At 35.4% G+C, this 1,153,433-nt stretch overlaps 4 protein-coding genes, 1 long non-coding RNA gene and 1 other non-coding gene across 35 annotated transcripts; 3 read left to right on the top strand and 3 right to left on the bottom strand.

Moving 5' to 3' along the window:
• Positions 1-104,860: 104,860 nt before the first annotated feature.
• On the top strand, positions 104,861-104,967 carry LOC112439784 (U6 spliceosomal RNA). The gene has a single exon (XR_003028004.4). It is a non-coding gene; the product is annotated as a U6 spliceosomal RNA (small nuclear RNA).
• Positions 104,968-175,203: 70,236 nt separating this feature from the next.
• LOC100983502 (plasma protease C1 inhibitor) lies at positions 175,204-177,014 on the top strand. The gene has a single exon (XM_003811666.7). The coding sequence runs from the start codon at positions 175,231-175,233 to the stop codon at positions 176,719-176,721; it is 1,491 nt and encodes a 496-aa protein (XP_003811714.1). The 5' UTR covers positions 175,204-175,230; the 3' UTR covers positions 176,722-177,014.
• Positions 177,015-249,256: 72,242 nt separating this feature from the next.
• On the top strand, positions 249,257-1,110,509 carry ADGRL3 (adhesion G protein-coupled receptor L3). Of its 30 annotated transcripts, XM_055111490.2 has the most exons (28): positions 250,241-250,690; positions 251,045-251,154; positions 431,882-431,947; positions 544,000-544,227; positions 564,241-564,444; positions 634,169-634,382; positions 721,706-721,815; positions 777,636-778,436; positions 858,276-858,356; positions 936,005-936,307; positions 938,983-939,086; positions 952,836-953,021; positions 956,013-956,051; positions 979,073-979,256; positions 980,156-980,278; positions 985,067-985,275; positions 986,255-986,431; positions 1,017,715-1,017,924; positions 1,021,512-1,021,732; positions 1,034,400-1,034,466; positions 1,036,281-1,036,372; positions 1,066,888-1,066,914; positions 1,069,482-1,069,650; positions 1,075,792-1,075,917; positions 1,082,511-1,082,607; positions 1,101,568-1,101,696; positions 1,106,232-1,106,249; positions 1,108,175-1,110,509. In XM_055111490.2, the coding sequence occupies exons 4-28, from the start codon at positions 544,173-544,175 to the stop codon at positions 1,108,972-1,108,974; spliced, it is 4,746 nt and encodes a 1,581-aa protein (XP_054967465.2). In that variant the 5' UTR covers positions 250,241-250,690; positions 251,045-251,154; positions 431,882-431,947; positions 544,000-544,172; the 3' UTR covers positions 1,108,975-1,110,509. The 30 variants fall into 30 exon arrangements, with proteins under 30 accessions (XP_057158080.2, XP_034814638.3, XP_057158078.2 ...); XM_055111493.2 differs by lacking the exon at positions 251,045-251,154 and having other exon boundaries at positions 936,020-936,307; XM_034958736.3 differs by lacking the exon at positions 251,045-251,154.
• LOC134730272 (uncharacterized) lies at positions 795,130-814,270 on the bottom strand. The gene is made up of 3 exons (XR_010111973.1): positions 811,956-814,270; positions 796,625-796,676; positions 795,130-795,529 (listed from the first exon to the last, which is right to left on the bottom strand). It is a non-coding gene; the product is annotated as an uncharacterized LOC134730272 (long non-coding RNA).
• LOC117979990 (small ribosomal subunit protein eS12-like) lies at positions 819,963-823,475 on the bottom strand. Its single transcript, XM_055111517.2, has one exon. The coding sequence runs from the start codon at positions 820,384-820,386 to the stop codon at positions 819,985-819,987; it is 402 nt and encodes a 133-aa protein (XP_054967492.1). The 5' UTR covers positions 820,387-823,475; the 3' UTR covers positions 819,963-819,984.
• Positions 1,110,510-1,143,789: 33,280 nt separating the features above from the next.
• On the bottom strand, positions 1,143,790-1,146,090 carry LOC100985064 (small ribosomal subunit protein uS8-like). Its single transcript, XM_055111516.2, has one exon. The coding sequence runs from the start codon at positions 1,144,264-1,144,266 to the stop codon at positions 1,143,838-1,143,840; it is 429 nt and encodes a 142-aa protein (XP_054967491.1). The 5' UTR covers positions 1,144,267-1,146,090; the 3' UTR covers positions 1,143,790-1,143,837.
• Between the last annotated feature and the right edge of the window lie 7,343 nt (positions 1,146,091-1,153,433).

Below are 1,153,433 nucleotides of genomic sequence, written 5' to 3'. Positions count from 1 at the left end.
GAACTGTTTAAATTCCTTACAGACTCTGGATATTAGACCTTTGTCAGATGCTGTATTACTGTGTTCTCACTCTGTTAATAACGACATACCTGAAACTGGGTAATTATAATGGAAAGAGGTTTAATTGACTCACAGTTTCACGTGGCTGGGGAATCATGGCAGAAGACAAGGAGGAGTAAGTCACATCTAACATGGCAGCAGGGAAGAGAGAAGTTGTGCAGGGGAACTCCTCTTTATAAAACCATCAGATCTTGTGAGACTTACTCACTATCACAAGAACAGCATGGGAAAGACCCACCCCAAGATTCAGTTACCTCCCACTGGGTACCTCCCAGGACACATGGGAATTGTGTGAGCTACAATTCAAGATGAGATTTGGGTGGGGACGCAGCCAAACCATATCAGATGCATAGTTTGCGAATATCTTCTCCCATTCTGTAGGTTGTCTGGGTACTCTGTTGACTGTTGACAGGTTTTTTGTTTGTTTGCTATTTTGCTGTGCAGGAGCTCTATAGTTTAATTAGTTCCCACTTGTCAATTTTTGTTTCTGTTGCAATTGTTTTTGAGGACTTCATCATACCAAATTTTATTCTCAGTGAAGAAACATTCCAACAGTTTAATTCAAGATCAGGAACAAGACAAGATGTTCATCTATTCTATTTTACTCTTTCGTTTACTGAAAACATATTGATTAAGCCTATACCAGGAAGCCTCTTAGGCATCCTATGATACATAAGCGAATAAATGGACAAAGATCCCTGATTTCAAAGTACTTACATTTATTAAGAGATAATAGAAAACAATCAATAAATACAGTGAATAATTACATAGAATGCTAGCATCTAAAAAGTGATATGGTAAAAAAAATAAAGTTGAACAGATCAGATTAGATCAGGAGTGCAAGAGGGTGGAGGGGTGTGGAGGGGTGCAGGAGGTAGCATTAAATAAGCAGTCATCTTCAGCCTTACAGAGAAAAGGTTGTTTAGCAAACACATGAAAGGCATGAAGGAGTTGACCCAGCAGATATATGAAGAAAAATAATTCCTCTCAGTGAAATTTTGCTAAGGCATTAACATGCCTTTGTGTTTGAAGAATAGCAAAGAAGTCAGTGTGGCCACTGCAGTATTCTTGATTGGGTTTCCCTGGAAATAATCTCATTATCAAGGAATTGAATGAATGTAGTTTGCTTAACAGGTGATTCTGAGAAGCAGGCAAGGCAACAAGGCAGAGAAAGAAGAATGGCTTATAAAAGGTGAGTGGATGAGAGTTTACCAGAATGGGCAAATGCTGCCCCATCTTGTAGAGGACTTGCTGAGGACTAGCTGAGGATGCATTTACACAGCATCTCAGAATTTTCCACCACAACAGAGGAAAGCAGTATTTATCCACAGATTCCCATGTCTTACAGATTAACAGTTGTCCTTGGATCATTATATCCCAAACACTTCTGGGCTGTCCTGCAGCGGGCTCAGCAAATTTCCATGCTGCCAGAGTCAGCCCTTGGGCAGAGAAGCAAGAGGCCAGATACACAAGCTTTTGCAGTGCAATCATGCTAGTCAGCATAGAAAATACCCATCACCATAGCTGTAAGTGAATTCAGAGGTAGGTCAATATGATATGAGATGGGGCATCAACAGTGTCTGCTGCAAGCAGTGAGAACAAGAGGAATGGAGAAAAACAGGAGGAGGCTTCAGGAAAGGGAAGCCTTATAAAAGCATTGTACATCTTGTAATGATTTTAAGTTAAATGTGGAACCATTAGAGGGTTATGGAATCATATATATGGCTGTGGTATTGAAGATAGACTGTGGTTGATGGAGTAGAAGCAAACTTAGGGACAGGAAGAACTGTAGAAAGCTGTTAAAGTAATTCTAGCAAGAGATAAAGATGACTTAGATCAGGGCGGTGCTGGGCAAGTGGTGATAAGTGGATCAGATTCTGCATATATTGCTTAAGGTGAAGACTTTTCCATTTTAAACTGTACTAGAAGTACTTAACATTCATTAAGAGGAGAAAAATAAACAAATACCTAAGGATTAGAAAGAATATAAAGCTATTTTCCAATACTGATGACTTGATTGTCTACCTGGAAAATTCCAAATACACTGCAGCCTAATTATGAGAAATAACCAGAAAGTTTAGCAAGGTGGGTTGCTCTGAAATTAATATTTAAAAAATCAATTGCATTTTATACATCCACAACACATAGAATATATAATTCTTTGAAAATGCAGTATGTACATTAGCAACTGATGTGGTACCTAGGAATATATCCAATAGAAGATGTGTAAGACCTGTACTAAAAAATGCATAGCATGTTTTGACATACATTAAAAACATAAACAGACAAATATTTTGCATTCATGGACAAGAACGCTTAATTAGCAAAAAATGTAAATTTATGCCGAATGAATCCAAAAAGTCAATTCAATTGAATTTTAACAAGAATTTGAAATGCAGATCCTAAAATTTTTGTGGAAGTAAAAAAAAATGCAAAATAGAAGCATAAAGTGAGGGGATTTTTCTTTACAGATATCAAAACCCAATATAAAGCTATGTTGTTTGGACATGTGGCATTTGTGCCAGGAGATAAAAAGTAAGCAATGTAACAGGTAAGAGAGCCCAGAAGCTGACCCAAATATACACAGGACTGAGACATATGGTGGATATAGTATAGCAGATCAGGAGGGAGCAGGGGGAAAGGAGATACTAATAAATGTTGTTGATAGAAATTTTGAATCCATTTTGGACCAAAAAATTAAGAATTTCTATCTCATACTTTTATAGAAACCATTTCAAATGGATTAAATAATTAAGTATTGGGGGGGAAACACAGGATCTTTATGAATAAAACTATAGAACATATTTTTTCTGATTTGGAATGAGAGAATAACTTCTTAAATGTACCCACCCCCAAAAAAGCAATAAACTTGATTATTTCAATTCAGTTCCTCAAAAATATGTCAAAGATGGTGAAAAAACTAAGCCACAGAGTGTGAAAAGATACTTGTAACACATACAACTGACAAAGACTCAGTATCCAGAATATATGAAGAATGCTTATATATCATAATAAAATGACAAATGGATTACATTTTACATCTACTTGCTTGGCAAAATGTAAGAAGTCCACAGTAAGAAAGGATGTGGATCAACAGAAACACTTATGCATTGATCAAAAAATGCAATGTGGCATTTTCTGGAAAAATCACACATTCACATACCTTACTACCCAGAAATTTTATTTCAAAGTACATTTCAAGAAACTCATTCACATGTATACTAAGAGACTTGTACAAGAAAGATCATGGAAGTATGCAAAGTGTTAAATATGATATAAAATGTCCATCAATTAGAGAATAAATTTTAAATTCCAGTATGTTCACATCCATATGATAGAGCAATGAAATAAATAAGCTACAGCTACATTCAACAGCATGGACGAATAATTAAAGCATCATTTTAAGTTCCAAAAGAAGTCTCAGAAAACTAAACCTATATACAAATATGATACATTTCTATAAAGTTTAAACAGACAGAAGAAAATAATAAATTTTTCTAGCATACATACATATGTGATAAAATCATAAATGACAAAAATGAAATAATAAATCCAAAATTCAGAATGATGATTACCTCACAAAGGAGGCAGCGGGTGGTATATGAAATTTGGGGATTATTGGTTTGGATACACGTTTGTTATATCATTAAGCTTTATAATTTATATAAATATAGTAGTCAAGGTTCTCCAGAGAAGCAGAACCAACACCAATAGGATGGAGATATTTATGCATATATCATCTATGTGTGTTTATAGACACATACACAGAGAGAGAGAGAGAGAGTTTAATGATAAGAAATTGAGTTATGTAGTTGTGGATGCTGGTAACTCCAAAATCTACAGAGTAAGCAGGCAGGCTGGAGAGCCAAGGAAGAGTTGTAGTTGCTGTCTGGAGCAAGTCTGCTAGCAGAATTCCCCCTTCTTCTTATTGGGATTTCAGTCTTTTTCTTTAGCTCCCACTGATCGGATAAGGTCCACCCACATTATGGAGAGTAATCTTTACTCAAAGTGTATTGATTTTAATGATTAATTTCATCTAAAAAATACATTCACAGCAACATCCAGACATATTTGACCAAACATGTGGTTATTATAGTCCAACCAAGTTGATGTGTATTATTAACCATCACAAGGCCAAGCATAGTGGCTCATGCCTCTAATGTCAGCACTTTGAGAGGCTGAGGCAAGAGGATTCCTTGAGGCCAGGAGTTCAAGACCAGCCTAGGCAATATAGTGAGACTTTATCTCTACTGAAAAAACAATAGCTGGGTATGGTGGTGCATGCCTGTAGTCCTAACTACTCAGGAGGCTGAGGCAGGAAGATCACTTGAGCCTGGGAGTTTGACGCTGCAGTGAGCTATGGTCATGCCACTGCACTCTACTCTGGGTGACAGAAGAAGACCCTGCCTCTTTTATATACATATATATGTGTGTGTGTGTGTGTGTATGTGTATATATATGTGTATATATACAAGATATTATGGATATACCATAATATATACTATATAATGTATATTATATAGTATATATTATATATATTACCATAACAAAAAGTAGTACCAGTATTGTTTTGTATATATCGATATATTGCATATTATATGAAAAAAGCAAATAATAGAAAAAGTAAGTTGGAGACTGAGGTAAGAGAGTGAGCCATGGTTGAAAATAAAATGAGAAGAAATAAAAGGGGTTCTGCAACCAGAAGGAACACTTTTAATAAGATGTGTCTCTCTTTGGGCTACAAAACAGGATAATTGGTAGATATGAGTTTAATTCATGAATTTTAAAAGCCCAATATTTTTATTGGGCTTTTAAATAACCAGTCATTTAACCTGGATTACTGTGGACAAGTTACTTAAGCTTTCAGTACCTCCATTTCCCATGAGTAAAATGAGAATAGTAATGGTATCTATCTACTAAGACTATATTCACAACTAAATAAGGTCATCTATATAAAGCCTTAACAATGGTATCTGGAATAGAGCAAATGGAAAATCTTACTATTATCATTAATAAGATTAGAATTTATATGATGGAGCCAGTGGTGCAATGGACAGCACGTCTGACTATGGAACAGAAGATTATGAAATTTATATTTCTACCCATATCATATTATTAGTAATATTGTTATATATTGAGGTATGTAAATGGTACAGTTTCCTCATGAATGTTAGTTTAATGAAAGAAAGAGACAAAGCTTCTCTTGACTTCCTTCTCAATCTGGCAGAACCCCACCTATACAGAAATTATCGCTGACATCTATAGGCCCAATGGTACTAAAGGGCAAGGAGAAGGCTACACTAAATTGTGTCATCTATGTCTACTGTATCTTGCTCCTGTTCATTCTTAGAATGCTGGCTAAATAGATCAAACAGTAATAGCTGATCAGTGGGTTGCCCCTTCTCACCATTCCATACTCCACCAGATACATAAACTTTCAACCATATCATTTTAAAGATATGTGGTTTATTTCCTTAGTTTGTAAAAGAAAAACATTTAAGACATAGCGTGGTAGCATAACTAACCAAATATGTCTGTATTACCTAAAATCCAGGTTTCACTAGGTATAGATCATTTCTAAGATTTTATTTGCAAGTAGGGGTATACATAAAATTAGACAGAGAAAAAACTCACCTCTTGTGATCTTTCAAGTCCTTAAAAGGATATTGATTATTTACGGTAAAATAATCTTTAAAAAGTGTATTATGTTTTGCCAAATTACAATTTCTCCAGAGAAACCACCAGCTTCAGATACAGTAGCCTTTATCTATTATAAGAATGGTTCCCTCTTTCCTCAGGACATTGGTATAAAAATAGTAACTCTGGTGAATTGTAAATAATGCAGTCAAATTATCTATATTAATAAATGGTGCTACCTGTGTGATTCTCCTTTGCTTTCAGAAATTGTTTGAAAACCCCAAATGTCACTTCAGCGGCCCGCTTGAAATTTTTCCCCTACAATGACACTGGGAATAATTAAGTTGTTAAAAGAAGATTCCTAACAAAGGAAAAAACACAAAACAATTAGACAAATATTTTATGCTTATTTTATTTCCCTTCGTTAGTATTTAAAGATCAGAAAACATTTATAATTTAGAGAAAAAAAGGATAAAACATAAATACTAATTTCCCCTTGCCTTAACTGGGAAAAAAATATTAACATTGCTTTGGAATGTAAACCCAAAAGCAATTAAGATCAAATAATAATCTATAAGATTAATGTATGATGTATAATTCATTTGCAATTTTCAAAATCTCAGAATTGATGGTAGACCTAATGCTGTATTATGATAATGGTAGGTTTTAATCTTTATTCTTAAACAACCAAATAACTTCCCCCTCCATATTATTCAGAAATGTTGTACAGCCCCTTTTACATGGCTGATAGGATTTACATTCTCTGTGCTAACCCTTTCTGACCTTACTCAGATAAAGGCCATGCAATCTGGGATTATCTACTTAATCATAGGACTTGAAAAGCTCTCGTCAAGATTAAGGTTCTTGGTTAGGTCAGGAAACCAATAAATTTATTACTGATGTTGAAGTACATTCTCTGATATTGTTAGTTTATTATCTCATGAGAATTGAAATCTGCATTTTATTTCACTTGGGGGAAATATATTAAAGATCCATTTCAATTAGTATTGTGGGATATTAAATGGGACCAGTTTTAAAGGGCCTATTCCCCATAGCAAATACTTTTATTCCTAAATTAAAACATATTCTTATATATAAGACCAAAATTCTAAACAAATTTCCAAAAACCATGCATACTTCTTATTTCTTTTCTTCTAAATTATCAACTATCAATGATATTCCTGCTACTACATTTGATATAAAAAAATGACATCAAATCAACCGCAGAATTCTATGGTAAAAAAGAAATATACATTTCAAAGATTAACACAAGCATTGTAAGTTTAATTAACTCAAAATCTCTTGGAATTTTCAATACTTTAGAAGAGATTTCAGTTGAAGTTTACCATCTTTTATCTATCCTATCCATTCTTTAACAGCTTCTATAAATATGTGGCGCAGGGGAATCCTTAAATGACCCCCTCTCTGTGCCTCACCTCCTACCCTTGTGATCTCCCATCCTAACTCCCAGAGCTGGGACTGTGAATTGGATGGGATATTATGCCTGTGATTATAGTAGACTACAGGCCAAAAGAGATTTTGCAGATTAAATAATGCTGTGAATCAACTGATTTTCATTCATGGAAAGACAGACTTTTTTCAGTAAATTGGCCAGTTCTAATCACTTGAGTCTTCAAAAGCACAGAATTTTCTTTAACTGGTAGCAGAAGAGAAAATCAGAAAGATTCAAAGAATGAAAAATACTTGACTTGCCATTGTTGGTTTGAAGGTGGAGAGGACCACGTGAGAAAGAATGCAGGTGGCTTCCAGGAACAGAGCACAGGGCCCAGATGACACCCAGCAAGAAAGAAGCAGGGACCTCAGATCTACAATGCACAGCAAGGAACTGGACTGCCCATGATCTGAATGAGGATGGAAGTGGACTCTTCCCGAGAGCATCCAGATAAAAGCCCAAAACTCCTGACAACTTCATTTCAGCCTTGTGAGACTAAGTAAAGAATCGAGCTGAGCCTTCCCAGGCTTCTAATTTACAGAACTATGAACTAATAGCTTTGAGAAAATGTGTAAATCCTCTATGTTTATGTGACATTGCTATCTTCATTTGGGTCTTATAACCACAGCACAATATTACCCTTAGTATAGGACAAACGTATTAATAATTGGGACCTCCATGTTAAAATAAGGAAAGTTTATTAGTGTATCGGGTTTCTATTTCTTGAAACAAATTTAGTAGCTTAAAAGAACACAAAGGTGCACATAGAAAAAAAATAGCTCTTTTATTCTCTAAACCTGGTCTAATTTTCTGCTGGAGCCTACCCCACACAAAAGAAAACTTATTCTTGCCAAATAACAATATTTCAGTCTCTTCAGGTTTTTATACTTAGTCTCTTCAAACTCCATATCCTTCACAGACGTGTTTTAAAGAATCTTTTTTGGATCATTCAATCTTTTAAGATGGATGCTCCATCTTGACATTCTTTCCCCTTCACTTTTTTCTTCTTCCTCAGAGGAGGATGTGAGTATATGAGGAGACTTACGTCGTTCTCATGACAGCGAGTGAGGGGTGCAGTCATACCTTGTATCCTTGGGCTCCTCCAGTCTCTTTGACAAGTTTCTCATCTGTCTGACTTCTGCTCCCCCTGCTGGAACTCCTGCCAGGCTTCTTAGGGCTTCATCAAGGCCCAATGGTGAGCTCTAATTCCCAAGGCAGTACCTCAGCCCTTGCTGGTATTGTGAACTTTCTCAGGAACCTCTGCTATATCTTCCATCCACGCCAGGAATAAGCAACCCATTCCTATCCTCTAATCACTGCAGTTGGATCATATCACCTCAAATAGTTTCACTTGGAGCAGGGTCATGCAGGAACACTGGATTCCACTTACACTTCATACGTACAGCAAGCAACTCAAGAATAATTACATCTCTTCTTAAGCCTAACCATGTTGAGTCCCAAAATTTAGGTTTTTTGTAACCTCAGAGACGAAATCTCCTTCCAGAATTCCACAACCTAGAGACTCTAAAGTGCTCCCAGCCTTGGTAATTGCTTCAACTTATACAAGATACCTCCTCCTGTCCAAGACAAAGTCTGAAAATAGGAGACTGGGTGTACCGGATTTTTCAGCCCTTCACTCATCTGCCTTTCTCTCCCTTTATCTCTCAAAATTCCTTGTGACCAAAGGACAGGTTCTGCGCTATCTATCTACTGCTTTTACATCAATGCATTACATGGAATGTAAAGATAGGAATGAGTCTCCCTATCATTGGTACCAACCTATGAGGACTATCACTGAAGCTGAAAGGTGAGTCTTCTCCATGTTTAGGAAAGAATTTTCAAAGTGTGAGCCATTGATGTTTCCGCATTGGTATGTTAAGCAAATTTAGAAAATATCCACTCCAAAGTTTTCCTTCCAAACCAGTTTTCTTATGGAAATATTGTCTTTTGGTCTTTAGAAATTCAACATTAATTCTATCTTAATCTTTGCAAACTGCTACAAGATTACTAATGCTACCTACTCATCTTCTAAAGCTAAGAGAAACTAGTTTATCTAAAGAACTTATAAACAGAAAGTCAAAGAGAAAACCATAATAATATAATCAAAATACCACCCAGGTACTTGAAAACATCATAAGGTTGTGCAAAGAGGTCTCAACATGGGAAAATTTTATTATTTTCTCATCTTTAGTAGAGATAAACCAGTTTAAACATTTGCAAAAATAGATTTTCCATGAATCTCACTGTGTCACTGGACGAAAACAAAGGTTATTTTTCTTACTACATTGAATGCTGAAATAAGACACCTAGTCTAATCATAACCTCGATGACATAAAAAATAGTAGGATTTAGGCCGGGTGCAGTGGCTCACGCCTGTAATCCCAGCACTTTGGGAGGCCGAGGCGGGTGGATCACGTGGTCAGGAGATCGAGACCACGGTGAAACCCCGTCTCTACTAAAAATACAAAAAATTAGCCGGGCGTGGTGGCGGGCGCCTGTAGTCCCAGCTACTTGGGAGGCTGAGGCAGGAGAATGGCGTGAACCTGGGAGGCGGAGCTTGCAGTGAGCCGAGATTGCGCCAGTGCACTCCAGCCTGGGTGACAGAGCCAGACTCCATATCAAAAAAAAAAAAAAAAAAAAAGTAGGATTTAAAGACAGTTTTTGTAATGATAACACATGATTGATTTAGAATATATCACCAAATGGCCATTATGGGAAAAGGCTTCCTTCTCTAATTGAAAGCAAAGGTAATCTTTCCACATGCCTGGCAGCTTTTAAAACATCCAAGATCACAATGGTGGACAGAAACATATGTAGCCCCGTGTAGGACACTTCTCTGCTGATATTATATAATCTTAGATTGTAACTAATTTCCAGCAATGGGTAAATTTTCAATACTTAAAAATTAAAATACGTTTTTTGAAGACTTGTCTCGTATGCAGTGTTCATCCTGTTTTCTTATAGAGACGTGACTGAAAATAACTTAAGGAACAACCTTTCTTCTACATTTCCAAGGCTCTAAGTATAACGATAAAATGGAAATACAGCATTGTCCTAATTTATTTTTAATCTTTTCCTATGATTTATTATGTAGGACACTGGACAATCCCTAGAGAGCTAGAATTCTGTGCTACAGCATATTCAACATTGCCACTTATTCATTTAAGTCTGTATTTCTTTTTTTTAAAGTCTATATTTCCAAAGTTGCAGTACCTAATATTTCCAGGAAGTTCTCATAGTTTTAGTGTTTGTTGAGTGGAAACTCCACTGTGTGGTCTTTCAGCTGCAAAAATTTCCAGTTTTATGGAGAAATATCAGTAACAATTTAATTTCCTTCTGTTTTGTGAGCATCTTTTCTGTGAATATCTTTCATTAACAAAATGTTTCCAATAATCACATCACATTTTTGAATGCTGCTTTTGATTTATGAAGACTGAAGGCAGATGACGAGTTAATTGAAAGAAAGAGCAAAGGGTATGGGGGAAAAATTATATGATAGAGAGCTCAGTGACTACTAGCTGTGTAAGAAAATGAAAAATGTGCACATTAACTCATCTATTTCTATTAGGCTCATTTATTAAAGCTGTAGCAAACTGTTTACCCTGCTGGTTAGCTCTTGCAAGAGTAACTCTGATCTCATGAATGTCAGCACTTGCCCTCCAGGTTTCCTCAGCTTTCAGCACAGATACCTTTCTTGTCCAGCTCTTCAAAGCAAAGAAAAGAAGAAAGGAAAAGGAAAAAAGCATCCAGTGGGAGATCACAACATCCTCCACAGGGAATCCCTCCTGCGATCTGCTGACTGTAAGAACATGTTGAGACGGTGCTCAGTATGCCATAATCCATTCTGAATGTGACTGGAACCTTCTGTGCAAAGTAAGCCAAAGTTCAGTCAGATGTCAACACAGAAGGGAAACAGAATCCATATTTTGCATCTCTGTCAAACAATTAGTTGTCACCTATAATTTCTTATTGTCAAAGGGCGAATTCATTCTTTCTTAAGAATTTTCTTGTTTTGTCAGCTGAGTAACAGCAAGGCAAAATATTCACCTAAAGGTACTTCAGCAATTTTAATTTGTTATTTCAGTCCTTGTAAAATAACAAGTTTCAGCCTCAAGAACCTGAGACTGTTTTTGGAGTAGTGTTCCAGATGATCTTATCTCTAGAGAAATCTCAAGGAAACTTAAGCAGTTTCATAGTCACCTTAAGGCATAATCAAATGGAACTATATTCTTATGCCATTCATGGTTTTTCTAGGTCCGCTTCATCTAAGCCCATTTACAGAGGGTCTGTTTTATTACCAAAGCTTAGTGAGTCTATTAAGAGAACCAATTAATTTTTAGATAAATGTGTATGTATGAGACAAATGTAAATGACTGATACATTGATCACAAGATGTTTATCCAACAGATTGAAACATCACTTTTTCTATGTTTCATATCACCTCCATGTGTTAATTTCCCTTGTAGTCCATGTAGAATTCCTTAACCAAAACTACATAATTTCTCACATTAAGTATTTCAATAGCCTGCCATTGAGTCTGCCTTCTTCATCTCCTCTCTTGTATTAATGTCTCACGCCTTCATTCTGATGCTACCTTTCGCTTTGTAAAATAAAGTGGTGATCATGTCACTTTCCTGGTGAACTTTCTCTGGATTTTCATTTCATACAAAACGAAGTTCAAACAACTCACCATTCAAATATATTTGGAGTCTCTTTCAACTACATTTTCAGGTTCATCTACTCCTTCAGTGTCATGCCCACTTACAAACTCTACTCCTTATAATGTAAAATACACCCTAGCTGCTGCCAGTTACCCAACACAATCCAGTAAAAGAAGATAATTTCTACCTCTGTGTTGCTGCACATATTCTACATACCTAAAATATCAACTACAATCTCACACTGAAAGTTGCTTCCCTTACAAATATTATCACATCCCTCCCTGATGACTCCAAGTGGAATTTATTTCTCCCACTACTATGCCTACTTACAAGACAATTCTTTATTTAGAGACACTTAATTCCCATAGACTCTGATCTCCTCAATCAAGGGTTTCATTTTATTCAAGCTCTTTAAAATAGGAATTATATAAATTTTTGAACTGTCCATTGAATAAAATCATAAAATAATCTAGTAAAATAATATCTGATATTCTTCCCTATGGATTTATCCATCCCAAAGTAGCAATACTATTGGCTCCTTCATTGTAAGGCGATGTCATTTTCCATTAACACTTTAAACATAATTGCTGAATATATTGCTATAATTCCATTGATATAAGTAAATTACAATCATACCAGCTGTGGTAAACAGACACAGGAGCTTTGCTAAAATCTTATTATTTGATTGTAAATGAATTACGTTGAAATGAAACAGTATAGTAGTTCAGGTTAACTGCATTTTAGACTTATTTGTGACAGCATCACATGGTTTTACCTGAATAACACAGTTTTCACCTATCACAGGGCACTATTAAGAACATCTACATGAAACAGTGAGCATATGTATTATGGTTTCGTATCCAATTTTTTACATATGTAAACCTGATCCCCTTGAAAAGGAGCTTTCATAATAACTAGTACATTAAAGAAAAAGTTTCTTTATTCTTAGAATTGTACATTTATATTGTTTACTTTTATTTAAAAACATGAAATTCATTCTATTAATATACAACAAAAGCATGCCAGATAGCAGTAATTGTTTCACTAAATAATGGTATGCTGTTTAAAAAATAATTAATTTCCTGAATTCTAAATTGTTTATATTATTTCAGTTATAACTAAGGATGAGGTATGCAATACAATCTTTCTCTGCCACTTTCTCTTAACTACCAAATGGATATCATTTGTTATAAGTTTAAGGATACTTGAACAGCTGAAAACTGTTGCAAAGGCTTTTATGAAGGTGCTTTAGAAAGCAAAGTCGTTGACACAAAAAAAGGCAAATCTTTGAAATGCTTACATAATGAAAAAGAATTTAAATTATAGGAAAGACAATCAATATTAAAACAATTAAACATGGATTTTTTAAAGGCATTATACAATCTCCCTGTTTCAACCAACAACTAAAATCAGTGACAGTGAAAAGTAGCAAACAAAATTACGGTTCTATTTGCTATTTGATTTCATTAACATATCTCAATCGATTTTGCAAATCAAACTTCCTCATGTCATCTCCTAAGTGGAACATATTTTAATGATTATTCGTTTCTAACCAGCCCATAGATTCTTGTAGGCTCAAAATCTTTTAGTTTCATTCACCTTTGAATGCATTTCATTTGCATAAGTTTAGGAAAAATATTTAAAGGTAAGACTTAAAAATAAATGTGTATATTACTTAGTTATTTAAGTGAAAGAACTCTAAAATCAGTATAAAGAATTGAAGGAATTTATTATTTTATCATTATAAGTTATCTTCAAGAACTGTACAAGCAAGAGAGTTTGAGATGAAAATCAAGATTCTCTTTCAAATTAATTCTGTTTCAAATGAATTAATGCTGCAAGTTGGATTTAAAGTACAAAAAGGTTATCATCACCATCAAGTAACATTTAATAAGCATTTAAGAGAACATGAAGCTTCTCTTTTGATTATACTGAAATTCTTCATAAAAAGCAATCTACTTTCAGGATCCAGTACTAAAAGAGCCTATTATTATAGCAAATGTGAGTAAATTAAATAACAATCATTAAGCAAATAAACAAAATGTAAGGAAGATATAGCTGCATTAGGTTAAAGCAAGAAATACCGTAGAACAATTATCAGTAATAAATAAGAGTTTCAAGCTTGAACAAAATAAGAATTTAACATTTCAAAATGTAATTAGGCATTATCTGTGCATTTGAGACCCTGGATATGAGGTCCACATGTGTTTAAGCAGGAAATAGACCTTTCATTCATTCAAAAGACAGACAAAATCAAATTACATTATAATTTGCACAAACCAGGACATTTCTCACTCCTAATAATTTTAATAGTTCCAGCAGGTCAACAAGAACTTTTGCAAAGTTGGTCAGGTTATCAGAGTTGAACACTTCTGAAAGTACAATTTGTCTTTTTACCAGTTTCATGTATTATCTAGTTCTGCATTGTAAACTGGAAATATTCTGATTGCCTTCTGGTACACTAATATTTCTTCATCATTTCCCTTACACTTGATTAAATGGCATGTTCATCAACATTTTTTAAAGGTTATTTGTTATTACAGTTCAGTTAACAACCCATTTTAGGGATGGATAAAATGAGGAATAAGAATGCGGAGTCAATCAGATAAATTCAGTCAACTTGTTCAAAACTTGGAATCAGAACTTAAGTTTAAAAAACGGAAGAAAATTAGTAGGTCCAAGATCAGCCCAGCTTAGCAAATAGAAAGAGTAGTCAGCCATGAACACAATATGATATATTAATCATTTATATTTTTGAGAATAATTAAATCCAATTAATGGCTAAGAAATACTTTTTTTTATGACAGAGTGAAGCTGGGAGGGGAGGTTTGGAGAGAAATGAGATATTGAGCTCCTTCACTCTTCTACTCATAAATAAAGGTAGAAGAGTCAGTTGAGGCTTCTTCACAATTGTCTCAAGTTTTGTGTTTCAGAGCCATAGTGTAATTGGTTCTCAAATACTTTCTAATTCCTTTTCTGTATACTCATCTGTACAGATCATTTTTTAATGTGAACCTTTCCAATGTCTTTCTACTTCACACCTGCATCCATCACTGGCAGCATATATCTGATTTTCTTTCTAGATTACTTTACTAAAGTGTCAACTATTTGTTTTATTGCATATGTTTCGGGGTGACCTTCTTTTACACTCCTTCTTTTGTTTTTTTTTCCTGCAGCTGAGACTATTTTTAAATCAACAATAAGCCAGGCTGGGATCATCCTCACCTTCACTTTCATAGGATTTAAGTGTCTCTCGTTGTACAATCATAGGATTCAGCCACCCTTGCTTTTAAACAAGTTCTTGAACTCTAGTTCTGACTTACTTGTGAAATCATCTTTTAAAATACCAACAAGAGGCTATTTATATAGACACTATGTCTAAATTTTTCATATAATTATGTTTAGGTCTTATATTTTAAAATTATATAATAACTTATGTGTTGTTTTCACATAATAAAATATATATTTTTAAATTATATTATCAATTTTAAAGACAGATATTGTATTTCATCATAATAATATACAAACATTACCCTAAGTAAAATGATTTAAACAATATTGCTGTAAATGCTTAGAGGGATGCTGTAAAATTTATCCAGCTTCTATTTGAACACATTCATTATTCCCTTCCCATCACATATGCTCATAATTTTTTGAATAACTATGGAGTCTAGCTTTGTGTCTAAAGTTTTTAATCTCAAATTCTCAAATTCTTTTCAATGAAAAAATGATAATAATGACAACAGTGTCAGACATAATAGTAAATCTTCAATATCAAATTCTCCATAACTGAAAAAAGGGATTATATCTACTTTGTTACCCAAGTTTTCCTCTATTTTGTTGATATCCTAATGTAAAGGATGTTATAACATTAATCTCAAGTTGTAAAAGTGGAGAATAATGAAAAATACTGTTATATCTCATCCTATGAAGTTCTTATGTTTATTAAAACAGCAAAATGAAATTCAACTTTAAATGTAACTATAATCAAAAGTTACACATTTTAACTAGTTTCTCACAAGTCTAATAAGAGCAAAATTCTGCATTTGAAACAATATGAAATAGAGATTAATGTTGCCAAGATGTTGTTAATATTGTAGATTCCAATTTAATAAAAAAATTTTAAAACAGAGAGGTAGGGAATTATATTCAAACATTTTCAACATTTAATATCCAATATAGTTGAAAGCGCCTGGAGCAAATGTGAGTATATAAACATACTGACAGTATTTCTAACTTAGCCTGTCCCTGGAGACTTCGATAAAAGTCAGACAACATACTTTAGGACAAACACGCTAAATAATGGGAAATTAACTTCTTATGATTCTCATTTTTAAAAATCCTTTTGCTTGAAGTATATCTTTCAAAAACCAAAAGCATTATGTCACATAGAGTATGTACTTTACTCACAGGATATCTTCATCCATAATTTTGGATGAAATCCACCTAAGTTCTGTCTTATTTTATGAAAAAGACTTTTGATCATTGCCTATTGTCAGATTCTTAGATGGGAATATCTCAAAGTTTTAGAAGTAAAAGTGAGTCTGAAATGGAAGTTATTCTTAATCCGACTGAAGAAAAATTATAGTAATATTATTAAGAAATTGAGCTTTCATGTACGTACCACTTTCTATAAGGCAGTCATTGTTCTGAGTGCATTACAAATATACTCAATTTAATTTTATCATAACTGTGTGAGGCAAACTATTATTATTATTCACAATTTACAGATGAAGAAATTCACAGACAGCATAGAACTAGTAAGTGATTACAGATCTGACCTAGGGAGTTTGGCTCTAGAGGCCATGAGCCTGCTCACTACACAGCTCAGTTTCTCATTATGAAAAACTACAGATAGCTAGGAAAAATAAAAATCGCTGCCTGCATGTGAGTAAAACACCAAGCCACATACATTTTATTACATATCATAAACTCCACAAAGCACTTCATCTCTTTCTCTCTTAAGACACTTATTTCACTCTACCTAGTATTATAAATATTTTTTACATAAATTCTCTCACATAAGTTTATATCAAGACTCTAAATTCCCTGACATAAAAACTGTGCCTGGTTTTTTTAATCTTTCAAAATCCTAGTACAGTCTTCCATATTCTTTAAACATTCATTAAGCATATTTGCATAATAAAACAAAAATGTCTCCTGCATCAGGAAATTGGGTAAAACAAAAATTTACTTAACAAAATGAACTACTGATCTGGATTAAATTTTGACTCTCCATATAACAAATGATTCTTCATATAACTCCCTCCTCTTGCCAAAAATAAAAATAGATATCAATCCTTTGAAATATCAACCCCCACTGAGAGAATTCAACCCATGAGAACTGAGAAAAATTAAATATAAAATTTTAGCCTGTGGTATTGTTTTCAATTCTTTCAAATTTTAATAACTTACAACCTATTTTATTTAAAATTCAGCATACTTTCACTTAGCCACTGATTTCTAGTCTTTCTAATTTAACTGGTTTAAAAATTTTTAGCAGCCATGGAATTTATGCAACAATTGTAGTTTTAGCATTTTGGCATGAAAAGAAAGGAAAATGGCTGAAACCAAAATCAGAGAATGACCCAGATCATAAAGGTGAGAAGCATCAGACATGTTCATGTTACATTTGCCCTATCTAAGGGAGTAACAGGAAATAATAATGGAGAAATGATAGAAATCAGGGATAGATATAGAATTGTAATTTAACCTCATTTGAATGATTGTTGAAGCCATAGAAAAGAATTTAATGAAAAGAAGAATGGAAAAGAAAGAAAAGTGAAAAAAGATGAGGACAGAATATTGAGTAGTGACTATGCATCCTGGCTTAGGATAGGGGTGTGAAATGCAAAGGAAAGGGAGAAATAGGAAAAGAACTCGTTGACATAACTAGCACAGATAATTTTAAAGAAAGCAAAAGAACAAGAATTTCAGGAAATAGGGAATAATCAAACTTTCAATTATTGTGGATGGTTCAATGAGAATAAAAAAATGAAAGAAGTCTTCAATTTTGGTGACGAAAACAGTTCTTAGTGACAACAGAACTTTTTTTTTTAATTATACTTTAAATTCTAGGGTACAAGTGCACAACGTGCAGGTTTGTTGCATATGTATACATGTGCCATGTTGGTGTGCTGCACCCATTGACTCATCATTTACATTAGGTATATTTCCTAATGCTATCCCTCCCCACTCCCCCAATCCCACAGCAGGCCCTGGTGTGTGATGTTCCCCTTCCTGTGTCCAAGTGTTCTCATTGTTCAATTCCCACCTATGAGTGAGAACTTGCGATGTTTGGTTTTTTGTCCTTGCGATAGTTTGCTCAGAATGATGGTTTCCAGCTTCATCCATGTCCCTACAAAGGACATGAACTCATCAGTTTTTATGGCTGCATAATATTCCATGGTGTATGTGTGCCACATTTTCTTAATCCAGTCTATCATTGATGGATATTTGGGTTGGTTCCAAGTCTTTGCTATTATGAATAGTGCCGCAATAAACATATGTGTGCATGTGTCTTTATAGCAGCATGAGTTGTAATCCTTTGGGTATATACCCAGTAACGGGATGGCTGGGTCAAATGGTATTTCTAGTTCGAGATCCTTGAGGAATCACCACACTGTCTTCCACAATGGTTGAACTAGTTTACCGTCCCACCAACAGTGTAAACTTGTTCCTATTTCTCCACATCCTCTTCAGCACCTGTTGTTTCCTGACTTTCTAATGACTGCCATCCTAACTGGTGTGAGATGATATCTAATTGTGGTTTTGATTTGCATTTCTCTGATGGCCAGTGATGATGAGCATTTTTTCATCTGTCTGTTGGCTACATAAATGTCTTCTTTTGAGAAGTGTCTGTTCATATACCTCGCCCACTTTTTGATGGTTTTTTTTTTCTTGTAAATTTGTTTGAGTTCTTTGTAGATTCTGGGTATTAGCCCTTTGTCAGATGAGTAGATTGCAAAAACTTTCTCCCATTCTGGAGGTTGCCTATTCACTCCGATGGTAGTTTCTTTTGCTGGGCAGAAGCTCTTTAGTTTAATTAGATCCCATTTGTCAATTTTGGCTTTTGTTGCCATTGCTTTTGGTGTTTTAGACATGAAGTCCTTGCCAATACCTATGTCCTGAATGGTATTGCCTAGGTTTTCTTCTAGGGTTTTTATGGTTTCAGGTCTAACATTTAAGTCTTTAATCCGTCTTGAATTAACTTTTGTATAATGTGTAAGGAAGGGATCCAGTTTCAGCTTTCTACCTATGGCTAGCCAGTTTTCCCAGCACCATTTATTAAATAGGGAATCCTTTCCCCATTTCTTGTTTTTGTTAGGCTAGTCAAAGATCAGATAGTTGTAGATGTGTGGTATTATTTCTGAGGGCTCTGTTTTGTTCCATTGGTCTATATCTCTGTTTTGGTACCAATACCATGCTATTTTGGTTACCGTAGCCTTGTAGTATAGTTTGAAGTCAGGTAGCGTGATGCCTTCAGTTTTGTTCTTTTGGCTTAGGATTGTATTGGCAATGCGGGCTCTTATTTGGTTCCATATGAAATTTAAAATCGTTTTTTCCAATTCTGTGAAGAAAGTCATTGGTAGCTTGATGGGGATGGCATTGAATCTGTAAATTACCTTGGGCAGTTTGGCCATTTTCATGATATTGATTCTTCCTATCCATGAGCATGGAAAGTTCTTCCATTTGTTTGTGTCCTCTTTTATTTCATTGAGCAGTGGTTTGTAGTTCTCCTTGAAGAGATCCTTCACATCCCTTGTAAGTTGGATTCCTAGGTATTTTATATTCTTTGAACCAATTGTGAATGGGAGTTCACTCATGATTTTGCTCTCTGTTTGTCTGTTATTGGTATATAAGAATGCTTGTGATTTTTGCACATTGATTTTGTATCCTGAGACTTTGCTGAAGTTGCTTATCAGCTTAAGGAGATTTTGGGCTGACACGATGTGGTTTTCTAAATATATAATCATGTCATCTGCAAACAGGGACAATTTGACCTCCTCTTTTCCTAATTGAATACCCTTTATTTCATTGTCCTGCCTGATTGCCCTGGCCAGAACTTCCAACACTATTTTGGAAAGCAGTGGTGAGAGAGGGCATCCCTGTCTTCTGCCAGTTTTCAATGGGAATGCTTCCAGTTTTTGCCCTTTCAGTATGATATTGGCTGTGGGCTTGTCGTAAATAGTTCTTATTATTTTGAGATATGTCCTATCAATAACGAATTTATTGAGAGTTTTTAGCATGAAGGGCTGTTGAATTTTGTCAAAGGCCTTTTCTGCATCTATTGAGATGATCATGTGGTTTTTGTCTTTGGTTCTGTTTATATGCTGGATTATGTTTATTGATTTGCATACATTGAACTAGCCTTGCATCCCAGGGATGAAGCCCACTTGATCATGGTGGATAAGCTCTTTGATGTGCTGCTGGCTTCAGTTTGCCAATATTTTATTGAGGATTTTGCATCGATGTTCATCAGGGATATTGGTCTAAAATTCTCTTTTTTGGTTGTGTCTCTGCCAGGTTTTGGTATCAGGATGATGCTGGCCTCATAAAATGAATTAGGGAGGATTCCCTCTTTTTCTATTGATTGGAACAGTTTCAGAAGGAATGGTACCAGCTCCTCCTTGTACCTCTGGTAGAATTCGGCTGTGAATCCGTCTGGTCCTGGACTTTTTTTGGTTGGTAAGCTATTAATTATTGCCTCCATTTCAGAGTCTGTTATTGGTCTATTCAGAGATTCAACTTCTTCCTGGTTTAGTCTTGGGAAGGTATATGTGTCTAGGAATTTATCCATTTCTTCTAGATTTTCTAGTTTATTTCTGTAGAGGTATTTATAGTATTTTCTGATGGTAGTTTGTATTTCTGTGGGATTGGTGGTGATATCACATTTATCGTTATTTATTGCATCTATTTGATTCTTCTCTCTTTTCTTCTTTATTAGTCTTGCTAGTGGTCTATCAATTTTGTTGATCTTTTCAAAAAACCAGCTCCTGGATTCATTGATTTTTTGAAGGATTTTCTGTGTCTCTATTTCCTTCAGTTCTGCTCTGATCTTAGTTATTTCTTGCTGCTAGCTTTTGAATGTGTTTGCTCTTGCTTCTCTAGTTCTTTTAATTGTGATGTTAGGGTGTCAACTTTAGATCTTTCCTGCTTTCTCTTGTGGGCATTTAGTGCTATAAATTTCCCTCTGCGCACTGCTTTAAATGTGTCCCAGAGATTCTGGTATGTTGTGTCTTTGTTCTCATTGGTTTCAAAGAACATCTTTATTTCTGCCTTCATTTTGCTATGTACCCAGTAGTCATTCAGGAGCAGGTTGTTCAGTTTCCGTGTAATTGAGTGGTTTTGAGTGAGTTTCTTCATCCTGAGTTCTAGTTTGATTGCACCGTGGTCTGAGAGACAGTTTGTTATAATTTCTGTTCTTTTACATTTGTGAGGTGTACTTTACTTCCAACTATGTGGTCAATTTTGGAATAAGTGCAGTGTGGTGCTGAGAAGAATGTATATTCTGTTGATTTGGGGTGGAGAGTTCTGTAGATGTCTATTAGGTCCACTTGGTGCAGAGCTGAGTTCAATTCCTGGATATCCTTGCTAACTTTCTGTCTCGTTGATCTGTCTAATGTTGACAGTGGGGTGTTAAAGTCTCCCATTATTATTGTGTGGGAGTCTAAGTCTCTTTGTAGGTCTCTAAGGACTTGCTTTATGAATCTGGGTGCTCTGTATTGGGTGCATATATATTTAGGATAGTTAGCTCTTCTTGTTGAATTGATCCCTTTACCATTATGTAATGGCCTTCTTTGTCTCTTTTGATCTTCTTTGGTTTAAAGTCTGTTTTATCCAAAACTAGGATTGCAACCCCTGCCTTTTTGTTTTCCATTTGCTTGGTAGATCTTCCTCCATCCCTTTATTTTGAGCCTATGTGTGTCTCTGCACGTGAGATGGGTGTCCTGAATACAAAACACTGATGGGTGTTGACCCTTTATCCAATTTGCCAGTCTGTGTCTTTTAATTGGAGCATTTAGCCCATTTACATTAAGGACATCCACACCAAAACCCCATCTGTATGTCACCATCATCAAAGACCAAAGGTAGATAAAACCACAAAGATGGGGAGAAAAACAGAGCAGAAAAGCTGAAAATTCTAAAAATTAGAGCGCCTCTCCCTCTCCAAGGGAACGCAGCTCCTCACCAGCAACGGAAGAAAGCTGGACGGAGAATGACTTTGATGAGTTGTGAGAAGAAGGCTTCAGAAAGGAGGAAGTTCGAACCCATCGCAAAGAAGCTAAAAACCTTGAAAAAAGATTAGACAAATGGCTAACTAGAATAACCAGTGTAGAGAAGTCCTTAAATGACCTGATGGAGCTGAAATGGCATGAGAACTACATGACAAATGCACGAACTTCAGTAGCCGATTTGATCAACTGGAAGAAAGGGTATCAGTGATAGAAGATCAAATGAATGAAATGAAGTGAGAAGTTCAGAGAAAAAAAGAGTTAAAAGAAATGAACAAAGCCTCCAAGAAATATGGGACTATGTGAAAAGACCAAATCTATGTCTGATTGGTGTACCTGAAAGTGATGGGGAGAATGGAACCAAGTTGGAAAACACTCTGCAGGTTATTATCCAGGAGAACTTCCCCAACCTAGCAAGGCAGGCCAACATTCAAATTCAAGAAATACAGAGAATGCCACAAAGATACTCCTCGAGAAGAGCAACTCCAAAACAAATAAGTGTCAGATTCATCAAAGTTGAAATGAAGGAAAAAATGTTAAGGGTAGCCAGAGAGAAAGGTCTGGTTACCCACAAAGGGAAGCCCATCAGACTAATAGCGGATCTCTCCGCAGAAACTCTACAAGCCAGAAGAGAGTGGGGTCCAATATTAAACATTCTTAAAGCAAACAATTTTCAACCCAGAATGTCATACCCAGCCAAACTAAGCTTCATAAGTGAAGGAGAAACAAAATCCTTTACAGACAAGCAAATGCTGAATAAAACGGTTTTATTTGAATTGAGGAAGCTAAACTATGGCCGGTAAGGAATAAAAATTTTATAAATACAAGAAAGCAAAATCATATGGCCATATTTTTAAAGAAATTTGGAAATAAAAGAAAGGATAGTGGCTGAGTGGTTGGTTAACTTAGAAGTTTGCAAGATCATGGTCTGATCATTGATAACTATTGTTAAAACTTTTAGCAGAAGGAAAATTATTTCAACTCAAAAAATTAAAGCTATGAACACTTAAGTTTAAAGTCATCACAGTTTTCTAAATATCCCCAAAATGTTGTACATTTTGATTCTGAAATACTTACAGAAATATTTTACATTTATATTACACTTTGAATTTTACAGCAACTTTCCTGGTTTCAAAGCACTGTGATGCTTAAAATAATCATATGAGTAAAAACGATGTGTAACCTTTTGTTTCCAAGTGGGGAAATATGTTTTCTGAGAAACCACTTGACTTTGCAGAATGAGAGGCATTGTTCAGGCCAAACTCAGTACTAATCCTAGCACTAATTATCTCTCCACTACAACCAGTAGGTTCCCAAGCAGTTGCCTTCAAAATTCATGACCAAGTAGTGACTTTGAAGATCTTAATAACCTAGATATGTTTAAATGTACAAAGGTAGGTGTCCCATCACTACTGTTCCTGAGGCAATAAACAATTTCAATACCAATCATTGGTCACTAGTTTCACACCCCTTTTCATTCACTATTCTTTCTCATAAAACCATTACTTGAGTCGATATGGCAGTCTCTATTTTAGAACAGAAATAAATAAACTGAGCCACTTGTGTTAAGTTCACAAAATAGGTCAGTGACAGAGCTGGCACTAAAATTTAAAAATACCAAATCCTTATCCAGCTGCTTTAACTGAGTAACTCTATTTTTATAAAACTCATTCTACTTATTATAACAGGTTTATGGTGCTACAGACCTTATATAAGTACATATTCCACATGTATATTTATACACACTTATAAAATATTTGATTTTATATACTTGAATTATGAAATATTATATTTTCAGTCAACTTGTAGGATAGAAAATTTCCTTTTCCTCAACTTGTAGTATAGAAAATTCCCTTTTACTTCCTATCTACAAAAAAAAAACAAGAACTGAAAAAGTTTCTCCTCATTTTTTTTTTTAATTAAAAAAATACACCCTGTTCTAGACATGCCTTTGGTGTCCATGGAGCTATGCAAGCTCTTAGGTAATATATCGCAAAGTAAGAGGAGAAGTTTATAAATGTGATAGATCTAAGGAAATTATAAATGTGATAGATCTAAGGAAATAAAAGATAATTATAGCTTAGATATCAAGCATCATTTCAGAATATAAACAATGTGAGTTCAGGTTGTCTGGCTTCTTATCACTACCTAAGGGGAAAGTAATGACCCCTGTAAATATCTAGTACCCATGAAACTGTAACAAAATGTTGTTTAGAGATGTCTACTGATTGTGAAATTAACTTCATGGAAAATAACTTAATGTATATCGCACCAAAGACAGAGGAAGCATAAAATATATAATATTGCAGTTACAGGCTACATAAAATCTTATTGGATCAGTGATAAATACTTGCACTCCAGCGATTTTACTGTTTTACTGACTACCTTCTTTGGGAATGTTTACAAAATACATGGACAACTTATTAATCATTTTAAAATACAGTAATTTTAAATCTAGTAGCATGAAATTGTGTGCAAAGCAGTCACTCTGAAAAGTTTTTAATTAATGGGATAATTTTCCAGTCAAAAACTATCTTGCCTAAATAAAGTTCCCTGTATACAGAGAAAATATTTACAAGGCACATGAAGACTAGAAGGCTCTTGTCCAGAAATTAATGTTATACAAATAAAAAGTGTTTTTGATTGTGATGCTAATCACATTTTAAAATACATTGGTGTTTATATTAAATATTGAATAGCAAGCTGTTATTATTTATGACAGATATCTGCATTTACTTCTTCTGGTTCCTGAATTTTTAAATACTTTTTGTGATTTTTAGTTCTTATTTCTGCCAATCAGATTCTACCGTGGTGTTACTGGTTCACAAGGATGTCAATGAGCTATTTAATTTTCCATTTAATACTCATGTGATTAATTTGGGATGATGAGGATGTGCTTGTTATTTCATAAATGAATTATTCATGCCAAAGACAGTATTACCCATGAATATAAGCAAGTAATATTAAGCAAGGAAGGGTTATGACCATAAAGCCATCATACTTAAAATCTAAAGACAGAAAAGAGGAAAAAGTAAATTTCAAAAAATGCAATTAGTTGAACAATGAAAATATATAGATGTACATATATATAATTTCCCCTCAAGTAGTATCATATGTATGTATATGCATACATACATATGCATACATATGTATATGCATGCATATATATGCATACATGTATACATATACACATATGCATATACATACATATACATATACATGCATATACATACATATACATATACATGCATACATATACATGCACACATGTGTATATATGCATACATATATACATCTTGCCTATATATGTATACATATATATGTATATACATATATACATACATAGATACATATACATATATAGACATACATATATGTATATACATATATACATATATAGACATACATATATGTATATACATATATACATATATGTGTATATATATACGTATACGTATATACATATACATATACGTATATATACATATACATATATACATACATATATACATATACGTATATATACATATATACTTATATACATATATACATATATACATATATACGTATATACGTATACATGTATACGTATATACGTATACATGTACATATATACATGTACATATATACATATACCCATATACCCATATATACATATATACATATATACATAAACATATATACATATATACATACATATGATAGGATATGTATGTGTATATACATAGGATATGTGTGTGTGTGTATATATATATATGTAATTTCCCCTTAAGTATCATAAATAAGTTGTGACACCTCACAAATGTCATTTCTCAAAGTCCTAGGCTCAATTGATCCTCCTGATTCAGCCTTCCAATACTGCTAGTATTACAGGAATGATATAACTGTTGTGAAAACTCTTATTAAACAATAGATTTGTAGTTTAATACACTCTAATTAAACCACAAATCTCTTTTTTTTTTCTTTTTGAGACAGAGTCTCGCTCTGTCTCCTAGGCTGGAATACAGTGGCATGATCTTGGCTCACTGAAAATTCTGCCACCTGGGTTCAAGCAATTCTTCTGCCTCAGCCTCCCAAGTAGCTGGGACTATAGGCACGCCACCATGCTCGGATAAATTTTGTATTTTTAGTAGAGACGGGATTTCACTATGTTGGCCAAGCTGGTCTCAAACTCCTGACCTCAGGTGATCCTTCCATCTCAGCCTCCCAAAGGGCTGAGGTTATGGGGTGAACCAACACGTGCAGCCCACAAATCTCATTTCTATGGATTTAAATACTTATTATACCACTGCGATTTTATGGTCCCTCTATTCACTATCACCTCATCCCACTCAATCTTCAAAACTGAATTCAGCCTTCTCATCTATATTTCAGATGTAATCGACTCCAAAATTGTGATTCGTGTTCTCTTCAAAGCAAATTCTTTCTGATTGGAAAGGTAGAACAATAGACACTTTGGACCATATGGCTTTTATTTCGAGCCTGGATGCTGATGATGCTGATGAATACAGCCACAAAGAAGCAAGCCAAAAAAGCGCTGTCTCTGTCTTTTCTCATTTATGAAATAGATATTATTATGTATGTTTCCCCATTGAGGAAACAATGCTTCAGAGAAAATATGTAACCTCATTATTATGCTATCATCAGTGTGACATAGACTCAGTATTTGAACTAAGTCTCCTTAGCCCAAAGTTGTTTTATTTTTACCGTGTTGACTTATTTCTGAGGAATTACACATTAAGATCAAACATGCTGGATTGAATAAGTATATTTCTGTTTGCTGCCTCCAAAATCCCACGGAGATTATAGTAAAGGGAAGTATTATCAAAATCAGAAATTCAAGAAGATAGAGGAAAGGAAGAGACAATACATAATAGAAGTAAATGTATGGAAAATTAAGAGGAGATGTAGGGTAACTAATATGGCAGAAAGGAAAGTTCAAACTCCTGCTGGAATTCCCAGACTAGATTAAGGCCAAAGTGTGGGTCAGGGTTTAAAAAGTAGTTATGACTGAAAACTTGAAAAAGATTTAAAACTTAAAAAATTCCCCATAAGTTCCTTTCCCTAATTTTCCCATTTAGGCAATTACTCTATTTCAGCCTAGCAGAAGACCACAGTTTCAGGGAAAAAAATGAAGCTGAAAAAATGTAGTGTAGGGAGAATAAGCACAGTTTAGGGTAGAAGAGATGTGCTATCCTGAAAAGTGGACATGGAGAATTCACATCTGAATGTGAATTCCCTGGCCCACCTAAGCCCCTAAACTCTCAGAACGCTGTCTAGGAAATTCACACCACATCAACACCACCAAAGCTATACCCACTCTGCCCCAGTCATGAAACTGGAGGATTCCTCTCTGGAATAACTGATCAGCCCAGAAAAAAAGCCCTGTAGAACTTTCAATTCAGTCCCTCAGGGAAACAGCAGTCTCTGCCCAATCATTCTGTGGCCTTTCGTATATTCACTGGCTTGTTTTATCTTTTTTTTTCTAGTTTTATCGCCGTATAATTGGCAAATAAAAATTGAATATATTTAGGATGTACAAGGTGATCATTTGATACATGCAGACATTGTGAAATGATTACCAGAATCGAGTTAACTTGACAATAATAGTATAGCCACTTTAGCTCTCTTATCATTGCTGTTTGCATGGTGTATTTTTTCCATCCTTTAACTTTCACCCTCTTTGTTTTTGTTTTGTTTTGAAACGGTCTCACTCTGTCACCCAGGCTGGAGTGCAGTGGCACCATCACAGCTCACTGAAGCCTTAACTTCCCAGGCTCAAGCAATCCTCCCACCTCACCCTCACGAGTAGCTGGACCACAGGTACATGCCCCTACGCCCAGTACTCTTTATTTTTTGTAGAGACGGGCTCTCACCATTTTCCCAGGCTGGTCTTGAACTCCTGGGCTCAAGCAATCTGCCCACCTCAGCCTCCCAAAGTGCTTGGATTACAGGCATGAGCCACTGTACCGAATTGACTTTCAACCCACTTGTATCTTTGAATCTAGAGTGTGTATTACAAAGACACCATATAGTTAAATCCTGTTCTTTTTCTAAATTTAATCTAATAACACCTGACTTTTTATTTGATTTTTAATTCATTTATATTTAATGTTGTTATGACTATAGTCAGATATAAATGCCCTTTTACATTTGGTTTACTATAAGGCTCATGCCATTTTTGCTCCACTTTTACTGTCTTTTTTTTTTATCACATGGATACTTCCTAGTAACATTTTAATTCCTTTAATAATTGTCAAATATATTCTTTAAATGTTCTTAATGATTATGCCAAGACTTAAAATATATACATCTTAATTTATCAAAGTCTACCACAAATTTTTATTAGCTTGATTCCTGTGGAATATGAAAATTTTACACCTGTATAGCTACATTCCCCACGTTTTTGTGCTATTATATTTATACATATTATATTTATGTATGTTACAAACCCGAAAATACAATGGTATAAGTATTTTATTTTGGAATCTTATATCTTTTTTTAAAGATGAAAGAAGACATAAGAACAAATGCGTATTTACAGAGTTTGTTATATTAATCTTCCTATTTATAACAACTGATTTAAATTTTTTTTTCCTGTGGATACTAGTTACCATATGGTGTCATATACTTATACCAATAACACTTTGCTCCCACCCACACAGTGTTTTTGTCAAATATTACATTTCTATGTGTTAAAAGCTCAACAATTTAATTATATACATATTATTTTATCTAATTACTTTTAAATCAGTTTTTAAAAAAAGAATAAATATGCAGTTATAATGACTTGTATTATTACCAATATAGTTGCTTTTACTGGCACCCTTTTGCTTGTGTGTTGATTCGAATTACTGTCTGGTGTAACTTGCTTGCAGCCTGGAGAACATTCTTTACTTTTTAATAATTTTCTAAAGTGGAACTCCTACAAAATTTTGTGTTTTTGCCTATCTGGGAAATTCTTTCAATCATGTGTCATTTAAAAAATGGAATACAGTCTGAGAAATGTGTACTTAGGGAATTTCATTGTGTAGGAACAAATTTCATTGTTGTGGGAATCTATACCTAGCCTAATCATATAGCCTTTTGCTCCTAACCTGTACAGCATATTACAGTACTGAATATTGTAAACAATTATAATACAATGGTAAGTATTTATGTTTCCAACTGTATCTAAATATAGAAAAGATACAGTAAAAATATAGTAATACATTTTTCATGAAACCACCTTAAGGTGTGGTCCATCATTGACTGAAAATTCATTATGTGGCACTTGACTGTATTTTACCTTCATTTTAAAAAGATACTTTTGCTGGATATAAGATTGTTGGTTGAAAGCTTTATTGTAGTTTGTTTTGTTTTACATTTTCAGTGCTTTGAATATATTGTCCCACTGCTTTCTGGCCTTCATAGTTTCAAAAGAGAAGTTAGTTGTTAATTTTATTGGGATTCCATTCTTTGTAATGCCTCATCTTTTTCTTATGGCTTTCAAATTTTGGCTTTTAATATTTTGACTATGATGTGTCTGGGTGTGATTATCTTTGTATTTATTCTACTTGGAGTTAATTGGTCTTCTTGGATGTGTAGATTATTGTTTTTCATCAAATTTGGGAAATGTAAGGTAATATAGTCTTAGGGGTACTATTTTTAAAAGATTGTAAAGAAAGACCAATCTTTGGCTGTGAAATTTGGCCACAGGCATGAATTACGTGCTCATGTACTTAAATAGCTCATGTACTCAGAGCTTTCAATCTGCTCTGTGGTGTTTCTCCCTTAAATAGCAGAAGGTGTAGCATGATCACCAGATGTATTAGTGTTCTACTGTTGTGTAAAAAATTATCATATTATAAACTTAGAAGCTTAAAATGATATCCATTTACTGGCAGTTGATCCATGTTTCATTTTCCAGCCTACAGAACTATGAGCTAATAAATGTGTCTTAAAGACTAAAGTCAAAATGCCAGTCAAGCTGTATGATTGGAGCCTGATTAGAGAATAATCTGTTTGCGAGATCATTCAGGTAGTTGGTCACAATCAATCTCTTACAATATGGTTTTAGAAGTGAGGTTCAAGTTTTCCTGCTGATTTTTTGGTTGGAGGAACTCTCAGCTATTTGAGACTAACCTCAGATCCTGGCCACAGACCAGTTTGCTTCTTCAGGACCAACAGAAGTATCCCTCTCTAGTCTGCCAAGATGGAGCACCATACAATGTAATTTAATTAACATAGCCAATCAAGGGAAAAACGACTCCATCATATCCATACACAAGGAGAGAGGTTTATATAAGGCAGGTATACCAGAGGCAGGAATCTTAATTCTGCATGAACCACTGGATATTTCTACATATTTGAAAAATCCTTTGCTAATAAATTCATAGAAAACGAGTAAGAAAGGAAAAGGAATCAGAGGAAATAGTGGTACAACATGAAGCAAACAAAAGATATTTTTTTAAAAAAACCTATAATTAATATGTCCAGAAGGATAAGAAAATACCTTTTTTTCAAGAAACAAGAACAGGAAAGGATAAATAACATAATCAGAAGAGGATAAAGAGATATTTGAAACTAAAACTATGATGTTGAATATTAAAATCAATATCATATTTTGAAGGTAAAGACAATATTCCAAAAAGCATGACAAATAAAAAATAGATATTAAATGAGAAAAAACATAAGACAATTAGAGGCACAATACAGTAACTCTAATATCTAAATGTTACCATTTCTAGGAAGAAAAAAATTAGAAAAGTAATTTAGGTAGGAAATAATACAAGAACATTTTCCTGAATGAATAAAAATATTTCCAGATTAAAAAGACCTATCCAGGCCGGGCGCGGTGGCTCACGCCTGTAATCCCAGTACTTTGGGAGGCCGAGGCGGGCGGATCACGAGGTCAGGAGATCGAGACCATCCTAGCTAACACGGTGAAACCCCGTCTCTACTAAAAATAGAAAAAATTAGCCGGGCGTGGTGGCGGGCGCCTGTAGTCCCAGCTACTCGGGAGGCTGAGGCAGGAGAATGGCGTGAACCCAGGAGGCGGAGCTTGCAGTGAGCTGAGATCGGGCCACTGCACTCCAGCCTGGGCGAAAGAGCAAGACTCCGTCTCAAAAAAAAAAAAAAAAAAAAAAGACCTATCCAAAACCTTGTAAAATAAGTGAAAATACATTTACAACAAATCATATAATTATGTAAATTCTGGTAATACAGAGAAAATCCTAAAAGTTTTCAGTAATAAAAGTAAAAAAATCACAGGAAATATCTGGTATCAGAATGGCATAGAACATCTCAACCGCAGCACTAGAGATAGAGGAAAATGAATTAGTATCTCCAAAATTATTGAAATGGGAGAGTTCCCTGAACCCCACCCCCCACCCCTCCCTCAGGGTGTGTGACAAGGGTGTGGCTTATCTTTTCTGCCACAGTGTGCTCAAACCAAACCCCTTACAGGAGGGGACACACGCAAATGGGCAGGTGCAGGAGCTGTGGTGAGCTCTTTCGGGCTCTGGCCACAAGGTAGCATCTAGGGTGGATGCCTGCAACTCCTGAAGCCCCAGTGGGAGTGTTACAGTGCTCTTTTACCTCTGCCATCTGCAGATGGCTTAAGTGTTAACCAGCTCAGTGCCCTCTTGGTACCCAGGTCCTTGTCTGACATTCAGGAAGAATCAGGTCCCATGGAGAAATTGAAGGATAGTAAATATGTGGGATTTTATTGCTGGATGGAGGTAGCTCTCAGAGGAATGGATGGGGAGCTAGAAAGGGGATGGAGTGGAAGATAATCTTCCACTGGAGTTCAGCTGTCCCACAGCTGATCTTCTCTCTGATAACCCCCAGCCGAACTCCTCTGAATATTCAGATGCTCCTTCTCTTCTCTCCTTCTCTGTCATGCTGCTCTTCTTTTCCTCTGCTCTTCCACTCATCTGCTTGTGGAGCCTGGGATTTGGGGTTAATATGGGTATAGGATCGGGGGACGGGGGGGGCCAAAAGGCAACATTTGGATATGAAAACAGAAATGCCTGTTCCCATTTAGGGTGGTGGGTTTCCAGGCTTGAGGGTGGGGCATTTGCTGGGGAACTGCCCTCTTCTACCCAGTATCTCCTTTCCTCCTGTCCATATCCTTATGAGGAAAGAATATTTGCAGTATAAACTCTTATATCCATCCCAAATATCAATCAGTGAAAGAACAGAATAAAAACATTTAGACATGCAGTATCTAAAAAAAGTATAACTCTCATGCCACGTTTCTTAAGAATCTACCAAGCATGTGCTCCATTGAAATGTGGGAGTAAAACAAGAAAGACGAGAAAGTGATATCTTGAAACTAAGAGATTCAACACTACAGAAGAGAAAGGAAATATCCACAATTAAGGCAAAGGGAGATCTCAAAACAATGTCTATTCCAGCATTGAGAGCAATCTGTAATTTATAGGTAAAAACCTCCAGGAAAGATGACTTCAAGAATAAAAGTTATTCTTGAATAACTTGAAGAATAAAAGTTATCCACATTTATTCTAATGTGGACAAATGCATTGATAGGAGCATTACAGATTTGCCATAAATTTTGGAATGTATTAATGACAGATACATAGATGACTTTGTATTGCCCCTCTGAAAAAACAATAAATAAATACCTACAATGGAAATGTAGAGAGTGGCCACACGACACTTTATAAAAAGATAATATCGTAATAATAATAATAGATAATAATCATAGTTAGCTATGTGGCCCAACTTCAACATTATTCACAGGGTCATAATTAAGTAAATATTGAATGTTAATTTAAACCAGAAGTGTGGATATATAAATAATGAGAAGGTGGGAGATGAAATTATTAATGTTTGAGGAAGGATGGTGTAAGAGAACTATGTTGGAAGTCATAGGTAAAATTTAAATTAGAAAAATCGAAGCATATCACTAGGAGTGTATTATTTCAAAATATACAGTTTATCAGCAGAAGAACCAGGAAAAAAAAAAAAAAGAAATCGGTGTTTGCCACCATGGAATAGAACTAAGGGGAAGTCAGCATGTGTCCTTTGTTACTATAAACAAAATTAATCCATTCGGACTTATATTACAAAGTGCTATAAACTGGAGAGTGTATAAACAACAGAAATGCATTTCTCCCACTTCTCAAGACTTGTAAGTCCAAGATCAAGGTGCAGGCTTATTTAATGTAGAGTGAGGGCCTGCTCTGTGGTTCATAGGTGGTGCCTTCTAGCTGTGTCCTTACATGGTGGAAGAGAGATATCTCTCTTGGGCTTCTTTTAGAAGGGCACTAATCCCATTCATGCAGGTTCCGCCCTTGTGATCTAATCACTGCATAAAGGCCTCACTTCCTAAACTGTCACTTTAGGAGTTAGGATTTCAACACATAATTTTTGGAGAAACACAAACATTCTGACTATAGTGAATACTAATCTGGGGTGCATTTCTTAAAGAGAAACTTCCCTGTGTCCTAAAAATGAAGCTTCACCTCTCATGCTTACAGTTGCAGCAATTCATCATTCAGTTTTTGGAAACCCACTGTCATTCATCCTCCATGCTGAAGCAAGATAATTAATATAAAGCCTGCCACATGAAATGCATTCATGAAATGATGGTTCCCTTCCCGTCTTCCTTCATTCTATGTTAGATCATGTCATCCCTCTGCTTAAATTCCTGAATGGCTCTCTTTAGTTTTCACATACAATTTTTAAAGTGTACTTAGCACTCAAATGCCTTTGATATTTGACCTGTGTCCACTTTTCAAGACTCACCCTACTCGCTGCCCTCTGCCCCATACAGTCCCATCACCAGTCATGCAATGAGCCATTCATGATATTTAATTCTCCTGCACCTTTGCACTTGCCATTCACTCTGCTGGGAAGCATCTCCTTGACCAACTCCACGTCTCCGTCTATATAACTCCCACCTTTTCTTCAAGTCTCCACACCAAATTCACTCTGTATAGATATTTTCCTGAATATTCATTCCCAAACAGCTCCTCTTCCTCTTTTTAGTATGTTTTCTAGCACAATAAACAATATTAAAATCCACAGTTTCCCAAATTCTGCCTCGATGCTATTCAAGATTCCTTCTTCTCATCTATCTCCTATGTGAAATCAAAGACTAAATTCAGTGAATTCTACTGACAATATCTCCCCAAGCACATCTCTTTTCTCCTATCAACTGCCTGTCTCAATGTCAATTTAGAACCGTATCATTTCTCTAGAATATTATAGCATCCTGTGTCTTTATTTTCTGTCTTGCCCCCGTTCTAATCCATTACCCATACAGTAGCTATAGTGTGAAAGGAGTTGCATGTTTACTGCTTCCCTAGTTCACAGAGAAATTTCACACTGATTACATCTAGCTCCATCCTGTGCATGAAGCAAGTTTTTCCCTTCATTTTGCCATGACCCACCAAGTTGCCTAAATCTCTACTTTCCATTCTAGTAGAGAGCTCAGTTAAAATTGTAAGGACCATCTGTTTCTGAGTTTTTTATAATCAATAGAATGATAGGGTTGAAGGAAAGCAAAAGCTGAGGAAATATCACTGTGTTGTTTTTTGTTTTTGTTTTTGTTTTGTTTTGAGACCAAGTCTCACTCTGTAGTCCAGGCTGGAGTGCAGTGGTGCGATCTTAGCTCACTGCAGCCTCCAACTCCTGGGTCCCAGTGATTCTCGTGCCTCAGCCTCCCAAGTAGCTGGGATTACAGCTGGGATTAGCCCACTCGGCTAATTTTTGTATTTTTAGTAGAGACGCGTTTTCATCATATTGGCCAGAACAGTCTCGAACACCTGATCTCAAGTGATCTGCCTGCCTAGGCCTCCCAACGTGCTGGGATTACAGGCATGAGCCACCATGCCTGGCCAGAAGTGCCACCATGCCTGGCCAGAAGTGCCACTTTGAATTGATGGTCCATAAGCTGACCATTGATGTATTTTAATTCTCTCTGCACAAGAAAGAGAGTCAGTTTCCAAGTAGCAACCTAGTACTTTACAGCCTTGCTACTCAAACCAGGGTTCATAGACCAGTAGCTGTGGCATCTTCTGGGATCTTGGAAGAAATAATGCAGATTTTCAAGGCTCATCCCAATCCTACTAAATTTAAAATATGCATTTTCACCATATATCAGGTGACACACATGTACATTAAAATTTGAGAAACTACTCTCTAAACGAAGTTTCCTCTTCATCCACCCTCCCATCCTCACCCAGGCCCTGCTTCCTCCAAGATTAAATGTCTTTCTTTTTCAATTGCCATGGCCTCTTTCTCCATTCTTGCTTTGAACTTTATCTAGATTCTGAAAGCAGAAAAACATACTCTGCTATCATGCATGTAAATCTTTGTTTGGAACCTTGGTCAGAAGCTTCTTTTGAGTCCTCGTCTCTGTTTGTAATTCCAGAATCTGTGAGTCACACTCATCAGATTGATCTGGAAAGGGAAATGGCCCTCAGGGTACAGGTGAAAGGATTCTTTGAGTGCTAAGGGGCAGAGAACCTCACAGGAAACACCAGTTTAAATGTGTGAAATTAATCCTAACACTTGAATATATTAAAATACAAATATATAAGCATGCCAGGTTATATCATAAAAAGCCTTCAGTGGTAATCTCAAGCTCTCAGGAGAACATTCTTTTCGAAATGGCTTTCAAGGCTGTGTTGAACATTTATTATTTTCATGGGCCATTTATTTTTCTTCTGATTTTTTTCTCGAAGCAACTACTATTTTCCCATTTTAGACCACCTGCTTCAGATAAAGCTGCTTCTATCTTTAGTTTCAGGGGTAGGCATGAAACCTAAAGCCAGCCAATCTGCACATGGCCAGTGTGGCTAGACAGCTATAGTCCCATGACCCAAGCCAAATCAGTCAGACTCAAAAAATCACAGGACTTTCACCTTAAAAAGGGAGTTGGCAAACATTTTTATTATTATTATTATACTTTAAGTTTTAGGGTACACGTGCAGAATGTGGCAAACTTTTTTGTAGCAGGCCAGATGGTAAATGGTCTAAGCTCTGAAGACCCAGCCACAAACTCTCTCAATCACATATTTATATTTCTTTTGTTTGTTGGATTACAAGTCTTGAAAATACTTGTTAAAATCTTAGCTTGCTAGTCTCATAATAAAAAGCTGCAGAACTGATTTGACCCTCAGGTCATAGTTCACCAACCTCTGCTAAATAATCAGGACAAAGGACTTGTCTTTTCTCCTGTATTAGAAACTGTGAGAAGGTAAGTCTTCCCACCATGAGAGGATAAATGGTTGGAGAAGTCAGAGCAGAAGGATAGAGAAAGATAAGATCCTGAGAATTTTGTTTGAACTCTATCAGTTCTACTCCTGGACTTCTGAGCTGCAGGAACTTGGAAATGTCCTTTTCACTTCAGTTATTGTAGATAAGATTTTCTTTCACTTGTGACTACCAAGAGTCCTAATATACAGATCCTTCTTGTTCTTGTCCCCACTTAGTTCACCAGTATCAGTGCTTGTAATAACCCAGCCTCACACTCTGTGCTTTGGTCATGATTTCTCTTGAGTTTATAAATGAAGCGTCACAGATCAATAACGACATGATGCTGAGAAACAGATAATGTTGAAAACACTGACTAGCAATTAGGGAAAATTTCCAAATAGATTCTCACCTCACCTCATATAACAAAATGAATCTCAGATAGATTAACTTGTTAAATGTAAAACTGTGTATAAAACTGGAGGTTTACCTTCAATAGAATTAAACAAATGTCATTTTTGTCAGTCAAGTTAGTAAATATTTAGAGGAATTATAATTTTCAATTCTGGAATAGGTTCTGGGGAAAGATATAATCATGCACTCAGGTGAAAGTATAATTATTTACAACTTTATAGAAAATATATTTTTAATATGAATAAAGATATTTTTTTAAGTTCATACTGTTTAACCAGCCACAGGAAACTAGTCAGAGAGATACGTAAAACTATGCACAAATAAAAATGTCCACTGCTTTGTAATTTAACATAGATTATAAAATTCAAAAATTCCAGAAGCTTAAAGACGGAAGACTATTTTAGAAGGTGAATATATTTTATTAGCATAAAAGTTATTAATAATCTTAGACATTTTAAATACTTAAAGATCTAAAATTTGATACATAACATATTCACAATTAAAATACCATCTTGTCAAATAATTATAATTCCTGGCAGTTTATAATAATTACAAAACATTAATAAATTGAGCTTTTAGCTACACCATTTACTAAATTAAATAATAGATTGAGCTTTTATCTACATCATTTGGTAATTTGGGACATTATACAAGGTATTCCTGCTTTCTAACCTTTATTTCTAGTAAGCAACAGGGACAAAAGAAAGCCTAATACTACAGTTGTTTTAAAGATTATGTAAGATTATTATAGTAGATGTTCCATAAATGTGAGCTTTTTCTACACACACCCCCACCTCCTGAATTTTTTTTATGGAGTTGTATCTTATAAAAATGTATGTGGGCATGCTTTCCAGTTGAATTATAATACATATACAGAGCATCATATGAATACAGATACCCAGTTTTAGTGATGAGACAATTGAACCTTAGAAACATGGTGATTGTCCAAGGTCACACTGGCAGTAAGCTGCAGATCTGAGATAAGAATCCATGTCTCCTGGTTCTCAGTTTCTTGCTGCAGAGTACACATGAAATATCAATGCTAAAATTTAGGCAGCCTGTAGAAACTGGAATGCCTAAAGGACATCTTCCCACTCCCACATTTTAACAATTACCTTCTTGTTTCAGAGGTGGTATCTGTGAAGCGCCCTGATTTGGCTGTGCCCCAACTTATTGTCTTCGTTTTGTTTTGTTTTTAATGGGGATTCAAATTCTGGCAATAATAAGGCTTGCTGGCATGTGAAATGCAAGAGTAGACTTTTCTTGACCATCTAGATTGGATACCTTTATAAGGAGGAGACTGATGATAATGAAGAATAATTAATGCTAAAAAACCTATCATTCTTTTAAAAAATGGGTTAGTTGATGTCTATCAAATAAGAGTTCATTTTAAAGACTGAATAATACTAGGAATGCATTTGTTGAATATTTTTCAAGATCCTCTATGACCACAAAGATTATTACAACATCATCATCTCTGTGTCTGCCTACTCACCTTTGGAAAACAAGAATATGAAACTAGAATAGATTATGCTTCATTCTGCATGATTGTTCCGAGCTGTGTGGGAGAGCTGTGTGTGTTCTTTCTTGCATATCTTTGTGGAAATATATGATAGTGATCCTGCTGGCCTGAGGACTGGTGGGTGTTGTACCATGTGGAGTTAGTTGTATGTTTGTGGGAAGAAAGCTGTGGGAGGCTGGTGTGATGTGTCTGGAACTCACATCAGTGTATGAGTTAAGGATGAGTCAAATGTGTACCTAACAGGCAGCAACATCTTTATATGTGCATAAGTGCAGCAAAATTTATTCTCTGTATACCTGGAATTAGATTTGAGCCTACCCATTGAAAAACCCAAGGAATCACTTCCATTATTACCTTCACAGTTAAATATAAACCAAAGGTAGTCATGGTAGCACAAGAGGTACCAATTTTCAAAACTATGGAAACTGTATTTCCATCACTACCAAGGAATGCAAGCAAACTTTCTAATTTACTTCCAGTTTAGAATCAGTGGTGCATTTCAACATGCTGTGCACAAAAGAATGTCAGAGAAAAAATTAAAATATATAGGACAAACTCACAATTTAGCATAGAATTATGTTTATCTTAAATGTTTAAAATTTGTTCTTAATAATATGATACATAGTGCAGAGTTTAAATCAATTGAAAACATACTTTTAATTACTCATTACTACTAATAATATTGCTTTGAGAGTTTATTAATCAATGTATTGCACATTAGTTGAAGCCTATTAATTATTCCTAGGTGTACAAAGTGAATAACATCTTCTTCTGGCCCTGCAATCTACTCTAAATTAAATGCATTTGGTTTAGTTTAGTTTTTTTTTTCACTGTAGGCAATGTATATCTCTATGCCTATATTTCCTGCAAAATATTAAAATTCTAGTATTACTATTTCCACAAATATGCTGCACATTTTTTAAAGGAAGGTTGACATATTTTATTTGCATATCAGTCTTAATATAGCAGGCATTCAATAAATATTGATAAATTGAATATTAATTGAAGCATTTATAAAATGTTGTGGAAATAGAAGGGAAAGTGAAGGCAGGAAAGTGTCTAAATCACATAGGAGCCTGGGTCTTGATGGGTGAATAACAGTTTCAATTATAGGTGTTAGTGTTTATCCTCCTGAAAGGCTATAGCATTAATCCCCACTTCTAATTCCAACACATCTCACTCCTAATTATAGAAAGAAGGTATTTGGTAGTAGCCTTACTGGCCCCTTCATGAAAATGGTTTCCTATAGAAAGCATGTATCTGGTAGTAGCAGCCTTACTAGTTCCCTCATGGTTTCCTATAGAAAGAAGGTATCTGGTAGTAGTAGCCTTACTAGCTCCCTCATGAAGATGGTTTCCTGGAAGGTAGTGTATAGCATTGAGTCAACATTTAAAGCTAACATAAAATGAAGTCAAACTCATTTTTCAGCCAGCAGCCACATCAAAAAGGTGTTTTATAACAAACAAAATAAATAAAAGATATTCTGTAAACAATGACACCCTAAATCTTACTTCGTTCATTCATTCATTTGGCAAATATGTATTGTGTACCTACTGTGTACCAGGCACTCTTCAAGATTTGTGGGGAAGAACTGTTTTCAAATTCCTTTTATTACTTCCCTAAAGGCAGAGACTGTGGGCCTAGCATGGCATACCTCATTCACAAAGAGGAATTTCTCCCAGCTCTTAGTTGACACATTCTAAAGTTAGCAAAAAATTACTTCAAAACAATGAGAAGCTTGTAAGATAAAGTTTGCAGATGATACATGTTTTTCTCTTGTTGAAGTTGCTTAGCCTGACTTTGGCAGGAGAAAGCTACAGATACTGTTTAACATATTAAGCTCAGTAGTTAGTCCACTAAGCTTTCTCTAAAAGAAAATCAGTAATTTGGAGATGTCAGAGGATCTCTGCACCCATATGCAGTATCTTCCCAAGGTTTTCCCATAACTAGCCCTTCTTGACATGGACTCTTCAAAGTGATAATTCAATGAGCAGACCCTTTAAAAAATCAGATGTCATGAAAAGAAATTGCCTGTCTATATACTGGTATCATCTCAAATTGTAGGGGGAAACGTTAGAATGAAGTCATCTTGAAATTTACATGTAATCAATCCTTGTATAGTCTATGGTCTGGACCAGTCATACCAAATGGTGCTTGATACACAGTATTGATAAAGCAATTTCCAGTTAATTTTTATGAGTTGTCCCTAGGAAGCTGTGTTAGATTACCTTTTGTCAACTCAGTGAGAGTATCTTCTCATTTCTATGCTGTGACTTTTCACAAGGGCTACAAGCCTAGGAACTACATTTCCTGGAATTTCTGGGTTAATTTCCGCCAATGAGAGGCACTCAAGGATTTGAAAGTAAGAAGCAAAGCAGGATGGTCTTCAACAAAAGTAAGATTTTGCGGAAGCTTCCTGTGAATCACCCACCTCAGTTCTAGAGCTGTGGCCATCACTACATAGTTTACTGCACATTTTTAAACTTCCATAACAATTCAAAAGTGATGGGACAATTTCCCTTTTTATTTTGATCCATTGATTAGGAAAGATTTATTGAGTGCTTTCTATGACTCTGGTACCGGCAAGGCTCTGTTTGTAGAAAATCAAATAAACATTTCCCTGCCCCAAAGGAACTTATTACAATTTTTATAAATATATGATGACAACAAAAAACAAAAAAGTACTCAAACCTACAGAGATTGGTGAGAGATTTCTCTCATTTACAGATAAAGAGAAGAGGCAATACTGGTTTTTCTTTCACTGAATATTGCACTCAGCAATTTGATCCTGTAAAGTTGCCAAGGCAATGCCAACGGACTATGACAGCATATGGGAGAAGACAGACATTCACATACACAGACACAGTGACTTTGTAAGCCTCTTTTATTAGATGCCACACTAAAAATAAAAGTTTCCATCAAGATTATGTTTTATCACATCAAAATAGCCTAATTTGCCAGGCTGTGGAAAATAGATGCTAAACCACTTCTGGCAGTTTGAAATGTGATCTAAATGTATTAGAAGATGACATTTCTTTTGCCACATGCACTTCAGAGGCTTCTGGCTAAATAGTAATACAAGTAGCACAAACAACAGAGTGAGAATCTTTATCACACTCACACTCTTTATTCTTATGTGCCCTAGTCGACACCCACCTCCTTATATCAGACTGAAAAGACTATGATGAAGAAATGATGAATAAATCATTTAGGTCAAGTATCTTTCTATATATAGTTGAAGCCATGATTTTAAAACTAAAGCACTTATAATCTTAAAATACTTTGGGCTACATGCAGGATGTCAATTTTACCTTTAACGTAAGTAAGAGACAGAGAGTTGTTTTTATAAGAGATGAACGGAGCATGAAACTTTGGATGTTATCTTTTCACTGAAATCATTGACAAAGCCAAAAAGAAACAGAATAATTTGTTTTTCATTTTGTATTTCAGTCTGGTCATTTCTCTTAAAAGAAAAAAATTCCTTTTACCCTTATGACACTACTTAGTTAAGCATGAATATTATATATGGAATAACTCATTAGATTAACTGACAGATTAACAATAATGTATTCAGGAGCACTTGATGATAAAGAAAACAAGAGCTCAAAATAACCTTAGCCAATAGAAGTCACGGACCTTTTCAGCACACAAATTTTTCTCTATTAATGGCTCTGTGGGTTCTCCACAGCTTTGTTCTACTTCTTTTTTAAAGTGTATTTTCCTTCCTTAACTTATTGTGAAGGGCCAAAATAATCACCTTCTTAATTAAGAAGCAAAGCCATAAATAATGGAAATCTCAATTATGTTAAGGTGAAAATAAGCCATTAATAACAAAATGGTGAATATATCCAGAGAAAATTAGGAAGTTCAACTAAATTATCTTAAAAGAAAATCTGATATTTTTGTAGAAGAAAATTACTAGTATAAGATTACAGTGAAACATAAACACCAAAGGCAGGATCAGATAAACAAATGAAGTTCACTTTAGGACCATGATCTGATCCCATGAAGACACTTGAGTAACACCATCAGTGCCACCAGGTAGGTGCTTGGGATAGTAGACAAGGCAATGTCATGATGTTGCCAAGCAGGACATCTGTCTTTAGTTGGTCCCCAAACTAACAGTGACATTGCTTATTACGATGCTTGAAATAGTGAATGGATGAATGAGTGAATGAATGAATGAATAAATAAATATAATACCCTTGATCAATCCAAGAGCACAGAAGATAAAGAAAATAGCAACAAACACAAGAATAACCTACTTCAGTTAGAGAAAGGCCATTCTCAAACTAAGTAATTGGAGACAATTTGCAGGAAATAGTGCAGGGAATAAACGTCCAAAGAAAACTTTTGATAAAAACCTGATGCTTGAAACAAAAATAAATATTTTATATTTGGTGTCTCCTGCTGAGTTTTACCATTCGCACTTTACCCTAATATTAAATCCTTACTGGAATTTTTTTTACATATGAACATGATATTCCTAGTAATTTCTAGAGAACAGTATGCTAGTCATAGTCATTATGCAAAAACTAATGACATGAATAAATATTTATCTCAGAACATATTAGTTAGTGTCAGAAATATACATACAGGATGTATCAGAATTATAATCATTTTATGAAGGATTCAATCAGAGTTAAAACCACATTGAGCTCTATTTAAATGTTATTAGCATAATAACTAAAACAACAAAATAACTTTCTAGTCAGGGGAGTAACAGGACATCATGGATGTGTAACAATATCTCATTCAACCTACAGTATCTATGAATATTTTACATAGTTTTTAATTCCTAAATTTGGCTATTTTTCAACACTGTTTTTACTTACACAAACATTATAGTAAGAAATATTCTATATATTCACAATAACATTCTGGACTGCAAGTTAGTGAAATAGCCAGACTGGACTCAGGATAAACAGGAAAATATTGTTATGTATATATATACACACTCCTGTAATATTTATAGAAGTGGGGTTTCAACCAAGACTCTACATTGGAGTCATCTAAGGGGCTTTTCAAGATTACCTAATGCATAGGACCCATCCTAGAACAAAGGAATCATAATTTTTAAAGTTGGGACAAAAATGTATGAGGTTGTACTAATGGTGCAGCCAAGATTAAGAACTGCCAGATTTAACAGAAAATATATATATAGTTAAAGTAACATCATCTCTCATTAAAATTACCTAGTGAAAGCATAAAGATGGTTTTCTGTAACATAGGAAAATATTAAGGATGGAAAATTAGCCTGCAAAATATTCTATGTAAAGGTAAAACATTGAATAAAATGGGGCAATAATAGTTACTTAAATTGCAGATCTTAAATTTTGTAATAATTTTCTCTATCTGCTATCATTTAGATCAAATTATAAATATCTAACCAGCCTAAAGGCCTCTCAACATATAAGAGGATCTTTATCATCAAACTAGATGAGATAGCAGTACTTAATAAGCAATGTTGAGAAGGAATGAGGTAAATTCATTTACAACATACTCTTTCTTCTTTCTCTCAAGAATATTCAAGGTTTTGCTCAAGCCTTCTAAAAATGAAACATCAAAGTTATAGATTAAAATCTTAATCAACACTTATCTTTTAGATTTTTATTCTTTGAAAACCAATTATTATATTGAGTTTTACATACCAAAGCCATATATACTCATTGTCTTTTATTTTTAAAAAACATTTTAATGTATATCCATATAACTCAAATAAAATACAGGAGTCTTTTATATGTTTTGCCTTTAACTATGACTCCCTATCCTATATATAGAAATCAAATTATTTTAGAACTGAAATGGACCTTCAGGTTCACACTTTTTTTTTAAATTCCTCACCTCAAGCATATACCATTTCTTTGTGCTACAAGCATTTGAATTATACTCTTTGAGTTATTTTCAAATGTACAATGAATTATTGTTGATTGTAATCATCCTGCTGTGCAGAATAAGATCAAGTATTAGGTCTTATTCATTTTTTCTAACTATATTTTTGTACCCATTAACCATCCCCACCTTACCCCCTACCTCTCACTTCCTTTCTCAGCCTCTAGTAACCATCCTTCTACTCTCTATCTCCATGAGATATACTAATTTCCTTTCTTTTTGTTAGATAATTAGAAGTGGGGTTGCTGGATCACATGGTAGCTCTATGTTTACTTGAAGAACCTTCAAACTGCTCTCTGTACTGGTTATACTAATTTACATTCCCACCAACAGTGTTTGAGGCTCCCCTTTCTCCATATTCCCTCCAGCATTTGTTCTTGTCTGCCTTTTGGATATAAGCCATTTTAACTGGGGTAAGATGATATCTCATTGTAGCTTTCATTTGCATTTCTCTAATAATTAATGATGTTGGGCACCTTTTCATATGCCTTTTTGCCATTTGTATTGTGTTCTTTGGAGAAATGTCTATTTGGGTCCTTTGCCCATTTTTTAACAGGATTATTAGATTTCTTTTTCCTATTGAGTTGTTTGAGCTCCTTATATATTCTGGTTATTAATCCCTTGTCAGATCAGTAGTTTGCAAATATTTTCTCCCATTCTGTGGGTTGTCTCTTCACTTTGTTGATGGTTTCCCTTGCTGTACAGAAGCTTTTTAACTTGATATGATCCCATTTGTAAATTTTTGCTTAGGTTACCTGTGATTGTGAAGTATTACTCAAGAAATTTTTGCCCAGATTAATTTCCTGGAGAGTTTCCCCAATGTTTTCTTGTAGGAATTTCATAGTTTGAGGTCTTAGATTTAAGCTTTTAATGCATTTTGATTTGTTTTTTGTATATGGTAAGAGATAGTGGTGGTCTAGGTTTCTTCTTCTACATACAGATATCCAGTTTCCTCAGCACCATTTATTAAGGAAAATGTCCTTTCCCCAATGTATGTTCTTGGCACTTGTTTCAAGAGCAAGTTCACCTTAGATGTTTGGATTTATTTCTGAATTTTCTATTCTGTTCCATTGATCTATGTATCTGTCTTTATGCCAGTACCATGTTATTTTTGGTTACTATAGATCTGTAGTATAATTTGAAGTCAGTTTATATGATTCCTCCAGTTTTATTCTTTTTGTTCCAGATGGCTTTGGCTACGCTGGGTCTTTTGTTGTTCCATGTAGTTTACTGATTCAGTAATAACACATAGACCAATTCACTTTGTGAGAAATCCAGAAGCCAGTTAAGATACTGTTGTACCCCCAAGCAAGTGTGAAACCAGTCACATTGAATCCAGTAGGAAACTGTGGCACTCACTTACCATAGCCCCTCATCTTGACTCACCCTGGCACAATCAGAAAAACTTAAGCTCCCAGCTTAAATTTTCCCTCCCTCCAAATTTCACAGGGAGGGGAAAAATGAAGATTGAAACATCATCCAACATTCAGGCTTTTGGGGGAGGCTGCCCAAAGAACTATTTTATATTTTGCCTGAATCTACATGTTGACAGGAAAAGGCACTAGCCTGGGAAATCTGAGAACAAAGGCAATGGTTTGAAGTACTCATTTATTGTAGTATCATTTTCGAGTTCAGCATGGAATGAGTAGGGGAAAATCTCCAACTCCCAACTTCTTTCTGGGAATGGAAAAAGTTGGAGTGTAAGGCCAGTTTTCCAGCTTTTTGAAGGGCTGTCCATGGACTGGTTTCTGTCTCATCCTACTAGGCATGCTGATGAGACCTGGAATACTGTAGATGGCTGAAGGCTGCTGACGACAAAAACAGCTTGGTTGCATTCTGTTGTTCCAGAGAATGTGCAGTGAGGCTGACAGAAGCCAATGTAGCTGGACAGCCTCTCCCTCAAGGGGTAAAAAGAAGAGTGGAGCATGCATCCAACATTCTAGCATTTTAGTGGGCTAGCCAAAGGACTCACATCTGCCTCGTTTGACTCATAGCACTAACAGGATTTGGCATACTCTAGAACCTGTAGTCACTGAAAACAGAAGAGTTGAGTAGCCTGCATCAACCTCAGAGAACCTATAGTGCCACGGGTTTATTAGAGACAGCAAGAGATTGCAAGCTTCTAAAAAGAAAAGATAGGCAAATGCTTCAAATTGGGAATCTGCATGTGTGAGTACAGATAAGATACATTGACAGGAAAGGCTCTAGACACCTCCAAAATCTCTAGCCAAACTGGTTAATGAAGTTCTTTTCCTATACAAAGGCAGTCCATAGAGACTGGAAGAGGTGGCTGCATTTTCAAATACAAGATCACAACACAAAATTACAAGACACACAAAGAAACAGGGAAACACAGCCCAATCAGAGGAAGAAAATGAATTTCCAGAAACCTACCACAAAGAATCAGAGAAGTATGAATTACCTGACAAATAATTCAAAATACAGATGATAAAAATGTGCAGTAAGCATTCAATATGCATGAACAAAGTGAGACTGTTAGTAAAGATATTGAAAGTATAATCCAGAACCAAACAGAAATTTTTGAGCAAAAGAATACAATAACTAAATTGAAAAGTCCACGGGGAGAATTCAACGGCAGATTTGATCAAGCAAAAGAATCAGTTAGCTCAAAGATTGGTCCTTTGAAATTATCTAGTCTGAAAGCAAAAAGAAAAAAAGAATGAAAAGAGGGAAGAAAGCCTAAGGGACAAATGCTACACCATCAAACAGACCAATATACACAGGAAAGTTCCAGAAGAAGAGAGAGGAAGGGAGTAGAAAGCTTTATTGAAGAAATAATGGCCAAAAACTTCAGAAATCTGGAGAAGGAAATGAATATGCAAATTCAAGAAGTCCAGTGAGGTTGGGCATGATGGTTCACTCCTGTAATCCCAGCACTTTGGGAGGCCGAGGCAGTGGATCACTTGAAGCCAGGAGTTTGAGACCAGCCTGGCCAATATGGTGAAATCTCAAAATACAAAATTATAAAATATAATACCATTATAAAATATAATAATAATTATAAATTTAACCCCAAAATACAAAAATTATAAATATAATACCAAAATTATAAATATAATACCAAAAATACAAAAATTAGCTGGGCATGGTGATGCATGCCTGTAATCCCAGGTACTCAGGAGGCTAAGGCAGGAGAATCACTTGAACCCAGGAGACAGAGGTTGCAGTGAATTGAGATCACACCACTGCACTCCAGCCTGGGCGACAGAGCAATACTCCGTCTCAAAAACAAACAAGTAAACAAACAGAAGGAAGCCCAGTGAATCTCAACTAGGAGGAACTAAAAGAGGCCCACAACAAGACACTTTATAATCAAATTGTCAAAGTCAAAAACACAGAGAAAAACTTGAAAGCAGAATGAGAAAATCAACTTGATACAAACAAGGGAGCCTTCATGAGACTATCAACAGATTTCTGGTGAAAACCTTATGCTGAGAGGAAAAATGCCAAACAACACTATATCCAGAAAAACTGTTATTTAAATATGAAGGAGAAATAGACTTGCTCAAATAAACAAAGGCTGAGGGAAAGCATCACTACTAGATTTACCTTAGAAAGAAATGCTGACATTGGTCAAGTTGAAATGAAAGGATGCTAGAAAGCAACACAATAGCGTATGAAGGTATAAAGTTTACTGGTCAAGATAAATATGTAGTCAAATACAGAATATTACATTACTGCAATGGTTGCATATAAATGACATTTACTTTGGTATAGAAGTTAAAAAAGAACAGTATAAAAATGAACTATAACTATAAAAAATATGTGAATGGATCCACAATATATAAAGATGTCATTTGTGGCATCAATAATGTAAAGTGTGTGGGAGAAGTAAAAGAAGAGAATTTTCACATGCCATTTGGTATTATTTTAAAACAAATTGTTATAATTATGATGTGTTTTATGTAAGCCTCATGGTGATTAAAAAGAACATACCTATAAAACATACACAAAAGAAAATGAGAATGGAATCAAAGCATGTCACTACAAAAAATTAAAGAAACACAATGGAAGAGACCAAGAGAGAAAAATAGGAACAAAAAAAACCTACAACACAGAAAACAACAAAATGGTAATAGTATGATTCTTCTCATCAATAATTACTATAAAAATGCATGGATTCAACTCCTCCATTAAAGACATACAGTGGCTGCATGAATTAAAAAAAAAAAGACAAAACTATATGCTGTCTACAAGAGACTCACCTTAAATGGAGCACACATATGGTGAAAGTGAAACGATAGGAAAAGGTATTACATGAAAATAGTAACCAAAAGAAAGCAGGGTGGCCTTACTTATACCAGAGAAAATAAACTTTAAGTCAGAAACTGTCACAAGAAATAAGGAAAGACCCTGTATAATACTGAAATAGTCAATTCAGCAAGAAGATTTCACACTTACAAATACATACACGGTCATCATCAGCACACCCAAATGTATAAAGCAAACATTGACAGAACTGAAGAGAGAAATAGACAGCAACACAACATAGGGGATTTCAATACCACAGTTTTAACAATGGATAGAACATACAAATAAATCAATAAAGAAATAGAGGACTTGAACAATACTATAGACCAAATGAACCTAACAGACGTATACAGAACACTCCACCCAACAACAGCAGAATCCACATTCTTCTCAGCACACATAGGACATTCCCCAAAATAGAACACTTTTTAAGTCACAAAGTAGACACTTCTCAAAAGAAGACATAAAAATGGCTAAGAAGTATATGAAATGATGCTCAATATCACTAATCATTGGGTAAATGCAAATTACAATGAGATATCCCTTTACAACTCTTAAGATGGCCATCATCAAATAAAAAAAAAAAACAGAAGCAGCAAGTGGTGGTGAGGATGCGGAGAATTGGAACTCTCATGCACTATTGGCAGGAATGTAAAATGGTGTAGCCATTATGCAAAGCAGAATGAATGTTCCTTAAAAATAAAACTGCCATATGATCCAGCAATCTCACTCCTGAATATTTATCCAAAAGAATTGGAATCAGAATCTCAAAGATATTTACATTCTCATATTCATTGTAACATTATTCACAATAATCAAGAGGTGAAAACAATCAAGTGTCTATCAATAAATGAAGAAAATGGTGTGTGTATATACATATATATGGAATAAATGATGAAATATATAATGGAATGGAATATGGAATATTATATATTATATATAATATTCCATATATAATATATAATAGGATGGAATATATTATATATAATATTCCACATATATAATATACAATGGGATGGAATATAGAATATATATATATGTGGAATATTTTTCAGCCTTTTTCCAAAAGAAAATCCTGCCATCTGCAAAAACATGAATGAACCTAGAGGACATTATGCTGAGTTAAATAAGCCAATTGCAAGGTAAATACTGCATGATTCCATTCATATGAAGTATATCATCAAAGTAAAACATCAAAGCAGAAAGTAGAATGGTGGTTACCAGGCACTGGTGAAAGGGGTGGAAATGGGAAGCTGTTGTTTCATCAGTAAAGAATTTCAGTCATGCTAGATGAAAAAGCTCTAGAGATCTGTTGTACAGTACTGTGCATGTAGTTAACTGCACACTTAAAAATTTAAGAGTGTAAATTTCATGTTAAATGTTTCTGCAACAACCAACCAGTCAGTTATCTTGCCTAAATATCCTATTTAAATATTTTAAAATAGGATAAATATATCTATGTCATAAATGTATTATGAGGATTAATTTGCTAATATATGTAGACTTCATAGAACAGTGCCAGGAATGTTGTCGGGTGTTAATTTTATATAAATATGTATATAAATATAAATAAAATTTATTGTTCATTTTTGTTGCTATATAAATTACTGACGCTTAATAAATTTTGGTGATTGATTGATAATAAAGTGTTCAAAGATATCAATAAAGTAATTGAACCAAGCACTAACAGGGCCATCAATTAAACCAGTGGCAAAATCCTCTAGCAGGGTAAATTTTTAAAAGATGATTGAATGAGTGTATGTGGTAACCTATTATACTTTTCTCAGTTTGTTGTTGTTGTTGGCTTTTTTTTTTTTTTTTTGAGATGGGGTTCTCACTCTTCCACCCAGGCTGGGGTACAGCGGTGTGACCATGGTTCACTGCAGCCTCAACCTCCTGGACTTAAGTGATCCTCCAACCTCAGCCTCGTGAGTAGCTAGGACCACTTGTATGCAGCACCACAACCACCTAATTTATTTTTGTTTTTTATAGAGATGAGGTCTTCCTATATTGCCCAGGCTGGTCTCAAACTCCTAGACTCAAGGGCTCCTCCCGCCTTAGCCTCATGAAGTGCTGGCATCACAGCTGTGAGCCACTACACATAGCATCATTGTTTTCTGTTTTTTGGCGTTTTGCTTAGTTTTTTATTTGTTTTTCTAATTTATACTTTTAATTCAACAGCTTTTGGGGTGCAAGTAGTTTTTGGTTACATGAACTAATTGTGTAGTAGTGAAGTCTGAGACTTGTACTTGTTAATCTTTGTTCAAAGTAACTGGTAACAGATTACTATTATTCATGATGTCCTCCTATATTAACATTCAATCCATTTTTTATCTTACCTAACTTCAATTTAATGGCACTCAATAATAAATTGAGTATATTAACACCATGCAACTGTGTAGCATTAACTGAGATTATGTATAGATTTTGAAGCAGGAGCAAGAACCTTGGAACTATTGCCGGATTTTCCCTATTAGCTGTGTGACTTCAGGCAAATTACTTAACCTTATCTGGCTCACGTCTCTCATCCGAGAGGATAAGGATGGAAAACTAAGGTGCCTTCCAGACAAGTGTTTTCTCCTGAGTAACCTCAGTACCCAGGCCTTGCTGCTTCTGCCTTGAGGCACATTTCCACATACATCACATTCAACTAATAAAAGTTCCACATTCCAAATGCACTAAAATGTATTTTTACTCAAGTTTCTGAAGGCAAAGGGAAGTACATTGCATGACACAGAGTAAATGCTCTAGAATTTCTCTTTGCTACATTCTGTCCTCCAAATATCCCGTCTCTGACCCATATTTTACTTCCAAAACTCTTTCTCCTCAAACCTACCTTTAATGATTCAGCATTGGCTTTTGTTGTAACATGCTCTCTCACTGCACCCTTCCACATTCAGCTGTATGTTATGTAGATCAATTTAGTCTCTTTAGATTTCAATCAATTATTTTTATGAATTATTCCAATCGGCCCCACAGAACTAAGTAAGAAAACATTTATAACTTAATTCTTTTCCTTTTATCTTATGAAATTTTAAAGTTTGCCAACAATTCTCTGTGTCCCAATCCTGGTACAATCATGTATAACATTGAACATAATCCTAAGGAATATCCTTGAAAAGAGACTCGTAGCTTTGGCAGTACCAAGAGCAGCATTACTGCCAGACACAAAATGTGTAACTAAAACAGAATGACACAATGCTTTTTTCTTTTAATCAAAAATGTGGTTGTTTGAAGAACGCATTGCAGAGCTCAAATCTTGGCTAAGAAATAGAAAATAATAAATGAGTTAGAGCTATCCTTTCTTCCATTTGCAGGAGATTCTTCCATTATGTTTGTGCTCAAAATAAGATACAATCTTCTTAATGAAATTGCTTTTTGAAATAAGTTGCAAAATTTGTTACCAAATACCACAATAAATGAATTACAAATACTATCAGAAATAATCTTCCCATCATTTTTGGCTATTTTTATTTTTATTTATTTATGTTTATTAGATAAGAACTATTTAATTGTTGCTACATGTACTCAGAGATACAGTCTTAAAATAAGGAACTCCAATGATATGGAAAAACTCAATTGACTAAAAGTCATTCATTTATTATTTCAGAGAATAAGACACTGAGATGATACAGAGACTTACCTAAAGCAAAGGTTGAAATGCTAGTATTTCACATTTTACCCTTGCTGGCCGACCTTGCTAAAAAAACAACAGTAGGTGTAATACAAGTTTCAAAGATCTTTTCAAGACTTTTGACATTTCTAGGCATTATAGTTGAATTTACAAACTTACCAAAATTACTTCTCAATCATCATGGGCCCAAATAGCTATCATATTATTTTTATCAACTCAGGTATACAGTGGCTTGTCCTTTAGTAAATTAAGAAGGCATTTATAGACTTTTCTAAATGGAATACTATTTTTGCTCTATGTCCATGATTTCACACTTTCAAAACAAGAAGTTTTGGTCCAATATAAGCCCATTAAAAAAAACAAAACAAGAAGTCATGCCTTTCTCCCACATAATTGTGGCTTACTAACTAGAAAAATACATACACACACGTATATGCACACACAAGATATAAGTGCCTAACTATGAGTTTTTTGACCCTTGTTCTCTGGTAGTATGTTGCTTTTTTCTCACAGTTCTTTTTATATATTTCAGTCGAAATAACCAACCATAAGAAAAATGTCACATAGCTTTACCAGCATGCCAATTCTGATATCTGGCACTCTCAGGGCTCCAGTTAAGTGAAACCATTTTACTCACAGCTCCTCACAAGGAGATAGCTTTAGAAGGCTGGGACTTGTGCAACGTGACTTAGCTCTCTGTTGGCCAAACCAGAAACAGGCACTTAATTCAAGTTCAACAATAATCTATAGATTGTTGTCCAGCAACACATGATGTTGCCTGCTAAAACAAGGTAAGCTTAATTAAGCTGATTTTCTCTGGAATGTCTGCTTGGAAAGAACTGAGTAATTAATAGATGGAGCTAAAGCTGAGCAGATGTATACACATGATCAAGAAGGTATAATCTGGGCTTAGATGCAGAAATCAAATCTGAGAATGAAGAATTACAGAAAGCCAAATTCATGAGCACACAGAAGTTATGAGATACAGAAAAGTTGAATAAAGGAAGGAGAGTAAATACTGAGTCAGAAGCAAAGGAAATACCGAAAAAAGAATAACGGAGTTAATGCTTTGACACTAGATAGAAGGTATATGCCCACTCCTATTTGGAGTACCACTAAAGCATCCTAATTGTTGCCCTGTCAGGCTAGCTCACTAGGACCCACTTATTCTCCTACAATAGCCAGTGTAGGCTTTTAAATTAAGCATCATTTCACTTGGCACCCTTGCTTGAAATCCTCCAACATCTTCTCATTTTACTGAGAATACAATCTAAGGTCCTGTATGAGCTACCCAGTTCCTCCTGCTCCAGCCCATCTTGTACCATTCTCTCTTTCTTCTTGCTTAACATCTGTATTTTAAACATTTTTGTCTCCAAATCTTCTCTGTATTCAGAGCTCTGATCAAATGTCAGCCCTTCTCAGAGGACTTCCCAAACCACCCATTCTAAGGTACTGTTGGGTACCACCGCTACCCCCCTAAACCCTCTACCACTCACTTATGCATAACTTAGTTGTATTCTCTTTTTAGCACTTGTCACTAGCTGCAGTTCTCTTATATGTTTACCAATTAAGGTTTTCAGCCTTTCGCCTCCTAGGAAATGTAGGCAAAGACCTTGCCTATATTCCCAGTGCTTAGAACATAGTAGTAACTAAGTAAAATGCTTAAGAAAGGAATGATGAAAAGATAAAAGGAGAAGAGGATGAAAAGAGGGAGGTAGGAAGAAATGAAGGGAGAGTGGAAGGAAGGAGGAAATATAATTCCTCTTAAAGAAATCTAGAGTGCTGCTTTGGAGTCTCTTTCTTATTGTAGATACTGCTTTTCCTCCATGAGACCTTGAATTTTCTATAATTCTGCAGTTCTGCTTTGTCTGTGTCCTGATAGTCTACGTTTTCCTGGTCATCTGATGAACCTAGAGCTTAATAAATTTGTACTTATACGAAGTGGCTTGCATATATTTCAATTCCTCCTTAATAACAGAAGGAAGAAAATCTTATAAGAGTAGCAGTAATGGCAGAGAAAAACTGACCATTTAAGGATACAGCAGTTCTACTTATTTCTTCACTGATAAAAAAAAGCAGAAAAAGTTTAAATAATTGTATTTGGTTCTAGTTTCTATTATATCCTACAAATTATTTCATCAAAAGTTTCTAAGAACAAGCAAAACTGTATTATAATCTTACCACCCATGGAATATTACTGATAATGCTTTTTGCATGCATTTTAAATACACGTTAAGTCACAATGGCTGAAATTATTTATACCTTGATTTTTTACTTATTAACATATCAGTAATATTCCCATGTATTTATTCTTCTATATGCTTCTTTTTATGCCTATAGTTTATTTTATACAATGTGAATGATGTCATATGGCTTACCATTATGTTTTTCCTTTAGATTACGTTGAAATTTTCACAAGTATAAATAATACTGAGATGAACTTTTACAAAATTAGATTTTTATATACATCCATAATTTTTCATTGGGATAAATTCAATGAATTATACTTTGCCATGTATTTTAATGTCATCTGAGTCACAATCATATAACTTTAAAATGACAAAAATTCAACAATCAAAATTCAATTGAATTACGTTCCTTGTTAAAAAATGGGTAAGAAAGAATATTTGTAGGCATCACGAAATAGCTGACTCCTTTCTTTTCTTTACACTATTGTAGCACAGTGCAGATACAATTACCAGTTTAGATAGCAGAAGAGAAAGATACGGCCTCAAAATATGCACACAGGGAACATTAACAGGACATTAATAAGCTTTTCTTAATTGTCTGGGTTTCAAAAGAACAAAATCTATAGTGAGAAAAGAAATATAAAGTAAAATTGCCAATCAAATGACAGATTGGCAGAATTCTCACTTACAATCATAGATGCCATTAAGGTTTGCCTATCAACATCCATTAAATACAATTTTCTAAAAAATTCTGAACGTTCCCAGTAACTTGAGATCAGTGTCTATGTTCCTTCAATTACAACCAGACAAACCAGGGGAAAGGAAGGGGAGAATAGATGCAGAAAGAATATGTCCTTTCCATCCATTTTTTAAATTAGCCCGCAGTTTGAAATCCACTGAAGAACTGCCTCACATGCTGAAGGGACGAGGATAGGCCTTTCTTAATCAGGGATGACACAAAATCAAGACATTTCAGAGCAATACCTGCAGGAAAGGAAAAGTATTCTGACAACGTCAATGTCTGCAAACATCCTCTAATGCCACCAGGTAAAAAATAATCACCATCAGCAGTATCCAATGCTTATTCAGCAAGCCATGGACCTAAATGACCCTCACTCAGATTTCTGCTGTAAGATTTACAGAGATAAAGAAGCTGAAATTCAGCTTAAAAAGAAAAGTCACTAAAAAAGAAGACTCAAAATCAGATATATGATCACTAATAATCAATGGTGTCCAAACTGCCAAACAGCAGGCAGTTGGTATGCATCCTATATTTATCATTTCAGAACTTGCCATAGTGTTGTGAAAAGCATTTTGAAGGATGTAGAAACTGTATGTATATAATTAATTCTAATGGTGTGGTAGAGCCAGTGCCACAGCACATATTGACTGTCTCTTCCTAACTCTATTTCTTTAGTGAAACCACAATGGTAGCTGAAAATTGGTCATGATGGAAGTATTTACATGAAAATTTCCAAACACTACATATTAGGACTCTTCTTCCCATAATGCCAATTGTTAATGTATTAGTACAACCTTGGAATCCTAATTGTATTTTTGTGGATTATATATTCACATATACAAACTCTCCTGATGGATAAAGTTTGCAATAAAAGAATTAGTCATGGGCTATGTTGGTTAGTGATGTTAATATTAGGTACAGAAAACACATTTTTGGCTGGGTGCGGTGGCTCACACCTGGAATCCCAGCACTTTGGGAGGACAAGAAGGGCGGATTATTTGAGGTCTGGAGTTGGAGACCAGCCTGACCAACATGGTGAAACCCCAACTCTACTAAAAATACAAAAAAATTAGCTGGGCATGGTAGTGCACGCCTGTAATACCAGCTACTCGAGAAGCTGAGGCAGATGAATCACTTGAACCCAGGAGGTGGAGGTTGCAGTTAGCCAAGATCACGTCACTGCACTCCAACCTGGGCAACAGAGCAAGACTCTGTCTGAAAAAACAACAACAACAAAAAAACACATTTTTAATACAGACTCCAGTGTCAGCCAAAGAAGCAACTTGATTTTTGCTTAAGCACGTTGTCTACTGGGATGATAATTTGCAAATACACTTTTTATGATCATATAATTTTATCGAGGTGTATTTTACATAGTGTAAAATGCACAGATCCTAATACAGCTCCATGAGTTTTAACAGATGTATAACTCATGTAAATTACAATAAAATCAAGGCACAGATAATTCCTATCACCTCTGAATGTTCTTTTGTTTCTTTTCCAGTCAAGAACCAAACTCATCCTACTCTTTGCTCAGGCAACCGTAGTCTGATTTCTAACATTATAGATTTAGCTTTATTTATTCTAGGACACCATCTAAAAGGGATATTATAATGAGTACATCTTTGTGTCTGACTTCTTTCACTCAGAATAATACTTCGAAACTCATTCTTGCTTGTTAACAGAAATAAGACTTATTCTTGTTTTTTAAAAAATTCATCTTTTTATTTGCAAGTAATTTTAAATTTACAGAAAAGTAACAAGAATTAGAGTAATACCACAAACAGCTTTACGCCTATTAGCCAGATTTCTGTATCTGTTTTACCACTTGCATGTGCTCTCTCTCTCATTTTATACGTGCATATATACACACACATACATGCACACGCATACATAGTTATGCATATATGTAAATATCTCCATATATACATTTTTATATAATAAATAGAAATTTTTTGAAACATTTGAAGAGTTACATGCATCATGGCACTTTACCAATATATATTCAGCATGCTACTTAAAAATAGATTTTCCCTTAGAAAATCTCATTACATTTTTGAACTTAAGTAAATTTGTTTTCAGCAAGATTTTTTAATAAACTACACCATATTTTCATTTTTTCAATAGACCCGGTAATGCTCTCTAAGCTATCCTTTTCTCCTATACACAGTCCATTCTAGAATCAGACTTTTTTTTCATTGCACAGGAGTATTTTTTTGTATGATTTAAATTGTTTATTTATGTATTCTTTGAGAGATATTTGGGTTGTGTCAAGTCTAAGGCTATTATAAATAAAGCTGTTGTAAGCATTTTTGGCCACATTCTTTTGAGGACATGAGATATCATTCCTCTAGAAAAATAACTAGCAAGAAAATTGTTGAGTCATAGGATAGATGTTTTAACTTTTTAAGAATTACTACACAGTTTTCTAAAGTACAAATGCAATTTTACAGACTCCAAAAATAAATGAGCATTCCAGTTGCTCTATACTCTCCCAAACATTTATCATTATCAGTCTTTAAATTTCAACAATCTAGAAAAATGTGAACTGGAATATCTCATTGTGGTTTATTTAACACATATGCCCTGATGACAAATAATGTTAAGCAACTTTTCATGGCTTATTGGCCATTTTTTATATTTTCTGTTGTAATAATCTGCTCAAGCCTTTTTTCCCATTCTTTTGTTGATTTTGTTTTTATTATTGACTTGTAGATGTTCTTCATACATCATTCATGAAAGTCCTTTCTTAGTTATATATATTGTGACTATTTCCCTATTATTTGGCTTGCTTTTCTGGCAAAGATGACTTTTTGTAAAGAAAATTGATAATTTCGCAGCCAACATGGCCGAATAGGAACAGCTCCAGTCTACAGCTCCCAGGGTGAGCGACGCAGAAGACGGGTGATTTCTGCATTTCCAACTGAGCTACCGGGTTCATCTCACTGGGCAGTGTCGGAAAGTAGGTGCAGGACAGTGGGTGCAGTGCACCAAGCATGAACCGAAGCAGGGCGAGGCATTGCCTCACCCGGGAAGTGCAAGGGGTCAGGGAATTCCCTTTCCTAGTCAAAGAAAGGGGTGACAGATGGCACCTGGAAAATCGGGTCACTCCCACCCTAATACTGTGTTTTTCCAACAGTCGTAGCAAATGGCACACCATGAGATTATATCCCATGCCTGGCTCAGAGGGTCCTATGCCCATGGAGCCTCGCTCATTGCTAGCACAGCAGTCTGAGATCAAACTGCAAGGCAGCAGGGAGGCTGGGGGAAGGGTACGTGCCATTGCCAAGGCTTGAGTAGGTAAACAAAGTGGCCAGGAAGCTGGATCTGGGTGGAGCCCACCACAGCTCAAGGAGGCCTGCCTGCCTCTGTAGACTCCACCTTTGGGGGCAGGGCATAGCCAAGCAAAAGACGGCAGAAATCTCTGCAGACTTAATTGCCCCTGTCTGACAGCTTTGAAGAGAGTAATGGTTCTCCCAGCACGCAGCTTCACATCTGAGAACTGACAGACTGCCTCCTCAAGTGGGTCCCTGACCCCTGAGTAGCCTAACTGGGAGGCACCCCCCAGTAGGGGCAGACTGACACCTCACACGGCCGGGTACTCCTCTGAGACAAAAGTTCCAGAGGAATGATCAGGCAGCAACATTTGTTGTTCACCAATATCCGCTGTTCTGCAGTCTCTGCTGCTGATACCCAGGCAAACACGGTCTGGAGTGGACCTCCAGCAAACTCCAACAGACCTGCAGCTGAGGGTCCTGACTGTTAGAAGGAAAACTAACAAACAGAAAGGACATCCACACCAAAACCCCATCTGTACGTCACCATCATCAAAGACCAACGGTAGATAAAACCACAACGATGGGGAAAAAACAGAGCAGAAAAACTGGAAACTCTAAAACTCAGAGCACCACTCCTCCTTCAAAGGAACACAGCTCCTCATCAGCAATGAAACAAAGCTGGACAGAGAATGACTTTGACGAGTTGAGAGAAGAAGGCTTTAGACGATCAAACTACTCTGAGCTAAAGGAGGAAGTTTGAATCCACAGCAAAGAAGTTAAAAACCTTGAAAAAAAATTAGATGAATGGCTAACTAGAATAACCAATGCAGAGAACTCCTTAAAGGACCTGATGGAGCTGAAAACCACAGCATGAGAAGTATGTGATGAATGCACAAACCTCAGTAGTCAATGCGATCAACTGGAAGAAAGGGCATCAGTGATAGAACATCAAATGAATGAAATGAAGTGAGAAGAGAAGTTTAGAGAAAAAAGAATAAAAAGAAACGAACAAAGCCTCCAAGAAATATGGGACTATGTGAAAAGACCAAATCTATGTCTGATTGGTGTACGTGAAAGTGAGAGGGAGAATGGAACCAAGTTGAAAAACACTCTGCAGGATATTATCCAGGAGAACTTCCCCAATCTAGCAAGGCAGGCCAACATTCAGATTCAGGAAATACAGAGAACGCCACAAAGATACTCCTCGAGAAGAGCAACTCCAAGACACATAATTGTCAGATTCACCAAAGTTGAAATGAAGGAAAAAATGTAAAGGGCAGCCAGAGAGAAAGGTCGGGTTACCCACAAAGGGAAGCCCATCAGACTAACAGCTGATCTCTTGGTAGAAACTCTACAAGCCAGAAGAGAGTGGGGGCCAATATTCAACATTCTTAAAGAAAAGAATTTTCAGCCCAGAATTTCCTATCCAGTGAAACTAAGCTTCATAAGTGAAGGAGAAATAAAATCCTTTACAGACAAGCAAATGCTGAGAGATTTTTGTCACCACCAGGCCTGCCCTGTAAGAGCTCCTGAAGGAAGCACTAAACATGAAAAGGAACAACCAGTACCAGCCACTGCAAAAACATGCCAAATTGTAAAGACCATCCAGTCTAGGAAGAAACTGCATCAACTAACGAGCAAAATAACCAGCTAACATCATAATGACAAGATCAATTTCACACATAACAGTATTAACCTTAAATGTAAATGGGCTAAATCCTCCAATTAAATGACACAGACTAGCAAATTGGATAAAGATTCAAAACCCATCAGTGTGCTGTATTCAGGAAACCCATCTCACGTGCAGAGACACACATAGGCTCAAAATAAAGGGATGGAGGAAGATCTACCAAGCAAATGGAAAACAAAAAAAGGCAGGGGTTGCAATCCTAGTCTCTGATAAAACAGACTTTAAACCAACAAAGATCAAAAGAGACAAAGAAGGCCATTACATAATGGTAAAGGGATCAATTCAACAAGAAGAGCTAACTATCCTAAATATATATGCACCTAATACAGGAGCACCCAGATTCATAAAGCAAGTCCTTAGAGACCTAGAAAGAGACTTAGATTCCCGCATAATAATAATGGGAGACTTTAACACCCCACTGTCAACATTAGACAGTTCCACGAGACAGAAAGTTAACAAGGATATCCAGGAATTGAACTCAGCTCTGCACCAAGTGGACCTAATAGACATCTACAGAACTCTCCACCCCAAATCAACAGAATATACATTGTACTCAGCACCACACCTATTCCAAAATTGACCACATAGTTGGAAGTAAAGCACTCCTTAGCAAATGTAAAAGAACAGAAATTATAACAAACTGTCTCACGGACCACAGTGCAATCAAACTAGAACTCAGGACTAAGAAACTCACTCAAAACTGCTCAACTACATGGAAACTGAACAACCTGCTCCTGAATAACCACTGGGTACATAACGAAATGAAGACAGAAATAAAGATGTTCTTTGAAACCAATGAGAAAAAAGACACAATAGACCATAATCTCTGGGATACATTCAAAGCACTGTGTAGAGGGAAATTTACAGCACTAAATGCCCACAAGAGAAAGCAGTAAAGATGTAAAATTGACACCGTAACATCTCAATTAAAAGAACTAGAGAAGCAAGAGCAAACACTTTCAAAAGCTAGCAGAAAGCAAGAAGTAACTAAGATCAGAGCAGAACTGAAGGAGATAGAAACAAAAAAAAACCCTTCAAAAAATCAATGAATCCATGAGCTGATTTTTTGAAAAGATCAACAAAATTGCTAGACCGCTAGCAAGACTAAAAAAGAAGTAAAGAGAGAAGAATCAAATAGACACAATAAAAAATGAAAAAGGGGATATCACCACCAATCCCACAGAAATACAAACTACCATCACAATACTATAAACACCTCTATGCAAATAAACTAGAAAATCTAGAAGAAATGGACAAATTCCTCAAAACATACACCCTCCCAAGACTAAACCAGGAAGAAGTTGAATCCCTGAATAGACCAATAGCAGGCTCTGAAATTGAGGCAATAATTAATAGCTTACCAACGAAAAAAAGTCCAGGACCAGATGGATTCACAGCCGAATTCTACCAGAGGTACAAGGAGGACCTGGTACCATTCCTTCTGAAACTATTCTAATAAATAGAAAAAGAGAGAATTCTCCCTAACTCATTTTATAAGGCCAGCATCATCCTAATACCAAAACCTGGCACAGACACAACAAAAAAAGAGACTTTTAGACCAATATCCCTGATGAACATTGATGCAAAAATCCTCAATAAAATACTGGCAAACTGAAGCCAGCAGCACATCAAAAAGCTTATCCACCATGATCAAGTGGGCTTCATTCCTTGGATGCAAGGCTGGTTCAACATATGCAAATCAATAAACATACTCCAGCATATAAACAGAACCAATGACAATAACCACATGATCATCTCAATAGATGCAGAAAAGGCCTTTGAGAAAATTCAATAACCCTTCACGCTAAAAACTCTCAATAAATTAGGTATTGATGGGACCTATCACAAAATAATAAGAGCTATCTATGACAAACCCACAGCAAATATCATACTGAATGGGCAAAAACTGGAAGCATTCCCTTTGAAAACTGGTACAAGACAGGGATGCCCTCTCTCACCACTCTTATTCAACATAGCGTTGGAAGTTCTGGCCAGGGCAATCAGGCAGGAGAAGGAAATACAGGGTATCCAATTAGGAAAAGAGGAAGTCAAATTGACCCTGTTTGCAGATGACATGATTGTATATCTAGAAAACCCCATCATCTCAGCCCAAAATCTCCTTAAGTTGATAGGCAACTTCAGCAAAGTCTCAGGATTCAAAATCAATGTGCAAAAATCACAAGCATTCTTATACACCAATAACAGACAAACAGAGAGACAAATCATGAGTGAACTCCCATTCACAATTGCTTCAAAGAGAATAAAATACCTGGGAATCCATCTTACAAGGGTCGTGAAGGATCTCTTCAAGGAGAACTACAAACCACTGCTCAATGAAATAAAAGAGGATACAAACAAATGGAAGAACATTCCATGCTCATGGATAGGAAGAAACAATATTGTGAAAATGGCCATACTACCCAAGGTAATTTATAGATTCAATGCCATCCCCATCAAGCTACCAATGACTTTCTTCACAGAATTGGAAAAAACTACTTTAAAGTTCATATGGAACCAAAAAAGAGCCTGCATTGCCAAGGCAATCGTAAGCCAAAAGGACAAAGCTGGAGGCATCACACTACCTGGCTTCAAACTATACTACAAAGCTACAGTAACCAAAACAGCATGGTACTGATACCAAAACAGAGATATAGACCAATGGAACAGAACAGAGCCCTCAGAAATAATGCCGCATATCTACAACTAGCTGATCTTTGACCAACCTGACAAAAACAAGAAATGGGGAAAGGATTCCCTATTTAATAAATGGTGCTGGGAAAACTGGTTAGCCATATGTAGAAAGCTGAAACTGGTTTCCTTCCTTATACCTTATACAAAAATTAATTCAAGATGGATTAAAGACTTAAATGTTAGAGCTAAAACCATAAAAACCCTAGAAGAAAACCTAGGCAATACCATTCAGGACATAGGCATGGGCAAGGACTTCATGTCTAAAACACCAAAAGCAACGGCAACAAAAGACAAAATTGACAAACGGGATCTAATTAACCTCAAGAGCTTCTGCACAGCAAAAGAAACTACCATCATATTGAACAGGCAACCTACACAATGGGAGAAAATTTTTGCAATCTACTCATCTGACAAAGGGCTAATATCCAGAATCTACAATGAACTCAAACAGATTTGCAAGAAAAAAACAAACAACCTCATCAACAAGTGGGCAAAGGATATGAACAGACACTTCTCAAAAGAAGACATTCATGCAGCCAACGGACACATGAAAAAATGCTCATCATCACTGGCCATCAGAAAAATGCAAATCAAAACCACAATGAGATACCATCTCACACCAGTTAGAATGGCGATCATTAAAAAGTCAGGAAACAACAGGTGTTGGAGAGGATGTGGAGAAATAGGAACACTTTTACACTGTTCGTGGGACTGCAAACTAGTTCAACCATTGTGGATGTCAGTGTGGCGATTCCTCAGGGATCTAGAACTAGAAATACCATTTGACCCAGCTTTCCTATTACTAGGTATATACCCAAAGGATTATAAATCATGCTGCTATAAAGACACATGCACACTTATGTTTATTGTGGCACTATTCACAATAGCAAAACTTGGAACCAACCCAAATGTCCAACAATGATAGACTGGATTAAGAAAATGTGGCAGATATACACCATGAAATACTATGCAGCCATAAAAAATGATGAGATCGTGTCCTTTGTAGGGACATGCCTGAAGCTGGAAACCATCATTCTCTGCAAACTATCTCAAGGACAAAAAACCAAACACTGTATGTTCTCACTCATAGGTAGGAATTGAGCAATGAGAACACATGGACACAGGAAGGGGAACATCACACACCGGGGCCTGTTGTGGGGTGGGGGATGAGGGAGGAATAGCATTAGGAGATACACCGTTAAATGATGAGTTAATGGGTGTAGCACATCAACATGTCAAATGTTGACATGTTGACAAACCTGCACGTTGTGCACATGTACCCTAAAACTTAAAGTATGATTAAAAAGAAAGAAAATTTTTCATTAAGTGCCGTTTTATTTTCCTATCTAAGAAATATTGTACTAATACAAAGTTTAGAACCTATTCTTTTTGCTTATATAATTAGTTCTATAATCTGTCTTAATTTTGGAGAATGTTATTCAAAACAGTCAGCATTCTTCTTTTCCCCCATAGTTATCTAGTTGTTTCAGAAACATTTGTTCACAGGGTTTCCTTTTCCCATGGTATGGTATTGGCACATTTAAAAAGCATACTTCATCATATATTGTGGATCTATTTCTGTACCTGTATTATGTTTCATTAAACTATTTGTCTGTGCTAATGGTAATACCACACTGTCCAGATCACTGGTAAGCTTAAAGCAAGCCTTGGACTCAGATAATATATATCATCTCTTTTCTTTTTCAAGATTATTTTGTTTTTTCTTGGGCCACTTTGTTTTCCTATACATTGAAGTATCAGCTTATTCTTTAAAGAAAATTTTATTTTCTGGAAATGTGATAGGATTTTCATTGCTTCTATAGCTAAATGTGAAGTGAATTTACATCTTAAGCATTGAGACTTCCAACTGAGTACTCTGCATATTTCTCCATTTATTTAGTGATTTTTAAATTTGTCTCAACAATGTACTGTAGTATTATATAGTACTATGCAATGTAGCAATGCATTGTTGCTAGTATACACAAATTTAATTATCTTTTATAAGTTGATTTTATGTCATAGGAAGATGCTAAATTCAATCTTTATGCTTCTTATTTCTTTATTTTGACTGATAAGACCTCCAGAACAATGTTGGGGGCAGGGCATAGCTGAACAAAAGGCAGCAGAAACTTCTGCAGACTTAAACGTCCCTGTCTGGCAGCTTTGAAGAGAGTAGTGGTTCTCCCAGCATGCAGCTTCAGATCTGAGAACTGACAGACTGCCTCCTCAAGTGGGTCCCTGACCCCTGAGTAGCCTAACTGGGAGGCACCTCCCAGAAGGGGCTGACTGACACCTCATACGGCCAGGTGCTCCTCTGCGACGAAGCTTACAGAGGAATGATCAGACAGCAACATTTGCTGTTCTGCAATATTTGCTGTTCTGCAGCCTCTGCTGGTGATACCCAGGCAAACAGGATCTGGAGTGGACCTCCAGCAAACTCCAACAGACCTGCAGCTGAGGATCCTGACTGTTAGAAGGAAAACTAACAGAGAGGACATCCACACCAAAAACCCATCTGTACGTCACCATCATCAAAGACTAAAGGTAGATAAAACCACAAAGATGGGGAGAAACCAGAACAGAAAAGCTGAAAATTATAAAAATCAGAGGGCCTTTTCTCCTCCAAAGGAATGCCACTCCTTGCCAGCAACAGAACAAAGCTGGACAGTGAATGACTTTGATGAGTTGAGAGAAGGCTTCAGACGATAAGTAACAACAAACTTCTCTGAGCTTAAGGAGGATGTTCGAACCCATCACAAAGAAGCTAAAAACCTTGAAAAAAGATTAGACGAATGGCTAACTAGAATAAACAGCATAGAGAAGACCTTAAATGACCTGATGGACCTGAAAACCATGGCAGGAGAACTATGTGATGCATGCACAAGCTTCATTAGCTGATTCGATCAAGAGGAAGAAAGGGTATCAGTGACTGAAGATCAAATGAATGAAAAGAAGTGAGAAGTTTAGAGAAAAAAGAGTAAAAAGAAATGAACAAAGCCTCCAAGAAATATGAAACTATGTGAAAAGACCAAATCTATGTCTGATTGGTTTACCTGAAAGTGACAGGGAGAATGGAACCAAGTTTGAAAAAACTCTTCAGGATATTACCCAGGAGAACTTCCCCAACCTAGCAAGGCAGGCCAACATTCACATTCAGGAAATACAGAGAACACCAAAAAGATACTCCTCGAGAAGAGCAACTCCAAGACACATAATTGTCAGATTCACCAAAGTTGAAATGAAGGAAGAAATGCTAAGGGCAGCCAGAGAGAAAGGTCAGGTTACCCACAAAGGGAAGCCCATCAGATTAACAGCAGATTTCTTGGCAGAAACTCTATAAGCCAGAAGAGAGTGGGGGCCAATATTCAACATTCTTAAAGAATTTTCCACCCAGAATTTCCTATCCAGCCAAACTAAGCTTCATAAGTGAAGGAGAAATAAAATCCTTTACAGACAAGCAAATGCTGAGAGATTTTTGTCACCACCAGGCCTGCCTTACTGAAGGAAGCACTAAACATGGAAAGGAACAACCGGTACCAGCCACTGCAAAAACATGCCAAATTGTAAAGACCATCGATTCTAGGAAGAAACTGCATCAACTAATGAGCAAAATAACCAGCCAGCATCATAATGGCAGGATCAAATTCACACATAACAATATTTACCTTAAATGTAAATAGGCTAAATGCTCCAATTAAAAGACACAGACTGGCAAATTGGATAGAGTCAAGATCCATCAGTGTGCTGTATTCAGGAAACCCATTTCACCTGCAGAGACACACGTAGGCTCAAAATAAAGGGATGGAGGAAGAGCTACCAAGAAAATGGAAAATAAATAAAAAGCAGGGGTTACATTCCTAGTCTCTGATAAAACAGACTTTAAACCAACAAAAATCAGAAGAGAGAAAGAAGGCCATTACATAGTGGTAAAGGGATCAATTCAACTCTTCAATAGAAGAGCTAACTATCATAAATATATATGCACCCAATACAGGAGCACCCAGATTCATAAAGCAAGTCCTTAGAGACCTAGAAAGAGACTTAGACTCCCACGCAATAATAATGGGAGACTTTAACACCCCACTGTCAACATTAGACAGTTCCACGAGACAGAAAGTTAACAAGGATATCCAGGAATTGAACTCAGCTCTGCACCAAGTGGACCTAATAGACATCTACAGAACTCTCCACCCCAAGTCAACAGAATATACATTGTTCTCAGCACCACATCACACTTATTCCAAAACTGACCACATAGTTGGAAGTAAAGCACTCCTCAGCAAATGTAAAAGAACAGAAATTATAACAAACTGTCTCACAGACCACAATGCAATGAAACTGGAACTCAGGATTAAGAAACTCACTCAAAACCACTTAACTACATGGAAATTGAACAACCTGCTCCTGAATGACTACTGGGTACATAACGAAATGAAGGCAGAAATAAAGATGTTCTTTGAAACCAATGAGAACAAAGACACAATATACCAGAGTCTCTGGGACACATTTAAAGCAGCGTGTAGAGGGAAAATCATAGCACTAAATGCCCACAAGAGAAAGCAGGAAAGATCTAAAATTGACACCATAACATCACAATTAAAAGAACTAGAGAAGCAAGAATAAACACATTCGAAACCTAGCAGAAGGCAAGAAATAACTAAGATCAGAACAGAACTGCAGGAGATAGAGACACAAAAAAACCCTTCAAAAAATCAATGAATCCAGGAGCTGATTTTTGAAAAGATCAACAAAATTGATAGACTGCTAGCAAGACTAATAAAGAAGAAAAGAGAGAAGAATCAAGTAGACACAATAAAAAATGATAAAGGGGATATCACCACCGATCCCACAGAAATACAAACTACCATCAGAGAATATTATGAACACTTCTATGCAAAGAAACTAGAAAATCTAGAAGAAATGGATAAATTCCTCGACACGTACATCGTCCCAAGACTAAACGAGGAAGAAGTTGAATCTCTGAATAGACCAATAACAGGCTATGAAAATGAGGCAATAATTAACAGCCTACCACCCAAAAAAAGTCCAGGACCAGACGGATTCACAGCCGAATTCTACCAGAGGTAAAAAGAGGACCTGGTACCATTCCTTCTGAAACTGTTCCAATCAATAGATAAAGAGGGAATCCGCCCTAACTCATTTTATGAGTCCAGCATCATCCTGATGCCAATGCCTGGCAGAGACACAATAAAAAAAGAGAATTTTAGACCAATATCCCTAATGAACATTGACGCAAATATCCTCAATAAAATAATGGCAAACTTAAGCCAGCAGCACATCAAAAAGCTTATCCACCATGATCAAGTGGGCTTCATCCCTGGGATGCAAGGCTGGTTCAATATACACAAATCAATAAACGTAATCCATCATATAAACAGAACCAAAGACAAAAACCACATGATTTCTCAACAGATGCAGAAAACGCCTTCAACAAAATTCAACAGCCCTTCATGCTAAAAACTCTCAATAAATTAGGTATTGATGGGACCTATCTCAAAATAATAAGAGCTATTTATGACAAACCCACAGACAATATCATACTGAATGGGCAAAAACTGGAAGCATTCCTTTTGAAAACTGGCACAAGACAGGGATGCCCTCTCTCACCACTCCTATTCAACATAGTGTTGGAAGTTCTGGCCAGGGCAATCAGACAGGAGAAAGAAATAAAGGTATTTACCTAGGAAAAGAGGAAGTCAAATTGTCCCTGTTTGCAGATGACATGATTGCATATTTAGAAAACTCCATCATCTCAGCCCAAAATCTCCTTAAGCTGATAAGCAACTTCAGCAAAGTCTTAGGATACAAAATCAATGGGCAAAAATCACAAGCATTCCTCCACACCAATAACAGACAAACAGAGAGACAAATCATGAGTGAACTCCCATTCACAATTGCTTCAAAGAGAATAAAATACCTAGGAATCCAACTTACAAGGGATGAGGAGGACCTATTCAAGGAGAACTACAAACCACTGCTCAACGAAATAAAAGAGGACACAAACAAATGGAAGAACACTCCATGCTCATGGATAGGAAGAATCAATATCGTGAAAATGGCCATACTGCCCAAGGTAATTTATAGATGCAATGCCATCCCCATCAAGCTACCAATGACTTTCTTCACAGAATTGGAAAAAACTACTTTAAAGTTCATATGGAACCAAAAAAGAGCCCATATTGCCAAGACAATCCTAAGCCAAAAGAACAAAGCTGGAGGCATCACGCTACCTGATTTCAAACTACAGTACAAGGCTACAGTAACCAAAACAGCATGGTACTGGTACCAAAACAGAGATATAGACCAATGGAACAGAACAGAGCCCTCAGAAATAATACCACACATGTACAACCATGTGATCTTTGACAAACCTGACAAAAACAAGCAATGGGGAAAGGATTCCCTATTTAATAAATGGTGCTGGGAAAACTGGTAGCCATATATAGAAAGCTGAAACTGGATCCCTTCCTTACACGTTATGCAAAAATTAATTCAAGATGGATTAAATACTTTAAATGTTAGACCTAAAACCATAAAAATCCTAGAAGAAAACCTAGGCAATACCATTCAGGACATAGGCATGGGCAAGGATTTCATGTCTAAAACACCAAAAGCAATGGCAACAAAAGTCAAAATTAACAAATGGGATCTAATTAAACTAAAGAGCTTCTGCACAGCAAAAGAAACTACCATCAGACTGAACAGGCAACCTACAGAATGGGAGAAAATTTTTGCAATCTACCCACCTGACAAAGGGCTAATACCTAGAATTTACAAAGAACTTAAACAAATTTACAAGAAAAAATCAAACAACCCCATCAAAAAGTGGGCGAAGGATATGAACAGACACTTCTCAAAAGAAGACATTTATGCAGCCAAAAGACACATGAAAAAATGTTCATCATCACTGGCCATCAGAGAAATGCAAATCAAAACCACAATGAGATACCATCTCACACCAGTTAGAATGGCGATCATTAAAAAGTCAGGAAACAACAGGTGCTGGAGAGGATGTGGAGAAATAGGAACACTTTTACACTGTTGGTGGGACTGTAAACTACTTCAACCACTGTGGAAGTCAGTGTGGCGATTCCTCAGGGATCTAGAACTAGAAATACCATTTGACCCAGCCATCCCATTACTGGGTATATACCCAAAGGATTATAAATCATGCTGCTATAAAGACACATGCACACATATGTTTACTGCGGCACTATTCACAATAGCAAAGTCTTGGAACCAACCCAAATGTCTATCATTGATAGACTGGATTAAGAAAATGTAGCACATATACACCATGGAATACTATGCAGCCATAAAAAGGATGAGTTCATGTCTTTGTAGGGGCATGGATGAAGGTGGAAACCATCATTCTGAGCAAACTATCACAAGGACAGAAAACCAAACACTGCATATTCTCACTCATAGGTAGTAATTGAACAATGAGAACACTTGGACACAGGATTGGGAACATCACACACTGGGGCCAGTCGTGGGATGGGGGAGAGAGGGGAGGGATAGCATTAGGAAATATACCTAAAGTTAATGACGAGTTGATGGGTGCAGCACACCAACATGGCACATGTATACATATGTAACAAACCTGCACGTTGTGCACATGTACCCTAGAACTTAAAGTATAATTTAAAAAATACAATGTGAAATCATCCTTGCCTTTTTTCTGATCTTAAGAAAAATGCATTTAAAACTTCACTATTAAAACTGAGATCAACTATAGGTTATTGTAGATGCCTTTTTATCAGAATGAGGACATTCTGCTCTATTCCCAGATTGCTGGAAGTTTTTACTATCAATGGGTAGTAAATTTTATCAAATCTGTTATTTTTTTTTCTGTTTGCATCTACTGCAACATCCACAGTTTTTCTTCCTTATTCTGTCAATGTGGCAAATTACATTATATGATTACAAATTTAATGAGTTATAAATTACTTTTTTCTTTTTTTGAGACAGAGTGTCCCTCTTTGGCCGAGGCTGGAATACAGAATGAGGTGTAAATTACTTTTAACAATCCACAATATAAGTGTACAATTTGGTTTGCCCAAAAACAAAGAGAAGGTGGCGAATTTTATTAGAAAGAAATGTTACATGTTGTTTTAAAGGAAAGTATGTTGACACTAGTAAAATTTTGAGGAGGAGGCAAGCTCTGAATGGTGAGTGATCGCAGTGGGTAAAGCTAATCTTAAAGTCTCAGCAGCTTGTTTTAGTAGCTATTATATAAAACTGGTTTCAGGTTATTACAAGGAATTTCAGAAGCTGGGCTTGCAGAGAGAATTACATGCTAGGCGTGATGTTGTATACCTTGAGTGCTTTTTCCTCCTGGCCTCTTGATTCTGCTTTAGTTGGATATGACAAGAACGACCCAAGTCGTATGATGGACTTTCACAATGGAAATGTTGTATTTTATGATTGTGGTGGCTGTTACATGACTATATATATTTGACCAGACTAGTTGAGTTGTAATTTTTAAATTTAGAGATGAATCTTTATATTTTGACTTTGACACCACAAACTCAAAAAGTTATTTTGTGTCTAAAGTCTTTCATTTAGCATAATGCTTTTAAGAAAATACGATCCTTCCTTATTAAATTTAATTGGCATATTTTTCAAAAATCAACTAACCATGCATGTATGGGTCTATCATATTCCATTTATCTGTACTACCCTTAAACCAATGCCACACAGTCTAGATGCTAATCACTTTAGAATTAATCCTCAAATTATACAGCCGAAGTTCTTCAATTTTATTCTTCTTTAGAAAGTTATTTGGAAAGTCTAGATTTTTTACATTTTCATATTAATTTTAGCATTTGCTTGTTGATTTCTACAAAAAGTTCTGCTTGCATTTTGAATAGGATTGCTTTGAATCCATAGATCAATTTTCAGATAATTGACATGTCAATAATATTGAGTCTTCCATTCCATAAAACTAGGAAGTTAGTTTAGTTTCTTTGTTTAGTTTTGTTTAGTTTCTTTAATTTTGTTTAGTTTCTTTAATTTCTCTCTACTTTTCTTTGTATTTTTAGTGTTACATGCACTCCTCATAATTTGTAAAATATTTCAAAAAATCCATATTTTATTCATACATAGTGTTATGATGTTTTCTTGATGAATTGACTTATCACAATGAAACTTACCTTTTAATCTCTGCTAATGTTCTTTGTTCTGAAATTTACTTTCTCCAGTACTAATGTAAGCACTCCAGGTTCATTTTGTGTATCCTTTTCTATCCTTTACTTTCATTCATAACTGTGACTTTATATATAAAGTGAGTTTCTTGTAGGCAGCAGTTGGATTTTGCATTTTTGCATCCAATCTAACAATTTCTGCATCTTAATTGGATTTATAGATTTTTTTACAAGTAATGTAATTACTAATATGATTATATTTCAATTTGCTCTCTTGATATTTATTTTCTACCCATCCCATTTGATCTTCATTATCTTTATTCTTTGTTTTCTGCCTTCTTTTGGATAAATTGAGGACTTAATTTTAACTCCAGTGTTCACTTACTAGTAATATACCTTTTTTTTTGTTTTCAGGGAAGTTTCTAGTGCTTACATGATAGATAGATAGATAGATAGATAGATAGATAGATAGATAGATAGATAGATAGATAGATAGAACTTTTACTCTACCTTTAACAAACACTATACCTTTTGAGATATATAGTGTAAGAACCATGTAACATTATACTTCTATTTTCCCTGCCATATTCTGGATCTTATTTTCATACATTTTACTTCTACATATGTTATAATCCCCATAATACTTTGTTGTTTTTGCTTTAAATAGTCAATTACACTTAAAGAGACTACAATCACATGATGATAATTTTTACATTCATCTAAATATTTACCATTTCAAATACTATTTATTTCTTCCTCTAGATCCAGTCTTCTTTTCTGACATTTTTCTTTTCATGTTAACTTTCTGTAACATTTTTTGAAATGCATTTGTAATTCTCAAATTTCATCTATCTAAAAATGTTTCCATGGCCTTCATTTTTGAAAGGTAATTTCACCAAAATTTTAGGTAGACAGTTTTACTTTTTATTTTAGCAGTTTAAAGATATAATTCAATTTTTTTCTGGCTTCCATTTTTTGTATGACAAGTCAAACATAATTCTTTGTACTGTTCCCCATAGGTGATATGTTCTTTTTACCTCTTGCTACTTCCAAGTGTTTCGCTATAGTTTTGATCTTCAGCTATTTTAATATGACATTCTTATATTCTCTCTGTATTCAATCTATTTGAGTTTCACTGAGCTTGTTGAATCTATTTGTCATATTTTCCAAGTTTGAAAAATTTTTTTCTCCATTTTCTATTTCCTATCTTTCTGAAATTCCAGCTTTGTATACATTTGACCACTTGTTATAGTTACAAAGGCCACAAAGCTACAAATTATTGTTTGTGAATATATTATCTCTGTGTGCTTGAATTTATATAATTTTATAAAATTTATATATTTATATCTACATTTTTATGAGTAAACATGTATAGATAAAATTTACCTATAGAGTATAATATATAATTAATTTATACAATATAGTTGCATTAGTCAATATTCAAGTTTACTGATTCTTTCTTTTGTGTGTCTAATCTGCCCTAAATTTTATTGAGTAAACTTACTGCTGATACTGTAAATTTTTCAGTTTTAAAATTTCTAATTTTTTTGCGTGTTCGTATATCTCTAATAATGTCCTGCAGTTGTTTACCCATTCAATGTTCTATATTATTTGAAGTATTTATAATAGCTGTTTTGAAGTTCTCATCAATAAATTGCAACATCTGGGTCATCTTTGAGTCTACTTTTTGTTTGTTTACCCATTCAATGTTCTTCTATATTATTTGAAATATTTATAATAGCTGTTTTAAAGTTCTCATCAGTAAATTGCAACATCTGGGTCATCTCTGATTCTGCTTCTGTTGACTTTTTGTCTCTAGATTATGGTAACATTGAATTGTTGAGGTTTTTTGGTTTGTCTAGTAACTTTTGATAAAGGATGTAATATATTGTGGATGATGCATTATAGAAACTTTGGATTTTGTTTTCTTCCTCTAATAATATTTGTCTTTGTACCCTGGTTTTATGGAAGTTTAGTTTTAGTCTTTGCTAATGTGGTTCTATGTTTATTTTTTCCTTAGTACTAGGGTATATCCCTCACCTAGGTTCATTTCTACCAGAGTGTATATATATCATTGAGTCACCTAGAGTAGCTGAGCGTCCTACTGGCTACATCTTCTAGAAGTAAAACGAAAAACATAAGGATGTACTAGTGAAACCCCTTCTTCTTACAACATACTTTCAGTCCACTTTACTGACAAGGCCTAACCTTGTGCCAGTTGGCAAAGAAAAAATATTTGCAAGGTCCACCTCCAGTACCATAATGCAGAGCAAGGAAGGATGGATTTTGATAACTGACACAGATGGTATAATACTTTCTTAATTATTAAAAAGATAGAAAGTAATTGTAATAATATTATTTTCAATTTCTAGTCATCTGGTAGACCCAAACTCCAAATATTGTCCCCTCATCCCATTAAGACTGTTATTTTTTGCTTAAATTCTATTCATCCATGCACCATCCCAAATTTGGAAATGCCTTGTCAGCTAATTGCAAAAATCTGGGCCATCTGTGTTTGTTAGAACCTACTTGTGGTTCAACAGAAAACCTGAGATTTCCACTGAGACCCTCTAAATTGGTAGGTCTTGAACTTCAAACTCTTCTCACCAACATCTCAGCAACAGCTCTCTAGAGAGTCTCACCTCACCCCATTGGGCAGTATCCTAAAGAGTCTAGCTAACACCCCAATGGGAAGCTTCCCAGGCAGTTTTGCCACCAACTTAGTAGGCTGTTTCCTAGCACTTTTTACTAGAACTGGAATGGAAAGATACCTAGAAAATTTCCCTGGAACTCCAGTGAGTGTTTTCCTCCTCACAAGTCTTGGCCTGTGACATCCTAGCAAACTTCTCCACCATTCAGGGTTCCACAGCCACTGCTTTTCTCTGAATACTCAATCTCAGCCATATTGTTAGGCACCTCTTTGAAATTTGTTCCTTTCTTGAGTACATTCCCCTAATCCTGCATACGGTATTCCAGTATTCTCTCAGATTCCCTTTACTCTGTCTTAGTAGTTAGCCTGATTATACTATTTAATAATTATTTTCAAATTACTGGTATGGTTTTTGTCTCCTTAATGAAAACTATAGGTTTAGCTTCAATGTATGTGGTTGAAGTTTACTCAAGAGTTCTGCAAGCTAAGTTCGATGCCTGAAAATCTACAAATGGAATAATAGCAAGAAATCAATTTAAAGTGATAAAGATAGGGAGATAGGGGAAGCAACGTTCAATGTGAAGTCTGTGCACATTCTTCAAAAGTAGGGTCTAAGAAATATAATGGAGGTTTCAATGTATGATGCTCCTATGATGGTGAGCACTTATGTTTTGTGATGAAGTTGAAAGAAAACAAACAAAATAATCTCCTTATTATGACAATCATCACAATCTTGAAACAGATGTTTTATCTGTAAACATAATTAAAAATAATCTGAGGTCATTTCAACAACAGCTAATACAAAACTTTAAATTTGTACCCTGTGATAAGTGGGGCTTCTACTTGATTATGATATTTCTTTTTTAACTTGTGAACATGGGTTCAAATACTTATTTCAAAGCCTTTTACTCAGAGTACCTGTGTTTTCCTCACATTCTCTCTCCCAAAACACTTCATGTATTTCCCTCCCTTCAGTCTCACTGCTGCTCTTTCTTTCTTTTTTTATTTTTTATTATACTTTAAGTTCTAGGGTACATGTGCACAACATGCAGGTTTGTTACATATGTATACATGTGCCATGTTGGTGTGCTGCACCCATTAACTTGTCATTTGCATTAGGTATATCTCCTAATGCTATCCCTCCCCCCTCCCCCCACCCCACGACAGGCCCCATTGTGTGATGTTCCCCATCCTGTGTCCAAGTGTTCTCATTGTTCAGTTCCCACCTATGAGCAAGAACATGCGGTGTTTGGTTTAACACTTGCTTTTGGTGGTGTTTATTCTTTGTTGTCACAGGTAGAGACTATGAGCCTAGAAAACTGGTAAGTACTGGGTTTTGTTTTACCCCTAGGTACTCGAAGCAACTAATTTCTTTTCTGCTGCCAATAGGGGCTGAATTTTGGGAGATGCACTGCTGTTTGCTATTCTTGAAGCTTATTGACTCTAAGTGTCTAGAAACCACCTGCTGTGTCTAGGGAATGTGATCTGGCTTTTGCAGTTTCCAATGAAAAAGTGTTCGTTTTGCTAGTGATAAATTTTTTCCCTCTAAAATATTGTTGAAAGATCATTGCCACCAGCTACTGCTCTTTTCAGGAAAGAGAACTTTCATTTTGGCAGCATATTGACGGATACAGAGAAATAAAAGGACCATATCATTAAAGGACCCCATAGGGCTTGCAAACTTGTTTATTCAGAATGATGGTAATTGTCAAATTAATGAGTATTCTGATTGATAATCATATGAAGTCATTCTGTTCAACTCAAAAGGTATTTATGAAGCATCTGGCATATGTTCAGCATCATATTAAAGAGGAAGTATTTGTAATTTTAAAAATGTTAAGGCCCTAGAGTCAAATTTCCTATATCTGAAATTTAGCACTTGCATTTAATACATTTGTAAATATAGACAAGTCTTTCTAAGCCCCAAATTCCCCTCATCTATAAATAGAAATAATATTTTTTACCTCAAAGGGAGAATACATATTTCCCTAGAATTATTCATTAATTATTTCAACAATTTTTAAAAAAATATTGTGGTACTATATGAAATTTTTCCTGCCCTCAATAAGCTTGCATAAAACAGAAAATAAATTTAAAAAAAACACATAATAAATTGTCAGGTCCCATAAGCCAACAGTATAAGTTATACTAACGTAACTTATACATTATAAGTATATGTTATATATATTATATATATACCCTATACGATATATATACATATATATATATATCCCACAAGTTATTAAGTGGTTGCTAGCCCAAAAACAAAATAAGAATTATTTCATTCCCCAGTGGATTTGGCTAAAATATTGGTAATAAAATCAGGCACAACTCCAGCAGAAGACATCAGTGAAAAGCCAAGCTGGGTCTACAAGGAATCACACATTTTGAGACATATATTTATGCTGTTATTATCATCACTAGCATCTTACTGTATCAAGTAAAAAGATCATCACATTCTGGAGAGTTGGGCATGTTTTGCAAGGGAAATTATGTTTTTCTTTATTTCTATGCTTCTGTACTAATAGGTTGGTTCAGTAATATGGTAGATCATTGGTTTGAGTGAGAAAAGGGAACAGGTTGAACCTGCTCCAAAGAAAAGACCGACATAAGTTACTGATGTTGGAAGTTCCCCAACTTTCTCTCTTCCCCAAGGCCTGATTGTTCAGATTTTTCTGTCAATTTTGTGAGCGTCTCTATTTTCCATAAACTTCTCTTTTACTTAAATCAGATGAGTCAATCTCACTTATTAGCCATCAAAGGTCCTTAACTGTTGCAAATCTGTTCATAAAGGGTTTCCCCAAGTGTTGATAGAAAATAAAAGGTACTCAGAACCTCTTTCAAGTTTTTAATCCATGTCCAATAAAATGCATATATGACAGAAAAAATGATCACATCATTTAACACTTTCATGATCTCATTTTCTCTAAATCTGTAGCCACTGTTCTCAGGTTAGTCATTTATTAATAATTTGTATTGATGCACATACCATAAAATTGACCCTTTCCAGTGTTTTTTTTCACTATAGTCACAAAGTTTCACAACCATCACCACTATCTAATTACAGAATATTTTCATGATGCTCCCCCAAAACTCCTCCCCTTTATCTGCCACTTCCCATTCCCTTTTTCCCCTAGCCCCTGGCAAACAGTAGTCTACTTTTTCTCCCTGGATCTGCCAACCATCAATATTTCATATGATGAAATCATATAGTAGGTGTCTGTATGACTTTTCTTACATAACATGTTTTCCAGATTCATCTATGTTGTGGCATGTATTGGTATTTTATTCTTTTTTATGGCCAAATAATAAATAATATTCTACTGTGTAGATATACATTTGTATCCATTAATTCATGGATAAAAATATAGGTTGTTTCTACTTTTTCACAGTTTTGAATAATGTTGCTATGAATATTTATGTTCATGTTTTTGTATGCACTTTTTTTTCAATTATCTTGAATATATATATAGTCATCTCTTGGTATCCATGAGGACTTGGTTAAACCCAGGACCCCACCAGATACCAAAATCCATGGACGCTGAAGTCCCTTATATAAAATGATGTAGTATTTGTATATAACCTATGCATGTCCTCTCATATACTTTAAATCATCTCTGGATTACTTATAATACCTAATACAATGTAAGTCATATGTAAATAGTTGTTATACTGCATTATTTAGGGAATAATGACAAGAAAACAAAGTCTATACCTGTTCAGTCTAGAAACAATGATTCTTTTTTAAAACAATATTTTTTGATCTGAGGTTGGTTGAATCTATGGATGCAGAACCCACAGATACGAAGGGCAACTGTCCCTAGGAATAGAATGGCTATGTCTTATGGTAACTCTGTATTTAACTTTTTGAGGAACTGCCAAATTGTTTTCCAGAGTAGCTCTCAGGTCAACTCGAATACACAAATCAGTCTCTGAATATGATGCTTGCAAATAAGTAATTAGTATGCCAAACTGTGTGATATATCTGAACCTAAAGGATTCCCAGATGAGAGCCATATTGCTGTTAGAGTATTGTGATGGCTAATTGTATGTGCCAAATTAACTGGGCCATGGGATGCCCAGGTAACTGGTTAAATGTTATTTCTGTATGAGTCTGTGAGGGTATTTCTGGAAGAGATTAACATTTGAATTCGTACATGAGTAAACCAAATGGCCCTCCCCAATGTGAGCAGGCATCAGCCAATCTGTTGAGAAAAGAGGAACATCAAATGAAGTCTTGAACTGAGACATTGATCCCCTTCTTCCCTCAGCACTGCAGACTTTCAGGCCTTCAGGTGTGGGTGAAAATCTATACCATGGGCTCTACAGCTCTTAGGCCTTCAAACTAAGCCATCAGCTTTCTTGAGTCTGCAGCTTACAGACAGCCGGTCATGGGATTTCTCAGCCTCTATGATTGTGCAAGCCAATGCATTAAAATACATCACTTCCTTGATATATCTTTATATATGCCTTTTTGTTCTATTCAGCTCCTCAATGGATTGGATGATGGACACCTACTTTGGTAAGGGTAGATCTTCTTTACACAGTCTACTAATTCAAATGATCATTGCTTCTAGAAATACCCTCATAATACAGAAAATATAGAGAGGAATATATGTAGATAGGTCTCCTATTGGTTCTGTTTCTCTGGAGACTCCTCACTAATAGAAGTATCATGGTGGTTCCTTTTTCTGGACCTGTTAAGAGAGGGCTTAATAATGACAGACTGTTATACTCTGTGATTGATCAAGTCCTTAAAGAAATTACCTGATTTGACAATGTTTGTTTACTTGCCAAGAAGAATCCAAAATTTTTTGATATGTGAAAAAAAAAAAGTAGGATTTAGTATGATAGCATGAAAGTTCTTTCCCAGGTGACTCGTATAAATGGTTCATGAAAAGTGCATGAAACCCTGTCAGGGGATTTCAGTTCCAGTTCCTGATTCCCCTACCTGTGCCACCTTGGTCCAGGCTCTTATGTTCTTGGAAATGAGTTTTACCATCTCCAAACAAGAAGTATAACATTCATTCTGCTACACCTAATTCACAAGAGTCCTTTAGCTAAAATAAGACGATTGTATTAGTCAGGATTCTCCAGAGAAACACAGCCAATGTGATATAAATAGATATATGAAAGGAGATTTATTATGGGAATTGGCTCAGGCATTTATGGAGGTTTAAAAGTCCCAGAAGTCTCATGATGAGTTGTCTGTAAGATGGAGAACCAGGGAACCTGGTAGTGTAATTCACTTTGAGCCCAAAGTCCCCAAAACAAGGAGCTCCAATGTCTGAGGGCAGGAGAAGATGGATGTCCCAGCCAAAGAGAGAATTCAATTCACCCTTCCTCTGCTGCCTTTTTGTTCTGTTCAAGCTCACAACAGATTGGATGACCACCCTACATTGGTAAGCGTGGATCTTCTTCACTCAATCCACTCATTCATATGATAATCTCCTCCAAAAATAATGTTTAACCAACTATCCGGTCACCACTTAACCCAGTAAAGTTGACAATTAATATCATATGATATAAAGACAATTTTTAAAATAAATTGTCAGTTTATTTAATAATGTTATGACCTATTATAACATTTATTTCCTGTCTTAAAAAAGACAGTAGACAATGTGATTATACCTTATTATGTTTTATGGGTTTTAACACAGTCTACATTTAATTCAAGTAACAAGAAAGTATATTATAAATTATAATTATACAGTCTGTCTAAACTTTTAAGATGAAGATTTTACTCAGTGGTATTCAATATTCAAACTGACTTTAAGAAACTTAAGAAACTAAATTCTGCTAATTTCTGGTATAACTTCAAATACAAGAAGATAAGTCCTCTAAATCTTTTGTTGCTAGAGTTTTTTTGCATTTATGCTATATTTATATAAACTATTAAGTCCTTGGTTTTGGAGGCTGCAAAGCAAAGATGTTATACAATGGAGAGAGGACAGAGTTGGGTACAAAGTTCTAAATCCAGAGTCTGTTTCTTACCGCCTGAATGAACGTGGGCACAGACTAATGCTCTCTGGCCCATAAATTGTTCAATGGTATAAGGTATGCAATGATACTTCTCTCAAAAGAATGTTGAGGGAATTAAATAATATGTCATTTGCAAAAGTCACCTAGGAAAAAACTCAAAAAAAAGTATATTCTTCCCTTCTTTCTTTTTGTAAACCTTAGGCCTTAGGGCAGCTCCGTATATGGTAAACACTCAACACAAAATGTATTGAGGATGATGTAGTATACATTTATAAAATCTGATCTTGCAAGTGTGCCAGCTAGTTTTTTAATAATTGTTTTTAATATATTCTCAAAGACGTGACAAATAGTTGCTATTTTAATATATATTTATTCTGAAACTATTAATAATTAGCATCAATGATCTATTGTTGAAAATACACTATTTTTTGAGAAGTAAAAGGTATTCATTTTCCCATGAAAACATACAATACTACTGTGATAATAATTAGTACTGGCCCCCTGACATTGCTTTATTATCCCCGTAACAGGATGGAGAGATTGTACTTCTCTAACTCCTGGAAATTAAGTATGACCACGTTTTGACCAACCAAATATGAGAAGTGGTATGAATCACTTCCTGACAGAGTCTGAAGCATCAACATGTGGTTCTCCACTTGCCTTTTCCCTCTAACTGGACAACTGGCAATGTTTTGAAGAGTACTGGTTCTCAGTGTGGACGATTTTGCCCCCTCAGGGGATGATTGCAATCTCTGGAGACATTTCTTGGTTGGATTGAGATGAGAAGGATGCTACCTGCATCTAGAGAGTAGGAGCTACATCTGCACTGAATATCCCACAATGTGCAGAATAGCCTCCTCAACCTTTCTCTGACCCTGGGGTGATAAAAATCATCCAGCCCAAATTGGCAGTAGTGCCACTGTTGAGAAACCCAGCTTGGAGTAAAGATTTGGATCTTAGCCCCTAGTTGTTCAGAAACAGAGAGGAAGTATAATCAAGAAATAAACCTTAGCTCTTTTAGATCATTAAGAGTTTCAGGTTGTGCGTTATCACAGCATAGCCTAGCTTTTCTCAACTGACACATTTATTTTGCAATTGGAGGGAAATTAGAACACAATGCACTTCCTCAAGTAATGTTTAAATAATGTGGTTTCAATATTTTTGGATTTAATATCCTTTTAATACACGTCTGCTGGGCTGACAATTGAGGCAGGATTTGCATAAAATGGAAAACAAATTGATCATTTCAAATTTCAAGATAGTTTAGCTTGCCTTTAGAGGAAAATGATTGTTCATAAGAAGCATCTGACTTTAATGCTTAATGTAATTTCTCTGAGATACCCAAAAATTCAGGCAAATATTTGAAAAAAAGAGAGATTATAAAATCTTATTTTGAACACAAGACTGCAGCTTACACGCTTATTGAAAAAAAAACTTTTATATCATTTACAAATAGTTTAGCAATTTCTACTATTCGCCTGTGAAATAATTTCATGTACAAGTTGAAACAATCATAAAAAGGCTATTTTGATGTATACCTTTATGAAAGAAAGAAACTAAGAAAAAGAATAAATTTATAATGACAAGAGTTTATATAAGTATTTCTCTTAATGAAAAATATTAGTTGCGATATCAGGCAGATGTAAACAGGCAATTTTAATTTCTGCTCTCAAAGTCCCGTACTTTCTCTCCTCCAGACATTTATTATGATTCCATTTACTTTTTCATTTATTACTTTAAATAGCTAATATATTCACATAATTCAAATAATTAAAAAGTATATAAATAGTAAAATGTTTTCCTCCCAATCAAGCCAGCCACCTATGACCACGTGGATGGTTCATGGCTGCTCACGAAGGGCATCATCTAGAACTGGGCACACACTCACAACACGTGCAGCCTTCCCTCACTAACCTCATTCACAGTAACCTTGTTATTAGATTCATATGGATATGCATATATTCATTTACTTATGCATCTATATGCATATATAATATATGCATAGTCATATGCAATATATGCACGCAAATATAGATACATACATCCATATTCATATGGAAATCAATGTGAATTAAATTGTTATCCCCTTTTTACTGTTTTTCTTACACAAAACACATGGCAGGGGAGAAAGTTATCTCCATGCCCATTCACAATAAAGGGCTCTCAAAGAGAATACCAGACTATTCTACATGCCTTAGGAAAATAAACTCCAATAAAAGTCAAAGCAATTATTTAGGCAGACTGAAGTACACGTAGTTTATGCTTGTCAATTTCCAGCATCTCATTGCAGAATCTGTTGTCTCTCTCTTTATGTATACTTCTTCAGATAATGTATGTCTCCTGCCACTCAAAGCCTCTCATTTTCAACTGTTATTTTTGGCAATACTAAGTAATGAAGCTTTGCCTCAACAAATATCCTGTTGACCTTGTTAGCACATATATTTTATATTTCCTCAATGTTACACATCTGATCATCTGATGCATAATAATGTGTCAATTATTGATAAATGCTACAAGTGCTACCTTTGGAGATAAATATATACTGTGATTTATTATTGCTAAAATATTATATAAGGTAGCATTTCCAAATGTTTTATTATTGCTTTAGTAGTCTGGGGAAAACAGATGGTATTTGATTACATGAATAAGTTCTTTAGTGGTGATTTCTGAGATTTTGGTGCACGCATCATGCGAGCAGTGTACACTGTACCCTATGTGTAGTCTTTTATCCCTCATCCCCCTCCCACCCTCCCCGCTGAGCCCCCAGAGTCCATTATATTGTTCTAATGCCTTTGCGGCCTCATAACTTGGCTCCCACATGTAAGTCAGGACATACAATATTTGGCTTTCCATTCCTGAGTTACTCCACTTAGGATGATGGCCTCCAACTCCATCCAGGTTGCTGTGAAGGCCATATTTCATTCCTATTTATGGCCGATTAGTATTCCATGGTATACGTATACCACATTTTCTTTATCCACTCATTGGTTGATGGGCATTTAGGCTGGTTCCATATTTTTGCAAATGCAAATTGTGCTGCTATAAACAAATAACTTCTTTTCCTCTGAGTAGATACCCAGTAGTGGGGTTGCTGGATCAAATGGTAGATCAACTTGTAGTTCATTAAGGAGTCTCCATACTGTTTCCCATAGTTGTACTAGTTTACATTCCCACCAGCAATGTAAAAGTGTTCCTTTTCACCGCATCCACGACAACAACTATTAATTTTTATTTTTTAATTGTGGCCATTCTTGCAGGAGTAAGGTGGTATCGCATTGTGGTTTTGATTTGCATTTCCAGGATAATTAGTCATGTGAAGCATTGTTTCATGTTTGTTGGCCATTTGTATATCTTGTTTTGAGAATTCTCTATTTATGTCCTTAGCTTACTTTTTGATGGGATTATTTGTTTTAAATTTATTTATTGAGACAGAGGCTCACTCTGTCATTCAGGGTGAAGTGCAGTGACATGATCTCAGCTCCCTGCAACCTCCACCTCCCAGGTTCAAGCAACTCTCTTGCCTCAGACTCCCAAGTAGCTGGGATTACAGGCACATGCCACTAAGGCTGGCTAATTTTTGTATTTTTAGTAGAGACGGGCTTTCACCATGTTGGCCAGGCTGTTCTCAAACTCCTGACCTCGTCATGATCCACCCACCTCAGCCTCCCAAAGTGCCGAGATTACAGGTGTGAGCCACTGCACCTGGCCTATTTGTTTTTACTTGCTGATTTGAGTACCTTGTAGATGCTGGATATTAGTCCTTTGTTGGATACATAGTTTGCAAGTATTTTCTCCCACTCTGTGGGTTGTTGGTTTACTCTGCTGATTATTTATTTTGCTGTGCAGAAGACTTTAATTTATTTAAATCCCATCTAATTATTTGTTTCTGTTGCCTTTGCGTTTGGGTTCTTGATCATGAAGTCTTTGCCTAAGCCAATGTCTAGATTTTCCAACATTATCTTCTAGAATTTTTGTGTTTCTAGATCTTAGATTTAAGTCTTTGATCCATCTTGAGTTGATTTTCATATAAGGTGAGAGATGAGGATTCAGTTTCATTCTTCTACATGTGACTTGCCGATTATCCCAACACCATTTGTTGAATAGGGTGTCCTTTCCCCCCTTTATGTTTTTCTTTGCTTTGTTGAAGATCAGTTGACTATAAGTACTTGACTTTATTTTTGGATCCTCTATTCTGTTCCATTGGTCTACATGCCTATTTTTACACCAGTACCATGGTGTTTTGGTAACTATAGCCTTGTAGTATAGTTTGAAGTTGGGTAATGTAATGCCTCCAGATTTGTTCTTTGTACTTAGTCCTGTTTTGGCTATGTGGGCTCTTTTTCTGGTTTCATATAAATTTTAAGATTGTTTTTTCTAGTTCTGTGAAGAATAGTGATGGTGTTTTGATGGGAATTGCATTGAATTTATATATTGCTTTTGGCAGTATGGTCATTTTCACAAACTGTTTAAAATACTGCAATGTTATGTTTGAAAACTTCATTTTTAAAAAATTTGGAAAATTTTGTTTTGATTGATATTGAAATCACAGTATTTAAATCCTACCTTCTAGATATTAGTAGAAGCCTTAAAATATAGAAAAATAAACATTAGCCTTAGAAATGAGGAAGGTGTTATCCATATACTAAGATAGTCAAGGTGTTTCTAAATTATATAATGCAGATTGTCCCAGAGCAGGAGCCAACTGATCATCCTCACTCATATGAAAGGACAATATACTCAGAAAATAAATAAAGAAGGACTTGGCAATAGTAACCTCTAACTAAAATAGGTGAGGGCTTTGACTCATGATCAAAACAATAAGCTACTACAGTAGCTTAGTGGCTAGTAAGCTAACAGGAAACCACTGAACCAATGGAATGATACCACAAGAAAGGAGAAAGAATCCATCCTAAAGAATAAAAATAAAGTATTTTTCTCTATGTAATATATTTACAATAAGAAATTTTGTTGCCAGAAAAATATTTATTCTTGATCCTAAGTTTAAAAATATGCTGTAGCAGAGCATGATTGAGAAAATAGTCTATGTTCCACCTTAATAAAGATTACTTTTGTCTGTTCAACTGGACATACACACTTCATCCAAAATAACACAGCACAGAACAGAAGAAATGTGACCTAATGATGATCAATGAGACTTTATCTCCAAGTAACTAAATTTTGAGCAGAATCATGCAGAGAATGATCATCGTTTAAGCTGAGACATTTGATGACAGTCTCTGATGACAAAGTTCTTGTATTTTTCAATGCTTATTTATTCAACTTGCCCTTCAATTTTCTAAATTAGCTCATATTTCCAATGAATCCCTTTAAGTGTTTCACTTCCTGAAACAACAAAATAATTTAATTGAATTTTTATATGCACAAAATCAAAACACATCTTTGGCATTAGAGCAAACAATCATGGGAAAAGAAAAACAATATGAGATATTGAAAAACTTGCAACAAGTTGAGAAACATGAGGTCAAGTTTTAAAATATGATAGAAGCTTCGAAAAACAAATTAATAACTGAAGATCTATTTAGTAAAAATGGAAGACTACTGTAAGAAATTCGGCCAGCATTCTGACAAGAACAATAAGCAATAAAAAGTAAATGATTGTTAAGGACCAAATGTTTCTACCCTTCCAAAATTCATGTGTTGAAGCCCTAAACCTCAGTTGAGGCTACGTTTGGAGATGGGGCCTCTAAGGAAGTACTTAAGATTAAATGAGTTCAAAACATTGGGACTTTGATCTGATAGGTTTGGTGTCATTATAAAAAGAGATACCAAAAATTCTCTTTCTCTCTCTCTCCTGTCCCTCTCTTTTTCTCATGCACTGACAAAAGGACGTATGAGAACCTAGCAAGGAGGTAGCCATCTGCAAGCTACTAAGAGAACCCTCACCAGAAACTAAATCTAACAAACCTTTTATCTTTCATGTCTAGACTCCACAAATGGGAGAAAAAAAAATTATCTGTTGAAGCCATCCAACCTGTTGTATGTCGTTATGGCCACCCATGCTGACTAATAAAATGATGAAAGAAAAAGGGAACAGATCCAGGAAATTCAATCTATAAGAAAAAAGAGAGCTTAACGAATTCATGAAAATATAAGGCAAACAAATTCAAAATAATGATCAAAGAAATAATAGAAACATTCCTGAGCTGAAAATGAACATTAACTTGAATATCTAAGGTTTTTGCCAAGTACCAAAAAGAATAAGTTTAAAATAAATACAAATATTTCTATGAACAAAGACCATTTCTACAGATATCAAAAAAAGTTACCCACAAAGAAATAAAAAAAGAAACTGTATTCATGTGACTATAATAATTAAAAAATTAAGAATGGATTAATTAATGTCTACAGTGTTTTAAGGAAATATTATTGATACTTCAGAATGCTATATCACAACTCCTAACATTTTCATAGGGCAATGTACTAGTTAAGTTGTGCTAAATGTTGTAACTAAATACCTCAACATATCAGATAATTAACACAATCAAGATTTATTTCTCATTCAAATCTCAGTTCATCTTAGCTTGATGAGGGCACCTATGATCTGTTCTATGCATTCAGGGACTCAAGTTTCTTCTATGCTTAGCCAAAAGAGACATATTATTTCCTTAGATTCCATGGATGAGAACTGGCAACAAGGTCAGACCTCAATGGAAGGGGATTCAAAAATGTATTTAGCTGCACGCCCAGGTAAAAGAAACAAGTTTGACAAACATTTAGGCAGCACTGTCCAAGAGAGCTTCTTATGAAAATAAAAATGTTCTATTGTGCTGTCTAATATGGCCAGCACTAGCCATATGAGGCTGTCTTACTCTCTTTAGTGTTGTTATAAAGGAATACCCGGGGCTGATTAATTCAGAAAGAAAAGAGGTTTATTTGGCTCACTGTTCTGCAGGCTGTACAAAAAGGATGGTGCCAGCATCTGCTGCTGGTGAGAGACTCAGGCTGTTTCCACTCACAGTGGAATGCAAAGAGGAGCTAACAGGTGCAGACCACATTGTGAGAGAGGAAGTGAGAGAGAGCAAGCAGGTACCAGGCTTTTTTTAACAACCAGCTCTAGGAGGAACTCTCATGGGAACTAGTAGAGTGAGAACCCACTCATTACCATAAGGATGACCCTAAGCCATTCCTGAAGGAAGGACTCACCCCTATGACCCAAACATCTCCTACCAGCCCCCACTTCCACAGCTGGAGGTCAAATTTCGACATGAGACTTAGCTGGCCAAACAAACCATATCCAAACCATAGCAGAGGCTATTTAGCATTTGAAATGTTGCTAAAGTGACAGAGAAACTGACTATTTAACTTTTCTCAATTTTAACACATTTAACTTAAAATAGCCACATGTGATTAGCAGATTTCCTATCGGAGAGGGCAGACCACCCATCTCTGCCACAAAGTAATAGAATGTGTGTTCAAGGATGTTATTGAGAATTACTAGTAATAATAAATACGTGGAGGCCAGGCACAGTGGCTCACACCTGTAATCCCAGCACTTTGGGAGGCCAAGGCAGGCAGATCATTTGAGGCCAGGAGTTCAAGACCAGCCTGGTTATCATGTTGAAACCCCATCTCTATTAAAAGTAATAATAATAACACACAAAAAAAGTAGCCAGTCGTGGTGGCATGCAGCTATAATCCCAGTTACTAGGGAGGCCAAGGCACAAGAATCACTTGAATCCTGGAGGTAGAGGTTGCAGTGAGCCAAGATTGTGCCACTGCACGCCAGCCTGGGCAACAGAGCAAGACTCTGTCTCAAAAACAAAACAAAAAATAAATATGTGGAGACAAAACAAGTATCTACCAAGTTGGGAATGTGTGATATTACCTCCTCAGCAAATGGTTAAAGTATTACCTGTTGAATCTTGGTGCATAGTTCATATGCCTGTGCAGCCTAGAAATTTAGGAGACTTTGGGAAGAATATCAGAATATCAGCTTGAGTTGGCTCCTCCTAAAACCTCCTCAGGGTTCTGCAAATAGTCCCATGCTTTGGTTTGAGGCAGTAGTCCTCAACGTATGGCCTGGAACCAGCAGGACCAGCATCACCTGGGAACTTATTAGACAATGAAATTTTCCAGCCCCATCCCAGACCTACTGAATCAGAAATTCTAGGGGTGGGGTCAAGCAATCCGTGTCTAATAAGCCCTCCTGGTAATACTGACACTTGCTAAAGTTTGAGAGCCACTGATCTAAGGCAATAGTTCTCACTCTAGCTGCTCATTAGAATTACCAAGGGAATTACAAAAAATAGGGTTGCCATAGTGCCATCCTCAGAGATTTTTATTTAATTGTTATGTGGTAGGGCCAAGTATTTTTAAAGGCTCCCCGGCTGATTCAAATGTATAAACAGAATTAAGAACCAAAACTGAGGACACTCAAACTAAAAGCAGAAAAGGAAACAGAATACAACTCAACTTTAATACAAAAGACTTTTTCTCCCTGTTTCCCGCAGTGCAAAACTACTGTAAGTCAATCATGGATTTTGGATAATTATAATAGCTCAATTCTCTGAAACATTTTAAATTTCACATGAGCAAAGACAAGGGCAATAATAGCCCAAATAGAAGAGAGAGCCTGGGCCCTTTGTGGTGTCAGGAAATTGAGAAAAGTCTGAAGAAAAGTCTGAACCCCCTGGCCCAGCCTGCTACACAATCCCCCGACAAAGCCTCTCTAAGATGAATCCTGGGATATTATTCCCTTAGACTCCTCTTTTACCCTAGTACTGCTCACTGCTGTAAGAAGCCAAGGCCCATTCTGGAAGAAGTGTGGTCAGTGTGGTCACATGAATAGACTTAGGAACCAAACTGCCTTGGTAGGACCCTGGTTCTACCTCTTATTAGCTGTGAAACTTGGAAACATAAGCGAACTTCTTTATGCCTCACTTTTCTCTTCTAAAATAAAAATATATGATTTTACCTACATTATTGGGTTGCTTAAAATGATGGATGAATGAATGCATTGCTAAAACACTTAAAACAGTGCCTTACACTTATTATTAAGGTCAGAAATAAGATTAAAATACAGAGTCCATGCTAGCTTGTTGCTAAGAAACAAAAATCAGGCAGGTGAATGTTAAATGACAATGAGTTAGACACTGGTTATTAGCTATAACAATGATAAAAAGTGCATTATATATTACATGAATAATTACATGTGTAGAAGCATAGTGCATTAATCCATTCTCAGACTATAAAGAAATACCTGAGACTGGGTAATTTATAAAGAAAAGAGGTTTGACGGGCTCATGGTTCCGCAGGCTTTACAGGAAGCATGACAGCTTCTGTGGAGGCCCTAGGAAACTTTCAATCATGGTGGAAGGTGAAGGGGCCACAGGCACATCTCATAAGGCCTGAGCAGGAGGAAGCAGGTAGGGTGTGCTGGGTTGGGGGGGTCAAGGGCTACACATCTTTAAACAACCAGATCTTGTGAGAACTCTATCACCAGAGCCCCACTAGAGGGATGGTGCTAAACCATTAGAAACCTCCCCCATTTTCAATCACCTCCCACCAGGCCCCATCACCAACATCAGGGATTAAAATTGAACATGAGATATGGGTGGGGACACAGATCCAAACCACAACTGATAGATAGAAAAAACTAGATGATAGATAATGATGGAGAGCTGGATAGACACATAAATAGATACACAGGTAAAAATATTGCATGTACCATTCTAGAAAGCAGCAATGAACAAAATGGAAAGTGCCTTATAGTGAGATTATATTCTAATGTTTCGGAGAGGTGACAAAAAATAAATATACAAATAATAGATGTATCAGGTAAATATATGCATTATGAAGAAAAATAGAAAAATAGAAGTAAAAGGAGGTGACACTTAAGGAGCAACTTGAAAACAAGGAAAGCTTTGCTTACATCTGGGGACAGAAAGATAAAGGCAGAGGGAACTGCAATACAAAAGCCCTAGGGCATTACAAGTTTGAAGTGTTCAATGGACAGCAAGCCAATGTGATTAGAATGGACTGAATGAGGTAAAACCCATTAGAAAATCAATAGCCCAGACATATAGAGCCTTGCAGGGTATGTACAGTCAGGAGTTCAAATTCCATTTTACAATAATGGAAAGACAATTATTTGAGCAAGAAAGTTTGCTTTATCAGGCATATAACTTTAAAATCTACTCTAGCTGTATGTGATGAATTTATATTACTGGATGAGGAGTAGAGAGGGGAGGCTATTTATGAAGTTTTTGCATATGAAGCTTTTAGACCACACAAGAGATTACACTGGCTTGAACCAAGGTGATGGCAGTGGAAACGGTGATCAGTGGTCAGATTCACAGTGAAATTGGATTTGTGAATATGATTAATGAGAACAATTGGCCTGAGAAAAAGAGTGAATCATTAAGTCCACATACTAAGAAATGAGGAGACCCAAGGGTTTGGCCTTGTTAAATTTGAACTGCCCACATAAAGATTCCAAGGAGGAGTTGGGAATGCAAGTCTGATGCTCAGGGGAAATATGGGGGCTAAAGATATTAACCAGATTTCACAAATTTATTTACACTTTTAAGAATACACAAGATCACCTAGGAAGTATGTGCAAATTGAAGAAAATATCTAACTGTTTGGCAGTCCCACCAGCTACTTAAGTGATATATTTGCCAGGCAGGCCTATGACTACTTAATCCCTAAAGCAATTCCAAGATTCCCTAAACTTATATAGATAGGAAAAGTATTTCTAGTGTAGCACTGTCCATGGATGAGAAATCCTCCCAATCTGCTCTTGAAAAGTGATTATGGAGGACTTTGGGCAAGGGAGGCACTGCATTAGTCTGTTCTCATGATACTAATAAAGACACATCCGAGACTGGGTAATTTATAAAGGAAAGAGGTTTCATTGACTCACAGTTCCACATGGCTGGGGAGGCCTCACAATCATGGCAGAAGGCGAATGAGGGGCAAAGTCAAGGCTTACACGGCAGCAGGAAAAAGAGAGCTTGTGCAGGGGAACTCCCACTTATAAAACCACCAGATCTCGTGAGACTTACTCACTACCATGAGAACAGTGTGGGGGAAACTGCCCCCATGATTCAATTATCTCCATCTGGAGATAATAATCCCTCCGTCTTTGACACGTGAGGATTATTACAATTCAAGGTAAGATTTGAGTGGGAACACAGCCAAACCATATCAGGAACCAACCATTTTCAACTGTGGGAAATATGGATGCTTCTTTGTGGAAGTCACTCTTCAGCCATGGGGGCAGAAATTACTAACCATTCTCTACCACAATAAAATCTGCATTCTAGAGCTCTGATTGTTGTACGTTGCTTTCCATTTTTCTTGTTTCCAAAGGGAGTTCTTATTGTGCTTATATTGTCTCTCCACTTTTATTTTTAAATGGTTTTATTTATCATTTAGCCCATACCAGATCACAAAGTGGTACATCCAGACCTCGCTCAGAAAAATGAACAGAACTCAGAGATTGTAAATTCAGTAACTGAACAAGATTTCAGGTTGTGTTCTGTTGGAAGAGATGAAATGTGTTTCCAGTTACCCAGAAACTAATTGCCTTGTCTTAGATATGAACACTGTTGCAAACTTATGTATTGTTAAAGGATATAATGTATTTATCAAAGAGTAAAATATAGTGAATATTTTAATTTTTGCATATTTAAGAATTCCTTCCCTTTTCTCTCCCCACTTTTCCTTTTGGGAACTACTCCTTCAATTCAACAGTATTCAATAACCCACCTTCTAGGTTTAAAAGGAAGGCATACGATCCAGGTCTAGACAGTCAATTTGTCAATTCACCTGGCCATGGTGATGGGTCCACCCTTCTTATATGATCGAATGCAATCCAAATAAATCCCTACCCTGAGATTTTTGTTTAAAGCAAGAGGAGAGGGGTCATTTGGGGTCATGGAGTTTGAAGAATGTGAATTGGTTGCTACTGGAAGCCATTATCTCTCACTCCACATTGAAAAAAGCTGTCTGATGTAAGGAAAAATGAAGTCAAGCAGAGGTAATTGCAGATGAGAAGAAGCTGAAGGGAATCCCAATTGTGTCAGGTCCCTAGTTCTGGAGTCTGACATCTCAAGATCTCTTCTTAATCCTGAAGCTCTTTGAATCTATGACCTTCCAGTTTTACCAATTGATAAATACCCTTGTATAAGCAGGCTTCATTTGGATTTCTGGAACTGGTAACTTTTAATTAATACAGGTTAATTAATCTTAATTTTATATGTTAATCTATACAACTAACCTTAATTCTATATCATTAATGCTGAATATATATTTACATTACAATATTTAAGTTATGGGTAAAAAATAGTGAAGGAAATCACGGTGATTACATTCACATTAGAAGTCCTTAGGAGAGAATGCTGTATGAGACATATGCCCATGAGTCACAGGGATGAAGATACATTTCAGATGCAGGATGTGACCTTGATTTGGGATATAAATGCCCTGATTTTATACTACACCAGTATTTCCCAACTAGTGACCCCACATTGGTGGCTTGCATGAGGTTAAACGTGCTACCAAAAATTATTTGTTGCTTATATACATGTGAACAGTCACAGTTTAAAAAAAGAAACCAGTTTATTTTCTGTAACATTTCTCAAATCTTCTAATTACATTGTAATTCTTTACTGTGGTATAAAGTAGCCAGAGTACCATCTATTCAAAAAAACACCTTATCATCTTTTAACATCTCTGCAGAATACAGTTTGAGAAATAGTGGACTAGTCTTATGTTGTAGATAGGGAAAATTGTACTTAGGAATCTTAATCTTATCTTATTTGTTCTGATTTAAAAATCTTAGAAAGTAAGAAGAATGGGGCCAGAAGGAAAATCCCATTTTTCCCCTGTGCAAAAATAGTTTCAGATAAGGATGCCAAGCCAATTCAGCCTAGCTGCCCAACATCTAGGTTGTTAAATCAAATCACAGAGAAGCAAAGCCCTAAGCCAAATAAACAAATCTCTAGTGATGGAGACATAGTGACTTTGACAGGCAAATCCAAGAGTATTTATGAATAAGAGGACACTTCTTAGTTCCAAAAATGACTGATAATGCCTGTAGTCAGCTGTCTCTGAATCCTGATAGGCATCAACCCTTTGATAAATAGTAGTCTAAACGAGCTGTTTTAAGTGTTAAGAATCTTCTGATAGCTATATAGTTATGAAATGATAGTGATTTTTTGAGGGAATGATGATATCTTTAGTTTCTATATTAATCCTAAAATATAAAGGAATCATCTTTAGTCTAAAGATAAACTAAAAAGAGATTAAATCAGTTGCTCTCAACTGTTAAGTTTAGTCCTGGCCTGAAAGCATGAAGATAGACTAACAGCCTTGAAAATCCCTGTGACTCGTCTTCTTTTAAGGTAAAATGCAGTGATATTTTGCTAACCAATGATATCAAAACTGTTTTACTTTGGCTCTTTCCAATTTTTGAAAGTAATGAGTAGCATTTAAGAAGAGAAAATAATTGACATATACAGTGAGAATTTGTAATTAAAAGAATTAAATTGACTCCAAGATTCCAATTTGAACCATCAATATGAAACCAATGTTAGTAGCATTGACAGAAATAAACCTAGAAATTGTCTGTCTGTATGTGACTGATGTGTGTAGGAACATAGAAAAACTAAGTGAAGTTGATTTAAGTGATATCTCAGGAAAGTTGGATTGTAATTTCCAAGTTCAAATTTGGAAACAAAATCATTTAGAAAATGATTTGATGAAGACAAAGGTAGTAGCAGAAAATAAGAAAATGATGCCAAATCAGCCTCAAGTTTACAGTGTTTTAAAAGTACTATACGGGTCCCGGTGTGGTGGCTTACGCCTGTAGTCCCAACACTTTGGGAGGCTGTGGCGGGCGGATCACTTGAGGCCAGGAGTTCAACACCAGCCTGGCCAACATGGTGAAACCCCACCTCTACTAAAAAAACAAAAATTAGACAAGTTTGGTGATGCGCACATATAATCTCAGCTACTTGGGAGGCTGAGGCACAAGAATCACTTGAACCCAAGAGGCGGAGGTTGCAGTGAGCCAAAATTGCACCACTGCACTCCAGCCTGTGTGACAGAGTGCCACTCGGTCTTAAAAAAAAAAAAAAAAAAAAACTATACAGGTAAATCACATCACATATGAGTGGAGATATCACCCATCGGGGTTCACCATGGCCCAGAATAAATATACCTCAAAATCACATATTCTAGTAGCTCTCAGTCCATGCAAAATAAGCCATTTGCAGATTACCACAATGACTTCCCATATATGACAAGAGGTGCAGTACTCTGAATAGAAGATGAAAGAATCCAATGACTGGAAATGCCTGCTCGCTATGGCAATGTAACCCATGTTTACCAGGCCACTCTAGTCCAGGATTTTAAATGAAGATGTATTAGCAGTAAATTCTATTTACTCTTATTCTGAAATGCAATTTCTCCAATTCTGAACAGAATCTTTTTCAGTTATATTGGCAAGGCTCCAACAGCTGTCTTGTATGTGCTCATAAACAATTCTATTCAGTACACATGACATCACCATTTTCCTGCTATTTGTTTGGTCAGCCTCCAGATATGAGTAGGGTCACTACCTCCATCTCTGCTGAAAGGCAGGAAGGCATTTCACCTCTATCTTAGGTCATGCTCCCCAGAAACAGAGCCTGAGTGGTATTTTGGAAGAGTCCATTTATGAAAAAATGGGATGAGACAGGCAGATAGAGCAAGGAAAAAATGCTAAACAAGGATGTGTCTCAGCAGGAGACTAGCTATACTCTGATCTCACTGTGAAATTTCAAAGTTTAAATTGCATCAGAGAGGTATACCCACATTAACAGAAGGAGCTGCGTTTTTGAACACTCGTGTCCCACAGTCACTTGCCAAGGTCTGCTTGCAAGAGATGATGGAGGGGGGCTTCTGTGTGACCAATAATAATCTTTGGAAGAAGGGGAGAGCTAAGGGCTCGTATTAACCAACATTCATAGCCACAGGAAGATAGGTATATGTATAGCAAAGGGATCTGTGTGATGCATCAACAACATGGATTCCTTGCATCACTCAGATCCACTTGTCACATTAAATGTATCCCATCCAGACATAGCTTCTCTAGGATTCTGGCTGGTCTCATTTTCTGGGAAAATTTACAAGAGAAGGGCTAGTAGGATGAACTTCATCCCCTGCTGCTGTGGCTGATCCTAAAGGCATAACTATAACTCATCATGTCCCTCTTCAACCTAGATTCTTCTGCTAATTGTCTAGCATTTCTGCTTGTCAAAATCTCTGGCTTACCTTGTAGGATAAGCAAGACTACCATCCCTGAGAACCCTGAGCTCCTATTTAACATACATTTTTTCAGATCATCATTATGGCACTTGCCCATTTTCAGTTACAAATATAGAGATGTCCCATACTTCCTCATGGTGATCAAAATCAATTACCCCTGACAGTATGTTAACTCATTTCTTTTCCTGTTTTTTTATGATCTACAGGCTGAAGATATACAAAGAGGTCAAGTAGCATCTTTAGATTTGTTTGGTGTGAATCTGTGTCCTCTAATAGAGGTGAACTATTCTACAAATCAGTATCTGAGGATCTATGAGCCTAAATTTGAAGGAAGGGGAATCCCAAATTCCTAAGTGGATCCTCAGCAGAAAAGGTGAACCACTCTTACTTTCTATATATTCAAACTATTAGATACACAGTTTAATATACTAGCCGTTAGTTTAAGATAAATATTATGTCCTAGATGACGGCACTCCATTCCCTCAGGGATTCATCTCCAAACTGATTCAATTAGGCCAGCAGCTTTTGGATGGTATTGTATGTGGATTTTATGGTCAGAGTGTATTGATGTAACTTATTTTCCAAAATGTTAATAGAAAAAAAGTTTCTTCATCCAAGAAAGTGTTCTACAAAATCCTACATTGTTGGATCAGACACTGTAGCCCTTAAATAATGTGGAGGGGTGAGGCACTGCAGGAAAAGAAAGGTAAATATATGCTTGGATCCTATGTCAATCACAGGCACAATTATTTCCCTTTCCATAGTGTAATGGGTCTGATATAAACTACATGACACCAAGTCAATGATTGGTCTCCTCAAGAAACATTGATATGTGGGGACCTCAGTTTTATGTTTTGTTGTGGGCAGATTAAATATTCAGCCTTGATGAAAGGGAGCCCATGCTGCCAGATGCATGCATAGTCTCTTTCTCTGCAACCATAGTGCACAAGAACTGGGATAGCCAAAGACAGAACCTGGCTGCCATCTATTAGCTGAGACATCTTGTGCATTTGGTTGTTTAATGCCTCATTTGCAGTGGATGCTTTCTGTGAATCAAAGATCCTCAAACTTTGTGTCTACTCCTATGTATCCATCCACATGCCTTTTCTTCAGACATTCTTGTCCTTAATCTATCAATCTTGCTCCCTCCAAGCTACTGACCACAAGCTACACAAGTTGACACTGGCCCTGTGTCTGTATATACTCTTGCCTCAGGCCACTTCTTCACAATCACTGGATAAGGTATTACCCTTCAAGACTCAGTACATACCTTTAATCATGGGCAGTTTTAAAGTGGTATGTCCCCAGTATTTAGAATACATGGGTCTGGAAACCAACAGCTAGAAATCGAAGTGACTCAATTGAGGAATTTGCTTCCAGAAAGCAAAGAAATGAGTACCCATACTAGCAGGACCCTGATCATGGATCACTGCTCATCTTCTGTTGCATATTGACAGCAAGGAGAGGACAATTCTACAGCTAAGGGGTCATATATGAGTTAGAATCAGAGAACATTTACAGCGACTGAGGCATGAGTATAATACCAGTCAACAGGATCTGAGAGAGGCACCGACAGCATCTACTATAATTATTGCCTCTAGCATCTAGATATAAGTAAACTGATTTCTACTGGTTTACCCACTTCTTCCTGGTACAAACTCTTCTACTAGGCAATATAACCACTTTCAATGCACACTGCCACCATGCCTCTTCTAGGCAATAATAATGCTGCCTCTGATGTGTCAACACTTCCACAGGGCACTGACTCATTTGTGACCAAGTCCACTTCTTCCACTGGATACTGTGCTATCACCTCACCCAAGCACAGCTGCTTCCTCACTGTAGACTATCACCTTTTGAGAAACAACTGGCCCTTCTAACATGTACTCCTGCTGCCACCTGTCAATACAGTTGATTCATGGGAGACATTGCGAAGTCAAAGCTCTCTTATGGTCTTTGGCTACATCAGAAAAAATGTCTCTTCCTTCTTTGCATCACATTCTCTTAAAGAACAACTTAAACAACATTGCCATGATGCTAACATTTTGAAGTGTTTACTCAAAGCTCTCTTGACTTAGGATTCAAACATGAGTTCATAAAAAATAGGCTCAGAATTAACTTATGTGAAAGAAACCGTGATCTTCTCAGAATCATTCCTTCTATCTGGTAAGTGAGTCTGAGCTCCTTTATCCCTTAGGATGTGTTCTTTTTTTTCCTAGAAGCCATCTCTAATTCTCATACAATAGTTTGCTGGAAGCCCAGCCTGGCCAGTCTGTCTGTCTGACACTTTCAGATGTATCTGAGTCCCAAGAATGAATATTGCTTAGGCTTAAGGCAAAACAAAATATAGAATAACTTGGCCAATATTGTATATACTCCAGTGTCTTCTAAATCTAACTGTCTTACCTGTCTCCCCAAGTCTTCTCAAAGACGTATTGAAGATTAAGTTTACATCCTGAACCTTCATTAATTCAACAAGGTAACACTATTCCATAAGACCTTACTGGAGACGGCAATCAAGGTTTCTATTTAAGGTACCCCAACCTTGCCATTATTTCATTTCCTTCCTTAAACAAATAAATTTATTATTCTCTTTGTATTTTTTTATTCTGTTCATAAGAATGACATTTGTATCACTTTTTGTTTGATTTTTACAGCAGATGCAGATTATAAACAGCAGCAATGATTCAGAAGCTCCTGAAAACAAAATGCAAAGGTTGTAAAACATGCTGCATATGCTTTGTAAACATTTTCATTTCATAATTGTCTCTATGAAGAACTGAGATGTTTGAATTGTGGTTGAAGTTGATGGGATTCAGCAGTCTCGAAATTGATTTTTTGTTCTGCTTTTCAAATGTTAGATTGCCATTGCCTTATGTGTTTTATATGTATATACTCTTTAATAATGATTAAAGCAATAAAGTATATCAGGTAATAAATATAAATTCTCCCTGGAAAAGAGACTTAATTCATTTTTAGGTGACTCTAGGTACAAGATTTCCTGTAATTTGTTTTCAAATGTAGATTGTATACTTTGGCAAGCAACATAAGAAGCATGTTTCCTCCTATTAAATCTATGGTTTTTAACTTCACGACAAATAGTATTCTGTGACTAAAAAATTATGAAGTCTATGAAAAGGAAATAAAATAAGGTTACATAATTTGGACTCACATTTCATCTTGAAAAGAACAGAATGTGTTTTCTATAGAAGAATGCCCTGAATATTGCTGTTTGCAAATTGATGAGAGGGTTCATGCTATTTTAGCACTTGTTTGAAGTCAGGAAACCTGAATTCTATTTACAAATTTGATTGACATTATCAGCTAAAACCCAACATTTCACTTAATCTTCCTGGAGTTTCTATATCTGTACCATCAAATGATTATTACTGTGCTTAATTATAATAGTAACAGAATGTTCTTGAAGTACATTTGGTACTTAGGAAGTAAAGCATGTATTTTGAGAGACCGCAGAGTATAGTGGCATCTAGCATATATTCTGCAGTCAGAATGTATGAGTTCAAATAATGACACTACCTCTTATTATCTTACAACTTCAATAATTTATCATTTCTCTGCCTCATTTTCTTCATCTATAAAATAGGGATAACACTTGCACCTATCATGTGGGGTGGTTATGAGGAGTCAAGCTGTGAATATCTATGAAGCTTTTAGAACCATAGTTTACACACAGTAAATGATGTATTTGTTAAACAAATACTTTTCAGGTAACTATCATAAAATGTAACATTCTTTATGTTATATACATGGGAGGGGGAGTCTCAGATAATTTTTTAAAAACATACTTCAAAATAATACATAAAATGACATTCAGCAGTAGCAAAAAAACAGTTAAGTCATCTTAGTAAAAAAGCAATTAAGTTGTCATAGTATTATGTTTCTTTTTTTTTATTTTCTTGAGATGGACTATAGCTCTGTTGCCCAGGCTGGAGTGCAATGGCACGATCTCTGCTCACTGCAACCTCTGCCTCCTGGGTTCAAGCAATTCTCCTGCCTCAGCCTCCCGAGTAGCTAGGATTATAGGTGCATGTTACCACACCCCGGGTAATTTTTGTATTTTTAGTAGAGAGGGGATTTCACTATGTTGGCCAGGCTGATCTCAAACTCCTGACCTCAGGTGATCTGCCCACCTTGGCCTCCCAAAGTGCTGGGATTACAGGTGTGAGCCACCAAGCCCAGCCTAATGTTTTTGTCTGTATAGTGGAAATACGATAAATTTAGGACTTGTCTTAGATTTAAAAAATAAAATTTATACAATTGGTTACTCAATTTAGTATCAGTTTAACTTTTAAAACACTATAGAATTCTCAAGGCTTCTTAAATAATTTTAAGTCAGGCAATTAAAAAATTCAGAATTTCAGAGATGCAAGAGCCTGAAGTTTTCACTGGCAATAGCATATAGAGTTTAAGGATTAATGGTCTTGCTTTGCTGGTAGGTAGGTGTATCTACATAATTAAGTTCTGACAATTAAAATCTAAGCATGAATGCCATGTGAGAGTTTTAAGAAACCTGCTTAAAAGGACTCTGTTTTGCCCTATGCTACCCTTGTAATAAAAATGTGATGGCAGGAGCTCCAACAGCAATTTTTGTCTAGGAGGAAACCCTAGGAATGGAGGTGGTGCTGAGGGTGGTGGAGTAGAAAGTTAGAATGAGACTGGGTCCCTGGTAACTCCACCAAATCAACCTGAGTCACCTACCTTGTATCTTTAAGTGTGAGAGAGAGAAATAAATTTTTACACTATTTAAACCAATTTTATTTTTATGCTTTTTAAAAAACATGCAGCCAACTGTAGTCTGAAATGAAGCCTGCTCCCACAGAAAGGACATAACCTGTATTTGCCTCATCCCTCTACTCAGTAAAATGTGGAAACATCTGAGAATTGTATTTGTATGGAAAGAGTGGGTGTTGAGGAGGTATGTAATCATGCAAGTGTTATCCCACTTAATTTGGTCTGAAAAATATAGCTTAGTAAAAAGGAATGTTCTGCTTATCCAGCTCAACTTACTCAAATTTTCTGCATTGGGATTTATGGAAAATCCAATTTAAAAACGTGTTTTTTTTTTTATTAGCAGTCTTCCTGTGGATGGGCAGCAGGATTTGATATTTCTGGGTTTCTTTTCTATAAATTCTTTTAACATTGTAGATGCCTCCTGTCCTCTCCATAGACCCAGAGCTTGCCACCTGATCTCCTTACCCAAAGCTGATTAGAGCTCTAGCATCTAGGGAGCAAGGAGAGTCTCTGGTAGTGTGCACGTGCTAAAGACATTGCAGCCTCCCCTAGAGTAATAATAATTGCTCAAAAATATTCCTTACAGATGCCAATCTGTTATCAGAGAAAGAGCTATTTTAAAAATGTATATTTAGAGTAAAGCTGTAAGCAGTGCAGAAATGAGCAAGAAGGTTGAGGGCATGTGTCTGATTTTATTTTCCCTTTACATAATGCAAAATAGTTTGCCACCTAATGTACTAATAATGTGCAAATCCCAAAGAGACAGTGATTATAACATGGAGTAGTTGTTTATTCAATAACTAGAACTTCGCTAATTTTCTCCACTAAAAGATTCACCAGATAAATACATTTTCCAGATAAACAATGTATAATACTAGTATGAGAATTATAGATCTAATCAAAAAGAATAACATTATTAGGTGAGAATATCTTGAACGTAAATAGCTTGGCTAATCTCTAAAAATATTTATTTTAAATATTTCCAAATATGGACAATGCATTTGCAATACAGTTGGTCAATTCTTTATCAAAAACCACATTTCCTATTATTTGTTTGGCAATAACTAAACTTACAGGATTCAGAAAATCCATCAACACATGGACCTTCTGTCACGCAAAAGAGTGTTTGGGGTTTGGGGGGTTATTTTTGTTTTTTCTTAAGGAAAGAAAGGGAAGAAGCTGGAAATAGAATGTTATTCCAAAGACACACAAAAAAGTGATGCCTAATAGAGACTCCTTTATTCATAGAAAGGATGCAACTGAATTAATCACTCCATGTTCATAATCCACTTGGTAATAGAAGCACTTCCTGGGTTTAATGGGATGTAGGAGTAACACATCCTGAAAAATAATCTGTAAAAGAGTGTGTCACACACTGGGGGAAACCCAAAGCCTAATACAAATGACCAGGATGTAGTGTCAAGAGAATACAGTGGATAACAAAACTCATTTCCATGTCTAAAGTGGATAGAAGAATGTTTTAACTCTAGGGGATGGTCTACATGAAGTTTAGAAGAGCCAGCCCAAAGAAAGAAAAGTTGGCCTATTTATGCATTGTTGCCCAGGAAAATGGAAACTAGATCTGACTAGAAAATGAACTTATTCTAATCAACAAAATGCACGCTTAAAAAAAAATTTCACCCTGCTTTATTTAAAATGTAGTGCCTAAAAAACTGGTAAGCTATTATGATTAAACCAAAGAGGTAGGTGGAGAAATGCAGCCTTCCGTTTAATTTTATCAAAAGGCACACCACTTCTTCGAACCTCCATGACTGCAAAGAGTCACCCACATTAAAAGAAACATAAGAGAAAAACAATGGCTAGAAACCAAAAAGATATATGTCTGGGAGTGGGGCAGTGAGAAGTGCCTTACTATTAAAAGCAGCAGCTGAAGGTAGAGTACTATTTTTTTTTTTTTTTTTGAGATGGAGTTTTGCTTTTTGCCTAGGCTGGAGTGCAATGGCACAATCTCTGCTCACTGCAACCTCCACTTCCCAGATTCAAGTAATTGTCCTGCCTCAGCCTCCTGAGTAGCTGGGATTACAGGCACATGCCACCATGCCCAGCTAATTTTGTATTTTTAGTAGAGACAGGGTTTTAACTTGTCTGTCAGGCTGGTCTCAAACTCCTGACCTCAGGTGATCTGCCCACCTCAGCCTCCCAAAGTGCTGGGATTACAGCCCTGAGTCACCATGCCTGACCAACATCTTCAATACAATTTTATCAGCACCTGCTTTCACCCAATCTCATTTCTATATCTGGTCTGGATGGAGGAGAGAGATATAATTCAAAAGATTATCAATGGAGTGTCTTGTATATAAGAACTACTTCTGACTCTCAAACATATTTGGTTCAAGTTCATGTATTAGACTATAAGAATCTCTCTCTCTCTCTCTCTGTGTGTGTGTGTGTGTGTGTGTGTGTGTTTGTGTGTGTGTGTGTTTGTGTGTGTCCATTTCAAATAAGCACTGGGGAATGGATTGAGGACACAGGATTCATTATGGACAAGATAAAATTTCCCTCAAGAATACCCACTCATGCCTATTATGGATGTCTATCATGTCTATCATTGCTACATGAGCAATTTCTCAAGTATTCTGACAGTAAGGAGGTGTGTGAGTATTGCAGTTTTTGAATCTTATCAAACATTTCTTAAATATACTAATCAATTTTTTTAATGTTTACTTGTGAGTTTAAGTAGCACGGAACCCAGATTAACTGAAAGTTACTGAAAGGCAGAGTCTGTGTCTCATTCAATGTTTCATTGGTGGCCTAGTGTGGTGGCTTGTGCTTATAATCCCAGTACTTTGTGAGGCCAAGGTGGACAGATCACCTGAGGCCAGGAGTTCAAGACCAGCCTGGTCCACATGGTGAAATCCCATCTCTACTAAAAACACAAAATTTAGCCAGGCCTGGTGGTGCACGCCTGTAGCCCCAGCTACTCAGGAGGCTGAGGTGGGAGGATCACTTGAACCTGGAAAGCAGAGGTTGCAGTGAGCTGAAATTGCTCCACTGCTCTACAGCCTGGGTGACAGAGTTAGACTCATCTAAAAAATATCTATATATTGTTTTACTAGCTGTGTTAGGCAAAATAATGGCCCCTGGAACCTGTGAATATGTTATTTTACCTGTTATACATGATCCAGGATTAAGCACGTGGGCCCAATCTAATCACACGAGTCCTTTAAAATGGAAAGTTTTTTTTTTTTTTTACTCAGAGAGGTGAGATAGAAGAAGATATTGGAAGACAGGGCTTTCTGGCTTTGAAGATGGAGAAAGGGATCTACCAGCCAAGGAATGAAAGGACTCTAGAAACTGCGAAAGGCCCTCAGCTGACAGATACCCAGAAAACAGGGGTCTTAGTACTACTGCAAGGAAGTGAATTCTGCCAACAATGAAATGAGCATGGAAACAGATTCTCCCTGATAGCCTCCAGTATGGAATGTAATCTTGCCAACACCATAATTTTAGCGTAGGGAGACCTGTGTCAGACTTCTGAACTACAGAACTGCATGATAATAATTTTTTTGTTTCTTGAAGCCAATAAGTTTGTTGTAATTTGTGATGAGCACAAAATGTTGATGACTAAACCTGTGGCATTGAGAATACCAGAGCCCGCAGGTACTTTGTAGCAGTAGAGGGAGGGTAGTAACATGCATTGAGAGAGGAGGGGTCCTCATCTGATTCATAGTTCACGCTAACATAGTAAAGCCTCCAAGACATCCTGAAACAATAAACTTTATACACTGTATTAGATTTAGTGTTTCTTCAACTTATTTGACTTCAGAACCCCTCTCTTTTCATGTCAAGTACTTTAATATCCTCTGGAACAAGGTAGGGAACCACCATCTTAAGCAAAACCCTGCCATTTGCCTAACTTGAATTTCTTTTCTTTATCTTATAGGAGAATCAGTAAATCTGAAGGAAGAAGAATGAAATGATCAACATGTTTGGCAATTATAAAAGCCATATGGTTACTAATAATGCCAAAAGGATAATGTTATGAAAGAGCAGGCTGTAACCTTACAGGTCCATTTGTTCTTCATGGAAAATCACACTTACAAACCATTTATCTTTAACCATTTTTTCTAGCAACTTTGGTTCTTTATATATGTATAGAATTATTGTTATAATGTTAATAAGTTAAACACTTCTAGAAATCTATGTCTTTGACCTCATGATAATATTTTGTCATTAAAATGTCTGATTTTAAAAGGTTGAACATTTTATAAAATCTCAAAGATGGTGGTACATAACCAAAAGCAACAGAAAATATTTTTATATTTTTTCAATTTTCATCTCTTCCAAGATGCCTGAGGATTTCTATTGGGGAACAAATGTTCAATGACATAGACTAAAAATCTTATACTATCTTTGACAATTAAAACTTCAGTTTATTTTTACACAGACATTCATTCAATAAGTGAGGTTTAATGTAAACTAAATAAAATAATAGTGCTCGCTTCGGCAGCACATATACTAAAATTGGAACGATACAGAGAAGATTAGCATGGCCCCTGCGCAAGGATGACATGCAAATTCGTGAAGCGTTCCATATTTTTTATTTAATAAATGGTGCTGGGAAAACTGGCTAGCCATATGTAGAAAGCTGAAACTGGATCCCTTCCTTACACCTTATACAAAAATCAATTCAAGATGGATTAAAGATTTAAATGTTAGACCTAAAACCATAAAAACCCTAGAAGAAAACCTAGGCATTACCATTCAGGACATAGGCGTGGGCAAGGACTTCATGTCCAAAACACCAAAAGCAATGGCAACAAAAGACAAAATTGACAAATGGGATCTAATTAAACTAAAGAGCTTCTGCACAGCAAAAGAAACTACCATCAGAGTGAACAGGCAACCTACAACATGGGAGAAAATTTTCGCAACCTACTCATCTGACAAAGGGCTAATATCCAGAATCTACAATGAACACAAACAAATTTACAAGAAAAAAACAAACAACCCCATCAAAAAGTGGGCGAGGGACATGAACAGACACTTCTCAAAAGAAGACATTTATGCAGCCAAAAAACACATGAAAAAATGCTCATCATCACTGGCCATCAGAGAAATGCAAATCAAAACCACTATGAGATATCATCTCACACCAGTTAGAATGGCAATCATTAAAAAGTCAGGAAACAACAGGTGCTGGAGAGGATGTGGAGAAATAGGAACACTTTTACACTGTTGGTGGGACTGTAAACTAGTTCAACCATTGTGGAAGTCAGTGTGGCGATTCCTCAGGGATCTAGAACTAGAAATACCATTTGACCCAGCCATCCCATTACTGGGTATATACCCAAAGGACTATAAATCATGCTGCTATAAAGACACATGCACACGTATGTTTATTGCGGCATTATTCACAATAGCAAAGACTTGGAACCAACCCAAATGTCCAACAATGATAGACTGGATTAAGAAAATGTGGCACATATACACCATGGAATACTATGCAGCCATAAAAAATGATGAGTTCATGTCCTTTGTAGGGACATGGATGAAACTGGAAACCATCATTCTCAGTAAACTATCTCAAGAACAAAAAACCAAACACCGCATATTCTCACTCATAGGTGGGAATTGAACAATGAGATCACATGGACACAGGAAGGGGAATATCACACTCTGGGGACTGTGGTGGGGAGGGGGGAGGGGGGAGGGATAACATTGGGAGATATACCTAATGCTAGATGACGAGTTAGTGGGTGCAGCGCACCAGCATGGCACATGTATACATATGTAACTAACCTGCACAATGTGCACATGTACCCTAAAACTTAAAGTATAATAAAAAAATAAAAAAATAAAAAATAAATAAAAAAAATAAAATAATAAATCATCCTGGTTAGCAATTAGACTATTAAATGTTATTTCAAATCTGCTAAATAATTTGAAGCCTAATTAATCAAACTGGAAACCCTAAAAATTAAATGTTGTCTATTCTATGATGTGTTTGTTTACAGCATCCTTGCCTTCTTCTTTTTGTTTATTTATTTTTTATTTTTTTTATTTTTATTTTTTGAGACAGTCTCCCTCTGTTGCCCCAGGCTGGAGTGCAGTGGCATGATCTCAGCTCACTGCAACCTCTGCCCCCCGGGGTTCAAGCAATTCTCCTGCTTCAGCTTCCCAAGTAGCTGGGACCACAGGTACACGTCACCAGGCCCAGCTAATTTTTGTATTTTTAGTAGAGATAGGGTTTCACCACGTTGGCCAGGCTGGACTCCAACTCCTGATCTCACGCGATCCTCTTGCCTCGGCCTCTTAAAGTACTGGGATTACAGGTGTAACCACTGCGCCTGGCCACCTCGCCTTCTTCTAAGGGAGATTACTAATAACGGGAAGACAAGACTTACAACTATAATTTCTTTCTATTAATGGTCTCATTAGAATTGATTTTATAATTCTAGATCACAAGGCAAAAAGCTTTCATTGTCCCAAAATTCAAAAGTCTACTTTGACAATGTTTATTGTAAATATTCTATCTGATATTAAGGACAGCAAAGCATTATGAAAATCATTGTTACCAAAATTCCAGCATTCCAGCATTGTAATATTATAATAGTAGCATTAGAAATAGTAACAAAAACATAATTTTAAATCAAAGAGAGTATATGTTTAAAATTCCAACTGAATGTTAGGATGGAAAAAGTTTTAATTTGTAAGTTGAAATTTTTCATCATGACTGCTTCAATTTCACTTTAGCCTAGAATTTTGGCTCCTCTTCTCATCACATTATTTAAAGTCTTATCTTTACATATGAAGTATATGAATTGTGGAACGGTCAATCCATTATTTCAGCAGGCATAACAGCTGATATCAACCACTATTAGGCTGATGTAACTTACAACTACCATGAACATCACCAAAATAGATGTTTTTTTCAGGGCCTGGTGTCATGATGATCAGCAACTAAAAGCAATGCCTGACTGTGGAGATCTCCATGTATGAGGTAAAAACAATTAAATTGTAGCTGGAGGTAGAAATGGGCACTCCTGAAGGAACAGTTATTTTAAACACCTCAAAACATATTCCCTACAAGATTGGAATAAACTTCTATGGAAATAATCATTCTTACAGATAAGAGAATTATTAGCCTAACAATTGCCTTTATTTCTTGTCTGTTAGAATCTTGATCAAGATGATTTAGGAATATGAAAAGGTCATCAGGATGAATTTTTGAAAAGAAAAATTCCTTTCTCTCTCAGAAAGTTCATATTCCAAACACACAATAAGCTGAGTCATATACTTGACTGAGTCGTTATAAATTGGAGATAACAATTAGACTTGTCCTTCCATTTCCAGACTTTTTGCTCTATCTATACAAGTCTGCACTTCAATAAGACCCAGCTTAGTAACCTTAAACACTATTTTCTCCTTTTCTTTCTTGTATGAGTTGTGAGGATTAAACTGCCTGTTTAACCCTGGGAGGCAAGCAGGCCTCCCAGAGCCCTCCCAGAGCCCATGGAAACTGGGTACAGCTGAGTGTTTAAGCCAACCAATCCAAGTAAAGGATGGAGGTGGTCCACTAGGCCACTGGTCCACTCATCCAGAAAAGCTGTAACAGAAGTCCCAGAACCCAGCCTTCCTAATGATAGCAGGGGAAACTCTGGTGCTCCTCCACATTGGAGGTAGGTAGAACAGCATGGAAACCAGGTTTATCATTTAGTGATTCCGTTTTTACCTCCCAACTTCTGATCATATATGCCCTGGGAGGGACTGGTATTTCCCAATCATGATGCTTAAAACACCCAAGCACACGAGTGAGTAGCAATGACAGATACTGTTCACTGTCCTTGAATACCATGATCAATAGTGGACCACTATGGCTCTGGTTTCCATGAGGGTCCCCCCACCAAATATTTTCCAAAAGGCCGGCTCTGTGTCTGCTCTGTCTTGCCATTTACTGTTTGTCTGACTTGCCCCATCATCTGAAGTACCATGAGCCTGTCTTTCTTTCTTACAAGCTGAAAGTGCACAACTTTAATACCATTTTACTTAGTTCAAATACAACCAAATTTCCAGACATTTTTTAATGAAAACACAGATCTTGCCAAGAAAACAAATATTGGCAACAGCGGAGAAAGAGCTTAAGATGTTACTGGCAAATTTTAATGTTAAGACCTGAAATTTCTCTGGAGAGATATTTCATATTTAGGGTTTCTTACCACAGAACAGTATGTATCCTCTTTTACAAACTAGGGGGCAAAATGATGTCACCAAAAGAACTTTGGATTAGAAGTCAATAGGCATACATTGTAGACCTGTCTACGAAAACAAATCAACAGTGTAACTTTGAGCAGGTCACTCAATGTTTCTAGAACTGTTGAAAAGAAACGTTTTAAGAGAAAGAGCAAGAACTGGCATGGCAAATGAGAAAACCTAAGTTGTTTGTATCTTGTGGCTTGAAACTTTGAACTAGTAGAGAGCATGTATTAACATAGTCCTGTGTGGTCAAAGAGGGGCACTCAGATATTTGCATTTTGAAAGGCCCACCAGCCAGGTGTGAGGGCTCTTGCCTATAAAGGCAACACTTCAGTAAGCTGAGGTGGAAAGATCACTTGAGCCCAGGAGTTACAGAACAGGCTGGGCAACACAGGAAGACTCCCATCTCTACAAAATATTAGGGAAAAAAAAAAAAAAAAAAACAGGCATGGTGCACACACTCGTGGTCCCAGCTACTTGAAAGGGGACGCTGAGGTAGAAGGCTCTCGTGGGCCCAGAAGATCGAGGCTGCAGTGAGCCATGATTGCATCACTGCACTCCAGCCTGGGTGACAGAGTGAAGAAAAGAAAGAAAGAGAGAGAGAGAGAGGGAGGGAGGGAGGCAGAGAGAGAGAGAGAGGGAGACAGAGAGAGAGAGGGGAGGAAGGAAGGAAGGAAGGAAGGAAGGAAGGGGAAGGGAAGGGAAGGGAAGGGAAGGAGGGAGGGAGGGAATGAAGGAAGGAAGGAAGGACGGGAGGGAGGGAGGGAAGGAAGGAAGGAAAGAAGGAAGTTTTTGAAATGAGTTTTTGAAAAGAAAAATTCCTTTCTCTCTCAGAAAGTTGATATTTCAAATACACAATAAGCTGAGTCACATACTTGACTGAGTCGTTATAAATTGGAGATAACAATTAGACTTGTCCTTCCATTTCCAGACTTTGTGCTCTAGCTATATAAGTCTGCACTTCAATGAGATCCAGCTTAGTAACCTTAGACACTATTTTCTCCTTTTCTTTCTTGTATGAGTTGTGAGTATGGCCTGCAAGCAGGCCTCCCAGAGCCCATGGAAACTGGCTCAATTTTTCTTTCTCCATTTTTCTTCCTCCAAATCTCATCTCTCTACCCGTCCTGGCAAGGTCACAAATGTTTCACAGACTGATAATTGTTGGGAAATGATGGTTTATATAAACACTAGTGTGGAGGAAAATAAAAACACACCCTAAGGAAGAGGACTACAGTCTTCTCTTGCCAAGATAGTGGGAGCACAAATTGGTTCTGTGTCTCTTCAAACAACAATTTTAACAGTGTTCCAGAGTCATGCTATATCTCTGCATCATATTAGCATATTCTTTCCTGACAATATCCCTGCTGGTGTTTCTGTGCTGTAATTAAATGTTAGACATTCTAGATCTGTTTACCACATTACACAGTATTCTGAAAATGTATAAAACAGTATGAAATATATTTTCATATGGGTTAAACTGAGCAGCATCTCTCCAGTGCCTTCCTTTAGATAAATTTTTGTCCCAATATAAGAGTGATAGTTTTACACTGTTTTATCTTTAATAGAAAAGATATTTTATCCTAGGTAGACAGCAAAGAAATGAATCACACAGCCTTCTATTTTGGAAGATATGTCAATCATCCTAAATTCCCTATTCTATACAAATAAATAGTAGAGTTCTCAGAAACTTATTTATCTCTTTATAAGCTTGAATTTCTAGGTGATAGATAAACAAATTAGAATTTTTTACAAAAATCCAGAGTGGGTTCTGACACAGTAATCTATTTATACTGTAAGCCTCTTCTCCTGATTCTTTTATTGGCCAATTCATGGCTTCATTATAAGAAATATTGAGCATATTGGCTTGTACAAATAACAGTATTAGATATTAAAAGAAAGAAACAAGCTCTGACTTTCAAAAACTTACACTCTGCTAAGCAGAAAGACAATAATATTGATAATTATAGCATAAGATAGAATTTGGAAGTAGGTACTAAAAATATTTTAATAATATAGAAATGATTAGAAGAAACATATAGTCACTCAGGTGGAATCATGAAACCAACTGAAATGGGTCTGGCAATGTTGATATCATTATGGTATCTACGGATAAGTGGAAGAAGGCATTTCAAACACAGAAAATTGAATGGGCAAAAGCTCGGGCAATGTAAAGGGTCGGGCTTGCTTATTCTACTGTGGGCCAGACACTGGGCTTAGCAGTGGCAATATGATGATGAATATTAAGTTTCTACATTATGGAGTTCACAGTTTGAGAACAATCTGGGAATAATATGTAGATAAGTATTGCTTGTAATACCAGTACCAGCCAATGGAATCACAAAGTAAAGAATATTGAAAGCCAGGCTAAGGAGTTTATTCAGTGAAATGCTGGTGTGTTTGTGCACGCGCACGTGTGTGTGTGTGCAAGTGCACTTTAAGCAAGAGAGAGATAATCGTAGTTGTGATTTAGGAAGATTAATTTGGCAGAAATAAATGACACAGGGCTGAAAGAATGGAAGTAAAGAGGCTAGGGAAGAGTTTACTTTGCATATCAACTTCACTCTTTTTTAAAGCAAGGTTTTACATTTCATCTCTCTCCCCTTTAATCTTTTTTTTTTTTTTAATGGGAGATGGATGACGGTGAGCAAGGTCACTTGCTTTTCCTCAACCTGCCACCTGCTTGGATTTCTCTTATCATATATATTACATGCACTTTCTCCACTTCTCACTGTGTTTATTCTTGCATCTGTTGTCTTTTTTCTAATCTCCTTTGTCCCTGATGCCAATCCCAAATACTCAAAGGCTGGCTAAATATATTACTGCCCACTTTCAAACTCTGATCTTTAAGTTCTTATATGGATGTATGTTCCATTCGGGTTGGCAGTTCAACTTATTATAAGCAGAGCTTATACTGACAGAATCATATATTCAGGTCTTTTCATTTTAAAAAATATAAAAGAAGGGAAACTGGTGCTTCAGATAAAAGGGCTGCCCAATTACAAGATGGGACAGGACCAGATGTATGAGTGTGGAGAAAAGGGATCAGGAATCATAGTAGATAAGATGACAATGAGTCACCAGTGTGGGACTATAGTTAAGAAAGGGAACATGATAGTGGGATACATGAGTAGGATCATAAAATGTAAGAACCATAAGGTACTCAGCATTAATCAGGCCCAACGGATCTGGGCTTAGTACCAAAAGGAGTGTGATGACAGGGTCTGCCTAAGGCACAACCACAAGGTAAGTGAATTAGACTTTAGCAGCAGCTGCACACCAGTCTTTTCCATATTCTGCTTATCCTCACTGATGCCCACACCTCCAGAGAGTTACCACTCAGTACTGTCACATGGGGCCACCACCCAGGCACCCTCCCACATTCAAATACCATCCGCCTCTCTTTTTACAATGCTGGAAATTTGAGATCTGGATCCCAGAATTCTGACAAAATACTGCAGAAAATGAAAGTAGTTGTATGTTCAAAGGAGAGGTTGGAATAGTGAGACTTAAACTCAGTGTAATGACTCTGCAATGGTGCAATTTCTGGCAGTATGGCATGTCATAGAGTGATATATTGGGATGGGGAGATGTAGTAAGGAAGGCTTTCAGTTTTCTCCTATAAGGAATATTTCAACCAAAACCACATTATGCATGCAGCTAGTTAACATAACACATAAATCTGGCATAAAATATTTTAGAATGACTTTAGGTAACTAAATGAGTAAAACACACACACACACACTTCATTTAATCCCAAAGCGTATTGTTCTGCATTTTTTCCTGCTGAATTTCAATCTGTTTCTCACCAATTGTGCAAGTTAATAAATATGATTTAAATTCAGATTCTAGTCTGTAAGTACTATAACCATCTAATAATCATATATAAGGTGTCATGAGCAAACTACATATATGTATATATTTACATATTCTCCAGTATGAAATTCAGTCACTCACTAAAATATTCAAAAACACCAAACCAATTAGAGAGCATTTAATTTCATGTATCCCCTTTTTCTGGACTGGTAAATAACACTGTATATATTGATACAGTCAAATCTCTCAAAACACTTATATATATCTCATACTACATAAAAGTCTTCAGGACTATATTTTGGAAGACATGATCAATAGGATATTTGCCACACATCAATATGAAATAACTGAGGAGTAAGTCCTTTTAAACCTATGATCTTTACAGGGGCTTCTATTTAAAGAAGATAATCACAGTGTGCTGTTACTCTGTTTTTGTACCAGTTAGGTCAAAATCTGCTCTCTAAATGTGTACATTCACTCATTCATTCATTCAACAATTTTTTTTTAATGTTTTCTATGTGCCAATGTAAATAAGACCAACAAAGTCTTTGTTTTCATGGAATTTAAATTCTAGTTGAATGGGAAAGAAAATGAACACATAGAATAAATATCAGATGAGGATAGGTGCTATGAAGAAAATAAAACATGGTGTTTGGAGAGTGATTAGATGATGCAATGAAACTTCAGATAGGAGGACAGCAAAAGGCCACCTTCAGGAGGTAAACTGTGAGCTGAGACCTGAATTTTGCCAAGGATTAGCCATTCAAAGATCTGATGGAAGAGCATTTCAGACACAAGGAAGAGAAAATTCCAAGGTCCTAAGATAGGGAACAAGCTTAGAAAATTTGAGGAACAGAAAGAAGGCTGGTGCACAGGCACAGTGGCACATTCTATAGTCCCAGCTACTCAGGAGGCTGAGAAAGGAGTATGCCTTGAACCAAGGAGTTTGAGGCCAGCCTGGGCAACACAGCAAGACCCACATACCTTTAAAAAAACAAAACTGATATGACTACAGTATAGTGACCAAGAATGTAGGAAGAAAGGTGACCAGGGAGAAACTATTAGGGGCCAAATGAGGTAGTGCTTTGCCAGCCTTGGTAAAGAACTCAGATTTGATATTGAGTTAAAGCAAAATCTATTTAAGAGTGTTATGCAGAAGAGTAAAAATGCCTTATTTTTGTTGTTAAAAGGTGAATCTAGCTTCTGTGTGGAGCGTAAATTGCAGGGACAGGAGTGTAGAAACAGACAGTGGGGAAACTATTGCAGTTCCCAGGCAGAATATCCAGGGTGGTAATAGTTTAGAAAAAGAACAATGAAAAATTCAGGCTACATTTTACTGGCAGAGCCAACAGAGCTTATTTTCTATTGAAGGTAGGGGGAAGAGATAAAGAAAGAGGACTCAAGTTTAATTCTAATCCCAGTCAAGCAGGAAAATGTAAAAACTTATAAAAAAAAGAAAATATCGTTTAAAAAATAAACACTAGATGCATATTAAAGTCACTTGTTAAACTAACCCTACTGAAATCCAAAAAAAAACTCCTTTAATTTCAACACAACAATATTCAATTCAAAAACATTTCTTAAGTGCCTACTATGTACAAAGCACTTTGATAAAACTTACAGATAATACAAAAGATGCAGTTCCTGCTCTCAGTAACTACTAAAAATAGAAGACATATAATTAACCAGAGAATTAATTTTTGGATAACGCTTTCAAATCAAGAAAAACATTTATTGAATGCCTACCATGAGCACAGCACTGCTAAGAATAAAAAGTGGTTATATAAAGATGAACAAAATGTGCCATTGGCAGCAAGTAATTTAAAATCAAAATGAAATACATAATTTCTCCTGGAATTAGCGAACAGAAATTATAAAATATACATCTATCCATTCCATCTTCAATAAGTTGGGAATCATCATTACTTCACTTTTGAAATCCATCTCTATACTTGCCCAATGGCATCTGGTAGTCATTTTCCCTTCCTCTTTTATATTATGGCTCAGCAAACATGCTGAAGGGACTATAGCAATCAGCACATTGTGTTTTTCTTATAGTCATACTTTGCTTGGCTCATGCTGTTTTAGGTAGAGAAGCTGCACTGCTAAATTAAAAGGCTATGTACTCACAGCAAGTGTGTTCTGATGACCTAAATGATTGGAGGGAGAGTAATTTGCTATGCCATCTGAACTCTGAGTGCACAAAGCTGAGTCGTGCATGGGGCACAGCTCTGCTTTTCTGTGCATTCATGCACTAGGACTTCCCATTTCACATAATTAGTCACTTTATATTAAAATAATTAATAAGAAAGGGGTTTAGTATCTTGCATGTTGCTAATGCTCTGTTGCCATGAGCATAAAAATGTTTCAAACGTATCTTTGGAATATAAAAATGTTTCAAGCAAGCATTGGGCATTTTCAGAGCTGGGTGGGAGAATAGTGACAGAGTGCTTGTGTTTTTCAGAATGACTGAAACTACCTCATCTGCTACTTATAATTGTAGGTGTTAAATGCCAATTGTCTGTTTTCATTTGGAAGGGAAATTTTGTATTATGTCAAAGCCAATGGTATGTTTATATTCATGAGATTTGTGGCAAAGGTTGGTAAAAATGCTTAAGGCATGGAATTTTTCCATATGGGAGCAATTGAAGGGCAAAATGCAGAATCTTACAGAACAAGTCGACTTTCAGGGTATTCTGAGTACAGCTGACTTCTCTATGAGTTCAGATGAATACCTAGAGGCTGGATCTGGCCCTCATAGTGATAAAAATACCATGTTCCCACACTTATGATGATAGACACCTGTTATTTAGACAATTTCTACCAACAGCAAAAAAAAAAAAAAGTGAAAATCTTCATTGCCAGCGCTTCCCTACACACAGCTGCTTTCATCCCATACTAATCACAGCAAAGCAGACACCCATCTTAAAATTGACCAGAGAATGCAAATGGAAATTAAAATCACTAAAGCATCTGAATATGATAACTGTCTGGTGACAGTACTAAGGCAATTTAAAAAAATAAAGCAAACAGAAATAGAAACAGACAGAGATAAAGAAAAAGTTATAACATTGCAAATTGTTAAGTCATCAGATTTAAATGTCCTATACGTGTATACATATAAAGTAAAATATATCTGAGCATAAATGTCTGTTTATCTTTTTGAAAATGACACTGCATTATTCATTTAACATTTAGACAGTATCTATCATGAGAAAAAAGAAAGAGTTCAGAATGGACTTCATGGAAAATGAGAGTATTTGTCCTGTGTCTTAAAGAAAAACCAAACTCTTTGTGGACGACAAAGATGGAAGATGACAGTATTGAACTAACAGTTCTTTTCATCCTGTGGGCACGTAATATTCATCCTACTGCCGTGAATGTCTCACCTATGCCTCGCAAAGCTGCCTTCTAGACTTAAGGTTAGGTCTTTCTGCCAGCATAGCTGGTCCAGTCCTTACCTCGATTGCCAATTTTCCAGCTGCAATTGCTCCTGAGTTATCTAGAGCTGTGCTTGTGGTTTAGGATTGTGCAACTCAGAATTCCATCAGCATTTTCTCCTGCCTTTCCCATAATTGTCCCAGGGGAACTTAGAACAAAGCAGGTGCTCAGATATGCTTCCATCTTCCACTTTTTACATATGCCTCATTCAGCATGTAAGAATTATGAACACTGTGGTTTCAATGCTCAGAAAGTGGCTGTGTTCTAGGGATGAGCTGTTGTTTGTATTGATCTTGTCCTGTCACTTGATATTCACAAAAGTATGGAGACTCTAGTGTCATGAGGACACAGATGATGAGAGAAAATGATTACTTTGTGGATGTTTCGTTTCCTTGTGAGGTTTACTGAGTGTTTGTAAAGATAACTTGCAAGCTAGAAAAGTCCATACAAATGTGTGAGAGCAGTTACAATGGCATTATCATGCTGTTGGCCTTCCAAAGGACACACTGACCTTAGGTCAATTTTCTCTCTTTTTCAGTGATAGCACCATTAGACAATATACATATTTCTATATGCTTTTATGTAACTTATACCTAAACCCTATCAGCCACAAGTGGAGTTTGATTATTGCAACTTCGAAGCACATTTGGCTCACTGAGAAACTTAACATACTAAGGCTGTAGTTGATATTTCAGCATAGACACTATCTAACCTGGACCACTCTCTAAGAGTGAAGGGAAAAAGAGCTGCGTGTTAGTTTCAGTCAAAAGCTCATGCTGCAAGCAGAAAGCAATTGACACAAATTTGTTGAAAGGACAGCGGACATGTTTTGAGACATTGGTATATTCTTTCTTGTCTTTCTCTGGTTCATTTGCCATTTTCCCAGGTGATTATTTCACCACTTCTCTCTCTTCAAGGCTAGACTTCTCCAAAATTGCTGGTGTCTCCATTTGCCCCCACCCCTAAGATCTACATTCTCCCCTTCTCTGCTCCTCTGTCCTCTGGGAATTGACCTATAAATGCCAAAGGAACCTTAGAGACCATGTGTTTGACAGATCCCAACCTGGAACCTATGCTGTTTCACATATTTTCTAAAAATGATAAGATAAATAGGATTTTTTTCATATAATGACATCACACATGGAAACAAAAATATGTTTACTTGATTTTAATTGGAATTATGTGAACATGTGATAGAGGAATCAATAAAAAAAGGAGTCTTTGGTGAACTATTAATCAATTAGTTAATCAATTATTAACTATTTTCATAACAATTGATTTTGAAACAAATCATTAATTTGAAAGAAAATCCCCCAATTATCTCCTGACTTGTCCTCTTTTTAACACATGCTCCAAGCCACTACATTGTGACATTTCTTACAAAATTAAACCTGATCAAGAGCTTCCTTATTTGTATAATCCTTTAAAGATTCTCATTTGCCTAGGGAACAAAACCAAACTCTTTATCAGCGCACAGAAGACATTCAGTGTCCCAGCCCCAGCCTACCTTTAGAGCCTCATTTCTCACTTAGCTTCTCATTTCCTTCTACCCACTAACAACGCCCACTCTTCCCAACCTCAGACCATACAAAACTGCATGACTTGCAGTTCCTCAAAAATGCCAGGATATTTCAAGCTGCCTCGCCTTTGCATACACTGCTTCTTCTGCCAGGAGTGTTCTTCCCATCTTTGTATGCCTAGCAAACAAACACCTACTCATCTTTCAAAATTCAGCTCAAGTATCACCTTTCCTAGGAAGACTTTCCAGATTCCTCCCTCCTGGATGTCTACCCCAGTAGAATTATCATTCCTTCATTTAAAGTGTAGATATCGTAGTACATTTAGCATCGGGCACATATTCTCACTTACTTACATGCCTGCTCTGGTGCCCCTACTCCATTCAGTCTCCTTCCTGCCATTGCCTTGATTGTTCTAATGGCCAGGAAATTTACCTTATCCTAGCATCCCCAGTACTAGCATCCTACCATTTAGTGTTTGTGAAAGGAACAGAGAAGGTAGAGATGAAGGAAGGGAAGGAAGCAAAGCCAGAAAGTCCTAGCACCTGTACCTAAAATTATATTTCAAATCTAATAACTCAGCTGTCCAGGAGCATCTCAGCTGCTACTCCTCTCATCCAAGCTGCTCTCATCTGGACTTCTGTAACAGTCTCTCTCTGGTCTCCTTCCTTCCCCTTTGGCCGTATGATGGTCTATCCTTCACACATCTGCCAGAGTAATCTTTCCAAAAAGGAACTTGGATCATATTATTTCTCTGCTAAAACCTTCCATGGTTTTACAATTTTTTTTTAAAAAAAGCACCTAAGTGTTTCATGCCAATTTACCTCTCCAATCTCATCTGGCATGGTGCTTCTCCTAGTTCAGTACCATACAGCCACACTGTGTTTATTTCTTTCTCACCAAGACAGCAAAGCTTTCCTGTCCCAGGGCCTTTGCACTAATATGTCAGGAATATTCTTCCTAGAACTCCATGTGGCTGCTTCCTTGAGATAATTAAAGATAAGTTCAAATAAAATCTTCAAAAAGAAGTCCTCTCCACCACATTGGTTAATGTAGCCCAAAACCCATCCCAAACACTATAATTGTATATATAGAATGTATGGCTATCTAGGTTTATCGTTTATCTATTTGTTTACTGTTTTCTGCCTGTTTTTCCCATTGGTAAAATGAAGAATAGCTTTGTCTTGTTCATCACTCTATTTCCAGGGCTTAGAACAAGTCTAGGTACATGCTGCAAGCAGTAAGCACTTAACACATATTTGTTGAAAGGAGAGGAGACATGTTTTGAGTCACTGGTATAATCTTTTTTGTATTTCTCTGGTTCATTTACTCTGCCATTTTTCTAGGTGATTATTTCACCACTCCTGTCTCTTCAAGGTTAGACTTCTCCAAAATTTCTAGTGTCTCCATTTGCCCCCACCCCTAAGATCCACACTCTCCCCTTCTCTGCGCCTCTGTCCTCTGGGAATTTACCTATAAATGCATCATCTAGGGTGCCCTACTGCCTGGCTTCCCAGAGTTTGTCAATGGGAATCTTTGGAGGGACATCAAAGGGCAGAAGAAAGAGATCATGATAGTTCCTGCCTGCTCCCTGCCTGCTGTGGACTGTGTTTCTGGAAGTTGCTGCATCCTTAGAAATATACAGCTTCTAAAGGGCAGTTCCTCCCCTTAACTTCCTCCTGTAAGCATAAAAGCGAATTCATTTCCTGCTCTTGTTAGTCTCCTTTGAGTTTTCCTAACCTTTCCAATACATTAAAAAGCTTTTTGAACCATCTGAGTTAGATTCTATTTTCTGGTGTGGCCTGGACTAAAGCATTCATCCCAAGCCAATGATACTGCTTTCCACTTTACTAAGAAAATTGTGACACTCAAAAGAGAATTCCAAAGACCTATCCCACTACATCACCAGCATGTTTCAATTTCCTCTGCCATCTTGCTTGAGAGTCTAGAGCTGCCTGTCCAATGTTGTAGCCACTAACCGCAAAGTGGTCATTGACCAGTTGAATGTGGCTAGTATGACTGAGAAACTAAATGTTTGATGTTATTTAACTTTAATTAATATAAATTTTAAATTAAAAAACATAATTCAGTTACTGACAAATTTTAACCATGTTTCAAACACGTGGATAGATAAATCATGTTCTGGAACAATACACTTTTCAAAATCCAAATACCAATCATGTATTAATGATGAAAATTTAGTAACTACATTGAGATGAGGTGTAAATATAAAATAAAAAAGAATGTTGAAGATTTAGTACAAAATAAAGAATGTAAAATAACTCAGTGATTGTGATGTTATTGTATGTTGAAATAATAAAATATTTATTATGCAGAATAAATAAGTTATAAAATTAATTTACCTGTTTATTTCTTTTTTTGTCGCTTTTCTAGACACAGGGTCTCACTCTGTTGCCCAGGCTGGAATGCAGTGGTGCAATCATATCTCATAGTAACCTCAAACTCCAGGCTAACATGATCCTCTCATGTCAACCTCCCAAGTGGCTAGAACTACAGGTGTATGCCACCATGTCTGGCTAATTCCTATTATTATTATTATTATTATTATTATTATTATTTGTAGAGACAGCATCTTGCTATGTTTTCCAGGCTGGTCTTGAACTCCTGGCCTCAAGCAATGCTCCGACCTTAGCCTCCCTATGTAGCTAGGACTAAAGGTGTGCTTCACCATGCCCACCTAATTTAAAAAAAAAATTTGCAGAGGTGAGATCTCTCTATGGAGCCCAGGCTTATTTTGTACTCCTGTCCTCAAGTGATCACAAAGCTCAGAGATTACAGGTGTGAGCCACTGTGCCTGGCCCTGCTTTTTCTTGTTTTAAATGTGGCTACTGGGAAAATGTAAATTATAGGTATGGCTTCTATTCTTTTTCTATTGCACAGCACTGCTCCAGATCGATTCTCTGTTCCCCTAATTTTACAAAATTGGTCCCTTGTGTACTAGCTTACACACCTCTTACCTACTCAAACATACCCTCCAGCAATTCTCTCTCTCTCCAAAATTATCAAGGTCTCCACTCAGTTCAATTTTTCGCCTCTGCACATAGAAATGTAATATTTTTCCATTCAAGAAAAATCTTCAATCCATTTCAATCAATTTCACTTACACCCCTTGGTGTCAAAGTTCCTTGAAAGTACTGTCAATTCAGCCTCCAATTCCACTTCTCTTCTTCTTTTTAAATCCTCCACTGAAACTGCTCTTATCAAAGTTACCAAATGCTTTTACACTGCTCACTCATTAGTCTATTCTAAGTCCTAATGTTTGTTAATCTACCAAATGAACTTGAAAATGTTGCCAACTCCATCCTCTTTGTTTTCTTTCCAGTAGTTTTCTTTTCTTTTTTCCTTTCTTTCCAGTAGTTTTCAGGGCATCACATTCTCTTGGCTTTCCTTCTATGTCACTGGTTACTCCTTTTTGAGCCTTCTTAAATTAATCTTTCCTCATTTCCCAACCTCTTAACATTAGACTGCTCCAGAATTTAGTCCTTGGACTCCTTTCTCTTTGGTCATTTATTTGGCAATTTATATTGTCTTGTTGCTTTATGTGTCTTTCATATGTCAATAATTCCAAAATGTATTTCTCCAACCCAGAGCTCAACCTTGAATTTTGACTAATAGTTCTCACTACCTACTTGACATCTCAAAATTGAACTCCAGTGTTTCCAATCTCCATTATTAGCAATTCTATCCTTTGAGTTGCTTGGGTCAAAAACTTCAGAGTCATCTTGGATTTCTCTCTTTCTCTATTCCCTATAGCACTTCTCTCTTGAAATCCTATTGGCTATAACTTCAAAATGTGTCAAGAATCTGACCACTTTTCATCAGCTCCACTGTTATCATGCTGGTACAAGCCCCTGCCACCTCTCACAGAGATTATTGCAACAGCTTCCTAACTGTTCTCTCTGCTCTCTGCTTTTTCTTCCTTTAATCCCAACCCCCAATAGTCTTTTTTTTTTTTTTTTTTTTTTTTTTTTTTGACAGAGTCTCACTCTGTCGCCCAGGCTGGAGTGCAGTGGCGCGATCTCGGCTCATTGCAAGCTCCGCCTCCCGAGTTCACGCCATTCCCCTGCCTCAGCCTCCCGAGTAGCTGGGGCTACAGGCGCCTGCCACCCCGCCCGGCTAATTTTTTGTATTTTTAGTAGGGACGAGATTTCACCGTGTTAGCCAGGATGGTCTCCATCTCCTGACCTCGTGATCCACCCGCCTCGGCCTCCCAAAGTGCTGGGATTACAGGCGCGAGCCACCGCGCCCGGCCCAATAGTCCATTTTTAAACGGCAACCAAAGTGAAGTATGATAATAAGAAAATCATATCTTGTATTTTAACAGCTCAGGAAAATCCAAAGATTCCCCATTTATTTGGAATAAAAACCAAACCCTTCACAATGACCAGCAAACTCTTATGTGATATGGCCAAAACAATGTGATAATCACATCCAATTTTCTCCTCTTTTCTCACTGTACTTTAGATACGCCAGGCTCTGAGTTCTTTTTAAAGCACACAAGGCATGCTCCTATCACAGGCCCATGCTCTGGATTTTCCTTTGCCTGGAATAATTTTCCTCAAGATATCCACATGCTACTTCCTTCATATACTTCAAGTCTTTGCTAAGAATTCACCTGTGCTTGAAAGCCTGAGCTGACTCCCTATTTTAAACTGCAATGCTCACCTAAATCATATCTCTCTTAGCCTGCTGTTTTGTGTTGTTGTCTCCTAGTACTTACCACCTTTTTATGTATTATATGTTCTACTTCTTTTTATCTTTTTTTTTTTTAATTTACCACTTCACTAGCATATAAATTCCACAAGGGCAGAGGGTGTATCTATTTACTGTGTACCTAAAACAGTGCCTGGCACATAAGAGAGATGTTCATGAAGTATTTGTTGAATAACATCATCCTGCAACTCATTTATTTAGTCTTAATTATATAATTCTTAATAGATGCATTTTCCAATGCATTAACGATCCCAGTTACAGTTTAAGGAAAAATGCATCTCAGACTCATCCTGCTTAACCAAGATTTAGATAAGCCTTAGATGTACTTGTAAGTCCTAGTACACAGAGATCATAGTATGAAAATAATATTAAGAAGATAAAAGAGGCTAGGCACAGTGACTCATGCCTGCAATCCCAGCATTTTGGGAAGCTGAGGCAGGTAAATCACTTGAGGCCAGGAGTTTGGGACCAGCCTGGGCTACATAGTAAAACACTGGATCTACAAAAAATACAAAAAAAATAGCTGGGCATGGTGGCACACACCTATAGTCCCAGCCACTCAGGTGGCTGAAGTGGGAGGATCACTTGAGCCTAAAAGGCAGAGGTTGCAGTGAGCTGAAATCATGTCACTGCATTCCAGCTGGGTCAACAGAGCAAGACCCTGTCTAAAAAAAAAAAAAAAAAAAAAAGAGATAGAAGATAGGTGAGGGTTTTTTTGTTGTAGTTTTGTTTTTTTCCTAAGATGGTGAATTATAGGCTTTTAACATGCCTCATCCACTTGGAGACAGCAAAATAGGCAAAACAGTGTGTAAAGTTGAACACTGTGAGATTTTATTCAAGAAGGAATATGGGAATTCACCCAAAGAGCAAAGAACACTCCATATTCTGGAGAACATAAGGTTTATAAGCAGCCGGTGTGACAGCATTTGGATGGGAAAAAAAAAAAAAAAAAAAAACTTAGTGCAGCCATGCCCTCTCTGCTTTATAGATGAAGGAGAAATAAAGTATTTCTCAGACAATCAAACACTAAGAGAATTCATCTCCACTATACCATCCTTACAAGACATGCTCAAAGGAGTTCTAAAGAGGGAAACAAAAAAGCAATAGTCGTCATCATAAAAACATATGAAAGAATAAAACTCACAGGTCTTATAAAACAATCACACAATTGAAACTTCAAAGAAACTAGGTAATAATAAGTACTATGACAGGAACAAATCTTCACATATCAATACTAACCTTAAACAAAAATAGGCTAAATGCTCCACTTAAAAGATATAGGCTGGTGGAATGAAAAACAAAACCAAAACAAACAAACAACAAAAAAAACACACAAAAAAAACAAGTTCTAACTGTATGCTGCATACCAGAAACCCACCTAACTGGTTAAGACATTTCAAGACTCAAAGGAGTGGAAAAAGTTATTACATGCAACAGAAACCAAAAGAAGGCAGGAGTACCTAGACTTATGTCAGATAAAACAGACTTTAAATCAACAATAGTTTGTTTGTTTTTTTAAGGGCAAAGATCATTATATATGATCTTTATATATGATCTTTGCCCTTAAAATGATAAATGGATTAATTTGGCCAGAAGATACAACAATTCTAAGTATATATGCACTCAGCACCAGAGCACCCAGATTCATAAAACAAATACTAATAGACCTAAGAAAAGAGATACACATCAATACAATAATAGTGGGGAACTTCAATACTCCTCTGACAGCAGTAGGCAGGTTATCAAGGCAGAAAATCAGCAAAAATCTCTTGACTTAAATTAGACTCTGGACCAAATGAACCTGACAAACATTTACAGAACATTCTACCCTACAACAGAATATACACTTTTCTCTCCTGCACATGGAATATTCAAAGAAATTTAGTCTTAATTATATAATTCTTAATAGATGCATTTTCCAATTGATGGTCAAAGAAATTGACCATATGCTAGGCCACAAGGCAATTCTGAATAAATTTTTAAATATAAAAATTATATCAAGTAACTTCTCAGACCACAGTGGAATAAAACTGCAAATCAGCACTAAAAAGGACCCTCAAAACTATACAAATAGATGGAAACTAAATAATTTCTTCTGGAAAGATTGTTGGATCAATGATGAAATAATGGCAGAAATCAAAACATTTTTTGAAATTAATGAAAAAAGAGACATAAAATACCTAAACCTCTTTGGCACAGCAAAAGCAGTGCTAAGAGAGAATTTTATAGCAATAAATGCCTACATCAAAAATATAGAAAGAACTTAAATTAACAACTTAACATTGCACCTCAAGGAACTAGAAAAACAAGAACACACCACACTCAGATTGGGCAGAAGAAAAGAAATAACAAAGACAAAAACACATCTAGATGAATTTGAGACCAAAAAAAAATGAAAGAAAAGATGGTTCTTTTATAGGATAAGCAAAATTGATAGACTTCTAGCTAGATTAACAACAAAAAATGAGAGAGGATTCTAATAAATCAGAAGTGATAAAGGTGTCAGTATGACTGACACAACAGAAATATAAAAGATCATTAGAGACTGCTATGAGCATCTATATGTGCACAAACTAGAACATCAAGGGGAAAAGGATACATTTCTGGAGACATACAACCTCTCAAGATTCAACCAGGAAGGAATGGAAATCCTGAACAGACCAATAATGAGTAGAGAAATTGAATTAATAACAAGAAGACCTCCTAAGAAAAATAAACCTAGGACCAGCCAAGTTCACAGCAGAATTCTACCAGACATACAATGAAGAACTGATACCAATCTTACTGAAACTATTCCAGAAAATCAAGAAGGGAATCCTCCCTAGCTCATTCTGTGAAGCCAGTATCAGCCTGAAACCAAAGCCATGCAAAGACACAACAAAAAATAGAACTACCTACCGATATGCCTTATGAACACAGATACAAAAATCTTCAATAAAATGCTGGGAAACTGAATCGAGCAGCCCATCAAAAAGATAATACAATCAAGTGGGGTTTATTTCAGGGATGCATGGATGGTTCAACATACACAAACCAATAAAATGTGATTCACCACATAAACAGAATTAAAATAAAAACCATATGATCATATCAACAGATGCAGAAAAAGCACTCAAAAATCCAGCATCCTTTCAAGATAAAAAAAAAACCCTTACCAGAATAAGAAGAGAAGGAACATATCTTAAAATAATAAAAGCCGTACATGGCAAACCCACAGCCAATACCATAATGAAAGGGGAAAGTTAAAAGTATTCTCCCTATGAACTAGAACAAGACAAGTTTTCCCACAGTCACCACTCCTACTCAACATAGTACTGGAAATCCTAGCTACAGCAATCAGACAAGAGAAAGAAATAAAAGGCATTCTAACTGGAAAAGAGAAAGTCAAGTTATCTCTGTTTACTGATGATACGATCTTATATCTAGAAGATGCTGAAGATTCTTCTAAAGGACTCCTGGGTTTGATAAAGACTTTAGTAAAATTTTAGGATGCAAAAATCAATGTACAAAAATTAGTAGCATTTCTATACAGCAATAATGTGCGAGCTGAGAAATTAATAACTCAATCCCATTTACAATAGCTACAAAAAAGATAAATAGCTAGGAATACATTTAACCAAGAAAGTGAAAGATTTTTAGAAGAACTGCAAAATACTGATAAAAGAAATAATAGATGACACAAACAAATCAAAATACATTCCATATTCATGGATTGGAAAAATCAATATCATTAAAACAACCATATTGCCCAAAGCAATTTACAGATTCAACGGAAGTCCTATAAAACTACTAACATCATTCTTCACAGAATTAGAAAAAGTTCATTTAGAACCAAAAAAAAGTCTTAATAGCCAAAGCAATCCTCAGTAAAAAGAATAAAGCTGGAGGTATCACATTACCTGACTTCAGATTACACTACAAGAGTTTAGTAGCCAAAACAGCATGGTACTGGTATAAAAATAAACACATAGATCAATGGAACATAATAGAAAATAAAGCCACCTACCTACAACCAACCAATCTTTGACAAACTCGATAAAAATATACATTTGGAAAAAGAAACATTATTTAATAAATTGTGCTGGGATAATTGGAGAACCACATGCATGACTATCTGTCACCATATACAAAAATTAACCAAGATGGATTAAAGACTTAAATTTAAGCCTTGAAATAATAAAAATTCTAGAAAAAACAAACTAGGAAAACTGTTCTGGACATTGGTCTAGGTAAAGAATTTATGACTAAGTCTTCAAAAGTAATGCAGCAAAAACAAAGAGAGAACAATGGGACTTAATTAAACTAAAAAGATTGTGCACACCAAAAGAAATAATAAACAGAGTAAGCAAACAACCTAAAGAATGTGAGAAAAAACTGACAAAGTATTCATCCATTCAACAAAGGACTAGTATCCAGAATCTGCAAGGAGCTCAAACAACTCAACAATAAAAAAAAAAAATCATTGAAAAGTGGACAAAGGACATGAATAGACATTTTTCAAAAGAAGGCATACAAGCAGCCAACAAACATATGAAAAAAATGCTCAACATCATGAATCATCAGAGAAATAAAAATTAAAACCACAATGAGATGCCATATCACACCAGTCAGAATGGCTATTATTAAAGTAAAAAAAAAAAACAGATGTTGGCAAAGATGAAGAGAAAAGGGAACACATATACTGTTGGTGGGAAACCTGTATGGAAAACAGTATGGAGATTTGTCAAAGAACTAAAAATAGAGCTACTCTTTGATCCAGCAATCCCACTGTTGGGTATCTACCTGAAGGAAAATAAACCATTATATTAAAAAGGCACCTGCATTCATACATTTATTACAGCACTATTCACAACAGTGAAGTCATGGAATCAACCCAAGTTTCAATCAATGGATGATAGGATTTTTTTAAATGTGATATATACAGACACACATGTACACACACACACACCATGGAATACTACTCATCCATAAAAACGAATAAAATCATCTCTTTTACAGGAACATGGATGGACCTGGAGGCCATTATCCTTAGTGAAATGACTCAGAAACAGAAAATCTAAAACCACACATTCTTACTTATAAGTGGGAGCTAAACAATGTGTGCATACATGGAATAACGCACATTGAAGACTCCAAATGCTGGTAGAGTGGTAGGAGGGTGAGGGGTGAAATACAACATATTGGATACAATGTATACTCTTTCATGACAGTTACATTTAAAGCCCAGATTGCACCACATTGCAATATATACATATACTGCAACAGCACTAGTACCCCTAAATCCATAAAAATGAAAAAAGTCAAAATATTTTTAATTACAAAAATAAAAAATTAATGTCAAAATATTTTAATTACAAAAATAAAAAAATAAGTAAAAATAAACTTTTTTTAAAAAGATAGGTGTGCTATTGAGAAGCTTCATCCTAACAATTATCTTGAAGACTTACCAGTTTGCAGCAGTAGGTCTCATGAAACCTAAGAAATTCACTGCAGAAAGGAGTTAAAAGCTATATCTGATTTCTGCTTCTAAAGAGATGAGATAGAAGTCTAGACTCCATCTAGAAGACCCTGGGGATCATCTGGTCCAATTTCCTCCTACACCTATTCACTGGTAGTGCTTGAACTCTGGGAACTTGCCTTCCAATCAAAGGCTATTCCCATTATCATACACTGCATTTTCTCACATGCATGTATATATTTACATGCACAATCAAAGATTGTAAATGCCAGCTACTGTTAACTGACAAGAAACTTTGTGTTTGTTTGTAATGTAGTTGTGAATAAACTATAGCCCAATTTCTACTAAAAAATAGTATTATGTCCTTAGGCAAGCAAGGCCACATAAAGGGATTTTACCTAGAACTTAGTTGAAGTATAATATGAATCATATTTTAGCACCTAATCACCATTTGTGTAACCACCACTATGGGAAACAGTACACAAGGATGCAATTCATTGTACTGAATACACCTCAGTGCCAGTTCCATAAACAAGAAAGGGAAGCCCCCCAAAAATATTTCTGCTGTTTCTCCAAGGTGAAGGTTCATGACAAACAATAACATAGTTGCTAGTGAAGAAAGTGTAGCATTTCCTGATAGCTGGGAAAACAGACTTTAACAGGTTTGCTACCAAAGTCTCATTACCAACAGAGTAATAGTTACTGTTTTCATACTTGAGGTCTTAAGCATATTATTAAATTAAATGCTAAAACTCTGCTTAAATTAATAAACAATACTGAGTACATAGTACACTTATTCTCCATTATTTCAGCTTTTGTATATATGGTAGGCTCCCTTCATTATGTCTTCATCTTAATCTGGAAGCTGTGAATGTATTACCTTAGATGGCAAAAGAGACTGAAAATGTGAGTAAGGTTAAAAATTTTGAAAAAGAAGATCATGAATCCTTAAAAGCTAAGAATTTTTCCCAGCTATAGTTAGAGAGGGAGATGCAACTATGGAAAAGGGTGAGAGAGTTGAGGTTCAGAGGGTTGAGAGGTAAAAAAGTCACTACCCACTATAGTTGGCTTTGAAGATGCTAGAAAGGGGCCACAGGTCAATGGATATGGGCAACCTCCAGAACCTGGAAATGTCAAAGAAACATTTTCCCCAGGAGCTGCCAGCAAGAGACATATCCCTGCCAATTCATTGCTTTTGGTCCAGTGAGACCAGTGTCAGACTTCTGACCTATAGAACCATAAGATAATACAAATGTGTTGTTTTAAGCCAGTACATATGTGGTAATTTGTTAGGCCATAGGAATAAAATCCTTAATGCATTCATTGAGAACGATTTTTTCACAAACTATAACCGGGTAACAACTGGGATCCTCCTGCCTCTTAAAATCAATACAAGACATGTACATTCCCAGTCCATTGATTGAGAAAGTCAACACTTCCCCAAAATTTGAATTGACTGTAAAGCTAGGAGTGGATCTCATGGTCATCTTCATCTCCCTGATTATTTAAATAATTCAGCACAGAAACCGTTTCATCATTTCTTTCAAAAAGTTTCCGTTTATACAACATACACCAAGTAGACATTAGTTGTTTTCCTATATTTCCATCAATTTTTTGGTGCAAAATATCTTATGCAAAATATTTTACTAAAGACAGAAAATTTATGCCATAGAAACATAAACCACGTAAAATAAAAAGTTTTTCAAAAAAAAAGTCCTTATCTTTTTTTTTCTAGATTCAGATCTAGTCATATTGTTCTTCTTTCAAATCCTATTGCAAAGTACTTTGTGCTATTTTCTCTGTTAAATCTTATACACTTCAGGTTTTGGCTCTCTTCACCCTACACTGTGGCTTATGAAGAGTTTTCTTTAAATAAAATATTTCTTTCTCTAATGGTAGCTACTAATATAATTCATTTGTCACCTTTCTATATAAACTTTGACTATTTGATACATCCCCTCCTATAATCTATGTAAGAAAATAGTCTCCCTTCCCCATTCTTCCCAATTTCTTAATGAGAAATTAGGACAAATACTTTATAGCCATACATCAAACTAGATAATTATTAAATTCTAATAGCCCTATGAGCACAATTCTCATGAGACAGTGAATAAAAAATGGAATGTTCAACTCTAAGCTTTGTATTAAATTGATATCCTATTGTTTTAGCTTCAGATACAAAAAAACCACCCATATTAATCCACATTATAAAATTACACAGCATTCAATTTATAAAGAAATTCATAACTAATTCACAGAAAAAGAGGAAATTTTGTTGACTGTTAATAGGTGCCAAGTAGTTTCCTGGCATTATCTAAGTCAATCAACCTAATGAATAAAAATTACCAACTAGCTTTTGATATGAATGGCCCTACAGTACATGTATTTTCTCATTTACTTTTTGATAAACCCATAAGGTAGGTAGTATTTCCATCATATGGATAAAAATGCAAGCCACGGAAAGGTTAAATAATTTTCCTAGTGGCAAACAAGTGATGAAGCTAAGATTCAGATCCAAGGATGCGTGACCCAGACATAAGTCTTCTATCTTGTAGGCTATAATACTATAAGATTAAGTTGCAGATAAGCAAACCGAAAATCTAAGAATTCAAACAACTTTCTTAGAGTCCCACTATTAACAGGCCAGAGGCTAGCTTTCTAAGCTCAGTTCGTACAGCATACCAGTTTATGCACTTTCAACTACCTCTAAGATTTGCAGGACTTAAGCAACTTGAAACACCAGACAGACAAAAATTTTACTGAAAGATAATCATATGAAGCCATTTTTCTCCTTCACAATATTTTACTCTAAGATATCCAAAATAAACATAATATATAAAATACTATTTCAGAGAAGCATAATTTTATAGGAAAAGTGAGAACTTTGTACTGAAAAAGACTTGAATAATAGAGTATTTCTGGAAGAACGCACAAGAAAATGAAGACATTTTGACTCCAAGGAAATGAAAGTGTTGCTGAGAGTCTATAGTGAAATAAGACTTATTTTTTTTACTAAATATACTGTATAGCTTTAGCATTTTCTATAACAGATTTAATCCATTAACTACTGAAAAAAATAATTTTAAAAGATATATTTAATATAAAGTACCTAACATTGTAGATGGTACAGAGTAAGCACTTAACAAGTGGCTTTTTCCGTTTTTATTCAAAGATGAGGAATACCTTCAATATCAACAGGATACAAAATTTCTGAGAAATAATTGCTTTAGAGCAAAGTAGTAGCCTCATCCCTCAGATGCTGCTGGTCGGGAAAAGTATGGCTTCCAGTAGTTTTCTTCCCATAGTTTAAAAAACAGGAAGTTTCTTAGAGATAGAGTTAAGAGTATAAAAGATGGACTGGATTTTTATTTAAGATATCACACTAAACTTGACTTGGCTTAACAGAACTAGCTTACAAAATTCATAGAACAAGAAAGGTTTTAATTGCAGGCAAATTAAATTTGGAACTTCAAGTTTTAAGATGTATATTTAGTCTATAAAATTTGCACCTTCTATAAAAACACTAAAAACTCAAATAAAACATAACTTTAGATTACAAATAAAGATGCAGGTTTAGGATATCCAATTATCACTAGACTTTTCACACGCACAAAATGAAAAATTGCTGTAATTGTCAGGATATTTATATGAGACATTTGCTGGGTTGTTTTGTTCTTAGAAAAGATCTGCTCCAATCTGGTAGGGAAGAATGGTGAAGGTAGAAAAGAAAGGCAAGTGCAACAGAGTATAGGATATAATTTGGTTCATTAAGAAGAAAAATTACTGCTTCTACTACACTAAGTTGGCTTAAAGGTATTTTCAGAAAGAAAACAGAAAAGATAAAGATTATAGTACTTTAAAAAAATTCAAGGAAACTGCATGTCAATAAAGTCCTTGACAGAAAAAGAAAGAACAATGAAGAGTTTAATATAACTTATTAGCTATAGAGCATGCTGCCACTCTAATTATGAAATAACCAATCCATGTTAATTCCTAAAGCAGCAATCTTTACACAGACCTGGCAGTATCTAGTGTTTTTGTTTATTCAACAGATATTTATTGAATATTTTCTAAGTACAAGGTATTATGCTGAAGTGCTGTGAGGAATACAACATACCATATCCAGTACCTGACACCAATCACAAACAAGACAATAGGACACCGTTTTTCACTGAAATGCAACTTAAAACCTGGGGAGACAGATAAGATAAAGAAGGCAATATTTTAAAAACATCTTATGAATACAATAAATACCATTCAATAGATGCTCAAAAGAAGGTTGTGGCTAGAGGAACAGAATAAGCTTAATGAAGGACAGGCTATAAGGCACGGTATCAATCTGACGATGGCCTTCATCAACTCTCCCTTCTTGTGACATGATGAAAAAACCTTGGTTTTCAGAGTAGGATCTGGTTTTGACCACCACTGGCTGTGCAAGTTAGAATACATTTCTTATCCTCTGTGAACCAGTTTTCTAATCTGTAAAGTGGGCTTTAGGGATATAACCTTCCTCTGATCTTGACCATTCCTTAATCCTTAGCAGTCTCATTTCATCCCACTCTTGGTCACTGGAATTAGCGCTACAGCAATCACCTCCTAATTGTCGCTTTTTGATTATCAAATTAAACAAAGACATTTTATCTATTATTTTATCATTCTGCTGCCTTTGACCTCCTTGATTAATCATACCTGAAAACTACTTCCTCCCAAATCTTACTGGCACTACACTATTACTTTCCTTTGTAAAAGTATTTTTTGCACTATAGGTCAGTACTCACTAGTGAATTCAATTAGCAGATCACCACCAAGAATTTGGGAGGTTTTGTTTGTTTTACTTTGTTTTCAATTTTAAAACTTCATTTTTTAAGAAAAGTTTTAGTTTCATCGCAAAAAAAAAAGCAGAAGATATACAGATTTCCAAAATTCCTCCACCCCCACACATGTATAGCCTCCTCTATTAGAAATTTGTTTTTTAATAAAATAAAATAGAACAAACTTTAAAAAAATCAAATACATCATACTAGTTACAGTAAGCATTTTTTGGTGACATATTTGTTTCAGGTGTGTGTGTGTGTGTGTGTATGTGTGTGTATGGGTTACTGTGCATGGTATGTGTGCCTGATCAATGAGAAATATAAAATGTATTTCTCATTGCAAGTCATGATGAAAAGTTTGCAAGTCATGGTAATTAAGCTTCCCAGTTTAGTTTATTAATTCCTGCTCTTACATTTACCTCATTGATACTGATCCTCTCCTTTTTTGATTACCTATAAGCCTCAATTATCTCTGCCAGCTCTCCCTGCAAAATTTCACAGCCAACTTTTTAGTGTTGCCCCCTGGATTTTTATACATACCTAAACTCATTATAAATTATTGATTATTTCAATAGAGTAACATGAAGAAAGTGATATGTTAGCAAGTTTAAGCTGACAACAGTATGGAAAGATAGGTTTGAATAAGAGAGACCAGGGGAATCAGTTAGAAAGCTATTACTGTGATCCAGAACAAAGCACTTAGAGAGTAAATCAAAGTTAGAGGTAGTAAGGATGGTGAAAGAAATTAATTTAATAGCAATATTAGAAAGAAATATGTATTAAGGTCAAGGTGATGGGTGACAGAGTTGATACTAAGTTTCAATAAAAGGAAGATTAGATTATTTCTTCAACATTTTTATTCTGAAAAAAAGCTATTTTAATAATTACCAATGTTAATAATATCATGCTTATTTTATTTTTAACTTGAACCACTGTATTAGTCCATTTTCACCTGCTATAGAGAATTCCTGACCCTGGGTAATTTATAAAGAAAATAAGTTTAGTTGACTCAGTTTCACATGGCTGAGGAGGCCTCAGGAAAGTTACAATCATGTCAGAAGGAGAAGCAGGCACGTGTTACATGGTGGCAGGAGAGAAGTGAGAGAGAGAAGAAAGAACTCACCAAATACTTATAAAACCAACAGATCTCATGAGAACTTGCTCACTATCAATAGAACAGCATGGGGGAAACTGCTCCTATGATCTAATCACCTCCTACTAGGTTCCTCCCTCAACACTGGGGATTACAATTCAAGACGAGATTTGGGTGGAGACACAAAGCCAAACCATATCAACCATTAAACATAAGCAGTTAAAGGACTATAACCTATCCAGAACTAAGTCCACACCATAACTTAGTTTAATATTTTGGTTTAATAAATATTATATATATATATTTAGGTTCAACTTTCTACAGAGTTAATTTAAAAATACATATTTAACAAAACCAACTCCTCTGAAATTTCAGTGCTGGCTGAACCCTTAGATATATACTTGCATCAAATCAAATATGTAAATATATAATCATAAGTATATAGTTTTTCCAATAGTTCTTCCCTCTGTAAAAATTGGGGCAAAGAAAGAGAAATTTAAAGATCAAACTATCATTTGAATTTTTAAGTTTCACACTTATGTGTAAATATATATTTTCCCTAGTGGGATCCCCTTTAGTTCACACTAAAATGTCTTTTGCTCTTTTCTCGAAATGGCTTGACTTTAAAATTGTGTGTCAACAAATAAATTTGATACTGTCCTGTCAGACATTTAATTCCTCATTTTCTCCTCCTCTTTAAACTTCATAAAATGCCCTCTAACCATACTTTAACAGAGTGATGACAGTTTAATTAGATCAAGACCTCAGCAAAGAATAATCATGATGGTAGTGAAGACATTTATGGATTACAGTTTGAGCTTTTGCTACTATCCTTCAGTGAGTCCGGCAGCTGTATAAAATGACTACCTAAAACGTCAATGAGTGCTAATAAATTCATGCTCTTACTTTCCCACCAACAAATCAGCTGATAAGAGAATAGTCATCTATTAATGAACAGTATCACTGAAAGAGAATTGGACTTGAAATCAGAAGACCACTTTTTGGATCTAATTTTATCATTTGCTAAATATTTGGTCTTGGGGAAGGCACTTTAAACTCTATGAAGCTCATATGTTTTTCCTTTGTAAAACAAAATTAATGTATTGTACAGTCTAAAAAGTACTGACACATAAAGAATCTAAATAATATTTCCTCGAGGTTTTTCTGGTGAAATGTTAATTCTCTATGAAACACATGTAAAGTAAAGGAGACAGATAGACCAACAGGTAAATTATGAGTTACACAAAGGAAGGTAAGGGAAAGAAGGTCTAGATCCAGAGAAGTTTGTCTGGAAATACCTTCTTGTGTTAAAGGTTAGGAGAATAGAGTCTGTCTAACAGCTCAAGGTATGAAAGGTCAATAAATAAGGCAAGTCTTGTTTTTGTTTTTGTTTTGTTTTGAGATGGAGTCTCACACTGCCGCCCGAACTGGAGTGCAATGGTGCGATCTTGGCTCAGTGCAACCTCCGCCTCCCATGTTCACGCAATTCTCCTGCCTCAGCCTCCCGAGTATCTGGGATTACAGGCGCACATCACCACACCCGGCTAATTTTTTGTATTTTTCGTAGAGATGGGGTTTCACTATGTTGGCCAGACTGGTCTCGAACTCCTGACCTTGTGATCTGCCTGCCTCGGCCTCCCAAAGTGCTGGTATTACAGGCATAGGCCACCGTCCCCTTCCAATAAGACAAGTTTTTTAATAAAAGAACGAAAAAGAGGAATGGAGTTTATACACATTCTTCCATTGTAATAATGAGAAGCACCATGCAAAAGTGCAAAGCAATGCACGTAATAATAATAATTAGTTTCACAAATAAGCAGTGCTAGCTGTGGCATTGTTTCAATCTGAATATGTAAGACTATGAAAGCTTATTGGGAATCATCTAGCAAAAGCATAAGATTGTCAGTCAGAGAATAGGTAGACAAAGTAGGTATGCTGTTGCTAAGTTTGTATCTGAGAAGAATGGAACTACAACAATGCTAATGGAATATAATAAAAGAGTTGTACATATTGTATTCATGGCTTGTTTTCTTCTAGTCCAGGTATGTATTGAGAAATGCAGAGTGAGAATAAGCTGGAGCGTAAAGCATCCTGTGCTCAAAAGATCTTGCAAAGCACAAAATAGCAAAAAACTGTTCAGGAAAGGGGTAAGTACAGGTTTGCATCAGTCTCTGAAAACTAATGGCATGAAGCTCATAATTCTTCCGAAGCACTAGATCTGGTCCAGAGGGAAAGATGCTTTCTGGTGGTGAGGTTCCCCAAGAGAATTTTTCTTCTTTTCCTGTATTTATGTAGTTAAATCAATTTTATTGCACAAATGATTGGAGGTTACCAAGCTCTGGGGAATTCTTAAAGGAGATAATTCTACCAGTCTGTCTATGATTCAAAAACATAACTCTTCCTGTAGAACCAGACTCCTTTTATTGGGCACAGTATTCTAGGAAATATAACTCAAAATTTCTTCGAGTGACATTAAATGTTGAATAAGTTTCATCTAGAAACAAGCATAATGACCAAGTAACATGACCAGTGGGCAAGAGGATAGAACTAGGACCAGAAAGAGAGATAAGTGAACACAACGGACATTCCCTTAGTGCCGAGTTCTGAAGTGGGCCCACTGTGTAAACAATAGTACCCAAAAAGGCCATGGTTTGTTTCGGCAGCCACCAAGGTCTGAGAAACTCTAAACAGTCAAGCCGGGGACACAGATCAAAGGTTCAATAAAGCAGCCAAGACTTGAATTCAAGTCTATTGTAGGGTTCTCATATCAGGCTATAAGGCTATGCAGAAGGTATTAAATGAGTAATAACTATACAAGAACAAGATATACCTTCTTATGATAGAGCAATATCAAAAGTTAATCCAAGTGTTATGGTTCATTTTAGTAGGCGTTCAGGACAAGGCGTACCTCCTGGAAGAAATTAGTGCTTAGCAATACGTGAAGGTAGAGTTGCACCAATTCAGGAGCCCTATGTTGAAGGTACAGACTAAGTAGACAAGTAGGTCCAAGAAATTCATTTTAGGCAGATCAGATCCTGAGTGAGTAGCATCAAAACCATTTCTAGTTTATACCACATTTGTAGGGATCAAAATTCTAAATGTGTTCTTCGTGTTAATCAACATGAATTTAGGAACAAAGCAAGCCTGCATCTTCACATAAAGATCAGGGACAACCATAGATGAGCAGAAATGGAAGATGCAGAAATTGCCAGCAGCCCACATATATAACAAACCGTTTTTTCTTCTAAGCCCACAAGAACTTTTACATCACATACACCTACATTCAGAGGCCCAGAAAGAGTGATAGAGTAAAAAATAGAAAGTTCAAAATGTCAAAATATAGAAAGTTCTTTCTATATTTTCCCCCTAGAAATATTTTTAAATGAACTAGATTTAGCCATTGAGATTATGTACCAGGATATATGAAGATTATTCCTTATTTGGATGTCTTCAAGTTCTACTGTTTATGTCTCTCTTGTTAACAAACTAGTTTTTATTCAGAAATACTTATTATCAATAATTGGGACTTTCAGTAATAAATTCAAGACATTTGCATTAAACTAAGTAATACAGTTCTATCTTTAAAATGAATATGAATTAAATTAAATATTTATATTTCATAATTTAGAAAGGGAAATCATGGAAAAACATGATTTAACAGACTTGGGATCATCTCTGATCCTTGAAGACTTCAACACCAAAATTTTAAATGAGACGGATTCCTTTGCAGTATGTAATTGTTAGCCCCTAAAGGGAAGTATCCATTGCTCTTTGTGGTCATCTTTCTGGATTCTTCTTACTTTAATCTCATTTTTCCCAGTTTTTTATACCTGCTCTATTCTACATCTATTACATCATTTCTACCACTTAAACTTGGCTTTGGCATTTGGTATCTACATTTTGATTCTTGGCTAACCATCAACAATTTTGACTAAGTTTCTCACTCCATTACTCCTCTCAATAGCTCTCTCAGATACTATCAATCATCCAGGATCTGAAATCTCAAATTAGACTCCTCACTATATCATCACCATTTCCCCAATATGCCCCTTTCCAGCAAAAGATGAGGGAGGGAGAAATCTACAGACAAAACATAACTCATAATACCAGAGATCATCAAATTTCACATATTTTCTTTATTATTAAAGAATGACAGATTTGGGGAAAAGAACAATTCAAAGATCTGTACTTGAAAAGTAAGACACTGCCCTACTTCCCCATTACAGTCACAAGTTAACACTGTAAATAGATAGATGTTTATCTTTCTAGACATATTTTTGAAATTCGAGAATGAAAAAGTCAAGTAGGATTTAAATTTTTTTAAAGTTTTGCATTTAAAGATTCATCTAAGATTCTATTTTACTGCATAGATTTTTGTGATTCACCTTCAGAAATTCTGATTCAGTAGATTTTGAGTATGATCTTAGGTCTTAGTCCATTTTGTGTTGCTATAGCAGCCAGGAAAGAAAATTTGTTTCTCACAGTTCTGGAGGCTGGAAAGTGCAATATCAAGGTGACTACATCTTGCAAAGGCCTTCATGCTGCACCATTCCATGGTGTAAAGCAGAAGGACATACCTGGGCAACAGAGACAGAGAAAGCTAAACTCATTTCTTAACAATGCACTCTTGAGGTAATAAACCCACTCCCATGACAATGACATTAATCCACTCATGAAGGCAGAGCCTTCATAGCCTAATCATCTCTTAACAGTCTTAGCTCTTAACATGGTCGCAAAGGCAGTTAAATCTCAACATGAGTTTTGGAGTGGACATTCAAACCAGAGTACCTAGGGATCTGCATTTCAAGCGTTACAAGTGATTCTGATGATGTCCTCTCTATGACCACATTTTATCAAGCATTAATTTAAAACTTCTTTTGATTTTATGTTTTGGTTAATATTTCTACAGATTTTCATGCAGTTCAGTTACACCTATTTCCACCACTTCTCAAAACTGTATTCATTTTATGATTCTTTCATAATATATTATTTGTATAACAATCTCTAAACATTTATGTTTCCCTTTAGAAAAACAGAAAATCACATTTTAATTGAGCTGTGAATTTGGATAGAATTCTACTAGAACTCATAGAAAAAGGTATTTCTCTGTTTTATTTTCCTTTTAATTAGTTTAGAGTAACGAATTTCTCATTTATTCCTACATTTTATGGTTGAACTAATTTGATCTTATAATCTCAAGGCATTCATAAAGACAGAAAGATTAGGCAATGTAAAGACAACCAAATGTGCTATTTTCCCCTCTGATGAAATTTAAACTGGAGCTACTGAAGTTACTTGTAAACTACCAGTGATAAAAACAAAACTAAAAATGTATTTTATTGATGAGGAATAGACAAATAAGAAACACTCTGCTCTACTCCCTTGTAGGCCCCATTAACATTTTTAAAGCAATTAAAAAATAGTTCATTAAAGACTACAGGTGATTTGTAATGTTAGTTGGACATTGTTGTCATTGGGGTCAGTCAAGATAGATTTTCATTCAATTACCCACACATCTTGCCTCCCCAAGGATACTTGAAAGAGTCATCTGCACCAACCTCCTCAGTGATTTTTAACTTCAAGTTCATTAGCTCAATGGCAGATTGATGCATTGCACTTAAAATACGCTCAAATGTCATCTTTTTAAAAATCGACTAACACAGCCTTCCACTACGGAGTTAAATTCAATCATTCAATTTAGCTTTTGGTTCTTTAGATAAATTACCTTCCTTTATCAAATTCAAGCTGCAAGGCTGCCATAAAAGGTGTTAATCATGTCATTTGCTACCATTAATGTAAGCTTTGTTTTTATCCAGTTCTCTGCTCAACTTCTTCCTGCATCAATTCTTTTCTAGCCAGAGTGTTCCACTGTATAATTACTTCCTAAGAGTAACTTACGTGCATTAGGAAGCATATTAAACAATCAATCAATAAATATTCATTGAATGTCTACCATATGCCTGAAAGAAGAAGACCTATGCCCTTTACTCAAAGAACTTATCTTATTGGCATAACATGATTTACACACATGAAATGATTAAATAGTCATAAAATAAAATAAACTGCTAAACTGTGTGATTCAAAGAACTATATGCTACAGAAGTTCAATGATAGGAAAGAGGTCAGAGGATTTAAGGTGGACTCTGAGGAATGAAGAGGGTTTTGATAGAAAAGGAAAAAAATGAAAACCATCAGAAAAAGACTGAAAATGGTGTGAACACAGAAGGTGGGCTCAGAAGCCAGAAGGAGGGTGGCCAATGTGAAGTCAAGGGAGCAGCCAGCCTGCCTGGACTGGAAGCTTCATGTTGGGAAACAGTAGGAGATAAGATAGAATGGATAAAACAAGAATAATGTTTATTAGACTGTCCTGCTGTAAAACAAAACAAAAGATCAAAGACTGTCTCTGATCTCTAAAAATTTACATTCCTTAGAGAAAGATAACATTCTAAGAAGAATATTTATCCTGTCTCTTCAAGGTTTTCACCTACAGACTTTTTCTATACCTAAATTTGATCCATTTTCTATAATCCCTTGATTTGCAGGCTAGACAAGAACCTAAATTCAACTTTGATTGCGAAAGTCTATCTCCCTTTACTTAATAGGTTCAGAAGTGATAAAGGATATGACCCAATATAATCAAACATTGACTGGGCATTATTATAATATCCACACTGCTGTGAGGGCCCAGATTATATGTTGTTTTTAAATATAGAATACTTTCCTGAAATAATTATGAATTTGGAATTATAAGAGGGAGGAATTTAATTGAGAATATTTAATAACATCTTAAATGAATTTACCTTGCAAATCGCATAAATTTTTTTAAGTTTGGATTTGACCATCAATTCCTTCTTACCTAGAAAGTTGAAAATCTCTTCCCTCACCTTTTCACCAACCAATTCTGAAAGTGAGACTTGATTTATTGTTCATTGCTATTCTGCTCTTCTGTTTTTTTCCTTGATGCTATGGAGTGGGGGGTGGGAGGGTGTTGCAGAGACCCTTGGCAATGATGCATAGTTTAGTTAATCAAGGCATTTCGGCTTTGTGACCTCCCTCAGAATCCCAGTCAACCCCATTTTCACTCTCCTTCACACTTTCTCTTGTATTTGTCTCATTATGTATATATAAGTGTTTGGAAAAAGTGTTGGTTGCCAATTTAAACTATGTATTGTCTTCGCTGCTTCAGCTGCTGCTGGATTTCTGAATTCAATCTACCAATAACTTCCACGCAGCACATGCTCACTGCAGTTTTAATTGCTCTTGCCAGTTGCCGAACTCTTTGTACACATTCGCAATTCATTGTGTTACGCCCTTAGTGCTGTTTCTGGCATCTGCCCTAACTGCTGGATTTTCATGTATGATGAGGTTCAGCAATTCTCTTCACAAACTTTCTGCCCAATGGGAGGTGCTATTATTGTACTTGATTTGGAGAAATTGGTGATTCCCCCAGGAAATCAAACGAAATCCCTATCTTTTATATTTCCTCATTTTCTTACTCTTACTAAAATCAGAAGTTATTTCACCTAGAGGCTATGAGAGTAGCAGGAAAATTTTTGTTTATTTTAAAGCCAAGTCTTTCCACTAAATGTGAGTGTAGAACCCAACCTCACAGAATGAAGAACTAGCTAATAGCTAATGTTGCCTGAGCACCTAAATGTCAAATTGTGTGCTAAATATTTTACATGATTTATTTCAATAATTTCCACAACAAGCTTATAAAATAAATACTATTGTTCTCCTTATTCAGATAATGAAATTGAAGTTTAAAAAGTTAAAGAAATCTTCCTAAGTTAACAAAACCAAGGATTTAAATGTAGGTAGATATTGATAACAAAGAAACTCCTATATGCCAGTTTCTTTACTTTTACGTTATATTGCCACTCAGACCGTCAATAAAACAAAGAAAATAATCAATTTAGGGTGAGACCAAAACCTCTTGTTTATGACCATTATTTTTTAGGTGATATGAAGCATTGTGAGAGCCCAGAAGGAGAAGAAAATGATGCACTTTACATTATGCATATGGATTATTAAAATAGGCACAACTATTGTTACAAATAGAACCAAGTTTAGCTCAAATATAAGAGAAGTTCATCACTTATTCACACAGTAGTCTAATGGGAAAAATTTAGGTCAGCAGGATGGTTCTCCCTCAATGCTATTATTCAGGAACCCAGACTAACAAGGCTTGGCCATTCATAATATATGGCTTCCAATGTCTCTCTGGTCATCTTATACTATCACCATTCCAGCCCAAAGAAAAGTGAGAAACAGCATGGAGGGGCATGTCTAGAAGTTTCTACAGCCAGCCTTGGAAGTGGCACACATTACTTGTACTCACATACCATAAAAAGAGCACTGTCTCATGACTACACCGAAATGTGGTGCAGGTTGGGAAACAGTATAGCTGGCCAGCTGTAGGTCCAGCACTTCAATTACGGTGGATGAAAAAGACAATAGGTTGTGAGGGTCAGATAGTCCTCTCCACCACAGTTTATCTCTCTGAGGCAGATAAAACAGAGCCCCCAGCTAAACTGGAGTTCCAGTGCTACAGCAGCTGCTAGTGACCCTGCTCTAACCGGAAATGCAGGAGAGCTGGACACAGGTGTTTACAGTGTGCCTTGCGCAAGATTCTTCTTTTGCCTGTCAGATGGCCTAATGCCTACTTGCCCAACCCACAAGTAGGGATCCCTCACACAAGAAACTCGTTTAGACTGGAAGGTGCTCTTGTGGCTCATGTCTGCCCCATGTCCACTTTATGCCTGCCTGACCATTGCTCTGGCCCTGAAAGCCCAACCCTACATTGCCCTCTGTGTCCTGGGGAAAACCCTGCCTGGGGCAGCCCCTTGTTCTTCAGATGGAAGGCACAAATTCAATATACCACTACAATAGGAAGCAAGTTCAAAGATTTTTACTTGCAGATCCTGGGCAGAGAGAGTGTGATGAGTCAGGAGGGCAGTCTTCCTTCATCCCCAGGTCACATGAGGCCGGAAGGAAAAGTCAGACACACATACACAGAGAGAAAGGCCATGTCAATCCACAGTCTATATAAGTGAATAGGGCATGGGGCATTTAAATTTCACAGGCAAATGCCTGGATAGTCCATGTAAAGGAAGCAGGCCTCCCTGCTAGGTTAGAGCAATGCCTCTAAGTTCTCATCCCTGGCCACCTGCTTGAGCCATTTGGGTATGGAATTCTCCTTTTAATGTCTAGGCAGCAACCTTTGCTGTGTCCTTCCCTTCACAGACTTACTCTCTCCCAAGGACACAATTCAGTCTTATCCAGCTGTGGTATCTAGTCCCAAGCCCAAGATCTCCACCAGGAGAAGTTTTTCTAGAGAGTTGGATATTTTTCTTCATGGAACAGAGACTTTTAACTAAAATTATCGACTCAAAGCCCCAGTCAATATATGTTAATAGAGTAGGATAGCCACAATAAATGTCTGTTGAAAAGGGGGAGAATACACAGAGCCACAGAAACTCTCATTCATTGCTGGTGGGAATGCAAAATGGTACAGCCACTTTGGAAAACAGTTGGTAGTTTTTTAGAGAAGTAAGTATATACTTACTGCATGTTCCAGCAATCATGTTTTGTTATACTGTATGCTCACAAATGAGTATTGCCAAGAGTGCATAGATCTGGAATCAATCAGATGCCCTTCAAAAGCTGAATGCATAAACAAACTGTGGTATATCCATACAATGCAACATTATGCAGTGATAAAAATAAATGAACTATCAGGCCACAAAAAGACATGGAAAAAACCTTAAGTACAGACTGCTAAGTGAAATAAGTCCACTTGAAAAGTCTACGTACTGTGTGATTACAACTATGTGACATTCTAGAAGCCAAAAGGTCAGTGGTTGCCAGCAGAAAGGAGGAAGAGTGAGAGAGGAATGAATTGAAGGAGCATAGGGTATACTTAGGGCAGTGAAATCATCTTATATGATACTGTAATGGTGAGGACACATCATTATGCATTTGTCAAAACTCATAGAACATATAATAAAAAAACTGGACCCTAATGAAAACTGGAGTTTAGTCAATAATTATGTATCAATATTGGCTCATCAATTGTAACAAATGCACCACACTAGAAGATATTAATAATAGGTGAAACTGGTGAACAGGAGTTGACATGAGACAGTATATTGGAACTCTCTGTACTTTCTGCTCAATTTTTCTGTAAACCTAAATTTGCTGCCCGCCCCCCCACCTCCAAACACACAAAAAAGTCCATTTAATATAGGGGAGTTGCACTATAGGAAACACACAACACACAGCAATCATAGTCCATTGAAATGGCACATTCCTGCTGGGCTTACATTATGTAAGACCCTGCCCCAGTATTAAATAAAGTCCCCACATTAGGTGTGATTCTGCTCTCTGGGAGAAGCTTTCTGGTCCATAATCCTCAAAGGCACCAGGATTTGCCTTCTGAGATGTTTCTCCTTTTCTGTAGTCTTTCGCAGCACTCTGTAATGATCATCAGAGTGTATGTCCCGCTTCAGGGTTGCAGGGTCCACAAACTCACTTCTTGTTTGTGACAGTTCGATGGTTTAAGGATTATTTTACAGGTCAGAGTCAAATCTTTCTCAGGTGAGGATTACGGTTTTCTTGGCATTGCAATTCTCTCAAAAACTAAGTAGATTTATTTTCTATTTCTTGTCCTTTCCAGGTGCCAGTAGCCACACCCAAAATAGTTTTTTAGACATAGTTTTTCAATTTGCTCTTTTTATTTAAACTTTGCTGGAGAGAGAGAGAGAGTCAACGTAATGAGAGCTACCTTGAGATCATCTGAAACAGTTGAGTGGAAACATATCACCCTTCATCTGATTTTTGCTGCAAGCTTAATTGCCTTAATTTAACTTAGACATCTTATTAAGCCTTTGTATTTGAAGCTACGTTACATCTTATTTCCTGTTTGGGTTCCAGAAGCAGTTAGCTTTTCCAGCCCTGTGAAGCCTTTCATGTCTAATTCTGTCCCTTCAATCTTTGTGCACAAACCAGTCAATTTGTAATACTTTAGTTGAAGCAATGGATAGCAGCTAACACCTATAAACATGGAGCACTTTCCAACCACTTTACCTAAAACTATATGAGCATGTGGTCTGCATTCCAGGTTATAGTTGAATTAATTTTTTTTATTATTATTATACTTTAAGTTTTAAGGTACATGTGCACAATGTGCAGGTTAGTTACATATGTATACATGTGCCATGCTGGTGTACTGCACCCATTAACTTGTCATTTAGCATTAGGTATATCTCCTAAAGCTATCCCTCCCCCCTCCCCCCACCCAACAACAGTCCCCAGAGTGTGATGTTCCCCTTCCTGTGTCCATGTGTTCTCATTGTTCAATTCCCACCTATGAGTGAGAATATGCGGTGTTTGGTTTTTAAATTGCAATGTTTTACCACAATATAATGTATTTCTTCAGCTTTTCAGCCTGTAGCACCACTGCCCAAACATTAATTTCTGGGTTTCTTACAGAAGGTAAATTTCTTGAAGAAAATACCAAAAATTCGGTGGCCTAAAAAATATGTTTTTCTCATATAGAAGTCCAGGGTAGGGGTTCCAACCCAACGCTGGCTTTTCTCCATGCAGCCATTCAGGAATTAGTCTGACGGCCACTTTACCATATTCAATGCATGAGTTCCAAGATCTCTCTGCTTATTGCCATGCTAGTTAGGCAGGAAAAAGAGCATGGTAAAATACTCCAAAGGCTTGAGAGCCAGGCCTGGCAGTGGAATTCAACACTTATACTCACATTCCATTAGAAAGAACTCAGTCATATGGCAATATCCAACTACAGAGAAAGCTGGAGAATGTAGTGTAGCTAACCAACCATTTACCCCAACTTCCCATTCCAATGGAAAAAGAGACAATAAATGTACATGAACAGCATTATTTCCCAAATCCCAATAGGCCTTAGCCCTAGCCTAATTTCATGGAATAGTGGCTGACTTAGCTCCACCAATACAGGAGGATGCCAACCCACCTCAAGTCCAGACACCAATCATTTAGCCAGAACAACAACAACAAAAATTCCCTTCCATCTCATTTAAAAGCTCTCCTTCTAATTTTCTTTCCCGCAATCTTCCCCTCCTCAAGATATGTGTGAGTGGGAAAATTAGTATAAGAAAAACTCTCTTCCAGAAACAGCCAATCACCTCGCAGCCTCAGTATATCCATCTGCGTTAATCATGTGCAAGAAGAAACCAACAGCTTTTTTGCATTGCACTTTCATCCCTGTACTTTATACATGGTCTTTCTGCAAGAAGCCAGGATCTGACTTGGAGTTTATTCCCCAGCCTTCTGTGCAACCAAATACCCACATCGCCGGGAAGAATAAAATTCAGTTTTCTGGCACAGTGCAGTCAAAATGCAGACAGAAAAATAAAATATGTCTTTTAACGAGTAGTGACATTCTCAGAAACATCATTACTAATATTGAGCCACTTAATAAATGTGAGACACCATTCTAAGAGGTTGACTTGTATGACCTTATTTAATCTTCATACACATTGTCCCCATCTTACTGAAGAGAAAACTGATGCTAGCAGACACTGACGAACTTGCACAAGCTTGGGCAAAATCATACATTAGCAAACAGAACGCTTAGCCTCACAGTTCAAAATGTTTTCATTCACGTTAACAATTACATCACATTTTTCCAAAGAATAATTCATAATTCATAAGGGATTTTTGCTTTACATTTGTGCAACTAAAGCCCCAGTCAGGTTTTCCCAGAGTGAAGGAACAATCAGCTCCAAAGGAGTGTTCATCTTTACCCCTTCAGAGACACAAGCTGCCTGCATCTTTTATATGACAGTTTTTACAGCTTCTACCTATCAAAATTTCAGAACACACTGTTAGGAAACCTCTCAGGTATAAAGAGTTGCTCAGAAGCAATCTTTGCCTCAGCCCATTAAACTTTTGAGTCATCTAAAGCTACTTGTTCTGATTCCACACTTACCAAGCAACCTTCTGATTATGACTTGGCTTCTCATGTGGTTCTGTAAGCAAGAAAAAATGTGCTGATCAAAAGCATTTTGAGGTTTTTATGATTTCTGTTTACAATTTTTTATAGAAAATTAATAAAAGGCTTATATTATACTGTGACTTCCCATCCAAATTGCCAAGAGAAGAAACCGCAACAATCAAGCAAATTCAGTGTGCAATAATTAAGTTTATCATTGAAAATTAAGTTGATATTCTGGAATTTAGCAAATACAATTGAACACAGAAACCAGAAGGCCTTATTGGCCATATTGTTTGGATCGAAGATACTAGGGTATTAGTAAAAGATGAAAAGATAATGGGAAAAAAAAGAGCAACAAGAATACAGGAAATTAAATTGTGCAAAATTTAAATTTGATTCAGACACTGATAAAGAAGAATTATAGGATTTTAAGGAAGATGGGAATTTAGTCAAATCAAGGGAATATATTTTACAGTTTTATGGTAGAAAAAATAAACCTTTAGAAGATAATCCATAAGAGCTGGGCGCGGTGGGTAACACCTGTAATCCCAGCACTTTGGGAGGCCGAGATGGGTGAATCACGAGGTCAGGAGTTCAAGACCAGCCTGGACAACATGGTGAAACCCTGTCTCTACTAAAAATACAAAAAATTAGCCAGGCGTGGTGGCGCACACCTGTAGTCCCAGCTACTCAGAAGGCTGAGGCAGAAGAATCGCTTGAACCCGGGAGGTGGAGGTTGCAGTGAGCCGAGATTGTGCCACCGTACTCCAGCCTGGGTGACAGAGTGAGACTCTGTCTCAAAAAAAAAAAAAAAAGAAGAAGATAATCCATAAAATATTAATTTGAACTTTCCTGCCTGATATTGTTCCAACTCAGGTATAAGAAGAATGAAGAAATTGAATTAAACTGAAATCAATGTAGGGGGAAAAACTGAAGAAGCAAAGGCTGATATAATATTTCATGTTTGAGAGCAATGGCAAACGGGTGAGCTTCCAACAGTGATGAAAAGATCAAGGGGAAAAAGTTTTTGTTTTCTGAAAAGTTGTGTCTCTCTGTTCAGATATTGATGTAATTTCTTCTGACAGATGTCTGTTGAACACCCCCATAAGCCCAATGCTATATTTGATGATAGATAAAATATAAGAGAAAAATTAAAATGGTTCCAGCCTATGTGAATCTTGAAATAGTGTTGAAAAACAATAAGGCAAATACACATAAAACAGTTTAACAACAAAAAGACTATAAAAGCTAATGCCAAAGATGACAAGCTCAGTAGGTATTGAGAGACAAGAGACAAGGCAGACTAGAGTTGGGAGAAAAATTACTGAAGGAGAGAATATTGAATATAAATTTTCTGAAAGCTTTTAGGCTTCAGCAACACAAGACACAAGATGACAATATCAGGTAGTGTTACCGAAGAAAGTTTCAGAACCAGTATTGGCTGCTCCTCTTCCTATTAAAAATTGTATACATATATATACAATTATATACATATACAATTTTATAAGTGCATGTATAATAATTCTATATATTCTCAAAATTACCGTTAATTAAAAACTTCTATGTCTAAGAGGTAGACATTAGTATTAGAGACTGTTAGATATGCTTGGGTGACGCACAAAGATTAAAAGTTTGAGGGCTGAGCACAGTGGCTCATGCCTGTATGAGGCTGAGGTGGTAGGATTGCTTGAATCCAGGAGTTCCAGACAAGCCTGGGCAGCATAGTGAGACCCTGTCTCTGCAAAAACTTATTTTACAAAATGAGCCAGGCATGGTGAGCCATGATCACCCCACTGTACTCCAGCCTGGGTTACAGAGTGAGACCCTGTCTCTGAAAAAAAAAGTATGAGGCTGAGTGACAAATTTGCTAACACACACAAACACACATGCACGCAAAACTCCCTAGAGCCCAAATGGTAAACTAGCAGTCCTCCTTGGTATTGATTTTGCCCACCAAATGGGAATCATGGGACCCTTAAACATTTTTAGATGGTTTCCAACACCGAAAAATCAGAATGTGTCAGCTAAAATGTTCAGTTTCCTATCTCACATATTTGAAAAAAGAAATCTTTTTCTTTTTGGATAACACTATGTCCAAATTCCCACATGTAACCCAGTCTTTCATTCACCAAATATTCACCGAGCTCTGATAGAGGCCAGGCTCTGTTCTAGTTACTGGGAATATATCTATCAGAGAACAACAGCAAAAATAGAGAGAGAAAGGAAAGAAGGGAGGAAGGGAGGCAGGGAAAATAAGGAGAAAGAAAGAGAAAGGCAGGAAGGTAGGCAGGGAAAGAAGGGAAGAGAACAGAGGGAAAAAATGAGAAAAGAAAGGAAAGAAAATAAAAAAATAAAAAATAAATAAATCCTGAGTTTATAGACATTATTTCAGTTGAATCTACTAGTGCTAAGCAGCAGCTGCCCATTTAAAACAGAATCCAGCCTCTCCAGGACCATACAATACCCATGGCTTCTAATTGTCTTGGAGATGAGTATTCGGAGAAATGTTTTTAAAACATTAACTCATGTCTCTAACAATGAAATACTGAAATCCTGTGTTTCTTTTAAACTGCTTCACTCACATTATTTGTCTTAATCATAAGACTCCCTAGCTTTGGGATCTGTGCGTTTTGTTGATTTAAGTCAAGATCTCTTACCTCTCAGAGATCTAGCCAAATTTGTAGCTGAACCCCAATCCTTCAGCCTGTGACAGTTTAAGTCCTTCCCAACAGATTCCACCAGTTCCTGCAACTTTTTGGGGTCATGATTTTCTCTGTCTCCACCATGAAAGTTCAATCTCTTGCCCTGAGACACCCCGGAAACAATTTAGTCTCTTCATCAATTTCCACATAATATCCCCTCACATTAAGCATATCGTGATTTCAGTAGCCTGTACTCAAGATCTAGATGGAGAGAAGAGGCAGTTGTTGGAGGACTCTGTACATTGTCTGGCATCAAAAAGCTTGCTCTGCTGCCCATAGGCACAATCCTGAAGAACAGGGGTTCAGTAGGACAGAGGCACAGGCAACTCTAAACCAATGGAAAATGGGTTTTAGGAGATGCCCCAGCCTCCTTATCAACCTTGGCCTCCAGTGGGGCACTCCGAAACTCATTACTGTTTCTAAAAATGTGGAATTCCACAGCAGTAACAGATTTAGTCCATCTTTTGTTGCCTTTTCCCCTTCCTTGTCTCACATCCCCACTTCTTCACATTTGTCTACTAAAATCTCTTCCCAATAACTACCTTTACCTAAGGCTTTGTCTCAGGGCGTTGTGTTCATTTTGTTGTTGTTCTCTTTGTTTTTCATTTCGTTGTTGGAGGAGGAGGTGCCAAAACTAAGACTGCATCACAAGTAGAGGTTACATGCCTTTGTGGTAGTTCACTGATTCTTCTTTCCCTCTTTCTGTCTCCCTCATGTCTTCTCTGAGGCAACAAACAAATCCTTTATTCCTCAATTTGCATAATGGTTCAATTCATATACTAGATATTCAGAATCCTCTTCCACCAGCAATATTCAGTTGGCTCTTCTCAAATAAATGTTAAGTTCTTCACTAAGAGGGCTTTGAAAATTGTTACAAACTCACTGAAGCTTGTAACAATTGTTAATTGTTAATTAATTTTTTTCCATTTTATTACAAATAGTAATTACATAAAGATGGAAGGAAGCAGAAAAGAACATATGGCCTGAAGCTGGAGCTAAAGACTTGATTTTCAGAAAAGACAGATTTTCAATTAGAATGCCTTGTGGGTGATGCAAAGGGAGTCCACCAAGTCAGATTTCAAACAACTTTTTTTATTGAAATATAGGACCCATGCTTGAAAAGTTTTATTTGAACATTGACTGAAAAGTGCAATATAAAAAAAGGATTTATTTGAACATTGACCAAAAAGTGCAATAAAAATTAGCTTAGTCTTTCACAAGATAGAAACGAAGCAGAGAAAATTATTGCATAGTTCAAATTGCTGGATAAACTAGACTTTCTAAGAAGACAAAAAAAGGAGGCTTTAGAAGAATCTGAAAAATGCTGGACCAAGTTCACTGAATGAAGCCAGACAGTATAATCCTAACTCATCAATTTCATTCTATTCAGCAATTGTGAATGGACCTTGAGATTCTTCACTTTGAGATGAAAATAATAGTTGGCTCATTTTCAATAACTTGGTATAAATGTTAAATTGCAGAAGTTAATGGGAGAGAAGGAATTCCCATAGGAAAAAAAAAGGTAAATGTAATGATTCCTCCTCCTACAACTTCCCCTACATTGCCTGATCCCATATCTATTTCTTTCTGGGTGGAAGGGAGAAAAACTGCTTTAAAAAGCAATAGCTAAGGAGTGTTTTTCCTAAGGGTTATGCTGCGGCCTATTTTTTATTGGTGGAAGAGGCGATAGAGGTAGCAGAGAAAAGGAAATACTTTCTTCTTTTTTTTTTTTTGAGACCGAGTCTCACTCTGCCACCAGCCTGGAGTGCAATGGTGTCACCTCAGCTCACTGCAACCTCTGCCTCCTGGTTTCAAGCAATTCCCCAGCCTCAGCCTCCCAAGTAACTAGGACTGCAGACGCGTGCCACCATGGCTGGCTAATTTTTTGTATTTTCATAGAGACAGGGTTTCACCATGTTGGCCAGGATGGTCGCAATCTCCTGAGCTCATGATCGGCCCACCTGGGCCTCCCAAAGTGCTGGGATTACAGGTGTGAGGCACCACACCTGGCCAGGAGATACTTTTTTTTATTATTATTATACTTTAAGTTTTAGGGTACATAAGCACAACGTGCAGGTTTGTTACATATGTATACATGTGCCACGTTGGTGTGCTGCACCCAACAACTCATCATTTAGCATTAGGTATATCTCCCAATGCTATCCCTCCCCACTTCCCCCACCCCACAACAGTCCCCAGTGTGTGATGTTCTCCTTCCTGTGTCCATGTGTTCTCACTGTTCAATTCCCACCTATGAGTGAGAACATGCGGTGTTTGGTTTTTTGTCCTTGCGATAGTTTCCTGAGAATGATGGTTTCCAGCTTCATCCATGTCCCTACAAAGGACATGAACTCATCATTTTTACGGCTGCATAGTATTCCATGGTGTATATGTGCCACATTTTCTTAATCCAGTCTATCATTGTGGGACATTTGGGTTGGTTCCAAGTTTGCTATTGTGAATAATGCTGCAATAAACATACATGTGCATGTGTCTTTACAGCAGCATGATTTACAATCCTTTGGGTATATACCCAGTAATGTGATGGCTGGGTCAAATGGTATTTTTAGTTCTAGATCCCTGAGGAATCGCCACACCAACTTCCACAATGGTTGAAGTAGTTTACAGTCCCACCAACAGTGTAAAAGTGTTCCTATTTCTCCACATCCTCTCCAGCTCCTGTTGTTTCCTGACTTTTTAATGATCGCCATTCTAACTGGTATGAGATGGTATCTCATTGTGGTTTTGATTTGCATTTCTCTGATGGCCAGTGATGGTGAGCATTTTTTCATGTGTTTTTTGGCTACATAAACATCCTCTTTTGAGAAGTGACTGTTTATATCCTTCACCCACTTTTTGATGGGGTTGTTTGTTTTTTCTTGTAAACTTGTTGGAGTTCATTGTAGATTCTGGATATTAGCCCTTTGTCAGATGAGTATGTTGCAAAATTTTGTCCCATTCTATAGGTCGCCTGTTCACTCTGATGGTGGTTTCTTTTGCTGTGCAGAAGCTCCTGAGTTTAATTAGATCCAATTTGTCAATTTTGGCTTTTGTTCCCATTGCTTTTGGTGTTTTAGACATGAAGTCCTTGCCCATGCCTATGTCCTGAATGGTATTGCCTAGGTTTTCTTCTAGGGTTTTTATGGTTTTAGGTCTAACATTTAAGTCTTTAATCCATCTTGAATTAATTTTTGTATAAGGTGTAAGGAAGGGATCTAGTTTCAGCTTTCTACATATGGCTAGCCAGTTTTCCCAGCACCATTTATTAAATAGGGAATCCTTTCCCCATTTCTTGTTTTTGTCAGGTTTGTAAAAGCAGATAGTTGTAGATATGTGGCATTATTTCTGAGGGCTCTGTTCTGTTCCATTGGTCTATATGTCTGTTTTGGTATCAGTACCATGCTGTTTTGGTTACTGTAGCCTTGTAGTATAGTTTGAAGTCAGGTAGTGTGATACCTCCAGCTTTGTTCTTTTGCCTTAGGATTGACTTGGCAATGCGGGCTCTTTTTTGGTGCCATATGAACTTTAAAGTAGTTTTTTCCAATTCTGTGAAGAAAGTCATTGGTAGCTTGATGGGGATGGCATTGCATCTATAAATTACCTTGGGCAGTATGGCCATTTTCACGATATTGATATTTCCTGCCCATGAGCATGGAATGTTCTTCCATTTGTTTGTATCCTCTTTTATTTCACTGAGCAGTGGTTTGTAGTTCTCCTTGAAGAGGTCCTTCACATCCCTTGTAAGTTGGATTCCTAGGTATTTTATTCTCTTTGAAGCAATTGTGAATGGGAGTTCACTCATGATTTGGCTCTGTTTGTCTGTTTTGGTGTATAAGAAAGCTAGTGATTTTTGTTCATTGATTTTGTATCCTGAGACTTTGCTGAAGTTGTTTATCAGCTTGAGGAGATTTTGGGCTGAGACAATGGGGTTTTCTAAATATACAATCATGTCATCTGCAAACAGGGACAATTTGACTTCCTCTTTTCCTAATTGGATACCCTTTATTTCCTTCTCCTGCCTGATTGCCCTGGCCAGAACTTCCAACACTATGTTGAATAGGAATGGTGAGAGAGGGCATCCCTGTCTTGTGCCAGTTTTCAAAGGGAATGCTTCCAGTTTTTCCCATTCAGTATGATATTGGCTGTGGGTTTGTCATAGATAGCTCTTATTGTTTTGAGATACGTCCCATCAATACCTAATTTATTGACAATTTTAGCATGAAGCGTTGTTGAATTTTGTCAAAGGCCTTTTCTGCATCTATTGAGATAATCATGTGGTTTTTGTCTTTGGTTCTGTTTATATGTTGGATTACATTTATTGATTTGCGTATGTTGAACCAGCTTTGCATCCCAGGGATGAAGCCCACTTGATCATGGTGGATAAGCTTTCTGATGTGCTGCTGGATTCAGTTTGCCAGTATTTTACTGAGGATTTTTGCATCGATGTTCATCAAGGATATTGGTCTAAAATTCTCTTTTTTGGTTGTGTCTCTGCCCGGCTTTGGTATCAGGATGATGCTGGCCTCATAAAATGAGTTAGGGAGGATTTCCTCTTTTTCTATTGATTGGAATAGTTTCAGAAGGAATGGTACCAGCTCCTCTTTGTACCTCTGGTAGAATTCGGCTGTGAATCCATCTGGTCCTGGACTTTTTTTGGCTGGTAAGCTATTGATTATTGCCACAATTTCCGATCCTGTTATTGGTCTATTCAGAGATTCAACTTCTTCCTGGTTTAGTCTTGGGAGGATGTATGTGTTGAGGAATTTACCCATTTCGTCTAGATGTTCTAGTTTATTTGCGTAGAGGTGTTTATAGTATTCTCTGATGGTAGTTTGTATTTCTGTGGGATCTGTGGTGATATCCCCTTTATCATTTTTTATTGCATCTATTTGATTCTTCGATCAGGTAGCAGCATCTGCGGTTCACCAATATCCGCTGTTCTGCAGCCACCGCTGCAGATACCCAGGCAAACAGGGTCTGGAGTGGACCTCCAGCAAACTCCAACAGACTTGCAGCTGAGGGTCCTGTCTGTTAAAAGGAAAACTAACAAACAGAAAGGACATCCACACCAAAAACCCATCTGTACATCACCATCATCAAAGACCAAAGGTAGATAAAACCACAAAGATGGGAAATAAACAGAGCAGAAAAACTGGAAACTCTAAAAATCAGAGCACCTCTCCTACTCCAAAGGAACGCAGCTCCTCACCAGCAATGGAACAAAGGTGGACAGAGAATGACTTTGACGAGTTGAGAGAAGAAGGCTTCAGACAATAAAACTACTCTGAGCTAAAGGAGGAAATTCGAACCAATGGCAAAGAAGTTAAAAGTTTTGAAAAAAAATTAGATGAATGGATAACTAGAATAACCAATGCAGAGAAGTCCTTAAAGGACCTGATGGAGTTGAAAACCAAGGCATGAGAGCTACGTGACGAATGCAGAAGGCTCAGTAGCAGCTGCGATCAACTGGAAGAAAGGGTATCAGCGATGGAAGACAAAAGGAATGAAATGAAGCGTGAAGAGAAGTTTAGAGAAAAAACAATAAAAAGAAATGAACAAAGCCTCCAAGAAATATGGGACTATGAAAAAGACCAAATCTACGTCTGATTGTTGTACTTGAACACGATGGGGAGAATGGAACCAACTTGGAAAACACTCTGCAGGATATTATCCAAGAGAACTTCCCCCAATCTAGCAAGGCAGGCCAACATTCAGATTCAGGAAATACAGAGAATGCCATAAAGATACTCCTCGAGAGAGCAACCCCAAGACACATAATTCTCAGATTCACCAAAGTTGAAATGAAGGAATAAATGTTAAGGTCAGCCAGAGAGAAAGGTCGGGTTACCCACAAAGGGAAGCCCATCAGACTAACAGCTGATCTCTCAGCAGAAACTCTACAAACCAGAAGAGAGTGGGGACCAATATTCAACATTCTTAAAGAAAAGAATTTTCAACCCAGAATTTCATATCCAGCCAAACTAAGCTTCATCAGTGAAGGAGAAATAAAATACTTTACAGACAAGCAAATGCTGAGAGATTTTTGTCACCACCAGGCCTGCCCTAAAAGAGCTCCTGAAGGAAGCACTAAACATGGAAAGGAACAACCAGTACCAGCCACTGCAAAAACATGCCAAATTGTAAAGGCCATCGATTCTAGGAAGAAACTGCATCAACTAACGAGCAAAATAACCAGCTAACATCATAATGACAGGATCAAATTCACACATAACAATATTAACTTTAAATGTAAATGGGCTAAATGCTCCAATTAAAAGACACAGACTGGCAAATTGGATAAAGAGTCAAGACCCATCAGTGTGCTGTATTCAGGAAACCCATCTCACATGCAGAGACACACATAGGCTCAAAATAAAGGGATGGAGGAAGATCTACCAAGCAAATGGAAAACAAAAAAAGGCAGGAGTTGCAATCCTAGTCTCTGATATAACAGACTTCAAACCAACAAAGATCAAAAGAGACAAAGAAGGCCATTACATAATGGTAAAGGGATCAATTCAACAAGAAGAGCTAACTGTCCTAAATATATATGCACCCAATACAGGAGCACCCAGATTCATAAAGCAAGTCCTAAGTGACCTACAAAGAGACTTAGACTCCCACACAATAATAATGGGAGACTTTAACACCCCACTGTCAACATTAGACAGATCAACAAGACAGAAAGTTAACAAGGATACCCAGGAATTGAACTCAGTTCTGCACCAAGCAAACCTAATAGTCATCTACAGAACTCTCCACCCCAAATCAACAGAATATACATTCTTCTCAGCACCACACCTATTCCAAAATTGACCACATAGTTGGAAGTAAAGCACTCCTCAGCAAATGTAAAAGAACAGAAATTATAACAAACTGTCTCTCAGACCACAGTGCAATCAAACTAGAACTCAGAATTAAGAAACTCACTCAAAACCACTCAACTACATGGAAACTGAACAACCTGCTCCTGAATGACTACTGGGTAAATAATGAAATGAAGGCAGAAATAAAGATGTTCTTTGAAACCAGTAAGAACAAAGACACAACATACCAGAATCTCTGGATCTTTAAATGTCTGTTGTGATAGTTAATTTTTGGTGTCAACTGGACTGGATTAAGTAACACCTGGAGAACTAGTAAAACTTTACTCCTGGGTGTGTTCTGGGTGTGTCTGTGTGGTTGTTTCCAGAGGAGATTGGCCTGTGAGTTGGTGGACTGTGTGCTGAAGGTCTGCCCCCCATGTGGGTGGGCACCATTTAATCAGCTGGGGTCCCAGGTAGAAGAAAAAAGGCTGAGGAAAAGCGATCCAGCCCTGCTCCTTGATCCTCCTGCTCCCACCCTCCTGGAACTGGAACACTATTCTTTTCTGGCCCTTGGACCTTAGAACTCCATGCTCTCTAGCCTTTGGACTCTAGGACTTACCTGAAATCTCCTGCTCCCATCCATTTATTATCCAGCCTTTAATCATGTACTGGGAATTACACCATTGACTTCCCTGGTTCTGAAGCTTTAAGTCTTGGGCTGAGCCATGCTACTAGCATCTCATGGTTTCCAGTTTGCATATGGGCTGTAAGGAAAGTTCTCAGACTCCGTAACTGAATGAGCCAATTCTGCTAATAAATCCCCTCTCATCTGTCTATCTATGTATTTGTCTGTGTTTTATTGGTTCTCTCTCTCTGGAGATCCCTAACTAACACATCTGTTCATTTTATTGATGACTAAAGGGATATTGTGAAATCTTTATGTAATACAGCCCTCCAAGGATCAAAGCAAGAGATCACTTTAGAGCTGGGATTCCTTTATTATATTTACTATTCAAATTTCTCTGGTGAAATGAAAGATAAGCTTTCTTTCTGCTGAATTCTTTGTATTAAAATGTTACAGTGAGATTTCATTGTGTTTTGCCATCCATTTTTCAGATTTTTCAAAGTACAGAGAGTAGAATGTTCTTATTTTTTTAAAGTTATGTTTTGGCTAATTTCTTTTAACTTGGGTATACAAGTTAATCTTATTCAGTTTGGTAAAACAATAATTTATAGTTTATTTATTTAAAGTTTCAAATCTGAATCACATACTTCATAGCAGGAAAATATATATAAAAGGGAACAAAGCTTACAAACAATAAGAAGTATCACAGAACAATAATTTGGTAAATATCCAATCACTCAAATTGGCTATGGATCTCAATATGCAGTTTTTGAGTTCTAATTGGATTTGATAACCTATCACTTTATGCCTGCATGCAGAATGTATTTAAAAACCCATCTCTTTCTTGAATAGTTTCAATAAACAATTAAATGTTTATACTGTATCTTACACCATGCCGAAATTATATGATTTTCAGTAATAAATGACAACTTTGATCATGTCTGTATTCATCCCTCATTAGCCTTAGAACTTCTCTGCTTATTTTTAAAAGCTAATGATTTCCTTGGTCATTTAACATGTACCAATTTTCACCCGCAGATATTCAGGTTGTTGCAAACTCATGATGAAAGAAAAAAATTGGTTCATATATATAAATATATATTTCTTTTGAATAGTAAAAAGCTCCCCTGAGATTTTAAAACAAGAGAACTGGAATTTTCTGAGCATTTATTTGGCTAAAACAAATTTCATGGTTTACAGTAATTGGGGTAAAATTAGGGTTGCCATTCAATATTTTCTCTCTCTCTCAAACTGATTGGTTTGATTGTTTACCAAAAATCTAGCTCCCAAATTGCAGGAATGCAGAATATCCTAGGATGATGGTTTTCACTCATTCCATGACTTTTGAGGTTGCTAGTGTACATGCAAGATCATCCAATGAAAAAGGGAGTGTTCTCTCCTAATAAGTGCAAAGAAAGAATTGAATTAGATGAATTTATGAGAGTTTCAAATTATAGAATCCATCTCAGTTGCCATTTAGACCTCTGGTTCACTCATTGTTTACAGTAAAGTTACTTTAAATTTAAGTATATGTTTATAAGAAATGAATGTTTAATTATAGAAGGTTATTTAACATGATATATATTATAAAATGTTCTTTCCTTTTCTTGAAGGATCTTTTAGACATATCAAACTGTACTTTTGATTAATCTTGTAGAGTTAAATTTGTATTTCTACAGTTTTTACATTGTTGAGTCAGCACAGCCAGTTTTTTAAAAAATAAAGTGTAGCCATGTATGGTGGGTAGGCTTTTAAGATGACACTGAAGATTCTATCCCCTTCCTTTGAGTGGGTGGAACCTGTGACTGTGATGGGATTATTCCTGTGATTATGTTATCTTACATGGCAAAACAGATTCCGCAGATACAATTAAGGTCTCTAATCAGTTGACATTGAATTAATCAAAAGGGAGCTCTTCCTGCTGTCCTTGAAGAAGTAAACTACCATGTCCTGGACTGCCTATGGCATGGGCATTGGCAAGTTTCTGAGGGTGGCCTGCAGAAGATGGGAGCAGTCCCTGACCTACAACCAGCAAAAAGGTGGAGACTTTTAGTCTCTACAGGCTCAAGGTACAGAATTCTGCCAACTCCAGTAAGTATGGAAGAACCTGAACCTGAACCTAAAATGAGATTGATGTCCTGGCTGCCACCTTGATTTTTGCCTGTTAGAAACTCTCAGAGGACCCAGGTAATCTGTATTTTGGACTCCTAACCCAAGGGAAGGGTAAGATAGTAAATTCATCTCATTGTAAGTTGCTAAATTGGTAATAATTTGTTACGTAGCAATAGAAAGCTAATCTACTACAAATGGATGATTTTTAAAAGGGCATACTTGCTCATAAAAAATGTTCATGGAAAAATACTTATGAAAATCAGTATTTATTAGCATAAATAAGATAATTCTTAAGGAACATTAAAATTCCTGTGCTTGGGGGCACTCAGTCAGGAGGTGTGCAAGTTTCTAGGCAAACTGGTGGAATGCCCAGGTGGCCAGAACACTAGGCAGGTTTTTCAGTGGTAGGGAGTAATTGTTTATGGGTTTAGAAATTCCCTTATCATTAAACACTACAAATGAAGACATTATTACCTTAGCACACAACTTTTGGTTATCTGATTCTGATGAAGTTGAGCAATCAATTTTCAAATAAAATATAATTCATATTTAAGTGCCAAGCAATTATTTTCACTAAGTTCATGAATTAACTACAGTTATTTTATAGGAAAGTGGTTGGCTACGTTTTAAGGCTTATTTACATGACATAGTGCAGTGTATATTTGTGAGGTGGATGGACACAAATAATTAGAGATAAGTCTTAATATTCTGATCATGAAATCTTTCAAATTCAATTATTTGCTTCAGGTGAAATAAAATAATACATATGAGTCACAAATACAAGCTTTGAAATCTATTCGCTGTGATGATTTTTAATTTTGTTTTCCTTTTGTATTGGCGGGTACATATTTTATGAAATTGTGATATGCCTTTAAGTTATTATTGCTTGAAGTAATCATCCTTAAACACGTCATCTAAATGTCTCATTCATGATGTCTACCACCTGTCTCCTAATATCTAAGTAACAAGCAAGGTGATTTTAAGAATGATATGTCCTTGCCATATAATGTTATACTTTTACTTATTAGGGTCACAAAATGTAATTAAAGGTGGGTAAGTTAGAAAATTCTCTGTGGTGGATTGTTTTATCTTTCCTAACTATTATCTTCCCTCTTTGATAATGAACTATGTATTCACCCCCCCACCCATCGCTTTGCCATGTGGATTACCATACTTCTTGCATGGTTGAGTACACTTTCTGACTACTTGTTTAGTTTTCACCATATGACTTGTGGGAACCAATGAAATTTGAGCAAAAGAGATGGAGTTTTACATTTAGCCAGGAGCTTTAAGAATATCGTGGGTTGCTCAGTGCTCTTGGTCTTTTTGATACATCATGAAAAGAGTATGTCCCAAGTAGAACCTGCTCCTTCAGCCCAATCTAAAAACGAAAGTCTTAGGCAGCAAAAGTGTAGCCTGGCAGCCAGAATTGATCTGCAACTGAACAAGCAACCAATGAGATATAATTCCTTTTGTTGTTTTATAAGCTTTTGATGTTTGTTTCCACAACAAAGCTGAACGATGTAGTCTGAAATTTAATTTTCTTTGAAATGAAAATGTGACCATTTTTATTTCCCTGATTAGCATTTCAGTATTTTATATTGCCTTAAGACTACAGGCCAAAGGCAAGTCTTTCATAAATCCTGTATGTTTGGGGCCATATTGCCCAACCCCCACCCTTTAAAAAAAAGAAAGAATTTGTAAAATTCACCAGATATTCTCCTTATGTCAGGAATTCTTTCCCTATGTCCCTCCCCACCACTTGCCTTTGACAGCAGGAATAATATATGCAAAATTCCTATGGTTATACATAATTATATTTAGGATTCATGTCTTATTTTGTGCTTTCTTTCCAAAATAATAGGCATTGTGTTTCTTTGTATTCTAGTTTATCTACAGTACCTATTACAGTGCTAGCACACAGTAGAAACTAATAAATATATGTTGTATGAAGCAAAACATAACATCAATTTTTTGATATACCATCTTTATCCCAAAAAAGTCATATACTGTCTTCAGATTTTTAGTGTCATTAAGGTGCTTTTAATTTTATTTTAATTCATTTCTAAAGACTCAGAACATGATGTTTCTATAAGAACTGTGTTTTTAAATATTACTGGAATATTTATTAAGTCAAAAGTGTAACAAGTGTATTGCATATCATCTGTACTATTATTTCTCATGGAGCAAGAACTCATTTTCACTTTTCTTAGTGCCTAAGACTAGTTGAATGGTTTTCTGTTGCCATAGTAACACTACTCAGTTTTTACAGTGGTTTCCCCCATATTTTAAACATTGTATTATTTCATTAAAGGAACTTAAGAATTTTATGGCAAATAATATTGTCTGTTCCTAAAGGCTAAAATACACACAATTTCACATGCTTTCTGTACATATTTAAATTTGACTTTTAAATTATACTTATTTTAATGTAACTCCACTCTTTTGTGTTTTAAGCTTTATGTATTCCAATTTATAGAGTCAACCTATATTCTTTTTAAAATTTTTTTTTCAGAGTGTGTTTCTAATAAAAATCATTGCTTTAATCCGTCAAATTTAAATTTTAGCTATTACGACCTGAAAAGAAATATAGCATAGTAAAATGTGGGTTCAGAATAGACCAGAGGCAATTATGTAAGGCATACTTGGAATACTATCGTGCTAATCAAAGATTGGAGGGCATCTGGCTGAGATGGTGACTGGACTATTGTTTGATAAGGGACATACAAGGTGTAAATGTGGACCAAGTTGGAAGGATAAGTATTCTCCTTTAACAATTCTAAGCAGATACAGCTGGTGCTCTTCATATTTTTAGGAGACATAGGTATAATGTGAACAACAAAAAAATGTTGAGAGGGGCATAAATAACTTAGATATATTTGTGGTAGATTTTTCCACAAGATAGTATTCAGGATATATTTATGTATTATTATCATTCAATGTTATATCTTAACAAGATGTTTGGGATAAACTCATAACGTATGCTTTACAATTGTATAGCTGATTTCCTGTGCATTTGGCACATCTGTTTTGCTTCTGATGGTTATACGTATTTTTTCTTCTCTGAGTGTTGAATTAATATTTAGGGAGTTTGTAGAATGTACAGAGGGGTCACCAGCTGCCAAAGATCTGACAGAGTCATAGGAGACCTCTTTTCTGAATTTTCATACCCAGAAGAGCTTGTTAGATGATATAGCATTTTGGTCTAAGCTAAATGTAAAATACCATGTTTCTTCTTTCCACAAATAATATTATAACTTTGAATTGGTCTTTATATTTTTATATTCTAGGGTAAAGGAGTTTTTGAGACTTTCCTGGAAGAAATGGACCTGAAAAATAGAGTTCAAAGTAAGAAATAAAAGCAGAAAAAAATTAAATGGTAGGTGGGAAATCAGTAAATTATTTTATTTTCTTGAAATACTGAATGAATTTTAATTTTTTGGAAATGAAAAAAGAAGAAAGCAAGAAAGAAGGAACAAGGAGAAAGTTAGGTTTTAGGCTAAGCTTTCAAGTGTACAAATTTATTGCTTGGCTATACAGATTTAGATTTTGCAGGGAAAAGTGTAGTGTTGTGCTGATAGAATTCATACACTGTGATAGATAATATCACAGTCATTCTGTATTTTGTAAGGCATTTATGTTAGGAAATCTTTTGTTCTCTGCAATTAGTGCTTTGTGTATCTTAATTAACTTAATGCCCATCAATTAGCAGGTATTGTTCCCAACCTAAAAAGCAAATTTCAGTAAACTGTGCATATAAATGCTAGGTTATGAAGTAGTTCTTTCCAACCTCATTGTATTGACTTTAATACTGTTGATGGTGATGATAATAGAGTATAATAATTTATTTTTTGTACACTATGTAACAGGTACAGTGCCTTTTCAACTTAATAACAAATCAATGAGGGAAAAATTAAGACTCGATGTTGCAGCTGTAAAGACTGAAGCAAAAACGTTATTTAACCTTTCATAAAGATTATAAACATTATAAGAAATATTTTGGGGAATTTGAACCCAGTTTCCCTATACTTTTTCTATTATTCCATGTTGCCTCTTCAAAAGCAAGATTAACAGATGTAAATGAAGAAAATGATAAAGACAATGAAAGTTAATCTAAAATCTATTGTTTTAGAACACTTAAAATGGATTCTTTTAATTGTAATATAACAGGTAATGGTTTATGTGGTAAGGCATTTGGAACTGAGCGATCACAGGTCATTAGGAAATTGGGGTTCAAATGATGTTCTCTTGAATGAGTATGGAAAAACATGTACCCTAAAAGATCTTATATTTGGGATTAAGAGCAATGTACATGCCATAAGAACTATTAAATAATTTGATCACATTTTTGAAAATGAGATATTATTTTATAGTGCATGGATGCTGTGGTTTGTGGTGTGTATCTTTGGAATTTTTGCTGGGCACAGAGACCAAAACTTGCTAATTTGATGGCTTTAATGACCTACTTGGGGGACAGGGAGTGTTGGTTAAATATTTTATTAGCAAGCAGTCTTGGCTAGCTGTGGAAATTTCAGGAGCTTTGGAACCAAATATGTGTGCAAATACTATTTACAAGATATGTAGCTTTAGAAAATTTACTAAATCTCTCAGACTTCAGGTTCTTTGAATGATACTCAATGTATGGCAGTAATAGCTCATATTTAAAATGTCAGGCATATAGGAAACTTTCAATCATATTAGCTCTATTCTTTCCAGCTCCCTCCACTACTTGTTTGATCTATGTTGCTTCCAGGCTCTGAAAGGATCTCTATTTTTTTCTCCTCTCTCCAGTTACAGATGAATCTTTCTTAACATTTTAGTAATATATTCATATATGTGATTATCATGGAAAATATGAAAACATTTATGTCAGTAGGTAGTCAGTTTGGTTTCTAACTTGCACACTATTCCTGATAACTTCAATAGAATTAACTTGTTCCACCCTATTAAATGGAAGAGGGAAGGAGAAATGCTTATCCCATATTTATAGTTGACAGAGCAGAAACAAAAAGTAAAATGAGGAGGGGAGAGGGAAAGAGGGAGGGAGGAAGGGAGTGCGGCGGGGAGATAGAGGGTGATCAAGCAAGCACGTGGTATTGAGATTGATTGGGAGAGAGAAAGAGATCTACATGCTGACCAGGAGCAATTCCCATTATTGAACAAAAAGCAAGAAGTGTGACTGGGAAGCTTCTGGGACTTAATTTCAGTAGAAAAAAACAATTGCAGAGGAAAAAGCACAGAAAACTCTTAAAATATACATAGTATGGATAAGAACTCCTCATTTAGATAAACTGAGTAATTAATGACTGAAACAAAAACCAAGATCATCATCTGTGAAACAGCTTATTTCAAACAATTAATTAGTCTCTGTCATATGGTTGAACACAGACCAATTGTACAGAGAGACTGCTCTGGAGCACTTTTGAACAGAAGAACTTGTGCGGAAACTGACATTCCATCTCTGAGAGAAATCATTGAAGATATTTCGGTGAAGGATTAACAAAACTGCCCTAGTTTTCAATGTATATTTTCATGTTATTGAAATATTATATTAATATCTAACAACTTTCTTCAATAAATTGGGCAAGTTTGTTTCTATTTATCTATCTGTCTATCTATCTATCTATCTATCTATCTATCTATCTATCTATCTATCATCTTTTTAAGAGCTAGGGTCTCACTCTGTCTCCTAGGCTGGAGTGCAGCGGTATGACCTTAGCTCACTGTAGCCTCAGACTCCTCAGTTAATGTGATCCTCCCACCCTAGCCTCCCGAGTAGCTAGGACTATGGGCGCATGCCACCACGACAGAACAGTGTCTGTATTTTTTTTTTTTTTTTTTTTTTTTGTAGAGACAGCGTCTTGCTATGTTGCCCAGGCTGGTCTCAAACTCCTGGGCTCAACTGATCTTCCTACCTCAGCCTCCCAAACTGTTGGAATAACAGGCATAAGCCATTGTGCCCAGCCTATATTTAAAATTTGCTTAATTTAGAAAACTCTATTTGCTTGAATGTTATGACCGTCTGACTTTAAAATAAATTCTACTATCAAAAAGCTACAAGTGTGGGTCAGGGCAGTTCACACCTGTAATCTCAGCAGTTTGGGAAGCTGAGGTGGAAGGATCACTTGAGCTGGGGAGTTCAAGACCCGCCTGGGCAACACAGTGAGATCCCCTTTCTACAAAAAGAATAAAAAATAGCTGGGCGTGGTGGGGGGCTGAGGTAGGAGGATCACTTGGGCCCGGGAAGTTGAGGCTGCAATAAGCCTTGATTGTGCCGCTATACTTCAGAGTGAAACCCTGTCTCAAAAACAACAACAATAACAACAACAAAAAAACACTAAAAAGCTGCAGGCAGCTACCCTAAACTATCAAAAATATCAACAGATAACCTATAATCAAGAGCCTTTGAATCTTTTGAATTCCAGAAAAAAAAATTCTTGGAGATAAAAGCCATTTATTAATAGCTAATATTATGATAATTTTATATGCAGAAAATCTAAATGAGATTGGGAATACAGCTAAGCTCTTCTGAGCACTCACTTTGTATTAGGCATTATGATAGTGTATTATAGGTTATCCTATTAAATTGATTAGGTGACCTCATTGCCAATGGCAGGAGAAAGTCATGTCAATGTGACCGCAAGGAATTGGTTATTCTTATTTTTCAACTTTTATTTTATATTCAGGAGGAACATATGCAGGTTTGTTACCTGGGTATATTGCCTGATGCTGAGGTTTGGGGTTGAATGATTCTGTCATCCAGGTACTGAGCATAGTACCCAAAGGACTGCCATGTTCTTAGTATTTCTTATTACTTTAAAAATTCTTTACTCAAATGCTGATCTCTAGCTCCAGATTTCAGGAGTACTTTTGTTTGGCTGCATAAAGACAAGACTATGCCAGGAATAGATTAGATGCTATTACCCGTTTTGGAAATTCGTATACCAGATATATTTTCTTGATGCTCATGCGTAACTTCCATTAGTGTTAATGAGAGTTGCACTCATGCATGGTGTGGAGAATAGATCCATTACCTCTAAAGGGCAGTTTCCGTTTTAATATGTTGCTCAACTTTTATTACATGTTTTCTTTTTGTTTATATTACAGACTCACTGCTTTATTTATAGAAAGGGGTATATAACTGCAGGATTAAACACCTTTGCTGGAAATTTCTTCAGAACAGTTTTTAAGCCATGATGGTGTGGAACTGTCACAACTACTTTTTGAAGTCTCTCTTCTTGTAAAACTGTTAACATTCTGGATGCATTTGAATCCAATAAAATAATTTAGATTTAAATTAGACAATCACTGCAGTAGTTACTGAATCAATTGTTCATATTCACCAGTATTTTCCAATGTACAAAAAGTAGTTTCCCCAGCAACTTAGGCTGATGTTTGAGTAGAAGGGAAAATAAGCTATTCATTAAAACTTAGGTCTTTCTATAATGTTGGGCCAAGTTGTATAGTCACAAAATATTTTGGATTTTTATTTTATTTTATTTTATTTTATTTTATTTTGACAGGGTCTGGCTCTGTTACCCAGGCTGGAGTGCAGTGGTGTGATCTTGGCTCACTGTAACCTCCACCTCACAGGCTCAAGCCATCTTCCCACCTCAGCCTTCCAAGTACCTGGGACTGCAGATGTGTGCCACCAGGCCCGGCTAATTTTTGTATTTTTTGTAAAGATGGGGTTTCGCCATGGTGCCCAGGCTGATCTTGAACTCCTGAGGTCAAGAAATCTGCCCACCTCAGCCCCACAAAATTTTGGGATTACAGGCGTGAGCCACTGCACCCAGATGAAAATATTTTGTGTTTCTAAAATGTAGTTTAAATCTTAAAAGAAAAGAAAGAGAGAAAAGAAAGGAATTGTAATGTTTTTGACAATTGTTATAAGGACAGGTTTAAATAATAGCAGAAAATAATCGTAAAGATTGTACAATTATATCCTATATTCCCCACTTCCATATGGATTTCCTCTTAGATATTTCTTCATCACTGCTATGGATGATGAAATGAACCAGCCTTCAACAAGACAATTATTTATTGATATAAACCATAAAATGTTAATACTTTACTGTCTCATGTGGTAAAGAATACTATGTTGAATCAATAAAGTACCACTTACACACAACATTCCTTCCATGTTACTTTGTTGTAAAATATTAATAAAACAGCTTTTGATGTTTATCATTGCTTTATAATAATGAATGTATAAATGATATTTCCATTTAAACAATTAGAGCTTGGAAAATAATGAATCTCTACTGATAAACCTCCCAAAACTGTTCCCTTTTTAGTTGTCCTCTGATGAAAACATGGCAGATGTATTCCCGTTGCTTCAACCCACTCCTTGAAGACGTCGTGATTCTTTCACTCACGACCTTCTGCTAATATGTCAAAGGGCATTAAATCTTATATGACTGTGAGCTCTAAATCCAATATGACTGTTTTCCTTTTAAGAAGAGGAAAACTTGGAAATAGACACAGACACATTAGGGAGAAGGCCATGGGAAGACAGAGGCAGGGACTGGCATGACGTATTTATAAACCAAGGAATGTCTGATATTGCTGGCAACCATAGAAGAAGCAAGGAAGAATTTTTTCCAGAGACCTCAGTGGAACCATGGCCCTGCCTACACCTTTTTTTCTGATTTCTAGCCTCTAAAACTATGAAAGAATACATTAATGTTGTTTTAGCCACTCAGTTTCTTTTTTTTTTTTTACCATAGCCCTAGAAATCTAATATACCTGTTAAGGTGGTGTATGCCAAATTTCTCTACTGTAAAGCTACTCCCTTATTGAAAGAGCTACTGTAAAGCTATTCCCTTATTTTCAAACAAATCACTACATCCAGTCCACATTCAAGGGGAAGGAAATTAAACTTTATCATCTAGAGGAAGGAGTGTCAAATAATTTGTGGACACATGGTAAAACCACCACAATAACTAATAAACGCTTTTGGGAAATATGTCAAGTCTTTGCAAATATTCTGCTTCTCTTAAAAGGTTTGCTCAGTAATTTTAGTATTCATCCGTGGATTTTGCCTGCAACAGTTATTAGTGTAGTGTTCTACTGGTGATTTTCTATTTCCCTTATTCCTTCTTTATTCACTAATTGGAATTATTCTCTAAAGAGATTGTTCATTTTCCCTATTTATTTATTCAATTATGTATAGCAGAATGGATATATAAATATATATTGTATTCTTTGGATTTATAATTCAATATGATCTTCATTTATTGTACTTACAGAAGTGGTTCCAGCTTTGATCACTGGGAACTCTTAATGTTTCACTTCCGTGCCCCTTTTACATAGACTGTCTTCTCTTCTCCTTTTCTTGAGCACATTCTAACTTTCTCTTACTACGAGATACTCTGGGCTTATCATGCATTTCCTCAGCTCCAGTCGTAGAATCATAACTGATGTATTGTACGCATATCTATATTATGAAACCTATCTATCTTTAGACATTGTAGAATAAACGTAAGTTCTCACTGATACCTCTGAAGCATATTCAGCACCACAAGGCTCATTCTAGTCTTTCTTCCTTCCTTGTTTGTAACATTTATCTCTGGCAGAGAGAAACTGGGTCCCATTATGTACAATTTATTTAGCTATATGTTCAACTCTAGATACATGTAAAGTAGTTTTAGAATTGCTAATTCATATTAGCAATTCAAAGTTCGTGAGGAACAAATTTACCAACAAGAGAATAGTTGTGTACTGTTCTTTTTGTCTTTAGCCTTACAATATCCAGTCAATGCTGTCCTAAAGTTATTTAGGTCAGCTCCTTTCCCCCTCCATGCCCTCCAGTAAAGCTGTCATATGCATGTAATTTAATAAGACTTGTCACAGTCTACATTCCATCCTGTGATCCCCTGACATCCTTGTTGATTCTTTTAAATTTACAAACAGTAAAGTTCAATCTTTGTTGCATATAATTATATGTTTTGACAAATGCATAGAGTCATGTATCTACCACCCCAGTACTATGTAGGAAAGTTTCATCATCCCAAAAAGTCCCTTCTGCAGGCCCCTTTGTAGGCAACTGTTTCTTTTACTCCCAACCTCTGGTGCCACTGATCAACATAATCATACAATGTGTATCCTTTTGTTCTAACTTCTGTTGCTTAATGCAACATATTAAAAATTATCAATGTTATGTGAATCAATAACATTTATTTTTATTGCTGAGCACTGTTTCATTGTATGGATGTGGCACCATTTACTCATTGAAGTACATCTGTGTAAATAATAGAAGTGGGATTGTTGGGTCATATGGTAAGTATGTATTTGACTTTATAAAAAATTACCTGTTTTCCAAAATGACTGTACCAATTTTGCATTTCCACCATCAGTGAACAAGGATCTCTGTTTCTTACATCCTAACCAGCATTTGATATTGTCAGGTTTTCCCTCCCTCCGCCCCTCCTTTCCTTCCTTCCTTCCTTCCTTCCTTCTTTCCTTCCTTCCTTCCTTCCTTCCTCACTTCCTTCCTTCCATTCCAATAGATTTCTAGAGTATCACATGTGGCTTTATTTTTCCATTTCTCTAATGACTGATGTGCCGAGTGTCATTTCATTTGCTTATTTGCTATCCATATATCTTTTTTGGAGATATGTCTGTTCAGATCTTTTGCCTATTTTATCTTTTTTAGAGATGAGATCTCACTATGTTGCCCAGGCTGCAGTGTTATGATTATTCACAGGTGATATTATAAGCACTCTAGTCCTGAATTCTTGGACTCAAGTATCTACCTGCCCCAACCTCCTGAATAGCTGTGACTATAGGCCCTTGCAACTGTGCCTAGCTTGTGCCTATTTTTTTTTTAAACAGGGGTGTTCATTTCCTAGTTGTTGAACTTCAACAGTTTTGTGTATATTGTGGTTACAAGTCCTTTATCAGGTGTGATTTTGTTGTTTTTTTCTAAAAACATTATCAAACTAAAGGTTTATGTGGATTTTCATTTATTTTTACCTCTAGACTTCTTGGTTTTATATTTTACATTTAGATCATTTATCTTTTTGGAATTAATTTTTACAAAAGATGTGAGTTATGTATCAAGATTTGTTATTTTGCATATGGGCATCCAATTGTTCTAGCACCATTTATTGAAAAGACTATTCTTTCTCTATTGGATATCTGTTCCACCTTTGTAAAAAAGCAAACTACATTGATTAGGTATATTTCTGGGCTCTCTATTCTGATCCATCAGTCTATGTCTCTGTCTAACTTTATGTTAACACATGCTGCCTTTCTGCCTTTTTAACTGTAGATTTACACTAAGTGTTAAACCAGATAGTGTGAGTTCTTCAACTGTGTTCTTCATTTTCATAACTAGTTTGGCTGTTCTTATTCTTATGGACTTTTTATATAATTTTTAGAAACACATTGTGGATATACTAGCCATGATTTTGGATTGAGATTATTTTGAATCCACTAATTAAATTGGGAGAATTGATATTTCAAAAATATTCAGTCTTCTGTTCTGCAGAAGTGGTACATCTCTTCATTCATTTCTTTCATCAGTGTTTTGTAGTTTGCAGCATACAGATTTTACAAATATTTTATTAGAATATTTTTGGTGAGTTCTGAAATATATATATTTATATATGCACACACACTATATATAACATTTACATAGATATATGTATGTATATAACATATACAGTGTATATATAAAAATAGAGAAAGAGAGTATGGGATATATATATATCACACATTGTATGGGATATATGTATATCCTATAATATATACTCTTTTTGCTTTACACTTATATTTTAGAACAATTAATATAAAAACTTAATTTAATTGGCTTTATTTATGCCATTACTGACATTTTAGGTTAGGTTTCTGACATATTTTTTTCCTCAACGAACTTCCTTAAACATTGAATAGATACTGTGGCATTAAATCCTGCCAGATTTTCTAGATCTGGAAAAGCTTTAACTTCTTTTCATTATTGAAGGTGGTTTTACTGAATATTAAATTTTGGTTGGAAAGTTGTTTTACTTTAAGCACTTTAAATATGTCATTGCATTGTTTTTTATGATTGCATGCTTTTTTTTTCTTTTCTTTTCCCTTTTTTAGAGGCAGGGTCTTGCTCTGTCAACCAGGCTGGAGTGCAGTGGCGGGATTGTAGCTTACTGCAGTCTCCAACTCCTGGACTAAAGTGATCCTCTCACCTCAGCCTCCTGAGTAGCTGAAACTATAGGCTCTTGCCACCTCAGCTGGCTAATTTCTTAAAGATTTCTTTTAGACACGTGGTCTCACTATGTTGCCCAGACTGATCTCAAAGTCCTGGCCTCAAGTGATCTTCCTGCCTCAGCTTCTCAAAAAATTGGGGTTACAGGCATGAGCCACTGCATCCAGCCTATTTTTGGGGTTTCTGAAAATAATTCTGCTATAATTGTTATTCTAGTCCCTCTACAGGTAATGTATATCTTATTCTTTGGCTTTCCTAAAGATCTTTGTTTTTGGTTTTAGTGGTTTCAATATTACACACGCTCAGGTTTTTGTTGTTATTGTTTGTTTGGTTTGGTTTTGTTGTTGTTATTCTGTTTTGTTATTTAACCAGCCTGTTGTCTAAATTCTTGGATCTGTCATTTGGTATCTGCCATTAATTTTGAAAAAAAAAATTGGCCATTATTTCTTTAAATATTTTTTTTCTACTCATTCTTTCTCTTCTCTCTTTCCATGTTACCAGTTACACAGATATATTATAGCATTTAATATTATCCCATAATTCATGGATGCTCTCTTCTTTCTTTTTTTTTCTTCTCTCTTTACACTCCCCACATTTATTTCTTTTTCCATTTCAGTTGAGGTGATTTGTTCTGACCTATCTTCAAGTTCCCATTTTCCTTGAAAGTTTCAAGTCTTTTTCTATTGTCCATTTTTATTTTATTTTTCTTTTAAACTTTATCTCCACATTGAAATAACCTGTCTGATCATGCATGATGTTTACCTTTTTATTAGATCCTCTAACATATTCATTATAATTATTTTAAATTCAAATTCTCATTGTTTTACTATTTGTGTCACACGTTACTCTGATTCTAATGAAAGTTTTGTCTTATCAGATTGAGTTTTCCTTCCCATGTTGTATGATTTAAAATTTTGTTTGAAATTTGTAAGTGTTGTAATTGACAGCAGATAATGTAAATATTTTTTCTGTCTGTCAATATATATGACTCTTTTCTGCTAGGACTTTAGTGTGGGGGTTTTTGTTAATGTTGCTGGATTTAATATTTGTTTTTGCTGGGGTTACCTCAGTGCACCACCAGCTTCATATTCTTTTAATGATGCCTTGTGTTTTTGGTGTGGCCTTGTATTTAAGAAGGTAGTTCTCAATGCGCATTTCCTACTTGGCTTCGGGATTTCCCTTTGCAGTGCTTCCCAGATAGCATCTTTGTTTTGGAGCTCTCCCAGTTGTATTCCAATGTAATGATTGCCTGACATGTTGGTATGGTGGTGAGTGGTGGGGATGGAGACCTTTTTTGCATTTGTGGTTGAAAGCTGCAACTTCCCCTCCTACACATGTAGCATATAGCCTACCCTATCCTTAAAGATAGAGCTTTATGGCTTAGCTATTTTTTCTCCACCTGCACTGTAGTTCCATGAGTGCCCCAAGGTGACAATTTTTTTCTTTTGCTCTTTAATGTGCAGATGTAGGCTTTCATTTTATAGGGTTGATAGAAGAGATGATTTTGAATGGAGTTTCAGCAGTAGCTGCTGTTACCCTCAGCCAGAACCACAAGGAAGTCTTTCTCAGGATCATTCCTAATGTTCTTTGTGAGGGCCTGGTGGGTTTAATGAAAAATAAGGCTACAAAAATAGTCCCCTCCCCCAACTCGACCTCCACTATCTCTAAGATCCTTAGGGTTTCTTAATTTCATGCTAGCCACACATGGCCTTTAGCAACTTGTTAAAACTTTTTTTTTCATACATTTTTATAGCAGTTTATTTGGTGCCTGGTGTTATCTGCTCCTGTAAGCAATTGAACAGGTTCTGGATCTCCCCACATTTTGGATTTGTTGTTTGCCTCATAATCTTAAGTCTATGATAAGCCCAAGAAAAAATTTTAATTTCCTTTTTCCTGGTTTTTTTTTTGGTTTTTTTTTTCTGCTTGTTATTGTAGGGGTGATGCTCTTTATATCTCTCATCATCTCTGAACTTAAACTGGAAGTTTCTACTTATTTCTTTTTAACTGAGATATAATTCACAGACCATTATATTAATCAATTTAAAGTATACAGTACAATGATTTTTAGTGTATATACAAAATTGTGCAACCTTGAGCACTATTAAATTATAAACATTCTCATCTGCCCTAAAAGAATGCCATATGCATTAGTAGTTATTCCGCCTTCCCCAGTCCCTCCATTTACTGATAAACACTAATTTATTTTTTATAAATTTATTTAGCCTGGATAATTCATGGAAATGAAATTATATAATATTTGGCATTTTTGGGTTGTCTTCTTTCACTTAGTATAATGCTTTCAAGGTGTATGCATATTATAGTACTTCATTTTATTTAATGCTGAATAATGTTCCATTGTATAAATCCACATTTTGTTTACCAATTCACTAGTTGACCTTTTCTGCATTTGGATTGTTTCCATTTTTTGGCTATTATAAATAATGCTGCTATGAACACTCATATGAAAGCTTTTTTATGGGCATATGTATTCAATTTTTTGAGCATACGTCTAAGGCTGGAATTGGCATGTCCTATGGTAACTCTACATGTAATCTTTCGAGAAACTCCCCAACGGTTTTCCAAAGTTATTACAGCATTTTATATTCTCATCAGCAATTTATTTGGATTCCAATATATCCACATCTTTATCACATCTTTATCAACACTCGTCTGTCATTTTTATTATAGTCATCTTACTAGATGTGAAGTGGTACCTCATTTTAGTTTTGATTTGTATTTTCTCAAAGACTAATGAGGCTATGTCTCATTTTATGTGCATATTAGCCATTTCTGTATTTCTTTATGGAAAATGTCTATTCAAATATTTTGCCCAGTTTTTAAATTGGGTTATTTGACTTTATTCTTGAATTGTAATGATTTTTTAATATACTCTGGACAATAGACCATCATAATATATATATATTATTTGCAAAGGTTTTTTTTTCCCATTCTAGGTGCTGTCTTTACTTTCTTAATAGCATCTTTTGAAGAACAAAGTTTTTAAATTTGGATAAAATGTAATTTATTTTTTCTTTGGTTTTGTCATTGCATCTAAGAATATCATTGCATAATCAAAGGCCACAAAGATTTACACTTGTTTGTTTTTTCTACTAGTTAAATCATTTTAGCTTTTACATTTAGGTCTTTGATCCATTTTGAGTTAATTTTTGTATTTTCTTTGAGGAAGGTGTCCAATTTCACAATTTTCTGTGTGGCTATTTAGTTGTCCCAGCATCATTTGCTGGAAAAGCAAAACAAAACTATTTTTTCTCCTTTGAATTTGCTTTATAGAAAATTAGTTTATCATAAATGTATAGACTTATTTCCAAATCTTTAATTTTATTCCATTGATCTATATGTATATACTTATGTTAATATCACATAATATGGTTTGGCCGTGTCCCTATCCAAATATCATCTTGAATTATAGTTCCCATAATTCCCATGTGTGGTGGGAGGTACCTGGTTGGAAGTAATGGAATCATGAGGGAAGTTTCCCCCATGCTATTATCATGATAGTGTTTAAGTTCTCATGAGATCTCATGGTTTTATAAGGGGCTTCCCCTTCACTAAGGGCTCCTTCTCTCTCCTGCCACTTTGTGAAGAGGTGCCTTCTGCCAAGGTTACAAGTTTGCTGAGGCCTCTCCAGCCATGTGGAATTGTGAGTCAATTAACTTCTTTCCTTTATGAATTACTCAGTCTTGGGTATTTCTTCATAGCAGTGTGAAAACAGAATAATACAGTAAATGGTACTGGTAGAAAGGGATGCTATCTTAAGTATACCCAAAAATGTGGAAGCAACTTTGGAACTGGGTAACATTCGGAGGTTGGAACAGTTTGGAGGACTCAGAAGAAGACAGGAAAATGTGAGAAAGTTTAGAGCTTCCTAGAAATCTGGAGGGCTCAGAAGACAGGAACAAAGTGGGAAAGTTGGATACTTCCTAGAGACTTGCTGAATGGCTTTGACCAAAATGTTGATAGTGATATGGACAATAAAGTCCAGGCTAAGGTGGTGTCAGATGGAGATAAGGAACTTGTTGGTAACTGGAATAAAGGTGACCCTTGCTATCCTTTAACAAACAGACTGACAGCATTTTGCCCTGCCCTAGAGATCTGTGGAAATTTGAACTTGAGAGAGATGATTTAGGGTACTTGGGGGAAGAAATTTCTAAGCATCAAAGCATTCAAGAGGAAGCAGAGCATAAAACAAAGTAAGATGGTTGTAAGGGATGGTCAAGAATATACTTCAGGAGCTGGCTCCGAGGCTGGCTGGCTCCGCAGGTCCGCTGACGTTGCCGCCCAGATGGCCTCCAGGCTAACCCTGCTGACCCTCCTTCTGCTGCTACTGGCTGGGGATAGAGCCTCCTCAAATCCAAATGCTACCAGCTCCAGCTCCCAGGATCCAGAGAGTTTGCAAGACAGAGGTGAAGGGAAGGTCGCAACAACAGTTATCTCCAAGATGCTATTCGTTGAACCCATCCTGGAGGTTTCCAGCTTGCCGACAACCAACTCAACAACCAATTCAGCCACCAAAATAACAGCTAATACCACTGATGAACCCACCATACAACCCACCACCCAACCCACCATCCAACCCACCCAACCAACTACCCAGCTCCCAACAGATTCTCCTACCCAGCCCACTACTGGGTCCTTCTGCCCAGGACCTGTTACTCTCTGCTCTGACTTGGAGAGTCATTCAACAGAGGCCATGTTGGGGGATGCTTTGGTAGATTTCTCCCTGAAGCTCTACCACGCCTTCTCAGCAATGAAGAAGGTGAAGACCAACATGGCCTTTTCCCCATTCAGCATCGCCAGCCTCCTTACCCAGGTCCTGCTCGGGGCTGGGGAGAACACCAAAACAAACCTGGAGAGCATCCTCTCTTACCCCAAGGACTTCACCTGTGTCCACCAGGCCCTGAAGGGCTTCACGACCAAAGGTGTCACCTCAGTCTCTCAGATCTTCCACAGCCCAGACCTGGCCATAAGGGACACCTTTGTGAATGCCTCTCGGACCCTGTACAGCAGCAGCCCCAGAGTCCTAAGCAACAACAGTGATGCCAACTTGGAGCTCATCAACACCTGGGTGGCCAAGAACACCAACAACAAGATCAGCCGGCTGCTAGACAGCCTGCCCTCCGATACCCGCCTTGTCCTCCTCAATGCTATCTACCTGAGTGCCAAGTGGAAGACAACATTTGATCCCAAGAAAACCAGAATGGAACCCTTTCACTTCAAAAACTCAGTTATAAAAGTGCCCATGATGAATAGCAAGAAGTACCCTGTGGCCCATTTCATTGACCAAACTTTGAAAGCCAAGGTGGGGCAGCTGCAGCTCTCCCACAATCTGAGTTTGGTGATCCTGGTACCCCAGAACCTGAAACATCGTCTTGAAGACATGGAACAGGCTCTCAGCCCTTCTGTTTTCAAGGCCATCATGAAGAAACTGGAGATGTCCAAGTTCCAGCCCACTCTCCTAACACTACCCCGCATCAAAGTGACGACCAGCCAGGATATGCTGTCAATCATGGAGAAATTGGAATTCTTCGATTTTTCTTATGACCTTAACCTGTGTGGGCTGACAGAGGACCCAGATCTTCAGGTTTCTGCGATGCAGCACCAGACAGTGCTGGAACTGACAGAGACTGGGGTGGAGGCGGCTGCAGCCTCCGCCATTTCTGTGGCCCGCACCCTGCTGATCTTTGAAGTGCAGCAGCCCTTCCTCTTTGTGCTCTGGGACCAGCAGCACAAGTTCCCTGTCTTCATGGGGCGAGTATATGACCCCAGGGCCTGAGACCTGCAGGATCAGGTTAGGGCGAGCGCTATCTCTCCAGCCTCAGCTCTCAGTTGCAGCCCTGCTGCTGCCTGCCTGGACTTGGCCCCTGCCACCTCCTGCCTCAGGTGTCCGCTATCCACCAAAAGGGCTCCCTGAGGGTCTGGGCAAGGGACCTGCTTCTATTAGCCCTTCTCCATGGCCCTGCCATGCTCTCCAAACCACTTTTTGCAGCTTTCTCTAGTTCAAGTTCACCAGACTCTATAAATAAAACCTGACAGACCATGAAAAAAAAAAAAAAAAAAAAAAAAAGAATATACTTCAGCTAGAGCAACGGTTTCCAAATGCTTATGGATCACTGGTTCCACTGTGAAAAATTATCTTTTCCAGCATCAAAATATGGTATACTAAGTGACTTTTTTATCAGAAATTATATTTTTCTTGCTTTTGGTGTTATGATGTTTAGTGTTTCTTGTTTAATGTTATGATTTTAATTGCAAAATCATATTTATGTTGAAATAGCATATTTTAATTTCATGATATTTTCAGCGCTTATCGGTTTAATATATTTTTATTTTCTCTTCTAAGTGGCCTAAAATCTTCAAATTCTGGAATCTATTCTTTAAATAATCTCTGTATCAGTCAAGGCTCTTAGTTGTATGAAACAGAAAATAACTCTGGATAATTGAAAGAGAGAAAGAATTCATTAGAAAGATACTGGACAGTTCATTAACTCTCTAGGAGGGGGTTAGAAAACTATGGCAGGGAGCTTCCATTGTCACTCTGCTGGTCACATATTGTAATTAGAGTCTACACCACAGGAAGTTTCCAGAAAGACTCTCATAGTCACATTTTGAGAATACGAATATGCCACCATATTATTGTGTTAAAAGCTGGAGCTTACAATGGAAACTTTTTAAAGCTCCAGTTTAGTTTAAAGCTCTTTGTGATCATTCAATTAAATTAGACAAATGTGCATTGACCACCCACTATGGGCACTTGGCTAGGCTCCGATCATGAGCTGTGCTATGTTTGACTTGGCTTCCAAACAACTTAGACATATTAAATGTGTTTCCTTGCCTACCATTGAATGAGGAAGGGGAACTCTCCAACTTTGTTGGGTTTTGATATTAAACAGCACATCCCTGAGAGCCCTGATGCACCTGATATATACAGAGAGAACAGGAAAAAGGATAATTATAATCAGACTTCTACTGGCTGTGCTTAAGATCAACGAATCAGTGGAGTGCCAATCAGTGCATTTCTGCAGAAGCTTGAGACGGGAGCTTCCCTTTTCTCATAGCAAGATTACTGGTTTGTGGGAAACAAACAACCCTTGCATGTCTTTCCAACCTCTAGTGTCCCCAGTTCAAAATAAAGCAAAAAATAAAAAACACACACACACAACAAACAGGAAGTGCAAAAGTGGTCTCCTGTGGTGTTAAATATAAGGAATGTGTTTAAGATGTTGCACTTAGGAGTTCTTCGTAGTCGGCAGACAAACCAGCTAATGCAGTGAAACAATCAACACATAAATTTGTTTACGTGTTATGGTAAAGGTCTTAGGCAAGAAGCATTGTGTGCTGATGGCAAACTTACTTTGTATTTCATGTTATGTACACAGTTTTTTTGTGGTTCCTGAGACTACCTTTGTCCATGTCAAAATAAAATCTCTCTTGGTAGTGTTAATATAAACTCTTAGTCATGGGAACACAAAATGTCTGAGAGAGTTATAGTGGTTTATTTTTATATGATATGCAGTGTAACAAAGTTCAGGCTTATTATTTTTAGTAAGTAGCACTGTTAGGTTAAATTCATTTTGTTATCATACACAAATACTTAAAAAGTAAAATTAATTCTTGACTTTTTAGATGCAATAATTTTAAGATATTCTAAAGTTAAGCAATTTTTAATATGCAGTAAAATTAACTTAGAGGGAGTTATTTAGAGAAAATGTGAATATTTTCTTACTGAGTGCATTTGGGGTAGAAAAAATAAGTTTTAGGATATGTTTTCCATTGGTATATGTACAAGTACATATGAGGGTGTGTGCCTGTGCATGCGTGCATCTATGGTAGAGTAGTGATGACAAGATGCTTTTTTAAAAATAAAAGATTAAAGGCCCTTAGTAAGTGTACTAGTTACTTATTGCTGCATAACAAATTACCCCAATTAACTAATTAAACAAGAAACATTTATTATCTCACAGAGTTGAGAGGGTCAGGAATCTGGGGCAGTTTAGTCTGGTGATTCTGGCAGTGAGTCTCTCCGGAGGTTACAATCAAGATGTCAGCTGGGCTTATGTTCATCTGAAGGCTTGGCAAGGCCTGGAGAATTTACTTCCAAAATAGCTCATTCGACATAGCTGCTGTCTGTTGTCTTCACTGGCTGTTGGCGGAGGCTTCACTTTCTCTCCATATGGACCTCTTTATAGTACTGCATGAGTGTCCTTGAAACATGGCAGCTAGGTTCTCACAAACTAAGCAATCCAAGAATCCGAGTAACAAAGATGCCACAATGTCCTTTATCATCTAGTCTTGATAGTCACACTCAATATTCTCAATATTCTATTGAATACATAAATGAGATCTATCCAATGTGGTGGGAGCTAGGTAGGCCATGACAACGAAGGAGTTGGGATCCTGTGGGGCCACCTTGGAAGCCAATATGTTATAGCAAGCATAAAGGTTTTAACAGAGGCTTAAGAGCCTTTCATCTTGCCAGGTTATCTATTTTCGCCTAGAGTTAAGATGCTGTGTTGGTGTATTAGTCAGGGTTCCCTAGAGGGACAGAACTAACAGGATATATATATATATATAAAGGGGAATTTATTGTATATTCATTTACACAGTCACAAGGTCCCACAATAGGCTGTCTGCAAGCTTGAGGAGCAAGGAGAGCCAATTCAAGTCTCAAAACTGAAGAACTTGGAGTCCAATGTTTGAGGACAGGAAGCATCCAGCATGGGAGAAAGATGTAGGCTGGGAGCCCAGGCCAGTCTCACCTTTTCACTGTCTTCTTCCTGCTTTATGTTCACTGGCAGCTGATTAGATTGTGCCTACCAGGTTAAGGGTGGGTCTGCCTTCCCCAGCCCACTGACTCAAATGTTAATCTCCTTTGGCAACACCCACACAGACACACCCAGGATCAATACTTTGCATCGTGCAATCCAATCAAGTTGACAGTATTAACCATCACAGTTGGTGTATTGGATCTTATTGTTTTGCTGAAAAAAAAAAAAGAAATAATCAGTTCTAAACCAGGCTAGGTTACACAACTGATCAAATTGCACTGTTGAAATGAATGGCATATAGCTCTGATTTCCTCAAATTATAAAATAATTCTTTATCATCTGTGAAAAACAATGTTGTCAAACATTCACATGATTGAGGCTTTTTTAAATATATAAGATTGTTGAAACTACAGGACATAATGTCTATCTCTTGATATATCTTTAGTAGTTTTTTAAAAATAACTATGTAATTTTCTAATAAATATGTATTAATCAAAAAAGAAAATCTAAGCAACAGAAAGAACTGAGTGTTACATACCAGAAAGCTGTACTTTTATTTGTGATGCTCACAGCTGAAAGATATAACTAGTTAGTTGTCCAACTAGTTGATCATTGTTATAATTTTAGAGTAGAAACAAAGAACAAAACTGATAAAACTATTTGCTGTGCTTAAATTTGCATTCATTAAATTTGGGGATGATTTCTTTTTATTCTTTTTATTCTCAAGTGTATACATTTTATTCCAAATGAGTAAAAAACAAAACAAACATACCTTTATTACTAAAGTTTTCCCACATAATAGGTTCTCTTTTAGTTATAAATATTTATAATTTTCAATTTTCCCGATTAGTTTTTAGTACATTTAGAGCCATTGCCACCCATAAAAATGGTCTTAACAAAATATTATATTAAAATATTGGGGAATGACACACTAGATTTAATACCTGGGTGATTAAGTAATCTGTATGGCAAACCCCCACGACACAAGGTAACCTATGTAACAAACCTACACATGTACCCCCTAACATAAAAGTTCTAAATAAATAAGTTAATTAATTAAATAAGTAAGTAAAGGAATAGGTGCGACATCTGAAGAAATTTTTTAAAACGTTTGATTTCAGAATTTTATAATAGTCCTTCATTTGGGGAGGGGTGTAGATATCTGAGATTCAGGGTAAAAGGGTTTTAAATAGTGAGCAGCTGACCCACAGCTAGCTAGAATGAACAATTTCTGGCTCAGTTGAGTTTTTACTCCTCTATTAGGGGTATTATTTATTTCTTCTTATCATACAAGCAATTTTTATATTGGGCTTATATAGAGATTCAGGATAACCAAGATTGAAGATACGTTTTTATTCAGTGAAGACACTATTTCTTGGACTTACATTGTTCATGTCCCATTTCTTAATACATGCTGGATTTTATTTGATGTATCCAATTTATCAATAATACATAGAAATATGTGGCCTTGTTATTTACACTGAACCAAAAATGCCAACAAACATTGACAAATATATTAATTTAACTCTTGCAAGTACACTCATAAATTCCTCTTACCACTCAATACCTCCGCCATCTAATTTAGTTTTGCTGCAAGAATCCACCATGCAGAATACCTTTATATTTAAAAAGAATAGCAACTTTTTGCCAGATCTTTCTATTGTAAAAAGTAACTAGAGGATAGGTGTAATGGTGTGTTTCTGGGAAAAAAATTGCAGGGCAATCTGACTTTTCTTTTCTCTCTGTTCTCCTACTAGAGAAAAGATAAATTGGGAATAAAATATCTATTTCTATGGGAAGGAGTCTTATAATAAAACAACTCTTTAGAGAGGACACAAAAATGGCCTAACAACCTTGAAAGTGTTCTTTTAAAGTCTATTACATTCTGAAGTATTATTTCTAAATGGAAGCTTTCTCTTGCTTGATAGCTTTGATTTTCCCATATTGTATATGATTGCTTTCCTTACTGTGTAAATTCAAATTTCAAAAGGAATTTTATTTTTCTCCAAGAATATTCAGGTTGTGTTTTCTTTCTTGTTTTAACCTAGATTTCATTTTTAGTCAGAATATTAACATTTTTAGAGCATGACTTTAAGATGTTTGGATAATTCTAACTTTTATCTACCTTGACATGATCTTACTAATGATAAAATATGAAAGTATTTTTGTTTAATTAATTGAAGAAAATGAAAGTTTAAAGTGGTTTCAGGCCGGATGTGTTGGCTCATGTCTGTAATCCCAGCGTTTTGGGGGGCCGAGGTAGGTGGATCACTTGAGCCCAGGAGTTTGAACCAGCTTGGGCGAAATGGTCAGACCCCTATCTCAACAAAAAGTACAAAAGTTAGCTGAGTGTGCAGGTGCACACCTGTAGTCTCAGCTACTCTGTAGGCTGAGGTGGGAGGATCACTTGAGCATGGGATATGGAGGTTGCAGTGAGCTGAGATCACACCATTGCGCTCGAGCCTGGGTGACAGAGTAAGATCGCGTCTCAGAAAAGCAAAACAAAACAAAACAAAAACGGTGTTTCAGTTGTATTGTATGCATTGTAAGTTACCCAATTTTATGACTTTTTAAAATTGCTTATCACCATAAAATGAGTTTCATATCGTTAAACATTACTTATAATAGATATAAAAGTTTTATCAACAAAAAGGAAAAAATTTCTAAGATATTTTGATTTAAACACTACTTACTTTAAAATGTATGCAGCCTCAGATAAAACAGGAATGTTTCTGAGATGTTAGTTAAGTGTTTCTTGATCAAATGTTTTGGATCTAATTAATTCCAGAAGGATCATCTAACATTGGATCTACTGTAAGTTGAATATTTTCTGCATTAGCAAATATACAATTAAGATGATGATAAAAGAGGGATACTTTAGAATGAGCAATGTCTGAATCTGGTTGAAATTTTCACAGTGCATTCTTCTAACTGAAAGTTACCTAGAGTGTATTTGGGATTAAAGAGAAAAGGAGCATACGTGGTCAGTCATAGTTTCTGGTCAGACCTTGCAAAGTCTTAATAGGCTATACTAAGAAATTTTGTCTTCTGTATGATGAGATTGACATTTTAAGAATTTTGCTGTGAAGTTGTATGGAGAAGCAATTAAAGGCTGGAGGGTGATTGAAGGAGACATATTAGACAACCGCTACAGTATTTCAGGTAAGAGGTGACAACAGTTTGGACCAAGATAGTGGCAGTGGGTGTGGAGATAAGACCATAGATCCTTAGAAGCTAAAACTGATGGAAATTTGAAGACAGATTTGGTGTAAGAGAAGAAAGAGATGCTCAAGATTGTTTCCAAAGTTTTCATTTTATATAGCTGGGTTGCTAGTCCTGCCAGTCGTTAAGATGTGGCTCTTGGGTTACAGGCCAACAGTGTAGGTTGAGATCCCAGTCCAAAGACTGGGCTTAATTTGCTTTTCGTAGAGAGAACTCAGGAAGATTCTACACAAAAAAGAATAAAGTGGCTTTTAATATTAATTCTTTTTTGGCTAAGTTTTCAAAATGCACCTGTATTGCTATCATAACATATGAGAAGTTCATGGGCTGTTCTGGAATTTCCAGATCTATTTTTTTAATCTGAATTGACTAATTAGTCCAGGAAGACAATGATGTTGATTTTTTTCCTTTTTTTCAGAATAACTGGCTGTTTATCTGCACTGAGGCATAGTAATCTTTCTAGAAATGGCAACCAAATCCTATCCATTCCTTGCTATTGTACTTTCTTTTAATGCCCAAAATAAAGTTCAGAAGATTTGTAGACATAGCTAGATAATTATTGCTTGCCGAGGAATCATTAAAAGTTTTCTCAGAGCAAGAAAATAAACTGCATTTTAAATAGTATGCTTTTTAATTATCCTGATGTTGGTGGGTGGGTCCTGTCTTTAAAAGTATCTCCTTTGGAATGAACTCCCATTCACAATTGCTTCAAAGAGAATAAAATACCTAGGAATCCAACTTACAAGGGATGTGAAGGACCTCTTCAAGGAGAACTACAAACCACTGCTCAATGAAATAAAAGAGGACACAAACAAATGGAAGAACATTCCATGCTCATGGATAGGAAGACTCAATATCGTGAAAATGGCCATACTGCCCAAGGCAATTTATAGATACAATGCCATCCCCATCAAGCTACCAATGACTTTCTTCACAGAATTGGAAAAAACTACTTTAAAGTTCATATGGAACCAAAAAAGAGCCCGCATTGCCAAGTCAATCCTAAGGCAAAAGAACAAAGCTGGAGGCATCACACTACCTGACTTCAAACTATACTACAAGGCTACAGTAACCAAAACAGCATGGTACTGGTACCAAAACAGAGATATAGACCAATGGAACAGAACAGAGCCCTCAGAAATAATGCCACATATCTACAACTATCCGATCTTTTACAATCCTGACAAAAACAAGAAATGGGGAAAGGATTCCCTATTTAATATATGGTGCTGGGAAAACTGGATAGCCATATGTAGAAAGCAGAAACTGGATCACTTCCTTACACTTTATACAAAAATTAATTCAAGATGGATTAAAGACTTAAATGTTAGACCTAAAACCATAAAAACCCTAGAAGAAAACCTAGGCAATACCATTCAGGACATAGGCATGGGCAAGGAATTCAGGTCTAAAACAACAAAAGCAATGGCAACAAAAGCCAAAATTGACAAATGGGATCTAATTAAACTAAAGAGCTTCTGTACAGCAAAAGAAACTACCATCAGATTGAACAGGCAACCTACAGAATGGGAGAAAATTTTGCAACCTACTCATCTGACAAAGGGCTAATATCCAGAATCTACAATGAACACAAACAAATTTACAAGAAAAAAACAAACAACCCCATCAAAAAGTGGGTGAAGGATATAAACAGACACTTCTCAAAAGAAGACATTTATATAGCCAAAAAACACATGAAAAAATGTTCATCATCACTGGCCATCAGAGAAATGCAAATCAAAACCACAATGAGATACCATCTCACACCAGTTAGAATGGCGATTGTTAAAAAGTCAGGAAACAACAGGTGCTGGAGAGGATGTGGAGAAATAGGAAAACTTTTACACTGTTGGTGGGACTGTAAACTGCTTCAACCATTGTGGAAGTCAGTGTGGCAATTCCTCAGGGATCTAGAACTAGAAATACCATTTGACCCAGCCATCACATTACTGGGTATATACCCAAAGGATTATAAAGCATGCTGCTATAAAGACACATGCACACATATGTTTACTGCGGCACTATTCACAATAGCAAAGTCTTGGAACCAACCCAAATGTCCAACAATAGTCTGGATTAAGAAAATATGGCACATATACACCATGGAATACTATGCAGCCATAAAAATGATGAGTTCATGTCCTTTGTAGGGACATGGATGAAGCTGGAAACCATCATTCTCAGAAAACTATCGCAAGGACAAAAAACCAAACACATGTTCTCACTCATAGGTGGGAATTGAACAATGAGAACACATGGACACAGGAAGGGGAACATCACACACTGGGGACTGTTGTGGGGTGGGGGAAGGGGGCAGGGCTAGCATTAGGAGATATACCTAATGCTAAATGACGAGTTAATGGGTGCAGCACACCAACATGGCACATGTATACACATGTAACAAACCTGCACGTTGTGTACATGTACCCTAAAACTTAAAGTATAATAATAATAAAGTTAAGAAAAAAATAAAAATAATGATCCAAAAATTTTTTCATAATTCTGGAAATATTTTAATCAGCTATTCCTATAAATCATTTAAATATCTTTCTATCATATAAGAAGAGGACCACAATTAAGACTTAATACTAAAAAAAATCAAATCATTTTTCAACTTTTTTTGTACCTTGTAAATTTACTTCTGTAAAGTTGACCTTTTTTGGAGATCAGTTCAAGAAATCGTAGCACGTGCAGAGATTCGTGTAACCACCACACCAATCAGGCTTCAGAATAGTTATATTACTTACAAAAAAAATCTTCCTGGGGCTACCCTTTATAGTCACAGCAGGCCCCAACACCTAGTAAGAGCCAATTCTCTTCAATATACCTTTGCCTTTTCCAGAATGTCACATAAGTGAAATTATAAAGTATTTAATCTTTTAATGTTGAATGTTCCATGTAAGTGCAAACAACAGTCATGCACACACATACACACACACATACACAAATTCTTAATATAATCATGTGGAACTCATTAGTGTAACTGTGGAAATACAGCTTTGTCATCTGCCCATGCATTTGGAACAAAAGACAAAACTAGTTCTATAATATATGAGGTCAGAATGAAAGGATAGCAGTGGTGCCTCTGTCACCAGTCGAGGACAGGAAAATGTAAAGCTGTCCCGAAATATACCTCTCAGAAGTACTTTTCTTGTTCACTTTTAGATATGTTCTACAACTTAGGATTTATTTTAAGCTGGCTATACTTACTTCCCCCTTCAGAATATGGGGCTACACTGCATTCGCCAGGTTGGGTCAATTAATTTGTAAAAGAGCTCTGACAACTTTGAACAAAAGCTCTTTTCTATTTATTAAGGCATCAGAGAGCTGCCATATGTTAATTATGAATCCATTTTTTACTTCGAATACTTGGACAACAAAAAGGCATATTTACACAGAATATTAAACTACTGTGTTTTTTAAAATATAAATAAAATTTTTATAAGAAGAAGAAATAAGCTTTCCCCTTGACCTCTTCTTATTTGTAAACTTATTTTCTCTAGTCCAGTTTTTGGAGGAAAGAAAATCAGAAGAAAAAAGGTCTTTCAAAAGGTTTTTGATTCATCTTTATAAATAGACTGAAGATTATGGGTATAATAATTCATAGTAAAAAACAACTCCATAAGTGTTAGTTTATGATGGTAAATGCATAACTTTATATCAATTCTTATAAAATTGTCTTATTAGATGGGCCTCTCAAATAATAAAGTGATGGAGTAGACCACACTAAATAAAATTATGGCAACTTACTGGGGCTATCACATCCAGAAAGTGACAAAAGTCTCATGTTTTCATTTGGATTTTTGGTATTTTATTGGTTGATAGATGGTTGATAGACGCTGATATGGTTTGGCTCTGTGTCCTCACCCAAATCTCATGTTGAATTATGATTCTGAGTGTTGGAGATGGGGCCTGGTGGGAGGTGACTGGATCGTGGTGCTGGTTTCTTTTTTGTTGTTTTTTTTTTGAGACAGAGTCTTTCTCAGTCGCCCAGGCTGGAGTGCAGTGGTGCTATCTCGGCTTACTGCAAGCTCCGCCTCCCGGGTTCACGCCGTTCTCCTGCCTCAGCCTCCCAAGTAGCTGGGACTACAGGCGCCCGTCACCACACCTGGCTAATTTTTCTTTTTTTAATTTTTGGTAGAGATGGGGTTTCACCATGTTAGCCAGGATGGTCTCGATCTCCTGACCTCGTGATCCACCCACCTCAGCCTCCCAAAGTGCTGGGATTACAGGCGTGACATGGTGCTGGTTTCTAATGATTTAGCACCATCCCCCGACTTCTGTCTCCTGATAGAGTACTCACCACATCTGGTTATTTGAAAGTGTGTAGCACTTCCCCTTCTCTCTTTCTTATTTTGTTCCTTCTTGTAAGATGCTCTGGCTTCCCCTTCACCTTCCACCATGATTGTAGGTTTCCTGAAGCTTGTTCAGCCATGCCTCTTGTACAGCTTGCAGAACTGTGAGTCAATTAAACTTCTTTTCTTTATAAATTACCCAGTCTTCAGTGGTTCTTTATAGCAGTGTGAGGACAGACTAATACAGATGCTTTGAATTGTCATTTTGAAGCTCTAACCATAAGAAAGATTTAGGAAATTACCAAATGTTTGATGGAGAGAAGGATCCTTATTCATCACATATTAGGTTTAAAAAATTGAGGCATTGGAGAAAAAGAATAAATATTTATTTCAATGTATGATTCATATAATTGGTCAGTTTATCTTTCTTAATATAGAGATCTCAAACTTCAAAATTCATTATTTCAACATCATGGTATTTATGACTTGATGAGAATATACTGATTTTGCAATGATCTTATTAACAATAGAAGTTTCTGTTATAAAAAATAAAATAACAAATCTTTGTGTTAAAATGCTCTGTTTTGATCATTGCAAATTAGAGAGCTGTCCTACGGAATTACACAAGGCTAAAATCTGGCCCACAGTCTGCAAGGTCTTGGGAAACAGGTATTTCCAAATAAATCTCAAAATAGTATTTTATTTTGTTTTTGTGCACCACATATACAGCTGGCTTATTTCTCCACTGCAAACCAGTCAGACAAATTATGCATTTTTCCCTGTTGGATATGTCATTTCATAAACTACTTTTCACCACTGACTTTCCTGGTTCTTCAGCTTGAAGATGACAAGAAGTCACTGGCCTTGATTAACAGCAATAAACATTTATTAAGCTTCAGCAATGTGTCAGATGCTATACTAGTGACACTTTTAAAAGAAGAGAGTCACCCAAAACAAACACCCGGTTAGATTCCCCACTTCTCATCTCTGAGAGGACTGTATCTGTTCAACCACTTGCAGCATCCATTCACACAAAAGAGAATCTGTACCCACTCAGTTGATAACTATTGTGTTCTTGAAAGATGATATAAAAGAGTCAGTGTTGTATCTAGGGATCAACTGAGGATTAGTAATCTGGGTGGGCAATTCAAGAGAGGTTGAAGTAAGGAGCTAGGAACTTACAGGTCAGGAAGGTAACATTGGAGAGGGAAGGGAATATAACAAAGGATGACTTGATTTGATCTGGTGAAGAGGAAGGAAGGACCAATCCTATGCAAAAGTATGAAAATACTGTATCCTTAGTGTCTGCCACTCTACTTTGCATTTTCTTTGGCTCCATGGAAACAGTAATTCCATTTCACTTACCTTATGTAACTAGTGTTTCTCTATTTACCCACTAAGAAAATTTGTTCTTGAACAGGATATAGCTTTGTTCAATTTAATTTGTAATGTACAACTCTTCGAATGCTACCCTACTGGCTCAGTACTTGAGAAGAGTCAGCTAAAAAGTAAGAATGGAGGCACTGCGTAAACAGCACCCAGTGATCTGCCACCACAGATCTGCCTTTGCCCTTCCCTTAAAGAAACAAAAGTGCTTAACTTGACTCCACATAGCCCATTCTCCTTTGGGGCAACTGGAATCATGAGAAGATGAAATAAGCAAGAGTCAACTGCTCAAAGGGAAAATAGGAGGGGGGCAAAATTTTACATGTTTGATTTTATTTTCTTCTCTGGCTATTTCAATTTTATCCCTGACTTTTTGGGGTGCAGGGGGCTCTCTTAAGCTGACTTTGCAACCAGTCACTGTAAGCATTTAAAAGCAAATGACAAATGACAGCCAACCAATGATTCAGGACCTGCATCTCTCCCCAAGCCCACACTCTGACCTGCTAAAACTCATTATATGCTCCTGGTTTCAAATTCTTAATTCCACATTTCAACTTCATACCTTCCTTCAAACTTCACTCACATTGCTCTCCATTCTGCTAATAGACTCTTAGCATTTTGGATACTGGTGATTCTCCACTGTGTTTGGCCTTAACTACTGTGGATAGCATTTGCATTTCCTCTGCTTGAAACATTTTTCTTACTCCCATCTTCTTCTTCTTTTTTTTTTTTTCTTTTTTTTTTTGAGACAGAGTCTCACTCTGTTGCCCAGGCTGGAGTGCAATGGCACGATCTCAGCTCACTGCAACCTCTGCCTCCCAGGTTCAAGCGATTCTTCCACCTTAGCCTCCTGAGTAGCTGGGACCACAGGCATGCACCACCACACCTGGCTAATTTTTGTATTTTTAGTAGATATGGGGTTTCACCATGTTGGACAGGCTGGTCTCAAATTCCTGACCTCAGGTGATCCACCTGCCTCAGCCTCCTGAAGTGCTGGGATTACAGGCATGAGCCACTGGGCCCTGCCATCCCCTCTATCTTTTAAAGTCTCACTTATCCTTCAAGATTCAGTTCAAATACAACTTTTTCATTGACACCTGTTATAATCCACAGCTCTGAGTAAATTGTTCCCTTTGTGCTAATGTAGGCATTCAGTTTACATTTCTCATGGTTTCAGTCTTAGAGTGAGTTGTATGTATCTGTGTCCATCAGCAGATTAAATACCACACACACACACAAAGCCTTTTAATTATTTTTATATCATCTCATTGTGGTGGTGTCCATAAGTATCTGGCTTTGTAGCCCTCTCCATCATTTCTTCACTGCTCTCCATTCTAACCCTATCAATTTATAATCTAAATAAAAAGCACAATTGTTATGCAAAAACTGCCAACAAAAGTAGTCTTCTAATCTCCTTTTCTCACCAAATTGCAACCAATAAGCACGACTCATGAAAATTTTGGAGTCACTTCTAACCTTAGTGCTTTGATTATAATAAACATTAAAGATTTGAATTAAATGTTATTGAAGCAAAAAGCTATTCAACTTTTCTTTCAACTTTCCCTTTGGCCACAACTAATCATCCTACTAGTTAGATGGTAAGTTATTGAAAAGTAAGGCTTTCCAGATAGTAGATTGAGATTATGTGTAAATATAGAATTTCATTTAATTTGGATATATTATGTAAAATATAGTTATTTTATATGCATATCTAAATAATTGCAGAAAAATTTAATTATTGCTCATGAATAACCATATTATAGATCATCTATAAAGGAATTGCAAAGGTCACGTTTTTAAAAATAGCACATTAATAATCAAGATAATTGGCTCTGTGGCAAGACCCATTGCGGTCTTTCTACACAACTACTACTATAGGATCATAATCAAATTTGTCAGCTGATTTCCAGCAGCAGAGTTCCTGTTTCTTATAAATATATGAGAGGGAGAAGGAGCACAACCTCATTTTCAAGCCCTAGGTTAAGACCACAGTGCTGGCTGGAAAATGATAAACTTTAACTTTTTAGGTGAGTTCATTTTATGTGGAAATCACATAGAAAGAATAAATATAACAGTGATAATATGTTCCTGATACATTTCAGGCATCAACCAAAGCTCCAAAAGGTAGACATAATGTTACAGAAAAATTGTTCCTGCCTACCAACAGATAATGTATATAGCTATTTAAAATAATCTCACTAGACCAGTATATATTATAAAGTTACAGATTCTTATAATATAAATATTCAGTATAAAGCCAAAAATTATCATATCAGAATTTTAAATTTAATGATTTAATCATCTATTTTTGCTGGTACTGTCATATCTACTTTTTCCAAAAGCTGAAATTTACCCTATCACAGTAAAAGACAACATTTTCCAGTATCCACATGGAGGATTATTTTATTTTTTAAATTTTAACTGTAGCCCTAGAATTGAAGACTGTTATGTTATTTGTTCACTTTTTAAACTTTGTGCTTTTAAAAAGGAAACAATAATAATGTTCGATGTTTAAGCATGTAGATGCAAGACATAGCATTTAAGAATATCAATGTGTGTGCCTACTATGCCTTACTAGCTAAATATTCTACTGTTGTATAACAGGATGATTTGGTTATGTTGACTTCTTCAGATTCCTGAACAGTCCAGTAACAATGTCTTTCCTTTACTGATATCATATATAGTCACTGTACCAAACATCATACATTAAGAAAATCTGCATCCTAGAATGGTTTAGACATGCAAACATTTGGGTTCAAATACGTATCAACCACTTAGTAGTTATATGACCTTGGCATGCTACTCAAACATCCTTGTGCCTCCTTTTCCTCGTGTATGATTTGGTGATAATAATAGTACTTAACTCACAGAAGTGCTATGAGCAGGAAATTAGTTAATATATGAACAGTGCTAGACAAATTATAAGCGCTCCATAATTGTTAATTGTTTTTTGTTTTTTTAGTCCTGGCTTTGTCACCAAATAATGTGGAACACAGTAAGACAAGTCATTTACTCTCTCTGTCAAATGAAGTTTACAGCACCTTCCTTAACTAGGTACTAAGTTTGCCGTAAATGAAAAGTTAAAAATGTTAGTAATTTACCTATTAACTTAAAAATATGATTTTTGTGTAATTGATTAACCTTAACAGAAATGGAGTAAATGGGATTAAAGATGTGTTGAATTTAGGTATAATGGTAAACGGGAGATACAAATAAAGGAAAAAATAGAAGAAGGGGCCAGGTGAGGTGGCTCACACATGGAATCCCAGCACTTTGGGAGGCCAAGGCGGGCGGATCACCTGAGGTCAGGAGTTCCAGACCAGCCTGGCCAACATGGTGAAACCCGTCTCTACTAAAAATACAAAAATTAGCCGGGCGTGGTGCCACATGACTGCAATCCCAGCCACTTGGGAGGCTGAGGCAGGAGAATCACTTGCACCCAGGAGACAGAGGTTGCAGTGAACCGAGATCGTGCCACTGCACTCCAGCCTGGGTGACAGAGCAAGACTTTGTTTCATAAAAAATAAACAAATAAAAAGTAAAAAAAGAGAACAAGGAAATAAATAAGCCAAAATGCTGTCTATTCCTGAGTTGGGAATTCTATATATACTTAACAGAATGTATTACATGCACAGACCAAAACCAACAATGTTTATAAAGCACAGAAACCTGAAAATTATAGAAAATATAAAGACCAATGGATTTAGAAAATGCAATATGATAAATGCTCAATAAAAATTAGTTATTATAAATAAACATATCTTTGGAACAAAATTTTAATGTCTGTATATTTATCTGCAGTTTACTAATTGGAAAATAGAAGTTCAAAAAAGTAAATTGCCCAAGGTCCACAACATAACTAGAACAATGTAAAAGCTGGAATTCAAGCCCAAGTTCTCTGCTGATAAAGCCCGTGTTCTTTCAAAGAATATTAACTGCCTCTCAATTCCATGAAATCACATTATGTAATATGCCTCAGGCAGTGGCAGAAACCTAGGCTGAAATAACCAACACTACTTGCCAAACACTTTAGAAAGATTATGTTTCTTCTCCATTAAGAAGTGGAACATATGGTTCAGGTGGGCAGACAAATAAGTGGTTAATGGTTTCATCAATATCCTAAAGGAAGAAGTTGAATAATTAATTGACACTAGAAAAACATTAACAATGCAAGACTGAGAAGGACTGATACAATCATCTATAGGTCTCGAAATACTCAGCTATGTAAATTTTATTTTGTATTGTGCTATGTTGTATATACTGAACTGTATAGGGAATTTTAAGGGTAGTTTTGCCATATGCAATTTTAATCTCTTATATTGGCTTCTTATGACCTAAAATTACACTTCCCAATCACTGATGACAGGCAAATTTAATTTATTCTCCTTATAGGACACTGCTTCTTATATATCCTATATAAGTGAAGGTAGGCTGTTATAGTCCATGAATGTGAAAATATCAGTAGCTTACCACAGTAAGCAATTATTCTCATTCAAAAATGCCTAAAATGGGTTTGCCTAGTAGGTGGTTGACTCTTGTTCAAGTTGTGACTCAGGGATCTGCGCCTCTTTATATTGTGAATGTGGTCTGCCATCTTCATCTAAGATCTATGAATCTTCTGCAATAAGGAGGAAAAGCAGGAAAAAAATCCTACATAAGAAATTTTGTAGGCCTGGCCTAGAAGTCTGCAGATCTTATAGCATTTCTACTGTAGATATAGTGTATGTTATATACATTACAATGTATATACAATATACATTCTTGTGGATAGAGAACTCAGTCACATGATTGTACCCTTTTACAATGGAGGATGAGCAAGGTAGTCTGCCTCTGTGTACAGGAGGATTTGGTGATAAACTAGGCAGTCTAAGAGATAGTCTCTCTACTGAAGATGATGTCTCATTCTAGATTTCCACATATTCAAATATTTAAAGGACCTTCCAAATGCATCCTTCCCAAGAAGTATTCTAGGATCCCCCAACACAGATGTGATTTCTGCCTTATGTGATGTATTACACCAGATTTCAGGGTTTTAATTTTGTTTTGTTTTTACATTGTTCTTAAGGAATTTACCCTAAAGGCAAACTACAGAGGTTAAGCATGTGATGCAGGGGCCAAAATTGTGAGTTCAAATGCCAACATGTTTACTTACTAGCTTCATGACCTCACAAACTTGCTTCAACTTTCTGTAACTTTGTCTGCTTATCTATAAAACAATACGTACCTCAACGTCTGGTTAAAAGTTTCAATTGGCATAATATATATAAAGCTCTTAGAAGACTGCCTGGAACAGGTGAGTACTCAATAAGTGTTATCCATCATCTTAAATCTGCCATTTATTACCCATTTACTTATCTCATTTCTTATACTAAACCATAACCCTCCTCAGGGCCAAGATCATACTTTACTCAATTTCAGATGTTATGTATTTCCTCTGTAGTACTTGAGGAATATTAAGTAATCAAATAATTAGTGGTTTGAGACAAGTAATTTCTTTTAGTTCTTTTTAAAGATTTTAAATGCCCTGTCTTTTTTTATACAATGAGAAAAAATCAGAACAAAATTCATAGTGATGCTTCATACTCAGTTGCAAAATATTAAAATATATGTATTCATAATTTTCCCCATTACATCACACAGTTTAGTACATAAACATCCACCTAAATGTATAGGGTGGTATTTATGATTGAGTTTTACCCTGTGTGCCCTTTATATTAATGTAAACTCTTGAACAGTGACCAAAAATCATTACAGCTTGATGTCTTTTCAGTGGCTGGAATGAAATGAATTGGTCTCAGTCCAATTCCTAGTGGACAAGTGTCTAAATCAAAAAACACCACCACAATTAACATTACTTTACTTAATAGTTTTAACCACTGAGGTCAAGGATAAAATGAATAATAAAATTTGAACTAACATTGCAACACAAGTTGTAACTTCTTCCCAAATAGAGCTTGGGTTAAGTTAAAAGGAATGCCTGATAACTAGTAAATTTACAGAATAAAAGGAAGAAAGGAACTCCAATGAGGATGTAATTTTATACATCATAATAGTCACATAATTTTATAAAACTGGATTTTCTATAATAGTCATTCCTTTTCACAAATAGCCTCAAAATCCAATGACTATATTTTAACTTAATTACTTCATTAAAGATCTAATCTCCAAGCACGGAACATTCTGGAGTACTGGGGTTTATGACATCAACATAAAAACTTGGGGGGATAGGGGACACAATTCAGCTCATAACAGCAGGGGGAGTAAAATTGAAATTTTCAGTGGAATGATCAAGTTAGATTTTATTGAAATGGTAACGTTTGGGCAAAGGCACAAAATAGATAATTTACAAAACAAAACAATTTAAATTGCAATCTTGTTTATAATAAAAGTTTGCAATAAAAACCAAATTTGCAATTAATAAAAACCAAGTAAAGCTAACTAACATAAGAAGGAAGTATTACCTCAGAGAACTCATGAAAAGACCTGAGGAAAGCCCCAAGATCACCACCCAGAAAGCCTGAAGAAACTTGGCAGTGCTGTCTCCCTGCTGATTTTCTCTGCTTCTCTCTTCATATCTGCTTTGTTCTCTTCGAGCAGACCCACTCTCTCCACTAGACAGTCTACATGGTTGATGATGGCTCTCCATGGTCTGCAGTCTATACATATTCCATTTTCAGCAGGTTGTAGAGACTTATTAACCATTTTTCAATGCTAATTCGAAATTCCAAGGAGAAAAAAGTCTGATTGGCCCAGTTAACTAATGGACAAAGACCTAGGATCATGCAGAACAAAGTAAGCTGCTCACAAGCCTTCTCCATGGAAGAATGCTAAGGATATGACTTGTGGACTAAGCAAATGCCTCCAACATAGTCTATAAAAGACAGTTAGGGCTGGGCGAGGTGGCTCACGCCTGTAATCCCAGCACTTTTGGAGGCTGAAGCGGGTGGATCATGAGGTCAGGAGTTCAAGACTAGCCTGACCAACATAGTGAAACTCCATCTCTACTAAAAATACAAAAAATTAGCCAGGCGTGGTGGCACAACACCTGTAAATTCCAGCTGCTAAGGAGGCTGAGGCAGGAGAATTGCTTGAACTCTGGAGTCAGAGGTTGCAGTGAGCCGAGATCTTACCACTACACTCCAGCCTGGGCAACAGAGCAAGACTCCATCTCAGTAAAAAAAAAAAAAAAAAAAAACAGTAATGTTTTCCTCTTCAGATATTGAATATTGCTTTTTATAAAACTTCATTGTTTCAACCCTTTTTCTTTATCTACTGTCACTCTTCCTTCATTAAAATTTACCAACTCTATATAAAATTACTCTAATCAGCTCATCCCTGATGTGGAAAAAGAGAAAGAGCACAAGAAATGAAGTCATTAACCCACGACCTTGGGTGTGCTACTTTGTACCACTCACCACACGTTAAAACTCTTCTCTCACTATAGGGTAATTTCTTGTTTACTTAAATCCCCAATTACTTATTCAAAAAATTTATTCAAAAATAAGTGTATTAATTTCTCACTGTGGGTCAGGGACTCTGATAAGGCAGAACCTCTAAACGTGGGATGGGGAAGGGTTTTATCTTACCTGCACTTAAGGGTTATTACTATTTGTAATTTAAAATTCCAATCTGCTTTATAATAACCCATGCTTATCTCATTAAAGTTTGCAGCAAGATCCTCCCAGGAAAGTGAAGCAGAGAAAATGGAGGTCGAAACTGTAAGTTTCTGGAGGACAGGAGGTGAATCTTGTTACCTAAATATGAAGGATTTAACACATTTTTAGAAAACTATGTAGTGATGTTTTGTGGACTATATTCCACATTCTCATATCTCACATCTATAAACAACCTTTAAGGAGAAATTTCATGCTGGATGCACAACATCCAGCTGACAGATTAGTGAGGGTTAAATGAATGTGAATATAAGACCATGAAATAACTATGAAATAAGAGCATTTTGGTTGGTACACACTATTCCTATGACAAAATCTTTTAAATCTCAAAAGATGTACAATCTCCTTTTCCTGGTACAAGGATTACCAAAAATTTCACATACGATGATGGTTTTATTTTATTTTACCTCGAATTTCAGCCTCTAACTTCAACATTCATATATCCCAAAAGTAAGCAATCCATGAACAGCTCCACAATTTAGGGTTATTAATTAGAATAAAGTTAGCAGTTTGACTACAGAGTTCAGCCTGTTTTCTTGTGATTCTTTAATGCGGTTGACTGCCTGCAAACATTTAAATGATTCCCCTGCCACTTGTCTATGTATTTAAGCAAATAGACTATTACAAGTACAAAGACGTACTTGGTTTTTCTAATTTGACAGAGGATAAAAGAAGGCTTTCGCGGCTTTGTTTTATTTCTAAACTCATTTAGCACCAAGTGCATATCCACTTTGACTTTTTTTTGAAACAGGTTCGTTATGAAAATGGTCTAATAATGAGTAGTTGGACCTGGAGTTTTATCCATCCCCAAATGAGCCCAAGTGTGTTTCTCGGCATTTCTTTTATAATTATGTTCCCTTTCAGCCCATTCTGTGGTCTCCTCCTGAACATATTTTCTTTTGTACTGTTTCCTTTGACTGTGAATACCTCCTTTTATGTGGTAATTTTTATTATAAGTCTACCATATAAATTCATCAACTGATATCTAGGTGTCTACCTTTCTTGAATTAATAATTTATAATATAGGTGCTTGCTCAAAATCGCATTATACATATTAGGGAAATATGCATAAATAAGCCATTCAATTAAAAAGAATATGAAGTATAAATGTCTTATAACTCTTGAGGTTGAGCTATGCCTAAGCCAAATGCTTGCAGGCAGATTGTTTTTAAGACTGTGACTCTGTAAGCAGATATGAGGGACAGGGACAGGGAAACCCGGAAGGAGGGAAGATAATGTAAGATCGTAGAACCTGAAAAACTAAGTTTCAGGACATGAGCTCCTTTACTCCTTTGTAAGTGGATCATATTCTGTAGTGTCCTACAACTGTTCAAAATGAGCTCAAAGTGCTGATTGTTAATTTTTCAGGAATTTTTTCAAATCAATTTTTCAGCCACTGATTGTTTAAAATTAGCCACAGTGCTAGTATTCATACCACAGAAATGAGCAAACACCACCCATTTTCACCTGTGAGACATCACTTATGAGTATTTTTATTTGCTCTACTAAGGGTCTACAGACTAAAGCAACATTTTTAAAATAAAGAACACAACCACACCTATTTATTTATGTACTACATATTCCTTCTCACGACAACTCAGACTTGAGTAGTTTAGGCATAGATTATCTGGCCTGCAAACCCTAAAATATTTACTAAATGGCTGTTTGCAAAAATATTTGCCCATTCCTGTTTTGAACTATGCTGGGTGAATTTCCAACCTTGGTAACACAGAACCCTATAGCAAGATTATTCCATTTATACCTTTGCCTTTGTTTTTCACTATTATAGGAGAGGCTAGCCTCATCTTCCCTGAAAAGGTTTACACATTTCTTTCCTAATCTTTGTGTTTGGTTTCTCATATAGGAGTACATATCTTGGCTCCCTAAATTTATGTTAGTTTTATTGAGATTTTAAATAGAAGCAGATTTTAAGGTCCCAGACCCTGGTATAAATATACTTTAGAAAAGTTTAACAAAATCCTACCATTAGAGGTAGATTGTATCTCTTGTTTAAACTCTGAATCTCTCCAGCACCATATATCAGTTTCTCCTTTGTGTGGCTGCTGACTTAATCTATGTCTCCATCTTGACCTTCAGTTTTGCAATACCCAAGGTCCCCTTGACTCCAGCCATAGACTTCAGTAAGTCAGTGATGAGTCAATGTTTTTTCCAAAGAGCTATATTGCAACTTTGAGACTCCTAAGAGTGATCTTAAACCTCTGCTTCTTATTTTCTAGGTCTTTATTGGCTTCTGTTTTTCTTCTTCTATTTCTTCTTTTGTCATAATTCCACCACTAAAATAAAATAAGCATAGCTTATACAGATCTAAAGCAATGTATATAGCTTTCCTTGATTATCCGGCTTTTCCTACTTTTCATTATTATTTAAATTTTTTTAATGTTATTTCAATCAATATTTGCATAACTATCTTTATTTCTAAAGCACAGCTGTTCTTTTCCACATTAGACTGTTTCAGTTATTAACTGCTAATCCCAATACTAATTATAATGACTGATGAGAATTTCATAAAATCCACAATCATGGGAAAACCATTTAAGAATTATATGCCAAATATAATACAAACTCTAGTTAAAATCTATTATATTTTTCCAAATTTATTTTGAAATTATGTTGATCCAAAATATAGCCATAGAGACCAAAACTAAAAATATGCTATTTTAAATTTTCCTTTCCTAAGATGCTAAATATCAGGACAATGCTACCACCTTATAATTATCAGGTAAAGAAAAAAAGGTGGGTTAGTTTTGTTTCTATTATCAAGGTAGATATTAGGTGTTGTATCTTTCAAGAATCTTGCAATGAATGAAATTCAGCTTAAACTAAATTAAGCAAAATGGAAATAGGTACAAAGATGAAATCTCAGCATAGAGTACACGACTAAAGCAGGACTTTCTCTCTCTCTCTCTATCTCTCTCTCTCAACATAGATATATGTCTGTGTGTGTGTGTGTGTGTGTGTTGTATGTATATACATATGTACAACTCTATCCCTATTCATATCTCTTGTCTCTTGTCTCTGCTTTCACGTATGTTGGCTTTCTTCTCAGGCAGATTCTCTACATGTAGCAAAAATGGCAACTACAACAAATTTAAGTTGCATATTAGCTTTTGAGACCTAAAAAGTAAAATAACCTCTTTACCAATAATAGGTCAAGAGAATGTGCCTTAGGGGGATTTGGATTGTCCCAGCAAAAATGGGACATTGTCTTTTCCTAAATCAATCAATGAGGCCAAGGAAAATGATACAGTCTGATTGACTGAGGCTGGATTACATGCTCTCATCTGCAGTATTTGGGGAAAGGCCACATAAAAGTCTCAATTAATAATGGATTCTGTCAATAAATACATAAACAGCAAGAGAAGGGAAAAAAGAGCCATTGTATCTACCCATGTCTTCTATATGGACTATAAAAAGCTGCTTATTGCTAATGTGAAAATTTCCACTCTAAGGAAAGTGTGTGCTAAAATGAAATATAACTAAAAAGTTAGCACTATCCCTCTTCACTAGAAGGGCTTGCTCCATTTCAGGTGAAAGAATAATGAATAAGTGAATGAATGCATGGCTAAATGTTTAAGCATGGACTTGTCTTCTACGTCCAGGGCAATGCCTGCATTCAAAACTTCAAGGTCAAACTGACCATTCGTCAATCCTTAAAACAGGCATAATCAACCAGGGGTTGATGTAGCCATCTGGCCAGTATATATATCCACACCCTTGGAGTAGGCCCAGAGCCAGAAAAACCAAAAGAGACAGCTTAGGTCTGGGGAAATGGCCAGGTTTTTACTCAACAGCAACGTTCTGAACAATGCGTACTTTAAAGTCTTTCTTCAAAGAGCCCTCTAAAAATAAGGAAGTCATCATCTCATGGCTTGAGACTTTTGAATCCCTGAATTTTGTAAAGTGTCTCACTTTTCAACTGCCTAAAATCCCTCTATTCTCTATAAGTGCACAGTAAAATTTCTAATTATTTAATTTAATGCATAGATCTTTCATTCACTAGTTCATTCATCCAATTTTTTGCAATGTTGCTTTAAGTTACAAGACATTTCTTTTATTAAATATTCTGCATTCTTCCTCTCAATACTGATCCCTTTACCTTGGCTTTCCTCTCTCCTTTCTCTCCAAATTTTATACTACCCACTCCAGACTGAATGAATGCCAGTTTGATTAACACAGCACTCAATTTTAGGATGTATTTTATTAATTTCTAATTATGTGTGTATATGTGTATGTGCTTTAAAAATTAGATGGTAAATATGATTCACTGATAATTATATCTCTAGTCCTAAGTCCAATGGAAGACTAGCAATTATTCAGTAAAATAATTCAGTTTGTTTCAAATGAAAGTACCTGTGTCTGATTTGTGGTATGAAACCATTTGTACTTTAAAGAGAATGGGAAGGTGTCACAAGGAAGCTGAAAGAGATTTCTTGATACTTTTAAAGGTTCTAGAGATTATTTGCTCTGATGACTTCAAATTCAAAATGCAAGACTTTTCTTGCTTTCATATGTGTGAGAACTATTTTTCTCTCTCTTTAAGACAGAAAGAGAAATAGTAAATTCTGTGGATAAAATGCAACAGTGGGATGGTAGCGAAGAGACACAAATGTTTAAATGACCCCATGTGCAAATATTTTACATTTGGTAGATGTTTACATATTATATTTTGGAGTCAGTTTGATCCTGTGTGAAGTGAGAAAAAAAGATAGTGTTATCTTTACTTTAAAAAATCAGTAACTGGAAAATTAAAAAGTTAAGTGGTTAGGCCAAGTTCATGAATCATATTAATACATGAGTTCATCCTGTAATATGGGGCAGGATTATAATTACACTGAAGTTTCCCAGTCTCTTTACTTATTGATGAATTACATTTGATCAGAAATATCATCCTTTAAGTATTAATTTTCTTCATTTTGAAATAAGGGTAAAATAGTACCCACTAAATAAACTCATAGTGAAAAGAAAGAAAAAAAAAATGCATGGAAATCCGTGCTCAACAGGAATTGTTTATTTTGCAGCCACTTCAGCAGCACTCTCTGACTTTACCAGGCCAACTTGCCTTGTTTAAGAAAATGTTTGCGTAGAAAAGGCAGAGCAAAAGTGGAAAATAATCATATATTCTAGCTTGCTGATATGTAAGAAGAGAGGCCCAAGAAAAAACTTTGGCAATTCATTGTGCAGACCAACAAGAAGTGTTACTGGTTGAGAGTAGATCAACTGTCATGGGGGAAAGAGCCTGTGGCTAAAGATAGTGAAGTAGCCTCAGGGTAGGATGGAGAGGAAGGAATGTATGAATACCAAATGCCATTTCCCCATGAGACATTTGCAGTGGGAGATGATTGCAAACTAGCTAGGACCTATACTGGCCAACACAAGAAAATGCTTGCAGTTTCACGTTTTCTATGTCGAAATGCTAGTTTTCTGGACTAAAACTCTGGGTTAGGTACTCATTTTAAGGAATAAAATGCTATTAATATTGGTGTATTTTTATTTTTCATATACAAGTTGCTTAATATTCACAGATTTTTAAGGTTTGTAACAGAAAAGCTGCTGCAGATGTTTATATCAGGTACATGGAGAAACTGGAAACTGAGTGTAAGCTAAATGTTTTTAGGTCTGGGCTAGCAATTTAGAGAATTTGTCAGAGTACTTAGATACCTGTAAGTGTTGTTATACAACTTTCTTTCATTTAAAATTCAATGAACATTAACTTTAGATTAATTTTTAAGGCTCATGAATAAAAAATTCTTCCACTTAGAGTTTATTCAAAGTTTCTTAGAATTTATTTAACTATTCTTCAACTAACTAGGAAAAACTTAATATGGTATAGCCATCATTCTACCATTTATACTTTGATAGCAATTAATCAAGTTATTTACCTAAACAACAGTATATTGTTCTGAAATGAGAAATAAGAGTTAGCTTCTCAAAATGTTCACTAAGATCAGAGAGATGTTTGGAAGAAAATATAACTGAAGAACTGACATTTTTATTATTATAAACATTATTATTAATAATATTAGTATTGAGAGCAACTGTAGATTTCTCTTCCTCTAATTATTGATATTGTTATAAAGCCTAAGATTAATAATATACAAATACTAACACCTTACACATATCAAAATCTCATCCACCACAAATAATGTTATCTTTGTTTCCTCAGATTCTCCTCATTAAACTACCTGCCCTCTGTAATGTAGCTCTTCTGTGCTGCAGAAATTGATACTACACAAGAAAAGAAATGATGGGAGAATAGGGAAGAAGAGAAGAACTGGCCAGGTAGCAACATATAAGAGGCCAAGGGCCAGGCGCAGTGGCTCATGCTTGTAATCCAAACACTTTGGGAGGCCAAGGCGGGCAGATCACCTGAGGTTGGGAGTTTGAGACCAGCCTGACCAACATGGGGAAACCCCATCTCTACCAAAAATACAAAATTAGCCAGGCGTGGTGGCGCATGCCTGTAATCCTAGCTACTCAGGAGGCTGAGGCAGGAGAATCACTTGAACCCAGGAGGCAGAGATTGCAGTGAGCCGAGATTGCACCATTGCACTCCAGCCTGGGTAACAAGAGTGAAACTCCGTCTCAAAAAAAAAAAAAAAAAAGCCAAGTAGAAACATATAATGAACCTGAGAGAAAAAGAAGAAAGAAAATAGAAGCCATATGGGCTAGAGTAGTATGAAGAGAGATATTTGGGTAGTGAAGATAACTGCAATATAGATGGATGGAGTTTTTTATTAGATGGAGCTTTATCATTCAAACACCAGAATTCCCTGGACACATGGGTCCAGAAATCAAATCCTAGCACTTTGGGGACCAAGGCGGTTGGATTGCTTGTGTACAGGAGTTCAAGACCAGCCTGGGCAATATGAGGACATCCTGTCTTTACAAAAGATTAAAAAATTAGCTGAGCATGGTAGCATGTGCCTGTAGTCCCAGCTACTCAGAAGCTGAAGTGGGAGAATCACTTGAGCCTGGGAAGCAGAGATTACCGTGGGTCGAGATTGCACCACTGCACTCCAGCCTGGGTGATAGAGTGATAAAATTTTGAAATAATCCTGGCATAAAAAAAAAAAACAGAACTGGTATGGATTTAGAATGATGATACAAAAGAGCAAAGGTCAATCAGAGTTCTCTGAATTAGAAAGTCAAAGAACCATTAAGAAGATGACAATGAAATGAATTCAGAAGGACAAAGTTGAAGAAGATACCTGTTTATAAAGTGGATATACCAGCCATAGAACTAAACAAACAGAGACCTACATAGTCTATGACATTAAAGAAGCTAAAATATCCCTTTATTAAGTGTTGAAATAGAAAAGTCTTTACCTGCCCATTGGCACACACATTCTCACATCTCCACACTTGATTTCTTAAGAAATCAAAGTCACTGTGAGAAGTAAGAAGAGTTCCAAGTTCACCTATCATGAATAAGTGAGGGCTTCTTCCCATATCTCAGTGGTCAAAATCAAATCCTCACAAGGGAAAGGGGTGCTAACAGGGGACTTAAAATTGGTTACATATTTGCTTCGGTTTGGGCAAAGAACATCTTCTTGTGGTAAACAGCTATTAATATTGTTATAAAGTAAACGGTTTAAATTCCCTTATGAAGCTACTATTTACAGACATGTGGAAAGTAAAGGAAATAAATCATAAGTCCCCCTCCCCAGCCTACAGTTTGAGAGGTGGAACTGTGATGAATCTAATAAGCCTTTGCTTGGCAGCCTTTCTGGAATTTTTCAAGATCAATTATGCAGCACTTGCCAAGCCCTCCTCCTCTCTTGCCCCCAGTAAAAGAACAAAAAGAAAGGGGGTCAATGTGTAATAAATTGTCAATAAAAGGGCCATCTGCAAGTCCCGTTTAAATATTGGATTTGCCTTTGAAGGCATCTATGAATATTGACCAGGGTAAATGTGTTAAAAGGTTGAAATTTTTAACTTATAAATTTTCCCAGCCATTTTACCTCGTTAAATAAAGAGAAAAAGAATGTCTTTTTTCCTTATTGAGTTCCTTTCCACTACCCATCCTTTTAAAAAATTATTTTTCAGAATTTCATGAGGCAGAATCATAGAATAGGTAGAGAAAGGAACGAAGAAGTGGAATAGGGAGAGACCTTTTATAAGGCACTAATATTACCTACATAATAAACATAATTAGAGATTGGAAAATAGGGAAAGGAAAAAATCTGCATTGATCGGATAGCATTGAAAGGGGATTTATTATTATTTACTTGTTATCTACCCAGATATATTTTTGTGCATTTGTTTTAGAGAAAGGCAGCCTCCAAAGCAGTGTAAGGTAGTACAGAATTGGCGACAAGGCAAAAGAGATAATGAGAAAAGTTCCAGGATTTAAACATCAGAAATATTATTACATTTATCTATTTGCATGCCTATTTGAATTCGACTAAAAATAAGATGGAATCAGAAGTTCTAGGATTCACAAACTTTATAATATATGTTTATCATAGACAGGACATATTCAATAGATGACTGCTATGTTAGATCCTTTATTTATAAAATAGTACATTATTCACAGGAGTGAATCAGATTCAGAACCTTGGTAACTGCCTGGGTTACAGAGTGAGACCCTGTCTCAAAAAAAAGTATAGATAGCAGATATTTTAATAATGTATTAGAAATGAAATTATGCACATAAACACTTCGCTGTGCATTGATTATTTTTACCATCCTTTTAGAGCATAAGAAGCAGATAACCTGTCAAGATGTTCTCTAGAATAGAGAAAATCAAGTTTATTTCCTTCTAGAAAAGTAAATGTCCATTGTGATACCTTAAAAATGAGAAAAAGTTATGACTACATGTTTATAAATTAGAGGGAAATATTATAGAAAAATAATTTAATTTGTTAACACCAATAAGAAAGCAAAAGGATGCTTGACATGGCATGCCAAAAGCAGTTTAACCAAAAATCTTCAGGGTGCAGCAAAATTCTATAGACAGTTTGTTTAAATTTTTTACACAAAAATTTCAAAAAATTATTCAAAGATTGTTTTAGGTATCTCACTGGAATTATTCCATGAACCAGAATAAATTTCTGAATGTCTGAGGATATTTATAAACAGTCCCATTTTCCTTGATACTAAGTTGTAGAGTCCCCAATGCTGACTACTACTTTAATTATAATTCCTAATTTTAATTCTTATGTTGGCATTAATTCACTTAATACATTGTTTTGAGACTGAACACTGATATTTCTGAACTCTTATTAGCTCTAGGAAAAGAAGCTATACATTTTTGGTACCTGAGTGAGTCATCCTTGTTTCTAGAAGCTAACATTTTGAAGAGCCTTTATAGTCATGTAGATGTAAGGTAAATACCAAAAAAAAAAAAAAAAAAAAAGACTCCATCTTTCTTTTTTCTTTTTTTTCTTTTTTTTTTTTTTTTCTGAGATGAAGTTTCACTGTTTTTGCCCAGGATGGAGTGCAATGGCATGATCTCGGCTCACTGCAACCTCTGCCTCCTGGGTTCAAGTGATTCTCCTGCCTCAGCCTTTGAGTAGCTGGGATAACAGGCGTGCACCACCACGCCTAGCTGATTTTGTATTTTTAGTAGAGAGGTTTCACCATGTTGGCCAGGCTGGTCTTGAACCCCTGACCTCAAATGATCCAGCCACCTTGGCCTCCCAAAGTGCTGGGATTACGGGCATGAGCTGCCGCACCCAGCCAACTCCATCTTTCTATAGAGACATCCAAATAGTGAATAATTCAAAAGCAGATGTTTCAGGCTCAGATGCTAAACTGTTTCATAATGTAAATTTTTTAGGTAGGGATATTGCTCTACAGATAATTATTATATTATCTGAGAATTCAGAGACCAGATAATAGGTAAAGGGACTTAGTAAAGAGAAAATATAAAAAAGAGACTATAGTTTAAGTAAGAAGAGATCCCTAGGATCATAGTGATAAGTTTGGCCAAAGGGGAATAACAACTACTAAGAACATGGAATAATGGGGATTAGTCTTGAAGATCAATTTTTCTTTCTAATCATTATTTTTATCACTTTTTAATCTTATTTTAAGCATTTGGAATGTTTAATTTAAACATTCCAGATGAGTGGTAATTTAAGGAACAGAGAGAGCTTGGTGTGTGTATATGGTAATAGAAGTGACTCAAGGATATCCACACTTGTTGGAGTAATTAATGTGCAATGATCAGAGTTGAAGAGAAGTAAACATCAGAATTATTGGTGAAAGAGACTGAACTGCCTATATTTATCAAGAGACAGTCTCCAGCTACCAAAAATGTATAGCTTCTGTTCCTAGAGCTAATAAGAGTTCAGAAATATCAGTGTTCAGTCTCAAAACAATGTATTAAATGAATTAATGCCAACATAAGAATTAAAATTAGGAATTATAATTAAAGTAGTAGTCAGCATTGGGGACTCTACAACTTAGTATCAAGGAAAACGGGACCATTTATAAATGTCCTCAGACATTCAGAAATTCATTCTGGTTCATGGAATAATTGCAGTGAGATAGCTAAAACAATCTTTGAAAACTTTTTTGAAATTTTTGTTTAAAAAGTTTAAACAAACTTTTCTGAGCACATAAACCTACCTGTCCAATGTGTGAATGACAAAAAATTTAAATTTGAGATGAAATGCAGTTTTCCTAAAATATCCGTTTGCTGAAATCTTCAGTTAAATACTAATTGCTTTGGTTTTTGTCTTAAGAATACATGCACATTCCTTCAGCTAGCTGCTTTTATATGTAATTGAATCTTCACAGCACTTTAAGGTATATGTTATTTTCTTTGTTTCACAGGTGACCACAGGTAAGAAAACAGATTTAATGGCCTCTACAGGTCACGCTTTTAGTCCACGATACTACACTGCTCCAAAGAGAGTGAATATACTAGACAGTTTACTTCCTTGGTCCTTTCAATGGTGAAGAATCCCTAGAAGTTAAGAATAACACAAAGCATAGCCTAAATATTATTACTGCAGTGCAAACACATATTAATTGTGGCTATGAGTTTTTTCTATTATTCTTCAAATTTTCCCTTATCTTTGACATTGTGCTTATATATATTTGGTAGGCAAGTGAATAATAAAACTTTTTTCTAATCACAGTTTGTCTTTTGAATGATCTCTTGCCTATTCTTTCTTTCTTTCTTCCTTTCTTTCTTTCTTTTTTTTTTGAAACAGAGTCTCACTCTGTTGCCCAGGCTGAAGTGCCTTGGTGTGATCTCGACTCACTGTAACCTCCACCTCCCGAGTTCAATCGTTTCTCCTGCCTCAGCATCCCAAGGAGCTGACATTACAGGAGCCTGCCACTATGCCCGGCTAAGTTTTGTATTTTTAGTAGAGACGGGTTTTCGCCATGTTGGCCAGGTGGTCTCAAACTCCTGACCCCAGGTGATCCGCCCACCTCAGCCTCCCAAAGTGCTGGGATTACAGGCATGAGCCACAATGCTGGGCCAATTCTTTCAAGACATATTTACAAATATGTGTGTTTTTACATTTATTAAACACAGTATCTATACTTGTTTCTTGAATAAATTTAAAACAAAATCTGTACTCATGAACATTTTTCTTATCAAATTCTATCGTACTAAAAGTAAAGATGGCCTCTCATTGATACCGCAGAGATTTTTTTCGAGGGAGTGGATAGGTGAAGACAGATGATAAAATTTGAAGATTTTTATGTTACAAAAGTCATCCACAGAGCAAAGATAAGAACTTCAGTAAAATAAAATCAAAAATAAAATCTTTCTTGAGATCCAAAGCTAAGAAAATATCACTTGTCTAAAATATTTAAGAAAGCAGTATCCACAGGTGGTATTTAATAATATTTTAATATCACAATTTATAATGAATTTAAATGAGAATTGCTGCATGCCTTTGTCCACTTTGTATTACTATAACAGAATACCTGAGACTGAGTAATTTATAAACAATAGAAGTCTATTTGGCTCATTGTTCTAAAGGATAGAAAGTCCAGGAGCATGGTGCTGGCATTTGGTGGTGGCCCTCATGCTGTGTCATCCCATGGCAGACGATGGAAGGGCAAAAGAGCAGGAGAGAATCAGAGAGGATGGGTGATGAAGTCATCTATTTTATCAGAAATGCACTCCTGCAGTAACTAACCCCTTCCCACAATAATGCCATTAATTCATTCATGAGGGCAGAAACTTTGTAGCCTGGCCACCTCTTAACAGTCTCACCTCTTAATACTCTCATGATGCCAATTAGATTTCAACATGAGTTTCAGAGGGGACATCCAAACCACAGCACCACAGCATATGGGAAATTTCTAACATATACCTGCTTATGGCACTTGCGCTTAAATACCTTAAGATTTACAAAGACATTAAAAAAAAACTTCTTGCAGTGTCAGTGTTGTTTCTATAGTGTTTAAAAGAATTGAATCATTAATTTATTGATTTTTAAATTTTGCCTAGCTGCATGTAGGCATTTGGCATATATTTCTATGAATACTTAAATGCAATACAAAAATTGGATTCTAATATACAATACATCTACTTCAATTGAACTGAAAATGAGGTTTAATTTTTCAATTATTCTTTTAAAAAATTTCCTCTTAATTATGTATATGTTTGGGTGAAATACTGTCATCTTAGTTAGAACTAACTACTTTTATTTATTTATTTATTTTGAGATGGAGTTTCACTCTTGTCACCCAGGCTGGAGTGCAATGGTGCGATCTCAGCTCACTGCAACCTCCACTTCCCGGGTTCAAGTGATTCCCCTGCCTCAGGTGCCCGCCACCATGCCCAGCTACTTTTTGTATTTTTAGTAGAGACAGGGTTTCACCATGTTGACCAGGCTGGTCTCAGACTCCTGACCCCACCTCAGCCTCCCAAAGTGCTAGGATTACAGGCCTGAGCCATGGTGCCCGACCAGGACTAACTACTTTCAAACTAAAAAATAAGCCCCCAAAATTCTAAATTTGTAGTCAGTGTATGTTACAGGCTGTAGTAGAAGTTCTAAAACTTCTCACAATCTAGACGAATGAAAGAAAGAATTACTGTTTCCTTAGTGTACTATAATAGCAGAATTTTGCATGTTTCCTAAAAGTAAGTTAATTACCTTATTGACTGAGTTTGTTCAGTAAATTTATTTTTCCCATGTGTCTTAGTGTATTTTGTATTGCTATAAAGGGATACCTGAAGCTGGGTAATTTATAAATAAAAATATTTATTTGGCTCATGATTCTGGTTGCTGGAATGTTCAAGATTAAGCGTCTTCATCTGGTAAGGGCCTCAGGCTATTTCCATTGATGGAGGAGGGCGGAGGGGAGCTGATATGTGTGGAGATCACACAATGAGAAAGGAAGCAAGGGAGAGAGAGAGAGGGTAGATTCCAGGCTGTTTTGAACAACCAGCTCTCATGGAAACTAATGGAGTGAGAACTCATTCACCACTGAGAGAGGGCATTAATATATTTATGAAGGATCTGCTCCCTGACCCAAACACCTCCCATTAGGTCCCAGCTCCAACACTGAGAATAAAACTTCAACATGAGATTTGGAGTGAAAACATCCAAACCATAGCACAGTGTATACTCATGTTTTAAAAAAAAATAGCTGTGTGATCTTAAAATATAATCAGAAATATTTCTAATATTGATAGAAGCTTCAATTTTAATTTATTGAAAAATATTTTTTTGAAATCCCAGAGTCTCAAAATCTCAACATCATTTTATAGAAATGTATTTAGAATTAGAAATAGTCGTTTAAAAATATTTAAACCATATGAGTCATATCTAACAAAACTAACATTCTGATATGATGAGTTTTATAGAGCAAATTATCAAGTCACATAATCAGATGTGTTTGCGATATCACTTTTTCTTTAGAGGACTGTGAGGTTACACATGGAATTAAATCACAGTTCACTTTTATCACTATACTCAGAAATTTGTAACTCAAGAATTTTTAAATCTTAATAAAGATGCATTCAAGTGGAATGGAGTAACTTGCAACAGATGAATGCCCCACCTAGAAAAACTAGATAACAAACTTGTGCAGTGGCTTACGCCTGTAATCCCAGCATTTTGGGAGGCCGAGGCGGGTGGATCATTTGAGATCAGGAGTTCAAGACCAGCCTGGCCAACATGGCAAAACCCCATCTCTACTAAAAATACAAAAATTAGCCAGGTATAGTGGCGCATGCTTGTAGTCCCAGCTACTTGAGAGGCTGAGGCAGGAGAACAGCTTGAACCTGGGAGGCGGGGGTTGCAGTGAGTCAAGATTGTGCCATTGCACTCCAGCCTGAGCAACAGAGTGAAATTCCATCTCAAAACAACAACAACAACAGCTAGATAAGTGAAAGCTCAGAGAGTTGTTTAAACAATGCACATTGGAAGAGCTAAGACTCCAGAGAATGAGGAAGCTTGAAAAGGTAAGTTTAGCTCTATAGCCATGGCATTTGCCAACCATAGTCGGGAGATTCTCGGATGACCCCCTCTGACCCATGCCATTGTATAATTTTCTCCCCCTGAGTGTAGAAGTCATTCTGTAGATGATGGATGTCTTCCCTATGATTAAGTTATGTTATATGGCACAGGTTTTAAGATTTTAAGAAAGTGAGATTATTCTTGACAAGCCTAATCTAATCAGGCGGGCCCTAAAAAGAAACTAGACTATTCCTAGTGAAGAGATTCCAGGTGTGATAGGGATTTGACATGAGGCAGGTTCTCTGAGGCTGGGTTTACAGATGAAGGGGGCCACATGGCAGGGAACAGCAGTACCTTCTAATAGCTGAGAATAACCCCTGGCCAAAATACAACAAAAAGATGAAGACCTCAGGTCTGTGACTGCAAGGAACTAGAACTAAATAAACTGCCAACAAGCTGAATGAGCTTGAAAACAAATTCTTCCTTAGTCAAATCTCCAAATGAGCACAAAGCCCAGCTGACTCTTTGATTTCAGCCTTGTGAAAACATACCAGAGAACCCAGTCATACACCCAGATATCTGACCTACAGAAATATAACCTAATAAATGTATGTTAGGATAATAAGTTTGTGTCAATGTGTTATGCAGCAATTCCAAGCAAAGACAGAAGTCTAAGAATCTGGTATTTATACTGATAAAAGACCAAGACACAGAAAAACCAGAAAAGCTTTTGGACTTCAGGGATCCTTAAGGAGCTGGCCAGTTTCTGTTAGAGTAGGAGACTAAAAACTTAAGTGGAAAGCCTCTGGAAAAAAAATCATATTTTTCAGCAAATGAGCAAGATAGGGTTAAATTTCAAGAAAACTCCCTAGACTCTCAAATGAAAATTTTGCAAGGAAAAAATGAACCAAAACCTGACTGAGCCTTACCATGATTACAATCAGCCTCTACTCAGTAAAATCCATGATGGATTAAGAGATCACTCTCTCTGACTAATGGAAAGGGTAAACCATCTCCAGAGAAAGATGGCATTATTTGGAGTTTCTACAGTGTTTTGTATTCACTACCAGCATTTAATCAAACATAACTAGTCATGCCAAAAGTCAGAACCATGTGACTGAAACAACAGAAAAACAACAGACAATAAAAACAAATCCGCAAGGGATCCAGATGTTAACAAAAAGTTTTTAAAACACTGCCTTTCAAATTCATAAACATTGTCACAGGTGTCTTACTATGAAATGTCTTTAATCTAATTTTATTTCCTTTAGAAGTGTGAGGGGCTGAAAAGAAACTAGCCTGAAGATAAATCTTAATCTCTTGTCATAACCTAGTCATAAAGGAACTCAGACAATGTTTAACAATAATTTATCAACTCCATGTGAAATGTATTCTACTTAATCCAAGAAAACACAAATATTCATTTACTTATATGGTATCGATTCTACATGTATTAATTGTTTTTGCTTTTGTTCTTAAATATAAAATTGAAGTGATTTTTAACACATTAGCTTAAACATTTTACATAAGGAATACAAGAATAGGCATTTCTTAAACTGTTTTTGTTCATTTCTACTTCAGAAAATTCTACTCTCCCAAAATGGTGTGAACTTGCTTTTGAAAGATAGGCTTTTATGAAGAAACACTTAATTATTGTATTATTATTAAGATAGTATATTAATAATGGTTATTAGCTACTAATATTACTGCAGGTAGAAAATTATTATATTTTAACACTCAAATACAAAGAAACATATTAATTAAAATTCCCCATTCTGGTTAAGGGGGATGCACTGATATTTAGTAATTATAGGACCATAATTTCATTTTTCTTTAAATAAACAAAATATTTTGCATAATCATAATTTGCCATATCCCAAAGGGTTTGAAAACATATTTTATACAAAATAAAATATTAAAAGATATCACAATAGTTAAGTTGAAATTAAACGTAAAATCAGTTTGTAAATAATATCAAATGCTAGTATTATGAGAACTTATAGGATATTATTATGAAATAATTTGACTCCAGATTCGTTCCTATATATGAATTATATGCTTCTACACTTACAATAAGCCAGTATTCTCTCATCTTAAATCCATTGTTGACTATTACAGACTAGCCTCCTGAAATGGGAAAAATGAACTTTTTCTGCCAATGCTTCCTTTTTTGGTACTCATTAAAATGAAACAAATCTGTAAAACATTAAAGATTTGGGCTTTAGACTTCACTCTGAATTACCTTTTCTGAATTTTAGAGCCTTTCAATAATTCAACACTTTTATTTATTTCAAGGTTGGTCAGTATAAAATTTCACATTGGCACGTGAATTTTTTTTTATTTCAGGACTAGATCCTGAACTGTACACTATGGCCGTATGCTGAAAATGACTTAGCAAAGGACTAATATTAAGGTTTCCAGCTTCCCAGATTATAACTGTTAGATCAAAGAATAGCTAATAAACACTGAATAGATGAGACAATACTGAAGAAATATATTGCCTATATTTATCATTATTAAATATGGTTTATGGTTTATGTAACTCCTATGTCTAAGATGCCTGGGGCTTGCAGTCTAGTTATGCTGTAGTAGTCAAGGTGAAGAAAGAAACAGCATTTTGGTTGTCCTTGCCCTTGTTCAACACTTGAGAAAAAATATTTCACTGGAGTCAGCTTTGTACAAGACAATGAACTTTGGAATTGACAGATCTGTGTTTCAATCCCGTTCCTATCCTTTATTAGCTGTTGGACATTAAACAAGTTACTTAATTTATCTTAACCTGAATTTGTCCCTAAAGTACTTATGGAGAAATAGATGTAATACATTTAAAGCTTTTAGCCATTAGTAGCCATTCAATAGATAGTAGATATTCCTGGATGGCCTGGCCCTCCACAGGCAAGTGTTCTATCCAGCCGTTCAAAAGAGTTAAGTAACAGAAAACAACATCAATCAACAGTAAATCTGAAGTCTGTAAGGATTTAAACTAAACCTTATGGTATGCTATGCCTTGTGGAATCAAATCCCACAATGATCATTTCTCAACTTGCTAATACACAAGTGTTGTGATGCATTTCTTAACAGTAGCTTTCATTGTGAGCTGCACCAGGTTTTGTCCTGGTTCTGACTCTTGCTTAGGCACTCAAGATACCTTTGCCTGGAATACATTTCAGATGAGTGTCTTAGATTAGGGGAGTCTCTCTATTTACTCATAATATTGGTAGATATCTTTGTTCCCTCCTCCTAAAGAACTATTTGCTCATGAAAATTAGAAAATGTGAAGGAGATGCGTAAATATGTTTCACTTCTCTAGTCTCCCCATTGCAAATGCTTGTCTTCATCTTCCCTTTCAAGGAAATTATAGCTGTACTCAACGCTTTCCTTGCATACTTTGAGGTATATGTGCCTTTATTTCTCTCTTGGTCTTCATTTCCTATTCAGAGTTCATTTTTAGGTGGAGCATCCATACCAAAAAACTAAGGAATTTCTAAACACATGAATGCACTTATAGAAATTATATAAGATATGTGTTATTGCTAATCTGATCCGTTCTTTGAGACCCAGTTAGGTCAACTCCAACATTTAAGTTTTCCTAATCAGCTGAACCCATCTCTGAATTCTAATAGCAATTTATAATACTTTCAGTTCATATCACACTTGGCCTTATATAATAGTTTTGTATGCACATGACTTTATTTTCTTCAAAACACCTGGCACAGCATAAGGGAGACAAAAGAGCATGGACTTTGAATGTCACACAGACCCAAGTTGAAATTCCAGCCTCACGATTACTGGCTGGTTTGCCTTGAAATAGTTACTTAATCTTGGACCAGTTGCTGCATCCTGTGTGATACTTAACCTGTCTGTGTCTCAGTCTCCTCATCTATAAAATGGAGATAAGAGTATTTTGTTAATATATAGGCGTTGTGATGAATAAATTAGATATTTCATGTAAAACATTCAGAACGGTTACTGGGACATGGCAAAGACATTAAAAATACTTGCTTTTAAAGTGAATAATTATATTATAAAAGTATCAATATATTTAAACTCTACTTTTTTTTCATTTTTTCCCAGCTTTTTTGAGGTTAAACTCTAAATTTTAATGTTACCAATAAATGTAATCAGACTGTCTTTTCGGGAATATTGCATGAGTTAAGTATGCTATTTTATGCAAAGAATATCTAGAATATTTCCTAATATTCAAACACTAATTTAAATTTTGTCTTCTTCTGGAAAGATAGAATGTTTTACGCATCTTTGAAATGCCTGAACCTTTTTGTGCATAATTATATTTCACTAAAAATGTGTTATGTTAAATTAAATCAAATATAATTGAATTGAATAGCATTCCACCAAATAAATTATTGTTGGAGGAGGTGTTTTTTCCCTCTTCAGTGATTTATTATTTCTGATTTTGAAAATTAGCAGATTCTGACAAATAGTCCTAACATTTGCTATCCACATTTAAATAATTTGAAGATTTCCCTTCTTTCCATGGTGAGATATCTTGATAACTTACAGCTTTTGGACATCAGAAGAATCTAATTCTCAAATCTAAAGGAATCATCTGTTGAACTTCAAAGAGAATTAAATTAAAAATGTGCTATGTACTATACAACAAATCCAGAAATACCTAAAGCAAAAATGAAAAGTCTATTTTGCTATCAAGTAAATAAACTAATCCATTCAGCAAATAATGGTTGAATGCATATTATGTTTACTTCTGGGCTAGACATTGCAGATAACAAGGACATATAAGAAATGATCATTTTCTATATTTAATAGGTAACAGTGCTTTAAGTGAAATAAAGCATGAATATAACAGAAAGAAGTTGTTTATTTTTATGTTAGAAGTGGAACAACATACTTTATGAGTTATAAAGACAAGTGCAAAGTATATTTCTAGCTGAAAAATAAGAAAAGACTGAAAACAAAGGGATATCTGAGCTAAGTAACAGAGGAGGTATAAATGTATTGATGTTGAGATGGAGACGCAAGTACACTTGAACTCTACAGATTGAAGACTGTCTCAACAAGATGTATTATGTCCCAAAAATGATATGTGCAAGTCTTAAGCCCTGGTACCTGTGAATGTGACCTTATTTGGAAAAAAGGAGTTTTGCAAATGTAACCAAGTTAAGATGAAGTTATACCAGATTAACATGAGCTCTAAATCCCATGACTGGTGTGCTAATAAGGAGACAGAGATTCGGAGATACACAGACACACATACAGAGAAGAAGGCCAGGTTACAACAGAGGTGGAGATTGGAGTAATGCAGCCACAAGCTAACAAACACCAAGGATTGATGGCAACCACCAAAAGCAAAGAAGAGGCAAGGAAAGATTCTTTCCTGGAGCCTTCAGAGGGAGCATGGCCCTGCTGACACTTTGATTTTGGACTTTTAGCCTTCAGAATTATGAGACAAGCAATTTCTGTTGTTTTAAGCCACCACATTTGTGGCAATTTTTTATGTCAGCCCGAAGAAACTAATACATTGATCACAAAAGATGTTTTCCACAAGCTTCTTTCTTCTGTTGAAATGGGCTTTAGTAAAAACCACCTGAGCTTTGGTGTCTTAAGTCCTGACTGCCTTTTTTACTAGTTGTGCAGCTTCGGTTAAATTAACTTCTAGCTCAACCTAACTATAAAAAGGATATGCTGATATCTGCATGTTTTTATTTTTTTATAAATCAATAGAAATAAAACATACATGTTATCTGATACACAGCAGACGTTTTATCAGCATTAACAGTGATAACGCTATTAGTGATTACTTTTATACAGGGTCCTATTGCTGATTGCAATTTCCAAGAACTCTGATGGTGACATAATTAATAAAATAGATAACCCCAGACTTTAAATTATGTCTTCTTAGATTTATTATACTTCAGATTTGGAAGATCTAAGACATACCTGTGATTTTTAAGAATATTAATACATCAAGATTATGTTTGAAAATAAACGAGTTACCAGATATCCCCTTTTTTGCATAATTACAAGTGATACGTCTGCCTCTGAGCATCATGTTTGATTGATATTGGTAGTCTGATGATACAATTAAATTAAAAATGTTATTTTATAAGAGTGGATTGGTGATATCTTGGCATTATATTCAATAGTATTAGATATCAACAGGTTTCTTGGTTCTTTGTACAGGTGCACTAATTAAGAAGTCACATAGTCTCTGATTTTTTCATTTTTGAGGAATATAAAACAAAAAATACCATGATGCTTGTTCCATGCTTCTTAAAATGTGATTTAGACCTATCTAGATGTGTATAGTAGTCTGCTGGGAATACCAGTTAACTGCACTATATAAACAGTGCATATATTCCTATAGGCTCCACTTTAGGAAGACTTTTAAAAGGGAATTCAATGTATAATATCAAAACAAGCATAATAATGAACAAATAGCTAACAATACAGTATCTAAAGCCAGAGAGCCTCAGTTCATATGCTTATCTTAGCCAATCATTAACTTCATGAACTTGGGCAAGTTTTTTAACATCTGTTTGCCTCAATTTTCTTCATCTATAAAGTGGGGATATTCAATAGTATAATAGTATAGCATTTAATATGGTTACTAATTGAGTTAATACAAGTAAACCACTTAGAAGAGCACTGCCTCTGCTGAAAGTCATCACAGATATTACAAACAAATGGAAAATATCCTATGCTCATGGATTGTAAGAATTAATATCATTAAAATGGCCACATTTCCCCAAGTAATACACAGATTCAATACTATTTTGATCAAACTACAAATGTCATTTCTCATAGAATTAGAAAAAAATATTCTAAATTACATGTGGAACCAAAAAGAGCCCCAATAACCAAAGCAATCCTAAGCAAAAAGGACAAAGCCGGAGGCATCTCATTATCCAATTTCAAACAATACTGTAAGGCTGCAATAACCAAAGCAGCATGGTACTGGTATTTAACAGACACATAGACCAATGGAACAGAATAGAGAACCCAGAAATAGAGCTGCACACCTACAGTCATTTGATCTTTGACAAAGTCAACAAAAATAAGCAATGGGGGAAATAATTCCCTGTTTCATTAATGGTGCTGGGACAGTTGGCTAGCCATATGCAGAAGAATAAAACTGTACTTCTACCTTTCACCATATACAAAAACTAACTCAAGATGGACTGAAGACTTCAATGTAAAACCTAAAACTATAAAAATCCTAGAAGAAAACCTAGGAAACATCATTCTTGACATTGGCCTTGGGAAATAATTTATGACTAAGTCCTCAAAAGCAATTGCAACAAAGACAAAAATTGACAAGCCAGACCTAGTTAAACTAAAGAACTTCTGCACAGCAAAATAAACTATCAATGGAGTAAACAGAAAACCCACAGAATGGAAGGAAATATTCACAAATTATGCATCTGACAAAGGCCTAATAGACACAATCTGTAGGTAATTTAAACAATTCAACAAGCAAAAAACATAACCTCATTGAAAAGTGGGCAATGAACATGAAAAGACATTTGTAAAAATAAGACATACAAGTGGCCAATAAACATATGAAAAATGCTCAACACCGTTAATCATGAGAGAAATGCAAATCAAAACCACAATAAGATATCATCTCACACCAGTCAGAATGGCTATTATTTAAAAAAATCAAAAAACAGTAGATGGTAGCGAGGCTGCAGAGAAAACGTAATACTTTATACATTGCTGGTGTTCATGTAAATTAGTTGAGCCTTTCTGGAAAGCAGTTTGGGAGCTTTCTTAAATAACTTAGAACTATCATTTGACTCAGCTATCCCATTACTGGATATATACCAAAAGTAATATAAATTGCTCTACCAAAAAGATGCATGCACTTCTATGTTTATCTCAGCATTACTCACAATAACAAAGACATGCATTCAACCTAGGTGCCTGTCAATGGTGGACTGCATCAAGAGAATGTGGTCCATATACCCCACGGAATACTACACAGCCATAAAAAGAGCAAAACCATGTCCTTTGCAGCAACATGGATGCAGCTGGAGTACATGATCTTAAGAGAATTAACACAGGAACAGAAACCAAATACCACATGTTCTCATTTATAAGTGGGAACTACATATTGGGTACTTGTGGATACAAAGATGGCAACAATAAACACTGGAGACTACTAGATGAGGAAGGGAAGGAGGGCAGCAAGGGCTGAAAAACTACCTGTTGGATATTATGCTCACTACCTGGATGATGTGATCAATCAAGTCCCAAACTTCAACATCACCCAATATACCCATGTAACAAACCTGCATATGTACTCCCGAATCTAAAATAAAAGTTGAAAAAAAAAAAAAAAAAAAGAATAGCACCTGAAACTAAAGCTGAATTTAACCATGAATCTATAAACCTTGGCATTAGGAAAGTTCTCTTGTGTAGCTCATTCCAAGCCTTGGAACGTGCCCTTGCAATCTTTGCACAAGCTCTTTTCTTTTTGTAAATATACAAAAATAAGATATTTATCCATAGTCATTTAAGGCAGAGACTCGTTTCCATTCTTATTCCCTTTTCATCAGGTTTCTTTCATGTCAGATGGATTGGAATGGGACAAGGCACTTTTCAGATTCAGCTATGGGTAAGTTGAGTTGGAGAGATGCTTTGGTTTTAGCTGAATAATTTGCATATATAGTTAAGATATTACCATTTTGATGAAGAAATGTATTCCACGGTTACAACTCCTGTGCTGATTTTCCCAGGGCCATGACAGGAAGGTGAAAGACAAGAGCTTGTATCACAAGATACATTAACTTGTCCTGTAGCACCTGTCACTAAGTATGTGGGTAATAGAGGTTTGAAATGTATACAGCCAGAAGCTGGACTCTAGGAAATTCTTCCAAATCTTGTAGCTTATACATGAAATAAAGTTGACAGAGCTTTTCCCCATTTTAAAATTATCAAAAATTTACACAGCATTATAAATAATGAGTCGTGATGCAGAAGTAAAGTTTTTCTAATATTAATAATAGCAAAAAAATCAATTATGATAGGAAGGCTAAATTATTTTTTATAAAAAATGATATTGTATAATTCATGTTATTTGAAGTGACAATGAAAGGGTCTGAAGACAAAAGAAAGTAGTATAGCAGTGTGTTATGCATTTAATTTATAGTTTTTTAGATTTTGTGATGCTTGTGGTATTGTGATTCCTTTTCTCTTTCTAAATAAACGTTTACTTATATACTTACTTTTATATACAGTCTTTTGGGTGTTTGTTTGTTTGTTTGAGATAAGAGTCTTGCTCCGTTGCCAGGCTGGAGTGCAGTGGCACAATCTCGGCTCACTGCAACCTCCAACTCCCTAGTTCAGCGATTCTCCTGCCTCAGCCTCCCAAGCAGCTGGGATTACAGGCATGCGCCACGTCTCCCAGCCAATTTTTGTATTTTTAGTAGAGACAGGGTTTCATCATGTTGCCTAGGATGGTCTCGATTTCCTGACCTTGTGATCCGCCTGCCTGGGCCTCCCAAAGTGTTGTGATTACAGGCATAAGCCACCGCTCTCAGCCTATATACAGTTTTATATTCATTTTCTTAATGAGCGAAAAATAATTTTATAAGCTTTAGTATTTACAAAATCTAGGATTGCCTCTGCCCCTTCATATTAACTGATAAAATCACAAAACTACTAAAAATTACGTGTGAATACATATAAATATATATATACACATAAATGCATATGAATGTTAAAAAGGCCTAATTTTTAAATGTAACCTGAGATTCTAAAGACATTTACAGCTTCTAGAGATAGAGGTCAGACTCTCTATCTCTGCCATGTATAATTTTGAGATTCACTGTTTTATTGAAACCATTCCATAGACATTTATTGAGCTCCCACTAAGTCTTGACTGGAATACAAATTGAACACCTCACTGTCTCCATTTTCAAGTAGCAGAATATCTGTAGAAACAGAGGGTTGCTGTCAGATAAATGAATGATAATGATAAGAAGAAAAAAATACAGGAAGAGTGGCAACATTTCAATTTTATTATGTTTATTTGGGACCTTTGATTTTTTTTACAACACCTCTTTTATTTTCTGAGAGTTACTCATTGTCACGTCTTCCGTAAGAGAAATTAATTAGTAATAATAACTGAGAAATGTTATATAGGCCTAAGTAATTAGGCTGCAAATATTTTCAGATATTACTAAGTCAAAAGAGTGTTTTGGCATGCAAAAGAATGTCTCGGCAGAAAACAATGAAATGAGAAAAATGGGCACAGGTATTTTCTCTTTCATGTAACTGATGTTATCCTGGAAATTCCAAAATCCAATTTTTATAAAAATTACTAGTGAAGCAATTCCTCAGCATAATATAGAAAAAGATCCCTTTTTAAAATAAAGATTCATTTTAATTGCCTTTGTGTGTTTACAGATATTGATAACATAAAGTACCATATACCTATAGAAAAAAACATTATTCAGAGTAAAAGGCATAAGATATATTAAGAGAAACAAAGACTGTGCAAAAAAAAAAACCTCACATTTATTAAAGTGGGTTAAGGACTGCAGTTTCTCACACTGGAAAGAGAAAATGAGCTAATAATATTATATAACTAACAATTTATGATGTCCTGCACCAAACAGGCACTCAGTAAATATATATGCTTGGTGATAATGAGTTATGTAGAACTAAAAAAAAAGAAGAAGAAAGCTATGGAATAAACATGAGATTCACAAAAGATAAATAAAGCAAATAATGAAAATTATAATATTTGAATTTTTAAAAAATTATTTAGCACTTAATTACAGGTATTAAAGGGTGGCATTAGTGAATTATTATTGGCAGAATAGATTAAAATTGAATACTGAAAGACTTTGGCAGAACTGCATTTTCTAAAGGGCCTTAGAGTTAAGAGAATAAAAGAAAAAATATATATAATAAAGTATGTTTGGAAATTAGGAGAACTATAGTACACTACTTTTGAAAATTTATTAAGTAAATTTTATTTTATATTTCACATCTTTATTTCTTATAATTCTAAAAAGCACATGTTCAATAAATATAAAACATATATATGCATATATATGTGCATATACTGTGCATATGTAGCTAGATAGATGATACAAAAATAGCTAAAAAGATAAAGAAGCTATGAAAATCATTAAAACTTTAGCTGTATGGTCAATCCTGATGATCTTTCTTCCTTGGTTTATCAATTAATACCGGTACCTACAATGTGAAAGGTATTTTGTGTAATCTGCCTAGATTGTAAAATTCCACTTTTTACCAGAATAATTTTCTGTTCATTATGTTAACTCAATTATATCCTCAATTATTTCAGGGGAAACAGAAGACAGAAGACAAAAGTTCTCACTTCTCAAAGAGCTAAGTTTCTTTATAATCTCTTTATGCTCCAAGATGTGTGTGTGTTGTGGGGTGGGAGGGGCGGTATTGTCTCTTTAATTAAATACTTTACCAGGTACTTTTTTCCAAGTACTCACAGTTCTATCTTACTCAAGTATCCAAATCTCTTCTGAAAACTTCAAAAAAAAAAATTTTACCTTCCCCAAATCAGATTCTAAATATAGAAAAACAGGCCAGATGCGGTGGCTCATGCCTGTAATCCCAGCACTTTGGGAGGCAGAGATGGGAGGATCACCTGAGGTCAGGAGTTTGAGACCAGCCTGGCCAACATGGTGAAACCCCATCCCTATTAAAAATACAAAAATTAGCCAGGCATGGTGGCAGATGCCTGTAATCCCAGCTACTCGGGAGGCTGAGGCATGAGAATCGCTTGAACCTGGGAGGTGGAGGTTGTAGTGAGCCAAGATCGTACCACTGCACTCCAGCCTGGGTGACAGAGTGAGACTTTGTCTCAAAAAAAAAAAAAAAAAAATTAAACTTACAGGATATTTTTATACCTAAAACTATCAATGCTTTTCCAGAGGGTCTCTAGAAAATCACAACAATTTGTTCTTTTACCTTTTAAAAGGAGATGACACAAGTATCTAATTAGGTTTGTTTGATGAGTTGCATGATAAGAACTGTCAAATCAGAAGAGATACTTAGCATTCTTTAGGTTACATTACTATTTGTTAAATGTTATTAATGTAAGTATTTCAGAAACGATATGCTTTATGGGAAGTCTTTGGGTACTTTTTAAAACTCTTGCTTTCAATAATATGTATCAACCTCAGGAAAACACTGAAAAAACTCTTATGAAATAGTTTTTTTTTTTGTTTTCCTATACTTGTCAGAGTTTAAGTAGTGCTTTATCTAATATTAGTTAACAAAAGTAAAATGTTATGAGTCATAGTTTCAGTTTACTTAAAGTGTTCTTAGGCCACAGCCTTAATTTTTTAAGTTGAATCTAGCATCTTCTAAGTCAGTGGTTCTCAAACAGTGATGAACATTAGACTTACCTATGGAGTTTATAAAAATACAAATGTGCAGATTCTATTCCAGACTTTACTTATTATTCTTGGTATACTCTTGATATGTATAGTTCAAGAATCATTATGTGTAATATTTCAAGATTTTTTTGTCCTATAAAAATCCATCCTTAAAAAAAATAGATACAGCATTCACTGTCTTTAAAACACACAAAAATGATCAGTCTCTTTCCGTAAAGGACAGTCTCCAAAACTTGTGGGTAAAACCTACAGCAGGTACTTCCAACTATTGATCCTTCAAAGATTAGGATGTTGGGTATACACTTTGACCCGACATTGCTTAGACCACTGTTAGACTGTAGCAGTGGACCAAGTCAAGATTTCCCCAACTCTTTTTACTGAAGAAGTATATGTCTTCACGAAAATACTAACCCAAGATCCAACAGAATAAGAATTAATTACAGAAGTCCAAATGAACTAATGAGGGAACATCTAAACTATTTAAAACCCAGAACAAATGAGTTAACTCTGCTTTTGTAATTGAAATGAAATATTTAAAAGATCCCTGATTCTTACTGATCACCTAGTTCAGAAACTCTATGCTGCTTCTGGCTTTTTATGGCAATATAGTTATCTGCATAGGCTCAATAAGAATGCTCTCCTTTTTACCAGGATATAATAGAATAAAATAATTGTACAATTATTGTACAATTGTACAATTGACTGTCATATTTGAGAACAATGATCACTTAATCAGATATAACAAGCTGCTTTTGAGAAACAAAGGTTGATTTTCTTATGGAGCTAATTAATACTAGACTCTCCCAGGAAAACTGCCTAATATGTGGTTTGCAGCATCCCAGCCTTATAGCTGTTAAGGAATGTCACTTCCTGATAGGTAAAGAACTTAAAAAAATTCGCAGCACTTTAAGAAGAAAACAAAAATCTCCCAAATTTAGAGCTATGGTGGAAAGAGTATCTTGGGCTTACTTCTCTAGCCTTGGCATAGTAAATAATAAACATTTTATAGTCAAATATGAAACTACTTATGAATATTTCCATACAGAAGTTAATCATGTGGTGTTTTTAATTGTCCAATTAAATCAAAAGCCATATTGATTTACAACGATTTGCCTTTCTTGATTTGTAAAAAACTGAAAAAGGCCTGTATGCAAAATTAATATTCTTACCACTTACATATCAGGCCAAACCTAGTAAAGCTAGCCTTATCTTGTATTCAAGAGCATTTTTCTTTAAATTATTATGATTACAAGATAGACAGACACCTTCAGGAAAAATTATGAAGACTTTGAAATACATCAAAAAGGTTACCAGGTATTTTCAATAGAAAACTGCATTGTCTAAAGCACAATTTTCTGGGTTATCTGACTCTATGGGATTTACCCTTTTCATTGTATTTGACCATTTTATAACTCTGTAAAATGCATAGAAAACCAATAATAATGTGAATGATTCTGTCTCATACAAGGCAAATTTATTGTGTTCAATGGAATGAAATTGATTATAGCTCTGGGGATATTGACCCATTTTGCCAGTGTTCACATGAGCCTATATAGGGGCCTGTTCTTTGGATTCTCCTAAAAACCGATTGTAACATCTTACTGGTTTCCTCATTATTTAATGAACTTAATGAGTTTCTGCCATATGTTCTTTTAAAAAATAAGAAGCAGGTTATGGTAAGTAGAAATTACAGTTGAATAAGTAAGAGAAAGGTAAATGTACCTCCACAGGTTTAACGTAAAGTATCTTAAATAAATTTAAAGCATATAATTAAAACCTCATTTTGATACAACAAAATCTATGAAATGAGCTAGAGAAGCTATTAAAGAAAAAGCTTATGGGTTACAGTTTTATGTTGGCACCTTTTTATGTATCTTTATTTCTCATAACATTGGTTGGTATATCTCTAAGACACTATTTTTACAAGCACTGTTCAGTCAGAGAGTTTTATTAATTTAAGTTGGTTAAAAGGCACAAGAGTTGCATTTCTAAAGCAGTGCAAAAGTTCTGTCACCTAAAAGAAATAATATCTCTGAAATGAGAAATACCAAACCTTATACATTGACTAGTGTGCTCTTGAAGATAGACTTAAAAAATCTGACAGGTTTTATCAGCCCATAAAATTTCATATCCTCACTCTTGCTTATCACTGTAATGACAATAAGGCATTCAATGATAGTGAGGATCATATTTATAAGGTAACTTATGCTAACACACCATTTTGCAAAGGAATATAAGGAAAACTAGTTTTTAAAAAAATGTCAATAAATATTTCATGTGGAAATGATTCAGTGGTTAATTAAAATTGAGAAAGAAGAGTCACAATGAAAATTAGCATATTTGAAGTTCTGACGATTTCTACCATTAAACATCATAACTGTGAAATGAATTTAAAAAAACATTTTTGAAATCTATGTGAACATTTCCCCCCACATATACCTACTAATAGCCCATGGAATGATATCCTTCAGAACAATAGCTGCTGAAGGGGGTTGCTATACTATGTCATGAATCATGTTTTAGATCTTCAGTTAACTCTCAATAAATCCTCTAAAAGGAAGGTATTTTTAATTACAGCAATTAGAAATGTTTATAATAGGAAGAAATAGAAATACAGACAAGGACTAGCAGAAATATAACTCACATGTTGCTGCATATAGTATTTGTGTCCCTGCAAAATATGCTAAAATCCTAACTCTCAAGTTAAGAACAGTATTAGGAGATCAGACTTTTGGGAGGTGATTAAGTTATGAGGGCAAAGCCCTTATGAATGGGATTGGTGCCCTTATAAAAGAGGTCTGGGAAAGGTACCTCGCCCCTTTCTTTATGGAAGGTTATAGGGAATAGACAGTCTTCTATGAACCAGGAAGCAGGCCATCATCACCAGATACTGAATCTGCCTGTAACCTACCTTGGACTTCTCAGCCTCCAGAATGATGAAAAGTGAAATTTTATAGTTTATTAGCCACCCAGTAGATGGTACTTTTTTATAGCAGTCCAAAACTAAGACATACGTAATCCCATTATGTCATTTTTCTATGTACGTAATAAGTGCTTTCATTTTCAAAAAAATAAATGGAATTATACAACAAGTTTATTTCTATAACCTCCATTTTCATTATATATATGACAAACATATTTCAAGCTATTTAATTTCCTTATGAAACATAATTTCTAATGGCTGCATGATATTCTAATTACAGATGAACCATAATTTACTTAACAAATCTTATCAATAGGCATTTAAGTTGTTTCCAGTTTTTTACTATTGTAAACTCTATCATGGTGTCATCCAAAAGACCACCAGGATGGCTAATAGTAGAGAGGAGAGTTTTAGTGGCGATATCAGTTTGCAAACTGGGAAGAGACAGTCTCCAGCTTGTACCAGAGGTGCTCTCTTCTCAAAGAGGAAAAGAGAAGAGTTGGGTTTTATGCCTCACAGGGCCTGTATTAGATAATAGATTTATGCATATTCAGCAAGTTTGGGGGAAAGGCTATACATATTTATGAGGGGTGTTGAATGCATGCATAATAGGCAAACATATGTAATATGCATCCCATATTTACTTCGGGGTGGGGTTTTGGCATTAAAATTATGGAATTTGGCTGTTTACATAAATCAGTGAACCATAGGACACAGTTTGTGTGCAGTCTCTATAAGCTGGTTGAAATATGCTTAAGGTCTGCAGTTGCTTATCAGGAAAGGATGTAAGACCAGTCCTCTGTCCAATCAGAGTTGTAATGGTCTGTGTTGTAAAATAAAATTAGGAAGAATCTGATAATTTGCCTTATAGCTCCTATTGTTAGGGTGTCAGCAAGTGTGGTTTTTGTTGTAGACAGAGGTATTTAGGAACTTGCTATGCCAGCCAATCACTGAATCCTTTACCTGTAAGTAACTTTTGTTTCCTTAACCTTAGGATCCATCTTAGTCTACAGAGGGGCATTTACTTTGCTCTGTCTGATCACAGTGGACATCCTTATGGCTCTATCTTGGATATATTCATGATTATTTCTTTACGATAAATTTCTAATCCAAACACAGTAGATCAAAGACTATGAAATATTATGGTGCTTTTAATCTGTAAAGTGTTGTGGCTTCCAACCTGAGTGGGGTTCTCCAAGCTACAGAGCTGCATTGTGTTTGCATTTTACTATCAGCTCTCTTTCCAGTTTTTGAAGATGCTTAAAATCATAACCACTGCTTTCAAACCCTTAACTGTTTTTAATCTCAGCCACCAACTCTACATCCTTCTTGAAAAAGAAAATAGAACATAACAGAGAATTGTGTTGCCTTCTTTACCTAAAATTATTCTACATAATTACTTTCATCACCACCTATTCGTTTGATTTTTCCCTCAGGTTGAAATGTAAATCCTCCTCCTTCAAATTAGATTGCATCCTTCTAGATTTCTCAGAAGACCAATGTGTTTTCTCATATATCTATTCTCTATTCTGCCTTACCTACCTTTCCTTTTCTACTTATTCCTTCACAACCTGTTATCCAAACAGAAAAATTCAGTCCCACAGTCCACTCCAGCTACCACCTTATTTTTCTTCTCTCTCCACAGCCAAACTTATTTAAAATTATATCTCTACTCACTGTCTTCATTTCCTCATTTCCATTCATTGCACTGCAAATCTGACTCACCTCCCTCTCTGACATGGCTCTTGTCAAGGTCACATTTTTACTCATAATTCTAATGGAAACATGTCCTTGGTCCTTATTTTATTTGTTCTCTCTGCAACACTTAATACTATTACTTTCTCTTTGAAACATTTACTTTCCCTAGTTTGGCAAAAACATATTGTGTTGTCATTCCTCCTACCTTTCTAACTCTTTGATCACTCTCATTTGACAGTTTCTCTTACCCAAGCTTTAAAGTCAGCTATTTCTAAATTTCTGCAGTAGATTCTTTTCTCTTGTCTTCTATTTATTTTTTGTTTGTTTTCTCTTCTCATATAACATATTCTGTCTAGGATATATCATCCATATTAATTAGTTGATTATAGTTAATCTCATTTTTATCCCCTAGCTACAGTCTTAAGTTTCTAACAATTTCCATGTGCCAGCTATAACTTTAACCGAGTTACTGAAGCTTTCTCTTCCTGAGTTTTCTTATCTGTACAATTAAAATAATGACGGTATATTTGCTATAGATTACTGTAAATCATCAGTGAGATAATTTAAATGTTTTAGTACAGCAGCTAGCAGAAAGCAAGTGTTTGATGAAATGCTAGTTATTTGTAATCTCTAGTGAATTTAAAATAATTTAGACAAAACCTCACAAAATGAAGTAATTCATAGGAAGAAAGTTCTTCTTAAATACAAAAATTAATAACACCAAAACAACAGATTGCTTTGTACACAGAAGACTGAATTAGTTAAGGCAGCAATAGCTGTAATAACAGATGAACCTGAAATATTCAATGGCTTACTTAACCTATGAAAGTGTATTTCTCACTCACTTAAAATATAATAGGTAAGGCCGAGGCTTTGACCCATTCATTTATTTGGTATGCATATAGTTAGTTTACCTTCCAGGATTTGCAGGTGGTATTTTGCCACAGCATATTTGGAGTCTGAATCTTTCCAATTTCTGAAACAAATGTTCTTGACACCCACTGACTTCCTATTCAGCCATGATATCTTTTAGATTTGTTGTTGTGGTTAGAGTTCCTACTTACTTCTAATAGCAACTTGTGTATTAGTTACAGTAACACGAGCTGCTTAAGAGATGAATGCCAAAATCTCAGCAGCTTAACACAGTGACAAATACGATTAACCTCATTTGTATAATATCTTCCTCAATTTCTTAAAAACTCTAAGTCAGGAAACCTATATTTGTTCTAGTATTGTAAGTAGTTAGCAACCAGCTATATAACTTGGTCGAAGTCATTTCCCTTTTTCTCGTCTTAAATTTCATGTGGAATAAATGCTCTAGAAGATCCCTTCAACTCTATAATTTGGTTAACTTAACATCATATCAGAATAGTCATAGCTATCACAGAAACCAACAGAATGAAAAAAATGTGTGTGTGTTTAGAAATATCAATGCCAAACATTTGTTTAAGTATTTATGAATGAAAGAAGGATGATCAAGCTACAATGTGACTTAACAAGCATCTTTCAGGACATCTTGGTCAAGCTACAATGTAGCTTAACAAGCATCTTTCAGGACATTTTGGTAGTCAGACTTAACATGTCCCCACTGATACTGTGTCCTAGTACTCATGGCCTTCGTGTAATCCCCTCTTAGTGTGGGGCTAGGCATAGCGACTTTCTTCTAACAAACAGAATATTGCAAAAGTAATGAGCTATCATTTCTGAGATTAGATTACTTTAAAAGACTCTCTCTCTTTCTCTCTCTCCTCCCCCCACACACACATCCCTCCCCCACCCACTGGGAAAAGCAAGCTGCCCTGTTGTAAGCAACCTATGGAGAAGCGCAAATGGCTAGCAACTGATACTTTAGTCAACAATTAGTGAGGACCTGAGGCTTGCCAACAGCCACACGAGTGAGTCTGGAGGCAGATCCTTTTCCAGTCTAGCCTTGAGATGACCTTAGCCCTAACAAGTACCATTATCACACCTTTTTGAGATAGCTGGAGGCAGATAACCCAGGTAAACCGACCTCTGATTTCCAAGTCTTATAAATTATGAGATAATAAATATCTTTTGTCTTAAATCTTTCTGTTTGGGGGTAATTTGCTATGCAGAAGTAGATAAATAATACCCTGTTTAATTGGTAAACAGCAAAGACATTCTTTTGACAGCTGGTAGACTGCTATAGAGGACCTCACTTCTGGAAGGGTAGCAGCAAAAGAGATTTTCTTGAGTTCCTTCACATATTTTTTCCTTTGGCTTAGCTCAGTTCCTGCCCAAAAAGGATGGGACTGCGAAATGTAATTTTCCTCTCTTATTCTGCCCTTGTAGCTCTTAGAATATTTAAATTGTGCCTGGTCATCCTTTATCCTTTACCATGATAACACACTTAACACTTCCTAGTGGATTATCTTTTTTCAATAGCTTTAAGAAGTACTTTTTAATAAAATTCTTACTACTTAAGTAAAACTCGTATTCATCATAGAAAATTTAGAAAAAACAGGGACGTAAGAAAGGAAACTAAAAATTACCTGTAATTTTGCTACCCAGAAATCCATCACTGCGGATGTACATCCTTCAAACAAATATATTATAATTATTTAGGTACTCTGGTTTTAAAGAATTTAACAATAATAGCACATATATAACACTTTTTATGTGCCAAGAAGTTTTCTAACTTAATCTTCACAAGGACCTGCAATTATTGTCCATGTGTTACGGGTAAGTAAACTGAGGTCCAATATATCTGAATTCATACGTACCTTTTCTCTCACTGAGCACTAGAGAATAACTTTTTAACACGACATGAAGTGTATCTCATTTGTTCACATTTTGACAAAAGCCTTTAATGACACACTTTCTCACACTCATAGATTTCGGTAAACGATGAAAGAATATTAGAAAGCCTGAAATAGTTTTAATAACTGCTTTTAAAAATACACACACATACATTTCTTTCATCTCTACATAAGGCCAGTGCAGAGGTCAGCATTTATCAGAGGTTACCTCGGGGTCGAGCTGCTGGAGAAGGGCATAGATCATTGTTAATGTCCCGTGCAGTGTGATTAGGATGAAAGGGGCCATTCTGAGGTATCTACTGACTCCTTTCCCTAACACCTTAGGTTACATCTTCTTATGCTTTATGAGATCTGGAAAACACATGGGCATAATGTCCTTATTAAGTTCAGAGAATAATAGAGAAGCCAGAAGGTGATTTAAAACCTAGGACATAGCATATTAGGAGTTCTGGTATTCATCTCCATTGCCAGACAGAAGAATCAGTAAAATGTCAAATAAAGCTGCATTTTAAAAAGCTGCTACATCTCTGCATTGAAGGAAAGTTGCCAAATATAATTACTATACTTTATTCTATACCTTGTGACAAAATATTAAATACATTTGATATATATATAAAACTTTGTGATTGTAATATCTTTGCCACCTTGATTCCTGAATAATGCAAGAACAAATTCACTCTATATTCTAATAAATATTAACAAACAGAATATATTACATTAAATAATCACTCATATATCACTATAATATACCATATATTGCAAATGTAACTCTATGTTACTACAATTTGACCAGTATGACTATACACTAAATGTCCTCCAAATTTGATCTTTATGAAACAGAAACTTAACTCTCTTGTACACCACTGTATCTCCAGGGCCTAGAATAGTTTGTGCGAGGTACATACATTATATCTATATTCATTCATTTAATAAATGCGTATGACTATATACTATTAACAAGGAAATGAAATACAAAGAGGATAAGTAACTGATTTAGGTTCACTTAGCTAGCATTCAGGAGTTTGAATTCAGGATTACTCCTAAAACAATCCACCACCACTACTGCCAACAGTGAAGAGACAGGGAAAGATCAGAGTGAGAGCTGGTGCTGTGGAGCTCACATACATCCTTGGGTCAGACCTAAGAATGTGCCATTAGGTAACACTTTTAGTCTTAGAATTTGAGGAGCACTATTATGATCCATGTCTCCATCTGCTTGATTACAGGTATATATGTAGAACTGTATTACAGGCATATATGTAGACATACATATAGATCAGCATAGATTGTAACTCTGTAAAGAATAGAATTCATGTTTTATTCATATTCATGATTATGGAGCTCGTGTAGCACTTTGTATACAGTGGAAACGCAGTAAAGTTCTGATTAATTGAATTAGAAAAATGCATTATGTTAGTTGCGTAACTCCTTCTGAATGCACATCCACAGTTGGGGATATTAACCAATGGCGATAAGAACCTCTTACATAGCTGTGGCATTCAGAAGGAGGGTTACATTTTGGGACAAAGAGAAGCTATAAAAACAGTTTTTCAAAATGAAGAAGTGCTTCAGTTCCAGAGGAAATGAGATATGAGGAAGTGTTCCCAAGCACAAAAGAGTAAAGTAGCCATCCTAGCTACTCCAAGTTAGATACAAAGCAAGAACTTGGTCAGTTGATCAAGACAGAAATCATTAACTTAAACTGAAGAAAACAGGGCAAAGCCAGACTTGAAGCAAACTTGATTAAATGTTTCATTTTCCCATTTTTCTCTCTTTTTCTTTCAGTATCTTTCAGTATCTCATCTTTCCCTTTATTTTTGTCTTACCTTCAATATGAAAGTGACATATCTTAAAAGTCAAGGTTACACATGGAAAAACTGTAACATCATTTTAAAAAAGTGGCAATGGACAACTAATGATGGGAACAATAGTTACCCCAGACAGTGAAGACTAGAGATACTATTGCTATGGTGCGCAAAAGCAAATGCTTGTCTTTCAGGCATACGAAGCAAAACAGGAACATAACAGGATCTATCACTCACAATAGCTAATAATACAGAAAACCAAATTATCAGGATAGAGATATTTTCCTAGGTCTGAAATCTGAGAAGTAACATTGCATGAGTCTATTTTGGGGACTTTTTGGAATCATATATAATATTGTAATTAGGCCTTGAAGGAAAGAAAAAAAAGAAGATAGTAACTTGGTGTAAATAATGAATTCAGGCTGGGTGCAGTGGCTCACACCTGTAATCCTAGCACTTTGGGAGGCCAAGGCAGGTGGATAACCTGAGGTCAGGGATTCCAGAGACCAGCCTGGCCAACATGATGAAACCCTGTCTCTACTAAAAATACAAAAATTAGCCAGGTGTGGTGGCACATGCCTGTAATCCCAACTACTTGGGAGGCTGAGGCAGAATTGCTTGAACCTAGGAGATGGAGGTTGCTGTGAGCTGAGATCATATCACTGCACTCCTGCCTGGGAGACAGAGCGAGACTGCATCTCAAAAAATAATAATAAATTAATTAATTAATACATTAATTCATAAAGATAAAATAGAAAAAATCACCGATGCAGGTGAAGACAAGATCTAGAAGACTGAAGGAAATATCGAATGTGCACCACTGGTGTGGTCACCAATCAGGCATACTGCCCCCAGGGGATACCTGTATCAAACTAATAGACTGGCCTAGAAGTGTCACCAACTTGCTCACCAGCCAGGTGCACAGTTTCCAGGGGTTTCCTGCCCCAAAGCAGTGCACCAGCCCTTGTGCTCACCACCCAGGTATGCCATCCCCAGTGGATCTCTGCCCAAACCCAGCAGACTGGCTCCCCACATGCCTCAAGCACAGTTACCAGCTAGGTGCATCATTTCCAGGGGGTCTCCATCCCAAAGCTGTGGATCATTCAACATACTCACCAGGGAGATATGCCACTTCCAGGGGGACCCTGCTATGAGCTGGTGGACTCCTGAACTCACCAGCCAGGTGTGTTACTCCCAGGGGAGCCTTATCCTGATTCAGGGGACTTGCCATACAAACTCCTACAGAGAGACCACCAAGGAACTAGCATATGTTCCTGAATTCAACTATAGCTGAATGAACTGTTCAGGGATTACACTACTGCACTCACCTGGAATCAAAGCCAACACACTCTACTCAACTAACAACCCAAGGCATATCTGCAGGTGAAAGTCTTTTCCTACAAAAGCCACTCTATAAAATTGGAAGAGGTGACTGTTCCACCAGATGCACAGATATCAACATATGGACAAAAAAAAAAAAAAACATAAAAAAGCAAATAAACATGACACCACCAAAGAAGCACACAAAAAAATTCTCCAGTAAATGACCCTAAATAAATGAAAATTTATGAATTGCCTGAAAAGAAATTCAAAATAATTGCTTTATGGAAACTCGGCAAGCTGCAAGAGAATACCAATAGGAAATTCAATACAATCAGCAAAAAAATCTGTAATCTGAATTCAACAAAGAGATGGATATCATTAAAAAAGAACCAAACAACAATCTTGGAACTGGATAAATCAATAGATAAAATAAAAATATGGTTGAAAGCATCAATAGCACACTAGATAAAACAGAAGAATTTCTGAACTTGAAGACAGGTTTTTTGAAACACGGCGAGAGGAAAAAGAGAAAATGCATGAAAAAGAATAAAGAAGATCTACATGACTTACAGGACACTATTAAGCAAAGGCATAGAAAGGCAGAGGAAGTTTGTTTAACAAAATAATAGCTGAAAAGTTCCTGACTCTTGGGAGAGATACAGACATCCAGATACCAGAAACACAAAGGATCCCATACAGATTCAACCCAAAGAGGTCCTCTCCAAGGCACATTATAATCAAACTGTCAAAAATCAAAGACAAAGGGGGAATTACAAAAGCAGCATGAAAAACCTATTAAATCACATATAAAGGAATCCATGTTAGACTATCAGCAGATTTCTCAGCAGAAACCTTGCAGGCTACAAGAGAATGGAAGGATATATTCAAAGTGCTGAAAAAAAAAACAAAACTGCCAGCCAAAAATACTATTGTCAACAAAGCAATCCTTCAAAAGGGAAGAATAAATAAAGCCTTTCCTAGACAAGCAAAAGCTGAGAAAATGTATCCCCACAAGACAGGCCTTACCAGAAGTGCTTAAGGGAGCGCTTCAACTGAAAGTGAAAGGATAATAACTACTAATGTGAAAACATATGAAAGGATAAACCTTGCTGGTAGAGGCAAATTCACAGAGTATTCCATTAATATAATAGCAGTATATAAACTTCTAAATCTCCAGTATGAAGGTTAAAATCAGAATGCTCAATGATTACATCTACAATAAAATATTGAAAAATAGAAACATAAAAAGATCTAAACCAACACCACAAAATTTTAAACTGTGAAGTGGGAGAGGAGAAAAGTCTAGAGTATTTGTATGTGACCAGAGTTAAGCTGTCACAGTTTAAAATAGCTTCTTATAATTATACAAAATCTTAAGTAAGCCCCATTGTAGCTACAAAGATATTACTCTATTTAACAATAATGTACCTAATATTTCTAAATAGCTAGAAGAGTGAATTTTGTATATTCTTACAACAAAGAAATGATAAACACTTGAGATGAGGGACCTGCTAATTACCCTGATTTCATCATTTCACAGGGTATACATGTATCAAAACATCACATGGTACTACAGAAATATGTACAATTTTTATGTATTAATTAAAATTGTTTAAAATGACTAAAGAAGATAGGCAGAAATAAGTAATCACAAAAAAAGGAAGCACAAAGAAGGTAAAACCACAGAATAATTTTCACAATTTACTTGAATATGACAAAATGTATATGTAAAAATGGTATAAAATCCCACTGGCCAATATCTGTCAGGGTAAATGCCTACATTTTCCCAGGAATGTACTCATCACTTCCGTATAGGTTTCCTTGACAGAAATAATTAGTATTAAGAACTCTTATTTTAATGTGGTGGCTACTGAATTAAAAATTTAAGCTGTTTTATATAAAGTTATTATGTTATCTTTTAATATGTTACTTTAAAAAAAGCCTTGCTCCATTTCTAAATGCCAGATTACTACATAGAGTTGATCTTTTGCTCATGTGAAGGTATAGGAAAAACAATGTAGGTTTTGGAATTAGATAGATCCAGTTTTGAATTTAATCTCTTTTGCTGTAACCTATTGACTGACCTTAAGCAAGTCAGTCACTTGGCACTTGGCCTTTTTAAAAGTATAATATGAAGTAAATAACTTCTTTAGCTCTAAATAGCTGTTGACAATATGCTATGGTTTCATAATTTATCCCCTCTGAAACTCATGTTGAAACTTAATCCTCGATGTGGCAGTATTGAGAGGTGGGGCCTTTAAGAGGTGATTTGGTCATGAGGGCTCTGCCCTCATGAATGAATTAATCCATTCATGAATTAATAGAAATGAATTGATGGGTTACTGGATTAATAGAGTGGGACTGGTGGCTTTGTAAGAAAAGAAAGAGAGCCCTGAGTTAGCAGCTTAGCACGCTGAGTCCCCTGGCCATGTGATGCCCTGCACCACTTCAAGACTATGAAGAGGATCCCCACCAGCAAGAAGGCTCTTACCAGATGTGGTCCCTCAACCCTGCATATCTCAGCTTCTATAAATATAAGAAATAAATTCCTTTTCTTTATAAGTTACTCAGTTCCAGCTATTCTATTATAAGCAACCAAAAATGGACTAATACAACTATTAAATGAGGTTCTATATATAATGTCCCCAGCAAGTTTCTCGGCATATATTTGATAAGTAGTGGGTCTATCCTCTGCTCTGCTCTGACGAGATTGGCACTCCATATCTAAAGTAGGTAAATGAAACATATACATGCCATATAGTAAAAAAGAAACCTTCAAAGGAAAGAATTTCCTAATATTTATACAATGAAAGCAACCTTAAGAAAATAATCCTATATTACCATTCTTAAATTGTTCTGGATTCAACAATTCCACCCTTAAATATCTTATTCAAGATGAAAGGCATAGTGCCAGGTAACATATGTATTAAAATAAATAGTGTAATGGAGCACAGACATTAGTAACTAAATATTATGTTAGTCAAGTTCTGAGAAAAACATTATGAGATTGTTGAAAGGTGAACAAATGAGACCTTTCACACTCATTCTACTAAGGGTAAAGAAATAAATCTGAAGGTTGCTAATCAGCCGTACATTTAAATATTGTGCATATTATTAAATGTATGCAGCACGGTAGTGAGTTTTTGCCTTCCATGAATGACATTTCCTCTCAAAAAAAGGTTTCAGTGGTCACATTTTATCCTAAGAAATGCGTAAGACCCAGGATTCTTCAGTACAAAATAGCAATATTTGTATCCCTGCACGTTGAGCTTCAGTTTTCCCAAATCAAATTGAAAGTCCGATCTCTCCTTTTCTAATAAATACAAATCAAATTTAGTTATTCCCTTATCCTTGCTCTACCACCTGAGACCCACCAGTTTTCAGAGTTCTTTTTAAAAAGTTTTTCATTAAAACAAATCTGTGTAATATGGCAACCACGCTTGTTTAGTTCTGTAAAATTATTTTAAGGTTTTTCCTGATGTATTTTGTTAACCAGAAAATATTTCAATATTATGGCTAACCTCAATGTACCAGCAAAAATTTTTCTTCTAATCCTCTATGGAACTTTTTTAAAAGTTCAAAAAGCTGTGTCTCATAATATTTGTAATAATTTCCTGACCCAGCATAGGACTCGCCAGAGAGCCAAAGTGGGCTACAGAAAAGTAATTCCTCTGGTTCACTTCTTATAAGCTTCCCATGGTTCCCAAGAATTGTGTAAGGTTGTTGTAAGGCCAGAGTCCAGTTGATAGTTCAGAGACTGGTTGGCCTATAGCAGAAGTATTCTTCATGTTGACAAATGAAGTACTGAAATGTAAACAACAGCACATTCTATGTTAGGCCACACAAACCTATTTCACTACCACGATAAAAAAATTCTCATGGCAAATCAAAATGATAATTTTAGCCATCCATATGTTCAACAATCTTTATTGAGCATTATGATATGCCAGGCCCTATTTTACTTGGTAGGGAAACATTAATAAAGAAAATAAAGAAGAGTCTTCATCCTTAAGGAGCTTACATTCTGATGGGAAAAGAGAGATACAAACCAGGACCAACTAATCCATTAGGCACAGTAGGCACAGAGCATAAGGCTTGTAATTCCCAAAGGGTCCCACAAAAAATATTTTCATTTCACTGTCTTTTAAAATCAAAATAAAAATTATAAATATTACAATAATACATCCATGCTAGATTATATTTGTCTTTATATCAATGTAGACATAAAATATAATTTAAAATATTTTTTCATGGCTGAAGAGGCCGAGGGAAGTCATATTGTGGACACGTAAAAAGCACAATGAATGAGTATGGGTGTATTAGAAAGTGAGAAGCTCTGTGGAGGAAGAAAAGGAAGTGTGATAAACTGTCGGGTAAGGTTGTTTGTAATTTTACATAGAGTGTTAGAGAAAGCATCACTGGGAAGCAACATTTGTGCAAAGAGTGGAAGGAGGTTAGGTAAACAGCCATGCAGATCTCTGGGTGAAGAATATTCTAGAAGCAGATGCAAAGCCCCAAGATAGAAGGAGCAACAAGAAGGCCATTAGGCTGCAGCAAAGTGATCTCTGGGGAGAGGAGCTAAAGGCGAGGCCATATGCCTCAGGGATCAGATGTGTAGGGCTTTGTAGGCCACTTCAGCTTTATTCTCAGTGAGATAGGAAGCAACTGGAGGTTTTGGAGCAAGCACCCTGTTATGGGTTGAATTGTGGACCCCCAAAAGTTATGTTGGGCCGGGTGCGGTGGCTAACGCCTGTAATCCCAGCACTTTGGGAGGCTGAGGTGGGCGGATCACCTGAGGTCAGGAGTTCAAGATCAGCCTGGCCAACATGGTGAAACCCTGTCTTTACAAAAATACAAAAATTAGCCAGGCATGATGGCAGATGCCTGTAATCCCAGCTACTCAGGAGGCTGAGGCGAAAGAATCCCTTGAACTCGGGAGACAGAGGTTGCAGTGAGCCAAGATCGTGCCATTGCACTCCAGTCTGGGTGACAGAGCGAGACTCCATCTCAAAAAAAGAAAAAAAACTTTATGCTGATGCCCTAACTCCTGACACTGGTGAATGTGACTTATTTAGAAATGGGGTCTTTACAGACGTAATCAGATTAAAATGAGGCCACTAGGGTGGGCCCTAATCCCAAATGACTGGTATCCTTACAGGAAAAGGAAAACACTATGTGGAAGCAAGACGCATAGGGAAAACATCATGTGATGACAAAGGCAGAGATTCGAGTGCTGCAGCTGCAAGCAAAGGCACACCAGGGATTGAAGGCCATCACCAGAAGCTGGGAAGAGGCAAGGAGGGATTGGAGCATGGCCCTGCTGTCACCTTGATTTTGAACATCTAACTTCCAGAACTGTGAGACAAGTTTATACTGTTTTAAGTGATGCAGTTTGTAGTACTGTGTTATGGAAGCCCCAGGAAACTAACACTGTGACTTTGTTCTAATAGTATCTCTCTGGCTGAATGTTGAGAATAAACTAGAGCTAGGTCAAGGGTAGGAATAGGAGGCTAACTTTGATCAAGTGTCCTCGGAGGCAGATTCATAGGAAATTGCAAATAGGAGGTTTTTCCAGGAATGCTCTTGGGAGCAAGATGGGATGGGGGTGGTTTTGCATGATGCGAGGAATGAGGAACTTAGCATTGGCAAGAGAGAGAAGTGGGGCTGCAAAGAAGAGGCAAAGAGCCCTCAGGCACTCCAACGGAGAAAGAGCTGGAGTGGTGAATATGGAATAGCCTTTCCCAGTCATCATCTACATGTGAGGAGTGGGCCGACTCTAAGTAACGCTGTGTAGTATAGGTATTGAATGTGGGCTAACCCATTTGAGCAGATATAACCTTGAGCAAGACAGCTTCCTTCAGCAAACAGAAGGAAATACTTGAGGAACTCATCTGTGAGCAGCTACATTCCTCAAGCTGCAGAAATGAATACTTTCATCCTGGGGAGGAGGAATATGTGAGCTATTCACAGCATCCTTGAAACGGGACATTGCACCTACAGAGGAGAGATTCAAACAGCACATGAAAACATGGATATTAGAGTGCACGGAATTCTGTGTGCATGAATAGCGTAGTTGTGTGTTTACATGTCCTAGCAAGGATCTTCCATTTGTACAGCACTCAAGATGTTTAACATACTGTACTTAATATGGTGGCGACAATAACCCTGTGATGTAGGTAAAGACACGTATTTTAATATGCCCATTTTACTTATAAAGAATATAAAGCCCAGAAATATTGAGTGATTTGACCAATAACACAGAATTAGTTTGTGTTAGGAATGGGACTGAAAACATGGTCTTCTGAATCCATGTCTTGAGCTCTTCATACCAGGCCATTTGATTTAAGCATTACTTTGGTTATGTGGCAGTGCTCAGGCTACACACTTCTGCATATTCTTCTACACTTCATTATTTCTGAATCATCAAGGGAGTGTATAGGAAGAACTGGATTTCTGTTTGTCAAACTCACATCAATTTCATTCTAGACCTAAACCTAGACTACATTTGCCAACCCCTCTTACATTTAGGTGTGGCCATATGACTGAGTGTTTATGAATGGAATCTGAATGGAGGTGATAAAGATCATCCAGACCCATAAAAAAATGCTAAGAAAATCGTCCCTTCCTCTTTTCCCACGGGCTTCCTAGTGCAGCCTTGAAAGCCATGTGTTAAGATGAAGGAATCTTCATCAGCCTGGACCTCTGAATGTCTAAAAAGAACAAAGATACTCACATACTACCACTCCCCTCCAGTTTGACGTTCTGATCCAGGATTCTCTCAATCATTAGAAAAATCAGAAACACAATATGCATATCCTTATGTGGAATATTACAGTATAGATTTGGAATTTTATTTCATGGCACTTTGCATAAGTATAACCAATATATCTTATTTAAGTCTAATATTGAATAACTTAACCTAAGAATATAGAAAGCTGTTGGCAAGTGCATGTTCAATCTTTTGACCATTTAGTGAGATAAACTGAGAGAATATTATTATATTATTTTCCTAATTGTTAAATCTCTGAAAGGCAACATGGAACAATATAAACAAATACATAAATAAGCACATAAATGAATGAATGAATAAATAAATGCTTCTGGTTTGCATCATTCTAACTAAAAAGATGCTAGAGAAGGAGGGAATATTTATCTATTCCAGTGCTCATAATAATTAAAAAAAAAAAAGACCCAGGGAAGCCTGGTTTAAATCATGTGGCTATCCCTAAACAAATCACTGGGGTAAAGCTGGTTGCAATATTTTATGTGGCCTGGATAATTTGCCTTTCCTATGTGGGTTGGGTATCATGATGGACATACCATTACTAGTGCATAAAATGAAGAGTAGAAGGATACCCAAGGAAGAGGCATGCTATTTCCAGAAGTGGAAAGAGATAAATGATCAGACAAAACCCATTAATAACTGCTATGAAGTTGTGCTGGCTTCATCAAAAGGTGAATATACCATAACACTACAATGGCTGTTTTCTAGAAACTAAGTATAGGCATGTAGTTGGATCTTAGGAAAGAAATAAAATGAAGATTCAGAAAACCACCCCAAATCTCTCCCTGCATTTCATCTGGGCTCCTCTCTCTGCATGTGCTTCAAGCCGCTTTCTGCAGATTCCTATTATCTTCACCTCTGCTCAGTGGCTAAAAGCAGGTTCAACTGATGATATAACAGTTCATGTCTCCCATCAAAAGCAAATCACCTCTGATTCTTGAATTGCTATGGCAGAGAAAAGAGGGCCACACCACAGTTAGACAGTTTACATGGCCTGTTGAGAGAAAGAAACAATGATTCTCTTAGCTCCAATTCCAACTTCCCTAAGAAGAACTGATTAGCTTGCTAATCAAGGAAGTTACCTCTTTCCCTCTCTGATCCAATAAACTGTAGCCAGTGGGGAAGTTTCTCATTACAAAAACTTGCCCTTGGAATCTCCACCATGTAAGCAGAGAGTCAGTAAAGTAAACGTGTCTATATGGTATATACTTTACTGGATTTTTTAGCCTTAGTCATTATACCCTCTGTATTTTAACATCATTGTTAATAAAGTAGAAATAATGCCTACGTTGCTTGTTTTGGGGGAGGATTAATTACAATTTAAAAAAAAAAGCCCTAGCACATAGAAAGTTATGCTCCTTGCATTAAAGAAGGTTATGGTCTAAAATCAAACCATAAGAAAAAAATTGTCATTCTTATTTATTTTGAGTAAACACATTGTCTTCTGACTCTATAACATAATTAGATGATTGCTAAGCTCTATTCCAGTTATTTAATGCCAATGATTTTCCCCCAGTTGATTCCAAACCATTAAACAAATAAAACAAAACAAAAAATCAAATGCACTTTAAAATCAGGAGATTTGTTCATATCTTAAGGCTATTCCAAATCATGCCACAGTAGAAAGAGATTTCAAAAGGATTCAACTTGATTTGAGTAATGGCAGCCTCTCCTGGACAAGGTGACTAATTTGAATTTGATAACTCTCATTTAGATGAATAAATTCTATTAATCTATAATCTTAAGAGAATGATAGATATATTAATATTAATCAGACATAGTTTAATAGATACTGATGTATTTATACATCTTATGTATTTAATATTATATATTATACAGCACTTATCTTGAATTATTTCATTCACCAGACATTTACTGAATACCTGCTATGGGTCTGAGCAATGTATGAGGGACTTAAAATCCATGGAAATGTAATTAAAATATAAAAGTAAAAAATATAAACTTTATTTCTCAACATAAGCTCTATCAAGTTCAAGGCACTTTAGTAAACAATGATCCCAGCCATTTAGTACATTCCTAAAGAACTGAGGGTCCTGGGAAGTTTACCACTTCCACCTCTTGGTAGCCATTGCTTTGATTGTGCTTTGTCCTTAGGATCATGCTGGTAAAGCCATGTTCCATCTATTATTAAAATTCTTCAAAGAAATTCTTCAGGATCTTAATCTCACTTATTTAAAATCTCCATGGAAAGCTCTGCTCTTGTCTGCAGCTGATCTGGGCTCAATGATTTTGTCACCCATTGAGTGGAAGGTTTGCTCAACTTTAATTTTTCACTCAGAATTGTGTAAGCCGAACTAATTGGGATGTCTATGGTCTTGCCTATTGTCTCTGTTGTTAATTATTGGTCCTGTTTAGTTAGGTCACAAACAAGATGAATTCTTTTCCTTGAAAATTGATGTAGACGGTCTGCATCTGTGGGCTTCATCTTCAGCGTTGTCTCATCCCTACTTAAATCTAGTTATCCATTTGTAAATGACTGGTTTCTTTGGGGCATTCTTGTCATAAACTTTTTAAAGCTTCAGTGAGCTCACCATTCTTCTACCTAAGCTTCATGATAAATTTGATGACTGGTTTTGCTTTAATTGTAGCAGAATGCATGTTTCTCTGCTAGGGGCTCTTTTCAAACTTTTGTTTTACCTTTCTCAGAGCCTTAAATGAGATCATCATCAGTCATGTTATAACAAGTTAGTATGAATTTATTTTGGTGCAGTAAAGTTTTGAAACCCATGCATAGTTTTTATTAATAATATGTATTTTCTGTGAACATTTTGAAGACCCCTCATATTTCCGAGTGGAGAATAACCATTATTTTCTGATCAATCTTATTTTTGTTATTTATAGGAAAAGAGGTGAGCCATATAATAGAATAAGATGTCAGATATGAGAAAATCATCTAACTGAGAGTACTGCAGAAATAATGTGACCAACATTCTCAGAAGAGTAATGCTGTATGCCTTCCATGAGCTCAGATTTTAAGGAAATCCAGTAGGTAATCTGAAGGAGAAGCTAACTTCCTAGCTATCACCATAAAACAGACTGCATGTTAGCATTATAACTGCATATCCATACAGAATTTTCCCTATGCTTATCTGATTTGGGATTTAAAATATGCATTCAAAAGAAACAGGAATTTATGATAAAGGCTAGCGATATTTATTTTAATCTGATTGCATTCTTCAGGAAAATATTGCACTAAGTCAGGTTTAGATACCACCATGTGGCAGATAATGTAGCTGTGAAAAGTGTCATATTCCATTTGGGTTGTTAAAATGAAGTACCATAGCCTAGGTGGCTTATAAACACAGAAAATTATGTCTCACAGTTCTTGAGAAATAGATCAGGGTGCCAGCATGATCAGATTCTAGTGAGGGCCCTCTTTTGGACTGCAGAGTGCCAGCTTTTCATGTCTATTCACGGCAGAAAGAGAGTAAGTGAGCTCTCTGAAGTCCCTTTTATAAGGGTACCAATCTCATTCATGAGGGCTCCATCTTCATGACCTAACTACCTTCCAAAGGCCTCTCCTCCCAATATCATTATGTTGGGAGTTAGGATTTCAATATATGGGTTTTGTGGGGCCACAAACATCCAGGCCATTGTAGATAGCTCCTTAGCTTTCCTTACCATCAAGAATATATTGAGACCCTTGGTATAGTACAGTCTGAAAAATTCTTGACAATAATTCTGATTAGCCAAGCCTGCATTAGTTGCCTGTACCTGGACCCTTCAACCATGGCCAAGAGTCAGGGCCAAATAGTATGAACAAGGCCGCTTCATAGACACATCTGCCCAATCATGTGTGGAAGCTGTTCTCAGAGAAGGGGGGGTAATTATGAGTCAGGCATCTACTATCTGTGTCTATTATAGTCTTAAAGGAGTGAGGCTGAAAAGCAGAGCCCAGAAAAGTGGCAGAGTTTTATAAAGGATCAAAAATTCCATTTTCTTCCTTTCTAGACTATGACAGTTATTACTGACTATCTCTGGTTGACCACGATGTTTTCATTAGTACAGTACAAACATATTTGTATACTTTATCTTATAAAGATGAGAGGATCTTAAGAAAATAGTGTTGGGCTCTTGAATACTTTTATATTTCTGGAGACTAGAATCTAGGCACCGTGATGTTACGCTTTTAACGCAACTCTTTGAGTGCTGAATACTTCTACTAGAGCAGGGTACTATCACTAACATTTATAGTGAGTAGCTATAAGCATTCTGTGTTGAAACTAATGAGGAGTTATGAAAGGTAATCTAACTATGGGATCTAAGACAAGGTAGCTAGAAAAGTTACAGGAAAAAACCAAGTTACAAGAAAAAAAAGACTGTTGTTGCTTTCACAGTCTTTCAGAACTGGCATGCTGTATGCAAACATTTGAGAAATTATAATAAAGAGTTTTAAGGAGACACTTCCATTGGAAGAAAAGAAGTCAATATGTGGAAAATGTTTACTACTTAGGAGAAGCTGTTTAAAAATATTTAGATTTATATCTATATTGATATCTGTTTCTATAGCTAAGCTTCCAAGTCATTAAGAATGTAGAATTCACGGGTCTTTTTTGGATTGAAAAAGAAGAAGGGTGAATAACTTGAAGCAAGGAGGGAATATAAGATAACAAATTAGCAGGGCAATATAATCTGGGTAAGATTTTATAGACTTAAAATGGTCCTTTGAGAAATATCCCAGGGTACAGAAAGGGTCACTGAGTGCTTCTTGGGATTGGGCTATCCCATAGGGTAGTCTAATATGTTCTGATAGCCCTATGTAATCCATATTTGCATCATTATTCTACTGAATTCCAAATGCCTTAAAATTCTAATCACGCCATGGCATCCTAGGAGTCTGAGTGCTATGCTTTGCTGTCTGCGTTGCAGATGTGATTTAACTCTGATTACCTAGATTTGTCAGTGAATTTAGGCCCAGTAGCATTTAAGATAGTAACTGCCTGCGGATATTTGACTGAGTATTAGAGAGTATTGTCCCTGATGGCAATAGCTCAGTAATTTGAAATGTTGTGAAAGCTTACATCTGGTTGAAGTAGAAGGTCATTTCATGTGAGAGTAGCACTGTCACGTGTCTGCATTATCCACACATTTGGTTACTGAAAGACTAATATATGCAAGCCCAGCCCAGGGTGGTATGCAATGGTAAGTCAAAGGATGAGGAGGAGCTAAATCATGAAAGAATCCTGATATTCACTTGGACACATGACTGCCTAGAGTAGTCTACATTTTCCATGTAAAGGATGGAATGAAAGGGAAAATGGTGTATGCAACTTTAGGAAATTTTCCCTGGATACAGGAATGCTCTTCTCTTCCTCCTTCTTCCCTTTCGTCCTTGCTCTTGCAAGGTAGGTGTGATTGCTGGAACTGAAATTAGCAACAGTGGCCACAGATGGCTGAGCAAGAAGACAAAGTGTCTATTTCAGTTTGGAATGCTTTTGAGGGCCATACCTGCACTAGACCACCTACCTCTAGATTTTCATTTGAAAAAGAAACAAATTTGTCTTGTTTAGGTCACTGCTACTTTTTGTTTCTGTTGCTTGAAGCCAAATTGAATCTTAACTAATATAGTATGTATGCATCATTTAAAAAATTATTTTTGCTTATCAACTTTTTCCCACTAACTATTGATTTCATTCTGATAAGGGGGCTTTTATTGAGTATGAAAAAAGTAAGATTACTTTGAATATGTAAACATTACATACCCTCTCCCCTTTTATAGCAATTATGGCTGAGATGTATATCATTATACAAAATCCTTGTCCATATCTCTGCTTTTTTCTGTAGAAGAGATATCTATACATAGAAACACTGGATTTAGTGGCATATATATTCTATAAAGCAGTTGTTTCATATTGTCAGCTTCCTTTCTGGAGCAATTGTGTCACTGTATATTACTAGCATGGAGGCATGCCTGTCTCAACACACTTTCGTTAGAGTTTAGTAATAGAGCACTGTTGCTATTTCAGTTAATTTTATGGTAAAAACATGAAACATGATAGATCTTCTAAATGGATATATTTTTATGTATTAGATTTCTATAGGCAGAACATATTTCCTTGCATTTATTGGCCATTTGTATTTATTCTGTGAACAGATGGTTTTAAGGTCTTTTCTAAACTTCCATTCTGTGGGGATCTTAGTATATTTCTTATTGATTTGAAAGGGTCTTTGGTCTAAAAATTTCAATTAGTCATTTAAATGTTTTAATTCTCTTTATCTTATTTGATTAGATAATCACCTTTTTTTCATTTTTAGAGCCCTTTTCCCTTTGGTAAAAATTATTTTTTTTCAATTTTAATGGTGCTGAAGCCTACAGTGCCATCTTTCTAAAAAACCACTCTAGTTTGCACAGAGTTACATCATATGATAGTATCTGCGCTCAAACATCATCTGTATGATGTCTTCTCCTTGAGAAGAAGGTGTTAAATATATGTAACATAGGTGTTAAATACAGTAGCTAAGAGGACACAGAATTTATTTTATTTTTATGGAAGCTTCACCTTAGAAGAACATTGGCAAGAGTCATGGATTTCCTGGCAATGAAGTGGGATGTTTTATGTCTTAAATCAGATATAGAAGACTATGTCCATGAGATTAAAAATGACTTGGAAGCATGAAGTTTGAGATTAAAATATAAGCAGCTGCCTTAAATAATGTTGCCTTGATATTTGATTAAGTTATATAAACAATTAACCTATTCTCTTTCTTTCATTGCTTTTCTTTACTCATTGGTTATTTTTATTCACACCCCCCCGATTTTTGGTTCTTTCTCCCTCATTATTGTCTTTGTAATTTTGCTTATTTGTGGTCAACTCCTCCGTGGTGAACACTTCCAATTACTTATTTAACTGACTATGCTTAGTTTTCAGTTAATATTTCATTTATATAGATACACATATATGTATATCTATGTGTGTACATATGTGTGTATAAATATACATGTAAAACTTTTACTTTGAAATTTCATTTTCCTGCATCCCTCCAGACCTCTGTTGTGTTAAAGATGATTCTAAAAACTGATCTATAGCTACTATTTATTTAATATTCTCATGCTACCACTAATAATCTTTAATATCTATATAGTCATTATATATTTTTATCGATCTAAATAAATATTAAATATGTATTTAATGTTTCTGATGCTACCACTAATAATCTTTAATATCTATACTTGTCATTATATATATTATTACAATGTTATTTTTATTACTTGGTTGTTTTATTATACTTAATACAACCATTAAGCATTTGAGAAATGAATTGAGTAACTTCCATTTTTCCTCCTTTACAAATAAGAGCCTCTTGTCACAATTGGCTAGAGTTTACTCTTTCCAAAACTATTTAAGTAACAAGCGGCTCCAGATGTCAATTTGTATTTTCTTTAAGTACCCAGGGGAGTTCATGGATGTCCTGTATTAGGCAAATTCAAGTAGCATAACTTCAGCTTGTGAACATCTAGTTGGTCAGAATTCAGCAATATCATTAAATCTCCCTTCCCACCCCCAATTTTTTTTAAAGGACTAACTATGCGCAAAGGACTGTAGATATAATCTTTCCTTATACAGATGATTAAAACTAGCAATTTGCATTCAAGAAAATCTGTAATCTGAAGAAGCAAATGGACAAACCATTAATGATTAAAAAGGAACAAGGAAAAAGGCAGAATAAAATAGGTGTTAGAGAAGAGATGTTATCAAAATGTTACAGGGTATCATGAAAGGAGTGATTTTTGGGGAAGGAGTCTTGGTGAGAAGAGGCTTCTTGGAGAACGTTGGATTGGAGTTGAGCTTTAAAGAATGAATGACATTTTAACTGTCACTTTGTGTTGGGTATGTTTTTAATTCTAATGAGATTTCAGGTTCTTCAGATATGCTAGGATTGATGTTACCTCTTAAAGAGCTCCTAGAAGTCGTTAGGTCATTCTAAATGTATACAATGAAATACAATTTGGGAAATTTAGCTACGGATGTAATGTGCTTGTTGAATGAATATGATAAATCTTAATGATTTGAGTGTACTGGTATAGAAAATAACATCTTAGCCATTTGAAATCACATTTTAGAGCAGGAAAAGACCTTACAAATTATGTACTCAACAGTCTCCTTTACAAAGAAGGCACCAAAAGGTTCAGCAATTGACCAAGGCCACTCATTTAACTTGACCAGACTTTTCCTCTGTCAGAAGGCATGGTTTTGGAATCCGCACCTTTCTGTATCCATTATGGTAATTTCCATTGATGATGTGAAATAAGATAATTGAATCTCCACGATTGTTCATCAGACAGGGATACTTTAAACCGTGCAATGAACTTGCAGGTCGAGTTAAGTTTGAAGGAACATAAAATTGACCAAAGGCAGGAAACATTTTCAGACTCGGTACTTGCATAATGAAAATACGGAATAATCCGCACCTGAAAAAATGAGACACTGGCAGGACTTTCAAGCTGATGTTTACTCACCTAGGGTGGAGTGGGAGAGGAAGACAAGAAGAGAAAGGGGGGAGGGAGGTGATGGAGAGTGGGAGGGGGAGAGAGGGAGGGAGGGACAGAGGAGGAAGTGGAGGAGAGAGAGAGAGAAAGAATGAGAGAGAGAGAGAGAGAGAGAGAGAGAGAGAGCGCGAGCGCCGAGGCGGGCCTCGAAGCCACTGGAGAGGTACCCTTTGTCTGACAAACCCTGAAAGGGAAGCCTCTAGTAGCAGCCCTCCCGTTCCCACCTCCAAGCGTTTGCCGAACTGCTAGGTGGAGCCCGCGCCGCGGAGCCCACGAGCACTCCATATCCGGGTTTTGCCGGCCACCCCTTTCCCTGGCGCGAGCCCCCTCCCCGGCTCTCGGAGCTCTCGCCGCTGGCCCGCCCGACCGCTGCTCATTCTGGCCTCCGCTCCGGCCCCGGCTGCGCCTACCCCGCGCGCAGGCTGCACGGCCCCCGCGCGCCCGCGCTCTGACCCGCTGTCTGCGCGTCGCCCCCCTCGCCTGCTGGCCCGGCACCGCTCGCTCCAGTTCCCAGGAGCGGGGATGCAGATGCTGCAGCTGGTCGGGGTGGGCGCCGCCGCCGCCGCCGCCGCTGCTGGTTTTTCTCGGACTGCTCGTTGCCTCCGCTCCGGCAGCTGCTGCCGCCGCCGCCGCCGCCTGTGACTCGCCCCCTCCCCTTTCTTTCTTCTCTTTTTGCCTTGGTCCTCTTCCTACGGGTGTGCGCGCGCGCGGGTTGCACGGTTTGCTTTGGCAGGAGCTCGCTCGTGTGTGCGCGTGTGTGAGTGTGCGTGTCTGGAGAGCGCCAGTGCCTCGCTCGCTCTTGGGGAGTCAAAGAAGAGAAAGAACCGAAGAGACAGCGGCGGCGGCGCGGAGCCCGGGGCCGCGCGATGAAGCTCCCACATGCCCGCAGCTGCCCGGCCCGGCCGGCGAGCTAATCATCCACCCCACGGGCTCGGGGCTCGCCGGCCCCCGGGACGCAGCCCTCGGCGGCCGGGCGCCCGCTCTGTCCGCGCGCCCCCTCCGTGCACCGGGGAAGGAGTTTGTGTGGCTCTCGCTCCGGCTGTCCGCGGAGGTTGCGGGCTTGAGAGGGGACCCTCGGCTGGGAGAGAACCTCGGGAGGACGAAGAGGAGGACGGTTTGGCGGAGAAGCCACCCCTGGCCCTCGCGGCTCCCCCTACCTATTCCATCGCTCCCGCTCCGAGGCGGAAAGGGGAGGACGTGGAAGAAGAAAAAGAAAGAGAAGGGGGGTGGGGTGGGAGAACTGGATATAAAGATCGGCTGGGGGGATGGTGGAAGATTTTTGGTCTCTTCGGCAGCGTCTTTTCTTAAGCGGCGGCGGCAGCAGCAGCAGCAAGAGGAGGAGAAGCAGCCCCAGCTATGACTGCCGCATGTTAATAGCTGCCGCTGGGTCCCTCGGCTGCTGCTGGAGACAGAGCCTGACTCCGAAGTTGTGCAACTGTGGACTGGGAGAGACATTTGAACCCTCTTTTCTTTTCGCTCCGCTTTTGCCCCCTTGGGGTGTGTGAAGCGAGGAACGTAAAGGAAGGCGAGCATTTGGCTCTCTTTTTCCTTCCCCTTTCTCCGTGGCTGTGTAGCGGAAGAAAGGTAAGAGAGACTTTTTGTTGTTGTTTCCTTGACTGGGGTCTCCACCCTCCTGCTGCTTTCTCTGCGCTTCGATTCTCGTTATTTGCCGCGTGTGGTTGGGGGTGTCTGCACAGGGGCCGGCCGGTCTTTTGCCCCGGGCTCAATGGCTGGATTGTGGAAACTGCACCCGCCTTCAGGTTGTTGAGCAACTGATGGGACGATCTCAGGGACCGGCGTTTACGAAAGGTAATTTATTCTTCGCACTCTTCATAATAGGGGTCGCCCTGGCCGGGCGCAGGCGGCGGCATCCACCGGGCGGGCAACAAGAGGGGGTGCGGGGTGCATGCACACTCGCCCTTCCACTCACACACTCGCCCTCACACACACACACTCATCCGGTCGTGGTGCGGGGCGGGAAGGGAACCTCCTGGCTGGTGGGCGCTCGGGTCTGGCGCGGGTTGGAGTTTTTTCCAGCCATTGGGCGATTTGACCGGCCGAGGGGAGTGAGGGGGATAAGAGACTGGGCGCATTCGCAGCTGCACACGCTGGGGAATAGGAACAGTTCCCACCCCGTTAATTTTCCCTCTCCTCTCACCCCAGTGCCATCCCCTGGTGGGGGCAGAAAGCGGACAGGAGGGCGACTTTTCTCCGTCAGGCTGGAACTGGTGCCGCTGGAGGCGGGAGCGGGCTGGAGGACGGACAGGGTCTGGGTGAGAAGCTGGGCTCTGGGAAGATGGAAAATGCAGGGTGCCGAGCCCGGCGCGATTCTCCCTCAACGCTTGCCTGGAGCATCCTTGGCCCCTTTTGCCCAGGTCGCGCCCCTGAGTCTTGGAGTCGCGCTGCCTCCCCGCGCCCTGCCTGTTGTGTCTCCTTCACGGCAGTTTGGTTTAGACCTGCGTGCCCAGGCTTTGTTAGGCGGTTTTGGCTGGAGAAAGCTGCCACTTTCGTGGGTGGCCCGGGCTGCGCTGTGCTGGTAGTGGGCACTGGGCGGGGGGCGGCGGTGTTGCACGAATCCGGGCGGCCGTGGCGCCGGGGCGGGGTGGGCAGAGCATTGGTGGTCGCGGTTGGCGGGTTACAGGTAGGAGAGAAGGCACCTCGGCGCTTCTCTGAGGAGAAGGGAAGGCTCCAGGCTGCAGCGCAGCGTCTGAGCTGCCGCGACCCAGCCTCCGGTCCCACGTCGGAGCTCAGAAGCTTAGGGTGCCAGGCCCCCAGCACTATAGGTGGGTGTGTGTGTGTCTGTGTGTGTGTGTGTGGTGTGTAGGGGTGGGGGCGACCTCCTCAACCAGCGTTACTTGGCGGTGGAGTCAGCGTTTGAGCGTGTGCGCATTTTTGCGCCCCAGGGACGGCAGAGAGATATTTGCGGGGATGCCGGAGCTGCTGCTGCTGCAGCTGAGCTTGCTTATTGAAATCGCCTGGGATCCTCTTAACTGGAAAATCTGGTTTGAGGAGGCCACGGGGGCCCCCGCAGGGTGGCGAGGAAACCTTGCCGTGTCCCCTTCCCCTGGAGAGGCGCAGCTCGGCGACATGCGTGCGGCGCGTGAGAGTCGCTGGTGCAGCGCTCGATGCACCCCAGAATGGCCCTGATGAGAACCTCATAGGGTAGTCATCTCTCCAGCAGGTTGAAGTAATCGAGTCCAGCCAGCGTAACTCCTGGTCCCTGGAATTCTCTGGCCACTTTCCTACCTCTGATAGAAACATGCGCTGCTTTTATTTATGGCCAGAGATATCACAGCAGTTGGGAGAACTCGAGGCTTGCGAGCCACCTCCAGGGTGTCTCCTCCCTGTGTCTGCGTGTGATCCCTGCCTGCGGTAGTTAGAGCACATTGTAAACAACGGTGTAAGCACTCCTGCCACAGTCTCCTTTAGAGTCTAACCTGCTGTCGTCTGTTGTGTTTACTTTCCTGGTTGTATTACTCATTAGGAAGTATAAGGCTTCTTGCACCTCTGATTTTACATCCTTCCAGCCAGCTGCTGGGGAAATGAGGAGACGCATAGACTCTGGCAGGAAGGAAAAATTGCCTTCTGTGTTTTGCTCTGAAGTAAATAGGCAGTCTGCTAATTTTAGTGTCATATGGGCTTTCATCACTAGTTAAAGAATGTCATCGTAGAATCTGCAAAGAAACACTTCTTTAGCATTTTTTCATTTGGAGACTTTCCTATATTTCCCTATGAGAATAAACAGAGTTTGGTAAGATTTCTTTTGTATATTTTTCCATCTGTAATGATTCTAAATGATCTGGACTTCTGGCGCCCAATTTATCTGCATGTGGATTACAAATAGGATAGAATTCTCAGCTCTTTTATAATCACCAAAATAGGATACCAGATAATTTGTATAGGAGTTAAGAGGATATTTGTGTGTTGAATTATCTCTCAGCTTTGTTTCACCCAATCTTTTTTTTTTTTTGTAACCAAAGCAAGGGTAAAGACTGTACATAGATAAACACAGTTTATAAAGTGTTACTTTTGCAAGTGAAACTGCTTTTTACTTTCAATAATTAAAATGTATTAAATTCCTTAGGTCTAGATTAGCTCTGACTGCTTTGGTGTTTGTTGCAAATACTTGTGTTCTATTTTGTTTTAAAAAGTATAGGGCTGTTAATGGAACAGTGTACTTTATTTTTAGGTACAATAATTTCTGGATATCTTCATTATTTTTTAAAGACCTTGACCTCTTGAAAAAGCATAGATTGCAAAAGACACTGAATCACTGATGTCTGACTTTAAGTTATATTTTTATGAGAGATATTGCTAATGGCCATCACCCTAATAGAAAACTTAGAAAATTTTGATTTAATTCATGAGAATCTAGCTTCACGTATTTGTTTCATTTCTAGATGATACGTATTAAAGTCTTTATACTTGCAAATATTTCTGAGGATTAAAGAATACTTGTCCTCCCATTTTCGAAGATCTAATCACAATGATTCCCAGTCCTTACATTATAAGATTTGATCATATCTGTTCTTTGTTTCCTAGCAGCATGTGTTCCCTAGCAGTCATACATTCCACAGGTCCTGATGTCATTAGAACTGTGTGTGTCAGTGTATTGTGCTGTCTTTAGCTGAAGGTGAATGTGTCAGAGTATTTGAATGCCATTCCATAGCTCTTCCTTATCACTAAGTATTCAGTAACCTGATCTATTTGTGTATATGGTTGACGAGACTATTTCTACAAAATCAGGGTAGGAGGAATGATTAACACAAAGTTTTATATGAACTATTAATTTTTTTTTTTTAGATAGAGATGTTAGGCTGCATCAGGCATCCCCGGCCTGAAGAGTGATAAGCCAGTATGTGATTTGCCTGATGGGTAAATGCTTTTGATATCTCATTTTTGGTTGCTTGGTGTGATTATCCTTCAGACTGAGAGTGCTCCTCAAAAATATGAATGGAAAGTCTTTCAGAAATGATTTTCTTAATCATGATCTTCTTAACATTTTGCAGATTTAAATACTCTTTTCCACAGGGAATAATAGCAAGTATGGCACTTACTGGCTGCAGCTACTGTGGCTGGCATTGTTTCTACTAATTAGGAAAGGCAGATTTTTTTTATGAATTTGATTTACCATTGATTCCTTTGTGAGCTATAGCCAAGGAAATCATAAATAGTAGATTAAAAAGACTATAAAGTCATGAGGATTGAAGTTAGTCAAATAATATGATGCAAAACTGAATTGTTTTTCAGATTGGATTTGGATCACTTTAAGTGTTGGTTGAAACTCTCTTTGAAAAGGACTGCCAAGTAGAAGTGACAGTTACTGTTAGAAGTGGGGAGTTTTGGCCCAGAAATCAGCAAGGAAAACTGATTGCGATTTTCATATTTAGGATCAAACAGTGATTTTAAGAAATGCTGTGCAGCCTTAATTTAGCATGGTGTGAATGGCTAGAGTAGTTGGAATTTAAAAAGGATGATCTGTCCTTAAGTTTTGCAAATGGCTATTTTGCCTTCTCTTTCCTAGATTTGCATTATATTCAAAATATGCATTTGCTCACTTTGGGAGGAACCCTAAAGAATACGGCTGTATTGTAATTTATTATTTGTTTGCCCACAGGACATATTTACACTTAGATTATTATATTTATGTCTTCTTATTTCATGCAAATGCATTTCTTTATAGAATAACCAATTTTATAATTAAATAAAAAGTAAAACTTGCAAGTATGAGTAAGGTCCTCCTGACATTTTTCCTTGGTTATCTTTCTGTGTTTTGTCGGGTAGGGTAGGGTGAAGGCTAGGGAGTTGTTGATCAATGGAGAGAAAAATCCAGATTTTTCATTCATTGTAATACATTGTGAGAGTGTAGCGTGAGCATGCTTGTAAATAGCATTTATGCATCTAAGGTGTGCAAGTTTTTCCCCAAATCTTGAATGTCATTACTCTGATCTGAGTGTCAGCATGGTCCAATAAAATTAACTCTACTGCTGCATAAGAAACCAGGTGTAACTTTTTTCTTAGAATTGTGACATGTGCTTATGGATTCATAAGCACAAAATGTAAAAGAGAAAATAGCTGTCCTACTTGAAATTAATTGAACTTCTTTATTTATTTTGAGGGGTGGATAAAAGGGGAGCGTTTCTATATTTGCTCATAATAGGTTCTATAGACCTTGATAAATCATGTCTTCCTTATGTCTTATTGACACTTAAAACAGGAACTTAGTTTCAATTTTAATGAATGTCTTCATAAAAGTGATTACAAATAGGTGTTAAAAGAAGTGAAAATTTGGTCCATATTATTCAAGAATTTAAATGGAATATTGTGGATGGTAATCCTACTTATTTTGAAAACTATTTTTGGGATGGAAAAATAAATCATCCAACTGAATGTTTCTGCCTGGCAAAACTTCCATGTCAGTTACTTTGTAAAGCAAACAATGCTCTTTTATCAGTGTTTTCAAAGTGTCCTCTGGGGAACCCTGGGGATCTCTGACACCCTTTCAGAGGAAATATGAAAAGAAAACATTTTTATAATAATGCTAAGACATTATTTGCCTTTCACTCATATTCTTTAACACGTGTTCAGTGGAGTTTTCCAGAAGGTATATGATATGTGATGACATCATTGCTCTGATGGCATATGTCATATGTTCTTATGTATTCTCAAGTTTTAGAATTTTCCCAGTTTATCAATACTTGAATGGTGACAGTTACAGATATCATAATCAAAAGTCACTTTAGAGGCTGAGTGCAGTGGCTCACACCTCTAATCCTAGCACTTTGGGAGGCTGAGGTGGGCAGATCACTTGAGGTAAGGAGTTTGAGACCAACCTGACCAACATGGTGAAACCCTGTCTCTACTAAAAATACAAAAATTAGCCGGGCATGGTGGTACATGCCTGTAGTCCCAGCTATTCGGGAGGCTTGAAGCAGGAGAATCGCTGGAACCCAGGAGGTAGAGGTTGCAGTGAGCCAAGATCGTGTCACTGCACTCCAGCCTGATCCACAGACCAAGACTGTGTCTCAAAAATAAATAAATAAAATAAAATAAAATAAAAACATGAAGTCACTTTAGGTCATTTATTATTATTATTATTATTTTTATTATTATTATTATTATACTTTTAAATTCTGGAATACATGTGCAGATGTGCAGGTTTGTTACACAGGTATACACGTGCCATGGTGGTTTGCTGCACCCATCAACCCATCATCTACATTAGGTATTTCTCCTAATGCTATCCCTCCCCTAGCCTCCACCCTGCAGCAGGCCCAGGTGTATGATGTTCCCCTCCCTGTGTCCATGTGTTCTCATTATTCAACTCCCACTTATGAGTGAGAACATGTAGTGTTTGGTTTTCTGTTCCTGTGTTAGTTTGCTGAGAATGATGGTTTTCAGCTTCATCCATGTCCCTGCAAAGGACATGAACTCATCCCTCTTTATGGCTGCATAGTATTCCATGGTGTATATGTGCCACATTTTCTTTATCCAGTCTATCATTGATTGGCATTTGGGTTGGTTCCAAGTCTTTGCTATTGTGAAGAGTGCCACAGGAAACATACATGTGCATGTGTCTTTATAGTAGAATGATTTATAATCCTGTGGGTATATACCCAGTAATGAGATTGCTGGGTCAAATGGTACTGCTAGTTGTAGATCCTTGAGGAATCACGACACCATCTTCCACAATGGTTGAACTAATTTACACTCCCACCAACAGTGTAAAAGCATTCCTATTTCTCCATATCCTCTCCAGCACCTATTGTTTTCTGACTTTTTAATGATCGTCATTCTAACTGTCATGAGATGGTCTCTCATTGTGGTTTTGATTTGCATTTCTCTAATGTAGGTCATTAATTTTTAAGAGTATAAAAGAGTCCTGGGCCAGAAAGTCTGAGAATGGCTCAGGTAGATTTTTCTGAAATCTGCCTCCTTGTGCTCTAAAATGCCATCCATCCAGCCACATAAAGAGCCATGTAGGATGAGAAAATGATTAGATGTCCAACCTGTAAAAAAATAGGCAGGTTGCATATAGTTGTTAATTATTTGGCATTTTCATTATTCTATTTCCAAATAATCCAGTGTAGAAAACTTGTTTTTAGATTTTTTGTCCCCATTTAGTGAAATGGAAACTTTAAAGCAGCAGATATGCAGCCTGATCTGCTGACTGCTCTTGGGAAGGCTACAAAGGAGTCAAGGGGAGAATATCTAGATCTAGGCCCTAGATCAAGATATTTTGATATCTAGAAAGGCAGAGTGGTGTAGAGATGAACAGAAAGGGACTCTGGAGTGTGTTTGCCTAGGTTGAATAAGCTATTGGATTTGTGTCAAGATACCTGATCTCTCTATGCTTTAATTTCCTGGTATTTTTAATGGATTTAACAATTGTACCAAATTCACAGAAGATTATGAAGATTTAATTGGTAAATCTATGCAGAGTCCTTAAAACAGTTCCTGGTGCATAATAATAACATAATTGTTTGCTGCTATTATGATTACTATCATCATCATTATTATTGGGTCTCATGAGAGTCCTAGGAAACTTTAATCAATTCCCCATGTGATTCAGATACATAATTATATTTCACACCATTACAGAGCATGTCTTAAAATGTTAGTAAATTTTAAAATTTCATATAAAAGATAATCGACTTTATTTTACTCTCACACTTTAGAACTCATGAAGGGTTATTAGCATTTTTTAGAGGAAGAATTAATAAAACACCTTTGTTAGCTTGAGCTAAGTTTGAAGTTTGATAGTGAATGTGAATGCCCAATTAAAACTAGATTTCAAAGACCCCAATTGAATATTTATATATCTTGGGAATTATTAGAGAGGAAGTCACTTTTCTGAAGTGATATCAAGATGACTCACTATACTCTTAATCTGTTAATCACTATCTAAGCACCACAACAAGCCATTTTCAGTGCAAAGGATCCTTGGGGTAATTATATACTGTAGTTCAGTCTGTTTGTGAGTGGTCATATGTCTAGTGAAAGAAGCTATACATTCCGATTACCTTTACTAGATACTAAAGTTTAATTGGAGAACTGTGTAATACTTTTAAATGAGACTTTGGCAACTATTTGAAAACTTTAAGTTATAGATGTATTTATAAGTTATATACATTTTGGGGGTATATTCTATGGCTAATTTCTGACCCAGCCTATCACTATGAAATTAGTGCTATAGCACTTATTTCCTTCCAGAACTTTGGTCAATTCTGATTTAGTGTTGTAGAAATTAAATTATACTCCATAGATAGGCATAGCTGGGCAGTGTTTTTAATTATGAGCTTCTCAGAAATGGTCTTTGGACTGAGAGTCACTTGAATACAACCCCAAATGTGCAAGTTTCTAGCTCTGTCATCTCTATCTGCAAAATAGAGATAATAAAGTTTACATTGCTGGTTTGAGTAGAGTAATAGGAAGTAAATATAAAAGTACCTGGTGGAGTGAATATTTCATGCATAGTACCTTTTGTTATTAGTCATAGTATTATTAGAAATGTCCTTGAGTACCATTATTAAGAAAACTTAGCTAAATCAAATATCATTTTCTTAATTGAAGAGTTCTTGATGAGCTAGGAAAATCAATAGCATTTTCTTAAGTAGTTGAGAAAGGTTCAAGTCTTGTATTTATCTTTACTATGTTCTTTCCCTCTGTCCTTTTTTAACCTTTTAAGTACTTATTTCTGAGCTCTTCTTCATCTTAAAATGTTATGCTCTGCTACTAATTCTCCATCAAAAATTATAATCCTGACAGAAAAATATTTTTGACATCCACCAAATACTGTGTCCGAAGATTGACTTTAAATTAGGTATAAAATGAAAGCAACAATTTAAGATGTTTTAAATTAAATGCCCTATTATCTTTTCACATGTCAATCATTCTTTAAGCTTTAACTGCATCAGAATTTTCTATAATTCTGTAACCATATCAAGTCATCATAAACGTCGAAGATATCAGGATTTTCATATTTTTAAAAGATTTATAATCCCAGATTTTAAGTCTCATAAGAATGCCACAAATGAGATAAACCTATAAAATTCAGATCCCAAAATTGCTTTAAAGACTAAAACTTTTGAAAGGCTCATAAATGAGTTGAAATTTTAGAATTGACATATGTATTTCGGTTACAGTGCCAATAAGAGAAGTTATTAAAATGTGTGACTTTTACTATAATTATCCAGCATGTATACTGAAAAGGAAAGGATATGATATAGTAGGTGGTAAAAATGAATGAAAAAGTAAACTGCACATTGGACTGGACAACTGGCTTGCTAAATTGTACCAGAATTAGGTGTTTTAAATATGACTCAAGGAATTGAAAGCCAAGTAGAAATGACACCCCCTCCTGTTTGATCAGCTTGTGTTGGTGTTTACGCATCCCGCAGAGGCAGAGTGTGTTACTATTCAGGACAGCCCCAGTGGCTCCACAGTAGCCTGAGCCTGTGAGAATAGAGGAGAGACTCAAGCCCAGTTTTTGATGTTCTGCTTGGGTGGGTAACCTGAATACTAAAATGCATTCCATTGACGCTGACCCTGTAAGAGGGTTTTCAACAGTCTCCTGTTTTGTTTTGATTTGGTTTGTTTCCCCCCTTCCCCGTTTCCTTTTTCTCAAACTCTTCCAAAGACTTTTGAATAAAAGGAAATGGTCCTGACTGATGGTCATCTTTTTGTATGAGATTTTGTTTCTGGCAAGAATGGAAGGGTTCAACTGGTTTTCATTAACACCTTTTGTTTTTTCAAATTTTCAGTGTTCTTGATTTGTCAATGGCTTATGGTTGTTGTTTGAACCTTGACTCAGAATACTGATCATGACTTCAAGGCGTGGACAAAGAATCTATTGAGAAATCATTTTCTGTTAACACAAGGCATGTGTGTATCTATAGCCTTTATTTATATTGGCTTTAAATGTTCGGTTGATGTTGTCTAAGGAGTTTTAATTATATTATTAACTGTAGTTGACTTTGGAGGAAGAGCTAGGCAGCCATTTAAAAAAATTATATACAATCATCTTTTGAGGTTTAGGCAATTTCAATTAGTTTTCACTTTGATTCTTAACAATTTTTATGTATGATATTTAAATATTATTTTACAGTCATTCTAAAATGGTGCAATTTTATGATAGTATCTAAGTTATATGTACTTCAATTTAACTTAAAATATTTAATAGAATGGGTGTTTTCACTATTTCTCTTTTAATTGCAAAGACACCTCCAGCTAGCTTTCTGCTGAACTGATTAATTTATTGGGAAGTTATTGTGTTTCTCACCTAAAGATTCTTGGGAAAGAGTGAAGTTTTACTTAGGTATCAGAAAAAATTGGATACCTCTAGGCTTCTGCCTCAGTTCCATGCCCCTACCCAGCCTACCAGTTTTCTTTTTCTCTGACTGCTGGATTCATTCCCTTTCCCCACAGTTTAAATTAAGTACTCAGACTTATACTGATCTACTGTCATCAGGTTGGTGGAGGCAGTAAGAATATTGCAGTTCCTCTGTGGACGAATGGATAGTTAGCTTGAAGAAGAAAAGGCTCAATTAAGAGAGGGATGTTGTTCACACAAAAAGAAAGAGGTGCTGATAGTATCTGAATAGTTATTTAATAACTGGGACAAGTCAGGTGTTAGAGGAATTGGTTAGGAAAATCATTGAAAATGGGTTTACCCTTTTCCTGTAAGAGGCCAGAGTGATCTTAGAAAATGGTTCCTTACTCACTTCACCAACAAAACCCAACAAAATTATGCAAATCAAGGGGTTCAAATCTTCAGGTTCATTTCAAGAGCACCCAAGTTATCTATAAAACTGCTCAAGACATCTAGGCTCTGTATATATGAGGAGCCACCAAATATCTGAAAGATGTCCCTTTACAGAAGCAGTGTGCCATTTCTATCCTACAGTGGTAGAGCCACTGTACAATGACAATGTACAATGCCAGATGGGAGAGCTGGACACAGGTTTGCTGGCACAAAGAGAGCTGGATTTTTTCCTGCACGTGCTTAAAAATGCAGAGAATAATGCTGATCTTCAAGGTTTAAATATAGACCATCTAGGCATTGAGTACATTCAGATGAACAAAATCCCCAAGATGTGACATCTGATAGTGCTCATGGTTGAATTAACCCATGTATGAGCTTTGCTGGTCACATTACTGAAAAAGAACAAATTGTTCCAAAACCAGAAGTGGAGATTGCACAGAAGAAAAAGTTATGCCAGAAGAAACTGAAGAAAAAAAACTTATGGCATAGGAACAAATACAGCATAAAATAAATGCAAATAGAAGTAAAACCAGAAAAAGTGAGTTTGTAGATATGTATCCATCCATCTGTTTGAGACATCTAATTATTTTACACTTGCTGTGTACTCATTATATCATTCTTCCGATGAGAATATATGTTTATTCAAGTAAACCTTCTGTTTAGAGGCAGAGTATTCAAAACTGTATCAAGTAGGATATTTCAGATAATTGAGCATGGATAACTTTATAGTTGCCTAAAGCATCCAAAGAAAATATACTTCAGTGTATCCAGTCGTATTTTTCAAATGATAGACATCTAATATGGGCTCATTATTACCAAAACCAGAGACTGAATATTAATGCTGACACTTGAACAGCTGAGGTGCCTTAAAGCTATTATATGTATTGTTTGGAATACTCCTAAATGTATTATTTTACTTTTCATGTATTCAAAAAAGAAAGTTATGTTGAGTTTTCATTTTCATTTGAGAGTACCAAGTCAATATAAGTAGTAACATATGAAGATAATTTGGAAGAATTTTTAAAGGTTAGTAGAAGGCCTAATTAGCAGAAATCTTATGTACAATGACCTTCCTCACTATTGCAAATCCTCAAAGAAGAAGGAGCACTAAAAATTAGTATGCTGTCAACATTTTTTTTAATGATTTGATGTTATTAAGCAAACTTTTGCGAGTATTTCTTTTTCTGGTGCGTTTGATTAAATGTGTGATCTTATCTTGGTGAAATAGCCTGCTGGGCTGCAGACAGTAGTGTTCAGAAATGAAATTTGCTTAGAGCCTCTGAACAGACATTTATTCAATGAGACCTTTCTTGAATAATAGATGATAGTGAGATAACAATGGTATGTGTATGTGTGTTTTCTTCCTTGAATTTAGGGGATGTTGAGCTAGAGCAACAACAACAACAGAAGTAATGGGGTATGAAAGAAAGCATTAGATTTATATATGAGAAATTAACCTACTTTATTACAAATGAATGAACAGTCTGTATGAGGGACTCATAGCATCAATGTCAGAGGACACTGTGTTAGTCCATATGTTTTATTTTAGCAGTCCTTCTATGTTAATTCCTTGCCGGCTACTCTCTTTTGGCTTAGTAGAGGTTACTCTGGAATGAATTTTTCCTCCACATACATCATTTGTGCGTGCTTTTTCCATTCTACTTGGGTGCTGGTAATGGCTGAATTTTGATTCCCAATCTTTCTTCCTAGTATAGATAATTGTACATTCTGAAGATCATATTTAAATTTTTTTTCTGATTATAGTACATGCTTACGTTGAACACTTTTAAAATACAGAGATACATAAAGTTAAAAGTGAAATCACTCAACATAACATAACATACTGGCATACCACTGTGTTCACAGAGATTATGTCATACTTAATTTTTGCTTTGATTATCTGCATCTGTATTGTGTGTGTTTAATGGAAATGAGATTAAACCATATATAGTTTGTATAATTATCTCCAATTTCTCAATGCCATTATTTTTTGAAAGCATTAAGTATCATAAAATATTCCATAATGTAGACATACTATGATTTATTTAAACATTTACTTATTCATGTGGGTTGTCATTTGTTGCTAGAATAAGTGGTGTCACCATGAATATCCAAGTGCTGAAAGCTTGGCCTGTTCTCTAATTTTTTTCTCCAGTACAGATTCCTTGAAGTATAATTACTGGATCAAAGAGTAAATAATCCTTTGACTTTTTCTACTTGGTTACAGATCCAGATGCATCATTGCCTTCTGTATAACTGGTCCTCTGAAAGTTTTGGAAACTCTTTCTTAAGAATTGTTAACTCTCAGTTGTGTATAGTTCATAGCTACTAATTCTTGGTTAGGTATAGTTTTACTATGTATATATGTATAGTAACTTTTACTAACTTTTTGGTGATTCTTAAGAATTACTGATGCTCAGCTGCACGTACACCAATATATAAAAGCAGAGGTCAGTAAAATAATCAAAAATGGAAATTTACTGGTTATTAATATTTAAGTAAAGCTATGCCTCATGTCTTTGAATTTAACATATTACTAAAACAAAACCATACAATGAATTTTCTCCATGAAGAATTGAGTCCACCATGTGTCTAATATTTCCATAAATATTCTTAGTTTCTTTCACTGCTCTTGAACGGACCTCGTATCTCTGAAGTTCATCTACAGTATCAACTTAATAAAACTTTTTCTTTACCGTACTTCTTATGGAACAAAAACAAATGGTGGTTTGGATTATTGTTCTAAAATTTAAGTATGAAAAGTAGGAGCAAATTATCAGTCAATGCATTTAAAATAAATGAAGTTTGTCTATAAAAGTAGATGGGTCAGAAAAGTAATTAAATAGAACATTTTGGCTTATAATGAGTAAACATGAACACAAGTTTTGCTAGGTGTAACCTCAATTAGAGATCTGTCTGTAGGAATAAGAGTTAGGTACAGGCTGGATGCTGTGGCTCATGCCTATAATCCCGGTACTTTGGGAGGCTGAGGCAGGAGAATCGCTTGAACCCAGGAGTTGGAGACTAATCTGGGCAACATTGTTATACCCTATCTCTATAAAAATAATTTAAAAAATTAAGCAGGCATTGGGGTGCATGCCCATAGTTCCAGCTCCTCAGGAGACTGAGGCTGGAGGATCCCTTGAGCTGGGGAGTTCCAGGCTGCGGTGAGTCATCATCACGCCAGGGCACTCCAGCCTGGGCTACAGAGTGAGACCTTGACTATTTAAAAAAAAAAATCAATAAAAATAGATACATAATGTGAAATGTCCAGTAGTATTCAGGTAAAATTAAAGAGGAAAACAGCAGGTGGATAATGCAATTTGAAATCAATTTTCCAGTAATGCTGGTACCTACTGAATTTGATTTCATTGTAGTTCATTCTTTGTTCTGAGATACTTTAAACAATATCGTTGAGACTTCTGCTTCCAATTGTACAGACATATTTACGATACATTTCTAGCAGTCAGAGTGGAAACATATTCTACTTTCAGTATCAATATTTTCTTTAAATCTGCACCAGAACATATTTATGGGACAGAGTTTAATGCTTGATAAATAAATGATTGTATAACTGCATGAATGTGCTTTATGGACCTAGAAGAAACAAGTGAACATGAAAGCAGTTTTTGAAGTTACTGTTGCAAGATAAATTTAAGTGCCATTGAAAATTGCTCTGTACATGCATGTGAAATAAAGAAAGGTACAGAAGGAATCTTGAAAGCCAGACTCTCCTGGGTTTTAGTTTCCTTAAAAATATATTGTCAAGAATTGAAGTAACTTGCCCAAAGTGACATGGCAGTTTTGTAGCACATGCTGCCTTCTATTATGGAATTTTTTTTTTTTTTTTTTTTTTTTTGAGATGGAGTCTCGCTCTGCTGCTCAGGCTGGAGTGCAGTGGCCCGATCTCGGCTCACTGCAAGCTCCGCCTCCCGGGTTCACGCCATTCTCCTGCCTCAGCCTCCTGCAGTAGCTGGGACTGCAGGCGCCCGCCACCACGCCCGGTTGATTTTTTTGTATTTTTAATGGAGACGGGGTTTCACCGTGTTAGCCAGGATGGTGTCGATCTCCTGACCTCGTGATCCATCCGCCTCGGCCTCCCAAAGTGCTGGGATTACAGGCATGAGCCCCGCGCTCGGCCTGGAATTTCTTAGTCTTGCCCTTGAGAATTCTCATTTCTGATTTCAGGAATGATGTTATTACTCTCTTAACTTGTATCGAATTAGTCATGTAACTTCTGTAGGTCTATTTCATCTGTAAGTAGAAGATAGGATGGTGGGTGGTCCTTTTTCCCTAAAATATCCATGGGATAAAATAAAATGGTAAGGCTTATTAGAATGCTTCTGCTTGCAAGTTGAGCTTTTCAAAAAAACTGAATAGGTAGTTGATGTTGTAAGAATTTTTACGTTTCTTCCTTCGTTAAGAGCTAAGGCTCAGTATTGCATGTGGTAATAGCATATTTTAAAAAGACGAAATAGATTAGACTATCTTTTTGTGATGGCTTAAAGAGAAAGTGACATAATGAAGATGTTTTGCATGATTTGAAACCATTAAGGAGTCTGATATATTTTTATCATATTTCTCTATTATTAAGGATAGTAATACGTTTTGTTCCTAATAAATGATTTTAGGATTTGGTATAGTTTTTTATCTCAGCTTTTTTTTTTATGTTTATATTAAATGCTTTTGAGATTCAGAGCTTTAGGCCCATAGCAGTGTTACCTTGTATCAAGGCAGTTTCAACTTTTCTTCATTTATAAAGCAGAAGTGTATACCTTGAGTGTAGAATTCTCAGTGTCCCCGTTTTACTCCTTTTTTTTTCTTATGGCTGAGTTTATTTATGTAAAATTATTACAATTTATTATAAGGTTCAACATTAAATTGTATTTAGTTCTACATTAATGAAATGATCTTTACTGGGCTTAATAAACACACAAATAGAAAAGTACCAATTGCAGTAATAAAAATATATATACATGAATGAAAATCAAAGAGGAAAAGTAGAGGGCAAAGGAGTCGTAAAAGCATGATTTCAAACCTTTCCTCTATGTCACACTGGAAAAGTTACTTCACTTCTCCGTGCCTCATTTCTTCATGTGTTGAAAAGGATAAAAATAATACCTACCTTTCAGAGTTATTGTGAGGATTAAATGAGGTAATGCACATAAAACTTATTGCACACTGTCTAGATTTGTATAAGCACCCAATACATTTTATTATTTGTGTTAATTTTTCATCAATTTGTTGTTGAAGCTGATACCTTTTCCTAAGTGGGTCTTTAAATTGTTCTGCTATTTTTCTGCAGTTCCCAAAAGACTAGCTTCATTAAATCATTAATTTTATAATTCACTATTTATTTGTTAGCACCAGATGTCTGCAGGGTGCAGGGGATATGGAGCATAACATGGCAGAAAGAGCCTCTGGCTTTATGGCACATGCAAAATCATGGAAATAAAGAGGAATTAAGCAATGTATCCCTCATTAATTAGTTATAGTTAAAATTGTGGTAAGTGCTACAGAGGACAAGTCCAGGATGCTATTAGAGTTTAGCAGCAGAATCAGACCTTGTCTGAGCTGGGTGGTGAGTGGGATCTGAAAAGACTTCCCAGAGCCAGTGACATGTGAACTGAGATAGGAAGGTTGACTAGGCAGCCCTAGAGAATGTGCTCTCTTCACTTTCCGTCATCAGAAGAGCTCATCACAGACCCAAGCATGTTCTGGTGGAGGAGGTTAATAGAGCTGAGTACAGAGAGGAAAACTGAACATTGATGCCTTGATGTGGCAATAGAGACAACAAATCTGAAGTTTTCCTTTTACAGAGAAAGTGAGTTAACGTAGAGAATGTTTTAATATCACTTGTCTAGCTTTAATATTAAATTTCAGGATGCCAGAAAATAAACTCTCTATTGACCATAAACGGTGGTCAGGCACTGAAGATTTGAGATGAGCAGGAATAGGTAAGATCTATACAGATATTGAAATGAAGATTTCAGAGTTTAGCTTTGGAGATATGTATCTGTTCGTATTGTGACAAGGAGAGTTTTACTCCAGAAGGTTGGATCCTACTCATTCTTACCCTTATTTCTTCCCATCCCCATTGACTTATTAAGTACCTGGTATCTTTTGTCCCTGAGAAACGCTGTAGAAATAGAGGAGCCAGCTTTAGGAATACCAGTGCTAAAGACAAGGCTATGGTTATGACTGTTTGTCAAAGAATAGCAGTAAAATATCAATCTGGAAAACAATTGTTAAGGAAACTGTGGTATTATTGTTTAGTAAAGACAGTAGACTTTGTCTTCTTTTCACTGCTGGGATTAAGGTTATTTAAATTTGGGGGGACTTTCTACAGTATGTAATGATAAAGATTATTTCTTAATTATTTGGAACAAATTATTTAATACTAACAAAATAATAGTGAAGTATGTTTTAAAAATGTTTTTTGTTTAAGAGTCTTTGGGCAAAATGTTAAGTAAGTGTGGTTTAGGAAAAGCAACTTAGTGAATTCAAATTTTTAAAAGGAGGAAGAGTCCTATAATAGAAGATACTATATTTAGAATCATTAATCTTTTTCATTCATTTATCAAGAAATATTATTAAGTGCTTCTTTTTTTTTTTGGAGACAGCGTCTTGCTCTGTCACCCAGGCTGGAGTGCAGCAGCACGATTATGGCTCACTGCAGCCTCGACCTCCTAACAGAACGGATCCTCCTACCTCAGCCTCACGAGTAGCTGGGACTACAGGTGTGCACCACCATGCCCAGCTACTTTTTTTTTATTTTTTATTTTTTTTAAGTAGAGACGAGATCTTGCTTAGTTGCCTGGGCTGGCTTCAAACTCCTGAGCTCAAGTTACCCACCCACCTTGGCCTCCCAAAGTGCTGGTGGCATAAGCCACTAGTGTGCCTAGCTTGAGTGCTTCTCATGTGACACAGTTAAACACAATTGTGATAAAGATTAAACAGAAAAAATACTGCATTTTATGAACTGGTCAAGCAGCACCTTCCTGAAGAAGGGAACCTCCTGTTTCAAGGCTTAAAGAAAGGAGCTCAGTTCTTGTGAGGAACTCAGAGGTTAGAGAACCTGGAACATAAGGATTGAGAGAAGTGGTATGAGATCTGGCTAGTAAGTAGTAGTCCAGAATTTGTAACATTTTCTAAGGTTAAGTATTTTGGGATTTTTATCTTAGGAGCAATGGGAAGCCATGAAAGGTTTTAACAAGGTAATAACAAGATCAGATTTTCATTTTAAAAAGATTATATTGGCTGCTCTATGTAGACATAATTGGAGGAGGCATCAAGGGGGGCTGTGGAGAGACCAGTTTCATGAGAGTCTAAGCCACTGCCCTACCGCTTCTCAGCTAAGCAGCAAAGGATAGATCCTGCTTCTTTCTGGCCTCAGTTGATTCATGTGTAAAGAAGTGGTCTGCATTGCAAAGCACCCATTTTGACTGTACTATGCTGTACTCTAATTAGATTATAAGGATATGGAGGACCTAAATGAGATGGTGATCATTGGTTAAATGACCTCATCTAAACTTTGTTACTGTTTTTTACTGATCTACCTGTATAAGATACGGTTGCAGTTATTCTGTATCCAGTTGTTTAATCTGGATTTATTTTTTACCTGAAAGTTAAAAGCCATTCTCTGAAGACCTGTAACGTAACTAGAATTTTTAATATGTTTGTATTTTAAATGCTGTATGAAAACCATAAAGCCAGATGTTGAAACTGCATTTAATTTAGTTAAGAAGGTTGAAACCACAAAGATCTTTCATTTTGTTTATAGTGATTTATTTATAAATACTCATTACTGAAGTCAGGGAATTCCTGTTTCGGTGATACCTGAAAAGAGAGTAGTACATTTTTCTTAGAACAGTGGTTTAATATTCTGAGTGACAGATGCAAAATAGTTGACTGTATTATTTAAGAACTTATGAAACACTTCAGCTTTTATGCTTTTCATTAATAATGTAAATATTTTATTTTCCCCGTGTTCTGTCCTCTAACTCATCATTGCTCTTTGTCATCTCTCTCTTATGGCATTTCTGACATTCTGCCATGACTTTCGATTATTTCTCTTCCTGTTTCAAACCTCTGAAAATATAAAGTCATCTGCTGGGTGCAGTGGCTCACGCCTGTAATCACAGCACTTTCGGAGGCCAAGGCGGGCTGATCACCTGAGGTCAGGAGTTTGAGACAAGCCTGGACAACATGGTGAAACCCCGCCTCTACTAAAAATGCAAAAATTAGGCGGGCATGGTGGCGGGCGCCTGTAACCACAGCCACTCGGGAGGCTGAGGCAGGAGAATCGCTTGAACCTGGGGGGCGGAGGTTGCATTGAGCTGAGATTGTGTGCGCCATTGCACTCCAGCCTGGGCGACAAGAGCAAAAATTTGTCTCAAAAAAAAAAAAAAAAAAAAAAGAAAATACAAAGTCATCGATGGCTGGAACTTCTTTTAGTCTTTTCATAAGCTAGAGTATTTGGTTATGAAAATGAGATTTGATTGTTTTCGAAGGTAGGGGCTTAGTATATTACATGAAACGTCATACGTGAAATGTGTCTTGTATGATTTAAAAAGGTAATAGGACAAGCTCTAATAACTTGTTTGTCTCATGATACTTAGTGATTTAGAACATGAGCTTTAGAATCAGAAGACTCTGAGCCTAAACCATGGGACTGCCACATAGCAGCTATGTGACTTTGGGTCACTTCCTAAGTATCATTTTATGCTCTATATAATGGGACTGATTATATCTGTTTCATAGAAAGATCGTGAGAATTAAATTCAGTCATGTAATCTAATACACGGGCAGAAGGTTTAGTTATTATAAGATTCAGTTAGGAAAAATTAGTGCTATCACCACCCTTGCTTCATGTAGAAAAAGGGAGTGGAACACAGTGGTTCAAGCCATTTCCTTTTTTTCCCCTTTGCTCCTGCTCTTTTTGCGAGATTGACATTGCATTTTATATCTGTTGCTTTCAATCTTCAGGGACTTCCATTTGGAATCATTCTGGCATGTTACTTCATGTATATCAAACTATCTTTTTTTATCTCTGACTTATTCTGAAAGGAATGATTATCTAGCAATTCGTGAGATACAAATGGAAGCCTGAATACTTACAGCAGCGTCAGATAAGCATGCCAGAAATGCCTTTATTACTTATTTCTAATACTGCATTCTGCAGGCATATATACGTAATATATATGGACTGTAAAATACAGTTTGCATACTTTTCATTTTAGGACAGACATAGTCTTTCTTTTTCCCCAATGCACATTTTCCCCTGAATCAATTATTTTTAGAACTTTAAGAAAACTGCTTATTTTAAAGGTGACAATTTAAGAAAACAGTGTCACTATTGCAAAGAATTACTGTGACAGAGGCTGGAATATGAGCTCAGAGACCTTTATCCTGAGTTAACTTCTCTCATGCTGAATGTAATAGTTTTATAAATGTGTATTAATAATTAGGGACTATAATTAAATAACATTTAGCAAATGTATTGGATATTATGAGAAAAACATACAATTGACATGCATAATAAAATAGTATAGTTTTCAAGAACATTTTGAAGCCAGGTTTTCTGAAAGCACTTGTAGATGTATATGAACTAGGACTCAGTGTGTCTTTATATTTGGCCTGTGAGAACTTGCCCTTCAAAGGTGGGCTTGTAATATGATGTCAATATTTGTGTCCTCTTCAAGAACTGCTATTTCAACATAAGACATCGTCTGTTCTCTAATTATAGTATTCAGAAGAGAGAGATACAATTTTAAACCTCTCTTGATAGTTGAAAATATTTTTTTGAAAGGACATAAAAACCCTTAAGTTCTTGTTCTGGGTAACCAAGTATCATATTTTATTTGTAATCCTAACTGCTATAAAAGTGAATTGGTAATTTTTCCATGTTTTTGAGTCTCTTATTAGAATTAATACTTTTACAATAAGTTGCTTTACTATTTATTTTTTCAGAGTAGTATATTAAAAGAGCTGTTAAACACTTTGTGACATGTTTAAACATATTCAAAAAACTTATTTTGGATAATTTTGCGCAATTGTTGTAGCAAACCAGATGTTGCGAAGTTGTTATTTAATCAAAGATAAAAAATATTTGCAATATAGTTTTGTCTAGCTGTCAGCTTAGATAAATGAATCCATTTCAATCAGCATGCTCCTAGTGAAAAAAGGAGGAGATATAATAACATTCTTCTAGCTACATTTGTTGAAAATAAATATTAATCTTCTATGTGGTTAAAACCATGCTGTGCCAACTCCATCATAACCATAATTGCAGGAAAGCCTTTCAGATTTCTTATTTTTATGAATTCTGTTTTTTTAATCCTTCTGGAAGCATTGAATTAGATTCTACTTTTCATTTAGATTATATGCTCATTCATGTTTGTGTTAATCTCATATTGAGATGCCTTGTTAAGATACTCTTGGGTAGTTTAATGTCCAAATAGAACACTGTGGTCTGGTCAAGATTTTTTTGGGTCCCAAACATAAAGCTTATCTTTACCTTTCTTTTAAATCTGTTGTAATTCATGGGAGAAGTTTAAATATGTGTTTTTGTTTTTATTTTATTTTAATTCATAATTGTACATATTTATGGAGTACATAGCACTGTGTTGATATATAATATAGAGTGATCAGATTAGGGTAATTAGCATATCCATCATCTCAAACACAAAGAAATAACAAGCAATATTTTATGTATCTCTCATTCTCTTTGGTTCTATAGCATTGGGTAAGACAAACTGCTTGCTTCTGTAGTTATACTGACTTCCTAGAAAATGTTGCGTAAAGTAAATCACTAAAGGAAAACAACTCTGGACTAACAAAACAAAACAAAATAAGGCATAAGGCCAAAAAAAATGTTAATTTCAAGCTCCATTGGAAATGCCAGTGAGAAGAATGGCAGGGACTCATGTAAGTACAGGAACCAGCTTGGTAAAGAATGAGGTTCCATATTCTAGTCTTCATAGTGTGCAGTCAAGAAAGATAGAAAAGGAAACCCAGACTACAAAGTGAATAATTTCCTCTTGAAACAATACCAACAACATCACTTTCCCATAATAATAAAGTTTGAAATTTAAATTTATATTTCCTCTTAGGGGTCCTTAATTGTATGAAAGGAATTATAATGAGAGGTCCGATATTATGGTTATAATTATTGATTTTTGTCAAATGTATGGAACGTTTGTAGGGAAAATTGTTAAGATAGTAGAAAACCACTATGAGCTGTAGTAATTACCAGAGTTAACTGTTCCAGTTCATGTTGATGTTTGTCTAGGCTATTTATTGAGGAAACTTAGAAAATGAAGATTGAAGGCATAACTTTATTTGCACCTCTAAGAATAATTCTTAAGGATGACTGTCAGATTTTTTTTTGAAAGTCAGATTATCTCTCTCATCTCAGTTTTATTGATACCTTCTTCAGAAAGCAAGTTTTGAAGGGTTCTTCTTAATTACTGGATAGAAAAGTGGTTAGAAGCACTTCACAAAATTCTCTTTGGAGAGATGTTAGAGTGCCAAAGAAAAGGGTGAAATGATACGTATAGTTTTATTATCTTCTCTTGCTTTTATTATGGCATTTTGATGAAAGAGTAGAAAGTGCATTTAATGGGCTCTCTGCAGTTACGGATACAACTTACAATATAAGCAGAGAGTGATGCAAAATTGTTTTTTATGGATTTCTCATTGGCCTCTTGTTTCAGTGACCTGAGGAATGAGAAGTGAAACAATACTCTCAGCTTCTGAAGCACAGTGGTTTTGAAAGTAGGTGTAGAACCAGATTGGTGAGTGGTGGTGTGTGTCGGTCAAATGCCTCCACTTGTGTGTAAGATTTATAAGTCAACATCGTGGGAGTTTTGCCCACACGCTATGGGGTAACAACCTATATTTGATTTTTATTTGTTTTCTCTAATGTTGAGGGTGTGTGTCTGAGTGTTTGTGACTCAGTGATTGTTTGGGCATTTTGGGTTACCTTGTCATTCTTACATTGGCCAGTTTCTGTCTGCTTCCCTATGCCTTGTGAAACACAATAGAAACGACAATATAGAAGCAAGCCATCAGCTTCTAAGAGCAAAATTCTAACAGATCCCAGACTTTAAGTGAAGGAATGATTTGTGGGTGTTTCCAAATATAACACTCTGAATTATGAGTTTATAAAATGCTAGGTAAGTGTCTTTATATTTGTTAACTGCTTATTTTAAATTTTTCATGCATTGCTTAATTAATCAACACTTTCTATTCATAAAATTTCTATATTGGTAAATTAGAAATTTTTTGAAATAATTTTTAAAAATTATTAAATTTTTAAAAATTGTTAAATTTTCATTTTCAAAAATAATACTTAAATTTTTATTTTCAAAAATAATCTTCGTGTATACTGTGTGGGGCTGCAAAATCAGATTTGATGAAAATTTCATGTCTAATAACTACAATAACTACTTTTATCTTTACTCTTTCTTTCAGCTTCCAGACAACTTTAAATATGTTTATTTATCCATAGCTAAAATTTGTTGGGTGAACTCATAAATATTTAACATGTGTTTATGTATCTTAATTTGGGTCTTTATTGCCGTTAAATATATGTTGTTTCAATGTGGGAGCCACCCTTTAATTTTACAGTTTGATATAGTAGTGGCCAGAAACATTTTAAATGCACAGGTTTATTTTGGTCTTTCATTTTTAAAAGTTTCCAGATTAAAAATTTGTTGCTTCTTACTAAAGCATTATGTATCTTTGTTTTTAAACTGAAACTGGGTCTTCCAGATTTTCTCTGGAGGAAATACAGAAAAGTTGGCCTTATATTTCTTCAGGCCAGAAAAAGAAGTGTGTGCGTAGGGGATGGTGTTGTTTAACGTATGTCAGTAGAGGATTCGCAATTCATAGTGGTCACTTAGAGGTGCAGACATGAACACACAACTGCTTGCTTGAGGCCACCTCCTTGAATTCTCTGTGAACTTGGTCCAGACTCAGCGGCCTGGCTAACTACATGCTACTCTAGGCTCTTAGCCATTCAGAAATCCTTGGCAGGACCCGAGGGAAGGAATGGTGGACTCCACGGGTCGGCAGACACCTTCTCACTGACTTCTCTGAGTGGATGGCGACACACAACCATTTCTGATGTCTTCTGTAGGGGCGATGGAGCTTGAAACAGTCTGTATTCAAAAGGAGAGGGTCCTCTTATTTATTGAGCTTTGTCTTCTGAATGTAATGCCAACCATCCCTGTCTGCACGAACCCTGAGCATTGTGGAGAATGGGGAAGGACAAAGCATCCTTCTTTTATGCTTCCTTAATTCTCTTGTCCAGTCTTCTCACTTCTAAACCAGGATCTGCTTTGTATTTTATTGGTGGAAAAGGAAAGAAAAATATAAATCAGCTTTGTCATTTCAACCTCTGATTATAATTCAACCCTGGAATTTAGTAATTTGTACTCTGGTACTTTCAGCTTAGCTGCCTGGCAGAGCAGAAGGGCAATCCAATGGTCCCAGGGACTGGGAACAGTCATGTTCCTTTAGTATCCTGTTGTTACCTATGCCGCTTCCTGGATGGTACTGTGGGCTCATTGGTTCCTAGCCAAACCTTTCTTCCTTGAATTGATGGCCCCACAGTTAAAGGGCTATGTAAAACCAAAAACTTTAGAAACGTTCAGTTTTATATAGCTGTTGTGCCAATATATAACCTTCCCATTTCTCCACTTGCCTGTCTCTATTCTGATAGGGGCATTATTTTTCCTGCCCTCATCCTCTTCAACCTCAGTGCTGTCCTGGGGTATAAACATGCATCATTTAACTATGATTTAAATACGATTCGTTATTTAAGATATGTGAAAATCAGTCCCAATACCATAGTCAAGATGTATCTGTGTCAGTAATTACAAACACCACTTTGTTATTCACTTTAGCAAAATATAGATTAATGTATATTAACAGGCATCAGTTGAATAGGCATCTCTAGTTTTACTTCCTTCTGCTCTTTCAGTGATATCCAATTTCATTCCTGAGCTAAGCTTGCTTCATTCTTAAGGAGCCCAAGTCCTTTCTTTGGGACCCCCAGTGAACAGTCAAAATGTTCTCCTTTCAGTGACTCAACTCCAGCTCCTTAAGTTCTCTGGATTTGTTTCCATATCTGTTTTCTTTCCTGGCCCATGGTCAGTGTGAAAATCCAGTAATATTTCCCTTGTCTTCTTTAATATCTTTTCCATCACTGCTTTCTACCTTCTTGTTCTCTGAATTCTTTTGCTAAAAGCTCTCAAGTTCTCATTTTTCCGTAACAGCTCTCAGAGTATTCCTCACTCCCAAATCTTTGTCTCCCCCAAAATTACCATATAGAATTTATGATGACTCATCTTGGGTTACCTGTGAGTCACTTTGCCCAGCTTAAATTTAGTTCTCTATTGTTTTTTTTTTCCAGTTCAAGTATTAACATAAACATTAACATTTCTAAACAATTACAATTATCCTGCCTTCCATCAGACATTTGCACAGTCCTTTCTCCTAGCATTATGAGGGGGTGCCTTAGAATCTATAGTTATCCAATTGGCTGTGATTAATGACTACTTCTTAAAAGAAAACACTGTGGGTTTATTTTAGCTGTAAGTAGGCAGTCTTTAGGATTTGTAACAGCAAATAAATAATTGCAGTTTGACGTATAGGAGACAAGAAAAATCTCTGTTCATTTCTTTGTTTGAGATGTACCATTCCTTTCTACAGTGTCAGAAATCTCTTGTTTTCTGTGCACATGTGTGGTTATTTTAATGTTATGGCTGTTAATAGCAGAACTCAGATTTTGATGTGGCAATGAATAGTGGAAGAGAGTTCATTTTATGATATTTTTCAGGTTCTTGACCTTAGGTGAAATACAAAGGTCAGTAATCTCTGAATTATAAAGTAGAATATATGTGATCTCTGTTTATTTGCCTTATTGTATGGGATGATAGAGGAAGACCCTGAGAAGTTTCTACTTCTATTTCAAAGTGCCTGGCAGAATACCTGAAGGGTAGCTCAGGTGGGAATGTGGCATGAAGTTATAATTTCACTCTATTCAGGATAGTTAGGTGTTAGTAGAAAAAAAAAAAAAAAAAAAAACTAAGGAAAATGGATTCTTTACAAAAATCCAACTCTTTGCTACTATCCCCAGAATAAGTAAAGCTATATAGGAGTGGAATGCCATTATCTTCATAAATTTAGATATTTGAACTCTCATGAAGAATAAATGGGAAAGATATGCTGCTGTGAAATCATATTTAATCTCTTTTAGATATTTAGAATGTAATTTTTTAGTAATCTTTGCTTCGGGAGTAAGCTTTATATCTAAATGATCATGAAATCTTTTTAATTTATGTTTTCTGAAGTTTAACTTGAATTATAGTGCCTAGCACATAATAGGACATCACAATGTATGTTGCATGAATGAAGGAGTAACACTTTGTTTTGTCTTCATAAAAATGTCTGCAGAAGATGACTTGGAGGTTTTTTGTCATTTCTTCTGGCACCTCACTTTTTTTTTCTTTTGAGATAGGATCTTACTTCATCACCCAGGCTGGAGTGCAGAGATCTGATCATGGCTCATGGCAGTCTCAACCTCCTGGGCTGAAGCAATTCTCCCACCTCAGCTTCCCAAGTTGCTGGGACTGTAGGTGTGCACCACCATGACTGGCTAAGTTTTAAATTATTTTTTGTGGTTATAGGGTCTCCCTACGTTTCCCAGGCTGGCCTTGAACTCCTGGACTCAAGTGATCCTTCCTCCTCGGCCTCCCAAAGTGCTGGGATTATAGGTATAAGCCATGGTGCCCAGCCCTCATTTTCTCTTAAAGTATTTCTTATCTCTGATCTCTGAGAGTTATATCAAAGTCATAATGGCAAAGAATAATCTGTTTTTAAATTTTTTCTTTGACTGAACTGAGTGTCGAATTTTATAACCATGAAATACAATGTTTTTCCTCCCACATTCAAATGTAGAACTTACATTTTCATTTATCATTCATGGATCCATCTTTTAAAACTATTCTTTTGTCAAAAATCAAAGGGTAATAAGCCATTATTGTTAAACACAGTCGACATATGCTGCAATCTGCTGATATTCTAAAGCTTTGAATATTTGAAATGGTTATTGTTAATGCTCTGTAGCATCTGGGCTGCTCAGCCTGCTAGTATGAAATTTTGTGTTAAAAGAAGTAGGGACTGTTTTAAACTTTTTATTTTGGATCAATTGTTGACTTAGATAAAAATTGCAAAAATAGTACAAAGAATTCTTGTATACTCCTTAATTATCTGCTTCTGGTATTACTATTTACATAACTGTAGTCCACTTATGAAAATCTGAAAATTTAACATTCATACAGTTCTATTAACTGAATTGCAGATCTTGTCCAAATTTCACCAGCGTTTCCATTAATGTAGGAGTTTTTTAAAATGTGAAGTAATTCATAGCTGTAACTATGTAAAGTTGGTAAGTTTTGCTATTAATTGACTTTTTAAAAAGTAATGACAGAATTTTGACAAGCCTCTGATGCTATGAGAATGATGATGTCCTTTTCTTCTTATTCTGAAGTACATTTTTGAATGTTACCATTTGAGAAAAGGAATATCATTACTATTTTAGGAAATCATTAAATGTTACTGATAGTAACATTTTATTTTTATCCCATTTCAGTGATCTCAGTAGCATGATACATTCCACATTTCCATGTGGTTGTGGATATAGAGTCAAGTTCCATATTCTAATTTGATGTTTAGATCTGTAATACTATGAAAGTTATAGAACTCATCAGTGTCATCAATCGCAATAACCACTATTTATATAGTAGAGAGTAGGAAGTGCTAAAATGTAAATGTTCTAGATTAAAACTAGACTGAGAGGACCTTTAAGAAGAGCAAACCATGACAGATGAAAATTTGGATTATTTGTAAAAGAGCTTCCTTAGTCCTTAATATGTTTAACAACCCATTATGTGGAGAAATTTGTCTTTATGTCTGAACTTACACTGCAGCGTAAATTAAATCCCTCTTATTTTGTCAACAGTAGTTAATAAGTGCAATGGCACGGTCTGGGCTCACTGCAAACTCTACCTCCCAGGTTCAAGTGATTCTCCTGCCTCAACCTCCCTGGAGCTGGGATTACAGCAACCCGCCACCATACCCTGCTGATTTTTGTACTTTTAGTAGAGATGGGGTTTCACCATGTTGACCAGGCTGGTTTGGAACTCCTGACCTCAAGCAATCTACCCGCCTCAGCCTCCCACAGTGATGGAATTACAGGCGTGAGCCACCACACCTGGCCTCTTATTTATCTTTGTGTGCTTCAGCTGAATATGGTATCTGGCACATGTACAGATACAGTAAATGTCCTTTTACTTGAGAGAGGCTGTGATGTAGAGAAAAAGCAAGGGCCTTAGAGGTGAGGGCTGTGATCTTCTAGCCTATAGGCTGAGGCATTGATTATTTTAAAGTGGTCTCCAGTACGTTCTTAACTCTCACTCAGCCAACTGTTTGCCCAATTGGCTCAACATTTCCTGTGTTTCTGTCTTTGCTTATGTGCTTACCTAAGCCTTATTTAGTTGTTTATGAATAATGAATGCTTATAAAATAACCTATACCAAATGAGTTGTATAGATAGCAACTGTTTGAAGTAAAACTTGTAAATAATTATTAATAAGTCAGTGAAAGTAATTACCTTGGTAGCCCTATCTGGACATTATTAGCTTTATTGTATGTTTTGAGAGAACTTTAATTTGGGGCTAGGAAGGATTTTTTTTAGATTTGAATTTTAACGTAGTATACATCATACCCTTCAGAGGAACTCTGGAAGTACTGCTTTTTTTTTTTTTTTTTAACTGTTTTCTTTTAATCCTGTATTGGGTATCTTTAATTTTGTAAATATGTGAAAAGAAGTCAGGCTAATATTAAATGACCCTGTGAGTCAAAACTTTAGGCTGGGCATGGTGGCTTATGACTATAATTCCAGCAATTTGGGAAGCCACCAAAGCCCAGGAGTTTGAGACCAGCCTGGGCAACACAGCAAGATCCTAGCTCTATGAAACGGTTTTAAAAAATTAGCTCTATGTGGTGGCATGTGCCTGTAGTCCCAGCTACTTGGGAGGCTGAGGCTGGAGGATTACTTGAGCCCTGGAACTTGAAGCTGCAGTGAGCCGAGATTGTGAGCTCCAGCCTGGATGACAGAGTGAGACCCTGTCTCTTAAAAATATATATATACACACACATATATGTATATATGTATTATATAGATAGATAGATAGATAGAATGTACTTTAGGAAAACTTATTTCAGTATCTGATTTTTAAGTGTTTGTAACCATAAGGACTCAAAAATGTCTTAAAGCTGGAATGCCATGTATCTTTCATCAGTATAATGTTATAGGGTCACCCTAGCTACAAGGGTGTCTGGAAAGCAAGTAATTTTAAAAGAAGCACATCATGATGGTGAATAAAATGAAGGTTTTCTTGCTTAGTGATGGTAAGCGATCACGGCTGTCTGCTAGAAGCCCTTAACACAGCTATTGGCACATAGGGAGTGCTCCATGGCTGGCAGCCATTCTACTACCATTATTATTATTGTTACTATATTACACTTGAGTTCTTTTAGATTGTCAAGATTAGTTTTGGTTTAATTAAGATGAAACAGTGCTTAGTAGACATCTCAGATATTATAAATGTTCCACATGCTGCAGCCTTTCTCTATGATTTCTGACTTAGTAATGTGGAGTTGATGGCAAAAGTTATTAAGAAATTGTAAGGAGAGAAGGATTCTTCCCAATTTATTTAAATCTTTCATCCTGAATGTGTTTCTTTGATTTGGGGGTTATGTTATTTTTAATTTTTATTCATTTAATTATTTTATTTTTTGTAGAGATGAGGTGTCACTATGTTGCCCAGGCTGTTCTTGAACTCTGGCCTCAAGTCATCCTCCTGTTTCGGCCTCCCAAAGTGCTAGAATTACAAGTGTGAGCCACTGTGCGTAGCCTGTGGCTTATGTTTACAAAAAATACAAATTACTGTTTATCCCATCCACCTATCATGTATGAGTTTTATAGTAGTATAACTTAACCATTTGACAATATATGACATAGCACTAATAGGAGTTTGTATCCTGATTTGGCTAATAATATAAGCTAATCAAACTTGCATTTCATTCTCCAAAATTTAAATCTCAGGAGAGTACAGCCTCCTGGGGAAAAGTGCTGATAAAAACCAGGCAGGGTGGCTTGGCCACAGTTTGTCAGGTTTTTGTCCCGTGCAAGCATCTAGTCCAAGCAGGACTTACTATGCTTATTTAAAAATTACTTGCTCTTCCAGACACCCTTGTAGCTAGGGTGGCCCTGTAACATACCACTAATGAATTATTGTGTTAGACAAATAAACTGAGGCGGAAGTCCAGTTTTTTGGGAGTGGATCAACAATGAAGATCAGTAGAAAAAAGTCTGTGCGGAGATAGTAGACCCAGGCATGCAAAAATGTCAGTTGATTGTAATGAAACTAAATCCATGTGACCTCAGTTGATATTATCTCATACGAATTTTTATTTTTTTGGATTTAGCAATGTTCATATTCTAGACTTATGCTCATGTTATACTTGCAGATGTCACTGGCAATTGAGTGAGGCAGAAACAGAAATTGGAAGACATGCTATGTCTCCAGGTGAGAGGGTTTGGTGCATGAAGAGACCAACAGCTGACTAGTGATTCCCAAGGGAATTAATTTCTAGGGGTTGAGGGGCCGGAGTGGAGGGACAGAGCACAGCCAGCCTCCCAGTGTTGGGTCTTCATTCTTTTCTTTCTTTGAGAACACTGTAGTTTATTTCTACATCTCCATCCTTCCTTCTTCACCTGGCTGTTTCAAACTTTTCATTTAGTGCTCAGATTAGTCATTGCCTCCCCCAGATCTAGGTAAGGTTGTGCTTCTGTGCATTTCCTTAGCAACTGCACTTCCCTTGCCGCAGTGCTTCTCAGGGCTTTTTGTAACGGTCTATTTACTTGCTTTATTTCCCATAAATAAATAAGACGTCGAGGGGTGGTATCAATGTTCTTCATTTTATCCTTTGGGTCCAACCAGCCTCCCGGCACGTGGTAAGTACTAAATATAAATTAATAAAAGGTATCCATGGTATCAGATACCTGCACTGTAATTACAGTACCTTGGGAGGAGTGTATTTCAGCATATAATGCTGAGGAGGTAATTATGACTCCATAATATTACAATGCTAGAATGAGACCACTAGCTTAGCATAAAGAAACAAAGGAGGCAGTGTGTGGGGAAGCATTACTAGACAGATAAATTAGGAAAATTGTAAACAGGTTTGACCTTGTGCAAGTACTTAACCTCCTCAAGCCCCAGTCTCCTAGTCTGAAGACAGTGGAGAGAATTGTTATATCTCCCTTCTGGGATTGCTGTCAAGGTCAAATGTTTTGATGCATGTGAAGCACTCAGAATCATGCTTGTTAAAGAGTAAATGATCAAAATTTTAAGCTTATATTTTTTTATTTGGATTTAAGCCAACTATCCAAGTGCTCTGAAGAGACAGAATATCAGTTCTGGAGCTCATTTTCTTAAGTTTGAATTCCAGTTTTACCAGTGACCAACAATGTCACTTCATTTTTTTTTTTTGAAACAAAGTTTTGTTTTTGTTCCCCAGATTGGAGTGCAATGGTGTGATCTCGGCTCACTGCAACCTCCACCTCCCAGGTTCAAGCAATTCTCCTGCCTCAGCCTCCCAAGTAACTGGGATTACAGGCATGCACCACCACACCCGTCTAATTTTTGTATTTTTAGTAGAGACAGGGTTTCACCATGTTGGCCAGGCTGGTCTCAAACTCCTGACCTCAAGCGATCCACCTTCCTTGGCCTCCCAAAGTGCTGGGATTATAGGTGTGAGCCACCGTGCCCAGCTCCAACAATGTCACTTTGGAAGAACAAGCTTACTCATTTTTAAAGTGGGGTAATAATAGCACTTGCTATTATTATTATTGTCACAGGATTGTTACAAGGATTGAGACATGTCACGTAAGACATGTAAACCATTTAGAACAGTGCCTGGAACATAGAAAATGTGCTTTAAGGTAATTATTATGTAGGTAAAGACACTCACAATATGATGTTAGAAATAAGCCCTCAGCTTTATGAGGATATTTGCCAGAATATAGCCAAAGTGGGAGGCAATGCTATACTGTGAAACTGTCATCAGGACTTTGACTTACCCAACATTGTAATCAGACTCATAGTTTTCTTGCCTCCATGCCAGCTTAGATGTAGTTAGTGATGATGCCTCAATGACTCTATAACGTAGTTCTGTTGCAGAATTATGTGCTTGAATATTTGTATAGATTTATGAAACAGATTTACTTATATTACAATTACTACTAAAATTCAAAAGGAAAAAGTCATTATCCAGTTTATTTGATTACATTAATGAAAATGTAGTATTACCCTAGTAATAATAATAATATCATCTAATATCATTTAAGGTATTAAACTTAGGTTTTATTTAAGAGCTTCCACATACATACTTTTACTTAGAACTGTGCCATCTACGTAGGCATTTGAATGATTGGAGTAGGTAGGTAAAATTTCTACAGTTACTCTTTTCTTTTTTTAAATCTTTTTAGAAATTTTACCTTCCTCTGATTTTTAAGACCATGGTTTGCCCTACTTTTCTACCATTATACTACTCTTTTTTCTCTTCTTTCTGCCTTAGTAGATTAATAAAGAAGGTAATAAGTCCTATGTAGGAAAGAAGAAGAAAAGCAGTATGAGGGGACTGAGATTGAGTGGGAGGCATAGAAGGCAGCTTGTTCTATTAAACAGGCAGTCGAGGAGGCTTCATTGAGAAGGTGACATTTGAACAAAGAGTTGAAGGATGTCAATATATACAGGGTAGTTAAATACAAACATGTTAACAGCACATTTAAGGAAATGGATAAATGAAATAAATGTATACATGGAAAAGGCATGAATAAGGAAATAAAAGTGGTGTGTGTGTGTAGTGCGTGTGTGTGTGTTCTACAAGTTTTTAGGAAGACTTAAGAATTCTGAGGATTAAAGCTAGAAAGGTAGGTAAGAGCCTAATTCTGGGCCTTGATGGACCTAACCAAGTAGTAGCCATGGAAATGGTGGGAATGTCTACTGGATGTATAAGGTTCTAAGGAAATCTTCAGTAATCTATGACTAAATTAAAGATGGACAATAAAGGTAGTCTAGGTTAATTTATAGCTCACTTACTTGGGGGATAGAGAGGATGGTGATGTCATTTTGTGGTCTTAGAAGATTATGAAAAAATTGATGGGAAGGGGAGAGAAATTATTTTCAATGTAGGACATTTCTATCCCCTACAAGTGGATATAGGCTGGATATAGACTTGCAGAGCTTAGAGGTAGAATTGGGCTAGAGGTATAGATTTTGGCACCTCCAGGCAGAGGTTGTGTGTTAGTCCATTTTTATACTTCTGATAAACACATAACTGAGACTGGGAAGAAAAAGAAGTTTAATTGGGCTTACAGTTCCACATGGTTAGGGCGGCCTCAGAATCATGGCGGGAGGCAAAAGGCACATTTTACATAGTGGTGGCAAGATAAAATGAGAAATAAGCAAAAGTGGAAACACCTGATAAACCCATCCAGTCTCGTGAGACTTATTCACTATCACGAGAATAGCATAGGAAAGACTGGCCCCCGTGATTCAATTACCACCCCCTGGGTCCCTCCCACAACATGTGGGAATTCTGGTAGATACAATTCAAGTTGAGATTTGGATGGGGACACAGCCAAACTATATCAGGTTGAGACCAAGTATATGGTTTAAATTTCTAGGAGGAAGCAGAAAGAATGGGCATAGAATATGGCCAAGGAGAAAGCTATGGAGAACTCTGATATTAGAGGATAGAAATCAGAAGATGGAAATAAGAAGATATGGTCAGTGAGCTTGGAGGGTTGGTCGGAGAGCTTGGAGCTTAGAATAGAAGGAAAGAAAATGTTTCAGAAGTTCTTGTTCAAGTGTAATTAGTGTTGTTTTATAGAGCTGTTTTAGTGAAGGGTGGTGTTACCTGAAAGACGACTGCAGTAGGTTGATGACTGAATGAGGGGTAGTAGTGGACAGCAGGTGTACATTATTTCCCCATTGGTTGGGAAAGAAAAAAAGGAAGGTTTTGGCAGTGTGCAAACAAGAATCATAGACAGCTGTGAAGTTTGGTTTTTGTTTACTGCCTTGCTCATTTGCTCTTTCAAGATATGAGATGCTTGAATGTGATTATGAGTTGCATGAAGTTAGCCAGAAGTGAAAACATGAGCAAAACAAGAAAACCAACCAAATAAGGTCCCAGAAGAGATGGAAATGAGCCTCTTTTCTCTTGTGCACATGTAGATAACAGTATCTACTTTAAGGCTATAAGAAATAAATGAGAAACGACCTCTTTGTTTGTCTAGTAGAGCGATGAGTAGATGACACTCAGTAAATGTTAAGTCCTCCAGCCTCCCAATCCTCATTGCAAAAATGTGCCTTACTTATCTACAATTTGTACTCAGTAGATATGTATTAAATGAAAGTACTCAACTGTCCTATGTTTTTACTCTGTATTTGTGATAATTAAGAAAGGGTTGAGAACTAGTTGATTGCTAATTCTTTTTTGTAGTATAAACTTATAATTTGGCCAGTTTTTAAATGAACACATCTTTTCTGGCTATGTCCTTGATTATAAGCTTTACAAATTATAATGTTTATAGTTCAGAATGATACTGTAGTGTATTAGAGCTTGTATACTAAAGTGTTATTTACAGAAGTGAGAAAGAAGCAAAGTACAAATCCCGTAAACAATGAGATGGGCATAGGATGGAGAAAGCATAGATGTGTAATTACTCCCAGGCCAGGAGTTTTCCTAGGACTGGATTGGAGTATCACCAAACCTGAAAGAATAATGCATCACTCAAAATAAGAGCTAGTTAAGTGTGGATATACAGAAAACAAATCCTGCTACTATTGGCTAAGAACATCACTATGGTAAGATAGATAACTTGACTAACCTATGGAAGCCATTAAGTATTTGAGTTAGTTAATTCCCCTTTGTTCTGTTTCCATGTTTGTTTGACTTCTCTGAAGCCAGCTTTTAGGAAGAGAATGGACTAGTAGGTGGGACCCTTAATATCCTGGTCGCTGTGAAGGTTATTTGTCTTTGTAAATTAATAAGGTCACATTCCATTTATGTATATCAGCTTCTGTGAACTTTGGATCCAGTGAGTTTGCTCATGAGAGAGCATTTATTTCCTATATGTGCTTTCTTTATCAGTGTTTCTTTTCTTTTCTTTTTTTTTTTTTTTGAGATTGAGTTGTGCTCTGTTGCCCAGGCTGGAGTGCAGTGGCTCTATCTCAGCTCACTGCAGCCTCCACCTCCTGGGTCCAAGCGATTCTCCTGTCTCAACCTCCCAAGTAGGTGGGATTACAGGTGCCCACCATTACACCTGGCTAATTTTTGTATTTTTGGTACAGACGGGGTTTCACCCTGTTGGCCAGGCTGGTCTCGAACTCCTGACCTCAGGTGATCTGCCCACCTTGGCCTCCCAAAGTGCTGGGATTACAGGCTTGAGCCACTGTGCCCTGCCTCTTTATCAGTGTTTCTAAGCATGAGAGAGTGAATCCTTCTCTTTGTAAAGTGATCACAGGTGAGACACCCTGGAGCTTTTTCTTTGGTGACCACCTTGACCATTTTTCTACTGTGTGTATCATGGTGATAAAAATTTATACCATTCAAAACTCTTCTTGTTTATTTTTTGGTATTAGATGGAAATACTCTTTACTACATATGAATATTATTCTTTTATTTCTTTTTTTGTCCCTCCCCCTGAATGTTATTCTAATCAGATTTTTCTAGGGTTATATGTATGAAATAAATTTTTTATGAGTATGGATCAATATGATGATTGCAAACTATCTTTAATGATTTTTAGCCTCCATAAATAGAGGTCAGTGTAAGATATATAGGCTCATGTTGTCTGCCTTATTAACTTTAAAGAAAACAGTAAATTTCAGTAATAATTTCTTTGAAATATAATTGTCACATGAAGTTGTTATTCATTTCTTAATTCGATAAAGTGAATTAGAGCTAGGTTTTCTCGGTGTGGTATATATCAAAACTGTTTGTCTGCTTGATGAAATCATTATTGTAAATCTGTCTGGACTTGAGTTCTTCCTAACTTTTTAGATAAACAAGGCTATGAATTTGACTTTCTATTTCAGATATTATTACATTAATATCTTTTGCTCTGCATATGAATTCATGTATAATGTTTACTCATTTATTTTTCAAAAAGAAAAGAAACTTTATTTACTCCTTCACAGTGGTAGTCCCAATTCATATTTTTATATTTTACATTATGGTTGTTGCAGCAAGAGTTCACTTAAGTTTATTTTCCCTATAGTGTTTTCTTTTAATGCATGAGTAGTTAGCAATGAGATTCTGAAAATGCTAGGAATCTTCACATTTTCCAACTGTATATATTCATGGTGGCTGCAGGAAACTCTATGTATATTAAATCCTTTCAATTTTAAGTAGCATTAAATGAAGTATTTTTACATTGCCATATTTTATCCATACATAAGTGACAATTTTTAGTGTTTTGGTCCTGGGTTTCTGTTGGTTGTTTAAATATTCATTTGGCTAACAGAGCTATGTTTGCTGTATTATGCTACACAGTGAGAAGATTTCTGTTAGTCCTTATTCTTTGACACAAGGAGGAGCACAAAATGTGACAGAAGAGATCATCACAAACAAAATCTGAATCTTTTGTCCCTGACAGCTCCATGAGTGAATCTGAGAAAGAAGGATCTTTTGATTTGACCCTGAAATATAACCCCAGTCTGCACTTGAGGTGTTCTGAATACTGATAAGGACCATAAAAGATAGAACTATTAGTTAGCTTTGAAAAAGCAAAAAATTAGCTGTAAAATAATTAATACAATTGAGCTTCTCTGCAGTTATTAGTATTTTGGAATTATCTCATGAAGTTTTGCATTATCTTTTTGAAAACTGCAACATTTATTTTGAAAATCTGGTAGGTAATCACATCTCTAGTACATTAAATTTAAAACAAGTCCCTTTTAGGAGCCAGGTGATATTGTCATTTTGCATATCAACATCATACTTAGTGAAATGGTTAGGGTGAAATATTGAAACACAGTACAATACACTGCTGGGTAACTTTTGTAACGGTGTGAGTCTGTGTTGCTGAGATGCATAAGTTGACACTTGCTCTCTTGCACTCCTGAGTTTGTGCTGTTATCAATTCATTGGAGGCCTGCAACTTTCTCCTTTCAGCTGATTGATTTTGAATTTTTCAAACTGATTAATGTCTTCATTTGAATGGTAATGTTGATTTTGCAGAAGATGTGATCTTTTAATTAGCAGATGCTGAGATTAGCATTAGGGTTGAACAGTAATTAGCATTTGTTCTTATAGTACAAGAGCACAAACTAAGTACTGCAGCAAATAGAACCACCATGTCCTCCTTACATTGCCTCTTTAGATCTTCTTTATGAGAGAGGTTTAAAATTATTAAAATACTTATTCACTGTGGTACTACATTTTAACAAATTGAGGATTCACTTAAGATACAAATATTTTGAACTCCCTTATACTCTCTGTTATCTCTATAAGGTTCTGTTTTCGAGGTTTATCTAAATACTTCATAGTGAAACTTAAACATTAGTTTTATTAAAGGGTAAATTCTAATGTGTGGTGTGTGTGTGTGTGTGTGTATGCACGTGTGTATTTCTCTGGACATGTCCACAGTCTTGGTTTCTGGATTGTGCTTACAGCAGTAATACCCACTGTATATCCAAAGTTATTTTGAGCATCAACCTAAAATTGATGAGCCCCAATTACAGACAGTCAGTGGAGTTAAGACTTGGAGTTTTCCTTCAGGCAAACCTAGATTGAAATTATGATGTTCCCACCTCCTAGGGCAAATTATTTAACCACTTACTTTTCAGTGTCCTCATCTGTAAAATGAAGATTCTAATAGAATTATTTGAAGGTTAAAACATATTTCACATAAAGCACGTGGTGTCCATTAAATAATGAGGGATTATTATAGTTAAAAACACTATGTATTTGAAGTAATACACATTCCTGTATATGGCCTACATTAAAAAAAACTTATTTTAGCTGATTTATGACATAAAAATTATTAGAGACCTACAGAATAATTAAAGCTTTTTAAAATAAATAAGTTCTCTTATTCCGGAGCTGCAGGCTTTTTAGACACTCTTGTGGGCATTATGTAAGTTTCTACCTACTCTCCAGAAAGACATTTGTGTCTCTGGTCTAGCCCTTCTTCATAGTTACTCCTTCAAGGAATCCTTATAGATAGATTGGTTGTCCTTACTAAAACTACCACCAAGCACTGGCTGTTTTAATTTTTTGTTTTAAATGGTTTCTATAACAAATGGTGGTGGTTAGGAGAGTCAAAGCATGAATGATGAAATGTACATCTAAACTTGGGGCAGTTTGTCTATGTGAACAATGTAGGCTGTATTTTTAGGGCTGTGAAGGTAGACAGTGGGGTGATATTTTATAGAGATGCTAAATATGTGGTTGACTGCTTAATGTGTATCAAACTTCAGCATGATGAAACTTTAGCCATTAGTATTCAAAGAGGAAATTACTGCTGATCCCTAGTGCCTGGAGAGACTTCGTCCTATATAGAATTCCCCCTCCCCACTCCACTGATGGCTATTAAAATAGCCCTAAAGTAAATGCATTTGCATTTGTTACTATGGATGTTACTCTCCCAGGAGACAACAAACAGAACACTTAAACTCTGAGTGAACAGAATGATTGACAGTCTAAATCTCTATCCCCACTGCTTGCTGCCTCCCCACTTAAATACAAACACAGAGAAGGAGTAACAAAATGAGTCAAGGTAGATTTTCAAATGAAAAACAGGAAAAAAGAAGAAGCAGGAAATATAATGCTTTATTTCTATGAGAGTTTAAGTGGTGCTTGAATGTAATTAAATTTTAGCATGAAGGGAAAACAGGATTTTCTTTCAGTGTATCACTTTCATTCAAAATAGGTAAAACAAAATATGGCATTGAAATGAGTTATGTTAGAATTAGAAAATAGTTAAGAAATAGATTATTGAGAAAGAATTGGCTATGATGTTTAAGTTCATCAACCTAAATGTTTACTTGAGTGTACATTTAGTTCACTATTAGAGGCCATTGATTATTTGGCAATAACTTCGGTTTTCAGACCTACCTCATTGGGATTGTCTTAGTCCATTTGTTCTGCTTTACAAAATATCTGAGAGTAGGTGGTTCATAAAAATAAACTTATTGCTCGCAGTTCTGGAGGCTGGGAAATTTAACATCAAGGCATGAGAAGATTTGGTGTCTGGTGAGGGTTACTCTCTGCTTCCAAGATGGTGCCTTGTTGCTGCATCCTTGCATGGCAGAAGGGTGAATACTGTATCCTCACTGGTGGAAAGCGGAAGGGCAAAAAGGGGCCCAGCTATTTCCCTAGAGATCATTTATAAGGGTTCTGATCCCATGTGTGAGGGCAGTGCCCTCATGACTTAATCACCTACTAAAGTCCCCTTCTCGTAATACTGTCACATTGGGTCTTAGGTTCCAACATATGAATTTTGGGGTACAAATACATACAACCCATACCATAGCAGGAGTATTTTCCAAAAGGATCTTGCAAGATTTCATTGTCTGCCCATCTCTAAGGAAGACTTTCTGCATCACAAATTTTGTATAAGAAAACTTTATTTTTCTTTCAAATAAAGTAGAGCCTAAACATCTATGAAACAGATGTAGATGTCTTTATCTGTAATTTTTAACTCTTTTAATGCTGAAATAAAATTTAGTTGAATAGGTGTCAGTTTTCTATACATTAACTCGATTTTTTAAAACAAATTTTAAGAAAGTTCAATGGGTATGTAGAGCTATTTACAGATGTTTGCTAGGGATATACTCATGTGTTGCCAGCAGAGTTTCCATAAATGTTTATTTCTTTTTTAATACTTGCTACAAGATGTAATTTTTTGTTTATGCATTTACTTGTTTAATGTTTCATGAGGGATGAACCTAATTTATCTTGTTGATTACAATCTTATGCATAGGGCTAGGGACATAGGACATGCTTGATAAATATTTGTTGAATGAAATAATGAAAGATTTTGTTGAAACTGATGTATAGGTATGATTTTAGTGGCTATGATATCTAGTTGTAATGTGTAATACTCATTGAGCACTTACTGTTTAATCTTATGCATTAGTTCATTTAAAATCCTAAAAATTATGTTGTTATACTCATTTTTAGATGAAAAAACTGTGTGTATATATATGTATCTTTTACACACACATACATATAAAACATTGTACAGATTTATAGCGAAGGTATAAATCTTTTATAATTCTTAGGAAGCATCAGAACAATATAATAAATGGCTGAATAAAGCAGATATAGCTCATTTGGGCCTTAAAAATAGAAATAATTTAGAGATTAGATGAATAAAGAGATAGGATGATTTGATAAAGGTAACGAAGGTGTTTGTGATAGTTTTCATGAGCATGTAAGGTCACAGTTTTGAAAGAGGATATGTGGTTCAATATAAATTCCAGAAGATCTTGAATGATAGCCATAGGATTTTTGACTTTATCAGGAAATTGGGCACCATGTAGATTCTTAAATTAGGTATCAATATACTGAAACTACTTTTATCAATACCCATGTTAGCTGGACTAATCTACAAATGGCTTGGAAATATTTTTAAAGATTACTTATTTTTAGGCTTGCCATTGTAAAAAAATTAATTCTTATTTCATATTTGATTTTTATTAAATTTATAGGTTACTTAGAAACAAAATGTGCAGTTTGAATTGGAAGTGACCTGTCTTCTACGTATATCCCTTTTTAATCTTAACACTCCTGAGATTTTAGTAAGCAGCACAATATTTATCACTTGTTTACAACTTAATGTATAAACCTTTTTACTTGTGAGCACAGAAATACATTCAGACACCACTGACTCTTATTATAGTTTGACTCTTATATTCCATTATTTTGTTTAACATTGCTATATTTGGGAGAAATATATTTTATGTTTTATAATATATCTAAACATACTAAATTTGCTATGGTATTTAGCATGAATTAGATGTCAGAATAGATCTGATAATGCAATTCCTTGCTTAACTCTTTTCTTTGCATTATTCTTAGAATACAAATCCAAATAATTAGTATGGCCAGACCCCAGGTGCTATGGCTTCTATCCATCCCTCCAGCTTCTTCTCACATCACTCTCTTCATGGCCAACTCTGCTCCAGCACTCTGTACCGTTTCTTCAGTTGTGGTTCTTTCCTGATTGAGAATATTCGTGCAGACTATTGTCTTTACCTAGTGCATTATCTTTCACCCCATCCACTTTTTCCTGGGCAGCACTTATTCATGATTGTATTTGCTTGATCATCTGTTTGATATCTGACTCCCTGTTCTGATTGTAACCTCAATGAGGTTGGAGATTGTGTCTATTATGTCACACTGTGGTACATTTGTTGCCCAGCAGAGGACCAGGCATGTAGTTGGTGTTCAGTAAATATTTGTTAAATGAGGTGAATGAATGTCTCCCAGACCAATTAAGTTGTACTTTGATGTTTTTCAAACACATCGGAGTGTGAATTGCCACAAGGAAGCCTGTTAGCTGTTTGAAGCCTTCTGCAATTTTTCTTTTTTCTATTATCTCATATATTGATTTATATTTGAATCAATGGCCATTTACACTGTTTTAAACATTACATCCCCTATCTTTATGTAAGCTTGCATTCAGAATTAATGTCTGAACCCCAACGAAAACCAGTCTTTGGGTATATCAGTAAGGAGCTTTCCAATGAAACAGTTACATGCATTTTTTATGAACATTAGAATTAGCAGTGCAGAAAACACATAGAAATTCCCAGTACACATGTACTCACTGCCTTAAGGCTGTTGGCTAACGGATTACCCTTAACTGTATAGGAATGTGCTCTTATTTGTTGGGTAAATAGAATATATGTGATGATTTCATTTTTACAGACTGTCATTCTCTTCACAATAAACATTATTTAATTTTAATATTTTAACATTAAGGAATATATTAATTCTATAATTTATTTTAAACAATTATTCAACAGTTGTTTTATGCAAGGCGCTTTTTAGCGTGCAAACCAATAAGGCATAATCTCTGGCTTTAAGTAGTCTATTTGTAAGCTAGTGAGAAAATAGGGCAAGTGCCATAAGCAGTCTACAAACAGCCATGGGGACATGAGGGGAAACAATTAATTTCAACATGGGAATCAATTAAACCTTCACTGAAATAGGTGATATTAGACATGAACATTTAAAGATGACTAAGATTTCTGTTAGACTGGTAAGAATTATATGACACCCTCTGTGTGTTTAGTATAGGGGTTTCAATTTCAAAGTAAATGGGAAGTAAACAAAACCATCAGGTAGAGATCAAACTATTTGCTTTATTAATAGTAGATCTTAGTTAAAAACCAAAGTCTGGACTTGCAGCCAAATGGTTTTGCAAGTATTTCTCTTCTAGAGTTAAAACTTACCCAGACCAAGAGAGAGAAGAGAACCAGGTCCTGTGGGAACTGTGAAATTTTACACTTTCTTTTGCTAAATTGAAGAATATAGACATCAATGACAGACACATGAGGTCCCACCCAATCTCTGCTTCTCCCTTGGGCAGCAGCAACTGAGCAATGACGAGATTTTCTAGGATGTTTTTGTCTTCGAATTACAGGTTTCTGCATGAGAGAGAGACTTAGAGTTTCCTCTAGCAGTATTTTTCTAAAGAGAAACTTGCCTAAATTTTAAAAGATATATACTTGTAATACTTAAATAAGGCCTTTTTCGTTCTAATGTTGGCTTTTCTTTAAAGCCATCATTTTGTTTGGAAGAAAAACTACTTAATGTCCATTTTAGTCCCTCTTCCTTCAAAGACATTTAAAAGGAAGTCATGTTTGTACTAGTGGACCTCTTGGGCAAATAATATTAAAAAGATATTAAGTTTGATTTGTGAATGAAACCCAGGGTTGATTTTAATACGGTCATCATAAAATAAGTTAAAGGACATTATTTCATTGTGCAATCTAATAAACCTAACCACACTATTAAGATTCAGTTAAATTCAATTTTACTTTACTACTAAAAATATTTTCATGAAATACTATCCTTAGATTTAAGAAACGTTTCTATAGTGATGGTTAATTTGTATTGGCAATTGTAAATAAAGTTGTTTGATAGAATGCAAAGACTAGGATCATATGTTGCTATCGGGTCTACCTAACTTTCCCTATCTGTCATATTTTATAGAGGAAATATTTGTGGGTTATGGACTTCAGTGTGAGACCTTTGGCTGTGAAAGTTTATTAGCTGACTCCAGTTACACTGATTTATGCAGTAGTAAATATGATGAAAGGGGAGGGATTGTGTTTTACTGGTAAGAAAAACAGTAGAACAGAGGGGATTAGACTTGTATTTCAAGTCATCTACTCTCTGGGGCATATTTTCCTTATAAAAATGTTTCAATGATATAAATGCCCATTTAATAGAATATAAATATTTATCAATTAAACAGTATTATAGAAGAGTTGCAGAACTGAATTTTCTTTCTCCATAAGGCCTAATAGCTACACAAGTAATAAAAAAATAAAACTGATCTTTCTCTTTCTCTCCTCAAATAGATTTATGCATGTGTAAATACATGTGTGATATGTTCTCTTATATGACATGAATTTATATCTATAATGCTGATAAAATTAAACTAGCATTTAATTTTTTTAGGGTTATTGTGCAATGATAAACTCATAAAAAAGAGCCAATTAAAACCCATTCTTGGATTTCTTGTTATGGAACGGCTGTACCCTGAGTCAGTAATTGGGAACACACAGATGGAATCAGCCCCCATAAAAACACAATCTCTGACTCGATAGAACCTATGGACTCTGGCAAAAATAGGAATGATATTAGGAATCTCGAATAGTGGGTCAGAGAAGTAGACAAATTGATCATTTTCACCTAAATATTTGCACTTAGCACTGTGATACAACTTCACCGATGGCTTCTGTTCCATCTTTCTGCTTTTCTACTGGTTTATTTCTACCACTCATCTTTGCTTATTATGCTATATTGCTGGTATTGCTTTTTGTAATGGAAGAGTGTTTGTTTAGAGATAAGTGAAGGATTCACTGAATGGGGCACTATCCACACAATCTCCTTTCCTTTACTCTTCTGGAGATACTGGCATGAAGAACAGGGCTGCAAACTGGTGAGTGGGTTGGGCAGTAGGAAATGAGGAGACAGCATCTTGTGCATTCTTTCTCTTGTTTCCTTCTTGTCCTCTTCTCTCTGAAGCACATTCAATTTTGCTGTCTTTACTTCTGCTTCCGTTGCCAGACTGTCAAGGACAGCTGAAGAAAAATCAGACAGACTTGTGGATCAGTGCTATTACACATATAAGGTTTTTAGCCTCAGCCGAACCTTGAGTACTGCTCAGCAAATCCTTTCCCCTGTCTCCCAGGCAGCTCCCTTTCTCATCTATCATGCTCTTTGTATTTGCATGTGCTATTCTTTTCCTGAAATACATTTAAAAAATTTCTTCTCCAGATAAAGCCTAGTCATCCTTCAAGACAAGTCTGGAATGCTACGTCAATTTATGAAGCTTTATAGTCTGCCACTTCCTCCTGTCCATCGTCCTCATGTCTTGGCCCCAGCAGAGTTAGTTTCTTTCTTTCGTGTACAACACAAGAGGCATTGTCATTATTGTTTATGCCTTTCTCTCCCACATGCAATTACTGGAGGCCATGTCCTTGCCTCATTAATTGTTGTCTTGCCCAGTACTTGGCACATGGTTGGCATTAGTTTAGGTTTGTTTAGTAAATCAATGCCTGTGAATATGTTGCCAGTCTCAAAATGCAGTTTGCAAGAGGAGCAAGAGCCATCATATTCACATTTGTCACAAATGTCTTCCTATTTATAATTATCATACTTTATTTTAAACACATCACTGTGTAGTAATAGCATTAAGTGGTAAACAGATGCAAGGGTGAAGAAATAGTTCACATGATAATCTAGGTTCCCTACTTTCAGATAGAGCAATAAAATACCTTCAGGCAGATGGCTGTCTGTCCTTATTCTTCGTCTTTGTTTTCTTTTACAAGATTTTTCAGGCTATAGGCTTCTGTGATATCTGTGAGTCCCCCCTGCCACAGTTTGTTAGCATCTGATCTGTAGCTACCACTTATATTAGCTTTCTCTGTATTTCCCACCCTTATCATCACTTTTCTTTCTACTGTCTGTTGTCTCCTAACTATGGCCCTTTTCTACATAAAATCTACAACTCTTTTCAGATCTCATTTTTGTCAGCCACTTGCCAGCTGTTGAGGCAACAGCTGATTTTTGTTATGTAGTGAAAGGGTGGGGCCCTTAGCTCACAGCTGCCAAGCTTCTGGTTCTTTTCCCTCACTGCCTTGAAAGCCCAAGTCCCTTATTACATAAAATAGCCCAGCTGCTATCTATCTTGTAACAGGTGATCAGGGAAGAGCTTTCTGTAGGATGATTAATAACAAGACTAGTTATGAGGTTAGCTAGATGGTGCCTGACAGAACTTATATCAAGCATCGGGGGGAGTTTAGTCATTGCTATGTTGCTGTATATTAGGGTTTCTTAAAAGAGATGATTTATGACAAAATTTAAAAATTTACAGGAGTTATTTTTGTATACCCAAATTTGTTTTGGTTTTACCATACATTTAAATTTAGACGTGTTATTTAGGTTGAAACTTAGCAATATTGGCTTTGAAGACACCCAAGTCTAATGTAAATTTTATGTTTTATTATTTTTCTTATTTTTGTTACATTATAATTTTAATTTTGTGTTTTCCAGCAAAAATGAAGTTAACTATACCCTAAATAACATATTTATGATAATAACCCTTTCCCTATATATAAACCAAAATGAGGTGTGTATATATATTTATATATTATAAAACTTAGCATATATTCCAATACTGAGCCATCCCTCTTCCCATATATACCTTCTAATAAAGTTCCTCTTCAGAAAAAGAATATATATATGGGGGGAAGGGGATGGCTCAGAATTGGAATAAATGCTAAGATTTACTAGGATTACTGATTGTGTGGCATTAAAATTCATCATGTGCTTACAGGAAAGATATTCAATTTATACTATATAACACAACACAAATTGAAAGCTACCACTTATGGATTATCTTCCAAGCAAACATGATATGTAATAATATAACAATGTGAGATTGAGATTTTTTTAAAGGAAGAGAAATAATGTTTTCTGTAAATTTTAGTTTCAGGCATCTTTGCCATGAGCATATTGGCTTTCAAACCATGATGAAAAGCAGTCACTTTTTTTTTAGCTAAATTCATTTAACCATTAAGTTATATATTTATTGAGTTCTTATAAAGTTTCAGACACTGAGCTACATCCTGGGGATAGGGTGCTGGGTACAACACATAAAGAGCCTTCATTGCATTCTGTTGCAATTCAGGGAGTGTTTTTATAAATAGAAACCCTGCCTGTGTATGTTCTCCTATAGACAGACCAAGATATATGTGGTAATTCTTGTAATGTAGATTCTATAAACATACTTAGCTCTTTTCTGAAAGTTCTTGGGGCATTCACTTTTTGACAGCACAAATTGTAAATCTTGGATAAAATCATTATCTGCATTGGTTGTGATGGTAGTTAGACACATTTCAAAGGGCTTGTTTTTCAACTTATTTCCCATGTATTGCCACAATTCAAAGTTGCCCATCTCTCCTCACCCCGAATGGTAATTAGATATTGACTCTTTTCAGGCAAATTTCAGTCAGTTTTAGGGTTTTCTAATTAAACAACGGAAGGATACTTGTGATAGCGTTTACATTCTGTAGTTTTGTATTCTACATATTTTACATTAAAATATATGATTGCCTTTTCCTACCCCTGTATAATTTAGGTTTATGAGAAATTGTTATTTTCCTTTCTTAGATATTAAAATGATACTCAAAGGTATCAATAATAATAATAATAGCTATAATTTATACATCAGGAGCAATTGTCAAGAACGATACCAGAACGATACATTATAGTAACCAAGGAAGTTATCCTGTGATATGTTTCCTTGCTCGTAGAGTTAATAGCAAAGAAATGAACCACATGAATCCCCAATTTATACTTTGAAGAAATGCAAAACCATTCAAAGAAAAATTAATTTGATATATGTTTTAGAGCTATTTTATTTACTCTAGCTATCCCCGTACAAGAAGAGTGTAGTAATTTCATTTAAAAGGTTTAGAGGGGTGAACTGCTCTATGTGTGAAATGCAGTGTTGACTCACTGAATTGAAACCTTCTCATTTGCTTTTCTTTGCTTCTTTAGCAGTTAGATCAAGTGCTGCTGTAGAGTAATTTTATTTTGGTCATTCTCATAGATTTTCAGATTATCTTCTAAAGCAGACCCATGGTGAGTTATTGAAATGCTTCATTTCAGAAAGTTACATATGACTAAGCATGCCCTAAATTGAAAAGTTAAATTAAATTATTGCTTATGTAACATTTCTTTCCAAGTATTGAGTCTGATTACTTACTAAGCAACTCATCAGTGATTTTATTTTCACTGCCTCAGTCAATTTATTGTTTATTTAAGGTGTTTTAAAGAACAAATTTCACTGCTATTTTATAATCAGCTCAGCTAAACGGCAAATACTAGGTTAATATTATAATATTGAATGTCTTTTGGTATAATCTGACATGATTTATTTGTAGGTTGCTGACAAAAGGGATGAAATGGTTAATGGCTAGAACATGTAGGCAAAATCTTAAATGGATTTAAAATTAGCTATCTTATATTTGTCTAAAATACTCTTTATTCCTTGAGACACCAAGTTTTCTTTTAAAAGCACATCTAATCAATTTCAAAGTGAAGAAAAATAGAGTCCGAGCCAGTTTTGAAAATTATTTCTCCTTGAAATGTTCAGAGTGCTGGAATTTATTTTACAGTTCCACCTAAGCAGGCTTCTGGACTGAAAGGAAGAGAATGAATAGTGTCTAAATCTGCTTTAGGAGAGAGCTTGTTTATCGAGCTACACCTCATTTTCCTTTATCTGTCAGTACGTAAATAATAGGTCGAATTTCTTGGATGGTTGTATTCTACATGCACAGCATAAAGCTTGAGTCAACTAACTGTAGCAATTTTGATTCTTCCGTAAGCTTTCCTTTTCTTGCTAAGCTTGCTTCTCCATCTAACCTTCCTGTTTCCAACAGGATGCAAACAGAATTATGAAGTTTAGACAATTAGAGTCTTCGTGTCTATCTTTAAATTCATGCATTCAGTCTGGAAATGAAGTACGGGTTTTTTTGCAGGATGAAATAGAAATTACAGTGAAGTGGACTGTTAGGAATAAATGGATTTCTTTTTCTTTTTTGAAGCTTTCAACATTGTGTTTGGCAAAATCTTTCAGTAAAGGTAATACATTCATAAGGATTAACTGTGTCCAACAGTGTTTATCAGAAAACCCAACATATTAGGGGCCTAGACAGTACAGAAATACATTTCTCTGTCTTGGAAAAAGAAGTTTAGCAGTAAGTGATGCATGGCTCTATGTTGTCTTCATGATCTGGAGAGACCAAAGCTCCTGCCTCACCCTCCTCCTCCTCCTCCTCCTCCTGCATTTTGACTCTGGCGTTCATTCTCTGGATCACCTCACATTAAAGATGGCTTCTGGTGCTACACCTACCTCATCTACATTCCATATTGCATGAAGGAAACAAAGGAAACAAACAGAGTGACAAAAGGAATGCATTTTCCAGCTAATCAGCAGCTTTCTAGGAAATTCCACACAACGCTCATGTATCATTAGCTTGAATTTAATCACATGGCCACACCTAGCTGAAAACGTTGGGAAACGTAGTCTTTTAACTGAGTGTATTGCCCCATAAATAAAATTGAAAAGGAGAGAATGGATACTATGCACGATTAGCAGTCACTGTTATTTTCAATTTCCTCATCTTTAAAATGAGCAAGTGAGTGGCTTTCTCATGGTAGTTTTATGAGGATTAAGGGGGATACTGCGTAAATGATTCTTAGGCCTGGAACATAGTAAACATTAACATAGTTCCCTTTCTAATTCTCATTTCCCTTACCATTACTGTAACATTAAAGCAGCGGGAAGTCTCAAGGCTTTATGGACTCTTATGATGATCCACATTAACTTGTGAATTATTTCACTTTCGGGACTAATATGTGCTTTGTTTTGCAATTGGTGTCTCCTTGCATTGTCTCCCTTCTATAATGCCTTACTCAGTGTTGGGATGTAAGTATATTCTGTCTTTATGCCCTATATAACTAAGAATTGAGGATCAGTCACTCTTTGAAGTGGAAAAGGATTTGCCACAGGGTTGATAAATCTATCCTTCTGAAATTCTGGGGACTACAGAATTCCCTGAAGCTATCAATCTACCTGAGGAAGCAACAAGCTCTTTAGAACAGAGCATTCAATGGCAGTGAGGAACCAAGGCAGCCTCAAGTGGGTTACAGGACTGTTTTCTTGTTAAAGGAGGAGTTGGATTGGCTGATCTTTGGGGTTCTTCTTACTTCTTAAATAACATGATTCTAGGAATTCCATTTTCCTCACATCTTTTAAGTCACACACAGGTTCTTGTGATGTTTGGTGCCTTTTATATGTAGCCTGGATAGTAAGGGCCTGATCTGATGGCCTTGAAGGAGCTCCTATAATCTATACCATTGATTTTTGTTGCCTAAGATACTGACTTCTTTGTTTTTCTCTCTTGAATTCTAAGAATTGCCAGTTATTCAGATGTGAACCACTTCAAGTACATTTTCCTGAAAGTGAAATCGTTTAGTGATACTTATACATTAGTACATTTTTGACGTGCATGCTTATGTAAGAACTGCATATTTTTTATCTCAAATGAGCTGTGTGTTACTGACAGCTGAGAAGTTACCAATAACTCCAGGTAAATACTGGTTCTGATATTTGTTACTTCTGTGCTGTTGGTAAGGTCACTTAAATGCCTAAAGACTTAGTTTCCTCATCTGTAAAATGGGAATATTTATAATACTCTTTTTATAGGTTAAATGGGAGTGTTATAATAAAATCATAAATATGAAGCCTTAACAGTATATCTGGAGCAAGAGATCATTAAAATTATTACTACTGTTTCTATTATGGAAATGAACTTAGAAAACTAGATAATTTAACTAGAGTGATAGTCCATTTATATGTTGCTGTATAAAAAACTTCCCAAATCTAATGGCATAAAACAACTACTGTTTTATTATGCTCACAAATTATGTGGGCAGAATTTGGACAGGGCAGTGAAGGTGAGTGCTTGTCTCTGCTCCATCATGCCTGGGGCTTCAGTGGGGAAGATTCCAAAGGCAGAGTGGGCCTCAGACGTCTGGGGCCTGGAATCATCTGGAGGCTCTTTCACTCACATGCCTGGTTTCTGGGCTGTGCTGACCAAAGGCTGTGCCTAGCTAGACTATTGACTAGAGAACCTACACATGGCCTCCCCATGTGACCTGGACTTCTCCCAGTATGACAGCTGTGTTTGGAAAGGGAACGCTCGGAGAGCAGGTGTATCAGGTAACCACGAGGAAGCTGCATGGCATTTGATGACCTCACTTCAGATGTCAGATGTCCCATGGCATCACTTTTGCCATATTCTATTAGTTGAAGAATTCACAGGCCCTCCCAGATTCAAGGTGAAAGGACACTGACGTTTAAGTCTTCTTGGTACAGTGTCGAGCAACTTGTGGTTATCGCCAATGAGATGACAAGGAGTAAACATGATTAACTTTGAAAACAGTTTTTCTATAAATTATTCTCAAGAAAGTAATTTAACTATAATGTGTCAACTACTATATAGGGGCAAGCAGTTTCAGGTTTCCATCAGAGGCCTAAAACCACTGTAAATTTAATCCTAGATTTTCATCTTCTTAATCTTGGATCTTCACACTCTCAACTCTAGGATTTTTTTTTTTTTTCAGTTTAAAAGTCATTGTGATCCTCAAGCAGTGATACTTTATTTTTCTTGCAGAAGTTTCTTATCCTAAGATTCTTTTTTTTTATTTTTTATTTTTAGAGATGGAGTTTCACTTTTGTTGCCCAGGCTGGAGTGCAATGGCCTGATCTCAGCTCACTGCAACCTCCGCCTCCCAGGTTCAGGCTATTCTTCTGCCTCAGCCTCCCGAGTGGCTGGGATTACAGGCACCTGCCACCATGCCCAGATAATTTTTGTATTTTTAGTAGAGAAAGGTTTTGCCATGTTGGCCAGGCTGGTCTTGAACTCCTGACCTCAGGTGATCCACCCACCTCAGCCTCCCAAAGTGTTGGGATTACAGGCATGAGCCACCGCGCCCAGCCCCTATGATTCTTATGAGGACAAATTGCCTATTTTAAAAATGTCTAGATCAGTATCATGCATATAAGTTCATTATGTGTACATTAAATTAAATAAAAACATGTCTGTAAACCCCTTTTAAAAGCTATAAGGAACAACAGGAGGTCAATTTTTCTTAACTCAGTATGTTATTTACTAATATTGTATCATTAACATCATCATTACACTATTTTGTCAAAAGATTTGAAAAAAAGTGAGTTTGATAAATGTTTTAAAGTTAGAATTCATTACAGACAAATAAGTGATTCAAATTTTTGAATGACAGTGAATGAATATTTTTAAAACTTTGTTCTAGGGGCTGTAGTTGTAATTGTGTTTCAGTTGTAAATGTCTCATTAACTTTATAAATTGATTCCTGTTATTTGTTTGGAAATGACAGCACAATAATATCAAATTCAGCTAATAGCTCGCTTTGTCAGATCACTATATTTTAGATCATTTCTGATTTCGTTTGTCTCAAATTAGATGAACTTTTTTTTTTTTTTAAGTCCCGGTAGCTTTATTCAAAATGTGACATTTTGGCACTCAGTAGTTAATGATACTATTCTAAACTTTAAAATCAAAAAGGAAATATATTTACATCTAAATGACCATACTGTCTTCTGCTCATCATGTCTGCTATTTAATTTTTATTTTTAGTGACCTCAGAGTAGGAATACCTTACATAGGCTCATGTCTGAAAATGATTTGAAAAGCCAGGTAAACTTGCCTTTTCTAGGTGCTTTTTTCTCCCCTGAGTGAGGTGAGGACACTGAGGTTAAGGTGTGTCATGCATGTATTTTTTTACTTATTTTCAGTCTAAGCCAGTTATATGAGTAGCTCTAATGGTTAACTTTGTAAATCATTCAGGAATCTGGCTGCTTTCTGAAAACATACCTGGGCCTTCAGGCAGCCATCTACAGGTGATTGCGCCTGGATGTTTGCCTAAAGATGATTTAGAAAATTGGTTGGAAGCTTTGCTCTTCCCCAGCTATCAAGAATTAACCTGCCAGAAATTTGCAAACACAGCAAAGTTATGTTAATGATTCTGACTCATGCACAAGATTTTCTTTTTTAAAAAATATAAAGCTGACTATTCCAAATTCCAAAGATTCAGCATTTATTTTTTGGTAATTTACTTTTATATTGCAGAATGAGTAGGACATTCATTACCAGACCCCTTGACTGTCTCAAACCTTTAGGTTGTTGACTCAGTGTACTTATTGGAGGTAGGTAACCAGTATTCTCTTACTCCATTGACAAACATGGGGTCTCATTTGTTGGGAAAAAAAGAGAGGAAAGTCTTTGTACCAAAGACTAACACCAAGAGGAATTGTTGTCTGATTTCCAAACAGGCCAGGGAATATACTGTGTTGCAGGATCCCCTTGGGTATTCATTAAAGCATAGTGACTGTGTCACAGGGGTGAGAGCCTAGAGAGCTGACATGGGCCTATTTTGTAATATGTGCACAACTTTGTTTGTATGTTCAGTTCCACACACACACACACACACACACACATATACATATATATATAGGATTAAGTATATTTATAGCCTTTCCAATCAATACCATTTGTATTACAAATTTATTTCTAGAATTACTTTATACTTTATAATGAAAGTGAGCTTCAAAGGCTTTGACATTTTGCATATAAGTTAGTAAATTGTTATCTCTGTGAGAGTTGCACCAGATGATCTCTAAATGCTCTTGCAGCTCTAAATCCCTATGATTCTGTGAACCACGATTATTTTTTCCCAAATTAAGCCTCCACCTATATGATTTTTGGCCTTTGCTTAATTCTGAGTGTATACATCTTTATCAAAATACTGTACAAGCAGTCAAGTCGCATTATCAGTAATCAGTAGTTGAGAAAAAGAAAGCTTGCTAATTTGGGCTTTTTTCATATTAACCACTGCTCAAACTCATTATGCATTATTTCTTTTTCAGTTAGAGGAGCTCATTTACATTCAGCATCTTTGGGTTAAGTCAAGGTGAAAAAGCATTCACCGTACAGTCCCCAATTCACTTCCATCTTCTAGAATTGTGAGTCATTTTTTTAAAAGTTTTAAAATGGGGATTGTAAACTCAGAAGCCTCATGGGTCAGGTAGGTGTCATTAATGAGTTAGGGATATAGTGTGTAAATGTTGCCAGAACCTCACATTATTTTTTAAGAAACTATTAGTCCAGATTTTTCTTATGAAAGTTTCTACCTTCTTAGTGCTGTTTGAAATTATTTTAAAATCTTGAATACTAAAGAGATAAATAAATAAGAATGACATGACTGTGCATGACCAGGTCTCTTCATTCTTTAACTTCTACCTGAAAACCAGGCATACTCTTCAACATCATGCTGCTAGATATTCTGTTGTGAATCATTTACCCTTATAGATCCCTCCTCTTGGGGATTTCCACTTACTCCCTCACTGCACGGTTGTACAAGTGTGAACATGCCTGGAAACTATAATTATCCGTGGATTTTGACAAAAGATCCTCAGTAGTTGTTACCGTGCTTATTAAGTTCCTGAACAAATTTTTATCTCCTAAATTAACATCAGGTTGACAGGCATCCAGGATGGATGCTGATTCTCTGGTTATCTGCACACTCAAAACTTAGTTTTATCAGTCATTTTTCTTCCTTGTGGATCACCTCAGAACCTTTTACATTTTTTCCAGTTTATTTTTTATCTTTCAGTATCATCCCTGCTGTTGACCCAGTGCACACCACAGCACCAATGGCTTCCTTCATTCTTATGTCTTTTAATTTTTTTTCAAGTAATTTCATAATATGACACTCTTGTACTTTTTTCATCACTGAAAGAATAGGATGGATAATGTACACAAACTTAACTCAAATTGCAGCATAAATATCATGAACATACATTAGATTAAAAGATGTTGCTATGGCTGACATTAGAATGACATCTCCTGACTGCTAAATTCATTTGTTGCTGACAGTCAGGGTTGGTTGATATCCTGTTGTTCTTGAACACAGACTTGCTCACTTCAGTGAAATTTTTAAGGCAGAAAGTTCTCAAGAGCTGCTGTCTGAAGCAAATCTTATGGCCAGAAGTTATAGTATATTCAGACTGATGCACTAGAGTTTTCGAAATGATTCATTTGGTCTTCTTATGAAATAGTTTTGAGATTCTTCTTAGTAAACATTGGCTTGATTTTGTTTCTGTAAAATTTTTTTTTCTTCTCCGCTGTATGGAGAAGACTGTCATGAGTGAACTTGGCAATGGCCTTGTTAAAACCAGTTGGACATTATCTTCCACATTGCGAAGCTATACATGTCTGATATGTTCTGAAAGAATAGAATTTATAGTTAGATATACTATTTTTGATTATTTACTCAGAAGGAGACATGTAATTATTCTTATGTTGTCATGAAAATCTATTAAATGCATTTATATTTCACATCAATGTTACGAAGTTCCATTATTATTATTTTACAGAGGGGAAGCCAAGATACAGGAGTGGAAATTACTTGGCCACATCGCACAGGTAGGAAATTAGTCTTGGAAGTTTAACACAGAAATCTCATTCTTAACCACTATCCTGTCTGCCTCTCATTATTTCATTTGAAATAGCTCACGGTTAGTGTAGGCAGGGTCCAATAAATTGTTTCCTAGCACCATACAAATCAATCCCTAGTAAGTTGTTATGGAAGATTTTGTAAGAATAGTGTAAAGCTCCTCTGTTGATATTTTGAAGAATTTACTGTTCTCCTCTTTTGCAAAGTGAATATGCATGTGTCTGCGTCAGCCTGCAGTCTTCTGGCCCCTCCCCAATCTTTTAAGTTCCTTCAAAGATTGCTGCAGTTGTTGGATCTACTTTGCACGTCCTTTCAAAAAATATAGTCTTTAGTCAAAGGGTCCAGGGGACTGAAACACTTTTTCAGTGAATAAAAAAGTTTTCATTTCTCAAAACACATTTTTTAAGCATTAACTTTACTTTTCCTTCTGATAAGTTTTTCTTCTGTTCTTTTCGATCAGGTGGCCATTCTCTTTACAGAAAATTCTGAGACAACATAACAATTGGTTGTTTAGCTGTTTTTTAATCATTTTTTCTTTATCCTTTACTTTTTACACCATTAATCTCAAAATGTATGCCTCTTCTTTCCTTGTTATGTGTGTATTTAAGTATTGATTTAAACTGTAGCAGCATTTGTTGGATAATTAGGAATTTTAAAACTCATCAGAAGTTATCTTTCTGCAAAGCTGGCTAGAATTGATGAAAACCGTGAGTTTTTTTCTGAACTGGTAACAATAATACAATAATTATCCTTTTTTTTACTCAGTATGAGCCAGTAAAAGGACTTGACATTTTCAAGAACATCATTTAAATCCTTCAAGATAAATTTTCGGAGATTAGCATCTGTTGTTTGTTTGTTTATTTTGTGTGAAGAAGTATTGTGAGTGAATGAATACCAAATCAAACACAGAAAGCGCATTTTTACTTTTGCCTTATGAATGATTCGCTTTATGTTAATTTTTACCTTCTATCAAGTATAATCTGGAAATAAACTGAGTTTATAAACTCTAAGGATGATTGCAGACATCCAGGTTAAAATCACATTTTAAAAATGTGGTTAAATTTGCAGTGCATTTGACTAACTGTAGTCTCATATCCTACTTTTATTAGTGGAAAAAGAATCTGTGCCTTTGAAAAACTAAATTCAATATTTCCTACAAAAATGCCAACAGTTTTTTTGATTCTCTTTCTCATTTCTTATACTTGAGGTCTTTTATGCACATACTTAACACACACACATAAAATCAAATTTTAGCATGAATTGAAACATGAAAATTATAACACAGTATTTCCCAGCTGAACACAAAAGTATGCTGAAAAATCTTAATGTACATTCCACAAAGCCAATGACAAATCTTGCCCATAGTTCTTAGAGGCAGTTTCATTGCAAAATATTTTCCATGATTTTATTTCACCTTCCAATATTTTGAATTCTTCAGGATCAAAATGTGGTATTTCTATTAAATCCATATTCCCAAGTCTATCACTGACACATTTGCCCTCCTATGAATAATATCACTGTAGTCTGTGATAGATCACAATGTCAAGAAACTGATCTTGTTTCAATTTTTAACTCTGTTGAAAGAAATAAAAAATTCCATTTGCTTCCAAGTTGTGGAGAGAAGAAAGAAGACAATTATTCAAAACAATAGCTTTAACATAATATTTATTTATGGTTTCTAATTAGTTCTGTTGATTATTATTCTTAAAACCACAATAATCCTTTGGTAGCAAGTATATGTTGTGTGGGCCAGTGAACCTATTTGTTTAAGTCCATAGACAAGATGTGTATTTAAGAAGATTAGGGTTCTTTGAACATAGTATTAGACATACTAAATAGGTAGCTCAGGAAGACATTAAATGTATTTTATTAGTGCAGTTTTTAAAGACAAAGATAAATATTAAAATTCAACTCCCCCCAAAACCCAATATGGATGTGTTTTGGTAGATATGATGAGTAACAGTCGAAAGTAAAAATCAAATAAGATATGATAATTAATGTTAATATGGTATCAGTGATCATCTGTAGTCAGTTTATACTAACTTATTAAAGATTATTTCACTTCATACCATTTTTCAATTTATTTCACTTAATTGAATTAGAGGTGTGTGTGTGTGTGTGTTTGTGTGTCTGTGCATGTGCGCACGCGCACACCCCATGCTTTAGGAAGGAGGCACAGCAGTTTTGGGGAAAATGTGTGTGTGGCCCCAGCTGCCTGATTTTTCTCTGAGAGTCAGAAGTGGTGTCTGAGTACATACAGGTTAGGAATCCCCAAGGTCTGTCTTCCTTTAGCTACTACCAGCCCCCATCTTCCTCCAGGACTCATATTTTTTAAACCTTAGTGCAAGGACCTATCCCCCGCAGACTAAATACTGATTATCACAAGAGATCTTGCTTGCTAGCTCTGAATGGACTTGTGGACCAGGTCCCTTGATAAACTGTAGTGGGGGTTCCAGTAATACAGGCCTCTTTCTTACAACAGCAAAGAATCCCCAAATGAGGAGACACTTTGCCCCACGAGTCACCATGGTTTTGGTGCTGATGGTTACTTTCCTTCTGTATTAGAATCCTCTCTACATACAGCTCTTGCTATATTTAGTACCCACCAGGATCCCCTGGAATTCATAAGCATGTGGTTTATGTTGTATCATTGCAATGTGGTTCATGAAGCCTTAGGGCCAGGAGTCCTGGATTCTGGTTTTTGTTCTGCTCCTCTGGGATGAGTGACCTTGGAAATGTTGCCTTCCTGATTCTTTCCTTTGTAGAAGGGCACTGCAAATAGCATCTGCCTCCGGATTGTTGTGAGAACTAAATGACATAATGCCTAGGTGCGTAGGTCTGTTTTAGGCACATACGAAGTTCTCAGTCAGTGATATTGAAATCAATGTTTATGTAGTCAGTGTATACATTATATACAATGAAATCAGTGAATTATTATTGACACTTCTAAGGTGTTGTCTAACCAGTGGGAGCGTACACCCAGTGTACTATTCTTTCTTCTTCTTTGTAGCCCCTAGAACTATAACATCAGGGAGTCTATAAACAATAGATAAGTTAGCTACCTCAACGGTAATCACTTCACTCATATATATCACAAAAATAAACAAAATAACCTACTTCTAGGAAGTATAAGTAGATAATATTGAACATTGCTAATGCAATAAAAATAATCCTTATTTACTTTGCTTCCTTAAATCGCATATCAAAATAAGAAGATACTAATTTGAACTTTCCTCTATCTTTCCAAAATTTTAAAGCATTCCCAAATTTGCCTCATTAGCTCTATCACTCCAGGCACACTTCCCCATCAATTGAACTTATCTCAAAACGAATTCATGATATATGCCAATAAAATCATTCACTAGCATCTTCCCATTGTCACCATATCTAACATTTAAGAAATAAAAATGGGCCGGCTGCGGTGGCTAACGCCTGTAGTACCAGCACTTTGGGAGGCCGAGGCGGCGGATCATGAGGTTACAAGATCGAGACCATCCTGGCTAACACAGTGAAACCCCGTCTCTACTAAAAATATAAAAAAATTAGCCGGGCGTGGTGGCGGGCGCCTGTAGTCCCAGCTACTCAGGAGGCTGAGGCAGGAGAATGGCGTGAACCCGGGAGGCGGAGTTTGCAGTGAGCCGAGATTGCGCCACTGCACTCCAGCCTGGGCGACAGAGTGAGACTCTGTCTCAAAATAAATAAATAAATAAATAAATAAATAAATAAATAAATAAATAAATATGGCATGACAATTTAATAGAAGATCATTACTGCTCAGTATTGGTCAGACTTCTTCCTAATTCTAAGCAAACTCAACAAAGCAATTGTTCCCACAGCCTAGGGTTTTCACTTTTATCCTCGTAGTGTTTATATTGCCTGAAGCCTTCCTGAACAGCACGTCCATATGCTCGCCGCTGAAATCACTAGGAAATGTCCCCCTCACCAATGAGGTGTGAGAAAGGAGGAAAGCAGGAGTGTTTATTTTTTACATCTTTTTTTCTGTTACCTTTTTTTTCTCCTTTGAACATATTTATATTCTCAAATATTCACTTTCATTGGAAATCTTTGACATTCTAATATAACATGAGGCAAATCAGTGCAGACTCAAATAGGTTACCAAGATACAGGCCTGTGACATATTAGATTTTCTCTTTTCCACAATTTCAAAAATCATTACTTTATGATTCAATTTAGGAAGCATTTGAATAAGTACTTGAATCTAACACTACTAGAGGCTTCAGGGATTCCCCCCAAAACATTAAAATGGTTCTTGCAATCGAGGAAATTCAAATTTCATTGGTGCTTATGAGACGTGTAAGATTAAATGTCAAAATATATGATAAACATGCTAGATATTAATACCATTCAAGGTCAGAGTTGGGGGAGATCAGAATGATTCAGATATTTGAAGATGGTTTCATTGAATAATAAACCTGTAAATATATGAAACATTTGAAGGGTATTTGAAACCTAACGATGGTTGTTTTATATTATATGGATGAGAGATAGAACAGATAAAGGCAAAAATGAACTGTATTCATTTTATTATTACCTTTTACTAAAGTATTTAACCAAGTGCTGTTGACATGAAAAACCAAGAATGTACATCTCTGTCTGTTCTTTTCTCTGAGCATCGCCGGATTCCCGTGTTAATGAATAATGAAATGAATAGAGACTGTATAGTGTAGTGCAGTTTATGCCAGAAATAGAGTGTAATGGTAAGAACAAAGGCTTTGGTGTTAGACAATGCGGTATTGTATGTTATTTTTGACATTTACTGCCTTTCTAATGTTGGAAAAGTTACTTAATGTCACTGAGTCTCATTTTCTCTTTTAGGGTGGTTCTAAGAGTTAAGAAAGATAATAAACGAAAAGTGCCTAGCAGAATGCATGGCATAGAGTATGCATCAATACATAGAAATTTGACGGTCACTTGAATTAAGAGACTGGTTTAGGAGCTTTGTAATCTTATGCAATAAAATCTTAGTGGCCTTTAAAAAATTTTTTTATTTTTTTGAGACAGGGACTCACTCTGTCACCCAGGCTGGAGTGCAATGACATGATCTCAGCCCACTGCAATCTCTGCCTCCCAGGCTCAAGTGATCCTCCCACCTCAGCCTCCCAAGTAGTTGGGACTATGGGCGTGTACCACCATGCCTAACTAATTTTTGTATTTTTTGTAGAGACAAGCTCCCACTATATTGCCCAGGCTGGGCTCAAACTCTTCAGCTAAAGAGATCCTCCCCTCTTGGCATCGCAAAATACTGGGATTACAGGCATGAGCCAACACACTCGCCATTCTCATTTGTTATTTGTATTAAGAGAAAAATACCCATTTACCAAGTTGTAACCTCAATCTCCAGGGCTGAAGCTTGATCCTCCCACTTCAGCCTCTTGAGTAGCTGGGACTACAAGCATCCACTACCACTCCCAGCTATTTTTTGTTCTTTTTCATCTTCTTTTTTTTTTTTTTTTAAAGGAGACAAGGTCTTGCTATGTTCCCCAGGCTGGTTTCAAACTCCTAGGCTCAAGAGATCCTCCTGCTTCAGCCACCCAAAGTTCTGGGAGTACAGGCATGAACCATTGCACCTGGCCCTCCTGTATACTTTAAATCATTTCTAGATGACTTATGCTACCTAATACAAGGCCTACACATTTTTTTCATTTGCGTGGGTTCGATGTAGCACTTGGCACACATGAAATTCAAGTTTGGTATCTGGGACTTTTTGGAATTTTTTTCTGAATATTTTTGATGCACTGTTGGTTGAATCCATTAATGCTGAACCCACGGATACAGAGAGCAATTGTATTTTGACATCTGCCAGGGTGTGTGTGTGGTGGTGGTAGGATATTTTTCCCATGGAATTTGGCCAACACTATAAATAAGGAATTTTTATTTTTTCAAGAGCTGGTTTATAGGCATAGTGCTGAATAAAAGAGACAAATGATTAAAGAAAGAATAACAATAAAGTATGCTACAAAACATAATATAGTGTTACAATGTCGTCTTTGCAAGGACATCTAAACCAGCCAGGGAGGTCAAGGAGAGCATCTCCTTTCAAAAGCAGTAACATCTAAATTGACTTCTGAAAAATGCTAGGATTTGCCATGAAAAGAGTGAGGATAAAAATATTTGAGGCAGAAAGAAACAATGTGTGTGAAGTTCCAAAACTAAGACAGGATTGTTCTTTAGTCAACTGAGTTCAGTAGGGTTAGAGCTTAGACTTCAAGGGGAGTTAGAGATGTTTGGGAACGACGAGATTGAAATATTAAAAGAGAGACCAAGGAAGGGCTTAGTAAACTATGTTTCAAAGGTTTATTTTTGAGCACAATTCCATGTTGAAGGTGCTCATCATGGAATCAAGACTTATCTCTGAGCGTCATCTTTGATATGCTCACGTTATAATAATGATTTTTACATTTTAGCAGTGCCACAGCAGTGTCATGGCGTGTGGTATGATCATTCAGCCATCTATGACAATGTAATTATAATACATTCTTTTTATTATGTATCATATGTGTTATTTTGTAGTAAAGGTCTTTGTGAAATTCAGTATGCTGAGTGTCTGATCATAGTAACCCTTTCAAAATTAGAAAATAAAATCAGTTTGGCATGATTTCACTAAAAGTCACCCCTTTTCTCTGTAAGTGCTAATTCTGTGTTATATCAGTTATGGTTTTACCAGAAAAAAAATTAAGGTCGCCATTGTGTTGTTTCTAGATTTCACTCTTTTTTTAAAAAAATTGGGCAACATTTGCTTTCAGATTCTCCAGACACTGTATTAGCATTCGTCATTCTCGTATCTTTTACTCACCCGGGCTGCTTCTTACCTGGGCCAGTAACCGGAACTTCTCTGGTCTCTTATTATCATTTTCTCTCTTTTGGGCCCTCCTTTTATCTTAATCGTATTTATTCTATCATAGTCATTGTTAAGAGCGTTTATCTTAACAGAAAAAAGAAAAAGAAAACAGGAGCTGAGGACTTATGCTCTCTCTCTCTAATTTTGTTCTACTTTATACAATTCTACCAACTTACCACGGAATCACAGACTCCTTATCCTTTTTATCAAATAATTTGAATTATGTGGAACCAATTCTTATTTTTGTTATTTGATGCACTACAGCCACTGTTTAAAAACTGCTGTAACTCAACCAGAGAAGGATATATCTTTAAAAATGTTTCTGGAGCAGCCACCAGTTTCTTATCTCTCAAGTGGTAGTACTGGGGAAGATTTGCAAAATAGCCCCCAGAAAATTAGGATCTGTGCATATTTATAAGAGGTTAGATTCTAAGACAAACATGAAAATTTCATATTCGTGATTTCTGAAAATTGTTGAATGCAATCTTGATATATTTATTTATTAAGTAGATAACGAATAGCTAAATTAAAAGGTTATGCAAATGTAAAATAATTGCAGAAACAATTCATATTCAAATTTACGTTTTGCTGTATTGTTTCCTGAATATATATCATTTTATTAACATTATCAAGTGCAAATAATTAAACTGAAATTTAGAATATGTAAAATATTTTAATAGAAATTGATTTTTGTGGTTAAAAAAAACCTAATTTTCCCAGAAAAATAATATTTAAATTCACTTTGGCATTCAAAAAATATTAGGCTATTCCTAATGGGGAGAAACCTGGTAACTGGGGTTTAACCCTTTCAGTATGAGCTGTAATTGAATGTAAATTGTAAAGCAGTTGTCTTGCATAGAGTGCATTTGAAAAAAAAAAAAGACCCTGAAAAAGTCTCATCTCTTTGACTTTTTAATGTATAATTCTAGCGTTTCATTTTACAAAAAGTATAAACACTTCTAAATCCTACTCATTTCAATAGAATGTCTCTGTTTTCCATGAGGTACCAGAAAAAGCCTTAAATGATATGTGATGTGCTGCTAGTCGTTTAATGAGACATTCAATGCAGTATGATTATGACTCTGTTGCTCAGTCATTTCAAGTTCTGTCCATCAAAATTGTGGGCACTTGCTTCTCAAATGAATCAAAAAGAGTTTCCAGGACCAGGGAGATATAAGTATTGAAACAGTAAGCAACACCCATACCATAAAGTAGAAGTGATTCATTGGTTAACAGAAAACGTAATGTCCAGAGCTTCATGGTTATAGATAAAATAGGCTATGTTTATTTATCCATTTAAGGTAGTTTTTTTTTTCATTTTGTTCCAGGTTAATTTTGATTTCCTTTGTAATAACTGGAAATTATTTTGAGATAGGCTTGTTGGTATCCTTGATTATCTGTGTGGTGTCTGCATGAAAGAGGAAACAAGTAGATTTTCAGGAAGTTTTCTTAATAGTTCAATGCAATCAGACTGGCCAATATTGAGAATTACTGCGCCATAAATAATTGTGGTTGGTTTCTAACTTTGATTTTATTCAGCCTAATAACAAATATTGCTCTATAGATAATTGTTGACGGTTGCAGACTCTGATTTCGTTCAATTAAGCTGGTAACCTTTTTAAGAAACTGCTTGGGAGAAAGCCAAGAATTCCAGTGAACTGATTTCTAGGGGGACTGAAATGAAATTGTGTTAGCTTCAAAAATGTTTCATGTAGGTCCAGCTGTGTTAATTAACCTTTTCCTTAAACTACCCTCTCCACAATTGGAACCCCAAATCAGCAAACATAGCAAAGGACCATTTTATCTAGATTTAGGTTTTTCTCAAAGTGATTATAAACTTGGAAAGACATTATAAAATAGGTTTTTGACATATAGTAAGTGTATGAGGGCTGCTCCTTCTTTCTAAATCACAGAAAAATTCAGATTCTCTCTCCTTCCCTTTCTTCCTTTTTAAAAATCACCCATGTATGTATTCAAGAAAAGTAAAACCAGTGTATATTACACAAAGGTTTGCTTTCTTTATGTCAAATTGTTAATTTATAATGGTAAATACTGTGCTTGGAAGACAGTAGGAAACTCTATCAAACGTGCCCTTTACTAATAAAGTAGAGAATTGTCATTTAGAGTAGTATACTTGACCTATGGCAAATACTGCTAGTACTGGAATTCCATTGTTTATCTCTTGTGCTCTACACAGTGGGAGGGAAAAAGAGATGCATTGTATTGAAAGTATACATTATGCTTGGGAAAAAGTGTTTCTTTAAATAAACAAAACCTTTTCAGTAAGTACCAGTACAAGCTAAGAAGGCCAAGGTCATAGGTCTCAGTAACTATGTATGTCAGTAAAAGGCATCTTGTGTGTTTCGTGGTTACAGTTGGTCTATAAAGTTGTATTTTTGGTCACCCAAGTAAGAGGCAAGAGAGCATTGGTAGGATTTCCTACTTGGAAAAGGTAGGGAAGAAAAAAAGAAAAGTGAGAAGACAAAATTACAAACTCTTCAAAACATGCTTATTTGATGATCAGTAGTAGGTGTTATCTTTGTATACAGAATCTTTGGGCTGATTTTCGTTAATTGTATCAACTTGAGTAATAGTTCTTATTTCTGGGAAATTAGAATCTACCAAAGAACAGCTTGGGAAAAAAAAACTGTTAATACTGGGTTTCAATACGTGAAGCTTTGTCATTTGCTGATGATCTTTATTCATCACATTCACAATTCACAAGATTATTTCTAAGGTGGGTTTGATTTACTGACTTTTCCCATGCTCCATGAGAGCTGCCATATGCCTGATGATTCTGGGCTGTCTCTTCTAGGTTTTATATCCACCCCTTGATAGCAACAGTTACTCCCTATATCCCTGGGACAGCTAAGCAGAGGACAGTAGTTAACTAAAGTGGCTTTGAACAGTGGCAGAAAAATGTGCTGGGAATACCTTATATTCTAAGCAACCTCCAATTTCTGTGGGCTAAAAGTGCTATGTAATATGATAAAGAGTATAACATCAGGAGTTTTGTTTCAGGAGAAAAAAAGTGAGATAATTGGCTGAAATGGACAAGTTTTGAAATTTACTAGCCTTGAGCAGTGATGAACAACTGAAAGTGCTGAATCAAACTGGCCTTTGAATTAAAGCAATATAACATACTGTAGAGGTTCATCATTTCCAGCAGATAGGAGGTCCTGGCACACACAGTAAGACAATGTGAAAAATTAGCTTCAATCTATGATTTTTGACCTTCAGTACAATTCTAACTTAAAATATAATCTTCAAAATTTGCATTTTGGAATTTGTCTTTTCCCTGTCCCTTGCAAAACCACATACATCAATATACATTGATATGTGGGGAAAATTATCTACAGTGGTGTAAATTTAACATGCAATTCTGGAATACTAACTTTTGAATTTCACATATTTAAGTCTTTTTATATTTCTGGAATTTTCATACAGGATGTGATAACTTGATAACAAACTCAACAGTAATTTGCACCATTTCAGGTAACCTACTGATTAAATTTTTTTATACTTTATAGTTATTCTAACAATGATTCCATTTTCAGAGTGGTTCTCTGGGCTTTCTGCTTCATGCCTTCTCTATCCACCCTGAACAATTATATCCTAAGGGTCTGTATTCTAAAGGTTTTCTGACACTGGCCTTGGTTCTCCATTTCATGATCTTTCTGGCTTTGGGACTACTTTAGACAGAGATGTTTTCTAGGCTTTTTCTATGCCTTACTTCTCTTACATCTTTAAATGCATTTGTAGATACTTTTAGATTAAATTGTGCTCAAACATATTCATAAAGCAGAACAAACAGCTGACTTATATTTGGGAGGACTTTTACATAGTGGGAGTTCTAGACTCTAAGAACATGCCATTCAATTTTAACATCGCTTCTATTGAAAAAAGAGATTTATCATATATTGCTTTGATTTACTACATCCTTACTGGATGTCTGTGGGCAGAATTTGTAGATAGGAAATGTTCTGCAGTGGATCCCATATTGAAATTTGTGGATCCCATTTGAGGTTTACAGACTAATATAAAAACATAGCGATACAAATTTTATGACATAATTCTGAGTGTCATAATTGTCATTTCGAATTTAATGCTTATTCTTATAGAATGAAAATTGTTTTATATATAAGGTAAATCTAAGCCTTCCAAATATATTTTATGCTTAATACGAACATCTTTTTGTTCCAAATTAGAGTAGTCCAGTAATTGAAGTAAGCCAGAACTAATGTCAGTGCCATCATTCTTTAATAGTAAAATCATAGGAACGTTACTGCAATAAGGTAGTGGAGAGTTCAAAATCATAATTTCATTAATGGAAATATGCTGGACTATCACTAATCAATTTATTTTTGTTTAGTTTTTAATAGTATTTTTCCAAATATTTTAAATTTAGTCTTAGTATTAGACTTTGTCAAAGTATTATAATACTGAGCCTAATAGTAGGTTTGATGTATTGAATGTCATATTTAAAACATATTTAAAAGATTTAAGCAGATTCAAAATAAATAAGTAGCATAATGAAAACAGTTATAGTGCTAGCTGAAAAATTAAACTTTCAATTCCATTGGACTATATTCATAATAACCTTTTCTAAAAACAAAATAAATGTCTAATGTAATGAATTGCCAGAATGTGATATTTATGAAGCATCAATCAGCATTTTCTTATTTTCAAGGAAGGTCATAGCTGCAACTTAGCAGGAATAAAAGTCTCTGCTCCGTCCCCTAAGAAGGATTCATGTGTGTTTAATAAGAGTCACACAGAGAGAATACGTAACCCTACTGTACCATCATTGAGCTCAGAGACTGGCTAACTTGCAAGCACCTTCCTATTTTCCACTACCATGCTATATCATCCCTAGAAAGTTGAGGAAGCACAGATGGATTCATTTGCACCTACAGTGTCAGCTTTCTCATCTTTCTTTTGATTTTAGCTTTCCTAAAAACCACTCTCAACATTACAGCACAGAATAGAATGAACATTTACTGTGAATTGATATTGTAAGTATGATTAATAGGGATGGCTGCCCCTTTTCCTGATATCATGATTCAGTAACAAATAAACAAAGATGCCTTATTTTCTCTTTTCCCACCTCTCTCTCATGTACTGGCATACAAAAACTGTGAGCCTCTCAATAAAAAGGCAGGCTGTACATGAACTTAATCACTGTATCTATTTCAGAGAAGATATCTGTCTCAAATTGGAGTTAGGGTATGGAGAGTTTTAGTTGACTTCACTTTTTTTTTATTTTAAACTTTTGATTAGAGTACTATAATTATAAAATAGGTAGCATAATTATATCTACAAAGTGATGTTGAAAATACTTTAAAAAATAAAACATCCTAATCAAGTAAGTTTTATGGAAGTATAGGAGCAGGCTTTTAGCACAAAATCTTGGGAAGGAAAAATAGATATCTGACCTTAAAATTTATATATAATCATCACATTGGCCAACGTGCCATTTTTAAATGACTCCATGTAAATGTATGACTGGTTTTCTCAAACATGGATTCAAGTTCATAACATTTGTTTTCCTTTTAATATGCATCTAAATTACTAACTGACCAAAACAAAATAAAGTATTGGTAACTTGGGGGGAAATTTCTGTCTCAGTAAGCTAACTAATTGCTTCAATTATTTCAAAATTTTTTCCTATTTTTAAAGGAAAAAGTCCAATTTTTGGTGCAAAAGTCACAGGCCTAAAAGTGCAATTTGAAATAACTGCAGCAGCTTTTTTCCTCTGATTTTATTTCTTCTTTCTATGTAGATGCAAAATGCAAAATTTATCTCAAGAGGAATAGTTATCTTTTATTTGCTGATTAAGCTAACCAAATATACATCTTATTATTTTGTTTTGTTTTAGCCCAGGGTCTAATAAAGTTGTATAAGAATTTGTTGGGCCTCAGCCATTTATTTGAGGTAAATACTGTGGTTTGAGAAAAATTTTCATGTAACTTAATTTCCTGAGGAAATGATCTATGAAATATTTAACATCTAGTTGCTAGCATACTTTTTAGTGCTAATAACCAACTCCAAAGAGAAAGAAATGGCATTCTTTTTCATTTTATTCCAGTGGTGTGTGGCATGTTAAAATATGACACATATTTGGAAAAATACATTATATAAAATTAAATGTTAAACCTGTAATGCATCATTTGATTAATTGAGCAAGATAATTTCTTGAGAAACATTGCTACTAGATTATGGAAAATATATGATCAAGTTGTTAAGATGGCAAAAACCTACATTAATTCTTTAAAACTAGGGACATTTATGTATTTGGGGAGCACTTTTGGGAAAATAAGTAATTTCATCAACTCATTCATCATTTGCCCTTTATACTTAGAGCTTTAAGAAGAGAATGGTAAGTGATACTATATCCACTCTTTCTTTGGCATTCAGACAGTAACTTGTTCAATTAAAAATTCTTGTTAGGTCAGACATAATGGATTCTTGTTGTTACTTTAGTATTTATTCAATGAAAGAGATCAATATTTTTGGCCCCAAGGGAGCTGCACTGGTAAGAGACTCTGCAGTAAGTCTCTCTGTTCATTATAAACTTTTGGCTGGCAGGTGCAGTGTCTGCTGTATGACCAGTTTTAATTAGAACATCAAGGTAGAATGAGAATTCAGACATTCTTTTTCTCTCTTTTTAATAGCATATATGCTTTTTAATAGCTTTTTACCTTCTCCTTCTTCCTTTTCTCTGGTGTGTGCCCTTTTTAGAAGGTATTTCTTAAAGGGAATTTGAGAACAATAGGTCTGATTTTGAGAAATTTAACTATTATCCACTTGATCGCATGTGTTTCAAGTTTGAGTAGATTAAATCTGATGATGGTTGTGTAGCCTCATTGTACGAGACAGGTAGAGAAATAATCATCTTTCATTATCATGCCCACCTTTGCCAAGTTTTTAATGTATCTGTGTTTAAATTTAATGGAACTGATTTGTGATTTTTTTGGAAACATGACATTAAATAAAGCCATAAAAAACTCTATTTTGCTTTGCAACTTCAAATGCTTTCTAAATATGGCCTAATGCTCTATTCAAGTAATAAAGTCATTTGCAGAATAAGCTGTCACATTCAACAAGCTCTAATTTTGGCTAGATCTATTATTTTACAAATTAAACGAAGGTGCAGGTCTCTGCCTTCCCCGCAACAAAATCTTAACCAGACTATCACATTTAATCTGCTAGATGATTTATTAACTTGCCATTTAATTCATTTCATTAAAATACGTAATTCAGTTTATAGATTTGAGAGCTGGCAGAATCTTTTACAAATCATTTAGTTTTGCCCCTTTCTTTTACAGATAAAGAAACTGAGACCAAGAGAAATTAAATGGCATGCTCAAAGTTACATGTCAAATGGTTGCTACAGAAACCAGCTCCTCTAATTTAGTTCTCTTTCCAAATAACATTTCAAAGAGATTTGTTACTATATATAAAAAACAATACTTGTTTAAATTTATTTATTAATAGACACACTGAGTTGTTTTCACACCCCAATTTACTTAGAGTTATCATAATACAATACATAATGATTTAAACCTGTGGGACATGCAAAAAGGAATCATGTTTAAAGGTCAGAATACATAAAGGTTAAATGTCAGAGGCCCAGAAATAAGAGGTACAGCTTTTAAGCCTAAACTTTAAATTGTAGGCTCTGTAAGTGCCAGGACCATGTTTTCTAGGTTTTCATAAAAGTAAACCTTAAAGGTCCGAGAACTCACAGAATATTGTTGCCTGAATAATTAAATATTCCAAAGAAGGTGAGAATTTCAGAGAATTTTACATGTTACTAACACCAGTATTTCCCACACTGGAATAATACTATTGTTTACTTTTCAGTTAATACTCTTAATATGAAAAAAACCTGCTTATTTGAAATTAGACATTTCCTGAAGCATATCTGTCTAATCAAAAAAGGTCCTAATCATATTAGGAGAGTGGCAATTATAGTAGTTTAGACTTTGCATATAACATAGAGATACATTAGAGGAAAGAAGTATAAAATGCCGAGGCAGGAAATTATTGTTATCAGAAGTATATTTATACTACTGTGGCCATTAGGCAGACTAAACATAAGAATGACCAAGAAATGGAAAATATCCTCACACCTGCCATTTATAACAGCTAATACATATGGAGTCTACTGCTTGCCATGCCCAAAACACCTGATTTTCTCTTTATGACTTTACTGATCAGTTTTTGCATTGTCTGTAATCATGTTGAGACTTCATTTTGGAAGACCTGATACTGTTGTTTTCTAAGTTCAAATAGAAAAGGGTAATATTCATATGGCACTTTTGTACTTTGGAAAACTCTGTCTCATAATAAGCTGAGGAAACCTGTGGTTACAGGAAAGAAGAGTAAACAGTATCAGTTATTGAGAGCCTCCTATATGAGAGGCATGTGAGACACCTTCCCTTAGAAAATGGTAAAGGAAGGTATTAGTGTTCTTAAAAAAATAATAGTAACAGGGAAACCTAGCTATGAAGTGGCAGAATTCAAATCTAGGTCTTCAGAGTTGAAGTCAGGACTATAGACTCAAGTGACTTCCAGGGCCAGGGAGGAAAAATGAAATTGTGAAATTTATATGTCTTGTAAATCTTTGCTCTTCACAGTTGTATAGCATTGAATGTCTAAGGCCTTGCTCTTCAAGATTTGACAGAAATGACTGTTACCGTGTTTTTCAAATGTCTCATCTCACATGAGGTTATGCATTATAGCATTAAGAACTATAACTCCCCTAGAGCTATTTGTGGCTTAGAATAAGAGTTTTGTTAAGATTTCTTAGTACTTTAGACCTTAAATGGAAAAAATTGCAAAGTGAAATCTATCTTATGGTACATAGTGCTTTTATACACACATCAATGTGAAGTAGTTCTTTATGAGATTGATTTTGTAGCATTGAACAACAACAACAAAAAGTAAATTACTGAAGGCTGAGACAGGTAAGGAAACAGAGAAGTCTACCCACATTTCTGAACTCTTTGCTGAAGGCAGCTGTGCCCTAGAACTTACTAGTTTATGACAGACTATACACTGCTTTTGAACTGTTTCAGATTACTCAGAAACAGCATTCATGGCCAGCCCAGAATTAATGTGTAAATGACCTTTCACAGAACCAGGATGGAGGAAGACGTCACTTAACGTTGGGAGAGGTGGATATTTAGATGTCATGAACATCTCTAGGCTTCTCTTAGAGCTAAATAGTAAAAGGGTTTCCCTTTCATAAATCTTCATTCTCTTTATAGAATGAATGGGTGATATATAGTTCCATCTACTTCTAGATGCTTGCTGTTCATTTGTGTGATGTTTAATGCAAAGCAAGAGGAAGGAAAATGTAGTTCTTTAACAAAGATCTTTTCAGTATATGTTAAATTTACCACTAGAGATGAAAATACATTGTTTTTTAAGTGTTTTATTTTGTGAGGTCTTTGGGTAGTGGAATAAATTTACAGTCAGTTCCATGTAATTTGGATATGTGATTATTACTTAGATTCCCTGATTTCTCTAAGTTATAGTTTCTTATAAGAGACTAAAACATTTTACTTTATCATGCAGATGATTTCTTATGCAAAAGCAGTGCTCTGTAGTGCTTCTACAGAGTTTACAAAAAATGGTTTCATGATACTAATTTTTAAAGTTTTATATGTCAGTTTTTTAAATTTTAATGACAAAATTTTCATGACAAAAAAATCAGTACATGGAAGTCATCAGCCCTAGGTTTTAAAAATAAGAAAAGAAAATGGGAAATAGAGTAATATCTTACTTTTTTCAAGAGAAATAAAAGAAAATTAATTGGTAAGAATAATATTGCTTTCACTTCTTATATAAATCTAATGTCTATATCTGCCCTGCATTTTATGTAATGAGGACTATAGGACAGATTTTACTTTATGAGCATTCGTTTTAAATTAAAAAAATAACGTAGTCATGATTTTCATTAATTAGAAATGCCCTATTCTAACATTTAGGCCTCTAGTAGGACTCTTCAGTGTGACGCTAATTAAAACCAACATTGATTCTGCTGTTTTATTGACATACATCAAATTTAGAATGAAAAGTAGCTTTTGAGTGACTTTAATTGTCAAAACTATTGAATTAATTTTGATATTTCTGAGGAAATGATCTTCATTTAAAGTAAAACTTACTGAGGGTTTGTGTAATCAAATGCCTATCAAAATACTTGATATTCCTGTATAAAACATGCTCTACTAAAAGTAGTATGTTGAAGATAAGTCAAATCAGCTTTTAGCTATTGCGTGGTATTCTGGAGAGGTGTAGGACATTGTAATGTGGATCCTAGACTCAGAGTGGCTGGGTTTGCCTCAGTCATGCTAGCTGTGTGACTTTGGGTAAGTTACCTACACTCTCTACTACTCAGTATTCTTATCTGTAAGTAGGGGATGATGATAAAACCTAGTAGGATTGTTGTGAGACTGGAATAAGTTTTATGTAAATGCTTAATACAATTTCTGACCTGTTAGCTCTTTTTATTTTTGTTGTTGCTATTGTTTTTAACACAGAGCAAGGAGACATGATGTACTCAGGACCATATTTTAGTTTACTGTTGTTGGATTTTTGTGTTTTGCCATGGAAAATAATGTTTAAATAAGACCACTGTCATCACGCTGGAGCTCTGTTTTCCCTAAGTACGGTATTTGAAAGGAATTACGCAATATAGTGTCTTTTCCCAGCTGGGAGAGGCAAGTCATTGCTTAGATGGCCGGTCCTGGATATGAAGAAATTTGGTCTACTCAGTGTGAGTGACATATTTACCCTCCTCCACCATGAATGCGCCCATGCACTTAGCCATTTCTGCAGAGTTGCACAGATTCTGTACTTGCTGAAAAATATGCTTGCATGGAAAGGCCTTGTGGCGTATTTTGTGGCATTGAATTGCTACCATCTGTTTCCTAGCCAACGTTAAAAGAAAAAGAAAAAAAAAGAAGTAGCATTAGAAAATGTGCCATTTTACAAGTGCTACAGTAAAATTTTTTTTACACTTCATTCCCTACCCTCGAATATGTGGATGTAAGAGTGGCTTCAGATACTTTCAGATTTATCAATTCACAGCTGCATATAATAAAACATTTGAAGTTTATCACAAATGCTTTCACTGTTAACTACTACTTCCCCGCACCCCGTGGAATTGGTGGTACAAGTCTTAATTACATTTTGTGTTATTGACTAATATATATTTTAATATTTATTTTAAAGATATTTCTTCCCACAACGATATCTGTTCCTAGGCATAGAAGAATGGCATTTTAAGAGAATTTGACATAGTAACTATTAATAGCTTGAAAACTGTGAAAATTCTGACTCTTACAATAAAGACTCTATTGTCTTCGGCAATCCCATTTATAATAAAGCATGCTAAGGTGACCTTTATCTTTCTATTAAAAGGTGAATCCATATACAACATAATAAATGAGCAAAGGATTAAGAAACCTTAAAGTGCATATGTAGCAATATCAGAGGAAGAAGCTGCTGTACTTTGAATAGCTTTGGCAAGAAAAAGTTAGCTAAAGTATAGAAGTCTGAAAAGTATTTGGTGACAGAGTCCTGGCATGAATAGTCTTTTTCTACCTTTCGTCATGAAGAATCTCTAACAGTTTAATGAGCAAATATAAAAATGATAAATGCTAACATTATCATAGAATCCATGGGAGAGACTGCCATCTCCAGTATGAAATTAAGGAGTTACTTTCAAATTGTATCCCATTAATGGAAGACAAGAAGAGAAGAAATATGTTATGAGCTTTAAACTATGTTGGCCCCATGTTGAAAACATCAAATTCCTTGTGACACTGAATTTCCGTGAGAGCAGGACTATTTATGCTGTGTTCAGCAATTTATACTCTCAGTATCTAGCCCAGAGCTTCTCAGTAAATGCGTTGAATAACTATATTTACCAGAATGTGATTTAAAAAACAACATATTAAGGGTTAAAAAATGTAAGTTCTGTGTTTGTTTTTTTGGTTATCAGGGACAGTGTGCTGGTTAGTAAAGAAAACCAGATTGGGCCAGATAAAATGGAGTGATTTTGGAGGCAGAGGCAGGAGGATTGCTTGAGGCCAGGAGTTCAAGACCAGCTTGGGCAACATAGTAAGACCTCGTCTCTACCAAAAAACAACAAACAAACAAAAACTGCTTGGGGTGGTGGTGCCTGCTTGTTGTCATTGCAACGTGGGAGACTGAGGTGGGAGGATGGAGCCCAGAAGATCAAGGCTGCAGTGATCATGCCACTGCACTGCACTCCAGCCTGGGTGACAGAACAAGACCCTGTCTTCAAAACAAAACAAAACAAGATGGACACTTTGAAATCTGCTTCTGGCTTTGCCACTAACTAGTTTTTTGTTTGTATGTTTGTTTACCTTGGGAAAGTCACTTTCTTTTTCTAGGGTTCACTGTTCGTTCTGTAAAGCAGTGGCCCAGAATTGCAACTGAGGGCACCTTTAGCCTACAGAATTTATAGATGATGGAGTCAACCTGCTATACTGCCCCAAACTACATACTGTTCATACAGCTGGGACAAGGTAATTATTCTTGGCTGTCAATGTTGTCAGTTGTGCCATTTAAACCTGTGATTCACTCTTTTGTATTATCAGAGTAACTATCTTTATAAGTTTATCTGAGGGTAGGGATTCTGCCTTTATCAACTTAGAATGGTACCTGAAACAGTGCTTTTTAAAACCTGATAAAACACTTTCTTCAGTAATCACAAAAATTACCATTTAATGATAGCTAAATCTCCTAGAGCATCTGCCTAGTGTTGGTAGCTAAAGGGTATTTGCTTTCATTTTCATAGGATGTGCATACATGAGTTCATGTTGATAAAGAGTATGCTATCTAATCAACCTACTATCTGAAGATAAAGCATTGGGCGTCTGATTTTTCTGTTTTTCCCCAGAAATCTCAGAGTGTCCTGCATAGTCGATCTAGTCTGAAAAGTTTGTTTCTCTATGTTCTTTGAAAATTTGAATTAGATTGCTTTAGAGGGAGCATGTATGTTTCAGTTTGGCATAGATGTTGCCACTTGCTATTACTTCTTCTCAACCCACTTGACTCATTTATATAACCTGCCTGGTCCCTGTAGGCCTTTAAGTGTGAACCATGTCTAGACAGATCAAGACTGGGCATTTGGTTACTTACATATCTAAAATAAAAGTGATGTCTGTTGGCCTCAGGGGAGACCCTGTTGAATCCATTTATTCTCTTAAAAATAAAAGTAGAAAACTAAATAAAGATTAAAGAAGTAGACATTTGTGAATCAACTTTTATTTTATTATTTTTTCCAAGCATTAGAGCTCAGACTCTGTAGCACAGGCCAAAGAAAGACGTTAGTGAAAAGACAATAAGCTGGCATCAGAGTTCATGATATAAGGGTGCAGGCCCAAAACAGAAAGACGGGAGAGTTATTCTGGTGAAATGAAGAGTAAGTACCTAGGTGCAAAGGCTGCTAGACAGAAGAAGTTGATTATCTTACTCTGAAAACCAATCCATTAAATAAAGGTCATGCTGCTGGGGAGAAAGGAATATATTATAGTTTCCTCAACATCTTCAGTATGTTGACATCCTCAACAAAGAAGGCTCTTTCCCCATCATTACTCTAGTGCTTCCCTGACAAACCCCATTAGAGGTATGTCAGCCATAAGTCTAGATGCTTTTAAACCATTTATATTTCTGTCTGTATGACTTCTTGGGTTTTTATGTGTAATGCTTGCAGTATAGATAATATATCTTTTCATTTGTTATACATTTGCCTCCTTTAAACTTAAAGGAACAGCATTCAGTTCTGCTATATATGAATTTAGTGAATTGTCACTAGTCACGATTTTACAGATTTTGATCACATTTATTCTTTGTTTTGGCTTTTGGGGCTAGAAATTCCTGTACTAAATTGTTTAGTGGGATTTCTGCAGATGTGTTTAAGGAATCATTTTGTGTTATAGATTTTTGAATCCTTTCTGTACATTTCTAATTCATTTTTGTCAATTAGTAAAATATAACTGATCTTCATTTTAGTCAGGTTTATTTTTCTTGTTTAGACAGTCTTCCCATTTTGTTTTTTGCAAGCTGGGACTTTAGTAAGAAGACAACTAAAATTTAGAAAGAAAGCCTGCATTTTAATTCTTTTTACTTTTTATAAAAAAAATTTAACCATGAATTCCTAGGCATACTGCTTAACACTCATATTGTGCTCATCTGTAAAATAGGGATAATACCCAATATTATCAGAGTAGACATCATAATACCCAATAGTAAACAGAACAGATATTGTTGTGAGAATACAATAATTAATGATTAAAAGAAATTGGAAACTTGAAGTCCTGTACAAGCTTAAATTTTTATTTTCTACTGTAACTATTAGAATGAAACTACCCCCATTTCATTTGTTTATTTAAAAGATAAGTCTGAATTTTAGCAAGTGTTTTTTTGATGGTTTCTGACTACCTATGGATGGAGTTTATAAGACCTACATAATATTCCCTGAAACATTACTAGGGCCAGGCATCTAAGTTCAGTTTCTGACATTGCCACATAGTGGATGTATAATTTGGGACCAATAAATCATTTATTCTCTTGAGCCTCAAGTTCTACATTTTCTGAATGATAATATAAGCCTGACCAAGTTATAAGGACTAGAGCTATGCATGCGATTTTTAGAACGGTGCATAGATTAAAGTAGTTCAGTAAATGTTTCATACTGCTTTGTCTTGATGAATGCAGATAACATGAAAAGTACGTATTATACAGCATGACCCAGGTAGAAACACACATATTAGTTCCATTCTCCCCTTCTCATTAAACCTATTTATTTTATTTAATTTATTTATGTCATATTTACTTATTTAAATACTCTTTTTTTGGTCAAGGTTTAAATAAATTTAAATTATTTAGGTAGAGTCAGCATCTTGGTGTAGAACTGACTAGAATCCACAATCCAAAATCACAGGGATATAGTGGGAAAAAAATGCTTGAATAGGAGTCTAAAGATCTTAATTCCAGTTCCAGAGCCACGCCTTGCCAGCTGTGTTGTTCAGAACAATTTACTTAACCTTGCTGAAATCCATCTCTTTCATTTATAAAAATAGGATAATGATATCTATCCAATGTGCCAAAAAAGACTGTTGTGAGGATCAAATAAATTAATATGTGTCAAAATGTATTTTAAGCTCTATTGCTTATAATAAATTATAAAAATAAATGCTATTGTTCATATTAGACCTAGCAATGTAAATATTAGGAGTGGCCACTTAACTGGCATATAGACAGATTCTCAGACTTGTAGAAGAAGCAGTAATGACCTAATCCCATGAGGGAAGCCAGCCAAGATTTTATACCTGCTGGGTAAACTCTCCATTGTAAGGCTTTGTGACTGTGAGCAGTCAACAATTTCCAAAGTGCTGGTCAGGAAATTAAGAGAACAGATTAAAGTAAAATTGGGTAATGTTTCCCCTGGATCTTGATACTTAAAATTGTTCAACTGAGACACAGCTGATCCTTTCATTTTTTTTTTTTTTAAGAAAAAACCTATTATAACTGGCTTTGGCTGCCTATAGTTATGGCATGAATCATGTTTATATGTTGAAAAGATTGTCCCTTTCATCTGCCCTTTCTCTTGCTCCCTGACAGACATGCAGCTAAGATCTAAAAGTATTTCTTTTTTCCTCAAGGGAATTTTCTCCTCAAATCAAAACCCTGGAGTTTTGAGCAAAAATAATTAATGAGCTAGTAACAAATTGAATTTTAGCTTTTAGAAAACTACTAAAACGTTTTCTATGCTATTTCTAGTAGTAGTCTCAGTGTTGAAAATGAGAAACATGACATCAGATTCCAAAATATCTTAGCAAATATTGCAGTACTATTTCTTTTTCTTTTATTTATTTCTTTCTTTTTTGAGACGGAGTCTCACTCTGTTGCTTAGGCTGGAGTGCTGTGGCATGATCTCAGCTCACTGTGATCTCCACCTCCCGGGTTCAAGTGATTCTCCTACCTCAGCCTCCTGAGTAGCTGGGACTACAGGCATGCACCATCACGCCCACTAATTTTTTTATATTTATCAGAGACCGGAGTTTCACCCTGTTGGCCAGGCTGTTCTCGAACTCCTGACATCAAGTGATCCACCCGCCTTGGCCTCCCGAAGTGCTAGGATTACAGGTGTGAGCCACCGCACCTGGCCGTGGTACTACTTCAAAGGGCAAAAGAAGCACTTCAGTAGTAAGAAATGGTTTTGAGCACATATACAAAAAGGAACAGATAGGAGCAAGTACAATATCAAAGCTTAATTTTTACTGTAGATTTTGTATGTTTTCATGCAGGCATGCCAACGCTTAATTCATGTTGAGCAAAACTCCTTTAGTAATAAAATCCTTGTGTGTCTACAATTTAGTGCTTTAAACATGTTGTTGCTCTACGTCTGTTCATGATCATAAAAGAAAAATATTTCAGACTCCAGCAGATCATGACTGTCTAGACAGGTTTCAAAAAGGATATTGCATTATGTGATAATGGAAGTTGTAATATTTCAGCTTAGGGGCAGATACTTTAAAAATATGGATCTGTTTGGACTGAGTTTTGAAGCCAAATGGGTATCACTACTGATACTCAGTTTACTTATAAGTAAACTGCTATATCAAAATTGGGTATTCATTGACATTTCTGAGTAGTATTTTGTTTTGCATCTATTAGGTGAATAGTTTCCCTGAATACTAGTTTAGATGAATGCTAGGTTCTCTGAATAAGATTCATTTTTTCCTGTCATCCAGGTTAGTGTCTTCCCATTCATCCATTCAAAATATGTTTGCTGAGCACCTTATATGAATATTGTAACAAGAGAGATTTCCTTTTGAGAGTGTGGTCAAGGGAAGCATCTTTAAATAGACAGCATTTAAGCTCAGACCTAAAAAATTACAGCTAGCCCTTCATCTATAAGATATGGTTGGACTTTATGCTGTCTAAGGCCACATCTATGATTCTATATGTATAAAAGTGATACAATCCAATGTGTCTGGATTTACCATGTTTCTTCATGGATTTACTTTTCCATTTGAGGACTTTACATGTCTCTGTTGCTGCTTTTCCTCCTTGTCCATCTATTATGTATATATTTTTTCTCCAATTCTGTACCCCTCATCCACCACCATGCCCCATGAAAAGAGCACTTGGATTCAGGAAATTGATATCAAGTGCGTTATTCTTATATGTTCTATTGATAAATATGTGATATGGCCAAGTCACTTAACCTCTTTGGCCAAAGTTTCCCCATCTGCAAAATAAGGATAAATATTTGTTGCAACTACTTAATGGGTAGTAGTAGCTGGTTGAGACTTCTGTATCAAATGTACAAATACATAGGAATGTACTCTGAGAAGTGTTGTGGTACCTTCATCCCAGAAAAGGTTGACACTAATAGAGGAGATACAAACCCAGGCAGTTTATTTCTTTCTTAAATTGGTTTAAAGTATTTTCTTTTCTTTTCTTTTTTTTTTTTTTGAGACCGAGTCTCGCTCTATTGCCCAGGCTGGAATGCAGTGGCGTGATCTCAGCTCACTGCAACCTCCACCTCCCAGGTCCAAGCGATTCTCCTGACTCAGCCTCCTGAGTCGCTGGGACTACAGGAGCACGCCACCATGCCTGGCTAATTTTTGTATTTTTAGTAGAGACGGGTTTCACCATATTGGCCAGGATGGTCTCGATCTCCTGACCTCATGATCCACCCACCTTGGCCTCCCAAAGTGCTGGGATTTCAGGCATGAGCCACTGCGCCTGGCCTTTATTTTCAAGAAGTATAAATTAATGAAAATAAAAGAGGTTGCTCTAAAAGGTGTTACTTCTTCTCCCTAACACACCTAGTATACTAGATTACCTTTAAATACACCATGTTGTTTTTGGAGAGGTAATAGAGATTAAACATTAGATAATGTTAAATTAAAATTTCCTTCCCCAAATGATAGTTTCGTATTGTCTGAAATTATTTTTCCTGAGAAAATTATTTCAGAGTAGATTGGCTTTCTAAATTACAAGATTGTTATTATTTAATGATTAAAAATGTATCTAACATCTTTTTAAAAGGAAATAGATAATTAACTTCAGAAGTTCATGTAAGGATGCATATTTTAATAGCAAGATATTAGAATTAACTTATATGTCTAACAAAAAGAGATAGATAAATATATTGTAATATATCCACTTAGCAAAATGCTTTGCAACATTTAAAACAATTGATACAAAATTTACACTCACTGACCTGGAAAATAGCTGTGGTATTTTATGGAACAAGAAAGATTAATCAGTCACCTAATATGACCTAATTTTTTTTGAAGAAACATATTGATAGGTAGATATAATAATATATAAAGCTCTGGAATATTATGCATCAAAATGTTATGCTTCAAGTAATTTCTGGTATTTATCATATATATTAGTTAATACTTCCAGTAATTACTGGTATTTATCATATATATACATATATATGCCTAACTTTTAAAGGTTGACAAATATTGCCTTATCATCAAAGTAATAAAACTATTTTCAGTTTTTTAAAAAAGGTAATAGTTTTTTTTTTAAGAGAGTAGCCATTTTTAAAAGGTAGTACCGAATGGGGTACCATCCCAAAGACCAGCAAAATTATAATATTCACATCCGGATTTTTAGCTTTGTCCATTGCTGCTATTATTTTTTAAAGCTTTTTTACTTGTAAGCTTCCATTTGCTATCTCACAATATTTCTCTGACCTAACCTTTGGGTACCCCAAGAGTAAAATCTCTCGCACATAAAATTGTACTCTCTAATGAGAACTAAATATTTTAAGAGGACTTACATGCTTGCAGGTAGCTTTATTTTATTGCATTTAGAAATTGTTAATCACTAAAAGTGGCTATGGGGACTTTATTCCTGGATGAAGCATTAAGTTACTAACAGGTGTGGAAGAGAAGGCAGAATTTATACTTCTGAATCTTCAGATTAAGGTACTCCTTCCCTTTGGTTCCTTCTAGATGCCTTATCTCCATGAAGCAAATGCAGGAGAGATTAGGGCAAAGTAAATCAGTAGAATTTCGTTATTAGATCCAGGATGTTAGCTGGCCTTGACTGAGCATTAGTTGCTTGTCTTCTTAAAATCTTCTTGTGCAGCATTCATTCTATTTCTTTTATTTAGACAAAACCATAACATTGATTTGGAAAAGAACATTTTAAAATTGGAAGTATTATATTTAAAAATAGTTTTTAAAGTTTAGAAAGTCTTTTCAGTTTATCTCATCAACATCATCTTTCTAGATTCACCAATGTGAATATACCTTCCAAACCACCCATTTTGTTTCTCTGTACTGGTAGGGCACTTGGCTCTGTCTCTAGCTCCTCTAGCTGTGGGAACTATATCTAACTTGTCTTTCATTTGGCTATCAAGATTCTGTATAGAATGACTTCTGCTTTTCCTTTCTGCTAATAGGGAATATTGTCATAAAATTAAATATAATAAAATAAAAACTGATAACTTCAGTCTCCTCTAATCATTCATTGAGATGAAGCTGAGAATACTAATTTGCGTATTTTCAAGTTCTAAGGAGGCTTCATGAGTAGTCTGTAAAGAATGCTATTTATATGCTTTCATTCTTTCTCTAAAGTATGGCAGCTGATAATAGAATTTTCAGCTAAAGAAGATTGAAAAAGGTAAGTCTCATAATTTTAAAGACCATGTTAAACTGCTACTTTCACAAAATCAAATTCACGACTCTATAATGAGGTTTTATATCACATTTTACATCAGATTTAAAATCTGCATTCGGTTATTAAATTGATTTGTAACCATTTTAATATTCATATAAGATCATTTTGTATGTGGGTTTTTTGCACATGTGGTAGTGTAGTATAGTGAGAAGTTGGCTTTTGGAGGCAGGAAGTTAGATTTATAATGCTTTTGAAGGTCTTCAGCAACCATAACATTTTGAGTTTTTTTAGTCATTTTTTTGGATGACTTGTGGCTTCATTAAAGGGATGCTAACTTTTTTTTACTAAACATAGTAAATTCTTTCTTAGTTCCTATACATACAAATCTTTTTATCTTGTTTTATATTGCCTAAAATTGTTTACTGAGTGTGGATATTGGTAACAGATTTAAAATGAATAGCACTGATAAAAAATAAAACCTCATATTTCACAGTTCTGTAGTTGAGGTTTGTTACTGATCTTTAGATTCACAATGAAAATTAAATAAATTTCAGTTAAACAGTTTGAACCTATTCATAGAGCATGACAGCCAGTAGTTATTAATATTTTGTTCATTGTTACCTGACAGACCCAGAGTTTTTGTTATCCATTGAAAAACTTCAAATGTGAAGACCCTCCTCTTAATATGACATGTAGAATTCTCACAGTGGATATCAAGCCTTTTTTGTTTGATCATGGTTCAGATATATTTTTATCTACATGGTTCTTCCTTTGTAATACATTCTTATGGAAACAGAACATTAAGAGGCCAGAATGGAAGGTTATGTTTAGCTAACTGGCAGATCACACTTTAGAAGGATTATCTACAAGGCCATGAATAATTGTATTACACACTGCTTGTAATTTAGAAAGATAAAAGTATTCCTCTCTGTTCCCTTTGTGTTCATATTTTCTCTTCAAGTAACAAATGTTTAACTCAAACTTCTGTTTCAGTTTTATGGTAACTGCAGCCACTGCTAACTTGATGGCTAAAAATTAGCACCCCAAAAAATTGATCCCTAAGAACTGAGAGTTTTTCAGGGAGCTTTCTCAACTGTGTTCAAGAATAGGACCTCAGGTTCTTCAATTCCATCTTTTTCTGTTTCTCTTTTCATTCCTTTTTTCAATAGCTGCTTCATATGCTGATGACATTAATGAGATTTGCCCAGCCTGTCTTCTCAGCTCTATTGATCACAAATTTTGTCACTAACTCTGGCCTTTGGAAATGAGGGACACCACTCTCCTCATCTGCAACTTCGTTTCAGAAATGGTACAGATTGTTTCTTCAGTTCTCCGAAGTACAGATCTGATGGTTCAGACTTTACTGCAATTTCAAGGATAAAGGGAAAGAACACGACATAGTAACTTACAGATTACTATGTTATTAAATAACTCTCAGATCTCAGAGACTAAATTTATCCTCAGCGTCTTCTTGCTTCCTACCCTGTTTGCAAATAGCTGGGCCAGTTTACCTTACCGAGTAGAGTACTTTAAGCACCTGATTGTCCCTGCATTTTTGCCCAAATTTGAAAGGGCCCTGCCCAAAGTCCCTATCTCTCTTTAGATTGAAATGATTTATAGTATTAAGGTCCACATTCTAGAACATCCCCCTCAATTTAATTGTATAACTATGTAACGATACCTGCTTGCATACACAATCACAAGGTTGTAGTCCTTGGGTTTGTGAACCAAGTACCTAATGGATCCCAATGCACTTTGGATAGTTTGTCCTTGATAAAATAACCTGCCCAGTCCAATTGTCTTCCATGGCGTCTTAATTGATGTAAAGGAATACTTATGTACTTAACTCCAGATACCTTACAAACAACTGCCCAAACATGCATTAATTTGCAGTCATATAAGTGAGAGAGGCCTTCTAAAGTGAGAGATACCTTTGACTTTGAAGAAGTTGTTACTTCTTTAGAGGTAGCAGCTCACCATCACATTGCAACACACTGATAGAGTATTAACTCACTTAAAACATAGACTCAACTTCCTTAACCACTGAGACAACTTATTTCCCTTCTGAAATATCAGCATCAGGTTATTCCATTGCTTTTAGTGCTGCTACAAGAAACAGTGGACCAGTTTCTTGTTTTATAATTGCCTGTTCTAACCAATAAAGCCTACACCACTAGGTACAGAAAATTATATGACAAATTTAGATAAAAGTTTAGCACCTACTGTTTACCAAGGCTTCCTACCACATATCATTTGTGAGCTGCATATTAATGACTAATCCAGAAATATATCTTTTCTGTGTAAATGTATGTAGAGAGTTTTTTATTACTAAATACATTTAATGTTCATGTTTTAAAAATACGGTTTAAATTTTTATGAGAAAGCTTTGTCTAGGTATCAAAATAATTGGACATTGGTAATGAAAATTTTAGGATTGGTTGTGTGCTTTCTTAAAATAAACAAATGGTGAAATTGCATTATCTTGTGGGGGAGGGGGTGGAAAATACAAATGGAAAATAGTTTATATATATAAATCAACAAAGATATTTTTCATGCCTCTTTTCCTTACTTTCTTTTCTCCTTTTCTCCTCTCCTTTCTTCATGTCATTCAAATTATCCTTCCCTCTTAAGCCCCGCTCTTTGTTTTTTCATGTATGTTACCAATCTTTGTTTAAAATCGTTCTATAATATACTTATTGATCTTAATGTCCAAAAGTATGTATTTGTGAGATGGTTGGCCACAGGTAGTTACTTGGATATGGAGTCTCGTAATGAGAGAGAAACTACTTAATCTGTAGAGAAAGAAAAAAATATGACCCTGGCTTTATTTTGAATAATGCTTTAACCAACTAGTATATCAGACATAAAAAATATCGTATCACTGGGTGCTAATTACAGTAAAAGTTTTTACCACTTGGACAAATTTGATAAGCCTTTAACAAATTAAATTATAGATTTAGCTTACTGCATAAAATTATCAAATATTTATTGACAGATGGGAGGGCAGATATATATGGTTTTAGTTTTCATATCTGGGATACTGTTCTGTGTTTCAAGTCAACTACTTCAGTAATTTTCTTGATCTTAAATTTGAGGAAATACATTTTCTAAAATGATTCTCTTAATATTTTTCCTCGGTTTCTCAACCATCTGCTTAGGTTGCAAATCCATTTGGGTTGGTTCTCATGTATTTATATATTTTTTTAGCAGTGTTGCCCCACAGAAATGGGTTAGTATCCTCAAAGCTGTCCTGTGCTATTTGGTAAAATACGGCGATTCAAGACAGTTAGGCATTATTGTAAACAAAGGAAAGCATGTGTATTCTAACCTCACTTTTAATCTATTCTTTGTTTAGTTAGGGGTTTAAAGGAACCCAATTTTGAACCTGGCATTATCCTAAAAATTATTGTATATTTTGTGAAATGCTTTGTCCTTTTGTTGCTCTCCTTACAGGCCTGTGAACTTGAATTCACTTAATATAGTGCCAGATATGAATAGAGAGGAGGCTAATTCCTGTTAGAAAATTTAAAAAGGAATCACTTGCTTTTACTTGACAGCTTTGACATAGGTTTCTACTTTACTTTTTTTCCCCTCCAACTCATGCAAAGGAGAACTACAGAAAAGTGTTTCATTCTCTCAGAATCATTTAAAAATGAAACTACATCTTAAATATATTAAAATATTTTGATTTATTCTGCTATAAAATTAATCCTTTTTGTGGTCAGTTGTTTCACTACAGAAAAGTGTTTCATTCTCTCAGAATCATTTAAAAATGAAACTAGATCTTAAATATATTAAAATATTTTGATTTATTCTGCTATAAAATTAATCCTTTTTGTGGTCAGTTGTACAACTTCTTGGCATAAGGAGATATTGTATATTTTTAAAAATATAATTATTTAAAACTTGATTTATCTTTTTTGGCTCCATTATTTGAACCCATAGAATAATTCACATGGGTTACCTGCCAAATTCATGTAATCCTCAGAGAGCAATGAAGGTTTTTTTTTTTTTTTTTGAAATTTTAGAGTATGGAGTCACTTGTTTAGTATCTTTTTCAGCAATTAAGATTTTCACCTCATCATGCTAGCTAGCTGACATTAGCAGTGAAATTTTAAAAGGATGTTGATTTTTTATAGTCATTTATATTTCTTTGAGAGTAAAATTTAAATTTTTTTTCTAGAATATTTTACAGCATTTTAGATATTGGCAGAAGTCATTACATGAGAAGATAAATTCAGTCTGACTTTGAGATATTACCTATATAACTGAAGCAAATTGGTGAATTATGTATCATTACTCAGTAATTGGGAGATTGTGCAAATAATTAAATACAATAATTCAGTTTGACATGATTTTTTTTCCTTTTATATATCGAGATAAACCTAGTGGATAGTTGTAAATTCTTATGTAAATTTATCATATTCATTGATATTTTGAAAAAACAGTATTTTTTTTAGAGGCCCTAACGTGAATGACATGAGAAAGGGGACCACACACACAATTTCTAATGTATAATTTTGGGAATCATCTTTCTTTAATAATTACAAAATCCTTACATTTCTTTTCTTAGAGGTAACTCGTTGTATATACATTTTCTCTTTTCAAATTTTAAATTATTTTTAAATTTTTGGTAATCAGGATATCTATATTTTTTAGTAATTATGGAAGTCAAAGGCCTCTATCAGTTTATAAGAAAAACAAAACAGTATCCAGCTTTCACTGACTCATGTTTAATGATTAACATCACCAATAAATAAGGGATTTTTTCATAGTAGGGATTTTCAATATGTAGAAGATTCCATATTCTCTGTACTTGAGTAGAAAATACGTTTTACCACACCAAGATAGAAACAGTCCAAGTACACAATGTTTACAGTTTTTGTAATCATATCATAGAAGGATACTGCAGTAAAGACCATTTGACTTCTTGAATACTTTAGGATTTTAGTAATGCTAATTTTAATAATACTAATATAATCTCTTTCTGTGCTGTGGTATCGCCTGCAAGAGTAAAAATACATTTGATGATGTTGTTAAAGGTGACCTATCCTGTTCTAACATATCGACATTTCCATTTTAATGCACTTTACTTGTCTGGTGAGGTTAACTTTAATATGCTCTTAAAACAGTAGAAAAATTACCTAAATGAAAAAAAGTGTTCGCAACGAGGGATAAGAGATCATTTAATTTACTATTTTTATACTATTGGAAAACAATTGTTTGAATAAATGTTACTGTTTATGTGCATTACCAAACTATAAATGAATTCTGTATGTAGCTTTCGGTCTGACAATCAAGGGCATAGAAATGTAAAATCTTTAAAATTCTGATAGAAAGGAGAAAAGCTGCCTCCCCGTTGTGTTTTATAAAAGTCCCAGGATTCATATTATTGGGTCTGACTGGCTTGATTTGGAGAGTGTGTGTGTCCTAATCCATCTGGAGTGCCATGAAGATGACATGTACTAATTGCCCTAACTAAATCAAGGCTTATCCCTGGATGGGTGTGAGACCAATTTCCCATGGCTAGGAAATTCGGGGCACTGTTTGGAAAACAAAACAAATTCAGGGGCAGAAAATAACAAATATTCATGGAACTCATGGTCATTGAGACTATCTATGGGTTGAGCGGGCCTTAGCTTAAAGTTTTATGCTTTTGAACATTAACATTCACTCTCTCCCCCTTACTTTTAGGATCTTTTTATTCATAATACTATATCCAGCCAGTGTATTGGAAAAAATGAAATTGAACACCATAACTGGAACAGTATCTAATACAATTCTTATGGATATCCCCCAAGCCCAGTTCTGTTGGGAGAGGGGCATTTTCACTGAGAAAGCTGTTTTATGCTTTCTCCTTGTAATGTTCCTCCCCTCACTAAATAACATCCCTTACTCTCTCCCTAAGGTATTTTTATTTCACTAAATAAATACTTCTGGCTTAATCATGTAGAATCCTTTTGACTATACATAACAGAAAACCAAGCTAACCATTAGCATTAACTAAAAGGATGCTTGTTTACTTAATATTACTTCCAAAGTGGTCCCTGTGATGGTTTGGCCTTGAAATTGAATCATCAAGGACCGACTCTCTTTTCAAAATCTTTGGTTGGTAGTTGCTGCTGTTTCGCTGCTGTTTTTTTAAAATCTCTGGTTAAGATGGCTTTCAGATGTCTTCACATCAGGTCTTGACGTAACAACACTCAAAGATAGAATATAGTGAATTGAATAAATGGTTTTCAGAAGTCTTCAAGCACTCTATTTATATATTATTAGCTAGGACTAGGTTACATAATATTTCCTAGCTACAAGACAGGCTGGTAAATGCATATCTGAATTTTTCAGTTTCTATGGTAGGGGCTGCATCACATAGAACGTTTTGAGAATAGTTGTATGGCCAATGTTTCCCAAAACTGTTTAAAGTAAATAAGAGATAGCTCCTTTTGTTTTATACAGAGGCATGTAAGTAAGAGGTCAGTCTCATACTGAAAACTTTGCATTGAGATCCATTTCTCTGGTTTAGTTCTTGAGCTTTTCAGCGGTTCTAAATTTTTAGGACAGTGCCATTTTAGTCAAATATTTCATATAACAGAACTGGTTATACTAAACTGGTTATACTGGCGTGCTTCCTCAACCAGGGCACTAATCGTTCAGAAACAGGATGGGTCAAAATAAATTAATAATGTAAAATTTAAAGTAAAATTTTACATATATTTATATATACACACACAAGATACCTAGATATACGTACATAAGTTAACGCAATATGGAGGTTATAAAGTTCTGTGATGTAGCACAGCGGAGGAATTCTAGTAACTTGAAACAGACTTATCATATTTTCTTTCATTTCCTATTCCCACACTTTTCTTCTTTCATAAATTCTAACAGGCATGACTGGCTATCTGTCCACTCAAGGAATGTATTCATGAGGGCTATATGTAAGAGATGCTAGATATATTTTCACCTTAAATATTTCACCCTAAAATATTAGCCTTTCCTCTGAGTAAAATTTGCTTATTGTGTTTCATACCATCTTTCTCCTTTTCTCACTTTGTATCTGATTAATAAGATATTTATAATTGTACCAAACATAAATAATTATGACATGAATAATTTTGTTTCACTGGTCACTTCCAACATTAGAAGACTATTAACATACTGCATAGTAGATTATAGGAATATACATTATGGCAATAATGTATCTGGCAATAATATACGCCTTTATGGCATAGTCATAATTTATAATATAGTAAGGCACCCATTTAGAGTTAAGATCTAAGGTAATTGTTTTTTTCTCTCTTACGCCATCAGAATAAGAAATATTCTGAATCCATGTTTCCAAGCTTTTAACTAGGCAAATAATTGGATATTGATGTACCAAGGATTTTCTACATGATTATGTTATCTTTGTTCAGGTTGGGCAAATTTAAATAAATACAAAAGCCAAAGTAGGGATTCTGGCGTAATATAAGGAGATAGTAAGAGGACACTAAAGGCAGAATGTCTAGGCAGAAAACCTGGCTCACTACTTACAAGCTGTGTGACCCTGGGCCACTGGTTCCTCAGGTTACTCTTCTATACAATGGCTGTTATGAAGGTTAAACAAAATTACCCATGTAAATCTGTAGCATAGTGCTTAAATTATGGTAAGCACTTAGTAACTGTTAGCACTTGTCATTATAATTTGATCTGTGAATCTTATGGAAGAGATACTTAAACGTAAAGTTGTATCTTGAAAAATGGAAAACAAATAAACAGAACATACCTCCCCTACGAAGGAAGTATTGTGGGTCTTTGTGTGTACACTAGCTATTAGATCATAGGTACAGAAAGCTTTGAACATATACTAGGCTCCATAATTGTATCTGGATCATTGAATTATGTTGATTAGTACCACATTTTGAACCTATCCACACGAATCAGCCACAGCTTTTATAATCTTTATGAAATTTATCTGAGATTAATTTAGAGTTGATGACCTATTGGACTTGGCATTCATATATTATCAGAACATATGGTTAGGTTGATTAATAAATTAAAATACTTATGAAATTTAGCATTCTAATTTATTACATTGTCATATCATTACAAACTTAATGTAGTGGCTTATATTCTATCTTTCTCACTATTTCTCTGTGTTTAAGCACATGTGCACACACAATGGTAAGGAAGATAAGGATAACATTTAAATTATTTTAGCCAGGTGTGGTGGCTTATGCCTGTAATCTCAGCACTTTAGGAGGCTGAAGTGGGAGGAACAATTGAGCCCAGGAGGTTGAGGCTGCAGTAAGCTATAATTGTACCACTGCATTCTAGCCTGGGTAACAGAGTGAGACCATCTCAATATAAAGGAAGGAAGGAAGAAAGGAAGGAAGGAAGGAGGGAAGGAAGGAAGTAGGGAAGGAGGGAAGGGGAAGTGGGAAAGGAAGGAAAGGAAGAAAAGGAAAAGAAGGAAATTAATTTTAGTCTTCATATGTTCTTTTATTTACAATGTGTTAGGCCCTGACCAGGTTGACTACTGATTAATTTCATGTTTATCCAGTGGCATGTTATGATTTTTCAGTTTCTCATACTTCTAGATAAGAATAATGAAATATATTATAAATGCAAAATATTAAAAATGAATGAGCTATTAAAAATGTGAATGATTTTTTAAAAAACTGGATTGCTATCTTTAAGTCACTTGTGGTCACTAGTGAAAATACTAATCTTGACTGAAAGGGTAAGTTACAAATTGGTGAAGGAAAGATTACTGCCTATGCCATTATGGTTCCTTATTAAGACATTTTCGATGTTTATTTTCAGTTTTAAAGAACTTTGCTATATGTATTTTGAATTTTAAAGGCCTAAGATTTTGCCTGGATCAATACACACACACACACACACACACACACACACACACACACACACCCCTCTGTGTCCATGGATTCCACATTCATGAATTCAACCAACCAAGAATCAAAAATATTTGGGAAAAAAAATTGAAAATAACAGTACAATGATAAAAATAATACAAATATAAAACAATACAGTGTAACAATGATTTATGTAGCATTTACAATGTATTAGGTATTGTAAATAATCTAGAGGTGACAAAGTGTATGGGAGGATGTACATGGATATATGCAAATATCACAGCTTTTTATATAAGGGAATTAAGCATTTGTGAATTCTGGTATCCTGGAGTTGGGGGATGGTGGTCCTGGAACCACTTCCTTGGATACGAAGGGAAGACTATATATATACATATATATATAAATAAAATATTTATTTATATTTACATGTATAGAGAGAAAGAGTGAGAGAGAGAAAATGAATGAATGGTTTAATACAGAAGCTGAACAATAGTTTCTCATGGAAAGTATTAAATTGTCCTTATGCTGTTCTTAGTTTATAAAAAACTGCTGTTGAGACAGAAGTATTAATATAAAATGGAGACATTCTATATGCGAAGAAGAGTGTAATTATTATCACATTTTGGGAGAATATTTTGTTTCTGTTACATCTAGTATGCATTCTTTAGGCTGGGTCTTTACATTTTATGGTATGATAATTTTTACAGGCTGATGTATGCACTGCTTTTCTTTGTTGAAAGTGTCCATTTTAAGCAATGATTTTTTAAAAAGTCATGGCATTTTTAATCACTATTAAAAGGAAGGAGAAAATATTCCACATATTATGGGAGAACAAATGAGATAGAAATTGTGTACCACTCATTGATGGTATAAGGTTTGTAGGGTCAAAAGTATACAGCAACAATTAATACTGAAGTCAGCATGAACCTCAATAAATAGAGCAGGTGCAACTTATAGAGGACCTAAATCACTTCATAATTAAAACTATAACCTTAAGCCTTCCTGAAACATATTCCTTTTCCATTAGGGCTGAAGTATAAAATATCCTGGGAAAGACAGTAAATTTAATTTTGTGTGTTTACTTCAACGGGAAAGTATTCTAAATGTGATGATAAAAATGAGTATAATAACAAAACAATCTCTGGGAGTTTTGAGGCTATAGTTGTGAAACTAGTAATATTAACTACAACTTATATGAAAGAGACTGATAGTGTCTGGGAACCAGATTATTGTTCAGCTAGGTAGCTAGCTTGTACATGCATGTTATTATCTTTTGTTTATATAGAAACATGCCACGTGTGTATGTGTAACTGTGTATTCATAATTTGGACTTTAACTTGCCAGTTTAAAGACTGCCAACAGTGCATATGACTGTGCTATGCATCTGATGCATGGTCGTACTAGAGTGAATAACACAAATACCAGAGCATCTGTCTGGGGGCTTTCTTTGTCAATACCAAATTTAGAGACCTGGAGTCAAAGAAAGAAAATCTTGAAAGCCATTGGGAAGCTGGAAGGCAGGAAATAATCTTGTTTGCAAAGGTGGAGATCTTAGATGCTTTTTATGTTCTTTTTGATGCCTATTCTCAAAATGTTCGCCTTCAGATTGCACCACTGGGAAGGCAAATAGAACCTTCTTGACCAAAACTAAGAGTGATTTTTAACAAAATGCGTACCTGAGTGGCTTGAGTATATCTTCTGAGCTGTAATTTCCTAAGATCGCCTGTCCAATTTGAGGCCCCAAAGGAACATAAAAAGGGATTTCACAGACCATTCAGGTTAATCGTCGTCTTTGCTTCCTCTGTTTCAGTCCCACCTATAGCTAGTTATCAAATACTGAACACTTGCCTTAGCAGAGCAGGGCTGAGCAGGGAGCAGTGTTGGTGAACTGCTGAGACACGTTGTGTAGCAGCTGGAGGTTTTGTGAAGTGGAAGACACCAAAGTCAACCTCAAGTTCTGAGTGTATTGAGAGGAAAAGAGCTGGGAAACAGACTCACCAGAAGGAAAAGCGCAGACACAGAGAGTGGAGAGTATACGATTCTCTTTCCTCTTTTGTGTTTTAAACCATCATTACCACAGCCTATTGATAGGGATCTGCATAAAACATGATTTCTGCTAGGTTTATATTAAATATGGTTGTTGAACAAAGCTTTCTTGATTTTGCCTGTAAACCCTATGATTTAAAAGCAGTTGCTCACAATTCTAAAATGGATTTATTTTCATGCTCTCACAATGATATCAAAACTGTACTTTAACTGTAAATGGAAATATATAAGTAGCTGAAGTACTCAGATTTCAGACTTATGACTTATTTTAGTTATGATATACACAACTGTGCTGCATATAATATTAGTAAATGCCTACTTATGTGTTCCATGTCACAGCTGCCTTTGTTAATCAGAAATTAATAGATTCAGATGACAGTGTTTTGATTAATGCTACATTTGCTGATAATACATAGAATAAAGCATAGAATATTTGTAAACTCACTTTTTAATAAGCTAATCCAACTACAAATCTGTTAATGAGAATTCTGATATAGCAAGCAGTGAGCTTTGGGGAAAGGTCAACCAATGTGGGAATAGATTTAAATCCTAGCTCTGACCTTCCTAATTATGTTACCTGGAGCAAGTAACTAAATCTCACTCTGCCAGTTTCTCCACTTCACAGATGTGAAAAGCTCTCTTGTGGGTTTTAGGGATAAAATAGGTAATGAACTTAAGAGCTTTGCATAGTGACTGAAACATACTGTAATTTATCCCTTCTGAGACCTACACTGGTATGGACAGTCCCCAACTTACAGTGGTTCAAAATGATTTCTGACTTTATAATGCCACGAAAGTATACACATTCAGTAGAAACCACTTTCGAAAATACTTCGAAATTGGAATTTTGATCTTGTTCTGAGCTAGCTGTGTGCAGTAAGGCACTCTTGTCTTGTTGGGCGGCAAGCTGCAGCTCCCAGTCAGCCCTGCGATCACGAGGGTAAACAACCTTCAGGTCAAGTGTGTTTCCAGCTGAGTACATGTGTGGTGAGTACCCATAGCACAATTCCGTTTTTCACTTTCAGTACAGTATTCAATAAATTACATAAGTATTGAGCATTTTATTATAAAGTAGGATTTGTGTTAGATGATTTTGCCCAACTGTAGGCAAATTTAAGTGTTCTGAGCATGTTTAAGGTAGGCTAGGCTAAGCTATGGTGTTCTGGTGGGTTAGGTGTATTAAATGCATTTTCAACTTATGATATTTTCAACTTAGGCTGGGTTTATTGGGACCAAACCCTATTATAAGTCGAGGACTATCTGTCTTCACATTTTAACATATCTGAAATTGGATGCATCGTGGTAATTGATAGTGCATCAGTTTAATTGGCAAATTATTTTTCTTACTGGTACGTAAAATAATCATGTTCTGTCTTATAATCAGAGGCATCTTATCATTGTTGAAATATGGCTCATAAAATGGCATATAAAATAATGTTCTGCCCTTTGATTAGAGGCATCTTAATATCTCATCAATATGGAAATAAGCGCTATTACTGCCCCTTACTTTACTGTGGAACTGTTATTTGGATCTGTCAGCCATTGTTTAATATTAATATTTAATATTGCTCTCTGGGACTCAATGTAAACTCCTTTTGTGGTCTTCAAATTAAATTTTACACACACACACACACACACACACACACACACACACACAGTAGTCCCCATTATTCGCGGCTTCACTTTCTGAGGTTTCAGTTACCTGAGGTTAGCCATGGTCTTAAAATACTAAATGGAAAATTCCAGAAATAAACAATTCATATGTTTTAAATTGCCTGCCATCCTGAGTAGTGTGATGAAATCTCACGTTGTCCTGCTTTGTCCCTCCTGAGACATTAATCATTCCTTTGTCGAGTATCTCTAAGCAGTCTGTGGGCCCCATCCTTCCATCACTTAGTGGCCGTCTCCATTATCTGATGAACTGTCAAGGTATTGCAGTGCTTGTGTTCAAGGAACCCTTATTTGACTTCATAATGGCCCCAAAGTACAAGAATAGTGATGCTGGCACATTGTTATAATTTTTCTATTTTATCACTTGTTACTGTTGTTAATTTCTTAAGGTGCCTAATTTATAAATTTACCTTTATCATAGGTATATATGTATAGGAGAAACACCATGGTATATATAGGATTCAATTCTACCTGCAGTTTTGGTATTTGCTGGGAGTCTTGGAACACAGTCCCTGTGAATCGAGGGGGAATGCCTGTGTATATATAATTAATAAAATAGAGATCTAGCAAATATCAAACAAGTATAAAAGTACTAAACTTTTTGAAACTGAGCAAGTTAATAATTGTTATGATTTAGTTAAATATATTTTCATACCTCATCAAATTTCCTATAAAACAATTGATTTCTGTATAATACTTAGGAATTTTTAAAAAGTAAGAGCGGGCTGGGCACAGTGGCTCATACCTGTAATCCCGTCCAGCATTTTGGGAGGCAGAGGTGTGAGGGTCACTTGAGCCTAGGAGTTTAAGACCAGCCTAGGCAACATAGGGAGACCACTGTCACTACACAGATTTAAAAAAAAAAAAAAAAGTAAAAAGTCCAAGGGTGGTGGCATGTGCCTATCATCCTAGCTACTTGGGAGGCTGAGGCAGGAAGATTGCTTGCGTCCAAGAGTGTGAGACTTCAGTGAGCTGTGGATCGGCAATAGAGTGAAATCCTGTCTCAAAAAATTAAAGCAAAACAAAAACACAAGCAAGAGCACAGTATGACATTGATAACTGAACCTTTTACTATATGTTATGTGTTTTAAAATTGAAATTCTGTGGTTTCTTATCTAAGGTAAATTGATTTTGGTGGCTGCATAGTATGAATGTGTGCAATTTATATGTGTAGTACAAAAAAGGTATTTAAAAATAGACACTAATTTTTTGGATAAGAAACAAAAGCAAAGCTAACTTAATAATACTGTTTTTTCTGTTGCTGTGTCAAATTATGTGATGAGGGAGACTTGTGTCGGAGTGCAGCGATGAAAATTCAGAATCAGAACTTGACAGGTTGAGAGTCACAGGAAATGAAACAGAAGGTTGAGTGACTCTTTACTCAGAACAAATCTCTCAGGTTAACTGAAAGTCTGGGGATGGGAACAAAGACAAATTTATTGCCCTTTCATGGTAAATGTCTGCAAACCTAGGCATAAGAGAGCCTTTGATGCCCTGGTGTGCCTTTCAGCAGATTTGTAAATTCAGTAGATATGTGAAATAAAAATCAGCAGTTGCCTTGCCTCATATTTTGATAGATAAATTGCTTAAGGATTTAAAATCCATGCACAGTATGGATAATAGATACTGGATTAGAATTAAGGGATTTATTTAGTCTCCTTTTCTCAGAAAATCAAGATTACTTCATGTCAAAACAGTGTTGTCAGAAAATGTAAATAGCAAAAGGCTTTACCTGAAACTTCATTTGGAAATGAAGACTCTCATTTTCAAAATATAGTATCATTATAAGATATGATATTGTGTACTTTTATTTCTGAAAATAAGCACCTTTACACAAAGCTAAACACCTTAAATTATATTTATAAAATATTACTTCGTGAAAGAAGCAGTGCTCAAATATGTGATTAATATTTCCATTCTTTGACTCACTTAATTTTACGTTAAGTGTATCATGAAATTAAAAATGTGTTACTATGATATATTTGACATACATCATATTGATACTATTTGAAAACGGTCACTATTTCAAAAGAGAAAGATCACTTTTAGATCAGTTGACACTCCCCCTACTCCAAAGATATCATAAACAACAAAAAATAGTAGATCAATGTGTAGCACATTGTTATAAATACATTATTCCAGTCATTATATGTTTCTTAATAAGAGCAATGAGCCTATTTCTGTGTTTGATGTTGTCTGTTGCACTTTTTGATTGCATAGGTAACAAGTTTATTTTACAACTGGTCTGTTTTTAAAATAGATAATTCTGATCTCAGCTACATTTAAAAACATTACTAAATAGATCCCAGAAATGTTTTTTGAAAAGAAAACCTTTTTTGGGGTGTCTGTGTGTCTCTTTCATTGCATTGAATAGACAGCTACCTAATCAGTTTATTAGTTTGCATATGCCTCATATAATATATGCTAAATTGCCGATTTCAGTCTTTATCAGTGGAATGGGGACGTATCTATACTTTGAGGAACTATGTGAAAAATAAAGATGTTGAAAATAAAATTTTAATTTATTGATGATTATAAAAATGTGCATTATTTTTAGTTTTTGCCTTGAATTTCTGTAAAGTTTTAAGGAACAGTACTTATTTTTAACAAAAGGTTTTTTTTTTCCTGGTTTTTACTTGAGTCATATGACTTTAATTGAAGGCACAAGGTATCCTGGAGATGAGGAGGGATTTTGAATTGGCAGAACTTACTAAATTCCCACCTTTTTTTTTTTAACCATAAAATATTCTCTTATTTTTGATGCAGGGTTTGTTTTAGTTATCTCAAGAGATTCTTGTGTTAAATGAAATACTCTCTGGAATGTTACTTAGTACTACCACTACAACTGTTACCACCACCACCGTCACTACTGTCGCCACCACCACCACCAGCATCATCACCATCACCACTGCCACTACTACTACTGACCACTATTACAGTATCATTTGCGAGACTTCCTGCTGTGTGTTTTACCTTAAGAAGCTTATATAATACTTTATTTTATTTTATGTTTCCATCCTTTCACTCTAAGGCAATTATATAATACTTTAAATAGCCATTATATACATAAGGAAACTGGAGTGAAAGAAGAATCAGGTCTTCAAGATTATACAACTAGTATATATAACATGCAGGAATTTTAGTTACTGTTTATTTTTTCATGTATTATACTTTTGTTACTAATTAAATTGAGTATGTTTTAATTATCAAATATTGTTAAAGTAATTATTAACCTCTCTGTGTAAAAGTTATTTAAATTGTTATTTCTATATGCTTCCCCCTCACCCCCCAAATGCATGAAGATACAACTGTCATGAGAATATCATAGTAATATTCAAGGGAATAGAATTAGATTAATTTCATTTATACCATGTTAACCAGCCTACGTTTGTGGTCCCTCTAGTTGGGCAATTGTGCTGCTTGCTCAATTGTGCTGGTAGAGATAACCCTTAATTCCTCCTTATCCAGTTTTTGAATCATTTCATTAAACAAAAGCCTTTTTGAGTCTTCTTTTGTTGCTGAGAACAAATGATTAGATTTTAGGAACTGTAGCTACTTTTGTTATTCACAAATTCCAGAGCCTTTCAAAATTTATCATTCACATTCTCTGCTCTGCACACAATCAGTCATTATGTCAGCAGCTGCCCAGGGAGGCTTACTTCAATTCATTCAGCCAAATAATGACGATCAGGACAACCATTTCTACATTAAAAATAATAATAAAATAAAATCCTTAAACAGCAGAGTGCTTTACTTCTGTAGTTAAAAAATTAATTACTTATATTCAGTAGAAATCCCATTGTACGTTTTGACAGGTAGGGAAAAGCAGTATCTGTGTTGAAAATTAATTGATTAGATTGATATGTTTTAATAATAGAGAAGGTTATAAAGGGTTCCATTTCCAAATAAATGACTTCAAGTGATTTATTAGAGGCTACGATAACTTAATCAGATGTTGGCTTTTCATTTAGTAGTTTAGTGACAGCAATAAAAAATTGTACCATTTGAATAATTATAAATTTTGAAATACCTTTAATGCATGCAAGAGTCTACTTTTGCAAATGAGATAATAAGTACAGTAAATATTGAATATTTAGCTTGCTTTTAAATACATAATGCGTCTGTGATTAAATTAGAAAATATTTTAAATTTCAACTTGTTTTCCTCTCCATCTTTCTCTCTACATGCCCACCCTCCCCATCTTCCCCCTCTTTTCTGTGATGTGTCTTTCTTAGATTTCAGTGGCATCGTTCAGAACATTGAAATAACACTTCACATATCACAAGCAAAGCATAAGTACAAATATTAATTTATACAGCATCATAGTGAGGCTGTGTCAGGGACATGCATTCATAGAATTCCTTTATTTAACATCAGGTTCTCGTTATTTTAAATGTCTTTGATTGTGTTATTCCATACTAGTGTCTTAAATGAAAGCCTGCGTTTTTTGTCAGCATCCTCAGTTAATTTCTTTCTTATTCTAAAAATAAAGAAAATGAGATGTAAATGCTGACTCAGATTATCAGTTTGCTGGCAATTTGCTTTTAAGTCACATATGGAATTAGAGACATCAATCTATGCACAATGTTGCCACCTTCTGCTGAACACTTTACATCTTTGAAAAGATCTGTTTTACTTTCAGAGTCAGCATCAACTTAAGCAAATGTGGGGCTTTATATTAATTTAAATTCAGTTTTGGTTAAAAATAAGACGTTTATGTCACATGACCCAAAGAACTGCTTTCTTTTACTTTGGTATATGTGAGGGCTATTGGTAAGTATCTGAATGTAACTCTTTATATAAAGATTTATGTTGTACATTTTCCCAGTTCTTGGCAAAAGCTTAATAATTAACAGTTCACAGTTCCCTAGCAAGTCTGATGCAATAGAAATGCTTTTCTAAAAGATTACCAAGAAAATTTAACTTTTAAAGTAGAATATATGCCATCTATTATTATTATTACCTTTCTGGTTTTCACTTACTGTCTTATTTATTATCAGATATTGAAATCCAGTTTTCTTTTTATAGACAAGCCATAGCTGTATGTTGCAGAGTGGGCTTTTTATAGGTTTAAGAATATACCCAATTTACACTTGTTAATAATAAATAATTCTTACAATTTTCTTGTATTTTACTTATTGAGATGATTAACTTATTGGAAATTCATGTTTACTGAATAACTCATTTTTCATATATAATGCCAGTATCTTATCTCCAAGTAATCCCAGGTTACTGGTATCATGGCCTTCATTCAATGTTTCAATACAAATGTGTCTAAAGGGTTGCTTGGATTTTGCAAATACTTTAAAATCTGCCAGACAACTCTACATGATCTAAATGCATAAATCTTGCAAACAAATCTGATTCAGGATTAATATCAAACTGGAATGGGCCAGTCTAATGAATGCCAAGCTTAATGTACAATCTATTTTTTGAATAAATCATACTGGAAAATTGCAGAGTGTGTAAATTACATAGCCATCATAAATCAATATCCTTTAGATTGCTCTGCCTTGGATAAGGGGTAGCACTGCAGAGGCCATGACATACTTGAAAATGAATGAGAGGAAAGCAGTTAAAGTGAGAAAGGAACACCTATTAAGGACAGGAAATGCTCAGAAAATTACTATAAAAGTTGAGTACACAAATTACATGTCTCTGGGTAGTGGTTATTTTATGTAGAGTGTGTGGATGAATGAGATGGCTCATGCTGGTCTTCACTATATGACTGCTCCAGGACTAAGATGTTTGAATCATTCTCTGCAAGTTTGTCCCTAATGCTTAAGAATGAGTTTTGTTTTCTTTTCTTTCTTTTTTTTTTTTTTTGAGACAGAGTCTCGCTCTGGCACCCAGGCTGGAGTGCAGTGGTGTGATCTCAGCTCACTGCAGGCTCCGCCTCACGGGTTCAAGCAATTGTCTGCCACAGCCTCCAGAGTAGCTGGGATTACAAGCGCCCACCACCACGCCCGGCTAATTTTTGTATTTTTAGTAGAGACGGGGTTTCACCATCTTGGCCAGTCTGGTTTTGAACTCCTGACTTTGTGATCCACCCGCCTCGGGCTCCGGAAGTGCTGGAATTACAGGCGTGAGCCACTGCGCCAGTCCAAGAATGAGTTTTCTAAATTCTAGCATAAAATAATTGCTTAAGAAAGATTTGGAAGTCATTGATAAAGCTGCAGATTATGGTCTCTGTTCTAATCTCAGTTCTGTATAAAATATTGACTTGTCTGGAAGATACTAGTAATTAATCTGTTTAAAGTATTTCACCTGGGACTGCCATTTTATTATAAATACACAAACGACCTTGCAATTCATTTTCCATTTTTATCGGCTAAATAAAGAAAAATATTAGCCAGCAATGAGAAGATTGGGAATTTAAAGTATCACTTTAAGAAATATTGTCTGTACTGGCAAAACAAGTTTTACGAAGAGATGTGAACACTTTTTAAAAGCTTTTTCACAGGATCATATTAACTGCCAGGAAGTTTTGCCAAACAGATTTTAAGGGGAAAATCAGGCTATCCTAACTGTCCAAATGTTTTCTCACGTTTCAAGCAAGCAGCTGCTGGAAGTTCCTGCCAGTAGTAAACCTTTCAGGCAGAATGTGAGCAGCTGCCAATCTTGTGTCAATATTTTAAACACACTTAGAACCATCTTAACTGGTGTAAAAAATTTCTCTTTCCCCCAAAAGGGCCAACAGATATCTCTTTTGATGCTTTGCCTTCTTTTACTCTTCTAGTGGTGACATAGCAGCAATTTTTGTAGAAAAAGATTTTTCTGGAATATTGGGAATAAGAACAAATTTCAATTTGTCCATGGACAAGGACAAATCTGAAATAACAACACTAAAAAGAACATAAAAAATTGTAATCAATGAGTAGTTCAGCAAATATTTCAGTGGTGAATTTTAGTGCTATTACTAGAGCTTAAAAAGAAAAAAATAATCAAAGCCCAGAATTTAATCTTTGGAAACTTAAGATCAGGGTTGGCAAAGGCAAGAAATAACTTCCTAGAAATCAGTTCGAAGGGATCTATTAAACTGGGAATAATTGTCTACTTGACTCTTACATTATAATACAAAGTTTATATTATAATCCCTGGTCTCAAGAAGTTATTTTTAAGGTAGATGAGAATCAGAGTGCATGGTATTATTGCAGAAGTGGATTAAAAGGATAAAAATGGCAGAAGATTGTGCTTGAGACCTGATCAGATGAATTTTTGTTTCCTAGATTAGGTGGGCCTTTGATTTTATTGAAAGGGTGATGATGGGCAATAATAGAGTTAAAATGATGAAGGAGAGAGGTGGGGGAACAATAAGATGAGACCAGTGTGTTAATAAGAGACCATGAGTTTGTTTGGAGAGTGAGAATTCACAGAGACCAAAGAAGGTGAAGTGAAAGGCTACTACTAGTGGAGCCTTTGAAGCAAATGGTTTATAATTTGTTCTGTCTTTATGCTTTTATCTAAAAAACTAGGTATTGGATTTTTTTTTAAATTAAAAGTTGAACAGTGTGTGGAACTGAGCATTATTTACTTTAATCTTTCATTTTCTCTTTTTTCCTTGTCCTTCTATTTAGACTAATGTTCTTTTGTCATAGATGTTTTTAAAGATTTAACTTCACTCCTAAAGTTTTGTGATATTTTGGTTATTCAGGTTCAAAATTGCTAACATTTTTCATTATGCATATTAATATTTTAAAATACCCAGAAAACAAAATTCTAACTCATTATTCATTTTAGATTGAGATATAACTATAAAGTAGTGTAATTTTTAAAAACCAAGTACCCGAGTTAGAGTAATTAATGCAAATAAGGCACATTTTACAAGTAGTCATCCTGGAAAACTATATACTTATTCCAGTGATGAAGATATTAATGAATCATTTTTGAAACATTTCAGTTGTATTGTCTTTATAATTAGGAATAGATAAGAAAATAAATTTCATTGCTTTGCTGAAAACTACATGGACTATTTCTTTCTGTCACTTCACCTCATCGGGCTTGGCTTCAAATATATTAGGACTTTCCAAAAAAATGAAATCCATTCACAAAAGACGGCAGTATACTATTAAATATAATATAGACATCATTGACACCTCCAAAACGTTAGTGAATTAATGAGTACAGATATCAACTCATGTGACTATCCAAATTTAGAACCATTGTTGATAGAATTAACACACCAAACATTTGCTTTTTGGAACAGTGGTTTGGATAACTAATTGCAAAGTAGTTTTACTTTCAAAGACTGGGAGATACAATGCCTACTTTGAAAGCCCAGTTTTAGCCATTACCAGCTGTGTGGTTTTCAGTGGGCAAATCACTTCATCTTCCTGTATCACAGTTTATTCTTCAGTAAATTGGGAATAATAACCTTATAGGTTGTAAAGATTGATGACTTAGTGCATGCAAAGTGCTTAGAATGGTGCCCTGCACATGGAAAATATTACCTAATTGTTGACACTTAATAAGGTGATACAGATAACTCTGGATTTGCCAGTTTTTTTTTCTTCACTAACAAAAGTAATATTAAATGGCCTTTAAAAATGTTTTTACCTGAAACTAGCTGTGACAGAAACGGTTTCTGGAAAATATCATTATGTGACTAAAACTGTCATTTTTTTAATTGTTTGAAATCTTACACTTTTGTAATAAAGAATAATTGGTTAGATGTTTATACATTGTACATTTCAGGTGGCATCATTAAGTGTCTGAAAAGTGGGATTTTTAAAGTTAGTACAGCTTTCCCTCTCAGGATTTTAAAATGTTTCTGCGTTCTCAAACATTAGTGGTGAATTTATGAGTGGTTTTACAGACTCTCTAGTACAGTTTGATTACTTCATTCTATTTTATAAATACCAAAGAATGCACACCAATTTTGAATGGTTACACAAAACACAAATCTGACAGAAAAATGAAGCTGTATTAAAACTTACACAAATCACAATTTAAAGATACACATTTAAATACAACCCAGAATCTCTGTCCTATTCACAAGGCATCCTGTTCAGTATTAGGAGATAATAGATACCTTGTTTTTTCAAGGGTGTGAACATGTTTATTCTCTGACTTGGGTAGCAGCTGTGACTGCTGTGCACAGATGTGATAGCACTCCAGGTAAATGAGAGATACAGTGTTGTTTGTGTAGCAGCTGCTGATAATTGTAGAATATTTGTGCAGTAGCCCACCTATGTTGCTTTTCTGCTGATTCATAGAGGTAAAGACTTCATTGTGTGGATTGGTTTTCCCTTCGGGTAATTGATTCAATCTTTGTTTCTCATTTTGTAGTGAAATGCATTTGATTTTAATCCAGTAGTTGTGCAATTCTCAAGGGAATACACACCTTGCTATTGTAGATGAAATTCTCTCTATGTGTTTAAGATTGTGAGGCTTTCAGCCTCTTTGTTTATATTATTGACTAAAGTGATTACATACCAACCTTTAGGTTATGCTACCAAAAAACAAGCTCCTGAATGGCAGCAGGCAGTGAGGAGATGCTCTTTTTTAAAAGGTAGTCTTTATGCCTGAGGTTTTGTACTTTATGCATTCTTACCCTTTAACTGTGTGTGGATGTTTTCTAGCAAAAGTATCCCTGTCATGTTTTTTTCCCTTTCTGGTGTTTAACTTTCACATTTTCATTTTAGGAGAAATTGATTGGGTGAGTATGTAATTCATGTGTGTGTGCGCATTGTGTGTTTTTGTGGTTTCCTTGTGATAAAATGCTTTTGTAGTTCTGATCATGTCTGTTTTAACAAGCTCCTAAGGGTTTTGATTGGTAAAACTTTTCTTGGGTGTCTTCTCATTGATTTTGATCTCATAAATGAGTGTTACTCATGTAGTGAATGCTTACTAAAATCCCAGAGCAGCATGGACCATTGATAGGAAGGTTCTATCCATCTTAAGATAAGAATCACCTAAAGTGATTCTGATAGTCCTAGAAGTGAATCAATTTAGACAGTGTAACACTGGTACCTGCCTTAGAATATGTTGTCTTTGGAGACTACTGCTCAAGATGTAGATAAAGAAAGCAGAGTCCTGGCTTGTATTTATAACTAATTAAATTGGAAGAGAAGACTGTTTTATTCAAAATCAAACATCTCATGTTTTGTTATTAATCATAAGCCTGGTGCCTTGCATAAACCATTTGCAGGAATAATTTGAAGCACTGAATTCTTTGGAACAGCAGATTTTGCAAGTGACTTTTTTAAAACTATTTTGAGTCTATAATAAATAAGATACACTATTATCACAACACTTAAATTGTGAATATCTTCCTTGGAAGAATGAATTTCAGTCTAGATTGAGGCTTCTCAGTAGCAACACACATGTATTAAGAGTTTCTACATTATTATATCATTATAGAAAATTTGTAGCATCTTGTACCTCTTCCAAAGGGAGTTCAAGTTTAAAGTCCTAAAATACTGTAGTACATATGGTGTTGTGGAATGGGTTGTAAAATCAGTGAGGCTTCTGTTTATATAAGTAGATGTAGTTGCTGTAGGAAACACTGGAGTTGGAGGGTCTGGGGCAAACCTTTTCTAAATGGACTGGCTTTTACTCAGCTTCAGTGATTGTAGCCTTGAGGAAATTTGGGTTCACTCTTCCTAGAACTTCTGATTTTTTAAGAGAAGTAGAGTATCTATGTTATTGACAAAGTCGGTCCCCCAAAAGATAGGGTCTTTCCCTGTTTTGTGTGGTGAAGCCAATACGTGAAACTGAACTTGAGCGTCAAGCAGTTAAGGCTTTATTTGGTAGCCATGGAATGGAGAAGTGGGAGCATGGCTCATAAATCCACTTCTCCACTCATGAAAGCCAGGAAACCGTAGATATAAGGCATCTTTAATGAAGAAGTTGGGCATTGTAAGCAAGTGGAGGAATATTCATGTCTTCTCTGAGGGTGTGTGGAGAACCAGAGTGCTGCCTTCCTTGTTTATGGTTTCTTCCAGTCATTGTCGTTATGATTGCCAATTGTCATGGCACTGGTGGGGGTGTCATTTAGCAGGGAAATTCAATTATAATGAAGTTAGAGATTCTTCAAGTGAGCTGCCTTCTTGGATCCTACCAGTTTTAGCTGGTTTGGTCACAAGGATGAACTTATTTATTTATTTTTTATTAATTAATTAATTAATTTTTTTTGAGACAGAGTCTTGCTCTGTCACCCAGGCTGGAGTGCAGTGGCATGATCTTGGCTTACTGGAAGCTCTGCCTCCTGGGTTCACGCCATTCTCCTGCCTCAGCCTCCCGGGTAGCTGGGACTACAGGTACCCGCCACCACGCCCGGCTAATTTTTTTGTATTTTTAGTAGAGACGGGGTTTCACCGTGTTAGCCAGGATGGTCTCAAACTCCTGACCTTGTGATCCACCCACCTCGGCCTCCCAAAGTGCAGGGATTACAGGCGTGAGTCACCCCACACCGCCAAGAACTTCTAACTGTGGGCTTCCTGTTTCTTAAAGATAAGCAGAGTTAAGATGGGGTAGAAATTCCGTGAGGCCATGTAGGCATTACACTGAGTAACATGTAAATTTCCATGTGAACTTTCCTAGTTTTAAAATGATGGCTACTAATTCAAATTTTTGCTTTTCGATATTTATTTAATGATGCCTGGCTCATAGATGAGCAGATGTGCAATGTCTTTCTGGAAAAGCTTTCATTTCTCCAACTGTAGGATTAGCCTGTGCTTTAAAAAACTGAGACACAATTAATAGAAAATAATATGCACACCTCTTAAGTGTTCTCTTTCATCATTTTTGACAATTATATACAACTATGCAACCACCACCCCAAACAAAATTTAGAACATGTCTCTCACCCCAGAAAGTTCTCTGTTGCCCTATTCCAGTCAATTCATCATTCCTTCACGTGTGCAACCATTTTCTAGAACTTTATATTATAGAGCAAAGAAATTGTGTCTTTACACCAAATGAAGCCCAAGGGCTACAGCTACCATTGGCAATCTCCTGCTATAAAGCAAAATAAAGTACTATCCCTTTGGATGGGATGAAGAGAAGGAAAATAATAATTGTTGGATGTTTTTTGTGCACACCACTTAATTTTATTGAATCCCTGTGTGTAAAAATTTCTGTGAGTTTCAATGCATCATGTTCTAAGTGCAGGAATTGAGGCGCATAATAAATAGGTGACTTGCCCAATCTTAAACAGCTTTTAGCCAAAATGAAAATGAAAAATCAGACCACAGTTTTTCCGATTACTTTTTCACTACTATAAGACTGGAAAGATATTTTGAAAATTAATATAATAATGAAAAATGGTTATTACTACATGATTATGACAATATCTAAAATATTTGACTATATTTTAGTTGACTAACACAATTCTGAGATATTATGTCTAACCTTATGTTCAAATTTGTGAGGTAATTTTTTATCACTATTTCACAGATTTCACAAAATAAATGTTAGTGTTAGTAAGTACCTTGCCCAAATTCACATAGCAAATGAATCATGAGGCTGAATTGAAACCAGGGGCCTTTAACTTTAAAGACTTTGTTTTCATAAAATTACTTTTTTAAATTATATTTTACTGTTGTAAAGTACTGATTTTTATTTTGAGATAAAAGTATTTTTAATGTGTTATTCACTCTGTGACAGATACGTTTGTGAATTGCAAATATCAGCTAATGAACATGAAGTATGAAAGTATGCAAACAATACGGATGTTTCAAAAAGTATCAGAACAAAATGGATGAAAAAGATATGTTTTGCATATAAATGTAATATAATATGAAAAAGTAAAACCAATGTGAGGTGCATTTAAGGTAGATAGCAAATTGTACTGAAGGATGAATTCTATAATCCAGTCATTGGATAATTAGCAATTTGAGTTTTTGTCCTGTTGGTTGGAGGCTGAATAGTATGAATTAATCATATTCTTCCTCTCTGTCATTTCTCAACTAATTGGAAAATTAAGATCATGTTGTCATTTTTAGATTGTTAAGACTGATTTTAAAAATGCTAGTTGCCTCACAAAGCAGCGTTTCCAACTACATCCCCCTAAAATGGTCTCGCCTGCTTATTTGTCCAGGAAGAAGCTGGAGAATAAAGATCTCTCTGAAAACAAGAGCAATACTTGTCCTAGTTACTGGCCACTTGGGAAGAAAAAGTTGCTTATGAGCATGCAGACCTATGAGAAAGGGAAAGGACCCAGAGAGGGGCCTCACCCTGGAGGGGTGACGATCATGCGTTAGCTGTTCCACCCAAAATGAGTATGACTTACTGAAATCTAGTTTCTTAGCAATTCTTCCACTCCTTTGAGAGAAGCAAACACCAGGAGGAGGGAGGGAAAAGTCTCCCACCCTAACACTGTTCCTGAGAATGGAAGGGTTGCTGGAAGTACACCAGCACTTCCCTGGAAGGGTGACAGTGAGAAGAGAGGAAGGGATAAAAGTATCCTCCCTGTATTAATTGTTGCTCATTTTTGTCATACACTTGAGGTTTCAGTTTGAGTGACAGGAAAGTGTTTGTGTGTGCATACTTTAGGTGTTTTTAAGACTTCCTTAGGGCACACTTACTATGCCTAACCTATTTGTTCATTTGAGTCTGCTGCTAGTGTGTTAACTCAGTCTGGCACCATAACTGCATCTGAAATTCACAATAAAATAAAAACCATTAGTAAAGGCATCAGTCAGTAATAAAAATAAAGTCTGCAAAGCTTGTAGTTTAATTAAAAATGGAGGCTGTTGAAAATGAGAGATTAATGGAGTCATAAAGTAGAAAAATTAAAATGCATATGTAAAATGGGATGGAATGATAGTCCTGGAGATATACCTTGTCTTAAACAGGTCTTTGAAACCTTCTCATCATTAGTTTGAAATTTTGAAGGTCATGAAGTTAAAGAAAGAAGAAAGTGCACAATCAGCTTGACTGAACTAGTGATAGGGTTTTACAGTTTACTGTCTTATTTTAAAAATTAGTACCACAGAATATATGATACTATTTGGCCACTTCATTTCATTTTTTCTTTCTTTACAATAAGGTAATATATATGTTTGGCAAGTTCTTCAATTATATTTTTGCTGCACTTGTAGACAAAAGAATTACCTTCGCATTATATGATTTTAAAGTAAGTTTCAAGAGATCAAAATTTACTTTGAGTCATGAAAATATAAAGTTTTAAATGTTACTAATTTCGACTTAATTTTCTAGAGGGCAGAAAATGTTAAGAACGAAGGGAAGTCACATCTGTTCATTACTTTTTGTAAACCTATTTGAATTCAGTAAATTAAAAGATGGCTTTGTCTACTATGTGGTTCAATATCCGAGGTCAGGACATCTGGTACCCTAATTTGGTTCTCCCCCTGTTATACAATGGGGATTTGGGTCAAGTCATTTAAACACCTTTTTCACTCCCTCTATCAAGCCTCTACAAATTAAAATGCAGCTTAGTAACCCCTGGAGTATGTTACAAGCACCTTATTTACTCATTGCGTATGTGTGAAAACTACCAAGACAATTATGTCCACCATAATATTTTTCTGTTGCTGTGTAGCAATAATCATCTATCATACTAAAAAATCTATTTCTTATGTATACAACTTTCCTAATAAATTATCTATAGTATAGTAAGCTTTTCACTTAAGAGCCAGAATGTCATGCTTTAAAGAGGTTGGAAGGAAAGAGAAGATAGATTGCTGATGATTTATTGGTTTAGAGTCTTAATTTTTAGATGTGTTCACCAATGGACTTACAGTAGATGGACATTCTCCACAAAAATCTCACTACCACTGTCTTCCACCCAAAAAAGTGAAAGATAGGATTTAGTTGTTCCATAAATCATCTTTCCAAGAAAGCGAGCTGTTCTTGCAATAGGATGGCAGATGGAACAGCTTTTTACCAGTGGGGGGTTTTGTTCTTTGCTGCCAAAGATATTGAGGAAAGAAGAAACTATGCTAATTTATCTATTTTTCTCCTTTGCAAGCAACTTTACATGTATAAGGAACTCACTCACTCATTTTGAGGTCTAAGTTATTATTTTTTGGCACTTGGCACATAGTACAACTGTGTGCTGAATGTATATGCACTGTTTAACCTTTAAACATTAGATATAAATGCAATATACTATTAAAGGGTCTTCTGCTTGTTGAATTTCAAAAAGTCATGAGAAGGTTAAGATCTAGAAGACATTCCAGATAGTCTCTCTTGATGCCCACTTTCTGAGATCATGTGCAGAATATGAAAGCTCTTATAAAAATAGAGACTTTATTTCCCCTAGCTGAAACCCAATAAATGAAAATATATAAAATGGGCCAGGTTTCATTCTGATTAACCACTCAGTGATTATTTATTTATTAAATAGCCATGTTTACGGAGGAATAGAGCGCTTAGGCTCTTGGTAAACTCTGCCCAAAGCATTGGTTTCTGACAGATGCACTGATAGTTTTACTGTCTTTCCTGACTTTATATAATGAGTGTGTAAAGGCAGACTGTTTCCTGTCTGTGAAGAACAATACCGATTTTCCATGTTTTGCCAAGGGCATGGGTTATTCCAGGATGTAGTCAAGTGATCAATCCACTGGGACACACAATTATATCCTACGCTTTGGTGCGTTCAAAGAGAATATTTTGGGAGAATTATTAGTTTTCTCAAGCAGTCATATGTGTATTGAAATTGCAAGATCAAATCCAAAATCCTTTGAGCTTTTATTTGGAATAAAGATACCATGTGAAAATGATGAGCACCCTCATTACAGTTACTACTTTCTAAGAAACTCTTTTTCATACCCTGTAAGATCAGTTTTTTTTTTTTTTTAATTCCTTTGTTCCCTTTCCTTTCATCTGCTGCTTTTTACTTGTCCCACTTCAGGGGAAGATAATTGAATCACCTCCGGCTGAGTGCTTGTGGACCCTATAAATTTAATGCCTCTAAATAAATTATGAATGTTACAGAGAAGTCAGAAAGAGTGGAATGGATATATTCCAGTCTAGGTTGTAGTTTCAGATGATTAGTTAATATCTTAGGTGCCTTATATTACTTTGATAGGGAAAAAAATGGATAGCTAGATCTTAGGCAAGGACATATTACTTTGTGCCAAATTTCAACTCTAGGAAAAAAAAAATCTAATGTTTTCTGAGCTCCTCATCCTGACTGCTGAGTGATGCTGACAAAAACACAAACAAAATCCTAATATTTTTAGTATATTATTCAAGATAGTATAGACTATGCTGCAGTGACAAATAAGGTATTAACACCATAAAGTTTGGTTTCTTGTATTCAGTGCATGACAGATCATTTTCTTGGGTATCTCTTCTCCAAATGGTGATCTGTAGACCAAGATTGTTTCCATTTTGTTGTTATTCCTTCTGGAATATATGGCTTCTACAGTTGCTGTGGACGTATTAGAGACCCAAAATACTGGGAGCTGTATTTGGAAGGCCAGGTCTGCTCACATTTTATAAGCCAAAACTCAGTCATGTCATTTGCAACCTTACTGCAAGGGATCTGGGAAGAGTAATCTTTTCTGTGTATTCAGGAAGAAGAAACAATGTGATGAACAGGCTACACTGTCTCTGCCATAGTTAGTGCTCCTATGAACTCACATAATACAACCCATGCTTTTGCCCTCAGTGGCACTGTCAAATAATGTTACTCACACCTAACTACCTTATGTGTCTTAGTGTTCATAACACATCATTTAAAATTGAGAAGCTGAAGAATGAAGTAGGAGGACTGACAATACCTGACTTCAAAAATTACTGTAAAAGCACAGTAATCAAGACTGTGGTATTGGTGAAAGAATAGTCAGATTCTTATTGTCAAAAAAGCCATGCTTAGGGTAATTAAAATACTCTGGATGATACTACAGTGGTAGATTCACATTATTATACATTTGTCCAGACCCATATATATTTGTACACAACCAAGAGAAAACTGTGATAGAAACCGTGGGCTTCAGGTGATAAGGATGTGTCAATGCAGGTATATTAATTGAACAAATGTACCACTCTCATGTGGGATGTTAATAATGGGGGAGGCTATGCATCTATGGGGCAGAGGGTATATGAGAGATCTCTGTACCTTCCACTCAGGTTTTCTGTGAAGCTAAAACTGCTCTGAAAAAAATAAAACCTTTAAAAAAATAAATGGAACAAAATAGAGAGTCCAGAAATAGGCCCACAAATATAGTCAACTGATCATTGACAAAAGTGCAAAGGCAATTTAATAGGGAGAGGATAGTCTTTTTTAACAACTGGTGCTGCAATAACTAGATATCCACATGAAAAACATAAAAAATGAGTCTAGACACACACCTTACACCTTTCGCAAAAATTAACTCAAAGGTGGATCAAGACCTAAATGTAAAATGAAAAACTATACATATCCTAGAAAATAACATATGAGAAAATCTAGGTGACCTTGAGTTTGACAAAGACTTTTTATACACACAATCACTGTCAGTCCATGGAAGAAAAGTAATTGATAAGTATAATTTCATTAAAATTAAAAGCTGGTAATGAAAAATCTAGTCATATCTGGGAGAAAAATATTTGAACAACACGTATCTGATAAAAGGCTTATATTTGAAACATACAAAAACTTCTTAAAACCCAATAAGAAAACAATCCAATTTAAAAATTGGCAAAAGACTGGAATTTACAACTCACCACAGAAGATATACAGATAACAAATAAGCATACTTAACATTATATGACATTATGGAATTGCAAGTTAAACAACAAAATACCACAACATACCTTTTAGAATGACTAAAATCCAAAACACCAACACCAGCAAATGTTGGTGAGGATATGGAGCAACAGGAACTGTTACTCATTGCTGGTGAGAACGCAAAATGGTACAGCCACTTTGCAATGTGGTTTGACAGTTTCTTACAATACTCTTACCATACTATTCAGCAATTGTGCTCCTTGATATTTACCCAAATGAACTGAAACCATATGTCCAAACAAAACCCTGCACATTAATGTTTGCAGCAGCCTCATTCTTAATTGCCAAAACTTGGAGGCAACCAAGATATCTTTCAATAAGTGTATGGATAAGCAGACAGTGGTATATCCATACAATGGAGTGTTATTCAGAGATAAAAATAAATAAGCTATGAAACCACAAAAAAAGACATGGGGACATCCTAAATGCTTGAAATGTAAGCATTAAGTGAATCTTACATTGCTTAGTGAAAAACCCCAGTCTGATTCCATACTGTGTGATTTTACAATATGACATTTTGGGAAAGGCAAGCTATACAGACAGTGAAAAGATCAGTGGTTGCCAGAGGATCATGGGGAGATGAAGAAAGATGAGCACAGGAGATTTTTAGGGCAGTGAGAGTACTCTATATGGCACTGCAATGGCTGATACATGCCACTATACATTTGTTAAAACCCATAGGATGTACAACACAAAGAGTGAGCCCTAATTTAAACTATGGCCCTTAGTTAACAATGTATTGCTATTGGCTCATCAGCAGTAAAAAATGTACCACAGGAATGAAAAATATTAATAGAGGGAACTTTGTGTGTGCCCATGCAGGGGAGAAGGCCAGGTATTATATGGGAACTCTGGACAGTAAGTCCTCACTTAATGTTGTCAATAGGATTTTGGAAACTGTGATCTTAAGCGAAAACAATGTATAACACAACCAATTTTACCACAGAGTAAGTGATGTAAATAAAAGTTAAGTTCCTACAGCATATTTCTGGTCACAAAAGCATTACCAAACTTCTAAATTAAGACCCCCAAATACTTCTAATGTTAAACATTGAAATAAATGTAAACTATACATACATTTAAGAAAGATTAATAAAAAGAAGTACGGTGGTTTTTTACAAAATGATTTTAGTTCCGGGCCTTAGGTGACCAGAGCCTAACCTAACAGGTCAGAGCACAGACGGGAACGAGCCTTGGCCAGGACACCATCCCATCGCAGGGAGCACTCACAATGATGCCCACACTCACTCAGACTGGGAACCTATAGACATGCCAGCTCTCCTAACGTGCACATCTTTGGGATGTTGAAGGAAAGTGGAGTACCCAGAGAAAATCCAAAAACACGGGGAGAATGTGCAAGCTCCACACAGACAGTGGCTCCTGGCAGCCGGGAACTGATTATTTTTCTCATCAACAACATTTTAATGGAATAACATTGAACAAAATGACATTTTTCAAGGGACTGCTGTACTTGTCTTTTTCTTTATTAATAAACCCATCTAGCACAAACTAACTTTGTTTTATCTGAGTATACCTACTTTGAATTTTTTTTTTTTTTTTTTTTTTTTTCTGAGACGGAGTTTCGCTCTTGTTTCCCAGGCTAGAGTGCAATGGTGCGATCTCGGCTTACCGCAACCTCCGCCTCCTGGGTTCAAGCAATTCTCCTGCCTCAACCTCCTGAGTATCTAGGATTACAGGCATGTGCCGCCATGCCTGGCTAATTCTGTATTTTTAGTAGAGATGGGGTTTCTCCACGTTGTTCAGGCTGGTCTCAATCTCCTGACCTCAGATGATCCACCCGCTTGGCCTCCCAAAGTGCTGGGATTATAGGCGTGAGCCACTGCGCCGGGCCCCCTACCTTGATTTTTACCACTGATCCCATGCAGTGGTATGCTTTAGCTCTGCCACTCATGGGAGGTAAAGTCTTCATCATCTTGCTGGCTCGTTGAAAAGTTTTACTTACACAGTTGCTGTTGATTCTATTAGTTTACTTCTGGCCCAGTGATTCTCAAACCCAAGGTTTATTGCCCTTCTGGAGACATTTGGCAATGCCTAGAGATACTGTTGGGTTGTCACAACTTGGGCTGAAGGTGGTAATACTGGAATCTAGTGAGTACAGTTCAGGAAGGCTGCTTAACGTGCTATAATGCATAGGACTGCCTCCCACAACAAAGAAATATCCACTCCCAAGTGTCAATAGTCTTGTGGTTAAGAAATTATGTTTATTAGCTATTTTTAATGGTTGGTTGGAAATTGAATCTGTTATCTGATTATCTGTATCATTCATTAATTCATTCAATGGATACTGGATTACTGCTATAATTGGAAATGGCAATTCATTTTTATGGGTGAATCTGTACATGGGATCTTGATCTAACCTGGGTTATGAAAGAAGGCTACCTAAGGAAGGGACATGTAAGCTGAGAATTGAAGAATAAGAGATAGTGAAATTTGTAATCACAGTAAGGAAGGGTGTGGAGAGGGAAGAGTCTTCAAAGCAAAGTGAACACTCCCTATGGTTGATATGGTTGAGTCTAGACAGGCTTCTCAACGTGGGGAAGTTCTTGTGCAAGTTCTGAATTTGCAGCTGCCCTGTCCATAGGTCCCCTTCCTTACTTGTGATCTAATATTTCGCCCCATGGATGGTAAGTATTTGCTTTTCTACCCCATTTCCAGGACACAGGATTGATTGTGCTTTATAGATCCTGTCGAACTGCTTATAGGAACAGAGTGGAACTTTCAGTGTCTAACCTAGACTAGCCATAAATACCATTCATGGTGGTGAGCCTCAGGATGTTAGGCAAGGGCTCTGTATAAAGTTCCTTCTATGAGGTCAGGAACTAAGCCTGTTAGTAGCAATGTTAAAAAGTATAGTTCACGTGATCCTGGTGGAGAAGGAGGGGCTGGAAAGGCAACCAGGCTGGGCTTGATTTTGAGCCCTGGAGATATAAATGTAATAGCATCTTTCAATTTACCTGCAACTCCTGGAAACCATGAAAGAAGGGAGTGTAGAGACATAAAAGTAGCCATACTTGAATGGGCTGTTTAGGGCTCTTGGCAGCTGTTTTTTAAACCACCATAAAATCATTTTCAGACCTGCTGTTTCGGTCTTAGATGATAAAGGATCCTTAAGATAATGCTACTTCTTGGCAACAAGTTAAATGCCAAATGAACTTGTAGACTAAGTTTGCCTTCTCCTTTCCATTTTCCACATATTTATCATGTAAAAATACAGTTCAGAAGTATCATACGTTCTCTTTCATACATCAGATATTTATTGAGCACCTACTACGTCCCAAGACTGAGGCACTAGGGATATAACAATAAACAAATTTGTTCCATGCTCTCATGAAACTTAATTCCATTTGGGGGAGACAGATTATGAAAAAAGTATAAATAACTTATTAAGTAAAATAATTCCAGATAGTGTTGAATATAATTAAAATAGCACAGAATACAGGTACAGAGAATGATTTGGGAATGAGCCTCAGGTAGACTCTATTAAAAAAATAAGATTTGGAATAAGGCCCAAATGATATGAAAGAGGAAAGCTCTTGATGATCTGTGAAAATAACATTTGAAAGAGCCCTGAAACAAACAAATTGGGCTTATTTCAGGGGTAGGAAAGACCAGTGTGGCTGGCATTTAGTATGGTAGGCCAAGTAGGGTAAAAGACAAAAATTAGGAAGACAGGCAGGGTCTAAATTAGGTGGCATCCTAAGACGTCAGAGCAATAAATTTGGATTTTTAAAAATTAGGTTGGTCAAAAGTAGTCATGGTTTTTGCCATTAAAAGTAATTGCAAAAACTGCATTTACTTTGACACCAACCTAATACTTTCTTGTGAATTCTTCTGGTGAATTGTAAGAAGGAAGAATGACATATCTTGTTTACATCGTGAAAAGATCATCTGGTTGCTGTATGCATGGGTAATGGACTGCTGGTGTGGTGGGAGTAAGACTAGAAGGCAGGAGGTCAATTAGAAGCCTGCTGCAGTTTTCCAGGTGATAGATAATGATAATTTGCTCAGATTGTAGCTGTGAACTATAAAAATAACTGGCTATTCAGAAAATGATTCTATTAAGTTCTATGCCATTTTCATGTTTGTATGACTGTTTACTTTGAGATCATTTAAAATATTTTAGTACATATTTTGCTAACAACATATTAAGTGGCTGATACATAATTACATAAGTGTCTATGCCTTCTCTTTATTTTTTTTTTGTGACATGTCTGGAAACTATGTAGAAAGGAAATAAGGAATTTTAGGCTACTTTTCTTCCTGATAATACAGAAATTGAACATAGAAATTGATTTCTTTTAAGCCTTTTCCTTAAAGCTTTGAACCTTTTAAGCTTCCACCAATACTTACCTTTGCAGGTATTTCTTTCATTATCTAGAAAGGTATAAGAGAGGAGTAAACCCTGAAACTTGTGGAAATAAAAGCACTGTTGATTTCTAAGTTCCTTTACATGTCTGGAAACTTTGGTCACTTTTGTGTGATTATTCTTTTAAAAACCTCGAGGCCTGGATTACCTGTTCTTCAAGTACATTAATACATTTCTTAGAACTAAATCTGGGAGTGTATCTGGCAGACCAATATCTTAGCTATTTGTATTGCTAAAGAAGAAGTAATTATTTTAACTTTTTAAAAATCTACAGCAGATTTTTTGTGGAACCATATGAAAGTACCCTAGTAGATTGTAAGGCATGTTTGACCCAAAGATCAATAGGATCTTTACAAACACTTTTCACATGTATTTCAAAGAGTGGTTAGAGTACATTCATTATGTACTGCCAAGATCCTTAAGGGTTTTACAGGAGAGCTGGAAATGGAATTTTCTACATCAAAAGCTGCTAACTCATTTCTTTCTCCTTCTTGTGTAAGGCCTATAATAGTAGGTTTTTCTTTGTGTATTAGGTTTGGTACTTTTTTGAAGGACAGAGGAGAATGAGTTGTGAAATGTGAATGAAGATTAGTGGACAGCAAGGTAGCTTGTTCCTAGTTACACTTTTTGATTGGGGAAGGAAAGACAGAGGCTGAAGATTGTAGCTTCTATCCTACGTAGAGTAACCAGAGTCTATATATCATACTTCCAATCTGCCACACCAACAATATTAATAGTAAAATACCTTCTTAAAATTATTTTACTCTTCTCCAACCCAGTGCAAAAACTTACAAGACAACTATTATGTCTATGCATTATAAAAAGAAAATATATAGGGACAGGCATGGTGGCTCATGGCTGTAATCCCAGCATTTTGGGAGGCCAAGGTAGATGGATCACTTGAGGTCAGGAGTTCAAAACCAGACTGGCCAACATGGTGAAACCCCATCTCTATTAAAAACACAAGAAATTAGCTGGGCGTGGTGGCACATGTCTGTAGTCCCAGCTACTTGGGAGCCTGATGTGGGAGAATCACTTGAACCTGGGGGGCGTAGGTTGCAGTGAGCCAAAGGTTGCAGTGAGCCAAGATCGCACCACTGCACTCTAGCCTGGGTGATAGAGTGAGAACCTGTCTCAAACACACACACACACACACACACACACACACACACACACACACACACACACAAAAGAAAATATATAGGATAATATTATAAATGAATGATTCTGGAAATAGTCTGCTTCAACAACTTTGGAGGAAGACTCATAAACAGCACTGGACAAGAAGACTCAAGATATGAATTTTAGCTCTGGATTTGCTGATGGGCCAACATTTTACCTTCTCAGAGCTTCAGTACCCTCATCACAAAAGGGCTATAATATCTGCCTTGCCTTTATCTCAAGATTGTTTTAAGGATCAAGTGAGGTAATGCTTAGAAAAGTTTGTGAACCATGAAGTAGTGTAATATCATTATAATTTCCCTGATTTGAGTCATCACCCCTTTTTAGAAGAATTAACTGAACACACTGTCCGCTGAAGTCTTATCACTCTGTGCTAGAGCCTTAACCCAGGCTAGGCTACAACATGACAAAAGCATTATGAATTTAATCTTTGGTAAATGCCATTAGAGTCCTTCATCAGGATAATGGCTCTGCACCACCCTAGTACACTACAACTCTGATTATAGTGCACACCATACTTTTGCCCAGTTATAAACTATATGATTGCAAAAATGAAAACTTCTTCAGTTCAATTTTCTATGATTTTTCCTTAGCAAATTTAATATTCCAGAGAATTTAAAATATTTTACATAATATAATTTTTTATATTGACAGTCAATACTCATTACCTCTCACATTTATTTAGCAATTATGAGTTGTCAGATATTTGGCAAGTTCTATAAATTCATTCTCTAGTTAATCCTTGCAGCAGTCCCATATTTTTATGCCCAATTTAGTGAAAAGAAAATGGAAACTTAAAGATACTAATTGGCTTGTTCAAGATGACAACTGGTGAATGGTGTCGTTAAGGAATAGGCTGCCTGTATGTTGTTACTGGAAGTCCAATGTGTACACTGAAATAGTGCCTTATAACATCTCCCTGGGGTCATTTTCTGGTGAAAAGTGTAAAAATTTGTTAGAGATGTAGCATTTCCAGAAACCAGAAAAACACCACTCAATGAAAATACATGACAACTTTTAGTCTCATTCTGGAGAAAGAAAATTTCAGTCCTCCCTACAACCACTTCAAATAAATCACTAAGTAATTTGAAAAATATCTTCACATCAGCATTACTTTCTGCCCCATATGCCCAAGATACTGAAAGCTTTGGTTATCTTTTATTATATTAAGATCCTGAGAACATTTATATGTTTATAGTTAGATCTAAGATAAGGATAGAAATGTCCGGTTAATTCCTGAAAATTGACTTCACCATATTGTGTTAGTCTAGAATTCTCTCCCCTTTCCCTCATGTGTTGCAGTTGATGAGCAGATCTGAATATGCAAAGCCTATTTAAAATCAATGGCCTTAGATCCAAGGCCCAACTTACTGTTTGCCAGACTAATAAACTGAGAATTAATGTATCTCATTGAGCTCAAATTTGATTGTACATAAAATGAGAATAATTATTAATGATGTTGTTTGTAATCTGTTTGAGAGTACTTTGTAAACTCCAAAGTGCTATATAAATTAATTAATTCTATTTTAATGTAGTAAACTAGAGATCTCTGGCAACTGAGTAAGGTAAGGTGCTTCTGTCTAATTCTCTTACATTTTACATATAAAATCTACTAAAATATGTGCATGAGCTTTGAAAAATTGTTTCTCCTCTGGTATGTACTGAATTGTGCTCCCTGCAGCCCAGTTCATATATTGAAGTCCTAACTCCTAATATGATTGTATTTGGAAATACAGCTGAGAAGGTGATCATGGTTAAATGAAGTCCTAAGGATGAAGCCCTAATCAATAGAATTAATGCTCTTATAAGAAGAGGAGGAGACACCAGAGCTCTCTTTCTCCTCCATATGAGGGCACAGTGAAAAGGTGGTCATCTGCAAGCTGGAAAGATACCCCTCTTCTGGAAATGAATTGGCTGGCACCTTGATCTTGGACTTCCTAGCCTCTAGAACTGTGAGAAATAAATTTCTGTTGTTTAAGCTACCTATAAGATGTACCTATAAGCTACCTATAAGAATGTACCTTCTTATATGCAAATATACCTAAGGATCCTTGTTAACAACTCAAACCAGTATTAAATTACTAATTGTATCAGTGTGTCATTCCTACTTGTGTTAGTCAGAGTTCTTTAGATAAACAGAACTAACAGGAGAGAAAGAAAGACAGAGATTTATTTTAAGGAACTGGCTCACATAATTGTGGAGCTCCCAAGTGCAAAATCTGTAGGGCAAGCCTGTAGGCTGGAGATTCAGGTAAGAGTTGTTGTTTGCAGTCTTGAATTTGAAGGCTGGTAAACTCAAGCCTTTCCATGTTGCAGCTTGGAGGCAGAATTTCTTCTCCCTTAGGAAACCTCCATCTCTGCTCTTAAGGCCTGCCCATATTATGAAGTCTAATCCCCTTTACTTAAGGTCAACTGACTGTAAATGTTATAACATCTAAAAAATACCTTTACAGCAACATCTACAGTAGTGTTTTGCCAAATGCAAGTCTAGCCAAGTTGACTCTTAAAATTAACTATCACACTGCTGTAACAAATTACTACAAACATAGTGGCCTAAAACAACACAAATTTATTGTTTTGCTCTTCTGGTGGTCAGATGCCTGAAATAGTTCTCACTGGCTTAAAACCAAGATGTTTTCAGGGCAGAGTTTTTTTCTGGAGATCCTAGGAGAAATATCCCATTTCCTTGCTTTTTCAGCTGCTAGAGTCTGCCTTTATTCTTTGGCTCATAGCTTCCTTCCTTTATTTTCAAAGCCAGGTCTGTCTCATACTGCCTTCTCTCTAGCTCTCTGTTCTATCACCTTCTTTCATTTATAAGGGTGATTACATTGAACCCATGTAGATAATCCTAGATAATCTTTCCATCCAAAGGTTAGCAGATTAGCAATCTTCATTTCATTTGCAACTTTAATTCCTTTTTGCCATGTAACATAATAAGCTCTGAGCTTTAGGGCATGGGCATCTTTGGTGGGCCATTCTACTGCCTACCACACTGGCTGATCTTCATGGACAAAGAAATGTATGTTCATTGTTGAGGTGAGATCTTGGAGTCAGATCACCTAAGTTGGTAGTCCCAGCTTTTCCTCTTACTATATCTGCACATCTGGCAAGGACTTTGAATTGTTTTGCCCCATTTTTCTCATCTGTAAGTTGAACTAACTATTCTTAAGAGGATTCAATAAGTTGAATTACCTAGAAAAGCATGTATCAGGAAATCATTAACTTATTTTTTATAACAGTCATATGTTGCTTAATTATAGGGTTGGGGATATATTCTGAGGCACGGGTCCTGAAGCGATTTCATCATTGTGGAAACATGGAGTGTACGTACACAAAGATAGATGGTGTAGCCTACTAGATAGACACCAAGGCTATATGGTGTAGCCTGTTGCTCCTAGACTACAAATCTGTACACTACTGAATACTGTAGATAATTGTAACACAATGTTAAGTATTTGTGTATCTAAACATGTCTAAACGTAGAAAAGGTACAGTAAAAATATGATATTATAATCTTATGGGACCCATGTCATGCATGTGGTCTGTTGTTGAGTGAAATGTTGTTATATGGTGCATTGACTGTATTTTAATCACAGATTTCAATTGTGGTTGTTTCAGAGAAATAAAAATAATATAAATTGGTTAGGAGGAAGGAGGTAGATTAAATAGTCATCAGGTTGTTACATAGTTTTTTAAAAAAATTTTCTGCAACCCAGGAAAACCCACTGTATTAGTCCATTTTCACACTGCTGATAAAGACATACCTGAGACTGGGCAATTTACAAAAGAAAAAGGTTTATTGGACTTACAGTTCCACATGGCTGGGGAGGTCTCACAATTGTGGCAGAAGGCAAGGAGGAGTAGGTCACATCTTACATGGATAACAGCAGGCAAAGAGAGAGCTTGTGCAGAGAAACTCCATTTTTAAAACCATCAGATCTTGTGAGACCTGTTCACTATTGTGAGAAAAGCACAGGAAAGACCCACCTCCATGATTCAGTCATCTCCCAATGGGTCCCTGCCACAATATGTGGGAATCATGGGAGATACAAGATGAGATTTGTGTGGGGACACAGAGCCAAACCATATCGTTCCACCCCAGTCCCTCCCAAATCTTACATCTTCACATTTCAAAACCAATCATGCCTTTCCAAGAGTCCCCTAAAGTCTCAACTAATTTTAGCAGTGACTCAAAAGTCCACAGTCCAAAGTCTCATCTGAGACAAGGCAAAACCCTTCTGCATATGAGCCTGTAAAATCAAAAGCAAGCTAATTACTTCCTAGATGCAATGGGAATACAGGCATTGGATAAATACACCCATTCCAAATGGAGAAATTCACCAAAACAAAGGGGCTACAGGCCCCATGTGAAAATCCGGCAGGACAGTCAAATGTTAGAGCTACAAAATGATCTCCTTTGACTCCGTGTCTTACATTCAGGTCACGCTGATGGAAGAGATGTGTTCTCATGTTCACATGTTCCATGTGTTCTCATGGTACAGCCTCCCTCCCAGCTGCCTTCACAAGCTGGCATTGAGTGCAGCTTTTCCAGGCACACGGTGCAAGCTGTCAGTGTATCTACCATTCTGGGGTCTGGAGGATGGTGGTCCTCTTCTCACCGCTCCACTAGGTGGTGCCCCAGTAGGGACTCTGTGTGGGGGCTCCCACCCAACATTTCCCTTCTGCAATGCCCTAGCAGAGGTTCTACATGAGAGGACCCTGCCCCTACAGCAAACTTCTGCCTGGGCATCCAGGTGTTTCCATAAATCCTCTGAAATCTACGTAGAGCTTCCCAAACCTTAATTCTTGACTGCTGTACACTCATAGGCTTAACACCACATGGAAGCTGCCAAGGCTTGAGTCTTGCACCCTCTGCAGCCACAGCCTAAGCTCTACATTGGATCCTTTTAGCCAGTGTTTGGGAAGCAGGGCACCAAGTCCCTAGGGTGCACACAGCACCAGGAACCTGGGCCTGGCCCAGGAAACCACTTTTTCCACTTACGCCTTCAGGCCTGTGATGGGAGGGGCTGCTGCAAAGGTCTCTGGTGTGCCCTGCAGACATTTTCCTCATTGTCTTGGTGATTAACATTTGGCTCCTCGTTAACTTATGCAAATTTCTGCAGCTGGTTTGAATTTCTCCTCAAAATATGGATTTTTTTTTCTATTGCATTGTCAGGCTGCAAATTGTCCAAACTTTTATGCTCTCTTTCCCCTTTGAAACTGAATGCCTTCAACAGCACCCAAGTCACCTCTTGAATGCTTTGCTGCTTAGACATTTCTTCTACCAGACACCCTAAATCATCTCTCTTAAGTTCAAAGTTCCACAAATATCTAGGGCAGGGGCAAAATGCTGCCAGTTTCTTTGCTAAAACATAACAAGAGTCACTTTTGCTCCAGTTCCCAAGTTCCTCATCTCCATCTGAGACCACCTCAGCCTGGACCTTATTGCTCATATCACCATCAGCATTTTTGTCAAAGCCATTCAACAAGTCACTAGGTGGTTCCAAACTTTCCTACATTTTCCTGTTTTCTTCTGAGCCTTCCAAACTGTTCCAGTCTCTGCCTGTTACCTAGTTCCAAAGTTGCTTCCATATTTTCAGGTATCTTTTCAGCAATGCCCCACTCCTGGTACCAATTTACTGTATAGTCTGTTTTCACACTGCTGATAAGACATACTCAAGACCGGGCAATTTACAAAAGAAAGAGGTTTATCGGACTTACAGTTTCATGTGGCTGAGGAGGCCTCATAATCATGGTGGAAGGTAAGGAGGAGCAGGTCACATCTTATATGGATGGCAGCAGGCAAAGAGAGAGATTGTGAAGAGAAACTCTGGTTTTTAAAACCATCAGATCTCGTGAGACCCATTTACTATAATGAGAACACTGCCCCCATGATTCGGTCATCTCCCACTGGGTTCCTCTCACAACACTTGGGAATAATGGGAGCTACAAGATGAAATTTGGGTGGGGACACACAACCAAACCGTATCACCCACTTTTTCTGTTTTATCTTGCAGTCTACAGACACAGTGACATTTTCTGTATACACATATGTACCTACTAAATCAAATACATTTTATATTTGAGAAACATATACCTGGAAGTGGAAATAAATAATGCATTACCAAAAAGATTAATAAGCATGTTAAAAAAAAAAAAAAGAATGTTTGAATGAGAGCCTGATTTTTCCTGCTTTTCTCCTGATTTTAAGGAAGAGACACAAGTTTGAGAAGATATAGTAAGGTAGATTTGATTATTTCTAAGAATAAATAGCCTTATGATTAAATGTAATATTTTCAGCTTAGAAAATCAAAAGCAAAATCATTGGATTATAAAATTGACTTCATACATAGACTTGTTTTTATAATTTTTATTGTTGAAAATGAAGAGTAATCTGCCCAATATTGCACTTATTAGGATCCTTCTGCTCAACAAGCAAATAGGAAGCAACAAAATGTTATATCTTACATTGATTTTGAAAATTTTTACTGAACACTTTTTATGCAATTTTTAGATTTAAGATTTTTGACAGCAATAACCATATACTAAAATTTTGGCATTTTTGTCTTGGCTCTTACTATTCCTGTTTGTGACAAATATTGTGAATATAGTACTTACATTGGCATGGAAAGAAACTAAATTTTTGCTAATCATTTGCATAGTATAATTCATTAACTTATTATATTAAATAGAATTTTAAATTATTAAAGCACCAAATAATATTCTTATTACCATTTGGAATTCTGACTTTACAGATTACTTTACTAAGTGCATTGCTTAAAAATAGCATGTAGGTTGGGCGCAGTGGCTCATGCCTGTAATCCCAGCACTTTGGGAGGCTGAAGTGGGTGAATCACGAGGTCAGGAGATCGAGACCATCCTGGCCCACATGGTGAAACCCCGTCTCTACTAAAAATACAAAAATTAGCTGGGCGTGGTGGCGTGTGCTTGTAATCCCAGCTACTCAGGAGGCTGAGGCAGGAGAATCGCTTGAACCAGGGAGTCGGAAGTTGCAGTGAGCTGAGATCACGCCACTGTCCTCCAGCCTGGCGACAGTGAGAGACTCAATTTCAAAAAAACAAAAACAAAAACAAATGAACAAAAAATAGCATGTAGACAATTTATAACCTTAACCTACTTTTATTGATATTTTTATTTATGTTGTAGAGCAGTATTTGACACTAACAAATGCTCATATATTAATGAAGTAGTACTTTCGAAATATGAGCAAGTGGAAAGAACTTTCTCAGTAGCTCAGTAGAAAACTTTGAAGGCTGAGTGTGAATTCTCATTTGTTTAACAGGCTTATTTTCTCTTTTTCATTTAGCAAATACTTATTGAGCATGTCCTATAATTCTAGGTGTTGAGGGAGAGGGTAACAGAAGAGAAAAAGTTCTGCCCCTGTGCATCCTATAGTCTAGCTTTATTTTATTTTTTTCTAACATGATAAGTCTTTGTTATCTTTCCTGCTAATTTTATTATACTATTCTTTTGTTACTGAAGATATAAAATAAATTAGTAGAGTAAAAATATGTTTAATAAAGTAATCAAATTATTGTCATTTGAACTAAAGGTATTAAGTAACTTACTGTGGAAATAGAGAAGAGAGTCATTAAGTGAATAAAAGTCATGATTACTAACATACTGAAGAGAATTGTGTCCCTCTGAGAATATTAGAACTCATTACATTCAAAAGTCTAACTTCCAGATAGCGTATTAAGAAATATGGCAACAGAGAAACTGGAACCTAGAGAGTTATTTGCCCATGATTGCACAGGTGAGGAATAAGGGGCCTCAGCTAAGATGGGAATCCAGGTGTATTTGATTCCAACACCTACGATCTTAACTCAAATAAAATCTGACCTCTTGGATTTTATGTTACTCATTCCCTTGAGTGAGATGTTCAGTGCATATATGTATGCTGTTAATGCATACATGCTTAAATGTATACATGCTTTCAATAAGCATTTCTTGAGTAGTTACTATTTACTAGGTGCTGGGTATAAGAAGATGAATTAGCCGGTTTTTTTCCTCTAGGACCTAAATATCTAGACATATATTCACATCCTTTCAAATTTTCAGGAGACACAGTAGGAGATTCCTGACCATTTTCTACATTTTATTAGATCTTTCAATATAAAAAAGTTTATAATCGTAACTGTTCTTAAGTTTTTCTTTTAACCATTATAACTTATGTAAATCAAAATTGAGGTAACAAACTAGTATTACCCCTAATAGTAGCTACAATTTGTCGTTTAGTGTGAAAAAATCCATGGATTTTTATTATATTTTATTTAGGAGAATTTAATTTTAATTGTGATTTTTTTTTTTGCAGTATTATTGGTCTCCAGCTAGCCAGTTATGCCAGATAATGTGTGTGTGTGTGTGTGTGTGTGTGTGTGTGTAATTAGAAAAACACAAAAATTTAAGAATGGTGAATGGGTAATTATCCTGAAAAACCTAAATTTTTGTTGGAAAATTTAAAATTTCCCTTTTTTGGGGAGCTATTGCTCAAAAGCTTTGGGGTAAATTTTCAACACAGTATGTGTTAAAATTGATCCATGCATCTCTTATTGACATTAATGGGAATCTCTCAGCTAAATCTGCTCATGCTGTGCTAAAAATGTACCCCCTAATGCTTGAGTAGTTTCTTGGCTATCATTGATGCTAAAATAGAGTTATTATGGTCCACAATATAAATATATATTTAGACAGTTTAAAAAATATTTATTTGATATAGGGTTATGTGAATTGTTATACAAGCACCAAACCTAGGTGCTTGTATAGTGTTATACAAACACTCCACCTTTTAATATTGGAAATAGTGGTGTTCAGTCAACCAAACTATATATTTCACTTCACACAAGGCAGAGATACTTTGCTTCACTTTGAGTTCATTTTACTCCTTGCTATGATTCTTAAAAGAAGCCACTAAGGCGCAAAATGAGAGCACCCGACGGGCTTGCTAATATAATGCTGTATGTTAAATGTATTCTTAGAGCTTCCCTCTTTTTCCCTATTGTCCTTATTTTTAATTTATGTACATCCAGAGCTTCAAAAGTATTCTATCTAGTATAAGCTACACATTGAGTTTTACTCAGTTTTTTTTTTTTTCAATTTTGCTGGCTAGGGTACATAGAGATTTCCTGTAAAGTATGCTCCTACCTGTTTTCTTTTTCCATTTTAGAACTGTCTAAAATGGAAAAATGAAGTACTAGGAATTGGAGAGAGATTACACATTTAAGAATGATGAAAACTAGTTTAGACTTGTTGAGTTCAAAGTTCTTCTAGATGCCATAAAGTATCGTCTAATCAGATTAAAATTTAAAGTTTGTGATGGGGAAACAGTCAATTCAAAGGACTGATTTTGGAGTCATGAGCATACAGGTGGCAGTTGAAATTCTAGGATTGGAGTAGGTCACTAAGGAAAAGCAGGTAGAATAAGAGGTGAAATGAATGGAGAAATAATACAAATGAAGAGATTGACAAAGAGAATTTGAAGAGTTGGGAAGAGATTGTAGAAATGATAGACAAGGAAGAAACAATTTTAAGATGAGGTGATCAAATATTTAATGTTCCATAGTATTATAGACATATAAATGGAGAAATGGCCGTTTAATTATTAATCCATGATGATGTTCAGTAGTTTTAAAAAAATAGGACTTGGATTATGAAATATTGAGGCATGAATGGAAAATGAAGAAATGGAAATTGCTATTAAGACTGTCAAAAATTATTTCAAGAAACTGGCAGTGAGAAGGCATTCAGTAAAATGGTAGTGTGCAATGGAGCATGAGTTAGGGGAGGATTTTTTTTTCTGACTTGATTGTTTTGGATTGGCAAAATTTGCATATATTTAGTAGTAGGAAAAGCCTTTAATATGTATTCCAAACTGGGTTGCTTCTAACAGTGAAAATGAGGCAATGACTCCAGGATAATAGGCATACACTGTGACTGTGCCTAGTAAATTAAATCTGTGGAGACCCCAATGTAGAGCTTGAGTGAGTTAACTTCAATTTTAAATTCTAATCTATTGAGTGAATAGGCTGGGGTAGCATAGAAAGCTTTTAGGGTTCTGGATGATACAGAGCACAGAAACATTTTGACATTTATTTCGGAGATAATAGGAACTAGTGATGCTTTCCCAGTGATTGGTTATATGCATAGGCAAAACTTGTAAGGCATATGCCGGTGATCTCATTATATGTTAAAGGATATCCTCCTTGCAATGAAAGGAAAAGGCAGAAACACAGCTACGACTTAAGGCATTTTTATAGGGGATGTTTTTATAGCATATAAAAGAATCTGACAAAGAAACTCCTATCTATTACAAGAGAAAATAGCTGCAAGTATAGATTTTTAAACATATGCATTTATTTATTTGTTCATTTTAATTTTTATTAACGATTAATTTGAGCTACGTCAAATGGGGACAAAGAAGCTTCAGATAAAACTATATTTGCATATTTCAAGTTATTTAATTTTCAAAGTAGAGTATTTTTCTAGAATAATATATTAGGGATGTTAGATGATACAATTGGCCTCTTTTTATACTAAGAGGGTCTCATTTAGTTTCGTTTGTTTATTGAATTCTCCTACTCCTGCTCCTGCCTTGTTGTGCACTGTTCTCCATAATCCCTCAAGCTGAAAATTGATCTCCAGTCAATAGTGTGCAGTGATTCGTCCTGCTCTGTAATCAGTTCCACTGTGTGAATGAAATTCATCATGGGAGACTTGATTACTATCTCTGTTAGGACTGACCTGGTTGAAAGGACTGTCAAGTGGCCTGAAATTTGTATGCTTTGGATGTGTGCCATAAGGAATTAGTTGCTCAACAAAAAGAGCTAAATTGAGCAGACATGAAGGACTGGTGTTTATTGATTTTCTCCCTCTTCCTCCCGAGCAGCTAGATGAAAGGATGCGTATTTAAAAGCTATAACCCTACCATTTAAGTAAAAATATTCCTCTACTCTTACAAGTCTTACTGATGCAGTTTCAAATAACTTTATAAAGTAAAACAAGATTTATAATTGAAAAAAGACATATTTAGATGGTTAATAAAAGCTCAAAAGAAATCTTCAACAGTATTGTATTATTTCTTGTACTTACTCTAAAAAGCAGATAATGATGTCAAGTAATTCTTCCTGCAGAGATCAAACCATCCTTTGTCTGAAATCAAAAATCAGTCCTTAGATGTTGCACTGAACTTTTTATTTCTTTTTTAAAATTTCTCTTCAGGTTTATTTTTAAATGTAGAAATTTAATTTTTAATTTATAAAACTGATAGATGCTCAATTAAAATATAAAGAGAAGAATAAAATCACTTGGCAGCTACACAAAAATAAATTTTGTTAAATTGTTCTCTATCTTTCCAGATATCTTTCTGTGGTGTGCACATATACGGAATTGATGTTCAGTAAACTGTTTTTTACTCAACAGTATGTCATGACCATTTTATAAGACAAAAAATATAGTATACAGTTTTGTGTTGCCTTTTTATGATTGCATAGGATGTAGATATTTAACTGATTTTCTAATGGTGGACATATGGAGTGTTTAATATAAACAATGCTGTGGAATAACTGTCTTATTCAAAGATTATTGTCAGAAAAGAATGATTTCAGTTGTATGAGCAAATAGGGGTGTCAGTAGGGTACAGACACACCTCAGCAAACCTAAGGTTAGTCCATGAAATTGGGCCTCCTTGAGGGCCTGGAATCAACAAGGAAATTGCAATCACTTTGACACATTCTCTTGGCTTAGCTCCTCTTTGGTATCTGCCTGGTTGTCTTTTTAATAAGATTCCTGGTTATCTTTGCATTGTGCATATGCTGGAAAATGCCTGCTCCACTCCTACATGACTTCACAATTTAAGACTAATTGAAGTTTTCTTTTTTATTTCCCAATTTCAAGGACAGAGGTATTATTTGGTAAATATGATTGATGGTTAATTTGATGTGTTTACTTGACTGGGATATGGGATGCACAGATAGCTGGTTAAACATTGTTTCTAGGTGTGTTTGGGAGGATGTCTCCAGAAAAGATTAGCATTTGAATTGGTAGACTGAGCCAAGAAGATAGCCCTCAGCAATGTGGGTGAGCATGATCCAATTTTATTGAGAGCTCAAATAGAAAAAAGGTAGAGGAAGGGTAAATTCTCTCTCTTGAGCTTGGGACAGCCATCTTCTCCTGCTCCTCTCAGACACTGGATCTCCTGGTTCTTAGGCCTTTGGGTTTAGACTGAAACTATACCTGCAGCTTTCCCGGTTCTCAAGCTTGCACACAGCAGCAGATTATGGGATCCTTTGGTCTCCATAATCATGTTGTGTCCTGAGTTGGTTCCTTCTGGTGGGTTCTTGGTCTTGCTGACATCAAGAATGAAGCCGCGGACCTTCACGGTAAGTGTTACAGCTCTTAAAGTTGGCACGGACCCAAAGAGTGAGCAGCAGCCAGATTTATTGTAAAGAGCGAAAGAACAAAGCTTCCACTGCGTGGAAAGGGACCCCAGCAAGTTGCCGCTGCTGGCTGGAGTGGCCGGCTTTTATTCCCTTATTTGTCCCCACCCATGGTCTGCTGATTGGCCCATTTTACATTGGTGCATTTTTACAGAGTGCTGATTGGTGCATTTACAATCCTTTAGCTAGACACAAAAGTTCTCCAAGCCCCTACTCAACCCAGGAAGTCCAGCTGGCTTCACCTCTCAATGTGAGTCAGTTTCATAAATCTCCACATGTATTTATCTTCTATTGGTTCTCTTTCCCTGGGGAACCCTGACTAATACAATCAGCATGGGTCAAGTGGTTCCTGCTTTTGAAACCAGTTAGGTTCAAGGGGAGGGATCATGTAGACTGCTCCTTAGCAGGGACTATGGAGATACTATGTTGTGTCTGTTTTCTAAAGAGAAGTGGGGAGGATAGAAAGAGAACAAACTTTGCATACATTTTTGTGCACAACAAATTATAACTCTAGTATAAATACCTATACGTAAATTTTAAGATTAAAAAGTACACGTTGTAAATTTTAACATAGGTCATCAACTTAATCATCAGAAAGGTTATGTAGGAGATACTTCCTCCAATATTTCCTGAAATACTTTTGTCTTTGATACTTATACCAACAATATTGGGATGTCAATATTTTTCACTTTGACCTATATGATAGCCCAAAAATTATGACCAATTTTGGTTCAATAAAATTTATTTAAAAGTAAAGTTAAAAATTTTTACACAGTTTCCTGGTATTTCTTCTGTTTTAAATTTTCTTCCAATACATTTTCTATTATCATGTTTGCTTAATTTGTAAAAGGTTTTCCTTAATACTTGTATTATTGATACTTTGTCTGTCATTGATTGTAAATTATTTTCCAATTTAGGCTTTCAAACTTGTTTGAGGTGATTTTGCCATATAGATATTTGAATTTTGTATTTAGTTATCTTTAAGTACTATAGAATTTTGGATTTAAAGAATACACATTTTAAGACTAACCCTAGCTGTTAATAATAGTTTTAGTCATTCCTATATATAAGTTCCTAATAAAGGTATGAAAATATATATAATTACATTACAGTATAGTCATTTTTCTAATGTAAATGCATGCATTGTCATTTTAAATCAGTCTCTTATTTCCCAATTTGAGGAAATAAGAGCACAAATTTTGAAACCCTTTAATTATACTATTAATGAGAGAAATGGGTATAGTCAGTGTTCTGTAGGAGTGGACAAGTGGCTTACAGGCCAGCTTTTTATTAAAATTTACTTTCTCCAAAGGCTTCATTCCAGAAAAATTTTAAATTATTTGCTTCAAATACTCAATTTTGTCAAATGTAGGAGGTGATCACATGTAACTTGTAAGGAAACTAGGAACAGGAATTAATACCCATGAATAAGAGAGAACCTTTGGAAATTTACTAGTGACTTCTATTTATATTTTGCACTACCATCATAAATTGACTTGAAAACAAACTATATCTTGACTAAATTCTTAAAAGAAAAGCTTTAGTGGACCTGTGTTACTATTAACAATGCAAATTTTTGATACTCAAAAGTATAAGAAATCACTGACAAATTGATTTCTTTGATAGTTAAGTGTTCTGAGTGAAGGGAGCTTGAAATTTATAAAGCGTGGACCAGTTACTTCAATCTTCAGTTGTATTACAAATATGCCTAAAATGTTTTAGCACTTTTTTTTATGGAAGATGCAGTAAAAATGATATACCTTCTTTGATAAAGGCTTATAATACCTGAGGATCATTTTTTGTAATATGAAGTTTCTAATTATAATTTCAGGTTATATGTCTCCTGAGTCCAGGACTGACTTTGCTAACAGTGTCTTAATAATAATAATTTATAATGTGTTTTCTCATGATTTATCTTTTTCTCTGAAAAACTAGTGCAATAAAGAAAGTTAGTTGATGTTTTGTTGATAATTAAGGTTTTAATGTGTCTGTCAAATACAAGGACGTTTGCTGGTCAATGCCGGTGACCAAAATGGACTATAGAAAGATTAGTTCAGGTAAGTAAACGGTTAGGGGTTGAAAGAAAGCTGTCATCTCAAGCTTGCATATTCTGTCTTGAAAAAAATGCACTTATATGTTAGGCCAAGGTTAAGGAATTTGCTGTCTTTGAAGGCTCTGACGATTGGGTTGCTGGCATGGTGAAGGCATGGTGAAAGAATCCGTATTCCATTAATGGGTGAACTTCTCACCCTTGTGATAAATAGTATACATTATAGAGAAGTATAATGATGAGATTTATTTCCTCTGTTTCAGGGAAATGAAGCAATGTGTGTATGCCTGTCTTAACTTAAAAAGCTGTCTCCTTACCAATATGCTACAGATAAAAATGGCATTTTTTGAGTTTAAGTTATAAGCACATAAAAATACTTATTAAAATTTTATTTTCTTTGGGCTCTTTGTAAAGTAAATGAAAAAAATGTATTGGAAGATTTTAACTGTGGTGTACATAGTACTGGTATTGCTGATAGAACTAATATCTTCATTATAAAATAGCTATATTATATAAGGTCTTACCACAAAGAGCCATAATGATTCAGGGGACATTATTGGAACTCTGGAATCCTTATAAACTAATGGGGTTCTGTTTTACTTAGTGTTCTGTTTTTCAGTGTACGTATAAAACATCACAAAATACATGCAGTAATGTAATATCCTGGGAACCTGCCAAATTAAAAGCCACCTTAATTGAAGTGTGGTGTATCACTTATATGGTGTTGTATTTATTCTTCACATGTTGTTCAACACTTATTTAAATTTTTAGTTTTATGGCATTTCTTAATCTTAGTATTACCAAACCCTTTATAATAAAATTTCATTTGCACTTTTTATATATTTATTTCTTTTGTTTTTTGACAGGATTTCACTCTGTCTCCCAGGCTGGAATGCAGGTCACAATCATGGCTTACTGCAGCCTTGAGCTCCTGGCCTCAAGCCATCCTCCTGCCTCAGCCTCTGGAGTAGCTGAGACTCCAGGCATGTGCCACCATATCCAGCAATTAATTAATTTGTTTATTAATGTATTTATTTTTTGTAAAGAGGGAGTCTCACTATGTTGCCCAGGCTGGTCTCAAACTCCTGGATCCAAGTGATCTTTCTGTCTTGGCCTCCCAAAGTGCTGGAATTACAGGCATGAGCCACTGTGCCCTGCCTGTATTTTTTTTTTTTTTAGAAAGTCTCATTCTGCCACCCAGGCTGAAATGCAATGATGTGATCTTGACTCACTGCAATCTCTGCCTCGCTGGTCCAAGCAATTCTCATGCCTTAGCCCCTCCAAATAGCTGGAATTACAGGTGTGCACCACTACGCTTGGGTAATTTTTGTATTTTTAGTAGAGACAGGGTTTTGCCATGTTGGCCAGGCTGGTCTCAAACTCCTGGCCTCAAGTTATCCGCCCACCTCCGCCTCCCAAAGTGTTGGGATTACAGGCGTAAGCCACCGCGCCCAGCCAAAAATTTTTTTAAATGCTTTTTATAGTGTACATGAACTATAATATTTTTCTCCTCTATCCAAGGGTTAGAATAGATTTACCAGGGCATTTGATAAGAGGATCTACCCTGGCAACTTTTTGTAAATTGGTCCCCTCCATCTGGTGAACCCTAGAAATAAACTCTGACGATTCAGTGCGGTGGAGAGATATTAGTTACTTTCAACAAAGTTTAAAGGGTATATTTGATATGAAGTGTAAATGAAAGGAAGAATTTTAAATGGCGTCAAAGAAGGATCCAGAGTGACGACTATCAAAAGAAAACCATGGCTGAGTGTTGTCTGGGGCAACTCTCCTTTTCTGATATGAACTGTGATCAGTTCCCACAAGTCTAGAAAATGTGTCTTCTAAGTGAGGTTTCTCTAGCTGTACTTTAAGATGCTGGAAAACTTCTGCAGCTATGTCTCCAATTGGGTTTTACTATGTTAATTGCTTTTTTGGGTTAGGAACACGAAACCTGAAAAAAATTATACAATATATATTTTAAAGACTTTGCTAGGCAAGAATATAAAGTACGTCTTTTTCAAATTTAATTGAGTTATATATGTGAGACAACTCTGGTGGGATTTTTCTATTCATCAAGTTGGATTTAGGAAGAGATCTGTCATCCTAATAGGTTAAATAGGGATAAAATCTAGACTTCAGTTGTATCTTACCATGATGTTGAATAAAATTTTACCAAAATTTATGTTGTAGGTAAAATACTTTCTTCCTCATTAAACAAAAGAAGAACTATAATCCGTATGAAGTGAATTCATAACTCTTTTAAAAACACATTTACAAATGAATTGTTTGTATCAATAAAAAAGCAGAATGATTTCTGCTTTTTTTGGAAGGGGTTGCTTAAAATAATAGAACTGGTTTATTAAAAATTAATAAAATGTTGGGTTAATAGCTAGTTTTCTATTTTTTGTTTGAAGAAAAGGCATTTAAACAAGCCTCATCTTTAAGAAGAATTCATTTCTGGAGTTAATGAGAATGGGCTTGTATTACTTACATGGGGGATACCTATAAAAGCAGGATTTAAAGCATAGATTTCTTTTCATTACGTTTTACTCTTAAGATTATTCAGGTTTTAAAGAAATACCATTACTGTTTAAGATTATCCCTGTAATGAGAAATCACAGCATGCCTCTTGAAAAATGGTTCCACTTCATCTTTTCTCATTCATTTGCTAGCACAATTATAAATGCATGAGTGCAGTGCATGGCTATTCAGGTCAAATTCTCTTTCAGGACTGATGTTCCTGTTATACAGTTTATCCATCTATTAACATCCCGAAATGTCAAAAGCTTCATTTTTTAAGAGTAGAATGTCAGTTTCTTTTTTACTTAGAGCAATTTAGCCAGCACAAAAAGGAAGAGATTTGACAGTCATAGCTGTCAGGGCAAAGATTGGCTGATGATTTGAGGAAATAGGAATAAATGTTCAAATATATATCAGGGTGCCTGCATTTATATACCTCTAGGACAATTTATGAGGTGAAGTGGAAAGACAAATCAATTCGGTGTATGTGTGTGAAAAGAGCTGCATTTAACTCCTAAATTTCAGGGTTTTGAGAAATATTTCTTAATTTCTATAAACTCTTTTCTTTAAATGCTTAAGTGACTTTTGTTTTGAAACCCAGTATATCATTGTCATTGTAGGAGAAAAGAAGTTTTCAATTAAGTATTGTTTACACCTCACTATTTGAAGCTGTGCTCTCATAATTTTCAAAATTCATTTCATGGATAATTCTAAATTTATTTATTGTAAACATGTTGATAAAGAGAAAACCAAGGAAGTCATATATATGTGGATAAGGTATTGGATAGAGAACAAATACTATATTAGGTATATTCTACATGTACTTATTTATTGTGTATAGAATGAATAATGTAAAATACTGAAATTGCTTTAAAAATACTGTAAATTATATTCAGGTCAGTGGAAACTACACAAACTGTATATATCCCTATTTTCAAGTTGTCAGGGTCAAATCCAAACAATTAGTTTCCCCTGAAGCCTCTTGAAAAATTATCCTTTTGTGGGAAAATGGATTGGGGTGGCTGTTTTCCTTTTTCATTTCATAAGCGATTTGGACCTGAGGAATGATGTGGTTGTTATCCGCACTCCATATGGATTGCAAATACCTTCCCATGTTGTGGGAGTCATGCAGTCCTGGAAGGCCTGTGAAGCTAAGTCTCTGCTCCTTTGTAACATTTGCGTTCTCTGAGGAGTACCGTACTGTCTTGAGACGGTCTATCTGTTTGGGCTTTTCCTCTCTAAAAAGCAGTCAAGAGCATGGAGGTTACAGGTTATTTTGGTGGCTTGTTTTCCTCAGCGTGTGAGGGGTAGGGTGGTGTGAGGGTGGAAATAGGGCTCATTATGCCTTTCAGTTTATTCGTTTGTTGGTCCTCTGTCAACCTGCCAGCCCTCTCTGTGGGATAACTGCCCTTTGTGTAATAATCTGCCAACATTCATGGTGGTTACATTCACTGTACCCATTCTACTGTGGCACTCCATTACGACTGGGTTTTGAATGCAAAGCTTCATGATAACTGGGTATAAACAGTGTGCTGAGCAACAAAGGCATCCTTTGTATTTCTTAGTTTTCTTACAGTTCCTTTTTTTTTTTTTTATACTAGCTTTGAAGAAGGGATTTTCTTAAAATAGGGATGAAAATGCATGCAGTCACCACTCTGTTCCATACTTTCATAAAGCGGTGTTTGGGATGGGGAGGTACAGCTGATTTGTTCCTTAGACTAAAATGGGCTAAATTTGAGGCTAATTTCCTACCTGTGGAGGTGTGGATGAATTGCTCTTTGTTTTTTTGCAGTTTCCTTGCCTGGCAGGTGGCCACATTGATTATTCCTGGCATGTGCTTTAGAAGTGCCTCTCTGATCCTTGTAAGCTCCTGCTTTGTCCACAGCAGTCCTGTAGAATTCTTAGCTCTGAACTCTCATCTCCAAGGAAGATGTACCCCTGACCCCTTTGTGGGTACCTTGTCTGATCTGTTTTGTTTATTCGCTCTTGTCTGTGGGGCCTTGAGGTCATTTTGAGAATACAGTTGAATGACAGACAAGTGTCAGCAGACAAGTGACAGTTACAAGTTAAGCAGGGAAGATTTGTTTTCCTTCCCTCCACACTCCCACCCATTACTTTACAGTTAGAATCAAGGCCCCAGGTTATGAAGAAATGCAACATGCTTGGGTTGCTACAGCAGACTGGAGAATTGCTGTGCCTCAGCTTTCCGGCCATTTCCTGCCCTTGTCAGGGGTCTTGCAGAGGTTTTTGTGAAGGTCAAGGGACTACCTTCCTCGTTTTCTTTTCCTGTTTAGTTTTTCTTGAAATCTTTGACTCCAGTGGAGATAATGTGTTCACTCTGTTTTTTAAAAATCAGTATAAACTGACATTTAAATGGTCACCTTAAAATTTATTGAGCACTTGCTGTGCGTTATGCTTCACATGTATTTTCTTTTTTAACTGATGTACTTATATGTGACCATGAAAGTCAGTGCTTGCTTCCTTTGAAGATTCTTTGGCTTTTAAGGCACATGAATCTATTTATATTATTGTGTCTCTCAATTATTTTGGCAGAGCATTAACCTGCAAGGTTCTTTTATGTATACTCTTAAACACATACTCTCTCTCTCTAAATAAAGGAAAAAAGTCCTTGTTATATCATAATCTCTAACATTGACTTTTAATACATTCAGAGTAGTACTTAGAAGACTGCCATGACAGGCCGGGCACGGTGGCTCACACCTGTAATCCCCCAGCACTTCGGGAGGCGGAGGCAGACGGATCACTTCAGGCCAGGAGTTCAAGACCAGCCTGGTAAACATGGTGAAGCCCCATCTCTACTAAAAATAATAATAATAAAAATAGCTGGGCATGGAGGCACAGGCCTGTAATCCCAGCTACTCGGGAGGCTGAGGCGAGAGGATCGCTCGAACCTAGGAGGAAGAAGTTGTAGTGAGCTGAGATTATGCCACTGCACTCCAGCCTGGGAGTGACAAGTGAGACTCTGTCTCAATTAAAAAAAAAGACTTCCATGACAATACAATACAGAATCAAGGAAACATCTTTCTGTTATTCATGTTTTTAGGTGGTTCTCAAAAGTTAGTATGATTATCATTCAGTGTGTGTCTGTGTGTGTGTGTGTGTGTGTGTGTGTGAAAGAGAGAAAGAGAAGAGATTGATTTGATTTAGTATGGTGGCACAGGGATCTGCATGTTAAATAAACATTTAATTTCTGTGCAAAAGGCTCAGAGACCATAGTTTGAGGATCACTAAGAAAAGTCATTATATGTTGCAGCCAGCATTATAAATGTATCATTTTGAGTGAGACTCTGCTCACAAACTGAACTGATTTAACTATGTGTTGCTATTTCCGAATTGGATGTCCAGGAGAACAATTTATCCTTTGTATACTTTCATTTTATGTACATATGTGATTATTTAAATATTGTACAGATAGAACCATATACCAATATATACCAATATGTTTTTCCATTCATCATTCAAAAACTATTGAATAAATATTAAGTGAAAGTCAGCATCATAATGAACATTTTGTGTAAATATGTATTATTATAGTTTTTCAACAAAATTTAAATAAACAAAGAGAATGTAACAGTATTATGATAGTCTAATGTATATCAGTTGTGAAGTAATGACATTTCCACGTGTTAGCAAACTTAACTCATGTTTTACACATGAAAAGTAATCCTTATCTATCCCACAGCCCTTATTAATGAGTACTGATGATAGTGATAGTGTGGGGAAGATTTATACAATTCCCCTCATAGACCACTAATAGAGTATTTAAGTGCTATAGAGTCAGATTGACTCTAGAAGTGATTGATCCAACTTCAGTCTTTTCTAGTCTTTGACCAAAGATGCTTGACTTCTCAGTACTTTCTATTAAATGATTATAAGAGTAGTCCTGCTAGGTTTATTTTGAGGTTTGATGAAAGCATATATGAACAACCCCATAACACAATGCTTCACACATACAAAACCTTTCCTATATGTTTAATTAGGTGCTCAGGGGTGTAAAACGAGCACATACAATCTGCAAATTTGGTGATTGTATCAGCATGGTTTTGTTTTATTTCGATAATTATTAAACTCAACAATGCAGAGATCTTAGACATTTTAAGTAAATATCCATGTCCACCGTCATTTTAGAAACTGAGGAAAATATGAACAGAATAAGTGAGCTGGCATTGGATTTGGTTTACTTATTCCAGGAATGGACTGTACTTGCAAATATTAAATTAGGATGCATTAATTCACAGAGGTTGAGTTCATTGCCATCAAATAGCACCCACTTTCTAGTTATTTATACCATGCAAGAGACTTCATATGTTTTTTAAATATTAGCAAGAATGTGAACTATTTTTCATATTACAATTTTAAAAAAATTCTTTTGAATTTGTTCTGTTAACAACATATAGCTACATAGCCTTGTAACTAAAATTGTCTTGCCCTTTGTACATTAATATAAATTGTCAAAGATGGTTCTGTGGTTTGGCAGTGGTTCTACATGATGATGGAGCCCAAGGGTACAATCTTGGGTCTCTCTGCCTTTGGGTTTGTGAAGCCCAGGTGTTTTGAAGCCAGTCTGCTGCCAGCTGGCATATTTCTAGAGGAGATGCTCTGGCAGTAACTCTTCAGGCAGAGAGAAGCAGTCAGTTTGGTCAAATAACTGAAAAACAACATTATTGGGATCCCTGTTCAGGATAAATCCTTGTTAACTGGCCCTGGCGGCTGTGTAAAGAGTATGAAGTTGAGTAGGGTATCTGTGCTTATTCTGCATTTCATAAAGTATTTCATCTGAGGATGCAGCACTTTATTCTGGCAGCTGTGATGTGGTGATTAGGCTTGTATTTTAGACAGGACATGCATCAGAGTCATTATCCCTCAGATTCAAACTAAATTGGACATTTTGCTTTACCCGCATCTGACTGTTTGCTGCTTACTGGAGGATGGCCTTACCAGTTCTATTATCCTCATTTTAAAGCCCAGTCCAAAATATCACGCTTCTCAGTGAATTTGTTCTCTCGTTTCCTCTTTGCTTCCACATCTTCCATGCTTTTCTCTATTATACCAATTCAAGATTTATAACTTGTCTTACTTTGGGAGCATGGGGTCAGTGGGATAGGCATTCTCTTTTTTTTTTGTACAGCTTTAATTTTTCAAGTTCCCAGTATAATCCTAAGTACATACTAAATGCTTAATAAAAGTAAATGAATAAATCTGTCGTTGGATACATCTTTCTAAGGTAGACTTTAATATGCTATTGTGGGTCTTGAGTGAAGTGTTGCTATTGCCCAGCTTAAAACTAAATATAATTTATATCAGTCTATCTCTCTTATGCTGTGTATCTTATGCTATGTGGAATACCACTGCTTATCTGGGAGATTTATGCACAGACTTTTCCTTTAAAGCCTCTTTTGAAGCTAATTTATTAGTATTTAGCAACAATACAGTTATAATAAGTACTGATACATCAAGAGCCAATGGATTTTGATCTAGGTTTGTTTGCTGTATTATATATTTATGTGTGTGTGTTTGTGTATATATATATATAAAATATTATACAGATAGAACCATATACCAATATATACCAATATGTTTTTCCATTCATCATTCAAAAACTATTGAATAAATATTAAGTGAAAGTCAGCATCATAATGAACATTTTATGTAAATATGCATTATTATAGTTTTCCAATGAAATTTAAATAAACTAAGAGAATGTATCAGTATTGTGATAGTCTAATTTATATCAGTTGTGAAGTAATGACATTTCCATGTGTTAGCAAACTAACATATATATATACACACACACACACATTTACCTATCCTTCATTTTTCTTCTTTTGCTCAGAATAAGTTGTATGTGGGGTTTTGGTTCTTGTTTTATTGCAAAACCATTCATTAAATTTATAATCTATTGAAATCAATAAATTTTGAGGAATAACTATATTTCATATTTTCAAAACTTGCTTGTGGGGAGATTTGCCAGTATGAGGATATTGATTAATATTTTCCTTTGAGTAAACTTTATTAGTATATTATTATACAACTAATTCATGAATTTTTATAAAGATATCAGAGTACAGAAGTATGTAAAATAAAAAGTATGAACCTCGAACCCCTAACTTCACTGCCCACAGCAAATGCTGTAAGTGATTTATCATATATTTTTCTAGACTTTTCCTCATATATACAGAGTCATATATGGGGCATCATATATATATATATTTATTATATATATACACACACATTTATGTTATGCACATGTAATGCATAAGATATTCATTTATTTAAAAATAGAAATATAGCTGTTATGCAAAATGTTCTCTTAGATGCTTTTATTTCAAAATTTATCTTAAATATCTTCTTCTGAGAGTGTATATTTAATTCATTCTTTTCATCAGTCCCATAGTAGTTTCTATATGCAAGGCCCACAATTTAGTTATTCAGTTTCTTATTCTGGGAATTTAACATTGCTTTCAGCTTTTTCATACTTTAAACATAGCTGCAGCAGACACCATGGGCATACTTATTGATGCACTCGTGTTTGGTGGAGAATACATTTGTAAAAGTGGGATTACAAGGGAAATCATAAAATTTGTAATTAATATTTTGTTAAATATTGACAAAATACTCTAAAATGTAAGGTTCTTTCTTATCTATGGTTATTTAAAGATAGGAGCTTGATATTTTCAGATAAATACTTTTTTTGGATTATAAAATAATGTATATTCATTGTAGAAATTTTAGAATTATATATGAGTGTTAAATGATAAGAAAAAAAGCTTTATAATCCTACTATCTAGAAGTAAACACTATTGATATTTTTATACATTTAGCCGGCATTTCAAATTTTCCTTGCTGCTGCTGAGGGGTTTTTATGATTCCTGGAGGCCTACAATCCATTTAACTCCTTATGTGTATAGGCATTTCTCTAGTTTTGGCTTAAAGTTACAACTTGGCTAAACCTCTTGAGTCTGACAGTTGACCAAACTTATTAAGCAGTTCGTGAACAGTTATTTACTTTATAGTCTATAAACATTGTGGGGATAACTAATCATAAACTACTAAATTATATAAATATTTAATAGTGATAATGACAACTTCAGGCTATTTCTCTAGAGAAATGCCGTACAGATACAATTCTTTTATGCTTTGTCAACTTCTGGGTGATCTCTGAGGAGACCATATTTCTGCATTCATGCCTCCCACACCCCTCTTGCCTAAGGACAGTCTCTGTCAGTCTCTTCTTTGGATGCCATTACCTCTTTCATATTTATCCTCTTTTTTGACAAGCCGTGCTCTTTTGAGACTCTTGCCATCTGGCTCTCCAACCTTCTTTCCCATTTATTGCTGATGTGACTGATCTCCTTGTCATTTTCTTCATTAAGAAACATTCTAGCACCCGTCTCATAGCTTTTGTCTTGCCAAACCCTTAAACTTGTTTTCAGTGACTTCAAACAGCCATAATTTTAACACATTTCAGTTCTTTGGCTTAACCATCTCTAGTAGCCTCACCACTCTGCCATGATTATCCTTGTTTTAGTCTGTTCTCAGGCTGCTAATAAAGACACATCCGAGACTGGGTAATTGTAAAGGAAAAAGGTTTAATTGACTCACAGTTCCACATGGCTAGGAGACCTCACAATCATGGTGGAAGACAAAGGAAGAGCAAGGGGATGTCTCACATGGCAGCAGACAAAGAGAGAAAAATGAGAGCCAAGTGAAAGGGAAACCTCTTATAAAACCATGAAATCTTGTGAGACTTGTTCACTTACCAGGAGAACAGTATGGAGAAACTGCCTCCATGATTCAGTTATCGCCCACAGGGTTCCCCCTAAAACACATGGGAATTATTGGAGCTACAATTCAAGACGAGATTTGGGTGGGGACACAGCCAAACCATATTAATCCTAAATCCCATTATCACCAGATATTTTAATTTTCAAAACCACAAAAATCAGCGCTAACTCTCTGCCATCAGACTCCTATTCTTCCAACTCGCTTTCTCAGATATCCTCATAATGTCAATATTGTCAATACATTGATTTTCTTCTTTACCCATATTAGGTTCCTGGGTCATCCTTTTTCTTACAGCCTTGCAAGTACTCTCAGAAACCTTGCTTTTTATCCCTCAATCACAGCAGCCTGGCAAGATGCCTTACCCTGTATCAAAAGTGATGTGTGAGAAGGAATCTGGCCAGTTCAGGCTCTGGTCCTGTCTCATGCTTACTAGCTATATAACCTGTGGCAAGTCACTTCTTTAATCTAGGCTATAAATAAATTGTGGTGTTTGGACTAGGGCATCATATTCTAAAACATAATAGATACTAGACCTGGATGTTAACATGAAAAAAAAGTTCCACAGTCAAATGAGTTTGGCAAACACAGCATATTTTTTCTTCTTGTAAATCCACAGTGCATAATATCTTAAAGGCTCTGTGAATTCCTACAGGGGGAAAAATGATTTAACATTGTTTATCCTTGCATTTCTCAACCTATTTGCCTATTGAGCTTTTCACCCTTAATTCATATCTGCAGAATTTGAGTTCAATTAAACACACTTTGGGAAATACTGGGTCAGATTAGCATTATTTACTTTTCATTTTCAATTTTGTGATTTTATAACTTCACTTTATGTGCTTGTTTAGTCACTCTGAATGTCTGATAGGTATACTTCAGCATCTCCATAATTCAGTGAGATGGATTTATGCAGCATATCACCCACAAGTAAAATAATGAAATAGTGCACTGATAGTGGTCCTTTTAAAAGAAGTATTCTCTTGAGATCAGCAGTATTTTATCTGCTATGTGAGATAGAAAGAGAGAAACAATTGCTATGATTTATTAAGTACGGTGTGGCAAGTAATTCCTTATTCCATTGACATTGCTCAGTGAAAAAGAAGATTTCTTTAAGACCTTCCTTCAAAGTCACTTGAATGAAAAGTAGATTTTTTTTTTTTGCCACTGCATATATATAAGAATTGCTAACAGTTGCTTTGCATAATTTAGTGATTCTGATAGGTTGCCTGAGTAAAGTACAAGTTAAACAGATGCACGCAAGTACAGGATTGTAAAGTTCAAAGGAAATGCAAACTTGATTAACAAAAGTCACTGTCAGAGACTAATTGTAATTCTGCAGCATATGAATCTTTGAATAACGTCCCCTAAAAGGTCAGCCAAAGTCCTGCTTCTGTCTACTATTCCCTTGAAAAGAACTTTCAAATTTAGGTATTTCCTGGCATCCTGAAACTCAAGAAAGCTATAAGACTTTTTTTTTTCTTTTGAAGTTTCTTTTACAAGTTTTACAGTGTGAGATTGGTGAGAATGATCATTGTGCCTGTCCTGGTCATTAAGTAATAAAATGACGTATCTTTTAATGAAGTTAACTAAGTGTACTACATGTAAATCATAGCTCTATAAATTGCATACATCTCTTTTGCTTGTTTACTGGATTCATTGTCTTGAATTTATTTATTTATTTATAATTTATTTTTGAGATGGAGTTTCCCTCTTGTTGCCCAGGCTGGAGTGCAATGGTGTGATCTCAGCTCACTGCAACCTCCGCCTCCCAGGTTCAAGTGATTCTCTTGCCTCTGCCTCCCGAGTAGCTGGGATTATAGGCGCCTGCCACCATGCCTGGCTAATTTTTTTTTTTTTTTTTTTTTTTTGTATTTTTTAGTAGAGACAGGGTTTCAGCATGTTGGCCAGGCTTGTCTAGAACTCCTGACCTCAGGTGATCCATCTGCCTCGGCCTTTCAAAGTGCTGGGATTACAGGCGTGAGACATCACGCCCGGCCTTAAATTTATTTTAAATAAATATTTTAAAATTTGACCTTTAAAAAATATAGTATGTTAGTATATTAAAGATCCATGCCAATGTTATTAGTTATGGATTTAAAAATAATTATGTTGGTTTTATTATAAATATGGGATATAATTTCCCAAAAGCATAGCAGAAATAATGAATTAGTACTTAGACATTTTTGTAGCTCTAATGATTAAATGATTGCTTCAGTAGTGCAATTTTTCAACTATACATGATTAATGACTCTGAATAAGTAATTAAATTATATTTAATTTTGATAACTGTTATGATTAAATAATTACATATTTTGTTATTTCCTTAAATTATTTGTTTTATTGGTTGTGATGTTGACTGAGTTCTCACTCACTTAACTGATTTTTGTTTTATAGAAAATGTTTTGTAAGACAAACAAAAAACTCATGTTAACTTAATAGCAAAAGCTCTATGATTATTGCATGGGCAAGAATAAAAACTATGGTCGATGTACAAGGACAATTGCATATATATTATTAACTCATTAAGGAAATTGTACCTAGAATGTAGTCATTATTGGAACTTTCTGAAAGGAAAGTTTCTGTGGCATATTACACTTTTCTGTTTCTTTTGTCCTCTTACAAAATGTTCAACATTTTGATAGTGACTTGAATAAAGATATCAAAGAGAATTTCTGTATATTTGTGGAGGAGAATTATTTAGTAGCAAAATATTTCATTTCAGAAGCAAATTCCAAAACTGGTCTAGACAGTCTATAAAATTTGCATGAGTTGTAGATTTTTGGCATCTCATCCTCTTCGATCCAAGAACTTATCAGAAAAAATACCATGTTGGGGTGACGTGGGTTAGGACCAGCTCATGTTGATAAGATTGAAGGGTTTTTATTCATTTGTCAAACCTTTTCAAGGGCTTAGTACATTCGAGGCCCAGCTGCTCCTGCGCTCACGGCATGTATAATTATAGCTGAAATAGATATAAACAAATTAGTGCGGTTCAAAAGTATAGATCCTCTGTCAGTGACTAGGCATACTGGTATGCACCTATAGTTCCACTTACTAGGGAGGCTGAGTTGGAAGGAACATTTAAGCCCAAATGTTCTAGTCCAGCCTGAGCAACTGGGTAACACGGTAACATATTGAGTCTCTCTCTCTCTCTCTCTCTCTCTCTCTTTCTCTCCCCCCACGCTCTCTCTGTCTGTCTCTCTCTGTCACAGTCTACACACACACACACACGCGCGCACACACACACACACAGCTCTGTCAGAAGTAGATGGCTTGTATGGGGGAGAAAATTAAAGTTGTTTTAACATTGGGCATCACTTTAGAAGTTTGAGATTTCAGTAATCTTAACAAAATTTGATCATTGTGGTGGTGTCATAAAAAGCTAAGATGGACCAGGTGGGGTGGCTCATGCCTGTAATGTCAGCACTTTGGGAGGCCTAGGTGGGAAGATCACTTGAGGCCAGGAGTTTGAAACCGGCCTGGTCAACATAGGAAGACATTGTCTTTACAAAAGAAAAATAGAAAAAAAAAAATAGCCAGACATGGTGGCTCATGACTGTTGTCCCGGCTACTCTGAAGGCTGAGACAAGAGGACTGCATTAGCCCGGGAGCCCAGCAGTTTGAGACTGAAGTGAGCCGTGATTGTGTCACTGGACTCCAGCCTGGGCATCAAAGCCAGACCTGTCTCAAAAAAAAAAAAAGCTAAGGTGAATCTACATTGTGTTAATAATTAATATTATCCTGAATAAGGCAGTTATTAGTGTTGGACAAAAAGGAATTTTAAAAATTAGTACCATTTTTAGAGGTCTTAATTATGAAAAACTGTGACTGTGAGGTTCCAAACTGTGTCACATAAAGAAATATTAGCCTAAGGAAGAGAGTACTAGAGGGGGCATGATAGCTTTGCATAGATGTTAGCAAATGCCGTAGTCTGTGCTCTCACTATTAGAGCTTCCTGTAAGTGTCTAGAATGTTAGAGTTAAAACAACTTTCCTAGCACCTTAAATTACATACAGTGAGTGTGCTGAGAACCTTAAGTATCTTCACTGAATGTGAAACTTACCCTAGATTTGTAAAGATAATTGTTTCAAACTTTTTATGTGCCTTTCATTACACCAAAAGAAAATTTCTGGCTTTAGGAAAATTTTTAAAAAGAGGCATAGTTATTTTTTTTTTCCTGCTACTAGGTAGAGAGGTATATTAAATTTGATTCCCCCCAGCGACTAAGTTCCTAGAGCTATAGGAAGGTACATTAGCTCTTTTAGGCCAGCAGGTATCATTCGATGCATTATGGATATAATAGAGCACATTGTGTTATTAACACACCATTCTAGTATTCAGTATGTAATTCATGACTACTTAGAATGGTGTTTTGAACTATAGTCCTACAGTATGATGGCTAAATTCACCAAATTGAAGAAAGCAAATGCAATGTATGCCTACGCTAACCGCCCTTCCCTCTGGCCTCATATTTAAAGTCCTTGGAAAGTAATGACTCAATTCAAATGAAAGGGTCTATCACAGTGCTTTGCTTTTTATTAAGTTGGACCCTAGAAAACTGTGCATATGCTGTGAGAAAAAAATGTTGAAGTCCTGTACTGTGCTCAAAATCAGAATCAAAAGAGAAGGATTAATCAGTATGATCCTTGGTGTCTGTTTTCATTTACTCATATTTTGTACATTTTATATCTGGAGAATTTGCATTTACCTTACCACAATAAAATAAAAAGTCAGCTTGAGATCATTGTTAAAAATATTATTAGAAAACGTCTATCTTTATTCTTTCTGAATCTATCTAAAAAGACTATATTCACATTTTTTTCTTCTCATTTCTTAAAACAGACTCTCTTAGTGAATGATTCCACCCCTAGTGAATCATTTCTTGTTCATCATTTATTAAAGGCAGACAAGGTGACTTGTTAATGTTTCCTCATCATCTAAAACCAGAAAGCACCCTTGGATAATTTTAGCACTTTTTCAAACTTATAAGATAAACAATATTATTTGAAAAAATAAAATGTAGATTACCAAAAGGAAGAAACTACATCAAATCAAACCCCCAAACCCAGAGACAGACACTCTTTATTCTTATGTGCACATAAAAATGTTTTAATCAAAACAATCATAATATGATTATTTTCCTTTGTAGTTGATGCATTATTTTGATTATGTTTAAGGCACATACATTGAAATAATAAGGAGCATAATTTTTGAATGTATATTGAGACATTTGTTAATCTTTGTCTTTATTTAAGAAAAAAATCACAGTGTGCTTTTTTAACATTCTGTAATTATTCTTCCCTGAATACTTCAATGAGATCACGTAATAAATATTCTTTATTATTGCAAAGCAGAGTTGTGGGAAAAAACATGGCATATTCAAATGAGTATCCTAGTAGTGGTGCCAGAATAAATGTATAATCTTAACATACATTAACCAAACTTACATTCTTTGGAAGGTGGAAGCATAATTCTCAAATTAAATTTTTACAAGACAGAATTAAGGTTATTTAATTGGTGAAAATAAATTTCTGCAATACAGCAAGCCTGAATGTGAGAAAAGGACTAGTCAAAGGTGTAAAATATAGTTGATATAATAATGAATTTAAATACCTTAGTAAATCATGACTATACCACTTTATTAGACATTGTTTCATAAACTGGAAGACCTGGCAATCTGATAAATCTGCCTTTTAATATTTAGTGGTTAATATTTTAAATAAATTATTTCTTTGTGTTTTACTGCAATAGTTAGCTAAATCTGTCTTGAGGAATGTGGAAATCTGAAGTCTTGCCAAAGAAATAATACAGTGTAAGTAAAGAAGTCTGGATTTGGACCTAAAAAGTTAAAACTATTATTTTAACTGAGTTTTTCTGGTGTATTTTCAGAAGTTTGAATATAGCAGTCAAGGGGATGTGGGAGGGGTAGTTATTTAAGACAAATATATTTAATTTAACTGCCTTAAAATATTTATCTTACTCCTAATAGTTAAGAACCAGCTATTGTTGAATAAGCAAATAATATTTTTATAGTAAGTTACTAGTTACCATGTGTAAAATTGGCAGGACTAGTTTTAAAAATAACAGAACATTTTGAATCTTGTGAAGTAGCAAAACTTCATAATAAATAGACTTTTATTTTGGTGTTCAGAAATGTGTTCCATCAATATGTGGATTTATTTCCTTCATAATTTTCAACATTTAAAAAGTGTTCTCTGAAAAGCAGATAATAGTAATTTTTAAATATTTTCATTCTACTGAGAACCATTATGTGTTTTTTACTTTAAAGGTAATTAAGTATTTGGTCATTATTTTTCTGTGAATGATTTTACAAAATATAACAGCTCAACAATTACCCATGGTTATTTTAGCAATAAATCTCTCTTTCCTAAAATGCTGCACCACGATTCCCTATATAAAGCTCACCATAGTTTAAAAAACAGTATCCCTTTATAACTTTGATCAAGTCCAGACTCCTGGTTGCATTGTTACATGTAAGACTTTAACTGCTTACCTCCTTTACCGCCTGTTAAATAGCATCCTATTAGTACCTGTGTTGTAGATTGTAGTGAAGATTAAATGAAATAATGCTCAATAAATACTAGTACCTTTACATAAAGTAAGCACTCAATAACTGTTAGATGTCATTATTTTCCATTAAACTGCGAGGCCTATAAGGCCTTCTTCTCTGTGATATTTATCCCTGGCTCCTAAAATTGTACCTCGCCCATAGAAAATATTTGTTAAATGAATCAATAGATGAATGAATGACTGTTTCATGGATGGCATTTCCATACCTTGATCTTATTTGGTTTTGAGTGAGCCACTGAAAATATAAACATGCATTAATTCTTTTATTTATTCTACAAATACTTATTGAATAATCACTCAGAACAAGAACACTATTTAAGGTTATCATCTGGCCAGTGATATATTTCATTATTTGAAAGTTCATTAATTTCCCAAATATATATTGAATACTTAATAAGGACTAGGTGATGTAGATGATATTGTAGATTGAAAGCAGAGAAACAAATTCAAACATGTAGCTGATATCAGTTAGAGAAAATAATTGGAAGTCTTGATATCCTTGAGCATAAACCCATATATCTAATATTTTCAGTTAATATAGTACAGTCATTATTGTCCATTTTGGACTTTGAATTCTGTACAGAGGAATAGTTATGAAATAGAGAGTATAATTTTTATGAAAACGTATGCCTCCCAAAGACATTCTGATGGAGGTTTTTTTTTTTTTCTGTCTGGGGAAATGTACATCTTGATAATAACTGTCTTTGCAGGAGCATATATTTAAGAGCAATGATATGGTGCTCTTTACGTTATCCCCAATTAGATACATACCTCACTTTATTGTGCATCACTTTATTCCACTTCACAGATACCATGATTTTTGCAAATTGAAGATTTGGGACAATCCTGCATTGAACGAGTCTTTTGGTGCCAAACAAGTCTTTTGGTGCCATCTTTCCAGTGGCATATACACACTTTATGTCCGTGTGTCACATTTTGGTAATTCCTACAATATTTCAAACTTTAAAATTATTATATCTATTAGAGTGATCTGTGATCAGTTATCTTTGATGTTACTACTGTTATTACTTTGGGGCATGATGAGCTGTGCCCATAAAACACAGCAGTGAACCTATTCGATAAATGTATGCATGTCCTGGCTGCTCCTTGAGCCGGCTGTTTTATGTCGTCTGTCTCCCTTCTTTTCCCCCGCTCTGTGCCCTGAAACACAACAATTTTTAAATTACACTAATTAATAACCCTACAATGACCTCTAAGTGTTGAAGTGAAAGGAAGAATTGCACCTCACTTGAAATCAAAAGCTAGAAATGATTAAGCTTAGTGAGGAAGGCATGTCAAAGGTGAGACAGGCTGAAAGCTAGGACTTTTGTCCCAGTTAGTCAGCTTTTGAATACACAGGAAAAGTTCTTGAAGGAAATTAAAAGTGCTGCTCCAGGGAACACATGAATGATAAGAAAGCAAAACAGCCTTTTTGCTGACATGAAGAAAATTTCAGTGGTTTGGATAGAAAATCAAGGCAGCCACAGTATTCCCTTAAGCCAAAGCCTAATCCAGGGGAAGGCCCTCACTCTCTTCAGTTCTGTGAAGGCTGAGAGTTGTGAAGCAGCTGTAGAAGAAAAGTTTGAAACTAGCAGATAATGGTTCATGTGGTTTAAGGAAAGAAGCCATCTGCATAACATAAAAGTACAAGGTGAAGTAGCAAGTGCTGATGTAGAAGCTGTAGCAAGTTATCCAGGAGATCTAGCTAAGATCATTGATGAAGGTGGCTACACAAAACAAAAGATTTTCAATGTGGACAACAACCTGCTATTGGAAGAAGATGCCATCTAAGACTTTCATAGCTAGAGAGGAAATTTCAGTGCCTGGCTTCAAAGCTTCAGAGGACAAGCTGACTTTCTCATTAGGGGCTAATGCAGCTGATGTCTTTAAGTTAAGCCAGTGCTCACTTGTCATTCCCAAGATTTTAGGGCCCTTAGGAATTATGCTAAATCTACTCTGCCTGTGCTATATAAATGGAACAACAAAGCCTGGATGACAGCACATCTGTTTACTGAGTATTTTAAGCCCACTGTTGAGATCTACTGCTCAGAAAAAAAAAAAGAAAAAGAAAAAGAAAAAAAAATCCTTTTGAAATACTGACAATGCACCCAGTCACCCAAGAGCTGTGATGGAGATGTGTAAGAAGATTCATCTTGTTTTTATGCTTGCTAATGCAACATCCATTCTGCAGCTCATGGATCAATTGAAGTGCAGTAATTTCAATTTCCAAATGTAATTATTTAAGAAATGTAATTCATAAGGCTATACCTGTGATAGTAATTCCTCTGATGGATTCAGGCAAAGTAAATTGAAAACCTTCTAGAAAGGATTTACCATTCTAGATGCCACTAAGGAAATTTTGGATTCATGGGGAAATATCAAAATGTTAGCATTAACAGGAGTTTGGAAGAAGTTGAGTCCAACCCTCATGGATGACTTTGAGTGACTCAAGACTTCAGTGGAGGAAGTAACTGCAAATGGGGTAGAAATAGCAAGAGAATTAGAATTACCAATGGAGATGGAAGATGTTACTGAATTGCTACAGTCTCCACCAGCCAAAAGATTATAACTTGTTGAAGGCTCAGATGATTGTTAGCATTTTTAGCAATAAACTGTTTTTAAATTAAGATATGTACTTTTTTTAGACAGAATGCTATTGTACACTGAATAGACTACAGTAAACATAACCTTTTTTTTTTTTTGAGATGAAATTTCACTCTGTCACCCAAGCTGGAGTGCAGTGGTGTGATCTCAGCTCACTGCAACGTCCATCTCCCAGGTTCAATTATCCTGCCTCAGCCTCCCGAGTAGCTGGGATTACAGGCATGCAACACCACCCCTGGCTAATTTTTGTATTTTTAATAGAGACAGGGTCTCACCATGTTGGCCAGGCTGGTCTTGCACGCCTGACCTCAGGTGATCCACCCGCCTCGGCCTCCCAAAGTACTGGGATTACAGGTGTGAGCCACTGTGCCCAGCCAAAACATAACTTTTATATACACTAGGAAACCAAAAAATTTTTGTGACTTGCTTTATCACAATACTCACTTGATTGTGGTGGTCTGGAACCTAACCTGCAATATCTCCAAGGCAAGCCCATACTACTTTTGTAGTAGGTTGGTGCAAGAATAATTGCAATTTTTCCATTACTTTCAGTGGCAACAACCACAATTACTTTTGCACCAACCCAATACATCTAATGATTTGAGTGATAGATATGAATTGAAAATATTCCAAGTGTGCTAGTATCCAAACTTGCAGGTCAGTATGAATAGAAAGGAACTTAGTCTTTATATCTATTTGGCCCAAGGTTCGAAAATCCTATGAAAGGAATCTTTTTGGCTCAGTTACCATATCTTAGGGAGACAGGCCCAAGAATTTCCCAGAAGGAGGAGTTTGCTGTTGCTTTTGGCAAAGTGATCCAGGTAGTTTATATTGTCCTTTATTTGTGTGCTATTTTGAATAAGTAAATAAATAAGTCTGTATTTTTACATATAAATATGTAGGTACACATATATTTATGTGTGTGTGCATATGTATACTTGCGTATATGTGCTATATATAGTTATATAATGTGTTTTATCACAATATTCACTTTATTGTGAATATATACATTTTACATACATATAAACACACATACACCCATTTTATACTCTTTCCATTTTTAAGACATTTTAATTTTAATTTTATGTTAACAGTTGTTTCCATGGAATACATGTTTTAAAAGCCCATTTAGTTATTCAGAGCTTTGTACAGATGTGGATTTAAAAACACATATATGTAAAAAGGCTATTAGTCTGTTCTCTGTTTTATCTAAAAGAGGTGTTTTAATAGGTATCCCTTGTAGCTGGGACTATAGATGTGTACCACCACACCTGGCTAATTTTTTCTTTCAATTTTTTTTTTTTTGTAAAAACGAGGTCTCACTATATTGCCTAGGCCAGTCTCTAACTCCTGGGCTCAAGTGATCCTCCTGCCTTGACCTCCCAAAGTGCTGACATTACAGGCATGGGTCACTGTACACATCCTAAGTGTTCTTTATTTTAAAATATTTCAGCTTCTACTCACCCCGAAATAGATGAACCAAACAGGGAAAAATTTTAGCATTTTTTATATGTAGATGATGGGCATAAATATGTGCGTTACATTTTTCTCTCTACTTTTCTAATTTGAATTTTTTAAGTAATAAAATTTACCATACCATTTCCCTTACTATTTCTATTATCACAGATGGATTTAACATTCTCATTTTCATTTTTCTATGTGTACCCTATAGCCAGCAGTGCTTTGTATTTATTTCTCTTCTTTCCTTTCAGAAAAAAACATCATCTATAAATAATAACTCTAATACCAAACATTTACTGGTTGCTTACTATGTTCCGTGTATTACCTCAGTGATCGACTTGTATAAACTCATTTAATCTTCACAACACCCCTATTAAATAGGTAATAATATAATCTCATTTCATAGAGTAACAAACTGAGGTACAGATAAATTAAATGGCTTGTCCTAGTTCTCACGACTAATAATTGAAAGATTAGGGATGGGATCCTTTGCAATGTAGCTGTGTTGCTCAGGTTATTAACCAATAAACTATATTGCTTCTCTAGGACAGTTTATTTCAAATACATGAGAGTTCTCCATATGCAACAGTACATTACACAACGGACATCCGCATATATAAATTGTTTAAAAAATATGTTAAGGCAATACAAATAATTACAGGATTGAAATAAATGTTAAAATGATAAGAAATTTTAATGGCTGAGGTTGTTTAGTTCGGAAATGGTGTATGATCGCAAAAGCAGCATATATTTTATACTTCATATGAAGTCTTTTATTACTCATAGATGATAAGACTTTGTGTGTGTGTGTGTGTGTGTGTGTGTGTGTGTGTGTGTGTGTGTGCTTTAGTGACCCAAATAAAATACCAACTCAATAAGCTATTGTAAGATACATAAAATTTTCAAAATTATTAATCAGGAATGTGAATAATCTGCCCATTACCTCTGGGTTCAGAGAGGCCAGGACAGTGGGTTCTGAAGAAATTAGCATGATTTATTAGTAGTTCCAACTCGTATCCATTTCAATTTATCAGCATGACCTTGCCAAGTCTCTTTAAAAAGCTTCTAGTGTTCACCTTGAGTCTCTATTCTGCCTTGAACAGTGGTATAGTTTTGTGACCTTTGTTTCTCGTTTTAGTTTATACTTGCTACAACAGGTCAGTCTCTGGTTTCAACTTTCCTTTAGTCACAGGCTGAATTGATTGGAATATTTATGTTCAATGGACCAGAATAATTTGTCCTTGGTCCTTTACTGAGGTCCTTAAAAGTAGCAATACAAAGACCAGGTTTATTTGATGAAAATGGGAGCAGAGACTTCTTATTCTAAGGCCAGTTCCTTAACTCTCTAGTGGGTGATGTTACACAAGACATTTAACTAAGGTTCAATGTTCTCATATTAAAATTTGGCAAAATGAGATGTACTCTGTTTGCTGTATAGAAATGCTGTCAGGTTCAAGTAAGACAAAATATTTTAGCAGCTCCCACATCTGTTCATATTATATTATTGTGACTGATTTTTGTTAATATTCTTGTGTCCATTTTACTTTAAGCCTCTGCTGAAGTGCCTTTCTCTCAGAGGCAATACATCTTATTCTCAGAATATATATTATGTGTATCTATAGTTCATTTTTGGATAATTTCTCAATTCTTAATGGTAATGCATTATTCACTTCACGGAGACAGTTGACTCCTACTATCTGTAAGTGCAACTATTGTTCTTGGTCTGAAAGCATTTCCTAAATTCTCAGGTGATGGGGCATATCAAAATATGGAAACCTGCACTTTACCTATCTTTCTAAAAGTGACCATTGAAAATTAAATTGGTATTTCTAATCTGTGACAGACATGTGACTGAGCCCTTTATATCCAAGTCTATTTAGACAAAATACACCTTGGCAGTTACAGCAAACATTGATCCACTCTCTCCATAAAATATGTAGATAGTGTCTAGTTGTTGAACATTTCACCTCTTGGTACAGCTATGCTAATCTTCCTATGGGAGTTATAGATCTAGCACAGAATAAAAGAAATGGCAGTTTTTCAATAAGTGTTGAATAAATGGATGAAGAATAAAGTTTATATTTTAAGGATAGTCTTTTGGCTTCACAGATGATATTCATAGCAGTATTCAAGTTTTGAAGTGTAATCTTGAAGCTCTTAATGTGTAATATGATTCCAGTTATTAATTTAAGTTTTAGTAAAAATTTAATAATTTATAATGTATTTGATCCATATACGGTAGGGATGCCATTTCTGTAGGAAAACTGACATTTGATACATACACATAGAATGCAGTATTTATGAATGGTGAAGATGATACAAATTTGACTACACCTTCGTTTCTTTCATTTGTGATAAATCCATTTTTATTTGACTCTTTTCTTTCTTCCTAAAACAGAAGAACATAAAATCTTTTGCCACTACTTACTCAGATTACGCATCTACTGATATTCTCATTGGTGTCTAGGTAAGATTATAGATTTTAACATAAAAATGATTTTGGATAAGAGTACATTTAAGCCTTAAGAAATCTGTTATGCAGGATTTGATTAATTATTTTCTACAGAATACTTAAGGCTACATCAAATGCACTGTCTAGGGGTACATCATTAGTTAAGTGGAACACTGTTTTGTTATTTCAGTAAAAGTGATTCTAGATATTAAGAAAAAACAAAATTATTTCTCCTCAAAGAGAAAAAAAAATTAGTTATCTAATGATCATATACAACAGCTTTATTAATTTCCATAATACTAACTGTAGTTTTTATTTCATTTTTGTAAGCATTTTTTCATTTTTGTAAGCACTTTGTAATACTGCAGTGAAGCAAACACATGTCATTCCATGGAGTATTTGACAAGGTCATTGCATCAAATAGCTTCTTGAGTTTTTGCTTCTTAATTTTATTTGCTTGGTTTGACTTAAATTAAAAACAAACATAAAAATTTTCCTTGCAGTTACTTATCATAAACAAAATGGCTTGGAAATACATTTTATCATTTATCATAGAAAGGACAAAGATAAGTGTTAAAAAAACAACCCACTAAAATAACCATGACTGCAAAGTCCTGGCCTTAAAGGTTCTGTTTCTTTTTGTTTGACACAACTAGTCAAAACATCAGGCACTTTTTCCTCCCTGAACACTTTCAGGCTGTTTTCTCAATGTACTCATTGGTGTTTGCCAACTTGCTGATATAATTTACTGACAAAATACAGTGCTTTATTTTTTTTTTCAGTAAAATATTGGTCAAATTGTGTGTGTGAAATGACTCAACAAGTCCATTAAAGTGTCATTAATTTTAAATTCTGCCCCCACATATTCAGTTCATTAGCATTAGGGATTTTAACGTTTATTTTTTAATGTCTATGTGGGGAAAGTAATGAACCACAGCCTTACTTTTATCAAATAATTACATTTTCTGATTTTACAGTATGAATGTACTAAATTAACTGCTTGTTAATGATTAATATATGTTTTGATTCACATATGATGTTAATTAAAATAATATTTAGGAATACGAAAACTATTTTCTGAAAAGTTGAATTCCAATATAATTATAATTAAAAAATGTAGTAGAATTTTTTGAGTTCCATTGTAGGATAATAGTAGAGCATGTTGGTGTTTTTCCACTGTCATATTAATGTATGTCTATTAAGGAATAAATACAACAAAGAGGAAAATAGGAAATTTGTTCTTGCAAGTTAACCAAATCCTAAAACTATTTAATGTATATCAGTTTACCTATTTTTACAGGTATTTAAAATTACATAGTTATAATATTCCTATGTTGGCTTCCTGCTTTCTTTAGTTTACATTGTAAGTATTTTAAAGAGTATTTTACATTTTCTATATTGACTGTGGTTTGATTTGTGCATCAAGTCAATTTTTGTAGCAATTTCATATTAATAACTGGCCAAATTTGGCCCCTGTGAAAATACACATATGTAAATTTTTTTGATACATATGAAAGTTATCTTCAACCAATAAACACTTTTATCTGTTTGGAAAAAGAAAAACATAAACTAAGTATCTGAGAAGATATTGTTTACTATATTTAAAATGGAACACTTCTATGAAAAAAATCTAAAATAAATCACAAGCAGACACCTACATATGATATATGAAGGAAACTTCAAGGTTTAAATAAACAATATAGTCAGTGGTCAAGGTACAGGCCTTAGAATTAGAATGATTAATTATGAACAATTTATTTAGCTTCCCTATTCTAATAGGGAATTGCAAGTAGTTACGAGAGTGAAAGTTGCTGATCAAATATTTCTCTTTTCTTCCTCTTTTGAACACATTCCCATCAGGCTTTAGTTCTTAACCATTTTACCAAAGCTGTTGTTTTTCTGAAAAAATATTCATGTTGTCAAATCCAAAGTTTAATTCTCAGTTCCCATTTTACTTTATTTCTTATTATAAACTACTGGCCACCTATAATCTGTTCTCAACACAGAAGCCAGAATGTTCATTTTAAAATGTAAGTTGTATCATGTTATTTTTCTGCTCAGAATCTTATAGTGGGTTTCTGCTCATGAAAGCAGACCACTGGGCCGGGTGCGGTGGCTCACGCCTCTAAGTCCAGCACTTTGGTAGGCCAAGGTGGGCGGATCACGAGGTCAGGAGATCGAGACCATCCTGGCTAACAGGATGAAACCCCGTCTCTACTAAAAATACAAAAAATTAGCCGGGCGTGGTGGCGGGCGCCTGTAGTCCCAGCTACTAGGGAGGCTGAGGCAGGAGAATGGCGTGAACTCGGGAGGCGGAGCTTGCAGTGAGTGGAGATCGTGCCACTGCACTCCAGCCTGGGCGACAGAGCGAGACTCCGTCTCAAAAAAAAAAAAAAAAAAAAAAGGAAAGCAGACCATTGATGTCTTCTTGAAAAACTTTTCTCAACTGTCTCCTGGGGCATCCCACTTTCCTTGTATTTTTCTGGTATCTCCCTTAGTTTTCTTCAATGATTTCTCATGATCCTCTCTAATCTACAAGTTTTGGAGATTCCCAAATCTCCGTGTTGGGTTTTCTTGTGTTTTCTATATTCACTTCCTTGGTAGTCTCTTCTACTTTAACATTATATGTGATTTGAATGCTTATTATTTCCAAATTTTTACCTCTAGCCCAAATGTTCCACTCTAGGTATATAGCTACTTTCTCAAACATCTTCACTAGGATTTTTGATAGGCCCATCCAACTAATATGTCCAAAGCTAAACTTCTGCTCTCCACTCACACCCCTAAAAATGTCTTTTTTAAAAGCTTTTACAGTTTCAAAAATGACAACTCCTTTCTTTCATTGGCAAAAGTCAAAAACATTGACTTCTTCCTCTCATACATCACATATAGGATCCATAAGCAAATCCTATGGCTTCTACCTTACGTACATTGAGATATTACCTCTCACTGCTTATGCCGCTGATACTTTGCAACCAAACGACCCTCATTACTCATCTGGATTATTGTGTATCTTTGCAACTAGTTGGACTGGCTGCCTATAATCTGTTCTCAACACAGAAGCCAGATGATCAACTTAAAATATAAGTTGTATCATGTTACTCCTCTGCTCAGAATCTTATAGTGGGTTTCTGCTCATGAAATAAAAGCTAGAGTATGAATAATAGCCTACCTACTTCTACCAGAATTAGGATTTAGCCCCTTGTTAGCTGTCTGATCCCTCCTACCATTCTTCTCCTCCCTCACTCTGCAGCCACCCATTAGCCTCCTTGCTGCTATATAAATCCCTTTCAGCTCTTGCCTGAGGGCCTTTGCACTTGTTTCCTCTGCCAGAAATGCTCTGAAATGCTCTCCTTGTCGTTTTCCACATAGCTTCCTACCAGTTACATTCAGGTTTTTACTCGAATTTTACCTTCTCAATGAAAGAGTCTTTGGTCATACTATGTAAAATTGTAAATTTTACATGCACTTTTATCACTGCTCACTGAATCGTACCTTGTATTTTATTTGTTTGTCATGTCTTGTTATTGCTCTAAACTCCGCAAAGTTAGGGTTATTTGTTCATTGCTTTATTCCCAGTACCTATAAAAATGCCTAGCACATGGAAACAGCTCAATACATTTGTTGAATTAATTAAATATTCATTGAATGAATGAATTTTAAATCACATAGTACATATTCAGCTCATAGGAAGCAATATTATGATGATGTTATTGATTTTATTATTATATATAGTGGTATGTATAGTACTGATTAGTCATTATCTGTAGTATTAATTTTTCAGCTGATGTTTCATCTCAATTGCATTTCTATGGAATAAAATGTCTTCTAAATTATCTACTGCTACACTCCTATTAGTGGAGAGGGACATCAGAGTGAGGGTATTTCTTTCTCTCATTCAATAGAATATATGAGAATTAGGACACAACACATATTCCTGAGAGGGATCTCAGAAGATAATAATCTATGCTTGACGTGGACATGAGAGCTAGAAAATTTCATGCTGTGATCTTAAGGATTTTAAATATTTCTGAGATAACTTTGACTACTAAAGCCAAACCAAAGAGCTATTTGTTAGAGGTAGGGGAACTAAAAGTGACCAAAATCATTAGAAAAGATGATATATGAAAAATTTCTAAAGATGTTGAGAATATTCAGTCTTAAGAAAAGTTGAGAAATGTCCATCTTTAAGTGTATGTCAGACAGCACTGACCAAATAGTTTCTATAGCTACCAAAAAGAGAAGAAAGGAAATTACGCAGTGGTCTTTGACTCAAATTTTAAAAAGTTCCGGCAAGATATGGTTGTTAAACATGAGGATATGTTATTTAATAAAATATTTTCTTTTAATCTTTCATGGTAGTTTAAAAATAAAATAAAACTTCTTTCCTGGAATGAGTCAATGATCTAAACTCTAAGAAGGGTTTGCATTTTAGATGCAAAAACATAGCTGCTGAATGCAACATTTTTCAATGAAATTTTAACAATAGCACATAACGAAGGCTAAAATCCTTTAGATATTTTTTATCTATTTGTCATATACCACATACTAGAAATACAATACTTTTTAGTGTATGGTGTACTCTCAAATAGCCTTCCTCTAAAGCATGACAATGTCATGTAAACAACAGCAATAATAATAGCACCTGAAATTTATGTATCACATTCTTTAAGTAAGCATGTGTCTGTGTTGTCTCACTTAGTCTTCAAAACAATACTGTGAGGTAGATACTACTATTATGTTTGTATTGCCAGTGAAGAAACTGAGGCTAGGAGGTAATGCTACCCACAAAACACTATTAATCTAATAAGTACAGTGATGTAGTTAGGAGCACTTATGGCTCACTCCAAACCCTGTGCTCCTAGCCCCAGTGTTGTTCTTTCTAACAAGTGCTAGAATGCTGTGTGATGAGCATGCTATCAGCTGCGTGGGCTTGAATCCTTTAACAGCCCTTTGATTTCCTGTGACTTTTTAAATGTCTGTAGCTCTCATTTCTTACATTTATAAAGTGGGTTTAATAATAATAATTATATCATCTGTGAGATGATTTATGTGTAGAAAACAGTGTTAATATGCATTAAGTGTAAGCCATCAGAGAAAAATAACAGCATCATGAGAGGGAAGCTTTGATTTGTCTCAGATTGCATGACTGTAAAAAGCATCATTGAAATATCTGCTTTTGAGTTGAGCCTTAAAGTATAAATAACATTATACTAGTCAAAGAAAGTAAAGAGTAAAATGAAGTACTTTAAGGGTATGGCCTTTGGGGTTAGATAGGCTTGATTTCTAGTCCAGGCCTTGTCAATTACAAATTAATTCCTAGACCTCCACAGGTACATCTTGAAATCAGGGCAGTAATGATATCCACTTTCACGATATTGTGAAGATTAGATGAGTCACTGTAGGCAAAGGGCTAAGAGCAGTTTGTGGCACACAATAAAGGCAGCTATTTTTATTGTGAATTATCTGTATTTAGGACAAACACAATGGAAGCAATAAACAGTAAGACTTGAAAGAAAGAGAATAGGAGATGGTGAAGACTATGAAAGATTTTTGTCAATTAATATTAGCAAAAAAGTTTAAAATGTTAAATCACAGAGTTTTGTGTTTTTTAAATAAATAAGCATAAAGTATAAAACATGTATACTCAACCATAAAATCGAAGAAAAATGTTTAGAAACAAAGAAGATATGAAATTATGAACTGTAGTATAACAATTCTCTGAGGAAGGCTTTTTTAAATGATATAATCATATATATAAAAAATATAAATACATATATTTTTTAATAAATTGCAACAGAGTCTTGCTCTGTCACCCAGGCTGGAGTGCAGTGGCATAGTCTGTACTCACTGCAGCCTCCACCTCCCAGGTTCATGCGATTTTCCCACCTCAGCCTCCCGAGTAGCTGGGACTACAGGTCTGCACCACCACGCCTGACTAATTTTTGTATTTTTAGTAGAGATGGTGTTTCACTATGTTGACCAGGCTGATCTCAAGCTCCTGACCTCAAGTGATCTGCCTTCCTCAGCCTCCCAAAGTGCTGGGATAACAGGCATGACTCATGGCACCCTGCCTGATACGATCAAATATTTGAAAATTATATATATATATATATATACACACACACATATATACACTTGACCCTTGAGTGACTCAGATGTTAGGAGCACCACCCCTCCACCTGTCCCCCAACCCAACACCATGTAGTTGAAAATCTGAGAATAACTTCTTCCTCCTCTAAAACTTAACTACGGATAGACTATTGTTGATTGGAAGTCTTACCATTAAGTTAAACAGGAATCAACACATATTTTATAGGTTAGGTATTGTACATTGTATTCTGAAAGCAAGCTGAAGAAAAGAAAGTGTTATTAAGAAAATCATATGAAAGAGATAATAAATGTACTGATTATTAACTGGAAGTGGATCATCATAAAGGTTTTCAGCCTCGTCTTCACATTGAGTAGGCAGAAGAAGAGTAGGGCTGTTCTTACTGTTTCAGGGGTGACAGGCAGAAGAAAATCCCAGTTATTATAAATGGACTCATGCAGTTCAAACCCATGTTGTTTAAGAGTCAAACTATATAAAGTTTCATATATAGATGACTTTTTCATATAAATATATATGATTTTGAAAAAAAACTTCTGATCACTTCTGCTGTAATGTATCTCCATGTCTATTGCTAATGTATAGTTTTCAAAGCTTTGTATAGCCATTTACCAATGAAAATCTCATCCTCCTATATTTTGATTCAAAGCATACCATATTGACACCAATGTCTCCTGAATATCCCTTAACTGACTTTTTCATGGGTTTAAAGTCTGTGTTATTGATACAGCTGTCTAGCTTGAGGAACTTAAAATATTTCTTTTAGAACTTTACATTGAATAGACTGTGATGCTAAGATGGCAGTTTCTCTATTTAAGCAATATGTTGGATATGAGTAGCATTTGTCCTAATGTTAGTTTCAGGGAGATTATTGTAATATAATGAAAGCCCACAGTGCTCCTAGAGATGTCCTACCTTCCTACTGCTGTGGGTGATATTTTCAGTTGTAATTACAGTCTTCCTTTCTAAAGCTCCAATTAATTGAAGTAAAAGCCGGTAATTTTTTTTTTGGATTTTTAAATATTTGACAGAGTTTGTTCTTCATTTACTCTGCTATATTTTTATCTGGTAGTGACACTCACTTGCTTCTTTTGAAATGGCTAGAGTTGTAAACACGTAGGTTATGATGCCCAACCTAATATATGCATGATGCTTATTGCTCTCCTTTTTGAGTATTGCAGATATATGTTGCTTTGCAGCTGTGCCATTTAGAAATTCTCTCATGTTAAGAAAATGTTAACTTCCCTGAACTACAGATTCATCATCTGTTAAATGGTGATAATGTTATTTACTCTGTAAATTAGGATTTCAAAAAGGATGTACATATGAAACATCAAGTTAGCATTTAAGGCCTGACTAGCTGAACATGTTTTGTGCCAATTGTGTGCTAGAGATAGTTCTGGATAGTTTACTTGGATTTTTTTTTTAATCTTTTCAGTAACGCTTTAAGGTATCTCATAGTCCCGATTTTACAGATGAGTAAATTGAGGCAAAAATAATTTAAGTAAGTTCATGCAGCTGATGTAAGAGGTAGAATTTGTAATCGAGCAGCCTGTGTCCAGAGCACGCACCTTTTGGGTTGTTTACTGTTATGCATATATATTTTATATGTCATATATATAATCTGTGATAAATAATTGGTGGGTGTGGTCAAATAATAAATAATATATGCCGTCCTCTGGGTTTATCATAGTGAATGATCAATAAAACATGAAATAGGCTGGGCGCAGCTGTAATCTCAGCACCTTGGGAGGCCAAGCCGGGTGGATCACAAGGTCAAGAGATCGAGATCATCCTGGCCAACATGTTGAAACCCCGTCTCTACTAAAATAAAAAAAAAAATTAGCTGGGCATGGTGGTGCACACCTGTAGTCCCAGCTGCTCGGGAGGCTGAGGCAGGGGAATCGCTTGAACCTGGCAGGCAGAGATTGCAGTGAGCCAAGATCACACCACTGCACTCCAACCTGGTGACAGAGTGAGACTCCGTCTCAAAAAAAAAAAAAAATAATAATAATAATAATAATTTAAGAAATCATGAAATATGAGTATATGGGCAATATATGTTGTGATTTATAAAAATTAATGGTATCACTGTATTGAGGATTTGGTTTGTTTTGCTTAAAAACCTATTGTACTTCTTCACTGCTTTCATTTTTTTTTTAAACAAAACATTGACCTTACTTTTTAAAAATATTTATTTGTACAACTTTCTTCCACAGGGCTTTAAGCAGCTATTTATTTTTGTAGCACACGAAATAGCACACTGTCTAGAAAACAGCAGATTTAGAATAACTATTGTAAGATAAATGAATAAATAAGTAAATGAAGCCATTAACACGGATGGAGAATTAGAGAAGGACATTCTAAATGTGAGTCACCATATGTACAAACAAGTTGGAGTTAGAGATGAAGACAGAGCATTTGAGAGACAATAATCATCACCAAAATTCAGTAATAATAGCAATGTTTACTGTAATGTTGTTTGTGGAAGTCTTTTCTCTTCAATAGTACCTGAACGTTAATGTCATTCAATGTCAACTTTTGAATGACTGTGGTATGATATTTTAATAGATGCGAGAAATAATAATTCAGTGCTCATGTTCTTAAAAGTTCTAACAATTGTGACAAACCTTACTTAGCCTGAGGTTGAATTTCTAGAGGGATCATTAAATACTAGGATATTCTCTAAAAGACAGAAAAAAATGCTTATCTGGAGAAGGGAATGGAAGATAAGTATTATAAGTTAATATCATTATGCCCAAGTCATAGAAAATGGTTATGACATTACGACTATAATGCAGATACATACTGCCCACACATCTCTTTAGCCAAAGTTGGTTCTCTAAATAGGAAGATTTTAAAAAAATGAAATCATTGTTATTGAGTTTATTTGACTGGGAGATCACAAAAAATTACAAAAACAATTGAATACAATTTACCACTCAGAAGTTTAACTGATTGTTCTAAAACACATAATGTAGTTTTCTTTTGCTCTACTGAGACTGCTAAGGGGACCAATATCTTGGTAAGTGCAAAAGGCATAGAACACACTCCCAGCTAACAGAGGCTCTTGATGTTCAAGAGCATTTGGGCTAAACTATCTCAGAAAGAATTAGATCATTCATATATTGGAGGCAAGGGCAAGGTATCTGCCTTGGTGCCTCACTTATCCTGTGTTTTCAGGAGGCCTAGATATAGTTTGCAGCGGTGCTGTTGGATACTAGGAAGTCTCATCTTCAGTATCTGCTGAGGCTGGGGGTATGCCCCATGGCAGCCAATTTAAAATTGCTTCAGCTTCAAGAGGAAAAACAAATTTTAGAACACCTGAATCTCTGCAGGCGAATCTCTGAATATTTTCCTGCCTAAAGCATATAGCACTGTAGATTACCAGTTAGTATCTTTAGAATTGGCAACTATTAACTGAAAAATTAATTTTTCTTATTATCTCTCTCTCACTTTCAAATAACAGAAAAAAATGAGAATTTCTATTTGTATAGTTAGAATTCTGTATAATACCTGCAACATTTTCAACACATGATGAATATAAATTGAAGAGAACAATGATGAAAGGGGGAAAGATATTTATGGGGTTTAGAAAAGCTATAATCTTAATTTTCTTGTGAAGCATTGTTTCTCAACAAATTATTTTTTTAGAACTGGTCTGAACTAGAGTTTACAACTTACCTATAATTTTGTTTGGCAAAGATAAATGTTCAGGTATTCTGTGATATGCTAGATCCTTTCCTTGAAAATTGTAGATTAGTTTTAGGGAAAATTTAAGGCATTTAAATATTTTCTTTAAAAAAAAGAAATAATGGTCATTACTTGCTTTCTTTTAAAATAAGCATTCTCTTTCCAATATGTATACAGCCACCAGAGATGCTGAAAAGGTTCTAGATTTCTATAAAGCCATGACTTTATGGAACATTTAAATGGCAGTAATTTGGCTGGCTTTACCATCAGCTGCATAAACATCAATGTCTATTGACACAATATAAAGGCACAAGTGGAGTATAGCCTGACATCCTGATGCCTGTGCTGAGGTTTAATAGTGCATCTGTATCACTTTTCCCAGTGGGAAATAACAGGATGTTGCATTGTAATTTTTTACTACTGTGTAATAAAATATAGCCGTAATAAATAGCATCTAAGCAAATAAAGCGGATTTGGACCAAATCCATTTTGCCTTCATCACTTAGTATATAGCTCATGCTTTTAAGTAGTTGTGGATCCTAAATTGGCTTAATTGGATCAACTTGTATTTGACTGTCTTTGACTGCAGTGAAGTAGAGACAGATATTTTATTTTTATTTACTATTTAATATTTAGGTAATATTTTTTAGTAAATTTGCTTTTGTATTCCATTGTGCTTATTAACAGTTTGTCTGGATTATGATGTAAATTGTGTTCCGATTAAGTTAGTTGACCTTTTAAGCTTATTATTGCTGTTGCTTTGTTATTTTTACTGTTATTCATATACCTAATGTTGATAATTGAATAGTCAAACCAAGACTGTTGTGTACTGTTAAGAAAGTTTACAATTGACTGTGAATGTCCTGGTAGTAGGAACAATATTTAACTCAGTTTTGTAGCGCAGTTAGCTAGCCCCGCTTTAGGTTTACTGTGGCTCTTTCTTTGTTTATTAGATTGATTATAGAATGAAAATGATTGCAAACAATCATTTCTTTTGAAATCTAAATATATAAAAGTTTGCCTTTTATGTAATTTAATTTGTCATCCATTTTAATAGAAATAAAAGTTAAAGTAGCACATTGAAATATTAAAATATTAAAAAGCTGCTGTCTGTTAGGAATTTTGCCAAACATTAGAAGAAAATAGCAAATTTGGGATGTACAAAAATGATTTCAGACAAGTTTTTTAAAACTCTGTCGCTTTTTATTTATTTATTTATTTATTTTTTTAATATTATACTTTTAAGTTTTAGGGTACATGTGCACATTGTGCAGGTTAGTTACATACGTATACATGTGCCATGCTGGTGTGCTGCACCCACTAACTCGTCATCTAGCATTAGGTATATCTCCCAATGCTATCCCTCCCCCCTCCCCCCACCCCACAACAGTCCCCAGAGTGTGATGTTCCCCTTCCTGTGTCCATGTGATCTCATTGTTCAATTCCCACCTATGAGTGAGAATATGTGGTGTTTGGTTTTTTGTTCTTGCGATAGTTTACTGAGAATGATGATTTCCAATTTCATCCATGTCCCTACAAAGGACATGAACTCATCATTTTTTATGGCTGAATAGTATTCCATGGTGTATATGTGCCACATTTTCTTAATCCAGTCTATCATTGTTGGACATTTGGGTTGGTTCCAAGTCTTTGCTATTGTGAATAATGCCGCAATAAATATACGTGTGCATGTGTCTTTATAGCAGCATGATTTATAATCCTTTGGGTATATACCCAGTAATGGGATGGCTGGGTCAAATGGTATTTCTAGTTCTAGATCCCTGAGGAATCGACACACTGACTTCCACAATGGTTGAAGCAGTTTACAGTCCCACCAACAGTGTAAAAGTGTTCCTATTTCTCCACATCCTCTCCAGCACCTGTTGTTTCCTGACTTTTTAATGATCGCCATTCTAACTGGTGTGAGATGGTATCTCATTGTGGTTTTGATTTGCATTTCTCTGATGGCCAGTGATGGTGAGCATTTTTTCATGTGTTTTTTGGCTGCATAAATGTCTTCTTTTGAGAAGTGTCTGTTCATGTCCTTCGCCCACTTTTTGATGGGGTTGTTTGTTTTTTTCTTGTAAATTTGTTTGAGTTCATTGTAGATTCTGGATATTAGCCCTTTGTCAGATGAGTAGGTTGCGAAAATTTTCTCCCATTTTGTAGGTTGCCTGTTCACTCTGATGGTAGTTTCTTTTGCTGTGCAGAAGCTCTTTAGTTTAATGAGATCCCATTTGTCAATTTTGTCTTTTGTTGCCATTGCTTTTGGTGTTTTAGACATGAAGTCCTTGCCCATGCCTATGTCCTGAATGGTAATGCCTAGGTTTTCTTCTAGGGTTTTTATGGTTTTACGTCTAACGTTTAAGTCTTTAATCCATCTTGAATTGATTTTTGTATAAGGTGTAAGGAAGGGATCCAGTTTCAGCTTTCTACATATGGCTAGCCAGTTTTCCCAGCACCATTTATTAAATAGGGAATCCTTTCCCCATTGCTTGTTTTTCTCAGGTTTGTCAAAGATCAGACAGTTGTAGATATGCGGCATTATTTCTAAGGGCTCTGTTCTGTTCCATTGATCTATATCTCTGTTTTGGTACCAGTACCATGCTGTTTTGGTTACTGTAGCCTTGTAGTATAGTTTGAAGTCAGGTAGTGTGATGCCTCCAGCTTTGTTCTTTTGGCTTAGGATTGACTTGGCCATGCGGGCTCTTTTTTGGTTCCATATGAACTTTAAAGTAGTTTTTTCCAATTCTGTGAAGAAAGGCATTGGTAGCTTGATGAGGATGGCATTGAATCTGTAAATTACCTTGGGCAGTATGGCCATTTTCACAATACTGATTCTTCCTACCCATGAGCATGGAATGTTCTTCCATTTGTTTGTATTCTCTTTTATTTCCTTGAGCAGCGATTTGTAGTTCTCCTTGAAGAGGTCCTTCACATCCCTTGTAAGTTGGATTCCTAGGTATTTTATTCTCTTTGAAGCAATTGTGAATGGGAGTTCACTCATGATTTCGCTCTCTGTTTGTCTGTTGTTGGTGTATAGGAATGCTTGTGATTTTTGCACATTGATTTTGTATCCTGAGACTTTGCTGAAGTTGCTTCTCAGCTTAAGGAGATTTTGGGTGGAGACGATGGGGTTTTCTAGATATACAATCATGTCATCTGCAAACAGGGACAATTTGACTTCCTCTTTTCCTAATTGAATACCCTTTATTTCCTTCTCCTGCCTAATTGCCCTGGCCAGAACTTCCAACACTATGTTGAATAGGAGTGGTGAGAGAGGGCATCCCTGTCTTGTGCCAGTTTTCAAAGGGAATGCTTCCAGTTTTTGCCCATTCAGTATGATATTGGCTGTGGGTTTGTCATAGATGGCTCTTATTATTTTGAGATATGTCCCATCAATACCTAATTTATTGAGAGTTTTTAGCATGAAGGGTTGTTGAATTTTGTCAAAGGCCTTTTCTGCATCTATTGAGATAATCCTGTGGTTTTTGTCTTTGGCTCTGTTTATATGCTGGATTACATTTATTGATTTGCGTATATTGAACCAGCCTTGCATCCCAGGGATGAAGCCCACTTGATCATGGTGGATAAGCTTTTTGATGTGCTGCTGGATTCGGTTTGCCAGTATTTTATTGAGGATTTTTGCATCGATGTTCATCAAGGATATTGGTCCAAAATTCTCTTTTTTGATTGTGTCTCTGCCTGGCTTTGGTATCAGAATGATGCTGGCCTCATAAAATGAGTTAGGGAGGATTCCCTCTTTTTCTATTGATTGGAATAGTTTCAGAAGGAATAGTACCAGTTCCTCCTTGTACCTCTGGTAGAATTCGGCTGTGAATCCATCTGGTCCTAGACTCTTTTTGGTTGGTAAGCTATTGATTATTGCCACAATTTCAGATCCTATTATTGGTCTATTCAGAGATTCAACTTCTTCCTGGTTTAGTGTTGGGAGAGTGTATGTGTCAAGGAATTTATCCATTTCTTCTAGATTTTCTAGTTTATTTGCATAGAGGTGTTTGTAGTATTCTCTGATGGTAGTTTGTATTTCTGTGGGATCGGTGGTGATATCCCCTTTATCATTTTTTATTGCGTCTGTTTGATTCTTCTCTCTTTTTTTCTTTATTAGTCTTGCTAGCAGTCTATCAATTTTGTTGATCCTTTCAAAAAACCAGCTCCTGGATTCATTAATTTTTTGAAGGGTTTTTTGTGTCTCTATTTCCTTCAGTTCTGCTCTGATTTTAGTTATTTCTTGCCTTCTGCTAGCTTTTGAATGTGTTTGCTCTTGCTTTTCTAGTTCTTTTAATTGTGATGTTAGGGTGTCAATTTTGGATCTTTCCTGCTTTCTCTTGTGGGCATGTAGTGCTACAAATTTCCCTCTACACACTGCTTTGAATGCGTCCCAGAGATTCTGGTATGTTGTGTCTTTGTTCTCGTTGGTTTCAAAGAACATCTTTATTTCTGCCTTCATTTCGTTATGTACCCAGAAGTCATTCAGGAGCAGGTTGTTCAGTTTCCATGTAGTTGAGTGGTTTTGAGTGAGATTCTTAATCTTGAGTTCTAGTTTGATTGCACTGTGGTCTGAGAGATAGTTTGTTATAATTTCTGTTCTTTTACATTTGCTGAGGAGAGCTTTACTTCCAAGTATGTGGTCAATTTTGGAATAGGTGTGATGTGGTGCTGAAAAAAATGTATATTCTGTTGATTTGGGGTGGAGAGTTCTGTAGATGTCTATTAGGTCCGCTTGGTGCAGAGCTGAGTTCAATTCCTGAGTATCCTTGTTGACTTTCTGTCTCGTTGATCTGTCTAATGTTGACAGTGGGGTGTTAAAGTCTCCCATTATTAATGTGTGGGAGTCTAAGTCTCTTTGTAGGTCACTCAGGACTTGCTTTATGAATCTGGGTGCTCCTGTATTGGGTGCATATATATTTAGGATAGTTAGCTCTTCTTGTTGAATTGATCCCTTTACCATTATGTAATGGCCTTCTTTGTCTCTTTTGATCTTTGTTGGTTTAAAGTCTGTTTTATCAGAGACTAGGATTGCAACCCCTGCATTTTTTTGTTTTCCATTGGCTTGGTAGATCTTCCTCCATCCTTTTATTTTGAGCCTATGTGTGTCTCTTCACGTGAGATGGGTTTCCTAAATACAGCACACTGATGGGTCTTGACTCTTTATCCAATTTGCCAGTCTGTGTCTTTTAATTGGAGCATTTAGTCCATTTACATTTAAAGTTAATACTGTTATGTGTGAATTTGATCCTGTCATTATGATGTTAGCTGGTTATTTTGCTCGTTAGTTGATGCAGTTTCTTCCTAGTCTCGATGGTCTTCACATTTTGGCATGATTTTGCAGCGGCTGGTACCGGTTGTTCCTTTCCATGTGTAGTGCTTCCTTCAGGAGCTCTTTTAGGGCAGGCCTGATGGTGACAAAATCTCTCAGCATTTGCTTATCTGTAAAGTATTTTATTTCTCCTTCACTTATGAAGCTTAGTTTGGCTGGATATGAAATTCTGGGTTGAAAATTCTTTTCTTTAAGAATGTTGAATATTGGCCCCCACTCTCTTCTGGCTTGTACGGTTTCTGCCGAGAGATCCGCTGTTAGTCTGATGGGCTTCCCTTTAAGGGTAACCCGACCTTTCTCTCTGGCTGCCCTTAACATTTTTTCCTTCATTTCAACTTTGGTGAATCTGACAATTATGTGTCTTGGAGTTGCTCTTCTCGAGGAGTATCTTTGTGGCGTTCTCTGTATTTCCTGAATCCGAACGTTGGCCTGCCTTGCTAGATTGGGGAAATTCTCCTGGATAATATCCTGCAGAGTGTTTTCCAACTTGGTTCCATTCTCCGCATCACTTTCAGGTACACCAATCAGACTTAGATTTGGTCTTTTCACATAGTCCCATATTTCTTGGAGGCTTTGCTCGTTTCTTTTTATTCCTTTTTCTCTAAACTTTCCTTCTTGCTTCATTTCATTCTTTTCATCTTCCATCGCTGATACCCTTTCTTCCAGTTGATTGCATCGGCTCCTGAGGCTTCTGCATTCTTCACGTAGTTCTCGAGCCTTGGTTTTCAGCTCCATCAGCTCCTCTAAGCACTTTTCTGTATTGGTTATTCTAGTTATACATTCTTGTAAATTTTTTTCAAAGTTTTCAACTTCTTTGCCTTTGGTTTGAATGTCCTCCCGTAGCTCAGAGTAATTTGGTCGTCTGAAGCCTTCTTCTCTCAGCTCGTCACAGTCATTCTCCCTCCAGCTTTGTTCCGTTGCTGGTGAGGAGCTGCGTTCCTTTGGAGGAGGAGAGGCGCTCTGATTTTTAGAGTTTCCAGTTTTTCTGTTCTGTTTTTTCCCCATCTTTGTGGTTTTATCTACTTTTGGTCTTTGATGATGGTGATGTACAGATGGGTTTTTGGTGTGGATGTCCTTTCTGTTTGTTAGTTTTCCTTCTAACAGACAGGACCCTCAGCTGCAGGTCTGTTGGAGTACCCTGCAGTGTGAGGTGTCAGTGTGCCCCTGCTCAGGATGCCTACCAGTTAGGCTGCTCGGGGGTCAGGGGTCAGGGACCCACTTGAGGAGGCAGTCTGCCCGTTCTCAGATCTCCAGCTGCGTACTGGGAGAACCACTGCTCTCTTCAAAGCTGTCAGACAGGGACATTTAAGTCTGCAGAGGTTACTGCTGTCTTTTTGTTTGTCTGTGCCCTGCCCCCAGAGGTGGAGCCTACAGAGGCAGGCAGGCCTCCTTGAGCTGTGGTGGGCTCCACCCAGTTCGAGCTTCCCTGCTGCTTTGTTTACCTAAGCAAGCCTGGGCAATGGTGGGCGCCCCTCCCCCAGCCTCGCTGCCGCCTTGCAGTTTGATCTCAGACTGCTGTGCTAGCAATCAGCGAGACTCCGTGGGATAGGACCCTCCAAGCCAGGTGCGAGATATAATCTTGTGGTGCGCCATTTTTTAAGCCCGTCGGAAAAGCGCAGTATTCGGGTGGGAGTGACCCGATTCTCCAGGTGCGGTCGGTCACCCCTTTCTTTGATTAGGAAAGGGAACTCCCTGACCCCTTGTGCTTCCCGAGTGAGGCAGTGCCTCGCCCTGCTTCGGCTTGCGCACAGTGCGCGCACCCACTGACCTGCGCCCACTGTCTGGCACTCCCTAGTGAGATGAACCCGGTACCTCAGATGGAAATGCAGAAATCACCCGTCTTCTGCGTCGCTCAGGCTGGGAGCTGTAGACTGGAGCTGTTCCTATTCGGCCATCTTGGCTCCTCCAACTCTGTCGCTTTTTCTAAAATATCTAGTTCATCTTTGCTCTTGATTTTTTATTGTAATAACCACAGCATGCTATTCTTAAAATTGTAATAAGCATATAATTTGAAATAGTATCCTAAAGTAATAAGAGACATAAGAATTTTTCATTTATAGGTATATATAAAAGTATGTTTGCACATTTATCCCATATGAATTTGAGAATTTAACTTTCATTGTTAAGGGGGAAAGTAGAAAAAATGTTAAAATGTTAAAAGTTTTGTTATTAGCATTTCCTTTATATCTTTTGAATGCATACTTCAAAACGAATTGATTACATTTAGTAACAATGGAAATTAAATTCAGCATCAATTAAATTTAAAAATAATGCAATACTTTAATTCAGGTAAATCATTTTCATAGTTTGCTGTTCTTTGACTATTGTTATTCTGAAAAATATTGTTTCACTTTAATAGACTTTTTTACTTTTTAAAGAGTTGTGTTGCTAGCTGTATGCAACATCCATTATTTTAAAAAAGGTCTATGGATGCATTAACTTTTTCCTACAAAAAGCCAACAGGTTAAAAAAATTTTAATGAACCTTATTTGAAAGGATGATATGAATTTTCCCCCAATAGTCATGCAATATCTAAATAACTTAAAATGTAGATTTATATACTCTTCTTTTTATGTCTATAACATATAGACATAAAATATAAATACTTAAAAGTAATGTCCTCAAAAGGCAGAGTAAAATACCCACACATACACAAATCCTTTGAACTTCTTCAAGGGGGTTAACTTTGCTTCTCTGTAATACCAGTATTACCTAACCTTATTATGACTAGCTTGAATCATGTATGAGTAAAACTTCAGTTATCTAGGATCTTGTTTGGGTGGGTGTGGGGGGAATTCTTTGGGTAGAAAAAAATTTCTGAAAAGTTGGGGCAAATATCCCTCCTATTCAAGTGTCCACTGCAGATGTTTGCATTTGAATAGTAGAACTATTTCCAAAGTTCTTTCTGTTTTTCTCAGAGCTTTAGGTATTTCTTCTGGATGTCAGTTTGTCAATACTCTGCTTTTGCTTCTTCTGATTTCTCTTTGTTAGAACTCTGTATAGGAAAGAAAGAATAAGTAGGTCTTGATTGAGGGCCTCTCCATGAAGTTGAGTTGAATTTTAGTGCAGTGTGCCTTTTTTTTTCACAAACATGTTTTCTGATTCAGGCTTGTAAGTTACATTGGTTTGATTTCCAGATGTTGGAGTCTCAGATAAGGGACTATTACTGTGGAACATGAAGCACATTTTTAAGACCTCAGTACTGAAGATTTTCTGCTTGAAATCTTAGACAAAGTGAGAAATAAAGCTTCATGCAATGAACTACAGGCAATGTGGGAAGGGGGCAGAGAAAAAAGGAGAAAGCAGAATGGCAATGCAATGGAAATCTGATATTTGATATGTAAGTTAATCCCTTTCAGACCTCCAGCCAGATTTTTTTTTTCACTTGTGCAGAAGCATTTCTTTATTTCCTTCTTTCTGCTTTTTGATCCCACATTCTGCCCCCTTCACAGTTGGAATGTTCCCAAAACACTTTGGCAGAGGTCACTTCTCAGAAGCTTTTTAAACTTTAGTTAGAATACATTTATTGATTTTTTTTTAATGACCAGAGGAATGAGGATTTTTAGAAAAAGCTCATCTGAGATTCAGTGTCTGGCTTGGCAATCCAAACTATTTTAAACCTCTGAGAACACTTCATTAGATGCCAGGTTCTTGTGTTTAGTAAAACAGTAAGGATTCTGGCATATTGGAGTTTTGTGAGATTCGTATCACCTGACAATTTGGCCTTCTAGATATGTGACATAAAAATCATTTTTCTGGAACTGACATTCAGAAACTGCGTAAGTTTACAAAAATTTGGTAACTCTTAAAAAAAATCTATCATGAGTCTGTAGAAGGTATTTGGTAGCATGTGTTGGCACAATAACTTGTTCTTAGGCTATTTTTCCCTGTATTTAATAGTTCAAGATTAAACTCTAAATTTATTTATCTAAATTTACCATGAAGAGAAAGTACAGTTTTGTGAACTAAAAACTGGAAGGTTAAAGACAGGATAAATAAATGTTTAAAGAAAAGGATTTTTTCTTAAGTAGAGCATTTCTGCTTGAATGAAAGTTTAAATTTCTTGCTCAAATTTTGGACATAAACCGGGACAAGATTTCCTACATCCATAACCCTGAGATAAGTATCATATGAATCATCAAGTGTACTCCCTGAGTTACTCTGACTTACACTGTCCCAGCATGCATGTTTCAGGTTAGATTTTGGTATGTTTAACCAGTGTGAAAGGAAAGGACATGGAGCAATGGTAGAGTGCTTAAATAATATATATGTTGAAAGCTGATTATTTTGCAACACATTTCAAAATGTTTTAGTACAGAGCCTCTGTAAACGGTAAATATCTCTAAGACATTAAAAGTGAATTAATTAATATGCAATCTTTCCAAAATACAGCTCCTATAAAGACCAAGGGGTCTATATGTTCTCTTTGTATATTCATCTTAGAAAAAAATACATGAGTTTAGAATTCATATTTGTAGAAGCAGTAGCAATCAGTGTCACTTAATTGCAGGTATATATTGAAAATTATCTATTTGCTTTATGAGTGGTAGTTTCTCATTTTAACAGGAATTCTGAGAACAAATGTTTTCTTTCCTGACTTGACTCCCTTGTATTTTGAACAATATTTATTATTAAAATATACTGTATTCCTACTGAAGTTGAACAAACGAACATTGATCTTTGTAATCCCCTTCTTCCTAAAACTTCTTAAGTACTTAAATATAAATTATTGTTATATTTTCATTACTTGCAAAGCAAACTTCCAATTGTTTTGAACTGTTTTGTCATAGAATATGTAAATGTATGTACTGTTTAACAATTATTATTAAATGATATAAACTGTAGGGTAGATTTCAGCATGTTCTACTAGAAAATTACCATTTAAAAGTATAGAGGGTAGTCACATTTTATTATAAATGAGAGAAGCTTAATAATTCCATTATAGAAGTTGGAAACCATGATTAGTATGCAAATACCACTTGTCATGTGTAATTATAGTCATAGCCATTTTTGAGGGATAAAAACAGAGGGTAAATTAAATGCTGTTTTTTTTTTAATATTGATAATTTGAAAGCTATTTCTTAAGCAGAGAAAGAAAGGAGTAGGCGTTGCTGAGGAAATATCTTCCTGGACGCCCACCAAGTCTTCCTAGGGTTACGGACATGGGCTGCTGACTACTTGTAATGCAGAAGTATTTAAAGGAGAGCAGGAAACCCCCTGCCCCAGGTCATTAGTCCATCTTGCTCATATGGAATTTCCATTTTGTACTGAATCGTTTTCTAGATGTCTGTTCAAGCCTCCATCAGTCACATCTGCTGTGTATTTTACCATCTTTTCTCCCTTCATAAGAAGCTTCTTATTTTCCTATCTACAGCAGAATGCTAGAACTCTTCCTGAGGGTGGGTTATTCACAGCAGTTCTTGTTTTCTCCTTTATTATGTCATAGGACAATGGCTACATAGTTCCTTAGATACTAGCCGTAAGTTGAAGCATCTGTGAGTCAATCCTCGGCTAAACTTGAAGAAGGAATTGATTGTAGCTATGGAAGCTGTGGGAGCTTTGGGTAGCTTTTGATACTTGAGAAAGAATAATTCTCTGCACTAAAGGAAATAGAGAAAAGACCTAATCCTTGGTTTTAATGTTAATAAAATCTCTTCTCTGAGGGCTAGAACTGTATCTGTATCTGTTTACACTGCCCTATTCCTAGCTGTTACCACAATGGCTGGGTATACAGAAGACACCTCAGCACAGGTTCTTCCGTTCCCTTCTTTTGCCTTTACCTTCCCTATCATATCCTATGGTATGGTATGGAGGGAATGGTACGGAATGGTATAGTATCATATCCTATCCCATCCTCCTATCCTGTCCTATCCTACCCTACCTTATATATGCAGACAGGCAAACTGACAGTCACCACAATATATTTCTTCCCTTCCTTGCATCAATTATAATGTATTTTAGTATTTATATAAACAAAACATATGAAACTCAGCCTTCTATAAGCAAAATTGTTGGGTAATATATTGACTAAGGTTTGAGGATCATTCTCTGGATTTTCTGCATTTTTCCCCTAATAATAACCTGTGAGTTTCCTTTTTCTTGAACATTTTTATGTCCTTTATAGATCTGTTGAGTATTACCAAAAAATCAATTATATGTTTTTCAAGGAGGAGGAAGCTTAAGAGTAATTTCATCTATTTGTCATGTTAAAAATGAAAATGCTACCAGATAGAAAAGGTAAGGGATTTTTTTCATAGCATAAATAAATAATCAGTGGGATTTTAAATAATTAGTAGTCATTTTAACATTGGTCTTCTGGTAAAGTTTACACCTTCTTTCCTTTATTCCTCTATTCTTTCCTTTATTCCCTCTTTTTTTGCTTACTTTGCATTTAGCTCACTCTTCTTTTTCTCTTTGTTTAAGGTAGAAGCTTTGATTATTGATTTGAGATCTTCCTACTTTTCTAATGTAGGCTTTTAAAGCTATAAATTTGCCTTTGAGTACTGCTTTCACTGCATCCCATAAATTTTGCTATGGTGTGCTTTTGCTTCCATTTAATTAAAATATTTTCTAATTTCTTTTGTGATTTCATCTTTGACCCTTGGGATATATAGAAATGTTAAAACTTTCAAATATTTAGGGATTTCCAAAATCTATTTTTCTTTTTATTTCTAATTTAATTCTGTTTTGGTTAGGCAACACAATTTATATGATTTTTCATCCTTTTATATTTACTGAGATTTGTTTTTTGATCTCATATTAAGCCTATTTGGGGGTGGGAGAGAGACAGGAAAATTCCCAAGCAAAATGACATAGGACCCCCATTGTTCTTACCAGAAGTTCAGTAGTTTTTCTTGATAAACATTTCCTAATTTGTTAAATGACTGGCTAATTTCTATAGTCCTGAAACAGTTGTTTTTGGCAATTTTGTCCAGTTTTATCATTGATTTTTTTGGAGACTATTTGCCAGCCTACTCATTTAGCCATTCTCAAAGTTCCACCCCCAGATACTTTATATAATGGAGTACCCTTTCTTGGGGCCATTGGCTAACAGGTAGAAAATATGGGTGCATTTAGGACTAAACTTTGTACTACTGATTTAAAGTTTACCAAGCATATAGAGATGAGTTTGTGCAAAAACAGTTGAGCCTAATTTTTTGGGAAGATGAGACTTCAGCACAGTATTTAAAACTTTGAACAAGTGTACAGGGGATCACATTAGCTGACAAGCCACTCTGTTCAGAATAATCTTGTCTGAGGTGCCAGTCAGCAACCCAAGCTCGCTGTTATGGAAATTCTATTTGGAGTAGGGTGGTGTCAAAAAGTGGTGTTTGTAATACAAAAATTGTATTCATCCTTTATAAATTCTTGAAAACCAGACTCTGTGAAAAATAAAACAGTGCTTTTGTGGATTATTGAGCAGAAAATCGTCATGAGAAAAATGAAGTCTTAGGTTGTTCTGGGAACCATTTGCGAGGCAGATTTGAGAGGGGCTTGAATGGTGTTCTGAGAGGTACTATTGAGGTGTGTAGACCGGTGAGACAAGATTAGTGGCAGGCGGTTGAACCAAGTACAAATTGTCTTGGACTTTTGCCTTTAAAGTATTTATGTAATAACCATGGTAATATTCGTGAATTATAGCTTTCTAATCTGTAAAATAGGGTGAATATTTATTTTCTATTTTACACAGTGATGAGGATTATGATATTTTGGAAATAGAGATGAAAAAACAATCTGAACACTATCTAGAGAGAGGTGGCACAAGATGATGCTTATCAATAAGAAACCAAAGTAGAAGATATTTGAAACTCACCCATAGACTAGTCGGATGAGACCTGAAGGGGGTAGTTGGAAAAAGGATTTGACCATCATAAGTAAAAAGATAACATTTGAAGGCCTAGTTGTGGAGGTGGACTGTCGTAAATGTGATAATTATGTCTATTTTCAGATCATTGATTCACATTTTCCTATTTAACATCCAAAAAAATTGAAATGATGGATATGAAAGCCATATACTTCTTTTTACAAATCATAAAATTATATTACTAATACCTAATATGTAACTGTCTAGTTCTAAGAATGATTTAAGGATTAACTCTTGTAGACAAAAAGATACTCCATCATAAAAATTTCTCTAACTCGTTGTATTGTTTTTTAAGTCTCAATTATCAGTGACCTTTTTAAAAAATATCACTGTCATCTTAGGCTGAAAGCCATCTATTAACTGACAACACAATAGTCTTTTAAAAACACGTTTGTTCATGTCACTTCTTCATTGACTCATGAACCCTGACTGGATAGTTCAGTAGGTGATGCCACATAATATTGGAATTAATGTCACTTGGACTGAGAAAATAACATATTTTCCATCTTAATTCCACATTAATTTATAATGGGATTCCTGGAATCTTATTTTAATACCAAAATGTGAAAGTGTCTTCTAACAGTAATCAGTGTCATGAAATTCTGAGATGATCATTTTCTAAAATATTGATTTTGGGAAGTTTATTTTCCGTCTTTCGTTATAAACATCCCGGTAAGAAACATAGGCAGTAATAATCAGTATGTTATTTGAAAGGCTTGAGGATGTAGAGTCTGAATTTCACTTTTTTGCCTTCAAATTCTGGCCTTGCCACTAATACCCACACCAACCTCAGAGAATTGTTTTAAAGGTTAAATGTGAATTTAAGTTGCCAAAAAAGTAAGAATTTTACATATAAATAGAAAATGTATGTAAATTATTTATATGTATATCTATTACACATAGTAATATAGTAATATATTTTATAAGTATGTGAAAATGTGTGTATGTGTATGTATAGATACAGACTCACATTTTCTGTGTGTGTGTTTGTGTGTGTGTATGTGTATGTATCTATCTCTTTCTTTCACTTACTGCTCCACAACTGGAATGCAGAGGTTAGCTCTGTGAGTGCTATTTTCATCTGTTCAGTTCACTCCTGAATTCATACCAACTAGAGCAGTGCCTGGCATTGAGTAAATATTTGATGAATCAATGAAGTTTCTCTACTTTTTAAACTTTCTATTTTAAGATTAGAAAATGTACCTTGAACATTCATATGTATCATGTATTCCAGTTTTTTTGTAATTGATGAATGTCATTTTTATTTTATTTTGCATTTTGGAGATCTTATATATGTGATTGCTTTACAAAGTTTGATTTAAAGCAGAAATTAATTTAACTTTTAATTTTTAATTAAAGCAATCTATTACTCGAACTCAAAACATTTCCATCTAATTCTCAAGACCTAGAATGAGTTGCAATAATTTCTGGTGCATTGCTTTTTATGTCGCTTTCGAACGATACGGAACTATAAAGTAATGAAGCTATGAACATATATTTGCAGGCATTTATTTTTATCCAAAATAAATTACATTTTTTGTCTTTCCTTAGTGCTTTGCTCCTAAATAATCACATTGCTCAAAACAATATTTCTAGTAGCTCCTTTTAAAAGATCCCTTTTAGATCAAGTTTATTAATTACAAAAGAAATTCAGTCGTATTACTTTTTACTGATAGAACAGTATCATTTGATATAATACCTTTTCCTGCCCTTCTTGCAGTTTTCTTTTCTATTTTCTTCACCCTCCTGCTCGCCTTTTTCTTTCTGGTGTTTTCCCTCACACCTGGTTGCCTTCTCATTAGCAGGCTAAGTGGCTCTATGTAAGCTTGTCCTTGGTTGGAGCTGTCCGCTGACTCTCAAGTGTCATAAGTGGCTGTAATTGAGAAAGGCATTGAGATGTTGAATAGCCAAAGTGTAAATGGAAGATTCTCTGTCCTTACCTATAAAAAGAAAAAGAATCTATAAAGGTAGCTATACAAGGAAATTCAAAGACACATATAATAGTGTACTTTTGTTTTTGGTCTCAATTTATGTGCAGCCAATACAGACAGTTTCCAATAAACAAGTTTGTGTGTGTGTGTGTCTGTGTGTGTGTATGTGTGTTTAATTAAGAAATGGAAATGTTTTGTTTACCCAGTCAGCATTTCATGGCGCGGTTAGGTGTTTGGTTCCTTAGAGAGGGGTGATACAGATTGAAGAAGCCACAGTCTCTGTTCTCTAGCAATTCATATTGTAGTGTAGCTTTCAACAAAATAGAGAAATGTACAAAGAGGTATAGGAGTGTCAGGGAAGATAAGATTGGTTTTATCTGTGGTGGAGTGGGTTTGGTAGTATCAGGGAGAACTTTGTGAAATTAGTCATGCTTGGATGTCAGAATGTATTTCCCAGATGGGAGGGAAAAAAATAAAAGATCTTAAAGGTGATAGTATTGTAGGTAAACCTGTAGAGAACAACCCATGATTGTTTAGATATGTAGAACATTTGAAGATGAGATACGCCAGTTCTTCAAAAACCAGGGAAAAAAGTGACAGCCAATAATTATTGAGAGAGCATGCTAGAATGATCATCCAGTGAAATTTAAGCAGTTGATTAAAAATTTGTTTTTCCTGCCCAAGCAGTCAAGTGTGGCATTCAAGTATGACTTGAATTGTTCTTGTGGTACAAAAACCTCACTAATTGGGCAAATAGAAGTGGACACTCACTCCAAAAGATACAGTGAGTTTCATTGCTTTAATATTTTTTAAGTCCCTGAACAAAATATAATGCTTTTATTAGTGAATAGCTTTCACTAATTTGTTTTCATTTTATATCATAGTATATCTTATTTTAATCAATAGTGATTTGGTAAAGTAGAGCTCAACTTTAATTTTATGCTATTGACTTTCTGCCCTGTATCTCATTCTTTATCCATTTGGGGGCAAAATTCTAGAATAGATAATGGATTTTGTCACTGTTTAGCATGTATATAGTTACTTAACCTCCTGATTGCATACTAACACTAATAGCATAAATAAATACTAAATATAATAATAATTAACTAATACAAAGAGCTTTGTGTAAAGCTCTTTGTGTAGTCACAAACTAGTAACTAAAACTAAAGAGCTTTGTGTAAAGCTCTTTAAATAGACGTACTAGAACATTCAAAAATTGATATGGCCAGTTGCAAAACCATTAGAAAATATTAAATATCTAAAGAAAATACTTTGAAGGATAATACTATTTTCTGGGTGTAAAAAGTCTGTTTTATTATTTGTTTAATAAAATTAAAAAATTATGGTAATTTAAAGAAAATAAAAACTCAAATGCCTCTATAAATCTTTCATTTAAATAAACTTACATTTTTGTTTATTTCTTTCTATTTTTTAAATCCAAATTTATTTAGATTATTGTGAATAAATAGATTACAGTATTTGTGTCTGTATACATAAATAAGGGTGTGCGTATGTATATGTGTATGATTAGATGTGCTAAGGTGCTTCTCAATTTGTTTTCTATGCCTGTTACCTAATGGCAAAAGTGGTAAGACTAATCAATCCCAGTATCTTAGCTAGAAGAGCCTGTGGCAAGAAATAGGGACATTTCTTGGAAATAGCAAAATTTATATTAAAAACTGTTATAGTCTTTTAATTAGGAAAAGAAATCTGTAGCTACCAAATCCATCAATTTTCCCAGTAAACATTATAATAAATTAGATAGTCTAGGAAGATGTGTCATCTGCACCCTAAATTTCCTCTACATACCATAGTTCTGCTGTGAGACCTCAGGCATTGTGGGAAATAATAGACTTGACAACCAACAGGAAATATTCAAAGCGTTCTACAACTGTAACCATAAAACAGAATATTTAATTTTTCTCATAATCAAATTAAATATTTTTTTCTTTTTTTCAGAAATGTTTAATTTGGTAAATCGGAGGAAAAAAACATGGATTTTTAGCAATTGAAGAGCAAATTAAGGTAATTAGTAGATTATTATTGCCAACCATATAATTTCAAAATTTATTTAAAAATATTTACATTCAAGTTAATATATTATTTTATGAGTCTTTATCATATTGAAACATCAGCATATTTGTAATGTGTTACTAAAATGGAATTTTACATATTTTTGGAAAATAAATTGCCATTTCTTGTTATACATTTTCCAAAAATCATATTTCTTGTGAACAAATTATAAGTGATCTAATTAAAAATATTGCTGTTGTGAGGAAATATACTCCAGTTATATGAAAAATAAATGAGCTAAAAATAACAGTTTTAATAGGTCTTCACCTTTTCAGAAAGGCACATATGTTTTATTACTTTCTTAACTAATGTAGAATAACCATATTGAGTTTTTTTCAGTTGCTACATGTACACTAACACAATGTGTTAAAGTCATTTTTCTTTAATTCATTCAGTTTTCAATTACATATTCATAATGTTGAATATAAATATTAGGTAATAAGATATATTCTTTTGGTAGCAACACGATGTTTAATATTAAGCAAATTACTTTAAAAATTATGTTGTTATTTATCAGAAATATGTTTATGAAGTCCAGCATAAAACATTTCAAGCAGTGTAACTTTAAGTCAATATCCATATTTACATCTTCCCCAGAAAATCATAGAAGGCAAAACAGGCCCACATATTAATCAATCAACAGTTCAATGAGAATTTCCTCTTTTCTTGAAGTTACTGAAAGTAATTCCTGTAAAGTTACTTAGTAAAGTTTAGCATGTACATTATTATAAATACAGAGCCTAATATTTGAAATATCAACTTTCTTATTGTTCTTCATATTAAAATGATTTAAGTTCATTTCATTTTGAATTATTGACATAATTGATATGTACTTTAATTGCTATCATCTATTTTCAAATATTCCGTACTTTTTTTCTGAGCTTTGGGAGTAAAGAGTGACTTAAAACTGTAAAAATATTGCACTTGCCTTTCTGTGCACTACGTTTTCCAGTTGATGTTTTGTCTTTTAAATATTTTTGCTTTAATTTCTTTGTCATTGTTTTCTTCCCCCTATTTATTTCTACATGCAAGCAATGTTGTTCCTGTTTTACAGAAGAGATGTGATTGAATCTCTTTCATTTGGAATTTCTTGTCAGTGTTTTCTTCTTCACACTCAGTCACATTTGCAAACAATTAATATTATTTCCTTCTTTCAGAATAGATGTGATTGACTCTTTCATTTATATTTATTAGCTTATTTGTACATTAACAACTAAATTTGGCAGCCATTCTTTTACAAAGTTGAATATATAATAGTTTATTTGGTACTTAATGTTGGTGAAATAAATCAATATACAAAACACGCTCAGGCAATCATCCTTTTTACAAAAATTAATCCAAACAAACTTAGATATGTTTGCTGTGGACATATTAAAAACTACTGAGAAAGATGAAGTACTGCAGATACTATTGTGCACATTTTGAGAGTTCCTGACAGATTGCTGCAGAAAGAAAGGTGGGAGCAGTTCACTTCTGCTGGAGGCGCCGAAACCTTCACAGAAGCTGTGAAATTCACGGAGGAGTTGTTGTGACAGGGAAGGTGAGGTTATACATTCCAGGCCCACACACTAGTTTGTGAAAGAGCAAGGGATGGCCATTGAAGGATTGCTGTTTCCACTGTGGCTGCAGGATTACATATGTGGTGAGACAATGTTAGGAGAGGAGTCAGGCGAAGCTGGCTTGGAACAGTCTGTGAAGTATCATGTTTGCCACAAAAGCTTAATTTTCTATTCTAGATGCCCCCAGAGTGTTCAAAAGTATTCAGGGGTATGTTGGAATAAAATTTCAGAACATCTCCTCATATTTACTTTCTTTATGAAAAATCAGAAAGCATTACGGCTAAATAATGTTTAATTTAATGACTGCCACAGGTCCCAAATATGAAGTTTATGGAGAAATCATAGGGATTGTTGCCCCGTTAAATGTTTGGCAGGTTTGTTTTCTAATATTTTAATTGAGATATAATTCATATACCATAAATTTACCATTTCAAAGTATACAATTCACTGTTTTTTTAAACTATATTCACAAAGTTGTGCAGCTATCACTGCTCTCTACTTTCAGAATATTTTTATTTCCCCAAAAGGAAACCTTGTATCCGTTAGCAGTTACTTTTCATTCCACTCTTGCCCCACCCTCTGGCAACCACTAACATACTATCACTGAGGGTCTACCATATAAATAGAATCATATGTTTGGCCTTTTGTGTGTGTCTTTTTCAGTTAGTATAATGTTTGCAAGTTTCACCCTTGTTGTAACATGAATCATTACTTCATTTCTTTTATGGCTGAATAATATTCAATTATATGGATATACACCACATTTTGTTTATCCATTTTTTAGTTGATGGACTTTTTGAAATGTTTAAGCTCTTATGAATAACTTTTCTTTGGAGATTTCTGTACAAGTTTTTGTGTAGGTGTATGTATTTATTTCTCTTGGATATATACCTAGGGTTGAATTTCCTGGGTCACATGTTAACTGTATGTTTAGCTTTCTTAGGAACTTCCAAATTGTTTTCCAAAGTGGCTGCACCATTTTACATTTCCATTAGAACCGTGTGAGTGTTTCAATTTTGCTGTATCCTTGCCAAAAGTTGTTATTGTCTGTCATTTTGATTACAGCCATCCTATTGGATGTCAAGTGGCTACTCATTGGGATTTTGATGGTGGTGGTTGTTTGAAAGGGTATTTTACTGTACTCATGTTGCATGTATTTGGTTAAGTGTATTTATGGAATTACTATCATTTTTAACTAAACGAGTCCTCACATCTAGAAAATTGCTTTTATGTAGCCCTAACGTCAAAATTGGAAAAACGAAGATTATTTTACTAATACATGACCAAGGCAACATTAAGAAAATGGCAGCTGATATTTCCCCTAATTCTATTATAGGTTATTTTTCAGTTTCATTATATAACATAAACACTACTCAGATTTATTAAGGAGCTAGCCAAAAACTTAAAATAATCAAGAAGACTATGAAATATGGATTTGACTCTTAAATTCTAAGTGATTAAACTTGTCCTAAGAATATATTTTGTTTTGAGGTATAAGTTAATGATAGTACACAGCAAAATAAATAGTAAGATTTGTAATAAATTAACATCTAGAACATACATGTAAAACCTCTGGTTTTGTTCAGCAGGGTTTATACTCATGGTCAATCTAGCAATTTACAAATTTTTACTAAACTTTGTGATAAATCTTTAGAAGCCTCATTGGAGATTTCTTGCAGGGAAGGCATAAAGTCATTAGAGAAAGTGTAGCTCTTTCTGCTGTGGTAAAAATGGCTGAAATCACATGAGAAAAATATGGCAACAAATAAGAATGTATTACTTTATCAGCAAATATTTTTAGAAGATGACATAGAAAACACTGCCTTAATCAGAAAAAATAAGTATTAGAATGGATTATATAATATGAGAAATTCAGTCTTCATTTGGACAAAATATGTATTTCCAATATGTGTCAATTTATATTTGCTAGATTGTATTTTTTAAAGGCTGGTTTATTGATATCTATTTTATATATAATGAATTCAGTCCTTGCAACATATGAATGTGTTTTGACAAGCACATAAAATTGTGAAAATATCACCAAAATCAAGATCTAGAACGTATATCGGGGGACCTGCCCCAATAATCACGTAGGTTCTTTTCTATTTTTCCTAAGCGTCGGCCGCCTTGAGAAATAAAGGGACAGAGTACAAAAGAGAGAAATTCTAAAGCTGGGCATCTGGGGGAGACATCACACGTTGGTAGGACCCGTGATACCCCACAAGCCACAAAAACCAAGTTTTTATTAGGGATTTTCAAAAGGGAAGGGAGTGTGCGAAGAGGTGTGGGTGACAGACATCAAGTACTTAACAGGGTAATAGAATATCACAAGGCAAGTGGAGGCAGGGCAAGATCACAGGACCACAGGACCACAGGACCGAGGTGAAATTAAAATTGCTAATGAAGTTTTGGGCACCGTTGTCATTGATAACATCTTATCAGGAGACGAGGTTTTGAGATCAACTGGTCTGACTAAAATTTATTAGGTGGGAATTTCCTCTTCCTAATAAACCTGGGATCGCTATGGGAGACTGGAGTTTATTTCATCTCTGCAGCCTCGACCATAAGAGACGACCACGCCCCAGGGGGACCAGTTTAGAGACCCACTCCCAGGTGCACATTCTCTTTCTCAGGGATGTTCCATGCTGAGAAAAAGAATTCAGTGATATTTCTCCAATTTGCTTTTGAAAGAAGAGAAATACGGCTCTGTTCCGCCCGGCTCACCGGCGGTCAGAGTTTAAGTTATCTCTCTTATTCCCTGAACAATTGCTGTTATCCTGTTCTTTTTTCAAAGTGCCCAGATTTCATATTGTTTAAACACACATGCTGTACAATTTGTGCAGTTAATGCAATTATTACAGGGTCCTGAGGCGATATACATCCTCCTCAGCTGACAGGATTAAGAGATTAAAGTAAAGACAGGCATAGGAAATCACAAGGGTATTGATTGGGGAAGTGATAAGTGTCCATGAAATCTTCACAACTTATGTTTAGAGATTGCAGTAAAGACAGGCATAAGAAATTATAAAAGTATTAATTTGGGGAACTAACAAATGTCCATAAAATCTTCACAATCCATGTTCTTCTGCCATGGTTTCAGCGGGTCCCTCCATTTGGGGTCCCTGACTTCCCACAACAAACGTATCCATCATCATCCACCCCTCTCCCACTATCAGCTCTGGGGGCCTCTGGACTCCATTTTAATAATAAAATACACAAAACAACTGAGAGGAAATAAAGAGCTCAAATTTTGAAGACAGCGTCAATAGAGGACCTTGGGCATGGTATCTATCCTCTCTTTGCTTCACTTTCCTCACCTGCATAATTGGGTTAACAATATGATCTACCATACAGCATTTAGAATAGAACGATGCCTATCTTAAGGACTATGTAAGTGTTTGTAAAATACACTACAGTTTTTTGAGCCTCAAAAGGAAAGATGTGCTGGAGAAGGTCTATTTTTCATAGGAAATAAGAAATCCTATGCAGTAACATCATTCTCACAGAAGTTTGGGTTAATGGCTCCATTCTTACAGTTCTTTGGGCACAAATTATTGGAGTAGTTCCTTAATCCTCTATCTCACACATCCATCAGCATATTCTGTCTGACCACTTCTAACACCTCTTAGGCTACTACCTTTGTCCAAATCACAGTCCTCTTCTATGTGGATAATTACATCACCCTCCTGTTTTCCTTGCTCCACTGTTGTCACAGACAGCAAATGGAGACCTGTTCCATCTTCAACCTTCTCTGCTCTCCAGCTGCCCTGGCTTCATTGCTGCGTGTGGAACACACTAGGCCACTCTACCTAAGAGTGTGGGCCTTTCTACCTATCAGTCTTCCCAGTTATTCATGTGGCTTGTTTCCTAGACTTCAGGTATTCTCTTCTCATGGCAGCCTTCCCTGCACATTCCCATTTAAAATGGAAACTGTTTGGGAGTAGCCTCTACCCCCATCTCCTGCCTTATTTTTTCTCCAGAGCATATATTACCACATTACACAAAATTTGTTTATTGCCTCCTTCCATTATTTTATGTATTCTAAATATTTCCTCTTTATAGCATCCTTTTCTGTTTTTATGTGTCTTTTATATTGCACCATTGGCTTTGCTCATGGATTTGTATATTAGAAAGATAACTCTGGAAGCAGCATGCATGATCATGTGACTGGATGCAGGTGGATTACCCAGGAAATATTTGCAATAACTCAGGTGAGGTATGAGAAAGATCCAGTTTAACACAACAACAATGGGGATTGAGTGGGAGTAACACATTTAAGATTATTTAGAAGGCAGTTGATAGGTCTTAGTGACTGATTGCATTTGAGTAGTGAGAGAAAAGTTGAAATCAGGAATGAGTCGCAGGTTTGAAAGTGGCAACCCTGTTTGTGATGGGGCCATTTACTGAGCAGTGTAGGGAGCAGAATTCGTTGCTTATTTGCTTTTATACACTTTTTATACAGTAACGATGTAATGTCTTCACAGAAATAGTAATGTCTGTTTTTTTACAGAAATAATATCCAGAGCCAGATGTTAATTTTCATCTCTAGGTAGGAGTGATTTCTATAAATTTACACTTTAAACTGAAGGTCATTAATTGTCTCGCTTTTTTACCCCTTTTTTATAGAAAATTTAAAAAGAAGTTTTGGTTTGCTATGAGATTATGTTTTCTAATTAATTTCAAAACCACAGTCAAAATGTGTGGGATGTAAAAACTGGCTATGGGCAGGGTAAAAGCACATTAATTATTCAGACAGTCATTCCTGCTTATTCCTCTCTTGGAGATATCGTGGCTGTCAGAATCTGTCAGCTGTATATAGTTAGTGCCCTTCAGAATTTACATGCATAAATGGTGACCTTTAGAAATCTACATAAAGATAAGTCTGGCATTCGAATGATAGCTGCCAGTCAGTTGAGCAAAGCAAAAGTTGTCAGCTACTACTTAATCCACAGAGCGGGCTGTGAAGCCATGAACAGCAAATGGAGTGTATACAAAACAACAATAATACTTTTTTTCCCTCCAAAACAAAAATAAAATTCATTTTTAACAGAATTTTACAAAGGTTATAACCAATTATTTGGATCAGTATTTTTGGTGTGTATAGCTTTTCTCACTAAATCTGTTAAAACTTATGTTAAATTTTAAAATAATGACTAATTTTAAAATTTAGTTATTTTAAAATGTTTATTACTAGATTTTTATGTTATAAAGTGAGTGCATACTCATTGCTATGTTAACTCTCTATTTTTTCTTATTTTTACGGCTAAACCCTGAGCTAGCAGTAGCCCAGTCAAAATCTTGTGTTCTGATCCTTGTCTTGACCAGACCTTATTTATCTTAAAGTGTCCACGACTGTGTCTAATCCACAGCATTGAAAAAGTATTATGATGGTCCAAAAAAGGCTGCTTATTTCTGCCTGAATCAAGGATGCTACGTTGAATAGAGTGAGGTCTGTTCTGAGCTATAAATATTTATAGATTGGTGTTTTGTGTCATAGCTAAACAGTGCATTATTAGCTATTGACATTTTGTTTTCTTGCAGGAGGGGGATTTGTTCATTGTTCTCTTTCAGTTGACAATATACATTTAAATTTTTTGAGAACATACATTTAAAATTAGTTATTGTAAATATTTGATGAATTAACAAATAGATATACCCATGCAACCACAACTGTTGCCTTTCCATGTGTATTTATGCTTGTAGTCTTTTTGTTTGTATGCTTTGTTTTCTGTAGAAAATTCTATGAAATGGAAAACCTGTAGAGAATTGTGTAATTTTTACCACAATTAGGATACAAAACAGTTTTATCACCTAAAAATTCCCTAGTGCTGCTTCTGTGTAGTCAAACTCTGCCTCTGCCCCTAACTCCCAGCAGCCACTGGTCTGTTCTCCATTCCTATGTATCGTACAATGTGTAGCCTTTTGTGATTGACTTCTTTTTCTCAGCATAATGCCTTTGAGGTTCATCCCTGTTGTTGAGTGCCCCAATAATTCATTCCTTTTTAAATTGCTGATTAATATTTTATTGTATAGATGTATCTCAGTTCATTTATCTACCTATTGAAAAACACGAGTTATTTCTAATTTGTAATGATAATAAAGATTGTGTTAGTTCATTCGTACTCCTATAAAATACTGCTAGAGACAAGGCAATTTATAAACAGAAAAGGGTTTATTGTGGCTCATAGTTCTCCAGGCTGCACAGGAAGCATGGCCCCAGCATCTGTTCCTGCTGGGGGCCTCAGGGAATTTACAGTCATGGCAGAAGGCAAAGAGGGCCCGGTGTAACTCATGGCCAGAGAGAAAGCAAGAGACACAGGTGGGGGTGGTGCCACACTCTTTTAAAAACCCAGATCTCACGTGAACTCAGAGTGAGAACTCACTCCTTACCTCAAGAAGGGTACCAAGCCATTCATGAGGGATTCACCTCCATGACCCAATCACCTCATACCAGGCTACACCTCTGGCATTAGGGATTACATTTCAACATGATGTTTGGAGGGGACAAACATCCAAACCACATCAAAGTTGTTATGAACATTCATTTGCAATGTGTGTGAGTCTGCATGTATGTACGTCAGTTTTCATCACTCTAGGTTAAATACCCAAGTGTGGGATTGCTGGTCATATAGTAAGTCTATCTATTGATTTTTTTTTAATTTCTAAGTTTCATTTCTATTACCTGTTTTGTTCCAGTTTCTATTTATTTCTATTTATGGTGCCATTTTTATTAAATTGTTGGTATGCAGAAAGTTTTATCTTCTTCAAACACTGGATTTTGTTAATTTTTTTAACACTAGGATGACTATGGCAAGACCTGCTTTTATTGCTGTTTAGATTTAGGTAAGAAAATTATCCAAATGAAAAATGCTACTTTTTTTTTTTTTTTTTTTTTTTTTTTGAGATGGAGTCTGGCTCTGTCACCCAGGCTGGAGTGCAGTGGCGCGAGCTCGGCTCACTGCAAGCTCCGCCTCCCAGGTTCATGCCATTCTCCTGCCTCAGTCTCCCGAGTAGCTGGGACTACAGGCGCCGGCCACCACGACCGGCTAATTTTTTTTTTTTTTTTTTTTTTTTTGTATTTTTAGTAGAGATGGGGTTTTGCCGTGTTAGCCAGGATGGTCTCGGTCTCCTGACCTCATGATCCACCCGCCTGGGCCTCCCAAAGTGCTGGGATTACAGGCGTGAGCCCCCGCGCCCGGCCAAAATGCTACTTTTATGATATTTTCTTTCCATGATATTTTTGTCTTTTCTTTATGAGTTTTGTCTTGTTTCCTATCGTAGACGATGCCAAAACAATTGACCATAGAAATAAGGTTTAACTGTTTTCGGTACTGGATGGATATTCAGCTGTTTTATTCTAATTAAAGCTCACGTCAAGTGCCCTTCAGAATTTACACGCATAAATGGTTTTCTTTTTACATAGAAAAGAGTCTCCGGCGCCGGGCGCGGTGGCTCACGCGTGTAATCCCAGCACTTTAGGAGGCAGAGGGAAGGCAGATCACGAGGTCAGGAGATCGAGACCATCCTGGCCAACATGGTGAAACCCCATCTCTACTAAGAATACAAAAACTAGCTGGGCATGGTGGCTTGCGCCTGTAGTCCCAGCTACTTGGTGGGCTGAGGCAGGAGAATCGCTTGAACCCGGTAAGCAGAGGTTGCAGTGAGCCCAGATCGCGCCACTGCACTCCAGCCTGGTGACAGAGCGAGACTCCGTCTCAAAAAAAAAAAAAAAAAAAAAAAAAAAAAAAAAAAAAAAGAATAAAAAAGGAAAAAAAAAGAAATAGAGAAAAGAGCCTCATGAGAAAATATATTCTAACAAATTTGGTCATCTAGTATACAAAACCTCTCAGATTAAATACACCAAATTATGAAACGATGGAAATACTAACAACAAAACATGAATCTGGCATTGGATATTAGGAATAGGAACCAAATAAACACTAAAAATCATCATAAAATTATTAAATATAGCTGGCTACATCCCTTATATGTCACAGCAAAGTTTCCCTATCTATCTAAGAGCCGCTGAGTTATACACAATTTTCGAATGTGGTTCCTATTAGGAAGAACCCTGGATAAGGTTCTCTTCATTCTAAGCCTGGTTTTGCCATTAACTTGCTCTGAGACCCAGGACACACCACACAGTCTCCCTGGATTGTAGTATTCTCATTTGTCCAATTAGCAAGAACAGCACTAGATTATCCACAAATGACCTTCTTGATCTAAAAAAATATGATGTTGCAATTCTGTGATGGTCTTGGGTCATTGAGAAGAAAAAGTTAGTTGGCCTCTGTGTTTAGTATACTCTGTCAGAAGTCAATGATATGCACATTTTTAAAGACCTTAAAAAAATACTTGAAGAAAAACAGTTTTGGTGCCTGACAGAAATCCACTAAGTAATCCAGAAGCTTAAATATTATAGAATCATTAATTTTTGTAATGTTTTTCAAAATTTTAATATTAAAAAACTTTTAGATGTAATTTAGATTAAGCAAATACAAGAGTAAATGTAAACTCATTTCCTCATTTTTTTAGTATAATGAGATTTTATTGAGAATTACATTTTTCAATTTTTTTCAGATTTTAAAATGTCAATAATAATTTAGAGCCTTTACTTAATTATGAAACACAGGCTTTATTATAAATTATCATTTTTTTCAGGGTGAATATACATTTTTAAAAGTTTCAAGCTTATATACTTACAAGAAAAGGAGACATTAAAAATATTACTTTTACTTCTATTGGTGTAATGCAGAACATTAAGTACCGTCTTTCAAATGCTAATTTGAAATGCTAATGAATATCATCATAACTCTTGAAGAGGAATGAATAATAAAATATGTCAATTTTAATTTACTTTAAAATAAATCATTTATTTAGTACATATTGTATTAGTGTCTGGTGTGCATAAGACCTCGGCTGTGTTCTGGAGTAATAATGTCATACCATCTGGAGAAAATTGGAAGTCTAGTTGGGGCTACAGAAACATGTACTGCTAGCTGTATGATAATATGACAAGTACTCTAATAGGAACATGAGGAATAGAGAGTAATTAATTCTTAATAAAATTCTTTGTGAAAACTTTGCAGAATTTATAGCATATAAAAAGGGTCTTATTAGTGGAGAACAGAGAATGGTCATTCTAAGAGTACGGTCATGGTAAGACCATATTATTTATTATAGAGTAATGAATAATCTGTTTTGGAGAGAATATAATTTTCCTGAGTGATAGAGTATTGGATAAAGAAGCAAACAAGAGGAAATTTAAGGACATATTAGGAAAAATCTTTTTATATTATTATGTGTTTAGTAGGGACCTAAGTATACATATAATATTGTTCTCTTAAAGAATAAGATCTCTAAAGAGTGTAAGACATACATTAAAGATGGGATAAAATGATCAGATAAAAATCTGAGATGGATGACTGGATCGGATAGCTACAGTATTCTTTGAACTGTTCCCCAAATGCAGTGCCCTGAGCACTGATGAAAAGTTCAAATGACAAACTCCCCTCACTGAACTTTTACACAAACCATTGAAATATATACATTTAGAATTTATTTGGCCCAGGAATACCACACTTTTTCTTCTTTAAAACATTACAAATTTACACTTAAATATAAAAAAAAATTACGTATCTTCCCTATCCATCCAATATACAATACATGTAGTTGTTTTCCCTTGATTTCTAAAATGTGTTTGTGGAAGAGAATTTAAGTGCTTTAAAAAAAGAAATAAAAGAAATTGGATTGCTTGGTTTGGCTTACTGCTGCCTTGAATGTTCTGAGAACAATAATGCAATTAGCTAAAATGTTTATTCACAAAATTTAATTCCTGGGGAGTATATTCTCAAATTGCCTCTTACAAGTGTAATGGAAGCAAGCAGTTGTTTGTTGGCTTTGCTGCCAAAATTCTGAATGGCTAGATTTTTATAAAACTTGGGTATAATGTATGTATAATCTTGTAAACTCTCCATTTTAAAACGAAGAAACTAAATTTATGAAGAAACTAAATAATGAAGAAACTAAATTTTATACATACTTTTGTTAATTGTGTTCTCAGCCACAAATGAAGAAATCTTCAGTGTTATTAATTCCACAAATAAAAATTTTAATAGATTATGTTTCATTTCAATTTAATTTCATACCTGATTAAATATGCTGAATTAATAGTATTTTTGGATTGTCAGTTCCAGGACAATCTAGTGATAAGGTGGTTGAAAATATAAGTGTGGTATTTATTCTAGACAAAGTATAAATATCCAAGAAAAATGAATGCTTCTTCTCATTACACCAGTATCAGTCAGTATTGCAGCAGTAATTCCCTATGATAACACCTTTGAAAAGAATTGCTAATAGGACAAGGACAGAGGAAATGTATTATAAAAACCTTTGCTGTATATATGCTTATATGGCTTCTGAAAGGCACATTGTGCTAATGCTAATTGATAAACAAAGAATAATGAATTAATGGAGTCTTCACCAAACTAACCAGGGTGTTTTGTTGTTATGAGACCATAATTTATTCACAAAACTTATACAGATAATTTCTATTAACTTTGCTTTACTGTATTATGTTATTTCAGGTGCTTTCTCAGCTGGCCTGTTTTCTAGCTGCAGTTAAAACATACTCACTATTATATGTTAATTTTACACGACAAATATAATAAAAACATGAAGGTTTTAATAGGTAATGACCTATTCTGAATTCGTTCAGTAAAATATAACAAATTAAAGCTTTCACTGAAAAAAATAGCCAATTATAACCCATTTGAAAGAGACCAGAAAATGATAATATATCAGAAAATGATAAGATATCTGAAAATGTTTTAACTGGCATGGACTTCAGTAAAATACGAGGGAACAAATTTAATATAAAACAATTTAGAAAATTTTGATATGGAGGGGAATAGCTGAACTGTTAATGTAGAAGGAGGAACGCACAGATTTATTATCCCACCTGTTGAGAGCACATTGTGCTAATGCTTATTGACAAACAAGGAATAATGAATGAATGGAGTCTCCACCAAACTAACCAGGTTGTTTTGTTGTTGTGAGACCATAACTTGGGAAAACCACATCTGAATTGAGATCATATTCAAATTGCCTTTACTATAGCCTGTTTTAGCTAAGGAGGGAAAGGATTGATTTGTAAAGTGCTACCTACAGTGTGCTTTTCACCCAAATGCTTGACAGATTTCCCGTACATACGTGTCATCTAGTACAACATCCTTTTAGCTTTAGATGTAGCAGAAAGTGAACTTTTAACAAAGTTTAAAATTAATGAAAAACCATTAGATTTTTCTCATTATTTATGTTTATGTTTAATATATTTAGAATGCAAACTAAGTTATAATGTTGGCCCATTTCTGTCGTTACTGATGATAAAGTTTTTAATTTAAAAAAAGAAATTATTTACCTTTGTTGATAATGCCATAAATCAGACCAAATTGAGTATTTAAAAAAAAAACTTTTATAGGAATATACATATCAAATTACATAATCACATTTGTGATATTAATCAGTAAGGAGAGATTCTTACTTGGTTTACGTTGGCTGAATGATTGCCAACTTGATTCAGTCGAACTGAGGTGTTTGGCATTATTTCATTTTAAGGACTTTGACCTCTAACAACATATTTTACAGTGTAGGTCAAAATGATGAGTAATCAACACAATTTTGGCTTTCCCAATCACTACCTTTTCTGTTGCATCAAAGCTTATATCATCCAGGAGGGAAATCTTTGTCATTATTATTAATGCATAAAGTAGTAACTATAAATTTACTATAAATCTACTTTTTTTCCAGCAAATGGATTCATTTATAATTCAACACTAATAACATGTATTTTCATAGTACTTTGGCCTTTTTGAAACTTCTCACATGTAAATGCATATTGAAGTTAAATTCACTGAGTGTCTATTATGCTCCAGGCAATATGAAACATGCTTTCATGTAATTTACTAAATAATTTGTTCGCCTAGTAAGGAATATATTATTATTATTATTATTATTATTATTATTCCTGCTGAATGAGACTTTGGTTCAGGAAAATAAAGGTTTATATTTTATTAGTTTTCTAATATGATAAGTATATATTTATACTATAAAATAATACAAAACAATAACAATAGTGCAGTTTCTAGGACTTCAATATTTTAGCAAATATCATCAAATTTTATGACATTATTTATAATTGTTACCAAATTATATAAAATTATGTCTTTTAAACCACAAACTTTTTTTCTTGCAGATTAACATTGCCTCCTTTTCCTGTTGTTAAAACCTTTTCACTTGTTCTCCTCACAAACTTTTTAAATTGCAAATGAATTTCACAATCATTCTAGGAAGTAATCCATTTACAGAAAAAGAAATTAAGGAACAAGACAGATGTGACTGAAGCTGAGTCACGCTCCATTTGTGTTCTATCCAGACTTAAACACAAATAGTCAAAAAGAAATGAGGCAAGTGTGGGGATGTGGGGTGGGGAATATGAAAGCACATGACCTTCTGTGGTCCTGCTTTTTCAGATTTCTTCAGGACCCACTTTATTGCCTAGAGAGTTATGAGTTGAAAGCATCTCTTTAGCTCTCAATTCCTGGTTTGCTCTGTTGTTTATTTCCTCACTTACTTTTCCACTCTTTTGCACCACATAGCCAGAATACCAGTATTCCTAAGATTCTGGGTGAGAACAATTCTGTGCTTCAGTTTTCTAATTGCTTCATATGAATACCTCTACCAGGAAGATTTGAGAACCCATAGTATTAGCTAATTTCCTATAAAAAAATTGTCAGTATTAACTGGCCTTTTCAGGCTGCAAAGGGTATGTTGAACCTCTTATCACTAAGAATCATTTCTCCAAAGACAGATTTTAAACTTTAAATGAAAATCTCTATTTCTCTGTCTTTTACTCCCAAGATCACTGGAATGTATAGCTGTTGAAAATATAATGGGTAAATAATAAAGTGGTCATTGGAGAGCTATCCATGCTGTAATTTGAACAGGCAAGTAAATCTGGACTCTGTAAACAGATGCTCTGTTGAAATTTCTGGAGGGAGCCATTCTTCATATTATTGTAGATGTCTTCATCACACTCACTAGGCTAGACTCTGAGTGATGAAATAATAAAGCGATACTGGTTTTGATGTGTTTTACTTTACCTTGTGAACAAAATCATTGAACAATGTCTCACTGAAACTGCAATCCTGAAAGTGTTAATGTTCTTTGTGATATGTTCAAGAATTAAGAATAAGAAATAGTTGAAAGGAATATGATTAAAGAGTGTTTTACTAGAAAGCAGATTTTGAAACTTTAAAAAGAAAAAAATGATGATTTTTACTTTGAATTTGGGTGAATTGAAAAAAAAATCAATTTTAGTAGACCCTTCATTAAATATCATGGAGTGACAATGATGAGCCTTCGTAAATGTATTGACAATAAATGACACCACATTCCAACCTGAAGATTGATTATTCTTTTTTCACTGAGATCAGTTATCTTTTTTTTTCTTATGTCTATTAATATTTAAGACCTGGCAAGAATTTTGAATTTAAAATCTTCAGCCAGACCTGATTAGCAAGTTTAATTCATGTTGGTCCTATCTAGCAAACTTAACCTGATGTATTACTTGGTAAAGTAATTACTTCTTTTTTGCCTTTCCTGTCTTCCCTAGGTTTTGCTGACCATTCCATCCTTTTGGCTTCTTCTGTTTTTTTATCCTCCCACTTCACTTATGGAACCTCTGGTTTACAATGTCTTTCACTCTCTCTCTTCTCTCTCTCTCTCTGTCTCTCAATATATTTTACTCCCTTGCCATAGTCTTGAAATAAGAACTGATATATTCAAACGATCTTACAAAATCTAATATCTAATCTGATGTAAGAACATGTAAATAAAGGAATCTTAATTTTTATCTTCCTCTTTCCTCTCCTCTTGTCTTTTATGTGTACTTTTTCTCCTTCCAAAACTGTGTTTCCTTAACTTCCCACAACCCCCACCAAAACACATATATGTGCTTTTTCTTCCATCATTCTGTCTAACTGCAAAGAAAAGAATAACTTACTCTTGGGTTACTTGAATTTATTCATATATTCTAATTAGAAATTAAAGTCCTGAATGGACCATTTATAGGACAGGACAATCCTTTACTTGTAAGTAGAAAGCATATGGAAATGGAAATTGTTGATGGAATCAGACGTTACTAAAATTATTATTTATTCTGCTGTCAAAATGATGTTTCAAGTAAAAATTTTTTATGTCAGTTAATACTCAGATCTTTAGTTAAGGATGTATAATATTTAAATGAAATATGTAAAATGCTCAGGAATGGAGATGATTTTAAAATATCTTTTACAGTAGGAATTAATATTAATTAGTAAAGTGCACTGCTTATTAATTTAGCCATAACTTTGAAAGTTTACATTAAGATATATCTTAAAAACAAAATATTTTCAGTGTGAAATAAAATTTGAAATGTCAATTTATATCAGACAATGATATATAACAAAATTATTAAAACAATCCCAATTTCATCTTTTTAGGTTCATTTCATTAATTTTCAAGATCTGTTTTACAAATGCCATGTGTGCATATTCAGGGTAATTAGGTTTGTAAATAAAAGTAGAAGATGTCAGCAAATAGTAAGAAATGTCACTCTTCCGTAGTGAATAATTTAAAAATGTTAAATCAACATCTTAAACTGCTAGTACTGGTTCTACTACAAAGATACCCCTTAAGCTTCATGGACCTCAATTTCTACTCTAAAAACTGAGAGTGTTGGACTTAATGACTAAGATATCCACTGAACTCTAAATGTTTAATATTTAAAATCTTCCCTCTTGCTCTATAAACTTAACCTGCTTTCTTTGGGATTTTAGGAATGAGAAGGAATGTCATTTGTATTTGCTCTTATAGATGTTAAGGTAGACAAGAAACTCAGTTGGAATGTCAGAGTATAATTTCTACATTTAAAATGTTGTGTTGACTAATGCAATTAATTTGTACTCAGTTATAAGTAGAGGCGATGAGTACCAAGGCATATGATCAGTGCAAGTATACCCCTGAGACAATGTAATTTTCAGGGAATCAAAATAATCAGCAAGAGAGCATATATTTCCTTAATGGAGTACTGAGAGTTTATTAGCTTCTACTGGAGTGCTGATTTAAAAAAAGTAGAAAAGAGAAAGATTCGGTTGAGTTTTTAAACTTCCGTTAAATAAAAAGATTTTGCCTATGTTATTTGCATGGTTAATATATCTAGAAGGGTTAATTTTATATTGAAGAAACCAATGTAGTAATTATAGAAATGAATATAAATATTACCAGTGGATTTGAGGAATTAAAATGTCACATAGTTTCATTTATTACTTTACTATATCAGACCTGTGTTAAAAATTTTTACTCCAGTTGAACAAGCGAGTAAAATAAATATAGGAAAAAATACCCCCAAAACTTTTACGATATATAAAAAGAAGAAAAACGATATACTTTTTATTTTCTAGAGGTGATGAAAAGTGAACTAGAAATAATTCCTCTGTTAAACCAGGCATCTTGTAAAAGAGAACCATCACTATATATTGTTCCTGGGATTCCCTGTGAATAACTGGCAATGTGAGGCTATAGTAGTCACAGCTCTTTATTCCTTCCAAACCAGTTATTGTGCTGCTAATTAGAATTGGATATTGGTGGTAGTGGAAATGGGGAAAACTATCAATGTTACTTTGTGTTAAATTTTAATCACACAAGTTAGGACATTCAGAATTATGGTTTCCATGGTAACCACAACACTGAGTCCTGTGTGAAGGCATTACAGTGGGGGTCTTTGATTAAAAGAAAGTAAACCAGAAGTGAAACAAAAATGCTCCATATGTGCAGCTAAAGTTACAAAAAAAAAAAAAAGTCCTGCTCCCTTGTCCTTAATTATATTTGCTTAATGGTATGTCACGTGCTTGTGCAGTACACTGAAAGGTCTGTTAGAATTCTCAGGAGGATGCTCTGTTTGCATTAGATTTTAAATGATTATTTTTATAGCACCTTTTCCATTTTTGAATTTATCTTTTCTCATTTTAAAAATAATTATAGAATCTGACTTTAGGGACCCTGTGACAATTTATGTGGAAGGAAGATTTTTTTTTAAAAAAAGATTTTTTGAAAATGCAGTGGATAGAATTATAGTCCTGGAATTTTTGCTGATAATTTTTCATTTTGAACAGTGAGGTTAAGAAAGTTATTTAAAGTTTCATTTTTATTAAGTTAATTTGTATCACATAAAACAACGTAAGCAACAAATTATACTGATTAATTCAGGGTGTGGTAGAATACTGGATCTATTAAAAAGAGTGTAACAGTAAAAAGGAGTTGAAGTCACTGATCACTACAGACAAAATATATGTGGAGAACATTTATTTTTGAAGAACACATTTAGCCCAGAGATAATAATCATTAAACAATTATATTACATTCCAGTGTGATTTTAAATAAAAATGAAATATTTAGTATGTAATGGAAAACAATTACGTTTCACACAATTAAATACATGTACAAGCATGAATAGAAATGCTTCTGCTGTAGGAACAGAAAAGCCTGCTCAAATATAGAGCTTTTTGGGTAAGAGTGATTTATTGAATAACTATTATGGTTTAAGTTTTGCTAAGTTTATTATCATCTAAGTTGAAATGTTTCAGGAAGCATATGGTCTAGTGGTATTTTTGTCAAAAATAAGTAAACATAAGGACACAGATTTTTCTACATTTTCATCTCTAAATATGGAAAATGCTAGTAAGACTAATACTTCTCACAATGTGGTTCAAAAACCTGTAACATATATTCAAACCAGATATGTAGATTCAGTGTTTCTCTAGTAATAGGTATATTTCTCTTAGGCATAGGTGAATGCCAGTGTTTCAGCTTTGAAGATCAAACATCATTTTACAGACCATTAATCTGTTGAAGAGGTCAGCAAACCTTTTGAGTAAAGGGCCAGATAGTAAACACTTTAGGCGTTTAGGGATATGTGGTCTCTCCTAACTGCTCAGTTTCCCTGTTGTAGTGCAAAAGCAGCTTTAGTCAATAAGTAAACAAATGAACATAGCTGTATTCCAATAAAATTTTAATAGGTGCTGAAATTTGAGGTTCCTATAATTTTCACATGTCATGAAATATTTCTTCCTCTTTGACTTTCTTCAACACTTACAACATGTAAAAAACTTAGCTTGAAAGATTTACAAAAACAAGCAATGTGGCAAATTAATCTTGTGGGCTGTAGTTTGCTAAAGCCTGGTCTATTGGATGTCCTGTGTTTTGTACAGGAAGGGGTTGTTTGTTTGTTTATTTTGATATTATTTACCTGCATGAGAAAAGTTAGTGCTTAAATATTCAAAAATATTTTTTAAAAAATTATTCTTTGCTTCCACCAATGATTTAATCATTTGATGATCCATTCCCCATTTTGAAATTATAATGCTGTCATCTACATGGATTTGGTAGGTTCAATAAGTAGCACTGTTTTAACACATATGAATTTTAATCAAGTTGAGAGCCAGATGAAGATTTGGACAGATCAACTTAAAAATGTTAATAAAGTGGTCGGAGCATACATATCTCCTAGGGAGGGTGATGTTGCTACAACACTTATAGTGTGGAATAATACACCAGAATCTCTTTCCCTTTGCATGCTTTGCTGCCCAGAGAGGGGAGAGGGAAAAGAAATGAACTGGGTATGTCAGGTTCTTTTCCTAAACTTATCGGCTAGAGAAGTCACCCTTCTTCCCTCCAGCAGAGTGAAGAAAGGCTGGCAACTGCCAGAAAGTTACATTAAATGTTATTCTTTCTTAATAAAAATGAATTGGGGAGGTGCTTTTCCATCATATTTCATTCATTCATTCATTTATTCATTTAATCATTTAACAAATCTTTTTAGTTACCTGTTGTATTTATCTGCTTGGGCTGCCTTAACAAAATGCCATTGTTTAGGTGGCTTAAAAACAGTAGTTTATTTTCCTACATTTCTGGAGGCTAGAAGTCTCCCATTTCAAGGTGCCAATTTCCAGCGTAGGCCCTCATCCTGGCTTGTATATGGCTGCCTTCTCACTATATCCCCACCTGGCCTTTCCTTATTGTGTGCACACAGGGAGCGGGAACTCTCTGGTGTCTCTTCTTATAAGAGCACTAATCCTACTGGGAAAAGGCTTCATCCTTATAACACAATAAGATATACATATTTGGTCTGTATTCCAGTTTTCTGACACACAGCTCCTAAAACCCTTAGAATCTCTGAAGTGGCAAATGTCTTTTTGTAGGCTAATGAGATTAATAGTGGCTGAAAGCTCCTAAATACCTTCAGAATCTGGACTAGTTTCCGGGGACATCAACCATGTGATTAGAAGGTGGGAACTGAACGTCCTACCATCTTACCTCCAGAAATGGGAAAGGGCCTGGAAATAGAATCAGCCACCATTTGCTCATGATTTAACAAATCATGCCTACTTAGTGAAGTCTCATAACCCAGGGAGATTCTGGGTTGGTATGCAGTGGAGGTGCTGGGAGGCCATTGCACTGGAGAAGACCTTGAAGCCCCGTGCTCCTTCTCCCATACCTTCCCTTATGCATCTCTTTCACCTGGTTGGTTGTCAGTTGTATGCTTTTATAATAAACTGGTAATTCAGTAATCAACTGTGGAACTATTTTAACAAATTATTGAACCCAAGGAGTTGTTTGTGGAAATCTGCTATTCATAGCTAGGGAGTCAGACGTGCAGTTGATTATCTAGATTTGCAACGGGTGTTTGAAGTTGGGGGACAGGCTTGTGTGACTGATCTCTTAACTTGTGGAGTCTGTGCTAACCCTAGGTAGGTGGTGTGAGTATTGAACTAAATTATAGGACACACAGCTGGTACCTGGAGAGCTGGAGAATTGGTTGGTGTGAGCAAAATCCCCACACATTTGGTGACCAGAAGTATTGAGAGTAATAGTAGTATAGTGAGAAAACAGGCATTTTTCCTTACAACCCTTATCGTCTTATTTAATCTTAATTGCTTCCTTAGAGGCTTCATCTTTAAATACAGTCACTTTGGGGTTTAGGGCTTCAATATAAGAAATTTTAGGGGATACCATTCAGTCTATAATATCTGTACTGTGCCAGGCTCTATGCTAGTTAATAGATATATAATAGTTAGCAAGTTTCTGGCAGCATGGTGTTTACAATCCATTGGCAGAGACAGGCATAACTAAAATAATTGCACTAACTAATGTGTAATTGCAAACTGAAATAAATTGTCTGAATGAATGGAACAATATCATTTGACTACATTATAATTATAAATAATATATATGCCATATACAATAAACCAATCTAACCTAGCCCAATGGGTTCAGAGCAGACCTCCCTGAGGACTAGAAAGGAGTGTTCTAAAGAAAGGAAACATTTTGGGAGCATGTTTTCCTGTTTAGTTACTCTGAGGAGGACTAGTACCTTGCTGCTTTCCAATTGCAACTGACTTTTTGCTGTACAAAAATACAGGAATAAATCCATGGGCTATAAAAAGTTACTTGGTTGAACTTCAAACGGTTTACCTGAAAAAGCATAGAATCATGTCATTGAGCATTTCTTTATTCTGGCTTGAATACTTATTATTGTGGAGGATACCTCAGGTGGGTGTGACTGCTGAGAAGTGAGAGCACTCTTTAAATATGTCAATTTTAAAAAATTACCACCCTGAATAAAAATTATAAAAATCTTTATGCTACATGTAAGTCATTTGGTCTAAATCAATACCATGTTCACTTTTGTGCTTTGCAAAAAGTGTCTGGTTAATATTAATCAAGAAGGCAAATCCATTCATGTTTTCAATAATCAAGTCAAAAAGTGTCAGAGTCGTGGTTAAATAATGGCTTAGATGTAAAACTTTTTAGTTTTTAGAACCCTGAAGTTTTACTGTATTACTAGTATCCTCATATTGCAGAGGAATATCTAACAATGTTTAAAATGCACATAAGAATATCATTTAAAATGATGGGATGCATATAAACAGGTGAGATATAAAAATAATGGAGTAACTATGCTTACATGGGACTCCACTTGGTCAGAAGTTCTTTGTCAACCCCTTTCCCAGACTTGATCTCGGAAAGCCTTCATAGTAGCTACTTACTTCTTTGGAATGAAATGAAATTCATTGAGGAAGGAATCTTATATGAGTTTTAGACTTCATGAGTCTTTGGAACCACTGCTACCTGCCCATTATGGAGAATTCAGAAATAATGGCAGATTAAAAACTTAAAAACTAATTGATTTTACACTGAATAAGCGATTCCAGTAGGAAAGGAAACATGAAATTTCTTAGGCTTTAACATACTTTCATGTGTGTGTAATTAGTATTATAGTAACTATACATTTCTTGTTACTATACGTAAAGGACACAGTTCTGTAACAGGTATTATTTGTAGATGTTTAGCACTGCATATTAGCTGTGTTTATTATGAGCTACCTAGTTTAGATGCATATCTATAGTAATTCTATAATTTGAGATTTATGACAATAAAAATTTTGTTAAGAGTTACTGAAACATTCCTATATCATAAGAACTGTCCATTAAGCCTAATGGAATACCAAACTGTCTTCTGGCAAACATCACTTATTTCAGTTTATTCAAACCCCCTGTAGTCCTCAGATAAAAATACAAAATGTAAAATTATATGCTAAATATTAGTACAGACTATGAGATACAGTATTTTTTAAAAATATTTAGAGATAAAATAGAATTTGGAATCACAGATTTTTTACCCTAACTTTGCCAAATTCTTATGTGGAGAAGCTTTTTTTGTATTAAATGCAAAACATGTTTTCCACATGGCCTAATAGTAAGCTTTCTAAATAATTAACATTACTCTGTGTAGTGGTCAGCCACAATCAGAAAAAGAACGCATTTTCTTCTGTATAATTCAACATCTGGTTGTCACTATACTGCTAAACCTACCAGAAATACTCTTTGCCAGATGTGACTTATAGTTACATTATACTTTATTCAGTTCAGCAAAATGTATTTGAAAAGAAGTCAAAGATATCACCAGGAATAAACAAACTTCAAACATTTTATACATTCACTCATTGAAGTGGTAAAAACATTCATAATGAAAATAGTTAACACTTATTGAGAACGCCCTATATATCTACTGTCTGTGTATGCATTATCTTGTTTAATTTTCACTCTGTGAGAACAGATTCTGTGTGCTTCTTAAAGATAGATGAGAAAACTGAGGATAAAAAAAAAATTGTTGAATATCACATAGCTAACATGTGGGAAAGCCAAGCTTTGAATCCAGGCTGAGACCCAAGTGCCATACAATAAAGCTTCCATCTATTCGGCTGTAGTGTAGTGTAACTTTTGACCCTACCTATGAAAAAAAGTTGGGTGGTTAAATTTCATAGGTTAAATGACTTAATTCTCATAATTAATGAGGGAGTACATATTGCTTATATAAATTAATAATACATTTTAAAGATGCTATATATTATTAAAGTAGATAAGTTACTATTTTATCAATATGTCTTTCTCCATTGAACATGCAGATTTTTTTTTGGTGTTTAATGTTGTTTTTACTGTCTCTATTGATAATGCATTTTAATGAAAAACTAAGTGGGATGTTATGTCATTCCTAGGCTTATATTATTTTAAATTTAACTTTTTTTATTTATTAAAAAATACTAGGATATATATGTGGTTAATAAATCATTGGAGTTATTAAACATTTGAAATATTCCACATTCGTGTTTGGAGAGGCAAGGGTAGCTCAGATATTTTAACTGTAATGTGTTTGTACAAGAAAAATATTCTGTACAACTTATTCAGCATGCCAGGTTGGTAAAAATATAAAACACTGTTAGTATTGTTCTTTAATAGGTGAGCTTATCTCCTATAATGGCTAAATGATGTCATTGGAATTTGCTTCAGCTAATAACAATATGCTACATACTACAAATCATTCCATGGAACCAACTGTCATAAATGAGAGTGTAAGGTTTTATATTTCAACTAAAGTTAGAAATAACTAAATAAAATATTATGGATACGATTAACTTAGTCTGATTTGTATAGGTCTTATTGCATTCCTAAGGCATTCTAAGTTAGGCAAATAATTATACAAATAATTCAGCAGGATGTCTGTAATTGGTTTCAGTGATAAAATTTATATTCAGTGCCTAAATCTGAAACAATAAACCCTTACAATAATTTATTATAATGTTGCAGATTTCGTAATAGAGATAATTTGAGTTTTTTTTGTAACTGGAAGTCAAGATTGCAGCCGCATGAAAAAATTGCATTAAAATTATACTAAAGTAAGGTGTTTAAAAAATAACTTGCTTTGTTATTACAGAAGTAGATATGTCATTAGTCTTCACATATTAGTTTTCTTTTTTCTCAAAATATATAATGAAAAAATAGTCTCTGCCTTTTAAAACTTAAATAAAGTCTGAAAGTATAATACAATAAATAGTCCCTTAATTTCATTTCTTTATATCTTATGAAGCCTTCAAACTTCAAGGTTGGTGGTTCTCACAAATTTTCTGTATTCACAACATGCTGATGGTGTCACAGAGGTGTCCACAAAAAACTGAAGAAAACAACCAGCTGTGTAAACCAATTTTTAGTTTAACTTGCATCGTTTTACCTGCCAAACAAAGCTCTGCAGTAACAGATTCTCTGTCATCATTGAAGAACAACTTGAAGGGTTAGAAAAAGGCAATAGAGATTCAAATCCCAAGAGATGAGGGAGACTGCATTAGCTCATATGCAATGTACATACTTTACCATTAATTTTACAAACACATGCATTTAAAGCTATAAAAACACTTTTGGCTTGCATTCTCAAGTATGTATGTACTCTCTAAATGAATGAATTCACTAGAGAATGAATGAATACATGACTGAATGGAGAAGTAAATACAGGGATCCTTTATAAATCCTGAACTCAAAATTATAAATTGGTTTTCCATAACAAACATTTTGTAGATTATCGTTATGAGGAATGCATCTGGAAAAACAGCTATCTAAATACATATGTTAGTAACTCTATATTACATCATTTCTGAAATGAGAAATTGGGGCTTCTGGCAGGGGCTGGGATTGTGGAGCCAAGCGAGGGAAGAGGAAAGGAAAATAAGAGAAAAACAAATTAAAATGAAGGAACCCAGTACTATTTATAAGATGGATCTAAGGCTGTCAGGGAAATCTCACCAGAATTTAAACTCCTGCATGGTTTTTTTTAAAGATCACATAAAATTGACTATTTAAACTCTTCTGTATGTTTTCTTTTTGTTAAAGATTTTCCTTCCCTTGGTCCTCAATGAATTCCAAATGCATTGAGCTTATTAGCTTGGTTCTTACCTCTCTTGCTGAGCCCCTGTTGGCCAGTGGGAAGGCTATTTTAAACTACTGACCCTGCACCTGGGTATTTGCAGCCCATGGGGGTATTAGCTGCTGTCCTTTTTTTTTTTTTTTCCTGCTCTGCTCCTTGTAAAGACTTGCTTTGTTGCCGACTATACAGAGATTACTTTGATTGTTCCCTGCTTATGAGAATAGATTTCCTTAAGCCCTACATGTATTTTCCAGTTCTTATTGGTATGAAGAACTGGCTGGACTGTAGCCTGGTTTTCTGTCTTAAGCCTTGTGAAAATGTCCCCTACTTACCAATATTTAAATTGGAAATAAATTATTTAATCTAGATTATTTAATTATTTATATAGAGTACAAAAGAATCAGTAATGATACATTTTAAAGCTCTTAAAATTAATATGTATGGTTTTAGACTAAGATTGAAATATAAATTGAGTTATAACCTGATTTTTTTTCTTGGAAGTGAGAAAACACTGAGTTTGGATGATGCTAAAGTATTTGTGTTGCCTCTTGCTAAGTCTAACATACTTTCAAACTTATTTCTAAGAGTGTTTAAATCCTTTTTGTGGATTAATTTCAAACAAACATCAGAAATAAAGCTGTTGATTCTTTAGATTAAATATATTGGCTTTAAAGTTTTATGCAGTTTCTGCATTAATTTTGTATTCCTGACCCTTAATGTGTCATCAAAAACAATCATTTTAGCTATGAATTACAATACTTGCATATTCTGCCCCAGGACTATCTCTGCCTGACTCATTAACTTGCTTTTCAAGTTACATTTTAAATAAAAGCCAAGATATGCTTTGAGGACAAGAAAGTCACCAAAAAAATCCCAGTTAGTTGAAAAATTTTATTATATATATAATATATATTATATATATTAGACATATATAAAATGTATTATATATTAGACATACATAATATATATTATATATATTAGACATACATTATATATTATATATTAGACATACATAATATATATTATATATAAGACATATATAATATATATTAGACATATATAATATATAAGACATATATAATATGTATAATATATATTATATATAAGACATACATAATATATATATATTATATATATGTCTATCTCATTCCAAGCTTTCCTTTTCATATTTATCAAACAGGATATATTTCATTTTTCTTTTCTGATGTTTAAAAATAAGGCATTGTGATAGTCTTAATTAATTCATAGTTCCAAAACGCTAGTCCACATGAATCATACAAAAGAAAGGCATTCAGAAAGCCTAATTGTGTAGAGGTCTAAATGTCTTCGATATAGACAAAGTTACTTCATGCATTTTTCACTCTGTTTTAGCAATATTTTTAAAAATAATACGATCATAAGCCCTTTTTAACCAAAATTTGATTCAGAAAATAAAACGTCATGATTTTTATTATTACAGTAAAATTGACAATGATTTGATTTGTAAGGTTAATCCAAAAGAAGAATGGGTTTGTTATGCCTTTCTTATCTTTAAATGTTATCTTTATATTTTCAAATGCATTTTTAATTCAATTTTTATAGTATTAAAACAGGTCAGAACTTAAGGGATCACAGAATGGGAAGTTTAGAAAGAACATAATATGGTACATTTTTGTATATGTGGATGTGTATACTAGATTTTTACAATAATCAGATCTTTGCATTTGTGCTTTTAATCTCCTCTAAAGAAACAAATGAAACCAAAAACTGCTTAAATTATTACTTTGGCAAATAGTGAAGGATGGAATAAGTTAAATTCTGAAAGTTTTTTTTCCTAGTAATTCATGACATTAAAATAATTGATGTTGGACATTTTTAATTTTTTAAAAAATGACTCTATTTGTAAATTTATATTCATGAGTTCTAAAAATGAGTAGCATTTGGAGATGAGCTAGATACAACAGGATTTTTTCTTTCTTTTGACAAAACTACCAGAATTATACAAATAATTCTTGTATATTCTCAACTATATTCCCCAAATATAAACATTGTACCTTTTATCACATTGCTTTTTTCCCTTTCCTTTTCTTTCTCTCTCTTTACTTCAGTATGTATTGTGTATTTGCCCTCTCTTTAAATACTTTAGTGTTTAGTGCGTATTTTCTTTGGAAAAAATAAGGATATTCTCTTATATAACCACACAACAGTGATCAAAATTAAGAAATCAACAATATTACAATACTATTGTGTAATCTATGAACAAGTCTAGCTATATAATTAGCAGGACCCAGTGCAAACTGATAATTCAAGGCATTGGCAGGGGAAATCAGTTTCCTCTCCAATGGACCCACCACCCCAACCCGTGGTGGACAGGTGATCTCCAAGTGATTCCAACTTCTGTGCCTGGACATACTCAGTATATCCTGGATCAGGGTTGAGTGAGAAACCTTTGCTGAATGCCTACAGAATACACTATCGTGCATGCTGCTGTTCTGAGCCAAGGAGTCACCTCCTTGCCCCAAGCTCCCCCAAACTCAGGCATCCTGTCTGGTGACGGAGCTGCTGATGCAGTTTTGGGGCAAAGAGTGGAATGTCAGCAGGAACTGGGATTCCAAAAGGTCTGAATCAAGTAACTGAGAACCCATCCTATGGAGGTTGCAGGATGTCAGATAATACTTGAACCAAGGCCCTTGGTGTCTGTCATCCCATTGGGCTTTACTTACAAAACACAAATTCAGAGATAAAATTGGTAAGAATTTCAGGGAGACTAGTGAGGTATGAAACCCCAAGTGTTGATTTTTGAGTATGGAGCCTCATGCAACTGCACTTGTTCATATGCCCATGATGTCAGCTCTGTCTATAAACCTATTCAGAGTTTGTCAATTGTCCCAACAATGTCAGTTATAACAAAAGAACATTTCTGATCGTATGTTACATTCAGTGATCATGTCTCTTCAGTTTCTTTTTTCCTGGAATAGTTTGTCAGTCTTTGTGTTTTATGACATTGATATTTATGAAGAATATAGGACAGTTATTTCACTGACTGTCTCTCAATTTGAGCTTTTCAGATGTTTTCTCCTTGTAAGTTTTGGCAGGAATACTACAGAAATGATGTAATATTCTTTTCAGTGCATCATATCAGGAGGCAAGTGATGTCAGCAACAGTAATTTTCCAGGCATCCCTCCTCCATAGATATTATTTTGTAACACAGCATAAATCTTTCTTAAATAGCTTGCCCAATTTTTCTTTGCCTAATATGTGAATAATCAGCTATTTCCAATTTCAGATGACCTGTGTTAATACTTCAAAGCAATATTCAACTTCCAGGTTTGAGTCATTAATGATATTTCTGCAGCTTTACATACAATTTTGACTAATTTCTCTTTCCTTCCTTATCTTTTGTCAGAAAAATTACCAGTTCTCTTAACTTTATTAAATTATGTTTTCTCCACATTCAAGATCTGTCATAAATTTCATGCACATGTTAGGCTGAGCTGGTGGAAGGACTGCTTATATTTTATTTACTAGATGTCAGGAAATACTTGGGGTATTTCAGAGATTCCCCAAACATTTTCAGAAGAAATGATATTGAAGAGAAAATCACTTTGAAAATTAAGCTATGAAAGTGATAATTCCATCTTAATATGAGAATTCACTAAGTTTTTGAAACTTTTCTTCTTGTTTAGATGAAAAGTTAACAATGTGTTAACCCTCATATATTCATGTTAATAAATATGAATTGAATTCTGGATATTACGTCATTGCTTACACCTCTACTTCAGTAAACTAGGTGCTATGGTTCTCTTGTCTCAGAAAGCTCAATTTTGTTGTGGTATTTTTGTTTGTTTGTTTGTTTTTTGGAGACAATGTTGTCCAGGTGGCATGTAGTGGCATGAACACAACTCACTGCAGCCTTGACCTGGCTCAAGTCTTCCTCCCATCTCAGCCTCACGAGGGAGCTGGGACTACAGACATGTATCACTGTGCCCAACTATTTTTTTAATAAATTTTTTCCGTAGGGACAGGGTCTTGTTTTGTTGCTTAGTCTGGTCTGGAACTCCTGAGCTCAAGCAATCCTATTGCCTTGGCCTCCCAAAGTGCTAGGATTATAGGTGTGGTCCCCCACACCAGGCCAGTACACTCAATTCTTGGCCACAGATACTACAGTTTCAATTCAGTGGGATTAAATCCTATGAAAAAGGCAGGCATTGGTTGTTCTGGGAATACTGATGTGGATGCCTGACTCAGCCTAGCCTAGATTAAGACATGAACAACTTTGGTGTTGGTGGTAAAGTGGGTTCTGCCTACCACAACTGGAATGGTAAATCTTTTGTTGTAGTTTCTGAGGCTCTTTTCATTTTTCCAGTCTGTTTCTCTGTGTCCACATTGGACAGTGCTATTGCTGTATCCTAAAGTTAGCTAACTTGATTCTTCTCTCCTTCCTTTCCATTTGGCTCTAGAGCCCAGGTGTTGTTTTAATATAGGTTATTGTGTATTTTCCTGTTCTAGATTTTTTTATTTAGAGACTTTCTATTTGTTGCTAAGATGGTGTTCTATCATTTGTTTTCATGCATTTTTGTAATTGCTCATTGAAATTTTTGTGATGATTGCTTTAAAAATCTTTGTCAGATAATTTTAACATCTCTATCATCCTGGTATTGGATTCTATTGATTGTGTTTTTTCATTAAGTTTGACATGTTCCTGGTTCCTCATATAATGAATGATTTTCAGTTGAAAACTGGATAATCTGTGTATTAGGTTATGAGGCTCTAGCTTTTATTTAAATCTTCCGTTTGAGCTGGTTTCTTTTCTCACAGGAAGGTTAGTTTGTAGCTGCCTTGTTACTGCAGGTGGAGTTGATAGAAGTCCACGTTCCACACTCAGCTACTGCTGATATTGAAGCTTTTTATTATTGTTGGATGTGCTCAGGAGGTTAGGCTCCTCACTAGGCCTCTACTGATGCTGCCCTTACTGAGATGGGTATGAGTGCCTTGTTACCCTGTGTGACCTCCACTGATACCGGGGGTCGGTGTGCCTCCTTACTGGTGGGAAGTGATGAAAGTCTTCACCTGGCCTCTGTTTACACCAGCATCTTAGGAAGTGGGGAAACAGGTGCTCTTTACTGACAATGTGGGGTGGCAGGTCATTGCTACTCTGGAGTGGGGATGAAAGTCCAAGGTCCCCACTAGCCCTGCCTAACACCACCTTTTTGGGGGTTGCATAGAGGTGCCGGGGTTATAACCTAGTGGAGATGGAACTCTAGGCTTTCTTTGGTCTTTGATAATGTGGGTGTGGGTGAGGCTAAAGTTTTCTCTGTTGTTTGCCTGGAGTAGTGCAGCGTTTATCTAAAAATTTTCTGAATTACTACATCGCCCCTTTCCTGGTTCTTTGGCTCAGGAAAGCAAGCTTTACTGGGCCATTTTCAGTCTATATCTGTTGGTGTTTCCATGTTGCCAGATTTTTCTGCTCCAAATCTGGAAGTATGAGTTAAACAACAAACAACAAACAAACAAACGAATGAAACCAGGGAACTCAGAGCCACGTTGTTCCATGAATCCACATTGTTCCATGAGTCTGAGGCATGTCTGCCTTATTTTCTCCATCCTTCAGCATCTTCTTACGTTTGTTTTACATACAGTAGTCCTCCTTTATTCACAGAGAATACTGGTTTGGGACCATTTTATTAAAATCGTGCATTTTGCAAATAATTTCTACATATTTGACAGTTGTGTATAATTTTTCTATAGTCATTCTGAATATTTATGTCCGAAAGGCCTGTTTCTATTATTGAATTAAACCACACTGCTGGGACTAGAATTTGTCAACGCTGTAGGGAAATGAAACAAGTCAGGAAATTATCTCAGGAGTCACTATTAGTCTGCCACAGACCATTCTGAAGGGCTGAAAGCATTACATGCAGATGGCAGCCTAGGACTAACTTACCTGGAAAAATTGGAATAATAATAACAAAAGCATTTTCCTACCTTTGGTTAGGTCTAATTAAAATATGTAAAGTTTCATAAACTTTTCAGTAAGCAATGCTTCTCAAACGTAAGATACATTGTCCCTTGTATGTGATTTAGAGAAAAATTTTCTACTACTAAACATATGTTAATTATTTTGAACAGTGGACCTGAAATTTGAGGGCTTTCTGTATTCCTTTATAAGAATATACTGTTGTTATCCCCAGAGAAAATTTTATTATCTTAAATTTCTTTATTCTTCTCCTCTGGTAAATAGATGAGTTACTTCAGATAACATGATCTAAATTAATATTTCCAACAATTGGATAATTACGCTTGGTATTTTGCTTACTCTGATTGGTTATTGGTCATTGAGTGGTTTTGCGGTTATATTAAGGAAAAGGAGGAGACAGAGACAGTCAAAATACGAGAATTGCTTTATGTTTTTTTTTGGAATAATATATCAAATCAAAGAGGTATATTTCTGGTTATGTTTGTTCTGCTTGATCTCTGGTTGTTACATAAGTTGTTATATATTACCAAAGCTTATTCATCTAAAGTGGTTTTTCATTTAGTGTCTTGTAAAGGACATAATCAGTTTTTCAATCATAGTCATAGAAATAATGATAATAGTAATTTTGATACTTACATTATCTCAGCTTAAAATCTCTAAATTTTCATCAAGATCCTGAGTAAATATATTATCTATTTACTCTGCATAGTAGCTTTCTGCTTGTTCTAAAAATAGTTGGAAAATGTGCAAACTATATTGTGTCTAAATGAAAAGAGATGCCTGCTTATTTTTAGAGGTATTTCTTATCTTATTTTGACATTAGAAAATAACTTTAGGTATTTTTTAGTGAAGACAGTCTTTATAAAAACATAACATTTAGAAATAGGAATATTAAAATACATTAGTTCAGGAATGTCTATTTTTGGCCTATTTCTATTATAATATCAAGGACCTCAGCTGAGATACTACTACTTTTAAAACACTAGATTTATTTATTAAAAGACATATACCAATACATTCATGGTTGTCTTTCACGTATTGGTAATTATTGAAAAATATTATTTATAAGTACTTGCCTTATTTCCTTGAAGTCTGTTTATTTTAGGAGGATTTGTTTTCACAAGAACTAAAGAGTTACTAAGGAAAGATAATTTGTTTTCCAATACAGTGTATCCAAAATAATTTCTGTGGAATATTAATATTGAATTGTCATGGAAAATTCTAAACTAGAAATTTATTACACGAAAGCAACAACAATGTTATGATTTTTACCATCTACCACATCATTGTTTGCCTAGGGTTGAAGTGCTGGTTTTTAAAATATAGTAATGGTAATTTTAATTTCTAAGTTAATTTATGTTAATTGTCATACATAAATTTGACCATTGTTAAATGTATCCCAATTTGCCCTGTTCTGTCATTGTGTAGATCTCCCTTTAACCTTCTCTTCTTCCTTTTTTGTTTTCTCCTCTTCTACCATCTCATGAAAGAAATGATCTTTATTTAAACTAAATTATCTTTTTTTCAATATAGCATATATTGTCAGCTTTTTAGATAATCACTTAATTAAATCAGGAACGTACATTTCAATAATATGGCATGAAGTTTCTCAAAGTAGGGAGCCTAGATGATGGCATTTTTTCCAAGTCCTGACATTGACATATGCGTATTGCTTCTGAACTGTTTTTTCCATAAAACATTGCAGAGTTCAAAAGTATTACGTCTTTTAAAAGGCTACCTTTTTCTCCATCTGTCTCTTCTATGGTTTAATTAATAAACATTCACCTAGTTTCTCTAATCTCTAGTGCTAAAAAGTTTACATTAATATAGAATATAGTTTTTTAAATATGAAGGTATTTTTCATTATTTTAACCATGTGCTGATATCTAGATTAGGTAAAAATCTATAAAAATGCTATATGACATTGTTAATTTGAAATTATTTTAGCATATTTTTACAAGCATAATAATGAAATATGTCTGTCTCAATTTTGGGTAAAAACATGATGATGGAAATCAAAGAAACTAGTAATTTTTCAGGAAAAGCCAAAACTGTGAGTATTTTAATATTTCTATGCCTATTAGAAAAAAAATTAAAAGCCTTTAAACTTCTTTCAAAAAGCAATTGGACTGACATATTTTTCTTTTTAAAATTAAAGAATAAGGACATTGAAAATTTCACAGATTTCTCAAAAATATCTGTTATTTAATTCAGTTTTTATTTGTAGTAAAGAAAAAAGGACAGTTGAACATTAAACTCAGCTAGTATATGTAGGAGTAATATTGCTTCCTATTTGCAACAAGCCAAGTAAAAGTTGAGAATAAGCTTTTGGAAACTTTTATAACAATTTAATATTTGTTACAACATTCATGCATATGATCAGTGGATTTTTTTGTTGTTGAGGAGGGTAAATTTTATCAAAGAATTGGTATATAAAACAGATGCATTAAAACAGTGGTGCCCAACCTTTTTGGCACTAGGAACCAGTTTTGTGGAAGACAGTTTTTTCATGGACCTGGGGTGGGATGAGGTGGTGGATGGTTTGAGGATGATTCAACTGCTTTACATGTATTGTGCACTTTATTTCTGTTATTATTACATTCTAATATATAATGAAATAATTATACTGCTTGCCATAATGTAGAATCATTGGGAACCCTGAGCTTGTTTTTCTGAAACTACATGGTCCCATCTGGAGGTAATGGGAGACAGTGACAGATCATCAGGCATTAGATTCTCATAAGAAACAGGCAGCCTAGATCCCTCCCATGCACACTTCACAATAAGGTTCATGCTCCTGTGAGAATCTAATGCCACTGCTGATCTGACAGGAGGCAGATCCTAGGTGGTAATGTTTGCTTGCCTGCTGCTCACCTCCTGCTGTGCATCCGGGATCCTAACAGGCCATGGGCCAGTACGTGGCCTAGGGGTTGGGGATCCCTGCATTAAATAATTGACAAACAAGACCGGGTGTGGTGGCTTACACCTGTAATCCCAGCACTTTGGGAGGCGGGCAGATCACTTGATCCCAGGAGTTCAGACCAGCCTGGGCAACATAGTGAGACCCCCATCTCTACAAATAAAATAATTAGCCAGTCATGGTGGTGCGTACCTGTGGTCCTTGCTACTTGCAACACTGAGGTGGGAGGATCACTCTTGAACCCAGGAGGTCGAGGTTGCAGTGAGCCGAGATTGTGCCACCACACTCTAGCCTGGGTGACAGAGCCAGACTCTGTCTCAAAAAACAAAAACGAAAAAAAACAAACATCAAACAAAAAAAATCAAAGAGATCCTTTGCCATAGACAGTTTGTGAAGCACTGGTTTCGAAAAAAAAAAAGTCTTGTTTGAGGTGATTGTTTTTGTATAGGGTTATTCTTGAAAAAATTTAGAAAAACCTTCTTTAATGTTTAATAAAATGATAATCGATGTTTTAAAATAGTTTATGCCAAATGACTTTTTTTTCACTTTTAGAGGAGGTGCATAGGATCCCATCTTGTGCTTAAGTTGGGTCCACTCCTTGAATGAGACATACAGAATATGGAGTTTGGTGAGGGAGATAGTTTTGGGGGTTAACCTTTGACTGCAGCATAGGTTAAAGGGATTAAATTGATTGTATGTTGGTAGTAGAGCAATGAAGGCCTTCAGTAAGACTTGTTGCATTTTTTAGAAAATGAAAGATGAATTTTAGGCAAGGGTTTCAGCTGGGGATTGAGATTGGTCTAAATTGCTTAAATACTGGACAAGCGGAGGAGAGGCTTCTGTGGCTGCAAAGAACTCTTTTTCTACTGTCCTTACGTGTGACCTTCATTTTTGTGCTTATAAATGGTGGCTAGAGTGCCTGCCAGTTTCTATGCTCTGGCTAGAAAAAGAGAAGTGCAAGAAGCAAAAGGCACATTTCATGTAAGATTGCTACCCATTTTGGAAATTTTGCTCAACAACTTTCTCTTATATTTTCGTTGGACAAAATATCATGTGTTCTCCCATATCTGAAAGAGTAGAAGTGCAATTTCTCTTTAGGGTGAGAACAGGATTGCTGCCAAGAGAATTGGAGTTCTGTTAAGGGGGAAGTAGAGAATCAATACTGGGTAATCGCCTAGTGGTCTCTGCCATAGAAATTGTCTGATATTCTGCAATTGAGCATATTTCAGGCTGTGAACATCGGACATGGTTTTGTCTTCACAATGGCAGCAAATTTAGATAAAATTTTGTTTGGGGTCATCTTGTGTGCATTTCTTCTGTATGGTCTGTGCCTTTGTCTTTTTGCAGTATGTTTTTCTTCCTATTGATACTTTCTCTTGTCTCACTAAGAGCTTTGTTCTTTGATAAAATAATACAGATTGATAAATTCCACAAAGGAAAACAACGCACTGAATTAAAACAGACTATTTAAATAGAGAAGCAGCATTCTGTTCAGATAATTCTCAGTAGGGCCAAATCTTTGTTCATTTTTAAATAAAATGATCTATTAATTCACATTAATATGTTAATGAAATTAATATGGCATGGTACTTAATATTATTAACTGTATTAATGTTCATGCTTCCATGAGGGCCATTTAAGAAGAGATACTCAGTTGGATATACAGGTAGCATACAGTAACATTTAAAACTTCTATCGTGTATAAAAAGAAAAAAGTTAAATTAATTTAGATGTTTATTTACAGTTTAGTGACTATAAATAGAAATCCTATGTCATGAATTTCAATAATTTACTTGATTTAGAAAGCTTTACTATGGTTTCAATGACATTGTAATTCTCAGAATGCATAGCTTAGATGACAATCATTTTGTTAAGAATGTTGGTATACTTTCTCACAATTTAAAAAATGTAGGTAGATTTAATATATAATATACAGTAAATCTTCAGTTAACATAATTAGTAGGTCTTTGGAAACTGCTATTATAAGTAAATGAAGTGATGTATAATGAAACCAATTTTACTATATGCTAATTAATGGAAGTGAGTTAAGTTCCTAAGGTATATTTCTGATCACAAAAACATCACCAATTTCTAAATAAAGACCAAAATACTTCTAATATTAACATTGAAATAAATGTGAGCTCTATATACATTTAAGAAAGAATAATGAAAACAAGTGAGATAACTATTTATTCACTTATTCCAGTTCAGGGTCGCCAGTGGCCAGAGCCAACCCAGGGGGCAAGGTGGAAACCCACCCTGGACAGGATGTCCGTCCATTGCAAGGCACACTCACACAACCACCCACACTCAGACTGGAACCACTGAGTAAGAACAGTTGACCTAATGTGCACATACTTAATTTGGGATATGGGAGGAAACCAGAATACCCCAAGAGTACCCACACAGACATGGGGAACACATGCAAACTCTACACAGACAGTGGCCCCTGGAAATCAATTTGTTTTTCTCATCAACATTACAATGAAAGAACTTATTTGAGGACATGCTGTACGCAGTCAATTTTTATCAGCATTGTGATTTTTTAAAAATTTTGATTGTTATTTTCACAGATTTAAACATATTTAGATTTATTTTCACAGATTTAAACATATTTAGATTTTTTTTTTTTTTTTGAGATGGAGTTTTGCTCTCGTCACCTAGGCTGGACAGCAATGGTGCAATGTTGGCTCACTGCAGATCCACCTCCGGGTTTGAGTGATTCTGCTGCCACAGCCTCCCCAGTAGCTGGGATTACAGGCGTGTGCCACCATGCCCGGCTGATTTTTTTTATATATATATTTGGTAGAGACGGAGTTTCACCATGTTGGCCAGGCTGGTCTCAAACTCCTGACCTCAGGTGATCCACCCACCTCGGCCTCCCAAAGTGCTGAGATTACAGGCGTGAGCCACCATGCCCAGCCCATATTTAGATATTTTAAACAATCTTTTTAATTTACTTTAAATCTGATTGGGCATGACAACATAATAAAACATTTTATGCCACATTTTTCTATTGTCTTCATTTGTTCTCCCATGATATCTTTTACATAGAGAGTATTTTTAATTGAGCAAAATAATATCACTATATGATGGTAGATTCGATTTTCTAATCAGTATTTTAAAAATATTTTGGTTTCCATAAAATATTCATTGGTTAGTGTTTCTTCACATATTTTTATCATGATGAACCCTAGAATAATAAAATATTTGCTCCAAAGGAAAGCTTTTTTTTTTTTTTTTGAGGCGGAGTCTCACTCCGTAGCCCGGGCTGAAGTGCAGTGGCGCCATCTCGGCTCACTGAAAGCTCCGCCTCCCGGGTTCAGGCCATTCTCCCGCCTCAGCCTCCCGAGTAGCTGGGACCACAGGCGCCCACCACCACGTCCGGCTAATTTTTTGTATTTTTAGTAGAGACGGGGTTTCACCGTGTTAGCCAGGATGGTCTCGATCTCCTGACCTCGTGATCCGCCTGCCTCGGCCTCCCAAAGTGCTGAGATTACAGGCTTGAGCCACCGCTCCCTGCAGGAAAGTTTAAAGATAGGCTTAAAGTCTCATTTGTGTAAGTGGAAATACTAAAGCACAGAGTACCTAAAGTCATACCCAAGGTCAAAAAAAAAAAAAAAAAAAAAAAAGTCTACTTACATTTGGAGGTGAATAAGAACTTCGTTATATAAATCTTTGTTTTTATGACTTATATCAAAGAACACATTTTCACACTAGCTGAAAAATTCCACTCTAGTTATTTTGTAGTATTAGTGGAAGGCCTATGTTCAAGTTTTAGCTCTGTTTTTTAATAACTGTCTAACCTGGGGTAAAATACTTGTCTGTATTTTCTATAAAACTGGCAAATGCCGGCCGGGCACAGTGGCTCACACCTGTAATCCCAGCACTTTGGGAGGCCGAGGTGGGTGGATCACCTGAGGCCGAGGCGGGCGGATCACGAGGTCAGGAGATCGAGACCATCCTGGCTAACACGGTGAAACCCCGTCTCTACTAAAAATACAAAAAATTAGCTGGGCTTGGTGGCGGACGCCTGTAATACCAGCTACTCGGGAGGCTGAGGCAGGAGAATGGTGTGAACCTGGGAGGCGGAGCTTTCAGTGAGCCGAGATGGCGCCACTGCACTTCAGCCTGGGCGACAGAGCAAGACTTCGTCTCAAAAAAACAAACAAACCAAAAAAAAAAACTGGCAAATGTCATCTTACTAACCAATTAACACAGTTGCTGTGAGGATCAAATGAGATGCATGTGAAAAGTACTAGAAATCTAATAAAGTGTCAACAACAAGAATAATTTCTATCTCTTTGGCACTTTAAAAAGTACTATTTATTGTTATTCCAGTGCCTTATTTATTTGGTCTGCTTATTTTTCTTACATTTTATACAGAGAAATCAGGAAAAATATTTCTAAATGCTTTGATGCCACTTACAAGTAGGAAGAACTTCTTCATGATTTCAACATGATTTAATTTTATGATTAAAATTATTTAATTATTTTTAATTTTATAATTAAAATCACTTAATTTCTATAAATATTGTGATCGGTACCATTAAGTAAAGGTGTATTAGGGAGTTTAGTAAAGTATTGTAATGACAGTTCTATGGATACAATTGATGCCCATGAGTCAAAACACCTTGATCATGAAGATTTTAGTATTTATTTTCAGGAAAACTATCCACAACATTTGTAAACAGATATGACTTTTCTTCATTCATTATTAATTTATTCCTGCACCCCTTTTTGGTCTAAAAATATCTATTTATCCTTCATCATTCATCTATTCATCTATTCATCCTTGCTAAAGACCCAATTCAATACCACAAGTTGTGTGAACCTTTTTGTAACTTGATTTTTAACTTATATAACATTTATAACTTATATAAAGGATATACTTAAAAAATTGTCCAATCAAAGATATGTCCCAACAAAGTGAGAGACTGCTTTGCATTTTCGTGTCTTTCTACGTCTGAAAGAGTGATCTACAGATTTCAGTGTTTATGTGTTCTGACTGGGGACTCTTGAGAATTTTTCATTAAAAGTAAAGTTTAAAGCCTCAGAGTTAAAATGGGTGTATAACATTTTCAATGTATCAACTTCAATGTCCCTAGAAAGATAACCAACTACAATATCTTCCTTAAAACATTCTTAAATATTTGTTTTTTTCTAAGAAGTAAACAGTAGTTTCTTTCATTTCTCATCATGTATTTTCAGCCAAGATTGTGGCAAACATATGCCACTAACATGCTTATGAATGTATACTAACATATTCACAAACATGCCATGTTTATGCATACACACAGATATGGAAAAGTAGAAGAGTTATGGAGTACCTTATTTTATATTTGGTTATATTATTTACTAATGTTTCTAAGATTTTTTCTGTAAACATGATAAAACCAAAATTGATCCAACATACCTTCCTAAGTAGAATAGACAAATAAGCATTTGAGACTAATGTAGATGTTTCAGTGTACCTAATTCATTGATATTATAAAAGTTAGTAACACCCTGCTTGGGGGAGTATCTGTTCTATGAATGAATAGTAATCTGCCCACATAGTTTTCAGTTACATAAAATAATTAATTATGTGATTTGATTTTTGTGTGAAGCTTCAAGAATATATATAAATAGATAAAAAATATAAATAATATATATTCTTAGAAATATGTATGATTAAGAATATATATGTGTACATATAAATGGTGGGTTGCTATCTTGGTTTGGCAAAAAATAAGAATGTTATATAGATAACTGAAAAAGTAACAATTTTGGTAAATCCAAAGAAAGGTGAAAATTCCTCATGATTAATTCTTAGCCTTAGAATTATAAAGAGGTGGAGCTGAGAGACCTAAGTGAGCCTGTAGTATGTGAGTTCTGATATCAATTTGGGGGCACATGGCTAAGACACTAAGAACTAGGTAAAATTTTGAGGTAAAATTATATAGCTTATCTGAGTTAGTTTCTCTCCAAATTTTGCAGTTTTACATATCTGGTTTATGTAGTATTTTTGTACAGCAAGATGAGAAGATTCCAAAGAAAGGGATGTTGAAGTTGAGAGTCGACTACCCAAATGAAACAACCAGAAAACGTTGACCATTTCAGTAGACAAACAGGATGATTAAGATTTGGATACATAGAGAAGGAACAAATAGAAGCAGCCCTTGGAACAGCATGGGCAAACCCAGAGGCCATGCACTTCCATATTTCAGGAAACATTGAATCCAGTGTGGATAGGATTAATAGAAGACAAGATGGGAAAGTGTATAGGAGTTTAACTTCAGAGCTATTGAACATTGTGTTAGATAATCTGGACTTTATGCTACATCAACATGATGTCATCTGAGCCTTGATGAAGGTATAGGGAGAATCCATGAACATAGTTTGATCTGGCAGAGAGCAGTATGGAAGATAAGTAGTGGAAAGGGACTAGGTGGAGGCCAATGGATTAGGGACAGTAATGCCATTTTAATAGACTGAAATCACAGGGAATGTAAGAGCTGGGATTAGTAGGAGAGGGTCATGATTGTGAGATGTTTCAGACTTGTAAAGCCTGCTGAAAGTCCTGGCTATGTTGTTCTTTATTTAGTTGGAAATGCATTGTTTTGGAATTTAGAACCAGGGCCATGGTTAACCTGAGATAAGAAGAGATGGGTTTAATGTGTGTGTACGGTAGCCATAAGCCATGGAAGGAGCACAGAGTAAAAACATATTTAAAGGTGAGTTTTTGATGAACACCTCCACTTAAAGAAGTAGAAAATGAAGAGTGAGTGAAGGAGGCCAATAAGGGTGAGTGTTAATGAGAGATTTAGAAGGAAACCTACAAAAATAGAACAATGTGACTGTCAGGTTTTAACCTGAGCTGGGGTCCAAGGGGAGTTGATGGATGGGGTGGTGGGTAATTGAAAGAACACTCAGGGGGTGGAGGGGCATAGGCAGGTGGGACATGGCTTTATTATACGCTGCCCCTCACAGTGTCAGTGATACATTTATGCACTTCACAGACAACAGTGGCTCAGAGTCAGGTGATGAGCCGACTCATAACATGGTAGCATAACTGTGATTATATAATGCATGGGATTGTGCACCTGCGCTCTAATCCTGCTGCATCATGCTGTGACAGATGTTTACCTTGGCCTACTCTTGACTGCCGCACAGCCATTTTCCTTACACTCCACCCCCTAGGCTGAGGGGGTCCTCTTAGTGGGGAAACTTGCCCACAGGGTGGCACCCTGGACCCATAGGCCACAGCAGTAATACAAGAAGCAACAACCTACTACTAATATCCCTGTTACACTCCTCATGATTATCAGGGCCCAACGTAGGCCAGAGCTCAGGGATGCCCACCATCTCTGTGGGGGGTCGTTAGTGAGGCTCTCAACTGCTTCAATCTCCTGTGCCATCCCTTGCAAGGCTGCTATTATGTTTTGTTGATTTTCTGGAATAAATGTACAACATTGTGTCCCTATAAGGGCACAGATGCCACCTTGGGCAGCTTACCATATCTAAGGCCATCCGGTTTTGCAGCACCGTCTTTCTGGTTTGATCAACCTCATTGGTTAACAGGAGGAGGGTGACTTGGGTGTAATTCAGGGGCCAAGCTGTATGCTCTGCAAGGGCTGTAACCTGCGTTTTTACAGTAATGACACCTGCTCCAGGGATGGTCAAAGCTAAGGGGTAGAGCCACCAAGGGGCTTGCAGCACTTGCAAAAAGTGGGAACGTAGCACCTCCCAGTTGTGTGGGCATCTAGGCAATGTGGGAAGCACAGTGGCACGCACAAAGGTCACCCCCAGGTACAAGGGCCAGTCCAGTTCACTGGCGAATATGGCCATTCCACGTCTCCACAGACCCATAAACTCCCAGGGGGCACAAAGTCCATTGGAGCTTGACCTTGATGAGGCCACCTATTCCACTACACCCTTGGTGTGGTGATATATGTTATATTTGTGCAGGCTATGGTGGGCACATACCCCATGTTGACACCATCCCATTGTTGCTCTATACATCGTGGTACCTGTGGGGTGGGGGCACTATGTGTTCCCCTCCTAACCAGCCCCATTCATCATAGACATTACAGGTCAGCCAGGGGTTGAGCATGTCATAGGTTTTGCCGTGCCCCCTATCCAAAGTTTACCATTTCACATTCCAGGCATCACCCATGGGACCCCAAGTCTCTAGCCATGTCCAGTTCTCCATAGAAGCTAAGTGTATGTGCCAGGGCAAGCCGTCCACGGCTGCTGCTGGAAGGGTGGTGCAGATGCTACAGTTGGAAAGATTAGTCACCTCAGCATAGGTGTGGGCCCATTTCACAATGCTTTTGCAGCATGTCAATCTATGGTCGAAACGACAAAGCAGGCACAGGTACTAACAAGGATGAATCATGCCCTTCAGGCAAAATACAGGCTAACCATTCATTTCTGGTAGCTGCCAGGGGCTTCTGCCCAGGATGGTGCTCCCCATGGTTCCTTTGGGTCCTCTATCTGTGCTAAAGTTACTGGGGAGCTCATATTAGGCCACACAGATGGTACAGATGTCCCACAGAGGAGGGTTCCTTCCCTGGCCATTCCTCTATGAACAGTCATTCACGGAGGCCATATATTAAATACCCAAGGAGTGACATGTAAATCATACAGTAGGCCCTCCCGCCTGGGGCTATGATAGCCAACCATCTGCAATGGGCCTTCGAGAGTCCATGGCCAAAGCCAGGTTTTTTGTTATCCTGCCTTTAGGTGCATTGAGGCAGGCAACAACAGATTACCATTCGTCCCCATATCTAGTGAGAGGAGGTCATCCTTGGTGTCTGTATCTGTAACTGGATGGAGGCAGTGGCCCAGTGTAGAAGTGCCCCACTGGGGCTGGGCTGCCTTTCTGTGGCTGTTCATTCAAGGTTTGGAGCACCAGGTCCAACCTTGAACTACAGCCCCACAAAGGCAGGGGAATAACATGCAAATGTAATTCATTTTCCATAAGTCTTGCCACATGGTGTGGCTCCAAATGAGTTGGTGACCAACTAGCCAATTCGGTAATTTCCAGGTAGTTAACCACAAGATTGGGCCCTGGTAAACTGCCCATCTATTGGTGCAGATTGCCATAGGTGTCTCCTTCTTGGTGATCACCATCCACACTGCTCTGAGTTCAGCCCATTGACTACTTTGTCCACACCTGATAACAAATCATATGGTGTCAGTACTAGGCTGGACCGCAACAGCAGTCCAGGAAGCAGTCGCACCCTGGCTGGACCCATCCATATGCCATGCCCCATCGGGAATGGCGGGGGGTGCCCCTCTCCTACAGAGTCAGCAGCACAATTATGTTTTTCACTTTCACTGACTGGCCTCCATAGCCGTCTATGTATGCAGCCTTGCCTGGAAACTTATCTGGGTTCCCATAGACGAGGCTACACTATGCACCAGCGTTTACCAGTGCCAACACTGGGGAGAGTGGATTGCCAGTTCCACATATGGCCTCTGGTCATCTGGTTTCCCCCCAAGCCAGGCACCTTGGCCAGTTCCCTAATCAAACACAAAAGGCTCTATACCTCCACCCACCTTCAAGTAGTCTTTGAGCTGGAGCATCCTGGTGGAACTGGGTCAAGCAACATCATCCTGCCCCGTCTTGGGCATTTTCTGGAATTGCTGCTCTGGGGACAATTGCCTCCACAAAGTTAACAGCACTTCACCAGGTTGCCTATCAGTTTTATGTCGGTCAACCCCAGCCAAAATCAAATCAATTCCCATCTGTGTGCAGGTCACCCACTGGGGACGTTTTTTGTCCCATGAGGTGGCCCCTGTGGAAGGAGTACCTTCCCCTTTTTTATGGCACAAAGTCCCTGGTCCTGCCAATGGCCCTCTGCTTCTCTGAGGGCCACCATGGCAGTAGTCATCTCATGTACGCAGTGCCCCATGTACAGAGTAAGGACAGTGGCCAGAGAGCCGAAAGCACTCAGGGGTGCAGAGCTCAACACAAGTTCCCTCATGTGGGAGGGAAAACATTCAACATATGGCCCTCAGGTATTTAAATCAAACAAAACTTGCCACATACCCATTTCCTGAATTACCTGCACCAGCTCTGCATATGAGTGCCATTTACTCACAGTTTTTGGTATTTCTCTGGCATTGTTCCATACCATTCTATGACAGCCATCAGCCATTCAGTCAGGGTGTGGTCGCCTCGCCCCTGTGTTAACCGCCTGCTCACCTGCAATCGCTGTTGGAGGGATGGGTCATAATGGAGGCCAACTTTTCCATTTCAGAGGCAGAGCAGACAATACCATCAGCTCCCTCATCCAAAAGGCAAAGCATCCAGGTAGATAGGGGTTCCCCCATGCACTGCTGACACTGTTTACCTAATTTATGCAAGTCAGTTGGGGTATAGGCACTGTATGACATGTGCTCCACCACAGTAGGGGGTCCCTGAACCCCCATGCCCTGGGGCCCCAGTGGCTGTTCCTGCTCTATTTTCTGACGGACCACTGGGTGAGCCTGCAGTGGAGGTTCTTCCTCCTTGGTATCAGACAGGGCGGGGGTCTCTGACTGGGATGGCTGGCCCAGGCCCACACTAGTGGCAGGCCCTAATTCTCGTTTCAAGCTGTATATCCGGATCTCCAGGCGCTCTGCTTGACCCTGGAGGTCCCTTACCTGAGCTGTATCCCTCAGGGACTGAGTGTGCACTTCCTGTAACACAGTCAAAAACGCCCATCCAACTCTGCCGGCAAAGGCTCGCTCCTTTTCAGTGCTCTGTGCTTCAAAGTGCTTCAGCGCTTTCTCCATGGTCATGGGAGACCCGTCCACCATCACCCATGTTTTCACCGGGGCCCATCTGAGCAGGAAGGCTGCCACAAGGTACCACAACCCATGCTGAGACCACATAGCTGACCCAGGACCATCAGGGGCTGAGGACTCACTCACCTCGGAATCCTGTTGACTACGCCAATTATCAGGTTCCAACCTGAGCTGGGGTCCAAGGGGAGTGGGTGAATGGATGGCAGGTAGTTGAAAGAACACTCGGGGGGCCGTAGGCAGGTGGGACATGGCTTTATTATGCACCACCCCTCACAGTGTCAGTGATACATTTATGCACTTCATAGACAATAGTGGCTCAGAGCCAGGTGGTGAGCCCACTCATAACATGGTTACATAACTGTGATTATATAATGCAAGGGATTGTGCACCTGTGCTCCAACTCTGCTGTGTCATGCTGTGCCAGATGTTTACCTTGGCCTAGTCTTGACTGCTGCACAGCCATTTTCCTTACAGCAACAGAAGATAACATTAAAGGGAATTTTAAGGAAAGACCATCAGTAGTTTCAAAGGCTACCAAAGTTAGATCTGAAAAGATTCTAGTGCCAGAAAATTAGTTTATATTCAAATATTGAGAGACAGTGTATATAACTTACTAGGTAAGGATTCAGGAGTGTGTTGTCTGTTTCTGTCACTTACCGGCTATGTGATTTGGTAGTTATGTCATGCCTAGCCTCAGTTTTCTCATTTGTAAAATTGGAGTGATAATAGTGGCCACTTCATGAATACATCATGAGTATTAAATGAATTAATATTTGTGAAATGCTTAGCCGGTATCTGTAACATAGACCTATCTATCTGTATCTCTGTAACTATCATATATCTCACATGTTCTGGATATCTAGCTATCATTTATCTATCTATCTATCTATCTATCTATCTATCTATCTATCTATCTATCCATCATCTATCTACCTATCTACCTATCTATCTATCATTCCAGATAAATATACGTGTATCTCATATAATTATGGCTTAATGAAAAAAAGCATTTTTCATTGAAATAATCTATTATAAATACAGATATTGGTAGGAAGATGTGGTTACAAACCCAGGTATAATTTTACTCCAAAGCTTGTATTCTGTTCTCCAGGAAAACATTGTCCAATGTTTGCTTACAGTTTTGTTAGCACAGCCAACAATCACAGTATTGTTTGAGAACATAAACTAGCTCAGATTGAGAAATTAGAGACAGTGATAGGATATTGAAGCTTGACAATTGTAAACTGAACTTTAGTAAGGGAAATTATGTTGCTCAAAAAAGTATTGCTAGTAAATGGCAAAGTAAATATTCATATCTGAATCTAAAGAAACACAACCCTTGAGTTGTTTTCATTGCACCATGTGCCTACCTAGAAAAGAAAGGTGGGTAGAAAGCAAACTTAAAAGTTAAAGGTGAAAGAATCAGTCATACCTTAAGTAAATATTGGAGAGACAAGATGCTTTGGAAGATTGTCTTCATCAGTATGTGAATTCATGTATTATGTATCTTTTTATATCCCAAAGAACTACAATGATAATTGTACAGTTGATGTAATTGAATTGGAATTAACCCCCCACTTCTGTAGCTTAGAGTTGGAGGAAAATGCTTATAGAGTTTTATGAGTTTATTCGTTTTCTCTTTGAATATCAGCAAGCTCTATAAATTTTCATGCACATAATTGTAAAAGGTCAATAAATGATTAAATTTTTTGTAGGCATTGTGATTTAAGAAATCCAGATAATAACTTCCCTAAGTATTAGATATTCAGAGACTCTAAAGTTATTATAAATTGCAGTTTAGAAATATGGATGGGAAATAGTCATGTTAATTAGGAAGATACACTTGGAAATGAAGTAATTTTTTAAGGTAATTTCCTTGGTGAGTGCTTTACTGATAGCTTGAATTTATTTACCACACAGATGTCATAATAAAATAGGTATTTATGGGGTAGTTTTTAATTAGAAATAATGGCTTCTAGAGTTAAAGTGATGAATCATTTTATCCATATATTGGCTTAAGTGGCCCTAATGAAAGATGATCCCATCGACAGTTTTGGACTATCCTAACTGAATACTTTATCTTCTAAAACATAGCAAAATCTGTACTGCATTTCAAACTCTACATCGACAATGAGATACAAAGATAATCAAAATATTAACCTGTGCTTTGGAAACAAACAGGTAATGTTGCCTTTCATCATAACTGAAGCACTTTATAAATTAATAGAAAAATATCCTATAGGCTACATATTTCTAAATGTAAATGGGATTGGAAGAGAATCAACCAACCTTGTCAAATTTATGAGCATGAGTGCAATAGTCTAGCTGATGAGATGGCTTTGCAGGTATAAAGGATATGTCATTCAGAAGGACACATTGATTCAAGTTAGTTCTTTTCTGTTTGTTTGCATTTAATTATGTCCTAAAAGGATTGGTATAGAGAATAAAATATACATGAACTAGCACTTCTGATTTATAAAAGTATATCAATGACATTTCAATTTAAAGTACAACCACTGTACGGAGAGTAAGACACTGTACATGCAACTTGCATTAACAATATTGAATTCAAATGAAAATTTATTTCTATTTTTCATTCTTCTTTTAGCCAATATATTTTATTCCTACTGAAATGTACATTTTAACATTGGTTGTACTTAAAACCCACAATCAATAAAACTGAGAAATAAATGTACATAAATAAAATTTGACAAAATATACCTAATTTCTTTCCTTGTTCATCCCTTATTCAGGGAATGGTGTTTCTCACTGCCCCTTATATAATATGGGGTTGAGAAATTAAATTCACCACTAAATGACTATGTAGAATTAAATTTTTTTGTGAGTGCAACACATATCTGATATGCTGATATCAGAATATATTCTCCTGCATATTTTGGTATTAAGGATAGTAGAGGTTTAGTGATAACATTATAACCTCAAGTTCAGGAAAGCTTCCAGGTGGTTGTTAAAAGAGTAATAAGTCTTAAATGATAGTTTCATAATCAATGTCTTTGATGTACAAATAGTCATTGATTGCTACTAATATCTCTTTTCCTTCCATAGGTCTTGGCCTTTCCCTAAAGTATGAGCCAGAGCTAGAGTAAGATAGATAGTTCCTTCCTTTAATTTTAAATTTCTTATTATATCCATGATCATCATCACTTCTAACCAAAGAAAAAAGGTAGCTTGGGGATGTAATCTCTTTATAGATTCCGTCTTTTTAATGGAAACAATCCATCCTTGTGAGGAATCGGAAATAAATTTCACTGACCACGAAATATGATCTTTAAGGTGCTTAAACAATCCTTCTATAAAATAGGACCAACCAAGAGGTGTCAGGGCCATCTGGCAGCAGCAGCTGTCCTCCCCATGGCTGCCCTCCTTGGATAGCAGGTGCTTCTTCAAGCCTTTGTCAGGGGAAATGGTTGTCTTTCAGAGGCTGAACGCTCAATAGTCGATGAGCCACTAAGATAGAGGACAACTCTTCTTTTAAAGAGTGATCAGTTCCAGGTGACTAGACCTGTTTATTACCACCTCCAACAAGTTCCCTTGAGATTAAACTGTTCTAAATATTTTTGTTGATAGAATTTAGACAATTTCATATAGAAATGTTGGGCAGAGAACAAACTAAGTATCAACAAAATGACTGGAATGTAACAAATTTCTGGTTGTGATGACACCATATAAGAAATTATTGGGATAGAAGGAAAGCAAGAACATTTTAAGAGGCGGACTAATATTAAATCTACCTCAGAAAGGAATGTATTTTAAGTCATAATATGGATGTCAATAATAGTTTATAAAGTTCTTGTCTGCTAGAATCATGTAACACTTCAAAGATTAAACTCTTAAATAACATGTAATAATAGTCATAATGCTTCCTCTCTAAGTAACCTTAGATAAGTTAATGAATTTATCTCTGCTTTTCTTTCTTCATAAGTAAAATGGGGACAATGCTAGCTGCTTTCATAGTTTTGTGTTGGTGATTGAGTCAATATATATTGTGTTCAGCAAAGAGTAAGTTGCTACCATTTGTAGTATTTATATTAACAAAATGGACCTACAGAGCTTTTGCAGAATCAGTTGCCTTGCTTGGCATATGTAATCCAATTGATCTTTTCTCCTGAATTAGTGTAAGACCAGTTTCTTGATACTGACTCATTTCAAGATATAATTGAAATTACGCTGCCAGTTTTATGATTCTGTGAATGTCATAAATTTTTGTTGGTAGTAATTATAAAGACAAAAAGCTTGATTTTTAAAAATCAAGTTATTATGTCATATTAGCCTGGTTATGACTGTTCTCCTTTGCCACGTTTCTTTCATACTCATCAATTTTTAATCCATTCCACATCTACATACTTCTGCCATGCAGTTAGTTTACATATAAAGCAGGCTTTTGCTTTTGAAAGACAAGAGAAGCCTGATAAGTAAAAATTACATTGTATTCTCTCCTAATCCTAAATCAGTATTGCAAGTACTTTATTAACCATACTATTTTTCTTACTTATTCTTGGCATAGGTGAAGTTGCTAATTTCCTAAAGCTCAGGTTTAGTATAAGCTACAAAACCAATAGCCTTTATAGATTCCTTTTCTTTCTTTCTTTCTTTCTTTCTTTCTTTCTTTCTTTCTTTCTTTCTTTCTTTCTTTTTTTTTTTTTTTTGAGACAGAATTTCACTCTTGTTGCCCAGGCTGGACTGTAATAGAGCGATCTCGGCGCACCGCAACCTCTGCCTCCTGGGTTCAAGTGATTCCCCTGCCTCAGCCTCCTGAGTAGCTGGGGTTACAGGCATGAGCCACCACGCCTGGCTAATTTTGTATTTTTAGTACAGATGGGGTTTCTCCATGTTGGTCAGGCTGGTCTTGAACTCCTGACCTCAGGTGATCTGCCTGCCTCAACCTCCCAAAGTGCTGGGATTACAGGTGTGAGCCACTGCGCCAGGCCGCTTTTATAGATTTCTATTTTAACATTAAAACTGGCAATTCTAGATCAAAGATGCATAGAACAGAGAAATAAAATTATTATTTTTCTGCATTCCAGTGGCCCCTGGGCATCACTATGCATGGCTTATATCTGGTATTTTTAGTATTTTATATGTATATTTGTGTTATAATGTTATGGGCTCATTATATATAAAGACTATGTCTATTTTCTTATTTTCGTTTGAATTGTCAGACCATAATAGGTTGCTTGTCACTTAGAATGAATTTAGTAATAGTTTGTTAAATTTAATTTGCCAATATGTATGTAGTATGTAAGATGTTTTAATATTGTCTCAGATGATTAAATGTTTACCAAGGAATAGCTTTTGATGTTAGATAATTTGTAGTTTCAGGACTGTGAATAGCTTTTTTTTTTTTTTTTTTTTAAATCAGGCCACCTCTCTCCCTACTAAAGCTATAATGTCTATGTTGCTAAATCTGATAGACACTTTACAGTCTCACCTTACTTAAATATCAATAGTATTTTAAGCATTTAAGGACTTACTTTTTTCTGAAAACTTTTTTTAATGTGGTGAAACAAATCATATTTCTTGCTCTTCCTTTTCAGTTTTAGGGAATATATTTGCATTTATTCCTTTCCCTGTTCACTAAATGCTAAAGTTCTTCATAGCTTGGCTGTTCGCCCTTTGGATTTCTATTCTAGTTGACTCTTATTTCTCTATAAGTACTGAATCTGTGTCACTGACTCCCAAATTTATACATGTGTTGAGTTTCCTTCTGAGCTCCAGACTCATATAATCAGCTGCCTAATTGACATATCAGTTGGATATCTCATAGACTTCTTAAATTTAACATTTCACAAATATTTTTTTAAAATCTTTTTCTGCCTTTCCAGACTCTTCTATCCACCAATCTTCCTTATCTCAATAAATAATATTCCCTTCATGTCAAAGACTTTAGAATTATTTCTGATGCCTCTATATTACTTGCTCCAGAGCAAATCCATCCTTAGGTCCTATTAATCGAACCCTTCCAAAATATGTCTTAAATGGATTCAGTTTTGATTATATCTCTGCCATCCAATTAATCCAAGCCACCTGATTTTCTGATTCAGTCTCCTTCACTGGAATGTAAAATTGTTAAGGGTAGCAATTAGTTCTGTTTCAGATCTGGTTATTTTTCAAGTGCTTAGATCAATGTCTGGCTCACATTAGATATTGACAATTATTTGTGGAGTGATGGATTGATGGGGGCTTCCTTAAAGAGTCTCTTCTGTAATCATTGATAAATGATACTATGATAATGAGGTCTGCAATGGTCATGGTGGGAAAAATGCTGGCAAATTCTGTATTAATTGACACAGATATTATTGAGGTAAATTTAAATGACCCTTTTGATGAACGCTTTCTGGAATTTTGACGCTATGATACATATTGACAGGGTGACTCACACTATGGATATGCACGTATACATATGTTATGTATACATATATCTTTAACTTAAAACATATGGTATTTGACTATGAAATTCAGTGCATTCATGTAGTGCTAAAAATGAAATGATATTTTGATTTTGATCTTTTCTTTCTGTAGTCAGAATAGATAATGGACACACACAGAATGGTTTCTTTCTCCTTTATCAATGCTTGCTTAATGATTACTCCGAATCCTGCTGACTATTTTTAAAATGTTCTCAAATTTCAGATGCAGTAATTTTGAATCAAGCACAGTTCTTTGTACTACTGTATTTTGTGAAATTTTAGCTTTTGATTCATTGAATAATTTCAAAATTAACCAAGGTTCTTCAAATATGCTACTTTTGAGGTTTTGATTAGAGCTGATTTTAAAACATACTCACAGCTTGTTTTAACTGATATAATTTGTAAAAATTAAGATTTGTAAAATTAAAGATGTACATCTCATCTCTCTCATTTTGAAACAAAATGGCTTTGCAAATGTTTTAATTTACATTTTATAAAACAAAACTGATTCGTATGGCAGGATGGCCACTGAGATGTAAAAATATCACTCAAGTTCTATGAGAAGTTTTCAGACATTAAACTGCAGAACATAGAATTCATAATTCCATTTATGGTAGATGATACTGAAGTAAAAGCAAAGTAATCTACATTTTTAAATGCCAGAACAATTTTGGTATGCTGTGTGTTTTGAAAATATTTTGTCAGTAACACATATTGTCATATATAATTATGATATTTTGGTAAATTTTTATGTGATGTGACAATTTAAATTTGATATAGAGCTATTTTATTTTATGCAAGATATGGTCCCTGAAATTAAAAGTGAATAATTGACATTGCCATTCATAAAAATTTTTTGTAATAGAAGTATGTAATTTTTTCCAAAAGAGTTCATGATCATTACTATAAATAAATGATAAAATAACAAAACAGCAAATGTAGATAGTAAAAGTAAAGGTCTCTTCCTAATCCTCTGCTTAAATTTGAACTTCCACCAGAAGCGTATGGATTCATCATAAATATGTTAAGTTTTCCACATCAGTACATTTCTTGATGAATGCATGTGGGCCCATTACCGGTGTGAAAATGGAAAGGTTGGTTCAGGTTTCTGTATATAGACTCAGCAAGTCAATTTGTCTGCATTGTATTTTATATATTTTTGTTGAAGTCTAAAATGTGTCTTAAATCTTATTATTTTTCACAAATTCCTAAATATATTGTCCAATATGTTACCTTTCACGGGGACAATTGCATTCTCCTCCTCTCCAGTCTTTTGCTTTCTCTCTTGTCCTTCACCTTCCATTCTCCATAAAACAGTCAGTGAAACCATCTCAAAGGGCTAATCTAATCTCATTACTTCTCTGCTTAAAACTTTCCAATTAGACACCATTATTTGGTTATTTGGGGAAGTCCATAGTAAAGTTATCAATAGGAAGTTAATCTTCATTGTCTCAGTTTCATTTTTAGTTAGTATTTCTACTGAACATTTATTGGTGATCGTTTTTGTAGTAGTCACATTTTAAAATTAAAAAAATTAGATAATAATTTTAAATAGTAGATTATGTCAAATATTTCCAAGTATAATGGGAATTCAAATTAAAAACCTTTTGAATGCAGATTTAATATCCCTATCCATGTTTACAAAACCATTTAAAAACAGTGTTTGCCTATGTAATACAGACTTCCTTTTGCAGGCTATTTTTGTGAATAAACTATAGCCTTGCAGATGTTTGTTAGCATTACGTATATTGTAAAACATTAAGAGTCTCTTGTTGGGCAATTTATTTCTAAAGAGGTTATAAAACATTGTTCATATAGAATACAGGAAGTATCTCAACTAGATCCAAAAAAATCAGTGTTAGACAAGTATTAGGAAAAAACTGAAGATTTTTTCACAAGCTTCTTAACTTAATTTTTGACATTCACATTTGCATATGAAAAAATATACATTTATGTCAGCTGAAAACATGCATATGGATTTATACCAGCTGGTAATTATTATTCTATTCTCAAGGAGCTCATAGTCTAGTAGGGAAAGGTCATAGTTGTTTTGCGAAGACTGACTTGTAAATAAATTGTTACAGAAATGTGATAGTTCCTTAAGAGATATGTGAACAAGGAGCATTGCTGACATATACGTGAGCAATGAAATCTGCCAAAGTTCATAGAGGAAAGAAGTAAATACCAGGAGACCTAGCACTGGAGGTTGCTCATTTTAGGCAGTGAGAACATGTTCAAAGGCATAGTGGTGTGAAACATCATGGTGGTCCCTAACGTGAAAATACAAAGGTAGAACAGTCTCCTTGTAAATGTTGAGGCCAATTTCCTGAAAATCACAGTGGTAAGGTTTATAGAGGGGAACATTAACACCTCATGTGAAATACAGGGTGGGATCCACAGTTTTATTGTTCATATACAGAGAGCGTTAGAATAATGCTTTTAAATGTGTGGTACTTGATATCAAAAAAAAGGGAGTCTAAGCTGGAGATAAACATTTGGGATTGATCAGCCCATAGGTAATAGAGAAAAGCAAATTGCCTGAAAATTTCAGGAACTATGAACATAATAGCCCTTACCAACTTTATTTTTATAATGCATAGATATCTAAAGTTCATAAGTAATACTGAGTTATATAGTATTGATAGGAACCTAAAAGTAGGAAAACGGAAGAAGAATTTGTCAAAATATTGTTACATTTAAATTTAGAAAAATTATGTTTAAGGTAAAATAGTAGTGACCAGTACACCATTGATCCAAAACTAAAAATACAGAATGTTCAGATTGAATTTTATTCGACGCTTTGGAAAGTTGATTAAACTCCTATATAAAACATATGCAAGATAATAAATGCTGTTAAAAAAAAAACTTTAGGCTACCTGTTGGAAATTTGAAAACATTCTAAAAATATTCTTTGCATTTTTGTCATTGCAAAGTTTATTCAGTATAACATATTACTGACAGTGAAGGAGACACTTTGCATTATTTCCTTGGCCAGGATAAATTGGGCACCCCCCATTTTCGTTTCTCTTACCCCACTCATCTCATCATTCACAGTGTCTTGTCTATTTGATCTTTAACAGTTGTATATGTGTGATTTCTTGCTGCCACTGCTATTTGAGTTTACATGAAAAGTTTAACCTTCTAACTGATTTAAATTTTCTCTCATCTGCCACTTTCAAGCTGCGTACTGATCTCAGAGTCTTCTTTATAAAATATCACTTTCATCCTATAATTCTCCTTAGAAATATTGAATTAATTCTATCTACTTGATGTATACAGATCAAAATCCATGGGCAAGATTGTCCTCAAACAAACTCCCCATACAAGCTTCTCCTTCTCTATCAGCTCCACCTCAGACAAGCTTGCTCCATACTTAACTCATGTTGTTTTCCCTGCCTTGGAATTCTGCTCGTCCTCCTCCCTCCCTCCCCTTGCAACACTTACCCACACTTCAGTGTCCAGGTGAAGTCCCACTCTCTTCCACTGGACATTAATGACACTTTTCTCCAAATTCTTACGACACACATTCACATTTGGAACTTGATCCAAAGATAATTGTCAGCATACTTAACAGAATTTTATTATTGATTTCCTCAGGCTTGTGTACCTTGTTTTTCCTGGCTTCCTGGAAAACTCCTCAGGGGCTGGCAACTTATTTTGTTCTTGGAATTTCTGATACTCATCATTGTATTACTCATTTCTGTAAGCAGTTTTTGATGACATGACAGAACAAATGTGTCTTTAATAAGGGGACAAATATGAATATGACATGGGTGAAAGGAGGTAAGAATATTTTAGTACCTCTTTTGGAAAATTGCATGCTAAAATGCATATGAAAATATAAAACTGTATGTACTTGAATCTCTATCACTTTCACATTAACCTGTTGTATTTCCTTCCTTTTTTATTTTTATTTTTATTTATTTATTTTTTATTTAATATTATTATACTTTAAATTTTAGGGTACATGTGCACAATGTGCCGGTTAGTTACATATGTATACATGTGCCAGGCTGTGATGAAGGAAGTACTTAGTGATAGTACACTAAGTACTATCAGAAATGAAATTATTTTATTTTTTATTTCTTGCTTTTTAAAAAAAAAAAATCTACTATATATTTAACTCCCATAGAAGAGGCCCCATAGAAGATGTTCCTGTCTTCACTGCTAGGTCCTGGCATTAGTATAGTGCCTGGAAGTTGATAAGTGTTAAATATTAGTTGAATGAATGGATGAATTAAATACGTTTAGGAGAGTCATACTATGCTACGATCTTTCTTTTCTTTTTTTTTTTTTTTTAAGACGGAGTCTCGCTCTGTCACCCAGGCTGGAGTGCAGTGGTGCGATCTCGGCTCACTGCAAGCTCCGCCTCCCGGGTTCACGTCATTCTCCTGCCTCAGCTTCCCGAGTAGCTGAGAGTACAGGCGCCCGCCATACAATTTGTGGTTCTTGCGTTTTGACTATTTTTGCTCCATAATTCGTTTTGGAAACTACAACAAAGTTTGGAAGAAGGACTTAGTAATTGGGCAGCTCAAATCATGTAACAGGTGATTCAGAGCCTATTTATAAAGTACCATCTGTTGTCTCAAGAGACTTCTCAGACTTCTCAGCCATGTTAATTGATTCCTTATAGTTTATGAGTGGCTTTTCTTAAGAACATGATTGAGTGTGATTTTTATAAGAGGCTAGAATCTACAGATGGTAGGAGCTGAGTTGCTGTCTGAAAAATGTAAGATCAGAATGCACATGATACATCACAGTGTTTTGTTGGTCCATGATGTTCTATTCATTTATCCTGTCATGATTTGTATTGTACTATCTTATCCCAATTCTTCTAGTTCTCTTCCTTTTCATTTTTCCTAGTAGTAATGGTGGTAATGATGATAACGACCATGACACCAACAATAATAACAGAATTACAATTAACTGTTTGATATTGGAATATATATGAAGTCATGTACCCTTTGGTTTAAATATGCCATTTGATTTCTAGGACTTAGAGGTTAAATTATTTGCCCAACATTTTGGAACTACGAAGTGGCAGAACCAATAGCTGAATACAGGTCTCTGAGAGATTATAGACTTACTCTCCAAAATTCCTTTTTTCCTGTTATTTCTCTTTATACTTTCTTACTCTTGTCAAACTGACCCATTCTCATGGCATCAATTTTAATCTCCTCTTAGATAATTCCTAAATTGGTATTTATTATCTTTTTCCTTCTTCTGATCTCTGATCTGTATCTCCAAAAGCCTGACCAGTTCCTCTGCCTGAAAACACTCTGGGAATATTTCTTTCTACTAATATGTACTTCATATTATTCTTGGTTAATGATATCATTTTCCCCTTAATTATTCAAACTTACAACATACTCTTTGTCACCACCACCTCCTCATTTCATAAAAATAATTATAGAGGCCACCATTTCCATTTGGTATTCACTATCTTTCATAATGGCATGCCAACAGATAGTGGATATATCCAGAATTTGTTCTCACAACTTCAGTCAAGCTAGACACCTGTCCATTTCTCATTAATGTCCTTTCCTTGTTGTAGCTCTCTTTTTTCTTTGTAACCTCCCCCTCTCACTCTTTTTTTTTTTTCCTCCAGACGGAGTCTTGCTCTGCTGCCCAGGCTGGAGTGCAGTGGTGCGATCTCAGCTCACAGCAACCTCTGCCTCCTGGGTTCAAGCAATTCTCCTGCCTTAGCCTCCCGAGTAGCTGGGACTACAGGTGCATGCTGCTACACCTGGCTAATTTTTTTTCTAAACTTGCCTATTAAAATATGTAGATAATTTTAAAATTCTGACTTCACATGAAGTACTGTCTTTGCTGGAATCAGATTGATTCTGATTTGATTGAATATGCTTTCTTTCTAGTATCACCACTTTTGACTAGATAATATGGTTCGAGATGATGTTCATAATATTCTTTTCAAAGAATTAATATTTTATGCTACCCAGTGAAAATTATGAATAGTAGTTTCAAATAAAGGAATAATTTGAATTCCAGGGCATAAATGGTTTTCTTCATGAAGACTACTAAATGTTTATTTTATTCCTTACAAAGTAGTACTCATTTCAGTATAACATGTTAATTTAATTATTTCGATTTCAAGAAAATGTTTAATGCACCTAGGATGTACAATGTACTGAGTACCTGGAAGTGAGTAAGACCCCCACCCAGTGCTTAGAATGCCAGCTATTCATAAAAAAATCATTTTGATGATAACTGTAATGTTAGTTCAAGTAAAATATTTTGGAAATAGATAGTAGAGTTGGTTATTTTGTATGGAAGAGTTATATCTAAGTTGAACCCTGAGGCATAAATTGGAATATGAGAAATCTGTGACAAGTAAAGGAGATAATGTTAACTTTTGGAGGAATGACTATGGTTTGCTGGAGGAAGGTGAGTGCAGCCAATGTGGCTAGAGAATCAGATACGTAGGAGAAAATGACTAGACGTTAGTTTGAAAATAGGCTGGAATATGTAAAAGGGAGCCATTCGATTATTGCAAGTAAAGAGGTGACAATCATATTGTGACACACTGTAATTGTTAGATTGGGGAGGGTGAAAAGCTGATCAGGGAGATCATTTAGGAACTATTTCTGGTCATCTAGAAGAGAAGATCATGCTTGGACTGGGAGAGGTAATAAGAGGAAGAAGGCAGTTATGAGGAGTAGAAGAAAATAGTACTGTTAAGCATAAATTTAAAGATGACTTAGATGTTTTCCTTGAACATCTGGGTTGGCTGGTAATGCTACTACCAATTTAGAATAGAAAGCAGGAGGATTTGGGAGAGAGAGCAAGTGTAATGAGTTGGTCTTAATGCCTGATAAGTACTTAGGGTAATATCTGGGTTATTCAAAGTTAAGATATGATTATGCGCCTTAATAATTTATACTTTAAAAACCCCAGTATAACCATATATTTTTTATTATAGTTTGTCCTTTCCAAGCATGGAAGGCTTTTAATGGCCAGAAAGAGAGAGTGAATGTAAAACATTCTGGTTCAAGCCACTGACTGCTGTGGGGAATTTTTCAATTTGAATTAATTTTTGTTCTAAGTTATGTTTAATATAATGTATCTTGGAAACATAAAACAGACTGTATTGTAAACAGAAGTTATAAGACTTAGATACAAAGCCATTTTGTTCTAAATCCAGTGCACTGTTTCTGACCCTTTCTTGCCAAATTCAGTGAGTTTTATATCAATAGAGTCATGTAGCTTTCTCAACTAACGGCCATTTAGTCCTTGTTTTATGCAACATAGTCTGTTTACCAGCAACTGAAGTAATTTTCGAAATCCTATTAGACATACATAGCTATGTTCTTTGCAAATACTCTATTTTAAAAAGTTAAATGAAACTTAAAGGAACTCATGCTCTGAAGAATATTTCAGTGCTGTTTATTTAATCTTAAAATTTAAGTCATTTTTATCTTTTAAAGTCAATTAGAGGCATGTTCTTTTATCATTAACAATGATATTATTTATTATTACTAATTGACTTTAAAAGATAAAAAGTAAATAATAAGTAATAACATTGTGTGCTAAGTTATTTATGGTTTTTATCTTATCTAAAAAGAATTCATACAAATATTCAAATGAAGTTAGCACATAAACAGCTAATATTTAATTCTATTTTTTCTACATTTCTTTAAAATTGATAATGATGTTACTAATTTTGTGTTATGTATACTTCATGTGTTTATGTTTTTTTTATTTCCTTCTGAAGCTGGTGTGGGAGCAGTATACAATCTATAACATTTTGGCTCCCTATACTCATTTTATTCCTCACTGAAAAATCACTCATCAATTGTTCAAGGAAAAAAAGCAGGATGAAGATAAACCATAACTAATCTCAAATATCAAAATCGTTTCATTGTTAGATGAGAGCAATGGTGGGTAATAGACAAATTCCAATACAAATTATGTGAAATTTATATCAAAAATTTACTAATTCAGTAACACTGGATTTAGGTGGTTTCATTTTCAGTCGGTGTGATTTTAAATACATTGCAAATATATTTGATTTGGATGCCTGAATCAGTGTGTAGTATCAGTGTGTGCCTGAATCAGCATGAGTGTCATTGAGAAACAATGACAGGAATGTATTTATATTTTGTAATACAGACAAAGGGACTGTCTTTGCTGGAGATAAAAAAGCACTTCTTGTTCCCAATATGCAAATCCATTCTATGCATTAAATATCTTAACATTTAGAGATATAATGCCATTCCATTTATGAAGGCATGTTTGTGTTTTTCTTCACTTGATGTATTTGTTAATATGATTAATTCCTTCTGATAAGCAGTTTTTAGAAAGATTGGAGCTTTGTCTGTGTTCATAGGCTTTTGGTGCAGCTTTCCCAGCCTGGCAATTCTTGAATCCCAAGCCTTGTCTTCTTGCCAAACTTTTGGACTTGCCTATGGACACACCTACCTGCTTTCTGCCTCCACCAGATTCCATGAGTGACTTTTGTCTTGATATCTCCAGCCAGCCCCTGACTGGAGCTCACCATGTTTTTTTGTTCTTGAACATCTTTCAGAACTAGACCTTGGCCTACCTTCCTTAGAACCTTCTCAAAGCTGACAACTTTTGATGCACCAAAACCACTTTGTGGTCAAGTTAGATCCTTTATCATTCACTTAAAAAAAAATTCCCCCTCTTCTCCCATGCTCTGTTATACTTTCACCCTCTCCCATACATATGTTCCCTGACTCCAGGTTTTTTTTTTTATTAGGCTGAAATGTTGGTGGAATTACTTATTGTTATGAGGTATTTTGTCATTAAAAGACTCTTTCAGGTTAAATACAAGAATCTCTGCAATCAATTTCACACATTAAGAATGCTTATATTGGCCGGGCACAGTGGCTCATGCCTGTAATCCCAGCACTTTGGGAGGCAGAGGTGGGTGGGTCACTTCAGCTCAAGGGTTCCAGACCAGCCTGGGCAACATGGCGAAACCTTGTCCCTGTAAAAAATACAAAAATTACCTAGGTGTAGTGGTGTACGCCTGTAGTCCCAGCTACTCGGGGGCTGGGGTGGAAGGATCGCTTGAGCCCAGGAGGTCAAGGATGCAGTGAACAGTGATCGTGTCACTGCACTCCAGGCTGGGTGAAAGAGTGAGACCCTGTCTAAAAAAGAAAAAAAATGCTTATACTTCAAATGTGGAGGATAATTTCACTGTTTATTGAATCTCTCCATTATTTCAGATACTCTCTATACATTATCTTATGTAATGTAAGAGAAATCATATGAGATTGGTTTTCTTATCTTCATTTACGAATGATGGCACTGGTACTAGGTGGAGGATGATAGATCCGCAAAGAATTGTAAAGTTAGCAACAGAGCCAGGACTTGATCTCAAGCTTGCCCGATATAAAAGAAACCCACACACTGCTATATCAACCTGAGGGCTACCTAAAATATTTGGGTGATAAAAGTCAACTGAACATTCCATTTATGATGTTAGAACTCAGATTATTTCATGGAATTAGACAAAATACATAATTTTTAACAAAAGGAAGTCACAGGAAGGTGTGTTCACTGTTTAACTTGGGTTCTAAAGTGCAAAGAAAAAGATGTAGTAGGAGTGTCATAGGCCTTGAGAGAGATAGTGTTGACTTAGAGATAAGTGGGTAATGGCAATGAGGTAATGGAGCAGGTTAGTTAAAGAGGCAGTTGCTATTATAGTAATACCAAAGTATGGTTGCTATATTTGTACATAAATCATCCTCTCTCCTTCATTGTAGATCCTTTAGATCTTAATTTCAGCATTACTTTCTCAGGGAGACTTTCATTGAGCTCTCAGTTGAGTCAGATTTCTTAGCCTTAAATGCTTTTAAACTACAGTCATGCACCATATATTGACATTTCAGTCAATGAAAGCCCTCATATAAAATTATGATCCCATAAGATTATAATGGAGCTGAAAAAATACTATTGCCTAGTGACATGGTGATGTCATAGCCATTGTGATACCCTAGCACAACCATTAACTTCTCTATGTTTACATGTTTAGATACACAAATACTTAGCAGTGTGCCATAGTTGCCCACAGTATTCAGCACAGTAACATGCTGTACAGATATATAGCCTGGGAGCAATAGGCTGTATATAGCATACAGCCTAGATGTGTAGTAGGCCATACCAGGTATGTGGTGTCGGCACAATGACAAAATCATCTAATGACATTATTTCTGAGAGTGTATCTTCATCATTAAGCATGACTGTAAATATGAGCTCTGCCCTGGACATATATGTGTATATATATCTCACTTGCTCTCTGTCTCCCTCTTTCACTTTCTTTTGTATGTGGAAAAGCAACTAAATGTGTGTAATTCTAAAGTGTATAGTTAGGAGCAATAATGTATGCTCCCCTTCATTTCCACTTCAGACTTGTCTAATCCACTTCTAGCCTTTTGTATTCTTCTAGCAAATATATTTATTCATGATTTCAGGCAAGTTAAACTGATGAACTAATTTATTCTTATGTGATGGTATTAATGAATTGATGTCTTATTTGAGCAATGTCATATGTTTTAAGAATGTATGGTTCCAAGCTCTTGAGGGAGATACATTTGTAAGAGATGGGGGAAACCCTCTAAACTCTTCACATCATACCTTCTACTACATCTACATAGAGGATGAAATACCAACGATACTAGTTAATGGTCTGTCTGGCGCCATGTTGCCTTGATTGTCCAGGTGTAATTGAATAAATAAAGATAATATGTTGGTTGATCATATCCACATTTGACCTTAGCAGTTTGTAAATGTGGAGCTCTGAGTCCAGTTCAGTAGTATGAGGACATAAAATGTGAAAAAGGAGAAGCAGGTGTGCTAGGTATTAATGAATATACAGAAATCAGCATCATTCCTAGTAGGTGTTTACAAAATGCTTGTTTTTGAACCTGTACCCATTTGTTTTCCCTACTTGCTATAGAAGAGTAATAATTGCATCACAATAAAAGGTAGGTGCCAAATTTCATGTAGTTCTCTGCTTGGGCAGCTTCCTCAGGATCCCTGAGTAGCTGTCTAACCCCCTACTTGTATGCATACCCCTGCTCCAAGTACCAATAAGCTCTATTATTAGGAATCAGCTATAATTTGCTCAGTTAACTTGGATCCTAAATGAATTACTTTCCCAGTTTTCTCACCCCAGTTTATGGATGACTGGATGCTGGATGCCAGCCACCTGCCTGGCCCCATGGTAACTGCCTGTTTTCTAATCTTCTCATAAACACCAGGGGTCTTGGTTTCTTGGCACTGGATCTTTCATTTTAGTGACTCTTGCATTTTGTACATCATTTTTGTTTGTAGTTTGATCTTTTAATATAGACATCCCTTTGTGTTACTGTTTCTCTATTTTCTCACCTTGCACCTTGTATTTTATAATCCAGTATTGATTTTCAATGGATTCAGTGTGGCCTGTATTGCCACTGGTCAAATCATGGTTATAAGATAATCATCAACCAGGTTTTATGATACTTTCTGTCCCTCAGTAATCTCTGGATTCTTAAAGCAAACATTTTGGATTAGATTTCTTGAGTTTGTGATTGATATGATCGAGAGTTGACGAATTATGAAAACATGATACTTATGGGTAGGATTTTCTTTAGTGATTCAGGTTTGGTATATTCAGATTTTGGATAACAGACTGACAGTTTTATTTGCATAATTATAATCAGCATTGTACATAGAAAGGATACGGCTGCTTTTTGTTAAATCCACACTTTCTAAATATCAAAAAAGGGATACATCAATTTTTGTATAATCTGTTTGAAACATGAGTTTTATTTGCTTAATATTACAGCTTTGCCCCTTTTCTGTAAGTCTTTTGGGATCCTGTGTAGAAGCTGTTCTCACTGAACACCAAACAGTTAAGTCCATTCTCTGGTAATAGCTACAAATTCGGTTTCATATTCTACTTAACAATTTAGGTAAACTGAAATATTTCTAGATGGTCTACTTCTGTTCATATAAAAACAAAACTTGATTTCCAAGCAACAACAAAAACAACAACAAAATACGGACCTGAGCCTGAACCTAGGTTAATACTGGCAGTGCTGCCTATAGAAAGAGATGTATTCTACATGTCCTGCCTAGAGCAGTTGAGAACATATAGATGAGTATAGTGAAAGTCAGAGGAGATTTATACAAAGGCGAGAACAATCTTGTTTTTGTTAAATCACCAGAATTTAGCTCAGTGGTGTGCACAGAGTAGTAATACATATTGGTTGAGATCACTAATAGCATGCTGATAAAATCTTCCCCTGCTCCTCTTTCAAGTCATACACAGTCAGGTGTGTATTTATTTAACTTCTTTTAGGCTTAGGGTATAACAAAATACACTTGCTAAAAAAATATTTGCTGTTACAAAGCTTAAAAATAACCAGGAAGGAGGAGTGGAGATGGGAACAATAATGAGAGAGAAAATACTGCGGGAAACAATTCTAAGCCCAGTGGTTAAGAATGAGCGTGTTTTGGCTTGAATCCTACTGCATTACTTAGAGTCTGGATGACCTTTGGGTTAGTTACTTTACCTATCTGTGCCCTAGTTTTTGTCTTTATTTATGGAATAAGAATAATAAAAATACTTTATAAAGTTATTGTGATGTTTAAATGACAACATGTATGTAAAGTGCTTGGAACACTACAGCATATTCCTCATTTGATCATTACTTCTTACATTCTGTCGGCTTCAACTATTTAAATGGAAATTTGATTCAAATATATATCATTAGAAGTTTAAGGGGCAAAAATGGCAGTAGAAGGATAGGAATGAAGGAAAGAAAGAAGGAAGGAAGGAGAGAGGGAAGGAAGGGAGGGGGAGAGAGGGAAGGAAGGAAGGAAGGGAGGGAAGGAGGGAAGGAGGGAGGGTAGGAGGGAGGAAGGGAGGGAAGGAAGGAAGAAGGGATGGAAGGAAGGAAGGGAGGGAAGGAAGGAAGGAAAGGCAGGAAGGAAGAAGGGAGAGGGGGAAGGAAGGAAGGAAGAAGGGAGGGAGGAGGGGAACTAACAGCAAAAGCAAATACAGTTATTAATTAGGAGATTTTTTTGAGAAAACCATGTTTATATGGAGATATATGTTTCCTCCCTTTTAAATACACTGAAGAAATTGTTAAGAATGATGTATTTTATTTAGAGCACTTATAATTTGAAGACATTGGGGGACCTTTAGAGATCTTCTAATTCAAGGACTGTCCTTTTATTTTTTCCTTTTATTTTTAATTTAATTTAATTAATTAATTTTTTGAGACGGAGTCTCACTCTGTCGCCAGGCTGGAGTGGAATGGGGTGATCCTGGCTCACTGCAGCCTCTGACTCCCTGGTTCAAGCAATTCTTCTGCCTCAGCCTCCCTTAGTAGCTGGGATTAGAGAAATGCGCCACCACGCCCAGCTAATTTTTATATTTTTAGGAGAGACGGGGTTTCACCATGTTGTCCAGGATGGTCTCGATTTCCTGACCTCATAATCTGCCTGCCTCGGCCTCCCAAAGTGCTGGGATTACAGGCATGAGCCACCGCGCCCGGCCTATTTTTTCCATTTTTTTTTTAAGTGAAATACTATTTGGATAAAAAAGATAAATGCAAGACTGTACCTAGGCAGGTACAGTTTAAAAGTACTAATTGTGTCTACCTATTTATTCAAAGAATAATTAGACACAGTCAAGTGTCCTAATTATTAGGATATGACTTGTCCTAAATCACACAACTTCCTAGATACCCAGTCTGGACTATTAACAAAGCACTGTTTCATATATAATATTCTCTAACTTGACTTTAGTTACTTAAAGTATTTCCACACAGGAAGCTATTATTTAGATAATAGGAACATCTCATTCTTTAGGTAAAGTTGTTTTGGTTCCCTGTTTTTTAGTTAACCAAGGACTCTAGAAATGACAGGTAACGTGTTCATATTCACCACCTTCACTGGACACACTTAATATTAGTCAATGGCAACCTGAGTTTCTCCACCACATTTAACAAGCATATTAGAAAATGCAAAGAGCCTTACAAAGAAAATGATATAATGGTGTTTTTCTAGGCATGATGTCTATTGGAAACTATAATGTGATATTCTACTAATTTGAAATAATAATGATTGACTTATTTTGAGTTTTGTTTTACAGTTGATCAGTAACCAATTTATTGAAGCCACGTTAGAATAGTAAGGGCCGAAAACCCAAATGGATTTGTCTGCAGGCTTGCTCAGGGACGGTGTTCTATACAGTCACTCAACCAAAGGTGGCTCTGAAGAGACTACATTTATGATTTTAATAGGCTATAAAGTAATTTTAGAAAATTATTTTTTAACTTCCTTTAATTGTTTAATCAACCTCTACATTAAAGAAAACTGTTAATTTCACTATAGTTTTAAAAATCCCTAAAATTATAAGACCAAAATACCTAGTAGAATATGTACTATTATAAATTGCTAATTGATTATGGTGAAGGTCTTAATAATGCAATGATTTTCTTTTAAAGAATGAATTCTTGGGTCACTTGTCATACATTCACCCATTTGTGATTTAAAATCAAAATCTTACAGCACAATTATAAGTACTGTATAGTTTAGTCTTACATTTTTTCCAGGCCTGCAATCTTTGCCTGTTAAGTGGCATATTGAGTTCTTTTACACTTAATATAAATATTGATATAGTTTGCTTTAAGACTATCAGGTTAGTAATTCATTTTTATTTGTTCTGTCTGCTTTTGTTTCTCTTAGATTATTTTAAATGCAATTGCTTATTATTGAAATATATGTGTAATAACATGGATTAATGAAAAACACAGATCCCAAAAATCATAGCTTTCTTGTATACAGGCAAAAGCAGCTTGAAATTTTGTTATTAGAATTTCCATGTACAATAGCCTTAAACATTTCGAACATCTATGAACAGCCATAATAAGATATATTTGAGAACCACATGAAAAATATTCTAAAAATTTGAAAAAATATTGAAGATGAGGCTTTATCAAATGAAGAGTCATAACTGCTTCCCAGAGAAGAGTGAATATAAAAAAGATTTTGATTTTTAACTAATATATAAATTCTTATGAGTTACACAATTACAATAGTATTAGATTATTCTAAATTTAATCTGAAAGTGTAACCAGATGAAAAAAAGTTAGTAACCATTTTGTGAGCACTTACTGTTTGCTGATCATTGCATTCATTATCTAATTGTATTTTTAAAATAGAAAGCTTGGTACAAGAATAGTTAGAGCATTAAAATAAATAGATAACAAAGAAATTGACCCTATTTTTTTTAATCCCTGATTATATGATAAAATAGATGACTCAAATATACAGACAAGAGTTTGGACTATGTAAGAATTGTTACTGTGATAATTTGTCAGACATTCCTATAAAAATCCATTAACCCTCATTTATACCACATAACTGATAAGTTACAGATGGTTTAGAGACCTAAGTGTAACATATATAACATTTTAATGAAAAAAGGGCAAAATATGAGTTAGCTCTGAATGAGGAAGGATTTATAAGCTTATGGGTAATAAAAAACTCACCAAGGCTGTACAACCAACCACTGTGTTGAATGCTAATAGATTGAACAATGTTCAGATTGATAAGTATGCTACCTCAGATATCACCAAGATAAATAGTTTACTTATTAATACATTACACAAAACTTCAGAGCAGTCAACATACAAGGCAAAGAGATGAGCAGTATTTTCTAGTATAAATGGAGGTTTATTCTTTGAGTTAAAGTTCCTCACCAAAAGATACAGAGCTGCAGAAAATGACACCTAAGTGATGATTACATTATTCATTCTAGAAGCCCAACTGTAACCCTCCAGACCTGCCTCTGTGTATGCATACATATGTTTATACGTCTGGGGTACTTCATTTCATAACCTAGTTTGGATATATTCTGGTTACTGCTTCAGCGGTATGGCAGTCCTCCTTAATCATTTTTTATTTTAGTGGAATAAGAATAGAGGTCAGTTTCCCAGAAGTAATAGGAAGATATGATAACAGAGAGACCAGATAAAGGGCTTTTGCTACAATAGACTACATTTATTATGTATTGAACTTTGATTTTGCATCACTTTATTTTCAAAGCCATTGCCATCTACCTATATAAATCAAATAACTGGTTGTGATAGATGTTGTATTCATTGTTCAGATTACCCTTTTTCAGAGTAATTCCCCAGTTGCATGGAGTGTGGCTGCTTGGGCTCACAGCTGAATAACTCTGCATGAATGTCCCTCAATCAAGGATGTGATATGCTCCAGGTTATGCTTCTGCCCTGGAGGCCTTCCTCCAATGAGTAGTCGATAATAGGGTCCCAAGACACTCTCCATTACCTCATTCTGGGACTGCTCTGGAAGGTCATCTTGCAGCCTCCTGGGGGAACAGGCTGAGGCCTCTGTTATACTCGTAACAGTTCATCCTTGCCTTCTGCCCAGTTCTGCTTCCCTTCTGCCCAGTTCTGCTTCCCTTTCTTCTTGGGTGTAACCCTCCTTCAGTAACCTGGCTGCAAAAAACATCTCCAACTCAGAATCGGGGAATCTGACCTAGCCACATTCATGATGACATTCCAAATCTTGCAGATATTGTCTCAGTTTCTGTTGATTTCTGAAACAGGAAGGCAAACTGTTGTTCTTTGTTGAAATTTTGGTGGTAATGTGTGAGAAACTTTTAGAGATTCCTTGCTTAGTGTTTGAAATCCTTCTCAGCTCTTGTCAAGCATTAATAGAGTTTTGAGGCATAAAATATATAAGTCTAATCCTCTATTTTTCTCATTTTCACTAACATTGTTGGCATGGCTATAATGAATATAATATGTCTGCAATCTGGTATGAAATTTGGAGCATTTGTGATATACAAATTCTCATGATTTACTTTCTTTAGATAACAGAATAGCCAAGTGAGATGAGCCTTAATTTACAGAATGCCTGAAACAAAAATGTCAACATGTAAAATGGCTTGGTAATTCATGAATGATTTATTATTACTTTTCTGAGTTTTAAAAAAATATTGTATAGACCAGTAAGGAAATACTCATATTAGGTTTCATGTTAATTTTCCAGTGGCACAGATATCCATGCATAGATAATATTATTAGAAATCATATACTAAGTTATAATTAAGTGATAAAACCGTAGGTGGCCCAGTAGTTCAGAAGTATAATAGAGTAATTGTAAAGGATTCAGTGAAAGAGCAGGGAGTAGCTCTTTCCTGAAGGTTGAATGTGAAACATTTTGATTCCTGAAGGTTGATTGTGAAACATTTTGAATGTCTGAAGGACATTGAACTTTATTTTTTAGGCATTATCTAGTTTTAAAGGATTTAAGAATTGGTAACATGTGAGAAATATATAACAGATATAACAGTAATGTGTAAGTGATCTGGGAGAGGAAGACAGTGGTGGAAAGACTCCATTAAGAAGCAATCTTAATAATGTAGCAAAGAGACTTGATAATTACATTCTCAGTTCTTTTCAAAATGTTCACAAATATGTTTATATTTATCATCTTTTGGATTGATTCCTAGGGGTAACGATTGGCATGCATTATCTCAGAGCATTGTGTTCCTGGCACACCTCCTGTAGATAGCTGGGAATTGGCTTGTTTAGTCTCAAAATTTTTATTTTGTTGTTTTTTTTTTTAATGGACGCTGTATGGGTTAAAATCAAAACAATCACTGTAGTCCACAGATTAAATATATTGCTTTCCCCTTATCTACATTGCCTCTAAGTTTATCACAGGAGCAAATTAAATTGGTTTCGAAGTATTTATACTTTATAAATCCATGTTCGTTCCTACCTAGTACCTCAAGCTTGTGCAGATAAGTGAAAATTGATTTGAATTCACAACTATCCATCAATCTGTAATTATAATTGTCCATTTCTTACATAAAAGACAAAGTTTACCTCTACTGTGACTGAGAGACTTGCTAGTTTCTTCTAGCTTCTGTAATTAATTTTAGAAACATTATAATAAGTAGTGGCACTAGGAACAATATTATCTAAGAGTTGCCTAAGTACCTGTCCACAACACAAATTTTAATATTATATATATAAATTGATATATAATCTTACCTTAAATTACTTTCAAATTGCTGTCATTGTTCAGTTGTTCATTGTAATTGAGTTAGTTTGGGTAATCCATTTAGCCAGTATTTCAAAATTGATTTGATTAGTATCTGCATTCATATTTCTGTTGTTTTAGATTCCATATAAAGGGCTCACTCAGCACAGTGCATGGCACGAAGGAGACCTTCAGCTCTCATGGTTGCCTACCCAGGAACTAGTTTTCCTGCAACACTAACATAAGGTTTTAATTAAACAACTCCTGTGACTAGGGTTTACCTAAATTTTGTGGTCTTGGAGAAGAGGTTAAAAACAATCTGTGCTACCTGAAAAAAAAAGATTAAGAAATATAGGTGCATTTTGATTATTGACTTTTTTGCTTGGCTTGTTTTTTATTTCTACCTTTCATTTAGAATAATATTCAGATATCTTATAACACAAATGTTTTGCATTTTAAATTTACTTCAAAGTAAAGATTTATTTTTAAAACAAAACAATGTGAATGTATGCAAATAAGACTTTTTTGGTGAGAAGTATGATGTATTATTACAGTGTACTGAAGTGTGAAGAGCTTGATTTATAACCTTGGATAGTTAACATGAATAAATCATAAATTATAACAGTGAGCTTCTTCTGAGTTTTAGAATACCTTATTTTGCATATAGTCTGGATGAACTTGGCTAAACAAGTGGTAAGCTTGTTGTTTCTATGTGGATATGTACATAAATATTACATGATATATATATATAAGCATGCATACATAGTGTTTTATATATTAACTTTTGTCTATGCAAGACTCATATAAGAATACTGTTTTATCACAAAAAGTAGACACTCATACAAATATGTGGTTGAATAGAATGGAAGATAGATTTTTTTTCCTTAATTTACAAATGAGAGTAGTGTGTGTCTTTGGAATTGACTTTGTTCAGAGCCCGCTTTACTGGGAAGGCATGAATGCTAAATCCAACTTTCATATTGGAAATTCTTCCTCAGTGACAATGGTGTTAACAGATTAAAGATGAGAAATTTCAATATGTGGCCAGTAGTACATTTTTCTTGTAAGTTAGAGCAAAGCAAAAAAACAAAAAAACAACCCAAATGATTTTATACTCGAACTAAGTTCTTAGTTGGCTTTCCCTTTTTTGGACCTAAATCTAATCAGTCAAAAATAGTAACGGTGGGTTGGAGTAGGAAAAGATATTTTCTGGATTTGGAACACTTCAAAGAGTTTAGTTGTTTCTCAACTGAGCATGACTCTTGAAGCTGAGAGAAGATCATATGAAGGTTGGGGGAGTGGACAAATCAGTGGGAATAGCATCAAAGCAGTATGACTAAAAATGAAAAAGGAGAATTAATGATAACTTTGGAATATTTTCAAAGTTGAAAATGTTTTTTCTATGACAAAGGTTATAGTTGAGGACACTTGCAACAAGAAAAAGTAAATATATGATGAGCACTTAGCCATGTCTGAGACTGGATTCTGAGACCACAAGTTTTTAAATAATTCATTTATTCAAGAAGTTTCCTCAGAATTAGCCATCTAGACCCTGAGATTGTAGGGGAGAACAAAACAGACAGCACTGACTTGTGGAATTTGCATTCTGCTGGGAAGAAGTAGGCAATTAAATATTCATGAGTATAATATGTAGTATTATTATATTTATAGTCTGCAACTACTGAACTCTGCTATTCTATTTCATTGTATATTCTGATAGTGGGAAGTAGATAATTAAATAAATATTTATAGGTGTAATAAATAGTATTATTATATTAATAATCTGCAACTTCTCAGCTATTGTATTCTATTCTTTACTTGATTCTAAAGTAAGAATAAATGTTCTCAGAGAATAATCCTACATTATTTTATTTATTTATTTATTTGGAAACAGAGTCTCACTCTATCTCCCAGGCTGGCATGTAGTAGTTTGATCTCGGCTCGCTACAACCTCCACCTCCTGGGTTCAAGTGATTCTTCCACCTCAGCCTCCCAAGTATCTGGGATTACAGGCACCTGCCACTATGCCCGGCTAATTTTTGTATTTTTAGTAGAGAGGGGGTTTCTCCACGTTGGCCAGGCTGGTCTCGAACTCCTAGCATCAGGTTATCCACCCGCCTTGATCTCCCAAAGTGGCGTGAGCCAATACGCCCGGCCGACCCTACATTATTTTAAGAAATACATTCTTTTTACACTATTGAGCTGTGTGAAATTATGAAGCCTATTACTTTAAAATGAGATGTAAAGCATCTTTGATCAATAAAAAAGAGGATATATATGCTTGGCTATTCATAAAATAATTTTCATAAGTAATAGTGAACATACCTGTTTCATTCTCTTGACCTCTCCCAAATTGTCCACTAGTTTCACATATATTTAATAATAAAACAAACCAGATATTTGAAGGAGATATATCTATATAGATATATATATCTATATATATAGATATATATATCTATATATATCTATATATATATCACACTAAAGGTGCTCAGTGACTTACTTATTTAACCAAGCTTTATCCCATACTTATTGTCTGTTTTCCCTGTGTAGCAGAGGCAGATAAAAAGTTTGGAGAAGAAGTAAGTACAAAATGATACGTGGCTCGGATAAAACCATGGGCGACCATTTTTTATTCTAGAACAGGAAACTGAGAGTTTTTTAATGCTGTGTTTTGAGGTGGGTCTTGAAATATGCATAAGAAGTCATAATGAGAAAATGGAAAACACTTCATTTGTCAGTTAAAATTCAGTCATAAATGTATTATGATATGGTGAAAATTAGAGAATTGTATACATCAATTTGTATTCTAAATTTCTTTTTGAGGTTTGATAGTGGTACTGCCTCACTTTTGTAGGAGTAGGCTGTTTTTCTACCAATAAATATCTTTTTATACATGTTTTCATGTAATTCTTTTTAGTCTTTTAAAAAATGTATACTTATGATAGTTTTTCTAAGGTATGGACAATAATACATGTTCAGTTTGTGTGTTCTTTTTAGATTAATTTATCATGAAGTACTATTCTTGCCTTTAAATTTTTTTCAAAATGGGATTCAGTGACTATTTCCATTATGTTTTTTAAAAAATCAATCTCTGTTTATTAGAACATGATTTGAAAATTTATAATGCCCCAATTTAATACTTTTTTAACATGTAAAATAGAGTTATTTAGTAGTTTAAAAACTTATTTCACATAGTCGTATTGTAGTCATTCTCAAATATTTAGGGGCTGGCATCTGGTAGTCATAATGCTTAACTTACAAGATTATAAATAATTGATTATTAAACAAAAGTTAATGCAATGTTATTTTAATTAAATCACTTACCTTTTCATACATTAAGAAAAAATGGAGAGAAATTTAAAATTAAGATATTATTAGCTTATTCTTTCCTGTGAATGCAATTTTATTACCAGAACTCTCAGCTTCAATCATGTAACAGTTATGTTCTGCAGCAGCTTGGTTTGAAATCCTCTGTTAAAATGCAAATTACATATTGTTAAATAATGAAAATTTAATCAAATTAATTGGCCTTTAATTTACATTTTTAATCCCTCCTGACTTGTTTCTTGTTCTTTCTGTCTGATCAAATTCAGTATATTATTCTACAATGAGACCTGAACCAGCAGTTAGGATTCATGCCTTCTGTCTTAAAGTTTGCTACTATGTGCTTGAGCTTTAGGAAAATTATTTAACAACTCTTATTTTACTGACATGTAAAATGATTAGATTGGGTACAATTGAATTTTTTTGATCAGTTATTCCTGAAGGCCTTGTGTTTTTGTATAAAATCACAGATGACAGATAGATAGATAGATAGATAGATAGATAGATAGATAGATAGATAGATGCAGCCGTTTGGCCTCGTGTTCCTAATCTTGAAAAGTGAAGAAACAACCATTGATTTTTAAAGTTTCTTCCAAATCTATAATTCAGTCTTATTGGAGATATTTAGATATTGTGAAATGCCTTTTTGCTTCAAAGATACCAGGACACTTTTTGGAGTTAGTATGTTTGCAGATAGCAACTACCTAAAAATAGATTGTATATAAAAGTGTTCTTTCCTTGTTTTAATATGTAAGGTATTTTGCCTTATGATTTTGTTCCACTGTTATTTAATTTGTACTTATTTCTTAGGAAGTAGGAATAAATCATTTTATATGTCCATAAATATAAATATTATTATTTAACTTTGTTATAATATAAAAAATGAAAAACTTATTTATTTCACCTATAATTTATGTTTTTAATATTTTTAAATGTCAGCTAAATGGGTTATTACTTTGATGCTTGTTTTTTAAAGAGATTTATAAAAAACAATAATTTTTATTAATAATTATTTGATGAGAAGGATTAATATATTATTAATTTTAGGACCAGAAATAACATCTCTAGTGTTGTACTAAAAATATACTAATTATATATATGGTTTAGAAATTTACTATTAGATAGGCCAATAGTATTCTTGGTTCCCATGATTTGTCATAGAAGCAACAATTTCAGAAAATAATAGCAACAGAAATAGGCAAATTTCTGAAATTTGACTCCCAGATATCAACTTATTGTAACTCTTAAATAACAAAAATATAATGCTTTCTTGCCAAGAAACTAAATTTACCTTATCAAATTGATCAACACAAATTGTTTAGGTAGCTAATATTTGTGAATAAAATTAATTTAAAATTATATAGGAAATACATTTTAGGTTATTAGGTATTTATTTATTTTTGGAACCCTGTTTTTCTAGATGTTCTCTAGATAATTTATTTTAAAATATTAAAATTTTGATGTAGTCTGCATGATACTAGGATCTCAAATTTTCAGTTCCATATATTTTTCTAACTATTCATCACATTTTTCTATAAAGCATTTAACACATTTAAAATATAATCAATGAATGCTTATTCAAAAATATGTTAATGTTTTGTGACAAATGGAGAGTAATTATTTTCTTAAGAGTTCTGTTGAATATTAAACAGAACCCCAACATTTAAGGTAAAGATTATTTTCTTCACATTCTATTAAATAATATATAGAGAATTTTTTTTAAATGTGTACTTAAGTTTTCAAAATATATGGTCAAAAAAATTGTACAGAAGTTGCGTTGTAAACTATTCTTGTATTCCATTCATTTGCTGTTTAATTGACAAATATTTCATGATATTCGATACATTTTTGGTGTTTGGTTTATAAATATTAGTAAAAAACAAATAAAGTCTTTGTCCTCCTGGAATGTGTATATTCTGGCTAGAGGGACAAACAATAAACAAATACATTAGAAATAAAATAATAGGACATTTAATGAAAAATGCTATGGAGGAAAATAAGATACAGAATCTTGTATGTAAGATATTAATAAATGTGCATTTACTATATCTACCACATTTTCTTCAGTCATTCATTTAGTAATGGACTCTTAGGTTGATTTCATATCTTGAGTATTAATAGTGCTGCAGTGAACATTGGTAAAGAGGTATCTTTGATATATTATTAATTTCCTTTCCTGTGAATAAATCCTCAGCAGTTGGATTGCTAGATCATATGGTGATTCTATTTTTAGTATTTTGAGAAACCTCCATACTGTTTTCTATAATGACTGTACTAATTTACATTTCCACTAACAGTGTATGAGTTTCCTTTCCTCTACTTCCTTGCCAGAATTTTTTTTTGTCTTTTTGATAAAGTCATTGTAATTGGAATGAGATGCTATCTCACTGTGGTTTTGTTTTGCATTTCTCTAAATATTAGTGATATTGAGCATTTTTTTCTTCTTGTAGTGCAACTGTGCAAAACTTCTGGATCATTTTTGTAATGTATCTGTTGGTCATTTGTATGCTGTCTTTGCCTATTCAGATCCATTGCCCATGTTTTAAATGGATTATTTGGGTTTTTTGCTGTCAAGTTCCTTGTATATTTGGATATTAGTTCCTTGTTGGATGAGTAATTGCATTTTCTCCCATTCTGCAGGTTATCTCTTCATTTTGTTGATTGCTTCCTTTGCTGTACAGAAGCTTTTTAGTTTAATGCGATCTCTTTTGTCTGTTTTTGTTTTTGCTGCCTGTATTTTTGAAGTCTTAGCCATAAAATCTTTGCCTAGACCAATGTCCTGAAGCATTTCCCCTATGTTTTCATCTAGTAATTTTATAGTTTTGGATCTTACATTTAAGTCTTTAGAGTTGATTTTTGTATATGGTGAGAGATAGGGGTCTCATTTCATTATTCTGCATGAGGATATCCAGTTTTCCCAGAACTGCTTATTGAAGAGGGTGTCCTTTCCCCAACGTATATACAGTGGAATACTATTCAGCCATAAAAGGGAATGAAATTCTGTCATCTGCAGCAACATAGATGGAACTGGAGTTTATTATATTAAGTGAAATAAGCCAAGCACACAAAGACAAATATCACATTTTCACTGACATGTGGAAAGGTTGATTTCATGGAGGTAGAGAGTAGAATGATAATTAACAGAGACAGGGAAGAGTGGGAGGGGGATGAAGAGAGGTTGATTAATGAGTGTATTAGTCAGTTCCCATGCTGCTAATAAAGACATACCTGAGACTGGGTAATATATAAAGAAAAAGGGGTTTAGTATACTCACAGTTCCACATGGCTGGGGAGGCCTCACAATCATGGTGGAAGGCAAAGGAGGAGAAAGGCATATCTTTCATGGCAGCAGGCAAGAGAGAAGCCAAGCAAAAGGGGAAACCCTTTATAAAACCATCAGATCGGCCAGGCGCAGTGGCTCATGCCTGTAATCCCAGCACTTTGGGAGGCCGAGGTGGGCAGATCACCTGAGATCAGAAGTTCAAGACCAGCCTGGCCAACAATGGTGAAACCCTGTCTCTACTAAAAATACAAAAATTAGCCAGGCGCGGTGGCAGGCACCTGTAATCCCAGCTACTCAGGAGGCTGAGGCAGGAGAATTGCTTGAGCCTGGGAGGCAGAGGTTTCAGTGAGTGGAGATTGCACCAGTGCACTCCAGCCTGAGTGACAGAGTGAGACTACGTCAAAAAAACAAAACAAAACAAAACAAAGCCATCACATCTCGTGAGACTTATTCACTACCACGAGAACAGTATTGGAAACTGCCTACATGATTGAATTATCTCCCACTGGGTCCCTCCCACAATACGTGGGAATTATGGGAGCTACAATTCAATATGAGATTTCGGTGGGGACACAGCAAACCATACCAGTTAGTACCAACAAACAGTTAGATAGAATTAATAAATTCTAGTGTTTGACAGCACAGTGAGGTGACTTTAATCAGCTTTATAGTATATTGTATATATCAATATAGCTAAAAGACAAGATTTGAAATGTTCTCAATACAAAGAAATAATAAGTGTTTGAGGTGATGGATGTCCTAAATACTCTGATTTGATTATTACACATTGTATGCATATAGCAAAATAACATATGTACTCTCTAAATATGTACAATTATTTTGTATCAATAAATAAATATAGAAATATTCATATAAACAAATATTCTTATATGCCAAAAATATATCTTAAAGAAAAATGGTTATTTCTCAAAAACAATGTGTATTTACTAACAAAATGTATAAATTTTATGGCACAGAAAAAAGTGAATTTTAGTTTATCAGCTCATGTTCTATTGTGTATGAATTATATTTATAAACTCATCACATGAAATATTAGGGACACAAAAGCAACCTTATTAGCCACCGTATTGAAAGGATCTATAGAAACACTGTTGTGTAACAAATAAGACCCAGGCTGGATCAATGACTTACTCCAAGATTACAACCAGTTTCAGTCCCATGCCTCTTAGCTGGAATGTGTCAGCTCAGAAATGCATTCTTATTTTTTTTAATTAATCTACCCAGAAAGACTGCCTTTTCCTAATTACTTAAAGTAGTTAATTACAAAATTCAAACAAAAGCACTGAAACATCTTGAGCACTTTTTATTAACTGTACAAGAGGTAAAATAAAAATGTAATATTTATACATGTAATTAAATAGCATCTTGTTATAAAATTTAAACCTGACCTTTCATTTTAATAGACCTTTTGCAAACCTGGTAATCTCCACTGAATGCATAAATGGAGACAAGAAAAAACAATAACCCCAGTGTTTCCTATTTGGGCTGAATTTAGAATTAGAGTAAGTTACAGCCTATGTATTGAGATTTCAGGGGAGCCAGAAAGCTTCTGGATCCACTAATCTCTTACTTTGCTCTTGCATGAAATCTACATTAAGATCAAATCTTGTCTTTTATTAAAATACATATGCTCTTGGGAAAGATAACAACTCAAGTCACAGCAGAACTTTAGGTGAGGGGGCTTTTCTCATTACTTTCTTATTCTGGCAGGTAAGAAGTCAGAGTTTGAGAAAAAGAGGCTTGTAAAGGAGAAGGAAAATATTAGATCGGAGACAATAGCTCCAGAATAGGAGAGACTGGGTGGTGATCTTCTGGATATGTTGGGCTTGGTTTCATCTTGTTCACATGAATCAGCAGAAAAATATGTGCTAAAACATAATAAACTAAAGATATGATGACTTGATCGTGCTACTTTCCCTTAATAAATTATCTAAGTGTCAGTTAACAGAGGTCGTAATAGAGCTGAGTATTTTAGGCAAATAAAAAAACTACAGAAAGAGAAGATTTATGAAAAGTTATATTGATAGTTTTACTTTAAACTTGGCCAAGTATATTGGGCAATCAGCCTAGCCAGGCATTACGGTGTTACTCAGGATAAGCAGCTATTGTTCCATGTGTGTAATGGATATACAGTACCTGATTCTTGGCAAAAGGAAGAGAACCAAAGCTAAATAGCGCAATCCCTGCATCAAAGAGATTAAAGATTAGTCACGTTTGGGCCTAGTCAGAACTGTTTCAACAGCCCAGTGCTCAGATGTTTGCTTTTTTCCACCTCCAAGGTCTCTGCTAGAAAAATAAAAGACCAGTTACAGATCTAACAGTCTTCTAAAGGTGAAATAGGTTAAAAGTAAAGTGAATATAGAAAATAACAAAAGGATCAGATGTGGCTCCTCTTAATTTTCCTAGTTTCTAAATATAGTTAAAGGGGAGGAGCAAGGGGTGTGTGTAATGACCTGCAATAGTCAGGCATAGTTATACTAAAATGCATTTGTTGTTCATCTGAAGTTCAAATTTCACGGAATAGCCTTCTATATTCGTCTGTTCTCACATAGCTATAAAGAACTACCTGAGACTGGGTAATTTAGGGAGAAAAGGAGTTTAGTTGACTCACAGTTCCACAGGCTGTACAGGAAGCATGGCTAGCAGGTCTCAGGAAACTTAACGATCATGGCAGAAGGCGAAGGGGAAGCAAGCACATCTTCACATGGCAAAGCAGCAGAGACAAAGTGAAGGGAGAAGTGCTGCAGACTTTTGACAACCAGATCTCTTGAAAACTCACTCACTATCATGAGAAGAGCAAGGGGGAAATCCGCCCCCATGATCCAGTCACCTACCACCAGGTCCCTCCCCAACACTGAGAATTACAACTGGACATGAGATTTGGGTGGGGACATAGAGCCAAACCATATCACCTTAGTTTTTTCTTTTTTACATGCTAAATGTGGCAATCCTACTTTAAGGGCACAACACTCTAAAATTTTATCAGTGATACATTGAAAAGAAAAAATACAGGAAGATAATAAATATGGTACTTTACCTTGAAAAATACCTGAAGTTTGCTGTGGAAGTGGGTGTCAGCTTGTGAGTTATTATGAGGATGGGGTGGGTAGGAGGGTTATCTGAAATTAAACAAAAGTTGTAACACCAGATGTGGATGGGCATGGATCACAAAATACACAGTGAATGGAAGTAGCTGGTACATACTTGAAGATGTGTTTGTGCATTTTGTGTATTTTTCTGCAACTTGGTTCAGTAGGGTTCAGATTTCTTTGAACACTTACTGCAGGGCTCAACAGACATTCCCCTAAAGGGCCAGAGAATATCTCTATTACAACTACGCACATCTACTTAACACATGAAAGCAGCCAAAGGCAATTAATAAAAAATGGTTTGGTTGTCTTCCAATAAAACTTTATTTACAAAAACAGGCCACCTACCAGGTTTGTATAGTTTGTAGATCCATGACTTAGTGTTTCTTGCCTATAAAAGCTCACATAGCAAATGGAAAAGTAGCGTTATCCTCATATAATTCCCTAACACATCAGTTGCTTTGGAACAAATTTACATTTTCAAAACAAGTGTTATAGCAGAACTGACTATAGTTTTTAAAAGTTTGGCATGTTAGAATAAAGGGGTATATAGGCATATGGCAAAAGGGTGAAACTCAAGAGTCATTAATGTCTGTCTTAAGAATGTAAATGTGCAGAGTTGTTAGGTGGGACATGCTAAATCAGGCTCCCTCAATTGACCAGGATTTTTTCATTTCTAAAATTTAACTTTTGGTCTGTATTGTTTCTGTATATGATATTTTGAAATATTAATTTGCTCCAGAAATCTCTTGCATTTAATTCAGACTTTTAGGAAATTTTTTAATTGAAGTTTGAAAATCAGAGTCTTTAAAGTATGTTTCTATTATTAAAAAATAATACATAAGTAATATGGCAATTTCTACATAGTCTATATGACATAATACCCATTTTAACGTTAGGATCAGGAACATAAATTCATATAACTGATATGGAAGATATTCTTCAGTTTTGACCATTTGATTTGAAATTGCTTCATATTTTATGCAAAGTATTTGTTAATTATCTGTTCACCAGAAAATTAGTTAAGGATGAAGCACATAAATTCATCTTCACTTTACTGCCTCTTCTCAGTCAATGGGTTGTATTTAGGGCATATTGCCTGAATGCTTCTGGCAATTCAACAGGCACATTAGTCAGCAGAACATTGTAACCGTTTCTCTTACATCCCTACCTTCTGAATCTCAAACTGAACCAAAAAACTTTGGGGTCTCCTTCAGAAATGTCCATGATAAATTGTTTTGCTCAGGAATGGGGTCCCGATGCTCAACCATGGGATCCTGATGTCAGAGTATATTGGGAAAATAAATTTAAGTGAATTTAAAATATTGTGACTATTTCAGAAGACCCATATAGTTGATGAAAAAGCCTAGTTAATGCAACAGTTTAAAGTATTTTGTATATCAATTAAAATATCTTTAGGTACATTTAGTTTATAAGCATAGACAAAAGAAAGTATAAAAATACAAGAATATGCCCAAACTTTAAATAACATTTCATTTATTATTAAATATTTTGCCATATTAAAGTTAGTATAGCATGTCCAAAGGAAGATGGGTAGGCTTTCATGAAATATTTCTGAGAAGTTTTAAAAATAGTTCGTATAGTTCTTAGAAATTGCTTCATTCTAGTTACTCAGCTCTGAGTTACTCAACTCCAACACAATACACAGAATTATGTCTAAATATAATTGAGATACAATTGCAAAGCCATATTGGTCTTCATTCTATTAATAATCAAAATGAATTTATATTGTATTTTACCAAAAGAAAAAAATATACTTTCTACCTATGTCTTCTATTTTTTAAATTAAATGTTAAAAGAAAATATGCAATAATTACTAGAATGTGTATATTTCTGACTGCTAAATGATAAGAATTTTGTCTAAAATTAATTTTTCTGTTGATAAGTTTGTCCAACATGGACAAACCAACATAGTTTATCTTGGATACTTGGACTGACTCTGGATTTTAAAATTTTATATATATATATATATCTTATATGGAATATATATTTTTGTTATATAATCATAACAAAATAAAAATAATCCAACTCATGGCTGGGCGCAGTGTCTCACGCCTGTAACCTGAGCACTTGGGGAGGCCTATGCGGGTGGATTGCCTGAACTCAGGTGTTCGAGACCAGCTTGGGCAACTCCATGAAACACCCTCTGTACTCGAATACAAAACATTAGCTAGACGCGGCAGCATGCACTTGTAATCTCAGCTACTCAGGAGGCTGAGACAGGAGAATCACTTGAACTCGGGAGGCGGATGTTGCAGTGAGCCCAGAGTGACATTGCACTCCAGCTCTGGGCGACAGAGCAAGACTCCATCTCAAAAATAATAAATAAACAAAAAAAAATAAATAAACAAACAAATAATCCAACTCATTTTTAATGTGAAAACTTGAGAGTATTTTAAAGTTGATAGTAACATTTAAAATAATTTCCACTACCTGTTTCCTTTCAATCTAATTTCTAGATTATCCCCAATAATATCAGAATACAAATTTTAGAAAAATTGTCATCTCTAAAATGACTGCAAAATGTATATTAACTCAGCATACGCTTTTGCAATATGAAAAGATAGCTTTTCAAAAGCCCTAAACATTTTGTATTATTAGTATTTAATATAGGTACCAAGAATAAAATGTTCATTCTATAATTCCATTGTAGAAATTATACTTTGTCTGGTTTGCTAGAGCAGGAGGACGCATAAATCAGATTATGCATGAATGTATTTTACATTTCCTTATTCACGCCATTATATTGCCAAAGAGTGGACCTGGTACTATTTGGAAAATTAAATATCATCAGGAGATTGTAAGTTGTATGAGGTCAGAAATTTTTCCTGTTTTGTTCCTGCTCTGTTTTAAGACGTACCCTGTATGGTGCAAAGTAGGCACTCAATAAATATTTGTTGAATGAATGAACACCATCTTTCTGTGCTGATTAAACCAATAATACTTTGGAAAATTCTATTGTATATCAATTAATAAAATGGGATTAAAAATCAAACAAACTGCAGCTTGAAGGTCAGCTTTGGTTATTTTAGACAAGCTCCTAGATTTTTTTTTTTATCTTGAGTGGCCACATTAATGAAATGTGGATGCTGATACCTAAATTATAAAACTATTGTAAAGATTTAATGAAAAAAATATGCTACAAGTATTTAGCCAAATGCACAAAACATGGAAACTACACATTTTTAAAGTAGCTATTAAAAGTAACTATGTATGAATTGATTTATTCATCAATATGTGATAAGTGCTTGTGACACCGAGCTCTGACTTAGGTCTTGTGGAGGCTGAAAATAATAGGACGCAAGCTGAAGGAGTTCAGAGTCAAGCAGAAAGAACAATTATGTAAACAACTAATTATAATACCAATGTTTTTAATGTTCATAAGAGAAGTGTAAACATTAAAATGTTAAGGCATGCATTTTATTTTAGATATGTTTTGTTTCAATCTCTTTTGAACATCAATGTCAAAGCTTGTTGAGCTTCCTTAAAGCACGTGATAATATTACCGTTCCACTTGACATTCACGTTCTATTCTTGGAATTAATTTTATGGTACTATAAATCATACATTTAAAGAGTTTCAATGCTTAACATAGTGTCTGATACTCTGGAAACATATGTTGAATGTTGAATAAAAGAACAAATTAATGAGAAGTCTGATTGCATTTCAGATGTGGGTGTGTGTGTGTGTGAGAGAGAGAGAGAGAGATGAAGGGAGGGAGGGAGAGAAATAAGTGAAGACTGAGATAGATATAGATGAAAAATAATAACTTTAAAAACTGTGTTCATGAAAAGCATTCTCGTTTAAAGTAGAAACACTCTGAAGTGGACATGATCTCTGGTTTTCTTATCAAAGTTTGTGTGAATATAGCTAAATCACCTCATAATTATTTGATACGTTATTATCCTGTTTGTAAAGTTCGATTAATTTTCAGTAGTACAGATGAAATAATTATCCTTAATTTAAGAAATTAAATATTGATGCAAAATGCCTAACTACATCATATTACTTGTTCTTTTCTTCAAACATCTATTACTATCCTTATAAAATATTGCTTTTTAAGAATTCACATCTTAATGGTCCTATGTATGTATAACATACAATAATTTGGCATTAAGTAATTTAACCTATATAAACTTATGTTCTGACAAATTTATGCACATATTGCTTTCTTTTATGTGTGTGCTAGGGCAGCAATAAATAACCATTCTCTAACAGGCTTTCCCCTGTAGACTTCATTGTTGTAAAAATCGCTTTAGGCCCACAGCTCTTTAAATCATTGCAGTCTGTATTGCAACAGGTGGCTGCAAAGGAATTAAACATAAAAGGAAATAAAAGCAATGTAAAAACCCCATTGTTGGAAAACAGTTACCACTGGCATAATTTCTTCCATCCGATTTCCTCAGCTTCTACCCGTATAGCTGCCACAATCTCTTAAGCAATAATGAGGCAACTTTTTGTAAAACCATGACTATGCTTTACTACTAGGCTTATAAATACCAGGTAGCTCAGCTTCAGCTTTTTTCCTGACTTTGTGGGTTTGGTGACTCAGTATGAGGTGCAGCTGGAAATCCGGTACTTGATGGCTAGAGAAGGATCTCTTTTTTCCAACAGATCTGCTTTTGTCATATCAGCCTGAAAGGAACCATTTTTCTCTAAAAGTCTTTTTCTGAGTGTCCTAAATAGTGTGTAATATACAGGATGATTAGAGTTTAGATAAGATTTCACTTTATCAAAGCCTTAACCTCAAACGAGTTAAAAATTCTTTCCCTTTGTCCAAAATAATAGCATCTTATGAATGTGCATGTTACAAATAGTGGAGAGACAGAACTGAGAGTCTTGCCATAGAGGCTGGAAAATAGGACTAAGATAATTATTAACAATTGTGAGACACCATGGTTTCTTGTTTAATGGACTTAATAAAAAAGGCTCTGTTCCAGTGGCTGGCATAAAGAGAGTGAATGTTGTTTATCAGAGTCTACACCACAGACTCAACCAAGGGAAAAAAAGACGTCTAGTTTGTCTGCTTTAGTTTTATCGATATAACCACTCCCTTCTATTGACAGATCTCCCCATTTCTCAAGTAACAGGGAAAATGAAGGATAAAATTAAAATAGGTTGATAAAGTATATATAAAAAGTTATAATGAAACTCTTCTTATTTTGTGTATGTACCTTGAGCCAGACTCAGAGCTCTAGACTGTATGCTCTACTTGTCTGGGTTTAGTCATATGACTCTTTCCCAGCTCCAGGAACCATCAGAATATTAGAATTTTCTATGTTCCTATTGGGAAGCCCACTACCCATATACTTAATTGACTCCTACTCAGTCCTCAGATCTTAGAAGGGCAGTATTACCTTCTAGTTTAAGATAAGGGCTCTGGAGCCAGCCTGCCTGGTGTGGATTGCTCTTTTGCCTTTAGGTGATTTTATGACAGTGATGTATTGTTAGGAAATTAATTGTTTTGTGCCCAGTTTCCTCACCTGTAAAGTCAACTGATAATAACAGTGTGTTCCCTAAAGAATTATTATGAGTATTAAATGAATTAACCTTTGCCAAGTGTTTTGAGCAAGGACAAGCACATAGTAAGTATTCAGTACCGGGAAGCCATTTCTGACTAAGTAAAGACTTCTGTTAATAAGCTCTCATGACCCATGTAGTTCTCCTTAGAAGCATTGGTCAGTTTTAGTTTGTGTGTGGGTGGGTGTGTTTTTGTGTGTATGATTCAAGTCTGTGTTTCCAGTAGGGGCCTGTGCTCTCTCAGACATTTCAAGTCTTGTTTTACATTAAAATTTGCTTTTACACTATCCTAACAGCATTTTATTCCTTGTTGTAAAATATTAGGATAGATAAAGAGAATAAATAAATTTGGCCATATGAATCTTTTAAGGTCTAAATGTTCCCTATTTTCAAGGTCATTTATAGTTTACAGCGTAAGAATGTTGCACAAAATACAAGTGCCAAGGGAACAAGTAGTATAGAAATTCATTTAGGGTATAGGATGATTTACTTGAGAAGTCAAAGATAATTCCAAGGTCTGAAACTCTATATGCATATGAAGTCAAAGAAGACAATATGCTTATGTCATGACAATAACAATTAATTTTATTATATTTAGTTTGTTTTAAAAACAAACAAACAAAAAAAACCCAGCACTCTGAAGTATTATTACTTATGCTTTCTATCAGCTGGATGCTTTATTTATCATTATAGATTTTACACACTGAATAAGGTGGGCTAATTTAAATTCAGCATATCCCGTGTAACTTTTTAAAATTATCCACGTATTATAAATCATACTCCTAATGGAAGTATGAAAGAGTAAACATTAACATAATTTGCATTACTACATAAATAATTTTTTAAAGTTATAATACAATGGATAAAATTCCAAAACCTTCACATGTTTCTCAAGTCCATGCTGAGCATTCCAGAAATCAGTCAGAATACTAGCATCCAGGGAAGGGCATTCATTCTTTTAAACGCCTTGACTCATTCCAGGTAATATTTTGTATTTAGCTGCTACAGGATCTAGAAGTAGCCTAAGTGTCTGCAGGAGGGTCAACTATTTCTCTCAGCATTGGTTTTCCTACCAGTAACAGATAGACACTGCCTTTTTTGTTGTTAGTAATACTGAGTAACATGATTAAATTCTTAAATCAATGAAAATAATCCACGTGCTTTCCTGAAATCTGAGTTCCTATAATGACTGCATATTTATTTGCTTCTTTATAGATAAGTACTCCTTGTTTTAAAATTTTGAATTATGATTTCGAATATAAATATATGCTGCAGGAAATAATTTAACTTTCTATATTAAAAGGTAATATTCCTCTTTGGGGAACTTACCAAATTAAACAAATGCTGGTTTAGCAACTATGAGCAAGGTTCTGTGCTATGGTACAATTAAGAAGACATTCATGTAATATGGTTCATTTTAATGACATTTAAAATGAAGTTGATAAGGGAGAATGATAATTACTACAAAGATTTAAAACAATAATAAAACAGTGGTTTTGAAAGATTTTTTTCATTTACCACCTGAAGGAATTTTTAAATTCATGGTACCTCTTTAATGTTTTAGATTAACATTGAAAACATTTTCACTACAAATTTTTAAAGCTGCAAAGAATATATTTTAGAACACTGGAAACATTGACAGTCACTTTTTTAAATTGATTCAGTAGGACTTAAATACAGTATATATTAGATATTTACCATTATTCAACTAAAAACATCTCTGAACAATGTCTTTTTAACAGGCTGATATTTTACTTTGTCCTTTTTACTGCTTGAATTCATTATTCCTTTGGAATTATTTCACAAAATTGTATCTTATAGTAATATGCTTCTGTGCTTGCAACTATTTACTTGTTTACTCTCTCAAGCTTCTTTTTAACATGTGAATATTCAACAGTCTATACTTTCCATGGAACTATAAAGCTTTAAGTGTTTTTTTAAAAGCCTCCTCTACATTGACTTATCTTTACATGTAATAGTAGTATCCAATTGATCAAAATTACATAAAATGCATTTATTTTTTGATAAGTATTATTATAAAATAGAAAATATTGGTAATAAAATTTTCAGTTACATAGATGGAAGTGATGTTAATAGTATACAGATAAATAAATAGTTTAAATACCAATTTGTTTGTTTTTTCATTCTTTTAGGCAGTATATCAGTGACATTCTAGATAGCTGAGAGGAATTTCTATTATAAAATGGAAAAAGCTGTGATTTTGAAAAAGGCTACAGAAGTGATTCTTGATCTTTTAAGTGTCTTCTGAGGCAAATTCATTTTAAAAAAGAGACTACATTGAATTTTAAGATCTGAAAGTTGATTATCTTAAAATGATCTGGAGTGCCATACCCTTTAGAGACCATTTCTATTTTCTCAGTTTCTGACAACAGTGCAGTATTTAACTGACAAAAGCATTTAGGTTACAGGGATTTCTTGTAATCACAGAAATGGTCGATTAAGGTATTATTGAACAGAGTTTTTCTTAATTGTAAACATTTTTGTAAGATTTGGATACCTCTTCTAAAATCTCCAAATGTCATGATTACAGAAGTAGAAGGAAATGTATTTAAGAAATACAGTATAATATAATACGATTATTTATTATAATACAATTATTGTATTATACACAATACAATACATTAAATACAATAAATGTATTTAAGAAACAGTAAGCCAATTAACACAAAGTGGAATATTTTAGTTAGCTTTAAGTACTAGATTCAGTACTTTCAACATATCCTTTCTCTGCTATTGTGTTTAAAGACATTGCTTATTGAACACTGATTAATAGGAAAACATGGTTCATATGATGCTGTGGGAAGAATGATGTGATAGAACAATACAAATTACTTTGGAGTTGATAAATGTTTAAACAATTACAGTATTCCTGGGACAAGATGTTATTTTTGATGTTATCTATTACTGCTTGAAAAGTTCAAAGACTAGAACTTTAAATATGATCTTATATTTTCTATGGGTCACAAATCTGGATGTTACTTAACTAGTGCCTCTGGCTCAGTGTTTCTTATGAGGTTGCAGTAAAACTGTTGGCCAGGGCAGCAGTCTCATCTGAAGGCACAGTTTGTGGAGAATCCACTTCCAAGCTTATTCATGCAGGCCTCTTTATAGGGATACATCATGACATGGCAGCTGGCCTCTCCCAGAGTAAACCATTCAAAAAAGAAGATGTCTAAGATGGAAGCCTTAGTATTTTTGTTATCTAATCTTGGAGGTGAAATCCCATCACATCTGCCATATTCTACTTGTTAGAAATTAGTAAGTTCTGCTCAGTCTGAAGAGGAATAGAATGCAATCATGAACCAATGGGTCCATTATAAGGCTGCCTACTACGAAGTTAAGGCCTGAGATACAGATTTGGCAGAAGTAATAGAAAGATCTATTTCAAAGAAAGTCTTGATAAACTTTGGAGAGATGGCCCTGACTTTTAATCATAACCCCATGATTAACTCAAGATGTGACCCTGAGAGAACTGATTTATCTTTTTGGGGGTTGTAGCTTTCTCATATGTAAAGTGAAGTACTGAGCTCAATTATACCTAAAGTTTTGTTATTATTTGGTACATTTTCTTTTGTCCCTTGTATCTGATTGAATTTTAGGAGCCAAGGAATCTGATTGAATGTAGGGCTTGTCAGTGCTACAAATAAATTAAGTAAATTGAAAACTGTGAAGAGGACATTGGATTTGACAATAAGTCCCCTGGGGAATTTTTTCAGAGAATTTTCAGTGACTGAGGAGGGCAACCTGGAAGAAATTAGAGATTGAAGTGTGTTTGACTTAATACAGCCAACAGTCATTGGTTGATAAGGTGAGAATTTCGGCAGTGAAAGGAAAAAACACCTATTTGTATGTGTTTGTGTGTGTGTGTGTGTCTTCTTTTTTTTAAGTAGGGGAAACTTTTAAAATATTTCCAAGAAAGATAAAGATTAGAGGTTTTAAAAAAAAGCCCTTGTATTATTCACTTTTGTACCCTGGGTACTGTACACAGTGCCTAGAACAAACCAAACACACGGCGAGGGTGTGTATGTGAAAGGAAAGCAGTTTTTCCTTCTGTTATTTTAGGCAGTGAATATATAGTTAAGAGAAGGCTCTAGGATGAGACTCCCTGAATAGAACATGGATCCAGCACTTACTTGTTTAATGACATGTGTTTGGACAAGTTTCTAAAAGTTATTGTGGCTCAGCTTTTCCATATGTAAAAGTGATATAATTTCAGTCTGTACAAGAAATAAATGAGGAGGAAAAAAAACCAAAACATGTATGGAGTTTATAATAGGAAGTGAGACACACTAAGAGCTTAATAAGTATTTACTCCTATTATCTGTTTTGTCTAGAAAAAAATATTTTCAGCCTTTTAAAAAAAAATAGAAAAGCTTACTTCTATCTGTGGGGCCTGGAATCATTGTGGAATCTTAATCATTGGTTTGTTTTAGCACAATTTAGATAAGCAGACATTTATTGACTGTCTGTTAGATGCCAAGTCTTGTGCTAGTTGATGGAGACATGAAGATGAATAAAACATGAACTTGTATATTGGGCATTATTGTCTAGGAGTGGATATACACCTGTGGACAAATGAGAATAATAAAGTATTCTGGACCTTGAAATGGAATTGTCAATAGGCATTTCGAGGGACTGTCAGGAAAATCTTTGCAGAGGAAAAAAAATCTGTGAATATTAAAGAAGTAGGGATTATTTTGTTCCAGAAATAAAGATGATTAGGCAGTTCATGCTTGAGCTTCTACTTTTGCAATACAGCCAGCAGACAGAGCATTTTAGAAGGTTATGTTGTGGTGTGCACTGAGAATGTAAGACAACTTGAGCAAAATTCCTCTGAAATATTCAGAATGCAGTCTTGGCATTTACATGCAAGTGTCCTTTTATGCGAATAACTTCTAAATAGGGAAAATAACAGAATGTGAAAATCCTAGGAATTTCTGTGAATGACAGTGAAAAAATCAATTTGACTGTTTTCTGCCAGAGGGTTTGTTTTGCCTCCCTACCTTGTGAAGATCTAAAAGTTAAGGACAAGCAACAAAAACGTCTCACTGTTGTGATAAATACTGCTTGTAGGACACTGAGGTAATTTATTTATTCACAGCATTTGTTTAGGGCAGTGTTTTATAGAATATTATTAGTTGCTAAATTTATAAAACTGAAGTAATGTCATTCTTGCCCTACAGGGTTTTTTAAGAAAAAAGAAAAAGAAAAATTATCTAACAATAAGGAAGAGTGAGAACATTTTAAATAACAAGAAAGGCAAATATGAGAAATGTCTTCATTGTGTTGCTTTTATAATTTCTTTTTCCCCTTAAACAGAAAGAAATATGTTAACTTCATCAGCATTCTTTACAAGAAGAAAAGGCACATATATCTCAAAGCTTTAGCACTGAGGGATTACCAGTTCTCTATTATCTAAAAGCATAAATATAGTTCACTTGAGTACTATTATATTTCACCTATTTATCCAAATGTAGTATATCTCTTCCAAAGATAAATCATTTCCCCCACAAGATTTTGAAGTTGCCGGTTAAATTAATATAAATTACTGTCCCAGGCTTATTAAATTACTACTGCCCAATTGCACAGTCACATTTTTAATTTAAAATGATTAATCTCTCACCAAAGAATGTGTGTATCTCATAACAATCAATTAAACCATTTTAGGCTAATCTAACAACTATTTTAGAACGGGGAGGAAAAATGTGAAATATATGTTTTCCGTACTCTAATTCAACATTCTGAACGGAGTTATCCCAAGCTAGGAAATTTTCTAATGCTTCCTTGCTTATCATTGACTTGCTCTGTAGTAGCCTTTATTGCATATCACATGCCATAAGATGTCTTACTTATTTGTAAAAAATAAAAGTATTTGTTTAAATCATGACATTTTAAGCATATTTTGTTGGAACTGGAAGGGGGTAGTATTAGCTGGGATACAATTAACAAAACCACTATGTTAGCTCAGCCAAGGAAAATATTTCATTTTGGTTGAATTCAGAGCTCATTTCTGAAAGTCTGACAAAGATTTATGGGGTTTTTTCCTGTCATTCCCACTTAGTCCCCGTGGTCCTATATCTTTCTTGAAGTACATAAGAAACAGTTAGTGCTAATGGCAAGATATCTTCTATGAAGGTGCATATTAAAGGTGGATTTAGGAAATGTTAGCAAAGCCACTCTGATTTTTTGATGTAATGATGAGGTATGACTACCAAGTGTAGATCTTGATTAATATTCATAAAATATATCTTACATTTTCTTTGTTTTATCAAACTACTTGCCAAGATCTTGCGTTAACTGCTGTGACTTTACAGATTCCTTAGTAGCTTTGATAATATTTCAAGGATTTAAATTTCAATTCAAAAATATTAAATCAGTGATAAATGAAGCTTCTAAATTATATTACTTCATAGATTTATAGGCTCTATGCATTTAGTGCTGAAACCTGTAGACGTTCTCTTATTCACTGTTAAGCCTATGTGTAGATCATGTACTGATGAACAAATAAAGATAGCCTTTAGTTTCAAACATCTACAATCTTATGCAAGCATTTTAGTTAAGAATTTAGATTTAAAAAGATAAATCAACTCAAAAAATGTAGGTAGATTAGCAGCACTACAGTCTATCTTGGCTCATGGGCATTTCTTTGGGCTTTGCTGAGTTTGGTCATATGACTCCTCATATTCATCATTGTATTTAGGAGTCAGATTTTCTGTTGCACAACAGCCATAGCACTCTGTCTTCTGGCGGATGCCTTTCTCAATTAATTATTCTTTCTACTGTTTCTTACCATAATTAATTACTTAACAAATATTCTTGTGTATCAATAGTTTATAAGGGCAATGACACTTCTTTTATTTTTTTTATTTTTTTGAGAGAGAGTCACTCTGTTGCCCAGGCTGGAGTGCAGCGGGTGGACGATCTCGGCTCACTGCAACCTCTGCCTCCCGGGTTCAAGCAATTCTCGTGCCTCAGCCCCCAGGTAGCTGGGATTACAGGCACACACCGCCATGCCTGGCTAATTTTTGTAGTTTTAGAAAAGACAGGGTTTTGGCCAGGCGCGGTGGCTCATACCTGTAATCCCAGCACTTTGGGAGGCCAAGGCGGGTGGATCACCTGAAGTTGGGAGTTCGAGACCAGCCTGACCAACATGGAGAAACCCTGGCTCTACTAAAAATACAAAAATTAGCTGGTATGGTGGCACATGCTACTTGGTGATCCCAACTACTTGGGAGGCTGAGACAGGAGAATCGCTTGAACCTGGGAGGTGGAGGTTGTGGTGAGCCAAGATCATGCCACTGCACTTCAGCCTGGGCAACAAGAGCAAGACTCTGTTTAAAAAAAAAAAAAAAAAAAATAGAAGGAGAATAGACAGGGTTTTGCCATGTTAGCCAGACTGGTCTGGAACTGCTGACCTCAAGCAGTCCACCTGCCTCAGCCTCCCAAATGCTGGGACTACAAACATGAGCCATGGAGCCTGGCCGGCAATGACTCTTGTTAGGACTTTTCTATGCTATCCCCTCCTCCCTATTTTATTTCTTTACTTATTTATTAATAAAATTATTTATTTATGTAGTTAGTTATTTTGTTCAGTTCATGTGAAAACACTGAATAAATATACAGAAATAAATGAAAAAATATTTTACTAAACCTTGAAAAAAGCAGCATTCAGAAATATATCTGATACATAATTTAAAAAAGATTCATAGCTTTTTGGTAATTTTTCAGTTCAATACATCTAAACTTAATTTCAGCCATAGTTGGAGCCTCTATTCAAATAACGTAAAATCAAAACAGTCAAATGCATCAGAAAAATTGAATGAATTTTCCATTATTAAGTCAGAAAATTTATAGCCCGATTTTAATCTGACAACATGGTCAAGTTTTGGTGAGGTGGTCCTTCCTATTTTATTATTATTAAGCTATGGTAGCATTTACTTTTTAAAGATAGTTATTGTATATAGAATAGTGATGTTACACACACACACACGTGCACACACAATTTTATGCAAAACAAAGCTGACTATTTGATCTGTAAAGATATTAACATACCATGAATAAATTATCTGCACCAAAGCGCTTGATACAAAAATGTTATGGAATCAAGGATTTTAACTGTATACGCTTTAGCTCATTATAAGCAGAAGTTGCTTCCCAATTTCATTGTATATTTTCTTCAGTTTCTCTGAGACATTTGGCTAATGTGGCCCAGCAATAGAAGTGTGTGTAAGAGGACATAGAAAGCTAATATTATCTCCTCTTCACTTGTCTTCAGGGATTTAAGAGGCTGTCCATAATTGAAAATTTATCTTACTGTGGATTTGTGGATTGGAGTCAGTACATCCTGCCATAATGTGATGATGTGCCTTTATCTCTATTATTTTTAAAAGCTGTAGCTATTTTGACACTATATATATAAGTATATATATAGTGTTGAAATATGTATCTTTTTTACTACAGAATTTGTGGAAAAAACTTGTCAATTTTTAATGTTTAAAGTATTACATTTCTGATCTTCAAAAAAAGGCTTGAAATAGTTTAAGAGTTTTCATTAGTTCTGAAACATTGTGATTATCCAAATATGGACTTCATACTTTTTACATATATTAAACTATTTTAATTAATTTCTCCATAAAAATGTCTTAAAAATCACATGTTTCATTTTTTCTTATGAATTTGCTTGGAGAATAAAACATAAAATAATAATCACTTTCATTTGGGACAGAATCTTCCATAGCCAATAAAAAGTTTATATATGTCAGAGTACTTATGGGCATTTAGGATGAACTATATGCTAAAAGGATTAATGCCACACTTCTTTTCTAATAATTTTAGATCTTCTGCTTAATGTTAAGGTATACAAGCTCACATTGAGGCATGTGTTTGTTTAAAAGCATCTCTAATGATGTCAAAGTGATTATGGTAATAGTGTTAGTGAACTTTTGCTTTTTTGGCTGGACCACTGTGAATCAACAAAGCAAAAGAGAAAGGGAAAAAAAAAAGAAACAGACAGAGGTCATGTCTGAGAGTAGCTAATGGATGCTTTTGGTTTAATGATCTCTAAAATGTATTTTTTAATGCTCCTTAGAATTCAAAGAAACTTCTCCATTAGATTAACTGTTTTAATCACTGGGAACACTGATATTCTCCAGATGGCCAATCACATTTGTTTTTGGCTTCTGCTATGTGTTTTCATATCTGAATCTCTACAAAATCTGGGCAATCCAATGTAGAGCTCTTTGACTCTTTCTGTATGAAATAAAGGGGATCATTGTTATATGTCTTTCTTGGATCTGGATAATGATGTCTTGCCATTTGATATTTACTGGCAGTATTCAGCAAATTTGCCCTTAAGTATTGATTTATAATAATACATGATTTCCTATCAAAAAAAATTTTAGGTACATGTCTGTGTGCACATGTGTGAGTTTTATCTATATTAATGTGAACTCAAAAGAAAAACACAAATTTTATTTCAGTTAATGTTATGTTTCCATGGTAAAGAAAAAACCTATAGAGATATACCCTAAAAAACTCTTAAGAGTTTCTTTCTGTAATGTGGGTCATATAGAAAATACTTAACAGATCTTTGTCCGATTGATAGGCATTAAAGCTATACTTCAGCTGAACTGACAGGTGAACTGTCAAAATTTTTGTCTTTCTTTTTCTTTTTTTCCCCTTCTTTTAAAAATTATTAGATGTGAGCTATTAGCAGATCAACTCTAGACAAAAGTATCAGGGAGATGCCTCTTGACATCTTGACTCTTCAACATTTTTTTCTTTTTTTGACACCAAGCTTCCAACCAGATCCTAAGTTTTCCTTATATAATCCCTGAGTATAAATCAACTACTTATGCTAGAAAATTTACATAATTTAAAAAGGAGCTTATAAAGAGATGTTTAGACGTACGTAATGTTTAAACATATAAATACACACACCGCCCCCCATGCAAGGGCCATTCTCAAAAAAATGTATTGGTTATATTACCTACCTACCTTCCTATAGAGTACCTTGGTGAAAAGTAGAGTTGGGATGTAAAGCCTTCCTTATATCTATAAAAGTACCCAATGTAGGGTCTCTGCCCACTGATGATAGGAATGATTCTTAAAAGGGATCTATTGTGTGAAAGCCTTTAAATTGTTTTATTATAAGTAGAATAAAAACTATAGGAAATTGGGGAAGATTAAATTACCAGAAGCTATTTGCAGAGCCCAACGCTGAGAAAACACCATGGTGCATAAGCCTTGATTAAAGTTATTAAATAAATTTGAGGAGTAAAAGAATGGTGTAAATTCACCGAAACATGTGTATTAGAGGTGAAATGACCATAATAGTGTTTGCCTAATGGTTTAAAATTTGGATATTCATATCAACAATGTTCCTAATGATATGGGTTCTCTCTCCTTTTTTATTAGCATGCTTGTTATCTGTAAGAATACAAAATTATCAATTTAATTTTTAAAACAATTTTAAGCTTCTTTAAATTATAATTAACAATTAGGATTTATATATAGTTAAGGTTCACAAGTTATTTTTTTGATGCATGTATGCATTGTGAAATTATTATCACAATCAAGCTAGTTAACATATTCATCTCTCAGCTACTATTTTCTTTTCTTTTGATTTAAATTTGTGATAACACTTAAGATCTATTCTCTCAGCAAATTTCAAGCATGTACTGTTATTAATGGTAGTACCATACTGTACATTAGATCTCCAGAGCTCATTTAGCTTGCATAACTGAAACTTTATACCCTTTGATCATCATCTCTCCTCTCTCCATCTCCTCCTTCTCCACTGCCACCGTCAACTCTCATTCTGCTTTCTACTGCTATAAGTTTGACTATTTTACATTCCAAATATAAGTGAGGTCATTCAATATTTGTTGTTCTGTGTCTGGCTTATTTTACTTAGCACAATGCCATCTAGGTTCATTCATATTGTTTCAAATAGCAATAGTTCCTTCAAATTTAAGGCTGAATAATATTTTGTTGTCTAAATATACCACATTTTCTATATCAGTTTGTTAATATTCAAAATATGTAAGGAACTCTTAAAATTCCATAGCAAAAAAAAAATTAAATAACAGTTTAAAAATGAGCAAAGGTGGCATGGTGGCTCACGCCTGTAATTCCGGCACTTTGGGAGGCCGAGGCAGGCAGATCACCTGAGGTCAGGAGTTCGACCAGCCTGGCCAACATGGTGAAACCCTGTCTCTACTAAAAATACAAAAATTAGCTAGGCGGGGTTTCGGGTGCCTATAAGCCCAGCTACTCAGGAGACTGAGGCAGGAGAATCTCTTGAACCCAGGAGGCAGAGGTTGCCATGAGCCGAGATTGTGCCACTGCACTCCAACCTGGGTGACAGAGGGAGACTCCTTCTCAAAATAAATAAATAAATAAAAATAAATAAAAGATAAAAATGAGCAAAGGACCTAAGTAGATATTTTTTCTAAAGAAGACATACAAATGGCCAACAAGTATATGAAACAGTGCTCAACATCAGGGAAATGCAGATAAAATCCAGAATTCTTATTTTCCAATCACAGCCAATCACTCTAAAAGACATTGGTATTTGCTGAACAGTTTACAATAATCAATATTGATATCTTCAATATAGAAAAATTAAAATGTACTTAACACACCCCTAGTAATATATTGGCCGTGGTCATGAACACTCATTTATTTCAGGCAGCCAGGGTTTCAAATTATATAATTGCAATGACCTAATTAATACAATGACCTAATTAAGCTCAATGATAGGATTTAATCAAATTAAAGAATTTCATGCATTTCTTCATTCTTGCTAAAATTACCAATTGATTACAAAGTTTTATTCATGCAGTGAATATAGAAAAGAATAAAAAGTAAAAGGCAAAGAAGAGAAAAGAAAGTCAGGATGGTGTTCTGTAAATAGTGTGTGATATCTGAGGATGCCAGTATTTAGGGCTTGGCTTTCTCAGCCTCTTTATAGGAAGATGGACCTCAAAATTATTTGACTCTAAAAGGCCGAAAAGAGCCACCATATATGTACATGTCCTTCATGTGGGCAAAACCACTGCAGTTTGTTGAGATTAAAACAAACAAACAAAAAAAACACACTCTTGACAAATGGTGAAATTTTATGAGCTCCAAAGCTCATCAAATAAAATTAATCCATGGAAACCTTAATGTTAAGAAGGGATTGGGATTTTATATATTAATGAGTGTTTGTTTTTTTTTGTCGAGACCACATGGAAGTTTGAAAGATAGTATATCCATGTTTTATTTTAAAATCACATATTAGAATATACACTTTAATAATGATAAAATAAGACATACTATAGAGGAAAAAGAAAGAAGGAACTGTTTTCACAAGGCCACTTTTTTATTTAGTTGATTAAATAATATCCTTACTCTTTCACAGAAAAAAGTATTTATCTTCTCTTTAACATTTTTAGAAAAAAATATAAAAGATATAAACTTTGTGATTAGACTGTCATTTCCATACATAGCATTTTTAACAAAATTACTAAGATAAATCTTCATAAAAGCAAAAATATGTTTTTTTCCTGAATGCAATTGTCTTGAGATATTTCAGGAAACACCGAAAATATCACTAAAAAATAAATCAATGTCCAAAAAGAAAGAAGAAAATAATTTGGAGGTTATCTGTCAAAACTGTGTCTTGTTTTAACAATCACAGACTTGCTAGAAGAACCAAAACAAGAAAGCAGAGATAACCTTTGATTCTAAAACAGATAAAATAAACATTTCTAATTATTCTAACTCACACAATTTTTAACTCTCAAAAAATTGGCACAAGTGTACTTACTGAATTAAACAATGTTTTAATCTCAAGTTGCTTCAACACTTTTCATTGTAAAAAATTATCTGCTTTATCAGTCATTACTGTGAAATTTTGAGAAGATTTAAGTAAAATATTAGCTTAAAAGTATTCAGATACCATATTTTTAATAATCTGCCAGCTTGGTTATTTCTGATGGATTTTCCATCACAGTCAATCTGTGTTCCCTTACCTTATTTCTAGCTGGAGCCAAATATTAAACAATGACACTATATATCTTTCTGTACAATTTGCCAATTTGGGTTACTGTGGAACCTAGGTGCTCCTGAATTGTCCTTGTGAATCACCACTCTTCCGAGAAACGACTGAACAAAGAAATGATTTATTTACTGAAACATCAATGTATTTTTTAAGCTACATAACTCAAGGATGTTTTACCCAAGATAGAAAAGGCTTTTTGCAGGGATCAAAGTGGTGGTATCTTTAAATAAAAATAGGAGCCATTAAACCATTTTAGGAAATGTTATAATTATTAAGAAAATAAAATTGTATTAAAAGTTTTCTACAGGCTTTTATATTTAAAAGTAGTCTTTGTCAAAATAGTTTTGGAAAGCCACTTTCATCCTGCTATTTAGCAAGTTTTCTGTATTTCAGGTGCATGGTCTCTAGAATGGGTTGCTGCTTGGCCTAAATTAATTCAAATGTAACTTAAAGATAATTATATGATATATCTTGCAACCTAATGGGAAATAAAAATAATTACCTTGTATAATACTATCTGACTCAAATAATTGGGATGAGTTCATTGAAATTTCCAAATTTGAGGTGCTTTGAATAGCATAGACTCCCAGAGTATGCAGTGTAAAGAACTCTAAGTGAGATATGTTTGTCCACTTTTGTATTTAACTCTTCATAACTTTCACATTTCTTAATGAGGCTGTTCTTTTTCCAGTGCTGTTCTTTACAGTAACCAAATCCTCTTTGGGGTTTTCCTATTGTCTTAATTAAAGATACTGTATTCGATTGATTTAATTATCTCTCTGCATCATAAAATTTATAGTATTATTTGTATAGACATCTTTAGGAGTCATTCAGTGTAATTTTAAAAATAAGTGCTTGACATATTTAATTTGTGGTGCCATTGATTTTACCATTATAAAATATACCAAAGTATACAAAATGTATATACAGAGCAATTAAATAATGATAGCACTGAATTATGCATTCATAGACATTCTCTTGTGCTGTGTTATTAAAGAAAATTAAAGGCCTGGCGCAGTGGCTCAAACCTGTAAATCCAGCATTTTGGGAGACTGAGGTGGGCAGATCACCTGAAGTCGGGAGTTCGAGACCACCCTGACCAACATGGAGAAACCCCATCTCTACTAAAAATACGAAATTAGCTGGGCATGGTGGCGCATCCCTATAATCCCAGCTACTCGGGAGGCTGAGGCAGGATAATTGCTTGAACTCGGGAAGGGGAGGTTGCTATGAGCCGAGATCATACCACTGCACTCCAGCCTGGGCAACAAGAGCAAAACTCCGTCAAAAAAATAAATAAATAAATAATAAAATTTTGAGCTCCAATATTTATTTTATAAATACATGAATGAATGTCATAATGAAAACTATATGCTATCCTATGTAGTTATATGTACATTTATATAAAATATATAATATATATGAATTAATAAGAGTACATTAATAACTATAGTGTATTCTGTTACAAAGTTCTTTAATTATGGGCATATAAACAGGACCTAACATAATATATTCTGCTCATATATTTAAATATGTTAAATAAATTCTGCTCGTATATTTAAAGATGTTAGCCAGATTAGTCCAGTGATTCCTTTTCTACTTAGGGCCTATCACTTGGAAATTCTCCCCTCATCCCCGATTTTTTTTTTACGTATTGTTTTCTCACAACCTTTTGCTAAGTGACTCCTGGAACATGGTACGGTGCCTTATAGTTTATCCTAATGCTGCTCCAGTTAAATTTCTACACTGATAAAGCTAACTAAGTGAGATGAATGGAACAAATGGATCCATTCCACTTGTTGGATCTATTTCCATTTTGCCTACCAATTTTCCATTTTGACTACCAATTAAAGCCCTAAAAGCTGAGGAGATGTTTTTGACTGCAAAGCAGTCTTCTTATCCTGGAAGTTGGAATGTCAATATCCCTACCTAATACTTTCCTTAGTTAGGTCATCACTGCTTTATTGGTCATCACTGTGAAGTCAATTTTGCGAGGATTTAAATAAAATGTTAGCTTAAGAGTATTAGATATCATATTTTTAATAATCTGCCAGCTTGATTGTTTCTGATGGATTTTCCATCACAGTCAATTTGTGTTCCCTTACTTTATTTCCAGCTGGAGCCAAATATTAAACATTATCATAGTTAGAATGAAATGAAATAATGTCATCAGTGTATTAGCACCTATTAAGAACCCTTCAAAAAAGCTGTTATTATTATTTTATTCTACTAAGTTGTATGCATTTTAGGTGTTCTTATAATTGAATAATTCAATAATTATGTATAATTATGAAGAACTTCAGAGATTAAAATTACTTTCAGTATTATATTCTTCCCCATGGAGATTATACTTTGTGGCTCAATCATCTATTTTAAAAGTTAGCTTTTGTAAAACCACCTATTACATAATTTGGTAGCTGCGTATAAATGCAAATTATCAAACCATTACTGTAAAAAATACGTTGTTGAACTTGTATTTTCAAAATGTGTCTTTGTAAACTTACTATGTTAGCTATTGATTTTAAAACCATAAATATGTATTTAAATAAGCTGTCAATCAGGCTAAAGTTACAGCAGAAATATTGCATCATCTAGCACAACTTTAGAAACTCTCCCTTGGCGGTAATTGTCCCTGCCTCCCTTTGGGTATTTTAGGCACTGATATTCTATAATGGGCCATTAAGAAAGGTGCTTAATTTGAGACCCACTTAGGTGCACCGTACTGAGATGAGATAATTTCAAGACATGTGTATTTTCTCTCTTGCCTGGTTGCTACTGATACACTAACTACTAAGAATGAAATATGGGAAAATTATATTGCGATATTTTGTGAATTGCAAAAGAGACCACATTTCTTTCATAATCTCAAGAACAATTTAAGACTTATTATACAGATATCCTTTTTATGTAAAGAATTTTTTAAATGTGTTAATTTTTCTGCTATAGATGTATTTATTTCCATTATTTTACAGTAATCTTTTCTCATTACTGTTTAAGCCCCTTTTGAAAAAATATTGAAATTTTTAAAAAATGTGAATATCAAGCGTTTTAAACTCAAATTGTCTATGTGAAAGAGATATATGTGACTGACCCTCATGATAACCAAACCCCAGTGAAACTATGTTATGTTAATCTAGCTCATGATGAGATATACCTTCCCCTGCATTCCTCTTTGTCTTGGAAAGTGTTCAAAGAAAGTGTAAGTAAATGTGTATTTTTTCCTTATCCACTGGAAGGAGTTGGAATAGGATGAATTTGACTTTACTACCTCAATTCTTACAACTTCTCTATTCTAGGCTTTATTTTTAAGTCAGTTACTTAGAAACTGTCATTGTTTTCAGAGAAACAGTGTTAAGAAGTGAGATGTTTCCTAGTTTAGACCCTGAAATGCATACTGTAGCTTAATATGATTTGGATTATTTAAGAAGATATTTAAAGCTCATTAGTCTCAGCTATGGAATGCTTTTTTTTTGTTGTTTTTTTGTTTGTTTGTTTTTTGTTTTCTTTGATGGAGTCTTGCTCTGTTGCCCCGGCTGGAGTGCAGTGGCGCAATCTTGGCTCACTGCAAGCTCCACCTCCCAGGTTCACGCCATTCTCCTGCCTCAGCCTCCCGAGTAGCTGGGACTACAGGCACCCGCCACCACGCCTGGCTAATTTTTTTGAATTTTTAGTAGAGACAGAGTTTCACTGTGTTAGCTAGGATGGTCTCGATCTCCTGACCTCATGATCCGCCCACCTCGGCCTCCCAAAGTGCTGGGATTACAGGTGTGAGCCACCACGCCCGGCTATGGAATTTTTTTTAACCAAACTTGGCTATAATGCCAGTTGCATTGATAATGATTTTCGAATTTCACAGGATACGGATGATACTGATTTTATATTGAAATCAAATCCTGTAATTCCATTTATAACACACATTGTCACTAGATGCGATATATTGTCACAATTATCAATCATGAACTACTCAGGTGATCTTATTTATACAGTTGCCATAGGTATAAGGCTTATTAGTCTATCCTAATCATAAAGGCTCTAAGATAGTAAAAATCCAGCAAATATTAGAAACATTTGAGGATACGTTGACCTATCATACACCAAGTTCCATCTCTGAGTTAGAATTAGTATGAGAATGTCACAACTAATTCAAGTTTGAAGATATATTTGGTTATTCTCAGTAATATTCAGAATAATCTCAGTTCCCTTTTAAGGAAAATTAATAACAGAATTAAATACTCTTACTGATTGAAATCACATTGATATATTTTAAAATCTTTTAAAAACTTTTATTTGGGAAAACCTTTCTTTTTTTCTGATTGTTTTCAACTTTTGCTGTAACTTAAAAAGCACTTGCTTGCCTTCTGAGATCCTGGAAGATCATGGTTCTTGGTTACTCTCCTAATGAAATCTGTGATGTTGCCCTTCATTTACCCAATACATGCATGAGTAAAATGGGTTATTGCTATCTCTTCAGATGTGCCAAAGACATATATAATGCCAGATAAAAATTATTCAGAGTGAAGTTATTGAAGGCCTTCTGTTTACAACATGATTCTTGCAGGCTAAAGTTTGTTTTAATATTTTAGTGTATAGCTATACTCTAGGTCTTCACCTCACTCCACTCAACCTGCAAGTTAAAGACTAATCACACCTAGCTGAAAGCTCCTCACATAAGCTCCTTTACATAAGGTATGCTACAGAATCTGTAGTCAGTACAGGTGATGAGAAGCAGTAGAATCTAATGACTGAAAACACAAACCTTGGGTCTAGACTGCTTAGATGATTACTTTTAACTATGTGGCCTCAACAAGTTCTTTAACTCTCCATCCCTCGATTTCCTCATTTGCCAATTAGGAATAAGATAGCCCCTTCCTTATGGAGTTTTTGTAGGATATACAATAATGTTTATAGTTAGAAGCAATTAAATGAGTTAATACATGGGAGGCTTTCAGAACAGTGTCTGGCACAGTAAGGGCTTAATAAATGTTAGTAGTTATTATTAGGTAGATGATTATTTTTCTTGGTTCTCTGTAGATTTTGGAATAAATTCATACATTCCTGTTTGAACTGGATTTATTTACTTTGAAGTAGACACCTATTATGTTCTGAATGTTTTAAGTGTAGCTTACTTGCCCTTCCTGATTTCTAGTAGACTTGGAATCATAAAAATCAATCCTTGATTATTGTCTTAAATGGCATATTGTTAATAATTGTTAATTTTTAAAATATATTTTAAAAGTATAGCTATGTTCATTTAGACTTGTTTTTCATAACTAGTTATCATGAATATTTGAGATTTTATGCGTGATTTTATTTTTAAAGAGCAAAAGTTCTATCTTACCAATTGTATATATAGAAAGAACATGAGGTTCATTTTTTAGTTTTAATTATTGGGGAGTCAAGCAAGTGTTTTCCAAATTAATTGATTTTAACATAATTATTTATATACACCTTTAGTTTAAAACTCACTGATTTTATTTCCAGCTGAACATATCAATATAGACAAATATTATCAAAGCCTATTGGTAATGTTCTCCAATCAAATGCTTTGTGGGATCTCAGAAAAGATGTTAACTCAAGGGCACTTCACAAGAAAGTGATCCTGTGTCGAACATTAATCTGTTTCATAGATAATAGATGTGCTGCTCTAAAGCCAAAAAATAGCAATGTTCATTAAATATAAATTTGTTTCTAAACATTAATAGACATTTATTAGATCACAACACTACCTGAGAGACAATTAAATGAAACTTTTATGCTAGAAAAGTTTCCTATTAAAATTACCCTAGAGAGATTGTCTTCTAACTTAGCATCAAGTTATGTATTTAAAATATAATTATAAGGGGAAGTGCCTTTTTTACTCCAGCGATAAAAAAATAAATATTATTTGCCAGTGTTTCAGATGATGTGTTGAGATTTAGTATTTCATTGCTTGAAACATGTTTTGGGTAACCTTAAAATTAAGGTTAACCATAAAATTCACTGAAGAGAAATAAGTCTTCCTTGCTCTGATCTCTCTGAAACTTATGTAGGGGATTGCAGGGAAGAAATGAGGGAAGAATGGAGGCATGACTCAAAGTTCTAGTGCAAGTGTCACTTTATACCTGAACTACTCTCCCTACTCCCAATTTGATTCAACTTTTTACTGTATCTTCCGTGCCCATCCTATGTTTTTTTCCTTCTGTTTTCCCTCCTGACTTTTGTTTACTTCCACACTGACAAGACATAACAGTGACATTTCTACAACTTGAAAAATTGTTGACTTAACGTTCTTCAAATAATCTATTAATTTAAATCACATACTGGACTTATAGGTCATTGTGAACTCCCACCATACTAACTCTGGCAAATATTGTTACTGACACAGATTGCTTAAGGTATTTTTCTTTTCTCTCCATTTTCTCCTATGTACCATGACCAATTTAATCTTCTAAAAGCATGGTATTTACAATGGACCTTCTGATTCTATCCCCTTTTCTAGTCGACCACTCACAATCTTTTATCGAATGTTCTTCTATCCCACTTACCACTAAATGCAATCTCATTTACCATTTATAACCCCACTTTTAAACATAAATCCTTCACTAAATGAGAACAAGAATTTTTCTCATTGATTGAATGCCTACTCTTGCCAGGAAGCTTTATAGCTTCTTATATATATTACCTTTATTTAAGCCTTAAACCACCTGGTAAAATAAGTATTAAATTCAGATGTGAACATTAGGGTATAGAAAATTTAAATAATCTGCTTATGTCATACAGCTCACAACTCAAAGAGAAAGGACTTAAAACTGTCCTTTTCACACTCTAAAGCTCCTATTATGTCCTGTATTCATGCTGCTTCTCATGACCCAGACTTTTTGATGTTTTATACTTGAAAACAGTAGCTTAGTTTAAAAAAAAAAATCTGTGCAGATATAAAGGACTAGGAAAATATGGCTACATTCAATTCTAGGTCAAGGTAAATACATATTTATTATAGACGAAATTTCTTCCAAGTTGTGTTTGACTTGAATGTGTTGTAAAATATACATCTACCCAGATAAGTCATTACTGCCAGATGCAGAACAATACCATTCTATCTAAAAGTGCTGTAATTATCTGGAATCAATATTTGATCTCAAATAGCATAATGACTGCTAAGCTGTGTTATGCAAATTTGGAACTCTGACAAAAATATTATACTAAAAAATGCAAAAGCTGCATTTTTTTCTGTGATGTCACTATCTAAATAATAGTTTATTAATATACTGATTCATTTAACACCTCTATTGACTCAGGCTCCTCATATCAAACCAAATATATTTAAAAAATTGAATTCGCAACAAAATGTTTGAATATTTAGGAGCAATGTAGAGGATTGTAACAGTTTTGGGGATATATTTGCTGTAAATATTTACCCCCACTCTTAAAAGACAATACTTGGAGTAATTTATATGTGTTGATATATTTTGTGCCTTTAACTATTATAAATTTCGTGCCTTTAACTATTATAAATTTCATGATTTGAAACCAATCAAAATGAATTTATATTCCTTGGTATAGCCTTCAAAATATTTCCTATTCCACCCTAATAGATTCTTCCTATTACTGTCTACTGCTCCTCACTTCTTCCTGAGAAACCAGATGACTTGCAGTTCTGCAACACGCTGCCTTTTTCCACCTCTTTACCTTTACCATAGCAACTCTTAATCCAAAACGTTTCTTCCTCCACCTACTGTTGAGTGAGATCTTAGCCATTCTTCAAATTATAGCACAATTACCACTCTCACAGGTCTTCCAGATCTTTCAAGCTGTGTTATCTCCTCTGTTTTTTTTCAACTCTCTTCTTCTTTATCAAATTTGGATTTATATTTTACCACTTGTATTTACTGCATTATCTCATCTTCCTTCTCTTCCTCATTGTTTCCTTCTCCTCTTTCACTGGTTCTTCCTCCTCCTTCTTTAAAGCAGGAATTATGCCTTGTATATCTTACCTTAACCCCATGACCAAATACAGTGCATACTTGTAATAAATTAACAAAGAAACACACATGTAAATTTGTGGAATTAAATGTTTCTTGAAAATATTAAAGAAGATGATTGAAAGTTTGTCCTCTATGAATTTCCAAAGGGTGTTAGCACTATTTAAGAAAATATTCATGATTAGAACATTTAAATCATTGTTGCTGCTGACTAAACTCAGTGGTTAAATGCTTTCTTCATACTTATTTAATATAAGGTTATTTGACTCCGTCAATATTGAAAAAAAAAAGAAAAGATCCTTGAGTCTTACTGTAAGTGCCTTGGTTTTCAGAGTCGGAGAAACTCTGTGAATAATGGGAGGACCCAAACTAATGATGCTTTACAATTCCATAGTGTATTCACATGCACTCTGTAAATTGAGAAACAATACATGTAATTTTTCAAGAAAACAAGAAAACCTTAAAGGAGAAGCATATGTGTAGGTTTCAGACATTGTAAATTATAGCTAAAATTTACAAAACATAATATATTTTACTGAGTTCAAACTCCTTTAAAACTCATTTTGCTTTTGCTCAATGATGATCATACCAAATATATTAACATTTGATAGGATGGTGATGGAAAGAACCTGTGTTATATTCAGGGAATTTTTCTTCTTGCTGTCCTACTCTTTTCCCCTGGGTTAATTGTATCATAGAGCTCTCATTCACATCAGAAGGAGTCTTCCATGTAGAACCACTTTTGGAAAGATAATTTTTTTGTGAGAGATGTCCTCTGTCACTTCGTAGGGCATGGATTATGAAGCATTGCTGTAATGTACCTATGATTCTGCAATATTGTAAAATAATGGAAATACTGGAATCTTGAATTGAATAATAAGCATTTAAGTCCCTCACCTAAGCATTTATGCATAATTACTCTAGTTGAAATATATTTTCTAGTTTTACTAAGTTAAATTTCTAAGAAATGCTTGGCTATCTTTGGTTACTATGGACAGATATTATTTACAAAGGTAGAGAGCTATGTGCACACAAATCATGATTACTTTGTTGCTCTGATATCAGATATTTACTTGTTAATGAAGTGACAAATGATTAAATAAAACAACTGGTTATTCTTCTTTGTAATTTATATCACTTCTTTTTCATTATTTTTGTAGACACAGGGTGTTGCTTTGTTGACCAAGCTGGTCTTGAACTCCTGGCCTCAAGCAATATTCCCACCTTGGTATCCCAAAGTGTTGGGATTACAGGCATGAGCCACGATGCCTGTCCTTATTTCTTTTCTCCATACGTCAGTGTTATATTATTTTTACCATTTTATCAAGGTGCCAAATTATACCTTGATACAATTTTATGCCACGTTACTATAAATTAATTTTATATCATTAAAAAGGTACTTTATGGAGAAGGCTTGTTTTGATTTTTAAACTAAAATGGCTTTAAATTTTTCAAATTTTAAAGTCCAAATACTAACTCTGGAAGAACACAGATAACACCCAAGTGATAATTCTGAATGCTCCTAAAGTAAGTTGTAAGGTCATAGCTATGATTTCCCTCTATGGAACAATGAAAAAAACAAACAAACAAACAAACAAAAACATTGCTTAATGGGAAACTCCTGTATTACAATTAGCAATTAGGCTATAGGTCTATATACCAATTCACCATTACAATAATGCCAAATGGCAGTTTTTATATTTCGTATGTGCCAAACATGTCAGAAAACATTGGCCTCCAAAAAGTATATGACAAATATGAGTAAATATGCAAAATAAGTTATGGATTAATAAAAATCTGTAAAGTCAATATTGAAGTAGAATTTGTAGTTAGAATTTATAACAAGTGAAAAGTTAAGAGTTGGGGAAATTTAAACATTTATAAACAAGATATAGTTTCTTGTCTATGGTATTATGATAGAAAAGGTACAATAATATTCAGTATACTTTGGGGAATGTTTGAGAGTAAATTGTCTTACAGAAATGTGATTTAAGAGTAGCTAACACATTCCCAGGATAAGCAGTTTTGAGACTCTAATGTTAACCTCTGTTTGGTGTATAGAAAGGAAGCTAATATAAGATAGAAATATAAATTTTTAGCATGATTTGAAAAGAAGAGAATATTAAAAAATAAAACTGGGGAAACAATTTTGACACCAGAATTCAAGATGAAAGTTTCCAGAAAGTAAAATCAATGTCTCCTGTTTGGAAGACTTACTTTTGTTGAAAGGAATAACAAAAAAATTTCAAATTCTTTTAGAGTATAATTGTGTTAGATTTGAATAAAAATTAGCATAGTTAATAAGTAAGGAAGTTTCCAAGTAGTTGATGAGGGAACACTTTACTTATTTAAGGTTTTTGTAGAATTTCTTTCCATACTGTATTCTTTTGTAACTTTTAGTGGAACTCATGTCAAATAACACAACTTTAAAATTCTAAATGTAAACATTAATGATGCAAATTAGGTCATTTTAATCAACTTCACTTTTAAATTTTGGATATTGTGAAGAATAGTGAACTTACTTTTGTTTAAAGACAGATAACCACTAAGATTTTTATAAGAAAAGAAATTTGTTTGGTGAAGTTAATGACAACATTTCAATGGAAAAATCATCATAAAATGTTTTCTTTTAAAAAACTGTTATAATTCAGAGTGGTGATATATATTTCTGTAGGTTATGAGAAATCTATTAGCTATTAAAACTTATATTGTATAATTATTGCAAGTTTATGATATATATCCTCTAATTAGCACAGTATTGGAGTTGTGAGTAAGAGAGAGGCAGGCGGTGAGGCTGGAATGTGAGAACGTCACCCTCTTCAAATAATAGCTTTTATTCTTATAAATTCCGTTTCCCACCTCTATTTACATTATAATTATGGAAACAAATCCCTATGCCTAAATCAAATGTCAAATGCCCGAGTAGAGATGGCTCTATGTCCTGCTGCAATACCTTAGAAGAAATCATTATTAATAACTAATAGGTATGTACTTCCTTATTCTTTCTATAAATAACTTTCACCCATTGTTTCAACATTGTAAAATATGTATCATATGAAATAAATGATTCCAGTTGTAATTGAAGCCAGAGTTAACAATAGCAATACTCCTCTTTCACTATGGAAATAATTTTCTCTCCTCCTCTGAAAAATGCGCCACTGTAATTAGGGTGGTGTCCTGAAAAGCACCACCCGTTGTGTGTTCTTTGTCCTCTCTGCGTGCTTTCCTGCCTGCCTCATGTTTCCATGCTGTTCCGGGTTCTCCACTCTTCACAATCAAATAAAGTTTCATTTAAACAAGGCCTAAGTCTTCTTTGGAAATCCCGTGTTGTACCCTTCCTTTGCACAATTAACGTTCCTAATTATTTTCATCCATTTTCTTGTTTATTTGTGCCATAGAGGAAAGAGCACTAATGTTGAAGTAATTTGGCTTGAAATTCTAGACACATAACATGTCTGATTTTCCTTCTCAGTAAACATGGAACAATGTTATCTGCTTTATATATTTATATAGATAATTACATTAGGAAATTTGTGTAATATCTAGCACAATGTGTAGCATGTGATAAGTACTTAAAGGAAGGTTAACTCTCTATCTTGTGACTTCATTTACTGTGTCCTGTTTTTTTTTTTTTTCACTACAGTATGGGTTGTGAGAAAAACTGTTCTGCTAATTTGCATTTTCTATCAAATCTACTGTGGTAGAAATTTAGTATACATGTTTGAGAAAATGAATAAATAATTCATCTAGATGGCAGCTCATAATTTCTTCCAGTAATGAAATGCTATATATACATTTACTTTCTATTTTTGTGTATGCACGTGTATGTGTATGTGTGTGTATACATACATCTCCTGATACCAACTTTTGACTCTCGTATACTCCATGGTCACAGAGGAAGACAAAAAAGACACAGAAAAAGAATGTTGAGGTTTGTTAGGATAGAGCATTGTGATCTTGTTCATGAATCTGACAATTATCTGTCAACTTCAATATCCCTCTTCAAGTAGCTGTCAGTTATTTTGTGCATGTTAAATAATGTAATTTTAAATTAGCAATTGCTTTCAAAATTTCTTTTCTGAGTTATACACTTATGACAATTGAGAATAGATTTTCAGGTTTTCTTGTGAGTCAGAGTTGGGTAAGAGAAAACAAAATGAAAATGTTGCCATAATTCCTTTTCACTTAGTTTCTGTTTTATCTCAACCAAATATTTCGTTTCTTGTCAATGCTTTCTCTATTTGTAAAGGTAAAATATTATGAGATTATCTAGAATGAGCTTTGTTTCCCATAATATCAATGAAATTAAAGAGAAAACTCTTTATATATATTGTGTCCATATTTAGTACTGTAGGAGCCTATGTATACAATAGTAATCAATAAATATTTTTTAGTTAAATTATCAAATGATCTTGCTTCTTATGGATTCACATTGAAAGGATGAGTAGGTTAAAATAATTGCTAATGCTATAGCACCTACCACATGCCAGCACTGTTCTTGGCTATTATTACGTATTTTATATAATTAAAAATTACAAATTTTAACTCATTTAATGTTCATAGAACCATATGAATTAAGTAATATCACCCTACCCATTACACAGATAGAAAAATGGAGATGCTATAGTTAAATGACCATCGACAGGAGAACTGAGATGCTATATAGTTAAATGACTTGCCCAACGTAGTAGGACAGTAATTGAGATCAGGTTGTCTGGCTCCAGAATGCGTGCTCTTAACTACCATGCCGTAAATAACAATATCAAAACATCTGATAAATTTGTGTAATTTTTGCCTTTTAGTAAAGACTTTGGTTTTTATTTTGACAGAATGAAGTGTATTAATACATTCATCAGTAAACAATTTTGAATATCCCTTTTGAGAAGATTTTAAAATTTAATTCTAAAACTCTGAAATTATTGAAAATATGTATCAATCTCCAAGACAAAAAAAAAGAAAAGAAAGACAGAAAGAATGAAAGAAAAAAGGAAGGAAGGAAGGGAGGGAGGAGGAAGGAAGGAAGGAAGGAAGGGGAAGGGAAGGAAGGGGAAGGGAAGAGAACGGAAGGAAGAAAGGAAGGAAGGCCCAATTTGTGCTTGATAGATCAGTTTGAAAGGTGCTGATTGTAAAAGATGGTGTCTTCAGGATTTGGATTATGTTCCTTTAGTATTTTGGTTTCCTAAGATAAATCTTGGGAAGACTTGAAGAGGAGGCAACTACACTAGTTTGGTTCAATAAAGTTACTTTTTCAGTGCTTAAAGTTATTAATGTTTGACACCTCTAAGCAAGATTCCTCATCTTGAATTGTACAATCCTGGAGAATAGGTTGCATGTTTTCTTAAATACTCTATTCCATGTTTCTAGACCACTGCTTTGTATTTTAGTGCGCATTCAATTAACCTCTGTTGAATGAATGATGTTCGAACTGCATTTTAATTTAGTTTGTATCTATATGCTTACTGTTAAAAAGAAGCTATTTAGAATAACATAAATGAAACATAAATGAAAATGAAATTTCGGGCGTAATAATCTGTCTTTAATCATCGTACATTGTTATTTAGATAATAACTTTGCCTTGATTTTCAGTATGAATGAAGCTTTTGACATTCAAACAAAAAGAGTAACATCTTTTGTAAACATAAATCTATGATGTTCACAGATTTACAGAGATGTTTAGAAAAGTAATGTAGTTAATATGTAGAATAATTTCTGAATGAATATTGCAGCCTGAGATGAAAGTAAGACTCATATATTTACCTTTTGTTTTAAACTTATTTATGGTAACAGTGATGAATTAAATATTTTACTATTCTAATGTTAGTGAAATTATACTGTGGTATAATTATACTGTGGTATAACCCCATGGGGCTTACTTTGTGTAAGCTTTACCATGGTATAATATATATGTATATTTAGCCAGGCGCAGTGGCTCACACCTGTAATCCCAGCACTTTGGGAGGCTGAGGCGGGTGGATCACCTGAGGTCGGGAGTTCAAGACCAGCCTGACCAACATGGAGAAACCCCCTCTCTGCTAAAAATACAAAATTAGCTGGGGTGAAGCTACCCGGGAGGCTGAGGCAGGAGAATCGCGTGAACCCGGAAGGCAGAGGTTGCAGTGAGCCGAGATCGTGCCATTGCACTCGAGCCTGGGCAAAAAGAGCGAAATTCCATTTCAAAAAAAAGAAAGAAAAGGCCGGGCGTGGTGGCTCACGCCTGTAATCCCAGCACTTTGGGAGGCCGAGGAGGGCGGATCACGAGGTCAGGAGATCGAGACCATCCTGGCTAACACGGTGAAACCCCGTCTCTACTAAAAATACAAAAATTTAGCCTGGCGTGGTGGCAGGCGCCTGTAGTCCCAGCTACTCAGGAGGCTGAGGCAGGAGAATGGCGTGAACCCGGGAGGTGGAGCTTGCAGTGAGCCGAGATCGCGCCACTGCACTCCAGCAGGGGCGACAGAGCGAGACTCCATCTTAAAAAAAAAAAAAAAAAAAAAAAATCAGTATATTTCAGTTAATTTGCTCAGTAGAGACTGAAATGTTTATTTCATTAAGATCTGAGGCCAGGATATAAACATGATGGCAATATATGTATTGTATAAATAATGTCTTTGGATTACTTACTTATTTTATACAATAACCCTTTTTTTTTTCTTTTTTGCAGGTTTCAGATTTGGGATATTGGTGTTTCTGTTTTGGAGAAATTATTCTTTTTCTTTTTAATTTGAAGAAAAATCATCAGTCTTGGAATACAGAAGAGAAACTAGAAATATACGTATTTTGTTTCACATTTGAACAGTCATTCTTGAGGAATACTCCATACCTGAGTAGACAGCCATGTGGCCATCGCAGCTACTAATTTTCATGATGCTCTTAGCTCCAATAATTCATGGTAAGATTTTTCAGATTTTTGTGTAATGCTTAATGTTGTCTCACTTATTCATACTGGACACTTCCTTGCGATCTTTTCTCTGAGACTGCTTTGTAGTTTTTCGTTATCATATGTTAGTATGAGTAAGTTAAAATAAAAGAACATAATGTGTATTTCCTTTTCTTTCTTTTTTTTTTTTCTTTTGAGTCAGAGCCTCGCACTGTCACCCAGGCTCGAGTACAGTGGCACGATCTCGGCTTACTGCAACCTCTGTCTCCTGGGTTCACGCCATTCTCCTGCCTCAGCCTCCTGAGTAGCTGGGACTACAGGCACCCACCACCACGCCTGGCTAATTTTTTTTTATTTTTTTTTATTTTTAGTAGAGGCGGGGTTTCACAGTGTTAGCCAGGATGGTCTCGATTTCCTGACCTCGTGATCCGCCCTCCTTGGCTTCCCAAACTGCTGGGATTACAGGCGTGAGCCACCGCGCCCAGCCCATAATGTGTATTTTAAGCTGAAATAGTTATGAGTTTCCAGTTGCATTTCTTAAAGTGCCTATTGAAATGTATTTAAAACCAAAAGGCTTTTTAAAAAGAGCTCTTGCATTTTATTTTTAGTCTTTACTACACTTTTGGAAAATCAGCTGAAATATTAATTATCTCATTTATTGTGAATTTTTTGGCTTGCATAGTTTCGTACTTAAAAAAACATTTTTAATGTAGTAAATGTGGGCATTTGAAAGAAAACTCCAAAAGTAAAATCCCACTTATTCAAAAGTATCTGCTTTCCAAAACCAAGTAATTATTTTTTCTCTGAGTATTTACTACTCTGCACAATCTTTAATATACAGAACACAAACTATAACCTCCCAATAAAGGGAAATTGTTTTGGTACTATACCTTGAAATGCAAAAACACAAACAAATAAAAAATCAAAAGAACGTCTGGGCACCGTGGCTCACACCTGTAATCCCAGCACTTTGGGAGGCCGAGTTGGGCAGATCACAAGGTCAGGAGATCGAGACCATCCTGGCTAACACCGTGAAACCCCGTCTCTACTAAAAATACAAAGAAATTAGCTGGGCACGGTGTCGGATGCCTGTAGTCCCGCTACTCGGGAGGCTGAGGCAGGAGAATGGCATAAACCCGGGAGGCAAAGCTTACAGTGACCCAAGATCGTGCCACTGCATTCCAGCCTGGGTGACAGAACGAGACTCCGTCTCAAAAAAAAAATGAAAACATACACAATAACAAAATAATATTAATGTGTGTTTTCACTTTTTAAAGAAAGGTGTGATTATGGAAACATGCTAATATACTTAATAGACATGTATACTTAATGTTGTTCATTTAGACATCTTTGTATTTATAACAGAAATATGATAGTTTAGAAAGGATGTACCTTTGCAAATTTTATAAAATATATCACATTATTTAATATATAAGCGAGACATTTATATTCTGTACAACTTAGAGTAATATTCACTGAATCTCTCTCAAACCTGGTAAATTAAAGTCTATATGTATGTTCCTCTTACACAATTTAATGTTTTTGGCTAATTATCATTGATTTTTTTCACTAAGATGAAAATGTTGTAATATAGTCACTGTCTCATATGTTGATGATAATTATAGCAAAGAAAAAAGGACACAGCTGTATTTGCCACTGCTTAGGTCTCAGAATATTATAGTGTAGCAAGCAGCTGAAATGAATTTTTAGCCTCTTTAGCTCACTTTTGGTTTTTAATTGATTACAGAAACCCATTGTAGTTCGTCAGTGATGCAATTCTGAATCTGGCCTGTGTTCTTAAGTTTTAACATGAATTGCATTTTGCTGTCATTCTAAATACTGGGTAAAATAACTTCCTTTGACGTTTTCCTCTAAAGTTCCCTGGATGCAACATATTTAGTTCTAACAATTCACTATATTATAAGGTAGAGATATTTGTAAAATGGGAGTATCCTACTTATTCAACAATCTCAACCATCTTGTTTTAAGCAAATTTGTTTAAAATTTCAAAATATTTTCTTAATTCATATACTTATACATTCACATTCTCTGCATGGGCACATATAACGTTTTGTGATGTGGGAAAATAAAAATAATTATGTTACTTGAGACAATGCTTTTCTAATTATCCATATATATAAAGATGACTTAAATTAGATTTTTTATGTGATAAAAATTCCTCCCTTATAATGTTATTTTGAGAATAAAATAAATAGCATATGTAAATAATGTAGTACAGTGCATAGAAAATATTAAGTGCTTGAACATGTGAATTTCCTTCATCATATAATCTATCCCTCTAGTTAATTTTTGTTCCAGTAAATTATAACGACCAGGAATTAGCTAGCCGTAAAAGCTGATATATTTAATGTTGATACTAAGGAAAAAAAGAAAAATATCTACATATATATTTACACACACACAATTCGTATTCAAAAGATCAATCTAAAGTTACCTTTGTTAGAGAAAATTAGGTTAAAAATAGCAGAAACAGACATTGTAAGAAAGATTCCTTTTTCAGAACTAAAATTCCTGGTCCCTAAAACTGACACATACTATGTATTTCAGTGGACCCCTAAATGTGGCTGAGCCATGGGTCTTGGGTCTTGGTTTGGGAACTGATAGTCTGCATTGAAATCACACACACACAGACACACACACACACACACACACACACACACACACACACACACACAGAAACAGAGAGAGAGAGAATATCTCCAGGTAATTCTTAGAAGTATTAAATCAACCCCTAGTATAATAATAGGACACATAAAAGACTAACCTGGTAGGTAAAATACTCTGGGTTAAAAAAATAAAGTAATCATTTCCGTTTTATGTGGACTATTCAATATTATCTTGAGTTTTGAACCATAGAGGACAAAACAATATAGAAGCTTTTTACTTATAAACTTTATCCTTTATTTTAAAACTTTGCACCTGAGAAAATACAAGTTGGTTTTGTCTTCCTTCTTTAAGAAGACTTTTACTTCTGCCTTTGTGATACCACTTCTGACTTGTGAATGAAGGGCTTTATAAGCAGCCTTTTGGAACCTAACTTGCTTATAAATAGAAAAATGTACCTTTGATCAAGTGCTGAAATATAATAGGATAGGAATTTTTAGAGTCCCTATCAATCCTGGCTTAAGAGAATACTGCATAACTTGAAACCTTAGATGACTGGGTTAAAATGTATGTCACAGTTATAGAAGTACTTTTGGTTCCAACATATCCTCTGCTGACGTCTCCTTGCTACTGTTATTGAGATGTCCAGAATTTTTGCCCTCTTGACCATTGGGAATTAATTCTTCTGGGTAATGATCTGAATTGCTATCCCTTTCCTCAGAGAAAATAATGATGACGACTACTGATTTTATAGCCATAAACTTTTAATGTTTTAGTTCACTTAATATTCACTATAATTGCATGGGCTTATTTTTTATTATTTCTTATTATCATAATCACTATCTTTACAGGTAAAGACATTGAGGTACACAGTGGTAAAGTAAATTGAGGTCACACAGCTACTAAGGGACACAGAGGGAATTTAAAATCAAGGACTTGGCTTTTGAGCTCTGTTCTTGCTGGCAGTAGATATCCAATTCCTATCAAGGCCATTCCTCTTTACATAGAATCTCATCTCAACTCTCCTGGTCACTTGGGAGCAGGTGAGGCAGAAACATTGACCATCTGCCTCTTCCATGTTCTTGGGACAGACAGACTGTGGTTCTGAAGCCTGACAGACCAGAGATGAAATTCCAGCTCTGCCACCTACTGGCTCTATAATCCTGTTTATCTATCAACTGGTTAATAAATATCATTAATTTACCCACTACAAGCCAGAAAACTGCTAGATGTACTAAAGACAGGACAGTGAACAACAGACTTGTATTTCTTCCGTCACTGAGCTTACAGTAACCTAAAAATGTGTAGCTTAATATAATTTTTATCTGTAAAAATGAACATTTATTCCTTGCAGAGCTATTTTAAGAAATGAATGCAAGGATGTATAACTTCTAACAAGGTGCTTTGGCATTTGATAAACCTTTCATTTTTTTTCCCTGCTCCTTTCTTACCTTGAAATAGTGGTAAACCCCTGAGCACTAGGTAAGGAAAATAAGTAATTACTGTTATTCTCACCCTGAGAATGGAAAGAAATCTTTTTCTACTCAAACCTCAGTATCTATGTTTTGCCAAACATTTCTAAATACTAGTATCTAAACAAAATTATTGTCAATATTACTAATATCTAAACAAAATTATTCTCACCATGTAGGAATGTTTAAATTACTATTTTAATTGGTTATATATAATTGTTAGTGTTATACTTTTGCATAATCTCTACATGAACAAAATCAGAAACTAAGCTAAAGAATTAATTCTGATAATGTTTAGGTTAGTTGAATAATCCCCACTTGCTCTAAATAGTCTGGTCAATGTTTTGTATAGAAAAACAAAACAAGTACATCAATATCACATAAATATATACAATTTTTTAAATTAGGAAATGTCCCTGCTTCTATGTTTATCTGTCCATATTCCGTGTCTCTGTGTACTTCTGTATTTCTCTTTTTCTGTTTTCCATGACTGTGTCCCCTTCCTGTAGAGCCATAATATCCTTATCTATAATGCAATGAGACCTGGCAGAAGTAAAGAGGAGCAGCTGAAGCAGATGGCCAGTTCTTTGCTCTGTACTACTGTAGTGTTGCATGAAGATAAAGGATTCTTTTTGTTGTTGTTCTGTTGATGTGGTTGGGAGCAAGGGAAAATAAGGAAATTGGAGAGCAAGAACCCAGTAATAACGTAGGTACCTGGGGCTCATTTTGATTGGCAGTAAAGAAACATCAAGGTCCAATGTGGGACCTTGGGCTGGGAGATCTGTTCCTGGGAGGTAACTACACCTAAGCCCCAGATGATTGGGAGTTCAGAAGGTGATTGTGGTGCTCAAATATTTCAACTACATCTCAGCTTAATTGAACCTCACTTGTAAAAACTGAATCATAGTTGAAGAGGTACAAAGCAGGATCACTGGCCCTTAAACTAGGAATAACGGCGAGCAGTATGTTTTATAGCGTCTTCACAGAAAAAGAAAACTGCAATATAAAAAAAAATGCTTGTAGAACCAGCTTATACATGTTTTTTTTTTTTTTTTCTGCAATTCTATTGTTAAAGTTGCATCTGTATTTATATATTCAGGGACTTTACTGGTTAGCCTGCATTTTATCATGTGCAACAAATTACTTATAATAAACAGTTCTTAGTAGGGACAAAAGAATGATCAGATGCATATTTGTTTTTATATAATTTTCACTTTATTGTTAATCTCTGTTTACAATTATAATACTAATGTCAATGATTTAAGATAATAGTCATATATTTTGTAACTTCAAAGATATGAAACTTGAAAAAGTACAAAATTACACTTAACTACATGGCATTTTATCATATAATTCTTTCTATGAAGATGTGTTTTATTAGTTGTGAGTCAGGTAGACTTCTAAGCTCTGCTTAAGTTGGTTATTTTTAGAAATTAATCATCCTTGAAATGTTTATAACGCTTGCCAACCTAGGTAATTTGTAATATCTGCAGTAATATAACTATGTTTATAGTCAAATACATTATACAGAAAAATCTGTGTCATGGTAATGATATATGAGGTTACTGCTAACACATCCAACACCATCCACATTAGCCAGTGGGTACTGAGATTTAAAATAGGTATTTTGTAAGCTAACTGCACAATCGCTAATACCACAATGTAAGCTACAAACATGCATGGCTGATAGCTTTACTTTATGTGTAAGAATTTGTTTAGAAACTTCCCCAAATACTCAGTATGCAGGTTGGCAATTGGAAAATAATTTTTTTTTTTTTGCTTTTGTACTCGCAAAAGGTGTTACGTATGAATTTAATTGTAGTAATAATCTATGAGTGATGTGTACATATTTGGAGTAAAATAGCATTTTTCTATATTGAAATTTTATGTATTGTGACTATTTGAGGTGCTTGTAATTTATCTTATTTTTTATATTTCTTTGTCTGTGGTGGACTCTGACTTCTATAGGGTTGTTGTTTTATACTTAATGTTGAAAAAAATTTAAAAATATTTGAATATACAATATAGAGTCATTGTTTTCTTATTCTTTGGATTGCTATTTACTTTAATCCTCAGTGTAATTGGGTTATTTATAAATGGGTCATTTTTCTTTATATTGTCAAATTATAAGCATTCTTCATAAAAATATATTTTTTGAAAAGACGGTAAGATATCGTTAGAAGACATTTAGTTTTAAGATATTTTTAGACTATATTTTCTAAGAATAACTTTTAAATTTTTTATTTTTAAAATTTCAATTTTAAGTAAAAATTTCAAATATTGTTATTAGTAAAATATTTTTTATTAATACATAATATTTGTACATGTTTATGGGGGTACTTATACAGTATTTTGATACATGCATACAGTGTATAATGATCAAATTGGAGTACTTAGGATATTCGCCACTTCAACCAGTTTTCATTTTTTTGTTTTGGGAATGTTTCAGATTTTCTGGGAGGCTATTTGCCTGGAGTTACCCACTTACATTCTCATCTATTTTATGTTGAATCATGCACCATTTGTCTACCCTCATCACTTCAAATTCTCCAACCCCCTTTTTGTAAGACAGGGTTTCACTCTGTCACCCAGGCTGTAGTGCAGTGGCATAATCAGAGCCCACTGTAACCTCAACCTCCTGGGCTCAAGCAGTCCTCCCACCTCAGCCTCCCAAGTGGCTAGGACCACAGGCATGCACCACCACACCTGGCTAATTTTTAAAATTTTTTCATAAAGATGGAGTCTTGCTATGTTGCCCAGGCTGGTCTCAAACTCTAGACCTCCAGCAATCCTCCTGCCTTGACCTCCCAGAGCACTGGGATTATGGGTGTGAAGCACTGTACCCAGCCCCCTTTTACTCATGTATTTGATTCCTCAAAGTAGTTCATTCATTCAGAATTTTTTTAAAAAATAATTTTTAATCATTATGGATATTTAATAGTGCACATTTATGGGGTACATATAATATTTGATACAAGCATACAATTTGTAAGGATCAGTTACTCCAGGGTAATTAGGGTGTCTGTCATCTCAAATATTTTTATTTATATGTGTTAGGAATATTACAATTCTACTCTTTTAGTTATTTTGAAATATACAATAAATTATTTTTGGTTATAGTCACCATATCTTGCTACTGAACACTAGATCTTATTCCCTCTACCTAACAGTATTTTTGTACCAACTAACCATCTTCTCTTCATCTTTCTCCTCTCCACTAATCTTCCCATCCTCTGGTAACCATCATTCTACTCTCTGTCTCCATTAGTTTAATATTTTTTTGATTTCTCATATATTACTGATAACATGCAATGTTTGTCTTTCTATGTTTGGCTTAAGAATTTCATCACTTTTTTATAGCTGGATATATTTCATTGTGTATGTGTAACCACATTTTCTTTATCCATTCATTCATTGATGGACACTTAGGTTGATTCCACATCTTGGCCATTGTGAATAGCGTTGCAATAAATATGGGAGTGCACATAGCTCTTCAATATACTTATTTTCTTTCTTTTCCACATATACCCAGCAGTGGGATTTCTGGATCATACGGTAGTTCTTTTAGTCTTTTGAGGGACCTTCATGCTGTTCTCCACAGTGGCTGCACTATTTATATTCCCACCAACAGACAAAGGTTCCCCTTTCTCCACATCCTCACCAGCATTTGTTATTGCCTGTTTTTGGATAACAGCCATTTTAACTGTGGGAGATGATATTTCATTGTAGTTATAATTTGCACTTCTCTGATGATTAGTGATGTTGAGCATTTTTCATTTACCCGTTGGTCATTTGCATATCTTCTTTTGAGAAATGTCTATTCACATCTTTTGCTCATTTTAAAATCAGATTGCTTTTTTTCCTGTTGAGTTATTAACCCTTGTCAGATGATAGTTTGCAAATATTTTCTCCCATTCTTGTGGGTTGTCTCCTCACTTTTTTATTGTTATTATGACTATAAAAATTAATAATTGTCCATAATTGAAACTTTATTTTTATAGGAGACCTGTATACTGGTGAATTGTATACAAAACAGCAAGGCAATTCATTGAGTTCTATTAGTTTTCGATTATTTCTTCCTAAGAAAATGATGAAGATGATTAAACTTTGGTAGCCAAGAAAAATTTCTATTTTTGGTCGAGTCTGAATTTTTTTGAGATTTTGGAAATCCTCTTTTTTATATTTTTATATCTTTGCTCAAATTATAAATATTGAGTCTTTCATTTTATTTCTGTAGATTGTATTTTCTCTAATATATTCTGCAAATTGCTGAATGCCTCTTTTAGTTCATCTCAAGAGTAATTCTATAGCTTTGCATCTCTCTATCAAATCCACATATTATATATTAGTGTCCTCTGGACTCACATCACATCTTTTAATAAAAAAAAACAAACAAAAATGTAAATCAGCAGAAAACCGGATGTTTTATATGGCAAGGATAATTAATGGTTAATAAATGTTGATACTGAATAGCTCCTGTAGTTTTCAGGAACTATAGAAGATGATGTCACCATATTTAGGAAGCATTGCTTACATGAAGCCCAGAAACTGAAGTTTACAGTATCATCTAATCTAAACTGCTTTAGAATCCTATATTGTATGGTCCTATTAAATGAAGTAGAAAGATCTTAAGCCTTAGAGTTTAACTCCAGTTCTATTACTTCCAAGATATATGGCCTTAAAGAGTTTAAATCACAGTTTATTTATTTGTTAAATGAGTAATTAGGCCTACTTTGTTATAGTATGAGGATTAAATAAAATAATGTATAAAAAGGCCCTAATACAAAGCCTTACACATTTAATCCTGGCAGAATGGGGTCATTAAAACATACCTTTAGGAATTAGAACCAAAAAAAAAACAAATGATCTGAATAGTAAGCAAAATTTAAAATACAACACCATCTTGGGGTCACTTACATTCCACAGTTCTTTTTCAAAGACTGCATTGTATATTCTTAATCCCCAGTGTGACAGTTTCTCTAATTATGAGTCTACACGTTTGTACACACATCCCATCATTATATTTAGGACTCACCCACTGGACTGTAACTAAGTCTTTAATGAGTTACTAATGAACATCTTAAGCTTAGATCAGCATTCAAAGAAAAATGTTAAAGGGTGTTGAAAAGCTATTCAAAGTGCAATTCTGTCACTTTTAATTAGACTCTAAGCCCAATAAAATATCCTGTCATCACTCTTCTAAGTTTGAAAAAATTGAATAGTGAGTGACAGATACACCCTCACTTTGGTATCATTAGTTTTATGTGAAGTTAAAAAGGGTAAATTCAGTGACCTAAATTAGAGAAATCATTGTTTTGACTAAATGTAAAGATAAAAATAACGTGCAAACATAAAATAGCATTTTACAACATTTCATTCTTTTTCTTGGACTCAGATGACTTTAAAACAGATTGATTTTGTTGTTGTGTTGGAGAATAACAGATGATGTGAGGAAAAAACCTAATGATTAGATATGTAGGTTAAAAACGTAAAAATAAAAAAAAACCCTCTGTATTTATAAAAGAACAAATAGTCTGCTTTCACTCATTACTGATTCTCTCCAAGCTGTTAGAGATATCACAAGAGTAGTAAACATAAACATTACCTGAATTAGATCAGAACTAATCTTTAGTAGAGCTCTCCATACAAATCGACAATGGTGGTGACAATTTAGCAATAATCATTTTTCTTCTTTTTTTTCTCCTTTTGAGAGGGAACTTGGTGAAACCATGCAGACCTTAAGGGCACATTATTTAATAATGAAGACAAATAATGCATAAAATTTAAAGCAACAGGCTGGTATGATGCTCTCCCTCCAGGGAACACTACACAATTGCTTAAAAGGAGGTCTTTTAGATTAGTTACAAAAGCTGGATTGTTGGAATAGCTGTGAGAGCACAGATGTATTAGAGGTTACAGGCTGTTGGCAGGCTTTATGTTGTCCCTGTGCAGACAGATAAAAAACCACCATGTCGATTTTTAAAAGTAGGTGTCCAATAATAATCACATCCAACATAACGTAATCGATCATTTTGACATTTGAGCCTGTTAACATATTTGCTGTCTTGTTAAACAGAATTTAGGCATTCATAGAAACTAATGGAAATTAAGTTGTGATATGGTTTGGCTCTGTGGCCCCACCCAAATCTCATCTTGAATTGTACTTCTATGATTCCCACAGGTTGTGGGGGGGACTTTTAAACAGATTGAGTTTGTTGTGTGTATGTGTTGAGAAGGGTGGATGGGTGGCAAAAATATCTTACTACCATTAAAAAGCAAAACAGTTCTCATTCTTCTCAGCTGTCTTCAGAAATGCCAGTTATTATTTACTTAGGAGAGGGAGCTAGAACTCCCTAACAAAACAGACCTCTGTCAATATGTGGATCATTTTTGCTCATTTTGCCCACACATTAGTTACAATTGGCAGTATGATTAAGGCAGAGTGCCTCATTACTATAGTTGTAAAGATTTTTAAAGGAAGAATTTACTTTACAACATTCTGAAAGTATAGTTGCCATACCATTAAAAAATTTATAGTCTTGAGGAGAGGAGTAGAGGGAAAAAAAAGTCAATGTTCTCCAAATAACAAATTCTAAAGGTTTTTTGTTACCATGAACTTAAATTTTTTTGCATTATGTTTACAAGGAGGCTGGTGTTTGGAAAATCTTACTATTAGTTATCACTCCTCTTAAGGTACATAATATGGATTTTATTTGACTGGAATAAAAAAAAATCATCCTTTTTGTCAGGAGCCAAATCTCTAATAAATTTATATCACTAACAGAAATTTCTACTTACTCATTTTCAGAAGTGTTTAAGGTATTTACATCACAGTATTACAATTTAGGCAACGATTATAATGAAAGTCACTATTTTTCCCTTTATTGATAGAATATATAAAGTGCCAGCTATGAAAGCCAATTAAAAAGCAATCTTAAAAAGTTGGTTCTTTTGTTCTTTAACAAAATGAAATGTTTCCCTTTAGCTTTATTCACAGCCACGTGTTTGACTCTTTTACTATTCTCAGCGTGTTTTATAAAGCTTTTGTAACATAGTAGCTTAGCGTTCTGATAATGACTGTAATGAGTAAAAGCAGACTATTTATTCTTTTATAAATACAGAGGTTTTTTAAAAATTTTTTAACCTACATATCTAAGCATATCTGGATCTTTTTTCCTCATGTCATCTGTTAAGTTATTTATTTTTATAATTTCAACAGTTATATTAGATTCAGGGGGTAAATGTACAGGTTTGTTACAGGAGTATATTGCATGACTCTGAGGCAAATGATCCTGTCACCCAGGGTAATGAGCATACTACCCAATAGGTAGTTTTCCGACCTTGCCTCACTCTCCCTCCTAGTTCTCAGTGTTTATCGTTCTCATCTTGTATTAGTCCGTTTTCATGCTGCTGATAAAGACATTCCTGAGACTGGGAAGAAAGAGAGTTTTAATTGGACTTGCAGTTTCAGATGGCTCAGGAGGCCTCAGAATCATGGCGGGAGGCAAGAGCACTTCTTACATGGCAGCAGCAAGAGAAAAATGAAGAGGATGCAAAAGTGGAAACCCCTGATAAAACCATCAGATCTTGTGAAACTTATTCACTATTATAAGAACAGTGTGGAGGAAACCACCCCCATGATTCAAATGATCCCACGGGTTCCATCCCACAACCCGTGGGAATTATGGGAGTACAATTCAAGATGAGATTTGGGTGAGGCCACAGAGCCAAACCATATCACATCTTTTTTTTTTTTTTTTTTTTTTTTTTTGAGACAGAGTTTCTCATTTGTTGCCCAGGCTGGAGTGCAATGGCACGATCTCGGCTCACTGCAACCTCCGCCTCCCGGGTTCAAGTGGTTCTCCTGCCTCAGCCTCCTAAGTAGCTGGGATTATAGGCACCCGCCACCACTCCCAGCTAATTTTTGTATTTTTAGTAGAGACAGGGTCTTGCCATGTTGGCCAGGATGGTCTTGAACTCCTGACCTCGGGTGATCCACCCGCCTCGCCTCCCAAAGTGCTGGGATTACAGGCGTGAGCCACTGCGCCTGGCACATATCACATCTTAATGTCCATAAGTTTCAATTTTTAGCTTCCACTTATAAGTCTATATATGCAATCTTTGGTTTTCTGTTCCTGTGTTAATTCACTTAGGATGATGGCCTCCACTGGCATCCATGTTGCTGGAAAGGACATGATTTCATTATTTTTTATGTCTGCATAGTATTCTTCCATGCTGTGTGTGTGTGCGTGTGTATATATATATATATAATTTTATTTATCCAGTCTACCATTGATGAGCACTTAGGTTGATTCCATGTCTTTGCAATTATAAATAGTGCTGCAGTGTATATACAAATGCATATGTCTTTTTGGTAGAATAATTTATTTTTCTTTGGGTATATACCCAATAATGGGAATACTGGGTAGAATAATAGTTCTGGTTTTAGTTCTTTGAGAAATCTTCAACCTGCTTTCCACAGCAGCTGAACTAACTAGCATTTCCACCAACAGTATGTAAGCATCCCTTTTACTCCACAGCCTCGCCAGCATCTGTTATTTTTTGTCTTTTTAGTAATAGCCATTCTGACTGGTGTGAGATGGTATCTCACTGAGGTTTTGATTTGCATTTCTCTGATGATGAGTGATATTGAGTGTTCTTTTTGTGTTTGTTGGCCGCTTGTATGTCTTCTTTTGAGAAGTGTTTGTTCATGTCCTTCGCCTGCTTTTTAATGGGATTATTTGTATTTTGCTTGTTGAATCATTTAAGCTCTCTGTAATATTAGACGTTTGTCAGATGCATAGTTTGCAAATATTTTCTCTCATTCTGTGGGTTGTCTGTTTACTCTGTTGATAGTTTCTTTTGCTGTGTGAAAGTTCTTTAGTTTTATTAGGTCCCACTTGTCAATTTTTGGTTTTGTTGCAATTGTTTTTGTGGACAGTCAGAAATTCTTTTGTAAGGCTGATGTCAGAATGATACTTTATAGGTTTGCTTGTAGGATTTTTATAGTTTAGAGTCTCACATTTAGAATTTTAATCCATCTTGATTTAATTTTTGCATATGCTGAAAAGTAAGGGCCTTGTTTCATTATTTTGCATACATGGCCAGCCAGTTATCCTAACACCGTTTATTAAATAGGGAGTCATTTCCCCATCGCATATTTTTTGTTGACCTTGTTGAAGATCATATGGTTGTATGTGTGTGGCTTTATTTCTGGCTTCTCTATTCTGTTCTATTGTTCTATTTGTCTGTTTTGTATTAGTACCACACTGTTTTGGTCATTGTAGCCTTATAAGATAGTTTGACGTTTGGCAATGTGATGCCTCCAGCTTTGTTCTTTTTGCTGAGGATTGCTTTGGCTATTGGGGCTCTTTTTTGATTCCACAAGAATTTTACAATAGTTTTTTTCTAATTTTGTAAAAACTGACATTGATAGTTTGGTAGGAATAGCATTCAATTTGTAGAGTGCTTTGGGTGGGCAGTATGGCGATTCTAGCAATATTAATTCTTCTATCCATGTGCATGGAATGTTTTTCCATTTGTTTGTGTCATCTCTGATTTCTTTGAGCAGTGTTTTGTAGTTCTTCTCGTAGAGATCTTTTCACCCCCCTGATTAGATGGATTCCTAGATATTTTATTTTCTTGATGACTATTGTAAATGTGATTATGTTCTTGACTTGGCTCTTAGCTTGAATGTTATTGGTATATACAGGTAGCTCATGCCTTAATCCCAACACTGTGGGAGGGCAAGGTGGGCTGATCACTTGAGGTAGGGAGTTCAAGACCACCCTTGCCAACTTGGCGAAACCCTCTCTCTACTAAAGATACAAAAAAATTAGCCAGACATGGTGGCGGGTGCCACCTCATCACCTTATCTCAGCTACTCGGGAGGTTGCAGTAGGAGAATCACTTGAACCCAGGAAGCGGAGGTTACAGTGAGCCGAGATCACGTGCCACTGCACTCTCCAGCCTGGATGACAGAGTGAGACTCTTGTCAAAAAAAAAAAAAAAAAAATGCTACTGATTTTTGTATGCTGATTGTATACCCTGAAACTTTACTGAAGTTGTTTATCAGGTCTAGGAACTTTCTCCTGCCTTTAGGGTTTTCTAGATATAGAATCATGTTGTTAGCAAAGAGAGATTATTTGATTACTTCTTTTCTTATTTGAATGACTACAGAAGTTTATCTTACTATTTATTTTATTGTAACAAGTTATGTTTTGGAGAAAATTAATGAGGAACCTAGTCTGAAGTGTAATTTCTTGCCCACATCAGGCATACCAGTACTTTATGAAACAAGGTAGTCTAGAGAAGGAACCTGTTGAGTTAAATAAGATTTAGGTATACCATAAAATTGGCTTCATCATACACGGGAAGACAATTTGTTACTACTTAGCTTAGCTGTTTTCTTATAAGACCCAGAATTGAAACAGATTTACCCCTCTGTGTTAGGACTTCCATGCTGCAATTTCTACATGATGGCATCTTTACTCAGGTGCTTGAATTGGATCTTTTATGACTATTGTTAGAGATTACTACCCAGCCTATAAAGAAATTATGCAGCTATCATATACACCTTAGGGAGAAATCAAGAAAGACATAATCTTTTATATGGCTAAAATGAAGGTGCTGTGGGAGAGAGCCTTTCAGGTATGCATAAGAAAGCAGGATTGAAAATGTGCCTTTATTTAAAGAAAAGGAAATGAAAATAGTGGTCTCTTCTCTGCCCCCAACCCTTCTCTTTCTTTCCCTTTTATTATATATGTTGCAGTGAAGTTGGAATAGACATTTCAGTAGCAATTAGCCATTTGCTATTGTAACTTTTTAATGTAATTTCCAGCATTTACACAATACTTTCCTGTTAGCTAAAGAGTTTTGTACATAATAGCTCAGTGAATACTCATAACAATCCAATGAGTCATAGGTAGTAGGACTGGTAATTTTCAGATGAAAAAATAGACTCAGAGCTGTGAATGTAATGATGTAATAATATATTTTAAGTGACTTTTGAGGAGAAACTCAACCCAAAATTTCTTAGCCATCTTGTGGAGGCTTCGTCCATAGGCATTTTTATAACCTACTGAGAATTTGCCTTATTTTATAGATCTGTGATTTAAATTATAAATAAACAAACCAAAGTAGCATATTGAGATTGAGCTAGAATATAATAAAATAAAATAAGTAAATTTTTAAAATCTTCAATTACGGAAGACAGCAATACTGTGCTTGTTTAAATCTTGGAAATAAAAAGGAACAAGATTTTGAGTATGTTTTAGTAGAGAATGGAAGGGAAATATTATGAAATGTGATTATCATTTTATATAGAGATAGAGAACTGTTTGGTAAAATTATGGAAAGAGTGATATTAGAAAGTGGTGAGATTTGGAAAGCCTGAGCAGTAGGGGAAAGGATTTCCTACTAGGAAGGATACTTTGTACAAAGGATTAGGCGGGTGTGTTCAGGAGGATAAGTATTCTCTTTCCAAGAGATACTACCATGGTGAATGACAGAGTGTAATATGTAGGTTAGAGTCATAGCTATATTAGTGTACATTTCAAACTCTGTAAGGCTCATGGTTGGGTTGCTAATAAAGACATGGTGAAATATAACCCTAAAACACAAAAGTAAATGACTTGTGAGAAAAATTGTTAGTTTATGAAAATTAAAGCCCTGGTAACTCTGATAAATATGCCCAGGTTGTATTTTGTTTTTAGCATTTCTCTCATTATAAAATTAGCCCATTGTTTTGTTTAGAGTCCCAGCTCACTGTTATGATTAATAGCTATTTGGAGGAATAAGCTGAATAATTGACTGAATTACAAAGCTGCTCATGTAAGAAGAACAAGAAAATAGAAACAGCTGAAGTTGGTTAGAAACAGTACTTACTTAATTTAAAAAAATTATAAATCAGTGTTGATCTCTGAAAGTTACCTATCATTGAATTCTGATATTTATGGGTATTTATACCAATTATATCTTCCACAGATAATATGAAAACTCTGGTATTATCATCACAAATACTTTACCTTTTAAAAACTCATTATTTTTCTTTTGTTTATCTCTTGCCTCTTATCTGCCCACAACCAACATTCTGGAACAGTGATGCTCTGATGGCATTTGATATTTAAGAGACATGAACATGGGATAAATATTTTGATCATTATAGTAGGTTATGAAATACTAATTTTATATTTCATGCTTGCCCACTAGGAAAGCAGAATGAAAGTACTTACATTGTAAAAACATCTGGATATGAATCAAATATAAGGATGATTTGTATATGGCAATAACTCATATTACTTACAAGGAGTATTATATATTATGTATGATTTAAAAGTTAAAACTTTATAGACAAATAAAAATAGAAAATCGCCCCCTCAATTCAAATAAAATCCTAATCAAATATGCAGTTTTTAAAAGGTAAGCATGAAGTTTCTCTGAAGAAGGATAGAAAGAACAAGATGCATTGACCTTATTATAGCTTCCTGTCTCAGAGCCAAAATTAACTTTGCGACATCTTAAAATTACATGCAACAGAGTTTGAAACTGTGGCTTCTAATGGTATTGGGAAGGAAACTTGGAGGGTTGCCTTCAACTTATGGTTAATGCCACAACATGCCGGTGTATTTTTCATAGCTAATTTGAAAGAATCCTTTCTCTTAAAGGTCTGGAGAAAAAAAGAGGCATTTAGAATGTGAAAACTATCTTCAAATATCTGAGAAGAACCTTCGAGGAGTAATTTGAGTTGGTTTTGTAGCCCATGTATTCAATTTAGACAAGTGAGTGGAGAATGCCAGGGCATAGATACCACCTTCCTTGACCTAAGGAAACTAGCTGCTTCAGATGCTATTGTGCCCCAAGGAGAGTGTGAGTTTCAGAGCAAAACCTCTTGACGTGAACCTTGGGAGATCTGTATAGCAGGAACATTCTAACTTTCTAGCATGTGAATTGAAGGAATCTTTGCAGACTTAAGATTCGTGTTTCTAATGGAATACCAGACACCAGATTTATAAGTGTGCTGTTTATCTTGAAGACTTATTTGTATAATAGCTTCAGGAAGACAAATTGGATTTATATTTATAATTCAAATAAATATTTCCACAGAAGTCATACAATATCTTGAGTATAGTACACACATATTTTTTTAAAGCAAAAGTTGACATTTTGGCTCTGTTCTAATAATCCTTCTCTACGTGGGCAGTGTAACAGCCTCTCTAGTTTTTCTGTCACCCATTGGATTTCTTTTATAGATACAGTGAATTTAAATGAGAGTATGAACTACAGACACATAAGATACTTTGGTTTCATAGAACACACCAGTCTACTTTTTTCAATTTACAGTCAAAGTCGACTTAAGCTCCTGGTATTTTGTATTCTTTAGTCTTACTCCATGAAATCGTTTTACTCCTCAAGCCAAACAACTCTTTCTAGATCCCTAAGAGTTTGCTTCCTAGTTCTATTGACATGTGTTTTTATGTTTTGTTTATTTTTCAGATTTTTTAAATTTAGATACAGGCACTATTATACTGTTTAGCTGATGCTTGATTCCATTGTTTATTCATTTTTAAATCAATTGTCATTCTTTGCCTACTCTAGAAATTGACCTTTTCTAGAAATATTTGATCTCTAGTTCAGAAGAGATCCCTATTCCCACATCCCTGTCCTATGCTACCCTTCCCTCCCAAGAGTTTTAATAATTATCCTAAACAGATTGTCTTAAAACTAAGCTCTTTACCCTGGCTTACAAAGCTCATGATCTGGATATTGCTTGCCTCTCTGCCTTCCAGACTATTCTTCACCTTGACCACTATACCCAGCCATTGTGCTATTTCTCAAACACACCAAGGGATTCTAGCCTGGAGGCCTTTCCTGTATCCTGGAAGTTCTTTGACTAGCAACTTACAGTCACACAACTGAATGTTGTATGATTAATGAGTTTAAATCTCACTGAAATCCCAATTTATATTTTATCTCCATATCCAAATATTTCACAAAAACCTAAATGAAGTAACCTTTACATAATACTCAATTTAGTTTTTCATAGATTACTCATATTTATATGGTATTTTTTTCTCTAATATTTATTTGTGTATTTTCTAATTTCCCTTACCAGATGTATGATTCATTAAAGTAGCTTTGTGGTCTGTTTTCTTCACCAAATTCTCCAGCACCTAGAAGAGGTCCCAACATGTAATGGGAACTCAATAAATATTTGTTGAATGAATGAAAAAATAAGCACATTCTCCCCCACTCTAAATGTGCTTATATTTTAACTTGGCTGAGGATAAAATCTTTCAATTTTTGCGTAACAGAGGCTTATAGGATAACCTATTTTGATAAGCTTTGGCTAATTTTCTTCCATAGAGTAGTAACAAAGATATTAGAGAAAACATGCCTGTATATATTCATGTAAAAATATTTTTATATTAGTCATATTGTCATTTTAGGCAATGAAGAGAGGGATATCTTAGGAGCCAAAAGTTCAGAAATGATGCCACTAGAGTGATACATCAAAGAAGGCAATCACTTAGAGATGTTGATTTTCGCAGCTTTTTGGTCTTGAAACTTATTTTCTTCTTTGGCACCTTTTTCATTTACACAGGCTATAAAAATGGCATTCAGATTACCTTTGCCTAGATATTTTAGTAATCATACATTGTAATAAATTCAAATAAAAATGTTTCGGGGCAATGTCTCAGACTTATATTTTAAAGTTTTCCATTATAGATATATTGTTTAACATATTTCTTAATATGATTTTTTTCTATAAAAGTTGTATTATTTTATGTGTTTTGGGAGGGATATGTTTTACACTTCTAATCTGCAAATATTTTATATAGCAAGAAATTATGGCACCACTGTATAAATTTCTAGTGTTAGCAAGATGATCATAAAATTCTCTTGCATTATTGATTTTCTTAGTTTCTCTCCTGTTTAATGTTAGCCACATAACATTATTAATGTGTTTTTATACATGCATGTTATAACCTGTTAAAAAATACTTGTGGGAAGCAAAATCTTTTTCTTTGTAAAATTTATCCTTTCTGTTGACAGATTTTCATTATCATTCCTATTTATTAAACTAGTTGCAAATAGTATAGGGAAATGTGTATCTCATGTATCAATTTATCAAAAAAAAATCCTATATTTAAATATCTCTATTTTCAAAGCATAAAATGTATGGGTGTTTTCTGAATTATTTTTAAAAATCATGTATATTTTTTTTTCATTATTGTCTTGGTCTTTCATATTTACTCATTTATGTAATATGTACCATTTGTCAGTAAAATCACTGTGTATATAAATGGTAAAAATGTGTGTATATCCTTTTCACCTTAACGTCCAGTACAGATCTTAAAACAGCACCTCTCCAAAAATGGTAGTTAAATGACCTGAAAACATATAAGTAAGTATAAAACAATCCATATAAGTGTAACCATACATCAAACAAAACAAACAAACAAACAAAAAACACCTTTCTGGGACTTTCTTTACCCATTACCTTATCAAACATTTTGTGTAAAAATTGAGTTAGGAACCATTATTCTTATTTACACTTATGTAGATATTAGTGCCCTTAATTTACATTAGAGTGCTGTGAATCTATAAAAATAAAAATAATATTTATATTTTTTCAGGTAGCTTACTGTGCTTTCAATAATTATGTCTAATTTTCTAATCATTATTAGAGATTAGGATTTTTTTTTTAGCTTAATTAAGATAGTGTTTAACTAGGATAGCATTATACTAGGGGCCAGGAGATGTAATCCTCTCAGCTGTAGGGTTGTCTGAGTAGGGCCTGGGGTGGCTGGAGTTGGGCCTATAGCCTGCGGCAGAGAGCAGCCTTGGGAATAGCCTCTACCAGGGCTCCCCTGAGGCGGGACTGAGGTGAGCAGGGGTCTGATGGTGCGCCCTGCGGTCCCCGCAGGTGGCAAGCACAGTGAACGACATCCTGCCCTTGCTGCTCCATTGCGACACGCTGAGCGCAGCCCAGGAGGCGCTCTTCCACCCAGACATCTGCTTCAGCAGCCAGCTGCAGAGCGCACCGCTGCTCATCGTGGACAAGGGCCCCGTGGAGCTACCAGAGGAGTTCGCGGTCCAGGTGCCCAAGGAGCACAGATTGCAGCGCAAGGTGCGGCCAGCGGTGGGGAGAGAGGGCTGGGGGTGGCTGGGCAGGGGCTCCTGAGAGGCTCAGCCCCAGGAAGTGCCCCAAATGTGTCTTCTTGTAAGTTTACTGTCTGCATTCACTTTTGTGGCTGATATTACCACTTAGTGATATCCTGGCCAGTTTTAACAATGCATGCCTGTTCTACATCAGAGCTTCATCATTTTGAAATGTTCGATTTAAAATATTTGATTGGGTTTGAAATATTTTTGCATTATCACAGGAAATTTAAAATTACTTTTAGTGACACTTTCAACTCTTGTAAAATTTGAAAAGCTGTATAAGTTTTAACATGTCTGATCATCTGCTTGTTTGAAAAAATTTTCACCAATGGAAACTATCAAGATTTTGAAAAGATTATGATTAAGACGTCTTGGTTAGGAATTGCATATTAGTCATTTAAAGCGTAAAACTTGGTAGAAAAGTTATAGTTACTGAAACAACCTAATTTTCTTATGAAAATGGCGGAACATTCTTTCTATAATATTGCCTCTGCAGCTGGAAAGTATAGCAAGTGGCATCCAGCCCCAAAAGCTCCAGTGAGGAACATTAGGTCATATTTGCACAAAACTTAGTACTTACTCTTTTCCCGAACACTTTACATTTTATTTTTTATTTACATAATATTTAGGCAATGTAATTTTTATTTTTCTCACAAAACTTCATATGGGTACTTTTATTTCTGTCATTTCCCCCAAGGAATATAATATTTGTAACTTTATTTGTGGAAAAAAAAAGCTGGGAAGCATTTGGCTAGGGGAACTATGAATATCAAATCTTTCCTAAAACACAGTCACTATTCTGACCCAAGAATTTCTTGAGAGGGATACACATATAAGTAATACTAGCAAAAGAACATGAAACATCACAGTATTAGCTGAGTTTATCTTCTAAGCCCCGTTGAAGAGTTCTCTGGTAAAATAAGGTGGAATACTTTGTTTCAGTCAGGACCTAAGGGAGGTGCATCATTAATCCATTTGAGATTTGAGAGACCCGTGAGAGTTAAATGTAATTCTTCAATTACTGTGGCCACGAGGCAGAGTAAGAGCATGTGTAACTTTGCATTCACCGTAGCTCTGTCTCCTAAGTCACATCGTTCAATCTCTCCATTCAGATTGGCCTTTCTGCCTTGTAGTGGTGGTTTGGCAGCAGCAGTGGTGATGACAGGCAGCAAAGTGGTGGACGAGGCCATGCAATGCCATAGAAGCCTGTAGAATGGACTCCAGTGTGTTCTCAAAATTCAAGGGCAATGGATAGTAAACATTCTTTAAGAACTTCCTATTTTTCCCTTTCTGTTTTATTTGTATTACCTTTTCAAACTTGAAGTTTTCTAAATTGGATGGGCTTTTATTATTCTCAGAATGTGCTTCAGCAGTCACAATTATTTCGTCATAACTTTGTCATGATTTATATTGTAAAACAATAATATATAATGAATATTAGTTAACTAACTCCAATGCCTGTACATTCATCAGACTTTCTAGAATTAAGAAGAAATACAGAAATAATATTTAATTTATATGAATCCTATAAATATTTAAATCAGCAACTAATGTAAACACAAACACACAGCTGCTGGAAACTCTCTCTTATGACAAAAATTCAGAATATCAATTAGAATCATTGTTTCTAAGAACTTTATACTGAATGTATTCCCCAGTTTTTATAGCTTAATAAGATTTTTCTATATCACTGGATTTTAGTTTTTGGCATGTATGTGGCAAGTTACAGTGCAGTGACGGGTTTTAAGTCACATTTTAAAATCAATTTACAAATAGAAAAGCTGTATTATATTCTGTTTTGGACAGAGATGAAAACGAGAGTACAAGCCAATTTTATGTGATATTTTTAGTGGAGACTGAGGTAAACGTCTTGTGATTTAAAAGGCGCTTACAGAATTGTGTTAATCTGTCATGATGAGATGATACTTTTTGAAAGTTGCTTTTGTGTGAAAGTAATTTTATCAAGGAGACAGAGAATAAAGGTCATCTTAGAATATTCCCTGTAGAAAGAATAAAGAAGAATAAGTAAATATTATAGGGGCATAATCTTTCCTAATATGGAAGACAGTATATACAGCTAGAATGCTTGGACAGGTATTAAAAATGAAATTGAAGTAAGAGATATCACATTATCTTGAGCTCTTTAAATTGAAAAGACATGGAGGAATTTGAACAAGAAAATGTCAGTGAATTCAAGTTCTCACCTTTCCTCCCCTCCTCCACCTTCATAAAACAAAAACAAGTCTGTTCTAGAAACAAGATACTTTAAGAATATAAAGCTCAAAAATAAATAAAAGAATAAAGGCTGATATTAATGCAATCTTTGATTCAAAAACAAAATTGATATTACTTAAAAATATATTAACCTCTGTTCGTTCTGTAGATAGCCAAACAGGCAAGTAGGAATCCAATGAAAGCAGCCATAACAACAACATAACAAAATGCCCTTATTGGCTTGAAATTAAGCTTTGTTTTTTTCCCCCCTTTGAATTCATTTGACTCTTGATAGCTAATAGCACTTGAGAGTTAATGAGTATTTGGATTCATACAAATTAGGACATCTTGGTAAAACAGCAAAGCATGAAGAATTTTTAAAAATAGTTCTCCTAAGTTTCTTTTTAGCATGTTAAAGCAGAAGGAAGTCTGAGGGCAGATTTCCCAGTTAATGACTAGATATCAAGGCTTTCCCTAGAAGCTAAAGGCATGTTAATGTGTTTTTTTCAATCAGCATATTTCTTGGTTTATTGTTTATCTCCATGCAGCTGCATTAAAAGTTCATTGAGAAGATCTACAAATAATGTTCCTACAAACCACACAGACAGTGGTGCCAGACCAGTACAACTTTTCACTAGGAAAACAGCTAAAGCATTTCAGTCCTGACAAAACATCTGAAAAACTCTACTCTGGGCTCATTTTAAAGTTCATCTTTTGCAAGAGCCACAAATGCTTCCACAAGAGGGTTATATATTTGATCAGTCCATTTGGAGAATTACATCAAACTCTACTATAATCTTTTTTCAAAAAAACTTTTTCCTTACTACTTGGGTTTTAATATTTATAGATGAGGAGGCTTCTATAAACCTCTGTGTGTGTGTGTGTGTGTGTGTGTGTGTGTGTGTGTGTGTGTGTGTCTGTCTGTCTGTCTGTCTGAGGGGGAGTACTAAATGCAGGAATAATGTTTTAAGAATGTGTCATAGTATGGAATTCTAAAGACCCTTGAGTACTAAACCTTAGATACCAGGAAATAACACCCAGGGATTTTTTTTTCCTGTGAAACCAGTTTTTCTTCTGTTTTTCTCAATCTTTCCAACAGCTTTCTCTGCTCATTGTCATTATAAGTGACTGTCAACCTGAATTGCGCACCACTCCTCCCCTCCAGAGCACCAACAACCAACTGGTACTTGCCTTCTCGCCTCTTAGTTCAGATTTCTAAGAAAGGAAATTTAATCCCCATTGGGTTAGGTAAATATCCTTTATCTAATTACTCATGTCACTAGTCATTCCCTGGCCCAGGGCCCACACAGTAGCAACTGTGTAACAGAGGCAATACTAGGAATACCTATTATAGGGGTGAGAATAAAGTTCTGTGGAGCATGTAGGGGGATTATCTATTTGTTGGGTTAGAGAAGGTGCCCCTGAAGATAAAGTGGCCTCTAAGCTGCAACCTAACAGACAAGTAGTAGTTTGCCAAGCACAGAAATGGAAGAAGAAAGATACTATTCTAAGTAGAGGAAACAGCAACACAAGGGCCTAGTTCAGGATGATTGAAACATAGAAGTCCCAAGGATAATTTCTAGATATCAGTCTAGTAATGATCTGGAGAAGTGGTCAGAGATCTGGCCAGGAAGAACATAATGGTATAACATTATGAGGAGTTTGAAATTTTCCTGATGGTAGTGAGGGAAAAATTAAGTTGATCTTAGAGGAATTAAGCAAGGAGTGACACATTTGAAGAATTAACAAAAACGGTCTTCAAGACCAATGGAGTGTTCATCATGTTGATGCAGATAGATAAGAAATAGAAGAGTCTGTTCTATTGGTGGGTCTGACTCAAGGAGTGAGTGATAGTAGTGATGATGACGGCCAAATAACAGGACTTAGATATTCATTGCACATGTGAGTAAGACAGAGGGAAAACCCAAAGGAGAACACCAAGTATCTGGCTTGAGAGATTGCATTATAAATGAGTGTACCATTTACTGAGATAAGAAAGACAAGAGGAGATGGAGAATGTAGGCAAGGAATAATGATGTTGTTAACCAACCATTTACTAATTGAACAGAAACCCAACTTTCTGGCCCCAAATTTAAGGACCCATAACTTAAATACAATATACAAATCTGAAAAAAAAACTAAACTAAAAATGTTATGTGTTTAGGATAAGTGATTCTTAATAAAAAAAATAATAACAGGTAGCCTTATCATTTGTTAGGCATCTTCTTTTGGCCCAGATGTGATAAGATGTCCAGAAACATTAAGGGTATCTGCTACGATTTTCATTCAATCCTTCCTTCTACTTCCCAGTAATACCTAGCAGGGATATAGTGGAGCCAAGATTGGTTTTGAATTTTGAGCTCTGCTGTCTTTCCAGGCCTAGATATATTTGACATTCATTCAGTTCTTAGTACAATGTTCCAATGCAAAATTTGGAGAAGCAGGAGACCACTCTGCCCATATTTGCTCTCATTAATAATGTAACATAGCACACACTTCAGTAAAATAATAACAAAGAGTAATCTCCCTGTGTCTTTTGAGTATGCCTCAAAAATGAACCTCGATTAATCTCTTGCCTAATTATAACTGGTTATTAAATAGCATAACCCTTGATGACAGTGTATAGTGATGCTTTATCTTGAAGAAATGGTTAATGTTCTCATTGATTAAGACTCTTGAAAATAAAAGCTGTGATCAAAAAGGAAGTGCTTTCAAAGTTGAAGATCCAAGACCACAATTGCCAAGCTTACATAATTTTACATACGATGATGTAATAAACTGCTAGGAGCAGGAAAAGGGTGGCAAAACCTCATTTGTTGGGTTGCTTGTAACACCATGATTTGAGAATAGAGGGAGCCAGTTCTTTTGTACATTATGAGATCACTAACTAGAGAAGTCATTCACACTGGGCTAAATGATGAACACAAAGAGGTAAATGTAGGCTGCTTTAAAACCTGTAAGCCAGAAGGCCTACATCTAGTTTAACAAAGTTAGTAGGAAGCACTTTTCTCTGTTGCTCCAAATCACATCACCGCACGTCTTATCCTTCAGCCACATGGAGGTTGCGTCAATTTACCAGACGAACATGCTTGCCAATATACCTTTGGCAAATATTATCTTTGCTGGTCGGAATGTCCTATAGACCACCTAACTCCTCTTCAACTCAGCTTAAACATTTATTGCAGCGTTGAATCCAAGTGATTTTCCCCCACTTTCACTCATCCATAGCCTTATTCCTGACAGAACAATTTCTATTCTCCTGATTTTGAATTTGGTCTGAAAATTGTGCGTGTGTGTGTGTGTGTGTGTGTGTGTGTATGTACGTGTGCTTGTGTATGCATATGTGACGATGATGAGTAATCCTTCTGGCATCTTCTCATGTTCTTACTTCCCTTACTCCTAAACTTTTGGAAAACGTGGTTCTAATTTTGTTACCACATTATAGTCTGAAGTGTGTAGGTGAAGTCTAGGAATTTGTGGGGAAGTATGAAGATGAAAGATATTTTAACAGAAGAACAGGGATCAATTTTGCTACAGCAACGGAAAACTCTGTTTTATAAGTTCAGCCTTTTGGATGTATCTCTTTGCTGCAGGAGAATAATATAATGTGGCTTTTAGAGTGCTGTGTTAGCTGCCTTCTTCTATATGACACTGTAATATTATTTCAGGTAAAATCCCCTGTTCACATTTATTTATGTCTTTCAGTGAGGTTTGCCATTTTAGACAAGACTTAGAGTCTAATTGATATGCATAATACGTTCTTTGCACATCACTGTTGAGAAGTCTTATGTGCATCTAGGATCAGTCATATTCTTATTTTATGTGGGAAGAAAGGTAATAGGCCTCTAGGGAAATAGGTCAGTTATTGAGATTTTTTTTAAATGCTTGGTAGCCCTAAAGATAATTTCAAAGAATTTCTTTAAGACGCTGTTTTTCTCCTAAATAGTATAAATACCAGAAGGATGTATCCAATTGAAAATAAATGTGCAAGCTTGACCTTCAAGTATTTCCAGAATAGTATAAGCTCAGTCTTTTTTTCTATTGGTGTAAATTACAATTTATATTCCCTCTTTAAAAAGCATGTGAGTAGCTTTTCAAAATACTTATAGAAATTATACTTTTGACTATTGAATTTTTTCACAAAGAGTATGAAAAACTAGAAAACAGGTGCTAAACTTTGATATTTAGTGCTCAAAACATTTTGGTTTTAAATTTAATTAAGAATGTGCTTAAATTGTTTCATTAAACTATTGAGCATCTGCCATGTTCAAAGTATTATATGTGTGTTCCAAAGGAGCAAATTTTATACAATGACAGATACTTCTCAGAATAAGTCAATTACTAGGAAATATCTTCCTTTTTCTTCTCTATCCCCTTACCTAAAACAATGTGTGGTATAATAAAGATCTGAAGTGTATCCCAGATACAAAGAGGAAACTTACGTTATATTTATAGAAGCCTTAACACAAAATTCAGGTGAAAAGAAAGGGCAAGTCAGATGATGTCCATAAAACATCAAACTTTCGTAGACTGCCTGATGCTCCTGTTTTTAGAATCTGCATTTCCCATTTATGTAAGTCTCCAGTACAGAAATGCAGAAATTTGGCCAGGTGTTCTAACTTATTCTTTCTTTCATATATAAAATTAATTAAATTGATGATTTTTTTTTCTAATTCTTACTGCTTAAGGAGCTATTTCTTTTTCTTGGTTATTAGGCATATCTTTAATTCTTCTTCACTACTTTATTTTTACTGCTGCAAAGATGCTACTAGTATGGAATTGCAGTAAATGGGCTTTGAAGTCAGATTTGTTTCAGTCTCAGCTTTACTATTTACTAACTATCTTACCCAAGTCCAGGGAATTATATTCTTAAAATGTTGTTATCACATCTATAAAGTATGATATAAAAATGCATATATTGTAGTGATGTTGTGAAATGGTAAAGCATGTGGTTCCTGAGACCTAGTAAGTGTTCCCCACTACTGTTTATCCCTTTTTTTTGACTTTCTGTTTTATAATAATCAAAACAGAGATATATAATGGAAGATCCATGAAAAATGTTTAATAAATTTATTTATTTACTTGTTAATATAGCTGTATGGATTGGGGAAAAGCAAAATAATTTTTGAAAATACTGGCTTTGTATTTTGGGCACATTCAAGGGTTCGTAGCTTGGGTAACTGAACATTGATTATAAACGTTTGGGAGAGACAGTAATTTAATTCATATATTTCTTGTGCCTACAGCATCTATGGTACCCTTTATAAGGTTGTTCCTTTCCTCAAGGACTTTGCAATCTGTTGCTAGCAAGAGAAAGAATAGGTAAACCAGATATGCAGTCAACTGTATGATTTGGTGGAATATGGTGTCAGTTAAATGCTGTCATATTTTAAAGAAGAAGGAAATGACATTCCTGGTATGAGATGGAGATAAAGGAGAAAGGAGGATTGATAAAGCTCTTTTAGATAAGGTAGTATTTTAATTAACTCTTGAGAAAAAATTCCTAGGATAATTTGCAAGCATAGATGAGAGGTAGTAGAGGAGGGTGTTCCAGAGAACTGAGTTATGTGAATAAAATTACAGTGGGAGAGAATTATGACATTTTTATGAAATGTCAAATAGTCTAATTTAACCAACAACAAGAACACGGGGAAAGAAATAGTGAGACAGGAAGTTTGAAAGGCAGTTTGTAGCTACCTTAGAAGGGGGTCTTAAATGTCAGGGTGAGACTCTGTACATAATTGTGTCTGTAGTGGGGATTCTTTGGAAGCTTCTAATTAGAGTTGCAGTTTAGAACCTGCTACAATTGTGTGGGAAAAGTTAGGATACAGTAAGACTTAAAAGTAGAGAGCTCAGTTAGGTTATTGCCGTAGGGCAGAAGGTAATGAGTGTCTGAACTGGGGAGATAGCAATGGGGATGGAAAGAAGAGGAATGATGTGAGAGATGCACAGATAGTACTACTGGGCTACTAATTGGATGTAAGAGGTGAGGTCGAGGGAAGAATCAAAGATGCTGAGGTGACTGGGTGGTACCATTCACAAAATTAGGAAGTCAAGAGGGAGCATTGCCTTTTCAGGAAAAAAATAATGGTGAAGTTGGTCTTAGATATATTGAGTTAGAGGTGCAAATGTGAAGCAGATTCTAAAAATGTGAATCTTTGTCAAGAGAAAAGCGATCATTAGTGATAAAAGTTGGCAATTTCTGACAGAGCTGATAAAGAGATTGATTGGGGTTGATGAGATTGCCGAAGCAGAGGAGGGACAAGGAGGGATGCTGGGGAAGCACTTACCTTTAGAGAAGGAAAAAATGCAAGCCATTGAGGGTGATCAAGACATGGGTTGATACAGTTGGTAAACTGAAGTGAAATTCCTTACTTTTCTTACGCTTCGCCCCTTGGCCAGCCTCTGCTAATGCTAATCCACAGAAAGTTCATACAGATGTAATAGGGTGATCACCGAGCATGAGCTAAGTGGATGAGAAAATGATTGGTTTTGATTCTCACTGATAAATTACTGACTCAATGACCTTTCATAAATCCCATATTTTTAAGGAGAGCAAGTAGTAGAGGATTAGACTTGTGAGTTTTATGTGATAGAAATGAGGAAATATGACTAAGTTTAGTGATTTTGCTCCATTTTGAAATTGTTATATCTTTTTTTTTTGCTTTTGATCATTGGTTAATTGTAAATCATTAGGCTAAAGTAGTGTTGGAGTGAACACAAATTGGAAGACTAATACACTTGGCTGGGCATGATGGTTCATGCCTGTAATCTTAACACTATGGGAGGTCAAGAAGGGAAGAACACTTGAGGCCAGAAGTTTGAAACCAGCCTAGGTAACGTAGTGAGACCCTGTCTTTATAAAAGAAAAAAAATAGCTGGGTGTGGTGGTGCATCCCTGCAGTCCCAGGTAATCAAGAGTCTGCATTTGAGCCCAGGAGTTACAGGTGGCAGTGAGCTATGATTGTGCCACTGCAATTTAGCCTGGGCAACAGAGTAAGACCCTACCTCAAAAAATAAATAAATACATAAATAAATAAGTTTAAAATGTTTAATTCGAGGAATGTTGTAATACCTTATGAGATAAGTAGAGAAACATTGGGATATTTTTGAATCAGTAAGTAGATGAATATAAATATGTTTTCAAACAGTCTATAGCAAAAACAAAGTGAAGACTTTAAAAAAGTCATTTTAAAATTCAAAAATTACACTATGGCCGAAATATTTGTCATGAGTGATACATTTATTGAAACTAGCCTTGAAATATGAAAAAGTAAGTTAACATTATTTGCAACACATTTTTCAGACATAGAAATATTTATATTCATCTTTATTTCTGCTAAGAAGTAAATACATTAGTACTTTCATAATTTAAAAATATCAGGAATTCAAAAATATATAGATTTCTCAATTTTATTGAAAACTTCTTATAAATGTATTTCCATAGTTTCACATCTGAAAGAAAAAATATACCATTCTGTCCATCTAATGCTTAACAATTTCATTTCATTTATATTAAATAATGTAATTATGTCTAATGGGAGATAATCTAGCAGAATTATTTGAATGGTCTGTGAAGGTATATATTTTGTTGATTTATTTCTTACCTTTATGTTATTTCTCAAATTCTTTGTCATCCTTAAAGAAACAGCTATAGCAACATAGTATTACGAAAAGGTACTTGTGTGAAACCTATTATTGTATTTCTCCCATCTTTAATTGACATATATACACATATGTACATATCCATAAATTTATGTATAATTGTTGCATATATGCAATTTAAACAAGTTAGAAATGTTTAGGTGACTCATGGATAGAAGTCTACTTTAGATTAACTATGAATGCCACTTAAGTTTTTGTTGTAGTTCACAGAATCCTCCATTTGGAATTTTTGTAAGATGTTGATGTAAATTAAAAGAATGTTATTTTTAATTGAAAATTTCAAGTCTTGCTTTTGGTTTTTGTTTTTAATGCTATGAAATGTATTCGCTTTTTTTCCATTAACAAGATTGTGGTGTAGACTTTGAGTTATAGAGCAATATAGCGAGGAGACAATAAGGTAAGAGCTTTAAAACTAAGCATAACTTAAAACCCTCTCGTTGACTGGGCCTTCCCACTTTAACAGCATCATATCATACAGTTCCTGGTGCCTCCACTGTGTTCAAACTCCACTTTTCTTGGTTTCGTTCTCTCACCACCATGCCCTTTCCTCTCTTTTGTTGCCATTCTAACCTCCAGTCATCTTTTAGTTCTTGGCACTTGGGGGTGTGAAGCAGTGTAATTTAGTGATTAAGAAGATGGATGCTTGGTCCACAGTGCCGGCTGTCCAATCATAACTCACTTGAAAGATGTGTGACCTCACTATGCTTCGGTTCCCTCATTTTTCAAATAGAAATAATAACAGTCATAACTCATAGGATTGTTGTGAGTATTACATGAGTTAATTCACATCAATTAGAAAAATTCTATCACTTGCAGCAAGCCATCAGTGTTAGTGATTCTGTTCTTCTGTCTTTTCTCTGTTTTATTCTGTTCTATGTTCTCTGTGTCACTTCCTCTGGGAAGTCTTTCTCAGTCTCTGGAGGTTGGAATATGACAACACTATCATACCTAGTATGTTTCCTTATCTGTTTTTCTCCTTGGACTCTGTTTAAGAACAGAGGATATATCTTTCATCTTTACACCCCAAACACCCAGAATTGAGCATGCTGTGTAGAAGGTACTCACAATTGTTGAATGAGTAAATAAATTAATAGGATTTTGGAGATACGTGCCACCATATGGGGATTTATATAGATTCAACAATAGCCTACCATACTGAGTAAGCTCTAGTAGAAGCTAGGAAATTGAAAGGCTAAGAGACCAAGGTGCCATAATTCTAGAATCATGTCGTTTGTTTATTCTCTAGCCAGAGGCAAGGATGCAGATGGGGGTAGGTTTACACAATTAGGATAGGAATCCATGAGGTGGAAGGGCCACACTTCCTTAATTTTGTTTTATGCCATGCTGCAATATCATAATTCACTTTCGCATCAGCTATTTCTGCTGATGGTGTGCTTACAAAGACCAGATATGCAAGGAAGCTCAATAGCTGGAAGGTGCCTAGAGGTAGTAGCACAAGGCTTACTCTATTGGAGAGATACTGGGACTCAGACACCTGGCCACAGCTGTAGTTCACTGATATAACCTGGTGAGCTACTAAGGCTATCTGAGTTTTTCAAGCAGAGAACTCATTATGGTCATAATGATGCCATAATGATTGTCACTAAAGGAGACAGATTTAGAGTCAATGAATAACAATCTAGAAGTGATATGATCTGGGCTTTATGAATATTCAAAATTTATGGTCTTTTCATGCTTTTCTAAGTGACAGTCTTATTTGTTCCATTCTTGTTATTGATGTTCAGCAGAACTGTATTTTATAATATGTCTGTAGCTTACTAAGTTACTTTCTATTCTGAGTACATCTTATGAGTTCTGGATATGTTTCCCAAGCTACTTGTCTATCCAGTATGTATATTTAACACATAAGTTTTAGCTAATGCCTTTTGTTTCTTTTAACCTACAGCAGACTGGATATTCTCAATTAAAACAGCAAACACTATATTACATGTATTATAGTTAGGCTAACCATATGTTCTAGTTTGCTTAGAGAGACTCAGTTTACACCTGGTATTCTGCAGTAATCCTTAATAGTGTCTTCTCTCACTCCCAAAGTGTCCTGATTTGGGTGATAATTTATATAATCACCTTGGTTATAATCCAATGTCTGCTACTTACAAAACTATGTAAATTGAAGTAAATTATTTAATATCTCATCTATAAGTTAGTGGATTGGGGCTAGGTTATTTGTAAAGCTCTTGCTAAATTTGAAATTATTTGACATTCATGGAATGATATATAAAGCTTTTTACTTCTTTAAGTCTATTCATAAAACTTCTATTCATAAGGCTATTCAGTACCAGTTTTTTTTCATTACAAATGGTTCTAAATGCAAGTTTAGCATAAATGTATGCATTAACTGCTTTGAAATGTGCAAAATTAAAGTTTTAATTTATACTTGGGACAAAACATTTAAGACATTATGACCATAGATTTAAAAGTAAAGAAACTAAAAGTGCTTTTATTAATTCCTTTAGAATTGAGTATATTAAATAAAGGGCTTTGAAATCACTACATGTGTCTTTAAAAATATTTTATGGCTTTAAATTCAACCTATGCTTGTATTCCTTATCTGTACATGGAATTAAATAGTTGGCAAGGAATACTAGTTTCTAAGGAAATTAATGATTTTAGTTTTCAGTATGATGTATTTCCAGGTGTCCATGAGCCAGTTCTATAGGGATTTTGAAAATAATGGGTATTAAATTAAATAGAATATTTAGCCACAGATTTGGACATTATCTACAGAGAGAAAATTGTGTAAGTGCATGAATTGTCTCAAAAGTGTTAGAGTAGATATAGAAGGGTAGTGAAGAAAATGCAGATAGCATTTCTGACTGTCTGCTGGTCAGCTGTTCCCTGGGTCTGTCAAGAGGTACAACTATATGGTCTTTCAAGAGGACAACTATATGGACCAATTTCTATATGGTCTATATGGTCTTGCCATACAGAAATTGGGTTTGCTACCCTCCCTAAAAAAAAAATCTTCACAGAGTATATGGATATTTGAACTATTTCTTTTTAATGCAACAATACTTGTTTCAGCTCTTGTCCAGGCTAGAAAGCTCCATGGCTCAGTGCTGAGTTTGGTAAACACAGACTGTGCGGAGAAAGATTTTTGCCTTTTGGAATTTTATACTTCTGTTGTTACTCCAGTTCTGAGGGGGTGGGGTAATATGTTAATTCATTATTTAAGTTTCCCTGCACCCCAGCTTAGATGATCTGATTCTACTGCAAATATGATACTACCAGCTCTCTATAGTGCCGCATTAATTTTGAAAATATCAAGAGATTTGATAGGTGATTAAGTGACTTGAGCTGGTGAAAACTTCCTCACTCTTATAGGTATATGGAGAAGCAAAAATATTGGAAACATATTCATCTGTGTATTTTTGGCAGTTTACGGAAATTAGTATAAATGTAGATGGCAACACTTGGCGCTTAAAAGTACTAGAAAACTTATCACATTCTCTTTAATTATGGTTATGTGTATTTTTCTTCCTTATTTGGTTATAAAATCCTTGAGGTAAGGACCTGTGCTCTATTTATCATATATTTGCCAGAGTTCTTAATATAGTCCATGGCTCATAGTATTAACTCAATAAATATTTCCTTACTGGTTATTGATTGTAATGCAAATGGCAAAATATTTGTGATTTATAGAATACCACCTATGAAAGAATGAAGTTGCTGCAAAAATATTGCGATGATTATATTGGCATATCACTTCAAGCCGGTTGAGCAAATAAAGGCAAAGAAAATGAGTGTGTGTGTATACGCATACATGTTCTTTCACAGACCTGAATCTTGGTAAAAATAATTAGGTGCATTGCTACCACCTGCACCCTTAGGAAACAAGGGTGTTTTGTTTTGTTCTGTTTTCCCCTAGTCTAACTTGCATTATACTAACAGGCTAAAGTTCACATTTCAGTTGTTTGCTTCTGGGCTTTGTAGAAGCTGCTCACTAATCCCCTTGGGATTGTGGAAAGGGAAAAGAGGTGAGTGCCTTGCGTCATTCTGTGGCAGCCTCAGGGATTCATTCAAGAGCCTTAGTGGCTTGATGTGGTGAGAGTGATGAACAACCTTCATCACTGGAAAGACATTATTATTATAGCATTTCATTTCCTTCCTTCTGCAAGCATTTACTATGCACCTACTGTGTGTACATAAATGACTGCATCCAGACCCATGATAGAAATCTGAAGATTTAACTCCTACTTGGGAAGAAATTACAAATGAATAGATAAAATATAAGAAGCAAAGAGACCAATACTGATTTCAATAATCTTTGAAGTGTGCAGGATACTTGTTGTAATAGAATTTCCATGTATGATGTACTGTAAATTTCTAATAGTACACTTTACATTTCCTCATGTCTTCATTGCTGTGCCCTTAGTAATTATTGAGAAAAGCAGAAAGATCTTTTTATCATCCAGTATAATTTTTGTTAGCCTATGGAAATATTATTTTCACCTTTCATAACCTAACTTTAGAGTGTGTAATACAATGTCTGTGTTTCAAATGAAGGTGGTGTGTTCTACCACATGCGTATAAAATAAGGAAAGGATCATTTTGGTTCTCTGAGTAGATTACTTATTTATATCATTCAATCTGTTTTATAACATGAAATAATCAACAAGCTAAAATGAAATATTTGATAGAATTGGTGATCTCTTCCCTTAGGAGTGATCTTGGAATCAGAAGGCATACCTTAATTTATACAAAGGTCACCAGTTTATACTGCATGTGAGGAAGGAAGGCAGTCAGATATGCGTGACTGCATCTAGACAGAAAAAGTCTTGCATTTATAGCCAGAGTAGCTTTTTGCTTTATCTTCAAAGTTAGAATAAAAGCTTGTATGACTTGGAGTGGGAAAAAACTTTATCAGCAAGATCATTAATAACTTGGGACTCAGCTTTTCAAGTTACAATTAGCTGCTCAACAGCTGTGACCTTCAAGAGCTACTCATTATTGTTGGTCCTGATTGTTCACTCCCACTGTAGAGCTCTTTTCAGAAATAGTTTCTCTGACATCATTGACCCCAGGGGTCAGAGTGAGAAATGTGTCTTCAAGTACTCATTTGTAAGTCTTGTTTCTGCAGGATGCTGCATGCGCGCGCGTGTGTGTGTGTGTGTAAGGAATTCAACTGATGGCTAATGCCTCATTGTAAATCCAGCTGTTTGGTCAGAACCCAATTAGGATGATGCCTGTTAGATGAAGAGGCACTCCTGGGAGCAGCCAAGGGATTCAGTGGCCTCAAATACAGAGTAAAACCGATAGTAACACCAGCTCTGTTTTATTTAGATGTTTAAAAAAAAAAAAAGGTCTCAACACACATGCTTGCCAAACTCTGCCATGCACTGTGTAGCATCTCAGCGGATCAGCAAGGATTTTAAACCTGCTATGTGTTTGGCATACACTGCAACCCAAAGAGAAAGTGGGGATTAGAGAAACTGTAGTGAAGTATGAAATAAAAGCTCAGTTGGAAAAGGAGGACTGGATTATGTTCAGCTTCTTTCCTTTAGATATTAAGAACATGGGACTCTTTGGAAAAAAGGGATTTACTTCCCAGGACAAGGTGTAGTGCATAATCTCTACATTCTGAAAGCAGCCTTAATTAGGGAAAAATCTATCTGCCATAAAACAAAAGAATAAGCAAATTGACAGGAAAGTTGATAGAATTTTGATAAGGAAGTTTCTGGCCAATGAAGACCCAGAATTAAATCTTATACTCTGTGGGAGTCTTTTCAGTAAAATGTATATATGATGAAGTTTTTCAACATGCACCCTTGGCAGTTTCAACCTAAGATCTCAAAGGTTGAAATCATTGTGATGTGGCGAGTGGGATCTCTGTAGGAAGAGGTAGACTGGTTTTAGCTCTGACTCACTTCCAAACCACGGGAATTAGGACAGCACCTCTGGGCTGTGTGTATGAGTCCTCATTTGTGAAAACAAAGGAACTAGGTTAGACTTGGACAATATATATTTCCTGGGAAACTGGGCTAGATTGTAATCTCTCTGAGAGCATTTGTATTTTTTTTTATCACCTTCATTGTAACTATTTTCACTAGTTTCACCATTACTTACCTCAGTAACTAGAAGATAAACCATTGAATAAAATCTAAATAAATTTCAGAGATCCCTTTCTTTGTTCTCTGACCTTAGCCTCTGTATCATAGCATGCTTAATTGTTTTTTATGTCTATTGTAAAATGGTTAGGTTGTCTATTTTCTATTTTTTGAAATGACCACATGGATTAATTTTCTAATATTATGATTTCTAAAGCATAGCTTTGCACTCAAATGTCTGATGAGGTTCTCCTAATAAATAACTTATTACTCGTGAAATGGACACTCTTTTTGAAATTTTAGCGTAAAAAATATGCAAATTAATAACAATGACATCAATAAGTAACTTAGTGAAAAAGTGCTATATACTAGGTACATATTTTTTGTTATTTTATTTTATTTCAGATTCAGGGGATACACGTGCAGGTTTGTTATATGGGTGTATTGTGTGATGGTGACACAATTTTGATTTTGTTGCATTTGCTTTTGAGGTCTTAGTCATAAATTATTTGCCTAGACCAATGTACAGAAGAGTTTTTTCTAGGTTTTCTCCTAGGGTTTTTGTTGTTTCAGGTTTTGCATTTAAGTCATCTTTATCCATCTTAATTTTTCTATATGGTTGAGAGATAGGGGCCCAGTTTCATTTTTCTGCATATGGCTAGCCAGCTTTCCCAGCAGCATTTATTGCATAAGGTGTCCTTTCTCCATTGTTTATTTTTGTCAGCTTTGTCAAAGATTAGTTGGTTGTCACTGTGTGGCTTTATTTTTCGTTCTATTCTGTTCCACTGGCCTATGTATCTACATTTATGCCAACATCATGCTATTTTGATTATTCTTGCCTTATAGTTTAAAGTCAGGAAATGTGACGTCTCCAGCTTTGCTCTTGTTGTTTGGAATGCGTTAGCTATTCAGTCTCTTTTTTGGTTCTGTATAAATTTTAGACTTTTTTTTTCTAATTCTGTGAAAAATGATGTCAATAATTTGGTAGGAAATGCACTGAATCTCTAGATTGCTTTGGGGAGTATAGTCATTGTAATGATAATTGACTCTTCCTATGCATGAGCATGGCACTTTTTCTATTGGTTTATGTAATCTACAATTTCATTCATCAGTGTTTTGTGGTTCTCCTCGTAGAGGATTTTAAATTCCTTCATTAAATGTATTCATAGGTATTTTATTATTTTTGTGTGTGGATATTTTAAATGGGATTGAGTTCTTAATTTGGTTCTCAGCTTGAGAATTGTTGGCATATAGGTATGCAACTGATTTTTGTGTATCAATTTTGTATCCTGAAATTTTACTGAAGTCATTTATCAAGTCTAGGTGTCTTTTGGAAGAGTCTTTAAGATTTTATAAGATCATGTCATCAGTGAACAGAGATAATTTGACTTCCTCTTTTCCAATTTGGATGCCTGTTATTTCTTTCTCTTGTCTGATTGCTCAGGCTAGAATTTCCAATACTATGTTGAATAGGAGTGCTGAGAAGTGGACATCCTCATCTTTTTTGAGTTTTTAGGGGGAATACTTTCAACTTTTACCCATTCAGTATAATGTTGGCCATTAGTTTGTCATATATGGCTCATATTATATTGAGGTATTTTTTTATGCCTAGTTTGTTGAGGGTTTTTTAAAACCAAGAAGGGATGTTGGATACTGTCTAATGCTGTCTCTGAATCTATTGAGATGATCACATGGCATTTGTTTATAATTTGGTGCATGGAGTAAATCAAATTTACTGAATTGTGTATGTCTAACCATCCTTGCATCCCTAGAATAAGACCCATTTGATCGTGATGGATTATTTTTGGATGGGGTGTTGGATTTGGTTTGCTAGTATTTTGTTGAGGATTTTTGCATCTGTGTTCATCAGGGATATTGGTCTGTAGTTTTCGTTTGTTGTGTCATTGCCAGATTTTTGTGTTAGGATGATACTGATTTCATAGAATGTGTTAAAGAGGAATACCTTCTCCTCAACTCTTTGGATTAGTTTCATTAAGATTGGTACCAACTTTTCTTTGTACATCTGGTAGAATTCAGGTGTGAATCCACCTGGTCCTGGGATTCTTCTTGTTGGTAGTTTTTTTTTTACTACTGATTCATTTTCATAACTAATTATTGGCCTGTTCAGGATTGTATTTTTTTTCCTTGTTGTTCAGTCTTGTAAGATTGTATGTTTCCAAGAATTTACCCACTTCTCTAGGTTTTCTAGTTTGTGCACATAGAGATTTTCATAATAGTCTTTGATAATCTTTTGTCTTTCTTTGGCATTGTGCTTTTTTCCATCTTTTCTTCTTCGTTAATCTAGCTGGCATCTATCAATTTTGTTCATCCTTTCAAATAACCAATTTTTTACTTCATTTATTCTTTGTACTTTTAGGCTCAATTTTATTTAGGTCTTCTTGAACTGTGTTATTTCTTCCCTTCTACTAGCTTTGAGTTTGGTTTGTTCTTATTTTTCTAGTTCCTTTGGGTGTCATATTAGGTTGTTAATTGGAAATCTTTCTTTTTGATGTAGGCAATTAGCACTATAAACTTTGCTGTTTTTTTGCTGTATTCCAGAGGGTTCGGTATGTTTTGCCTTTTATATGTTTCTAAAAAATTTTTGATTGCTGCCTTAATGTTGTTGTTTATCCAAAATCATTCAGGAGTGAGTTGTTTAGTTTCCATGTACTTGTGTGGTTTTGAGAGTTCCCTGTGGTACTGGTTTCTAATGTTATTCCACTGTGGTCTAAGATGATACTTGATATTATTTCAATTCTTTCGAGTTTATTGAGACGTGCTTTATCGCCAAGCATATGGTCAGTTTTAGAGAATCTTCCATGTGCAGATTAGGAAAATGTATATTCTACATTTGTTGGGTAGAGTGTTCTGTAGATATCTACTAGGCTCATTTGCTCAAGAGTCTAGTTTAAGTCCTGAGTTTCTTTGTTTGTTTTCTGCATTGATAATCTATCTACTGCTCTCAGTGTGGTGTTGAAGTTCCTCACTATTATTGTATGGATATCTATCTCTTTTGCTAGGTCTAGTAGTATTTGTTTTATAAATCTGGGTGCTCTGGTGTTGGGTGCATATATATTAATATTTAGGATAGGTAAATCTTCTTGTTGCATTGAACTCTTTATCATTGTATAATGCCTTTCTTTGTCTTTTTTTAGTATTGTTGGTTTAAAGTGTCTTTTAATTGATACAAGAATAACCATCCCTGCTCTTTTTTGTTTTCCATTTGCATGATATATCTGTCACCACCCCTTTACTTTGAACCTGTGGATGTCATTACACATTAGGTAGGTACAACAGATGGTAGGCTCTTTTTTTTCCCAATTTGCCAGATAAATCTTTTAAGTGGAGCACTTAGGCTTTTTATATTCAAAGTTAATATTGATATGTGAGGTATTATTCTTGTCATAGTGTTGTTAACTACTTGCTTTGTACTCTCAATTATGTAACTGCTTTGATAAGATCTGTGAACTTTTTACGGATGTGCGCTTTTATGTTAGTGCATATTATCCTTTTATTTCCACGTTTAGAACTCCTTTGAGTATTTTTTTGTAGAATGTGTCTAGTCGTGAAGAATTCTCTTAGCATTTGCTTGTCTGGGAAAGACTTTATCTCTCCTTCGTTATGAAGCTTAGTTTGACAGATTTGAAATTCTTGCCTTGCATTTTTTTTTTTTTTAATTTAGGTAGTCTAAAAAGAGACCCTCAATCTGTTTTGGTTTGTAAAGTTTCTGCTGAGAAGTCAACTGTTAGTTTGTTGGAATTTCCTTAATAAGTGATTGACCCTTTTCTCTATCTGCCTTTAAGATTTTTTTCTTCAGCATTGATTTTGGTCTGATGAGTGTGTGCTTTGGTGATGTTCAGCTTGTGTTGTATCTTGCAGGTGTTAATTTACTGTATCTGGATATTTACCTCTCTGGCAAGATTACGGATATTTTCTTCAATTATTCCCTCAAATATGTTTTCCAAATTGCTTATTTTTTCTTCTTCTCAGCAATACCTACAAGTAATAGGTTTGGTCACTTTAAATAATTTTATATTTCTCAAAGGCTTTGTTCATTAAAAAAATCTTTATTTTTATTTTTTGTCTGACTTAATTCAAAAGACAGGGCTCCAATGTCTGAAATTCTTTCTTATTCTACTTGGTCTAATCTATCATCTAGGCTTCCAACTGTATTTTGGAGTTCCTTTAGTGAATTTTTAAATTCCCAACGTTCTGTATAGAGAGAGACATTTAATTCTTCATTCTTCACTATCACTATACTAAGATTGCTTCGATTAAGATCAAGTATTTCCATTTTAATAAATCCAAATTCAGTGCTTGTTTCTTCTATCCTTGTTCTAGCTATCTTGTCTTTCATATCCTGAATTATATTTCTGGTTTCTTTGTACTGCTTTTCAACCTTCCCATCGATCTCATCAAGCTTCCTTGCAATTCATTTTTTAAAATTCTTCATCTGTCATTTCAGAATTTTCATTTTGGTGAGGATTCATTGCCTGAGAGCTGGTACAATCCTTTGGAGGTCTCTAAATACTCTGTGTTTTTGTACTGCTGGAGTTTTTACATGGATTCCTTCTCATCTGTAGAAGCTATTGCTTCTTATTTTTGAAATGGCTTCAGTTGGATGGGAAATAAAAAAATAAAATAAAATAAAATAAAAACTTTTTTCCCCTTGAGGTCTATAGTGTTTGTTGTGTATATTTTGGCTTCATTTCTAGGTGTTTTCAGGGGGCTAAGACTCTTTGTGTGCTTCTTTGTTGTGAATAGCTATTGTCTACGTAGTGGCTTTTTCAAATGATGCTTGTTGTAGTGATGTGTTGGATGTGTGAGTTGACACACTATCTTCTGCGGGTCTGAGAGTGTGGAGGTCTTAGGGAGCTTATCTCATACACTAGGACTATGCCCTTCTGATAGCAGGAGTTTTTTATTGTTGTTGTTTGTTTGTTTTTTTGTTGAGATGGAGTTTCGATCTTGTTGCCCAGGCTGGAGGGCAATGGTGCGATCTCAGCTCACGGCAACCTCCGCTTCCCAGCTTCAAGCGATTCTCCTGCCTCAGCCTCATGAGTAGCTGGGATTACAGGCATGCACCACCACGCCCGGCTAATTTTTTTGTATTTTTAGTAGAGACAGGGTTTCTCCATGTTGGTCAGGCTGGTCTCGAACTCCCTACCCCTGGTGATCCACCCATCTTGACCTCCCAAAGTGCTGGGATTACAGACATGAGCCACCATGCCTGGCCTGATAGCAGGATTTTATTTGGTGGTACAGTTTAATCTCCAGTCCAGTAGATGGACATGTGCCTTTGGGTAATCTGACAATGAATGGAAGCCCCTGCCCTGACTGGGGGTGGCTGGGGAAGATTGCGTTGGGTTGCATTGAAGTCTCAGGAGCAGGGGTGGTAGGTGTGGGTGCACCAGCTTCTTGTCCTGTGCAGGCAGGAATGTAATCAACTTTCCTATTACATCCCTGTCATAGGGATCATGACCTTCAGCTCATATAGACTGTCCTTTGCCTCTGGCTACCGGGTGATTGCAGACCATGGTGGCTACCACCAAAATGGGCTCAGGGCAGAGCCCCTTCCACTAGTCCAGAGCTGGCAGCTCTGTGACTGTTTTGCCCTGTGTCACCCCCTACACAAGCTAGTGCTTTATGTAGGGAGGGAAAGATGGGCTACACCCTTCATGCAAACCTGTGCAGTGCTAGCTTACTTTCAATAGGGGTGCAGCTGCCGCAAAATGCACAGAGTGGCTGTCTCCGGGGCACTGATGCCAGCCCCCAGTGAGGAGAGCCTCTGCTGTGTCTGTAACAGTGGGTTGGGGAACAGGAGACGGCCTTCTCTCCACGCCTATTCCTTCTATTCCTGGTTATCAGTACAATTGACAATGCCCAGTGGGCTTTGGCAGGCTGCACTCCCCCATCCCCTACGGGTGGCCCTCACTGAGCGTTAGATCTTCAGAGGCCCCATAACTCTCCAAGGATCTGCTAGTCCTCTACAGTTGCAAAAGTCAGAGTGTGCTCTGGGGTCTTTTTGTAGGGGATCAGGTGATGTGGTGACAGAAAGGCTGAGATTTCTAGGGCCTGGCAGTAAGCCACAGTGGGTACGCAAACAGCGTGGTGTGCATCGTCTCAGGTCAGGCCTGAGGGGGAGAGCCAGTGTACCTGTCCAAGCTGGCTACTTGGTGCTCTGTCTCTGGGAAGTTCACAGATCACCACTGACAGTGTTGCCCAGGGTCACAAAGGCAGACTTTCTCCCCGACAATTTGGTGGTAAGCATATTGTTGCAGGGGTAAGGGGAGCAGAGAAGCACCCCCACCTACCCTTCCCACAGGGCTCCAAGTCCCTCAGGGTACTGTCTCTGCCAGAGCCTTTCTGCTTCCCTTTTCTGTGCCCTGACTTCTTCCCATGGGCTCTCTGACAGGACCTGGCTCTCCTCCCTCAGCTTTCCATTCAAATCCTGACCTTTCACCTACCACTTTGATCTTCTTCTTAAGAACTGGCATTTGAACTAAGCATTCCCTACTCAGCCATCTTGAGAAAAAAATAATGCCAGGTACATTTTTCAGCACTACACATGTATTAATTCATAACCAACCTATGATGTAAGTACCACTATTACCCCTTTTACAAATAAAGAAATTAAATAACTCGTCCAAAGTCATATCAGGCTAAACATTTCAGCTCAGGGAATCTTCCCTCAGTCTGAAATATTTACCACTTTACCACATTTTAAACCCCAATACTGAGTTAAATACAGTGGAAATCTGCCAGGCGTGGTGGCTTATGCCTGTAATCCCAGCACTTTGGGAGGCCAAGGCAGGCAGCTCACTTGAGGTCAGGAGTTCAACACCAGCCTGGCCAATTAGGAGAAACTCCGTCTCTACTAAAAATACAAAAATTAGCCAGGTGTAGTGGCACAAGCCTGTAATCCCAGCTATCCGGGAGGCTGAGGTAGGAGATTCACTTGAACCCACAAGGCGGAGGTGCGGTGAGCCAAGATTTTGCCACCACACTCTAGCCTGGTTGACAGAGCGAGACTCTGTCTCAAAAAAAAAAAGAAAAGAAAAGAAAAAAAGAAAAAAAAAATACAATGGATTTTCTTCAAGGGATGTAAGATTTCCATATGTTTTAGATATTAAAATTATTAAGCACATTCCTAAAACTGGATTGAATGTAGCGATACTTTTAGGGACAATATTTGAGAATAGAACACAATTTTCAGGTTAAGTTCATTGTGCTTGAAGTTTAATGTAAATTTAATGCCCAGGCAGATATATTGAAAGAACACACAAAAAAAATTAAATATGTGCATATCAGGATCTACTTTTTACTACAACTGATTAGGAACAGCAAGGGGCATCCTTGGGTATACAAAAGAAGTTAAAATATAAAATGATCATTTCACTGAACTTTTGTCAAAGGCTAAATTTGATATAGAACATATTCCCCAAAAGAAAAAAAAAATAGCTATATATGTTTAGTCACAATGTAATTATGATCAGCTGAGCTGAGGAGGTAAGGAGCCAGAGGCTTGGTAAGCAGAAACGAGTAGGACACTGTTATCAGAGGCAGGGTAGGAGGGGCACTCCAAAGTTCACAGAAACTGCCAGCAGCCTGGAGAGTTATAGGAAGTGAAAGATCCTGGGTGAGATGGGTAGAAGGAGTTCGTGGCCCCAGCGGCAAATAAAAGTACTGAAGCAGCTTGATTGCCTAGTCTTGGTTGTCTTTGTTTGTTCCACCCCTGATGAGAGTTCACCCTGAGAGAACCTGTACAGCAGGTGAGAATAACTGAAAACAGCTGGCTGTCAGTGAGGGCAAGGGTGGAGCAGATGCTGTTTTCTGGTAGAGATTTCTTTTTTTTTTTTTTTTTCTGACACCTGGGCAAGTAACATGTAGTTGACTCTTTTAGCCAGACATTGTAATGGACTTTCCTGTAATCCCATGCATGCAGGCTGCCATTTTATATCTTTGAAAGCCTGTGTGTCTAAGGAAATATCAACAGAAAGAATTAGAAATGAAGTATTGACATTCTTCACTAAGGGGCATTTGGTCCCATGTGATAGCTGAACTCCAAAGTCATTATGACCAGAAAGTTGCTACTAAGAAAGCCAGAAGGTAGAAATAGGAGCTCTATTCAGCTTGGTTACCTGGACAGCAATTCCTCGCTACATTTCCAGAGGGAGCTGTCTGCTAAAAAGATAATTCGTTGATTATCCAGTGTTCCCTTGTGGCTCTATGTGTGGCGTTTCTTCCTCTCTTATCAAAGCAAATAATCTGTAAAGAAAGGCAACCAACCAGGCAAGTGAATTTTTTGAGCCTTATATATGTGTGTGTGTATACACACACACACACACACACACACACACTAGTATTTCAGTAGCTGAGCTCGTCAAGTTTTTGAAACCATTTTAAATCGTTTTATTCTCTGTGTGACTATCACCATGTTTTGTGATAATGTGGTGTGGGTTTGTGGCCAATTTATCCACACTTTAACAAACTCTGATTATGAGAATTAGTTCAAGAGATTTTTCTCTTTTTTCCTGATAATTTTTAATCTAAGTTAACTATATAGATTTTTAGGTAAGTAGAGATGACTGTGTGACTATAACACTGTAACTGGAATCTGGATACTCTCATAAAATGTTTAAGCTAAAAGGAACCTTTGGGATCATAGCTTCAATCCAGAGGAAATTGTGGCCTAGAGGTTTTATGTAACTTCCTCATAGTTAATGGGCTGAGACCAATTTAGTGAATCTTGGTTCCATTTCTAATCAAGTTTCACAATTTATTTACTGTGAACAAATATACATTTTAGGTGAAATATTTACGTTTTGTTTGTAGCTGCTCAAATAAAAACAGCTGCAAAAAGTTCCCCTATGTCTAAACATTTTCTGAGAATTGAAAAATAATTTCTGTCCATAATAGATAATTAAGACAGTACAGAAAAATTTAAAAGACAAAAATCTACATATCAACCTGATAGAGACAACCACTATGGAGGCTTGCATGTATTTTCTCGTTTTATCCATGCATTTATTTCTTTTAATGCAGTCGCGATTATACTATATAAGTACATTTTATCTGCCTTTTTTTTTTCTTTTGAGAATATCAGACTCTTTGAAAGTGTTTATAGCAGTTGCTTATGCATCATAGTCCATTAAGGAGATGGAATGATTTACTTTAATGCACTCCCTATTTTGTGGCATTTTATTTCTGCTAGAAAGAGATTTTTGCATAACACAAATACATATTTATGGAAGTGTGACTGTGCTTTCTTACCATTCCTTCACCTCACATCCTCTCTTCAATACACTTTAATCCTACATTCTTTGCTATCGCTACCCTAAGATTGCTTTTATTAAGGTCAAGTATTTCTATTTGCCATATCCAATGTTTATTTCCTCTACCTTATTCTAGTTGACTTCTCAGCATTGTATGACACCATTAACAACTCCTCAGTCCCATCTTCCAATTTTCTTTATTATATTTTTTAGTCAGACTCACAGAATTGAGTTGATTTTATTCCTCATTGGGTGGCACACTATTATCGTTCTTCCCAATTTGTTCAGTATTTGTTTTATGTATTTACTAATACTTTTCTTTATGGTAGGCAGAATAATCCCTCTCCCCCACCCCCCACCTCGACTTCCCCAGAAATATCCACATTTGAATCCCTGGAACCTGAGAATTTCTAATTTTACATGGCATAAAGGACTTTGCAGATGTGATTAAATTAAGGACATTGAGGTAGGGAGATTATCCTGGATTATGTAGATGGGTTCATTGTAATCTCAAGGACCCTTAAAAGTGGAAGCAGGAGGCAAAGGGGAGAGTGAGAAGAAGAAGGGAGAAAGGCACAAGGAGATGCAATGTTTGCCATCTTTGAAGGTGAAGGAAAGGAGCTTCTAAAAGCTAGAATGCTCCCTTACTGGCAGAGAAAGAAACATAGCCTTCCTGACTGGCTGATTTTAGCCTGGAGAGAAGCATGCCAGATTTTTGACCTGCAGAACTAGAAGATAATAAAATTTGTGTTGTAGTAAGCCACTTACTTTGTGGTAATTTGTTACTGCGCAATAGAAAACTTAATACATTCTCTTCTTCCATTTTCAAGTTCATTCTCCTGCCTCACTCTAGTATATTTAACGTTTATTCTTCCAGTCTTACTTTCAAAGTTTACTTAAACATACCTGTATCCTTAATAGAATAGAAAATGCTTCACATTTTTAACCATGCATAAATGCATAGGTGGTGGTGTGCTATTCATCTTATTTACTACTTTTTTCACACAATGCTATATTTAAACTGCATCTGTATTGCTATAAAGTTTGTTCAGTGATTTTAATTTCAACATATTCCATTATTTGAATATTTCACTGCTGTATCATCTTTCATCTTAGGCATATACCACATTTTACCCATCCAGTCTCCTCAAGACTTTGTCTGCTCATATTAGTCCACTCTGTGTTTGTATCACAGTCTACTTAAGTGATGGAACTACTTAGGATGCTTCTAACTCTTTATGATTAAAAACAATGTGACAAGCGTTGTACTGGATGTCTTCTTGTGGATCAGTGTGAGTTTCCTTGGGAATATATTTAGGAGTAGATTATACACATAGGTAACTTTACTATTGAGCAACATTGACCATTCTCCAGAATGACGGCATCAGTTTTCACTTGCACCAGTGAGTCAGCTCCCCTTTCTTCATAGCTGCACCCAAGCTTAATGGTGTTCAGTTTTCTGATATTTTTTATATACCTGAGAGACATTAGGTGGTATCTCATTGTTTTGATTTGCATTTCTCTGATTACTAAAGAGAATGAACTTTTCTTCAGTACCAATTAGCTATTTGGACAACACCTTCTATAAATTTATTCTTTATAGTCTTTACCTATTTTTCTCTTTGTATTTTTTTCATCCTAGCTTGTAAGAACTACTGATGGCAAGTAAGCCTTTGCCATTTTCAAATGTGCAAATAACTTCTTCCTGTCTATCTCCCTTTAGATACATGTGTACAGAAATCTTTCATTGAGACGTAATCAGAAAATTCTGTTTTTTCCCTTTTGGTTTTATATTTGCAAGTATTAGCTTATAAACCATTGTTTACCCAGTATCAAAAATATTTTAGTTTTCACATTTATAATCACATTAAGAATTTAAATACATTAATTTGAAGTTTTTATATTTTAGGAGTTAGAAATACATTTTTTATGGAGCAAGTCTTATGTTTTCAACATATATTACCAAATAATGGAACCTCTTTCCAATGATTTATGATGTTTGTTGTTTAGAACAAATTCCCATGTATTCATAAACTATTCTCTTTCACTGCTTCATTAGTCTGTATCTATTTCACTAACACTTTGCAATATGGCTTAATACTTTCATTAACAAGTATTTTTTTCTTTTACTCTTTTTTTTCAGAATTTGCTAAAAATGTTAAAACACATTGTCAAATTCCTCTTTAAAAGTATAATTGGATTTTGACTGGAAGTTTGTTGAACTTAGATTGATTCGTGGGAAGTTGATTAAGTGAATCATGCTGATATCCAGTCAAAAATCTAGAAGTAATCTTGGATTTTTCTTTCCTTTACTTCTCCTCCTGCATTGTCCTTAACATTTGTGGGACATAAAATAGGAGTTTAAACGGAAGTCAGCATATCATAAGTTGTAATTAAAAATTACAGACCAAGCTGTCCCCGTTACCCAGCCCATGTTCCCACTGAGGTTATCATTCTGAAATCTAGAGGCAAAAGGAGTTCCCCTCCTTGTAGGGCCAACCCTGACAAACCTGGTTAGTACTGATGTACGTGGCAGGAAAAAGTAGAAGCTGGGTTCAACTCAGGATCCACGCAGAGCTAGGACTGACCTAATGAAACCCTAGAGACAGAGGTTGGGGCAGTGCCTCTCTTTCATATCTTACTTTTCCAACTCAGGATTTCCAGACTGCTCATTAGCTCTCAAACGCATTTCCTCCGCCTCAGGGAGCCAGTTCAGCTTTTCTCCCTGTCTCTCCTTCTCTAAGTCTCACTCTGTTGCCCAGGCTGGGGTGCAGTGACGCCATCTCGGCTCACTGCAACCTCCGCCTGCCCAGTTCAAGCGATTCTCCGGCCTCAGCTTCCTGAGTAGCTAGGACTTCAGGCGCACGCCACCACACCCACCTAATTTTTGTACTTTTTAGTAGAGGCAGGGTTTGGCTATGTTGGCCAGGCTGGTCTCAAACTCCTGACCTCAGGTGATCTTCCTGCCTCGGCCTCCCAAAGTGCTGGGATTACAGGCGTAAGCTACCGCGCGGGGCCTCTGTGTCTTTCTCTCTCTATGTTTGAGGTGTTTGAGGTTTCAAAAATCTTTCTTATAACCAAAAAAACAAAAAACAAACAAACAAACAAAAAACAAAAAAACTTTCTATGTTTTTATGACTGCAATATGTGGGTCCTCTTGGTTTAATCTAAGGACTGTGCTGTCCCCACATCAATAAGCACTGTCAGTCTGCTTCCAAATCATCATCCTCATTCTTGTCTAAGCCCTGGTTATCTCTTGCCTAGACTATTTCCAGTAGCTTCTGGCTGGTGTCACTGCTTCTGCTCTTACCCACTTGAAATTAATTCTCCAGAGCACTGAGAGGGAACATTTTAAAACACAAATTGAGTCATATCTCTCTCTGGATTTCAACTCTCTGACGGCTTAACTTTACTCTTCGGATGAAATAAAAACTCCCTGCATTGGTTTACAAAGCCCTTGCCAGATATGTCTCTGTTTACATCTGCAGCCTCATTTATATTACTATATGTCTGTATTACACCAGTGTGCTCATGCTGGCTTGCACTGACCTGTGAGAACCTGTTGTTAAATTTTCAGGAATTTTGCAAGCCAGTTGTTAAAACCAACTATTACAAATATTGTATAATCTTACAGTTAAATAGACTGCAATATAAGGACATATAATAACTACTCCAAGATTATTATTTCCTAGTTATTTTTACTATATTTTACTATTCTCAGTGCTCTTGGTGTCTTTTTATATATTGTATGTGTACAATAGAAATACCATATAATGCTGTACTACTGCACATACTTTCCCAACTTCATGTTCAATGAAGTCATGTTTATAGCCAGAAATCAACCCTGAAGGGAGTATTTACACCATAGAAATGGGCAAATATTACAAAATAGGGTTTCATTTGATGATTTGCTGATTCTCCAGACATGAGAAAATGTTTAAAATGCAGACTAAAGTTAAAAGGGTGTGTCTGTAGCTGTTACATTGTGAATAGCACAAAAAAAAATGGAAGAAACAGTCCAGTATTTGGAAACTTGTGCCATGAAGCAAAAAAGTTATTCACATCACTGATGAACAAGTGAAGTTCCACCATATGTCTTTTTTGTTTCACTTTCATCTTGCTCATGAAAGTACACAAAAATATCAAAAAATATTTATTTCAGAACTAAACTCATTTATCAGTTACAACCATAGTTTGATAACAGATACAAGAGTTCATCAAAACTCAGTGAACATATTCTGAGAGAATCAATTAGCTGTATAGAAATTACTATAGAAAGCATTGTGTATTTCTTTATTGTTTGCAGATTGTGAGCTTTACATATTTTACATCAGTAAATTATAATAAATTTAATGTACATTTCTGTATACATACATGTGTCTTTCTAAAGAACTAGTTGTTAAATATTTACCAGCACACCATTGCTCTCTGTGTATCTATCAGTCACAATAATTTTCTGGGTTTTTTGGTTTTTTTTACTTTTTTTTTTAGATTTAGGAATACATGTGCAGGTTTGTCATGTAGGTAAATTGCATGTCAGAGGAATTTGGTGCACAGATTATTTTGTCACCGGGTAATAAGCATAGTACCTGATAGGTAGTTTTTCAATCCTCACCTTTCTCTCACCCTTCAATCTCAAGTAGGCACCAATGTTTGTTGCTCCCTTCCTTGTGTCTGTATGTTTAACTCCCACTTTAAGTGAGAGTATGTGGTATTTGGTTTTCTGTTCCTGTATTAGTTTACTTAGGATAATGTCCTCAAGCTCCATCCATGTTACTGCAAAGAACATGGTCTCATTCTTTTTTATGGCTGCATAGTTTTCCATGGTGTATATGTACCATGTTATCCAGTCTACCATTGATGGGTATTTAGGTTGATTCCATATCTTTGCTACTGTGAATACTGCTGCAGTGAATATACACATGAATGTCTCTTTACAGTAGAACAATTTATATTCCTTTGGGTATATACCCTATAATAGGGTTAGTGGGTCAAATGATATTTCTTCTTTCAGTTTTTTGAGAAATTGCCAAACTGCTTCACACAGTGGCTGAATAAATTTACATTTCCACCAAGTATGTATAAGTGTTCTCTTTTCTCTGCAACCCCCCCAGCATGTGTTATTTTTTGACTTTTTAATAGTAGCCATTCTTACTGGTGTAAGAAGGTGGTTTTGATTTGCATTTCTCTGATGATTAGTGATGTTGAGTATTTTTTCATATGCTTGTTGATGATTAGTGATGTTGAGTATTTTTTCATATGCTTGTTGGCTACATGTATGTCTTATTTTGAGAAGTCCGTTCATGTCCTTTGCCCATGTTTAATGGGGTTGTTTGCTTTTTGCTTGCACATTTGTTTATGTTCCTCATACATTCTGGATATTAGACCTTTGTCAGATGCATAGTTTGCATGTTTTTTCTCCATTTGTAGGTTGTTGGTTTACTCTGTTGAGAGTTTCTTTTGCTGTGCAGAAGCTCTTTAGTTTAATTAGGTACCATTTGTCAATTTTTGTTGTTGTTACAATTGCTTTTGATGATCTTCATCATGAAATCTTTGCCAGGGCCTGTGTCCGCAATGATATTTTCTAGATTATCTTCAAGAGTTTTTATAGTTTTAGGTTTTACATTTGAGCCTTTAATCCATCTTTAGTTGATTTTTGCATATGGTGTATTTAAAGGTCCAATGTCAATCTTCTGAATATGGCTAGTTAGTTATCCCAGCACCATTTATTGAATAGGGAGTCCTTTCCCTGTTGCCTTTGTCAGCTTTGTCAAAGATCATATGGTTACCTATGTGTGGTATTATTTCTAGACTTTCTATTTTGTTCCACTGGTCTATTTGTCTGTCTTTGTACTAATACCATGCTTTTTTGGTTACTCTATTCTTATAGTATAGTTTGAAATCAGGTAATGTGATGCCTCCAGCTTTGTTGTTTTTGCTTAGGATTGACTTGGCTATTTGGGCTCTTTTTTGGTTTCATATGAATTTAGGATTGCCTTGGCTATTTGAGCTATTTTTTGGTTCCATGTGAATTTTCAGAACTATGGTTCCCTAGGTTTTTTTTCTGATTGTGTGATGAATGTTGTAGGTAGTTTGATAGGAATAGTGTTGAATCTGTACATTGATTTGGGCAATATGGGTGTTTTAACAATATTGACTCTTCCTATCGATGAGGATGGAGTGTTTTTCCATTTGTTTGTGTCATCACTGATTTCTTTGAGCAGTGTTTTATAATTATCATTGTAGGGATCTTTCACCTTCCTAATTAGCTGTATTTCTAGATATTTTATTCTTTTTGTGGCTATTGTGAATGGGATTGCATTCTTGATTTGGCTCTCAGCTTGAATGTTGGTATATAGGTATGCTACTGATATTTGTATATTGATTTTTTATCCTGAGACTTTGCTGAAGTTGCTTATCAGATCAAGGAGGTTTTGGGGGTTTCTAGGTATAGAATCATACTGCAAACAGGGATAATTTGATTTCCTCTCTTCCTATTTGGATGTCTTTTATTTCTTTTTCTTGCCTGATTGTTGTGACCAAGACTTCCAGTACTCTGTTGAATGGGATTGATGAGAGAGGGCATCTTTGTCTTGTTCAGGATTTCAAGGGGAATGCTTTCAGCTTTTGCCCAACTTTGCATTAATTATTTTGTCTGCTTAGATTGTTCCTCCTCATTTTTGCCTGAGAACTTCCTCTGCTATCCTCAGTGTAATTATCATTTTTGTGGAGACACGCTCTCTGACAAACAGGTTTACCAGTTACTCCTTATTGCATCATTCTATTTCAATTCTCTGTGGAAGACTAGATGTTATTTTTTATGTTCTTTTTCTTAATTTTATTATCTGACTACCAAATTTTACTTTATTCCTCTAAAATATAGTTTACCGTAAGATTCAGGTCCCAGTATTGCCTGGCTTAATCACAGCTGTATTTACAGGGCCTTGAACAATGTCTTGCATTTATTAAGCACTAGAATATATTTTAACTAAATTAATATAACTTCCCTGATTAAAATTAGTTTCTGAATCTGATGATTAATAATGTGAATATTTAAGAAGGGATAAGATTTTTCTTTCAGCAACATATTGATACACATTTCAACCCAGCAATGAATTCTTATATTTAAATAAAATTTATGTGGCTCTTTCCTCTGTTTTTAATCTTAGAAGTATACATTTAAAAATTGTAGTTTCATTATTAAATCACATTTAATATACTCAAATGCAGCATATCAACTGTCAAAACTATTGGTGGTTTGATTTGAGAGTAATTTTTAGTGTATAATTTAAATCATATTACAATAGCACAAGGAGAGATAAAATTACTTACCAAAATATAGAAATATCATGTAGTATATTATTTGAAGATTTATTTAATTCAGATAGTATATTCATCTTTATGAAAATATTTTTGATCGGAATAATTTTACTTTGGGATCCAGTTGAGGTCAAGAACATAGGTAGGTTAATGGAACTAAATTGTTTTTAACTTCTTTTGTGGTTTCTAGGTTTAAAAGGCTACCTAGATGTTGTTTTAAAAGGCAACAGTGTTAATAATTACACAGTTGGTATGATAAATTAAAATAATTCACTTTTCTTGAGAAAGACAATTTTGAACTTGTTTACTTTCTCAGAAAGTGCTATGCCTTATTTCTCCCGTAATTCAGATATGCATGCATGCATGTGTATATACCCCAATTGGACATGACAATAAAATATTATGACAAAACATATTATTTCTATGTCCTATAACCTTTGTGGGTTCATTTTTAAGATACTTTGGTGTGGGGAGTGGTGAATCAGTGATATTTGAAGTAGTAGTCAAGCGAGGATAGCAAAGGAAAATTTTTTAGATTTTCTTAAAAAATTTTCAGAATACTTTGGTGTGGGGAATGGCAGATCAATGATACTGGTAGTAGCAGTCAAGGGGGTAGCAAAGGAAAGAATATACATATGATGCTAACAGTATTCTTATTTGTGAAGTGAATTGATTTGGAGAGGCTGGCTAAGGCTTAGTTTTAGAGCCTATATATTTATTATATAGGTATATATTATATATATACCTATTATATATAGGTATATAAATACCTATATATTTATTACCTATATATATTACCTATATATTTATGACCTATATATTTATTAATATATAGGTCATTAATCTAGGGAGCTGGCCAACTAAGTAATTACCCTGTTTAATAATGGCTCTACAAATCCCGGTAATTCCTACATATCTCACTACTTAGATTATAAGTTAAGCTGGCCACAGGGCCCGCTTACTGTTCTCTGTCAGCTTGTATGTGTATGTGTGTGATTAGGCACTTGTAAATTTTTACATTGAAGATATTAATCACGTGGTAGCTATTTTTTCTTTTCTCATATCAGCTTACATGTTAGTAGGCTGTAAGTAAACACCTGATCCAAGTGTGACTGTGAATATTCCTTTTAGATTAAATTAAGGATTCTGAGGTTATTTCTCCAGAACCAGGCCTTGAGACAAGTGTAATCGCAATTATACAGTAACTCCTTAAGCACTTAAAACTTAATTATTTAGCAACCTATTAAAGGTGTTATCAAATGCATAGTGATTTTTATATAAAAGTTTTGTAGTCAGTGAAAAAGAAATGACACATATCAAGGTCATAATCAGAATGCATCATTTCAGCTGGAGTTAAAAATATGTATTTAAAAAGTCATGACACTGTGGGTATTTTTATGTTAAAAAAGTGTTTTGATTATTTTTCTCATACATCAAAACTAAGAATTTTAATTCTAGAGGATACTGAAAGAACTGTGATAATTGAAGAATCCAGCATTTTACTCATATGAGGTATGGTTGGCATTTATACAAGCTGTGATTACATTTATATAAAACTCATGAGTTGGATGTGACTCCTTTTGCTAAGATAAACCAGGTTGTTTTCTCACCCCTTGGGTTGATAAATCTCTAATTATGGGGTAATATACACAGATTATAAATTGTATAATTTATGCTACACATTCATCTCAAACAAACATAGTCACAACTGAATTTCTGCAAGGAATCACAGAGCTGGACAATACTGAGGAGTAAATAAAACCTCAGGACATATATTTTTAAAACATACATTGGTAGTTGCAGAAAGACAATAGTTTGCAATATTCTGAAAAGGCTGAATTTATGACTGTAAATGGAACTGTATGTTTATATACACTTATGTATACATATATTGTATAAGATGCTTGTGTGGGATGGCCTCAAAATTAATGTAATTACATACTGCAACTTTGCCCAAAATGTAGAGGTTATCACTCCACTAAGGGGTAAGTAAAATCACAACATTTTATTAGATGGATTACATTTATTATAACAATACCAATTTAGGGGCTGTTTTAAGTGTTTAAAATACGTATGATTATAGGTATAGAATTTGTGAGTGCCTAGGTAACAGACCCAATAAACACAGAAGCAGCTGCTTAATGACAATAACAGGCTCATATATGTCACTTACTAATTCATTCAACCTTTTATTGAGCACCTACTATAACATCAGGCACTGTCTCAGCATTTATTACCAGTTGCTTTGTTTACTTTGTAATCTATAGTTCAGGTAACTGGTTACAGACATTTGATTCACATGTTTCAACTTAAAAGTATTTTTTCTTTATAAGAAAAAATCCCTGGAAGATCACCAAACTATATCACTGGGTGAGTACCACAAAACAGACTCCCATTTTCTTTTGAATCTGTTGAAGGTAATATGTCACTTGCCTTTTTAATTTTTAATTTGATTTCATTTATTTATTTTGTGACAGGATTTCGCTCTGTCACTCAGGCTGGAGTGCAGTGGTACAATCACGGCTCACTGCAGCCTCAACCTCCCAGGCCTAAACAATCCTCCCACCTCAGCCTTCTGAATAGCTGACATCAGGGGTGTGTGCCACCATGCTTGGCTAATTTTTTATTTATTTATTTTGTAGAGATGGGGTCTCCCTGCATTGCCCAGACTGGTTGTGAACTCCTGGGCTCAAGTGATCCTCTTGTCTTGGCCTCCCAAGATGCTGGACTTATAGGCATGAACCACCGTGTCCCATCAGCCTTTTTAATATCAAGGCCAAGAATACACTATTAGACTTTGTATACTTAAAATATCTAAAATTGCTTCCCTGTCTAGCTTATTTCTTTGTTGTCTTGTGTCTTCTTCATATAGTGTCCTATATTCAGCTTATTTTGTATTGGTCTATTCCATAAATATTTATGAAGGCCTTACAGTGTGTCAGACCATGGTGAGTTCTGGGAAACAAAGATATATACTATCAATCTCCACCTAGTAGTCAGGAAAACAGGTAATTTCAGTGCATGTTAAAGGTTTTCGGCTTATTGCGCCTGAGCCATTTGAATTGTAAGCTGCCTCCAGTCACTTTTAGAAATAAGCACAGTTCGTAGGTACATATTGCACATTTGGATATGTTACTAAATTGCCTGGACAGATCTCTCTTAATCAAATTTTATATAAATGTGCTATGAAATAAGTGAAACAGCTATTATTCCTATATTTTCACTCTCCTTTGGTTTGAAATTCCACAGGCAAAAAGAGCATTTCTATTCAACATAAGCATCTCTGTACCTAAAATATATAACTGAGATCAAAAATAATCATAATACAAATAAGTATAAATAAGCTTTCAATACAGTAGACAAAATGGAAAAATAGATTTTTGGGCAGATGAGAGAGATTTTCTTGAGCTCGATAAAATAATACAACTATTAATTATTCTCTCACAAACATACAGTACTTCTCAGAATACTAAAGCTAAAATGCATTAATGATTTAGCGTTAAAATAGATTCAGCCTCCAAGTTATGAGCCATTATTTATTTTTATTTTACCCACATGCACTTATTGATTATTGTCTGACATCACAATATAATAAGAGAAATAAGTATTATTTAGGTATTAATAACAAATGTAGGCATAAAAGGAAACTTCAATAATTTTAATTCATTGCACATTTTTTTTTCAAGTGCTTATCCTGTTCTAAATGTCTTGCCCAGTGGGAGTGTTTGGTTAATCAGTGGCTAGGCAACAGGATATTTTGTAGACTTGGTCCAAGCTCTCTAAACTTCTGAACTAACTCCTACAATTCACATCTTTGGGTTTTTAGTTTCTCAAGCACAGAACAGGGTTAACAACCCACTTTTAAATTAGCTTATGCAAATGGAGAGTATTTGAGCCCTGGCAATCAGAATTTACATACCAGTGGTATGTAGGATTCTCTTTAAATTAGTGTAGGGCAATGCTCCTACCTTCCGGAGAACAGAGGAGAAAGCTTTTGAGTGAAATCTGATAAAAGAACAAAAAAAGGTAATAAGAATCTCAAAGTCATAGCTACAGATATATACTGGAAATTAGGCTTGGACCATTTTTTTTTTTTTTTACATTTTAAATATTGGATCCTATTTGCTTATAAAAAAATTTCTCTCCTAACTTAGGTATTTTATTTTATTTTATTTTATTCATTTTTTGAGACAGAGTCTTACTCTGTTGCCCAGGCTGGAGTGCAGTGGCACAATCTTGGCTCACTTCAACCTCCACCTCCCAGGTTCAAGTGATTCTCATGTCTCAGCCTCCAGATTAGCTGGGATTACAGGCGCGTGCCACCATGTCTAGCTAATTTTTTTGTATTTTTAGTAGATACGGGGTTTCACAATGTTGGTCAGGCTGGTCTCAAACTCCTGACTTCAAATGATCCACCCGCCTCGGCCTCCCAAAGTGCTGGTATTATAGGTGTGAGCCACTGCGCCCGGCCTAGGTATTTTATTTTTATTCATATTTAAAATTTCATCCACCTGCTTTCTTACCACCATCTGTGTAGGTTTGTGTGTGTGCACTGTGTGCATGTGTATGTGACAGAGAGAGAGGGAGACAGAGGATAAAATTGATTTGAAAGAAATTGCTGAGTAGCACATGCTTTTAAACTTACAACATTCCTATACTTTAATTTCAGTGGCCATACTGAATTAAACTGTATCTCTGTGTAAGTGAAGAAAAACTTTTCTCTGTCCCCTTAGGTTATGGAGCTGGGGACTGTGAATTAAACTGAAGGAAAACAGATCGTCGGAAGTTTATTTCACACACAGGGGTTCCCCAGAAAAGAAGCAAAAACCCCAAAGAGGGAGTTAGACCCAGGGGCTTAAATACCTTTTTAACAAAGAGTAATAAAGTATGGAGAAGATATTAGACAAAGGAAAAGGAAGTTTGGACTGAAGCAGGTAAATTGACCAGGAAATGTATGATAAACAAGGATTGTTTAGTAAAGTTTGTCCCTCTGGTAGTAAGAGCTGTCTCATTTTCTTCTTCTTGGTATGGGAGAGAACACCTTTACCCATGTAAATTTCCTTTACAAATATTAATTTATCTTACAAAAGTGAAATTTATGCTCAGCTTTTAGGCAGAAAAGAGGAAAGCAGAGAGAGCTCCTTCTATGTTTGCTGGTTTCTTAATTGCCTTCAGCTCAAAATAATCCTTATGCCAAAGTGGAATATTTGGGGATGGCATATTTTGATCCCCTTCATATACTTTAGAATATTATTAAAGGTTCATTTAGATAAATTTCTTCCAATTTGTATAGACATATTTTAATTTTACCTTATTATATACCTTAGCTGTTTATCTCCCACCTAAAAGATAGCAGAAATGTTTCTCTTTGTGAGTGCAAATAACACATGAGGCTCTTCAGAAAATAAAGCCAGAATTGTATTCATTCTACTTCTGTTTCAATAAATATTAAATGAATGCATACTATGCTCTCAGAGCTGTTCTAGATGCTGAGAACACAGCAGCCAGATGGGGATAAGTAACAGACAAAATAGCCTGCCCTCATGGGAAGGCATTTTAGTGGGAGTGTTGCAGGAAAGGGGTTCCAATCCAGACCCCGAGAGGGATCTTGGATCTCAGGACGAGTCTGTAAAGTGAAAACAAGTTTATTAGGAAAGTAAAGGAATGAGAGAATGGCTACTCCATAGACAAAGCAGCCCTGAAGGCTGTTGGTTGCCCATTTTTATGGTTATTTTTTGATTATATGCTAAACAAGGGGTGGATTATTCATGCCTCCCCTTTTTAGACCATATAGGGTAACTTCCTGATGTTGCCATGGCATCTGTAAACTATCACGGCGCTGGTGGGAGTGAAGCAGTGAGGACAACCAGAGGTCACTCTTGTGGCTAGCTTGGTTTTGCTAGGATTTAGCCAGCTTCTTTACTACAACCTGTTTTATCAGCAAGGTCTTTATGACCTGTATCTTGTGCTGTATCTTATTTGTCCAGCTCCTATTCAAGATGGATTTGCTCTGGTTCACACGCCTCTGACAGGAGCAGAGAGAGAATAGAAGTATGAAAATATTGTTAAAAATATGCCATACCTATATTTTTATGTGCAGTGGAGAAAAACAAGGTGGGGAAGAAAGAATGGGATTGTTGATCTATTGGGAGTTTGCAAATATAAAGAATATAGTCAGAGGAGATCTCAGTGAAAAAGTGACTTCTGAGCAATGGCATATCTAGGGAAAGAACACTGGCAGAAGGAACAAGGAGTACAAAAGGCTGTGAGACAGGAGTTTGAGGAACAGCAAGGAGATCTGGTGCCACTAAGGCAGAATGAGCCGGGGGAGAGCAGCAGGGAGGGAGCAGAGTCATGGAGGTGGGAGGTGTTAGGGCAGAGTAAGGACTTTGGACCTGCAGAAAATGAGAGGGCTTTGAACATAGCAGTAACATGATTTGACTTCACTGTTTCAAAAGAGTCACTCTCCCTGCACTATGGACAACAATTTGCAGTAGGGAAGGGCCTTTCTGACTTGAAATTAAAGGTGTGGCCAAATACCTACTAAAGCTGGACTCAACAAACATAGATACTTTGCTTACTGGGCCAGAAGATAATATGAAAAAGTAAAGATAAATGATTAAAGCAGCTGGATGTAAAATGATAAAAGGCAATAGGTACTTAACCCCGGTGACAAGGATTTGAAGGAGTTATTGAGGTTGTGTCAAGTTCAATGGTGGGTTCCCACTTTGAAGGGGTGGATGTTGCTCACCTCCAGTTTTTACAGTGTGTTAACACAGGCCCAAGTGTTGCTGGGTCTTCAAAGTTTTTAAAAGAAGGTTAGACTCTGAATTCTTATAAGTCCCCTGAGTTTTAGACATATGGACACTAATTTGTATTTTAGACTCTCTTCAGCACAAGAATGTCTGGGCCAATTAAAGCATGTCTAACGGTGGAATTTACCAGAAAGCCTTCAGTTTGCATTTTCTAATCTACAGCAAGATAAAGCCAGTAGTTTCAACACTGGTAAACAAATCAGAGGTAAGATAAAAGATGATGGGAGAGAGATCAGTCTCTAAATTATTTTTTTTTCAAGTGAAAAGTTTATAAAATTTTCTTCTTAGAAATATTTAGTCATAATTCAATAATGATTATGGCCTAAATTAAGGCAATGTTTGCCTTAATGATTTTTAATGTGCTATCAGTTTAAAATGATTCTTCACAGAAATACACATTAGAATACTTCATCCTTAAATAGCAGGAACACTCATACAAACATGTAATCTAAAACAAATTTCCTTTATGAACCTATAATAGATGGATGGTTCAGTTGTTTTTATTACAAATACATCATTGATTCACAGACCTCAGGCACCAGGAATTGCTGGAATCCATAGACTCACTATGTAGTTTTAGTAAAAATAAAGCAGTAAAAGTCGATAACCCATTTATTATCAATGTGTACCCTCTAAATAAATGGGCATTTTAATGATGGCACTGCCTATTCCAGTGGATAGAGCTGCCTTACAGTGGCATTTGTAAGTCATTACTAATGTAAAATTGTACAGCAGGCTGACTGCCTTTCACTCTTTAATGCTAAAGTGCTTTAGGTCTCCAGAGTTGCAATTAATAAGAGCACTCAAACACTAACCTTAGGAATTCCTCACAGGGTGTGCACTCTTTAGTGAGAAAGTATATACTTTGGCTATTTTGCTCTGAATCATTGATCAGGGTTTCAGTATTTTTTTTTCTTGGTTGTTTGATTGGTTTTGTTTGTTTGTTTGTTTACAAAGTATATTAGAGAACTATGGCCCCAGCAGTTTTCATAAGAAGGGAATATAGGTTGCCTGGATAAGTATATTTACAAAACAACTCCATCGAGGTCATGTGGATCTTTACCTTCAAAATCCATTGTGCAACTTACAGCAACCTTGATATCGGGGCTTGTGAAATGATTTCAAAAGTGTCTCCAGTTTTGAGAGTGTAAGAATACATATTCTGCATTTTAGTAGCTCTACTGAGTTAGTTCAAAATTTGAGATACTGTAGGAATCATATATATATGTGTATATATATACATATGTAGGAATTATATATATATATATATATATTTATATATGATTTACACTGTGTCTTATCACAGTATCCTGAATTTTCTGGCTACAAAAATCTTAGGGTAGTCTACTTGAATGAAGGTTGACAGAATTGTACTTTTAAATAGTTCTTCTTATGTGTTCCTGGGATCCTTTCTTCCTTGGGCTTTTCTAGTCTGCATTGGATGCTCATTTTAGTGGCCAAGTAAGAAAATATGGCACTTTAAAATAGATATTTAGCTATTTGGTAATCCTCTAATCCATAATATTGCTTTCGGTTCCCACTGTCTTTTACCAATACTAGAGACCAGAGATAAAACAGATCTCTTTCTCTTTTTAGAGATTGCTCTCTCTCTACCACTCTTTATCTATCTAGATCTCTTTCTTTTTAAATATCTGTTCATTGATCTGTCTATATAACATCTATCATCTATCTATCTATCAATCAATCATCTATCTGTCTGTCTGTCTGCCTGCCTGCCTGCCTGTCTATGTGTCTATTTATCTATCTATCTCTTTCACTATATCTGGCTATCTAGATTTACTGCCTTTAAAATTGCTCCAGGAACATCATCGTTATTCAAGTTTTTTCTGCAAAATCTCTTAAAATTCCTCCATGGGACCATTTTATTTTTAAAATGAATCTTATTAAGCCCTGGCAAAAACAGCATCATTTTCTAGGCCACAAAGAACATATCTGACATATAAAAATCTCTTTTAAAGTTTCATTGGGCAGATGACTTAAACTTCCTAAGTCGTTTTTTTCCTCATTGGTAAATAGGGGATCATAATACTTCAGTTATCATAAATATTAAAACAAAACACTGTATGCAAAATAGTAATTATAATAAGGATTAATGAGAATAATGCTTAGCCCAGGTACTGGTGTAGAATAAGTGCTTTGCCATATTGCAGGATGATAATTATCATGTATTTTTCTATTTAAAGAAGAAATGAGACAGTTTATAGAATAAATTTAATACTGTGTTTAGCCCATAATAAGCACCTGGCAATGGTAGCAGCTTAATTCTCATCATCATCACGACCACCTCCCAAACCACTGACATCTTCTTACTACATAAAATGTCAACTTTTATTCTCTGAATAATAAACAAAATCTACTTGTAGAGAAATAACTCAGTGGATATGAATTGTTTTTAAATTCCATTTAATTTTTGTGGATGATTTGAATATCTTCTGTCAGTTGCCATTCCTTTGCCAGTCTAAGCTGCTTTTGTTTATGGCCTGACTAGATACTTAAATAAAAATTAGAAAATGAAAAAGTTTAAAAATAAAAGCTTGGACTGCACCCATCATGGCATTTTAGTATGATTAGCCTGAATTTGGCTCTTCCTTGTGCACTAATAGTCAGTGCGTCTGACACATTGGCAGTAGTTTTTTCCAGCACAAATGTTCATGCTTTGTAATATTTTGTACTTAGCTTGTGGACATATTTGTTATGTGTTACTTTTTTTCCTGGCATGCCACAAGGGGATGAAAGTGTGACTCAAAATGTAGAGAACAAGAAAAGCATGAGCGAAATATTTGTGTCTCTCTTCTCTATTTGCTTATGTCCATACTAGTAAATATAATATACTTGCCTAAAGAAGAAATAATGGGGTACTTAGGCAAAACCATAATCATGTTTTTTTAATTCTAGTGTTATATATGTTTTATCAAATAAAAAATTAACTGAGAAGAAATAAACTATGATGCTCTGTGTGATCGTCACTCCCAGAACATACTGTTTATTTATTCATGACTATTCCCTTTACATGACATTCTCTTCTTTCTCTTTGATCCTTAACCATCCCCCACATATTCACATGAAAAAGTACTAATCCTTCAAGATTAAGCTTCAAGACTCATTCCTTCTTTAAAAAGGCTTCCCTATGCCTTACTCCTTTTCTGACCAGAGAGCATTAAAGAGACCCCTCTTTGCTTCCATTGTCTAACCTCCATACTTCTATTATGGCACTTAGCCTATTATATTGTCACTACTTATTTGCCTCGAAACACAAGAGAAACTAGGGGAACTGCTGAGTATGCCTTTATTGTTGTTTTAAACCATAATGATTAGCTTGTAATATGCAATAAAAAACTGTTTCATAAGATAATGCATGTTGAGTATAATGGTTAATAAGGTATCTTTTATGCACCTAGAAGTCACCTGAAATATAACAGCATTTCCTTTCCACTTCAAAGTAGAAATTGTAAAAAAGAATGGTAATCTGAGTATATTTGACCTTTAAGTCACCAGGAGAATCTAAATTTCCAAAGTACAAATTAATGAGTCTTGAAATTGTTCTATGATAATTGGGTTTGTCTTGTGGGAAATGGTGGGACAATCTGAGCACCTGTAGTAACTATGGGGGATACCTGCCTTTGGAGGTCATTAAGTTAGCAGGGATGGAGAAACACAGTCCTACTACATCTGCCCAACATCCAAATCCCATTGAATTTGTGGGGTTTTTAATTTTTTTTTTTTGCCTTCCTTTAAAGAAATGGAGAATAATTTACTCCCTTTATAACAACTTACGGAGGTCTATTATCTCCATGCAACTGACTCAATATGGCTTCTCCGTCTACTTAAGGCCTGCTCTATATAGATTTCCCTATTTATGTCAATAAACCAGTGGGAAAGAGATAAGCCTATCAGTTCTCCAATCATAGATTTGTTTTCATTTTACTAAAATATAGATTCTCTGATTTGTTTAAAGTTGTAGCTATTTTCTTTCAGGTGAAAGGTCATGGTAACGGGTCGCTAATAACTTGAAAAAGATATATAGATATTGGTAAAAGATATAGTATCATATAAATAAATTAACAAGTATCTTTTATTTAACATTGTCTCAAGGTGCCTAAGGAGTATGAATGTGCATTATTAATAAGGTTGATCAGTAGTTACACTGCAAAATCTTATATCAGATTTATTTGCCATTCAGAGAAAATTAATTCTGCCCTTCTAGATTCAGTTCTATTAGGTTGCAATGCTTCATGTTTAATACCTTATTTGGTAGAAGATAGAAGAGGAGGTAATTCTGCTTATCTTGCATTATTTAACAATGCCATTTTAAAGTAATTTTGGAAGAATGGATTCCATACCCAATCTTCTGGTTTAAGACAATTGTTGAGAAAGTAATGTATATGTTGGAAAATGATAGACATTTTATTGATCAAGATTTAATTGCTTCAAACTACATCTCCTTTATAATCTCATTTAACTCCAGGTACACTAGAATCTTTATGTTTCCTGACAAAGCTTCTCTGTTTCCTGACAAAGCTTCCAGGAAGAAAAATAAGACATTTCTGGCTTTTTTAAAACAAATGATTCAGGGGGCTGGGGAAGAGGAGTGACAAAAATGTCTTTAGGGTATTTGACTGACTTTAGGTGAAATTTTAGAAGATCTTAAATAACTAGCCTTATGCTAAGTGAATATTGGTTAAATCTTTATAGAGAAAACAAATATTTTCTGCACATGTTTCTATTAGGAAACACACTAACAGTTGTTCAATTTCTACCTCATAGAAATTTGTAATTTATAACCTATAAATCTCATAAAAATGTATCATATAAACATGAATTATTATATCAATTCTCAATAAGGTTGACTTTAGAATTATTATTATTATTATTTTGGGAGGGATGAGTCCTCACTATGTTGCCCAAGCTTGTCTCAAACTTCAAGCCTTAAGCAATCGTACCACCTCAGCCTCCTAAGTACCTGGGATTACAGGCATGCACCACCATGCTCAGCTAAAATTATTTTTAGCTGGAAGATCCCTTTAGGAATTCACATATCTATATCTATATCTATATCTGCATGCATAATTTTGAGATATTGAGGGTTTGGTTCTGGACCACTGTGGTAAATATTGCAATAAAGCAAGAATAAAGCAAGTTTCATGAATTTTTTGACTTCTCAATGCATATAAAATTTATGTTTACACTATTCTGTAGCCTATTAGGTGTGCAGTAGCATCATATTTATAAAAACAGTATACATACCTTAATTAAATTACTTTAAATTGCCAAAGATCCTCTGAGCCTTTAGTGAGTTGTAATCTTTTGGATGGTGGAGGATCTTTCCCTGATGCTGATGGCTTCTGATTAATCAGGGTGGTGGTGAAGGCTGGAACGGCTGTGGCAATTTCTTAAAATAAGACAACAGTGAAGTTTGTTATATGGATTGACTCTCCCTTTCACACAATATTTCTTTGTAGTATGCAAGGTTATTTGACAGCATGTGACCCACAGAAGAACTTCTTTCAAAATTGAAGTCAGTCCTCTAAAACTCTGCTGCTACCTTATCAACTAAGTTTATGCAATGTTCTAAATCCTTCGTTGTCATTTCCACAATGCTCCCAGAATGGTCACCAGGAGTAGATTCCATCTCAAGAAACTACTTTGCTCATCCCCAAGAAGCAACTCCTCTTCTGTTCAAGTTTGATCATGAGATTGCAGCAGCTCAGTCACATCTTCAGGCTCCACTTCTAATTCCAGCTCTCTTGCTATTCGAACCACAACTGCAGTTATATCCTCCGCCAAAGTCTTGAACCCCTCAAAATCACCCATGAGGGTTGAAATACACTTTTTCTAAGCTCCTGTTTATTTTGATCTTCTTCAGTCAATCATGAATGTTCTTAATGGCATTAAGAATGGTAAATCCTCAATCCTTGCTTGAACCTAGCAGTTCACAGCTGCAATGAGCTATGATTGCACCATTGCACTCCAGCCTGGATGACAGAGCAGGACCCTGTCTCAAAAAAAAAAAAAAATGGTAATTCATTAAATCATGAATTATTCTTTCCAGAAGACTTGCAATCTACTTACCCAGAATCATCAGAGGATTCACTATCTATGGCAGCTATAGAGAGTGTTATATGTATATAACACTAAAATCTTATAAAATGTATTCTTAAAATAATAACACTTGAAAGTTGAAATTACTCTTGATCTATAGACTGGAGTATGTTGTGTTAGCAGGCATGAAAACAACATTAATGTCCTTGAACATCTCCATCGGAGCTCCTGGGTGACAGAATGCATTGTAAATAAGCAGTAATATTTTGTAAGGAGTCTTTTTTTTCTCTGAGAAGTAGGTCTCAACAATTTGCCTAAAATATTCAGTAAACCATACCATAAACAGATGTGCTGTCATTCAGGCACTGTTCTATTTAGACAGCACAGGCAGAGTAGATTTAGCATAATTCTTAAGGGCCTTAGGATTTTCAGAGTGGTAAATAAGTATTGGCTCAACTTAAAGTCATCAGCTGCATTAGCCTTTTACAAGAAAGTCAGCCCGTCCTTTGAAGCTTTGAAGCCAGGCATTGACTATTCTCAGCTAGGAAAGTCCTAGATGGCATCCTTTTCCCAAGGGAAGGCTGTTTCATCTGCATTGAAAATCTGTCGTTTAGTGTAGCCACATTCAACAAGTATCTTAGGTAACTGTTCTGGGTAACTTGCTGCAGCTTCTGCATTAGCACTTGCTATTTCACCTCACACTTTCATGCTATGGAGATTACTTCTTTTTTAAAACCTCATGGGCCAGGCACGGTGGCTCACGCCTATAATCCCAGCACTTTGGGAGGTCGAGGCAGGCAGATCACAAGGTCAAGAAATCGAGACCACCCTGGGCAACGTGGTGAAATCCTGTCTCTGCTAAGAACACAAAAATTAGCTGGGCGTGGTGGTGTGCGCCTGTGATCCCAGCTACTCGGGAGGCTGAGGCAGGAGAATCGATTGAACTGGGGGAGGCGCAGATTGCAGTGAGCCGAGATGGCACCATTGGACTCCAGCCTGGTGACAGAGCGAGACTGTCTCAAATAAATAAATAAATAAATAAAAATACAACCTCATGAACCAACTTCTGCTAGCTTCTAACTCTTCTTCTACAGCTTCCTCACCTCTCTCAGCCTTTATAGAATTGAAAAGAGTAAGAGCTTTGCAATGGATTAGGCTTTGGCTTAAGGGAATATTATGGCTGTTTTGACTTTTTTTTTTATCCAGACCATTGAAACTTTCTCTCAACAATAAGGCTGTTTTGCTTTCGTTTTGGGGGGCTTTATTTTTTTGTTTGTTTTTGTTGGTTGGTTGGTTGGTTGGTTTTTGAAACAGGATCTCTCTTTGTCACTCAGACTGAAGTGCAGTGGCATAATTACAGTTCATTGCAGCCTCGAATTTCCAGACTCAAGAGATCCTCCCACCTCAGCCTCCTTAGTAGCTGGGACTACAGGTGCACACCACAATGCCTGGCTGATTTTTGTATTTTTTGTAGAGATGGGATTTTGCCCAGGTTCAGGCTCATCTCAAACTCCTGGGCACCAGCAGTCTGGCTGCTTTGGCCTTCCAAAGTGGTGGAATTATAGGCTTGAGCCAGAGCGTTTGGCCCGTTTTGCTTTCTTACCATTCATATGTGACTGGAATAGCACTTTTAATATCCTTCAAGAAAATTTCCTTTACATTCACAACTTGACTGCTCCTTGACATAGAAGGCCTAGCTTTCGGCCTTTCTCAGCTTTTGATATGCCTTCCTCACTAAACCTAATCATTCCTAGCTTTAGTTAAAAGTGAGAGATGTGCCACTCTTCCTTTCAATTAAATACCTAGAGGCCATTGTAGATTATTAATTGGCCTAATTTCAATAATTGTTTTGTCTCTGGGAATAGGGAGGCCCAAAGAGAGGAAGAGAGGAGTTGGGGAAATGGTCAGCTGGTAGAGCGGTTGGAGCACACACATTTATTGATAAAGTTTGTTGCCTTTTATGGACATGGTTCCTGACACCCTAAAACAATCACAATAGTAACATCAAAGATTAATGATTACAGATCACCATACAGATGTGATAATAATGAAAAATGAAAAAGTTTGAAATATTGCAAGAATGACCAAAATGTGACAGAGACAGGTAGTGAGCACATGCCATTGGAAAAATGGCACCAATAGACTTGCTGAATGCAGGATTGCTACACACCTTCAATTTGTAAAAAACACAGTATCTGGGAAGTGCAATGAAGCAAAGCAGAATAAAACAAGTTATGCCAGTGTATGTATATACACACACATACACTGACATAATGTTTGTTCTTTTCATATCATCTATTGTATGGTTTTACTAAAAAACTCAGGCTCGCCTTCTTGAAAATGTATATATTATTAATGAGATGACCCTAAGTTTATATTAATGTTTTGAAGGAGACTTGAAATTCATATTTAATGACATATTATTTTGGCATAATTGATGATGATGTGGGAAATAAGTCTTGTATAACTGACAAAAATTGGAACTTAAATAGAAGACAAACTCAGTGGGACTTGGATATATCAGCTTATGCATGGGATCTCTTCAATATACTTGGATTTGGGCTTTTTTTTTTTTTTCTTTTTTGAGATGAAGTCTCACTCTTGTCGCCCAGACTGAAGTGCAGTGGCATGATCTTGGCTTACTGCAACCTCTGCCTTCCGGGTTCAAGCGATTCTTCTGCCTCAGGCTCCCAAGTAGCTGGGATTACAGGCTCCTGCCACCACACCCAGCTAATTTTTGTATTTTTAGTAGAGATGGGAATTCGCCATGTTGGCCAGGCTGGTCTCGAACTCCTGGCCTCAGGGGATCTGCCTGCCTAGGCCTCCCAAAGTGCTGGGATTACAGGCATGAGCCACCACACCCAGTCGGATTTAGGCATCTATTATATAGATTAGCAATGCTACTACTAAAATGATCCTTTTCCACCCTAATTTTCTTGGGTTTTCATAGATTACTAAACTGGAAATCTATGAAATATACCAAGTTTTTCTTGGAATATATGATTTCCAGTTTACAGTTGTGAAAGAGAAAAGTCTAAAATTATAATCGATTCAAGGAAAGGTAGGTAAGGGGATTTGCCCCAGAACATTGAACTATAGGAGTTTATTAGTTTGCTAGAGCCACCTTAACAAAGAACCATAAACTGGGTGCCTTAAAAATAGAAGTTTATTATCTCACAGTTCTGTAATCTAGAAATCCAGGATCAATATGTTTGCAGGGTTGGTTTCTGCTCAGGGCTATGAAGACAAGATTTGTTTCAGGCGTCTCCCCTTCGCTTTTAGTTGGCTGTCATTTCTCTGTGTGTGTCTGTGTCGAGATTTCCCCATCTTATAAAGACATGAGTTTTGTTGGATTAGGGCCCACCCTGATGATCTCACTTTAACTTAATCACCTCTGTAAAGACCCTATCTTCCAATAAGGTCTTGTTCTTAAGTACTGGGGGTTGGGACTTCAATATAGAAACTTGGAGGGAGTGGGTACAATTCAACACATAACAGGAGGGAAAGGTTGAATTTAAAAGAATGATCTGGAAAATTTTTTTCCTCTGGCAGGTTTGTACTTGCAATTTTAAGATATTTTTAAAATATCAACCTTTTCGTGGTATCTGTGGTATGTATGGGAGGAGACTAACAAAATTAATTTTGGCATAAACTGAATACTTTTAGTGTATCTGATGAAGATAAAAATATATAATAAATAAAGCTAAGAGTTATGTATAATGGAATGTTGGTAGTTTGCAGGAAATTTATCCTTATAAATAATATTTTTGAATAATAGATTTAGTATAAAATTTGTACACATTTACTATTTTTAGAATATGCGTATGTAGTTTTATTGCTCCTTTTGACTGTTATTATTACTTAAAGTTTTCTTTTTTGAAGGAAATCTAATCTATTTTCTCAACAAAAATATAACATCCTAACTTATATAATGTAGAATTACCCATATTGTCTCATCAATTACCCATTCATCTTGGACTCCAAGCTTTAAGAACATTATTAATCGTTTACTTTACTTCCCATGTTGTATGATAAGAAAGTGGATGTCTAAAGCAGGGAAAGGATTTGCCAAATGCTATGCAATTAGTAGAAAATGCAGGGCAAGAACCTAAATGTTACAGAAAAAAAATTCAACAATTTTACAATTTTAAAGGACCTTTGAGTTCATCAGCTCTGTAATTTTCCAGATGAGAGAACTAAGACTCAGAAAAGTTAAATAATTTGTCAAAGTCATACAGTTAGCTCACTGGTAGAGTAATTACCAAAGTGCAGGCTTAACTGCTGCACTAACTTCTAAATCAGTTCAATCAAGATCATTGTCAAGGGATGTTTTAGTAGCTGCTAAGTTCTGAATGTTTGTGTCCACCACCCTCCCCAATTTTATAGTGGGGCCTTTGGAAGGTGATAAGATCACGAAGGCAGAGCCCTGATAAGTTGGATTAGTGTCCTTATAAAAAAGGCCTCAGAGAGCCGACTTGTCCCTTTTACCACGTGAGGTCACAGCCAGAAGATGCCATCTATGAGGAAGGGGTCCTCACTAGACACCATATCTGTCAACACCTTGTTCTTGGACCTCCCAGCCTCCAGAACGATGAGAAGTACATGTCTGCAGTTTGTAAGTCACCCAGTTTATGGTATTTTGTTTTAGTAGCCCAAAGAGACTAGGACAAAGCCTTAAGTAACCTACACTGATTTCCACAACCCTTTCCTCCAAACAACCCTAAATAAAACTACTAAAAGTTTTAGCAAGTACATACATAAGTAGGGAAAATAGAGTATGTATCTTGCAGTCTTGGAACTATTGAAGTTTCACCTCAATTTGTACTATTATCAGATTAACTGGCCCATTATTAAGAAGAAAAAATAATAGTAAAGCTTAAACATGACGTTTTGTCTTCTCACCATCTGAATATTTAATTAGATTGCTACTTCTTCCTTATTCCCTCCTGGAACCTCCATTGAATTATCTGATGTCTTCCTCATACCATTCTTGTCAAGGCAGGAAGTAAATTGAGTCTAATTATTAATTCATTTGTTGTGGTCTTTTCTCTTATTGTGGTGCCTTATATTTTTTTCTCATTCAATTTTCATTTATCTTTGAATCTACCAATTATGTGATTATTGTATTATCTGATTTCATCGGAAATATTCTTTCTCTATCAGCATATAATCTTATCTCCTTTCATTTTTAATCTCTTTTTGCACAGCCCCACATCAAATATCTATAAACATTTTTAAGGCTTCTCCAGCAAGACATGCCCAAACAAACAAAATAAGAATTATGATAATTTCTAGAAGTCTATATACTACACTACTCTCCAACTGTCTCTCTTCTCATTTTCTTCAAATTATATTAATACTTTGTAACTAAGTTTAATCTTTATATTCAGTGGATCCGAATTTGTATTTTCCTTTCTTTTCTCTTTGAAATTCATGGTCTAACTACCCCCACTATGGTACAGAAACTATGCTTAATAAATTGAAGCAGTAGAAGAAGAAAGGCATTGTGAAGTAATTGCTTACATTTATGGTTGGAGCTCTGAGAAACTGATAAATTTCCCATGATAATATACTTAAAAAGAGGTGAAGTCAGGATTCCTTAACAAAGAATTCCTTCATAGTCTATGTTAGTCCTGCTATAATAGGACTAACATTTTACTAAAGCAAAAGTTAATGGTCTTTTTTTCAGTCTTCATCCTCATTGAAAATTCTGCACTATTTGATCCTATTATACCCTTCATGATCCCTTTTCTGCCATTTGCTTCTATAAAGCATAATCATGGCTCTCCTTTTTCTTCTTTCACTCCTTTTTTCTCATGATTCCTTCTTCTATGTCTCTGCCTTCCCTCAAATTTAATCGAATCGTTGAGATGATGTTCACCTATCTTGCCTTTTCTAGAACAGTGGCTGTCTTCAATCTATGGATCGTGACTAATGGTTGCATAATGAAGTCAGTTTAATGGAATCAGATGAGAATTATTTTGATAAACCAGAATAGAACAGAGTGAATCTCATATAGCAAGCATTACTTTTGTTTCGAGAGACTTTTTTCATTATGTGTGGTAGTGTGGCAGGGGTGGGAGTGGGGGTGGGGATTTGTATTGGTTTAAGAGAAAATGTATTTCTTAACTATAAAGTCATGCTTAAAAGACTTTCAGAAACACCTCTCTGACTAGACTGTCTTCCTTGGCATTATTTTTGTGCTTTTTCATAATACATGTTATGATAAAATTTATTTTTATTATTTTCACAATACAATTTATTTATATGTAATTCACATGCCATAAGACTCATTCACCTAAAGTATACAATTCAGCTGGGTTTTATAGTATATTTATACAGTTGTATGACCATCTTCACAATCTAGAATTTAGAATATTTTAATCATCCCAAAAAGGAAAGCTCTACCTATTAGCAGTCACTCACAGTTTTCCTTCAAACTCCCAAACCTGCTAGGTGTGGTGGAGCATACCTGTAGTCCAGCTACTCAGGAAGCTTAGGCAGCAGGATTACTTGAGCTCAGGAATTTGAAAGGAGCCTGGGCAATATAGCAATACCTTGTCTCTAACAATGACATTAATAAAAATACTCCCAAGCCCTAGGCAACTTCTAATCTACTTTCTAACTCTACATCTTTGACTATTCTGGACATTTCACATAAATAGAATAGTACAGTGTAGTATTTTGTGTCTGGCTTCTTTTATTTGGCATATTGTTTTCAAGGTTAATACAAGTTATAACATATATCTGTACTTCAATCCTTTTTTTTAAATTTTAATTTTTCTGTTGAGGTGAAAGTCATATAACATAAGATTAGCCAGTTTAAAATGTGCACTTATGTGGCACTTAGCACTTCACTATAATGTTCAACAACCACATATATCAAATTACAAAAGTATTTTTATCACCAACTTCATTTCTTTTTATTGCTGAGTGACATTACATTGTATGAATACTCTACATTTTGTTTATGTATTCATTATTTGATGAATATTTGGATTGTTTTGATTTTTGGGTATCATGAATATTGCTACTATGAATGTATTTGCACAAGTTTTGTTGGCAATGTTTTTTCATTCAGGAACTTCATATATCATTTTTAATTCAGATGATAATCATTTACATAACTGATTTACATACAAACTCTGGATTTAAGGGCTAGTTAGTAAGCTTTTTGTATTGCCTTAAAAAATAAGTGAACTTATCTTTGCTATCTCCCCTGACTTTCACTTTTTCTGCTAGTAATACAGCCATCTCTGTCCATTTTGATACCATCCTGTCCCTTGTGTCCACATCCTGATAGTTAACAAAATTCATAGTAATTTCCTCAAATCTTTCAGGGTATTACTCTCTTTCTATTTTCAATACTAACATAATATAATCCAAACTTTTATTCCATCTATCTGGGTGATTACAATTATCATCTTGTTATTCCTTCTACCATTGCCTCTTTCTAAATTCTCTCAAATTCATCTTGCTTGTCTCAGGCATATTATTCTTCCTAATGTGCTGCTAGAACCAAATCAAGACTATTCTCAAAGATATCAATGCCTCATCTCTGAAACACCTCCCTATCTTTCATAGTCTATTATAATTTTGCACCATTACACTTACCACTAATGGACAGTATGAATTTGTGGTTTATTTTCTGTCTCTCACAATCGGAAATTAAGCTCCATGAGAGTAGAGGGAATTTTTTTTCCATTTATTTCCTTCTGTGCCCCAGCTCTTTGCACTATATCAAGGAACTCAATAATTATTTGTGGAACCAAATCCAGTGTTCTCTTCAACATAATCTAACACATATTCTCCCAGGTCATTTGCATTATTTCTTGTCTTGTATCTGTAGCTATATTACAAAGTTGTAATTCTCGTCATTTCTGAATAAATGCATGTTTTCCTACTTCTGTGTTTATTTCAGTTTAAGCCAAATGAAGAAGTGGGTAAGCATGGAAATAACCGAGGCTGGAGGCTTATGGCTCAGGATTAATGGGGGGTTGCTCAAATGGCCCTTTATCTTAGAAGCTGTAATCAAGGTTATCTCAAAAGATATTTGCAAATAGTAAAGATGGAGTAGGGGACGCAAGAGATGATCTTAGGGGAAAGACATAAAATCCAAAGATTTATATAGAAATGGAGACCATAAACACAAGATACATTTACAGACATCAGGTCTACTAAGGGGCTCAAAGGCCGGGTACAGTGGCTCATGCTCATAATCTCAGCACTTTGGGAGGCTGAGGCAGGAGGATCATTTGGGGCCAGGAGTTTCAGACTAGCCTGCACAACATGACAAGACCCTGTCTCAACAAAATAATAAAATAAAATAAAATAAAATAAAATAAAATAAAATAAAATAAAATAAAATAAGCTTGGTATGGTGACACCCACCTTTAGTCCCAGCTACTCAGGAGGCTGAGACGAGAGGATCGCTTAGGCCCAGGAGTTCAAGGCTGCAGTGAGCTATGATTGCACCATGGCACTCCAGCCTGGGTGACAGAGACCCTGTCTCAAAAAATAAAACATAAAAAGTCTCAGACCTAAGGAACCTGGGGAGTTTGGGCTGCATGGAGGCAAATAGTTATTTTATTAGATACCTGTGTGTACTTAAGGCCCCCAGATGGCTCTCTGTGCCTGCGTTCATACCATTGCTTCTACTGGGAATGATTTTCTATATTTCTCATATATTCACTTGAAACCCTAGTAGCATCAAAACATACTAGAAATAGAACATTGACTAATCATTTACTATGTGCCTAGCACTGTGCTTGATAATTGATTTAATTCCAATGAGAGAAATTCAAGTTATTATTCTCATTTACTATTTACTACTTTAAAAGTGTGAGAAATTTGGTCATGAATAAATAGCTTTTGGACAAGAATCACAGCATTCATATTCATTACATTCATATTCATCTCCCAGAGAATAAAGCCTCTTTCTTGGCATGTAATAAAACTCAACAGCTGTTTGTTGAATGAATGGTTGAGCAGATAGATAAATAAATTGTATTAACTTACAAATAATAAGAGATTCACATTATATGATTTTTCCCAAATGAACTGTTTGTATGTTTTTGAAGATTTTAATAATATTTGTTAGAGAGTTTTTGAAAATTCTTTTGGCTTTTTATAAATCCTTTTTCTTGGCAATACTTGCTGTAATAGATTTATATTATGGTAAACAAGCCCATAAACCATACAAAACACTATAATCATGCAATTCATCATTTCTTTAAAAGTGCAAATATTATCCCAGTGGGTTTGTAGTTCCTCTATGGAAACTGATCAAGGGACCCCAAGTACTGAAGAAACTTTAACTTTTAGCAAATACTTTGTGTGCAGTTATTCTTCCTTGAGTCATTTTGTGCTTTAGTGAAAACCACAATTCACTCAACTTGTCATGATCTTCTATTTTGTTCTGTGTACCAGTTTATAGCATAGTCTGTTACTAGACTTACTTAAAACTCTTAGTGTACCCAGATATCATAACATGAGAAAGGAAACACAATATTAAATGCATATAAATTTAAAAGTAATTTATGAGATAGTGTGAATTATCTAAGTGACTACAGATAAAGCTATTTTTAAATATATATTTTAACAAATACATTTCCCAATCCTTAGAAATTTTAACCCATGGCCTCTGTGACTGGTGGGATTTATTGCAATGTGGTATCTCAAAATACTATAAATTAAATAATATACCAGCAAGTTGTGATTAAATTTTCACTTAGTTATGTCATAATTTTTTGACCCATAAATAGTAGTGTGTTAATTTGTGTCATGCAAAATTAAGCACTTTGGAGCTTTATAATTATTTCAAATGTAAAAGTTCCATGATGTCTTCAAGGCTCCATCGTGTGATCTGACCTCATCTATGAGACCACCCAAATAAAGAACTGCTTTCAGCATTTTGAGTTCCCAAGGATCTTTATGTAAATGATCATCTTTTGCCAAAAATTCAGATAATTTACATGCCAAACTCTTAGGGCACTTGTAAAATAAGATTTATGGGTCATCTGAGCCAAATCTTAGGACCTACATAACAGTTACTTATTAGCACAGAAAGCTAGGGATGTAAAAGCATTTATTCAATAAAAATTCAACACCAACAGTGTGCTAAGCATAGTGTAAGGTATTGCTATCCAGCAGGATATTCTGTCGTATTTGAAAGAAAAACCCCATTAAATATAATGTGTATGTTGCTTATATTGGCCCTAATATTATATAATTTTGAATATTCTGGAAAGTTTCGTATTTTTCCTTTTTTCCAAATTAGAATTATGAAGTCGCCAAATTGAATTTGTGTTATCATCATTAAAGTACACAGATTTTAAATATATCTGCATTCATCTTAACCATGGCTCCCTATAAAGAAAATATTTATTTTCATTTTCCATCTTTCAAATGCTTAAACTTATTTCATAAATGCTAAATAGACATTTAATGCACATTGAATCAGTGAATGATTGTGAGAACATATATCTAATTTCTAATTCTTCTCCCTCTCCATTATTCCCTTCAGGTAATCCCACTCTGTTCCTAATGTGATGTAACAGTTTTTTTCTAAATTGATATTCATGTAATATTAAATTATTTTTTAGCAAAATAGAAATCCATTAATTCATATTTGCCATCAATTTGTCAACTAGAATATCTTCTTTTGTGTGTCTTTGGAGCATCTTTGGACAAGAAGGCCATTCAATCAAAACTGATAAATATAAAGAATGAAATGAAAAATACTTCTTATTGACCTACATTCAATAAATAAGGCTACTAAATTGTGTTCACTGTGCTACAGGCTTGGACATATGTAACAATCAGAGAAAGCATAGTGACTGTGAAATACTGGATATTATTCACATTTTATTATGGAATGGTATTTGACTTTAACAACCGCTAACCTTTCTTTCTTGAAAGCTCAAGTGGCAGAATAGCAATACAAAACTTTGACCATTTAAGTGTATAGACAATAAAAATGAAGAATGTTGAAAAATACATTCATAGTTTATTTTTAAAATTGTTTCATTAAAGGGAAATACTTTCATTCTCAAACCAAAAGGCCTTTGTCACTCAACCTGTTTTATAACTAGGGCATTTACACCTATCCAGTCACCATGAAAGTCTGCTTCAACTAAAACTAAGAGAAAGAGTGCAACTCCATCAGACCTAAACTAAACCATCAGCATTACTAGAAAGATAATTAAAAATGCACATTTTTCGTAAAGCAGCCGTATGTGCATCTGTGTATATTTGTGTGTGTGCTTTTTTAACATCTTGCATATATTGAGAAATCCAGCATAAATAAATAGAATAATTGCAATAAGGTATGTGGATGTAACTATCATTCATAAAAATTTATTAATTTATCACTTTAGAACCTTACTAATTAAGTAGAAATGTTAATTTTGAAATAGTAAAATGTTGGCAAAATGCCTTCTGAACTTACAGTCTAAATACAGTGAGCAAGGTAATTGAAAAAATATTTTATTACAAATATTAATGACAGAATCTTATTTAAAGGGTAGAAAAATATCAACAATAATCAACATCAAACAAGAATCTTGGAGATACTAGAGCACAGCCAAGTTGTCAGTCAATATGAAAATAGATGATCAGAATGATATAATTAAAGTTAAACTCAACGAATCAATATGGTTTGACAGGAAGATGGGTTGACATACAAAACAATTTTGAATTAATATATTTCTGATGATGGATGTATTTCTTGAAGCTGGGGTACATTTCTAGGCATTGAAAGGATTCTTTCATTAAAAACAATGTTCATTTCACTTTATAATCCTGAAATGATAATTTTAGGATTTACTGTTTTTGCTCATGTAAATATTTTAGAAATAGAGAAATTGGCTAATTTATATGAGAAAATTTTAGTATGTTATTTATTATTAATATTAGAAGGCTTATATATTATTATTAATGTTTGCAAGCATCATTTTACAGCTGCTTTCTCGGGAATATTATCTTTTACATCAATTGAATTAAAGAACTAAAAATCTCTTTAAAAATGTCAGTTGATTTTTTCTTAACCACCCGTATTGGAATATTCTTACAACGTGATGTGGTTTGATTGAAGCAGAAAAAGGAATGCAGTTTATCCCCTCATTTACTCTTTTTTGGTTTGAATCACAGAAAGCCATTTGAGAATTTAATCATCCTTTCTACCTTCTCCTTCAATAACTTATTGATTCAGGTAAATGTCTGTTTTTAATAATATGTTTTCAGCTTCCTCTAATAAGAGTTTTAGCAAGACTTAATGAAATAATTTATTTTGAATAACATAGAGAACAGATGCTTTATGAGATTTTAAATTTGTGTTCTAGTAATTTTGAAAATACTCTTGTTTAAAATCATTTTGGATACCCCCACTTTCTTGGGAGAGCCAGAGACAGGTACGGAGACAGGTGACCTATGGATGAAACTGTGGTATGTTGTCTCATGGTATCATATTTTGTTTTGTTTTTCCATCATAGTTCTTGTGGACATTTTGGGGTTATTTAAATGTTATGTATTTATTGATTTTTAATGTTTATCTCCTGCCCCCATCTGCTTTGTGAATTTCATAAACTGATGAAACAATGTTTTATTGACCACTGAATACTCACCCATCTCAAACGGTGCTCAATTTTTATTTGTTGGACAAATTAATGAAGTTAATCACTGAGGTGAAGGGTTGATATTTATCAGTCAGGAATGTCAGAATATGTATTTCTCAACCACCATTTTGAAAATTCATTTTTCTTTCACAACTTGTGTTTAATTATATGTTTAATGAATTGAGGAAACATATGTGTAGAAATCCAGAACCTTTATTTTAATCTAGTCTAGAAACTAGCTGTGTGGCCCTGAAAAATGTATTTTATAAAAACTTTCTATTGATTTTTTTGTAGGAGGGAAAATGTGTTTTATTAACCCCAATGGTGTATTTTGTGGTTGAGCTGAACAAATATAATAGAGTGCTTTACGTGCCCTGTGTCATTTCATGACAGTTTTCCAACATATAATCCTTGGTAAAGCCTTTTCACCAGTTTCCTGTGATTTCTTTATGTGGTTTTTGAAGTCAATTCATATAGCTTTAGAAAGTTAAGTGTGTGAGCTGGTTTTTGTCCTTTCAGAATATCATTGTTGTTGTTACTCCTCTTAGACCATAAAAACTTGTTCATTCAGAATATTTCTGATGGTTTTGCTGCAAAGCTTGGGAGAGGTGACAGTTTCTTTCTAAACCAGCTACATATTTCATTTTCACTCAAAAGGTCTTCACTAGTGTCCAGCATTATCCAGAATACGATGTGGGGCTTTTCCTTGGTTTTGAGGGTATATTTTGCCTAGAATTGATGGTTTCATTTTGGCTAGTCTATCACATCCTGATTATTTTTTGTGCTTTGGGAAGAAAACTGTCATTAGAATTTATGAACAAACAAACTGGCTACTCTTCCTGTCCCACATTTCTAGCATTTGGCAATGATCTGGGCTTTCATAGGTTTAGAGACTTGGTTGGTTAATGCATTCCTCATTTACCGATATAACAAGTAGAGATTCACTGTCTTTAGAGTGGGAATTTACATTTAGCATCTAGCGTGCAGTCAACTTCTTAATAAAAATATATTTGGAAACATTGTTAATGAAAGTTTCACTGGAAATAAAATAAAGAATAAGCATTTGATTTTTGTAAGCAGCATAGTCAATTTGCAGACTTATTCCTAACAAATATACTCTAGTGGAATACATATCAACTTCTAGTTGCTACAAACATGCACTCCGAAACTTTAGTTAGAAAACATAACAATGTGAAAATACAAATTTGGTCACACTGTTTATGGTTAGGTTTATTGTTCTAATATCAGGTGGATTACGTAGACAGCAATAGTCCAATTCTGAATGGGTGAATAAAGGGGAATATTTTCCATTCCAAAGTCATTGTAAAGCTTGTGGATAATGGATGTATAAATATTGTTGTACATGTTTTTCAGTGTTGAAGGTATTACCAAAGAAGTTATTACAAGGTCTCTGTTGTGGAAGATTTATGCTTCAGAATTAGAAAGAAAAGCCTTAGTATTACTTTCCCTAAACAAAACAAAACAAAAAAAAATGAAAATTATATGCCACTGAAAGCTCTTTGTCCTTTCCAGTGAATAATTGTGTGTGTGTGTGTGTGTGTGTGTGTATGTGTATGTGTGTGAGAGAGAGAGAGTGTGTGTGTGCATGTGTGTGTTAGGGAAATGGGGGGGATGAGGGAGGGAAGGGAAGAATGTGAATAGATTGTGCATTTCTCAAAAGCGTGTATAGTGCAGTGAGGCATTTGTTTGTTGCTTAATAACTCCTTTCCTTCAAAATTAAAATTTTGTATAGTTTTAACTGTGACCTCCATTCATTCAAAACTTGTTTTATTCTTCACTAAGTTTCTTCTGTTAAAATCTGCATGATTACAGATTTTCTTGGCTCCACCATAAGAATAACATAAACTTTGTAATTGTTGATTTGCAATAAAGAATACTGATGTTTATATACTGCTATGAAAGTATACTGAGGCCAGATGAGGTGGCTTGCCCCTGTAATCTTAGCACTTTGGGAGGCAGAGGTGGGAAAATTGCTTCAGGCCAGGAGTTCGAGACTAGCTGGGCAACATAGTGAGATACTGTCTCTACAAAAAATAAAAAAAAAAATTAGCCAGGCATGGTGGCGCATGGCTGTAGTTCCAGCTACTAAGAAGGTTGGGGTGGGAGGATCACTTGAGACCAGGAGTTCGAGGTTGTAGTGACATATGATCATGCCACTGCCCTTCAGCCTAGGTGACAGAGTGGGAGCTTGTCTCTTAAAAAAAAAGAAAAAAAAGGGTAATGACCAAATTTGACAATGAATGTCACGTTTTAAAGTGGAAGTAATGATTTTCTATATTAGTACAGTAGATTTTTATACAAAGATTCATATTAACTTTTATAGTATATTAGTTAGTAAAGAATTCTTAAAATTATATTATGTTTTGTGCTGTTAAGAAAAAAAGTTCCTGCCAAGCACAATAAATTGAATAGAACGTTTAACTTACATTTCATATTCAGGAATTAGATTTCACTTCACTAATGAAATGGGAAACCATAAAGATTATACAACTGATTATTGGTGTGATATTCTTGTATTTCCTTACATATTTCCTAAAAGAAGTCCCCTTTCCTGTTTTCTCTGTGTGTGACACCCAAGGAGAGTTATTGCATCTTATCTCTATGACTTTCTCGTTCATGCCTTCTGTTCTTCCTATCTTTGTCTAAGCCACAGTTTGGTAAATGGGATGATAATTTTTCTAAACTGTTATCATTGGGAATTTGAAATAAAGTGATACTTTTAAAGCACCAGTACAGGAAAAACACTTGATAAATTTTAGCGATTACCATTGTCATATTGCCCTAAATAGCTCATTACAGTATCTTCCTCATTAATACCCACACTCTCTTTCCTTTAACCCTAATCTGTTTAAATAATCTATTGGCTAATAATTTTTAAGATTAATTTGATAAATCTCTTTATTATGTCATTATATTATATCATAATCTTTTATTGCTTTAACTAATTTGAGCTATATTCTGTGTCTAATTTTAAGGCTTTCTCTGATTTTACTACTGTTCACTTCTGTTCCTACCTCCCTTGTAAATACACCCTTCATTGCTCAGATTTTTTGCCTGAAGTATTTTACTATCCCCTCTCCGATATCCATACATATTGTTTCATCTTTAAAGACCAACTCAAATCTTCATCATTCAAGAAATCTTTTTTAAGCACACTAGCACATGTTTATTTGATTTCTCTGAAATTCTTACTTTTTATCTGTTCCACATCATTCTGCTTTATAATGTTTTAAGCTTTGCATAGGCATGTATTCATTCTTTCTCCAACTACAAGCTTCTAGAGACCCATGGAGACAGAAAGATTCTTAGTATCCATCTTCTGGGTCATCGGCCTATCTCTTCTCTCCTGCTCTGAACTTTCCCCCTTCTGGTCTTGTTAATCATGAGAACATCCCTTGCCTTTGGGAGCTTGTTCACATACATGAAGTTTTATCATTTCCTTGATTTCATGTGTTAACTCTGAAGCTTCTTTTAGACTCTTGGAACTTCATCCCATATAGGACCACTCCTAGGCCTGAGATAATACCTAATGTGAAGGGAGACTTCAGATGACACCCATGTCTTATGTGTAATAACTCCCAGCATCCACATTGTAAGGGATCAATATGCATTTAGAATTAAATTGGCATATTTTAAAAAATTTCTTTTGAACTAAATAATTCTTTTTAGTGGATTCTTGCTTATCTTGAAATTACAGTTCTTACTCTTAAGAACATGTTAAACAGCCAGTTTGGAATTTTTGACATTTAGAAGATTGGGAAAATTGTGATATGTGAAATTTGACAAAGTTTTAGAAATGTTATTTCTCGTGAATTGGAAGACAATGTGGAAAGTGATTTCTATTAAATGTTGAAATGCTATAGTAAGTAGATGTGAAATGCATTTATTCACACACTTGCTGCTTTTTTAGGCAATCCTCAGGTAGATGATTTCATTTGAAGGTCACAGCTTTGTGTATGTGCCCTCAAAAAGGATGAGGTTCATGATGAAGCTCCGTAAGTCAAAAGAATAGCTGCTTAATTGTTTGATGATGTACCACTCATTAGAACTTTTTTTCTATAAGTTCAGAAATTGTATATTAAAACATCTGAATTTCATGCTTTTCTTTTGACCTCAGAACATAGTTGTCTTTGGTTATACTTTCAGAGTGTCAGTTTTAATTGTCACTTGGTTACACTTAGTTAAATGCTAAAATGCCATTTCAATTATATGTATTCTTTTTTGAAATAGAATTGTTAGAATTCAGTGTATTAGAAGCTTACTGAGAGCATATGTTCTTTTAAAGAAAGTAGATGATGGGTTATTTCTTTTGGTTACCAGTGTTGTTTTTGCTGCCAAGTGTTTTGGATTAGATTTTCAGAGCACATTTCTTAAAACTTAGATAAATGTGTTGGCATGTAAAATGACACAGAGAAAATACATGTATTTAAGAAAATTATGTCAAAAGCTCTGCTGAAACTTAAAATTGATAATATTTACTTTTTGGCAGCATTTAAGTAATGAAATGTTTTTCAAAGGCATTGCCAATAAGTAGAATCATGTCCACTTTCAGATATGTAAGTGTTCATATCTATAATTAAGAAACTCTTTTAGAATCACTAGCCTTGACTTACAAATTGTTTAATTAACTTCTTCCTCAGAGGAATCAAATCTGTTCCATTTTTATTTTTTAATTTTCAAAAGAGCTCTTTTTTTCATATGATCAGTGAGATGCAGGGGCAAAAAATCATTTTTAGCACCTATTAGTAATTCAACACTGTTTCCATAAAAAACTAATAGCCTAAATGCTGTTTAAGCAAACGGATGGTAATACTAGACTATTTGTACGATCATTCATAATATTTTTCTTTCATTTATTTGGTAATTTTTCAATATCTATCTAACAGTTTCAGTGTCAATTCTTTAAACATTCTTTCAGGCTTGGTTCTGGGCTGCATTGGATAGCCAAAAACTCTGTGGCTTAAAACAATAAACATTTATTATCTTACACAGTTTCTGTAGGTTAGGAGTCCAGCAGTAGTTTAATTAGTTGGGTATAGCCCCCGGATTTCTCATGGGGTTGCAGTTGCCTGAAGCAAGGCTTTCTGGTGGATGGAAGACCAGCTTCCAAGGTGCCTCTCTCATGTGCATCCGAAGTTCATCCTGGGTGCCTCAGTTCTTTGCTCCCTGGACCTTTCCATGGGACTGCTTGAGTGCTCTCAAGATATGATAGTTGGCTTTGCCTAAAATGAGGGACTGAAGGGAGGCTGAAGTGGCAGTGTGTTTTTAATGAACTACTCTCTGAAATCACATACTCATTTATACCACACTAAGTCCTTTAGAAGCGAGTCACTCAGTACATCCACATTCAAGAGAAAAGGGAAGAATACTGGAAGAGTATCAAAGAACTGTGAACACATTTTAAAATTGCCACGTGTTGATGGCTGTTGTGAAAGTTCGGTTCTTGTATTCTTAGTTTAAAGAATTTAAACAAGAGACACACAGCAATGGAGATGCAGCATGGAGCAATTTATAGCAAAGAAGAAAGAATATTTTGAAAGTTAAGTGCACAATAGACAGTACACCCTGAGAGATGATTCAGAGAGGGCTGCTTATAAGGATGAGACAGCCACAGTTACTGGGAAAACTCCCTTTATGGGAGTCACCTTACATGATTATTCATGAGAGGGTGGGAAGAGCTGTTACTAGTAAGCATGTTCTGGATGGTCCTCTGGGTGCACATGCACGGTAGCTGTACATGCTTGTTCATACATTACATGTCTCATTAGCATCTTAAATCTCCATCCAGGGGTGTGTTTTTCACTATTATAATCAGCAAAGAGTAATTTTGAGAGCAGGTAAAATCAAAATGTGCGTGCCCTCCATGGGACAATTCCCTCCTAGAGATAGCTCTTTTTGAATGAACTTGACTATAATGTGAATGCTGAAAGAATTGCTCTTAAAGGGCCATAGTTGCTGTGTCTCCAGGACATGGTGGCTTTCTTGATTACCTATCCTGACTCAAATGGACCTCTTTAAATATCTCCCTCCCTAGGTTATCTTATCTACTTCTGTGATTTTTAAGCACTACCTTTTAACTCTCAAATTGATGAAGATCACTCTTCTGATTCATAGACTTGTATATTTAACTTCCTACCAAATTTTGCTCATGACACTAAAATCTAACCATTTGCTTATATGTCAGAAACGTGGCAGCCATTCTTGTCACTCTCTCCCTTACCTTACATGTTCAGTCAGTCATCAAATCATGTAATTTTTTGTTCCGAAACATTGATCAAATACATTCTTTATCATTACCTGTTTAAAACAACCATCTTTTCTTATCTTTATTACTATGAAATAGCCTTCTAATTTGCATTTCTTATTGATTCTTTTGTAAAAAATTCTTTGATAGATTTCTTGTTGTTTTGTTTTTAATACATAGGATTTGTTGTAAACAAAATATGAAGTGAAGGAAATAGAAAATAAATATAAATATAAGCCATTTTGCTGATGCTTTTATAATTGTAGCAAACAGACAAATAGGGCAGTCTGAAGATTTTCATCTCTGCTATATGGAGATTAGGCTGTAGCTCTTATTATTTTTTTCTTTTAATTTAATTTTATTTTAAATTCTGGGATACATGTGCAGGACATGCAGTTTGTTACATAGGTAAATGGTGCCATAGTTGTTTGCTGCACCTATCAGCCCATCACCTAGGTATTAAGCCGTGCATGCTTTAGCTATCTATCCTGGTGCTCTCCCTCCCCCGGCTCCTGCCCCCAGGCCCCAGTATGTGTTGTTCCCCTCCCTGTCTCCATGTGTTCTCATTGTTCAGCTCCCACTTATAAGTGAAAACATGTGCTGTTTGGTTTTCTGTACCTGTGTTAGTTTGCTGAGGATAATGCCTTCGAGCTCCATTCATGTACTTGCAAAAGATATGATCTCATTCCTTTTTATGATTGCATAGTATTCTGTGGTGTATATGTACCATATTTTCTTTAACCAGTCTACCATTAATGTGTAGCCCTCATTTTTGACTGGATCGCTAAATATGTAGAGCAATGCATGAAAAAAAAAAAAAACAGATTTGACTAGGACATTGAAGACTTGGCCCAGGGAGAGACAGAGAAATGTTTGATTCATCTATCATGTAATTATTTACGTTCCCTTCCCCTAGTGCAATGGCAGGTGATTTAGTCCATACAGTCAAAATCTTCCTTGAATAGATATGAAATGACCTTCTGTGTATCTCTCCCATGACTAAGGAGCACCTTCTTCAAGTTGTCAGTGACCACTGATATTCCAAGTTCTTTGTTCATCCCTCTTCTCTTACTCTAGAAACACTCACTTAGCTACTTTATATATTAACATGATTTTAGCCTATATTCTACTCCTGAATTCTAGACTCATGAATCCAGCTGATTATTAACCATTTGCAGATATCCTGACACCTTAAATTTAACGTATTTCAACTGAATTAATTATATTTGTTATAACCTCAACCAATTAATTGGCTACTTGCCTCTTAGACTATATTCAGTCTTTTACTTATTGATATGTTTTGTCCCATAATTTCATGTCCGAAGTAATATTCCCTTCTATGAAAGCCCCTAGTTAATAGCCTAGGGTTACCTTGGCAAGTCTCTGACCCCAGTCCTTGGAGACCAAGAGGAGCCACCTGACTCTTGATCGGTCACCTACTTCTAGCCTCCTGACTTCCCATCCCTAGTCTGGTATCTTTAGTTACCATCATACACAAGTTCATCAAGGCCTTATAGCATATCGAGTCAAAAAGCACCAAATAGGCTTATCAGTAGGGGAGAGAGCCCAAGGAGAAGGAAACAGAATGACAAGAGGTTTCAATAATGAAGTGGCTAAAATTTCAGAAAAGAAGTAAAGAATAGGATTAATTTCTGCGGAAAACAAGTGAGCAAGAATAGGGAGCTATTTCTTTTATTATTTGATATTTATATTTTATGTGCTTTCCTCACAGTTAATATGTGATCAAAAGCACTTTTCACTAGCGGTATGTTTGATATGAATTTTGGAAACTTTCTGAGGTTCTGACATCTTTATCAGAGATGTTTAATTAGTTCATGTCTCTTCAGTCAATCCTATGGTCAGTGAGTAGTTCCAAAGTGTGGCATCCTAGCAGAAGGTTTCCAGATTTCACATCTAAAACTTTTCCAATTTATTCAGCAGATATCTATTACACACCTAATAGATGACACTGTATTCTTTGATATAACAGATTACCTCATGGAATAAAAGTGGTAAGGAGCATAAGAAGGTATGTATATACCTTCTTTCCTCCAAATTATTACGTTATGTGTCACTCCACAATGCCCAATGCAATGTTAACCTGGCACAACATGCAGTAGACTATTTGACTCATTACTCTGCATTTGAATTGTTGGCATTTTCCATGTTTTAGTGTTTTCCTCTTCTAACCAAGTCTTTCCATTAGTAGCATGATAACTGAATGGCAAAAAACTTTTCTTAACAAAAACCTTTTTTTTTCCTTTGGAGTTTGGTTGCTATTAAAACAGTTAGTAACATAATTAAAAGTAATTTAAATAGCTAATTAGATAATGTTATAGAGTAATTTCCAGCCATACATTCCCATTAACAAATTCCCGTAAACAAAGTATCCATCATTTATGGAGTGCAGTTTGTCACTGGGTTACTGATGATATAAATGCAATTATACATTCAATGGAAGAAAGCATACACAAACTCTGGTACTCCATAAAAATTGCCATACCCATAACTTTTGAATCATTCTTACAAGTCCAAAAGATACATGGAAAATTTGGACCCCGACATTTTAACTGACTTTGCAACTGCCTAGTGTCTGGTACTAAATCATATTTTTAACAGTGAAGACCCAGATTAAAGCTATGTCAATGTTTTGACAAAACTGACCCATGAGTTTAATAAACCAAATTCCCCACTTACTGAAACAAATGCTTTTTGCTTATTTGTTGTTTTTTTGTTACATTAACCTTTTTTTAAAAAACTTAATTGACTGGTTTAGTCAACATACTATAGCTAGATGAATCCAATGTTTGGAAGCAGTTTCAATGTGATTTTTTATAAAATGGTTATAAAAGTTAAGAAACAATTTGTCTCTTAATAAATGTATAAAAGTTTACTCTAAAACATTCAGGGAATTCTGATATTAAGGACCTTTTGTGAAAACAAAAACAAAAACACCTCTATGATTCCATTTAAATTGACCAAAGTCCTTTTTTTAATTCAATGATTCTATTATATAAGACTTTAAATACCCTTATGAAAATGTCTATATCCATGAAAATAGCATCTCAGTATTGAAAAAGACTTCAGATTTAAATAAGCATCCAATTTCTGAGTGATAAACAAAGAGTTTTATTTTAGGGACAGCAGAAATGCACATATCACAAATTCAGTGTCTATTGTGAGAGTACCTTGCTAAGTGTTGACACAAGAACAAACTTTAAAAGTAACATTATAACCAACCTTTAATTGTGCTAACTCTCTTCAATCAATGTTGTGGATGTGCTAGATTCTTCTATGGGTGTGTGTGTATGTGTGTGCACACAAAAAAGAAAGAGAGAGAGAGAGAGAAATAAAATGTTGAACACCAACCAGAATGGAATTAACTGTGCAGTGCAGCTTGAATAACTTCAAGTGACCTGTTAACCTGCTAAGAAGTTTTGCCTAGTGTCTATGGTACAGTCCTACTTTTTCAAAAATGTCATACAAATGAGGTAAAAACCAACATCACTCTCAACTTTTAAATTATAGATATGTTTCATAAACCAAATCAATATTTTCTCTAAACTTCAAGAGAAAATATTTATAGTTACATGTTTTCTCTTTCTTTGCCCCTCCATTTTTCACCTCCCTGCCTCTCTCCTCCCTTCTTTTCACATTTCATGCTTCGTAAAAAAGCCACAAGAGAAGCACATATTTGTTTAAATACATGTCTTTTGTGCATGTGCACGTTAGTGAGTTAATCAACTATAAATGCAAATTTAAGCTATCATGTGTGTTTCTCTATAACTGATTCTCTTAGTGTGGAAATCAACTTATTTGACAGTTAGTAAACGCTTCATTTAAAATTTAAATTACATGCTTATAAAAGAAGATTTGTTGAGTTATCATAACTTAACATTTGACTCTTTTCCAATAATGTAGTGATTATGTTCACAATCTTGGAGAGAGAAACTGTTAAACTTGACAGGAAAAGGCAGACCTTTTCTGTATAAAAATTAAATATATATGTCCAGCAAACATCTAAACTTAAACGTCAAGCTAGAAAAAGTGTGTTTCTCATAAATATGAAGGACAAATGTTTATTTTTCTTATACAAAAAACTTTTATAACAGCAAATTTTACATAAATGTAAGCAAGCCATTCACAAATAAAAGCAATACAAAAGGTCAATAAACATATGAAAATATATTCCACAGTACAAGTAAAGTAGTACAAGTTAAAGATATTATACCATTCTTTATCAAATTGACAAAGCTTAAAGGAATTGATAATATTTAGTTTTGAAGAAGAAAGTATTGTTGATAGAAAGTATTCATTTTCAAGTTTATTTGAAATCTATTGATATTTGCCACATTTGAAATGTATTGCCCTCTTGATTCATCAATTTCATTTTTTAGAAATGTACCTTAAAATGTATTTGGATAATTAGGTTTTCTCAAATATATTACAGCCAAGGTGCGCAGATAGGTTTAGGCTTCCTTGCAGTATTATGACACAAAAACACCAAGACCTTTCAGAATGTCCATGAGCATAGGACCAGTTAAATAATTTATATATTTATGAGATGTAGCCATTAAAAGTGAAGGAAACAATATCCAGATATGGAAAGATTTCCATCATATATCATTACATTTATAAATAAAATAATACAAAATATCAAACAATATGTATAGTGTGATACTACCTGAGTAAAATTTTCAGAGTAAAGTGAAAAGAGGAGCGGGAGAACACACACATGTCTGTTTCTGTGAAGAAAATTCTAATTGGGAGGTCTCCACATGGGTAACTAATTACCTGTTGACAGTGGGGAAGAGTATGGGGAGGAGCTAAAGGAAAATATAACTTTTCCTCCAAACGAATCTCCATTTTCTTAAATAAATAGCAAGCATTAGTTCTACAGTGAACTCACAAAGTATTGCCTAAAACAATGGACGTATGTTGTAAAATTGAAATAGATTACTTAAATAAGTATATTTAAAGTCAACAATAGTGCAATTTTTCAATGATGATTTTGTTATTAAAAAGAGAGAAGAAAGGAACACTTGCAAGTTTTATTTGAATATCTGACTGTATAAACTGGATGATATTTCTATCTAGTTTTAATCTGACACACCAGGCCAAGAGTTTAATAGAAAATCGACAGTGCCTTTTTTCATTTATAAGAAAAAAAGTGTGATAAAGATTTTAGGAAATAACTGTTTCTGTTAGATTAGAAGAAAAATATTTATAAAGTTACTGAAGAGAAAAATATTCTAGTTTAATTAAAATTATGAATCTTAACTGCTTTATATCTTCGTATTGATTTACCCCAAACATTGGAAAAGCGAACACATGTAATTTTCCTTTGTATGTAGTAACGATGGTATCTCTTTTCTTCCTCTTCCTTTTGGCAGCTTTCAGCCGTGCCCCAATTCCAATGGCTGTGGTCCGCAGAGAGCTATCCTGTGAGAGCTATCCTATAGAGCTTCGCTGTCCAGGAACAGATGTCATCATGATAGAAAGTGCCAACTATGGCAGGACTGATGACAAAATTTGTGACTCTGACCCTGCTCAGATGGAGAATATACGATGTTATCTGCCAGATGCCTATAAGATTATGTCTCAAAGGTATGATACTTCTAATATCCTTTTCTTTGTGCACAATATAAACCTTCAACATCAATCTGTGTTACATGTTAAGCATAAGAACATAAACAGTGTTATGTATTTTAGGACGCTTCGAAATAGTTTTTCCATATCTGACTATTCCTTGTATCACCAAAATGCTAATTGCAAACAGCAGTTGGAAAGTATTACAATTTATTGGATTATCTATTACATTTCACGGTCTGCATGACATTGCATGCTGTTATTTTGATAGTGTTCTTTAGAACTGAGTTCATTACATGAGAGAAGAATAAATGTATTTTTCACAATTTGCAAAAATAAGATTTTCTCCAAATATGGCAGAAAAATTATTTTACTGCTAACAATAACTTTCTAACAATGTAGGGAAAAAAAGAAGTAAAAATTAATAGGTAATTTATAATCATTAATCAAAATGTAGTAAGAGTATTGATTAAGGATTAGTTGGCCTTGGAAAATAATTTTAAAAGTATTCTTTTGCTATTCAGCATATGAAATTAATTTAAATATTTGAGCAATCTAAATATGGCCATATTAACATCATATAAATGAATGTATCATATAATATCAGTGGGTAAGAAATATTTTTGATTCTAAAGAGACTGGTCAGTAGGAATGCATATTATATAAGGTTTAAATTATGTTAAAATGTCTTGATAAGTTAGCTAAGTATTATATATCTCTTAGATATTTGTTCACTATTACTATGCTTTCTCAGAAATCAGGGATAAAGTCATTCCTTTACTATAAGCCTACAGCTATTCAGTTATTTCTTTTCCTTCTATTATTTAAGGACTTCTTTAAATATAGGGAAAACTATATTTTAGATAAAACTAAACAAATTGAAGTCTAAAGACAAAAACAGTAGATTTCAAGGATTCTCTCTTTTGTACTTAAGAAAGCCTTCCTTATTTTTCACCTTTTGTCTTCTTCATATTCAAAATTTTGATAAGTGTTTTTGTGTGTAATTAATACATTCATAGTCAATATGTTATTTTTATAAATTACTATTACATAAATTATTAATACTAATTATAATATGTCAGGTTTTTGATGATTAAAGCACTGATGTGTACTTGAAGGGTAATGAAATATGGGCAAATCTGAGGGCTTTTATTTGTCTATTACTAAAATGATGGCTCATGCTAAGGTGAGCATTAATAGGAAATAAGATATTAAAATTAGGGATTTCATTTGATAAAAGTTTGGTTACATCTTGTTGTTCTTGTGTGTCTCTATTATCGTTACGTATTTGACGTACCTCCAACTATACTAAATGCTATGCCTGAAAGAGTTCTGATTATTTAGTTGTGTGTAGGTATTGTAATGGTGTTTCAGGAGTGGTTTTCTATGAGTAGTATGCAGTGGGCACTATGACTAAACTGATATTTTTATTTGTTTTAGTTAACCAAACATAATATTCTGTAGAATTCATTTGGAATGTGAGTTGAGAAGGAAATTCTGCCTTTCTCTGATTCATTTTTCACTTAAAATGTAATAGAAGCATTAGCTCTTTCATCTCTATATGATTTTCACTGAACTTGTTTTAATCCTTTCATTAATATTATTAACAGCTCCAAAAATAAGCCTTTAATCTTATAAGTATTTCAAAAAAGTAGTTACAATGGATCCTTTGGAGTCACTGAACTATATGGGATGCGTACACTAAGTGACAAATGTGTAGAGTAAAAATACTTTAAGCACCGTTAGTAAATCACTTGTGTAAACCCTCTTGGTGGTTTCACAAATATGAGTTGTCAGTTAGCTGAAATAACTTTGGTTAATTCTCCATGGAAGCAAGTTTCTCACTTGCCTTTTAACTGTTAAATGTACTAGATTTAGACTTGTCCAAAGTAAATGTTTTTGACTCTCTGAGAAAAGAAATCAGGTTTTATTTTGTAAGCTCCCAAGAGACACAATGTCATGGCCATTTAAGCTGCTTTATAATGAACATAGTTACACTATTACGCCAACCACAGCATGTTAAATAATGCTAATAATTACTACTTATGGTATGGACATCATACTAATGGTACAAACAGTTTAAATAGATTAAAGCATTTAAACTGAAATCATAATGGAAAACATGTTTTTTTTAAAGGTATCTTAATCCTTTTCTTTTGCTTAAACTTCTAGAAAGAGACTATATCAGAGTCTAAACGTTTCTAAGCATGTCTTATGAAGGATTATTACTCAGTATAAACAGCATGATTATCACCGTATTCTTGTATAACCTTGTTTAAAAAGCCCATAACTTGCTTCAGAGTGATGCAGTAGACAGATGTCCTAGGCAAGGAGAGATATGAAATGTCATTGAGGCAGATGTGTGAATACATGTGAACAAAGGCATAAATTAAACTGCATACTGATGTGTAAATTAAAGCTAAGTGTGAAAAATTTGGAAGTTGAATTGAAAGGCTGTAACTCTTGATTTCCATATTTTTCTTCAGTAGAGCTTTGCAATCTGATATATGGTCTAGAGAAGCCACTTTCTTCATTGCTTTCCAGATTGCATTTTCTCCAATCACGTGTGCTCTTATGCCATTCTGTCCACCACCCACCAATCGTCCATGCTTTACTTCTGCTTCATTATCTTACCAGAGAACTTATTAAAACATCACAACAGATTTATTTGTCCTTCTCAGGAACTTATACTTTTACTCAATTATTATCATCTACATCTCTCTTTAATCTCATCTAAACATTAACAAACCTATATTATCACACAGCTGCCTTGTCTAAAGCAAATTGTAGGCTTCTAGAAGGCAGACTGCCTGTTGATTTTACCTAAAACCAACTTTGGATATATAAATGAATAAATAAATATGCTAATTTTGTTATGCCACTTAAAAGCTTTCTTAACTCTATTATTTGAATGGTTTCTATTTCTTTTTGTTTTTTTATATATTTTAGAGAGTTTTTAAAAAATATATTACACGTAACTTTGGAAATCTAAATATGAAAATTACAGTTTAGCAACTGGATAACTTTAGAAATTTTACATTTGGCATTCAGCTTAGGTTTCATGTTATTCTTAACTATTAATGGAAATATTTCAGTTGTTAACCAGCACTTGAAAGTTTACAACGTGCAGTTTACCATAACAGTTACTTTTGGGCTTGATGGATAAATAAGTTAGTCGTGTTTTCTCCCCATAAAACTATGTATTTTTTGGCAGATGAGAAAACTCAACTATACCATTTGCTCAACATTTTACTTTTTATCTCATTTATATGTATTGAAGAGATTAAAGGAAGAAGGCTCTTTCAGCTGAATGATATAAGAGAGCATTTCACTGGAGAGGAAATCTTAGAGCTGCTTCTTGAAAGATGGCAGCATTAGTGGAACCAGAAGAGACCTAAGTGATACTAGCTATGTAAGTGGAAGAACACTAGAAAAGAACACAAGGGCATAGCTTTTTTCTAGTAATCTTTTGCTCATCCTTGGTTCACAAGTTTATTGCTGTTCTGCTGTGGACATTTTATTGATGTATAATATGCCTACAGAAAATTCCGTATATCATACATGTACACCTCAATGAATTTTCACAAATCAAGCTCATCCATGTAACTATCACAGATGAGGCAGAAAATTAATGTCACCTCAGAAAGCGCCCCCTTGTGCTCTGCACCAGCCATATTCCTTCCTACAAGGATTGCCCTATCCTGATTTGAAAAACTAAATTAGTTTTGCCCACTTTGTAATTTTAATAAAAGGTTTCATATATTATATACTTTTTGTCCGGCTTCTCTCATGTAATGATTTATTTTTAATGTAAATTTGTTGAAGCATTTGTATATACTATATAATTCACTCATTTCAATAGTACAGTGATGTTTTTAGTGAACTTAGCAACTGTTGCAACCACTGCAATAAATCAGTTTTAGAATATTGTTGTCACCACAGTAAGATTCTGCATGCCAATTACTGTTCATCCCAGTCTCCTTCCCCAACCTGTGCAGTGTCCAATCTACTTTCTGTCTATATGTTTATCTTCAATGTATTATTTTAAAGCTAAAAAATGAGTATTTAAAATCAAGTTAAATTTAATGGGCTTTTCAGTGGGTACAATATAGAAAAAATATTGGCAGTTATTTCTGGAGGTATGGAAATAGATATGTTGCTTGTATTTTGAATACTCTTAGAATCAAACATCATGAATCTAGACATTTAAAAATATTTCTTTTGAGTTTTCTATCAAGTGTAGGTGTTAAATATACAAAGTAGGAGTATTTTTTTTCTATTTAAAGGAGCGATCTAAGTTTTGTTTTAGACTCAGGGTGTTCACATATAATAGTCACATTAGGAACATGCAGAAAAGAGAGAGAGAAGGCCGGGTGCTGTGGCTCACACCTGTAATCGCAGCCCTTTGGGAGGCCGAGGCAGGAGTATTGCTTGATTCTAGGAGTTCAAGACCAGCCTGGATGTTTTATGAAACATCCATCTCTACAAAAAATAAAAAGTTAGCTGTACCTGGTGGGGTGCACCTATAGTCCCAGCTGCTCGGGGTTGCTGAGGTGAGAGGATGCCTTGAGCCCAGAAGGTTAAGGCTGCAGTGAGCTGTGATCATAAAACCGCACTTAGCCTGGGTGACAGAATGAAACTGCTTCAAAAAAAAAAAAAAAATAGAGAAAGAATTGTTCTCCATCTTTCTGAAAAGTTAGTTTTCAGTTCATATCAATAGCACTGAAGGTAATTTTATAGCTTACAAAAGATCTTGCGTTCTGCGGAAGTCATTCGGGGTGATGCTAAGAATTTTTTCAATAGTATGAGGAGGTGAAATGCCAGTGGCAGTTTTGGAGTGTACATAGCCTAGTAAGTGTTCTGCAATAACTGCATTTATATACATGAGTTATTCCGTTCAAGTATTCTCCTTTACTTCTTTGACAGATCCATTATGTTGTCTCATATTTCTCTTATAAACTATAACAGATCAGAAACAATTCCTCATGTTAGGAACTTTTCCATTGAATCCACATTCTATGTAATAAAAAGAAAGAAAGGCATAGAACCTATAATATATAATACATTTCTTAAGGATTACTGTCTGTGTGCATGTCTTTTTAAATATAAAGGAAAAGAAAGGAGAGAAGGAAGATAACTTTTTCCAAGGCCTAAATGTAGAGAATATGGAGAAATGGGAAATTTCCTATATGAAGGGCATTTACTTATTTCTTCTCCTCTAATATTTAGCTTTTTTCAATTCTGGAAGTACATTTTGATAATGTCTGCTAAATTACTTTCAAGTATTTCTTGCTATTAATTTAATTTTGAAAGAAATTGTGTGTTACTGTATGCATTGTTCAAAGTTAAAAAATTTAGTAAATGATTCAAATATTTCATTATGGCTTATGGGAAAAGCTAAAGGGAATTGTATTAGGTCTCCTTTGCCCACAGGAACTATTAACCCTTTATTGCAGCCATACTCAAAGCATGGTTCATGGAAATTTGGAATCCCTTTTAAGGAGTCTACAAGGTCAAACCTAGATTTTTCTCTGGTTGTATGCTTTAATTTCTTGCTTTTTCTTTTCTGTGTATCCATTGCATGTTTTTCATAAGGTTACCATGAGGCTTACAAACACTATCTTATAACCCACTATTGAAACCAATGACAACTTAACACTGATTGCATAAACAGACTCACAAAAAGGAAACTAATAAAAACTCTACACTTTAACTTCATTCTCCCACTTTTTAACATTTTGTTGTTTCTCTTTATGTCTTATTGTGTTTATGTCTTGAAAAGTTGCTCTAGTTATTATTTTTGATTGATTCATCATTTAGTCCTTCTAGTTAAGTCAAGAGAAGCTTATACATCATAATTACAGTGTTATACTAATCTGTGTTTTTCTTTGGCCTACTGTTACCAGGGAGGTTTTTTTTTTTTGTTGTTTGTTTGTTTCTTCTTTTCTTGTTTTGTTTTTTCCTTCAGGTGATTTCTTATTGCTCATTAACATCTTTTTTATTTCTGATTGAAGAACTCCCTTTAGCATTACCTGTCTGGTTTTGATGAAATCACTCAGCTTTTGCTTGTCTGGGAAGGCCTTTATTTCTCCTTCATGCTTAAAGGATATTTTCACTGGATATACTATCCTAGGGTAAAAGTTTTTTCTTTCAGCACTTTAAATATGTCATGCCATTCTCTCCTGGCCTGTAAAGTTCCCACTGAAAACTGTTGTCAGATGTATTGGAGCTTTATGTCATTTGGGTTTTTTTGTTTTGTTTCGGTTTGGTTTTTTCCCTCTGGCTGCTTTTAGGATCCCTTTTTTATCCTTGACCTTTGGAAGTTTGATTATTAAAAGCCTCAGAGTAGTCTTCTTTGAGTTATATCTGCCTGCTGTTCTATAACCTTCTTGTATTTGAATGTTGGTATCTTTGTCTAGGTTTGGAAAGTTCTCTGATATTATCCCTATGAATCCCCCTTCTCTCTGTCTCTTTCTCTCCCTCCTCTTTAAAGACAATAACTCTTAGATGTGTTCTTTTGAGGCTATTTTCTAGGCATGCTTGTTGGTTTTTATTCTTTTTTCTTTTGTCTCCTCTGATTGTGTATTTTCAAATAGACTGCCTTCTATTTCACTAATTCTTTCTTCTGTTTGATCAATTCGCTATTAAGAGACTTTGAAGCGTTCTTCAGCATATCAATTGCATTTTCAAGTCTAGCATTTCTGCTTGATTCCTTTAAAGTATTTCAATCTGCTTATTAAATTTGTCTGATATAACTCAGAATTCCTTCTCTTTGCTATCTTGAATTTCTTTGCGTTTCCTCAAAACAGCTATTTTGAATTCTCTTTCTGAAAGGTCATATATCTCTGTTTCTCCAGGACTGGTCCCTGGTGCCTTATTTAGTTCATTTGATGAGGTCCTGTTTTCCTGGATGTTGTTGATACTTATAGGTGTTCTTCAGTGTTTGGTAATTATAGAGGTAGATATTTATTGTAGTCTTTACAGTCTGGGCTTGTTTGTGCCTGTCCTTCTTGGGAAGGCCTTCCAGGTATTTGGAGGGACTTGGGCCCCAAGCCCAATAATGTTGTGGTTTTTGCAGACTCATAGAGGCACTGCCTTGGTGGTCTTGGATAAGACCTGAAAGAATTATCTCACTTACCAGGCAGAGACTTGTTTTTTTCCCTTACTCTCAAACATATTGAGTGTCTCTCTCTGTGCTGAGCCACTTGGAACAGGGTGTGTAATGATGGAATCACCCCTGTGACCACCATCACTGGGACTGTGCTGGGTCAGACCTGAAGCCAGCATGGTACTGGGACTTGCTCAAGGCCTTTCTCTTCAAGGTAGTGAATTCCTCAGGCCCTGGGGAGTGTCCAGAGATGCTGTCTGGGAGCCAAGGACTGGAGTCAAAAACCTTACCAATTTGCCTGATGTTCTATTCTTCTGCAGCTAAGCTGGAACTTAAACCACAATACAAAGTCCTTCCCACTCTTCTCTCCTCTTACTATGGCTGAGGATCCTCTCTTGTGGCTCCCACCACTACTAGTCCATGGGGTTTCTCCAGCCCACAGCCAATGTTCACTTAAAGCCCAAGTCATCTGCCTCAGCTTGTGTGAACGTTGCCAGGCCTGGAACTCACCCTTCAGGGAAGTGTATTCCCTTCTGGCCCAGAGCAGGTCCAGAAATGCTGTCTAAGAGCCTAGACCTCGACTCAGGGACTCCAAGGGCCTGATTGCTACCCTATCCCACTGTGGCTGAGCTGATAGCTGGGGTGCAAGACAAAATCCCCTTTATTTTTCCCTCTGCTTTTCTTAAACAGAAGTATTTCACCATAGCCACCACAGCTGGGAATGTGATGGGTCTTTTCTGAAGCCAGCACGTCTCAGAGCCCAAGGCCCATTGCATACCCCCTGGGTATCAATGGTGGTTTTTCAGGGCCCAAGCGTTCTTTAGTCAGCAGGTAATAAGTCCTTCCAGGACTGGGCTCTTCACTTCAAAGCAGTAGTCCTTTTTGACCCAGGATGTGTTGAGAAATGTCATCTAGGAGCTATGGCCTGGAATGGGGACCTCATAACTCTGCCCAGCACCCTATCCTACTGTGGCTGAGCTGGTATCCAAGATGCAAGACAAAGTCCTTTTTCTTCTTCACTCTTCTTTCCTTTAGCAGAAGGAAGGAGTCACTTTTGTTGCTACAAGCTACACTGCCTAGGGTTAGAGGAGCGATGGCACAGGCACTCCTTGAGCTGTGCCAGGTGGTGTCTTCCTAAGTCACATACCACACAAGTTCACTGGCTCTAAGCCCAGCCTAGCACTAGGAATTGCAGTCCTTGTGTCCCAAATTTCCTTTCAAGTTTACCTAGGACCCCAGAGCACTTTGGCCCTCAGTGGTGAGGCTTGCATGAAACCCAAGTTCTGGCCCATGGGATGAGTGATTCCCCTCTGTCTAGGGCTGGTCCAAATGCTGCCTTCTTGTGTGGGTGCTGGCTGAGCCCAACATGGCTTAATTCTCTGCTGTGACAGGGCAGCACTGAATTCAATGTAAAGTTTCTCAGTCACTGTGTCTCCCTCCCCAAAGTGCACAAATACTCTCTCTGTGCCTCATGACCACAGCCGGGGAATGGGGAGGGGTGTCAATGGCGATTCAAGACTGCCTCTCCTGCTCTCCTCAGTGCCCTCTTTTAGCAATATGAAGCTAAAACCAGGTACTTTGATTGCTCATCTGATTTTTGGTTCTTGTCATGGAGCTTTTCTGTGTGCAGACAGTTGTTAAAATGTGCTGTTCCAGCAGAAGGGGACAAACAGTGTATGCTTCCATTCTGCCATCTTGCTCTGCCCCTTAGTTACTTTTTAATACTTGTAAATGAGAAAATGTATTATGCCAGCCTTTTGTAATCAGACTTGAATATAACTGAGTACTGTATAATTTCTTAATGTTTTATATACTAAGACTTTAGACGGAGCAATCTTCACAGTCAAACCTTTTGCTAATAAGTTATAAAAACGAAAGTGAATTTTTACTTGTGCCACACTGCTAACTTTGGTTTATTATATACTTAAGTTTATTATTGTGTAGCATTCTGATTTTATTTTTCATTCTCTGCCAGAGCTCAACTTACACTGAAAACATATTATGAAATTTGCCTCCTTGAATACTGTATCTGTCTACCAATCATAAGCTTTAATTGACTCATTGTTTATTTATTATTCTCCAGGCGGGAGAATTGCTCAAGCCCAGGAGTTCAACCCTAGCCTGGGCAACATGGTGAGACCTCGTCTCTACCAAAAATTAAATTAAATAAGTAGCTGGATGTGGTGTCATAAGCCTGTGGCCACAGCTACTTGGGAGGGTAAAGTGGGAGGATTGCTTGAGTCTGAAAGTTCAAGTCTGCAGGAAGCTGTGATTGCCTTACTGCACTCCAACCTGGGTGACAGAGGAATACCCTGTCTCAAAAAACTGTTGGGAAATAACTGTTATCCTAGTATTTGTTAATATGATAAAATGCATTAATTGATAATGATTTCTGTAAAGTTAGATATTTACCTTATCGCTTGTGTAGAAAAAGATATATAAATCATATCTATTTGTGATTATGATTTCCAAATGGTAAAAGTGAAGTATGTTTTTTTTTCATGCATAAGGGCTAATTTCAATATATAAATATATTATGTGTTTGTGTTCTGGCTCAAAAAGACTTGAGATCTTTCCAAAAATGTTAAGTGCCCATAACTATTAGTACTATCAATCTTTGAAAATAAACATTTGGAGCTGTTTCTTGGACTCGTTCGTGTATTGAGAAAGTAATGCTTGGCAAAGAATATAAGTCTACAGGAATGCTGTAATATAAAAAGAAGAAAATATACTTCAAAAGTAATAAAAAGACAAGAAGGAGAGATAGTTGTTACGAAAGGAGACTAGCTGTCTATGGGTTAAAAGGTGAGTAGATGATAATTGAACGAATGGGAACTTTTCACTTAAGCTTATTGATGTTGTTGAATTATTTAGAGCCACTTTGATCCCAAACCTTCACCAATGATCATCTGAACAACTCTGTATATTTTACTATTACATATTAATGTTCTCCTGGAGATTTCAATTTACTTAGCAAATGTAGTGCATCAATGTTATATGAAATATTTATGACAGTTCTTTACCAATGCAAACATTTTTTAAAATATCGTATTATAATATGATCCCCTCATTTAGTAACATTGACTTTTTTATTTGTTTCATGGTAATGGTCGTTTTTTGTTTTTTTTTTTTTTACTTTTACAACTATACATGTGAAGTCCACCAAAGCCTGGATATATGGTATAGCCTTCAGGTTTTCTGTTATAGGTGATATATATTTCATATGTATTTCTCATATATGTTATAGCTACATATTTCTAACTACTTAGACACTCATTTTTATCTTTTTTCTCTCTCCAGACCACAAATATCTGTCTTTTTATTATAATTTGGCATAAAAATACCTATGGCCAGTTTCATCAGTTAAAATCTTCTGTACAGTGGGAATTATTTATCTGTGTATATTTTAGAAATTAGGGTCACAAAACATACTGCTCTCTCACAAATTAGTCTCTGCAAAATTTGTCATAATACAGGTTTTTCACCTTTCTAGGTAATTCAAGTAGATCATCCTTGCCCGAGGAGATACAATCCTGAATTACTTTCTAAGTTTGTTTCTAAAGCAAACATAGAGCCCTTCAAATGGTTTATAGTAAGTTAGCATTTCCCTGCTGTGACATTAAAAAAAATGTTCAACTATAACAACAAACACATGTAGTATAATTTTTTATGGAAAGGCATAGAATTGGAAAAGCATAAATGATATTAGCAGCACAAGCCCACATGGATACTGGAGGGCAACATGAACCTCCTGCGAACTAACAGAAAAGTGGATCTTAATGTAATTTGTGAAGTACATAACATCTAAAATGTTACACATGAGTGAACGTGAAGGAAAAATGATTCTCATGAGATGCTATCAGATACATATCTATACATATTTCATAGCTGTAATTCATTATAAAATAATATCAGCAACAAATAACAAAAAGAAGCTACAACATAAATCTCATCCCCTACATTCCTTTAATCTGTTGTACTATAATTTTTTGTCAGAAATGATTGAAGAACATGTGTTTTGATGGTTACAGCATGAACTCAAATATCCTTAGAGTGGCACTTTTGAAAATAGTATACCAGTGCTGTTGGCATCCATGTGAACACACAAACACGTTTACACACATACGAGTGAGATCATAACTTCTGATGTAAGTATATAAGGTATATATGACATATATTTGTAAAATGCAAATTAATTTCATGAAAAAAATGTTATCTAATGGATTAAGATTTCAAAAAGCTTACTTTTTTCATTTATTAAGGAATAAATGACTATATTTTATCCATTTTTTATTTAAAATTTCTTTTGATTTTGTCAGGATGATAGAGCAGACATAATTATTTTATTTTACTGATGACAGAGCTGATGCTCCAACTGGTAAAGAGATTAATACAAGGATATGACCCTATGCCTTTTAGGGGCCAAGGGAAAACTTAGCTTTTGCTCTCTGAAGGCTCACTGAAAAAATAAACTCACTAAAGGCTCATGAATTGGATGAAATACATGCAAATTTTATGAACGTGTACACAGAAGCCTTCAGAATGAAGACCCAAAGATACAGGATAAATTGTTCATTTTTATACTTAGGCTCGACAAAGTATGGACAGCCATGTAGAAATATGATTGCACAAAATGCTATGGCCTAATGCTAATAGACTGAGTGACTGGGGAAACCCAGGAAGGCCCATCTGTCTAGATTCTTCTTGGCCTCTCAGATCATTCATTCCTTCTGGGTATGAGGCAGGACCCTCTCTGGAATGGGAGTTTTATCATCTACAGTGAAACAAGGTAGGTCAGATAATTCCTTTTTGTTCTTTGAGACAAAATCTCATTCTGCCACCCAGGCTGGAGTGCAGTGGCGCAATCTGGGCTCCCTCTGCCTCCTGGTTTCAAGCGGTTCTCCTGCCTCAGCCTCCTGAGTAGCTGGGATTACAGGTGCCTGCCACCACGCCTGGCTAAGTTTTGTATTTTCAGTAGAGATGTGGTTTCACCCTGTTGGCCAAGCTGGTCTTGAACTCCTGACCTCAAGTGATCCACCTGCCTTGGCCTCCCAAAGTGCTGAGATTACAGGCATGAGCCACTGCGCCTGGCCTAGATAATTTCTTTATGGTCAGTTTTTCCAAGGAAAGCTGGAGGGACAGATAGAGTAATTATTTTAGGTATTATGGCTAGCCTTGGGGAAAAGGGGTTCTGGTTTCTATGGCTAGCCTCCAGCATGAATGGGACTGAGACAAGAGAACAGGAGAAGGTCAGAGAAAAATTTTCGCTTCTGCAGCCACTTCTGAGGCCTTCATTTTGGGGTATTGTTTTCTGAGTCACAACAGCTTTTACTCCAAGTTTAATTTTATAAATAAATTTTCTGAACTAGTTTATTTGGAAAGCAAAATGACTGGTATTTGTTATTTTGATAGACAAGTGTATCTTCCATTTATTGGCAAGATAAAAAATTAATTTAAACTGAAAGTTTTCTAATTAAAAGAGGAAATGGGCGAGGCGTGGTGGCTCACGCCTGTAATGCCACCACTTTGGGAGGCCAAGGTGGGCAGATCATGAGGTCAGGAGATCGAGACCATCCTGGCCAACATGATGAAACCCCTTCTCTACTAAAAATACAAAAATTAGCCGGGTGTGGTGGCATGCATCTGTAGTCCCAGCTATTCAGGAGGCTGAGGCAGGAGAATCGCTTGAACCCGGGAGGCAGAGGTTGCAGTGAGCCGAGATCACTCCACTGCACTCCAGCCTGGGCAGCAGAGTGAGGCTGCCTTGCCAAAAAAAAAAAAAAAAAAGAGGAAATGAATTGGAAATGAGATATTCAACAACTGCAGATTTTTTTTAAGAAAAAGTTGTCTCCTGGAGCTCCAAAATTATGTTAGGTTTAGGAAGGTGTTTAGAAGTCAGACCCCCCTACTCCTCAGATACTTATGCCTCATCTGTAAATTCAGAGCATGTGGTTTGAAATCTTTACAATAGGCTTTGGTTTGGCATCCAAGCCACATGTCCTGGTACACACTGCTTTGGAGCAATTTAGAATACTTGCTTTGAAAGCTTATTATAAACATAGAAAAATCTGTTTTTCCACAAGGATAGCACCAGAGTGCCAAAGAGGTTATTATTGTGACTAGAGATCAACGTTTTTACATGGTCCTTTATTATTGAATCAGAGGTGACATTCCCGATTTTGATAGTTTATTTTTCTATGTAAGTCAAAATAGAAGGGTTTAAAGAATACCTGTCTCAAAAAGGATCTCTCTTTATTATGTCTTTAGCAATACATTAGCTTCACGTTCTAAAAAAAACATGGCATATTTACATTTGTGAATGTTTTACTTGCCCATTGATATTTAATTATTTTCTTATATGACTTCTCGGTATAGAATTCTGTTTCTGGGAAAATCCTTACAACATACGCAGTTTAACCTTCAAAATCAGAAAAGTTTTAGAAATTGGGGGCATTTTTTTTTATTTGGGGGCATTCAGTCTTTTAAGGATTCCAGGACATCAATCTTCATTTCTATAGTATGGATAGTATCTTTTCCCTATCCCACTCCTTCCTTTACATTTCAATATAAGAATGCTGTTACTTTTTTACTTTAAAATTATCTCTCTATGAATTTGAGTCATTGTGATTTACAAGTTTTCAATTTATCTGTTACCGAATGCGCCAAAAATCTTGTAGGCGAATTTCAATAAAGATACTTTGTTTCCTTTCAAATCACACAGGGAACACCCATTCCTTTATCTTTTCGTTTTATAGAACTATATATACTCTTTAATATTCTACCATTCGACCAGTTTTTGAAACCTATAGAACACAATCTTAATTTTAGTAACTATAAAAACAACAAAATATGTCATTTCCTAATCAATTTATGTCAATTAAACACAATTTTAAAAATATGAATGAGCTCTACTCAATGAATTCAAACTATTAATTCCCATGGAGAACAATAAACTTTGGTCATAATTTTGGGAACAAGTTTTTGCACATATTTGATATTGTGTTCATGAAGCCCAAATAACCATGATTGGAAATAAATTATCATTTTTTCCTACAGTTTTCAGAACCTAGATGATATTACAAAAGCATCTGTTTACATGCTAAGACTCATAAATATTGCAAGTTTAATTTTCTCTATCATACTTCATGCCAGTGGTGGTAGGGACTATTCTGTCAGCATTCAGCTGTGGCCGTTCTGCTAAGGAAGACAACATAATTGTTTTTGAAAAGATTTTCAGAGGTGCATGGAGAAATAAAAATAAATTTATATCTTCCTTTAGCAGATAAGTGGAAGCACTACCATTTTAAGGTCTTTCAAACTACTATACTTAGGTATTTCCATCATCCATGTGTCTTAAAGTGATTTATGTTTTCTAAAACAAATTCTCAAGTATTCTGCCTTCTGCGTGATTGTGAATATATGTTGTTAGATCAAAAATGTGTTTGTTAAGGAAATTTCACTTTTAAGTGGGATAAAATCTAATTTAAGATAAATAATAAATAATAATAACTAGTAAAATAAGTAAACGGTTAATAAATAAACGCTTGATCCATGCTAAAATGACCTCCCTGTCTTATATCTGCCAACCCTGGTTTGGTTGCTTCTTTAGAATTCCAATGTGTAATAACCCCCAGTAGTCCTAGGGTCTCCCCATCAAGGTTAAAGCAGTTTCAAGACTCAGTAAGTCCAACGAAAAGCCTCTTTATCCCTACTTTTCCAGAAAAACCCACTTATCCTTATTGGATCCGTATGATTCATTTGTAACAGAAAAAAAACTTGTTTTTAGCAGTAATCAAATGTTTCAGTCTGAATAGAAAATAACTAAAAAGTGGCCAGGCACAGTGGCTCATGCCTGTAATCCCAGCACTTTGGGAGGCCGAGGTAGGTGGATCACTGAGGTCAAGAGTTTGAGAACAGCCTGGCCAACATGGAGAAATCCCATCTCTACTAAAAATACAAAACTTAGCCGGGTGTGGTGGCACACCCCTGTAATCCCAGCTACTTGGGAGGCTAAGGCAGGAGAATCACTTGAACCTGGGAGGCAGAGGTTGCAGTGAGCTGAGATCATGCCATTGCACTTCAGCCTAGGTGACAGAGTGAGACTCTGTCTCAAAAAAAAAAAAAAGAAGGAAAAAAAACCCTAAAAAGTATATTATGATTTAGAGTGCTGGATGCCCTATGATCTGATTGGAGATCCTGCATGAGAGAGACATTTGGCACTAATTAAATTTGAATTCTAATTTTAGTTTTGTCATAGCTTTTGCACCTAAGGTCTTTTCCCTGTCTTATCATCACTGGTCTGGGAAACAAATACTGAAGCCCTGGGCTGTTGTAGGTTAAAAGGCCACAAAGTGAAAATGGGATCAGAGTTCTCCTTTGCTTATAAACACATTCCTCTGTAAGACTAGAACCACGCAGCTGTGCTTCTGATTTTGAGCTGAGACCTGGATGCCTTCATTATGTCAGTGTCTGCCCTCCACTCTAGGTTGTTGAGGTCTAGATAATTAAAATGTTATAGAAGCATGAGCCATGCTTATACTAACTATAACTTTTAAAATTATGTTGAAATTATTTAATTGCTGGTATTATTGCTCTGGAATAAAATGCCTATAAAAGGTGCAAAGAAATACCATAATATTTTTCTCTTGGAATGAAACAACCAATGAATCACATGTTAAAATTGTTTAAATATTTAACATTGTATAATATGACTTAGCAAAGAAAAGTCTTGAAACTCAAATGATCCTTTCTTCCCCTTTCTTTAGTTCAGTTTGAACTTTAAAACGCAGTAAAATAATTCCATGTGTTCTACTCTAAAAATAATTGCTGCAGTTTTTACAGTCCTAACATTTCTTGTTTTTTAACACATATACCAAAAGAGGCATTGTTAGATAATGCATAGTAAATGGTATGATTCATTTGTAACAGAAAAAAAAAAACTTGTTTTTAGCAGTAATCAAATGTTTCAGTCTGAATAGAAAATAACTAAAAAGTGGCCAGGCACAGTGGCTCATGCCTGTAATCCCAGCACTTTGGGAGGCCGAGGTAGGTGGATCACTGAGGTCAAGAGTTTGAGAACAGCCTGGCCAACATGGAGAAATCCCATCTCTACTAAAAATACAAAACTTAGCCGGGTGTGGTGGCACACCCCTGTAATCCCAGCTACGTGGGAGGCTAAGGCAGGAGAATCACTTGAACCTGGGAGGCAGAGGTTGCAGTGAGCTGAGATCATGCCATTGCACTTCAGCCTAGGTGACAGAGTGAGACTCTGTCTCAAAAAAAAAAAAAAAAAAAAAAAAGAGAAGGAAAAAAAAACCTAAAAAGTATATTATGATCACAAAATCTACAAAAATTAGAAAATTTGGATTATAAAAAGAAAGTATCTTGCAGCAAAATGGAAATCAAAAGTAAACTATTCTGTGTTTTGAGGAAGCCTTTAAATTCGTCTCATTATAACTTTCACTTCCACAGAAAATAAGGAAGTAATTTTCATAGAATTTGCATCTTAAAAGAGAAAATAATATTTTTTACTTTTTGTGTATAGGCATGGAGTGGAGAAGATTGTTAATTTTGTTTTGTCAGAGAGAACTTGATGTTTCATAAGAAAAGTCAACAGCAAATGTGTGTCCACAATAATACTAAATAGATAATGTGATGGTACTCTGTAGAAGCATCTGGCAAACTCTACTGAAATCAGAATAAGTGCAAGAATATACACTCTAATTAATTATTCCATATTCTATGTGAACATTGTGATGTGTAAGTAGTTATAGTCTAGGGATACAAGTAAATTATGTATCATTCAAGATCATTGATTTCAAACTTAACATATAAGAGAAACCAAAATGCTGTTGTTTTGGCAATAATATTACCTTGATACAAAAAAGTGCAAGTTTTACTTTTTAAGCAAGTGACACATATCCATGGTTTCTGTATTTCTATAGACCTTTATGAAAAGCTTATGTATGTGAAATGAGTATTGAGAATTGATGCCGAGCAAGTCCAGGATTGACAGCATAAACAGACTCAAAATGCCCATGAAAATAAGCCTTCATCCAAGATATTCTGCCACATACACTGCTCAGCCAGGAATCATACTAAATGCTGGGAACTGAAACATGCCTAAAATAGTCCCTAATTACAAGGAGATTTAATGGGAGAGACGACAAATACTTTACATAAAATATGGTAGATGCAATGAGAGTGATACAGGTAATTAAAGTATCACCTGGAAGGGCTCCTAATGCAGCCTGAGGTGACCTAGAAAATGTCATAGAGAGGTTGGAATCTTAGCTCAGTCTTTAACTGTACATAAAAAAAAGGGGTCACAGTGCATTCTAGGCTAAGGCTTTACCATGGGCTAAAGGGGAAGTATGGGATTGCACAGATGTGAAGTGAACTAATGCAGTTTGGTGAACATTTGAAGTTAAAGTGTAAATCAGAGAGCTGTAATGATGAGGTATCTACAGACAAGGCAAAATAATAGCTTGCTTATTATGTTAAGAACACTGGATTTTCTAATGACTGTGTTAGTTTGCTAAGGCTGCCATAACAAAATACCAGAGATTGGGTGGCTTGAATATCAGAAATGTATTTTCTCACATTTCTGGAGTCTAGAAGTTCAAGATCAAGGTATTGTCAAGGCCTTTCCTTGGCTTGTAGACAGACAGGTCCTCACTGTGTCCTTACTTGGCCTTTTTCTCTGTGCCCTTACACTCCTTGTGTCTCTTTCTTTTCTTATAAGGACATCAGTCCTATTGGACGAGGGTCCCATCTTTATGACCTTATTTAACCTCGTTTAGTCTTTTTAAAGGCCCCGTCTTCAAATACAGTCACATTGGAGGTTAGGGCTTTATTATATGAATTTGGGGGCAGGGAGAGGGGACAATTTAGTCCATAGTAATGATCATGAAGAGGTCTCACTGCAGTTTTAAGTGAAGAAGCAAAATAAATTCTTGCATTAGGAGAGTCCCTGTCTTGCATAATGAGGATAGAATTAAGGGGAAAATAATGGGGGTATGAGGACCAAATGGAAACATAACAAGTCCACATATGAGAGGATTGATTTAGGGTGGTTGTGGAATGAATGGAGAAGGGAAACTGAATTGAGAGAAAACCATAGTGTTGAAATTGCCAGACAGGTTCTTCCTGCCCTCTACACAGACAAAAGCAATTCACTGAGACTGTGGTATTGCAGTAAAGAAAGAGTTAAATTAACACTAGCCTTGCCATGCAGAAGAGGAGTTATTACTCAAATCAGTCTCCCCAAAGACTCAGAGGTTAGGGTTTTCCAAGGACAGTTTGGTGGGTGGGGGACTAGGGACTGGGTGCTGCTGATGAGTGGGGGATGCAATCATAGGGGTGTGGAAAACACTCCCAGTGTATCAAGTCTGCCTCTGGTTGGGTGTTCACAGGACTGGTGGAGTCATGAGTCATGAGTGTGGGTGGAGCCAGTCGGTTGCCAGAATGAAAAAGTCTGAAAAAAGTCTCAAAAGACCAATCTGGCCGGGCGCAGTGGCTCACACCTGTAATCCCAGCACTTTGGGAGGCCAAGGTGGGCGGATTACGAGGTCAGGAGTTCAAGACCAGCCTGACCAATATGGTGAAACCCCATCTCTACTTAAAATACAAAAAAAATTAGCCGGGTGTGGTGGTGCACGCCTGTAGTCCCAGCTACTCAGGACACTGAAGCAGAAGAATCACTTGAACCCAGGAGGCGGAGGTTGCAGTGAGCCGAGATTGCATCACTGCACTCCAGCCTGGGTGACAGAGATTCCGCCCAAACAAACAAACAAACAAAACCTTAAGTTCTACACTAGTGATATTACCTACAATTGAAGAAGTCACAAATCTTGTAACCTCTGGCTACCTGACTCCTGAGCAGTAAAGAATTATAAAAACTATGCCTACATTTTTGCAGAATTCAGACCTCTGCAATAATCCTAATCTTGTGACTTTTCATCAGTTTTAAAGAGGCAGTTTCAGCCCCTGAACAAGGAAGAGATCAGTTTTAGGGAGGCAGTATTATCATCCTTGCTTCATAATTAAACTATAAACTAAATTCCTCCTGTGGTTAGGGTTAGCCTGGCCCATGCTCTTTTCTAAAAGCCAGAACAGCCAGTCTGTGAGGCTAGAAGCAAGATGGAGTCAACCAGGCTAGATTTCTCTCACTGTCACCATCTTCGCAAAGGTGGTTTCATTGTTAATTGGATTCCGACCGTGAGAAAAGAAAAAAGAACAGAATAAATCCAAAGCTTCTGTCTTAGGAAGTAGGTGGTGGCATTCCATAGGAGGAGAGCAGTGAATAAACATCTGTAAGGCCCATTAAACTGGACCAGTCTGCTTCCACTGACTGCCTCCTACCAGCTTCCCACATTTGCACACACAGCTTTGACTTTTCATACTCCCAATCTTGTTCCATCTGATCCAGTCATGATGATGTCCTTGAACTTGGCAGAGGCCGAGCATCTAAGAATGCTGTTAGTTCTTCCATTGATCAAGTTAACAGCATAAACACTGTTCATATTAATTTACTGTAAAATGCTAAAGACTATTTCAGAGAATATACAGAAAAACAAAAACCCTCTTACAGTTGACATTATAAGTAAACTGAAGTAAAAACCAAAAAAAACCCCAAAACAAATAAAAACTGAGGCGAATATTAGAAATGCAAAAGGAAAAAAAAGCAATTTGCAAACTCATTCAGTCCACATTTTTTTAATGTATTAAAGTTTGTTACTTAGCTATTTTATTGTTTATTTGGCTCTTTTGCTGACCTTTCTGCATATTTTACTGCATGTGTACAAGGAGATAATAAGAATGAAGAAGTAAAATTTTCGTCTGTGAATTTTGTTTTCTAAATATGTCTCTGTTTTCTTTTTTGGGACACTATAAGGTCATAGACACATGGAATTTACTATAACTTTTATTTATCTGTACTATTAATTGACAATAGTCTAAATCATTGAAATATGCAACAGCATAGAGATATGACTTAGATTAGAACTATAACGGATATTGATAGTGACATTCAGTCATCTCAGTCAAATCATGTGGCAGTGTTCTTGAAACAAGCTTATAATCTTCTTTTGGAAAATTAATATTTCACTGACTATCTGTGAACCATTTGGAATTGCTTGCTTAAGATTAAGGTGAAAAAAAGTAATAGTTATTTTCACTTTAAAAATTGTCTTTTTTTTCTTTACAGTTTAGCATTCAGTTAGAATGGGAGATAATGCTTATTTGTTAGTGTTTATGTAGATAAGCCTTATCAACTGTGAAGCTAGTAACTGTAAAAAGGAAGTCACAGCAGGGATAAGGCAGGAAAATCATTGCCAACAATATTTATATTAGTTAGTCTGTTTGCCAATTTTATATGAAAAAGATATCTGAGTTCCAAATTGTTTAATGTTGACCTTAATTAAAATTTGCTCATCAGTATTCTCAGAGAAATCTAAACTCATGTGTTATTCCTCACCTCCTAAAAAAAATAAATTTTAACTCTGCAGAAGTGCAAATACACAATTAATAAGCAAGGTATAATATGCTGTATGTACTATTTTGGACTACACCCTAAAGACTATTTTAAAACCTTTATTAGGTTTCATAAAGTCATTTATGAGTAAGATAGTGCCTGATTAATTTTCATGGCTATTAATATTTAATAGACTAGCTCTTAAAATTAAAGAAGTAAACATGGTTCATGCAGAAAACACCCAAAATATTTAGGATTAATTTTAAAGTATTTCATGTCTTAAATCACATTATTAATATTGAGTTCAGTTTGTCTGTGTATGTTTTGAGTATTTTAGAGTTCTTCCTCCTGAATTTTCTTTCCTGTATTTATGTACAATCCTGATTATGCAGCCCAGCTTCACCTAATATTGTTATGTCTTAATCCCTCCTTCCCTCGGGCATGCCCTGTGTTATTTTCAAATGTGTAGCATTGTGATAACAAATATATTAAATTAGGACCCTCCAGCTTCTGATCTGAATTTTAAAATGGCCTGTGAGCAGTCATTTTTTAATATACGGAATAAATTTGGCATAAATTATGGATGATTATTTTAGCTACCTTTAATAACCCACCCCCAAAGAAATTGAAATGAAAGATATATAATAGGTACCAAAGATATGTCATGCACAGGGTGGTTTGTATTTATGTCTAAATACAGACATTTTTGAAAGTAAAAATGGGCAGTGTTAGTAATTATATCAAGATTATAGTAGTACACCCAGAGGGTTCTGTACTAACTGGAATGTGTGTATGAAGTCTAACGAAAAGAATTAATTATATTTTTATGAGCATTTCAGGTTAAAATAAGGGAAGTGATATATATGTATATACTTCTTATAAAAGAGCCTGATTTTATTTCTAATGCAAGGGAATCTGTGACATGAACATTTAATATATAATATTTAAATCTCTAACCTAGTACCTTTCTTTGAGTCAAGTGTCACATTCCTGTAACTCGTTCTTAATTTTAAACTTATGTGCGTAATGCATTGTTTCTTCATCTCTGATTAGTTCTACTGCCAAGAATTACCCAGGGGTATGTCAGCAACTACAGTTTATAAGGTGTGTAATTTCAGATTTAGACATGATAGATCATCTTCTTCTATCAGGACTGATCTTTAACAGTTGTGATGAACAGAGAAAAAATATTTCCAATCTTTCTTGGTGAAATACAACTTAACCTTTCATAATGTAAATGATGTGTCAGATTAAGAGTAACCGTAGTCTAAGAATTTTTTCCAAGTCTAAGATAATTTCTCAAAATATAATTTCATTGAATTTATAGTGAGACGGTCAAGTGGCTAGAGAATGTCACATTTTCTCTTGATTTTTAATAAGACTGTAGACAAACATTCAAATGTTCAGTTAATTCTCCTAACATATTATCTGCTTGTCGGTGGACAGATAAAAGAAAAGTGACTTTAATCATGGCAAACAGAACCTTACATTAATGCATTGGAAAAGGAAATCTTTTTTTTTCTTTTCAACTAGAATCCATTTTATAGAGGTCAAAAAATAAATATTAAAAAGATAGTGGGGTGTAGAGTGTTTGCATATAATCAGCATTAGCAATTTGATTAAAAAGTGACAACTACTTATCAAGATCTTTTAATATTCTTAGGCATAGAGAAAATATTGTCTTTCTTTCCCCACACAAGACCATTATGTCAAAATGTTAATATACGTAGGACCATTCTGTGTTAGGCAGATGTTAGATGCTCTCAGAAATAAACCCTGAAATTTCGGTTGCTTAACACATAGAAATTTATTTTTTGTCCATATGCATTTTTCAGAGTTGATGCTTAACAGATAGTTTTCTTTAATATGAAACTTGTGATTCCTATCATCCCTATGGCTCAGGAGTCCCCTGCATCCAGCCTATGGGGCAGACAGAGGAAATAGATGAGATGCGGAAGAACCCTTACAGGTACTCAAAACAATGGCCTAGAAAGATCACCATTGCTTCCAGTCACAAGCCAAGCCACTGGCAAGAACCAGTCACATGGCCATACCTGATGAGAGTGTTGTGCTGGCCTATATAGTTTCCAGTGAGCAGCCACTTCTCACATGCAGAAATAAAAAACCTAGATTTTTTGTTGAAAAACTAGCTGTCTATGTCATAGTAGCTATAGTAAATTTAATTTGATGGTGAAAACCCATTTGAAATATGAGTATTAACAAGCTGTCAGAGTGCCTCTAGGGAGGCAAGCTGTTCTCCCTGGGAGAACAGAAATTTAAGTGAAAAATATCTTCAGTAAATATCTTTTTTTACATTTTGAATTAATACTATGTGCATGAATTAATTGTTTAACAATTAAGGCCAGGCACGGCGGCTCGTACTTGTAATCCCGGCACTTTCAGAGACTGGGGTTGGAGGACCACTTGAGGCCAGATTCAAGACCAGTCTGGGTAATATAGTGAGACCTCATCTCTGCAAAAAAATTAACAATTTATTGGGTGTGGTGGTGTGTGCCTATAGTCCTAGCTACTCAGGAGGCTGAGGTGGGAGGATCCCTTGAGCCCAGGAATTCAAGGTTACAGTGAGCTATGATTATGTCACTGCACTCCAGCTAGGTGACAGAGTAAGATCGTGTCTAAAAAATATATATATATTATATGGAAAGAAATCTTTTAAGTAACTCATTTGCCTTAGTGTTTTAGAATAAGCCTCATACATTTCTTGTTCACTCAGGATAAGAATGGTAAAAATGGAAATTTGGTCATTTGAAGAGAATAAAGTTGAAAACATAAAATAGGACTTGCTTAATTTTTCTATTGGAAAATGTTCCCATATAAAAAACAAACAAAAAATAACTACCTTTATGCTAGTTAGATTGAACTGTGGCCAATTTAAGCTTATGATGAATGCTTCAGAAATGAAAGCAAGTATAATACAATTCTTGGCATGATTTTGATACCCTTCTGTCTTTCAGCCATGAGGTTATTGTGAATTTTATCAAATGAATCATTTATTGTTGGGAAGCCTTCTCTCTTCACTTGTGACAGATCTCCAAATGATAGTCTGCTAAATGGCTCCTTAGAAACCAGAAACAGTAGTCAAAGGCTCACCAGCCACTAGATGGTGAAAAGAATGATAGTTATTTCTGTGTTTTGTCCTGAAAATATACACCTTTTAGTTATTTGTTGGATCAACCAAAAATACGAGGAATCTCTTGACTAGTTTCTAAAGCGTTCACATTAGCACAATAACCTTTTCCTTACTTCTACAGGATAGTTATTACCTTCAGTAGATAGAGTAACGTGCTTTGGAAGATCACTAAAATACTAAAAACACTTTTAAAAAACCTAAAATGCAAAAATCACTCCCTTTTTATCATTTGGAAAATGAAGTATGTTGCTAAAACCAAAAGTGATGGATTTTGGCTTTTGCAACCTAGTATGCAGAATAAAGGGCCATTTATAGGTTTTATTACTCTGAACACCCTTAGTTACTTATTACTATATATGGGATGTCTGAAGTGCTGAGCTGTTTAGTTTAGTCTAACCCATTGAGCATAAGATTGGCAGTTCCACATTAGGTTCTAGTAGGTGTAACCCCCAGGGCATAACTGGGAGCTACTGTCTACATAAGGGGAGAAAAGAGAGAAGAAATCTTAGAGCTTTTTAAAATCTCAACCAGGTGCATTTATTTGCTTCTTTTTTTTGTCATCCTAAATCACTGTGTAGGATACCTATATGTGATTTAAAGTAATTTAACAGAAGTGTTAAAGGGGTAAATTAGTTCTGAAAATTAAGTAATCATATCTTGTGCCTTACCACGGCCTTCAATGCTCAACATGACATGAACCTCTAAATCCTATCATCTCCTGCCGTGTTCCCCATGCTCATCAAATTCCATTCACATGATTTGTGGTGCTGGGTATGTTCTTTTGTTACCTGTTCTTTAGATTGATCTGGGGACTCTTTGAAGCAGATTTAAATGAGAGTATAATTTTTATTTTTCTTCTTTGCTTGTCTTGTTTTGAATATTTTGCTACAAAGAAGAATCATCTTTTATATTTGACATGGTATATTTAAGACATAGTCATAAAATTCTTGTACCCTGAATTTTTCACTGATGTTTTCTAAAAATTGTTGTGTATTTAAAAAATTGATCAGAAGTTAGTCCTGAGCCTGGTGCGGTGGCTCACGCCTGTAACCCCACCACTTTGGGAGGCTGGGGCAGGTGAATTGGTTGAGGTCAGGAGTTCGAGACCAGCCTGGCCAACATGATGAAACCCTGTCTCTACTAAAAATACAAAATTTAGCTGGGTGTGGTGGTGCACACCTGTAGTCCCAGCCACTGGGGAGGTTGAGGCAGGAGAATCTCTTGAACCCGGGAGGCAGAGGCTGCAATGAGCCAAAATTCTGCTACTGCACTCCAGCCTGGGTGACAGAGCTAGATTCCAAGTGAGTCCTGTTTACATGTTGTAGTAATACATTTAATTGTAATCACATTAGTATGATGTTAAACAAAATATGTAAACTGAGATGCAAATGGGGGGAATATATCACCTATAAAAATGAACAATGGAATAGCAGTGCTGCAACTTGATACTACTGCGTGCAAGATTCCAACTGTGAAGAAAGACGCATGTATGCTGTTTCAAAATGATATGCATCAAAGTCGTCAGTATGAATTTGTCCAAACTTTAGCGGTAAGGATGGTTAGTGAATAATGAATTTATTTCTCCACGTTTATTTTTTTAATAAATTGAAAAATAGTATTTTTACAAAGGAAATACAATATCTATAGCTCAAAAAATTACAAAATAAAAAAGTACTGCTGCTAACTATATTTGCAGTATTCACAATTACCAGCCAGCACAGAAGTGAAAATTGTCTGTATACTGGAAAATTCAAAGGCTACCAGCATAATGCTCAATACAGACCTCTCACTAATAGCATTATGCATGCTTACATTGAGAATCACCTCAAAAAAATTGAATTTATCCCAAGTGGCAAACTTCAGAAGGATCTCTTTCCAAACTTTGTAGCATGCAGTTCAGAAACTGATTGATCTTCTTAAGCAATTGCTGATGTCTGCTAGGAGGCAGTTAATGTTTAAGGTCACTACTTATTCTGTGTGCCATTCATCCCTCCTTCAAATACTTTCACTGCAGGATGTGAGCAATCAGTTGGGATCCTGATGACTAAAATATAAAGACTAGCTTCTGATGGTTTCAACAAGCCACACTAGATTTAAAGCAACTTTTAGCATAGTAATCATCCTACTGCTAACAGAATAAAGGTAAATGTATCAAATCTAATAGAGAAAGAAAATCCAGGATTTCAAGGAAGGACATATTGTATGTGGAATGGTGAGCACTTTATTCAGTGTCTTCTTAAAAGTCACCTCATAAAATAAGTCTTTCCTGACTTCCCTGTCTAAAATAGAAGTCATAGCACCCACCCCCATCAGACACACTTATTTTACTCCTTTCTTTTGATTTATTTTTCTTCAGACATGACTACCAGTCATTATACTCTATTTTAATTGTGATTTATTTATTTTTGTCTCCTCCAACTAGAATATCAGCTCTATGAGCATAGAGACTTTGGATTTTTTTGCTCATTGCTTTATGTTGGTGTTAAAAGCAGTGCCTGGACATAAGCAATATTTTAAAAGAAATAAGTATAGGAATGATATGGAGGAAGAAAGAATGTATTGTTCTTCTTTCTCACTGGGACAAAAATAAGGCATTTTCCATAAGCAATCTCAGAATATAGAAAGACTTTTAAAAGAACCCTTTATAATGAAAGAGAAGCTATTAATTTATGGCATAATGATTAAAAATGAGTACAGTTTGAAAGTAAATGAAAATATTAGTTTGAGGTATGCCTAAGGATGAAGATTTTAAGAAATCTACCATTTTGAGAAATAACTCTTCTGAATTTGTTTATAATAATTATTAAATTATCTTTAATGTGCCCAGTGTTTTGCTGGGCTTTACATAAAAAGAGTAATTGATCATTTGTCCTGTCCTTCAAAAGTTCACAGTCGAGAGGGAGGAGAACAAGTAGAAAATATTTCTATCAGTAATGTATGTGCTAAAATAAACACCGGTAAAATGGTCTGTGAGAATAAAGAAGAAAAACACCTTGCAATATTAAGGGGAAGCTTCAAAAAAGTTGGTTGGTTAGACAAAAGAACAAAGAAGAACAGAAGTGTGAGAAAGAATTTTATACGTCGGTTGGAATATTGTGTGTGTGTGTGCATGTGTGTGTGTATGTTTGTGTATGTGTGTTATGTGACAGAATAGCAGGAAACTCTGATGGAGAAAAAGAAAGGATACTTTGGGGTAGAAGGTAAAGAGACCGCCTTACCTTATTTAATGAGTCATTTTGTTGCTTTTGGGAATTTATGACTTGCATTGAAAACTATCATAGATTTATTGACTATATGTGTATGTATTTATATGTATATATATATATGGTACTAAAAATTTCAAATACAAGTATACTTGAATTTATTAGTCTGATTTACTCTTCTCATGATTAGATGAAATCAAAGGCAGGGTTCTTTTCAAAAATTCCTTAGAGACACCTTGAGATAAGGAACAAACTTGCTCTATAATGAGTAGGGAAGTTTGCCTCTCACAGTCTAAGAACATATATTTCAATAAAACTGGCTATTTCGTTAGATTCAAGGGAAAACATTGCAAACATTGTACAGGTCATATTGAACATTATGAGGAAATTAGACAGACAGACAATAGTCCAAAAGATATTTATTTTTAAAGGCTGACAATGTAAGTAATTGGAAAAGAAAACATGAATTCGAATAAGTTATTTGATAGAAATAACTTGATAAAAATGGTAGTTATATAATTGCTATGACTTAGGGATATGTTATTGGAACTATAACAGTATTAGAAATGGGAGTTTTAAAAAGCAGTGTCTTACTGAAAATATGTATTATAGATGCCTAAAACTCATATAATTGACATGTGAATATATAATTTAAAGCCATTAATATTTTTATTTTGATAGTAAAAACTGTTGAATAGTTAAGTGGACAAAACAATTTCATTACTACTGGACATTAATTTTCACTTCAATAATCAGAGAAAGGAACTTGAATGTTGCTGTCCTTAAGATATCATGTAGAATTTTAAGCAACACAAAAACCACAAGAGACGCCTTGTCCTTCTCAAACAGCTTGATTAGTTGAAGATTAAAAAACAAAACAAAACAAAAACAGTGCTGCCAGTTGGAAAAATAGTCTCTATTCAACTATTGACTACAACCTCCCACATTGACCAAGATTTCCTTTATGATTTTGATTGATACTTGAAATGTGAAAGGCTGGATTTCTAGTAGTAATTTGTGACTTTCAGTTCTATTCCTCGTGCTACATGATGTGCCTAATATAAAAAAATTAAACTTCCATGTTATAAATATATAATCTCTTACTTTGGTATCCAAAATCAGAAATGCTATCATTATTATTTTTTTTAACTTTTTTTTAGAAGTGGGGTCTTTTTATGTTGCCCAGCCTGATGTCAAACTCCTGGCCTCGAGCAATACTTCTGCCTCAGCCTCCCAATTTGCTAGGATTACAGGCAACAGCCACTGGGGCCAGCCAGTAATGTTATTAATTTGAATGGATTCTTAATATTTATACAAGATCCTATAATTTCTGATTTATCCTTAAAATAATTTTTTATATTTGTGGTACAGTGAACACTCCTTATATTTATTCCATTTAATGAAAATCCAGACTATAATTTCAGGGGTCCTTTCATAGGCATAGGATTGATTAACTCTGATTCCTAAGATTTGGTCACGAAATTCAGGTGGTCTGCATTGTTCATTAGGATGACATTTTCCCCATATTTTAAATGTGTGAAAAGGTAACCTCACATATAAACAGAGTAGCATTTTCATTTAATAAGATTTTTATTAATTCCAGTGTATGTTATTCAAGACAAATGGTAGCCTTTAGAATTTTTGGTGATTGATTTCATTCGTATTTTCCTTATTTTCTTCTCTCTCTTTTTAAAACATTTTCTTCAATGTACCTTTTTTGCACATTTCCTTAAGCATGGTAAAGTAAAAAAAACTTGCTTACTCTAAGCCATTTCATGAACACTATCTTTCCAGGTCTCTGATTCTTCTCATTATTTTCCATGGTCACCGACTGGTTCTTGCACCTCTTAGATTTTTCCTAAAATTACTGCAAAGTTTCCTGTAAGAAAAACACCTCTGCAACTCAATTAGAAAGAACCTTCCTTGTTAAAGCTGATCCACATGTATAAAATGGGATAAGTAAGAGGTAGCAAAAAATTCAAACAGCATCTGCTCCCAAATCAAGCCACTTCAATGTTTCTTGCACAGTAGCTCTAGTTTTTGTTTCTGGAAATCTGAATGTTATTTGCATTACTTGAATTCTGAAGACATGCTCCATATTTTCTTCCCTAAGCAAAATCCTCAACGTATTCTCTGTTAACATGTGTTATAAATCCTACTTGAATATCTCTCTGCTTCCATTATCTAGCTAGGATTTTCTCTGACTGCTCTGTAGCAAGGAAATCAGAGTGCTTGTACTAGCAAATTTGCAGCAATGAACATAGGTTAGATATCTACTGTTTGAAATATTTAATACTGGACTGAGTATTAGGGCTTCAATGACAGTAACACATTTGAGAGAGAGTCTAGTGGGGGATAAAGTCACATCAATAGATAATTTCAGTCTAATATTGTAAGCCCTGGAATTGAGGAATAATTGGGGTTATATTGGGATCCAGAAAGAGATTTATTGGTGCAACCTTAAAACCAAGGGAGAGTTTTCTGAAAAAGATGCTGCCTTGAAAAGTAAGTGGGTAATGAATGTTTTCTAATAACAGAATCTCTGAGATTTGAAATAGAATGGGAGTAAGGAAAACTATGTTTTATCTTTTTATCTAGTAAAACACAGATTATCGTTAATGCTTGTTTCAAAATGTAATTTTATTATCCTTGTGAATTTCAATCAGACAAACCAAGATTGCGCATAAAGTTACTGTATCAGCTAGCTGTTTCTATGTAACAAATTGCCCCAACTTAGAGTCGTAACAAATTTCTCACATTCACAATTCTGTTTGTCAGATGTGTGGTTCTGATCTGATCTGAGCCTACTAGGCCTGGGTTTGATGGATCAAGTGGCCACACCAACATTTCTAGTGGTTGGCACTGATTAGTTTGGTTAGGGGAGGAGGGATCTTAGTTGAGATTGCTTATCTTAGCTTTACTTGATCTCTGATTCACTAACATAACAGGCATGGTGGTCTCGAGGTTCCAGTGAGCAGCAAGAAAGAGCAAGGCCAAATGTGCAAGCAGTTTTCAAGCCTATGATTTTTCCTTGTTCGTTTGTTTGTTTTGTTTTTAAGACAAAGTCTCACTCCATCACCCAAGCTGGAGTGTAATGGCAGGATCATAGCTCACTGGAACCTCAACCTCCCTGGGTCAAGTGACACTCCCTCCTCAGCCACTTAAGTAGTTGTGACTACAGGTGCATGCCACAATACGCAGCTAATTTTTGTGTGTTTTTTTGTGGAGACAGGGTTTCTATGTTGCCCAGACTGGTCTCGAACTCCTGAACGCAAACCGTCTGCCCTCCTTGGGCCTCCCAAAGTACTGGGATTACAGGCATGAGCCACCACGCCAGGTCCCAAGTTTAAGTTTAAGTCACATTTTTTTTAAATGAGCCTTTAGGCAAAGCAAATCACATGGCCAACTCTTGTAGAAGGCAAGTCACAGAGACAATTTGTGGAGAAAGAAGCAACATTTTTAAGAGAGTAGCTGCAAATTCACATTGAAAACAGAGAATACAGTAGGACAGAAACAACCGGTGGCTGGTGGCTGTCTTTGTAATCTACCAGTTGTGCATAGACTTTTACAAAGTTTTATCATGAGTATGTCAGCCTCCTCATGGATGTCCTTGTTTTGTCTACTTGACTTTTTTTTATTGTAATCTTTCATGAAAAACTTCCTCCAATACCTTTTTTTTCCAGTTTTAATTTATCAACTCTGTTAAGAAATCAGAGGCAAAAAAATTATTTTCTTTGGAAGGAGATATTGATATTATTTTTTAAAGAAATTTCCATGCTACTCAGCACAGACATTTGAAATGTTCCATTTTTGTTTCATTGCTTTATTGCTAGGTTTTTGGAGAATGTGAGACACACACACACACACACACACACAAACACACTGTAATCATAACCTCCTGTGTGTGTGTATTTATGTATTTGTTATACTTTTGATTTACAGCAACCTTTATGATAGTTTTGATTCAGTTTTTCCCTGGTGTTCGAAGTACTTCTAGCTAGTAATTGAAACTCATAAGGTGGCTGGTTGCTGCTTTCTGGCCACCAGGGTGCCATTCACAGCAGAGCCACTGGAGCCACTGCAGTTCACACTTGAAAGTTCTGGGGACTGAAACTGATCTCATATTTTTCTTTCTTTGTTCAATCCAGCTATATCAACCATTTGAACTCTGTGTTATGGAGGAGGCAAATTTAATTTCTGGAGCTTACTGCTAGCTAAGCAAAAATGTGCAGCCTCTCATTCTTGTAACGGCAAATAGTTAAAATTTCATCTGTGTCAAGTTTCTTTTCTGGGAGTTTTTGTAAGTAAAAAGAGTAGAATTCGTGAGTAAAATCACGAATGAAAAATACTTCAATCTTATTAAGTAATTTAGGATACTTTTTCATATCTTTAGAAATATATATATATATATGAAATAAGGCTGGCTTTATGCTTCTTCCTTTAAAAAAATGCGAGGATATCTTTTAGGAACAGGAATACTTCCCAGTAAATATAACAGATTAAACTCATATAACTAATTTTGCTACATTCTGAAACCTTTACTAAAATGACAATGAAGAGATTTTTAAGACATACATCCTAGGGCAATGGAAAAAACAGGACACAAGACTGGCGATAATAGCTAGACAGCTTTGGAAACTGGAAGGTAGATGGATGAGTGGTAACTAATTGAAGATACCTGAGAAACTTCAGATCTAAACTGATTTTGAGAAAAGCTTAAAATGACCTTCATCTGAATGTCTAAAGGGGTGATAGTACCACTGATGGCTTTTCCTGAGGTGGAAAATAAAATGAAAGTAAAGCTACTTTGTAAGTCAGACTCCGAAAGAAGCCTAGGTACTTGAAGCCGGGTACCAGTGTCTCTTGTATGCTTGGCACTCTCTTTCCTTCACTTCTTAAAGAAGTAGACAAACAATTTAGCTGGCTTTTCTAATCTGGTGTATGGTATATATAGTGTAAATTGTGACTTTTTTTTTTTTTTTTTTTTTTTTTGAGATGGAGTCTGGCTCTGTCGCCAGGCTGGAGTGCAGTGGTGCGATCTCGGCTTACTACAACTTCTGCCTCTCGGGTTCAAGCGATTCTCCTGCCTCAGCCTCCCAAGTAGCTGGGACTACAGGCACTCGCCACCATGCCCGGCTAATTTTTGTATTTTTAGTAGAGACGGGCTTCCACCATGTTGGCCAGGATGGTCTCCATCTCCTGACCTCGTGATCCACCCGCCTCTGCCTCCCAAAGTGCTGAGATTACAGGCGTGAGCCACAGCGCCCAGCCAATTGTGACCTTTTTTAAAGGATAGTTCTTTTCTGTATTATGAACAGATTTTATGATTATTATTTTATCGGTTTATTTGTTATTTTTGTTTCTGTTTTCTATTTGTTGTTTTGTTTTGTTTTAAACAATAAAGCATTTTTAGGACTCTTTAGAGGACTTACCTTATGGAACAAGTACATGTTGATAATAAACAATCTTATGGCTTTATTTAACTTTGATTAGTGCTTTTATATCCTTCTTTTTACATTTCTTACTTTCTTTTTTCTAGCTTCATTTTTTATCTGTATCCTGTCTCAATTATATAGTTTATTTTAGTAACATTGATGGATTGAGGCCTTGATGTTACAATGAAATTATCACAGATAAAATTTTTGTCTTGATTTTAAGCAGCAACAATGGTGATAAATACAACAATAGCATTCTTTCTAAGAAAGATATTACTATCTTCCCTTTCTCTAGCCAGCTGACCCCAGGATACAGTATCCTTGCTGCAAATTTCTTAGTGTTTAGAGTTGTTGGAGAACTTTATATGGTAAATTGGTAAAAACCTGAATGGAAAAGGAGAATTATTAATTTTGAATATTTTTAATTAATGAATGTTTAGTGTTGGGATATTATGTGTTAACACCTTGATCCTCTTCATTATCTTTTTAAAAAATACTATAATCTTAATATTAGTGAAAATCTTTGTAAATAACTGTTCTCGGTTTGACAAACATAGCCCTTTTTTTCCTCGGTAGGCTTATTTAGTTCTTCTAAACAGCTAATTTTCCTTTTACTTGTGGTCGTCAAGATAGCAGCGCTAATTAATTGAATAAAACAAGGACATTTTAGTGTTTTATTTCCTTTGTGGTTTTAATTTTTGCTATGAAATTTAAAATTAAAGAAGAAAAATAGTTATATGTCTCCTTTTTTGCCTTAAAGGGAGAAAAAGGCAATTAATCCCCACCTCCAGAATTAATTTGTGTGAAGACTAAGGGTAGAAGAAATTATTGTTTTTGTCTATGCCTGTACTTGTAAGCAAAACTTTAGTCAGACAATTAGACTGCAGTAATTACTCATCAAGAGCCTGCCTGCATGTCGGTAGCTGTGTTGGTATATTTATGTGTTGCTTTTAGTGATTTCTAAGAATTTACAGAACCAAGTTAGAGGCATGTGTACAGAACAAGGAAACTTTGGGGCTGAATTAAACATTTCAAATAAAAGCAGTCTTTTAAAGTAAAATTATATGCAACCATTGACCGGACAACAGTGAGCCAAATCTCTTCATTTTCATTTAAAATATTCTGTAAAGCTTCTATATTCAGAGTAAAATCCCACCATATGCAGACTATTCTATTAAAAAAAGAGAATGCTAATTAATACCAATATTGACATTATAGCTGTTGGATTAAACAAAAATGTCCATATAATGTTCTCACTGGGTGTTACAAAGGACACATATCCAACAATGAGAGGATGAACTTTTTGGAAAAAATGTCTTAATTTAACATTCTCATCATTGCCTCCCATTTTTCCAAATATTTTCTTATCAATTTAGTCTGATCCATTAAGAATCTTTTTATACATGAGATGGAATAATAATAATTAAAGTAAAAATCATAATGATAAGAAGAAGGAGGAGGAAGAAGAAGAGACAACAATGAAGATGATGATGAAAAAGAAAAAAGAACAGTTAACATTTGTGAAACCTTTACTATGTGCTAGGCATTCTGGTGTGCACTTTCTGTGGATTATCTCATTTAATCCCCATAAAAATGGGTAGATACAAATTGTGTTTCTATTTTTAAAACGAGGAAAATTGATCTCAGAGAATTTGAATATTTTTTCTCAAAATCACATAGCTAGTAAGTAATAAATTTCAGATTGAATTCAAAGCAGTCATATTCAAGAACTCACTCTAACCATAACATTCTACTCCTTTCTCCTCAATGCCAAGTTTAGTCATATCATAAAGAAACTATTATAATGTCATCCTTTTCAGGAAAAATTAAGCAAAAAATGAGAAAACCACCTATTTCCTCATGAGTTTTTTTATTTCAGAGGGAAACAACATTCAAAAAATTAATGTTCTAGAGGTCACATTAATAGACCGATAAATAGAAAATGGTTTTGAAATCTCTCTAACTTTAAATTGTTTGCCTTTATAACCAAGCATTAATCTTTCCCACAATGGCCTAGAATAACATGTATACCAATTTGAAGAACTGACCCAGGCTCACTGACTTCAAACCTTATTCTGTTGTTGCTACCCTCTTTCATTTAGTCTTTGCCACATCTTCTTCCCTAAGTTCCTCAGTTGTTCTTGCTTCTCTTAATTTAACTGTACACACTGTCCTGATAAAACCAGTTCTCACTCAGCAATGTCTTGACTTTCCAAGAGACCATCCCAATCAGTGTGCTTTGGTTCTTTCAAAAGTGGGTGCAACAAAAGTTATCTTTAATTTTTTTTTTAAGAGAAAGGATTGTGTTCAAGCAGAAGTATGTAGTCACAGCCCTATAAATTTAAAATAATATGAATGAAAAACAGAAAATACTGTATCACCTTATTTTGTGAAGTTTGAATTTTAGGATGCAATCCTTTCAGAAATATTTCTGTTTAGTTTTCTCCAAAAATAAAACACATTTCCTATTTCAAGAACTGATTCAGTCTCTCCCATCCTTACCTGTAATTTCCAGTAACTGGTAGGCAATTTGTACCTGACCTTAATTCTTACAGCAAGTATTTACTACATTCTTCATATGTGTTTGGCACTTACTAGGCTATAGGGAGTCTCTACTGAGGAAGGCAAACATTCGGATCATAACCCCAAGAAGTATATTATTAGTCTGATAGATGTCCTCTGAAAGATAACAGTGTTACATAAGAGCACTTAATAAAGGAATGTGATCTAGTCTGAGGTGGTGGTGGTGAGTGTCATGTGTAACCCCTAAAAGGAACATGAACTGAAACCAAGGAGAACAGTCAGGAAGTGCTTGAAGGTGGAATGGAACTCAAGAAGAGGAAACAACATAGCCAAAAACCAGCCTTAAAGACTCCATTTAAAGTTTGTAACTGGCACTCAGAGTACAAGGGGGTGAATAAAGAGTGATGCTAGAGATTCGGGCAAGTTTCAGATCATGCAAGGTCTTACTGGCTACATGACAACATTTTGGCTTAAGCCTATAGATAGTAAAGATTTGCTGAATGGATTCAAGCAATGGTGAAAAACAGCCTATTCAATTTGCATTTTTAAGGAAACGAATGGCATAGTGAAAAGAGAAAAAAATAAAATTGATTTGCATTTTGAAGAGATATGGCTGTAGAGTGGATTTGATGGGCCAGAGTAGATATTCAAACTGGAGTCAGCAAACAGCTTTTATAGGTTATTAGAGTCTAAGGGAGCTATGATAGCATTTTAGACAATTAGTGAAGAATGGGATATAGAAAATGAGGCCATGAGATGTATTCTGGATGACTCCTGGGTTTTTTGGTTTATATTACTAGATAGATCATAGTAAGAAAGAAAACCTGGAAGAAGAACAGTTTTGGGCAGAATATTCATTCAGCAAATATTTTATGAGTGCCAACTCAAGCCCTTCCCAACCAGGGTTCCTTGAAAGAATTAAGCCCTAAATGCCTCCTAAAATGTTTATTATATGTAACAAATTACTGCTTTCCTATGCATCTAGAATGATACCAGTCTTGTAATCCTTGGAAGAATTGAAAAAATAGTCCATAAAGTCATTTTATATAGAGTTTAATTGTTTTGTGGAACCCAGGTTGAGAAAGGCTGAGTTACTTTATGCCAGATATTCTACCTATGTCTTGAATCTAATGGATACGAGATGTCATTAAGAATTTGAAGTGAAGATAAACCATTGTCATAAGATTAACTATAATGATGTAATTTTATGTACTAAACTACCCCCAAAAGCAGCTTAAATATTTTGTTATATACAGTTAAGAAATCTGTTTTTTAAAACTTATAAATTACTTTAAAATTACACTATTGTAGTAGATATGCCTCATTAATGTCCTCATTCTCAGTTACTTTAGGGATAATTTTTTTGCCTTGTATTAAAAAATGCAAATTATTTTGAAAAATTGCCTAGATAATGATACTGAACCAAAAAGAGCTGCAAATGTAGAACGTGAAATTTAGAAAATAAAACAATGTCATGTGAACTTTGACTCTTGTATGTAGTTACATTAAGGTTAAGTATTGTTTTTCATCCAGCCAAATCATTCAGCGGTTATTTATTTAGTGCTTGGTATATGCCAAGCAGTGTTCATGCCACTGAGATAAAGCAGTGAACAAACTAGATAAAGTGTATATGTTTGTGGGTGGGGTAGGCCATATTGCTCTTTATATGGAGTGCTCAGAAAAGTTCAGTCATAAACATAATTGGTAGTATTTATTCCAAAAACTACATGAACTTAATGTATAAATATTAGATGCTTTAATGCTATTTTTTACTTGCTTTAGATAATAATGTTGTTAGAATAAAGCATATAAATATATGCACACATGTATATACATACATTCATACCAACATGAATTGGTGTATGTATATATATCAGCACATACATTCGTTACGTTGCTAATTTATAATTTCTCTCTATATCAACCCTTACCTAGATATTTTCTACTTATTAATTTGAGTATTTTTGAATTTGAATATAGGCCATTTGTCCCTTCACATACCTTAGATTCCTAATGAGAGGTCAGACAAATATATAAAAATGCATAATACCAAGCTAAGAATTTGGATAGAGGTCAATACAGGGTGATACAGGATGGCACTGGTAAATCATATGTCTCAGCATAATATGGTAAGGAAGACTTTACAGAGACAACTAAGCTTCTTAAAGGAGGAATAAAGATGAACAGAAGTGTGGGTGTGGGTATTCTAGGCATAACATTAAACTAATTTTGAGTAGTAAGTAAGTAAAGGGTGAAAACTGCATTCATTAGCAGTGTTCTCTTTTGCTCTATTTTATGTATTTCTGTATAGCATGCAACCATGATTAAGTGTCTGCAAGTGTCTAACTATTAAGAACTCCTTAGTTTTTGCAGAGTAAATTAAATGCCATTATACTTTCTTAACACTCTACAGTTTAAAATATATATTTACATGGCTTTCTGTTTGACCTTAAAATCAAATTAGAAAACCCTGGATAAAAATATTAAGTCATTTCTCACTTTAAAATCTACAAAAAAAAAATTTACTTTTTTATGTGATTTAAGGATTTATTTTAAAAATATTCCTGTATAGTGATTAAATTAATGTTTTACATAGTGACTTTTGTTTAAGTGTGTCTTTAGCTCTATTTCTTTTTCTCTAAATATCCATTTATTTGGATTAAACTGCTTATCGTCAAGTATTCATATTTTCATACAATTCATAATTCAGCCTATTTCTTCAAATGCAAAATTTAGGTAAGAACCAAGTTGGTGTTATTGACTGTATGCCATTTTTCATCTCCTCAAACATCTTTAAAGGTATTTTTTTTTCTCTTTTGATCTCTAATTTAATATCCTATTAGTACTGTCTACCCTATGGCAAAGTTGAAACGTGAAATTTCTTCTTTCTCAAGAGGGATGAAGCACAACAAAATCATTAATCACTAATTAAAAATTTAACTTCAAGACCAAGGATATGTTTCCTAAGTTATGTTTATATAAATCCCTTATTTTATAATTGTATTTTCTGTTATAACTTTATGAAGGAAAACTGGAAGTAGTTTGATGCTGATGAAAGAACCTAGTTTTAAAGTGATATAGACGTAAGTTCAGTAACAGCTTTTATTTATCAGTGAAATTATCTTTACATAATCCTCCTGAGTTTTACTATTTTAATCTCTAAAAGGAAATAATATTATCAAATTTTAACGTATAGGTTTTTATGAAAATTAAATGAAATGTAATATACTACTCAGACACTTCAGTGTATCTGACTTAGAGGTAGTGCACAGTTGCAGTTTCTTTTGAGTTCCTCTCCGTATTTTAAATTAAATGTCTGTCATTACATTTAACTATTAGGTTGATGTGAAAATAATTGCTGTTTTTGCCATTATTTTTAATACCTACAATAAGAGTATACTTCATCAATTCATAATTTTAGTCTGGATTTGCTCCTTTTCAAATAAATTAAAATAACCCTCTACCCTTTATTGCCCCTGATTAATATTTTTATTATCAATTACCATTTCTCTGATGAATCATGAAACGTTGTATTACTAGTATTTTGCGGAATTTTGAACCTTTACTTGATCTTATATTAATTTTCCCTTATTTAAAATTTGTCTTTTCTACTTGTAGCTTGTGCAAAAAAAAAAAAAAACTTACTTTTTTAAGAAATGTTCATATATATTCCTTCAGAGTTGGCACAGTGGTAATTATTAATAATGAATAGTTAGCCGAATGTGGTGGCTCATGCCTGTAATCCCAACATTTTGGGAGGCAGAGGTGGGTGGATCACCTGAGGTCAGGAGTCCGATGACCAACCATGGTCTGGCCAACATGGTGAAACCCCCTCTCTACTAAAAATACAAAAATTAGCTGGGCATGGTGGCGGGTGCCTGTGATCCCAGCTACTCGGGAGGCTGAGGCAGGAGAATTGCTTGAACCTGTGAGGCGGAGGTTGCAGTGTGCTGTGATCATGCCACTGCACTCCAGCCTGGGCAACAGAGTGAGACTCAATCTAAAAAACAAACAAACAAATAAAGAAACACAAACAAACAAAAAAGTAAATAGTGACTTTCAGTATATTGGAATTACAAAAGACTGCATTTTACAAAATAGAATAAATGGTAGGGTTTGGGTATTTCGAAGGGGATAGTACCCTTCTAAGTCCACCCTGCCTGCTTATATTGCCTTAATTTCCCGATTTTTTAAACCTCTCTTTTGCATTAAACTTTAAAAAAATATGAACACATTGCTTTGAAGATTATCTGAGTCACTGTCATATGTTTTGTGTTTGGGTGGGCTAGGGGATTGAGGAAATGAAAGGAGGACATTCAGAAATAAGGCTCTACAGATAGGCAGGGAGCAAACCTGAATAACAAGGATGCTTGGACCAAATGGGTTCGTGTTACAGAGTAACTCTCCTTGGAGTTAATTTAATAACATGATACACATTCTAATGATAATGGTAATAGTAATAATAATAGCAGCTAATACTTACGTAACATGGTTATGTGCAAGGCTTGCTATTAATTTACTTAATTCTGTAACTACCCTTAAATATAAGTACTAATATTGTCTCCTATTACATTGTGGAAAAAAAAACTGACACAGAGAGGCTTAATAACTTGGCCAAAAATTACACATCTATGAAGTGGTGAAGTCTGGAGACAAATGTGAGCAGTTCTGTCCTAGAGTCTCTCTGCTCCTCACTCTTATCCTGCACTGCCAATCTGATCAGCCTTGCTGGTCCTATCTACTGCTGACAGCTACGGTAACTTAATGATTAGTGGGATGAAAATAATGCATGTTTCAGATTCTTTGACAAAGTATTCACTTTAAGACAAAGAAGCTCTTAGAGAATAATAAGTATTTATAATGTGGTTTACCCATCACTGAGTTCATTCAGCAATTTCATTTAACATTTTTCATCTTACTAATGACAAGTTTAATTTAATTATAAATGAAGGGTATGAGTCTAAATCACAGTTTGACATATTAACCTCCCTACTTAGAAAGTTCTGGTATGGTTTCCTAGCATGGAAGATGGTTGGTTCTTTTCTCCTGCAGAAAAGATTACTCTTAGCATTTTTTTCATTCTTGTTCAGGTTTTGAGGGAAGTGTTCATTTCTTCTCAAAGAGAGGGCTGTAAAGATGGTGGGAACTGCTTTGCCGAAATTCAACTCATTCTGCTTCAAAATACAGCTCAGGGAGAGCCCTGTATAAGAATCTTAGCATTAAAGAAAATAAAATTGGACTTTGTTCTTGTTAACAGTATATAAAACCCCCAGAGAGTAAGTGCTGCCACAGGATAGTATTGGTACCTTCTGTTTACATAGCACCTATTTCTACAAAGCAAATACAGCTTCACTTGCATGACAGCCTCCCAGTCTCTGGGACCTGAAATCTTGCTACAGCACTAGGGTAACAAATCCATGCTGAGAAAACAAGTGAGACTTTGGTGAGAATGATATGCTTTGCAGAGAAGCAGGGTGAGAATTAGTGAAATTTGTCATATACAGATGGAGACTCTTTGGGAACCTCTTTCGCTTAAAAGTACTATGGAGATAGAAAAGATTCATTTTCATTTTCTGAAAGAACAACCTGGAACATTTGCAAATAATTGATGCTGATATTATTAGAAATCAGTAGAGAAAAATGTTTATCTTTTTGGCAATGTAGTGAGAGTAATTACACCCCTATTATTACTTACTTTGTAGACATGTATTTGCAGTTTAACAACATAAATCTATTCATCTTGTTTATTCAGGGCCATCAACTATTAGTATCTCAAGTTGTTCTATATGGTTTTTCTCCATTTTAAAAAAAGTCCAAGTGGCCAGGCGCGGTGGTTCACGCCTGTAATCCCAGCACTATGGGAGGCCGAGGTGGGCGGATCACGAGGTCAGGAGTTTAAGACCAGCCTGGCCAACATGGTAAAATCCCCTCTCTACTAAAAATACAAAAATTAGCTGGGTGTGGTGGTGGAAGCCTGTAATCCCAGCTACTCGGGAGGCTGAGGCAGGAGAATTGCTTAAACTGGGGAGGTGGAGTTTGCAGTGAGCTAAGATCACACCACTGCACTCCAGCCTAGGCGACAATGCAAGACTCCGTCTTGGGGGGGAAAAAAAAAAAAGTCCAAGTAATTTGGATTCATCCAAAAATTATAATGCAGACTGCCAGAATCACAGTCATTTGCATTGAACATGTGTCCTAATTGTATCCATGTGTTGGCATGATATTCTGTAGAGACTAATTCTAATCAATTCTGTCTAAACATTCTGGATTTCCCATCAATTACTATGCTAAGTCCTTGACACAATTCCTGCCAATCTTTGGGCAAATGCCTCCCAGTACTTCTATTTTAACACCCCAGAGTGCGAGCCATATGACAGATCTCTTCATCTATGTATTTTGCATGCACACTTTCTTTAAATGTGAAAGACTACCCCTATGAAATCAGCACTTCAAAGTTATTATGCTTTTCCTGGATTTTAGTGTACTGTATAGATTGGAACAGAGTATTATCCCAGTTTTCTGAACTGAATTGACCATTAAATTCTCATAGGGTTTATACACATGTAATATTTCAGGCATACTTAAACCTTCCTAATTAATATAATGTTTCTTGAAAGGTGAAGTAATTTTTTCACTATTGATGTTATTAAAATTTCATATATGTAATTTATTCATGACATTTCTGTTTTAATCATAGCTCTTTTTACTGCAAGTAATAGGAACTCAGTAAAGAATAGCTTGATTGAGAAAGAAATATTTTTGGAAAAATACTGTTAGCTGACTTCATGTTGTCCTGGGACAAAAACTGTAAAGATATCAAGGAGTCAGAAATCTACATGCTGTTGGTTGTTGTTGTTTATCTTCCTCTCACTCTTTCTCTTTTTATCCTTTACCCTCTTTGTAACTCTCTCTTTTTTTCACTCTTATTTTTGTCATTGTTAAATGATTCTTACTGCTGAAGTGTGCAAATGGCCAACTTTCTCATAGTCATCATGTTTACATGTCTGTAATTTAAGAAATCAGCTACAGCTGGCTAGCCAGATACTGGGAAAGAATATTTGGTTAGGTTGTAAATCATGGTCACAAAGTAGATATACAAATGTGTGCAAAGCACATATGGAGCCGTTTTATGGACAGGGGAATAGATGGTAGTTCTCAGATATGAGGTTTGTAGGCTCCTTGAAAGATGTCTACTTACCTTGTCATTTAGAAGATACCATAGCAGTCATTAGGTATTATGGTCGAAATAGGACTGTAATTTTCCCTTCACTGCCTATCTTACTATTCTAAATAATTCTGAGTGCTAAATAAATGCTTACTACATGATTAAATGAATAAAGTAATCGATAGCAGGCATGTCTTAGCATAGCTCAACTTGTGTTGGTAATTCTATTATATTCCCATCTCCTGGGCTAAAAATTGTGGCAGTTACCTTTCACTGTTCCTTCTCTTTTGTACTCTTTTACAATACTCTCAAAGATTTTCTTTTTGTTGTTCCTTTGTTATGTCTAATGAATTTGCACCTTTCTCAATATTTCTAGTGACATCTCCGTAATCCTGACTTCACCTAGATCAGCACTTTCTAAATTCAATTTTATGGAATAGTCATAACCAGTGATATATTAATGAATGTTCTGGAAAAAAATAATAAAAGGTTTCTAAGATCAAATAAACTTAGGAAAGCTGCATACTTTTTCACCCCTTGGAGATTCACAATGCACATTAATGCCTTTAAAAGTTCTATAATAAAGAAATCCATTTAATATTGATTAACTCAACATTTCTTTAAAGCATCTAACCAAGGAACCCTTTTCATCATAAAGTACCTGTTAGTATCTCATAAGACTGGTGTTGTATAGATCAACGATTGGTAAATGCTGAGGTAGACTCTTAGAAGGGATTCCTGTTTTCTCTTTGCTTATGATGTTGCTGAGTCTCTCCACCCTATACATTACCGTTAAAATAATTATTACAAAATAGCACCAGGTAATGGGCAGATAGAAAGTAGTTACCAAACTTTTGTTGGCTAGATTAACTACACAGATGAAGAAGAAAATGAGTTTAATTAAAATCAGAAATGTGACACTTGTTACTCAACTAAAATAAGCTAAATTTAATTTTTTTTCTTTTCTTTTTTTGCATTTTTAGTAGAGACGGGGTTTCACCGTGTTAGCCAGGATGGCCTTAATCTCCTGACCTCGTGATCTGCCCCCCTCGGCCTTCCAAAGTGCTGGGATTACAGGCGTGAGCCACCACACCCGGCCGCTGAATATAATGTCAAAAAGAACAATCTAACTAGTAGTGTTTTCTTTAAAAGTAAACTCTTATTTATGTGCCTATATCAATGAGGTGCCTATAAGAGAACTATAAAACAGTATCTAGACAACTTCTTAGAACACACTCACCAAGTCAAAGATAATTACTAATAGGACAAGTCAATTGCTATTAATTTTGATCATTGCTTTCTTCATTTTTATTTGCCTATGTCTAATTTTATTATTTCAGTCAAAATGATGAACACTAGGAAATGAGTTTTTCGTTTTGAAATTCCTACCTAAAAAAACATTTATTTTTGCACACTAGAAATTTTTAAGGTTGCAATAATCTTTTCAAGTTAAATAAATGTCTATATATATATTGTGAAAGTCACATTCAGAATGAGAATATCTTACTGAGTCTTTAAATCTCTGTGAGTACTAGCTTGTTCTTTTAAGTTAATGAAAGAAAGCAATAGTCATCATCAAAGCATATATTGTTTAAAAATCAATGAAGGAATTGCCCTCTTTCTTGCTCTTTCTACTTTCATTTTTTCTTCCCCTGCCTGGAAGCTTAGGAAAAGTCTTTGTTCAGCCTTTAGATGTACAGTCTGGTGTCATGCCTGTTAAGTTCATGATAAAATTGAACTAGTGTCATAATCTAGCCTAGATATTGGCCCTTGATGTTTTATACCAGGAAGTTAATTATCAGCTTCCTTTTCAGAGCCTTGTTATACCCACACAACTGTTCTGTTTTCTTGCTTTTTTATTTCTCTTACTAAGTGTAATTACAATAATTCTTATTGTTTCCTTATAAAGTATAAATACATATTACCAGTATATTATAATCACAAGCTGAGATAAATGACCTTTCTGGGTTTCCAGAATGTTTTAACCTTAGTTGATCTACCATATTTGTGTAGGATTGATGCATTATATACAAGTCTGAGATATTCACATTTTAAAAGGCTCATTACTTATTTTTTTCAGGAAATAACACTGATAACTTTTAAAGCTTAGAGCTTCCCAATATTAATGGGGTTGTTCACATCTAATATTTGAAAACTATTTTACAGATTTTCAAATATACCTTCATGTATTACTTTATTTGGTCCTTGCAGAACCCTGTGAAGATTATAGACATTATTATTCTATGTAATGAAGGAGTAAACTGCATAATAGAGAAAGTCAATTGCATTGTGTCCTCATATACATAGTGTTGGAGCTGACTATTGGAGCAACTCTAATGCCAATTTTTCTTACTCTCTTATTATTGAAGGTGTAACTTGATAAAACTGTACCTGCGTTGCAGTTTGGGGTTTTAAAGTTGAGTATTGTTTTGACACACATACTTAGGCTTGACATCATGTATTATTTTATTTGGTCCTGGCAGAACCCTGTGAAGATTATAGACATTGTTATTCTATATAATGAAGGAGTGAACTGCACATTAGAGAAAGTCAATTGGATTGTGTCCTCATATACATAGTGGGTGTTGGAGCTGACTATTGGAGCAACTCTAATACCAATTTTTCTTACTGTCTTATTCTTGGAGATATAACTTGATAACACTGGACCTATATTGCAATTTTGAGTTTTAAAGTATGAGTATTGTTTTGACACACATACTTCGACTTGACATCTATTTTACGTACAATCCTAAGTTTATTTTATCTTTTGTGTGTTCCTTTTATAACATAAAAATAAAGTGGACAGTCTCAGTATTAATGCTAATTGTAAATCACCCCTGAATTATAGCAGTCTGTCAGCATATGATTTCACATCCATTAAGGGCACAAAAATGAAGCAAGTGTTAGTATACTGAGAAGTAAAAACAGTGTACTACTTAAGAGCTCCATACAAAGTCAGAGTACCGTGGCTTAAATTCATCCATTGCAAGCTCTGTGACCTTGTCCAAGTTACTGAAGACTCATTTTTCTTACATGCAAAGAGGCCGTCATTAAAGTGATTTTCTTGTAGTGTTTCTCTGAAAATTAAATGGCATAATATGTGTGAGATATTTAATGCAGTGTGTCTATTTAGTAAACACTTGAAAATTGTTAGCTATGAAAAAAATAAGATGAAAACTTCAAACTATATGCAAGCCCTAGAACATCGAAACACACAGCTCCGAAGAAAAAAGAAATGAAAAGGAAGATAAACAATTGGTGAGATGAGAAGGGGTAATTAAAAAGAAATGTGATGGGCTGCTGTTTTTATTTAAGATGTAGAAAGTTATAAAAAGTGAATGCCCTTCCCAGCTTAATGATAAAAGTAAGCTGCATAACCTAAAAAATGAAATATTTTAGCTCATCAAAGAATAAGGTCCAAAGAGAAAGTAACTGAGTGAATTAAAATCCAAATGTGATCCCTTCTACTATATACAGGATATATAATGACTTTAATTTTTGGAATGAACATTTATCATTTGAAATCTGCAAAAGCCCTATTTACAAAGGGGAACCTTTTCCTATTCCACATCTCTTTTCCATTCATCTTCACTGAGAACTCATGAGAAAGACTGAGGCGAGGGCAAGAAAACTGAGAAGCAAATCTTTTAAGGAGCAGGCGTACTGAGTCTACTGTAGTCTCACTGAGAACTAAAAGAAAGCCCTTGGAATTTTGGGCCTTACACTGAGCAAGTGGCAGAGACAGTTTACCTCAGGAGAAGGGGAAGGAAAATTGAGATCCCCCTTCCCATCATAGGTACATATGCACAAGACTGGACCTTAAGCTGGGGAAGGAGGGGAGAAAGAAGAGCTGAGACTTCACTTGCAGAGTGCTAAAGCCTGAGAGCAATGGAGAGAACTGAGAGAAGCCCCACAGATACTCTCCATTGAGTGACCCAATGCATATCTTCCATTCGGGGAGGGAGAGAAGAGTTAAGACAGAAGTCTTCTACCTCACAAGTGCAGTGCATTGATGGTAGAGATAAGAACTGAGATAAATCCCACAGGTGTTCTGGGCCTTGCAAAAGTACCAGGAAATGGCCCTATACCGTTGGGACAGGCAAAAGAGAGTTGAGGTATACCTCTCATGCATCCGAGGACAGCACACAAGAACTAAGAAAAATAGCTCTAGGCACTGAGACTCTTAAGTCCTGCTACAGAGAGGGTTCTGATTTTGACCTCAAAATTTAAGCCCATGGTGAACTGAATTTACTTAAAACAACAAGGATCAGACCCATTGTATGAGTTTCCTAGGGCTGCCATAACCAAGAACCTCAGACTGGGTTGCTTAAATAAAAATTTTTTCTTATGATTTTAGAGGCTGGAAGTCCAAGATCAAGTTGATGACAGGGATGTTTTTTCCTGAAATCTCTTTCCTTGGCTTGAAGATTGCCATCTCCTCCTTGTGCCTTCACATTGTCTTTCCCTCTGTGTGTATATGTGTCCTAATTTCTTCTTCAAAGGACACCAATTGTATTGGACCAGAACCTACCATATTTGTGTATCACTGCTGCACTATATACAAGTCTCAGTTATTGACATCTTAATGGCCTCATTTAACTTTACCTCTTAAAAGACCTTATCTACAAACAGAGACATGTTCTGAGGAACTGAGAGTTAGGACTTCAACATATGAATTTGGGCAAAAGGGGATACAATTCACCTCCTAACCCCTATCGAAACTACACACTAGACTAACTCATTGGACTGTAATGTCAACCTGTCTGAACAAATGATGTACTTTTTGCTGTGTGTGAATGTTACTTCCCTCAGTCCTTATTTTTTATACACAATGCTCACATTCACTAAAAAAATTACAATACACAAAAACGCAGGAAAATATAATCCTTTGCCATGAAAGAAGGAAGGAATCAATAGAATCAGAGGTAGACATACCTCAAATGTTGCAATTATCAGTAAAGGATTTTAAAATTCCTATAATAACTATATGAAGGGGCTTATTTGAAATGGTGTACAACATGTGGGCTAGTTTCTCATCAGATGCAGTGGAAGCCAGGAGATAATGGAATAACATATTTGAAGTTCTGAAAGAAAAAACTGTCAACCTAGAATTAATACTCCACCAAAATATCTTTTAAAAAGAAGGTGAAATGGAGATACTTCCCAAAATTTAAAAAGCTAAATTTTTCTCTAAAGCCCTTATACTACAGAAATGCTTTTAAAATGTTTTTAGGCTAAAAAGAAATGTTACCAGATACGTATGTAGTGATCTTTGAGTTGAAGAACATTTCAGAGAATTGTATGTAAATAAATATAAATAAATTTTCATTTATATAAATAGGAATATAATATGTATGTGCATAAGAATATATATTTATGTAGGAAGATATATAGGCAAATACATATAGGATGTATATACATAAATATTTTTATAAAATAAATATACATATATTTTTAGTTTTGTTAAACACATTTGTCTGACTTAAGGAAAAATAATAACAATATAATGTGTTTATGGCATATATAAAAGTAAAACGTAACAGTAAGAACACAAGGGATCGGAGGGTGATAATTGAAGGTATACTATTATAAGGTTCTTAGGTTTGTCATGAACTAGTGGACTATTTTTTGAAAGTAGACTGTGATATATATTAAAGGTACATATAACAATATTATGAGCAAAAACTAAGACCAGCACAGAGAGCCACTGTTACAGGTTGAACTGTGCATATGTTAAACTTCTAACCCTCAGTACCTCAGAACATGATCTTATTAGAAAACAGGGTCACCAAAGATGTAATTAGTTAAGATAAGGTCATATCAGAGTAGAGTGGACTTCAAATCCAATATGGCTTGTGTCCTTTTAATAAATAGGGGAAATTTGAACACAGGCATGCACGCACACATAGGTAGAAAACCATGTGAAAATGAAAGTGGAGACCGGGCTCATGCAGCAGAAGCCAAGCAATGCCAAAGATTGCCAGCAAATCACCAGAAACTAGTAGAGATTATAAATTTCTGTTGTTTTAGCCACCTTGTTTGGTACTGCATTACAGCAGCTCTAGGAAACTAATATGGGCATAAGTAAAAGGTCAGTAGAGGCCTGGCGTGGTGACTTACACCTGTAATCCCAGCACTTTGAGAAGCCAAGGCGGGCAGATCACTGGAGGTTAGGAGTTTGAGACCAGCCTGGCAAACATGGTGAAACCTCGTCTATGCAAAAATACAAAAATTATCCAGGCGTGGTGGCCCGCCTGTAATTCCAGCTACTCGTGAGGCTGAGGCACAAGAATCACTTGAACCCGGGAGGTGGAAGATGCAGTGAGCCAAGATCATGCCACTGCACTCCAGCCTGGGTGACAGAGTGAAACTCTGTTCCCCCACCCCCCAAAAACGTCAATAGGAAAGATAAAATGGAATACTAAAAATAGTAGAGTTATCTGTTTCCAAAACAAGGCAAAAAGAAGGAACAAAGAAACAAAATACAGATTGTCTGAGATGAATTCAAATACCTGGATAGTAGACCTAAATCCAAACATTACAATAATTGCATTGAATATAAACATCCCAATTAAAAGACAGACTGGATAATAACTGTTTGTCAGTTTCTCTTAAAAATTAATACATATCAACTTTATGGCCCTGTAATTTGAATCCTAAGTATTTATCTATGATAAATGAAAACCTTCATCCACAAAAATACTTGTATAAGAATATTCATAGTAGCTTTGTTGATAATAGTCAAAATCAGGGAGTAGCTTAGATGTTCATCCATAGGAGAATGGATAAACAAACTGGCATATTCCTACAATAGAAGATTGTTCACCAATAGAAAGGGACAAACTAGTGATGCATGCAACAAAATGAATGACTCTCAGAAACATAATGTTGAATGAAAGAAGCCAGGAACCATGAATTTAATACTGTATGATTTCTTGATCATAGAAATCAGATGAGTTGTTTTTGGGGGCCAGTTGAGTGGGGGTTCAGTGAAAGAGAGTATGAAGACACTGGGGTAGTAAGATATCCTAAACTTCATAGTGGTGTCGGTTAAATGAATCTAGGCATTTGTCAAAACTGACGAAAATACATTTAAAATCACTTTGTTTTTGGTATGTAATTTGCAATAAAAAAAGAAACATTTACTTATTCTGGCATACAGTCCACTTTTTAAATTATAGTACAGTTTATCTTTACTAACCACTGTACACCATGATTTAATCTCCCGTTATGTTACTACTACTACAAATATTTAGCAGTAATGTTTATACACTGAGTTCCAGTTTACAAAATATTCTACACAAATAGTGTTTTATTTAGGCTTCAAAATTACTCTAAGTTAAACAGGAAAGGCTCAGTATAATTATCCCTCCCCTGTAGAGGCATAATGTTGCTCATATGTTTATCCAGAATTGGTGACGTGATCAGTGGTTAAAGCAAATCTTAAATGATGATATTTTGGCTCTGACTCACTTCAGTGAATTTCTTCTATTAAAAACTCAATTATATGTAAATTTATTTCCTCCTGCTTCCTCTTCACTTAATTTGAGTGGTCCCATGTCTCATATATGTGAAGTAGTTCTTTTTTAGCATTGTGTGGTGTAAGGCTTGGTGGCCTTTTATGCTGACCACATTTCCTAAGCCAGTCAGACTGTACTCCCACATCCCTCAACAAAGAAGCCAGAAAACCAAAGACAATAGTGAGGTTATTTCCTATGTGAGTATAATAGATTTAGAAATGGAAGAAGTGACAATTCAAAGTGCCTTTGTACTCTAAAATAGAAAACCCATTTTTAAGCCATATTTGTCTTCCAGTCCCCATTCCCCTATTGCCTCATGAATGTTAGGTGTATTGTGATGATTATTAAAAGATCTAAAGTTTTTGAGGCCTTTGGTCTTTATAAGTGTCTTAGGTGTAAGATACAAGTTTGGGATGATGTTTAATGTAGTATATGAATAAATGCCATACCTATAAAAATAAAATAATCATATACAAAATTTGAAAAAAACTATCTCCCAAAATAGGATTGAACATTATTACTGCCATGTTCTGAAATTGGTTATCAAAACCTATACTATATACTTTTAACTTAGAAAGGAAATTTCAACAGTTACACTCACAGACATAGGAAAGGGTGAATATAAATTAAAATCTCTCTGGAAAATAGGTTTATTATCCAAAATAATACTGATTCATTAGGGGAAGTTATTTAACTCAATTAATACTTTCTGCTGAAGACTTTACTGAAGCAACTGTATACTGAAATAGAGAGGTTATAAAATTTCATTAAACAGGATTTTTAAATTGTAGTCTCAGTAGTGAGTTAAATTAAGGAAAATGAATCCACATTTTTCTCTTTCAGAAGTATGTGTTCATAAGTATAATTTTTCAACTTCAATCATATAGCCCATATTAAATTCTAATTAATATTGGCCATCTTTTCTAATGAATTTAGTATCTAGATTTCTACTTAGTCTTTCATGTTACAAGTTACATGGACAAACAATTGAGACTGTCTATATTTCATAGAGGCTAACTAGCACCCACACTCATTAAAGGAGCACAGAATTGTCTGAATAAATTACTTCTGACTTTCCTGCTGACAGCTGGAACCTGGGGAGCAGTTAAGAGTATAATATTCTTACCTCCCTCTGCAAGAAGTGGCCAGAATAGTTAACACTTCCTTATACTTTCAGCAGCCTTACTACTTAGAATCATTTAAACTGCTGTGACCAAGTTATCAGATCATGCTGCTGCCACTAATCAAAGCTGTTCAACAAGCAGAATATGGCAAGAGGAAATAATAGAGTATGTTTTCATTTTGAATAGAAAAAAATGCAAAAAAAGGAATTAAATACAAACACCAGGTTTGTAACAGGTGTTTTACGAGAATTAGTTACAGAACAGATCGTTCTCCCTCAGACAAGATTCACCAGAGACATCTGCCCTCTATGGTGTTAAATCAAAAGGTTCATGTTGCCCCAAAGATCCCTGTTTACATATTTAGCTTCAGTTGCCTGTTTAGAGCCAACAGTTCCATTATGTGGGATTTTGAGAGCAAACCCTCTTTGCTCCATTTTCCCACTATATGATCTTGTAGTTGTGACACATTATCATAAGCCTTTTGATTTATTTATCCATATCCGTCTCTTCTCTGTAGAATAGTTCTATGATGGTGAGAACTATGTTTTGTTCATTTATGTGCCAGTGGTTCTTGGTTCAGGACGTGGCACATATTAGACAATCAATAGGAGTTTTTGTTTGCATATAACACTTTTTATTAGGAAAACTCTATTGACTTCCACCTGACAGTGCTAAGACAATGAGAGAATATTTAGTTTCTTACATATGGTAGTCAGCAGATCTCATTGTCATTCTTGAGTGCTGCTTGGATGGGCTCTTTTGTTTTGTTCTTTTAACAAAAATACTTTGTCTATAATAAGTTTATTGTCCTTTGTGAATTAACCAGAATTTGAGAGAACAAGGTTCTGCTTAATATTCTTCTAATACTCAGTTTGTTGGATTCAACAATACATTTTTCAAAGTTTTTTGTAAGCTCTTTCAAAATATATTTTTGATCACTATATATTGTTTCCACTTAAACAGTTTATATTTCCTAAGTAATATTGAAATTGAAAAGAACAAAGAATGCTGTGGTCATTAAAGGATACAGTCAGATAAATTTGGCTTCAAATAAAGTTCCTGCTAACCTTATTTCACCTATTTTTTTAATTTAAAAATAGGAATAAGAATAATAATACCAACCCCACATGGTTATTTTGATGATGAATTTTTCATGATTACATGATGTGATGCCTACTTGGCACAGTGCTTGTTATGTAGTAAATAAAAATAAATCCTATTCTTTTTATTTATTTATTTATTTATTATTATTATACTTTAAGTTTTAGGGTACATGTGCACAATGTGCAGGTTAGTTACATATGTATACATGTGCCATGCTGGAGTGCTGCACCCACTAACTCGTCATCTAGCGTTAGGTATATCTCCCAATGCTATCCCTCCGCCCTCCCCCCATCCCACAACAGTCCCCAGAGTGTGATGTTCCCCTTCCTGTGTCCATGTGTTCTCATTGTTCAATTCCCACCTATGAGTGAGAATATGCAGTGTTTGGTTTTTTGTTCTTGCAATAGTTTACTGAGAATGACAATTTCCAATTTCATCCATGTCCCTACAAAGGACATGAACTCATCATTTTTTATGGCTGCATAGTATTCCATGGCGTATATGTGCCACATTTTCTTAATCCAGTCTATCATTGTTGGACATTTGGGTTGGTTCCAAGCCTTTGCTATTGTGAATAATGCCACAATAAACATAAGTGTGCATGTGTCTTTATAGCAGCATGATTTATAGTCATTTGGGTATATACCCAGTAATGGGATGGCTGGGTCAAATGGTATTTCTAGTTCTAGATCCCTGAGGAATCGCCACACTGACTTCCACAATGGTTGAACTAGTTTACAGTCCCACCAACAGTGTAAAAGTGTTCCTATTTCTCCACATCCTCTCCAGCACTTGTTGTTTCCTGACTTTTTAATGATTGCCATTCTAACTGGTGTGAGATGGTATCTCATTGTGGTTTTGATTTGCATTTCTCTGAGGGCCAGTGATGGTGAGCATTTTTTCATGTGTTTTTTGGCTGCATAAATGTCTTCTTTTGAGAAGTGTCTGTTCATGTCTTTCACCCACTTTTTGATGGGGTTGTTTGTTTTTTTCTTGTAAATTTGTTTGAGTTCATTGTAGATTCTGGATATTAGCCCTTTGTCAGATGAGTAGGTTGCGAAAATTTTCTCCCATTTTGTAGGTTGCCTGTTCACTCTGATGGTAGTTTCTTTTGCTGTGCAGAAGCTCTTTACTTTAATTAGATCCCATTTGTCAATTTTGGCTTTTGTTGCCATTGCTTTTGGTGTTTTAGACATGAAGTCCTTGCCCATGCCTATGTCCTGAATGGTAATGCCTAGGTTTTCTTCTAGGGTTTTTATGGTTTTAGGTCTAACGTTTAAGTCTTTAATCCATCTTGAATTAATTTTTGTATAAGGTGTAAGGAAGGGATCCACTTTCAGCTTTCTACATATGGCTAGCCAGTTTTCCCCGCATCATTTATTAAATAGGGAATCCTTTCCCCATTTCTTGTTTTTGTCAGGCTTGTCAAAAATCAGATAGTTGTAGATATGTGGCGTTATTTCTGAGGGCTCTGTTCTGTTCCATTGATCTATATCTCTATTTTGGTACCAGTACCATGCTGTTTTGGTTACTGTAGCCTTGTAGTATAGTTTGAAGTCAGGTAGTGAGATGCCTCCAGCTTTGTTCTTTTGGCTTAGGATTGACTTGGCGATGTGCACTCTTTTTTGGTTCCATATGAACTTTAAAGTAGTTTTTTCCAATTCTGTGAAGAAAGTCATTGGTAGCTTGATGGGGATGGCATTGAATCTATAAATCACCTTGGGCAGTATGGCCATTTTCACGATATTGATTCTTCCTACCCATGAGCATGGAATATTCTTCCATTTGTTTGTATCCTCTTTTATTTCCTTGAGCAGTGGTTTTTAGTACTCCTTGAAGAGGTCCTTCACATCCCTTGTAAGTTGGATTCCTAGGTATTTTATTCTCTTTGAAGCAATTGTGAATGGGAGTTCACTCATGATTTGGCTCTGTTTGTCTGTTGTTGGTGTATAAGAATGCTTGTGATTTTTGTACATTGATTTTGTATTCTGAGACTTTGCTGAAGTTGCTTATCAGCTTAAGGAGATTTTGGGCTGAGACAATGGGGTTTTCTATATATACAATCATGTCATCTGCAAACAGGGACAATTTCACTTCCTCTTTTCCTAATTGAATACCCTTTATTTCCTTCTCCTGCCTAATTGCCCTGGCCAGAACTTCCAACACTATGTTGAGTAGGAGTGGTGAGAGAGGGCATCCCTGTCTTGTGCCAGTTTTCAAAGGGAATGCTTCCAGTTTTTGCCCATTCAGTATGATATTGGCTGTGGGTTTGTCATAGATAGCTCTTATTATTTTGAAATACGTCCCATCAATACCTAATTTACTGACAGTTTTTAGCATGAAGGGTTGTTGAATTTTGTCAAAGGCCTTTTCTGCATCTATTGAGATAATCATGTGGTTTTTGTCTTTGGTTCTGTTTATATGATGGATTACATTTATTGATTTGCGTATATTGAACCAGCCTTGCATCCCAGGGATGAAGCCCACTTGATCATGTTGGATAAGCTTTTTGATGTGCTGCTGGATTCGGTTTGCCAGTATTTTATTGAGGATTTTTGCATCAGTGTTCATCAAGGGTATTGGTCTAAAATTCTCTTTTTTGGTTGTGTCTCTGCCCGGCTTTGGTATCAGAATGATGCTGGCCTCATAAAATGAGTTAGGGAGGATTCCCTCTTTTTCTATTGATTGGAATAGTTTCAGAAGGAATGGTACCAGTTCCTCCTTGTACCTCTGGTAGAATTCGGCTGTGAATCCACCTGGTCCTGGACTCTTTTTGTTGGTAAGCTATTGATTATTGCCACAATTTCAGATCCTGTTATTGGTCTATTCAGAGATTCAACTTCTTCCTGGTTTAGTCTTGGGAGAGTGTATGTGTCGAGGAATTTATCCATTTCTTCTAGATTTTCTAGTTTATTTGCGTAGAGGTGTTTGTAGTATTCTCTGATGGTAGTTTGTATTTCTGTGGGATCGGTGGTGATATCCCCTTTATCATTTTTTATTGCATCTATTTGATTCTTTCTCTTTTTTTCTTTATTAGTCTTGCTAGCGGTCTATCAATTTTGTTGATCCTTTCAAAAAACCAGCTCCTGGATTCATTAATTTTTTGAAGGGTTTTTTGTCTCTATTTCCTTCAGTTCTGCTCTGATTTTAGCTATTTCTTGCCTCCTGCTAGTTTTTGAGTGTGTTTGCTCTTGCTTTTCTAGTTCTTTTAATTGTGATGTTAGGGTGTCAATTTTAGATCTTTCCTGCTTTCTCTTGTGAACATTTAGCGCTATAAATTTCCCTATACACACTGCTTTGAATGCGTCCCAGAGATTCTGGTATGTTGTGTCTTTGTTCTCGTTGGTTTCAAATAATATCTTTATTTCTGCCTTCATTTCGTTATGTACCCAGAAGTCATTCAGGAGCAGGTTGTTCAGTTTCCATGTAGTTGAGCGGTTTTGAGTGAGATTCTTAATCCTGAGTTCTAGTTTGATTGCACTGTGGTCTGAGAGATAGTTTGTTATAATTTCTGTTCTTTTACATTTGCTGAGGAGAGCTTTACTTCCAAGTATGTGGTCAATTTTGGAATAGGTGTGGTGTGGTGCTGAAAAAATGTATATTCTGTTGATTTGGGGTGGAGAGTTCTGTAGATGTCTATTAGGTTCGCTTGGTGCAGAGCTGAGTTCAATTCCTGAGTATCCTTGTTGACTTTCTGTCTTGTTGATCTGTCTAATATTGACAGTGGGGTGTTAAAGTCTCCCATTATTAATGTGTGGGAGTCTAAGTCTCTTTGTAGGTCACTCAGGACTTGCTTTATGAATCTGGGTGCTCCTGTATTGGGTGCATATATATTTAGGATAGTTAGCTCTTCTTGTGGAACTGATCCTTTTACCATTATGTAATGGCCTTCTTTGTCTCTTTTGATCTTTGTTGGTTTAAAGTCTGTTTTATCAGAGACTAGGATTGCAACCCCTGCCTTTTTTTGTTTTCCATTTGTTTGGTAGATCTTCCTCCATCCTTTTATTTTGAGCTTATGTGTGTCTGTGCACACGAGATGGGTTTCCTGAATACAGCACAGTGATGGGTCTTGACTCTTTATCCAATTGGCCAGTCTGTGTCTTTTAATTGGAGCATTTAGTCCATTTACATTTAATGTTAATACTGTTATGCGTGAATTTGATCCTGTCATTATGATGTTAGCTGGTTATTTTGCTCGTTAGTTCATGCAGTTTATTCCTAGTCTCGATGGTCTTTACTTTTTGGCATGATTTTGCAGCGGCTGGTACCAGTTGTTCCTTTCCATGTGTAGCGCTTCCTTCAGGAGCTCTTTTAGGGCAGGCCTGGTGGTGACAAAATCTGTCAGCATTTGCTTGTCTGTAAAGTGTTTTATTTCTCTTTCACTTATGAAGCTTAGTTTGGCTGGATATGAAATTCTGGGTTGAAAATTCTTTTCTTTAAGAATGTTGAATATTGGCCCCCACTCTCTTCTGGCTGGTAGAGTTTCTTCCAAGAGATCCGCTGTTAGTCTGATGGGCTTCCCTTTGTCGGTAACTTGACCTTTCTCTCTGGCTGCTCTTAACATTTTTTCCTTCATTTCAACTTTGGTGAATCTGACAATTATGTGTCTTGGAGTTGCTCTTCTTGAGGAGTATCTTTGTGGTGTTCCCTGTATTTCCTGAATCTGAATGTTGGCCTGCCTTGCTAGATTGGGGAAGTTCTCCTGGATAATATCCTGCAGAGTGTTTTCCAACTTGGTTCCATTCTCCCCATCACTTTCAGGTACACCAATCAGACGTAGATTTGGTCTTTTCACATAGTCCCATATTTCTTGGAGGCTTTGCTCATTTCTTTTTATTCTTTTTTCTCTAAACTTCCCTTCTCACTTGATTTCATTCATTTCATCTTCCATCGCTGATACCCTTTCTTCCAGTTGATGGCATCGGCTCCTTGAGGCTTCTGCATTCTTCACGTAGTTCTCGAGCCTTGGTTTTCAGCTCCATCAGCTCCTTTAAGCACTTCTCTGTATTGGTTATTCTAGTTATACATTCTTCTAAATTTTTTCAAAGTTTTCAACTTCTTTGCCTTTGGTTTGAATGTCCTCCCATAGCTCGGAGTAATTTGATCATCTGAAGCCTTCTTCTCTCAGCTCGTCAAAGTCATTCTCCGTCCAGCTTTGTTCCATTGCTGGTGAGGAACTGCGTTCCTTTGGAGGAGGAGAGGCACTCTGCTTTTTAGAGGTTCCAGGTTTTCTGCTCTGTTTTTTCCCCATCTTTGTGGTTTTATCTACTTTTCGTCTTTGATGATGGTGATGTACAGATGGGTTATTGGTGTGGATGTCCTTTCTGTTTGTTAGTTTTCCATCTAACAGATGGGACCCTCAGCTGCAGGTTTGTTGGAGTACTCGGCCCTGTGAGGTGTCAGTCTGCCCCTACGGGGGGGTGCCTCCCAGTTAGGCTGCTGGGGGTTCAGGGGTCAGGGACCCACTTGAGGAGGCAGTCTGCCTGTTCTCAGATCTCCAGCTGCATGCTGGGAGAACCACTGCTCTCTTCAAAGCTGTCAGATGGACACTTAAGTCTGCAGAGGTTACTGCTGTCTTTTTGTTTGTCTGTGCCCTGCCCCCAGAGGTGGAGCCTACAGAGGCAGGCAGGCCTCCTTGAGCTGTGGTAGGCTCCACCCAGTTCGAGCTTCCTGGCTGCTTTGTTTACCTCAGCAAGCCTGGGCAATTGTGGGCGCCCCTCCCCCAGCCTTGCTGCCGACTTGCAGTTTGATCTCAGACTGCTGTGCTAGCAATCCCTGAGACTCCGTGGGCGTAGGACCCTCCGAGCCAGGTGCGGATATTATCTCCTGGTGCACCGTTTTTTAAGCCCGTCGGAAAAGCTCATTCTTCGGGTGGGAGTGAGTCGATTTTCCAGGTGCCGTCTGTCACCCCTTTCTTTGATTAGGAAAGGGAACTCCCTGACCCTTGCGCTTCCCGAGTGAGGCAATGCCTCGCCCTGCTTCGGCTCCTGCGTGGTGCGCTGTACCCACTGTCCTGCGCCCACTGTCTCGCACTCCCTAGTGAGATGAACCCGGTACCTCAGATGGAAATGCAGAAATCACCGGTCTTCTGCGTCGCTCACGCTGGGAGCTGTAGACCAGAACTGTTCGTATTCGGCCATCTTGGCTCCTCTCTAATTTAACTTTTAAAATTGCCTAAAAACTTTGGTTTCATCACTTTGAATTTACAGATGAAAAAATTAAAATTAGTTGAGTTTTATTATCTTATAAAGACAGTAGAACTAGTGTTTGTCCCCATATCTGAGTACCTGTTTTTTCACACAATTGTAGACAACAGTATAAAATCGTGACTTTATGCTGCTTGAAGTCTCATTGGTGGTTTGTACGTGAGGGGGAAAAAGTATTTTGTTTTGACGTTAGCCTTTTCATGGTAGGTGTGCCATTCAAATTTTTAGAGGATTATGAGAACATCATTTAAAAAATAAACTTCTGCATAAGAGCTGATATAAATTTATTTTATATTCCAGTGTTTTACATTGATAAAGTAATTGTAATATACTGAAATTATCAATAAGAATGCAAAAATTAACAATAGACTTTTCACACTGAAATTCACTTTTTATTATATATGAGTAAAAAATTGTATAAGAAATTATATAAATAGAAAACATGCATTTATTAATAGCCTTTTATTTTATTTCCACCAGTTTTCCACTGTATGTTTTTTCTTACATGGCCTCTCAGATATTGGATATTACTATATTTAAAAGGAAGATTGTAAACTTTCTCCAAAGCAAAATAATCTTCAAGTAAATTTTTATGATCCATAATTTTCCTATTCTGTGGGAAGACATTTTATCTATAACCACACACACAACATATTCTTATAAAATGTGTATGTTCCATTTCCTTTTATTTCTCATAATAATTCTTTCAGAGAGATTCCACTGAACTGACATGTATTTAAATAATGGCTGTTATTATTTCAATTCCATATGTGCTAATCAGCTGTACCAAAGCTAGGTGAAGGGATAGAAGACACTGTGCACACCCTGTATACTCCTGGAATATGCTGTATGCTATTTGAGTTTAAGTATTCCAGATCTTATACCACCTTAAAAAAATAGAATGGAAATAAAATATGTAGAAGAAGAAGTCTTTTATACTTAATCCAGGATTCTAGTGAGTAGCTTTTAAGAGTTAGGAAATGAAATCGGCTTTTTTTTTTTTTTTTTTAAGTTGAAGACAACCCTTAATGAGTGATTTTCTGCTAGGGTATGTTGAAATGAGAAACATTCCTTTCCAGGTCAGTAAGTTAATCAAGTCCAGGATTTATCTCTTTTGTCATTCATATCAGTCACAGATTAATTTGCATTAGGAATTTTTTTGTTTTTTTTCTGTTTCTTTTGGGGTTTTTAAAAATATTTTAATAGTCTTTTTCTGTGCTAAGTAATCCTCTTTTTAAGTTTGTGAAACTAAATTTTTAATAAGCTATGCTTCTATTCTCTAACTAGAGGAGAAAGAACAGTCTAGAATATAAAACATCATTGCCTTTCACTAATGAACAGGCAGAAAAATGAGAGAACTGGCATTCTTTCAGTAGCTGCTGTGTGCCAGACACTGTTAAGCACCTTACATATATCATTTCAATTACTTCTCATCTAAACTACTCATCTGGATATTGTTCCGATTTTATTGATGAAGAAATTGAGGCCTAATGGATGTGGTCATTCTTATATATAGTTTTATAATTTAAAATTGTTAGGGATGTGATAAGAACACAGTTTTCCATGACTTTGAAGTTATTCCTTTTCAGTATTTTCTATACTATCTTTCTTACTTTTAAGTTTTTCTTTAAATTATGTTTCCCAGCAACCCCAAATCTAATTCCTAAAAGTAACCACTTTTAACAGTCATGTTTTAATGCCACTTATATTTACTATATATAAGAAAATAAGATCTTTACCTACTGATCTGTAACTAGATATTTGCAGTTAAAATGTATTTTGGAAATGCATGCTAGTAAATATAGCTTACTAGCACATCATTCCTCTTAGTAGTTACATATGGATGTAACATTGCTTATTTGCCAATTTAAAAAAATCAAGTTTATAAATTTTTAAGATAGTATGATAACCAGATATGTATGCCTCTAGGATTTGGTATTATATTAATAAGATGTAGGTTTATAATTAATTCATTCTTAATAGCAGCAACATCTAAATTTACCATATTAAAGGTTTAAGGTTGTAGGTCTTTTTTAATTCTCAGAACCTGTTCGCCTATTGCTTGTATACCTTCAGTCCTCCATAGATTTGTAGGTGGAACTTTGCTTTTTTGTATTTTATTTATTTTCTGGAGATTCTTTACTTCTTTTGCTGGATTTACAGTTTATGTATTTTGTAGAAGAGTTTAGCCTTTTATCATTGTCTTTATTTTACTAATTGATACTTTTATAACACGTAGCAAAACACAAAACCTCCTCTGGGCTAAATTTAATAATTGGATGTCTTATCATTTTGCATCCTTGTTTGTTTAAAACGAATGTTTAGAGAGACTCCAGTCTCTTTTTTATAGGTAGTAAAATAAGTGTGTCAGTCTTAATATTGTTCAACTAGTCAGCATAATAAGAACCAGAACCAACAGACATGGTACATTTTCTGTATCAGTTATTACCTCTACAAAATATTGACCTGCAAAAATGTGTGTGTATAATATGGACTTGAGTAACAACCCAGTTTGCTTTTTTGTTATAGTGACCCTTCATATTTTAAGAGGGAATTGTGATTTTTTGTTCCAGTAGAAGTGACAAAGATTTACTGACTCAGTGTTGCCTAGACTTTACTGTGACATTTTTCAGGATGGGCAAGTGGAGTTAAAGCTGCAGTTTGTTGTCTGGCTGTTTCCTGCTCTTTTGGAAGAATACTGCAATCAGTAACTGTGGGAAAGTGGCGGAACATTTTAGGGCAACTAAATCTACTGAGAGAAATAATGTTATTTAATATTTGTCTTCAACAAGAGTAGATGTTTTATATGCCATCCTATAAGGATGTATACTGTAAATTTATTAAGCAGGATAATTTTTTTGTAAAAATACCATTTTTAATAAAATAAAATCCTATTTTTAGAAACTATAATCAAAATTAGACTGTGATTAATTCTCTCAAAATACTTACTGTATTACTTTTTAAAAAGTAAAGTGTAAAAGAAATACATCCTAAGTAACATGAGAAGCAATGAATAAAAGCATGTTACAATGCTCCCAAAGATTTTTATCAGTTTAAATATGCAGTTATATTATTAACCCTGTGCTCTTATCTTGGCTGAGGTTTCTCCATATTTTTCGTAATGACATACTGTGAAAACTTAAATAGTAAATTTTATTTTTTAACACTTTTACTCACAGTATTGAAGAGCTTGGAATCCTAGCTCTTGTGGTGGTGGTGGTGTTTTATTTTCTTTAAATATATTTTCTGGGTTCTTTTCCTTTCTTTTTTTTGAGGGTGGGGAATTGTGAGATTCTTTGTCATAAAATTGACTACCAAGTAAGCTAAATGAGTAAATAGTAATAATTTGACAGAGGTCTTTATAAACGGAGGAGGACAACTTGACTTTCCAACTGCAAGGTTGTGATTAGAGTGCATACTTCACCTGAACCATAGTACATAAAAATGAAAATGAAATAATTATGAAAATAATGAAAGTGAATATGGTTTCTAGATTTATAAATGAAGCAGGAGTGAGCTGACAATACTCATGTTTATTTTGAGCAACAAATGATTAATAATTTTAGGAAGGATATCTTTTGAATATGTTTTTGTTGTTGGACGAAAATAAAAAGAATAATGGAAAATAGTAAGGAATCAAGGAAATGACAAAGAGATTTAAATAAGTAATCTATCACTCATACTCAGCCTCAATTCTTATGATTCTTAGGGCAAAATTAAACATTTTTCTATTTACTTGGCAGTTTAAAAAGGTTAGGAAGAAAAGTTCTAGCTTATGGAGGCATTTTCTCTATGAGAAAAGCATAGAAATCTTAAAAAATTGTTAATTGTCCATTAAAAAGTGGAAATTACTCTATTTTTGGGATCATATTGCAAGAATAATTGCTATCTCCAAACAGCACAAATGGGATAAGAAAAGTTAATAAAGGTACACCATAAATATAAATCTTTCATGTTTATTCTGATTCCTAAATCATAAAATATCACTAAATATATGTATATTATTTCCTAAATCAAAAATTACCAAAATTCCTGTGCCTTTAACTGCTATATGAAAGCACTTCTAATTGCAGTAGCCTTATCAGCATCCTTAGTTTTGAAAATATATCCCAAGTGGTAATGCTTCTGCAATTTGGAATCAAAACTCCTTATAGACTAGTATTTGTTTGGGGGAGGGCTTAAAATATTATTGAGTAATGTTTTCAAAATAAATAACTTTTTGTGTGTGTGTTTGTTTTGTTTTTGTTTTTGAGACGGAGTTTCGCTCTGTCACCAGGCTGGAGTGCAGTGGCGTGATCTCGGCTCACTGCAACCCCCGTCTCCTGTGTTCAAGCAATTCCCTCGCCTCAGCCTCCTGAGTAGCTGGGACTACAGGCTCATGCCACCAGGCCCAGCTATTTTTTTTTTTTTTTTATATATTTTAGTAGAGACGGGGTTTCACCATATTGGCCAGGATGACCTCTATCTCCTGACCTAGTGATCTGCCTGCCTTGCCTCCCAAAGTGCTGGGATTACAGGAGGGAGCCACCGAACCTGGCCCAAAATAAATAACTTTTTAAGGTCATTTTAATAATGTTTAAACACAAAATTTGTATTAAAAAAAGAAAAAATGTATTAAGCCAAAAATGAAGAATTAGATTAAGTATCATTGTTAACAATTTTGTTCTGACATAGTTTCCATGTGCATATTGAAAAGGAATGTATTTAACACCCTCTAAAAGAACTGGAAAAAATGTGTAAGAGAAAACATAGCTTATTTTCTGTATTTTGGCAAGCATTCAAAGAGTGGCCTATAGTGTAGATAACTTCATCAGAATATCAGGAGGTTTTTTTAAGATACCAAGATAATGCATGGAGTGCAAAGCTTTATAATTAAAATAGGATTTTGTTCATATTATTTCATAAAATTTTGAATTATAGAATTTTAGCATTACTTTTACTTATATTTTTTACCCAGTCTAAAGATTAAAGATACATATTATTGTTGAAACCATCATGAAAGTTTCTTTGGATTAATTGATTAAATAAAGCAGAGGTCAGCAAGCAATGGTCATCATTATGAACTAAGCCTGTTTCAACACATTTTATGTGTTTATTGCTTTCTTGCTACAGTGACAGAGTTGAATAATTATAATAGAACCCATCTCTCCTACATGACCTAAAATATTTACTATCTGAACTTTTAACAAAAACTCATGCTGACCTCTGAAATATTAATAAATACATGCTATACATACATCATCAGCCATATTATGGTGTATATTTTAAAAATCATTTTGTAGAAAAGTATCTGGACACCTGTATGCTCACCTAAGATTATCTCCATATATGCTTCCCTGAACTACAACATTTATATTTCTGTCATAATTATAACCACTTTTCCCCCCTGTAAGAACAGGTTTCATAAAACTGCTATTAATAGAATAATTAATGCTTTAATCAACTACTGAGCATTTGCTATAGGCAGAAAAATGTGTTAAATACTAATGATACGGAAGTGAATGATGTTCACAATCCAGTGGGAGGGTCATTGATAATATAAATCAATCCATGCTGCTATGCACTGAATAATGTCTGCGTCTCCCCATCCTTCCCCCCGGCCATACTGATATGTTGAAACACTAAACCCCAATGTAACTGTCTTGGATGAAATGAGTAAGTTTAACTTTAACTTATTTAAGGTTAAATGAGGTCATGAGGCAGGGTTCTAATACAATAGGATTAGTGGCCTTATAAGAAGAGAAAGAGAAAGCCTCTCTCTCTTTCTCTCTCTCTCTCTCTCTCTCACACACACACACACACACACACACACACACACACACACACAGCCATATGAGAACATAGAAAGAATGCAACTGTTTGCAAGCCAGGTAGAGAGCCCTCACCAGAAACCAAGCCTGCTGGGCCTTGCACTGGGACTTGTAGCTTTCAGAACTGTAAGAAACAAATTTATGTTATTTAAGCTTCCCTGTCTGTGGCATTTTGTTATGGCAGCCTGAACTGACTAAAATATATGCGTTGTACGCCCAAGACAAAATGGAGTTTGGCTGGAAGGAGCCACAACTATTCAGGACTCTCAGTTGCAAGGAGTTCAGACCTAACTAAAAATGCCTTAGAGAGAAGGAAATTTCTCTTTTAATGGAAAAGTCCAGGTTTAACTAGCTTTGGGTAGCTCTTCATTTGGGTATTACTTCATCAAGTGATGTAATCAGAAACCTGTCTTCCTCCACTTCTTTTGTCCTTTGTATTGGGCTTCATTTTTAGGTACACATACTGTCCCTCAGCACTACCAGATTTATTTGATTAACTTTTCAAACAGAGTTTTAAGATAACCAGCAAACTTTTTTCCATTGTTTTTAGCAAAATCTCCAGATTTGGATATCATTCACCTCTCTTGGATGGCATGCCTATTCCTAAACCAATCACAGTGACGAGGGACATGAAGTGGGCGCACATGGGTCACATACCTGCGCAGATAGAGAATATGAATAAGTGACTTTCCAGAGAAAAATCCAGGTGTTCTTATAGGAGTAAATACTAGGTAGGCAAATAGATGTCGCTACATTCAATTAGCCTAAAAGCTGTTGTTCTCAAGAAACTTCAATAGTATACTAGTTCCATATATTTAGGATTTCCTCCAGTGACATTTTTTAAGATATTTTGGGCTAAAAAGAATGTAACTTTTGTCTTAGGCAACAGACATGGGAAAAGTATTCTGCAGGAGAGGATTATACTAACTGCAATTTTTTTGCTAAATTTTTAATTTCTCATATTATGTACCTACTGGTAGTTAGTTAATTCAGAAATTTGAAACTTCCAACAAATATTTTGGTTTTTGTAATATCTCTGATAGTGGAAATGTCATAATTTGTATTGAATGTGACTTTTTTATTTAAAAATTTTTGAATTTTTTCTTAACATAAAAAATTTTACAAAACTCTGTATCAAATTTGGATATGCGTACAAATATAGCATGATTTTAATATTACATTTGATTCTTTTTACTCATTATTAACTATGGGGTAATTTTAAGCATTTCCAGATGAATATATAAAATTGTTAATATGCTGTAGGGATGTACTGTCTTTAAATTAAATGTTAAAAGGATTTTAACACTTCTGTACTTTTTAGAATTGTATTCCATTTTATGTTCTATTATTTTTTAAAATAAAAATAATTATGAAATTTGTATTATATAGTAATAATACCTGAGCCTACTTTTAAAGAAACTAGGCTGGGTGTGGTGGTTGAAGCCTGTAATCCCAGCACTTTGGGAGGCCAAGGTGGGCAGATCACGAGGTCAGGAGTTCAAAACCAGCCCAGCCAAGATGGTGAAACCCCATCTCTACTAAAAATACAAAAATTAGCCGGGTGTGGTGGCAGGTGCCTGTAATCCTAGTTACTCGGGAGGCTGAGGCAGGAGAATTGCTTGAACCCATGCGGCAGAGGTTGCAGTGAGCCGAGATCTCACTACTGCACTCCAGCTTGGGCAACAGAGCGAGACTCCATCTCAAAAAGAAAAAAGAAAACAGAAAAAATAAACTTTATTCTTTAACTCATGTACGTAAGTCTATAGAAAGAAATGAGGATGAAACAGTGTTTTGAGGAAATAATTATCTAAGACTTATGACTTTTCTAAATGAGTTGTCTTTTCATTATTATTATTTTATGTGTGACTCTTACTATCAGCTGTATTAAAATATAATAATATTGTGTTCTTTGTGGCCAGCAGTGTACTCACACATACTGTATGACTTGCCTTTAGGGTTCATACAGCAACCCTATCAAGTATGGGTACAATTAAGATCTACACTATGTAGATGACTTTGAAGACTAGATGAGGTTAAGTAACTTGTAAGCTATAATAGCTGACAAGTGTCAGCTTTTATTATAATATGACTAAGAAATCATATTCAAGTTTGCCTAATTTCTAAGAGAATATTTTTAACGGATACAAGCCTGCCTCTCTGCTTCTGTGATGCAATTTGAAAATTATACATTCAAAAAGCACTTTAATAAAAGCAAAAGTATATATATAAATTTTTTCACTAGTAAATTATTTATTATTTTCTTTAACAGTAATGTTTTCTCATGCTTACCCATCAGTCATCAGTATTAACTATAATAAATTAAATTAAAAGTAAAAAATACACTTTGAAAAAAACAGAAATACACTTACACTTGGAAAAAATTAAGCTAAAGTTTGAGTTGTTTTTATGTAAATGTCCGTCTTTCTTGTTTAGCATTTTGGCTCAAAGCTGGGGTTGTGGTCAGTAGCAAGAAGGTCGTCATTTTTCTCTTAATTGATAGATTCATTCAAAAAGTTTTCTAATCAGTGATTTCCATCTGCTGAGTGGTATGGGAAATTGTGATATAAAATGGCAAACTATACTTTCACATGAATGAAGTTCCCAAATAAGATTTATTTTAGTTCTTAGAGAACTCTAAGTGTACAGTAAACTTGAATTTAATTCAAACGAAACAAATAGAATGTTTGTATCTTTAAATTTTGAGTAGAGACATATTTTTCTTTAAATTCCTGATATTCTAGATATATTTGGAATGTGGTTACTCACTGATATTAAAAAGAAAAATACCTGTTTCCTTGTCAATGTTGAAATTCAGGATTGGTGGTTGACTTAGTTTTCTCTGTTACATTTTCCCCAGTGGCTTGCAATGCATTTTCTTAATCACAGGTTTTTGATGTTGAAGTAAAGCATTAGATGCTTACTTTGTTGCCAAAAGGGCAATAAAATGAAAGGGCAGTGTTCTAGTAAGGCATACTTTTCATCTTTCAGTAGACAATAACACATATTTTATGAATGCTTCTTAATTTTATCTTTTGGTACTATCACTTATATGTGTGACTGTAATACAGGATCTTAAAATGTCTTTAAAAACTTAGTATGACTCAGATTATGATTTCTATACGAAGCTAAACTTATATGTGACCATTTGTTGAGTGAAAAAGAAAAGTACAATGAAGGTACTTTTTTTTTTTTGGTTGAAATATACAAAAGCCACATTCTGTGAGGCTTTTGTTCATTGTTGCATGCAATGGCCTCAAGAAGTCCTTGAAGATTAGGGTAAATACTTATTGAGACCAATATTCCTTAGTTTTGGAATCCAAGCTTTGAAACCACAGGTAAAAAATGACTATATAAGGGAGTTATTTGGTTCCTGGGTAAAATGAAAGTCAAGAAAAGATTTTTCTAAAGATATTTGAAAGGCATGCAAAAGATTTTATTTTGTTTTGTTTTTTACAAAAGGTATTTGTGTAAATTCTGGCAAGTTGAGATGTAGCAGTTGTATGCTACATTCTGAGACTGGGTCACTACTGACAAAGGAAATCCAATGTAGGATTTAGGGAGTTACAGTAAAACAATGAATTTTCTAGCTTTAACCGTATTTTCACTCAGCATATACCATCATGCTTGCTAGTTGACTAATTGTTCATGTCAATTTAAACATTTTAGATGTCCATTTGGACATTTCAGCTGCTTAATTTTTCTCTGTTGCTATTTTCTCTCTCTGTTAAACTTCTGCTGCATTTCTAAGCTGGCATGCTCTTAATGGCAGTCTCCCAGTATTCCTTTCCCCTTGCAAAAGCAGCAAACACATCCTTCAGTTTGCACACTCTTGCTAAATGTCTATTCTTTTGATACTTTTTTATTTGCAAACATGTGTTTATTTATCAAGTGGATTAAAATGCTTGAAATACAGTAGCCAATAAAAAATATGTGTTTTTCCCCTCTCTGCTCTTGTGATTGTGCTTCACTCTTAGAGTTCTCCATTTTCCCCATCATTTTTATATAACTTGCTTCCAACTGAGAATCCATAAGAGTGACTTTCCCTTAAGCTGATGCAGGTATTGCTCTATAATTAGACTATAGGGAATGCTGCAGAAGGAAACAGCCACCTTCTTTCATGCCTAAAGGGACTGTCTGTCATCCCTGCAGCACACTCAAACTTCATATCCCCCAAGAGCCCCAATTGCAGACATAGATACATAGATATATATATATCTATATATATATATGCCTTAGGTAAATAAATGTTTATTTATCATTTCATATGTTCAAAATATATTGTCAATCAATGGTAACTCAAATCAATATCCGAGAGTATGTGAATTTTATTCACATAGGTATTGTTCTCTCTATAGATTCAGTTTTTTTAATGGGATATAAAAATTCTCATTTAACACCAAGAGTCAACAAACAAAATTGTCTTTTTAATACTATACTTAACCAACTACAGTTACCTGAACCATTTCTCAAATTTTATTTCTAAGAAAGTCAAGGCCTTCTGAATAATTTTGAAAATGTCCGCTTGCTTTGGAGAAAAAAGCAAACCACAATGAAACATTCAAATTTTATAAATGTATGCATATTGCATTGGAAAGGGCTAAACATTTCAGACATATCTGTTAGAAAACCAAATGAATGCCCAAGTTATTCCTTTTGACATCAGAGGTTGAGATTTAGACTAAATCTCTTACGGACTGCAATAAACATTGGAGAGGAAGAGAGAGGAGTGCTTCTATCTGCCCCCATGGCACATTCTAGCATGGTATTGCAGAGGATCAAATGCTTGATGAAAGACACTGGAGGTTTGGTAGCAGCAATTCAGTGCTCTTACTGTATGCAAATCAACACACAACCAGTAAGTCATTTGTCATTTTCCTAAAGTCAGTCCACCATAATTTATGCTTCTTTTTGTATTCTTTTTCTTCATGGGTTGCACCACCATCCATTCATATTCCAAAGCTGGAGCCCACCTTATTCCCTCCCTCCTTTTAACTCCTGACATTTCAACTAATTATTAAGACTTGCCAATTTTCCACCTTAAATATTTCTTGACTTTACTTATTTTTTACATCTCCATTATGAGCTCCTTAAGCCTTCAGGCCTGTGCTGTACCGATTCATTTTCTACAAAAATGACAGGCTTACCTGGATCAAAGGCAGTGAGACCGTATTGTTCCTTGCTTATAACATATTCTATGATTCCATATAATCAGCTATATCAGTCCAGGCTCATATAATTATTAGCTGGATAACCTTTACATAAATAACATAATTTCTCTAAGCCTTAGTTTTTTTCACTTAAATGGTCCCAGTAGAGTCATTTTGAAGATTACACAAGATAAGTTAAGGAAAACATATTGCATAGTGTTGGACACAGTGAAAGTGATGAACGTGTGTTAGTAACTATTAGTTATTAACATGTTATATACAATCTCTATATTTGAGCCTTGCTTACCTTTCAACCTTTTCTCTTCTCAGCCTGTGCCTTCTAATCTAAGAGCACAATGACCTCCAGATCACTCCATTACCATCCTGTGTCAATTCCCTTTCTCTTTTTATCTGCCTGCCATGCCTTTTCTACCCTCATTCATTTCATCAAGCTGATTGACACTTGTCCCTTAACAATCAATTCTGGAGTCTCCTCCTTCAGGAAACCTGCCCTGAAAGCCCTTACTCTGCCCAGGTTAGGGACCTGTGTTGGTTTCCTAGAGCTGTTGTAACAAAGTACCACAAACAGGGTAGCTTAAAACAACATAAATTTGCTTTGACAGTTCTAGCGGCTAGAAGTGCTAAGGTATCAGCACGATACTGTTTTAGAAGGTTCTAGGGAAGAATCATTGTTTGCCTCTTCTTAGCTTTTGGTTGTGGCTGTTAATCCTTAGCATTCTTTGACTTGCAGCTGCATCTTTCCAATCTCTGCCTCTATTACCACATGACATTCTCCCTGTGCGTCTCTGTATCTGCATCCAAATTTCCCTCTTCTTATAAGGACACTGGTAAAATTGGATTGAGGGCCTACCCTATTCCAGTATGACCTCATCTTAATTACATCTGCAACAAGTTTATTTCTAAGTAACATCATATTCTGAGGTCCTGGAGGTTAGCTCTTAAACATATCTTTTTGGGGACTACAATTCAACCTGTAATAGTGACCCTTACGTATTTTCGTATCATCCGTGCATAGATGCACTAAACCTATCATACACTGATAACCTGTCCAGATGCCTGTCCCCTCTAAGAGATACTGAGTTCTTGAAAGCATGTCCCATGCCTAATTTGTATTTGTTCCGAGCAGTGGACACACGGTAGTCTTTTAATACATGTTGATTAAATGAATAATCTAATTTGCTATTTAAAAAACAGGTCTTATGATACAAAAGATTACAAAGATTAAAAATGTCACATAATGTCTAATAACCGGCTTTATATTATCCCATTATTACAGAAAAAGGAAGCAGGAATACCTTGAATCGAGAACAAAGAGAAGTTAGTTCTTTTCCCAGGGTCTTCATTGTTCATACAGCCTTGGGGAAATTACTTAATTTCTTCATGCATATCTATAAAATATAAATGAAAGAAATTATAGCTTACATATTCACTTTCAGATATTTATATTTTGCATTTCCCATTTTAGAACCACCAGAGACTCAATTTAATCAGAAAGTAGAGACTACTTATGAAGAGCCTGGTATTCATGCTAGGCTGGGTCATGAAAATCAAGTGAAGATTACAAAAAAAAAAAAAAAAGCTGTAGTGAAGCTGGTTAAGAAGGGATACACCAGAGATTAGGAGGAGCACACATAGGATATGGACTGATTGGATATTGGGGGGACAGAGGAGAAAGATATTCAGGGAGCACTCTCAAATGAATTTGTGTGGAACACACCTTAACCAAATGCCAAACACGATGCTATAGAGGCTGGAATCTAAAAGTTTAGGCTTTAGTTGAATGATATTCCTGAAAAATGTGTGAGGCTTTTTAACGTCTTTCTTTGTGTATGCATACTTCAGTGAGACCTCTTTTGAAATTATGATACTATGTAATTATAAAATATTTACATTTCCTCTACAGTTTCCCACACCATGTTAACTTTGATGTAAGGAGGTAAAGCTCTGTTACAGTCCCTATTGTTTTACATGAGTATAGTAAAACTCAGAAGGATAAAGTTGTTTGCTTGCACAATTGTTACTTTGAAAATTGTCTTTTGATTCAGAATCTTTTTCTTAAAGCATATATGTAATTTTAATCATACTTTCTCTGGCTATACCCACATGTATTCCTTTTTAAAATCTATTTTAAATGAATTGATTTTTATTTAGTCATTATTTATTTGCAAGGAGATCTCCTTAAAGCCAAAAATATTGTTTATGTGGAGATGGAGATGGTTTTAAAGTACAGGCCAATTCTCCCTAACTAAATGGTTTCCTATTTTTGTCTCTGTTAATCAGGAGTACTCTAATTAAGCGGTTGATGAATAAAGTATAATGACATAGTGATATAAAGATTACCATGCATTAATAATCTTAGTAGATGGTGAGCCAGTGTAAAGGAAGAAAAGTGATTTTTACAGTGCTAAGAGGTGTCTTTCTTCTGAGTAACTTTCCACATTAAACCCAATTGATCAAAAATGAAACTGCATGGTTTGGATGTAGAATACTTTACTTGGTCGCCTGTGTAATCATTTTATTTTACTTAGAATCTAAATTAAAAACGTTAATTAGACCAATTTTCTTTAGAAACCCTGTTTTGTTTATACCTTTTCAAATAACTTACTTTTTAGTATTTTTAAATATGATCATATATATCTTAGATTCAGTAACCCATCATTTATTGAATATGTATATTCAACTGGGTTATATGTTGTGTTGCCCTATATGTTATTACCTCAAAATAATCACTGATTAAAATTACAATTAAGTAAATATTAAGGCCTTGAGAGGTTACATAACTTGTCTTGTTTCTCACAATATTAAATGTAGACTTCTGAGTTTATTCACTAATATTATCTAACTTATTTGCTTTAGACTGAGTTTTTAAAAATTATTTCACACTTTAAGCATTGTCAATATCCTGACATTTGCACATATTGCATTTTTTAATATGCATACAATCTGTTGTGAATAATACAGAATAGATGCATTTAAAAATAGTAAAGATAAAATGATCACTTTCAATTATTGACTTTTTCAATCAAAAACTAATAAAACTCTAACTACTATCCTGTAGTAGAATTATGGTTTCTTAATAAAGGGAGACTATATTCTTGAAAAGATTGAAAACCACAGCCTTACATCAGAGCATTCTCCTAAGTAACATATGTGAATAGTAAAGTCTACTACATAGTAGGTATGCATACAAATATTATTATTTTCATTGTGTGGTTGTTTGTTATCAGAAATATTTATGAAACTTTGTCTCTTTAAAGGAAACAATTATTAAAGGAAAGAACAGTGTTATGACAATATTAATATTGATTAATATTTTATTTCTGAAGTTCAAGACATAAAGTAGAGATCATGTATATTTCATTATAATATCTTTCAGAACATTGCATTAGGCATTTGATTTCATACTTTATATTTCATATTTTTAACTTCATAATTATAAAGCAAACTAATAAAATACAAAAAATGAGCAATCTTATTTGGGATCAATATTAAAAAAGTTCCTTGACTAAAACTTCAAATTTTATGTAATATTCATTAAGTATGTATTTATCTGTTCTCAATGCAGGAAGAGGCAACAAATGCCTATTATTGAAAATGGCAAACTAGAAAATAAATACCTTGTATTTATTCTTTTAAGTGTTACTTCTTACTTCTGAAAAGCAGGTTGTAATAGTGAAGGCAGTGGTAGCCAATCTGGAGTGGCCACTGCCATAATGCCAGCTACAATCGGGGAGGCAAGGCCAGGGCTGTGCTCCACGGAGCTGGCAGGAGCCAGGAACAGACGGAAGTCCCACTCCCTTCTGAGGAGGCAGGACAGGAGCCTCGTGCTCCCTGTGTGAAGCTGCGGCCTCCCAGCCATGGCTCTAGACCCAAGCATCCCTGTGTTCCTGAGGGCGGGGCGCAGGAGGAGCCCTGCCCTCCCAGGCACAGCTATAGCTGCCCAGCCATGATTGTGGACCCAGGCATTACTGTACTCTTAGGGGCCTGGGAAGACCCTTTGCCCCTGCAGGCTTAGAAGTGTGTGTTCCCACCACCCTGGCCTCTTCTCACATCAGTTTTGGAGCAAAGTTTAGGCTAAGCCTGAGCGCTGTTGCAACCCAGCCAGGTGTGTGCATACTCAGGGCAGCACTGACATACCAGCCGCCTGCTGCCTTGGCCCCCTCCAGACTTTGGGTGCCAATGAGCATGGGAGGGAGGCCAAAGGTGGGGGCTGAGGGTAGCTCAGCATGGGCCTGCAGGCACTCCTTGGCAGGAAGAGCCTGTGTCCCATGGGCACCATGGATGGCAGGTTAATGGCGGCAGGAGGCCAACAGGCTTCTGGGTGGAAAGGGGTGGTTCTCAGTGAAACCCCATCTTCAGGCCAAGGACAGCCTGAGGTCTGGGGGCTGGACTGCCTGCAGAATGGAGTGAGAACTTATGGGGCTTTTTCTGGCCATGCATGGACCAATCCCATAAAAACCCTAGGATTCAGCCTGACTTGGGCAGACGATGGAATGACCTGCCTGTGGAGAGGTGCTACCCACTGTGGGTCTCCTCTCTGCTGAAAGCTGAACACTCATCAGGACACCTTGCTTGTGGAGAGGAGCTACCCACTGTGGGTCTCCTCTCTGCTGAGAGCTGAATATTCATCAGGACACCCTGCCTGTGGAGAGGAACTACCCACTGTAAGTCTCCTCTGAGCTGTTCTGTCACTCAATAAAGCATCTCTTTGCTTTGCTCACCCTTCACTTGTCTGTGTACCTCATTCTTCCTGAACATGGGACAAGAACTCGGGACCCTCCAAATGGCAGGGCTGAAACAGCTGTAACAGAAGCAGGGCTGAAAGACACTCCTTGCTCACTACATTGTGGGTGATGGGAAGGAGAGAAGAGAGAAGGTGAGAATAGCTGTGGCCCTTCAGAGAGCCCAGACCTAGGAGCTCCCTGAGCCAGGGCTGTGACACCCTCTTGGGAGCTCTGCAGTTCCTGGCATCTCCAAGTTTCTGGATTCCAGCAGGAACTGCATTCTCCAATGCCAGCTGTAGATGCCAGCCATAGAAGCTGTTTGTACTATGCCTGGTCCAGCCACAGCCTCGCTGGGAGCTGGCACCTGTGCTGCTGCCCAAAGGTGCCTACCCCACCGCAGCCGGTGTGCCTGGTGGTGTGCAGCGGATGGACCCTTTGCTCACTTGCTCACAGACCCCTCACCACTCTGCGCCTGGCTCACCCTAGGCAGGTGTGGGATCTAGGCCAGTAGCACAAGCTGAGTGCAGCCTGCCAGGTCAAGTGGAAGGAATGAGCCCAGCAGGCCGGAGCAAAACTCGGGCAAACATGCCACCAGCTACAGAGGTTTCTGTACGGGAAAGCGACATCCCAAGTCTCCTGTGACAATAACAAATTTTTTCCCTTTTTCTCTTTCAACTAAACTTTAAAACATTGGTGGTTTTCTCAGTCATATGTAAGTTATGAAGACTATGTTTCAGATAATTCATTGTTTAGAATTGAGTATTATAGTTCCATTTTACTATGTTTTATATGAAATAAAAACCACAACTTTGAAAAAGAAAAATGTGAAACACCCCCTGAAGACAATGTCTGCTCTTATTACAAGATGTCATAAGTTGTCATCAGAGTCATTCTAACACAGGTCAACTAACGCAGTTATCATCTTAAGGCCTATAGCAACTGAATAGATGTCATCCATTTGTATATGATATGTTCTGGCTTCCTAGGCATGTGGCAAGCTAGATTCCCCTCATGCCAGACATCCTAGGTGATCTATACCTGCACAGTATCCCTAAAAAGAGGCTCAGTACTGAAAACAAATGTAATGTTTTGGGGGCAAAGAGATATGTAGTAAATATATGAGAAACTATTGGGAAATATTACAGAAAAAATAATTTCTATGAAAGCTGCATTCTGTAGGTGTTATGTAAAATATGTAAAACTTTTTAAAGCATTAAATTTTATCAGAATATGGAGTTGTTAATTCAGATAGTCCTGAAAGAATATCATCCTCTTTAAATTTTAAATGTGGTTTGGAATAATCAAGAAATAATAACTTCAATTTGTTTTAATAAAAAAAGGAGAAAAAGTATTAAGAAACTGAAAATCACAATTATCCTACACCTCAGTGATAATCACTGTTGCTATAGATATGTTCATGCCATTCTCTGCCTTTATACATGCATACAGCTACAATACTTTTTTTTAATTTTTTCATTTTAAATTTCAATATGGATTTTCTTTTTAGGTCAATAAAGGAAGAGTTGCCTCATTTTAATGTCTTTCTAAGATCACATAGTGGGGATTCATTTTAATGTATTTAATCAGACTATACACTAAAATGCCTCATATCATATACATTTAAAGTAAAATATTTGTTCTTAAAGTCTGAAAACATATTTTTTATAGGGTTCAGGTTTATTTTTGTTCTTAGTTATTGTGGTACAAATTTTATAGTATCTTAAACATGAAGTACTTTTCATTAGACAGGGGAACTTGAGAGAATGTTGTGTAATATAATGTTGTTTGCCTACCACAAACCCATCCTCTAACCCCCATCCTCTTCTTCCTTGCTAGAAAAGTCCTATTTGTTCCATCTCCTTTAGGTAGCCAGGTCCTTAAGAGGCAACTGCATGCCTCTCAGGTCCTAAGATGATCGTGTAAACATCATTCCCCTTATGTGATTATTTTAGGCATAAATATGTTGTCATGCCATAGGCAGTGACTCATGTGGCCAATGTTCTTTAAGGGGTAGTCTTCTGAATGATTTATGTGTAGAATATTCTTACTCTTTAAATGGCAGAACTGCCGGGCACGGTGGCTCCCGCCTGTAATTCCAGCACTGTGGGAGGCCGAGTCGGGTGGATAACCAGAGGTTAGGAGTTCAAGACCAGCCTGGCCACATGGTGAAACCCAGTCTCTACTAAAAATACAAAAAATTAGCTGGACATGGTGGCGGATATCTGTAGTGTCAGCTACTCTGGAGGCTGAAGCAAGGGAATTGGGTGAACCTGGGAGGCAGAGGCTGCAGTGAGCCGAGATTGCACCATTGCACTTTAGCCTGGGTGACAAAGCGAAACTCTGTCTTAAAAACAAAAACAAAAACAAAAACAAACAAAAAAAAACATGGTAGAGCTTTACTTTCTTCTGATTATGTTATCATCTCCAAGTAATACCTGGAAATTCAGTAACCGTCTTAACCATCTTAAGACCATAAGAAAAATCCAAGAGAATTTCATAAAATCCAAGCCATGGGAATGACTCTGGTTAAATCTCTGAATTAATCAACTTAGAACCAACCCACCTTTCAATTTTTAATACGCAAAATGATATTATTCTTATTTTTAAGAAACTTTTATTTACATTTGCTGGTTTTTGTCTAAAGCATTCTGATATAAATAGAAATGCCATCACATTTCTATTTATTGCTTACTGGTGATACCATAAATTGAAGCAGTAGGATACAGGATTGAGAAGAGTCTCTCTAAAGTCATGGCCTGACTTAATACATCAGAGTCAGCCTGACTAGCCTCAGTACCAAGTGGGAGATAAAACATGTATGGAGAAAGGGGCCCTTGAGATTTATTTGTCTTCAGTCACTGGCATTTGTGAGCTCTGCTTCATGGATTTTTATGCTATGCCATGTCTGTTACATTATTGTTATAAAGCATGAAGACAACTAAGATTATTTTATGTAGTATAACTTACTACTGCACTCTTCAAAAATCTGTAGATGACAGAGGTAGGTGCCAGACTTCATTTCCCTCATTTCCTAGCTCATCTTAGGTTTTTCTTTTTAAAGGCTTTCATGTTACTTGACTTCAATATCTAGTATTAGTAAAAGTTCCTCTTCTTTCCATTTCTCTTTCTAAAGGTTTGATTCTGTTTCTCCTTTTTTCAAACATACATAAGTCATTTGACTTGGAAATATCACATATTGAAAGAAAAATGTCTTAACTAAGTGATTCAGTATGACATTCCTTGTCTCAGCCCAGTCATGCGGAGAGGACATTTTTGTTGCTCAGAAAAGAAAAGAATGCCTTACAGCACTCCATTGAAGTATAATGAATTAAATCTGTCCCAGATGAAAAAAAAAAAAGAAAGGAAAAAAGAGTAGAATAGTAAGTGGTCTGGTAAAATGGATTCAGATAGTAATATCCTAACTAACTCACAGTGAAATGCACATTGTTTTAACTTAAGAGAAATAAAGTAGTATATTATATAACATATGCAATATATAAGGTACATATAACATATTGCTCCCTTACATTAGGTGAAAATAAGCAATATCTTTATTTGCTGCACTTTCAGATAATGAATTCAGGTACATACTCCAACTCATTTGGTTAACCATACATACAAATAAAGAATATTCAGCAATAAAATGCTGCTACAAGTAGATAGTAATAAATGAATATAGATGTCATTCCAGTTATTTTAAAATGAAAATCTTTTACCATTTTATCTGCCTATTGATAAAGCATTTAACTAGTGAAAGATTACAGCTTAGAAATCACTGGTACAGAAGCCAGGGCTGAAATGCTTTTCCAAGCAATGTATGTGAACTTGTTAATTTTAAAAGCACATTTCCATTTATTTTGGATGCATCATTCTATGAATTTTACTCATGTGTCTGACATAGCTAATCATTTTATTTTTGGAATGGGCTCTTTGAAATATTCTATGGATGTTGACTGATGGATATGATAATTTGTTTTATCAAATATTGTCCAGAGGTATGTGGAGTATTTGGAAATTAGACTTCTTTGCAAGATTACCACATTTTCAAACACATTTCTACATTTTCAGAATATTATTAAGTCAATTTTATATATTCCTAGGAATAAGCCTTTAAGATTCATACCTTTATAAATATACATTTATAGTAAGAAAATCAAAAGAAGTTAGTATTTTTTTAAATTGCCACTGAAAATTTTTAGAGCATAGGCAAATAAGATGTTGTAATACGGTATGGAATTCATAAATTGTATTTTGTCGGAATAAAATGATTTATTTCAGTCCATCAACATGAGTCACTTTTCATTTGTTTCTAGAAAAACATAGTAACACTGAAACATTAATTTAATATAAATCAGTGGATTTGGTTAAAAATTTCTCAATGTTTGATATTTCACATTTTATGAGGTTTTACGTAAGTCCAAATTGAAAATACATTCCAATTTCCATAAAATGCTTTAAAAGTTTACCTTTCTTGGTCACCTAAAATGTAGCTCAATTTCTGTCATCTATAGCAATATTCTTTGTATGCTGAGAATTTCATTGTGATAAAAGCAAACAAACAAACATAATCTTTTAACCAAATTAAAGTCAAAACATTTATTTGTACTAGAGGATAATATGTATAAATGAGGCTTACATGCCTTTTAAGAAAAATAAGTGTACATCACAGGAATAATGACCACTTTAGCCATGCTCCTTGGCAATGACATGCATCTTACTAGGTCAGATTTCAAGGTGCCCACCCCAAGAGACACTGTTTTCAATATGTCTTTTTACTTAACATGTGTTAGGATGAATAATGACCCCCACCGCACCCTGATATTTGAATTATGATCTTCTCCATAACCTGTGAATGTTATCTCATATGGCTAAAGGGACTTTTCATATATGATGAAACTTTATGGCTTTTGAGATGAGCTGATTATCTTGGATTATCAAGGTGGGCCATAAATGTAATCACATGGGTCCTTTTAAGAGGGACATAGGAAGATTAGAAGAGGGAAAATGTGATGTGACTTTAGAAATGAGGAAGAAAAGGTGCTGTGTTGTGGGGCCACAAGCCGAAGAATGAGGGCACAGCCTCTAGAGTCTAGAAAAAAGGAAAGAAACAGATTTTTCCCAAAGCTTCCTTATGAAACAAACCATGCCAGCATCTTGGTTTTAGCAAGATTTATTTTGGTCTTCTGACCTTCACAACTATAAGATAATTAAGTTGCCTTCTTTTAAGACTTTAAGTTAGTGGTAGTTTGATATAGAAGCAACAGAAAAAACAAATACAATATCCTAGGTTCCACACTATTCCTTACTCATCTCTTTGGTTATATTGTCACTTGCTGGATTCAAATTATATTTGTTTAAGGTAAAGGAATGTTATTGAAGTAACATATAAAAGAATATAGGAAATGAAAGAATTGGAGCTAGAGAATCACTTTATGAATCACAGATCTTCATTTACATGCATTGGCATGATGTCCTCTGAAATATCCTATAGTACTTTTAGTTTATGATTTACAAACAATTTTCTCAAAAAAAAAAAAATGGAGGCCTGGCACAGTGGCTCACGCTTGTAATTCCAACACTCGAGAGGCTGAGGTGGGAGGATTGCTTGAGCCCAGGAGTTTGAGACCAGCCTAGGTAACACAGTGAGACCTCATCTCTACAAAAAGTAAATACAATTAGGTGGGCATGGTTATGTGTACCTGTGGTCCCAGTTATTTGGGAGGCTGAAGTAAGAGGATAGCTTGAGCTGCAGAGATCGAAGATGCAGTGAGTTAAGATCATACCACTGCACTCCAGCCTGGACAATGCGGTGAGACCCTGTCTCAAAAAAAATTTTTTTTAATGCCAGATTAAGAGTCTTATTACTTTTATAAGTCTTCTTAAATTGCCCTTAAATTGTAAGTGGACAACGTCATTAAACTTTTTAATAAATGCTGAATGTATGGCTACAATATATATATGGGAGAACTTCTTTTATTTTTAATCATGATTAATGTTTTTATTTCATAGCCATTTAGTCTCTTTTTATTTGAAATCTAGTTGATTCTCTTTATGACCTACATATTTGTTTTCTACCATTAGATAGTTGTCTCATCTTTTTTGGTCTTCTAAGTTCAGAATGAATGTCATATAAGCAAGTCTTAGGATGACAGGCAGTAGAAAATAAGGAAACTACTGTCTTGAGGAGGAAAATAGAGAATTGTTCAGTTGATTGACATTGAACAAAATACTACTGATATATGCATCTATTTATGTTTTCTTCTATTGCTGCATTCCATCCTGAGAACTAAAAACCCATAGTTACTGTGATCACCTAAACTATTTTGAGATTTTAAACATTAATATTATATGATGTGGCTTTTTAAATTACAAGATATCTGTAAAATATTTTTCTCTTGGAGAATAATTCCATCTTCCTATATGAATCATGCACTGATTTATCATCTGTTAGATGCTATGAACTTCTTGGGTATACTAAGTGGATATGTGTTTTTGCATAGCACATGCTTTTGTATAATATTATTTAATAAGTGCTAATATAAACTCATATGATTAATTTTGCTAACAAAAAGGCACAAGGCACTCTTTTTTAACATTATGCTATCCTGTCTTTAAAAAGTCAGTGCTTTTCAGTGGAGTTTTATACATGACTGAAACTTCATTTAAAAAGTTTCTTAGCATTCTGAGGAATCATTTGTTTGTGTACACTGACTTTAGAATGTGATAAACATTCATGATCGAAGGGTTTATTAACCTAGAACCCCTGTGAATTACATTCCCAGTATGTAAACACTACAATATTTCACTTAAATTATTTTAGGCTGGGTGCGGTGGCTCATGCCTGTAATCCCAGCACTTTGGGAGGCCGAGGCGGGTGGATCACGAGGTCAAGAGATCGAGACCATCCTGGCCAACATGGTGAAACCCCGTCTGTACTAAAAATACAAAAATAAGCCAAGTGTGGTGTCGCGCACCTTGAGTCCCAGCTATTCAGGAGGCTGAGGCAGGAGAATCTCTTGAATCCAGGAGTTGGAGTTTGCAGTGAGCTGAGATCACACCACTGCACTCCAACTTGGTGACAGAGCAAGACTTCTCTCAAAAAAATATATTTATATTATTTTAATGATACCATGTTAGATCTATAGTGCTGTGCAATCAACTAGTATCATCTTTATATGTCTATTATGTGAGAATTTTTAAAAATATAGTTATGTTTAAGGCTTATTTTTATATGCTTCACACACAAGTGTGTTATAATCGAACATGAGATAGTGGGCTGTTAATTTTTGTCTGTATAATAGAAGTGAAAGAAACACCATTTTGTTGCAGTCTTCTTACACCTTAGTTTAGCAAGGTCCAAATTCTTGTCCCATGACCAAGAAGAATAAGGCATGTAAACACCAGAGAGTGAGTAAGGCAGAGTGGGATTTATTAAGTGACAGAAAAGCTCTCAGCAGCAAGAGAGGACCCAAAGATGGTTGCAAAAAATGATGCTGAGCTCTAGGTCTTTTATGTGTCAGAAACAGAGTCTTCTGTGGGTTCTGCCTTAATGGGAGAGGTAAAGTTCTCCCCAGGGGTGTTGTGTTTGTGTATGCCTGGGGTTGGCCATAGTAACTCCATCTTGATTACCCATGAGTGCCTAAATGAAACCCACAGAAGGACAAAAGTCACAATGCTCATAGAATTATAAGGAGTTCAGGGTCATTGTAGGATGTCCTCGGTCCTTGTCTGTGCCTGCACAGGCAACTAGAAAGTCCTTTCTGAGCAAGCATTTTGGTATAACAGGAAGTTCTTAACCACATTCCCTCCTGCTAGCTACATAACAGGGGTGGTACAGGTGTGTTCTTGCAGGCATTGTCCCCCTTCTGAGACTCTTCCTCTCTATCTGCCTAAACAGCCCCTACCTGCCTCCTCTCTCAATTTTACTGAAATTAGCAGGAAAAAATAGGCTAATTATTTGAATAGTCAATATGCATGTAAATCCAGCAATATCATTTTTACTATATGGTGCTCTATGTTGTGGCAAATAGAGGAAAAGTTAACCCACAAATGACTTTTTCATTGTCACACTTACTTCACTTACACTGCAATGAACCATGTTGAAATGGACAAATTAACAGTAAATGATTATCTTTCCTAATACTAATCCTGTGATTTGGGAAGATGTGTATCTTCTATGACGGTCATCATATGACATTCTTGAATTAAATAATATTGCTTTAAAATTAGTGCTAATAGCTAATAGAACTCAACAATTAACTAACATTTATTAAACCTGATCAATAGGTGACAGTTACATGTAAATCGGAGGTTTATATGTGAGTTAAATTAAATTGCATATCTTTTTGATTGCAGAAAAGTCTATATATAAATAAATATGCATCATATTATTACTATGCTCTGAAATTTCTCTTTCCAATTTCTGTATGCCAATTCAAATTGTGAGGGCCTGGTTATATAACGCCTGATCTACATCATGACTGAATGAATTCTGGGGCACTCAGATATTTCACAGATGGTCTTTATTTCATCAGATCATCATAGTACTCTTGAGAACCGATCAGGTCAGGGTGAATTAAATCAGGGTCCCAGAGTGACCATGAAATGTATGACTCATTCTCCCACAAGACAGCAGTATCATGATTTTCAGGCCACTGTTCTGGACTCCACTGACTATTATTTGATTACTGAGAGTCTGAAAAGCCATTTAACATCTCTATTCCAATTCCATCTTCTGTAAAATTGAGGGTAGCATCATTCATCTCAGAAAGAAGTGACAAATAGGTTTAAAAGTATTTTCTCCCATTCTGTAGCTTGTGTCCTCACTTGGTTAATTGTTTTCTTTGCTGTACAGAAGCTTTGTAGTTAGATGCACTACAATTTGTTTATTTTTGCTTTTTGGCCTGTGCTTCTGGGGTCATATTCCCCCAAAATTGCCCAGATCAATTTTAAGAAGGTTTTTACCTATGTTTTCTTCTAATAGTTTTATAGTTTTAGGTTTTACATGTAAATCTTTAATCCATTTTGAGTTGGCTTTTTATATCATGTAAGATAGAGATCCCATTTGTTTCTTCTTCATGTAGATATCCAGTTTCCCCAGCCTCCTTTATTGAAGAGTCAGTCCTTTCCTCATTGTGTATTCTTGGCACATTTGTTGAAAATTAATTGACCATAAACATGTGGATTAATTTCCGGGCTATCTATTCTGTACCATTGGTCTACACGTTTATTTAGGGGTTGATATCCAGTGTATATCAGGAATTTAAACACCTCAATAGCAAGAAAACAAATAACCTAATTTAAAAGTGGACTCAGTCTATCAACAATGAAACATGATAAATATTTCTTGAAAGAAGACAAATGGCCAACAGATATATTAAAAAGTGCTCAACTTCACTAATCGTCAGGGAAATGTGAATCAAAACCACACAGTGAGATATCACTGCATACCTGTTAGAAGGGTTATGTTCAAAAAGACAAAAGATAAGTGTTGATGACAATGTAGAGGGAAGAGAATCCTTGTATACTATTGATGGAAATGTGAATTGGTATAGCCATTATGGAAAACAGTATGTAGGTACTTCAAAAAATTAAAAATAGAACTACCATATGTTCCAGTAGTCTTACTTCTGGGTATGGATATGTAAAAGAAATGAATCAGTATCTTAAAGAGATATCTGTAGTCTCATGTTCCTTGCAGTACTGTTCACAATAAATAAGATAAATATAATTGGCCTAACTGCCATCAGCAGATGAATAGATAAAAAGTAAATGTGGTATACATAAATATATAATGGAATATTATTCAGCCTTAAAAATGAAGGAAACTCTTGTCATTTGTGATAACATGTATGAACCTGGAGGACATTATGCTAGATGAAATAAGTGAGACATCAAAGACAAATACTATTTGATCCCTCTTATATGTGGAATCTAAGAAAGTCAAACTTCTAGAAGCAGAAAGTAGAATGGTAGTTTCCAGAAGCTATGGAGATAGGAGAAATGGGGAGATGTGGATCAAAGGGGGCAAAGTTTCAGTAATGCAGAATAAGTTAATTCTGGAAATCTAATGTACAGCTTGGTAACCACAGTTAACAATACTGTATTATATACTTTTACAACACAGTAAAAGATAACTGTAAGATGATGAATATGTTAATTAGCCTTATTGTGGTAATCATTTTACATTGTAAAGATATATCAAAACATTAGGTAAGAGGGATACCAAAAAGCATGTTTTTAATTTATGTTTACATTAAAAATAAACAATGAAACTAAAGCATTTGAGAACATTAGATTACTTTATCTCACTTTTTTCATCTATAGTATTTTAGAATGAATTTACTTCTAAAAATTTTGAAATAACTACAAAAGGAGTCTTTGTGGACTAAATTGTTTACAAATCTTTAATTATATCTTAATTTCATTTTAACTCACAGTAACTGAAGTCATTTAAAAAAAGAAAGCGAAGTAAAGGACAGAACCTTTAAACTCCTGTTTTCAAAATATAGCTAGTTTTTAAACAATCAATATTATAATGTATCCTATATAAAAATAGTATTCCAGAGATTGAATCTACCTTTTTCCATTTTATTTTTTAATAATCATAATTTATAATGAACTTTTGATATAAACATAGTAATAGAATCATAAATTATTTTGAAAGGTGAATGTTATAAATCACTGCTGTTTTATATAGAACAATGATGATAATGACTATAAATATATTATAGGCATAACATTTTTTGTTTTATATACCACTGAACAGACACTATCTCATTAATTAGAAGGCTTTCTTGACTCATCTTCGGTTAATATTAAATAATCTATTTGGAACTCACAATGGTAACTAATATTTACAACAGATCATTGCTTTTATAATTTTCTTACATATAGATAAATAATTAGTAATTTACAACTTCATAATATATAATATGTAAATTTGTCGATGCATTTTTAGATAGATAGATAGATAGATAGATAGATAGATAGATAGATGTGTATAGACTCCAGGTTATGTTTTCTAATCTAATCTATATAAACATAACCATTTGAAATCCCTATTGATTCAACACAACTTTCTGTGCAACATATTCTTCCATAATTGTAAATTTTAACTATTATGCTCTGGTCAGAAATGAGTAGTAAGCTGATCTGTTTATATCGTACATTGATTATTTAAATAAAGTATTTACAGTTGCCTGTTTATACCTGAAAATTACAAGAGTAGATATTGCTTCTAAATACATTTTTTAAAATTAGAGCTATGGTAATTAAAAAGGTTAATAATAGGGAATAAAATGACTATAGACCAAGATAGTAAGAAAAGGAGATATGTATAAATATTCACACATCAGAATTAATATTACACTTACAGAATATTTACATTATATTAAATTTTATAGTGCCACTTTTCCATTATGTCTACTTTGAATGTGTTCCTGATAATTGCTAATTTTTCTATAACAAATACAAAAATAACTTTATGAGTTCATATCCCTGCCTATTGTATTAAAAACTTGACATGGATTTATGAGGTTGTATATTCAAGGTGTAATGTGAAAATTATATTGTTTTAATTGCTAAAAACATGTCACTTGACTTGAAGAGCTTCTTCAAATAATTTCTTTGTAATACAAAAGATCTACTATTTTAAGAAGGTGTGAGTACACCAAAACATCAAGATAACATATTTGTGGTGCATGTGTGAGGACAGCCACATTTACCTTAATGTTATTATACATTTGTCTGATCATCAGCCTCTAACATAGAAAATCCTTACAACTTGTTAACCTTCAGGATTAGCTGTTATGCTAAATTGCCTGATGAGTATGGAGTATTAGCTTTTATTCACCTTTCACTGATAACACAGAATATATTTTTCAGCTTCAGACATTCATTAATGAATCAAATTTAGGGACTAAATAAAATCCTTATTAAGCCTGACAAATGGTAGCCTCAGGTAAACACAACGTATTTTTACACTAAATCAAAGTGAGTTCTGCTCTAGATGCTCTTTATGTTGCCACTATCCTTGCAAGTATTCTGAGGTCACATCAGAGAACAGAACATCTCCTTAAGGAATTAACAGAAGAAGCTAGCCCTGAGGTATTATATTTCTGAAATGAATAAACAAGAACATAAAACACAGGGGATAATTAGAGTATCTCATGTTATAGACTTAGTGCCAATATTATGGGTAGGAAAAACCATTAGCTTTTTATAGACAATATACTTAAGGATAAATTTTTGAATTTAGAACGTTTCTGAGTGAAATTCACAGTAATTAGTCCACTGTGAGTATGGGTATCTTTTTCAGAATTATAATTAATTTCAACATGTTTGTTTTTCCCCATGAATTAATCAATTCAGATTTGTTTAGCCTAATTGCCACAAAAGTGCCCAAGTTTGTATTCATGTTTTTTTTTCCTATGGCTTAGAAAGTTTTATTTATTTATTTATTTATTTATTTATTTATTTATTTATTTTTGTGGGAACATAGTCAATGTGTATATTTATGGGAACCTGAGATATTTTGAAAAAGGCACGCAATGTGTAATAATCACATCAGGGTAAATGGGATATTCATCACCTCAAGCATTTATCCTTTGTGCTACAAACAATTCATTTATACTCTTTTATTTTTAAATGTACAATTAAATTACGTTTGACTGTAGTCACCCAATTGTGCTATCAGATACTAGGGCTTATTCATTCTTTCTAACCATTCTTGTACCCAGGAACCATCTTCACTTCCTCCCCTCCCTACCCCTCACTCTGTTCCCAGCCTCTGGTAATCATCTTTCTACCCTACAGCTCCATGGGTTTAATGGCTCCCATAAATAAGAACATGCAAAGTTTGTCTTTCTGTGCCTGTCTTATTTCACTGAACATGATAACCTCCAGTTCCATCTTAATAGTGGTATGTCATTATTCTTTTTATAAATTTAAATTCATTATTTTATAAGATTTTGACCTTTGTGATAAGTAATCCACGAGGATTGTATCATTATTTGGCTGAACAATAGGAACGTGACAGTTAATTCCTAAAGTGGTTTTAATAAGTAGTAATATTATATTAATTTTTACAAAATAAATTCAAATATCAATTTTAACATTTAAATATTAACTTTTTACTAATTTGTTAGGCTCAGATAAAGCTTTTCAATACCACTTTTCATACCTTTAAAATGAATGTCATCATAGTCAGTGAATTTATTTTACAACTGCCTAATAAACTCTGTGGTTATATTTTCTAAAATACTTTTTTTTTTGTACTGGAGTGAGTCTTTCCTATCAAATAGTCTTTCCTACTTGTGTTCACATTGGCAATATCCTGTGGACCAGTTAGTGTTGCTTCAGCAATATTTAACTTCTAACTAGAAATTATGCTGTATTCAACCAAATATTAAATTAGCTAATATGAGCAAGCTGAATAGATTCATTTTAATGTGTAGTTTCTAAAAAGTGTACTACAGATATTTTCTTAATAGGCCTAAAGCCCCAAATTAAGCAAAACCTTATTCAAATATGTATAACAGGAACTAAAATAAAATTAGTGTTGATGTTGATAATAATTTAACTTTGCATAAGCTTACTACTTCTTTTCCTTTCTTTTGACTTCAGATGCAATAACAGAACCCAGTGTGCAGTGGTGGCAGGTCCTGATGTTTTTCCAGACCCGTGTCCAGGAACCTATAAATACCTTGAAGTGCAGTATGAATGTGTCCCTTACAGTATGTATATTCCTATACTTTTCTTGGCAAGAGAAAAGATATTAAACTGTGTTTTGCATGCATTGACAAATATTCTCTATGAAAACATAAATCATGTAAATTAAATGAAAAAATTGGCTAATATTAATTTTTGAGAATCATAGACCCTCCCTGCCATCAGAAGAATTAGATATTGCCTACCCTCTCCTACGGCATTTACTTGTGATTATTTCTGTATATGAATACCTGTTCTAACACACTTTTCTTAATTAATGCAAGAATATAAAACATTTAGAAAAAGGTTGGGGGAGTGTTATACCAATTCTCCAGGTCCAAGCAGATAAGAGGTGAAAATGAGCAATACAATTTTATATGTAATGTATAGCAGTTGATACATTTTGAATTTGATAGAAGAATTATATCTAAGCTTCATCTGCTGTCAACATTTTGAGAATTAGAAATATATTCATCCAGAAGGAGTAGACCAGAAAGAAAAAATAAAGATTAAAAGAACTTGAAGTACTCTTCAGACTATATGTTTTACAGCTTCAAGAAGTATGTCTTTGCAATGTTTTTATCAGATATGGTATATGCCAACAACATGTCTTTTCTTCAGGAATAATGAAGAATCAAAAAATCTAAAATGAAACATTTTCTGACTTTCCCACTCAAAATAAGAATACCATCTCAAAACAATTTTTATATCTAACTCGTTAATTATTTATGAGATTATTAGTGAAAATCACTCAGGAAATTATGTATTCTCATAATAGATATTCAGCTTATCCCAGAGACAGAAAACACCTGGGATCATAAACAAATCCTAGGTTTCAACTTCCTTTGATGTTTCATAAGAAGCAAAGTATCTGGGGATCAGCAAGTTTGCATTTGTAAAGATAGTTCTAGGCTTGCCTCATTCACGCTTATTAAAGAAGCAGGACATTACTCATGAGCTGGAAATATAAATACTTCAGTAATAGAAATTTGGCCAATAAGAGAAGAATTGAAATTTTAAAATAATAGTGAAAACAATTCGGAGAAAATTTCGTTCAGCTTCATTTATAGAATGAATGATTAGAGAAAGTTTATCTTGTGAAGTTTTATAAGCTGATCTTCATTGTTATGAAAAATCCTCAGAGTACAGGATTTATTGATATCTCATTTAGGTTATGCTTCTTATATTGTTATCTCTATAGGCCCTTCTATGAAAAGGTAAAGCCCCTACTGACGATTATTGTTCACTAGTGATATTTTAAGGAAATAAAATTTGTAAACCATCCTGGAATTGGGACAATTATACTTGGGTTGCATAATAAGACCTTTGTGAAATATAAAGACTCCTGTTCTATCAAGGAATTTTATTTAAAAATAAGTTACACACCTTGATTTTAAAGACAGTTTTAGGCAACTTACATTCATATTTTTATGTTCATATTTTGAAATATAAAAGCTGAAGTAAAATTTCAGATTGTAGATTTTATCTTTTTTTTTAATTAAAGAATTTCACAGCTGTCTCTTCAATTTCCTGTATTACTTTAAAATGTCTTTGAGGATAGCCACTTCAAAATCCTCTGCCAAACTCATTCTGAAATATCATCTACTTAAATCACTTTAATATAAATAAGAACTTGCTCATACACTTTTACATAAAAGGATTATAGTTTACCACAGATTTCCTTTCTCTCATAAATTTTTAGAGATTGGCAATTTGGTTCCTTAATGTCCTATATTTAGAGAGTTCTGATAATCCTGAAAGTTTACTGCCTGCCTTAGAAATATTATATCAAAATATTTATCTAATAATTTTATTAAATAAGAATTATACACTCAGGTATACTCACTTGCCAGTTTATACACTGGTTTAATTTATACGTTGTAGCCTGATCGTGTCTGTTTAAATTATCTGGAGTATGTTTCAGTTAAAAGTATAATGCAGAATTGGAATTCATTTAATAAACTTAACACGATTTGAAAAGAAAATAATCCAAAAGAAAGTATAAATCATAAAATAAACTATAGTGATCATTCAAAAGGTAGATTGGTTTAGGAGAAAGACAACCAGAGATCAGAGAGCATGGGTGCTTTTGTTAGTCTGTTTTGTGTTGCTATAAAGGAATACCTCAGACTGAGAGGTTTATTTGGCTCACGATTCTGCAGGCTGTACAAGCATAGCACCAGCATCTACTCGGCTTCTGGTGAGGCCTCAGGGAGATTTTACTCATGGTATAAGGTGAAGGGGGAGCAGGTACCTCATATGGCAATAAAGGGAGCTCCTAGACTCTATTTAATAACCAGTTCTCATGTGAATTCATTACCACGGGGAGGCCTTCAAGCCATTTATGAGGGATCTGCCCCCATGACACAAATATATCCTGCGTGGCCCATCTCCAACACTGGAGGTCACATTTCAACATGAGATTTGGAGGGGACACACATGCAAACTATATCATTGGATTTAGAATACAGTCTGATTACTTAACAAAAAGCTAGGTCCTTTTCCTGGATCTCACCTTGTAGACCTTCCCTGATCTATTAATAAATTCTGATTTATAACAACACTCAGCTATTTTTCTTTTCTTAAGCATAAAATTAATGACTCTTTAATGATGAAAAGATTTACTTATTTAAAATAGTTATAGTTTATTGACACTTAACCACATGCCATTTTCTACATGGATAGTGTTTACATGCATAGGCTATTTAATTTTTACAAGATCCTCCTTGTTATGTGTATCACCATTTTTCTGAAGAGGAAACTGAAGTTCAGTAGATAAAGTGAAATGTCCCATGTGAAATGTAGACTAGCTAGAGAATGGCAAAGATTAGATTTGGGTCTGTTTCTAATACCTGTTCTTAAGAACCTAGCTGTATTTCTCTCCATAATTGTTTTTCATTTATATTTTCATGAGCTATTTAATCTTATATAATAGTTTTAACTCATAATTTTCATCAGTACATTAATGGCATGTGGTGAAAGAAAGTGTTTCAAGGGCCCAAGTCGTTTTTCTTAGTCCTTTACCTGTTTATTTTAAAGATGTTTTTGTCCTTTTTCTTAAAGCAGCTGAATCATTGCAAACTTTTATTTTCCCAAACCTTTATGAAGTAACTAGTTTGTACCATGAAAATACTACTTGCACTTTAGAATGAGGCTCCTAAGTAAAATACTTTTTTAATTACCTGTATTAGAGAAAATCCTTGTGCTTAATTATATTTTATGATTCTTGATAAAAGATCACTATTTCATTAATGTGAGGGAAATTTCAGACTTAGGATTTAATATTAATATTGGAATTAAACAACTGAACGAACAGTGTTAGGTTCTGTTTGTTATACAATTTAGTAATATCCATTTCCATTTCAAATTTATGACCACAAACTTTAGTGCTTGTAGTAATATATGTACTATTTATGAATGTTTCATTCTTAATATTGATGTGTAGAAGAAACTTTTTTTTTAATTTATACATACTCGTGTGTGTGTGTATGTGTGTGTGTTTCCATGGCAATATTCATTTTTAAGGTGAGACTTTTTCATGGACAAAATGTAGAAAAACAAAATTTATAGGAAAACATAATAATGAAGCATATTAAAGGTAATATAGACAGAGTCAATAAAGTTCATTGTATCACATAAGTGAAGTAAAGTATCTGAGAAAAGCTTGCAATAATTCTTGCACGGAATTTTAGGAGTCACTAAATAGGTACATTGAACAATGACAACTTTAGAGGAATCTTAGCTTGAATGAGTCAAATGGTACGACTTTTAAAGATGTCAATGAGAAAGAAAATAAGAAGAGTTAGTTTTTAAACTGTTTACTCAGACCACCTTCTTTGAGTGTTTTGTACTTATTTTTCCGAGTCACTGAAGTTATATTTAATCTTTTCTAAGTCCTACCTTCTTACTTCTGTTCTGTTTTTTCTTGTTTGGGTTCACAGGCACACTTTTCCTGACAAAATTTGGAACAGATGAATCAATACTTTTCTCTGTTTCTAGCACACCTCAGTTCCAGTATGACTTTTGTAGCCTTTGCATTTTCTTAGGAGGTTTGATGTTCTTCCTTAGTGGATATTTTCTCCCTAGGAGATGACCCAAATATTCAAGAGGTTAAACCTCACATTTACCAAAGCCACGTTTTTGTTCTTCCATCTTTCTTCTTCTTCTCACCCTACCTCCTTCCCTTCTGACCTGATTTGAGATTGAAATTGTGTCATCTAGAGCTGCCTTCATTCAGCAGGGTTACAGGGATGACTTGCATTAGAGAGAAGGCGATAAAACAACTAACCACCTACTCAGAGTATTTCTGAGCAAAGAATCTTTACTTTGTATCCTGCTGACAAATTGTCTTTCTTCCGAGGCATACAATTTCACGCACATTACACTCAAAAGGTGTTTGTCTTCTCTCACAATCCAGCTTTTCTCTTCAATTCTTTGTTTCTTTTTTTTCAGAACAATAAAGCATATATTACTTATTCTAGCAATCTTCTCTCATGGTGAATTTTCTAAGAAAATTGCGGGGGGAAGTACGCAATTTGGAAAGTGACTAGAAATGAATGTTTGATTAAAACAACCTTGTTATAGCACTTAAGACTTTCTCACTAGTCACATTAGCCATTTGAATAGTTGTGTGCATGATTGTCCTTATGAACAGGCAAGAAAAATGAGCATTATTGGAAGATTGGTATTTATAAATAATTATGTAACTGTTTCATCATTTTTACTAAAAGAAAAATGTATTACACGTTTAGCATTTAAAACAATCTAAATATTTAATTATAAATGATTAAATACATTTTTGCAACTAATGTCCAAATGAGTGCATATTTAAATGTGTACACATTTGGTTACTATTATGTAAATAAATAATTACATATTTTTAACTCATCGTGCTGAAATTAACTGATATTTTTAATTTTAGAAAGATCACAAAAATGTCCAAGGTATATTTTAATTTCTTTCCAGTGCCTTTTTCTGCTTCATATATACAGTAGACATTCAATAAATATGTATTGAAGGACTGGAATAAGAAAGAAAATTTAGTCAAATGGCTTCTCCAAAAGTACTGCATTCATTGCTAGAATGATAAACACAAAAACTCTTGTCTGCAAATAAGACCTTATTAATTCAAAAGAAAGATCTATTTTTAAAAATATGCGTTATATAAATTTCAGTTTCTCCAAATTACTTGGTGATTGCAATTCTCAAGAATGATACCAGCAACCACCTTTTTTCATATTATTATTATTATGTATGCCTTTGTATAATATAGCAAGTATTGTCCCTTGTTTAAATGTTCCTCTCTCTGTATCAGCTATATAAATTTTTTAGAATTATATTTATAACAAGAGCAACAAAATGTTTTTTTCTTCTCTCCCATTCTTTCTCTCCCTTACCACAGTTTCTTTCCCTCCAAATAATTTATCTCTCCTTCACAGAATCTTTTATATAACAGATGATTCATAAGGGTCTGGGAAATGAACCAATGGTTAATTAATAATTAAACCCCGCTTATATGCCAAAAATATTGCATATTCATATATGTTGCTATCATCATTCTGTTTAGAAAATAGGAAGCATAGCTGGAGTTCCTTTCTTTCTTTAAAAAAAAAATTTTTTTTTTTTTTTGTAGACCTAGGGTCTCACTATGTTTCCCAGGCTGGTCTCAAAGCAATCTTTCTGTCTTAAGCAATCTTCCCGCCTAGGCCTCCCAAAGTGCTGGGATTACAGGCATGAGCCACTGTGCCCAGCAAGTATACTTTCTTACAGGTTCTAGTCATAAACTCCCTCCTACCTTTGTTGAACTGCTTCACATGTGCATGGAAGTTATTCTCAACTAGATTATATTACTTGCTTGTGAGACCTCCTTCTTTTATCTTCCTTTCATTCACCATCTATTGAGTACCTACTGCATACCAGGCACTATAATAAAATATTAGGGGTCAAAAACCAAGATAAAGATTCTGTCGTCCTTCAAGGAGTTCAGTCAAGTGGGGCTTAGAGTCCCTAAATTTACAATGTTAGATTAAGCATTTCACATTAGAAATATACAGAGAAGGCACACTGATCCAAAGTGGCTGATATTTGACTAGGGTGGTGGTGGGGATAGAGGTCTTCATGGATGCTCTTCTAGAGAAAGTGACCCTTCAAGAGCTGTATTTTTTTTTTTTTTTTTTTTTTTTGAGACAGGGTCTTGCTCTGTCACCCAGGCTGAAGTGCTGTGGCACATTCATTGCTCACTGCAGCCTGGACCTCCCTGGCTTAAGCAATCCTCCAACCTCAGCCTCCAGAGTAGCTAGGACTGTAGGCACATGCCACCACACCCAACTAATTTTTGTATTTTTTGTAGAAACGGCATTTTGCTTGTTGTTGTGGTCTTTCTGCTCTTTAGCTCAGCTAGGTTCAAGTTCTTGTCTCACAACCAGGAAGCATTAGCCACACGGACACTGGAGAGTGAATAGAGTAAAATTTTTTAAGCAAAAGGAAAGCTCTCAGCAATGAGGGGATACAGGGATGGTTCCCATACCTGAAGATGAGAAAGTGCCCCGTGTGTCTGGGTCTGGGGTCTCTTATGAACCCACAATGGGGAGTGCATGCTGATTGGTTTGTGAGTGTACAAAAAAGGTTAAAGTGAAGACACCACTCAAAGGTGGGCATGACAGTGTAGAAAAACAATTAGAAAAGGGTAGCTATATGTAAAATAGGTGAAGGGTGGGGATCAATCAGAGGAAAGCACACCAAACAGGAAGTTCTCAATCCAGTCCAAGGATTTAACTTGCAGCTTGGCTTTCAGGCTTTAAACTGTCTTTGGCTTGGAGGTGGGGTTTCACTGGGGACCCACCCCTATCTGCCTAGGCATTTGGCTGCCTCCTGCTGCTCTCATTTTGACCAGGCTGGTCTTGAACTCCTAGGCTCTAAGGATTCTCTCACCTTTGCCTCACAAAGTGCTGGGACTACAGGAGTAAGCCACCGTGCCCTGCTAGAGCTGAGTCTTAAAATATGAATAGACTTTCCTGAGAGAAGAAGGGCAATCATTTTTAGCAGAGAGGACAAGCTAGGTAATAAATCGCATGGAGAATGTGAAACCAAAACCATGTGGTATTTGCATGAAATATAAAATGCAAGAGGTACAGAAAATAAACCTACAGATGGGCAAGGCAGAAATCTTGGACTTCCCTGTATGCTATGATTTCTCTGGAATCTAGTACCAATTACAATGTACAACATGGAGAAGGTAGTGAGCCATTTCTGAATGTCATTAATTGATATATTATTAAGAAATGTTTGTTTGAAAATCTGTGAAAACCAACTTTGGCTAGTTTAAATTAAATAAAGCAGAGGTTTTTTTTTGGCCAAATACAAAGTATTAGTTCCAGAAACAAAGGAGAAAAAGGGTGAAAGGCCAGGCCTCTGAAAAAGAGTCAGTGATCTAGAGATCAAGAACTCCTAGACAGTGTCATCAGGACTCTGTGTTCCTGCTAATCTAATTCCTGTAATGATCTAGGCTGGGACATCAAGACTTCATGAAATCCAGTAGTGGAGTATTGTTACCAAGGAAGAAGAATGGGCTGGCAAAGAGCTTATGCGTGACCAGGAAGGATCAGATCCCCGTAAAGACTTTAGAGCAAAGACTGCAGGGTAGTGGTTGTGGGCCAGATTCAGCCTGCCGAGGGGTTCCCTAGGCCTCCGAAAAACCTAAAAGTCAGATTTAACATAAAGTCTGGAGCAACACAGACCTTGCGTTCCTTTGGGCAACAACAGGCTAGCACTGATTTGGTTCTGCCCACTTTGAGTGGATTCTGTGCTTTTCTGTTTGTTGTATTTGTCAGTAATTCATTGTATTGTATTCTAAAGGTTCACCTGAATAATTTTAAATATTTCCTGGCTTCTGAAAGGTATTTAAATTTGCAACTGTTGCTCTAGAGTTTCATTCTAGTAGATGTAAAAGCACTCTTAATTGTTAGCACTTTTTTTTTTGAAACAGGATCTTGCTCTTTCACCCATGCTGGAGTACAGTGGCACAATCACAGCTCCCTGCAACCTCCACTTCTTGGGCTCAAGTAATTCTCCCCCTCAGCCTCCCTCCCAAGTAGCTGGGACTACAGGCGTGCACCATCACACCTGGCTAATTTTTTTAATTTTCAGTAGAGACAGGGGTCTCACTATGTTGCCCAGGTTGGTCTCAAACTCCTGGGCTCAAGAGATCCACCCACCTCGGCCTCCCAAAGTTTTGGGATTACAGGCATGAGCCAACTGCACCTGGCCCATTTTTTTCTTTTAATTCTCAAAAGCTAGTAATAAGTTCTTACAGCAGCAATAATTCTATCAAACAAGTTTATTGCTGCCTACTATGGTCCAATAACTGTGCTAAATGCCAGTGAAGACGTTAGTCCCATGGGTAAGGCAAATAATGAACACATGAACCAATACATGTAAATATCAAAGTTAATGTTAAAAAAAATCAAAACTTCATGATAAAAGAGAAGAAAATCAATATGATTCTATGATAAAGAACAATGAAGGGGCTGGCTTACAGAGGGTGTGATGAAATATCTGAAGAGGATATTTGAGACCGGAAGAATGAGAACGAGATGGGCCAAGAGTCTGGGGAAGAACTTTCAAGGCAGAGAGGACAGCTCCAAGGATCTTGAGGTAGGGAAGAGGTTGGCCCGTTCTCATAAGTGGTAGAAAGACAGTGTGGCCAAAGTCCAGTTAGATGAGGTAGACAGACTTGGAGAGCTACTAACCAGCAATTAGCACTGTCACCACTACTGATAATGAAAATCAGTTTTTTTCAAGTTTCTAGGATCTGTTGAGAATCAAAATATGTTCGCAGAAGAAAATTGAATAAACTGACCTTCTCTAATATATATTTTAGAAAATATTACATTATACTACAGTAATATGAAGGTAAACATACATCAAATAAACCAAATATCAGATGGTATAAACATCTAGGTAAGATTCCTATAGACTTAGATTAATAATATGTAAATGTACACTTAGATACTAATTAGTAAGGAATCAAGATGAATTGAGAGCATTAAAAAATTAGTTGGATTGACAGAGTTAGGAAAATATTTGGTTTAGGAAGTAAAACTTTATTATAGACATAAAAGATTGAAGGGGTTAGCTCAACCATGCTCATTTAGCTTTATTCAAAATAGTAAAATATAGAACTTATGCACTTAAATTTAATTCAAAGAAATTTGTATAAGTTATTGAAATTGAACCATATAAAATTGTAGAATTAAAATATCTTGTTTTAAAAATATACCACATACAAGAAGAATAGTAAAAGACATACAAAGGTAGGGTTTTCATCCCAAAGTATTTGTTGCTGAAAAGATCTTATGTTTTGTGTGAGATCTATGAAGTAAATTTCCAGATAAAACTGTTCTAAATAAATGTAAAATTGATTAAAATGCTACAAATTAGCATTGTTGATTTTCTTCTACTCCAATCATGAATCTTATGAAACTAAAAAATTTAAATAATTGGTTTAGAAAGCACTTCATCATTCAAATACTTATTTATTAAAAAGATTTGTTTTAAATTGACACATAATTGTGCACATTTATGGGATACAGTGTGGCATTTTTATACACCTATACATTGTGTAATGATCAAATCAGGGAATTAGCATATACAGCACTTCAGAAATTAATTTCTTTATGGTAAGAACATTCAAAATACTCTCTTCCATCTATTCTGAAATATACAACATGTTATTTTCAACTATAGTCACCGTCCTGTGCAATAGAACAACAAAGCTTATCCTTCCCATCTAATTGTGACTTTTTACTTGTTGACACATCTCTCCTCATTCTTCACTCCTCCCCGTCTTCCAGCCTCTGGTAGTCACTGTTCTACTCTTACCTCTATGAAATCAACATTTTTTGATTCCACATATGAATGAGATCATGAGATATTCTTCTGTCTCTGGCTTATTTCACTTAACATAATGTCCTCCAGGTTCATCCATATTGTCACAAATGACAGAATTACATTCTTTTTTATGTTTAAATTTAACATGACACCTCATTAAAATTAGTAATTAGTAAAGGAATATATATGTTAATACTTTTGTTTATATTTTGGAAAAAATGTATCAAATGGTAGGAGATCATAATTTCTGTTAATACCATAAAATGTTTAATTGCCCAATTTTTTTTCAAAACGCTTTAATAAAATCCAAAGTCAAATAAATACTTATTATATGATAGGCTCAATAAAGTTCCCCCAAAGAAGTCTATATTCTAATTCTCAGAATGAATATGTCACCTCAACCGTCAAAAGAGATTTCTCAGTTGTGATTAAATTAAGTATATTGAGATGGGAGGTTATTCTGGATTATCTGAGTAGTTCCAATCTAATTACAAATGTCCTTATAAGAGGAAGTCAAGAGAGTCAATGTTGGGAAGGGGATATATGACAATTGAAACAAAGGTTGGAGTGGTATACATAGAAGATGGAGGAAGGAGCCACTAGCCTCTAATAGTTTTGCTTTCTAAATAAAGATTATTGTATATTTCTAATACATTATTTTTAAAATGTAAACATATACCTTCTCTGTCATGGACTAGGGAAGGGTGGGATGTAAAATATACCATTATAGATAAAAGTCATTTTAAATTCATTTATGAATATATTAAACCCAAGGCAAATCCAGGTCAAATTAGCATTTAGTAAATTTTATTTTTACTATATTACACTCATCTACAATTTATATAAGTCAGCAAAAATACTGAATGGGTAAATAAAGAGTTGTTTATGAATATACATGTTAGATTAATGGGATGAATAAATGTAGTGAGTTTTCCATTTATATTTTCTCACAACTTCAAATAGACAGAAATTTTTTACAATAATTGACTTGTAAAATTTGAATTAAATGCATATTTATTGACTTACAGTTCTGCTTTGTATGTATTATTTTAATTTTACCAGTATTTCATGAAAACTTAATTATATTGAAAACATTGTATGAAGTCCAAATGCCCACACCCTCATGATACAAACATGACTGGTTGCTAAATTCCAGAAACATATGGTTTTCTCATCATTCTGTCATCATCCGAGTAATTATAACAAGATAGGATCAAAGACTGGGAAAGGAACTCCATACTATTTGGTTCTTCATACTATATATTATAAATATAAGCTTCCTTCTCTCTATGGCTAATTGCTTTTCTACCTTGGCTAAAACAGAAACAAATACAGGATAGAATAGTAAGTGATTTGGAGAAAAAATAAGTGGCTGTTTCTTAGTATATCTCTATGGCAAAGACATAATCTAATTATAATTTACATCTTTTTTAGGTCCGACCACATTTTCCCTGTCTTTGCCTTACTGATTTCCCTCAAGCACTAGAGAATGTAACTTAGAAGTTACGAGTAAGAGCTTTGGAATCAGAGTTGAATTTGTGTTCTAGTTTTGCCAGTTACTAGCTGTGTTCTAATCAAGTTACTTTACTGCTCTGAGTGAATGGCTTCACCTAGAAAATGGAGATGATAATCAATTTACAGAGTTTCTGTGAAAAATTAAAATGAAATATATTCAAACAGCTTTGTACTATGATGGCCACATTAGAAATGCTCAGTCTCTCATAGCCATTCAAATTAATACACCTATTGCATGCCACTCATTTGTAATGTCTTCTGATAATCAGTGCTATCAGGCACTGGAGCTTGGAATTATGTAATCCACCTAATTTATCCTAGGATTTGGGGAGCTCCAGGCATCTTAGAGTTATAGTATTCTCTACCTCCCTTGACTATTTGTATAATTTCACAGACAAAACCTTTGCCTTAATTCTTCATTTTTTATTTCAGATCACTGCTGGATTTTATGTCCCACTCTGAACCACACAGAGCTAATTACAAAGGCATCTGTCATACGATTTAGCTCTTAAACCAGTTCTCTTTTATGCAGTTGCCTTCTTTAACCCCAGGTGATAGCTAAAATACATCAGACAAATTTTCTTGTTTAGTTATTTATTTACTTTTAGTTTTTGGAGATAGGATCTCGCTCTGTGGCCCAGGCTGCAGTGCAGTGGCACCAATAATGGCTCACTGTAGCATCAGGCAAAATTTCTGAATCTACGCTGAGCTCACTGGGTTATTTTGTCACTGAAATTTCCTGTTCTTCAGCCCTTTTGGAGTTGATATGCTGGTACTGACAATTTCACGAATCATATGTCTTTTATTTTCTTACTTTCCTTCAACTGGTGTTAGCTTTTGGTACTAGTTGATTTCCCTCCAGACCCAGCTCTCCCCATATATAACAAGCCTCTCCCTCTTCTTAAGGAGTTACCCATGTCCGTAAATGTCTCCAGGTGGTCTTTGGGCCATGTTCTTTTATTTCATTCAACAAATATTGGCTGAACCTGATTATATGAGTCTTGACATACTGTCTCTAGAAAGTAACAATCGATTTTTATTATAAAACAATCTAAACCATCTTTTAGTTCTTTTTATAGGTGAAGAACCTAAGACTTAGAATAAGTGAAATAGTCAATGATTATACAATTAGAACTCATTGGCTCTTAACAGCCATTTGACTTCTCTGTCCATCATGCTACTTTGTTTCTTTAAATTTCCAAAGTGATTTTTCTATACTCTAGAGATGGAAGGAGTTATTAAGGCTTACTTTCAAAAATATAAAAGATTAAAATATAATCTCTTTAATTAAAATTTGCATTCTATCCAGTTTCTCATTTTAATTCAGATTCTTCCAGAGAAATTTCAGTATTCAAAATGATCCTGATGTGACTGATTGATTGTTTGGCCTTTGGTTGCTTTCAGTATGATCTATAATAAGGCACTTGGTGGCATACTGACAAATCAAAAAACCAACTTTCTCAATATTATAAAAGAACAGTCTTTCTTTACCTATGATTAGTTCTCAAACTTCATGGTGTTTCTTATAAACTCGTTTCAAAATTACCTGGAGAAAGCCAGTAAATGAACTTTTTATTAGGGAAGGTGGGTGTAAAATTTGCTTTTATGTTCACTACACACTTTTATGTTCACTGCACACTAAATCGCTACACACTAACCATTTGCTTTTTGGAAGCCTTCAAATATGCATTCAAATTTCTTTGGCAAATCTTTTCTGGGCGTAGTTTTTAAAGAAGTTTGAAATGTGTTCAATGCTCCGTAACAGAAACTTCATAGATACCAAAAGTTGTCTGAAGTTGGCCAGACAAAGTGGCTCACACCTATAATACCAGCACTTTGGAAGGCCAAGGCGGGAGGATGGCTTGAGCTCAGGAGTTCAAGACCATCCTTGGTAACATAGTGAGACCATGTCTGTACAAAAAATAAAAAATTAGCCAGGTGTGGTGGTGCATGCCTGTAGTCCCAACTATAGGGAGGCTGAAGTTGGAAGATTGCTTGAGCCCAGGAGGTTGCGGTTGCAGTGTCATACCACTGCACACCAGCCTAAGAGAAAGAGCAAGAACCTGTCCCTTTTTTTTTTAATTTAAAGTTAAAAAACAATCAAAGGAAAAACTAATGGAATTATGGAGAGAAGGAAAGACTGAATCTCCTAAAAGGTAGAACATAACAGTTTTCCTATTATGGTTTCCCTTGACTTGCTGTCTCCCATATTCACCTTAACTCTTAGAGAACACATTTGATGTTACATTTAACAAGGTAACAGGGAAGGATCAGAAGAGAGATCATATTCACTTTTGCTGGAGAGGAAATGTATTTATTTCTACAAGGCTTCCTTTTTTTTTTTCCTCTTGGATTCATTCTGATTGCTCAAGGACCAAAAGAATTGGTAGCTGGCTACTTGTGTGTGTATCAGAGTCTAATAGAAACTTTTAATGGCAGTGTTTGGTCTTGTCCTGCTCTGTTACTTATCAAGAGCTACTCATTCAGACACATCAAGCTATCTTCAAGAAACTTGCCTGCTTAGAAAAGAATATGACTGTGGATATTATCAAGAAAAAGCTCTAAGAATTTCTCCTTCCACTTTATTAGGCACTCACTAATACTCATATTAAATGGGTTCAAATACCAAGTTTGAGTCTCATTAATTATGAATGACTGCTCTGCAACAGATGGCTTGTGTTTCTCTTTTTAAGAATGAATGGTAAGTGTAAAGTGAGAAACATATGTTATTCTGTGTCTTTAGGACTCTGTACTTCTTAATTCACTCATCGATATGGTCTGCATTTTGATTAGCACTGATTCTAACACACAATTTGAGAATTTATGACCAATTATAGTACTTGATCAAATCTTGACACTCGCTGCTACTTAGGTACCTGATGATAGTTTCTAAAATGTTGAAATACCTTATCTTTATCCTCAGACAGTAGCTTGAACACTATTAGGAGCTGTTTACCAAAAATCCCATTTATTATTGGTTTTGAAGATCTAGGGCTGATAGGGACCAATCTATGAAGGCCATATTGGCCTTGTTTTTCTTTTTAACCTAACTCATGGAAAACAGGAACTTTTTTCCTTTTTTATGGATATTGGAGTTAAAGAGTCCCATTGCTTTCTACAAATATCCAAGTGAATGTGATGCTTTTGAAAAAGGTTTATTTCTTCAAGACAAACCCTTACCTCATGGTTACTTTGACTATTTGAATAAGTAATGCATGTAACAGAATTAAAACAGTTTCCAGCACACAAGTAGTGCTTGATAAAAGTTTGCTATAATTACTTTAACAAAGTCTATCTAATACGGATATTTAGCCTATTGTTGGAAAAACTAAATCATAAAATTCTGAATACCAAGGTATAAAAATTACTGTATTCTTCTGATTTAAGCTCTTGAGATATTCTACCTGGATGTGCTTTTAAGAGTTAAAATTATGACATTGACTAGTGTTCATGTCTCTTCAGATCCTTTTAGTAGACTGTAGACTTTTATAGAAACTCAGATCTAATTTTATATTAGTGATGGTTGCTAGGTAATTTTTTGATTCAAATTAATCATTAACACTAGCAGCTCATTTTCTGATTGGAGTGGAAGCTAGAATGACTTAGGAGATGACAGCTCAGGAAACAATTGCTTGAGAAAGAATATTCTGGGGTGTTTAATAAAAATAGATTATGACTCTCCTACTTGATTTTCTCTTCTTTGTCTTAATCAGAAAAGGAAGAGAAATTGCTAGACAAAATTAAAAGCTTCTTCCTAATAGTAGATGCTGTTCATTGAACAAGTACCATATGCCAGCACTAAATACTTTGCATATAATATTATCATATTCTCACAGTAATCTGTTTAGTTAGGTGATAGGATTTTTATTTTAAACATAAGGAACATAGAAAAAGAATTAAGTAGCTTGTCCAAGTTGGCAATTCTTTTCTACCCTCTTCTCTGAATTTCCTTTCATTCCCCTCTGTTTCTCAACCCCATATAAGGAACCCAGAATCAAAGTATGTACTGGTTGCTTAATTCTGTCTGCCTTCTAATTGATCACTAGTCACCATTTAGTCTCTTTCTCTCTCTTCCTATTTTTTTTTTTTTTTTTTTTTTTTGAGACAGTGTCTTGCTTTTTCACCTCGGTTGGTGTGCAATGGCCTAATACCAGCTCACTGCAACTTCCACCTCCCAGGTTCAGGTGATTCTCCTGCCTCAGCCTCCCAAGTAGCTGAGTTTACAGGCACCTGCCCCCCATGCCTGGCTAATTTTTGTATTTGTAGTAAAGATGGAGTTTTGCCATGTTGGCTAGGCTGGTCTTGAACTCCTGGCCTCAAGTGATCTGCCTGTTGGGTCTCCAAAAGTGCTTGGAGGCATAAGCCACCACGCCTGGCCTTTCTCTTCCTGTCTTAATGATAGTGTTAATACTTCTTTAAATTTTTGAATAGCTATTCCCCAATTCAGTCTATTACAATTTTTATTTTACTTTGAAAAATTCTATGATTCTACTCCTTTAACAAACATCTAGTGGGTACCTTTAGCGTGTTCTTGACCAGTCATGGAAAAATGTGAGCTCCTACCTTGAAAATTATTATGCTCCAATCAGTTTCCTTTTTAGCAGCTCTTCATGTTCCTAAACAAACCAAAGTAACCAAATTACTTTGATTTGTTATAACGCTTTCCTGTGTGAAAGCAGAACTTGCGGGAAAATGCCAGTGTCAAAATTTATGAGTAAAACAACTTAAAGATAAGAATAGTTTTTATTATTATTATTATTATTATTATTGGCTTTGTAAGGCTTAATGATCTCCACTTTGTGAAAAGAAAAGTAATAATTGGAATAATAATAGAAAGTATAACCTTTTGTTTGATGCTATTCTCTTATGCTTTAATTCACTATTATTACAATTATTTATTTAGTTTCCTGTATAAAGTAACCAAATTAAACAGTAAAGTGTCATGTTCACCTTTCTAAAGCTTCAGAGTAATGAATAGCTCTAGCTCCAACCAAAGTTTGTTCTATTTTTTTTTTTTTAATGTGATAGACAAACCAAAGATACAGCATGCCAGAACTCTAACTGGTATGTCTAAAGCTTATCATGCTAGATCCCTAAAATCAGTATTATTAAATCACCAAGAAGTTTTAAAGTGGTAGAATAAAGATTATGTTAAGTCTGAGATTAAGCTGTCACATCAGAGTAATTTGATTTTAAGGCTTGCTCCACCAGCTCCATTAGTACTCACATTCTTGACAGAGACAAAGTTCATCCAATATCAGTTCTCGTTGCGGATGAGGTATTGATGTTTTGTGATACTTTGGTCAGTCAATAAGGTTAAAAGGATAAAGTTTATTTAGTTTTCAACATTGCCTTCTTGCAGTCAAATGTCTATTTAATTAAATTTTCCAATATTTGGCAAGAAAGGACTGGCAGTGTCAGCTTTCTTCAGCTTGATATTAAATAGCATCTTGTGAAATTTGGTAAAGACTATCTACAGTGATATGAAACAGATATACCTTGATTCCACTTAGGAGAGGAGTGAGAAGTCCAAATTCTTTGTCAAGGCAGTTAATAACTTCTAAGTTTCTGAATGCTAAAAGTATGAATTACATCTTTGGATCTTAAGTATGACATTCATTTGCTAACTGACTTTTGGTGACTTGTAGAATTCTGCTTCTACAAATACTGAACAACAACAAAATACATATATATTCAGAGTGTAATTCTCAAAAGATGGTAATAATGACTTCAAAACAGTGTATCTTCTATATTTTATCTGCAACTCAGGCACCCATTGTATTATATCATGCTATTTTTCTGTCCTATACTATTTTAAAATTTTGTCATTTCATTATTATTATTATTTATTTATTTTTTTTAGAGGCAGGATCTTGCTTTGCTGCCTAGGCTGGTCTCAAACTCCTGGCCTCAAGTGATCCTCCTGCCTTGGCCTTTCAAAGTATTGGGATTACATGCTCCTGGCCCCAGTCCTTTTAAATATAGGCATACTTCAGAGATACTGTGGGTTCAGTTCCAGAATGCTAGAATAAAGGACATATTACAATAAAGATTTTTATTTCTTGCTTTCCCGGTGCATGTAAAAGTTATGTTTACATTATGCTATAGTCTATTAAGTGTGCAGTATGTCTATAAAAAGAATATGTATTTCTTAATTTAAGAATACCTTATTGCTAAAATGTGCTAACCATCATCTGAGCCTTCAGCTACTCCTAACCTTTTTGCTGGTGGAGGATCTTGCCTCAGTGTTAATGGCTGCTGACTGATCAGGGTGGTAGTTGCTGAAGGTTGGAATAGCTGTGATAATTTCTTAAAATAAAATAACAATGAAGTTTGTCACATGGATTGACTCTCCCTTTCACAAAAGATTTATTTGTAGCATGCAAGGTTGTTTGATAGCATTTGGCCCACAGAAGAACTGTCAAAATTGAAGTCAATCCTCTCAAACCCTGATACTGCTTTATCAATTAAGTTTATGTAATATTCTAAATCCTTTGTTGTCGTTTTAACAATTTTCACAGCATCTTTACCAGGATTAGAGTCCATTTCAACATCTACTGTTTTTGTTCATTTATAAGTAGCAACTCCTCGTGTTCAGTTTTACCACAAGATTGCAGCAATTCAGTCACGTCTTCAGGCTCCACTTCTAGTTCTATTACTTCTCTTGCTATTTGTACCATATCTTCAGTTATTTCCCCCACTGAAATCTTGAACCCTTCAAATTCATCCTCAAGGGTTAGAAGCAACTCCTGTTAATGTTGATATTTTATTCTCCCATGAATCACAAATGTTTATAACAGCATCTAGAATGGTGAGTCCTTTCCAAAAGTTTTTAATTTACTTTGTTCACATCAGAGAAATCACTGTTTATGGCATCTATAGCTTTACAAAAATGTATTTTTTAAATAGTAAGACTTACTATTTAAATTGTAATTTAATTTACTCTTTGGTCCATGGGCTACAGAATGAATATTGTGTTAGCAGGCATGAAAACAACATTAATGTCCTTGTACATTATCATCAGAGGTTTAAGGTGACTAGGTGTATTGTCAATGAGTAGTAATATTTTGAAAGTAATCTCTTTTTCTGAGTAGCAGGTCTCAACAGTGGGATTAAAATTTTCAGTAGATCATGCTGTAAACAGATATGCTGTCATCCAGGCTTTGTTATTCCATCTATAGAGTACAGGCAGAGTAGTTTACCATGATTCTGAATTGCCCTAGGATTTCAAGAATAGTAAATGGGCACTGGATTCAACTTAAATTCCCCAACTGTATTGGCCCCTAATAAGAGACTTAGCTTGTTCTTTGAAGTTTTATGGCCAGACCTGATCATCTCCTCTTTAGCTAGAAATGTACTAGATAGTGTCTTCTTCCAATAGAAGGCTGTTTTGTCTACATTGATAATTGGTTTTTTAGTGTAGTGTAGCGTAGTAATGTGCTGTTTTATTGACTTTCATCAGTTATCTTAGATCTCTGAATAACTTGCTGCAGCCTCTCCATCAGAATTTGCTGCTTCATTTTGTACTTTTATGTTATGGAGATGGCCTCTTTCCTTAAACCTCAGAAACCAATGTCTGCTAGCTTCCAACCTTTCCTCTGCAGCTTCCTCACCTCTCTCAGCCTTCACAGAAATGAAGGAAGTTAAGGCTTTGCTCTGGATTAGGCTTTGGCTTAAGGTAATATTACAGTTCATTTGATATTTTATCCAAACTGCTGAAACTTTCTTTCAGCAATAAGGCTGTTTTGCTTTCTTATCATTCATGTGTGCACTGGAGTAGCACTTTTAATTTCCTTCAAAAACTTTTTCTTTTTATTCACAACTTGACTGTTTGGTGCTAGAGACCTAGCTTTCAGCCAATCTGAGGGCAGAATTTCTTGATCAAATTTGTCATTTCTGAATCTGCATATGACTTGAGTTCCCAAAGTTATTGGGAATATCTTGTTCCAGAAAATAGCATACTTTCTAGGATAGGGTTTTTCCTTCCCAGGAACTGGTAAGTTACCTGAAGGTGATATTAAATATTTATGGTAATGTTCCTTTTGTAAGACAATGGTAGACTAAGTGTGAATTTAATCATCTACTGTATTCCTTTTCTTTACCAATACTATCAGATTAAGTCATGATTTATTAATTTAACTATTTAGTGTACTTGGAGTTCAACTAGCTTATATTTTAATTTTAATTGTTACAGATATGATATTTCAAAATTCTACCTACCACAAAAATCTTATTTTTAAAATTTTCATTGTATAAATATTTACTGAATGCCTTCTATATGTATGATAGGTGATACATTCCCTAAGTTCCTTTTTTTTACCTTTTGTGTGTGTGTGTGTGTGTGTGTGTGTGTGTGTGTGACGGAGTCTCGCTCTCTCGCCCAGGCTGGAGTGCAGTGGCATGATCTCAGCTGACTGCAACCTCTACCTCCCGGGTTCAAGCAATTATCCTGCCTCAGCCTCCCAAGTAGCTTGGATTATAGGCGCCTGCCACCACGTCCAGCTAAATTTTTGTATTTTTAGTACAGACGAGGTTTCACCATGTTGGTGAGGCTGGTCTCGAACTCCTGACCTCAAGTGATCTGCCCGCCTCAGCCTCCTAAAGTGCTAAGATTACATGTGTGAGCCACTGTGCCCGGCCATATTCTCCAAGTTCTATGTGGTCAGGAACTGTATCTTTCTTATCCATATTCATAACCCCTTATGTATCTCACTACTTAATATAGTAGATACTTAGTAGCATTGATTAAATAATCAATTGAAGATTAAATACAAAGGTAACCCCAATATCCTTAAAAAATTTATCACCAAATAGAAGAAATAATACAAATGTACAAATGCACAAATAACTATTATGATGGATGGGTAAAATCCAAAAATATGACATATCAGGTTTTATAGTAGTAAAGACAAATATTTTAAAATAAATGTTATCCAGAATTGGGACAGACATGGTGGCACATGGCTGTAATCCCAGCACTTTGGGAGGCTGAAGTAGGTGGATCCCCTGAGGTCAGGAGTTCAAGACCAGCCTGGCCAACATGGTGAAACCCTGTCTTTACTAAAATACAAAAATTAGCAAGGAATGGTGGCAGGTGCCTGTAATCCCAGCTACTCGGGAGGCTGAGGCAGGAGAATTGCTTGGACCTAGGAGGCAGAGGTTGCAGTAAGCCAAGATCACGCCATTGCACTCCAGCCGGGATGGCAGAAGTGAAACTCCTTCTAAAAAAAAAAAAAAAAAGAAAGAAATATTATCCAGAACTTCAAGGAAGAAGTAATATTCTTGGTGAAGTATACTAATAAATAGGCCTCAATAAAGCTTTGAATCAAACATTTGCTATTGTTTGAACTCTGATAAAAATAGGTAAAAACATCCAAAAGTTCAATGTAACAAACATCAGCCCAGTATAGGAGGTGTAAGTGGCAGAGGTGTTTTCAAGAAAACAATCACCTGGATTCCTCTCTGTTCTGAATTCCCAAGGCCTAATAATTGTAGCATACTTTGGTTATGCTTAGGGGATATTGCTTCTTTATATTTATATAAATATAAAGAAAAAAATCTGTTACATGAAGCCCAGGAGTGATCATTAGGCTACAGCAGATCATCTTCCTCTATACCATTAACTTTCAAGCTATGGAAAAATACTTAGAATTAGGAAATACTGTTCAACAGGATCCCCCACTGTTAGGAATTGGGAGCCGTGGAAGAGAATATAACTCATTCTCTGTGGAGATTCTAACTCTTCCTTTGCGGCACCAATACCAAAACGTACTTGCCTGTTTGAAGTTATATAGTATTAATGATTGTGAACATCACTGATGCGTTTGAAAAAAAATTACTGAGGCCAGGCGTGGTGGCTCATGCCTGTAATCCTAGCACTTTGGGAGGCCAAGGCAGGCAGATCATGAGGTCAGGAGATTGAGACCATCCTGGCTAACACGGTGAAACCGCGTCTGTACTAAAAATACAAAAAAATTAGCCAGGCGTGGTAGCAGGCACCTGTAGTCCCAGCTACTTGGGAGGCTGAGGCAGGAGAATGGCGTGAACCCGGGAGGCAGAGCTTGCAGTGAGCCGAGATCACGCCACTGCACTCCAGCCTGGGTGACAGAGTGAGACTCCATCTCAAACAAACAACAACAACAACAAAAAAAACAAATACAGAAATACTTATTGAGCCAACTCCAGTGCTGTGCTATGCATTGGGTGAAAAGCTGAGGCCAAAGGAGAAAAGAGGTTACACTCATTAAAACTCTTGTGGTATTCTCAAGTATTTTTTTTAATTCCATTAATTATACATGAAATAAATTGTTTACAAAAGTGTTAGTAATTTGTGAGTTTATCTTATGACATATGTGATTAGGTATTATAGAGAATCATTTTGCTGCGTGAGTCTCCATTCAGTCATGGTGTGTTGCAACCTTTGATTCCAGCCACAGCTTATAAACTGAGATAATTGCATATTACATAGACTTCCCGAAAATCCACTTAAAATTATGTAAATGGAAGACTATTCTTAACGCTATGGGTGGCATTATTTAATCCAGTTAAAATTACTTTCTTTTTAACTGTAGGGTTTTGACTTAAATTAGTTTATCTTGAAGCTTTAGCATCTCACTTAAACCATTAGTGTGCTTCTTCCTCTAGGGACTTCCATTTATACTTTCCCGTTCAGAATGTAATCCTATCAGAAATGGTAATAATACTTTGTACTTGGTAACATCTTTCATCTAAAGAAGTCTTGAGCACTTTAAAACATGATCTTGTTGTTAGTGTTTGCAACATCCCCAAGATGTAGCCAGGCAGCCGAAATAGATGCTTTCAGGTTTACAGCTGGAAAAATGAGGTGAAGGAGAAAACTGAATTCTCCAAAAGTGATTTTGAGAGTGCACTCTGATATGACTTTAACAAGCATTTTTAAATGATGGAAAAACTGAGGGAAGGGTGATTAAGGTGAATATCAGATTCATTCCAAAAGGATGTAAATTTTTTTAAAAAATAATATTTCTTAGCAATTATAATATTTAATATTTTCATTATTATTTTTCAGTAATTATACATTAATTGGCTACTGTATGCCCAGCACTGTACTAGGCACTGAGCACAGCAGGAAACAAAATAAAATAAGATGAAGTTAGAGAGAAAGACGCATGGCTCAGATTTTGTGGGGCCTTGTGGGACAGGTAAAGGATTATGGATTGTTGCAGAAGTTTGTTGAAGGGCTTAAAGCCAATTTTGAGTTTAAAGGAAAAAAAATCACTCTTGGTAGAATGTGAAATTGGGGATATAGAAGGGTTAATAGACCCATTAGGATTTTTATTTCTAACATTGTATGTTCGACATTTTTGGACTTATCTTTTAACCACATGTTCAGTGATTCTTAAAAACATAATAATTAATTCTATAAATCCTATAATTAAGTCTATGCAATCATGCAATTGTATAGGAATAGATAATGTTAAATGTATTAAATTTTTAAATATAATATGCCATTTCATTCATTCAGAAACTACTTGAAAGTTGCTTAACTTGGAAAAAAAGTACTATGGATAAACTATGCTTATAAGAAGTTACGGCCTAGTAGGAAAATTCAGATCTGTGATCAAATAACAAGGAGATACACACACACACACACACAAACACACAGAGAGAGAGAGAGAGAGAGAAGACAAATGTATGTCATGTGGGCTCTGTAAGTTGTTATAAGAATGCAGAAAACCATTACTTGAGGAAAGAGTAAGGAGGGACGAAGAGATTGTACGAGTCAATCCATAAAATGTATACAAATACACTTAACAAATTCAACAAATATTGCATTATTTCCTAAACACTACACAAAGTGATGAAGAGAATATAGACGTAAATAACACATTCTTTCCATATTCAGAGTACTCATAGTCTACTGGAAAGTATACATAATTACTTTAAGGACTCTAATACTGGCTTGCTGCCCTAAGTTTCACAATATAGAATATGAAAAAAGAAATTTAATTCAACTAGGAAACACAAGTAGGTTTTACATTAGGAAATAGTGGAAAATAAAATAGCAAATTTTGGTTGAAGAGAGACCAGAACTCTCCTTACTTGTCAGTTTAAAAGAAGACAAAATATTAGCAAAACGGTTTTATAGAATAATATAGCAGTTGCCTTCAGGGTACCGTGGATTCAGGAAAGAATAGATAGGTAACTGAATTAGCAGATGAATGTGGTACTATGGATGCCAAGTAATCCAACTGAGCTAAGGTGCCAATGATGGTAATAGGAACAAATGAGATTGGGGTGAGGTAGTAGAGAAAATTGGACAGAAACTAGCAAATTCTTGAATGCAGTGAAAAGTCGGTAACTGAATTTTGAGCCATAGTGATTGTACAGTGGTGATATCATAATTTCCAAAATGAAAATCAAGAAATGTTTACTTGTTGGATTTAGTCATTTGAGGATTAAAAATAAGTCTTCAACATATTAAGTTTGAGATGCTGGTGAAATACAGTGCTCAACAGCGCTAATAGCTTGGGGATCAAGAATGAGCTAGGGAGAGAAAGAATAACAATAGCTAAGAGTAAATGTTTGAGGCATTTTACCTGAAAAGTTAATTTAATTTTTAAAACTTGCTGAGAAAATACTTCTTTAACCCCACTTGTAAGTAGAGACCGGAAGTTTGGATTCCTTCAGTCATTACACAGAGTGATACCACAATACTGTCACTCAGAAATGAACTAGACATTTGAGAATCATTTGTATGAGGTACAATTGAAATTTTGAGAGCAGTAGAAATGTCTAAAAATGACTAAAGAAGAAAAGATAGAGAATAAAAAGTTGTAAAATCTAGAGGACTGGGGAAGGAAGACAAATGAAGACACATATAGAGAAGGTGTGTCAACGTTCAGCTAATGCAGAATCTAGCAAATAAACTAACGTCACAAAAAGCTGGAGTTTAAAGAAAGAGAAGTGCCTTAGCTTTATAGAATTCTGTAAGGCAGCCTATCTCAAAGTAGGTTATATGGAATATCAGCCACACAATGTATTTGATGAGGGAAGAAAATGGTTACATAATCAAGTAAGTTTATAAGACAACATAATAAGATATCAGAAGCACATTAAAGGTACAATTTTTTTTTTTTTTTTTTTTGAGATGGAGTCTCACTCTGTCACCCAGGCTGGAGTGCAGTGATACGATCTTGGCTCACTGCAACCCCTGCCTCCCAGTTTCAAGTGATTCTCCTGCCTCAGCCTCCCAAGTAGCTGGGACTAGGTGCATGCCACCATGCCTGGCTAATTTTTTGTATTTTTTTTAGTAGAGATGGGGTTTCACTATGTTGGCCAGGCTGGTCTCAAACTCCTGACCTCAGGTGATACACCTGCCTCATCATCCCAAAGTGCTGGGATTGCAGACATGAGCCTCTGCGCAGAACCGAAATAATTGAAGGAAGGTGATAACTTCATGATAGCTTAGAAGGCACCTTCTTCTTTTTTTAATCTAAAAAATACAGATTTGAAGATTTTTTTACAATAGAATCATATTTTGGGATATGATGAAGATTCTAGAAGAAAAGTCTTGAGTTGTTAGGATCTGAGGAATGTTAAGGCGGTACTGAGATAAGAGCACAGTTTAAGTCTGGCATGAGGATAAGGAATAAAAAAATGAAAAGTCATGAAACAAGGAATTATGGAATTGTAGAATTAGGACATAAGTGTAAGATCACTAGTTCAGTGACTGTGTGTTAGAATTACTGAGGAAGGGGTCACTTGCAGGGCTGACCACAGACTGACTGAAGGGGATTTAGATATGTAAAGGATGATAGGAATACCAGGCCACTCCTGTCAAATTTTGTTCTGCTAAATACTCCAGTTCCTTTTTTCATGCTTTCTAGATGTCATTTCTTTCTAATTTCAACCTCCAGACTAGTTGTCCTTAATGATATTGCTCTCAAAATAAGGTACTCAGAACAGAAAATAATACTTTGGTTCTTTCCAAGGCACTATGCATTGTCTCTTCTGACAGCATGATCAGAAGGCTTATTCCCTGTGAATCCAGCCAATTTTATGCCATTTACATGGATTTTTCAGTAGCTATACAACTTTTGCACATGAACAAAACATCTTTTTAAGGCTATTTTATAACTTTATTTTATAATTTGCACTTACATTTTAGTAGCATCAGCCCTTTATTCCTGGTTGGCATTTAAACTCATTCTTTAAAATATTCATTCTGACTTTCATTTTGTTTGAGCCCCTGGTTTTGTGTGAATTTCATGTTTTACTTTTATTTTTATGCCTTTGATTTCTGCAAGGGAATAATTAATATTAAAGTGATCAGTGTAAGGAAAAGAAATTTGCTGAAAGCCTCTAGAAATCATTATTAAAAATTAACTTACCCGGGAATCCCTTTGGGTACAGTTATTGTGTCCAACTCATTGGCTACAACTTTCAGTCCTCTTAAATGAATCATCACTATTGCTTTTATTTCTGCATTCTAAGCACTTATATCTATATCTATACCTATATCAAGATTAACTTTGTCAGAATATTTAGAGTGTAGTTGAAGCTTCACTCCTGTATTTTCTTGATATTCTAGTTATAGTCATTTGATATAATTTGTGACTGATTCCATTTTCATTCTTAAGTAATGAGCCATCTCTTCATTCACTCTAGAATCTTGCTTGTGTCTTAATTTAGTATCACTGTGATGTTTTTTAAACATACATTTCCCCCCATGTTGACACAAGGTATTTCTTTGTCCCCTTGTTTCTCCATAACCTCCTTTGTATTTTATTATACTATTTGTGAAGTAGTCTTATCATAATGAGAATCCTTAAGTAATTTACATAAATTATCCATGCCTCAGTTTCCCTGTCAGTAAAATGGGAGTAATTATAGTATCTATCTTATAAAATTATTACAGGCAGTAAATAAATTTAAGTGCTTAAAACACTACCTGAAACAATGTAGATGCTCAACAAATCTTGGTTGATATTTTTTTCAGTACTCTAGTCACAAATAAGAAACATGATCCATTTACAATCCTCCTGTGAAAGTGCTTTTGAGAACAGAAAAATTTTGAGTAAAAACAAAAGTTTATTTCAATTACTAAGCTTGAGGAGTGAAAGGGTTATGCTGAGAAATTAGTATTTAATTATTTTTACATAAACATCCTGTGTTAGACATCTATCTGGTTAAAAATATGTAAGAATGAAAACTGCTTATTCTTTCAACACCTAAGAATAATTTTTTAATTTTGGAGTTAAAAAATGAAGTATTAGAACAAAAGGATAAGATTTTAGAAAAAAAAAGATTCATTTATAGGAGATAGGCATAAAGACTGTTATTTCTATTGTTGGAGATAGCAAATTAGGACAGTCTTGCTAGGTAGTGACAGAGGGGGGCAGATGAAAGAGAAAATGGACTAAAAAAAGACCAAACTGTGTCATCACAGAATCTATGTCTCTATTCTCCAGCAGGCTATATGATACTTCTTTATATGTTCCTTCTGTTGTTTGCTTTGATTTTTATTTTAGTCTTTTTTTTTCCTACATAAATAAAGGGTTTGTTTGGAAGTTAGAGTGGAGATAAGATGAGGAACAGTATCTGTTCCCCAGCAGGTGGTCAGTTGGCATTGCAGGCATAGAATACTAGCTTAAAAATTGCTGACCAGCATACTCTTTCTTTAGATATAACACCTATGGTTTTTAGAAGACCTAATGTGTAACCGTCTTTAAAATCTAATTAACAGTGCTTCACAGGGCAACTCTATTACTTGCTGAAAGATTTTAATGGGAACATAAAAATTATAATTGCTAATGAAGTTCATGTATAGGCAGACTTTGTTATTTGATATCATAACACATCCAAGATTGATTGAAAAAATGTATCAGAGTCTCCCACTTACCAGTAAGTAAATATTTCCATATGAAGTGCCCTTCTGTGAGTACAGGCATACCTCAGAGATATTGCTGGCTTAGTTCCAGATCACCGCAATAAAACAACTCTTGCAATAAAGAAAATCATATAAATTTTTTGGTAACCTAGTATATATAAAGGTAATGTTTATACTATACTGTAGTCTATTAAGTGTGCAATGGTATTTATGTCTAAAAAATACATACCTTAATTAAAAATATTTTATTGCTAAAAAATTCTAATGATCATCCAAGCCTTCAGCTAGTCCTAATCTTTTTGCTGGTGGAAGCTCTCGCCTTGATGCTGACGGCTGCTGATTACTCAGGCTGGTGGTTGCTGAAGGTTGGAATGACGTGGTAATTTCTTAAAATGAGAAAACAATGAAGTTTTCACATGGATCGATTCTCCCTTTCACAAAGAATTCCTCTGTAGCATGACAGGCTTTTTTGATGCCATTCGATCCACAGAAGAACTTGTTTTAAAATTGAAGTCCACCCTCTCAAATCCCGCCACTGCTTTATCAACTGAATTTATGTAATATTCTTTATTGTCATTTCAACAATGTTCACAACATCTTCACCAGGAGTAGATTCCATCTCAAAGAACCACTTTCATTGCTCATTCATAGGTAGCAGCTTCTCATTGTTTAAGCTTTATCAGGAGATTACAGCAATTCAGTCACATCTTCAGACTCCATTTTTAATTCTAGTTCTCTTTCTATTTGCACAATATCTGCACTGACTTCCTCCACTGAAGTCTTGAACCCTTCAAAGTCATGCATGAAAGTTGAACCACCTTCTAGTGATTGAGTTGAACAAACTCTTGTTAATGTTGAGATTTAAATCTCCTCCCATGAATTACAAATGTTTGTAATAGCATCTAGAATGGTGAATCCTTTCCAGAAGGTTTTCAATTTACTTTGCCCAGATCCATCAAAGATATCACTATCTTTGGCAGCTATAGCCTTATGCAATGCATTTCTTAGATAATAAGACTTGAACATTGAAATTACTCTTTGGTCCATGAGCTACAGAATGAATATTGTGTTAGCAGGAATGAAAACAACATTAATGTTTTTGTACATTTTCACATCAGAGCTTTGAGGTGGCTAGGTATGTTCTTCAATGACTAGTGGGTGGATCACTTGTGTATATATACAAGTGATACATATTATTTATATATATTAGATATACATAAGTTATATGTATTAGTTATATGTTAGATATATATTTATATATAAGTTATAGATTATATATAGTTATACATATATTTTATATATATATATATATTTGAGACAGAGTCTTGCTCTGTTGCCAAGGCTGGAGTGCAGTGGCACAATCTCAGCTCACTGCTACCTCTGCCTCCTGGTTCCAAGCAATGCTCATGCCTCAGCCTCCCAAGTAGCTGGGATTACAGGCATGCACCACCATGCCCAGCTAATTTTTTGTATTTTTGGTAGAGACAGGGTTTTGCCATGTTGTCCAGGCTGGTCTCAAACTTCTCAGCTTAGGCAATCTGCACTCCCTCCTTGGCCACCCAAGGGGGCTAAGATTACAGGCATGAACCACTGCGCCCAGTCGAGTGGTAATATTTTGAAAGGAAACCTTTTTCTGAGCAGGTCTCAAAAGAGAGGTTAAAATACTGAGTAGACCATGCTGTAAACAGATGTGCTGTTATTCGGGCTTTGATATTCCATTTATAAAGCACAGGCAGAGCTCAGAGTAGATTTAATGTAACTCTGAAGGGCACTAGGATTTTTAGAATGGTAAATAAGCATTGGCTTCAACTTAAATTCAAGTCTGCATTGGCCTGTAATAAGAGACTAGCTTGTTCACTGAAGCTTTGAAGCCAGACGTTGTTTTCTCCTATCTAGCTAGGAAAGTCCTAGATGGTATCTACTTCCAATAAAAGGCTGTTCTGGCCAGGCGCGGTGGCTCACGCTTGTAATCCCAACACTTTGGGAGGTCAAGGTGGGTGGATCACAAGGTCAGGAGTTCGAGACCAGCCTGGCCAATATGGTGAAACCCCATCTCTACTAAAAACACAAAAAAATTAGCTGGGCATGGTGACGCATGCCTGTAATCTTAGCTACTCGGGAGGCTGAGGCAGGAGAATTGCTTGAAACCGGGAAGCAGAGGTTGCAGTGAGCCGAGACTGCGCCACTGCACTCCGGGCTGGGTGGGTGACAGAGCGAGACTCCCTCTCAAAAAAAAAAAAAAAAAAAAAGGCTGTTCTATCTACATTGATAATCTGTTGTTTAGTTTAGCTACCTTCATCAATTATCTTTGCTAGATCTTCTGTCTTCTGGATAACTTACTGTAGCTTCTACATCCGCACTTGTTGCTTCACCTTGCATTTTGAAATTATGGAGACAGCTTATTTTTTTAAAACCTCATGAGCCAACTGTCTCGAGTTTCAAATTTTTCTTCCACGTCACCATTTCTCTCAGCCTTCATACAATTGCAGAGAGTTAGGGCTTGGCTCTGGATTAGACTTTGGTTTAAGGGAATATTATGGCTCATTGGATCTTCTATCCAGTTCACTAAAACTTTTTCCATATCGGCAATAAAACTGTTTTGCTTTTTTAATATTCATGTGTTCAATGGATTAACACTTTTAATTTCCTTCAGGAACTTTTCCTTTGCATTTACAACTTGGCTAACCATTTTGCACCAGAAGTCTAACTTTCAGCCTATTTCAGCTATCAGCATGGCTTCGTTACTAAACTTAATCATTCTAGCTTTGATTTAAAGTGAGATACTTGTACTCTTCCTTTCGCTTGAATAGTTAGAGGCCATTGCAGGATTATTAAGTGGCTTAATTTAAATATTGCTGTGTCTCAGGAATCAGGAAGGCCCAAAGAAGGGGAGAGGGAGAGAGACAGGAAATGGCTGATCAGTAGAGCAGTCAGAACACAAGCATTTATTAAGTTCACCATCTTATATAGGCATGGTTCGTGGTCCCCAAAACAATTAAAATAGTTACATCAAGTATCACTGATCACAGATCCCTGTAACAGATATGATAATAATGAAAAGTTGGAATATTGCAAGAATTACCAAAATGTGACACAGAGACACCAAGTAAGCACATGCTGTTGAAAAACATGGCGCCAATTGACTTGCTCCATGCTGGGTTGCCACAAACCTTCAATTTGCAAAAAAGGCAATATCTGCAAATCACAGTAAAATGAAGCTCAATAAAATGAAATATGCCTGTGCTAATACTCTGAAAGAAAGGTAAAACACAGAGTGATAATGTTGATTTTTAAAAATAAATAACAACTTGTCCATTTCTTTTAATATGCCTAGTTAGTTCATATTATTTTTCAATTGATTTTAAAGGTGTTTGACCTTGATTTTTTTAAGGTTATGTTAGATTAATTTTGCTCAAACGTGAACATTTTCATTTTTCTAATCAGACCTTAGAAATATTTTTCAATTTTCTAATCAGACCTTAGAAATATTTGTAAGTGTATAGAGATTAAGCAAATGAAGAAGAAGTAAAAGAAAGGAAAACCCTGGAGTTTCATGTGCTTAACCTTCCTCAAATGTATCCCAGCATGCTTCCACGATATGTAAGACCATCTACTGTTCTGAGACCCCCTGATGATAGGCCCATATGTGCTTGATACCTTCTGCAAGCATAACAAGACTCCATTAGAGACATTGTGGAGGGCTCAACTCACCATGTCACTGCTTGTATTAATTTATTTCAAATTCAATGTGGGTCACTCTCTCTTGCTTTTATTCTCTCTCTTCTTTTTGGGTTTAATGTGTGATTTAACTAAATTTTCTTAAATATGCTACATTCACCTTACCCAAATTTCAGCTCTTCCCTTCTGAGATTCAAGTTTTGTGGGTCACTTGGCACTGCTTTATTGGATTATTTCCAAACTTACCGTCTTCTTTTTGTTTAGTACTGCAAATATTTTCATGTTTATTCATGAAAAGTATCATGTGAATTTATACTGGCTCTGGGAGAAAGTGGCCACTGTGCCAACAATGAGTGTCACTTGGTACGGAGAGGGATTTAGAGGCATTATATATTGTCTCATTCTAGTGAAGTAATGTATCAAAGTCATAAATCTGACCTTCCAAATGCCTTTTTAAATTTTAGTTGCTACGTTTTTTGGTTTTTGTGTTTTTATATTATTAGCAAGAGAGCTTTGATTATTCTTATTCAATATTTAAAATATGGTTTAAAACATGTTTTTAAAGGTACTTTAAAAAAATCTAGCTACTTGTTATTTAAAGTTTTACAGTCTTTGTTTTTTTTTATTATTTGAAATTTTCATATTGGAAATTCAGTTTCCTTGGATGATTTATTTTTTTCCAACTTTTATTTTAAGTTCAGGGGTACATTTGCAGGATGTGTAGGTTTGTTACATAGGTAAATGTGTGCTATGGGTTTACTGCACAGATCAGATGGATGATTTTATTTTTGTAAGAATACAAAAACAATAAAAAATTCAAAGAAGAACATGGTATTTTCTATTTATACGGGTTTTTTTCAGCTAAAAATAAAAATAGATCAAAGTTGAAAGGTCTCCTGTTCCATTCTTGCCAGTTCTTAAACTTTATTCATTATTTATTTATTTATTTATTTATTTATTTGAGATGGAGTCTCACTCTGTTGCCCAGGCTGGAGTACAGTGGCCGTGATCTTGGCTCTTGCTACCTCTGCCTCCTGGGTTCAAGTGATTCTCCTACCTCAGCCTCCCCAGTAGCTGGGACTCCAGGCGTGCACCACCATGCCCGGCTGATTTCTGTATTTTTAGTAGAGACAATGTCTCACCATGTTGGCCAGGCTGGTCTCGACTCCTGATCTCAGGTGATCTGCCCGTCTCAGCCTCCCAAAGTGCTGGGATTCAAGGTGTGAGCCACTGCACCCGGCTCAGTTCTTAAACTTCAAGGCCTATTATACACAGAAAATTTCCTAATTTGTTATGTTGATCTTATTATTACACTCTTCTGACCATTTCTACCACGTTGTATCAGCTTCTTAAATTTATCCCATTATTTTAGCTAATTTTATTTTAGTCTAATTTATGCATAATTTGATAATTTACTGCTTATTTGAATGTTACCTAATTGGCCTATGTAGTTAGTTGCCTAATTATTACCTGAGTATAAGTCATTTCCTTAGCAAAATTATGAAATCTGTGGAAGCAAGTACTGTGTTTTCCTGTTTTATGTTTACCATTGATCCTTCAGTCATGTTAATCATTTTGCATATAATAATAAGAATATCTGTTAGTTTCCAAACATCTGTGCCAGGCTTTTTATAAGCATCACAATAAGCCAAGGAGGTAGAGATCTTTATTATATTTTTATTTAAAAAGGGGACTGAAGCAAAGAAAGATTATATATAATTCACTCACTGTTACATAGGCAAGCATTTATAGAACTGGCTGGGATTGAATTTGTGACTAATTATGTGCCTTGAAAGCCTGGTCTCACAACCTTGCCAATAACTGTGCCCCTCAACCCCTGAGAAAAAACATCCAATACAACATTTATTGAATAAATTGTTTTTACCTAGAAAAATTTGTATTCTGCCAGTAGTAGTTAGTATTTACTTTATTAATGATTACAATCAAATCCTGGTATATCTAAGAGGGCTAGTACTTTGGCATGGAGGATTACACAGCATGATAGAATAAAATTTAAGTAGAAAAAATGCATCCAACTTCCGGAAGTGGCTCGTGGGTCTCATTGACTTTTACCATGATATAGCCATGCTATGTCTTAGAAAAGTATTCAAGGAAGCATATATTATTATTATAATCATGCTGATTTTGTTAACATAGAGAACATACTTATTATTTGTAAAACTGGAATTATTTAACAGAAGTTACTTTTATAGACATTTAAAAATGAAATGAGTTCTTCATCTTATCCAGATAGTTAAACCATGGCTTTAAACGCAGTTCTGAAGTCTGTGGTTGGATGGTAAGTTTGTCCCAGGCTTTGGAGTCAAAGCCTTTCTCCTTTGTGAAATCCTGTGTGTCTATATTTGTAAAAGAAATATTATTGACTCTATTGTTCAGAAACAATAGGGGACATTTACATAAAGAAAAGCTAATGGGGATCAGTCTTGGGGAATGGCCATTGATCCAATCTAGAACTTTAAAATATCCTTAAATTTATGCAGGGGGAGGTGTTGGCCTTTTGAGACTTCACTTTGGAATGTCCCTTATTCTCTAAGAGATTCTTACTTGCAAGATTCCATGTGCCTGCCAACCAGAGCCATTGTCTTTTACCTGAATAATGGATCCACAGGTCCTTATGCCCAAGTGGCAAACCAACAGAACTGTAGCAGTTTATTGAGTATTTGAATTTTCAAGTTGGATTTTTAAATGAATTATACTAAGTAAGGGTATTGTATATTATTCTTAAGGTATAGATAAATGATGCTAAACTTGAGTACATGTTTATTTAAACACATGTATTCAAAAACACATCTAAATGTCAGAATCTTGGTTGTCCTCTTGAATGAACTAAATTTCATTCAATAATGTAGCACTGTATATTCACCTAGTGTGTTGCACCCTCTATGTAACTATTTGCTAATCCGACAACACTCTAATATACTTGTCAAGCAAAGTTCATACACTTCAAATAAATAATATTGATTTTTTTTGTTTGTTTATTGTTTTTGTTTTGACATTGGCTGTACTTCAACTGGTATCTCACATGCTATGACATGACTCTACTAACTTAATTTAACATTCATTCCAGCAGACATTATAGTTCTCAGTTGTATTAATAAATTTTCCACTTTGATCAAAATTTGATGGCACATTTGTAAAGGATTTGTAGCACATTATAAATTATGTAGTTGTGGGGGCTATGTCCATGAAAGTTACCAAGAGTTGGACATTGTGCCTAAGGGAGAACCAATCCCAAGATATCAAGATCTAATTGGAAATACCATTTTGGAGCACAACTTCTTCTTATATCAGGGATTGCTGTTCTCATAAAAGACATACTGCAGCACCACTATCAACATTCACAGACCATGTGACCAAATTGTATTTGCCTATTACTGTTTTCACAGGAGAATGTATCTCACTGCACTAGTTATAAATGATGTTTAGTTTGCAATGTGGAAATCCTGCACATAAAAAGTAGGCAATGATAGCTAGTGTTACTTTCTGTCCTTTCCGTTACTGAAGTGAAGATCCAATTGGCAACAGAGGACCTTACAAACCTAACAATACTATCTTAAAACATATGCTTCATTATATATATATATACACACACACACACACACACACACACAATAGCATGATTGTAGAACTGTTAAAAGAAAAACTTCAGGCACATTACATCTAATTGAGCAAAGAATGATTTGCAAATTGGACAGCCCGTAGTACCAGAATAGGTTCAGAGTAGCTTTGGGGCTGCCACATGATTGGATAACATTTATGGACAGATAAAAGAAAGTGCCATACAGAAAACAAAAGTGCACTACAAAAACAACTGGTTGGGTTACAGTTAAGTGTGTGACTTATTTGAACCTGCTTTGAATGGTTGGCTGTCTGTGGTTGGCGGAGACTTCACTACTTGTAATAAGACCAAGTTACAGTCTATTTACACATCAAATGAGATTGCAGTTCAATATATATGGAGAAAACTTTAGGTCAAGCTTAAAATATGTACAGGAGCAGCTTTGGGCCAAACTTAATTTAACAGAATAGATGCCATTTTCAGTAAGTCAGTTAGAGTACCAATAGCTTTAAACACTCTCAGGGAAAAACATGTTTGAGAGTTTTAGGAATCATTGCAACAAAAATTATATTTCACCTTTGCATTTCATTCCATACTCAGTTACATTCGCAAAGAACAGTATAGCATCTTGGTTAGAAAGGAAGTTTTGGGCCGGGTTTGGTGGCTCATGACTATAATCCTAGCACTTTGGGAAGCTGCCACGAGAGGATCACTTGAGCCCCGGAATTCGAGACCAGTCTCGGCAACATATTGAGACCCTGTCTCTACAATAAATAAAAAATTAGCCAGGCACAGTAGTGTATGCCTGTAGTTCCAGCTACTTGAGAGGCTGAGGCAGGATGGTCACTTAAGCCTGGAAGGTTGAGGCTACGGTGAGGCATGATTTTGCCACACTGCACTGCAGCCTAGGTGAGAGAACAAGACCATGTCTTAGGCCAAAAAAAGAAAAAAAAAAGGAAGTTTAGCAATCTACAAATGTGAATTGAAATCCTAAACTCATACATTTCAAGCCATGTATCCTTAGACCATTCAGTTCATTTAGCCTCAGATCCCTCATCCACAAGATGAAGATATTATAAGATGAATAAATCAGAAGTTGTATGTAAAGTGCTCAGTACAATGCCAAGTATTTATACTATTTGAATTCCATTCACTTAATTGAATGGAATTTTAAAATTAAAGTGTGTAATTCACTACCATATATCCCAATCCCCTCAAGTTTTGACTTATGGTCCATGCAGTTACATCACTGATACCACTATGTGAACATACTTTGGTCACCTATTTAAATTCAAAAGATGGCTTCCATCTGAATGAAGCCAGTGCTGCCTTATATATTCATCACTGTGGTTTTAGTTCCTTTTGTCTCTTGATATGACTTTCTCTGTATACACTTATGTTCTGCATTTCTGCATTGAAATGTATTGTTTAAAATTTAAAATTGTCCCTGTTGACAAAAATGACTATTACATGCTTTCAAGACTGTATGTCAGTCAAACATGGGGGTATGAGTGGCACAATACCCAGATACTCGAAAAATGATGAGACCTGATATTGCAGCTGCAGCAACGAATTCTGTGCATTAAAAAGTATTTGCATAAATACGTAATGATAAAACTTTATAATTATTTAATTATGTAAATATTAATGCATGTTACTATATCACTAGCTTGACTCTGGAGCCCTTTTTAACAGTAATAAACATATCCTGCATTTTTATATTAATTATACCAGTAAGTAATGATATCTTGTGCTCATTTCCTGCAATAAGAAGACATTTTGGAGCCGTATGCTTGTGTGACAAGCACTGAGTATACTCATTTTTTTCCTGTATGTTCTTTCTCCATCTAGAAATTAGTTCTTATTAACTCACCATTAAGTTCATTAAGCTGATGAATCAGCAAGTATTTATTGTGTGCCTAGTGTTCACCAAAGCATACATTCTGTTGCCTTTAAATTGCGTATAAACATTTCAAGTTCCTTGCTAATTTACTGTGTTAAATTAATCGTCCTTGATCTAATTCTAGGTCTATTATATTCTCTCAGAATCTTAAAAGTTGTGAGGGCTCACTTTTGTATATGTAAATCAGTAAATGAAAGTATATGAGTTGAAATTCCAAGCATTCTCTGTCTCTTTTATACTTTTTATTCAAGAATTTTCTACTCCTTTACATTATACTGAACTAACGATGATTTTTCAAAGTTCCTTTCTAAGATGTACTTTAAAAGACCAGGAAATAAGAGCCCAAAAAATGAACAATGGTTTTTATGTAGAAAGTATTTTATTTAATAATTTCTTACAATAGAGGTCTATCTAAACATATTTTCTCTCATCTAAACAGGAAAGGCTATTCAAGGGCTAACTTCGAATAAATGTTATATCACAAAATGAAGTAGGAGAAAAGAATTATTACTTTGGTTCAAGTCCCAATCATCAGGTGTATCTAAGCTGTTTGTGAACTCAGGATTCATGGTCTAGGTGATTTATCTTTCTCTTTCTCCATTCCCAGGATTGACAAGAAAATAGACAGAATTAGCCACAAGTTCTATCTTATCCCCTCTTTTATGCCTGCAGGAGGAGTTCTATGGAATGTGTAAATGTTAGACCTCTAGCTACAATTCTTTTCTGCACTTTTCACTCTCAGCTGCATGTGAAAGAAAGTTACAAAAAGAAGCTAGTAATGTTGTAGCAGTAAACAAAAAAACAAAAAGTTTTTTTGTTGTTGGAGAATGAAGAAAAGCTGCCATGTAAAATACGCACACACACACACGCACACACACACACACACACAATTAAAAATACATTTTGCAGTAACAAAATTGAAGTGACAGCTAAATAAATATAAAACTTGATATTATGAGAAAGTCAGAGTTAAAGATTATGGTGAATGTATTGTATTGTTTATGTGTACTTGAGTACACACACACACACACACACACACACACACATATTTAGCAGATGCCTCTGCACACATGTTGTATCCCCTTGGCCCAATTCTGATTTCGGCCAAACTGAAATGAACTATTTGTGGGCATGCAGGCCTAACTCAGCTACCTAATTCCCATCTCAAATGCCTTCTATTTGTCTTTACACATTCTTCCCTAAGACTTTCCTCCATGCCAGTGGCTTGCTTGGTAGGCACCCTAGCCATCTGCTTGTGTGCTGTGGATGTCATACTGGTAAAGATTGTCCTCAAGCACTGGGGAGGAGGAGCTCATGCAGATTTTTCCAGCTTCCTATTTCAGTTGTACGGTTCTGGGTGGCAGACTGTATTTCTCAGGGATCTTGACAGAATTTGGTTCTTCTTGCCAATAGCAACAGCTGTAATAATAGCAACATATTTTTGGCTTTTCCTCTTTTTCTCATCTCCTTTCCTTCACACTTGTTTCCTGGATTCATCCTCCAGTAAACTACCTGCATCAAAGTTCTTGTCTTGGGCTCAACTTTTTAGGGGATCCCAAACTGGAATGCTATGTCACATAGTAATATTTGATCATTTTATGTTTGAGTAACTCAAAACATTTGTAGGCATCATCAATCAATATATTTCAAGTATTTAATTATTTAGTATTATGAAAATATTACATAACCATTTAGAGATCTGATTTGGTAGAATGTTAATTATCTTACCACCTTTTTTAACATTTAACATATTATCTACCTTCTTAAAGAGCAGTTGTAATATTGTTGGTCAAGTAAGACTTACATTTTTGAAACACTTGGCCAATATTATACAAAATCTGCTTCTTTCTTACATTCGACTGGTTATTGAAGTTCTGGTTAACACTGTAATTGAAGATGTCTTACTCAAAGATCAAAGTGGCAAATATCTATAAAACTTTCTTCCTAAGATTTATCTTTTAAAAGCAGGCTGAAAACGTCATGGTGAAGGTGGGATTTCATTCACTTTAAGATGAATGTATAGGAGATTGTTAAAGGCAGTATTCAATGGTAAGCGGTGTGTGCAGGGGTGCAGATATAGGAGAATCATATTTAATTCCAAAAAAGCTAATTAAGGAAGAATGGCTCTATAAGCAACTTGCTTTTTCTTGTGTAAAAGGAAAGTATTAATATATGTTCAAGAAAATAACATACATAAATGAAAGCAAGACATTTATTCACTCACACATAGCTTTTCAGAAATAAGACTAAATGTGTCATAATAAAAATTCTGGCATGTATCTAATCAGTGATATTTTGCACTTGTGGTAGTTAAAAAAAAAGATGTCACATAGCTATTTTACAGCTATAGATGTGATCTGGTTTGATAAACATTTACTATTTTCTTTCCACTGTATTGCCATAACTAAGGACAAAGTTGTCACATAGAACTTGGAGAGATGAGCTTGTATTATCTCTGAGCATCTATTCTAAGTGTTGCATGCTTGGCCAATTGGTCAGCATGGCTCTAGAGGCAGTAACATAAGCCATTTTCATAACCATCTCCTTTCATAACAGGAAAGGAATTGGAAAAGGGAGAGTTTGTTTGCCCTTAAAGTAAAAAAAAAAAAAAAAAATCCTTTCCTCGACAATACTGTCAGGAAAAGTACTATTTCTACCATTTTCTTTATTCCTCAATTATCAGCTTAAAAATACAGGACTAAATTTGCCTGTATTTTATTTTTATTTGCTCAAATGGAAGCAAATTAAATTTGCTAATGACTTATTTTTTGGTGATAAATTTAAGAAAGGCATCAAGTTAGCATCATAAAATTCAACCAATTAACTTTAGCTGTACTTCCTTCTTCTGTTATTGAAAGACTGGTGTGTGGCTCTAGAAACAGTAGATAGAACCTTTTAAAAATCTTAATACATCCCTCATTGACCCTTTTCTAAATTTTCCTGAGTACATATCAGAAATATAGATCTGGTTCTATTCAACTGCCATTTATTAACATTAACAATGTAGCATTGCTGCCAGGGGTAGAAAAAAAGAAAATTAACCTCTCTCTTCTGTGTTCTTGAAGTTTGCAAGATAAATATGTACCGATTTTAAAGGAAAATGAACATCAGTAAACTGGACAGATTTATTGAGTTAGCTTGTAGCAAAATGAGCTTGCTCCATTTTCACATAATTTTTCTGGTAGTAAATGTTTTAATCTATTGATGTCATGGAGAAATGCTACATTAGCTATAAAACAGAAAGAGGGCACTGTTCAGTGACAGGACCAATAATATGTATTGTGCAATAAACACTTTGCAAGAATTTAATGGCCCTGAATTCAAATAGATAATATATAGTTCACTAAACCGAGGGAGAAGATTCATAAAAGACTGCCAAATCCTCCAAATGCATAAACTTAGATGTACTATTAAGACATCAGTTTTACAATGGTAGATGAAACTATGCGTGTTTTGAAAAAGAACAAAAAGCCCATTGTCATAGCATTGCAGCACACCAGGATTTTATACTGTCTTTCCTTTTATAATGTAGGCTTTTGATGTTAACTTCCATCACTAAGGAGTTCATATTTTCTGTGATAAATCTCTCTTCTTCTGTAAAATTAATAAGGCACAGAAGAGTCTAGAACTTGACCATGGTGTGATGAATTCAGGCATCTAGATGCATGAAAGGTGAACTGATGTTAAGGAAAGACTTGCGGGTTAAGATGTAATTGTTTGTGGTTAGTAAATATACATCTCATAAATCTCAGAAACCTAAAACTTTACCTCCACACTGTTTCCAAATGTGTATATCATTTTTTTGAAGTAGATGCCAAATTCTGTAGGCCACATAGTTTATATGTGTGTGTGTGTGTGTGTGTGTGTATATATATGACAAACCATCCAAAATTCATGACTTGAGATTTCATTTAAAACATCATGCATTTGAATATATTTTTCAAATCCATTGACCTTTGAAATAGGGCATCGGAATTGTGCTACTTCATTTTCTGGGTGAGAAAAAAATAATTCAGTACCAACTGATCTGTAATCTTCTTGGGAAATTATATGCTATCCAATGAGCATAAACCTTGGAGCCAGATTGTCTTATAAATTCCTAGCTCTATCTCTTACCTGATTTGTGACCTTGAGCAAGTAATTTAATGTCTCTGCTCCTCACTTGTTTTATCTGTGAAATGGTGATAATATAGTTCCTATCAAAAAGTCGTTTTGATAATTAAGTTAGTAGTAAGAGTTTACACATAGTAAACATTCAATAATTGTTGGCTATTGTTTCTATAAATTCTTCTTGTTTTAAAATTATGCACTTATTTAATTATGTTTAAAATGCCCTCAAATGTAAGCTATTTTGTTTGCAGTTTTCATTATTTAAAAATGTAGCATAATGGGGCTGGGCATTGTGGCTGACACCTGTAATCCCAGCACTTTGGGAGGCCGAGGCACGCAGATCACCTGAGATCAGGAGTTCGAGATCAGCCTGGCCAACATGGTGGAACCCCATCTCAATTAAAAGTGCAAAAATTAGCCAGGCATGATGGTACATGCCTGTAGTCCTAGCTACTCGGGTGGCTGAGGAGGGAGGGTTGCTTGAACCTGGGAGGCGGAGGTTGCAGTAACCTGAGATCAGGCCACTGCACGGCAGCCTGTGTGACAGAGTTGTCTCAAAATAAATAAATAAAATAAAATAAAGTAAAATAAAATAAAATAAAATAAAATAAAATAAAAATGTAGCATAATGGAACAGACCATGGTTATTTGTTTTTTGGGTTTTGGTGGGGTTTTTTGTAATTAGAATATTAACCAAAAATAACAAATAGATGTATTGATTAAACTTTATAATCAGAAAGTATTCACTTCAGCATAGCATTGGTACAATCCACATAGCCATTTTATTTTTTTCTTTAAATTTGCCTTTCTTAATACAAATAAAGTTGTACCTGTTATTCAAGAGCACCTGAGATAGAAAACCCTTGGATTTATTTAATAAATTGAAAATACTTATTGAGTGGCTTGCTTTAAGTGAATATTTCACAGCAGTGAATGAAGCAGTCGTTAAACATATACAGGTTACTTTCTAGTAAGTTAGCAGAATTTGTCATTACATAGTTGTTCCTGAAAACATATAACTTCTATTTAAAATGTATTTGTTCTTTAAAGTTGAATTTTTTTACAAAAAAGATCACCTTATGTGGAAGATGTACTAATATTTATATAGTACTTACAGTGAATATAAACATAAAATTAAAGATTTAATAAGTTTCAACTCTAATCAGTTTAGTAGATATCAATCACTTTTTGTTGTCTACCAGGAAGCTGATTTAATTGGTGAGAAAGTTACACCTAGTAATGTTATATTGTTGGTAGTTCCTTCCTTAATGATCTCACTAACAAATTTCTTTTTATGACCCTTCTACAGATGGCTTTTAAGGAAAAAAAAAATAGCTGGGGCTAGTTAGTTTAAATAGACTATAAAGTATGTTGACAGTGGTCCAATAGAGCAAAGAATAATGTGGTCATTTGTTTCATTCTCTAAAACTGACTTTTCCTCTAATTTGACACATTTCACTAAAACAAACAAGACATGCATTTAGTGAATTGCTTCACAGATGTTGGCTGAGTATGATAAAGAATGAGAGGGAAAGCATACTTTATGCTGTGTTTCTATTTGTTTTAATTTAATCTTTCTATTCAATTTCTCACCTTTGGATTGTGTATCACATTATATACATTTGGATAGCTATCTGCTTATTATTTCCTTTGTCAACTTTGACCTACCCAATTTATAACTGCTTTTTAAGGAATATTTATTCTTTCTGTCACTATCTCTCAAAGGAGGAACATAAATTCGTAAGGAAAACAGATAGGGAATATGATGCCATCATTCTCAGAGGCATGCAATTCTTGTATTAAATATCCCAATACTACAGAACTAAATCCATCATAAAGAGTGGAAAATAAGTAGAAACCATTCACTATCCAATTAAGTATATTTGGTTGAGCCAATGGAATCATGCTACTGAATTGTCATGAACACACTGAGATGGTCACTGAAGAATGAAAGAAGAAACAGGAGGAACCACATGAGAAAAACTGCTACTTCTACAAGTGTACTGTAAGATACATGATTAATAAAACATGATTTTTCTTTCAAGTAAGATAAACACTAGCAAACAGTTTTATGTGTACCACTTTCTTCTTGGCATATTTAATTCTTCTAACCCTGCATTTCTTTCACCTCTGTCATACCTTTTTTTTTTTTTTTTTTTTTTTAAGACAGAGTCTCACCCGGTTGCCCAGGCTAGAGTGCAGTGGCCATGCTTGGCTCACTGCAACCTCCGCCTCCCAGATTCAAGTGATTCTCCTGCCTCAGCCTCCTGAGTAGCTGGAACTACAGGTGCCCACCACTACGCCTGGCTAATTTTTGTATTTTTTAGTGGAGACTGGTTTTCATTATGTTGGCCAGGCTGGTCTTGAACTCCTGACCTCAAGTGATCTGCCCACCTCAGCCCTGTAAAGTGCTAAGATTACAGGCCTGAGCCACCGTTCCCGCCCCCTGTCAGACATTACTGACTTAACTCAAATGCTGGCTCCTTGCTTTCCAAGTGACCAACATTGTGCCTTGTAAGTCTGGAATGTGATACTGCCTTAAATGATGTCCAAGAAAAGCAATGTAATCTGAAAAGAGATCTTAAATAGATGACTCTGAGAAGAGATTCTTTAGCAAAACTCAGAGTGATACTTTTTTTTTTTTTTTTTTTTTGAGACGGAGTCTCACTCTGTCACCCAGGCTGGAGTGCAGTGGTTCAATCTCGGCTCACTGCAAGCTCCGCCTCCCAGGTTGAAGGGATTCTTCTGCCTCAGCCTCCTGAGTAGCTGGGACTACAGGCGCCCACCACCACGCCCAGTTAATTTTTGTATTTTTAGTAGAGATGGGGTTTCACCATATTGGCCAGGCTGGTGTCCAACTCCCGACCTCGTGATCCACACACCTCGGCCTCCCAAAGTGCTAGGATTACAGGCGTGAGCCACCATGCCCGACTAGAGTGATACTTTTTTAAGATAAGTTATTCCTAGTTACTGATATTAACTTTCAAATGTTTTGTTTGTTGAAATCACAATCATATTTTTATTAAGAGCAGGCCATAAAGTAATTTTCTATTTCTGCTAAATATAACTTAGCAGATAAAGCACTGATGGCATGTAGAGAGTAATAGGGGTAGCTGGGAATAGTATTTGCTCTTTAATCAATGGAGATATTCAATAATAGTAGCTTGCACATGAAAGATAGTGGTTTAGCAATTGTGCTCTGGTGAGAAGCCTGGCATTGTATCTTGAATGTGGCACTTACTATTTATTTAACTTATCTGTAGCATAGTTTCTGCCTTTGTAATATTGAAATCATGACACTATCTAATTGCTAATGGTAATGCATTAAGTGGATAATAAGGAAGGCACTTAATAAATATGAGTTGTTCTCATAATTATCATAATCCTTATGTTCTGTTTTCCCAGGGAGCATAGCACAGAGGTTTAGTGCAGGCTTCGAAGTTCAAACACCAGCTCTACCGATTACTAGTTATATGAGTCTTCTACTGTCTCCTCATCTGCATAATGGTGACAATCATCTCAGCAGGGTTGATGTGAGGATTAAATAAGATAATAGAAGAAGTACCCAGCAAATATACTGTTATAGTGTAAATGCTAAATAAGCAGGACTAAGAATAACTTAAATGTGAATATCAATAAGGAGGAATTCCACAGATTACAAATCTTTCTTAGCAACAGTATTAAGGTTCTCTAGAGGGACAGGACTAATAGGATAGATGTATATGTGAAGGGGAGTTTATTAAGGAGTATTGACACACGATCACAAGGTGAAGTCCCACAATAGGCTGCCTGCAAACTGAGGAGCAAGGAAGCCAGTCTGAGTCCCAAAACCTCAAAAGTAGGGAAGCTGACAGTGTAGCCTTCAGTCTGTGGCCAAAGGCCTGAGAGCCCTTGCAAATCACTGATGTAAGCCCAAGGGTCCAAAAGCTGAAGAACTTGTAGTGTGATGTGTGAGGGCAGGAAGCATCCAGCACAGAAAAAAGATGAAGCCCAGAAGACTCAACAAGTTTGCTCTTTCCAACTTCTGCCTGCTTTATTCTAGCCCCTGCGCTGGCAGCTGATTAGATTGTGCCCACTCAGATTGAGGGTAGGTCTGCCTCTCCCAGTCCACTGACTCAAATGTTCATCTCCTTTGGTAACACCCTCACAGACACACCCAGGAACAATACTGTATATTCTTAAATCCAATCAAGTTGACACTCAATGCTAACCATCACAGTATATTTGAGGGTTTTACATGAACAGTCACTTTCACAAGCAACAATCATTGTGTAAGACATCCTTTCCTCCCATCACTCCCCTTTTGAGGTATGTGAGTGCTCAGTGACAAACACAAAGCAGATTAGGTAAGACAAAAATAAAAGGTAAATCAGGCTTCATGTAGGTTTTACAAAATGTTTGGCCTTTCAAATATGAATAGAAATTTGATAGAAAGCCTGAAAAACAAATACTGTTTGTATAAAAATTTATTTATAGAGATGGCAGATTCATTGAATTTTCTGAAATTATATAAAAATATATAAGAAACACATATTGGAAGATTATAGTAATGAATCTAAACATTTGGATATCATTTAATTTGAGCCGATATTTTATAAATGAGAAAAATGAAGCCAGATAATTCAGATATTAGCCCCAAATCACAGTTTACTTTTTAATCCTTAGGAGCATTTAAAATAAAGTAGTAAGTAATGTGATAATTTTTGATTCACTTAACAATTTTATGGATTGCGAAGGCAGAAATTGCTATCCTGATTCTATTGACAAGATAAACCTTTAGCTGTAAGAAGTCAAGTTAGTTTATTTCTGATAGAATTATAACTATTGTCTCTACCAGAGCTCTTGAAATCTTGTGAATTAATCTTGGAATGGTAAGTTTCTATCATCATTTCATGCAAGAGAATAGAACAACAAAACCCAACAAGACATTCCATGAGAAAAAAACAAAACACCAACAAAACCCAACATCTTGAGGAATAGCCTAGGAATGCTTAAGAACTATGGAATACTCTGTCACTTTGTACAATTCTTTCAACTGCCTCGGTCAACTTGGGGCTGGATTCACTAGCCAAAGAACAGAAAATATTTTGTATTTAATAATAACATGGTGAATAATAATATGTTCCTTAGTACAAATATGATTTCTAGAACTGAAACAAAAATTAAATTAATTGTAGAATTCTTTAGAAATTGACATGTAGAAAATACGTCAAATATATCCTATATATGTCAACTGAAGCCCTTAGAAGATAGGTTTAAGATCTTTACTCATCAGTTTTTTTGGTGTTTGATAAAATTGGAATGCCAATTAATCTAAAATAAACTGTGATTTGGAGCTAATATCTCAATTATCTGGTTTCATTTTTCTTATTTATAAAATATCAACTCAAACTAAATGGCATCTAACATACTTTCAGCCTCCAAACTCTGGGACTATTAATTTAAAAGTATTTACTAAATTTCTGAAATTAGATCTAGATTCATTTTTAATATCATATTTGTTACATATCCAGAGCTGGATGTATAGAACCCAGTAATAAGAATCAGTCAAAAATACATGTCTTAGGAACAAATAGATGACATTTTCCATAGGAAGTTTAATTTTAGTCAAACTGTTATGCCTTGTGTTTCTAACTTCGGCTTCTCTTGACAATTCCCCCTTTCTCTGTCATTCACTTCTATTCTTGTCTGTTTTTAATGTCTTTACACAGATTTCTTTGACAGCATTTAAGAACAGCTTATCTTTAGTAAATAAGTATACTGAAAATCACCAATTATTAGACTATAAGTTTCCCTGAAGCAGCGATTAGTTTGTCCTTTATAGCATGGTCGTAATAGTGATATGGCTTCAATGACCAGAGAAACACCCTGGTCCCTTGTCTCGCACGGATAAGATTAATGACACGGACACACGTGGAGTGGTTTTAAGGAGAGGAAAGTTTAATAGGCAAGAAAGAAGAAAAAAGCTCCCCCATACAAAGGGAGTGGGGGCTCTGAACAGATAAAACCCCCTGCCCCTTCCACAGAAAGCAGTCAGTTATACTGGGAGGCTGGAGGAGGTGGTGTCTGATTTGCATAGGGCCCAGGGGATTGGTTTTACCAGGTGTGTCATTCACGTAGCCAGTGAAAAAAACTGGCCCTCCCACCTTAGCCATTTAATGTACAGATGCAGGTCGCCATGATGTCTTGCACAGGTGGTGTTATCTAGAGGCAGCCATGACACCTGGCGTATGTGGTGACTAGAAGAGGGAGGGAACCGCCATGTTGGGTGGATCAGGTTTCTATTTCCCAGCATTTGCATATCAATGCTTGCCGGTCAGGCTTTTCACTTTTCTATTAGAAAAGAAATGTTTTGGGAGCTTTTTATTAAAAGAAAAAGCCTTACCGAGGACTCCTTACCCTTTCTACATACCTAAAATAATTTCTTAATAACTTCTGTAATAATAGTATCACCAAAGTCATGAGTTTCGATGAGGATGAAATAAAATGATTCACAGATTGACTCTTCACAGAGTACACATTCAGTAACTGTTAAGTGTTATGATTGTTACTATTTGTCTCTATTCACAGCTGTAAGTGTGTTGCGCATAACAGGAGCTCCACAGATGAATTCAGTGAATCTAATATATAAACACGCATATTTAGTCTTATACAATCTGAGGTAACTCTGCCTTTGTTTTTTGTTTAGCAACTTTAAATGTCATGTGGTTATCACATAGTAGTAACAAATCATTGTAACAAGGGTACGTCATTGAAGAAGCAAATGTTGTATCAACTTTAAGTATTACCAATAATAACTTTGAAAAATTATTATTTTTACTAAAGCTATTATAAATAGATTCTCAAAAGAGTCTACTAAGAGAGCTGCATTTTCTTCTAAAAGGCTAAATTAATAGTTTGAAAGGTTTTGCAGATCCATCAATGGCATGGAATGTTAATACAAAATTAAAGGCCATCTCAGTTTCTGTAGCATCTATAGATATTGCATTTAAGTGTTTAAATTAGAATATGGCTAGCAAAAGCATTCTATGAATTATTGGCATTTTCAATCTGCACACTCCAGGATGAAATTCATTAGGAGGTGTTAATTTTGGAAACAAATTATATAAAGCCATTGTAATACAAGGTACTTGAGCAGCACTTTTATTCAGTGATGCATGGGTATTATTTGAAAAACATAATTTAGAAGCAGAGCTGCAGAGATTACTCCTGTCTCTCATTAAATAAAGGATTAGTACTTTATTTACTGAAAGCGACAGATGTCTGTCAGAATTTTTGATATGCAATATACCAAAAAATTGAATGAACTTCACATTTTTTTTTATTTCTATTTACTGAAGTGCTTCTGTATTTCTTGGTAGAAGTGAAATGGAAGAAGAGAATTATCTGTTTTGGAATAATAACTATTAGGGAGACATGAGTTATTCAGCACAGGTTTGTTTCCAGTTATAAGAGAAATCTTGGTTTTCCTTAGTCAAGAAATGTGGAAACCATTTTTTTTCCTGTATTTTATCTTCTCTAGAGAGTTGCTTTGTAACACTAGTACACTAGTCTCAAGGGGTGATAGCACTGAAAAGTGTGTCATTCTGTCCCTTTCTTTGAAAATACCATAGTGCCATTTAGTCATTGCACAAAGCATGGCAAATATTAATTAAGCTCTGTTTATGTGTTGAGCACTGTAGATGAGTAAGATGAATTTTTATCTTATTGAACATCAATAATGAATAATATCCAAACCTGAATTCCTGTTTCAACTTGACCTAAACAAAGCTTAGCTACCTAAACTTATTAGCCATAGAGCCATGGTATTTGTGCCTCAGTTTCCCCATTTGAAAAGTTGGGATAATGAGAATGCCTGCATTTAAATGTCTACTTAAGGCTGGGTGCAGTGGCTCATGCCTGTAATCCCAGCACTTTGGGAGGCTGAGGCGGGCAAATCACATCCTGGCTTACACAGTGAAACCCCATCTCTACTAAAAATACAAAACAAAATTAGCCAGGCGTGGTGGCAGGTGCCTGTAGTCCCAGCTACTGGGGAGGCTGAGGCAGGAGAATGGTGTGAACCTGGGAGGCAGAGCTTGCAGTGAGCCAAGATTGCGCCATTGCACTGCAGCCTGGGCAACAGAGCGAGACTTCATCTCAAAAAAAAGAAAAAAAGAAAACCAAAAGTCTACTCAGTTTTGTATGCAAAATTTCAGTACTTAATGAATGAATATTATACCAGATATAGTGCCTACTCTCAGGGAGTTTCTATTTATATTTTTGTATTTTCTAAAGTATGCTTTTTCATGGATTTGATGACAGAGAGGAAATGGAGAGCAAGAGTACAACAATTAAACTGTGTTTCATTGAGTTTGTATGTTGTGAGCATATGGTATTAGACAAACGGCAGGACTCTGCCACCTACCAGGGTTGACCTTGGTCAAATCCTTTAGTGTTTAGACCCTCTTTACTCTTCTCTGATGGGAATAATAAATACAATATCACATTGTTATGCTGTTAATACTTCAATAATTAAATAAGGTGATTCATGTGAAAGCATTTTATTAAATTATAAAATGCTGTTCATATATAAAGTATAGGCTAAGTATCCCTTATCCAAAATTCTTGGGATCAGAAATGTTTCAGATTTTGGATATTTGGGATTTTGAAATATATTCATTGTTCTGGAGAACCTAAATGCTCCAAAATCTGAAAATTTTTTAGTGCAAACATGATGCTCAAGGAAAATACTCACTGGAACTTTTTTTTTTGTTTTTTGAGAAGGAGTCTCACCCTGTCGCCCAGGTTGGAGTGCAGTGGCGCGATCTTGGCTCACTGCAACCTCTGCCTTTTGGGTTCAAGTGATTCTTCTGCCTCAGCCTCCCGAGTTGCTGGGATTACAGTCATGCATCACCCCACCCAGCTAATTTTTGTATTTTTAGTAGAGATAGGGTTTCACCGTGTTGGCCAGGCTGGTCTCGAACTCCCGAACTCAGGTGATCCACCCACCTCGGACTCCCAAAGTGCTGGGATTACAGGCGTGAGCCACCACGCCCAGCCTGGAACATTTTTTATTTCAGATTTTTAGATCTGGGATCTTCAACCTATAGTATTGTGAGCTTTTGATTATGCAACTGGTTGTGATTAGGTAACTGGTTGTGATTTTTTTATTACTTTCTTATTTTGCCTTTCTGCCGTATCCCAACTGCCCAGCTGCCATGTGATAAGGGTACCCAAATGTATTTTAATAGTCTAAACCAAATGTTACAGGAAAAATCATTCTTTTAACAATACTATTACATTGCAATGAAAAAAATTGTTTAGAAGTTATTTAATATTTTATTACCATGTTATGTCCCCTGTAAGTGTCTTTTTTCTTATAGATTATAGAAATACGGGGGCATTATTGGATTGTAACATTCTGCATTGTAAATAGAAAATGTGTTCTATGATTTTTATAGTTTAAAAGAAAATAAAATTTAAACATTAAAATTGAATACAAGTTCATAGTTCTTAGTTATGGCATTAACAATTTTTGGCATGCAACAAATTTATTTCTCTCTATTTTGTGATGTAATTTTAAAAAACTTGGCAGTACATACCTATGCTCTCTGATCCGTACCTTTTCTAATTAAACAATGCAATTCAAAGGTATTGCATATGATTCAGAAATGGCTGAACAAATATCTTATTTTTTGAAACAATAACATGACTATATATTATATGTATTTTATAAACTCTTGGGAAATATAGAGGAAAATTTACTAATCATTTTTACCTATTTCTTTCTTTTATAGAGAATAAAATTCTCCTTAGTTTGAATTTGTCATTTATTCTAACCACAGGATATAGCTTATGACATTAAGTTTGAGAAAGGACAACAATGAAATCACTTTAAGGAAATATATAAACATATTTATAGAGGCTGAACGCACAGTAAAAATAGTTTGGAAATTAAAAGTGTAGAGAGAAAAGGAGACAAACTCGTTTCAAAAACGTTTGGAAATGAACAATAACAGCTATGCCAGAATTCAGGATATTGGACTAGACTTAAAAACAAGAGATCCTGAAAAAGGCCCTTGCACGGTTGTCATCATGCAATTCATTTATTTATTATCTCATTACAGAGAGGAGGGAAGGGAGTATTTTAGGCCTGTGTTTTTAGATCACTGCAGGCTGTTTTGTAGCAACAAATGTTTTTTGCCAATATAACCCACAATACCACCCATATACTTTTTCTTCTTTTGCTCTCCAGTTTTATATTTAATAGGTTAGAGATACAAATTGCTTATAAATTTTACTTTCTTCCCCACCCATTAAAATACACAGACATTACGCAGATAATGCATTGCAATATGATTTTATATAGTGAATGCAGATTCTATTTCACCACTTTTTCTTTTTACCACATGCTTAAAATATCAAGAAGCAAAATTGTTCAATGTTATTTGGATTATGTATTTAATTCAAGAGCTATTCACTGAGTATTTATTATGTGGTTGTGCAGGATACAGTAGTGTGCTTGTTTCTTGTATTCATGTAATTTGATTATTTATTCAGTGAAGGGAAGCTTCTAGAATCAGAATTAAATGATAGGTAATGACTGGCCGATCCTTAGTGTTACCAAGCTTTTCAATGACAAATTATGTTGTCTTGCCGGTTTTTGTTATGGGAATATGATTTGTGTGCGCTTGTTTCAACTTAAATTATAGGACTGTTTTACTTCAGTCTTGAAAATATCAAATAAATGATAAATGAGCTACAGCCAGTCATGACATGGGCAAGATCATAATAATTTTCTCCAAAGCACAACAGCCTAATAAATCTTCATTTTGAGTAACCAGCAATCAACAGAGGCAAGCTTTACTTATTCTACAGCTTATGCCAATTTCTCTGATATTAAACAGGACCAGAGAATCAAAATCAAAATTTTACCAAATGGCAGTTGAGTTAATAGAGGTTAAAGCTCTTCAAAAAATAAAAATTTCCATCAAAGTGTAGGATAATATTTGAAGAATATAACAGATACCATTGCCAATACTTTTTTGTTACATAGCCTGTCTTCTCATTAAGTATTTGTTGAAGAGAGAAATAAAACTCACAAAGAAGTTAAGATATTTCCACTCAAAAATAAGATTGTCTATGAGTTTTATGTTAAAAAAGACTAAAGTTCCATAAACGAGCATTTTTGTATTTTAGAATGTAAGTCTCTGTCTCTCTCTGTATTTTTCAGGAAGATATTGCTATCTGAGGCTATTTCAAGGAACCAAATTAGTTCTGAAAACTTCTTTGTAGGCTAGTTGTTGACAAATGTCAACTTTCATATGACTTTCTATCCCCAACCTCAGCCTTCGTTATAATGTCTATACTTTGGAGACTATCGATTATGCAATTTGTTAAGGTGCTTAGTTGTCAGTCTGAATATAGGTTTGTGATTATTCTGGTATAAGCATGAAGTGCATCTCAGATAAGGCTTGAGATGCCTGTATTAGCGTATTCGAGACATACAGTCCAGTAAACCCTGGAGTTACTCAATAAAGATGGAGGATGATGACAAATATGACAGTATAATGGAGTTTTTAAAAGCATCCAAGAAATATTGTTAAAAATAATATTTGTAGAGAGGGAGGGAGGGGGGTGAGGGTTGAAAAACTTACTGTTAGATACTATGCTCACTACCTGGGTGATGGGATCAGTCATACTCCAAACCTCAGTATCACATTATATATCCATGTAACAAACCTGTACATGTACCCCCTGATTCCAAAATAAAAGTTGAAACTATTTAAAACATAATAATATTTATTAATTAGCGAGATTAAGGATCTAAAATTTGATAACCTTATTTGCAACTTTCTAAGCAGAACTTTTGATATATGCCAGTTTTTCCTTGGTGAGATTGAGGAATATCACCACTCAATATCACTTTGCAACATGATATCGAGGCTTCAAAAAAGTCGTTGGAGAGAAACGAGTATGGTTTTGACAATAACTGGAGACACTCAAGCTTAGATCAAGTATAAAGATATCACCCAAATGTAATTATGCCAAACAGTATTTCTCACTTGTTTTTGAAACCTTACTAGCATTTTAAATTTATTTATTGTGCATATCTCAGTTCATCTCTTCCACTGAAATTGCTTTAGTTTTACATCACTTGAAATCTGTGATTTTTTAAAGTTTGTGTTGTGAACTCATTCTTCCCTGACATTCTCCTCTTTTTTCTCATTGGTCCCTTTTTTCATGTTAGAATATAGCAAATTGTCTCTGTGAAACAAAATATTTATAAGATAAAGAGATGCTGCTTGATAAGTTTGTGAATACGTTAACAATTTTCCAAAATTTTTACTGACTTGTATTGGTCAGTACCTTAAAAATAATTATGGAATTTAATTTGAAATGTATAAACATAACATGTTTGAGGATCTCTATTTTTATAAGTGTATGTTGACTCTGTTAAGAATTTCAGAAAAGACCAGAGCCAGTGGCTCATTATTTTTCTAAACCTTCTGATAATGTATTTTTCTGAAGCACAGTATTTTTCCACAGTAATATCAAATACTAATGAGCAGGAGGGAGAAAAGTTTCTTCAATAAGGATTCCAAATCAATTTATTTAGGGTAAGATCATTCAACATTAATGTGTAGTCTCATGAGGTGCATTTCTCATAAGACTGACAAACTACAGGAAATCTTAGGCCTTAGGAAATGAGTTGCCGAGTAGTTCCTTCTAAACAAATTCTTTGAAATGCATAGAAAGCACAACTATTATGTGAAATACTGGTATAAACTATAATATTTATAAGTGAGACTAGTCAAACTATTTGAAAGCTTTCTTTGTATAATTGCCGACCTGCCTTTCCAATGGAAATATTGGTGTTCTTATTATGAATATTGCATTTCCTGTGTCTGTAATTTGGAATGGTGTGTTTATTTAATCATAGTTTGATTAATTTTTGCCCTTTTTCTCAAAGTTTACATTTTAAAGCATATAATATGATTATTTTTAAATAACTGTATTAGAGAGATGGGTTTTATTAAAACATATAATGTTCAATAAAGCAAGTATGAGTGAAATACATTATTTACTTTCAGTTTGGAAGAGGTGAATAAAAAGTGCTTGGCCAATACCGTACCATTAATCTATTCTCTTTTCTCCTTTCTCTCTTTACTTCTCTCTCTCCAATAGAAGTGGAACAAAAAGGTAATTAAATACCTTTCATAAATTATATACTATTTATAGGCTAAGTTATTTAACAGTTTAACATTTAGTTAAAATAATTTTGTTATTAATTCTTATCTATTTTATGAAAATTTATTTACTACTTCTGCTGCTCAACTTCACTTTAATCTGTATTACTGACAAGAGTCACTTTCTTCTATCTAAGAAGAGTTTAGTAGTATAAAATTTTCAACAGTGTATTTTATTCCCCTTTATTTTTGAGTAGTTAGAAATCCAACTCATGGTGATGAATAGTGGTTGCTTTAATTTGTTTTTATTTCTATGCTAGTTAATTTTTCATAGCTCTGGCATGGTTTCCCTATTCCATAAATTTTTAACTATTTTGGGAAAAAGGGAAAAAGTTTTTCGAACCACCTAAAGTAAGTTACTTTAGTCATCAAGGATGGTTATTTAGCATAAAGCTTATATACAATTTTGATAACAATGGATACTTATCCTTTATAATTATAGCAAGCATATGAAATTCTTACAATCAATATTATTATGGATTGTATATTGATGATGGCCCTCTATCCTTGCTATGGAAGATTTTGGTCGTTAGCCTGTTCCCAAACTTGTTATTTCTCTAAAAGTAAAACTTTGGGCATTTTAGTAATGTACTTTTCTTTTTGATAATCTCCAAAACCTACTTGAGTTTCATCTTAGATTGTTTTCCATTGCATCTATGCTTATAGTTACTGTTTAAAAGCTAATCACTAATGCCAAAATAATAGTACTTTAATCATTAAAAAAGGGTCAATATCCAAATTACTGTGATTTTCTAATTTTTTCACCCAGTACACTTCTAATCATTCCAAACATAACAGTAGACTGCATGATTATTTTTCAGTGTGTTTGCTTTGCAAATATATTAGAGCAGTGTTTCCCATAGTAGGTTCAGCGGAATTCTATACTCCAAAGAAGCTCTATGATAAAGGTGCCATGATCCAATTAGAGTGTGAAATTTGCTCACCCTTCCCACTTCTGCCTTGGAGATTCACGAATGTACTTAAGCAATTAGAATCTCTGCCACAATTGTATGTAATATAACATTTCTTAAACACATGTGGCTAAGGATCCCTTTTTCCTTTCTGTGTAACATCTAGCTATGCCACTTGAAACACGTGATTCAAGGACCACCCTTTGGGAAACATTGCTTTATAGCCCCTTCACTACAGATGAATCAGCCAGGCTTTCTTACCACCATTCACATGATATGCTACTGAATCATACTAAAAATCAAGTGAATCAGATGATTCTTGGCCATTTTCATCCTGAAGTATGAGCAGCAAAATATTATAGCAAGTAATCTTGGGTTTTAATGCTCTTCTCATGTAACAGTAAAAGGTACATGTTTTTAAGTTCCAATACTACTGTATTTAACAGGACATTTTTAACTGATTAAAATCTAGATCTTGGGTTCTTTTCTGTACCTTTCACCTTTTCTTCTTTCCTTATTCCTTCTTTCCTTTCTTTTTCTTCCTTTCTCTTTTCCTTCCAGTATCCATCCATCACTCATTTTTAATTGTGTGGGTTGCATGCTCTGTGTGCGTTGTAGCAACGTTGAGAGCTTTTTTGCTAAAAGATTCAGTGGCCTGTATTACAGGGCTTTTCTTTTTCCTTTATTAAAAAATTACTATGAGATATTCATCTGTTTCTTAATGATAACTACTAAATGGTGAATTTCATCAGAATGGAAACAATATTTTTGTTTCAAAATATGTTCTTCAATGAACTATTAAAAGTATTGTGTGTAAACATTTGTATTTCTTATATGTCTATAGAATACATAGACATATGTTACATCTGATATATATTTCCAAAAATATTGTAGCATGTTTACAAAGGTAACAATCACAGGAATGCACAGCTACTCACAAAAAAGCTAGATATTTTTCAGTTATCAAAATCAAAATGATTTTGAAATGAAGCCAAAATTAATGTGGAAGAATACTTTGTGTTCTTAAAAGAATGCAGCAGAATAAGTGATGGTGGGTATCTCGTGTTAGAGTTGCATTCCATTTGGTGAAAAATAAGACTATATAACAAAATATGAAATTAATATATTTATTTATTTTAACTGTTTCCCTTCCAACAGTTTTTCTTTGTCCTGGACTACTAAAAGGAGTATACCAGAGTGAACATTTGTTTGAGTCCGACCACCAATCTGGGGCGTGGTGCAAAGACCCTCTGCAGGCATCTGACAAGATTTATTATATGCCCTGGACTCCCTACAGAACTGATACCCTGACTGAGTATTCATCCAAGGATGACTTCATTGCTGGAAGACCAACTACAACCTACAAGCTCCCTCATAGGGTGGATGGCACAGGATTTGTAGTGTATGATGGAGCTTTGTTCTTCAACAAAGAGCGCACCAGGAACATAGTAAAGTTTGATTTGCGGACTAGGATAAAGAGTGGAGAGGCTATCATAGCAAATGCCAATTACCATGATACCTCCCCTTACCGATGGGGAGGCAAATCTGACATAGACCTGGCAGTAGATGAGAATGGGCTATGGGTAATCTATGCAACAGAACAAAACAATGGTAAAATTGTCATTAGTCAATTGAACCCTTACACCCTACGGATCGAAGGAACATGGGATACTGCATATGATAAAAGGTCAGCTTCCAATGCCTTTATGATTTGTGGAATTCTGTATGTGGTCAAATCTGTATATGAGGATGATGACAATGAGGCTACTGGAAATAAGATTGACTACATTTACAACACTGACCAAAGCAAGGATAGTTTGGTGGATGTACCCTTTCCTAATTCATACCAGTACATTGCAGCTGTGGATTACAACCCCAGGGACAACCTACTTTATGTATGGAATAACTATCACGTCGTGAAATATTCTTTGGATTTTGGACCTCTGGATAGTAGATCAGGTAAGTTCAACCTTTTATGGTACTCTTTGGGGAAATATTTACTGTTTGTTCTCAGCAAGTTCATTTTATGTTTTTATTAAACTTTATTTGTGGTATTCTGGCCTGTGTACCTGAAAATTGTTCTTTGTCTTTGCATCTAAAGAAGGTTGCTTCTGATCACTTTCAGCTATAAAAATGTGTAACTACAAGAAGTAGACTCTCCTTCGTTCTGCTCAACTCCAGTCTTCAGCTCTTCTTCTTTGAAGGGTGTTTGTTATTTTCAACAGGTTAGTTCTTTGTGTAGTGAACTGCACAAAACCATTGCTAAAATAGAATGCCAGCCTGTCTAATTAATTGTGAAATGCCCACAGAAGTGCTGTCTACTTGGAACTTGTCAAAGGGTTAACTTGATATTATGTTTCAGGAGCCCGCACCAATGTAGTCATCTCACAGAGTGCATCATATCTGACCTCCCGTTTTGGGAAGGTTGTCAGTTTGAGTCTGCCTGTTCTGAATTAACTTAATTTGTATGTTGAGAAAAATGTTCATAACTGATAAGTACAGTAAAAATATACCTCAATTTGTATAAGACATTGCAATTTTTTATAGAGTTTTAATTGTAATTCTTTAAAAGTGCCCCTTTTCCATTGAAAACATACCATTTCCTTTTAATGTTGTTTAAAGACAATCATAAATACCTTTAATTTTTTTTTCATTTTTATGTACTCAACTGAACACCATTCTCTTAAAGGTTAAAATTTTTAGCTAGTGTGTTATGTTAGTCCATTCTCACACTGCTGTAAAGATATAAACAAGACTGGGTAATTTATAAAAGAAAGAGGTTTAATTGACTCACAGTTCCACATGGCTAAGGAAGCCTCAGGAAACTTACAATCATAGCAGAAGGTGAGAGAGAAGCAAAGGCATGTCTTACAAGGCAGCAGGCAAAAGAGAATGAACAAGTGAAAGGGGAAGAGTCCCTTATAAAGCCATCAGATTTCATGAGAACTTACTCACTATCACAAGAACAGCACAGGGGAGACTGCCCCCATGATCCAATCACCTCCCACCAGGTCCTGCCCTCCACATGTGGGGATATGGGGATTACAATTCAAGATGAGATTTGGGTAGGGACCCAGAGTCAAACCATATCAACTAGCCATAATAGTCTTCTCCAAGATAAAGTATAATGGAAAACTAAGATAGAGATGTCTGAATTTTGATGGTAATATAGCAATTCGAAAATTAAATTATTTTTGCCGTTCAGCTGTAAAAATGTATAACTACAAGAAATTGACTCTCCTTTGTTTTGCTCAACTCCAATTTTTAGCCCTCCTTCTTTGAAGGGCATTTAACATTTTCAACAGGTTAGTTCTTTATATAGTGAAGTGCACAAAACCTTTGCTAAAATAAAGTGCAATCCTGTTAATATTTCTTATTTTCTGCATTATGCTTCGAATTACTCTTTTATTAGCACGACATTCTTCTAACTTAGTCTAGTATATGCATATCTTTTTACTGAAGTAGATTCTAAGTTTTTTATGGCCAATGGCCTTGCCTTACCCTTTCTTTTGTTGTATTTTTCTCTTAACATTATTTGTCTTCTCTGACTCTAGTGTAATACATCGCATATATATAATAAGGCTCAATCACTCTTGTGGAATGAATGAATGAATGAATGGCTTTTCACTTCTTATTCAGATAGGATGACAAATTAGGTAGTATTTTCTCTAATCATGGAGAGGCTTCAGTCAGAGTGACAGCACTTGTTTCCACAATCAGCAATGCTGATATTACGTTGAATTGGCTTTTACGGAAAGAAAAGACTAAATATGCAATAGCAACAAAAGCAATTTCTCCTAAGTCCTCAACAAAATCTCCTAGACCAACTGTATTGTCTGACTCACCGCTGTACAGGTAAGGTTTTTTGTTTGTTTTTTTAACCCACTGCATTCTACAGTTTAAAACCTGATCAATAATCCATTATCTAGAGTATTCTGGGAAGACACTCCTTTCATAGCTGTGATATTCTTAAACTAAAATTTATGTTTGGTTAGTGAAAACTTTGTTATGGATGGTTCTTAGCCTTTTTTGACTCTTAACTGGAACAAGAAATGATTTCTAATATCTCAAAGGAATAATAAATAATAACTTATTTTTTTAGGTAATCAGTGAATAAGAGGCAATAACATAATTCAAATTTTATTTATTTAAAAGAGCATACCTTATTTTTATTTAGAATAATAGGTTAAAATTAATTACAATTTCAAGTTCTGATTTGATAAACTAAAGCAAGTTCTTAACTCAGTTTTATTAAGTTGTCTTTAAAGAATAAGATGGTACCATAATCCCATGTGTTTAAAAACTTGCCAAAAATATTTTTAGCATACATACAATTTTAGCATATAATAAACATATGAATATACTCATACACATATGTGACTATATGCTTTTTGTACTATACATATATGTATATATGTATAGTCATATGTGTATTAGTATACATATTCATATGGTTATTGTTATATGTTTATATATTCATATATTCATGTATCCCCCTCCATATGTATGTACATATCCCCCTCCATATGTATGTATGTACATACATATGGGGGGGTAAGAGAATGAATCATTGTAATTGTGAACATAAGGAAAATTATACCTTCATTTAATTTTTAAAAATGTATTTGCTTGTCTGTTTATGGGAGTTAAAACATGATCCATCTCACCCTCACGTACTAGTGCCGATATTTGTTAAAAGGATGCTATTGAAGGCTGGGCGCGGTGGCTCTTGCCTGTAATCCCAGCACTTTGGGAGGGCAAGGCGGGCATATCACTTGAGATCAGGAGTTCAAAAACCTAGCCTGGCCAACATGGTGAAACTCCATCTCCACTAAAAATACAAAAAAATTAGTCTGGTGTGGTGGTGGGTGCCTGTAATCCTAGCTACTAGGGAGGCTGAGGGAGGAGAATCCCTTGAACCCGGGAGGCGGAGGTTGCAGCGAGCTGAGGTTGTGCCACTGCACGCCAGCCTGAGTGACAGAGCGAGACTCCATATCAGAAAATAAATAAATAAATAAAAGGATGCTATTGAAGTAGCAAACATTAAGAAGTGATAGACTTCAGCTTTTAAAATGAATTCATAACTTAAGTCAGGAGATTGAATTTCATTCCTTTTGAACAACGACAATTAAGACTTTGTCTGTTTTACAAATAGTGAAATTTCACCTGTTAAATTTGTCAGTATAATCACAAAAAACTATCAATTTTCATGCATGAATGCTCAAATTGAAAAGCTAGTGCTTTAGCATGGACTTATTGCAGTTTAGAGGTGGAAAGAATATATATAGAAATAAATTGCATGCATGATATATGCTGATAGGAAAATTTCAATTAACGTTAATAGAGGCTGTTTATCTTATTTCACACAAACAGTTTCAGCTGGGTATTTTTCTTTAGTAAATTACATTGACTTTTTTTTTTTTTTCCCCAAAGAAATTGCCTTTAGTGAATTCTTATTGCCATTTTATTTTGGGTCCTATGTGTCTATGTACAGAAACCCTCAACTTATTACAAATATGTTAGAGTCAAAAACTAATCCTAAATCTGTAGACCCAAAGTGTATTTGTCGTTACCATCTGTTGGTAGCAGGCTGAGTCTTTTTGCGATGATTTTAACTGTACTCCAATCAATGAAAAATCATTCTTTTGAAGTTTTTTATATAAAGGGGTATCTATGTTTTATGTCTCCTGTAAAAAGATCTGGTGTTGAAAAATAAAAGGCAAATATACTTCTCTTGGGTATATAAAGATCCTCTGGTGACACTTGGTGATGCTTACACATAGGTAGCATAGGCTTCTGAACATGAGCTTGGGAGTCAGAAGGACGTGGGTTTGAATTCTCTCTGTCTCTTGTTTGACTATGGGCAGGTTGTTCAGTCTTCAGTCTCGATTTCCTCAGACTATAAAATGGAAAAAATAACTCCAACCTCAGAAGATTATTTTTATATTTTAATGAGAAAATATATGTAATAGGCACAATACAGTAACAACCTAATAGATTTGCAGCAACCCTACAAGGACCATTTTTATCCACATTTTCTAAATGAAGGCCCTTTTAAAGCACTGCAGCTCATATAACTTATTCCAAAATTGTCCAGATGTTAGCACCAGGCACCCTCTAGATACAAACATCATTTGTAGTTCGTATTACAAGTTAATCATGATGTATTTGTACTCTAAAAATTGTATCTACTCTTCAACCATGAAATCAAATGATTTGTTTTTATAAGGGTCTTTTTTTTAGTCTTTTTATCATTCCATTTTTTCTTTTTTTTTAAATTACTTCCATAAGTTTTTGAGGAACAGGTGGTATTTGGTTACATGAGTAAGTTTTTTAGTGGTGATTTGTGAGATTTTGGTGCACCAATCACTCGAGCATTATACCTGAACCAAATTTGTAGTCTTTTATCCCTCATCCCCTCCCACCCTTTCCCCCAAGTCCCCAAAGTCCACTGTATCATTCTTATGCCTTTTGCATCCTCATAGCTTAGCTCCCACTTGTGAGAACATACGATGTTTTCCATTCCTGAGTTACTTCACTTAGAATAATAGTCTCCAAGTCCATCCATGTTGGTGTGAATGCCATTAATTCATTCCTTTTTATGCCTGGGTGGTATTCCATTCTATATAGTTATATCACAGTTTTTTTATCCAGTCGTTGATTGATGGGCATTTGAGCTAGTTCCATACTTTTGCAACTGCGAATTGTGCTGCTGTAAACATACGTGTGCAAGTATCTTTTGTGTGTAATGACCTCTTTTCCTCTGGGTAGCTATCCAGTAGTGGGATTGCAGGGTCAGATGGTAGTTCTACTTTTAGTTCTTTAAGGAATCTCTACACTGTTTCCCATAGTGGCTGTACTAGTTTACATTCTACAAGTGTCATTTTTAAAGTCTGAAATGGTAACCTTGGAGGAAAAACATGAAAAAAAAAAGCTTAACTCCTCAAAGTATTCTAAAAGTGGTTTCAGGAGTTATTAATTCCAGTTCCTTACTTTTCCTAACACTCATCCCCTGACTTTTAATTGTCACATTTTTTAAAATCCCTACCTTTTGTTGAGCTGCCCAATTGTATGACATGTATGTTTGCATTATTTTTCAGAAGAAATGTCTTGAGAAATGGTACAATCTGTGAAACACTGTTTTCAACAATAGCTATGTTAAGAAATTAATTTCAATTGACTTTTTAAACTTGTATTTAAAATGCTTTCAGAGACTCTAAGTGAAGTTTCTCCTTGAAAAAAATCATTAATTGGCCAGTTTTTCTTGGCAAAGTTTAGAAGAAGTTTAAAATTCATTTACTATGTTTCTCTAAAAACATTACTTTTGGAACACTATCCTGTTGTCACCTATTCTGCATGATATTAAATGTAAAATTGCCAGCATTTTTGTCATTTCTCAGCATGAAATTGGTGAAAACATAAATCAGAACTTATTTTGATACTGCTATTTAGCATTCATATAGCAAATATATTTGCAAATAATTTCTTAAAATTTTAAATAATATAGTTATATTTCACATATTAAGGAAAATACAAATGCAAAGCATCTCTAATTTTTTATAAAAAGTTTTTTTTGGAACTAAGTAGACTTTGATTCATATTGTAATAATCTTATTGATATTGTTTTAGTCAGTTTCTTCTACAAATTACTTTTTTTTTTTGATTGGAGACAGAGTCTCACTGTGTTGCCCAGGCTGGAGTGCAGTGCCACACAGTCTCGGCTAACTACAACCTCCATTTCCTGGGTTCAAACGATTCTCGAGCCTCAGCCCCCTGAGTAGCTTGACCTCCCAAAGTGCTGGGATTTCAGGTGGGAGCCACTGAACCCAGCCCATCTACGAATTCATAAAATGTCTGATAAATACTTGGTGCTTTGTAAAGACTGTTGAATGATTAAATGGATAAATGGACTATATTTTTAAAATCTGCTTTTTCAAGATACTGGGTGAATAGGAGTATAATTTCTAAATGTGATTTATTAAGATTACGTGTATGCTCCTCAGGTAGTCATCTTCACTGTCAGCACATGGATCTATAATCTAAGTTTTAGTAAGTCACTCCCCCCACCCTGTACCACCAGCTTCTCCCTTGCTTCACCCACATTGTTATGAGCTTTGGTAATCTAAGGGGCAGTTTAGCGTGTGATAAAGAGAAGTACATTAATACATAATGTGTTTTCTTCCAGAAGAAATTAAAGTCAGTAATTTTACAGTATGGAAGAAAGTGGGCAACTGTTTAAAGAATTCTATATATAAGAACATAAATTGTTCAGTTGACAAATTGTAGGGATTTCTTCAACTTGAAGAAAATGGAAAATATATTATTTTTAGAAATGCATAATAGTTGTGTTCTCTTGAAAATACATTTTGTCTAAAGAACCAGTGATTCAGCTTTGGACACAGGTACCGAAATGATTTTAAGCATTAGCACTTGAGTACAAAGTACATGTGAAAGCACTTCCTCTGTTTTTTCTGGGCAGAGCACCAGATACAGAACTATCAAATCTAGAATTTTCTTCAAATATACTTTCACCTGAGCCTATTTCCTATCTTATAAAATACAATATAAAAGTATACCTTTATTGTTACCTTTAACTGGCTATTTTTTGTAAGATGTACATTTAAAATGTTCAAATAATACTCAGCTGCTTTGCAGGTTATTTGAGTGATTCTCACATGAGCATCATAACTCTAAAACCATATGTTATATCCTGATACAGCTGGTGGGAGGGGGTCAGATAGTTGCATCACTTGCCTTTAGCTATGATTAGTGCCTGGTTTTGACTGACTTTCACCTTTAACTCTTCTCTCTCCCAAACCACCTTCTGCCAAATTGATTATTCATTAATAAAGAACAGTGAGAAGAGAGGTATTTTCTTTGACTCCTACAGTTTGTTTCTAAGCTGTCCATCAAACATTCTAATTTTCCTTGTTAAATATTCACATGTTTTCCAGTATTTGCTACTGAAGGAGGATGGGAAAGTAGGTTCAAATTGGTAATAACAGGCATAGAAGCTGAGTTTCAAAAATTTCCTAAAATTAGTATGTCTAACAGATCTAAAAATCTACTGGTTGAGATTTAGTGAAAAACACATCCAGCAATAAGTACTAACAATAGAATGATAAAGAGATGTAGCTACTGTCTTGTTACCTGCTGTTCTACTTCCCAAACACAATCCACATTTTCTTGAAAGCCGTTTGAGATTATGTAAATATAACCATTCTTATGTACGCTAAAGATGGTAGAATCTAAACCAACAAAAAGCCTACACATAACAGTTTAACAATGAGGATATGGTGCACCTTCTGTCCTTATAATATGCAAATTAAGTGCATTTGTGTCTCCAGTAAAAGCTGTGGCTGTGTAGTGATGAATAAGAACTTTAAACACACATGACACCTCGTTAAAATGTAATTTTCACATCATATATCTGAGCCCTTTACTATGACAGCTAAGTAATGTGAGTGCTGGGCAGAGAATCCTGAACATTTTGAAACTGCCACGTGTTTAATAGGTAGCTGAATCTGCTTCCTGAATGGTTTAGTTAAATATGGTGCACCCTTGTCAGAAAATAGAGCCTAAAAGTAGTAGGATCTTAAATCAAACTTGTCCTCAGCCTAGGGTATGATTCCTTCACAGTTCCACTTGAGATACCACATTGTCTCTAAAGTTTAATTTACATCTATCTTAGTAGCTGAGTGAACTTTACAAAAAGGAAAAAATAGCAACTTGTTGCTAATTTTGGCCCTATCTGTATTTTTATGCATCAGCTGTTTTCTCTGTCTGCAGAGGAGCCCCTTCTTTTTCTTTCCAGTGCTGCTTCTTTGCTTGCAGTGACAGCTGCTGCCTGAAGGACATTGCTGCTGCTGATTTTTCAGGGAGCACAGCCAAAGCTTGTGAAATTTGCAAGAGCTATTCCATTGCCACTTCACAGCAGCTGAATTTTCTCTTACGCTTTTTTTTAAACCTTTCCTGTATTTTTATTTCTTCATAATTGAGGGTAAAACTTCCCAGAATGACATCTGCCTTTCAGTCTCTGAGTAAAAGAATCACAGTCCTGTACAAAGCAAAGCTGAACTTAACTATACAGCTGAACCTAGTGTTTGTTATTCATCTGACTAGGTGACCTTCCAAATGGATGAGAGAAGAGGCAAGGAATAAAAAGGTTCACAAATGCTCTAATGTTAGTTGTGTTTCTACAGAATGATGTCCCTGATAAATGTATAATTGTTAGACATGAAATCAAAATCATTTCTACGTGTATTTCACAGTAATAAAGAAAGATGACTTATTTGTGAATAAGCTTCCCACTCACACCAGCTGTCCTTTCTGTAGCCATTTCACTGCTCATTAGCATGTCCACCAGAGGGCAGGCAGGTGGAACTGGAATAGTGTTGTTGCTCTTCATTGGCACGTCTTTTAAGGGTTGGTAACAGTGCCAAAAGTAATGATTATCTAGGGGTTCCACCATAAGAATCCAATGCTTCTACCCATCTTAGCACAGATAAGTGAGAGTTGACTCTATTACGTAATAGCTGTTAGAATAGCCAAGTCAGACATATGCTTCACTTCTCTGTTTTTAACATTTTATTATTATTATTCTTACTCTTCTTCTTTTTATTATTATTATTTTTTGAGATGGAGTCTCACTCTGTTGCCCAGGCTGGAGTGCACTGGAGCGATCTCGGCTCACTGCAAGCTCCGCCTCCTGGGTTCACACTATTCTCCTGCCTCAGCCTCCCGAGTAGCTGGGACTACAGGTGCCCGCCACCACGCCCGGCTAATTTTTTTTGTATTTTTAGTAGAGACGGGGTTTCACCATGTTAGACAGGATGGTCTCTATCTCCTGACCTCATGATCCACCCGTCTCGGCCTCCCAAAGTGCTGGGATTACAGGTGTGAGCCACTGCACCTGGCCTGTTTTTAGCATTTTTAAGTGGTGTTCAAATACCTTGGACTAGGCTTGACAGGCAATAGTATGAGTTTTTAAGCACAAAGGTATTTCCTTCTTAATAACTACTTTACCACTAGAAAGCTAAATTATCGGATAATAATGATTAATGACAAAATAATTCAAGATACGTAAATGACAGGTAAAATCTACTATACTATATAATTTTACAAGATGAGGTATGTTAACTGATTTCCCTGAAAACAAATGGAGAACACTTCATCTTATTTACTTAAAAAGAATTCTGGCTGCTTTTCATTATACCTTTCAGTAGTACAAATCAATGGCCAAACTTTTTGCATCTATTTATACTAGCGAAGATACAAATCAAGATTAGCCAGTGCTTTCTATATAAAATGCCTTGTGACTGCAATATTTTAGCCTTAAAATTTTTTTTTTCCAATAATGTTAGAAAAAACAATTCTGGCTGGGCTCGGTGGCTCATGCCTGTAATTCCAGCACTTTGGGAGGCCAAGGCAGGTGGATCACGAGGTCAGAAGATCGAGACCATCCTGGCTAACATGGCGAAACCCCGTCTCTACTAAAAATACGAAAAATTAGCTGGGAGTGGTGGTGGGTGCCTGTAGTCCTAGCTACTCAGGAAGCTGTGGCAGGAGAATGGTGTGAACCCAGGAGGCGGAGCTTGCAGTGAGCAGAGATCAGATTGTGCCACTGCACTCCAGCCTGGGTGACAAAGCGAGACTCTGTCTCAAAAAAAAAAAAAAAAAGAAAAGAAAAGAAAAAACAATTCTGCCAAAAAACATACAGCAGTAAGCGAAGAGTTAGGTATTTGTTGACATTAAGATTTATCTGAAAATTATCTCTAATGCTAGTTATTTTTCTAAGTGAGAATGTCTTTGAAGAAACTTTTGCCTTTCAAAACAAGAAAATAGTACTATATTTAGAAACACACTACTCATTAAATTATGAAATAGATTATTTTTAAAACATGGCAAATCTTTCAATATCTACGATAATTTGGCTGTTAGCATTCATATTTAAATAGTAAATGAAAGTTAAGACTTCTGTATTTTATGAGAAGCCCACTGAGGGCCATGGGTAGTTTGTGGTGAGGTAAAGTGGAATTGAAAGAATTAAGAAAAAGACAGGGGCTGGAGCCAAGATGGCCGAATAGGAACAGCTCCGCTCTACAGCTCCCAGCATGAGTGACGCAGAAAACGGGTGATTTCTGCATTTCCATCTGAGGTACCGGGTTCATCTCACTAGGGAGTGCCAGACAGTGGGCACAGGACAGTGGGTGCAGCACACCGTGTGCGAGCCGAAGCAGGGCGATGCATTGCCTCACTCGGGAAGCGCAAGGGGTCAAGGACTTCCCTTTCCTAGTCAAAGAAAGGGGTGACAGACGGCACCTGGAAAATCAGGTCACTCCCACCCCCATACTGCGCTTTTCCGATGGGCTTAAAAAAGAGCACACCAGGAGATTATATCCCACACCCGGCTCGGAGGGTCCTAGGCCCATGGAGTCTCGCTGATTGCTAGCACAACAGTCTGAGATCAAACTGCAAGGCAGCAGCGAGGCTGGGGGAGGGGCACCCACCATTGCCCAGGCTAGCTTAGGTAAACAAAGCAGCAGGGAAACTCGAACTGGGTGGAGCCCAACACAGCTCAAGGAGGCCTGCCTGCCTCTGTAGACTCCACCTCTGGGGGCAGGGCACAGACAAACAAAAAGACAGCAGTAACCTCTGCAGACTTAAGTGTCCCTGTTTGACAGCTTTGAAGAGAGCAGTGGTTCACCCAGCATGCAGCTGGAGATCTGAGAACGGGCAGACTGCCTCCTCAAGTGGGTCCCTGACCCCTGAGCCCCGAGCAGCCTAACTGGGAGGCACCCCCCAGTAGGGGCAGACTGACACCTCACACGGCCGGGTACTCCTCTGAGACAAAACTTCCAGAGGAGCTATCAGGCAGCAGCGTTTGTGCTTCACAAAAATCCGCTGTTCTGCAGCCACCACTGCTGGTACCCAGGCAAACAGGGTCTGGAGTGGACCTCTAGCAAACTCCAACAGACCTGCAGCTGAGGGTCCTATCTGTTAGAAGTAAAACTAACAAACAGAAAGGACATCCACACCAAAAAACCATCTGTACATCACCATCATCAAAGACCAAAAGTAGATAAAACCACGAAGATGGGGAAAAAACAGAACAGAAAAACTGGAAACTCTAAAAAGCAGAGCGCCTCTCCCCCTCGAAAGGAATGCAGCTCCTCACTAGCAACGGAACAAAGCTGGACGGAGAATGACTTTGATGAGTTGAGAGAAGAAGCCTTCAGACAATCAAACTACTCCGAGCTACAGGAGGAAATTCAAACCAAAGGCAAAGAAGTTGAAAACTTTGAAAAAAATTTACAAGAATGTATAACTAGAATAACCAACACAGAGAAGTGCTTAAAGGAGCTGATGGAGCTGAGAACCAAGACTCGAGAACTACGTGAAGAATGCAGAAGCCTCAGGAGCCAATGCGATCAACGGGAATAAAGGGTATCAGTGATGGAAGATGAAATGAATGAACTGAAGCGAGAAGGGAAGTTTAGAGAAAAAAGAATAAAAAGAAACAAACTCCAAGAAAAATGGGACTATGTGAAAAGACCAAATCTACGTCTGATTGGTGTACCTGAAAGTGATGGGGAGAATGGAACCAAGTTGGAAAACACTCTGCAGGATATTATCCAGGAGAACTTCCCCAATCTAGCAAGGCAGGCCAACATTCAGACTCAGGAAATACAGAGAATGCCACAAAGTTACTCCTCGAGAAGAGCAACTCCAAGACACATAATTGTCAGATTCACCAAAGTTGAAATGAAGGAAAAAATGTTAAGGGCAGCCAGAAAGAAAGGCAGGGTTACCCACAAAGGGTAGCCCATCAGACTAACAGCTGACCTCTCGGCAGAAACTCTACAAGCCAGAAGAGAGTGGGGGCCAATATTCATCATTCTTAAAGAAAAGAATTTTCAACCCAGAATTTCATATCCAGCCAAACTAAGCTTCATAAGTGAAGGAGAAATAAAATACTTTACAGACAAGCAAATGCTGAGAGATTTTGTCACCACCAGGGCTTCCCTAAAAGAGCTCCTGAAGGAAGCACTAAACATGGAAAGGAACAACTGGTACCAGCCACTGCAAAATCATACCAAATTATAAAAACCATCGAGGCTAGGAATAAATTGCATCAACTCACAAGCAAAATAACCAGCTAACATCATAATGACAGGATCAAATTCACACATAACAATATTAACTTTAAATGTAAATGGACTAAATGCTCCCATTGAAAGACACAGACTGGCAAATTGGATAAAGAGTCAAGACCCATCAGTGTGCTGTATTCAGGAAACTCATCTCACATGCAGACACACATAAGCTCAAAATAAAAGGATGGAGGAAGATCTACCAAACAAATGGAAAACAAAAAAAGGCAGGGGTTGCAATCCTAGTCTTTGATAAAACAGACTTTAAACCAACAAAGATCAAAAGAAAAAGAAGGCCATTAAATAATGGTAAAGAGATCAATTCAGCAAGAAGAGCTAACTATCCTAAATATATATGCACCCAATACAGGAGCACCCAGACTCATAAAGCAAGTCCTGAGTGACATACAAAGAGACTTAGACTCCCACACAATAATAATGGGAGACTTTAACACCCCACTGTCAATATTAGACAGATCAACAAGACAGAAAGTTAACAAGGATACCCAGGAATTGAACTCAGCTCTGCATCAAGCGGACCTAATACACATCTACAGAACTCTCCACCCCAAATCAACAGAATATGCATTTTTTTCAGCACCAGACCACACCTATTCCAAAACTGACCACATAGTTGGAAGTAAAGCACTCCTCAGCAAATGTAAAAGAACAGAAATTATAACTAACTGTCTCTCAGACCACAGTGCAATCAAACTAGAACTCAGGATTAAGAAACTCACTCAAAACCACTCAACTACATGGAAACTGAACAACCTGCTCCTGAATGACTACTGGGTACATAACGAAATGAAGGCAGAAATAAAGATGTTCTTTGAAACCAACAAGAACAAAGACACAACATACCAGAATCTCTGGGACATATTCAAAGCAGTGTGTAGAGGGAAATTTATAGCACTAAATGTCCACAAGGGAAAGCAGAAAAGATCCAAAATTGACACCCTAACATCACAATTAAAATAACTAGAAAAGCAAGAGCAAACACATTCAAAAGCTAGCAGAAGGCAAGAAATAACTAAGATCAGAGCAGAACTGAAGGAAATAGAGACAAAAAACCCTTCAAAAAATCAATGAATCCAGGAGCTGGTTTTTTGAATGGATCAACAAAATTGATAGACTGCTAGCAAGACTAATAAAGAAAAAAGGAGAGAATGATCAAATAGATGCAAGAAAAAATGATAAAGGGGATATCACTGCCGATCCCACAGAAATACAAACTACCATCAGAGAATACTACAAACACCTCTACACAAATAAACTAGAAAATGTAGAAGAAATGGATAAATTCCTCGACACATACACCCTTCCAAGACTAAACCAGGAAGAAGTTGAATCTCTGAATAGACCAATAACAGGATCTGAAATTGTGGCAATAATCAATAGCTTACCAACCAAAAAGAGTCCAGGATCAGATGGATTCACAGCCGAATTCTACCAGAGGTACAAGGAGGAGCTGGTACCATTCCTTCTGAAACTATTCCAATCAATAGAAAAAGAGGGAAACCTCCCTAACTCATTTTATGAGGCCAGCATCATCCTGAACCAAAGCCTGGCAGAGACACAACCAAAAAAGAGATTTTTGGACCAATATCTTTGATGAACATTGATGCAAAAATCCTCAATAAAATACTGGCAAACCGAATCCAGCAGCACATCAAAAAGCTTATCCAACATGATCAAGTGGGCTTCATCCCTGGGATGCAAGGCTGGTTCAATATACGCAAATCAATCAATGTAATCCAGCATATAAACAGAACCAAAGACAAAAACCACATGATTATCTCAATAGATGCAGAAAAGGCCTTTGACAAAATTCAACAACCCTTCATGCTAAAAACTCTCAATAAATTAGGTATTGATGAGACGTATCTCAAAATAATAAGAGCTATCTATGACAAACCCACAGCCAATATCATACTGAATGGGCAAAAACTGGAAGCATTCCCTTTGAAAACTGGCACAAGACAGGGATGCCCTCTCTCACCACTCCTACTCAACATAGTGTTGGAAGTTCTGGTCAGGGCAATCAGGCAGGAGAAGGAAATAAAGGGTATTCAATTAGGAAAAGAGGAAGTGAAATTGTCCCTGTTTGCAGATGACATGATTGTATATATAGAAAACCCCATTGTCTCAGCCCAAAATCTCCTTAAGCTGATAAGCAACTTCAGCAAAATCTCAGGATACAAAATCAATGTGCAAAAATCACAAGCATTCTTATACACTAATGACAGACAAACAGAGAGCCAAATCGTGAGTGAACTCCCATTCACAATTGCTTCAAAGAGAATAAAATACCTAGGAATCCAACTTACAAGGGATGTGAAGGACCTCTTCAAGGAGAACTACAAACCACTGCTCAATGAAATAAAAGAGAATACAAACAAATGGAAGAACATTCCATGCTCATGGGTAGGAAGAATCAATATCATGAAAATGACCATACTGCCCAAGGCAATTTATAGATTCAATGCTATGCCCATCAAGCTACCAATGACTTTCTCCACAGAACTGGAAAAAAACTACTTTAAAGTTCATATGGAACCAAAAAAGAGCCCGCATTGCCAAGTCAATCCTAAGCCAAAAGAACAAAGCTGGAGGCATCACGCTACCTGACTTCAAACCATACTACAAGGCTACAGTAACCAAAACAGCATGGTACTGGTACCAAAACAGAGATGTAGATCAATGGAACAGATCAGAGCCCTCAGAAATAACGCTGCATATCTACAACTATCTGATCTTTGACAAACCTCAGAAAAACAAGCAACGGGTAAAGGATTCCCTATTTAATAAATGGTGCTGGGAAAACTGGCTAGCCATATGTAGAAAGCTGAAACTGGATCCCTTCTTTACACCTTATACAAAAATTAATTCAAGGTGGATTAAAGACTTAAATGTTAGTCCTAAAATCATAAAAACCCTAGAAGAAAACCTAGGCATTACCATTCAGGATATAGGCACGGGCAAGGACTTCATGTCTAAAACACCAAAAACAATGGCAACAAAAGCCAAAATTGACAAATGGGATCTAATTAAACTAAAGAGCTTCTGCACAGCCAAAGAAACTACCATCAGAGTGAACAGGCAACCTACAAAATGGGAGAAAATTTTCACAACCTACTCATCTGACAAAGGGCTAATATCCAGAATCTACAATGAACTCAAACAAATTTACAAGAAAAAACAAACAACCCCATCAAAAAGTGGGTGAAGGACATGAACAGACACTTCTCAAAAGAAGACATTTATGCTGCCAAAAAACACATGAAAAAATGCTCACCATCACTGGCCCTCAGAGAAATGCAAATCAAAACCACAATGAGATACCATCTCACACCAGTTAGAATGGCAATCATTAAAAAGTCAGGAAACAACAGATGCTGGAGAGGATGTGGAGAAATAGGAGCACTTTTACACTGTTGGTGGGACTGTAAACTAGTTCAACCATTGTGGAAGTCAGTGTGGCGATTCCTCAGGGATCTAGAACTAGAAATACCATTTGACTCAGCCATCCCATTACTGGGTATATACCCAAAGGACTATAAATCATGCTGCTGTAAAGACACATGCACACATATGTTTATTGCGGCACTATGCACAATAGCAAAGACTTGGAACCAACCAAATGTCCAACAATGATAGACTGGATTAAGAAAATGTGGCACATATACACCGTGGAATACTATGCAACCATAAAAAATGATGAGTTCATGTCCTTTGTAGGGACATGGATGAAATTGGAAATCATCATTCTCAGTAAACTATCACAAGAACAAAAAACCAAACACCGCATATTCTCATTCAAAGGTGGGAATTGAACAATGAGAACACATGGACACAGGAAGGAGAACATCACACTCTCGGGACTGTTGTAGGGTTGGGGGTGGAGGGAGGGATAGCTTTAGGAGATATACCTAATGCTAAATGACAAGTTAATGGGTGCAGCACACCAGCATGGCACATGTATACATATGTAACTAACCTGCACATTGTACACATGTACCCTAAAACTTAAAGTATAATAATAAGAAAATAAAAATAAGAATAAAAATAAAGAAAAAGACAAAAATGAAAAATGGAATTCAGGCACACAGATCTGCTGTGAGATGTAGAAGCAGTAGTTGAAATTGGATTTAAGTCAGAAGATGAATGATTCATTGATTGATTCTTTTTTTATTCCTTTCTTTCCTTCAGACAGGTACTATGTCTTTAAGTGGAGCTGAACCGTGCCACTATTCTATGTTCTGTGGTTGTTACAGGAAAGAACAAGGCAGGCATTGGCCTTGTCTTCATGAACTTACAGTCTATTGAAAACAAATTGAGAAGAAAGAAAAAAGGGGATGGTTAAAAAAAAAAAAAAAAAAAAGGCAGTATTCCCTACTATTTTTTAGGTGTTTCCTGGCCATTTACAAAGATTATCAGATGTAAGTCTATCAATAATCATGCAAAGACAGCATCATATTGATTACCAGATGAAGAAATTGAGCATCAGGGAGTTTTAATAATTAAAATGTCACATACGTAGTCCAGAGCTACATTTAGAATCCTTGTCTGCCTGACTTTCTGCTTTGTCACATTGCCTCCATCAGGGATTTAAAAGAATACAGGTGCCACAACTGAGAAACAAGGTAAGGAAAAGCAGGATGGACATATATTAGAACTGAAGTCAAAGCAGATAAGCTAAAGGAGCAAATAAATGCAAGGCAACAAGGACATGTGAATCTTGAAGTGGAATCTGGACAAGCAAACAGTAACCAGTGTTGTAGAGCAGGATTCCTCCGTAGCGGTCTGTGGCCTGTTAGGAGCAGGGCCATACAGCAGAAGTTGAGCCGCAGATGTTGAGCAGCAGGTGAGCGAGCATTACTGCCTGAGCTCCGCCTCCTGTCAGATCAACAGTGGCATTAGATTCTCATAGGAGTGAGAACCCTATAGTGAAGTGTATATGCAAGGGATCTAGATTATGTGCTCCTTAATGATAATCTAACTAATGCCTGATGATCTGAGGTGAAACAGTTTCATCCCAAAACCTTCCCATCAAATTCCTGAGTTAAGAATTTGCTTTAGTTTATCAAATCAGAGCCTGAAATGGTAATTAATTTTAACCTATTATTCTAAATGAAAATAAGATATGACTTTTCAATAAATAAAATCTGAACTATGTTATTGCCCCTTATTCACTGGTTAACTAAAAACCATAATAAGTTATTATTATTTCGTTTGAGATTACATATTTAACCCTTAAAAACAAACACTATTAGGTACAGAGAAGGGAACTAAGGCTCAGAGATATAAAGTCTCCTGCCCAGAGGAACCCTTTTCGTAAGTGTAGATTTGGGCCCAATTCTGAATTACAAAGCTGAAATACTTTGTGCTTTCAGTAGAAAAAAGTATATAATGCAGACAAGCATACAGAAGATAGTGATATAGTGGTGTGTGGATTGTGGTATGTGTGTGCATTTAGACAAATTTGAAGAAAAGATTTAATTATTGGAGGATTAGAAAGATTAGTTAGAAACTTTTGCAGAGATTCTGAACAATTTGAAAGACTAGAGATTTGGAGACTGAATATGTATTAGATTTAACTCTAGCATACATTATTTGCATGTTCTTAATTTTGATGTAAACTGGACATTCAGATGTATTGCTAACAACACTCTCATGCTTATATCTATGAGCAGGATTGACAAAGTGGTGGAAATGGTGAAAAGTAGAATGAAGAAAGGAAAGGAGAAATAAAAGGGAAATACATTTTTTATTTGAAAATAAATGAACAAGTAATGGATGGGCTCACTTTCTTCTAAAGAAAGTGATGAAAGAACAGCATTTTCTTATTTTAAAAAGTTATTTCCCAGGATTGATTTAACTGACCTTGGGTAGTTAACAATATGATTAAGGACAAAGTGAGGAGTGCTTATATACTGCTGGTTGGAATATAAAATGTTATAACCACTTGGAGAGCAATTTGTCCATACTTACCTCGGGAAGAAAAGTATTTTGTTCCTGCTCTTATAGATTCTCAGCTTGGGCTCTGTAACCAAAAACAGATTAACAAGAATAAAGAATAGAAATTTTTGCTTTTATTTAATATAAGTTTTTTATAACATAGGCTTCCTAAGGAAATAAAGACCCCCAAAGTGATTAAACTTCAGTGCTTTTACAATAGGCTTGGAAAGCCTATTATATTGCCTATTATTATATTGCCTAATAAGCATATTATTATGGAAAACAATGGAAAAATGTGATAGGACAAAGGGGTATGAGTTAAAAGCAGTAGACTGGAGAAATGTTGGCAAGTTCTGTTCATTCAGATTTCTCTCAGTCTTCCTTCATCCTCAGAGATAAGAATGCTCCTTTCCTCTGGGTATTTGGAGAGTACTTCTTACATGATGGTCTTATGTTCTGCTTCAGGGGACTGTCAGAGGTATTTTCCTGCACTAGTAGTTTCTCTTCAGGTTATAATATTCAGTATGCTGGCTGGGCACAGAGGCTCACAACCTGTAATGCCAGCACTTTGGGAGGCTGAGGTAGGTGGATTGCTTGAGCCCGGGAGTTCAAGTCCAGCCTGGACAACATGGTGAGACCCCGTTTCTACAAAAAAATGCAAAAATTACCAGAGCATGCTGGCATTCACCTGTAGTCCTAGCTACTCAGGAGACTGAGGTGGGAGGATCACGTGAGCCTGGGAGGTGGAGATTGCAGTGAGCCAAGATTGCTGTACTGCACTCCAGCCTGGGTGACTGAGCAAGAACCTGTATCAAAAATATATATGTATTCAGCATGCCAAGGTGCCATATTTGGGGGTATTGTGTACTGAACCTATTATTACCCCAACTGAAACTTCCCCCAGGAAGTTTTACAGTCCAAAAATTGAGTTGGTAGATTGTCCCATATCCCATTGAAATAGTCTGTCAGTCCTAGGAAGAGGATAGTTCAGTTAAATAATTGTATCTCATTTCGGGAGACACCATAAAGGTAGAAATAGGGAGCTCCCCTCCCCAAACTCCTCTAGATGGTATGAACAATCAAGCATTTAGTAAGGCACATTTCTATGAAAAAAAAAAAAAAAACACAAAAATGAAAAAGATAACTGGTTAGAACAAACTATAAATTCTGTTTTTGATTCCAGAAGGCAGTCACTCAGGATTTCAGGACATTTGGCTCAAAGTGTCTTTAGATGATGGCATGAGAATGGAAGTAGTCATTCAATAAATTTCCTGGCTTGTAGTCTGAATGCCTCTGGTGATGAAAGAGTTACGGTTACTTCTCAGAGCATAGTATGGAAGTTTCCAGTCTCAATGTCCAGGGCTTCTTTAGATATTCCTAACAAGAACCTGAGCAGTAAGGTTTTAACCCTCAGTGGTAACAACTTAAGAGGGTAAGAGAAAAACTGGAAACATTAATTTGAAGAGTTATAATCAGGTATTGGAGGATGCTAGAATTGAGCATGATCTAGTCTACTTTACAGAGACATAACAAAGTTTCAAAGACAGAGAACAGGATTAGATTCTATGTTTGAAATAATATTGGAATAATTTTATTCTGTATAGTTACTTCCAATTCTATCAAAGTAAGACTAATTTGATAGCAAAATAAGTCCAACCCCATTAAACTTTTCCTCATTATTTACGTTAGTGCAGCAAGAATGTACTTGACCACATAGGTCCTTTTTTGAATTTGCTTCCCTGGAACTTATGATAAGGAATCTCAGATTAGACTTTTAAAAGCGCCTGGAGGCTAGGGCACCAAGCCAAGGGACTTGCCATCAGTCTTTGCGTGTGGCACCTATAGATTTGGGTGAAATCCACTCTTCCCAAGATACTCAATGTATTTGGAGGTTCCTGAGCCTGCTGGGAAGTGACCTTCCTTATTCACATGTAAGGCTGAGAATTCTGTAAGCCAGGTCCAAGGCCAGTTTCGAAGGGTCTTTGTAATCATTGGCCCCATGAAATCAAATTTAGTTCCTTAAAACTTTCTAGTCATATCTGATTCTATACATATTATTTTCAAATATGACCTTCCAGTCAAAGGCTTAGCAATATAACCAATGTTTCGAGTTATTTTCTGTTATAAAAAGTACATATTCTTATTGAACTTATTCATATATTTATATTGCCTTGAAAATAAGAATAATCAACAATAGTTTCCAAATCTAGAGAGATCAGGCAGAGAAAACAAATAAATATTTTATTTTTCTTTATAGTTTCCCAGATTGTTGTAAGGTATAGACAGCTTGAGAGAAAAAGAGAAGAAGTTTTCTTTAATTTGAAAAACAAAATATTAAAGAACCAGCAATATCTCAATCAAAAAAGTAATTTAAAAATTATAATATTCCTTATGAGTTCATTTAGTTCCATGTAATTAATTCTTTTTATGCTTGATTGTAACCACCCAATGGGTTCACCTTGCCCACTGCCTAGAAAGATCTGAGTGTATATATATATATTTATTTATTTATTATTATTATACTTTAAGTTCTAGGGTACATATGCACAATGTGCAGGTTAGTTACATATGTATACATGTGCCATGTTGGTGCACTGCACCCATTAACTCCTCATTTAACATTAGGTATATCTCCTAATGCTATCCTTCCCCCCTCCCCCCACACCACAATAGGCCCAGGTGTGTGATGTTCCCCTTCCTGTGTCCATGTGTTCTCATTGTTCAATTCCCACCTATGAGTGAGAATATGCGGTGTTTGGTTTTTTATTCTTGCGATAGTTTGCTGAGAATGATGGTTACCAGCTTCATGCATGTCCCTACAAAGGACATGAACTCATCATTTTTTATGGCTGCATAGTATTCCATGGTGTATATGTGCCACATTTTCTTAATCCAGTCTATTATTGTTGGACATTTGGTTGGTTCCAAGTCTTTGCTATTGTGAATAGTGCTGCAATAAACATATGTGTGCATGTGTCTTTACAGCAGCATGATTTATAATCTTTTGGGTATATACCCAGTAATGGGATGGCTGGGTCAAATGGTATTTCTAGTTCTAGATCCCTGAGGAATCGCCACACTGACTTCCACAATGGTTGAACTAGTTTACAGTCCCACCAACAGTGTAAAAGTGTTCCTATTTCTCTACATCCTCTCCAGCACCTGTAGTTTCCTGACTTTTTAATGATCACCATTCTAACTGGTGTGAGATGGTATCTCATTGTGGTTTTGATTTGCATTTCTCTGATGGCCAGTGATGATGAGCATTTTTTCATGTGTCTTTCGGCTACATAAATGTCTTCTTTTGAGAAGTGTCTGTTCATATCCTTCGCCCACTTTTTGATGGGGTTGTTTGTTTTTTTCTTGTAAATTTGTTTGAGTTCATTGTAGATTCTGGATATTAGCCCTTTGTCAGATGAGTAGATTGCAAAAATTTTCTCCCATTCTGTAGGTTGCCTGTTCACTCTGATGGTAGTTTCTTTTGCTGTGCAGAAGCTCTTTACTTTAATTAGATCCCATTTGTCAATTTTGGCTTTGGTTGCCATTGCTTTTGGTGTTTTAGACATGAAGTCCTTGCCCGTGCCTATATCCTGAGTGGTATTGTCTAGGCTTTATTCTAGGTTTTTTATGGTTTCAGGTCTAACATTTAAGTCTTTAATCCATCTTGAATTAATTTTTGTATAAGGTGTAAAGAAGGGATCCAGTTTCAGCTTTCTACATATGGCTAGCCAGTTTTCCCAGCACCATTTATTAAATAGGGAATCCTTTCCCCATTTCTTGTTTTTGTCAGGTTTGTCAGAGATCAGATGGTTGTAGATATGCGGCATTATATCTGAGGGCTCTGATCTGTTCCATTGATCTATATCTCTGTTTTGGTACCAGTACCATGCTGTTTTGGTTACTGTAGCCTTGTAGTATAGTTTGAAGTCAGGTAGCATGATGCCTCCAGCTTTCTTCTTTTGGCTTAGGATTGACTTGGCAATGTGGGCTCTTTTTGGTTCCATATGAACTTTAAAGTAGTTTTTTCCAGTTCTGTGGAGAAAGTCATTGGTAGATTGACAGGGATGGCATTGAATCTATAAATTACCTTGGGCAGTATGGCCATTTTCACAATATTGATTCTTCCTACCCATGAGCATGGAATGTTCTTCCATTTGATTGTATTCTCTTTTATTTCATTGAGCAGTGGTTTGTAGTTCTCCTTGAAGAGGTCCTTCACATCCCTTGTAAGTTGGATTCCTAGGTATTTTATTCTCTTTGAAGCAATTGTGAATGGGAGTTCACTCACGATTTGGCTCTCTGTTTGTCTGTTATTGGTGTATAAGAATGCTTGTGATTTTTGCACATTGATTTTGTATCCTGAGACTTTGCTGAAGTTGCCTATCAACTTAAGGAGATTTTGGGCTGAGACGATGGGGTTTTCTAGATATATAATCATATCATCTGTAAACAGGGACAATTTCACTTCCTCTTTTCCTAATTGAATACCCTTTCTTTCTTTCTCTTGCCTGATTGCCCTGGCCAGAACTTCCAACACTGTGTTGAATAAGAGTGGTGAAAAAGGGCATCCCTGTCTTCTGCCGGTTTCCAAAGGGAATGCTTCCAGTTTTTGCCCATTCAGTATGATATTGGCTGTGGGTTTGTCATAGATAGCTCTTACTATTTTGAGATATGTCCCATCAATACCTAATTTATTGAGAGTTTTTAGCATGAAGGGTTGTTGAATTTTGTCAAAGGCCTTTTCTGCATCTATTGAGATGATCATATGATTTTTGTCATTGGTTCTGTTTATATGCTGGATTACGTTTATTGATTTGCATATGTTAAACCAGACTTGTATCCCAGGGATGAAGCCCACTTGATCATGGTGGATAAGCTTTTTGGTGTGCTGCTGGATTCAGTTTGCCAGAATTTTATTGAGGATTTTTGCGTCGATGTTCATCAGAGATATTGGTCTAAAATTCTCTTTTTTGGTTGTGTCTCTGCCCGGCTTTTGGTTCAGGATGATGCTGGCCTCATAAAACGAGTTAGGGAGGATTCCCTCTTTTTCTATTGATTGGAATAGTTTCAGAAGGCATGGTACCAGCTCCTCCTTGTTCCTCTGGTAGAATTCGGCTGTGAATCCATCTGGTCCTGGACTTTTTTTGGTTGGTAAGCTATTAATTATTGCCTCAATTTCAGATCCTGTTATTGGTCTATTCAGAGATTCAACTTTTTCCTGGTTTAGTCTTGGGAGGGTGTATGTGTTGAGGAATTTTTCCATTTCTTCTAGATTTTCTAGTTTATTTGCGTAGAGGTGTTTATAGTATTCTCTGATGGTAGTTTGTATTTCTGTGGGATCGGCAGTGATATCCCCTTTATCATTTTTTATTGCATCTATTTTATTCTTCTCTCTTTTCTTCTATTAGTCTTGCTAGCAGTCTATCAATTTTGTTGATCCTTTCAAAAAACCAGCTCCTGGATTCATTGATTTTTTGAAGGGTTTTTTTGTGTCTCTATTTCCTTCAGTTCTGCTCTGATCTTAGTTATTTCTTGCCTTCTACTAGCTTTTGAATGTGTTTGCTCTTGCTTCTCTAGTTCTTTTAATTGTGATGTTAGGGTGTAAATTTTAGATCTTTCCTGCTTTCTCTTGTGGGCATTTAGTGCTATAAATTTCCCTCTACACACTGCTTTAAGTGTGTCCCAGAGATTCTGGTATGTTGTGTCTTTGTTCTCGTTGATTTCAAAGAACATCTTTATTTCTGCCTTCATTTTGTTATGTACCCAGTAGTCATTCAGGAGCAGGTTGTTCAGTTTCCATGTAGCTGAGAAGTTTTGAGTGAGTTTCTTAATCCTGAGTTCTAGTTTGATTGCACTGTGGTCTGAGAGACAGTTAGTTATAATTTCTGTTCTTTTACATTTGCTGAGGAGTACTTTACTTCCAACTATGTGGTCAATTTTGGAATAGGTGCAGTGTGGTGCTCAGAAGAATGTATATTCTATTGATTTGGGATGGAGAGTTCTGTAGATGTCTATTAGGTGCAGAGCTGAGTTCAATTCCTGGAAATCCCTGTTAACCTGATTCAATTCCTGGATATCCCTGGATAATCCCTGGATATCCCTGAGTTCAATTCCTGGATATCCCTTTCTGTCTCGTTGATCTGTCTAATGGTGACAGCGGGGTGTTAAAAGTCTGCCATTATTATTGCCTGGGAGTCTACGTCTCTTTCTAGGTCTCTAAGGACTTGCTTAATGAATCTGGGTGCTCCTGTATTGGGTGCATATATATTTAGGATACTTAGCTCTTCTTGTTGAATTGATCCCTTTACCATTATGTAATGTCTTCCTTTTCTCTTTTGATCTTTGTTGGTTTAAAGTCTGTTTTATCAGAGACTAGGATTGCAACCCCTGCCTTTTTCTGTTTTCCATTTGCTTGGTAGATCTTCCTCCATTCCTTTATTTTGAGCCTATGTGTGTCTCTGCACATGAGATGGGTTTCCTGAATACAGCACACTGATGGGTCTTGACTTTTTATCCAGTTTACCAGCCTGTGTCTTTTAATGGGAGCATTTAGCGCATTTACATTTAAGGTTAATATTGTTATGTGTGAATTTGATCCTGTCATTATGAAGTTAGCTGGTGATTTTGCTCATTAGTTGATGCAGTTTCTTCCTAGTCTCGATGGTCTTTACAATTTGGCATGATTTTGCAGTGGCTGGAACCGGTTGTTCCTTTCCATGTTTAGTTCTTCCTTCAGGAGCTCTTGTAGGGCAGGCCTGGTGGTGACAAAATCTCTCAGCATTTGCTTGTCTGTAAAGTATTTTATTTCTCCTTCACTTACGAAGCTTAGTTTGGCTGGATATGAAATTCTGGGTTGAAAATTATTTTCTTTAAGAATGTTGAATATTGGCCCCCACTCTCTTCTGGCTTGTAGAGTTTCTGCTGAGAGATCAGCTGTTAGTCTGATGGGCTTCCCTTTGTGGGTAACCCTACCTTTCTTTCTGGCTGCCCTTAACATTTTTTCCTTCATTTCAACTTTGGTGAATCTGACAATTATGTGTTGCTCTTCTCGAGGAGTATCTTTTTGGTGTTCTCTGTATTTCCTGTATTTGAATGTTGGCCTGCCGTGCTAGGTTCAGGAAGTTCTCCTGGATAATATCCTGCAGAGTGTTTTCCAACTTGGTTCCATTCTCCCCATCACTTTCAGGTACACCAATCAGACGTAGATTTGGTCTTTTCACATAGTCCCATATTTCTTGGAGGCTTTGTTCATTTCTTTTTATTCTTTTTTCTCTAAACTTCCCGTCTCGCTTCATTTCATTCTTTTTATTTTCCATCACTGATACCCTTTCTTCCAGTTGATCAAATCGACTACGAGGCTTGTGCATTCGTCACATAGTTTTTGTGCCTTGGTTTTCAGCTCTATCAGGTCCTTTAAGGAGTTCTCTGCATTGGTTATTCTAGTTAGCCATTCGTCTAATTTTTTTTCAAGATTTTTAATTTCTTTGCCATGGGTTTGAACTTCCTCCTTTAGCTCAGAGTAGTTTGATCATCTGAAGCCTTCTTCTCTCAACTCATCAAAGCCATTCTCCATCCAGCATTGTTCCATTGCTGGTGAGGAGCTGCGTTCCTTTGGAGGAGGAGAGGCACTCTGATTTTTAGAGTTTCCAGTTTTTCTACTCTGTTTTTTCCTCATCTTTGTGGTTTTATCTACCTTTGGTCTTTGATGATGACAACATACAGATGGGGATTTGGTGTGGATGTCCTTTCTGTTTGTTAGTGTTCCTCTTAACCGTCAGGACCCTCAGCTGCAGGTCTGTTGGAGTTTGCCGGAGGTCTGCTCCAGAACCTGTTTGCCTGGGTATCAGCAGCGGAGGCTGCAGAACATCGGATACTGGTGACCAGCAAATGTTGCTGCCTGATTGTTCCTCTGGAAGTTTTGTCTCAGAGGAGTACCCAGCCGTGTGAGGTGTCAGTCTGCCCCTACCTCCCAGTTAGGCTACTCAGGGGTCAGGGACCCACTTGAGGCAGTCTGTCTGTTCTCAGATCTCCAGCTGCATGCTGGGAGAACCACTATTCTCTTCAAAGCTGTCAGACAGGGACATTTTAGTGTGCAGAGGTTACTGCTGCCTTTTGTTTGGCTATTCCCTGCCCCCAGAGGTGGAGTCTACAGAGGTAGACAGGCCTTCTTGAGCTGCAGTGGGCTCCACCAAGTTCGAGCTTCCCAGCAGCTTTGTTTACCTACTCAAGCCTCGGCAATGGCGGGCACCCCTCCCCCAGTCTCGCTGCTGCCTTGCCGTTTGATCTCAGACTGCTGTTCTGGGAATGAGCGAGGCTCCGTGGGCGTAGGACCCTCCGAGCCATGCACGGGATATAATCTCCTGGTGTGCCATTTGCTAAGACCGTTGGAAAAGTGTAGTATTAGGGTGGGAGTGACCCAATTTTCCAGGTGCTGTCTGTCACCCCTTTCTTTGACTAGGAAAGGGAATTCCCTGACCCTTGCACTTCCCGGGTGAGGCGATGCCTCGCCCTGCTTCGGCTCACGCTGGGTGCACTGCACCCACTGTCCTGCACCCACTTTCCGACACTCCCCAGTGAGATGAGCCTGGTACCTCAGTTGGAAATGCAGAAATCACTCATCTTCTGGGTTGCTCATGCTGGGAGTTCTAGACTGGAGCTGTTCCTATTTGGCCATCTTGGCTCCACCCTCCAAGATCTGTATATTGAGACAGGGAAATTGCAACAGAGAAAGAATAATTCACACAGACCTGGCTGTGTGGGAGACCAGAGTTTTATTATTACTCAGATCAGTCTCCGCAAGCATTTGGGTGTCAAAGTTTCTAAGGACGACTTGGTGGGGGGAAGCCAGTGAACCAGGAGTGCTAATTGGTTAGGTAGGAGATGAAATCATAGGGAATTGAAGCTGTCTTTTTGTGCTGAGTCAGTTCCTGGGTGGGGACCACAAGATCAAATGAGCCACTTTATCAATCTGGGTGATGCCAGCTGGTCCATCAAGTGAAGGTTTGCAAAAACATCTCAAACACTGATCTTAGGAATAGTTTAGGGAGGGTCAGAATCTTGTAGACTCCAGCTTCAAGACTCCTAAACCATAATTTCTAAACTTGTGGCTAATTTGTTAGTCCTACAAAGGCAATCTAGTCTCCAGGCAAGAAGGAAGTTTGTTTTGGGAAAGGGCTGTTATCATCTTTGTTTTAAATTATAAACTAAGTTCCTCCCAAAGTTAGTTCAGCCTATGCCCAGGAAGGAACAAGGACAGTTTGGAGGTTAGAAGCAAGATGGAGCTCAGTTATAATTTTGCATGATCTTGGGTTAGTTTTATGAATCAATCAGATTTTTTAACTAGAGTTCTGGAAATTTTTACCCAGTCAAAGCATATGATCTTATTATTGCCAGAGGCCAGGCATGGGTGGCTCATGCCCTTAGCCCCAGCACTTTAGGAGACTGACACAGGAGGATTGCTTGAAGCGAGGAGTTCAATACCAGCCTGAGCAACAAAGCAAGATCCCGTCTCTACACAAAATTTTAAAATTTAGCCAGGCATGGTGGCACACACTTGTAGTCCTGCCACATTGAAAGACTGAGATAGAAGAATTGCTTGAAGCCAGAAGTTCGATACCAGCCTGGGAACAAAGTGCGACCCCATCTCTACAAAAATAAATTAATTAGCTGGGTGTGGTGGCACATACCTATAGTGTCTCAAATCCTCAGGTGGCTGACGTGAGAGGAGCGCTTGTGCCCAGGAGCTGGAGGCTGCAGTGAGCTATGATCACACCACTATACTCCAGCCTGGGCAACAGAGTGAGACTCTGTCCCTAATAAATAAATAGATAAATAAACAAACAAATAAATAAAATTATCAGAAACTTGTACTTCAGAGTATTCATTAGAGTATGTTTCATGAATTTGTTTGAAGATAGAGCAATTTTGGCCTGCTGCTAATTGTGAACATTTTCAGAGAAGAATCTGAGTAAAACAATAATTGTCTGTAAATGACAAAAGACTTAAAGTGGTCATGGTTAAAGATCTGATAGGAGCTTATTATAATGTGGCATATAATGTTCTAAGATAACTGATTATGAGTGATTTATGTAGACAGAAAGAACATTGACAAATTTCTAGGAATTTCATAAAATTTTTGAAACATTTATATTAAAAATATATAGCCATACAAATACAACTTAAAGAAGGTTAAGCATTACTTTTTATTTGACAATGCTTCTTATGTAATTCAGTATCTCAAATAAATCTAATGAGTTTAACATCTCTCTTTTTACAAGATGAGAGAACATATTATTTAAGATTTTCCAGGGGTGCTCTGGGAAATCACAAAGTTAGTTTTGAGGTCAAAAAGACTATTTAAATTTGATATTGAGGTGCTTGTCAAAAATGTGAAAAGTTTTGAACATGTCATTAAGTAGGCTTACTACTATGAAACAATACTTATTTATTTAACTAGTGTGACAATAAAAGATTTCAAAGGCAAATACCGTAAGTTAAATAACTGTGAAAAAAATTTTAGCTCTTCTAATATTGAGAAAACTTGGTTTTCCTAAGCAAAGATCTGATAAATACAACATGAAGCACAGGAAATTATTTTGCTAAGATACAAAAATCTTTGTTTCCTAAGTAGATTACTTAAAAGATAAAGAGAAATCTCTTATTTTTTAATAAGAACAGACCAATAATCCAAGAAAACTATCATTCTGGCTTTACATCATTATGCTTATAATGTTGTCTCATTTTCTTTAACTTAGAAATAAATCCATTCTATCTTAGCAGCTGGCTACACATAAAATTCTTTTCCTACAAACCCTCTACATGTTTTTTAACATCCATTCAGTTTTGGTGCTACTCTTTTCCTTTTTCTCATTCTGGAACAACCAGTCATTCTACCTTAGGACAAAATTACTCTTTTTTTCCCCTTAAAAAAAGAAATATATGCTTCATACCACATTTCTCTTTTTAAATCAAAAACACATCCTACTTTTCTTGCACACTTTGCATAAAGATTTTTTTTCTTTACTCTTTTTATTCATAGTAGTTTCATTTATTTTTAACCGTTAGTAACATTTCTTTTTTTTTTTTTTTGAGACAGAGTGTTGCTGTGTCACCCAGGCTGGAGTGCAGTGGCGTTATCTTGGCTCACTGAAACCTCTGCCTCCCAGGTTCAAACAATTCTCCTACCTTAGCCTCCCAAGTAGCTGGGACTACAGGTGCATGCCACCATGTCCAGCTATTTTTTTTTTTTAGTAGAGACGGGGTTTCACTATGTTAGCAGGCTGGTCTCCATCTCCTGACCTCATGATCCGCCTGCCTCGGCCCTCAAAGTAAGCAACATTTCTTTTTCAGAGAAAACTAGGAAATAGACAATTGTGAATTGCCTGTCATATGTCAGTATTCTGTAGCTGAGTGGCACATTTACAAATATACTATCTTGTGTTTTATAGGTATATGCTATTTCCTCACGGTATAGTTTCTCATGTGTATTAACATACCCAAATATATTTAGTTTCTTTATACTGTATAAAAACAAGATGCCAAAAATACATAAATTTAAATTATGTTCAGTAATGAATGTTTCAGTATTGTATTCTATTTGGAAATTTTGAAACACACACGTAAACACTATATACATATATATATAATTTAGCATAATTCTAAGGTTGAAAGTTACTATAAATATTTTTTAGAAACTGAATTTAGGCAGACATAGTATAATACCAAACAAAGCTAACCAACATTTTAACTTATTTCCCTCTTAACTATTTTTAACCTTATTTGGCTACTAAATCCAGTAGAATAAAAATGTATGCTCATATTATACATAATGCTAATAACTCAGAATACATAGCTATTTTTATTAAACCAACCATATTAAACTAATCTTTTATATCAACAAACATATCCAAGTCATGTGAACATGAAAACTTTTCACATTCTGTATTTCCTGGGGTTTCAGGAATATTTATTTTATGTAAATGTTCATTTATCTCTAAGCCAATTTGAATAAACCATTACAGAATTTTATAAATTAATTTGGTAACACTATTCAGAAGTAGGAGAGTATCATGTATACATTACATATACATATACAAGTTTTCATGTGCGTCTGTGTGAAGAGACCACCAAACAGGCTTTGTGTGAGCAACATGGCTGTTTATTTCACCTGGTTGCAGGCGGGCTGAGTCCGAAAAGAGAGTCAGCGAAGGGAGATAAGAGTGGGGCCGTTTTATAGGATTTGGGTAGGTAAAGGAAAATTACAGTCCAAGGGGGTTTGTTCTCTGGCGGGTAGGAGTGGGGGTCGCAAGGTGCTCAGTGGGCAGGAGTGGGGGTCGCAAGGTGCTCAGTGGGGGTGCTTTTGGAGCCAGGATGAGCCAGGAAAAGGACTTTCACAAGGTAATGTCATCAGTTAAGGCAAGGACCAGCCATTTACACTTCTTTTGTGGTGGAATGTCATCACTTAAGGTGGGGCAGGGCATATTCACTTCTTTTGTGATTCTTTAGTTACTTCAGGCCATCTGGGCATATAGGTGCAGGTCACAGGGGATGTGATGGCTTGGCTTGGGCCCAGAGGCCTGACATTCCTGCCTTCTTAATAAGAAAAATAAAACAAAATAGTGTTGAAGTGTTGGGGTGGTGAAAATTTTTTGGGGGTGATATGGAGAGAGAATGGTCGATGTTTCTCAGGGCTGCTTCAAGCGGGATTAGGGGCGGCGTGGGAACCTAGAGTGGGAGAGATTAAGCTGAAGGGAGGTCTTGTGGTAAGGGGTGATATTGTGGGGATGTTAGAAGAAACATTTGTCATATAGCATGATTGGTGATTGCCTGAATACGGTTTTGGATGAATTGAGAAACTAAATGGAATAACAGAAGGAGAAAAACAGGTGTAAAAGGTCTAAGAATTGGGACGACTCAGGATATCTGATTAGAGAGTGCCTAAGGAGATTCAGCATAGTCCTGCCAGCAAAGATTATGTATTTACTTCAAGAGTTAAGAGTGGCAGTTTGGGGATAGCACCAGGAGATATCAGTTGTGATGGCTTGGAAAAACAGTGTAAACCAGCAGTGTAAACAAGAGCAGGGCATGTATGAGTAGTTGAGAACGGTGAATAGGAGTATGACTAGACAGAAGATAGTAGGGATGACAGGTTTTTTGGGGCACAGTCTAAGTTGGTCTGGTGTCTGGAATGAGACTGGGGCCTAATAAAAAGGAGCGTCTATACAGGAGCTTAAATGGGCTGTACCCTGTAGCATTCTGAAGACAGGCCTGAATTCTGAGAAGGGAAAGTGGTAAAAGTATTGTCCAGTCCTTTTTAAGTTGGTGGCTGAGCTTGGTGAGGTGTGTTTTTAAAAGACCTTTAGTCCATTCTACTTTGCTTGAAGACAGAGGACCTTAAGGGATATAAAGGTTTCACTGAATACTAAGAGCCTGAAAAACTGCTTGGCTGATTTGACTGATAAAGGCTCGTCTGTTATCAGACTGTATTGAGGTGGGAAGGCTAAACTGAGGAATTATGTCTGACAGAAGGGAAGAAATGACTGCGGTGGCCTTCTCACACCCTGTACACACCCTGTAGGAAAGGCCTCTACCTATCCAGTGAAAGTATCTACCTAGACTAAGAGGTATTTTAGTTATCTGACTAAGGGCATGTTGAGTAAAGCTAATTTGCCAGTCCTGGGTGGGGCAAATCCTCGAGCTTGATGTGTAGGGAAGGGAGGGGGCCTGAATAATCCCTGAGGAGTAGTAGAATAGCAGATGGAACACTGAGCAGAATAGCAGATGGAACACTGAGAAGTTATTTCTTTGAGGATAGATTTCCACGATGGAAAGGAAATGAGAGGTTCTAAGAGGCGGGCTAGTGGCTTGTACTATAGCATCATCTGCCTTTGCTGGTGTGTGGCGATTAGGCCTGGTGGAACTGCCATCAATAAATCAAGCGTGATCAGGGTGAGGAACAGGAAAGAAAGAAATTTAGGGAAATGGGGTTAATGTCAGGTGGATCAGAGAGATACAGTCATGGGGGTCAGGTGTGGTATCAGGAATAATGTGGGAGGCAGGATTGAAGTCTGGGCCAGGAACAACGGTAATTGTGGGAGACTCAACAAAGAGTGGGTATAGCTGAAGGAGCCGGGAAGCAGAAAGTATATGCATCAGGTATGAGGAAGAAAATAGATTTTGGAAGTTATGAGAACTGTAGAGAGTGAGTTGAGCATAGTTTGTGATTTTGAGGGCCTCTAAAAGTATTAATGCAGCGGCAGCCGCTGCATGCAGACATGAGGGCTAGGCTAAAACAGTAAGGTCAAGTTGTTTGGACAGAAAGGCTACAGGGTGTGGTCTTGGCTCTTGTGTAAGAATTCTGACCTCGCTAACCATGCCTAGGAAGGAAAGGAGTTGTTGTTTTGTAGAAGGTGCTTGGGTTTGAGAGATCAGTCGGACACGATTGGCAGGGAGAGCACGTGTGTTTTTATGAGAATTATGCCGAGATAGGTAACAGATGAGGAAGAAATTTGGGCTTGATTGAAGTAATGGGGGCTGTCTGTGAAGCTTTGCGGCAGTACAGCCTAGGTAATTTGCTGAGCTTGATGGGTGTCAGGGTCAGTCCAAGTGAAAGCGAAGAGAGGCTGGGATTAAGGGTGCAAAGGAATAGTAAAGAAAGCATGTTTGAGATCTAGAACAGAATAATGGGTTGTAGAGGCAGGTATTCAGGATATTAGAGTATATGGGTTTGGCACCACGGGGTGGATAGGCAAAACAATTTGGTTGATGAGGCGCAGATCCTGAACAAACTTGTAAGGCTTGTCTGGTTTTAGGACAGGTAAAATGGGGGAATTGTAAGGATAGTTTATAGGCTTTAAAAGGCCATGCTGTAGCAGGCGAGTGATAACAGGCTTTAATCTTTTTAAAGTGTGCTGCGGGATGGGATATTGGCGTTGAGTGGGGTAAGGGTGATTAGGTTTTAATGAGATGGTAAGGGGTGCATGATTGGTCGCCAAGGAGGGAGTAGAGGTATCTTATACTTGTGGGTTAAGGTGGGGGGATACAAGAGGAGGACCCAAAGGAGGCTTTGGATTGGGAAGAAGGGCGGCAATGAGATATAGCTGTAGTCCAGGAATAGTCAGGGAAGCAGATAATTTAGTTAAAGTGTCTCAGCCTAATAAGGGAACTGGGCAGGTGGGGATAACTAAAAAGGAGTACTTAAAAGAGTATTGTCTAAGTTGGCACCAGAGTTGGGGAGTTTTAAGAGGTTTAGAAGCCTGGCCGTCAATACCCACAACAGTTATGGAGGCAAGGGAAACAGGCCCTTGAAAAGAAAGTAATGTGGAGTGAGTAGTCTCCGTATTGATTAAGAAGGGGACGGGCTTACCTTCCACTGTGAGAGTTACCCGAAGCTTGCCGTCCGTGATGGTCTAGGGGGCTTCCGAGGCGATCAGGCAGTGTCAGTCTTCAGCCGGTAAGCCAAGAAGGAGTCAGTCAGAGAGCCTTGGGCCAGAGTTCCAGGAGCTCTGGGAGTGGCTGCCAGGTGAGTTGAACAGTCCAATTTTCAGTGGGGTCCCACACAGATGGGACGCGGCTTAGGAGGAATCCTGGGCTGCGGGTGTTCCTTGGCCCAGTGGCCAGATTTCCGGCATGTGTAGCAAGTTCCTGGGGGAGGAGGTTCTGGAGGAACGCCTGGCTGCTACAGTTCAGGCGTTTGGAAGTTCTTGTGTGCTGGAGATGTGGCTGGGGTTTGTCTCACAGTGGAGGCAAGGAATTGCAACTTTTTTCTGTTATTGCACACCTTGAAGGTGAGGTTAATTAAGTCCTGTTGTGGGGTTTGAGGGCCAGATTCTAGTTTTTGGAGTTTTATTTAATGTCGGGAGCAGATTGGGTAATAAAATGTATATTGAGAATAAGATGGCCTTTTGACCTTTTAGGGGCTAGGGCTGTAAAGTGTCTCAGGGTTGCTGCCAAACGAGCCATGAACTGGGCTGGATTTTTATATTTGATGAAAAAGAGCCTAAACGCTATCTGATTTGGGATAAAGAAAAAGGAGCATTAACCTTGACTATGCCTTTGGCTCCAGCCACCTTTTTAAGAGTAAATTGCTGGGCAGGTGGGGGAGGGCTAGTCACAGAACGAAACTGTAAGCCAGACCAGGTGTGAGGAGGGGAGGCAATAAAAAGATTACAGGGTGGAGGAGCGGAGGCTGAGGAAGAATTGGGGCCTAGCTTGGGCTGGCGAGGAGGGGAGAGGTCAGATGGGTCTGTAGAAAAGGAAGATTAGAAAGACTCAGCGACGCTTGGGTCGGTACTGAGGGACAGGAGGGAGGGAAAGAAGGAAGATTTGGGATGAGTTGCACTGGGCACAGAGACTAGGAAGGGACTGATGTGTAAAAGAATGCCTGGGCGTCAGGCACCTCAGACCATTTGCCCATTTTACGACAAGAATTATTTAGATCTTGTAGGATGGAAAAATTGAAAGTGCCGTTTTCTGGCTATTTGGAACTACTCGAGTTTGTATTGGGGTCAAGCGGCATTGCAGAAGAAAATAAGACTCTTAGATTTTAGGTCAGGTGAGAATTGAAGAGGTTTTAAGTTTTTAAGAATACAGGCTAAGGGAGAAGAAAGAGGAATGGAAGGTGGAAGCTTGCCCATAGTGAAGGAGGCAAGCCCAGAGAAAAGAGTAGAGACACGGAGAAGGGGTGGGGGTTTCTTCCCCTCCAGAAAAGCAGAGAAAGTGTTGGGACACGGAAATAAGGGGTTGGGGTACAGAGATAAGAGGTCAGGGTGTGGAAATAAGGGATTGGGGTGCAGAGATAAGAGGTTGGGGTGTGGAAATAAGCGATTGGGGCACAGAGATAAGAGGTTGGGGTGTGGAAATAAGTGATTGGGGGGTTCTTGCCCCCTAGGAAAGCGGGACTTGCCGCTAAGGGTGAAGGAGAAGGGGTTGAGGGGTACTTGCCCCTGCCCCAGGAAAGCGGGACTTGCCGCTAAGTGTGAAGGGGAAGGGGTTAAGGGGTACTTGCCCCTGCCCCAGGAAAGCGGGACTTGCCGCTAAGGGTGAAGGACCAAGGCAGGCGTCCCTGCATGGTCTGACACCCTTGAAACGTGAGTGTATAATCAGAGAGGCGTCCCTGCAATGATTAAATACCAAGGGAAGGCTGCCTTCCCAGTCCGTGACCGGCGCCGGAGTTTTGGGTTCACGGATAAAACATGTCTCTTTTTTCTCTACCAGAAAATGAAAGGAATTGAAATTAAGAGAAGGGAGAGATTGAAGTGTGGCGCCAAGATTGAAAGGAGAAAGAGGTTGAGGGATAGTGAGGGAGGTTGGAGAAGAGAGTAAAAAGAGGCCGCTTACCGGATTTGAAATTGGTGAGATGTTTCTTGGGCTGGTTGGTCTGAGGACCTGAGGTCGTAGGTGGATCTTTCTCATGGAGCAAAGAGCAGGAGGACAGGGGATTGATCTCCCAAGGGAGGTCCCCCGATCCAAGTCACGGCACCAAATTTCATGCACGTCCATGTGAAGAGACCACCAAACAGGCTTTGTGTGAGCAACATGGCTGTTGCTCACTTCACCTGGGTGCAGGCAGGCTGAGTCCGAAAAGAGTCAGTGAAGGGAGATAAGGGTGAGGCTGTTTTATAGGATTTGGGTAGGTAAAGGAAAATTACAGTCCAAGGGGGTTTGTTCTCTGGCGGGTAGGAGTGGGGGTCGCAAGGTGCTCAGTGGGCAGGAGTGGGGGTCGCAAGGTGCTCAGTGGGGGTGCTTTTGGAGCCAGGATGAGCCAGGAAAAGGACTTTCACAAGGTAGTGTCATCAGTTAAGGCAAGGACCAGCCATTTACACTTCTTTTGTGGTGGAATGTCATTAGTTAAGGTGGGGCAGGGCATATTCACTTCATTTGTGATTCTTTAGTTACTTCAGGCCATCTGGGCGTACAGGTGCAGGTCACAGGGGATACGATGGCTTGGCTTGGGCTCAGAGGCCTGACACAAGTAAACCTAAATATACATAGCCATACAGACAGCTTCAAACAGAGATCTTAGAGTTTTATTCTAAAATTTTAGTCATGATTCAGTAAAACGTATTAGTAAAAAATTACTGGTTTATCTCCACTTTACATTTGTATCCAAATTGTTATTTCTAGAAAATGGGACAAGTTAGGGTTACCTGTTTACCTACATTTATAGAGGAGGCTTTTAAGATTTTTGTTTATTGTTGATAAGTAATTTTCTGGAAGTTGTGGACTAAATTTTGGGTGATGGACACTGAAGCAGTTTGTTTTCAAAACGCCTATTATTTTTTTTCCTTTTGTTTAGAAGCAAGTTATCTCCCAGGAAGTTTGCATAGCAAAAAGATCACCTGCAGGTCCTAGAGAGGACAGGGTCAAATATTTATGTCTGAAAGGCACAAAGAAAGGATGTAAGGTTTCTCTGAGGGCATTTTGAGGCATATCTATTATCATAGATTTAAGATATTATTTTCTAAGTGCAGGACAATTATATTTCCAATGTTTTGACTTTTTAAAGTATCTGCAAGCATCTTGATATGAACAGGAGAGATTTGGGGATTGTTAAGAAGGATGGGTGGGCTTTGAATTGCTCCTAGTGCTGCATTTCTGTTTGTATAGACTCAATTTGTAAGACAATGGTAGTTGTTTTAAACTCTTCAGAAAACTGTGTTGCAGCCAGAATAATAAAGAGGCTGACCTACCTATCAAATTACATTATCTTGAATTTGCTACTTCATATCAGAGAACATATTTCCAACTAAAATGGAAATAAAGATCCCTATGAGTTGCATGCCTTTAGAATGTTTTAATAAATTGTTACACAAAGCCTTTCTAATGTTCTTTCTCTCTAAGTGATGTGGAGTTTTTCCTCCTTAGCTCAACTAGATTTGGGTTCTTTTCTCACAACCAAGAATAATTAGGCACAAGGTCATCAAAGAGTGAGTGGAGCAGAATTTATTAAGCAAAAGGAAAGGTCTCAGCAAAAAACAAAAAGGGGTCCTGAAAGCAGGTTTCCAGTTGCTTCCTTCACAGTTGAATACAAGGGCTTAAGGTGTGAATTCTACCCCATCCTTCCAGTGCATATGTGGGTCCTTAGACTGAGTCCCTCCATATTGATTTATTTCTCTTACTGCACATGTGTTAAGGAATGGAATTTTCCACTGTGGGCATGTTTAGGCAAGACCCCTGTGCAAGTTCCCTTATCTGCACAAAACATCTGGTATAAATGCTTGTGGGGTGGGTTGGATGTTCTCCAGGGACCCTTCCCTTACTGTCTGCCTAAAGCAAGCTGGATAACTCCTTTCATAACTGCATAATTCCATATTAGGAGAGAAGGCCTTAAAAATAGTTCCTCTCAGGCTCTGAAGATCAGCCTCCAGTTAAGCCCATTTTCGACCATAGAGTATTTTCAACAAAAAAATCCTTTCAAATATGATTGTCAGGTTTTGAATGGGACAAACAGTAAATTTTCCTGACACAATTGAATCCCCTTTTGTCCCCTAATTACAAAGACCCAGAAGAGATGGACCCTTTTCCTTTAATTAGTTATTTTTTTAGAGATCAAGAACTCATTGTGTTGCCTAAACTGGTCTCAAACTCCTGGGCTCAAACAGTCCTTTTGCCTCAGCCTCCCAAAGAGCAGGGATTACAGGCATGAGCCAACCAGAACCACTCCCCACCACCTTTTTTAAACCAAAGGGGTATCTATTCCATGTGACTCAAAATCAAAATCAATAAGCCCTTTTATAGGCTAACCACAGATACAAGAGACTTCCCCAGAGAGGGTGCAAAAGAAGCCACCCTCATGATCCAGTGCCACTACCAAAGATAGAAGAATGACAGATGTAGACAAAACCTCCTGCAAGCTAGTCATGCCAGTAGGATATCAGCTGCAAATGGGGTGCAGCCCACATTTCTGTTCAGCCATCTTCATATCTCAGGGCCCCTATCTAACAGTTGGCTACCTACAGATGCAGGCCTGACAATCTGTGTGCCCTGACAGGTGTAAAGTCAAGCCAAGCTCTCAAGATATAAAGTGAGACAAATAGGAACGCCATGGCTGTCCTGGGAGGAAAAGGATCAATAATCACTGAGTACTTAGAACCAAATTTGTGAGAGTCACAATTCAAAGGAATAATTCTTACAAATTTCTCCTGCTAATCTGAATTTGGAAAGGACTGGACAGGAAAAAAATCTTACCTTCCCTCTCCACTGGCCACTGCAGGTAGAGATCCAGGAAACTGACTCAGTAAGAATTCTTTGCTGGCTTAGTCAGTGGCAGCCCCAGAGTTGTTGAGTGACCTAGCCAATGCAGTCCCATCCTCATCACCAGAAACTGCAGAGAAGGAAAACAATATTTTCATTCTATCCATCTACATTCTTGGCTGGGACTCTGTAACCAAAGACATTAACAATAGAAAAATATACACATTTATTTAATTTAAGTTTTACATGACATGAGAGACTTCCTAAGGAAATGAAGACCCCCCCAAAATGGTTAAACCTGAGTATTTTTATGTGAGATTTGATGAAGTGTGCAGTTATGAAAAAGTGTGATAGGGCAAAGTATGGGTTAAGTGAAATAAACTGGGGGAAATTTAGCAAAGCCTATTCATTCTGATTCCTCTTTCCCCTCCATCTTTGGAGATAAAGATGCCCCTTTCCACTGGGTATATGAAGGGCAGCTCTCATTTGAGTTTCTTATGAAATGCTTCAGGAGAAAATCAGAGATACCCTCCTGCATTTGCCATTTCTCAATTTCTTCAGCTTAAAATATTCAATGTGTCAGAGCTCTGTATTACAGGGTAGTGTGTTCTCAACCTCCTCACCTACTAAAACTCATGTTTTCCTACCTAGTATTACCATGTTTTAAAATATTATGTTTAAAATACCATGTTTAAAAAATACCATGTTTTACATACCTGGTATATTGGAAATCTACTTCTAAGTTTTCTTCCTAGGGAAACTCTCATACTTGTGTGCAAAGACATGCATAAGGTGTTCATTACAATGATGCTTAAAATAGCATAAAAGTCGATCATACTGAACTGTTCTTCAGTAAAAGGTTACGGGGTAGAATAGGGAAGAAAGAAAGAGCACAGTTTGCATGCACTTGTCCAGGTGGATAATACCGAGCTGGAGAAGACTTGAATCTGACAATCATCTGCACTAGCACCAGAGACTTTTTAAGCCCTGGACAACATGAAACATGGAGAAAAGCATTATGTGATCAGTTATCCCTTAGTAATATACTAAATCAAATATTGGTATATATGAAATAATGAATAAGAATTGATCTTATACTGGAGTTTTCTTTTTCCTAGTACTATTGTCTCATTCGGCCTCAAGCTGCAATAATAATGCAAAACAATCCAGATTATAACCTCCTAAAGCACTGGCAACCTTTTATTCCTATAATTCTTTCCACCAAATTATTACGTTGTTAATAAAAGAAGCCCTCACTTTTCCGAAAAGTAAAATTTTATTCTGAAATTTTAATGGAGTGTGGCCTATAAGAATAACTGCCATGCGTTGCAGGTACTGTGCTTATTAAACAATTCTTGATATTTTAATTTCTTAAAAAATATTTTTATACCACTGTAGGCAAGGAGAAAAACCCTTTTTCCTTCTAACTTAGGTTCATTGGTGGGGCCCAGCAAATTAGACTGACAAAAGACAGATTAACAAGAGAAAAACAGGAGTTTATTAAGGAGTTCTTCATGGATGCACATGGGAGAACTCTGAAGAGTAACTCAACGGGGTGATTGGAATTTAGGGCTATATAGCATCTAAACAAAAAAACAACAGATTTTGTAGAGAAGTGGCAAGACAAAGGAAAAGAACTTTGAGCTTGTAAGGGCAGCAAATTGTGGGAAGGTAAATATATGGGGGAAACTAATGGAACATGAGAGCTACAGTAGTTCCCTCTTATCTGCAGTTTTGCTATCCGCAGTTCCAGTTACCTGCGGTCAACCGAGGTCTGCAAACAGGTGAGTAAACAACATCAGATCAAAAATATTCAGGAAACAGGCCAGGCATGGTGCCTCATGCTTGTAATCCCAGCACTTTGGGGCTGAGGCAGGAGGATCACCTAAGGTCAGGAGTTCAAGACCAGCCTGCCCAACACAGTGAAACCCTGTCTCTACTAAAAATACAAAAAAATTAGCAGGGCACGGTGGCAGGTACCTATAATCCCAGCTACTCAGGAGGCTGAGGCAGGAGAATCGCTTGAACCTGGGAGGCGGAGGTTGCAGTGAGCCAATATCGCGCCATTGCACTCCAGCCTGGGCAACAAGAGCAAAACTCTGTCTCAAAAAAAAAAAAAAAAGAAAAGAAAAAATTCAGGAAAGGGAAGCATAAAAAAATAAAAATAAAAATAAAAAATAATATGATTTTTTAGAAAAACAATACAGTATAACAACTGTCTAAATTATATTTACATTGTATTAGGGATTATAAGTAATGCAGAGATGATTTAAACTGTATGGGAGGATGTGTGTAGGTTATATGCAAATACTATACCATTTTATATCAGGGACTTAAGCATCCACAGAAAATCCCCGGGAAGATCAGGAACCAATACTATGTGGATACAGAAAGATGACTGTATGGTACAATATAATATTTTGAGAGAAAGAGAGACTGTATTCATATAATTTGTATTGCAGCATATTGTTATAATTGTTCTATTTTATTATAAATTATTGTTGTTAATCTCTTACTGTGCCTAATTTATAAATTAAACTTTGTTATAGGTGTGTATGTATGGGGAAAAACCTGGTATGTGTACTATTTGCTGCTATCGGTTGTTTCAGGCATCCACTGGGGGGCCTTGGGACACATTCTCCACGGATAAGAGGAGACTGCTGTAGTTAGTAAGGTTTATTATGTGGATTCTTCTGGTGCCGTCTCCAGGCTGATAAAGGTTTAAAGTTGTCTCTGGTGATTAACTTCTATTTTTCCTAGTAGAGAGGAGAGAGGGGATACCTTTGTAAATTTATAGTCTGCTTAGAGCTTGCCTTGTATCTATTTCCAATTGTCTTCAGTTCAAAATCATCAATATGCCAAGTGGCATATTTTGGGGCAGCATATTCTGCTACTTTTCATAACCTTCACTGAATTATCCCCCAAGTATGAATATATTGACTTGCCAGATGGTCTGGATTCCTATGACAGCTTTTTTTTTTTTTTTTAACTAAAAGCTTTCAGGAACATGGCAACGTATCTCAGTGGATGAACAAGACTATTGATTTAGCTGATAATGTTCTAGAGTTAAGAATTTGAAATACCATGACACAAATTCAAGTTCCCAGTTTTACAGTAATGGAAAAGCTAAAATTTTCTTTTTTTTCTTTCTGTGTGTGTGTGTGTGTGTGTGTGTGTGTGTGTGCCAAAGATTTATGTCTTCATTTCTTGCATTTGAAGTACTCTTCGATGACATCCTTGGCCTGAGACTCCTTGCCATAGTCCTTAACTACTGCACAACTGCAACCAACCACTTTATGAGGCTTCCCCTCTCTGTCAGTTTTACAGAGGCCTACCCTTTCCCCTAGTTTCTTGTTGTCATCAACCTTAATTAGGTTGATTTGGTGTTCAGCACAAAGGGCCTCCACCAACTTGACATACATCACAGGCTCATCACAGTTGGATGCAAGCACACAAAGGTGGGCTTGGTGCTTGTCTAAGCCTTTGGTAGCTTCATGAATTCCACGTGCTAGGCAATCGTGGATGAGGGCAGTCTTCAGCACCTCCTGTAAAGCAGTATTAACGTCCATTACGCTTCCAGCAGCAATACCTTCCTCGGCCATGGCGGTGGGTTACCGGTGAAGACGAATCTTATTTTTATTTATTTATTTATTTATTTATTTATTTTTGAGACGGAGTCTCACTCTGTCGCCCAGGCTGGAGTGCAGTGGCACGATCTCGGCTCACTGCAAGCTCTGCCTCGAGGGTTCATGCCATTCTCCTGTCTCGGCCTCCCGAGTAGCTGGGACTCCAGGCGCCCGCCACCACACCCGGCTAATTTTTTGTATTTTTAGTAGAGACGGAGTTTCACTGTGTTAGCCAGGATGATCTCGATCTCCTGACCTTGTGATCCACCCGCCTCGGCCTCCCAAAGTGCTGGGATTACAGGCGTGAACCACTGTGCCAAGCCCTGAAGCTGAATCTTAAACGCACCCAAGCCTCCGCCTCTGCACGACTCGGCGGCAGCAGGGAAAGAGGCCTCACGCGCCGAAAAGGTACAATTTTCTAAACCTAACAGTGAGCAAGAAGACTATTATATGTGAATGAAGTAGGGGTTTTGAGTTCTTTATTTTATTTTATTTTTTTACTACTAAAACAAGATAACCAGAAAAGATTTATAAAAGTTTTAAATTTCAGGACAGAATTCACATAAGAAATTGAATATCTGAAATAATCACTTAGTTGAAGTAAATTATATGTTGGGGTCAGGGTCTGAAATCAACTATTAAAGTTTAGTATAATCAAAATTATTTTTGAAACTTCTTCAATAGATCATAAAATATACTGAATTTTTAAAAATATATTCCTATGTGCTGTACAGATATTATTATATATTATTGCACAAAGTATGGAGTACATAATGAAAAGTATCTTTACAAAGTATAATTTTATAGTATTGTAATAACATAAAAGAACGACTTGAATTTATGTAAATTAAATGTATCTGTGATGAAATCCTCTGTATTAAGAAAAAGAAAATTCAGTTGCTATTTCTGTGTTGATAAATCTTTTCCGTGAGAACTTTTTCCCAAAACAATGCATCAACAAGAGTCTTCTTGAATGTATTGATTTATACTTTTCTATTAAAGTTGTATGCAATTATTAGATCACTTACTAAGTGTGTCAACAGTGCGACTATTAAATAAACATATATAATGATCTGAGAAATGTTCATTATATATTGCTATTGTTTTTGAAAGCAGGTTAAATGATTTGGAATTTAGATCTTTATTCATTTCCTTGCTTTTGTTTATATTTGAAAATTTCTGGCCAGGTGTGCTGGCTCACGCCTGTAATCCCAGCACTTTGGGAGGCCGAGGTGGGTGGATCATGAGGTGAGGAGATCGAGACCATCCTGGCTAACACGGTGAAAACCCCGTCTCTACAAAAATACAAAAAATTAGCCGGGCGTGCTGGCGGGCACCTGTAGAACCAGCTACTCGGGAGGCTGAGGCAGGAGAATGGCCTGAACCTGCGAGGCGGAGCTTTCAGTGAGCAGAGATCGTGCCACTGCACTCCAGCCTGGACCATAGAGCACGAGACTCCATCTCAAAAAAAAAAGAAAATTTCTCTAAAAAAAGGTTTTTTAATTACTCACTATATACCTTTTTATTTTATGTAGTACATGCTTTTACTACATGTGATCCAAAGGTTTAATGGTACTAAATGTTTGAGTAGTTCAGATTTGAGCTCTTCTGTATTATACCAAACATTTTAGTGAATATATTCAGTCTTTGAAATTTTGAAATAAATTTCTGAAGATTAATCTAATAATTCACGTGAACACAGGACTGATAGTTCACTTAGAATTCCATGAAGGAATGTATAAACTGCTAATTTTGTTCAGGACAGTTATCCAGCTAACTAATTGGCACCTCCTCGTCATTAGGACACACAAATTCCTGGGAAAGTGCCAAAGTACTACTGTGAAAATAAAACTGCAAGAGAAGAGCCTTACTCTATTTCTAGTATTTATTATTTATTTATTTATTTGCTAAGGAAGAAAAAAATGCAGTTCTTAAAAGTTTTGAATATCGCTAGGGGATTTGCTTCTGTCTGTTTATTAAATAGCCCTGAAAAAGTATGTAACACATTGAATCTACTCTCCTAGGGAAACACAGGATAACAAAGTGGGTTGGTCTTTCACTCCAGAGACATAAGAAATAGTTCTAGTGTCATGTCAGATTGAGCATCTCTAACGTGAAAATTAGAAATCTGAAATGCTCCAAAATCTAAAACTTTTTGAGTGTCAACAACCTCCCACAAAAGGAAAATTCCATACCTGACCTCATGTGATAGATTGCGGTCAAAAGACTGTCAAAACTTTGTTTCATGCACAAAATTGTTAAGTACATTGTATAAAATTACCTTCAGGCTGTGTGTATAAGATATTGATGAAACATAAATGAATTCCATGCTTAGACTTGGATCCCATCCCCAAGATATCTCAAATATGTATTTACAACTATTCCAAACTCTGGAAAAATCTGAAATCCAAAATGCTTCTGGTCCCACACATTTCAGAGAAGGAATACTCAACCTTTATTTGGTTGAGCAGTACTCTCTATTGACTTTCACATTTGAACATTTCAAACAAACAGCTTTCACCAGTTGTTTGTAAGGACAAACGTGGAAAAACATTAAAAGAAAACCGTTAAGTGTAAAAATACCAACATTGAATTTGAATAAAAGAAGAGTCAACCATTCTAACCAGAGGTGAAACTTTAAAATTTTTGCTTTCAGCTTTCACAGTAAAACAGGTAAAAATTGCCTATCTGCAACATTAGGTTTTTTAAAATTTATCCAACTATGCCCTTTTTATGTTGTACTTACATTCCCTTGGAAGGAATAGGTAGGTATATTCATCGAACCTTGTTATTATTAATATTAACCATTAGTATTGACTGTTAGCCTAATATTGAGTGAATGCTTTTGATGAGAGAAGCACTACTGATGGTCATTATCATGGTGTAATAATATTAAAAATCATTTGTAAGCTGGGCGCGGTGGATCCCGCCTGTAATCCCAGCACTGTGGGAGGCCAAGGCAGGTGGATCATTTGAGGTCAGGAGTTCAAGACCAGTCTGGCCAACATGGCGAAACGCCATCTCTACTAAAAATACAAAAATTAGCTGGGCACGGTGGTGGGCATCTGTAGCTGGGAGGCCGAGTTAGGAGAACCGCTTGAACACAGGAAGCAGAGGTTGCAGTGAGCCAAGATCATGCCATTTGACTCAAGCCTGGGTGACAGAGGGAGACTCTGTCTCAAAAAAAAAAAAAAAAAATTCACTTGTAGAGGAAATATTAGAATGTTTTACTACAATGTTATGTAATTATTTGGGGAGTCAAATAATTTTGTTTAGTGATCAGTGAGTTTAAATTATTTGGTGAATTAGAAGTGTCCTATCATATTCATTTGTATAATCAAACCTATGTGCATATAGATTACACTTAACTGAATTTTTTTTAAGGACTGTTACAAAGAAAAATTGTCGGGTCCCACCTTAGACTGAATCTGAAACTCTGGGGGGTGGAGCCCAGCAATCTACTTGTAACAAGCTGCTTAAATTTGAGAATTATTGCCCGTAATCCCAGCTCTTTGGGAGGACTAAGTGAGTGGATCACCTGAGGTCAGGAGTTTGAGACCAGCCTGGCCAACATGGTGAAACCCTGTTCTCTATTAAAAATACAAAAATTAGCCGGGCATGGTGGCAGGCACCTGTAATCCCAGCTACTCAGGAGGCTGAGGCACGAGAATTGCTTGAACCCAGAGATGGAGGTTACAGTGAGCCGAGATCCAGCACTGAGCCACCCAGCCTCGGTGCTGCAATAAGACTCTGTCTCAAAAAAAAAAAAAAAAAAAAAAAAGGGAGAGAATTATTGTGTATTCCATAGCTACTACTAGGTTAGTATAAGCTACAAAATATAGTAAAAATATGTTAAACAGTTTTTTGTGTTTTAAATTTCTGTGACTATTTTTGTTGATTGCCTTTATAAAGATGTTTATGTAGATGTTTCTGAATCTCCTATCTAATGACTAATTAGATGTTTCTAAATTTCCTATCTAATGCAAGGAGGCTATATAAATCACCCCGGGATCATGTTAAAATGCTGATTTTCTGTCTCTCCCACATCCCATCAAATCAGAGCCCTAAAATGTGTTGATTCAGTATTTGAAGTAAGGCCCTGGGTCAGTATTTTTTTTATGGTGATTCTGGGTTTGGAAAAGAATCCCTGTTCTCGACTTCCTAACATTTAATTGAATTTGTATCTTAGCATGAGTAAGTGTATTAATCTATTAAGAAGCTGTGGAGCAATATATATATACTACCTCCCTCTCTAGACTTAGGCTGCTCAGGCAGTGAAGCACATCAGTTTGTTTTAGTAAATGACCCTGTTTTGTGTCCTCACAGAATTACTGCCTGTATGGTTGACAGAGAAGAGCAGCCGCCTGATATAGGATGGACATGTCCCTCACAGGCTTATCCTGGCCAGACAGAATGCCATTTATCCTCACCTTGAATAGCTGTAATCAATTAACACAGTGAGAAGAGCAATGAGACTCTAGGCAGTCATGCAGTGTTTTGATCTGTTCATATGTTGGAGGCGGGAGAGGTGAAAAATGGACAAAAAGACAAATTAGACCTGTTAGTATAGGTTAAAGGAATTTAGAAAAGGAACCAATAGGCTTCTATTCTCACCATGGGCAATACCTTGGATTTCCATATTTTAACTTAAGGCAAAGGTTATGTTTCATACTCAAAAATAGGAACAGGTAGAACTTCAATTTTTCATGTATGTTTGTAATTTTCTCAGCGTACTAACTCATAGTCTATAACACATGATGGATACCTTCTTCCATCCATTCCCACTGATTTCCCTAAACATAGACAGATGAAGAGCTGTTTTGAAATACTGTGAGACCAATCCCTCTTTCTGACTGTGTTAATTTATTCTGCCTCTTCAAGGCCAGCATGAATGGCACTCAGCTTTGCCAGCTGAGGTCTGAGTGAATGTAGGGAACCAGAGATCTTGCCCATCCTGAATCAGGCTGATGTGTTTGTTCCAGACCCTGTTGCTCTTACTTTTCTCTTAAAGACAGAAGCATCTCTTGACTTTGATCCAACTAAGACTATAAAATGTAAAAGCATCTTTTCAAATCTGAATCTGTTGAATTAAATATTCTAATATGGTTAAAAGGGCCTCTAAAAACATATCTTTTTAATTTCTAAAATTATGCATGAAAATGTTGTCTCGGCTGGGCATGGTGGCTCATGCCTGTAATCCCAGTGCTTTGGGAGGCTGAGGAGGGTGGATCACCTGAGGTCAGGAGTTCGAGACCAGCCTGACCAACATGGAGAAACCCCATCTCTACTAAAAATACAAAATTAGCCAGGCACAGTGGTGCATGCCTGTAATCCCAGCTACTTGGGAGGCTGAGGCAGGAGAATCACTTGAACCGGGGAAGCAGAGGTTGCAGTGAGCCGAGATCGTGCCATTGCACTCCAGCCAGCCTGGGCAAAAAGAGCAAAATTCTGCCTCCAAAAAAAAAAAAAAAAGAAAAAAGAAAGTGTTGTCTCACTTAATGAAATAAGTACTTTTAAGAGAAACATTTCTTTATGTATGTTAACCTCTCTCTTCACTTCTTTTCTATATGCATCATTATAGTTTACTTCCAGAAATATTTAGCTTAGTGACTTAGGGTGAGTAGTAGCCGGTTATTCTGAAGATCTTTGTTTGGTTTTCATTAATTCTTTTAGTTTTATCCCGACTCTAACTCCAATTTAGAAATGAAAATACAGTCATTGATTTTTGTTACTGATGTTGATTTATTTATTCATACTCTACCCTATTTCTATTAGGATGTGTGGCAATTCTGATATTATTCCTGTTTAAAATAATATGAAATAGTAAAAGCGGTAAAATTAAAGTTTACACAAGCCTTGGGAAGTGTAAGCATTTCTAAACTATAAGAAAAAGTAAAGCTTAAAATATGAATCCATTTCGTGTTTCACTTATAGCCATCATGATTACCTATATTTAGATTCTAAGTATACTGTCTCTGAGATAATTCAGAGGGCTTTTAGGTGTCCTTAATTATTCTAAATGATAAGGTTATGTAATTTTGCATATTTCACTCTTTTAACAAATACTTATCGAATACTTAAATTTGTGCCCAATTCTGTGCTTAAGACCTTAAATGAATTACAGTGAATGTGTAATGGAATTGATCCTTTTAAATTACAAAGAAATTTTTTATGATTAAAATAGGCTGACTGTATTACTTGAAATGGGATGAGGAGGATGTAGTTATCTTTTGGCAGAGTATTGATGAGCACTACAGACAGAGATGCAACATTGATTGCATCCTAAATATGTGAGTTCCCTGTTATTTTGATGTGCACAGCTTATTCTACATTCCTTTCTTTTTCTATTAATGAGAAGGAATAATATTCACTGATTCAGTCAGTAGCACTTGGCCATTATTTGCTGAGCTGTATAAACAATGAGCAGCTGTATCATTGTTTATATTACGTGATTTTGTTTATTCATTTAAAAAATTTTATGACGGTACTGTAGCTTAGCAGCATTGCTTATGGTAATGAAGAAGTTAATTAGCAATATTGAGCAAGACTTTAAGACATGAGTTTTAATAAGTAGTGCTAAAAATATTACAGTAGTCATCCACAGATAAACATAATAAACCTCAGACAAATGGGGAAAATGGTCAAATTATGAGAAAAAATATTTTAGAATGCTTTGGCTTTGTGGTTTCAAAAGAATAGTACAGATAAATACACAGTCACATACCAAGGACACTGCTAATTTCACTGGTGTTTTTTCCCTCTTAACCTAAAACTACTAAATGGTAGAAAATGGAAGCTTACTTTAACAATAAATAAATAAATAAGCAATAATCTTTTAATATTAAATTCATGCTGATAGAGAAAGAAGACTCTGCCAGTAAAGCAGTCAGACAGCTTACGAAGGATACTGGAATTATTTGAGCTTTCTAGCCCAGAAATATTGACAGACATAGTCTGAATGTGTCAGTCTGCTTCATTTTAGAGCCAAAGTCTTAATTCAAGCACTGGGAAATCCATAATTGGAAAGAATCCCATAGTCACTGCTGATATTTTTCTCTAATTATAAGTGACTTTGTTGTATCATAAGCCTCCTTAAGAACTCTTGATTTTGATAAGAAACGTATTCCCAGGTTCCACTGACTAGACCTGGCATTATCAGAAATTAATTTCTATTGGTTCAGCATTAGAGTGTCATGTAGTAGTTGATACAGTGATACAAAAACACTAATATCAGAGTATTTAAATGTGGCATCAATTTTGCCTGAGGGCCAAACAGAGGTTAAACTTGCATTTCTTGATATCAGTGGCTTAAGGGATTCTGTGACTCATTTTGGGATTTCATTATGATTGTGGCAGATGATGTTACTTTACCTTATCCTTTTGTCATGCCACCATCAGCAGTGTCTCTATATCTGAGCCAAGTGCCTGGGTGATTCAGTATGTATTTAATTCCCATAGACCTTCAGAGGTTATGAGGTTATTTTTAATGAAAAAAGGGTGTTTTCCCTCTATATATATATGGTATGTCCACATGTGAGTGGGCTTTGCCAAAAATTATTAAAGCCAATAGAAGTTAGATTGGTGATAGGAAATATCTTGAAAAGAGGTAGTTTTAGGAAATTGTATATAAAGCCTCTCAATGAAGGTTCTTTGCTGAATGAGTTATGACCACACTCAAAATTATTTTATTTTATTTATTCAACATTTGGTGAATATTTATGATATGCAAAATACTTTACTGAAAGCTGTGGGAGATAAAGTAAGAGCCTTGGCCCCATAGATGAGGAATTCATTATTTGATTATAGAGGCAACAAACTTGAAGAGTCAAGTTATGCCAAATAACAAAATTTCTTATTTTTGTAAAATCTATCAAGTTAACAATAATAAATCTTAAACAAAATAATATACATCTTATTAAAGTTATGCATCATGTGGATTTATTTTTATTTAAATGAGATATTTAGCAAAATCTCATATGACACTCCTAGAAAATGAAGAAATGTGGACTACATTAGATTAGGTTAAACTATATGAAATTGCCAATATCTGACAGTTTTGATGTAAGAAAATGCAACTTTTATGACTTGACCTAATATAATGTAATGTCCTCACAAGTAGCTTGAATTACCCAAAGAGAATAAAGTAATATGTTTATTAATCAGAGTTAGCCTAGAAAGTAGTCTTATGAGAATTTTGACAAGCTTTGTCCTTGGCCCTCTCTTGCTCAATATTTTTCATCAATAACTTTGACGAAGATATAGAAGATATGACAATTTGAATTGCTAGATGACAGATTTAGAAGGAATACCCGAATAGACCAGATGATAAAATCAAGAATCAAATGGTTTTGAACAGCCTACCTCAAGGATCTAAAATTAAAGGATGAAATCTAACACAGCTAAATGTTAAGTCCTCTGCTTAGGTTTTTTTATTTCCTTGTGTATTATACAGTTCCAAAATGTGAGGCTCTGCTTGACATGTGAACAACAACGACAAAACCCCCTTAATTCATTTTAGGCCAGCAAATACATATTAGTTGACTCACTTTTTTCCAGTCACTTCACAAGATGCTGCGGATGCAATGAATCAAACACATTCAGTCCCTGTCTTCACAAGTTTGCAGAATGTGGAGAACCACAGGTTCACTTTGTAACAACAGTTTGGGGTATGGGGTGTGAAAGATGAATGCAGTCTTCAGGTACATTAATAATAGTAATAATTATAATGACACCTAGAACAAAGGTGAACATTTTCATGCTATTCCCATTTGGTCAGAACGCGTCCTAATAATTGGGTTCAGAACTCCTGGGTATTAGCTTTTAGGAAGAATGCCAAAATGTGAGAGTTGGTTCACAGGAGGATGCCTGTGTTGGTATGAATTCTGAGAACTATAATCCAACAGACGAAAGGTTGAAAGATGAGGGTATTTAGCTAACGGCTATCGAGTCTAATTGCCTGGGTTCAAAAATGGCTTCACTACTTTCTAGTTATATAACGTTGGGAAAATTACTGAGCCTTTGTCAGCCTCAGTACCCTTATCAGTAAAAGAGAAATTATAATAGTACTTATATCTCAAGTTTGTTAAGAAGAGTGAGTTAATATTTGTAAAGTACTTAAAACAATGAATGACATGTAAGTGACATGTGAGTGCTACCTGTAAATAACTGAATAGATGGATAAATCTATAAATTGATAGGATTGATAGGTGGCTAGATAGGGGATAAATAAATAAAGGGGGTTAGGAGGGAGATTAAGAGAGAGACATAGAAGGTAGTTTGAAATATCTGAAAAGATGCTTTGGAAGAGAAAGTATTCATGCTTCATTCTTCCTAAAAGGAGCATGATCAAGTAGCCAGAAATCACTGGGTGAAAACAAATTCTTATTCTTTGATAAAATATACTTTTTTTATTTGGCCAGTTTTTATTCTGCAGTGCTCCAAATCTTGTTCATTTCCAAAGTGATGCAAAATTGGCAAAATTAACTTCAACAACTCTGCCTCTTCACATGATGCCTTTCGTGTAAAGTAGGTGGCACTGCTTTTAAGGTCTAAAATTTCAAAATATTGTTACCTACCTTCTAACATGGAAACAAAATGTAATCTGTTAATGATTGGAACCTGAGTAAATCCAGTGTTAAGGCATGGTTGCCTGTTGACTGATAATATAGCTGACTTAGAGGGGTAACTGCAAGTCTTCTTGTCTTGTTTCAGGATCTCTTCTGCCACAGATTATCTGAATAAACCCATAGAATTTTCTTAGTCTCTCTCTTTCTCCTTCTTTAACCAAATAAAAGCTCATCAATGCAGTGCTATTTCTAACATTATCAGAGATGTATTCTGGCAACTAGGCATACTGCAGTGAGTTTATCCTTTTTATAGAGCTTGATTATTCTTAATGGTTCTAGGGGAATCTCTCTTGCTAAGATTAATTTAATGTAACATTTCCAGAGTAAAAACTTTGGTTAGGAAGAAACAGTGGAGCTTTTGGAATGGTATTTTTAAAAATTACTTCTTTGGGAGGCTGAAGCAGGAGAATCTCTTGAACCTGGGCCAGAGAGGTTGCAGTGAGCCAAGATCATGCCACTGCATTCCAGGCCGGGTGACAGAGCTATTGGCAGTGTAGTGTTATATAATTAGACAATAGAGATTTTTTTATGTGCTTAAAAGTCATACATCTAAGACAGTTATATATACTAGCTGGATAATATGTACAACTTTATCTGCAGAATGTTAGTTTCATGTTTCCACTGATCCATACATTCTACATTCATGCTAATAGAAAGCCATTCAATGTTGGTTTGATGGCTGTCTTCAGAAAGGCTGATTTCTTCATACTAGAAATGTATAAAGTTTGGAATGGATTTGTAAGCAGCCAGTTTGTAGCATTTAGTCAATAGTTCTTACTCTTCTTCCTACGGTTTAAATATTCATTCATTCACTCACTCATTCTGCTTTGAGTGAGGTTATTTGGCAAGCACTGTGAGGATGTAACATATGACTCTTGCCAAAAATGAACACCTTCCCACTGGGGACAGATTTTAAATAAAGAAACCAGATGGAGAAAAAATAGGAAGAGCATTCGTGAGATGATAAAATAATACTCAAAGAGGGAAAAGGGAGACCATGGGGAAAAAGAGGAGATGCAAGGTATTTGGCAAGGCACCCTTAGCTGCTATTGCCATTAGCCGTCGGAGTATTACACTTCCCATAGTTTTTGTTTGTTTTTATTTTTAAACAGATTCCCTGTCTGAATAGGACATCATATTGGAAAGCATAAGCAATGTGTTAAAAAATTGTAGCTCTTACCCCATAGATGAGCTTATAAATTAATAAGATTTTTACCTTAAATGAGATTTTGTTCCAAAAATATTCTACCATTTGCCCATTATGCTTTCACATATCTAGGCACACAGCTAGGATAGGCTTATTAATGTATAAATAAAATCAAATATTTTATATTGACAATTCTCATTTTATAGTGGCAATAAAAAATAGATCTTTGTGAAGTCTTAAGCTGATTACGAGATCCTTCAGTATTAAAAAAGAGAATAAACTTGTCACACTGCTAATACTGTGATGCTAAGACTGATGGCATTCATGAGTACACAAAAGATAAAGAAAAATTTGAAACAAAATTAATTAACATACATTTGTTAGACATTTCTTAGTTTCCCGGGCAAGGTATACCTTGAGAGGTTGCTAGAAGCAACGGGAAAAGATAAAAGGATTCCTCTTATATTCTATAAATGATAAAATTTGTGAATAAGTCAATAACATCACGATTGAAGGTATCATTTTTCTCTAATTGATATGTCACATAAGATGAATTATTGTTTTTCACTAATTGCATATGCTATCCAGACATTATTGGACTTCCTGAAATTCTATAAAGATTTTCAACTATCCTCACGTTATCTTTCAAATATCCCAGCTTTTAGTAAATATTAAAAGTATAGTCATACTTTTTTTTAAAACAAAAAGCATAGGTACATATGACAGTGATTTGGGAATGACTAATTTTTTTGCTAGACAATATCTAGCGCTGTATGCTTTGAAAATATTATTGTATGTTCTTTACAATTTTATAAAGTAACAACATAAAGAGTGTACTGGAGACTCCCATATTAGTTTATGCCAATGAAGGGAGAAAACCATCCAGTGGAATTTAATACCCAAAACAAATTCATTCAAAAGAATTATGTTTTTCCACTAGTTTATCAGTACTTGAAACCTTGTCAGAACTATTTATAAAATATATTCTCTTCTTTTTTGTTTATGAATACCCAGCCTTATTTCCAAAAGTTTTTCATTATTAAAAAATAAAATATTGTTTTTATACAGTAAAATTCACTCATTTTAATACAGGGTACAAAAAATTATGACAGATTCATATAAATTCACTGCCACAATCAAGATATAGAACAGTTTCATCACTCTAAAAAATCCAGAAAAGGTTTAAGATGCCTTACCTTGGCACATAAAACAGAGCACATAAATTAAAACTGGAAAATAACTTAGAAAAAATGATAGAAAAAAAATAAAGTGAAGAAAGCAATAAGGTTAAAAATGCTACTGCAAAACCAATAGCTGTCCACAACGTATATACATATGCCACATTTTCTTTATTCACTTGTTGATTGATGGGCATTTGGGCTGGTTCCATATTTTTGCAATTGGGAATTGTGCTGCTATAACCATTAGAGCAACTCATAAAAGAACAACCCTGCCCTAAGAAAGGAGAAAACAACAGCTAACTCTACCGCCTGTAACATCCTGGCTAACCAGAGGTCCTGAGTCTATCCATGTGACTAACTTTACTGCAAGCACAACCAGCATTAGTGAAAACCAGGGCAGCAATCAAAACTACAACCAAGGTCCCACCTCAATCCCCTCCTACCTCTACTGGAACAGGTGCTGGTATCCATGCCTGAGAGAACTGAAGACAGATCACATCACATGACTCTTTGCAGATACTCCCTGGTACCAGCCCAGAACCCGGTAGCTCTGCTGGGTGGCTAGACCCAGAAGAGCAATAACAATCAGTGCAGTCCTTCTCTCAGGAAGCCCCATCCCTAGTGGAAGGAGGAGAGCACCACATCAAGGGATCACCTCATGGGACAAAAGAATCTGAACAGCAGCCCTTGAGCCCAAGATCTTTCCTTTGACATAATCTACCCCAGTGAGAAAGAACCCAGAAAAACAATTCTGGTAATATAACAAAACAAGTTTCTTTAACACCCCCAAAAGATCAAAATAGCTCACCAGCAATGGATCCAAACCAAGAAGAAATCTCTGAATTGCCAGAAAAAGAATTTAGGAGGCTGATTATTAAGCTACTCAAAATACAAGACCATGTTAATGTAGACTGAGAGTGTATTAAAGTTTAAGGATCTATGTACATCCATTGATTCATGAGTTTACAATTAAGGAAACTAATTAGTGCTTTTTCCAAAATAAGATTTCAAGATATGGGCAATTGATTTCCAATAATGTCATAGTAAAAATAACCTATTTGTTTTAAAACCAATTATGGAATCTTAAATAAAGATTTAAATCTTAAAGTCTAATCATGGAATCTTAAATCAAGTCTCAGTTCTTCACTTTTAAAATTAGAGAATAAGAAACATTTTAATCAAACATATCAAAAGAGTCATAATATTAGAAATTCATGCATTATGTCATAAAATAAACAGATAAACTAAAGATATGTTGTTTGTCTAGATTTTTTTTTTATTTTTGGGATTTTAAAAAAGATAACTATACCTTGATTTTAGATTGTACTGATTAGAATGAAAAGTATGTATTTATTTACCAAATTTATGTTTTCTTGGAACACTTTTCACTAAATAATACAAGTAAAATCTCTCTCTCTGTCTCTGTGTGTGTGTGTGTGTGTGTGTGTGTGTGTGTGTGTGTACACACACATTTATGTTGGTCTTTATTAACAAAGGAAGAAACTCCTAGAGAGAAGAAATGTTCTGAGGGCTTTACTATATGACACACTTGAAGACAGGCCAATTAATCACCAAGCGTGCTGAGTAAAGCAATTGCTTTGAGTATTATAATCACTTTATGTAAGGATTATCAAATATATTGGCAATTATATGCAGGAAGCTTATTTTTAAGATTTACTTTTTCTTCAAAATACACAATAAAGTTCCATTTGCTTCAATTTTCTAATTATGCTTGAGCGATTATATGCTAGTAATAGGAAACTAACCTTTCTTTTAATTGGCAAGTTTGAAATTTAAGTATTTAATTGATGCTTCATAGTAAAATTGACTGATAGTTGATTTTCAAACAATTTTCTAAGGAATGAAATAAGTCTCCATTACTAGCGAAGTATAATTAATGTTTAATCAGTATTTTCACTTTTGCCAAAATATGCTTATATACTAGAACATACATTATGTAACTACAATGTTAAAGCTTCCAAAACAGGCACAGAAAAAATGTTGAATAATCAAAACTAGAATGGCAAAATATAAAATACAAATGCATGAATGAGCCATACTTTTTCCTCAGCACCTGTTATTAAAAATAGAATAAATCTTTTCCTGTTTGAATCTCTTAAAAAATGAGTCATGCTGAGTAGCAGAATATTCTACCTAAATGAGAGTGTTTAAGCACTAAAACTTTTAGGATACATTTTAGTCATTTGGAAGAGATCCTTTCTGTAACTTTTATACTTCACTGTTTTTATAGCAAAGTTAACTCCGTTTAACTTTTAACTTTTCCTTGGTCACTACAGATTATCATTATGTTGGGGTTTCTTTTTTACCTGCCTCATGTATTTCATATTTAAATTCTTGGTTTTAAAACAAATAGGTTATTTTTACTATGACATTATTGGAAATTGCCCATATCTTGAAATATATGTTCATTTTAAACAAAGTTCTAAACCAAATTTTGGGAATATCACACAACACCTTTGGCAATGGTTGGCTGTACATTCATTTATGTATAGCAGGCCTGCCCTTATTGTGGGAGATACATCCCAAGACCCCTAGTGGATGCTTGAAACTGTGGATGATACCAAAGCTTATATGCATGCTTTTTCCTAATGATACATATAATAAAGTTTAATTGATAAATTAGGAACAGTAAAAGATTAACAACCATAATTAATAATAAAATAGAAACAATTAGAACAATATACTGTAATAAAAGTTATATTAATGTGGTCTCTCTCACTCTTTCTCTCTGTTGAGAATGACTGCTTTGTGAATCAGTGTTTCTGATGGAAATATGTCTTAATCCTTTTAAATAACTGGAGGCTAAAAACCAGAACTATTAGTTTAGGTTCTGTATTAGTCTGTTCTCACGCTGCTGATAAAGACATACCCAAGACTGGGCAATTTATAAAAGAAAGAGGTTTATTGGACTCACAGCTCCACATGGTTGGGAAGGCCTCACAATCATGGGAGAAGGCAAGGAGGAGCAAGTCATGTCTTACATGGATGGCAGCAGGCAAAGAGAGAGAGCTTGTGCAGGGGAACTCCTCTTTATGAAACCATCAGATCTCATGAGACTTAGTCACTACCATGAAAATAGCAGGAGAAAGACCCACCCCCATGATTCAATTACCTCCCACTGGGTCCCTCCAATGACACATTGGAATTGTGGGAGTTACAATTCAAGATGAGATTTGGGTGGGGACACAGGCAAACCATATCATTCCACTTCTAGCCCCTCCAAATCTCATGTCCTCATATTTCAAAACCAATCATGCCTTCCCAGCAGTCTCCCAAAGTCTTAACTCATTTCAGCATTAACTCAAAAGTCCACAGTCCAAAGTCTCATCTGAGATAAGGCAAGTCCCCTCCACCTATGAGCCTGTAAAATCAAAAGCAAGTTAGTTACTACCTAGATACAATGGGGTACAGGCACTGGGTAAATACAGCAATTCCAAATGGGATAAATTGGCAAAAACAAAGGGGCTACAGGCCCCATGCAAGTCCAAAATCCAGGGAGGGCAGTCAAATCTTAAAGCTCCAAAATGATCTCCTTTGACTCCATGTCTCACATCCAGGTCACAATGATGCAAGAGGTGGGTTCCCATGGTCTTGGGCAGCTCTACTCCTGTGGCTTTGCAGGGTATGGCCTCCCTCCTGGCTGCTTTCATGGGCTGGCATTGAGTGTCTGCAGCTTTTTCCAGGTGCATGGTGCAAGATGTCAGTGGATCTACCATTCTGAGATCTAGAGGACAGAGGCCCTCTTCTCACAGCTCCACTAGGCAGTGTCCCAGTAGGGACTTTGTGTGGAGTTCCTTCTGCACTGCCCTAGCAGAGGTTTTCCGTGAGGGCCACACCCCTGCAGAAAACTTCTGCCTGGGCATCCAGACATTTCTATACATCTGAAATCTAGTTGGAGGTTCTCAAACCCCAATTCTTGACTTATCTGGACTCTCAGACTCAGCACCATGTGGAAGCTGCCAAGGCTTGGGGCTTGCACCCTCTGAAGCCATGGCCTGAGCTGTACATTGGCCCCGTTCAGCTACAGCTAGAGCAGCTGGGACACAGGGTACCAAGAGGAGGGGAACCCTGGGCCCGGCCCATGAAACCACTTTTTCGTCCTAGGACTCCAGACCTGTGATGGGAGGGACTGCCATGAAGACCTCTCTCATGGCCTGGAGACATTTTCCCCTTTGTCTTGGGGATTAACATTCAGCTCCTCATTATGCAAATTTCTGCAGCAGGCTTGAATTTCTCCTCAGAAAATGAGATTTTCTTTTCTATCACATTGTCAGGCTGCAAACAAACTTTTATGCTCTGCTTCCCTTATAAAACTGAATGCCTTTACCAGCACCCAAGTCACCTCTTTAATGCTTGGTTGCTTAGAAATTTCTTCTTCCAGGTGCCCTAAATCATCTCTTTCAAGTTCAAAGTTTCACACATCTCTAGGGCAGGGGCAAAATGCCACCAATCTCTTTGCTAAAACATAGCAAGAGTTACCTTTGCTCCAATTCCCAACAAGTTCTTCATCTCCATCTGAGACCACTTTAACCTGGACCTTATTCATATCACTATCAGCATTTTTGTTAAAGCCATTCAACAAGTCTCTAGGAAGTTCCAAACTTTTCCTTTATTTATTTATTTATTTATTTATTTTATTATTTTTTTTGAGATGGAGTCTCACTCTGTCACCAGGCTAGAGTGCAGTGGCATGATCTCGGCTCACTGCAACCTCTGCCTCCCTGGTTCAAGTGATTCTCCTGCCTCAGCCTCCTGAGTAGCTGGGATTACAGGTGCATGCCACCACACCCAGCTAATTTTTGTATTTTTAGTAGAGACGGGGTTTCACCATGGTCATGCTGGTCTTGAACTCCTGACCTCAGGATCTGCCCGCCTCAGCCTCCCAAGGTGCTGGGATTACAGGCATTGGCCACGGTGCCTGGCCACTTTCCCACATTTTTAAATCTTTTTCTGAGCCCTCCAAACTGTTCCAACCTCTGCCTTTTAACCAGTTCCAAAGTTGCTTCCATACTTTCAGGTATCTTTTCAGTAACGGTCCACTCTACTGGTACCAATTTACTGTATGACTCTATTCTCACACTGCTGATAAAGACATACCCGCGACTGGGCAATTTACCAAAAAAAAAAAAAAAAAAAAAGTTGATTGGAATCACAGTTCCATGTGGCTGGGGAGGCCTCACAATCATGGCAGAAGGCAAGGAACAGCAATTCACGTCTTGGATGGAGGCAGGGAAAGACAGAGAGCTTGTGCAGGGGAACTCCTCTTTATAAAACCATCAGATCTCAGCCAGGTGCGGTGGCTCATGCCTGTAATCCCAGCAATTTGGGAGGCCGAGGCAGGTGGATCATGAGGTCAGGAGGTCAAGACCATCCTGGCTAACACGGTGAAACCCCGTCTCTACTAAAAATACAAAAAATTAGCCAGGTGTGGTGGCGGGTGCCTGTAGTCCCAGCTATTCAGGAGGCTGAGGCAGGAGAATGGCGTGAACCCAGGAGGCAGAGCTTGCAGTGAGCCGACATCGCCCACTGCACTCCAGCCTGGGCGACAGAGCGAGACTCCATCAAAAACAAACAAACAAACAAAAATCAGATCTCATGAGGCTTATTCACTATCACGAGAACAGCACGAGAAAGACCTACACTATGATTCAGTTACCTCCCACTGGGTCCCTCCCACAGCATATGGGAATTGTGAGAATTACAATTCAAGATGAGATTTGGGTGGGGACACAGCCAAACCATGTCAGGCTCCCAACATTACTTGTCTTTTGCAACAACTAATTTTACCCCCAGCCTCCATTCTCAACATACTCCTCCCCATCCTTATTCCCACTCTCAGCCTACCCTCCAGACAGCTACCGGATACTTCCAAAACTCAAAATGATAAGTTATAAAGTATAGTTTATTTTTTAAATCCCTATTGCTTTTTTTATAAACTTGATGAAACTTACCTTGAGAAATATGACCTCAACATATGGTCATGCCAAAAACAAATGTGTAGTCATAATTTACCTAAATCTATACCATGAATGAGAATGTATTCACATATTTAATTTCAAAAAAGAAAAATAGTAACTTAAAGTAAAATATAGATTTAAAGTACATTAGAAACCTGGAAAAAATAGAATAAATCTCTAATACATAATGACCAGTACATTGAATCATTGGAAATCTATTAGATAAAAAAGGTGCTAGGTGCTATTTGCATGATGTCATAATTAACTTTGCACAGACACAGTCGTAGTGGGTAAGGTTATATTGCCCTTGAGAGAACCAGGTAGATCATAGTTATTTTTGTTGTTAAAGAGTTTTAAACATGTGAACTAGTTTCATTGATAATATTCAAACAAATGTATTTAGCCATTTCTTCTACTTATAATTTCATTTACCAGTGGAGAGAAAACAAGTCATTGTCACCTGTGCATTAGTCAGGTGGTCATTTTGCTCTCACAAGATAAGGACATGAGTGGAGGAATTATTACATGTTGTCTTTAGTATTTTTTTCACTGTAGTAGCTTATGCTTTTGTGATGTCTTTTACTAATGTATTCAAAAGAGAAAGGAAATTTCTGCTTGTAATACTTTCTGAAAAGACCACATTGGTTGGTTTTTAAACAAGTTAATCTAAGAAGAAAACACCCGTCTCTTGTTAAATAATGAGTGATATTTTTCTGTGAATTTGAAGAAATAATGCTAATCTGTACAGCCATGATTCATTTCTTGTTGTCTGTTTCTTCCCATTTGAAACAAATAAAAGCTTCCTGTTGTTGAGATTCCTGGAAAGGAAAGACAAGTGATTGTTCACTTGCCTGTGGAGATATTCTTCATAAAGAAGAACTCAAAATGTACTTGGTGATGATTGACTGACTTAAAGAATAGGGTAGCAGTGTTGTAAGAGTCACTAGCTCATATGTAAGTTTTAAGCCTAAATGAGGTAAACCATTAGATGGTGGCTCCTTCAGTTTTCTCTCATGTTTGCTTGTGAACTGATGACAATTTTGAGCATAGATCTTAACTGTAAATTATTTTAAGGAAAGGTACTTATTGTCATTGCTTTCACAATTACTTCTACATGAATAACTTCTTATCGCTTAACCTCTCTTCATGCCTAAGCAGTTCAGATAATTCCTATGCAGTAAAAGCACTTTACATGAATAATTTTATGTCAGGCTACTGAGAAATTGAAGAGCTATTCATAGGATCTTTTTACCTAAAAAATGGAAAAATATCAGTTTTATGCTCAACCTAAATTTGTGTATTTATTTTTTAGCTCTGTTGCCCAGGCTGGACTGCAGTAGCATGATCATAGCTCACTGCAACCTCGAACTTCTAGGCTCAAACAATTCTCCCATCTCAGCCTCCTGAATGAGTGGGACTACAGGCACAATCCACTATGCCCAGCTAATATTTATTTTTGTGTATAGAGGCAGGGTCTCAACATGTTGCTATGCTGTTCTTGAACTCCTGGCCTCAAGTGATCCTCCCAAAGGGCTGGAATTACAGGTGTGAGCCACTCTGTGGGCCGCAACCTATATTTAAAAAGAACACCTCAAGAATGATTAGATGGCAACTACTGATTAGAATTCTTGCATTTTATTCTTTCCAGTTCATATGTGATCTTGAGCAAATCATTTGAACTCATTTCCATTTAACTATGTCTAGAGAGTATATATTGTACAAGTTGTGAAATAAAATATATACATAAAGAAAATGAGTCACTTTTCCAGCTTATCAACTACCATCTGCAAATGAATACTTTTCAGCTGTTCATGGGGGCTTTCACTATTGCATAGACGTGTGTGTAGTTTATTGAGAAACTCAAAACTGTTCTTAAAAAATAAAATGAGAGATTTTTTATTCCGCTTCCCCAAGCAGATTATGCATCAACCATGTTGGCAAATACAAGCGTAATCTGATCCTACTTGCATACCTTGCCTCATATCCTACTTCTTTTTGTTTCTGGAGACAGAGTCTAGCTCTGTCGCCCAGGTTGGAGTGCAGTGGCACAATCTCAGCTCACTGCAACCTCTGCCCACCAGGTTCGAGCGATTCTCCTGCCTCAGCCTCCCGAGTAGCTGGGATTACAGACACCCAGCACCATACCCAGCTTATTTTTGTATCTTTAGTAGAGACAGGGTTTCACTATCTTGGCCGGGCTGGTCTCGAACTCCTGACTTCCTGATTCACCTGCCTCGGCTTCCCAAAGTGCTGGGATTATAAGCGTGAGCCACCCATATCCTACTTCTTATGCATTGTAGTTTGCATCCCAACACAATGGACTGCTTGTGGTCCCTGTGCTATGATATGCAAATGACGCCCTGCACATGCTGCCACCTCTCTGCTGTCTCTATTAGAATGGGGTCTCTTAGGGAAGGATCTAGGCCTTAATCATTTTGAATCTTCGTCATAATTCCTCCACAGAGAGGCTCAGCATTTTTCCACCCCAGCGTATCTGTTGGACTTCTTTCTGTCATCAGTGTCTGTGCCTCTTTACCATAGTAAGTCTTGGTGGAGATTAGAAAAGCTGGGTCTCTCTAGATCAAAGATAAAGGAACCAAACCAGAAACTGAAGTCAGAGCTCTTATGAAATTTGACAATGTCCTGAAGGTAGATTCTGAGGGGATAGGGTTGGAGAATCACTGGCTGTATATATTATGTGGATTCAATAAGTATTTGTTGATGACTTCATAAAAGACGAGATGCCTGTTGTAATAATAACACATGATTAAATCTATCATGACTTTGAAAATGGCTTTACTGTTTTGCTTGAGTTTTTTTCATGCTAACTCTGGATAGCCTCTATTTTTTGGTATTTGCTGTCGTTATAATTTTTATTAGTAATTGTTGATTACTTACCAGATATGATCTTGAATTTTTCTTTAGAATTGTTTAAACATTAATGAATCTAATTGCAAAGGAGTAGATACAAATTTCAAAAGAAAACAAAATACAAAAGGATAAAAAAAATACAAAGAAGTATTTCAACATGGAGCAGTTAGTACCCCTTCTATATTTGGGGCTTTGGTAATTGAACCATGTGATTTTGTGGTGGAATTGTTTTCCCCTTATCTTTAGCATTTCTAAAGTTCAGCATTCACAGCCTTCCCTTTCTTTCCTGTCCTGTCAATTTGGCTTTTCCTTTGCTTCTCAGGCATAGCACCCCTTTACTTCTCCAAAGAACTGAAGAGATTTCTCAGAAGCCCTTGCCTTTTATCCTTACATGGCCAAATCAAGTGAAATTAGAGACTTTCCTTCTTTCAGTTCCTCAAAAGCCTTGTGCCTACAGAGAATTTAAGCAAGGTAAATTAAAACGTAGGAAAATCAGAGTTTTGGTTACAACTCTGGTGTCTTAGAAGGATATTCACATTTTATTATGTATGAAGACTAATGTTTCAAAGTATCAATTGTTTAATTTTAAACAAATATTGGAGTTAAGTACCCTACAAAAAGGTGTTTCTAAAGGATCCTGGGTGTTAATTTGGGGATTATATTTTCTCCGAACTTAACACAAATTTTAGGCAGAGTATGGGGAAAAAATAAAGCATAATTTAAACTGAGACTTGGTTTCCTCTCCGATAAAGTAGAAAGAACTGTAGCAATTACCTCATTGATTTGTGTGAGGATAGAAAGTGAGATTATAAAATAGTTCACAGAAAGTTTAGCAGAATTAAATATTCAATAAATATCATCAGTGTGATCATTATCCTCATCCTCATTTTCATGTTACCTTTTATAACAGTTTATTTTTTACACAAGCCAAATGATAAACCAAGAAAACATCTGCATGTTTGTTCCAAATATTCACACTACTAGAGAAAAAAACCCAACAACATATTTTCTTTTCTAGATTAAGTTTCACTATCATGTCAATGAATTCCCAGTTCTTAATGGATTGGTTAATTTTCTCCTTCATGTTCAACTTGTGTATCAGGATCTATGTCCTTATCAATGTTAAATAATTAATGTCAAATTATTAATGTTAATTAATGTATTGTCATACTTGTTAGCTATTTTATTTTCACAGTCACCTCTTACGGGCTTTGTGACTTTACGAAAATCGCTGGATCACAGCCATCTATTAATATGAAAAGGCATAGCCTTCTAGAACATTTGACAAATAGAAGAGTGAGGATGATGTAATGATGTTTAGAAAAGGTATCTTGATCTTTATTATTCAATTCTGTTTCATTTCCACCTTTGCACCTTATGAGCAAGTAGGGTAGCATGAATTTTCTGAAACAATTTTTTTTACTAACTTTTACACTATTGTCGTGTGTTGTACTTATTAGTAATAAAATAGCAAGGGGTAACGATCAACAATTTCTAGGTTTAAAAACTTGTCAGAGCTAAAAATCACATTAAATCCCATTGGAAATTAATTTCCGAGTCCCATAGTATGTGACTATTGCTTATGATAAAATTGAGCACATGGTAGGTACACACAAAGCAACACCTATGATTCTTTCCTCTCTGTATGTGTGCATGTGTGTCTATGTGTGTCTGTGTGTGTGTCTACATTTACATACACATATGTTTCTGAAATGGAAATCTTTGTTGTAGGGCTGACTGCCATTAAATGCAGATGTGTGAAACAAAATCATCTAAACTCTTTTTGCCAAATGATTCTTGGAAAGGTAATATTGTACATCTTCTTCTGCCATATTTAACATATTTTTTGAACCAAGGAAAGTAGAACTCATTTATTTGTTTGTTTGTTTATTTATTTATTTATTTTTGAGACAGAGTCTTGCTCTATCGCTCAGGCTGGAGTGCAGTGGCACGATCTTGGCTCACTGCAACCTCCGCCTCCTGGGTTCCAGGGATTCTCCTGCCTTAGCCTCCCGAGTGGCTGTGATTACAGGCACACGCCACTATACACAGCTAATTTTTTATGTTTTTAGTAGAGACAGGGTTTCGCCATGCCTGGGCTGGTCTTGAATGCCTGACCTCAAGTGATCCACTAGCCTCAGCCTCCCAAAGTGCTGGGATCATAGGCATGAGCCTTGGCACCTGGCTAGAACTCTTCAGAAAGCTCTTTCTAATGAGTTTAGGATATTTTATATATATTATAACCTTATTATATATTATATATAAACAGTATATATATATATATATATATATACACACCATATATTGTATAGTTATACAGTGGTAGATAGATAGATAGATAGATAGATCCATAATCAGCAGTTAAAAGGTGGTCCAAGAAGAATTTTGTATGGTGCATCCTTTACTATGTTCTTTAGAGGAATGCTGATAAGTTTAGTAGCAAGAATGATAACTACAATTATGCCAGGTTATCTGCTTAGTATATTTCACATATTAGTTCCTTTACTATTCACAATAATTCTATGACAGGGACTAGCAAACTTCTTCTGTAAAAGACCAGATAGTCAATATTTTAGGTTTTGCAGGCTACATGTGATCCCTATTGCTACTAGTGTTGGAAGTACTTCTGCTGCAGCTGCTCCTCCTCCTTTTTCTCTTTCTATAACTACTTCTGTATGTTTTTTTCTTCTAAACTTTTAAAAATAGAGGAAACATTCTTCTATGACAGACCACACATACTCAGGCCATGGCCAGCTTTTGTCTGCAGACCATGGTTTGCTGACCCCTACTCTATGAAATATCTATCAATAGCCCTATGTTATAGATAGGGATGCAGAACCCCCAAGAGGCTAACCGACTTGCCCAGCATGCCTCAGCTAAAGATAGTGTTTAGAACATCAGGCAACAATATGCTCTTTAAATACCAGCTTCTTATTCACCAAGCTAAAGTACCCTATGTCTCAGAAGGGATTTGATTAACCATGCTAGTATTGTCTTTTTTGTCTCAGAGGCAGCAACTGTGAGATAGTGATGATACAGGCAATGATGATGACAATAGTTCAACATTTGGGTGCTTATTATGTGACAAGCACCCTGCTTCTTATATATGATTAAAAAAAATATCCTCACCACAATCCTATGAAAAGGGATTGTTTGCTTTTTATAGATGAAGAAACTGAAGCTGAGAGATCAATATATCCAGGCCACAGAGTTCATGGGTTATGTAACTGCAATTAGTACACAAGTCTTGCATCTCTAGAACCTGTCTTCAATGCCATGGCATGACACTGCCTTACCATTGAACCTCTTGTGTACTGGGACATGTGACTTTGATTAAAGTTAATTAAAGTTAGTGAAATTTACTTGGCTCAGCCTTGTAAGGGCTAGCAAAAAGAAACCTTCTTAACCATCTGTAACAATGAGCAAAGAAATGAAACAGAAACAGGAAAAATAATGTATGTATATATTGTATATATGGGATATATAGATACAGATATACAAACATAGCTATGAATATATACATATATAATATTTTAAAGATTCTCCAAGTAAATACAGTTAAGGCAGAACCTGAGTTATCATCACGAAATTCAGGAGGAATGACTGCTGTTTTGAAGCATTGAGTGCACTTTGAACACTGAGAAAACTTGGCACAATCCATTAGCTAATGATTTTCATGAGTCTATTGTAGAGGGTCCATTCTAGTCTGTACCATCTTCTTTTAGGTCAATTGTTTTTTGATAAAAAGCAGAGTGGCATTTAGTTAAGGATACTATCAATGATGTTCCTAACCTCAGTGCAAGTGCTGTCTTAAAAAAGTTGATGTCTGGCAAGTTGTTTTGATAGGGAAGCTCTCCTAGAATTATTCTAGAAAATAACTGAAGATACTTGTTAGACATTTCTGGTCTTTTTCTAATAAGGAAGTTTATTTTAATGGGTTATCCTGAACAGGTAGCTTTAGACTAAATTCATTTAGAGCCTTCTCAGCATCAGAATCAATTACAGGCCACCAGGCATAATTCTAAAAAGATTATCATGAAAATGATCCCTTTTTGTGTGTCATATTGTCAGGATGATGTGATGACAATGTTCTAGAATTACAATTTAATTTTTTTCTTTAAAGGTACACTTTATAGCAGATAGGACAAATGGCTTTTTTGGAACTTCTTCAGCCAGTTTCAGTATTGATCTTTATACAAACAAGTCTGCTGTCTACACAGTTAACTGCAATTTGATCAGGTTGAAAAGATCATTAAGAAGGTCTACTAGCTGCATATTTTCCTAAGCACAGCATCTCCTCAAATGTTCAGTGGCAGGTGGTTCGGCACATTAGTATTCAGCATTGCTTTTCTGGTTTACACCTGTGGGTGAAAACGTCATGGCTCTTCTGTAAAGATAATCTACTTGAGAATATGCTTTTCTTAGAAATAAGGTTACTGATTGGTACTTGGTAAAGCCATCTTGATAAAACCATCACAAAGGTGGAAGCAATGGATAATGGCTTTTGGTAGGTATATGTGATTTTTTTTCTTGAGATATTAATACAATTTCTAGGAACAATTCTTAGAATATCAAGGCTATTTGCGCTCCAGCACCTGATGTAAAATGTTGATGATAAGAACCAATAATTTATATATGGCATGATGTGAAACAGGTTTTTAATTAAATTAAGAGTGGATTTAAACTCTATTGTTCAGCCGGTTTTTAAAAAATAGACTCCCACATTCATATCAAGGAGGTAAAGTGTTCTGTAGTAGAATAAAGTGAAATAATCCACATTGCTTCTTTGAAACCATAGTTTCTTGTTACAAGTAGAACTTTGGACTGTGGCATTTTCAATCACTTAGCAATGAAATACAAAAAGAAAAAAAATGAAGGATATGTGAAGCCTCGTGGTATAAGGCATCAATTGCTCCTTCTATACCAAAAGAGGATATAATATCAAGTCCAGCGTTCCATAATATAAGTTGCTTACAACTTATATTTGTTAAGGGATTTGTTAAGGGTTTTCACTTATGCCTAATGTCCTGAAAGTATATTATCAAGACACAACAGTACCTCAAACATTTTGAATTTTGAAATAATTTTTCAGTAATGAATATGCTCCTTAATGCTTTAGTAATTTCATGTTCTCTGCATATATGTAAAATATACATGAGTGTTTCTCTCTCACTAGCAGGTGAAGTGATTTACCATGTTTATTTTTTATTTGCAGACATTTCTATCTGAAATGTCCAAGTTGTCTCTCCTTTATCAACTAATAAGCACTTGAAGAACACTGATAATGAATAATTTTGAAATGATCATATGCTAGCCCTCTGAATATTCTCATTCTCAAAGCAGAATATTAAGATGTGTCAGTTGAATTATATGTGGCTGAATTAGTTGAATTGAAACCATGTGAGTAAACTTTTGAATGGCCAAAGAAGAAGAGCTGATAAACTTATTAAAGGAAGAAAACACTTCTGCTTCCCAGACACATATGCACTTTTGCACACACAATATCAGTGAAGTTGCTTTTCTTTGAAAGTGAGAAAACCCAACTCAAATTTGCCAAAACTAAAATAAGGAATTTAATCTCTCTGATAATTGGGCTTTCAAAGAGTGAGGCTTGCTTCAGACCTAAAAAGTTCATGTTCTGCTATAAAGGCTATGTCTCACACCCTCACTGTAATTCTGCTTGCTTCTGTGATTGGCTCCTTTTTCAGATAATTTCTTCCAGATGTCAACAATATGACTACGGGCATCTACAAACCTGTATTTTTCATAGAACTCATATTCTTGTAGAAGTAGTGTTCCTTCTCTCTATGAGCACTGCTCATCGGTCATCAGGGAACAATCTGATTGTGCCTTCTGACATACTTATTAAAACCCTCTGAATGGCCAGACCTGGGTAATAGATTCACCTCTCTGATTTTAGAGGTACTGGAGAGAGTAAGCCCTTCCCCAAACAATTTAAACTAAGCAGGATTAATATTGAATGGTATATGGTATCTGGAAACAAGGGATGCATTAGGCATATAATTTTATGACACAATAAAAAAAAACTTCTAAATCTACTCTAGTAGAGGTGTTTTGTTTTCTATAAAGATGTCCTTGGTGTCATTTTTATTGCTGCTTTGCTTGTTTCCCCAAAATATGATTTTTAAAAGAAAAATCCTTTATGAATAAGAATTACCACCTCTAACCCCACATGAGGCAAGCTAATATATCTATCAGATACTGTTTCCTTGAAGGAAGAAAATGAGACTATAATATGCAGAATTTTCTCCTTTACATTTTTATTTTTATTCGCTAGTGGTATCAGTGAGAATCTTTAAAACATTCAAATTAAGCAAAAACTATGAAAACTCCCCAATGATAGTACATAGCCCAGTGAACATTTAAATGGAAAAAGTTTTTTTTTTGTTTAAGCATAAAGTAAATTATCTGAAATTGATTGAGCTTGATTTTTCATACAGGAGTTATGTGAAAAAATTATTTGAGCCTTGGTTTATGGAAGAGTCAAAAGTATTGTTTGAAGTTAATATTGAAATTCTAAACTATGAATTTTTATATTCTGTTAAAGTCACCTCTTCCACTTTTCCCCATTTCAAGTGTTCTCCAGAATTTTAATGAGTATTAGTTGGTACATGTTGTTAGGTAAACAGGTCTGATTTAATACATAAATTTTCTGAATATTTAATCTTGGAGTCTGTGATATGAGAGAAAGCTCTATTCATCTATGACATAGAGCTCTATTTGTCTTTCACTGACGTCTCTCTCACTCATTCACTCACTCTTTCTTTGCTTTAGTAAGAGCTACCTTGAAATATCATGATATTTTTTATATAATAAAGGAAACCAAAATGGAAATATAATAGGAACCAAATGATTCATTTATTCCTACATTAACTTGAAATAATGGAATGACCATTTTAGAAATATTAAGAAATCTGTTAAAGAAGAAAACATAAAACTATTAAATAATATGGCATAACTATGAAATGATATTTCTACTAAAGTCTAATACACAGTATCTTAAAATCAATCAAGCTCTATACTGTTACTTTATAAATATTTTCACTTCTATGACAATTTTTACTTTTTATAGACAACTATAATATAAATACCTAGTACCTCCAAATTATGCTAATAATGCTTCCTATTCTTTGAGTGTAAAGCTAAATTTTAACTTTTCCAAATTCCTTTGATTAATGCTGCAAACATAAAAGTAGGATAAATCTGTCAAAAATGAACAATTTGCACAAAGAATTCAAATTTCTTAGGTGACAGAGGGGAGTTGTCAAAATTTCACTATAGGCAGTTTTATTCTATACAATGATATATTTTAAATTATCTTGAAAAGAATTAGGTGGTAAAATTCACTGTCATCATCCTGGGAGAATATCCATATTTTTAAATTTCTCTATATGCCAATCTGTTCTCTTTATACTTAGGTCATTCTGATCCCATTTTTGTAAGCCTTGCAATACCTTTGCAAGGAACTTCCTACATTCAGGTCTTTGGGGGCATATATTGAATCTCAATCAGCTAACTAACATGCTGTCAAGTCCTGCTGGGCCATCCTCCTGACAGATCCTCTCACAGATCACTTGGATTGATGAAACAGAAGAGGAGATTCTGAACTAATTATAAGGAAAATAAGAGTCCCCGTGTCTCTTTTCCTTATAAGAACAGTTAATTGGACACACAAGTGTTTATATATATTCTGCTAAAAACCTCCTCCTCTGATTCTTCATCAGTTTGCTTAACCATATCATTATAGGTGTAAAGAACTTCTTTGAACACTGGAACCATACTGGAGATATTAAAAAATTTTCACTCTTCTCTCAGCTAAGTTGAGCTACACTTAGTTTATTACGACTCTGGTATTGAAAGACCTCATTCTACTTCCCTTATAGATCTGCCTTCTTTAAGGTCTACTGACTCAAGAGCTGATATGAAGAATGCCTATTGGCCATTATTTGAGAGTAATACATGATAAATAGCTTTTACTTTGAGATCTATATTGCCACACTACATCATTGATAACACGTTTTCAGTCAAATTCAGGCTACTACATTTTGTATCTTAGAGCCTTCCTTGCGGGGAGAGGGTTGGGGAGAGGTGTTAGCATTTCGTTGCAATCCACCTATGAACTTTGTTTCCTGTGCCTTTTATGTATGTATGTATGTATGTATTTATTTATTTATTTTATTTATTTATTTATTTTTGAGACGGAGTCTCATTCTGTCGCCCAGACTGGAGTGCAGTGGGGCGATCTCGGCTCACTGCAACCTCCACCTCCCGAATTCAAGCGATTCTCCTGCCTCAGCCTCCCCGGTAGCTGGGACTACAGGCGCATGCCACCATGCCCAGCTAATTTTTTGTATTTTTAGGAGAGACGAGGTTTCACTGTGTTTCGATCTCCTGACCTCGTGATCCGCCCGCCTCGGTCTCCCAAAGTGCTGGGATTACAGGCATGAGCCACCGCGCCTGGCCTGTTTCCTGTGCCTTTAACATGCTTTCTTATTCTGCTTTTTGAATTAGTGCTACTGAATGTTTTCTGATCTATCAGCAGGGAGGAAAAGAAAATTTACCACATTATGTTTTTCTTAGCCTGCCAAGATAGGATTTAAAGCAGAACTTTAAAAACATAAGCACAGCAGGCCAACTTCCTGGCTCTGTCCTCTGGGGAACAAACCTCTTTGTTGTGACTTCCCTGGTTTATAGTTTTACTCTTGTTGTTAGCTTCTGTGGTTCTAGAGGCAAATTTTCTCCTGCTAGTTCTCCTTTGAAATAATTCTAATATTATTTTTCCAGCACCATAACCCTTTATCCTAAACACATAATTTCAATATTATCTTTATACCAGCAACATTTTCAGTTCTGTTAAATAGATGGATAATAGAAATATGGTGCCAATTAATCCAAGTTTTTCATATTGTAGTTTACTATAATGATACAATTGCCCCCTACCTAATAATTATATTATTTTGGAAAAATAAACTGAGAAAAGTACATTAGGAGAGTATATTTAAATAGCTACTTTACATAGGGATATTGGGTTAAAATCACTGCTTGGTGAATTGTTATATCCTTCATTTGGTAGAGACCTTTTTAAGAACTCCATGAATGTTTTCTGCTAGAAAATGGGTAGACAGAGAGTTAACATCGTTATCAAATTTGCAACACTTCTCAATTAAACAGAATTAGTTGCACTATGAATTTGTTTTAACTTTTGAAATTTCCCCAGAATTTCAGTGTTTCTCTTTTTTATGATTTGTAATGTAGCAATTTTAACATTTGCCTTACTTTCTTTTATGTCATTGATGTGTGTTTTCACCAGAAATACATTGAGCTCTTATGATGTCTAAGAGATTCTGGTGGGTCCTAGGATGACAGAGTACACATATGAGCTGCAGGTGGTACTTCCAACCTTCGTGGAGTTTTACATCTGATTCATCCTAGTTAGTCATCACTGAATGTTTTCATTTAGGTTACTATTCCAATAAAGGCAGGTTAGAAAAGTGAAAGAATGTTTTGGTTTCATTGTCTTTAAAATTATAGCAAATGTTAAAATATTTTAGAAATTCTAGAATAATTAGTGGGTAGCCAAGGTGTGTGTGTGTATGTGTGTATTTATATTTATATATAAACAAAAGATATATAATGTATATAAATACAATATATAAATTATATTGCACATACTTGCTAATATAAATAGCAAGTATTTGTATGTGATACATATATTATAAACACATATTTGCTATTAGTATTTTTCTATTTAATATACAATTCCTGGAGCATACAAAATTATAAGTATTAAATACATTTTCATAACAGAATTTGAGTATAGAGCCAATTTCATCATTTTTGCTTCCTTGGAATTTGATATTTAGGCTGCATGTTGAAAGGGTTAAATAATTGGTATTTTCTTTTGTTGTAAAGTTTTGATAGGTGAATTGATTTGTAAGTAAAAATACAGATTCAAGAAATTCACAAATTAGGCCCTTTATCTAAATTTTGGCATAAATAAAATGTCACAGAAAATGCCTCATCTTTTTCTTTTTTCAAAAGTACTATATAATATGATGAATCATATTTTCAAATATCACAAGAGGATTGGGAGTATAAATGTGACAAATAATTTTGTCTTGCATAGTCACAATGTCTGCTTTGTGTTTGTTCCTCTACTAGTCTTTCCTGAGTCACCCCAAAGAGATTTTACTTCTCAGATATCAATATTATTTTTGTCTTTCTTATAAACGAGAAATAATAAAAATAAGCATTTTTAAACACCTACTGTGAGTCACACACATACTGATTGGGCTTCCTTTCCTTTAGCAAATGGATTTCTCAATTGAAATCAATAATTTTATATTTTTGATTATGAGTTTCAAGAGTTAAGAGTTCACCAGTTTATTTTCAGTACTTGGTATCAATCACATAGTAGACCCACATTACATATTGTCCAAATGAATAAATTAGTAATGAGGGAATTAATGAAAGGTCATTCACATTTTTTCTCTTTTGCTATTATTTGTGTTGAGGTGTTATTTTGCTCAATCTTTGCAAAAAATAATTGCTCTAATTTTTTTTAACTTTTTTTTTTAGTTTTTTTGTAGTAATCCTTGCTACAATAGATATTTGAGACTTCATGGAATATATTTTTTAATGGTGCTTTCAAAATTAACATTTGTCATTTAACCACCAAGTCTATTTTTCACGGTTATGAAAGAAAGAAAGCCATTTGTATGGTTTTATTCCCCTGTGTATCTGTGAGTACTTGAAATTTATCATAAATATAAAGCATTTCTCACGCCAATGTAGTTTCAACACTGGGACCAAGTGATTCTGCAGGCTAAAAGATTTTCATCTCTTTCAGATTAGTTGATTTCTTCCTAACAGTTGCTGTATCAAATTTCACACTAAATTCATTTTCAAAATGTATTTTCTTAATTTTTAGGTATCATAAGGGTATAAAGAAGCCCCTATATTTTAGAGATGCATTCTCGAATAATTTACAGATGAAATTATATGTCCTGGATTTGCTTCAGAATATTCTGGGATGGGGAAAGCAGCATAGGAAGAAGGAGATGAAATAATATAGCCCCAAATTGATTGTTAAAGCTGAGTGATAAGCGTGTACTTTTATTTTTTATTTTATTGGAACATCTCTGAAGTTTTAATTCTTTCTTAGTCATCTTTTTGGCATGTGGGTCCCTGTCACTTATCTGTCTCACTCCTGTGATCTGTAGGCATCCACTCAAAATGTTCCTCCTGCCCCCCATACACTGCCACAGTCTTTCGCTGGACTACGACATGCTCTTCCCTCAGATCTCAGCTTTCTCCAGGTACTGATTGTCCATTACTTTACTTACCTCAGTTAGGTGCCGCTGCTGTGCTCTTCTCTCTCTCCTCTATCAAGGTACATATCAGACTTTCCTGTAATTGCTTAGTCCTGCACCTGGACTGAAATCTCTCAATAGAGGGACAGTGTTATCTTGTTCATATGGTATCCTTAATACCGACCACTGAGTGGGAGCGGATGCTGAATAAATACACAGACAAACACATAGTTACCTTGCTTCAAATTACTCCATATTTTCTGTGCAGCAAGCATTATCCGCTAAGGAGAGGCCCATCAGTAACCTTTGCACCTCCATCAATGACTTTATGTTTCGGATAAGTCAAGCATGTAGTTGTTTCTCTGCTACCTCATACTTCACTAAATTCACTGCAAATGTGTAGGATTATTAAGATGAAGGAGGGAAAAAAGAAACCAGAATAAAAGGATAGGTATCAAATTGACTTTTCACAATTTTTATTTGATGTTGACTTTCCATTGGTGTTTACATCATCACCTGAGAGCCGACTTTATAAATGCCAGATGGTTATAGTCAGAGTGGAACCTGAAGACAAAAAAAATCAAGCTGTTATAATGCTAGGCATGTCCAATTTTCCATCAGCACAAACAACACATTGACCTATGGGTTTTTGTGTTTGTTTGTTTGTTTGTTTCAGCAGTAGAGATTATTTCCAACAAGAAATCAGGCTTTTTTTTTTTTTAAGGATCAGAGCTACTTTCATAGTATTTTAAAAACTTAGAAAAATTCCACATGGCATTTTTAAATGTAGTATGGTGTGGGTTCCCTCTTCCTCACATGGAGTTATTATTGTAGTAGAGCAGAGAGATATAACTTACTAACATCCAAAACGTTATAAAAGCAAAATGATAATATTATTAAAAACCTCAAGAGTAAAAATGTGGCATCCATTTTATTGTCTTTGAAGAGCAGAAATGTCATATCTCTAGAGTAAAATAATCTTGATCAACAGTTGAAAAATTTAAAGCAAACAACAACAACAAAAAGGCATAAAATCTGCCTGGAGGACCATCAGCTATTAAACTTGTTTGCAGCACTATATAGAAAATGGTGAAAAGTTGAGTTGAAAAATGGTATAACTGTAGAAATCAATGGGGATTTTATGGTAGTAAAATGTGGTTTTACTTAAAGAAGAAAGTTGTGTTTATTTTCCCAATTGCATATCTTCATGGTTTATTGATATCTTCTTTTATCCATTGGTCAGTGGTGACATTATTAATATTTCTACAAATATGCATAGAATTTGAAATAAATGGGTTAGGGGAAAACCATCTGATAGCAGCATATTTAGTTCTTTAAGTCTTACTTATTAAAATTAGGTTTGAGCCTTTACCTATGCATTTATCCTTTTAGAGTTTCTCATAACAGTCAGATATTACCTCTTGTCATCTCTTAAACTCTGTAAGTGCTGTTCATGAAAATTAAATTAGGCCTTCCTTGAGCACCCTATTTAAAATTGCTAGCTGCTCGTCGCACTCCAGATACCCTTTAACCTAAGTTGCTCCCATTGACCTTAGCATCTTGCACATATGATATAATTCATGTATTTATTATGTTTACTGCTTGCTTTCTTCTCACTCTGCATAAGAATATGGACTCTCATTTATTATGGTGTTTTATGTATGCCAAACACCTAGAAAGGCACCTGTGCCTCATGAATTAATGAACAAAAGAATGAACTTCTAGTAATAATAACAGCTAAAAATTACTAAGTACTTTTCTGTGTACTAAGCACTGTTTTAATTACTACCTACATATAAATTCATCTAATCTTCAGAATGCCCTTATGAGGTCAGTGTTGTTATAATCCTCATTAAACAAACGAGGAATTTAAGGCACATAGAAGTGAAGCAACTTGATAATTACTTAAATAGTTGGGTTATATGACTAATAAATGGCAAAATCTGGGTAGCAACACAGGCTGTCCTGCTTCTGAAGCCATGATCTTACCCATTAAACTAAACTGCCTCTAGTTTGTAAACCTAGCGTTATGGGGAAAAATGTACATATTTTCATAAATAAATAGCTCTCAATATTTTTGATGTCTCAACACACATGAAGGATTATGCCCCACGTACCTTGAAAATAATGCCATTCTAAGAGAGGCTTGAGAGGTAAGAGGATGAGGATTATTGGCAGTTTTCTGCAGGCTAGCTGTAAAGCATCCGCTTTCTAACCGGCCTCTGATGTCACTGTTGACAACCACCACCTTGATTTGACTTTTGAAAAAGTCCCCAACTTCTCAAGATGTCAGTTTTCTTACCCTAAAATGTGGATTCTGGAATATAAGCTATCAAATGTCTTTCTCTGTCCTAGTTCCATGGTTCTATAAAGTATTTCTATGCTCAGATGTACAGGGAAAGTATTGACAGTAGAAAGACAGAAGAGCCTTTTCCTGTACCAAATGCTGGTCAAGTCCTTTTTCTATTTGAACTTTAGTAGAAATTGCACAGGGTTTCTCAATAAAATAGAAAGTAAATGAAAGTTGAAAAAGAGATTGAAGATAGAAAAATAAAGGCTTTTCCAGAATCCATAATGGCCTTTGGATTTTTGCTACAGCACTGGGCTTTATTGAGCAGACCCTTGAAATTTTTACTTCTCTGGCATACCTGACAGTGGAGAGTCCACGTTTTCATTTCAGAACAAAAGGGTTTTTTATGTGTTTTTCTGTTCATTAGATCATTTTTCTCCTTCTACCCGCTCAATGGGGACATAATTTCTGGCTCAAATTCTCTGCTTTATCTTTCTATACTCAGGGAGATTGTTCCTTTCCCAGATTTTACAGTCATCATAATATTAATCATTTCAAAATCTGGTCAATGCTGACTTAACCATACTATCACCTTAAAAACAAACAAACAAACAAACAAAAACCTCAAAATGTCCCCATGTCATTGGGACCTTTATATCCTTTTATCGAAAAGTAAGATAGTACAGCCTCTTCGGAAATCAGTCTGACAGTTTCTTAAAAGTTTACCCATAACATTACCATATGACACAGTAAATCCACTCATGGGAATATATCCAAGAAAAATGCACATAAAAATTTGTACATAGAGGCTCAAAGCAGCATTGTTCACAATAGTCAAGAAGTGGAAATGATTCTAAATGTTCATCAATTGATGTATGGATAAATTAAATGTAGTATGTCTATGCAATAAACTATTATTTAGGAAAAAGGAGTAAACTACTGCTTTGTGCTACAACAGTGGATGAGGTTTTTTTTAATTATGTTGAGTAAAAGAAGCTGATCATAAAATATACAAACATATCTTTTATAATTTCATTTATAGGAAAAGTCCAGAATAGGCAAATCTACAGAAACAGAAGGTAGATGAGTGGCTGCCTAGAGCTGAGATGGCTTGGGAGGAAATGAGGAGCGACTACTAATGAACTTAGGATTTCTTTTGGTTTTGATGAAAATGTTCTAAAATTGGTTGTAGTGTTTGCATAACTGTGAATATATTAAAAACTATTGAATTGTTTACATTAAATGGGTGAGCTGTGGTATGTGAATTATGCTTAATTCAGATATATATACATATGGATGTAGTGTGTCTATATCTCCATATAAATGTGTCATTTTACCTAGAGTAAATGTAATCAAAACTAATTCGCAATCTACCCTGCCATTTCTCTATTGCCACTATTCTTTGGTATTAAAATGCACATATATTAACAAAGTACATAGTGATGGGGGTTGTATGAAAGGAGATTAGGTATGTTTGAGTGTTTTGTGGTTATTGTCTTAGGTGATGAAAGCTATGTTCCAGTATTATACAGAAAACCAATATTATTCTATATGCTAAGGTTATTTTGAACCAATATAAAGTAAATGATATATTTGTATTTACAATATTACGTGCGATATTACGATATTGTAGTTACGATATTTACAAGATCTACAAAGTTTCAAACCAATCTATATGTAATGACACAGGGCCTTAAAAATAGAAATGTCTTTGCAACCAATATGTTACATAGGTCAAGAGGTGATTTTATAATTAAGATTATCTGAAGTTCTCAATAAACTGTATTGAACATGGACTGCTAACAGTACACAATTGGTGTCTTATTCTTTTTATAATAATGTTTTTAGTATTCCACTGAAACATGGCCAGTGAATGTGCAATATTCTTAGTTACCATTATGAGGGACTCTGTATATTACAGTCTCTCCACTGTCTCTGCTGTTAGCTGGAAAAATGCTGGGAGCAAAGGCAGCTACTATCAACAGGGAGCCATATTAATTATTTGAAATGTGCCTCATAAGAGGAATCAGCAGAGTTTATTACAAGTCGAATATTACTTGAAATGGGAAGGTTACTCCAACTGTTATCATAATATATGTATCATTAACTTTCCTTGTTTAGAAAAAGAGATTAACAACCCTGTAAATTGCTATAGTAAATGTGTGAAATATATAACTGCATATTCCCATTGTAGAAAGAAAGCAGTGGGTCCTCCACTCCCACTCAAACCTTCTGTATATAAAGTACCTTTAGAAATTGAACTGTGTAATTATGCTTTCTTGCCTCAAAATCCTAATTGCTTATTATTATCAGTATACAAACAATGGCTACTTTGAAAATTAGATAATTCTTTTATATTTAAGCTAACAATTTTTCAAATCAGCATCTTGGCCTTAAAATTCACTTTAATGCTTTCATCTCATAAAATAGAAAGTGTATTACAAATTTGTGTGTTAGCTAACAAAATGTTTTGCAAGGAAGACAGAATTAATCCATCTACTTCCCTTTTAAATTGTGGTTAGTTGTTTTTTTCATTAAATACAGTAGGAATACTTTTGTGTTCAAGTAGTGGAGGTGAATCTTAAAGGTAAAATATAAATTAATCATAATTGTAAAGTGATCTAAATAAACATTTCTCAAAGTGTTATTTGTACATTGGGTGCCAGTCTGCAGACTATTACTGATCTGCATTGAGGTAGGTACAGAAATTGAGAGAGTTTAGAAATATTTACAGCAAGCTGGGCGCAGTGGCTCAAGTCTGTAATCCCAGCACTTTGGGAGGCCAAGGTGAGTGGATCACGAGGTCAGGAGTTCAAGACCAGCCTGGCCAACATGGTGAAACCCCATCTCTACTACAAATATAAAATATTAGCTGGGCGTGGTGGCACACATCTGTAATCCCAGCTACTCAAGAGGCTGAGGCAGGAGAATAGCTTGAACCTGGGAGGCGGAGGTTGCAGTGAGCTGAGATCACGCCACTGCACTGCAGCCTGGGCAATGAGCAAGATTCCATTTCAAAATAAATAAATAAATAAATAAATAAATAAGAAAAATATTTACAGCAAATAAATATGCCACTTAATATTTATTTAATCTAACAACAAAAAATAAGGACTTTTGTTTTATATGTCTTTGCTTTGAGTTTTTTTCTTATAACTCATTTTTATTGTGTTTTTAAAGTTATCACTCCATAACAAATTTGTAATTTCACAACAACAAAAAAAGAAGAAACATAACTCAGATTGTTGGAAAAGCACTGCTTTAATTGGGTGATGTTCGGATGACACATTGTTTTTATGTTTGGGTGGATATGTCTACACTCTTTAATTTAGGCTATTAATTCAGTTTGGAGTGAAATAGTGTTATATCATAAAAACAATTTAAAAAGGGAAAAGACATACGTATGATGTCTTCTTAACAATTTGTTTTGGGTCCACAGGGCAGGCACATCATGGACAAGTTTCATACATTTCTCCACCAATTCACCTTGACTCTGAGCTAGAAAGACCCTCTGTTAAAGGTGAGTTTTTCTTTATATAAAGAAAAAGTAACTCTGCTCATTCTTTGATGAAAGCAATGATGGTTGTACATATGTATTTTGTAATGCAGTGCCTGTTCAAAAAGCAGGGGTAAAATGAAGTATGTGAGTAATCTGGAGATAAAGCAAGTCTCATTTATAAACAAAAATGTGAAATATTTCTCTGAGAAATGTTTGTAAACTAAAATACAATGGCTTCAATAAATCAGTATTTATAGTGATTCAACTAGTGGAGGACTAGTTGAATACCAGTTTAGATTTAGAAATTACCAGATAACCGTTAACTTTTTTACTGGGACCTTCTTTTTCTACTATCCTATTTTTTTTTTTTACATTAAGATGTCTTAATCTAAATCATATTGACAGATTTTTTTCCCCTGAAAAGTAATATTTTATTATTATTCTTAAGTCATTTTATATTAACATCATTTAGTTTTTAAAATATGTGTTAAAATTATGTATTTTTAAATTGGTGCCACCTGTTTCAGTTAAAGATTTTTGTAAATAGTCATACAAAATAAAAATTAAAGGTAACATTTACTGTCTCATAATCTAAATACAAATTTAATCCTCCTGCTTTTAAATAAATATTTATCAATGATTTTCAAAATGTTTCTTGTTCTCACAGCTGATATGTGGACATGCTTTTTAATTTTATAAATACCAAATATTCCAAGGTTAACTTTTTGGTTTTAAGTAATGCAGTATATTTTCTTACATTTTCAACAGTATTAATTACTTAATAAATTAAAACTCATGAGGTCTGACGTTTCTGAACATGTTTTCTGTATAGGCTATTTCCTCTCCTGGGAGTCTCTTATCCCTTCTTGCCTAATTGATAGGTTTCCACCAACGTTTCAAGGCCCTCCTCTATATTAGTTTCTCTATTAAGTTTTCCCTGACTGTGTGATAGGGTGGACCTATGTGCACGTGTCAGTTTTCCAAATGCCGCCTGTGCTTGCCTCAGTTATTACACACCTAAGACACTGGATTTTATTTTGTGGCATACATGATCCTTTCCCTTATCTGTATGCTCTGTGAGGGCACAGAATGTCATACTTATTATTTTTCCCTGAGCCATCGGGTCTGTGCTTGGCACATAATGGAAACTCATACAATGATTTCTAAGGTACTGACAGTGAAGGTGACAGCCTAGATCCTGAAGGATGCATCTGTGCTTTATTAGAGAAAAAGAGAGGAAAAATGATAAGCGAATCCCATGAAAGGGAAGAAAAATGAGATAAAACATAAATATGTGAAGGTATTTTTAAGGAATTGTGCTGGATGCACAGTAAAAGGGGAGCAGTTCTAGAGGAAAAGACTAGAGAGATGTAATGAGGCAGATTGTGATGGATTCTGTATCCCATACCAAGGAGTTTGTGTTTTATCCTGGATAAAAACATGAAATATTTTAAATTATTTTTCCCCAGGTCAGTTGGGTGTTACATCATAACATTATCAGTTCGAGATATGAGAAACATATTTCTGGTGTTAGTGTAGGTAATAAGCTGATTGGAGAAGAGATTGGCAGAAGGAGGCTTTTCAGCAGTTCAGATAAAAGATGATGGGGAAATTAGGTGTGTGTCCTGGCAATGTGAGGATCTGATAAGTTATTTTGAAGAGACATGACATTTCAATGAATAGATACAGGGAAAGGGGCAGAAATGCCTCTGAGGTTTCTATATTGATTAACTGCTTGGATGCTACTTGGTTTGAATGTTTGTATCCCTGCCAAAATTCATATTGAAACTTAATCATCAGTGCAACTGCATTAGTATTAAGAGGTGGACATTTAGGAGATGATTACGGCATAAGGCCACTGACCTAATGAATGGATTGATGACCTTATAAAAGGGCTGGAGGAAACTAGGTAGGTCCTTTTTGCTCTTAGGCCTTTTGCAATGTGAGGACACAGCAGGAGGTGCCATCTTGGAAACAGAGAGCAGCCCTCACCAGACACTGAATCTGTCAGCCCCTGACGATGGGCTTCTCAGCCTCCAGAACTGTGAGAAAATAAACTTCCATTCTTTATAAATTACCCCATCACAAGTATTTTGTTATAGCATCACAAACGGACTGAGATGGATGCTTATGACATAATTGTTCATCATGAGAAATAAATATGAATTATAAATCAATGCATTGCTTTAGACACATTAATTCATAGTAGAAGATTCCTACTAAACTTGAAAGATAGAGTCCTACTAATGTGAGTTGGTGACTTCGGTAGAATTCAGTTCCTCATACAAGATCCCAATATGATTTGAAAAAGAGTACTACTTTAGGGTCATGGATAAGACAGTATAGTGATCTACTCCAAAACTTAGTGACTTAAAACAAGAAATATTTATTATAGTTTTGAGAGTTAGCCAATGTCCACTGACTTAGCTGGGGCTGAATGTTTTATAGTTAACAGGCTGGTTAGTTTTGCAGAGGAGGGGACTCACTCACGTTTTTGAAAATTGCCCTGATGTCTCTAGGGTGATGGTCACATGTCTCTCTCTTTATTCAGCAGGTTACTGTCATGTTTGCTGATGTCCCATTAGCCAAAGCAAGTCACAAAGCAAATTCAATTTAAGAGAGCAGAAATAGATTATATCCCTTGATTGAGGAGCCACACTTCAAAGGACCATGAATATAAGAAGAAGAGGAATTAGAACAATTTATAAACTACCATAGGTAGTCATATAAAAAGTAAAATAAATGTAAAATCAAACGACAAAAAAACTGACTGATAAAGGGATTTGGAAGCCAATAAATGGCCAGGCAAGGGGCTCATCAGTTTGTAGTTCCAAGTGACCTGTTTGGAACAGCCGCTGTGGGGATGCCAGCTGCAGCAGGGGAGGCATGCCTGGGGCTTCATGCTCTGCTGAGCCGGCAGGGGCCAGGAACAGGCACCCCCTACCAAGTTAAAGGGACAGCTTCCTAGTAGCAGCTCTGGACCCAGCCATCCCTGAGCTCTCAGGGACCCAGGAAGCCACCACTGCCACTGCAGGCTCAGAAGTACCTGTTCCTGCTCCCTGACCTCTCCCTGCTCCTGGTGCCCACTCCAATTTTGGAGCAAAGTTGAAGCTAAGCGTGGGCATTGTTGCAACCTGACTGGGTGTGCATGTTCTTGGGGTTGTGCTGACATCCCAGCCCCACTCCACCACCTTGACACTCTCTGAAACTTTGAACACTGACAAGCTCAGGGATGGAAGCCCAGGTTTGGGGGGCTGAAGGTAGCTTGGCACAGGTCTGCAGACCCCCCCCCCCCCACCAAGGCATGAAAACCCTGGGCACCATGAATGGCATGTTGAAGGCAGGAGGCAGACAGGTTCCTGGGCTGAAAGGGCCGGGTGTCCGGTTTAAACCCCACTTTCAAGGCAGGGATGGCCTGAAGCCTGTGGGTTGGGCTGCCAGTTCTGGATGGAGTCTGTGGCCTGGATTGAGAACTTATGGTCCTTTTGTTCAAGCCCTCCCGTGGCTGCCCATGGACCAATTGGCATGCACTTCCACCCTTCTGAGCCCATAAAAACCCCAGACTCAGCCATACTTGAACAGACGTTGGGATGACCTGCCTGCAGAAGGGAGCCACCCACTGCCAGTCTCCTCTCCACTGAGAGCTGAACACTCATCAGGATGACCTGCCTGTGGAGAGAAGCTACCCACTTCAGGTCTCCTGAGAGCCATTCTGTCCCTCAATGAAGCTCCTGTCCACCTTACTCACTGTATTAGTTTGTTCTCACTCTGCCAATAAAGGCATACCTGAGACTGGGTAATTTATAAAAGAAAGGAGGTTTAATGGACTCACACTTCCACATGGCTGCGGAGGGCTCACAATCATGGTAGAAGGTGAAAGTCATATCTTATGTGGTGGCAGACAAGAGACAATGCAAGAGCCAAGCAAAAAGGGAAACTCCTTATAAAATCATCAGATCTCATGAGACTTATTCACTACCATGAGAACAGTATGGGGGAAACTGCCCCCATGATTCAATTATTTCCCACCGGGTCCCTCCCACAGCACATGAGAATTATGAGAGCTACAATGCAAGATGAGATTTGGGTAGAGACACAGCCAAACCATATCATCCCATCCCAGCCCCTCCCAAATCTCATGTGCTCACATTTCAAAACCAATCGTGCCTTTCCAACAGTTCCCCTAAAGTCTTAACTCATTTCAGCATTAACTAAAAAGTCCACAGTCCAAACTCTTATCTGAGACAAGGCAAGTCCCTTCTGCCTATGAGCCTGTAAAATCAAAAGCATATTAGTTACTTACTAGATATAATGGGGGTAGAGGCAGTAGATAAGTACAGCCATTCCAAATGGAAGAAATTGGCCAAAATGAAGGGGCTACAACCACCATGCAGGCCCAAAATTCAATCGGGCAGTCATTAAACCTTAAAGCTCCTTTGCCTCCATGTCTCACATCCACGTTACACTGATGCAAGAGGTGGGTTGTCATGGTCTTGGGCAGCTCCACCCCTGTGACTTTGCAGGGCACAGCCCTTTATGAGCTGGCATTGAGCGTCTGCAGCTTTTCCAGGTGCATGGTGCAAGCCATCAGTGGACCTACCATTCTGTGGTCTGGAGGACAACACTGTGGAGCTGTAACACAAACAGGGCTGAAGGAGGATGGTGCTAAAATATTCGTAAGAAATCTGGCCCCATGGTTCAGTCACCTCCCACTAGGCCCCACCTCCAACATTAGGGATTACAATTTGACAGGAGATTTGGGCAAGGACACAGATCCCAACCATATCAACCAAAGTCCAACAGTCATTTCTGCTTGATATCTACCTCAAATTGTGCTCTCTACCTTAAAATGGTTGTCCTGATAGATTCTACTTCTTATACGATTTAGGAGGAATTATATAAATTCCTCTGCATGCACAGATCAGACTCTCCTAAATTGTTCTGTGATTAATTGTTCAATCCAATTGCAGTTATAATCACTAGCTCATGTGACCCTGCCCTGCAATTTTCAAAATAAAAATAAAATTAATTAGACAAATAAAGAGATTTGTACAAATTACCAAAATAACAATGCAAAAACTCTTATTCATTTTTCTTAAGATTATCTTATATTTAAAGACAAATATTAGAAATGAGGTAGAGTTGGTATAATAATATCATTAGCTTGGAACTATAAAATATTTCCTTTCAACTATAACCCCTCATCTTAATTTATAATTTAAAAATATACTGTACACTATTGTTGATATGTATATGCATTCAAATTATACATGCAAAATGTACATACATCTCTATATCTGCTCATCTGTTGACAAGGGACATGGGAGAGAGAGGAGGAAGAGAGCAAGTTTCTCTTGTATGTTATGGGTTTTTATTTGAATGTAAAAAATATGACAAATTACGTTCTTTAAATAATTGAAATTCTATCTCCAGTAATTTTTTTTGTGAGATTATATAGCAATATCCTTTGAATTGCCTATAAACTAACACTAGCTAACCATCTTACCTTTTCTTTTTCTATTTTTCTACTGTAATTTCATACGTATTGAAAATATGAGCAACATCTCTAGGTTTTCCCCTTACTCCATTCACCCATGACTCTCTACATCTTTTTCTTTCTCTTCCTGAAGCAATTTCACCAGTCTACATATATGTTAATGTTTCAGGAATTATTGCTTTATGTATTAATTCCTTTTATAGTTTATGGACTTGACTATATTCCTATAGGAAAATCATACTTAATTTTCTGTTATTCATCAGTCTAGCAATATGAAACAAAAACATTTAAAATATATTAACATAGTCATAAATATTAGCAGAGGAAACTCAATCTAACAATATGAACTCGATCTAAAAATAACAGAGAAGACTGCTTCAGATACTTTGCCATTTTATTCTTTTGTCATATGAAATATCTTGGATTACTTGATACTTACTTTTTATAATAGTGATTGTGCTTTGAGTGTTTGAGACAATAAAGTAATTATTGGTAACTTTGAAAATGAGTTTTAAAACTCTATTTTGAAAATTATATACATATATAAAATCACATTCTAACCCCCTTCTTCCCCCTCACCTGTGAATCATTTTAGTTTTAATCCATGGGTCACCATTCTACCTCCTTTCAATTCGCTTGATTTATTCAACTTTCACTTTCATATTTTTAGGGAAAAAGTATTTTGTGTTATTGTTACATTTGTTTACCATAGTCACAGTGTGTTTCTTTTCTGATAGTGTTCATTTGAATTATGTTCAACCTGCTCTTAGTAATCAAAAGGAAAATATAGTAACAAGTTACAAAATACCTTTGAATAAAATGTTGTACTCTCTGCAGTTGCAAAGTAGCCACTGAATTTATATACTAATGAGCAAAGTTGAGAGATTCTGTTCTTTAAATCTAATGTGTTCGTACATGGCATTTGGTCTCATAATTTATGGCTGTGATGGCTTTATGTGCATTCTTCAACTTACAGATTTTATTACTGAATAGGGGTGTAAATTCCAATAGTTTACTAGTGCATTAAAGTCACAATACATTACAAGGTAATTAACTAGAGCTGCCACTATAAATAGAAAAATAGTCACCGCCTTCACTATAAACTACTTAATAAAAATAAGATTCTGAATCAGCATTCAGCATTATAGTAATTCTTCTTGCCATACGTCTCATTAATCAGGACTTTTTTAAAAAGCTTCATCTCAAAGCACTATTATTTTTAAAACTTTCATTATTAAAACAAGTTTGTTATAATTTTGTAGTTAATTTAATGGGATTGATTATATATTTCTGTACGCAAGTAAGCTCTACATGCTTTTGAGGCATATTTCCCAGTTTTACTAAAGTGGAAATGAAAGAAATACTACTTCGGTGATTTTATGGCAGATTTGTAAATAAGTACATGAGAGTTCTTAGCAGGACTCATTAAAAGTTAGAGTTCTGAAGGTCATATGTCCCCACCAACTCTCCTTTCTCCCAACCGTTATTTTGCCTCCTGACTACTCACATGCAAAATGCCCTACCCCAGAATCAAGTCTTAATATATTACAGACAGAGTCACTCAATGAAGGTGGTTGGGTGGAAATTTGTGTTAAAGGTAAATCAGAATCCTAAGCAGAGGCATATATTATTTGAGGTTTGCATATACCAGTTGGGACACATCCTTCAGTTGAGACTTTGTTGTTTTTATTTTGCGTTTGTCTGTTTCATTATTTTCCTGTACAGTTTGGTGACAGCCTTAGCAGTCCATTATAGAATCCATTATGTAAATTCTTCACAGCATCACTAACAACTGAAGTTAGACAAATTCCTGCCAATTACCAAAAAAAAAAAAAAGACATTAACGTCTAAAAAATGCCCTCCTAATGTCATACTAATGATGCTATTTTGAATATTTTGCTATATAAAAAATTGACAATTATTGAATATATTCCACCTTCCAATATAGTGAACTACTTTTTATTTATTTATATATATATTTTTTTTTGAGACAGAATTTTGCTCTTGTTGCCCAGCCTAGAGTGCGATGGCTTGATCTCGGCTCACCACAACCTCCGCCTCCCGGGTTCAAGTGATTCTCCTTCCTCAGCCTCCCAAGTAGCTGGGATTACAGGCATGCACCACCATGCCTAGCTAATTACTACTTTTTATAAATCTAGTGAATTTTGTTGAGTTTTTTTATAGGTAGTGTCTTAATAAGAAGTCTAATAGTGGATACTAATTTATACATTTGCAAACTGTTGACAGTTATGATGTATACTCTGAGACAAAGCTAATTTTTCACGTTTGAAAAATTACAATTATTTTTACCTTTTTTCCCTCAAATAAACCAAGTAATATAAATATGGTTCAACTGACACATAATCAATGAACTAGAGTAATGCCAGGCATTAAGTTTCATGTGTAAATTGAATTATATTCAGCAAATCCACTCACTGAAAATATTTTTTAAAGTTCAAAATAAGCAGATGGTTCTGCCTAGTGCATCTATATTAGAAATAGGCTGTAGCCAAAGATTTACTATTACAAATTGGAGACATTAACACCTGCTATTATCTAGTTAAGTATAAAAACAGTTGAAATTAACTAAAATAAAATAGGACTGTCACATCTGGCATTCTCCTTGAAGAGTCTGCAGGCCAGTTCTCTAATATTCTACGATGATGCTTTTCTAACTTATCTGATTAGCAGACATTACAGGGGGAGGGAACATAAATTCCCTAGTTTTACCTACTCTTATCCCAATAGAATACAAATGAAACTTGCATATAACGGAGTTCTTTGATTGCATTAAATTAAAACTCTTTTCCTGTGTTCCTATGCTTGTAAAGCCAAACATTTTTATTATTATTTAGAGTACACTGTGAACACCTAGAAGATGATACAGGCAGAGAGTATAGCTTGTTAATATTAACGGTAAAGACAATTCCCATTTATTAAGTATGTACCTTGTATCAAACACAGAAAAATATATTTCATACACATTGTCTCAATTAGTCTCACAAGTATCCTATTACTTTTTTATTCAGACTTAATTATCATGATTATCATATCTCTAGGTCCCTGCATGATACCATAATACTTTATAATACTAATAGAATGTGTTGACTTTAATTAAAATTATATTCTAAACTTAATGCTAAAATGTATTTGTTATTCAGTATTGTCAGGAATAAGTATGAGGGTTTTGCAAACCTGTAACATACTTTCCAATTGTAGGTTTTTGTTTAAAAGCTAACATTTATAATTTGAAATAATTTAGCATACTCTTTCTGCCCCTTGTGGTCTATAATTCATATACTGAGAATAATTATCCCAGAGAGTAGAATGATCTGGTAGTTTTTCATATTTGGTTTTTAGTCAGTTTGTCCTGGTGGTCTCTGAAGGAGCCAATTGAGAAGGGAAAAAGAATTTGTTCAAATTCTCTTTCCATGCTGGCTGATGGAATGGTATTCTTAGTATTCAAAGGGTGTTAAATAAAGGCTTGGTACTGTCATGCTCTGAACATTCTTCTTCAGGTTTGATGTGACTGGTTGCAGATCCAGTGATAATGATGCTCACATTGAATACAGTGGCTCCCCGATGTTGATTCTCCCCTTGATCACTGTTCCAGAGAAGAGAAATCACTGTTCCAGAGAAAAGAAAGTCACCGGGATTAGTATGTCTCTAAGTAGCTATGATCAGGCTCAGTTCTCTCAACTTCACCTCTCCCCAAATCCCATGCGGAGATTCCTGTGTTCTCTCTTCTGAGGTTATTCACTGGCCCAGCTTCCCTAAGATTGCTACTATAGGTTCCAGGGCTTATTTCTCATTGTCTTACTTTGTTTTTAGTCTCTTTCAGAAAAGTGGTGGTATAGCTGTGTTTTTTTGTTCTGAAAAAATATGTTTAATGTCTAAATATCACAAGTTTTGACAGAGGTATTGCTAGTCAGTAATGACAATGATAATAGCTAACATTTACTATGCAAATTAACTGTGAAATCATGTGTTTGATCTAATATAATTCATATGACTCCCTCTCTTATAATTCCTTCCCAAAGAGAGCTAATCATACTATTCTTTAGGATTTTCCATAGATATCACCTTTTTGAGTGGTATTAACATTTATTTGTTCCCAGCTCTATTCTAAGCACTTGACATGGATTATTATTTCATTAATCTCCCAAATATCATGAAATAGGTAGACAATTATTATTGTCTTTTTGTGAATGAGAAAACTGAGACATAGAGAAGTTGTTTAACTTTATAAAGGTAAGACAGATAATACTAAGCCTTGGAGCCAGGATTCAAACCTAGGTATTAAAAAAAATCTGCTATGGCAGTTTTTCATGTATATGAAAGGAACTACGACTTAGTGCCCAGTCCTATACACTGTACTAAGTAATCCATAGGCTGGGCACGGTGGCTAATGCCTGTAATCCCAGCTCTTTGAGAGGATGAGGGGGGTGGTTCACGAGGTCAGGAGATCAAGACCATCCTGGCTAACATGGTGAAACCCTGTCTCTACTAAAAATACAAAAAATTAGCTGGGCGTGGTGGCACGCACCTGTAGTCCCAGCTACTTGGGGAGGCTGAGGCAGAATTGCTTGATCCTGGGAGGCGGAGGTTGCAGTGAGCCCAGATCGTACCACTGCACTCCAGTCTGGGCGACAGAGCGAGAATCCGTCTCAAAAAAAAAGTAATCTTTAATGAAACATTATCAGCAAGGAGTGGGAGGATCTGACTATCCATAGTATAGTATTTTTAAGAAAATCTTTCATCATCTTATTTATTCATCTTAAGAATACAATATGACACAAGTAGTTTGAAGACATATCTACTATTTACTCACCAAGTGACAAATAATTTTTTGTGTGCTTGTTGTTTTCTTTAAAACATCTTTGTTCTAGTGCCACCCTTTACCTTTTACTGTTTTCATAAACATGTACTGCTTCTCTCAGAAAACGTATCTAAAATCATACTGCAAAAAGAGGTCAGGCATTCTAATGATGTATTACAAATTGTGTACAAGTTAATGTACTAAATCTTGTAAAATATTAAAATGTAATCCTTGATAAAATATCCTATTTTTTAATGTTTTCAATATTCTCTTCCCCAAAATGGTTAATGTTTATGTAATCACCAGAAAATAGTTTTATACCCGTATAGTAAAAATTAATTGCCTTACTGCCTGGAGCAGACAGCTGGCTGGTAGTTGTGTTGGCTGTTACCACCAAAGCCTGAGGGGGTGAAGTAAGAGGTCTGCCTTGACCTCCAAATGTAACAGTCTGCTCAACCCCACCTGCTGCATATCGACAGCTGCAAGGTTCCAAATTATTTGGCATACTCAACATAACACATGCACACATGCACACACACACATGCCACTCAGGAGAATCTTCTTGAATATAACAATTCCTACTTGACAATAGATGTAGAAGATATGTATGATAAAAATTATATTTGGTAATCCTTGCATTTTAAATTTTACTCTTAGAGTTAATTGCCTGCATTTAAAGATCTTCTTTTTTGAGATCTTTTAGTAGGGGTTGGAATTGTTATATATACAACATCAGCCTACATAGTACCACTTGGAGAATGAGAATCTTTTCTCCTTAGATGCTAAAAGGCATATGCTTCTTAGCATCGACACTAAGAAGCACTTGGCTCTCTCAATGCCAAGAAGCACTTTTCTCTTTGCTAGTGATAGCTCTGGGTCCAGCAATTATTTCCATTTTTTAAGACTGCAGCAAAAAACAATATGCCTCGCTGTTAAATGTGGCATCAGAACATCCTAGGTGGAGTCAAATGTTAGTACACAGCATGAATACCAATGCCTGCATTTAATCCTGATATCCCACCTTGCAGAGTATATGGCCATGGACAAAACCATTGCCACAGTGCCTCAGATTTTCCAACAAATCTCCTTCCCAAGATTAAGTATCAAATATTGGTATGATATTATTTGTGAAAATGCTTCATAATCTAAAGAATGCTATACAAATATTGGTTAATTTAATTTAGCAGCAATACTCTATTGCTCTAGTCAAAAGCTTAGTATATCTCACATATAGTAAGATCAAATAAAAAAGTTCACAACAGAGTTTTCAATATTTTTATCCTCCTTAAATCCTATTGGTTTAATTATGATACAGTTTTAATTTTATATAAAAACATATTTGAGTTGTGAATGGCTATATACTAAAAATCTCAAATATATGTAAAATAATTTATTACAGTCTTATGTAAAACTACACATGAGTTTTTCTCTGTGTTCTTCCTAAGGGCTCCAACTGTCCTTCAGTATTCAACAAATATTTTTTATGCAGTTGCATCTTATGCATGGGTTAAATTCTGAAATTATAGGGTAAAGCTAAACAAAAAAAGATCTTGAAAAATTTCTTAAATTATTCATGACATGTGGTCCAATAGTGAGTTATTCTTTAATATCAGAAAATGTGAATTTAAAAATGTCATAAAATTGCTCCAGGGTGTCTAGATACCTATGTGATGAGGGGTGTAGGGAGACACAGACAGCATTGAAGGAACCTGATCACTGCTCCTCAGTCCCTTGGGCTGTGTGCTCACTGAGTAAAATGGCAAATAGAATCTTTTCTCAAACTCTTTTTAAATGCATACAGTTGAATTTAAATCAAATTAATTTTTGATGTGACGGTACAATAGTGAATGCCTAGGAGAGAAAAGATTTTTGCCCTCATGGACTTTACCTTGTAGTGGGAGATTTGGACAATAAAAAAATTATTGATTAAACAGTCAAGATTATAAATTGATTATTATTATAGCCATAAAAGACATATAAGATGGTTAGTCAAAGGAAGCCACTCTAGGGAGGTGACCATTGAGCTGAAGCATGAAGAATGAAAGTGAGTTGGCCATTATTACAGTTGAATAGTGTGTTCAAAGGCCCTGAAGTAGGAAATTTATAGTATATTAACTAATTTACTCACTAAGCAAAGACTAAGTAAGGCCTCCTATTTGCCAGGCATTTGTGGGATTGAGCAGTTTACAAGTCAAGATTTCTATTCTCATGGAGTACACATTCTAGACAAAGGAAAGTATAAATAAACAAAAAAGTAAACAAATAAATGGATAAGCTAATTTCTAGAATATAATAAGAGGAGAGAGTAGGGATATAGGCAGAGGATGTAGGTGGGACCTAAATCCTACCACAATCATGCAGGGTCTTGTAAGACGTGAAGGAAGTTATGGTCTTATTTTAAAAGCTGTGAATAACTCTGAAGGGTTTTTACATAGAGTACTACATACTATGGTTTCAATTTTTAAAAATGACTGTAGCTACACAGTGGAGAATGACTTAGAGAGAGGTAAATCCAATCATATTGGTGTGGCCTTTCCTTAAAATTTTATTACAGGGTTGGGGGAGAGGGGAGGGATAGCATTAGGAGATATACCTAATGTAAATGGTGAGTTAATGGGTGCAGCACACCAACATGGCACATGTATACATATGTAACAAGCCTGCACGTTGTGCACATGTACCCTAGAACTTAAAGTATAATAAAAAAAAAATTATTACAGAATTCCCTCCTGCCCCTTCTGTTCTCCGAAGATTCCGTTTCCTTCTTTCCCTTCCATTTCCCACACTAGTTATAGTCCCGTGGGCAAAATGGATTCACTTTTCTGATCAGATGTAGCAGAATAGTTTAGAAACAGGCATATTCGAATTGCAGGACTAAATTCTGAGTCTCTAAGAGCAGCATCTCAAGGAACACATGCCTGGATTCCAATAAATACCCTGGGGTTAAAGCCTTTGCTAAGCATAAGAGCATTAACTGCTAACGGATAACCAATGAAAAGACCACATTTGCTGTGCCCACACAATCAGATTCTCATGCTGAATATTGATTCTGTTAAATCACGAATAGTGTTAGACTTTTAACTGGTGATTGTGAATCTGTTAATCTATTGCCAAGGTTAGTCTGTATTGCTTCTAGTACTCAGTAGGGCTTCAGTGTGAACAACTGATGTGGGGCGAAGTGGGAAGAAAGACACTGACAAAAGAAATTATAGCCTAGGTTATAATCGATCTTTGTATACTAAACCTAGCAATTCCAAATATCCTACAGATAGTGGGAAACCACAAAGGACTTCAAGCATAGAAGGCATTAATGCAATTAGTTTGCATAGAAATATTGATTCCAGTGCTTAAGGTGGATTGAGAGCAAAGAGAATTAGTAGGATATTTCATAAAATGCTCTAGAGAGTGCAAACTAAAAGACAGTAGCAACGGAAATAAAGACATGATGGATTCAGAGACTGCAGTTAAAGCATAAATAGACCTCCTTGATTGTTTAGAATTGTTGGACATGTCAAGAGAGAAATTCCTTGATTTCTAATTTAGATAATTTGGGTGGATTTTGGTACTGTTCTGGAAGACAAGGGCAATTCATGTTCAGACTAAAGATCACCCATTATTGATTCTTTGAAAGTACATGTAGCATGAAACATGATTGCAAAGTGGTTCCTTTCAGTTTATAAAAGATGAAAAAAATAATTTTAGGAGTGTCTGAGACCTTTAGCCTTGTCTAAGTAATTGAATTGGCCGTTTGGTCACCGGGTGGTTAGTTATCTTGAGATGTAATTTATTTAGAAAAGTATTACTAGTGGATTTATGTGATACTGAGTCTGATAAAGATCTTTCCTGGAAGTTGAAAAGCATGCCTGCCAGAATTTATTTAGGTTTTAATAAGTGAATAAATGAAGCCAGGGCTATAGAGTGGGAACCACCTCTCGTCACCAAATGGTCCATGCCTTTTCTTTGTTTCACAAATTTGAACAATTGTAGTTCTTCATTTCAATGTGCCTGTTCATTTAAGAGGGAACCCTTAGGGCATACTTGTTTGTTTGTTAGATAAAACCATCCTAAGACACAACACAGAGCATACAGGCTGCAATGCAAGCACATAAAACCCGAGATACCAGATGGAAAATGTGTTAGCCTTGTAGTTCTGATTTGCTAAAATAAAAAAATAAAAAATAAATTTAAAAAAGCGTGGGGTGCGGGGGATGGGGTGGTGGATTTAGGGGCAAACATTTAAATTTTGCTTCTGTTCTTTTCCCCTGTTAATACAGAAATTTGATGTTGGTATCTTACAGAAAATGAGCTTTTAAAAGCAAATCTTCAGAGTTTAAAAATCATCCCATCCTCCTCGCAAAAATCTGCAATATTATTTTTCTTTATAAAATCGACCCAGCTGAAATGTTTTCTGATGAGTTTAAATGCATATGAACTAGTGCTCTAGAGACTGTCTTAATTGAGTACTTCGTTTTGTACTTTATTGAAATGTGTACTTTGAAAACATTGGTGAAATTTGCCATTTCCCACCTGGCATCAGCAACAGCTGGAGCCTGGCCCATTTACGATGGCCTACACTCACGCAGTACTAATCTAAAGCAAATGTCATATGAAAAGCTATGTCCCTGCCCCTTCTTCTGCTAAACGCATCTAAGACAAAAGTAAGAGCATAATATTTTATTTAAGCTCAGCTATTTTTCTTTTTCTCCTCTTCCCTTACCATTTCTGTTGCTCTAAAACTATTACTCGTGGTCATGCTCTTAACTGAAATATTTGTAGGGAAAAGATTTGTTTTAAATGAGCAGATGGGCCAGGCTTAAGACAAGCTGCTATATTAATAAACATGTGTGGTACTTTATCAGTAAAGGAGCCTATTTTGACATTTCTTCTGGATGATTTGTATAGCCTATCACTATCACACCTGGTGCAGGGACAATAAATGGGCACTTAATAGTCAAGCAGTGTGCGAACACCTTCCATTATAACTTCATTATATCAGATATGATCATCTATTACTGAATGTCAAGCACTTAATTTATGATCAGTTGCCCTATGGAATTAGTGACCAAACAAATGAATAGTCCATTCGTGTAACTTTTGCTGTAAATGTATTTCTCTTAATAACAACCCCCTTTTTTAAAGCACATGGACTTAATCTGATATCCTTTGGGATTTTAAAACATAAGATGTTTTGTTTTATATTTGTGCAATTTAAGAAGTGGGAAAATGTGAATAACATATGATGTAAAATTCCATACTCAACTATGTTAATGCCCGTATCTGTTTAAAATAAGCACAATTCTTCAGTTTCCTTTACCAATGAATTTCAGTTTGATTTTGGTAAAGTGACAATGCTTTTTGGAAAAAAAATAAAGCTTCTCCTTAGAGATCTGCTATACAATAATGTGCACATAGTTAATACTGTACTGTACACTTAAAATTAGTTGAGGGTAAATTTCATGTTATGTGTTTTTTACCACTTTTTTTAAAAAAAGAACTTCTCCATTGGACAATATAAACAGGGTATAGTTAGTTAACTGTGGCACTATCAAAGCAATAGGTACAAAAGACACAGTGACAAGAGAAGCTTAGGTTTTTGAGAGAGGCACCAGGAGGAATAAAGACAGCCAAGGAACTGGTACTTTGTAGGCTTTAATAATTAATGTTCCTGGCTGGACATGGTGGTTCATGCCTATAATCTCAGCACTTTGGGAGGCCATGGCAGGAGGATCTCTTGAGACCAGGAGTTTGAGATTGGCCAGGGCAACATAACAAGACTCCCATCTCTACAAAAAAAAAAATTTTTTTTTGAGACAGATTCTACTCTGGCACCCAGGCTTCAGTGTGGTGGCACCATCATGGCTCACTGCAGACTTGACCTTCCAGGTTCAAGCAATCCTCCTACCTCCGCTTCCCAAGCTAGGACTACAAGCACATGTGCCATCATGCCCAGCTAATTTTTCTTTTTTTGTAGAGGCAGGGTTTTGCCATGTTGCCCAGGCTTCTACAAAAATTTCTTTAAAATTAGCCTAGCTACTCAGGAGGCTAAGGCAGAAGGATTGCTTGAGCTCAGGAAGGTGAGCTGCAGTGAGCTAACTCCACAACTCTACAGTCCAGCCTGGGCAACAGAGTGAGATGAGACCTTCTCTCTAAACAAACAAACAAAACAAACAGACAAAAAAGAAGTAATGTTCCCTGCTGGGTATCTGCAGAACCTTTTTACCCTCTTCTTTGGACATAACAACATGCCATCAGAACTCCACCATGTCTATATTCAAGATCATTATTAGAGAAATCCTTAGACTCTCAATTGAAGTTACTATCTATGAAAAGATTCTTTCAGAGATGTCTAGCCTATTTTCTAATGAGGACCTTAGAACTGGGGCAGTGATAAGACCAACTGTAGGGGGAAAGAAGTCTCAAAGCCTGTTTAAGAATCAATTAAACTGTTTGACCAGCCAGATTAGTAAGAAACTGAATGCTACAGAATAGGAAAATATTAACAAACTGTTAATAGAGAAGGACGGTATGAGAATGAATCTACAATAGACATATTAGAATTGTCTTAAGCTATTTGAAGGGCTAGAGATGCCAAAAAGGAGATCGTGTCTGTGTCATAATATTATTGACCTAGCTTTATTCCTCCTAGTTCTAGCTTTATTATTTTGTTTTATTTTATTATTTAATTTTTTGAGACAGTCTTGCTGTGTGCCCAGGCTGGAGTGCAGTGGCGCCATCTTGGTTCACTGCAACCTCTGCCTCCTGGGTTCAAGCAATCCTTGTGCCTCAGCCACCCAAATAGCTGGGATTACAGGCGCCCGCCACCACACCCGGCTAATTTTTGTATTTCTAGTAGAGACAGGATTTCACCGTGTTGGCCAGGCTGGTCTCAAATGCCTGACCTCAAGTGATCCACCCACCTCTGCCTCCCAAAGTGCTGGGATTACAGGCGTGAGCCACCACACCTGGCCTAGCTTTGTCATTTTAAATAACAATTAAGAGAGGGAGAATTTTGATTCTGATTCTGACAACTTTCATAGTATCATTGTCATGACTGATGGCACTCACACTGGAAACAAGGTGATAGAAAGTCATTAACTTCTCTGCCAGGCCTATAGGCTTAAAGAAACCGTGCATTTTGGAGATGTCTTCAACAGCTAAAAAACGTCATGAAGGTGAAGAAAGGAAAAGATGCTAAGTGGGGGATAACCAGGAGTGAAGCAGGGGAGGTGGGGTAGGTATTCCTAACATTCTAAATTTAAAAGCCCTGGTACTGTGAAAGAATGCAATTTCAATGTCTGGCCACACCAATGCATTTATAACTGGCATGGACTGCCTCTGAGATCTACTCCCAGTGGACACTAGTCATCAATAGATACATTAGTCTCTAGACTATCCCTTTGACATAAATGGCTGGAAAGTTCATTAAGGTATCCAGGTTATGGGGGAAGATACTTTAATAGCCAACTCAAATAAAATTGTTAAGGTTTAGTAGGTGAAACCTCATGCTAAGGTGACCTAGCATGGCTCTGGCTGAGACTGTTTAGGGGGTGCAAGCTTCCCAAAAGAACTGATCAAAACTGCTGTCTTTTACATATCTTAACCCTCAGGCAAGTATAACCAGAATGAAGGGGCAGCTGGCAGCAAGTCTCCGCTGGCTGGCAAAAAAAAAATCTAAAGCCTGCAGATTAAGCTTCATATAGAAGAGCCCTGAGCCAGTTCAAGCCCTAGACACCTGAGTAGACCTCAGAGCCTGTTCTAAACCACCAGATGCATTTGGCAGTGTAGGGGCCAAGGGAAAGCATTCTTTCTGCCCTCTAATGTTCACTGAACATGAAATGACAAAAGGAGAAAAGGGCATACAAGATTTATTTAATGCATATATGGACTTAGGAGCCATATACAATGTATGAGACTTGAAGAGGGGCCAAGCAGTTTAGGCTTTAATACTCTCTTCAGAGGCAAGAGATGTGTGGGCCTGGCAGGCAAACATTAATTTGTAAATGATTCTCTTAGGACAAAGGATGGGACCTACAGGTTATGACTTATTGTGCAGATGAAGTCTCCCAGGTAATCTCTTGGAGCTGTCCTCAGGACAACAGATGAAAGTCAATCTGTGTCAGTCTTTTTTCCAGTGTTTATTTTTCCTGGATATTTGTTGAGATTCCTAGGGAGGGGAGTCTTAATACAAATGCATTTCTTTTAGAAAGAAGCTTTCTTAGTCAGAAAAGGAAATTCTGCAGAAATCCCTTCCAGTGCTTCCAGAAAGACCATCAGACCTGGTTCTGAGACATTTGAATTTTTAAAGCACTGAGCATGCCAAAGCACCATATTGTGGGGAATTATTTTCTGTGCCCCAATAGCAGGGACCTCCAATAATCTACTATTCTTTCCTTATCATCTGATATGTATTTTTCTAACAGCTTCACTGGATTGACTATATCAAAAATCTAGCTTAATCATCTGAAACCTTGTTGGAAAACCTGAATATATAATCAGTCACTTGACTGGCCTAGAATCATTGTTTTTCGCTTTCTTTCTCCCCTGTTTTCTTTCTTTCTTTCTTTTTTTTTTTTTTTTTTAAGAGAAGGGGTCTATGTGCAGTGTTCTTATCATAGCTCACTGCACCCTTGAACTCCTGGGCTCAAGCAATCCTCTTACCTCAGCCTCTTGAGTAGCTGGGACTACGGGCATGTTTTTCTCTTCTTTCTGACCATTGAGTTCATGTAGAGCCATGTATAGTTCCTGAAGTGCCTACATGCAAGATTTCGAGGATTTTCGTGAGAAAATAAAACCATGAAGTAATAGTGCCGTCTAGAAATTATAAGAAAAAAGTGTTTATTTGTATTTTTATCTTCAAATTTATTCCATTTTTGCTGGTTGTGCCAAGACTGAATCGCAAATTGAAGTGTGTATCATGCTTTATAGGTGGTAGAAAAAATACTGGCTGCATGGAAATTTTATATAAAATAAGGAGCATAGTTCTTGCAAGGACACTTGGTTTATTTTGCATTAAAAAAATGTGTAAAGGTGAACATGTAACCGCCCAATGGGTTCACCTTGCCCGCTGCGTAGACATAGCAGATTTATCAAGACAGGGGAATTGCAATAGAGAAAGAGTAATTCACTGAGAGCCAGCTGTGTGGGAGACTGGAGTTTTATTACTCAAATCAGTCTCCCCGAGCATTCAGGGATCAGAGTTTTTAAGGACAACTTGGTGGGTAGGAGCCAGGAGTGCTGATTGGTCAGGTCAGAGATAAAATCATAGGGAGTCAAAGCTGTCTTCTCGGATTGAGTCAATTCCTGGGTGGGGGCCACAAGATTAGATGAGCCAGTTTATCAGTCTGGGTGGTGCCAGCTGATCCATCAAGTGCAGGATCTGCAAAATATCTCAAGTAGTGATTTTAGGAGCAGGTTAGGGAGGGTCAGAATCTTGTAGCCTCCAGCTGCATGACTCCTAAACCACAATTTCTAATCTTGTGGCTAATTTGTTAGTCCTACAAAGGCAAACTAGTCCCCAGGCAAGAAGGGGGTTTGTCTTGGGAAAGATTGTTATTGTCTTTATTTCAGACTATAAACTAAGTTCTTCCCAAAGTTAGTTCAGCCTATGCCCAGGAGTGAACAGGAGCAGTTTGGAGGATAGAAGCAAGATGGAGTTGATTAGGTCAGATCCCTTTCACTGTCTCAGTCATAATTTTGCAAAGGCAGTTTCTTTTTCTTTTTTTTTTTTTATTGTACTTTAAGTTTTAGGTACATGTGCACAACGTGCAGGCTAGTTACATATGTATACATGTGCCATGTTGGTGTGCTGCACCCATTAACTCATCATTTAACATGTTAATGCTATCCCTCCCCCCTCCCCCCTTCCCCCACCCCACAACAGGCCCTGGTGTGTGATGTTCCCCTTCCTGTGTCCATGTGTTCTTATTGTTCAATTCCCACCTATGAGTGAGAACATGCGGTGTTTGGTTTTTTGTCCTTGCGATAGTTTGCTGAGAATGATAGTTTCCAGCTTCATCCATGTCCCTATAAAGGACATGAACTCATCATTTTTTATGGCTGCATAGTATTCCATGGTGTATGTGCCACATTTTCTTAATCCAATCTATCATTGTTGGACATTTGGGTTGGTTCCAAGTCTTTGCTATTGTGAATAGTGCCACAATAAACATACGTGTGCATGTGTCTTTATAGCAGCATGATTTATAATCCCTTGGGTATACACCCAGTAATGGGATGGCTGGATCAAATGGTATTTCTAGTTCAAGATCCCTGAGGAATTGAAAGGCAGTTTCAATCCCTCCCTTTGGGTTTTAAAACTTGTTAATCTTAAGGTATAGGCTATGACGATGGGAAAAGGCCACCAAGGGCTTTGGCTTCTTCCTGCTGACAGGGCCATAGTGAGAATGGGAGTTGACCCCAAGGTGAGAGGAGTGAAACCACTTTGTACCTGGCTGAGCAAACTCACATGAGCCAGGGTGGGGGTCCAAGGCTTGCATGACAAAGGCATTAGTACTTACATCCATAATTTTAGTACAGTATTGAAGTGAACAGCATATTATAAGGTAAATAATGAGTACTAGGATGAAGACTGCAATTCCTAATTTTAAAGGTAAAACCCAAAGTCAATCAGCGCATTTTGTAATCAGCCCATTCCCCATGGGAGTGTCACTTCTCAGTAGGGGTGCAGATGTTCCCATATCTTCCATGTGGCCAAGAGCATGATTCTCTGATCCAAGCATGCAAAGAGCTAAGTATCTCTTCATAACTGACATTAGCCATTTCTTAAAGTGTATGTTTTTACCTACTTATTCTACACCAAGGGTAAGAGCTTTCCCATAATTCAAAGTAATTTTTGATAACCCCAAAACTTAAAACCATCAGATAACTCAAAGCAAAACAGAACAGAGTCTTAGATATTGGGAGGAATCTATCTGCTTTTAATTCCCAGGGTTTCATGAGGAAAACAGAGTTTTTTTTCCAAAATGAGTTCTGCGGCTCCTCCTCTGTTTTTCCCAAGGAGTCCCAGGCTACCACTAACAGAAGTTATCTTAGGACCTCTCATGTGTGCATTAAGAGTGGCAAGACTGAAAAAAAAAAAAAAAAAAAAAAAAAAAAGGAGAAAAATAATTCAGCTGACTGAGAAGAAAAAAAAAACCTTTTTCCAGAAAAACAAGATCCAAGAAGAGAAAAACATAAAGGCCTTTTAAATATTCCTATAACTTGTTTATCCAATTTTAATTAAGCTGATGTTTAACCATAGTGCTCTTTAAAAAAATAAATCCTTTTAAATCTTTTATTATCTGACTTTAGCCACATCAAGTAGCCAATATTTCTGGCTTTTGAGCTTTGCCAAAGGTAACCTCTCAGGTGCTTCAAAGACATAGTAAGGAGTTTCTTTTTTACAAGATTTGGAATCTCCCCATGGGTAGTTTAGAGAAAGGAAAATTCAAGACAAGAAACCAGAAGCTATCATGGGGGGGGAAAAAACCTCAGTAAATGGCAAAGTTATATAAATAGCAAACCAGAAACGAATCATTCCAGAAGCCAAGAATTGAACCTGGGCCACCATTGTCAAAAGATAAAGGCTTAACTACTGAGCTACACAGCATTGGGCAGTTTCTATTGTTTTTCCCAGAAGGAGCCTAGAGAAGCCAATTTTTAGCTTGCAAAGGCTTTTAACTGCTCAAGATAATTTTTAGGGGTAACCATGAAATGAACCTCAAAATTCCTGTCCTCCAGATGGCAGAAACCAAGAAAAAGTAGCCGGACATGGTCGCAAAGTTAAGCTCTTAAAGACAAAAAACAAGACAGTGAGATTTTATCCAGTATTTCTTTGTGTCCTTAAAAGCTTAACTTTGTTACCATTGAAGAATATCTCATCTAAAAATAATGACAAATTTTTGAGAATTCACACTTTCCAATTTTAGTCCTTTCTTATATTTCACAAAAATTAATCTCTTTAAAATTTCTAAACTAGAAAAACTATTATATTAAAGCTGCGACATTCTATGATTTCTGAGAAAAACATTCTATAAGTAGGTTTCTCTTAAACTATGTAAATCTGTTATTGTCTGTACTATGGAATAATATTTGGGACAAAAATTATTGAAACATTGGAGTCATAAAAGTCATAGAAGCCAAGTGGAAACAATTTAAGTGTAGTGTTTCCTTTATAAAATCCACTGGATATTTTTTTTCTGTGATTTAGAGTAGATAATGTTAAATGGTTGATATGAAACTTTATAGTCCCTTTTTCAATTTTACCCATGAAAGTTGAATGTGTGATATTAGGACATTATGCATGTCTAAAACTATATGAATCTGAAGTACCCATAATTTCAAATCAAGAGACATGTAAAACCCAAATGTCTTCCTTATGCTAATATTTTTCCTTGAATAACAACGTTATTCATGAATACTTATGGTACCTATTAACATTTCATATTAAAATGACTGTATTTGTCATGAAACAAATTTACTTCTGTTGAACGTTTTATATGTTCTTTATTAGGAAAAAATTGATAAATGGTTTCCATTTATTCCATCATGTAAAAACTTTGACTTTATAAACATGTAATTTAAAATATGACTTTTACCTCACTGTAAGTGTAGTAGTAATACTGAATAATAGAAGAAAAATCGAAATCAAAGACTTAGGAAATATCATTAGAAATTGCAATACCAAATAAAATAAGGATAAGAAAGGTCACCACTGACTGAATGGCAATTCTAAACCTGGTACATTGGTGTTTCATATAGGATATTTCAAATTCTTTTGAAAATTTGACAAGATAAATATTTTTATCCTCATTATAGAAATGAAAGGCTGAGGCTTACAGAGATGAAGTAGTTCATCCAGCTATTAAGTGCTAGAGTCAGGACTCTGGAATAGATTCTAAACAGTAACTACATTTTTTAGAGTTGGTAAAAGATATGTTAAAAGTAGCAAAATACTGTGCCAGGGAGGAAAAACTTTTCTTCTACCCACCTAGATCTTATTCTAAGAGGTCTGCAAAGTAAACTGACAAAAGACAGATTAACAGGAGAAAAAGCTTATTTACAAGTGTAATGCACTTGCAAAGACTGCTCAGTGGTGAGTAACTTATCACTACACAAAGGCAATTAGAATGTGGTGCTTATATACCTAACTTAGTTGGGGAAAGGGAGAGGGGAGAAAGGCTTCTATGGTTTCTTTGGAAAAGACAAATGGGTTTTTAGGAGAATGGGAAGATGACAGGAAAGTTTGTGATAATGTTCATCTATACAGGTATGATTGGTCTATTTGTCTTCTTTAGGGCATTACAATTTTCCAAAGGGGACTCAGAGTCGGTATGTTCTCTTTCTACCCACTAGGAGTAGTCTCACCCTGAAATGGGAATTTATGGCAGCCTAATATTTTTAGAAGTTCTGTTTTTAGGGAAGTTCTGGGAAGGCTTCTGTCTGCATCTATAGATTCTCGAAGGTTTTGAGCTTAAAATAATCTTCATGCCAACTGTGAAGTTCTTAGTGGCCCCTCACTATCATCTCTTATGAAACAACTTAAAAATAATAGTCATGGTAGTCTTCTAGGAAGAAACAATTACACACTGTTGTCAGTAAACAGACCTTATTTCCTAGTGATAGGGTGGGGAGCTGGCATTGCATGATCATTTTAAAGTTAAATGAGGTGAGAATTCCATGGAAGGTGCTCTCAGATGAAGAGTTCCATTGTCATGATGTGCTTCATACAGTTGAGGAGTAAGCTCTAGAATGGCATTGTTGTTGTTGTTGATAAAGTTTGTTTGGGGGAGGGAGAAAAAAAAGAAAGAGAAAGAAAATAAAGTTTTTTTCTCATGAAACTCTCTTTACCATGAATCACCTTCCCCAGATCCCAAGCTATAGCTAAATAAATACCTCATGGTGCTATTTAGTAGTAATTATACTTGCTGGATTCCATCATAAGAGGAGAGAGAAAGAAATGTCTATAAACCACTTTGACCATTTCATTGCATATAAAGATAAAAATCAAATTTAAATCAAGAAGCCTTGTAAACAGTTTCTGAAAAACACAGCTATTTTAAGAGGGTGTTTACAGTGGTTTACAATTACTGGGCACAATATTAACCTAGCTCTATAAAAAGGAAATGGAAATAAACAGGAAATGTTTATAGGATTTCTCACGGTAGTTAAGCATTTGCCTTATTTAGGATTCTGTTTAAGGATGTAAGATTGTCAAGCAGGTAAACTCAAGATCATTCTTCTATTTGTTAGAACTTCAAATTTTGTTCATGTGAGGTAAATTAAAACTGCATTTGAACATGTATGATTGAGTTACTTTGGTTTAATAAAGATGTACATGTCTAATACAGAAACACAAATGCTTAACATCTTTGACTAGAAAAGTTGAAGAATAACCAACTCTATTATATTAAGTTAATGAATCAAGTTTTATCATAAGAAAAATCATAATTTCTCTGCTTGAAAGTAAAAATGGTCTATGCCTTTTATCTTTAAGTAAAGGCATGAAGGTACCGTTTTATTCAATTTCTTTTCTTTGTTATTTTTTATTGCAGAGGAGGGAAGAGAGTTGGTTTAATTTAATAAAATATGAAAGGCACTGCCTATAACTTAACTTACATTCTTTTCTTTGTGTAAGTGCCTAGAGCAAATGGGAATGATCTTTAAAGAAATCTAAGTTAAATGCCAGTTAGAATAACACAAAAGTGATCTTCAAAGTCATCTAATAATAAGGAGTCCTGTTGATAGAGAGTGTTTTGTTTTTTGTTTTTGTTAAGGAAACTTGGGTAGGGTGGAGCAAGGAAATGGGGAAGGAAGAAAGGGAGCGTGTACTGGAGTATTTAAAAGTAATGCAACTTGTGTGGTAGTTTTAAATATGTATTGCTATCTGTGGTATCTTTTTTATATAACTGTGAAGTTTGTAGTTAGATTGAGATTTTGTTTTGTTTTTCTTTTTTTGAGATGGAGCCTTACTCTGTCACCCAGGCTGGAGTACAGTGACACTGTCACAGCTCACTGCAGCCTCGACCTCCTGGGCTCAGGGGATCCTCTCACCTCAGCCTCCTGAGTAGCTAGTCCCACAGGCATGCAACACCATGCCCAGCTAATTTTTTTTTTTTATTTTTTGTAGATACAGAGGTCTCACTATGTTGCCTGTGCTGGTCTCAAACTCCTGTGCTCAAGAAATTCTCTCACCTCGGCCTCCCAAAGTGCTAGAATTTCAGGAATGAGCCACTGTACCTGGCCATGTGATTCTTAAACTAAGAGGAAAAAAAAGTATACTTATGGTAGTTTTTTGTTGTTGTTGTTGTTTTCTTTATAATGGGCATAATTTGGCAGGTATTTTTTTTTCTTTTTAATTGTTTGGTTGATATTGCTTAGGTTTTGGAGATAAGACATGTGAAAAGGCCAGCTCTCATGCCTGTAATCCCAACACTTTGGGTAGGCCAAGGTGGGTGGATTACTTGAAGCTAGGAGGTCAGGACCAGCATGGTCAACATAGTGAGACCCTGTCTCTGCCCACCCCTCCCCCCGAAAAAAAAATTAAATTTGCTGTACATGGTTGTGCATAACTGCAGTCCCAGCCACTCGTGGGGCTGAGGTGGGAGGATCACTTGAGCCCAGGAGTTTGAGGCTGCAGGGAGCCATGATTAGGCTATAGCACTCCAGCCTGGGCAACAGAGCAAGACCCCCATCTGAAAAGAAAAAAAAAGGACATTAAAAAAAAAAAGCAAATCCAGGTTCTTCTGTAATGAATGATGTACATACAATAATCTTACCTTTTTAAAAAATGAATTAACCATCAACTAGTTTGTCTCATTTATTTATTTACTTTTATTTTTATTTGAGAGGGAATATTTCTGTGTCCCAGGCTGGAACACAGTGGTGCAATCTCGGCTCCCTGCAACCTGTGCCTCCTGGGTTCAAGCCATTCTCCTGCCTCTGCCTCCCATGTAGCTGGGATTACAGGCACCTGCCACCATGCCCGGCTAATTTTTGTATTTTTGTGGAGATGGTGTTTCACCAGGTTGGCCAGTGTGGTCTCGAACTCCTGACCTCAAGTGATTCACCTGCCTCAGCCTCCCAAAGTGCTGGGATTACAGGCGTGAGCCACCGCGCCCAGCTTGTTTGTCTCATTTAACTTTCACAAATACATGTTATGATATTAAATCCTATTGACATATAAGGAAAGGTAACTCCATTGGTTTGTACTTGGTAATAACACATTTTGAATGTACACTTTTTTGAGTCTAAGCCTGAGAGCATCTCCTTTTATTACCTTCAACTGCGGAAACACTACTGGACTTCTCTATTGTTGCTTTCCTCTTTTTCAGTCTCTGTTTTACTAGTTACTGTACTAGGGCCTTTGGGAGGTTATAATAAATGTATTTGTTTGTTTGTTTAGTTTCCTTGATATCCTCTCCTTAGATGAGAATTTTTCCCTAAAAGAGTAAATCAGATAATTTGAGAAGCAGGAATAGGTAGCCTATGTTCATGAGTTTGCACCTGAACTGGGAAGAGAAAAAGGTTTGAAATAATTAATGCTGCTTCTGAATGATGTATCAAAACATGCTACTGGGGGAAACTTTCCTTCTTTGGCAGAAGGAGAGGAAATTGGGTTTTTGTTTGCTTGGTTTTGCTTAGATTTTATCTTTTAGAATTGCTTTCTTCCTTCCCCACCTCTTTTTCTCTATTCCAAATCTAATAGAGCTTTCTCCTCAAACTTCCTCTAATCACAAGGGGGAGTAATAACTAGATGCTAGGTGTACTTTATCATTGTGAACTAAAGATTTACATTGGATAGGTTTGTAGAGCCACAAACTCTAGATTCCCATAAAAGGCAAGCTATGAGCTTACCTCCTCCCCCTTTCTTTCTTCATCTCTTGCCATCCCTACTCTACCCTCTCCTCTCTTTCATATTTTGCAAAAATAAAAGCAACAATGAATATCCTAGTTCAAACCTTAAACATTTGAAAGTCCAAGGAAAGAAAATCCTTAGGCATAACTGAAAATTGTTGATCGGCTACCAGGTTATTCCAATAAGCTGGAGGCTCACTTACGTATTTGCATATAAATTAGGTCATTTCTTAAATTTCCATATATATTCTTAGGCCTTGCAAATAGTATCAGGTGATGTTCAAGTCCAAATTACAGTAGCTTGTACCCGGGAGGAAACTCTTGAATTTTTCTGTTCTTCACACCATTTCATCAACCGCTCATTGTAATTGACCCAAAATTTTATGTCAGCACCACATAATTGATAGAGATTTTGAAAATGGAAGGTGAGAAAAAGGGGTTAAAGAAGGCAAAAAGATTTGTTTTGAAGAATATTTCATACCTGAGGACAAATTCTCTCTAAGGAGAAAAAGGAATACACCTGTGAGATCATGTAACCCATGAGAGAATTTCAAAATTGTAGAATGAATTTTTTTTGTTATTGGATAAAGTAAAATAAATTACTTATCATGAGAAAAAATAATTTCCACTGCTGAGTGCCCATAAGAATATTAAATCGTCTGTACCTGGCTGGAGTTTTCTTGAAAGTTTCGAGTTCCTTGCTGTCTAGACTTTACTCTTATGTGTGCACACATTGTTATTATAATACATACTTGTCCTGGGGGTAGGATGAAGGCATGAGAAAAGGCCAGCATGGATGGAGATAAATGACTGAAATTTGGCTTTAGTTGTCCTTAGTAAGAGCCAGCAGGGTTGACACCATGGGTATTTTGCAATCATTTGTTTAATTAGCTGAATCTCCTAAGGGAAAATTATATGAAATGGCAAACTCTCAAAGCCTAATTTAAATCTGCTTTTTTAAAAATGTACAACAGAATTTCATAACACAGAGATGTTAAAAAGGCACTAGTGAATAAATTCTATACAGTTAAAACATTTTAATACCAAAAGCAATAAACTACAGAGAAAAGTGAAAATAAATTAGGTCAAAATATTATTCACATGACAGAACTGAGGTAAATATTTGCAGGTGGTTAAGAAAATTATACTTTGGGTGGGAGAATTTTTCCTTACATGCCTTCTATTTTCTCTCATTTTTGTTTCCTGTAGATTTTCCTACATAGATAAGTATATGATCAAGTTTACATTATCTTCTGACTAATAAATTTTTTAGCGTACAAGATATTTAATTATTTTGGAGTAATTAAAGGGACTAATCTAAAAGCACTAAATTCTTCAGCATTCTGCTTTGTGGCATTCTTAGTTTAGATCTAGGTAGCTGGCTGATTGAAAGCCAGTGAGCTTGGTTTTCTTCTGCATTGGGGTACAAACACAAAGACATCTATCTTCCCCTGGTAGAAAAAAGCATCTGGCTGAAACACCATCTTCTCAGGTGTTTTTCCTTAAAAAAAATCGACTATGTCACTAAGAAAATCAGAATCTTATTAATGTATTGATTCCAGATGAATAAAGTCCATCAGGTTTGTTGCAATCCTAACGCTAGAGGGTAAATTCACCTGAAAGCGGTTTGTGTTTTGTAAGAAGCTGCATCATTTGCTGTTTTTGGTGGCTGATAATTTTAGTATAATTTCATTGAAAAGATCAACTCAATGAAGCCTTCTAGTCGTGAATGCATATAGTCTACACTGAAGATGATAGTGTCTATATTGGAAATTGGAAACAGGTGTTTCAGCACTGGTTCTTTAAGGGCTGTTACAAATTGCTTTCAGTAGTAGGCTATGAGGAAACACATGTAAGAAGACAAAAAGAGCAACTTATGATTCTTGCAATTATTACCTCCTGTATACTGGTATTGAGAGATTCAACTGAAAAAAAAGGAGTAAAGAGCACCAAGGATTAAGTCTTTCAAAATGTGGGTCTTTGTTGGAAAGGTATGATAGAAGAGAGACAGACAGAGAGACTGTTCACTCCTCATACTATAAAACTTCTTTAATTTCCTTCACTCTCAGAAATTGGGTAATGGTGATGTCACTTCTAAGTTTATGGATATAAACTTATAGATATGCAAAAACCAATGTAGGAGAGGCTGATAATGTCCACCAATATACTTACCCTTTCTTCTGCAGTGTTAGAACCTCCTGTTTTTGGCTGGACACTTAACTTCTGAGAATAAAGATGTTTTCCAACTTTTTCTAGCAGCTAGGTGTGTCTTGGCCAATAGCATTATAAATAATGCTGGTGTGTGCAACTTCCAGGAAGTGTTATTGAATGAAGGTCTCTTTCTCTTTCCCTTTTCTATCCTTCCTGTTGGCTGATACAATATGCAAGAGGAGCCATTGTGGATCACAAAGTAGACTCTATGAAGGCAAAACTAAGAGCATGATAAAAAGATGGCTGCTTTTGTACCAGCTCTGGAAACCTGTTTTTTCCTCGAAAGAGAAAAAATATTATCCTTTTAATAAGTCATTGTTATTTTGGATTTTCTGTCACTAACAGACCTAATCCTATTATAATTTGCCTAAGATCCAATAAAGATTTCACTAGTATGTCAGGTGTGGTGCTTCGTGCCCGCAATTCCAGTATGCTGGGAAGCCAAGGCAGGAGGATCACTTGAGCCCAGGAGTTCAAAACAAGCCTGGGCAACATAGCAAGAGCTCCATCTCCATAAAAAAAATTAAAAATTAGCCAGGCATAGTGGGTAGTGTGTGTCTGTAGTTCCAGCTACTTAGGAGGCTGAGGTGGGAGTATCACTTGAGCCTGGGAAGTTGAGGCTGCAGTAGTGAGCTGAGATGATGCCATTGTACTCCAGCCTGGTGACAGAGCAAAACCCTGTCTTGAAAAAAAAAAAAATCAACAGTAGACTATATCAACGTCACATTCACAGGGGTCTTGCCCTCTCAAAAATGCATAAAAATTTTGGAAATCGTATATTTTGTGTTTTCTGTTTTATCTTTGCTTCCTATTTTTTTTTTCTTTCTATACTGGTCTTACCAGAATATAGTGGCTGCTAACAGTATAACAAAAATAGCAGTCAAAAAAGGGTTTCAGAAAAATAATTTAATTAAAATGTCTATAGATGGCCAGGTGCGGTGGCTCACGCCTGTAATCCCAGCACTTTGGGAGGCTGAGGTGAGTGGATCACCTGAGATCAGAAGTTCCAGACCAGCCTGGCCAACCTGGTGAAACCCGTCTCTACTAAAAATCCAAAACTTAGCTAGGCGTGGTGGCGGACACCTGTAATCCCAGCTACTCGGGAGGCTGAGGCAGGAGAATCGCTTGAACCCAGGAGGCAGAGGTTCCAGTGAGCCAAGATCGTGCCATTGCACTCCAGCCTGGGTGACAAAGCGAGACTGCATCTCAAAAAAAAAAAAAATATATATATATATATATATTTACTTTATTCACCCCAGAAGAAGAGGGAAAATACTGACTAAAATGGATAATCGCAATAACCTCATTGTTTTGTAGTTTGAACATCACTGCTTGAAAGATCCTAACTGATAAACTCTCACATTCATCGCAACTGTCTTGCCTTAATGCAGACTCTCTTCATCTTTTCTTTGTCTTTTTCCAACAGACTCAAGCTACTTTCACTGCTTTTGGACTGCTTCCTTCTTCTTTGACCAGCTCCCTCACTCCCTTCTGCTACTGTGTATTTATGTCTCTCTAACGCTGAACTATACACTGCACAATTATTCTTCACATGTCAGTTAAAAACAGCAGAACCATTAATTCCTACATGACTAGTGGGTATATGGTATCTACTCACTCAATATTAAGAAAGAAAATAGAAGAGAAAGTGGGAAAGATGGAAGGACTTTTTCTTAAAGTAAGCCAGCTTTCCTGTTTATATTCACTTTTAGAATCTTATGTGGCTAGGTGTAGTCGTCAAATACGTTTCTAATCTGTTCGATAATCTTTATTACAATGTTTTTGTTTTCACAGTCTGTTTGCATTTTAATTTTCTTTGATTCACAAAATGTTTTGGAATGCCCCCTCACCTTTTCTTTTGGGGACAATCTCTTATATTGTCCAAAATATTAGAGAAACATGAAGAAGCTATGCAGATTTCCCATTATCTTTTTCTCTTCTTCTCTTTTTGCTTTATTTTTATTTTTATCTTTTTATTTATTAATTAATTGTTTTGTAATTTTTATTTTTTGAGACAGGACCTTGCTCTGTCACCTGGGCTGGGAGTACAGTGGCATGATCATGGCTCACTGCACCCTCAAACTCCTGGGCTCAAGCCATCCTCACACCTCAGCCTCCTGATTAGCTAGGACTACAGGTGCATGCCACCATGCCTACCTAAGTTTAATTTTTTTCTTTTCTTTTTTTTTTTTTGCAGAGACAGCAGTCTTACTATGTTGCCCAGGCTGGCCCTGAAGTCCTGGGCTCACGTTACCCTCCCTCCTGGGCCTCCGAGAGTGCTGAGATTATAGGTGTGAGCCACAGCACCCAGCCTTCCTCTCTTTTATTAACAATTATATAGTTCTCTACTAGGTTTTATTTAATGTCCCAGAATTTGCTCAGTGGTATTATTAACGCTTAATGACAGAAATAAATGGCTTTATTGAGAGACATGGCCATCTGGAGAAAAATCAGAAATTAATAGGAATATACCGATACACTTAAAATTGGACAATGCAGATGTTTATATCATTTGATGTAAACCAATTCCTACTAGCAATTGCTTACTAGTACCATTCCTATTAATGTGTAGTATTTAGTAGAATTTTATACCATTTATTGGCATAACATTCTGTTATCAGCAATTCCTTCATTTGTTCTTTGCAAATGTTTATATTTATGCAAATTAAAGTCCTTTCTTGGCCAGGTGTGGTGGCTGAGGCCTGTAATTCCAGCATTCCAGAAGGCCACGGTGGGAGGATCTCTTAAGCCCAGGAGGTCCACACCAGCCTGGACAACACAGTGAGAGCCCCATCTCTACAAAAGATTTTAAAAATCAGGGGAGTATGGAGATGCACACTTGTAGTCCTAGCTACTTGGGGGGCTGAGGCAAGAGGATCTCTTGAGCCCAGAAGTTTGAGGCTGCAGTGAGCTATGATGGCATCACTGCACTCTAGCCTAAGCAACACAGTGAGACCCTGTCTCTAAAAAAAAAAATTCATAAAGTACTTTTTATTAAAAAGTTACACATATTCATGTAGAACATACTAAAGAAAGTGAATAAAACAAAAAAAATTTCAATTGCCTACTTTCCACAGGTTATCAATATTACCATCTGCATTTACAGCCATCTAGCCTTCTGTTAATGTTCATGCAGGTAATCCTACGGTACATTCTGTTTTGCAAGCTTTTTTATTATTTCAAAATAGGTCATTAAAAAACCTTCCACATAAATATTTTTCTATAATATCATTGATGTTCATATAGCATTTAATTTGTGTGGTATGTTAGTCTGTTCTTGCTTTGCTCTAAAGAAATACCTGAGACTGGGTAATTTATAAAGAAAAGAGGTTTAATTGGCTCACAGTTCTGCAGGCTGTACAGGAAACATGGTGCTGGCATCTGCTTGGCTTCTAGGGAGGCCTCAGGAAACTTACAATCATGGCAGAAGGTGAAGGGGGAGCAGGCATGTCACATGGTGAAAGCAGGAGTGAGCAAGCAAGGTGGGGTGGGGCGGGAAGAAGGAGAGGTGCCACATGCTTTTAAATGACGAGATCTCATAAGAACTCATCATCACAAAGATAGCACCAAGCCACGAGGGATATTTTATATATATATGAGTATGTGTGTGTGTGTGTGTGTGTGTGTGTGTATATATACACATATATATGTATATATATACATATACATATATATGTATATATATACACATACATATGTGTATATATATATATACATATATATGTATATATATACACATACATATGTGTGTATATATATATACATATATATGTGTATATATATACATATATATATGTATATATATATATACATACATATATATGTATATATATATATACATACATATATATGTATATATATATATACATACATATATATGTATATATATATACATATATATGTATGTATATATATATATACATATATATGTATGTATATATATATATACATATATATGTATGTATATATATATATATATTAGAGGGGCAGATCCATGACCCAAACAACTCCTCACTGGGCCCTGCCTCCAGCATTGGGGATTACAATTCAACATGAGATTTGGATGGGGACAAATATCCAAAGTATATCATATGGGTATTAGATAACATATTCAACTATTCATATTATGGTTTATTTTGGACAATTCTAATTAGTTCATATTAATAGCACTACAGTAAGTATCTTTATAAATCATGTGGTTATATTTTTGTACGTATTCATGATTGTATCCTTAAGACTGAATTCCTAGGTATGAAATTTCCAAAGTAAAGGATAAGCAAAGTGCTAACTTGAACAAATTCACTGACAATTGCCCTGCAGAAGAAGTATTATACCAAGTTACAGATCAAGCAGCAGTGTATGGGGGAGGAGGGCTTTCCCCAAAACCACACCAAATCTATAGTGCCATTTTAAAAAATGTCTGCAAACCTAATTGGCAGGGTATGTGTGTACTACATGAAGGTAGATATACTTTTCTGTGAAGAATCCTTAAACTTTTATCATAGGAGCCTGTTGTTTAGAAGTCCCAAATGAGAAATTATAGTACATGAAGTGTGTGTGTGTGTGTGTGTGTATATATATATATATATATATATATATAATATATTATATAATATATATATTAGAGGGGCAGACTTTTAAAATCATGTATCACAAATTTTATCATATGAACTGGTTTCAATTTTGCTTTGTAAACGTAATAGTTCTAGTTCTGAAGCCATGTGCATTAGTTTCCAGGGCTGCTGTAACACATCATTACAAATTTATCCTTTTACAGCACTGAAGGCTTAAAGTCCAAAATCACAGCGTTGGTTGGGCCGTGTTCCCTCTGAAGCCTCTAGGGCAGGATCCTTCTTTACCTCTTCCAGTGTCTTGTAACCCCAAGAAGTCCTTGCTTGTGACAACATAACTCCAGTTGTCTCTGTCTTTGCAAGTCCCTCTTTCCTCTGTATGTCTGTCTCTGTGTCCTTTCTTTTCTTATAAGGAAACCAGTCACAATAGATTAAGGGCCCACCCCACTCCAGTATGACCTCATCTTAATTGAATTACATCTATGAAGACCATGTTTCCAAATAAGGTCACATTCACAGGTACCAGGGGTTAGGACTTCAATGTATCTTTTTGAGGGACACAATTCAACCCATATCACCCTGTAATCTAAATTTTATCCAAGAGACTATTGTCTAATTCTGGTAATAAGACAATAATATTTCTTACTTCTGGGTTAATAATTTTAGTATTATTGACTCATGCAAGGATAAATTAAATGATCAAACTTTCTAAAGGCTTAATTAGCTTCCTATGGCTATGATCTGTTCCAGAGGTTCTCCTGTGTATAAATAATATCCTAATTAAAATACACTGAGGATTTTCTAAGATTTGCTACTGATGTCACAAGTGTCTAGATCATGACAGAGGCAGTGAAGAAAGCTCCAACCCATTCAGCTCTCTGTCCATAGCAGCATTCAGAGAAGTACTTTATGAAGCTAAAGTTAGTTCGTAGCTGAATCAACTCCCATAAATAGGAAGTGTATACATTTTAGCAAGTTATAAGTTATACACAGTGAAGTTATGATAGCAGTAACCAGCATCCTAATGAAATGCCTCAGCCACTGTTGTAAAATAAATGTTCCTCTAAAATGGTCCGGATTCCTTTTTTCTCCACTTTGTCTAAGTTCTATCGATCCTTTGCTCTATTTGAAATTGTTCTTTTCTCACCATAACCTTTACCACAATGTCACTTTCTTTTATTAGGACTCTTATTACTCTTTGTAAAAGTCACAAACAAAGAGATGCTGAAATTGCAGTTTAAGTCCAATGATTTTTAGCAGTGCATTACCAATGAAGTATTGTTTCCTTAGGGCACAAAATCTAAATACTGTCTGTTTTCCTTACTACTCAGCCTCACTTAGCACTAAAGCTCTGTATCATTAGGATGGATTCCAATATGTGTTTTCTGCATTGTTTTGAAGAGAGGAATATTTTTATATTATTTTTTGTGGAATATGATTCAAAAACTGGATCCATTTTCTCCCATTGAGCCCAAGCAGGCGTATCTTGACTCTTTCTATGTAACTCTATTAAACATCCTTCTCTGCAGCATTTTTGGGACTGTAATCCATTTTACATATAAACTATGTGGAGCATTTAGAAACAGTTCTGTATGTTCTGTTTGTAGTGTCTGATTTTAATTATCTTTAGGTTAAATTTCCAATTCTTTCTTACAAATATTATGCTCGTTTAATATCTAAATGCCAGCTGTGAGTTTATTTCTTACAAACAAAGAGAAAATGCAATCAACATAACCAAACACATTTAGTTTATTTCTAATTTGAGGAGAGCTTAAAATATTTTCATATTCCAGTAAACATTGCCATGGGTATTTTAGGTATAAACACATTACATGTAAACAGAACGCTTTTGCCAAACAGATTGACTTGAAGAATATTCACTTGAATTATGACATAATGTAGCACAGTCAGGCAGATTTGAGGCATTGTTAAGACAGTCTTCTAAGAAATGTTATTTTGCTAGTTTTGACCACTGTGAACATCAGGATCTTCATTCCTAATAAATATATGTGGTTCCCTAATACAGGTCTTGACACAAACAGTGCTTTAACTAAGAACGTTGTGATGGTCAATCTACATTTTCTAATATTTACCGAGCACATACCATGGGTATATGCATTGTGCTAAGCATCTTATGCTACTTATCTCCTTTTATCTTCATGAAAGCTCTATGTTATTATTTTTCTCCAATTTATAGGTATAGACACTGAATCTTAGAGAAATTAAATATTGGTTGGTGCAAAAGCAATTGCAGTTTTGCCAATGGCTTTTGCACCAACCTAATGTGTAATAACTAGCTTCTTGCTCTAATTTTAAATGCTATTATTCAGCTTACCAATAACTACTATCAGTAAACTATAAAGAATAGAATGGGCTCTGATATCAGACTTTCACTTCTCTTACCATTCTTAGTGAAATGACAAATTTAACTTGAGTAACCAAGTGAATAGTCCTAATCTATTTTAGCTCCTGTGTCTAATTTCTGTAGGCCAAAGAGCTCAAGACAATGCAGGAAAATGGTATTGTTTATGACATATAAAATGACAGCATAAAAACATTATTCTCTGGGATCTTTTCTAAACAGCATTTTCTTTGCAGCATTGTAAACTTAAAATTGATATTCTATTTCGGCAAGGCTATTACTCCTTAATAATAGCTATAAATATTTTGGATGTTACAGAAGGATTGTAGTTAAGTGGAAATTTAAGTAGAGATGAAAAATATAAAATTTGATCAATAGACTATTTATATAGTATCACCTGTGGATCAACAAAAGGGAAGAGAGAAAAAATAACTTTAAGTAGAATTAAATAATAAATCACTCACTTTTACAATAATACTGCTGTTGAAAATTCAGTTCCCAAATGGAATCATCTTCCCCAATGGCATTACCTTATTGAAATTTTAAAAAGCACATTTCCTAATAATAAAAGTGAATAAAAAAGTGAACCAAGTGTCATTTTTAATCATTCACCTGCTGAAATTTGAATTAATTGCCTCATATCCATTATTTTTAAACATGTGTAATTTTATTTTTCTATCTACTGTTTTTAATTACATACTTAATATCCAAGTCTTTTAGTGTTTCTTTTTAAATATACTGATATATCTGAATGGCAGAGAAATTATGAAGATCTTCAGTAGTAACGTAAGTGAGCAAAGGTGTGTAACTCAGAAAGGGATATATTTATTTCAAGAGTATTTGTTACATACTTAGAATGTTAATAAAAAGTGAGGTGTGGCCGGGAGCAGTGACTCACACCTGTGATCTCAGCCTTTTAGGAGACCAAGGCAGGAGGATCACTTGAGACCAGGAGTTTGAGACCTGCCTGGACAGCATAACGAGAGACCTTCTCTCTACAAAAAAATTAAAATTCAGCCAGGTGTGGTGGCACATACCTATAGTCCCAGCTACTTGAGAAGCTGAGGCAGGAGGATAGCTTGAGCCTGGGAAGTCAAAGCTGCAAGTGAGGCATGATCATGCCACTGCACTCCAGCATGAGCAACAGAGTGAGACCATGTCTCAAAAAAAAAAAAAAAAAAAAAAAAATTGAGGCTTTTGATTCAATGCATTTGAGTGTCATTTTCAGGGGACAATTACTGACGAACAACTTTAGAAGATCATTTGTTAAGAATATCCCTCTAAAATTGTGTTTCCTAAAAGTAGATTTTAAAGTTTGTTATTTTCTTTTTGTGATGTCATGTAGAACAAACCTCCAGTGCCATGTGAAACTGTTTATGTGGTGTTGGCATAATATAATAGATCCAATGTGTTGACTTTTAAAAATCTTGAATAGCACTGTCAATATACGATAATAGACTTGTTTTGCCACACACCTAGAGAAAACACTGACATAGTTTTTAGTTTGTCAGGAACTGATTATGTCATCACGCATGTGTTTACGGAGAAAAAAGTGTCATAGGTAAATGTATGGTTAGTGTCTAAGTAATTCCAAAGCAAATCAAAATTTAGATCTCAAAGTTTACATGTTGGGAATCTTCGAGGGTGGAAAATAGCAAAACTGAGTGTAGCCATATTACTGTGTTCCCTTTTACTTCTTAGAACCCTTTTTTAAAAGATAAAAAAAGAAGGTTTTTAAATGTTTTCTACACTCTGCTTAGTTAACACTGATATACATTGTTGCATTTAACTATTTAGTAAAATAAAAAACTGTTTCTGAAGTCCAAAATTGGTGCATTTAACTACTTATTTTATTTTAATTTAATTTAATTTAATTTTATTTTATTTTATTATTTTTTGAGACAGGGTCTCACTCCGTTGCCCAGGCTGGAGTGCCGTGGCACAGTCTCAACTTACTGCAACCTCTGCTTCCTGGGCTCAAGCCATTCTCGTGCCTCAGCCTCCCGAGTAACTGGGATTACAGGCATGTGCCACCATGCCTAGCTAATTTTTGTCTTTTTAGTAGAGACGGGGTTTCGCCATGTTGGCCAGGCTGGTCTCGAACTCCTGACCTCAAGCGATCCGCCTGCCTCGGCCTCCGAAAGTGTTGGGATTACAGGTGTGAGCCATAGCTCCTGGCCTATTTAATTATTTAGTACAACAAAAAAATTTGTTTTGGAGTGTGAATACCACAGTTAGTTTATTTAGTCTGTTTAGTACATTTAGTTAGAATGTGTAAAATTAAATATGAAAAAGCCTTTATGAGTTAAGTCTAAAAGTGTGTAGAATTACTGAGTAGGTATTTTTCTCCATAGAGGAATCCTGAACTCATCATCTTTTATTTATTTATTTATTTATTTATTTATTTATTTATTTATTGTTTTTTACATGCAGCTGTGTTTAGAGCATGTTACTTTTAAAAACTACAGTTAACTCCGCTCTTGCCATCACCAGCTACTCACTAGAAAGGAAACTTCAGTGCTATAGAGGTGTTCTTTTTGGTAGTTTATCCTTCTTTGCATGCTTGTTTTTTGTTGGTTGGTTGGTTGGTTTCGTTTTGTTTTTTGAGACAGAGTCTCGCTCTGTCACCCAGGCTGCAGTGCAGTGATGTGATCTCGGGTCACTGCAACCACCCCCTCCTCTCCAGGTGTGGAGCCACTGCCCCTGGCTGAAAGGCCCTAACTGAATTCTGTGTTTGGTCTTTCCGGTGACCAGCCCCCATCCTGGCGCCATTAGAGGCCCCACTTTGGGTCACCCCATTAGCATAAACTCAGGTGTGTTTGAAGGGGCTCCTTATGAATAACAAAAGACATTCCTATCGCTCATGAAATTCTAGGGTTTTAGGAGATCTATGCTAGGAACCAAGGCTGAAGAACAAATATGTTTTTTAGTATACCACAGTCTGACTTCTGGGGAGGGTGAAATATTACTCAGATTGTCCCTTCGCAAACCATCAGTAAGCTTTCACAGTTGTTTGCTGTTCCATCAGTTGCTAATTGTTTTATGTTTTACTACTTAATTTCACTTTTGGCTGAAGAGCTTTAGTATAATGGCTATGAAAATACTTGGAAACATGTAAAAGCACCTTCTGGCTACAAAGTTTTATTATTGCTTGAGTTATGTTGAAGAACATTTCCCCCGTAGAGACACTAAAGAAGCCTGCTTGTGTTTGTGTCCTCAGTCTCTTACCCAAGCAAGAGTGTTACCTGAAAGCTACCTTCTAAAGCTGTTTCTCTTTAACTACATGATTTGCATTCCTGAAGTTGATGATTACATATGGTTCCTAATATTCGAGATTTATTCTTACTTTCCAGGTTTCCCAGTCATAGTCCCAAAAGACAGGTTTCATTTGTAAAGCTCAATAAGGGAGAGGCAGATGTAAGAAGCATGAGGTGTAATGATTCCCTAACATAATTGTTTTTATTTATAGCCTCTTCTCTATAGCCTGAACTTAAGAGATCTATTACTTGGCATTGCAAGCATATCTATCTTTTCTGGTAATTATGGATGTTGATACATGACAGTTATCATTTGCACATACAGTTTAGTTTATTTTCTAAGAAATCCTCTCTTTGTATGTTTATAAGCCAGAGCATCTGGGAATTTATTGCCTCTTTATTGGTAGGATTGTATATGTGTGTGAATATGCTTCTATTCATATTCATTAGAAGGAGTGGTGAAATTGTAATGGAGGGCATCCAGAGAATTTACTGGACAATACTTTCCTCCCTCGCAGAATTGAAGTAAATGTAGGAAACAGAAGACACCATCCAGCACCCATGTGTTGTTTTCTAGTAGGATTCTCTAATAAAAACACCAGCCTCCTTGGAGAAAGGGCTGATTCTAGGGCTAGGGGATGAAATATACAAAATAAATCTGGAGAATCTTGTAGCACCAAAAGTAAGGAAGTGCTCAAAAAATAATTTGATAGGAATATATCAAAGTGAGACAGGAGCAGTCAAACTAAAGGATCTCTCATGAAAAAGCTGAAAAATTTATGCAAAAATTAAATAATGTAATATTGGATTATCTCCTAGAATATGAAATAAATAGTCATGAGTTCCTACTGATAAAAATAAATGCATGGGTGAGTAAATACGTGAAGGAGAAGAGACAAATCTCCTGTAGAAAAGAATTCCGAGTAATTGGTGCAGATACTTCTTCCTTAATGAGATGGAGCTTAATCCCTTCCTCTTCGGTGTGGGCTGCACTAACTTGCTACCAAAGAATACAGTGAGGAAAGAGGAAAAAAGTAAGTTTTCACTTGAGAAAAAAACTTAGAAGACACTACCTTTGTCAGATGATGAAGTTTAACATCATTAGTGATAAGTCAGATTAATAGTACTTACTTTTGATTATGATGTGATCAAAATGGTATTTCACCTCTGTGGTCATCCTTCCAAAAATCTACGATCTCAGTATAACCATGAGAAAAGGACATCAGACAAACACAAATTTAAGGACTTTCTGCCAAATAGCTGACCGGCACTCCTCAATGTCTTTAAACACACCCTAAGTGTAAGAAAGTATCACAGACCAGAGGAAGCTAAGAAGATATGACAACTGAATATAATGTAGTATCCAGGATGGGATTCTGGGACAGAAAAGAAAGACATGAGGAAAAATTAATGAAATTTTAAAAACTATGGAGTTTAGTTAATGATAACTTATGAGTATTGGTTGATTAGTTGAGACAAGTGTACCACAGTAATGTAAGATATTAAAAATAGAAACTGAATCCTGGCTCTAAGGGAACCCCATGTGTTTGCAAGTTTTGTGTAATAAACTAGGAACTATCATCTTTCTAAACTGTAAAATTGAATGTTAATTGCACAGAAAAAGAAATAAAATTAAGAGACCAAAATATCAGATTCATGTAGTTGACTTAGTTTTTATATTGAAGACTGTTTTCTGGAATCAGTCAAAGCTAGAAAAAACTCTGAAGAATATAAAGTACATGTTTGCTTGTTTTTCCACAGAAAAGAGTTCTGACTTAAAACTCATTGTTTAGTGAGTGGATTAACTATAGATAAATAATATTGATATATTGATAAGAAATACTGATAAACATTATTTTTTCACTTTTTAAAAATTAACTGGGATTATAGAAAATATCAAGAGATTTATGTTCTTTCTGATATCAGCATGCTGTTGACAGGCTTAAATATATGGAGACCTTAATAACTCACCTTAAACCATTCAAAATAGTTCCATGGGGATTATGAGCTATTAATGAAGAAAAAAAATACTTGCCTAATAGTCACCTAAATAGTGACAGATATAATTTCTTTCTTTTTTTTTCAGCCACTATTTATTGAATGCCTACCATTTTCTAGGCTACAGGGATATAAACCGAGTCCCTAATTTTGAGGATGTTACAGTAGAAGGCAATGGGTATATAATTAAAAGAGCAATTAAGTAAACTCTGTGAGGGTTCATTAAGAATATTGAAAAAGGAGTCATTAATCCCAGACAATAGGAGACAGTTGAAAAAGGCTTTACAGAACAGGTGAGTCCAGAACTTAAACATGTCTCACCATACCAAAAGAGTTGGGAAACCTTAGGTATAGTCAGAGGCATGAAGCAGTCTATCAAATTCAAGGAACTGGCCAAGGACAGTGGCTCACACCTGTAATCCTGGCACTTAGGGAGGTTGAGGTGGGAGGATCACTTGAATCCAGGACTTTGAGACCAGCCTGGGCAACATAGCCAGACTCCACCTCTACAAAAATAAATAATAAATAAATAAAAATTTCAAGGAACTGTTTATGTCTGTGAATTTTTCTTTATTTCTTTCTTTCCTTCTTTCTCTTATTTCCTTCCTTCCATTCTTTATTTCCCTTCCTTTCTCCCTCTCTCCCTCCCTCCCTTCTTCTTTCCTTCTTCCCTTCCTTCCTTCCTTCTTCCTTCCTTTCTTGGAACTTGGAACTGTGTCTGAGAATTCCTTCCTTCCTTCCTTCCTTCCTTCCTTCCTTTCTTTTTTCTTTTCTTTTCTTTTCTTTTTTATTTTCTCCCTCACCTCCCCTCCTTCTTTCCTCCCCTTTCATTCCTCCCTCTTTTCCTCCCTCCCTCTCTCTCTCTGTCTCTCTCTTTCTTTTTTCTCTCTCTCTCTCTTTTTTTTTTTTTTTTTTTTTTTTTGCGATGGAGTCTTACTCTTGTCACCGAGGCTGGAGTGCAGTGGTGCAATCTCAGCTCACTGCAACCTCCACCTCCAGGGTTCAAGCAATTCTCCTGCTTCAGCCTCCTGAGTAGCTGAGATTACAGGCATGTGCCACTACATATGGTGGTTTTTGTATTTTTAGTAGAGATGAGTTTCACCATGTTGGCCAGATTGGTCTCGAACTCCTGACCTCAGGTGATCCACCCACCTTTGCCTCCCAAAATGCTGGGATTACAGGCATGAGCCAGGGCGCTCAGCCTGCCTGCCTTCCTCCCTCCCTCCCGCCCTCCCTCCTCCCTCTTTCTTCTTTCTTTCTTTCTCTCTGCCTCTCTCTTTCTTTCTTTCCTTCCTTCCCTCCTTCCTTCCTTCTTCCCTTCCTCCCTTCCTTCCTTCCTTCCCTTTCTCCCTCCCTCCCTCTCTCTCTCTTTCTTTCTTTTTTTCTTTCTTTCTTTCTTTTCTTCTTTTTTCAGACAGGTGTCTTGCTATCTTACCCAGGCTGGTCTCAAACTCCAGGCCTCAAACAATTCTCCCACCACAGCCTCCAAAAGTACTGGGCTTGCAGGCATGAGCCACTGTGTCTGGCCCCTGCTAATTTCTTAATCATGCTGGGAGTAGAGTATCTATAGGAGAAAAGGTTCTATAAGGGAAAGCCTAGAAATACAGGCATAGTTCAGGTTGTAATGGGCTTTGTACATTAGGCTAGAGTAAGTAAGGAAATAAGATTATCAAATCATTCTAACAGCTTTTTATCAAGGAAAATGAGGTTGGCTTCCCTATCAGAATGTCTTGGGGGGATTTTAATTTTCTGCCAACCAACCACAGCTAGTTTTCTCCACTATGATGAAACAGTGTACTTAAGAGTGGTGTCAAAACAGCACTGAAGAGTGATGGGTCAGAAAGTTGAGAAGAGCTCTGGAGGGGGTCTAAGATTATAGATTATACACAGCCGAGAAAGGTGTTGGACAACTGTTGTGATTTTTTTTTCTTTTCTCTCTTTTTCCTTCCTTTCTTCCTTCCTTCTTCCTTTCTTTCTTCCTTCTTTTCTTCCTTTCCTTCTTTCTTTCTTCTCTCTTTCTTTCTTTGTTTGCAGTCAAAATCTGGCTGTGTCACCCAAGCTGAAGTGCAGTGGTGCATTCATAGTTCACCAGGCTCAAGCAATCCTCTCGCTTCAGCCTCCCAGTTAGCTGGGACTGCAGGCAAGCACCACCATTCCCACCTAATAGCACAATTGTTTTAATAGTCCATTTGGGAGGTTTACATTAAGGTTTAGTAATAATAATAGGGACAAAGGCAGATGTGAGAAACTTTAATGAGGCAGAATCATTGGGAACTTGATCATTGGTAGGTGGTAAGTGTAAAGAAAAGGTCACAAATAACTTCTCATTATTGAAATGAACAGAGGCTGCTTTGTGGGAAAAGATAATGTATTAAGTTTTTGCATATTGAGTTTGAGATGCCTGCAGGATACAAAGGTAACATAACCAATGGCAGTAAATTAAATGATCTAGAGAGAACTTGGCAAACTTTTACTATAAAACACTAGATAGTAAATATTTCAGTCTTTGCAGGCTATGTGTGGCCTCCCTCACTGCTCAGTTCTGTGGTTGTAGCCTAGAAGCATCCATAGATAATATATAAACAAATGAGCATGGCTGTGTGCCATTAAAACTTTATGAATGTTGGCCAGGCATGGTGGCTGGCTCACGCCTGTAATCCCAGCACTTTGGGAGGCCGAGGCAGGTAGATCACCAGGTCAGGAGTTCAAGACCAGCCTGACCAACATGGTGAAACCCCACCTCTACTAAAAATACAAAAACTAGTCTGGCATAGTGGCGCGTGCATGCAATCCCAGCTACTCAGGAGGCTAAAGCAGGAGAATCGCTTGAACCTGGGAGGCAGAGGTTGCAGTGAGCTGAGATTGTGCCACTGCACTCCAGCCTGGGACACAGACGGAGACTCGGTGTCAAAAACAAAAAACAAAAAACTTTATGAATATTAAAATTTAAATGTCATATATTTTTCACATAATGAAGTATTTGTCTTCTTTTGTTTGTTTGTTTGTTTTTCGAACTATTACAAAATGGAAAAAACGTTCCCTACTTGTGTGCTGAACAAAAACAGAGAGTGGGTCAGATTTGGCCCTTCGTTCTTAATTTGCTGACCCTTGATCTAGAAAGAAGTCTGACTTAGAAATGGGAGTTTTCTGTTATTCACATATAGAGAAAAGTCTAAAGCTGTGGCTGTGAATGCAATCACCTCTTTGGATTGATGGGGATAAAAGGATGGCTAGGATATGGCTAAGAGACCATTAAAATTTAAAAGATCGGAGTCAATAAAAGAGATTTGGGAGGAAAAACAAATCCTGAATTGTGATGAATAAGCCTATAGTATTGTTTAATACATACATTAACTTTATAAAATATATGTGTATATACTATCCTGTGAACACTTCTGGACTCATCCCAGCCTTCTTTGTATTTTTCAGTGCTTGGTGTAATTGTACCACCTGAAATAGAGCTGACATTTGAAAAGTCTGTTTAAGGGATGGATGGTTAGCAAAATGTTAAATACCTCCTTATTTAGAGGTGTTTGATTTAAAACCTGAAGTTGTGGGCTGTTTTGTTTTTTCTACATATTAATTTAGATAAGCAGAAAGGAAGCTACATGAAATACTTAGAATCTTTGAAGTAATTTGCAAATCAAGTAATAATAAAAATATCTGTAGTGACAATATGGCAAATCAGTGACTAAATTTAATTTTGTTATACTCCAGTCATGATAGTGTTAAATGTTTTTGTTTTCATAATTCTGTGATGTTGAAAAATGATTAGTTAAAAACACATTAGTTAATAAAGCTCCTAATCATTAGGTAGGTTTTAGTGAACCAAAATTCACATTGACTCCATACCATTTTTTCTCTTTACAATGTATAAGTTGTCCAAAAGCATGACATAGAAACAACAGTAACCTCATGAAGTTCTGTAAGATACAGAAGAAATTTAAATGTAAATAAGTTTTAAAACACTATTAGAACATATTTATAACTTAGTTCAGATTAAATGCTGAGGAATAACTGAGACTATGTGTCTGCGATAATGATCTGTTTCTGTGGTGTGTAGTACTAAAGTGACATTATTCTTACTAAAAAGGGAAGCACTCAACAGAGCTGGTTTTCTCATCGGGAAAACCAATTATAAGGGAAACAAGTCAGTGCCTAGTTATTTATGTTAAAGAAATAAATGACATTGTCTTTTTCCAGTGCTTGTCTGAGTTAGAGAAATATGGTCTTAACTGCTTTTAGGTTGACAAAATAACAACACTATACTAAAAGTGAAGAAATATTTCTCAAAATAAAAATCCTTATACTCACCTGAAAAAAAATAGAGATAAAGGTGTATATCAATGTTTGCTGTTTTGAAACAAAGCTTCTGCTGCAGGGCATGCTTCAGAGTTCCTTGTAGACAGTCTTGATTCAGTAGGTTTTGGTTGGCTGGGCATTGGTAAAACCTCCCCAGGTGCTTTCCAACATGTAGCTTAAAGTTAAGAAACACAGTTGTGTTCTGTGGGTGTGCATGTGTGTATGTTGTTTTGTTCTTTCTCTGCAACCAACTTAGGAAAACTGAACTGAACAACAGTCCCATTTCTCCATCCCCTCACCTCTTTTTTGGTCTTTTTCTTTAACAATATACAGATAAACGTAAGCCCTTTTACTTAACTAGCATTGTCCAAAATCAAATTATCAGAGTTGGAAAGAAATGTGGAATTATTTGCGTTACTGATCGGAAAAATGAACAAATTTGCCCACAAGTAGAGATTGGGTATTAGCCACTGCTAACTAATCCTTTCATCTCTCTGGATCAGGGTGGAGTAGAAGACTTTTATGATGCTGGCATCAATTCAGTGTGCCGATGCCAATATCTGGGCCCCTTAGTTGTTGCCAGCATTATACAATTCTTATCCACTCTACTCCATCTGCGGTCCTTCCCCTGAGTGCCATGGCTAAGTTGTGAGTGAAATGCCTCATTCCAGTGCAGTCATATCTCAGAACCCTTTCATATTATTAATAGCTGCCATGAGAGTGCCTGTCATATGGCAATTACTCTTCTTTGTGTTTTATACTTTCTCATTTAATGATCATCATAATATTATTAAATAGTTATTATTATCATCATCCTCTTACTACAAATAACAAAACTGAGCCTCGGCAAGTGCAAAGTAACATAACAGCAATAGAAAGTGATAGAGCCAGGATAGGAACCATGTTCAGTCTGATCGTTAAGTCTTTGCATTTTTTCCTAAGCCACACTGCCAAATATTACGGCATTAAATCACTCATCATTTTGTGTCAAACTGAAGATTTCTACATAGTAAATATTGAAATCTATTTCCAAGTATAGTGAAGATGAAAACACAATTTTGAAATAGGATAGGTTCAGCAGAGCAATTGTGTCCACTTGTTTATTAAGAAAACCAATTTCAGGATTACCAGGGAAGGACCAGGGAAAGCTGAGAGTAGGGGTGTATATCATGATTGTTAAAAGCAAGGATTTGGAAATAAGGCATATATTTGAATTTATATCCAGTGCTTATAAGATGTGAATTTAGGCATCTGGGGAAATGGGGATAATAATTGCACAGGGTGTTGTGAAGATTAAATCAAATAACCTGGGTTATTGATTTATGGTAATACCTGCTAAATGTTTAGTGCTCATAAATGTTTGTTTGGAAAAGGGTTCTGAAAGACTGGTTTGGAGGGTTGCATTGAATCAAGGAATTAATGGGTTGGAAAATTAAACCAAGAAATAGTATGCTTGATTCAGCAACAATCTTGACAAAGTCAAGCCAAAATAGATACAAAGATGATACCTTTTGGATTAGGTGGGGTTGTGATTATCTGTTGGTGCACAATTACCTCAAATTTGGTGGCATAAACTATCATTTTATACTGCTCATGACAAGAATTCATGAGTAGAATAAAATGAATTCTTGTCATGAGCAGAATAAAATGATAGGTATTGATAGTTTATGTTACCAAATTCATCTAGGGCATAGTAGGATTGGTTTGTTTTTACTCCACCATGTCTACGGACACAGCCAAGAAGATTTGAAGATTGGAGGTGACTTCGGTGAATGGAATGGAGTCATCCAGGAGGTCCTACACGTACATGTCTACTGCTGGGCTTGATTACTTGAAGGCCCGCCCTACCTGGAACTGACAAGCGGAACACCTGCATGTGGCTTTTCCACGTAGGATTGACTTCACAACACAGCTTCTACTTTCTGAAAGGGAGTGTCCCAGACGAAAGCTTCTAAACAGCAAATGTTCCAAGAAATAGTAGAAGCTACACAGCCTTTTTTACATAGCTTTGCAAGTCATATAGCATCACTTTGGGAACATTCTACTGGCACAAGGCTGTCACTAAGGACAGACGAGATTGTAGAGGAAAGGAATTAGACTATCCCTTTTCATAGGAAAATGGTAAGGTAGAGTGATAAAACTTCTTTGTTTCCCCATGACTTAGGGGGTTACCATGACATGGGTCTTTCCATCTTAAAACTAGGAAAGTCCCAGGAAAACTAGAACAAGCTGGTTTCTCTATGGCAAGGTCACATTCAAAAGAACATTGGGAAGAAGAGATTTTTGCTCAAAATACAGTCTGCACCCCAGATGAGAACTAAGGGACAGAGCTGTAACTATGACCAGCCAGAGTCTAGATCAGCCAAATCACAGGCATTGGAACGATGTTTCAGCTGGCATGGCCCACTTTTTAACTCGAGTTGTTTGTTGGCATTGTCAACTGTAGTTCAGGAGAGAAGGAGATGGGACTGGGATATTATGCTGAATAATCTAACCCTGAGGTAAAACAAAGCCTATAGTTCTCCTCTCACACATGTTCCTTAATATTATGTCCCACCACCACCAGCTTTGGGAATTAGGGCTCCTCTGCTCCAAGTCTCTGTAGCCAATAATGGCCTTCCCCTCCTTAGTATTGCAATTCAGAATGTGATCCCTGGATGAGCAGCATTAGCATCCTCTGGGAACTTGTTAGAACTCCAGATTCATTGTCTCTATCCTAGACTGCTGAATTCAGAATCATTGGGAGGTGACCTAGGACTCTTTTGAAACAAGATCTCCCGGTGATTCTGATGCTTGCGAAAGTTTGAGAAGCACTGCTCAACACTACCACTAGATCAGTGGTTCTCATCCTGGGAGTATATCCAAACTAAATGTTTGGGATTTTGAGGGGGTGAGGGTGAAGGGAGCTTATTTTAAATCAGACTAAATTCAGCTTCCTAAGTCCTGTCACCACAGTGATTCTAATTGAGTAGGCTGGGGAAACAGTGGTATAGGTGAAAAACATGACTTGGATTTCAGAAACCAGGGTTGGCAGTCCAGCTGAGCCACTCCAATACGGTGTGACTCCTCTCTGAGAAGTGCTAGTGGAACCAGATGAACAATGTGATCCTTTTTCATTCCGACATTCCACAATGTGCATGATACCCTGAAGTGACTAACATAGATCGACACATTATTGACCAGGAAACGTGCTTGTGTACATCATGTCTGGGCATCATTCTTTCTCACTCATTCCATTCCACCTCTTTTAGGAAAGTGGATATTTATCTTGGTAGCAATATGCAAACAGACACACATATATGTACATATGAAATAACTTTCTTTTCAACCATGATTTAATAGAAGGCTTACAAATATATCATATTAGTTGTGGGAGGAATTTAGGCATTTTGTAACTTTAAGGTAATAATTTTTTATTGGCATCAAAAGGCACAAAAATCACTGCCAGCATGAGGGCAGTTTGAAGAGATTAAAATCATACAAGCATTGTTTCATAAACATCCATTTTTGTCTGGCATGGTCTTAGCAAAAACTGATTTTTCAAAGGATATTTTAAGTATGCTCAATCAGGTGTTTGGAATGAAATCCTGTACTGCAGTTCTCCCTATGAAGGTTTGGTCAGAATTGATTATTTCTAATGTCTAGTTCTGCAAGAGAATAAAAGGAAAATGCTCTCAAACATTTATAACATATATTTTACATGACAGTAGCTAGGTTGTCATCAAAATCTTGAAAATAACCTGGACATATTTAAGTGGAAGATACTGTACTCAATGCTGCTGTAGGAACAAACTGTACTATGTACCATATCTCTGGAAATTCAGTTACTGAGTAAAACTTCTTAGTTTTAAAAGCTGGTAATAATCTATTTAGATCTTCTTTTCAAATCAGATTACTCATTAATGAATGCCATATATTAGTTCTCATATATCAGTGAATTGGAAAGAAATATTGAAAATTGGCCCATAAAAATAACTTCTCTAAGTCAATAACAATTTCCCCATTGGATTTAAGCTCCAGATCAGAGCATGAAGGCAAACTAACTAGTTTTGTCTGCTGTGCAAAAGGACTTTCATGACCCTCAGTAAATATCTGAATGTCAAACATAAAACCTTGGCTCTTCCCTGTCTTGCATTTGATTCTGAACATTTCAAAGCCCCAGAGTATCAGATACTTAACGTTAACTGAGCTCCACAAAAAGCCAAGCTTTTAGATGTTATTGTGATAGTCACTTACTGCCAAAAACACATGCAGAAACTATAGTAATGCTGGCTTTAGAAGGACAGAATTTTTATCTATGATTCCTTTTATTTGTGCTTAGAATAACTTTATACTGCTGAGACAACAAATAAAGCTAAGGTCACCAGCAGAAACTGGAGCAAATCATGGAATTTTCAACGTCGATTCTTTTGAATCTGGTGCTGAACCAACTGCGAAAAAATAGTGTTAAATTTACTGAGCTGAGAGAGTTCTCTGAATAGAGCCCCAAAGACACATAAAAATAACAGTTTTGGAAAACAGGTAAAATTGTGAAGCTGTGGAACCAAAATGAAATCAACAGAAGCATAGAATGTAATGTTTCACTTAATTGTATTTTGTTGTTGTTTTGTTTGAGGGACATACACTATCACATGTTTGTTACTTTGACTCAATTGGCCAAATATGCAGAACCTAGTGATTTTTAGCCTGTTAGGGTAAACTATAGAAGCTCTTCTTTATGCCTGAATTTTTGTAATCTGCATGTCACTCGTCTTTCGCAGAATGAGATTGGTTTACACTAAGCATAAACTACGAAATAAAATTTTGGTCTTAAGAATAAAATGAGTATTTTCATAATCAATTTTCTGTGGACAAAAGAATTATCTAAAATATGTTTGGCTGACTAATAACCGTATCTGTAAGCACTTAGCTATTGCCCACCCCCATATACAAAGCTACTTTAAAAAGAATTCTGTAAATCTAAGTAGTTTTGAAAGAAATTATTAGGCTTTTACCTTTCCACCAACTTGAAGCTTGTGGGGGTGTCATCTGGGCAGGATTTTTTTAAAATAGCATATATAACTGGAAGGCTGTGGTTTGACATTTCACTGTACTAAAATAACCAGCTAGATTGTAAATAAGCACATTCAATAAGGAGGATTTCGAGACCAATCATAAAACAACTTTATTCTGACTGTACCATATGCTTTCATTGCCCATATAGCTCCTCCTTTGCACCACAAACATTACTTTTAGTCCTAAAATAATCCAGTTATTGAAATTCAGTGTACAGCTCCAGATGACAGTAAAATTTCTGAACTTCATTTAAAGTAAGTTTCTTCACAATGTTCTCCTCTTTTCAGTTCTTGCCGTGCAAAACAGGTGTTTAGTGGGTTTCTTCTCAGTTTCTCCACCTGATATTTCCACTTGACTCTTGTTTGCTAGACTACCTCTGACTCCTACATGGTTAAGATGGAAGGAAGAGGGAGAGGGGAGCATAAGTTTGGGCAGAAAAGGTCTTAAGTGACTGTCTTTGACAGAATCCAGTTTCAGTTTTTTCATAGGAAGATGGATAAAGATGAATCTCTCACTTAGGCAGATTTTTTAAAGCTGAATGGTAGTATAAGTGATTTCATGGGATTTTTGTATTACCCCATTGAGGAAAGCGTGACAGTGAAAATGAATGATGCATGTTCTTCCATCTGGATGACCATTTACATTTCCTTTCTGTGCTCCTGGGAATCCAGTTGTATACCTTTTCTGTGGATATCACAGACACCTGCAGAAAGTTGCTTTGGGCTTCCAGGCAAGCACCATCCCCTGCCCCTGAGAAACTTATGCAGCCTTCCTTTCACTTTTGTAGTGGAATTGTAGCTAGCTCCCTATGCATCTTAGTCTCTGTTTCTCTGCTTTGTCCTCAGACTCTACGGCAAACGTACTAAGCTTCCATGAATCCCTTATCATTACGTTTAAATGAGGGGAAAGCATCAAATCAACCTCTGTTCTGAGTATGGCAGAGGGACAAGAGAGGAGAGAAGAGATGCCATAGCCCTTCACTAAAGTAAATAGACCTGCTGGTGGCATGAGATACTCTGCTCATTGGAGTGTGTTCTTCATGTTCACGCACAAGTTTTCAGGAGCATAGTGAACTTCCTCAGGACCATCTGCAGTCTTTAATGACATCAGATTTGTGTGCTCTGCAGCTGGTCAGCCTGTCCTCAGCATTATATTCTCTGTGTTAGGAAAAGCTCAGGTGCTATTAGTACTGGCCCAGAGCTACTTCATTCTCTTGCTTCCTGTCAGTGCTGAGGCTGGAAAACACTCAGATTTGAAAATGCCTCTAAGCTTTCCAATATGCCTTCTGAAACTTCATAATGAAGGAACTCCTCATACAGCCAGTGCTTTCTCTGAAGACTCTTCTGGCATTAACTAAAATGCGTCTCTCCCCTGAGAATACCCTCAGGCCCTCTTTGAGGGAAGGTTATTTTCTCATGTCTGTTGTAATTCTATTTTAAGGATTAAAGGTAGTGTCACATCGATCAATCCTCCATGTGCTTGTTGAATAACAAAATTAAACAAGACAAAGAAAAGTCCCTCTGCTTTTTTGAAGATCCTGGTATTGAGATGCACTCCCAGAGAGTCAACAATAAGCACAGTAAAGATTATGCACAGACTGTATAAGGATTATATTGACTTTGTGGGGAGCTTCTTTTAGTTACAACATGGAAAATTCATATGTACTTGGCCTTCAAATCCTGTTTTTTAGGTAAAGAATTTTAATAGTAGAAAGAATTATGATACCAGCCCATATCTATTTTTTTAGCAGATATCCTAAGGAATTTTGCATTATTACAATTAGATTAAGCCAAACAAAAATTGGTATCTAAACATAAGTGATTTAAGATTGTAGGAGAGGCAGGCACAGTGGCTCATGCCTGTAACCACGGCACTTTGGGAGGCCAAGGTGGGCAGATCACTTGAGCTCAGGAGTTTGAGACTAGCCTGAGCAACATGGGGAAACCCTGTCTCTACAAAAAATACAAAAATTAGCCAGGAGTGGTGGGCTCATGCCTGTAGTCCCAGCTACTTAGGAATCTGAGGCGGGAGGATCACTTGAACCTGGGAGGTGGAGGTTGCAGTACACCGAGATCGTGCCACTGCACTCCACCCTGGGCGACAGAGGGAGACCCTGTCTCAAAAAAAAAAAAAAAAAATATATATATATATATATATATATAACTGTAGGAGAGAAAACATTTCTTACCCATCTTAAGATTTATGACTGAGATCCCTATAACAAAAGACAAATTAACAAGAGAAAAGCGTATAGATTTATTTAATATGTTTTATGTGACACAAGAGCCTTCAGAAATGAAGGCCAAAAGAAGCAGAGAAATTTGTCTGTTTTATGCTAAGTCTGATGAAGTCTGTGTTGTGGAGAAACATGACTAGACAAAAGGTGACAATAATCTAGAGGCCACTTAAGCCATCCTCAAACTGTGCATATTTATAATCCTTTCATCTTCTTGTTAATAGATAGCATAGATGTATAACACTTTTTATAAATATGTGGATTTTTTTATATTATTTTCTTGAGATATAGTCCCCTAAGTGGGTGTATAAAGAGAAGGGGTTATAATGGGGTTTTCTTTCATTCTCTACATGTTGTCACTTTATAGCTTTGATTTTATTTGCTTGAAGCTTTATAATATCCTGTTTTAATATTAGTTATAGAAAATTCAGCTTAGCTAATGGTTTACATATGCACAAAAAATTTAAATTGAATCGTATACTTTCTTGTGGAGATATATATGTGTGTGTGTTTTCTTTTGTTTGACAATACATAAAATATGTCTTTGGTTCTTAAATATCCTAGAAATATAAAAGTAATTCAGTGATTGAGACTGAATTGAAAGTAATTCAGTGATTGAGACTTTTAACAAGATCCTGTAGATTTTTTTTTCCATCCATTTCTTTCCCCATAGATCTCAGGGAATCTCAAATTTCAGCTCTGATTCTTTTAAAAATCAAGCGATTTCTATCTCTTTTTCTTCTCTCTTTCTCTCATTATTAGCATCATCTATCCCCACATCTACCTCTAGCACCTTTGAATAGGTAGCCACCAGATCTACATATCTAGCCCAACCATTTTCTGAGCCCCAGTTGTGGATTTCCAAATCCCTGCTTGACATCTCTGTCTCTGTAACAAACTAATGAAAGGAATGCACTTTACAATGCACACTACCTTTTTCACTACCACTGTCATTGTGACCCTACTTGCCTTTAACTTTACTGTTGATTATAATAACAACCTCTAAACTTGCCTTTCTTTTTTTTCTCTTCTATATTCTCCAGCTAAATTAATCTTTCTAAAACAGAACTCCATTCTATGTTCACAAACCTCAACAGAAGCTTTATTATCTAATTTGGTAGACAATTAAAGTCCTTGGCAAGGCATTTCCAGCTGCTGAAAAGTTTCACCTCAGCCTATCTTTGCAGCTTTGCCTGCCTTGGTTCCTATGCTCACTCACTTTCAGACTCTGCTTTTGCAACCCTAATTAAACTGCTTTCCAGCGATGCTATTAGTTGTCCAAGTACTACCACGACGGACCCAAGATCCACCTCAAAGGTAGTTTATTTTTTTTCTTGAGACAGGGTCTCTATATGTCACCAGGCTAGAGTATAGCAGCTCACTGCAGCCTCATGATGGCAGCTCACTGCAGCCTCGACCTACTGGGCTCAAGTGATCCTCCCACTTCAGCATCCTGAGTAGCTGGGACTACAGGCACACACCACCATGCCCAGCTAATTTTTTTGTGCTTTTTATACGGAGGGGTTTTGCCATGTTGCCCAGGCTGGTCTTGAACTCCTGGGCTCAAGCCACCTTCCTACCTTGGTCTCCCAATGTGCTGGGTTTATAGGTGTGAGCCACCATGCCCAGCCCATTTTTTTTTTTTAACATGCCAAACATTTACCAAGTTCCTATTATGTAGCAAGTACTGAGAGATTTAAAAATGAGACTGGGCGTGGTGGCTCACACTTTGGGATTCCAAAAGTGAGGAATAATCCCAACACTTTGGGAGGCCAAGGCGGGCGGATCACCTGAGGTCGGGAGTTCGAGACCAGCCTGACCAACATGGAGAAACCCCGTCTCTACTAAAAATACAAAATTGGCCAGGCGTGGTGGCACATACCTGTAATCCCAGCTACTCCGGAAGCTGACACAGGAGAATCGCTTGAACCCAGGAGGCAGAGGTTGTGGTGAGCTGAGATCATGCCATTGCACTCCAGCCTGGGCAACAAGAGCAAAACTTTGTAAAAAAAAAAAAAAAAAAAAAAGAGAGAGAGAAAGAAAGAGAGAGAGAGAGAAAGAAAGAAACAAAGAAACAAAGGAAGGAAGGAAGGAAGGAAAGAAAGAAGAAAGAAAAAGAAAGAAAGAAAAAGGAAAAAACATAATTCCTATTGTTGGGACTCAATGTGGTGTTGAGATTTAAAACAGCACAGTTCTATAATTGTTGACAGTTTAGTAAAACTTGAGTTGCTTAGATGATGGAAGGTGCCCACCAGACACAAGAAGTTAATGGCAACTCAATGAGGGAAAGAATAGTAGTCTTTTCAACAAATGGTTTTAAGACAACTGGGTATCCACATACCAGTGAATGGGGTTGGACCCATCCCTTATACTATACACAAAAATTAACTCAAAATGTATCATAAATCTAAGCATAAGAGCTAAAACTATAAAACTGTTAAAAATAAATAAATCTTCTTGACCTTGGATTAAGCAATGGTTTCTTAGATTTAACACCAACAGCACAAGCAACAACAGAAAAATAAGATAAATTGGACTTCATCAAAATGAAAAACAATTGTGCTTAAAAGACACTGGCATGAAATGAAAGGACAATCCACAGAACTGGAGAAATGATTTGCAAATTGTATATCTGATAAGGGGCTTATATTCAAAATATATAAAGAATCCTTACAACTCCATAATAAAAGGACAAATAACCAGATTAAAAAGTGAGCAAAGGGTCTGAATAGACATTTCACCAAAGAAGATATACAAATGGCCAATAAGCACTTATAAAGGTGGTCAATATTATTAGCCATCAGGAAAATACAATCGAAACTATAATGCAATACCACTTCAAAATCACTAGATGACCTGTAATCAAAATGACAGATAACTTTAAGTGCTGGCCAGAATATGGAGAAATTGGAACACTTATACACAGCTGGTGGGATTATTAAATGGTGTAGCTGGTTTGGAAAACAATCTGATAGTTCCTCAAATGGTTAAACATAGCATTACCAGATGACCCAGCAATTCCACTGCTGGGTATATACCCAAGAGAAATTAAAGCATATGTCTACATTAAAAAAGTGTATATGGAGGCCGGGCACGGTGGCTCATGCCTGTAATACCAGCTCTTTGGGAGGCCAAGGCGGGTGAATCACGAGGTCAGGAGATCAAGACCATCCTGGCTAACACGGTGAAACCCCGTCTCTACTAAAAAATACAAAAAATTAGCCAGGCGTGGTGGCGAGTGCCTGCAGTCCCAACCACTCAGCAGGCTAAGGCAGGAGAATGGCGTGAACCCAGGAGGCGGAGCTTGCAGTGAGCAGAGATCGCACCACTGCACTCCAGCCTGGGTGACAGAGTGAGACTCCATCTCAAAAAAAAAAAAAAAAAAAGTGTACACAAATGCTCATAGCAGAATGTTAGTTATAATAGATAAAATGTAGAAATCATCTGAATTTCCAGCAACAGATTAATGGAATATTATTGTGTGATCAAAAGGAATGAGGTACTGATTCAAGCTATAACAAGGATGAACCTTGAAAACACCTGCTAAGTGACATAAGCCAGTCACTAAAGGCACATACTGTATGATTCCATTTATATGAAATCTCTAGACCAGGAAAATCCATAAAGATAGAAAGTAGATTAGTTATTTTCTAGAGCTGGGAGGTTAGGGAACATGGGGAATGACTACTATTGAGCAGGGGCTTTCTTTTTCAGGTTATAAAATGTTCTAAAATTTGTTATATGCACAATTCTATGAATATACTAAAAATCATTGAATTGTACACTTAAGTAGCTGAATTATATGGTATGTGAATTATATCTCAATAAAGCTGTTATTTTAAAAAAGCTAAGAAAAAAAGATGCAGAGAGGCATATTCTTTTCTCTTGCTATCCCCTCTACCTGAAATGATCTTCCCTGTTTATCTGTGTGGCTCACTGCCTCATTGCCTTCAAATGTTACCTTTCAGTTAGCCTGCCTTGATAACTAATCTAAATGTCAAACATTTCTTCTTTATACTTACTACTAACATCCAAATATTTGACTTATTTTCATATTTATTGTCTACTTCCTTATGAAGTGAGGAATTTTTGTTTGTTTGATTGCTTGCTATAATTCTAGCTTCTAGAAAATGCCTGGCACACAGTGTATGTTTAGTGAAAATTTGAAGTGACAGATAACACTTAGGTCTCAAACAGCCTGGTTTGTATGGACACCGCAAGTGGTTCTTAGTGGCTGGATCATAGTGTGTGTCGGATGTGATGATAAATAAGTCAGTAAAGGAAGGGAAAAGCCCTGTGACTGCAAATCTTACATAGACATATTAAGTACAGACAAACAGAGAATGATGGAAGAAAAGTGAACAAAGAAATAAAGTGATAGTCATGTTGCATTAGTGGCAGCAGAGAATAATGCCTGCCAACATACCATTTCTTCCTTTCGCCCTTCCTTCCTTCCTTTTTTTTTTTCTTAATAAGAAGTGCTCTCTGAAATTGTTTGTTTTTTTATTCTCCCACCCTTTCCATAATAGTTTATGTTATCAAGTAGTTAGAAGTATTGGTGACACTAAAGATATATAATTTGTAGGATTAATTTATAATTGTTTATTATTTTATTTTAGACTATTCTCCCCCAGGTTTAATTCAGACATTTACTTATTCAGTTTCAAGTCAGTTTCTAGTCTCAATGTTAACCTTGTTTAAAAAAAAAAAAAAGAAAGAAGAAATTTAGACAAGATAAAACACTTTGCCATCCAGAAAAAAATATATATGTTTTCCAAACTTTCCTTGACAATTAGCAGCATTTAGATTTTCATGCCAAAATCAGGGTAACAAGCAATGTCCATGGGCAAGGTGAGAAAAGTAACAATTTTTTATTTGGTTTGAAATTATTATTTAGGCCAAAAATTGTGAACCTAAACTGATTGGTGTTTATTTTACCCTTTAAGGGAAAAATCTATTTATCGACCAATAAAGAAATTACAATGCCTTCTTTCAGTTCTTTGTTTAAAATGCACTGTAGTGCCGTATGATTTGCATGTTAATGATGTGAATCTAACTGTATAATAAATAGGAAGAGGAAGATAAAACTTGTTTCAAAGAGCAGGCTTGTTTTACTTGATTTCCTCCTTAAATGTTTAACTTGAGAACGCATCTATGAGGTATGCTTATGTGAAAGCTAATAATTTGTGATCATCAAATGGAGTGTCAATGAAGCAAGAAGTTTCATTCTCAGATTTCTCAGTCAGAAAGCAACTGGACACTGGGGGCATTGAACATCATTGAAAGGCAGATATAATGTAGTAAACAAGAGGCACACAGAATTTCTTCTGTGCAGTATAATCTCTGAAATCAAAAAGCATGAAGCCTCCACAATTTCTGTTTCTCTCTCCAACTTCCCTCCCTAACCTAATTCAAGCATGCAATTGAGATGCTTTGTATTTTGTGCTTTGCAATAGTTTCCTGATATGTTGTTACGCATGTTCTCCTTAAGTAAAATGGCAAAATAAAACCAATTTTTAAATAGTAATGTGTGATTTGAGGAAGTGTGTCTTAGAAGCATTGAATCACTAGAAATTGAAAAAAGCATAATCTGTATTTCTGAAAGCCATCCAGTTTCCTTTTATTTACAACCTTTGAGCCATTTCACAAATTGAAAAGCAACCATCCAGCCATTTCATGTTTAGATTATTATATATTTAAAAGATCCTAAGACCATTATCAGCATGCAGTAGCCCTCTCACTGAACAAATACAGATTAGAGGTAAATGAAGAAATTCCTCTAAATCATTGTTTCTCAAACATGGGCGATTTTGCCTTCCAAAGGACATTTGGCAGTTTCAGAGATATTTTTGTCACAATGAGAGGTGGTGAGTGCTACTGGCATCTAGTGCGTAGAGTCCATGGTTGTTGCTAAACATCCTACAATGCAAAGAACAACTCTTTACACCCAAACTCACACAAGAAAAGAATTGTGTGGCCTAAAATGTCAGTTAGTACCATGTTTGAGAACTCTTGCTCTGAATAAAGATATGAAGCCAGATCATATCCTAAATTTTAAAAGCTTTTCCTATTGTGAAAAGCATTAGGCTTGTGTTACTTACTAATAAATAACAATGCTACGGCAAACTTAGTGGCTTAAAACAATACACATTTATTATTTCAGAGATTCTCTGTCAGGAGACCAGGTACAGCTCAGCTGGTGTCCTCTACAAGGTCACAATCCTAGTGCTACTCTGGACGAAGTTCTCATCTGAAACCTTGACTGAGGAAGAATCTGTTTCCAAGCTCATGTGGTTGTTGGCAGTGTTCAGGTCCTTGTAGACTGTTAAACTAAGGGCTTCAGTTTCTTGCTGGCTGCTGGTCTCAGCTCCTTGTCCCATGGCTCTCTTCTTGGGTAGCTCACAACATGTCAGCTTGTTTCTTCAAAGCCATATGGAAAATCTACTTACAAGATTAATGTTAGAGTTTGCTATAATGTAATCACGTGCACATAATCACATACATCCCACCACCTTAGCCTTATTCTATAAGGTATAAGCAAGTACAGGCTCCACCCACATTCAAGGGGTGGGAAATACACAGAGCTGTGAATATCAGCAAGAGGGGCCACGCTAGAGCCTGTCTGCCCTAGAAAAGTCATCTTTCTTCTCGTTTGTTTGCATTTGTTTTTTTTTTTCATTTAAAGAATATTGCTATTTATTTAAAGTTAATAGTCTAAATGTGAAAAGTCTGCTAGTAAAATATACATACCATTATCCAGACAACTAAGAGAAGGGGAGACCACAGAACCCCCTCATGTGATAACCATCACCACTTTTTCATTTGTGTAAAATATTTTCAATGACATCAAAATGCTCTTTTATAGTCAACACACAAAATTGCCTAGTTTTATTTGTGCCCTTTGTTCTGTAGACCTGCACTTTGTCACTCTTCTTTCTGTTTCATTTTCTTTCTCTATGTAAAAGACTTTCCACATTATTTGGGGTTGGAGGATTGAGGAATGGAAAAGCCATCTTGGATTTTTCTTCATTGCCAGTGGTAGATGGAAATTCTCTTGCATTTAGAATACATAATTATAAATAGGATAAATGGAATAGTGAAAGACTAATAAGGTAATGTGAGTCACATAACACAAAAATAATTATTGAATCTCTCTCTACCCTAAATTAAAGTGGACTTGTTATAATAAATTTTGTTTACTAGATCTTTGCTGGAGAACATTGTCTGTTTATTATACTTTTAGTATAAGCTGAATGTTCATTCCTTGATACTGAACTCTGTTTTCCTTTGCTTATAAGTCAACTTAATTTCTACATAGTGTTGGAAACTAATTTCAAAAGTGAAAGGGTAATACTAAAAAGATAATATTAAATAGATTCATTGTTAAGCAAGGTGATACAAATATTGCTAAATACGAGTTTTATGATTACATTGAATTTTTTTATCCATTGTCTTCTTTCAAGGTCTACAAATAACTTACAAATAACTAGAGTTCTTTTCAGATACTATTTTATCTATTTGATTTGTACTGTAAGGCATATTCTGTGGTCAACATATGTGAGGACTGATGATACTGCATAATGTCAGATTGAAAGTGTACTTTGCACTTTTTTAGGAGACACCAGAATTTCTGTTTTACATAAATTGTACTCAGGCCAGGTGCAGTGGTTCACGCCTATAATCCAAGCACTTTGGGAGGCCAAGGTGGGAGGATCTTCTGAGTACAAGAGTTCAAGACCAGCCCAGGCAACATATAGTGAAACCCTGTCTCTAAAAAACATAGAAAAGAAAAAAAGAGCTGTATTCATAATGCAATTTTTAGGAGATGTGGAAATTATATCATCAAATAGTTTTTTTTTCCTTTTTGATAATTTCCCTATATGTTTGCACTGCTTGCATATCTCATATGATTTTTCACATGTATATCAAATATTTAAAACCTTTATTCAGCACTTGTTATGTATCAGAAACTGTGCTGGATTGCTGGATGCTCAACATTACAGTATCATTCATAAGTCTGTTTTATCCAGTTTGTTTTTTTTTTAAGGGAACAACACTTAGTCCAGTTTAGGGACTTGCCCAAGGTTTCACAGAAAGAAAATACAAGAACTGATACTCATAAAGAACTGTTTCTTCCCCTGATGCATGGCCCTGCCTGGCTAGTGGTGTAAAATATGACCACTTTCCAGCAAGAATGAAATTTTGAATTCTTTTCCTGAATTAATGTCTAGAAAATAGCCATATGATGAATACAGATGTAAGTAATCCAAAAATGACAATTTCACTCTAATTTTTTTATTTTCTGCTTACAATCATTACAAATCACAGATATTCAAACAATTAGTGGTATAATTAAATAAACGGAGTTGGGCCTGGAGGGAAGAAGAGAGTAGAGAGTATGAGAAATAAATGCCTGGGAGGGAAGAAGACAATAGTGAGTTTCAGAAAGAAATATCCACATCATTGAAGATGAGAAGGGACCTTTTAAGTACACAGGAAATAAACCCAGGATGATTAGAAGAGAAAGAGCAAAGGTGAGGAGCTCAAGTGGAGGTTTGAGAGGTTGGCAGAACATGGATTGGAGGGCTTTTTACAACAAGTTTGAGTATTCTGAATTGATGAAATCGATGGGAGTTTTTAAAGTGAGAGAACATCAAATTTGCATTTTTCAAAGGTCAATCCTGCTGCAAGGTGAAAGATGGATGGTAGGAAATCATGGGATGATGCAGAGAGATGATTTAACTATTGGTACACACAACAACGTGGGTGGACCTCAAAGCATTATGCTTAGTGAAAAAGTCTACCTCAATGGTTCCCTGCTGTATGATTTCATTTATATAACATCCCTGAAACAGTGAAACTATAGAGTTGTAGAACAGTTTAGTGGTTGCCAGGAGATAGGGATGGGGTGAGTAGTTGGTATGAATACAAAGGAGTAGCACAACACAATTCTTTCGTAGTGATGAAACAGTTCTGTATCTCGAATGTGGTTGTGGTTATACAAATCTACACATGAGATAAAATTGCAGAGAACTACACACATGCACACATGAATGGAGACTTTTTGAAATGGTGATGTATTAGTTTGCTAAGGCTGCCATAACAAAGTAACAGGCACTGGCTAGCTTAAACAACAGAAATTTACTGTCTCACCATTCTGGAGGCTAAAAGTCCAAGCTTCAACTGTCTGTAGGTTTGGTTTCTTCTGAGGCCTCTCTCCTTGTTTTGTAGATGACCACTGTCTCATTTTATCTTCACGTGGTCATCCTGATATGGTTTGGCTCTGTGTCACCACCCAAATCTCATCTCAAATTGTAATACCCACATATCAGGGGAGGGACCTGGTACATGACCATTAACTTGGGAGGTGATTGGATCCTGGGAACAGTTCCCCCATGCTGTTCTCATGATAGTGACTGAGTTCTCATGAGACCTGATGATGATTTTAAAAGTGTTTGGCAGTTACCCCTTCACTCTCTCTCTTGCTTGCTGTCATGTTAGACATGCCTTGCCTCCCCTTCACCTTCCGCCATGATTGTAAGTTCGCTGAGGCTTCCCTAGCCATGTGGAACTGTGAGTCAGTTTGACCAATTTGGTATAAATTACCCAATCTCAGGAAATATCTTTACAGCAGTGTGGAAACAGACTAATCCACATCCTTTTGCTGTGTAATCTATGTCCTAATCTCCCCTTCTTATAGGGACACCAATCATATAAGATTAGGGACCAACCATGTGACCTCATTTTACCTTAGTTACTTTTATAAAAGCTCTATGTCTCCAAATAAAGTCACATTCTGAAGTACTCAAGATTAGAACTTCAATGTATGAATTTTGGGGAAAGGGGAGCATAATTGAGCCCATAACAGGTGAAAACTGAATAATGTCTGCAGTCAAGTTAATGATCATATAATCAGTGTTTGTTTTTTGGGTTTTGTATATTACTATAGCTATAAAAGTCATTGTCATTGAGGGAAGCTGGACTATCTTTGCAACTTCCTGTAAGTCTATAAGTATTTTGAAATAAAATTTTTTTGAACAAGCTATTGTAGTAGAACAGACATATTAGTGTGAGAACAGTCAAAAGATGAAGTAGGGTGATCTCCTCTGGGTACATGAATGATCACATTTGTGAGTCCCAGTGTTAATATTTTGGAGTAAATCAAGGTTGTTTATGTTAGATTTCACTTATTTATCAACTATTATTTGACCCCTCTTCTGTGTCACATGCTGCTCAAGACATTGAGAGTTGTTGTCATGCAAAACAGCAACAGTCTCTGTCTTCATGGTGCTTTTGGGGTAAAATTTGGTCTGCAGAGTCTTACACAAATTTTTTACATTCCCCTGTATGAAGATCAGTCTATGCTTCCAAGAGGCTAAGGTATGAGTAGAATTCCATTATCACTCATTGACTCTTAAATTCTATGGGCCATCTACAATTATGATTCCAAAATAGTTTGATCTTCTTCATATTGTACATTTTAATATTGATTTAATATGTCCCTTTAAGTTTTTTTGAAAAGATTGTTATATTCTTTATGCCCCAATTTTCTATCTTCTGAAATGTTGAAATATCATAGAGTAGGCAAGAGAATTTGAAGAAATATTTTTCTCTCTTTAGAACTCTCCTGAAACAGAGTTGACAATATATTGGCATAATCTGAATTTGATTATAATGTTATTATATAATATTACTGAATAACATTATGTGTTACTGAATAACATATTGTGTGTCAGTATTACTAAAATAAATAGAAGAATTCTCATTGATCCTCTGGACAGATTTCCCTAAGCAATTTGCTGCTTTGACCCATTTATTACTACAGGTTGTATATCCCTTATCTGAAATGCTTGGGACCAGAAATGCTTCAGATTTCAGACTTTCTCAGATTTTGGAAGATTTGCATATACATAATGAGATATCTTGGAGGTAGGATCCAAGTCTAAACACGGAATTAATTTATGTTTTATAGTTACTTTACACATGTAGCCCAAAGGTAATTTTACACAATATCTCTAATAATTTTGTGCACACATCACATGTGGTCAGGTGTGGAATTTTTCACTGGTGACATCATGTTGGCACTCAAAAACTTTTGGATTTTGGAGCATTTCCAATTTTGGATTTTCAGTTTAGGGATGCTTAACCTGCACTTGTGGAAAGCAAGACTCCATATTCTTAAAAAGAAAACAATCAAGAGAAAGCAAAATTGGGAGGTCTTCAGGTCTTTATTACTCTATTAATTAATTAATTATTATTATCTGAAACACCGTCTCATTCTGTCACCCAGGCTGGAGTGCAGTGGCACAATCATAGCTCACTGCAGCCTTGAACTCCTGGGCTCCAGAAATCCTCCCACCTTAGCCTCTCGAATAGCTGGGACTACAGACATGCGCCACCATGCCTGGCTAATTTTTTTAAAAATTTTAGTACAGACGGGGGCTCTTGCTATGTTGTCCAGGCTGGTTTCAAATTCCTGGGCTCAAGCAATCCTCATACCTCAGCATCCCAAATTCTTGAGATTATAGGCATGATCCACCATGCCCAGCTACTCTATTAATTTAAAAGGCTTGGTGGGTGGGCTTGGTTGGCCATAATAGTAGAAAGAAAATAAAGTGGTGCATAAGTGATTGAGGAGAAGTTACTAAGTCCTCAACCTACAGACTAACTGAAAATATTTGTCTTAGAGATAAACATCCAGAATTCTCTTTCCAAATCCATATTAAAAAATACATTGTCCTGATTACTCAACCACTTAGTCATTAGTTCCAAATAGGTGATTCCTGTTCTTTCTTTTATTTCTAGAGGAAAGTAATTATGAATTAGTGGTATCTATACAAATACTTAAGGTTCCTTGAGACACTAGATCTATAATTTCTGATTCTAGTATTATGATGACTAAAAATATGCAAGTTAAAATTTAAAACTCATTAAGTTTTGTTATAAAATTTAGTCTGGAGTGTTCATCAAATTTTTAATTCAAATTTATCAAAGTCACAGTATAATTCAAACATAGTAGTATATATAGATCTTCTGAAAATATACTTTTCAAAATAAATTACAGATATTTATTTTGTCACTCACCCATTATGCATGTATTGAGTACTTACTACAAGGCAGGTAGTATAAGGAAAACAAAGTGGAATGCCAAATTTCCTTGCACTTAAGAAGAACTGTAGAGTTTACATGTGGTTGTGGTAGAATGACTTAATTTATCTATCAAGTATATACTCTGTACACTGATTATTAAGTGATTTAGAAGGATTTACAATTTTTTTGTGGTTTCACTTGAATTCAGGAATCATTTATATTGCCAATTATGCAGCTCTTTCTTTTTTGTTATTTAAATTACTTGAAAAAAATGAAATGTTTAATGGCCTCACCAGTCTTAGAAAATTCAATGAGTCTCATTATTAGATAGTCACATTGAAGAGTCAAGCTTTAACTCTACAACCCACGATAAAATTAGACTCCTCAAGGAGTCTCAAGCTCTTTGAGGAAAGGGGACTTGTTTTATTCAACCATGTATTCCCATTGTAGCACCTAGTTGGATCTCCTGTCTGTTTCATCCTTATGTTTATTTGATGAAAAATCAATACTAAAATTTTTTTAAAGACATATTTTGAGATATGTTACTTGAAAAGTAATATAATCTCCTTTGTGTTCCAGACTCTAAATATAAACAACAAAACAAATAATCAAAATAGGGCCTTACATTTTATCTGTTTATTAGAAATGAACACATGTAACAAAGATGAATGCATATTTATTCTCTAAGCATCTGTAATAGATCGAAGTTACCAGAATTGCATTCTTAAAAAGAAAAAAACTTGAAGCTTAAATTATAGGCTTGTTTTTACTGTTCACTTTAAATTTTCTATTTCCAAACATGGAGGATAACTTTCTTTTTCTTTTTTTTGGAAACGGAGTCTGGCTCTGTCGCCCAGGCTGGAGTGCAGTGGCGCAATCTTGGCTCACTGCAACCTCCATCTCCCAGGCTCAAGCAATTCTTCTGCGTCAGCCTGCCGAGTAGGTGGGATTACAGGCGCATGCCACCATGCCCGGCTAGTTTTTGTGTTTAAGTAGAGATGGGGTTTCCCCATTTTGGCCAGACTGGTCTCGAACTCCTGACCTCAGGTGATCTGCCTGCCTTGGCAGCCCAAAGTGCTGGGAACACAGGCGTGAGCCACCACGCCTGGCTAATTTTATTTTTCTTGAATTTATTTTAACTTCATACTTACGCATAACTGAATCTTCCACAACATTTATATTCTGGTATCCCTTTATCATCATAGGTAAATTACAGTTCACAAGTTAATATAAAAATATGTGTCACTAGAAATATTAGGCAATAACTTCAGTAACTAGTTAACAATGATGACAAAACTCGAGAAAATAAAATACAATATTGAGGCTAGCCCTAAGAAAAGACTCTAAATCTATACCAATTCAACTACTTATGCCCTTGGTATGTTTTGCTGTTCACTGAGAAATCAGTCAACTCTGATTCAGTTGAACTGAATCTCCCAGTTTGTTTCTTTATTTGTTTTTATGTTTTTCTCACTGCCAAAGTTTATTTGACATTTCCATTAATTAAAACTTTTAGCAATTTCACAGTTATGAGAACACTAACATAATTGTATTAACATTTTCATACTGTTCGAGGTCAGTATATTGGTTGTTTCAAGTTTAAACAAGTAATAATAATTGAAATGGAACTATAGAAGAATTTGTATAAGAAGGACAAATTCATTTCACTACAATGAAGAAGCAAACATTAGTTCAATTCAACCAACAATGACTGAAGGGCTACCATGTGCCAGTGAGTATCATGGTATCCATACTCAAAAGGTGGCATCCATACTCAAAAGGTGGCATACACCGCCACCTCTCTCACACCCCCATGCTGCATTATGTATGTATATATCCATATCATTCTAATTGTCATTATCACCATTACCACCACAGATGTTTAGCTAAATAGGTACATTGACTCCTCTCCCATTCAGTCACTCTTCAACACAACAACTCAAGTGATCCTATTAAGTGAAAGTTGTATGACATCATTTCTCTGCTGAAAGCCTTCCAGTGGCTTCCCACACCACCCAGAGTAAACTCCAAAGTTCTCACCTTGGCCTGTCAACACCCATATGCTGTAGCCCCCATCACCTCTCTGTCCTCATTTCACACTGCCTTTCATATGGCTCACATACTGTGCTCCAGCCACATTGCCACCTCATTGTGTCTAGACCTTTGCAGATGCTATTCCCTCTGCTTAAAAAGTTATTTACATCCCTCACTTTGCCTCTTTTATCAAAATCTTTATTGTCATCTTAACAGTCAGGCTATGCTTGACACCGACATAATACTTGCAGCTGAGCATGGTGGCTCACGCCTATAATCCCAGCACTTTGGGAGGCCGAGGTGGTGGATTGCTTGAGGTCAGGAGTTCAAGACCAGCCTGACCAACATGGTGAAACCCCGTCTCTACTAGAAACATACACACACATAAAATTAGCTGGGCATGGTGGCAGGTACCTGTAACCGCAGCTACTGGGGAGGCTGAGTCAGGAGAATGGCTTGAACCCAGGAGGCAGAGTTTGCAGTGAGCCGAGATTGTGCCACTGTCCTCCAGCCTGGGCATCAGAGTGAGACTCCGTCTCAAAAAACAAAACAAAGCAAAAAAATTTGCAAGTCGCCTCCCCCAACACAGCCTATCCCCTTCCTCTGCTTTTCTTCTTCTTCTTATCCTTAGCACTTCTTAATATCTAATATAATGCATGTTTTTACTTTTATCCTATTTATCATCTGTCTCTCCTACTAATGTAAGCTCTATAAGCACAGAGATTTTTATTTTTGGTTGTTTTCATTGCTTACTTCTGTATCCCCAGCACTTAGGATAGTAGTTGGCATGTGGTAAGCAATCAGTAATTCTTGGTTGAGTTAAGGAATAAATAACAATATTACTACTATTAGGAAACATTTATTAAGCTATTATTCTCTGCCATATACTTTGCTAGGTACTTTAAATGCATATTTCCATTATTCTCCTCAAATAAATACAAGTATATTATTATCTCCATTTAGCAGATGAAAAAAATCTAAGGCACAGAGAGGCATTACAATTTGTCCAAGGTTACATCGCTTTTAAATGATGGAGTGTTTATTTCATATATTGTAAGAAGATATGTCTGTTACTACTACAGTTTTTCTTTAATTCTAATAGTCTCATTATTTTACCCTTAAACATCTCATGAGTTGGGATGTGCCTAACCATTGAAGGCACGTCAGAGTTAAATTGACAGCTTTTTTTTTTCTTTCTAAGTGGTACATAGAATAATTGATGATGTTGTAGTGTCCGTAAGATACAGTTTACTAAGTTTTCTTGAGGGTAGTACTCTTTGCTTCATCTCTGAATCCCCGATGCCCAGCACAATGTGTAATGCAAGACAATTACACAATGTGTAATGCAAGACAATCAATAAATATAGGCTGAATGAACAGAGTTTGTGTATTTCTCCTCTTTTTATTTTCTATCTTCTTTGGTAGCTTTTTCCATAAGGCTTTTTAGAGAAGGCTTCCATGAGAGCAAGGAACATAATAATTATTATTCAACATTTTATTCCCAGTACAATGCCTGTCACATGATAGTTGATTAATAAATATGGATGGAATAAATTAATCTTATAATTCCCAGAGCTGAGCTCTCTCACAGGCATATAACATATGCCATATTCTGATACTTTTTTTTTTTTTTTTTTTTTTTTTTGAGACGGAGTCTCGCTGTGTCTCCCAGGTTGGAGTGCAGTGGCGCGATCTCGGCTCACTGCAAGCTCCGCCTCCCAGGTTCATGCCATTCTCCTGCCTCAGCCTCCCAAGTAGCTGGGAGTACAGGCGCCCGCCAACACGCCCGGCTAATTTTTTGTATTTTTAGTAGAAACGGGGTTTCACCGTGTTAGCCAAGATGGTCTCGATCTCCTGACCTCGTGATCCGCCCGTCTCGGCCTCCCAAAGTGCTAGGATTACAGGCGTGAGCCACCGCGCCCGGCCATATTCTGATACTTTTTAAAAATTACTTCAAACCTTTATCAGTTCATCAGAAAATATGGGTACATATAGGTTCTTGAGTCAAACTGCCTGCATTAAAATTCTGGCTCTACCACTTGTGAATGCTATGAGATTGGGAAATTTATGCAACCTCTCTGTGCCTCAGTTATGCATGTAGAGCTTTAGAACACTGCCTGGTACATAATAAATGCTCAAGAAATGCCAGAGATTATTTCACACTATTGTTTGCTCGTTGTTTATTGACTTATTTGTATGCTGAACACTATAGCAAGCTTTCTGGAATCAACAGTTTTTTCCTTAGGTGGTCCTGAATCCTTACTTAGGGGATTTAAACTGCCGTAAACAAAAATAAATTAGCTCTATAAAGATTACTTCCTCTACTCTCAACTGCAGTGAGCAGGCTGCTTTCTTTTATTATTTATTTATTTATTTATTTGAGACAGAGTCTCGCTCTGTCACCCGGGCTGGAGTGCAATGGCGCGATCTTGGCTCACTGAAACCTCTGCCCGCCGGGTTCAAGCAATTCTCCTGCCTCAGCCTCTGGAGTATCTGGGATTACAGGCGCCTGCCACCACGCCCGGCTAATTTTTGTATTTTTGGTAGAGACAGGTTTTTGCCGTGTTGGTCAGCCTGGTATGGAACCCCTGACCTCAAGTGATCCGCCCACCTCGGCCTCCCAAAGTGCTGGGATTATACGCGTGAGCCACCACGTCCGGCCAAGACCCAACTCTTAACTGTAATAACTTGGAATATTAAGAACCTGAACTTGATCCATAAGAAAACAGCCTGGCCGGGCACTGTGGCTCACGCCTATAATCCCAGCACTTTGGGAGGCCCAGGCGGGTGGATCACTTGAGGTCAGGAGTTCAAGAACAGCCTGAACAACATGGCGAAGCCCCGTCTCTACCAAAAATACAAAAGTAGTCTGGCGTGGTGGTGCATGCCTGTAATCCCAGCTGCTCAGGAAGCTGAGGCAGGAGAGTCGCTTGGCGCGCGCCTGTAATCCCAGCTACTCAGAAGCTGAAACAGGAGAATCGCTTGAACCCAGGAGGCGGAGGTTGTGATGAGCTGACGTCGCGCCATTGAATTCCAGCCTGGGCAACAAGAGTGAAACTCCTTCTCAGAAAATAAAAATAAATAAATAAATGAAAACAGTGGGTCTCCTTAGCAGTGCCCATGTTGTTCCATTGTTCTACTTATGAATTTGTAACCTTTGGAGAATTACTGAATCTCTTCGAGACTCAGTTTTGCCATCTGTAAAATAATGATAATTAATAGTGCCTTCTAACAGATTTGTTGTCCTAATTAAATGAGTTAGTCCTTGTAAAGTGTTCAGAATATTGCCGGGCCCATAATAAGTGCTCAGTAAGTTCCCAGCAGGTCTGGACCATAGTAACGCCTATAAAAGCATATGTGAGCAGTATTTGGGACAAATTAATTTCCAAATCCATTAAAATTTTTACATATGTTCACATATGTGTTAAAGTTTCAATAGCATTGTCCTAGTGGAAAGGGATAGATTTTAATAGACCTGGATTAGAATCATGGTCCTATCAATTATCAGCTATGTAAGCTCGGGGGAATTATTTAATTTAACCTATTTCATCTCTGAAATGAAGATGAGTATGCTTACCCAAAACTTGTTGGGAGTACTAAATTAGACAGCACATATGTAAAACATTCAGCACAGTTTCTGGCGTGGTAGGGGCTAAATATGCACCAGATAATATAAATAAATGCCCCCAAAATCTTATATTTTTGCTTATCTTATATGATAAAGCCACTACAATTTTGTGTTTATTTAAACAGATAGCTTCCTCAATATCCTTGCCATGAAAGAACTACAAAGTATAAATGAATCCAATTACCAAAATAAATATGCTTTCGTATTGCTGATAGTCTGTGGAGTTTCACTATCTCGGGAGGCCATGGAGCCAAGTATTAAAATGAATTCTGAAGAGAATTAGATAATTTCATGACCGATAATGTGAATGCTTCTTTTTAAAAACTAGATGTAATCAAGTCTGCTGCCACCAACTGATAGCCATGGGGTTTCAGGCAGAATTTCCTCTTTCTACCCAGGGCACTGCACAAGTAGCCAAAAGCTACTGACAGCATTGTTATGGTTTCAGTTTTCTTATTTCCTCTATTAGACCCTTGGGAAGGTTTCTTCAGTAGTGGACTTTGGATGTAAATGAACACTTAAAGGGTGGGGAGAAGGAAATGCTTCTGTAGTCAGTCAAAAGATTGTCTACTAGAGTGAAGTTAGCACAAAACAAAGATTTGTAAAGGGAAAACCATGAAGAAAGGTACATATTTAGAGAGGAAAGGAAAATATGAAGGAGAATAAAAAAGAAAATTAATACATTTTATGAGTAGAAGATAAACCTTTCTTCTCTTGTGAAGTTTAGACTACGTTTATTTGTTTGTTTGTTTGTTTGTTTGTGACAGAGTCTCGCTCTGTCGCCCAGGCTGTAGTGCAGTGGGGCAACCTGGGCTCACTTCAACCTCTACCTCCTGGGTTCAGGCGATTCTCCTGCCTCAGCCTCCTGAGTAGCTGGGATTACAGGCGCCCACCACCATGCCTGGCTAATTTCTTTTTTTTTTTTTTTTTTGTATTTTTAGTAGAGACAGGTTTAGCCATGTTGGCCAGGCTGGTCTCAAACTCCTGACCTCAGATGATCCGCCTGCCTCAGCCTCCCAAAGTTCTGGGAGTACAAGCATGAACCACTACGCCCAGCCTTCTTTGCCTATTTTATTACTGATATCATCAGTGAGACTATAGACACCCACCACCATGCTCTGGCTAATTTTATTTACTTATTTATTTTTTATTTTTAGTAGAGATGGGGTTTCACTATGTTGGCCAGGCTGCTCTCAGACCCGTGACCTCAGGTGATCTGCCCTCCTCAGCCTTCCAAAGTGCTGCGATTACAGGCATGAGCCACTGTGCCCAGCCTAGACTATTTTTGATTGTATAATTTTATATTCTCTCTTATTAATTTTTTTAGAAGATGCCCATCCCAAATAATAAAAATATTTGTGATCAAGAATAGTAATGCTTTACTAGATTCTTTTTATTTCCTTCAGCTTCTTCTTAAAGTGTTAAGGAAGACTTATAATTATATAATGCAGGAACTCATTGAGAATGACATTTTTAATAGCAAAGTATTAAAAACATGGAATATGGAGTCAGAGAATGCCTGTTTAGTTACTACTTGTATGATTATAATTCACTTACTAGTTAAGCCTATATTTTCTCATTTTTAAAACTAGGAATATATAGTAATAATTACACATTTTTTTGGTCTGAATTAAATGAGATGATAGTGACTTTAAAATATTGCAAAATGGGCCAGGCGTGGTGGCCCACACCTGTAATCCCAACACTTTGGGAGGCCGAAGAGGGCAGATCATGAGATCAAGAGATCGAGACCATCCTGGTCAACATGGTGAAAACCCGTCTCTACTAAAAATACAAAAATTAGCTGGGCATGGTGGCACACACCTGTAGTTCCAGCTGCTCAGGAGGCTGAGGCAGGAGAATCACTTGAACCCAGGAGGTGGACGTTGCAGTGAGCCAAGATCGCACCACTGCACTCCAGCTTGGCAACAGAGTGAGATTCCATCTCAAAAATAAAAAATAAAAATAAAATAAAAAATAATTGCAAAATGTAAAGAACTTTACAAGTGTTTATTTTCATTGTTTTCTATTATTGTACTCCACAAGTTATAACTCATAATAGCATTCAAAATAATGTTTATTCTTTTCAAGGCAGGCTGAAGGAAAAAAATTAAATCAAATTCTAAGAAAGAAACGAGTTATGAACAGTAAATTTCAAAGGACAGGAGAATTAAAATTTTCTTTGGGAAATAAGATTATGAGGGTAAAATGCTAAGAAGGAGTTTTGTTTAGTTATTTTTATGAAAATACTAGTCCGTATAAGCACAATGAGCACAAAAACAGTGATGATATAAGGAAAATTGCAAAATTTTAATAAAATGTCATATGTAAATAGTCACTCAAACTTAATTTCTTTTAGACAATAACTTTTCTCTGATATACAAACACACAAAGCACTTATAACACATAGTTTTATTAAGCTAGCTATGTCATCAGGGTAAGATTCAATAACAGTATATATTGAAAAAGTGTCATATCGCCTCTCCATTGCTGGAATATAAACTCTCATAGCCTATAATATAGGCTAGAACTTTGCCAATCAGTGACTGTTCAGCAAATCTAGATTTTTTTCTCTTGTATTTAGCAATAAGATGAATCCTTTCTTGGGCGCTGGTGACAGCATGTCTATCACTAGGACCTATTCTGCCAAAAATTGACATTGAACAGAGCCTGCAGTAGTCTTACATAGCAGTAAATGGAAGGGTGGGTATGGGGGATCAGGGACAGCCTTTAAAATCGATTGTAATTCTGCTTAAAGTTGAATGGAATGGTATGACCCTGCTTGTAGACATCTCTCTGTGGCACAGTTCCATGAAAATAAGTTCTATATTGATCCCTAACATTAGTATGTCTATTAAACTAAGTCCTTCCAATGTCTTTCATAACAAATTGAAGTTTTTAAAAAATATCGTATCATTGTTATTGCTTCATAAGAGTATATTCACTTTAAATCTAATTGTTCTGAGATAGGATCATTTGGGGGAGAGGGAGCTTTGTTTTCTTCCGGAATATTTCCACTTTGTCTAATGGACAATGTAAAATGCATTTAAGAAATAATTTTTTCAGTCTGTTAATTGTACACACTCTTAACCACCCCATTTGCTTGTCCCACTTTATCCTTTCTCTTATTTTGTGATGCTTCTCTTTTTGTGGGATACTATATTCTCCACTGCCTTCTTGACCTAGTCCTGATGTTCACCTACCTTTACTGAGAGCTCATTTACTCCTAGTCGGGCACAATACTAAAAGCTAAGGAATTAATCCTAACAACACATATTAGTGTATAACCCAGTCTTGGTAAATTTGGAAAGGCTTCTTGATAGAAATAACATCCAAGCTAAGCTGAAAGGATAAATAGGAGTTAGTTAGCCAGGTGAAAATGGGGGCAAGAACACATTGCAGGATGTGCAAAGGCCCTGAGGCAGAAAGAACAGGGTGCAGCTGGGGAACCACTGGTAATTTTCTATGGTTTAAAGAATATACTTAAAAATGAGGAAGCATTATAATGAGCTGGAGAGAGAAATTCATGAAGGGCTTGGGCATCAAGAAAACAATTCAGCTTTTGTTTGAAGGGCAGACAGAAACCATTTAAGCACTTTAATCAGTAAACTAACATATTCCAACTTACACTCTAAGAGTATCTCTGGAAAAAGGTAGAGAATGATTTGAATAGGGTAATTTTAGAAAAAAAATAAAGAAAGAACATTAATTTTCATTACATGGTACTGGTGCTGTTGTTAAATTATGTTTGGTTTGATTCTATTATCTTTAAATATCTGAAATCTAAACCATTTAAATAGAGGATAAAGATATATTATTAAACCCATGCTAAAATACATATATCACACAGCAAGCAAAAATCTTGTGGTGGTGTGCCATGGCCCGCTGTGCATGATTTGTGCAGTTGAGACAATAGGCTGGAGAAATCTTGTGCTACATGTGTAACTGTGTAGTTTGTCATAGTGAAAATGATTGCTGAACAAATCTTTTCACCTCCCAGAGAGTTATATGCTGATTAAAATAGCTAATCAAAGAAAGGTACATTCATTTAGAAAGTATTCGTCAGTACCTACATAATCCTCAAGAAGGGAAAGAAGACAATTGAAAAACAGAGCTTCTATTTTACAATTAATTCTTACTCTAGTTCAGAGGCATCCTGAAAAAGTTCATTTGAGCATGAGATTATTTAACTAATAACAGGTAACTGCTATGAATCTCCATTTTTACATGATCAAACTAAAGAAGACAAAGAAGAAATAGCAATGCTTTGTTTGAAACAAAAACTGTAGCCCATTATCAATGAAAAGATTATAGTCCCTGTCAAAAAATTAAAAGTTGCTGAAAACGGTCCCTTCAGAAGTACAAATGAGAACTGGCATTATTTGAATTAAAGGAGTTGGAGAAAATAGTTGGAGTTAGCTTTTAACTATTGCCTTACTACTTCCCTATCTTAGTTCATTGTCTACTACTGTAACAATACCCAAGACGGGGTAATTTATAAAAACAGAATAGTTTCTTATAGTTCTAGAGGCTGAGAAGTTCAAGGTCAAGGGGCCCACAACTGGCAAAAGTCTTCCTGCTGCATCATTCCATGGCAGAAGGCAGAAGGGCAAGAGAGCATACAGTTGGGGGGAGGGGCGGGGACAGGTGGGAGGGGGCCAAACACACATCCTCTTATCAGAAACCCATTTCCAAGATACCTAGCCCTCTCCCACAATAATGGCATTAATCCATTCACGAGGGCAGAGCCCTCAGGACTTAATTCCTTCATAAAGGTTCCACTTTTCAACACTCTTACACTGGGGATGAAGTTTCTAACACATGAACTTTGGGGGACGCATTTAAACTGTAGCATTCCCCATGTAGTATGATGTCAAAAAGGATTTTTTTGTCAGCTGGAAAAATAGCACAAAATGTTCTTACATCTCAGCAGTGACACCACTGACACACTTTTTTTAAGCTAATACTATCTAAAAATTTAGTTTTTAAGTTACTCAATTTTCTTTATTGTAGGTCATGTTTTCTTTTTAAAACATTTGATTTATTATATATGCAAATTATATATATTAGAGACATTTTTATTGTGTATAGTTTTAAGCTTTCAATTGCACTTAATATTTTGAAATATGTTATTGAATTTTATGTTGGGATTGTGTTATATGTTCAGTGTCAACTTTATTTTATGAATCACGAGCTTTGATTTGGCAAAAGTAAATATTGAAATGACTATATTGCCATTTTGCTCAGCTACTGCTTTCGTTAACAAAAAGTTGATGATGGGGAGCTGAACGTAGATAGTGATGATTAGAAAGAAAAAATAGATGGATTTCAAATAGAGGCATGAGACAGAATCAAAAAGACTTGGTTATTTGGGAGATATAGTATATGTGGAAGAAGGAGGGAAAATAAGACACTCTGCCTTCTTGTATGAAATTTGAGTAGATGCAATTCTGAACATTACCATTCATATGGAAAGGGACCATGAGAGAAAGAGAAGGAAAGTTGAGAAGAGAGGGAGGGAAAATAGAAGAAAGATGCAAAAGACACATAATAGATAGCATCACTTCAGAAAATACTACAATTTCAGTGATGAAATATTCAAAAATATCCCATCCCTTCACCATCTCTCTCCTGTTTCTTTGGAAGCTTTATATACACCAAATACATTGTGATGAACCTGGGGACCTCCTCGGGGCAGCGGAGGTGATGATATTTTAAGGGAAGTAGAAAGTGAATTACAAACAGCTAGAGACTCATATCAGAATGCCCTACATCTCCTTAAACATGAGTAATCTTGAATCAGACTAGAGCCAATATCCCTACAGTTTATTGCCAGTAAGTGAGGTTAAGAGTAGTTTCTAATCTTACAGCTAGGTATGCAGTCTGTGTACAGGAAGGACAAGCATACTCTTGCATTTCCATGATGAGAATATAAATATATTTTCCCAGAAAGATGATTCTTTGCAGTGGTTATTTCCATAGTATGCCTATTCCTTGGAAACATAGGTTCAATTACCTAACAAAGAACCCAACTATTTTATTTGGAACTTGGAATACATTTTCCCATTCAAAAAATCTTGTTAGAGGATAATTTAGGATTGTAACTATTTGGAAACTACTTATACTTTACATTAATGAAAATCAAATTTGAAAATTGTGTGAAGGTGAGTCAGTTCTAAGAGCAATAAAGTAGATCACTAAGTTACTCCAGTTTGTGTTTAAGGAGACTATATTCAGAATTGCTCTTTATTTTTTAGCTTGTCAGCAGTTTAATTTCTGTTTCCTTTTTTTTTTTGTCCTCTCACCTATTTACTGCATATTTAGAAATCCATATTGCACTTCATATGAAAATAAAATTTTATATATAGTTCTCCCTTCTATACAAAGTTTGATAATTCTAAGGAGAGGGCTTAAAGTTTTAATCATCTAATTGTCAAAAAGGCTGAGAGCATTAAGAAGCTTACTGAAGAGTTGAGTTGTGCTGTAATTTTGTTTCTGGGATTTGAGTTTCGAAGAACCCTTAAAAAGCCTGTGTTTGGCAGTGGTCAGATGGTTGTTTTGATACTGAAGTGGCATCCTGATACCTTGGTATTGGCTTATTTTTGGCACGTTTAAAATGAAAATCAGGTTGAGGACTTCTAGAGCTTTAAAGCTCTTTGAACTGTCAAATAAAAACAATTTCTAAAGTACTAGGACATCTTGAGGTCCTACTGTGAACAAGCAATGTAGGTGTTTTCTTTCTAATTTTATTTCAGATATCTCTACCACAGGACCTCTTGGCATGGGAAGCACTACCACCAGTACCACCCTTCGGACCACAACTTTGAGCCCAGGAAGGAGTACCACCCCGTCAGTGTCAGGAAGAAGAAACCGGAGTACTAGCACCCCATCTCCAGCTGTCGAGGTACTTGATGACATGACCACACACCTTCCATCAGCATCGTCCCAAATCCCAGCTCTCGAAGAGAGCTGTGAGGCTGTGGAAGCCCGAGAAATCATGTGGTTTAAGACTCGTCAAGGACAGATAGCAAAGCAGCCATGCCCTGCAGGAACTGTAGGTAAGTCTGTGCTAAAGCACTAAGTTAAAACTGTTGTGTTGCTTTGGCTTTATTTTCTAGTATTCTTTTCCTTTTCCTTCCTCCTTTCCTCCCTCCCTCCCTTCCTCCCTCCCTCCCTCCCTCCTTGTCCCTCTCTTTCTTTCTCCTTCCTTCCTTCTTTCTTTCTCTCTTTCTCTCTTTCTTTCTTCTTTCTTTCTTTCCTCTTTCTTTTTTTTCATTACAACATATTTTATTACTTCACATTTGACTAAATTCTGAACTCAGCTAAATTACAATTTAAAGCTATCTATTTTCCAGAGTTTGAAAACGTAACCTGATTAAGTCACAGGTAACCTGTGAGACCTGCACTTTGCCCTCATAGTTTCAGGTCTCTGGGTCAAGGTAAAGTTAGGCTGTAGATATACTGGCTACTCTAGAGGCTCAGCTTTTCTATACAGCAGTCCAGAGGGGATCACTTGTTTGCTGGGAGTTAGACTCATGCTTGTCACCAACCATCAGATATTGATTGCAGAAAATGAGGTTGAGGACTTCTATATTAGAAGATTATCATGGAAATGACCTAACATGTAACAAAAGAGAAAGTTTGACTCTCCTTTTTATCAGCCATTGTAGTTGTCCTCTGATGGTCGAAGGCTCTTAACACTGTCAGGGACCATGCTGCAGGAGTCAACCTGGCACTCACTCATGCATCCACCAGAGAACAATCCTGCATTGTTTCCTCTAGGGGATAGATAAGAACTCAATATTACTTTGCCTTTTTTTTTGAGACGGAGTCTCACTCTGTCGCCCAGGCTGGAGTGCAGCAGCATGATCTCGGCTCACCCTCCGCCTCCAGGGTTCAAGTGATTCTCCTGCCTCAGCCTCCTGAGTAGCTGGGATTACAGGCGCCCACCACCATGCCCGGCTAATTCTTTTTTGTATTTTTAGTGGAGACAGGTCTCACCATGTTGTCCAGGCTAGTCTCAAACTCCTGACCTCAGATGATCAGCCCGCCTCAGTCTCCCAAAGTTCTGGGAGTACAGGCATAAGCCACTGCGCCTGGCCTTCTTTGCCTATTTTATTACTGATATCATTCATAATATCTTCACCTGTTAACCATATTATTATTTATTTTGCTTAAGCAAAGGTATTCTGATTTTCTTATTGTTACATACATTGGTATTCGTAAATGAATACTTGGCACATTTGCATTATTCTCTAAAATATGTAAATAAGAGAAATTCACAACGTATGTCACCCAGCATTCTCAGGGACTTTCTCCTTGGGTATTATTGATTTGTATTTTATAAAAAATACACTTTTTTCCAGCAAAATATTTTAAAATATTCAAAAATACTCATTTTATTTAGGAAAAAGAGGGAGAATGTTTACTTGTAAAGTTTTCTGTGATCCTGGAATCAGAGAACAGTTGGAAACCATCTTTTTTCTTAGCTCTGTTTTCTTGGTTGTGGTCTCAGTTCCTTTACTTCTAAAAGAAAAATAATAATAGCCCCCTACTGCAGACCGTTGTTTTGAAGATTAGTGAAACACTTTATTTGAAAGCACTTTGCTCTACAGAAATGTGTCATTATTTTTCAGTGACAATTGGAAAAGATATTTTCTGAAGCCCTCAGGGATTACTGTCAATACACCCCAGTCTCATTTTTACCCATCTGTGTCCATTCTGTTATGCCTTTGTCTAGGCCGCCACAGTCTCTCACTTGAATTATTGCAATAGCTTCCTCACCATCACGCCATTACTCTCTGAAATTCATCTTCCATGTTTCTGCCAGAGATATCATTCCAAAACTCAAATTTGCTCATCATCTATCTCCTCTGTTAATATTCTCATTGATTTTTCCGGCACCCACAAATGATAGACAAGGGAGTTTATGATCTGGTTTACTTTTCTACTTTCATTAAATACAACTCCCCAGTCCAGTAGACCCCAGTTCAAAAAAACTTGAAGTTTCCCAAAGAACATATATTTTTCCACCTGGAATGTCCTTTTCCACCTTGTTTTTTTTTTCTGAAAAACCTGCACACTTATTTTAAGACTCAACTGCTACCTTGCCTCTACAAAGTCAAGCACTAACCTCCATGGAGGCACATATCACATCATCTCACCCATGAAATTCTTTAAAAACAGTCCTCGGCTGGACACGGTGGCTCACGCCTGTAATCCCAGCACTTTGCGAGGCCAAGGCGGGCAGCTCACGGGGTCAGGAGTTTGAGACCAGCCTGGCCAATATGGTGAAACCCTGCCTCTACTAAAAATACACAAATTAGCCGGGTGTGGTGGGGGATGCCTGTAGTCCCAGCTACTTGGGAGGCTGAGGCAGGAGAATCACTTGAACCCGGGAGGCAGAGGTTGCGGTGAGCCGAGATCTTGCCACTGCACTCCAGTCTGGGCAACAGAACAAGACTCCATCTCAAAAAATAATAATAATAATAATAATAATAATAGTCCCCATACCTAATGTGGCTGCCACAAATGCTTCAAACATATTGTATGTTTTTGTTTGGAGTACTACATTTCTCTAGTGCTAAACGCTTACTGGCACTGTATCTGGTGTTTTAATAAACATTATATCAATTTAATTATCTCATTTTTACCTTTGCTTATTTTAAAATATACCATGGATGTGAAGTCATTCTAAGAAAAAGAAACAGATACATTTCTCTCATTATTATAGGTGTATCAACTTATCTATGCCTTGCTCCTGATGGAATTTGGGATCCCCAAGGTCCAGATCTCAGCAACTGTTCTTCTCCTTGGGTCAATCATATAACACAGAAGGTAAATCTTGTGACTGACAAGAAAGTCTTTGCTAAAACTATATCATCTGTTGTTGATGATAGCTGTTGGAAATAAAACAGTCAAGAATTCTTTTAAAATCAATGTAGAAAATTTCACATTTAATGACAACCTCTAATATGTTATGAGCTAATTCTAGAATTTTGTTGTTTTTAAAGTGCAAATCCATGAATTTCTTCTTATATTGCTTATAATAATTTTATTATTAATAAAATTTCTATGGTATTGTGCACTACAGCTATAAAAGTCCAAGAGGCATTATACATTAAGCAAGTAAAAGTTTCTAGCATATATACTTAAGAGTTTTCTTGTGGAAATAATTATAATTTTTCAAAGTCTACCTTTGGAATCTTAAGCCATCTGATAAATATTCTGTAACCTAATCATTTATCAATGTTAAAAATATACACATGTGTGACAGAATCTTGCAGACTCAAATTTTGAGGGCTTATTTGGTTGCAATATGTTGAACATTTTTATTATTAATGCACTGTGGGGCTTTGAATTGATTTCATTACAAACAGAGACCAGATGTGCATTTATGCCAAAAGGGTTATGGGATGAATCCTTATTATAGCAATTTATGTGGATTTATGCACTCCTAAAATGGAGAGTCCTTCTATGGCACATTAGCTATGCTGAGGAATTTCTGAGAGAGATTTTCCCGAGAAATATTACAAATGTTGGCCTTACTAAAAGCCTGCCTGTGCCATTTGCTCTTTTCTCTATTTGTTTTTAACCAGACTTATCCTCAATAATATACTGTATAATAATCCATAAATATCTACCCAGTAGATCATTTAGCAGATGAGCCATAACTATCTATTTACCCTAAATCATGGAAGAATAGTGGTTATATTGACTCTAGTTACCCTCTTACATATGCATCTCCGTACTTGTTGCTATTCATAATGATGCTTCTCCAGTTTCAGCACTGTTCCTGCCACAGTTTTTATGTCCTTTGATTTTATTACAGTGTAGCTCAGACCCCTGGGCAAATAACTCTTGCTGGATGTGATCAGATTAAGAGATCAGTAGCATATCTCCCTACATTAGCAATTCTTTAAAAACAGTCCCTAGATACTTAGCCCAGGGGTGAATATAAATTCAATAATAATTCTTCTAGAAGGCTGAATGTTTTCACGATAATTTCTGAATATAGTTGGACGATTTTATTGTAGAAATTACTAGGTGACTTTAACTGATAATGATGCTTAATTCTTTTCTTTTCTCTGCAGCCCAGCTAATCTTAGGACAAAAGATAATTCCTTTCAAAGACCAGACAGCTGTTGTCCATCTGATTTATGGACAGGATGTTTTTGTTTTGTAAAAAAATACCTCCTATTCTTCCAGTGCATTTTGTTTCATCCTGTAGAGTCTGTAAAACTATGTTATGTGATCATTATATTTAAACTTAAAGAACTTAGTTGATTGGAACTTATTGAAAAAACCTTAGATTGATTACTCAAAAATTTATAAAATCTTAAAAAGTGTAACAAGAGGCTTTTGAGCATTCTGAATCAGCTTATGTAACTTGTCCAAGGTCAGTGGTGGAGCTAATATTTTAGTTGAGATTACCTTCATCAAGACATCATACTTAACCACAACACTGGTTAAACCATGGATAGCTTATGATTGGCTTCATAGCCTTACACTCAGTTACCTATGCTGTCCCTCTGAACTCTGCCTACTCTTTTACTTGGTTGTGTCCCTTATGCCTCCAAATATTTATGCTACTCATTGACTATAAATGATAGTTGAGCAGGTTTCTTTACCACAAAACTCTAACACTTTTAAATATTAGTATTGAAAACTTCAAGAATCTGTTGTAGTGTTCATAGGATTATTTGTCTATATTTTATCCCCCACCTCCCCAGCTGTCTTTCATAGAATTCATCCCTTTTCTCATCTCCTTCCTCTCATTGTAATACCTGTCTAGTACCATAGTCCACACAGATGGAACACTTGAGGAGGTTTTGTTTACAATGGTATTGGGGCAGTAAAGGCAAACTGCAAGGGATTGAGCAGAAACCCAGAGCTTGTAGCAGGGAAGGAGCTGTTCCCAACCCCAGGCCTGTAGGGTACCAGATCAAAGGAGTGACCAAAAATAAGGAGCAATTTGTCCTTGGGAAGAAAGATGATCTTAAGGCAAGGGACACAGCTTAGCCCCAGGTGGCCTTTCAGAAAGGAATCCAGGAGAATGAATACCCTGACCTTACTTACCCTCCACCCTCCATTTACCTGTCAAGCGACCCCACTGGCCAAACCCAACCAGAAGCCAAAGAAGGACACACTTAGTGACTATCATGTAAGTCCACCACGTAGGGCAGAAGGCAGGATGGAGGAGGGTAGAGAGTAGCCCTGAACTAGCAAATGGAAGGTACCCAACATAGTCCTTGGCTTTTCTCCACTCCCTTCTCTCACCCTTCTTCTTTTTCCCATTGAATCAGCATTGTTGTCTAAGGTAAATACCCATGGCTTATCATCTAGAGCCAAGAAGATTAAGGACACAGACACACACAAGGAGTGAGTTTAGGAGCAGAGGTTTAACAGGCAAAAGAAGAGAAAGGAGAACAACTCTCTCTCTTGTGAGAGAGAGAGGGGCTCTAGAATGGGAATTCTGGCCCAGAGTGGTAGTGCACCAGATTTTATAGGCAGGCTTGAGGAGATGGTGTCTGATTTATGTAAGGCCCAAGATTGGCTGGACCAGGTGTGATGTTTACACAGCCTGCCGGGAAGACTGGAAGGCTAGAAATCTCACCCTAATCTTTTTTTTTTTTTTTTTTTTTTTTTTTTTTTTTTTGAGATGAAGTCTTGCTCTGTCACCCAGGCTGGAGTGCACTGGCACAATCTTGGCTCACTGCAACCTCCGACTCCCAGGTTCAAGCAATTCTCTTGCCTCAGCTTCCTGAAGCTGGGACTACAGGCGCACACTGCAACACTTGGTGAATTTTTTGTATTTTAGTAGAGATGAGGTTTCACCATGTTGCCCAGGCTGGTCTCAAACTTCTGAGCTCAGGCAATCTGCCTGTCATAGCCTCCCAAAGTGCTAGGATTACAGGAGTGAGCCACCATGCCCCACCACCCTAATCTTATTATGCAAATAGGCTTTCCACTTGGCAGGCCATGTTGCCTGCTCCTTACTGTACACATGGCTGGGAAAGGGAAGGAGCTGCCATTTTGAACATGCCTACTCCCAAGTAGCCTTCTCCTGTTGGCACAGCTGCCACCATTCACCTGTGCAAGCTTCTAGCTTTCCTTTCTACCTCTGCAGCTCCATTTTACAGGCTGCTCTTTGTTAGAAAAGAAATGATTTGGGGGCTGCTTTTCATTAACAGGAAAACCTTACTGAGGACTTTCTTACCCTCACTATCTGCCTAAATAATTTCTTTTTAATTCCTATATCACCATCTCCTTCTCTTTCCTTTGCCCTTCACCTCCCCTCTCCTCCCTCTTTGATTTCCTTTTTCTCACACCCTTCTGCTCTGATCTCCTACCTCTTTCCATTTCTGCAACTGATTTTTTTTCTGCCATTTGCCATGTTGAAAAATTGAAGTCAAATAGATATCTTTAATGTTTCATTCTCCCCTTTACCCTCCCCCTGCTGCCAGTATAGTTTTGTGAATTTCAAACTTGTAAAGCAAAGGAACACTTTTTACCCCCAATGGAAACACAGGTGAAAAAAAACCACAATATACACATGCAAAAAAAAAGTATATATTTGAAATAGTAGTTTTCTTCTTCTCAGGGATTTTGTGAATTAATGTACCCTGAAGGGTGAACCACTTCTTTCTTAGTCCACTTGGACTGCTATGGTTTATGGTTAAAACAAACAAACAAACCAACCAACCATAGACTAGGTAGCTTATAAACAACAGAAGTATATTTACCATGGTTCTGGAGGCTGGAAAGTCCAAGATCAGGGTGCTGGCAAATCCTTTCTCTGATGAGGGCCTGCTTTCTGGTTCATCAGCAGCACCTTCTCACTGAATCCTCACATGGTGGAAGGGACAGCTCTCTGGGGCCTCATTTATAAGGGTACTAATCCCAGTCATTAGGGCTCTGTCCTCATGATCTAATCCCTTCCCAGCGGCCCCACCTCTTAACACTATCACATTGAGGATTCAGTGTTAACATGTGAATTTTGGAAGGACACAAACATTCAGACCATGCAACCTCCTTCTCATCTTTACAGTGTCCCTGGAGAACTCCTGAGGACATGAAGGAAAGAGCACTGACTTGAGGATCTTGATAGTTGAGTTATGGTGGACATATCATTAACCTCTGGATTGGTTTCCCCATCTGTAAAATGGAGTAGATCATTAATTTTATTATCAGTATGTGCTCACTGTATGTCACCACCATTATAGATTGCATAGGTAGCAATTATACTCAACTAAATGAACCAAGTTGCTGACTTTAGTTCAAAAAAGAAATTTTACATTTACATTTTCTTGAAAACATGAATTATGTTTTTTTTCCCCCAGCAATCAGGCCAAGTGGAAGAAAACAGGTAAAGAATCTTGATGGTTTCAACTCAAAAGTGAATTTGAGTCACTCATGTACTGGTAAAGTTAGAGATTAAATTCTGTGTGACACTAAAGAGTGGATTACTTTTCACTAGAGAAGATGTAAGCTTTTAAAGTTAGAATATCACAAAGGAATTTGTTGCGAATAAACTAGCTGGAATACATTCATAAAGATGAGATTTAATAAAAAACATAATTTGTGCAGAAGAGAAAGGAGAAAAGCATAAGTTGTACAAAAGGGGACCTTTACTCCAGCAATGAGATAGAGAAAAAAGAGAGGGAAAGGGAGAGGAAAAGGAAGACCAGTAGGTGGGTGGATGGAAGTCTTGATGGATGTAGGTGGATGGATGGATGAATGGATGGAAAAGTAGGGAGAAGGATAAATGAACAGATAGATACATAAATAGATACATATCTATATACATATCTACATACATTGGAAGATAGATATATGTCTCCAAATTAATGTTCTTTAAAAAGTTTCCAGTTTTTATTGAAAGCCAACAAGTTGACTCAGAGCCATGCCTCCTGAAACATATGTGGCAAAATATCCCGTTTCTCACCTATCTTAATGACTGCTGTAAAATCATAGTCTCTTGCCTCAGCTTGATCTCCAGCTTGCACTCAGTTTTTCAAAAAGGAGACTATTTTGCATACTTTTAAAGAATGCATTGTGGTTTATAATTTCACCCGTCTTTTTTCACTTCAACTTTGGTGATAGTATAGTTCTGTATAGCTTCTTTATTATTTACATGCAAAGAGAAGTCAGCTTCCTACTCCGTTACATGATTCCACTATTACATGAAAAAGAATTGTCTATATTGTAATGGTGAGAATAGTCTCTTCCTATTTCTAACAAACCAAAGTGTCTCTGTTTCTGTTTGTATACAAGTTACTGATAGATTTTCAGATACTGCAAGGTTATTCCTGTACTTTCTAAAGAAGGATGTGAAAATCTAGAAATAATGTTGCCATTTTACATCATTTGACATTTTACAGCATTTTACAACGTTTGACAATGAGTCAGTTATTTCCCCTAGAAACTAGGTTGAATCCTGTCTCCTATATCTTAAATTCCCCATTTTATCTTCCTTAGATCCAGCATGAAATGAAAATAAATTGCTTCTTTATTTTATCAGAGATTGGTGGCAATTCCAAAATTTTAGACTTATTTAACTTATGTTTAATTGTAAGATAGAAGCATTTTGTTGCTTATATACCCACCTGACTCAGATTTATAGTAAAATAGACAGATCTTTCAAAGAAATGGTAGCTATGTACTTCAACGCTATGTGTAATTCCTTTATAAATTGTTTTGGCCCTTGATTAGTGGTTGATATGATAAAATCTCAATGCTGAATTTTAAAAAATTGTTTTGACTTGTATCAAAGCTTAACATGTTATCTGTCCTGTCATAATTATTATTTTTAACTAAAGCTACTGGGTTTTCCCTCCCTGATTCAAGTCCTAGATATAATCCCACCATATCAATATAGGCATTAATTTACTAATCTTCACAAAACTCATAACATTTCTCAGTGTGTATGTGCTTATTTCTGAGACAAATTTTAGTAGAATTTAGTAAAAGAAGTTAGTGAGGTCTTTAAGCTATGAGATGTGGAATAAATGTATTTCAGCCCTGCCTATGTGCACAGAAAACTTGAGGCACATTCAACATATATGTATATTTTTATATGGAAATAAGATCATTATCGTCTACAATAACTGGAGTGAGAGAAGTAAACAGGGGGACCAGAAAGATATTCACTTTGGGTGCCACTGGAGAGGATGTGGGCCATTACAGCTGGACAGAAAATGTGGCCATGAAACTGAATTGGGAGCAGCTGTGGGAGAAATCAGCTAATGGTACCACCGTGGAGTTAAGAAAACCAAAAACCCAAGAATGGCTTTTGGTGACTCCCTTTCCTTCCCCTCCTGCACCCAGTCAGACACTAGTCCTGTCAGGTGTAACTGTAAATTCCTCTCAGGCCAGGCCACTGCTTTTCACTTCTCTCCATGCCCACTACCCCAATCCATAGCAATTTCTCATCACCCAGATCTCCTTTCATTCACTCCTGAACCCTCTAATCCTTTCCCCTGAATTTGATTTCAAATACAAATCTAAATAGACGGATCCTATTTAAGCTCTTCAGGACCTTCCCATTATTCTTAATGTAATTCCCCAAATCTTCATCGTGACTTCTAAACCAGAACTACTTAATCTTCTCCTTGCTCACCTCTCCAGCTGCCTAAACTCCAGATATGGTGCCCTTTGTGCAGTTTCTCTAAGACTCCATGACCCTCCCTCCTAAAAGCTGTTCCCTCTGCCCAGAGGCCCCTACCCACATCCCAATCTAATTTCTTCTTTCTATTCCATCTCAAATTAAACATTCTTCCTCAGAGAAGCATTTCCTAAATTATTCCCTAATCACATACACCAGGTTAAAATGTCTACTCTACCACACTGGGATTCTGTATTGCTCTCAACAAAATTAAAATTATATATTTGTACAGATAAATTTTTAATAACTCTTTCCATGGCTCGTATATAAGCTCCCTCTTATTAGAAAATATTTTATTCAACACTGACCTTAGCACAGGACTATAGAGATTCAAATGTTCATCAGAGAACAAATGAATATGTAGGCTGAATGAACAATCAGTGAAATAATAGATGGATAGATAAGCGGATGGAGATAGCTAGACACAAACACATGGATATGCAGGTAGCAATATTGGATTCTGAAGGTATAAAAAATGTTTTTTCTTCTTGTTGTACCTAGTACTATGTCTACTCAAACCATGTTTATTCTAGACCTTACTTTTTATGTATCATATTCTTGGCTTATTCTTTCCCCTCAATAGCACCCATTAGTATTCCGTTGTACCTTGTATCCCTCAACTTACCTTTCAAGGTTTCACTTGGTGGTTACTTCTTCTTGCCCTCCCTCACCTTTCCAGTTGTTCTGTATTCCCATAATACGTCATACACTTTCCTGTCACAACAGCTGAATTGTTGAATTCATATGATCTTTTATGCACCTTGTCCCAACCCCATGAGGGCAAGAGCTGTATAAGATTCATCTTTTATTTCCTCAGGAAATAACAAGTGTGCAAAGAAGCATTGAAAGAATGAAACATTTTTGCTATGATTTATTCACTTTAAGATGAAGAGAGGGCCTGTAGCCCTAGCTACTTGGGAAGCTGAAACAGGAGGACTGCTTGAGGCCAGGAGTTCAAGGCTGCAGTTAGCTGTGATTCTGCTGCTGCACTCCAGCTTGGGAAACAGCAAAAAAAAAAAAAAAAAAAAGAATAGAGGGTCAGAAAATAATTTGTTATAGCAGTTTTTATTTTACTTTAAAAAGATACTTTTTATATTTTTACTATAAACATATTTATTTATTCATTTATTCATTAAAGACAAGGTCTTACTCTGTCACCCAGGCTGAAGTGCTGTGGCATGGCCATGTCTCACTATAACCTCAACCTCTCGGGATGAAACAATTCTCCCACCTCAACCCCTCAAGTAGCAGGGACTACTGTGGGCCCTGAGAAATTTTTTTTTTTCTTTAATTTTGTAGACATAGGGCTTCCCTATGTTGCCCAGGCTGGTCTCCAGCTCCTGAGCTCAAGTGATCCTCCTGCACTGGCCTCCCAAAGTGCTGGGATTACAGATGTGAGCCACCATGCCCAGCCTACAAATATTTTTATAACCTATTTCACTTCAGTTTTTTTCCTTCCAACATTTTTGTTGTTAAACATTGAGTTCCCAGGCTCTTTTGAAGGATTAAGTTTATTGTTCATTAAAAAAAAAAAAACACTTCTTGAATGCCAAAATACTGTTACTATTTTTAAGAGAATTCATTAGAGATTTTCTTATTTTACTTATTGGTTTATAACACTGCACTGTTGTTGACACAAATATGGGCAGATGAATTTGCCTGGCTATTTTTTGTAGAGATGGGGTTTCGCTGTGTTGCCCAGGCTGGTCTCCAACTTCTGAGATCAAGTGATCTGCCCACCTCAGGCTCCCAAAGTGTTAGGATAACAGGTGTGAGCCATTCGCCTGGCCTTCTTTATTATCTTTTGTATTGAGAATAATTACATTTTGACTTATTGGTCATCTACAATTTCAACTTTTTCATTACTGCACATAAAGAAAATGTTTAATTTTTTTCCTACCCTTTGATATCAATAAATTTTTATATAAGAGAATTGCATAGGCCTTCTTTTCCACCTTTTCGTTTCCCACTCCAATAATACAATAATTAATATTGAAAACTATGTTTGTATAACTACACAGAAAAAAAAAGAAATGGAATTACAATATGAAAATACCAGTACCACTATTTCATTTTGTTCTCTATTTGATGACTAATTTTGCTATTCATAATGATCATCAATAGATGTAATTAAAGTCAATACTTGTATCCTTCGTTTTGAAGATATATTAATGAAGGAAATGAATTACCTAATTTAGTAGATCTCAAACTTTTGTCACCGTGGTACATTTAAGTGAATCATAAAACCTCAGAGGTCCATCAAACTCTGACTTTTTTCTTATAGAAACAATATTGTGTGGTAACAAAGACGGAGAAGGAAACTTAATAATAATAACAACAAAATAATTACATAAGAACCCATGATTAACAAAATAAAACAATAGTAATTCTACAAACATATTATTATAAGAGTATAACAGGTGAAAAATTATAACCTGCAGAATACTATGAATGGCACATTAATTAAAATAATGTCCCTTTGGAACATTATAGGAATTCCAGCTATCTTAGATATTCCTATGCCCAGTGGGGGAGTTTTGCAAAGTATGAGTTATATCAGATATCTATACTTCTTGATGGAATATTGAATTTGAATACTTATACTATACCAACATCTCACTAAATTAACTAATGAATACTGAATTTTAGAATGTGTTACTTGATTTACTGTATTATCAGTAAGTAGCCCTAATTTGTGTACAGAAATTTAAATGTATGAATTTTAATCACATTTATATCACTTTATGAACACTTAAAAGTACATTCATGACCCACCAGTGGGCCACAAATGCTACTTTGATCTACATTGAGTTTGTTACATACATATCCTTGAACCCTATAATGTATTCCATTTAGTCTTACAGGTATTTTAGGTATAAAGACCCTGACCATATTTTACAAATTTATTATACTCAGTCCTGATATTTTCTATTTTAAGAATTTCTCGAAAGTTGGGCCAGGTGCAGTGGCTCACGCCTATGATCTCAGCACTTTGGGAGGTCGAGGCAGGCAGATGGCTTGAGATCAGGAGTTCGAGACCAGCCTGGCCAAAATGGCAAAACCTAATCTCTACTGAAAATGCAAAAATTAGCTGGGCATGGTGGCATGCACCTTTAATCCCAGCTACTCGGGTGACCAAGGCATGAGAATCGCTTGAACTGAGGAGACAGAGGTTGCAGTGAGTCGAGATCATGCCACTGCACTCCAGCCTCAGAGACAGAGGAAGACTCTGTCTCAAAAAAAAAAAAAAAAAAGTAATTCTAGAAAATATTGATTATATAATAATTGTTTAACATATTTTTCATGTAAAATTTTAACATAAGTAAGGATTTCTCTTTTCATTATAGGTAAGGATTTCTCTTGAGTCTCTTTTTAGGCTTTGTTCTATATATTTAAATATATAGAAATTCACATATATAAATAAACAAAAATATTGTATATATTATCTTTTTCACAAGTAGCATATTTACAATTACTTATGTAGTCTGTTTGTATTTCTCAATAGCATGCAAATATTTATTAGCATATATATGTAAATAACTCTCATATCTACATTTATTTTAACTCAACAATATATCCTGAAGACTAATCTTAACATTATTGATCTCCTTCATAATTTTACACTTGGATAATATTTCATGGTATGGGCTGATCAGATGGTAGTGGATTATCAAAATTTATTAACATTAGTGTCAATGTACTTGCTATACAACCCCCACACTGCCAAATTTGACTGTCTTAATTTAAAAAATTAATTTAAAAAAATTCCAGGGTATGAATCTGCCTGCAGAGTTTTATATAGTCATAATCCATTTTATTTTTATCATAGACAAGCTGGAATCAACATCCTTGAACATTTCTCTTTGTATATCTGTGGGATTATTTCTTGTGGTTGATACTTTGAGTTACACAGTCTTCACATGTCAAAGTTTAATAGACAATGGTAATTTACTCTAATAGGAGCAATACAAATATACACTACCAATAGTAGTTTATGGAGGTGATATTCATTGAAACAAACCCTTGACACCACTTAGTGATATTAAACTTTTTTTTTTTTACTTTTTGTGTTAGGCTTTCCTACATACATGAGAATATGACTGTAAATAATTTAGGTGTTCTAATCAGTTTAATTAATTTATTGTTTCTTTAACATTCAATCCTGATATAAATGCTAAGCATCCCAAGTAGATCATGATAATCGATAACCTACCTATTTAAATAAGAGTTTTAGTTGTGCCCCTTTGAGCTTTCTGAATACCCATTAGTCAAACAGCTTACAAAGAGAATAGCTTTCTCTTTATGTTCCCATGTTCTGTGTTGGACTGCCTTTAAAAAGGGGAAGAAAATAATTTTGTACATAATGACACTGTTATATATTTAAATAGTAATGGTGTTACAGGAAAGGGGTTCAGATCCAGACCCCAAGAGAGGGCTTTTGGATCTTGCCCAAGAAAGAATTTAGTGTGAGTCCACAGTGCAAAGCAAAAGCAAGTTGATTAAGAAAGTACAATGGTGAAAGGATAGCTATTCCATAGACAGTATAGGATATTCCCAAAAGTAAGAGGAGGAATGCATCCACCCTAGGTAAAATGCTTGTATATATTTTTTCTATTTATTTATTTAGTTAGTTAGTTTTTGAGACACTCTTGCTCTGTCACCCAGGCTGGAGTGCAGTGGTGCGATCTCAGCTCACGGCAACCTCCACCTCCTGGGTTCAAGCAATTTTCCTACCTCAGTCTCCCAAGTAGCTGGGACTACAGGCATGCACCACCATGCCCAGCTAATGTTTGTATTTTCACTAGAGACAGGGTTTCACCATGTTGGCCAAGCTGGCCTCAAACTCCTGACCTCGTGACCCACCCGCCTCAGCCTCCCAAAGTGCTGGGATTACAGGCATGAGCCACCGTGCCCAGCCCAGTACTTGTATATGTATATATATGATATATACATGATATATATATGATATATGTATATACATACACATATATATATACATGATATATATATATGATATATGATAAAAAGAGTTATTGGGGAGATGTGCTGTGCTCCAAGGGTTTGTGATAAAGCATTAATTTTCTTAATTGCTATATTTTGCAAAAACTGGTATTATTATCTTTAAAGCAAAATTAGAAATGCCTTTGTTCTCTAGATACTGGGATATCTCCCAAGCCTGGGTCTGTTTAGCAAACACTACTAATTTGTTCCCTTAACCGTAAATATCTAGAAGCTAGGAATGCCTAACTTTCTGAGAATGCAGGTCAGCAAGTCCCGGCCTTATTTTCCTAGCCCTCACTCAAAATGGAGTTACTGTGGTTGGAAGGCCTCTGACAGTAGGACAGGTTAAAGTTTGAAAAGATATATATCAAATGATTAACAAACTCCTGGTGGCTAACAACTATACTCTCAGTGTTTTGGGAGGCCAAAGTGGAAGGATAGCATAAGACCAGGAGCCCCATCTCTACAAAACTGAAAAAAAAATTAGCCAGGCATAGTGGGTGCACACCTGTAGTCCCAGCTACATTGGAGGATGAGCTGGGAGGATGCCTTGAGCCCAGGAATTCAAGGTTACAGTGAACTGTGATGAGCTATGATTGTGCCCCTGCACTTCTTCAGCCTGTGTGACAGTGAGACCCTGTCTTACAAAAGAAAAAAAAAGAAAAGAAAAAGGCCGGGAGTGGTGGCTCATGCCTGTAATCCCATCACTTTGGGAGGCCGAGACGGGTAGATCGCCTAAGGTCACGAGTTCAAGACCAGGCTGGCCAACATGGTGAAACCCCATCTCTACTAAAAATACAAAAATTAGCTGAGCATGGTGGCGGGCGCCTGTAATCCCAGCTACTTGGAAGGCTGGGACAGGAGGCAGCTACTCGGGAGGCTTGAACTCAGGAGGCAGAGGTTGCAGTGAGCCGAGATCATGCCATTGCACTCCAGCCTGGGCGACAAGAGCAAAACAACGCCTCAAAAAAAAAAAAAAAGAAAAAAGTCTCTGGAAAGTGAGAATATAGAAAGGTGAAATAGAGATGTTCATTATTTTTACTTTGTACACTTTTTATTTATTTAGTGTAAATGTGTTATAATCCTGTTTTAGTTTATTAATTTTAAAACAAAGAAGATTATAACTTGGGAAATTACGCTTATTTACTTATTCTTGTTTCTTCTTTCTTGTTTCTCATGACTTTCTTACCAATTAATATATATTCCTAACTTCGAATTACCCATGGCTATCAAATTTGTTCTAGTGATGATGAGGTATTAGGTCTTTATCTGTTTTAATATTTTTGGAGTGTTGACCATTTGACATATTCTTGTAGAATGTACTTGAAAAAATCAGCATGTAGTTTCAGAGAAGAAAAATACTTGAAACTAAGCAATAGTTTGCTACCCAGCATACTGGGAGCAAAATTCCTTATACAGTTAGTAAGAAGATGAAAATCACTTTGAAAAGCCCGGATTTTATTTCTGTCAATTTTCACAGAGCTTAGTAGCTGATGAGTATTCACTGTGAACTAAGTGCTAAACCAGACACAAAGGAAAATTTGTACTTGCCTCTGAGAACTTACAATGTGGTTGGGGATTTACAACACACATGCAACTAAGTCCACTTTAGAAACTCACAGAGAAAATAATAGGGCAAACCTTAGACTTAACCACCCAAATAGAAAATTAAGGTAAGCATGATTTTTCAAAGTAAGTTTCCTCAGGAGGAGCTTTCTGAAGACATGCGTTTAAAGTCAAGTTTTCAAGAAAAAGACGAATTCTCAGGAAAAATTGGGGAGTGTATTCCAGATGAAGATGTTTAACAACTATTTCTTGAATCGATGATTACAATTACATGCAAACATGATCATTGAAAGAAAGCAATAAAAGTATTTATGTGAGATCTCTTTCCTTTGTATTCCATTTAAAAATTATAGTTGAAATCTGGTGAAACAGCTGCCAACATTGCTAGAGAGCTGGCTGAACAGACAAGAAATCACTTGAATGCTGGGGACATCACCTACTCTGTCCGGGCCATGGACCAGCTGGTAGGCCTCCTAGATGTACAGCTTCGGAACTTGACCCCAGGTGGAAAAGATAGTGCTGCCCGGAGTTTGAACAAGGTAAGGACCCTAATTATGTGTGTGTGTGTGTGTGTGTGTGTGTGTGTGTGTGTGTGTGTGTGTGTGTGTGTATGTCTTTAAAGTTGTAATAAAATCAGAAAGACTTCACTGCTTAATTTTCCTCCTTCTACAGAATATGATCATTATAAAGAGAATCAACAGTTATTTTCAATTCCTTTGTTATTATAATAATAGAACTATGTGGTTCTTAATCTAAAGAAATGATAAATGATAATCTCTCTCTATATATATTTTGAATTTATAATTCTGTTTTCCATGGCAGTTATTCTGGTATGCTAAATTCAGACAGGGTTAATGTAGATAAATGCAATTTCTTTTTTCTTTCAAACTTTTATGTTAAGATAATTGACAATAAAACAAACGTCTAGTCAATAAGTAAAACTTTAGAACATAATAACAAGAAGATGTTATAGATCTTCTTGTGGAAGAATGGATGGATCTCTATCATCAATTATAGATTATTTAAAAACTGAGATAATTTACCCTAATTAATAAAACTTAAAAATCTCATAAGGCAAGAAATTAATTTCTACTTCCTTTTGACTTTGAAATCACTCAGATTTGGTATCACTAACATTAAAATGTTAAAAGCTTAAATATATTCCAGCAAATTTGAATTTGTAAGTAAAAGAAATTATTTTTTAACTTCAGGGAAAATACATTTTATGAATTTTCATTTATATTTACATAAGTGAAATAGGCATTTAGTTACATAAACATATAAAATATATTTCATATATTTATAAATAATATAATTTCTTTATTTAACAAAATATCAGGTGGTGAATTAATCCCATGGTAAAACATATTAGCATAGCTACCTTCAAATGACATGGGTTCCCTGACTGGCATTTGTGTAGTAGAGATGTTCAATGATTGAAACAATTTTAGGGCCTTGAATATCATGATAGCCTTACTACTTTAAAAAACAAGAATTTGACATTGCCAGACTAATATTCCTGTATGGAATTCACTAAAAGAACATTCTCCTTTAGAATGAAAAATGACTCTGCAAAGTAGTCTTTTAATATGGTTAGTTCTTCTGTGTCTTACTAGGGTAAGAATTTCAGTCATCAAAAGGAAAGATATTTTCTAAATAATGATTATTCAACACAGAAAAGCCAGATATTTTATCTGGCAAACAGTTTTTTTTTTTTCCCCTGCAATTTCATCTGTAGAAAACAGGTACAGTTTTATTATTAGATATAAATTATTATTATTATTTTTCATTCTGAGCATAAAGGAGTTATTTTTGTCACTTATGCCCTTGATAGAATCACAACCAGTTGCCTGATGGAATATAATCCACAGCTACCTATATAATCTGGGCGTGCTGTGATTTTAATGCATTGTTGCCCAGACTGGCTGGATGCTATTAATGAATATTGCTGCCAGCTATTGTTATCATAATGTACCGGATGTAGTCATTTCTATTAATGTTACATATCCATAACATGACTTGTTATAGCAATACTTTGTATCTTTATTTAAAAATGGTGTTGATGTCTGACAATATCAGGTAAAGCTGGCAATTAATGTCACATTCTAACTGGCTACAGCTAATCAGCTTGCCTACTCTGAATATCAAATAACTAAATAATGGGCAAATTTCCATTTGTGAAGCTTTTTAATGCTTTTCTTTTGTTACCCATTTGGCTCTTTTCGGTTGTTTATATAATGTGGTTTGTCATATGTTAATTTGCATGATGGGGTAAGGAGATGGGAGGGCAAAGGTTATTCACATGCTTGCTGGCTTGCTCTCATTTCCTGTGGTTCTCACTTTCCCTGAAGCAGTTATAACCTATCAGATTTGCAAAATCAACTCAGTACAAATCAATCGTGCTCTGTATTGAAATTCTGGAGGGTTTAGAGTCCTGCAAACCATGATGCAAGTCAGTGATCCAAGTGACAGCCCTGGCAATTTACTTGCACTCATTCCTCACTTAATTCTTTAGAGGAGTAACTGCTCTATGCTCATTGAAGAATGCATGAATTAGAATTGGGAGAGTATAGGCCACACAAAAGGCATCTGGGTAACTGCTTCTTAAAACTGGGTAATTTTCTCCTTCAACAATCAAGGCTACTGAGGAAAAAAAAAAATTGGAAAGAAGAGGAAAACCCACAAATGAATTTATAAAAATTTGGCTTATTTATTTAAACATGGTGGATGAACTGTTATTAATTATTCATTTTATCACCAGGAAATAATGTTTGGGATGTAACATGAGTTGCTGCTATCCTTTTGCCCAGAAAGACATCACTCTCTATGCAAACAAACAAACAGAAATATACTTCTTAACCCACCAAAGTTTCTGTCATTTGTTTTTTGGTCAAAACTGTCAAAATAAATTCTTCAAGAAATAAAAGCAGTGATTAATCAGAATAATCACATCCTTTCAATCAGTAGCTAGTTATCTCTAGTATGTGCCCATTAGAATCAAAGAGTCATAATGAATGGGCATTTCTTTTTTCCTGATAAACAGAAGTTTTTGTATATATGAAGAACATATGATTTGTGGTGTACATTAACCGTTTATATTATCTGTAAACCACAAATAATCTATCTTTGAAAAATGGGTTCCAAACTTTTGACGCAATTTCCTTAACTTCATGTCTTTGTCACCCATAAATTCATAACTAACCTAATGTGAAATGAATCATTTCAAACGAATGAAGTATATTGATTTTTACTAATTTCTACAAAATGTATTCAAAGATTTCTTGCTATCATTAACAACTCTATACCATACAGTTTTCACTTAGGTTGTTCTGAAAGGATGTTGGCTGCTATTTTTCAAGCCATTGCTTGCTTACATTTTGCTGCTGCTTAGCTTTCATTTTCTTCTGAAAAGTAGTGAATGACAAAATAAGGTGTTTTGTGTAGATGTGTTCTTTTATTTTTCTTGTTTTCTTCTGTCACTAACTTGTTTTTTCTATTCTGTGTTTAATCTGCTGTCTTAATGGATTCAGCTTCAGAAAAGAGAGCGCTCTTGCAGAGCCTATGTCCAGGTACTTTCTGCGTTTTTATAAATGTGTTAAGTTGTTGAATGTCTCTGTTGTGATGGCATGAATGGACACCCGATAGAAAAATGATAATGTACCTTACTGAAATGAAGGAAGTTCATGGAGGGGGAGAAGGGTGGGAACAGAAAGCCTGAAAGCGTTGGCAGTGCCAATGCTCTGTCAAACAAGAGGAACACAGACTGAGAAGGAGGTGCAACTTGAGGTGTGAACGTTTTCATCATCACCAAGAGGTGAGTTGGGTATAATCTATAAAATCCCTATTTTTTTCGTAGAGGTCGGTTTGAAAACATTTCATTTTTTCATTGGGTCAGCCAATATTTGAGTAGCAAGTCATTCAGAAATGAAACTAAATCAGTCTTATAAGACAAGTAATCCAGGATACTTGGAATATCATGCTTCTGTTCCTTAGTAGAGCTGTTTATTGGTTCAAGGCATGATTGTGACTATCTTACTCTCTTACTTATTGCAAAAACTGTAATCCCAATGTAAATGTACTTTATTTCGGCTGACATGTTCTAATTTGTAAGCATGTTGTAATTTATAAGCAATAAACCATACCTATGTTTATGGATTTTGTATGACAGAGAACAACCTTAGAAGCAAGCTCTCTAGTTTTTTGTTTTGTTTTGTTTTGTTTTATAAGAAATGAAGGAAAGAAACAAAGAAGGCAGGAGGAAATATGAAAATGTTTAGCTGTAAACTTTATTCTACATGTATACATTTCACAGCATTTTTAAAAAGGCCATCTGCATTTGTAAAGAGATACCCTCAAGAACCAAATTAATGGGTATGAGATTGGCAGTTTAAAAACAAAACTTTATCAGTTAATTTGCAGGTGAACATAATATCAAGGTGTTTACTTTTTTTAACCAAAACTCTTAAGTTAGGTTGATATAAATAGTAAAAATTGATTTGTTTATGCCTTTCCAATGATCTGAATATTCACATCCGCTATCCTTCTCGGTAGTACAGAATTGAGAACTGGATTTATAATTAGAAAGTGACTTAGTGAGCATAAAATCATAGCAAAAGGAATTGGATAGCCTTGGGGCAAACTTAGTCAGATTATGAAAAGCACAATACAGTAGACTTTTTAATGAATGGAAATATCTCTGTGTGCCAGCTATAATCATTTGCCTAATTCTGGCTGGCAAATTCTTTTTCTTGCAGCTATCCCATTTGTAAATTCTATACATGAATATCTTGATATCTTCAACAAATATTAGTGAACAAAGCAAATATAATACAGTCCCTGTCTAGGATTTTACTATCTAGGAGAAAATATTGATGAATAAATGTTAGTACACTAACACGTCAGAGGAATGAAAATGCAGTTGAGTAGATTCAGCTTTCTTTGGATATACTCTCGTTCTGGAAATGTATACTGATCACTTTGATTGGATTTGGTGTCTTCCAAGTCTCCTGAGCAACACAAGAACACATTACAAGTGTTCCCTATAAGTCAGCTAAATTTGTAGTTGGCCAAATGTGTCTATTATGATTATGCGTGGTTTCCGCAGGGAAGGAAAGATTTCTTTTCCTGATCTATAGCTAGGTTCATGACTCACGCCCCTATAACAAAAGACAGGTTAACAAGAGACAAACGTACAAATTTATTTTATATAAGTTTTATGTGAGATAGCAGCATTTGGGAATGACCCCAAGAAACAGAAAAACTTGTATTTTTTATGTGTAGGTTTGATAAAGAGTAGACAGTCATGGGAAAGTGCAACTGGACAAAGGGGGAATTATCTAATGGTAATACATGGGAGGGGGAACTTAGCAAGGCATTTATTCAGATTCTTCTGGGCATCTCTGTGTCTTGGGATCCTTCCTTGCAGGTATAGGGAGATGTGAGTTGGGTTGATGTAAATGCTAAAAATCAATTTGTTCATTTCTGCCTTTCCAATGATCTGAATATTCACATTCCACTATCCTTCTGGGTAGTATAGAATTGAGAATTGAGTGTTCTCTAAGGAGAATATTATGATCTGATTCAGGGCAAGGTTAGAAAATTCTTGCTCAGTTGTTTGGTTTGCATCAGGAGAAAAAGGCAGGGTAAAGATGAGAGTTACCTTCCTGCTTTTGCTGTTTTCTCAAATGCCAATGTGCCGTATTTTGGAGTCACATGTCCTGAGTCTCATCAATTCTTATTACTTTAATCTCAGCATTGTTTTGCAGAATGAGCAATTAGAAACTTAAAAACAAGAGTGAAAAAAATATTATTTTATTCTTGCGCATTTCATTCTGAATGTGAAGTGAAGCCATTAGAATAAGGCTAATAAAGGCATTTTGTGAAAATATTATTTAAAAGGAAAAAGTGAATTTCAATATTGAACAGAGATTAGGAAGATAAACTTTTAATTTGCATTTTATTTTATAAAATAATGAATCTGTGTATAAGAAACTGTTCAGGTTTATTTTTCTAAGGTTTTGGGGAAAAATTGCTTTGGGAGGTATATATAGGTGTGTTTATATACATATACATATATATATCTGTATATATAAATATATATCAATATATATCTATATATGACCTATACTCTGAGTGCAATAGGTAGAGAAATCAAAATATCCTTTATCGTCAAAAGCTGAAGATCATTTTTGAGCTGAGCAATGTTAGGATTGTTTTTGATTGCAATCTATGCTATCCTTTTAATGGGGCCTTTGGGATAATTAGTCTTTTGGTATTTAAACCTATGAAATGCATGGTCATTCAAACATGAATCTCTGGTGGAAAATTAATAGCAGTTTATTCAATGGTTGATTTCCTGGGTTATGATTGACTGACTATGAATAAATGTTTCAGCTATTGAGTAAACATCTTATAAGACCAAATACAAACAGAATATTGGTGAATCAGAAACGCTCTGCTAATACATTGCACTACCTCTCTTCCTCTTAATGTAGATCATTATTCCATGAAATTCCAGAGTGAATAATCCTTTAAACTTTAGTCTATTTGCATTTTAAAGACTTGTTTTATATGTCCTATTGTTTCTATGTTCAGAGTACATTCAGAGCTATCTACGAAATAGGTGTGAAATATGCTTGAAGTGCTTTAGGCATTAAATTTGAAATAAGATGATTTCTAAGTCATCATAATTTTTTTTTTTAATATAGCCTTTTCATAAGCGCAAGCAATGAATCTTTTAGGGTTGATTTTGGCTGTCTAAATCCATTTAGATGTCAATTACTTAGAAGTTCAGTGTCTATTTTATGAATTATCCAGAGTTATCTTTTGTATGTTCTGACTTTTAACCTTTTGTTTATCTCACACACAAATGAAAGCACAGTGAAATTTTAATTATCAGTTGTCAACTATGATAACTGACCTGTAGTTGTACAATTAAAAGTGGCTGGTGTGATTTTTAAATAATATGTGAATCTCCTAAAAGCCATTATGTTTGCATCCCAAGAGTTTTAACAAAAAAAAAAAATTGAGTTTAATATACATATTTTAATTGTAATTGTAATTTTAGATATGTGTTGAGTATCACAAGATATAAATTGATATGTGTCATAGTAAAACATATTACTTCCATATCTTAGACACAATGACATGGGCCTACATAGCCCCAGCTACTTGAGAAGCTAAGGTAGAAGGATTTTTTGAGCCCAGGAGTTCGAATATAGCCTGGGGAGCATAGTGAAAACCATGTCTCTTAAAAAAAAAAAGAGAGAGTTTTAAGTTTTATACTAGAGAAAACAAGTAAGGCTTGTGTTACACATGCATATTAAACAGTTGCGGTGATTTAATATTACCAGAAGGGGCCTTATAGATGAAGATGAGATACTGTACTGGCCCAAGGCCACACAAGTAGCACTGATGGTACCATTGCTTCTCTCCTGACATGTGTCCTATGCTGCTTCAACACCATGACTAAGAATAACAATGATTTGTTATTAAGAATAAATTAATTTCCTGTAAACCCAGCACTTTGGAAGGCCAAGGTGGGCAGATCACTTGAGACCAGGAGTTTGAGACCAGCCTGGCCAACACGGTGAAACCTTGTCTTTACTAAAAATACAAAAATTAGCTGGGCATGGTGGTACATGCCTGTAATCCCAGCTACTCAGGAGGCTGAGGCAGGAGAATTGCTTAAACCCGGGAGGTGGAGGTTGCAGTGAGCTGAGATCGCACCACTGCACTCCAGCCTGGGCGACAGAGTGAGACTCCATCTCCAAAAAAATAAATAAATAAATAAATTTATTTATTAGGCATTAATTATGTGCCATTATTGTGCAGAGCAATTAGAATACATTCTTACTTAATATTCACAAACACCGTATGATATAATTATTGCGATTTTTAACTTAACAGATGAAAAAATGGAGACCCAGGGAAGGTTAAATGACTTTCACAAGATCACACAATAATAATTGAAGGTGCTTTAAATTCAAAGCTAAGTCTTTCTAATTCAGAGGCGTGTCCTCCTAATCTCTGAGATACTGTTACTAGCAGGACTGACCTCATCTTTTGGTGATAGGAGGCAAGACATATCATTAGGTTTATGTTTGTTGATTTTTTGCAGTGTATTTCAGGGATGGAATTCAGTACAACAATTTTTTTCAATCTCTTTTTTGAGACAGAGGTAAAATGGTATGTGATAATTATTTTGTGCTGCCATATTAAGGTCATATCCAAGTATAATTTGCTTTGAGGTCTTTTTACTTTCAGAGGAGACTGATGAAAAAGTTACCATCTTAAGAGAATAAAAAACCAGCAGAAAGATATAGTAACTATGTTAAAGGAGGAACTGTCTGTTTTCCAGAGACAGTACTATTTTCCACCAGCAATATATGAGGATTCCAGTTGCTCCACAACCTCACCAACACATGTGATTTTCTGTCTTTCTTATTACAGCCATGCTAGTATTTGTGAATTGCAGAAGTTCTTGTCTCTAGTCATGGGATGGGGGGCAGAGGAAAGTTTAAAAATATAATTCATGAACCAGTACAAATCATGTGGTTTCATAGAGAGGTCCATGGTTTTCATGAGAATATGGGAGTAGAGTATGACTTCCAAGAGCTTAAGAACAACTGCCTTTGTGTTTTATAAATGCAACCAGAACTCAGATTTGCATTTTTTTCTTATCTTTCAACCTCAAATTGTCATCTTTTAAATAGTAATATTTGTTAGCATTGTTCTCCTCTTTAGCAGGAACTATTAGGAATTACTGGTGTTTATTTTTTACTACTTCTAAGAGAGGACATTTTCCTAGTTTTTAAAAATATTTTCATTTTTATCAATAGTTGCTTTTGCCCACCAACTCTCAGAGGCAGTATGTACTCGCTAGAGAGTCTGCAGTCGACCATGCTTAATGGAAAATATAAGTTCATCTAGGTACTGATGTGATTCCTTTGAGTCACTGTGTAGAATCTGTTGTGGTCACTTGCATAGCTCGGTTGAGAACTGATCAGAAAAAAAAAATGTTAAGTAGGTGTGAATTTGAAAACAAAAAAGCACACACACACCTGGTTTTTCTTCTTCTTTTGTTTTTGAAAGGCAGGTAGTCTATGTGATTTTTTTAATGCTTAAAAAGTATTATTATAGTATACTATAGTATACAATATATATACTATATAGGTATATAGAGTATAGAAGACTTGTTACTGTAATATATTTTATATGTATAGTGTGATGTAATACTATATCCTAGTAATGGAAAACCATCACATAGTGAACAACAAAAATATTTTAAGAATTACTAGTTAAGCACATGTGCCCAGTATAATCTTACCAGCTCTAGGAGTATAGCAGTACACATAATAGGCAAAAATCCCTGCACTCTCTTCTAAGGTGAAAATCCTAGTGAAAGAATATAAACAATACACTGAATATGTAACATATATGGTATACCAGATGGTGATAAATGCTATAGAGTAAAATAAAGCAAGAAAGCAGGAAATGAATTACTGAGGTGATATTTGAGCAAAACTCAGAAGGAGATAAAGGAGTCAACTATGCTGATATGCAGGAGTGAGCATTTTAGCAGAGAGAACAGAAAGTTCCTGAAATGGAAATATTCCTGTTGGTGATGAAGGAGGCTAGTGCAACAGGAACAGAGTGAAAAAGAGGATCACAGGGTGTGAGCCTGTGGTAGCTCAAGGCCCAGATTCTGATAGATCATTGTAAGGACTTCAGCTTTTATTCAGAAAAGCCTAGTAAACAAACCACTGCAGGTTTCTGAGGAGGGATAACTCTCTGATGCGTGTTACAAGTGGACAGTAGCCAACAGCAAGAAAAGTAAGGGCCGAAGCTGGGTTACCATTTGGGTAATGACAGCCACTTGGATTAGCATATTAGTGCGGGATACTGAGGTAATTATTCGGATTCAGAGGTTTTTAAAAAAATGAAATAAGATTTGCTAAGAGATTGTATAGAGTTTTCAGAGAAAAAGAGGAGTTGAAATGACAGAACGCTTTTTGCCTGAGCAATTGGAAGGATGAAGTCGCGGTTTGTTGAGATGGTCTATTTGCAACCAATTTGGGAGGGGCAGGAAGAGAACTCCACTATGGCTCATGCTAAGTTTGAGATTCTTATTAGACATGCAATATAGATGTCAAATATGTCGTTAAATATACAAGCATGGTGTTCAATTGTGAGATTAGCCTAGAAATAATTCTTTGGTAGTGTTTTACTTAGAGTGGCATTTGAAATCAATGTTCTAGATGAATTCATCAAGGGGATGAGTGTAAAGAGAGAAAAGAAAAGAATCTAGAACTGAGCCCCAGGACACTGTAATATGAAGAGGTTGGGGAAATGCAGAGAAGCCAGCAATAGAGACTAAAAAACAGCCTTAAGGAATGAGGAGCACCAGGAGAGCATGGTATCCTGGAAATCAACTGAAGTTATTGCAGAGAGGATGAAATGATGTGAAGCACTGCTGAATCTGCTCAGAAATGCTGATACAGCTTTTCAAAGATAAAAGTAATGTCAACTTTTGATAATTAAAAAAATTCCAAAGCCCACATGTCTACATTATTACATGCAATATCTAAACATTTTTGCCCATTCTTGTCAACTTTTTTGTATTATTAATGCACACTTTCTGTGAACCAAAATTGCTATTGCACCTTTGACAAAGTGCAAATTGAGTTATGCCAGTTTTACTTGCGTGCCCTTGGTGCATAAGACAAGAAGGATTCTAAGCTCCATTTATACTGCTAGGAAGAAATTAATGAGTATTTTTAAGTTCCTTGTTTGGTCACTTAATTGGCTGTGTGACAAAGAGCTCTGTGGTGCATGTCAAACAACTTTCAGAGTCCTCTAATGATTTGTGCATTGCTTGACTTGTGATACTATTCTGTGTGGCCTGTCAGGCTGGATGTCCTTGTTAAAGTGGCTAGAATAAATTGGCTAGCAGTGTGCATACAATGTAGTATATTAACTGCAGCAACAGGGAGTACTTTTAGCAGCTCTTTCAAGAGATTTCGATGTTTGCCCATAAGCATCAAAGCCAACCCAAACTTTCATTTAATATAATTAAAAGGACATCTGAAAGTAGTTTGAATCACAGCAGGTTCTTGTGGTTTGGTAACCCTTTGTTAAAACCCTGTGAACTTAATATATTTCACAGCTTGATAAATCTGCACTTGATTTATGTCAGTAAGAGAGAAAATATAAATCTGCACCCTGCATGTTTCTGGTGCCCTAAACCTGTTGTTAAAAGACATTGAGATCAAAGAAAGTGACTTCTATCTACAAAATCAGAGTACTGTAGTTTTTTTCAGATAAAGAATGGTTATAAGAATTCCTTTCTATAAGTTGTAGACATTAAACGCTACTACATACAAAGCAATCATTGAATCAGAAGAGTAAAATCATATGTAATGTAAGCAGAGTAATTCATACAGGTATTATTGAAGAATGTGAACAGGTCAAGTTGTAAATCTAATGATTTAAAAACTTCCAAAGGACAATGACAGATGTTGATGATGGAGATTCTGCATTGACGTGGAAAGAACATCATTCTGGGAATCTCTCACAATTCCCCTGGCGAATGTGTCAGGTTAGATAGAAATGGCTGCTTTAGAAAGCCATTTCTGCCTCCTCCATTTTGCACATTTCCTGTAAATAAACAAATGTTCCAGCTGCTGTTTGTATATACATGGTTTGTGAATGCCTCAGAAAGTAATTCTAATGAGGGTGTGAAAAAAGTGTCTTTCTGTTTTTAAATAAAATGTTTTCATCTAAAACAAAAATATTTTCTCTCTTCTTTGCACCAACTTGTATTCTCTTCTCTTATTTAATTTTCTGATCAAAGCCTGGGCCATTATGTAATCGTAAAACTGTTTACTTAAAGTCCATTCTATGCATCAATGCTTTCTGAACATAAGTTTACCTTCAGAAAAGTTTTAAATACATAGAATATAAATAGATATTATTTCTATGCAAATGCAAGAGAATACACATCAATTTACTTTTCTATTTCTTTAATAGCTTGATGATTACATAGCTAACCAGAAGGTAAAGGATATTAAAAACAGCATTACAGATTTAAGATCCTACTTTCTGAAACTATCATTAACTTTTTTGGTACAGGTCAGAAAAGCAATGGAAATTTTAAAGTGCAATTTACAGTAAAGTAGTTGTCTGAGAGCGTGGATCCGAACAAATGATTTTTTAGGAATGCTCCCAGAGTTACAATTTTTATGTTTTCCTTTATCTAATATACGAATCTTGTATAGCTGGTAGTAACAGAAACTTAGCTATGGTAGCTTAAACAAACCAGGGCTTTATTCTTGCACATGAAAAATGCAGATGAGGCAGTCCAAGATTAGCTTGGAAACTGCATGAAATCATCAGAGACCAAGGCTGCATCTGGTTTTTTGCTCCATTATCTTTAGCACATGGGTTTCCATCCCCAAGATGACAAGATGGCTACTTAGGTTCCAATCATCATGTCATGCTAATCTTCTAAAAGGAAGAAGGAAAAGGATAAGTATCAGAAGGATTTTGCCCTTTTAGTACTTTCCAGGAGTCTCTCCTAACTATTCCTTATTATATCTTAAGGGCTACCCTATTTGCATGGTTAAATACTTCATTAGTAGGTGCACCTTTGCAGCTGGGCATAGTGTCCAATGATTCTGTGTCTAACACGAGGGATATTGGACAACTAGCAGCCTCAGATGCAACGAAAATGCTTTTTCTTTTTCTTAAATAACACAGTGAAATCTTATTCAGTTTTAATGTAATAAACTACCATAGATTTATGACAATACAAGGGTAACTTTTGAACCCTAGATATAGATTAAAAATGTTCTTCTCCTTGTTCTGTTAGTCATAGTTTGAGATTAATCATTTTGTCTAAAAAAAACTTTTAAAAGCTATTTGAAACTTCTCAGATTGCATTTTTCTACCTTTTAAGTAATTTTTTGAATAGCTAATATAGACACATGGTATAAAATTCAAAAGATAGAATAATAGCTATTTCTCCCTCCCACTAGAACCTCTGCATTGCTAACTCCAGGGCACGCCACTGACATTTTTGTCTATTTCAGTGGTGCTCCCTTGCGGTTGCGTAGTTCAACCCTGCCTCTCATTTCTCTCTACAGACTTTCAGCAGTCCTTTTCCAAAGCATGATCACTGTTGGCCTTTTTTTTTTTTTTTTTTGAGTTGGAGTCTTGCTACCAACAGGCTGGAGTACAGTGGCGTGATCTTGGCTCACTGCAACCTCTGCCTCCCGGGTTCAAGCGCTTCTCTCCCAAGTAGCTGGGATTACAGGCATGCGCCACCATGCCCAGCTAATTTTTGTATTTTTAGTACAGACAGGGTTTCACTATGTTGGCCAGGATGGCCTCCATCTCCTGACCTCATGATTCATCTGCCTCGGCCTCCCAAAGTGCTGGGATTACAGGTGTGAGCCACCACGCCCGGCCTGTTAGCTTTTTAAATATCTTACCAGAGAAGACTATTTTTACTCACATCTATATTTTTATACTGTTTCTTTATAAATCTTGTCATACAATCACAAAACAGTGTTGTTCTCCTTGCCTAGAGAAAAGACTTTGGGGATAACTTGTGGCCGACCCACACAATAGGGTAGCATCCCGCCACGGAAAAGAGTAAATGTGTAGACAGGATCACAAGCTAGATTTGGGTAGTGTTTGTATCAACAGAACAACTTACCTCTTCATCAGTAGGAAATCGGTTGAATAAACTACTAAACTAAATAATGGAATACTTCCTAGCCGCAGAAACAGTGAGGTAGAACTTGTATTGACTTAGAAAGATAGATGTGATATATTTTCAAGTAAAAATAAACAAGCAAGCCAAAAACAACAGATAACAGCCTTATTGTCCGGACTGAGTTTGCTCTTATGAATGTGTAAATATTTACAGGTCTAGAGAGACCCACAATAAACTGTCTAAAGTGATTCTTTTTGTATGGAGTTTTACAGTGTTGTTCTATAAATGGAATTTCAGCTTTTACCGTATATACTTCTGTAATTTAAAACTGTTTATAAATATGTCTTTTTAAAACTAATAGATATTATTTTTTGAAACAGTTTTAGATTTGTAGAAAAATTGATCAAGTCTTATAGAAAGTTCCCATACACCTCCCATTGACATGAACAGCTTCCTCTATTGTTAACATCTTACATTAGTATGGTATATTTATAATAATTATTGAACCAATGTTAATATATTATCATTAACTGAAGTCCACAGTTTATTCAGATTTTTAAATTTATTATCTATGTCCTTTTCTGTTTTAGGATCCTATCCAGGATATCATATTACATTTAATTAGCTCTGCTAGGCTGTGGCAGTTTTTCAGACTTTCCAACAAGTATGTCCTTTTCCAAGTCTGAAAAATACATTTTTTATTAAAAAATAGTAAACACATATACTTTAAGAAAAGCGTAGATTTATTCATTCATTCAATCAGGCAATATTTGTTGAGCTCATTCAGACACTGTTTCAGGTGCAGGGATTCACGGGTGAAGACAGAGTTTCTGTCTCGTAGGGCTCAAACCCTAGTTCAGCCTGGAGTTATGGAGGAAAATAGCCAGTAAATCAGTCAATCAATCAAAGTAATAAAATAAGATTGCAGAAATGCTATTCAAAGAATTAAAACACAGTCATATGAGTAAATATGACCCATATGAGTAAATATGACCTTTTGATTACTTCATTTCGTGCGGATCAGGGAAGACTTTCTAAGGAAGTGATAGGCAATTCAGCAATGTGACTACCTGGAGAAGAGCATTCCAAGATCAAAGGTCACCCAAGGCCGAGATGGTCAAGTGACAAGTGGTTGGAGAGTTCAGGGAATAGAAAGCAGACAAATATGCCTGAAGCAGTGGGTTGAGGGAGAAGGCTATGGAAAAAACTCAAGAGTCTGAGTGCTATTAAAATCCTTTGACCAGGGTCATGACATATTTTTTGCAAAATGACTTTGGCTACAAACTTTGTTTTCCTCTGATACTGATTCTTATAACTTCAGCTGTTATCCTTGTGTAGATGATTTAAAAAAGAAAATTAACTGCTTTACACATTGCCAAATTCTTCTGTTAATCCATCCCACCTACTGTCTGAGTAATGTTTTAAAAATGCAAATCTGATCATGACTTGACCCTACTCAGCCTGTCCCTTACTCTCTTTTGCCCTTATAGAAAAAAATCCCTTTTTGAACTACAGTGCTTGAGTATCAGACTCCTGTTGCTAATTTCTCACACCTTTAACTGGCTCCTCCTCGGATCCTACACTGCCAGGAGATTTAAATACTTTCAGTTTGTGTCTCTGTACCTTTATAGTCACAGTTCCTTCTACTTGGATTAATTCTAGATTTGTTCTCCTTTCTCCTTCTCTTCATTCCAGTAACTTTGACATATGAAGTCAACACCCACTTCATATGTCAATTACTCTAAGGAAGCATTCTTTGTCCCACTTAGTCTGAATAAATGACCTCTTATGTGAACTTATAACACTCTCGGTTTTCCTCTATTACAGCAATTATCAAGCTGTATTTTAATGTCTCTTCACTCCTCTATCACTAAGCTGCTTGCGAAGGAACAGTGCCACTTTTATTTCTACATCTTCAGGACCTTTTAAATTGTGCTTAGCACACATTAAGTGGTCTCCAAATATTTACTGTTTAATTGAAGCTCCAGGCTCAAATTTCCAATTGCCTACTAGTATGTCCACTGCAACAGAAATTCTGACAACACTTTTCAACATTTACCGTTGTCAATCCCTCTCCTCTCATTCTCCCTTAAATTCACCTCCTGAGGCTTGTGTCCCCACTACACCACTGAAACTGCCCTTTTTGAGGTCATTAATGACTTCTAAATGCTGCTAAACCAATGGTCGGTAGTCAATGCATACCTTACTTGATCAATTAGAAACATCTAACACAGCTGATCACCCCCTCTTCCTTGATATATTCTCTTCAGGACAACTCACTTGATTTTTCTCCTACCTAATTGACACTTCTTTCCAGTCTCCTTCATTGGTTCCTCCTCTTCTCCTCAAACCCTTAAGCTTGGAGAGCCCCCTAGCACAATAGTTAGTCCTCTTGTCTACACTTTGTACATCCACACCCTTGGTGATCTCATTGATTTAAATACCACCTATATGTCTATGACCTACAAATATTATCAATGGCACAAACCATTCTCCTGAACTCCAGAATTAATTTTCCAGCCAATTTCTCAATATCTTCACTTTGTTGTTTAATAAACACCTCAAACTTTCCATATCTGTAACTGAATTCCCAATCTTCACTTGCAAACCATTCTTCAGCATCTCAGTTAAAGTGGTTGAGCCCCACCTCCCACCTCTACTGTTTTCTTTCACTTTACTCCAAACACATGCCATTTTAAGGTTTTGGACCATGCAAACCTTCAAAAGTTCCATTTGAAGACTTTTATTCTGGCTGTTCCCTCTGATTGGAATGCTTCTCTTCCAGATGCCTGCATGGCTTACTCAATTCCTTTGTCTTTTTTGAATTGTTACCTTTTCAGTGATGCCCATCTGTACCATTCTATTTGAAAGCCATCCCTGATTCTAAATCCTCCATCCTGTCTATTTTCTTTCATTTCACACTGTACATTTTACCTTCTAACAGTATATGGTTTATTTTTTGCTTCCCTTGCCAGAATGTTCAGTTCTAAGATCATTTTTTCTCTGCTTTGTTAAGATATATCTCAAGAGTCTAGAACAGTGTTGGCATATGTTAAGTGCTCAAGAAATATTAATTAAATGAATAAATGTCCTGCTTTGAAGTAATGATATACAATTGTACTGATTGGCCCTCAAAAGCAGTATCTCTGTGGTTTTCTTTTTCGTTTTACAATCACTCTGTTACCCAGAACAAAAATAGAGTTATTATTTCTAGTTCCTGAAGAAGACTTTTTGGATACTTTCACGATTATTTTTGAAACTAAGGAAAACCCTCTTTCCATCTGTGATACCGCACTCTCTGACTGCTTAGTCTTTCATCTTCATTGTCAACTATTCTTACTTCATTTGCCCGTCTATTTTGTTAGTGTTTCTGTACCATCAATTCTTCTTCCTCTACTCAGTTTTTCTGGGTAATTTCAGACATACCAATGGCTTTAATAAGCCTACTTAAATTTATGATGCGTGCATTGTATTAGGCTGTTTTTGTGCTGCTGTAAAGGAATACCTGAGCCTGGGTAATTTATAAAGAAAAGAGGTTTAATTTGCTCATGATTCTGCAGGCTCTACAAGCATGGCACTGGCATCTGCTTAGCTTCTGGGGAGGGCTCTGAGAGATTCTACTCATGGAAGAAGGCAAAGCAGGAGCCGCCATATCACATTGCAAAAGCAGGAGCAAGAGAGAGAGAGTGGGGTAGGTGTCACACACTTTTAAACAACTAGATCTCGCAAGAACTCACTCACTATAGTGAGGACAGTACCAAACCATGACGGCTCTGCCCCCATGACCCAAACACCTCCCACCAGGCCCCACCTCCAACACTGAGGATTACAATTCAACATGAGATTCGGAAGGAAAAATATCCAAACTATCTCATGAACTATATGTGAATATCAGATATCTTATATAAGCTTCAGGCCATCTGAATTGATGCCATTCGATTACAGTCATGCATTACCAGTGAGGATACATTCAGAGAAATGCTTCATTTTGTGGTCATGCAAACATCATAAGGTATACTTATGAAAACCTAAATGGGACAGCATATTACACACCTAGGCTACATGGTATAGCCTACTGCCCCTTAGGCAACAAACCTGTACAGCATGTTACTGTACTGAGTACTGTAGACAATTATAACACAATGGTATTTGTGTATCTAAACATAGAAAAGATACAGTAAAAATATGATATAAAAGATCAAAGCTAGTACACCTGTATAGAGCAGCTCCATTTTAATTTTATGGGACCAGCATGGTATACATGGTCCATTATTGAGCAACCCATCATTATTCAGTGCACGACTGTATATTGCATTCAAAGTAGGCAACCTGAATTTACTATGTTACTCATACTGTCCACCCACACATATAATTTTATACCCACTAACTTTACCTTTTGAAAAACAAAGTTCCCATTTGAAGTGAGTGCTACCTCCTTGACTATCCCAAATTCTATGCGTTGCACCTCTTTCTTTTCCTCATCAACTGGCGTTAACTAATCAGCAAATCATTTTAAATATCTTTGGAATAATCTCTGCTTTTCTTTTTCTCCAGAACCAGAATTCATGGATTTGAGTCCTGGTTCTACTCTATGTTAGCTAATTAGCCTTTAGCAAGTTACTTAACTTCTCTGAGTCTCAATATTCTCATTGTAAGATGAAGATAATAATAAATTCTACCTCACTGGGTTATTGTGAAAATTAAAGGAGTTAATGCATGTAAAGCATTCATATCAAGGTCTGGAATACACTCCACAAATATTAACCATTACTGTATATTGCTCTATTACCTTACATTTTTTTTCAGTGACTATTTGTCGTCTTTAGGAAGAATTGTAAATACCTTAACATAGTTTGCAACCTCTTTGAAATCTATCCTTCACTTACCAATCTTGCCACTGAACCCCTTATACTCTCTGCTCTACCATAAGGAATTTGTTTTCAGTTTCTTTGCAGTGCCTATTCTCTTTCACCTCTGTGCCTGTAAGTACACGCTGTGCCCTTTGCCTCTTTGTTCAGCGTTGAGTTTCATCTTGGAATTCTCCTACTTCATGGAGCTTTTCCAGTACAGAGCTTGAACCCTGTGTTTCCATCATTATAATGCTTGCCATGTTGGATTTTAATTACTTGTTTAATTGCCTGGCCTCACTATATTGCCATTACCTTGATGGAAGGGAGAACATCTGTCTTTCTTGCTGCATCCCAGTTGACTGCCACATTGAAGATGCTCAATTAATATTTGTTGAATGAATATTAGGTTAGCAAGGAGTTTAAGTCAGGTCTGTAGATCCATTTAATTCCTGTAACATGATAGAGATTTATTTGACGGCATTCGGTCATTTCATTCTAAAGTAGAATTAAAAAGTGATACGATCAAATACAGTTTGCAAAAAGACAATGCTTTTAAAAAAAATAAATAAGAGGTCTCTTAAAGACACAGTCTGTTCTATGAAATTTTAGTTTCACCTTGTTTTACTCTTAAAGGTTCCTATTACTATATTAAGGTCACTTGTGTTATATGATCTAATTTTAATTAAGACTTGAAAATGCCAGCACTTCACTGTAATATAAAAGGTAGTTCAGAGATTAGTAGTTTTTATATACTTAATAATATTAAATGACAGTGGTTATAAAAAGTACCTTAGGTTTATTGATCAGATGTGTAAATATCAGTCACTCAACTTGACTTGTAATAAAAAACCTGCAAGTTATAAACTGTTTTGAAGACACTTCTAACACTTGACCTTTACATTTTGATTTGAATCAATACCTAAATGCAGATTGCAGTACAATGTGTCCTATTCAGTAATGATTTTAAACTTTTGCTTCATTTTACATTATTTTCAACTGATAAACCTTATATCAAGAAATCAAAGAATTAAAGAAAATTTTGTTTTTTATTATTTCAAATTATAAATCAATGGATACTATTTTCATCTGTCTATCTATCTATCTACAGTGTATACATTCAGAAAGCAATAAATGGTAGCAGAGACCTGAAAACTTATTTTTCTTCCTTAATATATCCTGATACTTAGATGTGAAGAAAAATGTTTAAATGTAACTATATATATAATATAATAAAAATAATAATATAAAATAGCATTATTCAGCGTGATTATGGCATATATTGATAAGGAAATAATGCATTCAGGAAAACATATTTAAAAAGTGGAAGTAGAGTAAAATATAATTTATATTACTAGGCCGCTTTTCAAGAGAGTTTAAGCAATTCATTAGTATAAATGTATCTATTACTATGAAATAATTGTTCCCAACTTTCAAATGGGCTGCCTGATACCAATTTGCTTTTTTTATTTTACCATCATCAACTTGCTCATTATGTACTTTAGCTTTGGATTTCCGCTTCAGAGTCAAAGAAAATGTATTCATCCTTTAGCGTCTAACTCAAAAATAAACATTTTCTGGGATGTTTTTATGGTCCTCCTCAGCAAGAGTCTATTACTTTTGTACTGTATGCTGTGGGTTTCTAGATCTGTTTTGTGCTGGAGCATAGGTAAATTGAAGGCAAACTCTTATGTTTTTCTTCTCTAACCTCATTCAACAGTGCCTTACCTAGGTCTTTGCACATAATACATATCTAATGAAATCTTGTTAAATTACATTGGAAATTACCTTTGGAAACATTATGGAAAACTTTTTATAAGATAAATATGTATTTCTTATTCATAGTGTCCTGTATGCACTACAATAACCTGTGGTTCAGATTTTCTTCTTCTGAACTCTGTCATCTTAACTTCCTCTCATTTACCCTGCCTCCCTCCCAAATCATGGTGATATCTGAACACGTTATTCTCTCAGAAGTCTTTGGGGAGACAGGGCAAAAATTAAAGAAATAAAAAAGGATGCTTTCAGTTTTCCTATTGTATATAATGGCATTAATAATTTGATAACAAAAGTAACTTACCTTTCTGTGATAAATATTAATGAATACCCAAAAGGTATCACGGCACTAAAATTTACTCCGAGAAAACACAAATGAATATGATGTCTTCTCTGAGGACATGATAGTCTGGTGAGAAAATCAGAACAAATATAGATAATTCTGTTAAAGATAAATAAATACTGAAATGGGAGCTTTCTGTGGTCTGACTGCTTGTGTCTCCCCATAATTCATGTGTTGAAACTTACTCCCCGGTATAGTGGTGTTGGGAGGTGGAGCTTCTGGTGGGGTGATTAGGCCAAGAGAACAAAGCCTTCATGAATGAATGGTACTAGTGCCCTTACAAAGGAGGCCCAAGATAATTTGTTTCTCCCTTGTACCATGTGAGGGTGCAGAGTGAAACCTCACCAGACAATGAATCTGCAGGTGCCTTGATCTTGAGCTTCTCAGCTTCCAGAACTTTGAGCAATAAATTTCTGTGGTTTATAAAATTGTCCAGTCTAAGGTATTTTGTTCTAGCAGCCCAAATGGACTAAGAGCCCACTGGGGTATTGATTCTCTGAAGCGAGACTAATGCAAGAAAGTATTGGCTAGTTAATAAGTTTTATCATTTCTAGTTATTCTTTGCTCTTATACTCATCAAACTAATAACTTCAGAGATTTTTATTTTGGCTGATATGAAAATGGAGAAAACTGACTTACATATGAGTTATCCTGCATGGCAAATCCCTCAGCCAAGAGAGGGAACACTGCTTTTGGCTCTTGTAAATGAGACAGCATCTCCTCCTTCATAAAGCTTGCCGTCTGTCCAATGGGAGGTTTAAGATAGTTGTGCAGGTAAACAAATATGAGACATCTTTAGATAATGACGTATGACACAAAGAAAACAAAACAGGTAATAGATTTAAGGATGGGGGGATTCCCCTCCCCGCCCCCCAGTTTTGCTAATAATGGAAGACCTCTTGGAGCAGATGATATTTGAGCTAAAACCTGAATGAGCTAGTGACTTAAAAACTTGTCTGCAAGGCCAGACACGGTGGCTCACGCCTGTAATCTCAGCATTTTGGGAGGTCCGAGGCAGGTGGATCATGAGGTCAGGAGATTGAGACCATCCTGGCTAACACGGTGAAACCCTGTCTGTACTAAAAAATACAAAAAATTAGCCGGGTGTGGTGACGGGCGCCTGTAGTCCCAGCTACTCGGGAGGCTGAGGCAGGAGAATGGCATGAACCTGGGAGGTGGAGCTTGCAGTGGGCAGAGATTGTGCCACTGCACTCCAGCCTGGGTGACAGAGCAAGACTCTGTCTCAAAAAAGAAAAAAAAATGCCATGGTGGTAAAGTTATACATCTTCCATAAGGCATTCCTTCTATTGGGGTATTTATTTTTACGTTTTTCAAATGGAGGAAGGGGGGTAACTAGGTTCCCCCAGATGATTCTGCTTACTTTCGTAGTTTGATATTTACTGCTCACCTGGGTAAGAAGTGCCACTCATGTGTTTCTCATCATTCATTGTTTTGTGTATTCTTCCTGAGAATTCTTAAGCTATTTCACAAATACATCCTCTTGGAATAATGACAAAAATTGTCATTGCAAAAATATATAGCAGTTTTTCCCAAAGGTTTTTGCAGTAGTTATAACAAATAAACTCTGTATTTTGGAATATAGAAAGTGTAACTATAAAGTATATAACATCTTAATGAACATATCAGAATTATATGCTATGAGTAATATTCGTCAACTGAATTTGCCTAAGGTCTGAATTTAATGATAAGAGTCCTAATAATGTTGCATTAAAAAATAATGCAAATGTGTATCTAGTAGGATATGGTATGTCCATAATCTTGGTGTGAATCAAAATGACTTTTGGCTCTTTCCCATTTATATTCGATTTTTAGAAACAGTCAAAAGTCACTGAGAGTTTAGTGAGTATATTGTACGATGAAAAGGATAATACCCCTACCTACCCTCAAATTGAAATATAAAGAGTCTTATGTTGAGCTTATGAAAATAATGCAAATAACTAGTTGGAGAAAAAAAATTTTTTTGTGACCAGATGTCATAGTGTGTGAATAAAATATACAATACATAAATGTATAAGGAAATCCAAATATAGGTATTCATTGAGGAGTTGTAGCTATTTAATTAACCTTCATTTAGCTAGTAAAGGGACATGTCAGCAAGCTTTAGAAAGTTTAAATCATTTATGATTATAAAGCTTCTAAGATGGACTTAATTGTGCTGTCTCACTAGCAGAAAAGGGGTCACATTATTTAAGTCTCTAAAAAACTCATTATGAACTATTTAATACACATGTTGCCTTTACTCTCCAATTCCTCAAAGCTCCAGGTAGTATAGGCTTCTGTAGTTGTGTAAGAGACCAAATTATGAAGATTGCATTACCAAAGACTTATTCCTTCCAGATTTCAATTCAGTGTGGCTATTTAGCAATTATCAGACATGAAATGTGCTTTCTAAGTGAAGACGTCCCTTCTTCCTACACTGTACTGTGATATCAAGCAAAAGTAAAAACAAGGTTGCAACTTCAGCACTTGTTATGAGCCAGACAACTTTCTCAGATGATTATATTATCATACCAAATTTGTAGATGAAGTATAGAGAAGTTAAGTAACTTGCCCAATGTCACACAGTAAGAGGCACTGTGCAGGTACAATTCGGGGATGTGGTTCCAAATCCCACACTCTGATTTTACAGAATACTGTCTCTCTATCCTTGTGTAAACATTTCCTTGCAGTTATACTTAAGCAACTGTGAACAGGTGCGTTTTTGAGCAGATTAAGTAAATGTTAAATTGGTGTCATAACTCACCAAATCCTAGGTTTGGGGGCCACATTTTGAGTGTGTTGCTTTTTAGTAAATTTGGCAATTGTTTGGGCTTTAGTAGAAAGCTTCCCTAAAGACTGCCTTATCTTGAAGAATACACTTGTCGAAAACTTATAACTATGAAAAAATATTGCACCTTGTACTTTTTCAGTTGCAAAACTAAGATAAATTAATAAATGGTGCCTTTGATTTATTTGCCGTCAGTTCAAAGACATACAAAGTTTTTTAGATAAAGCGGTCTGTTGTAAACAGGTTCCTGAATCTGTTCATTAGTTTATATATATATATATTTACACACATACACACAGACATATATACAGTCATATATATATACACACACACACACATATATACAATCTTTTATGTATATATATATTTAATGGAGTCTTTCAGGTTTTCTGTATATAAGATCTTGTCATCTGCAGACAGGGACAATTTTACTTTTTCATTTCAATTTGGATGCCTATTATTATTACCTAATTGCTCTGGCTAAGGACTTCAAATACTATGTTGAATAGTGGCAAGAGTGGGCACCTTTGCCTTGTTTTTGATCTTAGAGGGAAAGCTTTCAGGTTTTCGTTGTTGAGTATGATGTTATCTAAGAGCTTTTATACATGGCCTTTATCATGTTGAAGTAACTTCCTTCTGTTCCTAGTTTGTTGAGATTTTATCATGAAAGGTGCTGACTTTTGTCAAACACTTTCTATGCATCTATTAAGACAATCATGTGATATCCTTTATTCTGTTAATGTGGTGTATCACATTCATTGATTTTTTTATGTTGAACTCTCCCTGTATCCAGGGATAAATTGCACTTGATCATGGTTTATAATTTTTATCTTAAGTGCTGTTGGATTTAGTTTGCTAGCATTTTATTGAGAATTTTTGCATCTGTATTCATCAGGATATGGCCTGCAGTTTTCTCGTGGTGTCTAAGTCTGGCTTTGGTGTCAAAGTAATGCTAGCCTTATAAAAAGGTGTTTGGAAGTATCCCCTCCTCTTATATTCTTTAGGAGTTTGAGAAGGACTGGTGTTAATTCTTCTTTAAGTGTAGAAAAATTGAGTAGAATTCACCAGTGAAGCCATCTGATCCTGAGCTTTTCTTTGTTGGGAGGCTCTGATTACTGACTCAATCTCCGTATTAGTTGTAGGTCTATTCAGAATTTCTATTTTTTCCTGATTTAGTCTTGGAACATGTTCTTTCTTAGAACATTCTCGGAGTTGACCATAGTTGTTTCTTTTTCCTTTTTTCTCATCTTGTATTTTTTTAAATTATGAAAATAAAAACAACGAAGGACAGAACAGAAATATATTATCCCCAATAAAATTTCCCCTTAGGTAAGATTTTAATTAATTATTATAAGATTATTAACTAATTATTAAGATTATCAGCAGCTAAAATGGCTGCTCCATAAGGAACAGGCATAATTTCTGTTGCATGTGGGATTTTCAGAGCATTTTTAATGAATTCACAGTATCATCTAATCCCTGAAGGAATACTTCTTTACACTGAAGAGGTCTATGTTCTCTGTTTGGCTTCAGAAAGTATCTAAAGTTTTTTTATTTTTATTTTTATTTTTTTGGTTTCCTATCTGGCACCTCTTTTTTTGGCATATCCTGTTGGCATTGCCCTTATAGAGAACTTACTGGAAAGCGGATCATTTTGTTGTGATCCAGAAGTACTTTTTTCTGGCTACTAGGTCACGCTTTACACCAAGAACAAATGACGGAGCTAAGCACACTATATGAAAACGTCCAGTGTTTAAACTCGTGAGAGACTTTTTCGATTTGTTTGTGTTGTTTCTCTTTTAAAAAATAATCCAAAGCATGCAAGTTGTGAGTAGGATTATTTTACTTAAAAGTACAGTGATGTTGATTTTTGGCCAAAACTTGGAATAGCTGGGAAAATATCAAGAAAAAACAACTTGTATCAAAAGGCAAATTAGTTTTTGAAGCTGGTGTTAATTGGCAGCCAACGTGTTTCATTATGAAGCTGCATTTTTAACAGTTGTTACTTGGTTACTATGAAAACACCAGCCAGGAGAAAACACTGCATTGTGGAGGGTATTTCTCTAGTCTCTCCCAGCCCCTCGGCCAATGTGTCAATAATGTAAGTCCTGTTTTAAAACACTTATGTGCTGCCTGTTAACTGTGCCTCTGTTGGCTGTTTATTCAACTTTATTTCTGGATTAGATGCATATTTCATAATGAATTGGGTTCAGGGATGATCACTTTCAAGCTGCAGGTATTGTATTTTTCTGTTTTGCAATTCTCTATGCTTGAATGAAACCCAAGACCTTATTGGGAGAACTGTTTTTCTTTGTAACCTACAGCATAAAGCAAACCACAGGAAATATATAAATTGTAACTACAGAGATGATTCTTTTGGATGAAGCAATGAGAATTGTAGTGCTTTGTATCTATGTGTGGGTGTACCTACTGCTGATTTTTTAAAAGATAAAACACCTGAGGACCATAGGTAGTAAGGTTCAACTGTTTATTCCCCTCCCTAGTAGTAAACAGCATGAAGGAGGTTTCTCTTTATACATAACATATCCAAAGCCCCTGGGAGTATGTATGCTTTGATATTTTCTTCATTCTGACATTTTACTAGCTGCTTAAAAAACAAATAGGTTTGCTATGTGAGTCATCAACCTATAAGCAACAAATTCTTGGATTGTCACATTTATGGTCATCCTTTTAATCTCTGTTGTGTTCAGCATCCAGTTTTATGGTAACCTACAGAAAAAAATTATTTTCTCTGAGTCATGTGGTAAAACTCTTGGTTTAATTTTTTTTTCAACAGTTGCCCAGCCAAATAATTTAATTATGTGATCATAGTCTTGTTGAAGCTTGTGCTATTGATTCTAAGAAGCAAGCATGGCTTTATTTGTTGTCCTTCAAAACAAAAACAGATTTTCCTCTTGCTCTGCAAAGTCTCAGCTAGGGTTTTACAGAACAAAATAATGAATGCTTCTGCTGCAGCATGTCACAGGGGAGGCTGGGACAATACTGAACTCATGCACACTGCTGATCCTTGCTTGCTGGGCAACATGTACACCTGGATTTCTGACAGCTATGTGGGTTCACTAGAGACCTCTGTCATTCTTTTCATCCTCTTATAGGCAATGGTCGAGACAGTTAACAACCTCCTTCAGCCACAAGCTTTGAATGCATGGAGAGACCTGACTACGAGTGATCAGCTGCGTGCGGCCACCATGTTGCTTCATACTGTGGAGGAAAGTGCTTTTGTGCTGGCTGATAACCTTTTGAAGACTGACATTGTCAGGGAGAACACAGACAATATTAGTAAGTGGCCTTTGTTATTCAGAAGGTCCAGACACTCTTGTATATCAGAAGAGGGAAAAGAAAAAAGTATCTCTGGTGTCCTAGATATGACTGATGCTTTATTTCAATGGAGAAAAGTCATTCTTTTTCTAAAATAAAGAGGGCATCACTTGTCATTGGCTTAAAAGGATAGAAGATCATGTGTGCTATCTTTCTTAGGACATTTCAATATTAGGTTCAAAATTGAAAACATAGTAGCCTGAGATCACTTACGGTGAGGTTCGTTTTTTTAAAGGACTTTTATGTATGTATTACACTATTTAAAATTTCATCCTCTTAATACAGGACTGTTAGGAGTTATTTCAGTTATAATGAGAGTATCTTTGAATTCACATTATAAAGAAATAAGTCATTTGAGTGAAAATGATAAAACAGTGTTTGATAATCGTGTTATTTGGCTTATAAAGGATATCAGTCTATTTTTATTGTGGATTAGGAGTAGCTGACAGTTTTATTTCAGAAGTTAGGAAAAAGCTGTTTCAAATTTATTGGGCTTAAAGATAGTTCAATATTGATATGATAGTACAGCTCTAGATTATCAAAGGATTTTTATTTAATTTATAAAATAAAGATTATATTTTGAAACTTAAGACCAATGACAATGTATTAGAATTTGGGATTGAATTTAAATTTTAGGCTTTATTATTGACATGTTTGTATTATTTACATAATTTTAGTAACTTTTTTGCATTATTTTGATAAAATACTAACAATATATTTTCTTAAAGATTTTCATAAAGCATGACAAATAGAATAAGAATTCCAGTATTTTGATTTCAGAAATACTTCAATGGTTTAGGAAATTATCGTAGCTTAGGTATGTTTCTCAATGAGCACTGATATCTCTTTGATATTAACAGAATTGGAAGTTGCAAGACTGAGCACAGAAGGAAACTTAGAAGACCTAAAATTTCCAGAAAACATGGGCCATGGAAGCACTATCCAGCTGTCTGCAAATACCTTAAAGCAAAATGGCCGAAATGGTAGGTTAGAGTTTATTTTTTAAGCTTGAGGGAATTGAACTTGCATCAGTTCATTTCTTTTTGGCCGGGAATATTAGGTCCACTATTTAGGAGCTTTTCCCCTCTTCCTCTTCCTACACTATTCTCTTTCTCCTCCTCTTCCTCCTCTTTCTACTGTACAGCACCATCAATATTACAGTGATATTTGTTGTACAAAATTCTCAGATTTGGAAATTGTTCCATTACTTTTCAGTTGCGAGAAACTTAAATATGAAGGAAATTATGGACAAGAAAATACAGAGGATCTGACATCTTTCCTCAAAAAGAGGAACTCTCACTGAGTTTGCAGATTTCACTTGTAAAATTTTTAATGTAAATTTTACTTGTAATTAAAAAAATATTTTTTGGTTATTCAGCTTCTTTTTGAGAGTGTTTTTGTGCTTTTCTTTGCAAAGCATACAAACATTTAAATGTAAGGAGATGATTTTGGGAAATGGAACTGTAAATCAGCTTAGCTTCTTACTAAATTGAATACACTGAAAATAATTAAAATTCAATAAATAATCTTATAAAGTATGTCCACATTTCACTAATATTAAAAAATGTTTAAACGTACACACATATATGTGCATGTATCTGTATGTGTGTATATATGTATGTATAGATGTGTGTGTATATATATATAAATATGTATATATTTACATCTCCTCTAAAGTAGACCCCTCTTTCCCATATTTGTACATATGTACATGTGCATACACACACACACACACACACACAGATATATTTCTCTTTTGCCAAGAAAGGGAGATCATTTAATCTGCCAAGTGATAGGAAGATGACCTCAGTTCCTAGCAACCAACTTAATACTAATATTTCATATTGCAGGGTGAATAGTTTTGATAAATGATATCAAGAAAAACAACTTACATTTGTTGTCATCTGAATAAAATGGTCTGTAAATGTTAGAAATATTGTAAGACTAAACTTAGAAATCATTTTTGTGTTACTCATTTGACTAAGAAAATTTTGAGACAGCAATAAGATTCAGTAGAGCAAAATTAGATTCCTGCATTAGCTTCCTAAATCGTTTCCCTGCCTCCACTCTTTTGCCCTCCAACAGCATAGCCTGTTGACAAAGGGTTCTTCTGAAGCATACATCTGACCAGTTGACCTCCAATTACACTTAGAATGAAATCTCATGACTTAACTAGGCCCGCCACGTGCTACCTGGTCCACTTCCTTCCTGCCTCATTTGCCACACCTCACATTTGTCTTCAGCATGTTCTGTGTGATCCAGACGGAGTAATCTTGATTCTGGTTCTTGAACACACCAAGCATGTTCCTGCATTAGGTTTGGGGCATTTTTTTTTTTTTTTGCATTTTTTTAAACCTTTCTTCTTAGAATACAATTTTTACAATTTTTTTGCATGGCAGCCTCTCTATCATTCACTTTTTAGAATAAGTCTACCTCTATCGGGAGAGTCTTCCCTATCTCCTCTAACGTAGACTCCTCTTTCCCAATCACTCTTTCCCCATTAGCCATGATTATGCCAATGTTTCTTCATAGCATTTATTCACTTAACATTATAAGAAATAACATTATTATTATTTTTTAATCTTCCTGCTTATTGCCTGTGTCTGCCTCCAGGCAGTAAGTTCCATGAAAGCAGAGGCCTTGTCTAATCTTGTTCACTGATGTAACCCTAGTACTTCAGTGCCTGGTCCATCTATACATCTATATACTCACTACTTATGTATACAACACATGTGTGAACCTTCAGACGAAAAGCTGTGTATCTGAAGACATATAGAAATATATTAGTCAAATTAAGTTGTGTGTTCATTTATTTTCTAAATTAACGTATAGTTTTTCTGTGTGTTTTGTTTTGTTTTGTTTTAATAGAGAAGAGTGTCTTTCTATGTTTCCCAGGCTGGTCTTGAACTCCTGGCCTCAAGGGATCCTCCCAACTCAGCCTCCCATAGTGCTGGGATTGCAGGCATAAGTCATCACACCCAGCCTGTTTTTGTTTTTGTTTGTGAAAGTCACATTTAAGCATTAATTTTGGAGCAGAGAATATGAAAGAATTGCCAGTGACTAAGTGTGCTGGTAACTCACGGTGGGATGGCAAAATGGCACCATCCCAGAAGTGGAAATTGGCATGAATTATCAGCCAATTATAAACCAATTAAAATTAAAGTTTTTAATGTCAACAAGAAAAATGCATGGATGTTCTTAATTTTCACCTTTCAAAAATCAGCATTTTAATACCAAATCTAGAGGGAAAGAACAAAATTAAATTATATTATAACAGATAAGTCTTTAGTGAATTACTATGATTTGCTCAGTACTGTATTAACACTTGTAGATTAGATAAGAATGCTCTCTTCCATTATGTAGCTCTCATCATAATCTCTTTGCTGGATTACTGAAATGATAATGGATATCTCATAGAATCACTGAGAAGGCTGGAGAATCAGTCCCAGAAGATATACTAGAGCAAGGAGGCTGACAGCAGCCTTTACCACATCACAGAATCACTGCTGTGAAATGTCACTGCTGCCGCAAGTGAACTCTGTTGCAGTAACTGTGCCGCCGCTGCTGCTGCTGCTATTGCTGTACCACTTCCTGCTTCTTTGTGTCACTAGCTCCTCATCTGGTATCTGAGGCTTCTGCATCTGATTGGATGCATCTAGCGGAAGTACCCAGAGCAACATCTCCGCAATAAGCTAGGAAAGCAAGTATATGTCCATTTTGTGTCTATAAATTCTGAAGAGTAGGGAATTTCCCAAACATGGGAGTTAGATGTTAAATAACCCTCCTCCTCAAAAAAAAAAATTTTTTTTTCCTATCTCCCCGCATGACTCAATTTTCTTTTTTTCCACTTGTTTCTAAGATTCAGAGATAGGGACTATGACTCCCTCATCTTAGTAACCATAGTAGTTGGGGCCAGAAATAAGATATAGGGCTTGACTTTTTAAAATAAAGGAAATAATACAATTTGAAAAAGTGTATTAAAAGACAATTCACTTCATAGAGGATTAGATTTAAGAGACTGTCATAAAGGAAAAAATAAGGTGGAAAGACTTGGTGACTTTGTGGAAACAGTGACCTTAAAATAACATGACAGTTGAGTTTTAAGACAGGTAAAGATTGTGAATTCTTGTGTGTTTTCCTTAACATTGCAATTGAGAAATAATTTACATACACTAAAATATACATTTAGCTTGAGGAAGCATTTAGCTTGGGAATTTGACAGTTGTACATAATTTTATAATATCACAAAAAGAAGGAAAATAAATATCTTCTGTACGCAGAAAATATTCCCGTGTCTCTTACCAGTCTTCTTATTCCTCTCCTCACCTAATAAAACTTTCTTCTTATTACTATTTCTGTAGACAAAATTTGCCAGTTTTTTTTTCTTTTTTTTTTTTTTGAGACGGAGTCTCACTCTCACCCAGGCTGGGATGCAGTGGCACAATCTCAGCTCACGGCAACCTCCACCTCCCGGATTCAAGTGATTCTCCTGCCTCAGCCTCCTGAGTAGCTGGGATTACAAGCATGTGCCACCACGCCTGGCTAATTTTTGTATTTTTAGTAGAGACAGGGTTTCGCCATATTGGTCAGGCTGGTCTTGAATTCCTGACCTCATGATCTGCCCGCCTCAGCCTCCCAAAGTGCTGGGATTACAGGCATGAGCCACCACACCCAGCCAAAATTTGCCAGTTTTTAGACCTCATATAACTGGTGTCATACAGTATATACCATTTGCTGTCTCAATTCGTTAACCTGGCAAAATATTTTTAAGACTCACTGATGATGTTCCACGTATCAATAGTTTGTTCTTTATTGATGCATAGTATATTCTATTATATAATGTGCCATAATTTATTTATTCTCCTATAAATAATAATTGACTTGTTTCCAGTTTGGGCTATTAAGAATAAGGATATATATCCCCATATATTGTGGTGGATATATGTTTTCGGTTACCTGGGAAAGGTAGATGTATGTTTAATTTTATAAGAAATTGTCAAATATTTTTCCAAACAGTTGAACTATTTTACACTACCACCAGAAGTGTACGAGAGTTCCATTTCTTCCACATCCTTATCAACATTAGTGTGGTCGGTCTTTTCAATTTTAGAGATTCTTGTGGGTATGAAATTGAAACTCAGTGTAGTCTTATGTTTCATTCTCAAATTACTAATGATACTGATCATTTTTCATGTGTCTATTGGCCTTTCCTTTATTTATTTTTCTAAAGTGTGTATTTACATCTTTTGCCATTTTAAGATGCCATTATTTTATTTTTTGTTGGTAAAAATGTTTTGTATAATAATGAATCTTATTTTTAAATGTATTTCAGTTTCCTTGTTTGTTTTCTTAATGATATATTTTGATAGATTGTTGGTTTTGATAAAGTTTAGTATATCATTTTATGATAAATGTTTTGGAGTCTTATTGAAGACATCTTTGCCTTCTTCAAAGTACAAGGATATTATTCTATATTTTGTTCTAGAAGCCTTATGATTCTGGTTTTTATATTTAGGTGTATGATCTATCTTAAACTTAGTTTTGAGTATGGAGTGAGATAGGGATTGAGGCTCATTTTAAAAAATACTGGTATGTAGTTGTTTTAGCATAATTTGAATTTCCTCTCCTCATAAATGACTTGGTACTTTGGTTGAAATGAATGCTGGATTTTTTGTGTGAATATATACTACATGGATTTAATTTTCTATCTCATTAGTACTAACTAATTTAAGTAGAATGGACAAACTAATCAGAGTTTGCATTTACTTTAGGAGAGATCAGAGTGGCCTTTGTCCTGTATAACAACTTGGGTCCTTATTTATCCACGGAGAATGCCAGTATGAAGTTGGGAACGGAAGCTTTGTCCACAAATCATTCTGTTATTGTCAATTCCCCTGTTATTACGGCAGCAATAAACAAAGAGTTCAGTAACAAGGTTTATTTGGCTGATCCTGTGGTATTTACTGTTAAACATATCAAGGTAAGAAAATGGCATATTAGCTTGGTTGTTCATATTATCTGTATTTTTATAACACTGAACATTAAGTGTATTAATTTTCTTTTAATGTTTTTTCTATTTGACATATAACAGTTCATTATCTGTACAATGTAGTGGTAATTTTTTTGTCAGAAATAAGATTTGGAGGAGGAGAATAATCCTTATATATGTAAATACTTATGGTGAAAGCATTCATAGATGGATTTATAAATGCTTCTCCATAACTAAAAAGAGCTAGCTCAAGTGTAGAGAACTAAATTACAGCCTGAAAACCACAGATAATATTACAAAATTCTACTGTATTTGGGATTCATGTGAAATGAATAGATTTTTAGCTGCTCTTGCTGCAAAAACAAGAAAACAATGGGTAACTATGTGAGACGATGGATATATTAACTCACTTCACTTTGGTAACCTTTCTACTGTCTACATGTATTTCATAACATTATGTTGCATAACTTAAATATTCACAATACTATTTGTGTTTATAAGAAGAATAGGAGTACATTAAACAGAACTAGAGATGGTTCTATATTTGATATTTCAAGCAATTATGTCCACGTGAAGATATATTTTTGCATATATACAAAGATTGAGGTTGTAAATTCAACAAAGATTTCTAAAGATCATCCTTTCAGATGTTGGTTGTTAAGAGCAATTAACCTCTTTATTTTGCAATGTGTATTAGAATTAGTGTGATTTTGAAACATTGGTACTAGTATATTATTTTAGTGTTAATTAAAAAAAAAAATAGTGCACTCTTCTCTAGTCAAAGGGAACAAACAATAGCATATATTCAATTTCACTTAGAATTGTTGAGGCCCACTTATGAAAACATTGGTAGACATCTCTAAAAAATTGGAACAGAATATGAAGTTGTATTATATGTAAAGAAAATGCCAACCTAATTTACATGATCATAAAGTAGTTGTTGATTTTATGGATTTTTTTTCCCCTGTAGCAGTCAGAGGAAAATTTCAACCCTAACTGTTCATTTTGGAGCTACTCCAAGCGTACAATGACAGGTTATTGGTCAACACAAGGCTGTCGGCTCCTGACAACAAATAAGACACATACTACATGCTCTTGTAACCACCTAACAAATTTTGCAGTACTGATGGCACATGTGGAAGTTAAGGTAAGATATATACCATACAATGAAAATGTTTTAGTATATTATATGGTCACTAACTGTAAATAGTCCTAACTATATGGGCTATCATATTTCAATGTTTTCCTACTTTCATAGTAATTCTATTAAGGAACTCTCTGATGTTCAAACCATATCCTTGTGGATGATTCAAAGAACTTGTTATCTCTTTTCCTATTATCAAAATAGTTCATAAAATTGAAGTTTGCTTAATAAACTTCCCCTAGTCTCCCTGTTATTTTGTATAATAAATGTCAGACCATAACCTCATGAACAGGGTAAGATAGGACTCCAGGACCAAAGGCCAGTGGGGTTGGTTTAGAAAGCTGGGACTGGGGAGGCGGAAGAATAAAGAGCTATGCATAGGTTAAATACAGTCAAACTGACTCTTGGGAAAGCAACCCTCAAGCAAATACCCAGAGCATGGTAGTGCAAAGGACTTGGCATACCCTAACATAAGGAAATGCATTCTGCCCATGCAAGAAGACACTACTCTAAGGAAAAATCCAGACGATAGGTAGTTTCCAAAGTCAGAAACATGGCTACATCAATTTCCTCCCAGTGTGACTAGCTTTCATATGTATAGAGGGTTGTGAGATGGAGTCTATGAGTTTGCAAGGGAAGAGAAGGCTGACAGGGTTTCAGGAGATCAACTCAAGCAGGCTAACAGTGAAGGCTAGAAATGCAGTAACTATCAGATTTTAGGAGGCCTAGGTCAGGAAACTCAGAAAAAAAAAAAAACGCTAAGCAGGTCAGTGCATCAGTAGTAGGTAAGATTATTGCTAACACTGAGTAATACTAATACTCAACCTGTAGAAATGTATGGGGTTGAAAACTTCAGTTTTTATTTCAAGCAAGATACTTCATGGCCAGAGATGTTTGAGAATGCAAATATCTTGCTTTCCTCATCACAATGGTTAAGAACTGAGGCTGACTCAGATCCCATGTTGGGTTCAACCAATTGTTATATTTGGAAGAAGGCTATTAATAAATTATATACATTATGTGGCATTAAAAATTTAATTTTTGAACTTTCAAACAAGATGCTCAACAAAAATAATACATTTTTTTCTGAATGTTGTATGTCATAAACTAAATGGGTTATTACATTTAAAATCTTAAAATAGGCCGGGCATGGTGGCTCATGCCTTGTAATCCCAGCACTTTGGGAGGCCAAGATTGGAGGATCATTCGGGGTCAGGAGTTAGAGACCAGACTGACTGACATGGCAAAACCCCTCTCTACTAAAAATACAAAAATTAGCTGAGCATTGGTGCATGCTTGTAATCCCAGCTACTCGGGAGGCTGAGGCAGGAGGATCGCTTGAACTAGGGAGGCAAAGGTTGCAGTGAGCCGAGATCGCACCAGTGCACTCCAGCATGGGAGACAGAGCAAGACACTGTCTCAAATAAAAAAAAAAAAATCTTAAAATATAACTTCTTAATTTTTTAAAATGTCTTTATAAGTTAAATACAATTCCATATGCATTAGTCTTTACGATTATTAATCTTGTATAATATATACAAAATTATTTGTCTTTAGAACAAGCATGGGTATTTTGCTTTGGTAGGGAAAAGCACTCATAGCTTCAACACTTTATGCAAAAGTTAAAGCTTAGTTTTCATAGCATTTTATATTATAATACCTCTGCTATAATTATCTGGTACATATTTCATTGTGGAAAGAAAATGAGTACTTAAAACCCTGGAATGGCTTTTGCAAAGATCGAACATTCTTTCATACAATTCATTAAAAATTTTCACTATTTAACTAACACTACTTAGCTTTCAACTTTAGTAACTGGTAAATAGTATTTTCAAAACAATTGTCTTTATAAGTTCAATAAAATGTGAAATAACATGTATTTTTAACCGTACTGTTCAGTTCAGCACATATGTGTTAGTAGTGTAATAATAATGAATAAGATATGAACACTGCCTTCAAAAGTTTACATGTTTTCTTTTCAGATGAGACAGAAAAAAACAACTATATAGTTAATAAGGTAGTGATAAGAATGAAGTTTGAACAGTGTACTGTGGGAAAATTGAATAAGTATAATAAAAGTCTGGAGAAGTTCTTAGAGATTTAAAAGCTGTATATTAAGAGATTAATGTATTAGCCAGAAAAGTTGTGAAGAACATTTCATTCAGAGAAAACAGCAGGAGCGAAAACATAAAGATGTTATATATCATGGTGTGTAGAGCATGGTAAAAGAGTTTAGAATTAATACACGATAAGTATAACAAGGCTAGTGTTTAAGTCAAAATAAAAACAGAAACAAATATCTAAATTTAAGATTTGATTGGGGAAGCAAGAATTGCAGTTCAGGGTATACACACCGACTGGGTGGTCTTCCTTATGCCTGAAGAACAAAAAGAGCGTTGGAGATTTCATAAAAAGAAGAAGTGTTACATATTTTCTTCCCAGAAAGTTCATTGGCACTAGTAAAGTGTGGAAAGCTGGCAAGCTCTGATTGGTGAGTGACAGGCGATGCGTCTTGGAGTCAAAGGAGGTTGTTTCAGTAGCTATTGGATAAAACTGGTTTCAGGTTACAACAGGCAGTTTCAGCATGGAGGCTTACAGTGAATTCCATTCTTGGAGCCATGTTTTGTGCCCTGAATGCTTTCTTTCCTGTCTTTTGCCTCTGTTTTAGTTGGTATAACAAGAATAACCCAATTCATTTGACCAGCTTTCACTGTAGTTAGAAATTGGAGGTGAACTGAAGAACTTATTAGGACTGTGGCCATGAAGGGCATAATATAAAATTTTATTTTTTATTTTTACTTATTTATTTATTTCCATCTCTTGTGCTTGAATCAGGACAATGTGGAAATTTAGATGGGCTTAACATCTGCAGGCTCAGACTAGGAGTCTCAATATCCTACATGTCTAAATATTTACAAGTAATACATAAAGCTGAGAAAAATGAAATATAACCTGACTTAACAAAATATAGCTTTATAATCACCAAAGACACACAATCTGAACTTAGGATTCTCAGAATCCCCAGAGTTCTGCACCTGTACATGGCAGTGTCAGGAGAGCTGACTCCTGGCTCACAGTCAGTGGTTTACCCAACCCCTTCAAAAGTAGGAGGCCCAGGGTTGGGGGCTCTCTTTCCAGGGTCTCAGGGTATACCTGTGATATGGATCTTTGCTGTGATTCCATGGGCAACTAAGAAATGATTGCTAGATCTCTAAACAATAATAGCACCAGTTTATGTTGCAATGTTAGACAGATTATTCCCAATTCTATGTGGATGATAGATGTCAATTAGATTTCAACTTTAGATTAGACTGGCTGGGCGTAGTGGCTCATGCAAGTAATCCCAGTACTTCGGGAGGCTGAGGTGGGTGGATCACTTGAGGTCAGGAGTTTGAGACCAGACTAGGCAACATGGCAGAACTCCCTCTCCACTAAAATACAAAAATTAGCTGGGCGTGATGGTGCATGCCTGTAGTCCCAGCTACTCAGGAGGCTGTGGTGGGAGGATCACTTGAGCCCAGGAAGCAGAGGTTGCAGTGAGCTGAGATCAACCACTGCAACTCCAGTTTGAGCAACCAAGCAGGACTGTGTCACAAACAAACAAAACAAGCAAAATGATTAGACTGGTTGTAGTGTGACAGTTATTTCAATAAGTCCTGGTAAAGGGTGTCTAGGGCATAGACAAGGGCTGTTGTGGTAGTCATGAAGAGGATTTATATTTCAGATATACTAGGATACAAAAATATAAATGGCTTATTACCTTGGTTATAGAGGTTGATAGAAAGGCTATATGCATGTACATTCTCTTCTCCCTGCAGTCAGTAAAAACAGGGAAAGTATTTATCTCCTTTACATTTTACAAAGTAAAAATGATGGCAAAATTTTTAGCTACCTTATGTTATTGATCCAACTAATTTCATCCAGACCAGGCATGGTGGCTTACAGCCTGTAATCTCAGCACTTTGGGAGGCTGAGGCGGGCAGATCACTTGAGCTTAGGAGTTCAAGACCAGCCTGGGCAACATAGTGAAACCTCATCTCTATTTAAAAAACACCAAAATTAGCCAGGTGTGGTGGCATACCCTTGTAGTCCCAGCTACTTGAGAGGTTGAGGTGGGAGGATTTCTTGAGCCTGGGAGGTTGAGGCTGCAGTGAGCTGTGATTGTGCCACTGCACTATAGTCTGGGCAACAGAGTGAGACCCTGTCTCAAAAAAAAAAAAAAAAAAATTTCATCCAAAATTTTATTTGACTCAAATTTAGAGAGAGATGGTGCAGGTATACCAGAGGGAGAACAAATTCATGCTCAATTAGCAGCTTAAAAATAAAATTACCTTACCCATGTCAGCACAGTTTAAATTTTGATGTTCGAAGGACTACAAACTCTATTTTGTCAGAGCATCACAAATTGATCCATCTTAGCAAGATTGGCTATATATTAACAAGTAATAGATTTAAATCTGGATTGTATTACTCTGGCTCCGAGATTCTACATTCTAGCCTAGGTAATAAACTCAGACTCAGAAAAACGAATCAAATTTGAGGCAGCAACAAAATATCATTTTATGCTCAGTTCATTGCCTAACAACCTTTCCACAATCCATTGTATAACAGTCATGACTATGACCACTATTGTGTGTCAACAAGAGATAAAATAAATGGAAATCAATATTTTCCTTTAGCAGTCAATCACAAAGCATGTGTGTCCTGGAATTCTTATATCATAATCTCTTGTGATTGTTTACGTCAACCCTATTTTGATCTTACAACATGATTTTGGAATGTTAGCGATCAATGAAAAACAGAAAACAAGGAGACTGATCATCTCTAGAGTTTCAAAAAGAAACACACTAACCAAACTTACCTTAGACTGATGTTTCAAACAGAACATTAATTTATTCATACACAGAAGTACAGCAGCCAGTTGGAACAGATATTTATGTCTTCTAGTTGTCAGTTTCTAACTCTACAGGAAAATCTGTAAAGGAAACAAAATTATATTGGAAAATTTTGTTTGAGGAATTTAGAAAGAGTGCAAGAAGAGTTAGCTCAATAATCTTGATAGCTATTGGCATCAAGCTGTGGTATCCTGATGCATCCTTCTCCACTCCAGAGCTCTCCCAATGCACTGAATTGCTTTTATTTGTCATATGTGTTCAGTCAACATTTTCTTTATTCTTTTATCCACATTTTTGATCACCTAAGTTAAGATAAACATCATAAAGATACTGACACACTACCTAATACACAGTAGGCTCTGAATAAATGTAACTTCCTCCTTCCTAATTGTCAGATGTATCACTGAATTCCAAGGATTCCAGTGGAAACTTCAGGCACTCAAAAAACTCATATTTTTAGAGAAGTGGAGATAGGGAAGAAGGACACAGAAGAGAAACTGCAGCTAGAGTCATAATTTTATAAGAATTATAACCAAGGCCTGCCCTGTGATTTAGAGACATAGGGGAAAATCATCTGTGTGACCCAGGAGTCCTCAGAGAGGGCTTATCAAAGAAGTGTCCTGTTATAAAGATCAGATGTATTTCATAAGTTAATGTGTGGACACTTTGAGTTGGCCGCATTCTTGCAACACGTTCTTCACTTTGCCTTGGGTACACTACTCCCTAGTTTCTTTCCTTTCTCAGCAATTTGTCCTATTTAGCATATTTTACTGTTTTCTCCTCATCTGCTTGACCTCTCATTGTCATTCTGGTCCTGAGCATAATCCTATATACCTGCTCTTCTCCCTCGGAGATGTCATGCAGTCATATGGCTGTATACCTCATCTCATGACTCTCACATATTTCTATCTCCATTTTAAAATTCCAGACTCAGATTGCACCAGTGGCTTGATATAACTATTCTAGAACTATATACTTATGATATTCTCTCATCTAAGTCTTCTCCATTTTAGTAAAAGGCTACTCTGTTCTTTCAGATGCTCTGGTCCTAAAGCATGCATCACCTTTTATTTGTTTATTTTCATTCATACTGCACACTCAATCCCATCAGCATCTCCTGCCAGATCCAGAATTTGATCTCTTCTCAACATCATCCCTGCCACCTAGGTTCAAACCTCTATCATCTCCCCTCTGCTTGTTTGCTATATCCCCTTAACTGCTGTCTGTTTCCCTCTTTGCTTCTCTTAATTTAATTTTCAACATAGTTGCCAGAGGGATACTTTTAAAATGTGAGTTAGATCATGTCACTCCTCAAATTTATTCCCAAAACCCTTTAAAATGCAAATCAGGCACTTCATACCTTTGATTCAATCTCTAATGACTCCTTATCTCAGTAAGAGCAAAATCTCAAATCTTGGCCCGCATTAGCATCTCTCGACATCCTCTCCTACCACTGTTCCCCTTGCTCACCTGCTCTAGCCACTGGCCTCCTTGCCTTTCCACAAAAACATCAGATGTGTCCTAGTTAGACCTAAGTGTCTTTCTCTTCTCAACACTCCCCATCCCACCACCGCAAAGATAGCGCTTGCCAAGATTCCTCATCTCTTTCAAGTCTTTGCTCAAATATTACCTTCTCAATGAGGCTTTCCTTGTTACCCTATTTAAAATTTTAGATTACCCCATCTCCACAAAATACAGAGGGAGTAAGGCAAACCAGGTCCCTGGCCTCAGAGAATTTATGGTTTATCAAGGGGAGGTTATGTCAAGGCTGATTGTTCACTGGGGTGCTCAGAGAGATTTCAGCTAGGTCCCCTCAGGCAGACAAGAAAAGTAAATGGCATGATTCCAGCTGAACGTTGCTTAGAAAATTAAATAGGAACACTGAAGCTTTTCTGCCTTTTCACTAACATTACATTTTGTTCTACAGAGTAGGGGATAGTGGGTTAGCGTGGGTGTTTTTTGTTTTGTTTCTAAATTTTAATTCTTTCCTATTTTGATTATTTGTTCAAAACTTTTACTTTAGCACCAGAGGTCTGAATAAGAAAATACTGAGTAATTTTTTTTCAGTGATCTAGCCCTTAGCTTTCAAACTAGACAGTAGTAAAAACATTGTAAATATACTTTAAATTAGAGTTACTGATTACTTGTACCTCAGATATGTTCTTCAAACTTTAGAACATAATAACTTAAACAAATTAAACTACATAATAATGAATGCTTACTAAATTAATTAAGATACACATACTTTCATTCATTGTAGCTATCCCATATCAAAGATCAAATATACTTTGAAATGATTTTTCTTTAAGTACATGACAGTTAAACACAAAAACTAATTTGAACTAATTAGTGATGAATTTCTGCTGGGGGAAGTCATTTCAATAAAGAAACACCTCTCAATTATTATTATTATTTATTTTACTTTAAGTTCCAGGATACATGTGCAGATTTGTTACATAGGTATGTTTGTGCTATGGTAGTTTTCTGTACCTATTGACCTGTCATCTAAGTTCCCTCCCCTCACCCCCCAATCCCACAACAGGGCCTGGTGTGTGTTGTTCCCCTCCCTGTATCCATGTGTTCTCATTATTCAACTCCTACTTATGAGTGAGAACATGCAGTGTTTGGTTTTCTGTTTCTGTATTAGTTTGCTGAGGGTGATGTATTCCAGCTTCATCCATGTCCCTGCAAAGGACATGACCTCATTCCTTTTTATGGCTGCATAGTATTTCATGGTGCATATGTACCACATTTTCTTTATCCAGCCTATCATTGGTGGGCAATTGGTTTGGTTCCATGACTTTGCTATTGTAAATAGTGCTTCAGTAAACATGCATATGCATGTATCTTTATAGTAGAATGATTTATACTCCTTTGGGTATATACTCAGTAATGGGATTGCTGGGTCAAATAGTAATTCTGGTTCTAGATCCTTGAGGAATTGCCATATTGTCTTCCACAATGGCTGAACTAATTTACATTCCCACCAATAGTGTAAAAGTGTTCCTATTGCTCCACAGCCTTGCCAGCATCTGTGTTGTTTCTTGACTTTTTAATAATTGCCATTCTGACTGGCATGAGATGGTATCTCATTGTGGTTTTAATTTGTATTTCTCTAATGATCAGTGATGTTGAACTTTTTTTCCTATGTTTGTTGGCTGTGTAAATGTTGTCTTTGGAGAAATGTCTGTTCATATTTACCCACTTTTGGATGGGGTTGTTTGTTTTTTTCTTGTAAATTTGTTTAAGTTTCATGTAAATTCTGGATATTTGACTCTTGTCAGATGGGTAGATTGCAAAATTTCTCTCCTAATCTGTAGTTCACCTGTTCACACTGATAATTGTTTCTTTCACTGTGTAGAAGCTCTTTAGTTTAATTAGATCTCATTTGTCAACTGTGGCTTTTGTTGCAATTGCTTTTGGTGTTTTCATCATGAAGTCTTTGCCCATGCTTATGTCCCAAACGGTATTGCCTAGGTTTGGTTCTGGGGTTTTTGTGGTTTTGGGTTTTATGGTTAAGTCTTTAACCCATCTTGAGTTAATTTGTGTATAAGGTATAAGGAAGGGATCCAGTCTCAGTTTTCTGCATATGGCTAGTCAGTTTTCCCAGCACCATTTATTGAATAGGAGATACTTTCCCCATTGTTTGTTTTTGTCAGGTTTGTCAAAGGTCTGAAGGTTGTGGATGTGTGGTGTTATTTCTGAGATCTCTGTTCTGTTCCATTGGTCTATATGTCTGTTTTGGTACCAATACCATGCTTTTTTGGTTACTGTAGTATTTTAGTGTAGTTTGAAGTCAGGTAGCATGATGCTTCCAGCTTCATTCTTCTTGCTTAGGATTGTCTTGGCTATACGGGGTCTTCTTTGATTCCATATGAAATTCAAAGTAGTTTTTTCTAATTCTGTGAAGAAAGTCAATGGCAGTTTGATGGAAATATCATTGAATCTATAGATTACTTTGGGCAGTGTGGTCATTTTCACAATATTGATTCGTCCTATCCATGAAGATGGGATGTTTTTCCATTTGTTTATGTCCTCTCTTATTTCTTTGAACAGTGGTTTGTAGTTCTCCTTGAAGACATCCTTCACATCCCTTGTTAGCTATTTCCTAGGTATTTTATTCTCTGTGTAGTGATTTTGAATGAGAGTCCATTCACGATTTGGCTCTCTACTTGTCTATTGTTGGCATAAAGGAATGCTTGTCATCTTATAGCTCTCAATTTATTAGAGTTGGCTATGTGAGAACTTTTATATAAAAGAGTAGTTATGCCTGGCCATCTCATAGTCCATAAATAAGCATAGCCAAATTATAAGTAATCTCTCTATATAAAAGAGGATTACTTATTAATTTAATGGTACATTTTTTTCTCTCTTGGTTACATTTATGTATTTATGTATTTATTTATTTATTTTTTTGAGACAGAGTTTTGCTGTTGTTGCCCAGGCTGGAGGTTACATTTATATAGTAGTTTACAATTTGGAATTGACAAAGACCTTAGGAAAAAACTAAATTAATTTTTTTTTTGTACAAGGACACTACTGTTGATACAAATAAAACTAGTTAAAGCTTTGTTTTGATTATTTCTTAAATATTTAAATTTATGAAAAATAGAGCTATTTGCAATTTGAAAAATGTTGAAGCTTTTAGTGAGTCAGATGTAAAATTATCCTGTAGCATCTTTTTATTTCATTTGTTTTCTTTCCTTCATACATGCTGTCTGCCAATAAAACACACTCTGCCTCTTGCTTTCTATAAAAAAACTATCGTTTTCAATGTTTCACAAATGTTACTAATTTCTAATCTGTGTATTCAGAAATTGCTGCAGTTGTGCAAATTTAGAGATTTGGAGCTGTGCTTGTCACATAATGAGTATTCAGTAAAAGTTAACTTTCTTTTCACGTATTTCTGAAATACTTTGTGTACCTCTCACCAATTTATATTTTAATCATCTCTTGAAACGTATTTATCTTCTCTAGACTGTGACTTCCTCCTATTAGGGAATGTCTTTTCTTCTTGTTTGCAACCCCAGTGCCTTTTATGGTATATAAAATAATTTTTTTTGACCAATTGGACAGAATTCATTAAAAGAAAAACCATGTTATATGGTATAAGACCTCTTACATATCCAAAAAGTGTCTTGTTTTGCTTTGTCTTCATTCTTGTTTCTAATTGGTTGTAAGTTTATTAATGCTAATGTTGTAAAGGTTCTTTCTTTCTTTCTTTCTTTCTTTCTTTCTTTCTTTCTTTATTAGAAACCACAACACTAACTGCTGTGAGGGATTGTGTTAGTTCATTTTCACACTGCTATAAAGAATAACTGAGACTGGGTAATTTATAAAGGAAAGAGATTTAATTGACTCACAGTTTCACATGCCTGGAGAGGCCTCAGGAAACTTATAATCATGGCAGAAGGTGAAGGGGAAGCAGGCACTTTCTTCACAAGGTGGTGAGAGAGAGAGAGCAGGGAAAACTGCCACTTTTAAACTATCACATCTCATGAGAACTCCCTCACTATCACAAGAACAGCATGGGGGAAACTGCCCCCATGATCCAATGATTTCCCACCTGGTCACTCCCGCCACACAGGGGGATTCCAATTCAAGATGAGATTTGGGTGGGAACAGAGAGCTAAGCCATGTCAGGGTTATCTCTGAATTCCCAATTATGCTAACATCCAAAGGTGAGAAGAGCCTGTCTCATCTACTTGTAACTTTTCTGAATTGCTACCATAAACCCCAAGGTGGCAACACAGCTGGTTAACTACTGAATTCCCCCTGCTTCTACTGTCTAAGGAAACATTTGATTGTCTTCTCTTTTAGACCCAAAAGTAACCATTATAAAATTTAGGTAATGTAATTGTATACTTAACTGAGATATAGTGTTTATGATATTTTAAAACCTTCCATTATTGGGAATTGCAGATTTCTCTGTTGTTTAGAAGAATGTTAAAAAACTAAATCCAAATGTCTGTTCATCTCTTAGTAGTAATTCTCTTTTGTAACCCCCTTTGTGGAGGGAATATTTTAATTTACAGCAGCATAAGTTTCAAAGTAATTAAATTAACATTTCTACTGTGGTTTTGTAGAGCACCGTAACAAATGCCTCAGAAAATGGTCTTATAATTTATACTACTAGCTCTTTTCTCTAGTCAAATTATAATTCTTTGGAGATAATACAAAAAGTCTGCCTACTCTCTCCTGTCAATTCAACTTGACATTGATCTTTATTATCTTTAAAAGACTTCACTTTCTTTAGTTTGATGATTGTATTTTTTTTAAAGATTACTATTATCACCCCATCCCAACTTCACCTCATTCCAAGTATGGGCCTTGATTTGTTGTTTAAAGCCATTGTATTTCTTTCTAAATGTAGCATTGATTCAAAACAGTCACAGTTTGGAACATTTTAATTCCATACCATGGATTCTGTGTGTTGAATATTTTATGGCTAAACTTTTTCTAGGCTAGAAGAAAACACTAGGTAGTTTAACATTGTAAGGCTCTACAGTTGAACATGAAAGTACTTGGTTTTCAAAAAGAATATTTTTACTTTTTAAAGCCCCAAATTTAAGAAATTAGCTTTATTATTAGAAATTTAGAAAATTTAAGAAATTAGCTTTATTATTAGAAAACAAAATATTGAATTTATGATGCTAAAGGTTGCACAATCCTATTCCTAGTTCTTACACTCATTTTGTATTTTGCTATCTACATTATGGTGGGATTTAGGTGGAGGTGGAGATTAAAAATCATAGCTAATACTTTAGTATAATACTTTAGTATAAATAGTACTTTAACTAATGTATTTATTTAAGGAAAAACTACATAACTTGCATGTTGAGTACCTCAAAATATAGAAAATTTCTTGAAAAGAAACTGGTTTCAAAAACATAAGATTTTATTAAATTATCTTGAATATTAACTTTATCCAAAAGCTAACCTTTTAGAACCAAGAATTTTTTGGTGTTTTCTCACTGAACACTCTTGTCATAATATATTTCCTTCATGCACTTATTCAAATTTGAAATTATGTATTTGCTAGTATGCTGTTTTATTGTTTACTTCTTCCTCTTGTGTCCAAGTTCAGTATTAGGAGCAGAGTCCTGAAGGAAGTGAGAGAGTAGGCCTTGAAGATCACCTGGGGAAAGACAGAGGGAACAAAAACAAGACCCTGAACCAGGATGATTTTGATATGTTTGAGGAGCTGCAAGGAGAACAGTGTGGTTGGAGTGGAAAAAGTAAGAGAGAGTATGTTAGCAGAACAGGCCGGAGGGTCTAGAACAGAAGACTTTGTAGGACATAGGAAGGACTCTGGGTTTGGGTTTTACTCTGAGCACTCTGGAAAGCCACAGGAGAGTTTTGAGCAGAGGAGCAGCATGGCCTGTTTTATAAATACATAACATATTTAATGTTTTACATTTACCAGTTTTATATTTACTGAGAAGGAAACTTCAGCCATGCCCATGTGCAGATCCTAAATGATGTAATGATGTACATACTTCCTAAACATATGGATTAGTGTTTTTTTGTTTTGTTTTGTTTTGTTTTATTTTGTTTTGAGACAGAGTCTGACTCTGTCGCCCAGGCTGGAATGCAGTGGCACAATCTCGGCTCACTGCAAGCTCCGCCTCCCAGGTTCAAGCGATTCTCTGTCTCAGCCTCCCGAGTAGCTGGGACTACAGGCGTGCGCCACCACACCGAGCTAATTTTTGTATTTTTAGTAGAGACAAGGTTTCACCATTTTGGCCAGGAGGGTTTCGATCTCTTGACCTCATGATCTGCCTGCCTTGGCCTCCCGAAGTGCTGAGATTACAGGCATGAGCCACTGCACCTGGCCTAGTTTTTACATTAAAATAAATCTGTATTTTGCAATACAGGTCTTTATGTCTAACCCCTCTAAATTTTGAGATCAGTTAGCATATTTACCCAGGCTTCCTATGTATCTAGAGCTAGTTATTAACCACTTATAATTGTCTAGAACTAGATATTAACCATTTGTAAGAGTTGGTTAAATTTTTGCCCAGGCTACCAAGAAAAAACACATCCCTTTTGCTTAAAAAAAGATAGCTGCCACCTTCCTTGCCCACTTGCTTTCCCTCCTTCTGTGCCAGACACTTGCAAACACTGATCTTTTAATTCCCCAGGTTGTGGAGAGTATGTAGAACTATATTTTGCTTGCATACAATGGGCAGAGAAAGGGTATTTCAAAATATGAATGAGTATAATGGGAGAATTGTCTTCCTACCATGATGGCTCCTGGAACATCAACCTTGACTCTAATTCTCTTTTGTGCATTTCCTGTTATAAAACAGGAAAAGGAGAAAGCTGCCTTCCTTACTGCTTTCTCCCATCTACAGTGGACCACCAATTACCTAAAGCCTCTTTTATTTCATTTCTGATGCAGTTGTTGTGAATAGGAAAAAATCATCGGAGGAAGAAGAGTAAAAGTTATATGTATTTTCCCCATTACTTATCTCTGTGAAGTGCAGGGAGGAAAAAAAGAAGAAAGAGAATCTACCTAGAGATATTGAGAAAGATAGTCTTTCTATTTGAGGAGGGGAGTTGACACCAACTTGTGGTATATCTTCTTAAATTCATGAAAGGAAAAGATATGTCTAAAATTATTCGTAGAAAGAGAGCAGCTAAAATTATGGATTTGAAGAAAAACAAACCATTGAAATCACTTTATTTCTTTTTTCTCCACTCTTTCACAGAAATTTTATAGAAAAGTTGGAAGAATGATACAATAAATACTCATATACCCCTTTTTCTGAATTCATATCTAACTATTTGACACAGTTGGCTTTCTGTATATGTTGTGCATGTGTGTATATTTTGCTGGATTATTTGACTATTTGAAAGTAAGTTGTTCAGCCTGGGCAACACAGTGAAACCCCGTCTCTACTAAAATACAAAAAATTAGACAGGCATGGTGGTATGGGCCTATAGTCTTAGCTACTCAGGAGGGTGAGGCAGGAAAATTGCTTGAACCTGGGAGGCAGAAGTTGCAGTGAGCCGAGATCACACCACTGCACTCCAGCCTGGGTGGCAGAACAAGCCTCCATCTCAAAAAAAAGAAAGATAGAAAGTAAATTACTGATATTATATTACTTAACTCCTAAAATTTCAAGCAATTATATTTTAAGAACATTATTGTTAACACAAACAAGATATTTAACATTGATACAATACTATAATCTACTATATAATCCACAAAAAATTTTCCCAGTTGTCCCAAGAGAGTCATTGTTTTTTCAAGCAGGACCCAACCAAGGATCATACGTTGCCTTCATTTGCCTTGTTGCTAATCTTCTTTTATGTCTTTCTGCCTGTTTTTGTCTTTCATGAGAATGATATTTTGTAAAGTCCAGGTCAGTTGACCTGTAGAATGTTCACAGTCACAACCTTTCTTATTTTTTTCCCTCATGATTAGATTTGGGTAAAACATTTTTGTCAAGAACACCATGTAGTAGATGCTGTATCCTTCCCATTGCATCAAGATGTCCAGTCACTATCAATTTAGTTATTTGTATTACTGAATTTGGATCCCTTGGTTAAAAAGTTACATTGTACAGAAACATTGAACTTTTTGTAATTAAGAGGAATCTGTGGGAACGTATTTGGAAACTTTGTTCTATTAATTTTAATTTTTTAAATGTATAATGTGCTCAATCCATCCTTTATTGTTCCCCAAATAGTTGAGTACCATCTTTGTGACAAGCAAAGCTTACAGTTTATTTAGTAGTATAGACAACTAATCAGCAAAATCAGCATCTTGTGAGAAATGTGTTATAGTTCTCACAACTGTAGAGGATGCTGTGGAAACACATGGGAAAGAGCTTTACCTGGATCTTGAAGAGTCAGAGAAGACACCCTAGAGGAAGTGACATCACTTCCTAGGACAGTTTGTTTAAGCAAAACGAGAGACACAATTATGATAGCGTGATATAAGGCTGTATTTTTTTTTTATTTTGCAATATATATTTTTTCAATAAATTTTATATTATTTAATAACATGCTTTCTTTGAGTTTTTTTCTGGATTATGGCAGAATTTATTTTTTTATTTTACTATGACTATTTTTTTTTTTCCTTTCCAACTTTTATTTTAGGTTCAGGGGATACATGTGCAGGTTTGTTACATGGGTAAATTGCATGTCACAGGGTCTTAGTGGGCAGATAATTTTGTCATCCAGATAATCAACAGAGTACCTGATAGGTAGTTATTCAGTCCTCACCCCCTCCCACCTTCCACTCTCAAGAAGGCCCTAGTGTCCATTGTTCTCTTTGTTGTGTTTATGTGTAGTCGATATTTATCTCCCACTTTAAGAGAGAGCATGCAGTGTTTGGTTTTCTCTTCCTGCATTAAGTCTCTTAGAAAAATGGCCTCTAGTTCCATCCATGTTGCTGCAAAGGACTTGATTTTATTCTTTTTATGGCTGCATAGTATTTTATAGTGTATATGTACCACATTTTTCTTTTTCTGGTCCACCATTAATGGGCATCTAGGTTGATTCCATGTATTTGCTATTATGAATAGTGGACAATAGAACTTTTAAGCAGAAAGAATCCTGTGATCCTCCTATGCACAGCTTGGATCCTCACACTTAAACTATTTAGGTTCTGTTTCATCTTCAGCAAATAAAATTGGCTAAAAATAGCAGCTAGAGGTCCATCTGCAATTCTAGTGAGAAACGTTTTGTAAGAAAAAAAGTAATCAAGTACATAAGGGATCCTAAAATGTGGACACTGGATGAAGACTTCAACTCTCAGAAGGGCCCAGAGTGTCTCAAGACCTTTCATAATAAGGATGAACATCATTCCTTTAATGTCTACATAGATTATCTCATTTAATCCATAGCATCACAAAAGGTATTGTCATCACAATTCTTTATTTCCCAAGTTTATAATTCAGGAAAGTAGGAATAAGAATTAAAAATCAGGAAGCTTAGGTTTCTGATTCCAGTGTTTTAAGTAATTCCTTTTTGTTCTTAGATAAATCATCTGAACTTCTTGTTCCCATTATTAATTGATCAAATATGACTAACACAATTTTTTCTAACAGTTTGTCAATTATTTTAGGGATTGAATAACAAAATCTGTAAGAATCGTATTGAGAATTATAAGGTTTTCTGGAAATATGACTTAGTAATTCACTATTTAACTATTCTCAAAGCCTTTAAAGCTCTTCATCCTGGATGTAGTTAACTCTCAAGGCACAAACACATGATTGAGATTCTAATAAAAATAATGATTTTATCTACATCTAATCAGGTAAACTTTTCCTGAAAGAGAAATGTTTAGGCCAGTGCTTTGCCTTGGGTTTAGAAGTGACAGACTCTTTTTTTTTTCATAATGAAATTGTCTAATAATAGCTTTGTGGCAAGATATAACTACATATAACTTCCCAACTCTTTCAAATGTTGGTTATGTGAACATTGGGAATTCCCACAATATCAGTATCACTAAATTTAGTTTTAAGTACAATCATAAATCAGTACTAAAAATAAATAAACTTGTTCATTGATTTGTTTTCTTCTTCATTAGTGAAATGATTTTAGCATTGCTTAACTGAAGGAATTATTATTTTAAAAAAATTTAAATATAATGGTTCTAATCATCCAATTTATTCATGCTTAAGAAAGCATAATCAATCAACCAAGCAGAAGAAACATAGAAACCTTTCCATCCTAATATCCTAAAAAATATTTTCAATTGTGTATACTGTTCTTGGTAAGAACTAGTTGAGGTGTTTATTAACTATACTCTATTTGTTCCAGATCACAAAATTTTACTTTAACATGGCAACATTTCCGTAATTGTTTTTCTTTTTTTCTGGCCTATTAGTTTTTTGGACAGGATCTCACTCTTTCACTCAGGCCGGAGTGCAGTGGCATGATCATGGTTCACCATAGCCTTGACCCAGGCTTGGGTGACCCTCCCGCTTCAGCCTCCCAAGTAGCTGGGACTATAAGCACCCACCACCATGCCTGGCTAATTTTTGTATTTTTTTGTAGAGATGGGGTTTTGCCATGTTGCCCAGGCTGGTCTCAAATTCCTGGGCTCAAGCGATCTCCCCGCCATTTCCTCCCAAAGTGCTAGGATTACAGGCGTGAGCCACTGTACCTGGCCTTTTTCTGGCCTATTTCATTTGGCTATCTCTAGTAAATAAAGTGATAAAGTTAGAAAACTACTAGACTCTACTGGAATTAGGCTAGGTTTTCCAGAATAGTTATTTATATAGCTTTATAAGATAGACAATAATGACAAATTGTATAAACAAGATTTTAAAAGCGTTTGAGGCCGGGAACGGTGGCTCACGCCTGTAATCCCAGCACTTTAGGAGGCCGAGGTGGGTGGATCACGAGGTCAGGAGATTGAGACCATCCTGGCTAACATGGGGAAACCCCATCTCTACTAAAAATACAAAAAAAATTAGCCAGGCTTGGTGGCAGGCACCTGTATTCCCAGCTACTCGGGAGGCTGAGTCAGGAGAATGGCGTGAACCCAGAAGGTGGAGCTTGCAGTGAGCTGAGATCGTGCCACTGCACTCCAGTCTGGGCGACTGAGCAAGACTCCGACTCACAAAAAGAAAAAAAAAAGCATTTGAACAGAAATATGGCTAAACTAAACCATTTTGCCTATCTTGTTAAGTACAATTCAAGGGATTGCCAATTTACTCTGTGTATCATTACAATGTAAATAATACAATTTAAAGATCTCCTATAGTTAGTTACTGGCTAATTTAAAAATCCAATTCATGGAACTTTTAAGATGTTAATTGTTTTTTGAATTTTATATTATCTCACATTATTGTCACTAAGCCTGTGGGATAATTGTCTCTAGAATATCTGGAAGATCCGCATTCTGCTTAAAATGCAATACATTTATTCATGAGAATGTAAAAAAGATAGTCTAATAAATATTCTTTTTTTCTGAAATTGCTATAGCTAAGAAAACCAAATGAAAATGAAATAAAAATGACATGGGTGTGTGTATGTGCACATGTACATATTTATATTTATACTTATATTGTTTTGTTCAGTACCTGGCACATAATAGGTACCCAATAAATATTCTTAGAATGAATCTACCAAAATTTTATTGAATATTTCTTGCCTCATGCAGTGTCTATTATATGGTTTTTATAATCTAGATATAAAAAATTACCTTCTCCTTTAATTCTAATTCTGTTCATCTATGATTCAAAATTTTCTTTCTCACTGTGGTGAATTTCTCTTTTCATCCAAGCCAAAGGTAATGACTCTGTAAGAATGATAAAGTGATAAAAATATACATATCTGGGTAACTCATATCTGGTATTTCTATGATTACTTTTCCTTACTCTTCAGCTGTTCTACCCCACTCCACATCACCCAACACCTTTAAGAAGTACTTTCAAAAGGGGTGTGTGTGTGTGTGTGTGTGTGTGTGTGTGTGTGTGTGAATGAAAACAAACAGGAGAAGTTATCCATTTTATCAGAGAATAAGAAAATTTAGAGCTAGAAATGAGCCCAGAAAACTCTGTTTCAATGAGATCTCTGGGTTTAATCATTGTATTCAAAGGATAGTCAAGACATTTTTACCCATGAAAGCCTTGCTCTGTCCTGTTCTAAGGGGCTTAGTATACAGATGCTCCTTAGTCTATGACTGGGTTATGTCCTCATACACCTATTGTAAAGTCAAAAAATCATCAGTCAAACTACTGTAAATCTGGGGCCACCTATATTTGGTCACAGAAGGAAATATAGGCAAGCATTTGTGGACCTTCCCACTGTTAATGAAGTTGCTAAAAACTTGCAATATTTAGCTACCAGTTAGGGTGACCAAGTTTTTAGAGAGCCAATGGGAAATAGCACTGCAAGACCAAAAATATGCTTAGTACACCATAAATATTCACATATGTGTTATTACTATTTAACAATGAAAATTAGTAGTACTTTAATGCTAGTTAATAGTAGGGCCAATAGTGTGAAAAAAGTATTAATTTTTTAAATTTTTCTTTCTGTCTTCTAATCCAGACATTTGTTTTAATGCTTTTTAAGTCTTCACTGGATATTTAAATTTTTAGGCTATATTATTGTGCATTTTTAAGTAAATATAAGAATTTTTTAAAAGGTAGATACAATGTAGTAATTAAACATATATTACCTTTTTTTAATAAAATAACTATGGCATGTTTATATTTGCCTTTCATTTCTTTTCTTTTTAATAGAGGTAAAAATGAATACAGTCAAAAGTAAAATTTACTTTGACTCACAATTCTGCCCCCATTAAGTCCATATTCCATTAATTACTTGTGTCAGTCCAATGTGATAACATAAAGCCAAATATCCTCTCAACAAAAAGGTTTGAGCATGGAATGCTTTCGATTTTACTGCGTAGCTTTACTAAATAGCTTTTTAGACTTGTAGGAATTCCCAGCTCTGCAAAAATACCCATCCACTTTTTATGTACATGCTTATTTTGGTAGACCAGCTGCCTTTCAATCAAGTCCTTTGCATCTATGAATTCATTCTATATGTTGTCTATGTCCAAAATGTCCATCATTTTTAAACACTTACAAGTACATTGGATGTCAACATAAATTAAAACACTATCAGGATTAATAGTTGTAAAGCACATAGTTTTACCTTCTGAAATTGTGCTGTTTTAGTCTACTTTGTGTTGCTATCACAGAATATCACAGACTGGTTAATTTATAAAAAACAGAGATTTATTTCTTACAGTTCTAGAGGCTAGGAAGTCCAAGAGCACACCACCAGAATCTGGCAAGGGTACTTTTGTCAGAAGGCAGAGGGCAAGAGAATAAGCGTGCTAAAGAGGGCAAGAGAGGAAGAGAAGGCCGAACTTGCCCACTCCCATGATAACAATATTAATCCATTCATTAGGGCAGAGCCCTCATAACCTAATCACCTCTTAAAGTTCCTACTTATCAGCACAGTTGCATTGAGGATTAAGTTTCCAACTTAAGAACTTTGGGGGCCATATTCAAACCAGAGCAGATTCTAAACAAGTTACAGCTTTTAGTAAATAAGCGAGAAATTCCTGTTTAACTTGACTGCCCTTTTCTGGTGACATTTTTTGAAAGCAGTCTTAAATTCTAAAAATGAGTCCTTTTTTCACTCTATGGCTTTTTGTCCTAAACTACACAGAACTTCAAACAACTCAAGTAGAGTCAGTTCATCTTTTTCTAGGTTTCTTACATCTTCTTTAGAGATCATTAAACAGTTTTAGAGAAACATCATTTACATTTCTGTCTCATGGAAATCTTTTTCTTTGTTCTCATCTGTCATATATTTAAAAATCAAAGAGAAACATTCCTTTTGCTCCATGCTTTGAAAATATAATTTTACAGAAGGCCAATATTTTAACATATTTTTATGGCCAGCCACAATGATAGGCATCTTGTCAGCATATGTCTCAAAGCACATATCTTCTCCCATTTCCAGAAAGTCAAAAGGCTCATTAAGTGCTTCTGCACATTCTGGGGAAACTGAAAAGTGACCAAAAAATTTCATTATAAAACCGCAATATCATAGCAAAGAAAACCACATACCTTTCTATTAATATTGTGTAAAGATGTACAGGACATTTAATAGGTAAGAACTGTTCATTTTCTCTTATAAGACATTTATAGGCTGAATGGAATTTTCCAACATTTACATTTGCACAGTCTGTCAAATATGCAGATAGATGAGTACAGTCTACTTTAAATTTGGACAAGATGCTACATCTTTTATGTCATCTGAAGTTTCATTAAAATCTTTACAGAAATCAGGGAGATGATTTGAAACTCCATTTTAGAATTCAAAATACCAAAGAGCTAGAGGGAACATGGTTTTGCTGGCATGATTCAATGTATCATTTGATATATTGTAGCACCATAATCATTAATAAGACCTGACAAAATCAGCTCTACACTCTAAGCGGTCAGCATATTGGTCCTAAAAATTTCCTCTCTTGTTTACCCTCAGGACTTTTTAGTTGCAACCTTTGAATCAGAAAAAAGTAACTGTACTCAGGTGTGTTGAGCAATCAAGGGAACAAAATGATAATGAATGTTTATTCTTATTGTATATTCAAGCTAATTTAACAACTGCCATTTTCAAAAGACCGTTGATTTTTTTGGGGGGTGGGAGGAGATAAAAAATGGTTTTGATTGACTTACAAAAACTTGCCTGTCTCATCCTAAACTTGTGAGATGTAGGCTCCACTATTGTATTCATATTACCTTCTGTCTAGTCTCAAATTTATTTCTATTTATTGTAGACTACTCTGTTTTGATTTTCTCCCTAATCTAGATCCATGAATCGTTCTATGTATTTTTAAAGTAACACAGTTGTTTAGCCTTTTTTTTCAGTATTGTCATGTTAGCTTTGGTATTATAGTCATACTCATTTGCATCACTGAACTGTAAGAAAACATGGTCACAATATTCACAATATAAAAATTAAAGTAGCACAATCTTCATACAAATCAATACAGTTAATTCACAGGCAAGATCAAAGAGGAGCTCAGGGTCACAATGCATGTGGGTTAAATACTCAAGTCACATCATCTAGAGTAATGCAACAGTGGATGAACTGGTGTTAGGATCACAGATCTTGATTACCAACATCAGTAGTCAGGAGAAAACTTGCAGGAGCCATTATGAAAAATGGACAATTGATGCTTCATCCATTCAACACTAAAAATACTGTGGCATGCAGCCTCCATTTTCTAGGTGGTCCTGTGGATTTTGTACATTTCTTTCAACCTTCTGCATCCATCTCTGAAATCTGAGGCTTTTTATGTCTTGGAGAAGGGTTTTCCAGAAAGCAAAAATTTACTGCTAAAACTAAAACAGTAGTGAGCAAACCTGGGCAGTTGGTTGCCCTATTATTAATTCTATCTCTATTGCATACTAGTAGAATGATTGTGGATAAATTCTGTATACTCTTTGCTTCAGTTTCTTCATCTGTAAGTTGGAGATAATAATAGTATCACATCACAGTGTTTTATAGAATTAAAATGAGTACCTTAAGAAAATAAATAAGCTCTTCTAATAGAATCAGACATTTTGAAAATTATGTGTTGGTTATTACTGCTATCATCATTAGTCACTTTATTTAACTCAGAAATGCTAAGGATAAAATTTTCTATCTGCCTAGCTTCATTTCCTGCCTTCATTCTCATCCCAGTCACTCTTAAATTATTTTCTTTCTATTGATTGATCATTCCTTTTCCTTTAACAATTTCTGCTGTTTTCTTTCATTTGTTATGGTAGTTGCAAATCTGGTACACCAAATGTAGTTTTGTTTAGTTTGGCTTTTTTTTTTTTAATTCAAAGCAAGAAGATCGCCAATAACTTAGAGTGTGCTAAGCATAATAAGTATGCTTCTGAAGCCAGAAATTTTGCTAAATAAGTTCCATTGAATTCAAAGGACAATTGTATATGAATGTTGTATGCTCTTAAGAGCACACACTTGCTAGTGTTTCTCTTTTACCAGTTAAAGCATGAAAATATTTAGATTGGTTTTTCAATTTGATACAAACTTGAATGTTGTTGGTAGGTTGCTTCAGTTAATTTGCCCTAAAAAGAAGTAAGAAATATAATAATATTGTCCTTCTTACTGGGTTACCCAACTATGAAAGGTTCTGCAAAGGAAATCCTAATTTCTTCAGACCATTAATCCTTTCACTTTCCCAAGAGCTTGTGAGGTGACCTCTGTGTCTGATGACCTGGTTCTCAAGAGTTAGATCAATGCCAGGAATTTTTTTCGCAGAGTTCATGCCACGTTTATCTGAAAATAGGCTTTTTGGAATCCTGCTGGCTTCAGTTTAATTTACGATTCAAATCAATGTTTTATGCTCATGGATATGTTAGTAGTAAGGTGAACACTCGTACATTTTCATTAAAAGAAGAAACTCAGCTATATTACAAATATTTCAGAATATGATATGTTGAAGAGGCAATTTTTTTTAAATTTATTTATTTATTTATTTTTTATTTTTTATTATTATTATACTTTAAGTTTTAGGGTACATGTGCACAATGTGCAGGTTAGTTACATATGTATACATGTGCCGTGCTGGTGTGCTGCACCCATTAACTCGTCATTTAGCATTAGGTATATCTCCTAATGCCATCCCTCCCCCCTACCCCCACCCCACAACAGCCCCCAGAGTGTGATGTTCCCCTTCCTGTGTCCATGTGTTCTCATTGTTCAATTCCCATCTATGAGTGAGAACATGTGGTGTTTGGTTTTTTGTCCTTGTGATAGTTTACTGAGAATGATGATTTCCAGTTTCATCCATGTCCCTACAAAGACATGAACTCATCATTTTTTATGGCTGCATAGTATTCCATGGTGTATATGTGCCACATTTTCTTAATCCAGTCTATCATTGTTGGACATTTGGGTTGGTTCCAAGTCTTTGCTATTGTGAATAATGCCACAATAAACATACGTGTGCATGTGTCTTTACAGCAGCATGATTTATAGTCCTTTGGGTATATACCCAGTAATGGGATGGCTGGGTCAAATGGTATTTCTAGTTCTAGATCCCTGAGGAATCGCCACACTGACTTCCACAATGGTTGAACTAGTTTACAGTCCCACCAACAGTGTAAAAGTGTTCCTATTTCTCCACATCCTCTCCAGCACCTGTTGTTTCCTGACTTTTTAATGATTGCCATTCTAACTGGTGTGAGATGGTATCTCATTGTGGTTTTGATTTGCATTTCTCTGATGGCCAGTGATGATGAGCATTTTTTCATGTGTCTTTTGGCTGCACAAATGTCTTCTTTTGAGAAGTGTCTGTTCATATCCTTCGCCCACTTTTTGATGGGGTTGTTTGTTTTTTTCTTGTAAATTTGTTTGAGTTCATTGAGGATTCTGGATATTAGCCCTTTGTCAGATGAGTAGGTTGCGAAAATTTTCTCCCATTTTGTAGGTTGCCTGTTCACTCTGATGGTAGTTTCTTTTGCTGTGCAGAAGCTCTTTAGTTTAATTAGATCCCATTTGTCAATTTTGACTTTTGTTGCCATTGCTTTTGGTGTTTTAGACATGAAGTCCTTGCCCATGCCTATGTCCTGAATGGTAATGCCTAGGTTCTCTTCTAGGGTTTTTATGGTTTTAGGTCTAACGTTTAAGTCTTTAATCCATCTTGAATTAATTTTTGTATAAGGTGTAAGGAAGGGATCCAGTTTCAGCTTTCTATATATGGCTAGCCAGTTTTCCCAGCACCATTTATTAAATAGGGAATCCTTTCCCCATTGCTTGTTTTTGTCAGTTTTGTCAAAGATCAGATAGTTGTAGATATGCGGCGTTATTTCTGAGGGCTCTGTTCTGTTCCATTGATCTATATCTCTGTTTTGGTACCAGTACCATGCTGTTTTGTTTACTGTAGCCTTGTAGTATAGTTTGAAGTCAGGTAGCGTGATGCCTCCAGCTTTGTTCTTTTGGCTTAGGATTGACTTCACGATGCAAGCTCTTTTTTGGTTCCATATGAACTTTAAAGTAGTTTTTTCCAATTCTGTGAAGAAAGTCATTGGTAGCTTGATGGGGATGGCATTGAATCTATAAATTACCTTGGGCAGTATGGCCATTTTCACGATATTGATTCTTCCTACCCATGAGCATGGAATGTTCTTCCATTTGTTTGTATCGAAGAGGCAATTTTAGACTCATATTATTCTCGTTTACTAAATCCAGCTCAACATTAAAATAATGCATTATTGTGCAAAAAGTAAAACAGGTTCTTCTTAATTATTGGCAAGCAGTTGATAATTATTACAGGGTGGTTGTTCAAGCAGTCTGAAAAATGCAACTCTCTAAAATTATTTTTTTCAAAAAAGAAGAAAAAAAACCTATCCAGAATCATTCACAATTAATTTTTATAGTTTGTATCCCATCTGGAAACACTTACATAGTTAAAATGAAAACTATTTTAAGATCTGTCTCTCTATCTCATTTGCCTACTTGCTTTTTTGACAATAAAGTTAGAAATATCAACAGTTTCACATAAAGTCTTCGTGTACTTTATGTGATTTTTTTTTTTTTAAATCATAAGGCAAAAGTCACATTTCCCTGTTCCAGAAATTTGGACTTAGTATCATTGAGTGTACCTCATGGTATATTTGAGGGTTTTACATGGACAGAGTCACTTTCACAAGTGACATTCATTGTGTAAGCCATCCTTTCCTCCCATCACTCCACTTTCGAGGTATGCGAGTGCTCAGTGACAAAGACAAAGCAGATTAGCTAAGACAAAAATGAAAGGAAAATCAGAAGCTTCATGTAAGTTTTACAAATATTTTACAAAATATTTGGCCTTTCAAATATATGAATAGAAACTTCATAGAAAGTCTGAAAAACAATTATTGTTTGTATAAAAATTTCTTCCTAGAGATGATAGATTCATTCAATTTTCTGAAACTATCTTCTGAGGAATAATTCTGTCATTCTCCTCTGATTTTTCTCTCACATCTCCTTATCTTCCTTTAAGAAGCTAATTTCCTTGAAGTCTTTGATATTTTGTTTATTTTTTTTAATGAGTTTTCCAAGAGTTCCTTGCAAAAATTAACACTAGTCTATGGTATAGACCCTGACAAAATTTTTTAGTGTCATCTTTGTTTGCTACTTTGTCTTTTTGTTCTAACTTAAGGAAAAGTATACAAATGAATTAGTATTTTTCTTGTTTTATCATTTAAAAGTCATAAGTGCAATTGTACGGTAATCAAGATGCAATTCAGATTCAAAAGTTAAAATCTGCTGTCTTCATCTGCTTTCTTCGGATGCTTTGGACATTTTTTGTTTTGTTTTCTCCCACACAAGGTCTGGGTCTGTCACCCAGGCTGGAGTGCAGTGGCGTGGTCTCCGCTCACTGCAACCTCCACCTCCCGGGCTCAAGCCATCCTGCCACCTCAGCTTCCTGAGTAGCTGTGACTACAGGCACCCTCCACCCTGTCCAGCTAATTTTGGTATTTCTTGTAGAGACAGAGTTTCAGCATGTTGCCCAGGCTAGTCTTGAATTCCTGGACTCAAAGCAGTCCACCTTCCTCGGCCTCCCAAAGCGCTGGGATTATAGGAATGAGCCACCATTCCTGACCACTGTAGGCATTTTTATAGCCTTAATTTAAAAGTACCAAAAATATTTAATAATAACTAAGCTGTAAATGTTATAAAGTGAAATTAGATAACTCATACTTGATTGGAATATTTTTTGGTGTTCTTAGTTAAAATAACATTAGCATTTATTATTGTTATGGTTATTTTTCTGATCCTCTCTATATCATTTATATAGGCTTTTTATTAAACGAAAATTGCTATTGAACATGAAAAAATTCAGAATACATTCAGATTTTAAAAAGTAAAGAAATACTCACTTTCTTACTTTCACATATATTATGTGAATTACTTACCACAATATCCTGAAGCCTCAGTTATTTTCTGCTTTGTGGATAAGGCTTCTGATACTCGAAGAGATTAAGTACTTTGTTAAAAGTAACAATGACTAAATTGAAGTGACAAGATTAAATTCAAGGCTTTAGACTCCAAGAATTAATTACTCAAGATTCCTCTTATTTACATCTGTACTTTTGTCTTCATTTTTATAATTGTTTGACACCCTGACATTACAGGATATCTTAAGGTATTATGATGTAACAACCTTCTTATTTTCTAGCTCTAATTTTCTTTATCTTTTACTCAACATTTTAGAGCTGATGATTTAAGAGGAAGAGTCCCAAGGACTGTTTAGTGGGCAGCATGATACAACTTGTAGTTTGAATCAAAATCCATTGTAGAAGAGAGAGATGATTAAAGAGAAGTCATTTATTCAATCAGTGCATTAATTGTGCAGCTACTGTATATTACATATTTCTCCAGGAGCTGGAGGATTCGTAATCAGAAGAGATGAAACAACTTATTCTCTTAGAGCTTTCTTTCTAGTTGGGGAGGGCACAGAAAATAAGTAGAAAAAATATTAAAATATATAGTTTAGGTAAGTGATAAGGAGTAAGAGGAAAATAATGCAAGGAAAGCAATAGAGAGAGTTAGAATACGGAAAAGGGGTCTGTATTTTTAGATACGATGACTCAGAAAAAACCCTCTGTGAGAAGGTGACATTTGAATAAATAATAAAAGGAGGGTGGCAAGTAAGCCACGCAGATATCTTTTGGAAGAGTATTCCAGTCCAAAGGAGCATCAGATGCAAAGACCATGGGCTGGAATATCTCTCAACCATTCAAAGAACAGAGCAGGTCAATGGAAGTGGAATGAACTGAGGCACTGAAGGAAGGGAAAAATAGGAAATGATGTCACAGGGGTGCAGTTCTTAGGGCTATGTAAGGCTTTTGTAAAGACTTAGTTTTATTTTCATTGAGTGGGAGCCATTGGAGGCTTTGATTAGAGGAGCAATGTCATGTGACTTATATATAAAAAGAATCTCTCTGCTCTGCTAAATATAGAGAGAAGTGGGATTAGGGCCAACGTAGGGAGATCAGTTAAGAGGCTCTTCATAAGAAATCAGATGGCTCCAATCAAGTTGGTGCAGTTGAGATGATAAGAACCTGTCAGGCTTAGAGGGTAAGACCTATAAGATTTCCTGATGGATTAAATGTAGTGTATGAAGGAAATAGAGGAGTCAATACAACTCCTGAGTTTTTGGCCAGAACATTTTCAAGAATGAAGTTGCTATTTGCTAAAATGAGGAAAACAGAAGGAAGAGCAGATTGGAAGCAGGAGGGCAGAATAGGATAAGATCAGGAGCTGTTTTGGGCATATAATATTTGATATCTTATTAAATATCCAAGTGGAGATTAAATGGGTGCTTAAGCTGTGCTGACATGAGAGGGTCCAGCTCTAAAGCATTTAGCCTAATAGAAGTGGGAATATAATCATTCAAAACCAAATATTTTTTATAGATTTTTTAAATGTCAAACACAGTACTAGGTGCTAGGATGTAATATTAATAAAATTGATATAATCCCTGCTCTCAAGGTACATAATGGTATATAGTTTGTTTTATAGGTGATTGAGTTATATAGTGTTCACAAACATGCAATCTCAGAAATAGGAATCCTTGTGCCATTATCACATTGGTACAACTATACCTAGGAGTTTAATTCAACTTGTCTTCCTCTTGAAAGGAGTTTGCTTTTTTCTATGCACAGACCGCCTTCCTAGAAGTTCTATTATGGCAGACTATTAATTATAAACAAGGCTTTTCATATTTACATCTGTTATTTACATTCAATGTCCACTTGATATGGTTTGGCTGTGTCCTAATCCAAGTATCACCTTGAATTGCAATAATCAAGTGATAAGGAGTAAGGGGAAAATAATGCAAGAAAAGCAATAGAGAGAGTGAGAATACAGAAAAGGGGTCTGTAATTTTAGATAGGATGACTCAGAAAAAACCCTCTGTGAGAAGGCGACATTTGATAATTGAATAATGGGAGCGGTTCCCCCATACTGTTCTCATGGTAGTGATTAAGTCTCATGAGATCTGATGGTTTTATAAATGGGAGTTCCCCTGCACAAATTCTCTCTTGCCTGCTGCCTTGTAAGACGTGTCTTGCTCCCCCTTCACCTTCTGCCATGATTGTGAAGCCTGCAAGTGGAACTGTGAGTCCATTAAACTGCTCTTCTTTATAAATTACCCAGTCTTGGGTATGTCTTTATCAGCAGCATGAGAATGGACTAATACACCATTGTTCTTTCCCATTCATGTTACTGGTAAAATTCAAGTATTGAGTTGTATTTGATGAGTGCTGCCCTCCCAGTGTCATGGACATATAGGTGGTTGGTGTTGATGTTTTCCTGCTAAACAGTCATACTTAAAAGGTGAATTATTTACTAGGATTTTTTGTGCTATGTTTGAGAGTTACAAATTTTTGCTACTGACATTTCAAGATCTGATATTCTTCTCTTAGTAACTCTGCATGGGGTTTTTGAAGAGCCTACTAAGGCACTGAGTAAAACAAATACATTTCTAATAATGCACCTACACAGATAAAAGTGGGAGTTCTTTGGTTTCTTTTCTTTTTTTCTTGTTCTTTTTTTTTTTTTAAAGGTGTTTCAGGTCTTTTGGATACATTTGAGATGGTGTTATACCTGCCATTTTTCCATTATGAAAGACTGCTGTGCTAAACGTTGGTGCTTGATTCTCAATCGCAGCATCTTTCCTTTGAGTCAAAGAAGAGAGCAAATAGCCCTCTATTCAGGGAACCAGGTAGCACTAACCACTCTCCACTCTCAAACACTAAAAGTAATTTAAGCTGTCGCAGACGCAACACTGCTTTGGTAGCATCCCCCGGAGAACAAAGCAGTTAAAGCAAAATTTCATGTGGTTTTCTTTCATGACTTGAGCTCCTTCTGAGAAATATATCAAGAGTTATGCAGGAATATTTCAAAACTGCTTCATTGACAGTATTCTAGTGGAGTTCTTCATCAAATAACAACTGTGAAGTCGTATCTGGCAGTATGAGAAGTGCTTTGATTCAGATTACAGCATGGTGGCTCACTTCTAAGAATTTCCACATCCAGAAAAATCTTTGAAAGGATGAAGTTTAAAAAAATGAAGAAAACCTGGATATGTGTTTTTTAAATGTCTGCCTTTAAAAATCAATTTTTTTTCAATATTTGTTTTAGATTCATGGGGTACATGGACAGGTTTGTTACATAGGTGTATTGTGTGATGCTGAAGTTTGGGGTATGAATGATCCCATTACCCAGGTATTGAGTGAGCATAGTGCCCAATAGGTTTTCTACCATTGCCCCCTCCCTCCCTACCACCTCTGGTAGTCCCAAGTTTCTATTGTGGCCATCTATATGTCCATGAATACTCAGTGTTTAGCTCCTGATTATAAGTGAGAACATGCAGTATTTGGAAAACGTGAATATTTATATAGGTTAAAATTGGGCTTAGTGTGGAAGCCAACTAAATGTGGCAACTTCCATCCTAAAACAAAAGTCAGTGTGTATGATCTATATAGTTGAAAAAGGTATCAATTAGAAAGACAACTCTTTCTTGTCAACTCAAAATTTTTCCATGTACATGTTTATACTTTTATTAATTTTGCATATATCCATAAAAATCAATGTCATTGATTTTCATCTTTTAAAATTTTGCAAAAATGCTGTCATAGTGTGTAGATCCTTTTGATGCTTGCTTTTTTTAAAAAAAATAATATTAGATTTTTGTGTATTATCCATGTTTGTGACTTTAAATATAGTACACTGATTTTCTACTATTCTTTAAAATATCATTGTAGAAATTAATCTTTTACCCATTCATTTATCTATTCTGCTACTGATAGACGTTAGGTATTTAGGGATCTTCAAAAAACCTTGAAGGAAAAGAATTGACAGTCATAAACAATTTCTCAACTTTGCTCCAACATCTTGATCTACTTATTTGTTGGGCCTCTATAAATTCTAAAGATTCACAGAAGATTTTTTAGGGTAGGGACAAAATATCTTAAGGTGGAAATAAGAGTTCTGAATCTTAGAACAAGGACAGAAATGAAGTAATTGACAACCAAGGAACATGGCAGACGTGGAGCTTCCTGGACTATTTTAACAGAACCAAAACATGATGTTTCAGTACAGTTCGTGAACTTTTTCTTGTTTCTTAGCTCTACTGTCTTCTATATGCTGCTGTTTAATACAGCAATTCTGAATATTTATTTTCTGTCAATGTATAACAGGCTCTATTCATGCAAAACCTTTCAAAGATCAAACTTGCTGATGTCTTTAAGCTATTCAATATGAATATAAATCCAATGAATATCCTAATTCTTTTAGATCTTCCCCAAAATAAGTGGTGCACATGTGTGGCTATTCATTAGAATTCACTGGGGATCTTTATGAAAATACATACTTACATGACACAACCTTGGAAATTATGATACAAGATTTAGAGGACAAAGGAATTGCATTTTTAATTTTAAAACTCCTTAGATGATTCAAAAATTAGTTGAGATACAGCTTCCCCAAGTGTAAAGCTTAAAATTGTAAATAGTATTCCCTACTGGAGATGGTCTGAAAATTAGTCTAAAAAAGTGATATAAATTTAAAAAATAAAATGTTTTAACCTTGAAATCTTTGGCCAGAATTAAGTCGGTCTGCTTTAACTACTTATATTCTGAAAATGCTTGTAGCTAAGAAAGAAGCAAACGCTATTGGCGTCTCTGAATATCAAACTGATTTACACCTCACGGAAAAGACAAAATGCTTTATCTGTGGAAGAGAAAACCCAAATCATTAAGTTACTTTATTCATTGTGGGTATAGAGGGTATTTTGTGCATTATTACTATCATGCTTCGTGCATCAGGCCCTTATAAAACTTTGTAATTGGTTATGCATAAGCGCAACTTATGGCTTTTTCGTTGTGTTTCCAGCACAGTGATGCGGTCCATGACCTCCTTCTGGATGTGATCACGTGGGTTGGAATTTTGCTGTCCCTTGTTTGTCTCCTGATTTGCATCTTCACATTTTGCTTTTTCCGCGGGCTCCAGAGTGACCGTAACACCATCCACAAGAACCTCTGCATCAGTCTCTTTGTAGCAGAGCTGCTCTTCCTGATTGGGATCAACCGAACTGACCAACCAGTAAGCAACCTATATTGATACCAGTGAAGAACTTTTCCACTTCCAGCTTTTCAGTACCGCCAATACTAAAAATACTTATGTTTGAAAGTATCATTTCTTCTAGTCATCTAAGATAGATAACTAATTTTCAGGCCTTACTCAGTTTTCCATTTTTCATATCCCATCGTCATAAATAAGCAGCAAACTTTATGAATAAGGTGTATATTTCATTTTTAAATAGACTTTTGTTTTTTAGAGCAGTTATGGCTTTACAGCAAAATTAAGCAGGAGCTACAGACATTCCCATCTATTCCCTGCTCCCACACATGCATAGTGTCCTTCATTATCAACATCCTCCACCAGAGAGGTACACTTGTTTGACAACTGATGAACCTACATCGACACATCATTATCTTCCAAATTCCATAGTTTACGTTAGATTTCACTCTAGGTATTGTACATTCTCTGGGTTTGAGTATAATTTTTTCACTGCCTTGAAAATCATCTGTGCTTCCTCTGTTTATCCCTCCTTTCCCACTAACCTCTGGTAACCACTAATTTTTTTTTTTTTTTTTTACTATCTCCATGGTTTTGGCTTTTCAGAATGTCACATAATTAGAATCATTTAGTATGTAGCTTTTCCAGATTGGCATCTCTCTATCTCTTTCTTTCTTTCTTTGTTTTTCTTTCTTTTCTTTTTTGAGAAAAGGTCTCACTCTGTCATTCAAGCAGGAGTGCAGTGGCATGATCCTGGCCCACTGCAATCTCCACCTCCCAAGCTCAAGCGATCCTCCCACCACAGCCTCTGGAGTAGCTGGGACTACAGGCATTTGCCACCATGCCCAGCTAATTTTTTGTATTTTTAGTAGAGACAGGGTTTCACCATGTTGTTCAGGCTGATCTCAAAATCCTGGATTCAATCGATCCACCCACCTCAGCCTCCCAAAGTGCTGGGATTACAGGTGTGAGGCACCACGCCTGGCCAAGGCTTCTCTTAAATGGTCATATATATTTGAATTTCCTCCATGCCTTTTTTGGCTTGATAGCTTATTTCTTTTTAGTGCTAAATAATATCCCGTTGTCTGATGTACCACAGTTTATCTACTCACCTACTGAAGGACATCTTGGTTGCTTCCAAGATGTCATCTGTGCTTTTATCAATTATGAAGAAAGCTGCTATAACCATATGTGTGCAGGTTTTTGTGTGGACATATGTTTTTAACTCCTTTGGGTAAAACCAGGGAGTACAATTTGTGGATCACATGGTAAGAGTATATTTAGCTTTAAAGAAACTGACAAATTGTCTTCCAAAGTGGCTGTACCATTTTGTGTTCCCATTAGCAATAAAGGAGATGTACATTTCTTCGGAAATTATTTCATAAACTTGTCTTTCTAAGGAACTACATATTGTCATTTTTTTTTCTTTTGTTTTAACCATAGGGCTCAATATTGAGGAAACTTTGGTAAAATTATTTAGAAAATGAAAGAATATCTTTTTTTCCAATTAATAGAATAATGCTTTAAAGTTTGTAATATGCCTTAATCTGCAGGTCTAAAATGGGTTTTTCTAATTGATGTATTTTGGAAAATAGTACAACCTGCAAAGCATTTTTAGTATATGTAAACTCTTCCCAAATTTTGTTTGGCACTTTATATTTGCATGAGTTCTGGTCATGTCTTTAATTGCCAGCCTTGTACATTATTGCAACCTACATTTAGTCATACCAAGGAAAGGAGGAAGAAAAAAAGGGAAAAAAAAGAAAAAAAAAAGAACAGCACTAGCCAACTGTTGGTAAAACCAAACAGAAAATATAAATAATAGACAATATCTTCATATATTACACAGACTTTATGCCCACTTATAATTTTTGTGAGCCAGTTTCAGTTTACTTAAGATTTATGCACATGTTACAAGTTTGTTATCATGAGTAAAATTGCAAAATAGCAGAAAAGTTTCATTTTGTAGAAGGCTTTTGAGCATAATAAATAGTTCGCTTACTTAATGCTGTTTTCTGGTATGTGTCCATATGTATGGAGTGCTTTACAATAAAAATGCAGTTGGATTCATGTTTGTGATTACACATTCATGATTAATGACTGTAAAGGGTACAATTATGGTGATTATATTTTTAATTGGGCAACATATACTAATGTGACAGCTTTCCCCATAAATGCATACCTATGAATAAGCAATCAAAGTACACATTTCTTTCCCCAAAAAAGTAAAGCCTTATGATAACAAAAATTAATAGTTGACATTCTAACTCTAAAAAGCAAGAAATGGAAAATTGTGTTATTTTCCAAGAATGTATCATTTTATTCTCTTGTTAGCTTGCAATTCAAATGCTGTGTGATTTCTTTTCATTTAGAGACCTTATTCTTATTTTTGTTTCCTGATGTTATATATGGTATGAAAAACTTCACCAAATATTGCATACTACACAAAACTCATTTCTAACAAGTAATATAAAGAACAATGATTGATATGAAAAACATGGGTAGAGTGCAGCTCAGCAAAACTTGTCTTTACTCTCCTTGCTAGCGAGGTATCCTTTTCTGCACTCCACATAGTGTTTAGGACCAGCTTTCTTTCTAGCTCCTCAGATGTAAGACTTGCTGATCTCTCCTTCATTGTCATCTTTGTGACCCAAAATTTGACCTGCCCTTTTGTCTCATTTCATAAGGATCATACTCATCAATGAATTTCTGTTACTCTGATAACTTCTGTAAGTTTGTTGACCTTTTCTAGTAGTAGTTATAGATTTTAGTCAGGGTTTCCTATAAGGAAGAATAACTCAAAGAAATGAGAATTAAGGAACTGACTGAAGAGTAAGAAATTGATAGTTGGTCAGCTGAAAATTGTAGTACTTTAGAAAATATACAAAAATAAGAGCTGGCTGCCTTTTTTGACCAAGCTTGTCTAAACCAATATTTAGTACAATAACAAAAAATCAGAGAAAGAAAGCAGTTTGGGAACATTTAATTTTAAGCAGATCCATTTTTATTCATGTTCACCATGAATTTTCCAACACCACCTTAAATCATTTTTGAAACAAGGCAGGGTACAAATAAACAAACAATTACTAATAATTAATTTCATCATGAAACAATTAGTAATAATCTCATCATGAAAAGACTGCAATTAACTACACTATTTAATTTTCCCCTTAGTTTTAATGTTTCTCTTTCATTGACTATTGAAGAACTTACTATGTTAGTATGTTCTAACTCTAACTCTGACTCTAACTGTAACTCATGATTATGGCCAAGAGAAAAAATTCTTAAAATCTATTTTAAAATATTTACGCTAATATCAGAAATAATTATTCATAGGCTCTTATTAGAATTTTTTCTAAGTATTATAATTTTTTTATTCTAATGATACACTGTCATCCATAAGCCATTATTAATGTTAAAGGCAGTTTTCAAAGATAGATTATATTTAAGTATATTAGTTTTAATATCTGTGTTTTAAGAATCTTCCCTAGGTTATTATTTTGCAGATCTATTTTAATGCAGTTTTGGTAAATATTTAATTTGGTTTTATGGCAGTTGACTAGTATCCCATGTGGTAGTGATTTGACTAAATCATTTGTTCCTTTTCCTAGATTGCCTGTGCTGTTTTCGCTGCCCTGTTACATTTCTTCTTCTTGGCTGCCTTCACCTGGATGTTCCTGGAGGGGGTGCAGCTTTATATCATGCTGGTGGAGGTTTTTGAGAGTGAACATTCACGTAGGAAATACTTTTATCTGGTCGGCTATGGGATGCCTGCACTCATTGTGGCTGTGTCAGCTGCAGTAGACTACAGGAGTTATGGAACAGATAAAGTGTAAGTTTATTGTTTTCTTTCTTTTTAAATCTAGGTGAAATAAAAGTGTTGGATTTTCTTGGAAGCTAAGGTCTTTATATTACCTCACAGTGAAGAAACCGGGCAGCAAATGTGTATAATTCAATCCATGGTTATACTTTGGTTATGATGTAAAAAGAAAAAAATACCTTGAGACTTATCATGATGCTGTTTTAAAACAGCGTAATTTTTCTACATCTACATCATAACCTTGTGTAATTATGAAGAGATCATAATTTTATTTTTCTTCAGAACATTAAGACATTAGTCAAAGGAAGAACTAGCTGTATGAAGAGCTATTTGCTAGCATAGGATGGTGCAGTCCCTGACATTGCTGGCTTCTCTTCTTCCTGACAAGTCCGTTCAAGTCACTGGAAAGCCTTTTATGTCATCAACAGAAAGAGTATAGGAGCAGGGACAGCCTGTGTTTTTCCCCTTTTTTCCTGCGTAGGCGTTGAGGTAGAGTGATGAATTTTGCTTTCAACATAGCTTTAAACTGTTAAGACATATGTATCGAGATGTGAAGCATATTAGCATGGAGTTCAGATAAAAATATGTTTGCAATCTACATACATATAACAGTTGAGATACCCAGAGTAAATCAAAGTTTTATGAGAAGAGATTAGAAAGTAAACCAAGATAGACCTCTGATGAATAATCATATTTAGAACTAGACCCAGGAGAAAAAAATACAAGTAGAGAAAAAGAAGAGGTAAGCAGAGGCTTAGAAAGATTACTATGAAGTTTAGATTCAAGGCAAGGGAGAAGAAAGTCTCAAGATGGTGTTTCAAAACACCATCAGTGGCCAGACACAGTGGTGCATGTCTATAAAGCTACTTAGAATGCTGAGGCAGGGGAATCGCCTGAGCCCAGCCTTTGAGATTACAGTGAGCTGTGATCATGCCACCTTACTCCAGCTTGGATGACAGAGTGAGAACTCATCTCTAAGAAGCAAAACAAAACTAAAACAAAAAACCACCATCAGTGGTGTTTTATGTCAAAATTAATTTAAGTAAAAAACAAAAACAAACAAAAGAAACCATTTGACCTCTGCAACAAGTCTGTTTTTTTAAGAGGCCCCCAGAGGTCTCTATGTTGCCTGGGCTGCTGGAACTTCTGGGCTCAAGTGATCCACCTGCCTCAGCCTCCCAAGTAGTGCAGCAGCCATTTTTGCAAAGTACTGGAAGCAGAAATCAAATTGGAAGGCGTGAAGACATAAGTTAGTAGTAAGAGCGTTATTTACACCTGGAAGTAAGTTGATTGAAAAATAGTGAAAATATTAACTTATGTGATAATCATGAAGGAAAATTTTAAAGATGAAGTCTTAAGCATATCTAGGGTGAGAAGAATCAAATTAATAGGAGGAGATTCATAGAGAGAAAATTCCTTATAGTATATATAGGCAAAATGAAAGGGAAAAGTCTTGGGAGGTAGAAAGACACAAGGCTAAACACAAGATTGGAAAATCTTGATTTATTACTAAAAGTGGTTTTAGAATTTGCAAAGTCCATGGCACTAATTTTACAGGTGAGAAAATAAAATACTAGATAAATTAATTGCATTGCCTGTGGTTATAGAGTTAGTGGTAGCAGATTTGAGATAAACCAAGTCAGGTTATTTCAAATAAACTAGGATTTTTTTTTTTTTTTGAAATTGTAAAATTACCTCACTTTTTTGAGGTGAGTGTGAAGAAAAGGACAGGCAAGGTACATTTTGAAGCAGAGGAACTTTTCCTTCAAGTAAAAGATGCTGATTTCTATTGAGTGAATAGGTGAGGTCATGTCAAGAGAACAGATTTGAAAAGCTTTTAAATGAACACTATGGAAAATGTGCTAAGGAGCCAATTAGACATTAATAAAAAGATTTTCAAGCAGCAGTGTAGGCTCAGATGAGGTTAGATAACTTCAATTTGTACAGAAGTTAATAAGCCAAATTTCATGACTTTCCACCGGCAATCAGCAGTCTGAACATGTTGGCAATAAAACAGCTTGCTTCTCAGAAGTGAGGATTCATAAAAAGGGAATGACAAGAAGAGGACACCAGAATTATTGGGAGCATAGTTAAAACAGCATATGTGAACTATGCTATTTTAAGCACCAACAATACAATTAAAAGAAGACTTATTCCCGTTGAGTCTTTGTCTTGAGTATAGTGACAGGCTATATAAAACCATTTGTCTAAATATGCCAATAACTATTATTTTTTAATCTCACCTTTGTGAATAATCAAGTCTGTGATTTTTCTGTTGATTCCAGTGACATCTGTGAAACAGACTAGGATTAGTTAAAAAAAAAAACAAAAAACACATTATCTGAGGTTGTCCCTAAAGATATCTTAGGGGAGGGGTGTTAGGTTGATATAGGTTTGTTTTTTTTTTTTAAATAACATCTTTGATATATTCATGTAACATAAAATTCAGTCTTTAAAGCATACACTTCAGTTGTTTTTAGGATGTTTGTGGTATTATGTACTCATCACTATTGTCTAATTTTAGAATATTTTCATCAAAACAAAAAAGAAACCCCTAGCAGTCATTTCACCTAGATCATGGGACTTTACATTTTTCTCAATGCATTTTCTACCACAAAATTGAGTAATATAGTTATTTGTGACCTTATGCTATTTCAAATATTGTTGCTAAGTAGCTCCATTTTGCTCTCTTGAAGTTTCAAATTACATTTTTCTTTTACATCAATTTTTTTCTTCTTAGGTATTTGGAAATTGTCCTGTTACTACTGAACTCATTCAATTTGTTTTGTTTGTGTTTTAGTCATTTACTTTGAGACAGATGTCATTTTTTGGATAGTAGAAATCTATCTTTTCTTAGAATCAATAATATGTAGTCTCTTGTGACTTTGTTAAAGCTTTGGCCATCATTGCTTTAATTTCCTGCACCGTAACTGGAAGCTCTCATTTACTGACATTATTACTGTGTGAGACTAGGGGCTAATTTATTTCCCAGACACTGATTTAAAACAAGCCTTAATAATAGTTCAGTCTTGCAATTATCACTTTTTCCAACACAAAGAGAAGCAAAACAGATACAAAGAAAAGGGAGGGTAGATGGAAAAGAGATAGGAAAAGAAAGGGAAAATTTCATTATTTCAATTATTTCACAGGCGGGCATAACACATTTTAGTGTCTTGTGGTACATTGTAAATAAATTGTCCACACAAAAGCCTTCAGAATACATGTAAAAAATGTTTAACTTCTACTTTTTCGGAATTCATGCAATCCAACATCTATACAGTGCTGTTTTCCCACTGAAGAAGCAGATATTGAAAAGAGAACCAGTACTGAGCCATGGTGTTTACTTGAGAAGTTGAAGTGAACAGATTGTTTCCATCAGGGCTTAATCAAGACATCACAGTGAAAATATAAGCCATTAATTTTTACACAACTCAAAGAATTTCTGTATATAGAATTATATGTCTTGTTTCCTATCATCGAGACTCTTTGTTCCAGTTTCTCTTGCTGTTGTATATTGCTTTTATTTTATTTTATTTTATTTTATTTTATTTATTTTTGAGATGGAGTTTCACTCTTGTTGCCCAGGCTGGAGTGCAATGGCACAATCTTGGCTCACCACAACCTCTGCTGCCCGGGTTCAAGCGATTCTCCTGACTCAGCCTCCCGAGCAGCCAAGTAGCTGGGATTACAGGCATGCACCACCACGCCCGGCTAATTTTGTATTTTTTTAGTAGAGATGGGCTTTCTCCGTGTTTTTCAGGCTGGTCTCGAACTCCCAACCTCAGGTGATCTGCCAGCCTTGTCCTGCCAAAGTGCTGGGATTACAGGTGTGAGCCACCATGCCCAGCCTGCTTTTATTTTATTTAATATGGCATTTCCCACTCCCTGCTCACCACGTGCATCTTTTTTTTCACACGTCTCTGCTGTCTCAAGTTTGTTTGTTTGCAATGTTACCTTCCTATGTACTACACTGATTCTTTAAATATGAAAATGTATAGTCCACAGCCTATAATAAAGTGGAGTTACCAGAAATCAGAGATATATTGTCAACTATTTTCTTTAAATTATTATTAAGCTCAATACAGTAAAATTGTATGTCTTGGAAATCTTTTTTACTTGTTTTTGGAACTTCATGATTCTTAAGTTTTTATTCTTCAGTCTTGCCCACTTACAGTACATCTAGAATAAAACCATTGAATGTCTATTACAATAATTCAGATAATAGACATGTCTCCCTTTTCTCTCCTATTAATGTATTTGTTTATTATACTGACAATGAGGTTTTATTTCTGAAACCTTTAATATAATAATAATACCTTACATTTCTAAAATTTAGAGAATTATACTAATGGTAGGAGATCAAATCAGAGATAAAATTGTTTCGTAGGTTAAATAAATGCTATTTTGACAGATATGGAGATAAATATCATATTCCATCTGGCTGATGGATTTTGATGTTTTTCTATGAAATGTTGTTAGGGCTATTGAATTTATTATTATGTATAAAACACATACACACAAAGCATACAAATTTGATTCTGAGAAGTTGCTTAGTTTGCCATCAATTTGCAGTGCTTGTAAGGAGCCATTATTTGTTTAACAAAACCTTTTTATCTGTACTGACATTATATTCAAGAATGTACTTAGAATAACATTTGGTTAAAATAATTAGATATTTTAAAAATCCATTTTAAAAAACAATAATCTTAAAAAAAAAAAACTCTGCTAGTAGACCACAGGTATAAATTGCGCTGTTAATAATGGACATTTATTTTCATTTATCTCTTTCTTATATCTTTTTATGTCTCTCATACTGTTATTCATATGGATATTCAGTGGGATGCCATCAATATGATACTGTCAGAAGATAATTATAGCAAAGGCTGTCATTGACTTAACAGTAATTCAGTCAGGACAGATTTGGAAATTCAGTGCTAAATACTTCGGTTTTATGACCTGAAACTAATCACTTCATTTAAACTTTAATTATTCTAATATTACCAAAACATGCAAACTGTTTGAACAGTAAATTTTTACTTTTAAAAAAATCACATTGATAGTTTATAGCATTTCCCACTCAGTCTCATGTATGAAAAAGCAGTGGTTACCATCATGAGTGGATTGGAAGAAGGAATTAGAAGTGGGTACCAGGAAAAGGGAGAGAGCACACTGGGAAGGGGTAAAGCCCAGAGAATTGTCTAGGAGAGAAAATCTGGGCTAAAAAATTGATGAGTAGTTTCTAAATATGTGGATGAAGTCATGAACATTTATAATCGATAAGAACATTCTTGAGTGCTAGAAGAATAGCCAAGCTGTTAAAAATAATTGAAATCAAATTTTATGATCGGAAAATTGTTGTAAATTATCTATTAAACTTTACATTTGTCTTCCCAGCTCACTAGCTTAAGAGTATCTTTAAAAGGGGTACTCTCTCCTCTGTTAATTAAAAGACCCTAGACTTCCTTATTTTCACTTCATCATCTAACCAGCATAATCATGTAGGTAGAAAAGTGATTATAGATTTCTTAAAAATATCAGATTAGTGTATTATTCAAGAAAGAGATTAGTTAAGGAAGATTGAACTTGATGGTATATGCAAGTTACATGCATAGATTTATTTAATTATTTTGTTCACAATTCCTTAGCATTTCAAATTCATAGAGAATCATATTTTCACTTAAGGAGTATTTTGCTAAGCAATTATTATATGATGTTATAAAATGTCCTTATAACACTTCATTGACATAAAGCATTTACCTTGCTGTAATGTTATCACCAGGTGTGTTTGACTATAGCTTGGCCAGTAGGAAATAATACAGATAATGAAGAAGTATTTGTTATTGACATATGAAGGTCATCATTCAATATGTCTACAGGGAGTACATGTGTAGGTTTCTATACTATTTTATTCAAGGCCAAGAACATTTTATGTGTATGTGTAGTAAATACTGAAGGGTTATTGTGTCACCATTTTATCATCCAGAAAGCCAATGATTGGACATATAAAATTATCATCATATCTAAGAATTCTGGATTAAGCATAACTTTTTTCTATTAAGAAGTTATCCATACCAGGACTATATCAGAGATCATCAGGACCACTGTGCTGTTATTTTTAAAATGCAATGAAATGTTAGACTTAAAATTGAATATTGGACCTGAGTTCCTATTGGTACCAAAGAAGTATAACAACTTCCACAGCTATCATTAGACATCTAAAGATCATGTATAATATATGATGACTTTATCCACTAGGATGGCTACAATAAAAGGTACACAGTGACAAACATTGTTGAAGATGTGGAAAATCAGAACCCTCATATATTGCTGGTGGCAGTGTCAAATGGTGTAGCTAGCTCCTACAGAAAATCGTTTCACAGATTTTCAAAAGGTTAAACATAGTTTTGATCCAGCAATTCTACTCCTAAGCATTTATAAAAAAAAAAAAATAAAAACTAAGGTCCATGTTAAAACTTGTATACAAGAGTTTATAGCAGCATTATTTATGTTAGCCAAAGCATGGGAATACCCAATGCCCATCAACTGATGAAAAGATAAAATGTGTAATACCTAAATGATGGAGTATTTTTTGGCAATAAAAATGAAGTATTAACACATGCCATAAAATACATAAACTTTAAAATTATTATGTTAAGTGACTAAAGCCAGTTATAAAAGACTATATATTATATGTTCCCATATATATATATAATGTCCAGAATAGGCAAATCTTTAAAGACAGAAAATATAGTGGTTGCTAAGATTGGGGAGAGTGTGGATGGGTCATTGTAGAGCAGTGGGAGGTCGAAAATGGGGAGTGACTTTTGGTGGGTACAGAGTTTCATTTTGGTAAAATGAAAATGTAAAATTAGATTATGCTGGTGGGTTCACAACTCTTAAATATACTAAAAATGTTGGAGTTATACTCTGTTAAATAAAGGATTTATGATATATAAATCGTATTGCAGTGAAGCTGTTTAATAATACTAAAAGTTTCTCTAACATTGAGATGACCTTATATTTAGAAAGATCTGATATTTTGACTTGAGACCTGTTTCAGTAGTCTGTGCATTATATACAGCATATAAATTTCTCACCTACTCATTGAGAATTTATAATTATCAACCAATCTACACCTTTAGTTGTTTTATAACTTATATCATTATTCTCTGGAGAAACATCTAGTAGCCACAGAGAGTTTGGAGTCAGGTAGACTAGAATAAAATTCAGTCTCAACTACTTATTATCTGTGTGGCTGTGGGTAGTTTACCCGAGTATCACATTCCTAATCTGTAAAGTGGAAGTTATTATAAGTACCTTGCAAGACTCTTCCGATGTTTGAAACTGTGTGTGTGTGTGTGTGTGTTTGTACGTATTTATGAATCAGTGTATGTATATACACAATGTGTATGTATGTATGTAAACAGTATGTATATATGTAAAATATATGCTAGACATCTATGTCTAGCATAGTTAAGTATTTATTAAATTAGAACTTTTATTATTACTGGTAGTATTATTTGGCTGATACAAATAAAGAAATACAAACATGATCAGCAACGTTGTTTTCAATTATAAAATAGATTGTATTAAAAAGCAACCACTTACTAGAGTAGCGATTACAATTCTTGTTTTATTTTTACTTTCAGGTTCAGGGGTACGTGTGAAGGTTTGTTATATAGGTAAACTTGTGTCACGGGGGCTTCTTGTACACAATTCTTATGATATCATCTTCTACTAAGATGAGACCATGGCAATCACTCAACATTTAGTAGTATTAATAAATTATAATAGCCATAATTCTTATCTTTATAGTCCATCATAGAATGTAGGATGCATTTTGCTGAAAAAATGAATGAAACTCTTTTAAAAAAATATAACATGTTGAGGAAATAAAGACAACACAATCTATTTTTGATATATTAGAAGTAGTGTTTAATTCTAAGATCCAAAACTGTAGCAGAACCTCAAATGCTAGTCTTGACCACCACTGATTGCACTCCATCCCTGTATCACTCCATCAACCTTTTTTAAAAATTCATGCACTTGCTTGCAAAGCATTTCAACATTAGATGTATGAATGTGCTGCAATGAAAATGGCATTAAAAAAATTCCTAACAATCATATTATGCAATAAGCTGAGGCCTAGATTTATTATACTTGGCATATATACCTGTCCCTTTTCTCTCTTCTGTCCTTCTTTTTTGCCTAGTTTATTCCTTTCTTATTCTCTCAATCTTGCCATATATATATAAATATAATACATTATATTTATAAAATACATTTATATATAAATATATTTATAATATTACATGATATATATAATATACATATATAATAAACATGAGTGTGGTCAGAATGCACTTGTTTTCTCAAGTCTCTTATGTCTTTTGTTACAGTACTTTTATAAACATAATGTATAGATGATATACATATGATTGAATTTCATTTATAAAAAAGAAATTGCCATATCTTAAAAATTAAATGTGAATGGCCAATCCAAATTACTAATTTCACAAATTAAATGTTGCTAGGTAGATAAAGGCAATTTTCAGATAAATTGTATTCTTCAATAGCGGGTCTGTCTTACCATTCACAAGCTAGACTTCAGTGTGTTTAGTGTGATAAATTGTTCTTCTAGCTTTGTCTCACCTTAACCAGTGTTTTTACCTTGTATCTAAATGTCATTGAATGGTCAGACTTATAAAACTCTGAGGTAGTATATATGTGCTCAGGCATGTATGTATACACCCCACATAATGTTCTTCTCCACCTTAAAGGCTGAGTGAATTGTTTTAACATAGGCACAGTGAACTGGGACAGGAATCATGCAAATTTTTAAGGTAGTTAATAGGAAGAGGAGGAAATACAGAAGGCTTTGAGAAAGCCAGCATGTGGCCAGAAACAACAGCAGGTGTGGCCATATGGCAATCAAATTAGAAAAGGGATTCTTGCCACACAGCCTTCCAGAAGAGAGTAAAGCCCCAGCAGCCCTCATGGAGGGATGATTTACTAAGTACATTTTACGTATTTTATATTGCCTCTTTCACTGTTCAATTCCAAAGGAAATGTAAATCCATTTTACCAAATAGATATAAAATTTTTTCTCAAAGAATAAAAATAATCATTTTGAAATGCTCCTTTACATTTAGAAAAGATCACTATGCCAAAGGCACATTTCCAAATAAAGCATTGGCTAAGCTGAGACCATTTTCAAAAAAGCAAAGTTTTGCAAGGCTACAATTTTACTTTAACAAAACATTTGGTGAGATTATTTAATATTTTAAAATTGCCTTAGTCCAAGACAACTGTTAATAATATAATTAAAGGTATTTGTTTAGATTCCTTAACTTGTAAAATAATCTTCTATAGAAGATTGTGAAGCACATTTCTTTTTCTGAAAATGTGTTTTAGTTCTCAGATTAGCTTTCAAAAACCTATTTGACCTACAAAATAATGAGAGCTGTATTATTAAGTCATTCTTAAAACGTATTATTACTATTATATCATGTTGCTATAATTTCAGCAGCATTCATGGGCTGCAGTTGTGTGTGTGTGTGTGTGTGTGTGTGTGTGTGTGTGTGTGTGTCTGATCTAGTCTGGGAAAATGTCCATGTTTTGGTTTTGTCCTTCATTGTTTTTTTGTTTTTGTTTCTGTTTCTTTTTTTCTTTCTTTCTTTTTTTTTTTTTTTTTTTTTTTGAGGTGAAGTCTCATTCTGTCGCCCTGGCTGGGGTGTAACGGCATGATCTTGGCTCACTGCAACCTCTGCCCCCAGATTCCAGAGGTTCTCCTGCCTCAGCCTCCCGATTAGCTGGGATTACAGGCATGCATCACCAGGTCCGGCTAATTTTTGTATTTTTAGTAGAGATGGGATTGCACCATGTTGGCCAGGCTGGTCTCGAACTCCTGACCTCAAGTGATCTACCCACCTCGGCCTCCCAAAGTGTTGGGATTACAAGCCTGAGCCACATGCCCAGCCTCCTTCATTGTTTCTACCCTGAGGGAAAATACAATTACGATCTTTGTTCAGAACTTAGACCTTTGAAAATCTTCCTTCCCCAAGAGTTTCTTTTCTGTCTCTCTCTCTCTCCCTCTCTGTCGCTCTTTTTCGCTCTCTCTCATACACACATACACCCTCTCTCTCTCTCTTTTATTAAGTTGGTGACAAGCTAGCCTATGGTCGGAATGAAGACAATGTTCATATTTCAACCTTGAATTCTCTGGTTTGTTTCTGCTTATATTTAGCACTACACTTCTGTTTCATATGACCAAGTTTTTTGAACACACCGTCACAACAAAAGGGTAACTAATTATCCAAAAAAACCAATGGTGTTTAACTGAGCGTTGATTGCTTCACTAATAGCATTTTTTCGAACAGGTTTATTGTGTTTACTTTGAATAAAGAAATTATCTTGTCTACATAAAAAATGAGAACTTGTAGTCAGTTTCTTGTTAGAGTGCCTATTGTACTTCTACTGAAATTAGTTTACATGTATTTAACTTAATAGAAGAAGGCCGGACTTCGTTTTTCGTTTTTGTTTTGTTTTTGTTTGAGACGAAGCCTCACTCTGTTGCTCAGGCTGAAGTACAGTGCCGGGTTCATGACTCATCACAGCCTGGACCCCTTGGGCTCAAGCCATCCTTCCACTTCAGCCTCTCGAGTAGTTGGGACCACAGGCATGCATCACCATCCCCAGCTATTTTTTTCTTTTCTTTTCTTTGTAGAGATGAGGTCTCACTATATTGCCCAGGTTGGTCTTGAACTCCTAGGCTCAAGCGATCCTCCTGCCGTGGCCTCTCAAAGTCCTGGGATAACAGGGGTGAGCCGCTGTGGCTAGCCTCTTCATTGTTTTAAAATGGGCTTTTTGTAGGCAATCTGTTTTGGTTCAAGGCTTTTTGTTTTTTTTGCTTAAAAATCTAGCTCTTAAAATAAGTTTAAACGTTATAGCAAAGTAAAGGAAGCCAAAAACCATAATAAACATCATTGCCTCCATTACTCAGATGTTAAAATTGTTAGCATTTTAGTGTATTTGCTGTCAGTAATTACTAACCTAAAACATATGGCTAAAGCCCATTTTGTTCACTTCTAGTGCTCTCTACTCTTAATGTGAGAGGCAACCACTAACATGAGTTTGGTGATTTTTTTTTCTTTCCATTAAATAACATATATATATCCATCAAAAATATATTGTGTGTAGTTTTTAATGTCTGTGTATGTATGTTTAACATGTATATATACACACTATATTATATATACATTTGATATAGTTTAGATTCTGTCCCGTACTTTTTTACTCAACTTTGGTTTTTTTTTTTTTTTGAGACAGGGTCTCACTCTGTCACCCAGGCTGGAGCACAGTGCCGTGATTTCAGCTCACTAAAGCCTCAACCACCTGGGTTTAGGTGATCCTACCACCTCAGCCTCCTGAGTAGCTGCGACTACAGGGGCACACCACCATGCCTAGCTAATTTTTGCAGACACAAGGTTTTGCCATGTTGCCTAGGCTGGTCTCAAACTCCTGGGCTCTAGTGAATCACCCTCCTTGGCCTCCCAAAGTGCTGGTATTACAGATGTGAGACACCACACCCAGCCCCCAACTTTTTCTTTTTAATCCTATTGACATATGTAGATCTACTTCCTCCTTTTTAACTGTTTTATAACATTTCATCATATGAATAGAAAATATTGTATTTATTCATTACTTTTTTGATAGGCATTTCTAATTTCCCTTCTTAATAGATTTCTGTTATTCCATTATTGCTTAGGTTTAAGTAACTTTTATAATCACAGAAATATTTGAGTACTTAGGATTTCCATGTTTATATTATATAGCAAACCAGTCTTGAATATTTACCACTGGAGTTATTTTCTTCTGATGCCTCAATTATGGCAAAATGGCAAATAATTCAAGATATTATTTTTAACATCAAATGTAATTTGTTCAAAATTTACATTAATCTTTCTCATAACTAGTCACTTCCATTTTGTCTTCCTGTCATCCTGAAGAATGAAAATGTAATTTCCCAGAGGTTTTAAAAATTGGGGGAGTATTAAATGTAGCTGAAATTAAGTGATTAATAATTTACTTTTGGGTCATGAATCAACTTCATGGGATGCTAAGGATCATTTGCAACCCCAGAAGTATGAGCAATAACAATGCACTTTTTAAGACTCCAGAAATCTCAAAGGTTGGCTGCCCAACCTAATTAAACTTCAATCTTCTGATACCAAATTTATTTCTTCTTTGTACCACATTTCCTCAGATCTTCTTGACAGGAAAATGTCACTTTGCCTGACAGCTGATAGACAGGTTATGTAGCACCATAATCGGAGAGAAAAGGATAGCTTAAAGCTACTTGATTTAATGGCTATGTGTATGGCTTTTTCTTTCTTTATCTTTTTTTTTTTAAGTTTCTATGACAGACACAAAAGGCCTTAGCAAATAGGCCCAGTGCCATATTTTCCTGCTTCCTCCGGGGGTAATTATCTTACTCCATCAATAGTGCTGTCAGAAATTGGGCACATAATTCAACATTTAAATGAACAAGCAATGTAATATTTCCTGTCTCCCAGTGGAATGCTTTGCAGCTCACATTCTTCTCTGTCACTCGCTCACTCTTGATGTATGTCCCATACCCAGTCCTTGAATACCTTCTCTCCCTTGTGTTTCATTGCAGATGTTGGCTCCGACTTGACACCTACTTCATTTGGAGTTTTATAGGACCAGCAACCTTGATAATTATGGTAAGAATTCCTAATTAACTATGTGTTTCCCAGCTCAAGAAGTAAAACTTTCACTATCCCAGTACTGACTGTCTTTAATTTACAGAGGTTAATTTGAGGAAAGCATGTACTTATTTGACCCTACATAATTCAAGCAATTAAACACTCATTATAGTGTACTTTCATGTTGTAAAATAGTTAATCAAAACTGGTGGGAGAAGAAAATATTCATTTGCAAAAGCTTATGGAGTGTTATAGCTACTCAAGGGTCCAATCCAACATAATCCATTTGGTTTTATAGATATTTGAACAAGGATGACTCTAAGGTTGAAAACAGTGTATTTCCATTATTTTTCTTTTGGATAATTTGAATTGGGAACTGACAGAACTTAGAAAGGTGGGAAAACACCTGACTGTTCCTATCAGCTTTGTTTTTTGTATGAATCTTGAAAACTTTAAAATTTAAAAGGAAAACTTTAACATTTTACTTGAGAATGGCACAATCACATTAAGCCTGCATTCTGGAATCATGCTTCCTTTTCTGTTTTTAGATCCATAATATTCTGATTTCAAGAATGGATTAACTTAATTTAGATAAAACTGTTAGTATAATTGCTTATGTACTTATCATTTTAAAAATACAAAGTTGCTATCCATTTTGTGAATAAAATGTTAGCCTATTGACTTTGGATAAATATAGGTCTCCAGTTTCTTATCTGAAATCTTTGGGACAAGATGTATTTTGGAATCAGAAATTTTTCAGACTTTGGAAAGATAATGTGGTACATATATTGCATAATACACAATAACCCTAGTGAGGAATAGGCAGTTACCCAAAATCAAACACATCAACAAATACTCACAGTGGAGACTAGGCAGCACTCTGTAATCAAATACAGTATTTCAACAGCAAAAAAAAAAAAGGAAAGGTAAGAGCAAATAGTGGAAAGACCATGGACAGCCTTATGTCAATTCAAATTAGGTTTTCCCACCACATAGATTTACTTCATGTTAGGCTTTTTGGCCACTGAATGGATTTTTTTTTTTAACAACCTTCATTTTGCAGATTTTTTTGGATTTGGGGATGATTGATAAAGTATTGCGAACATGTATTTTTGAGAGTATTTCAGGAGGGCTTTTATTGCCAAGTTGTGGAATACATAAATTAATCAAGTGGTAAAGGGCAACTCACTATGTGGTTTTTTTACAGTTTACTTGTGTGTGATATATGAAGTTTACATGAGAGCTTTCTGTTTTTCTGTTTTGTTTTGTTTCAAATTTTATGCTTTCTCTGTTTCCAGTGATATGACAATACCATTGGGGGTTTCCTTTACTTTAGTCCTCATTTATTGTAGCATCAGAATTTAAACAACATTTTATCATCCTTTTGAACTAGCTACACAAAAATATATTGATTTTAGTATTTGTATTTTTGTAATACAGTATTTGAAAATGTGTCACTAAATAATAAATTTAGATAAATGTTCAGAGTGTAGAAATAGTAACACACCTAAAAAAGTATTGTTTTTGTTTTGACATGCACTAGACTTTGAATTGTTTCAAAATTTCCACAGCATCATTCCAGCTGATGCTGATTTTATATTTGTGTGATTTGGCATAGCAGGCATAGTAGTGCTTTGTAACTCAGTAGTATCCCAATTCTCAAAACTGGCTTATTGCCTTTACTAAAACACTAGGCAGTCATCTACGATCCAATTCCTTTAAAAGTGTAGTGAGACCTAATTTCCCAGAACAACTCATGTGTTACAGAGAATAAATTTGCTTTTTTGTTCCTACTCCAATTATGCTACATAACACTACCTTTTGCATTCCAGCTTAATGTAATCTTCCTTGGGATTGCTTTATATAAAATGTTTCATCATACTGCTATACTGAAACCTGAATCAGGCTGTCTTGATAACATCAAGTAAGTGATTTTTATTTTTGTTTTCTATAGGTTGCGTTACATTTATACTCCAAACTATCCTTTCTATTATATCAAAATCTTATGACAAAAGGATAAAGAATATGGGTGTATTGTCTTTGCTAAATAAGATTATTGATTGACTATCAAAGTGACTTGATCTGCCTGAAAATAAGTATAATAAAGTTCTGTTTTCAAAGACACTTTTTCTCCTAAATTCTAATTTGGAACATGATAAGTTTTAAATATCTATATTCATTGTGTCCTGAAAACAAACACAACGTTTCCATTTAGGGCAGGTTATTCTTTTTTTTATTATTATTTAATTTTGAGATGGAGTTTCATTCTTGTTGCCCAGTCTGGAGTGCAGTGGTGTGATCTCAGCTCACTGCAACCTCCTCCTCCCGGATTCAAGCGATTTTCCTGCCCCAGCCTCCCGATTAGCTGAGACCACAGGTGCCCACGACCACGCCCTGCTAATTTTTTTGTATTTTTAGTAGAGACGGGGTTTCACCATATTGCCCAGGCTGGTCTCAAACTCCTGACCTCAGATGATCCGCCTGCCTTGGCCTCCCAAAGTACTGGGATTACAGGCACGAGCCACCGCACCTGGCCTGATTATTGTTTCTTAGAGCAATTACCGCATCACTTCTTCACACTCCATCTCCCCCTCCAGAGCAATGTGATGGTACCTACATGTACCAAAAGGGGAATTTTACATCACAGAAGAGGAACCCTGGAATTATGAATGTGGGCATTTATATAGGAGCTGTTAGATGGCTGCCATCCCCTTCTGAGAGAGATAAAGAAACCTTCCTAATGTAAATAGATACTTTGTAATATAAAAATATGGCTCTAAGTTTTACCTCCCTTTGAAATATTAACACTTAACCTCCTGGGAGCTAAAGCTAAATCTCTCCAGAAGTCTTTATCTATTTAATCATCTTTCAAGTTTGAAAGTTTGTTCTTTAACCCAAGTTCCACTTTTGTACGTTCAGAAAGTTCTGCCATGCAGAAATATGAAAATATTCACATTACTTTTCAACAGTAGTAGTACTTTACACAGGCAAAAAAAGTAGCTAATTTACATTTCTGAAAAGAAAAATAGTTGCAGTCCTTGATATAACAAAAAAATTATCGTGTTTCTTTGGAATGTATAATATTTTAGAAAGATAGTAATATTTAGATGCATATTAGTTATTAAGATATGATATATTAAATTGCATTTTCATATAATTTGCCTATGCTGGTGTTATATTTATTAAACGCTTTTACTTAAATGAATGTATTTTCAGAAGTTTCATGAGGTAATCTGTGACTTTTCTGTGCTACTGACATTCTCCTTGAACTACCTCAGATAGCAATTATGTCACCCATTTCCCATCTTTCTATATTCGGTGCCTGACAGTTCCTGGCCCATAGTAGACCCTCAATGAATGGTTACAGAATAAAGTAATATATTAAAGACTTTAGTGACTAAGGTGTGTTGACATTAAGTAGTTAATTTTGTTGAAGGAATTATTTGTCTACATTAAATAAAAAAGATAACCAAGGAATTAGAAAAATTAAAATATAGTGGTGCAAAATAGACATTATCTACAATGAGTGATAGTCTTTTGTAATTCTCAATATTACTTAGTTGAGATAATAGTCATTGTATTGTTTAATTATGTACAATTAAACTGTCCTTCTAAAGTACAGTGTTGGTTTCTTAGACTATTTGTTCCTGATGAAATTGAATTTGCATAAATTAAATAGGCACATAAATTTATCATATTGTACTTTTACCCACGTTAGCACAAATTACATCTTTGTACCTATTTTGTAGTATAAAATAAAACATAAGTAATACTTTATTTATTATTTATATTATGTATTTAAATACTATCAGAAATAAGGGAATAAGACTTTAACATTTATGTAGCACTATGTTATAAATTAGCAAAAAGGATCATTCTTTGTCCTATATTTCAAGTATACTTTTTAGGTAATTTTTTTTTCTTTTTTACTTTTTTGTCTAATTCAACAAAAGGTAAAGACTTTTGCTTACCTTTATGATTTGTATTTAGTACTGTCACATAGTTTAAAATATCAATTTGTTTGTATAATGTTCATATGTATTTCCTTAGGTAATGTGGGTGAATCTTTATGATATCATTGTTTAGAAAAATAATTAAACATGAAAAAAATCAATAATTATATTTAGTGGCATTGGTAGCATCAAGTTTTATATTACAAAGCAAATAAAGTCTTAAATAAAAATATCTTAATTTCAATTATGTCTAAACTGTTTTCTAGGTTATATTCTTTGGAAAGTATTTAATCTTTCTGAGGCTTCCTCTCTTTGAAATGGGTATAATAATGACATATACCTGACCATTAAATGGGCAGAAGAACATAAACCTTTGATGATGCTTTTTAAAAAATTTAGTAAATGAAGAAGATAAATTGGGTAGTTGTTAGAAGGGGTATAGAGGATTTTTTTTCTTTGTTTTAATTTTTATTTATTTATTTATTTTTTCAAGAGGTAGAGTCTTGCTCTGTTGCCCAGTTTGAAGTGCAGTAGTGCCATCAAAGCCCACTGCAGCCTAGACCTCCTGGGCTCAAGATACCCTCCCACCTCAGCATCCTTAGCAGCTGGAACCAGAGGCATGCACCATCACACCTGGCTAATTTTTTTGTGTTTTTTATAGAGATGGGCTTTCACTATGTTACCCAGGCTGGTCTCGAACTCCTGGCCTCAAGCTATCCTTCCGCTTCAGCCTCCTAAAGTGCTGGGATTACAGGCGTGAGCCACTGCACCTGGCTGAGGATGGTTTTAAGTTGAAAGAATTATGAATATAGATATATTGATGGAAAAGAACCAGTGATAGAGAAATTAAGAATATAGGAAAGGAGAATTACTTTTACAGTTGTGATCTGAGGTTGTGTAGAGAATGTGATCCAGAACAGTGGTAGAGCAATTCCACTACATTGGATTTCAGGAAGGACATTTTTCCAGTAAGCTAAAAGAAGCCACACAGGAGGATCCGTTTCCACTGAGACTGGATGGAATAAATAACAATAGGTGTGATGCAGATATGTTGGTGGAACTGGGGTAGCTCAGTGAATTGAGGGATTTCTGCCTAGTCTCCTCAAGGAGGTAGGAAAGATAGTCTTTGGCAGGATAACGGGACATGTTGAAGAAAAACAACAAGGAAGGTATCTCCAGAAAATATTCCTTAATCTTTTCCAGAATCTGAAGAAAATTTCATTTTTATTTAAAATACATTATACTAACAATTTAAGAAGTGGTTGTAAAGAAATCAGCAGGGCATAATTGCTAAAGAAAAAAGGAGTTAAGAAGAGTAATAATGATTTTGAACATTAAGTAAAACTGAAAATCTGGCATGTTTTTAAACAAGAATAAGGCTCTGTATAATATGTATTCAAAATGGTATAGTAAATGTGAGAGTGTTCGCTTTAAAGATATAAGTATCATTTATCTGGAAAACTTTTTTTTAGTATATTGGGGAAAGCATTAAAGTTAATGTTTACTTGTATTTTTCAAAAATGTTTGTAAAATGGTGAACAAGACAGGCCCCCTTGTTCAATTCATTAAGAATAAAAAATCACCACGTAAAGCCCTTTGGAAGTCAGTGTCTTTCTAAAACAAGTCATTCATTCAGTTACCAAGTATTTGTTGCTTTGATTATACACGTTCTTTCACACACATGTATCTCCTTTATCTAAAATGTGTTTGCTTCTCACCATATTCACTGCCACTGTTTTCTTTAAGCCACTATCATCTTCAGAATCACTGCAGTGGTCTCCTAACTTCTCTGTCCACATCAATTCTTGTCCCTGCCTTCACTGGCTAGAGAGATCTCTTGAAAAACTTAAATCTGATCATGCGACACTCTGAGGTAAAACTCTTCAAAAGAGCCCATTACTCTTAACTGAAGGTCAGACTTCCTGCCAAGGCCCATTAAACCTCCCTGATCTAGTTGCCGTTGTCTTTCTTCAGCCTCATTTTATGCATTTTGGCCCTCTGGCCCTTCTAGATATGCTCTCTTTTGCCTCAGATCTTATCTCTGCTGTTTCTCTACTCACTTTCTTTTCCCTAACGCTATGACTGGCTGACTCCTATTTATCCTAATTAATTAAATTATTATTTTATTATCTTAAAAATTAACTTTTTAAAATTCTAAATTTATTGCAAGTCATCATAGAAAACCCCTTTTGATTTTAATAGAGAACATTTAATTGGTTGGCTCATTACTATATTAAAGAATTCTCTAGAAAAAATAATAAAAAATAGAGTGAAGTAATATAGGTAATATGATTACAGGGGAAATGAGGTATGCCAAGTCTTGGATTTAACTAAAAAAGTAATTAAAATTAAATAATACATGCCTGTATTATTTGCTGCTTGCTTACTTGTCCTTTGTCTCTTTTTCATCCAAATAGGTAATTATAGTTAGAGGAAAGAATTCCAATCATTTGAATATTCTCATTGAGTTTCTGACAAGTCAAAATCAGTGCTTACAATAATCATAGCAAAACTCTAACTTAATTTAAAAATAGTGTATGTAAATATGAATAAACCTGTTATTGAATTGTTACCAGCACAAAATTAACTTACAGTATGGCTGAAGTACTATGACATGTGAAACATTTGTAAGGAGCCTTTAGAACTCTCTTGACATTTACCTTCAAAATAAAAATTGATAGTTTCTCTAATCACCCACTTCTATTATTGAAAAATATTAATTAACGGATATATTTCAAAATAATTTGCTTAATAACATCTCAAGTTATTTTGAAGAAAAAATGAAATAATGGCCATTTTAAGACGTAGAAAAGAACATTGGTGCCTATGTGAAGGGAACACAGAATCTACCAGGCTTTGCTTTTCTGTATCCGTCCCTTTGCGCCTTCTCATCAAAGGACTTCTGCATAAAGACTTATGATGTCACCGGGTCATGTTTTCTGATTTCTAGTCTCTCTCCTTAGGTTTTATATGAGTGATAGGTTGGCAAAGACTCTGTCAGATGGTTTAAACAAGTATTTGCTTAAAGATACACCTTTTACTTTTTTTTCTTCTTCCCTAGTCTCTAATTGTCAAGGAAGACATAATGGTCAAGGAGAGTAATAACTTGAGTGTCAAACCCAGTTGGGTTTGAATTTCTGTTCAGTCCTGTAATGTTTACACGACCTTGGCAAGTAACATCAGAGGTCTGGGTCTTACTTTCTTCTCTGAATTGGGAATAATTATACCTATTTCATAGAGCTTTGTGATAATTACATGAAATCACATATGTAAAGAATACAGCATATAATTTGTTGCCCGTAGAGGATGGTTTGAATATTTTTAACCACTCTGTATGGAAATGCCCTGCTGCCTTTGATTCCTTGTGTTTTCAATGGTGAAGCTTTGCTCAGCCTCTATCAAAATCCCATTAGAATTTGACTGGTTTTGTTTACCATATGGTATCATGAAGAATTATGCATGATATGATCCTTTCTTTTTTTAAGCCAAACTTATCTTATTATGAAAGAACTGGCTCCAGGGGTGGAATGCTCATTTGATTAATAAATAGCTAGTTCTGTTCTTAGTTCTGGAGGAAAAGAATAGTATCCTCAGTGAGCTTGGACACCTGCCATATGCTAAGAAATCTAAGAAGGCTTCTGAATCGCTTCAGGGATGAATAGTAAAATACCTTACCAGTACCCATAATAACTTATTATATTTCTTAAGAAGGTAACCTTTACTTTAAGAAACATGGGTCTAAATGTTAGTAAAAACAAGTCAGAATTACATTCAGCTTGATGAGTATTATATTAGTACTTTGTGGTTGAGGTCTATAAAAGTAAAGGCAGAAAATCAAATGGACATATTCCTGAAAAATACAACAATATCTCAAGAATATTTTAATGCTTTAATTTTTCAATTTCACATTAATATAATGTATATACTTAAGAAAAATGCATCTTAATGTTAATAATAAATATATATAGCCTACTTGCTAAAATTATCTCATTTCTATACTATAGTCAAAGCAGTAACTTAAAAGTTTAAGCCTTTATGAGAACAGTAAATCTAGCTCTGAGTTGTATAGTAAATAAAAATTTCATCAATTGCAGAGTTGTCTGGATGAGTTTGAGGAAAATTTTTAGAACTTTCTTATTCTCAAATACTAGTTACTGATAAAAAATACTGATATACCGATTTTTATTTTTAAGAAGGAGGCTCAAAATTGTCTATGCAAACAAAAATATTAGCTTATATCTCTATATATTTTATTCATGGTTTGTCTTTCACCATCAAAGCTATTCAATTAAAATCAAGATTTTACAGATTTCTAATTATTTTAAATATTTAGAGATAGTACGTTTAAAAACGGTTACACGTTTTGTAAAAAAGATTATTAGGTCAACATGCTATACTGAAGATGTGTTTTCCCAAATTTTAAAAATCAAATGTACTTCTCCATGCCCATGTATATACTGTGAACACCTTAGTTTTAAGAATTAGCTAGAAACAATAATACATTTATTTTATTCATTGTAATAAGATAGAATCATTTTTAAAGAGAATTCTGAAAGTGAATTTAATTTGTCTGTTTTCCCATTTTTTCTGTCTTCCTCTATTTCTTTGATCTGTGTTTAAACATTACTAGAAATCACCATAACAATATCATAAGCGATCCAAGTGTATTTAAAGAGTAATACAATCCAAACAACATTGTGTGGAGCTCTGTGTATTTTTAATGACACTACTAGACTTGCTTCAGACAAGTTGAGACTTTCCTAAGGTAATAGTGGGTCCTTTGCTGATTGCCTTAATTTTAGCATTTAAATGCATTTAGCAATCACTTCTTTGAAAACTGAATTTCAGTCACTGATTCAAAAAGCTGTTCATTCTGCAAGTGTTATTGTCCATCTCATTGTATCCTTTATTTTAGGCTATAGTTTTAAGTTTTCTGAAATGTAAAAGGGCTGCTCTCTTTTTTGGCTTTTCTTTAAAATGCATTAAATTTCCCATATGATCTTTCTGTGAATCAGGGTTTATGCATAAGTGTATTTAACATATTTTGTCGACTGGAAGCTCACATTTGAGAAAACTGGTTTGAAGGATGACTGCCATAGGCACAATGGAATTGTTTTACATTAATCCTTGAGATCAAATTATAGTTTCACTTTTCCCCAAAATAATTAGGTTTCTATCAGATATAGGAGAGTCAAGTGCTAAGGATGAGAAAGTCTAAAAACCTATCTAAGGGGAAAATGTCTTCTTCATAATGAAAACATAAAAATTAGCAGGTTTTCTGTTCTTTTTATAGAGCTTAGACTCAGATTACCTTTATATCCCACAAGAAATGTGCAGTCAGACTATGGAAATGCTTAAAAATCTGAATTAATTTAAACTAGCTATTCATAAGACTATAGTTTTTCCCCCAAATGGTGAAGAGTAAGATTTCATAAGAGTAGAATAAATCAGAGAATAGTTACAATAATTAACTTTTGTGTTCCATATTATTCACATATTTTAATTTTAATTTTAATGTATGAACTTTGATTTGATTTTATCCTTGTTTATTAATTTATTCAACAAATGAGAAATATGAAAATTGTGGATATGTTTCAGAGTTTACAGAATTCGCTAGGTTTTAATTTATATATATACATATATACACACATATATATACACATATACACACACACACACACACACACACACACACATATATATATATATTTTTTTTTTTTTTGAGAAAGGGTTTTGCTCTTGTTGCCCAGGCTGGAGTGACTGCAGTGACATGATCTCGGCTCACTGCAACATCCACCTCCCGGATTTAAGGGATTCTCCTGCCTCACCCTCCCAAGTAGCCAGGATTACATGCATGTGCCATCATGCCCGGCTAATTTTTTGTATTTTTAGTAGAGATGGGGTTTCACCAAGTTGGCCAGACTGGTCTCAAATTCCTGACCTTAGGTGATCAGCCCGCTTTGGCCTCCCAAAGTGCCTGAGCCGCGGAGCCCAGCCTACATTTTTATGTAGATTCTGAGAATGGAGTGGAGTGTGACTCCAAGGTTTTTGGCTTGGGGTACTAGAACAGTGAGTGGTTATTACTGAAATGCAGAAAACTGTGGAGGTTTCACTTTTGGGGGTAGGACAGTTTTTGTTTTTGTTTTTGTTTTTTTGCAAGATAACTTGCTGGACATCTCAGTGCAGATGCTGAGTTGGAAGTTGGAGTAGTGAAAGCTGAAGATACAGTTTGGAATCATCAATGTATAGATTTTATTTTTTTTTTTTGCATTTAGTGTTACTTATGTTTTATTTATTTTTGGTATTGGTTTCACTTTATATATCTATTATTTTCTATAATAGCAAATTATCCTGGTTTTCTAAAATTTAAGGCAGTTATATATTTACTTTTAAAACATTAAGAAAATAAAAGTGAGATGATTTGAAAAAAATACAACAGTGAAAATGGCATAAAGATAGAGCAAACAATTGAAATGGTGACTTTCCAGCCAAACTAATTTCTCTCACTAGTCACTAAAAAGTATGTTTCTGTTAGAAGGGCCACTGCTGGAAGTATCAAATGCTGACCACTATGGTGTCCTAAATCATAGTGGCACTGGTGATACATGAAACTTAAAATTCAGAAGTAAGTGTTCTAGAGTTGGTTCAAAAGCTCAATAATGTCAGCAAGGACCAAAGCTCTTACATCATCCTTGGAATGCTGGCTGTTGTCATTCACTGTATCATCTTGTGGTCCAAGAATGACTTCTTCAGCTCCAAGCATCATTATATCCTTTCTTGGTTGCATTGAAAAGCAGGAAAGAAGAGATAAGAGAAGGGATTCTCTTCATGAGCCTTTCCTCATGGGCTTGTCTCCCATGTTCAGGATGTAAAATATTCCTCAGAAGCCCCTTGCTGGCATCACATGTCTGAATCAAATGACCACTCCTGGCTGCAAGGGAATCTGGGAAAGCAAAGGTCTGGCAAAGGGGCTGTGGGAACAGGACATTCTCAACATTTGCAGAGCTCAGGGCAAGAGGACAAAATGATTATATATATATATATATATATATATATATACACACATATATATATACATATATATGTATATATATATGTATATATATATCTCCTAACCTCCTCTGATGATAGATTACACCTTCAAAACCACTTGGAAGATCAAGTATGAGTTTAGAATCCTTTGACATCTTAGAGTTCCATCCAGGAGCCAGGATGTGGCTCCTGGCTCACTGCCTATCTTCCTTCTCTTCCTGCCTCCAGCTAGATACCACAACATGTGGGGCCTCATGCACAGGTATGTGGACACTGTGCCCCACACATTCAAGCTCTTTCTGCCTCTCCCAACCAGCCACCCCTTGGCCACTCCTCAAACCTAGACAACCTTGGGAAAACGGGTCAGGGTCGATTTTATTTTAAACCCATGAGACTGGGTAAGATATTGAGATTGAGGGTAGATACTGAAAATAAGAGGACTAGGGACTGTAACCCTGAGACACTCTGACTTTTAGAGATCTTAGAAGTGTAGAACCTGCAAGGTGGATTGAGGAGTAGCCAGTGAGATAGGAAGAAATCTACAGATCCTGGAAGCTAGGTGAATCTAGCTTTTCAAATAAGATGGGAACTTAGACTTGACCACTGAATTTAGCAGCATGGAGATCTTTGGTGAACTTGACAAAGGCTGTTTGGCAGAGCCGTTGATGAAGACTTATTAGAGTGGGGTGAAGGGAGAATGGGACGGGAGGAGTTAAAAACCACAGGTAAAGACAATCTTTTCAAGTCTTTTGCTGTAAACAAGAGCTGAGAAATGTAGTAGTGGACAGAGATCTTAGGTTGGGGAGGTTGTTGTTGTTGATAATAATTGGTTTGTTTTTAAGCATGAGATATGTTACAGTCTCTTGTCTCTTCCTTTTAATTTGGTAAGAATACACAATTAGTTGATATTGAAAAGAGAGTAGAAATTGTATGGCATCTGGCATCTACACGAGTAGGCAAAAGAGTATGGGGTATAGTGTACAAGCGAAGGATGATCTTATATAAGAAGGACGCAGACAATACCATTATTTCTTTATGTGATAAAATTATGACTGAGACCTGCTAACCTATTGACCAGTAGATGTTTTCTTTTAAAGTAGTGCAATAAATTATCATGGTTCATAAGTATTCAGTGTGTTGAAAAACGTTTATCTACCTAGAAAAGAATTATGTAATATTGAAAAATATAACATTATTATGAAGTTGTTTTAATCTTCTATTTTTCTCCTTCATATTAATATATAGTCATATATTTATAGGTTAAAAATTAATATTCCAATTATAAAATCTATTTATATCTATATGTATATATGCATGTGTGTGTATATATAGATACAAATATACATATATATGCATATATATAATCAAAATAGATACACGCATATCCAGGCACACAGTCATGTATTGCATAGTGACATTTTAGTGAATGACAATCGCATATATGATGGCGATCTCATAAGATTGTAATACCATTTGTTTCCTGTACCTTTCTTATGTTTACATTTGTTTAGATATACAAATACTTTTGTGTTACAGTTTCCTACAGTATTCAGCCCAGTAACATGCTATACAAGTTTATAGCCTAAGAACAATAAGCTTTACCATATAGCCTAGATGTGTAGTAGGCTAAACCTTTTAAGTTTGTGTAAGAACACTCTATAATCACACTACTACGAAATCACCTAAGGACACATTTCTCAGAATATATTCCCATCATTAAATGACACATGACTGTATATGCTTTCTAGAAAAGGCAACTGTTGAAAGGCTTTATTAACAAATAAAAATCAGTTAGATGTCAAACACATTTAGTAGCTTTGTTGTGTAATTTCATGAATTTAAGAAACTAAATAAATTATATGTTCTGGAGAAAAATTATTTGTCAATGAAAATTATCTAAGCAACACAATTCATTTCCTTCAAGCAATAATAAGGCACACATTTTGATACCTTATAATTTTTTATTTAACTATCTTTCTAAAAATAAAATATAGAGTTATATATTATAAAATTTTATGAAGCGTACTTTATAAAATAGCTGTGTGTAATACATCTTTTTGGACATTAAATGTACACTCATTGTTATTTGTCAGAAATAAATGGTTATATATAGAGAAAAAAGAGACTAAATGGAAATGTACTGAAGTTAATAATGATAATGTGTTAGTGCCAGGATTATGCATAATTTAACATTTTCTTTTTTAAGCACTTGCATGGTATTTTCTGACACCACTTCTGAACCAAATACATGCCATTTTTTCACACATCTACCAGTGCTCCAGCAGCAACTGGTGTCCAACAATGCAATTCAGTTTTGAAACTAACTCTCAGGATTAGTGCAGACCCTACAGGTTAACAGCTCTGTCCCTCAAGACCACCCCCACTTTAGGCAGCAGGTGCCAGTAGAGTGCCCAGGATGCCCACATTTTGCTCAGGCCACTACAAATTCAGGAGTCCCCATGACCATCCCTCAAATTTAATCGTTTACTAGAACAATTCTGAACTTAGAAAAGTGCTGTACTTCTGAGTACAGCTTTATTATAAAGCCTACAACTCAGAAACAGCCAAATGGAAGAGATGCACAGGGCACGGTATGGAGGAGAAGGCGTAGTTTTCATGCCCTCTCCAGGAAGCCACCCTCCCACGCATGTAGATGTTTTCACCACCCTAGAAGCTTCTCGAAACCCATTCTTTGGAAGTTTTTATGGAGGTTTTATCACATAGGCATGATTGATTCAACATTGGCTGCTCTATCTCCAGCCCCCGTTTTTTCCCCAGTGATTGATTGTGCAGGAGGGGAGAGGAGGCTGAACATTCTACCCTTTTAATGTTAGCTTGGTCCTTCTGGGAACGAGGCCCCATGCTGAAGTTATCTAGCCTCCCGCCATCGCCTTGCCACACACCTTCCCCCTCAACACACCTAGTCATCTCATTAGTATGCAGAAGGCACATGGAAGATTCCAAGGGCTTTAGGAGCTCTGTGCCAGGAATCAGGTACGAAGAACAAATATTTATTTTTTATTACACCATTTCACTCTTGAGTTTTCAGAAGCTAGTATGATGAATACATAGTACTCTTATAAAAACATTTTATTTTAAAAACATCTCACCCTACATTATGTCTGAAAATATATTTGTGAAAGAACAATATAAGAATGTCATTTCCCTGAAAGGATTATCCTTCTATATTTTTAAGCTGTGAAACAGTTTTTAAAAAATCAAGTCTAATATTCTATTGTTAATATGCTACTGTGGCTATATCTACGTAATGAAAATTTAATGAAGTCTTATGAAAATGGGAACATTTAATTATTGTAATTTATCTGTCTTCAAATTCTTTATGAGGTAGAACTCACTCTAATATTTAGAATTGCTCTTATTTATATCATTAAAATATTAGTGAAAGAATCCAGTTATGATTCAGGGATAAAATTTTTAAAACTTACTCTGTTTTTATCTTTTTTATTCACTTTTAAAAGGTAATTGCTGTTTATTTACCTTGGATTTTAAACTTTAGAATAAAGTTTCAAAACCAAGTACATATCTTTAATGATATTTAGTTTCAACTTGTAAAATTGAATCTCATGCGCTATAGGTAAAACTCAAAAATATCCTAAAATGACTTCATAAACTTTTTAGCTTATTTATTTTAGTGTAGTTTCAGCTCCTAAACAACTACACAAGAAATAGGATTTGGAACTGTACATTCAAAAATAAAGTATTTGATTCCATAGGGGAGAAAAAATTTCTTTTCTCAGCCATCACTAGGTTCATGGCTGACTCCTATGACTAAAGATTAACAAGATAAATGCATACAAATTTATTTATTACAAGTTTTACATGTTATGAGAGCTTTCGGAAATGGAGACTCAAGGAACACAGTTAAACTTGGGAATTTTTTTAGTAAGTTTGATGAAGAAGTGAATATATGTGGAGAAATATGATTGGAAGACAAAAGCTTACGATTCAATGTTAATAAACTGAGGAGAGCTTAGCAAGGCCTTTTTATTCAGATTATTGTGGGTGTCTCTATGTCTTAGAGTATAAAAATGTTCCTTTCCTCTGGGTATAGGGCGGTTATCTCTGGGGTAAGTGTCTTATGATCTACTTCAGAGAGAAAGGTCAGAGAATTCTTTTATGGTCTATTTCAGAGGAGAAGGGTGAGGGGAATGTCAAAGAGACCTTCCTACTTTTGCTGTTTTCTCAAATCCAAAGGCATCATATTTTAGCGTAGTATGTCTGGATCTGTATCAAATAAATCTCTTTCTAATTGTTTCTGAGCATGTCTTTTTTTGTTTGTTTGAATACGGTTTTCAGAAAAATGAACAAAACTTTTTTAAAATATAAAAGCCAATTTTTCACCAGTTAGTTATTACTTAAAGTCAAAGTTCTTAAAAATCTTAATCAGAAAATACAATTTCTTCTAAAGGCTAAGTGAAATAAACATGAAATCTCTTTGATAACATAATCTTGTGGTTTTTAGGAGTTTGGCTTGGCTGCTATAACAAAAACCAGGTAGGAATACATTTTTTTTCCCTAACATAGCTTTCTTTAAAATGACACAACTTATTTTAAATTGAGGGCTTTATTTAGTAGAATGATTATATGTATTAATATATATAATTTTATGTGAAAATTGACCAAAATTTGCTGACTTAAAAAATTTGTTGTGAGAGAGTTTGAATAAGTGATGTTAGACTGAAAGACTTTGGGCCTCCAAATTCAAACCAACCTCTTTTTAAAGCTTCTTGGAGATAAAGTGAAACTTTATGAGGCATTGAAGTTAAACATTCCACTGTATTTTGAGTCACATACTCAAAACGTAGTCATAGATTCTGAAGTAAAAGACAGGTGCTCCCTGGTTCTGCCCTCATATCAACTGTAATCTCTGCTCCTGATTAAACATCAACTTGAATTTTAAGTATTGTGTCTATTTGGAAAATGTGTGCAAAATAATAAGAATAGTTAGTTCATTGACGTTTTACTATGTGCTAGGCACTGTTCTAAGTTCTTTACATGTGGTAATTTATTTAATCTTTGCAATAATCCTTTGAGGTTTCTGAGAGGTTAATTAACTCACCTCAAACCTCAGAGCTAGTTAGTGCCAGAACCAGGATTTCAACAGACAGTCTGGCTTCACTGTCCATTTACTTAACTCTTAGATATACTCCTTGTCACATCAAATTGCATACCTATAAATCTAGTAAAATGTGTTTAATTTTTAAGAGATTGCCATTTCAGTAAACATATCAGTTTAGATAATTTTCTAGGCCATGCTCAAAAAGCTTTAATCCTGATATTGACTGGATAGCAATGATCGTTAAGGGCCCTGTGTTTAACAGCTATGATTATATTAATATTTTAAATTATGAACTATAAAATCTGGCCAGCAGAATGCAATTATGAGGTATCTTAGTGTACAGTAATCTTCTCAGGATGAGAGACAGGGATTTCAGCGTTATTAGTATGTAAAGTTAATTACTGAGTGAAACTACTCAAGAAGAATATTGTTCTGGTGAAGATGACTTGGGAAGAAAAGTCACTGAGGTAAATGTAAAAACAACATGTCATGGAAGCCAAAAATGAAAGGGAGCAGCAGCTGGGGATGAGTTTGGGAGCTGTACAAGAAATTGACAGGTTTGGACAGTGCAAACATTTGCGACTGTCAGATTGTTTCCATTTTTTCAAGAAACTAGGAAATATTCAGCTGAGGGAGTTGTGATGGGAAAGAGGTTTGGAATTGTGAAATATTCCTTATGGGGAATGGGAAATCATATGCACTGGGGAAGTGTGATTGGCCTTCAGATATTGTTAATTGCCATTAGAAATTTGTTGTTATAGGCTGGGCACCGCGGTGGCTCACACTTGTATTCCCAGCACTTTGGGAGGCCGACGAGGGCAGATCATCTGAGGTCAGGAGTTCAAGACCAACATGGTCTCACCAACATGGTGGAACCCCATCTCTACTACAAAAATACAAAAATTAGCCAGGCGTGGTGGCACTCACCTGTAATCCCAGCTACTCAGGAGACTGACGCAGGAGAATCACTTGAACCTGGGAGGCGGAGGTTGCAGTGAGCCAAGATCACACTATTGCACTCCAGCCTGGGCAACAAGAGTGAAACTCCATCTCAAAAAAAAAAAAAGAAAGAAAGAAAGAAAGAAAGAAAGAAATTTGTTGTTATGAATTTAACATGTCTTCAAAAAACGGCCGGGCATGGTGACTTATGCCTGTAATCCTAGCACTTTGGGAGGCTGAGGTGGGCAGATCACGAGGTCAAGAGGTCGAGATCATCCTGGCCAATGTGGTGAAACCCCGTCTCTACTAAAAATACAAAAATTAGCTGGGCATGGTGGCGCATGCCTGTAGTCCCAGCAACTCAGGAGGCTGAAACAGGAGAATCGCTTGAACCCGGAAAGTGGAGGTTTCAGTGAGCCGAGATCGCACCACTGCACTTCAGCCTGGTGACAGAGTGAGATTCTGTCTCAAAAAAAAAAAATTTTTTTTGTTTGTTTGTTTTGTTTTTTCTTCAGCATTATTCAGCTACCTCAATGTGTGTGTGTGTGTTTTTCAAATCATTAAAGAGGAGAGTGGATATAAGAAAGTAAATGGTCATAGTATCTGGGCTGGTCATGGGGGAAGGTATGAACATGAATTGGGTGATAATGTAGTGAAAAGATGGAGAGACAGAAGAAGAAGAGGTCTAGGAATGTTCAAGTTACCAAAACAAGAAGATAGTAGTAAATAGCTCATGGCAAAACCTCAGAGGATTTGGGGTTTTTACACTGGGGAAATCATGATCTGGTGATGGCACTTCCACCACCTGAGGGATGGGAGAGAACCAATCCTTTGAGTTTGTGTGCTCCTCAGGGAAAGTGCTGCCAGTGGGCAACAATTTCACTTAAAAGCAGTAGGTGACAGAAACACCCAAAAATGAAGTTTAGGATATAAGGGAATTTGTTGAGTTTGGACTATGAGTTTCAAAGTACAGGATATAATTTGTGGGGAGAAAGGGAAATGGTAGAAAATTAGTTGGTCTAGGAAGTATACAAAAATGTCAGAAGAATGAAAGGAATAGCCTATAATACAAGTTTTTTATAATTTTTATTGCCTAAATTCATTACTTACTATATTCATGCAGTCACTTACAATCTTGGGCAATAGAATCCCACTCATTAGCAATAGAAAAGCCCCATAGATGGGTGAGAACACTACTTCTGCTTTGCTTTAGATACATACACATTCTCCCCAAATTCCAGAAAATACTATTATACATAAATCTTGAGAATCATGGCTCAAGCTGTTCAATTTTACCACTGTTCGTAAAAGGAGTCTGTAGAATGCTCTATCATTGAAGTTACCACAGATGATCACTGATTAGCAAATTAATCACCACAAAGGTTAGTGGATTACACAAATGGAATGCCTAACGTGTCACCATACTCCAGGTGCTTATCAGTTTCCCCCAATTCCAAGCAAATACCTCCCCTTTAAGCAAAACAACAATAAGGTAACAGATTTCAGCTTTTCTCATTCTCCTATTTTTCGGCGGTGGTTTCCAGCAGGAGTGTTACTTGGTTTTAAAATGCTATTTTTTCTTTACCTCATTTGAAAAGTGCTGAAAGTATACAAGTCAGAGTTACCTAAGACAAAAGACTGTATTAAATCATTGGATTTGTAATTAAAATGTGCAGACAGTATAGTGGAGTGTTAAGCATCTTGAGCCACTCAGTCCTCACTTGAAAATTTCCTAATCTAATTTTCTCTTGGCTGAGAACCAATTGTTGCTGGTTTTCTCCACTACATACAGCTATGTATTCTAAAAAGGTCTGTCATCAAGGTCCCTGGCACTTTTATAAATGTGCTACTTTAGCATGCATTCTGCAATACTCTGGATTGCTGCCTATGGAAGTCGATATTTTAAACCAGATACTTCAATGTGCTAGCTCAAAAACCCTCTTTGTTCCGCAACTGAGATTGACAGTCTAAGGCTATAATTTAAAACTATTTAATTATGAGATTAAGATAATAACCCATGAGCATAAAAAGGAACAATTTATTAGCACAAGTATTGACAATATTAGATTAATATATTATACATACCAAGATATGACTCAAAAGGTAGCACATTTTCTTTGTAATAGTCATCATCACAGTGCTCTGATTTTTCTGCCTCCATTGAATTTACTGCATCTTGCACAATTAGCTGTGGAAAGGTTTCTAAAATTGCCAGATCTCCCATTCTGTAAGTTTTAATAATGTGCATATCCCTTAATTTTCACAGAGACATTTTAGTAAAACTTGTGTGCCTATTTGTTTCTACTAGATTTTCTCTCTCTCTTCTTTAATGGTTTTAATTTTTTCCACTTTTTTCTGTTAGCTTCCCTTTCCTTTTTCTTTTACTTGCTGATATACATTTTGAATGCTTTTGCTATTACAAATATCTTCTTCAAGTCTGTTACCTCTCTGTTAATTTTTCCTTTTGGTACAAATGTAAATAAGTATGTAATTTATAATATATAAACTGTCAACTTTTTCCTCTAAGGTATATGCTTTCAAAGTCTTTTAACTGAAATCCTTTTAAACTAAGAATTTAAAAATTTATTTTTCCCTTCATTCCCTTTTATTTTCTTTTTTCTTTTCTTTTCTTTTCTTTTTCTTTTTCTCTTTTTTGAGATGGAGTCTCGCTCTGTCACCAGGCTGGAGTGCAGTGGCATGATCTCGGCTCACTGAACCCTCCGCCTCTCAGGTTCAAGCGATTCTCCTGCCTCAGCCTCCCAGGTAGCTGGGACTACAGGCACGCACTACCATGCCCAGCTAATTTTTGTATTTTTAGTAGAGATGGGGTTTCACCATGTTGACCAGGATGGTCTTCATCTCTTGACCTCATGATCTGCCCCCCTCGGCCTCCCAAAGTGCTGGGATTACAGGCATAAGCCACCACGCCCGTCCTTTTATTTTCTATTCTGTATTTTATTTGTCTCAGTTTTACAATTCATGTTACAGTCTTTAATCTCTTTGAAGGATATTTTCCATTTCTTTATGTAATGAGCTAAGTTCCAACACCATTTGCTAAATAATCCATCCTTTTTCTGAACACTGATGCTACCACAGTATCCTACATTAAATCTGTTTCTGTGCTTTCTCTTCTGTTCCATGGGCATACTTTATGTTTTTCTATCATTACTACAGTATTACTAGAACTTGCTTAATATCTGGTAGGGCGAGTCCTCCCGTTTTGATCATCTCTTGCAAAACTGTTTTAGCTACTCAGGAATTTTTTTTATTTATTCACATAAATTTCAGAATCAGTTGTTAAAATTCTTTCAATATATTTGTCTTTTTTAATTAGAATTACATTAAATATATGGATTATGTTGTAATAACTGGTATCTTTATGAGGTTAAGTCATACCATTCATACACATGTCTATATCTTCTTTTGTTGAGGCCTTCCATTATATCCTTTTATAGGTTTTTAAGATTTTTCTCCATTAATGTCCATTCATTCTTTGCTGGGTTAATTTCTATATAGATTCTTTTTGTTTTGTTGCTATTAGGTATGATATCTAATTTCCCTTTAATTTTTTAGTTTATTTTTACTAAGTAAGAAAATGTTACTGATTTTTGCATGTTGATCTTATATCTGACAAATGTATTGAACATTATTAAATAGATAGAACAACTTTTCTCTGCTCTCATTTGTATTTTCTATGGAGATGATGATATCATACTTAAATAATAAGTTAAAAATTATCTCTATACTTCTAAGGTTTATACCAGTTATTTATTTATTTTGGTATTTGATTTGGATCACAATTGAGCAGGTCCCAGGATAACCTACATCCTTGCTTGGGTCCTGAAGTTTAAAAATACACATTTCGAAGTTTTCCCATTAAATACAATATTTGCTATAAATTTTTTTTAAAAAAATGAATGATTCCACCAAGTTAAGGAAACTACTATATACTAGTTTTCCAAATTGTTTTGTATTTTCTTGAAAAATACTAAAGTTCATAAATAGTTTTTTTAAATTTACTTGGGAGTTTTTTTTTTTTTTAGACTGTCTATTAGACTATGAAGTAAGTGACATGATTGATTTAACTCTCTTTACTGTCTGGAATAAATCTTAATTGATTATGATGTTTATGCACCATTACATTTTGTTATTTAATAGCTTATTTAAGGCTTTTAACTAAGTTCTGAAGTGAAATGTTAGTATAATGTATTTTTTGTACTCTGGTAAGGATATTTTTTTGTCCTGGTAAAGATAGTTTCAGAGGACAAAAAATATATTATAAAAACATTTATGAGTAGACTCATAAAAGTTTTTCTTGAAAGAATGGAAAGGAGGATAGAAGTAGGCCTTCAACCCACTGGCTATGCTGGAGAAGAAAGCATGGTTCCTTTCTTAAGGAAATCTTCCATGTTTTCTCTAAGTAACCCTTTGTTGAGCATTTAATGTGGACATACTAAAAGTAGAGCTTTTTTTTTTTGTTTTTTGTTTTGTTTCTGTTTTGAGATGGAGTCTCGCTCTGTCACCCAGGCTGGAGTACAGTGGCGTGATCTTGGCTCACTGCAACCCCCAGCCTCCCGGGTTCAAGCAATTCAAAGTAGAGCATTTTAATGCTAATAAGAGGCTGGCACTTAAGATGAGAGATTCAAAAGAATATAGATGTCACTGTTTGCAAATTGAGCAGTGCTGCAACATGTACTGCACGGAGGTCATAAAATATAACTAGTTATGGATGACACACTTTAACCTGGTAGGTGCTAGATCTTAATAGACATCCCAAAGGCCAGCAGGTGCTTCCTTGGCTCCCTGTGATGGAGTCTAGGCGTATTAAAAGCAGAGGAAAAGACAGAGCTCTCAAGAGCTTTGTGTTGTGTTCTTACTAGAGTTTGCAGAGCAGTAGGCATCTCAGGATAACAGATTCTTATTGAGTAGATCAGCTAGGAGACTGAGGGTGTCAGGAGAGGAGTCTCTGATATAAGACTCCTGGTTCCCAGAAGAGACTCAGTTTCATTGAAGTAGATACAGATTTAGAGGAGAAAAGACCAAGAGATTTTCAGCATCGCAGTGGTGATTGCAATCACTCAGTTATTAATGAAAGTCTGTGCAAGACAAGACCTAGGAATGACCAGATATTTTGTAGGCATAGATGTCAGGAAAAGGCAGAATACTGGCAAGAAATGAGGAAGAGAGAGAGAGAGAAGAACAATATAACTTTCTTGAGTGCAAAGGTGGCAGACAAGTAGGAGCCCAGCTGGGATTGGCGTAGGAAGGACGGAATGCTGACTAGTGTGACCTCATTGCCCCAGCTTTCCTTTCAGAGGAAGGCCTGTCCTGCTGGAACTGGGGCTGAGGGAGGCTGTCTGTGGAAGCAGAAGACTTGGAAGAATTCAGGCACTGGGGGCAGTAGGTACAGTATTTGTAAACAGAAGGTGGTTGATGTAAGCCAAAAGGAGATACCATCCTGATATGCTCTATGAAAGGGAAGATGTGCCTCATGTGTGTGATGCAGCTGGGGTGTGGAAACACTGAAGAGAACAAGATGAAGGAGTTTGCATAGCAGTGGGCATATGTACAATTTAACACCTGGACACTTACCAGTGGAGCAGGAAAGTGACTCTGTAACCAACATTAACATTACTTTGGATTTGTAATCAAAATGGTTCTATGATTTATCTCTCACTATTCACAGATAATTATAACTTCTAGTTTTATAAGCCCAAGCCATTTTACATTTGCTTTTCTAAATTTGAATTTTTAAATCCTTTATATATATATAAAAGTTTTTCTTTTTTCATTTAGGCCTAACCTAGATTAGAAGAAGAATTATTCGTTGAGTTTTAGGTAGAACTTATTTGCAAAGTGTTGTGGGGCTTGAGGCTTTCTTAGAGAGAGCAGCAAATGGATAATTGTCATGTAGTCATATGCATATATACATATTTTATTAGTTATTGGTATCTAATTTAACTTTATTATCATCAGAGAGTAAACTCCAATTGATGTTAATTCTTAGCACATTTTTGAAGCTGACATTTGGCTTAGAATATGTTTGATTTAAGGTTTTTTATTTTGTGACATAGCTTTTTATGTATTTATAAAATTTGAATTATTATTTTGTTTAAATGTTCTATAATATTTATTAATGTTTTTCTCATTGACTTTTTTAAGAAGATTATCTTTCTATTTCTTTTAGCAATTTGAATTAGGAATAATTATATCTCATTGGGCTTCTGTATTAAAAGCAGAATTGAGATAGAGCTCTTAAGTAATTAATCAGGTCTGCTCACTGACACAGTAATAGCTCTTGTGCAGTAGATGTGCAGTGTGATTTTTTACAAAATCTTTAGAAGAAAAATTACAATGGACATTCACTGTTCCATATAAATGATAAATTCAATAATTCAGAGTATACTTCAAAAGCTTTTACTAATTTGTAACTTTTTAAGAACTATCGAATATTCTTTTCTTGAGTCTACTCAACTCTAAAAAGATCCCAGTGAGATTATCTTATTTATTGTGGAGGCGAGAAAACTGAGGCTTATAAAGGATAAGATACTTCCAAAATTAAGTAAACCTTGCCTGCTTCCAACTGTGCTGCAGTGCCTTTGATGGTTCAATTTGTTAGAATCTTTAGTTAGTACAGATGTATTTTAAATACTGAGTTGTGCTTTTCTTGTGTTCTAGTTATTCTCCCAAGCAGTTTATAATCTGTTGTTTATTCAGTGAATGTTTCTGTTGGAAATTGGTGAAAAGAGAGGTGAAAATCCCATACATATGAAAAAGAATATAACAGAATTTCACCCAGTCAGAGCATGTTTGGCAAGGATTACAAAAAGTTATTAATTTCTTGACTTATTTTACTTAAATTAAAAGTTTGTATATTCTCTAAGTGGAAAAAAGAAATCCTGAGAGTAGGTAATACAGTCCTTAAAGTACTTCATCTCTTTACATTCCAATGACCCTATTTTATCAGCCCCACAGTTATAGGTTCTAAGGAATTCAAGGCTCAATGTAAGTGTAGAAAATACTGGACCTCCAAAAGTGAACCAGGAAACATTGTAAATTTTAATCATAAATATCAATAAGTAAGATATGTCAACTTGCTAAAAATATTTTATGGATCTTGAAGTGTTACTGACTAAAGTAAGTTTTCATTGATTACAAAATAAAAACAAATATAAATGTGTATATACAGGCATCTTCTCATTTGTTTCATTTTTCCTATTCAAATTTCAAAGTTTTGAAAAGTCATAAGAAAAAAACATTAAACAATCCAATTCTGGAACTTAAATTTCTAATTGAATCTTCAGGAACATTCCACATGTGATGTTATGTCTTTTATTCTTTATAGTCAAATGATTGCACTTAGTAGAACATTGCCGTCATATAGTGAACTTTTCAACACTAAAGATATAATATATTCATGAATTAAACTTAGATTTCTCATGTAAACCAAAGTACTTTGGTTATCTCTTTTAATGTTCATTAGGAATTTTGGAAATACTTCCATTTCAATTCAGAGTATGAAAATTCATAGCATTTACTAAACTTAAACTAATAATCTAAAAGAAAATGCTGCTTTATATAAACGGAGGCCCTTTAAATGTATGTATTAAAGATCAACTCAGAGGCAGTGTCTCCCTCATCTTCTTTGTATTTACACTTAATATATAATTTCCAAAATACTTTTTAAAAAAACCTAATACAGAATCGTGTATGTATTTTTTCCTACAGCCCCTTTTTTGAGGTCCGAAGGTCAATACACAACAGCAATTATAATAGCAAATATTTATATAGTACTTTTGCACATTATAGTTTGTATATTTGCATAGTTTTGTGTAGCAAATAAAACTACCAAGATCTTTTACTTGATACACACAATGGTCCTATGAAGGAACTTCAGCATGTATCCCCACTTCACAGAAGAGGGCTATGAGGTGCAATTAGCGAAACATTGCAGAGTTATTAAAATGCTCGGCTGGCATTCAAATTCAGGCAGGCTGGTTTGCACGTCCATGTTTTCAGCCACTGACATATAGCGTTTCATACTTTAATATTAATAAATAATCATGGAATATTATTATTTTACTCAAACATAAGACTCAAAAATTGCATACAGGCATACCTCATTTTATTGTGCTTCTCTTTTTTGTATTAATACTTCCCAGACATTGCATTTTTTACAAATTGAAAGTTTGTAGCAACTCTATTTCAAGCAAGTCTATCAGTGCCATTTTTCCAACAGCATGTGCTTACTTCATAGATCTATGTCACATTTTGGTAATTCTCACAATATATCAAACTTTTTCATTATTATTATATCTGTTAGGGTTATCTGTGGTTACTGATCTTTGATGTTACTGTTGTAATTATTTTAGGGCCCCACGAACCTCACCCATATAAGACAGCAAACTTAGTCAATAAATGTGTGTGTTCTGACTGTTCCACCGACCAGCTGTTCTTCTGTCTTTTCCTCTGCCTCTCCTTGGGTTCCCCTCTTCCCTGAGACACAGCAATATTGAAATTAGGCTAATTAATAATCCTGCAATGACTTGTAAGTGTTCAAGTGAAAGAAAATGTCTCTCACTCTAAATCAAAAGCTAGAAACCATTAAGCTTAGTGAGGAAGGCATGTCGAAAGCTGAGATAGGCTGAAAGCCAATCCTCTTTAACCAGTTAGCCAAGTTGTGAATGCAAAGTAAGGTTCTTGAAGGAAATTGAAAGTAGTCATCTATTGAACACATGAATGATAAGAAAGCAAAACAGCCTTATTGCCTCGAAAGTTTTAGTGGTCTTGTTAGAAGATCAAACCAATGTCAACAATCTCTAAAGCCTAGCCTAATCCAGTGCAAGGCCCTAACTCTCTTCAGTTCTATGAAGGCTGAGAGAGGTGAGAAAGCTGTAGAAGAAAAGTTTGTTTGAAGGTAGCAGAGGCTGGTTCATGAGATTTAAGGAAAGAAGCCAGCTCCATAACATGGAACTGCAAGGTGAAGCAGAGAGTGCTGATGTAGAAATTGCAGCAAATTATCCAGATGATAGAGCTAAGATCATTGATGAAGGCAGCTAAACTAAACAACAGATTTTCCATGTAGACAAAACAGCCTTCTATTGGAACAAGATGCCATCTGGAACTTTATTAGCTAGAGAGAAGAAGTCAATGTCTGGCTTCAAGGCTTCTAATCCTCAAATAATAGACTGACTCTCTTGTTAGGAGATAATGCAACTGGTGAATGTAAGTTGAAGCCAGTGCTTACTAACATTCTGAAAATCCCTAAGAATTATGTTAAATCTACCCTGCCTGTGCTCTATAAATGGAACAACAAAGCCTGCATGACAGCACACCTGTTTACAGCATGGTTTATTGAATACTTTAAGCCCATGTTGAGACCTACTGCTCAGAAAAAAAAAAAAAATTCTTTCAAAATATTACTGATCCCTGACAAGGCACCTTGTCACCCAAGAGCTCTGATAGAGATATACAAGGAGATTAATATTTTTATACCTGCTAACACAACCTCCATTCTGCAGCCCATAGATCAATGAGTAATTTCTCCTTTAAAGTCTTATTACTCAAGAAATAAGTTTTTTAAGGCTATAGTTGCCATAGATAGTGGTTCCTCTGATGGATCTGGACAAACTAAATTGAAAACCTTCTGGAAAGTATTCACTATTCTAGACGTCATTAAGAACATTTGTGATTCATGGGAGGAGTAAAAATGTTAACATCAATAGGATTTTGGAAGAATTTGAGTCCAACCCTTGTGGGTGAATGAGGAGTTCAAGAATTTAGTGGAGGAAATAACTGCAGATGTGGTGGAAATAGCAAGATAACTAGAAGTAGAAGTGGATCCTGAAGATGTGAATAAATTTCTGCAATCTCATCATCAAATTTTAATATGTGAAGAGTTGCTTCTTACAGTTGAGCAAAGAAAGTGGTTTCTTAAGATAGAATCTACTCCTGGTAAAATGCTGTGCACATTGTTGAAATGACAACAAAGGATTTAGAATATTACATATTTCGTTGAGAAAGCAGCAACAGGGTTTGAGAGGATTGACTCCAGTTTTGAAAGAAGCTCTATTGTGAGTAAAATGCTATCAAACTGCATGACATACTATAGAGAAATCTTTCAGGAAAGGAAGAGTTAATCGATGTGGCAAACTTCACTGTGGTCTTATTTTAAGAAATTTCCATAGCTCCCGTAACCCTTAGCAACTCATCACCCTGATCATTCAGCAGCTTTTAACATCCAGGCAACTCTCTCCATCACAAAAATATTAGAACTCGCTGAAGCCTCAGAATTTGGTAACTTTTTTTTAACAATAAAGTATTTTTAAATTAAGGTATGTATAGTGTTTTACTCTATTGCATGCTTAATAGACTACAATATAATGTAAACATAACTTTTATACGCACTGGGAAATCCCCAAATTTGTGACTCACTTTATTGTGATGGTCTGGAACTGAGCCTGCAGTATCTCTCAGGTATACCTGCATCTTATTTGCATGCAACCTACCAATTCATTTCTGTAAATCTGATAGAGAGGGATACTGAATTCTAATAAGTATTTAATTGTATAAATGAAGTACAACTTAATACTTCATTATTCATTCTCCTTATTGATACCCTTAACTTCTCTCACATATAAATTAATTCTTTGATAGTATTAATATATTGAGTTAAAGAAACATATAACATTGAGTTGTAGAGGAAACATAATTTGTATAACATTGAGTTGTGAGAGAAAATAAAATCTTATCTGTCATTGATCTGATATTTATTGGTCTTAATTTATTATACTCAGTTTTTCCTAATTTCAGACTTACCTGATTCATAAGCAGCACACAATCTATTATTTAAAGTTTAATATTGGTGTTTTGCCTTCAAATTTGCAATATTGATATGGATCATTGAGTCATAGGGATAAAATGTTTATGATATATTCTAAAATGTTTGTGATGTATTCTAAACCATTTATTTTATTTATTTGGTTCATTTCATTCTCCTCTTAATACATTTCCTATGAACAAAACATAGGAATATAGCTTTTGGTAGTAATACTTAAATGGTAATAAAATTCATAGTTGAAATATAATAATCTGTCATTTATAATGTTTACATGCATATTATGTGACTTTCATGTTTTTGAAGAATTTTTAATATCTTTAATGCTTATTTATTTATGACCATAGAGAAAAATTATTAATATTTTACTCAGAACCATTGAATTAAATTCTGAATGCCAGGCTGGGCACGGTAGCTCACGCCTGTAATCCCAGCACTTTGAGAGGCCGAGGCGGGCGGATCACAAGGTCAGGAGTTTGAGACCAGTCTGTCCAACATAGTGAAACCCTGTGTCTACTAAAAATACAGAAAATTAGCCTGGTGTGGTGGTATGCGCCTGTATTCCCAGCTACTCAGGAGGCTGAGGCAGGAGAATCGTGTGAACCCGGGAGGCGGAGGTTGCAGTGAGCCGAGATTGTGCCATTGCACTTTAACCCAGGCGACAGTGTGAGACTCCGTCTCAAAAAAAAAAAAAATTCTGAATGCCTTTTATTTTTATTCTTCCTATAGTGATGAACAAAGAACAAATATAATAATATAATTTCAGGATGGTATAGTCCCATCAACATAAGGTACATTTGGAGGAAATATTAAGCTGTCAAGATTTCTATCATAAGTATAACCATTTGATTGAACATTTTTAATGTAATAGAATAAAAGATGAAATGTTTAGATTTTTTTTCTGCTCACTGATCTAGCTATGCTATCTTAAATATCCTTAAACCACTGGGTAGCAGATCACTTACTGCTATTTTAGATATACATTGTAATGTTGCCAATCTATTCGTCTTATTATATGTCTGACCAACTTAAAACTTTAATAACATATCCCACGTAAAACATTCTTCCTCCACTGCCTGCTAAGATCTGTGGCTAGGGGATTAGTATAAGAAAAGTTGTTTCTTCTTTCTACTATTTAATATATTCTGTGAACACTACAATCCTAAAATGGTCTTGTTTGTCCCCTTGCATTTATAAGGACTTGGAGCACCTGGCCTGGTAGTATGGCAAAGCAGTGTCTCTTAGATCAAGTAAAGCTTGTGGAAGTCCTTTATCTCAGGTTACTGCTGGCTCCTTTTCGAATATGGGTAACTGAATCTTCTTAGTCCTCAGTTTGGAGGCCTCGTTGTTGATTGAGGAAAAGCCCACTCAACATACAGATGCGTTAGTATATATTACCTGTTTTTTCTTCTATGAGGAATAGTTTTATCTTGAGAAATCTGTAAGTCACTACTTATAAATGATAAGGTAAACCTATAAGTTCCTCTTAACATCTGCTAAGAACATATTAGGCCTTTGCATCCACATTTTTACAAAATTCTTAAATATACTCCAGTAAAATTGTTTTAGTCATACAACCTGTAACGGTATTTTGTTTAAATGGATTATCATTAGTAAAACATAATAAAAATTATTCAGCTATAGAAACTAGTTCTGTGGATCTGCTTTTTCAAATTAAAAAGAATCAACAGCATGGCAACATTACCATCAATTTAATTTGGATTTGCTAGAGAAAACTATAAAACTAGATTATCTAGGCCAGTAGAATATTTGACAAAAATTATGGAGGGTACTGACATATCCTAGGTAATCTTTAGTGATCTTTAGATTTTAAATCACTGTATATTACTTATCTCATTTTTGGGATAAAATAAGTGCTTTGTTAATTATTGCACAAATCAAGCCACTGTAAAAAAATTCTAAAATATTGTGCCTTAAACTCTGTTTTGTGAGAGTCTCGTAGTAGGCAGTCTAAACCTAATATTTCAGCTCCACATAAATAAGCAGCTTCCATTTTGATGCCTAAGGCTCTGCATCACTTTCTTCTAGTCAAAGGACAGCAGCAAATTGTAAAGAGGAGACCAATTCCAATCCTTTAATTGACAACACCCAGAAATGTCACAGTTCACTTGTGGCCACATCTCTGTGGACACTACTTCTACATATAACTATAGCAAAGTATAAGTGAAGCTGGAGTTGCTGTTGTCTTTATTAAATGGAGCAACTAAATGGTCCCCACCAGTTGACAAAAACTGCTGAATTGCACCCTGATACCTCTATTTTTTGATATTTCATATTAAAAATAAAAAATATGTCACCTCACCATTGCAAACTTTGTATTTTAGTTTTTAAAAACGTTTTTATAGTACAGAGATAGAGAACAAAACACAGGGGCAGGGGAAAGAAATGGGGAGATGTAGGTCAGAGGAAACAAAGTAGCAGATATGTAGGATGAACAAATCTAGAGACATAAGGTACATGAGGGCTATAGGTAATAAAATTGTATTGTGTATGGGATTCACTCTAAATGAGTAGATTTTAGCTGCCCTGCTACAAAAACAAACAAACAAAAAATTGATAACTATGTGAGATGATGGATACATTAATCTGCTTCAATATAGTAACCGTTTTACTATCTACGTGTATCCCATAGCATCATGCTGTGTATCCAAGATACACATAATGAAATGTATTTAAAATCTATACAAAGCTTAATCCATTTTGTAGAGCATTTTTGCATGGATGCCTATGTGTCAACCTCTGTAACTTTCTTTTCTTGACATTGTACTATACGAATTAAGGTAGAATTATTTGAATCGTGAACAGGACATCACAGATGGAATATACTGATGCAATGGGAATGCATATAATATAATAAATATCACATTATTATGTTTTATAAATTTTTGATGGTAATATAAGTACAGGATTTTTCTTTCTAGGCCTGTTTTACAGCTGTTAAATACCATCAGTTCTTACAAATTCTTCTCTCTTTATCTTTCACACATCCATGGCATTATTTAAATATCTCTTGGATTTCCGTTTCTTGGCTTAAAACTCTCTTTGAATGTCCCCGTCCAGTACTGACCAATAGAACTTTCTGTGATGATGGACATGTCCATTATGGCAGCTACTATGTGAAGCTTTTGAGTACTTGTGTTGTGACTGATGTGACTGAGGAACTGAATTTTAAACTTAATTTCATTTAATGAATGTAAATGTAAATAGCCAGACATGACTAGTGATCACCCCATTGGACGTACAGTTCTAGTCACTCTCTGCTTCGTTTACCAACTTATTTCAGCCACATCTATTTTACTGCTTCATATTACTCCCGAAATATCCTTAAATAAATTTACTTACTCAACATTTACGTATTTGGGATTTTATTCTCTGGATGAGAAATTTTGTATTTTCGGTGTGATTTTACCCTAGCTTTGAATAGTCTAATAATAATAACCGTATATAATATTCATTGAACACATTTTGTGTTAGACACGGTTCTGAGCATTTTATTCATAATAAATTGTTTCATTATCACAAGAAACTTGCATTATAATTATCACCATCTTATATATGTATAAAAGGACACAACCACAGGTTAATTAATTTTCGTCTAAGATCAAATAGGTAGCTAGTAAGTGGCTGAGCTAGGATGTAAACCTCAGGCAAACTGGCTTCAAATACCATTCTTTATTATTTCATCATTCTGGAGAGTGAGTTTTCATCAGTGGTTCTCTTTGTTCAAAATACATCACAGTTGCAGCCTGTCTAGGAGCTTTATTTGTGTATGCATAATATAGGAAACTATCTTGCCTCTGGCAAGAGAGAAGAGAAAGGAACAGTTTCTCTTCTTTCTTTTTCTTATCACAAGCAAAAAATACGTTTATAAAAATTGATCCAAAACATTCCTTGTCTTCACTAATTGAGTATTAGGATCTTATTTTATCCAAATGATATTAAAAAATTAGTAAACATAAGTGAAAATAAGCAGGTGTTGTATGTTCCTATTACTACAAAAGATTATTCAGGTTTATCTTACTCAGAACACAAACAGAAAGAGTTTTAAAGTACTCAAGATAGATTATTTTCTAAGGGCTATAAAGTTAAGATTTAACTCAGGTCAATCATCTCCAAGTTAAAATTACTTAGAAGCGTACTGTCCATAATTAAGTAATCTTACCTACTAATATTACGGAATAAGAATACCTTTAGGTGACATGAAATCTGTCATTTTAAGCATGCCCCCAAGCCTTTCCAAGATTGCTCATAAAATTTCTTATTCTCTAGAGAAATGTGATCTCTAAGAAATAAATGTCTCTTTCAAGTCACAAGTAATATGAGCACATGATAAAAAAAAATGGAATTTTGAGTCTTAGAAGGGATATTGCAGTATTATAAAATTGCTTTTATTTCTTGTTATTTAAGTTCTCATGGTCATTTTAGGATTTACCTTCTAGATATAAAGGATAATGATTTCTTTTAGGGAGGTGGGGGACAGAGGCCTTTGGGGACCAGGAGAATATTTTTCATATGAAATTCTTTGTCACAAAATGCTAATGTTGGTGTTCTTGTCTTTATGTCTATGCATTCTTTAGCTATGAGGATAACAGACCCTTCATCAAGTAAGAATGACCTGAATGGCTGATAAATTCCGTTTATCAGTGTGGTCCCATGAACCAGCTGTCAGATCAGTACTGAAAAATCATTAGAGCTTCTGTCATTCACATAGAGACAGAAGAGCAAACTGTGCAGGAAAATAATCTGGCATACAACGTATATGCAGAATAAATATGCTGCAGGTGTATTGCCAAAAAAAAATTCTGCTTCACCTCTGTTAATTGGATATCACCTGAATTCAGTGCCACAGCAATAACAATTTCCTGTGGTACAGACTTGTTTCTCTTTTAATAGCTTCCCTTTCATTGTGATGTGTTCCTCTGTGCCACATATGTCCGCTTTTCTGTTGTTTGTTTGGGCATCATTCATCTAAAATTATTCTGTCATTTACTGGTATATCTTCAAAATGATCTTACGGGTATAAAACTACCCAATTGCAATTGATATTAATGAATTGCTATACTAAATATAAATAAAGAAAAAAATGCCTTCTTCAAAATTAATTTTTACATATGCAAAATTATCCCTTTCAAATTTGACACCTGACACTTGATTAATGATCTAATCTGTATGAATATATTTCAGTGTCTGAAATAAAGCTACAAGTCTGTACTAATCTAATAAATATGAACATAAATGTTAACATTTAGACATTTTTCAGATGCATATTTTAAAATTACAAGTCCCGCAAGAATAAACTAAGATTGGTAACCTATGGGCAACCTTGCTATAGACTTTCAGTTTGTTCTTCTGGTGAAGAGTCCTTTGTTTTCATTTTTCTCCAGTGCCATTTCACTTCTTCATGCTTTTGCTTTCCTTCTTTTGTTTTTTTTTTTTTTTTTTTTTAGAAATCGGGGCTCATTGCAGTTTTCTACCAATTAACCCTTGGGCCCATCATGTGTTTTCCAGTGGTTAATACCTGACTTAAGTATTTGATCCTGTTATTTTGTTTTTAAATCTAAATGGCAATATTGCCTTGATTTAATGGCAATTCTTATTTTTTCTTTTTCCAACGTCCATAAGAAGCTGAGAGCTTTTCCTTGAAAGTTAGTATACTTCCGAATCCAGTTGTAGAATAAAATATTAACACCTAAAATGTTTTGTAATTCATATAAGCAAACATGTAATATGTAATAGCAAAACTCCCTTAGAGATTTTTTATTCAAGAATGTTGATGTTTTCAATTAAACATGTTAAATATAGTGGGCATTTAAACATGAAATATAGTGGCTGATTGTTATGGGAGAAAAATAGTAAATATTTATAATTATTTTTAACAAGACTTTAATAATTAACTACTTTGGGACCATATCTTTCTTAAGATGCAGTTCTCTCTAAAAAACAAATTGAACTCAGCTTCAGATTATGATAAACATATATGATTTTTCCCCTTCATTTTACAAAGTTTCCATCCCTGTAAATATATCTTCCTAAGACATTATAGTGGAGGATAATAATCTGCTGGAAAGAAATATGAATTTACCCTATTCAAGGAAGATGTGCTGGGAATAAAGAGGTTGGGCTTATTAGTGTATAGCGATCTCTACTGATTTGGTCCTGTTCTCCCATATACTTGGGAGTTGAGAAGGATTTCATTTCAGTTATGAGTCCCATCTGTTGCAAGAACATTTTATCTTGATATTCAATACATAACTTAACCACAAATATATGAATTTTGTTACCTGCTTATACTCTTGCAAATGACATCTTGGAGGAAACTAAGAGAATGGAGTGGGAGTGAGAAGTTGTCTTTTATTCTATACTACTCCGTTCATACCACCCCATCTTCATTCTCAGCTTCATCTTCTCCCTTGAGTTTACAGACACTTCAAAGAAATGAAGGTTCCCTGAGCCTTCAAAATTTTTTTCAACAAAGCTGCCAAATGACTGATTTCTAAAATCTACTACAACGTACCATAGAAGTGAGTGATCCAAAGCCTGAAGGAGAGTAGAAACAATGTTTCCATTAGAGTGGAACTATTTTTTCCATCTACTATCCCTCATGCTTAGTCTTTATAAATATAGAATTAGACAAGTGGGGCTCATTAAATTCATACATGTACTTCAAATCCATGTATTTCCTCCTAATACGAGTTATATTTTTGTCAGTAAACAATAAAATTTTTGTGGAAAAAGAGGAAATTTTGAAAAAGCGAGGTAAAAATGTATCAGAAGAAGCACTAATAGAGGGAAATCAATCAAACAAATGTTACCACTGTGAGACCAGTGAAGACTAACAGCTTTATAGCCTGCTTTCCTGTTGCCATTCACCATAATTACACCTCATGCCATTTGCATATGTGCTTCAAATACATGAATAATTTATGGTACAAATCTGCTTTTGCTTAAATGAATTTCTGTGTTCATAACATTTTCATTCATGTATATATCTCCTCAAGCTTGAAAACTTGTAGTCTCATTAAAACCTTAAAGTACTTACACCACCTGTCTTACATTTTCTGTCAATAAAAGTTACTGTAACATTCTTTTCAGTGTCGTATTGTTGATCTGATATGGTTGTTAATTAAAGATCAATTATTTAATAACCCTTAATTTTCTCTTCTCTCTACAGGTCATGGGTTATAGGTGCAATAGCTCTTCTCTGCCTATTAGGATTGACCTGGGCCTTTGGACTCATGTATATTAATGAAAGCACAGTCATCATGGCGTATCTCTTCACCATTTTCAATTCTCTACAGGGAATGTTTATATTTATTTTCCATTGTGTCCTACAGAAGAAGGTAAGCTAGAATTCTTTTTTTAAAATATAAATGGCATACATTTCATGATAGCAAAGCAGCCACAACATATTCTAATATATTATTCTTGATATGTTTGTCTACAAGAAATAAAGATACTCATCTTTTATAACAGTAAAGCAAAACAAACACAAAATACAAGCATAATAGTTGGTGGGAGTGTCCAACAGTAAAAAACAATAAAAACATTTTCTGATTTAAACAGTGAACAAAAATTATTTTCTTATAGATTTGACTTTATAGTCTTTAATATTCCCATTGGTGGCCAAATGGATTTGTGTATTAGGAAGTAATTATTTTCTGAAAATGTTGTGGAGGCATGAGTTATACACACACACACACACACACACACACACACATATGGATATATATCACAGTATAGGAAATATACATGTGTATATGTGTATATATTTCTGTTTCTTCAAACACTAGTTTACATTAGAACATATAAATGTCTACACAGCTTATGGTAAAATAATATACATTTATATTTTTTGAATGAATGATGGAATAGTTAATAATGGTCTCTATATTTCTTTCCCTTAAAAGCATTTATTATGAAATCTAAGAGTTGAATTATTAGAATGCAATCTTTTACATGTATCTGTTTTTGCAAATGTTTACATTTGTAAGGACATAATATGTATATAAATTTTCAAAGTTAATTTTAAACACTAAATATTTTTATCACTTTTTTTAAAATCCCCAGATTGATTTTCCAATCTCATACACTTTAACTTTATTTAAAATGTGGTCTCGATAGGTCCAGTCACAACGACCCCTCAGCCAGATTGCCTGGGTTTGAATCTCTGTTTTTCTATTTAAAAACTTATATGACTTTCGGCAAGTTAATTAACCTCCCCATGTCTCAGTTTACTCATGTGTGACATGGAGGGGGTAAAAATAATTATAAAATATTCAAAGAAATGGCTCTGAAAATGAAATAGAAAATTATGTTTTAAAATTTGTGGGAAAGAAACAATAAGACTTATAATTTTTCTTTGGAAAACAAAGGAAATAAAAAGTAAAGATATCCCTTTCTAGGATTTTTAGTTTTAGAGACTGGTGGGACCAAAACAAGAAGTTGAAAAGAGTGTCCACTTGTCAAGATGGACAAACATAAAAGAAAACACTACTCTTTTTTCAATTTTAGATGGTGGTAGATATCTAAAATGTGTTGACATGATCGCAAATACAGAATAGAGTAGTAATGATGAGTCAGGTTTCTAAATGTAGGTTACAGAAAACAAAAGAGGTTACATTAGAATGGATGCATTCTAATCTAATTCATTAGAATTCTCCTTAAAAAGAGGTTGTTTTAAAATAGATGAATCCTGCTATAACAGGATATTTAAAAAAACAAAAACAAAATAAAATAGATGAACCCTCCAAATAATTAATATGTACACCCCCCAAATTACAGAAGCCTGCCTCAACATATGTTTATGTTTTACTCATTGCCCAATGGATGGGGTTGCCCCATGAAGGGACATAGGCTGATGAAGATTCAAACAACCTCAATCTACGATATTATAGTCCTCTTGGGTTTTGACATCCAACAGGAAGTCTGGGAGAGAGAGAGATGATTTTGTGGTTTGAAAGTGGTTCACATGGCTTCTACTCATTTTGTTTTTCTTATCAGATAGGGTTCTATCGATGGTACCACCTAAACTGCAAGGGAGACAGAAAAACATAGTATAGCTTTTTTAGTCAGAAAGAGAAGAAATTGGATATGGTGAAGAGATGGCAGTCTGCCACACTTAATGTATTTAAAGAATAGGAGACATGTAAATGGTGAGTGAGAATAGAGCTGTAAGGAAGAACGAGAATCAAGATGATACACTGAATTAAAGATAGGAGAAAACGTCAAGAAGAAGTCAGTGGTTGGTATTCTAAAAGACTTCAGAGAAGTCAGAGAGACTAAAACTTGAGGAAGATGTCTAGATTTGGATAGAAGAAAGCCATAACTGATGCTCAAGAGAAATATATGCAAAAAATGTGAGCAAAATCAGGAGATTAAGGAAAATGGTAGCATTTGCCCATGATAAAAAGGGAATATATTAGGTCATTATGATCAGTCATAACATACTGAAGTATAGTAGATTTATTTGCCTGTCGTCTTTATTTTGTACATTAGCTGGAAATTTGGACCAACATAATTTTTAAATTTTATTTAAATTTTTTTTACTAACTCATTAAGAAGTAATTTTTAAATGTTAAAGTTAATTTGGAAATTTTCTACAAAGCAGAAAAGAAATTTTTGTACTTTACACACATTCTTTTGCTTTGAGTATTTTTTTATTAGCCAATGCCTCTTTCAGTTTTCCCAATATTAATAAAAATGTTATTTTAATTTTTCTTGTCTTAACATAAGCATATCACTGGAATAAGTAAGAATTGCATTTGGTACCCAGGTAGAGATTTTACATCTCAAGACCCTCAAACAAATAATTAGAGTTTTTAGTATATTTAACATAAGTTAAATTTTAAAATATATATGTCATCAAGTTCAATTTTGTGATTCATTAAAACAGAGTTCCGGAAACTGTGGCTCATGAGCCAAATTCATCCAGCTGCCTTTTATTTTTACAGCCAGGAAGTCAGGAATGGTTACTACATTTTCAATACATAAAGTTTAAAATAAGTATATACACCCTATCCTTAATTTTGGCTCCTGAGTCAAAAAACTTAAAATATTGACTATCTGGACCTTATAGAAAAACTTGCCAGGCCCTGATTTTGAACGCTTATTTTCATGATTTACAATAACAAGTAATACATGTTGTTCTTTCATCCATTCTGTGTTTTGAATTTTAAAACTTTGGTCACATTTGTATTTGGTGTCAAGAATATGGGCCAACATCAGAAAATACAGAAAACGTATAATTATTTTTGGTTTTTATTTTGTATAAAAACTGTCATGTACTTGTCTTTGAAACTGAAAAAAAAAATGTACTTTTTCTTTTAAGCCATCTGATTAAATTTCACTAATATGCCATCACTGGTATAGTTGCTTATATATTTTGATTAGAGAAATATGAAATATTTCATATTTGAAAATTGCTGTCTTATTGAATTATTTGTCGATTGTTTCAACTTACTTATAAAATTAAAATTTTTGTGTCTCAGTCTTTTTCTGAGTATGGATTGTGTAAACAGTTTTCCACTGGTCACATTAAAGTGGTCACTTTTACTTTTGTCATACATTCAAATATTTGATATATTCCCAGAGCTTCCACGATCATTTTATTTCTGATATGAGAAATATCAGAAATATTTTACTGGTAAGGTATATTCTCTTTCCTGTCTTCTATATTCTAGAACAGCATCACACTAAAATAGGATATCATCTGACTAGGGTAACTAAGATGCAGTGCCATGTGAAATAGTAGATTAGAATATGCAAATGATTGAACAATCAAATAACTGCTTTTTTGTAATCTAAAAAATGTTTCCTGGACATGGTCCATGTTATTTTTTTTCTTCTTTTTAAGACATATGCTTACCATTTCAAATCAAATCACAGCAAAATAAAGTCAGTATAATGATTCAGTAAGTAATGTAGCTAATGCGAGACTTGGCATCACCAAATATCTTGATTTTCTGGTTGTTTATATTATCGGTTCAGAACATTTAATCTTTGTTGGAAAATGCAAATAGCCCACGATGAATTATTGTGGCTTAAACAATATTGCTGATTTTGTAACAGGAGGGAGAGTGGTTCTCTTTCTCTCTTCTTTGCCTTTATTCCTCATTTTACTGAAATATTTGTTTAGGTTTACATCACTTCATTCAAATACCCTTTCTCATCTAGAAGGAAATATACCATTTTGCTGTGTACCTCAGGAAAATAATGTGGGATGTTGCAGGGGGAAGTTATGATCAAAGTTTAGGTTCTTAGAGATGCTTCATAAATCAGTAGAAATTACTAAACTATCATTGATAATGCTTACTTTTGGTTAGAGATTATTTTAAGCCTTCTCAAGTTCTAATTAAAGCATTTGTCCTCATTCTTTCCAGACACAAAGAAGGAGATAATTAATAGATTACTTTAATGATAATATTAGTAATATACAATGCCTGTGCTGGTCAGTGATTTCATGTTCCAAATGTGGCATCTTAGAGCTTTTTGTTCATAGAGCACCCATGAAGTTTAGATTTTTCTCCTAAGGCACATTGCTTGACTTTTCAGTCTTGTGGTTTACTCTCATTGCTTAACCTATTTCAATCTCCTCATCTATAAAATGAAGGTAATAGTTATTTTCAGAGTCATTTTGAGGGACTTACCTAGCACAATTCCTGACACATAATAGTTAAAAAGTAGAAGTTTCTTCTTTTCACCCTCCCTACAGATGCATCATAGAAACACACATAACTGGCTACAGCCCAATTTCTTTTTTTTAAAATACGCAAAATATGAACTGACTTGTAAACACTAAACAAAAATAATTATCTCTAATTCTAATCATTGATAAATGTAGCACAGAAGAGACTGGTTGCAAAACAAATCAATAGCATTTTAAGTACATTAAAAATAAGTAATTTTGCCATACCAGAGCAGAGAAAGGCCTTAAAGACCAGCACATCATAACCCTGTTTTTTCGTTCTATTCTTTATGGTGAGAATGCCTTTTTCTCCTCTTCTCCCCTATCCTTTATTTCAACTTCACTCTGTAAATTAATTCCAGCCACTCTTTTGAAGACTTTCTGGGAAGCCCTCTTCCCCAAGAAGCCCTTCTTGGCCTCCCACACCTACTTCCCGCAGGCACTCCTCTTCTATGCTTGAGTCACCTGACCCTATCTCTATCATTGTTCTTATCACATAATAAGCACTCAATAAACGTGAGTTCTTTGAGCAAATCTGTATATGTTCTGTCTTTAATTCTCCTATATCTTTGACACAATGAATTTTACAATGATAAGATGAAATGTTCCCATTTGGAATACTAAATTTAATGTATCATTTACATACCTTTTTTGCTTTTGATTCTAAATAACATCCCTTTTTAAAGCACATGTTCAAAACTTTGATTTAAATAAAATCTTATTTGAATATTACATTATCATAAGTTGTGGAAAAAATGCACTAATGCGAAATCAAATACATAAAGGCTTAAGAATAGTTTATATACATGATGTTGTTTCATAATATAAATTCCTGAATATATAATTGATATAATAAGATGTCCTTTTGTTGTTATTGGTAATAGATATGTGATTTAAGGCAGTTACTGTTTATTTTTATATGCCTTGTTCAATTAAATAGGCGGTAATAAAAATTTTAGACATGATAAAATTTTTACCAAAAGTTGATATATTTCTCTGCTTGAAAACATCAGCTAAAACTCTTCTTTTTCCCTGTAATTTTATACTACAACCAAGATTAAGTATTTAATCAAGAATGCTATAAAGTAATTATATTTCTCTGTGATTATTGAGTAGAACTATTTTGAAGGACAAAATTTACAATCTTTTGAATTTTTGTTCTCAATTTGAACATTTGATCTCTTTTAAGAGAAATAAACTTCAGAGAAATATAGATTTAGAAGAAATGATTAGCCCAACATATTCATATTTTCTGTCTTTAAATACCTTTTCTCTGCTTTCTCACTTTCTCTGATATTTCTCTCTCTCTCTCTTTCTCTCTCCCCCACTTCTTACCCTACTTCCTCCACCCCTTACCCTACTTCCTCCACCCCACTCTCTGTAACTTCCTAAGTAGGCTTCTACCTAAAGAACAACAGCTACAATGCCCTTGCACCAACAGGCTACTTTATATCAAATTTATGAAGCTAAAAATAGTATCTTCAATGGGCTTAAGTATATGTTCTTGGAACTAAGAGAAAGTGCCACTATGATGTGATGGGAGGTGTGTGAGTGTGTGTGTATGAGTGTGTGTGTGTGTGTGTGTGTTTTAAAAGGCTCCAGTTAGGCAAAATTTCAAGCTTGACAGTATGAATATAATTATGTTGTATTGTAAAATATATGCTGAACAGACTTTCTTACATCTGTAGGGCAAGGAAATAATTACATTATCTAAAAATAAAACTCACATACATTGTCTCCTTTTGTTTCTACCTGCAATGAATTACTTGCTAACAGAAGTTAATATTTAATTGGCTAGGTACGAAAAGAGTATGGGAAATGCCTGCGAACACATTGCTGTAGTGGCAAAAGTACAGAGAGTTCCATTGGTTCAGGGAAAACATCTGGTTCTCGAACTCCTGGACGCTACTCCACAGGCTCACAGGTAAACAATATTTGTTTACTGAAATGAAGTAATTCTTAACTATACCAGTTACTGTCCCTTATGATTGGAGCTAATTTCTAGCCTGTGTTTAACACATCGTTTGTTTTTGTTGTTTCACTGTGTCTCACATGGGAATGATTCTGACAGAAATGGAAGAAACTAAAACTGTAATAATATGATGAAATTTGAGTCTGCAAATTTGAAGTTTGCATAATAATGACTTCAGATTGTTTTCAGTTCAATAAATGCAGCAAGTAAAGAAAGGAATTTGCCATTTCACCCAAAATTCAAAGAAAGTAACATTTCATATATATAGAAATATGATACATTGATATGATTCTAATTCTTATAATTCTTCTAACTAGTATAATAATTATCACAAACTGACACAATTTACATATAATATGGTATGTTTAGTAAAAATAACTATGACTCAACTATATTATGTGCTGAGAAGTTGAAGAAAAGTCAGGGCAGTGAAGAATACTACAACAACATTATTAACATACCTGGTCTAAGCTCCACTCCCATTCGCCCAGCACTAGACATAGCAGCATAGTACCTTACCAGAAAAATTTTAAGCTTTTAGGTAAACTGTGTGCCATTTTTCCCAGGGCACAGTATCAGCTCAAAGATTATTACATAGAAATTTTAGCAACTCTTGGATGTTAAGATGAGCCAGTCAAATAAAAGACATAGAGTGGTGTAGGTCATGAGTGAGTTTGGTTCAAGCTAGCAAACTAGTATTATTTGTTTTTTGAGACAGAGTCTCACTCTGTTGCCCAGGCTGGAGTGCAGTGGTACAATCTCAGCTCACTGAAACCCCTTCCTCCTGGGTTCGAGCAATATTCCTACGTCAGCCTCCAGCCCCCTGAGTAGCTGGGACCACAGGCGTGTGCCACCATGCCCAGATAATTTTTGTGTTTTTTGTAGAGATGGTGTTTTGCCATGTTGGCTAGCCTGGTCTCAAACTCCTGGCCTCAAGTGATCCGCCTGCCTTGACCTCCCAAAGTGCTGGGATTATAGTTGTGAGTCACCCAGACTAGTGTTTTTAAGATTGCATGATTCAGTAGAAAAAAAAGGCATGTTTTCAGTGTTGCCAATTAAATTTTTCTGAGGAAGGCTTGAGTTTAAATTGATAAATAAACTTACAAATCAAGAATTAATTTTTCTTAACTCTTTTAGCTTAACCTATAAATCTAATTATTGTTTCATAAATTTGGTTATTTTATATAAAATAAGAGTGATTGCTTCATTTTTTATTTGATGGATGTTCAATTGGCTTGTAAACTTAATAGATTAAATTTCCCTAAATAATTTCATTTATATGCTTAGAAAATTTAATTTCTTTATACCTTTCAAATATCATTTATAAATTTAATATATCTGATTGTCTCAAACACATCAACTGTCAGACTAGTCATACACACCTAGCTAGCACTTGAACACAGTTATAAATTAATGGATGACCAGTGTTTTCATAAACAGTTTCCTCACCAATTGAATTTTAATCTTACAAATAAAACCATGTCTTTAATATCAATCTAATATTTCCAATTAAAATTTTAAAAACTAACATATAACTGTCAAAAATATCAGGCTATGTTAAATAATTTTACTAACCACAATCATGAAACTTAAATATAATTGCATGATTATTAATAATCTGAATTTGATTTATTTTTTACACACCACACTGAGGTTGTAAAGTTGCAAATCAGAAGAACAATTGTCCCAACTCAGATGGATGGAAATTTCTGAGTTTAGGACTACTAAATTTGCCAAACAGAGATCTGAATTTTTCACATAAGAGTGGGGGCAGACCAGGATGATGCTTATAGCATGAGCCCCTTTTATAATTAATGCCTTTATTTTCAGACTCATAATCCCTTGCTCTTCCTCTTTTTGTAATAACTTTTTCCACGACTTTTCAATTGATATTGCTAAGATTCCCTATATCATCCAGCATGATTAGATCCCGCATGCTTTTCACATTACTGAGCTCATCAGCCACCATCCGATAGTCATTTTATTGACATATATCATTAATATTATAATAATATTTAGGAGTCTCATTTACTACTTTACGACAGAATTGTGCAATGTTTAGCAATACTTCTAAACTACAAGTTAAGGCAGTGCAGCTCAATGGAATAATAATAAACTCTGTGGGTGGGTATACCTTGTTTTGAATCCTGGCCTTGCCACGTACCAGCTATGACACAGAACAAGTTACTAATTTCATTGACACTCAGTTTTTCCATCTGTAAAATGGTGATAATAAATACTGACATCTTAAGTTGCTAAGAAGATTGAAGTAATATACACAAAACAGAATAAATAGTGGGTGCTCAATAAACGGTGGTTGCTACCATTTATTACTGTTGTTATTATAGAATATTATCATATATATTTTTAAGTTGTATCATATTTTTCTCCTTACTCTTGTAATTTGTAATATCACAATTCTACTCTTGGAAAATAATTTACATTTTTTCTTATACTTAATATAATACTAATTCTGATTAACTATGACCAGCCAAGCCTATGTAAGGTTATAGTTACTTAAATCTATATTATTTGTTTAGGTAAGACTAATAAATACATTTCCCACTAATTATGGCCACCCATAAGCAAATGCTAAAATATTGATATTAAGACAAAATTTGGGGAGTATGGATGCATCTTTCACATAAGAGCACTTCTAAAATAACTATCTCTATATATTATGATTTTTTATTTAGAAATATTGAGTGCCTCCTATATAATGCCATCAATCTTCTAATCTCTGGGGATAAAATGGTTAAAAGACATATAACTTCCCCTTGTGATCTGGAACTTTTATTCTAGTGTTGGGAGACAGAAAACGTATTAATAACAAACAACCCAACAAAAATATCAAGTGGGAGAGCTGACGGAGAACAAAAATATGATGATGTCAATTAGCCAGGTGGCTACTTGGATTAAATGCTGGAGAAAGACTACCTTTGGAAGTGATACTTATGCCAAAGTCTGAGTTACAAGATTCTAAATGAAAGGAGAAAAGGAAATTCAGGGAAACAGAATTCTAAGTGAGAAAATGGCTAATGCAAAGCCTTTACGGTTTGGAGAACTTACAAAAAATATTGGCCAAAGTAGGTTAGAGGGAGAATGAGATAGAAAGTCAAGGAAAAAGGGAAGAGACAGATCTCTAGGTATGTGTAACAGTATGAAAATTACATTTTATTATGATTACTTTCGATAGCCAGTGAGATACTTTAGAAATGAAAGTGACAGGATATAATCCGCATGTAGTAAACATTATGTTGCTACATTGTGGATAATGCAGGGGATGATGGCCAAGACTAAAAAGTAAAAATCCTCTTCACCTCTTGCTCCTCCAAACTTACTTCCTGGTCCTAATCACTTATAAAAGTTTTATAATATGCATCAGTCACACAAACATATATTCACAGAAATGGGTGTAACTTTTTTTAAACTATGGACTGAAATAATATCTTTTGACTTTCTCGTAATTGTTTTGTCATTTATCTTTCATATATTTTATTGATTTTTAGATATATTTGCTTTTTATTATATAATATTTGAAAAATAAAAAAGTGAAATATGTATATGAAATATTGAAACATTTTAATAAGATGAACACCTGTGAACTCAACATCCAACCTAGGAAATAGAACATTTTCATTATGTTTTCCTCTTTATTTAACCTCCCTAACCAATCCCTATGCCTTCCTCCAGAAAGGCTCCTAAATTTTGTTTTTCCATTCCCGCAACTTATTCTAATCATTTCTCTCCTTCCAAAAAATCTTGTTCAGCATTCCTTTATTAAACCTTTGTTTAAAAATGGTATTTTATTGTGTGTAGTCTTCTCTGACTTGGGTTTTTCGCTCCCATATTCTAAAACCCTTCCTGGTTATAAGTGTGGCCTCTGTGCCATATACTATATACCTTTTCCTCTGCCTGCAATACTTCTCCTTTTTCTCCTTTTCCTCTTAAACTATATTTGGTATAGTGCAGTGAGTTGTTAACCTCCTGCACTCAGGAGCCAGATGACTGCATTCCAATGCTGGTTATAAGGTCTGTGCCATCGGACATGTTCATTAACTGCTGTGCTTCGGTTTTTCTAATGTATGGTATTACCTACCTCATGGAGTTCTTGTGAGGTTTTGATGGGTGAATATATGAAAGGTATATAGTATGGAAAAGAGAGCATAGAAAAAATTAATTTATATAGATGTATATGCACACACATGCACATATATAATATACATACACTATGTATGTATATGCCAAGTATATGTACCTCAATGAACAAAAAAGACAAAAATTCTGTTTTCATAGAGCCTCAAGCCTAATGCAGACATAAGACATTAAATATTAGACATTAAATGGATAGCTATTAAATATAAATGTAAGAAATAATTATATAATACATGGTATTATAGGAGATGTTAGTGACTGTTGGGGGAATGTAGTAGGGGAAAAGGGACTGAGATGTGATTGGATTGTGTGGGTAGCCTACAATTCTAAGTAGGGTGTTATACCTTCAGAAAAAAAATATTTTAAATTTAAAAGAATAAAGGAATTATGCATACCTGTCTCTGGAGAAGAGCACCCCAGACAGAGAAAACAACCAACATTGCCAAGCTCTGAGGCACAAACATGCCTGGCATGTTAGAGAACAGCAAGGGGACAGGTGCAGCTAGAACAGACAGGGGAGATTAATAGGAGATGAGATAATGGGGACAGCTCATATAAATATCACCTAACAATAATAACTTCATCAACTCCCAGATAAAATGTTACTTCTTCAGTCTGCATTGTTCTCAGACTCCCTAGACAAGGACATATCCCTTAATATATGGTAAAAAAAAATGGTATAATTGGTAAAAATCTTTAAAAATTCTGTAGTATAATGAATAGTCACAAAAGTATACAAAACATAAGTGTATGGCACAATTAATTATTACCACTTCCCAGGCCAAGTATTAGTATACTGAGAATACCTTGGAAACCCTTTGAACCCCTCTCAATCATTAAGCTCCAAACATAACCACTATCTTAGCTTTCAATAGCACATTTTAGTTTGCATATTTTGATACTTATTCACCTGAAATCATTTAGTACATACTCTTTTATGTTTTCCTTTGTTCCCAAGACATCTACATTACTGCAGGAGGCTATGAGCTTTTAATTTTCTTTGTTTTATATGATTTATAGTTTATTCATCCATCCTACCATTGACAGTCATTTTGGTTGATCATATTTCAGCTATAATATTTAATGACTATATGGAGATTTGTGGGCATATTGTACTTTTGCATTTATTTTTGTGATAATTTGACTAATCTGTTCCTAGTTTAACATCTCCATAAGGGTCAAGACATTTTGTGCTTACATTTCACATTTGTATCTTATAAGTTAGTATTTGGCAGGCAATAGAGGGTAATTAATATTTTTAATTAATTAATTAACCAACTAATAAAACAAATGTGAGAGACTGGCTCCCAACATTGTCCTTTCGTTTATTAGTTTTCTGTGTGTGTCTGTGTCTGTGTGTGTGTGCATGCACGCATTTGTCAACCTAGGGAAAATGTGATATACAACAATATTTCTGAAGAATAAGCATGTTTCAAGATTCATAAAATCACTTGTCTAATATTCTAAGATTGGTTACTCCCATTATTCAAGGAGTTCAAATGTATTTGGAACATAACCCATTGTAGGCATGGTTTCATAAGTAGTAGCAATGTTTCTTATAACTATTTCAGCCTTGGAAAAACTTCTGAAAATATTTTGTTTCTTCCTCACAAGATTGTTAATACTTTTTTGACCCATAACTCAGTAAACTGATATAACAGAATAAAAAAGAAAAAAATCCCCCAATGGAAAAAGTTTATAACATCTGACCCTTAGAAATTTGAATTTAAGAATGTCAATAATAATTTGAGAATTTTTAGTTATCTATAAAACTTCCTATGGAAGCAATGAATCAACTAACTTTATCTTCTTCAAAGAAAGAAAAGTCAGGATAGTTATGTAATTCCTAAAATTACATTGATCTTCCTCTAAAAGTTATGGAAAATTTAAGTTCAGTAGCATTTTAATAATGTTCTATTTTCTTTTCTTAGCAAACTCTTTTGCAAGATGCTGATTTCTTAAACTAAATCTTTTGTTAGAACTGGCAATTTAATGCATAGTTAAACATTCCCATTCCAATAAAAGTTATAGTAAAAATAATTTGTTTTACCTTGGAAATTAAAATTTTCTAATTCTGTCCGAAGATATATACCTCTGTATATATTCAACATATTTAAATTGGTATAGTACTTTACATTTATTTCTTTTTTCATGGTTATAATTATCTTTGGTATATAGGCATTTAGGAATACAGTTAATGAGAACCATGTATTATCATGAAAGTTATTTCTGATGTTCTCATGCTACTGTACTGCAAACATGTAGTTGTCTATTTGCCAAATGCTAGAAACAAAGGTCTCATATAATTATGACAGAAAATAAAAGAATGATTTGTGTGAAAATTCACTGCATCATGAGTTCATTTTCTTTCTGCCTTTTCCCCCACCCAGAGCCGAATCCGTAGAATGTGGAATGACACGGTTCGAAAGCAGTCAGAGTCTTCCTTTATTACTGGAGACATAAACAGTTCAGCGTCACTCAACAGAGGTAATTAGAAATAATTTTTCATATTTATTACTTTTCTGATTACTTTAGAAGTCCTTAAATTCATTGCTTTATTTGCAACTTCTGAACCTGTTCCACGTGATAGAAACATTGTAAGAACATAAAACTTGGTTGAGTGTAGCAATGTGTTCCATTATTCATAAGCTGCTTTAAAAAAATCCTGAATTTTCCAGAAGTCTTTTCCAAAAGGAAATTAGAAAATAAAAAACTTTTTTTCCTAGTCATCTGCTGCTGCTATAAACTGGAGAGCTGTCAGGCCTCATTGGAAGCAGTGAAAATGGGCAATTATGTGGCTGTATAGTCGGCTAAGCATCATAGAGTTCCACATTGTCTTAGATATAAAGCAATTTCATAGTCTTTGCAGAAGTAAAAGTATACTGTCTAATACATACTTAAGGCAACCTGTGTACTTGGAAAAAATCACGTCTTAATATCTAAAAGCCTTATCTGGATAATATTGGATATTTAAAAATATAGGAGAAAAGATACTTTTGGGTATATTATGATTTTTGTGTATGTGCTTGTGGTTCAGTGCTCCCTGGGTGGCATTTAGATTTTTGAAATGAAGAAATGACGTTCCCTTAATCTATTGTTTTGTTTGTGGTTGACTTTTTTTCCTTGATCTTTGCATTCTCTCTCTCTCCCTTTCTCTGTCTCTCTTTCTCTTTCTCTCTCAACCTCTCTCTCTTTCTGTGTGTGTATGTGTGGGGATATGATTAGAATTCATTTTGCTGCAGTAAAAATGACTAGATGCAACATTTGTGGAGACCAAGAGGCTACTACAGTCAGCAATGGGAAATATTTAGAATATAGTTTTATCTGGGAAGGAGGCATTTGCATGAATTTAAGGTATTTTTATGATCGATATTATTATTTTGTATCCCCAAACTAGAATTATTATTTTGTTTTTAACTTATTTCTGTTAGTTTTTTGTTATATTTTATGCTACTTAGGAAGAAATAATGTAATAATTATGGCTTATGATTCAGAAAGATTCAGATGCTAGTACTCTCAATTATTTGTACTCAAGTAAGTTTCATCTTATCTATATGAAGAAGTTAGGACGGGCAGTGTCAAAATTGAATTTGATGCAGGGATCCATGTTTTAATATAATCTTAATTGAGTTTCATGTGTTATTTGGGGCAACAATATAGTAACTATAAACTAGTGATGATTTAAAATTATCTACATCACTTTTTCTTGATTAGTAAGAATAGTGAGTGAGAATATTCCTCCAAATACGAAGAAAATGTATTAAAATAAAAGAGCTACCTCCTGGTATTTTGTTTCGTTATTAGTTTGTTTTTATTGGCTAGAATATATTAATTTAGACAATATCTCTCAAGTATTCTTATCTTTTTCAATTTAGTTTTAATGTTTAGTGTGTGAAAATTTCTTTTAATATGAGTATTCTAACTTTTTGACATTACTTTTAAATCATAAAGAACAAATTACTTACAAACGCCTCCATAACCTAGGATTAATTTGCTTACATATGACTGATTTTCTGTATTCTTTAAACAATTCCATATATAAGAAAATTTACTGCATGTTCCAAGAAAGAGAACTGTCCTTACCTATCAGATTTATTGATAGAACTATCTTTCATTTAATGATCCCGGAAGCCATTGAATAATTATTGATTAAACAAAGAATGAGGTAATATGATTTTAATGATGAATTGTATGTATATTAGGATAAACAAAATATGTAAAATTATTTTGTCTAATATTGTTGTCTAAATTCATGTAAAGATAGTAAGGTGTGTCAGTTCAGTAAAAACTGCTATGAATGCAAACTATTTATGGGCTTAAAGTTAATCACTATATAACGCTACTAGTTTCTTCCTTTTTAATTGCTTCTCAAGAATTTAATCAACTTTGAATATAGTGATTTGTGGGTAACTGGATCAATTTGAAATATATTTAAAGGAAATAATATTAGTTTATATTGGCCAGTCATATGTTTAAGTCTGTTTATCAAAATCTCTAATTTTAAAAGATATTTCATACAGCTGTTAAAGGAAGGGTATACAATTTCTTGTGACATTGAATAAATTAATTTAATGATGACTTTGTGTAGAGAATTAAATTGCATTTATAATTTAAAGGGTGCCCAGGTAGTGATCATTTCATCAGGATATATATTCTTCCTTTCACTTAAGTGACTTTATTCGTGCTAGAAATCATAGTGATCTTCATTTCCTGGATTAATTTCTTAGTCCCCCTCAAGTCAGAAACTCCTAGTTTTATTCTCATCTTATTTTTTTATCTTACATGAGTGGACTACTTGAAATTTTATTTCTTCATATTATGTCTCTGAAGATAGTCTTTAACCTCCTTCTTTAATCTTGTCTTATTTCCCAGGGTCCTATCTTCCCTGCATTCAGGCGTGTGTATCATATTTAGGTAGGTGACATCGAAGATTCATCTTTTCAGATAAACAGTCACCTAAGCAACATAATTATTCACTTCTGTTTATTCAAAAGATTATATTCTCTATTACTAAAATAAAAATCTAGATACTACATCTTTACATCTTCATATATTCTAACTTCCCCTTTAGTTTTTTATAGATAGTGTTTTTTTTTTTTAAATTCAGACTCCATTTTCCTTTCTTTGTAAGTTAGATGTATTGAATCTCTTATTTTTGTCTTTAAGATAGTTCTGACCCTTGAAAATGAGAAGCTGTTGTCCAAAAATTAGTCCTATTTTTACTTTAGGTTTTCTTCCCTGTTCATTCCACTGGTCAATTCATTAAAAGAGTATTATTTTAAAATTTTGTATGTCTTATCATCTATTCTTACAAACAAGAATCAATCATTATCATCTTTAGGATCCATTAGGAATAAAGAATACATCATGCAGTGTAGAACTACTTTTCAATGGTATTTATTTTTTTAAACCATCTCAAATATTCTGTTCTTGAATCAGCTTGTTGTATCATAAGTATGAGATTACCTTTCTAGATTTCCCAATGTGATAAATTTGATTACTATTGGGATTTTACTCCTTGGAAGCATGTGAAACCTTGGAAGATTTATTGATATAATAATTTTCAATGAGTATATTAATTCCTTTATATTCTTTTTGGAAGTTTGTTGTTTCATCACTTTATCTCTTTAAAATCTTTTATTAAAATTGTACTTTGAATATCTATAAATATGAAGGTGTTTCACAAAATGTTTTCTGTACATTTTCAAATATTTTTCTCCAGCCAACTTGTTTGGCACAATGTTACACACTTAGACAAATTCAGAATTCCTTGAGGCCAATAGGCCAGCACTACTATCAAGTTAACTTTAGCGATCCAACTACATACACAAGTAGAAGGAGCTTTAGAAGAGCTGTAAGGTGATGGTTGATTATAGGGAGTTTCAACAAAGATGAACTCTAGGCCAGACCCAAGTTTTTACAAACTCATAGGACTTCAGGATGGTTTATTCATTGGTTCATTTAAATATTTACTATTTTGCTCATACCTTGAAGGTGTAGTCCGCACTCAATCCCCAGCCTCCTCCCAGGGCTGTTGGAAATCTAATTCAAATCTCTAGTAACTCCAACTTTCTGGTGGTGGTGGAAAGGACTTGTAGCTAGAGTAGTCTTTGCCACCCATATCTCCTACCAATAATTTCTGCAGGTCAAATCTTATCTTGAGCTATTTATCTATTTATTTACTTTTATTTATTTTATTATTTATTTATTTATTTTTGAGACAGAGTCTTGCTCTGTTGCCCAGGCTGGAGTTCAGTGGCATGATCTCAGCTCACTGCAACCTCCATCTCCCCAGTTCAAGCAATTCTCCTGCCTCAGCCTCCTGAGTAGCTGGGATTACAGACACACACCACCACACCCGGCTAATTTTTGTATTTTTAGTAGAGACGGGGTTTCATCATGTTGGCCAGGCTGGTCTGGAACTCCTGACCTCGTGATCCACCCGCCTTGGCCTCCCAAAGTGCTGGGATTACAGGCGTGAGCCACCACGCCCGGCTATTTTTATTTTTTTGAGCCAGGGTCTCCCTCTGTCACCCAGTTTGGAGTGCAATAGCATGATCATAGCTCAGTGAAGCCTCGAACTCCTGGGCTCAAGTGATCCTCATGCTTCAGTGTCCTGAGTAGCTAGAACTAGAGGCTCCCACACCATTTTCTTTTTTTTTAACTTTTTTTAGGGATAGGGTTTTGCCATGTTGCCCAGGCTGGTCTTGAAGTCCTGGCCTCAAGCAATCCTTCTGCCTCAGTCTCCCAAAGTGCTGGGATTACAGACAAGAGCCTCTGTGCCTAGCCTTGAACTATTTAGATTAACAGTACCTCTAAAACTTCAGTTTGATCCAAAAATGAAATGTTTACTGAGACATTTCCCCTGACAGTGGCATGAATTGTTAAATATTTCTACTTTTTTATTAACTCTATGTAGAAATTAGGATATTTTCTGAAATTAGGCTTTATCTTATTGTAAATATTATATTTGTTAGGCTTTATGTCATCATAAATATTTTAGCTATTGGCTTTATCTCATCATAAATATTATATTTTTCATTTTCTTTTTATTTAATTAGTTAGAATGAGGTTAGAGACTTCCATTTGAAAATCAAGTTTTGCTAAGTAGCTCTTACCAATATGGATCTTTGAATCACAAAAGAGTGCCCCATTCCCACCCCAGCCCTGAAGTTATTGTAAAAATATTCAATTTGAGTGGTAGAATTAGAAAAAAGGGCATTTTGTTTTCTTCTGGAATAATTGCTTGGCTAACATCATGGGTTTTTATTTTTCCCTGATCTCCTTTCCTCCATCTTGTCAACCTCCCACACAAGTTAATTTGATTTAGATTTTTATGCATAGAGATCTGACTAGTAAGGGTATATTTATTTAAGCCAAATTTAGTTGTTATATATAGGAAGACTGATCTGTAGATGTGTGGCACTTATTTATAAATGCTGATGGATTCTCTTTTCAGAGTTCAGACCTTTATTAATCTGCAGAAGCATTCTCAGTAAATATATGTAATTGGTAAAATTGCGATTTCCTATGACAAGGGATTTATTTTCATAGATTTTTAAGGGTAAATTTTGGCTCGTAGCTAGTGGCATTACTACCTACTGAAAAGTGACCCCACCTGTTAGGAGTATGGTTGATACAGAGAGGAAAGATGCTGCTATCAAATAAATATTTGCAAGTAGTTGACCTACTCATTTTAGTTTTGCATTAATAGTTCTAAGAATGGACACCTGAGTTTTAATCCAGAGACCTCTGGCAAATTGCTTAACTTCTCAGGGTCTAGGCAATAGGTAAATAAATAGTTGTCACTTCAGAAGGTCCTTGAGAGGAGTAAATGAATATATTAATATGTAAATTGCTTACAACAGGGCCTGAACGTAATTATTATTATTGTTTTATTCAGAAGTTCACTTATACTTTCTAAAAAATGAAAACTTGTCCTTGCTAGTGCCTTCAAATAATCAGATATTAAAATCCATCATTCACTACCAAAGTTTTGTTTTCATTTTTATTTTGCAGCGGTGGGAAGAATGAAGTGGTTAACTGAATGCCAAGTAAAATAAATAATAATAGATTGTGCTACCCTGGAGGCTAACAAAAAAATAAAATAATAAAACTGAATTGTCACTTCTAAATTAGAAATTAAATGCACATTGCATCTGCTTATTTGTATTTCCCACTTTTGATTTATAACCATGTTTTAGCATCAAAGAAATAAAGGTAATATATTTCTTCTCCCTACCTTAGATAATAACATAAGCAAACACTGCCTTCACTTTTCTTCTAAGTCCTGTCCTCTCCCTTCAGAAGCTTAGAGAACACTATTCCCATTCAGACAGCTCTTCTAAATAACCAGTTATGTAGTGGAGCAGGGATGTGGCTCAGAACCGTTTTTAACAAAAGTTTTCTCAGAGCATTTATTGTCTTTCCCAGGAGGTTGGTCACTGAGGCAGAAGAAACTTCAAAATAAATCACCTGCCATCCCATTAATATTCAGGCTTCTAAACATATTTTGCTTTTATATTTTTAAAGAAAAAATGCAAATGAAAAAAATCTAAGTGATGTTTCACTGCAATTAATGATTTATATAAATTAAAGCTACTAGGGCAAAACACTCATACTCATTCACTGTAGTTTATTAATGTCAATAAATATAATTTGACTCATGTGCATAAAATAGTCTGTATTGCCCCAAAGCTTTGCTGTTCTGAAGGATTATAAAATCATTGGTTGTAAATATTAACCAGCTCCTAATATAATCTGACATCTACTTATGAAATTTGCAAAAACAGTTAATAATGTTAGCTATGCAAGTTAACAAATCAGAGTAACCAAATAACAAACTGTTTTTATTTTGAACAAGCATTATACTGATATGAATGCAAATATAAGTATTCAATGACATAGGTAAATTTTTATTTTGAGAATTACTGTTATATTTATGTCTAGTATATCTATAATTTTGTTCTTTATATTCTGTGTAAATGAGGCAACAGCGTTGTGTGTGTGTGTATATATATATACACAAAGGATATATATATACAAAGAATATGTGTATATATATGTGTGTATATATATATACACACAAAGAACATGTGTGTGTGTATATATATATATACACAAAGGATATATATGTACATGTTATTGATAGACACAATCAGAAAAGGAACAATAAAATAAAGAAGCCTGTGTCAGGAAAATCAGTTTAATAACACAAAGGCAAAATAGGCTCAGATTTTTTAAGTGAGATGCTGAGTCAGATAATTAAACAAGGCTGTTAATATCCAGGTTTTTAACCCAAGGAAGCCAAATAATTTTCAGAGTTAAGTCTCCATTCAAGTGGCAAAATGAAATATATGAAATATTGATGTCCATCAGTCCAGGGCAAAGGTCCTTGGCTATAAATTGTTGGCAGGATCTGAAAAAGAAAAAAAAAAAAATCTTCTTATTGCTTACTCAGCACGTCCTTCTTATGCATTGTGTTCAACTTTGTCTCTGATATGACTCATCCAAGTAATCCAGTCTCTCACAGCCAACTAAACAATAATAAACAGTTTGTATTTATTATTATTGTTAACCTAAAGCTCTCATAGATCCTTTTAAAAAGAGAGGTTTTAAAAATTCTATTTAATTTCCTCACGTTTATTGATTTATTACGTTATTACCTCACATATTATGAGCAGTATTTCTTACCTCTATTGTGAATCAAACAAGCTGCAGTGAGCTACCTTGATAAATTCTAAATATAAGTGCTATAGAATATTTCCACTTAGCTCTAAAATATTACTATTTGTTTCATGTAACTTGTTGAGGATGTAATTTTTAAAAATTCCTATTTTTAGAGCTAAGTGTGAAGATTCCAACTTAGGAGTTGCTGGTGTTCTTTTCTCTGATAGAACACAATATGCCTCCTTATATTTGTTGATAAATTTGGTGTTTCTCCTTTAGTGTGTGTGTAGTCATTTGCATATTGTACTCTGTTCATTATTTATTATCCATTTTCTTTATATCCATGAAGACACTGAGTTTCTTGGTAGTCAAAGTAACTTGTCCAAGATCACATGACTATTAAAGGCAACATCTAGATTTCAAACAAGGTCTTTCAGACCACAAAGCCCTATACAGGAAAACAAAAACATTCATTCTTTTCATATAATGACAATTTTTCATGACGTTGAAGATTAGAATATAGATATAGTCATTTGAAGGAAGTATTTCAAAGTGACCTTTATTTTTATCACCTAATATGGAAAATAGATATTCCTAACAGTGAAGTTATTCATGTCTTTATTTCTAAAATTCCTTCATGTACTATTCATTTGCTTCCATTTTATTTTGTTCTAAGCACAGTTTTTTTAGAGTGGATTCTTCCTATCCGTGTAAGGAAAAAAATGCTTGAAAAAACTGAATATATGAGGATATAGATTGGCAAACCACATATTACTTTTACAAAACTATTTTTGATATAGAATATGTTGAATTATTATATATTATTGTCCAATTGTAGGGCTTAGATTGTAAGAAGAATTTCATTGTCATTCTTCTTTCCTGGAAGCTTTCAAAGTATTTTATTTGTAGAATCTTTTTTATTTTAATTTAAAATTTTTATATTTCAGTACAAGGATGAATATTTTGGTGAGGGCAAAGATTATGTTAGAAAAACAGGTAAAGAGCTTTTCCCTATAATCTTGTAGTAATAAAAAAGATATAGCTTTTCCCAGATCTTTGTGCTCCTGAATTTGATATTTTTTGAAGCTGTGCCCATTTCTGTCAGGACAATACAGTAATGCCTGGAATAAGTAGAATATATATTTCAGTTGAAATTTCAGTGATAATATTATAAATTAAAATTTTTATTATTGTATTGCTAATTCTGGTTTTAACAAAAACTATGATATGTTTTATAATTCAAAATTTTAAAACAAATAAAACCTGAACTGTGTCTCTCATCTGGAAAAATGTTCCTGCTAATATTGTAAACATAAAGGTTGTGATGATATAAATACCGTATATAATATTCAAAGTTAATTCTAACAGAGTCATCATTGGTTCAAATTATTTTTCTAAGAAATAGGCTGTATTAATTTCTGTCTGCTATTGTGAGGTAAATGGGAGTTAATTCAATTACCTAAAAAATTAAAATGTGAAAGGAGGATATATGTTTAGCAAAGAGAAAAAGGCCTCATTGGAAAGAAAGTACTTAAATTGTAACAACCAATAATTGGGTAGTATTTGATTAAATTAGCTCCTGTTGAATTGCATACAAAGGCTTGCACTTTATATAGCTCAGCTTTATATACTACATGCCATTTAAAAGTTTAATTGTTTATGTGATAGCTTCTCCTATGATTTTTTATAATAAGCTTTCTTCATAATTTGTCATAATAAGGAATGTAGCCGCTTCAGAATGTAAGACAAGTCAGCTACCACATTCATAGAAGGTAATTTACAACCCTGGAAAATCACTGGAGAATTAAGAAAGATTTGAGAGGATATATAGATAGAAGGAAGATAGTCAATCTTGATTTAGAAAAATAGAAACAATATGTTTCCTGAATCAGCCTCAGTCTAAATAGAACAGAGCTGATTATGATCATAGTATAAAATAAGCCTTCTGTAACATTATCAAAAATCTCTTTATTCACGGATACCTTATTTGAATTCATGTCTATTTTGTTCAGACACACTTTTCAAATATAGCTTCCAATTTAAAAGATCAAATTTTAGTCACGACAGACCTTGTGCATGTAAGATTATATAAATTGCACAATATTAAAAATACACCAATATTGGGCAGTGAGTTATACTAAATGTCATATTTTTTTCACTTTGGTAAATTATTTTGTCTTTATTAATAATACTTTCATTTGTTCTGCATTTTGTTTTATTTCAGCACAAATTCACAAGCAATGTGTGAGTAACAGATAAGTATAGCTACAGGATTGACTACATACCATTAGCAGACTATCAAATAATCTGATTTACAGGAAATGAATTGAGTTGCTACTGTGTGAATGACAAAGATAAATATTTTTTGCTAAGTGCCTTTGATTTACTAAAAAGAACTGCAGTTTACTGCTATTTTGCCTGTGGTTAAGGAAAATTGCCCCAGGATTTTCAGACTCAGTATTCTTTGAGTACTATGCAAAAGAATTCAAAATGTTCAAGTTAAAAGAACACAGAAATACATGGCTTTGACTACAAAAGATGAGCTTTAGAGACTAATAAATTACTAATAAGAGTCCCTCACTTCTGCAAACCAACCACTTTGCTTTGAAGCAGATTCACCAACAATTCTGAGTTTCAATCCTACCACTGTTGGCTTAAGCAGTTGGAAAACCTAAAATCTCTAAAGAGCTTTGGTTTCTAGCTAATTATATGAATAATGTCATTGAATATCTAATGACAGTAGTTTTTTCATTTGCAATATGATAGTGTTGTGTTGCATAATATGGGAAAATATTAAATATAAAACCTTAAAACTTTAAAAATTATAGTTCAGATTTTAGATTAAAGAAGGAGTTTTTAAAAACAAAATAATAATGATCACACCTATAAGAAAAAGACAGATAAGATCATTTTCTCAACATTGAAACTGTACTCATAACACATAAGCCATTGGGTGAAAGTGTAAACAACATATATAAAAAACAAAATGCTAGTGCCCATGTTGTATAAAGAATGTCTACAAATTAATAAATGAAATTCAACCACCCAATAGAAATGTGGGCCAAAGATAAGAACAGGCAACTCACAAAAAAGAAACCCTTATAGCGAATAAACATATGAAAAATTACCTACCTTTATAGTAATAAGAAATGCAGAGTATAACAGTGATATGAAATACCATTTCATACTCTATCTGATTGGCAAAAATGTCAGTCTGACAATGCTAAATCCTAGCAAGAATTTGAGAGAATAAGTGCACTGTTCATGGGAAAGTGAATTGTATAAACACGTTTGACAGCATTTAGGCAATATGTTACTTCAATAAATTGAAAATGTGCACAAGATATGACCCAGCAATTTGACTTTTAAGTATTTGCTGTGGAAAAGCTCATGTGTCTGGACAAGAAGACACATATGTAGCCAATTAATACAAAATAAGAGGAATTGAAGAGGTAACTTCTAGGCTTCCCAACTCTGAATCTTCGGATTTGTATGTTAAAACAGAGGCAACACCTCTGAAATCAGACTATGTCATTTTATATTGAACTAACAATAACTTAATCTGTACTTTAGAGAAAATATGTCATTGAAATCCATACTAATGGATTCCCAGTGAATGAATTAGCTATTAAAAGAAGCTGAAGTATCTCCAAACCATTTGAATGAAATTTAATAGGCAGGTTGATTAAAATTTAATAGCAAACTTGTTGGCTATTAAAAGTGCACAGTGTGATAAATCAAGATGTCAGCTCTTCAATTTATGACTTTAGAAAAAAAATGATGAAAGAGTTCTTAGCGTTCAGTAAAATATTTCTTTTTTGACTCTGTAATTTCATTGTTCAAATTAAAACATTAAAATCTAAAATTATGGTTTCTGTGATTTTAAAACTTATGTAACTTTGAAAGGTGTCATGTAGATTCTATTCGTTGTTTGTTTTTAATAAGTGACTTGGTATTGATTTATATAGTTATTCCTGTTTTATAAAGTAGCCTGACAAAGTTGAACTGATCATTGTTTGTACTTTCTGTAGATTGTTTATGTGTGTTGATATTGTTTTGCTACACCAAAAAGCTAAAAATAGGAAACAAAATACTTAAAATAGACAATGCCTATTGAATCTCTTCTCTGTAATTCTGGAAGCCTCTTTTGTCTATTTACTTTCTTTTTTATTCATTTATTTTATATAATTTAATACAAGAATATGAAAATAAAGTAATTGAATATTATCAAAAAGTATATGGAAAGATTAATGAACTCCTACAATGCTCCTAATAAAATTATGTTGAAACATTTTTTGAGGAAGAGGATCTTAAAAAAATTTTGAAAATCACAGATTTAAATATATTTAAATAAAACTACCAGAGGTCATGTGTGACCCTGAATAAATTATAAATACCTCAGCCTGTGATTCTTTATGTATTAAATAATGGTGGTAGATTAGATGATGTTAAAAATCTTATTCAGTTATAAATTCTGAGTTATAACCTTTCTCCATAATGCAATCTTACGGTCAATTAGGTGATATAAATGTAATATATATTTGGAGTACTTCTAATGTACTTTTTTCAGTTTTATTGTTTATATTATATTTTACTCACTAAGGAAAGAAACTTACCTCTTATTCCTTCATACCAGTTTTTTAATTCTTTGTAAAGAAAATAAAAGCCATTGGAATCTTTCATCAGAAGGCAGTGCAGACGTGAATGTGCACAATTTAGCGTACAAACATATACCTAAATCATTTTACATGCAGTGTTAAGGATTTCCCAACTTCATAGATCTCATCTCCCTGTGAAAGATCCCTTGCTTTACACTGAAGTTAGTGTTCTAATGCCATAGAAGATACAACCATTAGAAAGACTGTTTTTACCTGTTAAAAAATGAAGTCTCCACTGTGGGCCAAAATTAAGGTCTGAAAACAAAAATAGAGAGACATCACTCAATAGTAACTCTGTTTTATGCAAAACTCTAATTTATATACGTGAATGTATATATTAGAAATGACTTCATAAGAAATGTGTGTCAAGACAAAGGAGAGAGAAACATGAAGGACCGGACTGGAGGATATTAGAGAATGAAGAACCATCAGAGTAAAACTATTTTATTAGGATAAAGCAAACAGGACATTTGCCATCTTAAATATTTATGAAATAAGAATTTGAAAATTGAGGCATATTGCTATATGACTATTGATGAATGGTTGTATTCAGTTAGTTCATTAGATCACCATGGTTTTGAATTCTAAAACTTTGGCCATTCAATATGATCAAACAAGAATGTAAGTGCATTTAAAAAAATAAAGTCTGAGGGCAGAGTAGAGTGGCAATTCAAGTTATTTTAAGATCTTTTCAGTATACTTTTGTTAGCCTGCTGTCAAGAAGAAGCGTTGTTTGAATTATGTTTCTGAATGATAGATTCAAGTGAGATCCAACTGTCATCCTTTTTCAGATCTGTTTTTTACTTTACAGTTTCAAAGCACATCATTCAGCCTTAGATTTCCAGTCCTCAGTTACATATATTACACTGAACCAGCCCAGACAGTGCTGTCATTCAGGGCCTCCCAATGTCAAAACACCTATTCTATTTTCATAAGAAAAGAAATATCACAGTTTTGTGTTAAAACTATACATTAGAGAAGAGTGTGACTCATTATTTCATTCAAAATTCACTCATTCACAATTTTTATATCAGTCTAGATCTTCAGGTATAAGTAAAGTAAAAAAGAAGAGAACCCTTCTTAAAATGACTATGATTTTAACTGAATCTATTTCAGTGGCTTTAGGATCTGACTTTCTTCTAAATATGTGGTAAAGAAACTTCTCCAATTTTTTCAATATGGAATACGAAAATCGGTTTTGCTTTGTATCTCACTTTCATCAGAAATAAAAATTTTGTGCTTGGCCTTTTATTGACAACCATGGTAATGATTCATATATATTGTTTTTCTTTATTATTTATTCATTTATTGAGACAGGGTCTTGCTCTGTTGCCCAGGCTGGAATGCAGTGGTGTGATCTCAGCTAACTGCAACCTCTGCCTGCCAGGCTCAGGTGATCCTCCTGCCTCAGCCTCCTGAGTAGCTGGTACTACAGGCACGCTCAGCCACGCCTGGCCAATTTTTTTGTATTTTTAGTAGAGACAGGATTTCACCATGCTGGCCAGGCTGATATCGAGCTCCTGATCTCAAGTAATCCACCCACCTCAGCCTCCCAAAGTGCTGGGATTACAGGCGTGAGACACTATGCCATGCTTGATACACATATGTTGTAATTCAATCTTAAATAATTTTCCATGGCTTTATTAAAGGGCTAATTCTTGTTTCTGACAGCAAATAAGCAAGCATGACTAGACCATAGCCAGGAGTTTGTGAGTTAAATAATTAAGGAGCTGTCATTTTCACATAACCACTTTATTTTTAACCCCAATTTGAGCTTTTTACTTTGAGTTATGGCAAGTAGTGAGTTGTTTTTTGTTTTGTTTTGTTTTCTGTTGTTATCCGCAGTTAGTATTCAGGTAGCCTTTTGTATTTCCAAATAATATATGATTGATTGTTTATTTCTGCTTTTAAAGTTTAGATAGTAGAGTACCTGGTACAGGATTAGAAGGAAATAAATTACATTAGGAGCTGGACAATTGACACTCTTAAAAAATTTACTGAAATTATAAGACTACTCATAATGGATAAAATAACTTTGATTTAATGTTATGTTTTCAAGATGCCATCAATTTCACATACATTTTTCATTACTTAAACAAATATTTTTTGAGTTCTAGGGACTATTTAGACACTTGGTGTAGAGCAGTGAAAACCCCTGTGTATTTCTTTTTCATGATGCCTCCCTTCCAGGAAAAATTAGCACATGAACATTCTTTTCACATATGTAACATTGTAACTATCTCGTCCTCCCTGAGCCCCCAAAATTCACCATCGTATGTATGTCTTCAAACTGACTAACCGGTAAGCCCAACTTTTCAGCTGAAAAACAGTGACAGATGGTCTGTAAACACTGAACTTCTTGGAAGTCTTCAACAATTTCGCAGCTATTAGAAGGGAAGTTTACAAATCAGAAGCTGGTTGGAAGGAAGAGGAAGAGACAGGGCAGACAGAATCCTGGAAGACAGTATTAGAATTAAAAGTGACTTAAGTCACCTGGGGAGACAGCCAAAAGCAAACAGAATAGACTTCAGCTAAGGCAAGAGAAATGCAGTGCAGCTACAGAGAAAAGACAAAAGTAACTTTGCACATAAAAGGGGGAGGAAGACAGCTTCTGTGCAAGATTTTAGTTAAAAGATCTAGGCACTGGCAGCAAGCTAGGTTTTGTTTTCAGCACAGTCAGTGCTGCCATTCTACTTAGTGAATGTGGACTGTAGGAACTATGAGATAGTACCTTCTAGGAAAATTGTACTTGTTTGGTAGAGCGATAGGAAGTATGTCCTCCTGAGGTCACTCCAAGTCCTGAATAGTCATGGAAAAGTATTTAATTCTTACATTAGGTGGTTCAAATGAGGGATAATTGTTTGATTACTCAGACATATCCCTTACTCTTTCATACTAACAAACCCACAGAGCTGGTCTGTGTTTTATACACTTTGCAAAACACTAATCATCAAATTCCATTTCTTTCTTTTTTGTTTCTGTTGCTGAAGACCTCATTTGAATTATAACCTTCCATTTGTAGAGTTAATTTCAGAAACAATAATTACATTGATTTCAAATGGTGCATGAGGCATGAAAGTGAGTGCTAGACAGTAAAGAAGCAAGTGATTTTTAAGTAGCGATTAGTTTCTTTTGTCAGGAAAAGGTCCTTAATAACAACAGTGAAGAGGGACATGTATTTTCCTTAAGAGTTTTATATTATTTTTATAAGTGTTTATATGGTTTCAGTGTAACCAGCAAATAGATCTCCAGTTATGACTGCATGACACTCATTATAGCTACAGATCAATAACTGATTCTGGATTGCATTGAGATGTGAAGAAGCAACCTACCAAAGCCACATGGCTGAGACTAAATATTGTTCCATGTAGCCACCATTGTGTCATACACTTAGCTATATAGTATTTCTGCCGTTGTTGCTGGATTTTCCAGCTTTGCAGAAATGATGGAAAAATAAAATGAACTTTAGAACTAACTGTCTTCTCAGATTAATAGTTTCACTGATCAAAGTACTTTTAAAATACATTAAAAATTAGAAAACACTTACACGAAAACTGAAAAGGAAACTTATGCCAGGATAGATATAACCACATAGATTATTTTTAAAATCTTTGATAGTTTCATTAGAATTCCAATATGAAACTCCTCTTTTTTTGTATGATTAATCCTTTTTTGTTCTTGTATTCTTGGCTTTTCAATAAACTGAATGATAAACACAGAAACCAAAAAGTTGAGTCATCTGCTTCTTCCTTGCGTTTGATTCTCCCCAGTTAACTGTTCCTTATTCAAAAGTGCATTTTTCTTTTTTTCAAATTATCTTCTTTTAGATCAATATAGAAAAAAAAATATGCATTTAAGACAAAGAAATATTTTACTTTTGAAGCTATATGAAGCAAGGAAGAAGAGTGGCGTGCAATCTCCTTACCTTATTATTTGTTTTCCAATTAGTTCAAATTAGATAATGTATAGCAATGAAGGGAAATACGGAGAGATGCAGCTGTAAGCCTTAGCCATAAACATTTTGCCCTTTTTTTAATCTTTGAGGGAGTGTAAAGAATTTGGGCAAATATGTTTTTTAAGATTTTTACACTAGTTCATTTTAACTTATACCTTTCATTTTCTATTTAAATGCTTATTTAGAGTGATTTTAGAAATTATTTGTATTAAAAAACTAATTTTACTTTTTTACTTGAAAAAGATCTAGAATAATAAATATAAGATGGGAAGTACAATTTACAGATAATTTGGTTTTCTAATATGCTATGCAGACTAAATCCTCTTATTAATCTTAAATTTGTAGAACATCAACAATATAAATGTTTAAGATGTACAATTTTTCATTTTTTTGTCCAAAAGGCACCATGATGAACTCTTTTTTTCTCATAAAATACCATATATTTAATTCATTAATGGAAAATAATACCCTTATAGGCCCATTACACAATAGATTGAAAATCTGCCATTGCACTATGTAAGAACATTTAGATGTATATGTTTTATATCTTCAGAAAGCAAATATTGAACACTTAGAAAGTGAAAAATTCTGTGACAGTTCTATGCTAATTCTTTGCAGGAAATACAGGATGCAATCACATGAGTTATTTCCTGAATGAACTGCTGCCTTCCAACTCTAGCGATCTGACAAGTGATAATGTCCTTTAAATCAAGAGGTGTTCATTTTTTCAATGTTGAGGTTAAGACATTTGTTAGTTGACTGATAATTTACTCTGACAAAGAGCTATAATTTAGAAAAGATTGAAAATACTATTACCCGCACTTCCCTTCTCATTTTTAACATTTTTTAGGAGTGGCATTTTTTTGTTTCATTAATTTAATATGGATTGCTAAAGCGCTGAGATTACAAGTGTGAGCCACTGTGCCCTGCCTAGATTACTTTTCGTTTTGAGATAATTGTAGATTCACATGCTGTTGTAGGAAATAATACCGAGAAATATTGTATCACTTATCCAGTTTCCCTCATATCTTGTGAAACTATACTGCAATATCACACCAGAATATTAATATTGATACAATCCACCACTCTTGTTCAGATTTCTTTAGTTTAACCTGTAGTTAATTGTATTTGTATGTATGTGTTTAGTTCTATGCAATTTTGCCAACAAAGTAAGTTCATGTTTACACCATCGTAGTGAAGATACAGAGTAGATAATTTTATCACCACAAGGATGCGTCATGTTGTCCTTTCATGACAATACTCACTTACCTCCATCCTCCATCTTTCACCCCTGGCAACCACTTATCTGTTCTCCATTTCTATTATTTTGTCATTTCAAGAACATTACACATATAAATGGAATTACACAGTATGTAAACTTTTGGGATTGACTTTTCTTATTCAGTATAATTCTCTAAAGATTTATCCAAGTTTTTATGTGTATCAGTAGTTTGTTCCTTTTGTTTGTTGACTAGTACTTCATGGTATGGGAATACTACAGATTGTTTGACCACTCACCAGTTGAAGGAAATATGGGTTGTTTCCAGTTTGGAGCTACTACAAATAAAGTTGCAATGAGCATTCATGTACAGGTTTTTGTGTGAATGTAAATTTCCATTTCTCTGGGATAAATGTTCAATAATGCAGTTGCTGGGCATCATAGTAATTGCACAAGTAGTTTTATAAGAAAGTGCCAAACTGTTTTCCAGAGCGGCTGTGCTATTTTACATTCCTACCAATGATGTATGAATAATCATTTCTCTGCATTCTTGCCATCGTTTAATGTTTTTCACCATTTTTATTTTAGATATGTAGTAATGTCTCATTGGGGTTTTAACCTGTATTTCTCTAAGGCCAATAACAATTTGTTTCATAAGATTATTTGCCACTTGTATATCCTCTTCCATGAAATATCTGTTTATGCTTTTGAACCATTTTCTAATTGAAGAGTTTGTTGTTGCTATTAGTTTTTTTAATGTTGACTTTTGAGACTTCTTTTTGCCTGCTCGATACTAGTTCTTTTTTGGATTACAAATATTTGTGAATTTGTTTTACAAATCTGTCTCTCAGCCTATAGCTTGTGTTTTCATCCTCTAATACATATATTTAAATGAACATATACCTGTCAGTTCAACATGACTATTCTCATGCAATTTGTATTTTGCTTTCCTTTGCGACTTTTTCTTTCTTTATTCATCTAACACAAATACACAATTCTGTCTATTATTTTCATAAATGTCCTAAGTATATTAATAAAACTTCTCCTCTGATCTTTGCTTCTTGGTTAAATGGCTTTGGAGGATGGAAAGTTGCAACTCATACTGACGGTGTTAGAAACTAAGAACAAAAAGTATTCACAAAAGGGTGAAAGAATTTAACATTGTTTCATTGCTATGTCAAATTCCAAACAACCAGTTGGAAAATGGAAAACGGAAAATGGAATTATATATGTGTATATTGCTTGACATCATAAAGTTAATAATTTATTTAAAATATTTAAAAATAGCATCTATATGTTTTTTATCAGATTTGTAAGATCACCAAATTAGTATGCTTACCATGGTGTACTAATGAGTGATTATATTTTATTTTATTTCATCTTAAATGATTCCTCTTCATAGAATTTCAGAAATGTCAAATTCTGTTGTGTCAACAACCGCTCTCCAAATGAGTGTTTTATCATAAATGTTGCCTTTTATCCTTTTTTACTTTCATTGGAAACAACCCAATGGTTTCTGTGAATGAGGGAATGTTTTGTTTAATTTTTGCTTTTTTGTGTGTGTTTTAAACTTTTTTTTGGCTTTTGTTTTGTGTTTTGTGTTTTGTTTGTATGAATGATTAGATTTTGCTTTTTTTCACTTTAATTTTAATTTTTAGCAAGCATGGGAATATATTCTTGCATACACCTTGGGAAAGAGAAAACCTTAAATGTAGCTTAATCAACATTGTAAATCATTTTCTTTCTTTCCCATTGACTCAGATATGTGCATTGTTGGAAATGTGTGCTCTAAGTGGCATATTTTTTTAGTCTAGTTAGCTGCCTGCCTGTAATCAGGACTGTATCAATTGTTGTCATTCTAAATGTTTCCTTTCTTTTTTTCAAACACATTTGCCTGATTGACCTCTTTTTTTTTTTTTCTCTGTCTTTCTATGGGGCTGCTCCAGGAGCCATGGCTAATCATCTTATAAGCAATGCTCTGCTTCGTCCGCATGGTACTAACAATCCCTATAATACATTGCTTGGGGAACCGGCGGTCTGTAACAACCCTTCTGTCAGCATGTACAACGCACAAGGTGTGCTGGAGTTTATCTTAATTTTTTCAAGTGAGAGTCCCATTTTATGTAGCTTTTATGGGCAAATTCTATTTTTCTTTCTCCTGCCTTTCTTTGTTTTGGAAGCAGACATGCAGACTCCTTTCGCATTCCACCCCTCTTGGTGCTTTTATTTTCCACTTTCCTTAGGTTTTCCTTAGTAAAAAATGGATTCCTTCTGATAAACAAATGCCTGATTCATCAATATATGTTTGTTTCTCCATAACGTTATAAAATGTATTGTGGTTTGTCAGTACTTGTTGTTCATTTATTTTTATATTAAATATCTATGTATTTATTTTGAGAAATAAGATATTTTCTTAAGGTAAGTAATATAAAAGAAGACTTGATTCAATAGTCTTAATATTACAAGATCAAGAAAACAAATCTTACTTTGTTATACCATAAAGTACACTCTGAGCACAAACCATTAGTACTGATGAAAGCATTTCAATCAACTCTGGGGAGAATTACATTGAACTAAGCAGTGGAGGATAAAGACAGTGTACTGGGCAGTAGCAGCTTGGGTTCCGCCTTAGCTCTGCCATTGCCAGTAAGAGCTGCCTCAGGCAGGTCATAAAATTGCTTTTTCTTCTGTGGCTACATGTTAAAAACAAGGCTTTTGAGTATGGTTCCTCTGTACATCCTCCAGCTTGAAAATGATCCAAAAATTAATTGTATCTCAGAAAAAAAAAAAAAAAAACCACCATAGATCTCTTTAAAACCACTTACAATGTAAGCATTCGGACATGGTTTTACCTTTCCCGAGTATAAAAATGTGTTAGGAACACAGAAAGCTTAAAATACATCATATGTAAAGAAACCACAAGAGAAAATTATTCAAATAAAAGTTTTATAAAAGTCCTAGTCAGTGATCCACTTACTTAAAATTATATTTGAAAGAAAATTCACAATTACAAAGAGACTTCCATGATTCTTTCAAGTTGAATGTGATTGGCAGTATTTAAATTTTCTAGGCAATTTTTAATAAAATTTCTACTATCCTCTGTGGAAATCTTTGGTTGTTTTTTTTTTTCTTTCTCGGTCACAGGTGAAAGATTAGTGGTGTGAATGTGTGCAACTTACTGAGAATGTGCCATTGCAGAAAAGGATATATTTGTTAAAACAAGGCCATTGTGTGTCTAAAACCATCCTAGCTTCCCCAGGAGGCATCTTGCCAGATGCGAAGGATGATTTTACATTATTTCAGAAACACCAAAGTCAATAATCAAAAGTGACTACAGGAATATAGTCAAGTCGTTTGTCGATACAATGAAATAATTCAGCTCACTTTGAATTTAAAATTTCTTAAGGGATACATGTCTTTAGAATTAGACGGCATAGAGCTCATTGAATTCTCTTTACATCATTGCTGACATTCTGTCAGCTTGTGCTTAAGTATTTCCTATAATGGGGCCCATCCCACCTCAGAATCTCATATATTCTATTGTTGAAACACTCCATTTGTTATGTATATATTTTTTTCTTCCACTAAGCTGAAATTTTTCTCTGGCCTTTAGAGCAAAGAAGAGCAAAGCATTCTTCTGTTGTCTGTGGCAATCCTTTAAATACTTGGAAACAGCTAACCTGTCTTCCTTTAGTCTTCCATTTCTGTAATGAATCAGAACCATCAATATGAGACAGTATCTGGGTCTTTCTTCTTGGTTACTCCACCTAAAGTGTCTCTTTATATCTCAATGTCCCTATTTCATTGTAGCACTCAATGAATTGTACATTACACAATTCATCAGATGTGCTTTGGCAGAACAATTAAGTAAACCCTATAAAGGCTTGTTTTATTTTGCTTTTTTCTTTGTTTTCCTTAGGACAAGTGACAGGTAATTGTGTCATTATAAACATATTAACATGTGCTGACATATTAGTAAATTTTGAATGATGTTAAATGAAGATTTTCACCCTATCTGGAAATTAAATGTATTCTACTCTATTCAGTACATAGAAGAGTCATAGGTATTTATTTTAAAACAAATAATAAATTTGGACCACATTTTGTTTAGCTTTTTTGCTAATTCAGATATAATTTCTAACTTCTTATATAATGAAAAGGTAAAACTGATTAATCTGTATGTTTTTCCTAATTCAATATCTGCCTTCTTGTCTTACTTTATTTTTACTGGTATCTTAAAGTATGAGATTTTCCCAAGGATGGAATACTTCTATAAAAACTATCAAACTGCAGTTCTCACAATGTAAGAATTTTAAATACAAATTTGATACAAATTTTTATTCTTGGGATCTATGACTGGTTATTGCTACTTGGATTATCAATAAATACACAAAGGATTCTTCTGAATGTATTTGTCTTTTATTCCAGTAAATTCAATAACTTTTACTGACTTTTTTAAAAAACCAAAGTAAATAACTTTATTAATGTTTTCCAGAGTCAGAAGTTGAATTGTACACTATTTAATGTTTTGATATTTTTTAAGATGTTAAGAAACTATGGTAGTGCTTAAAATAATTCTTTTTTACCACTGACCAAAAATAAATCTTGGTGATTGTCATATTGCTACTAATCTTATGCTTTCAGATGAATGCACTTATATTCTTACTGGCAAGGTGAAATCTTACATGAAATATAGGTGGCTCGGTATGTACTGGAGTGGTTTATGTTGAATTACCACTTGGTTCTATTCTGTGGGTCCTCTGGTTCAGTTGCACCAATGCTATCCAAGCATAGAAGCATTCTTTTTTAAAGTACCTATTCTTGGTTGTAACACCATTTATTTAAAATATGTAAAGATGTGTTTATTGTGTTACTGAGGCATACAGAATTAGGAATGAAGATGAATAATATACTTTTATTACACTGAATTTGGAGTCTATCTGGAAATATTTTAAATTTCATGCAGAGTACTTCTGGACCATTATCTTCTTGTCAGTATTAGGAATTTAATTTTTGTAAAGATAAATCACATTATACAAAAACCTGTCAACAAAACATAATTTAGAGAGGAAGTCATGATTTTACTAAAATAATTTACATTTTAAAGTAATTTAATTCAATTCTAAAACTTTAAAGAAACATAGTCCTAGAACAGAATATAGTGAAGAATATATTATAGTTGGTAAGAATACAAGATCATTTTAGAATGTATATAAATAGATTTTCTGTGATAGTTTTCAAAGCCTAAGGCAGATGTGAAGTGAAAGAGATTGCAGCAGACAGAATTGGAAGAAGTCTGGAAGACTTTTTTCTGATCCCAGTTCTGCCATATTAGCAGGGTGGTGTTAGATAAAGGCTCAGCCCCTCTGGGCTGCAGTCTCCTCTTCTCTGAAAAGTGGGAATTGAATTTCAATGATCTCTCATGTGCTTTCCAGTTCTAAAATGCTTTCATTTAAGGAATGAGCCATAATGAGCCTGCAAGCATTTACATCTCTCGATATACTGGCTTGGCCCTTCCTTTCAAATTCTTACTTTAAAGTTCTTTTGAAACTTTAAAAGAGATTTCCTCTGCATTTTGAAATGTTGTTGATCTTTCTGCTGAGAAGCAAATCAACCTTTAAAGAACCAAAACTGTCTCTTTAAACTGTCATTAAATTATGGTAAGATAGAACCCTTTGAAATGATCTGGCCCAGTGAATTTGCTGGTTTTTATTTTATGATACTTTACTCTTTTTGTAGACAAAATCAGCAAGAACAACTCTGTTAACCAGGCTAAAATAAGAGGTTTTTTTCCTTAAAAAAATAATTTTGATAGGATTGTTTTTAAAGGATCAACTCTCAAAATGTTTGATTGCATACAATTGTGCAACAATCCAGAAGAAAACCTAATATTGTTGGTTGCGTTTTTCCCCTCTCACATTTTCTGTATTCAGAATAATAAATAAATTTAACCTTTTTTTCCTCCATAGTTACACAACCTTTGAATATGAGCTCCAAAAATGAAAATATTGCTCAGTTTTTATTTAAAACTGATCAAAAAATTCATATATGTATAATAGAGAAATAACTTTTGTGCAGGAAAAGAGAAGATACATAAGGCGGGAAAAAATGAACACAATTATGAAAGTCTTCAATTCTGGTTTCTCTCTGTATAAAAGCTTCAGATTTTATTTATACTTTTACTGAAAAAATTTAAAATTAAATAACATTCCTTGAAGCACGTATACTCTAACATACACACACATATGTGACATTGAAATATATTGGTGAAAATAGTCATGGTCTGCCCTCAAATTTTTACTCTCCTTGGTTTATGCGATGATCTTAAGTGTGTATTTGTTTGAAATTTACAAATGGTGGAAACGCTTATTAAAGACTCATTATATTAGCATGTGTTAAGGGGGATTTCTTATTTTCTGACTAACATTTCAGTATTTTTAATTACGGTAAATCATGTAACCCAGACTCATGAATTTTGGGGCAGTGGAAATTATTTCCTTTGACTCTTTTTTCTGCATATCATCAATTTGCTTTTTACTCATGTTTCTTCTACTGTCGCTGTAAGCTTACTTGTTGTTTTTTCTTTCCTTTTCTTCATGCTGTCGTTTAGAGCCCTACAGAGAGACAAGTATGGGAGTAAAGCTAAACATTGCATATCAAATGTAATTTTTTTTAGTTCACTTTTATTGCATCACATATAGATGATGTAGTTATTAAAAACAGTTCATCTCACAATTTAAAAACTAAAAAGCCTATGAATCGACTTATATAAATATATGTTAATAGAGATTAGACGCTTTTGTTGTCTGATTCTTTTATTGTCACATAATCAACATAGTTGTTAAGTTTCATGTAATGTTTGTGTGAGTTAAATTGTTTTTAAATTAAGCATTTATTTTTGCTAAGTAATTCATAAACTTTTAATTTTTATTAGTACATTCCATCATAAAAATGTGTCACGTGCAACATATCCACTTTATTTTACTATGGCTGTTTTCAGCCCGTACCTAATGCATTGACAAACCGAAATAATAAACACGTGTTTCAATGCATCAGCCATCCAACCATAGCCATCAAGCATATCATAGCAGCTTCTGCAAAAGCTATCACCCATCACATACAGCCCTTTAAGAAGCATTTACTTTTATTTTTTCCTAACATTGTGGATTTGTCTACAAGATATAAAATGAAAATAAATCGCTTCACCCTATGTCTGTGATGGCTGCTTATTAATACAATTTATGCATTGCTAATTTTGAAAACTGTCTTACTTGAATACACAGTATGCAACAGGAGTCCAAATAAAAATTGGCATATTTGAATCACATAATTTAAACTAGTAATGAACTAGTTGAGTTTTGATAAATAATTGCATCACAGATATAGAATGAATGCTATATTTTCACAAGTTAGCAATATATTAAGAAGTTTAATAGAATTCTCCAATTAATATTTCTGTAAATAAACACCCTTTCTTATTTACCAATATTGGTTAAATGTGTTTTTTCATTTTGTGGTTGCATTTGAAGTGATTTATGAAGCTATTATAGATTCTTGTTTTTCTGTTCATTCAATGGAATGCAAAAACCTTGAAGAAATATGTGGTCAGATTTATTTCACTGCAGCTGTTTCTTACCAGAATAAAATGTTTATCCTTTTTAAACCCAAACTTTAACATGCACACAAATCCATCACTCATTATATAATGGTAACATTAATACTGACACAATGTTTTTAGGCACCAGATACCTGTGTCTTTACACATTCTTTTGTAGTATTACCTAATGACCCTAAAAAAATCTCTGATGGGATAGTATATAATAACAGCCAAAATGCTTATAGCAGAAAAAAAAATTAGAAAGTAAATCCAAATACTTTTGTTTCGAAAATTCCTTGGTGTAAATTCTTTTGATGTGCCATTTATCTGACTAAACATTATTTCATGACCTCATTATTCTGAGAAATTTAACATAATCCTTTTGTGGTTTTGTATGAAGGGATTATTTTTAATCTTACAAAATTAAATATCAATTTATTAGACACTGCTTGTCGCTTTTACTTTTGACCAGTATATTCAAAGTACCACACATGAATTATGTTAATATTATACCTATTTTGATGCTAAGACAATTTGTAAAATTAAAGATAATGGAGTATTTAACTGACTTTGATGTGTATAAATTGAAAGCTATGAATGACTACACCAAAATTTTATGTTATTTTGTCCAAGTTATAACCAAATATACTTCAAATAATGTCAGCCAATGTTTGTGTGGCAATTGCAAATTGATAATTTATAGGTTTTTAAAAATTCTTTTAAAGATCTACTTTAAATATGATTTTCCCATTTATATGGTTTCAATCACTGGTCCAATTATACACATATATAGATTTAATAGTATTTTCTGTTTCCTTCCAAACATTTTATACTTAAGTAAATGCTAGCAATTTATACATATTTCATAGTCGATGAATGTTTTTGCTTCTGTGTTTGTGTGTGTGTTCTATGGCTTGTTGGATATAAATGTCATAGTATCTTGTAATCTTTTTCAGAGGGGCTTCTGAACAATGCCAGGGATACAAGTGTCATGGATACTCTACCACTGAATGGTAACCATGGCAATAGTTACAGCATTGCCAGCGGCGAATACCTGAGCAACTGTGTGCAAATCATAGACCGTGGCTATAATCATAACGAGACCGCCCTAGAGAAAAAGATTCTGAAGGAACTCACTTCCAACTATATCCCTTCTTACCTGAACAACCATGAGCGCTCCAGTGAACAGAACAGGAATCTGATGAACAAGCTGGTGAATAACCTTGGCAGTGGAAGGGAAGATGATGCCATTGTCCTGGATGATGCCACCTCGTTTAACCACGAGGAGAGTTTGGGCCTGGAACTCATTCATGAGGAATCTGATGCTCCTTTGCTGCCCCCAAGAGTATACTCCACCGAGAACCACCAGCCACACCATTATACCAGAAGGCGGATCCCCCAAGACCACAGTGAGAGCTTTTTCCCTTTGCTAACCAACGAGCACACAGAAGATCTCCAGTCACCCCATAGAGACTCTCTCTATACCAGCATGCCGACGCTGGCTGGTGTGGCCGCCACAGAGAGTGTTACCACCAGCACCCAGACCGAACCCCTACCGGCCAAATGTGGTGATGCCGAAGATGTTTACTACAAAAGCATGCCAAACCTAGGCTCCAGAAACCACGTCCATCAGCTGCATACTTACTACCAGCTAGGTCGCGGCAGCAGTGATGGATTTATAGTTCCTCCAAACAAAGATGGGACCCCTCCCGAGGGAAGTTCAAAAGGACCGGCTCATTTGGTCACTAGTCTATAGAAGATGACACAGAAATTGAAACCAACAAAACTGCTAACACCTTGTTGACTGTTCTGAGTTGATATAAGCAGTGGTAATAATGTGTGTACTCCTAAATCTTTATGCTGTCCTCAAAAGACAAACACAAACTCTCAGACTTTTTTTTTTTTTAATGGGATTTTTAGGTCAGCCCAGGGGAGAAAGATAACTGCTAAAATTCCCCTGTACCCCATCCTTTCTTGTCCTTTCCCCTTCAGATGGAGACTTCATTATGTTAATGAACAAGATATGAAGAAAATGGCACTCATTGTGGCCTTGTTGAATTATGTTGTGTATGTTTTAACATCTCTGATGCTGTGTTACTAAAATTACAAGGACCTGCTTTTTAAAAGGCCAGAACAATTGTCTGAAATTAGTAACAATGCTGCATCTAGATTGGAGTGCTGCACAAACAAACATAAGAGCAAAGCAAAACTGTATCGCATAGGGTTTTTGGTCACTCACAACCTGAATTCACCACAGCTGGAATAGCTGTGGAAAACAAAATAAAACAACAAAATTAATAATGAAATGGAGGGGAATTCTAGAATTATATGCTAAATGCATATTTTATGATTTGCTGTATTAACTGATGATAAAACTAATGGCAGAAAAAAAAGTTGAACAATTTCTATGTAATGTACAGATACTAGCATTGCACATATAGTCTGCTTTCTGTTCCTCCAGAATTTGAGTCCTGTTAATGTAGTAGAAAAAAAAAAAAAGAAATTTTCTTTTTCTTTTGTGCTGGTCTTGCAAGTTTGTCTACCAGTAAGAGAGCAAAGTTTCCTTCCTTTCTTCTCTTTCTTCATTTTCTTTTTTTCTTTTTTGCCTTTTATTCCTTTAAAATTTCGCCTGGCAAAAAATAAATAAATGGAACTATCACTTTATAAGAACCATTTTCTAGTAATGCAAACAAATTATTTTTTACAAAAAAAATAAAATAAATAAAATTAGACTTCCTTCCCTCACTATATATCTTTATGCAGTCAGAATATTTCCAACAGTGTTTTTTGCAAATTAGAGCAGGACAAACTTTTATGTTTACAGGGCACGTCTGTTGTAATGCAAAGCATATTTGGCAAGCAGTTCATCACCAGGACACTAGCTATGATTCTAGAAGTCAAAAGGTGTCTATAGAACTAGTGGGGCTTCTGCATGTGAAAAACGGTTTTCCATAGGCATTAAAGTGCTGAATGCTCAGTCTGATCCCCAAGTGGGCACCCGCACTACCACTTTTTAGAGGAAATTCACTCCCTCGTAAGCATTGGAAGGTCAAATTATTTTGAAGTGATTTTTTTTAAAAAAGGCTTCTGTTTATTAACAGGAAAATTTATTTATTTGACAGGATTTTGAGTAATGTAGGAATACAAAAGGTAAATTAGCAGCACATATAACTTTTTTTTAATTTATGATCCATTTTGTATGGTCTCAAAGTTGGATGACCTCATTACTAATATTTGTTGTAAAAGTGAAACTTGTTTGCCAACCAATAAACAACTGATTGAGATTTAGAAGATATTGTATTGATGTATGTACTATATGATTAATCAGTCTTTTTATTTTTCTCGCCTTTCTTTCTTTCTGTTTTCAATACATAAACTTTGCTAATCCTCTGTGGCCCAAATGAGCCATGCAAAAGAAATCAATCTGCCTAGATGAATAAGCTAAGCACAAAATCATACAGGTTTGCAGACAAAGTAAACCAGAAAAATGGAATGGGCATGTTTATTTTGGCTGAAATCAGATGCATAACTTAATGTTGAGCAGGTTAACATATATGTTACCATTTGCTTATCTATAAAGCAGCTGCAGTCACTATGCTTACCTTTAAAACCAGATTCAATCAGAGATATAAATATGAAATTTGGGGGCTGGGTGAGTCATATTTTTTCCTCCTTTGTACATTGCATTTTGATGTTAGAAATTCAAATTCCCTCAATTTGCTAAAAGCTGCAAAGAGAATATTCATTTTATAAAGATATAATAAGACTTTTATTGTGTTTTTTTCTTATTCTATATATGAGGGAAATCGGAAAAGATAAAGAAGTTCTTTCAAAGAAACTTTCTAGATGTCTCATTACTGCAGATCCTTTATAGCAGTGTCCAAGTACAGATCCCCTGTTAGGGAAAAGCTAAAAGGAACCTCCCAAATTATAATTTCTCCTGTAGTGTGTTTTATCTCGGGGTTTCCTTTTTCAAAAATCTAAACACTATCCATCTATAAATGACTATCTTAAGTTTAGAGAATGGCCAATAATCTGTATATAGTTTATAAATACATGACAAAAAAATTTCTGCTGAGCCAGAGTGCATCATAACCTTCACATCACCTCAAAATATTTTATGTCTCATTCTTTTTTAGTGAATTGGCATGAATATTTTTTAAGTCTACAGATTTTATGTTGGAGGAGAATCACAAGCGTTAATGGTAATTAACTTTTCTCACACCACACTATGGCAATATTAGCACTTCCAAGGCTTTTAACCCACCCGATACATAGAATACATTTGGCAATGAAAGAATCCTTTTTAGATGGTTTATGGTAACTTCAGAAACACAAATGTGGTCTGTGGATTATGAGCACTTATGCTTGTTTTGTCAAACAGTAATCTACATGAAAGCAACTCTATCAGTAAGAAGCTGGTTTCACAGAAAAATGGGGAAACTACCTCAATTCAGCTTGCTGATTTTCTGACATTGCTACCTCCCTGCCCATTATTTTTGTGTTTCTATATGGAAATTTGAAGCAGGTAGCCTCTCAAGCTCTACATAGACCAAATTGAAGAAAGATCACTTGAATACACAAACTGGTGCAGAAGAACATTCAGCATATAAAGTTACTACCAAGCTCTTGCATCAAGAAAAAAGAGTGAGATTTTTGAACTCTATACATCATAAATGGCATGCTTTCAGAGAGACTTAAGATCCCAAAGATTATAACAGAGAGAAATTTCCCCTGCAAGTATTATGTAACCGTAATTTAAAAAATGGATAAAGGAGCTAATTTTACATACTTTTCAATAGAAATTTGCATATATCTAACATATTCATTTTGTCCTGTTTACACTAGCAAGGGTTGAATTCCTGAACTTGAATCTTTTTCTTCATATACATTTTCTTATAGAGCTATTGATGAATTAATTAATGATTTTTAAATTTTTCTTTTTTCTACCACCTTTTGTGACTCAATTTTTTTAAGATCCTGAGACATTTATGGCCTGCTTATCTGTATATTTTTATGTGTTCATCTGAATTTCCAGTAAGAAGTAAATTTCCATCAAACAGATGTACTATACCGCTATAATACAGCTTATTTAGCCAGCTAGAAGTAAAACTTATGCCACCGAAACAAACAAATAATTACTTTCTTGTCAAATAATATTTTTGTCACATTTTTAGACTTGGTTGTTTTTCCTCTTTGAAATCTAGTTCACATGACACTTTATCAGGGACACTAGCTAATGGACCTCATGTTTAGTTAATTCTGAAACTGATGGATTGTTGCACAGCCTCTGTTCCTAACTGATAAATATTTGCGGCAAAGTCCAAATTTTGTGAAGGAGAAATTGGTTGGAATTAAATTTTATGGGTGTCCCTTCTTGTTTCCACTATATTATAATTAAACACACTGAAGTTGAATAATAAATTACTGTGCTAAAATAATTGTAATAACAAAAATGAACTGACAGAACAATTATCTTGAAGTAACAATAATCAGGAAAATATATTAACAAAAAGCACGTAAGGGAAATATCCTTAACTTCCTGTAAAAAAAATTCACATTGACTCTAAATTAAGATGTAGTTTATCATCTGTATTTTAAAATTATCCATCATAACTAAAAATGTTGACATATTAAGGAAAGGATCTTTAAGATCTAGGTTTAAGATTCTTATTAATATTAACTTAATTGGTATGACAAAACTTTTCATAATAGATATAAGCATATAAGGGAATTAGTAACATTTATAAAGGACCCACATATTTAATTTTAGGCATTGTCTTCAGCTTCCCTGGACCCCCAACACATGTTGAAATGTTATTGACTAGCTTGCTTTTTTTAAGGAATGACATTAAAAATTTCGACTGACTTTCTACATTACTGTAAAGATCAAAAGGGAGAGGAAAAATAGTTTATGAGTTTTCTAAAGATCAACTCCAGACTAATCTATATCATTCCCTAATAATGAAAAAACAATTAGTTTTTAGAAGTTGTCTATCAGTACTGAACCGAAGTGCTACTGCTTGGATTTTTTTGTTGTGGTTTTAAAGAGATGGGGTCTTGCTCTGTCACAAAGACTGAAGGGCAGCGGCACAATCCCAGCTCACTGCAGCCTCAGACTCTTGGGCTCAAGTGATCCTGCTGTCTCAGCCTCCTGCGTAGCCATATCACAGGTTTGAGCCACAGCACTTGGCCTGTGATGTATTGCAGAGGGAAAAAAACCAACACTACAGAACTATAATGCATGTCAATTCAGATTTAGAGAGTGTAAGAAACAAAAACCCAAAGTCCAACTATTTAGTTTTGAGCAAATCTGAAGATATTGGCATGAATATCCTTTCTTCTCTAAGAAAATTTTTGAGATAATATATATGAAGTTCTCAGTACATTGTAGACCAAGGTGTTAAAATTTAATTAGTTCATTTTTAGTAATTCATAATTTTAACTTACCACATAAACAATTACTATGCATTTCTAAGTAACGTTTTCATTATAGCTTATGTTAGATTTCTGCACATCATTAAATTACGAAGATGGCACAAAAGCAAAGCAGCAACATGGCACAATAGCTTATGGAAGCATTTTTGTGCGAATGGATTTTACATAAGAAGCTTTTTTGAGCTCATAAAATATATTCAATGGATCCCAACATTAAATTTAACTTTGTAATCAGCAAATATGTTCTTTATAGCATCTTAAAAATATTAAACAACTAAATTTTCATTTGTAGGCTAGCAGAATGTGTTGGTAGTTGCTTCTTTCCTGACTAGGCCATAAGAAGAAACTTTCCTATTTACTAATTAACACTGATTACACTCTCTTTGGTTTAAAAGGGAAACTTTCACCTGTACACATACACACTCTGATTCCATTTATTTACAGCCTGCAGAAGAAATAGCTTGTTTACAATATTTAAAACTTTGTGATTTCTGCAATAAAATAGGTAGTTAATATAGTTTCGCATAATCTCATTGAAAGATATTGCTATTCCTTCTTTATTTAAAACAAATTTAAAAGTCAGCACTTCTTTCACATCTAGCACCTATAAGTTACTATTCAAATGTCTTGATTTCAGCTAAGTTTTGATGTTTCTTTTTCTCTTAATAGTATGTCAAAAGCATTGTTCTCATTTGATAATTTGTGTCCCGTTAGAGTATTTCAAAGGTAAATGCAAACTAATTTTTAGGAAGGCTTGTGAAAGAACTTTGATTTATGTGAAGAAATCAAGAAAGACTATCCATGAACAAATCTCTATTGGGATAAACAAGTCTCTTCAACCACAATATGAACAACGGAAGAGCAGAAACCAAACAAGTTAGCAAACTTATGGTAAGGTGACAGGACCTAAACTAGAGTTACAGAGAAAAGTTTTCCAGGAAAGAATAATGAAGTCATTTGTAGTGATAAAAATCTTATACACTACACCAAATGTTACAGATGTATTCCGAAAAGTAAAATTGGAGTTTCCTATATTCTGATTTCATTCTGCTAATTCCACGGGAAACATTAAATACTTTAAACACTCTTGAGATATTTCTTATCTAGCTATACCTTGTCTCAAGGAAACATCAATATTTTATAAATGTTTCTTAAATATAAGTATTTTGTCTCAATTCTTCTTCACTCTCTAATCTGCTGACTCTATTGAACACCAACAGTTAATGCTTTTAGTAGCTTTGTACCTTTTAAAGCTCTATTATGAATCTTTCTAATACATATGAAATTAATATTATATTAGAATTATGTACATTATACAAAATAATTCATAACCAAGCAATATTCATACTATAGAATAATTTATTATTATATATATGAATATTACATTGAGACTGAACAAATAACCACTCTGCTCCAAATATTACTCTCAAGTTCTCTCCCTTTAATTATTGTAGTCAATTCATAAAATTCTACATACAGTTGTACATGGTGGGTTATCAAAGTACTCCATAATCCAAATGCATCTAAAAGTATTCCAAATGCGCCTTTCATTCTAGAATACTAAAGGAAAGCGTTTGAAAGAAGAGGAAAGTAAAGCAGACTTCTAACTATTTAATTTAAACATTGCCATTCAGATTGAATAATTTTTAAATGATGATGCTCCACTCTTTGATCTACAGACGAGGTTACAAAAGATTTACAATTAGTCCAAAATCAGAGGATTTTAAATCTTAAAGGAGTTAAGTTTGTCTCAATGATCCAAGACTACAAAATTTCTTGCTACATTGGCAAGGAAATATGTTTAAAACCGAGACCTAAAATAGCTTTTTAAAATTTAAAAATTCCTCTGTTTCTTCTGAATGTAAAACAGGCAAAATGATCCTGACTTCAAAATGAAATATATTGATTGCTATCAAAAGATGTTTGACAAAGTTAAGTCAATATCTTCAATGCTTTAACAGTAGGTAGAGGTCTTTGGGGTTGGAACTCAGGATACAGTGACTAGGACAGAGTGTATTCTTAGGCTAATCAGTGCCTAGTCCTCTGGAGTATTTTTTAATGCCCTGAATTTCAAGTTGTCAAACTGGTTTACATATTGAATGAAATTTTGAATCAATAAAAATGAGAAAAAACATTTAAATTTGGTTTTCATGTCTCATTTGAGAATAAAGATTTCCTTCATCACCCTAAGTAATAAAAGCTGATATGTCTTGAAACAACTATAGACAATCAGAATGTGTTCATTTATAAAGTATCACTTGTTTGTATATTTTAATGCTGACCTTTGCCTGTGAACTAGAAAATCAAGATTTGTAGAGTCAGGTTGATTTGCCTTCATTTAATTCCTGCAAATGCATTGGAAGTGGATGGATAACTTGGAAGTTTTTCCATACTGTTTTCCCCCTCGCCAAGCATTAAATCTAATTCAAAATATGTCTTTCTAAAAAACAATAGTTTATTTTAAAAACTAACAACTAATCGTGTTATTCCTTGTTGATAAGAAAGTCACTTTTTAGAAACAAGAATATAGCTGTTGTGGCTTTGGTCGCTTAGGATTCTCATATATTTACACATGGCATTATTCTTTTCATATACACCTACCAGATTTCAAGTTATTGGATATTTCCCTTGTACAACCTTTACATCCTTTTTTTTTTCCTTAAATGCTCTGTACAATCACATGTAAAGTCATGAGCTACAAACCTCAATAAAAATATCAGTAAATAAGAAGTGATGTAGTTACTGTTATTATATGGTATTACCAAAACTTTGATTTGGGGATAGTGTTTCAAATTTCAGGATAATAACTGAAACATGGGCTCCTAATATATTTCCTATGTCCACTACCTCACACCCTGCCACCCTCCCCTTCATGCATTGGAAATATAATGTAAAACCTTTTTAACCTTTGTTTTCAGAGAACTGCCGCCACTAGAGGCATCTATAAGGCAATTTTTCTTTTCCAGAAAAATAGAAAGTTAAATTAAGAATTTACTGTTTGACCTTAAAATTTGCTATTAATGAGATATAATCAAATTTAGTCTTATATCTACTGCCTGGTCTTATTTTTCCTCATCTCAAACTAGGGAGTAAGACAGTCAGTCATCAACGAACCTCTGGTCCAAATAAGAGTTTAGAGCTATGCATTGTGACATGTCACTCTTCTTTTGAATAAAAAGTAGTATATATATTAGTAAATATTTTGGATCACAAAGATAGATGTCATATAATCATTATTCTGTAGTGTCACGGATTCTGATTATTTAGCTTACTAACTCTGAGTGTTGGTTGAATGAGCACAAATATCAGCTGGATAAGTCGAATTCGGAAGCCACTTTTTTATAATATTGAAAATGCGTTTCCATAAGAAACATTCTGCAAAGGAAATGGAAGAGAATCAGCAGCTCCTGAGTGCCTAGTGTGTGCCTGGCACTTTACGTAGCCTCATTTGATCTTCCCAATAATATGACAAAATGGAACATATTACTGTGTACTCCTTTTATGAGGAAACTGAAATTCAGATCTCACAGTCACAGAGCTACTGTATTTTGAACCAAAATCTCTCAGTCTATTTATTTATTAATCATTTTATACTGCATCAACTAAATGATTAGTTGAAAAGAAATGAAGCAAACCCTTTTCATTTAATTAAGGGGAGGAAACAGGCATTCAAGGAAATGTTGCAATAACATGGAACTAAAAGTTTATGTGAACCCACTTTATAAGGTATTTAATATATCTATAAATATAATATGTACATATAAAGAGAGAGAAAGAAAGATCAATATAGCTATTTCTACTTATCTATCTATCTATTGAGAGAGAAGAGAGGACTGATTTTTGAATTCTGGTTCTGTCACTTATTCTGTAAGTTTCAGCACATTAACTTCTCTAAGAATAGGGTTTCTCATCTCCAAATATCTAAATACAGCATTTTGTCTGTAATATACATATATATATAGCGTACCAGGCACACATAAAATTCTCATCCAGAAAATTCTTAAACAGATTCTGGGTTAATACTAAGTAAATTTTGTTGGTGTCTTGTTGATTCTATTAGTCCTCTCACCCCTAATCATGGTTGGATAGTAGTAATCTGTTTCTTAATTCAAATTCTAGTTAAAGTTCCACCTTAATATGTATGGCTGGCTCATTCGATTGTTATGGCATGTATAATAATTAGAAGTTTACGTACACAATTTTTCAAAATTTAATCTTTACACAACAGTTTTAACAACTGTATTTCCAATGTGATAACACATCATTTTTTAGTCTACATTCAGCAGTTTGCACCTGATAAAAAGAGATGGAACTGCACTCCAGCTTGGGCAACTAGAGCGAAACTCTGTCTCAAAAAAAAAAAAAAAAGATGGTTCTAAGTTTAAATACATTTGGGAGATGTGAAACAAAACACAACACAGATTTTTAAACTATAGGATTTCAGAGACTGCACTGCAAAACTCCTAGAGGAGTATATATTGTGCTGTTTACTAAGACTGTTTGCACCTGAAATCCTCAAGGAAACTGAAGAGCAATACATTGCAAACCTATTGATCCATGAAACAGTTTGTGAAACACCCCTCAAAATATTCTTGTTACTATTGAGTTTTTTTTTCTGAATATTTGATGTTCATGAAATACTGGAGGTGTGACTCCTCCAATACAGGTATTAATTGGCTTTATAACTCATGATAAAATAATATTTTTAAAGTATCCCCACTAAATTTCTGCTCCTAATCTTTAGGTGGAGAAAGAAAAATTGAGACGAATACTGCCCTAAGAATTCTGCCATAACCGTAGAATCTCTATATTTTAATATAGCTTCCTATCTTCTAATGTCAAGTATCTATCTGGCTGCAGCAACCGGAGGGAAAAGGAGATTACCTGCAAATATCTGCAAATACCTGCAGAGATACCTGCAAATCAATGAAATGAAAATCTTGTTAAAATGCAAATTTTGGTTTTTGTCCGTCTTTGGGGGTGAGGGGTCTGAAGTTGTGCATTTGAAGCAAGTGCTCAGTGATGCCTCTGTGGCTCTTCCAGCTAGTATCAGGCCACTTGGGCTTTCTCCATGTCTTCCATATGCCTGTGATCAGGTTTATTATTCCCTCTAAGTGGTTATTTTTAGGTACTAGGGAATATATTACAGGAAAGGAGACAGACATGTCTAGATGTTGCTCAATTTTACCAAAAGATATATATGTTTTAATTTTTGGAAATAAATACAGCATATTCTCAAAGCTGGTAATGGTTACACCAGTACTGAAGCTAAAGCCACGGCTCTTTTAGTCCAGCATGTTAGGTGAAAAATGTCATAGGAAAACGATACACACACACACACACGTGTGTATGTATATATGTGTATATATGTGTGTGTGTGTCATGTGTTTATGCGTATGTCTGTGTGTAACTGCATATATATAATTGCATATATATGTAAAATATACACATATACATGAAGTAATTGCTTATTATGAAAAAAGATTTTATCTAAGTGTTATTTTCCTCATTAACACTTAGATCTAAGACATGGTGGAAATAGCTATTAGAGGTAACGAACGTTTTTAGCATGTGAAACAATCTGACTGTTGAAATTGGAGATACTTGCTGATCTTTGTGTAAAGTGTAGAATAATCACATAGGTACATATGACAAAAAGTGAAAAATTAAAGAATGTCCAGGAAGCAATATCATTTTGAGTTTTATAAATACTTTAAAAAAATCAGTTATAATTTTTGTTTCATTATAATACTAAAAAGTTTATTGCTAGCAAATAATCTTCTTTGATTAAAATATCTCATAAGATAAAAGTGAACTTGTCTTCTCTATTTACCTCTGAGACTCTTTATTCAGGATTTACTGCCATTAACGGGAGTAGAAAATATAAATGTTTTATCCGAAAGTTTCAAGGATGTTAACTGCTCTGAAGATTTTATGTATACATTGAAATAAAAGATCTTGTCCAGATTGGTGATTGTATGTTAAATGTATTAATGTCAAAACACATCATTGTATTAAACAAAAATGTCTAATTATGAATTAGATAACTCTTATAATGAACATGGTCTTTCAGATAATCAAAATTATTTGAAAGCAAGACTCATACTGAATTTCCAAGATATTAATTCTCTTTATGTTTCCAATTGGGAAAAAAATTTCACTAAAATATTTTATTTTGATTTTGATATTCATGCTTTGCTTACCATAAGATGTAAAGAATTTGTATTTGATATTTAGTATACAGCCTTAATTCCACCAATCAAGCCCATATTCCAAAAATTAACAATGAATTTTAAATATTGGGAAGAAAAGATAAGGTATACTCAAATATAATTCCCCTTGTCTTACCCTTTATGCCTCTTAAAGCTGGTAATTTCTCACATCTTAGAAAGTCTTTAGCACATTGTTAATTCTATCATTCCATTGTAACTGAAGAAAATATAAGGTATACTCAAATATAATTCCCCTTGTCTTACCCTTTATGCCTCTTAAAGCTGGTAATTTCTCACATCTTAGAAAGTCTTTAGCACATTGTTAATTCTATCATTCCATTGTAACTGAAGAAAACAAAATTCCATTAATTTCCATTAATGCAGAATAACACAGTAAGAAGAAATAGACAAACTGGAAAAATGCATAAAAACTTTTTTTTATACTTTCAACTTTTATTTTAGATTCAGGGGGTTACATATGCAGACTTGTTACATGGGCAGACTTTGTGATGCTGAGGTTTGGGGTAAGAATGGTCCCATGACCCAGGTAATGAGCAGAGTACCCAATAGGTAGTTCTTCAGCCCTAACTTAGTCTTTAGATCAAATTTTCATTTAACAAATTTTCATGATTTATTAGGCTTTGTCTCTATAATCTAAAATTATTTAATTAATAGAATTTTTTGCAGTTGTAACCTATGTGTACGTAGATTGCCTAAAAGATTAAAAATAAATAATGACACTATTTGGTTTTTAAAATTGGAATAATATCCAAGAAGACAGAGTCAAGACTAATTACTGACCCTATGAAGAATACAATAATTCAGTGTTACATTTTAGTCACTTATTTTGAAAAGACCTTGATTAAACTTATCTTGCTATTTTCAAATATTATGAAGGTCAATAGAGTAGTTAGTTTTGTATTTTCCCAGCCTTCCCTGCATTAGAATCACTAGAGCACATTAAAAAAAAAAAAAAAAAAAAAGGCCAGGCCTCACACCACACTAATTAAATCAAAATATCTGGGGGTGGTTCTCAGGTGTAAGTAAATTCTAATGTGATTAGATTTTACCAATGATTCGATGTGCAGTTGGGGCTGAGAATCATAGAGTTAATTGCTTAATACATATTGGGTATTTGCATTAATCATGTTTAAATATTCTTAAAACATTTAAAAACAAGATTTTAAATATTTCTTACTTTTTAAAGCAAGAAAGAAAGATGAATAAGGAAATTCAAAATAGAAAATTTCTTGTCCCCAGATGAATGCAGCTAATTGCCTAAATATGGTTTATGGATAGTATATTATTCAAGTACAAATCAACTGGCTTATTAAATCATCTTTTTCATGATTTAATTCACAGAATAAATATTCATATTAAAAATATCTGTATTTCTATCATCATTTGGGGGGATTATGAATATTATCACAGTAGAAAGAGGTCAGTTATTAATTTTAAATCAAGCAGAATCACAGACACCTATCAGAAACTATTTACATGGAACAAAAGCATCTTCAAGTTTTTCTGGAAAATTTAACAATCATTAGACCATATGTCTACATGGCATTTAGCACAGTGTGACAACTATCAAAAACCTACTCTTTGTAAAACTGAGTTGATTATAATTCCATAGAATAAAGCTATAAGCTGAAGGATTGTCATTTTTTATTCATAATAAATAATAATTATTGTTTCTTCAATATGACTTTAAGTGTTGTATTTAGCTTTTGTGGGCCACCCAATTCACATTCTTCTTTTTAAGTTTTAGTAAATAATTGATAGTGATTTCTAAAATGTTCTCTAGATAGGAATAGTATGGAGGACTGCATGGAAGATAAGAACAATTCATTAGATAGAAAAATCACTTCTGTTTCATTCTCACACCCACCAGTATTCTCCCTCAATTTTTGGAATAGCACATAGAATTATACATCTAAATTGCCTAAACCAAATAACACATAACTTTTGTGGATAATGTGATGGGTTGGCAAATAATTTTTGACTCTAGTGACAACCCCTGATCAACTGGTAATGTCTGTTTGGAGCACTGTCCTCAAACGTTTTCTACAGTATTATTAGTAAGAAAGACATAAATAATGCCTTAATGGATTTTTTATGTTTGCTATGACAGGGAAAAGAACCACAGGTGAAAATGATCAACTCATGTGCAATTTACATGACATCTCTGATATACAAGTTGTTAACACAAATAACTGACACACATATTTTAGAAGAGTTTGGAGCCCTAAACTATTCTTTTTTTGATGATAGCTACTTTGGTTATGCAATGATAGATAATATTTTCTAAAGAGAGCAGAAAAATTATTTATATCATGTATTCTGCTTGTTCCAGATGCTTAATTTATATTACTTTCATAAAGTGAAGTTTAGAATGATTTTCTTTTCCATTACTTTTCACAGAGGTAAATACTTGAGCTTTCTTCTTTATCCAATCATCACTTGCATCTGGCCGCATCCCTAACCAGTCTCCCTTAAGATTTGGACTAAGGTGTATTCAATCTCATTGCAATACAGCATCTGTTTTCTCTTTTCCTACCTATCAATTTTACTCTCGTCTTCATTTTATGTTTAATCTTAGCCTTAGTCTTTTTCTCTTTTTGTTTCTATGTTGCATAAAAGTCATTTATATTTTATCTGATGTTTCTTTGTTCCATAAATCAGCAGCGCCTTGTCTCACTTGGTCTAGAGATTTACTTATCAACTAGCTCTTTCCTGTCTCCCTTCTGTCTCTCAGTAGTCCCAGCCCCAGTTTGCTTCAGCCCTCAGCTGGATTTTATTCTAGCCATTTTCGTTCATCTCTCTGGGCTTCTCCACCTATCACTCTAAGCTATTTGTCTTTTCTGTGCATAATGTAAATTCACAGAGCTGAAGACCTGAAACAACTCTTGAAACCATTTAATCCAATTCCTTTATAGACGGTAAACTGAGAACTACAGAGGACATCTGATGTTTCAAGACCATACCTTATTCATGGTGGAGCTAATTATTGATCAGGGTTTCCTAATCAGCACATTTTCCTATGTTATTTTTTCCTATTTACCTTGCTAAACCCTACTACCATGATGTATCTGTTTCATATGTGGTCTAGTTTCTCCTTTCTTACTAGGTATTTTTCAGGAGACTTTGGTTTTAAATAATAGAGCCATAATTCACATTTACTTAAAGTACACGAAATAAAGAACCAATGCTTTAATAGAATTAAAAGTACTTTTAATGGAATTAGTGGAATTTATTGATTCACCTCATCAGGGATGATTTTGGCTGCCAGAGCTGGTTGGGAACCAGGACAATAAACACACTACAGACTTTTTCTGTGTCTTATTTCTGTTTCTCCCTGTGTAATAACTTGATTTTTTTTTCTACTGAAAGGCACAATTTTATGGTGGCTGAGTGTCCAGACTTTGAGTTTAGACTGCCTGAGTTAAAAGCCTGCTTCCTCCATTTTCTAGTTTTGTGATTTTGAGCAAATTCCTGTCTGCCCCCAGCTCCCTACTCTGTAAAATTGGGAAAATAATAAAATCTACTACAAAGGTCTGCTGGGTAATAGAGTTAAAAGCATGAGTTACTAAAGTGTTTAGAATAGTGCCTGACACATAATAAATACTTAAGGATTATAACCTATCATTGTTGCAGCAGGACCCCCTGTTTTCATAGACAGAGGCATGTTTGAAAGCAGCTTGGAATTTCAATCAAATGGCTCCATGAGACTATGAAAGGTCTCTTCCCTGAAACTGGTTAGAAAGCTGCCAGGAAGGATTCAGATTCACCATGCGTGATTCTTTCACCTTTCCCTGGACCAGTTTTGCCCAAAGGATTGGGTACCATGATTGGTCAACCCTAGGCTACTGACGATATCTTTGACTAGAACAGCAAAGTCTTACTAGAAGCTGGTATGAGGGGGAAGCTGACCAGATACACTGGTATTAGCATCATTTCTTACAATACTATAGCTTGCCAAGTCTGTGTGAGACATGAACTTTATGAACTTCATTATTTCATATCTAAATCGTGCTTCATATCTGACTGAGTTCACTGTTTATCTTTACTCAATTCCATTTCCATTTCATCAGTGTAATGCTAATAAAAAACAAAAGTTAAAGTCACAATTCAATCAATATTACAAAGCTGCACATTTCTATTGGTTGCAATTAATTTCTGTGCTATCCTTAACAGGCCTTGATTGTAAACGTTAGGAAATCAGAAAAAGTTTAGTTCTTCTATTTACTCTTCTCATTTTCATAACAAAGCATTAAATTTCACTCTGTAAATCTGAAATTTTCAAATACAGAAATACTACTTTTTCTAAACACTTACATGTACTTGAAAAGATAATTAAATTGGTTTTGATGAAAACTCTTTCTCAAAATAGGATAGAAATAAAAATGCTATTAGGTTTAATCCAGGGTTAGCAAGAGATATCCAGAAAGGCTTTTACTCTCACCAAGTCCGAAGACTTATAGCTGAGGGATACACACCACCACAATATACACATCTAAATAAAAGAACTGTTACACTCAAAAGGATTCTTCTTTCAGCTTGAAACAATCTTTCAGATGAAACTGGGGGAACTTTCCCCAAGGCGTACTTTGCACCTAAGCATCTTATTTGAATATGGACTACTGATCTTATCACACAACACACACACACACACACACACACACACACACACACAAACACAAACACACTCGGCTATTGGAAAAGAAAGAAGTGAAAAAAAATATTTATATACATATTCACAACAGGGATGAGAGGGGAAGATTGTTCTCTGTGGAGCAGAGTCACCAACAGCAGCAAAGAAGGATAAATGTGACAGTCTGAAAGACAAAAAGAAGGCCCTCACCAGATTATAGTCTCCTTGACCTAGGACTTCCCAGCCTCCAGAACTGTGGGACAATAGGCCCAGGGAAATGGAGGACCTGGCGTACTCACACAGCAGAATCAGAACTAAGACCCAACTATCTTATCTCTTAACTCAGAGTAACTTCTACTAGACCACAATATTTGGACACGCAGTGCACTTTGAAGTAGGAGAAGATAAATCCAGGACCAAACATGTTTTGGGGTTTATCTTCCATCATCTCAGTGACTTCCAGTCTCCAGCTTCTGAGCCTTTTTGCCAGAGGGCTTCAGACTCATGTCTGGGGCAAGCCAAAAGCAAGGGGTGTTCATTCCCCAGGAGCAACACTTAAGCAGTGTAGGATGAGTGCTGTGTATGTGTGTGTATATATATACACAATTCTAGCAGACAAAAAGGAATCCTAGAATTTTTTTTTCCAATTTCACAGAGACTCTAAGAGGAGTATGTATGCAATATACACTGGGGGATGCACATTCTTTGAGTCAAGGAGAAGATACAATTCCTTGTATAATGCCATAGGATTTCCAACTACCAAAAGAATGCAGAAGTTAAGAGCAATTACAATTCTGCCTCTTCTGCTCAATGATCCATCTGTATATAGAGTTGTGTTTGATTTGTTGGGATTCTCAGTTTTATTCTAAGTTGTCTGAGGTTTTACAAGTAAACAAAAAGAAGACGTGCTGCTAAAATTTGATTTTTCTCTTGAAGCATTTCCAGAAATATTAAAACCTAGACAAAAATAAAAACCTATTGAGTGGTCTCATTAAAAAAATAGTTTGAAATGTTCCAAATCTGAGACTCAGTGACTTGGACATATATCAGAAGAATTACCTGTTATTTCAGTAGATTTAATTTAAAACAAGTTACAGAGGAGACTATCATAAGAAAATCATACAAATCTTTAATTAGAATAATTAAAACCTAATTGTGATTTAATTACAGATAAGATTAAATTTTATCAAGTTAAAAAAGGTTCAAGTGAATGCTTGATTGAAGATTTGCTAGATTTAAAAGTCTGGATATATTTTGGAATTGTGGAATTTAATTATAAAAAAAGAACTCTATCCTTATCTATGTATATAGGTTTCACATTAAAGCAGTTGCATAATTTTGGTAAACTATAGTTTTGTAGGTGACATTTTTCATTTCCTGTTATCCCAGATAAATAACAACATACAAAATCAACATATGCTTTAAATTTTCTCAGAGGAGTATCAGCTTCAAGATCAACCCACAATACTGAGGATTAAATCACACTTGGGGCTTATGTAGTCGCATGCCCAAAGTGTTTGAAAATGCTTTCAAGTGAAGGGAGTGCTTAAAAGGATTATAACTCTCAAGACTATTGTAACTAAGCATATTGTGCTACAAATAAATCCTGATGTGACTGTTACAGAAAAACAGGTGCTGTAAAGACCATCCTTTAGAGAGAAAATAGAAACTGTCTATGCATATAATAAAATTTATTTGATTAAATGAGCTAAAGCTCTGGTGTCTCCAGAGTATTAGAATGCTATTCAGCAATTATGTCCCTACTGAGATTTAATTATCCCATTAGATATTTATTTACTACTACATATTAAGTTAGAGTACACCATTAGAGTCGGTGGAATAATAAATACATAACTGCTGCTAGATAGAAACAGCTTAGCCAAAAAATTATTTCCAATTACTTTGCAAATATTTAACACTATGCCCAGAACTATGCTTTGCCCATAGAAAGCGTCCAATAAACATTTTTTAATTTTTTTATTGTATTTTAAGTTCTGGGATACATGTGCAGAACGTGCAGGTTTGTTACATAGGTATACACGTGCCATGGTGGTTTGCTGTACCCATCAACCCGTCATCTACATTAGATATTTCTCCTAATGTTATCCCTCCCATAGCCTCCCACCCCTTGACAGGCCCCAGTGTGTGATGTTCCCCTCCCAGTGTCCATATGTTCTCATTGTTCAACTCCCACTTATGAGTGAGAACATGCAGTGTTTGGTTTTCTGTTCCTGTGTTAGTTGGCTGAGAATGATGGTTTCCAGCTTCATCCATGTGCCTGCAAAGGACATGAACTCATCCTTTTTTATGGCTGCATAGTGTTCCGTGGTGTATATGTGCCACATTTTCTTTATCCAGTCTATTATTGATGGGCATTTGGGTTGAATCCAAGTGTATGCTATTGTGAATAGTGCTACGATAAACATATGTGTGTATGTGTCTCTATAGAATGATTTATAATCCTTTGGGTATATACCCAGTAATGGGATTGCTGGGTCAAATGGTATTTTTGGTTCTAGAGCCTTGAGGAATTGCCACACTGTCTTCCACAACGGTGGAACTAATTTACATTCCCACCAACAGTGTAAAAGCATTCCTATTTCTCCACATCCTCTCCAGCATCTGTTGTTTCCTGACTTTTTAATGATCGCCATTCTAACTGGTGTGAGATGGTATCTCGTTGTGGTTTTGATTTGCATTTCTCTAATGACCAGTGATGATGAGCTTTCTTTCATATGTTAATTGGCTGCATAAATGTCTTATTTTGAGAAGTGTCTGTTCATATCCTTCACCCACTTGTTAATGGGGTTGTTTTTTTTCTTATAAATTTGTTTAAGTTCTTTGTAGATTCTGGATATTAGCCCTTTGTCAGATGGATAGATTGCAAAAATTTTCTCCCATTCTGCAGGTTGCTGATTCACTCTGGTGATAGTTTCTTTTGCTATGCAGAAGCTCTTTAGTTTAATTAGATCCCATTTGTCAATTTTGGATTTTGTTGCCACTGCTTTTGGTGTTTTAGTCATGAAGTCCTTGCCCATGCCTATGTTCTGAATGGTATTGCCTAGGTTGTCTTCTGGGGTTTTCATGGTTTTAGGTCTTCTGTTTAAGTCTTTAATACATCTTCAGTTAATTTTTGTGTAAGGTGTAAGGAAGGGATCCAGTTTCAGTTTTCTGCATGTGTCTAGCCAGTTTTCCCAGCATCATTTATTAAATAGAGAATCCTTTCCCCATTGCTTGTTTTTGTCAGGTTTATCAAAGATCAGTTGGTTGTAGTTGTGTGGTGTTATTTCTGAAGCCTCTGTCCTGTTCCATTGGTCTATATATCTGTTTTGGTACCAGTACCATGCTGTTTTGGTTACTGTAGCCTTCTAGTATAGTTTGAAGTCAGGTAGCATGATGCCTCCAGCTTTGTTCTTTTTGCTTAGTATTGTCTTGGCTATATGGGCTCTTTTTTGGTTCCATATGAAATTTAAAGTAGTTTTTTTCTAATTCTGTGAAGAAAGTCAATGGTAGTTAATTGGGGATAGCATTGAATCTATAAGTTACTTTGGGCAGTATAGCCAATTTCACAATATTGATTCTTCCTATACATGAGCATGGAATGTTTTCATGTTTGTGTCCTCTCTTATTTCCTTGAGCAGTGGTTTGTAGTTCTCCTTGAAGAGGTCCTTTGCATCCCTTGTAAGTTGGATTCCTAGGTATACTTTTCTCTTTGTAGCAATTGTGAATGGGAGTTCACTCATGATTTGGCTCTCTATTATTGGTGCATAAGAATGCTTGTGATTTTTGTACATTGATTTTGTATCCTAATACTTTGCTGAAGTTGCTTATCAGCTTAAGGAGATTTTGGGCTGAGATGATGGGGTTTTCTAAATGTACAATCATGTCATCTGCAATTTGACTTCCTCTCTTCCTATTTGAATACCTTTTATTTCTTTCTCTTGCCTGATTGCCCTGGTCAGGACTTCCAATACTATGTTGAATAGGAGTGGTGAAAGGGGGCATCCTTGTCTAATGCCAATTTTCAAAGGGAATGCTTTCAGATTTGCCCATTCAGTATGATATTGACTGTGGTTTTATCATAAATAGCTCTTATTATTTTGAGATACGTTCCATCAATACCTAGTTTATTGGAAGTTTTTAGCATGAAGGAGTGTTGAATTTTATCGAAGGCCTTTTCTGCATCTATTGAGATAATCATGCAGCTTTTATCATCGCTTCTGTTTATGTGATGGATTATGTTTATTGATTTGCATATGTTGAACCATCCTTGCATCCCAGAGATGAAACCAACTTGATTGTGGTAGATAAGCTTTTTGATGTGCTGCTGGATTTGGTTTGCCGGTATTTTATTGAGGATTTTTGCATCGATGTTCATCAGAGATATTGGCCTGAAATTTGCTTTTTTTTGTGCGTCTCTGACAAGTTTTGGTATCAGGAAGATGCTGGCCTCATAAAATGAGTTAGGGAGGAGTCTTTCTTTTTTTATTGTTTGGAATAGTTTCAAAGCTCCTCTTTGTACCTCTGGTAGAATTTGGCTGTGAATCCATCTGGTCCTAGGCTTTTTGTTTTTGGTTGGTAGGCTATTAATTACTGCCTCAATTTCAGAACTTCTTAATGGTCTATTCTGGGATCTGACTTCTTCATGGTTTAGTCTTGGGAAGGTGTATGTGTCCAAGAATTTAACCATTTCTTCTAGATTTTCTAGTATATTTGCATAGAGTTGTTTATAGTATTCTCTGATGGTAGTTTGTATTTCTGTGGGATCAGTGGTGATATCCCGTTTATCCTTTTTTATTGTATCTATTTGATTCTTCTCTCTTTTCTTCTTTATTAATCTGGCTAGCAGTCTATCTATTTTGTTAATCTTTTCAAAAAAACAGTTCCTGGATTCATTGATTTTTTGAAGAGTTTTTCATGTCTCTATCTCCTTCAGTTCTGCTGTGATCTTAGTTATTTCTTGTCTTCCACTCGCTTTTGAATTTGTTTGGTCTTGCTTCTCTAGCTCTTTTAATTGTGATGATAGGGTATCAATTTCACATCTTTCCTGCTTTCTCTTGTGGGCATTATCTTTCCTGCTTTCTCTTGTTGGCATTTAGTGCTATAAATTTCCCTCTAAACACTGCTTCAGCTGTGTGCCACAGATTCTTGTACGTTGTGTCTTTGTTCTCATTGGTTTCAAAGAACATCTTTATTTTTGCCTTAATTTTGTTATTTACCCAGTAGTCATTCAGGAGCTGGTTGTTCGGTTTCCATGTAATTGTGCAACTTTGAGTGGGTTTCTTAATCTTGAGTTCTAATTTGATTGCACTGTCATCTGAGACTGTTATGATTTCTGTTAATTTGCATTTGCTGAGGAGTGTTTTACTTCCAATTATGTGGTCAATTTTAGAATAAGTATGATGTGGTGCTGAGAAGAATGTATATTCTTTTGATTTGGGGTGGAGAGTTCTGTAGATGTCTATTAGGTCCGCTTGGTCCAGATCTGACTTCAAGTCCTAAATATTCTTGTTAAGTTTCTGTTTCATTGATCTGTCTAGTGTTGAGAGTGGGGTGCTAAAGTCTCCCACTATTATTGTGTGTGGGAGTCTAAGTCTCTTTGTAGGTCTCTAAGAACTTGCTTTATGAATCTGGGTGATCTTGTATTGGGTACATATATATTTAGGAGAGTTAACTCTTCGTGTTGCATTGATCCCTTTACCATTACATAATATCCTTCTTTGTCTTTTTTTATCTTTGTTGGTTTAAAATCTATTTTATCAGAGACTAGGACTGGAATCCTTGCTGTTTTTTTGCTTTCCATTTGCTTGGTAAATACTCCTCCATCCCTTTATTTTGAGCCTATGTGTGTCTTTGCACATGTTATGGGTCTCCTGAATACAGCATGCCAATGGGTCTTGGCTCTTTATCCAATTTGCTAGTCTGTGTCTTTTAATTGGGGCATTTAGCTCATTTACATTTTTGGTTAATATTGTTATGGTTTTGGTTAATATTTGATCCTGTCATTATGAAGCTAGCTGGTTATTTGGCCTGTTAGTTGATGCAGTTTCTTCATAGTGTTGATGGTCTTTACAATTTGGGATGTTTTTGCAGTGGCTGGTACCAGTTTTTCCTTTTCATATTTAGTGCTTCCTTCAGGAGCTCTCTTATAAGGCAGGCCTGGTGGTCAAAAAATCTCTCAGCATTTGCTTGTCTGTAAAGGATTTTATTTCTCCTTTGCTTATGAAGGTTAGTTTGGCTGGATATGAAATTCTAGGTTGAAAATTCTTTTCTTTAAGAATGTTGAATATTGGCCTCCACTCTCTTCTGGCTTGTAAAGTTTCTGCAGAGAGATCTGTTGTTAGTCTGATGGGCTTCCTTTTGTGGTTAATCTGACCTTTCTCTCTGGCTGCCCTTAACATTTTTTTGTTCATTTCAACATTGGTGAATCTGAGGATTCTGTTTCCTGGGGTTGCTCTTCTCGAGGAGTATCTTTGTGGCATTCTCTGTATTTCCTGAATTTGAATGTTGGCCTGCCTTGCTAGGTTGGGGAAGTTTTCCTGGATCATATACTGAAGAGTGTTTTCCAACTTGTTTCTATTCTCCCCGTCACTTTCAGGTATGCCAGTCAAATGTAGATTTGGTCTTTTCACATAGCCCCATATTTCTTGGAGGCTTTGTTCATTCCTTTTCATTCTTTTTTTCTCTAATCTTGTCTTCATGATTTATTTTATTAAGTTGATTTTCAATCTCTGATATCCTTTATTTTGCTTGATCGATTCGGCTATTGATACTTGTGTATGCTTCATGAAGTTCTCATGCTGTGTTTTTCAGCTCCATCAGGTCATTTATGTTCCCCTGGCTTCTCTAAACTGGTTATTATAGTTAGCAATTCCTTTTACCTTTTTTCAAGGTTCTTAGCTTCCTTGCATTGGGTTAGAACATGCTCCTTTAGCTCGGAGGAGTTTGTTATTACCCACCTTATGAAGCCTACTTCTGTCAATTTGTCAAATTCATTCTCTTCCAGTTTTGTTCCCTTGCTGGTGAGGAGTTATGGTCCTTTGGAGGAGAAGAAGCGTTCTGGTTTTTGGAATTTTCAGTCTTTCTGCACAGGTTTTTCCTCATTTTCATGGATTTATCTACCTTTGGTCTTTGATGTTGGTGATCTTCAGATGGGGTTTCTGTGTAGATGTCTTTTTTGTTGGTGTTGAGACTATTCTTTTCTGTCTGTTAGTTTTCCTTCTAACAGTCAGGCCCCTCTGCTGCAGGTCTGCTAGAGTTTGCTGGAGGTCCACTCCAGATCCTGTTTGCCTGGGTATCACCAGCAGAGGCTGCAGAACGACCATGATGGCTGCCTGTTCCTTCCTCTGGAAGATTTGTCCCAGTGGGGCACCTGCCAGATGAAAGCCAGAGCTCTCCTGTATGAGGTGTCTGTCAACCCCTGCTGGGAGGTGTCTTCCAGTCGGGAGGCATGGGAGTCAGGGACCACCACGAGGGAGGAGGCAGTCTGTCCCTTAGCAGAGCTTGAGCACTGTGCCTGGGGATCCACTGCTCTTTTCAGAGCCAGCAGGCCGGGAACATTTAAGTCTGCAGACGTTGCACCCACAGCCGCCCCTTCCCCCAGGTGCTCTGTCCCAGGAAGATGGAGTTTTATCTATAAGCCCCTGACTGAGGTTGCTTCCTTTCTTTCAGAGATGCCCTGCCCAGGGAGGAAGAATCTAGAAAGGCAGTCTGGCTACAGCAGCTTTGCCAAGCTGCAGTGGGCTCCGCCCACTTCGAACATCCTGGCGGCTTTGTTTACACTGTGAGGGGAAAACCACCTACTCAGGCCTCAGTAATGGCAGACGTCCCTCCCCCAACCAAACTCCAGTATTCCAGATCGACTTCAGACTCCTGTGCTGACAGCGACAATTTCAATGCAGTGGATCTTAGCTTGCTGGGGTCTGTCGGCGTGGGATCCGCTGAGCTAGACCACTTTGGCTCCCTGGCTTCAGCACCCTTTCCAAGGGAATAAAGGGTTCTGTCTTGCTTCCAGGTGCCAGTGGGGTATGAAAAAAAACTCCTTCATCTAGCTCTGTGTCTGCCCAAACGGCCACCCAGTTTTGTGCTTGAAACCCAGGGCCCTGGTGGTGTAGGTGCTGGAGGGAATCTCCTGGTCTGCAGGTTGTGAACACCATGAGAAAAGCCTAGTATCTGGGCCAGAATGCACCATTCCTCACGGCACAGTCTTCATGGCTTTCCCTGGCTAGGGGAGGGAATTCCCTGACCCCTTGCACTTCCCAGGTGAGGCAACACCCCACCCTGCTTTGACTCGTCCTCTGTTGGCTGCACCTACTGTCTAACCAGTCTCAGTGAGAAGAGCCAGGTACCACAGCTGGAAATGAAGAAATCATCTGCTTTCTGCGTTGATCTCACTGGGAGCTGCGGACCAGAGCTGTTCCTATTCGGCCATCTTGCCAACTATTCTAATAAACATTGTTTTTTTAAATGAAAGAATAGAAGACCTGACCTGCATTTTATTTAGCTGCTATTATGTGATCTCCTTTGTAATAAACCATACAGGGATCCACTTAGAACTTTAACTGGAACTCCAAACTACATTAAATGAACTTGGTGAAGCGAAGTAATGTGGAAAAAAAAATGGAAAAATAAAGAGTGTCTCTTACAAGTACCAGAGATTTATTTATTTATTTTTTAACACATTCTGCTAGGGTTCTTTTCTCTACCAAAAGCTACCATGGGTTGGCAAGAGAAGGTTTACTGTGTTAAAAACTGAAATACAAAGGACTAAAGATAAAGCTTTTGGATAAGTATTTCCATTTTGTAGTTCTTCAAAGAAAAAGAAAAAAAAAAAACTGATTTACTGATCTCAAAATAAGCTTAGTGGTTCCCAGTAAACTGGTATTCATATTATATCTCTTATTCAAAGAGTTAGAAAAAGTTATCCTGCCTGCAAAATAATCCCTATCATGATAACATTTCTGTCTCGATGAAGCATAAAGAAGCTCCTCTAGGACTTATCTCCACGTTTCCCAAACTATTTTGATATTTTTCTGTTCTTTGAGATGTTATGTGTGTTTTCAAGGAGAGGCAGGAGGGGGTGGTTTCTGAAGGTCAAGTAATTTCAGAAAGACTAGATCAAACATATTCAAATGTATTGCTCTCTCTCTTTCTTTCTTCTATTCTTTCTGAGATGGGGGTCTTGCTGTGTTGCCCAGGCTACTCTTGAACTCCTGGTCTTAAGTGATGCTCCTGACTCAGCTTTCCAAATCATTGGAATTATGGGTGTGAGCCACTGTACCCACCTTTAAACACATTTCTTAACAACAGGGTCAGCAAAAGCTTTAACATACTAACCTTCACTCTGTGTTTCCTTAAAGAAAGCATAAACCAAATATTTATTAGGAAGATAAATGACAGGATATAAAGGAAGGAAATCAAATTAGAAAAAACTTTAGGGATCCATTACTAAGTCCACAATCATTGATTTCTAGACCTAGTCCCCAATCATCAGGCTTTCAATTATGCTCTCTTTTATAGTTAAAATGTTGGAAAGGAGTGACAGACTAAACTCACTCTTTAGTGACTAAACAACTATGTGTTACACACCCAGCCATCATTCAGAGCTTCCCTTTTAAAAAGACAGGATCAATATCAGCAGGGGTCAGCCAAGTAAACTATAAGTACTTTTACTATTAGGTTGGTGCAAAAGCAACTGCAGTGTTTGCAATTACTTTTAATAAAACCCTTACATTATAAAGATACAATTAGCCCAGCTAAAAGTCTATATTACTGATTCTTTCTTATAGTGAGAGGTGGCCAATGAGATGTAGGTAGACATTATTGATATTTTTTCCAGGGGGCTGCCTCAGCTAGCAGTGAGTCCTTTATCTTTCTTCTTCTTCCTTATTCTTGTTGGAATGTTGCTATGATAGTTAGAACTCTAGCAGCCGTCTTGGACCATTAGGAAACCTTGAAATAGAAAGCTATAGGCTGCCGGGCATGGTGACTTTCACCTGTAATCCCAGCACTTTGAGAGGCTGAGGTGGGCGAATCTCTTGAGCTCAGGAATTTGAGACCAGCCTGGCCAACATAGTGAAATCCATCTTCACACACACACAAAAATAATACAAAATTTAGCCGGGCATGGTGGTGGGAGTCTGTAATCCCAGCTACTCAGGAGGCAGAGGCTGCAGTGAGACAAGATCCTGCCATTGCACTCTAGCCTGGGCAAAAAAAAAAAAAAAAAAAGAAAAAGAAAAAAAGGCCATACACTAAAGATGGCAAAGGAAAAACAATGAAGAAGCCGAAGTTCCTGCTGCTGACTGCAGCTTCCGTACAAATGTAGACTGTCCACTTTCAGGCCTCCTTAATCAGTGAGGAAATAAGTATGTCTTGTTTTAGTCATAGTTATGTAGACTTTCCTGTCATAGACAGTTAAACATAATTCCTAACTGATAGCGCATCCAGTGAAAATTAATATTTTGGGTTTTTTTTTTTGGTAGAAGTGAGGGGAAGTAATAATCATGCCATTTCTTTAAACATAAGGAGAGGGTGACAGAGCTTTACGTTTCAACATTAAGCTGCAAGTTCACATCAAAGGCTCCTTTTAGACTGCTGAAAACAGGACAATTCCATTTAATTCTAATCTCTTCATGGATTATATATTATTGTGGGGGAAATCTCAGCTGTCATTTAGCTACAGCACAGCATGCTTTCTCATTACCAGCCTGCAGTTATCAGAAGAGCTTCCTCTCAAGGTTGTAATCATTATGAAAATGGCAATGAGGTACTTAGTCAAAAGAGAGTAAAGTGTGCTTCAATTAAAACTTGATAGCAACACACATCTTTCTTTTCTTTCTTGACTCATAAATAAAAACTGTCTATACCAACACTTAACTACTCAATTAGGAACCAGCACTAAATAAGGTTTAGCAAGGGCTGTACTGGCAAACACAGCATGAGGTAGCCATTGGAGGAAAGCTCTACTGTCTTATTAGGGAGGAGATGGTCATATATGGGATATAACTTTTCTCTTCATGAGGACATGCCGTCTTACCGAAAGACTTCAGAAAGATGTAACTTGCTCTTTAGGCTACACACAAGACATGTGACTAGCATGATATAATTACTAGTAGATTATAAGTGATTGGTTGGTAAAACCACTTGTTGGGAAAGTGAATTTCTGTTCATAGAAGCAACATCTTCTTGTTGTGTCCACATGCAGGTATTTCTGTTATCTAGAGTTACAAGGAACGAACACAAAGAGTAGATCTAAGTGTAGTGACAAGTGAAGAGATGAGTTTTAGCAGGTGGTTACACGAAAGAATAGTGAAGATTATTAGAGGTAAACTCATGAGTATTTAAAAATGACTCAAGGTTTGATTTCATTGGTTCTCACACAGATGAATGACCATTGGCAGCCAAGATAATAGAAAGCCTTTTTTGGAAATCATAACACTTTCAAATTAAATAAAGACAACTGTAGATGTCTTTTTATAAGGATCTTCCTATGAAAAATAATACAAACTTTTTATAAATCACAACAAAACAACTATAAAGAAAAATCTCCAAAGCGAATATTCCAGAAACAAGAAAGATCTGATGCCCTTTCCCATCTCTCTCATTGTAAAATACTAAATCTTTACTACAAGATTCAGCGCCCAGCTTCCTCTCTGAATTCATCTCCTATAACCGTTCCCCACATTCCCCTCAGCCACACTGATCTCCAAGCTGTTCTTCAAATTTAGAAGGCATAATCTTGCTACAGAATCTTCTAATTGCTGTTCTCTCTGCTTTACAGCTTTTTGCCAAGAAAATCACTAAGCTTATTTCCCACATTTCCTTCAAGTCTTTACTTAAAAGTTGCCCTTTCAATGTGGCTTTCCCTAGCCATTCTATCTAAAAATTCATCAGTCTCCCTCTCCCACTCCTTTTCTGTTTGTCTCTTGACATACTGTAATTCTTACGTATTTATCTGGTATATTATCCATCTCTCAAGATCATATTTCTGGGAGAACAGTGATTTATGTCCATGTTGTTAAGTAGCATATTCCAATACCTACAATAGTACATGGCAATAGTATATGCTAAATTAATATATGTTAAATGAATGAGTGAATAAATGGATAAGTGATAATGAAAACAAAATAAAACAAAAAAGCATGTTATAAAACTTGCCACTGATATCAATTTGGTACATATTCTACCAAAACCATTCTAGGGACATGCAATGTGTATGTGTGGTTTTGTGTGCATGCACACATATGTGTATATATATTTACAAGCGTATATACACACATTTTATTTAATTATATATTTCTCACCGACCTAAATTTATATATAGTAGTCTGCCCTTATCCTCAGGAAATATGTTTCAAGATCTCCAGTGGATACCTGAAACTGAAGATTGTACTGACCTCTCTATATATACTGTATTTTTTCTATACATTCATACTGTATAGTATAGATATGCTGGACGAAATGATAATTCATATCCTGGGTGGGACAAAACAGGATGGTGCCACGTTTCATCATGCTACTCAGAACGACATGCAATTTAAAACTTATAAATTGTTTATTTCTAGAATTTTCTGTTTAATATTTTTGAACTGCAGTTGTCTGTGGATAACTGAAATCATGAAAAGTGAAGTCATAGCTAAGGGAGGACTGCTGTATGTAGATTTAATATATTACTTAGGAGAAATAATTTGCTGCAAGTTTCTTTTTTTAACATCATGATTAGTCCACAGGAAACTTGCTATTTAATACCTATATATTTCTATTATTTGTTATAACAGTTTATGTTTTTCAACCAGGTACAACATCTCCTTTAAGTTAGTTCTAGATTTTTTGCTGTTCATTTCACATCTGCTTTACAATTATGTTTGTTAGTGTATCTGTAGATAAACTGATAGAAGTAAAATTACCAAGTCAATGGTGTATGCAGTTTTAACTTATTATCAAAAATTTTAAACATATACTAAAACAGAATAGTACAAAACCCACAAGTAATTAGCATTCTCTTTCAATCATTATCAACAAATGGCAAGTATTATTTCACCTACATTCCCATCCACTTCTTCCCTTCCCATTTTATTTTGAAGAATATCATTTTTACGATTAGCATTGCTTTTTATAAAGCAAATCATTGCCGTTTCAACTATACGTATTTCAATATACCTCTCTAAGAGATAATGACTTTTAATTTTAACCTGTGATACAACTTGTACCTATTAAAAAGTTCTTTTAAAAAAATCCTCAAATATCTAGCTAGTCAGCGTGCATATTTTCAGTTGTCAGTTGTTTTATAGTTTGCTTGAATCAGGAACCAGATATAATGCTTCCTGGGCATCCTGTTATCCCTTTTTTTCTTACTTTTTTGTTGTTGTTGAAGAAAACATGTTTGCTTTGTGGAGTTTATAACAATCTAGATTTTGCATCTTACCAGGTTTCACTTGTAGTGATTGTTTTCTGGTGAGAATCTTTTCCAGGTCATTTAGATGCCCATTGGCTTTATTCTCATACCTCCTAGAGATGTTGTACATTGCAATAATATTGTTATTGGTGGTTCATTCCATCTGCTTGTATTTTGGAGTCCATGGAGATACTTTATTATCCATTTTTGTTGTATTTGCTAGCTGTGAGGTTTTGTTTTGCTATCCAACTTTCTGTGTCTCTTTTTACGATATGATTTTGGAAACTCCAACTTTATGCCACTACAATAATCTCCTCAGAATTTTCTAGAAGAGTGGTGTGGGTTCTCTTTTTTTTTTTTTTTTTTTTTTTTTGAGGTTAGTCTTGCTCTGCCTCTCAGGCTGGAATGCAGTGGCGTGATCTTGGTTCACTGCAGCATTTGCCTCCCAGGTTCAAGTGATGCTCCTGCCTCAGCCTTCTAAGTAGCTGGGATTACAGCTGCCACCACCTGCTACTGTTTTGTATTTTTAGTACAGGCAGAGTTTCACCATGTTGGCCAGGCTGATCTGAAACTCCTGACCTCAAGTGATGCATGCACCTCACCTCCGAATCCCAAAGTGCTGGGATTACAGGCGTGAGCCACTGTGCCTGGCCTAGAGTGGTGTGCGGATTCTTAATTATCATAGATAGTGACAAGTGTCCCTCAATAAAGACTTGTTCATTGTATTCTCTCACATAGAGTTTATAAAAGTTTGTTTCCCTGAAACAGGTTCAATTTCCCCATAGAACTTATGTTTACAGATGGTTTTTGTTTTTATTGTTGTTTTTGTTTGCATAAACATAGAAATTGACCTTCCTGGTCAATTGAAACTTGCATTTGTCTTATCTGAATTCCCTCCTCAGGAAACCAACCCTCAGGCTTCCCAGATAGTATTAAGGAACTGAAATGCCTCTTCCTTGTCCGCTAATTCCTGCTTTTCTAACTGATCATCTGCTTCCTGTTGACCAACTCCTCTTTCTTCCCTCCCTAATTCCCATTTTCCTGCACATAGCTACATTCCTTCCTTACTATATAAACCTTCAATTATAGTCAGAGAACTGGGGAGATGGATTCAAGATTTATATTCCATCTCCTTAGCTGCAGCATCTGAATAAAGGCTTCTTCCCTTGTAATATTCGTTGTCTCAATTATTGGCTGGTCATGCAGTGAGTATTAGAACCCCAACCAAACCCTGGTGTTTGGGTAACATCCATGCATCATGACTCACATTCGATACTACCATTACTTTTCGTCTTTGGCAATCTAACCAATAAGCAATTATAAGTCAGGGCTTTACATGGACTTTCATGAATGCAACTTAAAAGAGAGGTAATCTGTCCTTTTTCCCAGATGTACTAGGCAATCTTGTATGTTTTCCTATGGATTTATGCTTTATATTCTTTGAACACATTCCTTACAGGTTAGTGGTCTTGTTTGTATTAATTTATTATTTTAATATACTAACAAGTTTATTTTTGGAATTTTAACATGGTAATTTATATGTGTCATTAAGTATTCATGTCTTTTGTTTTTTTTGTAAATATCCTGTTATTTAAACATCCTGTTATCCAAATATCCTTTTTCCCTAAATTATTTGAAATCCTATATTTACTACTCTTAAATTACCAAACTGTACTTAGATTGACTAATGGACATTCAATATTGAGTCACTGAACTGTGTGCCTATTCTTTTTCTATAAACATTCATTTAAAATTGTTACGGTTATAATATTTTGATATCTATCAGGACTGATATGGTTTGGCTGTGTCCCCACCCAAATCTCAACTTGAACTGTATCTCCCAGAATTCCCATGTGTTGTGGGAGGGACCCAGGGGGAGGTAATTGAATCATGGGGACTGGTCTTTCCCATGCTATTCTCATGATAGTGAATAAGTCTCATGAGATCTGATGGGTTTATCAGAGGTTTCTGCTTTTGCTTCTTCCTCATTTTCTCTTGCCGCCACCATGTAAGAAGTGCCTTTTACCTCCTGCCATGATTTTGAGACCTCCCCAGCCATGTGGAACTGTAAGTCCAATTAAAAAACTTTTTCTTCCCAGTCTCGGGTACGTCTTTATCAGCAGCATGAAAACAGACTAATACAAGGACTATATCCCTCTCAACAAACTTTCTTAATTTTTTCTTTTTACAAAATGAAATTCAGTTGTAATTTTCAGTTTCTAAGGGAGTAATTGGCTTGCCTGAGGTCATATAGCTAGTGGGGGTAGAAGCAGTATTTGAAATAAAATAGTCCTGGCTCCAAAATCTGTGCTCTATTTACATAGTTCTTATTTTTTAAAAATATAATTGTTTTCATAGAACAAGAAAAACAAATCTGTGTTGTGTTCTGTGTGCCAGATTCTGTGCTAACTGCTAAGGCTACAAAGATAAATTACTTTGTTTCTAGACTTGAGAGCTTATTGCCTTATATCCTATTGTTATCCTTTTTTATTTCCAATTTCCCTCCAGAAAATCATATATAAATCTTTATAAAACCTTTAAACCCATAAAAGTCATTTTTAATATCATAAATACATCAGTTGGGTACAAAGACAGTTTCTAAAATAATTATTGTTTGGATTCATTTTTATGGAGGAAGAGAAGAATGCTTAAAAAAAAAAATAAAAGCAAGGCTTAGATTTGAAAAAACAGAGTAAGTACAATCTCTTCTACAAAACAGTTGTATTTGTAGTTTACACATAAAGGTCTTAACGTTCCCTAATTCCTCTTTAGAGATTATTTGGTATACTGGAAAACATGGCTCTTGTTTCAAGTCCTTGCTCCTTATATTAGTTATTTGTTGCTGCACAACAAACTATCCCTAAACTTAGTGGCTTAAAACAAAAACATGTATTGTCTCATAGTTTGAGAATCCAGGTGAGGCTAGCCTGAGTGCTCCGGTTCAAGTTGCAATCAAGGTGTGGTTTAGGACTGCAGATGAAGAAAGGTTCAGCTGGAAAAAAAGTCCCCTTCCAAGCCCATTCACATGGTTGTTGGCAAAATTCAGTTGCTCGTGGTTGTCACACTAAAGACATCAGTTTCTCTGAGAGCCTCAGTTATTTACTGGCTATTGGTCAGAGGTTGCCGTCAATTTCTTGCCACTTGGGCCACTCTGCAGAGCAACTCACAGCATAACTGCTTGCCTCATCAGAGCAAACAAGCAAAAAGACAAGAGGGAGGTGTGCTAGCATGATGGCAATCACTAATCTAATCTTGGTAGTACCATCTAATCTAATCTTGGTAGTACCATCCCATCACCTTTGCTTTACTCAGTTCACTAAAAGTGGGTTACTAGGTTCATCCCAGATGCAAGTGAAGGTAGTTAGGAAAGGGCATGAATAACATGAGGGAAGAGTCATTACAGGCATCTTAGAAGTCTGCCTACAATTTTTCTCTCTGTACTGATTCTGCAACATTGGTTTATCTATGAAATAAAGGGTAGTCAAAGAAAAGAAACATATTTATCAATTATTATCAATAAAAGTAAATCTAGTTATGCATGGGATGCAGTATTTTCTTTATTTTTACTATTACTGATAGTATTTTTACTATTACTGATAATAACTAACATTTATTAGATACTATATGCCCAATATTAGGATAAATGGCATGCAAGTTTGATCTCATTTAGTATTCATATAAGATTGTTAGCGTAATTCTAAGAGTTAGGTAATACTATTTTCCCTTGTTACATTTGAGGAAGCTGAGGCAAAGAAAATCTAAGTAATTGTGCCAAACCATACAATTAGCAAAAACTAGTCAGCCTATCTCCAACTCTGTGACTGATACCTCTACAGCATGAAAAAAAAGTGTATATACATACAGGTATACATAAACATATATTTAAAAGACCTTTTCATAAACAGTGTAAAACAGTATACACACACATACACACACAGAGCCTTTGTCTAAATATTGTGAACTGGATACTCTCCAATTCACTTCTAGTAACAGATTTTGAGACCAAAATCATCTTCTAGGTAGACCTTTTGGGTATCTGAAGAAAAAAAAGCCAACTATGAGTTAACATCCACATAAACATCATGCAGTTAGGCTATGCTGCACATAAATTTTATAAGCCTACAGCAGTTATTACCCTGAACTGTGAAAAAGCCTGAACAGACACAAACTGTTTGCAGATAATTGTACTGACATTCGTACTTCATTACTTTTAATAGAACTGAATTTGCAGTGTTCATGCCAGGGTACATGAGCACTACCTTCAGGAGAAAGACATATCATACGTCCTTTTCTCAGTTGAATAGAATGCTTTAGTCAAGAGGTCACTTTGTGGCATGAAGGACATATTCGCTTAACTAAGAGACCAGCTTTAATTAAAATAAAAGAAGTTTTAAAAGGGTTTTAGAAGATTCTGTCCATCTAGCCTCGCTATAGGTAAAAATCATTAGATAATAGAAAGTCATCTTATAATGGAGCACTGTGTGCAAATTTGGTATTAATTCCATGTATTATGTATCGAACATCTACTAGGTAAGCTATTTTTCCAAATTGAGGAATAAAATATGGGACACACACACACACACACACACATAGATAGATAGATAGATAGATAGATAGATAGATAGATAGATAGATAGATATGTTGTCAAGAATTACTCTTGCATTCAATAAGTAATGAGATTAAGAAAATGTTAAAACATTTAGTAGGAAACATTTAATTAATAAAACTAAATAGTTAAATATAACACTCAGGCTCCTGCACCTACTGGTTTCTACAGGCCCTGAAACCAGCCCATTTTCTGTACCATGACTCTGCAGTCAGTCGTTCAAGTCAGTTCATTCAATGCACATCTGTTGAAAGAAAATAGGTTGTTTTGATGGCTATTTCCTCACTCATTCAACTAGTGATTTCCTATACTCCCCCTTCTTATAGTCTTTTCCTGACTAATGCTACCCCACACATTATTTTTACACATTTAAAAATTATAAAATATGGCCGGGTGCAGTGGCTCATGCCTGTAATCCCAGCACTTTGGGAGGCCGAGGTGGGCAGATCACCTGAGGTCAGGAGTTCGAGACCAGCCTGGCCAACATGGTGAAACCCCGTCTCTACTAAAAATATAAAAATTAGCTGGGCGTGGTGGCAGGTGCCTGTAATCCCAGCTATTCAGGGTGCTGAGGCAGGAGAATCACTTGAAACCGGAAGGCGGAGGTTGCCGTGAACCGAGGTCATGCCACTGCACTCCAGCCTGGACAACAAGAGCGAAATTCCATTTCAAAAAAAGAAAACAAAAGATAAAATATATCACACACTTGCATAAGAATCCCAAAATGTATAGTTTAAGGAATAATTGTAAAGCAGTCACACATTTATTTGATTTCATGTATTTATTTTTAAGTTCAGGGGTACATGTGCAGGTTTGTTACTTAGGTAAACTTGTTTCATGGCAGTTTGTTGTACAGATTATTTCATCACCCAGGTATTAAGTCTAGTATCTATTAGTTATTTTTTTAAAAATCTTCTCCCTCCTCCCACCCTTCACCCTGCTACAGGCCCTAGTGTGTGTTGTTCTCGTCTATGTATCCATGTATTCTCATCATTTAGATCTCACTAAATGAGAACATGTGGTATTTGGTTTTCTATTCCTGTGTTAGTTTGCTAAGGATAAGACCTCCAGCTCCATCCATGTCCCTGCAAAGACATGATCTTATTCTTTTTTATGGCTGCATAGTATTCCATGGTATATAGGTTCCACATTTTCTTCATCCTATTATTCCACATTTTCTTTATTCTATTATTGATGGGCATTTAGGTTGATTCCATGTCTTTGCTATTGTGAATAGTGTTGCAGTGAACATACAAGTGCATGTGTCTTTTTTTTTCCATGAGGCATTTTATTTGTAAATATATGTATTACATCCCTAGAAAAAGAATCCCAGGATTTTCCCTCCTGTGTGTTTTTGTCTTGCTTCTTCATGGTCTGTGATGCCAGCTGAGGTTGTCAGTATAATGAAACCAAACTGGTAGGATGGAAGCAGATTATTCTGCCATTTTTCTAGATCTTTGAGTTGCACATGAAATCTGGGGCTGATCACTCCACACTTGTTTAGCCTGTCTGTGAGGTACACAACCATTTTCCCAGCTCTGTGATCATCAGTGATTTCAAATTCGCCAATGTAACCATGCTTCATCACAGTGAGAAACCGGATGATGACTTCGGAGCACGGCCTAAGAAGCACCTGGCGTTTGCCTCTCTTCTTTGCATTGTTGATCCTTTTGAGAGCATCAGCCAGGACATTCGTGCGCACCATTGCGGCGGTGCAGAAAGATGGCGGAAAGAGCACGAGCATGTGTCTTTATAGTAGAATGATTTATATTTCTTTGGGTATATGCCCTGTAATGGGATTGCGGGGTCAAATGGTATTTCTGTCTTTAGGTCTTTGGGGAATCACTACATTGTCTTCCACGATGGCTGAACTAATTTACACTCCCACAAACAATGTATAAGCATTCCTTTCTCCATAACCTTGCCAGCATCTGTTACTTTTTTGACTTTATAATAATTGCCATTCTGACTCGTGTGAGATGGTATCTTATTGTGGTTTTGATTGGCATTTCTCTAATGATCAGTGACGTTCAGCTTTTTTTCATATGATTGTTGGCCACATATATGTTTTATTTTGAAAAGTGTGTGTTCATGTCCTTTGTCCACTTTTTTAATGGTGTTGTTTGTTTGCTTCTTGTAAATTTGTTTAAGTTACTTATAGATGCTGGACATAGATCTTTGCCAGATACATAGTTTGCAAAAATTTTCTCCCATTCCGTAGGTTGTCTGTATACTCTTTTTTTTTTTTTTTTTTTTTTTTTTTTTTTTTTTTTTTTTTTTTTTTTGCTGTGCAGAAGCTCTTTAGTTTAATTAGATCCCATTTGTCAATTTTTGCTTTTGTTGCAACTGCTTTTGGCATCTTTGTCAGCTGCAAACAGGGATATTTTGAGTCCCACTCTTCCTATTTGGATGCCCATTATTTCTTTCTCCTGCCTGATTGCCCCAGCCAGAACTTCTAATACTATGTTGAATCAGAGTGGTGAGGGAGGATATTTTTGTCTTGTGCCAGTTTTCAAGGGGGATGCCTCCAGCTTTTGTCCATTCAATATGATGTTGGCTGTGGGGTTGTCATATATGGCTCTTATTATTTTGAGGTATGTTTCTTCAATACCTAGTTTATTGAGAGTTTTTAGTTCACAATGGATGTCAAATTTTATCAAAAGCCTTTTCTGCATCTATTGAGATCATCAGGTGATTTTTATCTTTAGTTCTGCTTATGTGATGAATCAGATTTATTAATTTGCATATGTTGTACCAACCTTGCGTCCCAGGGATAAAGCCTACTTGATGGTGGTGGGCAAGCTTTTTGATGTGCTGCTGGATTCGGGCAAACACACATCTAAACAATACCAAGTTAGGAATTAGAAACTCACCAGTTAACTCGTAGACCTATTGTATGTTTCTTCTTGCTTTTACCCTTTCCTTTCAACTCTTATTTTTTTCTTTGCAGCATTATTATCTGTTTGCAAATATTTAAAATTATAATATTGTTTTTTCTTTTTTTTGAGTGGCATTACATTGAAATTATGTTGAATCCTTTGTTGACTTTATTTTTTGCTAAATTTCATGTTTATGAAAGCCATTTTATTGATGGGACTATCTATAGCTATTTTTTATTGTTGGAGAGCATTCTAGTTTGTCAACATACTACCATTTACTTATTCACTCTACTGTTAATGGATATTTGGATTATTTCAGTTTGGGGCTATAACATCAACGATGCTGTGAACATTATAGTACATTTTTTTATGTACATTTACAAAAATATCTAGGCTTTATTTATTTTAATTAGATAATGTCAAATTATTTTCAATATTACTGAATAATTTTAAACTATTTTCAAAAGTGAATGCACCTGCAGTGTATGAGTTTCTGCTGTCCCATATCCTCACCAACACTAATATTTTCTTATTCTTATTCTTATCAATTTTAGTTAGCTTGGTAACCAAGTACTGCTTTCTCATGTTATTTTTAGTTTGTATTATTTTATTTGTAATTAAGTTGAGTATATTTACATATGGCTATTGGGTCATTTGGATATTCATTTACATCGAATAGTTATTTTAGTCTTGGGACCATTTTATTTGTGTTCACTTTCTTTTTCTAATTTATTTATAGGAATTCTTTATATATTCAGGATCTGAGTTCTTAAATAAATGTGTTGAAAATATCTTGTGTCATTTTTGTAACTGTGTTTTTATTTAGTTTATAGTGACTTGATGAACAGATCTTCTATATTTTAATAGTCACATCACTGTTTTCTTTGCTTATGTATTATACACGTATAGCTAAGATGACAATACTCTCCAAACTGATCTAAAGATTCAATTAAATTTATGTCAAAATCCCAGTGATTTGTTTTACAGATTTTAACAAGCTGTTTCTAATATTCACATGGAAATGTTTAGCTTTCCAACCAAAACAAATTTTAAAAAGAACAAAATTGAAGAACTCAGACTTCCCAATTTTAAAACTTTCTACAAGGATAGTTATCAATATAATGTGATACTACCATAAGGACTGACATATAGATCAGTACACAGAATTGAAATTCCAGGAATAAATTTTTGCATTTACAATGAATTGGTTTTGACTAGGCTGTCAAGCCAATTTAACGAGGATAGAAGAGTTTCTGTGAATGGTTCTAGTACAAGTGGATGGGATATCCACATGGAAAAGAAATTTATTTCTCTATCTCGCATCATGTATAAAAACTAACTAAAAAGGGCCCACAGATCTAAACTTAAGAGACAAATACATAAAACTCTTAGGAGAAAACACGAGTAAATTTTCACGACTTTGGATTAGTCAACAGTTTCTCAGTTATGATGCCCTAAGTATAAACAACAAAAGAACAAAACACATAAAAGTCAACAAAAATAAAAATGTTTGTGATTTAATGCACACCATTAAAGAGGTGAAGGACCACCACAAAATGGAGGAAATACTTGCAAATTACAAGGGATTTGTATCTTGAATATATATAAAAAATTCTTACAACTGAGCTAGAAAACATCGAACAACCTGATAGAATAATGGATTAAAAAACTGAATAGATATTTCTCCAAATATGGTATACAAGTGGCAAATCAGCTTATGAAAAGATTATTAATCTCACTACCCATTAGGGAAATGCAAATTAAAACCACCGTGTGATACCACTTCACACTCACTAGAATCACTAAAACAAAAAAGACAGACAATAATAAGTTCTGTCAAGGATGTGGAGAAATTGGAACTATCCAATCTTGCCTGTGGGATTGTAAAAGGTACAGGCACTGTAGAAGACAGTTTGGCAATTACTCAAAAGGTTAAACATAAAGCTAATATATGATGGGAGAATTCTTTTCCTAAGCATGTCCCGGATGACTGAAAACATATCCACACAAAAACTTGCACCAAAACGTTCACAGATGCCTTATTCATAATAGTCAAAATTAAAAAAAAACCCAAGGGTCTATTAACTGATAAATGGACTTACAAAATATGGTGTATTCTTTATTCAGCCATGAAAAAGAATGAAGTAATGATACAAGCTACAACATGGATGAACCTCAAAGATACTGTGCTATGTGAAGGAAACCAGTCACAAAAGACTGCATATTATATAATCCCATATATATAAAATGTCCAGAGTAGGTAAATCCGTGGAAAGAGAAACTCAATTAGTGGTTGCCAAAGGCTGGGGAAGGAGTTCAATTGAGAGTAACTGCTAATGTGTATGGAGTTTCTTTTGGGAGTGATAAAAATGTTTTTGAAATTAGATAGTAGTTATGTTTGCCTAATTCTATGAACATTAAAAACCTCTGGACTGTACATCTTAGACAGGTGAATTTTATTTTATGTGAATTATGTCTCAATAGAGATGTTGTAAGGAAATTTTACTTGCTTCTTTGTGGATTTGTGTATTTTTTTCTTGCTTTGTTATTATCTGAATACCTTTTTAAAATTAAAATGATTATGTTTTATCTTTATGAAATCACTATCTTTACCTGTACTTTTTGACTTAAAGTCTACTTTGTCTAATATTTATACAGTTATACCAGCTTTCTTTGATAAGAATTTGGTTATAACTTTTTAAAAATTTGTTACTTTCAACTTTCTTATTTTCCAATTTTAGATGTTTCTCTTACATGTAGCAAGGCCCTTGGAAGGGCCTTAGCAATATATTCACTAGCCATATGTTTTGGTTAACTATGCAATATAAGGCATCTTGACTGCAATTGATTAAGTTTGCTGCTTTTTCCCATTCAGTTTTTCCTTGGTCATACTTCCCTACCTGATAAATGCAATGAAATGGCCATTGGAATTTTGGGGGTTAAGCTGAAGTGATAAGTAGGTGTAGGGGAATATGTTTGTGTGGCTTCTAGAGTCACTTTCCTAGATACTTAGTTATTGTGTGCCATATTGGTGTAGGAAAGCCTTCCAGGAATCCTCCTGCTATGCATTGTGCTGACTCGGCTGGCATCATCTCACAAGACTTATGACCTGAGGTTGCCCTGCTATAAGAACTTGTTCTACAGTACCTGGCACAAAAACCATGTGTGAGTGGAGAAGAAATAAGTTTGGAAATGTATGAATGCAGAAATAAAATTTGAATTATATGAATGTAAAATTCTTCCAATCAAAGATGCTTAAAATTGCAAGGAAAGGATTTGGTTCTTTTTTTTTTTTGAGATGTAGTCTCACTCGCTGCAACCTCCTCCTCCTGGGTTCAAGTGATTCTTCTGTCTCAGCCTCCCGAGTAGCTGGGGCTACAGGCACACGTTGCCATGCCCAGCTAAATTTTTTTGTATTTTAGTAGAGATGGGGTTTCACCATATTGGCCAGGCTGGTCTCAAACTCCTGACCTTGTCATCCACCTGCCTTGGCCTCCCAAAGTGCTGGGATTACAGGCGTGAGCCACCGTGCCCAGCCAGATTTGTTTCTTTTTGATGCTTAGTCAAAACAGAAGTTTCCTGTCATCAGGTATACACTCAGTGATTCACATATACAATTATAAATATGCAATTGTTAAAAGTATTTTACACAATAGAATCTTTTAGAAGGTCTAAGCACTGTACGGCATAAATCTTTAGGCATTCTACAAATAAATATGTCAGTGTCTTCAAGTCTCATGTCTTATGCGTCTCAACATATGGGAATATATCTTGTTATATCTGATGTATCGTGTTCTATAAGTCCCAGATGCCATTGCTCATATAAAAATGATGTATATTTCCTGATAATGTGGCCCCAAATACTAACTTTGTTGAATATAACATAAAATACACCGCATGAGGAGGCTAACAACAATAATCTAGTTAATGAGTTCATAATTCTTTAATATAGTTCCCTGCGCAAGAAAACTTTAAATGCTCTAAAATCTCACAACTTACATAGAAAATAAACATAGAGAGGTTTCCCCAAATTTGACAAAAATCTTTAAAAAATCAATGTGGTATTACTAATAACTAGTCATAAAGCTGAAACTTTTCTATACTATCAATATTAAAACCAAGTTATAATGATCTTTAAATAATTGGAATTATCTTTCTAATCTGTTTGCCAAAAATCTTCAAAGTTGTTGTTATAAAATTAAAAAGTATGCAGCCAAAGTATATAAGAAAATAGTATTATATATATGTGTTCAAAAGGAAAATTTTTTAAGGTTTTTATTTTGGCCTATGTCATTTGTGGTATTGTCAGCTTTTTAAAAACTGTAATTTGGTTTGATTTCTTTTTCTCATTCCAAATAAATATTATAAAGTGCAAATAATTTGTTGTTAGCTTTTTTTAAAATTTATTTTTCTTAGAGAATGAACTACCAAATTAAATAAACCTCTGGCTTCACATAAAACCTAGATTGACATATATCCTCCCCTCGAAGTGGTCATTCATTTTAATTTTTGTTATTAAGTGCATGTAAACTGGTACTTTACTGTGTTCATGTTTTGTATTTCTGGAATCACTACTAATATTCTTATGGGTCATATACATTTTCTCTTCTGTGGAAAGTCTCTATGCCTTTCAACATGTTTTCTATCTTTTAAAAGTTTTTCATACTGAGTTGTGGAAAGTTTTTTTTCTTAAATAACATCTCAATATTTTGTTGGTTATCTGTATCACAAATATTTTCTCCCAGTTTATAATATTTTCACTTGTTTTAATATATCTTTTGATTTATAACAATTTTCAATTTTGATACAGTCAAATTTATAGGTTTTCTTATATGGTCAACTCTTTTTTTAAAAAAATGTATTTTATTTTATTGTACTTTTTGTTTTTTTCCATAGAGTACAGTGAAAGCAGTTTTATTAAGAAGGCAAAGGAATAAAAGAATGGCTATTCCATAGGCAGAACAGCCTTAAAAAATATTTTAAATAAACTTTTTCATCCCACTAAACCTAAAGACGTTCCAAATGAGTTATTTCAATTAGGTATTTAAACATTTCACTTTTGACATTTATCTTTCATTTTCTGCAGTTTGTGTTTATATAGTGTGAAGTGGCTTCAATTTTTTCTTCTTTCCATATGGATAGTCATTTATTCTCCAATCATCCCTTTCCCTACTGATCTAAAATGTCACTTCTGTCAAAAATCAACATGTGTGCATATGTTTCTGAGTTCTGTGTTCTATTTTGGGTGTCACACTGTTTATCTCCACACTATTCTCATTTATTATAGTTCTACAGTATCATATTTATTATAGCTTTATAATAATTCCCATTAGCTAGTTGAGCAATTCTTTCTCTCTGTTCTTTCTGGTTATTATTGGCCCTTTACTCTTCTCTATAAAATTTAAAATCATCTTATCATCAGATCATGAATAACCTTGTTATGCATTAGAAATGTATTGGATATGATTATTAGCAAAAGATATACTATTTTCAAATACTACATCCTTGTAGGCATGAACATGGTACATCATCTCATATATTGAAGTGGTCTTTGATATCCTTTATTGAAGCAGTTTCCCTTTAGTAGTTTTGAATATTTGAAAAGATACTTGATATTCTGTGATAATATTGTAAATTATCTTCTCTCTTTAATTGTAGTATTAGGATGTTTGTTACTGGTAATTAGAAATGCAACTGACAAATGTTGTATTAATATTTAATTAAATGTTAATTTTATATACAACCAATTTACTAAATTATTTGTAGTAATTTAAAGACTCTTCATTTTTTATGTAAATAATTACCTTTCCTAATTTGCATCTTTATGTCTCCATTTTTTTCTTGTCTTATTGTACTTGCTAAGACTTGTAATACAATGTTGCATAAGAGTACTGATATTGTGCATCATTGTCTTATTCCTGCTTATAAAGGGAACTCTTTAAATCTTTCCCCTTTCAGGAAAATATTTACCCTATGTACATCATTTTTATAAGGTTAAAGATATTCTTTCCTATTTCTTATTTCCTAATAATATGTATATTAAATTTTGTTAAATATTTCCCTTCAACCTAAGTAAATGATCACCTTTCCTCTCTTTTAATATGTTAATTTGTCAAATTGAATGTATGAAATTGAAAATATTGATCTGTTTTCATATAAGCAGAATATAATGTTGGCCAAGGTATATTTTTTGAAAAATACATTAGGATTCAATTTGCTATTATAATATTTTGTTTAGGATATTGCATCTACATTTATGAGTTAAATGTGTCCATTATTTGCCTTTATTATGATATATATATATATTTTTTTATTTTAATATCAGGTGTTTCCAGAAGTAGTAGAATTAGTTTGAAAGATTTCCTCTTTTTTATTGTCTGTAAGATTTGGCCTGATCTGTTATTTGAAATTGTCTTGCATTTCTATTGCTAAAAGATTAGCTGTTCATCTTCCAATACTTTGAACATAATCTGCCTCTTTTTCCTCACATTTTTAAACATATCTTTTTATTTGATGTTCTGCAGACATTTCTGGATGTGGATTTCTTTTGATTTGTTCTACAAATAATATATGGGACTTCTTGAATTTTTGGTTTGATATCTTTTATTAGTTAGGGAATATTCTCAGCCATTCCGTTTTGCTAATTCATTCTTTTCTCTCTATCTGGTTCACTAATTAGCAGTATATTAGACTTTCTTAGTTAATTTTACCATTTTCTACCTATTTTTCATCGTTTCCACGTTTTTTCTCTATGTTCTATACTCTGTTTGATTTCTTCTCATCTGTCCTCCATCTTGCTAACTCTCTCTGTTGTTTTCAACATAATGATATAGCCATTCATTGAGTTTCTCATTCAATTTTTATATTTTTAGTTTCTGTGAGTTCTCTATTTTCAAAGCTCCTTTACTTTTCCTTATAGCTTCCAGATCCCTGGAGATAGAGTTCACCTTGTGTTTTGTTTTTCAAATTCTAGCCAGCATAATTACTTTTTATTCTAATAATGTAATTATATGATGAATTTATGGTCTGTTTCTGTTGTTTGATTTTTGATTTTTTTAAGGGTGGGGGGTGGACTGATTCTTACACATAGTGTATTATCTCCTTGAGTATTTTTAAATCTTTTTCTTTCTTAGAATTGCTCATGGTTTGAGGAGAAAATATTGACGAGAATTCTTTGAGTTCTAAGATGAAAATGTGCTACTCTGGAGATTTTTGTTTGCCTTTTTAAGATTTTTGAAAGTACTACCGATCTCCAACAATTTTACTGTAAATTTATGACTCATTTTTATGGGTTACCTGTACAATATGAATTTTTGATTGCAAATTCACCTGAGGACCAGCCTGTGGTTACTACTTTGCAAAGCCAATTTTATAATATACACTTGCTTTTGGAATTTAATGTTGGTGATTTATTCAAATAATGTAATTGGTTGTGTTTAAGATTAACAAACCAACTTTGAGCTTGCATTGCAACTAGTCTAAGTACTTGAGGAATATGAGATCTGCTATTTTCTTTAGATCCTAGTTTCTGTGATAGCTTTATAACACCTGTGTAACTGAAATGATCTGATTGCTACAAATGTATGAATTCATTTTAGGATTTAAGGTTAGATGGTTTTATTAGTTATTTAGTTATAAAATTCATCACTGGATTTTTACAAGAAGTTGATTTGGCTAGAGCCCAAAAACTGGAGATGCTTTTATGGTATTGCTTATTTGTAAACATTTTGCTTAATCAGCCTAAACTTTTAAGCAGTAAAAAAATGAATAGATACTGTGAATAACAATTTAAGCACCAGAGTAGTTTTAAATACCTTTATTTAAAGGAGAATACCATTCTGGTGCCTTCCTTAGCAATCCACAAATATATTTAATGTAAGGTTTTTCATCCTTCTAATTAACTACAGAGCTTCTTAGAGAAAAAAATGCATACATTTTTAAAAAGTCTGTTTAGCTTAAGGAAATATAATATTCACTCTAAAGTGGCACTTAATAGATTTTTCTATCATTGCACATCTGTAAGTTCAATGGT

This window comes from Pan paniscus, chromosome 3 (assembly GCF_029289425.2).
Source record: "Pan paniscus chromosome 3, NHGRI_mPanPan1-v2.0_pri, whole genome shotgun sequence".
In the NCBI taxonomy this organism is placed as follows: domain Eukaryota; kingdom Metazoa; phylum Chordata; class Mammalia; order Primates; family Hominidae; genus Pan; species Pan paniscus.
The sequence above is the reverse complement of the archived record's forward strand: the minus strand, read 5'-3'. Positions and strand labels throughout refer to the sequence as shown.

Bases quoted from the DNA above. Each gene is read 5' to 3' on its own strand.
- LOC100985064 (XM_055111516.2), bottom strand. From the start codon at position 1,144,266: ATGCTCGTGCTCTTTCCGCCATCTTTCTGCACCGCCGCAATGGTGCGC.
- LOC117979990 (XM_055111517.2), bottom strand. From the start codon at position 820,386: ATGGCCGAGGAAGGTATTGCTGCTGGAAGCGTAATGGACGTTAATACT.
- ADGRL3 (XM_055111492.2), top strand. From the start codon at position 544,173: ATGTGGCCATCGCAGCTACTAATTTTCATGATGCTCTTAGCTCCAATA. The intron at 953,022-956,012 runs GTAAGGACCCTA...TAATGGATTCAG, and splicing joins CTGCCCGGAGTTTGAACAAG to CTTCAGAAAAGAGAGCGCTC. The intron at 956,052-979,072 runs GTACTTTCTGCG...ATCCTCTTATAG, and splicing joins CTTGCAGAGCCTATGTCCAG to GCAATGGTCGAGACAGTTAA.
- LOC100983502 (XM_003811666.7), top strand. From the start codon at position 175,231: ATGGCCTCCAGGCTAACCCTGCTGACCCTCCTTCTGCTGCTACTGGCT.